Genomic DNA, 1049736 nt, shown 5'->3' with positions numbered 1-1049736 from the left:
ATTGTCGCTGCAAGATGTCGCTCAAAACTGTCTTTATTAAATACTACATCGATAACCCAAAGTTACATTTGCTGCAGGCGCTTAAACTCACTCAGCCAACAAAGTAACAATACTTTAAAAATTGCCTACCGATAGTAACCAGACACTATACAAATGAATGTTAAGATCAACATGTACTTCTGACGTTTCGTAAAACGTTTATCTCGTTAACAAAGTCAGCACCTGATGAGGGTGTAAGCTACTGCCTTGTGCAGCTTTACGTTTATCTTGATGACATTCTTAGACGAGGAAAGTGCCTATTCGGTCGTGATATTAACGCATGTAACAACATTTGAAAAGTATCTAAACACAGGAGTTCAAATTACGTAGTATGTATGTTATTTACTAGTGTTAAAATTATGGTTTGAAGCACAAATTCTCTTTTCATAGCTACCTCCCATTCAGATGTGGTTGTTTGCTTTATTTTCAACCGTTTTCGAGCATTTTATTGCTTCATATTCAGGCACATTGGCGCAGTTACTGTACTGAAATACAGCCACAAGCGTAGCTTGTTGCTACAGCAGAGCATCTTCGAATGCATTAAATACAATTCCTCTTGTTCTCCTTACAAGCTCGTAGGAGAACTGTAAATTATAATCATATTCGCCGTCTAATAATCCTGGACGAAAAAGGACAATTAAAAATTATGGTAAACTTACGAAGTAACAGAAGGTTTATTTGTGTAATGCGATATTTGATGAAGGTCAGAACCGATCGCCCTGCTTTGTTAGAGAGCACACGAAATATGTGTGAAAAATGTCTGGACAAGTTTTGGGCCCAAGTACCTCCCATCAAAACAGAGAGTAAATCTAATGTGCATGTAAGTTAAGAAAGCATCGTTTTCAAGGTATTATTGAAAGAACTGTGTGCGTAATATATTTCAGGAGCCATTCGTCTCAAATTAACAAGAAAAATGGAGAAAAAACAAAGACTTCTTAACAACAGGGCACCTGAAGATATTTCTTCTCACCTTATAATAGACCTCTTGTCTCATATCATTATGACTGGGCAGAAAATATCTCTCAGCAACACTAGAAACCCAGTGCAGCATATGGCTGAATACAAAATTGTATATTGTGTTGTGACTGTTTCTACATAGGTCAGACTAGCAGGCATTTGAGATTAGATTCAAGGATAACATGGCACTAAAAAAAGTGGAATACAAAATGTTAATAACATAAGTATCAGCACTATACAATGCCAAAGAAAATGACATGAGTCGATCCTAAATGACAAAAATGATAATATTTACAACAGTATCATCTCTGTTTTTAAGAGCAACCTACGTTCTTAAATATGTATGTGCACACACACAGATTGCCTCTCCTTCCCTATTTACCAATAATTCTTTAATTAGTGACACTGTTATCAAAAGGCGACCGGTAACAGTCAACTTCTAGTTTTAATTGATATCTGTTGGTCATGGTATAACTTAACCTAAAATGTTCGCATTTAAAGCTAGAATAACTAGCTATACATGGTATATAGAAGATAGGGGAGACTAAAATCACGAGCAGATGCCTGGAAGAATTAGGCGAAACACGTCTGGTTAAGGAACAAAATAAAATCCAGTTGCAAAAGACCCGCGATAGTCATTCTTATGTGCAAGATAAGCACCAATCCCACATAAACTGGAACAGAACTGCAGCCGCAGTGGTAACGCTGCTGGATTTTTATCTAAAAATCTATGTCATGTGTGCAACGTGAGTTTTCTGAGGTAACCGGCACAGCAGGAATACCAACCCGGGAGTTCTCCCCCTTGCCACTGTTGCAAGCGCGAAGCAACACCTGACACCTCCTTCTCTTGACCATGATGAGTGCAGCTCTGTGCGTGCTAGCGTTATGTCGTCACCAGACTAGAAAAATACCTACCCGTTGGTGCTCATGAGTGAGATGCCTGATAGATATCTGTTATATACCGACGTGAAAGGAGATGGGACAGGTACGTTCGAAATGTAACTGAGTGACCAAGTGTCCCAGACGAAAGAAATCTCCAAACAGTTTTAAAAGATTTGGATGCTGTATTTAGATACAAAACCGAAATGAAAAACTAGCTAATAGCAGAAATTAATAGAAAGAAGGCAGATATAGTAATGTGCTTCAAGGAATCTTGAAAAATACATTTTAAAATTGGAGGAAATAAAACAGAACATTCAAGAATATACGAAGATTCGTGTAGTAAGGTAACAAACGAAGCAAAAAATACATAAAATAATTCTTAGAGTAACAAAAGTAATATTAATTAATAAAAGAAGACTGCATCGCTGAACCTGCATAAGCACTGAGATGCTCACAAGCCTTGTTAAATGCTTCAGCTGTAGCTCAACTCTTTAGAGCTTTAAAATGTGAGCGATAGGCGAAACTGAAATAAAATCTTTTAAACCATTTGAAGTACGCTTAACGACCAAGCAGGGGATTCTCGAAGAATTAGTGATGATCGACCATCCAACGAAAGCGATTTCACTGCATAAGTCATATAATACGCCATAATCGACTGTCTCAAAATATCACAGAATCGACATTACGACGAAAGATGGGTCGAAGAAAGCCCTGATCAGCATGTTTAAAACAAGCTAGAAACATGCAGGAGTAATTACTTATGCAGAAATGAAGGAGTTTGCTTGTAATAGACCCAGATGGAGAGCTGAACAATGACTGAAAATGAAGCACGAATATGAGCTCAGTTACCAAACGACAACTCTTCAGTTAGCTAGTTTTAACCATAATCTCAGTAATTACGACAGAATTTCGTACTAAATAATGCCTGTTTTTAACTCACAGGCAGCAAAAACGCGAGTCTTAAAATAGATTTCATTGTGACATCATTCGGGCAGAAATTGCAAGTAAATAACAGTAACATGAAGTGTGAAAAAGTAGTCCATTTAACAATCAGGAACGATGTAATTAAAAACGCAAATATTAGTAATATAGTACTTAATAGATTTATCAGCTGTGTAGCTTGGTATATCTGTGGTTAAGTGCAAGACAAAAAAATCCAAATATTTGTGGTTACATACGAGTCTGTGCTAAGAATATTTTTGTCACGTATCTCTTGTTTTACCTCTAGCGATTTATTAGTGTAAAAAATGCCATTTTGCACGGGGGTTCAGAGTCTACGTTATAATGTAGGTCTGCCGTTAACTGGCCGGCTAAGTTCTTCTGTCGGAAAAAGATCTCAATGGGATCACGTCTAAAAACGTGCAGCATTGTTCAAGCAAACCTTCTGGTTGTTGACGGTTTTTTAATATCACCGAGCCCTGAGTTTCCCGTTCACATACAGCATCAAACCGAAAAGAATTACTACTCGCAGATGACAAACTGTATAAAAGTATACCCGGCACTATGTGAATCAGACAGGAACATGAGGAACCAAATGTGCTGTTATAGTACGTGTTCGTCATAGAAAATGGCAGTGAAGTATATTCAATGCAATTTAGCTTTCATAGTAAAATAAAAGTAAATACTCAGATACTGATGTAACAGGCTCGACACATGTACGAGGAAACTGAAAAGGAAGCAGTTTTGTTCGAGGCGGAATTCCCAAAAAATTATGTTTTGTGAGTAATAGTAAATAGAAAATCGTCTGCAGCCAAGAGTGCTTGGTATGTTTATTTTATTTCACCATGACCGCTTTCGACAGAATCTTTCTGTCATCATCGTATCTTCGGAAAGTTCTTATTAACATGCATACATGTCACCAATACAAGGTGAACACTTTCCATTCATAGGAAACCACACCCCATTGGCTTGTCAGAAACATAAAAAAGATCATATAAAATATCAATTGCACCAATTGTCTGCCCAGGAGTGGAAGGAGAAAATAGAAATGGAGTCGTGGCTCAAGAACATCACAGTTCAGAATGAATTTCTTTTATTTCTGCCAATCATCACAAAACTTCTCGCCTATGCTACATTCTGGCGGTTACACCAACAGATGTCGCCGATTGTTCACTTTAGCCTTTTGTTTTCATCTTTTTTGCTTCTTTCCCTAGTTATTCTATCACCTTTATGTTATTTTATTAGCTTCAGCTTATTCTTGTGTATTTTTATCCAAAATAACCAAAAGAAAGTCTCAGAAGACACCATTTCCTTTTAACAATTTTAAATGTAACTTTATTCTCGTTTTTAATTATTACTCTTTATCACTGTAATAACGTATAATGTACAATTTTATAATTGACAAATGCGTGTAGACTTACAGTCTCTTGAAACCAACGAACCGGCTTACAGTAGAGATACCTAGTAAGCTTACAGCACAAATATATGTTGTGGTCACTGTACTGGAGTTTGTTTCAACAGTAGCGACAGAGGCAATATGACTGCTAGAACAGTGGTCTAGTTTACACCACATTTTAAATAAGGGGGACGATGCTAAGCTAATTGTGACGATGTCACTTTGGCTTTATTATATTAGGACATGTTATAAAACAGGCATACCTCGTCATGTTTTAACCACATGTTTTCACATCTATGATAGTAATAGTTTTTCGCTATGTCATAATCTGATCACTAGTTGTATTTCATTTCCCATAGTTTGTGCAGATCCGAAGATGGTCATTGCTGACCTAAAGCGGTAGTCTAAGTACCAAAAGTTTTGTGATCATGAGCGAAAATAAAAGAAATTCATTCTACACTTCCTGGATCATTGTTTCAATGCCTGACCATGTTGAACTTGTGAAACACCAGATTTTCCTTTGAGTTTTTCCTGTGATATGCTCGTCCTATGACTGCAGTTTCTATTTGTTCACCTTCACTCCTGGTCATACAGTTGGTGCAATGGATATATTTTACGTTCGCTTTTATGTATTTGACAAGTCAGCTTGGTGTCTTTCCCTATGAGTGGAAAGTGTTCTCATTGTACTGGTGGCCTGTATGCATGTTAATAAGAATTTGCCGAAGATTCAGTGATGACGGTAGGATGCCGTCGAAACCGGTTACTGTTAATTAAAATTGAAATACCAAGGGATCTTAACTGCAGAAGGTTTTCCTATTCATCAATGACAGATCGTTCCCTGCGAACGTGTTCAATCTGTATTTCATGACTAAGTAAACAGAAATGTAAATATTAATAAATTTTCAAGATGATTACGGCAAGGTACAGTTAGCATTCAACTTCAAAGATTTAGCCTATTGTCGAGAGTTGTCGTTAGGGACATACGAGAATTTGAGTTAAGTTTATCAGGTCAGAGATTGGGTCACGTCTATGAAAATTATAGACATAGAAAGGGGAGCGAAAGGGGTAAATCACGATGCGAGGAGGTTGGATAAGAAGGAATTAGGACGGAAAGAATGGACGTTGTGGTAGGTGAATCAGTTATATGTTAGGAAAGAATTTGAAGAATGAGTAGATTGCGGATATTGGTTTTATTGAACTTCTCAGATCCGATTATTCAATGGACTTGTAGATGAAGACAGTAGTTTGCAATCAAGTAATACTTTGGATCCCGCTGCGAGGGTGCTCGAGGCACAACGACAGTCGTTGGGACACACTATCTGGGCGACGCTACCCGACGTAACAACAGAGGAGAGATCAAAATTATCGTATTCTGTAAAAATTCCAAATCAAACGAGGGTAGAAGTTATCTGATGCAATCCTAGCACATCTCATTACGGACTGTCTATCCCATTAGTTCCTTTTCAATGACGAAGACACGCACACGAAGAAATGCAGAACGCGGACTGCGTTATTGGTCAGAGCGGCCGGAGGCTCCGGACGCAGACGAACCTCAGGTGTAAAAAGTGTTTGTTGTAAATGCTAGTCAGAGCAGATACGTCACGGTGAAGACAGAGCGACGCACGTGTTTTCGGCACAGGCAGGCCCCCTCACGTGCGCAAACACGCATTTTCTGCCACACTCCACTTGACACCTCCTACTGTACGCGGTATCGTAAGTTGTGATTCACTTCAAAGAGTTTATGAGAGTTACACTTTCAGACAATTGAGTCAATTAGATATATTTTATTCGATGTTTTGTAAATTGAGTGTATATTAAATTGTGCTGAATGTGTTTATCAGAAACTGTTGTTTGTTTTTTTGTCTGAAGCCTACAGTGTTTGGAAAAACTGCGAATGTCATTCCGAAACTAATGCCCTCTATTACTTTGCTGTCAACTGTATGTCTGAACCAGAGTATGTTGGTGCAGTACTGAGTTTTGGATCCTTCCCCTAAAGCCCAGGTGGTTTCGTCGTCCTGTGACAGTTGGCAGCTGCAGGAGAATGTTTCAGAATGAAGTCTGACACCGAGATGCATACAAAACAGATCTGTGTCATTGAATACCTCACTGTCGAACAAATTGCTCGAGCCGAAATCCTTTGACGATTGCCAAAGGTACACTGAGACGATACACTAGACACAAGCAGTGTGGAGCGGTGGGCACTGAGTTTCGCTAGAGGTGGAAAGGCTGTGCACGACAAGTCAACACCCAGGCGATCCTGCTCAATTGCCATCCCTCACAATGAACAGCGTCTCCGTCAACTCATCCGTGAAGATCGGCGGATTATGGCCAAGGACTCGTGTGCAAAGCTGAATTCTGCTTGCTGAATGCCGCCTGTACGGGTGTGTGTGATATGGATCCGGCAGGACTAAAATTGTAATCGAATGGAAATTTGTCTCGATTTGCTGGCCCAATATCAGGTTGAACGCTATCATCAACGGAGATGACACGTGTAAATAATTTTATATGTAAATATGATTATTTATATTATTTTGGTTTTATAATTTTAGTTGAACTGAGCTGAGATGGATGTAAATATTTAAAAATCAGTAATATATTTAAACCATGATAAGGTGGCATCGGACATATACTTTGAGAATTTCGTCGCCGTAGAAGGAGGTTCGTGGGCCACGTTATTTCTGAGCTAAAATGAGATAAATACTGAAAATACAGTTTACATATAATGTTGAAATTTTAGGATCATGGATTAAAGAAGTAATGAAATCACAAATCATAACTATAATTACTGAAGTGCACAATGCTACTTACATTGGGAATACAATATTAATCACTAGTGATATGTTGATTATCCGCGCGTCGGTATCTCGTCCGTGCGCAGTGGAAATTTCCTTATATAATTACTAGTATGCGCGAGTATGCGCCCTGCAGCACGCAGTGACTTTTTATAAAATTAAAGAGTTTAAATTAGAGCGGCCAGTCTAACGCGCGAGGCTCTCCCGCGACTTCATTCCAGAACAGATAGAAAAAGTAATGAACAAAAGACTAAACATTCTTTCTGTCTCTCACCAGCGATCACATGCGACCGCGCACAAGATAACTTGCATTGGCTTTCATGCTTTATTAAACAGGGTTCTCTGATTAAAAAAATAGATTTATATGCTATGGCTAAAAATGTGCCTTTAAACACGTGATGGTTCCACAATGAGCTGGAATCAAAAAGACAACCCGAATGGCAACATTTGATATTATCCAACAAACAAGAAGTTCAAGACAGCCATTTTTTGCAGGTAAAGTGACGACGGTAGAAAGGGTGTGGCTCTTTTGGATGTCTTGGAGTCTAAAGCAGCTGTCAATTAGCAGCGCTACAAGAACACGCTAATAAAGCTGAAAACCCGAATTGCCAGATTCAGGCCAGAGAAAAAGACGAACTTCCGCTTTCAGCACTATAACGTCAGGCCCCACAACAGTTTTGCTACCGTGGAACTCATTGCCGAATTTAATTGCACTGTCCTACCCACTGCGTCCATTCTACAGTCCTGATTCAGAATCTCAATCTTCCATCTCTTTAGGTCTATGAACGACTACGCAGCCAGCATTTTCCAGACGCAGACACTGTCGGTGTAGCTGTAAGACAGTGGCTAGCCTCATCTGGTTCAGGTTTTTACGAGCGCAGCACACAGGCCCTTGTTCGTCTTTGGCAAAAGTGTACGAGTACAACGAATGGTGACGACTATGTTGAAAGACGACAGGATGTAGCTTAAATCTTACTATCTTCAACTGAGTTATTGTGCTTTCTGTACCGGTTAAGTTTCCATAAAAAAATGGGATGCTTTAGTTTCGGAATGGCCCTTATGTATATTACTTACATCTTACTGTTTAGCCGATCCTGTTCCTGCCGGAACAGATTTGTTAAGTTCATGTAAGCAGTGTCTTCCACTGAGGAAACGTCGGGAGGTGCGGTGCTGTTAAGCACTACGTGAGGTAAGTCAATGTAACTGTACATTTCCTCTTATTACGCTGAAGACACCACTGTCTCTCACATCCCGAAAGGACCCCGGTTCCACTTTCTGTACCGTAGGTAGACACTATCTCCAAAGAAGAAAAAGTGTCCTACAGCAGAACATCCCCCACATCAACAATCACCATAATGCGTGAAACACTGCCATTGTTACTTGGATTCTCCTGTACAAACTACTGTCTCGGCATTCCTTCATTATGTATCAGACTCATGTAGACACCTTCTAACCACATGGTCATATTCCCAACAATTCTTTCCTTCAAGTACGTTATTCATTTTTCACGATGCCCACGATGCCCACATATGTGTGTGTGTGTGTGTGTGTGTTTAGCTTTGCCTAACAGGTTAGATGATACAGAGATTAAGATCCTGGACCAATATGAGGGAGAGGATTCGAAAGTCCAACTGACCATTCAGATTTAGGTTTCTCGTGATTTTCTAAAATAACTCCAAGCTAGATCTGAGATAGTTGCTAAACAAGGTCATGACTGATTCCTTATTCCATCTGAACTGGTGCTGCATTCATAAATACTAGTTTGTTGACGGGATACAAAACTCTAACATCATCTTATTTGTTTCCTCTGATGCTCTCTGGATCCTTCTAATTCTCTCGATCTGGGTGATTACTAGTATGAGATTGTGTTTTTCAGTCATTTAACTCTTTAAGCGACATTGCTAAATACATATACAACTGGTCTTAAAAGCCGTTTATTATTTTATTTACTGCAAACAATTGATTTGATTGGTATTAATATATTCGCAACAGTTTCTCTGGCGCCTATTAATACCAGTTTTATATATCTAAGTCGGTAGGCTTGAGATGTTAGCGGAGAAGTGAATAATGACATGAATATTTACTTATGTCTTTGAGGCACTCGTTTTCAGAGCTGGTTTTGTGTACAGTTAAGTAGTTTTCACACTCGATTTACTCTTCTTATATAAAGGACGTTAAGTTCAATTTATTGTAGCATTTGTTGTAAAGAATAAAATGCGGGAGTTGTCATTAAGCAGTTTTCTTCCGCACTGTATTTTTAAACAGATTATCGAGAATTTAGTTCCTAGTTACCTCCAGTTTTACTGATTCTTCTAATAATATGAGCGTATGGCATTTGTCGCCGGGAGACCCCTCGCGGGGCGATTCGGCCGCCGCTCCACAAGTTCTTTAACGCTACTACGGCGACTTGCGGATGAATGATGAAAGACATACAACACCCAGTCATCTCAAGGCAGAGAAAATCCCCGAGCCCACTGGGAATCGAACCCGGCACCCCGTGCGCGGGAAGCGAGAACGCTACCGCAAGACCACGAGCCGCGGACATTCTTCTAATCAAGAATGAACATTTCAGTTAATTTTGCTTCACAAATTGACTCGTAAATGTTAGCCGCTGAGGTGATATAAATTATTTCTGCTTACAGTGCGTATGAAGGATGATTACCTTTGGTCCTCCATTTCCACTCAGGAATCCGTCGCTGCAGTTCGTCGGTTTTATTAATGTTCGCCCTCTATACAATGAATACAGCAGATGATACATATATGTTTTGGACTGCTAATGAAAAAATCGTTATTTGTTGTTATGTGCTGTGGTTCGGTACATACAGACAATACAGCATTCAAGAACTACTTGAACACGATATTACTGCTGTTGGCCACGCGTAGCTGTTACCAGAAAAATTGTGTGATTGGATTGAGGAGTTCCTAGATAACATAACGCAGCATGTGATTCTCAATGGAGAGAAGTCTTCCGAAGTAAGAGTAATTTCAGGTGTGCCGCAGGGGAGTGTCGTAGGACCGTTGCTATTCACAATATACATAAATGACCTTGTGGGTAACACCGGCAGTTCACTGAGGCTTTTTGCCGATGATGCTGTGGTATATCGAGAGGTTGTAACAATGGAAAATTGTATTGAAATGCAGGAGGATCTACAGCGAATTGACGCATGGTGCAGGGAATGGCAATTGAATCTCAATATAGACAAGTGTAATGTGCTGCGAATACATAGAAAGAAAGATCCCTTATCATTTAGCTACAATATAGCAGGTCAGCAACTGGAAGCAGTTAATGCCATAAATTATCTGGGAGTAGGCATTAGGAGTGATTTAAAATGGAATGATCATATAAAGGTGATCGTCGGTAAAGCAGATGCCAGACTGAGATTCATTGGAAGAATGCTAAGGAAATGCAATCCGAAAACAAAGGAAGTAGGATATAGTACGCGTGTTCGCCCACTGCTTGAATACTGCTCAGCAGTGTGGGATCCGTACCAGATAGGGTTAATAGAAGAGATAGAGAAGATCCAACGGAGAGCAGCGCGCTTCGTTACAGGATCATTTAGTAATCGCTAAAACGTTACGGAGATGATAGATAAACTCCAGTGGAAGACTTTGCAGGAGAGACGCTCAGTAGCTCGGTACGGGCTTTTGTTGAAGTTTCGAAAACATACCTTCACCGAGGAGTCAAGCAGAATATTGCTCTCTCCTACGTATATATCGCGAAGAGACCATGAGGATAAAATCAGAGGGATTAGAGCCCACACAGAGGCATACCGACAATCCTTCTTTCCATGAACAATACGAGACTGGAATAGAAGGGAGAACCGATAGAGGTACTCAAGGTACCCTCCGCCACACACCGTCAGGTGGCTTGCGGAGTATGGATGTAGATGTAGATGTAGAACGCGATGCCTTGACACGGAACAAGTGCAATGGTGTCTAAGGAAAATACATCGCACTGTGAATGATATCAGTGGAGAGTGTGCATATACTATCAAGTGTTTCAGCGTGTCCTCGTGAAATATCACAATAAAAACTCGCGATAAGCTGACCGAAGCTCCCTTACTCCCATACTGTGGTTGCTAATAATAACACATTTATTCAGGGTACAGATATAGGAAGAAATAACACTATGAAGCAACTGTATAGTCTACGTGGGTTAAAGGTAGGCCTGGCACTTAGCAAGTAACCACTTAGGGACTTACTGAGGGAGATATCATCGGGCTAGTAACTTCCCTGAAAATGCGTGATGGAGCCCTATCAGTGAGGTCTGCGAGAAGGTGTCTGCCGAGAGGATTCCTCAAGTTGGTGGAGGGCGGCCGGCGTTGGTCGGGAGGTACTCCGAACGAGGAGCTGCGAAGTGGTTGGCGCAGTTGCCCTGCGTGATTCCCGACAGTGACTGGCTTCTTGGAGGCCTTGAGCGGCCCTAACTATTGCGGAGGCGGATGTATACAGCATGGACTATTCTCAGGGACGTGACTTGCAGAAGGAAATAGTGCCGCGCTGGCTACGCCTTCTGTCGTGACGGAGAGAGTAGTGCCTGCAGAAGTGACGTCCTGAATTCCCGGCAGTAACAAGTCGCGTTGTTGTTGTTGTTTGCTTCCAAGCCTTGCAGCTGGTTTCCAGACGCCTGTGCCCATTGCGGACGACTCCTGCAGCCAGGCCACCCGCGGGGTACTGGTGTGTGCCCGGTTGCAGTTTAGTCAGACTGTAGGTACGGATATCGTATCCCTTCTTCCTTGGGGAGAAGACGGGGGAGCCATCTTACCAGTAGCCGAAAATCCTGCGCTTGTAAGCAGCAGACTATGTTACATGAGTCAACCCCAAAGGATTCTCAGAACTGCCATGCATAATGTTAAAATATGAATTATAGGAAATTAAACTATGTACCATCCTTTGTCGCAATAAGCAGACATACGAGGGGCGTTTGAAAAATCCGTGCAAAAATAAAAACTACTACGTGTTTCGTGTGAACTTTTTTTTATTTTTCGACATAGTCTCCTTTTAGACTTATACACTTCGTCCAACGCTTTTCTAATTTTTCGATCTCTTCCGAATAATAGGAATTGTCCAAGTCTGCAAAATAGCTATCAGTTGCTGCAATGACCTCCTCGTTTGAAAAAAATCTTTGTCCCGAGAGCCATTTCTTCAAATTGGGGAACAAATAGTAGTCCGAAGGAGCCACGTCTGGAGAAAATGGGGGATGTGAAACTAGTTGGAATTCCATTTCCAATAATTTTGCGACCACAACTGTTGAGGTGTGTGCTGGTGCACTGTTGTCATGGAAAAGGACTTTTTTGCGGTCGAATCGCCGGCGCTTTTCTTGCAGCTCGGTTTTCAAACGGTCCAATAACGATGAATAATATGCACCTGTACTAGTTTTATCCTTTTCCAGCTAGTCGATGAGGATTATCCCTTGCGAATTCCAAAAGATAGTCGCCATAACCTTTCCGGCCGAAGGAATGGTCTTCGCCTATTTTGGTGCAGATTCTCCCTTGGCAACCCATTGTTTAGATTTTTGTTTGGTCTCAGAAGAATAGTAATGTATCCATGTTTTATCCACAGTGAAGAAACGACGCTTAAAGTCCTGCGGATTCTTCCTAAACAGCTGCAAACCATCCTTGCAACACTTCACACGATTCCTTTTTTGGTCAAGCGTGAGCAATCGCGGAACCCATCTTGCTGATAGCTTTCCCATGTCCAAATGTTTATGCAAAATATTATGTACCAGTTTATTCGAGATGTCCACAGCACTAGCAATCTCATGCACCTTAACTCTTCTGTCATCCATCACCATGCCATGGATTTTATCAATGTTTTCTGGAGTCGTAACCTCCACAGGGCGTCCAGAACGTTCAACACCACTTGTGCCCATATGGCCACTCCTAAAATTTTGAAACCACTTACAGACTGTTCTAATCGAAGGTGCAGAGTCATCGTAATGTTTATCAAGCTTCTCTTTAGTCTCCTGAGGTGGTTTACCTTTCATAAAGTAATGTTTAAAGACCACAAGAAATTCTTTTTCGTCCATTTTTTGACAATCACTCGACTTCCTTGATTCACACGAATGCGAAACACAAAGAAATAGACCAATACGGTTGAAACTTGGTGTGCGTTCTTACCAAAGATGCTACTAACTAATCATGACCTCGATACGCGCCGGTGGTAACATCTCTCGAACTTTGCACAGACTTTTCAAACGTCACTCGTAAGCAACTTATTTACAGATTAATTCGAAATTTTAGGAGAATAAGAATTGTTACTGTTTGTAAGCTCAGATTCATTAATGAAACTCAGAAGCATACTTGAACATAGTCTTTTTCATCGGAAATCTAGCTCGTTTTTCAGAGCTGTATAAACGTATTCCAGTGCAAAAATATTCGTGTACTTTCCTCGTGTCGCTGTAAGTGTACAAAAGTCTTAATAATGAGTGAGCGCAGATCCAATTTACAAAATACTTTCACTTTTCAGCATTTAAATCCTTTCCTGGTGATGCTGGAATCTTTTTTATATTACTAAATCCAATTCATTTGTCCGTCATAATATGTACGAGGAGGCCACAAAAGCTATGAGAATTGCTTTCCTGCATATGAAGGGGCGCTGGTGATGCATTCTTCTGCTAGGTGTGCCTACCAAACGCTGTTTTTAATCAGGTGGTCACCCATCACCCATCAGAAGAATCAGTTACATTTGAGTGACTGTTTATGAATGCGCTGTTTCACTTAATTGGCTTCATGTCGAAAAACAAACAAACGTTGTTTTCACAATGGTACTTGTCTGTTGTTTCCCTTGGCACAGTTGTCGCTTTATCTACGAATCACACCTTTAACATCACCGTATCAACTATTAACAGGAACGTGATGTCAGCATGCCAGTCATTCATATCTGGGTCTACAAAATCGCTGAACACGTGAAAAAGCATTTACGAAAAGAAGCATCTGTCGCTTCCGTTTGGATGACCGCTGACCAACTGATTCAGAACAGTGTGTAGGAGAAACACCTACACCAGGGTCAGTGAAATAAGACGACATTGTACTGGGCGTGGCACAGTTGCTTCGAAGCGTCTGCCTCAACCAATCACGTAATGCGAATTTGCGTACGTCTCTATGGCGACGACTCCTTGTTTCTGCAGCCCTATACAGGATGTTCGGAAATTCCCGTTACAGCAGTGGAGAGTAAACAGATAATATTCTGAACTGGAACCCATGTCAGGAAACGTACCGTTTCCGTGCTACAACCATCTGAAAACACGTTGATAACGCAACCACTTTTATAAGTAATTGATTAAGAGTGACCCATTACATCACTTGCTTTACAATTCCACTCATTCATAGCGAAAGAAACTGCTCGCGTACTCGTTAACGTGTTCTCTTCAGAGTGACGCAGTACGGCCTCTTCCAATTCGGGTGAGCGGCGTCTCCTTGGAGCACGACAGTCACGCCTGCTGATGGTGAAGGTACCCTTTCTCGAAGCCGTTGCGTAGTTGTCGCGAAAAGGGTATTCGATGGAGTCGGACGCTGTGGAGAACGATCTTGATAAAGGCGACGAGCATCTCTTCCTTTCCCGTGAGCTTCGTTATTCAGAAGTATCATGTCGGTGTATTTTGCAAACGTGTACTCAGCCATGTTCCTCTAACACTCACAGACGAGTGAAGAAGGCTCGAAACAGGCCACAGAGGTAGGACAGGCTTCAAATGACGTCAGCCGGTCCGACGTAAGCATCCCCCTACCATGTCTACCCTGTTGCAAACCCACCTAGCAAACATGTTTTTAAACGGCTATAGCAAAGAAGTGATACATTTCCAGACACAGGTTCCTATTCGAAATATTATGCACTCACTCCCCTCTACAAGATCTAGAAGTTTGTGACGCGACTTTTACAACACCCTGTAAACGACTTGCTTTCGCCTGCAGCTGTCTGCTCTCTGCATATGAAAGCTGCCAGCAACGCTGCCACCTGTCAGGGACCTTCTTCCGCCGATTCTACCGCAGAATTAAAACCTGACACTGGTCCTCCATCTGTAGAAAAGGAACTCTAATTAGTTTTGGATACACTTTCATATGCACTGCCGTCATTCATTGTGTTATTATATTGACTGTTCCGTCAATTCTTGATAGGATGTTTTATATATTATGAATTAAACTCACACAACACTTGTGTAATAGTCCACAATATTTATTATTTGTTGCACGAACCGGTTTTCGGCTGTTATGTCATCATCAGGTACAAAGATAAGTATGCGGTGCAGTGAAATTTTGTTGAATCATAGATTTCAAACTAGTGTGTCTTCAGAGCATCTCCATTTCCAGAGATGAAAAATGTTAATGTTAGAAATAGGAATAAAACAAGACGAATTAATTCAATGTAAATGCGATTTAAGCTCATTTACCTAAGGTAAAATATGTGGCACATTAACTAATGAACTATAGACAAATTACAACATTTGCACATAAAAAAATATTGAACAATATACTTTCGCGACATATTCCAAAGATGTGGCTGAACAAATTAATCTTCTCTTAATAGGTTCTAAAGTACAAACATAAAAGATACAACAGTGATATTAAGCAGGCGATTGAAGCAGCTGGTTACGTACCTAGCCATACCGGGTGATCAAAAAGTCAGTATAAATTTGGAAACTTAATAAACCACGGAATAATGTAGATAGAGAGGTAAAAATTGACACACATGCTTGGAATGACATAGGGTTTTATTAGAACAAAAAAAGCAAAGTTCACAAAATGTCCGACTGGACAGCAAAACGTCAGTGACTGCGCATGACAATCATGTATAAAAGGAGCTGTAATGAGAGAGAGAATCAGATGCGCCAGCAGTCGCAGCATGTTGACGTTACCTGAAAAGGCGCTTTTAGTGAAGCTGAATTATCAGAATGGGGAATGTGCTAGTTCAGCGTTACGATCCTATCGCCAAAGGAAGGGGATTCGAACGGGTAAAGGTCCGTTGACAAATGCAGCTGTGGCGAGAAGTTCGAAGCCACGGGTTGTTTAGACGATAGACCCCGTAGTGGCCGACCGAGCACAAGGCGTAATGCTGCTGAGACAGTTCAGGAAGAAATGGAGTCTAGCGGGTTCGTCTATGCCCGGGGAAGTCAGCGTTCGTGCAGTCGCACGTCGCAGCGGCATTCCATACACTACTGTTTGGTTGGCACTTGGGCGTACCCTCCGATGCTATCCGTACAAAATCCATCGGCATCATGAACTGTTACCTGGCGATTTAGTGAAGTGGAGGGCATTTGCGGTATGGGCGTTTCCAATGATGGCGGAAGATGACGGTTGGTTGAGTAACGTGTTGTGGACCGACGAAGCTTATTTCACTCTCCGAGGGTCTGTCAACGCCCACAACTGCAGAATTTGGGCTATCGAAAATCCTAGAACTGTCGTGGAATCTCCATTGCACGACGAGAAAGTCACAGTATAGGTTGGATTTACCACATCTACCGTTATTAGGCCTTTTTTCTTCGAGGAAATGCGTGACAGAATCGCGTCATCCCCAGACTGGCTGACAAACACCTGCTGGAACGTACGATGTTTATGCAGGATGGCGCTCCACCCCATATTGCTAGACGCGTGAAAGATCTCTTGCGCGCGTCTTTTGGTGATGATCGTGTGCTCAGCCGCCACTTTCGTCATGCTTGGCCTCCCAGGTCCCCAGACCTCAGTCCGTGCGATTATTGGCTTTGGGGTTACCTGAAGTCGCAAGTGTATTGTGATCGACCGACATCGCTAGGGATGCCGAAAGACAACATCCGACGCCAATGCCTCACCACAACTCCGGACATGCTTTGCATTGCTGTTCACAACATTATTCCTCGACTACAGCTATTGTTGAGGAATGATGGTGGACATATTGAGCATTTTCTGTAAAGAACATCATCTTTGCTTTGTCTTACTTTGTTATGCTAATTATTGCTATTCTGATCAGATGAAGTGCCATCTGTCGGCCATTTTTTGAACTTTTTTTTTTTTTGTTCTAATAAAACCCCATGTCATTCCAAGCATGTGTGTCAATTTGTACCTCTCTGTCTACATTATTCCGTGATTTATTCAGTTTTCAAATTTATACTGGCTTTTTGATCACCCGGTATATCAGCTTGTAGTTACTCGGTGGCAACGATCAGTGCGAACAATTAGCTGTAAACGTGGGTGGGTACAGCATAAATTTATATCCAATAATGTGGTCCACACACACACGCACACACACACACACATTTTATTTTTCTTCCACAAACGTCAGGCGCCCCTCGCTGAATTAGGTATAACCAGCCTGTATCTTTCAGTCTGTATCTTAATTACATAGTTAAGCATCGTTTACCAGGAATGCACATACTGCACCTTCTAATTATACGACAAGAGTCACTGTGCAGTGCACCTTAACTAACCTACAACAGTCTCACTCCGATGAACTATACGTGTGTCACTTTTATTTGACAACTAACCAACAACTGTTATCAATTGCCCTTCTTCACTGCCCATGTTCTTATTCACAACAACATCTAACTGCACCGCTACATTAATACTGTTTTGACTGACATGGGTTCCACGCTCAAAATCTGGGAACAGACAGTTAAGAATGGCTCCAGGCGCAGTGTACATATAATTTTTCGAAAATAGCTACTATAGTTTCACTTTGTTAAATATGTAATTTCGATCATTTACAATGATAATTTTACATCTCAAATTAATTTAGTGATGCAGAAATACTGGTTTTAGTCTGAACTTCCTGTTACAATAAGAGTTTAGACTGAAATAAGCCTTCTTGATGACGAAACTGCAAAAATAGCTAAATAAACAATAACATACATAAAAGCGTTAACTACCTGGAAACTAATTAAGTGCTAATGTTCCTGTCAGTTTCTGGACGTCAGCTACCTGATTACTTTAGGGATTTCTGTAGGTTATTTTAGTAATTACATCTGTTTACATGTCAACAATGTGACTGACATAGGAAATAATTGTTGGTAGTTAAATGAACTGAGCTTCAGTAAAACTAGTAACTTGAAATGGTTCAAATTAATTAGGAAATTATTCTGACTAATGCTGGTATTTCAGTACTAAGGTTGGGTTGATGGACATGTCTTTATTAGCTTCCATTACTTCAAGATAGTCCGCCTCGATAGCTGAGTGGTCAGCGCAATGGGATGCCATGCAAAGAGGCCCAGGTTCGATTCCCGCCTGGGTCGGAGATTTTCTCCGCTCAGGGACTAGGTGTTGTGTTGCCTTCATTCCCCTCGACACGCCGAAGTGGCGTCAACTAAAAAAAACTTTCACCAGGCGACCGGCTACCCGAAGGGAGTCCCCATCCACATAATGTTTCACTTCATTCCCACTTCAAGATAGTTCATCTTTCTTCCTCTATGAATGTGATGTAGTAATTCATATTTCAACTTGTAACTATGGTCTTCTTTAAGCAAGTGGTCTGCAAAAGTAGAGTCTCCTTTCATAAATTTCCAACTTCTGCGATGTTCCTCCAAGCGGGTACATACAGTCCTCCCAGACTGACCCTCGTATATAGAATCTGCCACAATTACAAGTAATTATATAATTCCACTCTTTTACCAAGTTGGGGCACTGTCTTTGTCATTGGGAAAAACGTTTCCAATTGTGTTGTCCACATAAAATGTTGTTTTTACGTTCCTGGTTTTAAGCTTTCTGGCTACGTCCAGTGAGGCTTTTCTTAAGTATGGAACTGCGCTCCGTTTATTGCGTTCTTGAGATGGTGGGTTTTGTGCATTGTGGTTTTTGTGCATTATGGAGTCCACAAGATAGGAGATTACCCATTGTTTGATGCTATTTGTCTGACTGCATTAGTTGTATTATACTTGCCAAACAACACTTGTTAGGAATCAGTTTTTTATTACAAGTGTGATACAACTCCTGTTATTTGCTGTATCTAATGATCAATAGATCGACTGCGTCTACAAGATCAATAACTGACTGAAACCTACAAACGTGAACATTTTTGACTCATAACTTAAATTTATTTATTATATCTGTAACATTTCGTTTGCGTGCAACATAGAGATAACAGTTCAATCTTGATCATAATTCTTTTTATTTATTTGATATCAGACACCCTAATTACCAATCACAAAATTTCTAGGAATGAATACTAATTCTCTGTTGAAGTCGTGTGAACACATACTGACATTTGCAAACAGCATGTCATCAGCACGTCATCCCCTTAAAGGCCTATCACCAGGGTGTACAGCCAGTGCCTTTGTGCTCACCTAGCAGCAGTCGTGCAGTCCAGTACAGAAATTCTTTGGCCAGCACTACGGTTCAGCCTCAGTGAAATTCTTTGAGTCTGTTCATCGTTGACTACAGTTGTGTACACATGCGTTTGGGTGTGTCTCCGTCTTGCAATAAAATGTAGATCATTGGTATTTATGATCTCCATTGTTCTACCTGGAAAATCCTCATCTAGATCTACTCTACACCTTTAATTACATATAATTCACATCTACTCTCACTTCTTAGTTGTGGAATTCTTTCTCTGGAATAAATGCACAAAATATGTAGTTTTCCAAACTACAGAAAACGTTCATAGTTTAATAACAAAAAAATTGTGGTCAGACTCATTGTAAAAATCTGTTCGACATCTTGGAAATTTTAACCACACTGTATGAGTCGATTTACCAATCACCTGAGTACATAAAAAATAACTTTTATAATAACTGGTCAAACTGTTCTGTTTATGATCACGGACAAAGGCCTTGAGTAAAAATTACATTACCCAGAAAGAATGTACATAAAACTCAAATCAGTATTTTTTCCCAATGTAAGAAATTATGTAATAAATTGCTTATGGAAATTAAAAAGATGGAAAACAAACTTATTAAAAATTCAGTTAAGTTCTTGTTAAGCAATAAATGCTGTGCGCTGAAGGGTACCTTCACGATTAGGGATTTGATTAAAAAAAGAAATTGGAATGCGGTTAAGTAATAATAAAATATCTCTGTCACTTCACAATACACGTTTGCTGCATAATGTCATTTTTTCTGGAAAACTTTACACCAGATCTCTGCCATGGAAAGATACTAATATCCTTTCCTTCTTGTATATGAGTTACTAAATAATTTCTTTGCTAGAATGTATTGTACACTAGCTATAATGTGAATGAAGTTACGCAGTTTAAAACAGACTGACCTGGAATTTGGGTGGAAGGAGACTTTACTCTCCATCCTGATTTTCCTAAAAGACTTCAGGAAAATGCTATAAATGTTCCTGTTATAACTATGGTTACCTGTACTATTCATGTCGAACTACAACTATAGGTATGTAAATGCCTCTGTACTGATGAATTACAATTTTTGTTCTCGAACTGCCACTAGCCCTGTAAAAGCAATCCACAGTTGAAAAAACTCCTACCTCTCTTTAACAACAGACAGGTCTAGTTCCCAGATTTGTGATTTCACCCACTATCAACATTTATTTAAAGACAAAACGATACACATATTACATAGCTTTGTAGAAGTCTGATCCATTTCGCTGAGCCATCACCGCAGATATGTAGTGATCTGCATAGGTAGAATTGCATTGTTTTCTTTACATCGTACATCAGAATGATTATTCTTGTGCAAACGATAGAGGTTGTTAAACTGGCTCAGGAAAGGCAATGTGTTTCAAGTCAAAGGTGATATCTTAGGTGATAATGAAAGATTAACTCTAACAGCCTCATAAACAAATTACGAGAAGATTTCAACCACAGAAAATGTTTACAGACAAAATATAAATTAATGTCATGCATCAGAAAATTATTCCTGCTATTCTATATTTCAGTGGCAAAGCTGTAATTTTTAAGAGTCTTCTTCCAAATTCAGTTCAATAAAATAATTATGAATAATAATTACTGATAAAAAGAACTGGCACTGTGTGAGGCACACTTTTTTTTAAATTGGTCTCTTAATCAGAATAATTTGACTCATGAATGTTACTGTGGGCAATGCTATCTTTAAATAATAGTTTTTCAATGAGAAGTGGCAGTCGTTTCTGAGTTCTCGAATTAAGGAAATTTTTATATGCTATCGCCAAGTGTAGATAATTTTTCTTAATGTTTCTTGTTTGTAACGTGTTAGCCATGATTAATAATGCTACAGGAGTGATTTTTCACGAAATTATGTAGAATTCACAGTGTTTCCTTATACTGGCGACTTAACATCGAATAACTGAGTAAATCTACAATCAGAGAATTTGAAGATACTCAAACCTTAATTACGCCACCGAACACACTTTCTTTTGGCACTAATCTTCATTCCAAGGAGTAGAGCGGGCTATTTTAGATGCGGCCGATTGTGGGTGGAGTCTCAGTTCTTTCCAGTCAGTACTGCACGAGCTGGTAGTGAGACGTAGGGGTTTCCCAGTTGAAAATTAAACGGTGGGGCTTACCAGTTCCGGCAGTTCTATGCCAATCGAGGGAAACCTGTTTCTAAGAAAATGTCGCTCATAGTTCCAGACAAAACTTAAAATTTTGTGTGTATCTGTGTGTTTTACTGTGAAGGGAGGTATGTTTCAAACACAATAGGAGAAGCTTGTATTTATTATGGAGGCCTTTATCAGAGAGAAAGACAGAGAGAGAGAGTGAGAGAGTGAGAGAGAGAGAGGGAGGGAGGGAGAGAGAGAGAGAAAGGGGGGGGGGGGGAGAAAGAGAAATAGGAAGAGAGAGAGAGAGAGAGAGAGTTTGAAAATATCCAAATGACATTTAATCATATCAAGTATATGGAATTTCAAATGATAAGTGGAAAACATTTCATTCAGGTGTAACTACAGTCTTTAAAAGCATTGCATCTGAAAAGTTTAAAAATATAAAACTCTAGTCAGAAATAAATATAAACTTCTATTCAGAAAGGTCCTAATTACTGTTGGGGGCTATAAGTTAAATATACTGAATATATACTTAGATTATCTAATCATTGTGATACTGTGCATGGAGATAAAGCTGCTATTTATGAATTTGGTGTTGGATTTGTTTCAGTTCGTTTTATGTACAGAATACTAAGTTTACACAAGAAACGTGAAACAAAACTTACAAAGTTTCATCACAAATACTGGATCTTTTGAAGCACTTCTTAGAGGTAAAGATGCTGCTTTTTTAAATGGTGTGTTAAATAAATATTTTCACTGATATGCAGATGGAGATTACTGCAATTGTGGCGTTTGCCAGAAACATTTCAATCTGTGGGCACTAGTCAAAAACGCTGCGTAGAGAAAAATAAAGGGAATCCTTTCAACCTACATTGTACTATGAACAGAATGAATAGGAAAAATAAGGTACTTATATTAGCGAATTCTACAGTACAAACAATCTTCCATTTCGCCTGACATACATAGCTTCTTAAGTATCAAGGAAGAACTAGCCACTGTGTCTCTTAAAGGCAAAAAATCCATTTTTCGTGTGGATGGTGGCAGCAGTTGACCAAAGAGAGAGTGAGCCCCTTTTGTTAGTGCGAGTTGCCTACATCAGGTGCAGGTGTGCACTCAGGGGCAAACCTATTGTTCTCCTTTGATTGACAGGTCGTTAACCTATTGTTCTCCTTTGATTGACAGGTCCTTAACCTATTGTTCTGCTAAAAGGATCCTTCCTTTTGATTGACAGGCCCTTACCTATTGTTCCCCCTGCCCCCACTCTCTTCCTGCCTCAGGAAAACTCCTCCCTCACTGCTACAGGTACACTTTAAGGCTCTGTTATTGGAATAGCCCCTCTCACTCTTATCAATTTGATTGACTACTTAATTCAATTGATCAATTAATTAACCTCTCCCCTTGTGGTAAACCCCCTCTCCTCCCACCCTCCCTCCCCGAAATTGGCGAGAAAAAGACTCAGTTGATCGGTCATTTGGAGGGAATTCGATTGTAGTATATGGAATATCGTTTAAACAATTTAAACAATATGTGGAATATTGTTTATTTAAACAATTTAGGGGATTCAAGGCAGTGTATGGAATATATGGAAATTGGTCGAGAGGAAGGATCACATAACAGAAAATTTAAGGGTATATTGTTTATTTATAAAAAATTCAGTTTGTGGGGTTGGATTTCTCTAGCTCCTCATTCTCTGCTGTTTGGAAACATGTTAAACTATTGTAATTAGTTATGTCCTCCCACCATTTTCTGGTACACTTTTCAAATTTCACATGCTTTTGAACGCCATTTCTGGCGCATTCTTCTTTGTCACCCACCCCATTAAACTATTGTATTGCATTTTACATAAAAATTGTGCAAATTATCCTAGTAAGAAGTAATTACATGGGACAAGTTGGCATAGGATGTGCCATCAGAGTTCCCATGGCAGTATGAAGGATTTCTTTATAGATTTGGCCTTCAGAAATGAAATAATTTTGGGTCAGGATGTGGTTGGCTAGGAGGATTAGCAAAGAAGTGGTAGGTTTGGAATCGTTAGGATGTTTGGAAAGGCCTTGCAGCCATGGCAAGGGAGATGGTCTTGTACTAGGACACCACATCCACGGTGACTGGTAAGGAAATATTATGTTGCAACATGGTTCAGAGCTGAAGTTAAACAGTAGGTCTCTTGTAATGTGTCAGTAGGTCAGTACAAAGGCATGACAAATAGAAGGGGATATCACCTCCAGCTCAACAATGTCTAGTAAAGCACTGTGGTGTTCAAACCAACCTTCAAGTTGAGGACATTTTTACTTCAAATAAACTCAGCGAAAAATTTATCGTCTGTTAGTCACCAAGAAATCAAAGCCCATGCCCTCATTCACCGATTCTCTAACTGTTCTAAGAAGTTCTCTGGAAAATGAATGATAACAACAGCAAAAGATAGTGCCAAGGAGCAACAAGTAGTTAGAATGTAGTACAGTGTGTTAAATTTAAGTTTTCAAACCACTCCCTAGAGTGCATCTTGTGTCTAACTGTGACCCAGGTCAATTCAGCAGCTTTAATCTGTCACTAAGGTTGTCAACCAGCCTTGAAAGGTCATTTCAAGCTTAAGCATGCACACACTGTCACTTTATGGCAAGACAAGTTGTCAGTACAGGAAATTGCCTGCCTAACCTAATGTTTGGCATGGCACTCTGGGTGTATTAATTTAATGTTTGGCCCTTTGTGAGCACTTAACCTATTGCTCTGTTAAGTGGTTTTCCATGTCACCCCCATTTCGTTAAACTATTGTAATTAGTTATGTCCTCCCACCATTTTCTGGTACACTTTTCAAATTTCACATGCTTTTAAACGCCATTTCTGGTGCATTCTTCTTTGTCACCCACCCCTTTAAACTATTGTATTGCGTTTTACATAAAAATTGTGCAAATTATCCTAGTGTTCTGCACTTAACTTGTTGTTCTGCTCCATGTCACCAACTCATGCACACCTCCTCTTAACTATTGTACCACGAACACCATGTTTATATAAAAGAATTATGCAAATTAGCCGGCATCTCGTGGTCGTGCGGTAGCGTTCTCGCTTCCCACGCCCGGGTTCCCGGGTTCGATTCCCGGCGGGGTCAGGGATTTTCTCTGCCTCGTGATGGCTGAGTGTTGTGTGCTGTCCTTAGGTTAGTTAGGTTTAAGTAGTTCTAAGTTCTAGAGGACTGATGACCATAGATGTTAAGTCCCATAGTGCTCAGAGCCAATTATGCAAATTAATTAAATCGATATTCTTCACATGTATGGACTAGTTTTTTTTTAATTATCAGCATCCTATTGCTCGGTGAAATCGATGGAATATAGTTTAAACAAAAGATCGCTAATAAAAAACACATCCCGACATCCAACGCTGACTCCACCAACTCCGCATGTGCGCCCAGGAGTCGGGGTGCACTGGCGGCCCTGCAAAGTGACGACGCAGATATCAGCTGTTGAGCCACGCACAGGTGTCTGTTTGGGTCCCGCAATCATGAGGTGGTGGCATCCCTTTCATACCTGACACCTAAGAAACTCCTGTCGAAATACACTCCTGGAAATTGAAATAAGAACACCGTGAATTCATTGTCCCAGGAAGGGGAAACTTTATTGACACATTCCTGGGGACAGATACATCACATGATCACACTGACAGAACCACAGGCACATAGACACAGGCAACAGAGCATGCACAATGTCGGCACTAGTACAGTGTATATCCACCTTTCGCAGCAATGCAGGCTGCTATTCTCCCATGGAGACAATCGTAGAGATGCTGGATGTAGTCCTGTGGAACGGCTTGCCATGCCATTTCCACCTGGCGCCTCAGTTGGACCAGCGTTCGTGCCGGACGTGCAGACCGCGTGAGACGACGCTTCATCCAGTTCCAAACATGCTCAATGGGGGACAGATCTGGAGATCTTGCTGGCCAGGGTAGTTGACTTACACCTTCTAGAGCACGTTGGGTGGCACGGGATACATGCGGACGTGCATTGTCCTGTTGGAACAGCAAGTTCCCTTGCCGGTCTAGGAATGGTAGAACGATGGGTTCGATGACGGTTTGGATGTACCGTGCACTATTCAGTGTCCCCTCGACGATCACCAGTGGTGTACGGCCAGCGTAGGAGATCGCTCCCCACACCATGATGCCGGGTGTTGGCCCTGTGTGCCTCGGTCGTATGCAGTCCTGATTGTGGCGCTCACCTGCACGGCGCCAAACACGCATACGACCATCATTGGCACCAAGGCAGAAGCGACTCTCATCGCTGAAGACGACACGTCTCCATTCGTCCCTCCATTCACGCCTGTCGCGACACCACTGGAGGCGGGCTGCACGATGTTGGGGCGTGAGCGGAAGACGGTCTAACGGTGTGCGGGACCGTAGCCCAGCTTCATGGAGACGGTTGCGAATGGTCCTCGCCGATACCCCAGGAGCAACAGTGTCCCTAATTTGCTGGGAAGTGGCGGTGCGGTCCCCTACGGCACTGCGTAGGATCCTACGGTCTTGGCGTGCATCCGTGCGTCGCTGCGGTCCGGTCCCAGGTCGACGGGCACGTGCACCTTCCGCCGACCACTGGCGACAACATCGATGTACTGTGGGGACCTCACGCCCCACGTGTTGAGCAATTCGGCGGTACGTCCACCCGGCCTCCCGCATGCCCACTATACGCCCTCGCTCAAAGTCCGTCAACTGCACATACGGTTCACGTCCACGCTGTCGCGGCATGCTACCAGTGTTAAAGACTGCGATGGAGCTCCGTATGCCACGGCAAACTGGCTGACACTGACGGCGGCGGTGCACAAATGCTGCGCAGCTAGCGCCATTCGACGGCCAACACCGCGGTTCCTGGTGTGTCCGCTGTGCCGTGCGTGTGATCGTTGCTTGTACAGCCCTCTCGCAGTGTCCGGAGCAAGTATGGTGGGTCTGACACACCGGTGTCAATGTGTTCTTTTTTCCATTTCCAGGAGTGTACATGTTGACCTAGGCACCGTTGCTGGCACAATGACGCAGAGCTGCAGGTGCAGCGGTATTGAAATGTGTTCCAATGCTTCCCAGGGTAACTCAGGGTGCATTGTTACTAGTGATCCTAACAGGACACGCGACACGTCAGCTGCGCTCTTGCATTTACCTGCCCAGTGAGGCTGACGTATTGCCAGGAGATGTGTGTGTAGCATGGCTGTAATTTTCAGTGTCCTACAGCTACTGGTCTAGAGAGCTCCTAGATACCACTATGTCGGATGAGGGACAGCATTACGCCAGGGATGGATAGTCTGCTTCAACTTGTCTTTGAACACATGAATAAAGAATACGTCACCATATCTTTCCGTAGATAAACCCCACAAAAGTTGTCTACAGATCATCAAATACATACAAGACTCACAAGAACATTGGTAACCAGGAACTTATTAACCAGTGTAACTATAATTAAATATTACGATTGTTGCTGCAGTGTGGCACCAATCGATGTACAGGTAATGTCTCCTTTTGATGGGCGTGGTTCTGGAACGAATCTCAGCATCTATGGCACACATAATTTTCCACAATAAAATCTCTCTCATACCCTTGCAATTATTAATGCATTCAATCTATACATCCCTCACGATAAGACACAAACTCATTTTCTCTGCTCATGTCATAACATAAGCTACAGTAACATTACACTACAATATATACACATTTTACACCAACAGTGCAGTTATCTTATAGCTGTACTTAGCACCTGAAAAAATTATGATACGACTACACTCACTTAACACTATATGTCTCGATTCTCCTCAGTCTTGGGAAATTACCTGACAAAGTCTTCGAATCAGCGCTTCTGGAAGGTGCTGCATCCTGCCAAGATTCTCTCAAACAAGTGTTATGAAGGACAGGCGTCCCGCACTATGTGATAATGAAAGTCACACCCGCGTACATAATGCTTGGAAAGACATCACCGATGCTGGTTGCTGCACTATAATCAACATCACTATCGATAGAACAACATCGAAAATGCGAGGGTACACTTAGGGGTGCCAATGAGGGGACGTATTGTTAGAGCCGTATTTCCCATCCTGTTTGTACACTATAGCCACCCAGTTGAACACTTGCATTGCTATATTGTGCAGCTGTTTACGAAATGAATCTATCACCACTTACGTTTGGATATACTCCTCAGGGTGTTGAAATCACAATTCACCACGTCTAATCTATCCTTCCATTACGACTAGACATACGCAATTTTTTTTGTTTTTATGTGAATAGTAGTTTGATTACTTCCCATTAATGTATGTTGGAACATAAGCCATGGTACCTTTACCTTCAAGCAGCAGCTTAACATCTCTGATTTGCACCAGCTGGGTGTCGTTTTTCACTGCAAAAAATCCTCCTGCTATTACGTATTTGTCAATGAACAAAGGATGTAATTACAATTTAAAAAAAGCCCTAGAGTCTTTTCGGTTTATCGATTTCACCAATTCTACGAAACCTTTTGGTATTTTCGGGGCTTGTGTCAGTGCATTCCATGCATAGCTTTCTCCACCCAGATCACACAATTTTCTCCTGACTAAGAAATCATTGTGAGCCATTGAGTAACTAGAAACTTATCCCGTCTACGAAGACCTTCACATGAAAACTGCTCGACATTGTCAGGTGGTGGCTTTACTACCAATAGGTAGCAGCTGCCAGAGTTCTCTGTAGAGACCTTGTTTGAAAGTCGTACATGTACTCACAGATGGATGACGGTAGCGTGTTCAGCGCCCCCTACCGGAAGACGAGCTGTGGCCTTCTGCACATGCTCTAGGTAATATGTGCTGCCATCAACTGTCGGTGTGGAAGGAAGTCCAACGAGAATTGTTGTCAGATGGAACATCCTCTATACTGCCGTCTAACTGTTGTCAGAAACTCATATTCTCTCTATATCCAATGGCGGCAAGTTCCGAGTTGTACTTCAATGGAATCTTGAGTGCCTCAATATTAGGTTATCATGCACGAAAGTGTCTATTGCCTACTTTACCACACAGAACCAGAAAGATAAAACTGATACTAAAATCTTTGTCTTTCCTAATATCACGTGGTGCCCTGTACTAAGGCAATGCTCTGTTATTGCAGATTTATCTGGTCAGCCCAGACGTGTATGAAGGTTGGCGTTCATCACATCAGTATGGCATTGTATGATAAGTCTGGCCAATATACGCCACTCCACCCTAACAAGGAATCTCTTAGACACATGACTTCCTGAGACACAGAAAGTCTTCGTGGAGACCTACGACATTCCTTAGTTTCTCTGGCGGACGAAACACACATCTAACATTGTGTCTGCTGATGACGGAAAAGTAGTAGCTTTATTCATCCGCAGGTAATTTCTTTTACAGGCCACATGTCCTATGAATACACCAAATATGTATTTTATGCAATGGCTTCCATTGCTTTCTCCATCCTCATGCCTTGATCATTGCTGATTCTTACGTCTTTAGGGCAGTTTCCCACCCCAAGATCAAGAGAGGGCTCTGAACCTCTTATCGCTCCTCCGCCCTCTTTGATGAGCCGTTGGCACAATGAGTATGACTTCTTATCCCAGAAGTCTTTGGTCGCTACTACTGATGATTTTTATTCAAAGTTTATGCGATGGTGGGGTTAGAACCCTGGACCGAGGACGTTTTGGTTGGTAATCAAGGATGCTACCCTAGACCACGGGTGGTTAAGAAAAGGGAGGAAATGTTATATAACTATCAGTTTGGCGTTAGGAAAGTTAAAGGCACCTCATGGGCAATCTGACAATGCAGTTAACAATGGAACCAAGACTGAAGAAAAATCAAGACATGTTCCTAGGATCTGTCAACCTGGAAAAAGCGTTTGACAACATAAAATTGTGAAAGATGTTCGAAATTCTGAGAAAAATAGCGTTAAGTTATAGGGTAGGCGGGTAATATACAATATGTACAAGAACCAAGAAGGAACAGTCAGAGTGATAGATGGAGAATGAAGTGCTGGGATTAAAGAGAGTGTATAACAACGATGTAGTCTTTTGCCCCTTCTGTTCAATCGAAGAAGCAATTACAAAAATAAAAGGAAAGTTCAAGAGTGGAATTAAAATTCAAGGTGAAAGAACATCAATAATCTATCATTTCTATCCTCAGTAAAATTGAAGAAGAATTACAGGATCTGCTGAATAGAATGAATACTCTAATGAGTACAGAATATGGATTGAGAGTAAATCAAAGAAAGACGAAAGTAATGAGAAGTACCAGAAATGAGAACAGCGAGAAACTTAATGTCAGGATTGGTTACCATGAAGTAGATGAAGTTAAGGAATTCTGCTACCTAGACAGCAAAACAACCCTTGACAGCCAGAGCAAGGAGGAAATGAAAAGCCGTCTAGCACTGGCAAAAAGGACAGGAGAAATCTACTAGTATCAATCATAGACCTTAATTTGAGGAAGAAATTTCTGAGACTACGTTTGGAGCACAGCATTGTGTGGTAATGAAACATTGACTGTAGGAAATACCAGCAAAGATGAGAATCGAAGCATTTGAGATGTGGTGTTACAGAAGATTGTCGAAAATTAAGTAGACTGATAAGGTAGGCAAAGAAGGTGTTCTCTAGAGAATCGATGCGGATGAGAGTATACAGAAAACACTGACAAGAAGAAGGGACAAGATGGAAGGACACCTGTTAAGACATCATACACTAACTTCCATGGTGCTAGAAAGAGCTACAGAGATTAAAATCTGTGGAGGAAAACAGAGATTAGAGTACATGCAGCAAATAATTGAGGATGTAAGTTGCAAGTCTTACTCTGAGATGGAAAGCTTGGTACAGGAGAGGAATTCGTGGCAGGCCACATCAAACCAGTCACAAGATCGATGACTCAAAAAAAATATATTGGATATGGCTTGATCCTACAATTCAATAACGACGAAAGTAACATAATTGATACATACAGGCAGTACATACTTCTTACAGCTTTAGTTTGACAAGAATGAGACAGATAGTCAACTGTGGACTTATAGTAATAACCACACCAGTATCTGCCTGAAGAAATTTTGAGAAACCATGGAAAACATTAAACAGGATGACCGGATGAAGATTTCTCACTCCCAGCCACTACTCACAGAACACACACTATGTATACATTGTTTCATAATGCAACGCTACATAAACTACGAGATGACGCAGGGAACATAGCGAGGATTTTTGGTTTCCAATTTGTTAACCTAGAAAACTGAGTCAGTATCGCTCTATAACGAATAAGTTTTCAGCTCAGAAACAGCATAAGGTGTTAATATTATACACTGCATTACTTTCGGAGCAAGATATTTCAAGAAAAGAAAAAAAGAAGCAAAACACAGTGTGAAACTTTTATGTGAAACTGCAGGTGTTTCATTATCGTTGTTAATACTTACCTGTGTTACATATTTTACCTAACCACTAGTCAGTGTTATCTAAGCAATATATTCAATGTAAGTAAGTTTGTTTTAGTAATTTCTTTAATCTCCTTGTGCAATATATTGTACAGTTTTATTTCTTGGTAGAAACCACGTTTTGAGTTTTATGTTTATTCTTTTGTGGTAAATGTAAATTCAGTAAAGATTTTTTTCCATGGCCACAGACAGAGCGGTGCAATAATTATTACCAATGTTATTTTTGATGTGTGCAACTGATTGACAAATGTACTCACATGGTGTAGTTAAAATCCTCAGTGTTTATATGAGCTCCACTATTATTTTTGCTTATTACTCTTATTGCCCTTTTCTGTATTTTGGAAAATGTGTTCATATTTTGTGCACTTGTTCTACACAAAAGAGTTCTGTAGCTAATAATTGAGTGTACACATGAATAGTACATAACTAAAAGACAGTGGCTGTTACACATTGATGACAGGACTCTAAGCGTACAAGATACTGATGACATTTTGTTTGCAAGTGTCTTTGTGTGTTCACACCATTTTAACTGAGAATCAGTATTCATTCACAAAAAATATGTGATTGTGAGACAGTCTGTAGAGGTCCCATCTACATTTAACTTAATATTGTATTTTCGTCTTTTCAAACTGAAATTTATGGACTTTGTTTTATTTATTTTTAATATGACTGCATATTGACCAGTTGTATACTTCCTGGAGGTTTTCATTTGCTTCCTAAGCAAGGAGTTCCCATTTTTCCTCAGTGATTATAATATTGGTGTCATCAGCAAGGAGAATTTTTCCCTATGACTGACAATACAGGGAAGTCATTGTTGTAGATCGGGAACAGCACTGGCCATAAAATGCTACCCTCAAGTGTTAAGTACTTTGGTTCTGAAGACTGTTTTACTAAAAGTTTGAATTTATTCGAAGTCTGTGTTAATTCTACTCTTTGTACCCTACCTGCAAGCTATAAACAGAACAATCATTAGCTAGAGCTCTTATTTCTAATGCTTCAAGATTATTGAATAGAATGTTATAATCAACAACACCAAAAGCCTTAGAAAGATCTAAAAATATACCTGTGACATAGTCATCTTTGTCAAGAGCAACGAGTACCACTTTCGTGAATTCTGCTTCACTTCAGAAAGTAGACAGTGGTTCATTTGGAATCTGTATTTATTCAAATAATTCTTTAATCTGTCGTTCTGTCTTTCTGATTCTATTGTTCTTGAGGGTATCTGTCTTCTGTCGTTGCAACTACAAAAATTCGTGCTCTTTTTTCACCAGACACGTGTCACTTTATTGAGGTAAAGCATCATCAGTGGTCTGGAATTAAGTTATTTACATTTTGATATGCTTTAAGATCCAAAACAGTTTGTTAACAATATGTTGGTTTGTACTTATGGTCGTATAATTCTTGGTTTAGTGTCTGTTTCTTTGTCTGTAGTGTCTTAATTTCGTGTTTCAGCCAGGCATTTTTAGTGGACTGTCTGGCAACTTTTGCTATTTTCGAGCTGTTTTTGATCTTTACATTCATGTATTTTGGTATAAGATCATTACGTTTACAATGGTTATTGAATCTGATAGTTTAAACTGTTTTATACAGATTAAAATGAGTCTTCTTAAACTGGTAATAGAGCCCAACTGGAAATGTTTGACAAGGCATCATTGAATTCTATATTTGTGTTGCCATATTGTCTGTAGTTGCTTTACAATTCTTGAGGGTATTTTTCTTCTAACATTGCAACTGCAAAAATGCGTTTTTTTCACCAGATGCGTTTCTCTTTATTGACTATAAAGTGTTCCTAACTTTTTCATTTATCATCAGTTAAATTATTTGGATGGATTTGGTTAAAATGTAATATGTAGTTGCAAAGATTTATGTACACAAACAAAATTGGTCAGGTGTGAGTGGCACTTCATATATGACGATGGACTGCAGCAGATCTGAACAAGAACTGCATACAAATCGCCTTCCAAGAAACATTGTCAACAAGGTTTTTCACCATATAATTTGTTTTGGAGTACCATCTTCAGTCACCAGCTGGGTCATAGAAGTGCAAACAGCTGATTTCGGAAGATATCTGTTATTGACATTTCACTTATCATATCTCTTACTTAGCATGTGTCAATTTACATAGTACTAGTCAATAAAAGTGAAATAAAAATTATTTCAAAATAACTAGTAAATACCATATACCAGCATACCACAAAGATTGCTATGGTACATCAACAAAAGTTTTAAATTCTTACAAATCAATTCATTATGTCAGATCAGTTCTTTATGTGCCATATGGCTGTAGTCTGATACCATAAAACACCTCTGGATTGTGGGATACATAATATTGTTAAACCTTGAAGTATTAGTTAAATATTCAAAACTGTGATGAGATCCACAATCTAGAAGCGTTTTATGAAATAGGCTTTTATATATGTAATTGGGGTGAAACCTAATTCCACTTGACCTCCAAAAATTATCAGCTTTAAAAAATAAATTTATGAACGTCTAAGGTACTTTCTTGCTTCATAATAGAAAACCCCTTACCACAAATGCGATACACTTCAGTTCAGAACTTACTATATATTTTTAAACATATGCCACCGTCCAGATTCTTTACAAGAAGAATAACAGGTGGCTGCAATGATTGCTATGTTTTACTATTCCTTCTCTTTCGATATTTTTGTTGTGATATACAATATCAGTAATCAGTCTGGGTTGGATTGGGTTGGTTTGGGGGAAGAGACCAAACAGCAAGGCCATCGGTCTCATCGGATTAGGGAAGGACAGGGAAGGAAGTTGGCCATGCCCTTTCAAAGTAACCATCCTGACATTTGCCTGGGGCGATTTAGGGGAATCACAGAAATCCTAAATCAGAATGGCTAGAAGCGGGATTGAAACATCGTCCTCCCGAATGTGAGTCCAGTGAGTCATCAGTCTCAGCATCATTAATCCAAATAGCAAATAACTCTATTTTTATGAACAGTTACTTAAAAAGCAACATTGCTTATACTAAATAACAAATATCAGAATTTGATAGGTCTCTTTTAACTAATGTAGGTGACTGTTTTCACCACATTTCTTTTAAGAGTTTTGACAACCAATGTAATTAATAACTTAATATTTTACTAATTGACTTCATATCCAACAAAATATTCACAAATAAAAAACAGGTATGATGAAAGTATTTTTTATATACTGAGAAGAGGTCAATGCTAATGTCATACAATGTTAAATCTTGGCTTCACTTCGGGTATATGTAGGCATTCTTTTCTATACACAAAATTATATCTTTTTGCAAAAGCTGAGTATGGCACTTAATTACAAAACATAAAAACTCAATTCTGAAATAACTATTAATAATGAGCAGTCTGTTTTAATGTTAAAGAGCTGACAATATTCTGCAAAACAAAGGTACTATGGAATGGATGATAAATGTAGCATGTAACAGTTACTTACTACATTAGTATTATTTATATTTTATATAAACACTAGTGAACTAGTGAGAAAAGCAATTCAGTGATGTATTAAGCTATTAATATACGTGCCCCAAGACATTTGTTAGATTATAAAGAAATTCTTTAAGTAAAAAGTCATTCTTGTAGAATAACAACATGCATTACATCAATTATTGACACTGATGTTTCCAGCATCTCTCAGGTACTGATGGTACACTTCCCTTCTAGACATTATTTAAAATAAGTCTGCCACTTTATTATAAATAAGGTATTTATAAATATAATTATTCAAAGAGGATGAATTTTATTAATTTTCACTAACTCTATATCCATATCATAAGTGTGTTACATATGCTGCTTTAATCACAATTGTGACAACATAAAATCTCTCGCTGATGTATAAGACGTTTTTTAAGCAAATTAGAATACAACAGAAATGGTAAATATTAACAGGTAAAAAGCATGGTTCAAAAAGCTATAAAACTCACCTTTGTTTTAAATTTCAGAATTCGACACTCTTGACTCTATGTATCTGCAAATGAGCAGTAGTGCCGTTATGTATGTCTGTTGCAGAGGGTGTAAAAAAAAAGAAATGGACAGACTTTCAGGAACATTCCTCACAAATAGAAGAACAAGATGCGTTATATGAACATGGGTCAGGAAATGCTTTATTTCTATGAAACAGCACATTATTTACTCCTGTTCTTAATCACATTAGTCACAGGAAACACACACAACAGAACACAACAGCATGAAATGTAACATTTTCTTAAATGGAATGTTCAAAATACCCTCTTGGTTACATTTGAGAAGCGCATCCTGGACCACAGAGAATAACCCATGCATCTACATAACAAACAAATATCAGAACACTTAGTCAATACAAAGTAAACAAAAGACAAGCAAAAAACCTATACACAGTGGTCGTGTGTGTGTGTGTGTGTGTGTGTGTGTGTGTGTGTGTGTGTGTGTGTTTGTGTGTGTGCGTTTGCGTGTGTGCTGTGCTTGTTTGAATGTGTGTGTATTTTTTACATTAGAAGTGGACCTTCTGACAAAAAGCTCAAATGTATATGAGACTTTTTGTTGTGCCTGTCTGCATTCAATGTGTCCTCTAATTAACAAGGGGCAGATTGTTATGCACCAACACCAGGGAATATGAATATGAGGGTAACAACGACTTCACATAAAATTGGATGTTTGACTATCAGGTTGCCTACATGCAGGAGCAGGCCAGTGTCAAATGTATGACATTATCATACTTCACCTGTGCTCCACCTCTCTTCTGTGATAATCATTCTTATTCAGTGACTTCATAATCTCTGCATATATTACCAATGATAACAATAATGATAAAAATAGTACATTAATTATCCAGTACACTTATACAGTAGAAAAATATAATAGGCTTTGTTGTCTAGTTAATGCTGGTTTTATTGTTACACTTTTATTGCATTTTATTGTAGGCCTAGTTGACGACATGTTCCACTTGTGCTACAATAATCGAAATTTAATGACCTGACGGATTTTTAAAATGGTTTTTCTGGGAAGGTGCTCTCCAGCAATCACAGTGTTCGGCGATATTGTCTTCCAATTAACATAGGTTATTATTCCACTTTCATTAACTTCGATTTTAGATCTAGTTAATGTTGTGTTCTGTTTGTGGTACAGGAATCAAACTTCAATTACCGAAACTTTTTTAAGGTTTTTGAGGAAAGGTGTTCGTTTTATGTATATACTAAACATGTTTCCAGATTAATCACAGTTTTTTCGTTCCTCTCTTATCGTCAGGTGAAAGATACCTTCTTGGAGTGCAAGTTTCATAAGGTTAAATTTCTATTTGATTCTACATGCAATTCTTTATGAATCTTGGGATTTTATCTCATTGTCCTTCAGACACCAAGATGTCCGATTTTCGGCGTTTACAGGTACATTAGATCTAAACACTTCACTTTCACAGTGTGTATTTATAAAAAACGTTTGTTGTTTGTTGTATGTGTTTACTGTTCATAGTTTTTCCGCCGGCCGCGGTGGTCTCGCGGTTCTAGGCGCGCAGTCCGGAACCGTGGGACTGCTACGGTCGCAGGTTCGAATCCTGCCTCGGGCATGGATGTGTGTGATGTCCTTAGGTTAGTTAGGTTTAAGTAGTTCTAAGTTCTAGGGGACTGATAACCACAGCAGTTGAGTCCCATAGTGCTCAGAGCCATTTGAACCATTTGAACCATAGTTTTTCCAATTGTCACTGCGTGGTTTCAGTCGTCTTTTGTTTCCTTTGGTGTCTGTATGTATTGTGGTATTCGTTTGTGTAGATGCATTTGTTAATCTCTATGGTCCAGGATGCTTTATTCAAAGGATGGACATTGAGTGAAAAAAGCACAATTTTTCAATGGAAGTGTCAGTGGTGGGGAGAGTTGGTTATTATTTAATCTGGTTACATTCTACAAATTGTTTTGTTATTGTTTTCGTGGCTAACGTGATCAATGAGTTTACTTATATTAATATAGTCATTTAAATCTATCTTGTTCATTACTAGGGCTCTTTGCAATTGAAAATTGTCTTGTAATGTTAAAAGATTCCTGTTGTGATTGTTAATTCTAATAATTTCCCTATCCTGCACTTTGTTAGACAATTTTGGGCTAAGCTTTAACAGGTGTTCAGCAAAGATAAAATGGCTACTTTTATACCACCAGTGTTGTGCTCCAAACGATAGATAAACAAGAAATACCATGAGAGACCGCCACCATACAGCCATGCCAACTCGCCTGGCGCCTTTAAACTGTGTGCAGCAGCCTCCAGATTTCGCTCGCAAATGTAGATCTCTTCCTACTTCTGTTCCACTTCCGACAGAGCGGTGTACTTGTTCGCTGATAATCAGGACACTTGCCAAAGAGAGTGTTGTCAGCAGTGGGCCCCACTTCTACAGCCTTGTACTTGTTGACATGGTAATTCTTCCGCCCACATGTGCAGAATATGATGCGCCGCGGAAAATCGGACAGTTCCCACCTAGCAATAGACAGTTAAATTCAGTGCCTGCAGCCAACTTTGTGCAGCCTCTGAAGACTACATTCCGACTTGGCAGTCGCTGTTTATGAAGTAACAGCACAATCAAAATTGGCTGCATTGTTACTGTCAGTTATAGTGACAATATTATAAACTACCAAGAGACAGAAAAGTTATTTAGATTTCACTGTATTAGGTTTAGGACCTCAAGTGCCATGCACCAAATCGTACCAAGTACCATATGTAAGATACTCCTAGTAAATGTTATTTTTTGTTTCTTATTATGTTGCCACATATTTGTTATAGTGCACCCTGCCACAGCAAGTGTTTACTTAATAGTTGTGGTGTGCAATGAACAGTATGAAGGAACTGCAGCAGCGAAATATTTACCTGTTACCATGGATGTTTGGGCTAAATTAAGAGTGGAATTTAGTTACTACATTAACAAATCCAATTTCTTATGTGTTCCTCGTATAAAGGTTTTAAATTTCTGCCTTTCGATCCCAGGCACACTGATTTACTGTCTTGACATTCTAATTGATATAGACCAGCTCCTTCGTATCCATCCGATTTCTGTATTGGTGCCAGAAAACGTGACTGGAATGTGTTTATTGTTCTGCATGTTATGTGTAATCTTTGTTTCTTCAATATAGTTGTAATTGTGTGAATTTTTTTGCTTGTGTATGTTAATGTGTACCACTTATTTTTGTTATTATGTCATAAGTGTTTATGTTCTGTGTGTTTGTGTGTATTGTAGTGTATGTTTGGCAGTGGAGTTTTATCATGCTTGTGTTCTCCATATGTTTTAATTTTACTTTATCTGTATTTCGATTTTGTTATTAGACTCTGTTTTATGGATATCACATCCACTGATTTTGGCTACAAGCTGTATTATTTGTAATTATTTTTCATAGTTTTATCTGCAAAGTGGGATTTTCTTCAGTATTTGTGTCATGTGTTTGAGAGTTTAAAGTTTGTGATTTCGTGGGTGATTTGATATGGAAAACTTCTGAAAGAAATGTTTGTATTTTCTGATAAAAAGGGTTTCTTCATGTCATTTCTTATTCTTTGACGTTTCTTTTCAGTCCTTTTCTTATTTCTGTGATCCATATAACTGTCGATTTCTTTTACCAGAAAAACAGGAGTGTCTGTCTTCTTAGCTTCTTCTCTTTCATTCACTATAATTGTCCAAGGAACTTAATTTTATCCATTGCATTCAGTGTTTCTTCTCTGATTGTAATACTTCCATACAATAAACAGCAACTGTCTTCAGTCACAATCGTAATTTTATTTCAGTGCACTTTGTCCAAAGAAGAAGAATCTTTACTCACTTTGTCATTACTTTTGATATGTTCCATTTTCTTTATGTTTTTTGTTTTGCAATTTCGTTTTTCAACTATCTGCAGTTTTTATCACACCCATTCTGATTCTAATAATCTGTCTTCAAATACCTCAGTTCTATACAGCTATAGCTAATCATTAAGCTTTAATATGCATACAAACATTCTGATCTCACCACTGGGGGTATCTACATCTACATCCATACTCCGCAAGCCACCTGACGGTGTGTGGCGGAGGGTACCCTGAGTACCTCTATCGGTTCTCCCTTCTATTCCAGTCTCGTATTGTTCGTGGATAGAGGGATTGTCTGTATGCTTCTGTGTGGGCTCTAATCTCTCTGATTTTATCCTCATGGTCTCTTCGCGAGATATACGTAGAAGGGAGCAATATTCTGCTTGACTCTCCGGTGAAGGTATGTTCTCATGTTCTCGAAACTTTAACAAAAGCCCGTACCGAGCTACTGAGCGTCTCTCCTGCAGAGTCTTCCACTGGAGTTTATCTATCGTCTCCGTAACGCTTTCGCGATTACTAAATGATCCTGTAACGAAGCGTGCTGCTGTCCGTTGGATCTTCTCTGTCTATTCTATCAACCCTATCTGGTACGGATCCCACACCGCTGAGCAGTATTCAAGCAGTGGGCGAACAAGCGTACTGTAACTTACTTCCTTTGTTTTCGGATTGCATTTCCTTAGGATTCTTCCAATGAATCTCAGTCTGGCATCTGCTTTACCGACGATCAACTTTATATGATCATTCCATTTTAAATCACTCCTAATGCATACTCCCAGATAATTTATGGAATTAACTGCTACCAGTTGCTGACCTGCTATTTTGTAGCTAAATGATAAGGGATCTATCTTTTTATGTATTCGCAGCACATTACACTTGTCTGCATTGAGATTCAATTGCCATTCCCTGCACCATGCGTCAATTCGCTGCAGATCCTCCTGCATTTCAGTACAATTTTCCATTGTTACAACCTCTCGATACACCACAGCATCATCTGCATAAAGCCTCAGTGAACTTTCGATGTCATCCACCAGGTCATTTATGTATATTGTGAACAGCAACGGTCCCATGACACTCCCCTGTGGCACACCTGAAATCACTCTTACTTCGGAAAACTTCTCTCCATTGAGAATGACATGCTGCGTTCTGTTATCTATGAACTCCTCAATCCAATCACACAGTCTGATAGTCCATATGCTCTTACTTTGTTCATTAAACGACTGTGGGGAACTGTATCGAACGCCTTGCGGAAGTCAAGAAACACGGCATCTACCTGTGAACTCGTTTCTATGGCCCTCTGAGTCTCGTGTACGAATAGCGCGAGCTGGGTTTCACACGACCGTCTTTTTCGAAACCCATGCTGATTCCTACAGAGTAGATTTCTAGTCTCCAGGAAAGTCATTATACTCGAACATAATAAGTGTTCCAAAATTCTACAACTGATCGACGTTAGAGATATAGGTCTATAGTTCTGCACATCTGTTCGACGTCCCTTCTTGAAAACGGGGATGACCTGTGCCCTTTTCCAATCCTATGGAACGCTACGCTCTTCTAGAGACCTACGGTACACCGCTGCAAGAAGGGGGGCAAGTTCCTTCGCGTACTCTGTGTAAAATAGAACTGGTATCCCATCAGGTCCAGCGGCCTTTCCTCTTTTGAGCGATTTTAATTGTTTCTCTATTCCTCTGTCGTCTATTTCGATATCTACCATTTTGTCATCTGTGCGACAATCTAGAGAAGGAACTACAAGGCAGTCTTCCTCTGTGAAACAGCTTTGGAAAAAGACATTTAGTATTTAGTGTTAAATCTTGTTTTTCTAGATATGCATTTCCATTGCACGTTCTTTTGTCAGACTATAACCTCTTCCAATTTATTAACTCTTAGATCTATTGCAAATTTTTCTACACATGTAGTCTGCTGTGTGGTCTTCCAAGATATTTATATTTTCTAACTCACTGCATTTTACCTGATTTTTTTTTTCTATATATTTTGGAACATTTTTAAAGTGGTCATGAATTCTTTTCAACTGAAATTTTCAGAACATTTCTATTTGCCATTTTTTCTAGAAGATTTTTTTGAGTCACTGCTTCTGTCACATTTTCTGAAAGTATTGCAAAAGTGCGTGCAAAAGCCAGATTGGTTATCTTAATTCCACTTGACTTCTTTACAGAATTATTGTTTAAGTTTTGACATCTTTTACCTCTAAATTCCAGAACCTTGCAATTTTTTCTAAGCTGCACTTTAACATTAAAAGTTATAAGTTGTTCCTTTGCCTAACATCAGTTTTTATTTCAAATTAATGAAATAATTCTACAATAAATTTAATTTTAGATATTGTACTTCTTAGATTTTCATGAATAATGCTTGCTAATTATACTCTAACACCAGATTGTCTAATGGTTTTATCTTTGGTTTTTCTGTCTATAGAATCAAATACTCTTTTTCAGTCAGTAGTTGTACAATTATATGTTTGATGGATAACATTATGTGTCGAACTATCGACTTCACTTTAACAATTTTCTCCTTGTGAGAATCTCACTGACAGTATTATGCATTCCACTGGCAGAAATGACACTACTTTATAATTTTTTAAAATTTTGTCTGCCTTTTTATGTGGCAGTTGGATTACTGGTCTTTCCCACTCTTCTCCAATCACTTCCGTTTCCTAAACGTTTGTAAAGGGCAATTACACGTCACTTACAATCTTTTGTTGCGAGCATATAAATAATTCTGCTGTAACAATACCTTAACTGGTTGTGTTCTTGTTTTTTTCGTCTTTTGTTGGGTTCATGAATTTCCAATTCTATTGATAGAAAGTCATCCTCATGATTTTATGGTACTGCTGAAAATTCTAATTTAAATATTGAAACTGAACTGTTTATTAAACAGTCTGTCAAAAATTTTAGTCACTATTTTATCACTTACCTTGTTATTAAATTTTATTTTGCTATTTTCATCTTTCAAACAAATACTTGGTGCTTGATATGTTTAAAAGGTCGAAAAAATCATACTATAGGTGAAATTTTCTTGTTTTTCTACAAGCTGAGATATCCAAAGGTTCTTTTTGACTTTCGTGGTTACTTTGGATATATCTTTTCTTTGTTGTCTTAATTGCTCTATGTGTTCTTCTCAATTATCTCCATTTTTCTTCACACTTGTAGATCCACCATGTCTTCTTTTTATCCTTGGCCAATCCTAGAGTTTACTCTGCCACTTCAGCAAATTATAGCTGTAATTAATGCTAATCAACATTTTAGATTGTCTTACAAAACTTAGAGAGATAATAATCTGAATCAAATTCCGCGATTTTGATCATTTTAAAATTTATAATTTCCTTCGTGTTCCTTTTGGATATAAATACATAATCGAATTGAAATTCTCCTAAAACTGAAATGTGATGTGTTTAGGTTTAGACTTTTTTTGTTAATCTGTGGAAATGAGTGGGAATCAATTTTTTATGGAACATTTACACATACTGATCATTTTTCACCATTTCTGTTTCTTCTTATGCGTGCTGAATGTTTGCTTACAATATTCTTACATCTCTGTTCTTTCCAAACCGGTGTATTCAGATGTCCAAGAAGAATTTTAACATAGAAAGTGAAAAAGACAGAGAACGAGAGATAGAGAGAGACAAACAGCGAGAGATATTTACGCTGTGTATGATAAATCCCTTCACTCGAAAATTTCGCACCTTTGTACCTCTTCTGTTTTACCACAGATGATGTGTCACTGATGTCATTTGTACTAAGGTTGCAGTAAACATGAGGTGCCTAGTTGCTTCCAACCCTATGACTGGAATGCATAAGATCTGAAAAATGTTTACCAACCTGCTGTCTTCTATAGTTGTTGTCCCATGCGCAGAAAACGTCACTTAGGTTATCTTGAGGCTGTAATAAACAGTTAGCAAGAAACTGGTATTGTATAAATAATTAAATTTTGAATTGGTACATGAACCATGAACCATGGACCTTGCCATTGATAGGGAGGCTTGCATGCCTCAGTGACACAGTTAGCCATACTGTAGGTGCTACCACAACAGATTGATGTCTGTTGAGAGCCACACAAAAGTGTGATTCCTGAATGGGGCCAGCAGCCTTTTCAGTAGTTGCAGGGGCAGTAATCTGGATGGTGGCTGATCTGGCCATATAACGTCAACCAAAACGTCCTTATTGTGCTGGTACTACGAACTGCTGAAAGCAAGGGGAAATTACAGCCATAATTTTTCCCGAGGGCATGCTGTTTTGCTAATGGTTAAATGATGGTGGTGTCCTCTTGGGTAAAATTTTCTGGAGGTAAAATAGTCTTCCGTTCGGATCTCTGGTTGGGACTACAGGAGGACGTTGTTATGAGGAGAAACAAAACTGGCGTGCTACAGATCGTGGCGTGGAATGTCAGATCCCTTAATCGAGCAGGCAGGTTAGAAAATTTAAATAGGGAAATGGATAAGTTAAAGTTAGATATAGTGAGATTTAGTGAAGTTTAGTGAGAGGAGGAACAAGACTTCTGGTCAGGTGAATACGGGGCTATAAATACAAAAATCAAATATTTGTAATGCAGGAGTAGGTTTAATAATGAATAAAAAATAGGACCACGGATAAGCAACTACGAACAGCATAGTGAAAGCATTGTTGTAGCCTAGATAGACACGAGCCCACGTCTACCACAGTAGTACAAGTTTATATACCAACTAGTTCCACAGATGATGACGAGAGTGAAGAAATATACGATGCGATAAAAGAAATTATTCAGATAATTAAGGTGGACGAGAATTTAATAGTCAGGTGGAACGGAATTCGATAGTAGGAAAAGGAAAAGAAGGAAAAGTAGTAGATGGACATGGACTGGCTGTAAGTAATGAAAGAGGAAGCCGCCTGATAGAATTTTGCACTGAGCATAACTTAATAATAGCTAACACTTGGTTTAAGAATCATGAAAAAAGGTTACACACTTAGAAGAGGCCGGGAGACACTGGAGGGTTTCAGATAGATTATATAATGGTAAGATAGAGCTTTAGGAACCAGGTTTTAAACTGTAAGACATTTCCAGGGACAAATGTGGACTCTCGCCGCAATTTATTGGTTATGATCTTTAGATTAAAACTGAAGAAACTGCAAAAAGGTAGAAACTTAAGAAGATGAGACCTGGATAAACTGAAAGAAACAGAGGTTGTAGAGAGTTTCAGTGAGGGTATCATGGAACAGGTGACAAGAACAGGGGAAAGGAATACAGTAGAAGAAGAATGGGTAGCTTTGAGAAATGAAATAGTGAAGGCAGCAGAGGATCAAGTAGATAAACAGACGAGGGCTAGTAGAAATACTTGGGAATCAGAAGAGATATTGAATTTAATTGATGACAGGAGAGAATATAAAAATGCAGTAAATGAAGCAGGCGAAACGGAATACAAACGTCTCAAAAATGAGATCGACAGAAAGTGCAAAATGGCTAAGGAGAGATGGCTAGAGGACAAATGGAAGGACGTAGAGGCATATATCACTAGGGATAAGATAGATGCTGCCTACAGGAAAATTGAAGTGACCTTTGGAGAAAAGAGAACCACCTGTATGAATATCAAGAGCTCAGATAGAAAATCAGTCTAAGCAGAGAAGGGAAAGCAAAAAGGCGGAAGGAGTATATAGAGGGCTTATATAAGTGCGATGTACGTGAGTGCAATATAATGCAAATGGAAGAGGATGTAGATGAAGATGAAATGGGAGATATGATACTGCGTGAAGAATTTGACAGATCACTGAAAGAGCTAAGTCGAAACAAGGCCCTGACATCAGACACATTCCATTAGAATTACTGATAGCCTTGTGTGAGCCAGACATGGCAGAACTCTTCCATTTGGTAAGCAAAATGTATGAGACAGGTGAAATACCTTCAGACTTCAAGAAGAATGGAATAATTCCAATCCCAAAGAAAGTAGGTATTGACATATGTGAAAATTACCGAATTACCATTTTAATAAGTCACTGTTGCAAGATACTAACACGAATTCTTTACAGAGGAATGGAAAAACTGGTAGAAGCCGACCTCGGGAAGATCAGTTTTGATTCCGTAGAAATGTTGCAACACGCGAGGCAATTCTGAGCCTACGACTTATCTTAGAATATAGGTTATGAAAGCCAAATCTACGTTTCTCGCATTTGTAGACTTAGAGAAAGCTTTTGACAATGTTGTCCGGAATACCCTGTTTCAAAATCTGAAAGTGGCAGGGGTAAAATACAGGGAGCGAAAGGCTATTTACAATTTGTAGAGAAATCAGATGGCAGTTGTAAGAACCGATTGGCGCGAAAGGGAAGCAGTGATTGAGAAAGGAGTGAGACAGGGTTGTAACCTATCTCCGATGTTATTAAATCTGTAAAGGAAACAAAAGAAAAATTTGGAGTAGGAATTAAAATCCATGGAGAAGAAATAAAAACTTTGAGGTTTGTAATACTGTCAGAGACAGCAAAGGATAGTGTCTTGAAAGGAGGATATAAGGTTAACATCAACAAAAGCAAAACAATGATAAGGGAATGTAGTCTAATTAAACGTGAACTTTGGTTCACCGGGCACTAACTTAGGCAGATCCTCATAATCTGACAATGGAGACAGAACACTTACAACTTGCGTTCTACAAAAATGGATACTCTTCTCAAGATGTTCAAAAGGCATTGCACCCTGTTTCCCCCACCCGTAGAGGTTCCTGAAAAGATACAAGAAGAAACGAAGAAGGTTGCATATTGCCACATATCGGGCTGATATATGCCAAAATCAGCAGAATTCTCCCCAAAATAACATCAAGAGCGTGTTCCATCCACCCACCAAGCTGAAGGTTCTTCTAAGGAGTGTGAAGGATCAACTGGGTCTACAGAAACCGGACGTCATACCTTGTGAATGAGATATGGCATACATCGACTAGATGACCAGGGCCGTTGACATTAGATGCAATGAGCACCAAAGGGACACCAAAGTGAGACAGACACCTAGTCACTGATTGCCGAGCATTGTTTAGAACTCAGTCATTCTGTGAACTATAATGATGCCAACATTCTAACACAAACATCGAGGTACTGGTATAGCGTCATCAAAGATCACAGAGAATCTCATGAACCCGATACTCGATCTTCTGAAGACGCAATGAAGCGAACGTCAAGACCCCAAGGGACACACGTATGAAGATGCAGTTAGAGAAAACACCCAAACATATGTAACCATGGATGCACGTGAAATGGTACCTCGGACAACAGACCTAGTACCTAAGAATGTTTTATCGGGTCTCGAGCCGCATTTTGAACGCCAGCGGTTTGAAAATAACATTGCAACCGCTCCTGGCCGGTATAACCTCGAACGGAACGCCTGACACGGCACGCCACGATAACAGAACGTCCTACATCACAGGAGGGCTTAAATGACTACAATCGAAAGATAAAAGTGTAAAAGTCTAGTATGACTTGATATTCATTCAGAACTTCTTGCAGCATGATTGACAACGGATAATATCCACAAAGTACGCGCACAGTTTTCGGAATATCGTGCAAGAAAGACGCGAATAACCGGCAGAAACCCGATTGTTCAACATGACGACACCTCGCCGGGAAAGCCTGAAGAATGACTCCTGAACTATTTAGCAGAACCCGAAACCCAACCACCCTATGGCGCAAGTAGAGGCATCTGCAGCCTACACGGTCGCAGAACCGCCTGAGCCTTTGATTAAGACCCTCCACTCGGCTCTGTACCAGAGGTCTGCAATCGGTCCTGCCGACTATACTGCAAATGGTGTGCTCTGCTTTCATCTCGCAGGCAGCCTTTACTACTTCTGATAGTCGCTCGAAACCAGAGAGCATCTCTGCTGATCCAAAGTGGCATACGTCATTCTAACCAACATGAGCCACCACCTGCAGTTGGCTGCACCCTGTGCTCTTCGTGGCATCCGGAAGGACCCGTTTCACGTCTGGAATGACTCCGCCTAGTTTGCTCACGGAGAGCACACTGGCTTCCTTCCCCTCCTTGGCAAGCCAGAACTGTTGTTCTCAGAACAGAACTCGTCGTATAGTGTAACTGCGGGTACCGTGCTGCTCTGAGCTGTCTGCAGGCACTAAACTGTATCGCCTGATGACAAAATCGGAACTGCGAGAGTGTCCACGGCACATCACCTCTTCTGCCTGTTGGCGGAAGGACTTCCATGTCCGCCAGCACCAGGCGGGAACAAAGTAGTCCTTGGTTGACATCGTTGTCTTTGGTGGCGGGCATAACTACGGGCATACGAATACGATGCACTGACGGACGAGGTGCGGAAGCAGAAAGAGGTCGGATTTGCGAGAGCCATCGTCTTGGAAGTTAGAGGCGGCCGGCGAGTGGTCCACGTCTCGGCGGCATCTCGTGGCTCTTATTGTATACCTCTTCGACCTCGCACACAATACTGATAAAGACAAAATAGAATGTCATTTTCGTACATTGACTGATTAAAACCATTCTAACATAGTAAAAAATAAATTTCAAAATTTCTGTCAATGATTTCAATTCATTGTCAACAATCAAAGTTGCCTGTTAAACGATTACTTTCAGTTTTCAGTACCTTTCTTTGAGTATATCTCGAACTTGCCTTTGCTGGTACTCTGTAAAGATGCTCTATAACCAGCATTCCTGTATACAGTATACACTACTGGCCATTAAAACTGCTATACCAAGAACAAATACAGATGATAAACGGGTATTCATTGGACAAATATATTATACTAGAACTGACATGTGATTACATTTTCATGCAACTTTGGTGCATAGATCCTGAGAAATCAGTACCCAGAACAACTACTTGTAGTCGTAATAACGGCCTTGATACGCCTAGGCATTGAGTCAAACAGAGCTTGGATGGCGTATACAGGTACAGCTGCCCATGCAGCTTCAACACGATACCACAGTTCATCAAGACTAGTAACTGGCGTATTGTGACGAGCCAGTTGCTCGGCCACCATTGACCAGACGTTTTCAGTTGGTGAGAGAGCTGGAGAATGTGCTGGCCAGGGCAGCAGTCGAACATTTTCTGTATCCAGAAAGGCCCGTACAGGACCTGCAACATGCGCTCGTGCATTATCCTGCTGAAATGTAGGGTTTCGCAGGGATCGAATGAAGGGTAGACCCACGGGTCGTAACACATCTGAAATGTAACGTCCACTGTTCAAAGTGCCGTCAGTGTGAACAAGAGGTGACCGAGACGTGTAACCAATGGCACCCCATACCATCACGCCAGGTGATATGCCAGTATGGCGGTGACGAATACACGCTTCAAATGTGCGTTCACCGCGATGTCGCCAAACACGGATGCGACCATCATGATACTGTAAACAGAACCTGGATTCATCCGAAAAAATGACGTTTTGCCATTCGTGCAGCCAGGTTCGTCGTTGAGTACACCATCGCAGGGCTCCTGCCCGTGATGCAGTGTCAAGGGTAACCGCAGCCACGGTCTCCGAGCTGATAGTCCATACTGCTGCAAACGTCGTCGAACTGTTCGTGCAGATGGTTGTTGTCTTGCAAACGTCCCCATCTGTTGATTCAGGGATCGAGACGTGGCTGCACGATCCGTTACAGCCATGCGGATAAGGTGCCTGTCATCTCGACTGCTAGTGATACGAGGCCGTTGGGATCCAGCACGGCGTTCCGTATTACCCTCCTGAACCCACCGATTCCATATTTTGGTAACAGTCACTGGATCTCGACCAACGCGAGCAGCAATGTCGCGATACGATAAACCGCAATCGCGATAGGCTGCAATCCGACCTTTACCAAAGTCGGAAACGTGTTGGTACGGATTTCTCCTCCTTACACGAGGCATCACAACAACGTTTCACCAGACAACGCCGGTCAACTGCTGTTTGTGTATGAGAAATCGGTTGGAAACTTTCCTCGTGTCAGCACGTTGTAGGTGTCGCCACCGGCGCCAACCTTGTGCGAATGCTCTGAAAAACTAATCATTTGCATATCACAGCATCTTCTTCCTGTCTGTTAAATTTCGCGTCTGTAGCACGTCATCTTCGTGGTGTAGCAATTTTAATGGCCAGTAGTGTAGATTCTCTTATTGTCTGTTTGAGTAGTTGTGGCGGAAGTGCCGTCTCTTCTGACGCTTCCAGGCGCTTTCAGCTAATTAGCACACCTACGGTTAAGAGTCCATGCTCGCGGATAGCTTTTGAAACAATTGTGCGCGATTATTCGAGTTGCTGCTGACAGCGAAGATTTTATTGGCATATCATCCCGTGTGGTGTTCATATCCTGCGGTTAACTTTTTACAGGCTTCGCTTGCTAAACTCTGTTTGATTTACGAAGGTGAACTGATATCCATGCCGTGGTGTCACAAAACTTCTCTGTCTTCGTGAATTCATTCGACTTGGAGACGGTTACAGAAACCTCTGTGTGAAACATTATGCAGTTAACTCAGTCACTCTCCCCATCAATTTAGCTCAAGTTGCGTTTTTCTTGAAACTGTGCTTACATATTAGTCTTCGCAACTGGAAGTACTTTCAGTTCATGTACACGCGTTTTTCGGAAGCCAAGTAGCTTACTTGATGCTGGAAACGAATGGAAAATCTAATTGCATATACCGTTTCACATTTTCACTCTCCTAAGTCATTTATTTGATATTTACGTACATTTTGGCGTGTGCTTTGTCTCCTGCCATTTCGTGTTAACGTGTTGCAAGGTGTTACCTTTTACCTGTATAGTCGATGCACTTGACAAAACCCATGAAGTATTTCAGTTCCCGGATAGTTCCGCACTGTTTATAATAATGAATACCACGTTCTTTAGACGTAATTCCAGTAGTGAAGGAAGGCGTTAACGACAGAAATGCTGTGGCTGATTCTATAAAGGGTATATATTCATGTTTAACAAACTAAAATACAGATGGCGTTACCTCGATACATCCAATATCACTTAACAGGTCTTTCGAACTGCACATTATTCCAATGATTATGAGACGTACCGCAGTCAGGTGCTCTCTATTCACATGTGACTACTGCAGTTACTGAAGGGCCCCTCGATCATCATTGGACAGAGGGGCGACTATAAGTTGGTCACTAACCACTCAGTAATTTTGATAGGATCTTAAGAGTAATTTTCAGATTCATTACTGTCCAGTTATTCATACAATGCCTGCCATTCATTAAACTGAACGATTTATGTGTGAGCTATCATTTAACTTCGTTTTTCACTATCGAAGTCACGTAACGTTACAAAATTGTCGGTCGGGTCATGAATTGGTTTATAATTAGGAATACCAGCCTTACAAGCTATTTTCGCAACTAAATGTGTAACAGGTTTTTTCTGTTCTGAACTTGGTTGAGAATCTTCATGAACGCGTAGATCTATCTAGAAAACAGCAAATGATCAGTGATTTTTTGCTATGTTCATTTTTAGTTTCGTGGCTGGTGCGAACTGAATGTCCAACGTTTGATAGCTGAATGAGAACGAAACTTGTAGGTTATGTACACGTACCGAGAACACTGTGTCAGTTTATTGTTCTTTCATCGAAATCAGAGCAGTTCAGTAGCGCACTCATTACAGTTTAATAATAAGCTTTCTTGTATCACTTACCGGCCTTTCAAGACAGATCAGAGATTCTCTGCATGGTATCGTAAGTCAACTGCTTATCGTTTACTGAGTAGGGTAGAGTGTCGTGCTTGGAGGCCAATGTAGCCAGGAACATATTATGTTTCCCGGTCAGTGTTTCAGTCCAGTCACAGTTTTTAACGACAAATGAGGGAACGCTCCCTGAAGAATACATAAACGGTTTCCGGCATTTTCTACTGTTTTCGTTGCTGTGAGACATTAGGTTATGCAGCGTTTGTAAAAATTACGAATTCTATACAGTGCCATATAGTATATTATAGCTATTTGAGGATATTGTTAATTCTTCAGTTACAGAGTTCTATGGTGGCTAAAATAAAGTATATTTATAAATCTAGTTGCATAATGTGCCATCTTGCACTTGGAACACGTGGTATTTGCAAATGAACTGAGTATCTTTACTGTCTCAGCGATTTCTCTTGCCTCGAAAATGGAAATTTATGTTAGTTGCCAGTAGCTTTCACTTCAAAATGCTTTTAACTCGTAACAGGTTTTTGATAACATTTGTTCTTAATTTGATTTCACTTAATGTTTATTGGTGCATAGTATAGCAATAATGTAACTCATGGACCATAAATGCAGTAATGACAAGGTTTTCAGAACTGTAACACTTTTAAATGTGAACAGAATATTGGTTCCTAGGTACATCACCATGTTGTAGCTTAAAGCAGTGTTCCAAATTTGAAAAAACCTTACATTTCCGGAGTAATTTTTGTAATGTCAAAAAAAGAGTGCAGCACACATAAACTGAATGTTATCATTTCGAAATTGAATAAGAAAATATGTTAAACTTCTGTTACTGCTCTAGAGTCTAAAAAGTGTGCCAAAGTGCAACACTTTCCCCTGTATCAGATTCAATGTTTGGTTTAACTGGACATTTTCGACAAAAAATATTTCCTCATGTTTAGAATACAAAAAAGAAAAAATACCCCAGTAATGCAACTAGCTTCAATGTGAGTAATTTTCGTTTCTTTCTTATACCATTATGCTAGATTTCTTACATAGTCTGTAGATGCGACAATGCGTTATCACGTAAATGGACGCTTAAACTGAAAAAAATGTTCCATAGTCAAGCACAACGTTGTAAAATATCAAGAAAGAATTGTATGACTCTCATATAACATAATTTTCCTAACCATACTCAAGTCACTTGCTGGCGCTGAAGAAAAGCCATCCTACATTTCCACGTGTGCAGGCTTGACTACAAGCCTTCTCCACTGGTATGTCCGTTTTCAATTAGGTAATTCAGAGACTAAAAACAACAAAGCGAAGAAAACAACCCGTCACGTGCGACGCCGACTGGCACAGTACATCTATGACGCTACCGGAAGCAGGAGACGTGTGTTGCATGAGGACTGGGAAACGCGCCGTACATTTGACACATGTTCGTGAGTCCCTAAGTGCGGCCGTTAGCAGTGGCGGCTGTATCGCATGTTTGACATAGGAAGTGAATGCTTGTTCCAAATGCGGTAGTAGCTATCACCAATCGTTGTAGGCATAAGCACGGCGTTAGGATGATGGTACAGATCCTGTCCTTTCACTGAGGCTGGGCTGCCAAAGAATGAAACAGCTATAAATCTTCAAACGCCCAAATGTTTAAGGAAAACGGTCATCTGAATAAATTCCATATTAATCCATATTTACGGAAGATTCAGACAAAATTATTCAGAATGCAGTGTACTGTGTTTGATGAAGGCTACTATTACGTTGTATTGTTGATTCACTGTAAAGAAGGATCACATGCCAAAGCTCGAAGAAACGTGTAGTATATTAGATAAATTGAAGGCAGAAATGATTCTCTTTAGCATGTTTGTAGAACCAAAACCAAGCGTTGTAACATTACATGAATATGTTCTATATAGTCGGATCTACTTTTCGTCACGTGAGTGTATTGAAAATTTTTTTTATACCTGTCATTCATTTCTAAATTTTATTGATTATTTACAGAGTAAAGAATTTTATTATGTACATCATTTAATAGGTAATGAGTTTTAACGAGATAGCTATAAATATGTTTTGACATAGCAAATAACCTTGTTGCATTATGCATGATATGTTTTCTCTTTTTAAGAACAAAAAAACTTCCGTGTTGCTCGTGTGCGCGATCAAGTAGTCGTCTAGTGCGGATCTGCTGTAACTTTCATGAATGGGCATAGAATTGTTAATTTACAACCCGCAGTCGATTTAAAAATTATTCTAGGGAACCACGGCTTAAATTTGGTGCAAACAAATCGCGCGCGACTTCTCAAATATCGGCGCGGAGTTTAAGATGCGCGGCTGGATATCGGGCGTTATCGTCGCGTGTGTGATTCAGTAACATTAACCGCAATTTACGTACAAAAAAATGGTTCAAATGGCTCTGAGCACTATGGGACTTAACTTCTAAGGTCATCAGTCCCCTAGAACTTAGAACTAATTAAACCTAACTAACCTAAGGACATCACACACGCCCATGTCCGAGGCAGGAGGATTCGAACCTGCGACCGTAGCGGTCGCGCGGTTCCAGACTGTAGCGCCTAGAACCGCTCGGCCGCGCCGGCCGGCAATTTACGGACATTAGCTCGATAATAACTATCAAAAACTTATATGAATGGCATAGTAATCGTCTTGATACTTAAAGCAAGCGAGAAACGATTTACTGTCGGGATACGACAAATATTAATCATTGTATAGTCAGCTTGTTGATACGTTGCTTAAGTATTAATGACTTCTACACACACATCAGAAACTAATTACTCTGTGAGTGACTTCTGGAATGGATGAACTTTTTTATTTCAGCTAATTGGTATTAATAAACTTCTTTCGATAATGAAACTTTATCAATGGTGCCGCGCTCGTTCAGTTTTGTAGAACGATAGATAGTACTAGCTACGCTACTATTTACAGTTTTAAAAGAAAAGAGAGCACATACCTGTTTTTCTTTCGAGAAATGTTCGTACTTCAGTCGTCAGTCTTCTCAAACCAAAGGCACGAGTGATGCTCCCTCACAGCACTACGATATCGTGAACCACCACACACAGGTGTCCCCATCACACTACATTTCTGCATTGAAAACCCTGAGATACAGCTGTGGTACGAAGAAGGAAGAAAGAAGAGGAAAGATCAGCGAAAGAAACGGAGCAAAGAGAGAAGGGGAGGTCACAGCGTAACATACTCTTTTATTGACATTTTTTCTGTTTTCTGGCTTTCCTTAGCTGCTTTAAATTGGTGGAGGTATGTTCCATCTATGCAACAAATTGTAGGCAGTTTGTTTATTGCCATACGCGTTTTGCTTCTTTTATTTGGGAAGCATCTTCAGTGGCCTGTAATACTTGTTTCTTGTTATACATACAATAAACGTATTTTGTGGTAGATACAATAAGCTGTTATTTACATTTTGTCGTGTTTTGCTCTTGATTTCTAGGTTAGAATCAACATTTGTAGCACAAATTTCGTAATGTGAGCTTATCGTTCGATGTTACTTACAAAAAACAACAAAATGTAACATAGCTGCATACTGTATCTACCACATAATACGTTTATTGTATGTATAAGAAGAAATGTGTATTACAGGCCATTGAACATGCTTCCCAAATAAAAGAAGCGAAATACGTGTGGCAGTAAACAAACTGCTTGCAATTAGTTGCGTAGACGGAACATACCTCCAGAAATCACTTTTTATTGTTCGTTTTTTTTTTATGAAATGCATTAAAAATTCTGAGCCAGTACCAGACAAGCATCGTTACAGCAATAGCAACTTCAAATTTAATTTACGTCTATAGCCCACATTTTGTCGCTCAATTCTACTTTAAAGCAATCTGTATCTCTAACAACATAATACAGTAATAATTGTTCTGGGTTTCTCATCATTTTTAAAGATGTTTTATTTACTTATTTTCAGTCCCTATTTTACACAGCATTTAACATTTGCGACTTACTTGATCAAAATAAAAAAAATTAAATACTGGGTGCGGTTGCACTCCACAGCTTAATTCATGAAGAGGAACAACATTATTTTCTGACAAAATTGCAATACTTCACTGTCCTCGTATCTGTGACATTTCAAATGTATAACTTCTACTGTACACAATGGAGTCAATCAAATCAGCAGCATTCTTTATTTGAGCAATGCTGTTGGTCGCTACTTCATATGAGGTACAACACTGACATCAAAATTTCAGATAATTGTATACCACTAAGCGTATAGCAAGAGACAGAAAGAATCTGCATTATTGATACCGGCATTTTATCGCAAATAATACGTAACTCGTCGATTTAATTGTTTGTGCCTTGGTATAATACTTCATTCTTCGATTTAATTGTTTATGTAACAGCGTAATACCTCATTCTTCGCCTCAATTAATTTTCATGAATCAATTCTTCAAATTCGCTTTATTTCATTGCGCAGTGTCATAATAATTCACTCTTCGCTTTACTTGATTGTGCACCTTCACGTCACATTTCATGAGGATATGAAGAAAGTAAAAGGTTAGCCACTTTTTGATAAAAGAGCAAGCTGTACAATAAAATAACAAGAAGATAAATCCATACACATTTTAGACCTGCGTATTGTATTACGCTATTTGGTTATCGTACTAGCAAGAGATGCTTTATGTTTTCAAATACATCGGGACATAGTGTAATAAACGAGTAATATCAGGCGGTAAAATTATGTTGCTGCACGTTCATATATCCATGAGACAAGTGGCAGATAAATTCAGTAGTGTGAAAGTGTGCTGTCAGTCTATCTGTAGAATGTATACACATTTCGATCAATAACCACCAGCAGTTAAGATTTATATCTAATAGTTTGAGTCATCACCTCCAGATTGTATAGATCTCACAAAGTCATTACGTTTATTTTAAGTAGCCACATTTGAAAACTGTACAATTAGTGTCAAAGTGCGATTAGTATTTTACAGGGTGTTTCAAAAATGACCGGTATATTTGAAACGGCAATAAAAACTAAACGAGCAGCGATAGAAATACACCGTTTGTTGCAATATGCTTGGGACAACAGTACATTTTCAGGCAGACAAACTTTCGAAATTACAGTAGTTACAATTTTCAACAACAGATGGCGCTGCGGTCTGGGAAACTCTATAGTACGATATTTTCCACATATCCACCATGCGTAGCAATAATATGGCGTAGTCTCTGAATGAAATTACCTGAAACCTTTGACAACGTGTCTGGCGGAATGGCTTCACATGCAGATGAGATGTACTGCTTCAGCTGTTCAATTGTTTCTGGATTCTGGCGATACACCTGGTCTTTCAAGTGTCCCCACAGAAAGACGTCACAGGGGTTCATGTCTGGCGAATAGGGAGGCCAATCCACGCCGCCTCCTGTATGTTTCGGATAGCCCAAAGCAATCACACGATCATCGAAATATTCATTCAGGAATTTAAAGACGTCGGCCGTGCGATGTGGCCGGGCACCATCTTGCATAAACCACGAGGTGTTCGCAGTGTCGTCTAAGGCAGTTTGTACCGCCACAAATTCACGAAGAATGTCCAGATAGCGTGATGCAGTAATCGTTTCGGATCTGAAAAATGGGCCAATGATTCCTTTGGAAGACACGGCGGCCCAGACCAGTACTTTTTGAGGATGCAGGGACGATGGGACTGCAACATGGGGCTTTTCGGTTCCCCATATGCGCCAGTTCTGTTTATTGACGAAGCCGTCCAGGTAAAAATAAGCTTCGTCAGTAAACCAAATGCTGCCCACATGCATATCGCCGTCATCAATCCTGTGCACTATATCGTTAGCGAATGTCTCTCGTGCAGCAATGGTAGCGGCGCCGAGGGGTTGCCGCATTTGAATTTTGTATGGATAGAGGTGTAAACTCTGGCGCATGAGACGATACGTGGACGTTGGCGTCATTTGGACCGCAGCTGCAACACGACGAACGGAAACCCGAGGCCGCTGTTGGATCACCTGCTGCACTAGCTGCGCGTTGCCCTCTGTGGTTGCCATACGCGGTCGCCCTACCTTTCCAGCACGTTCATCCGTCACGTTCCCAGTCCGTTGAAATTTTTCAAACAGATCCTTTATTGTATCGCTTTTCGGTCCTTTGGTTACATTAAACCTCCGTTGAAAACTTCGTCTTGTTGGAACAACACTGTGTTCTAGGCAGTGGAATTCCAACACCAGAAAAATCCTCTGTTCTAAGGAATAAACCATGTTGTGTACAGCACACTTGCACGTTGTGAACAGCACACGCTTACAGCAGAAAGACGACGTACAGAATGGCGCACCCACAGACTGCGTTGTCTTCTATATCTTTCACATCACGTGCAGCGCCATCTGTTGTTGAAAATTGTAACTACTGTAATTTCGAAAGTTTGTCCGCCTGAAAATGTACTGTTGTCCCAAGCATATTGCAACAAACGGTGTATTTCTATCGCTGCTCGTTTACTTTTTATTGCCGTTTCAAATATACCGGTCATTTTTGAAACACCCTGTAGTTTCCCTAAGGATTAACTATGATTAAAAATATTGAGCCACAAGGTAAAAATGGAAGGTTTTCTTTCCTCAACAAATTTCACAATCTGATAAATCTCTAATTCGCTGCATATCATGGCTCCAATTTCGAAGTTTTTCGGGACAGTTTCACGATGGCGAGCCAACAAACAATTCCACAATTCCACCGTAGAATCTGTGTGTATATATATGCACGTTCCACATCTCCTTTACGAATGGGACGATATCAACGAGCATGGTGCACACACCAATTACTGTCAGGCAACGATCGCTGCGGGAGTAAGAACCACCTACGTGTCGTAGTTCGGGAGAAATGATTTTCAGTGAGTTGCGTGGAAAACTGGCGCATCGTGCATGACGTTTAAACTTATTACTTCTTTGCTACTAACACTATTCGCAATAAGTTTCTCAGACGATATTCACACATGCCGCTAAATACACCAAAAAAAAATTATGTAGTGGTACCACACATGTTTCAGTAGATATGATGTAAACACAGAGGTGATTGAAAAACTGCCATCAATGTGCTTGACGTTTAAATTTGCTGCTTTTTTAATATGAAATCTATTCGCAACACATTTTGACACTGAGATGCGTTAAAAGCTGCTGGATCATGCATGATTTCTAAATTTACTACTTCTTTGCTACTAAATCTATTCTCAACACATTTGGCAGAGAGTTTCTACATACGCCCCTGAATGTACCTACACAAATATATCATTATTACGGCAGATAGTTCATGATATATGATGTCAGAATCACTGAAATGCGTGAAAAAATGCAGGAAGTTTTCACACATTTATTCTTTACTACTAAGACACTCTTGCAATCGAGTCAGCTTAAGGAAATCCGTCCCTGAGACCTGACAGCGCTTTTGACAGTTTTGAACTGCAAAGCGCAAGCGGCTGTAGGCGAAAACGATGGTAGTCTATAGAGCTATGAAGAGGCGTTGCCACAGAAATGTTTAAAAAATCGCGTTGTAGACGCGCTAAGCAGTTGCACTCAGTGTAATAGAAATATTGTTTATAATCAAATTCTGAGATAAATAAACGTAACAATGAATTTGTATTTTGCGTAATATGTTTCTTAATCTGGATACTGTACTTACATAATGCTGCATTTTGCATATTTCTCTGTGCGACTGTTTCATAATTTCATTGGTGTGTTCACGAATACACAGAAATGAATTTTTTTTTCGATATTGCACTACAGACGCAGTTTATTTTTTGAAAAGACTACTAGCCGGGCAACGCCGAGTTTGTCAGCTAGTAATGTATTACAAGAGAGACTACACAATAAGATCAACTACAGAGCAAAACAAAAAATTGAATGAGTGTCACTTCTTTTGCTGTAACAATAAAAAGCGTCATCTGAGCTGTTATATTTTGGCAAACAAGCGAATGCCTTTCCTTTTTCCTTCTCAAAGCTTGAAGCCAAGTTCACTTTTGATACGATATCGAATGGCACTTATAGCATGCCTACGTATCGTATGGACAGAATTTCTGACACATGATCTGTCTGTACTAGCAATGTAATGACATTCGAATCCTACAAGGCGAAATCTACCTTACCCCTGACCATAGCCGGTCGAAGTGGCCGTGCGGTTCTAGGCGCTGCAGTCTGGAACCGCGAGACCGCTACGGTCGCAGGTTCGAATCCTGCCTCGGGCATGGATGTGTGTGATGTCCTTAGGTTAGTTAGGTTTAACTAGTTCTAAGTTCTAGGGGACTAATGACCACAGAAGTTGAGTCCCACAGTGCTCAGAGCCATTTGAACCATTTGAACCCTGACCATAGCGTGACCTTGGAGGGAATGTATATAGGCTACAATAGTTCTGTTTTGTGCATCTGAACATTCTCTCCATATGTACCCCTACTCTGTGACCCAAAACATGGGTATATATTACACATGTCAGAGTCGGAGATAGAAATTGGTGTTGTTATGACAGTACGCAAATGGCTATAATTATTATTCTGACACGGACATAACACAGTATATAATGACATTTGCATTAAAATCAGATATTAAAAAATACCTAAAAAGAAAATGAAAGAACATTACACCGAAGCAGCTTCCATATTCTTCCTGGGAAACATTTTTCAAAAAGGCGGCACAAAGTAAAGTTAGTTTTTTTCACCGGTTTGAAGGTACAATAGGAGTGGAGGTACACAGTTCGGAAATATCGTTTCACATTTTCTTAACGCCTGTTTATTATAACGGACACTTGGTAGGGAATGCTACAAAAGTTATCATGAAAACATAAGATTATGCCACAGGAACAGGTGTTCAGCTGTTGCAAGCCGTCTACCTGAAACAGGGAGTAAATTCACAGGCGAAAATGAGAACTCGGGGACGAAAAATCAGAAAGTTATTTACAACTCCGGAAAAAAGCAACAAATATTTACGTGGGAAAGTAAATCAGTACATCTGTTATAAACTTCTTAAACGTTCTCAAACACGTGTAATGGGAAAAAATAAAAAAGAAGACGACGATAATTTAGTAACCAAATGATTTCTGTTTGTTGTGACACAGGTTCAAATCAACTGACAATATAATCTTTGGTAGCAAATGCATGGCCTCTGAAACTAACAATGCAACTAAAGTTTTGTGTGTGTTTTGACAAACAAATCAGTCAAAACGAAAAGATGTATTTGCTAATATTTCACCTACTGTCAAGATCAAAATAGTAAGTACATTTTAATTAGATATATGTTTCCAAACCACCGCTACCAGACACTTATTTCTATCTGATTTAGTATGATACCTCAACGTAAAGATATTGGTGCACAAAAGATTTGTATTCAGTCGCACTTAGTAGGGAAACTGACCAACGGCCTTGCCGCAGAGGCAACACCGTTCCCATCAGATCACTGAAGTTAACCGTTGTCGGACTTGTCTGGCACTGAAATGGTGACCGTCCGATCAGCCGAGCACTGTTGGCAAACGGCGTGAACTCAGCACATTTGAGGCCAATTGAGGAGCTACTTGATCGCGAACTAGTGCCTGCGATCACGAAAACTGACAGCGACAGCGAGAGCGGTGTGCTGACCACATGTCCCTTCATATTGGCATTCAGCGACGCATGTAGGTTGAGGACGACACGGCGGTCGGTCTGTACCGTTGGGGTCTGCAAGGCCTGTTCTGACGGAGTTTAGTTTTTTAGTAGGATAATTGACCGCAGATAACATTCACCTCTCTCCATAACTGCAGTTAATTCCATTTCCAATGTCAGTATGTGATGGACACCTGTATATTATCGATTACTATATTTTTCCTGTGGAGAGGTATCATTACTGTCGACTCGTCGTCTTTACCCTGTGACTGGCAGCGAGTAACGTGTACCAACTGCTCAGGAAACCTGTAATCTCTGTTTTGAGTTACTGTTTGTGTGCTGTATTTCAGAGACGTAAATGGGGCTGGCAAATTCAAAACAACCTGAAAACCACATTTAGCCTTTCCGGTATATCACAACAAAGATCGTTAAACTGGAGTGCGGATGAACCAGATCTGTTTTTCCTTCCCCTCTGGCGTTAATCTATACAAGCAAGTTACGAAGATGACGATGTAATTGTTCAAAATACGTCTTGGCGACAAAGTAATTAAACCTGCCTGGAGTCTATGTTACTATGCTGTAATATGACTTGTAAGGGAGTAGAAATAGCAAGTTTGTGGGCTTAACAATACCACCAGAGTGTCCGTGTTAGACCTTCAACATTGTTGAAGCGAGCTGAGAATAGAGTATTCTTGTTTGTCCACGGAATTTATGTGCTTGTAAGAAGATGGAATGCACATGTTCAGCTTCCGTTTTACTTATTTATTTTGCTGCTGCTACATAAATCAAGGCTCTAAAGACCTAAATGGATTGTACAGGACGTGTTTTATCAATACTGCACAACAGAGTTAAAGATTATAGTCATAACTTACTTTTTTAATTATACAGTGTAAAGAAACAAATCCAATTACATAGGCTAACAGCCAGCTACGATGGAGAATAAAGAACGGAAAATGAAACAGAGTGAGGATGATCGGTGCTCATCCCATTGGTTTTCTGAATGTCGTGAATGAGAGGAAGTCTGCTCATGCTCCTGCAAGGACAGTACTACACACTTCGTTACATATATATGCTTTGATGATGGAGAGATACCATATTAATGGGTAATGATTTACAGAGTCTGATCAACTGTTGCAAGAATCCCGATAGCTTCTTTGCATACCACTTACAAGCGAAGAAAATTATCTCTGAGGGTGTGCTGAAAAATAATGCTACCGAAATTTTCATGTGAAAACTCTCTGACAGTTTTAAATAAAATAAACTTTATTACCATTGTACATCTCTATTTTTCATATCTACATATTTAATACTCAACATAGTCACCCTGGCGACGAACACTTTACTGCATCGAGACACCAGTTTGTTGATACCAGAGGGGGAAGTCGATCCATTAATATGCATGCCATGCAGTAATATCTCAACCGATATTGAGGACAGAATAAACAATTCGTAGGAACTACTTTTCAGCACGCCCTAGTGTATTTCCAGTTGTTATTGCATGACGCTTATAGCAAGGATATTTCCAAAGTGTATTCGGTGAGGATGAGTTCTAATTGTTCATGATTAAATCTCAGGCGATTTAACTATCCACAACCAGGGCTCCGACGGAATATTCAGTTGCATTTGTCCTTAATGTCTTACTTTACGGGACCAAATCGGCAGTTGTAAGGGTTATTTCAGGATAGCCTGAGGGAATGTTTTAGGTCCATTACTGTTTACAGTATACATAAATGTTAAAAACGAAAACACTTCCTAATGTTCTGCAAAATTATGTTTGTTTGGTCACGATCCTGTTTTCGGCGTCTTATGCCTTCTTTAGGTGACAACTGAAAATTATAAACACATATAAACATGATGTGCGACTTACACAGATATTGTTTATGCAGGAGATACACTTTTTACGCATGTACAAACACTTTTTACGCATGTACAAACATACTAATAGACCTTTTACACAAATCCGAAGTAAATCCTGTAGAATTACATGACGCAATCGATCTACATCTACATCTACATCCATACTCCGCAAGCCACCTGACGGTGTGTGGCGATGCTACTCAAATGTGTGTAAAACAGAATTACTTCCAGTTTCAAAACAAGTATTATAGTCAGTCAGATAGCCTACCTGTGGGTTCACCTCTCAGTCCTATATTATCTGAAATTTTCCATGGAGAATTTAGAACAAATTTGCTTACTGAAAGAAACCCTGAACTGCTAAATTAAGTATCGTTCACTTATACGGATGGTATGATGTGCTGCGTTTCTGGACCGGTACCACTAGGTAATTAAACACATTCCTACAACATTTAAACTCATGACATAAGAAAATTCAATTTACAATGGAGGTGGGAGGTTCCTCTATATATTTCTTGGACCTTAATGCAGATACTTGTATTAGCAAGGGAAGACACTTATTTTGCATTTACATAAAAAATACTACGAAAAAAGAAAATGTGTGAAATTAGGCAACTTCTGTACGCTGGACAAGAGCAAACAGTCTCTATTAACGAAGTCTGGCGCAAAATTCTATATATTGGCAACATTTCAGACAGCACTGCATTTTGTAATATCAATCGCATAGCACAATTTTTGTTCAATAGTAAAGATTAATTGCAACCTTTGCCATGGAGTGGTGTGCGTAAAATCACATACACGAAGTGTGAAGTACGTTTGGATAGTCAGGCACAGCTCTGGCAGCTACATAGGCTATTTGAACGTAAACGACGTTGGAGATTACATCTACATCCATATGATTACTCTTCAATTCACAATCAAGTGCCTGGCAGAGCGTTCATTGAACCACCTTCAAGCGTTCCGCTCTCGAACGCAAGAAAAACGTGCACTTAAGTCTTTCCGAGCAAGATCTGATGTATCTTGTTTTATTATGATGATCATTTTTCCCTGTGCATGTGGGCGCCAACAAAATACGAGTATTTTCGCGGTCGGAGAAGAAAGCTGGTGATTGAAATTTTATGAGAAGATCCTGCCTTGACGGAAAAGGTGTTTGTTTAAGTGACTGTCACGCGAATTGCGCGATAATAAAAAACAAGCTGCCCTCCTTTTTTTTCGGTATCCTCCGTCAATCCTATCTGATGTGGATCCCTTTTCACGAAGCAATACTCCAGACGAAGACGGGCAAGCGTAGTGTAGGAAGCCTCTTTAGCAGATCTACTGCATTTTATAAGTGTTCTTCCGACCAAATCGCAGTCTTTTATTCGCTTTCCCTACAATATTATCTATTTGATCGTTACAATTTAAATTATTTGTAATTATAATCCCTAAGTATTTAGTTGAATTCACAGCCTAGAGATATGTGTCATTTATCAACCTTTACTATTTATTTTTTAGCCTGAATCTCATATGATGTAGAATGCGAAGTTTTACATTCTGTTAAGAAAAGCAGAAAGATGATCCTACTGGAAATCAACAAAACCACGATAAAAAAAAGCCAGCTTAGCGTGAAGTAGCAGACTCAGTTTCCTTTTTCCCCTTAGTTAAATTAATCTTTCGTTACAAATACTAGACTCGATCTCCAAAGTTATATTATTTCTCATCAGTTGTTACATATATCTCCTCAATTTTTAGTTTAGTGACAAAAAACGTGAGTTTTCGTATGTAAAGACACTATCGTTGCGTTTACATGCGACACACCCGTCCGAAACGCCAAAACCGAATTTCGGAAACCGTTCTTCGTGGTCGTGTTTACATGTTAAGTTCCGAAGTGGATTTGCTATCACAGTTAAATTGGTGTCTGGAAAACAGCTGTTCCAGTTTCTGATTCAGTCATCTCTACTTTTCTTCAGATAGATATTAGTGGTTGATAGTTTCATGCTCAGCCTAATATACTGCTTCTACTTCACTGCGTAATAAGTCACTCTGTCCATATTAGCTCAATATTTTGAACTCGAGACGTAACCTGACGACCCAAGCAAGTTTTAAAATCCGTTGTGCGTTTACATGGGAGCGAAAAATCGATTGTAGGAATCGAAAACCGGCAGCTAGAAACGGATTTCCAGCACCAAATGTGGAGCAACCAGAAACGGTATTGTGAAATCAGTTTGTGAAATCCAGTTTTGGGAGTCTCGTGTAAATATAATGAATGTCATTTTTGTATATTCTCAACAAATAATAACTGTGTCGCACATCTTGTTTATCTGTGTTTGCGACATTCACATAAACATTATTTTGTAGAACATTAGGAACTGTTTTCCTTTTTAATATAATTGTCATGCTCTGGCAAGCACAGACATAAAATTCAGTTAATGGTATATATGAGGCTATTGGCAAACGGCGTTAGGATGGTTGCGAAGCCTGAACGATAAGAACATACAGGAAGATCTGCAGAGGATCAGTGTAGCATGGACTGGCACATTCCCGTGATGTAAATAAGTATAGCATTTTGCGCATAACTAGGCGAAGAATATCATTACTGTTCACTGTCGCTGTTGTCAAACCACAAACTATAGGTGTAACAATTTGGGACGATCTGAGGAGGAATGGCCGTATAAAACTAACTGTAGTAAAAGCATATGCCAAGCTAAGATTCGTTACAAGGAAAGAAAATGTAATTCATCCCCGAACTAAGTGGCTTACAAACATGTTCCAGACGCTACAGGAGAGGCTTTGTGCATCTCAGAGAGATTTACTGTTGAAATTTCGAGAGCGTGTAACCTCCCCCTCACTTATCGACCTTAATGACAGTGAAAAATTAAACCGTGTGTACCTAATGGAAATTTGGGAAAAGCAATCGTCACCGAGGTTAATTTGTCGGTAAAGAGGGAGGAAAGGGTTACATCTAAATGAAAGGAAAAATGCTAATGAAACTGGTGGAAATTAATTTTGAAATAGGGGTAAAGTTAATAAAGAAAGTAAATGTGCGGCCGTTACGTTAACAATCAACTAGCGGTAGCCGGCCGAAGTGGCCGTGCGGTTAAAGGCGCTGCAGTCTGGAACCGCAAGACCGCTACGGACGCAGGTTCGAATCCTGCCTCGGGCATGGACGTTTGTGATGTCCTTAGGTTAGTTAGGTTTAACTAGTTCTAAGTTCTAGGGGACTAATGACCTCAGCAGTTGAGTCCCATAGTGCTCAGAGCCATTTTTGAACTAGCGGTAATTAGATATTTGAGATTTGGGGGAAATTACGGTCGCCAGTCCTAAGGACAATTACTATAGTAACTGAAAAAGAAAGATTATTACACATATAATTAGCACTAGAAGCGTGGCAACTGAAGGTTGACAAGTGTAGTGTGAAAACTGAAAGTTTGTCAGAAGTAATAAATTTCACTACACTTAATTTAGCAAAAGAATTAATAAAACCGGAAAATCTAAAGTTAATTTAATGACTGAAGTTAATAGTGAGCTTTCTTTCTGAAGCACATCGAAATTCAGTAAAATACGGTTAGTCTTGGACTACCTCAACAATCATTTCAAAAGCTACTTGAATCTACGCAATTTAGAAATAAGAGATTTAACTTTGAACTTGAATTAAATGATTCTGAACAATTAACAATAGTATTATTATTGGCTCTCAGCACTATGGGACTTAACATCTATGGTCATCAGTCCCCTAGAACTTAGAACTACTTAAACCTAACTAACCTAAGGACATCACACACAACACCCAGCCATCACGAGGCAGAGAAAATCCCTGACCCCGCCGGGAATCGAACCCGGGAACCCGGGCGTGGGAAGCGAGAACGCTACCGCACGACCACGAGATGCGGGCTAACAATAGTAAAATTTAGTACGTACCAAGCTGAGCTGCAGTCACAGGTAAGCTAAAATATGGTAACAAAACTAGCACTCTTAATTTGTGCTTGTGTAATCTAAGTATTGTAGCCAGCTATGAATACTTTAACTGAACTTTGAAATTAAAGCAGTGAAATGGAATTATGCTGGCGTTTGAATTTCAACGACACTCGGGTTCATTTCGGAAAAGGAAGGGACCCTGCTTGGTAATGCAATTGGCACAATGAGCAACAAAGGTTCATGCTAAGTAGCTGTAATTTTGTGATGCAACAATTTTAAAAGTTTGAAAAGCTGAGGTCTGCCATACAGTTCTAAAACTTTACGTGCTTCCAGTCTTCCTTGTTGGTTGATTGAAGGTTTGAAGCCGTCGATCGAGGATGTGGCGACAGTCACTCATTGTCGGCCGTCGCTGTTGCAGAAGCTGGATGTCGGCGCGCCTTCTTCTCGACACGGTCACCAGACGAAACGGGCTCTTGATGTGCGCCAGCTAATGCTTCCCGTCCGCGTCACCATGTCAGAAACTATCATCGCAAGTCGAGCGCAATTACATGCTGCCAAACCCCGAAAGCGCGGCAACTCGCGGGAGCTTCACACCACGCACCTGCTCCACTCGCTACTTCAGCCAGACTCCCTCTGCCCGCGCTCCACGCGGCAGAGTTCCCACTACCAAAGATCCTACACACTTTGATTCTTCACACGACCTATCGATGTAATCGTTCGATAGCAGTTTTCCCTAGGCAAGACCCAGCGTAAAAATACAAATAATATTTACGAAACAAACCAATTATACATCGACATAAATGCATATATATATATATATATATATATATATATATATATATATATATATATATAGTAAAACAATTACAATATATAAAGGCACAGAAATGTCATATATTCAGGTAACAAAATAAGGAAAAAACTTACAGTACAATAGATGGAAATAGGAGGATATGCATTTCCGGCGTTACAAGCGTAGTTTCGAAGCAGAGTGCTTCTCAAATATGTCTCGTGAACTGACCACGACGAGAAATTGGAGAAATCAGAGCTTATTTGCAGGTTTTTCGACATTCGTTCTTCCCACGTACCACTCGCGAGTGGAAAAGGGAATGTCCCCAGCAACACACTGGAAGGTCACTTGAGGGGTATATGTGTAAATGTGCCTCATTTAGGTACTTCATGTTGGTCTTCCAATTAACGCCTGGCTTTTGTAGACAATATAGTCTTTAGGTGTGATGGCAGCATTTGAAAATGTTCAAGTCTACAGCCTACTTTAAATCATCGACTGCTTCATTATACGAGTATTTAACCTCAACGGCTCCCATTATCCACGTTAATTTATTCTTCTCCCGGCAACTGTTGATTCACACGGTGGCTTTCGAAGTAGTCAATAAGAACGGATTAGTTTTATTGCTAAGGACTAGGATGAGCACATCTCATAACAAACTTTTGCAAACTCTTGTAAACAAAATAATTTTCAGTGCGTGCTTCTATAAGTAACGAAAAGCTGCTAGTACACCTGTCGCATCTGCAGGAAAACTAGAAGTCTCATTGTGAAGCGAAATCGCTTTCTTTTGTCAGCAGCGCTTGGACACTGGAATGAGCTATCCGTGCTGCCGTTACCTCCAGTTTTGGAGCCGCTCTTGTAAGTCTGGACATTCTCTGGGAAATTGTCAGTAACACAGCTTTTTACTAACTGCCATGCTCCTGCGAATATTTTTGTTGAAAAGTAGTGAACGTCGGTTGGTGGAGCTATCCGAATTAGCGTATGTTCGTATTCTTCAGATAATACCTGTAGTTACGACTTCCTTTAGATATTTAAATATGACAGTTTTGGCTTTTGGCTTGTAAATATTGTGTGTTCACTTATTTCCCCGTAACACAACCTTTCGAGTCTCTGAATTATTCGGTGGTCAGTTGTAGTGAGTTTTTTGAGAGGTACAAGTCAGACAATTGTCATCGGATGGCGGTAGCCATTTCTGCAACTCTCATCAACTCTCATTGTTAGATTGAACTCATAACTCATAGGCAACTCCCCATACAGCGAAACTGATATCAAATGAATATGCAAATTAATTAAATTGATCATTTAAACACCCCTCACCCTGGTCCACACCCTCACCCACCTCCAACCCCACCCCCACCCCCGGATGATGCCGTGTGTTTTCCTCAGCCGGCACATGGGTTCCTGCCCCGCCCCTTACCCTCCCCACCCGCGCTCCACCACACTACCGAGCCTGTTGGCAGGAATTCCGAATTTTGGCGGGAATTCTGAATTTTGGTGGGATTTCGAAATTTGGTGGGATTTCGAAATTTGGTGGGAATTTCATTGTCCTAGAGCTGTGCTGAAGCCCCACCTCCCCCCCCCCCCCCCCCCGGGAATTTGTGAGAAATTAAAAATGGCGGCGCCCTTTCTGGGACTCAAACCCTGGTTCTTCTGGACAGACAGCCCAAATGCACCACACAAGGACGTAAAAACGGCCCAGATGCAGAAGAGGAAGGTTAGGTTAGTGCACTTTATTTATTTTGATTGGAAAACCGAAGTAAAGATCGGTCCTAATTACGTAATTAATCATGAAGACTTGTCCCAATTACACTACTATATGCATACTGCTACACAAGGTGTGCCTAAAATCGCAATACAGCTCAAAAATTCTTGATACCATAGAGCTGGCGGTATCGTGTTAGGGAAAAAATTCACAATACCACTCGAAAATAGTGGCAGTTGTATTGAAACTCTACCCTCCACCTACAGGTGCATGGGAAAAATGAAGTAGTGAAACGCACTATATTTTTGGCGGAAATTGCGTTCAACTTACGAGATGCTGGTGTTGGACAAAGAGGAGTTTAATAAGTGTATTACCTGTCAGCATACAGCTGAGGACTGTATCTACTGCTGTTTGACGTCAGAGTTCGTTACAGACGCCTCCCCTGCATTGCTCGACAAACGTCCTGCAGCCCAGATAATCTAAGCCAATACAAACTACCGCAACTGATGGAAAATGTTTCATTGTTAAATTTACACATATAATTTGCCATAAAGCAAAACGCCACTTGTGTCAAGGGATCGTAATGCAATATAAATACTGCGGAAAATCGTCATCCCTAAGGATTGCCACAGGAGAGAGGCGCGGCAGTTGAATGTGCATTCTCCTTGATGTACGACCAGAAACTAACGAAATTATAGGCACCCCTACCTCCACTCTTGCCTCCCCCTCCCTTCGTCCCGCCCTCCATCTACAATAGTGACACATGCATGCATTTTCAAGTAGCTGCTGTATGCAATGCATTTCTCAGCGTCATACCGCCTGCCCCCCCCCCCCCCCCCCCCCCCGTGGTCGTTGGCTCTGAGGTGATGATCCACGCATTGGCCTTTTACCAAGACAAAAGGATGTAACACCAACTAAACAATGTGAGATAAACGGTGGCCACCGCAAGTGCAACTTGCTTGTTTGTCTAAAATGCAGCCACCGCATCGTCCCCTCCCGACACCACCCCCACGCCACTCCCTGGTCAGAGCACAGCGGCGTTGGGTGACCACCCACAGTAGGCCCGCCCCAACGCCTCTGCCAGCTAACCATTCTCCGGTGGAGAACACTTTTATTTAACGACAATGCATCTCTTATAAGCGAGCATCTATTAGAAAGGAAAACATAATCACGATGATAATAAATGTCCTCTTTCCACAAAAACAGGCGCAGTCCATTTTCCTTTAGTTTTTTGACCAAAATAGGTATAGTTTTTGTGTTCGACTGCAGGATAGTATTCGCATCTCTATCTCTCCCTCCCAACTAATTCCCGTTATTTTGTGGCATTCAACGAAGTGAAAAAAAAAAAAATACACCACCGTCGTCGATTACAGTTAGGCTTCATATGCCCTGTACATGTCTACCCTGCGTAAGATAAAAAAGAACAACTTCCACTATTTTGCTACAAAAAACACCAATCACTGCAAAATATCCTCATTATTTCGAAACCGTCATCGTGGTAAAAAAAAAAAAAACGAGAATTTAAACTCCGAAGAAAAAACATCAAACACCGATTTGTTTCAGCTTGATGGACAAATTACATGGTTTCAGAGCGACCCTCACATCCAAATCAGTGTCTGTAAGCAAACCATCATGGCCATGTGCATTACAAACACTTCAGACAAGTGAAATATCATTAAATAATACAGCCTTTCACGCCATTTTCTCACATGTTGGAAAAAAACACAATCATTTTATGTTCGACAACAGCAAGCTATAATTCAAGAGGACGTTGCCGTTTTGTGTACTATGGTAAATCCCAATTTACCAGTATGATGCAATATCGCACTGACGTTTACAAAACAAATCGTGAGATTCTGTAATAGGTGTAAGTACATCTTGCAAACAAAATAGCGCAAATGGGCTAGGAGTAATGTAGAGTGCGTGACCGAAAATTACGTAACCGGGAGTGCCACCATTTTGTATCTTCAGAGTACAAAAGAAGACTTGATATCCTCAACTGATCGGAACCGTTTTACGATAACACTATGCTGGTTAAAACCTGTGATCAAGTGGACTGTCAAGGACAATTGGAAAGAGGGTGGTCTCTAAAGTTAACGAAGGAGGTGTGTGGCTCATTTAACTATTATCTAAGTAGTAAATTCTCCAATTTCGTCACTGCAAGACATGGTGTCAAGGAGAAGCTGTCTTTTCTCCTACACGGGAACGACAGTGTGACAGACAGGGGGACGCGAGAAAAAATCGGTAAGGAAGCACCGGAAATTATTTCGAGGAAATTAAAAATCCTTTAGTTATATCATATAAATTGAAATTAGCTGACGCTAAAATAGATGTTCTAATGGATGAGCTGCCAGGAACAGCTACGTGCGTACGACTGTTACCTTTGGATTTGGACAAAACGCAAAACTTGACGGAATTTTTAATAATATGGAAATGTGCGACTACTTAATATCAAACCACTACTTAAGCATGGAAGGAGATCGCCAGGGAAACAGCAATAAACAGCAATGTGGTTGTTGACAACGATGAGATGGCTGGAATAGACTGTGTAACCTGGCTAAGCTCCAGCTGTAGAATGGAGATAAATAATAAATTTATATGTCGGACAACAAGTCTTGGAGTGAACGAAGATGTTAGTAACCACATTATAGATTTTATAAAGTGACCTGGCATGCGACTACGAGAACTGTTTAGGTCTTGCTTTGCTAAGCAGCATGGCATTACCAGGCTGGGGGCTACAGTATACACCTACATAATGGATCGTTTATTCGATCCTGAGCAAGAGTGTTTACGTGTATTAGACACCAACAGACGGTATTTACTAAGTTCTCCTCTTTACTCTGTGCCAATTGCGTCCATGTGGCGCCAATTAACAGATAAGTTACAGAACAGCTGTTGTGTTGTGTTTAATAACGTTCTGCAGTTTGTGTACTGGGGTAATAAGAATACCCGAAACTTGACACATGTACAAGTAAGTCTTCCAGATACTCAGGACCAGGAAATACTCATCAGATATGTTCTGTCTGAGTACTGCTTTAACCGTCTATCTGTAACTACGTGGAGATCCTTAACACTGACTCCAATAAAGACGATATAAGTATTATACAGAAGTGTTGTGTTAAAGCAAAAGAAACGTATTTTTCTCAGTGTAGAACATCCGATATAGATATTGTAAAATTAGGACTGGTTGACACAGGCAACGCTATACCACAAGTCGTAAGAAAAAGAACCAATGTGTCGAACAGACTTAAACCATTCCCCATTAAAGAAATTGCACCTTTAAATACAGTTAATGTGTTAAAAGCACTGAAAAAGAAACTGGATATGCAGGACATCTAAGTAAAGAAAAGAAAACTGGAGCATATGGAGAAGACACCTGCAAAAAAGGAAGAATATAAGGTGCAAATGTAAAACTGTGGATGTGCAGGCCAGGTTTTCATATGACTTTAAACGCAATGGATGGAAAAATCTGGCTACGGCTGGGGAATAATAGCATCTCCTGTAAAGAGCAGTGGTAAGTGGCCATATGTTGGAGTACTGGCGGAAAACTGTGTATTGGACCACGTTTACTATGATAAAGGACACACGAAAAATCTGTTTATCAAACTACATCCCTCCTTGGATCTGCTTAAAAAGAATGGTTACAGTATATCGAAATATGGTAGTTCAAATGGTTCAAATGGCTCTGAGCACTATGGGACTTAACTTCTCAGACCATCAGTCCCCTAGAACTTAGAACTACTTGAACCTAACTGACCTAAGGACATCACACACATCCATTCCCGAGGCACGATTCGAACCTGCGACCGTAGCGGTCGCGTGGTTCCAGACTGTAGCGCCTAGAACCGCTCGGCTACTCCGGCCGGCGAAATGTGGTGGACTTGATGTCAAACACTTAGCAACATAATAACCGTCTGCAGAGCTTAAGCCCAAAGGCATAACAAGCTTTAAGCTTTAATGGCAATTCATTTACAAAAGTTATAAACTTAAAGCTCTATACCGAAATTCCACAAGACGTCGCAGCAGAAGAACTGGCAGCCTACACCCGGGAAGATGTGGAGTGTTAGAATAACAGTGTTACGCAAGAAATAAGAGGAAAAATTAAAATCTCCGAATGCTCTCGTCTAGAACTGCCGGAAGGAACAGAACTAACTGTTAAAGCCATAAAAGAGGTAGTTTACAGGAAAAAAATAGATACATACTGGATTTCGAGGACACGCCTTCTCTGTATTTGTCAGATTACTGACTGAAGAAAGAAATAGATGATTCAGATGTGGATTTAAGTTATAAGTTAAAAATTAAAGTGGACATTATGAAAACTACTCCCAACAAGAATAAGGAAAGAGTTGTTTTATGTATGCAAATGTTCATGCAAAAGTTAGTAAATATATTTCAACTAGAATATTTGCTTGTCTTATTCGCTGACCTGCCAAAAATCCTAATATACACTCCTGGAAATTGAAATAAGAACACCGTGAATTCATTGTCCCAGGAAGGGGAAACTTTATTGACACATTCCTGGGGTCATATACATCACATGATCACACTGACAGAACCACAGGCACATAGACACAGGCAACAGAGCATGCACAATGTCGGCACTAGTACAGTGTATATCCACCTTTCGCAGCAATGCAGGCTGCTATTCTCCCATGGAGACGATCGTAGAGATGCTGGATGTAGTCCTGTGGAACGGCTTGCCATGCCATTTCCACCTGGCGCCTCAGTTGGACCAGCGTTCGTGCTGGACGTGCAGACCGCGTGAGACGACGCTTCATCCAGTCCCAAACATGCTCAATGGGGGACAGATCCGGAGATCTTGCTGGCCAGGGTAGTTGACTTACACCTTCTAGAGCACGTTGGGTGGCACGGGATACAATTCGGACGTGCATTGTCCTGTTGGAACAGCAAGTTCCCTTGCCGGTCTAGGAATGGTAGAACGATGAGTTCGATGACGGTTTGGATGTACCGTGCACTATTCAGTGTCCCCTCGACGATCACCAGTGGTGTACGGCCAGTGTAGGAGATCGCTCCCCACACCATGATGCCGGGTGTTGGCCCTGTGTGCCTCGGTCGTATGCAGTCCTGATTGTGGCGCTCACCTGCACGGCGCCAAACACGCATACGACCATCATTGGCACCAAGGCAGAAGCGACTCTCATCGCTGAAGACGACACGTCTCCATTCGTCCCTCCATTCACGCCTGTCGCGACACCACTGGAGGGGGGCTGCACGATGTTGGGGCGTGAGCGGAAGACGGCCTAACGGTGTGCGGGACCGTAGCCCAGCTTCATGGAGACGGTTGCGAATGGTCCTCGCCGATACCCCAGGAGCAACAGTGTGCCTAATTTGCTGGGAAGTGGCGGTGCGGTCCCCTACGGCACTGCGCAGGATCCTACGGTCTTGGCGTGCATCCGTGCGTCGCTGCGGTCCGGTCCCAGGTCGACGGGCACGTGCACCTTCCGCCGACCACTGGCGACAACATCGATGTACTGTGGAGACCTCACGCCCCACGTGTTGAGCAATTCGGCGGTACGTCCACCCGGCCTCCCGCATGCCCACTATACGCCCTCGCTCAAAGTCCGTCAACTGCACATACGGTTCACGTCCACGCTGTCGCGGCATGCTACCAGTGTTAAAGACTGCGATGGAGCTCCGTATGCCACGGCAAACTGGCTGACACTGACGGCGGCGGTGCACAAATGCTGCGCAGCTAGCGCCATTCGACGGCCAACACCGCGGTTCCTGGTGTGTCCGCTGTGCCGTGCGTGTGATCATTGCTTGTACAGCCCTCTCGCAGTGTCCGGAGCAAGTATGGTGGGTCTGACACACCGGTGTCAATGTGTTCTTTTTTCCATTTCCAGGAGTGTATTTCCTATATACAATGATCCATGTTCCTGTATTTCGGATAGGGAAAGTGGGTAGTTGTATGACCTTGAAAAGTAGTTGAAATTAGGTACTTGAAAGCATAGGAACCCCCTTTTTTTACTTATGAGGAGGGTGTACTCGAGAGACATGGTATTAGTACGTAATGGCTGTATCATCCTACACAAGAGCAAAACTACCTAACATCTGACCAGGACTTGTTTGTGCAAGAGGAATGTTACCAGAGCCGTGGTAATGCTACTGTAAACAGCAGTAAGACTGTTACATCTCCTTTGGCTACTGATTGTGGTGCTTACTCATTCGTAAGAAGTTGCTTCTTCATGTGCATTTTCGTGCAACAGTGCATGGGTGGCAACTCAATGTATCAACTATCGAAAATATTCATGTCGTTTTTTCCTCGCTCTATTTCTTAGTGAGACATTGCAGCATCCGTGAAAATCACTACTACTACTACTAATTATAAGCACGACTGACGCGAAAAGTGTGAATGAGGGTATGTACGTTTCCGACTAAAAGAGATGTATAAAATCCATTAATTTGCTAAGAGACAGAACAGCAGTCTCCTCACTTCGTTCTAGTTGGTTTATAAGCAGATCGAGAGGCGGATATACACTGACGATGTCTTCCTAGAATAGTGCACAAGGAAGTAGTTTTATCATTTTAAAGTTTGTCACCGTAATGATTGGGATAGGAAACTTGTAGGTAGTTGTATGTCTGATGTTGGACAAATATATCGTGCGTTAGAGTATTAAGAGCATCACATTCCGCACGACTAATACTTCGGAAACGATCCGGCTTTAACAATATAGCGTTTTTAGGTTCAGAACCGTGTAACCATAGGAGTGTGTGTTTATGCGCCATGATTATTTCTCTCATGCCGGTACCTTCCTCGTACTGACCCCAGGCAGTGGAATAATACTACATAATTGATAACACAGCTGATTTACGTGAAATGTTGCAAACGCCATCTGTCTGAGACTCCATCATATATTAACCGTCTGTTATATCAGTGCAACATTCTCATGTCTATTATACACTGATAAGGGGTGCTACCCTCCTCGACACACACCCATCTGGAGAGATCTTGTGGATATGGATGGGTGGAGAAAAGTCTTTGTTGAACATCGGTTACGGATACAGCTCGCCCTGTTCCTTCACGAGACGTGGAATGTAGTAGACGTAGGACCCTCATACTTCTGGTCAGGTGCAGGTGAAATTGCCAACCGTGTTGCAGGAAGGATTGGTCAAGGACGATGTGGGAGGGATCTGTCACTCTCCTACTTCATCCTACGAGTGCGAGAATACTCTGTGACGCCCATCCAGACAGGGAAAGATAGCCGTTCGTAATTGTAAATTCTGCATTATGATCGATGTACTGGAAATATGTAGCTAATCTAATTGTATCGGAATAGGGCGCTGTCTGGTGTACTTTGGTGTGTATGACAGAATGGACGTACTGCACTGTTATCTATCTGCTTTCACAGTCTAGTATATGGTACTTGCAAAGTAGTGGAGAGGCGATTTAGCTTAAATATTGGTTTAGAAGCATCAGTGGACAGTGACTGGCATGTTGAAAATGCACTGAGAGGCGTTAAATTGAGATTTATGGAGTCGGAGTTGGATAAACTGTGTAATGCAGAACCCTACATCAATCAGTAGATGACCACAGGATTTGATCCATCTCACTCTCCCCCAGAGATTTTCTGTGCCTGCCTGATGCTATCCATAACATCACTGGGCAACAGTGCTGCACTTATGCTGAGATTGGGTGGACGGTCCATTTATTTACAGCTCTCTGCCGTACAAACTTGTTCGACCTACAGATGGTGCTATCCACTGCGTTGAAAAGACTGAACAGATGGTTGCCTTATATTCAAAGTGCATATAAAGACATTGAGAACTATCTCCATACGTATAGTATGGATGTAGACGATTTAGAACACTGTATCAACACGAGACCAAAAGAAGAAGCTAAAGGAAAACCCATCAGTTTGAGGGAAATACACGCTTAATTTTGTGCATACAAGAAACTTATTGGCTACATACTGTACTGGTGTGAAAAAAGAGCCACTGGATTTTGCTGATGTACTGCATCCTGTTATGGTTACTGAAGAGTATATAACATATATTATTATAAAGCTTTTATTTTTCTTACTTAATAACCTCGTTATAATGTAGCCACTTTAGCTCAGTCAGTAACGTGCTTATTGCTTTATAGTGGCTACATTTTTTATTAAATGTGTTTTTTCTATAAAAAAAATCCGTTGCACTCCAATACCTGACATAGTGGGCACAGTGGGTGAAGCATCAGAATTTTTTTGCAAGCGACTGGTTCTGTGCGGAAGAAGACTAGAAGAATAAGAAAAATGGGATACTCCTCCCTGATAATATACAAGTGATAATTGCACGTCCATCCAGTTGCCGTAAGACAAATGTTCTCATGTTGTTGTTGACACACCTGGATGGAGTCCAAACTGAGCGTGTATGTGTATGTTTAAAAACTCTGTTTCAGCTCAAGTGCCAGCTGCTGCAAAAGATACTAAGAGATGTCTATGGTGTAACATACATGAAACTCAGTCAAAGCAGTGAAATCCCTCCACCAGAAAAAGTAAAACCAAACACCGTTTCATATTCGATGACGTTGCTGTGGAATACCAGGATCAAATTCTACAGTATTTCTGTTTTGGCCGTCATATGAGTGTTGACGTATTTTATTTGACTCACACATATTCCATAATCCTGAAACAGATGGTAGAGCATAATGCAAAACCTCATTATACCATTCGGACAAGACAATCTGAATTTAAAGCACATTGAGCAGACGCATGCAGGAACTGATATGTCAATCAATGAAGCTGTAAAGATAAGTGGAGATTGCCAGAATCACAGTGCAGGTTTCTCGTTATTGATAAAACACGGAAACTGAATAACGGTAGGTATAGGCGTAACTTCCAATAAATATTAGACTAATCCATGTTCATGACAATGGACACATGGATACAGTATACTGTCGTATTAAAATTCTGGATCCACATAAACAGAAATTTAATTTGGATAATTTGGCACATATCTCAAAACACAAGACAGCATTTGAGAAGTCATACTTTTCAAACTGGTCTAGTGAGAACTTACACCTTAAAAGACAGCAGTGACACTGAAATTTCAGGATGCTTTTAGACAGAGGAAATGCATAAGATCTCAGAAAAACATGTGTTTCTCATAGATCATGTCATAAGATGTCGAGGGAATAGAGCACTAGTTAAATAGCTTGGTTTTCCTGCAACACAATACAGCTGGACTGACGCTGACAATTTGCTGTAAAATGTATTGCACAGAGCAGATCCAGCACAACAGCATAAGACGCACAACATGAGACACGTTGTAGGAGGCAGTGGTATTCCAGTTGAACTACACATTCTCGGTTATAACTACTGTGGACTCGGTACAAAGCTTCAAAAATGTTTGGCTCTTGGTGATAAGGAGAAGACGGGATGATTAAAAAAACTGTATCCTGGCAGCGATTTATGCAGTTAAAAGCGCCGTGAAGCATAAAGGGCCGATAAAAGTATCCCAGGTTCTGCCAATACTCAACACTTCCTCATTCCTGCCCTTGCAGGTCCACTGACTGGTGGTGCTGTGGCTTTTGCCAGAACTGTCAAGAACGCACAGAACTCAAAGGAGCAGCTAGAGGAGGCAAGGAGACATAACCACATGATGGAAGCAGCAGCCATCGGGAACCGACTATACCTGAAACAATACATGAAAGGTCTCTTCATCAATAAAAAAAAGCCCGTTAGCCATCCTACCGGATAGATTGCTTGTTGTTGTTGTGGTCTTCAGTCCTGAGACTGATTTGATGCAGCTCTTCATGCTACTCTATCCTGTGCAAGCTTCTTCATCTCCCAGTACGTACTGCAGCCTACATCCTTCTGAATCTGCTTAGTGTATTCATCTCTTGGTCTCCCTCTACGATTTTTACCCTCCACGCTGCCCTCCAATACTAAATTGGTGATCCCTTGATGCCTCAGAACATGTCCTACCAACAGATCCCTTCTTCTAGTCAAGTTGTGCCACAAGCTCCTCTTCTCCCCAATTCTATTCAATACCTCCCCATTTAATTACGTTATCTACCCATCTAATCTTCAGCACACTTCTGTAGCACCACATTTAGAAAGCTTCTATTCTCTTCTTGTCTAAACTATTTATAGTCCATTTTCACTTATACATGGCTACACTCCATACAAATACTTGCAGAAACGACTTCCTGAACCTAAATCTGTACTCGATGTTAACAAATTTCTCTTCTTCAGAAACTCTTTCCTTGCCATTGCCAGCCTACATTTTATATCCCGTCTGCTTCGACCATCATCAGTTATTTTGCTCCCCAAATAGCAAAACTCCTTCACTACTTTAAGTGTCTCATTTCCTAATCTAATTCCCTCAGCATCACCCGAGTTAACTCTACTACATTCCATTATCCTCGTTTTGCTTTTGTTGATGTTCATCTTATATCCTCCTTTCAAGACACTGTCCATTCCGTTCAACTGCTCTTCCAAGTCCCTTGCTGTCTCTGACAGAATTACAATGTCATCGCTAACCTTAAAGTTTCTATTTCTTCTCCATGGATTTTAATACCTACTCCGAATACAAATTCGCTCACATTTATTGGGAAAAACGCATCCCAGTATTCAGTGGTGTGTTTGTGGGGAGCACATTGCCGAAGACTACGTGGAAATCCAGAGAATGTGGAATTGTGAATATAGATGATGCTGGAGGACTTGGAACCCACTGGGTGGCGTATATTAAGAAAAATACAAATAACTTCTACTATTTCGACTCATTTAGAGACTTGCAACCACCAGAAGAGTTACAACGATACTTGCATTAAGCATCCACTCATCAGATGATGTTCAGATGCAGTGTCGTATATTTTGACTTTAAAAGAACGATCATCTGAATAACGCGCAAATTACTTTCCAACGACTGATTTAAGCAATGGAGAGTGGAGTATTGTGTTGATTGGGCTGTTGATACACAACAGCACTCCGAATATCACAGAGGCTAACAGTAAAGTTCATTTGGAAATTTACGGTAGAAAAGAAATTGTGTGCTGTGTATGAGACTCATGATTTAAACGAAATTTTAGAACTGTCTAGAAAAGAAATTGTGCTATGTGCAAACATCAAAACACTTAGATCTGAGATGAGACTGCGAATGCAATGATTGTATTTAATCAGGAAGATTCAGTAGGATGACTACTGGGTTTCACAAAAGGACAGGTTTTGAAGAAGGATCATAGTAAATTTTACAGATCTGGTCATTAGATATACTTCCTGTGTAACATTGTAACAAACTCCTATCTCAACCATAGATTGATTCATATAATTATGGATTCTTCCTATTAGTTGGAACTGGGTGTAAAATTACTGAGACTCCTACCAACGCTGTACACCTTCCAGCAACAGTCCAGACATTGCACTATCTGCAGCTACATATTGTGGACCAGTATAATCAACTTGTCGACATTTGTAGTGAGGAAATCTTTGAATGACTACATCCATAGCAGAACCACCAGTGATCTTGAACATGCAGAGACCTGCAGTGAGCTTCAACTGGTCTGGACTTGCAGTGGACTCTACCGCAACCTCTCACATTACCGTGAGACTGGAAGTGGCAGCGATGTTCAACCAGCTGAGACTTGAGGTGTGCCATCTGTCGTAAAGCAATTATGGGGATAAGATTTAAAACTAATGTGCACGACACTCAGCGTGACACATTACAACAGAACCGCAAGGTAACACGTGCAAACTACGAGTTTCTTAAATGAGTAAGTGTGAAACCATGCAATGACGTCGTTCGATATAACTAGCCCAGTGGAATATGACGAGTGTACCATACATCAAGAATACTTCTCACATAAACCTTATGCTTCAACCACATTTAACAAGAAATATGAGATTAGGATTGTCATCCAACACCAAGACGCTTTAACCCTCCCATGCAGGAGTTTAATATATCTTGATGGACCATTCACGAAAAGAGATGGTAAAGCTACTATGGGATCGAAGCTTTGGCATAATGCCTCAGCATTCCTGTTTCATGAGATACGGTATGAACTTAATGGGGCCGAGATTGACCGTACACGCCATGTAGGGATACCATCAACACTTAAAATGTATGTCTCTACTTCTCCCTCGGATCTGGTTCATAGATGAAGCAGTTGGTAGAACAGCTGAAGAGTACAGGGGATTTACTTCATTTATATCTCTAAACCTGCTTATGGGAGACTTTGAAGACAAGAAACGCTTTATTTTGAATGCTAAACAGGAACATATCCTGGTATGGAGTGCAACGGATAATTCTCATACATTCGGGGAACACAAGAGGAGAACGAGATCACCATCAATAAAATAATATGGAAAGTGCCACACATCACTGTATTGGATGAGCAGCGTTTGAAACTTTTAAAAGTTCTGATTTCAGATATATTCCTACCATTATATTTCTGATCATGGGAGCTTTCTGAATACCCAGTTTTACCGACTGCAAGTAGGCAAACGTGGGCTACTAAATCCTCTGCTCAACTCGAGACACCGCAATTCATCATACTCGTGTTCCAGATCAACAGAAGAGGGAATATACTATATCCCATTAAATTTGAAAATTGTGGGTTAACTAATGCCAGACTGTACTTGAACTCTGAATTCTACCAATACGATAATTTACGTTTGTAGTGGAATGAAAATGTAGGTAGTCTAGCATTTGACATGTATGCTCGGTTACATGCTTCTTACTATGAAGAGGAAGTCTGTCTACTCAAACCACGGAAATTAAGGAGCTGGCACCAATAATCGTAACAGACTGCTCACAACAGAACAAGATAATTAAGTCTGAACTCGAGGCCTATAGATGTGAGAATTCAATTTGAATCTTTGGCAAATTTCCATGAACACACTGCATCGTATGCTCTAGTTCTACACGACGGTGTGATAACTACTGCCCGCTCATTGGTGTTACTCGTTGAGCTGTACAAATGAGTATGTGTTGTGCCATGCCTGAAGCATTTCACATTGGGATCTCAACGTGTGAACATCATTGTGGACCTTCAGGGTGTCCATGATGAGAAGTATGGACAGTTCATATTTAAAGACGTTGTACTTGTAGCGTACACAGAACATGCTGGTATAATAGGGGTGTTCTCAGCCGCCTTGCATCACCAAGGTTTTTAAAGGATGTGAAGTGTTTTAAGATGTGGAGAAGTACAAGGTGGCTAACACATTTCCGCTACGAAATTCACTGGGATGTTCCTGGTATACCCAATAAAGATGTGGTGACATCACTTATATTATTTGACCACACAGATACCACTATCTACATCAAAGGCGCGGAGAAGGTTACATGGATGCGCCGAATCTTCAGGTTTGCTGCTGTTCGAGACCTGGAATTCTACAAATGCCCTGCTCTCTGTTGACTCAAGAAGAAGACTTTGTGTGAAAATAGTGTTGAGTCTCCTTATGAAAATGTAAAATTACCTTTAAGCTGGATGAGAAATAAATTAATCTTTATCTCATGATATGTGTGTACTTTTTTTCATTTTTTGTCAGTATGTAACTTTACCCAGATACCACATCTGTGGGTCTCCTCCAGCACAAGAGATATAATTTTAGACATGTTTGCTTGACATCAGTCCAAGCAATTTTGAGCAACATGGGATTTTTTTGCAATGGACTATTTATCAAAGGACAGTATTAAGATAGTAGCACTGGATGTATTGAAATATCTAAAAGCTGCATTGGACTGGGAAGAAGAAATACTAAAAACTAATAGGGCTGTGATGGCTAGTAGCAGGTGAAACTTCAAAAGTAGAATATTTACATATGTACCTGGTACACATTTTTATAAGACATACTGTCAGACAGTTTACGAAAGTGAAATATATTGCAGTTAACTTTTTTACAAAGTGCTTTTATAATTTTTATTGTTTGATCATTTTTACTATGTAAAAACACCAAAACTGTATACAAGGCACACATGGTGTGCAGGCAAAGCGTGTTCCACGTGACATATTTACATGTGTGATGTGCGTGAAAAAACTGTTTACTCTACAGCACACACGGTGTGCAATCTGCTTCTACTATTTACACTATGATCAGCATGTCAGACTATTCCACATACATTCATTCATCGTACACGCACGGTTTCACTCCCTATAGTTCTCTTCACCCATGTCACGGAGTGAACAGTGTGAGTATGGGAGGATTTCAGTCCCGTCCTCACAAACGACCCATTTACCATAATGAGGCGACAGCCAGATTTTACACTGCAGCACAGTGTGCACCTCATGCCCTCGTGACTGGATACTAGTTTGCTGCACGATATTCTGTGGTTATGGTGTAGCACCATCTACACAACCATATAGGCACCACAAGTAATCTTCAACTGTGAGGGCCCTTGACCTATCATGATGTACATTGTTAGTCCATCTCTGGGTGGCACCTCCCAACGTGCGATACACATACATTTTTGTTCACAGACCTACAAACTACACGATCAGCAATCCATTCACCTCCTCTTTCATTTGCCCAATAACCTTCTTGTTCCGTGGAACGGTACCGTAAGGATTATGGCCTTGTATGAGGACGTGTCGAATTCATCGCCATGGTACCTAATTGCTTCATGTGGATCGCAGTTCCTCATCCAGTAGGTAAAGCTATCTGTATCTGTATAAAGTAATTTCGGACTAGCGAAATGAGTTTTTGCAAACTCGTAATGGAAATGGTACATGTGAAGTTTGTATAGGTCTAATATGGACAGCCCCACATAGTTAGGTTTTGCGAACTCTACTGCAACCTTCATCATCTCCACAGCGAAAAAGTTATAATTGAATATGGTGACCCGTTTGGAATATGGTCTGGCGATGCATTTCCTTTAGCCATAATGCCTTTCCCATGCAGTTCTAATAGAAATATTGTGGTGAATTATTAATTTCTCCATAGTTTTGCCGAAAATTGAATTGTTCATTAATTTCCAGAAGTTATGAGAAACGTCTGCAAGCAAGCGTATGTCTGTGTCCATGGACAGCTTTGCATATTCGCCCAAAGTTGGGATATTAAATTCCTGCCAGACATTCACAACATACTCATACTGTGCATCCGTTACGGTTTCGCCCATGAAATTACTGGAGAATACATATATGTCGGGTAGTCTTGTTTCGTCGACTTTTGCCATACTGTCCAGATGGGCAAACGCCATTTCTAATCACAAGATGGAATTTTGCGCCATCGGGAAATGCAGCTCAGGTGACGTGCATGTAGCCTTGATACATAGTTTCAACAATTTTCTGGAATGGTGTCTGTATAAAACGTAGCAACTTGAGGAAGAGACACTGTTTGAGGCATTATTTGTTTGGAAAATGACATATATTTCTCGAGGTTCTCAGGTAGGACAATGACCTGATCATTCTTCTCACCGAATTCAGCAAAGTGCTCAACAATAAAGTTAGCATCATACCCACTCAGATTATGGAAGAAAACAGGCACATATCGCGGTAATTAATACTTCAGGCTACATGCATTGTGAGCCACACTGTGGAATTTTCGCGTTAGTTGACAACGAACCTTACACGGAGTTTCAACTTTGCAATCTAACGGCAACCCACGAATATGACAGTCAACAGCCTTCTTGTACAAACCATCATTCTCCTTTGACTTGGCCATGGGGACGATGTTGCTGTAAAGCTTATCGATCTCTCACGAAAGTTTCTCGAGCTCAGTTAGCTCAGTGATCAAGCATCATCTGGCTGATGAATGATTTGTGATGCTTGAAACTGGAATTAAGGTTACGTACCACCTGGTGCGCCACCACATACTGTTTGTGTTTCTCGGTGAAGGTTGTATGTGAGGTATTGGGATCACCTTCACACTGTGTGACAGGAGCGAGGAAGCACTCCAAGTCAGCATACACTACAAAGGGACTTCACTCATGGTGGTGGTGATTCTTAAACTTTAAGAATTTGTTTTCCTCTGCTGTCGTCTCAACATGTACCGGTTTATTGGCCGAGAAACCAACTTGATGTTATGCTAAATGCGCGCTTGAAGAAAAGACATTGAGGCACATGTAGCAAACATGCTGTTCATATCCATATTTACTCAACTGGAAGGAAAGGAGTGGGGACATGTCGTTGTCCCACACGTGGTGCTGGTTTTCATCCTCACTGAGAGTAGCAGCATTTTAACAAGCAACTTTCGCTGATCTAGAATATTGGATACATATAGGCGGCCAAACGACTTTGTGGATGATTTTACCATTGTCATCTGGCTTGTCTTTGGTGATTAAAATTCTTCTGGCTATAATGCCGCGTCATAGCTAAAAACTAACAACAATAATAAACTACAAACGACGTTACGGCCGAATTGCAAAGGCCTTCCCTGAGGAAGCCTACTTTCTTATATTGGCTTGTCTTTCTTCAAACCAAAAATGTTAATTGAAATACCCTCATTCTGCCTCTAGAATTTGGGTATGTCCTAAAGTTTAACGAGGAACTCAACACAAACTAGTAACATGTATTAATATCACGAACACAGTATTCCCCTGGACGCTCCAGATGAACCTTATAATTTCTTTCACAAACCATTATTGACCAAGCGAAACAGTCGTCGTCTGTTTTATTCTTGACATTAATACACTCATGTATGCCTGCTATATCTTTCAGTGCTCGATATAGCTGGACCCTCCATTTATTGGGTCATGGAGATGTTAATGGATGTCAACATGTAGAACACGACTGCGTGCTTTGCCGGATCCTCTACCAGCACTTAGCAGCACTCTGTCTTCGGGCCACAAGTGGCCCATCGGGAAAGACCGCCGTGTCATCCTCAGTTGAGGATGCGGATGGGAGGGGCATGTGGCCAGCACACCACTCTCCCGGTCTAATATTAGTAATTTTCGCCTCACAGACAGTAATATACGCTCAATAGTAAACGCCTGATGGCTTAAAGTTATCGAACAATTGTAAAGTAAAAGAAATGAACCATCGCATAGCAGCGACAGAGTCTATTATTCTTTATCTTTGCCGTTCTTGCGCGGTGCCTGTAAATCTCTATGTACATGTATCGATTAATGATATAACAAAGAATTCTGTTGTTTCAAGACAAATGAGGCAATTGGCGTCTCACCTTTTACTGTTTGTATTCCATGAAAGGCGGACGCGGACTTGCTGCGTTCCGCAACGGTATTTTATATTTCATGTGAAAATATTCAGTGAATATCCTAATTGTTATTTTTCCAATCAGCAAACATGTAGTTTCTTGTAATTGATTACGAACAGACAGCATCAAGAGGACATTTTGACTGTTATGTATAAAGTATTTAACCACAATGGTCGTCTATTGTAATTTAATATGAAAAGGTACGTAGCATTAAAAAAAGTGTGGTAAAGATAAGTGTGCTTATTTTAGTAAATTAACCTTGATGATTTCCATCTCCTCATTTACTCAATTGATAATTATTTTGTGTTAGTTCATCACCAGAAACTACGATCACGCTGATGGGCCGAACGCAGCATGAGGCAGAAGGAACATTATCGTTTTCCTGTTATTCCCGAATCAATTTTTTTTTAATTGTGTAGTGTTGCATTTCTTTTAAAGTCTATAAATCTTCTGGTCCCTTGGTGTTGTTCCGGATATGACTACATTGCGAATATAAAAATGCCCAGAAATGATAATGTTTCTCTTATTCAGGTATTTAATGCTCAACGTGTGTTATTATAATAGTGTAATAAATCCCTGATTCTGTTGCCAAGTGGCCCAGCAAAATATTCACTTTTTCGACATTTTTCAAAAAAAAATATATAATAATTCTTTTTCTTTTTGCCCCCCAAGAGCAACGCTACACCGGTCGTTATGATGGTATTCTTGACCGAAGCCGCTACTATTCGGTCGAGTACCTCCTCAATTGGCATCACGAGGCTGAGTGCAACCCGGAGAATGGCAACAGCGCATGGCGGCCTGGATGGTCCTCCATCCAAGTGCTGGCCTCGCCCGACAGCGCTTAAGTTCGGTGATCTGACGGAAACCGGTGTATCCACTGTGGCAAGGCCGTTGCCGGATGCTCTACCAGCCATCTCCAAATCCCGGTCAAAATAGCACTCACGGAGGGTCGTGGAACCACTCAGTGATCGAGGTGTTCCACAATATCACTGCAACGTGGTGTTTACGTGCAAACCGGTGAGAAGTGAAATAATAACAAGTACAGAGAACTTGCAAGATACAACAGATTTATTACTGATCAACTGTTTAACCCAAAGGGCACAGTATTAACGAAAAATTTTCTACAAGTGTCTCTTATTGACAAGTCAGAAAAATACATTACACAATACCTTTCTAATTGAATTAGGTGCAAACAAGAACTTTTTATAACTTCTATACTAACTGTAAGCACTTCAATAATAAAAGGTAAAATCAGTTTCATTTAACAAAGGGCACTTGAATGATAAAGGTGAAATAAGTTTCTTTTAAATAGGTCACCTGGGCAAGCGCAATAGAACAATGAACATAATTTCCAATTTCCGCTACCCATCAAGTATTTATCTTTAACATGTACATAAGTTCAGCTCCCGCTGCACGTAAGGAATAGTTCAGAACACTAGTCTCCTTCCTTTATGGTTTTGAAGGTAAATATACAAGCAGTATAACAAACGGAACAGACGCCTTGGCGTCCCAATGCAGAGGAAACTTAACTTAGTGCAAGATCTCCACTCACTGCAACCCGAAGAACTCAGCGGCCGCCGTATCGGTTGCCATTTTCCCCGCGGCCAAAAGAACCTCCCGTGCCCTCTGGTACTGGTCGGCCAAGGCGTCGTACTCCGGACATCGATTTAGACACGGACTAGGTGCCCGCTGTAGTGCTGCAACAGAAAAGCACAAACACACAGCCACAGCCAAAAGAAACACTGTTAACAGCCCCAGAATATAGTAAGATAAAATTCTACAAAGATAGATCACATTAAGACAAAGGCAAATTAAAAATGCTTAAAAGAATTAACTGTAGACCTCAAATTTCAAAATATCTAAAATTGCCCCAGCACAAACATACTAGTTTTAAAAGGGCAACGATAAGACAAAGCATAATATTATTACACCAGTACCTTGCAGTTCCATTACAATATTGACAGTCATAAGAAAAGGTAGAAGCTAGTGATAACACGGGTAGACCCTAGGGCAAAACTAGAAAGCTTGAATGTCTACTTCTTCAATAGACAGCTGCATGGTACATAGTTCAGCTCCACTAACGAAAATGAATGCCACATTGCTCAGCGTCCTGTGAAGAAGACCATGGCCCAGTCACGCCTCAAGAACTTGCAGTAACAGGCCCGCTTCCGCACTCCGAGCCACATACACCGGTCAAATCCAGCTAACTCCACGCAAACACAAGTTTCACTCTCTGAGCAGCGACACGTACCGGCCGTTCCGAAGCCAAAACCCAGTCTGTCCGCCAGCCCACCAGCACCACCACCGGCCAACGAGGCAAAGATAAGCGACGCCAGAGGGAAAGAATCGATCCGGGTGAATCCAACGGAGAAAGCGACTGGCGCCAGCGCCTCCCCACGTATCAATCACATCATCTTTCCCCGAAGATGGACAGTAATTTTCGCTTCTGCAGAGCCTTCTCTTTGGGAAGGGGGAGGGGGATGCGATAGCCCGCAGCGCAGTAATGCGCTGCATTTCACAGAGGGATTTCGCGGATCATTTACGAATTTGGCGAACTCTCTCTGCCCGACAAGGTAGCACGCCAACAGGAAACTTGTAACATACCTGTACTACTCTGCCGGATTCTCGATGCTTGTAAACGAAATACCCCATCAAACGCATCCTCGATCACTGCATATTCTAGTTCTGACATGATGCTTGTAATCTGATATCCTGTAATAGGATGGGGGAGGGGACCGCTACTAGCCATATAACTATCACTATTACTACTACTACTACCATTACTACTACTACTACAACTAACCGAAGGCGACGGTGGTGGTGGTGGCATGGTGACGTAGGGCGCCGGTGCGGAACTCCAGCGCCCTCGCTTGGCCAGAATGAACAGCCATTTTGCGGATATGCTGGCCACTCCGGCTGCGGGTTATGCGCCGCTGTTTCTCTGGCCGGCGGCGTGCGAGCCGGCCCGTGAAGGTTGCAGTAGGCCGCACCCGAACAGGCAGCCCGCCGCCAGGTACAGCCCGTTGACTACCTGCAGAATGAACAAGTACATTAGTTAAACATGTAGACGTGTCGGTAGTAGAGGGAGGAAGAAAAATACACTGACTAAAAAACACAGATGCCACACGGAGAGAAAACGTGTGAACGTAACAATTTACCTGAGCCAGCAGCGACGCTAATGTTGTCATTCTGGGGGCAGGAGGTGATCATCTCCATCGAATCATCAGGTACTGCATGGGCCCAGGTAGCGGCAGCTCTAACTCTGATTCACCACGTCTCTAATCTCGACATCTCAATGTCTGAGCTACCCTGCAGCCACTGGTCAACTCTGGACTCGCATTCGGGAGGACGACGGTTCAATCCCGTCTCCGGCCATCCTGATTTAGGTTTTCCGTGATTTCCCTAAAATCCTCTCAGGCAAATGCCAGGATGGTTCCTTTGAAAGGGCACGGCCGATTTTCTTCCCCATCCTTCCCTAACCCGAGCTTGCGCTCCGTCTCTAATGACCTCGTTGTCGACGGGACGTTAAACACTAATCTCCTCCTCCTCCACTGGTCAACTATACCGAGATCCGGCGCTGTAATAATATACCAGTTTATCAGAGAATGTATTTTAGCACTACAGAATTTTTTTTTTAAATTTCTGCTTGCAAGGCTCCTCCGGTGTCTCATTGTTAGCTGGTGGCTGTTCCAGCACCAGTTGTTTGCAGTAGGGTTTTAGAACATATACTGTATTCGTACATTATGAAGTACCTCGAGGAAAACGATTTACTGACACGTAGTCAGCACGGATTGACAAAATATCGTTGTTGTGAAACACAACTGGCTCTTTACACTCATGAAGTAATAAGTGCTATCGACAGGGGATCTCAAATTGATTCCATATTTTTAGATTTCCAGAAGGCTTTCGACACCGTTCCTCACAAGCGTCTTCTAATCAAACTCCGTGCCTACGGAGTATCGCCTCAGTTGTGCAACTGGATTCGCGATTTCCTGTCAGAAAGGTCAGAGTTCGTAATAATAGACGGAAAGTCATCGAGTAAAACAGAAGTAATATCCGGCCTCCCCCAAGGAAGTGTTATAGGCCCTCTATTGTTCCTGATCTATATTAACGACATAGGAGACAATCTCAGTAGCCGTCTTAGATTGTTTGCAGATGATGCTGTCATTTACTGTCTTGTAAAGTCATCAGATGACCAAAAGGAATTGCAAAATGATTTAGATAAGATATCTGTATGGTGCGAAAAGTGGCAATTGACCCTGAATAAAGAAAAGTGCGAAGTTATTCACATGAGTACTAAAAGAAATCAGCTAAATTTCGATTACGCGATAAGGTACACAAATCTGAGGGCTGTAAATTCAACTAAAAACTTAGGGATTAAAATTACGAATAACCTAAATTGGAACGATCACATAGATAATGTTGTGAGTAGAGCAAACCAAAGACTGCGATTCATTGGCAGAACACTTGAAAGGTGCAACAGGTCTACCAAAGAGACTGCTTACACCACGCTTGTCCGCCCTATTCTGGAGTACTGCTGTGCGGTGTGGGATCCGCATCAGGTGGGGCTGACGGATGACATCGAAAAAGTACAAAGAAGGGCAGCTCGTTTTGTATTATCGCGAAATAGGGGAGATAGTGTCACAGACATGATACGTGAATTGGAGTGGCAATCATTAAAACAAGGCGTTTCTCGTTGCGACGGGATCTTCTCATGAAATTTCAATCACCAGTTTTCTCCTCCGATTGCGAAAACATTCTGTTGGGACCCACCTACATAGGGAGAAATGATCATCACGATAAAATAAGAGAAATCAGGGCCCGCACGGAAAAATTTAAGTGCTCGTTTTCCCCGCGTGCCGTTCGAGAGTGGAACGGTAGAGAGACAGCATGAAGGTGGTTCATTGAACCCTCTGCCAGGCACTTTATTGTGAATAGCAGAGTAATCACGTAGATGTGGATGGTGAACAGTCTCCAGCTGCCTGTCGATAAAGTTAAGCGCCTGTAGAATGGTTTCTGTAACAAGACGAAACAATTTTTTTGATGTTAAATTAAACACACGCAGAGAGAGAGAGGGGGAGAGACACAGAAAGATTGCACAGCTATTTCAGAGACTTTTTTTTTTTACGCTTATGCGACTGTTGCCACTGAGAATTCTCTGCTGGTGAGGGGGAGGGGGGGGGGTGTTCACAGCATGTTTCTGATGCTGTTTGTGTTGTTGTTTTACAGCCTCCAGCATTGCCTCTAGCTCAGCGTGCATTCCTGTCATGTGCACTGTAATAAGGACAAGCATGAAATAAAATCTTGAGCGTCAAATCATCGCTACTGCTGCTGCTACTACTACAAGAAAAAATTACAGAATCTCTTTTTTTTTTGTACTTACAAAGCAGTCCTGACTGTGAGTTTTCCACAGGAGGCTGGACCTCAACAGGAATAGGCCAAAGAGTCTGCCATCATCGAGCCTCCTCCTTTTCCAGTCTCTCCTCACACTCCAGAGTAAAATCGTGGAGCTGTGCTGCAACGATCAAAATGCAACGGAGCTACTGAGGATAAATTCGCTACAGAATTTAATACCTGGAATTTTTCCGCTTTCCATACTATAACCAGATATGTACGTAAAAAATTATTTACTTACATGATACTTTGTGTTGTACAAATCTACGCTACTTGCCGCTAATGTTGGAGTTGTTGCTGCTTTGTTTCATTAAAGACACACACGCACACCACAGCGGACAGGAGCAGAGTGAGGATGGGGGCTTATAAAGCCTCACCACATTCCACAGGCAGCCAGTCAGAGAGCCTCATTTTGAATGGACACCCAGTCAGGTCGTCGCTCTCATCTGTTACTTTCCCCTCTTTAAGAAAGTTTGGCTTTTACTCCACGTGTTCGCTTGTGTGTGATTCTTTTCTGTGTATTTTGGATGTCTGTGTAGTGTGATGAATGTTCTGTATGTGTCTAGTACTTGCCTGAGGTTGGCGAGGTTATTGATTTTAGGGGGGGGGGGGGGGGGGGATCAGGATTAGGAATTGGAGATAGGGATTTTCCCTTCGACTTACTTGTTAGTCATCGAAGATCGTCTTTTGGCGTTTATACTTGTCGCAGGACATGTCATACCGACCTAGGGAGTAGAGGAGGTCATTTCCAGATCTGGAGGAGCTCTCATAGAAGGCTCTTGCCAGTTCTTGGAAACGCTCTTTCAGGAAGGGGATTTCAGCTGCGGCTTGCAGATCGTCAGTGGGGAATCCCAGAGGTATATGCACTGCCTCCTGAGGTTGCGGTTCTGCAGCTTCCTGAGCTTGTCCAGATGCTGCTTCGCCGGATATCCCCAGACAGGGTATGTATACTCCATTATTGGCCGTATGAGGGCCTGATATACATTCACTCCTACAGAGCAGGGAAGAGAGCTTGGTTGTGTTGAGGATTGAGTACAGACTGGACATTCTGGCACAGACCTTCCTGTGGACCTCGTCTATGTGGGGCTTCCACGTAAGGCGAGAGTCCAAGGTTACGCCAAGATACTTGGCGGTTCTGCGCTGGGGGAGTTGGGTTCCATTTAGGTGAAGGTGGAGGGGCGGGGGGGGGGGGGCGTTGAGGGGGTCTGCGCCTTCCGAGCCTCCGGGTGATCAGCATAGCCTGTGTCTTTTCGGAGTTGATGGTGATGCGCCAGCGACTGACCCAGGTTTCTGTGTGCCCTTTGTAGCCTACGGATGATCAGGTCCTTGTTCGCATTACGTGTGCAGAAGGGTGTGTCGTCTTCATATTGTGCAGTGTGCACCAGGGAGGCCGTCGGTGTGTCCGCAGTGTACAGACTGTACAATACGGGACCCAGAACTGATCCCTGCTGCACCACAGCACGAATACGCCTTTTGGTGGAGGTGGCTGTTTCTACTTTAACGGAGAAAGTTCTGCCCGTGAGGTAGCTTTTAATTTGCTTAAGTATGCTCCCGGGGAACCCTTGTGTGTATAACTTGTAGAGTAACCCTCTGTGCCATACTGAGTAGAAGGCTTTGGCTACGTCTAGTAGTACTACCCCGCAGTAGCCTCGGCGTCAGATAGGGCAGTTGATGGGAAGTCTTGAAGGAGGCACCAACGAGATTCAGACTTTGACCGAAAATTCCAGAAATCCCTTGTGTGACTGCAAGGTGGCGTCATCTGTGGCGTCACACTCGTTTGTCAGAGTGAGACAAATCTCTCTCACTGTCTCTGTCTCTCTCTCTCTCTCTATCCTGTCTCCCCATCCATCAGGTCTTTCTACTGGACTCGTGGTCCATTACAAGGCACCCCATTCAGCAGCGGGCAGCGCCGAAAACCACTCGCACAGTGTACGACAGTCCCGTTCCATTTCATAGAAGCACTCACGCAGCTGGACGCACCTTCTCCTGGATAGTGAGGTATGCTTCGATATTATTATTGCCACGAGGGTGTTTTCTTTTTTTTCCCCTCTCGATTAGGACGGTCTATTGTTGTTATTAGACTTAGTTTTCTTTCGTATTTTTCTCATCTGTTTGACTGCCACTCAAATTCCATTGTCATTTGAAACACGTGGCCTAATGGTGGTGATTGTAAATCTTGCAGCCACAGAATAGGGAGCTCTCCCCCTGCAAGATATTCGTTTAAATAAAGATACGAGTGTTCCTATTACACAAAGTACAAAAGAAATGGTTCAAATGGCTCTAAGCACTATGGAACTTGACATCTGAGGTCATCAGTCCCCTAGACTTAGAAGTACTTAAACCTAACTAACCTAAGGACATAACACACATCCATGCCCGAGGCAGGATTCGAACCTGCGACCGAAGCAGCAGCGCGGTTCCGGACCGAAGGGCCTAAAACCGCTCAGCCACAGAGGCCGGCCACGATGTACATTTTGGGCTTTGACTTAGGGAAAAAGTCAGGACTGTTGCCTGCTGGTGCGCGGCAGAGTGGGAGGCGGCTATACGCAGTGACGGAGGATGGCAGCGGCCAAGGTTATGATTCGCGAGTTCGAGCGGTAATCGGGCGTTTTTCGTTGCAGGATGTAACAGATAAGAATAGGCTTTTTTTTACCCGGTGAGACGATACTCAGAGGAAATATAGTCTATGACATACTGCTGAACAGGATTTTCATGATATTTACACGATATGAAAACATGTGTTTCCTCAGTCGTTATGAATACAGGGCAGGATATACATTTATTAAGGAGTGGTTGGTAGACAGATATTTTGCTATTTTTCACAAGACCGGCATGTGTTGGTTCGTAGAAACCGTTTCCTTCAGCATTCAGGAATGTCTCCTGAAGCCAGAACTCTTAATGGTCAATGAGATATTCTAGAGATGGTTTTTTTAATTTTTAATTTTTTTTTATTTTTTTTTTACGGAGAACTGTTTGGTTTTGATAGGTATTGCCTCTCTCTCTCTCTAGCGCTCTCTCTCTCTCTCTCTCTCTCTCTCTCTCTCTCTCTCTGCTGCAGGTGCTGAGAATACCTTATGCATTAATGGCAAAATGCTCTCGAAATAGCCATATACTTGGAGGCTGCTGTTGAAAGTATTGACATGGGGAGGTTAAAGAGCTGTATCTCAGGAATGACTTTGTCTATGAAACTGACCGACAGCGTCCATTATTTATGAACGGAGAGGACCGCTGGCCACTTACAATAGACACACAGGTGTTGAGGAAGTATGCTATTGTTATAGACCGGCGACACATGTTTGCTCCGTCCATCTATACAAGTGAAGCTGAGTGGATATTTGTGTTTGGATCCCACAGAACAGGTCGCGTCACTCTTGTAAAATCAAAACAAGACTCAGCATGCCGTCTCACATGGCATCTGCTTGGAGTGCCACACTATGGTTCCTTGTGAAACATAACTAGCTCTTTATACTCATGAAGTAATAAGTGCTATCGACAGGGGATGTCAAATTGATTCCATATTTTTAGATTGCCAGAAGGCTTTCGACACCGTTCCTCACAAGCGTCTTCTAACCAAACCGCGTGCCTACGGAATATCGCCTCAGTTGTGCGATTGGATTCGTGATTTCCTGTCAAAAAGGTCACAGTTCGTAGTAATAGACGGAAAGTCGTCGAGTAAAACAGAAGTAATATCCGGCGTTCCCCAAGGAAGTGTTATAGGCCCTCTATTGTTCCTGATCTATATTAACGACATAGACAATCTGAGTAGCCCTCTTAGATTATTTGCAGATGATGCTGTCATTTACCGTCTTGTAAAGTTATCAGATGACCAAAACAAATTGCAAAATGATTTATAATGATTTAGACATCCGTGTGGTGCGAAAAGTGGCACTTGACCCTGAATAAAGAAAAGTGTGAAGTTATTCATATGAGTACCAGAAGAAATTCGCTAAATTTCGATTACGCGATAAGTCACACAAATCTGAAGGCTGTAAATTCAACTAAATACTTAGGGATTACAATCAGAAATAACCTAAATTGGAACGATCACATAGATAATGTTGTGGGTAGAGCAAACCAAAGACTGCGATTCATTGGCAGAACACTTAGAAGGTGCAACAGATCTACTAAAGAGACTGCTTACATCAAACTTGTCCGTCCTATTCTGCAGTATTTCTTTGCGGTGTCGGATCCGTATCAGGTGGGACTGACGGATGACATCGAAAAAGTACAAAGAAGGGTAGCTCGTTTTGTATTATCGCGAAGTAGGGGAGATAGTGCCACAGACATGATACGTGAACTGGAATGGCAATCATTTAAACAAAGGCGTTTCTCGTTGCGACGGGATCTTCTCATGAAATTTCAATCACCAGTTTTCTCCTCCGACTGCAAAAACATTCTGTTGGCACCCACTTCATAGGGAAAAATGATCATCACGATAAAGTAAGAGAAATCATTGCTCGCACAGAAAAATTTAAGTGCTCGTTTTTCCCGCGTGCCGTTCGAGAGTGGAACGGTAGAGAGACACTAAAATGTAGACTTTCACGGCCGGAAATATCATGTCCATTATAATTATCCGGGCTGTTATGCCGTGGTCGGTTGATGAATTCTGTGTCGATTCTAAACGTTTCGTCTCCGACTGCGGGAGACATCTTCAAGGGGGTCCGTAGAACGATGGAAGGTCCAACACACCGACTGGCTCGCTACTGAGTCAGTAGCGAGCCAGTGGACCTTCCATCGAGCTACGGACCCCCTTGAAGATGTCTCCCGCAGTCGGAGACGAAACGTTGGGAATCGACACAGAATTCATCAGCCGACCACGGCATAACAGCCCGGATAATTATAATGGACATGGTAGAGAGACAGCTTGAAGGTGGTTCATAGAACCGTCTGCCAGGCACTTTATTGTGAATAGCAGAGTAATCACGAAGATGTGTCCTCTGGCGGTTGTCAGGTATCGCGATGGATGGCAGTGTGCGCGGCATCTCTGCTACAGGTGGCAGTCTGCGGCAGAGCATCGAACAAGGCCCACCGCCATCGCCACATGATGTGTCCCCACCCAGCAACTTAGTACCTTGCGCAGTGCCACACTGTGCGTTAAACACACTATGACCAGCATAGTGTGTAGTCGCTTTTAAAATCCGCTACACTACCATCCATTAATTTACAAAGCTTTTTCGTATTTATTTTTTTATATCCTGCAGCATATGCCTGTAATTTACAGACAAAGTGCTGTTACTCTTTGTGCAGTCTTTTTTAGAACAGTGGTATTATCAGTAGCAGGTATCTGTAGTCAATCTTTTTTAATATCACTCCATTCCTAGTTTCTCCCCAGGTTCTATGCATATACCAGTTTAGGGAGTGGTTTCAGTTATCGTTCTAGACTAAGTCTTTTTCCCGTCAATTCACAGGTGGAGTAGAGAGGTTTATTCCAATTTGTAGGTGAAGGAAGCATCCAGTGTGGAGTTAATATTTATTTAGAATCCCTCTCCTCCTAGTTTCGAGTGGTACTGTGATTTTTTCCAGCAGGGTAACACTAGTTGTTCGACATCGTCGTTTTTTAGCTATATTGCGATTTTAGACACTTGTTGTGTAGCACTATGCATATATATGTGTAATTAGGAGCGATATTTACTTCAGTTACCGACCAAAAATAAAGTGCACCTTCCTCTCTGGCAGCTAGACAGAGGCTGACCTTTTCCTGCCATTTCCAGGGGAAACGTGGTGGTGGGAGTGGGTGATGTCATAGGAGTAGGGCGATTGGGGGAGGAGGGGGGAGGTCAATGGCGCCCTCTGGTGAATGTAGTGTGAACTAGCTCAATCAGTCCCTCCACATCAAGGGAAACACATATGTCTCTGTGTTGGGTTACTGGAATAGCCCAATTGAGCTATAAATAAATACATAAATACATTAAATACCCTGAGTCCCTCTCTATCAAAGAATTATCGTTTCCCACCATTTCCACAAGTTAGGGCAGCCCAACTGACCTTTTCCCGCCATTTCCGGCGGTGACATCGTAGGAGGATAGGAGGGGAGGGAGAAATTAAATGGAGGGGATGGGTGATGTCATAGGAGGTGGGGAAGACCCAGCCACCATTTTGAATAATTTATTTGTTCCAGAAATGCCTTTGTTCCACTACTGAGGTCTGTCTGTCTTCGTAGTTTACCAGTGGTTGTTCCTTTCCATTTCCACTTCACAGTCCATTATCAACGATTGAGATGGGCAGCTTTAGAAGGAGAGAAGTGTCCCTGATGGATTTGTTTCTCACTGACGGAGCTCTCCCGACCGAACCATTCTGTTGTTACCGTTTCTATACAGACATCACAACACTCTCTGCTTCGTTTTATACCGGTGGATACACCTGGCGTGATATTTGATGCCCAACTCGACATTACGTCGAGGTGTCCTGTTACTTTTGATCAGAGAGTGTATTTCCCATGCTTTTTACAAGTAAACACTCCAACATGTCTATATAGGCAGAGACAAATCATATAATTAAGAAGAGGCGTAATCATATTACAGCCTAAGAACAAAAATACCACCTTCATTCAACGTAATTATGGCAGTGGTGCGTTGTGCGAATAAGATACGTAGCACAACTAATTTGAATTCTTACACTACTGGCCATTAAAATTGCTACACCACGAAGATGACGTACTACAACGCGAAATTTAAACGACAGGAAGAAGATGCTGTGATATGTAAATGTTTAGCTTTTCAGAGCATTCACACAAGGTTGGCGCTGGTGGCGACACCTAAAACGTGCTGACATGAGGAAAGTTTCCAACCCATTTCTCATACACAAACAGCAGTTGCCGGCGTTGTCTGGTGAAACGTTGTTGTGATGCCTCGTGTAAGGAGGAGAAATGCATACTATCACGTTTCCGACTTTGATAAAGGTCGGATTGTAGCCTATCGCGATTGCAGTTTATCGTATCGCGACATTGCTGCTCGCGTCGGTCGAGATCTAATGACTGTTACCAGAATATAGAATCGGTGGGTTCAGGAGGATAATACGGAACGCCTTGCTGATCCCAACGGCCTCGTATCACTAGCAGTCGAGATGACAGGCATCTTATCCACATGGCTGTGACGGATCGTGCAGCCACGTCTCGATCCTTGAGTCAGCAGATGGGGACGTTTGCAAGACAACAACCATCTGCACGAACAGTTCGACGACGTTTGCAGCAGTATGGACTACCAGCTCGGAGACCACGGCTGCGGTTACCCTCAACGCTGCATCACAGACAGGAGCGCCTGCGATGGTGTACTCAACGACGAATCTGGGTGCACGAATGGCAAAACGTCATTTTTTCGTATGTATCCAGGTTCTGTTGACAGCATCATGATGGTCGCATCCGTGTTGCGCGACATCGCGGTGAACGCACATTGGAAGCGTGTATTCGTCATCGCTATACTGGCGTATCACCCGGCGTGTTGGTATGGGGTGCCATTGGTTACACGTCTTGGCCACCTCTTGTTCACATTGACGGCACTTTGAACAGTGGACGTTACATTTCAGTTGTGTTACGACCCGTGGCTCTACCCTTCATTCCATCCCTGTGAAACCCTAAATTTCAGCAGGATAATGCACGACCGCATGTTGCAGGGCCTGTACGGGCCTTTCTGGATACAGAAAATTTACGACTGCTGCCCTGGCTAGCACATTCTCCAGATCTCTCACCAATTGAAAACGTCTGGTCAATGATGACCGAGCAAGTGACTCGTCACAATACGCCAGTCACTACTGTTGATGTACTGTGGTATCGTGTTGAAGCTGCATTGGCAGCTGTACCTGTACACGCCATCCAAGCTCTGTTTGACTCAATGCCCAGGCGTATCAAGGCCGTTATTACGGCCAGAGGTGGTTGTTCCGGGTACTGATTTCTCACGATCTATGCACCCAAACTGCGTGAAAATGTAATCACAAGTCAGTTCTAGTATAATATGTTTGTCCAATGAATACCCGTTTATCATCTGCATTTGTTCTTGGTGTAGCAATTTTAATGGCCAGTAGTCTAGATGGAGGAGGAGGCGAGGCAATGATTTATACAAATATACTCTTTCTGCTGAAGTGAAATTGCTGTGTAATCATTTTGTTATACGATGGTTTTCACAGGGTAAAGAAAAAGAATAGAAAAACGAGGGGTATTAGCGTAGGTCTCCTACGGAATGGAAAGTCATGTACGCTTATTAAGTCGCATTAAGTCCATTTTGACTCTGCAAGCAGCTACATTTTCTGGTTCTAGAACAGTGATTTCCCTAGAGGGAGACTGGCATTTCACCCTTTTAGGCCTCTCATACATGGCAATACCGTTCACACATAATGAATTGCTGAATTAATTCTCCTTCAGGTTTATCTTGTACGAGCAGGTTGAGGTATCTGTGAGAGGTGGCATGAGCCCCCTCTCATATTTCTATCTTACGATTCTATTCTCTAATTACATGCGGTGGAAAGTTGCCATTCCTCCACACGCGGACTTCCCACGCAGCGTCTCTCGTCACCCGGGTGGTCCGGTGACAGGCGGGCTCTTTTGAACTGGAGAGGGTTAAGCCGACGGGTGTGAGGATGTCGAGTGAAGGCTTTGCAGACGCCGACATTGTCAAAAGACACGCCCGGAGGGGTTTGAAGTAGCAGCTGGGCTAGAGGTTCCGTTACTTCGCAGAATCTTAGCGAAAACACTTTCTGGCGGGCTACCAGCGAGGCGTGGGAATGACTTGTGTACCCAGGCAGTTGTGGCGGGAAAATTCCCGCGCTTTCTGCAAAATAGTAACTGTGATTGGCTTGCTCAGGGCATAGCTCTGTGATGTAGCAAAATCAGCACAGAAATTGGCGCCAAGAATCTCCATTGGTGGAATGGTAGTGCTCCGGCAATGGAGTGGAATTTCCGCCGGTTTTCGAGTTGCTGATTGGAACGTTTAACCATGGTCACTGTCGTGGGGGCGGGAATGTTGTGTGTTCGGCCTGTACAGGTGCGCTAGGTAGTCGGCTCTCGCCTTTCGGTCGAGGACGTCGAAGCAACCAGCCATCGCTTCCTGTACGCCAGATCGTGTTCTGGCAGTTAAGAAGACAGTTTGGTAATGTATGTCCGCAGCACCGGCAGATAGGGATTTTCCTAGGTGATAATCAGAGCTCAGCAGAGCGCGCCTGTTCGTCTTTTTCTAACTTTGTTCTGTCTTGAGTAGCAGCAATTACTGTTGGGTTAGCTGTGTGTCTCTCTTGAGATTTGAGTGGCAAGGAATTGGCTCCACATACCACTTCGTCTTAAACCTCACGATCTAGTTTAGGGACAACTTCACCTTTACAGTGTTTGTATGAGTCTCCAATTTGAGCCAATTTGATGTATTATAAATTAGAATTCATGTGTTTTTGTTTATAATTTTGTGTTTAGTCTTAATAAATCATATTGTTATTTTGGACAGAACTTTCATTCTGTTAATCGGTAGAGCAACCCATCATTTCTCACTATGTTTATGAAACCTTCCTTTATTTAACTTATTTATCAAATTAAATTATTGCAGGTGCCAAACTCTTTTCTACTCCACTTGCAGGGTTGATTACAGTCAGTTCGCGTATATTTTTTTAATCCTTGTGCAACAGCAAAGGTCGGAGTTAGAATAGGGGGGGCTTAGAGCATCATTTACATATGTAGCTTCTAGAATTTAGTGTTAAATACACTGCTAGCCCCGGCACCTCGCATCTGCAACGACTATCCTGGTGACAGATGTCTACCTGGAAGCGGATATTGGCACTAACATCGATTTTATGGATAAAAGACGCACCGTTACTAATATCTGCAGGTGAATCTGCGGATAACTGTAATAATAATTACCTTCTAGCTAAAAGTTAGAGTTCAGTGTTACTATTTTCATCCATTTTTGCATTATAAGCGCTCAATAAGAAAGATTATTATTGTTTACGTCAGTATTATTACCCACTCTGTACAGACCTCCACGGTACTGGTTCGAATGTGCAATATCATGGAGATGCGCTGTTGGCAACTGCAAGAGCTAAAGATGACGTCATGGTTTAATGCACCACTACACATATATCCTGCAACCATCGTACCGGCAGCTTCCTTACGCCTGAATCATACCTGTCACTTACGTAAAACATTTGGCCTCGCGGAATCCTACCGTCAGAGTTCCAGCGTACCGAATGGGTTAAATAGGATTATCCGAAAGCCGACAAAAGACTTGCGGATGCCAATGGTATTTCTGTCATGCGCGCAGACCTCTACCAGGCCTGGGAAAGTTATCACGATGGAGAAGGAATCCTTATGCTGGATGTTGCATTCCGTCTACCGCTTTTTGGATCTGCAAACCAAGAACTTGAAGCCAATATTATAGAAGAAGAAGACGAAGCAAATGATGACAAGATGGGAGGTATGATACAGCGAGAAGAATTTAACAGAGCACTGAAAGATGTGAGTCGAAGCAAGGCTGTTGGACTAGACATCATTCCCATAGAGAATTATTGAGGTCCTTGAGAAACGATTGCACCTGGTGTGCAAGATACAAGTATATGAAACAGGTGAAATACCCTCTGGCTTCAAGAAGAATGTAACAATTCCAAATACAGAGAGAACAGGTGCTGACGATTGTGAGTAATACTGAATTATCAATTCAAAAAGTCTAGTTGCAGAATACTAACATCAAGTATTTACAGAACAATGAAAATACTGGTAGAACCATACCTCAGGGAAGATCAGTATGGGTTCTGAGAAAACGTAGGAACACGCGAGGCAATACTGAACCTGTGACTTATCTTAGGAGACAGGTTAGGAAACACATACCGACGTTTATAGCATTTGTAGATTTAGAGAAATTGACAAATCTGACTGAAATACAGTCTTTGATATTCTGAATGTGACAGAGATAAAATACATAAACCAGTCTGTACATTGGGCAAGAAATAAAAGTAACGAAGGAGAAATTTGGAAAGATAATTAAAGTTAAGGAAGAAGAAATAACAAAATTGAGGTAAGTGTACGACAATGTAAATGTGTCAGAGGCAGGAAAGAACTCGGAAGAGCAGTTGAATGGAATGGATACTTCCTTGAAAAGAGGTTATGAGACGAACATCAAAAAAAGCAAGACAAGGATAATGGAATGTAGTCGAATTAAATCAGGCGAGGTTGAGGGAATTATTTTAGGAAATGAGACATTTAAAGCGAGAGATAATTTTTGTTATTTGGGCAACAAAATAACTGCCGATGACCGAAGCACAGAAGATTTAAAATATAGACTGGCAATTGCAAGAAAAGCGCTCTTAAAAAAGAAACTTATTTTATTATCGATTATAAATGTAGGTGTTAGGAAGCCTTTCGTGGACGTATGTGACTGAAGTACAGCCTTGAACGCAAGTAAGATGTGGACTATAAGCAGTTTAGAGAAGAAAAACACTCAAGCTTTTGAAATGAGGTATTTTACAGAATAATTTCCAGAAATTACGGAACAATGTTTAAGATTAGATGGGTAGCTCGGATAATACATAAAGACGTACTTAATCGAATTGAGAAAGAAAGAAACTTTAGTTACAACTCGACTAAAAGAAGGGATCCTTGACATCTTGAGGCATGAAGGGATCGTCAGTTCTGTAATAGAGGGACATATGGGAGGTAACAATTTTGAAGGGTGATCAATGCGTGAATGCGTAAGCAGGTTCAAATGGATGTGCGCTGCAGTAGTTATTCAGAGATCATGAGGCTTGCACAGGATAGAGTAGCGTGGAGAGCAACGTCGAACCAGTCTCTTCACTGAAGGCCACAGCAACAAAGAACAATCCACGATCTTATGGTAGGAGAGTGTAAGAAGGGATCCGGAATCAAGTCGTACATTGCAGTATTTGCGGCCGCCATGGCGTTGTGTTTGTTCTGAAAGTGACATGTTACCTAATATTTTGATTATACGATGGCTTGAAGTAGGTAAAGACCAAAAAACTTTTACATATGGCCAGGGGCGCCGACTTATAAAAGATATTGGCGAGGGGGGGGGGGGGGCATACTGAGGGTCTTGCCCGGAAAATTTTCTAAATTTTAAATAATAGTGAGTTTTAAAGTTTTTTAAGCATTTTAGAGTCATATGGTCAACATTAGAACCCCGAAAACTGGACTCTCGATAAATCGACACTCCGGGAAACTCGACAAACCTGACACATTTTTTGGCTTTGAAAAAAGAAACGAAACATAAACACGCACGGTATTTTCGTAAAAAGCTGATTTAATTTGCAGTAATAATCATACTTATAGACTTTTGCAGAGCAGTGAATATATAGCTCTGAAAAGACTGAAATTATATTTAAATAAATCCTAAACTATTATTAAAAGAATAAAACATAAAATATTGCTGTCGCACAGTAATAGCACTTTGATTAATAAGTGAAATAGCTAATTTAAGCTTACTTTGAATAAGGCTCAGGGTTCATTAAATAAAAATATCTCAAAGTTAATGCTTGAATACAGTTAATAAAGTAAATATAGTATGCCTAATATTTTCAGTCAAAAAGTATGTAAATAGCAGGTTTTTATTGGGTCTTACACCCTAAAAATATTTAAGCATTTGAAAATAACTAATACTGTACTATAGTAATTTAATTTTTATTTATTCGTTTTGTGTTCCACGGATCCATGTTGAGTGTATCGTTCGGATTTAGAAGTCGCCACATGCCACGCAGGGTGATACCGTGAGGATGTTACAAATTGTGGAGAAGGGTAAATGTATCAATTTGAGGTAAGGCACGTTACTAGCGGAAATCGTTCTGCTGCCTCTACAGTGGATCTTTTGTACTGCAAGCTCTTTGTTTCCATATGGCAGTATGGACCAAAACAAGAAAACATGTCCGTTATACATGAGCTCTGAAACGCATGCTTTAGGAGCAGTTGTTGAGTAGAAGAGATGTGCTTCTTCACAGTAACAAGGATGAACAAGTTCTCATAGCTCTTGAGGTATGCATTTTAGAGCCCATGTTAATAGTTAATTTTTTCTTCTTTTGGTCCACACTGCCATATGGAAAGCAAAGAGCTTGCAGTAGAAGAAATCTACTGTCTGAGGTATCGGAACGATTTTCGCTTATAACTCTCGACTCGGTCATTTCCGGGTCAGGGTCCCTTACCTCAGATTGATACATTCACCCTTCTCTGTCACACTTGAAAGTTCGTAAATCATCACGGAATCACCCTCTCTCTACATCTACATACATACTCCGCAATCGACCATACGGTGCATGGCGGAGGGTACCTCGTACCAGAGCTAGCATCTTCTCTCCCTGTTCCACTCCAAAACAGAACGAGGGAAAAATGACTGCCTATATGCCTCTGTACGAGCCCACACCAGTCGCAAATCCTGTCCAAGTCATCTTGTATACTCCTACAGTCACTCAACGACGACACCTTCCCGTACACCACAGCACCGTCAGCAAACAGCCGCACATTGCTATCCACCCTATCCAAAAGATCAGTTATGTAGATAGATTTATGTAGATTCTGCGCCCCGGTTGTAACGTATTACAATCTTTACGACGTTTCTCATCGAGCCATATACGTTATCTCGCATTTCTAGCTGCTTCTCTCACACAAATAATCATAAAAATTCAGAAATTCAGGGTCGCCACCAGCCCAAGCCCTCCCTAACCATTTAGAAAAAAACGGAGCTAGAAAATTATTAGTTTAATTTCTTTAATAATTTAATTACAAGTATGCAAATTTCTTTAAGTAGCCAGATTAATAGCACTCCATGTCGTGCATGAAGCAACTTGATTAATTCAGGATTGGAAACCGGAGTAAGTGGGTTAAATCAACACCATGGAATTTATCTTTCACGTAGATTATTTATTGTATTGTTGCACATCCTATCTACACATAACTGGTGCCTGACTAGAAATATTTAAGTAAGAATTACGTGAGAATGTAACAGAGCACAATTTAATTAGAGCAAGAAGAAACACAGAAAACGGGGGTGGAAGACAACGATACTATCATCTCCTTTGCATTTATACCACAAAAATATCTCAGTGAGATTCGCATTACGATTCTACGAATGCACTACTCTGAACAGAGGTTTAACCAATGCACGAGGTTGTGCGATAATAATTTAACATACTAACTGCGTCTGCTGCTTGCAAACGGCCGAACTAGAGCACGTGGTGCATTCCGAATCAAACTGTTGTGCTGCTTTGTAGAAATCGCACAAAAGAACAGATATTCTTGCAGAAATTATAGCTCATTAAACAAGCAAACTGGTAAAATAAAGCCCATTGCGGTGCCGTGGTGGACCAGAAGGGTCATTGGCACAAAATCGACACACAAAGACAAAAGCAACTTCCTAACCAGCTTTTCATAATCAGATTTACCGTTTGAAATTCTACTTCATCGTTGTTCAAAATGAGCAAAGTAACTTCCAGACTTTTGACTCAAACACCCCAAAATCGCCCATTTAAAGCAATATACTTATGGCACATTCGGAAAAATAACTAGCTTCACACGCTTCAGTTAAGCTGAAGATCTTAAGTATTTCAACAGTTAAACATAAGAAAGTCCTAACTCAACCTGCTTCCTATCACCTGAAACCCCCCTTAAGAGCTACGATCCGTATTCACCAAGCGTTCACCGAAGAGTGACGCTTTTCCTTTCGAGGTTACCTAGCTCCCCGTGCAGCGGAAGCTCCGTCACCAACCTCACACACAAAAACAGCCTTCGACACAGCCTTCGACTAAGATGGGTAAACTTCTCTGGTCAGGTATTGGAAACCTAAGTTGGTCATCCTGTGCTCTCCTTCGAAGGAGAAACAACGTCGTCTGCTCACAGCAGACGATGACCATCTCAGCGTTTCCCACAAAACAAAACCGAAACCCCACATTAAAACACACATATAATATTCAATAGGCCTTATTTGAGTGCTCAGTCTTTCTGGAAGAGTTCATGACTTGAGCTAAAATCAGGTAGTAAAGCGAATAAGTTGTACCGAATTCGACAAGCCTCTTATGAAAAGACTTCACAGAGACGTTTCACGGTTTTTGACCTTCATGGCAAGCCATCCTGGGCTTGTATTTCAGCCAGATAACACCCGCTCGCACATGGCGAGAATTTATACCGCTTGTCTTCGTGCTTGCAAAACCCTACCTTGGCCAGCAAGGTCGCCAAATCTCTCCCCAGTCGAGAACGTTTGAAGCACTATGGGCAGCGCCCTACAACCAGCTAGAGATTTTGACGGTCTAACGCGCTAGTTGGACGGACTTGTGCACGACACCCCTCAGGAGGACATACAGCATCTCTGTCTGCATCAATGCCAAACCGAATAACTGCTTCCATGAGGGACAAGGGTGCACCAATGCATTATTGACTTGTCAGTTTGTGAAACTCTTTCCCCTGAATAAATCATCCAATTTTTCTGAAACTGTAATCATTTGTTCGTCTGTACATATAAATCTCACGTACCGATTTCCGCCCCAAGCAGATAATTCCTGCGCGGTGAATCTTTATTTTCTTTTTTTTTTTTTTTTGTCTTAGAGTTTATGTAGAAGCGCTCTTGGATTATGTTAATAGTAATCACAAGTTATAGTCTGAGTAATCACTTCATTACTGGTACTTCAAACTTACAAGTTTTACGTGATGCAAAAAAAAAAAAAAAAACCATCCTGTGTAGAGAAGAAAAACTTTTGTGGAAGATCCTTTCTAAATCTGTACACGCTACCAGCTATAGATTTGGCATGTAGTTCATACTTCGGTAATGTACTCCTTTGTGTACCATGCTGCTGTATTTTCTCTCTGTATGGATTAGGTTGGTGCGTGAGTTCGTAGCGTTTCTGTTTTGCCTGTTGGTATCCCAGCTGGTATGGGTTTATTTATCCAGTGTCATATTTTTTTGTAGTTCATTGTTAGCACTGAAAGACCTAAGTCGAAACAAGGCCCCAGGAGTAGACAACATTCCATTAGAACTACTGATGGTTTTTGGAGAGCCAGCACTGACAAAACTCTACCATCTGGAGAGCAAGATGTGTGAGACACGCGAAATACCCTCAGACTTCAAGAAGAATATAATAATTCCAATCCCAAAGAAAGCAGAGGTTGACAGATGTGAAAATTACCGAACTATCAGTTTAATAAGTCTCGGCTTCAAAATACTAACACGAATTCTTTACAAAAACTAGTTGTAGCCGACCTTGGGGAAGATCAGTTTGGATTCCGTAGAAATACGGGAACACGTGAGGCAATACTGACCCTATGACTTATCTTAGAAGCTAGATTAAGGACAGGCAAAACTACGTTTCTAGCATTTGTAGACTTAGAGATAGCTTTCGACAATGTTGACTGCTATACTCTATTTCAAATTCTGAAGGTGGCAGGGATAAAATACAGGGAGCGAAATACTATTTACAATTTTTACAGAAACCAGATAGCAGTTATAAGAGTCGAGGGGCATGTAAAGGAAGCAGTGGTTGGGAAGGGAGTGAGACAGGGTTGTAGCCCGTCCGCGATGTTATTCAATCTGTATACTGAGCAAGCAGTAAAGGAAACAAAAGAAAAATTTGAAGTGGGAATTAAAATCCATGGAGAAGAAATAAAAACTTTGAGGTTCGCCGATGACGTTGTTAATTCTGTCAGAGACAGCAAAGGACCTGGAAGAGCAGTTGAATGGAATGGACAGTGTCTTGAAAGGAGGATATAAGATGAACATCAACAAAAGCAAAACGAGGATAATGGAATCTAGTCGAGTTAACTCGGGTGATATTGCGGGAATTAGATTAGGAAATGAGATACTTAAAGTAGTAAAGGACTTTTGCTATTTGGGGAGGAAAATAACTAATGATGGTCGAAGTAGAGAGGATATAAAATGTAGACTGGCAATGGCAAGGAAAGGGTTTCTGAAGAAGAGAAATTTGTTAACATCGAGTATAGATTTAAGTGTCAGGAAGTCATTTCTGAAAGTATTAGTATGGAGTGTAGCCATGTATGGAAGTGAAAGGTGGACGATAAATAGTTTAGACAAGAAGAGAATAGAAGCTTTCGAAATGTGGTGCTACAGAAGAATGCTGAAGATTAGATGGGTAGATCACATAACTAATGAGGAGGTATTGAATAGAATTGGGGAGAAGAGAAATTTGTGGCACAACTTGACTAGAAGAAGGGATCGGTTGGTAGGACATGTTCTGAGGCATCAAGGCATCACCAATTTAGTATTGGATGGCAGCGTGGAGGGTAAAAATCGTAGAGGGACACCAAGAGATGAATACACTAAGCAGTTTCAGAAGGATTTAGGTTGCAGTAGGTACTGGGAGATGAAGAAGCTTGCACAGGATAGAGTAGCATGAAGAGCTGCATCAAACCAGTCTCTGGACTGAAGACCACAACAACAACAACAACAACAGTTCACTGTTGATATTTGAGTTTACATATTGTCATGTGGAGATGCTGAATGGATCTGTGGATCCTAGAAAATGGAGTACCAAGTGGATAAATCGGAACATTTCCGACATATTTTTCTCTTTGAATTCAGTGGACAGGTGACACCAGAGGAGGCAGCTAGAAGCATTTGCGCCGTGTATGGGGATAATGCCATCGGACAGAGCACGGCAATAAAATGGTTTTCTCGTTTAAAGGATGGTCGTTTTGACATTAGTGACTCTCCACATTCAGGAAGATCTTCGAGGTTTGACGAAGATCGTCGAAACGCGTTAATCCACAATGATCCACGTCAGTGTCATCGAGAAATGGTAAATGTGATAAAATGGGGTCATTCCACTAACGTGCAATGATGCACTTGCATGCACTGAGGAAGGTTCAAGAATCGTGTGTTTGGGTATCGCATTCTCTAAACCAAAATCACAAAAATCAGTGGGTAGCCATATGTGCATCTCTGCTTGCTCTCATTTTAATTGGCTCCTGAACAACATTGACAATTCCTATGTTGTATCTTTATTGGTGACGAGAAATGGTGTCTTTACACTAGCATAAGGAAAAGAAAAAAATGCTTGAGCCCAAAAAAAGCAGCAAATCCCCGTTCAAAGACCTACGCTAATCCACAAAAGGTAATGTTTTGCAGCTGGTGGGACAGCGACGGTGTGGTGTACTACGAATCGCTTCCCCGAGGTGTAAACATCACTGCTGACAGTTACTGTCACAGACGAGACGTCTTGCAGACGCAACACAAGAACAACAAGCAGGAAGACTGTGTGAAATGATGCTGCTCCACGATATCGCTCTCATGTATTCTGCTAGACCGACAAAAACACCATACAGGAATTGTCCGGGAAGTCTTTCAGCACACCACATCATTCAGCTGATGTTGCGCCCTCAAATTTACGCCTTTTACGCTCTCTGTCCAACAATCTTCAAGGAACTTGCTTTCCGGATGAAAATGAGTTCCGAAATTGATCCGACGAGTTCTTCGCCTCAAAACCACGTGATTTCTACAGTCGCGGAGCCGAAAAGTTACCACAGCATACCGTTGTAAATAGCGAAGGAGAATATATTATTGATGACTAAAGTCTCTGTTACGTGTATCTCTTGTGTTTATTAAACTCATGGAAAAACGCTACGAACTTATGCACCAACCCAATAAATCTTTTTCATTTCGGGTGTCACGTTCGTGATATGCATGGTTCACCGAGCGAGGTGGCGCAGTGGTTAGCACACTGGACTCGCATTCGGGAGGACGATGGTTCAGTCCCGCGTCCGGCCATCCTGATTTAGGTTTTCCGTTATTTCCCTAGATCGCTCCAGGCAAATGCCGAGACGGTTCCTTTGAAAGGGCACGGCCGATTTCCTTCCCCGTCCTTCCCCAATCCGATGAGACTGATGACCTCACTGTTTGGTCTTTTCCCCCAAACAACCCAACCCATATGCACGGTTCTTGTATAATTCGTCAGGGAGAGAATGCACTAGCATGGCAGCTGAGGATTCCTAACTGTTGGAATAAATAGCTGCGGGAGTGTCTGAGATGAACTCTTTTCATGTTTCTGAGCCTCTTTTGAACAGTAAAAATACACTTTCCTTGAAGTTGATAACCCCCACAATGTAATCACATACATTGTAACAGAACGGAAATAACGATAGCAAGCTACTTTGATTGCCTGTTTTTCACAAATAAAAGAAATCATACGAATAGCGAATGCTGCTGAGTTTAGTTTTGTTCATAGTTCTAGTGTGCGTACTGTCAAGATGAGTTTGTCCAAGGAATCGGGTAGAGTGTACCCTTGTTATTGGATCCTGGCATTTTATGGTGAGATACTCTAGTATTTTTCGTATTGTGGAAAGTTGTCTTCTTCACGTTAAGTGAGAGAGAGACCATTTGATTGAGACCGTCGTAGAACCTCTCTTAAGGTAGTGAGTAAACGTTTTTCATTCTGTTATTGGGGGGTGGAGGGAAGTTTCAGTCAGAATGGTTATGTTATCATTAAACAGACTGAAGTATTTTTTGTACAGATAATAAGGTCGTTGGCAAAAATAAGGGAAAGAAATGGGTCCAGTACGGAGCCCTGTGACACCCTGCAGGTCGTGGTGCCTCATTGAAAATTTATTATATTTTTAAACTGTGCACTCGAGTACATAATTAGGGAATAGTACAAGGAAAATCCTAAAAACAAAAAAATTGGAACCGAGAAAGTTTAAATAAATTTAAATTGCTTGGGATGTGCAAATGACTTAGCGTTACTAGCTGGTAACATTCAAGAAGCCAGAGATCAAATAACAAGCCCACAATACAATACAAAAAAATAGGACTCCTGATATCATTCGAAAAGACTGAGATAGTCGTAGCAAATCCACTAATAATCAACCACGTAACAGTAAATAAAAGGAAATTAAAAATAGTGAAACAATTTAAATACGTAGGAGAGAGTATTATATACAACGTGGACGAGAAAACTGCGTGAGAAGAAAGAAGCAACAAAATATTAAAAGCTCAAAAATTAACATGATATACATACAATAAAAACTTTTATGAATCAACACTAAATTAAAACATTACAAGGCAGTGGTTCAAACAGAGACGACATATGGAAGTGAAACTCGTTTCTATGTCACCCAGAACTACAAAATCGACAAAATCCTAAAAGTAGAGAGAAAAATTGCTTATTACTTACTTACTTATCCGTGGCTTGGGCCTTAGTGACCATATGCCTGCTCCCAATTGCGAGCCTCCTGCCACCATTCCCCCGCTCCTGGCCCCACGTCCTCGGTGTCCTTGTCAATATTGTCCTTCCATCTTGTCCGCTGTCGTCCCCGGTACCTCCTTCCAGCTACAGTTCCCAGAAACACATCATGGGGTATACTCCCTTCATTCATCCTTGCTACATGTCCAGCCCAGGTCAACCTTCTCATTCTTATTCTTTTTATAATGTCAGGCTGTGCCTAAAGCTCTTTTAATTCTTGGTTTTTTCGAATTCTCCATTCCCCTGTTTGTGAATCTATCGCAGGACCATACATTTTTCGGAGGATTTTTCGTTCGAAAACACGTAGTTTCTCTTCATCTGTTCTCCTAAAGGTGAGGCTTTTACAACCGTACATAACCACTGGCATAATCATACTTCGCTACAACCTGATCTTAAAACTTGTTGACAGGGATCTTCTCTTCAGCACATCCTGAAAGCTAAAGTATGCTCTGTTCCTCCGACAATTCTTGCATTTATTTCAATTTCACAGTGGTTCTGATCACTGCAGAGACTAGCAAGGTATTTGAAAGTATTTGACCTTTTGAATCGGAGAGACTGTCCACCGTGAGCGGGTCCCCATTTCCCGCTGACTTGCTCAGGACCATGTATTCTGCCTTATCTTCACTGACTTGCAGGCCTGCCCTACTGGCAATCTTGCACTACGAGCCTGCCATTCTTCTGAGCTCTTCTCTTCTACCACTGATTAGGATTATATCATCCGCGTATGCCAGTCGAGTCACTGAGATGTTATCTGGGGGTATTCCAATGGGGTCAGTTTTCACAAATTCCCTGTTTATTTTTTCTAGCACAATGTTGAATAATATAGGGGAAAGGGCGTCTCCCTGTCTGAAGCCGGTTCGAACTTCGAACTGTTCTGATAGACCGGTACTTGTATGCACTTGACAGAGTGTTTGTTCTAGACACATTGCCCCCACTCGGATTATTTTAGATGGAAACTGAAATTCCTTTAGTACTCTGATTATGCCCCCCCCCCCTCCCCTGTGTACGCTTAGGCTTTTTTTAAGTCAATAAAGAGCATGTGCATGTCTGTATTATATTCCCAGCATTTCTCCGTTGTTTGACGCAGGGAAAATAGGTGGTCCACTGTTGATCTGTTGCGTCTAAACCCACATTGGTAGTCTGCTACAGCTTCCTCAGCAAGTGGTAGTATCCTATTTAGGAGGCATAGAGGTAGTACTTTATAGCTGACATCTAGCAGAGATATTCCCCTATAATTGTCACATACCAGGGGGTCATTATTTTTCAGTGTCCGCCCCGGTAGCTCAGTTGATGCCGGCACGGTAGCTCAGCGTGTTCGGTCAGACGGTAATGTGCCCTCTGTAATAAAAAAACTGAGTTAATGGATCAACAACGAACTTAAATGGATGTCTTACAACGTCCGCCCCGAACAGATTAAACGAAGTAAAGCGAACAAAATGAAAATTGAAAAAAAAAAGTGGTCAGCATGACAGAATGTCAATCCAAAGGGCCCGGGTTCGATTCCCGGCTGGGTCGGAGATTTTCTCCGCTCAGGGACTATGTGTTGTGTTGTCCTAATCATCGTCGTTTCATCCCCATCGACGCGCAAGTCGCGTAAGTGGCGCCAAATCGAAAGACTTGCACGAGGCGAACGGTCTACCCGACGGGAGGCCCTCGTCACACGACATTTATTTATTCTTTTTCAGTAATGGACAGATGATGGCCATTTTCCTATCTTCTGGGAGACTTTGTTGCTCCCAGACCTTTCGTATGAGGCTTGTCATGGTTATTACAAGGTCAGGTCCTCCATTTTTGTGAGCTCTGCAACAATTTCGTCTTCCCCGGCCGCTTTGTTGTTTTTTAATTTTTTTAGTATTTGTATAATTTCATATTCAGTGGGAGTAGTCACTTCTGTGTTCACAGTTTGTGGTGACTCAAAAGGAAGAAGTTCTGTGGGGTCTTCGCAATTTAGGAGCTGGGAGAAAATGAAACAAATGAGCCCTCGGTCACACTTTTTATAGTCTTATTGACCAGTTTTCAACACTTCTAAGAGTACCTTCATCAGAATTTAGACATACAAAGTGGTTTATAACATAATTAATGGAAGAAATTTTTTTTACATATAAAAAGTGTATTGACTAACAATACTAGACAGAGACAGTACTCACATGTCAAGTATATCATAAATAACAAACCAGAAGGGCTTTAGTCACAAAAATTCAAAAAGAATGTGTCAAGGCGAGCCTCTAAGGGCTTCTCATACCTATATAGCCACAGGTTGCAACGGACTGAGGCTCCCGAGTTAACAAGTGCGGCAAGTGAACGTGACATCGCAGCGAGAGCGCCATCTAGTAGCCGCAGGTACAACTTGGCTACTTAATATTCAAATGGAGACAGGCGAAAACTATAGTAAATATTGTTCAGTACATAATATAAAGGCTAATATTTTGTTTAACAGCGAACTATATAGTAACATTTTGTCTACAACAGATCTTAGAGGTACAATTTGAAGCATAAAAACGTCATTATAGAACATACACAAAAGAAAGGGCTGAATAACACAGCTTGTAAAAAAACGATATAACATGAAGTACAGCCAATATATCTTTTAATAAATGAAAAATAATGCGATGGCTTAGATGGAAAACAACATTTCGGTGAACTGCATGAGGAGACCCGAAATTAAACGTCAAGTTATACCGTTGAAGAAATTTTTGTTACGCAGCTGCAGCTGCTCATTGAGAATGAGGCCATCATTTCGAGAAATATGTTTAACAATCTCTAATTCTTCAAGAATATCTAATTTACGCCCCTTCTTTTCGGTGTGCAAGATGTTGCTATCGGAAATAGCTTTAGGCCCGTGACCTGTAATCAGAAGATGGTCGGTAAAAGATGAATTTTGAGGGCTAGAGCCATTTTTTCTTAAAAGGTGTTCTTTATAACTGGTTGTAAAGGCATGTCCTGTTTGTCCTAAGTAGTAGGAAGAGCAGGTATCGCAGAAAATTTTATAGACGTCAGAACTTTCTAAAGGGGAACGAGTCGATTTTACATTATCAATGAAGTTTTTTTCAAGTTATTGTTGGCAGAAAAGGCAACGTTGCAGTTATATTTATTACGCAGAAGACGTTGGATCTGACAGGAGATGGACCCCAAGAAAGGAATAGAAAAATATTTTTTTTTTTCGTTAGATTCAATGATAGAGGTGCCGAGGGTAGTAACTCTTTTACCAGTTTTCTTTCTGTGCTAGGATTATACTCATTGTTAACTGCTATCGTTTTGAGTATCGTTGAACTTTTCTTTTGAAAGTGGAATGGAAGTAACCCGGTGAATGGCAGAGTGAAAAGAGGCGTTTTTGTGAGACTGTGGATGCATGGAAGACGCAGGAATGATTTGATCAGTATATGTTTCTTTACCTGTACAGGGACATTAGTATAAAGATTTTTGATGTCTAAAGAAAATAACTTGGTACCTGAACTGTATTCTGACAAGGGAACCTCCCCATCGCATCCCCCTCAGATTTAGTTATAAGTTGGCACAGTGGATAGGCCTTGATAAACTGAACACAGATCAAATGAGAAAACAGGAAGAAGTTGTGTGGAACTGTGAAAAAATAAGCAAAATATACACTGAGTAGTCCACGGGTCGCATAGGCAACATCATGGACAAAATGAGCTCAAGAGCGTCGTGGTCCCGTGGTAGCGTGAGCAGCTGCTGAACGAGAGGTCCTTGGTTCAAGTCTTCCCTCGGGTGGAAATTTTATTTATATTTGCATAGTTATTATCTGTCCGTTCGTTCATTGACGTCTTTGTTCACAGTAATAAGTTTAATGTCTGTGTTTTGCGACCGCATCGCAAAACCGTGCGATTAGTAGACGAAAGGACGTGCCTCTCCAATGGGAACCGAAAACATTTGATCGCAAGGTCATAGGTCAACCGATTCCTCCACAGGAAATCACATCTGATATATTCTATACGACGCTGGTGACGGCATGTGCGTCACATGACAGGAATATGTTGTCGACCCACCTAACTTGTACACTTGGCGAATGGGTAAAAAAATTCTTCTGCCTTGCCCGATTTAGGTTTTCTTGTGGATGTGATAATCACTCCCAAAAAAGTGATGAAAACACAATAGTTTGTCACATAAACTGAAAATAAAAAAAATTAAACTTTTCACTCGATGGAGGATTTGAATCAATGACCTCTCGTTCCGCAGCTGCTCACGTTACCACGAGACCACTGCGCTCCTGTGTTTTTAGAGTCCTTGATGTCGCCTATCTTCCCATGAACTACTCAGTTTGTATATTTTGCTTATTTTTTCACAGTTCCACACAACTTCTTCCTTTTTTCTCAATTGATCTGTGTTCAGTTTTTCAAGGCCTATCCACTGTGCCAACCTATAACTAAATCTGAGGGGGGTGCGATGGGGAGGTTCCCTTGTGAGCTCGGAGAAATATTCTGCCAATCTTTGCCCTATCTCTTTTCCGTTCACTTGCATTCTTCCCTTTTCATCTTTAATCAACTGTTCTTTCTTTACATACATTTTGGTGCATTTCTTCACGTTTTGATACATTTGTCTAGTCCTGTGATGAGTGAGATTCTCCTCCGCCTCGTTAAGTATGTCATTGTAATATTTCCTTTTTTCCTGTCTAAGAACTGTTGATGTCTCTGTCTAAGAACTATTGATGTTTCTTTCCTTATCCGAGTAAATTTCTCTTTTAGTTATATACTGTTCATGTTTTTTAACCACTCCTTTCTAGATCTCCTTCTGAACCATACAAGGTTAGGTTTTTTCCCGTTTTCCCAAAACTTAAGCGGCTGCTTCATTCAGGGTGGTTTTTTTTATTTTTGTCCAGTCTTCATTCATGTTATGGTGACCAGACTCCATTTGCTCCATCTTTGTTATCTTCCCAGCTAGTTCTGTCACAAACTGTTCCTTTCCTTCTGGCTCCTTTAACATATTTACACTATAGATTCGCAGCCCGTGGTCTTGCGGTAGCGCTCTCGCTTCCTTCGCACGGGGTCCCGGGTTCGATTGGCGGCGGGGTCAGGGATTTTTCTCTGCCTCGCGATGACTGGGTGTTGTGTGTTCTTCATCATCATTTCATCATCATTGAGTCGCAAGTCGCCGAAATGGCGTCAACTAAAAAAGGACTTGCAATACGGCGGCCGAACTTCCCCACATGGGGCCTCCCGGCCAACAATGCCATACGATCATTTCATTTCTTTGTGACTTTCTTAAATTTTACTGTCATTTTAGCTTTTACTAGGAAATGATCAGTGTCACAGTATTCTCCTCTGTATGACCTGGTGTCCTTGATGCAATTTGCAAAACATTTTTGGATTCATACATGATCTATCTAGTTCAGAGCTGATATCCATGACCCCTTATGAATATTTTTATGGGGGAGATATGCATAAGTTGTGATCCGTAACGAATGTAATCAAAATGGCTACCATTGTCATTAATTTTTTATGTAAACTGGCATTTCCAATGACTGGCCTGTAAGTTGTCCCTCTTCCTACTTTAGCATTGAAGTTCCCAAGCATTATTTTGATACTACGGTTTGGCAGTGAGTCATATTTGAGATTCAGTTGACTATAGAATTCTTCTTTGATGAGTTCATCTTTGTCTTCACAAGGAGCATATGCATTAAGAAAGGTCACATCTATGCTTTGCCCACCAATTGTTATGTATGAAATTCTGTTATTTATGGATTTGAATTCTTTTACAAAATTTAGCGCTGTACTACTATCATAACAGCCTGTTCCACATTCTCAGTGGTCACCACAATCTCCATGTAGAATACTTCCTGTACTTGTTCTTACAGACCCTGTTCCTGGCCATCTGATTTCCTGCAGTGCTACAATTTGTAGCGTGCATTTTTCTAGTTGGCTGACTAGAGTCTGCATGCTTCCCGGTCTGAAAAAACTTCTTACATTGCATGTTCCAAATCTTAAGTCTGGTTTTCGTTTCCGAGTTCAGTTCCAATTAAGACAGTCCTGTTTCCGAGGCACGTGTAGAGTATCGTGATCAGATCTTGTTTTCCATGAGAGGGGAGGTGGCCGTCTGCACAGCCCCCAGCATGGAGGACCAGAGACCTTGTATTTGGGGGTCTAGCTCTAAGAACATTGCCTTCTCTATGTCTCAGTGACTTGTCCTAGCCACGCTAGTTTTGGTCGTCCATTCCAGGTATATAATTTCCTCGGTACCCGCCATATCTGGTGAGTGTTCCCCAATCCGCCACCTAGGGAGGCGCCCGATGGGGCACTAGCAACCCCACAGGAGATTGCTAGAACATGCATAAATAAGAAATATCATAAAGATGGACAATGGTGGATTGTGGCAAATTATTATTATTATTATCGTATGCATCAATCACAGTAATACACATTCAGCAAAACAAAAAAATATATGTAAAAATGAACATTTGAAATTATATATAGTACACAAGTTTTAAAACGGCTCAGACTACACTCGGATGTTGATGGACTCGATCCAGTGGAGTGCCTCGTGGGATGCTTGATGGAGCTTCTCAATGCCACCAGGGAAGCGTCTGATTGGACAGTCATTCACAATGTGGCTCATTGTTTGGGTGTCGCCACAGTCACACACACTGTCACTTGAAAAGCCGCCCTTGTGCATGTTGTATTTGCACCTACCCTCTTCGCTCCGATATCTGTTTAACTGCACCCACACCTGCCTTGGTTGGTGGAAGCCTGGAACTGGAACTGTTCGATTGTCTACAAGTTCGTGGTTTCGGGTTCTTGTAGTTTGTTACTCACGTTTCCACTCTGAATCCTGGTCGAATCCTGTGGATATCATTTGGACTTCCATTTCATATGCTGGTCTTCTAGATTTGAAGCGTTTCTTGGGCAGTGATAGCAAATCGTCATGAAGAGGGATCGAGTTGTTTTCAGAAACTTGCTGACAGAGGTTGTAAAGAGCAGCCTTTCGACGGAGGTCTGGTGGACAGATGTTTGAAAGCACTGGTAGCCAGCAAGTAGGTGTAGACTGGACTGTACCACTAATTACTCTCATAACTGAGTTCAATTGCACGTCTACTTTCGCTACGTGGGTGCTTCGGAGCCAAACTGGTGCACAGTATTCTGCAGCAGAGTATACCAGTGCAAGGGATGCTCCTCGGAGAACTGATGTGTTTGCTCCCCCTGTACCGCCTGCCAGCTTTCTCACAAGGTTCACAGGTGTTTGTATCTTCTGGACCAGATTGCAAAGGTGTTTTTTGTATGTTGAAGTTCTGTCCAGAGTGACTCCCAGGTATTTTGGGCTTTCGTTGTATCTGACTGTGCCAAGAGAGCCGAACTGTGGACTGATCTTTGCTGATGAAAGGCGATTAGAGAGGTGGAACAGGCTTACCTCGGTTGTAGAAACATTTGGTCTTAGTCTCAAAATACTCATAAAGTTTAGTAAGGCTGTTCCCTTAGGTGTTCTTCACATTCAGAAAGGTCTTCACTCTGATATGAAATTGCCAGGTCATCTGCATATTGAAATTTTCGACAGGTCAAATTCGGCAGGTCAGCTGTGTAGAGGTTTAATAACACTGGAGCAAGAACAGAGCCCTGAGGTAATCTGTTATTGAGTACATGCCATCTGCTTTTCTCTTCTCCTTGATGTACTTTAAACCGCCTATTGCTTAACATGTTACTTAAGAGGTTGCCAAGAGTTTTGCAAGGTATAGCTCTGAAAAATTTCAATAATAGACCCTCGCGCCACACCGTGTCATTAGCTGCTGACAGGTCAATGAACACTACTCCAGTTTTAAGTTTCTTTTGGTATTGTGGCAAATGAAGTGGTATATACGGGAAAAGGCTGTCTGTGTTTGGTCACATTATGAGGAAACCAGAATCCAGATTATCAAAAATTATAGAGAAACTTTGGAACATGAAGCATGAAGTAGAATGGATAATAGGAAATCAGCAGGATATGAAAGACCTAGAATGAACCCTGGACGATTTGCAAAATAAAGCACAGAATTTAATGAAACTAAAAACCATAGAAATAAGATTTAAATGAAAAGCAGAGAAACGACAAAAAATAAAAAAGGGTTGTTTACAGCTGAGTAACGACAAAAAGGTTAGAACGACTGAAAAGATACTGAGCAATTCGGTAAAAGAAGACCTATTGTAGAAGACGAGCAGACTGAATTGGTCCAATGAGGCCGCAAAATCAGAAAAAGAAAAGCTGTAAACTAAATGGCTCGTGCCATAACAGAGCGGAGATTGCAATTATGATCTGTAGAACCCGCAGATAAGTAAAAAGTAAACTAGCGTGCGAGCGAATTTTGATTTTGGCATGTTCACGCAACCCGCCCGGCCTGGGCTCCCAGTACTTCGGAGGTGCGCCGCCAGATAACGCGCCACTAGCTCGGCCGGCCGCCGCCAGGTGGCAGGGCGCGCTGCGGCGGGCGCCAGCGCCGCACCTAGGGGCCGCTGGAAAACAGGTTTTTCCGGCTTTTGTCGACGGCGCGGCTGAGGGCGGAGCGACGGCAGTCCCGGAGCCTCCAGCGCTCCTCTCCGGTCTTCCAGCAGTGAGCGCTCGGCGACGCCGCCGTCATGCGGCCAGCCAACTCGTGTGCCCGTGCGACCCGTTCTGCTCGTGCGCGACGCGGCGCGTGTGCTGTGTGATTCTGTGCCGGATTAATACGCAGTGTGTGGTGGCATGAAGGTGACTGTGATCTTCGGGCCTGTGCGGGTGGTGGTGCCCTGCGGGGACGGCGACATGCTCGTCAGGGATCTCATCCGGCAGGCGACGCTGCGCTACAAGAAGGCCACCGGCAAGGTGAGTGCGCCGCGCCGCGCCGCGCCGCGCGGAGGCCAAGGCGAGCCGCTCTCCGGCTGCCCACGCCAGCTGCTTCTTACCTGCCGTCTGCAACAAATGCGCGGCGCCGTTTCTACCTGTAGGCAAGACTAGGTAGCGCCTAGGACAACTATTTTAGGCGCGGCAAAGGGCGGAAAAAATAAATTTTAAATCGAGCAGCGAAAAATTGAGCAAATGAGGAGAAAACTTGAAACAGCTAATTGTTTCCAAAAGCAGGCGGAATTCACTCTGACGAAACGACACACATTGCCTTTATCAATCTCAAAACTAAAGCAGCCACTACTGGGTTGTTGTGTTGTGGTCTTCAGTCCTGAGACTGGTTTGATGCAGCTCTCCATGCTACTCTATCCTGTGCAAGCTGCTTCATCTCCCAGTACCTACTGCAGCCTACATCCTTCTGAATCTGCTTAGTGTATTCATCTCTTGGTCTCCCTCTTCAATTTTTACCCTCCACGCTGCCCTACAACACTAAATTGGTGATCCCTCGATGTCTCAGAACTGGGTACGAAACGGAAACAAACATGACCTTAATTAATGTCTGTTGAGCGCTGGTTTGTGATCGTGTTTGCGTGTTGATGCCATACCACGTTTAGTCCCTCTTTTTGTTTACGCCTCTGCAGACCATTTGTCAAGCGACAGTTGTCCTCGGTGGTTCTGTTGATATTTTTAGTTCTACTGTGCCGCGCGGGATTAGCCGAGCGGTCCGAGGCGCTGCAGTCATAAACTGTGCGGCTGGTCCTGGGGGAGGTTCGAGTCCTCCCTCGGGCATGGGTGTGTGTGTTTGTCCTTAGGATAATTTAGGTTAAGTAGTGTGTAAGCTTAGAGACATGACCTTAGCAGTTTAGTTCCATAAGATTTCACACACATTTGAACATTTTGAGTTCTACTATTATTTCCTGTGGACAGTCGATTACGTATTTACAATCTAGCTCTTGTAATTACCTTTCAAAATAAATCAAATGAGTAAAAGGTTAAGTACAGTTTATCATAACCATACTTAAAAATCGGTTGGTGTGTGTGTGTGTGTGTGTGTGTGTGTGTGTGTGTGTGTGTGTGTGTTTGTTTGTAATTCTGTCTCTGGGTGGCTGATACCCTATGCACGAGAAAAGAACTACATTGCTTTTTCTCAAACAAATTAGTAGTAGTTTTCTTAAAATTTGATGTGTACGCAAACAACAACCAGGAAGAGAGAGTAGCGACTTGTTTACCGCCCTGACATACGTGTAGAAATTGTGTACCTTGTGCTTGCAAGCTGTTTTCTCAGTATAATTAACGACAGCTGCGCGTACTGAAATCTCATGGCTGCTTATTGCTCTTGGCTGACGGTGCGAAAGGATATTTTCAGCTTTAAAGCGTATAGGGACTAGGCATCGTGCGCTGTTAGAACAAAAACTCTTAGCAGAATCCGTAATCTAGAACGGATGTTATTAATAACACTGATCTTCTGTTTCGTGGTGAAGTTAAAAATGAGTTCATCCAAAAATCTGACAAAGTTTTTGATTGCTTAGTCAAATTTCAAAAAAGTAACGGGGTGCGATAATATCGTAGAAACGAATCCTGTGTATATTTTAATCATTCCGCTACAGTTTGCACTATAATTTTAGTCGAACTGTTGCCTGTGTTAAAATAACATCAGAATGTGTAATAATTATTTGCTGCGTGTGCCCAGAGTCTTTCGTCGAACAATTAAACAATTAGATGGAGGGGGGAGGGGGATAGCAAGGAGACCGATGCTAGTGGAAAAAGAGGAGGTGTCATTTCAATTCTCGCTTGGAGCGGCAAAACGTCTAGCAATGGCCGTGTAACTTCGCCTTGTTTACAGTTTCGTATCGGCACCCTTGCCGTACTGTTCGCCCAACGCCTGGAAGTCACACAATACCTAATGTAGGGGGTTTCAGTAAGTGCTGTCTTTAACAGTGCAGATCACGATTGCCATTGACAGCACTATACTCCAACATACTGTACAATATTTTGCGGATTGCTTAACTTGTTCTTCATTCGATTTGGAACCGAAGTAGGTTTTGTTTTATACAATGGTGGCTAAGAGCGATTGACATTAATGCCTCTGAAAACCCTTTAATCCGTGGGCTTACTTTGAGCTACTCCATTATTTTATCGTCTAGAGAGTGATAATGCCCTCTGGCTCCTGTTTTCATCTTCCTCGTTGTGGTGCCAAGTAACGTAGCCTGACGTCTAGGTTAGATTGAAAAATGAAAATCTGGATGACTCAAGGTGAAAACAACGAATGTGAATGCGAAACAATGGTTATAGTAACAAACTGAGCTGTAGCTTAACCAGATGTCTATGTTTGTGAGAAATGTTTAACTAACTATTCGTTATAATAACAAAAAAAAATCACATAAATTTGGAAAGCCTCTATTAATAAACAAGTACCCGGCGAATATTTTGGTGTACAGTATGTACATACATCGTCCGTAAAAGACAAAAAATGCAAGGGGGCATCATTATGTAACTTTTGCCTATTTTATCTCGAATTGTTGAACTCGTTTGAATAATTTAAACTGTAAGTCACTAATAAATCGCACAAAGCTGCTAAGAAAATAGCAAAAGCAAGTTTTCAGGGCGGAACTAAAGATATTATTGTTCAGTGAAAATATTCTTCGACGGAGTCGGGGAGAAGAATATCTGCAGTTATTGTTCTTAGAGTCCGTGAACAGCATGCGATGAAGGCTTGACGCACAACCTAGTAAAAAGTATACTTGAAAAGTTTACATAGACTTCACGAATATAGACGAAGTGGTGAGTGTTCAGCCATTCAGCCCTTAAGCGGTTACTAAGCAATACTAAAACTGAAGTGTGCCCACCTTGACGCGAAAAACCGATTGTGTTTTGCAACACCGTGTATAGGCTTCTGGTTATTGTTTTGCGCGTTACTTAGCTTAGTGTCGACACACATGCAACGCTCATGTTTATAATGTTGAAGTGTAGAGAGAAGGCTTAGTCTAAGGCGAAATAGTGTTTAGTGGTTACATTATCGGCATTTTATGTGTAGGTTAAAGTAAACTACCATTCCAAGATCCTCATTCCCGCCATTTTTTTACTACCTTTGTCGAGCTGGCGGTGACGGGTAAACCGCCATGTTTATTTAGCGTTGATTACTAGCTGCTAAGCCGGCCGCAGTGACCGTGCGGTTCTAGGCGCTTCAGTCTGGAACCGCGTGACCGCTACGGTCGCAGGTTCGAATCCTGCCTCGGGCATGGATGTGTGTGTTGTCCTTAGGTTAGTTAGGTTTAAGTAGCCCTAAGTTCTAGGGGACTGATCACCACAGATGTTAAGTCCCATAGTGCTCAGAGCCATTTGATTTTTTGACTAGCTGCTAATAATAGCCCTTCCTTACAAAGTTAGTGACCTGTTAGCGCCGTGAATGTTTTATTGGGGTTACCTGTACTAGGAAACCTCACAGTACGCTATCATTTAACAGAATAAGTGTTCCAGATGACACGTAATCATTATCGGTCCATAGTCGTCAGTTAAACATATTGATTGAGCAGCATGTTCTATGCTGTGAGTAGCCAGGTTATAGCGCTTTGTATTTAGTCCAAATGTTTGAGGTGTTTATTCAGAATCCTTGAAATGTTTCGTATATTCGGAGGTTTCGGTATTATGGGGGTACAGAACACTGGAAACTATTAATATCGATGCCTGAGCTGTAATTTGTTTCATTTTGGAATTTGAGAGATCGCATAATAAAGCTGTTGATTCCGTATTGTCAGTAATGCTAACAGGTATCGCAGAATAATCGTGAGATGAAAACCGTATACACGAACGTTTCCTCTACGAAGGGACGTTTGAGGGACTGTACGTCACAAGTAGCGAGAGAACTAGTGGAACCTTTTCAGAGATGTCTCTTATTGGAGTGGAATGCGGAGTATCTTCGGCGCTAGCAAGACAAAGAAGTGGGGAGAATTGTGTGATTAGCGACGGAACGCCACACAAAGCGCGCCTCTGGTTTGTAGTTTTGGTGGCGGCGCCGCGGTCCACTAGCACGCCGTTGTGGCCGCGCGGGACGCTGGCGCATGCGTCGTCGTCGCCGCCGCCGCTGCCTGCAGGCCATTCCGGCGCAGACGGCATGCGGCCCCGTGACTCACGAGCGACCTGTCTGTCCACTCCGCGGAAAACCAGGCGTTCCGCTGCACGCGGCCCATCCTTTCAAACGGCTCCATCGCGGGCCAGTCTGCCGAAGGCGTCACGTGGCGAATCGCTGGTTAATCACTGCCTTTGTGCCCCTACCGCGACAACAGTTAACGCTGTCTGTTACGGTTGAACCAAGCGCGACTACGTTGCATTCACAACGAAATATATAGGTTAGTGCAGAGGTTCCCAAACTTTTGTATGTCACGCCCCCCTTCAGCCGAAAACAAAACTTTCCTGCCCCGCCCTAAAAAAATATAGAGATTTTTATCAATTATCAAGAAACTATTGAAAAATTTGTGATGGTGACTTCATGTAACATGGTGGGCTGTTAATGTATCGAGTCGCAGTTATTACGTCATCAGTCTAGTCTTGTGATTATAAGCCACTCCGAAAGTAAAGAAAGTCCTTGGCAAACAAGGAAAAATATTTGCGACCTTTGCACATTAGTGGATGCGGCCTATTATTTTAAGTTGAGTGTAGCTTATTACTTTCACTCATTATCAAAAATAGTCACTCAGTCACGGTGTTAACGAACATCACTGATTTTTACGCCTATAGCGCTCCCCATTATCATTGCGCATAGGTTGCCATTTATGTCAACGACGACAGTTACCCAACGGCGACAAACGCCCAGTTCTCAGAACCAGACACAAAATAAAAAATTAGTTTTACGCAATGATCGTGCAGGCTACACAGAACTTTAAAAAATATGAATAAAACAACTTCTTTACCTTGATTACATTCCCTTGCTGCACACCATTTCTTCACCCGTATACGATTTTAGGACTACTCTTCGCTTGCGATATCTAGGATAAACTTTCGCTGTGTCTTCATCGAGGAGAAATACTATTATTAGTTGAAATAACATACCACACGTAACATCAGTATCCATAAGGATCACACGCAGTATTTATATTTAAATCAGATTCACTATGTTTATTTTATATTGTTTCTTCGAAATAGTTTTTTTATAATTTTACAGTATTACCTACATGTAAGGATAGTTAGGAGGAAAATAACAAGTTCTCTTATAATGTGACGTATTTATTATAAAAATATTATTTCCACACACAAATGGCAAAAAAATGGTTCAAATGGCTCTGAGCACTATGGGACTCAACTGCTGAGGTCATAAGTCCCCTAGAACTTAGAACTACTTAAACCTAACTAACCTAAGGACATCACACACATCCATGCCCGAGGCAGGATTCGAACCCGCGACCGTAGCGGTCGCGCGGTTCCGGACTGTAGCTCCTAGAACCGCTTGGCCACTCCGGCCGGCACACATGGCAAGAAACAAAGAAATAAATCAATGTGAAGGATGAGCTTGCATATTTTTTACAAGATTTTGAATTCTTGGCTGAATAGTAGAAACTGCGCAACGTAAATCATTGGCAATACTGAGTTTGCTTCTAAGCTTATTTTTTATCGCCACTACCGCTGAAAATGCTCTTTCGCACAAATAAGTGCTTGAAAATGGTAAATACAGTTTCAGTGCTTGTTCTGCTGTGCTGGGGTACACCGTGAGATATTTCACCAAAAATAAAGGCTTATCCATCTTCTCAAAGTCATACTTCGCTGCAGAATCATTTTTAACTTCTAAGACTTCCTCTTGTAGTCTGTCTGGCAACACATCCACGTCAACGTGAAATGTAACCGTCGCTAACCTATAATAAATTTTATCATCACAACTGTTAGGGAAGTATCGTTCGAATTCATCAGTCAGGTGCTGCAAATGGTTTGATATTTTACTCTTAGTATCAGTATCCTTAAAATCGTTTTGAAATCGGGCTTCTTCCAGGATTCCAAACAACCTGGGAAAGCAGGAATAATTGCAGGCTAAAATTTTACGTTTCCATAGTTACAACTTATCATTAAACGCTTTGATGGCATCCCGATGGAAAATTATGTTTGACTCTCCACCTTGTAATTTCAAATTCAATGTGTTTAAAGATTAGCCGGCCGAAGTGGCCGTGCGGTTACAGGCGCTGCAGTCTGGAACCGCAAGACCGCTACGGTCGCAGGTTCGAATCCTGCCTCGGGCATGGATGTTTGTGATGTCCTTAGGTTAGTTAGGTTTAACTAGTTCTAAGTTCTAGGGGACTAATGACCTCAGCAGTTGAGTCTCATAGTGCTCAGAGCCATTTGAACCATTTTTTGTTTAAAGATTCGAAAATATCTGACTGGTAATCCAATGAAACAAGAACACCGGGCTTTCTAAATTCCACATAAATTCAGTTTGTTTCTTATTTTCCAAAAAGTGCATCACTTCGTCTCGAAGTTCAAATAATCTTCCTAGCATATTTCCTTTTGAGAGCCAGCGTACTTCTGTATGAAGTACTCTGCTCAGAACGAACACTTGTACTAGTTTCGCATTCACGTTTTGCACATTTTTCTGGTGACAAAGGGCATAACCCTGGCGTCCAAATTACGAGCCCGCCAGTTCATTTGAAGCGTATACAGTCTATTAAAGTCACTGTAATCGCATCACATGGGGATCCGCGGGCTGACAGGGTAATAAAACGGCATTTTTGCAGTTACGCAGTATAAGTGATTATTACTCTGATGAACATAGCCTACTACGGCTAAAAGTTATGACATGATTACGTTCAGTTCAAGTGTACAAATGTACAGAATAGTTAATAGCTGACTTTTCTGTTTTCCAGTTGTCAGAAGTAAGTTGTTTACAAATCTGATATATTAGAATTAAGCGTATCGCCTTCGTAATTTTGAGTGTTTCTGTGTGTGACATTCTGAACGAGACATTCCAAACGTGATCTTCAAAAGCTGTATGTTCTAGGATAGGTTATTGCGATATGATTGCGGGAAGTGGGACGCCAAACGATTGCATTTAGCACCATAATCTATCATTAGTAGCATGGAGAGCTGCATCAAACCAGTCTCAGGACTGAAGACCACAACACACACACACAATCTATCATTAATACCTGCACATTCATTTTTATTAAAATATCGATATTAAAAAGAAATATTAGGTTTATACCACTAACTCCACCCGCGCTCCCCTTGCAACATCATCACGCCCCCCCCCCCTCCCAGGGGGGCGCGCCCCCCAGTTTGGGAACCTCTGGGTTAGTGTGAGACTAAACCCGTGTCACGCCGTAGGCGAGAAGTGAGGCAACCGTGCCCGGAGTGAAAACGCCATTTGCTCTAAAGATTTGAAGGGTGTGAGAGGCAACGACTTTCCTAGCTGTCTGTACTAGGTTTACATCAAAAGTGGGAAGTTACAGATACCTGTTCTAACAATACCACCATTTGCAAAGTAGGTTAGAAATCAGATTAATAATGTTGCTCACGCAGCATATGTTCGCTTTATCGGGCAACAACAAAGTTATTGACTGTGGATGGTATCGTCAGAAATGAAATAATGAAGTCACTGTAAAAAATTCATTAATTTTGGCACTTATCTTGAATGGATTCCCACGTAGATTTCGTCGAAGTTGTTATCGCTCATCAGGGTGATTCCACTTTGACTGCTGGAAGGTCGACCGAAGCGTCCGATCCCACCCGTCGGCTTTGACCCGTGACGTATGGCTGTTGTGGTGTGTGACGTCACGACGGCGCGTAATTTAGTTTGTGAGAGTGGCGTATTTGTAGGTGTCGTTTTGATGCGATCGGTGGTGCTCTGGTGGTGTGTTAGGTGATGTTTTTGGTTTAGTTTGCGAGTGTGGCGTCGTGTGTGAATTTTGGTAAATTTCTTTTTTTATGTCTTTGGTAGGTACGGATATGACTGACAGGGTCAACAGTTTTCGGTTGTCGGCTATGATGGGGGACAGTGCGTTGTCTCTTAATAAAATTTCTTCAACTATTCGGATTTTTGGATGAAGTCGTGAAGTGTTCAGTAAGTCGTGAAGAAATGAGGCGTACTTAAAGTTCCGGCTTCTCGGACCAGGGACGGCTGTATGTGGAGATGTCGTAAGGATAACAGGTCAAGGAAAGTGTTCGATCCCAATGTGTGGCTGTGAATGTTGGTATTGGTATCGGGAGATGTTTTTGAGCTATATAGGTCAAGGGAAGTGTTAGGTCCTAATTTATGGGATCCGGAGCTGCTGTTGAGCTATATAGGTCAAGGGAAGTGTCCGATTCCAGATGATATTGTGTTTAGTGGTATTTGGGGAGTTCTGTGATGTCGGTTTTTTCGTCGTTTTGCGTGGTTTTGTATGGGGCTGGGTGTCTAAATTTGTTTATATTTAGTTTATCCCCACCCAAAAACCTATTTCCCGGGTTGTCCCGTTAGTGTCATTAGGCTTTTTGCGGAAAGTGTGTGTGTTTCTTTTTCGATGTATTTTCGTCCTCATAAAGTGTACGTAACGACTTTATATGCGCCATATTGGAATCGTCGTTCCCGCCGTATTTGTGACGTCATGGGTCAAAGCAGACCGGGGAGGGGGGGGGGGGCGGGGGGTCGGACGCTTCCGCAATATTTGAAGACCTAATAATTGCGTTTTTCAGGAAATTCTTAATGATCAAACAATCCCAGATCAGAACAATGGTATGGTAGGAATAATTTTTGACTTGGTGTTCACGATCCACATTTTTATTAAACTTCTTGTAAATTCACATATACTACTTCTTAATTGTGACATCATCAAGAAAAGAGTTTTGTTTCAATCTTCACATATTTAATTTCCACTTTAACCAAACACAAGACTTGACTGTTCTTTTACAAAGCGAAATAACTTCTGCAAAGTGAAACAAAGACTGCTCTGTGCGCATTCGCGCCAAAACGGTTACAAGTAAGTCAAAGATTATGACAGTCTCACAGAAATGAATACACACAAGAACAATATCACTGTAATATATCGATACCAAATGTGAATATTGTCACAGAAATGTCTGTTACTTCGCAGCAAAGTAGTACGATATTACTGGTATCGAGAACTGGGGTTGGAGTGCCGTAATGGTCACGTAAATAAAGAACCTTGTAATGTTCAAGAATATAGGGGTCATCTCTTACAAGCATGGGCGAAAATACGGCAGATTATCGATTGAAGATATTCCTGGAAATCATGACAATGAGACGGATGGAAAAATGTAACTGTTTATTACAAAAGTATTCGCCGTAGTTGTTAATACATCTATCCCATTGTGAGAGAAGACGGTCTGTGCCTTTGTGGAAAAATGTTTGCGGTTGCCTGTGGAGCCACGATTGTACGCAGGCCCTCTTCGTCCGGAGCAAATCAGCGGCTACGAACGGCTTTCTTCAGGGCCTCGAAAATGTAGCAATCGCAACAGGAGAGGTCGAGACTGTATGGAGGATGTGTAAGGACTTACCAGCGAAACTTCGCAGCGGGCCAACATGTTGGCAAGATTGTTTAAAGCACGCTGCAGAAATTTCGCCGGGAACCCCTTGCACGTGCTCTGTACAGTCCCGATCCCTCCCGACGCGACTGCGATATTTTTGGGGCCCTGGAGAAAGATATTCGTGGCCGTCGATTTGCTTCGGACGAAGAGTGCACGCCTGGGTACAATTATGGTTCCGTAGGCAATCGCATACATTTTTCCGTGAAGGCATTTACCGTCTTGTTTCACAGTGGGATGAATGATTGAAGTTACAGAGATTACTTTTGAAATAAGAAATAGCTTGCTTACTTTTCCATCTATCTCCTTTTCTTTTGACGGACCCTTATAGTTGCATCAAACTTGCGAAACATCTACATCTACACGGATACTCTGCAAATCACATTTAAGTGCCTGGCAGAGGGATCATCGAACCACCTCCACAATTCTCTATTATTCCAATCTCGTATAGCGCGCGGAAAGAATGGACGCCTATATCTTTCCGTACGAGCTCTTGATTTCCCTTATTTTATCGTGATGATCGTTCCTCTCTATGTAGGTCGGTGTCAACTAAATATTTTCACATTCGGAGGAGAAAGTTGGTGATTGGGATTTTGTGAGAAGAATCCGTCGCAATGAAAGACGCCTTTCTTTTAATGATGTCCAGCCCAAATCCTGTATCATTTCTGTGACACATTTCTCTCCCATATTTCGCGATAATACAAAACGTGCTGCCTTCCTTTGAACTTTTTCGATGTACTCCGTCAGTCCTATCTGGTAAGGATCCCACACCGCGCAGCAGTTTCCACACGAGGACCTGTGAATGAGGGCATCTCGCTAGCTGATCGATTGCTCGGATTTTGTCATTTGCGATGAGGAGAACATCTAACAACTTTGTCAATCAATGCCAAGGCGAATAACTGCCTGCACAAGGGCCAGAGGTGGACCAATGCACTGTTGACTTTTTCAATCTGTGAAGCTCTTTGTCTTCAATAAATCAATCACTTTTCTAAAATTGTAGTAATTTTTTTTCAATTTTGGATGTACATGACATCTACCGATTTCCGTCTTGTTTTCTTAGTGTGTGTTTCGTGTTGTTTACCACAGCTGTAGCAGACAGTGACAGCGTCTGTTCCTTCAGACATACTTGCATGTCTGAAAGAAATTGAATTACGAAGATGCAGACACTGTATAAAGACAGACATTAGGTTCGTTTGAGCAGTTACCAGAAAGCGCCAGACAACAGGCTGTACTGCGCATGCGCAGCTACGATGACGTAGGCAGCCCGTGCTTGGTGCTTGCTCTGCTCATACGCTTTTCGTCGTATTTCTGGTGGGGCATCACGTGACCATGTGTAGCCGTGCCGCCCGTGCGGCATGTTGTTGAGAGGACATACTGAGTTGTAATTAGAGCAATTGTTCCATCATATCCCACACAGATAAAGGATGCAAATAAGGAAGCAGTTCTTGGCTTTTGAGTCATTTCAAAATTAGACTCCACTGCTCGAAGTACCATAAAATTTTGCTAAGGGGTGACTTTGACAGATTATTATTATTTTTTTTAATTCTTACTCTGCAATATTGTTATGTAGCATTTCCAACACATTTATATGTACACAGCACTGCAAAAAGCTACTAGAATGGAATACAAATTACTTGCAACAAAAAAAGAGAGAGTTTCTTGTGTAGCTTACACCGGAATAAAGGACAATAAATTTCATGACTATTTCAAAATATGAAAAAATTAACATGGTTGTCCGTGAGGCAAAGAAGCTGTGCAACTGACAGTTTATATTCTACTCTATGAATAAATATGAAGCTATGTGGGGAGTTAAAACGATAAAACATGGTATGCTGCCAGTCTAAAATTTAGCATAGAATGGCATTCTATAAATTTAAGACGTAAACACAAATTAAGAAATAACTTCAGGCCCAGAGGAAGTACTAGACAAGTGCCTTGTGATCGAAAAACACTTTCATAGAATGCAGATCTATAAAATTCTGCTACGGCTGTCATTATATTTGAAACAAAATATTTAGTTTAAAACTACTGACCAAATTTGCCTACTTTGCTTCAAGTCTATGTTTACGTATGTTCGTACGTATATAGCATTAAGAGATCTTACTGTGTCATATAAGGAACAGGACATCAGAGACCTACTCCAGCAACATCGGAATTTCATAAACCATACTAAAATGCTTCATTCCGCTCTATTTGCACATTTGTATGTCCAGATGGACTCTGAAGTACCTGATATTCAGCTTTTCATGTGGTTCTCGTGATACCAATTTTCTTGGAGGTCCAGTACTGTATTCTGATGTTTGGTTCTTTATTATGGTATAACGTCATTCGTCCCAGAAAATGAAAGTTTGCACTTTAAATTGAACGAGGTTGAAAGTAGCCAATAGCGCGGAATGAAACACTTCGTTTCAAATAAGCTAACTGCCTCAGCGGAAAAAAAATTAACTGAAGCAAATTTCTCTATAAAACAGCCAGAAATAGCTTCATTAAGACATTAATGGTTGATTGCTAAAAACGTGGAAATAATATAAAATCAGAAAATTGAAACTACTAACTTATTTTGGTCTTTCATGGTTATGAGAATGTATATTAATTCACTTGACGGCTCCCGGCCACAGAATCTGTTTTGTTTTCATTTGACGTGGGAGCTGTAAACGAAGACACGGCCACGGGGCACGTGGGGAAGGACCACCCCCTCCCCGCCCCCCCCCCCCCCCCGCTATAACTGAGCTTGCTCTGCGCATGCGCGAATCTGGCAGCTTGGGCGCGCCAGGAAAATTTTTCCGGGTAGCTTCTGGCTACTTGCTGCTACTGCTCATACACCAAAAAGCCTCGCTCCAAGTAGCCAGAAGCGGGAGGAAGCCACTGCTCATACGCGGATTCAGCTCTGCGCATGCGCACGAGCGCGCTGGCAACTGCTCATACGAACCTATTGTAACCATAAATGACGGAGACGATTTGGCGGTGAGGTGAGGGCAGTCCGTGCCGAGCCCCCCCCCCCCCCCCCCCGCACCGAACAGCACGGACGACACGCGGCGGCCGCCTTTGTCCGCGGGAGCCATTGTGCGCGGCCCGGCGGCCGGGAGCCTTTGTGCGGCTGGCTGTTGCCCCTGACACTGCCTGTGTCCCGTCCCTGCGCTGCACAGCTCACCAAGTCAAACCACCACCACTTACCCACTGCAGCCACTAAAACCAAAAAACTCTCACCTCACCTAATAGAAAAATTGCCAATTACAGCAGCAGGACAGCTATACACAGAGCCTCATTTATACACTGCGAATCAGAACTCCAGAGGTCGATAAGGGGTACCTCTTAAGTTATTTGGTAAAAGGGTACGCGGTCTCCGACGATTCATTACAAAGCTATAACTCAATTACACCACTGGCCATTAAAATTGCTACACCAAAAAGAAATGCATATGATAAACGGGTATTCATTGGACAAATATACACTCCTGGAAATGGAAAAAAGAACACATTGACACCGGTGTGTCAGACCCACCATACTTGCTCCGGACACTGCGAGAGGGTTGTACAAGCAATGATCACATGCACTGCACAGCGGACACACCAGGAACCGCGGTGTTGGCCGTCGAATGGCGCTAGCTGCGCAGCATTTGTCAGCCTGCATTGCTGCGAAAGGTGGATATACACTGTACTAGTGCCGACATTGTGCATGCTCTGTTGCCTGTGTCTATGTGCCTGTGGTTCTGTCAGTGTGATCATGTGATGTATCTGACCCCAGGAATGTGTCAATAAAGTTTCCCCTTCCTGGGACAATGAATTCACGGTGTTCTTATTTCAATTTCCAGGAGTGTATTATACTAGAACTGACATGTGATTACATTTTCACGCAATTTGGGTGCATAGATCCTGAGACATCAGTACCCAGAACAACCACCACTGACCGTAATAACGGCATTGATACGCCTGGGCATTGAGTCAAACAGAGCTTGGATGGCGTGTACAGGTACAGCTGACTATGCAGCTTCAACACGATACCACAGTTCATCAAGACTAGTGACTGGCGTATTGTGACGAGCCAGTTGCTCGGCCACCATTGACCAGACGCTTTCAATTGGTGAGAGATTTGGAGAATGTGCTGGCCAGGGCAGCAGTCTAACATTTTCTGTATCCAGAAAGGCCCGTACAGCACCTGCAACATACAGTCGTGCATTATCCTGCTGAAATGTAGGGTTTCGCAGGGATGGAATGAAGGGTAGAGCCACGGGTCGCAACACATCTGAAATGTAACGTTCACGCTTCAAAGTGCCGTCAATGCGAACAAGAGGTGACCGAGACGTGTAACCAATGGCACCCCATACCATCACGCCGGGTGATACGCCAGTATGGCGATTACGAATACACGCTTCCAATGTGCGTTCACCGCGATGTCGCCAAACACAGATGCGACCATCAAGATGCTGTAAACAGAACCTGGATTCATCCGAAAAAATGGCGTTTTGCCATTCGTGCACCCAGGTTCGTCGTTGAGGACACCATCGCAGGCGCCCCTGTCAGTGATGCAGCGTCGAGGGTAACCGCAGCCGTGGTCTCCGAGATGTAACTCCATGCTGCTGCAAACGTCGTCGAACCGTTCGTGCAGGTGGTTGTTGTCTTGCAAACGTCCCCATCTGTTGACTCAGGGATCGAGACGTGACTGCACGATCCGTTACAGCCATGCGGATAAGATGCTTGTCATCTCTACTGCTAGTGATACGAGGCCGTTGGGATCCAGCACGGCGTTCCGTATTACCCTCACGAACACACCGATTCCATATTCTGCTAACAGTCATTGGATCTCGTCCAACGCGAGCAGCAATGTCGCGATACGATAAACCGCAATCGCAATAGGCTACAATCCGACCTTTGTCAAAGTCGGAAACGTGATGGTACGCATTTCTCCTCCTTACACGAGGCATCACAACAACGTTTCACCAGACAACGCCGGTCAACTGCTGTTTGTGTATGAGAAATCGGTTGGAAACTTTCCTCATGTCAGCACGTTGTAGGTGTCGCCACCGGCGCCAAGCTTGTGTGAATACTCGGAAAAGCTAATCATTTGCATATCACAGCATCTTCTTCCTGTCGGTTAAATTTCGAATCTGTAGCACATGATCTTCGTAGTGAAGCAATTTTAATGGCCAGAATTGTATATTGTATGTATGTATTGAACTTGGGACCTAGAAACGACGGATTGGCTTCGTCTCCGCCGTAGCCCTCAGTGGTACACAACCGCACAACAGTTTACAGCAGTCCACCGCCGCGGTTCGGTTCCCAGTGGAGTAATTCTGTTGTACGCGTACGTGGAGACAGTCTTTTGGATAACTGCATGAAGGAATTTACTCAACCTGAGAAGCTCCTTATGCCCACGCCCTGAAAGCAATGCGACAACATGGTTTATAGGATAAACACTGACTTGTATAGCATGGAAACGCTACACCAACTTCTATAATTACTACTCCTACACTGAAAAAATATATCATAAAATAAGAACCGACGAAAAATATCAAGAAACGTACGGTAACAATACAAATTATAATTAAGCTGTAACGAGGCCAGTACATTAAAAAAATGAATTAAATTTCTTAAAAATGTAAGAACGCCATCGATGTGGAGAGCGCTTTAATGGAGTTAAGATTTAGCTGAGTAATCATCGGGTGGTAGTGATATCATTGCCTCTAAAACTTAACTCCGCCCGAACAGGCCACCAAGGCCCTACGGTACCGACCGGCCGCCGTGTCATCCTCAGCCCACAGGCGCCACTGGATGCGAATACGGAGTGGCATGTGGTCAGCGCACCACTCTCCCGGCAGTGTGTGTTTACGAGACCGGAGCCGATACTTCTCAGTCAAGTAGGTCCTCAGTTTGCCTCACAAGGGCTGAGTGCACCCCGCTTGCCAACAGCGCTCGGCAGACCAGATGGTCACCCATCCAAATGGTAGCCCAGGATCTGACGGGAACCTTTGTTACCACTGCGCCGAGGCCGTTGGCTTCTCGTTGCCTCTGCTCACCCAAAGTGTCGCCTACCGAACATGAGAACAACTCGCTCGGCGGGCACACTGACTATCGACAACTGCAAACTGTTGCTTCTCAGTGAATCCTTAATCTTGTCTTGTCAATAGTGTGTCGTGAAGAAAAACTGTTCCTATGCATGTGGAATCACTTCGCTTACAAAAATTCTTGTGCTGTGGGGAGTGAGTGAGTGTCACTTTATAGGTTTCCTCCTTACTCTGGTGGCCGAGCGGTTCTAGGCCCTTCAGTCTGGAACCGCGAGGCTGTTACGGTCGCAGGTTCGAATCCTGCCTCGGGCATGGATGTGTGTGATGTCCTTAGGTTAGTTAGGCTTATGTAGCGCTAAGTCTAAGTAACTGATGACCTCAGAGGTTAAGTCAGAGCCATATGAACCACCTCACTTTGTGGTAATAATATGAGTCATTTACACACACACACACACACACACACACACACACACACACACACACACACTTGTGTTCTGCATTACGAAAGTATTTCCAAGGATGATAAGTGTGAATTCAGGGGATCAGAGGAAGTGGTAGACTGAGATCCAGACAAGTAAATTGTCATGGAAGACCTGCAGAAAATGACCTGTAGGGGATGGCCTGCTCGAGCGGTAGATCCTGATAAATGATGGAGAATTAAAAGGCAGATGCATTTTTAACTTGTGCTGTATTCACTTCGTTGGCACACGACTACTGGCGCATTGATTTTCAAATTATTTTCTGTATGATAGAGAGAAAACTACGTTTCGTCCACGAATGGAAACGTAGTGATATGAAGAAAGGGAAGAAAATGAATACCTTAGAATACACTGAAATTTTTAGTCATTTAAAAAGTCCACCAGATTATTATTAATGAGCAAACATCTACAGAACAAAAAGTTTCTGAATAACTTCAGTCACATTCTGCTAACGACCAATGAAAAATCGTGTACACAACAAATACAATTTAAAATTTAGCCTTACCTCCCAATACATTTTAATATATTTATTTCTTCCAATATTTTAATGTCTTGCTATTAATTAACTTTCCTTGCATGCACACACATATATACCGGGTGATCAAAAAGTCAGTATAAATTTGAAAACTGAATAAATCACGGAATAATGTAGATAGAGAGGTACAAATTGACACACATGCTTGGAATGACATGGGGTTTTATTAGAACCAAAAAAATATAAATGTTCAAACAATGTCCGGCAGATGGCGCTTCATCTGATCAGAACAGCAATAATTAGCATGACAAAGTAAGACAAAGTAAAGATGATGTTCTTTACAGGAAATGCTCAATATGTCCACCATCATTCCTCAACAATAGATGTAGTCGAGGAATAATGTTGTGAACAGCACTGTAAAGCATGTCCGGAGTTATGGTGAGGCATTGGCGTCGGATGTTGTCTTTCAGCATCCCTAGAGATGTCGGTCGATCACGATACATTTGTGACTTCAGGTAACTCCAAAGCCAATAATCGCACGGAGTGAGGTCTGGGGACCTGGGAGGCCAAGCATGACGAAAGTGGTGGCTCGGCACACGATTATCAGCAAACGACGCGCGCAAGGGATCTTTCACGCCTCTAGCAATACTTTTTTTTTTGTTCTGATAAGACCCCGTGTCATTCCAAGCATGTGTGTCAATTTTTACCTCTCTATCTACATTATTCAGCGGTTTATTAAATTTTCAAATTTATACTGACTTTTTGATCACCCGGTACATAGTTATTTGAAAGTATTATTTCATGCTTTACTGTATTCTTCGGGAAATTTTCTGAATTTCGCCTTATAAAAATGTCAGGCTGTCAGAGTAGCAAGAAAGGATATGCGAACAGAACACGTAAATTTAAAGACGCTTCCATTTTGATGCATATGACACAATTTTCTACTTTCTAATAAGTTACGTCTATAGCATTGCGTTTCTCTTGGTGAAGGTAATGTAGTGTGTGCTCTCTTTGAAACAGAAAATCACTTGATAATGGCCTAAAAGGCAGAAACTAGTCGTGAACCAGAAAAGTAAACACGGCAGATGTGAAAGGAATTCTGTCTTTTATTCGATTTCTTGCTGTGGTACCCGCTATGAAGAAAATTGTCGAGATTCGTTGTGTAAGTAGGCTGTTCAGGTTTTTATGTTGGTAACGCCACGTAGCGCTCTGTATGAAAATCACTGACTGTGCTGTGTGTAGTCTGTGCCTGGTTGGCTTTGTTGGAATAGTCGCTATTGTAGTGTTGGGCAGTTGGATGTGAATAGCGCGTAGCGTTGCGCAGTTGGAGGTGAGCCGCCAGCAGTGGTGGGTGTGGGGAGAGAGATGGCAGAATTTTGAGAGCGGACGATCTGGACGTGTGTCCGCCAGAAAGAGTAAATTTGTAAGACTGGATGTCATGAACTGATATAGAATATGACTTTTGAACACTATTAAGGTAAATACATTGTTTGTTCTCGATCAAAATCTTTCATTTCATAACTATGCCTATCAGTAGTTAGTGCCTTCAGTAGTTAGAATCTTTTATTTAGCTGGCAGTATTGGCGCTCGTTGTATTGCAGTAGTTCGAGTAACGAAGATTTTTGTGAGGTAAGTGATTCATGAAAGGTATAGGTTATTGTTAGTCAGGGCGATTCTTTTGTAGGGATTATTGAAAGTCAGATTGCGTTGCGCAAAAATATTGTGTGTCAGTTTAAGCACAGCCATTTTTAATTTTTTTAAGGCGACGTTTCAGTTGAAGATGCCAAGACTCGTAATGAAATATAGAGCAACAGAAGAAGAAAACCAACCACAACATCGCTGAACAGGGGATCAGGGCTCTTTTGAATCACGTATAAACTGCATAATAAATGTTCTTTCTGAAGAAAAAAGGCGACGTGTGTGTAGAAAACAGGAAACGCCTCGGTCGAACACCCGAAAGCGCGGCATTATGAATCACGTAGGCGGTAGGTGGTGATGGCTAATTTGGAGTGCGGGCAAAGCTTTTTGTGCACGAGCGTCAGCTGTTGGCCTGGCTGTACCTGCGTACCTTGTAGATCCGTGGCGCAAGCCAGCCGGCCGGGAGGTGGGGCTCGGCGCGGCATTCCAGCGGCGAAAGGGCGCAGCGGCGGCCGCGGCTGGGACTCGTGTACTGGTAGGCAGAGCGTGGGCAGCCGACAGCTGTAGCTGGCTTGTTTACGGGCGGGACCCCGAGCCCGGGACCTGTCTTACATTCCCTAACTATGGAGGATTATGCGAGGGTACGAAACAAACCGCAGCACACAGGGAACTACCATTCGTAAACCTTCATTTTTTTTATTCGACAAAGGCCATCAAAAACTTCGTTAGGCGACACTAGTACACTACTGGCCATTAAAACTGCTACACCAAGAAGAAATGCAGATGATAAACGGGTATTCATTGCACAAATATATTATACTAGAACTGACATGTGATCACATTTTCACGCAATTTGGGTGCATAGATCCTGAGAAATCAGTACCCAGAACGACCACCTCTGACCGTAATAACGGCCTTGTTACGCCTGGGCATTGAGTCAAACAGAGCTTGGATGGGGTGTAGAGGTACAACTGCCCATGCAGCTTCAACACCATACCACATTTCATCAAGAGTAGTGACTGGCGTATTGTGACGAGCCAGTTGCTCGGCCACCATTGAATAGACGTTTTCAATTGGTGAGAGATTTGGAGAATGTGCTGGCCAGGGCAGCAGTCGAACATTTTCTGTATCCAGAAAGGCCCGTACAGGACCTGCAACATGAGGTCGTGCATTATCCTGCTGAAATGTAGGGTTTCGCAGGGATCGGATGAAGGGTAGGGACACGGGTCGCAACACATCTGAAATGTAACGTCCACTGTTCAAAGTGCCTCAATGCGAACAAGAGGTGACCGAGACGTGTAACCAATGGCACCCCATACCATCACACCGGGTCATACGCCAGTATGGCGATGACGAATACACGCTTCCAATGTGCGTTCACCGCGATGTCGCCAAACACGGATGCGACCATCATGATGCTGTAAACAGAACCCGGATTCATCCGAAAAAATGGCGTTTTGCCATTCGTGCAACCAGGTACATCGTTGAGTACACCATCACAGGCGCTCCTGTCTGTGATGCAGCGTCAAGGGTAACCGCGTCTCCGAGCTGTTACTCCATGCTGCTGCATACGTCGTCGAACTGTAAGTGCAGATGGTTGTCGTCTTGCAAACGTCCCCATCTGTTGACTCAGGGATCGAGACGTGGCACCACGATCCGTTACAGCCATGCGGATAAGATGCCTGTCATCTCGACTGCTAGTGATACGAGGCCGTTCGGATCCAGCACGGCGTTCCGTATTACCCTCCTGAACCCACCGATTCCATATTCTGGTAACAGTCATTGGATCTCGTCCAACGCGAGCAGCAATGTCGCGATACGATAAACCGCAATCGCGATAGGCTACAATACGACCTTTATCAAAGACGGAAACTTGATGGTACGCATTTCTCCTCCTTACACGAGGCATCACAACAACGTTTCACCAGGCAACGCCGGTCAACTGCCGTATGTGTATGAGAAATGGGTTGGAAACTTTCCTCATGTCAGGACGTTGTAGGTGTTGCCACCGGCGCCAACCTTGTGAATGCTCTGAAAAGCTAATAATTTGCATATCACAGCATCTTCTTCCTGTCGGTTAAATTTCACGTCTGTAGCACGTCATGTTCCTGGTGTAGCAATTTTAATGGCCAGTAGTGTATATTGTATGTACGTATTGAATTTGGACCCAGAAACGACGGATTGGCTTCGTCTCCGCCGTAGCCCTCAGTGGTACACAACCGCACAACAGTCTGCAGCAGTCCACTGCCGCGGTTCGGTTCCCAGTGGAGTAATTATGTTGTACGCGTACGTCGAGACAGTGTTTGCGCAGCAATCGCCGACATAGAGTAATTGAGGCGGAAAAAGGGGAACCAGCCCACGTTCGCCGAGGCAGATGGAAAACCGCCTTAAAAACCATCCACATCCACCGGCTGGCCGGCACACCGGACCTCGACACTGATACGGCGGGCGGATTCATGCCGGGGACCGGCACGCCTTTCCGCTCGCGAAGCAATGCGATGGACCGCACGGCTAGCCGGGCGGGCTACCCTAGTACATTACTCGAAGTCTCTTCTGTGGGCCAAAAATCATCGCACTCGAGCCTGCATCTTTCTTTCTCTCTTCTATCCTCTGGTTAGTTTCTGTCCGTCTTCGAAGTAATCGGTGACTGACCTATACACTGAGTGGACGAGAGTCGTGGCATAGAGATATGCACATATACAGTTGGCGGGAGTGCAGCGTACATAAGATATAAAAGGGCAGCGCATTGCCGGAGCTGTCGTTTGTACTCAGGTGTCCGGCGTCATTAAGGCAGCAGTACGGGAATTAACAAACTTTGAACTCGAAATGGTAGTTGAAGCTGGATGCCAAGTACATTTCATTTCGGAAATCTTAGGGAATTCAATATCCCGAGATCTACAGTATCAATACTTTGCCGAGAAAGCTGCGAAAAATCACTTCTGCTACCCTTCTTGTACGTGGGTGTGACCTGTACTTTTTTCCAATAACTGGGCACGGTGTTTTGTTCGAGGGATCTACCATAGATTATAGTTAGGAGCTAACTTAGCTGCGAATTGGTTATAGAATCCGATAGGGATTCCATCGGACCCTGGGGCTTTGTTCAGTTTTAACGGTTTCAGCTGTTTACATTCGTTACTAGGCAGTAACAATTACGTGTTCTAGTTTCCTAGAAAGTGATACTGAATTAATTGATTGATTGATTGATTGATTGACGGCCTGTCTATCGGGGTCAGATGGTATGTTCAAAGGAGAAGGAGAAGTAGGCAATTTCGTCTTTCCTCCATAAATTTGAACGACGTGTGTGCACTTCGGCTTTGTGTCACGAAGATGTAACTGAATTACTGAAACTTGTGGATGTGAGAGTAAGTGCGCATTGCGTGTTCCATCCATAGAAGGGAAAATGAGAACCCTGGTTTCTGTTATACGACTATCGTCCACCATTCACGTCACGATGAGCTTCATCATTACATAGTTTATATATGGAAAGGTGAGTATCGCCTCTGGCTGTAGAGCACGAGAAAGCATTCTGAGATGATACGCAAAAGGCAATGCTCTACTAATGCAAATACTTCATAAAATTAAGAAGGTTGGCTCAAAGGCCGAAAATATTAGAGACTGAAAACGTAGCCTTGTCTGAGTAGGTAACCTGAAACGCAAATTACAGACGCCGAAGAGTTTACGGAGGCGTCTCACGTAAACAAGGAAGCCAACGACCCAGCCGAATGTCTCGTAACGTATCGGTATATCGTGACTCATGCCGCCTCCGCTATCTCCTGTCTTTTCGGCAGTGCTTTGTTTTCAGATTAAAGCTCCTATGATTCAGCGATGTAGTGGGGAAGGGCTGATATGCGTGACGAGTATTAAGATACTGTTATTTATGGATTTTCCATGTACTAAAATATGTAAATCGATAAACCAGGTCCTTTACATATATCTCCACAAAAGTCGTGGAGTAGTCACGTCACAGGGAGGGAAACATGAGTGCAAAGTACTCTGGGTCACGGGAAGAGAGATAGTATTGCAGAAGCTCCACACCGTATAAAATTTCGAAATCTAAAATTAAGTAGATCGAACTAGTGAAATAACTATCGAACAGTCGTTGAATGGTTTCATACCAAACCTTGAAATAGTGACTAAAACACTGAACATTTTGCCTCGTCCGGACGCCGAAATAACTCAAGAGTAAAATATCCGAATTGCCATAAGAAACGTTAACAGGCTGAACGTGAGTGCCTGAGAAAAAGAAAAAGCTCTAAATGCCATTTGCAGACAGTGTCGCTGTGAATGACACAAAGGCTAAAAACGTCCACCGCTGTGAGGAGTTGTTCAGCTGCTCATACTAAAACACACATTAATGTGATCACAATGCTTTGGATACGATCAAGACAGAGTTTCGTGCCATCTTCTGCGAGATTTGTCCATCTCATAACCAATGGCAGTTTTACCCTCTGTTGTATGTGCTGTCGGTTTTTATTTCATACAAATATGAATAACCACGACATATCTGATATAAACGTTCCAAGAATTAATTTACGGCTGGATCTATGACAATGTTGTGTTTTCAGGAACCCACACAGTTTTGGTGGACGAAAGGTTACACAGGTTGTTTGTGAGGGTTAAAATTAGTTGCATATCTCTCTCTCTCTCTCTCTCTCTCTCTCTCTCTCTCTCTCTCTCTCTCTCTCTCTCTCTCTCCACATATATACATAGCCGCTCCACGGATTGGCATACTCTGGATCAGGTGGTCGAGCAGTTGCTGGGGTATAACCTCCCATTCTGGCACCAGTTCCTGTCGGAGCTCCTGAACTGTCCTAGGGGTTTGAAGACGTGCAGCGATACATCGACTGAGAGCATCCCAGACATGCTCGATTGGGTTTAGGTCTGGAGAACAGGCAGGCCACTCCATTCGCCTGATATCTTCTGTTTCAAGGTACTCCTCCACGATGGCAGCTCGGTGGGGCCGTGCGTTATCATCCATCAGGAGGAAGGTGGGACCCACTGCACCCCTGGAAAGGCGGACATACTGGTGCAAAATGAGGTCCTGACCTGTTACAGTTCCTCTGTCAAAGACATGCAGGGGTGTATGTGTACCAATCATAACTCCACCCCACACCATCAAACCACGACCTCCATACGGGTCCCTTTCAAGGACATTAAGGGGTTGGTGTCTGGTTCCTGGTTCACGCCAGATGAAAACCCGGCGAGAATCACTGTTCAGACTATACCTGGACTCGTCCGTGAACATAATCTGGGAACACTGTTCCAATGAGCATGTACTGTCTTCTTGAAAGTAGGCTTTACGAACTCTCCTGTGACCAGGGGCCAGTCGAATGCACCTTGCAGGTCTCCGAAGGCATATATCATGTCTGTTCAGTCGTCTGTAGACTGTGTATCTGGAGACAACTGTTCCAGTGGCTGCTGTAACGTCCCGAGCAAGGCTACTGCAGTACTCCGTGGCCGTCTGCGGGCACTGATGGTGAGATATCGCTCTTCTTGTGGTGTTGTACACTGTGGACGTCCCGTACCGTAGCGCCTGGACACGTTCCCTGTCTGCTGGAATCGTTGGCATAATCTTGAGATCACACTATGTGGCACACGGAGGGCCCGTGCTACGACCTGCTGTGTTTGACCAGCCTCCAGTCGCCCTACTATTCTACCCCTCATAACGTCATCAATGTGTTCTTTGAGCAATTTTCAACACGCAGTCACCATAGCACGTCTTAAAACGTCTGCACACTTACTCGCTGCACCATACTCTGACATGCACCAACACACTTCTGCGTATGTGGACTGCTGCCAGCGCCCCCGTGCAACGACCTCAGGTCAATGCACCGCATGGTCACACCCCGAGGTGATTTAAACCTGTAAACCGCCCACCAGAGGGTTGTATCACCATGTATCAGCATTATCCTTAATTTATGAGCATGAGTGTATATATATCTCATCTGTCAGGTCACCTCCGACTGTGTCGTGCGCAGTGTCAACACTCCGCAAGCTACTTTACGGTGTGTGTTGAGGGTGCTTCCGGTTCTTCTTTTGCTGCATTCCCTGCCCCACTCGTGAACGGTGTCTGGGAAGAACCATTGCAGATAAACCTTTGTATGAACTGCAGTTTCTCTGATTTTCTCGTCGCGGTCATTTCGTGAGACTAAGTTATGCTGTAGGAAGGAAAATGCTGCCCAACTCTTCCTAGAACGCATGCTCTCGGAATTGCAACAGTAAGTGTTCCATGATGCGCAGTTCCTATCTTGATGCGTCTGCCACTGGAATTTGTTGAGCATCTCCGTGAAGTTCTCACTCTAACTAAACGATCCCGTGACCAAAGTCTTCTCCATCTCTTCTGTTAATCTGATCTGGTAGGGGGTATCCACGATAATCATCGATGGAACAAGTGTTCCTATGCTGCTGCTTTTGTGGATCTATTACGTACGCTTGCGATTCTCCGATTGAATGTCGGCCTGGAATCTGCTTTTTCTACAATTCGTTTTAGGCGGTCATTCCACTTTAAGACGCTCTGGAATGTTACTCCTAGGTATTTTACGGTTGTTAGTATTTCCAGTGGTTTATCGGCGGTAGTGTAATCGAACAATAGTGAATCTCTTTGCCTATTTACATCCTCATAATGTACCTGTGCGTTGATTTTATTTCTATAACAACACCGTGTTTGTTGTGGCTGCAAGAAAGTCTTGCTCCTGTCACAAACCTGTTGGTACGGTTGTATTTTCTCCACTAAATGACTGTACGATATCGAATGTTTTCTAGAAGTCAATGAACACGCCGTCTGCCTGGACGCAGTTATTCACGGCGCTCCGGATCTGATGGAAGGTCTGAGTTTGGCAAGATCTACGTTTGTAGAATCGATGTTAATATTTTAGCAAACATTCAAAACCATCTCCGCTGCAATTGGCAGTTGCTCTTGGCGGCAATAATACGTATTATTATTGTAATAAATACAGCAGACAGGCATTTTTATGTATTTTGATTTATACTAAAACGTGTTTCAAGCTTTCACACATCTTCATTTAGCATTACACATAGCTCAGTCTTCAGTAAGTGCATCGTTAAAATACCTACAGCAGTCTGAATTGTTGCAGCCGTTATTTGTTAACTGTCAATTTTGCGCAACTAATATAATCGACAGCGACTGAGCTCTGAGACCACTAAAATTAGTATATTATTGTTAAATATCTCTTAATCTTGTGAGTTTGTCAGAATAATATAGCACAGATTGATAGTCTGCCGGCCGAAGTGGCCGTGCGGTTAAAGGCGCTGCAGTCTGGAACCGCGGGACCGCTAAGGTCGCAGGTTCGAATCCTGCCTCGGGCATGGATGTTTGTGATGTCCTTAGGTTAGTTAGGTTTAACTAGTTCTAAGTTCTAGGGGACTCATAACCTCAGCAGTTGAGTCCCATAGTGCTCAGAGCCATTTGAACCATTTTTTTGATAGTACTGTCTTCTAAAGCTTTTTTAAAACAGTGTTCGAGCTGATGACTACTTTTTCCTTAACAAGCACTGCTCGCAATCACCGCTTATCAGGGCATTAGGAGACTAGTGTTGACACCTGTCGACAATTAAGATAGTCAGTAATCTCCTCAGGCCTGCGAAATGAAATCCGGGCTGCCTCAGTGCAGCTCTCAGCTGGCGGTGTCTCGCAGGTTGGACGGAGAGCACGTGTCGCTCGCTTCGGTAATTGCGCCCGGTAAGAGCGGCGCTCCGTGTTGACACTTCGCACGGGCCGACAAAGCGGGTACTGTGCTGTGTGTCCCCGGCTATCTGGAGCAAACACGCGGGGGAGTGCCAGCGCCGTGCGTGCGATAGCCAGATTCTGGAGACGATGCCGGCTGCGAGCACGCCGCGCCCTTCTTCCGCACCAGCGATTACTTCCTGGTCACAGCAGGGAAGGAACACTGCTATCTGGAGGTCTTTTATCGGAAACCTCGTATATTAAAATTCTGTAAACTACTTTAATCCTTGTAAATAAAAGATTTCAGCTATCAGTCGTACTTTTCAAATTTTATTGGCAGATCTAGATCTCAGCTAGAAACTAGCCATTCTCAATGCACTATCATTTTTTATCAATGCATGTAAAATATAATCAAAAATGATAGTGCATTGAGAATGGCTAGTTTCTAGCTGAAATCTAGATCTGCCAATAAAATTTGAAAAGGACGACTGATAGCTGAAATATATTATTTACAAGTCAATATAACAGTCGCTACGTGCAACTACCACTGAATGGAGCGTAACCCTTTAGGAACAATATTTTCATTTCTCCACATAATTTCCATCCCTCTCAACTGCCTTGCACCATCTTGGAACCAGCGCCTGTATACCCGCACGGTAAAATTCTGGACCAACCTGTTGGAACCACTGTTTGGCAGCGTGCACAAGGGAGTCATCATCTTCAAACCTTGTTCCACGAAGAGAGTCTTTCAGTTTCCTAAAGAGATGATAGTCACATGGAGCCAGGTCAGGACTGTAAGGCGGGTGTTTCAGTGTTGTCCATCCGAGTTTTGTGATCGCTTACATGGATTTTTGATTGACATGTGGCCGTGCATTGTCGTGCAACAGCAAAACATCCTGCTTTTGCCGATGTAGTCGAACACGATTCAGTCGAGCTTGAAGTTTCTTCAGTGTCATCACATATGCATCGCCGGCCGAAGTGGCCGTGCGGTTAAAGGCGCTGCAGTCTGGAACCGCAAGACCGCTACGGTCGCAGGTTCGAATCCTGCCTCGGGCATGGATGTTTGTGATGTCCTTAGGTTAGTTAGGTTTAACTAGTTCTAAGTTCTAGGGGACTAATGACCTCAGCAGTTGAGTCCCATAGTGCTCAGAGCCATTTGAGCCATCACATATGCATCAGAATTTATGGTGGTTCCACTTGGCATGATGTCCACAAGCAAGAGTCTTTCGGAATCGAAAAACACCGTAGCCATAACTTTTCCAGCAGAAGGTGTGGTTTTGACTTTTTTTTCTGGGGTGAATTTGCATGATGCCACTCCATTGATTGCCTCTTCGTCTCTGGTGAAAAATGATGGAGCCATGTTTCATCACCTGTCACAATTCTTCCAAGAAATTCATCTCCACCATTCTCGTACTGTTCCAAAACTTCGCTGCATAAGTTTTTCTTGTTTCTTTGTGAGCCACTGCCAACGTCCTGCGAACCCACCTGGCACAAACCTTTTTTAACGTCAACACTTTCAGTATTCTGCAAACACTTCCTTCCCCTATCCCAAAGTAGCGTGACAATTCGTTCACTGTGATGCGTCTGTCAGCAGTCACCAATTCGTTAACACTCTGCACATTGTCTGGAGTGTGTGCAGTAAGAGGCCTGCCGCTGCGAGGACGATCCTACAGGGTGTTTCAAAAATGGCCGGTATATTTGAAACGGCAATAAAAACTAAACGAGCAGCGATAGAAATACACCGTTTGTTGCAATATGCTTGGGACAACAGTACATTTTCAGGCAGACAAACTTTCGAAATTACAGTAGTTACAATTTTCAACAACAGATGGCGCTGCGGTCTGGGAAACTCTATAGTTCGATATTTTCCACATATCCACCATGCGTAGCAATAATATGGCGTAGTCTCTGAATGAAATTACCCGAAACCTTTGACAACGTGTCTGGCGGAATGGCTTCACATGCAGATGTACTGCTTCAGCTGTTCAATTGTTTCTGGATTCTGGCGGTACACCTGGTCTTTCAAGTGTCCCCACAGAAAGAGTCACAGGGGTTCATGTCTGGCGAATAGGGAGGCCAATCCACGCCGCCTCCTGTATGTTTCGGATAGCCCAAAGCAATCACACGATCATCGAAATATTCATTCAGGAAATTAAACACGTCGGCCGTGCGATGTGGCCGGGCACCATCTTGCATAAACCACGAGGTGTTCGCAGTGTCATCTAAGGCAGTTTGTACCACCACAAATTCACGAAGAATGTCCAGATAGCATGATGCAGTAATCGTTTTGGATCTGAAAAATGGGCCAATGATTCCTTTGGAAGAAATGGCGGCCCAGACCAGTACTTTTTGAGGATGCAGGGACGATGGGACTGCAACATGGGGCTTTTCGGTTCCCCATATGCGCCAGTTCTGTTTATTGACGAAGCCGTCCAGGTAAAAATAAGCTTCGTCAGTAAACCAAATGCTGCCCACATGCATATCGCCGTCATCAATCCTGTGCACTATATCGTTAGCGAATGTCTCTCGTGCAGCAATGGTAGCGGCGCTGAGGGGTTGCCGCGTTTGAATTTTGTATGGATAGAGGTGTAAACTCTGGCGCATGAGACGATACGTGGACGTTGGCGTCATTTGGACCGCAGCTGCAACACGGCGAACGGAAACCCGAGGCCGCTGTTGGATCACCTGCTGCACTAGCTGCGCGTTGCCCTCTGTGGTTGCCGTACGCGGTCGCCCTACCTTTCCAGCACGTTCATCCGTCACGTTCCCAGTCCGTTGAAATTTTTCAAACAGATCCTTTATTGTATCGCTTTTCGGTCCTTTGGTTACATTAAACCTCCGTTGAAAACTTCGTCTTGTTGCAACAACACTGTGTTCTAGGCGGTGGAATTCCAACACCAGAAAAATCCTCTGTTCTAAGGAATAAACCATGTTGTCTACAGCACACTTGCACGTTGTGAACAGCACACGCTTACAGCAGAAAGACGACGTACAGAATGGCGCATCCACAGACTGCGTTGTCTTCTATATCTTTCACATCACTTGCAGCGCCATCTGTTGTTGAAAATTGTAACTACTGTAATTTCGAAAGTTTGTTCGCCTGAAAATGTACTGTTGTCCCAAGCATATTGCAACAAACGGTGTATTTCTATCGCTGCTCGTTTAGTTTTTATTGCCGTTTCAAATATACCGGTCATTTTTGAAACACCCTGTAAATACTGCCGTGCCCGCTTTCATCACGTAACCTGCTTGCCCACCGACTGACTGTACTGCGATCGACAGCAACATCTCCATACACCTTTTTCAACCTTTTGTGGATGTTTCCCACTGTCTCGTTTTCACAGCACAGGAGTTCTATGACAGAACGTTGCAGCAGCCATCTTGAAGACACGCTCTGACGGCGCCACTCACGGAAACGGTTGAACTAAGTTTGAAAACAAGCGGAAAGGCTGTGTGTACACACTGTTAGCCTTTCACACATGCAGAATGAAAACTGCATTTTTACAAAAATAGTGAGCATATCCTTTGGAGTGACCCTCGTACTTCAATCCGTTCGGTAGGCTGGAGCTCTGACGGCAAGTTTGACCCAAACCTGAGTTGTCTGCTGGAATCGGACCTTGCAGTTTACCTTTCACTGACTAAGAACGTAGTTGCCTATCAGGCCCACATAGTCTATTAACAACATAGCCTGTCATATTTTTCATGGGTCCTTCAGCTGAGTACCTGGCGTTCCGCGTCCGTGTATAAATTCTAGTCTTCTATAAGCCAGTCTCCTGTTTACCTCACTGTTTGTCGGTCACGCCTTCCCCCTCTCTCTGTCCACCTTCTCCACCCCCACCCCACACCGTTCTGTTCATCTCATCTCCCCCCTGTGTCTGTCCGTACCGATGACGGCGTTTGTGGAGACGACAAGCGACCTAGTGTTGCAAATATGTGATTCACCCGAAGAGCAGACTCATTTCCATCGATCAACGGTTTTACCTGTCACTTCACGTAATCATCCCATTTCACATCGCTTGGGATACTATCAGTTTCTCTCTTTGTTACAGGCATTACCTTACATTTAACCACATTCAGACAGAGCGGCCGTTCATTACACACAGTGGTAGCTTGCTCCAAATCTCTCTGCATTTCCTCCTGATAAATCTTTTGTGTGTATTGAACGCTTTAGAGGTTCTATTACGCTTCCTTGGGGTACTCCCAATGTTTTTTTACGTTTCTGTTGAACGTTAGCTGTAAGGTATAGCTACGCATATAGAAGATGTGTTGCCGACGAGTGGAGGGGCGTACTTATCAGTGTCTCTGGTAGTGCTTGCAAGCTTGGGATTATCTACACGCGAAGTCTTCCCTATTATGTCACAATTCGACGTGGCTTGTACGTAAGTATACCTTTCTGTCTGCAAGCTGCTGCTCTTAAAAGTGTAGGCAGTTTAAAATTTCGGTGGTCATCTCGCGTGATGGAAATCTTTTAATCATCGCTATATGAGTCCTGTATTAATAGCAGAGCCCAAATACTCTTTTGATACTTTGACCTCTATTTGCCTAGCTGCGTGCAGTGAAGTTTATAGTAGTAAAGAATAATAAGTAAGCGTTTTCAGGTAGCAACCTTAAACAGAATCGTTGCTCGTATTCTGACGTATGAACTCGTAGCACATGCCACTGAATGTCGGAAAAATAAGCAACTTGAAACAGAGCTGTCTAAAAGCTCTTGGTTGATTTGAACTGCACTGTGCTCTACTGACGATTGTCGCATGACCTTGTATTTCTCGTAGGTCATCCGGCAACTTGAATACAACCAAAGATGTCGCAAAATTTGGCATCTTGCGTATGTCTAAATCGTAAATAACGGCCCTCTTAAGGGTTTACTGAACGCTTCAGCTAGAAGATGCATTTCTCCACTGCTTTGACGACTCGTCTCTTCATAATGTGACTTCAGAAGTGATCACGTGGACCTCAACCGCCCTACGATCATAGCTTGCAGCATACGATAAAAACTGCTAGACCATTCGTCAAAATGTTGTGGAGAAGAGTGGTATTTCCAAGCTGTCTGAACACACGGAACTGTATCTTTAAATAACCTCACCAACGACGTACATGCAATTTAGTCAGTCATTAAAGATGCTATACGTGATTTTTTTCCTCTACATCATAAAATCATGTATCTCCTGTGATTTGATGGCTGAGAGGATAACTACTAGTATTATAGTGCGGGATTCCGGCTCCTGTTTTATCTAATGAATTTTGCTGGTTTAGAGTATATGAAACGTGCCAAGTTATGGCGTAGTTCACATTACACGTCAAACTGTCTCTCATTACTGGTTTGGAAACGCAATTACCCGCCAGAGGAAGGCAAGAAATACCATCTCCAGCAGGTTCGTGTCTAGTAAACCATTTTGGTTTGCAAACCACCCTCCAGGCTGTTGAATGTTATTGTTAAAATAGCGCATCTGTTATCCGTAAATGGTTCAAATGGCTCTGAGCACTATGGGACTTAACTGCTACGGTCATCAGTCCCCTAGAACTTAGAACTACTTAAACCTAACTAACCTAAGGACAGCACACAACACCCAGCCATCACGAGGCAGAGAAAATCCCTGACCCCGCCGGGAATCGAACCCGGGAACCCGGGCGTGGGAAGCGAGAACGCTACCGCACGACCACGAGATGCGGGCTGTTATCCGTAAGAAGCGTTATATGTTGTTCTCTGACATGAAAATTCACTGCATTTGTCTGCAGGCAAAAAAAGAAAACCAACAATCAGGAGTATTTTGGCACAAAGCGACCTTTAGCAAAGCTCTTCTGAAATAGGTCTCGTTCCAGGTGCTGCGTGACTCTACGGGCCCCCTTACAAGGAGGAAACGCGCAAGCACTGTGCTCACGCCACGTCACTGCAGCCAACTTCTCAGAAGCGGTGACTTGGCGCGTTGCAGAACTTCAGCTGTACTTTTTACACGGTCATGTTGGTGTTCCTCGTGTGGAAGTGTTCCTGTAAGAACTCTGCAGGTGTTGTCAGACAGATATTGCAGAGTATGAAACTCTACACACAACTCTCAGAATTTATGACGAATAATAGGTTAATAGGTTTAAACAGATACGCTGTCTGATCAAGTACGTTACTGGTCGTGCTGTAGTATTGGAGTGTTTTTTCGGTGGTTAGCGTGTGGTCCCCTTATTGCACTAAGCGAACCCCTCTAGGTAATGCGAAGCTGACCACTAGATGTCACAAGTAGCAGAACCACCAGTATAAAACGAGGCGGAGAGCGCTGAGTTGTCAGCACCAACTGCAGACTGGGTCGATGAGGAGATCTCAGTGACATGGAACATGGGACTAGTCACTGGGTGTCATCTGCGTAACAGATCCATCAAAGACATTTAAACCCTTCTACAGCTGCCCAAGTCGACAGTTACTGATGTGGTGGTGAAGTGGACACACGCAGGAACAATAACAGCTGAACCAAAAGCAGGCAGACCTCACGTAAGACGGGGACAGTGAGGCTGGTTCAACACATCGCTTGAAGCCAGCGGAAGAAAACATTCGTGGGTTCCAATGTGCTACCAGCAGTTCACCTGGCACAAAGGCTGTGCGCAGGAAATTAAAAAGGACGCGGTACAATGGGTAAGCAGCTTCTGATAGCAACTCGTTACTGTGGTCTGTGGTAAGCGACGCTCGAGGTTGTGTAAAAAGCGACTCCACTGGACAGTGGATCATTGGAACCGAGCGATTTGGAGTGATGTATCACACTGTTTCCTGTGGCAACCCGAGGAAAGGGCTTGAGTGTGGCGAATGCATGGAGAACGCCCGTTACTGGCCGTGCTGTAGTATTGGAGTGTTTTTTTGGTGGTTAACGTGTGGTCCCCTTATTGCGCTAAGCGAACGCTAAATGCGGAAGAATATGAACACATGCTGCCAGTCATAGTCATGTGAGCCATCGAAATCTTCGATGGGTCACCAGAAGATGACTAGCAAGTGTACAGTGGAAAATCGTGCTATGAATTAAACGACGATCAGCTGCAAGCCCGAAATAAGTTTGAACAAACTTTTTTTCCTTTTTTTCTGGGTATAGATCTATTACATGTGATATGTCCTAGCCGTCCCCAGATCCCTGAAGTGACTTGCACGGCCAGTAGGTAGGACCTACCTAGCCGGGCGTCCTACAGTTTAACGTGGAGTCACAGCCATGGTGCTTCTAGGTATTTTCACATTAACAAGCATTGGGAGAGGTCAAAGAAGTGAAAAGTGATAAAGAAAAATCCTAGGATTGACTGGAGATAGAACGTAAGCCCTGGCACTTAACCATCGAGATATACACTGAAGAGCCAAAGAAACTGGTACACCTGCCTAATACCATGTAGGGCCCCCGCGAGTACGCAGAAGTGCCTCAACACTACGTGGCATAGACTCGACTAATGTCGGAAGTAATGCTGGAGGGAACTGACACCATGAATCCTGCAGGGCTGTAAATTAATCCGCAAGAGTACGAGGGAGTGGAGATCTCTTGTGAACAGCACGTTGCAAGACACCCAATATATGCTCAATAATGTTCATGTCTGGGACGTTTGGTGGCCCGCATTGTCCTGATGGAATTTCCCAAGTCCGTCGAAATGCACAATGGACATGAATGGCTGCAGGTGATCAGACAGGATGCTTGCGTACGTGTTACCTGTCAGAGTCGTATCTAGACGTATCAGGGGTCCCATATACTCCAACTGCACACGGCCCACACCATTACAGAGCCTCTACCAGCTTGAACAGTCCCCTGCTGACATGCAACATCCATGGATTCATGAGGATTTCTCCATACCCGTCCACATCCGTCCACTAGATACAATTTGAAACGAGACTCGTCCGGCCAGGCTACATGTTTCCAGTCATCAACAGTCCAATGTCGATGTTTACTTGCCCAGGCGAGGCGTAAAGCTTTTTGTCGTGCAGTCATCAAGGGTACACGACTGGGCCTTCGGCTCCGAAAGCCCATATCCATGATGTTTCCTTGAATGGTTCGCTCTCTGCCACTTGTTGACGGCCCAGCATTGAAATCAGCAGCAATTTGCGGAAAGGTTGCACTTCTGTCACAGTGAACGATTCTCTTCAGTCGTCGTTGGCACATTTCTTGCAGGATCTTTCTCCGGCCGCAACGATGTCGGAGGTTTGATGTTTTATCGAATTCCTGATATTCAGCGTACACTCGGGAATTGGTCGTGCGGGGAAATCCACACTTTATCGAAACCTCGGAGATACTGTGTCCCATCGCTCGTGCGCCGACTATAACACGACGTTCAAACTCACCTAAATCTTGATAACCTGTCATTGTAGCAGCAGTAACCGATCTGACAACTGCGCCAGACACTTGTTGTCTTATATAGGCGTTGCCGACCGCAGCGCCGTATTCTGCCTGTTTAGTTACCTCTGTATTTGAATATGCGTGCCTATACCAGTTTCTTTGGCGCTTCAGTGTATATGAGGGTTCTTCAAAAGAAAAGGTATGAAACAACACTGTGTGTATAATTGCAGTCTTTATTCCAAAGTAATCACCAGAGGCCTGAGCACAACTATCTCACTGTTTCAAAGAGCCGAAGGCTTCCCAATTCCCAGAATTCCTGTGACTGGTAGGAGCCGGTCCTCCACTAAATCCTTCAGTTGGCCGTCCGAGTTGAAGCGATTCCTTTTTTGAGTTCTTTTCAACCAAATACATGTAAGTTACAGGGCGACATGTACTGGCTGTAGAGCGGATGCTAAAGCTGTTGCTCCCGCTTGAACTTTACCATTACACATTGTGCGTCTTTCGAGACATGCGGATGCGCGTTATCGCGGAGCTGAATCACTCCTCCGCGAGCTACCCAAGCCGTTTGTCCTTGGTGGATTAGCGTAGGCTACGGAGTGTCACAGTATACGTCACTATAATTGGATTTTCCGCGCTCAAGGAATTCGGTGAATATCGGATCGCCGGCGACGAAAAAAGCGGTGAGCATAATCATGCCTACTGAAGACTCAAAAATGGTTCAAATGGCTCTGAGCACTATGGGACTCAACTGCTGAGGTCATAAGTCCCCTAGAACTTAGAACTACTTAAACCTAACTAACCTAAGGACATCACACACATCCATGCCCGAGGCAGGATTCGAACCCGCGACCGTAGCGGTCGCGCGGTTCCGGACTGTAGCGCCTAGAACCGCTTGGCCACTCCGGCCGGCCTGAAGACTCAGCTCTGAATCTTTTAGGGGGATGTGACGATACTGCATTCGCGTCCGTAGATGTCTACATTATTCCAAAGCCGCAGATGCAAATTTCAACCGGTTTGGTCGTTACGACATTGCATACCTTTTAATGTGAACACTTCTTATATGTTGTTGTTGTTGTCGCCTTCAGTCCTGAGACTGGTTTCATGCAGCTTGCCATGCTACTCTATCCTGTGCAAGCTGCTTCATCTCCCAGCCTACATCCTTCTGAATCTGCTTAGTGTATTCATCTCTTGGTCTCCCTCTACGATTTTTACCCTCCACGCTGCCCTCCAATACTAAATTGGTGATCCCTTGATGCCTCAGAACAAGTCCTACCAACCGATCCCTTCTTCTAGTCAAGTTGTGCCACAAACTGCTCTTCTCTGCAATTCTATTGAATACCTCCTCATTAGTTATGTGATCTACCCATCTAATCTTCAGCATTCTTCTGTAGCACCACATTTCGAAAGTTTCTATTCTCTTCTAGTCTAAACTATTTATTGTCCATGTTTCACTTCCATACATGGCTACACTCCATACAAATACATTCAGAAACGACTTCCTGTCACTTAAATCTATACTCGATGTTAACAAACTTCTCTTCTTCAGAAACGCTTTTCTTGTAATTGCCAGTCAACATTTTATATCCTCTCTACTTCGACCATCATCAAATATTTTGCTCCCCAAATAGCAAAACTCCTTTACTACTTTAAGCATCTCATTTCCTAATCTAATTCCCTCAGCATCACCCGAGTTAACTCGCTACATTCCATTATCCTCGTTTTGCTTTTGTTGATGTTCATCTTATATCCTTTCAAGACACTGTCCATTCCATTCAACTGCTCTTCCATGTCCTTTGCTGTCTCTGACAGAATTACAATGTCATCGGTGAACCTCAAAGTTTTTATTTCTTCTCCATGTATTTTAATACCTACTCTGAATTTTTCTTTTGTTTCCCTTATTGCTTGCTCAATATACAGATTGAATAACATCGGGGAGAGACTACAACCCTGTCTCACTCCCTTCGCAACCACTGCTTCCCTTTCAAGTCCCTCGACTCTTATAACTGGCATCTGGTTTCTGTACAAATTGTAAATAGCCTTTCGCTTCCTGAATTTTAACCCTGCCACCTTCAGAATTTGAAAGAGAGTATTCCAGTCAACATTGTCAAAAGCTTTTTCTAAGTCTACAAATGCTAGGAACGTAGGTTTGCCTTTCCTTAATCTAGCTTCTAAGATAAGTCGTAGGGTCAGTATTGCCTCACGTGTTCCAACATTTTTACGGAATCCAAATTGATCTTCCCCGAGGTCGGCTTCTACCAGTTTTTATATTCGTCTGTAAAGAATTCGCTTTAGTATTTTGCATCCGTGACTTATTAAACTGATAGTTCGGTAATTTTCACATCTGTCAGCACGTGCTTTTTTTGGGATTGGAATTATTATATTCTTCTTAAAGTCTGAGGGAATTTCGCCTGTCTCATACATCTTGCTCAGTAGATGGTAGAGTTCTGTTAGGCCTGACTCTCTCAAGGCTGTCAGTAATTGTAATGGAATGTTGTCTACTCCCGGGGCCTTGTTTCGACTCAGGTCTTTCAGTGCTCTGTCAAACTCTTCACGCAGTATCATATCTCCCATTTCATCTTCATATACATCCTCTTCCATTTCCATAATATTGTCCTCACGTACGTCGCCCTTATGTATACTCCTTCCACCTTTCTACTTTCCCTTCTTTGCTTAGAGCTGGGTTTCCATGTGAGCTCTTGATATTCATACTAATGGTTCTCTTTTCTCCAAAGGTCTCTTTAATTTTTCTGTAGGCAGTATCTACATCCTTATTTCTATCCTCTAGCCATCCGTGCTTAGCCATTTTGCACTTCCTGTCGATCTCATTTTAGAGACGTTTGTATTCCTTTTTGCCTGCTTCATAGCCGTCTTTAATGGCGCCGATATTGATGGAATTTTAAACTGTACCTCCTTGCTTTTTTCTTTAAATTACTGGCGTGAAAACAAATCAACCCAATGAAACAGTATGAATTGTGTGACGACTTGGCAGTATTTGCCGCTCTCAAGGACAGTGCGCCAGGCAGTGGTCTCACGGGAGCACTATTAGCGACGCTGTAATTGAGCGCGAAACGTTTCCGCAGGCTGGCCTTGTAGGTGTCCCAGCGCCAAACGAGGCGAAGCGCAGCGCAGCGCGTGTTCTGTTTTCGCTCTCTGTCCGTGACGCGGCCGGCTGGCATGCGGCAGCGGCGTTTGGCGGGAGGTACGGAGAGGAGAGGCGAGCCGAGCTGCAGGTAGGTGGGAGACGGGGTTACGCAAGGCGCAGGAGCGCGCTCCCTGCCGGCAGATAAGCCTGGCGCCGCTGGAGCATTAAACGGCGCTCCACCCGTCCTGCCAGTATCTCCCACTGCTAACCAGCTGCATAGGAACGCACGGCACGGCTGTAGCTCTCTGTCGACGGATACGACGAGCGTCCCCGAAGCGAAATGTTGAAGACTAGGGTCCAGTGCTCAATTGACGATGACGTCATTGGAGATTGAGCTTAAGCTCGAAATGGTCGAGGATTTCCGACTTTCAGCGTCTCCTCTACTACACTACTGGCCATTAATATTGCTACTCAACGAAGATGACGTGCTACCGACGCGACATTTAACCAACAGGAACAAGATGCTATGATATGCAAATGATTAGCTTTTCAGAGCATTCACACGAGGTTGGTGCCTGTGGCGACACCTACAACGTGCTGACATGAGGAAAGTTTCCAACCGATTTCTCATACACAAACAGCAGTTGACCGGCGTTGCCTGGTGAAACGTTGTTGTGATGCCTCGTGTAAGGAGGAGAAATGCGTACCATCACGTTTCCGACTTTGATAAAGGTCGCATTGTAGGCTATCGCGATTGCGGTTTGTCGTATCGCGACATTACTCCTAGCGTTGGACGAGATCCAATGACTGTTAGCAGAATATGGAATCGGTGGGTTCGGGAGCGTAATACGGAACGCCGTGCTGGATCCCAACGGCCTCGTATCACTAGCAGTCGAGATGACAGGCATCTTATCCGTACGGCTGTGACGGATCGTGCAGCCACGTCTCGATCCTTGAGTCAGCAGATTGGGACGTTTGCAAGACAACAACCATCTCACGAACAGTTTGACGACGTTTGCAGCAGCATGGACTATCAGCTCGGAGACCAGGGCTGCGGTTACCCTCGACGCTGCATCACAGACAGGAGCACCTGCGATGGTGTACTCAACAACGAACCTGGGTGCACGAATGGCAAAACTTCATTTTTTCGGATGACTCCAGGTTCTGTTTACAGCATCATGATGGTCGCATCCGTGTTTGGCGACATCGCGGTGAACGCAGATTGGAACCGTGTGTTCGTCATCGCCATACTGGCGTATCACCCGGCGTGATGGTATGGGGTGCCATTGGTTGCACGTCTCGGTCAGCTCTTGTTCACATTGACGGCACTTTGAACAGTGGACGTTACATTTCAGATGTGTTACGGCCCGTGGCTCTACCCTTCATTCGATCCCTGCGAAACCCTACATTTCAGCAGGATAATGCTCGACCGTATGTTGCAGGTCCTGTACGGGCCTTTCTGGATACAGAAAATGTTCGACTGCTGCCCTGGCCAGCACATTCTCCAGATTTCTCACCAATTGAAAACGTTTGTTCAATCGTGGCCGAGCAACTGCCTCGTCACAATACGCCAGTCACTACTCTTGATGAACTGTGGTATCGTGTTGAAGCTGCATGGGCAGCTTGTTAAAAACCTTTCTTCTCAGGATAGGGTAGACGTATTAAGTTTGTATTTACGTCGTGTACTAAGGTCGATGGCGCATTGGAGCTGTAATAAATGTAACCTATGTCTATCAAAACATACGGCCGTTTATTTCCCATATTTTAACTCTCGCAGATTCACTGATTGAAACGTATAGGGTACATATCTTTGACCTAGAATCATGAAATCTGGTAACAAGCAAAATTTCACACAGTACAAGTAAAGGACGAAACCAGAAAATTTGTAATTGTATCACAAAAAAACATATTCCTTTTGTCGTTTGTTATTGGACTTCAAACTTTGAAACATTCTCGAAAGTCTTGGAATTCTCGGGACCGGATATCTTGCCAGTATCAGTGTCGATAACAGGCAAAAATCGTCGATATTCTCGATTCCCAGAACGGATGAACTGTCTGTATGCATATTTGAGTTTGTACGGAATTTTCAAAGCGTGAGTCCTACGCGCACCTGATCAATTTTTTGATAAATTTCTCTTATAAATTCTTATTGCCGTGAAGGACTAGTGATAAGACGGAACTATGGATTGTGTCGTCCCAATGTGTAAAGACTGGCTTGCGTAATTGTGCGTTTAATGGTTCTGTAAGTATATAAAACTTCAACTTACTTCCTGCGTTTGTTTCGTGTTTGTGGTCTGCTCCCTATCCCTTATTCTACAACATATTCCATCTGGAACTTTTGATGTAGTTTCTATCTGCCACGGTAAGGAAACAGAAGATCTTGAAGTATTTATCTGTAGGTAGGGGAAGAAGAAGCTGTTAGGACAGTCACCGTTTAATCTGGTAATCTCTTTGAAGTCTTTCTATCGAGACACGTCAATCTTCAAAAATGTTCGTTTATATATGGAATAAAATAACGTACGTCTCTCGCTATAAAATGACACAGTGACAAGACTCCAAAGGCTACAAATGCGGCGTTACATTTGATAAAGGCTACCAGCTGTTACTACTAACACAGCCGGTTTCCGGGGACCTAGCGCCATTGGGCCCGTAGTTCCGACACGAATCGCTACAAACCACCGCCCCGCTAACCAGAGGTCATGACAATAGCGCTACATTTCCGCATTCCACCTACCTCCAAAACAGAAAATGCTTATATGCGCTGCCGTAACAGATCGACGTGTTACTTTCTTCAGTAGTTCGGAGAATTCACACTCTGTGCTTGACAGTTCACATTTAGAACGATGTAGAAATTTATGTCTGCATGCCTGTATACGCACCCTGACCCCCATCATTATTTTGTTCACCTGAACTCTGTATTAACGTCACAATTACAATTTCCTGTTGGGAAATCCCGAGCTGTTACGATCTCTAGCAGCGTGTCTTTAAATTGGTGCGATGCCTGTTTCCACCCCTACCTGAGTAGGACCGCAAAATTTGGAACAAAATTCTATAACTGGTCACACTACAGTCCACTATGAGATTTCCTTTACAGATGAACTGCACTTTTCTAGTATCCTTTCAACAAATCTAAGTATTCCATCGGTTTTAAGTCTTCGTACCATGTCATATGCTCTACTTCTGAATATTCAGACAATGTGGCGTACCCCAGATGTTCGTAATTAGAGCCTTGCAATGGAATATTATCTGGTTGTTTCTCCGTCACAGGCATAAGTAATGCAACTGCTGGAAACTAGTAATTTGTCTGTCGTGATGAAAAATCTCTATTCCTTATTGAAAGGATCCGATAACGAGAGGACTTTGGTTCAGATACAGTCAGGATATAACATGCTAATAGTCAAGCCGCAGGGAGACACCAGATGACATGACCGTAATATGGGGAACGTCATTAAAGTTTTCTATGGTTTACGTATCATCCGCCGTATGGATAAGAGGTTTAAGATTGTGTAAAGTTAAGTTTCTAGTCTTTTTGGTTGCTGTGCTGCAAGACTGATGTGCCTTGCTTGACCCTACTTTGATCGATTGCCGGCCGGGGTGGCCAAGCGGTTCTAGGTGCTACAGTCTGGAACCGCGCGACCGCTACGGTCGCAGGTTCGAATCCTGCCTCGGGCATGGATGTGTGTGATGTCCTTAGGTTAGTTAGGTTTAAGTAGTTCTAAGTTCTAGGGGACTGATGATCACAGCAGTTGAGTCCCATAGTGCTCAGAGCCATTTTTTATCGATTTTTAATACCAGATAGAGGTGGTTTATCAGTTCAATTCAATCAGTTAATGCGGAAAATACAATGGGGAACATAGACATTTCATCCGAATGAGCAGGCGATCATTCCGTTGATGCCTAATAAGTTATTAGCTTCAGCAGTACCACATTACATAAGGAGACACGTTTACAATGATGTCACCTAACCAAATATTGCTCGAATGCAATTGTCTTATTTCTGTTCGGTTTACAAAATGTTGGGAAAACACAGATCAAGTACTAACTCTCACTTAGGCAATTTAGAAACAAAGATGAATATTTAAACATTACAGTCAACATCAGTAGTGATTAAGTTTGGAAGAATAAGTACGTACGCTGAGCAATTTAATCAAGGGTCTCAAAAAACTTCAACTAGCCACAAGGTTAAAGCTTGTGCAGACAGAATTAGGAAACTGGCAACCTGGCGAAAACATTACGTGACGAAGATTGGGACGTAGTGGCCAAAGCCCGGCGCGCACGTTCTGGAGCTCCGCCCAGAGCAGTACGACCGTGCTGAATAGGAAACCATTCCGATTTACTGCCTACGATCTCGCCCTGATGGTCCTACCATTTCGAAACACGAAGGACTAGTGTCTAATGCTGTGCTAACATGAAATCACGTCCACAGAAAGTACCAGATAGACACCGCGACAGAGTCTTGAGAAATCTGGGCAAAATGGGTGAGGCCGAGCGAAGTCAGTCAGTGCTTTTATTGCCTCGGTTTTGGACTTCTGAGACAAACACTCGTCCCGTCCACCGTATCTCGATGCAAACGTAGTTGCCGAGTAACAGGAGGTGGCACCCTTATTTCTTTCTGCAGAGACAGTGGGGCAGAATCTGCTTCTAATGTTGATAGACGCACTCGATAAGGGGGCTCACGGCACTTGCTTATTGCGTAAATCTGCCAGGAAATCGCTTCCCGCAACTGACGTTTTGGCGTGCCCAAGAAAGGAAGGGTATGAAATGAACCATCCGTCATGTCAGTTAATCTCTCGAAAGTGATATGATGACCGTACAGATACCTGTAAGACTGTGCTCAAAATCCTGTGGAGCATACAGTTATGGCTAGTCGAGATTTTAATCCTTTTCTCCGATTCAGCTTAGAACCGAAATTAGCTTATAAATTTGCATGAATTACTAACAATTCATCAAAATTTTAGTATAAGAGATGCGTTTTGCACTCATTCCTCAGTCACTTGTTGAAGTTGTTAATTCGCACTCACGTTTGGCTCTCTATTCATACATTTCTCAGCGAAATTAGGCTCCTCACGGGGGTAGCAGACACATTCTCTAGATGTAACGGCTGAACATCCTCAGCGGCCAGTCGTCGGAAGCGGTGAGTGGGAGCCTAATACGAGTGCCACGGGTTTCGTGGGAACGGGCCGAGAACCTGTGGTAAGCTGTGCTCCAGAGTGGAGAGCCCTGGCTAATTCTGATCCCATATGCAATCTCGGTGTGCTAATACTTGATTGTGACTGTCCGACCATAGCCAAGGGCTGGCGGTTTTATTACTACTTCAGCGCATTTATCCGTGGAGTAGCCAGAGCAGTGAGCGGAACTGGTAGTGGTTCCTCTAGATTAATTCTCGAAATGCGAAGCTCCTCAGAGACAAGATACTGTCTTTGAATAAAAGCTGTTTAGTTTCCATACGTGAGTTTCTTAAACCGTTCCTAATACTTCTGCAAAGTAAACACTACGGTATTTGGTATTTCTGTTCCACTGAAATTATTATAAACATACTGGGTGTCCTAGAAGTCTTTCCTTGATTACAAACGTATGAGAGGCGATATTCCAATCCCACCCATGTGTTGGTCCACAATTCTTGAGGGATGGAGGTTGTTCACTGAAGTTTGCTAAACCTGGTCCGCGACGTGACCCCCAAGGAAGAAATCCAGTGGTGTTATGTCCGGTGATCACGAAGGCCAGTTGATGCGGCCACCACACCCGATCCATCTTCCTGAAAATGTTGTATACAAATAGACACGAACATCTTAACACCCAACGAGGTGGCGCACCATCTTGTTGGAACATTAAGTCCGGAATGTCCTGAATCTGTAGCACAACAAATAACTGCAGCATAGGAAGATAGGCGTCTCTCACGTAACTGTCTGCGCACTATGTCCACGCCTATCTGTTCTGAGGAGATCACAGACTCTCCCTGTTTTCTTAAACTTCGCGTACCCCATCTTGATGCTCTTAACATCTGGTGGCTGTCTACGGTATGCCTTCTGGAACGTTGTATGGACTGTTTTTTGGTGATAGTGTCTCGTGATACCACAGGACACATTGATTTTGTCCTGGTTTGACTATATGTTGTTCGCAAATGATGTCCCATTCATCTGTTATGTCAGTGGACACTGTAGCAAAGTAACCGTAAGTATGTAAGTACACAAAAGCTTGAACATGTCACATGCAATTCAAGATGAAAAGTATTTGCCTATGCTTCATATTTAATGCCTTATGAATGTTTGTAATCAGGGAAAGACTTCCAGGGCCCATGGTATGGTAAAGATCGTAACAAGCCCAGAGTGGTGAACTGGTGGTTGATGGAGTTGTACGAGGCGACTTCTGCGGGAACTTCGTGGGGCGGCGGTGCAAAGCGGCGCCAGGGGCCGCCGATCGATACCCGGAGAACACCGCAGTCGGTCTCTCACCGCCTGCGGTCAGTCTTGCTTCAGTGATGCGACGTTAGTCTTTCCATTGAGGTCCAGCATCGTATTCCTCGTAATACGACACCGGTAAAATTTATTCTGTACCTTGGACCTTGATCCAAAAGCTCTAATGATAAGTCCAATCTGTCCTTCGGGCAACAAAATATCTGCTTACTGAATACTGGACGAGATGGCGACTGAAATCATATGTTCGTAATGTGTAGAACACAATACATCCATTCAAATGGGGAAACATCATCCGAAATTAAAGTAGCTACGTATGCGACGATAGTTACTATTAGAAAAGTGTGATACTTGAGCGAGAAAACATTAAAAATATATCCCACGGAACAAAATTGACTTCAGCGTCATACGGCTTTCGTAAAGTTGCTAAAAAGTAGTAGTGGGAATTTCTTTTACCAATCAAAAGGTGCTAGTGTTGAAATAGACATTTTATCCATAAGGGGTCGCTGCCTGTTCCGAGTTAAATGACAGAGTGGTTGACAGATTAGACTCGTGTGGTAGAGGAGCGCGGTTCAAATCCCCGTGCTGCCATCTTGATTTATCTTGATTTATATTGATTTACGCGGACTATCGTAATTTCCCATCAGCTGATGTTCTGTCCAAATGGTCCTGCTGTCTGGTGCCAGCTTGCGGCACAGTTAGTCAGAACTGGATCTGATTTTCCCGCCGTATTGACGACCGTTGCCGTGCTACACCGACCAGCTTATGTGTGGCTTTGCACGGCGCTCTTTGCTGGAGCTAAGGAAACTTCTCCGCAAACAACTGACCACACCATTTTGCGATTTTGTCGTCACGTAACTTTCCATAACGAATACCCACTGCTCCACTGTGAGTACCATCGTCCCATATGCACTGCCCCACTCACGCTGACACAGCCCGCACTACGCTCTGAACTGATGTGGCTCACGTTTTGGGCGTACACGTGATATGCGCGTCGTGGGGTGTGGTTATATGTATACATTCACGTCCCAATCGTCAGGGCCACTTTCATTTGCCCCACCCTGTATTATCGTAGTGGTCACTTCGCAGCAGAGATAGAGGAGGATGTACTCTTCCCAGGACGCACTCTCTCGGAATTCGACAGTAAAACCTTTCCATGATGCGCGATGCTTCTCTTGTAACGTCTCAGAGTGTATTTTGTTGAGCATATCCGTAACCTGCTCTCACCGGCTAAATGATCCCGTGACGAAATTCGCTGGTCTCTGATGGATCCTGTCTCTGCCTTCTAAAACCTAACTTCCTTAGAATCCTAGACCAAAGGCGCGGCAACTAGGTCCGCCTAACCCCTCCCTCTCCCTCGCTGCCAAGGAAAGGATAAAAAACCAGAGTAGTCAGGTGTTTTTCTTTCAAGAAAATAATTTAAAAGTAGGTGTGCCTCGCGTTTCCAATTTTGGACTTTTTATGGCTAGTAAAAGTCGCCATTCGTCTTCCAAAGTATTAAAAATACCCTACACCTTCAGGTTTAGGACCCTTCTACAAATTATCTTACGGGCGCCCTTGTCCCAGGCTGTTGAACAGTTTTCAAAAAATCGGGCAAACAGCTGTTTTATAAGCCACATCTTTCGTAGATGAATTTCATTTCCTTTCCACTTCAAGTTGCTGGTTTCCGCCAGGTATTTTAGGGCAGTTATTGTGTCCAGTGATTCGTCGCCGATAGGGTAATCGATGCCAAATTAGGTGCCAGACTACGTTGGGGAGGCGGCCTGACATCTGACCTCCTTCAGGAGCGATAGTCTCAGAATGGGTGGGAACCACTGCCTTAAATGGTGAGACGGCGGAGAAAAATCGGACACACCACTTGCGGAAGAATTGTATCATCTGTGTTTTGTGTTGGAATTTGCTAACTTTTTGTATGTATATTGCGTAACAGAGGCGTAAATGAGAGGCAGGCCAGTGTCTGCGTTAACGGACGTGGGGAATCTGCAAGAAGTCGACGCACGAACTAGTTGTAGTACGAGACGGCGGTCGTTAACCCGGCGCCTAGCATTCGATCGCCGCCTGGCGGGATATCTCTGTACGCGCTGCTCTATTTGAGGTGGCCAGTGCTGCGCACACCCAGTTCCGCGGCAGGAAACTGTTTCGCAGGTCGAACGCAGTGTTGTTGGTAGTCAAAAACTGATCGTACACCCCACGGTGCCAGTACACAGGTGTGACAAGTGCTGCCCTTGTACGATGCTCTCTTCGGGAGTCTGAGAGAAATAGACAGGTATCAGCGGCTAAGGCGGCAAACTAGAATCTGCTCATAATTTTATTTTCCCTTATCTTACATGAAACAGTTTTAGCGCTACAATGTATCGTGTTTCTTCGGGTCGTCTCTCTTATGTTATTATTATTATTGGCTAGTGGCGGCTAAGACCGGGTTCGATTCCTGGTGACTACCTCAGATTTTTCTGCTATGGAAAGTCTTGGAACAGGATGCATTCGGTCTCTGTAGATTAAATGAGAAGCTGCTTGGTAAAATACGCAGCGAAATTGACACGCAAGCCGACGAAGTGGCGGCGAATCGAAAACTTGAACCAGGTTGGAATCTAAACGACACTCACACACTTTTGCCTTGTTTCGGAAAGAAACGATGTTGGTGGTGATAGTGGCAAACTGCAGGCGAGGTGTTATTGAGATATAGTAGTGGATCATATAGAAACGAGCCTTTATTTCATTTTGAGGTTGAAGCTCTTTTGTTCGTGTTTTCTTTAACAATACGCATGTTTTTGGATGGGGTCTGCCTTTAGCAAAACACAGTTTTGTTTTATATCCCAAATATGTTTCACTGCATTTGCAGCATCATCAGTGGGCTTTTATTTTATGACTGTTTATGTTCTTTACTGTTTGTACACATGTAAATATTAGTTTTTTATAATGGTAATTACAAATTTTTGAGGAACACACAAAATTACGTATTCATATCTTTATTTATTGATACGATCATGCGCGTATCTCAGTGAAGTCATACTAGACTATTGTTGCCTCGAATAATGATCGCTTTGTTTCTATAGCTCTCGAGGCGCTAGCCTGAAAACAGCTGCGTTACCTATTCGTGCAACGGACCGAGGCGGTCTGCTTTCCTACCTGCTGTGTTGCAGACCACTTCATTTCGATATCAGAAGTAATAAAATAGTTAGTCGACAAGTCATTACGGCTATGGGCGCTCGTTACTTACTACCAGTAAACCCCCCCCCCCCACTCCCCCATCCCCCCCCCAACCCCCCCCCTTTAACCATGTATCAAACAGTTTCAAATATCTGATTAGGAATGACTTTCTATGTCATATATTCGATGACAAGCGTGTAAAACCTTTACTGTTGAAGAGACTGGAGTTTTTCAGTACCACAATGTTTACGTCGTCATACCCCGTCAACTGTATATCTTACAGTTATATATAATTTGGAGCTATATTTCGTAACATGCAAGAATACTGCCTGAAATAGTGTTGGTTGTAAAGAAATAATAAATTAAAACGTCATGGCAGTTGCTGAAGTTTTGCTGCAGGAACTGTGAAAATGTAGGTAAGCGATAACCTCTTTTTAGTAACATTATTTGGTGAACCACGTTCTACAAGATACTGAGAAGAACCTTAATACAAGCTCTAGGCAAGTGGCCCGCCAACATGGTGTAAGCCAAAGTACGATTATGTGAATCCTTCATGACAACCGATACTAACCCTATCACCTGCAACGAGTACTAGGATTATCAGCAGCAGATTTCTCTTTACGGGAAGGATTCTGTTGATGGTTCTTGCATCAGACCATCAGAATTATGGGATTTTTGTCATCAGTGCTATTTACCGACGAACCAACATGTACCAGAACTGGAATCATCAGTCTGCATAAGATCATCTATTGGCTACAGACAGTCCTCGGGGAATGATTGAGACGTGTCATCAGCATCAGTTCAGCATCAATGTGTGGGCAGGGTTCTTGGCGACCACATACTTGGACAGTTATTATGCCACAATGCCTCGACAGAGGAACGTACCTGAACTTCCTACAGAATACTCGGCCTGGACTGCTTGAGAGTGTGCCTTTGCCAATACGACAGATAATGTGGTTCCTCCGTGACGGAGCACTATTTCACATCCGCATTAGAGTTCTCCGAGACCTCAACATCTTCCCCGGACGATAGATAGGACGCGGAGGCCCTTTAGCGTGGCCTGCTAGATTGCCGGACTTTAAACCCCGTGGCGTTTTACGTCCTGGGCATCTGAAAAGCGTTGTGTTTGCTGAAACGTTTCTGCTGTGCAGACCCTTCAACAACGTATACATGATACCTGTGATGCCATTCGAACGTGCGAAGGAGTTGTAACATTATGTGATTGCCCTACCATTTTAAATCATTCACCAACCGAGCAGTGGCTCGGCAACAGCTACAGTTAGCAAATAACGTCCTGTGACGTGACGTGCTTATTGTGGAAGCGCCGTCAGAGATGCTGTGAACTATTGACTCTGAAAGCCGCTGCGCGAAAGGCTCACAAAAGAAGAACATTTTTACTCATTCTTTTGATTTACGAGGTATTCTCGATGAACAGTTACTCATTCTTCTGTCTCTCGTAAATTGTGTCGGACACGCATGTCTTTTGTTTAATAAATATTATTTTAGTGTAATGTGAAAGTGCCATACTGCATAGCAGTAGATTCCTGTGAGAAGCTATATTATGCGACGTGTATCTGGAAACGTTAAAAGATGTAAGTTCGTTATATATCGACTGCCATAAATTCAAAGTTAGATGGAACTTGTGTATGGACTAATTATTTAGTATAGAACCTATGTCTCACTACTTCATGACCATACGTACTTAATTTTCTTTTATGTTTCTGCAAATTTTGATGGTTCACAGTCACAAATTGTTTCGTCGAAATCGGACGGAAGTTGCATACGGCGAAATAGTTTGTCCGCATCTTATTCTACTGGTAAATACGTGATAAACTTCGGTCCCTTAGGAAATTCATGTTGAGCTATCCAAAAACAATTATATTTTCAATAGTTTTTTAGCCCTGACCAGTTAAGGTATTCAAAACCACTACAAAAAATAGTTATGTCTATTGGCCTAAAATACAGTATATATCATTATGTGCTTTTCTCTGCAAATATATTTCCACCGCCAGTTATAGCTGTATGTTAGCGCACAAAAGTAAAAATATTGTTATAGAGTGCGTCAATCCCTAACGCGACGTGTGAACGCGTCCATTGCAACCCGTGGAGCTCACTTTGAACACCTGTTGTAACGTGGATGCGATACAGCTCTTCACTGTGTTCCGGGACGGTTTGTTATCGTTGCACGCACACCGTTCATTTCGAACACATTCTCATAGGACCCTTTTTCCCCCATTTTCAGCCGGGATTCCGTCCCTGAAGTTTGTCGGTTTTATTAATGTTCACCCTGTATTAGGGGCAGTCAAGAAAAAAGGGACAGACGGAAAGAAGAGAGTAAACAGGTCACCGCCTATTTCAAAAGTAATCGCGATAAGTATTAATACATTTATCGCACTGTGAGAAAAGCAGTTGAATGCCTGCATGAAACAATGTTTCCGTTGAGCACGGAATCGTGATTGTACCCAGGGACGCAGCTCTTCGTCAAGAGCAAATCGATGGCTACGAATTTGTTTCTCCACGGCTCGAAAAATGCGTAAGAGCGACTGAAGAATCATCACTCGAGTGACTGGTGGAAGACAAAATGTTCAAATGTGTGTGAATTCCTATGGGACTTAATTGCTAAGGCCATCAGTCCCTAAGCTTACACACTACTTAAGCTAAATTATCCTAAGGACAAACACACACACCCATGCCCGATGGAGGACTCGAACCTCCGCCGGGACCGGCCGCACAGTCCATGACTGCAGCGCCATAGACCGCTCGGCTAATCCCGCGCGGCGTGGAAGACAAAAAAATATGCTAAGCGAATGAAGTCAGGACAGACGTCCAGTCGGCTGCCTTCGCCGGTTAAGCTAACGCAAGCGCCTGGCGCTCTCGTACGGTAGTCGGATGGCTCTTCAAAACTTGGAACCGACGGTTTTCGAAAAAGATTCACGAGCACACCGTTCTAGAGCAGCGTTCGTTACCTCTATGTAACACAGTCGTGCGGAAGATAAGCAAAAGCGGTGAGGTGTCTGTGTGGGACGCGGCACAGATGCGGCGCTTAAGAGGGCGTTGGCCTTGCGTTCCCGCAGGCGCAGAGCGGCAGGTGTGTGACTAGTCGCTCCGGCATTCCTGCGTAGCGCGTGAGTCAGGGGCGCGTGTGTTCGTGCCGGCCGCGCCCCCCAGCTCTCTGCTCTCTCTACGTCTCCTGTGCACAAACGTATTCGCGACCTTGAGCAGCGCCACCGCCCCCCCCCCCCCCCTCCAATTCCCCCTGGCTGTTTGAGTAAGTGAAGCACACAGCGAGCTATTGTTTAAAACTTGCAGAACTGAAAACAAATTTTTATCGACATTTTTAGTTATTTTATGGCCGGTTTCAATCTATTTGCTCACCAAATACATGTAGAAAAGACAAAAATAACGTGCAAATGCATCAATGGGAGCATCACAATAGCATACAGCTGTATCGAAAGTAGCATTTACATAAATTATATGAGCTACAATTTGCATGAAACTGCTGTGAGACAAAGCGGCCATTTGGGTGCACTTTTATAACTTTTTACTATTTCCAAAATCGCCTTACGCGTTCCGGCAATCTGATCGCCTTGCGCGTTCCGACAATCTGTCATTTTCAAAGGCTGTGTAATACGACACAAAAATGGTACTAAAAGACAAGAAAACATATTACATTTCACCATTGATTAGATACGTACTATAATGTGTAGAATATCGTTTTCTAGCTTACCAACGTTATGTCACTTGCATGGGGGCTTAATTAAAAAGATACGATAAATGCAATAACTTTAGTAGCTGTGTGTCCGGTTACGAAGTCTCGTAACCGGTTGGCCCTGAGTAGTATTAGCACGCAATCTGACTGCATAAAATAAAAATAAAGAATGACAAGAAATTTCCATTAACACAATTGATTAATTAAGTCCCCTGCAACTATAAAAGCTACGAAACAACAAAACACAAGTGTACACACAACGTACATGTATCTGGCTCGGTTCTTCCTCAATACGACAAGATATTTTAAACACCATTTACAATGAACTAATTGAAAAACCAGAAATACTATAATTCCACATAGAAACCAGAATTACAAGTCTAATACATGAACACGAGCCAGATGCTTTGTTGACTGAACCTGTGACCAAGAGGCATTGTCATTAAAGAAATCTGTAATACTTTTTTTTCCCTCAATATATATTGTCGAAACATACACTGTGATCATTGCAACATCTTCCATCTATACATTACACCAACCGAACAGCATCTACTCCCTCGCCCAACAGAACAACAATTGCCCTCGACATCCTCTGAACTGCTACGGCCAGTGGAGGCGGCGGAATAATAATCTTTGGCCAAACTCTGGCGCTGTGACTCAGTGTAGCCACCTTTCACACTGACATAAACCTGTTCTGCAGATACATTCTGCCTCGTCAACATTCTCAATCACGAGACAAGTGCAAGCTGCTATCGAGGAACAAATTGGAAACAAAAGTGGACTAGAATGAGATTTTCACTCTGCAGCGGAGTGTGCGCTGATATGAAACTTCCTGGCAGATTAAAACTGTGTGCCCGTCCGACACTCGAACTCGGGACCTTTGCCTTTCGCGGGCAAGTGCTCTACCAACTGAGCTACCGAAGCACGACTCACGCCCGGTACTCACAGCTTTACTTCTGCCAGTACCTCGTCTCCTACCTTCCAAACTTTACAGAAGCTTTCCTGCGAACCTTGCAGAACTAGCACTCCTGAAAGAAAGGATATTGCGGAGACATGGCTTAGCCACAGCCTGTGGGATGTTTCCAGAATGAGATTTTCACTCTGCAACGGAGTGTGCGCTGATATGAAACTTCCTGGCAGATTAAAACTGTGTACCGGGCGTGAGTCGTGCTTCGGTAGCTCAGTTGGTAGAGCACTTGCCCGCGAAAGGCAAAGGTCCCGAGTTCGAATCTCGGACGGGCACACAGTTTTAATCTGCCAGGAAGTTTCATATCAGCGCACACTCCGCTGCAGAGTGAAAATCTCATTCTGGAAACATCCCCCAGGTTTTGGCTAAGCCATGTCTCCGCAATATCCTTTCTTTCAGGAGTGCTAGTTCTGCAAGGTTTCGCAGGAGAGCTTCTGTAAAGTTTGGAAGGTAGGAGACGAGGTACTGGCAGAAGTAAAGCTGTGAGTACCGGGCGTGAGTCGTGCTTCGGTAGCTCAGTTGGTAGAGCACTTGCCCGCGAAAGGCAAAGGTCCCGAGTTCGAGTGTCGGACGGGCACACAGTTTTAATCTGCCAGGAAGTTTCAAAAGTGGACTAAACTGCTAGGCGGCGCTGGATGCGTAGTACACGCTGCATTTTTTTGTTCACAACTACTTTTTCAGCGTTACATTGTATAAAACAAAGTGAACAGTAAACAATTCATGGAAACCACTTTACAGTGTCTTACAAAAAGGCATTTTTTTTTTACAAAAGAATGCGTAACGGATCTTTTGAATGGTCGCAAATAATACATTGGGAGAAGCCGCCGAGTGGCGTTAGGGTGCATGAGGTCAACTGTCCGTTAAACAGTTTTTGACAAGTTACGGCGTATATATTACTGTCATCAGTAAAAGTTCATCAATACCATTTTATAAGAATCTGCAAAGCATAGAAATACCAGTTGCATATAGCACTCACTTATGAAGAACATTTCCGCCAATGGGAGCGCCATAGAAGAAATTCGAACAATTTGAGAAGGCGCAATCTTGGAACTCAAGTTGCCAACCATCTCAGACTGTCTTATCAAATTAAAAATCCTTACTTACTTGTGAACGCTGACTTTGCTCCGTTTTGTATACGTTCGGTGTTCCCTGTTAGTCGTATTTGGCACGAGTCCTACACGCTTGAGCAGTATTGTCAAATGGGATGTAGAAGTGGTTTGTCAGCAGTCTTCTTTTGTAGAATGACTGCATTTTCCCAGTATTATACAAATGAAGAGAAGTCTGCCACCTGCCTTACCTACGATTGAGTGTTTGTAATCATTTCATTCATTTCATAGGTATCTGTAAAAGTCGAATGATTCCAATTGTAACTTATTGAAGTTTAGTTATAGGCTCGTAAGGTGGATAGTCAGGTTTGCATCCCACCGCTGTTCACGACGTTTCCAGATCTGCCTTCCCTGGCCACCGGGTCTCATTCAAAGCGGGACTCACCAGTGAAGACAGTTCTTCACCTGTCAATGAGATTCCGGGTGGGAAATGTGTCTGGAGACGCTCCGGACAGCGGTGGTACACCAGCCCGACCGTCGCCCGCCACACGCCCAACAGTGATGGTCTCAAGTGGCGTGTCTTAGAGAGCCTGTATAGGGAGAGAGTGACCAACCGGACGATACGGCGGCCATTTTTCTGCCAAACTGCGGGTGGGACTTTTGAATGGCCAGTAGTGGAGTACACACTCGCCGAATCAAAAGCACAAGACAATATGGCGAAATCATTCGTTAAATGCCTTTCTTTACAGCTATAATATACTCATAGTAGCCTACTACGTACAGCACAGGAAAATTTGATACAGTGGCTGTAAAAATTATTAGTTACTTGCATTTATCTCCTTTGAAGTTCGTTTACTAGACATATTGCAATTAAAGTAACGTTAATAAAAAATAGTGCATAGCATTTGTTTTGTATCGGAAGTGCATAACGCTAAAGATTTAACGTACCTGTATTACGTCCGATGAATGAAAGTCGTAAGCAGTTGTTTACTTGTGACATGCAAAATGTGTGAGACGTATTAGTACTTCTTGTCACGTCTTCAAACTTTTTGCATGTCACAAGTTTACAACTACTTACGACATTCTTTCATATATATACTGAATACCTCTCGTAGATAACAAACGAAAAAGATTACAAAAATCAGGTACTGTTAAATATAGGCTACTGTAATAACGACCAAATTTAACAAGAAAACTACCGTATCCCTTCTACCCCACAGTAAGTAGGCCTATTAAAAACTGTCAAGAGTACCTACAATTATTTACTACGAATAACGTTTCAGCAACCACGACAACTGCGGAAAACGTGCTTACAACTTGCCTGCGTCAACAGTCAGCCAATACGTTTACGAACATCTGCAGAACGAATTACAGATGTCAAAAACAATACTGTACAATTACTAACGTGTTTACTTCAAACATGTGGGCCTACCGACTTCATCACAAAACGCTTCATTATTTCAACTCGTATTTAAGATCGCAAACGCTAATTACGTACTAAAAACGATATACAACTAAATCGAACATCCATGCACAACGGTCGGCCGGGGTGGCCGAGCGGTTCTAGATGCTACAGTCTGGAACCGCGCGACCGCTACGGTCGCAGATTCGATTCCTGCCTCGGGCATGGATGTGTGTGGTGTCCTTAGGTTAGTTAGGTTTAAGTAGTTCTAAGTTCTAGGCGACTGATGGCCTCAGAAGTTAAGTCCCATAGTGCTCGGAGCCATTTGAACCATGCACAACACATAACAAGTCTCTCAATAATTCAAATAGCTTTTAATCGTTTCCAAAAGTCCTCTGACCTTCAATTCAACTCAAAAGTATGGCCACGCCCGGGTTCCCGGGTTCGATTCCCGGCGGGGTCAGGGATTTTCTCTGCCTCGTGATGGCTGGGTGTTGTGTGATGTCCTTAGGTTAGTTAGGTTTAAGTAGTTCTAAGTTCTAGGGGACTGATGACCATAGATGTTAAGTCCCATAGTGCTCAGAGCCATTTGAACCATTTTTCAAAAGTATGGCGAACATAGGAAGCGCGAGAGACATTTGGCAGAAAAATGGCGCCAAAGCTAATCAAGCAATCACGGGCAACTTCACCTATGGCCACTCTCTCTGTATACAGGCTCTCTACCATGTCTTTTCATAGCACGACCGCTCTGGTTGTCATTCGCGACACCATTACGGCGTGGCGATACGTCGTCGATATTCTACGCGCCGTTTGGTGGCCCTTAATGGCAAGCCATCCTGGTCTTACATTTCAGCAATGAAATGCACGTCCGGGGGCGCGCGCGCGCGCACACACACACACACACACACACACACACACACACACACACACACACACACACAGTGAGTTTCTCCTCCTTGTCTCCGTGCTTGCCAAACCCTACCTTGTCCAGCAAGGTCGCCGGATCTCTCCCCAATTGAGAAAGTATGAAGCATTATGGCCAGGGCCCTCAAACCATCACGGTTTTTTTTTTACGATTTGAAGCGCCAATTGGACAGAATTTTCCGTGATATTCTTCAGGAGGACATCCAAGAACTTGCTCAATCAGCGCCAACTGCTTGCATAAGGGCCAGAGATGCAGCAACGCGTTATTGATTTGCCCAATTTGTGATGCTCTTTCTCTGGAACAAAACATCCAACTTTTCTGTTTGTTTTGTTTGTTATCATTTGTCCGTCCCATCGGATAATTCGTTTGTAGTGAGCCTTTCTTTTTGCCTTAGAATTTACTTGCGGATTCCCCTCTCATGACATCTAATGGTCAGTTGTGCATTGCACTGCCGAGAGGTCTTCTCATAGTGTAAGTCAGCGTACTATTCTCATACTTCAATATAGCTGCAGTGTCGTAAAAGTAGTTTCATAAAATTATTTTTTACGTATCTTGTATGAATGCAACAGAAACTACTTATACCCTTAAACTGTCACTGGAATGACATTCACAGTTTACTTTATTAAAACATTATTTATAATGTAAAAGACCCCAGTCGAATCCAGTCGGTTGATGCTGAGGGAATTAGATTAGGAAATGAGACACTTAAAGTAGTAAAGGAGTTTTGCTATTTCGGGCGCAAAATAACTGTTGATGGTAGAAGTAGAGAGGATATGAAATGTAGACTGGCAATGGCAAGGAAAGCGTTTCTGAAGAAGAGAAATTTGTTAACATAAAGTATAGGTTTTTAGTGTCAGTAAGTCGTTTCTGAAAGTATTTGTATGGAGTGTAGTCATGTGTGGAAGTGAAACGTGGACGATAAATAGTTTGGACGAGAAGAGAATAGAAGCTTTCGAAATGTGGTGCTACAGAAGAATGCTGAAGATTAGATGGGTAGATCACATAACTAATGAGGAGGTATTGAATAGAATTGGGGAGAAGAGGAGTTTGTGGCACAACTTGACAAGAAGAAGGGACCGGTTGCTAGGACATGTTCTGAGGCATCAAGGGATCACAAATTCAGCAGTGGAGGGCAGTGTGGAGGGTAAAAATCGTAGAGGGAGACCAAGAGATGAATACACTAAGCAGATTCAGAAGGATGTAGGCTGCAGCAGGTACTGGGAGATGAAGAAGCTTGCACAGGATAGAGTAGCATGGAGAGCTGCATCAAACCAGTCTCAGGACTGAAGACAACAACAATGTAAAAGGCGAGTGTAAAGTGAATAAACAAACTCAGCCCTATCACTGAAAGAGAAAACTTATTGTGCTTGTGTACTGTGCACAGTGTTTAGTATTGTTTACACATTATCTTTGTATGAGGAGTCCTAAACATTCAGCATATTAGAAATTATTGTAAATAATTCTATTTCTCTTTTCGATTTTTAAATTAATTCTATTGTACTAGTAAAGACATATTTCACTGTGGCCATACACTTTCATAACGTCTTTAACCTAACATCTTTACCACTGTAACATCTTTGAAAATACTGTTTATGTTAATCATGTGAAACTGGGCACGCTTTGTAAATGTTTGTCTTGTATGCTGCCGTCAAACAGAGAATGGTGTAGTGTAAAGTGTTATCCAGTGAACTGCACAGCACTCACAAAGTGCACGTCTGCAAATGTGTTGATTACAAAATTCGTCACAAAAACACAGGGCGATATCGTCACACAGAATCATACAGCACTTGCCTTCTCATCACATTTCACGTTTTAATAGCTTTTTCGTAAGTGTTTTGATAGAGGTCAAAAGAAGTAAATCTCTAGTTAAATTTACAAAATAGTAAACAGAAACGTCAACGACCTTGTCGCAGTGGTAACAACGGTTCCCGTCCGATCTCCGAAGTTAAACGCTGTCGGCCTTGTCTAGCATTCGGATGCGTGATCGCCAGGGTCTGCCCAGCGGTGTTAGCAAGCGGGCTGCACTCAGCCCTTGTGAGGCCAATTGAAGAACTGCATGACTCCGATCACGAAAACTGGCAACGACCGTGAGAGCGGTGTGCTGAGCACATGACCCACCACATCCGCACCCACAGACGCCTATCGGCTGCAGATGACACGGCGGCCGATCGCTACCGTTGGGACTCCCAAGACCTGTTTGGACGGAGTTTTAGTGAACACAAAGTTTCTGTATACCCCAGTGTAGTAAACCAATGGCCAATACAAAACGAGGTCTTGGGAACCATGGATGAAGAGTATCAGACGGATTCCATATTCCTTGACTTCCGGAAAGCGTTTGACTCGGTGCCCCACTGCAGACTCCCAACTAAGGTACGACCATACGGGATTGGTTCCCAAATATGTGAGTGGCTCGAAGACTTCTTAAGTAATAGAACCCAGTACGTTGTCCTCGATGGTGAGTGTTCATCGGAGGTGAGGGTATCATCTGGAGTGCCCCAGGGAAGTGTGCTATGTCCGCTGTTGTTTTCTATCTACATAAATGATCTTTTGGATAGGGTGGATAGCAACGTGCGGCTGTTTGCTGATGGTGCTGTGGTGTACAAGAAGGAGTAGTCGTTGAGTGACTGTAGGACGATACGACTTTGGCAGGATTTGTGATTGGTGTAAAGAATGGCAGCTAACTCTAAATATAGATAAATGTAAATTAATGCAGATGAATAGGAAAAAGAATCCCGTAATGTTTGAATACTCCATTAGTAGTGTAGCGCTTGACACAGTCACGTCGATTAAATATTTGGGCGTAACATTGCAGAGCGATATGAAGTGGGACAAGCATGTAATGGCAGTTGTGGAGAAGGCGGATAGTCGTCTTCGGTTCATTGGTAGAATGTTGTGAGAGGATGTGGTTCATCTGTAAAGGAGACCGCTTATAAAACATTAATACGACCTATTCTTAAGTATTGCTTGAGCGTTTGGGATCCCCATCTGGTCGGATTGAGGGAGGACATAGAAGCAATTCAGAGGCGAGCTGCTAGATTTGTTACTGGTAGGTTTGATCATCACGCGAGTGTTACGGAAATGCTTCAGGAACTCGGGTGGGAGTCTCTGGAGGAAAGGAGGCGTTCTTTTCGTGAATCGCTACTGAGGGAATTGAGAGAACCAGCATTTGAGGCTGACTGCAGTACAATGTTACTACCGCCAACTTATATTTCACGGAAAGATCACAAAGATAAGAGAGATTAGGGCTCGTACAGAGGCATATAGGTAGTCATTTTTCCCTCGTTCTGTTTTGGAGTGGAACAGGGAGAGAAAATGCTAGTTGTGGTACGAGGTGCCCTCCGCCACGCACCGTATGGTGGATTGCGGAGTATGTATGTAGATGTAGGTCGCAGCAACGAAACAACGATCTGAAGATGGGTTTGAAAGAAATCCGAAAGAGGTCACGGTTTGATTCAAATAAACCATTTTAAACAGCACTTTGTGGCTAGAAACGTTACGTAGGGATGTGCGGATACTTGTGATCAGATGGTGTATTTTCCGGAGTCCGGTGCCTGAAGCAGTGTCCCACCTGGGTAGCGAACAGCGCTTTGGCGGGCGGCCTGACGCCAAGTTGGAGCTTTGCCACGGCGGGCGACGCCACGCCCAGGCAAGCGCCGAGGTCGGCCCCGTCGCGGAATGGCGCCGCCTCCGTCGCGACGCGCGCGTCACGGCGCCGACGCTACCGCGACGGAGGGCCGTCACCGCCCCCGCAGATGTGGCCGGCCGGCCGGCGCTTTGTCGGTGGCAATGCGCTCCGCGTTTACGGGAAACATGCAGGTACACGGCGGCGTTGCCAAACTTGGCCCGCCAGTTCTGCCCCTGGTTCCCCTCCCTGTCTTTGCTGGCCCGTCGGCGGCGCCAACAGACCCGCGGAGTGGGGCGCCAGCCCACTCGTCCCTTCCCTGGCCCACGCTGTACCTGGATCCGAACAGCAAAGTGATTGACAGCTAGACAAGGGAAAGGGCGGCGTTGTCGCTCCGCTGCTAACCGCCCGCCGAATGTGGCCGCGTCAACAAAAACTGTGCAATTCACTGCTAACTTCCTTCATACGTTTCCCATCAACCAGCAGTACCGACCCTACGACTTATCTTAGAAAACAGATTAAGGAAAGCCAAACCTACGTTTCTAGCATTTACAGATCTAGAGAAAGCTTTTGACAATGTTAATTGGAATACTCTCTTTCAAATTCTGATGTGGCAGGGGTAAAAAACAGGGAGCGAAAGGCTATTTACAATTTGTACAAAAACCAGATAGCAGTTACTAGAGCCGAGGGGCATTAAAAGGAAGCAGTGGGTGGGAAGGGAGTGAGACAGGGTTGTAGCCAATCCCCGATGTTATTCAATCTGTATATTGAGCAAGCAGTAAAAGAAACAAAAGAAAAATTCGGAGTAGGAATTAAAATCCATGGAGAAGAAGTAAAAACTTTGAGGTTCGCCGATGACATTGTAATTCTGTCAGAGACAGCAAAGGACCTGGAAGAGCAGTTGAACGGAATGGACAGTGTCTTGAAATGAGGATATAAGATGTACATCAACAAAAGCAAAACGAGAATAATGGAATGTAGTCGAATTAAATCGGGTGATGCTGCTGGAATTAGATTAGGAAATGAGACGCTTGAAGTAGTAAATGAGTTTTGCTATTTGGGGAGCAAAATAACTGATGATGGTCGAAGTAGAGAGGATATGAAATGTAGACTGGCAATGGCAAGGAAAGCTTTTCTGAAGAAGAGAAATTTGTTAACATCGAGGATTGATTTAAGTGTCAGGAAGTCGTTTCTGAAAGTATTTGTATGGAGTGTAGCCATGTATGGAAGTGAAACATGGACGATAAATAGTTTGGACAAGAAGAGAATAGAAGCTTTCGAAATGTGCTACAGAAGAATTCTGAAGATTAGATGAGTAGATCACATAACTAATGAGGAGAGAAATTTGTGGCACAACTTGACTAGAAGAAGGGATCGGTTGGTAGGGCATATTCTGAGGCATCTAGGGATCACCAATTTAGTATTAGCGTGGAGGGTAAAAATCATAGAGGGAGACCAAGAGGTGTATACACTAAGCAGATTCAGAAGGATGTAGGTTGCAGCAGGTACTGGAAGATGAAGAAGCTTACACAGGATAGAGTAGCATGGAGCGCTGCATCAAACCAGTCTCTGGACTGAAGACAACAACAACAACAACAACAGCTGAGTTCGCCTCGCGGAATCTTAATGGTCTTATCCGTTTTGTTCTCACTTTCTCTATTAGCTGCTGTGAAAAGGGGCCTGCGCACTTCATTAGCACCAAGAATGCAGCTATACATTTTTCCATCTGACGATAATGGCGTAAACCAAGGTGTCCAGCCTTTAAAAGCTTTCCTCCTGGATTACCCTGGAAGAGGAAGAGTTTTTGTTTCGGCTCATACAATATACTTACCACTAACAATAACAGCAGAGAGGAAAAAGAAAAGAAACGCAGGCTGGACGGATGAAAGAAGAGCATCATGTACATGATGGAGTTTCAAATTTAAAATATTTAGTTTATGATAAACGAAATTTTATCGATTTTTTTTACCTGTCGTGTGATACATCCTCACTTCTTGTGCTGCAATGAAACTTGCTTTGGGCGGCATGCGACTCGCGGGCCGCGGATTGGACACCCCCTGCTAAACCATCATCAAAATGCGTAGTGAGAAAATAAACGAGCGACTGACGCAGTAAACTTACTTATATTTAGCACCTGTCGCAGTCCTCACGACGCCGCCCTTTATAGACAAAATACAATGACGAAAACTAATCACAATATGTTTGTTTGCATGGCCATCTTCTGTAAAAGCTTTTGAAATCAGTTGGGGGAGGGAGGGGGAGAGGGGAGGGAGAGGATGAGACGATTGAGGAACCAGGTGTCATACACACCGAGGCACTGAATGCCGTTGCTCTATTTTTACAGTAAGCAGGATTGATTTCGTTTGGCTAATCCAATGTCTGGAATCTCTAGAGTGAAAAAAAAAAATAAAAATAAAATGGGCGAGTGTTTCTCGAAAGTGAACTGAAAGCAAGTGATACGAAATATAAAATGTTCTATCGTGCTTTTATAACTAGGTTGACACTTGTCGACGAGTGACGCGAAAGTAATTTTAGTTAAAAGGCATCCTCAGGCACATAACATGGTAATCGTTATAATATACGATACACTTACGGATGTGTAATGCACTGAATTCCGCACTATATGAGTGAGGATGAAACTTTTTGGCTTTGGAATGTTTCAGTTAGTGGAAAGCAGTGAATATAGCTGTGGAAAGAAAAATTATAATAAAAATCGGAAACAAATAGTATTTACCTTTTGTCCTAAGATCCTTTGATGTGTTTCAAGCGGTCGTATATTAGGTTAATATACGACCGCTTGAAACACATCAAAAGGACTCCACTAAAATAGTGATCACTTAACAGAAAATCCGCTGGATGCGACAAATACTGCCATAGTAGGCATGTGTGGGGCTCCGTGATTAAATTACACAAAAACGAAGCTTAATCATCATCACTTTTGAGACTATACGGCTGTTAAATGGCACACCGCCACACACACGAAATGACTGATCAGCACAGGGAGGACTGCTCACTTTAAGCACTGTTCGGACTTCTAGCTGTCTACTGAATGCCGTTTGTGGGAGTTTCCAGTTTCCGCAACCCAAATATTCTTCTGCGTTACAGAAGTTTTTCAGGTTTTCCCCACTGCTTTTCGCCACAGCGATCACACCTGAGGTGATTTGCAAACAACGACAATCCTTAGAAGTGGCTCCAGCCACCTTGAGAAGTACCAGCGTCTGTCACACGCCGAAGGCTGCTGTTATTTGATGTTCGAGCTCCAAATCCTCACAATTGGTAAAACCTCTTTGATCAAAGAATGTCTCGTATCGGCAAAGTGACCCACTTGCAACGTCGGGAATACACTGCATATCACGAACACGTTAAAAAGTCTGTTTTGGACTGATTGACCAATCAGTCAACATCAGGATCACCGAGCATAAACGGCACTGCAGGTGGAGAAATCGGCCCTGTGAGGCCGACTACATTATAACACTCGCCGACACGAAATTCTTGCTGTAGAGAAGAGTTATCACACCCGCTTGTTCAGGGAAGCTACACAAACATGACGACAGCTTCAACAAGAGAGAAGAAAGCATAAGGTGACCGGGTTCTAGAATCTCGTGGTGCAGCGAACGTCCGTTGCCTGTAGGAAGAAGAGACTCTTAGTGGAAAAGCCCTCGAACGTTGGCACGCCAGGTACATAAGATCAGCTGCCGCAAGTTGGACTCCAATTCATCACCAGCAATAGAGGGTTAAGCTTTAACAATGCCAGCCACTCCTGCTGACGAAATGACAGAAAAATCATAAAACAAACGTCGGCCGAAGAACCTGCGACAGAAGCCAAGAGGTAATGTGCCACGAGAGCCTTAACAGTTTTGTAAGAGTCATTATCTCGCGTACCTGTTGGCATTAAAGGCCACAAGTGTACATTTGACTTCATTACTTATAAGTTGTTTTTTAAAGGAGAGTGAACTTTGTCTCCATAGTACTAATTGTGTTATTGTAAATTTAAGTAAGGAAATTACTTAAGTTCATTATTACAGTATTCGAACCTTTTTACAGACCTCTGAAAAATATTGTTTTCAGTAATTCTTTATTTGTAGAAATAAACTGATTATTATTTGTGGACTTTGAATGAGAATCAGTACCTTACCACTCCAAACCTAATTCCCTAGCACCTCAGACATGAGCCGGCGTATTGCAAATATCGCGGAAAGATGGGCGGCTCGAGGTGGGCGGAGAGAAGGGACGCCGCCTATCGACCTGTTATGGGGTTGCCATGGTGTCGGGCGCCGCCTCCCGTTACCACAGCTCTTCCGGTCCCCCATTCTTCAGGAAATTGTTTGAGCTGTCATACTAGCCTCTCCAGAACAACTGAAGATGTTTCGGACGCGTACGATCAACTCCAATTACTGACAAAGGAAAGGAAAGACTTGTATGAGGTGACTGCGTAAAGGATCACTCTGGGCTCTGGAGAAATGTAGGAACGCCCGACGCTATACTAACCCTACGATTTATCTTAGATGGCGAAACTGGGGAACGGAAATTCAGTACTTTGTAAAAATAGAGAAAACTCTCGATAATGTTAACTGGAATCCATTCTTTAAAATAATGTAGATAACAAGGATGAAATAAAGGGAGTGAGAGGCTACTTATAACCTATGCAGAAGCTAGACTGACGTTATAACAGACGAAGGACTTGCAAGGGAAGCAGTAGCTGGTAAGGAATTGAGACGGGATTGTAGCCTGTCCCCTATGTTATAAAAGGCGATCAAAGTGTTTCCCTTCGAAGGCTGTATGGTCCAGAATCTGTATGTCTCAGGCAAAATGGCGGTGAGCACTGAGGCACTCGTCCCACCAATCCACCAGGTTGAAGATAAGTTTGTTAAAACACCTTGTTCTACTGCGGGAAGGACTCCGCAACTGCCTGCTGCAAATCCTCGTCCGACAGAAATCGTCGACGTCTCGTGGCCTGTTTTAAGGGGCCGAAGAGAGACTGTCGCATGGGGAGAGTTTAGGACTATAGGGAGGGTGCTTAAGAGTGTGCCACGTCAGCTAGCGTAACTTCTTGCGTCACGACACGGGATGTGCGTTGTCATGAAGCAGCAGCACCCCTTTTCGGGCACCATTCCACAACGGTGAATTTCGACAGACATGCTACCCCATACATATTCTTAATTCTGCGATGGATGTCTAGCTGTGTTTGTCCTTCGGCAGCCAAAAAGAAGAGTTAAGTCCTGTTTGGACACATTTGGCAATAATGTCGACATAGTTCACGCTTCTGGGCTTAGAGCACGCACGTCGGAAAGACATGAATGCCACATTAATCACTTGTCTACGTATCGGTGCTTATATACCAGCATCGGTGTCGCGTTACATTGCAGCAGCGCCCTCCGGACGGAAACTTTTTGATCACCTCCTTATATTAAGTCCGTACATACATAAAGCTGTGAAGGAAATCAAGGAGACATTTGGAAAGGAAAATAAAATTCAGGGCGAAGACACAAAAGCTATAAAGTTTGTCGATGACATTGTAAGTCTATCACAGACGCGAAAGAATTTGGAAGATCAGTTGAATGGCGTGGGTAGTATCTTGAAAAGTGGTTACGAGCAACAACAGATGTAACCCTAGGACAACGGAGTACAGTCTAATTAAACCAGATGATGCTGAGGGAATTACATTTGGAAACGGGACACTAAATGTAATCGATTATTTTGCTGTTGGGGCCACGTCAGAAGTAGAGAGGATACAAAAGCGATTCTGACAAAGTAATTTTCTGGGTGTATTTGTCCGCATCGTAGCCTTTTACAGAACTGAAACGGGTACAACAGACGGCTGGAACAGGAATTTATTAAAGATTTTGAAATGTGTTGCAATAGAAGAATGCTGGAGATTAGATGAGTAGATCGAGTAATTTATTAAGAAGTACAGAACCGGTTTGGGGACAGAGTAGTTTGTGCACAACTTGGTTAAAACGGGGGATTAGTTGATAGGACGCATTCTGAAGCATCAAAGTATGGTGAATTTTGTAACGCAAGGAAACGTGGAGGTAAATGTTGTTGAGGGAAACCAAGGCTTGACAGTAGGCAGGTTCATATGAATGAATGTAGTCCATAATAGTTACACAGAGATGAAGACGCTTGCACAGGATGGGCTAGGTTGGGAACGCTGAATCAAAGTAGTATTCGAACCGAAGACGACCACTATCACCACCTCCTTCTTCTCCTGTACAACTACAACAGCAATAACAACAGCACTACTACTACTACTACTACTACTACTACTACTACTAATAATAATAATAATAATAATAATAATAAGTGCACATAGATTTGTTGTAATCATCACAAGCACTAATGTGATAACGCAGTGTGGTGTTGGATGCACGGTACGTACATCAAATGTTAAAAAAGTTAAAAAAAAAGAGTGTTGGCTTACTTACGGAGAAGTAGTCCATGGTTAAAGTGACTCCCCTACGATGTATTTCCTAAGAACTGAAGACAATTTCGTCACGAGTGGTAACATCCTGCTGGGCCCAGGGCTCGGCCCTGCTGAGGGCTGTGTGCGGCCCTTGACGATAGCCAGCAGCGCTGTCACGCTGCACAAAAAATAAACAGCCCTCTTAAGGGCGCCCTGGTCGTATAGTGTGGCTGGGCCCTCGCTCGCTGTAGCGGATCGCGTGGGAGGAGGACCTCAGGCCGCCCGCACAGCCAGACGCCGGCCCCCGGGGAAAATTCCTGCCCTCTGCCCTCGCGGGCCGACCGCACCTGCTTTGTAGTCCAGGGTTAGCGTGGCGTTCCGTTCCGTTCCGGTACAGCCACGGGCGAGAGGGCGAGCACGCCGAGCTGCTGACGTGCGTGCGAACGACCTACAAGAACGCAGGCGCAAAAGAGGCTCTGTGCGCGTCGTGAATTTACGTGTCACACGTGGTACGCGGATACCTGTTGTGTTCGTTGTAGCACCCGCGCTGAAGTCGTGAGCTGCGAATTTATGTAAAAATTCTTTTGACTAATTATTTACAGGGTAGGTTTTCACCTCTTTCTCGGAGTCTCTAATTTAGATTTCATCGAATTCGTCGTGCACAGGGCAAATGAGAGCCTACGACTAAGTACACAGAAAATTACTTTATTAACGAATAAAATGTCATGTTACCAGACTTTTCCTAGTTCTTCTTTCTAAGAATTACATTTTTTTCAGAACGGATTCTGATTTTTTCATTATGTTGTTTCTCACGAGCAAGAGTGTGTATTTTACAATTGGTTTGTTTCACTGGAAAACAAAAAGGTAGTATGATGATCCAAAGAACTGGTTCGTCTGGTAAGTGCGAGACCGTTGTAGAGATGCCTATCAGATTCCACTGGCAGGCGCTACAAGAGGGGCAATGTGCATCACGGCGAGGTTTACCGTTAAATTTAGAGATCGTACGTTCCTAGAAAAGTCGTCACCGTGTTACTTCCACGCACTTGACCCGCGTCAGCTCCTGGGGGAGCAGTTGCCCCTGTGAAGATATCCGCAGCACGGCACGACCACAGTGGGGAAACAGAGGAATTGGAGCTCGTATGGAAGTTTACCGACTTACCACTCATAATTCAGGAATAGAAAGAAGGGATGTGTAGTACTAGAAGTGCCCCCGGCCAGGCACTGTAAGTTGGCTTGCGTAGTGTTTGCAAGTGTACAAAGGACGCCGCGGTTTTCTTTTTAACTTCAAACTATATTTGCTGCTGGTGGTAACCACTTTAGTTTCATTTATCTTGCACCTGACGCATTCCGGGAACTGTTAGCACGGTTTAACCTAACTTCAGGGATGATAAATTTTCTTAACTTTGCAGTACAATTGTGATTCCAGAACGCTGCAGCAGTTCATACACCGTAAACATCCAGTTAAAGTCGTTATTTTGAAAATGGGAATTTTTTCACGAAGAATGTGGTGTGTAAGATATATCGAAGAACGAGCTGTCAGCAGCAAACTTAAAAAGAAAAACCGTAATCTATACACTCGCGGACTTAGTAGAACCATTTTATCAGGGATATATGGAAAATAAGTTAACTTTGCTAACTTTACGTTTGGCAAACTATAGCACTATGACTAGCGTCGACTAATGGTAAATAGCTACAGTAATGGTTAGCTTGATATACCAGTCTGATGCCTCACGTTGGATTGTGTAGTGTTGACACTTGTGAGTGTTCATCGGAGGTGAAGGTATCATCTGGAGTGCCCCAGCGAAGTGTGGTAGGTCCGCTGTTGTTTTCTATCTACATAAATGATCTTTTGGATAGGGTGGATAGCAATGTGCGGCTGTTTGCTGATGATGCTGTGGTGTACGGGAGGGTGTCGTCGTTTGAGTTGAGGATACAAGATGACTTGGACAAGGTTTGTGATTGGTGTAAGGAATGGCAGCTAACTCTAAATATAGATAAATGTAAATTAATGCAGATGAATAGGAAAAAGAATCCTGTAATGACTGAATACTCCATTAGTAGTGTAGCGCTTGACACAGTCACGTCGGATTAAATATTTGGGCGTAACATTGCAGAGCGATATGAAGTGGGACAAGCATGTAATGGCAGTTGTGGGGAAGACGGATAGTCGTCTTCGGTTCATTGGTAGAATTTTGGGAAGATATGGTTCGTCTGTGAAGGAGACCGCTTATAAAACACTAATACGACCTATTATTCTTGAGTACTGCTCGAGCGTTTGGGATCCCTATCAGGTCGGATTGAGGGAGGACATAGAAGCAATTCAGAGGCGGGCTGCTAGATTTGTTACTGGTAGGTTTGATCATCACACGAGTGTTACGGAAATACTTCAGGAACTCGGGTGGGAGTCTCTGGAGCAAAGGAGGCGTTCTTTTCGTGAATCGCTAACTTACATTTCGCGGAAAGACCACAAAGATAAGAAAAATTAGGGCTCGTACAGAGGCATATAGGCAGTAATTTTTCCCTCGTTTTGTTTGGGAGTGGAACAGGGAGAGAAGATGCTAGTTGTGGTGCGAGGTACCCTCCGCCACGCACCGTATGGTGGATTGCGGAGTATGTATGTAGACGTAGATCACTACCGTTTTTCTTTATTTTTTTTTCTTTATAGAGTGTATCCTAAGTCTGATTTAACAGTATTAGGGACACCTAATCCACTTCATGAATTGGACAAAGGAAAATGGACTCTTGATAGATTGATCATTCGACAAGAGTGCCTGCCGCTTCATTTAATATCCGAGAGGCAGCTTGTGGGCAGGTGCGGCCTTGCCGGCCTGTTTGCGATGATGGGTGCTGTCCCTGACTGCGTGGAATGCTGATGTGGTGGCCTTCACTCCTCAGACGTGTCCATGAGTCAACTGCAGAAGTCGTTGTCGCAGGTGTCTGGCGATTAAGTCTTTCACTTTTTGGGTGTTACAGATAAACCTTCCGGTTGGTCAGTGGCAGATTACCAATAATCATGGGAGAGCAACTGAGAGTAAACCAGCTAGATTTTCTGTTGGAATCCTTTGTGCTTTCAGCTAACTTCTGGCATTCATTTCTGTGACTACAACAAAGTCGAACTGCTCCGTCCTTTTGAGCCCACGTTGAGTTACGAGCGAATCTATCGTCGCTTCATAAACTTACTCGTGGCGAGACACGTCCACAGTAGCTATTATTTGCGCTAAAGAAAATTCCACCTCTGCCACGTTGTCCTTTATTAACCATATTTCGGTGGATTAATTCTCATTCGTCAGGTAAAAGCAATTTTTAGAGTGGTAATTTTTCTGAGATACAAGGGAAAACACTACGATCTACTAATTGCTCTATGCTGGAATAAACATCAATAATAACGTGCAGTAATTTTGGTAAATATTACATTCTATAACCACCTCAATCATGTGGTCACACTGTTCGCTGCTAATCGGGGTTCTTGTTGAGGAACAGGACGCTGATTATGGAGAATATGAGGTGTGACAAATGAACACTAGGTTTGGTGTGCACCTTCGTCTTGCGAATATATAAGAGGAATTTGTAAACAACATTTATATTATTCGCTCACGGTGATGGGAAAACGCCTGTTTTGTATCTTCCACGTATTCAAACTTAAAGTATATGCTTTGCTAGTCTGATCCACGTAGCCGGCCGTTGTGGCCGAGCGGTTCTAGGCGCTTCAGTCAGGAACCGCGCGACCGCTACGATCGCAGGTTCGAATCCTGCCTCGGTCATGGACGTGTGTGATGTCCTTAGGTTAGTTAGGTTTAAGTAGTTCTAAGTTCTAGGGGACTGATGACCACAGATGTTAAGTCCCATAGTGCTTAGAGCCATTTGAACCATTTTGACCCACGGGAGTAAGCGTAACTTCCTGAAAGACATTTTCACCCAGCTATTAAATATCGTTCTGGGACGGTTAAGTATGTAAAACAGAGGTATGTCGGAAATGTTTTTAACGTGACCGATGTCGAAGGCCGAGGCTCCTCAATCCTTTTGTCGCAAGAGGAGGCAGTATTTAAGTAAATACAATTTCAGAATAACGCTAGTACCGTGTCTGTGTGTCCATTTGTTTATGTCTCAACACTACCTTTGTCACAAATGATTACAAGATACAAAAAAATAAATAAATTTCTTGTGACTACAACGAAAGCGACCCTGATGTAGTAAACATACATGTACCGAAAATGAAAAGAAATAGTTTTACAACTGATAGACTGGCATAATATATTTCATTAACTGATGAAAACCGAGATTCCCCACGAAATGAAAAGTGAGGTTTTCAAGGGCAATCATTCCGCAAATTAGCCTTTTTTTTTTTTTTTTTTTTTTTTTTACGACTTGGAAATTCCAGAATCACCCACGGACGGGTGCATCCCGGTGTAAAGACTATTTGAAGGAAAGAGGCTACGTACTGACGAGCGCCGGGAATGTGACGAGCTAAAAAAGATCCATTCCACTTGCTAATACACAGAAAGCTGTATGAACCAGACAGCTTATACGACTTGGTTACAGCAAGTAATAAGGCTATTCGGGCTATTCTGGACTAATTTTGGAATTTGAGAACTGGAAAGACGCGGTGGACACCAATTTCATTATAAATGACATATCAGAACATTAATTTATACACGGTTTTGTTTTAACTTGCGACCACGAAATATCTCGAAAACAATGCACCACAAAAAAATTTGAAGGCGAGAAGTTTATGTTAGACATCTGTCTGCGCTCTGTGCTACAACTGGCCACCTCTTACCAAACACTCCTCCGTGGTCGGATGGGGGTCAGCTTTATATTTTCGCTCTCCCCCCCCCCCATTTTATTGCCTACACTGATTCTCCGCCAAAAAGTACATACAATCTACTCAAATTATTGCTTTAAATTCGTGGTAGATGGCGCTGTAATCGACAAACATCAAGTGTGCCTATTTTTATAATTAAGAACCGACGCATTTCATTCCGCATTTAATTTACGATGTAAATGTAAAGCTTTGCGTTCTAACGGTTGAGATTTATCTTCTAAACTTACTTTAGTGCTGCATATTTGATGGTACAGTACAGTATGGTTAGCTGTTTCAGTGCCTCTCACTATAAATGTAATTCACAACAAATAATCAAACTGACGACCTTTCATTTCGATACACTTATTAATTCGTGTATGGCTTTCATGTACACAACTGAAGAGCATGTCTGGTGGAATGTTTGCGCACGCATTTCAGATACGTTCTGTCATGTTATGTCGAATAGCTGAACGTCTGCATACACTACCAGCTCGAGAATTAGGGTGGTTGAATGGAAACACACATCTAAATCGGTTACCCCGATGTCGGGGTTTCAGGGCGGCCACCGAAATCAAACATTCCGATCGTTTGGGGACTCACCACAGTCACCCTGTAGAGAATAGAAAACAACGTTACCTACAGGTGGCTTATTTGCCAGAGGTTCCAATGTCTAGCTATGTTATTTGTAGTATACAATCAAATTTGCAACAATAAAATAAATTTCGAACATAAATATCAACAGACAGAACACAAAAGTCTACATTTACGTCATAAATGAAATGTAGAATCAAATGTGTCGATTCTTAATTGCAAAAACACACACAGTCGATAGTTGTGGATTACAATGCTGTCTGCCACGAATGGAAAACAATGGTTTGAGCAAATGATACGTATTTTTTGGCGTAGCTGACCCCGCCCACGCAGGAGGTGTGATTAGAAAGTAGCCAGACGTAGCACAGACCGTCTCTCCCCCCTATTAGTAACATTAACTTTTCTTTTCACCTAGAACATTTGTTTCGTACGATGCGTCGTTTTCGAGATATTTAGTTGTCTCAAATTAAAACAAACACCCTCTACGTTGTTAACGTCTTAACTCGATTATGTTAACTAAGTTTGTTCTAGTACTGTAATCTACAATTTGACTTAATAATTTTATCGCATTTATCGAGTGTTCCGTCGGGACATAGAAGAACGCAGACAAATTAAAAAAACTTATATGTACAACACTGATGTTCGAAAACAATGTTTTATAGTTCGTTACGTACTGGCTTTCGACTTTGTAGGTCATCCTCAGATGATAGTACACACCTCAGTGAGAGTGTATAGGTGTAAAGAGATTAGTTTTACACAGATATGTGACGTTTTACCTCTATATATTTTTAGAAAAACGCAAGCATAATGAAATAATTTTAGTGTTGCTGTTGCATGTTTTCGTGGACAAGAATAAATAAATAACGTTTACTTCTCAAGCTCAGAAAGGACTGAAAAGAGCGTAGTGCTTAAACACGTACTAACTAAGCGGCTCATGAAAGACCGCACTTTAAAGACTGTATGGACTTCTAGCGGACACCTGAATGCCGTTTCTGGCGAAAATTCAGTTTCCATATCACAAACACGCTTCTGTTACAAAAGGTCCTTAGGAAATTACACTAATCCTCCGAGCGGCGATTGATAAATGGCGGCATTTCATTTGTGGTGAGCTGAGGCGGAAGACAGCAACATCTCCTCGACGTATAAGGCCGCTATTTGACGTTCTAACTTTAGAACTTCAAACTTTGAACTACACTTTTTCTCAGAGCTCCCTTTCAGAATTATCGAAAGCCAAGACGGAGAAGTTATTTCAATTTGAAGGCGAAGCTATGTTACGCCTTGACTCTAGATAGGTCTGTTTCACCGCTCCAGGTGAGTGTCGTGCAGCGAGCGGCGGGGGAACTCGACTGAATGCTGCCGGTTTCGGCTGGGTTGCCGCTGAACGCGGAATGCCAGGCATGCGGCTCACGGGGCTTCTCTCGACACGTGACCTGCGGGGGCGGGGGCTGGGGGTGGGCGCGGGCGCGGGCGCACCTGGCACCTCGTCTGCTGATGTCGAACTTCTGGGGTGCCACAACCCCTGGAGGCAACGTGAGGCAGCCATGAATATACCAGTAAATTGTTTTTTGCTATTTCAAGCTATTTGGTAGATATGTTGAGTTTTGTCTGCATTAGGCGATTCCTGTCAGTAATCGAGAAATATTTTCGATCTTAAAAAAATAGAGAAACAAGAAAAGACCAGCTTCTGCCCTGATTGCGTTATTCCATGAACGCAAAAGTCAGAAAATGTGACAATCCCGTACCATTTTGACGATTTGAATACGTAATTGACGCAGCTGTTCTGTTCAGACCTCATTAAATTGCTATCTGGATTAGACACAATTTTCAGTGGCCCCCAGTTTCTTGATAATTTTAATAAACGATAAGGCTTCTATTTATACGAGGGCTGTCCTGATCGCGAAATGGAAACCACAGTGAAAATCAGAAATGTTTTATTTGTAACCCTTGGCTACACCTTCCAGCTACTTCTCTACGTAGTCGCCGTTCTGGCTTACATTTATCGTAGTGTTGTACCAACTTTCCAATGCCCTCATCATAGTAGGCAGCCGCCTGAGCTTTCCACCAATTCTCCACACTGGCCTACAGCTCGTTGTCTGTGTCAAAATGTTGTCTCCATAGCCAGCGTTTCATGTGAGCAGAGATGAAACTTCATCTTCATTGCCCCTGCAGAATGCGGCTGAGAATTGTCTTGAAGAAGAAACCGCACGACAGTTATGTAATGTTGGATGCATAGCTTCAGGCGAAATTCCTCACCAGGCCCTCGTACTTGGCGGGAGACACCATTTTCTAGATATCTTTACGCGCTCACCGTGAGCTCAGAAATGAGAAGAGCGACGTGGTGCTATCTAGGGTCATACTAGAGACACTGCCCAACACATCTGTGCGAAGCGTTATCGTAGTCGTTTCCATTTCGTGACCGATCGGAACTTACTTTCTGGACACCCCTCGTATATTGGCTACGACTGGTGGACGGGAATGTTGGCTTTCTACTCACTACAGAGTATGATCCTGACAGATAGCTACGGATCATGTTAGTGCGCTAGGACTCTCCTCACTCTTCTACGCAGCCATCCCCACTAACATAGAACAGAATATTACAGTGCACTATAGCCCGCGACTCATGCGCGCTTAACGTACCGCACTGACGAATGGAGAGACAACTAACATCAGTATTTCACAGCTGTTGGAGTTTCCAGTGATTTATAGCTAGCTATCTTCTCCGATACGAATATCATAGGCTTTTGTCTACGGTTATCCCGAATAGTAATTGCTTTGTAGTTAAAGGTAAAAGGCAGTGTCACATTACAAACTGCGTCTTTCCTTTATATGAGGTAGGTAATAACAATAATTGATATTGTTCTCAGTCACTGTTATTACCCATTTGGGACGGAATTTCTCCTTGAATGCGTTGCCCCTGCACAGAGAGTAGATACGTTGTTGACATCAGAAGGACGAAGATGACTACGCGCCCTTCGTCCTTCGTATACACGTGAATCCTGCTTCCCTCCTACTATCAGCCACCTTTACAGGTTGAATCGTTCCGTTCTGTCTCGTCTGCAGTAACACAGCTCTCTTACGCAGTTACCCGCAGCTGCCGCAAGGCGACATTACTGCTTTTCTAGGATGCTCCACCCATTGCAATCTTCGCTTTGTGGTCTGACTCATATTTGTGTGTCACATATGATATAACTAATCAATGACGTTATCGACGTTCGTCCTAAAATCAATTAAATTTGTACCAACGCTGGGATTCGAACTCAGGTCTCCTTATCACTAGACAAAGGCGCTAACCACTACACGATCCTGGCTCAGTGGCTTTGCACAGCTTCATGAACTGCATTAGCACGCCTCCCTCCTCAGTCCAAATCCCCATTCACGCCTCTGCCCGCCTGGTATCTCCCTACACTAGAACAGCACTGCAGACGCTTTCCAACTGTATTGGAATAGCACATCAGCATCGAATGATGCAGTGCCACTGACCAGGGTGGCGTGGTTGTTAGCGCATCTGCCTGGCGAGCAGGCCACCTGGGTTCGAATCCCGGTCTTGGTACAAATTTTCATTCGTATCTTCAGTCTGCATATACAAATCATAAATGTTTGAGACTTGAAAAGGCGTTTGAAACCATATAGTTTCATTTTATTAAATATATTTACTAGTATGCGATATAAAGTGTACTGTACTGATAAGTACAGTGTGTTGACGTGACTTAACAGTATGTGACAACAACTTGTAATTCGGAAAGAAATTTGTGACTTACGGAACGTATCAGTGATATGACAGTCCATAATATGTTAAAATGTAGTGGTAATCAGCTTCAGAGTTCTTAGCCAGCAGTGTAAATTACGAGGTCCGATTTCAATATATAATAAAAATAATAATGATAAATAATCAGGCCAGGACCAATTCTACCGTTGGAGCTCTGGCATACCGAATGGGTTAAAATGGTATACAGAATTGTTATATCCACGGATGTACATGACGCGAATACGATTGCGAATAGGGACTTACGAATGCCCTGCAGATCCTATCTCTTCTCCAAGTGCAGACGTCTATAGCTAATTATATAGTGACTAGTCTTTCTCGCTGTTGATGAATAGTTACATTTATTTGCATTGAGGATCAACTGACTGTCCTCGCATCAATCTCTGATCCTCTGCAGGTCGTCCTATATTTGGATACAAATTTTTGGCGTTTATCTGAAAACAGCATCCCAGGGTTTCTGACATCCGCCACATCACACATATATCCGTTGCTCCGTTGGTGTATGTCCAAAGTCAATTTTACGTCTCACTATTTTACCCCACTGAGAAAGACTTGTGGCTCAGTGACTAATTCTTTCCGACATGTATCACTTCTGGCAACTGTTAACGTAAAAAATGCGAAATCACACCGTTGTCCCGTGTCCACGTTACACTGTAGTTCCCCTTATAACAGGCTCTGTTTTTCTTTATTTCGCCTTCGGTGGCCAACTGCCATTTAGCCAGCTATAAGGTAAATAACTGACATATTGTACAAAACATAAATTAATTACACAATAGAGAGTATACAGATAGAAGTTTAACAAAGGGCTTTAGAAGCCTGCTTTTGATTGACATTCATGTAAGAAATTTTACAGTAGGGTATGGTAATTTACAGGAAAAGATGGGAGAACAATATAACGAAATGAATCATTGACAATGATGATAATACCGATAAAAGGTTTGGTAACTCAGTTCAAAGGTTGGAGGAAGGTACTGGCATACCAGTTCCAACACGACTATGCCCGGTAAGACTGTGGTATTCGAGTCAACCTTTGGGTTTACAGATTCATCTGTTTTTAAGAACGGCGTGATAATTGCTAAATAGTCAAGAGTCCAGTCACAAAACTGGGCAGCTCTTCTGTACGATGGCATTTGTTGCCTAGGGAACAGCACGGAACTATACTGTTGGCCATTACATTTGCAACACAGTATAGAACAAACATTAAACTATGATGAATTATGCTACATTCTGAATATCCAAATTACGTCTGCATTACGTATATAAGGAAATGTTACGCAGCGTGTTTGTCATTAAGAACTCGCATCTGAATGTAGGTTGTTTGTGACTCGATGATCTTATACCACATGTAAGTAGCAGACACGTGAATCAGCACGTCTGGAATTTCGAAACTGGCAGCATCGTGGCCTGTCGAGAAGGCGATTTATCATTACTCGATATTGCAGCTCGCGTTGCTTGGTTCCCACGACTCTAAATTTCGAATCGGTGGGTTCGGGGAAGGCCATAATATTATCCAGGCTATCATGGTCCCGTGTTACTAGCACCAGAGAGGTCATTGTTCCTTCGGCCGTGCAGGATCGTAGTGTCACGTCACGTACACTGAGTCAGTGAATGAGCTAGTGTGCAGCATGGACAGTACAACGACGTCTCCAGCACCACGGGGTGTCAGCACGGCGGCAATTGTTGCGGCTTTCCTTGATACGGCAGCAGGGACAGCTACACCGACAGTGAAGAGCCCAACGTAAACACTGGATACTGGAGCGACACCACGTCGTTTTTCCAGACTGCTAGTACAGCGTGCAGCATCAAGATGACTTATCTGTGTGTGTAGGCTCCGAGGAAAATTAATGTTTTCTGATGGCATTCGTGATTCTCAAGCAGGACCACCATGTGTCTTGATGGTACGAGGTACTGCTGGGTACACAACATGGTCAACTCTCGTTCACATAGCCATGCCACCTTTGACGTTCCAGGGATGTTATGTTTTAACGAGACAATTCAAGACGACATGTTCTGCACCCTGTCCAACCTGTATACAGTTAATGTCAGACTGTTGCCCAGTGCATCCTCAAGATCTGTCACCCATTTCTAAACACCCCATTGTTGCCGAGATGCGATTCGTGAACCCAGCACAGAGTTGAAGCAGCAGGGAATGACACACCTCTGTCTGTCATCCAAGCTCAGTCTCGTCACTTGCTGTCCTTCTTGGTACTGATGTTTTTATGACCCTCGGTTTATATGGAATGGCGGAAGTGTGGAATCTACTCCTCTGCTGCCGTTTCACACGTCGCTACAGTTTCCAGACACAAAATGCTGCCAGATTGGCGAGAATAGTAGCGGCAGTTAAAGCGGGCTCAGCCCCGCTGTGTGTGGGGAGGCCTCGTGCTGGAGAGTGTAAGGCGACACGCGGGGGCGTGCCGACACGCGAGCGACCCGCCGGCTCGGGTGACAGACGCGCACCCGCCGTGTGCCGCCGATTCGCCGCCAGCGCGACACACCGCTTATCTCTCGGGCCGCAGCGACCGCCAATCTGGCCGCGTCAGTGCGGGGCAGCTGCCGCTGTAACCCGGTGCTCCGTGCGGCCGTCCTAGACTGCCTCCTCTGCTGTCTGTCAGGTCATTACCCTCACTCTTACATGTACATCAGGTATGTACTTCGCTTATTACACTCTCGCATAGTCCTACAACTTTTCTTCACAGTCTCCACGACTGTACGGACGTTTTTATTGCTTTTATGTCTGTTAATCCTAAGGAAGGCGTATATGTGTCCAAAATCAATTAAATAAACGAACAAATAAACAAGTAAAAAGAAAGAAATGAAGTATCGTAGACACAGAGAGCGTGGTATGCCTTCTTATCGAAGGCTGTTACACGTTCCGGCTGATTGTTACTCTGTTTACAGACGGTTTTGTAGTCCATTTTCTCTTACGCTGATGAGCCGAAACATTGTGACCATTGCCCACTGCGAGATGGAATGCCGCTTATTGGTGTTGCGGTACGTAACGTCGCACAGTGGGCCAACTACCTTCGAAACCTGGAGATTATAGAAAATTGGATGTAAAGACCAACAAAACTGTATTCTTTTTAGATTTTGAGGGCCGTTGATTACTAGGACGATGTCGCAATTACAAAATTCAAAATGACGTCTGCACTGTGGCGGATCAAAAATTATAAATTCAGTGGATTCGAGTAAAACTTTGGGCATAAGGTATTTTGAGGTCGTTAATAACTAATCAAGTGTTTTATCCTATATGATACATTTTCCTATCGAAATCGTGGTGACTTTCGTCGCTTGCGTCATTATCGCCATCACACGGGTCTCTGTCGGTTTGTCCACTCGAAGATGCTTCAAAAAGCAGATCTTTTACCTCAAGTGGCATCTTCCTCAATTGACATTTTCTGGAAGCTCGGAATGAGTGCATCTGACGATAGAAGAAGGCCGATGCAATACGCCTTGCATCATTTTCTCATAGCATTATTTGCGCGTAAAATCTCCTTAGTAACACCAGATATTCTTATTCAGAGTTTCCTGTGTATCTTTAGATATCTGAAACGGAGTGCTTACGTCCTCAGACAATTTTGACTGTACAGTTCCGACCTGACACTCAGTACCTGCTAACCATACAGTTTGCATAAAGTCAAATATTTGCCTACTTGTGTAGGGTTCTGCATAGGCAGTACATGCGGAAAAAGAAAGCATTTTAAATATTGATCAAAGAGCTATCCCCAATACATTGTTTATTGTTGAATTTTCAATTCAATAATTCAGCAACTCTTTAATCGATTCTTAATTTATTTATTAATTATTGTGCATTATTGCAAAGTATTGTGTGTGACTGCGCAATAATTGTATACCGTGTGGCAGTTTTGCATGGTATCAAAATGACCGTCCACTAAAAAGTGCAAATACGCGCACGCAAATGCATTTGAACTCGTTAAGTACACTATTGGCCGGCCGAAGTGGCCGAGCGGTTCTAGGTGCTACAGTCTGGAACCGAGCGACCGCTACGGTCGCTGGTTCGAATCCTGCCTCGGGTATGGATGTGTGCGATGTCCTTAGGTTAGTTAGGTTTAAGTAGTTCCAAGTTCTAGGGGACTGATGACCCCAGAAGTTCAGTTCCATACTGCTTAGAGCCATTTGAACTACACTATTAAGGTATTAGGCAGGCATTCACAAGTGAGGAGCTACGGAGAGGAAATTTTGCAGCCAACACTTTCGGATAATATCGGTAGTAGTTTACTTTTAAGTCCATATATGACATTATACCGCTTAAAAATGTCATAAACATACCACCTAGAGTATCGTCCATCCTATTTTATCCTGACACCTGAATAGGTTCATTGTCATATATGAAACAGGTCTCGCAAACAATATATGAAAAATGTGTCGCGCGATTCACTGTGACGGTATGTGTCATATCGACGTATAGCAGGAATGCCACCACAGCATTATTGAAGTATGCACCAGTACCATCTACACAAGATTTCGCGGGTCTGATGTCGGAACGCCCACCTTTTTCTCTCTTTCTTCTGTCCAGGTTTTGAAGCCAGGTGGACAATTGTGCGCCGTAAGGAATCTATGCAAGCGGAGCGGAGGCGAGTAAACAATTATTCTAGTCACGATACGGGGCGCAAACAGGGAAATTCAGTGAAAGAAGCGACTTCGACAGAAAGCAGGAGAATTATCAAACGGAACATGGAAACGAGCATCAGGGAAACGGCGGAGCCCGTCGGCTGCCGGTGTGCTACCGTAGTGAGCGGGCGGTGGCGTGCAGCGTTTTTTAACATTGGGCTCAGCAGCAGACGTCCCTCACGTACTCCCATGTTGGACCCAACGACATCGGTAACTTCGACTGCAGTGAACACGATATGACCAAGACATAACCGCGAATCAATGCAAACGTGTAGTCTTTGTCAGATGGGGATCACGTTGAAACCTTCCCGTCTCCTCTATACCTCTTTCGTATTGTTACGCAACCTTCCCTTTTACCATAAACTATGAAACCTTTCCTTAGGATTTCTATCTCTTCCTTAATAATTACAAATGAAATCTTCCCTTTGAAATTTATTCTCGTTCTCAATAATAATAAGTGCAATCTTCGCATACAAACTTAAATGCTGCTTATTGAAAGTTATTTTCTGATTATTTCGACGAAACATAGAATGTGTGGTCGTCGTGGCCCTCAGTCGTTATCTGCAATAACCCAAAACTGTTCCTTACCTTTTCTACTGATACTGGATCGCCATCTGACTGCTACATCGCACTGCGACATGAATATACTTACTCTGTTTTACTATACTCTATTAGATGCTGGTGGGCTTTCATAATAAGTGGCTGTATTTATTACCAAAGCTGACGTTATTCTTTAATTTGACTGAAGTTACGTAATTCATAGTTAAACTTTTTCTTGACAACAATAAAATTTTGCAGTTTTACGTTGGTGGTTTTTGGGATGGATTGTAATTAGAAATGCAATATTGCTGGCAAAAGTAGAGTTATCTTCCGGTATTCGCTGCTCACTATATCACGTGATCCGTCTGAGGCTTAATGGAGTCACCGATTTAGTGTCAGAGGCCACGACCACGAATAGCAAGTCGGAAGCTCACAAACCTACTCTCTGCTTAGTACTCACAGTGCTGCATATTTCACGTGTTTGTTCTACCGTTAGGTCTTCCTGTTGTACAACGTCGTTTAGAGATACGCTTGGTTGTTAATGGTAATGAGTCATTTGAAATGGCCTCTCTTAACAAGAGAGAGGGAGACGGGGGTTAGAGAGAGAGAGAGAGAGAGAGAGAGAGAGAGAGAAATGGGGGGGGAGGGGAATATGACAAAGGCGCGTTCTCTGTCCCGTGGCTGATAAGTTTCCTCAGACCATTAGTCCTGCAGGGGCTTGATTGTGGTTCCCCGCTCGAGGAACTCGACGAGCAGAGGGCCCTTGCAGTGAAAGAGGTGGTCATCGTGACCTTACTGGAACTTGTGTGAACAGATCTAGATTTCTGTGGCAGGGAGAGGTGGGATGTTTGCACTGTTGGCTGTGCCGTTTGCCTTTGGTCTGTTGGAATACTGTCGGACGGAATCGTTCTGTTGCACGATAACATCCGCCCTCATAGTGTCAATCAGACGAAGGTTACGCTTCAGCGGTTTGGTTGGGAAACAATGCAACGTCCTCTGTACAGCTCGGATCTTTTACCGTGTGATTTTCACATCTTTAGCGACCTAAAGAAAGTGAAAGTGAGCTGCTTCTGTATTGGCAGCGCTGTGTAGCGCTTTGCATTGGATCTCTGACTGCGCTTTCTTTGTAAGAGACTCTGTGGCTGGTTGGACTCGTTGTTGGAAGTTAATCACCAGTAGTGTTGGACAGTTGGAAGTTAGTCGCCAGCAGTGATGGAAGTACTGTTGGAGGTGAACGGCCAGCAGTGCTGGATGTTGGATGTGAGGAGTTAGCATTGATGGAGGGTAGAGGTCTGAAGTGAAGTGTTAGCGTGGGCTAACGATCTGTACCTGTTAGACTTGGAGATTGAATATTATTCATGATTATATACCTTAGTACTAGATGTCAATGACGATTTATACTCGTGTCTGAACTGGATGTCACATTATTAAGGTAAAAAATGCATTATTTGGTTTGAAACAAAATCTTTCCTTTCCTAACCACATGCCTATTAGTAGTTAGTGGCTTTAGTAGTTAGAATCTTTTATTTAGCTGGCAGTATTGACGCTCGCTGTATTCCAGTAGTTCGCTTGGATTTTTTTTTTTTTTTTTTTAGCCGTCAGATTGCGTTGCGCTAGAATACTGTGGGCCAGTTCCGACATGATAAGAATAAGTAAAGAGAAACTAGGCTCAGTGATTTCAGATTTACTCAGCTGTTTCAGCATTAAATAACGTAGAAGTTTCAAAAGACTTTGGTGGACGACGGTTTCCGTCGGACGAGGAAGTGCAAGACTGGGTGCAGCTGTGGATCCGTCAGCGGCCAACCGCGAACTACAAAACAAGAACTGATCGTCTCGTCCCCCAGTGGCATAAATATCTTGATGCGTGTGGTGATTACTTTTGAATGGAACCATTCCACGGTCCCGTATGTAGGTGACTTGAAGATGGTAGCTTAGCCCAAGCTGGTCGGCTGTGAATATATAAACATTACAACAGCATTTTGGCTGCATAATGCTGTTGTTTAAGCTCCTATCCTTACTGGAGGATTCATTTTCTGGAGACTACTCTCTGGCCTTAATATTTCTACTTCTCAGCCGGCCTCTGGTGGCCGAGCGGTTCTAGGCCCTTCAGTCTGGAACCGCGTAACCGCTACGGTCACAGATTCGAATCCTGCCTCAGGCATGGATGTGTGTGATGTCCTTAGGTTAATTAGGTTTAAGTAGTTCTCAGTTCTAGGGGACTGATGACGTCAGATGTCCTATAGTGCTCAGAGCCATTTGAGCCATCTACTTCTCACACTGTTAACTCTGAAGCTGTTCATAGTCTTGCTAAAGAATTCTCTATTCTTTGTTGTATCCTACATACACTTACCCTCTACGCTCTACTTATTATTTTTTTAATTAGTCTCTTGAAACCACTTTATGCTGGTTAATAACCTTCACTTCCATATGCGACAGATTCGTTCGTTTATTTGATACTCTTGTTATTTTAAGTGTTCCGTTTGGGAGTACTGGACAGATTTTTTGTCTTTCTATGAGACTATGAGAGTTATAGAATTCCAATTCATTTCTCTTTTTGAAGAGAACGTCAGTTGTAACAAATGGCATCAAGTCGATACATTATAAACACAGAAAGAACCAAAGTGTTGAAGGGGAAGCAAATCTTCATGAAACCACGCGAGGCTTGTGTGGACCTGAGACTAAATGACGTGGGTAGTGAGTGACGACGTTGTGTGTGTGTGTGGGGGGGGGGGGGGGGGGGGGGGGACGGCGTTTTCGGCTGAGTCACAGGCAGCGCCATCAGCGCCAAGGAACGGGGGCGGCGTCCACAGGCTACCTGCCTAGCTGTAGGCAGGTGAGCCGGCGCTGGGTCATGTTCCGACTCTGCAACGGCTATAAACGCCGAGTCACAGTCGACGAAACGGGTGCACTGTCGCCATCAAATTGTGGTTTTTTCATTCTAGACGAAACTTCAACGCTTTCTTTAGTTCTGTCCCGAACAGTGAAAATGAGGTTGCGAGAGACTACTAGGGATACAAAGTAGGAACACACAAGGTTCTAAAAAAAAGTGTCGGAATACTTTGAGAGGTACTCACCGAAACAAGAAAAATGAGTCCAATAAGCACGGGTCCGGAAACGTGTACTTTCCGATGTAAACACGTGTTTATAGGAAGGGTTGCGTGAGGCTTGGTTGCGGATATTAGCACAGTCGTTCCATTGGTGCTCCGTCAAATGTGTCGATAGGGTATTATGATACCTTACTCACAGTATTCTACCTACCATTCGGTGGTCTGCAGTCAGTCCTGTTGTAGGCTACGTTCCCGTCCTTCGTATTTTGGCCAGGCGGCTCTAGGCGCTTCAGTCGGGAGCCGCGCTGCTGCTACGGTCGCAGGTTCGAATCCTGCCTCGGGCATGGATGTGTGTGATGTCCTTAGGTTAGTTAGGTTTAAGTACACTACTGGCCATTAAAATTGCTACACCACGAAGATGACGTCCTACAGACGTGAAATTTAACCGACAGGAAGAAGATGCTGTGATATGCAAATGATTAGCTTTTCAGAGCATTCACACAAGGTTGGCGCCGGTGGCGACACCTACAACGTGCTGACATGAGGAAAGTTTCCAACCGATTTCTCATATACAAACAGCAGTTGACTGGCGTTGCCTGGTGAAACGTTGTTGTGAGGCCACGTGTAAGGAGGAGAAATGCGTACCATCACGTTTCCGACTTTGATAAAGGTCGGATTGTAGCCTATCGCTATTGCGGTTTATCGTTCGCGACATTGCTGCTCGCGTTGGTAGAGATCGAATGACTGTTAGCAGAATAGGGAATCGGTGGGTTCAGGAGGGTGATACGGAACGTCGTGCTGAATCCCAACGGCCTCGTATCACTAGCAGTCGAGGTGACAGGCATCTTATCCGCAAGGCTGTAACGGATCGTGCAGCCACTTCTCGATCCCTCAGTCAACAGATGGGGACGTTTGCAAGACAACAACCATCTGCACGAACAGTCCGACGATGTTTGGAGCAGCATGGACTACCAACTCGGAGACCATGGCTGCGGTTCCCCTTAACGCTGCATCACAGACAGGAGCGCCTGCGATGGTGTACTCAACGACGAACCCGGGTGCACGAATGACAAAACGTAATTTTTTCGGATGTATCCAGGTTCTGTTTACAGCATCATGATGGTCACATCCGTGTTTGCCGACATCGCGGCGAACGCACATTGGAATCGTGTATTCGTCATCACCTTACTGGATTATCACCCGGCGTGATGGTATGGGGTGCCATTGGTCACACGTCTCGGTCACCTCTTGTTCGCATTGACGGCAGTTTGAATAGTGGACGTTACATTTCAGATGTGTTACGATCCGTGGCTCAACCCTTCATCGATCCCTGCGAAACCCTACATTTCAGCAGGGATAATGCACGACCGAATGTTGCAGGTCCTGTACGGGCCTTTCTGGATACAGAAAATGTTCGACTGCTGCCCTGGCCAGCACATTCTCCAGATCTCTCACCAATTGAAAGCGTCTGGTCAATGGTGGCCGGGCAACTGGCTCGTCACAATACGCCAGTCACTACTCTTGATGAACTGTGGTATCGTGTTGAAGCTGCATGGGCAGCTGTACCTGTGCACGCCATCCAAGCTCTGTTGGACTCAATGCCTAGGCGTATCAAGGCTGTTATTACGGCTAGAGGTAGTTGTTCTGGGTACTGATTTCTCAGGATCTGTGCACCCAAATTGCGTGAAAATGTAATTACATGTCAGTTCTAGTATCATATATTTGTCCAATGAATACCCGTTTATCATCTGCATTTCTTCTTGGTGTTCCGATTTTAATGGCCAGTGGTGTAGTTCCAAGTCTAGGGGACTGATGACCTCAGATGTTAAGTCCCATACTGCTTAGAGCCGTTTGAAACATTTGAACATTTGTGCTTGTGTGCCCTATTGTACAGTACTGTCAACCCCCTGCCTACATATAACGGTGTTTTACCTTTTACCGCCGGCCGTGGTGGTGTCGCGGTTCTAGGCGCTCAGTCCGGAAATGCGAGACTGCAACGGTCGCAGGTTCGAATCCTGCCTCGGGCATGGATGTGTGTGATGTCCTGAGGTTGGTTAGGTTTAAGTAGTTCTAAGTTCTAGGGGACTGATGACCACAGATGTTAAGTCCCATAGTGCTCAGAGCCAGCCATTTTACCTTTTACCAAACGCGGATTTACATATGTGTTTACTGTTATTGCTCTGTTTGTACGTACAAATGGTGTAGTACATTTACATTTTCACTCTTCCACTACTTGTTAGCAATGGAAGCCCACTACTCCACAAGTGAAATGGCGGATTGATGTTCTGCGGTGGTTTAGCAAATTGACGTAGTCTGCTAGCCCGTGCCCTGTACACTGAAAAATATCCACAGCGCAGATTGCCCTCTGATAAGCTGTTCGAGAGACTTTTCTAGTGTTTGAGGGACACAGGTACACTTGCACCTCGGAAGATTGACAGCGGAAGGCTCCCGCACAGTGTGCACGCCTGACATTAGGCTATAGCTCGCGCAGGATACGATGGGCGATGCACAGTGACCAGTTTTCGCTCAGAGCGCTGGGAGAGTTCATTCGTTTGTTCGGAAGGAGAGGCGCGCAGTGTTAACCACCTTTTGGCCGATCAGCGATGACGAAATCTAGGCGCACATCCTGCAATCTTTCTGAATCGATTTTACAGAAGCTATTAGGTAAAAAAAATTCATTTTTGTTTTAATTATAGCTTTAAATGTCAGGTTCATGATGGTGTGCGTTTGGTGCATATTACATAATACGTTGTTACGTATGAAGTTTAGCTATCATACTGAATTTTTATTTAGACTTGGGTAGAGGTATCAATCTGTCGCCAATCTCGAGAAAACTGATCTGACGTAGCACACTCAGCATGCCGGCGGTAAAGCCAGAGCGAAATATCCACAACGAGCCTCATATTTCAGATATTGAAATGAAATTTTGGCAAATGATAGCATGCAATGTGGAAAGTATTTTACCATATAGTTATGTAAAACTTCATTACCTACTGTGTTTTTCGAGTAACTACAGACTTTTATGGTGAAAAGAGTGATTTTTAAGGGCTGGCAAAACTAGAAATGCTATGGGTCTGGAATAACGTATGTGAAGACACTACAAGTCTTTTTGTACCAAGGATGTGCCTTTTAATAAGCTTTCGACTTTTCCGTAGTTCCTCACTTAAACTTAATAAACCAATGTTCCAGAATTCTCTTGCAGTTGTGTCTGCACAACATGGAGGTGAGACAGTGTAAACACAGTTGTGTTTTGGCAAAATAAGCAAATTTTGACATGGAAACCAGAGAAAATGGGTTCAAATGGGTCTGAGCACTATGGGACTTAACTTCTGAGTTCATCAGTCCCCTAGAACTTAGAACTACTTAAACCTAACTAACCTATGGACATAACAAACATCCATGCCCGAGGCAGGATTCGAACCTGCGACCGTAGCAACAGCGCGGTTCCGGACTGTAGCGCCTAGAACCGCTCGGCCACCCCGGCCTGCGGAAACCAGAGAGATTTGTAGGTTTTACTCAAAATTCACCACTCACGACGCTTCTCTGAAAGTTACAATTGCTTTTCGGCGGAATTCTTTTTAGATATTAACGAAAGCAGAGGTAGCCAATGGCCTTTCCAGAGTGGTAATTCGGGTTCCCGTAGATCACTGAAGTTCAGCACTGTCAGGCTGGGCTGGCACTGGATGGCAAGCGGGGTGCACTCAGCCGTTGGGAGGCAAACTGAGGAGCTGCTTTATTGAAAAGTAGCGGCTCCGGTCTCGTAAACTGACATACGGCCGGGAGAACGGTGAGCTGACCACATGCCCCTCCATATTGGCATCCGCTGACGCCTGTGGTTGAGGATGACACGGTGGCCGGTCGGTACCACTGGGTCCGCCAGGGTCTGTGGACAGAGTTTACGTTTATGAAAGCAGAGGTGACAGCAGATCTTTTTAATGATCACCATGCAGTTGTGGGCGTCGAGGGCCCCCACTTAATATTTACAATAAATGTGAGCCTGGGCTTCAGTTTAGAACGGCACTTCCCCTCGAGCCCTCAACATTTCCCATACAGCCCTCTGGGTGACCCCCCACTACTGCCGCCCTCCCCACGCTTCCCCAGCCGACTGCGCATCTAGATGCCACCGCATTTTGCGGGCACTATACGTTCGGTGGAAGAAACCGCTGGGACTATTGTGTGACAATTAGCAGCAGCAGAAGGCGTGTCTCTCACTCTTATCTGAGGTGAGGGGAGGGTACTTCATGAACAGTTGGTCTATCCATATTATCTACAGCGCGTTCAGGCCCTAAGGCCACAGGATATTCATGGCAGATGGCGATTCTCTCAGTGGCTGTTGTAGAAGTGTGCTGCAGGTCCACTGTTCACATACAAGATTTTATTTACCGATGGGCGGGGTTAATAAGAGATGGCGTTATGAATTTCCCTAACCAGATTGTATGGGCAGATGTAAATCCCCAAGCAATTTAGGAAAGAAGGCGTCAACACCGATTTTGAGTCAACGTATGGGCAGGCGTGTTTGGCTTTAACACGCGCACACCGGGAAGACTAGCCACACTAACCCAAAACGGGTACGCTCCGAGCCGTCCACGGTGGCCGAACGGTTCTAGTCGCTTCAGTCCGGAACCGCGCAACTGCTACGCTCGCAGATTCGAACCCTCCCTCGGGCATGTATGTGTGTGATGTGCTTAGGTTAGTTAGGTTTAAGTAGTTCTAAGTTCTAGGTGACTGATGACCTCAGATGTTAAGTCCCGTAGTGCTCAGAGCCATTTGAACCATTTTTGTTCGCTCCGACCCGTGCGCCGTCCTCTCCAAGTGTCAACCAAAAAGCTCTGCCCGACTGTCACCTCCTCCGTTCCTCCGCCGGAGAGCGCTCACCCGTGACACCCGAAGATGGTGCTCGAGTTCGGCTCGTACCGAGTATCGACCTGACCACACGGCTCAACTGTAAGTATGGAGAAGATCGGAGAGAACCAGTTTTGTAAAGTCTGTTGTGGCTACAAATGCTTGACCTGGCGACGACAAAAAAAAAAAAAAAAAAAAAAAAACTAGTGCTTTCAGCCACGTCAAGTGTTAATTATTTACGAGTTGTCAGTCGACTTCTGTTCGGCCATTGGTCATTGCTCACTGTCGTGTGGAGGCTGTTTGCATCCTGAGTATGAGTACTGAATGTGGGACGAACGTGCATTTCAGCTGCCATTGCTTCAATTAGCGCTGCCATCTACGAGACGAAACGCATCGATTTTTCTTTTGCTCGCCAGTGCCGCCAAACTCATACAGTTGTTGCTTTTAATGCAACCAGTGCGCCCAAATAACGGCAGCGCCAGTGGAATCAGTGTCCGCAGCCAGGACGGTGTTTGCTGTCAGGCAGTGTTGTGGGCGGGGCCTGCAATCCGCAGTCCTGCCGCGCCGTGCCGAGAAGCCCCCTAACACCTGCACGGGATCGATGCGGCCCGCAAGTCTTGCGTAACAGCGCCGCTCCGGCTGCCATGAGTCTGGTGCGGGCCGTCCTTCCCAGGGCTCGGGCGCCGTGGGAGCGCCGGGCCGGCGTCCCACGCCACGCCACGCCGGGCTACGCACACCTGCCGGCCTTGCCGCCGAGACGTTGCTCTTTGCCGCACCAGCTTCCGTACTAACGTCTTAACAGTGGAATCGTTAGTAACCTCCCCCTCACTTATCGGCCTTAATGACAATGAAAAATTAAACCGCGTGTACCTAATGGAAATTTGGGAAAAGCAATCGTCGCCGAAGTTAATCTGTCGGTAAATAGGGAGGAAAGGGTTACAAATAAATGAAAGGAAAAATGCAAATGAATTTGGTGGAAATTAATTTTGAAAAGGGGTAAAGTTAATAAAGAAAGTAAATGTGCGGTCGTTACGTAAACAATTAACTGGTGTTAATTAGATATTTGAGATTTGGGGAAATTACGGTCGCCAGTCCTAAGGACAACTACTATAATAACTGAAAATGAAAGATTAATGCACATATAATGAGCACTAAAAGCGTGGCAACTGAAGGTTGACACGTGTTGTGTGAAAACTGAATGTTTGTCAGAAGTAATAAATTTCGCCACACTCTGACTTAATTCAGCAAAAGAATTAATAAAACCGGAAAATTGAAAGTTGATTTAGTGACTGAAATTAATAGTGAGCTTTGTTTCTGAAGCACTACGAAATTCAGTAAAATAAGGTTAGTCTTGGGCTACCTCAACAATCATTTCAAAAACTACTTGAATCTACGCAATTTAGAAATAAGAGATTTAACTTTGAACTTGAATTAAATGATTCTGAACAATTAACAATAGTAAAATTTAGTACGTACCAAGCTGAGCTGCAGTCACAGGTAAGCTAAAATATGGTAACAAAACTCGCACTCTTAATTTGTGCTTGTGTAATCTAAATATTATAGCCAGTTATGAATACCTTAAATGAACTTTGAAATTAAAGCAGTCAAATGGAATGATATTACTTTAATGCTGGCGTTTGAATTTCAACGACACTCGGGTTCATTCCGGAAAAGGAAGGGACCCTGCTTGGTTATGCAATTGGGACAATGAGCAACAAAGGTTCATGCTAAGTTGCTGTAATTTTGTGAGGCAAATGGGACAGTTTGAAAAAGCAGAGGTCTGCCATACAGTTCTAAAACTTTACGTGCTTTCAGTCTTCCTTGTTGGTTGATTCAAGGTTTGAAGTCGTCGATCGAGGAGGTGGCGACAGTCGCTCATTGTCGGCCGTCGCTGTAGCAGAAGCTGGATGTTGGCGCGTCTTCTTCTCGACACGGTCACCAGGCGAAACGGGCTCTTGATGTGCACCAGCTAATGCTTCCCGTCCGCGACACCGTGTCAGAAACTATCATAGCAAGTCGAGCGCAATTACATGCTGCCCAACCCCGAAAGCGCGGCAACTCGCGGGAGCGTCACACAACACACCTGCTCCACCGCCCTACTCCAGCCAGACTCTGCTCTGCCCGCGCTCCACGCGGCAGAGTTAACACTACCAAAGATCCTAAACACTTCGGTTCTCCACACGACCTATCGATGTAATCGTTCGATAGTATAGTTTTCCCTAGGCAAGACCCAGCGTAAAAAATACAAATAGTATTTACAAAACAAAGCAATTACACATCGACACACACACACACATATATATATATATATAAAGACACAGAAATGCCATATCTTCAGGTAACAAAATAAGGAAAAAAATTTATAGTACAATAGATGGAAATGGGAGGATATGCATTTCCGGCGTTACAGATCCCTGTACCGTATGGCTGAACTTGGCAGCCGCTAACGAGGCCCAACGCACGTCTGGTCCGGAAGTGGCGTCCGCTTTTCAAAACATTTGTCTGTCCTCTTTGGCCTGTCAGCCGTTTCGCAGTACAGGGTGGTCGGAAATTCCGGTTACAGACTTCTAGGACTTGTAGAGGGCAGTGAGTACATCGTATTTTTAATGGGAAACCATGTCCGGAAACGTCAGCCAACGAGACTTGGTTCAAATGGCTCTGAGCACTATGGGACTCAACTGCTGTGGTCATCAGTCCCCTAGAACTTAGAACTACTTAAACCTAACTAACCTAAGGACATCACACACATCCATGCCCGAGGCAGGATTCGAACCTGCGACCGTAGCAGTCGCACGGTTCCGGACTGCGCGTCTAGAACCGCGAGACCACCGCGGCCGGCGCCAACGAGACTACAGTGCGTCAAAGTTATAGGCGCGGGCGTCTGTAAGCGTACGTATACACGGGGGGTGATTCCGTGATGATGTTACAGACTTTCTAGGATGATGAAGAACGGTAAATGTATTAATTTGAACTAAGGATCCTTGTACCGGAAACGAACGAGTCGAAATTCATAAACGAAAACCGTTATGATACCTCTGACAGTTCAATACATGTACTGGTTCTTGCGTTGCGAAGAGTGTAGCGTTGGTATCTTTCAGAGGTGGTAGTGTGGACAAAAACGAGAAAAAATGTCCAATAAACGTGGGCTCTAAATTGCACGCCTGAGGAGCTATGACCATTCGTTCATCTTCGCTAATTTGAAACACATCTTCTCTACTGAGCAAGTGTTCATAGTTGTTAAGGTACGCACTTTGTTTGTGTTGACTATGGTTTAAAACAGCATCTGACCGGCAATTCGAATACCTGATATTGCGAACCGGACTCTTTTTTGATCGTGGAGAGGAATTAGACACACAATTTGTGCGTTTTCTGTTCACAACTGGGGATTTCTGTGGCTGTTCACATGCCTAAAAGAATGAAACCAAAGATCAGCGCTCATATTAATACTGACTCGGGTCATGTTCGCTATCCACAGTCTTTTTTAGAAACTACTTCCAGTATTTAATCCTCTCTTCGGTATCAGCAGCGTGTAAGAACGAATGGAACGAAATAAGGTTCAGATATGTCTACAGAATGACAAGACATCTGTTGCAAAAGCCGCCTGAATTTTTTTCAAGGTGGCAGAAATTGATGGCGAAAGCTTTGCAACAGCTTTAGGAATTCGAACTATTGGCTTACGGTGACTCTTACAATTAGTGGCATCATCGGAGGACAGAGTTTTTGTCATGAATTAACACTACCTTTTGCAGGACTACTGAAGTTCGGGAACTACTCAAAGAGAATTTCATGAGTCATCTTAAATGAAGGGGTACGGATGTAAGCGTTTACTGTAAACAGACTTTTGTTTCACAAGTTAGGGTGTACTTCGCTTCAGTAACTCAGAGAATGACAAAAAAAAGGCCATTTCAAACAAAAACTGAAGTTGTGACAATAAACCAAGCCTCACCTGAGCCGGCCGCTGTGGCCGAGCGGTTCTAGGCGCTACAGTCTCGAGCTGCGCGACCGCTACGGTTGCAGGTTCGAAGCCTGCATCGGGCATGGATGTGTGTGATGTCCTTAGGTTAGTTACGTTTAAGTAGTTCTAAGTTTAGTGGAATTACGACCTCAGATGTTAAGTGCCATAGCGCTCAGATCCATTTGAAAATCAAATAAATTAATGTTAGACTGAAGTGCTGTACATGTTTTTGTTATGTTTTCTGACATGTTCAACACCTGTGAGCATCCTCTCATTTTTGGGTATATAGAATGAAAAATGACTTATCTGAATAAAACAATTTTTATAGCACGTAGTGCATAAATATAATCGCACTAAAATTTAAGAAATTTACACTTGCATATTACGTGTACCATCCAAGTACTTCTTTCAAGAAGCTGTCTTATTAACACGATGACCACTGATTGGTACGAGACGATCGCATCCGTATGTTGCCAGTAGTGACTGAGAAACACGGAAACATTCCTCCTCTCATAGTCCCTCTAGACACACAGGCTGGGTCATTCTTTCTGCGCTCCTCACATTCCCTTCAACCAAACCACATTCTTTCCGTAGAAGCACGAACAGAAAAAAAGACTATATCAACAATGCTGTTGTTATATGAAAACTTTTCGAGATGTGTCGGTCAGGGATTTTGTACTATCGACAGTTTTCGAGAGATTGATATTTATAACGGTGATCACTGACGAAATATGTGGGAGAAAAGGCGGTCAGTAAGGGAAACGGGAGGGTTAAAAAAAAAATTCTGTAACGCAGGAGATTCTGAAAAATGCGCAGAGTTGGTCACCCTAAGACCGACAATGAGATGAAGAAGCTGGCAGAGCAGAGGGAGTTACAGAGAGCATCGTGTACCGTAGTTTCTGTTCCACCTCGTGTGTATCGGCCTGCCGCTCTCTCCCCCTCGGACAGCCGACACACCTGCCGCGACCGCGGCCGCAGGAGCTGACCCACATCCCGCCTCACCGGCTCTGGCTCTCTCTCTGTCTCTCGGCCTCTGGCCGTGACTTCCTGCCGCTGAATGGAGCGCGGCCCCTTTACGCACCACGGCCAAGTGCTGCCGCGTCCCGATCAGCTGCCAGCCATTGTAAACGGACGCCAGAACTTCTGTCATACACCCAGCACACTAAACGGTGGTGTTGGCGTTCCTCCTCCTCCTTATCCTTCTTGTTATTCTTCTTCCTCATCCTTCTTCTTCCTCATCCTTCTTCTTCCCCATCCTTCTTCTTCCCCATCCTTCTTCTTCTTCTTCCCCATCCTTCTTCTTCTTCTTCCCCATCCTTCTTCTTCTTCTTCCTCATCCTTCTTCTTCATCTACATCTACATATACATACTCCGCAATCCACCATACGATGCTTGGCGGAGGGTACCTAACACCACAACTAGCATCTTTTCTCCCTGTTCCACTCCCAAACAGGAGGAGGGGAAAATGACTGCCTATATGCCTCTGTACGAGCCCCAATCTCTCTTATCTTTGTAGTCTTTCCGCGAAATGTAAGTTGGCGGCAGTAAAATTGTACTGCAGTCAGCCCCAAATGCTGGTTCTCTAAATTTCCTCAGTAGCGATTCACGAAAAGAACGCCTCCTTTCCTCTAGAGACCCACCCGAGTTCCTGAAGCATTTCCTTAACACTCGCGTGATGATAAAACCTACCAGTAACAAATCTAACAGCCCTCCTCTGAATTGCTTCTATGTCCCCCCTCAATCCGACCTGATAGGGATCCCAAACGCTCGACCAGTACTAGAGAATAGGTCGTATTAGTGTTTTATAAGCGGTCTCCTTTACAGATGAACCACATCTTCCCAAAATTCTACCAATGAACCGAAGACGACTATCCACCTTCCCCACAACTGCCATTACATGCTTGTCCCACTTCATATCGCTCTGCAATGTTACGCCCAAATATTTAATCGACGTGACTGTGTCAAGCGCTACTCTACCAATGGAGTATTCAGACATTACAGGATTCTTTTTCCTATTCATCTGCATTAATTTACATTTGTCTATAATTAGAGTTAGCTACCATTCTGTACACCAATCACAAATCCTGTCCAAGTCATCTTGTATCCTCCTACAGTCACTCAACGACGACACCTTCCCGTACACCACAGCATCATCAGCAAATAGCCGCACATTGCTATCAATCCCATCCAAAAGACCATTTATGTAGATAGAAAACAACAGCGGACCTACCACACTTCCCTGGGGCACTCCAGACGATACCCTCACCTCCGATGAACACTCACCATCGATGACAACGTACTGGGTTCTATTACTTAAGAATACTTCTTCTTCTCCTCCCCATCCTCATTCTTCTTCTTCTTCTTCTTCTTCTTCTTCCTCCTCCTCCTCATCCTTCTTCGTTTCTTCTCTTCCTTATTTCCTGTTCCTCCTGTCTGTTGTATTTGTCACTGTACCCTTTTTCACTCTATCCCCTCCCTTCCTTTTTCAGTGCCATCAGCTTTAGAAATGATATTTAACACTATGAGCTGCTGTGGAAAGTATTGTTTAATAAGCTACCGTTTTTTATCTGCATCTACACGCATACCCTGCATTTCAGAGTTAAGTGCTTGGCAGTTGGATCATCTAACGACCTTCAGACTATTTCTCTATCATTTCACTCTCTAGCGGTTCTAGGCGCTTCAGTCCAGAACCGCGCTGCAGCTACGGTCGCAGGTTCGAATCCTACCTCAGGCATGGATGTGTGTGACGTCCTTAGGTTAGTTAGGTTTAAGTAGTTCTAAGTCTAGGGGACTGATGACCTCAAATGTTAAGTCCCATAGTGCATAGGGCCACTCTCGAACTGCGCGCCGGAAAAACGGACACTTAAAATTTTCCGTGCGAGTTCTGATTTCTCTCATTTTACGAGTGATAATTTCTCCCTATGAAGGCAGGCGTTCACAATATATCATCTCATTCAGAGAAGGGAGTTGGTGATATAAATTTCCTGAAAAGATATCACCGCAATGAAAAAGGAATGAAAAAGGCCACTATCCAGCATCTACAACACAAACGTCATGAATACAGAGAATGAGAGTGAAAAATTATATTTCAAAATTTTAGCGAAAATACAAGCATGGGTTCACAGCAACAGTTATACTGAGATACAAAAACAAAAAGGGTACAGTGTAAAAAATGTCGAATGGAAACTTGGCCAGGAAGCGAGAATTAGCATCCACAAGATTCCATTACCAGTGTGAGATGTGTCAAACTTTTTGCATTACCTTTATAGGCAGTACACATATATGTTATGAATACGAAAATGTTGACTCGAACTACAGACGTAGTTTGGAGCAGTTCAGAGAACTGCATGCAGATTCGTGCTACATCCGACACAGGACCGAGATCTGTTTATTCCATGTCAGCTCAATATCAAGAATAAAGTGTTGAATGGCATTCTAGGTTGAGGGACCCCGAAGGGCATGTTTGCCGCCTAATTGGGAAGGTTTACGTACCCTTCGCGCAAAATGGCACCCTTCCTTCGGAACGCACGATATATTGCGGTGTCTGTATTCTTAAGAAGAACAAAGCAACTTTGCTTCTGATATGCGTACATGTCCGAAGGAACAGCACGGATTTTCGCTGTCGTCGTTACCTTATACAGCTGACGGTTGCATACATTTCATTCAGTGTATGAGAGTTGTGTGCTTAAGTGTATATGGTAAGTGTAGGTGATTGTAATGGATGTGTGTGGTGTGGTGTCATGTTTGTATTGACATGATGAGGATGGGGATGATGATGGGGATGATGATGGGGATGATGATGGGGATGATGATGGGGATGATGATGGGGATGATGATGGGGATGATGATGGGGATGATGATGGGGATGATGATGGGGATGGGGATGATGATGGGGATGGGGATGATGATGGGGATGGGGATGATGATGGGGATGGGGATGATGATGGGGATGGGGATGATGATGATGGGGATGATGATGATGATGATGATGATGGGGATGATGATGATGATGATGGGGATGATGATGATGATGATGGGGATGATGATGATGGAGAAAAGAGTGAAACCCAGTGCCGGCATACAGCCTACTCCTCTTGAATAGCACCAAGAGGGCCGCTGAACTTGAAGTCCCCTTCTGCAGACACATCACCTCGAACAGTAGTTCCACGTGCCTCCACTTCATGAGACACTGTCCAGGGGTTAGGAATTTAATCCAGGACATTTCCGCACAGATTGGGGATCGGGGATTTCACGTTGCCACCACTCATCCCCTTTGACGTAAAGACAAAGAGAAAGCAGCCAATAGCATGTAGCGTACATATGCGGTTACCCATCCAAGTACTATCCACGCCCGCTACTACTTAACTCCGGTCCTGTGAGGGGCCCATGTGTCAAGACTGTTGGTTATTCAATATTAAGAGAAGCGTAAGCAGATGAGACAAGCTAATTATTTTTTGCCAACTTCAATATCTAGTCAATACAGTTGCAACATACGCCAAAGATGAAGGCAGATGGTGAGGCAGCGGGAGACGGCTGCTTTGTGTGTCTCGCATTGACACACTTTGGCGCCTGCGTCCGTAGCTGCGCGCGCAACAGGTGTCCGCGGGAGAATCGTGGCACCACGTGGGTGAAAACTAGCAGAGTCATTACAGTCGGAAAACTAGCGCGTTTGGACAGGGAAAGGGGAAGAAAATCGACAGTGGCATTGCGACGGAAGCGCACCAGCGATCGCCTGAAATTATTAAACCCAAACCAGGATAGTTCAGCTTACAATGCACTCAAAAACTTACGCCCCAAGCGGTAGTAAAAGGTAATTTGTGGCGCACAAAACAATCCGTGATTTGACTTCTTTCCTGGCTGCAGGAAGAGCCGCGATACTAGAGAGGGAAGGGTGGTGGGTCAATTGCCCCCACATTAGCAGTATTCCAAAAATTCTAGCGACGTATCATCAAGAACGTAATCTAGTTACATGCAATAGGGCAGGCAATGAATTGACACAAACATTGATGCAATACTCATGTAAGTATACAGAAGTTGAATCTACAGGCGTCGAAATGCATCGTGCTTATTCAATAAATTCATCATTGTGAGAGAAGTCTGGCTTCTTTATTTTGCAAATAAAGGAGAAGTCCATTGGAAGAGAGAGTCAGTTTACAGGGAAAGAATGATGCACTTACAACACACACAGGAAATAACGACATTGTGGTTGTGATCTTCAGTCTGAAGACCGGTTTGGTGCGGCACTCCATGTTACTCTATCCTATGACAGCCTCTTCATCTCTGCATAACTGCTGCAGCCTACATACATTTCAGTCTGCTCACCGTAGTAAAGCACTGTTCTCCCTCCACAATTTTTATCTCGCGCAGTACCCCCACCACCACCACCACCAAACTGACGATTCCTCGATCCCTCGGGATGGGTCACACTACCTGATATCTTCTTTTTGTGAAGTTGTGAAATAAATTTTCTCTGTCCCAGTTCGATTCAGTACTCCCACATTAGTTATTCGATCTACCAGTGTAATCTTCAGCATTGCATTGCAGTACCACGTCTCAAAAGCTTCTATTCTCTTCATGTCTGAACAGTCTATCACGCACGCTTAATTTCCGTACTCCAGACACACATCTTCAAAAAGGCTGCATTACACTTGAATTTATATTAGATGTCAACAAATTCCTCTTTTTCAGAAATGCTGTTCTTGCTGCTGCCAGTCCGTATTTTATATCTTCTCTACTTTTGCCGTCATCAGTTACTTTGCAGCGCAAACAGCAAAACCCACCTATCACTTTTGGTATCTCATCTCCGAATCTATTTCGCCCAACATAGCTTGATTTAATTAGACTCTATTCCATTAAGGAGGATATAAGATAAACATCAACAAAAGCAAAACGAGGATAATGGAATGTAGTCAAATTAAATCGGGTGATGCTGAGGGGATTAGATTAGGAAATGAGACACTTAAAGTAGTAAAGGAGTTTTGCTATTTGGTGAGTAAAATAACTGATGATGGTCGAAGTAGAGAGGATATAAAATGTAGAATGGCAATGGCAAGGAAATCGTTTCTGAAGAAGAGAAATTTGTTAACATCGAGTATAGATTTAAGTGTCAGGAAGTCGTTTCTGAAAGTATTTGTATGGAGTGTAGCCATGTATGGAAGTGAAACATGGACGATAACCAGTTTGGACAAGAAGAGAATAGAAGCTTTCGAAATGTGGTGCTACAGAAGAATGCTGAAGATAAGGTGGGTAGATCACGTAACTAATGAGGAGGTATTGAATAGGATTGGGGAGAAGAGAAGTTTGTGGCACAACTTGACAAGAAGAAGGGATCGGTTGGTAGGACATGTTCTGAGGCATCAAGGGATCACCAATGTTGTATTGGAGGGTAGCGTGGAGGGTAAAATCGTAGAGGGAGACCAAGAGATGAATACACTAAGCAGATTCAGAAGGATGTAGGCTGCAGTAGGTACTGGGAGATGAAGAAGCTTGCAGAGAATAGAGAAGCATGGAGAGCTGCATCAAACCAGTCTCAGGACTGAAGACCACAACAACAACAACAACATATTCCATTATCCTCATTTTACGTTTGTGGTTTCTCATAACCTCTTATCAAGACACAATCCATGCCGTTCAATTTCTTCTTACAATGGCTTCGCACAGCTTCGCAAAGGATGGTGTGGTATGAGAAGACGACTCTATAAGATTGGAACAGGGTACTAACTGTACCTATATTCAAGAAAGGAAGTCGGAAGGATTGTTGAAACTACCGGGGAGTCACACTGATATCACATGGTACCAAGGCGTTGAAAAGATCTTGGAGAGTAGTATCCGAACAAGGGTCGAGAACAAATTCGGAGAGGAACAGCATGGCTTCAGACCTGAGGGGTCAACCGTTGACCTCATATTTGCAGTGGGGCAGCTCTAGACTCACCACCATGAATTTGGGAAAGACCTCATTATGGCCTTTCTCGACATTAAACAGCCATTTGATTGCGTTGGCAGAAGAAAGGTCTGGGAAGCAGTTGGAAAAAGGGACAACAAACAGAGTGAAGGAGATTTATTGTGGACGTCTGAGCTGCGTGAAAGTGGGAAACGAAAGGACGAATTGGTTGCAGCAAACAAGTGGTATGAGACAGGGCAGTGCATTGTCATCTCTCCTCTTCGTTGTGGTCTTGGATGAAATAATGACTGAGGTGGCAGAGAAAACTGGAGAAGACTAGGAAACAATTATGTTCGCAGATGACCAGATGATCTGGGGAAACAGAGAGGAGGAGATTCAGGAATAGCTGGATGCTTGGGAAGTAACATATGAGAGACTGGTCTGACCTGTCTTCCTATCACAGTTGCGTAAGGACACTTGTCAGTGTTTTAGGAGTTTTGTGTTGAACCTACGGCCTCCAAGGCAGGAAGATCCCATCTCACGCATGCTGAATTCAGAAGAGTGCAGCAGTACCGACAGTGGTGTAGTCAGACAATGATCTCAATGTCGGTTCCACTATACTCCCTGTAAAGGAAACATTATGGCTAATTTGTTAGCAAAAAAATGAAAATCTTAGATTTTCGTTATTAAGGTTTATTTTTACTCTAAAGTCTGAATTCATAAGTATAACATGTACAGGATGGTAAAATATTGATATTGGGTTTTCACAACTGTTAAGCCAAATTCCTAACTGTTCTAATGTTCTGATGGTTGATGACTATGCCTGGGGGTCGGAAAATTACAAACAAATTAAATACAATTGGGGCCAGAGATATTATTTAAGCTGAAAATGCACAATTAAAATAACCAATTAATGGATAGGTGTCACTAAAGAGCAGTCAGAAAAAGTACACAATTAAAACAATTCCATAACTTAGGGTATAAAGCACTCTTTTCAGTAAATCGGATTTCTCGCGTTTCTGCTTCAATTAAGCCTGGCGTCGTGAGTGTGTTTAACTGCAGGTCATGCTTGAATATACGAAAAAATAAGAGAGTTGGAGACGACCACAGTTCTGAGTGTCAGTTGAATATCACTTGCTGGCGTAGTGCGAGTGTTTACCTTTCGTCGGCGGCGGCAGAGGCGGCTGTCGGCGCGAGCTGTGAACACGAGAATCTATTCTAAATCTCTCTCGACTGTTAAACCGTAGTCTACTGTGAAGCCGAAACTCCTAGCTGTCCCCTAGCTTAGTTAAGTGGCATGGTACAGGCTATTTGGCTGGAATAGCGCGTACGTCGTTGCCCTCAAATCGCCTGTAAGCGTTAACCGTCAGTGCCCAGTGTGATTCTCCATACTAGGAGACTTTGCAATTGAACTCCTTACGAGTTAAGACGAGCCTGTAAACAAGTGTTCACATACTCACTCTAGCAATCGTCTCAGCGTGGCGCGAGTCGCCTTGCTCAAACACTCGACGATTTGCTCCAAGAGAAAGAGTGAATTGTGTCTACAATTTATCAAAGCCGGTGGCTACCTGTTTTCTTTCTGGCCCACCAGAGCGTTCGTACTTGTTATAACTCTACCCACTAGAGTTTATGTAGCCAATCACTGGTGTCGTTTCTTTTGTTCGGCGGAGTTTTTCTGCTACGGAAGACTGAGATCAACAGCTTTTCCTTTCATGCGAGTTTTAACACAGGTGGCTACAGTGATCACCAATGTTCTCAGTTGGGTTTCTCCGGACGTTTGTCTTCCATCTCCAGCCGTGTTCCAGCAGAAAGGCTTTCCGAAGGGTCGTCGTTAAAAGCAGGGACAAGGGCTGCTTTTGCCGGCGGTCTACGCTGTGGCTCCGACGTTTCGCTTTGTCTGCTAAATGTCCCGCTGTGAAGTTTTTTAGCCGAACGCGGGACGGGCGTTCCGTCGTAAAATTCTCCTTCTGTAAGAACTGCGTCTCGTAGCTCGGGTCTGGGAAATTACTTGCGTGCGAGAGTGTTAGAGGTTTATATTCACGTAATGGCGGCTTGTTTATTCAATCTGCATATCAATAAAATTCGTACAATTTCACATAAATACACACATCAAACAAAGTTTTGCATCACCCCGGTTCCCAGAACTCCTGACGCTAGACGTTGACTGTGGATACTGTATCACAGATAGAGTCCGTTTGTCTGTTCAGAGATGTCACTAAACTCACCCAAAGATGTAAACAACCATGCATGAGCAGCGCTTATTAGACGGAGGGTGTCCGACAGCCGATCAGTTCCAGTCATTTCACCAGGAAGGAAGTACACATCTCTTGTTGTGTGTAGTTCAACCATGCCTAGACAGTCGATACTGCGGTTCGATCGCGTCGGCATTGTTACTTTGTGCCAGGAAGGCTCTCAACAAGGGAAGTGTCCAGGCGTCTCGGGGTGAACCAAAACCATAGTTCTGCAAGGTTCGCAGGAGAGCTTCTGTAAAGTCTGGAAGGTAGGAGACGAGGTACTGGCAGAAGTAAAGCTGTGAGGACGGGTCGTGAGTCGTGCTTGGGTAGCTCAGATGGTAGGGCACTCGCCCGCGAAAGGCAAAGGTCCCGAGGTCGAGTCTCGGTCCGGCACACAGTTTCAATCTGCCAGGAAGGTTCATATCAGCGCACATTCCGCTGCAGAGAGAAAATCTCATTCTCCTCAAAGCGATATTGTTCGGACATGGAGATAGAGAGGCAGGAACTGTCGGTGACATGTCTCGCTCAGGCCGCCCAAAGGCTACTACTGCAGTGGATGACCGCTACCTACGAATTATGGCTCGGAGGAACCGTGACACCAACGCCACGACGTTGAATAATGCTTTCCGTGCAGCCACAGGACGTCGTGTAACGACTCAAACTGTGCGGAATAGGCTGTGTGATATGCCACTTCACTCCCGACGTCTATCTTTGCAACCACAATACCATGCAGTTCGGTAAAGATGGCGCAGCGGAAGAATGGACTGACAAGAAATGAGGTTCTCCGCACAACCGGTTGAAACGTCCCCTTAGCAAAATTTATGAATGATTATGCTGATAAACCTCTTACAGTATTTGATTTTCAAACAGCTGAGCAAAACTGAACGTACTCAGACATTTCTCTCTTTACTTATTCTGATCAGCACTAAACTGACACACAATATTTTTAGCGCAATGCAATCTGACTTTCAAAAATCCCTACAAAAGAATGGCCCTGACTAACAATAACCTATACCTTTCATGAATCACTTACCTCACAAAAAATCTTCGTTACTCGAACTACTGCAATGCAGCGAGCGCCACTACTGCCAGCTAAATAGAAGATTCTAACTACTGAAGGCACTAACTACTGATAGGCATAGTTAGCAAATGAAAGATTTTGATAGAGAACAAACAATGTATTTACCTTAATAGTGTTCAAAAGTCATCATATATATAGCAGTTCACGACATCCAGTCTTACAAATGTACTGTCTCTGATGGACACACGTCCAGATCATCCGCTCTCAAAACTCCATCTCTCTCCCCACATCCACCACTGCTAGCGGCTCACCTCCAACTGCGCAACGCTACGTGCTGTTAACATCCAACTGCCCACTACAATAGAGAATATTTCAGCAATGCCAACCAGCCACAGACTGCACACAGCACAGCCAGTGATTTTCATACAGAGCGCTACATGGCGTTACGAATATAAAAATCTAAACAGCGAAGCACTGGACGTCATGAACTGATACAGATTATGACTTTTGAACACTATTAAGATAAATACATTGTTTGTTCTCTACCAAAATCTTTCATTTGCTAACTATGCCTATCAGTAGTTAGTGCCTTCAGTAGTTAGAATCTTCTATTTAGCTGGCAGTAGTGGCACTCGCTGCATTGCAGTAGTTCGAGTAACGAAGATTTTTTGTGAGGTAAGTGATTCATGAAAGGTATAGGTTATTGTTAGTCAGGGGCATTCTTTTGTAGGGATTATTGAAAGTCAGATTGCGTTGCTCTAAAAAATATTGTGTGTCAGTTTAGTGTTGGTCAGAATAAGTAAAGAGAGAAATGTCTGAGTACGTTCAGTTTTGCTCAGCTGTTTGAAAACCAAATACTGTAAGAGGTTTATCAGCACAATCATTCATAAATTTTTCTATGGGTTCGTTTCACGGTGAAGAAAGGAACATAGAGAAAACGCCAACAAGGAGAAGGGATAGCACACGTCTGAAGACATCAGGGAATAACCTCTATTGTATTAGAGGGAACTGTAGAGAGTAAAACCCGTTGAGGAAGACAGGCACAGGAATACATCCAGCAGATAATTGAAGACGCTGATTGCAAGTGCTACTCTGAGATGAAGAGGTTGACGCAGGAGAGGTATTCGTGGCTTGCCGCATCAAACCAGCCAGAAGACCGACGACTCGGAAAAGAAATGCGGCGTTTTAGCTTCTGCGGCGTCGTTTTATTTCCTCTCCGTTGTGCGGCGTTCTCGTGAGACGGCCACCGGCAGCCCTGAGCCGCACTGGCACAAAAGAACAGGAAGGCGGCAGGCCGCCAGCGCCGCCCCCTTCCGCTGCCTAGCGTGGGGGCGTGTCCGCGCGGAGCGTCTGCCCGGCTACCAGACCCCTCTGCTCCACGCTCCCTGCTTTGTGGCGCCGCGCCGACTGCTGGGCGTGGCTGGGCGGTCTCGCGACTCCTGCCTTTCTGGCGGCAGCCGCAACAGCAGCTGCACCCCGACCGGTTCTCGCGCCGTCAGTGAGCCGCCGCATTCCTGTCTCCGTCCTGCCCTCGTCTAATTCACTTCCGCCGGCCGGAGTGGCCGTGCGGTTCTAGGCGCTGCAGTCTGGAGCCGAGCGACCGCTACGGCCGCAGGTTCGAATCCTGCCTCGGGCATGGATGTGTGTGATGTCCTAAGCTTAGTTAGGTTTAAGTAGTTCTAAGTTCTACATCTACATGATTACTCTGCAATTCACATTTAAGTGCTTGGCAGAGGGTTCATCGAACCACAATCGTACTATCTCTCTACCATTCCACTCCCGAACAGCGCGCGGGAAAAACGAACACCTAAACCTTTCTGTTCGAGCTCTGATTTCTCTTATTTTATTTTGATGATCATTCCTACCTATGTAGGTTGGGCTCAATAAAATATTTTCGCATTCGGAAGAGAAAGTTGGTGACTGAAATTTCGTAAATAGATCTCGCCGCGACGAAAAACGTCTTTGCTTTAATGACTTCCATCCCAACTCGCGTATCATATCTGCCACACTCTCTCCCCTATTACGTGATAATACAAAACGAGCTGCCCTTTTTTGCACCCGTTCGATGTCCTCCGTCAATCCCACCTGGTAAGGATCCCAGACCGCGCAGCAATATTGTAACAGAGGACGAACGAGTGTAGTGTAAGCTGTCTCTTTGGGGACTTGTTGCATCTTCTAAGTGTCCTGCCAATGAAACGCAACCTTTGGCTCACCTTCCCCACAATATAATCTATGTGGTCTTTCCAACTGAAGTTGTTCGTAATTTTAACACCCAGGTACTTAGTTGAATTGACAGCCTTGAGAATTGTACTATTTATCGAGTAATCGAATTCCAACGGATTTCTTTTGGAACTCATGTGCATCACCTCACACTTTTCGTTATTTAGCGACAGCTGCCACCTGCCACACCATACAGCAATCTTTTCTAAATCGCTTTGCAACTGATACTGGTCTTCGGATGACCTTACTAGACGGTAAATTACAGCATCATCTGCGTACAACCTAAGAGAACTGCTCAGATTGTCACCCAGGTCATTTATATAGATCAGGAACAGCAGAGGTCCCAGGGCGCTTCCCTGGGGAACACCTGATATCACTTCGTTTTACTCGATGATTTGCCGTCTACTACTACGAACTGCGACCTTCCTGACAGGAAATCACGAATCCAGTCGCACAACTGGCGACTGATGACCTCAGAAGTTAAGTCGCATAGTGCTCAGAGCCATTTGAACCATTTTGAATTCACTTCCTCTGGCAGCAGCTCGCGACACCACAAGCCGACGCAGTCTTGCGCCCCGTGTCTCACTAGCGACTTTCTGGTCAAATCGACTGCTCCTAGTGCGCGAGTTCTGAAATCCTGGGTGTACTGCACAGTGGAACACGTATTACGTTAGAATATAATGACTTGTCTGGAGACTAGAAATCTACTCTGCAGGAATCAGCATGGGTTTCGAAAAAGACGATCGTGTGAAACCCAGCTCGCACTATTCGTCCACGAGACTCAGAGGGCCATAGACACGGGTTCCCAGGTACATTCTGTGTTTCTTGACGTCCGCAAGGCGTTCGATAAAGTTACCCACAGTCGTTTAATGAACAAAGTAAGAGCATATGGACTATCAGACCAATTGTGTGATTGGGTTGAAGAGTTCCTAAATAACAGAATGCAGCATGTCATTCTCAGTGGAGAGAAGTCATCCGAAGTAACAGTGATTTCAGGTGTGCCGCAGGGGAGTGTCGTAGAACCATTGCTATTCATAATATACCGGGTGATCAAAAGGTCAGTATAAATTTGAAAACTGAATAAATCACGGAATAATGTAGATAGAGAGGTACAAATTGACACACATGCTTGGAATGACATGGGGTTTTATTAGAACCAAAAAATTACAGAAGTTCAAACAATGTCCGGCAGATGGCGCTTCATCTGATCAGAACAGCAATAATTAGCATAACAAAGTAAGACAAAGTAAAGATGATGATCTTTACAGGAAATGCTCAATATGTCCATCATCATTCCTCAACAATAGATGTAGTCGAGGAATAATGTGAACAGCACTTTAAAGAATGTCCGGAGTTATGGTGGGGCATTGGCGTCGGATGTTGTCTTTCAGCATTCCTAGAGATGTCGGTCGATCACGATATACTTGTGACTTCAGGTAACCCCAAAGCCAATAATCGCACGGAGTGAGGTCTGGGTACCTGGGAGGCCAAGCATGACGAAAGTGGCGGCTGAGCACACGATCATCACCAAACGACGCGCGCAGATCTTTCACGTGTCTAGCAATATGGGGTGGAGCGCCATCCTGCAGAAACATCGTACGTTCCAGCTGGTGTTTATCAGCCAGAGTGGGAATGATGTGATTCTGTAACCTCTCACCAGTCACGGTAGCAATTTTGCTGTCCAGCGCCATCTATCGGACATTTTGTAAACTTTTTTTCCCTAATAAAACCCCCCGTCATTCCAAGCATGTGTATTAATTTTTACCTCTCTATCTACATTATTCCGTGTTTTATTAAGTTTTCAAATTTATACTGACTTTTTGATCACTCGGTATATAAATGACCATGTGAATAACATCGGAAGTTCACTGAGGCTTTTTGCGGATGATGCTGTAGTATATCGAGAGGTTGTGACAATGGAAAATTGTACTGAAATGCAGGAGCATCTGCAGCGAATTGACGCATGGTGCAGGAAATGGCAATCGAATCTCAATGTAGACAAGTGTAATGTGCTGCGAATACATAGAAAAAAAGATCCCATATCATTTAGCTACAATATAGCAGGTCAGCAACTGGAAGCAGCTAATTCCGTAAATTATCTGGGAGTAGGCATTAGGAGTGATTTAAAATGGATTGAGCATATAAAATTAATAGTCGGTATAGCAGATGCCAGACTGAGATTCATTGAAAGAATCCTAAGGAAATGCAATCCGAAAACAAAGGAAGTAGGTTACACTACATTTGTTCGCCCACTGCTTGAATATTTGCTCACCGGTGTGGGATCCGTACCAGACAGGGTTGATAGAAGAGAGAGAGAAGATCCAACGGAGAGCAGCGCGCTTCGTTACAGGATCATTTAGTAATCGCGAAAGCGTTACGGAGATGATAGATAAACTCCAGTGGTAGACTCTGCAAGAGAGACGCTCAGTAGGTCGGTACGGGCTTTTGGTGAAGTTTCGAGAACATACCTTCACCGAGGAATCAAGCAGTATATCGCTCCCTCCTACGTATATCTCGCGAAGAGACCATGATGATAAATTCAGAGAGATTAGAACCCACACAGAGGCATACCGACAATCCTTCTTTCCACGAACAATACGAGACTGGAATAGAAGGGAGAACCGATAGAGGTAATCAAGGTAACCTCCGCCACACACCGTCAAGTGACTCGCGGAGTATAAATGTAGATGTAGACTGCACCTGGCGCTGACACACGCAAGTGTGGTGCCTTCACCTAACATCAGAAGTTTACTTATTCTTGACCCTGTTATTGCTAGTAATTAAAGCAATGGATTTTTTTGTCTTCTTAACCCGTATTTCGTTCTCTGCTTCGTATTCGTGACACGTTATAAAGATTGTATGAAGTAGTAGAATATTTCCAACTGGTTTTTCCCCACAAAAGAGACTTAGGTTTTACAATACCTGGACAAAGAAAAAGCCTGCACTGTGCACAAATAAAAATGTAAATACGTGTATTTTCCACTAAAGTTGTCGAAAGTGAAACAGGAAACTTTACTGAATAACAAAAATAGTTTCATTTGTTGTCTGGAACAAGACATAAAGGATAAAGGAAAAAGCATTATTTACTACAGTAGTAAAAAAAATTTCTTTTCAAAACTTTTTCAAAGAAATATAAAAAAAAAATTTTTTAGTACTTACAACTGCTCATACCAGTCCCGACAAGTGCGTCTCGGTACAGGAATAAAATGCGGCTTACAAGCTGCAGGAACGACTGCCGAAGCTGTCTCAAAGAGGAAGGTTTGCGGCGGCACTTTTCTTCGGCTGCAAAACTTCTGCTTCAAATGCAGTTGTGTGTTACAATAACTTGTCGTTTTCTCAGCATACAAGGGCGACGCATCCCTATATGCATCATTTAAAGCAACAACGCTTTTTTCCTCACTGTGACGTGCAGTCGCGTGCCTCCCTCAACTCGTTTGGCCACGTTTGCAGCTTGTGACACTACACGCCAACAGAACCAGCGATTCCACAGCTCACACTGCATTCCAAAATTTTTGTGTAGTAGAGCTGTCACCTAACATATGAATTCGCGAAACTTACGACTAACGAATACTTTGTAATGGGTCCATGTCCCGACAGTACTGAATACATAGGAGCAAAAAGTTAGTTGTTACTTTTGCAGTACTACTAAAAGAGTACATCAGCGGAGATATCATCCATACATATGGGATGCTTCCTTCAGGCAAACAGCCTAGCAGTCAACCGTACCTGCTTGGGAGCCGTCGCGCGAACCGTCCACTAAGCTTAAAACAAATCTTAAGATCGTGTACACGGATTTCCGGCCACAATAGCCGACTACAGCTAGCGCTATTTGTGACGTCATTAGGTGTCACATGTTTCGTCAGCTGGTGATAAAATTTCTGAGTAACTGCTCAATTATTGGAGGGGGATAGTCAGTTTTGAGAACCTTGTGAAGAACTTTCTCTAGACAAACAAAGTTCAGAAAACAGTAAATTTTTCTGTTTTCTTCGAATGTCAAAATTGTCGTTTTACGACTAGCTTGGCTACATAGAAGAAGACGTAACTGGAATCAGCATAGAAGTAAACTTTTTCAGCAGAAGACAAATTTGTCCTCACACTGAGGTAATTCACGGCATAGTCGTTACTTCGTTCCTCATAACATACCGTTAGTTACGATGAAGTACTCTCTGAAAAAGCTGTACAGATATTGTCCGGTAGCGATAAGATTTCAAAGTGGTGTGAAGTTGGCGGCTTGCTTCAAATGTTCAGAATTTAAAAAAAAAATTGGCAATTTACAAAACCTAAATACGTAGTATCTTGCAATATCGAGTCACAATTGGAATTGATCCTCATGTACAGAGGTTGGACAAAAATATGAAAACGCCGCGAGAAATGTATGTTTGAACGTAAAAGCAAGTACTAGCCAAGCCTGCAGGCTCCGCTGTTGTATCTGACCACGAACAGCACCTCTGCAATGTTCCGAATGTGTTGTGTTTCTGGTGTTCCTAGTTTTTTGTCCTCGCTAAGTACCTCGATGTAACAACTCGTGGAGATATGAAATCGAACTATCAAATAGGTTCAGCGGTAGGTAAAATGGGACCATTGGTGGGATACTGGGAAATTGTAATTAGTGTACAAAAGCAGCCCCTTACAAAACACTCGTGCGACGCGTTCTATAATCATTGTCAAATGTGTGAATACCAGGATACTGAATGTGTACAGGGAAGGGTAGCTTGTATGGTCGCAGATGTGTCTGACCACGGGAGAGCGTCACCTAGATGCTGAAAGTTGCACTGGCAGACGTTTGAAGACAGGCGACAACCGTGCCGCCAAAGCCTACTTACAGCTTCAGAAGCCAGTTAGGAATCTAGGAATACACTTTGGGTTTCTGCGTATCGCTCCCGCAGAGACGGCGAAGACGCGATTAGACTTAACTACAGCGCTGACGGGGGCACTGAAGCCGTCTCTGCGCGCGTTCCATACGCGAGCAGAATCGGGAAAAACACTAAAATATGGTACAATGGAAAATACACTATGCATTCACTTCACTGTGGTTTGTGGAACGCATATGTAGATATAGAAGTTGAAAGATGGACTAGATAATGAAAAAAACGAAAACATTCGCGAACACACAAATCTGGAGACGATAATATGTGCAGAAATGGGATGAGGTTTCACACCAGCAATGGATGGAAAACTACTATGAAAGATGATCAATGGATAACGTGTGATTGATCGGCGATAGTTGGAGGTTGGCTGTTTGTGGTAATGATGGTAAAACATAGCTGTAAAACAAAACTGAAAAACTAGTAAAAATGGTGGTATAGTTTTCATGAGCTACACACACAATAACCAGCTTGTTGTTGTTGTGGGCTTGTTGTAATTACTGCAGCAATTTGCCACTTATTTTCCCCAATCTGACATATGCTAGCATAAACTAACTGTCCACACGCGACAGAATTTGAGTACCAACGATTAGCTAGGCTGCGTGGCCCAACACCAACATTAGTTCTACCGAGGGGAGCAGCCACCTGGCAGCACTTCGTTGCTTCCGCGGCGCTGGGAATGAGGGAAACCAGTGAAATATTTTGCTACGGAGAAAAAAGGCTATTTTCTTACCACTTTTCTTCCACTCAGATGGTCTGATTGTTTTAATGATTTGCAATTTACGTCCTCGGGCAGCTTTCAATGCACTTCACCCGCTGTACAGTGTGCAGTGCCGAACTCTTGGTCGAAAATCTCGCTGCACAGTTGTAACTGAATTGCATCTCGAGCATTGTTTTGTATGGAGTACTATAGCCGTTACTTTTTTGAAGGTTAGAGATTTTCTGTCTCGGCTGTTGTCGCTGTATTTTTGCTGCAGTCTATACGACTGGTCAGTTTTGGCCTTACAGGTAATTCTCAAGTGCTATACGTGTCGTGCTGTCTGTTTTGATACCTGCAGCACTTAAGAATGGGCTGTTAGGATGGAATTTGTCAATCGTGCAAAATGTAGTAAATAAAAATATTTGGTAATAAGGCGGTAACAGCCGAGATGGAACCATGACTCTACTTTCAATTATTGCACATGTTGAAACGCAACAGGCGAAACACGTTTTGTTGCTGTATTATCCCCATCTTGACTATACAAACATTACGCAGCTGCACCACGAAGATCCTCACAGGGAAAAATATCGAAGCTGGAACTTACAGTTGGCACCAAGGTAAACTAATAGGTACGTTGCATATACTAAAAATGTTGGTATGCACTTTAATATGGAACATGTTCTCTTGTGAATTCAGATGAATATTTTTGAAACACCTTGTAGATTGGAGCTTTTGACTTTGGTTGGGCGTCCTCTTTCCTAATAGACAAGCGAGCAGACGTTCCGTGGTCTTGCCTGGCGTCGTTGCTTTGTTGACTACCAGAAGCGTGCTCCTGCTAGCCAGACAACCCGCACAGCTCATTTTCCGCGTGACGCGACTCGTTAATCAGCTAGCTAGGTGAATCATTTCACTTTCATTTCACGACTCCGTGGCTGATACCATGTTACCCGTGACTGGCTAGGTGGCGAGTAGCATCCTATTATTGGGTAAAAAAAAGACGTAGGATATAGATTTTGTCGGCGCTGATTCAGATCATTTCAGACGGATTACTTAAATCCATTAAAGTAGGTGCTCACTTTAACAAAAGAAGTTACCCCAACTAACGGGAGATTAATACATACGGCGAAGGTATTAGTTAGTCACCGGGCAAAATTAAGAGCGATTAAAAAGAGCTATAGAGGCAACAGTTGTTTCAATTTTATTTTCCCCACCTTAAAAAGCAAACGAACCGTTAAAGGAAATCGAGAGTTAAAACTGTAAGTTAATTAAATTTGTATAAGTAACTGGTTGCTGTATTTATTCAAGTAATTTAATCCACTGCAACGGCGATCAACCACCTTTACCTTGAATAAATTAAAGCAAGTAGTTGTAAAGTACCGTTCAGACTGGCGTGTTCTATATCATCTGCATTATGGAACTTTTGGTAGGTAATATCATGCAGAACCGGAAAAATACTTGGGTCCGAAATATAATGAAGAGCTACCAAAATGAACATACTCTCTGCTGACGACCATGTGTAGTTAATTATAACAGAATCAGATTAGGATTTATGAAAGTTAGTATACAAACTGTACTTAATAATGAGAACACAAAAGTTTGAAATAATTGTACATGAAAGTGAGGTACAGGCATTCACCATGAAACAGTTGACAAGTGCAAAAGCTTTGGTACGAGATAAACCTGTGCAACAGGGCAATGTTTTTAAATAACTTTGTTACAATTTTAGACAATTTCTTTGACATTGATTCCACCATTAAATAATTCTCTAGTATAAGTGGTCCAATTCAAATGACCGTACATGACAAAACCAGTATTGGGACAATGGCACAATTATATAGCACTATGGGAGTACCAACAGTCCCACAGAACGGTGTTGGACGCTGGCAAGAAAACAGCTAAACTGGACAGAAGGAATGATGATTCTTCACAAGAGCTAGTCATATCCGAAATGAAGGATTAATACGTAGATTAGATATACAAATATGTGCTGCAAGAAAAGGACTTCCAATTGATTGAACAGTATTGAAACAGTGGCAGTTATCGATATTAAAAATGTATAATTACGAACTTATGGGAATGCGTAGTAGAGAGATGCCATCCAAAGAATATATAGAAAGACCAATGCTGAGCTCCAGAATAATCCCAGATGTTGATTAAGATTACGACGACGATAAAGAAAAAGATGAGCGTGAAGAGGTTTTTTCTAAATGAATTCAACTGAAATGAGTTTATTGGCCTACAACTTACACCATACTGTGGCGTCACTACCAGACTTAAGGAATATTCTCCTACATGAAGAAAAATAATTACTAGATGACAGTGTCTAGTGCACTTAAGTGGAACTATATTTAACTTTATTGGTGCCAACATCTATGTAATGCAGCAATGCGTGCATGAAGCTTGTAACTAGTACCGAGAAGAAGCTACACAAAGTGAACGGTGTTATAATATTATAAAAGGACATATACGAGTGTGAAAAGCTCTCTTATCACGTTGCTCTCTTTTTTTCCTTTAGCTCTTGCTCTCTCTTGCTATTAAAAAATGGTTCAAATGGCTCTGAGCACTACGGGACTCAACTTCTGAGGTCATTAGTCCCCTTGAACTTAGAACTAGTTAAACCTAACTAACCTAAGGACATCACACACATCCATGCCAGAGGCACGATTCGAACCTGCGACCGTAGCGGTTTCGCGGTTCCAGACTGCAGCGCCTAGAACCGCATGGCCTCTTGCTACTAGGTCCTGGACGGAAATAGGTCACTAATAAAAGTGAAACTGATTTACGTGTGTTGACTTGATGTTCATTAAAGCGTGAAACAACAAATCTTCATTGAAGTGATGAAAGTAAATACGAGAGCTTTTCGTTTGGTTCGGGGTGATTTCAAAAGCCATTTGTGTGTGATTATTATTTGCATTTACGTTCATTAGATCCTGTAGTCACTTATTTTTCTCGAAGTCCGATAATTTTTCTGAGTGTAATTATTATGAAGATAAATTTCAGTTCTTTTCACGGCCAGTTAACTACCAAACGAATTGTTTTCATGCTAACAGTGGGCCGTAGACATTTTGCAGTTTCAAAAGTAAATGAAAGATAACAATATTACTATCGTTCTTGAATTTTCACTGTAATTGAGATTAAACAGAAGAATATCTGCTCCCATTTTCTTATAATGTTACCGCCAAAGATAAAGTTTTCATAATAATTTTACGTAACAGTTCATGCTCTTGAATATCAGATACAGACTGTAAAGAAGATTTCACGTAATTACAGGTTATATTGTTACAATACTCATAGAAAATATACAGGTCTTGATAAAAAATTAGTGTTAGATAATTGCCTCTTTGTACGCAAACACACGCTGTAGACCGAACATACACTCCTGGAAATTGAAATAAGAACACCGTGAATTAATTGTCCCAGGAAGGGGAAACTTTATTGACACATTCCTGGGGTCAGATACATCACATGATCACACTGACAGAACCACAGGCACATAGACACAGGCAACAGAGCATGCACAATGTCGGCACTAGTACAGTGTATATCCACCTTTCGCAGCAATGCAGGCTGCTATTCTCCCATGGAGACGATCGTAGAGATGCTGGATGTAGTCCTGTGGAACGGCTTGCCATGCCATTTCCACCTGGCGCCTCAGTTGGACCAGCGTTCGTGCTGGACGTGCAGACCGCGTGAGACGACGCTTCATCCAGTCCCAAACATGCTCAATGGGGGACAGATCCGGAGATCTTGCTGGCCAGGGTAGTTGACTTACACCTTCTAGAGCACGTTGGGTGGCACGGGATACATGCGGACGTGCATTGTCCTGTTGGAACAGCAAGTTCCCTTGCCGGTCTAGGAATGGTAGAACGATGGGTTCGATGACGGTTTGGATGTACCGTGCACTATTCAGTGTCCCCTCGACGATCACCAGTGGTGTACGGCCAGTGTAGGAGATCGCTCCCCACACCATGATGCCGGGTGTTGCCCCTGTGTGCCTTGGTCGTATGCAGTCCTGATTGTGGCGCTCACCTGCACGGCGCCAAACACGCATACGACCATCATTGGCACCAAGGCAGAAGCGACTCTCATCGCTGAAGACGACACGTCTCCATTCGTCCCTCCATTCACGCCTGTCGCGACACCACTGGAGGCGGGCTGCACGATGTTGGGGCGTGAGCGGAAGACGGCCTAACGGTGTGCGGGACCGTAGCCCAGCTTCATGGAGACGGTTGCGAATGGTCCTCGCCGATACCCCAGGAGCAACAGTGTCCCTAATTTGCTGGGAAGTGGCGGTGCGGTCCCCTACGGCACTGCGTAGGATCCTACGGTCTTGGCGTGCATCCGTGCGTCGCTGCGGTCCGGTCCCAGGTCGACGGGCACGTGCACCTTCCGCCGACCACTGGCGACAACATCGATGTACTGTGGAGACCTCACGCCCCACGTGTTGAGCAATTCGGCGGTACGTCCACCCGGCCTCCCGCATGCCCACTATACGCCCTCGCTCAAAGTCCGTCAACTGCACGTACGGTTCACGTCCACGCTGTCGCGGCATGCTACCAGTGTTAAAGACTGCGATGGAGCTCCGTATGCCACGGCAAACTGGCTGACACTGACGGCGGCGGTGCACAAATGCTGCTCAGCTAGCGCCATTCGACGGCCAACACCGCGGTTCCTGGTGTGTCCGCTGTGCCGTGCGTGTGATCATTGCTTGTACAGCCCTCTCGCAGTGTCCGGAGCAAGTATGGTGGGTCTGACACACCGGTGTCAATGTGTTCTTTTTTCCATTTCCAGGAGTGTACATTTACAGATACAGCTAAACCGCAAAATTTGTGTAAAATCAGTGTGCAGTCTGTTATCAGTGACGTGTTGATCATAAATGATACCCGAGGCATACCTGAGGCATGAATGAATGTGTATATCGTGTGGAACCAATTATCTTATATTGCTAACAAAGCCTCTGTTGATGGAGAAGAGGAGGAGGAGGAGAAAGGGGGGGAGATGCGTGGTGGTGGTGGTGGTGGTGGTGGTGGTGGTGGTGGTGCAAAAATCCCTATTTGTTGTACAAACATTGAGGTCTACAGTGGTGTGGTGGGTGGCATGTGCGTGTGCCCGCCTGACGAGTGGCAGAAGCGTGTCGTGAATCTGCTGACGGCGCAGTGAGTCAGGCATGTTTTCCTGGTACGGCGCTCCTCGGCATGCGCCAAGCAAGCGCAAGTGTGGCGGTGCGCTACACGACTCAACCTAGTCCAGCGCGGTGGGTGTGGCGTCGGCGTCGGTGTGGGAGGAGGAGGGGGCGGTGGCTGCGGGGGCGTGGCCAGCGTCGCGACGCCAGGCGGATGCTGCGGCGCCTCGCCAGCCTTGCTCCATTGGCTGCTTGCCTGTCTGCCGGCGCCTGCGCCATTGTAAGCGCTGGTTGTCCGCACCTCTCACGTTCTCGCTGTGTCCCAGCAAGTGTGCGCTGTCAGTGTAGAGAGTGTAAACTAGTGCCAGCCGCCTAATTGAGATAACATAATAAAATGCGACACCAGAATGCATGTAATTAAAATTAGTGCCAGTCCGCGGTTCCATCTATCGCCTGCGTGTGAACAAGTATTTTGTCTTCAATAAAATTGCCAAGAAGTTAAATTTTCCTTCCTTACTACCAACGTGAAGGAAGAACAAATGTCATGAGTATTTCAACAGAATGTCTTTCTAAACTGATAAAGTGCTTTTATGCCTGATAGCAAAGCCTTGGAGAGGCTGTGCAGCATTTTGCTTCGAACAGCTGTCCTAAGAATGCAAAAATTGCTTGTCTATAGTTATGGTTTCTTGGTAAATAAAATGCAGCAAAATCATTTACAATCTTTTTGATCATAAAGCGTGGTATATGTGGACTGGAGTTCGTTGTTGATGATTCCTGAGGAAATGACACCTAGCTGAGAGAATAGTTGTAATATGAATACTACCTCTAATACATCCACTATTTAACATAAGAACCTTCCAGGCCGCCATGCGCTGTTGCCATTTTTCGGGGTGCACTCAGCCTCGTGATGCCATTTGAGGAGCTACTCGACCGAATAGTAGCGGAGAGCGGTGTGCTGACCCCACGCCTCTCCTATCCGCATCCTCCCCCAAGGATGACACGGCGGTCGGATGGTACCGGCAGGCCACTCTTGGCCTGAAAACGAAGTGCTAAAAAATTTAACAAAAGGACCAACTCTGTATTATTCTGCGAGATAACATATATCGGAGGAAAACGTGCTATACCTGTGCACCCATGTGTATTTTTACTCACAAGCTGTTCATAAATAATTTATACAGAAGTAGCCTTTAATTGTGAAAAGGATAGATAACTTAGAGAAATGTTTGACATAGCACTGAATGCAACTTACCTTCAAGTTTTATTTCCACCTAGCACAGTAAATTCCCGACGGAGCCACTGGATGGCGAATGCGTTATTCCAACAGACAACATGGAGTCGTATAACTGTGCAGAGCGTGCGCTGTGTTGTTCATGGTTTTATGAATCCAAATCTGCTACTGCAGTTCAAGTGACAGTTAAAGACAAAATATCGCAAGCCAACACCTCAAAGACAGTGTTATCAATCGTTGTAATCGTTTCACCAAAACTGCCAGTGTGTCACACAGGACGCCGGGTCCGGGTGGGCCAGCGGTCTCTGGAGCAGCAGTTGAACAAAGTTCAGTAGTCTTGCATTCGTAGTCCGCGTAAATCAACGAGACGGCCCAGCCTGGAATTGAATATGCCTAGAGTTACAGTGTGAAAGGTATTATCGAAACACCTATCACTGAAATCATACAAACTGGAACCGTCGCAAGCATTAAGATAAGTTTTGTGTAGAAATGTGTAACAAAATGCAGATTCAAGATGATTTTCTCAATAAAATTGTGTTCAGTGACGAAACCACTTTGTATACCTGCGATAAACTGAATCGGAATTATGTTCGGTACGGCATGAGCAGAAACCGCGTCACGTAAATCGAACATGGGTCTCGCCTAAAGTAAATGTTTCTTGCGCTGTCAGTAACTACAATTACAATCGTTCCTTTTTTGTCGAGTCAATTGTGACTGGCGTATCGTGCCTGGACAAGTATGAACATCATCTAATATCTCAAATACAACAGGATAAAGGCCTAGAATTTATTTCCCAGCAAGATGGCGCGCCACCACATTATCATCGTGAAGTTGTCTCGTATCTCCATACGAATGTACCGACTTGAATTGGACCTAGTGGAACAATATCCTGGCCGAAATGATCCCCTGATCTAAACCCAACAGACGTCTGTGTATGGGGTTACATTAAAGACGGAGTGTCTGTTCCTCCGCTTCCGCGAAACGTGGACGAGCTGCAGTAATGGATAACACAACCAATCGCCGCCATACATCAAGACTTGCTTCGTAGGATTTGGCAGGAAATTAATTACAGATGAGACATTAGTCATGTTTCAAAAGGTAGCCACAATGAACATTTGTAAATAAGACTTGAAGATATACTGCAGTCAATGCTGTATCAGACGCTTCTGTAAGTTAATTGCCTTTTTCAAAAAAATGGTTCAAATGGCTCTGAGCACTATGGGACTCAACTGCTGAGGTCATTAGTCCCCTAGAACTTAGATCTAGTTAAACCTAACTAACCTAAGGACATCACAAACATCCATGCCCGAGGCAGGATTCGAACCTGCGACCGTAGCGGTCTTGCGGTTCCAGACTGCAGCGCCTTTAACCGCACGGCCACTTCGGCCGGCTGCCTTTTTCACAATTACGAGTTACATTTGTAGAACTAATTTATTAACACCCTGTATAATGCGTTGCGATCTTTGTAATACCTGAAGCAATAATTGTACCAACATAAAATAACCACTGGATTTATATTTACGTCATAGTCCCAGTAAAAATGTTGCTGTAAGTAAGTAATTTTACATTTCAACACAATACACGATGCTTCTATCTGATGAACACATCGGCTCTTGCGCGCCACAGGTTACATTACGAAAGTAGACCACCCGCTCAGTGTCGTGTGTCATCTCTCCAAGCGCTAAGCGTGTAGCACCATTACAATGCTGTCGATTCATCCGTCACGTCATCGCTCACTTCCGTGATGAATTTCACATGACAGTGTAGAGCGTGCATTCACAAATACTAAACGCTGATCTCACTGCGTACGTAACGAGATTGATTCCATCCTTTACGTAAAATCCAATGAAATATGCATTTTGAAGACTATTTGCCACATACGACGTTCGCCAGCCTGCAAGATTATCAGAATTATTAAGTCGCTTCGGCTGTAGGAATGACCCACATGTCGCAACATTATCGGTGTAATGTCGTTAGTATAGGAGCTGTTGTACTGACGGCTCAGCTAGTCTGCATTTTTCCGTCTATGGAGACTTATTTTTCTTTGTCAGTCTCTCATCTGTTTCCAACCTGTGTTTCGTCTCACCGTTCTTCTTACATTTCATTTACACACACTTACTAGAAGCTACTTCCTTCTATCATGTGTATTAGATATTCTAATGCTCGTGTACCACTACAGTAGTTCTCCTCCATTGCTCATTCCAGATTGCACTGTGGCTAAAACTCCGGATTCTTTTTGGCAAGAGCGGGATTATTCCTTAAATAGTCGGGCAGTTTCCTCTCCCTACTCTTTCCCATCTCAACTGATTCGCTGCTCCTAATGACGTCGATGAGAGAAACTCCGGCATTTCATTAGGCTCTTTCAGTAGCAAAGTCACTATTCTTGCATTCCATACGACACGTTACACTAACGTACCATTTCTCGCGGTAAGGGGACGTTAATACTCAATGTAAGCAACCACACAATCGAAAATAAACTTTCTGTGTCCTTAGTTTCTGAACATTTATTTACCTCTTTCTATCCTATGCGACTCTTTCTCCGTTACGCCCTATATCCTAAATAATCTGCTCTATACTTTTAAATCTGTTTCTTCCACATCCTGACACTCCACTTTTAATATTTCAATAGGATTTATAAATTTACTGCTGGAAGCTATTGGTGACACAAAAAAAAGGTTTCTATTGTTTATGACTATAAAAGGTAGAAACACATTGACGCTTCCTCTTTCCAGTGACATGCGCAAAGTTCTGACGCAGCTGCACTGTTTGTTCGTGGCAACATGTCCGCTACACCACAAGAGAAATAATTTTGTGTGTTGAAATTTGTGCGAAGTCAATCCATTGTTCAAGTGCAACGTGCATTCCGCCGTCGAATCTTGTAAGAAGCTGCCTCTGCACAACACCACATACGACTGGCATACAAAATTCTTGAAGTTGGTTGCATATGCAAAGGAAAGAGCACTGGTCGACCATACACGTCTGATAAAAATGTCGAGAGTATCCGACATGCGTTTACACGGAGCCCTCGGAAGTCCACAAGGCGGGCAGACCAGGAACTTTAGCTTCCTCAAACAACGATGTGGCGTGTTCTGAAATGACGCATTCAGATGAAGTATTACAAGCTGCAGTTACTGCAGCAACTGTGACTCGGCGACTGTAACAGGAGGTACGAATTTTCCGTTTTAGTTCTCCAGGATATGGCAGAGGACACTTTTTCCGAACGACCCACGTTTTCGGAGGAATCGACGTTTCTTCTGTCGGGTAAACTAAATCGCCACAATGTAATAATTTGGGGTTACAAAATCCTGGCGTCGTCGTCGAACATGAGAGACTCAGCAAAACTGAATCTGTTTTGTGCCGTTTCCACTCATAAAGTTTATGGACATTTCTTTCTTACGGAGGAAATTGTGACAGAAATGTCATACGTGAACATGCTTCAAAATTGTTTGTTTTCTCAACTTCACGAAGATTCCAATGATTTCATTTTTGGGCATAACGGTGCCCCGACTCACTTTCACCTCGAGATGCGGTGTTAACACAACCATGCCACAACGTTGCATTGGAAAAGTCGACAATAAGATCTTGTACATTGCTTTTGGCCTCCCAAGTCACTAAATCTCACACCTTGTGATAGTTTTATGAGGGGTACATAAAGTACAGGGTCTTTTTTCCACCTGTGACAGCTACTCCACAAGAGCTGAGAACTCGAGTTGGTGAAGCTGCTGACTCAATAAACAAGAACCTGCTAATTCGTGGATGGAATGAAATGGACTACCATTTCGGTGTTAGTCATAGAACTAATGGACGAATTTTTGTATTTACGGTAGCTGAAGACAGATTGCGTGATAGGCATTAAAAGAAATAATCAGAAAAGAAAATGTGACGCATGTTACTTCTGGTAAGTAAACATAGGTTTCGAAACGAAATTACCAATATCTCTGAAACGGGAAACTTAGAATCGCGATTTATTACCAGTGCTGATATTTAAAAACTAAGTGTTATGAAGAGCAATGGAGAGATGCTTATTGGCGGCTATTCTAATCGACACGAAAAAAATGGATCAGGGAATAAATGAAATGGAAGACGAAATTATAACTGTTGTTGTTGTGGTCTTCAGTCCTGAGACTGGTTTGATGCAGCTCTCCATGCTACTCTATCCTGTGCAAGCTTCTTCATCTCCCAGTACCTACTGCAACCTACATCCTTCTGAATCTGCTTAGTGTATGCATCTCTTGGTCTCCCCCTACGATTTTTACCCTCCACGCTGCCCTCCAATACTAAATTGGTGATCCCTTGATGCCTCAGAACATGTCCTACCAACCGATCCCTTCTTCTGGTCAAGTTGTGCCACAAACACCTCTTCTCCCCAATCCTGTTCAGTACCTCCTCATTAGTTATGTGATCTACCCATCTAATCTTCAGCATTCTTCTGTAGCACCACATTTCGAAAGCTTCTATTCTCTTCTTGTCCAAACTATTTATCGTCCATGTTTCACTTCCATACATGGCTACACTCCATACAAATACTTTCAGAAAAGACTTCCTGACACTTAAATCTATACTCGATGTTAACAAATTTCTCTCCTTCAGAAACGCTTTCCTTGCCATTGCCAGTCTACATTTTATATCCTCTCTACTTCGACCATCATCAGTTATTTTGCTCCCCAAATAGCAAAACTCCTTTACTACTTTAAGTGTCTCATTTCCTAATCTAATACCCTCAACATCACCCGACTTAATTCGACTACATTCCATTATCCTCGTTTTGCTTTTGTTGATGTTCATCTTATATCCTCCCTTCAAGACACCATCCATTCCATTCAACTGCTCTTCCAAGTCCTTTGCTGTCTCTGACAGAATTACAATGTCATCGGCGAACCTCAAAGTTTTTATTTCTTCTCCATGGATTTTAATACCTACTCCGAATTTTTCTTTTGTTTCCTTTACTGCTTGCTCAATATACAGATTGAATAACATCGGGGAGAGGCTACAACCCTGTCTTACTCCCTTCCCAACCACTGCTTCCCTTTCATGTCCCTCGACTCTTATAACTGCCATCTGGTTTCTGTACAAATTGTAAATAGCCTTTCGCTCCCTGTATTTTATCCCTGCCACCTTTAGAATTTGAAAGAGAGTATTCCAGTCAACATTGTCAAAAGCTTTCTCTAAGTCTACAAATGCTAGAAACGTAGGTTTGCCTTTCCTTAATCTTTCTTCTAAGATAAGTCGTAAGGTCAGTATTGCCTCACGTGTCCCAGTATTTCTACGGAATCCAAACTGATCTTCCCCGAGGTCGGCTTCTACTAGTTTTTCCATTCGTCTGTAAAGAATTCGTGTTAGTATTTTGCAGCTGTGGCTTATTAAACTGATTGTTCGGTAATTCTCACATCTGTCAACACCTGCTTTCTTTGGGATTGGAATTATTATATTCTTCTTGAAGTCTGAGGGTATTTCGCCTGTTTCATACATCTTGCTCACCAGATGGTAGAGTTTTGTCAGGACTGGCTCTCCCAAGGCCGTCAGTAGTTCTAATGGAATGTTGTCTACTCCGGGGGCCTTGTTTCGACTCAGGTCTTTCAGTGCTCTGTCAAACTCTTCACGCAGTATCGTATCTCCCATTTCATCTTCATCTACATCCTCTTCCATTTCCATAATATTGTCCTCAAGTACATCGCCCTTGTATAGACCCTCTATATACTCCTTCCACCTTTCTGCTTTCCCTTCTTTGCTTAGAACTGGGTTTCCATCTGAGCTCTTGATGTTCATACAAGTGGTTCTCTTATCTCCAAAGGTCTCTTTAATTTTCCTGTAGGCAGTATCTATCTTACCCCTAGTAAGATAAGCCTCTACATCCTTACATTTGTCCTCTAGCCATCCCTGCTTAGCCATTTTGCACTTCCTGTCGATCTCATTTTTGAGACGTTTGTATTCCTTTTTGCCTGCTTCATTTACTGCATTTTTATATTTTCTCCTTTCATCAATTAAATTCAATATTTCTTCTGTTACCCAAGGATTTCTACTAGCCCTCGTCTTTTTACCTACTTGATCCTCTGCTGCCTTCACTACTTCATCCCTCAAAGCTACCCATTCTTCTTCTACTGTATTTCTTTCCCCCATTCCTGTCAATTGTTCCCTTATGCTCTCCCTGAAACTCTGTACAACCTCTGGTTCTTTCAGTTTATCCAGGTCCCATCTCCTTAAATTCCCACCTTTTTGCAGTTTCTTCAGTTTTAATCTACAGGTCATAACCAATAGATTGTGATCAGAGTCCACATCTGCCCCTGGAAATGTCTTACAATTTAAAACCTGGTTCCTAAATCTCTGTCTTACCATTATATAATCAATCTGATACCTTTTAGTATCTCCAGGGTTCTTCCATGTATACAACCTTCTATCATGATTCTTAAACCAAGTGTTAGCTATGATTAAATTGTGCTCTGTGCAAAATTCTACCAGGCGGCTTCCTCTTTCATTTCTTAGCCCCAATCCATATTCACCTACTACGTTTCCTTCTCTCCCTTTTCCTACACTCGAATTCCAGTCACCCATAACTATTAAATTTTCGTCTCCCTTCACAATCTGAATAATTTCTTTTATTTCATCATACATTTCTTCAATTTCTTCGTCATCTGCAGAGCTAGTTGGCATATAAACTTGTACTACTGTAGTAGGTGTGGGCTTCGTATCTATCTTGGCCACAATAATGCGTTCACTAATAATGCGTTCACTAATAATGCGTTCACTAATAATGCGTAATTATAACTAATGAAAATGAAACGATGATGGGAGGGACATGGAATCAGGCGAACGGATGGTTATTGGCTCAAGAAAGTACTTTGCTGGATTCCTGTGGATGAAGGGAGGTGAGTATATTACTTTAGAAATCATGCATGAGTTACATGGCTACATTCAGTTAAGGGCTAATGCATGGAAACTCCAGAGAAGAACTTTATCGAAAAGTGAATGTCAAACACATAACACAGCGACCTGTTGCTGTTGATGCTGCTGACGATAATACTATATTACATATTCTTTGCTATACTATATCGTTATTTTCCGCAGATTATTTTAATCCAATTTACAAAGCCGATGGTAATTTCGTTGCCAGAATGAAAGTTTTCTGGTCTCTTAATTTCCCGTTCTGCATCAAACTGCAGGTGCCTTAAACTGGACCATACGTAACGTTGACCTGTCTGAAAACATTTTTATCTCGTATAATTTAATTACAATTTGCTACACCACAGTGGCACCGAACATGGAAACGATAGCAGTTGTTAAGTGGTCTGCTGCCAATCGAATACGTATGATAATATCCATGTAGCCACTGTCGTTTTCTTCATCTAAACAGGCGTCGGGCTTGGAGCTCTAGTGGTAAAGTGCTCGCCTTGAAACGGAAAGGTCGCGGGACTGAAATGCGGTAGGATGATGGAATTTTCAGTCTGCCTATGACCTAGACTTCACCTCTCACTGGTGTGAAGATTCCCCAGGAAGTACACATGGTTCGGATGCATGTTATAGAGTAGGCCCCCCTCTCACCGGTACGATTACTGGAGTACGTTAAAGACACGCAAGTTGCAGAAGTTGCGTCGAAATGGAAGACTTGTACCAGGCTGTATTGTAAGAAATTATTATTATCATATAAATACGCTCTACCAGGTCAACACTTCCAATGGAGAAGAAATTGATACTCTCATGATATAAAGTCAGCCTTTATGGACGTCACTCAAAATGAGCCCATCCGTGACTCCAATGACTTCATAATCAACAGGATGCGAAACGCTAAACAGTATGTCAAACACTACACTTCCTCAACGAAATCAGTTGATCGCACTACAATATAAAACACGTTTTGGTGAAAAATATAAATGTCGTGTGGCACTCTTGGCTGGGATATCCCGTGGTAGGGTTCAGCCAACTGTCGGAAAGATGGTTCTTCCTGCGAGCGCACAGGATGTGTCAGAGGTGTGTCACATGTGTATTTGTAGACTGTAGGTGTTCATAATGGATATGTGTATAGTTAGGCTTACCATATGTCTGGGTTGGTCCAGACAGTCCTGGCTTTTAGCGCTGTTCGGGGTAGTGTCCGGGATTGCAAAAATGTCCAGGATTGGGGAATTTGACCGACGAGGACTTTTTTTATTTAGACGTATATGATCGGCATCGCATTTTTAAACATTCGCACATCCCTCAACTGACCTGACGTGGATGAGGACATGTGACTACCGGTTCTGCCACAACTTTTCACTATTTTAGCCTTTACCAACACAACAGGAGCAATGTGTTTGTTATTTTGGGGTGTGAAGTAACTCATCAACATGTTTTTGATCATTTTATCTCTCTTTTTTCTGTCTTATCGTTTATCCATGTGCAAAACAAAGTGTTTTTATTGTTAACCTGCAACAAGGATACAAATATTTGATATTGTGTAATGACAGTAACAATGAAAATGTTTATTGCACACAATGTACTGGAGAACTTTCAGTTCACATGAAAGAAAGGGTGATGAAGAAGACCACATGAAAACCGCTGACCATAATGTTTCTATTAATACTACCGCTTCACCAAACATACGACTTTTTGAAAGACAAAGATGGGAATAACAGTGATCTGGAGTGTGCTGCTAAAGAGGATACATTCTCATACCATACTGCGAGACACTAATTCAGTTTCAAAACTGGTTAAAAATTTTATGCCCCAAAAATTTCATCTGCTACAGCAAACACCAAGGCAATTATTGTTAACGTTATTTCGCCATTTATATTCTTCATAATGTGTTGCGTTCTTTGGATAACGTTACGTAACAAAAACGATGGATACCTCAAACAGAAGTGAAGTAAAACTTCTTCCGATTGTTATAAGGTATTTCAGTGTGGAGGAGGGAATTGAACTTTTAGATTTGGATGAAGTGCCAGTTAAACTACTCAAATTTTGATTCCGTATCTTTTGCAGTGAGTGAAACAGTACAAATTTGACGAAAAGTTGGCTTGTTATACAGCTGTCTAGTGAAAAATACAACTGAATGGATAAACTATGAAGCCTTTTAAGTAATTTTAAAAATATATCCCGAGTTGGTAACATTAAAATATAGTAGTTAGTCTTGGGTTGGAAGAAAAATATAGTAAGTCTATTTATGGTGTAGTGTAATGTTTGTGTTTGATGATGATGATGATGATGATGAAAGGAGTTGAGGTGAACCCCAGTGCCAGCACATAGCCTACTCCTCTCAAATAGCGTCAACGGGGCTACAGAGTTACTGTCCCCATCCGACGGACGAATCACCGTCTTCAGTGTCACACACTTTCACATCATGAGCCATTGCGGAAAGGTTTGGAATTTAATCCAGAAAATTGGCACAAAAGACTGGTGATCAGGAACGTCACGCCACCACCTCTCCTCTGCTTTCCCGTCAAATGCTGACAGTGAAAACGTCGCCCTTTCTTAGGATTCGAACCGGCTTACCTCCGAGTCGAGTGCCACCGCAGAGACGTGCTTCAGCGACTTCGGGTACGGAGACGGATTTTTAGCGTTGTCGGATGAATGAAGAAATTGTTCTGGGTGTGCAGAACCGATACAATCGACCTGTGACAGGAGTACTGTTTGAAACCAACGCTTGATTTTTTTTTTTTTTAAGCTGTGTAATAATGGCACGGTAATTATTATGGGACCTTTTGAAAAGCGAAAATTCTCTGATAAAGCGGGACACACACACACACACACACACACACACACACACACACACAGAGAGAGAGAGAGAGAGAGAGAGAGAGAGAGAGAGAGAGAGAGAGAGAATAGATAGGTGTGTCGCCTGCAGACGGCTGTGCTCGCCGGCTGATGTCCACACGTGCGGGCCGTTTCCTGTGCGTGCTGCGACGTGTGTCGTTATTGAGCGAGCGCACACACATACAGTCCCCTGCTCCCTTGATCCAAGCAGGGGCGCTATCACAAAAAGGACGGACGCATCCATTGATGTGTATCCCTTCAACAGTTAGGCTGGGGATGACCTCCTCTCCCAGTAAGAAAAGATGGCTCGACGAATACTGGACTAATAGGGCTTAGTGCTTTGTACCGGACGGCTGTTCTGCAATACAGTAACGTCAGGTGTCACCTAGGAAGCGTAACAGGGTCTCTAGTGCTACCAATATACATTAACGATTTGTCGGATAGTATTAGCAGCCCTGTAAGGTTGTTCATTGACTATGATGTCGGGTACAGGAAAGTGTCGTCGTTGGTCTAAAGGCATCATAAGTAAATGCAAAAAAAATTAAACAAAATTTCCACTTGGTGTGAATGATGAGAGCTCCCTTTACACGTAAGTAAATTTAAGATAATGCCTATAATAAGGGGAAAGAACCCAATAACATCAGGTTACAAAATTGGTACTGAGTATATTACATCGTATTATAAATATTAAGGGATAATGCTAAGACTCGATATCGATGATGGTGACTTAAATCAGTATAGGGAAGCAAATCAAAGATCTGTATTGGTTGGAGAGTTCTGAGAGCGTGTCGTGCATCTGTAAAGGAAATTGCCATACGAGACACTAGAATATTGTCACGTCATAACCACAATAAAGTCCATGTCTCAAACCAAGGTCGAGAATGAAGCACAACACTTAGCAGTGAAAGCATGTTTATTACTGACACCAACGTACAGATAGAACTGCCTCTTGGATGGAGAGAGTGCTGCTGTTTATAGAAACATTGAGTATTCCAGAATATGTAACATAATGAATTTCGAGAACCTTCTAGAAATGATAAATACACTACTGGCCAATAATATTGCTACACCACGAAGATGACGTGCTACAGAAGCGAAATCTAACCGACAGGAAGAAGATGCTGTGATATGCGAAAGATTAGCTTTTCAGAGCATTCACACAAAGTTGGCGCCGGTGGCGACACCTACAACGTGCTGACACGAGGAAAGTTTCCGACCGATTTCTCATTCACAAACAGCAGTTGACCGGCGTTGTGTGGTGAAACGTTGTTGTGATGCCTCGTGTAAGGAGGAGAAATGCTTACCATCACATTTCCGACTTTGATAAAGGTCGGATTGTAGCCTATCGGCGATTGCAGTTTATCGTATCGCGACATTGCTGCTCGCGTTGGTCGAGATCCAATGACTGTTAGCAGAATATGGAATCGGTGGGTTTCAATACAGAACGCCGTGCTGGATCCCAACGGCCTCGTATCACTAGCAGTCGAGATGACAAGCATCTTATCCGCATGGCTGTAACGGATCGAGTAGCCACGTCTCGATCCCTGAGTCAACAGATGGGGACGTTTGCAAAGCAACAACCATACGCACCAACAGTTCGACGACGTTTGCAGCAGCATGGACTATCAGCTCGGAGACCATGGCTGCGGTTACCCTTGACGCTGCATCACACACAGGAGTGCCTGCGATGGTGTACTCAACGACGAACCTGAGTGCACTAATGGCAAAACGTCAGTTTTTCGGAAGAATCCAGGTTCTGTTTACAGCATCATGATGGTCGCATCCGTGTTTGGCGCAATCACTGTGAACGCACATTGAAAGCTTGTATTCGTCATCGCCATACTGGCGAATCACCCAGCGTGATGGTATGGGGTGCCATTGGTTACACGTCTCGGTCACCTCTTGTTCGCATTGACGGCACTTTGAACAGTGGACGTTACATTTCAGATGTGTTACGACCCGTGGCTCTACCCTTCATTCGATCCCTGCGAAACCCTACATTTCAGTAGGATAATGCACGACCGCATGTTGCAGGTCCTGTACGGGCGTTTCTGGATACAGAAAATGTTCGACTGCTGCCCTGGTCAGCACATTCTCCAGATCTCTCACCAATTGAAAACGTCTGGTCAATGGTGGCCGAGCAACTGGCTCGTCACAATACGGCAGTCACTACTCTTGATGAACTGTGGTATCGTGTCGAAGCTGCTTGGGCAGCTGTACCTGTATACGCATACGCCATCCAAGCTCTGTTTGACTCAATGCCCAGGCGTATCAAGGCCGTTATTACGGCCAGAGGTGCTTGTTCTGGGTACTGATTTCTCAGGATCTATGCACCCAAATTGCGTGAAAATGTAATCACATGTCAGTTCTAGTATAATATATTTGTCCAAAGAATACCCATTTATCATCTGCATTTTTTCTTGGTGTAGCAATTTTAATGGCCAGTAGTGTATTAAATAAGATATGTTCGCTGGTGATCGGGTTTGAACTGGCGACCTGTGGTATCCCTGTCGGTGGCGTTAAACTCTACTCCACATCGCTTGCAGCACAGCTCGCGGCACTGTTCTTCCAGTATTTGGAGTCATTATCAAACAGGCATGACATCATCGAACACAGTTTCAGACACACACACACACACACACACACACACACACACACACACACACACACACATTGCTATAGAACCGGTACCTTTCGCCACACTCTCTGCAGTGTCTTGCGGAGTTTGTTTGTTGAAGTAGGTGTACATTTTTCCTCATATATATTTACTCTTGCAACGACGGTCGTGTATAGCTCGTTTCAGACATTCAGTCCCCACCTTCAATCCTATCAATTACAATCCTAACCACGCGCCTCAGAATGCTTTCGATGCCTATTTGGAATTCGTGTAGTGTTACCAACCAACCAGTGCTCATCAGAAATGAGATAACGACATCGGAGCTAAGCGAGTGAGTGTTGTAAGAATAATATCAGAAACGTCGCCACCGGAGCAGACACGGAACACACGGAGGTCTACAAAGGCCAAAGGTCGATTCACTCTAGACGTGACCGAACGGAACGTCCAAACATTCCACACCGCATTTCAAATGTCGACATTCTCACAGACCAGATAACGTAACTGGACTTCAACGTAAAGGTATGTCGGGAAGAATGTTTTGACCCTGGCTTTGGTGGGGGATGGTTGCGTCGACTGGTAACATGGAAAGTTAATTCTCACTGCGGCCACTCTTATTTCAGTGTTGCGTTTTCTATGTTCTTAATATTTATCCAATTGTTTGCTGTGTTAATGTAACTCTTCGTAGATCTTCCTTGAGGATTTTTGATATTTTTCCGAGGATTTGGATATTTTTCCGATGTATTTTCTTTTTTTCAAAAACTGAAAGCGAAAAGGCGTTTTAGAATGTACGATACCCGAACAAAGGAAAGGCGTAGACCGTATGTAAATAAGCACATCAGTGTATGAAAGAATTTTCGGTAAATAACCTTTCGTAATAGTGAAAAGTCAGTTATGTCGAACGAGAAAAATAAGTTGTCTTCCACGTTATTTGTTTTTTAGAAAGATACACAATTGATGAGGGTAGCGCTTGCGTAATTTTTGTAATATCTCTTATAAGCTATTTAACAAAATACGAATTACAGGCTATATTTCGAAAAATCTCTGTTTTTCATTCTTTCAGGACGACCGACAATCAACAGCATTGTCGTAAATTCGTCCACAGGTATAACTCATTCGGTTTGTTTACCTTAGTTCTGCCGGAAAGCGAAGATAGCCATACAATTTTTCGTGAAATATATTCTCAGTCTGAGAATACGGTACCACAACTACTGTAGGAGTCACTGGAACCATATGACAATTTGTGCCGGCCCGTGACTCGCACCCGGCTCTCGCTTATCTCGAGCGGTCGCTGTAACAACTTGCGCTGTGCGAGCACGCCTCCAGGACCGACCCACATCTCTGCAGTCCCAGTGTCTGCCTCCCATAAGTGCTCGCACAATTATGTGATATCTGCACAGGGACACCCTTACTTACTTTTCTCGTCACATTGCATTGGCTTTGACAAGAAATATGTTAGTGCAGAGTCCGTATTTGACAGTGTCTGTACGGTTGGATACGACGTTCCTTCGGGAGATGCGTGCGTGTCCGAAGAAACGTTGTATCTAACTATAGAGACACTGTCAAATACACACAATATACTAATGCGTACAATACCTCTCTCGCAGCGGCAGTGATCGTACTTAGATTGTAATCTCGACGTCGCAAAGTACATTAACAAACAAAGGTTAGTTCAAAAATGGATTACAGCCGTAAATTGAAAAAGATTGTTTCCGTATCCGTTTTTTTTTATTTATAACAACTTGGCGTAGTGTTTTATAGCAATAAAAAGATACTGAAAGCTCGGTTCTTAATCTACAGTCCAATCGTTTCTTCTTACAATAAGAGCAATCCCAGAAGCAGCCAGAATTAGTAACGCCCACTCGTTCATCGCAACCCAGAAGAGGAATGACAAAGGATAAGGTATAAAACAAGCCCCGGATCATGAAATCGAACGAGCGCTACAATGTCTGTGTCGACATGGCCAGGAGTCACATACAGAGATATAAAAATTTGTTAGTAAAGAAAAAAATTCACAATAGTTGTTCCATAAAGTTAAGCGAAATTGAAATGTATAGTGCATTAGGTAAAAATAACGTACCTTCAAAATAGTGGCCTGTATATATGTACATGCTTTCTTGAGCAAATAAATGCCATTTTGAAACGACCAGTCGACACTTTTCCTACGTACGTCACTTCTCAGTAGAGCACAATACAAACTTCGTCAAGAACATGTTATGAATTTTTCTGGTTTCTTAATGCTTATACTAATATATATACTTTTCATATGAAGTTAGTGTCCATACGGCTACCATATTCCGAAATCCCAAAACGAGGAAACCGTCAACAGCATTGATCAACACGCTCTGAGGCCGGTTCTAGTACGGATCTCGATAAGAGGGTAGAATAAGATAAACGTAGCTGACTAGGCTGCATCCACGTGTTCAGATCCTCTAAGAATCCATCACAGACGACTCCAGTATTGAATTTAAAATCCTTCACTTTAAATGCATAACCACCATTTTCCATCTGAACCAACCCAAAGATACACTGTTGTCTAAATATACGTGTATGGCACAAAAAAACTGTCAGGTGAAAACTGGAGAAAAGGGAACTATAACAGTCAATGTATGGAGACATCACAGCTTAAAGTAAAAAGATAGGAACATTGACTGTAGCCGGCCGGAGTGGCCGAGCGGTTCTAGGCGCTACAGTCTGGAACCGCGCGACCGCTACGGTCGCAGATTCGAATCCTGCCTCGGGCATGGATGTGTGTGATGTCCTTAGGTTAGTTAGGTTTAGGTTTAAGTAGTTCTAAGTTCTAGGGGACTGATGACCTCAGAAGTTAAGTCCCATAGTGCTCAGCGCCATTTGAACCATTGACTGTAAACAATATAAATCGATTCTTTAGTTTTACTTGCATAACAGATTGTAGCAAATAACAAATGCTGTAGTTCAATAAGCTAAACAAAAGGTATGTAAACTGTTGACGATACGAGATAAAAAGATCTTGACTTCCAAAACTAAAAAAATGCGGACTTACGCAGAAATCATAATGCGGACGCTACAAAACACATCGAAAATGCGGAGATGTCCGCGTAAATGCGGACCTACGGTAACTCTTAGTGTCCCGCAACTTTACTTTCACAGTTCTGTAGTAGGCGAGGCAAGGTGAAAAGCGTTGGCGTCCCTCTTTGCGAGCACACCTCCGTTTGACAGGGACGTTGGCGCCCAGTGTGACTCTGCCTGAAGACGGCGGCCTAGGAGTCGGTGTGGGACAGGAAGCGGGCGTGCTCAAGTCGGGAAGCCGCTGCCGCGTCCGTTGTGCGGAACCCAGGGCGCCGGTTTGAAAAGGGCAGGTGAGCGCGGGGCGGCGCGGTCTGCCTCCAACGGTCGGCGGCAGCTGCGGCCGGCTCGGCACGCGCCACCTCACCCCTGCAGTCGCGCACAGAGGCTCCCAGCCCCCATCACATGGCACACGCCTCAGCTCAGCGACAAATTAGCACCGCACTCGCAGCACTTCGCGGCGCGTTGTCTCAGGGCGTGGTACGTCGCTATTCCACACTACACGCGGCCTACCGTATTTTTTTAAAAAAAATCGTCAGTCTTCTGACTGGTTTTTATGTCGCCCACCTCTCCTTTCTCAACCCCTTCATCTCACAATGGAAACTGCCCATCACCCCCCCCCCCCATATTTAGTGGTAAGATAGCCCTGTGGATAGCCTGTCAAAAACTGGACACAGATCAAGAATGAAAACAGGAAGCCGGTGTACTGAATAGTGAAAAAAAGCAAAATAGAAACAGTGAGCGGTCCAAAAATAAAAATTGCAATAAAGAGCCAACTGAAACAGCCCCGGCGTCGTGGATAAGTGATCATGGTGTTGCACTGCCAAGCGGGCGAACCATGTGCAAATCTCACTCGTGCCCTTTTCTTTCTTTTTTTTTTCCACATCATGAACTGTCCGTCCGGTCACTGAAATGTTAGCTCTCTTTCTGCAGTCTTGGCAGTTGTCATACTACAATTTGGTTATAGAATATGTGTCATACGGTTAGAATAAGTTACCATCGCAAATAATTGTGATGAATAGTGACAGCAGGCGAGATACCACATACAGTGAGTTCCAAAAGTATTCGTCTAGCTGCATATCTTTTAGAAAACAAAGTCTGAGTAACATGAAAAGAAATGTATACAAAATCTAAAGAGCCAGTCATGTAAGAAGTACCTCGGCAAGTCATTTTTGTTGACAAGCAAGGACAGAAATACATGCAAATCGACAGCGAGGTTAACAAAATAGCTCATAAAGTATTGTCCACCATCTGAAGGTGCCGAAATTCCACGCGCAGTGGTTAAAGTATAACGCTGACCCACGACACACACTAGAGTCAACCATGCGCGGCTCCACTCTGTCGCCTGTTGTGGTTCTGGACAGCGAGGCGCAGACACAGTGCAGTTAGCGCCATGGGTAGTGAGACGACGCTGATCGAAAGGAAACTTATTCTGTGCTTACATAATGAGTGCAAATATTATTAAGGGGTTGTTACAGTCGTCAGTAGACCTAGATCGACGGTTCAGTCGACAATAAATCGATTTTGCGCAACAAAATCATTAAGAAACCAACCACGTACCGGACGAATGCAGACGTGAGATTGATCATGAGGGAAATGAAGAAGAAACCTAAAAGCAGCGCTCCTAAGTTGGCTGGAGAGTTAGTCTAGGGGCAAGAAGGTAAGTGCCAACACAATCAGAAATACCTTCGAAACGTGTGGGTAACACGGCCGGGTAGCGCACAAGAAATTATGGGTCAGTGAACAAAATCGAAAGAAACGTCCTCATTTTGCGATGGAGCATAGATTCAAAAAGGAAGACTTCCGGAATAGGGTAGGCTAATATTTTCTGATGACAGTAAATGTAACGTATTCGGGTCGGATGGCAGGTGAATGGTGTGGCGTAAGAATAATGCGGTGATGTTGCCACGCAATCTTGTACCAACGGTTAAGCTCAGTGGTGGCTCACTGATGGTGTGGGGCTGTATGAGTGCTGCAGGTGTTGGAAAATTACATTTCATAGAAGGTACAATGAATCGCCATATGTATATAAACATTTTAAAGGACAATCTGAATTCTAGCGCCGAAGAATTAGGTCTGTAAGGAAATTTCATATTAACAAGATTACTACCCAAAGCATAAGGCTCCAAATACAAGGCTGTGGCTCCTGTACAATACCCCAAAACAGCTTAACACCGCTCCTCAGAGCCCACACATTAATCCTACTGAACACCGTTGGAAAGCACTGGAAGATAGCATCAGAAGAAGACACATTTTTAACTAGAGACACCTAAAGGAAGCACTTAAAGACGACTGGGACAAAATTACAGCCCCTCTGACGGCAAACTTGGTCAAGTCGATGCCCAGACGACTACAAGCAGCAATAGTTGCAAAGAGAACCCCACTAAATATTAATTTTTGTAATTGAAATCATATTTTTAGATTGTAAATTTAAAAAATTATGAGTGGACGAATACTTTTTGAAGTAGCACTTGAATAAATTCTCCATTTTGTCAAATTTGTTATCGCCATGGATGTATTTATTTCCTTGCCCATCAAAGAAACTGACTTGCCAAGGTTCGTTGCATATGACTGGATGTTCACATTTTATGTTCCCTTCCTTTCACGTGACATACACTTCGTTTTTAAAAAAAAATTACAACTAGACGAATACTTTTTGGACGCACTGTAGACGTCTCACAGAAATGAAAAGAACAAATAAACGAGTGTGAACTACGTTACAACAAAGGAATTCAGGAGTCAATACTTCCAAAGCGCAACGCAACTTCAAAAACTTTAAAACATACGCTTTGACAGAGCGCAGAGAAACTGTGTGATTGAGAAGCTGATGCGTAACAAACTATTATGTTTTCATCATTTCCTTGGGAGCGATCACATTCACAGTCGTACGACCACCTATATGGGGCAAGGAGACATATTCACTCAATAGTCGTACAAATGAGGTGCGCCGATAAGAGATTCCTACCATATGACACGTACTGTCATTAATGCCGTATATGACACACCAGACGTATTTTCCGGTGGAGGATTCCGTTGACTTGACGCCTTGTCATGAAATGTTAGCGGTTCCCATTGGAATGCCACTTCCTCGCGGCTGCTAATAGAGTTGTTGTGCATAAACGTCATTATAGGTCTCTGCCTTATACCTCACTGTTGCAAACTGACGTTACACCACGACACAGACACAGACACAAAATTGAGTAAAGCGAACAGTGCGGTAAAAAAAAAAAAAAAAAGCGAGGGAGGTTAGAATACAGTTCGCCCAAAGTTGGCAGCCCAAAGCCGTAGCCATTTCGCTTGTCGGCTGCTTTATATTGCACTTTTTGTTCTTGGACGTTCCCTCTTTTTATTTAGCTTTTTTTTCCACAGTCTAGTACACGCTCTTCCTGTTTTCATGCTTGATGTGTATACAGTTTCTGACGGACTGTCCATTGTGCCCTCTCATCACTAAATCTTCTCAGAGAAGCAATTGCAGCCTACGTCCCCAATTATTTGCTGGATATATTCCGATCTATGTTTTCCTCTACAGGTTTTTCCTTCTACAGCTCCCTCCAGTACTATGAAAGTTATTCCGTAATGTCTTAACACGTGTTCCACCATCCTGAGCCTTCTTCTTGTTATTGTTTTCTATACATTCCTTTTCTCGCCGATTCTCCGGAGAACCTTCTCATTCTTTGTCTTAATCAGTCCACCTGATTTTCAAAAGCAGTGTAGAAACGAAAATTAGAACATCCGAGATGGATTACAGACCTCATATTTTAAGTGGACTTGACCGTACACTGCGCAGAGTAGTACCTTGCAGGGAGAAGAGCAACTTGTTCTGATTTGTCGGAGATGCATCTGAAAAGAAAATCGCGTAGTAGAAGGGACACTGAGTGGCAAACACACTCCAGTTCCGTAAGCTCACGAGCGTTAAAGAAAACGCGATGTTTTCAGAATTCATTGTGGCCTTGAAATAATTAGAAGTTTAGTTTCGTGCACGTTTCGACGACACGCCGAATCTCACATCTGTTTTCGATGTGTTAAAAAGACCGTTTCAGTTGTGAGGGCCCCTCTGCAGGTGCAGATGCAGATATTACTCGTGTGCAAGGAAATTCCCGTTTTAACGTTAACACTGTCTGGGGCGTATACACTGCTTTCCTGAGGCAGAGTTTCAACGTCCCCACAACGAGGCTGCAAAACTGCTACAATATTTCGATCAACTTACGTGTATGAAAAACATTTTTCAGTTGTGAAACCAAATTGGTCACGATTACGTGGCACACTTAGTGGGATACTCTGTGAAATTGTCTGCGTCTGTCTGAACACAGACAGTTTGTACCAGATAAAAATTATATGTCTTCGGTGCACCAAAAATTATTAAATGATTCTGAAAATTTGTTTTTACCTACGTTGTTGAGAATCGTGAAATGGAAAACCAAATCTTGGGCAGTGCGGCTGCAGCGCCATTTAAATGCGGTGCGTTCGCAGATCTCCCCTCCCCATGCTCGGAGCGCGTGCCAGCTCTACGTCACTGGCGCCAGGGCACGGCCCCTACTTCGAATTCTTGGCCACTCCTGAGCTATACTGTGTTCAGCACATGAGCAGCAGTATTAACGTAACCAGAAAAACACAAATTTAGAAATCAGAGCTGCTCGTAGGGGATAGGTGTAACCCGATAACTTTTTATTTTCGTATTATTCTTGAAGAATGAGGGCAACGGCCTTGCCGCAGTGGATACACCGTTTCCCGTGAGATCACCGAAGTTAAGCGCTGTCGGGCGCGGCCGGCACTTGGATGGGTGACCATCCAGCCGCCATGCGCTGTTGCCATTTTTCGGGGCGCACTCAGCCTCGTGATGCCAATTGAGGAGCTACTCGACCGAATAGTAGGGGCTCCGGTCAAAGAAACCAATCATAACGATCGGGAGAGCGGTGTGCTGACCACACGCCCTTTGTATCCGCATCCTCACCTGAGGATGACATGGCGGTCGTATGGTACCGGTGGGCCACTTGTGGCCCGATGACGGAGTGACTTTTTTGTAAGAATGAAGTTGGCCAATATCGCAAGTAATTATTACTATTACCGATTTCGACAGATCTACACTGTCATCGTCCGAGGAGTGTGTGCTGGACGTCAGCACAACGTGTTGTATGTTTTAACTGTGTAGTATTTTGTGACACGCTTATGTTCCCTGCCACTTTTTATTGCAATTTTATACTACGTCACTATGTGACTCTCAGTGATATAAAAAGCATTTACGTCTAGTAATGTTACCAGATCCGATAATAACAGGGTAGATTTTTCGAAACTGGTAATATTAATAAAAAGAATTACAAGCGATCTTGGCAGACTTGATTCTTCAAGAATAATTTAACTTACAGATAGCTCCCAACAAGTGACGTAATGTCAAGGATGTACCATTTTCATTTTTAGTTTCGTTTTTGTCTCTAGCTTAAAGGGGGCAGCTCGATATCCGGCCTCATTATAGAGCTCCTTTCCTGTAAGCCAAACCACAGCAATTCGGACTGGGGCGGACAAGCTCCCAGTTTAAAATTTAGAGAGGGCTAGCAACTCCTGCATTTACCTGAAAGCCGGGCGCGGTGGTCTCGGGGTTCTAGGCGCGCAGTCCGGAACCGTGCGACTGCTACGGTCGCAGGTTCGAATCCTGTCTCGGGCATGGATGTGTGTGATGTCCTTAGGTTAGTTAGGTTTAAGTAGTTCTAAGTTCTAAGGGACTTATGACCACAGCAGTTGAGTCCCATAGTGCTCAGAGCCATTTACCTGAAAATAACAGAAAACCTCGCAGAAACGTTGGTCAGGATGGGGGCATTCCAGTAATTTTTAAGTTGCTTCTTGAACAATACAGTCTGAAGAAAACAATGTGTAGTGTACATATATACTTTACTGTGTGTACGCATATGCAGCCAGTGAATGTTGGGTATGTGCTACAATGTACCTGACGACGACTTATTGACAAGAATGACTCTCCGCACCATTTCTTCCAAATATTTTACTTTATATTCCCTGAGCTAACACGCGATGGGCTGCCTCAGATACCGCTCTTTTGTAGAATTCGGACTGGAACAGTGGACAGTGGTTTTCTGGTGGTTTTGCATTTTTACTGTGACATTCATGCGTCCAGTCGCCATGCCTGATGTTCTCGCTACAACTGTCACTAAAGGAAAGTCATCTTCTTAACGCTTTCTCGTTGCTACTATCTGCCTTTGTGGCTATGTACCATGCAATGTATTCATAATCAGCGCCGAACCAGGATGTGATTATATGACGGGAGTGGAGGACTGAATATTAATTCGGACGAGGTTAATTTGATTCTGATTATTAAATTAAAGTTACGACAGAAGAGCTGAAGCTGTCAAAGACGAGTGGCACGTGAGGTCCCCTCTTTGCCCCGGCTGCGGGAGGATCAGACACGGCAGAATCTCCAACGTACCGGCCCGGGAAGCCTGAAACTCTCACCGTAAATCACTAGCACAGACTTGGCGGTAGCTTAATGCAGAGCCTGACGCCCACTGCGACAATTAAAGAAAACCACAAATGGCAAATTGATTTGTCTTCATATGCTCTCCTATTCAACCAATTTGGCAAACTGGTGACAAGTCTTAAATGAACCTAACAGATGGCAACAAGATAGCCTGCCGTACTAAAACACTACTCAAAAACGACAGGTAGGTTCATTAAAAAAGCAAAAAATATGGACCGTAATTTTCGTCGAGTAGCGCCCTTAATCTTGGGCCGTGCAGAGCTGCGCAATTTACACACCACAGCGCCAGCGCATTACAGTCGCACACAGAGCCACAAGTTTGCTTAGAAGGGAACCTCCCCGTCGCACCCCCCTTAGATTTAGTTATAAGTTGGCACAGGGATAGGCCTTGAAAAACTAAACACAGATCAATCGAGAAAACAGGAACATGTTGTGTGGAACTATGAAAAAAATAAGCAAAATATACTGAGTAGTCCATGCGAAAGGTAGGCAACATCAAGGACAGTGTGAGCTTACGAGCGCCGTGGTCCCGTGGTTAGCGTGAGCAGCTGCGGAGCGAGAGGTCGTTGGTTCAAGTCTTGTCTCGAGTGAAAAGTTTACTTTTTTATTTTCAGACAATTATCAAAGTTTAGGCACTCACACATAATCAACTTCGCTCTCCAAAATTCCAGGACATGTTCAGATTTGCTTGGACATATGCAGGATTTGACGGTCTACACACGGAAACATTTGAAAACGTAAAAAACATATGATTTGACAGAGCACAGGGAAAACTGTGCGACTGTGAAACTGTTGCATTCATTTGTTGCAGTTTATGTGACAAACTCTTATGTTTTCATCACTTTTTTGGGAGTGATTATCACATCCACAAGAAAACCTAAATCGGGCAAGGTAGAAGAATCTTTTTTCCCATTCGCCAGGTGTGCAAGTTAGGTGGGTCGACAACATATTCCTGTCATGTGACGCACATGCCGTCACCAGTGTCGTATAGAATATATCAGACGTGTTTTCCTGTGGAGGAATCGGTTGACCTATGACCTTGCGATCAAATGTTTTCGGTTCCTATTGGAGAGGCATGTCCTTTCGTCTACTAATCGCGCGGTTTTGCGGTGCGGTCGCAAAACACAGACACTAAACTTATTACAGTGAACAGAGACGTCAATGGATGAACAGATAGATCGTAACTTTGCGAAAATAAAGAAAGTAAAATTTTCAGTCGAGGGAAGACTCGAACCAAGGACCTCTCGTTCCTCAGTTGCTCACTATAACCACGGGACCACGGTGCTCCTCAGCCGACATTGTCTTTAATGTTGCCTATCTTGCGCATGGACTACTCAGTTTGTATATTTTGCTTATTTTTTGATAGTTGCACACAACTTCTTCCTGTTTTCTCGATCGATCTGTGTTTAGTTTATCAAGGCCTATCCACTGTGTCAATTTATAACTAAATCTGAGGGGGGTGCGATGGGGAGGTTCCCTTGTTAGCATAACAGGGTGACCTCGCCGTCTTAATTACCTACCTCGTGCAGTAGGGAAGTTTGTTTGTGTGGGGCTCCAATCTGCTGTTGCGTGCCACTGAACAATCAGAACAACTCCCGTGGTGCGGGTTAAACACACTTCAGCGTAGCCGTACCTAGAATGATAATTACGGTCAAACCAGTAACTTAACTACAGTGGTGTACGACTACTAAACTAACCAAGGATTAGCATAATTACTTTCGATAAAGTAGAACAGAATAACGGCACAGAAGAGGGAAAAGCTGGAAAACACCATATCCTCTGAAGTCAAACAGGACGGATGCAACTCCATCACGATCAAACCCAGGCACGGCTCGTGGTTTCTATACTGGGGAAGGCTGTGGCATTTATTGATCGGAGCCAACATAGACCACTGGTTACGCTACAGATTAGAGTGACATAAACAACTACGAATTCATGGGGAGGGGGTGGGCAGATCACTCTCTACCCATAATTTTACGTACTGTATCATCTATAAACAGGTATTAAATATCATTAGAAGCTAACTTCGATTTAAAATCTTTGGTTAGTGTTTTTATACGTCATTATTACATTTTCTGACACTTTGCAGCAAATCATATGAAAATACGCGTTTCGGAGATATCTTTAATGCCAGAGAGGAAACCAACCTGCTCAGCGCTAGGCCTCATTGACCAACAGGCTGGAAGGTCTAAATGTCCACAAACGCAGCAATAATCTTTTTTAATGTTATTGATCATTTGCGAGCTGACAAAGCTGTGTACCAAAACGACAGTCAAACCGATACCCTTCTCCGTAGCTGGCGTCGCCTATCAAACGGAGTCACCTCCAGAAACTAACTCGATCGAAGCTTCAACTTAACACGGAAATACTCTTCGTGCGATCCAAAATAGAGTGAGAAATGTAATACTGTGATTCTTGAGTTTCTCCCGGCGTATTTGATAATCAAAATATCCACGGGTGTGCTGCCGGTCTATAGTGACCAACGGGTACAATATTTCGGCGATCATAGATGTCGCCATCATCAGGTGAACTGACGGACTGAGCTCCTGTGAACGTGCCGGCACGGAGATCCGTACGCTATGGCTGCTGAGAGGGAACTGGGTTCGGTCGCGGCGGCGGCCGATTTAAATACCCTCCGCCCGCGGCGCGCTCCCTCCTCCGTCCGCGCCCCGCGCCACGGTCGCGCGGTGGAACAGATTGCGACGGTGTCTGAGATGACGTCGGTGTGATGGCTCTGTCCGCCGTGGTCGTCACAACTATACGTTTGCTCGATTTACTCTTGATTAACCCAATCGCTGGTTCAGACGATGCGTACCGTCGAGGATCGATGCCGTGAACACCAGAGGCACACTCGACTGATGTATCCGAGCAAGTCGGCGGTCGCTGAACATTGTTTGTCGGAAAATCACGCCATGGAGTATGACCGCACGAGGATTCTGGTACAGACGTCGAGATACTGGGACAGCGTTGTTAGAGAGGCCATCGATATTCGCACCATTGGCGACCTCATAAACCGTGACTGTGGCTATAATCTTAGCAAGGCTTGGGAACCAGCGATTGAGTTAATCAAGAGTAAATCGAGCAAACGCATAGTTGTGACGACCACGGCGGACAGAGCCATCACACCGACGTCATCTCAGACGCCGTCGCAATCTGTTCCACCGCGCGACCGTGGCGCGGGGCGCGGACGGCGGAGGGAGCGCGCCGCGGGCAGCCATAGCGTACGGATCTCCGTGCCGGCACGTTCACAGGAGCTCAGTCCGTCAGTTCACCTGATGATGGCGACATGTATGATCGCTGAAATATTGTGCCCGTTGGACACTATAGACCGGCAGCACACCAGTGGATATTTTGATTAAATGTAATACTGTTGAGCATAGCACGTGACCACCACCTCAGCGGTGTAACTGAAGGTGAACTTCCTATATCAAGCTTTTATCTGTCTTCGATAACATGGATTACGAAAGAAACGTTGCCTTCACGCTTCTTGCCTGCTTTGGCACCAAACTTCGATTAAAACTATAACTTTTATCATTTGTTTCGTCATATATCCAGCGCCATACTTAAAGCTATTAGAATTGTATTTTCCGTATGCGAATGCAAGCTTCCTCGGCGAATTGTAGTGATGAACATCATCTCGGTAAATCAGCTGAGTCATTTACTTGTTTCAGAGCGACGTTATGTTGTACAATTTCTTCGTAGACTGTGAATATTGAATATAAATTTCTCTTCGATTGCTGGCTCGGGGTTATACAGCATGAGAAGCAAAAGAAATTACAGTATACATAGAGCATGGATGACGACTGTGATAAACTTCGTGTCTGTCCGTAATCTAGAACGGTTCAAAAAATGGTTCAAATGGCTCTGAGCACTATGGGACTTAACATCTGAGGTCAGAGCCACACTTTGTTTCGGCAGGTGGTTCGCCAACTCGTTACATGAGACATCAGTGAGTCCCTTGAGCCCTAATAGATGCTCACGTGTCTGTTGGCTTTCACACTGGTAAATTAACTTTTTACATCGAGCACATGGCGGTTAGTGTCGGAGCACCATGCTGCTTTTACAGGTTTTCCAGTGCACTCCTCGAATCCGTGATAATAAGGATGTTCCGAAATGGACTTCACTCCGACGGACGTGGCCTTTGGCACGTTACAGCCTCTGAGCAGATATCTGACGACGCGGTCCATCTTCGAAGGCGTCATACATTGTCCCCGCGAGCAGCTGTTACACGAAACGAGCAAAGTGTGTTTCCTGTAATCACATAACAAACACTTTATCGTATAAAACAACTTTCAAATCTGCTTCTACATTCATTGGGTCGACGATTATAAACAGTGTTTGTCACCGACACTTCCGTGAGACTACAGTTTCTTACTTCGCATCTACTGGCAAACATACCACTCCACGGATTTATCGAGAACTTAGTTGTGAATGTTTGTTTGGAAGCGAAGAGTGCTGTTAATCAAAACCATGACAGGAATACCAGAACGAATCGCACCATTAGGGCAACTGTCCCGTTCCGGCTTAATGAGTACGCTGTACAGAAATGCGCCTAGCAGCTACGCACTCTCGTTTAGCTGCACAAATCACAGAGCGGCCTCGCGGTCAGCGGCAGCAGTGGGCGACGTCGCGGACGGTGAATCAGGCCTGCCGTGACTCAGGCGATACGAGGAGAGAGAGCCGCTGATAGCGAGGCACGCCGGCTGTAAACTCGGCCAGCGCTCGTTACCTCGGCGTTCTGAACACTGCGCTGATAGCGCAGCGGGGAGACGGGTTGATGTGGCGGGGATCCCGCGGGTCAGGTACAGACAGTGCCGTGCGGGACAGTAATGCAGTAGCCGAGACTACGTCGTCTGCGCGGGGAACTACAATGGCACTGGCGGCACTTTTGCAAAAGCGAAAAGAGATTGCGGCAGGGTACGAATGCAAAATAAACAGTTCTCTCTACAGTGAAAGATTACGTATTGGGGCGTTCCCTCAGTATTTGGATTGCGATACTTCACTCACACTGATGTCCTTTAAAACTATCCCTACCAGGGACGATAACACCTAATGAAAGTTTACTTATTGTGAGCCTACAGAGTAAGAACAAGAACACGTGATCAAATTTGTAGATGGTTCATAGGTATACAGGATTCGTCCGCAGCTCGTGGTCTCGCGGTCGCGTTCTCGCTTCCCGAGCACGGGGTCCCGGGTTCGATTCCCGCTGGATCAGGGATTTTCACCTACCTCGAGATGACAATGTTGGTGTTGTCCTCATCATTTCATCATCATTCATGAAAGTGGCGAGACTGGATTGAGCAAAGGCGGGGAATTTGTACGGCCGGTGATAACCGCGCAGTTGAGCGTACCACAAACCAATAATAATAATAATAATAATAATCGTCATCATCATCTACAGGATGCGAAACTTGATACATGTGAGCTGCCACGTTTAGTAGCAACAACGGCTCCAATCTGGCTGGGTATCGACAAGAACTTAGCTTGGATTACAGATGTGAGTACTGCCATTCTGTTCGTTCTTCTTCCTTCCTTCTTTTGCTTGTGCCGTTTTTCCCGTGGATACGCAGGGTCGGCATGGTTAATCGGATGTGGCAATGTTAGTTGAAGGGATGGCCGGATGCCCTTCCTGTCGCCACCCCGCACCCCCGGGAAGGAAGTAGTGTACCCCAACTGTCTGTGACCACTGCAATCCATCGAATAGTGCGAAAGTGTTCAGATGTCTGCGAGCTGTGCGACTGAGGCGGGACGTGGGGACCAGCCCGGTATTCACCTAGGGGGCTGTGGAAAACCGCCTAAAAACCACATCCAGTCTGGTCGACACACCGGCCCTCATCGGTAATCCGCCGGGCGGATTCGATCCGGGGCCGGCGCGCCTACCCGAGTCCAGCGCGTTAGCGCGCTCGGCTAACCTGGCGGGTTACTGTAATTCTGATCGTTATACCCAGTCAATCCAAAAAGTTTAGGGAATGGATTAAAAAAAAAAAGTTAAGATGGGAGTTTTAATGCTGTACGTGTTCTACACGTCTCCCTGTACTTGAGTACAACGCACAAAACGTTCATAAAGCCGTATAAAACTGCTAGAAAATTCCTTGTTTCATATGTTGTTCAACTCGCGCCTCACATTGGCTTTGAACATCGGTTACAACGTCAAAGCGTTGATCCTTCAAGTGAATTTTTGCCTTTCTGCGTTTTGTAACAGGTTCGTGTTGATTCTCTTGACTCATGTTGTTTTTTTTTTTCTCCAGGAAAATATTTTACGCGTTTTGAATTTGAATTAAATCGCGACAGACGTCCACGAGTCGTTGGTCTTGATCTGGAGTCAAGAAGTGCGAGATGAAATTTGTACATACTTTTATCTTCTTCAGAACATTCTGGGAAATGTCTTGAACACTTGATTTAGAGATGCTGCTCCATTCGTTCTTAATACCGCCTGCTCGAAACTGACTGGCCGGAAGCGCCTCTGTTGTTTACAGTCGTTAGTTGGTTCAAATGGCTCTGAGCACTATGGGACTCAACTTCTGAGGTCATTAGTCCCCTAGAACTTAGAACTAATTAAACCTAACTAACGTAAGGACATCACACACATCCATGCCCGAGGCAGGAATCGAACCTGCGACCGTAGCGGTCTCGCGGTTCGAGACTGCAGCGCCTAGAACCGCACGGCCACTTCGGCCGGCCACAGTCGTTAGAGCTACAACAGCAGTTCTTGCGCTGACGTCGCTTACACACCAGGAATAAAACCAGTTTTGGAACTTTTTGGACGAACGGTGTAGTTATTTAGCATACAATACACAAGTATATGCGATGTTATCCACAGTTACGCTATTCCAACCCATCATACATAAGCGCTTAAAATCCATAAAACCCTCCTAAAATGAAAGTATTCGCCAGACTTTAAAATCGGCCATCCTTGTCCCTGTGTTTTACTTCATCATACGACCGTCACTTAGCCAAATTGTTCCTTTTCTATGGAAGTACCGCCGATCGTTTCTGCTTAACGTCACGCCAGCTGTCTTGCCGTACACGGCTTGTTCTGTAAACATAAAGTACGTGGCACCAACTGACTGTACTGGCGCACCAACCGTTCCACACTTTGTCAGAGATCACAAAAGACACACGAAACAAGAGCATTGTTAGTATTTATCTGTGAAACTGCTTGCGTATATCGTATTACCACTAAATCCAGTTTCGCTGTCTTACCTCTCTCCGTAGATGATCACAACAGTAGCACATGAAATTCGACATGCTTCGCCGTTTTCGAGATACTCGTTCACAAGTTCTGCGTAATAATAATCTGCCCTTTGTCAGAGTCGCTTATTTCAATGGAATTCCCCATTTGCAGCCCATATCTTCGCTTGGGTGTCTCCCGTCCGCGTTTGCTCCGCTTACATAGTTTTGTTACGTCGCGGGGGTCATAACATACTGGCATACCAGTGTAGTTTCAGCTCAGGGTTGGTAATAAATAAATGCACTTTAAATAAAAGCACTTAATTTCACAATATTTCTTTCCAATCAGATCATACTAGGGTACACTGAATAAAGGGCACGTAAAATACACTGTTCTCTGAATGTACGCCCTTACAAACAATACTCTCTTTCCACAGTTGCATGAGAACGCTGTAAAATTGTTGAATATGTTCTTTACATTAATTACTTACTACAGTCACAACGCGTTTTCATAAATTTATGTTTGATTCTTATAATAAAGCACAACTAACATGCTAACAATGCGGATATTTCTTCTCGCAGTCTCTGCATGTCAGCTAAAACATTGTGGCGAATGGAGCTGTAAAGCTCCATGTCATCTGAGGAGATCACGTTGTATCTCTTAAACTGTTCGTGAAACAGTTCATACAAGTATATGTGAATACACTGAAATAAATTTAGTATAAGATAAAATGTAAAATTGTAAATGCGTACCTGACGTCGTTAAAGCGAGGAAGACATGACTATCACTACCAGGATTTTTATGACACTACAGTACAAAATGCGAAGTGTTCTCCGATGTAGTTTACTGTCAATGCAGTTCGCCCAACATTCGTTCAGTGAGCAGATTCCATCTCCCTTTATTTCCTGTTGCTAAAGAACTTCTCCGGCCGTCTGCCTTTATTTTTTTGTCCATGTCTCTGCTCGCGATTTATTTTTTTGCTCAGAAGACTTCCGTAGCATTTGGCAGTTCACTGCGGCTCCTAGAAAGTAATGCGTAACAATAGTCCGTCTCGCCTCCCACAAAAACTCTGTCCATAATCTTCCCGGTGGTTTCAACAGATTTCGCAGAACCACGGGTTTCCGTCCACACACTGCAGTTTTATTTCTGGCTTGACATGGCGGGCATCTGAACCGGAGTAACAAATAAGTTTAAAACGATTCAAACATTGCTCAGAAATTGGTTATCACATTTGCTTTACGTCAGCATTCAACACACACGCCAATCATCTTTTACAAATCTTTGTCATAATTCAGCATCTAAAATGTTGTTAATATTAGCAGCCATTCTTTCTTTGATACCTCATGTATGTTTTTGTACGTCCATTGCTTCCTATGTAGGCACTGAATGTACTGTATTTTGTCTTCTGATATGATTAGTACGTCATCTTCAATTGCTAACTGTTCAATGTCAAACTGTGCTTTTTCTAGATATTTTTATCTATGATAACATGATTACAGTTTTTGTGTGCTCCTAAATGTTGGATATACACTAGGGAACAATGCCCATGCCCATGTCTGATGTCTGAATTTATCCACCGCTTTCTTGCCTGTGGGAGCAGGCTTCTTATAAACTTCCACTAGTTAGGATCAGTCTGCGTTGACGAAAATCAGTTCATACCAAAGAATTTCGCGAAGGTGTGATGATTGGTTTTATTAATTTAGACGAACCACAGCACATCTCATGCGAAAAGCCATATAAATGAAAAGAATTTGCAGCTCATGTTTACACTTGACTTGCACTGTTGGCCATTACATAGTAACCAAATCTGCGTACCTAGTAAACACCATATAAAGAGGCGAGTTCTGTCATCCAATGATAAGTGACATGGCAGACGTGGCTGACGTGTTGCATTACGTGAAGGAAAACTGTATAGACGACTGTCGAAAGACTTGGTTTGTTAATTTTCGACGTAGACAGGAAATGTGAAAAAAAAGGCTTAGAAACAGCGTTTTGCTCTAGAAGTCCTGTACAGTCCTGAGAGTAGCAGTCTTGCGGGTCATTAATGTATTTCGTTTTGACTGCTTGACCTTGCTTCTCCTTCGGATGTACCGTCAGCTGTTTTCAACTATGGAATAGTTGTTGTTGTGGTCTTCAGTCCTGAGACTGGTTTGATGCAGCTCTCCATGCTAATCTATCCTGTGCAAGCTTCTTCATCTCCCAGTACCTACTGCAACCTACATCCTTCTGAATCTGCTTAGTGCATTCATCTCTTGGTCTCCCTCTACGATTTTTACCCTCCACGCTGCCCTCCAATGCTAAATTTGTGATCCCTTGATGCCTCAAAACATGTCCTACCAACCGATCCCTTCTTCTAGTCAAGTTGTGCCACAAACTTCTCTTCTCCCCAATCCTATTCAATACCTCCTCATTAGTTACGTGATCTACCCACCTTATCTTCAGCATTCTTCTGTAGCACCACATTTCGAAAGCTTCTAGTCTCTTCTTGTCCAAACTGGTTATCGTCCATGTTTCACTTCCATACATGGCTACACTCCATACAAATACTTTCAGAAACGACTTCCTGACACTTAAATCTATACTCGACGTTAACAAATTTCTCTTCTTCAGAAACGATTTCCTTGCCATTGCCAGTCTACATTTTATATCGTCTCTACTTCGACCATCATCAGTTATTTTACCCCCTAAATAGCAAAACTCCTTTACTACTTTAAGTGTCTCATTTCCTAATCTAATCCCCTCAGCGTCACCCGATTTAATTTGACTACATTCCATTATCCTCGTTTTGCTTTTGTTGATGTTCATCTTATATCCTCCTTTCAAGACACTGTCCATTCCGTTCAACTGCTCTTCCAAGTCCTTTGCTGTCTCCGACAGAATTACAATGTCATCGGCGAACCTCAAAGTTTTTACTTCTTCTCCATGAATTTTAATACCTACTCCGAATTTTTCTTTTGTTTCCTTTACTGCTTGCTCAATATACAGATTGAATAACATCGGGGAGAGGCTACAACCCTGTCTCACTCCTTTCCCAACCACTGCTTCCCTTTCATACCCCTCGACTCTTATAACTGCCTTTCGCTCCCTGTATTTTACCCCTGCCACCTTCAGAATTTGAAAGAGAGTATTCCAGTTAACGTTGTCAAAAGCTTTCTCTAAGTCTACAAATGCTAGAAACGTAGGTTTGCCTTTTCTTAATCTTTCTTCTAAGATAAGTCGTAAGGTTAGTATTGCCTCACGTGTTCCAACATTTCTACGGAATCCAAACTGATCTTCCCCGAGGTCCGCTTCTACCAGTTTTTCCATTCGTCTGTAAAGAATTCGCGTTAGTATTTTGCAGCTGTGACTTATTAAACTGATAGTTCGCTAATTTTCACATCTGTCAACACCTGCTTTCATTGGGATTGGAATTATTATATTCTTCTTGAAGTCTGAGGGTATTTCGCCTGTCTCATACATCTTGCTCACCAGATGGTAGAGTTTTGTCATGACTGGCTCTCCCAAGGCCATCAGTAGATCTAATGGAATGCTGTCTACTCCCGGGGCCTTGTTTCGACTCAGGTCTTTGAGTGCTCTGTCAAACTCTTCACGCAGTATCTTATCTCCCATTTCATCTTCATCTACATCCTCTTCCATTTCCATAATATTGTCCTCAAGCACATCGCCCTTGTATAAACCCTCTATATACTCCTTCCACCTTTCTGCCTTCCCTTCTTTGCTTAGAACTGGGTTGCCATCTGAGTTCTTGATATAGATGGTGTACAAAAAACCGTATTACACATAAGAAAAACTGGTATCTCGTATAATTCAACTTCCATATTCTGACAGTTTTAGGGTATTATTCAGCCATTAATATGCAGATCTCATTAGCTGATTTGTGACCTGGCAGCTCAGTTTTAACATTATACGAAACAGCATTAGGGAACTTGAACACGATCCCAGGATATAACCTGCTAGACTGTAGCTGTGCAAACAGCTCGGTTTTATGGCACAAATAAGATGTATCTCATCGTTCCCGTCAATCGTGAAGCGTTGTAAAAGATTTCTTGGCACCGTGTGCGTGATGGAATTATTGAGCTAAGCCGTTGATAGCATCATAGCATAGCTGGTGTGGAAAACTGCTTGTCTCACGGTTGTGACAGGATAAATAGGCGGTTAATGGGACTGACAGATCTAAAGGCAGCTAGCGTACGCGCGCCACTTGATAACCAGATGGACTCGGGTGCTTAGTGGAGAAGCACTCTACGACGGGGCAATTAACGCTCTTTGCTTGCAGACCATTACTGTGCTCCGCTTCTTCTAACCCCCACCCCCTTTCGTCCCTCCCACTCACGGTGGCGTCTTGAGACCGTGCGACTGGACGCTTTTAGCTCAGTCGATATATCGATCGACCTGCGTCTCGCAAGACACGCCACTGCAGACTCGGCCTCGCCAAATGGTGTACACTCGCATGGATCGTTGAACTATTTTTGAATTACTGAAACCTTCCCGTCTCTTCTATATCTCTTTTGTTACGCAACCTTCCCTTCTACAATAACCTATGAAACCTTCCCTTAGGATTTCTATCTCTTGCTTAATAATAACAAATGAAATCTTCCCTTTGAAATTAATTCTCGTTCTCAATAATAATAAGTGCAATCTTCGCATACAAACTTAAATGCTGCTTATTAAAAATTATTTTCTGATTATTTCGACGAAACATAGAATGTGTGGTCGTCGTGGCCCTCAGTCGTTATCTGCAACAACCCAAAACTGTTCCTTACCTTTTCTACTGTTACTGAATCGCCATCTGACTGCTACATCGAACTGCGACATGAATATACTTACTCTGTTTTACTATACTCTATTAGCTGCTGGTGGGCTGTCATAATAAATGGCTGTATTTATTACCAAAGCTTACGTTATTCTTTAATAGCAAAGCTGACGTTATTCTTTAATTAATTTGACTGAAGTTACGTAATTCATAGTTAAACTTTTTCTTGACAACAATAAAATTTTGCAACGTTTTACGTTGATGGTTTTTGGGATGGATTATAATCAGTAATGCAATATTGCTGGCAAAAATTAATTGTTCTCAATGAAATGATTTTGCAAACGCTCAAATGGGACTTACTTTTTATAATAACCTTACAACTAGCATTGCGCAAACGTACCTTCAGTAGTCTTGAGTTTCTCAAAAAAAAAAAAAAAAAAAAAAAAAAAAAATTCAATAATATTAGTTTCTCTTGTGATAATAGTTAGCTGATGTCTGTGTACATCCGTTTATAATCTCTTGTAAATCATAGCTGGTGGCTGGCAGGCACACCGCTCCTCTCAACCTCTCGCTTCAGACCTGCTACCGACTCGCTTCACTTCTCGCTTACTACTGACTTCCCACGAACGCTGAAGTGCGGCCTCTCCCGCCAACAATGCTTTCTGGTGCAGACAATCCCTGCTACCATTACGAAATGTGTCAATGCGCGGTCTTTCCCTCTCTCTTCTTAAAATGTATCCATACGCGGTCTCTCCCGCCCTTTTCAAAATTACATCAATGTGCGGTCTCACTTGTCAACAATACTTTCGTGCAGACATTCCCTGCTACCACAATTATTTCCAACATGACAAATATTAATTATTCCTACTTAATCCTATTAATAAAATCTAAACATCTTTCATAAATTGTGGTTTGACAATAGAAATATACACGTCTTACATTACAATACCCCTTTCGTTTTTCCCACTTTATTTATCTCTAAATTTCCATTGCTGAATCGTAGTCACAATCCCGAACTCTCTTTTTCACATTTTCCCCGGAATTAAAGAACTGACCCACTCCACTTCATACCAGCTGAATTATTGTATTTAATCCTTTAATTTCTTTACTTTTACTACCCTTGGCACATTTAAAGGACAGTGGTTTGCCAACTCAGTGACAATGGTTATTTTAGAAATAGTGGCCTCTGAAGTTGCTTAATACAGTGCTAGATGTAGACACTTCTTAAGATGCCGACGCTGATTTAGGTTCTGTTATTAGTTTCCCGTAATGTAATTTTGCTTTTGTCTGTTTAATTAATCATGTGACCAGTATTTCCGCCATTAATCTCTTTGTCGGTTCTCAAAAACTTTCTTTACTGTTCTTCTATGTTTCAGTAAAGGTTTCTTATTTTGAAACTTCCTGGCAGATTAATCATTCATTAATAATCGCATAGTCATGTAATATAATTGTATGTACAACATTATTTAACTCTTTTCTTGAAGCTTCTCCCCCTCCTTCACATCACCGATGAAATTAAAACCCGCTAGAAGCGGATGTCGAATAGATAAAACGGGGTGTCCCATAATATCAGCTGTAGGTTACACGGGCTTGGCTACAAGGAACACAACGTTATGGCACAGCCTGTATAGCCTCCAGCTGATATTATGGGACACCCCGTTTCATCTATTTGACAAACCCCTCTAGCGGGTATTAATTTCATCAGTGACGTGAAGGAGGGGGAGAAGCTTCAAGAAAAGCGTTAAATAGTATTATACACACAATTATATTACCTGAGTATGCGCATAAACTGGCATGAAACCGGTCGTGGTTTTAATAAACTTTCTACAGCCAGAGCGTTGTTTCTTGCCTTCATATGAAATATTTGTGATTTGATGATGATCGAAAGCGGTTACAGTATTGGGAAACACTTGTGAGTGTCTAGAAAACTTAACGAAAAATTCCTTGTCTTTTCTGTGAGAATCATATTCTCCCCCCCTCCCCCCCCCCCCCAAACTATGCTGGCGTAACATTGCAGAGCGATATGAAGTGGGACAAGCATGTAATGGCAGTTGTGGGGAAGGCGGATAGTCGTCTTCGGTTCATTAGTAGAATTTTGGGAAAATGTGGTTCATCTGTAAAGGAGACCGCTTATAAAACACTAATACGACCTATTCTTGAGTACTGCTCGAGCGTTTGGGGTCCCTATCAGGTCGGATTGTGGGAGGACATAGAAGGAATTCAGAGGCGGGCTGCTAGATTTGTTACTGGTAGGTTTGATCATCACGCGAGTGTTACGGAAATGCTTCAGGAACTCTGGTGGGAGTCTCTGGAGGAAAGGAGGCGTTCTTTTCGTGAATCGCTACTGAGGAAATTTAGAGAACCAGCATTTGAGGCTGGCTGCAGTACAATATTACTGCCGCCAACTTATATTTCGCGGAAAGACCACAAAAATAAGATAAGAGAGATTAGGGCTCGTACAGAGGCATATAGGCAGTCATTTTTCCCTCGTTCTGTTTGGGAATGGAACAGGGAGAGAAGATGCTAGTCATGCTACGAGGTACCCTCCGCAACGCACCGTATGGTGGATTGCGGAGTATACAGGGTGTTACAAAAAGGTACGGCCAAACTTTCAGGAAACATTCCTCACACACAAAGAAAGAAAATATGTTATGTGGACATGTGTCCAGAAACGCTTACTTTCCATGTTAGAGCTCATTTTATTACTTCTCTTCAAATCACATTAATCATGGAATGGAAACACACAGCAACAGAACGTACCAGCGTGACTTCAAACACTTTGTTACAGGAAATGTTCAAAATGTCCTCCGTTAGCGGGGATACATGCATCCACCCTCCGTCACATGGAATCCCTGATGCGTTGATGCAGCCCTGGAGAATGGCGTATTGTATCACAGCCGTCCACAATACAGGCACGAAGAGTCTCTACATTTGGTACCGGGGTTGCGTAGACAAGAGCTTTCAAATGCCCCCACAAATGAAAGTCAAGAGGTTGAGGTCAGGAGAGCGTAGAGGCCATGGAATTGGTCCGCCTCTACCAATCCGTCGGTCACCGAATCTGTTGTTGAGAAGCGTACGAACACTTGGACTGAAATGTGCAGGAGCTCCATCGTGCACGAACCACATGTTGTGTCGTACTTGTAAAGGCACATTTTCTAGCAGCACAGGTAGAGTATCCCGTATGAAATCATGATAACGTGCTCCATTGAGCGTAGGTGGAAGCACATGGGGCCCAATCAAGACGTCACCAACGATGCCTGCCCAAACGTTCACAGAAAATCTGTGTTGATGACGTGGTTGCACAATTGCGTGCGGATTCTAGTCAGCCCACACACGTTGATTGTGAAAATTGACAATTTGATCACTTGGAATGAAGCCTCATCCGTAAAGAGAACATTTGCACTGAAATGAGGACTGACACATTGTTGGATGAACCACTCACAGAAATGTACCCGTGGAGGCCAATCAGCTGCTAGTGCCTGCACACGCTGTACATGGTACGGAAACAACTGGTTCTTCCGTAGCACTCTCCATATAGTGACGTGGTCGACGTTACCTTGTACAGCAGCAACTTCTCTGATGCTGACATTAGGGTTATCGTCAACTGCACGAAGAATTGCCTAGTCCATTGCAGGTGTCCTCGTCGTTCTAGGTCTTCCCCAGTCGCGAGTCATAGGCTGGAATGGTCCGTGCTCCCTAAGACGCCGATCAATTGCTTCGAACGTCTTCCTGTCGGGACACCTTCGTTCTGGAAATTTGTCTCGATACAAAGGTACCGCGCCACGGCTATTGTCCCGTGCTAATCCATACATCAAATGGGCATCTGCCAACTCCGCATTTGTAAACACTGCACTGACTGCAAAACCACGTTCGTGATGAACACTAACCTGTTGATGCTAAGTACTGATGTGCTTGATGCTAGTACTGTAGAGCAATGAGTCGCATGTCAACACAAGCACCGAAGTCAACATTACCTTCCTTCAATTGGGCCAACTGGCAGTGAATCGAGGAAATACAGTACATACCGACGAAACTAAAATGAGCTCTAACATGGAAATTAAGCGTTTCCGGACACATGTCCACATAACATCTTTTCTTTATTTATGTGTGAGGAATGTATCCTGAAAGTTTGGCCGTACCTTTTTGTAACACCCTGTATATGTAGATGTAGAACAATATACCTGGCAAGTTTTGGTATTCTTATTCTCTCTATCTATCTCTCTCTCTGCACGTTTGTGTATGTGTTACAGCATTGTCAGCTCTTTCAGAGAGTGACGCAGTACGGCGCGCCTTGGCGTGTTGTACTGCAGTGGAGGAGACGCGGTTGCGTAAGAAGCGCGGCCGCTGGATGTGCAGGTAGAGAAAGCGGCCAGAGAAGGCGTGCGTCCCGGTCACTGGGAGGGCAGGGCAGGTCCCCGCCTGCCTCAGCTCTCGCCGGCCGAGTACAGTGGGTTGCGTCTGGACGGCTTGCCGTCGCCGCGCCGTAAATCTCGGGCGCGTAGGCAGACGTAACGGTCCGCAGACCCGCACTGCCACACTCCAGCCCTCTGTCTGCGCTGCTGCGTCTGCCGACAACAGCGACCGTGCTCCGAATGAAGCACTGACAGCTCCTATAAGATACGCTACACATTTACGAATAGTAAGAGAGGCAGCCGTAAAGTTGTGACTATCACGTCGGACAAACGAAGCTGAGATCGTGGTCATCGACTTACAAGGAGACGGCACGAGCGTGGGGTCGGGGATTTGTCCGAAATTTTGTGTGGTGAAAGAGGACCCGTAACACCTCACTTGGTTAAAATATTAGGACGCACTACCCGGAAAATCCCGGGAAAAATCGATCCAAAGTTTCTTAGGTGCCTTATGAGTATAAAATGTTAGTCCATTGCCGAGCCGCCGTCTGGCCTAGATGTTTAGGTCATGGACTCTTTTTTTCCTGTTTCATTTTCTTTTGTTAGTCCACCAATTATTCAGGAAGTTTCCCAAACCTACATTATCTTTAACAAATTAGTTACATTATTGAATAAAAATTATTTTCTTTTTGTCCAACAACACAATTCATGGCGGTGGGTTTTCCATTTTTCATTGAAAAGTGTATAAGGAGAATCATTGGGTTTTTAATCAGAATAACAAATTCGATCGGAAAACATTCACTTTTTATACATATAATAATTATAAACAAGAACCGCAGTGGTAATTATCGTAAAAACAAACAAAGCAATAATTTTTGCGACATCTTGCGCAACATATAAAAGCGGATTTTTTACAATCACAGGGCGTTTGCAATAAATCTGTACAAAAATATGCCCCATTAACATTAATGAAAATGTTTTGAGTTTCTGATAATTTCGAGCCAAACCAGGCATATTGAATCATGTCTCGGAATATTGGTGACGATAACTGATGGTGAATTATAGAATGAATTTTTATACAGTCTTCCTGGGAATTAATTTCACGATTCTCCTGTAACATTGCGCTGCAATTTTGCAAGCAACAGAAGAAAAAAAAGTGCCAGAGGAGGAATCGAACCCGAGACCTCTGGCGTAAAGGTCCGACTGCTAACCGTGTAGGCCAGACGGCGGCTCGGTAACGGACTAACATTTTATACTCATAAGGCACCTAAGAAACATTGGATCGATTTTTCTCGGGATTTTCCTAGTAGTGCGTCCTAATATTTTAACCACGTGAGGTGTTACGGGTCCTCTTTCACCACACAAAATTTCGGACAAATCCCGGACCCCAGGGTCGTGCCGTCTCCTTGTTAGTTATCCTCTTGATATTGTGGTAGATTCTTTTGTGTGTTTGTCTATTTTTTGTTTGTCTGTTGTCGATGTATTATGCTCGCAGTAAAAGGTCGTAACAACGTGATAAAATTGTCTCTGATAGTGCTGTTAAAAGAATTACTGTTTGTTGCGCGTATGAAGAGTCTTGGGAGAGACGGCTGGATATTTTTAGCAACTATTCATACATGAGATTGCAGGTTCGAGCGCTGTTGTCCACGTCTCTTCCCGTACACGTCGCATTCAATCTGAAACAATTCTGCTATTTCAATACTTCCAAAAATACTAATAAAGGTCGTGACGCTCACCTTTGTTCTCACGAAATAATAACGGTTTATTGTGTCTCTTGTACAATTCTCCACATAACATCAAAAGAGGCGAACAGAAAACTGTAGTTACACTTAGTTACGAGTAAACCACAGAGAGTAATATTCCGAGTCAACGATATAATTATCATAGTGTCTCAGATAACGTCTTTGCCACTTGGCTTTCTCACAGTCGATTCAGTACATTACATATTTATTACACTACAATATCCATCTTTCGGTGCTACACGTAGACTGTTCCCAGTTTTGTACACCCCGGCTGTAGAAGTCTGCATATTGGCTGTTGGGAAAACGTACTACTCCCGAAAATCATTGCGTCATCATTCTGGAAATGCCTACCACGCAACGGTTTCTTCATCTTCATCCGATGAAAGAGGAAGTCGTCACAATGTGCTAAGTCACGAAAATACGGAACGGAGTGGGAGGAGGGGGGAGGATATTCACATATTCAAATGGCGGTAGTATCGCTTATCAATTTGTAAAAGATGAGTGCATTGGAGGAGCTGTCGTTTGTACTCAGGAGATTCACGTGAAAAGGTTTCCAAAGTGATTATGGCCGCACGACGAGAATTAACAGAATTTGAACACGCAGTGGTAGTTTGAGCTAGACGCGTGGGACGCTCCATTTCGGAAATCGACTGGGAATTCAGTATTTTGGGATCCACAGTATTAAGTACCACATTTCAGGCATTACCTCTCACCACGGACAACGCAGTGGTCGACGCCCTTCACTTCACTGTCGAGAGAAGCGGCGTTTGCAGAGTTGATCGTGCTAATATATAAGCAAAACTGCGTAAAACAACTGCAGAAATCAATTTGGGACGAACGAAAAATGTATCCGTAAGGACAGCGTGGAGAAATATGGCGTTTTGAGCTATGCCAGCAGACGACGGATGCGACTGCCTTTGCTAACAGCACGATATCGTCTGCAGCGCTTCTCCTGGGCTCGTGACCATATAAGTTGGAATCTAGACGACTGGAAAAACGACGTCTGATCAGACGAGTTCCAGTTTCAGTCAGTAAGACCTGATTCGAAGCATTCGAATGTGGCGCAGGCCCAAGAAGTCATGGACCCAAGTTATCAACAACGCACTCTCCAAGCTGGTGGTGGCTCCATAGTGGTGTCGGCTGTGTTAACATGGAATGGAAAGACTCCTCCGCTCCAACTCAACCGATCATTGACTTGAAATGGTTAAGTTCTGCTATCTGGAGACCATTTGCAGCCATTCATGGACTTCATGTTACCAAATAACGATGGAATGTTCATGGATTACAATGCGCTACGTCACTGAGCCACAATTGCTCGCGATTGGTTTGGAGAACACCCTGGCCATTTTGAGCAAATTATCTGGCCACCCAGATCGGATGACATGAATCCCATCGAACATTTATGGGACGTAATCGAGAGGTCAGATCGTGCACAAAATCCTGCACCGGCAACACTTTCGCAATTATGGATTGCTATAGAGACATCATGGTTCAATGAAACTTCCTGGCAGATTAAAACTGTGTGCCCGACCGAGACTCGAACTCGGGACCTTTCCCTTTCGCGGGCAAGTGCTCTACCATCTGAGCTACCGAAGCACGAAACACGCCCGGTCCTCACAGCTTTACTTCTGCCAGTATCTCGTCTCCTACCTTCCAAACTTTACAGAAGCTCTCCTGCGAAGGCAAAGGTCCCGAGTTCGAGTCTCGGTCGGGCACACAGTTTTAATCTACCAGGAAGTTTCATATCAGCGCACACTCCGCTGCGGAGTGAAAATCTCATTCTGGAAACATGGTTCAATATTTCTGCAGAGGACTTCCAACGACTTGTTGCATCCATGCCACGTCGAGTTGCTGCACAACACGGCGCGAAAGGAGATCCGACACGATATTAGAAGGTATCCCATGACTTTTACATCTCAGTGCATTTCACTAATAGAACCCAGGTGGCTATAGACGGTGAATATTTGAAGAAACGAAAACATCATCAGATGTGCTCCATGGAAGCGTAATAGGACGTGCGTAAACCGTTTATCAGATAGGATCAGTATCACTGTTAAAATTGTTTACTGACAAAGCTGTTGTCTTCAAAGAGGTTGCGTTATTGGACGATCGTAAGAACATGCAGAAAGATTTGGACAAAATTTCCACTTTGTCTAATGAGTGGTAGCTCTCTTTAAATGAAGACAGATGCAAGATAATGTCTATAACAAAGATAAGGGTCACGATGGTATCGGATTGCAAGATCAGTGTTGAACATCTTCAGTACAATACATCGTGTAAGTATTTAAGGATAACACTAAGGAGTGATATGAAATGGGACGATCACGTAAAATCATCATTAGGAAAGGCAAATGGAAGGCTTAGATTTGGTGGAAGTGTTTTGGGAAAAGGCAGTGTATCTGAAAGGAAAACGTTTACGACATGCTCTGCGATAAGCTCGAGAGAATTGTTCCACTGTGTGAAGTTATTATAAAATGATCAGAGAACTTAAGCGGGGATCTTCTTCTTCTTTAGTTCTCAATCCGGCGTTTGGTCGACAGCTGTCATCAGTGTCCATTTTTTTCCCTTCTTCTGTAGTTTATAAAGTTCCGAGTATGTTGTCAATTCGAGATTTTGTTTTCTGCGTCTTATTCTCTGAAGTCTTTGTGTTCTTCTTGCATTTTTTCCCATATAATTGTTCCCTTTATTAATTTTACACGAAGATCTCTCCTCTCCATGGAAAGTGACTCATACAGGCAAATTTAAAACCTGTATTCGAAGAAGCTAACCATTATGTGGCCACAACCGCATATCTCTCGTATGGATCATGAGAATAAGAATGATTAGGGCATGTGCAGAGGCATATAGACATTGTCCCATCGCTCAGTACGCAAAGAGAGAGAGACAGAAAATCGGCCGGCCGAAGTGGCCGTGCGGTTCTGGGCGCTGCAGTCCGGAACCGCGAGACCGCTACGGTCGCAGGTTCGAATCCTGCCTCGGGCATGGATGTGTGTGATGTCCTTAGGTTAGTTAGGTTTAACTAGTTCTAAGTTCTAGGGGACTAATGACCTAAGCAGTTGAGTCCCATAGTACTCAGAGCCATTTGAACAGAAAATCGGTAATATCAGTTGGAAGTACTCTCCGCCTTGCACTATACAGTGACCTACGGAGAACGTATGAACACTGACAAAAAAAAAGAAGAAGAAAAAAGAGGGTGAAGCTCTCGAAAGGAGAAGAGCAAACGGAATGAAACTTTATGAGTTGAGAGGATGTGTGATGTTGTTTCAGTGGTAACAAAATTGTCAAATATACAAAACAAGACATGGCAGTATGAGCCCATTTATCAACACTATGTTGCACCCTCTCTGGCCTGAATACATGCCGAGGTAAGCTGGCCCAAAGCTGTTGTAACTGGTCTTAGATATGTTGGATTACGTTACGACGATGTTGACGTGGAGCTGGACCAAAACATTTTCAATCGGGGAGACATCCGGGGATCTCGCTAGCCACACGAGTGCCTCAACATCGTGGAGACCATTCATAAAAACACGTGCAAAGTAGAAACCAGTATTGTTCTATAGAAGAATGACAGCACGATCTGTCACGTAACTGGTAACAGTTGAGAACGTACTGTTGCTCCATTAGAGTTCCCTGAATACTATCAGCCGTGAGCTGAAGTCCTACCGGATGACACCGCACACTATGACGCCGGGTGTAACACCGCAGTGTCCTCAAACACATTAGAAGAATGAGACCTCCCCCAGGTCGCCGCCATATTCGCGAGGCTCATACGAGGTACTGCAGAACCACGATCCATCATTGAACACAGTACGACGCCATTCATCAGCAGTCCTTGCTTCCCAGTCACGACGTTTGTGTTGTGTTGTTAACGGCAGCTAGTCTGCTAGTCGCCGACCAGTGGTACGGAATGCCACAGAATTTACTCGTACTTGTTCTCGGATAGAAGGCGCGGACGTGAAGTGGTTACTATGTGGTGCACAATACAGCCATTCTTCCTTGCAGTGGTCAATTTGAACCTGCCCTCACAGTCCCATTGTAACACGCCCGGGAGTAAGAATGGGTGGGGGTGGGGGGTACCTTATACTGATTTCTCGTTTCGTGGCCGTTGCTTTTCTTGACCGTGCGCCCTGTCCACGCCACGTACCTGGTAATCCCGCGGCGGTCGTACTGTTCTGCTCCACACTGCTGTTGGCTTGCCTGAAATTATCTATCAAAATATGCAAGCTGGTTTAGGGGAGCCACTCAACGTTAAAACACAACAATGTCCTATGTCTGGTATGAACATCTATATTCTGAGACAATATGGAAACCACAGGTTGCACTGTTTACACTCTAAATCGTAAATGTTTATCCCAATTAACAGTCTTGATGCTTATCTGTTCACAATATCATTCAGACGAGCGTACGCGTAACCGACACGACGCGGGTGATTGTTGATGATGCGGAAGCCGAATGACCGAACGAAATTTCTTACGCTCGTCCCATAATTCAGATATCTGGTAATAGTCCTCCTTGTCGCTAGTAATGATATAACACTGTTCGTAAAGTTAATTTTTAAGTTCTCAGTTCGCACTTGTACGATCGTGCGCGTAACCGTCGCGGCGCGGCTGATTGTTGATGCGGAACGCCATGATCGAACGCACGTTCTCACTCTCGCTACAAATCACTGGCACTTGATTGCACCCTTTTGTGGTAAATAGTATTACCGATTCACATTTGTTCATTCTTGGAGACCGAACACGGCGTTGATGATCGATGCTATGCGACACGCAACGAGAGAATACATAAATACGTTATTAACGCCACTGCTCATTTTCAATTTCTTGACGCCCTTTCCTCTGAACCATTTCCGTATGTCATCACTTTACTATAATAGCACTTGTAGCAACACTTCAACCTGAATACTAACAATGCTTCTACATGCAGAGCTACACACTACACAACATAAGTTTCGTGTCCCGTGCTCGACTCACTACAGACGCGGCTGCCCGCAAAGATACTCCACAACTAAGCCAGCGATATGACAATACGCTTACACCATGCAGTCCAACATCGGGCAAGGGCCACATCGGAATGCCCCACAAAGTTCGACATTGCACGATTCGACTGACCGGCCAAGTGGAGATCCACAGTTAGCCTTTGAAACTGTCAGGTGCTGATGCCGCGTACTTTTGTGAGACAGCGTTATCTCCGTGTCCTCCAGAGATCCTCAACATGTGACGCTGTTCACGCCCCTTACATAGCCTACAACTTCTGGTGTCAACACTTAACACAAGCAACACTAATGCATTCTTGTAGCCGTTGTACTTGTCGCAGAGACTGGCAGTTCTAATTATTTAAGTACCCAGCAATGGTGTGCAAGTGTTCGAAGTTCCGTTGACCTCCGATCGCGTCTTCTGGGTGCTTTACTTTCATTTCCTTTTGTTTTTGCTTTTTTTTTGTGAGGCAGTAGATTTAGTAATAGTTGGTATCTTGTGGAGATTTTAGATTGTGCTTGATCGAGTTGCAAACCCTGGGGAGCAGACGCGGCGCTTGGATCGACAGTGTGTGTGTGTGTGTGTGTGTGTGTGTGTGTGTGTGTGTGTCCAGCGAGCAGAGCGACATGACGCCGTGAAAGTAACGGCGCTGCCCCTCCCCTCCCGCACCCACGTCCACATTCCTCCCCCTCCCCCTCCTCTGCTCTCCAAGGCCGCAGTACCGCCTGGCATCTCCTCGAATCGCCACGCCACCGTGCAGAGACGGTCAATTCACGCAACAGGACGTTTTGCAAGCTAATATAAGAACATGGAGCCAAAAATTATCTCCAGGAATTGTCACGTTAATGTTGTGTAACACCGCCTCTAACCTAGATAATGAGCGAAGAATCATGCCCGCGAGTTTCTTCAGGTATGCCATACGCCAGCCGAAGCCATCCACTGACCATCAGATCTCATAATGTTACCAAACTGCAGGGGTGGTGACTGTGATATTTTACCCGCTGTTCTAAATAATAGCAGACATTTTCTATGTGATAGGATGCCCGAGTGTTCGTAAAATGAGGAACGTATGTGTGTTGCCCTGTGATCACGGCTCTCTCTTCAGACTTACTGTACATGTCCACAGCTCGCGTTTAGCATTGCTGCCTCTAGATCGCGGGATCCGGGTGTGATTTTCGTCCGGGTCGGATATTTTCTCCGCTCGGGGACTGTCCTAATCATTTCATACCATCTTAGCTTAAGCTAATGTGGGTGATACAGTGTAGCTACTGATTTTTGTTAGTATTGAAAAAAAACACGCTTTAACAGAATAATTAGTCTCTTGCAATCTAGAATGAAGCTTCTTAGAGACACTATACAGATGTAGATGTCTTTAACTGCTTTTACTGTCGTTCGGTCTTTAGGAAATCGAGATTCCGCTTATATTCATGCTTCCAGAATGACGTCAACATTGCGGCTGGTGCTGCTGCTGCTGCTACTACTCCTGTTGTTTTTGTCTATTGGAAGGTTAGTTTGATGCATCTACCCACATTTGTCTGTCTTGTTAAAGTATTTTCATAGGTAGACTGGCACACGATTACAGAGAAGGCTTTCGAACAGTTAAATATATAGTGGATGTCACGATATTTCTCTTTTTCAGGAAATCATTTCTTGTTATAAGAGTCTACATTTTAAATCCAGTTTACCTCTCCCATCGTCAGTTTTTTGCTGCCCAAATAGTAAAACTCATCTCATACTTTCATTGTATTGTCTAATTCCTCCAGCACAATTTGATATAATTCAATTACAAAACATTGCCCTTGTTTTATTTCCATTCATGTCATAACCTCTTTTCAAGATACTATTCATTTCGTTCAATTAATCTTCCATATTCCTGTATTAATATTAATCTTCCATATTCCTACATTTCCAGAAGGCTTTTGATACCGTTCCTCACAAGCGACTATTAATCAAATTGCGTGCATATGGAGTATCGTCTCAGTTGTGTGATTGGGTTCGTGATTTCCTCTCAGAGACGACACAGTTCGTAGTGATAGACGGTAAATCATCGAGTAGAACAGAAGTGATATCTGGCGTTCCGCAAGGTAGTGTCATAGGCCCTCCGCTGCTCCTGATTTACATAAATGATCTAGGTGATAATCTGAGCAGCCCCCTAGATTGTTTGCAGATCACGTAATTTACCGTCTAGTAAAATCATCAGACGATCAATTCCAATTACAAAATGATCTAGACAGAATTTCTGTATGGTGCGAAAAGTGGCAATTGGCACTAGACAAAGAAAAGTGCGAGGTCATCCACATGGGTACTAAAAGAAATCCGATAAATTTTGGGTATACTATAAATCGCACAAATCTAACGGCTGTCAATTCGATTAAATACTTAGGAATTACAATTAAGAGCAATTTAAATTGGGAAGGCCATATAGATAATATTGTGGGGAAGGCGAAACAAAGAGTGCGCTTTGTTGGCAGAACACTTAGTAGATGCGACAAACCCACTAAAGGGACAGCCTACATTACGCTTGTCCGTCCTCTGCTGGAATATTGCTGCGCGGTGTGGGATCCTTACCAGGTAGGATTGACGGAGGAAGTCGAAAAAGTGCAAAGAAGGGCAGCTCGTTTCGTGTTATCGCGCAATAGGGGTTAGTGTGTCACTGATATGATACGCGAGTTGGGGTGGCAGTCACTGAAACAAAGGCGGTTTTCTCTGCCGCGAGATCTATTTACGAAATTTCAATCATCAACTTTCTCTTCCGAATGCGTAAATATTTTGTTGACACCCACCTACGTAGGGAGAAATGATCATTGTAATGAAATAAGAGAAATCAGAGCTCGAACGGAAAGATTTAGGTGTTCCTTTTTCCCACGCGCCATTCGAGAGTGGAATGGCACAGAAGTAGTATGAAAAGGTTCGATGAACCCTCTGCCAGGCACTTAAGTGTGAATTGCACAGTAACCATGTGGACGTAGATGTCTTTTTTACCGTCTCCGTCAGAATTACAATCTCATCGTGAACCATTAGGACTTTGTTGCCGGCCGGTGGTGGCCGAGCGGTTCTGGCGCTACAGTCTGGAACCGCGCGACCGCTACGGTCGCAGGTTCGAATCCTGCCTCGGGCATGGATGTGTGTGTTGTCCTTAGGTTAGTTAGGTTTAAGTAGTTCTAAGTTCTAGGGGACTGATGACCACAGCAGTTGAGTCCCATAGTGCTCAGAGCCATTTGAACCTTTTTTTTTTTTTTTTTGGACTTTGTTCTCTTTAAACCTTAATTAATTTTCCAGATTTCTGCTTACGGAGAAATAGGTTACAACCCTTTCCCAGTTACCACATTCGTTTCACATCTTTCGCAGTTTATAACTGCAGCCTGATATCTGTGCAAGTTGTGGATACCGTTTCGTTCCCTGTATTTTTACCCCATCCCTTGTATGCCATCAACAAATCATTTAACACTCCTGCTATAGCGATATGAACAGTCTCGCTGGTTTTTTTTTCTTTTTTTGTTGTACGCAGAATAACGTGACTTCCGTAGACACAATTTAAATAAGAGTGATTCTTTTGTAAGCCCAGTTAGCTTGTATGAAAATACTTTTTCATAACAGACAATAACCGTGTAACACGGAATCACAATATACAGAAATACTCAGAAAATATCCCTGAACAGACTCCGAAATTTTGTCGATGGAATTCGGGTTCATCTTCTATGACTGAAAAAGCTAGTGCACATCACGAGACATAAACTATAAGCTATGCGATATAGACGCATATATAAATGATGATTTTGATGATGATAAAATACAATTCAAGTCCACTTGATGGAGCTTGAACCTTCCCAAACGTGTCGTAGAAACAGATAAATAGAGAAATAATTAAATAGTTATCGGTACATTTCATGCAGGCACACGTGAACACAGCACACACGATGTGCAGCACATCACGCTCAGTCGATCCCTAGCGTCGGACGTATTGCCTACGAGTCAGGCGCAGCGCTCCACTAGCAACAATGGGAGAACGCATTCGAAGATGAAGCTACCGCCAATACAAAGCAAGTTAAAGGGCAAAGCTCTTCATAGTCAAACACGCGCAGTGGCTGCAAGTGTGTATTAGTTTATGAAGAAAGAAGCTCTGCTAAGCTAGCCATTGTACCTAGTGGCTAAGCAACCGGGGCATCGTTTACTCCTGTTGGGGAATTTAGAGAGAGCTGGAAAGAGTCATCGCAAATGAGTCCTCGACGTTTTGACCACTTTGTGAGGGAAAGCCCAGAATACTGACTTTCGCAAGAGAAGATCACAGTGAATCAGCTGACACTGCCAGTGGAAATGAACTAGGCACGGCTAATGAAAATGAAGAAAGAAGTGGAGCATTTTCTAAATGTGTGTAGTGCGTGGAAACGGTGACAGTGAAAGATCCATAGCATTATGTCAAACGATGCAATTTCTCTAATAATCTGTGAGCGTCTTCTTAACAGCGAAGCTACGTTTATGACAAAATTGTATTTGTCACGTGGCTATACTAGTGAAACAAACCCGCTGACGTTTTCTTATGTATGCTCGTGCTGCCTCTAACCCCTTTGCTTGCCCGCTACCCTGCAATACCTCTTTTCTTCCGTTGTATTTCCAACGCTCCGCATACGAGTGACATCCTCTGTTTGCATGAAGCGTAACAGCAATCTTCTTTTATTCCAGACTTGTTATTGTTTTCCATTCGAAGCCTGGTTTGATACAGCTCTGCACGCTTGACTACCCTGTGCAAGTTTTTTCACAACTAATACAATATTACATGAAATTGAACCTGCTTGATATTTTTGTTTTCAGTGGTTATAAATGACTGAAGCAATGTCACTGACTTGCTGTAGCTTAACTATTGGACATATTCTCACAGGGCTTTCTACACACAGAGAAAAAGTCAGTTTTTTATTTTTTTACTTATTTTTCTCCAAGTATTCCACACGAGTATGTGCCCCCTGTCGGTTCTGCAGGTATCACGTCGATGATCAAGTTCCACCCACGTTCGGCGCAGCATGTCCCTGTCAATCTGTTCAAAAACACTGTTGATGCGGGCTCGCAGTTCTGGTAGGTTATTGGTAGAGGCGGCGTAAACACTGAATCCTTCACATAACCCCACACAAAAAGAACCGCATGGGGCTATGTGGGGAGATCTTGGGCGCCATGACATAAATTGCTTATCACCAACCCCACTGCGGCCGAGTCATCTTGCCAAACTGCTCACTCCTGCGCTCTCGTGGCAGAATTCTGAAGTACGGCTTCATCAGAACCTTTGAGTTATTCTATATGAATATTGAGTTTTGTGACAAATTGTCGGTTAATGTAGCTACAGTTAATTTATGAAATTGCTTCAGTCATTTATAATAACCTTGAAATCTCAACCGTATCACGGTATTTTCCCGAATTTTCTTTAGCGCCTCCATCTTCAGGTGTTCTCTTCCAACATGTGACAGTGTGTGTGCTCTCGTGTTGCAGGTGAGTGGAGTTGCACGCAGCTGTGGCTGTTATGCCAGCCAAGGTCAGGCCGGCCTGCGGTCGCCAGCTGTTGACGTATGCTGTGCCATGCCATGCCGTGTGTAAGCCGCCTGGTCTGTGTTAAGTCTGCTTGCTGCCAGCTGCTACCCTTCATTGTGCGCGGGTAATTATACTGCTAGCGCTGCAGCATAAAGGATTGTGGACTACCAAAACCAGGTACTTACATGTGTCTACGATCTACAAGGAGTGAAGCAATCTTCCGCCTTTGAAAAGTAAAATGCACCGCGGATTTGGTACGCTAGTCTCAGCTTTGCACTTGACAATAAAGTATACTGGTTAACGTAGTTTGCGTTTGTTAAAGTTTCAAAGGTGAATCGTAATGAAAAATGAGTGACATCCGCAAAGAAAAACCTCGTGGTTGCAGTAGCAGCTATTCTTGGCAAAACGAGCCAGTGAAAAAAAGAAAAACTTAGTAGGAAAAAAACTTCATTACTTTCTAAGCATTTTCATTGGCTTGTAATATATATTTTGTTTCTTATTATAGTTTCTACACTCCGTTTTTTGGCTACTTTAACGTTACAAATAAATTTTAGATGTATAAATTACTCTGTTTTTTAATAATCTTCCACACCTCTAGAGATATCCCGTGGTTCTTTTCACGTATACGACCAGTCTGAAACTGTATTTGCTTCTTACTCTTTTTATTTCTTTGTTCTGTTCACTTCAGGATAGCCTATCGTTAACATTTGCATGCCCATTTCACACACATACACCTTGTTTCCATAGTGGGTTCCTAAAAACTTGTATTTGTGTGTGTGTGTGGGGGGGGGGGGTGGAGATTGCTATATTTATGGCGTTGACACTTACCCTGGGCTGTATAGAATAACGAATACATATTCATAACGGTATATATTTCGGAAGGACTACATGAGATGGTAAACGGAACGAAAAATTGCTAAAAAATCTGCAGCCAAACGTGGATTTTTTTAATCTAAACATGCCAAAAATCCCTAATGCAGGAATAGATTTAAACTTACTTCATACCAAGTCTAAAATACAAATACAGTGAAGAACAGTGTAATTTGTCACACGGTACTGATTATTCGAAATTTTCATCTAGTCTCAACGACGGAATTTAGAGACAGAACATGTTGATGTGGTCTTCAGTCCAAAGACTGGTTTGATGCAGCTCTCCATGCATACAGTAGCGCTGTATGCTGTAGGGAAAAATTACAACTGTAGTATCCCCTTGCTTTCAGCCGTTCGCAGTACCAGCACAGCAAGGCCGTTTTGGTTGATGTTACAAGAGCAGACCAGTCAATCATCCAGAGTGTTGCCCCTGCAACTACTGAAAAGGCTGCTGCCCCTCTTCAGGAACCACACGTTTGTCTTGCCTCTCAATAGATACCCCTCCGTTGTGGTTGCACCTACGGTACGGTTATCTGTATCGTTGAGGCACGCAAACCTCCCCACCAACGGCAAGGTCGGTGGTTAATAGGGGGAGGGGACATACAACATACTAAAAACAAATTTCTTGACTAAGAAACGGTATAAGATACATCAAAATGTCAATACGGAATAATTTCTCAGAATTAGGATCCACCGTCCGTATAAAACAGACTTCATTTTTTTATTATTACGTTGTATTTAATCGTCACTACATAATTGTAAAATAATTTGTGGACCGTCGTACATAGGTCTCGTATGGAGTCTTCAGTTTTAGTCTCTCTTGAGTAATAGCCCTTCTCATTCTTATAGCTCAGATTCGACAGCCAGCTCATTTCCGCGATTCCTGTCAGTAAGAGACTGTGTTCACTTGCCACTGGGACTAAGGATTCTGTTGCGTGTTAAGCTCGTTCTAATAAAACTTGAATTTGTAACTATATGCGAAAATGTCAATGTTGGTAATAGTGATCTGCACTCCAGGATTCCTCGAAGCCAGAAAATCAATTTTAGCTGATTCGTTTCACATTTAATACACCCAGAACTACCCTTGTGGCAGTAGAGAGGAAAGATAGACTCAATACCACAGAAGGCGCAGTACGTCCAAAAATCTGATTTTCGTCCGCAATGACTTTCAACTGGAGCTCAGTATGAGAGGCAACTGTATTATAGTATCATGCTGTATCCTAAAGACACACATCACCTATAATCACCCATTAGTAGACTTGTAAAACTACCGCAGGCCATCATAAGGAAGCGTGGACTACGGTAGCTTTCCTAATAGCCTTGGCCATTCAAGGCATACCTATCAAATGGTTCAAATGGCTCTGAGCACTATGGGACTTACCTGTTGAGGTCATCAGTCCCCTAGAACTTAGAACTACTTAAACCTAACTAACCTAAGGACTATTCGTTCATCTGAACGTTGTGAAGAAATGTGCGTGCAGTGAAAATTCGGAGTCGGGCATATCGCAGAAGGACATTTCTCACAGCAGCACTTAAAGCTGCTGCATTTCAGTTGATGGATTACGCAGAGAGCGCCGATGGCCCAATAATCTAGCCAGCAGTGTGTGGAAGGGGTTCTGCGAGTTTTTAGCGATGTTTTGGCGAAGATGTTGACTTCGGCGCTCTGATTCATGTTATGGTGAACCTCAATCAAGATGTATGTTTCAACATCTTCGGTGACGAAGCGTGTCCACGTCCTCTTCATCTCGATAATGAGTACTGCTGTGGACACACTGGCTTTCAGCAAGACAATAGCCGTGTTCACAGGTCGGCACGTGCACCTTCCTGGTTCCATGAACACTAAAACACGGTGCTATCTTTTAACGAATTTAGTAATTAAGAATGGCTAATTCCTGTTTTTACTTTCAGTAATATCCTCCTGTATATCCATACAGCGAATGTCTCATTATACCTGTTTTCGACAAAGTAGCAGGAAACAAATAAATCAAACATGTTGTGTAAATGGATAATAATCACATACAAATTAAGCGAGGATAAGACCTTAGTCCACGCGGCCCATGAGGGTTTGCAGCACAGGTGCCCATAGAGGCTTAAGTTCGCCAGCAGTGCCGCTACAGTGGCAGAACTGTTGTACGGTCCTTACTATTGCTCAGCCACCAGTCGAGGACGAAAGCAAAGTGTTTGACGTAGGCGTTGTTCCGCAGTGAGCAGGTGGGTGTCCCGAAATAGCTGTTCGACGGGGCGCGGACCGGTTTGTCTTGCGCAGGTTGTCCGAAGCAGGGCCGGGCCCTGGACTCGAGCTCTTAAAACACAAAACGCTTCCCGCGCCAGCCTCCTTTCACTCGCTGCGTGCGTAACCGCCGTCTGTTACGACATTCCTTGCGACAAGTTGGCGGTGGTATTAAGACTGCGGTAGCTGTTAACGGGTGAATTTGTTCCCAACGGAACTGTACTAAATGGTTTTATACGGAAGAACCTAAAACTGTGTAAGCAGAATTGTGGTCTGCGGAAACGTCTCGTGGCATTCATTAAGATAATCACTCCTTTGTGGTGGATGTTTCAAATAAATTTGGTTGAAACTCCATTCCTGGAGCTCACTTAGGTAGGTACCTAGAGGAGTACACATCCAGTGGGCATTGTTGCCAGATTTTAGCGTATAAAAGTGAAAAAGAGTGACGACGAAGGTTCCAAGTGCTACTCTGCTATGAAAAGATAAACACAGCAGATGAATTCGTAGCAGGCTGCATCGAATCTGTCAGAAGACTGAGGACTCAAAAAAGTGTGAAGAAAACACGTGAGGTCAACTCACCAAGGTTAGATTTCCGGCTGAGAAAAACAATCAATCTATCGATACGTCTTCGACCCCTGATATAATGTTGTTGCGTGTGACGTCATAAACACAGACAGAAATATTTGATTTGCGATTATATTATTGTTTGAAATGTGGGTTGTGCAGACTGACTTAACTGTAGCATCGTTCGAGGTCTAGGTTAGGTTGAACTGTGTGCGTCTGATTGTGGGTTGGAGAAGTCAGCGAAAGTGAATACCAAATATTAAATGTGATCTATTGACCTATAGCGTTGACAGAAGATAGTTTAGGTTCAAAGATGCGTTTCGACAACATGCTGCTATCACGAAGTGCATTACAGTTACATGTACAGTAAATAAATCTGAAGTATGCTAATGTTGATTTTCTGGGTGTGGAAGTGAGGTTATGTATTAAAATTTAATTTTGTACAGAAAAATTGGTTTATTTCGGTGTATACCTTAACTGAGTTGTATGTTTAAATCATCTCAAGATCAAAATCAGCACTAAAATCTCTGCATCTGCTGTGGTCGAGCGGTTCTAGGCGCTTCAGTCCAGAACCGCGCTGCCGCTACGGACACAGATTCGAATCCTGCCTCGGGCATGGATGTGTGTGATGTCCTTAGGTTAGTTAGGCTTAAGTAGTTCTAAGTTCTAGGGGACTGATGACCTCAGATGTTAAGTCCCATCGTGCTTAGAGCCATTTGAATCTCTGCATCAGGCAGAAGAGCTGAACAAAAAGCTGAGTAGTTCGGTTTGAAGTCTGAAATCAAAGCCCTTCATAAAAAGAAAGATCCTGCTTAGCAGGAAACTTATGAATAACACTTAGAATTAGTTAATTACTTAAACAACTATATTTTGCTAACTAGTTTAGATGAGGTCACTCATCCTGTAGTTAACAAATGTATGTAGACCACTCCATATCAGTGCTATAAATTAAACAAATGAAAAAAAACCCTTAACAATCAGAACAAAGTAATAATACCATACAAACACGTAAATTTTACAACAAAGTTAGCAATCGGATTGAAAGCGTATTCACAGGCAGAGAAAACAACCTGGTAAAGAAAGCGTCGAAATACAATGTACAACTTAACTCGGATCCAGAATTGTGAAAGATGTTATTGCTGAAATAAAAAATGCTGCAGATATAGCAAAGTTAAGTAAAACCAAAAGTTACAGTTCAGAAGCCTATGAAAGCCATAACTATTGAACTAAACAAGCAAGTTGTAGGTTAAAACGCCCACCAAGACGATAGGAAAACACTGAAAGATACAAACAAAACGTAAATGAGAATGAATCTATAATTACTGAGAGGTGGTCAAAGGAAAAATTTTCTTATGTGATGAAAGAATCAGAATACACAAGAATATCATTAATTTTTTACTGAAAATGGCATTACACAAATACTTAAGGACCCTGCAAACGTATATCAGACGATTCAAATCACGGCTAAAAAACACAGAATTTCTGCTAACTGTGAGAAGGATACAGAACTGCTATGTATACTGAGGCACCAAAGCTAAAACCCAAACGAAAAATACACAAAGAAGGTTACCCAGTTAGACCCATTGCCAACTCAAGAAACAACCCATGTCATATATTACAGGAATGCTGCTAAACCTCCATGGCTTTCTGGAGATGGATATCTAAACTGAGCATTATGTATGAGAATTTCTAGCAAATTTTGCGATAGTTTTCCAACGGTTACATCTGCAGAATTATTAAATGAAGCCCCTAGTAGAATAACATGAGCGCTGTGTTTGCTGGGATGTCTATACATGGATGGTAACATGTTACCAGAAAACTGGACACAATAAACGGAAACTAATTTCGTTTATGGATACGGGACCCGCAAATACGTTAAACACAGTTGCCTTCTTGTGGGGGAAAATGCTATTTACCAGTGTAACAGAAGAGTCTGATTACGACTGCAATAGACATTTCGCTATGGTACCGCGGTGACAAATTCCGTTGTAGTATAGGACACCTAATAAAACCTCATCGCCGCGGCATATTTCGGCCGCCGAGAAATCGCGCCATTGTGGAGAATGTGTGATGCATACAGTCTTTGACTCACGACTATTCCGCTTTCCAGAGGTGGTCGTGCCGCCTGTCGCCGCACAATGAACAATGGGCAAGAAAGGCGAGACGCTGGCAGTAGCTATACAAGCCGCAGCTCGCGCAACTTCGTGATTCACTCGTCCCCCAAGCTCCCCGCGAACACTTCCGTTTCCTGGACAGGGGTGTCCCCTAATTATGAGCGGAAATACGCTCAGTTTTCAATTTCATCAAATCCATGCCGCGGATTGTCAGAGCTGTCCTTGTTAACAGGCTTACAAATTGGAGACTAACACCTTCATTCAGAACTGCGGCTTGTTCTGATATCTAAATTTACTTATAAAGCGTGAACTCGAGTTCCTCCAACAAAATTTCGGAGGCTGTTCAGCTAAATTTTCTGAGAATTTCTGTGTAAGGGACTCCTAGTCTTGAGTAGCTGACTGCACAATAATAGCATTTCTGTTTTATTTCTCATCACTTTGTAGTGAACTAGGAAATGGTCAAATGAGAGTGGAGGCCTGGATATCAATTCTTGCCGAGATCCGTTTTATATACTTTTTTTGTTAATTAAAGATTGAGAAACAAAAGTTTGAAACTCTTCAGTGGAGACTGCCACGTGACGTCCACTTGTTCGTCAGTATGCGGAAGCCTGAATCCAACTCATTGGGAGGGGTCGGCACAGCACAAACTCCAACGTACTGTCCCGGAAAACCTCAAACTGGTACCCTGAATCATTACACTGTCTTCCTGAGCTGATGACCGATACGACATTTGAGAATATGCACTATTATCAGTCTGTTTTAGCTCTGCACATACTCCCATTTACAAAAATCACACAGTGCTATATAAATATAAAACGAACTGTGCATCCATTTTTAATCAAGTTACATTTTAAAGACGGGCCCAAAATTTACAAATGCAACGAGCTATCGTAACACAGCAAATTCTTTCAATGAAAACTAGCCAACTGAGATAGTGATTTTATGAATCATTTATTAAACAACTCGGTTACAATCATAAAACTAATCCTTAAAATAACCGCAGCAGCCTTGACAACTAAGAAAGAAGGATACGAAGAAAACCCCACAAGAAGTTAATAAAACAGGCTAGAATATTAACATATTTTTAAATAGGACCTCTAGGTCCGTAAAAAAGAAAAACATTGACAGTAAATGATGGCAGTTTTTCAGAAAGCTACGGTCTTAATATTAATCCGCACATAGTATTTGACTTCCGTGGACAAGCGCCAGCATAATGCAGCCTAACAACATACGCACAGACATTTTAGTACAACACAACAGCCTAGCCGCCTTAGCAAACAACTTCACAGAGCGCTAAGTTTTGCAGCATGGCGTTCATCAGCTGCAAGTATCTGCCCACAAGCAGCAGCGACTACGTAGCGTGTTGTTAAGACTCTACAAAGCGACCGTGCCCATTTCAGTAATCGTAGCTAGTAGATAACGTACTTACTTAATCTAACTACAGTGGTGCGCCACTTGTAAAACTACGAGAAACTAGTACACTACTTTTCGTCAACGTATCGCTTCAGTCCCGTCACAAAACGGTACAGCTGTTCTGTTTGTGCATCAGTCAACAAAACGAAAGTCACTCAGTGACAACCAGAATGCCCGTTTTGCAAAACACTTTCAGAGCATCCAGCAACCTGGTTCAGAAGCACAACGATCATTCCAAACTACAATCTCCGCTAACTCAGAATTAACCAGAGACCAAAAGAAATATTCTCTGCAAGATGTACCTACATAACCAATGGAGAAACGGCAAGGAACAAGAAGGAAAAAGCACGCACCCCTTTTAGCCGGCAGGTGTTCCCAAAGCCGTAACGATCAGCATTGACGCTCAGCAACGTGGACTACACGTTCAACGACAGTCGATAGCCAGCTAGACTCCAACCAACCTTTTCGTCGCAGTTAATCCTTACTCGAAATACACAGTAAGGGAGGCGCACAATCAGGTTACACATACTGGCGATAGCGGCTGGAGGGGGTTAGCGACATACTGATCACAAGCCCCCACTACCATACATCGCTCCTCCTACTGTCTTGTTGACAGCAGTCGGTCAGTTGGAATAGGTATGTGGCCTAATCCACGAGTAGTGGTTACATCAGTCTCATTATATTTTTGCGGGTTATTTCGCAAACCCAATGATATTCAATTGTAATTAGGAACAGGCACAGGATGATATTCCAGATAAGAACAACATGGGTGTAATGACGGACACTAAGTACCATAACTGCACAGGAAGCAGAAATTCACCGCTTACGTATTTTAAAAGCATTCAGAATGAAAATAGTAGGATGCGAAGCACGGCGACGTGGTCCGCTTTAGAGCTCTTCTTATGTCTGGCAGGCGCGCGCCTGTTGGCCGTCCACCCTGCATGCACCTGCGAGAAGCGGCGGAGCATACACAGAAGGGTTTCGTAGCGATCTTGTGTCTCATGGTGCGTACGTTTTCCGAGCTCCCCATTTCCTTAGTGATCGCCCGCAAATGACACAGCACTTACAATACGTATATGTAGCGCAAAGTGCACAAGAAAAACCTACAATCCACAAAGAACATATTCAAAAATTCTAGTATTCATTTTCACTATACACTGTTACCACGATTAATGATTATGTTAATTTCTACAAGCTTTACACGTTTTCGTCTGGTGAATGTTCATACTGTAGCGTCCAAGTGGTAAAAGAATTCACTCTCTCACAAAACAGCGTATCGAGCTGCAAATCCAATTTATTTTCGTCACTAGAGGGCCACGGTGTCAGTTGGATCTTCACAAAAGCTACAATCCCGCTTGAAGATATAGTATTTTAATAAGTTTGAATCCAGTTGCAGCAGCATCATCCTTAACATTAATAAGTCTGTTCGTAATTCTCGTCACTACATTTCTCCCCCGCTGTCTTCATTCTAATATCTTCATCCATTTTCTTTGTATTGTTTATAATTCGTTTTTTTAGCAGATGGTATTAACGTGCTGGAGTACCTTTACGACTATCTCTTTCGAGTGGTTTCTGGCAGAATAGTTCCTTTTGTAATTGCGTAAATTTCAACTGTGCGACCAACTAAATTTAGCATTTACTAAGGCGTAGTTACGTTCTTGTTTTCAAAGCTCCCTTAAATAAAAGTTTCTAGCAAAACGACATTGACAGCCAGTCTAACATTAATGCATCCAGATCAATCACATTGTAGTCGTATTGGGCAAGTTGGAGGTGCCGTTGGTTTGTCCGTACGTAGAAGTTTTAGAACTGCTCCATCAACAATGTCATGGATTCCGTATTTTTATTGCAGTAATTTTAAACAACTTAGCACATTTTTCAGATATATGTGTCGATACTTCGTATTTAGCAATTTCAAAGGCACGTTCACGTCTTGTATTGCTGACTTATTTTCATGTGCTCCCTGTGTTTTCCATGTATTCTGAGGCCACACGGAACGTACGTAGTCAGTATCCATATCTGTGTACAACTAAGACCAATTCGTGTAATACATGATGGCGGGTGACAGTCACAATGAAGGTGACAACGATCCAGTGTTATGACATTTTGTAAATACAACAAAAATCTCTGATCGCGAGTACTTGTTTATTCAGTTACCGGTTTCAACCATTATGATCACTTTCAGATTGATCTAAAACGAGAAAAGGCCCATATTTATGAAACAATGTACGTAATAGTATGCCATCGACTATTATAAGCACTATCGTAACATAAATAGTCTGGAAGGTTAGAAAACACGCCTGTTTGCATGAAGTGAGCAGAGTAAGTAAATAAAATATATAGTCATAAATGACATCGTCGCATGGAGTAAAATCATGATAAAATGGTAAACATTTCGACGTATTGCTGTCAATTTACTTTATTCCACTGAATATTTTGCAGACACTTATTTACAGGTATGTTTTACAATTTAAACTAATATTTCTCTTTGAACCCGAGTTAAAAACTCTGACTCTTTGTTAAAGTGCATTTTAATGTATCCGATTTAGTTTTATCCAGAATGTCTCGGATTATATTACTTTGTATCAGGCGTTTGCATACTGCCTTTGGCCTACGAAGTCTAGCGGCCGCTACCCCTCAGCTGTTTGCACAATAGTTGTAAGAACAATTCTGCAAAGAACCACCTCATTGCCTACCTAATCAGTCCACCTAATTTTCAACATTCTTCTGCAGATCACACCTCAAAAACTTCGATTTTCTTCTGTTCCGCTTTTCCTGCAGTCCATGTTACGCTACCATACAATGCTGTGCCAGAACGTATATTTCTGCCTATCGGGAGATGAATATTGGGTGTTCTTACACTATGTACGCTCACAAACTCCCGATTTTCAACGCGCAAAGAATATTAATCCCGGTCCAGGGGAGATCACCCACCTTAGGGGTCTAAAATAAATCTACAGTGAATGCACAGCGCTTAATTAAAACGATGGTCTGACTAAAACGTTCTGCATTTTGCTGGTTAATGTTGGCTTATCATCATCTATTCCTGCACGCGGTATATAATAGCTTCGGTTCATTAAGAAATTCTGCACAGTCCAAAGAATAACTGGCTCACTTCTTTTCCTACTTACTTTGAATTGCAATAAAATACTGCACTGTAAACTATTGTTCAGTTCAGTAACCACATAGCAGTGCTATCATTTCTGCTTCCAGATGTCATGGATAAACTGGTTCCGCTTGTATCCTTCTTAAAACGTATTTAGTCTGCACGCAATGCGTCATAATTCTTCCTAGATAACTTTAAATAACTGATTTAAATTTAACGGAAAACAATAAGAAACTTGGCCTGGTGCATAAGAAAAGGGTTAGTTAATGAACACATTGCAACGACAGTCGGTAGATCGTTTGAAGTTAAATTCCATGTTCAGCAGCAGTGGTGGCCCGACGTTCTATGTCTGCTGGTGTACTGTCGCGCTGCCACCACCAATCACACAGCCGAGTACCAGGTATTTTACCTCCATCAGCAACTCCAGATACTGCGTCGATCGTTAGAATACACAACTTTCTGCATGATATTCTCACAAGTATTAGCACATCGTAGATCCGCACTAGTGGTTACGCCTGGCGTCTCAGCGCTGTAGCTCGATAAAATCTCCTATCTTTTTGATGTAGACGAGGGTTAAAATTACATACTCACATTCGTCATAGGCAGATGATTGCAATTTCATCTAGTTTTTGGTCACAAATTCTGATGTACGGAAAATTTTATCACTGATGTTCTTTCACTCCGAATTTTAATCCCAATCCCGAACTTTCGTTACATCGTACGCGTAAAGCTGAAATACTAAACACCTTTTTCCAAAGCTGTTTCACAGAGGAAGACCGCACTGCAGTTCCTTCTCTAAATCCTCGCATGAACGAAAAAATGGCTGACATCGAAATAAGTATCCAAGGAATAGAAAAGCAACTGAAATCACTCAACAGAGGAAAGTCCACTGGACCTGACGGGATACCAATTCGATTCTACACAGAGTACGCGAAAGAACTTGCCCCCCTTGTAACATCTGTGTACCGCAAGTCTCTAGAGGAACGGAAGGTTCCAAATGATTGGAAAAGAGCACAGGTAGTCCCAGTCTTCAAGAAGGGTCGTCGAGCAGATGCGCAAAACTATAGGCCTATATCTCTGACACCGATCTGTTGTAGAATTTTAGAACATGTTTTTCGCTCGCTTATCATGTCATTTCTGGAAACCCAGAATCTACTCTGTAGGAATCAACATGGATTCCGGAAACAGCGATCGTGTGAGACCCAACTCGCTTTATTTGTTCATGAGACCCAGAAAATATTAGATACAGGCTCCCAGGTAGATGCCATTTTCCTTGACTTCCGGAAGGCGTTCGATACAGTTCCGCACTGTCGCCTGATAAACAAAGTAAGAGCCTACGGAATATCAGACCAGCTATGTGGCTGGATTGAAGAGTTTTTAGGAAACAGAACACAGCATGTTGTTATCAATGGAGAGACGTCTACAGACGTTAAAGTAACCTCTGTCGTGCCACAGGGGAGCGTTATGGGACCATTGCTTTTCTCAATATATATAAATGACCTTGTAGATAGTGTCGGAAGTTCCAAGCGGCTTTTCGCGGATGATGCTGTAGTATACAGAGAAGTTGCAGCATTAGAAAATTGCAGCGAAATGCAGGAAGATCTGCAGAGGATAGGCACTTGGTGCAGGGAGTGGCAACTGACTCTTAACATAGACGAATGTAATGTATTGCGAATACATAGAAAGAAGGATCCTTTATTGTATGATTATATGACAGCAGAACAAACACTGGTAGCGGTTGCTTCTGTAAAATATCTGGGAGTATGCGTGCGGAACGATTTGAAGTGGAATGATCATGTAAAATTAATTGTTGGTGAGGCGGGTGCCAGGTTGAGATTCATTGGGAGAGTGCTTAGAAAATGTAGTCCATCAAAAAAGGAGGTGGCTTACAAAACACTCGTTCGACCTGTACTTGAGTATTGCTCATCAGTGTGGGATCCGTACCAGGTCGGGTTGACGGAGGAGATAGATAAGATCCAAAGAAGAGCGGTGAGTTTCGTCACAGGGTTATTTGGTACGCGTGACAGCGTTACGGAGATGTTTAGCAAACTCAAGTGGCAGACTCTGCAAGAGAGGCGATCTGCGTCGCGGTGTAGCTTGCTGTCCAGATTTCGAGAGGGTGCGTTTCTGGATGAGGTATGGAATATATTGCTTCCCCCTACTTATACCTCCCGAGGAGATCACGAATGTAAAATTAGAGAGATTAGAGCGCGCACGGAGGCTTTCCGGCAGTCGTTCTTCCCGCGAACCATACGCGACTGGAACAGGAAAGAGAGGTAATGACAGTGGCATTTAAAGTGCCCTTCGCCACACACCGTTGGGTGGCTTGCGGAGTATAAATGTAGATGCAAATGTAAAAATGTCAGAAGCGGGACTCGCAGTGGGTTGCTCCGCTGCGCCACGGCTGGTGGTTAGCGGCTTAGCGGCCTCCAGCCCGCCCGCGTGGGCACGACACGTCACGGTGACCGCCTCAGCCTCATAAGGCTGTGCTCTCAGGGACAGCCAACTTTAGCCGGGCCAGAACCACCGCGATACGATGGTTAACGTGGCTCGCTAGTGTCTCGGTGCCTGCTCCAGACTCTTCTCTCGTGTCCTGGACCGGAGTCCACGCAGTCCCGTAACACACATTGAGGAACTTGTCAAATGAATGATGTTGAGCACGCCTTAGACGTCACGGTAAACTGTGAGCTTCAGACTAGACCCTGATAAATGCGACATTTCTTCTCGGGTGCTGAGGTGACTTTACACGGGACAACGCAGCCACGAAGGTGGACGTGGGCCTGGGCGAGAATGGTTGGGCGCAGTTCCTGGCGTAGTTGGTGAGTGGTCGGAAACTACCACGCGGGACAGGCTCGCCAAAGCCGTCTATGGCGGCAGCAATCTCCAGCGGCAGTCGTCGGCTTCACACAACCATCTAACCAAAGGATTTTATTTCGGAAAATCGACACGCTTGAACTAGCTCTGCTAAAAGAAAAAAAGAAATATATCAATAGTTTTTTAACCCTTTCGTGAGCCGTGGGAAATATGCTTCCCACTACAATGAACTCGCTCCTAGTCCCGTAGGATTCACAGTTCCCACCTCTCAACGGTGCTACCACCTAGTGAACAGTATAGGGTACTACTTCCAATCGGAAGTTCCCGCCGTTTTTGCTGTACCTTCGCGCAGAGGCATTGTATAGCCCAGTGTTGCTCTGTACAGGAGCCTTTCAGTGCTGTTTGCGTGACATTTTATGATTTCTTCCTCAAAGCTGTAGTATAAGGTAAATACTTTTGATTTACCCAAATTTATGAAGGAAAACGTAAAATTGGAACGAGCAGAATTCCAGTTTGACACAAAAGGAGCCATTTCTGCAGTAAAATGGATGGATAACGTCCATTCACTTTCCTGTCCTCAATTCATGACCCATGAGAAACAGCCACAGTGAAAAGGAAAAACATGGATGATAATAGTACAGAAATTTCTTGTCCTGAAGTTGTGGCAGAATACAACAAAATAATGGGTGATGTCGATAAGTTTGATCAATTACGAGAAACGTATGCTATTGGCAGACGTTCTGTAAAATGATGGCACAGAATATTATATTTCCTGGTGGACGTTGCTGCTGTGAACAGTTTTATCCTGTGGGAAATAAGTAAAAGAGAAAGTGGACAGTATGATCAGCTCACATACAGGATCCATCTAGCCAGACAATTGATCGCTGGCTTCTCGTCTCAAAAGAGGCGTGGACAAAAACCTGTCTTTCTGTCAAAAAGGGGTAAAGTACCAGAAGATTTTCGTCATGTGGCTGTAGGGGAGGATCAACCCATTTTAGGAGAAACCTACTGGACGTGCCGTCATTGTAGTACCAAAGCTACGGAAAAGAGCACTCGCTGTGTTTGTACATATTGTCAATACCACTTTACATAGACCCATGTTTCACAAAATTTCATGGCAAGTAATTGTGAACAATCATTGTAACAAGAGAAGTACATTTATCAAATAAATATGACATATATTGAAAAAGTTGTTTTTGTCGTTTAACTCCAAGGAAGGGCAGTGGGAAGAATACTTCCCACCGTGTTGTGTGACCTCACTTTGAAGCAAATTTGATATTCTGTATGATAAATATACCTGTCTGTTAACTACTATCTGCTCTGCATTCATTAAAAAAACTGCTCAATAATTTTGCCCACTAAAGGGTTAAAGATGTCCACATTGTTGGGAAGTTCTTTCTTTCTTGTTTTCCCTAGATTTTATCCCATCTAGTACGGTGTCCGCTATTTTCAGAATAAGCAAATTTTATTTAACTTCGTGGCCGGGTGCGATGACAATGGCGATGTTACTGATGACAGTGCCACTAAATCAGAGTTACTAAACCCATTTTCCAAAAGTCCTTCACCAAAGAATACGAAGTAAATATTCCAGAACTCAAATCAAGAACAACCGCCAACATGAGTAACTTAGAAGTAGATATCCTCGGTATAGCGAAGCAGTTTACATCACTTAGTAACGGCAAGGTCTAGATTGTCAGTCAGGTTCTTTTAATACCATGCTGATACGATGACTCCATACTTAGCAATCATATACAACCACCCGTACCTAAAGACTGGAAAGTTGCACATATCACGCCGATACCCAAGAAAGGAAGTAGGAGTAATCCTCTGAATTACAGACGTATATCACTAACGTCGATTCGCAGTAGATTTTTGAACATATAAGGTTTTCAAACATTATGAATTACCTCGATGAAAACGATTTATTGACTAATAGCACGGATTCATAAAACATCGTTTAAGTGAAACACAACTAGCTCTTTATTCTCAGGAAGTAATGAGTGCTATCGACAGCGGACGTAAGACTGAGTTCACGTTTTTAGATAACCAGAATGATTTTGACAATGTTCCTTATAAGTGACCTCCAATTAAATTGTGTGTTTATGGTGTATCGCCCCAGTTGTGCGATTGGTTTAGGTAGTTCCTGTCAGAAAGGTCACAGTTCGTAGTAACTGACAGAAAGTCATTGAGTGCCGGCCGCTGTGGCCGAGCGGTTCTAGGAGCTTCAGTCTGGCTGGAACCGCGCGACCCCTATGGTCGCAGGTTCGAAACCTGCCTCGGGCATGGATGTGTGTGATGTCCTTAGGTTAGCTAGGTTTAAGTAGTTCTAAGTCTAGGGGACTGATGACCTCAGATGTTAAGTCCCATAGTGCTCAGAGCCATTTGAACCAAAGTCATTGAGTAAAAGAGAAGTGATTTCTGGAGTTCCCCAAGTTAGTGTTATAGGCGCTCTGCTGTTCCTGATCTATACAAGCGGCTTAGGAGACACCTGAGAAGCCCTCTTAGGTTGTTTGCAGATGATGCTGTCATTTACCATCTTGTAAAGTGATCATATCATTAAAACCAATTTCAAAATTATTTAGACATGATATCTGTATGGTGTGAAATGCGGAAATTAATTCTAAATAACGAAAAGTGTGAGATCATCCATGTTGTTGTTGTGGTCTTCAGTCCTGAGACTGGTTTGATGCAGCTGTCCATGCTACTCTATCCTGTGCAAGCTTCTTCATCTCCCAGTACCTACTGCAACCTACATCCTTCTGAATCTGCTTAGTGTATTGATCTCTTGGTCTCCCTCTACGATTTTTACCCTCCACGCTGCCCTACAATGCTAAATTTGTGATCCCTTGATGCCTCAAAACATGTCCTATCAACCGATCCCTTCTTCTAGTCAAGTTGTGCCACAAACTTCTCTTCTCCCCAATCCTATTCAATACCTCCTCATTAGTTACGTGATCTACCCACCTTATCTTCAGCATTCTTCTGTAGCACCACATTTCGAAAGCTTCTATTCTCTTCTTGTTCAAACTGGTTATCGTCCATGTTTCACTTCCATACATGGCTACACTCCATACAAATACTTTCAGAAACGACTTCCTGACACTTAAATCTATACTCGATGTTAACAAATTTCTCTTCTTCAGAAACGATTTCCTTGCCATTGCCAGTCTACATTTTATATCGTCTCTACTTCGACCATCATCAGTTATTTTACTCCCTAAATAGCAAAACTCCTTTACTACTTTAAGTGTCTCATTTCCTAATCTAATCCCCTCAGCGTCACCCGATTTAATTTGACTACATTCCATTATCCTCGTTTTGCTTTTGTTGATGTTCATCTTATATCCTCCTTTCAAGACACTGTCCATTCCGTTCAACTGCTCTTCCAAGTCCTTTGCTGTCTCTGACAGAATTACAATGTCATCGGCGAACCTCAAAGTCTTTACTTCTTCTCCATGAATTTTAATACCTGCTCCGAATTTTTCTTTTGTTTCCTTTACTGCTTGCTCAATATACAGATTGAATAACATCGGGGAGACGCTACAACCCTGTCTCACTCCTTTCCCAACCACTGCTAGAAACGTACGTTTGCCTTTTCTTAATCTTTCTTCTAAGATAAGTCGTAAGATTAGTATTGCCTCACGTGTTCCAACATTTCTACGGAATCCAAACTGATCTTCCCCGAGGTCCGCTTCTACCAGTTTTTCCATTCGTCTAAAGAATTCGCGTTAGTATTTTGCAGCTGTGACTTATTAAACTGATAGTTCGGTAAATATGAGTGTTAAAAGGAATCACTTAAACATCGGTTACACGATAAATCAATCAAATCTAAAGACTGTGAATTGAACTAACTCCCTAGGATTTAAAATTGCGAACAACCTATATTGGAAGGAACACACAGAAAATGCTGTGGGCTGCGTTATATTGGCAGAACTCTTAGAAAATGTAACAGGTCTACTAAAGAGACTGTTTACAATACGATTGTCCACCTTCGTCTTGAATACTGTTGTGCGGCTTGGAATCCGCATCAGACGGATTGGCGGGGGACATCGAAAAAGTTCAGAGAAGGGCAGCTAGTTCTGCATTATGGCAAAATGGGTGAGATAGTGCCGCGGATGTCATAGGCGAATTGAAGTGGCACACATTAAAACAAAGACGTTTTTCGTTGCAGCAGCTTCTTCTCATGAAATTTCGATTATCAACTATCTCCTCAGAATGTGAAAATATTTTGTTGCCGCCCACCTACATAGGATGAAACGATCATCGTAATAAAATTAGAGAAATCAGAGCTCGTACTGAAATACTAAAGCGTTCATTTTTCCCGCTCGCTGTTCGAGAGTGGAATGGTAAAGAAATAGTTTGAAGGTGGTTCGATGAACCCTCAGCCAGGCACTTAATTGTGAACTGCAGAGTGATCATGTAGATGCCCTTACTGACGCCACAGCCGTAAGGTAACCTGAATGAGGGAAATCGTGTAAGCCATCTATTTGTGAATTGTGTAACTTTCTTATTGTGTGCTATCGCTTTATAACTTTTTCCGTGCCATATTCTGTGAGTCTCAAGTTGAGAACCAGCCCAGCATTTGCTAAACGGGCGCGGGAAAGCGCCTAAAAGCCATTGGCTGGTGTATCAGTCTACTGTCATTAATCGGCCGCACGGATTCCATCCGGATCTGCCGCCTCCCTGCCTCGCAGACTAGAGCGCTAAGCGTTACACTATATGAGTAGATCTGATTGAGCTCTGCGACTGTAGTACGAAATTCTTAAAAGAATTATTTCGGCTTCTGTAGCGTTTTTATTCAAATATTTACTATCACGGCACATTTCGGCAGAATGGTGCATCATGATGTGCCCAACTATTATTTATACATAGTTTTCTTTTCACGTTCCTCAGGTGCGAAAGAATTTCTCGCTCGCTGTGCCCGTGATGTTTTGTTCCGAAATATTGTTGCCTCTGACCAGAAGCACAAACTTGTATTCGTGCACAACAATCTGTATGTTGTATTACTTCCATAGTCTCCAACATACGGAAATGCAATGGAAATATATCCGTACCTACCATAAAGAGTAAAAGAACGGGCGCTTTATCGTCACTTCACACTTTCCCATACAGTACTTCGCAGTGGAGTGTCTGGTGCATACCAGAGATTCATCAGCTTCTGTGGTAACATACTATAGGTACAGCTTTTTTTTTCTTTTTCTTTGTACGAGCATGTTTACATCATGACACTTCTTATACACTGTGATTCTCAGTATTTATTTGATTAAAATGATTAAAATTCATTACTGGGTCAAGCATTCCTTACTCGAATAATAGTAAAGGTCCTTAATCAGTCCTCATCCCACTAATTAATTTCTTAAATAATGTTATTAAATAAATACGATATTGCGGTACAGTGTCGAACGCTTCCCAGAAAACTAGGAACATGGTATTTGCCTAGTCATGCAGTTTATGCCTTTGTACACTCTAGTCTTCAGTCGATAGAAGACTGAACACGTCGGCCAAATGAAGAATCTTGCAACGTATTGTGAGCTCAAACGTAATGAGGTACCTCGAATACAATTATCACCTTCATGTCAACTGGCATGAACTCCGCGAACATTGGTCATGACCCACCTCGAACTTTCCTCACATGACACCATGAAAACGATGGATCAAGGCATCTCGTAGATGCAGTATTTTCTGGCGTTGGAAAAGCATTTGACTTAGTAACACACCAAATCTCATAACTAGAGTATGATCATACGTGTTAACAAACTGAATTTGTGACTGGATTGCGGTTTTCTTGGTAGGTGACATCCATTACGTTATTTTATATGGAGAAACGACAGCTATACCTTTGTATTAGTAACTGCAGGGTTGCCACGGGAAAGTGTGTTAGCACACTTGATGTTCATGTTGTATGCTGATGAGCTATTACACAACTTTGTTAAAACTTTTGACTTTTTGCAGATAACACACTTACCTACGCTGAAGAGCCAAAGAAACTGGTACACCTGTCTAATATCGTGTAGGGTCCCCATGAGCACGCGGAAGTGCCGCAACACGAAGTGGCATGGACTCGTCTAATGTCTGAAGTGGTGCTGGAGGGAACGGACACCATGAATCCTGCAGGGCTGTTCATACTCGTAAATCCGTAAGAGTACAGGGGGCGGGGCTGGAGATCTTTTCTGAACACCACTTTGCAAGGCGTCCCAAATACGCTCATTAATATTCATGTCTGGGGAGTCTGGTGGCCAGCGGATGTGTTTAAATTCAGAAGAGTGTTCTGGAGCCACAGTGTAGCAATTCTGGATGTGTGGTGTGTTGCATTGTCCTGCTGGAATTGGCCGAGTCCATCGGAATGCACAATGGAAATGAATCGATGCAGATGATCAGATAGGATGCTTACAGACATGTCGCCAGTCAGTCATATCTATCACTCCAACTTCACACACCCCGCAGAGGCTCCACCAGCTTGAACAGTCCCCTGCTGACATGCAGGGTCTATAGATTCATTAGGCTGTCTTCATATCGGTACACGTTTATCCGCTCGATACAATTTGAAACGAGACTCGTCCGACCAGGCAACATGTTTCCAGTCATCAACAGAGCAGTGTCGGTGTTGACGGGCCCAGGCGAGGCGTAAAGCTTCGTGTCGTGCGGTCATCAAAGGTACACGAGTGGGCCTTCGGCTCCGAAAGGCCATATCGATAATGTTTCGTTGAATGGTTCGTACGCTGACACCCGTTGATGCCCCAAGATTGATATCTGCGGAAGGGTTGCACTTCTGTCACGTTGAACGATTCTCTTCAGTCGTAGTTTTCTCGTTCTTGCAGGATCTTTTTCCGGCCGCAGCGATGTCGGAGATTTAGTATTTTACCGAATTCCTGATATTCACGGTACGCTCGTGAAATGGTCGTACGGAAAAATCCCCACTTCCTCGCCACCTCGGAGAAGCCGCGTCTCATCGCTCGTGCGCCGACTGTAACACCACGTTCAAACTCACTCAAATCTTGATAACCCACCATGTAGCATCACTAACTGCGCCAGACACTTGTTTTATATAGGCGTTGCCGACCGCAGCTCCGTATTCTGCGTGTTTATGTATCTCTGTGTCTGAAGACGCATACCAGTTACTTTGGCGCTTCAGTATATAATCAAGTACTGTCTGAAAAACGAAACAGAACTTTCAATCTGATCTTGATAAGATTTCGAAGTGTCGCAAAGACCTTGCTTATATTTCAGAAATGCAAAACTATGCAGTTTACAAAAATAAAAAAAACATAAGGTCCTATGACTACAGTATCATTAGTCATAGTTCGAATCAGCCAACTCATACAAATACCTTGATGTAACACTTTGTAGGAATATGAAGTGGGACGATCAGATTACTCAACCGTGGGTGAAGCACGTTAGGGGAGGGATTTGTAGGTAGAATACCAGGGAAATGCGACACCTGCAAAAAAGTTTGCTTACAACAGCTTAAGTATTTAGAACCCATACTAAATACGACTAACAGTGGATGTTGAAGGTGTTTAGTGAAGGCAGCACGAATGGTCAGAAGTTTGCTTGACAGTGTGTCACGGACCTGCTGAAGAAAGAGAGCTGGTAGACAGAGATTAAAAAAGTTTCAAGAATCAGTTTAAATGTCCTACGAATCTCTCCAGAAGTGATCGTGAGGGCTAGATTAGATTTGTCACAGCGCCGTACTGAAACGCTAGCAGAGTCATTCTTTCCGCTCTCAATATTTGCGTTGAAAAGGAAGAATAAGTTTTGCATCGGTGGAGATCTTTGCCAAGCGCATTACAGACCTTAGCAGGTTATGGATGTAGATTCAAATCTCTACTTTTGATACTTCAAATTACTTTCGTATATTTGGAAACACAATTCAGGCGAATAAAAGTTCTAACAGAAGCGTATTAGGAATCCTTCTACCCATGCTCCATCTGTGAAATGTATGGACGGAAACATTAATGTACGATATAATAAAAAGTACCCTGCGTGATAACTATACTAGATGGTGAAGTATGCTTAACCAGCGTCAGCAAAATATTTTCGGAATAATTTACTAGAGGATAAGAGAGCCTAAGAAGCACCTACCTATTTTAACATTTTTGGAAAGTCAGTTCAGTGATATGAAATAGAGTTTATTTAGGGTTAGGTAAACTAGCGTTTATTTACGCTTAGGTACACCAGCTAGAACCACCTGTTTTGTTGCGAGTTGTCTCAAGCGCGCCGGCCCTCTCGCGGAACTGCGTGGAAGCTACTACGCTGCCAGTAGTTACGTATGCTACCGCCAGGTGGCACAGCAGGTCTCTCTAATAACCAAGTTGACGTTAAGGACAGGTGATTACGTTCGTGTATCTTTGACCTGTTTGTGTTGACGTACCTCGTTCCACATCATTTACAAATTCACAGGCTTTGCTTGTGTAGCTCAGCGTTCAAGAATTCTTGTGCATACAAATTATAGTTCTCTGCACGTGTCGTTAAATAAGGCCAACGAGAGAGAGAGTGGGTGTTTCAGTAAATTGTCAGTGCATAAGGGGATAAAAAGTACAGATGCAATTCTGTTGACAACGAAGCGTTGTCTATGTTGAGTGCCGTCAGGCGCTGTGTGTTGAGCCTGGAGGGCTGCGAATGAAAGTAAGAGCGGCCAGACAGCACAAGCAAAGCCAGGCCAGACAACAGGAGGCGAGTTGTCAGTCAGTGGCCCGTGACGGCAGACAGGTGTGCACTGGGAAAGCACACAAAAACGACAGGAAAAAGGCGGTAGCCCACTTAGGGGCGTACAGCGCCGCCAATGGGCGGCCAACACTCGCTTTCATGGACCTTCAACTATTCCCTTCAGACGAGTTTCGTCCGGCCTCGAGACAGCTGTCTTATGCAAAAGTTGCCAGTGGCACCGAAGTTATAATATGCAGTCACTCGCGAATGAGACAGGAACTGAAACTGGGGGGTCGCAAAGCAAAGCAAAAGCTGAGATTACTTTTGAATACATATGGGCACAGCAGTGATCAATGTCTTTTAAATAATTACTATTAAAAACAGTCTTGATCACAATTTATTTAACAAGGTGACCGGTTTCAACCACTACTGTGGTCATCTTCAGACCTATAAGTTGTATACAAAGCTCTAATTAGAGGGCTACATACATTAAACAAAATACATAAAGTTATAAAGCTATAAAACGGTGAATTACCATTGAGTAGGAGCCTCTTTCTGTTGAAGAATCACTACTGGAGAAACAGTGCACGTCTTACTATATATAATGGAGGCTCCACCCACTTCTGACTGCATGATGTCACTATTAACCAATGAATTATAAGTCGAATTATAATTTAAAATTTCTTAGTTAAAAGAACAATTGTCAAGAAATTAGAAATAAATACACACTAAACTTAGCTTATTAAACAGCTGTTGTCAATTAAGAAGCCTTAAAAATATTTAAATATGTAGGAAAATGAACTTCGGTTTGGCAGTACATGGGTTGCCCTCTCAAGGCCTGTCAACGAACTATTTGGAACCACTGGTTGCTATGGTGAAGTTAGACGCCGTTGCAAAGATGAAGCAGCAGGCTTTTTTCACAGAAGTTATTGTAAAGTCGATAGTCGAACTAGTGGTTGCCATGGTGAGGACAAACGCCGGTGCAAAGATGTGACAGCAGGCTTCTTTCCAACGAAGTTGTTGCGAAGTAGAATGGCAAAAGACTGTGGCGTCAGACGATGTATTATTGAGCAGCAACTTGTCTTTATTGAAACGAAAAGAGTAAGCTACAATAATCTGTAGCTGACATGTATACTACATGCTGTCCAAATACGATACGAAGTAGTTGTCCGTATATATGACATATTATCTATGAAGTTGATATGTAGATTACATGTGCTTGTTTAAGGCATTGCTATTCCTCAAGTTATATGCCAGTCATATAAACAAATAAAAATGAGAGAATTTAAAATTATAAAATTATGAGCCAATGTCAAAAATAAAACGATGTGAATTAGCAATATGCAGTCTAAAAGCATAAAAGCAAAATTCTAAAACAGATAGTCAATCATAAAATAATGTTTGGTAAAAGACAATTACAATGAAAAGATAAAATATTTGCTAAAAAACTTTATAATTTAAAAAATGCAAAGGACAGAAGAGTAAACATTCTAAATCAGATCATCGAAAAGCTCAAAGAAATGTTTGTCTTTGAACTGAAGTTGGTCGTTTAAAACAGACAATGGATTACTTTTGTGAAGTGAAAAAATTTCAATTTCTTCTAAGGTATTTAGCAGTGGTCCTTTTGGCACAGTATGTAGTTTTTTCAAATTGCTAGAAATGCAACCCTCAGAATGATTGTATCCATCAAGATGTTGACCAAATATTGATTTGATACGTGCAGTACCGGTAGTATGTTCTTTGAACCGTGTTAAAAAGTTACGGCCAGTTTGGCCAATATACTGTTTTTCACAGTCATTACATATTATCTTATAAACGCCTGACTTTTGGTATCTATTTGAGTCTCCAATTGTGTGTTTCAGTTTCATCTGTAGGGGGTTAGTAGTTTTAAATGCTATTGTCACGCTTGTGTTCTTAAATAATTTATTTATTTTATCTGAGATAGGTCCCATGTATGTCATTTGTGTAAATCTCTTCTTGGAATTTATAACAGCATCATTTTTTTCCTTTAATTTTTGATATAACAGATCAACCTGAAGGGAATTATAATTGTTAGCAACTGCTATCTGTTTTAATGTATCAATTTCCTTTTGGATTGCATCATGTTGGAGAGGTAATTTCAGTATCCTATGTATCATAGTTTTAAAAAATGCCATTTTGTATCTTAATGGATGGCATGATGTAGCATTCATTATTACGTCGGTTGATGTGGGTTTTCTATAAATAGAAATATTATGTTTTCCATTCTGATTTGTAATTGTGAGGTCAAGGAAATTAATACTATTGTTACTTTCATGTTCTACTGTAAATACAAGTTTTGGATGTAAATTATTTAAGTTGTTAGCGAAAACGTCAATTTCTTCCTTAGAGCCGTTATATAATAGCAGTGTGTCGTCAACATATCTTTTGTAGTATATAATTTTATTTGTTATTTCTGGATTATTTTTGAAAAATTGGATTTCAATGTAGTTGACGAAGATATCTGCTATAGTGCTAGCCAGGGAATTCCCCATTGCAAGTCCATCTTCCTGTATGTATATTTTATTATTAAATGAAAAATAATTAAAATCTAGAGTAATTCTTAGCAGTTCGATAAATTCTACTATTTCTTTGGGGCTCATGATTTTGTGATGCATTAAGTTATCAATGATAGAGATAGTCTCTTGAATAGGTATATTCGTGTAAAGATTTGTGATGTCCAATGATGCGAACCTTGCGTTTTTTGGAATATCCACATCATAAATTAACTTAGTTAATTCGAAACTGTTTTTAATACTATAATTTTCTTCATAAACGTAGAAGGATTTTAAGATTTGATTGAGCTTTTTGTTCAGGTTATAAGAGGGACTGTTGGTATTGTTAACAATTGGACGAATTGGTAAATTTGGTTTGTGTAATTTCAAATCAGCTTTTTAATTTTTGTTTGAAATTTTGAAGTCGGGTCTTTATTAACCTCAGTTATTCCATTAGCATTAAAAAATTGTAAAGTTTTAAAAACATAATCATCTTCGCTACATATTTAAATATTTTTAAGGCTTCTTAATTGACAACAGCTGTTTAATAAGCTAAGTTTAGTGTGTATTTATTTCTAATTTCTTGACAATTGTTCTTTTAACTAAGAAATTTTAAATTATAATTCGACTTATAATTCATTGGTTAATAGTGACATCATGCAGTCAGAAGTGGGTGGAGCCTCCATTATATATAGTAAGACGTGCACTGGTTTCTCCAGTAGTGATTCTTCAACAGAAAGAGGCTCCTACTCAATGGTAATTCACCGTTTTATAGCTTTATAACTTTATGTATTTTGTTTAATGTATGTAGCCCTCTAATTAGAGCTTTGTATACAACTTATAGGTCTGAAGATGACCACAGTAGTGGTTGAAACCGGTCACCTTGTTAAATAAATTGTGATCAAGACTGTTTTTAATAGTAATTATTTAAAAGCTGAGATGTTCAAACAACAACGGCTGCATTCCAGTAATTTGAACATTGTTTACGTCGGGGCAAACTCAGGTCTCACAAAGCTGAAATGCTTAACTCCGTTTTCAAATATTCCTTTACAAAGGAAAACTCAAGAGATTAATTCTCATGCCATTGAAAAGATGAGCGAAATAAGAGTTTGTGAGGTTGGATTCCATGGGAAACATGTGCTCAACGACCGCAGTATTAGCACTGTTAACAAGAAAAGTGGCGGTCCCGGTCGTAAGAGGTAGAAATCACGTATTACAGCAAATGTATTCTAGTCAATATGTGACCACTTTCAGTGCAAATGATAATCTTGAAGACTCGTGTAATAAAAGCACATCTTGCAGCTTTAACATGACGTCAGTACGGAAGAAGATAGGAGTTGCATTTATTACATGTCTTCTAATCATAAATAATTTGCACTGAAGATGGTCACATAGTACTGAAATCGATTTGTTGTAATAAATGATTTCAAATCTCTTACGACCGAGGCTGCCATTTTTCTTGTTCACAATAAGTGTTTGTGCCACTGGTGTTGAGAAACAGCAGAAATCGTTACAAGTGAACAAAGCTCCAGGGTCCAGTGGAATCCCTATTAGATTCTATTCTCAGTCTGCAGCTGAGTTAGCTTCTGTTCTAATTATGATCTGTCGTATATCCCTCCGACAAAAAACCGTACCCAGTAGCTGAAAGAAAGCACAGGTCACACCCATTTACAAGAATGGTAGTAGAAGGGATCCACAAGACTACAGTCCAATATTTTCGAGATCGATTTGTTGTTGAAACTCAGACACATTGAGGTATCTTTGAAGAGATAAACAGTCTTGGCTGCAAAGGATTTATGATTGGTTGCTGTATCATCTCCCATGAATTGTAAAAAGTTCGAACAGAATGACCTCTTCCGTGCCAACCAGCATGGATTCCGAAAACATCGATAATGTGAAACCCAACTCGCACTTCCCCTCACACGACATACTGAAAACCTTGTATCAAAGCAGTCCGGTAGATGCAGTATTTCTCGATTTCCAAAAACCGTATCACTCAGTACCACATCTACACTTTGAAATGTAGCGTCGGGTATGGAGTACCAAGATACAATTATACCACATTTGAACAGAATTAGTTGGTGATAAAGATTTGGAATTTATAAATTTAACAGACGAAAGATATTGAAAATAAGACATGCATTAAAAAAATAAATCACTCGTAAGATGGACAGGCAGATAGTAGCAAAGGATAAAAGAGCTGATTACACGTTAGGCAGGCATAAACAATGGCATTTCTTAGTAACTTATGGATATCAGACGAAGCCCATTTCCACCTGAACGGATTCGTGAACAAACAGAATTTTCGTTATTGGGCACAGGACAATCCTTGTGAGTTTCACCAGCGACCACTACATAGCGCAAGGTCACAATATGGTGTGCTGTATCATGTCATGGTGTTATCGGCCCTTATTTTTTTGAACGTGAGGATGGTAGTGCAGTGACAGTAACATCCGCTCGATATGTTGAAAAGCTTCAAACATTCTTTACACCGAGACTGTACGAGCTTAATCTTAGCGTCGAAAACATGTGGTTTCAGCAGGACGGAGCCACGTCACACACTGCTCGACAATCGATGGCAGCAGTTCAATTGTTTGGAAGACGCATTACTTCACGTAACGGTGACATTGCATGGCCTGCGAGATCCCCTGATCTTAGTGTGTGCGATTTCTTCCTGTGGGGATATCTTAAAGGCAAGGTGTACCGTACACGTCCTGCAACAATCCATGAACTGAAGGAGAACATTGAAAACGAAATCACTGCCATTCCCCAAGATTTGCTACACCGCGCATTCTAGAGTTTTCATAACAGGCTGTTAGAGTGTGAACGCCGAATGGGAGCACATCTTCCGATGTCATCTTTAAAAAGTAAAGAGACACTTCTGGACATTTTGATTGTAAAGACATACTGAATAATGGCATACTGAATACATCCACTTTCGTTAATAGATTACTAGTTTTATGAATTTATTCATGTAAATGACGTTATTTCGAAATTTCCCGTTTCCCTGCGCCACCCTGTATAAATCATGTTCCCACTAGATAAAATTCATCATGACTTTTCACTCTATACATACTCAAGTACCAAGGCATATGCGGAATATCTGAACGTACAGAACTTCTCATTTCCCTTTATAGCATAAATTCGACTGACCAAATCGAGAAATAAGCAGTATTTAAATTAGGTAGATTTGTAAGAAAACATTGCAAATCCCTTTAGTGTTTCGTGAAAGTATTGTGGTCGGATGGATGCAGTGTAAAAGTAATCGGACTCGTTTGCCAGGAAAATATATTAACAACACTACACCAGACGATCATTCCTAAGGCAGACATTGAGCGACAAACAAGGGGAGAGGTCTTTTCTTCCTGTGAATTTCTAAATCACCACCACCACCATCATCATCATTGTCTTGAGGCCGTATTCCCGCTGCAGTGCGGGGTCGGCCTTGTTACTCTTGAATTGGCATGGTAGTTGCAGAAGGTGGCCGGATACCCTTCCTGCCTCCACCCCGAACCCCCAGGACGGATTTAGTGCACCCCAGCTGTCCGCGTCTAGTGTTAAGTCATGGAGTAGTGTAACGTGTTTCAAATGTCTGCGAGTCGTGAAACTGAGGCGGAACGTGGGAACCAACCCAGTAATCACCCAGCAGGATGTGGAAAACAGCTTAAAAACCACATGCAGGCTAGCCAGCGCGCCCACCCGAGTCCAGGAAGCAGCGCGTTAGCGCTCTCGGCTACACTGGCGGGTCTTCCCCTGAATTTATTAAGGTTGCGGGAATATCCACAAGCTGTACACGCTTGCGTCCGTTGTAATGCATCAATGCTGGTTTTCTTTCATACTTCTGTGCATCACTCGCTACAAAGCGTGGGTTGAAGTGACGAAACCCAAAATTTATCGACTGATATCGAGTTTACCTGCGGATCACGCCCGTCTCACATGCTTCTGACTCGCGATAGATACGCTTCAATAATTCGGTTGAGAAATGCTCGTGTCCGTCCTACAGATAAAATATGTGGAACTCAAACATTCTTTGCACAGCTGTAAAAGCGCTCTCTCTCTCTCTCTCTCTCTCTCTCTCTCTCTCTCTCTCTCTCTCTCACACACACACACACACACACACACACACACACACACACAGAGAGAGAGAGAGAGAGAGAGAGAGAGAGAGAGAGAGAGAGAGAGAGCACCTCTTTTACACGGTCCAGGCACATTAATATGATCACCGCCAATATTCGACGTCAACGTGTAATAACCACTCACAGACAGCAGATGGCAGCACTGGTAATGGAGTGTACATAAGGTGAATGGGGGGAGGGGGGGCGGCAAAATAGCGCGTCGTTGTCGTAATGGTGATATTGAGCTATTTATCTAACGGCTAGAAGGTCATGATCATTGGCCAAGGGTGGAAGCATTTCTGAAACTGCTAAATATGTAAACCTTTTACGTGCCATCGTGGCCCAATCCATAAAGGGAGCCGAGGCAATTGTATTGCACCAGTGGCCGTGACGGGTAAAAGACGGCTACGGAGATGCGTAAGGGCGAACAGACCTGCAACTATTGAGCAACTGACCACCCACCAGATGAATCAAGGGGCTATAAACAGTGTCTCCCCTAAAACGGTTGAGCGAACGTTGCCGAGCATGGACCCCCTCAGCAGCAGCAGACGCCTGGTTCATGCACCCATGCTGACTGTGTGTCGGTGACGAAGGCTGGAATTAGTACGCCAGTACCGCAGCTGAACATGCACTGAGTGCCGACAGGTGGCCTTTTCAGGTGAACCACGTATTATGCCACGTAGGTGGCTTGCAAAAGACTCGTTCGACCTATATTTGAGTACTGCTCATCATTGTGGGATCCGTACCAGGTCGGCTTGACGGAGGAGATAGAGAAGATCCAAGAAGAGCGGCGCGTTTCGTCACAGGGTTATTTGGTAAGCGTGATAGCATTACGGAGATGTTTAGCAAATTCAAGTGGCAGACTCTGCAAGAGAGGCGCTCTGCATCGCGGTGTAGCTTGCTGTCCAGGTTCCGAGAGGGTGCGTTTCTGGATGAGGTATGGAATATATTGCTTCCCCCTACTTATACCTCCCGAGGAGATCACGAGTGTAAAATTAGAGAGATTCGAGCGCGCACGGAGGCTTTCCGGCAGTCGTTCTTCCCGCGAACCGTACGCGACTGGAACAGGAAAGGGACGTAATGACAGTGGCACGTAAAGTGCCCTCCGCCACACACCGTTGGGTGGCTTGCGGAGTATAAATGTAGATGTAGATGCCCAACGGACAGATGGCCGTTGGCGTGTGCGGCTTGAAACGTCTGAAAGCAAACACCCTCCAACCAGGTGGGAGCGTTATGGTCTGGGGAATGTTCTTGTAGCATTCCCTGGGTGATTTAGTCATTCTGGAAGGCACAATGGCCGAACACAAGCACGCATCTATCCTTGGGAGCCATATCCACCCCTACATGCAGTTTACTTTTTCCTCGACACAATGGCATCTACCAGCAGGACAATGCACGCGGCACACAGCTCGCAGTGTATGTGTGTGGTTCGAAGTGAACCAGCATGAATTTACCGTTTAGCCATGGCCACCAAAGACGCCGAATTTAATCCCAATCGAGAACAGGAGGGACCACCTTGATCAGGCTGTACACGCCGTGGATCCTCAACTGAGAAACGTAACGCAGCTGACCACTGCACCAGAGTCGGCATGCCTTCACATGCCTGTCGGTACCTTCCACAACCTCACCGACTCTGCACGCTTCGAGGCGGTCTGCGTTCCAAAAGGTGTTTATTCAGACTTTTGACAGGTGGTCACATTAATGTGACTGGACAGTGCATCTCTGCGGTAAAACGAGTGCTTCTTGTTCATGCAAGATCCCACCTTCCGCTACTTTTTTTCTACGTGAGTAAATTGTTGAAGAGAGAGGTGACGTAGTGGTTAAACAATAAACCTTGTATCCACAATGAGCGAGGTTCAGATCCTAATCTAGTCGTTCCTTTGGAAGTTGTCCGTAACTTCCGCAAATGATTGAAATCATCATCATCATTTAAGACTGATTATGCCTTTCAGCGTTCAGTCTGGAGCATAGTCCCCCTCATAAAATTCCTCCATAATCCCCTATTCAGTGCTAACATTGGTGCCTCTTCTGATGTTAAGCTTATCCTTCTCCTTGGTCTGCCCCGACTCCTCCTACCCTCTACTGCTGAACCCATGAGTCTCTTGGGTAACCTTGCTTCTCCCATGCGTGTAACATGACCCCACCATCTAAGCCTGTTCGCCCTGACTGCTACATCTATAGAGTTCATTCCCAGTTTTTCTTTGATTTCCTCATTGTGGACACCTTCCTGCCATTGTTCCCATCTACTAGTACCTGCAATCATCCTAGCTACTTTCATATCCGTAACCTCAACCTTACTGTTAAGGTAACCTGAATCCACCCAGCTTTCGCTCCCATACAACAAAGATGGTCGAAAGATTGAACGGTGCACAGGTAACTTAGTCTTGGTGCTGACTTCCTTCTCACACAAGAGAGTAGATCGTAGCTGAGCGCTCACTGCATTAGCTTTGCTACACCTCGCTTCCAGTTCTTTCACTATGTTTCCATCCTGTGAGAATATGCATCCTAAGTACTTGAAACCGTCCACCTGTTCTAACTTTGTTCCTCCTATTTGGCACTCAATCCGTTTATATGTCTTGATTCAAATGCGGCCCAAAAATATTTCGTCACGCCTCGATTGGATTGCTGTAAATACTGGTAACTTATTTTAAATGTTCAGCAATGAAAATTTCTTCTCAGCTGCCCAATGTGATGTCGCTGGTGGGGCAGGGTATTCCGCTGGCCACGAGATGAGCGTGTACGTGTATGTGGGTAACCTCCTGCGATACGCACACTGAAAGTAAAGTGGAAACCGGAGGGGCAGGGAATGACTGGCGAGGCCGGTGAGTTGCCACTCTCGGCGACGACGGTTCTCTACGAAGAAGGCGTCAACGCCGGCCAGCCTGCCGGCCTTGGGCCACATTCACGGCGCCACTCGGCCAGCACTGTCGTCGGTTCAGCCCCCATCTTCAGCGTCTTCCCTCCTCCATTCAGTGCCCAACACTTACGCCGGTGTATAAAATGCATGTTTGACCGTTAGCTGTTCTTTTTTTATTTAAAACCCAAACATCCAGCGGTTTCAGTCACAAACCTTGTATAGCGGATCTGGATGATACGGCCCAAACTGTTGAAACCCTAATCCGTGAAGATGGTCTGCGACTGAAACCGGTTGATATTTGGGTTTCAAATAAAAAAGCAGCTTATGGTCAAACATACGTTTTATACATTACCTGATGGCTGTTAATAGTCACCTTCCAAATATGTTAAAATACTGTGCACCAATATGTGACCCTGTAGCTCTGCGGATGAGTCTTTCATACTACAGAGTGGCGCATATGAAACCGGTCCCTGCGCTGAAAGGAATATGAATGAAGAAAATCAACGAACATCATCGCTTTCTTACATTTTTATTGCACAGTTTCATTATTAACTATGTAATTAACAGTTTACGTAACAGATTTACTTTTACTAGTTTAATAAGCATATTTTAGAAAGAAATTTAAAGTCTGTGTTCAAAATGTTCTCCGCCAACATCCAAGCAAAGTTGTGCACGTCGAAGCAGGTTAAGGAAAACACTTTTCAGTACTCTTTGAGGAATATTCTGAATTTCTTCACATATGTTGCTTTTTTAATGTGTCGAGTGTTCTGAGATTGTTGCGGTAGACTCTATCATTTAGAAATCCCCAGAGGTAAAAGTCACATGGTGACAAGTCGGGAGAGCGGGGTGGCCAAAAGCCCTTAGAAAGGGTCCTCTCTTCTGTAACATCAGTATGTATACGAGCTAAGGACAAATCCCACGTATGAGAAGTTACCCCATCTTGCTGGAAATATGCACAACATTTTTCGTTTGGAGTTAACAGAGCCGAAAATTCATTGTAGAGTTACAAGTAAACATGTGTGAAGACAGTTTCGTCGAAGAACAACGGCCCGATAATTCTGTTACCAGATACAGCACACCGTACACCAATTTTTAAATCGTGTATCGACTTTTGCAGTATGCCATGGGGATTCTCTGTAGCCCAGTGTCTTGTGTTCTCTGAATAAACGTAACCCGACAGATGAAACCAAGCTTCATCCGCCGAAAAAAGGAGCAACGGATCAAGACGTCCCCAGCGACATTTTCCAGCAACCAATTACAGTGTGTGCCGTCACGTTTGCCACAACTTCAGGTGTACGTACAGTCGGTGCCTTATTTCTCATTGAATTAACAACACTGCCTGTCGAACGTTACTTTCTCACTAGATCCTGAATCGTTGACTTTGCAGGAATATTACTTTCAGGAAATTTTTCGTGAAAAGTGCCACGAACAACTTTAATGGATTCAGACCGCACATATACTTCAACAATGAACACACGTTCTTCAATGGAGTAAGGCATGAAAATGAAGTGCACGGTTTACAACGATTACTTCCATACGAACTACTCACCCGCTACTGCTGTTAGGTGGCAAAGAAACTGACAAGCTAGTAATGCTACTCACGCGCCTTCGCATTTCGGTTTGGGCCGGTTTTATGTGCGCCACTCTCTACAATTGGAGGGCAGCGTGGAGGGTAAAAATCGTAGAGGGAGACCAAGAGATGAATACACTAAGCAGATTCAGAAGGATGTAGGTTACAGTAGGTACTGGGAGATGAAGAAGCTTGCACAGGATAGAGTAGCATGGAGAGCTGCATCAAACCAGTCTCAGGACTGAAGACCACAACAACAACACCATCCTATTACCACCACTGTACACATTATTTTGCCTATCCCCTGTATATCCGCTATGGCCCGCGAAGGGGTTAAATAGTTGTGGCCGTATGTTTATTTTGAATCACCCTGTGTTCCCAGAACAAATCCCTGTGGGAGGCAGGGCACTGGCGCGTAAAACAAAGTTGGATGCGGTGGGATTTTGATAACTTCCGCATAGAGTCTGTTAAACGTGACCATATGTAGCATAGAAGTCATTCCACGCTTATCTAGTTATGCTTATAAAGGTACTGGGACGCTCTTGTATTTTACGATCTTACAAAATGTGCATCGAGCCACAATTTTTGAAACACAAACGCGGTGAAAATTTGTATTATTCTCATAGATTAATTCTTGCAGAGGAGTTCAGTATCAAAATGAAGACTGTCGGAACTGGTAGCCGACTGCGATTATTGAATCGTTAATGTTTCAGTACAGTAGCTGCGATACTAACTGTTTTTTCTCCATAATCTTTTTCGAGTCGTGCTGTTACATCGAGGGAGTAAAACGTTACATTTGAGAGAGAGAGAGAGAGAGAGAGAGAGAGAGAGAGAGAGAGAGAGAGAGCTGAGGAAAAGAAATTTGTTAACATTGAGTATAGATTTACGTGTCAGGAAGTCGTTTCTGAAGTATTTGTATGGAGTGTAACCATGTATGAAAGTGAAACGTGGACGATAAATAGTTTGGACAAGAAGAGAATAGAAGCTTTGGAAATGTGGTGCTACGGAAGAATGCTGAAGACTAGATGGGTAGATCACATAACTGATGAGGAGGTATTGAATAGAATTGGGGAGAAGAGGAGTTTGTGGAACAACTTGACTAGAAGAAGGGACCGGTTGGTAGGACATGTTCTGAAGCCTCAAAGGATCACCAATTTACTATTGGAGGGCAGCGTGGAGGGTAATTATCGTAGAGGGAGACCAAGAGATGAATACACTAAGCAGGTTCAGAAGGATGAAGGCTGCAGTACGTACTGGGAGATGAAGCAGCTTGCACAGGACAGAATAGCATGGAGAGCTGCATCAAACCAGTCTCAGGACTGAAGACCACAACAACAACAACAACAACTCTCTACAAAACATAGTCCTCAATCAGTCCTGTATTTTTTCATGTAACTTATCGGTTCTTTCGCCTCGCGCAGTAAGAATTACGACCCGCCGCCGAAGAGACCATTAGAGACGGAGCCCTAGTTCAGAACGGAGAAGGAAATCGTCAGTCGCCTACTCACACCATCCCAATGTTTGTCTTATGCGAATTAGGGAAATGTAAATCTGATAGGCTGCATGGGATCTTGGACTGCAGTTATAGGAGGCTAGGGGAGGAGGGAGCTGGTACGATACATTATGATACGATGATTATACATTGTCTAGTCCCATTAACGTGACCATCTGACAAAAGCCTGAAGCCACCTTTAGCAGCGTGCACCGTTGCGAGACGTGCAGGAAGAGACGTAATGGCGTTCCGAAAGGTACCGACAGGGACGTGAAATCACGCCGACTTCAGTGCTGTGACAAGCTGCGCTAGGTTTTGGGTCCAGGGCGCGAAAAGCCCGCTCGAAGTGGCCCCACAGATTCTCAACTGGGTTTAAATCTGGAGAGTTTGGTGGCCAGGGGAGCACAGTTAACTCATCCCGTTGCTCTTCGAAACACGCACGTGCACTGCGAGGTTTGTGACACGTCGCATTTTTATGCAAGCGGGTGACATCGTGCTCAGCGAAAAGAAACTGCATGTAGAGATGGACATGGTCCCCAAGAATAGATGAATACTTGTGTTGTTCTATTGTGGCTTTCAGAATGACGATATCACCCAGGAAATCCACGAAAACATAACACTCCATCTTCAAGCCTGTATACGCGAACTGCCCATCTGTCCGATGGAACATACATCGTGATTCGTCTGACAAGGCCACCTGTAGCCACTCAGTCGTTTTCCAGCTGCGATGGTGGTGTGCAAATTCCAGTCTTTATTGCCGACGAACGAACGGCAGTCAGCGTGCGTGCATAAATTAAGAGCCTGCTGCGGAGACGCTTACGCGTCAACGTTTGCTTAAAGTTCGTCGAGGAGAGACTGTTGGTAGCCCGCTGCTTCATCTGGACGGTCGCTTGGTCAACAGTTGCATGTCTCTTCGGCCTTACGAATCTCCTCTGCAGTTTTTCTCTCCTGTCATTTATGGCCCGTGATGCAACACAGTTGCCTCAGCGCCGGTTTTGGGCAGCGCCGTTTTGCCATGCACGGTACACTTTAACCACGGCAGCACGCGAATCGTTTAGAAACTTAGCCTTTTCAGAAATGCTTCCACCTTTGGCTCGAAAGCCAATTATCGTGCCCCTTAGGATCTCACATAAATCGCTCCATTTCCGCATTACGACAATATCAGCATGTTTTATATACGCTTTATATACGAGAATCACTCCAAAAGAAATGCACACTATTTTTTTTAAATCCATCTTTTATTCTACATGTTTGAGAGTTTTACAGTGTGTAGATACATCCTTTAGCAACAATGTTTTCATTTTTCCACATAATTTCCATCCCTCTCAACTGCCTTACGCCTTCTTGGAACCAGCGCCTGTATACCCGCACGGTAAAATTCTGGACCAACCTGTTGGAGCCACTGTTTGGCAGCGTGCACAAGGGAGTTATCGTCTTCAAACCTTGTTCCACGAAGAGAGTCTTTCAGTTTCCCAAAGAGATGATAGTCACATGGAGCCAGGTCAGGACTGTGTTTCATTGTTGTCCATCCGAGTTTTGTGATCGCTTCCATGGTTTTTTGATTGACATGTGGCCGTGCATTGTTGTGCAACGGCCGGCCGGTGTGGCCGTGCGGTTAAAGGCGCTTCAGTCTGGAACCGCGTGACCGCTACGGTCGCAGGTTCGAATCTTGCCTCGGGCATGGATGTGTGTGATGTCCTTAGGTTAGTTAGGTTTAATTAGTTCTAAGTTCTAGGCGACTGATGACCTCAGAAGTTAAGTCGCATAGTGCTCAGAGCCATTTGAACCATTTTGTTGTGCAACAGCAAAAAACCTGCTTTTGCTGATGTTGTCGAATATAGTCGCGCTTGAAGTTTCTTCAGTGTCGTCACATATGCATCAGAAATTATGGTGGTTCCACTTGGCATGATGTCCACAAGCAAGAGTCCTTCCGAGTCGAAAAACACCGTAGTCATAACTTTTCCAACAGAAGCTGTGGTTTTGAATTTTTTTTTCTTTGGTGAATTTGCATGATGCCACTCCATTGATTGCCTCTTCGTCTCTGGTGAAAAATGATGGAACCATGTTTCATCACTTGTCACAATTCTTCCAAGAAATTCATCTCCACCATTCTCGTACTGTTCCAAAAGTTCGCTGCATACCGTTTTTCTTGTTTGTGAGCCACGGTCAACATCCTGGGAACCCACCTGGCACAAACCTTTTTTAACGCCAACACTTCCAGTATTCTGCAAACACTTCCTTCCCCTATCCCAACGTAGCGTGACAATTCGTTCGCTGTGATGCGTCTGTCAGCAGTCACCAATTCGTTAACTCTCTGCACATTGTCTGGAGTGTGTGCAGCACGAGGCCTGCCGCTGAGAGGACAATCGTCAATATTGCCGTGCCCGCTTTCATCACGTAACCCGTTTGCCCACCGACTAACTGTACTGCGATCGACAGCAGCATCTCCATACACCTTTTTCAACCTATTGTGAATGTTTCCCACCGTCTGGTTTTCACAGCACAGGAATTCTATGACAGCACGTTGCTTCTGACGAACGTCAAGTGTAGCAGCCATCTTGAAGGCATGCTGTGACTGCGCCACTCACGGGAACAGGTTGAACTAAGTTTGAAAACAAGCGGGAAGGATGTATCTACACACTGTAAAACTTTCACACATGCAGAATGAAAATTGTATTTTTACGAAAATTGTGTGCATTTCTTTTGGAGTGACCTTCGTACGAGTACCATCCACTGCTAGTGCTGGCCCATGTCGTCTGTGTATTGTTATTGCACGCTGACGCCGAACATGGGCGCTGGTCAGTTTTTGACTGGACCGTGTGCAACACGATTATTCTGTGAGGTGATATGAGATAGTGATGTGAAGGTGATGCGTGGCGTCAGTGAGCTTGACTCTCACTGAAACCTCCTGGCGGATTAAAACTGTGTGCCAGAATGTAACTCGAGCCTGGGACCCAGGTTCGAGCTCCATTCTATCACACAGTTTTAATATGTAAGGAAGTTTCACATCACCATACACTCTGCTGCTGAGTGAAAAATTAATTCTTGACACTCATTGTTTATGGACTAGCAGATATTTCAGGACACGATTGAAAGGATGGCATGGTCTTTACGGACTACAGAAATACTGCTAATCAGCGCTAACACCAACTGTTAGCATCACATGAAACCGTTTGCTTCATAAAATTTAAAACAAGTAAACAGACGCTTATCGTGAAATAAAAATGGTTCAAATGGCTCTGAGCACTATGGGACTTAAGTTCTGAGGTCATCAGTCCCCTAGAACTTAGAACTACTTAAACCTAACTAACCTAAGGCATCACACACATCCATGCCCGAGACAGGATTCGAACCTGCGACCGTAGAGGTCGCGCGGTTCCAGACTGGAGCGCCTAGAATCGCTCGGCCACCCCGACCGGCTATCATGGAATAAATAAAGATATTTTTCCATAATAGCGTATTGGGATGGAAAAAAATATCCTCAATGGCTTAAACGATTTTTAGCAAATCCCATTTTTTTAACGATAGCTTTCATTTAAGTCCACCACAATATGACTGACGAGCACCATCGTGAAACGTAACAGCATTCAGTTGTTACGTTCCTCAATACAGATCTGCAGTACATAGCCTTGACTGCTAACTGCGTCTCCATCTTATTGTACTAACATTGGCATCCTTCATTCACTTGAGGAGCGCCGGAACAAAAACCGATAAATCCGCATTTGCTGTTAATACGGAAAGTAACAAATAGAGATCTCTAAATGGCTCCACAAGCTATAAAAAGAAGAAACACACCATAAATCACTTGATGTCGCGTTGTGCTGAAAATTATTTTGTGGCAGCATGTATTACTCCCGTATCTCCCCGCTACAGCTCAAACACGTGAATACAGCAAAAGTGGATATATAGGGTTTTGATTCGGCGCTCCTCACTTGTAAAACGATGTACCGACATGTGCTCTCTAATTTCCGTCTGAGCGGTCTAGCGCAACGCACTGTTAATCGGGAGGAATGCGGTTCACATTCCCAGCCGAGCGTGGACGCTTAAAGTTCTCAGTTGTTTGCTGAAATCTCCTACGGTGAATGCCAGAACGACTCCTTCGTAAAGAACAATACTGATTTCTTGGTACCTAGGCTTGGGCGATCAGAGGTGGTTTCGTTTCTGACGACCTCGCTCTCGACAGCATGTTAAAACCTAACCGGTTTCTTCCGATCACCTAGGCGACACAAATCAAATATTAAAGCACCGGAGTACGACCTGATACATTTGTCATATAGAATGTGTGCATGTGTGCGTGCCGCTCGCTAAATCTGCAGGACAAAATATTAGTCAAAAGAGAACACAGGTAGCTCTGAATCGTTGAACTGATTACAGGCGGTAAGGGGATCCTCAACTCATGACATAGATCATGACAGTGATGTTTGTGCCAGTAAGATGCATCGACATGGAGGCTTTACATATTGGTAGAAACGGGTTATTGTGTTTGGACATGCCGACAGCCACAACGTGAACCGAGTAGTTTAGTTTGTTTGTGTGTCAATGGGCGCTCTCTAACGTATTTACATGGAAAAGGCATGTAATACGAAGAGACGAACAACTGTTGTAAAAAGATCGTAAGCGACAGCAACCGGAGACGGAGCTCAAATCTTGACACTGACAATCGGTTTCGAACCCGACAGGAATTGCTGCTATCAGTGAATGTAGGTCTACTTCAATCAGTTTACGTACGAACTGCCTCGCATTCACTAGGACATCAGATTTAGGTTTTCCGTGATTTCTCTAAATCGCCCCAGGCAAATGCCGGGATGGTTCCTTTGAAAGGGCACGGCCGATTTCCTCCCCATCCTTGAGACCATCCGATCTTGTGCTCCGTCCGTAGTAACCTCAATCTCGACGGGACCTTAATAACGACATTGCCTCTGTTTCAAATGATTTGGTCCAATGAGACGTTTGATCTGCAATGTGGGAAAAGGGTGCATCTTTTCTTTTTTTTTTTTTTTCTTGTGCAATTACTTGCGCCTGTTAGTTCAGGTTACGGTGAACATGACCACGATGTTTATTTCAACATTCTTGATGAACCAGTGTTGGCCTCTCTTCTGTACAAGAATATGCTGTGGGCACTCCGATCCTCCAACATGAGAACAGCGGTGGCCACAGGGCTACAAGCATACTTTTCTTCTTTGATGAACTGTCAGGCATCACATCGGTCCTCGAATGGCTCGATAATCACCCGACCTTAACCCCATAGAAAACCTGTGGGACTACTTGAAATCGCAGGTACACGTAACACATCATGTTCATGATTTGATAGCTTTACGGGATCTGATCATCAACGAATGGCTTCAGCTGGATATGGCTCAACTAAGGAAACTTCTGGACTCTTCGTGGCCAAACTGCGGCCGTTATGTAGGCTAAGTGTGATGTTACTGGTACTGCCCTAACTGATGAAAACATATATTTATGCGTCCCTTGCACTCTGTTTTGTGCACATCGGCAAATACGGTCAGCACATTGGACGCACAGAACAGCAACTACTTAGAAGCAATGAACTTCTAGCCCCTCCCCACCGCTACGCTAACAGTACTCTATTCGACAAGTTAAGTGCGGCAGTTTCATGGTTAATTGCTGTTATTTAAGTAAACCGAGTTTTTGTGTAGCTTGCAGTCTGCATGCAGAGACGACTGAATATCAGTAAACCTATCTAGATACTTTTCACAGTGTCCAGAAATAAAACGAAACCGTGTAATGTGACTGGTAGCAGTAAAAGGCTAACGGCACGCATACACTGGCCACAATCAATGTATTGTTTTTCGTGAGCTACTTCACTCTGGCAGAAGGGAACTACCACGTCTGTCACCGAGAACAAAAATATCGTGTTTGGCCTCATTTTCTCACAATAGTTTGTTTCCCACCTGAGGCGAATCCGCTGCATCTAAGCGGAACCGTCCAGAAAGCGTGGCCGCTCGCTGCTGGCGTCCTCAAGGCTTCGGGCACAGCTCAGTAACTGCGACCGACACGACGACGAGACAATGCCGACTCCAGCCTCGCTCGTCGAGACAGCGGCTGCCCTCCTCATATTCTATGAACGAGCGTAGACCGCCCAGCCATCTCTCACGTAGATAGCAGCTCGACAGCCCCTGGATTCCTGCTTGTAGAGTATTTCTTATTCTAATTGGTTGTTTCGGGTAATTTCTCTGTTTACTGCCCAGGCACAGTAAGCCATCCGATGTAGGGCATTTTCTCTGAGTTCCAATCCTTCCAAGAAGATAGAAAATCGTAGCTCGTTGCATCTGTGTCACTCTGGACATTATTACGAGTTTCTTGCCTTTGGGCTGCTGTAACTTAAGCACGGAGCCAGTCGATATACTTTCACTTCTCTGTAAATCTTTTTTCAGCTGTGTCATCAGTACTGCGTTCAGCGTCCCGCCTTTACTGTTCCTAAATACGCTCCCCACCAGAGCACATTCCTGGTGGATGTCGTTACCTCCAGACGAACGAACTCTTGACCGAGGAACTGATGACCTCGCTGTGTAGTCCTTCTCTATGTTATCTTTCCACCTTGTACGAGGTCGGCTCAATTGCCTTGTTGCCTGGAGAGTTCCTTCAAATGCTTTTTTGGTGATTCATTCATTTACTTGATTAAAATTTATTTACCAGGCGAACAATTAGACGAATAAGGCAACGTTATTTCAGTACTCATCGCGAAACATTTGTGTAGTAATCTTCTGCGTACATGGTACGTAAATGAAAAACAAAAATAATAATAGAGTTTCGAACACGGGGCGCACGAGAGTGAAGCTGCGACTCTGGCCACTGTACTACTACTTTGGTTGAACTATTCGCTCGCTAAAAGGCACAAATAAAGTACCTCGAAAACTCTGAGCGTCGTTCTCTCAGAAGCGGTCTAGTATCTAAGGATAAGCCGAGACACGTGTTCGTTTAGTTTGACCTGTCTTCCACGGATCGTAGTTCCAGGGAAATCGGATTATAGCACTTGCCGTGTTCTTCTCGTGAGCACCGAACCCCGCGTGACTTGATTTTGTAGATGACGATCGCGGTGTCCCTGCCACGCCTGTCTCTGTGCTTCAGTGTGTGTGGCTCCAGGTGAGCGACGGGGCCGATGCCAGCAGAGCGCGTGCGTATGCGTGCGCGCCTTGCCGTGTTGCGTGCCGGTGCGTGTGAGAGCCCGCAGCGCGCCGGGTCCCCACGGCTGCGCCACGTGAGCCGCAAGGCGGCGCGCACAGATATGTGGCCCTCTGGCTTCGCCCGCTCCGGCTGCGGTTTGTCGCCAGTCGCGGAATCCCCTACAAAATCTCTCTGTGGCTACCAAGTCATCGGACAGCCTCGCTTGTCGCGCTACATGTGATCGTATGACTGGCGTTCAGCGGAGTTATCCTGAGCAGCCCTCCTAAAATAGGGAGACTGAAATTAATACCGTTAAGAGAATAGCGATGAATAACGGTTACAGAATAGATATGGTTAAAAAACTGTTACGGAAAAGTAATAAGCGCAAAAAGAATAAACCTGATGGAGAGAAAGTGAAAATTATCACGATGCCATACTACGGAAAAGTCTCACAAAAGATAGCAAATACACTCCTGGAAATTGAAATAAGAACACCGTGAATTCATTGTCCCAGGAAGGGGAAACTTTATTGACACATTCCTGGGGACAGATACATCACATGATCACACTGACAGAACCACAGGCGCACAGACACAGGCAACAGAGCATGCACAATGTCGGCACTAGTACAGTGTATATCCACCTTTCGCAGCAATGCAGGCTGCTATTCTCCCATGGAGACGATCGTAGAGATGCTGGATGTAGTCCTGTGGAACGGCTTGCCATGCCATTTCCACCTGGCGCCTCAGTTGGACCAGCGTTCGTGCTGGACGTGCAGACCGCGTGAGACGACGCTTCATCCAGTCCCAAACATGCTCAATGGGGGACAGATCCGGAGATCTTGCTGGCCAGGGTAGTTGACTTACACCTTCTAGAGCACGTTGGGTGGCACGGGATACATGCGGACGTACATTGTCCTGTTGGAACAGCAAGTTCCCTTGCCGGTCTAGGAATGGTAGAACGATGAGTTCGATGACGGTTTGGATGTACCGTGCACTATTCAGTGTCCCCTCGACGATCACCAGTGGTGTACGGCCAGTGTAGGAGATCGCTCCCCACACCATGATGCCGGGTGTTGGCCCTGTGTGCCTCGGTCGTATGCAGTCCTGATTGTGGCGCTCACCTGCACGGCGCAAAACACGCATACGACCATCATTGGCACCAAGGCAGAAGCGACTCTCATCGCTGAAGACGACACGTCTCCATTCGTCCCTCCATTCACGCCTGTCGCGACACCACTGGAGGCGGGCTGCACGATGTTGGGGCGTGAGCGGAAGACGGCCTAACGGTGTGCGGGACCGTAGCCCAGCTTCATGGAGACGGTTGCGAATGGTCCTCGCCGATACCCCAGGAGCAACAGTGTCCCTAATTTGCTGGGAAGTGGCGGTGCGGTCCCCTACGGCACTGCGTAGGATCCTACGGTCTTGGCGTGCATCCGTGCATCGCTGCGGTCCGGTCCCAGGTCGACGGGCACGTGCACCTTCCGCCGACCACTGGCGACAACATCGATGTACTGTGGAGACCTCACGCCCCACGTGTTGAGCAATTCGGCGGTACGTCCACCCGGCCTCCCGCATGCCCACTATACGCCCTCGCTCAAAGTCCGTCAACTGCACATACGGTTCACGTCCACGCTGTCGCGGCATGCTACCAGTGTTAAAGACTGCGATGGAGCTCCGTATGCCACGGCAAACTGGCTGACACTGACGCGGCGGTGCACAAATGCTGCGCAGCTAGCGCCATTCGACGGCCAACACCGCGGTTCCTGGTGTGTCCGCTGTGCCGTGCGTGTGATCATTGCTTGTACAGCCCTCTCGCAGTGTCCGGAGCAAGTATGGTGGGTCTGACACACCGGTGTCAATGTGTTCGTTTTTCCATTTCCAGGAGTGTATTTTTAAGCCATACGATGTCAAAATAGCTTTTCAGACTAATAACCTAGTGAGGAATAGCCTTAAGCACGATATTGGCGAGAAGAGAAATAAGTTTGAAAGATCGGGAGTTTATAAGATTCAGCGCAGAACTTGTGATGCAAAATATATAGGGCAGACAGGAAGATCATTCGCGATCCGGTATAAAGAACATAAAGATGCGTTCAGGTTAGGGAATTATGACAAATCAGCTGTTGCGAACCATATATATGAAACAGGCCATCCCCTTAATATCATAGAAGACAACGTAGAAATATTGCATGTAGAAAAGAAAGGGAGGAAACTTGATTTACTAGAGGAATTCGAGATAGCTATCCATGAAAAGAAACAAAGCAATATCCTAAATGTACAAGATAACTTTAAAGAAATGAGATTTTTTAGCGGGTTTTTAGAATTATTTTAGGGCAGGCATGCGACTTTAAACTTGTAGCATATCAATGACGGAGTTGCGAGAGGCTAAAGATGGCAGACCAATGCAATAAGGAAATGAGGCGCCCAATAGCATAGCGTTACCGTCAAGCACACGGCTGTAACCACGCCACAACACCTAGGCACGTCAGTCCACAACAGCTCCCGAGCCGGCGCAGTCGACAGCATATTTGGTAGCTATGGGACGGCCATTGACTTGTGTCAAGAACTTCAATGTAAGACGAGGACCCACAGTCCAATATACTTTTAATTCTGTTTTACTCTATGGACTTCCCAACTATTGGTGATGGTATTTTGTCTTTTTAGTCCGTTTAATTTCATGAAATAGATTTTACAACCTGATGATGAGAGCATTGTCTCTTGAAACGCGTTGTTAAAATATGTATAAGAATCGCGGTTGAATACTAACAGTGATAACCTCATAAAATATTTTGAGAGTAGTGTAGTTGACTTATCTCCGTAGCCGAGGTCGCTATCGCACTAGTGATGGGTAGTTCGCGAACGACGGGTGCAAAGGAACGGTTCACCAAGATGAACGAAAGGACCGACGAACGAATTCCAAGGAACCATCGGTTCATAGTTCACTTCGGTCGCGGCGGTCTACTTATGGTTCCCAGGAACGAGGAACGATCGGTTCATTGTTCACTTCGGTCGCGGCGGTCACTTCGGCAGTTCTCGCTCCAGCCTCGGTCGTGTGCTCGTCTCAGTCTCGGTCTCCCTCGGCCGCACTCGTCGTTCTTTGCATGACCACCTGTCTCAGTTCCACTGCCGACTGCTCCTAGTTAGTACAGTATCCAGTTGTTCGTTTCGTTCACTGCGTTCGCCAATTTTACATGTGTTCCAAACTGTTCTTGCACTTGGGTCTGGTTATTCAGCGTCCACGACCGGAAATTTTATAGTTATGTAAATTACATAAAATTACGTTGTATGTAATAGGTACGTCTTTTTAGGTAACGAAAGGGCATATCAGATCATTTCATTATATCGACGAAGAGCAGAAGACATACTTATAACAAGGCAAGTTTTTTATTTTATTCATATATTTTTTGGTTTCATCGACTTGATTTAGCAGCTAACTTTCAATAATTTGCTTAATTTTTAGTGTAAGAAAATTCATATAAAACGATTCTCGTGTATCTTATATATACAAAACATTACATTTAGGAAGGCTCTAATTATTTTTAAGTTTGGTTGTTTCCAATTTGCATGACCTGCTAGGTTGGTTTCTATGGGAAAAAAAGTGGGTTGTGGTTAATTTTGGCTCAGTAGGAAAAGCGGTGCCTCTCCATTTGAAAAGACATATTGCCATAAAATCATATTTACTTATTATCTCAAAAACATTTGTTCAGAAGGAGTTTTCAAACCAAAAACTTTATTACTGCAGACTTTATTATTATTATTATTATTATTATTATTATTATTATTATTGCATTGACGTTAATAATGCAACATAAAAACCTAATTTTTACTAAGTGGCGCAAGTATGAGAAAACCACATTTTGTTTTATGCTTCCATTAAAGTCTCTACTTCGCCTACGAACTGAGAGACAACGTGAAGTATAAATAGGGTGTAAACGATTATTGTTTACAACGTAGCATAGCTATGTAGTGGAAGTCGAAACGAAGAATTTTATACAAGACACTTGTGGTCTATTAAGTTGGGAAACCGCCACCAACAGGTTTACAAGATTACATGAGCTATAGCCCATGCGCGTCACCTGAGATTTTCATGTCCTCTTCTCCAGCTCTCTACACATCGTCATCGACAGTTTCGCAATTGTTGCTTGCATTAGCTTGTTATTTCTTCACTGCCTAATTATTACGTGATTGCCTGTCTGTTGTATCTGCTTGTAACTGGCAACACATCGTCCGTAATTGGACTGGACTGTACTCGGGACCGGTTTTCCGTGCGCCACCCTATATTATTTCCCTGCGATCAGCCACACAAGGCTACGGTTGGCTAAACGACAGGCTCTGCAGAATCACAGAAATTACTTCTAAAACTGTTAAGAATTCTGTAATGAATAAAAACTCTATTCTCCAGGGGGGAGGCAAGTGCCCCCTCTTGGTGCCCTCCATCCTTCAGTCACCTACACGACTAGTTTTCAGTTTTTCATAAGAACCATATACCAAGCACAAATGAACGGTGAACGAGTAAAAATGAACGGTTCCCAAAAAAGAACGATCAGCAGTGAACTAGTTCCCAAGGATGGACGAGTTTGCCCATCTCTATATCGCACGCCTCTACTGTGGCGCTCGACTCCGTTCAAATCCTGATTGTGGAAAATTTTCATTGCCAGTATTTGGCCGGTTAGGGTAGAGTAGGTGATGACGTGTAAGGTTCCTGATCACTTATCCACTGCGCCTCGTGAAGTGACGCTATTGACTGTGATCTGCCCCCTTCGTGTTGTTACTCAGGAGTTCGCTACGTGTCGGCACTGGGTTTCACCCTCTCCCTTCACTTCATCCACAACAGTACACTGCAGAAGCACTCATCAGTCACAGCTCGCCCGAACTGGGCAACTTCTAACTGCCGGTCGAAAACGAAGCACTCGAATTTGGCAACTCTTCCCAAGGCGTCTCCTGAACGCCACGCACATCTCGGAAACGTTTTTATAAAAAGTTGTTGGCTTTAGGGACGCGCCCATACAGCCATCTCCGTTATGTAATGTCAAATATGACCACACGAACGCAAGGACAATACAATACCCAGTCTCCGAGCGGAGAAAATCTCCGAACGGGAATCGAGCCCGCGCTCTTCTAGTTAGCAGTCGTCTGCGCTGACCTCAGCAGCTAGCTAGGCGGACACTCGACAACTTCTGACTGCTCGTGGCATACCAACTGCGCAAATTCGGCAGACTCCTCCAGATCTGAACAGAGAATATTGTAAATACTGGACCAGTGATCAACGTAAAAAAAGATAAATTATACATGAACACGAAATTTTATTACAGGTTTACGTACAAAAATATTTCCTGAAAACAACTGCATTTCTTTTATCTTATGTTCTGCTCACGGCTGCCTTGTATGAAACGCACTTTAGAAATTCTGATTTACCGGGTTCACAATTTTTGAGTAAATTTAATTTTTTATGGGCAGCAACTTGAGCAATGTACACAACCCTTGCTTGCGTGAATGACGTATAGCTAATTTTGGGGTTGGTTGGGTTGGTTGGGGAAAGAGACCAAACTGCGAGGTCATCGGTCTCATTGGATTAGGGACTCATGAGGAAGGAAGTCAGCCGTGCCCTTTCAAAGGAACCATCCCGGCATTTGCCTGGAGCGATTTAGGGAAATCACGGAAAACCTAAATCAGGAAGGCCGGACGCGAGATTGAACCGTCGTCCTCCCGAATGCGAGTCCAGTGTGTAGTTTAGAAAATAATATAATTTTAGGGAGGTGCTATGTCTTAAAAAAAGGCATTCTGTACTAATTATGGTCGTTTGTCGCTAGTCATTGCTAAGGTTTTCTTAAAATAAAAATTACAATTGTACTTATCAAGCTTGAGCCAATTGAAACAGACAGCTAGTAATCTTGACTTTGATACTCCCCTAGATGGACTACTCGAAGTCAATTACCACCGTTTTCGATGAAAAGATAGTTGGCTCCTCCTAGATTCGTCTTGAACACGCTGTATAATTTTCAAATACGTTTCTTTCTTCTTATCTTTTATAAGGCTGTACACTAATGGCCTGTGAGAATCTCCAGATTGTGAATAACCGGAGAGAAAGTCTTTGCATACTGGAAAGTGTCATCCATCAATATAGTTTCCTGCTGTTATAGGTATTGTAGATTGGAGATGGTTGAGAAAAAAAAAGAGCGTGGCGGTTTTACTTATCATTATTAAGGACAACGGCTTCCCCCTTTGTTGTTGTCACCTCCTTCTGCGATAAGGCAAACTGAATTAGGATCGTGGAATTTGGCAGTTCACGAGCGTGAGTAATATTGTTACCAATATGCCTTTTACATCCAGTCTCGCTAATGTGTTCGCGGTGGTCGGTTTGTTATCTACTTCTTTGCGTATAAGCTTTGATGGTCTTAAATCCAAAGCTTTCCCTTTTATTTTAACAGAATTCAGTAACATTCTCCTGTTTAAAAAACTTTATTTTTGTCAGGGTACGCAACGTCTACGTGTTTTGAGAATGTAGGTTGTACCTGGACCACGTTTTCATTCTCCATTTAACGACTGTTCTGGAACCGGTGTACGATCAAGAGTGCCTTTCAAACGCCAAAACAAGTTTCCTCCGTCTACTGCAAATAATTTAACAGAACACCGCGAATGTTTACCACAGCATCGCCATCCACGTTATTCAGTTCCTAGTACCCTTCTGTAAGGTATGAATTTGCAGTCATCTCATGTTGCTTGTATATTACCAGAATCACCAAAAATAAGATGCAAAACCTGCTTTTATGTCACATTTTCTCTTCGATGACTAACCTGAACTATGGAATGCAACACTATGCAATGCTACAAAGACGTTAGCGAGTTAACTGTCGTTCGCAGGGCTGACGAATTCGGTGAGGGCTAGATACACCGCCCCCTCTGGTTCATACCTAGGATCGAACCGGGCCGTCCTGGTACCGGCGTACAGAGTTGCCGAGTTTGGGTCTGTCCACCAGTCATCCGCACAACACGGACACAGATTTGACACTTCATAACAGGTCGGAGAGAGGCAACGGCAAACCACCTCCCCTAGGTCCTACCTTAGACGGCTATGCAGGATTCCTGCATCTGCTCCTTACAACCATTTCCTGAATATGGGTCTACTTCGACTTTCGAATGTGGTTAAAATAAACTCGCCAGACAAAATATCAGTAACCCCTTTAAAAGGACACATCGTCCGCTTTGTAGCGCCGTAGAGAATCATAAACCGGTATCAGGCAGGCACGTCATCCTCCACCGCTGACGAAAGTCTTCGCAGTTAAGCGGCGTGTATGTGGTATGGAACTAGCGTAGTAAAGTGAGTCTTCGTGGAGGCGTGACGGAATGGCAGAAATGAGATACCGTGTTTGAACGTGACCACGGCCACATTGTAAATGAAGTTGTTCGATTCTTTTATGTAAAGTCAATCTGTTCATGTAAATTGATTGTCACGATACCTCTACATAAACTGGTTCTGTATCATAGTTACGAAAATGAGAACATAACTAATTACACAACTATCAAATATTTAAAGAGAGACTCCACGGAAACGACCAGAAGTAGCAGGCTTTGATCGTTCCCGTGATGCGTGTGTGTCACTGTTTACAGAAAAAAATCAAATATTACTTTCACAGTTTGAAAAAGAGGGGGAGCGTCAGAGACGACATAGAACCTATAAAATCTCGTGTTAACAGGTTGCTCAGCGCAGCATACATATTGCAGATGTACAAACTATCTATACTACTTGCATAAGAATGTGCTGTTTAGTACTAGACATGTTCTCTGTCACCGACTCATGCCTGCTTCAAGGAGAGCAAATTATCGAAGCGTAGTTACTCGCTCTGTAGAACAAGAAAAAAGGCTAAGCGGATTAGGAGAAGAATATAGCACGATTTTCGTTATACTTGTTTTAAATGAAAACATTGTCAGTCAAATTTTACCGTGACTGCTATTGACATATAATCTGAAGACTTCCCGACTAGTTAATTCTAAATACGATTCTCGGGCGAGACGTCGGATGCCGTAGTGAACGTGCCACAATATTCTGTCTGCACAAATGACTGACATCTTCAGGTGCGACAACATCGCCGCATCTGAAGCTGTCGGTCAGTTGCGTCGAAGAAATATTGTGAAAATCTCGCAACGGCACAGGCGTCTCGCTCGAGAACCATACTTACAACAAGTTTACTGTTACCAGTCACTATTTATTTTAATGGCGTGTTTCGGAGGCTTAAATCTCCGTCACTAGGTGCATTTATGTGGATTAGTAATGCATGTACTGTATGTGTTGTTGTGACTCGGGGTAACCCGTTGCTCTGTTTCGGGTGGTCAACAGGCTACTTTGCCCGTCGTGTTGCGTCACATACACGATCACGACGATTTGTGTGAACATTTCGCCGCTACCCCTCGTCACACGGCTTCAAATGTGAGTGTAACTTTCATGTTGACGAGAGCACTCTCCGTAGCTTTCGCCAAGGCGTGCAATATATTTGTTAAAAAATTGGAGACACATTCTAAAATTCAATCAATTTTGCTAATATCACTATGTGCACTCTCGACATATTATTTCTCTTCACTCTGTAAGAAACAGCGTGGTTTCGCCTGTGAGTCAAGATTACCACAATGTCAGCACATGATAGACTTTTGCCTAGTCCTTTTCAAATATAAATCTTTTTCACTAGTTATTTGGTAGTGTGTTTCTGAGCCTGTATTATAAGGACAGATATACAGATATTTAGTGTCCGTTTCTGACTGCGGAGCAACACCCATCAAAGATGCCATCATTCAAGGGGAAAGCATTCACTTCGGTTCCGAAAATGACCGCTTTCCATGCAGTCCTGTTCTAAGAGAAGCCGGAGACGTCTACACTCGAGGTAACCGTAATGGAACGACGCTCTCACGACCAAGGAGAATCACGAGATAAATCAAGTCTAATTGTGACTAATTCGAGCACTGATGGTACTGTTTCTTGTATTTCTAGACACTTGGCACTAAAATCTCAGTAAGCGGCAACTTTGGTCCCGGTTACTGGGAATGACGCAAAAATAAACCGCTCCCACGCACTTTCGAATTGTCTGTGTTTCCATAGTGCGAAAAACTACTTGGTTATTCACGAATGATCACTTACTCCCGACTTAAAGAACACTGAGAACACATCACCTCAGCTCCAGAGGGGTTACGACTCCAGGCAGCTGGAGTGATGTCTGGCGTTAGGAACATGCTTATACTGTATAAGAAATAGTAGTAGATAATAATAGTGATGCTCGCTGAGGTGACCGAGCGGTTCTAGGCGCTACAGTCTGGAACCGCGTGACCGCTACGGTCGCAGGTTCGAATCCTGCCTCGGGCTTGGATGTGTGTGATGTCCTTAGGTTAGTTAGGTTTAAGTAGTTCTAAATTCTAGGGGACTGATGACCTCTGAAGTTGAGTCCCATAGTGCTCAGAGCTATTTGAACCAATAATAGTGACGCTGTAACTGTTGGTTGGTAATATTTACTGACAAAATGCAACCTAAGCTAGATGGCATACTTACGGCTATCCTGTGTGGCCGTTTTTTAGTACGACTTAAAAAGAGAGAGAGATTATTAGTGGATCACCGATGCATCGCTTCTCGATTGTGTCCAGGAGACGTACGGATTGATTACGCTAAGGGGTTTTCGTAATTGACCTTTTGACCCGGATTGCCTTCACGCAATCAGAATCTTCGATGAAAATACCTGAGGGACCTATTTGAATATAAAAATGTAAATGAAAGCAAATTAGTGGAATTTCGTAAGAGAAAGATTAACAGATCGGAAGTTGAACACATTAGTGGTCTCCCAAATACAATCGAGATACCACGATAAAGGGCGAATCTGTAACAAAGCTCATATACAATTTGAACATCATTTTTGGTTAGTGAAAGAAAAGAATAAGAAGAAAATTACTACATCGTAAAATATTAATGTATTTTGAACAAACTGACTTCAAACTTCTAGACATTGACAAATACACAATAAATGCGTGACTTACATCTGATATTTCTTTTGTACATGGCGCAGTCCAGCAATCGCTGCTTTGTCAGTCCAATCCTTCTTAAAAATTAAATTTCCTTGCGTGTGCGTTACCGAAATGTTTGTTCGTCGTTTCACGTAGTTTATACACAAAATAAAAATACAACTTGTAGCATGTCGGCGACCAAAACTACCAGGGATAATGAAGTCTCTAGAATATTTCTTAACAAAAGATAGATCGTTCTTTCTTCTGTTTCGCAGCTTCTTGCTATCAATCTCTGCGGCGGTGATTTTAAATATCTATGCCCAGCGGGTCATAGTGTTTATTTCGAGTATTTAAACGCTGGACGCGCGTCTTGGTATAGGCGTACATTAAAAAAAAATATTTCGTCTCTTTACTCTCGCGCTGTGATGCTTAGCATTTTTACGAACTACAGCTCGTTGGTTGTCCCTTTCTTTTATGACAAATACCTCGTCTGCAAAGTATCTGAAATCCAATCATATTACAGATGCCAGCTGACTCCCGATTTCACGGGCTCCAAAAACATTCTACGGAAGTTTTTTATATCTAGGCCTTTCTGCCAATTAGCTTCTGCAATCGAATACAGGCACTTCAATTGTTCACTTCCTGCTACCTATACTACCACTTTTCGAGATGCTACTTTCTGCCAAGACGTTCTAAGTTTCTTCCCAAGAGATGCTGGAAAACTTTTTGCCGTCGTGGAAAGTGAGAAGCCTTTAAGCTTCCGACCACAACTCATGTAGAAGGATTACGGGAAGACTGAGTCATCATCCCCAGGCTGGACAAAAACCTCAGGTTACCCGGAACTGTGTGAGGCGTCCACAACAGCGAACAGGAGCAGCACTCAAGCGCGGTGAGGAAGCTATATATGTGATATTGGGTTGGTGCAGAAATTCGTAGGGATTTTCCATGAAATTGATAAACACAAAGAGGTACGTGTAACAGAGACATTAGTCATCGAAAGTATATTCTCTTTCGCTCTTTACAACAGTCTGCCAACCTGGGGTAACTTTTCGATTCCACAACTGTAGAAATCACGTAGTTTTGAGGCAAAGTACTCATTAAGCCGTGTTGGGAGCGCATTTTCATCCGGAAAGGGAGCTCCTTGAAAGCTGTTCGATGGAGAGCGGAAAAGGTGAAAATCTGAGGGCGCAAGATCAGGTGAATGAGGTGGGTGTGGAATGAGTTCCCTACCCAGCTCCTGTATTGCACATTTGTCAGTCTAGCAGAAGCGGGCCGGCGTTATCGTGGAGTGCCTTCAGTCGAGGCAGGCTTACTGGTCGTCGTTCTCGGGATGCGTCTGCAAGATGTCTAAGTTGTTGAAAAATGTCAGCAGTCATGGATGCTGGCGCACTTTTGATATCAGATTGATATGCTACTTAATTCAATTCATCAATTAAACCGCCCATCCTCCTCATCAGCCCTTTAATCTATTCTTCTTCTAAGTGGTTTATGACCCCTTGGAGGTTAATTTATGACTGTTTGGGGATAAAACATCCATCTGAGAAGCTCCCTCACCCTCCCCTTCGTTTCCCCCTCCAAACCTGTGTGCAAAAAGGGACACTTATTTGTCACCCCCTCCTGAGTTCGGTTCTGAGCCACATTTTCCCCTCCTGTGAAGTCTCCCAGACCTCCACTCCCCACGTTCCACCCTAGCTTCCACGTCTGGAAATAGGAGGGAAAAAAGTTTGCGCTGGAGAGGAAGAATCCCATGAGAAGGAATTCAAAACAAAGTCAAAATAGACTGTTCACTTCAATTTAATCAGTTTCTCGGAAAAAAAAAAGGGTAGAACTCACATCTGCATCCCCTGCCACCACTTCCAATGATGTAATAACTGTAAGGATCAAGGAATGGAATGAAGTTCCGTATATTAGCCATTGTTTTGGGTCACCCACATGCATGTATGTGATCTGGGTGGGGCTCTCTAAACCACAGAGGTCGAAAACTGCCCATTGTCATAATTACAGATCATGATACTAAATACCACCAGCCACAGACCAGAAGTTTGAAGAAGAAAGGAAGATTCAGTTTAATGTCCCGTTGACATTGGTGGCATTAGAGATGAAGCACAACTTCGGATTGTGTCAGGGATAGGAAAGGAAATCCTCCGTGCCCTTTCAAAGGAAGCATCCCAGCATTTGCCTGGAGTGATGTAGAGAACTCATGGAAAACCCAAATCTGGATGGCTGGATGCTGGTTTGAAGCATCGTCCTCCTGAATGCGAGTCCATTGCGCTAGCCACAGCGCCACCTCGCTCAATAAGGAAGTCTGTCTCTTTTGACATTCAATACCTGAGTAACCAGTCGTGATTACACCTTGGGGAAGCAATTCGTACTTCACTACACCGTCGCTGGACCACCAGATGCATAACATTATTTTTTGTGGATGCGAGGAGATCGTTGTACGGGGAGCTGCTGCTTTCTTCGGGCTCAACCATTCCTTTTTTCCCTTACGTTTTAGCATAAATCCAGCATTTCTGGTCACCATTAACGATGCAGGATAGGAATGGTAGGTGTTGTTCACGAGCCAGTTGGTGACGAACAAGCATAGCTGCACATACGGGCACGCACTGAGTTTTGTGATTTTGGCTTAGAGCATGCGGTACCCATACATCCGATTTCGAACGTTCCGCATTGCTTGCAAACGTCGTACTATCATTCGATCCCAGTTCCACACACTTACCAGTCCTCGGGTACAGCAACGAAGATCATTGTGGATTAATGCGTGTAAACGATCTCCATCAAACCCCGAAGGTCTTTCTGAACGTGGAGAGTCGCTAATGTCAAAACGATCCTCCTCGAGACGAGAAAACCGTTTTCTTGCCGTGCTCCCTCCACTGGCATTATTCCCACACAGGGCGCAAGTACACTACTGGCCATTAAAATTGCTACAACACGAAGATGCCGCGCTACAGACTCGAAATTTAACAGACAGGAAGAAGATGCTGTGATATGCAAATGATTAGCTTTTCAGAGCATTCACACAAGGTTGGCGCCGGTGGCGACACCTACTACGTGCTGACATGAGGAAAGTTTCCAACCCATTTCTCATACACAAACAGCAGTTGACCGGCGTTGCCTGGTGAAACGTAGTTGTGATGCCTCGTGTAAGGAGGAGAAATCCGTACCATCACGTTTCCGACTTTGATAAAGGTCGGATTGTAGCCTATCGCGACTGCGGTTTATCATATCGCGACATTGCTGCTCGCGTTGGTCGAGATCCAATGACTGTTAGCAGAATGTGGAATCGGTGGGTTCAGGAGGGTAATACGGAATGCCGTGCTGGATCCCATTGGCCTCGTCGAGATGACAGGCATCTTATCCGCATGGCTGTAACGGATTGTGGAGCCACGTCTCGATCCCGGAGTCAACAGATGGGGACGTTTACAAGACGACAACCATCGGCACGAACAGTTAAACGACGTATGCAGCAGCATGGACTATCAGCTGGGAGACCGTGGCTGTGGTTCCCCTTGACGCTGCAGCACAGACGGAAGCGCCTGCGATGGTGTACTCAGCGACGAAGCTGGGTGCACGAATGGCAAAACGTCATTTTTCCGGATGAATCCAGGTTCTATTTACAGCATCATCATGGTCGCAACCGTGTTTGGCGACATCGCGGTGAACGCACATTGGAAGCGTGTATCCGTGATCGCCATATTGGCGTATCACCCGGCGTGATGGTACGGGGTGCCATTGGTTACACGTCTCGGTCACCTCTTGTTCGCATTGACGGCACTTTGAACAGTTGACGTTACATTTCAGATGTGTTACGGCCCGTGGCTCTACCCTTCATTCGATCCCTGCGAAACCCTACATTTCAGCAGGATAATGCACGACCGCATGTTGCAGGTCCTGTACGGGCCTTTCTGGATACAGAAAATGTTCGACTGCTGTCCTGGCCAGCACATTCTCCAGATCTCTCACCAACTGAAAACGTGTGGTCAATGGTGGTCGAGCAACTGGCTCGTCACAATACGCCAGTCACTACTCTTGATGAACTGTGGTGTCGTGTTGAAGCTGCATGGGCAGCTGTATCTGTACACGCCATCCAAGCTCTGTTTGACTCAATGCCCAGGCGTCTCAAAGCCGTTATTACGGCCAGAGGTGGTTGTTCTGGGTACTTATTTCTCAGGATCTGTGCACCGAAATTGCGTGAAAAAGTAATCACATATCAGTTTTTGTATATTTGTCCAATGAATACCCGTTTATCATCTGCCTTTCTTCTTGGTGTGGCTATTTTAATGGCCAGTAATGTATTTCTGGCTGCCTCCGCTGATGTCACTCCTCTTTTGAACTCAAACAGAAGAATATGTTTGAAATGTTCCTAATTCTCCATCTGGCGCTCCATATTCTAGCATCCACAGCTCCACTCATTATCTCCAATTGACGAAGTGACATTGTAAATTCACGTAACGGCAGTGAACTAGGTAAAAATGACAGTCGATAAAGCATCCCATACTGATACGCAACAAAAAAACGCTACGAAGTTACGGACCAACCTGATGAAATTTAAAAGGAACGTGGATGCATGGAGGCAAGACTCGACAGCTGTCGTCAGACAGTTGCGCAGCTTTGTCTCGGACATCTGGATTGTCGCTCAGTATATTTCGGTCTGCTGGCCGTGGAGAAGGCGTAATGGCACGAATTCCGTAAGCGCGGCAGGTACGACCGCTAAGGTGGAAAGAGCAGAGCGGCGGAAATGGAGCGCGTCTGTGGCTGCAACGGCGAGGCGCATCGCGCAGCACGGTTGCGTCACAGCGCCGCCTGCGACACGCCCGGCTGCTGCCACTCCGCCCCCAGCCTAACGCCTCTCGCCTCCGGGGACAGATGCGGGCCGCGTTGTGAAACCGCCCACTACAGCTCTGCAGAAGCGAGCTCTGCCTGCACGGAGCCGTTCTGATGCGCAGGGTATCTCAAACCTTTTAGGTCAAAATTGAAACATGAAGGTCGGTCCACAACCGGTTGTAGTGAGACAGGGAACCGATGGTCGGAAATGAATTTTTGTTGTGTTATGGGCATACGCAGCGTACACCACATAACGTCAGCGTAGTTCATAATAACTGTCCTGAGTGACGATCGCAAGTCTCGTGTGCGACAACGGCACACGAAGTTCTGCTGCAGTCTCTCAAAAATCCCTGGTATCTGTTGCACACGGCAACACGCAGCGTACACTCCTGACCACCAGACATAGTACACCCAGATTAAAACTGTGTGCCGGACCGAGACTCGAACTCGGGACCTTTGCCTTTAGCGGGCAAGTGCACTACCTCACAGTTTTAATCTACCAGGAAGTTTCATATCAGCGCACAGTCCGCTGCAGAGTGAAAATCTCATTCTGGAAACATCCCCCAGGCTGTGGCTGAGCCATGTCTCCGCAATATCCTTTCTTTCAGGAGTGCCAGTTCTGCAAGGTTCGCAGGAGAGCTTCTGTAAAGTCTGGAAGGTAGGAGACGAGATACTGGCGGAAGTGAAGCTGTGAGGACGGGGCGTGAGTCGTGCTTGGGTAGCTCAATTGGTAGACCACTTGCCCGCGCAAGGCAAAGGTCCCGAGTTCGAGTCTCGGTCCGGCACACAGTTTTAATCTGCCAGGAAGTTTCAAATCAGCGCACACTCCACTGCAGGGTGAAAATCTCATTCCCAGTCCTTTTGTCGAGGGACAGTGTTGTGAACAGGACTCAGCAACATACCAGTAAGTATGGGGAGAAAATGCCGTCGGACGTTGTCTTTTAGCGTCCCTAATGAGGTCGGACGAGCGCGGTAGGATTGCAGCTTCGTGTATCCTACAACCAGTAATCGCACGAATTGAGGTCTGGGGACCTGGAAGGCTCAGCAGGCGAGCCGCGCCAAACGATGTACGCGAGAGATCTTTCACACGTGCAGCAATGTGGGGTGGAGCGCCATCCTGCACAAAAATCGTACCATCCGGCAGTTGTTTATCGGCCAGGCTAGGGATGATCTGACTTCCTCTCTAAATACACGATTCTCCTGCGGTGTAAATGACATGTTGCTGTCCAGCGCCATCGGCGGGGCAGTCTCTGCACTCGTTTTTGGTTTCAATAAAACCTCATGTCTTTTCAGGCATGTGCGTCGATTTGAGCGCTCTCGCAATATTATTCCGTGCATTTTCTAGTGTTAACGAGCTTCTGGGTCAGTTTTTAAATGTATTTACAATAATGATTAATACACTACTGGCCATTAAAATTGCTACACCACGAAGATGACGAGCTACAGACGAGAAATTTAACCGACAGGAAGAAGATGCTGAGACATGAAAATGAATAGCTTTTCAGACCATTCACACAAGGTTGGCGCCGGTGGTGACACCTACAACGTGCTGACATGAGGAAAGTTTCCAACAGATTTCTCACATTCAAACAGCAGTTGACCTGCGTTGCCTGGTGAAACGTTGTTGTCATGCCTCGTGTAATGAGGAGAAATGCGTACCATCACGTTTACGACTTTGATAAAGGTCGGATTGTAGCCTCCCGCGATTGCGGATTATCGTATCGCGACATTGCTGCTCGCGTTCGTCGAGATCCAATGACTGTTACCAGAATATGCAATCTGTGGGTTCAGGAGGGTAATACGGAACGCCGTGCTGGATCCCAATGGCCTCGTATCACTAGCAATCGAGATGACAGGCATCTTATCCGCATGGCTGTAACGGATCGTGCAGCCACGTCTCGACCCATGTGTCAACAGATGGGGACGTTTGCAAGACGACAACCATCTGCACGAACAGTCGACGACGTTTGCAGCAGCATGGACTATCAGCTCGGAGACCACGGCTGCGGTTACCCTCGACACTGCATCACAGACAGGAGCGCCTGCGATGGTGTACTCAACGACGAACCTGGGTTGCCGAATGGCAAAACGTCATTTTTTCGGATGAATCCAGGTTCTGTTTACAGCATTATGATGGTCGCATCCGTGTTTGGCGACATCGCGGTGAACGCACATTGGAAGCGTGTATTCGTCATCGCCATACTGGCGTATCACCCGGCGTGATGGTATGGAGTGCCTTTGGTTACACGTCTCGGCCACCTCTTGTTCGCATTGACGGCACTTTGAACAGTCTACGTTACATTTCAGATGTGTTACGACACGTGGCTCTACCCTTCATTCGATCCCTGTGAAACCCTACATTTCAGCAGGATAATGCACGGCCGCATGTTGCAGGTCCTGTACGGGCCTTTCTGGATACAGAAAATGTTCGACTGCTGCCCTGGCCAGCACATTATCCAGATCTCTCTGGTCAGTGGTGGCCGAGCAACTGGCTCGTCACAATACGCCAGTCACTACTCTTGATGAACTGTGGTATAGCGTTGAAGCTGCATGGGCAGCTGTAGCTGTACACGCCCTCCAAGCTCTGTTTGACTGAATGCCCAGGCGTATCAAGGCCGTTATTACGGTCAGAGGTGGTTGTTCTGGGTACTGATTTCTCAGGATCTATGCACCCAAATTGCGTGAAAATGCAATCACATGTCAGTTCTAGTATAATATATTTGTCCAATGAATAACGGTTTACCTTCTGCATTTCTTCTTGGTGTAGCAATTTTAATGGCCAGTAGTGTATAATAGCGGCCAATATAGGAGGGTGTGTACGACGAAATAAATCTGTGGATTGTAAATGTCAGATTAATAATTAATTGTTAATGACATATTAACAATTTAAACGCGCTGCAGAGCGCCACAAGTGCAAGACAAACCAGGTGATGGCTGTGTGTGATGACAGAGGAGTTGGGCCCTGGCGAGTGCGGCGGCAGCGGCAGCAGCAGCAGCAGCGACGCCTGGGCGCCGCCCTCTGCTCCCGGTGAACGGCCGCCGGGCGCCGTATCTGCCAGGCCGCTCACCTCACCTCGCGTCGGACCCGTTCCGCAGGCGCCGACTGCGGCCGCTGCCAAACGCCTCGCCGTTTTGCGCTTGGCTTCCAGTTTTAAACTGCAACCGGCCCACGAGCCGTACTCCCGTTCTCATTACGGCGAGCAGACGGCGGGCCGTTGCTGTGAACCCAAGAATCCTCGTCGACAGAAACTCAGCACTTCGTTCTCAATGGGCAGACGTTGTCAGAAGGATGTACGAAAACTGCGGCCACTGAAATGTGCGCCCAGTTTTCCTGGAAGCAACTTGCATCCCGAGAGTAGGAATGGCGGTTATCACTGAACCGATCGGTCTTCGGTTATATCGGTTTTTCTTTCAACTCCAATTTAACCGGTTTCTGAAATTACCGATTTTCGGTTTTTATTGTTATTATTTCCTGTAATAAGATTGAAATTCTAAGACTCGCTCAGAATTTTGCGTTGAAAGTTTCAAAATACGTTGAATCAAACTATGACGTAAAATTGTCAATGAAAGAAAACTTTTTCGATCCACCGTTTGCTGCTTTTTCGAAAAGTGCAAAAACTCACCAGTATTTTCCTATTCATTCTAATTTCTTGGAACTCTGCTTAAAAAGCGGGTTCTAAAAGAGGATCAAACCGCTATTTTGGCATTACGAATGGTTCTAAAGGGTGAAAACTGAGGTTAAAGGACACTCTTTTTCGTGTTACATTGCCCGTTTCCAAGATCTGCAAGCAAATAAAGGCATGTTACATAGACCCAGGCAGCAGATCAGTAACTTTCTCTTTTTATAATAAACTGTGAATGAATTATTAAGTTTTAAGTTTGCTTCTTATATTACGTCGCAAGTAGGTTGTGCCTCTTCCCATTTCTTAACTTTTGAAGCATATGGAGCATTGTACGTCAGTCCTACCTCACTTCGGAACATGCTTCCAGACGAGGGACAGTACCATTCTGTAACACGAGTACAACCGATGTCCGACAACAAGAAACCATATGCGTCAAGCCTAGCACATCGCATGTACACCCGTACCATTTATTAGACCACGCCACATAGTAATAGGTACATTATTGTTGTCTCAGCAATGCTGTACCTGTTCTTATACCATGTGTTTGTTGCTCGTTTCAGTGTTGTTATTAAAATACCACAGATCGCATTTCCTATTTCCTATAGTAACCCAATATTTGAAAGCAATGGAAATTCGACGAATAAATAATATTCGTTTTTTTAAAAAAATATATATATACAAAAACCAAAATTGCAGAGCTGCTAGTATGGAAAATTGATATACTAGTTTTAAGTAAAAAAATAAAAAAACACCTGTTACAACCGAAACCAAACATATAACGAAAATTACCGCTTATTCGCAAGTAAAATGCCGCTGTCGCTTTTAATGGTAGGTTTTTCTCATACCTATCCCAGAGTCCTCGTCCACCGAAAAGGTTCCTTATGGGTCCCGATCTACCTGTCATCCGAAAGTCCTCGTCCACGCTAGAGGATGATGAGTGAGCAGTCACCCAAACTTAGGTCGGCGTAAAGCAAAAATGTTCAAATGTGTGCGAAATCTTATGGGACTTAACTACCAAGGTCATCAGTCCCTAAGCTTACATACTACTTAACCTAAATTATCCCAAGGACAAACACACACACCCATGCCCGAGGGAGGACTCGAACCTTCGCCGGGACCAGCCGCACAGTCCACGACTTCGGCGTAAAGCTTTGTTTCGTGCAGTCATCAAAGGTACATGAGTGGGCCTTCGACACCGAAAGGGCCTATTTCGATGATTTTTCGTTGAATGATTCGTACGCTGACACATGTTGATGGGCCAGCATTGAAATCTGCAGCAACGTACGAAAGGTTCGCACTTCTGTCACATTGAACGAGTCTCTACAGTCGTCGTTGGTCCCGTTCTTGAAGGAACTTTTTCCTGCCGCAGAGTTGTCGGAGATTTGCTGCTTTACCGGATTCCTGATATTCACGGTACACTCGTGTAATGGCCGTACAGGAAAATCCCCACTTCATCGCTACCTCGGAGATGATTGTCCGCCATCGCTCGTGTACTGACTATAACACCAAGTTTAAACTCAATTAAAACTTGATAACCTTCCATTTCCGGCCGGGGTGGCCGAGCTGTTCTAGGCGCTACAGTCTGGAACCGCGCGACCGCTACGGTCGCAGGTTCGAATCCTGCCTCGGGCATGGATGTGTGTGATGCGCTTATGTTCGTTATGTTTAAGTAGTTCTACGTTCTAGGGGACTAATGACAGCCAGAAGTTAAGTCCCATAGTGCTCAGAGCCATTTGGACCATTTTTTAACCTGCCATTGTAGCAGCAGTAACCGATGTAACAACTGCGCCAGACACTTGTTGTCTTATACAGGCGTTGCCGACCGCAGCTTCGTATTCTGCCCGTTGACCCATCACTGTATTTGAATACGCTTGCCTACACTAGTTTCTTTCGCCCGTCAGTGTATCTTCTTTGTTTACGGTCAGGAAATGTCTGAAATATGCCATTTAAAGTCCTTAAACAGTTTAAACAGGATTCTAATTTTTCAAATTTTTCGGAGGGGGAAGGGGGGGGGGGGGTGAGAGGATTGCCCTCAATATTTACCATGTGATTCCTGACAGCCTCTTCTCAAGGCTGGGCGGCGCGGCTGCAGGCGCTGTGCAAACGTCACCGGGCGCTTATCTCGGCCCGCGAGATAGCCGCTCTGCGATGCAACACTGCAAAGTGTCGAGGCATTTGCGGCCTAGAGAGGCCCCCTCCTGTACTCTGTGACACATTCCTACGCGTTTTCAATTATTAATTTATTGGGCGGATCGTCCTCTATAGTAAAACTGCTACATTTTTTCGTGCGCGAAGTGTCTTCCACATACGACAAGTTGATTCTTGTTACCACGTTACGCGGGTGTATGCTTAGACAGAATACAAACGTAAGTGCTACTAGTGGGAAGCTATGAAAGTAGAAAGTACGTCAAGAATTTTGGGCTCACTCAGCCAGTCCGATAAGAAGTAGAAAATAGTGTTGACAGGGGGTTATTCGAAAATAATTGCACTAAGCCTACTCCTAACTACTAATATTTGTCCGACTCGGTAGCTGCGGGGTCAGCGAGGCAGATTGATAACCGAAGGGGCCCTGGTTCGATTCCCGGCTGGGCTGGTAATTTTCTCCGCTCGGGGACAGTAAGTTATGTTTACCCTTTCGTTCGTATCGCTGTAAGAATAGTCTCTAATACACTGTCGTTTCGTGAGTCCGTTATTGAGATGGATGAATGGGCACGACGCGGTTGTCAGTAAATTGAAATAAAAAACTAACGCAGTTTTATATTTTAAGAAAACGTTGCTCTACTGTTCGTAAATATTTGAAAAAGTTACGATTCGGCGCCAAGAGCTCCTGATATAAATTTATTATACGACCAGTTTCGATCCGCGGACGATCATCGGGTATCATATAATATTTACAACAGCATTATCGATTATATTTAAATAATAATTAATGTTGTTGTTCGACAACAGTAACGAATTTTTAATATTATATTATTTGAGGCCAATCGTTTAATATCGCCTAGTAAGCTGTTGTAAAAATTTTATGACACCTGATGATAATGTGTGGACCGAAACTGACTGTAAAGCAAAGAAATTTTTTTCAATACCTGTTGCTGGTGAATCCATCACATTATCTATTCTGTTACGCGTTTCGCACCTTTCGTTACACACACACACACACACACACACACACACACACACACACACACACACACACACACACACACACACACACTCATGTTTTCAAGTAGTGACGGAAAGCATGTCGTAAAATAGTAGCCTTTAACTGGATCTGAGCTTTGATATTGGTTTGCGTTTCCTAGGATATCCTTCTTTAGGCTATTACCATGCTTCATTCAACAACACAACAGTTTAGAAGTTCTGTCCGAAACCTAGCGGAGCCGTCATATATTTCCCCTCGCGTACCAGACGCAAGTGTAATGACAAAGGGGAGGTAAGTCTGGTAGTTTTTGTATACCCCACCACTAGTTGTGCGAAAGTTTACGGATTACAAATTTAAATATCAACCCCTTTATTACTCATTTTGTCCTTTGATGGCCCAACTGTGCTCCAGACGAGATTCATAGGTACATTGAACATTGCGATTTCCTTTATGCTAGTCTTTCATAATCCCAGGAGGGACCAGTCCCAACTGGTTCAAACAGTAGCAATAAGTGTCCTCTTAGGAGATCGTGGCCTTATCAATTTGTTAGAGGCGTTACATGAAACGTGACGCCTTCTACGTTTTCGTTTCACTTACTCAACAACTTGGCGCAACAGATCAAGAATTGATTCCACCCTTCAGTTCTCTCAAAAATAGGTACATCGATAACTAAGCGATAAATGTATGTTAGGTTGGGTACAGTCACACAGCATGAACTTTTTAAAATATGAAAAGTATATACTATTATAAGGGCGAGAAGATGTTATAGTTGATTGGCGACTCCATGTTGTCTTGTGCACAACGACCAGATAACAGGTATACTTGAAAAAAAGAGACAGCATTGGTCGTATATTTTTACTATTGCAGAATCGATTTTCTGTCACTGAGTGACCATCTTCAGTGCTATATTGTATAACTTAAATTGGGATGCACTGTTGACACTATGCATTACGGCGATCACATAGACTGACTATGTTATAGTTATGTACAACTGTACAACAAATAGATACTAATAGATAAAACAAACCTGTTCAGTTTGCTAAGTCTTTATATAAATCTGCCTGTGAATGAACGTGGACACTAGTGAAAACTATTAACAATACAGCACTGATTTGACTGAGTAGGCAGAATCGCTAGACGTTGTACCATTTGCGGTGTCGTGTCGACCCTCAGTGCTTTGGCGGACTTGTATTTGCAGCAGTTGAACTTTTCTTTCAGCGCATAGAAACCACAATGTTCAGATAGCACACAGTAGAACGACTACTGTGAGGTGTTTCGTGACACTGTCTGCTTTATGTCTAATAATTAAATGCTGGATGGGCTCAACGTGGCTGTTCCCTCTTGCGACTGACCGATGATGTATTTCTTTCATCGAGATTGCAATGTAAAGGATTACTAAGCATCACCAGGCAGAGGTCTCAAATACAAGTATCGTCACAGGCTTAATTACAGCCACCGATCCAAACATCAAGCGAGTACGAGTTGTGTCCGGATCATAATGTATACAAATAATCACCAAACCAGATAAAAACCACAGCAGTAGTACTCAGCTCGTATGGTGCCGCTTGACAGTTACGTAACTTGTATACAGTTCGTGCTCGCTTCATGTTTGTACTAGTTATCGTATTTAGGCCTGTGAGGAGACTTTTGCATGGTGATGAACAGGAATACTCGAAACTGCAATCGTAATAATTAAAAACTGGCCAGGTGTGACTAGGACTGTCGCACTGAGGGGGTTCCGCACAAGCTTAACTGTGCATGTTGTGTGTCCAACCATTCCGCGAATAGAGAAGCTCTACAATTTTCGCCTGTTCTTGACATTGTTACTGACAAGATATCGGTCCCAGGAATTCCAAGAGTTTGGAGAATGCTGTAATTTCAATAACATAAATGTGATAATGTCATGCAGGAGACAGGCGGCCATTGTTATAATAACCAGTAGTTCTGCATTCAGGCTAACTAGGTCGCAATGGTAAAAGTCAACATCAGGCAAGGAATGCCTGTATTGTTCATATGACGCGTTTCGGAATTTATCCCTCATCAGCTACGCAGGAGCGATTACTGTAGATAGATATGGCTATCGCTCCTAGATATCTGATGACGGACAAATTCCGAAACGCGTCATATGAGCAATAAAGGCATTATTTGCCTTGTGTTTGACTTTCAACATTGCGACCAACTCGGAGTTTGACCTCGGATAACAAATGACAAATGAAATATTTTTTCTTGTGACATAATTACAAATAAACGATTTTCGGATTTTTTTCCTTTACTTGAACTGTGAAACGTTGCTTCTTGCCACATTTCATGATTCTAGTTCAACGGGGAGTACCGTACAGGTTTTGATGAGTGATTTTGTGATTATCAAAATATGTGACGTAAATGGCCATACCTTTTGATTGTATTGATTTAGAAATATCGATTTTTTACACCGCCAAGGGCCGATAGACTTCAATATGTGACATAAATTTCAACCAGACGCATCTAATCGTTCCTGAGGAAAAGATTTGGGAGGACGACTGTTCAAACGTGAGTCTGACCATCGTGATTTAGGTTTTCCGTGTTTTCCATAAATCGCTTCAGCCAACGCCGGGATGGTTCCGTGATTTCCTTCCCCATCTTTCCCTAATCCGAGCTTGTGCTCCGTCTCTAATGACCTCGTAGTCGACGGGACGTTAAACACTGATCTCGTCCTCCTCCTAAGAAAAACGGTTTCTAACAGTCGGACAGGCAGGTGGGGAAGAAAAGTCAAAGGCTTCCGTTTTTAACGACTGAGGTACGGAACTCTAATAAGTAAATTATTTCACAGCCGTAAGCGGAAAAAACTATGCTTAATATTTTATGTCTCGAACAGCCGGCCGTGGTGGCCGTGCGGTTCTAGGCGCTGCAGTCCGGAACCGCGAGACTGCTACGGTCGCACGTTCGAATCCTGCCTCGGGCATGGATGTCTGTGATGTCCTTAGGTTAGTTAGGTTTAAGTAGTTCTAAGTTCTAGGGGACTGATGACCTAAGATGTTAAGTCCCATAGTGCTCAGAGCCATTTGAACCATATGTCTGGAACACACCTCGCGGCATTACCTATTATTATTAGTAACGAGCGCACAGCTTCTTTTTTAGCGCAAAAATTGAGATTTTTTCCAGGCTTTCATATATGTACTGCAATTAAAAGTTGTTTGCATATACGGAACTGTCGTCAGGCGTATGATGTGTGATCCGCAGACACATAAAACGCTTGATTTTTCTTTTTTGAAAACTGTGTGTATACCTAAACTGTCCACTGGGTGTGTAGTTTATGTAATGCAAAGTAAGACCTGGGAGGGCCCATCGCCCCGGCCGCTGGTACCTGAAGAGGCTGGAACGAGGAAAAAACCCTGTTCATACCTGTGACTGAACCTGGGATCTCCAGGGATCAAGCTGACCACAATATGTAATACACTGAAACGCTAAAGGAACTGGTATAGGCATGCGTATTCAGATACAGAGGTGTTTAAACAGGCAGAATACGGCACTGCGGTCGGCAACGCCTATGTAAGAGAACAAGTGTCTGGTGCAGTTCTTACATCGGTTACTGCGGCTACAATGGCAGGTTATCAAGATTTAAGTGAGTCAGAACGTGCTGTTGCAGTCGGCGCACGAGCGATGAGACAAATAATCTCCGAGGTATCGATGAAGTGGGGACTTTTCCCGTACGATCATTTCATGAGTGTACCGTGAATATCAGGAATCCGGTAAAACATCAGATCTCCCACATCGCTGCGATCGGAAAAAGATCCTGCAAGAAAGGGACAGACGATGACTGGAGAGTATCGTTCAACATGACAAAAGTGCAACCCTTCAGCAAACTGCTACAGATTTCAATCAACAAGTGTCAGCATGCGAACCATTCAACGAAACATCATCGATAAGGGCTTTCGGAGCCGAAGGCCCACTTGTGTACCCTTGATGACTGCACGAGACGCCTCACCCGGGCCCGTCTGTTACCTACAACGGACAGTTGATGACTGGAAACATGTTGCCTGGTCGGACGAGTCTCGTTTCAAATGTTATCGAGTGGATGGACGTGTACGGGTATGGAGACAACCTCATGAATCCATGGACCCTGCATGTCAGCAGGGGACTGTTCAGCGTGTTGGAGGCTTTGTATTGATGTGGGGCGTGTGCAATTGGAGTGATATGGGACCCCTGATACGTCTAGATACGACTCTGGCAGGTGACATGTACATGGGCATCCTATCTGATTACCTGCATCCATTCATGTTCATTGTACATTCCAGCAGTACTATGCGACACCCCACACGTCCAGAATTGCTACAGAGTGGCTCCAGGAATACACTTTTGAGTTTAAACACATCCGCTGGCCACCAGACTCCCCAGACATGAACATTAGAGAGCATATCTGGGATGCCTTGCAACGTGCTGTTCAGAAGAGATCTGTAACCCCTCGTACTCTTACGGATTTACGGTTAGCCCCACAGGATTCATGGTGTCAATTCCTTCCAGTACTACGTCAGAGATTAGTCGAGTCCATGCCACGGCGTGTTGTGGCACATCTGCGTACTGGCGGGGACCCTACACGATATTAGGCAGGTGGACCAGTTTGTTTGGCTCTTCAGTGTACATGGTGTTCATATTGGCTCTCCTGAAAATGGTACAAATCGACGAATCGTGGCTAAAGAAATTGTTTGCTGTTAAATATAGCTGCGATGGAAAATGAATGTCGATAAAAAATCAATAATTCAGTGATATTTAGTCGCAGGAGACAATGAAACACGTTTTTATTGGAAAAATATCTTCTGACTGCGCGTGTAATATGTCGGAAACGTGATTTGAGCGCTAAACCGGTCACCGGCTGTGGGTTATCGAAAGCATCAAGTCTATAAATTCACAGTACACGAAACTGAAACTGTAAAAGCTTCTCATGTCAGGTGGCTGATCGCTTATGGCCGTATCCAAATAACGCACAGTTATATTCATAGGGAGTGGCAGCACTGATGATACACACGTGTATGACACGTTACGAGCACATTCATAGGTGTAGACCGGTGCCTCATGGCCATGCGAGACACACTGCCTGTATCAGTTGTGTATCGAAGTTTTCCCGAAAACCTTGTCAAAATGGTTCAAATGGCTCTGAGCACTATGGGACTCAACTGCTGAGGTCATTAGTCCCCTAGAACTTAGAACTAGTTAAACCTAACTAACCTAAGGATATCACAAACATCCATGCCCGAGGCAGGATTCGAACCTGCGACCTTAGCGGTCTTGCGGTTCCAGACTGCAGTGCCTTTAACTGCACGGTCACTTCGGCCGGCGAAAACCTTGTCCTCCAGGTATATGGACTGACAGACGTGGGGCAGCCTATAAACGGATGTGTGTGTGTGTGTGTGTGTGTGTGTGTGTGTGTGTGAGAGAGAGAGAGAGAGAGAGAGAGAGAGAGAGAGAGAGGGAGAGAGGGGGGGAGGGAGAGAGAGAGAGGGGGGGGAGGAGGGGGCGGGGGTTAGTGGAAAGAAGCCACACTCGTCTGGACTTGTCACGACGCGTCACGACATGTGGTGGTGTTTTTCCTGAGCCGTGCCACGCCACGCCACGCCACGCCACACGGCGGCGCCTGAACGCGACAAAGTGGAACGCGCAGCGGAAGCTGTGCGCTTTCTCCCGGCCACCGGGCCGCTTCCTGGGAACTGCGGTGGCTGGCTGGGCCCTCTGCCCCACCGCGGCTGCCCTCACATCTCGCCAAGCGTTCTCGCCGTCGGTTTCTGTAGCCGCATACTGTTCTGACGGGACAGGCGACAGGGTTCGCAAATCACCCGTAACACACTTATACCGTGCTCTTTTTTGTGTGTCAGCGTCGTCTAGTTTTTATTTAACGTAGGCTGTCTCATTGGACAGCCACTATTTTTCACGATATTCGTATAGACATCCATTTTTCAAGAAGTGTCGTCGAGCGGATGCGCAATACTATAGGCCTATACCCTGACATCGGTCTGTTGTAGAATTTTAGAACATGTTTTTTGCTCGCGTATTATGTCATTTCTGGAAACCCAGAATCTACTCTGTGGGAATCAGCATGGATTCCGGAAACAGCGATCGTGTGAGACCCAACTCGCTTTATTTGTTCATGAGACCCAGAAAATATTAGATACAGGCTCCCAGGTAGATGCCATTTTCCTTGACTTTCGGAAGGCGTTCGATACAGTTCCGCACTGTCGCCTGATAAACAAAGTAAGAGCCTACGGAATATCAGACCAGCCGTGTGGCTGGATTGAAGAGTTTTTAGCAAACAGAACACAGCATGTTGTTCTCAATGGAGAGACGTCTACAGACGTTAAAGTAACCTCTGGCGTGCCAAGGGGAGTGTTAAGGGACCATTCCCTTTCACAATATATATAAATGACCTAGTAGATAGTGTCGGAAGTTCCATGCGGCTTTTCGCGGATGATGCTGTAGTACGAGCGGTCTAAGGCGCTGCAGTCATGGACTGTGCGGCTGGTCCCGGCGGAGGTTCGAGTCCTCCCTCGGGCATGAGTGTGTGTGTGTTTGTCCTGAGGATAATTTACGTTAAGTAGTGTGTAAGCTTAGGGACTGATGACCTTAGCAGTTAAGTCCCATAGGATTTCGCACACATTTGAACATTTGATGCTGTAGTATACAGAGAAGTTGCAGCATTGGAAAATTGCAGCGAAATGCAGGAAGATCTGCAGCGGATAGGCACTTCGTGCAGGGAGTGGCCACTGACCCTTAACATAGACAAATGTAATGTATTGCGAATACATAGAAAGAATTATCCTTTATTGTATGATTATATGATAGCGGAACAAACACTGGTAGCAGTTACTTCTGTAAAATATCTGGGAGTATGCGTGCGGAACGATTTGAAGTAGAATGATAATATAAAATTAATTGTTAGTAAGGCGGGTGCCAGGTTGAGATTAATTGGGAGAGTCCTTAGAATATGTAGTCCATCAACAAAGGAGGTAGCTTACAAAACACTCGTTAGACCTATACTTGATTATTGCTCATCAGTGTGGGATCCGTACCAGGTGCGGTTGACGGAGGAGATAGAGAAGATCCAAAGAAGAGCGGCGCGTTTCGTCACAGGGTTATTTGGTAAGCGTGATAGCGTTACGGAGATGTTTAGCAAACTCAAGTGGCAGACTCTGCAAGAGAGGCGCTCTGCATCGCGGTGTAGCTTCCTGTCCAGGTTTCGAGAGGGTGCGTTTCTGGATGAGGTATGGAATACGAGGTGCATCCAAGTTCTAAGGCCTCCGATTTTTTTTTCTCCGGACTAGAAAGAAATAGAAACATGCGCATTGTTTTAAAATGAGGCCGCGTTCATTGTCAATACGTCCCAGAGATGGCAACACCGTATGGCAGATGGAATTATACCGCCAGCGGCGAGCATGAGAACTGTTTTAAATACTTAAAATGGCGACGTTTTCCTTACTTGAACAGCGTGCAGTCATTCGTTTTCTGAATTTGCGTGGTGTGAAACCAATTGAAATTCATCGACAGTTGAAGGAGACATGTGGTGATGGAGTTTCGGATGTGTCGAAAGTGCGTTCGTGGGTGCGACAGTTCAATGAAGGCAGAACATCGTGTGACAACAAACCGAAACAACCTCGGGCTCGCACAAGCCGGTCTGACGACACGATCGAGAAAGTGGAGAGAATTGTTTTGGGGAATCGCCGAATGACTGTTGAACAGATCGCCTCCAGAGTTGGCATTTCTGTGGGTTCTGTGCACACAATCCTGCATGACGACCTGAAAATGCGAAAAGTGTCATCTAGGTGGGTGCCGCGAATGCTGACGGACGACCACACGGCTGCCCATGTGGCATGTTGCCGAGCAATGTTGACGCGCAACGACAGCACGAATGGGACTTTCTTTTCGTCGGTTGTGACACTGGATGAGACGTGGATGCCATTTTTCAATCCAGAAACAAAGCGCCAGTCAGCTCAATGGAAGCACACAGATTCACCGCCACCAAAAAAATCTCGGGTAACCGCCAGTGCTGAAAAAATGATGGTGTCCATGTTCTGGGACAGCGAGGGCGTAATCTTTACCCATTGCGTTCCAAAGGGCACTACGGTAACAGGAGCATCCTACGAAAGTGTTCTGAAGAACAAATTCCTTCCTGCACTGTGACAAAAACGTCCGGGAAGGGCTGCGCGTGTGCTGTTTCACAGAGACAACGCACCCGCACATCGAGCTAACGTTACGCAAAAGTTTCTTCGTGGTAACAACTTTGAAGTGATTCCTCATGCTCCCTACTCACCTGACCTGGCTCCTAGTGACTTTTGGCTTCTTCCAACAATGAAAGACACTCTCCGTGGCCGCACATTCACCAGCCGTGCTGCTATTGCCTCAGCGATTTTCCAGTGGTGAAAACAGACTCCTAAAGAAGCCTTCGCCGCTGCCATGGAATCATGGCGTCAGCGTTGTGAAAAATGTGTACGTCTGCAGGGCGATTACGTCGAGAAGTAACGCCAGTTTCATCGATTTCGGGTGAGTAGTTAATTAGAAAAAAAGTCGGAGGCCTTAGAACTTCAATGCACCTCGTATATTGCTTCCCCCTACTTATACCTCCCGAGGAGATCACGAATGTAAAATTAGAGAGATTCGAGCGCGCACAGATGCTTTCCGGCAGTCGTTCTTCCCGCGAACCATACGCGACTGGAACTTGCGTGGTAGTTTGGGAATGTTAAATGTAACGACTTAAGGAATCGCTACCAACATCTTCAAACATTTATTAGTTTTTCCCCGTTTACAGGTACTCTCAAAAGTGGTGTTTATTTTTTAATCATAAGTAGATATTTTAAGAAATGCGGCATTTTTATTGTAGAGAGGGGGAGGGGAGTATAGATTCATGTTGCAATGAAACGAATTTTTATCAGTCGTTTCATCTATCATTTAGCCAGGATTCATCTTGTGTGCTTCATAATGGGTTAGAGCAAGTTCATTCTTTGGAAGCTGTGTTACTTGTGCAGGTTCTCTCACAATGACCAATCCGCCATAAGAATGTCTTAATTATCGCTCGTCCTGCCGTACTTGCATAAGAAATCTATTCAGTTTGTGTGTGTATTTTATGGTAACTACATACAAATAAATCACAAATATTCCTATCTACTTTGCCAATTGCGAAAATATGTCACCAACAAAAAATTCTGAGACCACTTGTTTCAGTACAGTTTTGGACAGAGAAGAAACGCAATTATAATCAGTTCGTTCCATGTTTATAACTATTTTTATTGACTTATATTTACACTGCACAATCGAGCGCCAGGTCGTGGTTCCCAGTTGTGTCTGCAGCAATTTATGGTCCATTTTCTTCTTCGATCGGTGTCACTTGGAAATCTGAAAATACGAAAACCATGTATGTAAAGGTTAGTGCAATTCGCAACTGAACAAACAAGAGCGGCTCGTTTCGTCACAGGTCCGTTTAGTAAGTGCTGTAGTGTCACAGAGATGCTCACCCGACTCCAGTCACAGAAGAAGCGGTGTTCATGACGGTGTGGCCTACTTTTAAAATACCGCGAGGGTACTTCACTAGAAGAGGCAACCAACATATTGTTCTCTCCTACATATATGTTTCGAAAAGACCACAGAGGTGAAATGAGATGCGGAGGCTTACTACTAATCGCTCTATCCGGGGACTATTCGCGATTGCAAAAGAAAAAGGGGAAGTGACAGTGTTACCCTCTCTGATACACCGTAAGATGGCTCGTAGAGTGTAAATGTAGATGGTACGTCACTGCACACCGAAGCCTTATGAGATAATGCGAATCGATGCGCATTTAAATGTTCAGTTAGATATATATGTAGGATTGTGCTTTCGTGTAAAATGCTTTCCGTTTCTTCTATTCTTATCTCGAAAATCGGCAATGGTACAGGCCAAACAATGTTAACATGTATGATATGTGTAAATAAAAAGCGGCCAAAGCATGACATTGTATCAGTTAGTGCTGTTATGGTTGCAGATGCACTATCGGATATTAGAAATGTTGCCATTGTTATGGGAAGGTAACTGACGACGACCGAAGCAAAGAGAGTATAAAATGCAGGCTATAAACAGCAAGAAAAACACTTCTGAAAAAAAAGTTGACTAATATAAACTCAAGTGTTCGAAAGTATTTTCTAGAATTATTTGTCGCGGTGGTAGCGTTAAAATGTGGACGAGAAACAGCTCAGACAAAAAGAGAGTAGAAGTCTTTTAAATGTTGTGCTAAAGAAGAAGAGTGCTGAAGATTTGTGGATTGTTCGGATGACGAGAGAATAGGGCGGAAAAATTTGCTGACTACTAACTCGATTGACAGAGTGCACGATTTTCTAGAAGGGTCTACCAACACTTTTTCTCCTCCTATTGACATCTTGCGGAAAGCGGCAACAACATTTGTAGACGATGGTCTGTGCTTTCGCAGCCGAGCTTTCTGTCTCGAGTTAGCGACGCGTCAGGTGTCTTTTTATCTTGGCGGCGAGAGAGATCTACAGGCTGCAAGCTAGCGAAGATGATGCGTTGTGTAACGGCCACAATGGCCCGCAGTATGTGCTGGCGCCGTCGGATAATGCCATTGTCAAGAGCAGAAGCGCCTCGCGTGCACGCGTTGCGTGAAGTGCTTCTAGTCGAGTTACCCAACCAGGCGCAATACCGTGCGTCTTCACTACAGCCGAATAAATGAAAACTGTATTCGCTTATGGACATCGTCTGTGTCTAAAGATATTACCCTTTAGTTCCTTCAGACGCTTGTCGACTTGTCACCTGACCAACTACCATTAGATTTACGACATTGCAGTGCGTTTGTTATTCTGATTACGATGCAAAGTTTCTGTGGACATGCATGAATGTCCGTGACTATTGCACGTGAATATACATAATGGATGTACGAGTACAGGTCATAGACGTATAGGTGACGACATGTGGAGGTTTGGGTCTGGGCGTGAGTCGTGCACGGAGAGCCAGATGGTAAGGCGACCGCTTGCGATAAGCGGGAAATCCGGTTTCGAGGCCCGGTCCGGCATAAATTTTCATTGTCGTCATTCCATTCTACAGCTGATGGTTGTCCTTATTCGCAATTGCGAATACATTTAATGTATACCATTAGATTTTTCCTACAGCAACTCATTTTCGGATCCGAATGGGCTAGAGAATCAAGTAACAACAAAAACTTCTCCCGATTCGAAAACAATGATCACAGCCATAAAGCGGAAAGAATTCCTTCACCACCACCACCACCACCACCACCACCACCACCACCACCACCACCACCACAACCACCTGTAGTGGTAAACTACTACTAGTACTACTACTACTACCACCACCACCACTACCATCACACACATCAAAACAAGTTTTGCATCAACCCGGTTCCCAGAACTCCTGAAGATGGACGTTGACTGTGGATATTATATCACAGACACAGTCCCTTTGACTGTTCAGAGATGTCACTAAGACCGCCCATAGATGTAAACAGCCATGCATGAGCAGCGCCTATTAGATGTAGGGGGTCCGACAGCCAATCAGTTCCAGTCATTCCACCAGGAAGGAGGTACACGGCCCGTGTTGTGTGTAGTTCAGCCTTGCCTTGACAGTCAATACCGCGATTCGATCGTGTCCGCATTGTTAATCTGTGGCAGGAAGGGCTCTCAAGAAGGGAAATGTCTAGCCGTCTCGGAGTGAACCAAAGAGATGTTGTTCGGACATGGAGGAGATACAGAAAGAGAGAAACTGTCGATGACATACCTCGCTCAGGCCGCCCAAGGGCTACTACTGCAGTGGATGACCGCTACCTACGGATTACGGCTCGGAGGAACACTGACAGCAAAGCCACTATGTTGAATAATGCTTTTCGTGCAGCCGCAGGACGTCGTGTCACGACTCAAACTGTGCTCAATAGGCTGCATGTTGCGCAACTTCACACCGACATCCATGGCGAGGTCCATCTTTGCAACTACGACACCATGCAGTGCAGTACAGATGGGCCCAACAATACGCCGAATGGACCGCTCAGGATTGCCGTCACGTTCTCTTCACCGATGAGTGTCGCATATGCCTTCAACCAGACAATCGTCGGAGACGTATTTGGAGGCCCCCGCCTTAGACACACTGTCCAACGAGTGCAGCAAGGTGGATGTTCCCTGCTGTTTTGGGGTGGCATTATGTGGGGCCAACGTACGGCAATCATATCGGCAGCATATTGGCGAGACATTGGACTTCATGGACCAAAATTCGTGCTCCCGTGCACATCTTGTGAATGACTTCCTTCTTGTTCTCCAGACATGAAACATATCGAACAAGCCTGGGATTATCGAACATTTATGGGACATAATCGAGAGGTCAGATCGTGCACAAAATCCTGCACCGCCAACACCTTCGCAGGGCAATTATAAACGGCTGTAGAGGCAGCATGGCTTCCAACGACTTTTTCGAGTCCATGCCACGTCGAGTTTCTGCGCAGGAGGTGGTCCGACACGATATTAGGAGGCATTCCACGACTTTTGTCATCTCAATGTATCTGGCATTCGAAATTCGCCTTGCATACGCATTGCTGGGTACACCCAGGTCTGTGCTAACTTTGAGCAGGCTTTCAGTTTTGGAGGCAGAAGACAGGACTGGTCTTACTATGTTTCTTTAACATAGTCCCGATTTCGCTAGACATCGTGTGAGATGGTTAAGGCACTCGACTCCTATTTGTGTGGACGACGGTTCAAATCCCTATCCGGTCATCCAGATTTAGTTTTTTCGTGATTGCTCTAAATCGTTTACGGTGAATGTCGGAATGGTTTATTTTAGGGGCACTGTAGACTTCCTTCGTTGCTTCTACTTACTTAGTTGTCGAGGAGTTGTTAAATGCTAATCGTCCTTCCGAAATGCGTGTCCTATCGTTACTGTGTACATGTTTCTGACGGAAGTTTGTTATTACTCGAGACATGCAAGCATGTTTATCTTCCGAGTATTACATTTGATCCGAGACGCCCTGTTGCATACAAGTGACAGGAAATGGCTCGTGCCTCTCACTGCTTTCCCGTTGAAAGGGGGTGCAGCCACTACCATAGGCGTTGTAGATTAAGAAGGCGGCTGTAACGGCAGATTACGGCATCAGTGAAAGCATTTCCGAACAGATGCCGACAGTGCGCAGGGGAAAGTTAACGAAAGTCTGCCTGAAACTCACATCTCCTCGCTTCTGCGAGCCGAAGGACGTGCCTAACACGAGATTCTCCTCACTTGTTTGTCATTAGGTATTTAGCGAACCGTGTAGCCACCCTCACTACACAGCATATCATTAAACAAAAACTGTTCAGTGGGTTGTCTGAGATTCTATCCAGTACAGTGACCGGTTCTTTTCAGAAAAGAATCAAGCGAGCTTCTAGTGGATCAGAGTGGTCCCAATGGTCCCATTTAGAAATTTTTGCGAAAGTGATGAAACTGAAGTTAAAATCTTCTGGGTTATTAGGCCGCGTCATGTTTCTTCTAAAATGTTCGACGTTTCGACCCCTCTGCTGGTATCTTCCTCAGGATCGTTTGATGTCCACTACTGCTAGAACACTGTCAGAGACGAGTGTGCCTTCCACTTATAAATGGGGAGTTTTCTGACGTTCGTGCTGGAGAAGTGATAGTATTGGTTGAAGTTTATATGGATACCATTGGTGGGCCATAGTCATAGGCTAATATTCCCGCCCTGATGCAGAAGAATGGGCGTTTGTAGCTCACCTCCTGTGGATACCATTGGCAGTCCATCGTCATTGGATACAAAGGCACTATTCCACACTTATGCACGAGAAGGGTTATTGGTTGAAATGCCTGCTACCGCTATTGGTTGGTCGTCATCAGTGGCTAGATTCGAAACGGACAGAGCAAGAGAGGGGGAATGTTTACGCAAAGTATTATTGTCCGCCGAGGTGACTTGCTTCGCGTTGTTTATGCCGCTCACACACCGCGGCCGCGTATTTACTTCCTTGATGGCGGGGAGAAACGATGCCGGAAGCCTATAGCCGTCCTCTCTATTGAAATTGGATGCATTCTTAGAAATTTGAACCGCTTCTCGGATCTTTCTTCTATAGATGTCTGTTTCTTTAGCCAGTACAGGTACGTTATTAAAATCGATGTCAGAGCCGCAGTTCTCGTGATGTTCCGCTACTGCCGATTTTGCACTTTGTTTTAGACGCATTTGCCGTTCGTTTTCCTTAATGCGTTCTTTAACAGTTCTTCCCGTTTCGCCTAAATACACTTTGCCGCAGGCGCATTACACTTCATAGACGCCTGCACTGTGGAGGTAATCAGGTGCATCCGTTTTCCGTCGGAAAAAGTCTTTTATTTTGTTTTTACTAAAGAAATGTCTGAATACCATTCTTCTTTAAAATTCTGCTTATGTGGTCACTGACCCCGGAAACGAACGGTAACCTGACGGAGTCAGAAGACGGTTCCTCGTCATTCTTATTAGCGGTATAAATACTCCGCCTAAAAGCCCCCGCCGGCCGGAGTGGCCGAGCGGTTGTAGGCGCTACAGTCTGGAACCGCGCGACCGCTACGGTCGCAGGTTCGAATCCTGCCTCGGACATAGATGTGTGTGATGTCCTTAGGTTAGTTAGGTTTAAGTAGTCCTAAGTTCTAGGAGACTGATGACCTCAGAAGTTAAGTCCCATAGTGCTCAGAGCCCTGCCGATTGAATAACTAATGGCTCTGAGCACTATGGGACTCAACATCTTAGGTCATAAGTCCCCTAGAACTTAGAACTACTTAAACCTAACTAACCTAAGGACATCACACACACCCATGCCCGAGGCAGGATTCGAACCTGCGACCGTAGCAGTCCCGCGGTTCCGGACTGCAGCGCCAGAACCGCTACACCACCGCGGCCGGCGATTGAATAACTATCACACCCGTTTGCCTTCAGTGTCCTCATGGCTTCCCGCCATCAAGGAAGTAAACACGCGGCCGCGGTGTGTGAGCGGCATAAACAACGCGATGCAAGTCACCTCGACGGACAATAATACTTTGCGTAAACATTCCCCCTCTCTTGCTCTGTCCGTTTCGAATCTAGCCACTGATGACGACCAAGCAATAGCGGTAGCAGGCATTTCAACCAATAACCCTTCTCCAGCATAAGTGTGGAATAGTGCCTTTCTATCCAATGACAATGGGCCGCCAATGGTATCCACAGGAGATGAGCTACCAACGCCCCTTCTTCTGCATCAGAGCGGGAATATTAGCCTATGACTATGACCCACCAATGGGAGCCACATGAATTTTAACCAATACTATCACTTCTCCAGCACGAACGCCAGAAAACTCCCCCTTTGTAAGTGGACGCGACACTCGTCTCTGACAGTGTTCTAGCAGTAGTGGACATCAAAAGATCCTGAGGAAGATCCCACCAGAGTGGTCGAAACGTCGAACATTTTAGAAGAAACATGACGCGGCCTAATAACCCAGAAGGTTTTGACTTCAGTGACAACGGCCACGAAAGCCTGCAGACTTACATAAAATGATGGAACTCTCACTTTTGTCTTGAAACCTTGGAAAACCTCCGAAAAAGAGTGATAAGAAACGGGGGACTGAAGCTAATATTGATTTATATTTTAACTAAAGTTCAGTCTTGATCACAACACTTATGTCTCAATAACATAGGTGACCGGTTTCGGTTATATTTATATAACCATCTTCAGACCTGTGAATTAATTTTAGAAAATACTAGAGACCAATCTTAAAATAAATTGAAAAGTGTCTAATGACGACAAAATTTTTAACAAGATAAAATAAAACTTATTATACCCATGGCTTCCTTGGAGGATGGTAGGCGGAGCTCTCCTCAGCTGCTACGAAGTCAACTGATGGTTATGAGTGCTGAGCTTAAATATGCAGAGGCTCCGCCTACTTCCTCTCACACTTCCAAATCAGGAGTGTATACGATCCAATGTAGAGACTGTGAGAAAATATATATCGGCCAAACAGGGCGAAATTTTGCAGTAAGATACAAAGAACATACGTCGGGTACCTCACGAACAAATTCTGTATTCGGCCATCACATAACATTTAATAATCATGCTGAGGGGACAGTAGAGCAGAATCTACAAGTTCTTCATTATGTAAATAAAGGCTTACTTATGAATATCTTAGAAGAAATCGAGATATATGCTCATTTGAAAACCAGATCATCAATGCTGTTCAATGAACAATTAGATTTTCACGAAAATTTGACGAATTTGACGAATTTTTACAATGAAGATGCACCTACTCTTTTGTTATAAATATATGATTAGTTATACCCATGGCAAAAGCTATGTATGAAAAATATGCTATACAACATATAAAATTTTTATTAAATTGAAATTGATTATTATAAAAACTATTAGATCGATGAGTTCTCAATATTTAGCGGTCTCATCAGTTATTCAGACATACATAATGTGGAACGTACTCTTGGCTGCTACCCTACTGTTATAAAGAATGTCACTATGAAAACTACAGTTAAAGTAAGACGATTCTGCAACATCCATCAAAGATGCAATTGTGATGTAGGCGACTCGGTATAATCGATATATACCACCACTTCAAGGACTTTTACATCTTTGATTTAACTGACACTGTAATAGTATTAAGGTTGCCCATAGAGGGCACAGCTAATACACATCGTAGTGTACCGTTTTTATCTAAAATATAAATAAGTTTTACATATACTATCTGTTAATCAGACATTTTAAATAAATCAATGTTATGTTATTAGTGTATTTGGTATTTTTATACTTTGACGATAGCGTCATATTATGAACGCTGATTGGCAGTTGTGAAGTAGTGTGAGAGGAAGTAGGCGGAGCCTCTGCATATTTAAGCTCAGCACTCATAACCATCAGTTGACTTCGTAGCAGCTGAGGAGAGCTCCGCCTACCATCCTCCAAGGAAGCCATGGGTATAATAAGTTTTATTTTATCTTGTTAAAAATTTTGTCGTCATTAGACACTTTTCAATTTATTTTAAGATTGGTCTCTAGTATTTTCTAAAATTAATTCACAGGTCTGAAGATGGTTGTATAAATATAACCGAAACCGGTCACCTATGTTATTGAGACATAAGTGTTGTGATCAAGACTGAACTTTAGTTAAAATATAATAATCTATTTATCACTGTATTCCAAAAATGTTTACGAAAATAATATTGATTTACTCCTGGAACAGAACGTCCCATTCAACAGTGTGTGTGTGTGTGTGTGTGTGTGTGTGTGTGTGTGTGTGTGTCCTCTAAAAGATATAGAAGGATGGCGCAGACATCTAAGAGTACACGAGAACGAAAGAAACAGAGAGAGAACGGCGTGGTTGGTATCTGAAGCAGTGCACGGCAGGGTATGGGGGGGGGGGGGGGGCGCCGCAGCACAGTAACTGAGAAGCAGTGGGCTTTACTCCGTGGGAACGGCTTGCCACGTTCCACATCTGAGCGAGCCGCCGCCTCCACAAACGCATTCTCGCCTCGGCTACGACGGCGCGCAGCAAGCCGCCGTGTCCTCGCTGTGGTCCCTCCCACGCGGCGCGGCCCATCCTCTGCTCAGTCTCCTCTTCTCCACGTATTTCGCGGCACCCGTGCGGAACGGAACCTCTCAGAGGCGTAAACCAGCTGGCGACCGATAATTTTTTGAGTCGTCAGTCTTCTGACTGGTTTGATACGGCCCGTCGCGAATTCCTCTCCTCTGGGAACAATGGCAGGAGGGTGTCCACAATGAGGAAATCAAAGAAAAGCTGGGAATGAACCCTATAGATGTAGTAGTCAGGGCGAACAGGCTTAGATGGTGGGGTCATGTTACACGCATGGGAGAAGCAAGGTTCTCCAAGAGACTCATGGATTCAGCAGTAGAGGGTAGGAGGAGTCGGGATAGACCACGGAGAAGCTACCTGGATTCGGTTAAGAATGATTTTGAAGTTATAGGCTTAACATCAGATGAGGCACCAATGCTAGCACTGAATAGGGGATCATGGAGGAATTTTATAAGGGGGACTACGCTCCAGACTGAACGCTGAAAGGCATAATCGGTCTTAAGTGGTGGTGATGATGATGTTGCCGATCTTTTCATCTCAGAGTGGCACTTGCAACCTATGCTGCTAGTTATTTGCTGGGTGTATTCCAGTCCCTGCCTCCATCTGCTGTTTCTACCCTCCGCAGCTTCCTTTCCTACCATGGAAGTTATTCTCTGATGTCTTAATACCTGTCCTATCATCCTGTTCCTCCTTGTCATTGTTTAGCATATACCCGTTTTACATTCCTCGTAGATTCTGTGGACAACCTCTTCATTCCTTACTTTATCGGTCCACCTAATTTTCAACATTCTTCTGTGGCATCTCAGACGCTTCGATTCTCATTAGTTCCAGTCTTCTCACAGTTCATGATTCACTACGATATAATGCTGTGCTCCAGATGTACATTCTCTGAGATTTCTTTCTCAAATTAAGGGCTATGTTTGATACCAGCAGACTTCTCTTGGGCAGGAAATACCCTCTTTGTTTATACTTGTCTGATTTCGAAGTCGTCTTGCTCCTTCCATCACGGTTCTAGGCGCTCAGTCCGGAGCCGTGCGACTGCTACGGTCGCAGGTTCGACTCCTGCCTCGGGCATGGATGTGTGTGATGTCCTTAGGTTAGTTAGGTTTAAGTAGTTCTAAGTTCTAGGGGACTGATGACCATAGATGTTAAGTCCCATAGTGCTCAGAGCCATTTGAACCTTCCATCACGCGTTACATTGCTGCCTGGGTAACAGAATTCCTTAACTTCGTCTACTTCCTAATCCCCAATTCTGATGCTAAGTTTCTAGCTGTTCGCATTTCTGCTACTCCTCACTGTTTTCGTCTCTCTTCGACTTACTCTCAATCCATATTCTGTACTCATTAGACTGTTCATTCCGTTCAGCAGATCCTGTAATTCTTCTTCACTTTCACTGAGGGTAGCAATTTAATCAGAGACCTGAACTGTTCATAAATCCAAGTTGCTGAGAAGAATAATAGACTCGCACATACAGGCAAATGGTTCAAGTGGCTCTGAGCGCTATGGGACTTAACTTCTGAGGTCATCAGTCCCCTAGAACTTAGAACTACTTAAACCTAACTAACCTAAGGACATCACAGACATCCATGCCCGAGGCAGCGCGGTCGCGCGGTTTCAGACTGTAGCGCCTACAACCGCTCGGCCACCCCGGCCGGCGCACTTACAGGCCCTTGCTGCCTTGGTAATAGTGTGGATGATATTCTTCGGTAAGTCTGATGTACCTCGCCAGTCGCACATGTTCTACCCACCAACTGGAATAGTTGTTTGGTTGCCACCTCGCTCAGTGATTTTGGGAACTGCGATGGAATGTTACCTATCCCTTCTTCCTTACATGATGTCAAGTCTTGCAGAGCCGTAATGGGCTAATACTGGATCCCCTATGCCTTCCATATCGGCTTCAGTTTCTTCTTCTATCACGTCGTCAGGCAAGTCCTGCCCGCATAGGGAGGATGGACACGCCAAACATCTCCCATGTCGCAGGAGCCACACGAGCTTCTGTAAAGTTTGGAAGGTGGGAGACGAGGTACTGGCGGAATTAAAGCTGTGAGGACGGGGCGTGAGTCGTGCTTGGGTAGCTCAGTCGGTAGAGCACTTGCCCGCGAAAGGCAAAGGTCCCGAGTTCGAGTCTCGGTCCGGCACACAGTTTTAATCTGCCAGTAAGTTTCAGTAATAGGAAAGTTTGGGTGACAGATTCGATAAGACATTTGATATCGATACCAATTGCTAACATTATATCGATGCCTCGGTGACATAGGAACAAAAGTAAAGGAACGTACTGAATGCTTTTTACGTATTTTCCTTCAGACAAAACAATTTATTAAGAATCCAAGGCGAAGTATGGAAATTATTTTTCAGCGTGCTTGAAAATGATCACTGTCGGAATTCCAAACACAATCCTTATTATCAACTGCCATAAGCGAAATGACTACATTCAATACTCTGTTTCTGTCAATAAATATGAGTATGGACTCAATTCTCTAACCACTTTACAAAGGTAATGAGTATACAGCGCGAACAGAGGTATAAAAGCAATGATTCTAATCGCGCTTCGCATGCTAATGGGCCGGTGAGACAGAGTAATAAGTGGTACGAAGGGAAGCATTATATGCTATGCACTTCACGATGGTTTTCAGAGTATATAGGCTGGTATGTCTCGCTGCAGTCGAATATTTTTGGTACAGAATTCGCGTCTTGTCTAATTTTTGGTACTGCACATGTTCCCTCATCCTGGAAACATGTTCCCTGTTTACTACATAGATGCTTAATACTATTTCCCATTAAACTATTAGCGAGATACCTATCATGAAATGATTGAATACTGGGTATCGGGCCAAAAATATTGATTCACGGTCGTATTAATAATGTCGGAACCTCCCGAAGTCGTAATTCCGTAAAGTCATTTGCTTCTCTCTCTCTCTCTCTCTCTCTTTCTTTCTTTCTTTCTTTCTTTCTTTCTTTCGTTCGTTCCTACAGTACTAGTAAGTGGTCTCTATTGCACATAAGTGTATCAGATGCATTTGAACGAAAGAAAAACAATGTCAAATTGTGGTTCTTGAATATGATCATCATTGGAAGAAGAACTATGTTATACAGCCAAAAAGAAGAAAATAAAGCCAATGGCGCAAGAATTGCTGACGATTCTACCATGTGCAAGCCGTAACTGTTTACAGCGTACTACCGTGGTGGAGGGCAAATTGAGACAAATCCTTTGATACGAGACACTTGTGGTCTATCGAACCGGGAAACAGCCTCAAGCTGGCCTGGTAAAGCCACTTAACTTACAACGCATGGGCGCCATGCGAGACTTTTAATATCCTCTCGCCCCGTTACGCCACTGGTTTTCGTTAAGATTGGCATATCAGCCTTACCTCTGGGGATAAGTAGAGGAAAACACTTGGAACAAATTATGCAAGAACTAATTACGTTTCCAACTGTAAATACAATACTGATGTCAGTTTTAGGCTGTTAAAATTTAGAAAAGTGTGAGGTAGAATTAACACAAGCTTTGACATTAGCGTTTGGAAGTGCACGACTCAACTGTTGGCGAGAAGATATTAAAAATCTCGCGCTGCGTACATACGCTGTAGCTTAGGCGGCTCTTCTGGGACAGTTTGAGGTTGTTTCCCGGTTTGATAGCCCACAGGTTCATATCAAATTATTCGTCTCGACTTCCCAATACCGCTGTTGATACGTTGGAAACATTTATCATTTACACCCTGTTTATTCCGAACCTGTATACGATACGTAGTCAACAAGGCCTCTACTGAACAAGATAATCTAAGAGTACACATTTCCGCACTGTTTCAGTGATTTCACTCAACAAAACACATTGAGAGTTTGCATTTTATTTGTATCAAGGTAAGGACCATTCCTGATGGAGGAAGAATCTCTTTGCTCATCCGGTTAGTTTCCTCAGGTGAGAAGGAGCATCGAGGCAGGTTGTTGCATGTTTGAGCATTCGGAATAATATAGAAATTGGAAGACACGTATCGCTTTCAGTACTTCGAAGTATTTTTTCCAAGTATATTTATTTATTTTACCAAAAGTTTCGTGTGGAGGCTTTTCAGTACTTTTTTCCTAATCCATACATTCTAAATAACGTCTTTTCCCTTGCAATTAAACTTACATTTATCTTGTAAGAGACTGTAATGAAATAATCACCTATTTGTTTTGTTTAAGAGCTTCGTCCTGATCGTAATTATAAAGCTGAAGTCCCTTGCTTAGCTGTTCTCTAGGAGACTGTCGTGTATCTAGTGGAGCAGAGACTTCCTGCCGGTGTGTGTTGGCTCAGGTAGCCCGGAGGCTGCCGGGAAACGGACGAAGCACGCAATCAGGGCGCATAGGCTAGAAGGAGCACGCGATGTTGCAGTCTCTGCTGTCACTGCTGTTTGTAACGCATCGCCTTGAAATTACCTTCTGGTGCAAATAAGCCGGGGGCAAGTTGTAAGAAGCACATCGGATTAGTAAGATTACAAGCCTGAAGGAGGCTTAGCTTCACGAAGTGCGTTAGCCCGTGATGCTTCAAATTCCTTGTTTTCGCCCATCGCTGTCGGGCCTCTTGTCAGCCCCCGACGACATTTAGCTCCATTTTTGGTCTAAAATAACTCTGTGGAACGCTGATGGAATGAACGAAAAGAGGAAAAAATTGTTTCAAATGGCTCTGAGCACTACGGGTCGTAACTTCTGAGGTCATCAGTCCGCTAGAACTTAGAACTACTTAAACCTAACCAACCTAAGGACATCCCACACATCCATGCCCGAGGCAGGATTCGAACCTGCGACCGTAGCGGTCGTGCGGTTCCAGACTGTAGTGCCTAGAACCGCTCGGCCACTCCGGCCGGCAAAAAAAAAAGGTTCCCTATGCTTTTTAATATTCTGAAAAATCATTCATCTTGCTACACAGGATGTATATTAATAAAACCGACAAACTGCAGGGGCGGATTGATGACTGGAAATGGAGGAAGAAACGTCCTATGAACATGCTTCCAGAAATGGACAATGTGCATGCAACATCACCATATCGTCCCGGAACACAGTAGAGAACCGCATCGCATCCATGTCACAACAGATGTCCACAGTGGCCTCTATGGGATTTCAGGTGATAGGGATAGTAGCGGTTGTCATGCAGGATACACATAACCGTACTTCGGCCTACACCATGTTGGCGGGTCACTTGCCTGGTGCTCCTACAAGGGTTCCTTTCAATATCCTGTAGATCCCCGTCCTCCAAATCTGGTGCACGCGTGGTCCGCCGCCTCCCTGCACGTTAGTATGTCTGAAAGGATCCATGATCATGCGAACGCCCGAAGAGGGCTTGAAATGTTGTGTGATGTTGTCGGTGTCTGTAGCGGTACTTGTTTTGGCATAGCCGTGCTGCCTTTCGACCGTTTCCATCTGCTTGGCCGTCCACAAACACCATCTCGGCTTGTTCCCGACATGATTACCGGGCCATTCTGCTGCTTACAGTACGCTGCGTCGATCACACAGCCTGCAACACACAAGGAATACACGGCACGTGGTCAGAGGAACTATAATTCGTCAGCGCCATCTGCCGTGGCAACGATGCATTTCCGGCGAGTTCAGAGGACTTTTCTTTCTTCCGTTTCCAGTCAGGAGTCCGTCCCTTCAGTTTGTCGGTTCTATTAATGTTCACCCTGTGTTTATACACATGCATTTATATATAAAAGTTTGAATAGTCGGGAGAATGAGAGCAAGATGCTACAAATGACGGTATATTTACATTGATTTTACACTAGAGATAGACTTTACTCCTTTTCCTGTATAACAGAAAAATCAGAGAAGTAAGTAAATGAGCTACGCCGATTGGTTGCTTATAAAGGACCGAAATTCTGTCGATGTAGAATCTTATTAATTCATATTACTGTTTACCTGACAAATATTCGAGCTACATGAAACATGTTACTAGTGCCACCTTTGCACATTGGTAAGAAAATAGTATTACCTAAATCTCTCACAGCTTTTCCAATGCTTCTGCAGGGATAGTTCATACATGCGCCCTTACGATATGAATCAACTATTTGCAAAATATAGAATATTTATCTTGTCACTCTGGGAATTACGTAGTCTCTTTAAGGGAAATACCATTCTGCATCGCGTATTTCTAAGGAATGCTGATGCTAATGCTGTTACGTTAGATTTCCATCAGAAGTATTAAACGGTAAGGCGGAGACATACAGTTCCTGCTCTGGGTCGTGTAGCACCAACCAGAGTTACATCTCATAATTATCCATGTACCTCATCGAGTGAACGCAAATGACGCGGTTCGTGTTGATTCGTTCCTCTGAAAAGAAATACTATAAACTATTTGTCCTTCTGCCCTTCGATTTGAATCATAAGTATACAGACCTAATATCCACAATGTACCCTGCAAGCTAGTGTGCAGTGCATCGCGGCGGATACACCGTACCAATGTTAGCAATTTTCTGTCTCATTTAGTTCTAGAACTGACGAGTCAAAGTGACTGCCTGTGTACTTCTGTACGCGTGCGAATCTCATTTACCTTATTCTCACGATCCCTACGCGGGGTATATTATGACAGCAAATTGGTCACACGAATTCCTCGAATATCATCTCTCTAAATTTATCTATCAGGATTTGGAGAAACCAATGTCACCTTTCTTCTAAAAAAATTCGCGTCGAAGTTACCCAGACCTTTCTGTTACACTTTAATATGGACTACATCGACCTGTACCTGAATTTGTTCAATGTCTGGTCATCCATACTCGAAAAGAACTCCAAACGCCTGACCAGTTCTCTAAAATTTGTCGCGCTAGCATCTTCTGTGACAACTAAATTACAGATATGTTTAGTATTGTTTGTAGATACTTACATGATGTAAAGTGCTCAAGATGTTTATCACAAATCTTGTAATCGGACACTGTAGAGTTCTTTCTCTCTATTACAGCATTATCTCGTATACATCCACATGTAATTAGGGCTGTCATTTATTACACCACGTGGGAGTTTTGTACAATTTTTTTTTACGGTGATCCATCGACGATACTTTCCTGCAGACAACATCCTCTCTGACACAACACTGTATACTCACTCGCCAGTGTCGTGGACGATTTCACTGTATCGTGCGCGTAAGTCGAAGGAATACAGCCGCACACCACTTCCGATAAATCCTGCTAATAGAATATTGTCGCTATACTCATGTACGTTTAAGGAACTTTCTGTAACCACACAATTCTTTGCTTTCTTCGTAGATTATAAAGGTTTATTTTCTGTGAAGAGTTACATGTTTTCATTACCGTGCATTCCTTGGGCTTAGGTATCCTATTGGCGAAAAAGTACGCAGTGATGCGGTTATATGACTGAATTGTGAAATTCGGAATTTTTTCTGTCACTCTGCAAGGGTTGTTTTTGTACTTAGTTAACTGTAAGTTTTATGAGTCATAAACGAGGCTTCCCGCTTTGATGTAGAACTAGTTTTACAATTATATTACACTTTCTCAGCAAAGATATTTGACACCATGACTGACCATGTCAGTCAGTCAGTCTCTTAAGCTTGCGTTTTTATACATAAAGTGGTTTATACTTAATTAAGTCTCTATCTATCTATCTATCTATCTATCTATCTATCTGTATCTCCCGCACTCAGGTGGTCAAAGATTTATGTGGTAGAATAGCTCACGTCTTTCTGTTTAGCGTAAGACATTTTTTTTTTCGAATTGACGGATTGTTGACAATAAATTTTGTAAGGGCTTATTACATGATTCTGTGCAACAATCATTATCCCCTGAATGACGTATTACACGAAAGTATATTGCCATGAGTCATTAACAAATGCAAATGTAGCTCAACTCTGTCATTTTTATCTTCAAAATCGAGTATCATGCGCAATGCAAAACGTGCACAGCTTAGACGTGAAAGATGATCTGTGACATGAGGATTTCCAATTCACGTTCTTATAAATAAAAACAGCTAAGAATTTGCGCTATTGTTTCATGCGCAGATTTCCCCGCATGCATTATTGTTAATGGTGTGGTCAGTCTTTGTGGAGCAGTAGCTTGCATGTACATTGTTTTATCTAAATTCATCGACAATCCATTTGCAGAGAATCAGTTATTAATTTTTAAGACCAATATTATTTATATTTTCGAGTTTTAAAGTAACTTCATAAGACATGTTAAAAATTTTCATCGTCAGAATACCGAACTGTTTATTCGTAATGTTGTTTTGAAGCCATATTTGCAATTAAATTATGGGAATATACGTCCGTGTATTATGCAAACAAGTATTATTCTTCTTTATGTCCAAACATTTTTTAGCAGCTTTGTGTCATTATCAGCGGATATTTTTATCATGGTCTAAATCTCTAGATTTTTATATATTGCAAGATAATCCTTTCATTAGTCTATATCAGGTCATAGTTGTTCCAGATGAGAACAAGTGCCATAAAAATAACCATGGAAAACTATAGACTAATGGAAAGATAGGCTTACAGTACTTACCAATATAGAGAAAAGTACTCACAATGTCACAAAGCTGTTGGGGGCAAAGAAATGGGACACTTTGCATAATAGGCAGATTGAAATTTCATTAAGAAACTATTTCTGCTTTGTGGCTGTACGATGAAAGGTCATTTTATACAAAAAGAACGAGGGATGATCCACCATAACAAGAAAGCTTGCCGATTGTTGAAAAATTTGTTTTTGTTAAAGCGTACGTTCAGGATAAGCATTTATGTCCGATGTATTTCGAAAATCAAATGGATTGACAATCAAAAATACAATAATCAGACCGTTTCAGCTTTCGGTATAGTAGATCTGATAAACGACTAAGGTTTGTTTTTCACGGCTACCTGCTGTTACGGAGCCGTGTGAAGGCAGAGCAGTATTTTGAACCTGCGACCGTGAATTTAAAGCTTTCGTCAGCAATGCCTCACAGAATGCTGCCCCAGCAGCGAACGCAGTGCGCTTGCGCAGAGCGGCGAGAGTTGCCTGCACCCCCACCACCGCGCTGCCCCACCCCCACCACGGGCTCTCGCCAGCTGAGCGGCCGCATACCTGACTCCAGTCGCTCGTGGACACCCGGCGTGTGGACAGCCGTTGTTGGTGACAGTGAAGTGCTGCGTACGTTTTTGCAGTTCGTGTGTGTATAAACGGTGACCGCGGAGTGCTATACGACTGGTGAAATACGCTGTGCAGGTCTCATTCAGTTTACCTGTTCACGTCTAAAAGTGTTACAGCCCACAGATCTACTGAGGTGAATATGGCCTCGTGTGTGGAGTTTAAATTTAATGAAATTGTCAGTAGCAGGCACAGCTTAGAGTGTGCCTATCACATCACCTCTGGAGAGGGAGACCGCAGGTACTGCCTAGTATTCCCGCCGCACAAGTTATTCCGTCCGCTCTCTCGCGTGACGAGGTACAACTCTAGCATTTATGACCAGCCTACCTTGCAACTGCATTTCCTGCCGTCTGCTAGGTGCCAAACTTGCCGGAAAATATGCGATACGGGCAGATATGACCTGACCACGTCGTCAGCATTAGTCTTTCCCGTCGTTCACAATGATGTGTTAGCTGATCCGTGGAATCCTGTTACAGTGGCAATGCAGTTCTGAAAAAATATTCTTAGCCTATTGTTAGACGACGTCCTTAGGTTGTATTTGCTGTCAATCCCAAACGTTAAGTTTCCGGAATGACTACGATGTTCCGCGCTGTTTGTCGTCAGCTGCATTGAAATATTCTTATTATTTTTGATTCTTCACTAAAACTAGTTCGCTCTTGTATTTGAGAGCGGCATATTGCGTCATAGCTGTCTACAAAACATTGTCATGTTGTTGTTTATGAAGTCTAGCGAACCCACTTCATTTTAACGTTGTGAGACCAGGGAGAATTTTTGACTGAAAAGCAATGCCCGTTTGACGGGTTATACTATGCACCTGAAAACGGTTACGCAGACGAAACTGTGCACTAGAAAATCCAAAATAAAAGGACGTTGTAACCCAACTAACGACACTCATTGCGGCAGTTTGTTGTCATTACAAAATTTGATTTGGCTGTGGATCCCACTGCAACTAAAATATTAGTCTGGTTTAAAGAAATTTTATTAGTTTTCAGAATAAGTTGCGTAGCACACATCCTCCGATCTCCTTGCATTTTTATTAACTAATCTGAAGTGCACCAAAATAGTCGTCGGGGATGTGTGTTACTTAAAACGGAAAGTATTTTTTCAGAATAAATTTGCACTCTGCTGTAGAGTGAAAATTCATTCGGGGAACAGTCCCCCTGGCTGCGGCTAAGCAATATCCTATTTTCCGCAAGTGCTAGTCCTGCTACGTTCACGGGAGAAATTATATGAATTTTGGAAGGCAGCAGATGAGGTATTGGCGGAAGTAAAGCTGTGACGGGTCGTATGAATCGCACTTGGGTAGCTCTGTCGGTAGAACACTCGCTCGCGGAAGGCAAAAGACCCAGGTTCCAATCCAGATCCTGCACATAGTTTTAACCTGCCAAGAAATTTCGAAACGTTCATTGCTCATCGAGAAAATATACACGGCGGGTTACGCCGCAGCTCAGTCTGCTACCGCAGAATTCATTTCGCTTTCAAATTCACTGCCTTCGCCGGTTCACAACAGAATTGCCACTTTCCATCCAGCCCAGACCCCCTGCTAAGTACCAGATACGTCCTTTACGAAAACCCACTTTAATTTTTTCAGTTCATATATACATGCAGTCATTTCGTCGTTGTGGGCCATCAATGTCTTTTGCTTTATAATTAAAAATGAATATACAATATTTTTCTTTCCGTTTTGATCGAGCGTATTTTGGAGTGACAATTAAGTTTTCAAGAATTCATTGAGACTTTCCCTCCTTCTCATAGCGGCAAAAGTATCAATCAGTCCTTGAAAATGGAGTGGTAGCTCAGAAACATCAAGGACTGAAAAGGGAAAATAAAAGATTATGAATGAAGAAATTGCGCTTTGTCACACTTCTGTCTGCATTAATTTTGTGTCCTTCTCAAGAAGAAAAGGAAGAGAAAGATTTAACGTCTCGTCGACGACAGGGTCATTGGAGACGGAGCACAAGGGCGGGGACAGAACTCGGTCGTGCCCTATCAAAGGAACCATCCCAGCACCCTTCTTCTTTACGCAGTTAATAACGCAAACATTCGCAACAACTTGCGCGCATTGTGGCCATCAGTTAAGTCGCTATTTGAGCAATACAGACGATGGGCGTCAGTGTTGTAACTCGACGGGTCCTGATTTTGCAGGTTGTACAACCGAATTTTCCCCAGTGTCATCGCTGTAAGCAACGTAAACTTTCTGCAGGTACAATAGTTGTGTGGAATCCTGTGTAAATCGGTTCATTTGTTTGTAAACCAAGTCAGCCATTTCCAAAAAATCTAAAAACAATTATAATAATCTTAATAAATGGTAATTTTGCATGTTACAGAATATTTAAAAGTTAGTCACCTTTATCAACAATGTTTAGTTTATGGTTATATTCTGTCATAATCCCGGCGTTAATAGGACGGTGAAACTCACTTCAAAATGAGCTTCAAGAAAGTTAATCCGCCTGCGTTGCCGAACTAAGTAAATTGTAAATGGTTCAAATGGCTGTGAGCACTATGCGACTTAACGTCTGAGGTCATCAGTCGCCTAGAACTTAGAACTAATTAAACCTAACTAACCTAAGGACATCACACACATCAAAGCCCGAGGCAGGATTCGAACCTGCGACCGCTACGGTCACGCGGTTCCAGACTGAAGCGCCTAGAACCGCACGGCCACACCGGCCGGCAGTAAATCGTAATGAGGTTTGATCACTTACGTAATTATCTAAGGTAAATGGCAGAGAGATATTTTGTGGGTACTTCTATACTTACTCATAACAAAGTGGTTCCAACATTTCGCAAAACTCCACAAACTCGCTTCACAGTCGTATTGTAGGAAACGGGAAATGTGATACAGCTTCAGTACGTTGTAGGAAATAAATGGAACTGTCCCCACCACGAAATTTTGCAACAATAGATGATGATGATGATGATGATGATGATGATGATGATCGTAGTATCGTTAATAAGGCAATTTTTGGTAGAGGGACAGCGATCATAGGTGCCTACTAGTGCTTCAGATGCAGGACTTTCGTCGTAAGTTTCTTCGTTGTGCAGTGTGGAATGTGTATCAGGCCCTCTTCGCTCTATCCTTCTTATAAAATACTTCTCTACTCATCTTTTTTCTACAATTTTCAAATTAATTTCGTGCGCAAAATTACAAACATATCTCAGAAATAATCACAATTCATTTCTGGTCGTCTCTGCCTGAAATAAATCGGACTTTCAGCCTCGCCAACAGTGTGGGCAGCTCTGCTGGGTCATATACCGGAACTGGGTTATCTGGCGACTTATCTCTTAGTAGCGGCCCGGCTATTAACACCGTTCTCAACATTCCACTCCACTGCGCCACCCAGGGCGTTCACAGGTACCCAGCAGTAGTTCAGCGTTTGTGGTTCTCTATCCTCTGCCTAGAGTTTGATCGTCCGGGTGTGGTTACCTGTTACTGCGAGCCTAGGTTTGTAATTTCACTATTTTGTTTTCTCCATGACTTCTGTTAAGGTGCCAGTACGGTCACAGAGCGACTGTATACATGGTGTCAATCAGCTTACCAATTTTACACATGACAAAAACTTGTTAGGATTATTAAACAGATCTACCGACAAAATTGTACGTTCGAATTCATGGACAGCTGCTCGCATTGCTCTCCTTTTGCTGGTTTTGGCTTCACGCAGATTTCGTCATCGAGGCTTTTTCTTTACTTAATTCTTTCAAGCTTTCGTTTCGTAACATGGTTACTGAACCTCTTCAGGTTTTTCCCTTGTCTCACAAACTTGATTTAGGTTGCTATCTAATGACTCGCCTGCTTGTCCCGCTTGAGTCTGAGGTTAGGTTCGTAAACGAACTTACATCGTGTAGCGACTGAACTTCAAAGCTGATGTCTGCCGTTCTAAAGATTGCCATCCTCATTACCTTTCTTTCCCACTAACACGACTGTTAACAATAAGAGTGCACTTACGTTTTCCTACGTTACTTTTAAGTGATTAAGCGCTTGTAATACTGCGAAGTGTAAGGCGTTTCAGACGGGCAGGTAGAGCAAAACAAGCTGTCCTATTGAACTGCTCTTCTTGTGCAATATGTTACACTGATCGCACTGATATTTAGCATGCTTATCAAGTTTCATTTGTGGTAAACAATCATAAAACTGCGTACACTGAAACTGCAAACTCATACGGCGAAGAGGTAACAACTGAGAGAATTTCGTGCACAGAATGCACAGCTCAAAGAATTGTCCAGACGACAAAAAACCCTAATAGATCTACAACAGACTGCAGTTTTTTGGTACAGTTTCAACAAACCGGACATCCTTTTTTATCTCTGTAGGCAGTATCACATTCGTGGATGACACTGTTTCTCTGGTAGACGTAGAATCTCAATGGTTACAACATTTGCACGATCGGAGAGCAGGATGCACCGAATTGTGAAATACAATCAGCAGATGGATGTCGATAAATTTCACTTGGCCCATATTTCGTCCTCATCGTAAGATCAAGTTCGAGGATTTGTAACTTAAATAATCACGCAAATAGAAAAATAGCGATTTCTCTGAATTATCTTTGCTTACGTTTGAGAGCTTTCGTTGCGATTGAAACAATTAAGCCATCGGTGATTTTTCTGTGGACTGCTGAAAGAGAGCGGTATCAGGTTTTTTGGCATAGATAGCGTTTGACCAACACGTTTTGGAAATTCTCCTGCAGTTTTTACTGAAGTAGTATGCACTTCCTGCACGTTACTTTATCCTGTTTCAAAACGTTATTGTTCAGCGAGTGAATAGCTGACCGAAATTGAAATCTAGTATAGCTTTCCAAAGTAAAGCCTCTAATCTCAACTAGTGAGAAAAATAGAAAAAAGAAATGTCGTAACTTGTCATATGTTTCAAGCAGCCATCAGCTTGAATGTAGTTGGGACCACAGTGCCTTGCTAGGCATGGTACTACTGGAAGAGGTTTGCTGTGCTCGTGGGCTGATGTGTCCAGCCAGTTATTGTGAGACTTCGAACCACGATGCAGCTTGCCATTTTTCGCGTTAACAAATAATTGTCAGCGATAAGTGGTGGCTAACAGCCTGGGACCGACTGAGGATTTAACTGCGGACGTCCAGTACCGCTTACCACCGGAGTTACCGAGAAGTAAGCGGTTATAATACCAAGTATCATACCTAGTGAGGCGACGCAGCGGTTATGCGCCTCGTAGGACCAGGGACCAGCTCTCCATTTGCGTTAATTTTTTTTCTTTGTTTCCACTAAATCGGTTTACAAGAATGCACTAATGATAGCTTCGTCGATACCACGCCCGAATTCTTGCCTATATTCGGCCCAAAAAAAAGCTATTTCTTAGCTCCCAATGCCTTCTTTATCGACGACAAATTAAATGATACTCTACCTTAGTTTTCTTTTGCCTTTGTCCTTTACCTACATAGGGTCAGCATGGTTATTGTCGGATTTGACATTGTTAATGTTAGAGAGTGGCCAGGGCCAGTCGCCACCCTGTTACCCCTGGAGAGAATTTGTGTACCGAAGCTGTCTGGGTGGAGTGTTATCCGTTTGAAAGTGTGCGAATGTTTTATAAATATTTGAAAATCGTGTAACTTTGGCGGGACGTGGGTACCAACCCAGCATTCACGAAGTTGGACGAGGGAAAGCGCCTAAAAACAACAGCCAGGCCGGCCGGCACACCAGCCCTCGGCATCAGTCCGCTAGACGCGGGGCCGGCGCGACTGCCCGAATCCCGGAAGCAGCGTGCTGACACGCGCGGCTGTGCGGGCTGGTACCTACAAACCTGACCGCAGTGTTCTTGCAGGGATGTTCCCAGGTTTCCTACCATTGTTGCTAAACAGTTCGGTGAAGCTGGCGCGCGTCAGACACGTGACGCTGTACGGCTGGTGGCAGAGCGACAGTTTTGCACGCTGCAGGTAACGGCGAAGTGCCACTGAGCTTACCGCGTCGTCGCGATTGTGCTGCGGCGACGGCTTGCCAGCCTGCCGTCGCCTTATCTGTTTCGCATGTCGTTATCTGTTCGCTACCCAGTTGCGCAGTCGAGTTGAAAGCCTGGCAAGAACAACTGCTCAGCAAGCTGGTGCGCCGATAGCGAGGAAACTGCTTGGCGTGTGGGGCTCCGCCAAGTATTGGAAGAACGAAAAAGGATGGAGGGGGAGTGGTGTAAGTTTTTATTCATGCGACGTTTTAACCCTAAGTGTTTCACACCCAGTGTAATATGCCCCCCCCCCCCCACACACACACACACAAAATGGCTCTGAGCACTATGGGACTCAACTGCTGTGGTCATAAGTCCCCTAGAACTTAGAACTACTTAAACCTAACTAACCTAAGGACAGCACACAACACCCAGCCATCACGAGGCAGAGAAAATCCCTGACCCCGCCGGGAATCGAACCCGGGAACCCGGGTGTGTGAAGCGAGAACGCTACCGCACGACCACGAGACACACACACACACACACACACACACACACACACACACCTCATTCTCCCATAAATAAATTAACACTTTGCCGTCCGGCGACACCACAGTGACGTCGTGCGCGGCATGGCGGTCAACGGCCGGTGACAGCACTATAGTATCTTTTTCATTCTGTTGGTGTTTTCTTTAGGTAACAAGAAGTTACACACGTCAACAAGTTTTTGTTTTTATAAGTACTTGCGCACCTTCATCATGGCACACGAAAGAGACGATACGATTATTTACGATGAATGCTCGGACGTCGTGTCTGACGTTCTTGACGACTTGGCCGATTGGGCAGAAGACATTGGATATCAAAAAAATGAAAGTAAAGCAGAATCGTCGGAAGATAGTGAAATACGTCCAAGAAGAATTCGGCGAACGCTACGGTTGCAACTGATTTGGATGAATCAGACGAAGAAGACAATTATTTAAATGATTTACTGAGGACCAGTAATAAATTTGAAGGATCTCCGGGTCCACACATTTTTCACAAAGATACATAGAGCGTCGTGGATAACGTAGATTTATATACTGGGAACGGTCTTTTTGAATATATTAGCAACGAAACCAAGTATTACATTCAAAATTGCAGTAGAAGGAAACTGGATAAAAAAAAATGCCAAATTTGTCGACGTTACGGGACCTGAACTTAGGAAATGGTTTGGGCTTGCTATCCTCGTGGGAATTGTAAACAAAAAAAAAAAGCAAGGCTCGACACCGATATTTCGCAAAACGATGTCCCGCAACCAATTCAGACAAATATTATCATTTATACATTTTTCCGACAACAACAAGAAACCGGACAGTGCCGACCGGCTTTTCAATGTGCAATATGTAATTATTCTTCCAAAAAGTTTAAAGAAACGTTTCATCTAAGTCAAAACATCTCAATTGACGAAGGAATGATACCGTGGCGCGGACACTTAAATTTTAAAGTTCACAATCGGTCGAAAATTACGAAATACGGCATACTCATTCGGATGCTGTGTGATTCGAATTCGGGATACTTTTCCTCATTCAAGATATATTCCGACGCTGGAAAACCTTTAGCAAAAACAGTGATGGAATTATTGACACCTTTTTATGGAAAGTGGCATCACCTCTACATGACGATTATTATAACAGTATAGAACTTGCAGAGAAGTTACTTGAAAAGAAAATTCGAGTTTGTGGAACAATACGGCAAAATAGAGAATTTCCGGAAAAATTAAAGCGCGCAAAAGTCAATGTGTTTGAAACTTGTCATCAACGCAGAGGTGTCAAGCGGCCGGTGACAAGCAAAGTAATCAGAGTTAGCGCTGCCGGCGCCAAGCGAATAAATTTGTACGAGACGTGCGGACGGCAAAGTGTTAATAGTTCACTTGCCTTAGACTACGATTTTCGGGATGCTTGCCTTGTCAGACGAACGCAGGAAATGAGAGCCCCTATGTTTCACTAACTTGGCTGAAATTTAGGTGGAAAGAAGAGGTTTGTGCAGTATTCCATACTGCGTTGGACTCAGTGGTACGAGATGAAAGCCAAAAAATAGGGATATTACGCTTCAGTAATGAATTATTAGGTTCGTGCATTCGTTCATGGCGTTTATGATCTGTGTGTTGATATTCATGTTGCTATGCGTTAATTTATCGATTGTCATTTGGAGATAGTGAATGAGTCTGTGTATGCTAGAAAATGGAATGCCAAATGGAGAAATTGGAGCTAGAGATGGGTCGTTCGCGAACTAACGGATCAAAAGGAACGGTTCACAAAGATGAACGGAAGGAGCGAGGAACGAATTCTAAGGAACGGTCTTTCATAGTTCACTTCGGTCGCGGCTTTCTACTTACTAGTTCCTGGGAACGGGAAACGGTCGGTCTCGTTCCAGCGTCGGTCCCGTTCCCGTCTGTCTGTCTGTCTCAGTCTCCCTGGACCGGACTCGTCCTTCCTCGCGTGGCCATTCGTCACAGTTCCACTGCCGACTGCCCATAGTTGGTTCAGTATAGAGTTGTTCGTTTCGTTCTCTGCGCACGCCCATTCTAGATCTGTTTCAAAGCTTTTTTGAACTCTGGACTTTGGTTATTTTCGCATTGCATTCAGCGTCCATGACCGGTAATTAAAGTGTATTTTATAATTACGTAAATTACATTAAAATTACGTGGTATGCAACACACACATCTTTTCGGCAAACAAAAGGGCATTTCAGCTTACTTCACTATGTCGATAAACAGCAGAAGACATAAAATGGCAATTTTTTTATTACACATGCAAAGGAAGTCGGCACGGCACCCACGAGTAACCATTTTCCATCTTTTTTGATCCAAGGTAAAAAGCATATCCATTGTTATGGAAGACTGACAACCGAATGAAACCCGCGCTCCATAATCGAGTGTCTGGTGTCACTTTTTGTAAAGAGAATACGATAACTTCTGCAATATTATTTCAGTGGTACACAGTGGCGTACGAAAAATTGGCCCCGAGTGCTAGACTGCTCATTGTCGCCCACAAATCGCCATATGTTTCAAAGTTATTTTTTGCATTAGCTTATTTATTTCTTTACTGTCTAATTATTCCATGTTTATCTATTCTGCTCGTAGCGGTCAACAAATCGTTCGTAATTGGCGAGCAGGCTGTAGTACTCAGGGCCGGTTTTCCATGCGCCACCTTATATTATTTCACTGCGATTAGCCACATATAGCTACAGCTGGCTAAACGAGAGGTTTTGTAGAATCGTGAAAATTACTTCTATAACTGTACGAGAATTCTTTAATGAATAAAAACTCTCTACTCCAGAGAGGAAGCAAATGCCCCCTCTTCGCATCTCCCATCACCTATGCTACTAATTTTGTTTTTCACAAGAACCATATACCATGCACAAATGAACGTTGAACGAGTAAAACTGAACGGTTACCAAAAAAGAGCGATCACCAGTGAACTAGTTCCCAAGGATGAACGAGTTTGCCCATCTCTAATCGGAACGTTTCCAACATGTTCTTCAGTTTGAGTTCAGTAGAGGGGTGACAGCAACAGAGGCAGCCAGAAACATTTGAGCAGTGTCTGGGGATAATCCCATTGGACAGAGTATAGCAAGAAAGAGGTTTTCTCTTTCTAAGAAGGTTAGTTTTGATGTGAGGAAATGCGATCACTCCACCATCGTAAGACATTGGCAAGTGATGGGAAAGGTTCAAAAATTGGGTGTATGGGTACCCCATGCTCCTAAGCCAAAATCACAAAAATCAGCGGGTGGTCATATGTGAATCTATACTTGCTAACCATCAATCGGCTCGTGAACAACATCGACCGCCGCGCGGAGTGGCCGAGCGGTTTGTGGCGCCATGTCACGGACTGCGCGGCCCCTCCCACCGGAGGTTCGAGTCTTCCCTCGGGCGTGCGTGCGTGCGCGCGCGCGCGTGTGTGTGTGTGTGTGTGTGTGTGTGTGTGTGTGTGTGTGTGTGTGTGTGTGTGTGTGTGTGTGTGTGTGTGTTGTTCTTAGCGTAAGTTAGTTTAATTTAGTTTCAGTAGGGGTAAAATACAGGGAGCGAAAGGCTATTTACAATTTGTACGGAAACCAGATGGCAGTTATGAGTCGAGGGGAATGAAAGATAAGCAGTGGTTGGGAAGGGAGTGAGACGAGGTTGTAGCCTATCCCCGATGCTATTCAATCTGTATATTGAGCAAGCAGTAAAGGAAACAAAAGAAAAATTCGGAGTAAGTATTAAAATCCATGGAGAAGAAATAAAAACCTTGAGGTTCGCCGATGACATTGTAATTCTGTCAGAGACAGCAAAGGACTTGCAAGAGCAGTTGAACGGAATGGATGGTGTCTTGAAGGGAGGATGTAAGATGAACATCAACAAAAGCAAAACGAGGATAATGGAATGTAGCCGAATTAAATCTGGTGATGCTGAGGGAATTGGATTAGGAAATGGGGTACTTATAGTAGTAAAGGAATTTTGCTATTTGGGGAGCAAAATAACTGATGGTCGAAGTAGAGAGGATATAAAATGTAGACTGCCAATGGCAAGGAAAGCGTTTCTGAAGAAGAGAAATTTAACATCGAGTATGGATTTAAGTGTCAGGAAATCTTTTCTGAAAGTATTTGTATGGAAGTGAAACATGGACCATAAATAGTTTGGACAAGAAGAGAATAGAAGCTTTCGAAATGTGATGCTACCGAAGAATGCTGAAGATTAGATGGGTAGATCACATAACTAATGAGGAGGTATTGAATAGAATTGGGGAGAAGAGGAGTTTGTGGCACAACTTGACAAAAAGAAAGGCCCGGTTAGTAGGACATGTTCTGAGGCATCAAGGGATCACAAATTTCGCATTGGAGGGCAGCGTGGGGGAGGGGGGGGGGTAAAAATCGTAGAGGGAGGCCAAGAGATGAATACACTAAGCAGATTCAGAAGGATTTGGGTTGCAGTAAGTACTGGGAGATGAAGAAACTTGTACAGGATAGGGTAGCATGGAGAGCTGCATCAAACCAGTCTCAGGACTGAAGACCACAACAGTGTGTAAGACAAGGGACCGATGACCTCAGCAGTTTAGTCCCTTAGAAATTCACACACACACACACACACACACACACACATATATATATATATATATATATATATATATATATATATATATATATATATATATATATATATATATATAATCTCTGCAGTTCCGATCCCGCATCGTCACTGGTGATGAGAATTGGTGTCTTTATGTTAATATACAGAAAAGGAGGGAATGAGCACCAATGAAGCAGCAAATCCCTGTGCAGACATGCATACATGCTGTTATGCATCTGGTGGAACAACGACGGCGTAGCGTACTACGAACTGCTTCTGCGAGGTGTAATCACCACTGCTGCAATTTGTCAACAACCGAGGCGTCTTGCAGAAGCCATCCAAGAACGACAAGGAAGGCTGCATGTCGTGACGTTACTCCACGATAACGCCCTCATTCTGCTAGACTGAAGAGAAAAAAAAAAACACTATACAAGAACTGGGTTGGGAAGTCATTCTGCACTCACTTTATTCACCTCTTCCGCTCTATCAAACAACCTTTAAAGAAGTTCGTTTTCGGATGAAAATGCGCTCCGAACATGGCTCTAAGAGTTCTTCGCCTCGAAACCAAGTGATTTCTGCAGTCGCGCAATCGAAAAATTACCCCAGTACTGGCAGACTGTTCTAAATGGTAGACGAGAATATATTACTGATGGCTAAAGTCTCTGTTATGTGTATCTGTTTTGTTTATTCAACTTATTGAAAAGCGCTACGAACTTATGCACCGACCAAATACTAGTTCACTTGCTCGTTTGACATGCATTTCGCTGCGTGGGCACGCGTGGCGGATAGACGTATGCGTAAGTCGATGTACAAAGGACGTAAATAGTAATGAAATGTATTCTTGAATTTAAGCAGCCTTTGTTACCGGGAACAGATCAAAGCCTCCGTTTATTAGAATGTAATACTGAGTCTACATTGAAGCTCGTAGTGTTGTCACTGAAAATGCGACTTGGTCATTGTGCTGTGGAAGATAAACCCTTTGCTTGTATCGCTGCTAAACAGAAAAATGATTAGTTTGTAGTGCTCCAATGGTTTCTCCGACAACGTAATTCCTTCTGCAAAAAAAGAAAAGAAAAAAACTATTCCGCGAGATTGTCGTCGGGACTTCACAGAAAAAGCAAGAACGCGTTGGTGTCTGATACCCGTGAAACAAAAACATCGTTTAGCGTGTTAATATACCCTGCGACACTAACGCCAAATGCTCATCAACGCTTCATTTACTATCGCTCGCAGCAAAAGTGTCAGTGCTCTGACCAAAAATAGGTTTGTTCGTAGAACAGTCTCTATTTGGAAATACTATCGCGAGATAAAAGGTACCTAGGTGAAAAGGACAGGGTCTGCTAGTGGAAACGTGATAAACTAAAGAAACATTACTTTCCAGTAAATAATGAACGTCTGCTTCCGCTCTGTGTTGTAGTACAAAGTCTCTTAATTGCTTCGCGTTCTACTTGTCAGATCTAAAATTATATGTTATGCAAATCATGCACTACTATCTTGTGACTAAATCCAGCTATTCTCCATTTAGTTTTTGTTGATTTTATTGGCGAAAAAGTTATCATGCAGCTCGACAGTTAAGATCCCGGCTGGTTGTTCTGACTAACAACGCTCTTACATTTTAGAGAACAATGTTTTACCACGTTTAAAGTGTCCGTCTGGGTTGTAATTCTGAATTAAAATCAGAGGGGCTAATGCACATTGTCGTGGCACGCAGTTTCACAATTTCAGAGTCAGCGGCACTGCTCACTTGGGCCGCTACCTGCTTTCCAGATAGAATATCCTTGTTCGTCATTGACTTAACTTCGCTATGGTGTCCAGTATTGCTGTTAGCGGAGTTCACCTGTCGCAAGTCATGCTAAGCATTGTGGTAGAGACAAACGTTATTTATTAACCCTCCTTTGGCAGGAAGTTTAACTTGCCTTTAGGTTGAGACTTAACCAGATTCGTCTCATCTGAAGAATTTTTCAAGTGGAGAGATTCCAATCTGTAACTGTGACCAGTGCTTTAGTGTTTTCTCAAATTAGTCATAGGTATCCCCCCCGGAAACGCTGTAATAAGAGAGGCAACACGCCCATTTCCCAGTTCACCTAGGTTCAATGGTCGCTGGTTCTCAGTGAACGCGTGGGAACTCATGTTTCAGAATTTTCACTTGCTGTACAACAAAACTACTGATCGATGAGGCTATTTTGGAGGAGCTGGATTCAAATACCCCTACGGCCAGTACCCTTTAGGTTCTTAATTATTTTTCTACATCACTTAAGGTGAATCCTGGGAGGATTTCTTTCAAAATTACTCTGGATATTACCTCCGCCATCCAATCTGAGCTTAAGCCCTCTCAAATTATCATCGTCGACGGAATGTGGAGCCCCACTCTTGTTGACTTTCGTTCTGTTACAACATAGTGGTGAAAACAACGATGGCTAAACATTTGAAGAAACAGTGTTTCTGTTGTCATTGACCCCCGGTCCCACACTGACTTTTTTCAAAGGACTTTGTTCGCCACGTAACACACATGAATAACTGTCACAGGAGGGTGTTCGTAGCTTATTAAATATACTACGTCAGTATCGCACAGTTGTGTCCTCAGTCTCTTTCTTTAGGAAGCACATCTCTTTCGTGAAACAATTCCCGTTGTCTCGACATCAAATTTTGTTAAGTTTATTGCATGCGCTATGTATATTTCCCTCTTTAATACCGTATATAATTGATATATTCATTCATTTTCTAATCATTCGTTGTACAATTACATCCCCTCCTTCAAAGCCATGGTCGGAGGAAGAATATTTGACAAAATCTTCAGTCGTATTAATATTTCTACAAGTCATCGTTCCTATCTCTTCGCGTAAATTATGTTGTTTTCTGCACAATTTTATCTAAAGCCTAAATGAGATGCAGCGGCAAGTATATCAGCAAATGTCACAAGACACATTAAACTCCTAAGCTTTCATCCACAGACCACACAGTATTACGTGGGCTTCATGATTCGACTTGATAAAATGAGTAATACCGGTTTTCTGCATCTTTAGTTTGTCTTCCATTGGATTTATGAAGCAATAATTGCTGAACTTGTGGCGCAGTGGCTAGTACACTGGACTTGCATGTGGGAGGATGACGATTCAAACCCACGTGCAGCCATCCTGATTTAGGTTTTCCGTGATTTCCCTAAATCGCTTTAGGCAAACCCCGGGATGGTTCCTTTGAAAAGGCACGGCCGATTTCCTTTCGCATCACCTCAGCTGATCACCTCAGTATGCGACAGAAGTACATCAGGGCTCGACAGAACTGCCCGTATATGGTTAGTAGGCACACATCGACCAAATACATTTTTCAAGTGTTTTGATAGTTTCCATTATTTTGTTTTATCACGTTAAATATACGTAAATGAATTTTTGTCAGGCATCCACGTTAGACTTTGCCTTAGTGTTGTCAGAACAGTGTGCACTCTCCTCAGATATTGTCACATCACATGTGCATCTCGTATGTTTAGATCTGTCCTTTTTAGTTTGTCGCGTAATAGGATAAATATCCACAGTTAAGAGATAGCACATCTGTTGCACAGCATAACAGGAAATAATGTTCAGCTTATCAAAATCCTGGAATCATGTCTTTCATGCTGCAATGCCCAAGTTATTGTAATTTGAGAGAAGGGAGATGAAACCCCAAAACCAGTACGTTAATTTGTCCTTTCCTGAAGTCATCATCTACCTTATTATTATGAACATCTCTTTTCCCATCCCAGCTTCAGACGGAACCACTGCTCTGCTGCGAAAATAACAAATGAATGAAAATAGCGCATCCTTTCCTCTATCCGGCCTCGAGGATCTACTCTGAAGGAAGGAAAGTACTCGAATTGTCGTACGACAGCTAAAAGGATGTGTGACAGCAACTGATAATACTGTGCAGTGAAACATTCAAGAGGAGAAATATCGTGAGTGTGACTTTACGTTTCCTCCTAAGGTGGTCGCCAACTGTTTGTTACTTTCTTTATGCCCCAGTGCTACTAAAACACAATCGGATGCGTTTAAAACTGGCTTAGGTTCTCTGTAGACGGCTGTGTGTTGTGCCCCTGTCGTTTTGAACTGACGCATTGGTTGACACTTCTGGACGCCTGGGGTTCACAGCTTCGGCGACACTGAGGTTTTCAGTTTTGTCTCCGAAACACTGCAAGCAGATGATCCCTCTTGTTATTTTTTTATTTTCTACATCGTAGTAAATGCTACGTATCCACTGAACCCGACATACACGGATCATCTTAATACTAGTTTCTACATGTAGGAAGAGTGATCTGTATGTGTACTTAATCGTACGATCTTGAGGTACGTCTATGCTCCCTGATATTATCACGCTGTTACGAACTTGTACAGCTTGTCGTGAAAAGTATTTGTAGTCAGTACCGTGCTTAAGTGAGCTCACATCAAAAATAATTTTGAGTGTAACAGACCATTTGCGCCTTCCTAATTTTCCTCGATCTTCTCGTAGTTCCTGCTTCAGTGATGTGTTCATATTTCATTTTCCCCTATGCTTCCACTTACTTAGAGGCCATTTTCTACTATAAACAGTTATCATTTTCTTCTAAATTTACAAGGCAGCCCTTTCCATCGGAGCGGAGGAATTTAATTAGGAAGTTATATTCTTATTGAAAAGTTAGCTGCTTTCAGTAATTCGCAAGGCTTCCGTAATTTTTCTTGGTTGTTCGGTTCATTTGTCCAACAGATAATTATTTTTCTTATTCCATTTATTTTTTCATCGGTTTAGCAAAGCACACTTCTCTGGCGTAAATTTCGTTCTTTCCCATTTATTAACAAGAGATAACGCTACTGATGTAAGATTTAATTTACTCTTCTTTTCTTCCTTCCATTTTCTTCGCACTTCCCTTCAATATTTCGTACTTCTCAGGTAGTCGCAAGCTGCTAATGTTTAATATGTGTGCAATAGTTTCCTTAAAGAACGAATAAATTACTGCACTCCAGGTCATTAGTTTGTTATTCTTTAAATATGCAAATACCCTATTTGCCTTCAGGATTCCCATGCATTACAACATAGGTCATAACAGCGCGGAAGATCGTGGTGTAATCTGCTGGCATGTGACGTTCGTAAGGGGGGGGGGGGGGAGCGGATTATCGCATAGCTGGTGCCGTGCAAGTTTACTTGGCTGATTCACACTCACGGCCCCGGTTAAGCCCCGCGGGTCGTAGATGTCTTATTCAAACATAGGAATGACAACAAAAACAGCCTACTACTACTACTACTACTACTACTACTACTATTATTATCATCATTATTATTATTATATACGTTGCTCGTGTATTTTGCCAGCTCAGTGCGCCTATCGCTTAGCTCGCTTAACACGGCTTCAAATGCAGGTACGTCTTTGATGTAGTGTGCGAGCAAGATCCTGTTCAAGAGTTAAACAATTTCCGTACTCTCAGCCGCTTTCACTAAGAGCTAAAATACATTTGTTAAGAAATTGGAAACATTCGACCGTTGAATTTATTTTGTCCCTATCCCTATATGAACGCGCAAAGAATTAATGATATGCTCTGGTTATTCTAAATATTCTTCGACCTCTTCTCTGGGATATAAATATAATTTGCCCTTGGGACAACTTTACAACAGTGCCAGCATTTGATTAAGGACTGCCTACTCCTCTTCACACACAAATCGTTTTGACTAGTTACTTGGAAGTATGTTTCCATCTCTGCTGTACGTGCCTACGTATTTAGTGTCCATTTCTAAATTTGGAGCAAGACCTGTCAATGGTATCTTCATTCAAGAAGAAGTCGTTCACCTGTGTTTTCTACGTGGCCGCTTTCCGAGGTAGTCTGGCATTGTCCTATTCTCACAGAATGCAGAGAAGTCTGCACTCAAGATAACCGGAACATAACGACATTCTCACGGTCAGGGAGAATCCTGAGAGAAACAGACTCTAATTTTGAGTGATGAGAGCAGTGATAGCGTAGTTTCTCGCATTTAACTGCAAGCAAGAAAATTCCGAGGCAGTCTTAATGTATGTCACTGGTGATGTGTCCATTCCTCTTTCCATTTAACTCGGGTTATTTCCCATCCACGGAGACCTGCTCGAGATGAGGTACTGGAGCAGTACAATGTTCACGCCTATGACAAACCCCAATTGCAGAAACTTCCCGTGTAAGGTTGGGAATTTTAGCTGACTTGCAGAACTGTCCCGCTCGTTGGAGGATGTTGTCTGTAGTTGACACTTTTCATTGAGTTCAGTCTGGAGCGCAAATATTGTTGTATGTTGAAGACACGACGAGTTTCGGCCTGATGATCACCATGATCTCCCTCAAAATGAAGCTCTTTACTTGAACATTATGAGACAAAAATACAAATTGAAGCAACATAATGCTACGACTTCAAACATATAACGTATCTCGTTACAGTACGTCGCATAGGTTACAGTTGATTACAGTAGCAAAATTTATGTTATTAGTCGTTGTGTATGAAATTCTGAAAACTTTGTCGAAACCATTCAGATTTCGGGTTATCGTTGTTTCCGAACTGAATAGTTGCTATGAAAGGACTCTCTCATTGTAAGCAAGTAAGTCATGGATTGCTTCGACGCGCTCATGCGAAGTTTCAGGTTTTCCCGGCTTACTTAACAATCGATGAAATGTCCAGTGCATTGCTTCAGTCTGACGTATGTTGTTTGCCGCGTACAGGCGGCACCACGACATCAGGGACGGGTATTCTGTGACGTCGGTCGCCCCAGTGTGCCTATCTTTTAGAGCTTGGTAAATACGTTGTAGCTGATTACAACACCGGTACAGGTCATTCTTTCAGCTAAGGTAAAAATCTTTGCCTTCACAGCTCGTTTATTTATTCGTTTGTCTAATATGGTCAGATTACAGCCTGAAGGCCCTGTCTTGTGTTCTATAGTTTAGATAAAGACATTTTAAATGAGAATATGTACCGGGTGATCAAAAAGTTAGTATAAATGTGAAAACTTAATAAACCGCGGAATAATGTAGATACAGAAGTAAAAATTGATGCACATGCTTGGAATGACATTTGGTTTTATTAGAACAAAAAAATATTGCTAGACGCGTGAAAGATCTCTTGCGTGCGTCGTTTGGTGGTGATCGTGTGCTCTGCCGCCACTTTCGTCATGCTTGACCTCCCAGGTCCCCAGACCTCAGTCCGTGCGATTATTGGCTTTGTGGTTACCTGAAGTCGCAAGTGTATCGTGATCGACCGACATCTCTAGGGATGCTGAAAGACAACATCCGACGCCAATGCCTCACCATAACTCCGGACATGCTTTACAGTGCTGTTCACAACATTATTCCTCGACTACAGCTATTGTTGAAGAATGATGGTGGACATATTGAGCATTTCCTGTAAAGAACATCATCTTTGCTTTGTCTTACTTTGTTATGATAATTATTGCTATTGTGATCAGATGAAGCGCCATCTGTCGGACATTTTTTGAACGTTTGTATTTTTTTGGTTCTAATAAAACCCATGTTCCGAGCATGTGTGTCAATTTGTACCTCTCTATCTACATTATTCCGTGATTTATTCAGTTTTCAAATTTATACTGACTTTTTGATCACCTGGTATAAGCGGTTTATATAATAATTAGCATTTTTCTTTTAATAAAAATAAGAACTTTAAGAAGGAAGAAAAATGAATAAAATAGTGAGTTAAGCCGTGTCGAAGACTATTGAGTCTGCATTATGGTGAATATAAACACGCTGAGAAGTAAAGGGGAGTAAATGTGTAGCTTCTGTGTTGTCATCTGACAGGCTATCCAAAGTAAGAGACCTTACAACACAGAACACTATATTAACACTAGAATAGGGGAGGGGGGGATAAAAAGTCATTTAGAATGCGAATTCAATGTCTCGTGAGTATTCTTAACGCAGCGATGCTATACTTGAAATCTACATCTACATCCATACTCCGCAAGCCACCTGACGGTATGTGGCAGAGGGTACCTTGAGTACCTCTATCGGTTCTCCCTTCTATTCCAGTCTCGTATTGTTCGTGGAAAGGATTGTCGGTATGCCTCTGTGTGGGCTCTAATCTCTCTGATTTTATCCTCATGGTTTCTTCGCGAGATATACGTAGGAGGGAGCAATATACTTCTTGACTCCTCGGTGAAGGTATGTTCTCGAAACTTCAACAAAAGCCCGTACCGAGCTACTGAGCGTATCTCCTGCAGTGTCTTCCACTGGAGTTTATCTATCATCTCCGTAACGCTTTCGCGATTACTAAATGATCCTGTAACGAAGCGCGCTGCTTTCCATTGGATCTTCTCTATGTCTTCTATCAAGCCTATCTGGTACGGATCCCACACTGGTGAGCAATACTCAAGCAGTGGGTGAACAAGTGTACTGTAACGTACTTCCTTTGTTTTCGGATTGCATTTCCTTAGGATTCTTCAAATGAATCTGTCTGGCATTTGCTTTACTGACGATGATCAACTTTATATGATTATTCCATTTTAAATCACTCCTAATGCGTACTCCTAGATAATTTATGGTATTAACTGCTTCCAGTTGCTGACCTGCTATTTTGTAGCTAAATGATAACGGATCTTTCTTTCTATGTATTCGCAGCACATTACACTTGTCTACATTGAGATTCAATTGCCATTCCCTGCACCATGCGTCAATTCGCTGCAGATCCTCCTGCATTTCAGTACAGTTTTCCATTGTCACAACCTCTCGATATATTACAGCATCATCCGCAAAAAGTCTCAATGAACTTCCGATGTTATCCACAAGGTCGTTTATATATATTATGAATAGCAATGGTCCTACGACACTCCCCTGCGGCACATCTGAAATCACTCTTACTTCGGAAGACTTCTCTCCCTTGAGAATGACATGCTGCGTTCTGTTATCTAGGAACTCTTCAATCCAATCACACAATTGGTCTGATAGTCCATACGCTCTTACTTTGTTCATTAAACGACTGTGGGGGAACTGTGTCAAACACCTTCCGGACGTCAAGAAACACGGCATCTACCTGGAAACCCGTGTCTATGGCCCTCTGAGTCTCGTGGACGAATAGTGCGAGCTGGGTTTCACACGATCGTCTTTTTCGAAACCCATGCTGATTCCTACAGAGAAGATTTATAGTCTCAGGAAAGTCATTATACTCGAACATAATACGTGTTCCAAAATTCTACAACTGATCGATGTTAGAGATATAGGTCTATAGTTCTGCACATCTGTTCGACGTCCTTTCTTGAAAACGGGGATGACATGTGCTCTTTTCCTAACCTTTGGAACGCTACGCTCCTCTAGATACCTACGGTACACCGCTGCAAGAAGGGGGGCAAGTTCCTTGGCGTACTCTGTGTAAAATCGAACTGGTATCCCATCAGGTCCAGCGGTCTTGCCTCTTCTCGCTTACGCAGGAAATAAAGCGTATTGTAACTGCGTCTTCAGACAGTTCGAAATCAGATCCAGTTCTCTGCAGAAAGGATAGTAATATGATCACGGATAACAAGGGTATCAATGGAAATATGGTCGGCAGGTCATTTAGTTTTTCTGGATACCGTTCCTCCCCTCAATTAGAGCTCAAAGAAGACATTGCAGTGTTGCTGCCACCATCAGCATAATTATTATCTTCGTATCTTTTATGTTGAAGGCATGGCCTATTTCATTATAGTATCTAGTCGCAGTCTCCGAAAACAGAGTATTTCGGTTTCACCTGAGAGACTCGTTATTAAACTCCATAAGCTGTAACAACTAGGACCACGAGTGCTCTCTCGCTGACACTATTAAATTCTAATGTCTGTAGTACATCAGAAGTCTTCTACTCAGAATCTGGTTGGAAAGCAGTATTACCACTACAATAAGCTAACTACGTGCCGCTGCATGCTTGAAACGCCTTTGCTTGGTTCCCCAGTTCTTGTTCTGTCCTCGCTGTTGGCGGGACATACAGCAATAAGGGTATGAGAGTTCTGGCTGCGTGTAGTCCACCTCTCGAGCCGGGGCTGTTTACGTAACGCCGTGAAGGTTCCTGTTCCGCTGAGTCTGCATCGAGTGGACGCCGGGCTGTGTCTGTCTGCTGGCTGCGACGCGCCATTCACAACGCGCGCACGCCTTTGTTTCCGCTTCCTGGCACGCATTGTCCGCCACTGGCCACCTAGCGGAGACACCTCTCTGCAGATCTGCACGAAACCTCTTTGTCAGCAACTCGACCTAGTTTCGCGCTAAGGGAGGAAACTGTTCTGAGGTTTCATCGCAGGTGGCTTCGGATAGACTTCCTTCTAGTCAGAATCTATTGTGTGTTCGAGCTTTCATATACGGTACATTGTCCGCCCGTGGTAGCTGAGTGGCCAGCGCGACGGAATGTCATACCAAACGGCCTGCGTCAGAGATTTTCTCCGCTCAGGGACTGGGTGTTGTGTTGTCCTCATCATCTCATCCCCATCGACACGCAAGTCGCCGAAATGCACCAGGTTAACGGTCTACCCGACGGGAGGCCCTAGCCACACGGCATTTACCATTAGGTACATTGAGTCCAAAAAGCATCCACTATCTGCATCCTTTTTTCAAAGAAAATCTATGGCACGTGAAAAGAAGCGAATACAAAATATGAAAAGTGTGGAAAGTACCTCGGTAAATCATTTTTAGGATTCCGTGCCTCAATCTGTAGAAACGGAACCCCTATAGGATTGCTTTATCTGTCCGCCCGTTAAGAACCCTGTTTCTGAGGAACGGGTAGTGTGCCAAGTACAAATTTGTCACTTATCAAGGTTTGTGGACCCTTGGCGGTTAAAAAATTTTAAGCTTCTAAGTCACTTCATTCTAAAGATACGACCATTCATGCCAAATATTTTGATACTCGAAAGCTCACTCATCAGAACCTATACGGCGCTTCCCGTTGGTATAGGCTCACTAAATTCGGCAAGGCGCAAGGTATCACAGTAAAAGTAAAGTAAAAAAACGTGAAACTTCTTAAATTGTAATTATATCACATGAAAAATATCTTTCGCCATTTGAACATACATTGTATTCACATCTGTCGAAAGCGTAACAGATGAATAGCAATGCATGCAGGTTGTAATATTTTAGTGACCACATAACAATGTTTTTTAAATCTAATCTCTCTCTCTCTCTCTCTCTCTCTCTCTCTCTCTGGGCTAGTTTGAGGAACGAACGATTGTAGAGTTTATGATACTGTCTTAGAAACCCCAGGACCAATAGCTTGCCAGTTCACCTTGTCACCTTGCTATCGATATGAAAATATTTTGTTGCTTGTTTTTCAGTAAACAATATGTACTAAGGTTCTTTCCATAGAATTGGCTCTTCATATTTTGTATTCTTTTTTTTCACGTGCCACAAATTTACAGTTTTAAAAAACTGTGGAGCTAGACGAATACTTTTTGGACATACTGTACGTCTGTTTGGGTGGTGGGGCAGGACCCAAGTTCGGTTTTCGATGGTTTTTTTTTCTTTTTCGGGGGATCGCATTCCACAGGACGACGGTTCCAATCCGTCATCCAGATTTCGGTTTTCCTTTGGAAAAGGCAAGGAGGATTCTTCGCACATTCCTTTTGTAATCATAGTTTGTTTTCCGACTCTAATGGCTTGCTGTGGACGGGGTGTTTAAACACAAATTTTCCTCCCTTCCATTTTATTTCTTTTTAAATAGGGGGGGGGGGGAGGTGGAGGCGCAGAACCACCAGCAGTGTAATTTCCTGTCACAACTACTTTTAATACACCACAAATGCCTAAGATTTTGATAATTATAAAATACGTAAAAAGTTTTAACAAAATAACCTACGTTAGCGCTCAGTATAGTGCTTTGGCATAAATTGAAAGAAACTGAGTTGAGAAAAATATATTATTTTAAAAGTATTTGTCTGAAAATCTGAAAAGTTCATGTGTCACTCCGTTTGCTTAAAGAACTGTTTATAATGGCAACAAATTCTCGCAACTTTGTACTCTTCCATTTTATATTATGTAAATTAGGACGTTGCCAGTCAGCATTATCAGAATTTCTTACGGATCTGACTGGGAACTCAGGCCTGCAGACTATGGCTTTGCGAGCGCCCAAAAGGGGAACACTGCTTTTTCCAGTCACGTCCACTTCCATTAGAGTCATTTTGTCTCTCTTATTTTTGCTTCACTGGGCGGTTTTCCTGTGTTTAACATAGCTTGTAACTTCTAGAATTCATTTCCATTTGTGAGACGGTTTTAATAATACCTTATTTTCCGAATGTTATCCAAGGAACTTGGAATTGAATCCGCACTAATGGCTAAGGGGGAGTAGCTGGGGGGGGGGGGGGAGAGGGAGGAGAGACAGGGAAATGGTAGGTGACGACCTCGTATGCCCCTTGCAGGGTACGCCCAGGCGTTTCAGTATCTAGAACGCAACAATTTGACAGGTCATTACCAGTCTCGTCTTCGTGGTGTGGGCATTCACATATTGCGGATTCAAAAGCTTGCACACGGAACGTCCCTTGTCCATGTATGAGAGCATTGTATTTGCTGTGTCAGGTTCGAAACACGTATGATAGATGTGAAAGTCGCTGTACTGAAATGTCCATCTAGACGGCCAAAACAGGAGGGTAAAATAATTTCATGATGACGAGCTTGTGATTGTCTCTATTTATCTGCTATCGCTACTCATTACTGTGGTTACAAGTAAGTGTGGTGGCCACGAGGACTGTGACTGCAGAAAAACATAGCGTTATTTTTCGAGACGAGACGTTAGATAACGCAACACTGACTACATCTCGTTTACATCATCATGCCGCCGCATTAGACTATGCAGCTGTCAACCAGTCACGTAATTTCTTTTTCCTTCCCGTATTCACTCGTGCACTGCATTATACAATGGTTCTCGACATACGCAGTTTGTCGAGGAAGTGCCTCACCTACTTCTTACAACTGCGTCATGATGTCCTTAGTGACTGTGGTGACTGTCCTCGAACCTGACGAGTCTACAGAGGTGACAAAATTCCTTCGGCCATGAGGCATGTGACCACTGTGGGGACAGGCTGGTGTAACACTTCTGTCTTCCCTAGAATGTCTACTTCGCCGTATTTCATCGTGTGGAATTGGTAACTAATTTCCACCGATGCTTTGACCTCTTGTCACTGAGGAATGACTCGTGCCCCGAGAAGGTTTTTTGTAGTGCATTTTCGAAAGTTTTCTTGGTTCATCCTGCACTCTCCCAAAGAGCAGATCGTCTGAATCCCAATTTTGTCTAGTTCATCAGGCTGTTTGATTCATGGGTTCATTAATATTGGTCGTAAGTCTGTGATCTGTATCGGATAAAACTGAAAGAGGAAAAAAGAAGATCCAGAGAAGAGAAGCGTGCGTGGACACACACACACACACACACACACACACACACACACACACACACACACACACACACACACACTGCTTCCTCCTCCTCCGTATATCTCGCGAGAAGACCATAAAGGTAAAATGAGACATTAGAACTCACACGGTGGCTTACCAACAGTCGTTCCCGCGGATCATTTGTGACTGCAGCAGGAAAGGGAAACGTGAAACAGGTACACAAAGTAGATTCCGCCACACACCATAAGGCGACCCGCCGGAGTATACGTATAGATGCAGATGGCACTTTGCAGTCTCTCTTGCTTCGAGAATTCTCATTCGTTCCAGGACTTGAAATTATACTTTTAGTGATTATATATTTATTCAGTGGCAGAACATTACATACAAGTTGTTAAACCAAAAAATTTATAGTCTGATTCCAAGCAAACGACCATTATAAATCGCCTAGAGCTGCCCGTTTCACAGGCTGCGTATCTTTCACGTTATAAAGCGGATTTTCATGGTCTGGGCTCTTTGACAGACGGAAATTCGAATGGGAAGACTTCGTCTTGTAATGAGAAACGGTCTGTGGAAGCACAATTTTCAATCAATGGCATCCACGCCGAATAATACTTTATATATAGTCCCCTCAGTGCCCCCCATTCAACAAAAAGCATTTGGTTTCTCCAATACAGGGCGCAACGCTGACGATTTTACTCCCAAATGTTTGATCCTAACAACTAATGATGTGTAAATTACATTAAAGCTGCCCGCGCAAAATGTGGAACTTCAAATGAAGGATTGGATTGGCTCAGAGTTCCGGGGCGCTCGGTGTTTATCGCCGACGAGGACGAATGAGGTCAGTGGACAAGCGAAAAGATTGAGGCATCTTGTAACTGGCCAATTGTCATTCAAATGTCTGATAGAAACCACGTAATGGCCTTGTTACCCTTGTCCACTACTATGAAGTGAATTGTAACATCGTACATTTTGATGTCCGTGATCAAAATATATTGTGATCATTATCATTAAACTTTGCAATAAATAATACTGATTCTGTCCCTCCATTACGTCGCGATGTCTGGTCTTAGTGTTGGACTGCGTGAGGACCAGCACAACAGGACCTGCCGCAGAAATTTCTTGCGTTAGGCAGAGTGGTGATTGAACTGGACGTTGAATGCTCAATTAAATCGTTTTATGTTTCCTGGTATTTCTATCAATAAATGTTATATCTACATGATTACTCTGCAGTTCATAATTAATTGCCTGGCAGATGGTTCGTCAAACCACTCTGGGCTATTTCTTTACCATTCCATTCTCCAACAGTGAGCAGGAGAAACGAACACTTAAATCTCTCCGTGAGGCTCTGATTTCTCTTATTTTATGATGATGATCACAGTAATATTTTCACAGATGAGCAAGTTGTGGATCGAAGTTAACTGAGAACATCCTAACGCACCGAAAAAACCTTTTTTCTTAATAACTGTCAACCCTAATTCACGTATCATATCAGAGACAGACTCACCTATTTCGCGATAACACAAAACGAGCTGCCCTTCTATGAACATGTCGATATCCTCCGTCAATCCCATTTGATGCGCATCCCACACTGCACAGAAATATTCCAGAAGAGGAAGGATAAGCGTTGTGTAGGTAGTCCCTTTAGTATACCTGTTAAAATCTTCTACATGTTCCGCCAATAAATCGCAGCCTTTGGTTTGCTTTCCACCCATCATCATCGAAGTGATCGTTCCAGTTTAAGTTAGTTGTAATTGTAGTCCATAAGAATTCAGTTCAATTTTATAGCCCTTAGATTTGTGTGATGTATCCTGTAACCTGATCGCTTTTGGTACTCCTGTGGGTGACTTCACACTTTTCATTATTTAGTCAACTTCCACTTTCCGCACCCTAGAGTTATCTTGTCTAAGTCATTTTGCAAGGGCTGCTCATATTGTCTCCTAAAGCTTGTATGTAGATCAGGAACACCAGAGGAGCTGTAAGACATTCTTGAGGAACCCCATATGTTGCGTCTGTTTTACTCGACGATTTTCCGTCAATTACTACGAACTCCGATCTTTGACAGAAACTCACGAATGCAGTCGCACAACTGCGGCGATTCTCCATAAGCACACAATTTCAACTGAAGTCTCTTGTGAGTCAGACGCCTTCCAGAAATATAAAAATATGGAATCAATTTAACATCCCATGTCTACAGCACACATTACTTCCTGAGAATCGCTAGATGTGTTTCGCAAGAACAATATATTCCGAATCTGTGTTGTCTGTTTGTTAGTAAATAGTTCTCTTCGAGGTCATTCATAATGTTCGAGCATAGTATATGTTCCAAAATCCTATTGCAAATCGTCGTTAGCAACATGGGTCTGTAATTCAGCGAATTATTCTCATTTCCTTTCTTCTGCAAATTTCCAGCCTTCAAGTAAGGATGTTTCGGCAAGCGAACGGTTGTACATGATTGCTAAGTATGGAGCTGTTGTATCAATATTAACGTATGCTGCGGATAGCGCATGCGTCTCCTCTTTCTTGTTTCTCTTACAAATGGCTAAGCTGTAACTTTGACAATAAAGTTAGCTTCCAAAAGCAGAATGTAGAAAATGATTTCTACTCTGATGCGACTGAAGCCGTTAACTTTCTTTAGCAAGAAACGTAAAGCTATGCTGTAAAAGTGTATGACGCTTGTTGAGTTTCTAATATTATACGACGTTGGTATCTCGTGCATAATTACAGCAGTAGAATGTACGCGAGTCTGCTGTAGGCGTTAGTGTGGAGTTTGGGTAGTTACCCACGGTATGACTGTCGTTATCTTAATAACGGCCATTAACGTGATTGCACGCAACCATTTTATTGGCTGGGCAGCTGGAAGCTGCACTCTAAAGTATCTATTAGCGAGCGCACATTACGGAGCACGTTGATCCCAATCTGCCAGCAGAACCGCTGGCTCGCTAACGTTGCAAACTCTCTTCCATCCCTACAGGCGTTCCTCTGTCTGGCAACTCAAAACTGCTGCTACGTCATTCCTTTATGATCGATCTGCGCGAATGCCGCCAGATCCACGTAAATCCGCGACAAGTTACTTTGAGGAAAAAAGCCCTCATGAATCCCTATGGCTAAAACTTAAAGGGAGAATTAATAGTGTGTTAAAATTTTAACCTATTTGAATTACATTCGATCTGTAGTAGTAATCATTGCTTTAAGTCACTATAAATATCCTTTCAGGATGGAGTGTCACTTCGTTGGCTGGAATGCAGTGTGTCCCTGGAGATAGAATTTCACGTACATCTTGCGTCTGTCGTACCAGAAGCTGCGTTATGTCCGTCATTCCTGTTTCATTTGATTTAATAGTTGCCACTCAGAGATTTACCGAAAGTTACTACATGAAGGCTATTCTAGATCATTTAATCGTTTCGAACCTTGGCTCCATGTTCTGATTTCTCGTTGTTTCACGCTAGTTAAGTGCACTATAAAATTAGTGAATCTCCACATTTTCCTTAAATACACACACTCTAAGACAAAAAAGAACGACTCACCACAACGGAATTATCCGGATGGGACCGGCAGATGTGATGTAAACGTATAAACAAAGGATTACAGTAAATGAAAAGCACCAGTTTGCTTTTGTTCTACAATATTACTTTTATTGTTAACCGGTTTTCGACTTACAAGGCCATCTTCAGACATTTACTGAGTATTATCACCAAAGAAGTTTCAATGTTTGCAAACAACATTGGAGGAGAAGTAACACGTCTAGACTGAAATAGAAACATACAGTAAGCAACATCTTTAACAGTGTGGTGGTAATGCAATGAAAAGTAAAAATTGAACAGTACATAAATAACAATGGAGTAGACAGGGAAACCTTTAACACAAAATAGGAATAGCATGCCTACATAAGTTTCTATTAATAAACAAAACTAATAAAATAAAATTAGTACTAGACGAGGCTACATCAGGAGGTCTGAAACATGGAAAGTGATAACCAAACCAATTAAAAGAATATTTTACTTTGTTCATTTATTTAATACAAACTGATACACAGCCATTGTTTTGATTATAATGTTAGTGTCAAAATGCAGTACCCCCACACTTTCAAAGATTGCATTTATTGTAGGCTCCCTCAAACGCCTCCATTTTCCTGCATTTATTTATTTTTGTTTATCTTATTGATATTGCTTAACTTCCTTATGTATTCTGTAGTTAAACTGATACTTGTCTCTTCTTTTAATTGGTCTGGTTATCACTCTCCATGTTTCAGACCTCCTGATGTAGCCTTGTCGAGTACTAATTTTATTTTTTTTTTTTGTTTATTAATAGAAATTGTTATGTAGGCATGCTACTCCTATTTTGTGTTAAGTTGTCCTGTCTACTCCATTGTTATTTATGTACTGTTCAATTTTTACTTTTTCATTGCATTACCACTACACTGTCAAAGATGTTACTTACTGTATGTTTCTACTTCAGTCTAGACGTGTTACTTCTCTTCCAATGTTCTTTGCAAACATTTTCTTTGGTGATAATACTCAGTAAATGTCTGAAGATGGCCTAGTAAGACGAAAACCGGTTAACAATAAAAGTAATATTGTAAAAAAAAAAAGCAAACTTGTGCTTTTCATTTATTATAATGTTATTCTACCAAGAACCGACGGAAGATTCTGTTAAAGGATTACAGTTTCAGAAAGATGGGATGACTCATTCAAGAGAAAGAGCTTCACAAATTGAGCAAGTCAGTAATGCATTGGTCCACCTCTGGCCCTTGTAAGCAGATGCTCGGCTTGGCATTGATTGATAGAGCACCTGGATATTCTATTGAGGGATATCGTGCCAAATTCTGTCCAATTGGCTCGTTAGATCGTCAAAATCCCGAGGTGGTGGGATATGCCTGCCCATAATGCTCCAAACGTTCCCAGTTGGGGAGAGATCCGGCGATCTTGATGGCCACGGCAGGGTTTGGCAACCACGAAGGCGAACAGCAGGAAATCTCGTCGTGTGCGGTCGCGCATTACCTTGGGGAAAGGTAATCCCAGGGTAGCTTGCCATGAAGGGCGAAGAATATCGTCGACGTACCACTGTGCTGTAAGGATGCCGCGGGTGACAACCAAAGATGTCCTGCTATGAGAAGAAATGGCACATCAAAACATCACTCCTTGCTGTCGAGCCGTATTTTGGGTGGCAGTCAGGTTGGTAAACCACCACCGTCGGGCGCAGCCCCGAATGCTCCAGCGGTCAGAAAAATGGTACCGAATCCTCCCAAGCCCTCAAGGGTCTGAAAAACTTTGGGACCGAATCCTTCCGTTTGAAGCAGGTAGCAGTATCTCTGCCATGAAATCAACAAAACAGTCGCCAACCATATGAGAAGCCAGCATGGGCAAACCAAATATGTGCGACAGAAACCTTCCAATTTCATTTTTTGCGTAGTAGTCATGTGCAAGCCCCAATGTTTGTATTTTTCGCCACCAGCTCTGTGTTAAATGCAATTTGCATGCTTGAATGCGAATATCAGGCCAGACCTCACTTCCAGCTTTCATTATGCTCTCTTCAAAATCAGAAAACATTGTTGATGGCGAAAAGTTCAAACCTATATCACTAAGTTTATCAATAACGCTTTGAAGTACGTACTGATACGACGAAGTTTTCTTGTCGTTCAATAAAGAGAAGACCAATGGAATGGAATGGCCATTAACTAACCGCCGGCCGGAGTGGCCGAGCGGTTCTAGGCGCTACAGTCTGGAACCGCGCAGCTGCTACGGTCGCAGGTTCGAACACTGCCTCGGGCATGGATGTGTGTGATGTCCTTAGGTTAGTTAGGTTTAAGTAGTTCTAAGTTCTAGGGGACTGGTGACCTCAGAAGTAAAGTCCTCTTGTGCTCAGAGCCATTTGAACCATTAACTAACACAAGTATTGTAAACAGTTGACAAAAAAACTATGCAAAGCACTTGAACGCACCATCAACATATATAGATTCACACAGCGTTACTGTTTTAAGGTTTGCAGAGTCACAAAATATGGTCACCTTTTTCTCGGTGTTATTTTCTAATAAACACTTTGTCCCGTCTGTGGTTTCCACATTCAGCGTGTTGATAACGTCATGAACATCTGCAGCATTGGTGGGCTGTTTCAGCAGAATTTTGCGCCTAGCTTTGTAAACAGATTTACGAAAATTGTTGACATATCTCGTAGTTATATCTTGCATATCTTCTCCTTTTAACGTCTGGTAAATTATTTTTGACGGTCTCTCACAGATGTCTTCTATGGCTTTTCTCTTTAGGTCAGAAATGATTTCTTTCCTCTGAATTTTGTTATGAGGCATTTCTTCATGATGCTCTTCTTGACACTCCACGACATCCATCTCCTCAATAGAAATAGTTTTAAACAAAACTTATGCAGCCATTAATGTTGCACGTCCATCGCGCTAGAACACCTTTCAGCAGCTTTTGAAAACCGGAGGAGTTACCTTTTAAAACCAACATTTTCCTTCCCTTCCTACTTACTGAAACTGTAAGCTCGTCTGAGGACATGTTCACTCTACAACGGTCTGCCGCGAACTGCGAAGTGGCCGCAGGCAGCTGTGCTCATTAGCGCACACAATGCTCTGTCGCATTGTGCCAGTTGGGCAGGATTGGGTCCTGTTACCTGCTTACCTACCTGGTTTCAGGAGGATTCGGGGCTGGGCCCCCACCGTCCTGGGCGTCTCCAGACACGCCTCCGCTGATCATCAGGGCTCTGTTCGAAGAGGGACTCTTCACTGAAGACAACTGTACTCCAGTCAATGAGATTCCAGGTCTAAGAGGCGTGTGTGTGTGTGTGTGTGTGTGTGTGTGTGTGTGTGTGTGTGTGTGTGTGTGTGTGTGGACGCGCCGGACGGCGGTGGGATATCAGACTGGCTGTCGCCCGTCAGTGATGATCTGGGGTGTCATTTCATTTCCTAGCAGGACCCCTCTGGTTGCCAACCGCGGCAGCACAGTGATACATCGACGATATTCTGCGCCCCGTTTTCTTATCTTCATGGCAATCCATTCTGGGCTTATTTCAGGAAGATATTGCCCGACTATACACGACGAGAGTTTCTACTGTTTGTCTTCGTGCATGCAGATCCCAACATTGGCCAGCACGGTGCCGAATCTCTCGGCAACTGAGAACGTCTCCAGCACTATGGGCGGGGCCTTCCAACCATGGCGGGGTTTTGTTGATCCAACAATTCTCTCAATGAATGCCAAGCCGAATAATCACTTCCGTAAGGGCCTGATGTGGATGAACGCGTTATTGAGTTGCTCAGTTTTTGTAACTGTATCTCTTCAATCAGTCATCGATTTTTCCTGAAATTTTTATTATTTGTTTGTCTATACATGTCAATCACATCTACGGATTTCCGTACTGTTGGGATAATGCCTTTAGTTCTTTTAGAGCATATATAAAAATACTTTTCAACCATTATTACATTAAGTGTACCACGTTAACATGATTCATCACTGTGATGAATTAGCGTACATATGATAAACTACGTTGCAATCATCTGACAGTGTGCAATATATGACGACTACATGCAACGACTTTGACTTCCCAACATTGCGGAAAAGTTACACAGAATAATTCACAAAACCGCAGAAAACTAACTTGTCAACATACCAACAATGACAGGCGTTGTAGTCAAAAACGATAAAGATCGGCCTCTACGTTTTCAAATTCAACTGGTTCAAATGGCTCTGAGCACTATGGGATTTAACATCTGAGGTCATCAGTCCCCTAGAACTCAGAACTACTTAAACCTAACTAACCTAAGGACATCACACATATCCATGCCCGAGGCAGGATTCGAACCTGCGACCGTAGCGGTCGTGCGGTTCCAGACTGTAGCGCCTAGAACCGCTCGGCCACCCCGGCCGGCAAACGTTAGATGGTTCGAATAACAGATTTGTGAATATGGAACTTCTTGTTAAGACACATGCAGTGCGAATGCGGTTAGAGTTTCTGTAATCATCGCAGACCTCTACCTATCTGCAAAAGCTTATCCTTCACATTCCCTAGAGTTAATGAACTCCGATTCCGACCTCGCATTCTCTTAGTACGAAAGGCAAAACGTAAACGAAGTTTCCAAAGTTCCGAAATCGAAGTTTCCATTTACCCTACACCACCCTTCACATTTTTGTTTTCTGTATTCCAACGTCTGTTACCGGACTTACTTGTCTATATACTGCGCCCGTAAGGTACCCAAGCTTCGAATATGATGCAGAACTATTATAAAATTATTCTGTCGATAATGTTTACAGAATTTACAGACTCTTCACACTTGTAATTAAAGAAAAGTAATACTACTAAGCACAGTGTCATTGAATAAACTGTACTTCCTCAACCATCTGCGTATGAGATTGGTTCCGAAACAATTTACGAAGCGATAAGAGTGACTGTGTTGTCATTTGTAGACTAGGTTCCCTAGATTGGCAGACGCTTAACTGATTCTTGGATTATGTTTCGTTCGTGATAGACATATTGTCCTGTCATTTGTACACTAGATACCCTAGATTAGCAGACGCTCTACTGATTCTTAGATTATTTTTCGTTCAGACCGAATGTTTAAAGACATCAGCTATCCCAGTTAAGGTTTTCCTTTGGCTTTCCTAAACAGTTTCAGGCGAATGCTGGGACGGCTCTTGCAAGGAGGCAGTTCCAAGCTTGTGTTCAGTATCTAATGATTCGTCTTAGACGTCGATACTCTTTGTTTCGTTTGTGAATGAGAGAGCGTTTGTAACTAGTTGCAAATCCTCTCTTCCACCCGTTACAACGGACTAAAGTGTAACTGTGACTTGCGAAATCGCAGTAAGATTAGTGTGATGATAAAACGCGGAATGCAGTGAGCAACATCTTATCACTCCCGAATTCCATTATCTTGCTTAAATACCAGACGCAGTGATCTACCTTAGGAAGCTCTGTGTGTACCTGAGAGATGTTGAGAGTTCAACGCTCTGAGTCATGTTCATCTCTCCCTATTGGTAAAGGGTTCTTTTGTTGTAGTAGCATTTTATGGCGATACAAAGAAGAGGTTCTTAGCTTGTTTCCCGCCAATCTAAGGTAAAAGATCCTAAATGGAGAAGATTGAGATTCAACAGCCAGTCTGACGATGCGAATTTATAAATTCTACGGTTTTTGCTTAAAGCAAATGCCAAACCAAAGTCCTGCTACATCTTTTGCCAACCAGCCATTGTGATCCAACTTTTAGTCGACGGAACGTGACACAGTGTTCATTTTTCTTTCTTCCAGAGCATGTTTTCATTTGAGAACAACAGCTGTCTTAAATATGGCATAACTTTTAGCGTACAAACAAAGAATTTCTTCTGTGTACTTTTAATAAACTTCGTCACCCTAAATCTTTTACTTTTTTATGAACAGTTGTGATGACTGATGATCTGTAATACAAGTGGTAAGCAGGGCCTTGAGGTTCTACTGTAAATCCACACTACCGTTAGCTGAAGACGTAGGTAGAACTGTCGTGCTTTCGTCTGAGTAGACATGCGCGGGAGCGCTATCAATAAAACTGTTGGCAATGAATATTGATCTTTTAACTTGCGGCCTGCTTCTTTTGTTAACTGTTTGATGATGATCATCCAGAAACCTTCATCATCATCTGCACTCCGCAAGACAGCTTACGGTGTGTGGCGAAGGCTACTTCGTGCACAACTGCCACTTCCCCATTTTCATCTTCCATTCGCAGATGGTCAGCAAGTCTCCGTGTGAGTTGGAAATCTCTAACGCTACCTTCGCAGTATTTTTACAAAATCTACGTAGGAGGAAGCAGTACATTGGTCGAGTCTCCTAGGAAGGTCCGCTCTGGGAACTTTAACTGTTAACTACTCCATGGTGCATAATGCTTCTCTTGCAGCGTCTGCCAGCATAGTTGGCTGAGCAAATCGGTGACGCATTCGCGCTTAGTATATGAACCTGTCTCGAAACGCATCGGTCTTCTTTCGATATTCTCCATTTCCTCTACCAGTCCTACCTGGTATGGATCCCAGACTGACGAGCAATATGCATGTATTGGTCGAACGACAGTTTTATAAGCTGTATCTCCTTTATGGACGGATTACATTTCCTGAGGTTTCTTCCAGTGAATCTGTCTGGAATCTGACTTAACTGCGATTAGTTTTGTCTGGTCATTCCGCTTTTAATGTCTACTCACTGGGTTGCCTCCAGTGATTGTTCTGCAATCGCGTAATTATACAATAACGGGTCTTACTGCCTATTTGTGAACAGTACGTAATATTTCTTCATGTTGAGAGTCAATTGCCAGTCCCCGCACCAAGCATCGATCTGCAGTTCCCGCTACCATTTAATAAGATTTCTTTACACACCTTTTTCTTGCAGATGCTTTTTTCCTAAGGCGTTATCTGGAGGGCTTTGTGTACGAAACACCCGTCACATCACCGGAGGACCTAGTGGGCAGAATTGTTGCGGCGGCTGGATGTCTTAGAGGCATACCACATATCTTTGAAAGAGTGCGGCGTTCAATGAACCTTCGACGCCAGGTGCCTCTCGATGTATCTGGACAAAACTTTGACCATCTCCCTTAGCGGGTGTCTATTTGTAGCATGTGACTAAGTAATTGCAACGTCATTTAGCAGTTCCGAATGGCGTTGCGACCCCCGGTTCCTATGTCATCAGGCCGAAATACTAAATGTCTTTTTCCAAAACTGTTTCACAGAGGAAGACTGCACTGTAGTTCCTTCTCTAGATTGTCGCACAGATGAAAAAATGGTAGATATCGAACGACAGAGGGATAGAGAAACAGTTAAAATCGCTCAAAAGAGGAAAGGCCGCTGGACCTGATGGGATACCAGTTCGATTTTACACAGAGTACGCGAAGGAACTTGTCTCCCTTCTTGCAGCGGTGTACCGTAGGTATCTAGAAGAGCGTAGCGTTCCAAAGGATTGGAAAAGGGCACATGTCATCCCCGTTTCCAAGAAGGGACGTCGAACATATGTACAGAACTATAGACCTATATCTCTAACGTCGATCAGCTGTAGAATTTTGGAACATGTTTTATGTTCGAGTATAATGACTTTTCTAGACACTATAAATCTACTTTGTAGGAATCAGCATGGGTTTCGAAAAAGACGATCGTGTGAAACCCAGCTCGCACTATTCGTCCACGAGACTCAGAGGGCCATAGACACGCGTTCCCAGGTAGATGCCGTGTTTCTTGACTTCCGCAAGGCGTTAGATACAGTTCCCCACAGTCGTTTAATGAACAAAGTAAGAGCATATGGACCATCAGACCAATTGTGTGATTGGATTGAAGAGTTCCTAGATAACAGAACGCAGCATGTCATTCTCAATGGAGAGAAGTCTTCCGAAGTAAGAGTGATTTCAGGTGTGTCGCAGGGGAGTGTCATAGGACCGTTGCTATTCACAATATACATAAATGACCTTGTGGATGACATCGGAAGTTCACTGAGGCTTTTTGCGGATGATGGTGTGGTATATCGAGAGGTTGTAACAATGGAAAACTGTACTGAAATGCAGGAGGATCTGCAACGAATTGACGCATGGTTCAGGGAATGGCAATTGAATATCAATGTAGATAAGTGTAATGTGCTGCGAATACATAGAAAGAAAGATCCGTTATCATTTAGCTACAATATAGCAGGTCAGCAACTGGAAGCAGTTAATTTCATAAATTATCTGGGAGTACCCATTAGGAGTGATTTAAAATGGAATGATCATATGAAGTTGATCGTCGGTAAAGCAGATGCCAGACTGAGATTCATTTGAAGAATCCTAAGGAAATACAATCTGAAAACAAAGGAAGTAGGTTACAGTATGCTTGTTCGCCCACTGTTTGAATACTGCCTAGCAGTGTGGGATCCGTACCAGATAGGGTTGCGCTCAGCAGCTCGGTACGGGCATTTGTTGAAGTTTCGAGAAAATACCTTCACCGAGCAGTCAAGCAGTATATTGCTCCCTCCTACTTATATCTCGCGAAGAGACCATGAGGATAAAATCAGAGAGATTAGAGCCCACACAAAGGCATACTGACAATCCTTCTTTCCACGAACAATACGAGACTGGAATAGAAGGTAGAACCGATAGAGGTACTCAAGGTACCCTCCGCCACACACCGTCAGGTGGCCTGCGGAGTATGGATGTAGATGTAGATCCTTGTTGTATGCTCAGCGCTCCATGTCAGTTTGCAAACGTTTCTTGAATCACCGTGTATATCGAAGTGGAGCTCACCGGGGCGAAACTTCGTTACGGAGATGATGTGCGACTCTAGTGGCTGACACAGGTGGCTCAGTGCGGCAGTGATCCCTGGCTGTGGGTGCGCCTGCGGCGTGGAGCAGCAGTGGCTCAAGGCGGGCAGCGCAGCGCTTTCACGCCTGGGGTAAACACGGCGGGCCTGTCAGGCTGGCAGCTCCTCTCGCAGCTCTCAGGGCCGCGAGTCAGTGCGATCTGCTAGCACAGCAGGCGTCACGCAGCCTCCAGCACGACACACACTGCCGTGCCAAATCGCGCAAATTAGCCTTAACAGCTCTTGCTGATCGCGGCCATAAAGTTGGTAGGTACAGGGAGAACCTGCATGTTTTGTGCCGGCCGAACATCAAATACTCTTTGAACATAGCTGCTAAGGTTCAGTGACCGTGTCATAATTATATCAGAACAAATAAGCACTCGGTCACGAATATTAAGTCAAAATTGACCAGGTTTCGACGCTACTATGAGCGTCGTCTTCAGAATTAGACTAACTGTTCTAAAACATATTAGGTACACAATACATTAATAAAATTAAAGTTTGTACTGACTGGAAAAGATGCAGTACTTACAAGTCACATATTAAAAAAGATCTGAGCCGGAAAGGCGACGTCATGAATAGTTGAGAGATGGCGAGCCGCTAAGGGCTGCTCGTACTGTGAACAAGGGTTGCAACAAAACTCAGGTGCCCACTTCAGAAAGTGTGGGCAAGTAAACATGGTGTTGCTGCGAGCGCCATCTAGTAGCCGCAGAAACAACTAGGCTACTGTACATTCAAAATTAGACACATGAAATTGTGATGCAGCTGATTCAGGCATAACGTAAGCACTAATAATAATAGGATGAAGTTACATATTTATCTGCTTTAAATAGAGATATATTTTGTAACGTAAAAAACGTTAGTTATGACATACAAGAAAACAGCAAACATGTGACAGGAAAACAACGGCACCATTCCCCTAAATTCATCCTTTGCCGATTAATTACTGGACACGTGCCTAAAGCCGTAGGCGATAACAATATTCTGCATACCGAAAAGAAGGGGCGTAGGTTAGATGTCTTGGAGGAATTGAATATTTTCAAACATCTCTCTCGTCATGATGGCCACTATCTCAACGAACAGCTGCAGCTGCGAAATAAAAACTTTTTCGACTGTATAAAGCCATTGCTTGATCTTTGATTCAGATTTCCTCATGCAGTTTACCGAAATGTTGTTCATCCTATTATTATTAGTGCTTACGTTATGCCTGAATCAGCTGCATCACAATTTCATGTGTCTAATTTTGAATGTACAGTAGCCTAGTTGTTTCTGCGGCTACTAGATGGCGCTCGTAGCAACACCGTGTTTACTTGCCCACACTTCCTAAAGTGGGCACCTCAGTTTGTTGCAACCCTTGTTCACAGTACGAGCAGCCCATAGCGGCTCGCCATCTCACAACTATTCATGACGTCGCCTTTCCGGCTCAGATTTTTTTTAATATGTGACTTGTAAGTACTGCATCTTTTCCAGTCAGTACAAACTTTAATTTTATTAATGTATTATGTACCTAATATGTTTTAGAACAGTTAGTCTAATTCTGAAGACGACGCTCATAGTAGCGTCGAAACCTGGTCAATTTTGACTTAATATTCGTGACCGAGGGCTTATTTGTTCTAATATAATCAAATAGTCTGTTTAAAAAGGTAATTGGGGATGTGCGTAGGTTTCAAGCAAGCTTACAACATAATCTGTATTAACTTCACTAGGGGGAAAAAAGCCTAGACTCAAGTTAGTATGCTGAAGAATACGCACTGAGGTGTCAAGTCATGCGATACCTCCCAGTATCATGTCGGATCTCGTTTCGCCCGGCGTAGTGCAGCAACGGGACATGGCATTGACTCCACAAGTCGTTGGAAATCCCCTGCAGAATAATAGCGAAAGTGTTGCCAGTGCTGGATTTTGTTCACGAAGTGACCTCTCAGTTACGTCCTACGAATCTTCGATGGGATTCATGACGATCGACCTGCGTCGCCAAACTATTCGCTCGAATTATCCAGAATGTTCTTCAAACCAGTCGCGAACAATTGTGGCTTGGTGACATGGTGCATTGTCATCCATAAAACTGAAGTCCATGAATGGCTGCAAACGTTCTCCAAGTAGCCGAAAATAGCCATTTCCAGTCAGTGGTCGGTTCAATTGGACCAGAGAGCCAAATCCATTCTATGTAAACACCCCACAACATTATGGAGCCACCACTGGCTTGCGCAGTGCTTTTGTGACAAACTTCAGTCCATGGCTGCCATGGGCTCTCCGCCACACTCGAACCCTGTCATTAGCTCTTACAACTTAAATAGGAACTGATCTGATCAGGCCACGGTTTTCCAGTCGTCTAGGGTCCAATTGATACGGTCGCCAGGAGAGGCGCTGCAGGCGATGTCGTGCTGTCACCAAACGCATTCGCATCGGTCGTCTGCCGCCATAGTCCATTAATATCAAATTTCGCCACGCTGTGATAACGAATACGTTCATGGTATGTCCCACATTCATTTCTGCAGTTATTTGACGCGGTGTTGCTTGTTTGTTAGCATCGACAACTCTACGCAAACGCCGCTGCTCTCGGTCGTTAAGTGAAGGCCATCGGCGACTGCTTTGTCCGTGATGAGAGGTAATGCCTGAAATATGGTATTCTGGGCATTCTATTGACACTGTGTGTATCAAAATATTGAACTGCCTAACGATTTCCGAAATGGTATGTCCCATGTGTCTAGCGCCAACTACCATACCGCTTTCAAGGTCTGTTAATTCCCGTCAGGCGGCCATAATTACTTTTTCAGATGCATCACTTAAGTACAAATGACAGCTTCGCCAATGTACTACCCATTTATATCTTCTGTATATGTGCATAACCCTATACCGTAGTGTCATTTTGAAGAAAATAGTTTCGGTTATTAGGCCACGTCATTGTAAAACACAAAAGCAACTAAATTGCCGACATTTCGACCGAATTCCTCCCGCCCTCTATAGTGCCTTTGGCTGTTGGATACTGTTTTTTCCCGTTATTATTTCTTCGTCCTCACCTCGTATGTGCGGGGGATGTACTGTCATCGGATACAGCTCTTCAGCCACGTGAGAGTAAAAGTCTTATAGCATAGTATAAAATTGGACATAGCGGTTGACAAAAATATAGATTTTGCACAATAAAAATACAGGTCATCAGTTGCATAAGTTAAAATGCTGATGTGTTGATTAATTAAATGTAGACACAGATGAATGGAAGATGAGTGTCGAACACAAATGTATAAAAACAAATGGACAATTGCATAAGTTAAAAGGCCGATGTGTTGATTGCAGATACACAGGTGAGTGAAGTTATGAGCAGGCGTAGTCTGCCAGGGATAAAGGTATCACGGGAACGTAGCATTCAAGGATAGTGCGTGGGAGGATGTCGATGTGGATGGATGTGGTGTACCAGGGATTTGGGAAGAGACATGGGGTTCCGAACCCAGACTTAGGAGGTGGGCGGAGAGGAGTCGAGGGGAACGGAAGGGAACTCTGACAAGGGGCGGGTGTTAGGAATCTCGAAAATCTATCAGTATGGGTACGGCATATATAGAGCGGATTTCATGATCGGATAAGGGAAGGCGTCAGGAGAGGACTGGGGAGTGTGGAGGTGTAATGTTGGGGGGGGGGGGGGGGAGATGTGGTGGCAAGGCGCCGCAGACCGCGCGGCTACCCCGTACGGCTAGTAATACATCTTAATGGAACAAAAAACCTTAGGTTTGTGTAAGATATTGTACTGCTTACCTCTAGCGCAGATAATTTACATCGAATAGTAAATTGTGAAACTTCACAAGAAACTCATTGAAAGGTCTAATGAATGGTAGCTATTTTTAAATGTCGATAAATATAAGTTGGTGCCTATAATAGAGACAGAACACGGCAGTATCTGACTACAAGATTAGTGGTGAACATGTTGAGCACGACATATCGTTTAAGTATTTAGCTTAATACTACTAAGCGAAGTGAAATGGGGAGGTCACATAAGAAAACTAGTGGAAAACTTGGCTTTGTTGAAAGATATCTGGGAAAAAGCAGTGCATCTTCAAATGAGATCTTATATGAGACGCTAGTATGACCCATTCTAGAATATCGTTCGAGTGTTTGGGTGTCCTAATCTGGTTGCCATCGAAAGAGATCAGAGACTCACTGCAGGATCTAAGAGGTTGGTAAAGACTAAACGAAACACTAGCATAAATCATCGATGAACGTAATCTTCAGAAGAGAGAGGCATAGGTCTCGCGAAACGCTGTCGGATAAATGTGGAGAACGTGGATTCGAAGGAGTCTGTGAGACTGCTGTTACGCTGCCGCCGTCTAATATAGGCGTGTAGTCATTTTTCCCTCTACCACAACGCGGATGAACTAAGGCAGAAAATCGATGACAGTGGTGCGGAAGCACCACAAACAGTTTTCAAAACTCTGGTTCCGATGTGTCAAAACTGGAAAGCTTTGTCAGCATTTGAGATCTAATGGAAGGTGGTTATATGACGCCAGCAAACAGGCGTGTTAAATATGCATGCCTGTAGCTGAATACCGGTAAGTGTGGATGAGAAATTCCTCGTTTCAACACTTCCTCTGTGCTTGTATTACAAAATTTCTACCGAGTCACGTGATTACCACACTGGTATCCAGAACAAGTGCGTATCAGAAGTCGTTTCCTGAGCTCCCAAAATTTCAGCCGGATGGTCGTACAAGACGGCCGTGGTCGATTTCTTCCACAAGCATTCCTCTGTAATCTCGATGTCGACGGGACTGCAAACTCGAGCCTTCCAGCCTTCCCAGAAAGGGGGAAACTCGCAGGTACAGCTGCTAGTGGGAAAACCCACTACAGAAAGGCTGCAGGTAGTGCCGTTACGCCATTAGACGGGTCAGTTCCCTTGTGCGCAGCCTGGGTATTTCTCAGCAAGGAGCTGTCTCTGACAGCCCTGCGTTGCCAGCGAGCGGGCGCATACCTAACCACTGTCAACCGCCACCATACTGACCTTCACTCTGATCATTGAACAAAAGAACAGAATTATGCAGGGCAACAGAATCATGTTTTAACAGTCCGATCACGGTTGACCGCAAAATCGCCGTAGAGTTTATCCACCTACTCATCCTCCTAAAAACGAAGCTGCCAACAATGACCTCACTACCGAAACAGAAATTAAAGGCGACATATAATCGCGAATTGATATTTATCTTCTCTACCCAGTGTAGTTACAGTGAAAGCCTAAGAGAGTTACTGTGTAATTCACAAGTACCATATCATGTGATTGTTATAAGGTCGTTCAGCCTATCAACTTCGTGCGTCATGCGATGATAATCAATTGGTGGCCGCCTACTTTCCCACGAATTCCCCGACTGAACGGCTGCAACGTAGATATCTATACCTATAAACCGTAAGCCACCATTCGGTGCCAACACCGTCCCTCCCCTCCGTCCCACTGGCAGAAGACGCGAGACGCCGACTTCCGGTAAGCTTACGTGTAGCAGTTATAAGAGTCGAGGGACATGAAAGGGAAGCAGCGGTTGGGAAGGGAGTAAGACAGGGTTGTAGCCTCTCCCCAATGTTATTCAATCTGTATATTGAGCAAGCAGTAAAGGAAACAAATGAAAAATTCGGAGTAGGTATTAAAATCCATGGAGAAGAAATAAAAACTTTGAGGTTCGCCGATGACATTGTAATTCTGTCAGAGACAGCAAAGGACTTGGAAGGGCAGCTGAACGGAATGGACAGTGTCTTGAAAGGAGGATATAAGATGAACATCAATAAAAGCAAAACGAGGATAATGGAATGTAGTCGAATTAACTCGGGTGATGCTGAGGGAATTAGATTAGGAAATGAGACACTTCAAGTTGTAAAGGAGTTTTGCTATTTGGGGAGCAAAACAACCGATGATGCTCGAAGTAGAGAGGATATAAAATGTAGACTGGGAATGGCAAGGAAAGTGTTTCTGAAGAAGAGAAATTTGTTAACATCGAGTATAGATTTAAGTGTCAGGAAGTCATTTCTGAAAGTATTTGTATGGAGTGTAGCCACGTATGGAAGTGAAACATGGACGATAAATAGTTTGGACAAGAAGAGAATAGAAGCTTTCGAAATGTGGTGCTACAGAAGAATGCTGAAGATTAGATGGGTAGATCACGTAACTAATGAGGAGGTATTGAATAGGATTGGGGAGAAGAGGAGTTTGTGGCACAACTTGACTAGAAGAAGGGACCGGTTGGTAGGACATGTTCTGAGGCATCAAGGGATCACAAATTTAGCATTGGAGGGCAGCATGGAGGGTAAAAATCGTAGAGGGAGACCAAGAGATGAATACACTAAGCAGATTCGGAAGGATGTAGGTTGCAGTAGGTACTGGGAGATGAAGAAGCTTGCACAGGATAGAGTAGCATGGAGAGCTGCATCAAACCAGTCTCAGGACTGAAGACCACAGCAACAACAAACGTGTAGCTACGCAATTGGAACGTTGCGCAATGGTAGACTATAGAGCTGCGTCCCTTATGTTTTTGAAAAATACAAATTTGTACACTCATGTTCAGAAACAAAAACACCTTCAACGGCTAGAAATGGGACGTTCATGTTCACGGGACGTGTACATTAATATGTTCTGTAGAAATGATTAGGATTTGAACCACGTCGGCCCGCAGGTTCAAGGATTCAAGAACAACATCGATATCACGGCGCAACACCACCTACCGTTGTTATAAACCGAAGGTAATGTATTAATGTGACTTGGGCAGACGATCAGGATGCCTCGCAGATGCATGCGCGAACCGTAGCGTCAAACCAGTGAGTTTGAAAGAGGGCGCATCGTTGACGTGAGAGAATGCGACGCATCCACCCGGAAAAATGCTGCTGGTGAAGGACGAAGTGTTTCGGCAATGTAACGGGTGTGTGCAGAATGATTCACGGACGGCCGTAGAACACGATGAGATTGGTCTCGGGTCGCACCACACAGACCACCTAGCGAGAACATCGACACCTCATCCCAATGACATTGCAGAACAGATCTGCGTCCTCCCCGGCTATGGCGCAACAGTGGAACACATCGTACACTATCAAAGGTGACAGTCCTCCGCCATTTGGTTACATGTGGGGTCATCCACTTTGACAAACATGCAGAATCATACTAGACGGCAATGGTGTATGGAACGACGTCGCTGCGGACAGGAGTGGCAGAAGATTCTGTTTTCGGACGAATCCAGGTTCTGATGATTTGAAAGTGATGGCCGCATTTTGGTTCGCCACAGACAAGAGGGGAGCGGCATCACAGTGACTGCATTCGCACAAGACATACAGCGCCAACTCAAGGCTTTATGACGTGGGGTACTATTGAGTACAAGCATAACCTTTCTACACAACACCCCAGGCGCCATTTTTCAGCAAGACAATGTATGACTACATGTTGCTGCACAAACGCGTGCCTCCTTGGTGTCACAGGATGTCAGCCTTTTACCCTGGCCCGACAGATGACGGCTGCAGCGCTGTGACCCAATGCCAACCACCACAGATGAACTTCGGAACCAGGCGAATGCAGAAACGATGGCTCTATCACAGGACGCTATTCGTGCAAGATACGTGTCGATGCCATGAAGCAAGTTACCAGGAACCAAAGGCGGACCCTGTGCCTACTAGGCAACAGGACACATTCTGAACCCAGGTGACGGAAATGCTAGTCATTTCTACAGAACATACTACAGTACATTTCCTGTGCGTATGAACCCTAGCTCTAGTCGTTCAAGATGTTGTGTTTTTTCTGAACATGAGTATATTAGTTTCCATGGACAAATTTGTTTCAGTACATCAATGGAGCCTTATTTAAAATTGACGTCTTCCTTTACTTTATCCGCGTTTATGTTCATCACATGAAGATGAATGCGTAATGTCAGGGGGACATAAACGCGCTGGATCATATTTGTGCAAGAAAACCAAATATGGTATGCGCTTTTTCAGAAGCAGGTATAACGAACCCGTGTAAACGCTTTGAGAACACATCTTCTTGTAGAGCATTTCAAACTAACACGATTGCTTGGGAGGTAAAGGTGTTATCAACTTACAGTTTAATTTACTAGACACAGTCCTATTGAAGGTTATATGGCTGTGCCTTTCTCCTAACTTTGAATGACGTTCCCAGCTTTTTATAGTGAAGAATCATGGTACAACTTAACATTTTAGACTTTAACAAGTAATTGCTAGAGGTGAAGGATTTGATACGGAGAAAATCCTAAGAGGATTGATTCCTTCTTTGACACCGAGCGAGCTACGTTGTAGTAAACGATTGATCTAGCAGGAAATTACTTCCGATGATCGATACAGTTAATTCCTTCGCCACAATCAGAAACGATTACATTCAATTTAATATCTATGGTGCACCAGCGCTAACATATAGAAAGCGTTTCAACGAAAGAAGCAAATGCAAGCTGAGATTTGTTACGAGGGAACTTCAAGGAATAAATTACACGTTATTATAGCTGGCCAAGCAATCTTTATTGAATACTGCTCTACGGTCTTAAGTGACATAGACACATGAGACAATTTTTCAACATAGTCACAATTTCTCTGGAAACCACTGTCGGAACGTTCTACCAACCGTTCAGTTCCTCGACGGCAGAGAACTGTTCCTTGTTTAGAAAGCCATTCGAGAATCGCTATGTGAACGTTTCCATCCTCGGAAAATTTTCGATTGCTATGAATCTATTGTTTGATTGCCCGGACATTGTGGTCTGTTGTCGATGGATTGCTTCCTTCCCCATCACCAAAGCTCACGCCTCTAATGGCTAGGTCAAATTGTTGGCAACATTTCGCCGCCACTGGGCGTGACATTTCATTTAGTCCATATACTGCCCCAATTTTAGGGTTAATCCGTGAGCGATTTAGACGTTTTGCCCACACGTTTCCAGTTGCGTCATTTCTTTCGTACACTGTGATGCAAAGTTACAGTTTTGTTGCGCAATGATCTTAGTGTGGGACGACATGTGTAACATACTGTTTGAAGTCCCCTAGTACAAGAAAACAGCGGGAAAGCTTTCGTTATCGGCGAAGACACAGATTACGAAAGACTCAAGAAATACATCCCTATCATGTGAGTGTAGGAGTACCCAGATAGTGATCTGACAAATGAGTGAATGAATACGTGATGAAATCTTGAACCTCTTTCAATTTATAGCAAGGCGCCACACAAATATATGAGAATATTCCATGCCGCTATCTTCGATAGCAAGTAGGTTCTACCGAATGTAAAAGTGTCCTTATCTGCAGGGATACACGAATATTTACAAGAAAGTGAAACTAAGAAATCTAGGTCGCATAAATTTTATACTTCTGACAAGTTTCTAAACCGGCACCAGTTCATTGTTGCCACCAACGATATCACTTTTACCTTTAAAACAAAGTAGGCATCTCCTTATTAAACGATTTATAAACTTCGGATTTCCTGCTGGAGCCGAAATGCCAGATTGTAAGATTTGGAAGAATGACGCGGTACCAACACACAGAACTTTCTCACATCACCGACAACGGTCACGAAAGGCTACGTTTTTCCGAGTCTTTCTGCTGTTTATTGTTCGTTCTGTAGGCGTACCTTTCCGAAGCGTGTATCCTGACTCTACAAGTTTACTTCAATAGCAAAATAGGTTTTTTCGTGTTCTCTCTCTCTCTGTGTGTGTGTGGGGGGGGGGGGGGGGGAAGTCCCCTGACTAATGACGGGGAAGTCTTTCGTTCGATTCCCGGTGACATTCAAAGGTTTCTGGGTTAGGAATGTGTAGAACAGGGTCCGCTCATCCTAACGAGGAGAAATGACAAAGTGTTGGAGTATTTGGATCCACACTGACTCTAAAGCAGTGGCAAATAGAAAGGTAACCAGACGGTATTAGCGTCGCATTTTTTTTAACTAGTTTTACCACCTGCAAATCTTAAGCCTATGTTCACAGTAATGAAGACTGGTTGATAAATGCGATAACTGATCTAACCTTTAACTGAATCTGTACACCGGTTTAACTTCTTCCAACCTCCCGCTTTGGCATTAATCAAATGGAATTTATAGTGATGGTCTGTAATTTACGACACTCTCTAAATGACGGTGAGTTGTTACTTGTACGGAAGACTAGTAATTTTATAAACGATCTGGTGTTGCCTTGTAGCATGCGAGTGCGAATGATGCAAACTGTAGTCTCTCAATAGCTCTATATTTCATTAGCAGATGCATATGCGGGGCATGTATCTTCTGAGACCAAACAAATACAAAAGGAATCAGCAAGTGTCGTGTACCCCTTCAGTCCGAAAAGTTTAGAAAATTGGTTAATAAAAATACACGAAAGTTAAAATAGTAGTTCTAGTCTTTCAGGCGTTCCGCATACTCTCTCCCCACTAGGTTACAACGCACAGAACGTTCGTACAATCATGTGAAACTGCCAGAAAAGTCGTCTTTTGGGATATTGTTCAACTCTCGCGTCACGTTAGACTGAATGTCGGGTAAGTCGTTAAAGCGTTGATTTTTCATTTGAACTTTTGCATTTTGACGTAGATCCTTCTCGATGTCACCCAGTCTCGCCATCCATGATGATTTTTTTGCAGAAAATAATCGTTCGCGTTCTGCGTTTCAATCAAACCGCAGTCTGCGTCCTCGCGTCGTTTCTGTTCGTGTGTCAAGGTGTGCGGTCTTTTCACAGACTCTTCTTCAAAACATTCTGATGAATGATTTAGAGACGTTCAGTTCGTTGGTCCATTGCGATTTGTGACAAATCGACGTCGACATACTGCCTACTCACAACTGACTGGTCTAATGCCGATCTGTTGTTTAAGGTTGTTGATTCAAGATGCTATCGTAGTTGCTGCGCTGGCGTCGCTTGTACGGAACTTTTCGAACTGGGGTGTACTCCACCGTTTAGGCGGCAAGCTTGAAATCGTACCTTGCTCAATGTAAACTGAAATATTGGGAAACATTTAGTTTCATGGACGACCATATATTAGCTAGTGACAAACACACACCTGTCCGAATAGGAGAGTGGTCGGGGACAGACTTCAGTATCGGGTTGGTTCGTGACTTATCGGTCACTCCCCGCACATCGTTGTGTTATCGTTATTTTTCCGCGAAATCGTGACGTCGTTAGTCTGCAAGAAAGAACACCACAACTCTATCGTGGCACAGCTGGCGTTAAAAGGCGCTATCAGCTACGATGCGGACGTTTGCAACGCACAGCTGCGACTGTTCTGCCAGGGCCAGAACGACCAGACCTGCTATGAGTAAACATTATTTTGTCCCTAAGCTTCTACTGGACCCGGTGACTAATGTTCCTAGTTAATGAGGTGGCTTACTGCATCCAGTCACTCCGTATAGTTCGAAATTCGCTTTATTTACCTTGTTCAGTTTCGGACGTAGCCAAATCCATTTTCGGAAGTGGGACATCTGTTTATGCAATGCAGACAGAAATCCAGACGTTGAATCCTCTCCTCCTTTGCAATATCTTAATGCTGTTATCACCAGCCTGAAGACTGGTTTGGTGCAGCTTTCTGCACTACTCTCTCCTGTGCAAGCCGCATCGCCTCTTCATTACTATTGAAATCTATATCAATTTGAACTCCCTTCGTTTAGTCAAGTTATGCCATAAATTTTCCTTTGTCCCTTTATCTATTAAGTAGGCCTACAACTTCATTAGTTGTACCCATCTGATTTTCAGTATACTTCTGTTGTACCGCATTTCAAAAGCTTCTATTCTTATTGTCGTCCACGTTTCACTTCGTACAATGCTGCACTCCAGACAAATACCTTCAGAAAAATTTTCCTGGCTCTTAAATACAAATTTATGTTTTTCAGAGACGTTTCCCCGCTAATTCCAGTCTCTCTTTCTCTCTGCTTCAGCCATCGACATTTGTTTTAACGCCCACGTGCAAAACTCTATTTTCAGTGCCTCATGTCCTAATCTATTTCCTGAAGCGTTTCGTGATTTAATTCGACTACATTCCGAAACCCTTGTTTTACTTGTTTTTATTTGTTCATCTTGTGATCTCTCTTTCATGACACTATCCATTTCTTTTAATTGCTCTTCTTAGAACTTCATTGTCTCTGACAGTATTATGTCATTAGCGGACTGCAAAGTTCTTATTTCTTCTCAGTACACTTTAACTAGTTTTCCAAATTTCTTCTTCGTTTCCTTCACAGTTAGGTCGCTGTCTCACATCCTTCACACCTACTGCTTTCCTTTCAAGTTCTTCAGCTGTTACCATCCAGTCTTGTTTCTGTACTTTTGTACAATACCTTTTGCTATTCCTGAATTTGAAAAGTGTGTCCTTCGTCAACATGCGGAAAGCCAGAATTAGGGTTCCTATTTGCTTCTATAACGTGACACGAAAAGGATAGCTGTATGTGAAAACTTTCGGAACCTATCAAGAAAAATAAGTTGAATGTCATAATCTGAACAGTGCTTCGATTGTTGTAAACAGTCTCATCAGGTATACACCTTGGCAAAATGTAGTGGCAGCTCTTCCAAACGTGACGGACACGTATAATCCAATGTGCTTCGAAAGAATACAACGCCCTTAGAGCTCGGTGGACTGGACATTGGTTCATGTCTCGCTTCGCTCTCCCGAATTTGCATTTACCGTTTTCCCATTGTTACTGGAGGGTGCTGACATCTCCCGTAAGCTCACGACCCGTGGTTTAAACACTCCTGGACCAACTGAGCTACCGCTCCGTTTCTAACGATTTCGCTGCTTATGAGACATTTGAATAAACAACGAAATTACATTTGCGTCACATTACTAGAATGTCGGCATACTTTACTTCGATCTAAATGAATGCCGGTTTTGTTCAGGTCTGTGATAAAACCGGGGATAATTCACCTTCGACGTATGAGGTTTCACGTTAACAACGAGCACCAACGACGGACTAAGCCGTTCCTGTCCGATATATCGCTGGGAAAAGCCAGCCAGCTTCCAAATTAAAAGCAAATAGCCGTTGTAGAGATAAGCTTTATCGACTGTTCTCGTCTGTCGGTCTCGATATCATTTGCCAGTCTCGGTAAGATGCTGTCACTAAAAATAGCTCACCACTGAAGAGTACTATGCCTTCGTTAAAAAAACAGTGAAGAAGCTTTTAACTTATTTCCAAGAAGCACCAAAACTAAGTGTGAACAAGAAGCCGTAAACAGAAAATCTTGCGGATAACGACAGTGGCAACACGCTGGGCACACGATCGGGAAGACTACTGTTTGAATACCGATCCCGACATCCAAATTTAAGTTTACCACGGTTTCCCTTATTCCCTTATGCGAATCCTGGTACATTGCTTTTGTGAGACCGGCCGATTTCCTTAGCCCCCCCCCCCCCCCCCCCCGAGTTTGTGCTCAGTCTCTAATAACCACATCGTCGACTGGACAAACGACGGTCTTAGTATATTTTGAACCTCGAGCGTCTCCCACCCTACGCAATTTCCAGATAACTTACGGGAATGCAGATGGATAATGTTCTTGACAACCGCCGATATTTTGGCAGTTTTATTTATTTATCGTATGATGATACAGAGCTTGGATCAAATACATAATTTTAAGAGTATGCAGTGTAAGAAATGACAAGCAAAATAAAGGTACAGAATCAAATGTCCAAAGTATTATTCTAAATTATGTACACATTAGACAAGTTATTATATTTCTAAGTCCAATCTGTTTATCCAGTTGAGCCCTTCAGGTGATGCATGGTGGATGCCATTTATTGATCCCCCGAAGGCTCGTTTCGTGCATTTACCAACAATGTGATTTATTGTTGGCAGGGCAGCTCCACAGTCACAATCTGGAGATGTTGCCCAGCCCCGTTTGTGTTTTAGAGATCCGCAGTTCCCTTGTCCTGTTCGGATGCGGTTGATGGTTCTCCACTGGCGTCTGGGGAGTGTGAAACATGGAACTCGCATCGAAGGCTTTTCAACCAGATGACCGTTGAACACTGACGATTCTTCCCACTGACTTCTCCATACTTCGTTGATGTTAATGTCGGAGGCTTGAAGATGATGTGCAGTTTGCCAAGGTGCTTTTCTTGACTTCAGACGCTGATGTTCTGCTATTAATATATCGCTGTGTATGGGTAGTTGGGGGTTCTGAATGTTTCTCCAGATCTCCAGGAGAGCATCTGATCTTCGTAGAGCTAGAGGCTGGATGTTACTTAAAACTGGTAGCCATGCAGTTTGAGTGCTACATGTGCAGCCTGTGATAAGTCGCATGGTCTGGCTGAGTTGCACATCTTGCTACAGTGAACACTGTTCATCCAAGTTGGGAAACAGTATTCAGCGACAGAGTATGATAGTGCCAAAGCAGTTGATCTTAGGGTTTGAGCACGGCAACCCCAGGAGGTACCAGCAAGCAATTTTGGCAGGTGAACACCCCATTTCTAAGCCTACATCTTTCTTGCCTTACGCAGGTAGTATTACCAACATGGTTGATCGTATTTTGGGGAAATATGGTATGAACTGCGTTTCTCGACCATCATCTGAGATTAGCACAGCCTTGGGTCTACAAAGGATGATTTTGGTTTTTGCAAGGCGGGTGACTACCTTATCTCCTGCAGTTGTAGTATGACCTACATCGCTCCCACCATTAGGACCGTGGAGGACCGGTCTACAGCGCGTCAGGCAGGCTTGCAACAGCCGAGCAAGTATGTGACTCCAAGGCACACTGTGACGGTACTGGCCACCGACGGAATGTAGAAACACACATTATGGCGTGCACTTACATCTACTGGGATTGTGATATTAAGGAAGTTGTTGAGATTGCACTAGAATGTGACCTTCTAAATAGAAAAGGAGGTTTTTGCTTAACTTATGCTTGGAATTACGCATTCTCTCTAGTCAAACAGAGAATTACTTGCTCTCCCTAGTTTACTGTGTGTGTGTGTGGGGGGGGGGGGGGGGGGGAAACACTCAGAAATCTCACATACAAGTAATCTTCGCACCTCTTTCCTCATAAAATAAGCGTTTTCTTATTTAACTTAAAGTGAGCAGTTTGAACGCTTTTGCGTAGTGGTCTTCAAATTTAGCCATTCGGGTACTCATCTCAAACCCGTTGAGATTGTTTCTAATCTTAGGTAATATTAGCTGCATTTGTACCGCTTCTCCCTGAAAATGTATTATTATATACATGCCTTTCACGAAACGATATTAGACATATAGTTCCATCATTAGGTTACAGACCGATATTGACATAAATGTACACAGTTACACACTTCTTTGGATGATATTAGTTTCTACGTACGTGTGGTATGACGTGAGATTCTGGAATTCTTCCATTCAAACTTCAAAGAGAAATGAATTTCAACGTGACACCTGCTTTTCCCATGCGTACACTGGTGGGACTTTGTCTTCTCTCCTGGATGCCTCCACTTCACACTGCCGTAACCGGACCGCGCTTGTAGGCTTTCTCTCTTCATTAGGCGCTGGGCTCCCGTCCGTAATTTCCAACGACGAGAAGTTTCACCACAGCCCAGCTGCTCTCTAACTACTTCCTGACATCTCGATCACGATTTTATAGGCTGAATCAAAATCTATCTCCTTACGTGATGCCACGTGCTGCACAGGTGAGCCACTTCCTGTTCGTACCCCTTCCCTTACACTCTTCCAATATTTTCCTTACAAATGAAATTGTAGCTTTCACAACTTTTTTCCTGTTTTTCCAGTGCTATTATGCAAAAAAGTTGACATTTTCAATTGTTATATTATGTAATATTTCGGAAACGGACTGAAATACATTTTCTAGCTTGATTCTTCCTAGAAAAATGATGATGATGATGATGACGAAATGATCATGACGAAATGATGACGAAGAAATGACAACACAAACACCCAGTCCCCGGGCAGAGGAAATCCCCAACCCGGCTGGGAATCGAACCCGTCACCCCGTCCTACAAAAATGATGCTAATCTTTGGTAAATTTAGAACAAAAAAGGGTATTTCCCTTCTAACAGCTAAAGACAGTGTCAAAGGTCTGTAATATTAAATGCAAATGCTTCCTCAAATACATAAGTAACTTTGAAATTTCAGGATGTAAATCATTAATTTCGAGAGATCGTGGGTAATTATATTTGTTATTACTACTGTTGAAGGCTTTTAACTGTTCCGCCTTGGCAGTCAGGATGTTCCTATCCCCGATATTATCTTCAAGTCACTTGCTATTCAAATCTGACATTACATTAGCAAAATCGAAGCCACTGTAGATACATTGCCTCTTGGTTGGAAGGGTTTTTTTCTGTCATTTAATATGATTAACACTGTTAACGTTCTGCGTAAATGAAAAATACTTTGCTGCATCGTGGTTCGGATTCTGGATGAAACTGTATTTCCTTTGGTCTACAATGACATACCCACCTCTACTGGCGTCATGACTAAGAAAGCATTGTAGTGATCAGTTCTAGGAGCTGTCGACCACTTTTAGTTTCTATGGCCGACATACGTACGCAGATGCAGGAAGAAGTGGACTACTGTAAGCTAGGCTTTGTAGGTAGCTACGTGAAGGCAGTAGGTCAGAGGAAGAGGCTATCAGACGAGAGCCATTAGCTATCTAGGGACTGCTCTCAAGCATTTCCCCTGTGACCTTCACGGTCAGTAATGGATACTCCTCAGATAACGATGAGTAACTCAAATACTTGTCCGGAATTGCAGATCTGCGTTAGTGTAAAATGTTGATAGTAGTGAGGAAAAAAATTAAAATATGTAGGAGAACATCATTTCAAGTACTTGGAACGCAAACTATTTATTTTTGCTTCTTTCTCGCATTGTTTCGATCGATGGGCGAATCAGAACTCCTGTAGGTAGCGAAGGAAAGCAGGAGCTGTTATCTAATAATAAATTTAGTTGATAGCTCGTATCAGTCGTAGTTACTGCATTGGTGAAACTCAGCGCTGTCGTTAGTATTTCTGCTCGTTTATGGCGATACTGTGGGCGTAATCAGGAAAATAAGTGACAGGAATTAGCGGATGGTATACTGACAATTCAAACAACAGGGGTCACGTAAAGGCTTCACCGACCAAAGAATCCAAAGCAGACGACGGTTAATCGTTTACAAAGGCAAAAACTACCAATGGATAAAGACCTGATACTAGTAGAATGCACTGACGTTTTGAAATGAGGGTTGGCACAGCTTTGTGGGCGGTATTGCTGGTCATTTAGTTTGTTGACGACCCTTTCTACTTCTCATGATTTTAGAATATTTTCCATATAATCTCCGTTCGCCATTTTTTCCACTTAAACTCTTTAGTTGATACAGACATAAATAGTTCATATTTATTCTGTGATTCCTATCCGACTAAGAGACCGTGTTCCCTAATATGGATTAGTCCCCAGTTTCAGATCTTTCTCATGTGTGTCAATATGTTTTAAAACATGAAGGTGCTATACACTTCGAAGTAAGACGTGAGTTGAAATCATTTCTTTCCCATCCTTCATCTTTTAATTTATGTGAAGGACACACAATCCACATTGAACATCCCGCATTTTAAAGTTTTAGTAATACAAGAGGACATGAAGCGTGAAGTTTATCGAAAAATTTAGCGCCATTCACATCATCTGACAAAGATTAATCGCTGGTTTTCTGTTCGTACTCAGCATGTACCTTTACGGTCTCGCTCTTCCAGAGGCAAATAAAATAATTCTTGATTTTTAAGCTCTATCCGTTCTGCGAATTCCGTGGCAACGTTATCGTTACTATATTCACGTTATTGTATCTTACTTTCAGATTACATTTTGTGTTTGCCGTGTCTGACTACGCCAACTGCATCACAAGCACGCTCAGACAATCTCTGTAATCGGCAAATTAGGAAGAAATTGTAATGGTGAAAAAATGTACATTCAGGCAAGAAATGTTGGCACATGTTAATTTTGACACACACACTGATATAATGGACCTGTTATGAGCCTTGTTAGATCGGTTGTTGTGCTTCTGGGTAAAGTCTTACGACAAACATTTTTTTATTTTCGACGAGCGAATGCGAGGGGGAAAATATGAACACCGCTACAACTCCACAACATATGAGAGCAATTAACGAATTACGCTGAAATTGTTTCGTAATAAGCTAAACAACTAGCAGTAAACTGGTGCAGGCAGATCGTCAGAATGCGAAAGGTCCATTGAAATACAGCAATACGCCTTCCAATGTATCCCTCACAGCTCGAGCAGATCCTCTAAAACAATGGTGTGTGACGAAGCGGACATGTGCAAACGTTTCGTTCCTCAGTATACATCATACATTTAAGATTTCGTCCTGATTTTCTGACGGAAGTGTGCGCATGTACTTGGTGTCCCAGAATTGTTGCGACAAACTTCGAAGGATTGTAGAGAATGTCTTGAGGAGCAAATCAAGAATGGGAACCTGTGTCAGGAAACGTCATTAATGAGAGCGTCGCAGTTATAGGCGCCAGTTCCTGCCAATAGGCCATCGCGTCGACAGCAAATGTGACTTTGCACGCTGACGGATTATAGGCGGAACGTCTGGCAATGTTGTTTGTTGTTCAGTGATTCCCACGATCGCTAGTCGAGGAGACTGAGCTACCTGCTGCGTAGACAGGCCTTGTCACCTATGAATACGATGCTCTGTTGCCTTGGTGGATGACAGTTTCAGGCACGGGTTTACAGCTCCAGTTTTTATCCCATATACCGAAAAACTTTTCAATTTGCCTGAAAGCTTAAACCTCCATTCATAGGACACAAGGTTTTTGAACGCAGCAGCTAGCTCCGTCTTCTCCACTGACGATCGTGACAACCAATGGCGACCACTGAATAACAAACAAAACTGCGAGAAGTTCCGCCTACGGGCCGTCGGTGTACAGAGTCACATTTGCTGCCGAATGTGTGGCCTAATGGCAGGCGCCATCAAATGTAACTTCGACGGTCTGTAGCGTCGTTGGATGACTTTTCCGGATGCGGGGTCCCATCCTAGATTTCTTCCTCAAGATATCCTCTACAACCCCTCCACGTTTGTCGCAACATTTCTAGGACACCCTGTATCTGTAAGCAGATATGTCTGCGGTTGAAACAGAATGATAGTGACAGAGCGCAAAATGTAGTTTGAAGATAAGAGACAATGAACATAAACGAGAAACAGTAGCGATAACATAGTGTCCACATTCTACACTATTGGCCATTAAAATTGCTACACGACGAAGATGACGTGCTACAGGCGCGAAATTTAACTGACAGGAAGAAAATGCTGTGATATGCAAATGATTAGCTTTTCAGAGCAGTCACACAAGGTTGGCGCCGGTGGCGACACCTACAACGTGCTGACACGAGGAAAGTTTCCAACCGATTTCTCATACACAAACAGCAGTTGACCGGCGTTGCCTGGTGAAACGTTGTTGTGATGCCTCGTGTAAGGAGGAGAAATCCGTACCATCACGTTTCCGACTTTGATAAAGGTCGGATTGTAGCCTATCGCGACTGCGGTTTATCATATCGCTACATTGCTGCTCGCGTTGGTCGAGATCCAATGACTGTTAGCAGAATATGGAATCGGTGGGTTCAGGAGGGTAATACGGAACGCCGTGCTGGATCCCAACGGCCTCGTATCACTAGCAGTCGAGTTGACAGACATCTTATCCGCATGGCTGTAACGGATCGTGCAGCCACGTCTCGATCCCTCAGTCGACAGATGGGGACGTTTGCAAGACGACAACCATCTGCACGAACAGTTCGACGTCGTTTGCAGCAGCATGGACTATCAGCTCGGAGACCGTGGCTGCGGTTACCCTTGACGCTGCATCAGAGACAGGAGCGCCTGCGATGGTGTACTCAACGACGAACGTGGGTGCACGAATGGCAAAACGTCATTTTTTCGGATGAATCCAGGTTCTGTTTACAGCATCATGATGGTCACATCCGTGTTTGGCGACATCGCGGTGAACGCACATTGGAAGCGTGTATTCGTGATCGCCATACTGGCGTATCACCCGGCGTGATGGTATGGGGTGCCATTGGTTACACGTCTCGGTTACCTCTTGTTCAAAAAAATGGTTCAAATGGCTCTGAGCACTATGGGACTCAACTGCTGAGGTCATTAGTCCCCTAGAACTTAGAACTAGTTAAACCTAACCAACCTAAGGACATCACAAACATCCATGCCCGAGGCAGGAATCGAACCTGCGACCGTAGCGGTCTTGCGGTTCCAGACTGCAGCGCCTTTAACCGCACGGCCACTTCGGCCGGCCTCTTGTTCACACTGACGGCACTTTGAACAGTGGACGTTACATTTCAGATGTGTTACGACCCGTGGTTCTACCCTTCATACGATCCCTGCGAAACCCTACATTTCATCAGGATAATGCACGACCACATGTTGCAGGTCCTGTACGGGCCTTTCTGGATACAGAAAATGTTCGACTGCTGCCCTGGCCAGCACATTCTCCAGATCTTTCACCAATTGAAAACGTCTGGTCAATGATGGCCGAGCAACTGGCTCGTCACAATACGCCAGTCACTATACTCTTGATGAACTGTGGTATCGTGTTGAAGCTGCATGGGCAGCTGTACCTGTACACGCCATCCAAGGTCTGTTTGACTCAATGCCCAGGCGTATCAAGGCCGTTATCACGGCCAGAGGTGGTTGTTCTGTGTACTGATTTCTATGCATCCAAGTTCTGTGAAAATGTAATCACATGTCAGTTCTTGTATAATATGTTTGTCCAATGAATATCCGTTTATCATCTGCATTTCTTCTCGGTGTAAAATTTTAATGGCCAGTAGTGTAGATAGAGGAAGTAAACAAGCGCCCACTGATGGTGCCTCACCTGTGGTGAAATTTGTTTACGAAGAGATGTATACCTGTGTTTTGGTATAAGGTTAACGCTGTTAATTAAAGAAAGAGAAATGTGCTTACTCAGTTGTTCCTCATAGCAGCGATATTAAAAACAGCGTGTTTTTAACGTGTTTATTAGATACGCAAGATAACACCCGCAACGTGGTTCGAATCCCTCGTGATAGTGCGAACGAACAGTGTTTCTGCGAATTATGGGAAAGCAGGGAGTGGGGTGGATGCCGAGGCAGTGTGTGGTGAACATGTGAGGAGTGCGTGCCGACCATGATGCTGGACAGCCGCGGGGCGGACAGCGATGCCGATGGCGGCGGAGGCAGCAGCGGGGGCGGCAGCGGGGGCGGCCCGCGCTGCTCGGACGTGGCGGACAAGCTGCAGCAGCTGTTCGGCTGGCGGCAGACGTACAAGGTGCACAAGCGCCACCGCGGCCTCTCCCACCGGCAGCAGCTCACCGCCACCATCAGCGCGCCGGCAAACTCCACGGTGAGTGACAAATCTCCCCGTGACTGCAGATCACCATTCACTCCATATTCACCATATCCTAATGTTATCCCTACAGGCAAACACCATATTTGTCAGTCTAGTTAGCTGTGAAAGTATCTTTGAGGGGTACTACAGTAGGTGTTCCCCAAGGGTTTGTACGTGGGGTGGAATCCAAAATTTTCAGGACTGGTGCTGCCATCTGGAAAGTAGTAGTGGATCTTTGCAGCGCTAGGTGGCGAATCCTGCATATCTGATGAGTCAGTGTACGGAGTGGCATTCAGCTGGGAGGACGTGTTGCGTGTCCACAGCGTTTTCCGTAATACTCTGTGTTTGGTGTGTGGCGATTTTACGATGGATCAGCGAACAGAACAGCGCGTGTGTATCGAATTCTGTGCGAATCTCGGGAAAAGTGCTACGGATACCCTTGCAATGATTCAACAAGTGTTCGGGGACAGAGCATTAGCCGTACGCTTGTGTTTGAGTGGCATGCTCGGTTCAGGACCGGACGTACAGACGTCGAAGATGATGCTCACTGGAAGGCCCGTTATCCGCACAACTCCAGACATTGTTGCCAAACTTCAACAGTTGGTTCGTACGGATCGACGTCGAACCATTCAAGACCTTGCGGATGAACTGGGTATTGGTTATGAGACATGTCAACGAATGTTGACTGATGAATTTGGCATGCATTTTGTCGCCGCAAAACTTGAGCCAAGGATTTTGACTGCCGATCAGTAGGCACAGTGTGTTGAAGTGTACACGGACCTTCGTCAGATCGCATCTGATGATCCAACCTTCTTGTCAAGGGTTATCACCGGCGACGAGAGCTGGATTTACGGTTATGACCCAGAGACAAAGCAACAACCGTCCCAGTGGAAGAGCCCGGGCTATGCAAGACCCGAAAACCAAACAGTGAATTCCGCGTACTAATGTGACGTTTTGCGACGGCTCCGTGAAAACGAACGGCGACGACGGCCCGAACTTTGGCGTCAAGGGAAATGGCTGCTTCATCACGACAACGCGCCCTGTCACACATCCTTGCTCACCAGGAACTTTTTGGCAAAAAAACATGGCGGTTGTACCCCACCCACCATACTGGACAGATTTGGCACCTTGATACTTCGCGCTATTCCTAAAACTGAAACTCAGGTTTAAACGCTGTCGGTTCGACACTCTAGAGAGGATTCAAGAAGCATCGCTGGTGGTGATAAACACCCTCAAAGAACAGGACTTCCAGAAAACGTTTGACCACTGGCAGAAGCGCTGGGACCGGTGTGTACGTGCGGATAGGAACTACTTCGAAGGTGATGGTGACCATTAGTCCAATGGTAAGGTTTTCAACAGATGGCAGCACCTTCCCGCAACTTTTGGATAGCACCTCGTATACAGGATGAGTCTTCTACGAAGTTAACATCAAAAGTTTATAGAGACATTTGAGATACTAAAACAGTCTTCTTTGTAAATAATTGAACGCAAATGGAGGAGACTTCAGCTGTAAAAGAGTCCTTTTTGTCTCTACTTACGCTCTGACAAAGAAAGGGGCTTGGCAAGCACAAAGATAAGCAGTAGAAACTCTTAAAGTGTGAGGGCGGGCATTATCTTACTGAAATAAGACCAGGATGGCTTGCCATAAAGGGCAACCAAATGGGACGTAGAACATCATCGACGTACCGCTGTGTTGTTACGGTGGCGCGGGAGACTACCAAGGGATTCATGCGACGAACTGAAATGACACCACAAACCATCGCTCCTGGTTGTTGGGCAGTGTGGCTGCCGACAGTCAGATTGATACCTCACCGCTGTCCGTTGCGTTTCTAGGCACGTCTTGTGCCTGGAATTTCACTGACTGGAGAAGAATTGTCTGCAGTGACGACTCGCGCTTCGAATACAGCACCGATGACCCGCGACGACGTGTGTCGAGGCTTTCCGTGTAGCGGTGGGATACCAGCATGACTGTCACCGGCCGTATTGATGGTCTGGGGTGCCATCCTGGGCTTACATCTCAGCAATACAATGCCCGCTTGCACACGACGAGAATTTCTACTGCTTGCTTGTACTTGCCAAACTCTATCGTGGCCAGCAAGGTCGCCGAATCCCTCCTCAATTGAGAACGTTTGGGGCAGCGTGGGCACGGCAATCCAGTTATCTCTGGATTTTGGCGCTCTAACGCGCCAATTGAACAGAATTAGGATTTTCCTCACGACGACATCCAACAACGTCTATCATTCAGTGCGGAGCCGAATAACTCCTTGCACAAGAGCTGGAAGTAGACTAACGCACCGTTTATTTCTCCAATTTGTGAAGCTGTTTCACTTGAATAAATCATCCAATTTTTCTGGAATGGTAATAATTTATTTTGGCCGGCATGTACATCGTATCTACGGATTTCCGTCCCATTCAGATAATTCCTTCGAGGTCCGTCTTTTTTTTCCTTCTTTCTTAGAGTGTATTTTCCCAACTGTTGGCGACTGGGTTCGCTGAATGTTTTGGGCGGCCCGAAAAAAACTTTTCCTAGATGGGAGACATTTTCTTCTTGACAGCAGCGCTGTGTTCTGGAAATCTCTTTGCTGAATTCACTAGCAAGTGAACTCTCCTTAGTTGGGATCGTTTTCAGTTTGCGATGAACTGTACCTATTAAGAGTATAGTGCCTCGAAGAACGTTCCAGATGTTTGTTGTATTCTCTTAAAAGATTATTATTTTCTCTCTTTTGTCTTCCGTTAGTCGATTATTAGTATGTTCTTAATGGATAACGTTCATCTCTGTGACTAAATAAGTGTTTAACTACTAAAAGCTCACTTTTATTTTCGAAGGGCCCTCACTGACGATTTTGTGTAGCCCTTTCTTCACGTTCGATAGTGCAGTGTTCGTGTTTTGATTACGATGCAAAGTTCCTTTGGACATGCATACATCGTAATCAGAATAACACAGGCACTGTTGTATTTCTCTGCCGATACCGGGCAAGCGACTTTAAAGTACAACGTCTGACCTGTACGGGAATATACGTAATGGATGTACGAGTGAAGATCGTACACGCATACTTCACGACATATGGAGGTTTGGGTCTGGCCGTGAGTCGTGCACGGATAGCCAAAAGGTAAGGCGACTGCTCGCGATAAGCGGGAAATCCGGGTTCGAGTCCCGGTCAGGTACAAATTTTTACTGTCGTCATTCCATTCTAAAGCTGATGGTTGTTGTTATTCGCAACTACGAATACATTTAATGTATATCTTCTCACATGTGCCGCAATAAAACAGCATTTGCAGGCCCTGAACACTGCAGGATCTCCTATTATGGACACTGTTTGCACCTTCAACAGTGCTTTTTTAAACAAGTATGTACTGCGTGTGTTTACTGTTGGGTCCAGTGCTCCATTCTTGGAATTTCTTTCAGTGCTATTTCTCTGACGCTAATCGTACAGGAGTTTATTTAGGCTTGTCTCGTAGGAAAATCGAGGCTGGCAGCTCTTATGTAAGCAGAATGAGATTTTCACTCTGCAGCGGAGTGTGCGCTGATATGAAACTTCCTGGCAGATTAAAACTGTGTGCCCGACCGAGACTCGAACTCGGGAAGTTTCATATCAGCGCACACTCCGCTGCAGAGTGAAAATCTCATTCTGGAAACATCCTCCAGGCTGTGGCTAAGCCATGTCTCCGCAGTATCCTTTCTTTCAGGAGTGCTAGTACTGCATGGTTCGCAGGAGAGCTTCTGTAAAGTTTGGAACGTAGGAGACGAGATACTGGCAGAAGTAAAGCTGTGAGGACGGGGCGTGAGTCGTGCTTCGGTAGCTCAGTTGGTAGAGCACTTGCCCGCGAAAGGCAAAGGTCCCGAGTTCGAGTCTCGGTCGGGCACACAGTTTTAATCTGCCAGGAAGTTTCTTATGTAAGCATTTTATAAAGTAAAGAAGTGTAGGAGGTTGACTCGGGTGCACTGATACGCTTCTTTTCATGGCCACCGCGTTGTTACGCTAATCCGCAGGATCACGCAGACGTCAGCACGGACGATTCCTCCCCGTGAACTTTGTCCCCTTATTTTTATGGGACGAAGTACTTCAACTGGTATTTGATAGCTGATGAACCAGGATAAATCGATTAATTAACTATTGTTAATGTCCACAATGGAACTTTCCTCAATAATGGCAGGCAAGTGCTAAGTGTGCAGCCGAAATCTGCCGGTTTTCCCATTCGTATCACCGTGTAGAAGTAGCTGAACAGTGCATTTAATACGAGGGTGCGTGAAATGAAAACCTTAAATATTATTTATTGTGCAGAAGTGGTACAAAGCTGTATCACTTTCCAACCTAATCTCCCCCACGCTCAATGCAAGTTCTCCAGCGCTTACAAAGTGCATAAGTTCCTTTAGGAAAAAAATTCTTTTGGTAGTCCGCGCAACCACTCATGCACCGCGTGGCGCACCTCTTCTTTCCTCCCATTGCCTCTTTGAGTGGCCCAAACATACGGAAATCACTTGGGGGGCAAGGTCTGGTGAGTATGGTGGATGAGGAAGACACTCAAAATGCAGGTCTGTGATTGTTGCAACTGTTGTACGGGCAGTGTGTGGCCTTGCATTGTCATGTTGCAAACAGTAATCCACGTCGCTTTGATTTGATTGCAGGCCTCAGATGATTTTTTAGGAGCTCTGTGTATGACGCACTGGTGACAGTGATCCCTCTAGGCATGTAATGCTCCAAAATGACGCCTTTTTCGTCCCAAAGGAGTGTCAGCATAACCTTCCTTGCTGATGGTTCTGTTCGGGACTTCTTTGGTTTTGGTGATGACGAACGGCGCCATTCCTTGCTCGCTCTCTTCGTTTCCGATTGGTGGAAGAGAACCCAGGTTTCGCCCCCAGTAATGATTCTTGCAAGGAAGCCATCACCTTCTCGCTCAAAGCGCCGAAGTAGTTCTTCAGAAGGATCAATACGCCGCTCTCTCACTTCAGGAGTCAGCTGCCGCGGCACCCATCTTGCAGACATTTTGTAAAACTGGAGCACATAACGCACGATGTGGTGTGCTGACCCATGACTAATCTGTAAACATGCTGCAATGTCATTCAGTGTCACTCGGCGGTTTTACTTCACTATGGCTTCAACTGCTTCAATGTTCTGTGGAGTCACAACTCGTTGTGCCTCACCTGGACGAGGAGCATCTTCCACTGAAGTCACACCATTTGCGAACTTCCTACTCCATTCGTAGACTTGCTCCTGTGACAAACAAACATCACCGTACTGAACCTTCATTCGTCGATGAATTTCAATATGTTTCACACCTTCACTACGCAAAAACCGAATAATCGAACTCTGTTCTTCCCTGGTGCAAGTCGCAAGTGGGGCGGCCATCTTTCTACTGATACTGCGACGGCATGTGTGCATCTGCACTATGCCACCACCTACACGCCATTCTGCACGCTGTTTGTAGCACGCTTACCAACTTGCAGGATAACGGCGCGAAATTTCGATTTGTTATAACAAATTTAAGGTTTTCATTTGACTCACCGTCGTAAAAAGCTTTGTTTCAGCGGACAGCTGAAGAAGGTAACAGTTCGTATAGTAACAGAACGGTAACACACCCATACAGTTTCTAGAAACAAAGTATGTTAGAATCAATCAACATTGTCTTAGAATAAATATATGGAGTTCATCAAAGAATTCTTTAGGTCTGTGAGTTCGCCTGAAGGCAACCAAAGACACATTTCATCTGCTGTAACTGTTTCTCTCGTTATACCTTACGAAAAGCATTGTAACCGACCCCAAATATGTGATGCAATTCTTTGTACACATGTCCCATTCAGGTTAGACGTCATTGTTGGTGTTGTGTGATTGTGTCTCTTATAACCATGTAGCAATAGGATATTATGCTAGAGGATGCCATTAGAAATCCTCTATAGTTTCACAACTACTGTACTTTCCTGTTCAGCAAAAACCAAAATTGTGTAACTAAAGCAATATATTGCATGTTAAATACCTTAAGACGGGAAGGTGTCACGTAGTATATGGGGCTGTTCATTTATTTTATTTTATTTTTAGGGCAGGGCGGCTACAAATGGTGGGTTCTCTGCACCAAATCCGCATAAATTGCAGCAGTCCTTATGTACGCGTAGTACACGTATCCATATCATAGGATTAACATGCCAAAATTGAAGATTAGGAATAATAAAAGACGAAGTAAAAGTAGGTAGACAAAATTAATAACTAAAACTTCCCACATTTTTGTACAGCTGGGATAAACGGAGGGGGTGGGGGGAGGGGGCGGACGACGAATTCCTGTTTTTCCTCTTTCGTTCCAGGAAACGGAGTGTCGGTTTTCACTGACCAAATCCGTAAATGATTCAGTTTTGAAGTAGAAACCAAAAGATAACAAGTGAAAACTAAATGTTTTGCTGCACTGTGGGACTGCGTAAGTAAATCGAACGGCACGCTTCGATTCAGAAAGTGGGATACCAGCTAACAGTAGTTTGTGAACGTAAGAGACCGCTTGCAAAACACTTGTACAGACAATACTGGATTGCTGCTCACGTTTGTGTGATTCGAATCATGTCTGATGAGAAACAGGCATCAAGCGTATACAAAGAAGGGCAGCACGAACAGTCACAGGTTTGGTTGTCTGACGATGCTGTGTGAAAGAAATGCTGATAAGTTTTGAGTTGACCAACGTTCAAAAACGCCTTTACATCTCGAGAACTTTCTTCCAAGAGCAGATTCTCCGGCCTTAACCCTTGTACATAACACTCAGGTAGAGGCAGTCATTTTGTCCGCATTCCATTAGAGAACGAACCAAGAAGACACTTCACCATATACAGTGAGAAGTACTCTCTGCCGTGAACTTAACTTAGACTTCAGGAGGTCTTTGACGCTGTAGCTTTGTCTGATGACTGCGATGCTACATCGTTTCATACCTATGTCAAATGTTATACATTTCTTCAAGGATGAGGAATTTCATTGCATTTATAATAAATTCACTAATTTAATTTGTTTTATTTAAGCTGAAGGTGGTCTAATAAAGACCGAAATAGATTGCTGAATAATACATAAAGTGCAGCTTTTGTACATATCATGAAATTCCCCAACGACCGCCTTCACTATGTTATAGTTTCTAAAGTGGTTTTTTTAATCACAAAGTATTTTCATTTCCTTACTGATCTCTGTAACAAAGTAAAAGATTTTCATAGATATTTTCGATTAAACTCAAAACTCTGCTGAATTCTTTTCAGATGTTGTTGTTGTTGTGGTCTTCAGTCCTGAGACTGGTTTGATGCAGCTCTCCATGCTACTCTATCCTGTGCAAGCTTCTTCATCTCCCAGTACCTACTGCAACCTACATCCTTCTGAATCTGCTTAGTGTATTCATCTCTTGGTCTCCCTCTACGATTTTTACCCTCCACGGTGCCCTCCAATGCTAAATTTGTGATCCCTTGATGCCTCAAAACATGTCCTACCAACCGATCCTTTCTTCTAGTCAAGTTGTGCCACAAACTTCTCTTCTCCCCAATCCTATTCAATACCTCCTCATTAGTTACGTGATCTACCCACCTTATCTTCAGCATTCTTCTGTAGCACCACATTTCGAAAGCTTCTATTCTCTTCTTGTCCAAACTAGTTATCGTCCATGTTTCACTTCCATACATGGCTACACTCCATACAAATACTTTCAGAAACGACTTCCTGACACTTAAATCTGTACTCGATGTTAACAAATTTCTCTTCTTGAGAAACGCTTTCCTTGCCATTGCCAGTCTACATTTTATATCCTCCCTACTTCGACCATCATCAGTTATCTTGCTCCCCAAATAGCAAAACTCCTTTACTACTTTAAGTGTCTCATTCCCTAATCTAATTCCCTCAGCATCACCCGACTTAATTTGACTACATTCCATTATCCTCGTTTTGCTTTTGTTGATGCTCATCTTATATCCTCCTTTCAAGACACTGTCCATTCCGTTCAACTGCTCTTCCAAGTCCTTTGCTGTCTCTGACAGAATTACCACGTCATCGGCGAACCTCAGAGTTTTTACTTCTTCTCCATGAATTTTAATACCTACTCCGAATTTTTCTTTTGTTTCCTTTACTGCTTGCTCAATATACAGATTGAATAATATCGGGGAGAGGCTACAACCCTGTCTCACTCCTTTCCCAACCACTGCTTCCCTTTCATGCTCCTCGACTCTTATATCTGCCATCTGGTTTCTGTACAAATTGTAAATAGCCTTTCGCTCCTTGTATTTTACCCCTGCCACCTTCAGAATTTGAAAGAGAGTATTCCAGTTAATGTTGTCAAAAGCTTTCTCTAAGTCTACAAATGCTAGAAACGTAGGTTTGCCTTTTCTTAATCTTTCTTCTAAGATAAGTCGTAAGGTCAGTATTGCCTCACGTGTTCCAACATTTCTACGGAATCCAAACTGATCTTCCCCGAGGTCGGCTTCTACCAGTTTTTCCATTCGTCTGTAAAGAATTCGCGTTAGTATTTTGCAAGTGTGACTTATTAAACTGATAGTTTGGTAATTTTCACATCTGTCAACACCTGCTTTCTTTGGGATTGAAATTATTATATTCTTCTTGAAGTCTGTGGGTATTTCGCCTGTCTCATACATCGTGCTCACCAGATGGTAGAGTTTTGTCATGACTGGCTCTCCCGAGGCCATCAGTAGTTCTAATGGAATGTTGTCTATTCCCGGGGCCTTGTTTCGACTCAGGTCTTTCAGTGCTCTGTCAAACTCTTCACTCAGTATCTTATCTCCCATTTCGTCTTCATCTACATCCTCTTCCATTTCCATAATATTGTCCTCAAGTACATCGCCCTTGTATAAACCCTCTATATACTCCTTCCACCTTTCTGCTTTCCCTTCTTTGCTTAGAACTGGGTTTCCATCTGAGCTCTTGATATTCATACAAGTGGTTCTCTTCTCTCCAAAGGTCTCTTTAATTTTCCTGTAGGCAGTATATATCTTACCCCTAGTGAGACAAGCCTCTACATCATTACATTTGTCCTCTAGCCATCCCTGCTGAGCCATTTTGCACTTCCTGTCGATATCATTTTTGAGACGTTTGTATTCCTTTTTGCCTGCTTCATTTGCTGCATTTTTATATTTTCTCCTTTCATCAATTAAATTCAATGTTTCTTCTGTTACCGAAGGATTTCTATTAGCCCTCGTCTTTTTACGTACTTGATCGTCTGCTGCCTTCACTACTTCATCCCTCAGAGCTACCCATTCTTCTTCTACTGTATTTCTTTCCCCCATTCCTGTCAATTGTTCCCTTATGCTCTCCCTGAAACTTCCTACTACCCCTGGTTCTTTCAGTTTATCCAGGTCCCAACTCCTTAAATTGCCACCTTTTTGCTTCATTTGCTGCATTTTTATATTTTCTCCTTTCATCAATTAAATTCAATATTTCTTCTGTTACCGAAGGATTTCTATTAGCCCTCGTCTTTTTATGTACTTGATCGTCTGCTGCCTTCACTACTTCATCCCTCAGAGCTACCCATTCTTCTTCTACTGTATTTCTTTCCCCCATTCCTGTCAATTGTTCCCTTATGCTCTCCCTGAAACTTCCTACAACCCCTGGTTCTTTCAGTTTATCCAGGTCCCAACTCCTTAAATTGCCACCTTTTTGCAGTTTCTTCAGTTTCAATCTGCAGTTCATAACCAATAGATTGTGGTAAGAATCCACATCTGCCCCTGGAAATGTCTTACAATTTAAAACCTGGTTCCTAAATCTCTGTCTTACCATTATATAATCTATCTGATACCTTTTAGTATCTCCAGGATTCTTCCAGGTATACAACCTTCTTTTAGAAATATAGAAACGACAATTGGAATCGTGTTAACTTTTGTACATGGGCTTTACAGATATACCATGTATCTTGTTTAGTGAGAAACTATATTTACCTATCGTGACCAGGTAATCAGACGAATCATGCAATACTGGTCTGTTGACAGTCCCCATTGGATTCGTCAGGGGGAACGTCAGCGTCCATGGAGTGTAAATGTGAGATGTGGGATAGTGAAACATCAGCTCGAAGGCCCATAGAAGGAACACTGGACGCGCACAAGTACCGCAGCCTGTTAACAGACTATCTTCCAGCGATGCTAAATAACGTTCCTCTATAGACTAGGAGGAACTTGTGGTATCATCACGATAGCCGTTCAGCCCATAGCGCACAAAGTACTACAACAAGTCTTCACGAATTGTTTCCAAATCGTTCGATTGGAGGCAGAGGACCCGTATCTTGGCCGCACCGTTCCCCGGATATCACTCCGGCAGACTTTTTTCTGAGGTGAAAGCTAAAAGACGCTGTCTACAAGGACATACCAACGACACCCGACGATATGCAAAGAAATATTACTGCGGCCTTCTCGGACATCTCTGCTTGTGCAGCGGTCCTCCATAGCAGACTGGAAGCGTGTATTGCTGCTGTCGGTGATCATTTTGGACACAAACTGTGATGGTCAGTTGTCTCGTTGCTGTTCAGAATCTTCAAGACTAGTGTATTCACTTGTGTTGTTCTTTCGTCTTTGCTACCACAGATATTATACAAGTGGCTGTGTGGGAACTTTTCAAAATACGATACCTCGCAAACGACTCGCACTAGATTCCTACAACAAACACCACTGGTCCATTGTGTGAAAACCGCACATCAGTAGCACTCGCCATTTCCGCTATACTTGCGGTGGAAGTTTTAGGTGATTCACCCTGTACATATAGTTCATCCATCCTGGGAACCTAGAATTTCAACCATTTTTATCTGATAGTGGGAAGATATCGATGCCGAGAATTCCAAGACCGAACCGAAATCTCTGCAATAGTTTCTCAGACTAACCCTCATGTACAAAACGATACGAGGATGGAACTTAAGTTTCTATATGTAGATACAGAATATTTAATAAAATGCTTTTTATTTAGACTACTAGCCATTAAAATTGGTACACCAAGAAGAAATGCAGATGATAAACGGGTATTCATTGGGCAAATATATTATACTAGAACTGACATGTGATTACATTTTCACGCAATTTGGGTGCATAGATCCTGAGAAATCAGTACCCAAAACAACCACCTATGGCGGTAATAACGGCCTTGATACGCCTAGGCATTGAGTCAAAGAGAGCTTGGATGGCGTGTGCAGGTACAGCTGCCCAGGCAGCTTCAACACGATACCACAGTTCATCAAGAGTAGTGACTCGCGTATTGTGACGAGCTAGTTGCTCGGCCACCATTGACCACACGTTTTCAATTGGTGAGACATCTGGAGAATGTGCTGGCCAGGACAGCAGTCGAACATTTTCTGTATCCAGAAAGGCCCGTACAGGACGTGCAACATGCGGTCGTGCATTATCCTGTTGAAATGTAGGGTTTAGCACGGATCGAATGAAGGGTAGAGCCACGGGTCGTAACACATCTGAAATGTAACGTCCACTGATCAAAGTGCCGTCAATGCGAACAAGAGGTGACCGAGACGTGTAACCAATGGCACCCCATAGCATCACGCCGGGTGATAATGCCAGTTTGGCGATGACGAAAACAGGTTTCCCATGTGCGTTAACCGCGATGTCGCCAAACACGGAGGCGACCATCATCTACATCTACATCTACATGATTACTCTGCAATTCACATTTAAGTGCTTGGCAGAGGGTTCATCGAACCACAATCATACTATCCCTCTACCATTCCACTCCCGAAAAGCGCGCAGGAAAAACGAACACTTAAACCTTTCTGTTCGAGCTCTGCTTTCTCTTATTTTATTTTGATGATCATTCCTCCCTATGTAGGTTGGGCTCAACAAAATATTTTCGCATTCGGAAGAGAAAGTTGGTGACTGAAATTTCGTAAATCGATCTCGCCGCGACGAAAAACGTCTTTGCTTTAATGACTTCCATCCCAACTCGCGTATCATATCTGCCACACTCTCTCCCCTATTACGTGATAATACAAAACGAGCTACCCTTATTTGCACCCTTTCGATGTCCTCCGTCAATCCCACCTGGTAAGGATCCCACACCGCGCAGCAATATTCTAACAGAGGACGAACGAGTGTAGTGTAAGCTGTCTCTTTAGTGGACTTGTTGCATCTTCTAAGTGTCCTGCCAATGAAACGCAACCTTTGGCTCGCCTTCCCCACAATATTATTTAAGTGGACTTTCAAACTGAAGTTGTTCGTAATTTTAACACCCAGGTACTTAGTTGAATTGACAGCCTTGAGAATTGTACTATTTATCGAGTAATCGAATTCCAACGGATTTCTTTTGGAACTCATGTGGATCACCTCACACTTTTCGTTATTTAGCGTCAACTGCCACCTGCCACACCATACAGCAATCTTTTCTAAATCGCTTTGCAACTGATACTGGTCTTCGGATGACCTTACTAGACGGTAAATTACAGTATCATCTGCGAACAACCTAAGAGAACTGCTCAGATTGTCACCCAGGTCATTTATATAGATCAGGAACAGCAGAGGTCCCAGGACGCTTCGCTGGGGAACACCTGATATCACTTCAGTTTTACTCGATGATTTGCCGTCTATTACTACGAACTGCGACCATCCTGACAGGAAATCACGAATGCAGTCGCACAACTGAGTCGAAACCTCGTAGGCCCGCAGCTTGATTATAAGTCGCTTGTGAGGAACGGTGTCAAAAGCTTTCCGGAAATCTAGAAATACGGAATCAACTTGAGATCCCCTGTCGATAGCGGCCATTACTTGGTGCGAATAAAGAGCTAGCTGCGTTGCACAAGAACGATGTATTCTGAAACCATGCTGATTACGTATCAATAGATGGTTCCCTTCGAGGTGATTCATAATGTTTGAATACAGTATATGCTCCAAAACCCTACTGCAAACCGACGTCAATGATATAGGTCTGTAGTTAGATGGATTACTCCTACTACCCTTCTTAAACACTGCTGCGACCTGAGCAATTTTCCAATTCATGATTAGATATGTTGTAAGGCAGATCACCACTTGTATAAAAGATGTTTTTAACGTCCGTACAATTCCAAGTAGTATTTGGAAACACGCCAAGAGGCGAACGGTTAGTGGTCTGTTGCCGGCGAGCAGCGAACCGAACCTCGTTCGCTATGCATACAGCACGTGTGTGTGTGTGTGTGTGTGTGTGTGTGTGTGTGTGTGTGTGTGTGTGTGTGTGTGTGTGTGTTGGCCCGCGGCGACACGGCGCGCCTTGTATCCGTTAGGTAACGGCGCACAATGCCACGCTACGCCACGACGCCGGAGGAATTGCGGGGGCGGACCTCGAACCAGCGACCCGCGACTTGACGGTGAACGGCTCGACTATTACTGACACGGTTCTTCTGCTTGTCGGCTGTAACACTCGTTGGGTGCAGATCGCATAGTTCCATTTGAAAATCTGAAAGTACTGACCAACGAGTGGTGAAGGCGGTGTGACTGTGGCATTGTGTTGTTCAAGGTGTAGTAAGCTAGGTGATAAAAGATAATGTAATTGCTGATAACTGACAGGGTACACAAAATTAGAATATACAACATCTGACGGGAGGTTTTGGGAATAAGCATCGTGAGGAAAAGAATAGTGCAAAATAGGAAGAGTTTGAGGGCGAAGTGGGATCTGTCAAAAGAGCAAATAAAGACTGAAACATCTTTATGATAAAGCAACCTAAATACATGTACCATCTTTTAGAGGCATATGTAACCTAGTTTAAGAAAGTAGGTATATACAGCGCATGTAAGCAATATTCCGAAATTCGATTGATGAGCTTATGAATAAAGTACATGTATCTTCCACTATCTGTGTGTCAAACTAGGATTGCAACAGAGGTGGGTATATCTCAACGGAAGTCTGTGTCTGGACCTGTACTATTATTTTGTCAGAAGCGGAAGTGATGTATAAGAAATCATTATTTCCGGAAAACAACACCGTGTAAAATTAACAGCGTGTATTTGTGTAACATAACAGAATTAAGTTAATCGTAAATGGCTTATGTAATTAAGCATTACAAGATACCATATCTCTCTCTCTCTCTCTCTCTCTCTCTGCCCCCCCCCCCCACCTCACCCATCTAGTCTTTATGTGACGTTATTTAAGCGATTTCCGCGTCACTCATGATGAAACGACGATGATACAACCCCAGTCCCCGGGCAGAGAAAATCTCCAACCCGCGTGGGAATCGAAGCCGTGCCCCCTTCGGTTCGCATTCAACCACACTGACCCCGCAGCTGTCAAGGCGGACGTCTGAATGGGCGCGAAATGTGTATCGAAAACAAAGTGAAATTTTTTATCTCCCAAACCGGTCGGTATAACAAATTACTATAAGGTTAAAAACAGCAGTTGCACTGCTTCATTTTTATTAATGACTATCGACGTCGGTCGTGAACATGATTAGCTTCATGACTGATAAAGGTATTGACAAGCGTGTTTCATCCTATGACTGTTACACATAGACAGCTGTATTAAGAATGAAACGATTAGTAGAAAAATGGGGTGACGTTCCATGGTACGCAGACCAGTCGTCTTTCTCTAAGGGTAGCCCAGAAACAGGTGGTACACAGCGCCTTTTAATCTGTTTGCTAAAGTGTATGTTCGTATAAATCGGTCACCGATAATTCCTGTCCATACAGTGATACTGGAGCGATCCTGACGCCTGAGCTCCGTGATTGCTCGAGGCTTTGCATATGACCAGACATGCGTATTGTGGTAATTTACAATGTCATCTCTTGTGAATCGTACCTCGTTTGTTAACAAACTGCAGGCTGTGAACTACAGATCTTCAACATCCCATATCTCAACTGATATTGGTTTCCGGACATAGCATTATTGTAACTTTTCTTCTACTTTTAAGAAGTACGGGGTGTTCAAAAAGTCTCTCCGCAGTGCCGTATGATTGTTAGCCGTACGTGCCGTATGATTGTTCGCCTGCCTGGGTTTCTTCTCTTCAAGTGGACTCTCCCAACATTCCACTGTTTCATTTGTCTCAGCCAGCGTCAGTAGTATCGTTGGTGTGTATCGTTACGTGTTGACGTGAACGTTTAAGTTTAGTTCCTTTGTTCGCTTCTTTCGTTTTTGTCGCTGTTAAAATGCTAACCATTGAAGAACGTGTGTTTTAGAGGAACAAGTGTTCAAAGCTGGCGGTAAATACACGGTTTCAGTTCTTCAAAGATTTAATTAAGTTTTCCCGGAGACAAAACTCGCACATCGCGATACTGTGCGAGTTTTGACTAACAACGTTCGAAGTACAGGTTAAGTGACAGATGCACCGAGAAGTGGTCGTCCTGCCGTTTTGTCTGAGGACAAGTTACTCGATATTTCCGATAAAATGTCCATGAGTACGAACAATTCTGTAAGAAAACTCGCCCAGGAAATCGATGTTAGTGTCGAAATGGCCCACACAGCTGTAAGGAAAATATCAGAACTTTTTCCATACAAAGTGACAGTCGTGCAAGAACTGAAAAAATGGTTCAAAAATTTCGTTCAACACAATGGAGGGATATTCTTAATCATTTTTCACTGATGAGGCATGGTTTCATTTATCCTGGTACACGAACTCGCAAAATTCTCGTATGTGGAGTACTGCACGTCGGAATGTAGGTCCCTTATTTTTCAACGAAACAATAAACGCACAACGATAGTACAGTGATATTCTCTACCCATTCATGGGAGAACTTGTGTTAAGTGAAATACTGAACGTTATTTTCAACAAGATGGTGCAACCACACATACAGCTCGCGTTTGAACGTCACTGCTTGTTGATGTTTTTGGTGATCGCATAATTTCACAGGGACTTTAGCCTGCACGGTCGCCTGACCTACCACCACCTGACTTTTTCTTCTGGGGTGCAGCGAAAGCAGCTGTCTATAAAAACCGTCGAAAATCCATCGATGATTTTGAAAACTGCAGTATCCACATTCACTGCTTCTGTTACAGAAGAAATGTTACAGCTTGTATTTGGAAACATGATTAGATGAATTGAATTTTGAATTCAACAACAGGGGGGACACTTTTAACATTTAATGTGAATATTTGTAAGTAAAAATGGATATTCAATAAATTAATAACTTGTATTTCACTGAGTTTCATTTCGGTGTATTCACTGCGGCATACGGCACGCGCGGCTAACAATCATACGGCACTGCGCAGAGACTTTTTGAACAACCCGTAGTACCTCCGATTGTAAGACTGGCTCTTTTCTTTTAAGCACCCTGTGTTACATTCCTGTTTCCTTTCATTACACTGTGATGAGACAAACCCCTTCTGAGCAACTCCCGAGCACCGAATTTGGGAACGTGGCCACAGTAAGAGTGTCGTCGTCGCCGTGGCTGGTGCGGGGCGGTTGGTTTCCGCAGCTCCACGCGGCTCGCTGTTTAACGGTGCCGGTCCGGCATTCCAGCGCAGCGCGGCGGCCGCTTTCAGCCTCGAGACTCGGACACACAGCCAGACGCAGCCCGTACTGCGGTCGCTGGCCGGTCACCGTGAACGTTTCCGCACCAGCCACGCCTGTGCGAAAACTGCCCAGCGGAAACGTTCTTGACCTTCGCGTGCTCGTTTCTTACAAGCTCGTCCTTCAGCTGCTGAACTCACTGTAACACGCCTCACGACTTCCATCTCGTAGGTCTCTTGGTAGATGGACTGCTCAGTTGAGTTGGGGGTTGGGTTGTTTGGGGAAGGACACCAGACAGCGAGGTCATCGGTCTCATCGGATTGGGGAAGGAAGTCAGCCGTGCCCTTTCAAAGCAACCATCCCGGCATTTGCCTGGAGCGATTTAGGGAAATTACGGAAAACCTAAATCAGGATGGCCGGACGCGGGATTGAACCGTCGTCCTCCCGAATGAGAGTCTAGTGTCTAACCACTGCACCACCTCGCTCGGTTGCTCATTTGATTCTTAGTTCCGGCATTATACCACCTCCCAAGGAATCGTGATTCGTGAAGCACTGTATAGCCTGGGATACGAGTCTTCGGTACTGACAGTTCAGTAGCGTTGTATCGTTGTCAAGCGACCACAGGAAACCAGCCAAAGAAGGAAGGCGCTTGTAAAGATAGTAGGCAGCAGGGGCCACGCAGCAGAACTAATGCGCGGGCGTGTTTAAAGTAATAGGAATGTAAATATAGAGGATAAAACTAAAACTACTGTCACAGCTCTTAAGTATTTTTTTAAATTTCTTATTTTATTTCGTCAGTCTATGTAAATGAAATAATTACGGAATTCAATACTGCTTCACATTCCTGAGTTATCTCAGTGAAAATTACCGGAATCGCCAGAAATAACCCGCCAGAGAGTAATTGTAGACTTAGAGAAAGCTTTTGACAATTGTTGTTGTTGTCTTCAGTCCTGAGACTGGTTTGATGCAGCTCTCCATGCTACTCTATCCTGTGCAAGCTTCTTCATCTCCCAGTACCTACTGCAACCTACATCCTTCTGAATCTGCTTAGTGTATTCATCTCTTGGTCTCCCTCTACAATTTTTACCCTCCACGGTGCCCTCCAATGCTAAATTTGTGATCCCTTGATGCCTCAAAACATGTCCTACCAACCGATCCTTTTTTCTAGTCAAGTTGTGCCACAAACTTCTCTTCTCCCCAATCCTATTCAATACCTCCTCATTAGTTACGTGATCTACCCACCTTATCTTCAGCATTCTTCTGTAGCACCACATTTCAAAAGCTTCTATTCTCTTCTTGTCCAAACTGGTTATCGTCCATGTTTCACTTCCATACATGGCTACACTCCATACAAATACTTTCAGAAACGACTTCCTGACACTTAAATCTATACTCGATGTTAACAAATTTCTCTTCTTCAGAAACGCTTTCCTTCCCATTGCCAGTCTACATTTTATATCCTCTCTACTTCGACCATCATCAGTTATTTTGCTCCCTAAATAGCAAAACTCCTTTACTACTTTAAGTGTCTCATTTCCTAATCTAATTCCCTCAGCATCACCCGACTTAATTTGACTACATTCCATTATCCTCGTTTTGCTTTTGTTGATGTTCATCTTATATCCTCCTTTCAAGACACTGTCCATTCCGTTCAACTGCTCTTCCAAGTCCTTTGCTGTCTCTGACAGAATTACCATGTCATCGGCGAACCTCAAAGTTTTTACTTCTTCTCCATGAATTTTAATACCTACTCCGAATTTTTCTTTTGTTTCCTATACTGCTTGCTCAATATACAATGTTGAGTGGAATACTCTCTCTCAAATTCTGAAGCTGGCAGGGGTAAAATACAAGAAGCGAAAGGCTATTTACAATTTGTGCAGAAAGCAGATGGCAGTTATAAGAGTCGAGGGACATGAAAGGGAAGCAGTGGTTGGGAAGGGAGTAAGACAGGGTTGTAGCCTCTCCCCGATGTTATTCAATCTGTATATTGAGCAAGCAGTAAAGGAAACAAAAGAAAAATTCGGAATAGGTATTAAAATCCATGGAGAAGAAATAAAAACCTTGAGGTTCGCCGATGACATTGTAATTCTGTCAGAGACAGCAAAGAACTTGGAAGAGCAGTTGAACGGAATGGATGGTGTCTTCAAGGGAGGATGTAAGATGAACATCAACAAAAGCAAAACGAGGATAATGGAATGTAGTCGAATTAAGTCGGGTGATGCTAAGGGAATTAGATTAGGGAATGAGACACGTAAAGTAGTAAAAGAGTTTTGCTATTTGGGGAGCAAAATAACTGATGATGGTCGAAGTAGAGAGGATATAAAATGTAGACTGGCAATGGCAAGGAAAGCGTGTCTGAAGAAGAGATAGATTTAAATGTCAGGAAGTCGTTTCTGAAAGTATTTGTATGGAGTGTAGCCGTGTATGGAAGTGAAACATGGACAATAAATAGTTTGGACAAGAAGAGAATAGAAGCTTTCGAAATGTGGTGCTACCGAAGAATACTGAAGATTAGATGGGTAGATCACATAACTAATGAGGAGGTATTGAATAGAATTGGGGAGAAGAGGAGATTTTGGTACAACTTGACTAGAAGAAGGGATCTGTTGGTAGGACATGTTCTGAGGCATCGAGGTATCACCAATTTAGTACTGGAGGGCAGCGTGGAGGGTAAAAATCGTAAAGGGAGACCAAGAGATGAAGACACTAAGCAGATTCAGAAGGATGTAGGTTGCAGTAGGTACTGGGAGATGAAGAAGCTTGCACAGGATAGGGTAGCATGGAGAGCTGCATCAAACCAGTCTCAGGACTGAAGACCACAACAAGAAGAAGAGAGTAATCCGGCGGGTCTGTCAAGTGTTGTGCCAGGGGTGTCTGGGCATAGATGAAGTCTCTTTTTGACAGAAGCGAAACACAGGACTATGTGGTGGCGAAAGATTTTGTGTATATGGGGTACAGTTTAGTGCTGAACTTTGAGTCCCTGCGTAGAGATGCTTAAAAACAGGTACTGGACGCAACATGCAGTTAATCATTACTGCGATATAAACACTTTTGAACTACATCGTTTACTCATTCATTTGACGTTCACAACTAGAGATGGGTAGTTCGCGAACGAACGGGTACAAAGGACCGGTTCACCAAGATGAAAGACAGGACCGAGGAACGAATTCCAAGGAACGATCGGTTCATAGTTCACTAGTTCACTTCGGTCGCGGCTGTCCCTTGGGCACTTCTCGTTCCAGCGTCGGTCGCGTGCTCGTCTCAGTCTCGCTCTCCCTCGGCCGCACTCGTCGTTCTTTGCATGACCTCCTGTCTCAGTTCCACTGCCGACTGCTCCTAGTTAGTTCAGTATCCAGTTGTTCGTTTCGTTCAGTGCGTTCACCAATTTTACATGTGTTCCAAACTGTTCTTGCACTTGGGTCTGGCTATTCAGCGTCCACGACTGGTAATCAAAAAGTATAGTTACGTAAATTACATAAAAATTACGTTGTATGTAATAGGTACGTCTTTTCAGGTAACAAAAGGGCATATCAGCTGACTTCATTAAATCGATGAACAGCAGAAGACATAAAAAGGCAAGTTTTTCTGTTATTCATATGTTTTTTGGTTTCATCGACTTGATTTAGCAACTAACTTTCAATAATTTGCTTAATTTTTAGTGTATGAAAATTCATATAAAACGGTTTTCGTGTATCTTTCATATACAAAACATTACATTTAGGAAGACCTCTTCGCCTACGAACTCAGAGACAACGTGCAGTATATATAGGGTGTAAACGATTATTGTGGAAGTCGAAAAGAAGAATTTTATACAAGACACTTATGGTCTATTAAGTTGGGAAACAGCCACCAACAGGTTTACAAGACTACATGTGCTATATAGCCCATGCGCGTCGCGTGAGATTTTCAGTTCTCTTCTCCAGCTCTCTACACGTCGTCATCGATTGTTTCGCCATTGTTGCTTGCATTAGCTTGTTATTTCTTCAGTGCCTAATTATTACATGTTTGTTTGTTGTATCTGCTCGTAACGGGCAACACATGGTCCGTAATTGGCAAGCAGTCTGTACTTGGGGCCGTTTTTCCGTGCGCCACCCTATATTATTTGCTTGCGATCAGCCACACAAGGCTACGGTTGGCTAAACGACAGGCTCTGCAGAATCACAGAAATTACTTCTAAAACTGTTAAGAATTCTGTAATGAATAAAAACTCTATTCTCCAGGGGGGAGGCAAGTGCCCCCTCTTGGTGCCCTCCATTCTTCAGTCACCTACACTACTGGTTTTCAGTTTTTCATAAGAACCATATACCAAGCAGAAATGAACGGTGAACGAGTAAAAATGAACGGTTCGCAAAAAAGAACGATCAGCAGTGAACTAGTTCCCAAGGATGAACGAGTTTGCCCATCTCTATTCACAACTGGACAAAGTCCGGCTCCAGTCATCTTCATGGATTAGATCTTGAGTGATCCGTATGTTTTATGTCAACAACCCGCCATCCATTAAATCATCTTGTTGGTGTTTCTGACATTATTTCTATCAAAGGCTCGCAGTCCCCCTGCGAAAAGTATTTCGAAAATAAAATTACATACCTTGTAGTACAATATATAAAACAGGAACCACCACTTCTGGTTCACAGTAAAGCACAGTATTGTCGGCTTTGGTGATAATCAGTGGTTTTGAGAATGGTTGCACAGTAAGATGGTTCAAATGGCTCTGAGCACTATGGGACTTAACTGCTAAGGTCATCAGTCCCCTAGAACTTAGAACTACTTAAACCTAACTAACCTAAGGACATCACACACATCCATGCCCGAGGCAGGATTCGAACCTGCGACCGTAGCGGCACGCGGTTCCAGACTGTAGCGCCTAGAACCCACGGCGCACAGTAAGAGACATCAGACTAAGCAAGAATGATCTCATTGCTCCATGACATTTAAGTTGCTGCAGTACTTGTGTAATCTCACCGCGCCCATGACATAATCTGTAGCAAGTGCTGCAGCAAATTAGCCACGGCCAGATAAAACGTCAGTTCTAACCACCACTTCACAATTCTACTGCAAGAGGATGATGAAGCTAAGGCTGTAATCTTGCACGTTCGTGTTTTGCATTTACTTAAGTGACACCAGAAACAGTCTATGATTGTGAGTCACGTCTTCCAGTCATAGCTGCTGACTAAACGACGGTTTGTAAATGTTTCCCTTTACCAATTAGAATTTCTTGGACGATCATTTCACTAGCACAGTAAATATTCTTTTGGTTAATGCATCACAAATTGCGCAGTTCATTTTTGATGTCTTCACTATTTAGACGTCATAGTATTTTAAAGAGCACACTACTTAATGATGGGAGGCTGCAGTGTGTTTGGATGAACTTCTCCCACGCATATTGTGCTACGTTTCAGAATGTCACTTGTGACCACACTGCTGCATTCGGTTTGTCCCACCCACTCCAACTAAATCCTTGCACCTGGTTTTAACAGCGGGAGCGAATTATGTGGACAAGTTTGTAAATGCGGCATAACCTTCATAAAAACTACGAAACACTAACCTAAATAAACGGATTACCATCAAAATGGAAGACCAATTCGAGTAAAGTAAGTCATAACAAATTTCAAGACGAAAAATTTTGCTTCAGCAACCGTTTGTCTTTGCTGCTTTACGGGAAAATCATACCGATGGAGACTATCATAAAATCAGTCGAACAGAATAAGGGATGGCAACAGAATACGGACGACAGTAATAACAAGCCGGCAGATGTAACAGGTAGACAGTAATAACAAGGCGGCAGATGTAACAGGTAGAGATCAAGTGGCAGTCGACAGACAGAAGCTATGCGGTCCTGTGTCAGTTCTAGGATGACAGTTCCAGGTCCGCCATTCGGATTTCTACAAGAAAGAAAGGCAGCAATCTTTTTCCGAGTGATATAAAGTGTGATTTTTCAGTCTCGAGAATCATTATTACAGATGTGTGCGACATCAGAAGCATACCTAGGTATGAGACATGTTATAACTTGCAATTCATCGCACCGCAATGCCCTCTTGTGAAGACTACCTGCATCTCCAGGGGCAGTTGAGAGATACGAAGGCGGCGCGCCTCATCTTCGGTTTCTTGAACAAATCCTATTTCACCAGCGCTCTGGATTGTCCTAGTACCCCACGCGTAAGAAGTGCCTTTTGTGAGGGTGAGTCTGCGTGCACCTTCTTAGTGATCTCCTCTGGTGCTCCTTGTTTTCAGCTGTCGTTCCTAAAGCATGGTATTTAGTTCCTTGCTACGGGTGGAGGTTGCTTAAATAGGTTCGCGAATAAGAGGCTCTCTGGTCTCACAGGTGCTCCTCATTGTCGCTAATAATAGCGAGGGCGTTGAATTACAGGCGCGCGGCTCGGCATCCGGTGTTGTCCCTTCCCCCAAGAAAACACACACACACACACACACACACACACACACACACATTCTCTCTCTCTCTCTCTCTCTCTCTCTCTCTCTCTCACTCTCACTCACTCACTCTGTGGTGGACCTTCGTTCGTGGGTTTGTTGCCCTGCAACCCGTGTGATTCGTTTCCGCCAGTGTGGGAGACTGTGGACGCTAGCTCTGTAATTTTGTGTTGACGCAGTTTCTGGGAGCGGAAGTCGCCCACTGAAACGTTTCTCTTATTTACTCTGCTTGAAACAAAAGTACGTGCCCATTATTTGGAGGACTATTTTTATCTCTAGGGAGCAGAATTAAGTAATCGTCTCAATACCGAGTACTATGTCGAGGTTAGAGTGACTTAGACACGAAGATGGTTTGTTGCTGTATTTCTGTTCTACGGAGTATTTCTTCGAACATCTTAAGATCCTTTGAGAAGCCTATTTCTTGTATTGATCTGTAGCTCATCGACACATTTTACTGTATAGACATTTATGCTGTGGGATTTAAGGCGAATAGTCAAAACTTTAAGTTCAAGGTTTAAGGTGGGGTTATGTTTGCAATAATTACCTCTACCCTCAAACACCACATACTTGGCTGAAGTTATCCTTCACTATCTGTGCTCGTGAATGCCGTATAATTTCTCCCCGATTATCATTCACCACTCGTCCATGATCTGTTGTAAATTTATGTAGTATAGTGAAATATTAAGTTCTTAGCGGCTCATCTGCCGAAGCTGGCAACTCTGGCCGATTAAAGCGGATCGAATTTCAAACGATGAAGTAGTCAGGGTCTGTCGTCGATATCTTTTACATAAAAATGGGCTTTCGAAAGAATAGTCTACATAAAAACAGTATGCAATATTATTTTTATGCAACGACCCTTTAACTAATCTCTTCAAGCACGCGTTAGAATTAGTTTTTCTGTCTGGCGCACGGTCATGACACAGTTCATATCAGCGAACACTTCCCTGCAGCGTTGAAGTTGCATTACAGAATCTAGCCCAAGGTAATAAAACGAAAATAATGAGAGAGAACTCGTAGCTATCAATATTCCCGTAAAATAGTGGCATCATTTACAAAACACTGCTTACGTGTGCCTTGCTTATTATGAGTAAATGTGCTAGTTGCTTGTTTCGCATTCAAAAATATCACGTCACAAAGAAGCAGATAAACCAATGTATCTGAATGAAAAAAGGAAAATAAAAGTAAAATGGATTGTAGAAAGGACCTCTTGTGTACAGGCATTCGGAGGTAGCAAATGTCCTCATGATGGAGGTACGAAATGTCTAAAATAAGTCTTGCAAGCTCTAGGCGTGTCACAACAGTCCAGATACACTGTGCACCCAAATTTACTGATGGCAGAATAGTAGAATCAACTATTTTATTGCACTGTTCGCTTTGGTAACTGATGTAACGCACATTTTAGCCATCAGTTACTTCATAAAACTTCTAATTATAATGAGCTACGCGGCAATTAAATGTGCAACTGTTACTGTTGCTGTTCCACGTATGCATTGAAGTCTCCATCAAAAAAAGTACTAGTTCGTACCTTTGGGGAGACGGATGGTCTAGATTTTCGGTCTCCTTTCCTGTTGTTCCCAAGCCTTATAGAGGATGCACTCTCGAAATTACCGATGCAATACTGAGAGCGCCTATACTGTATTTTTTCATACTGTCGGAAACATTTTTGTGCCGTGTGTTATTTTGTCGCCCATGACCTTTCTTCTATCCACACAATGCCAACAACGCTGTTAATAGGTTCTCACCAACGATGCAATGCTTCATGGATTTCCAGAAATTAAAAAAAAAAATCGTGCTGCACTTTAAGCAACTCGCAAGTATCTGCACTTTTGGGTTTATGAATTTTGTATCGAGTCTAGTGTTGCCAATTAAGCTGTTTAAGTTAGTGACGATGTCTAATATTCTTTTAGTTTCAGGTGAGAGCTCCTAGAAAGTTTTAATAAGCAGTGGGAAGGTTGCAAGGAATTGTAGTTAAGTGTTGAGTAGTTTGCCGACTGTTACCTGTGACGATGCTGGTTTTGTAGATGAAAAATCACACCACCCAATATTCACTGCAGCAGAACTGACGTCAGTGAGGACTTCTCTGTAATGGCCAATGGGCGGTGGCCAAACAGTCGGCTGCCGTACTGCTGTAGATACCGGAAATTGCCTCAGTAACCAGCTGTATTCAAACGAGGCTTTCTGACTGTTGCGTATTGCGGTAGAGGTCACGAGGAAGATGGTCCCACTCTTCATTTAACGCTGACTAGGAACTCGTGGTACAGGGCGGAATGTGCTTTCCACTTCGTTTTTAGGTCAAATCTACTTTCTGCTACTTTTCTGTTCTTACTATAGTCATCTGATTTGCTCAAAGCAGTTTTCACCAGCCAGTATCTCCATTTTGCATTGTTGCTCAATATATTCATGATAATGGGCATTATAAATACTAATTTTTATGAACTACTGTACCCTTTTTCTTAGGCTCAAATTTGTTCTCATGTTTATTCTTCTCGTTTGGTGAGATTCCTCTTCTCTGTTCTGCCTGCAATCTCGCCATTTCATACTTTGTCGCCTACGAATTTTTTTCTGGTCCTCTGTAGCTCCGTTTTCTAAACGCTTCCTCTTACCCGTCTCTCATCTGTGGCTTCAATTGTCTGCTGCGCCACCGACCAACAAGGAGTTCACACGACATATTATGCTTAAGGAAAAAAGCTTATTTACAATATTTCTTTGGTTGCGTCATGACTATGTGTTTCTCTGTTAACGAACTCATTTGCTATTTAATCTGTAACTTTCTCTTTTAAAGATTATTATTCTTGTTCCGCCTGCCTCCTAGCCTGTTTTCCTCGGACATAGTTGTACGGTGCAGCGGTCTAGACGGTCTTTGTACCAGCCTAAGTGAGCGTGCTCACTTAGGCCGGTACAAAGAAACTGATGCCGTCATTGCATCGCAGGCGCAATAAATTTAATGCCACCGAGTGGAATTACTTGCCGGTTTATTGTAGCTGAATTTGCTTCTCACCACCACTTCTCTCTTAATAATTTGTAGTCCTCCTCCTTTAAATACGAGGGTTGGAACTTTAATGGTGGCAACTATTTATTTACAGTTCGAACAAAATAGATACGTGTTTCAAAGCTTTACTGACCTTCAAAATAGCCACCAGCATTGCGTATAACCCATTGCCAGCGATGTAGAAGTCCTAGAATACTCTTAGCAGTGCCAACTGTGTTGACAGTTCGAGCGGCGCGGTCTATTGCCCGACGAATTTGTAGCAGTTCTGAAACGAATGCTGTGAAGTGTTTCCTTCAGTTTAGAAATAAAGTTGAATTTACGAGGGCGTAATTCAGGGGAGTGCAGTAGGTGGTGTAGCACTTAGCAGCCCCTCAGTCAAACAAATCAGTAACAGCTTGCACTGTACGTGCTTGAGCATTGTCCTGCAAAATTATGGTCAGGTCCTGCAGAAATTGTCATCACTTCTGCCTCTAAGCTGGTCGTAGGTTGTGTTCCAAAAATGAACAGCATAGAGACAGAAGTAATGACACTTTCAACAGGACCTGACCATCATTTAGCAGGACAATTGACTGATGGGGCTGCTAAATGCTATACCACCTACTGCACTCCCCTATCTTATGCCCTCGTAAGTTCAACTTCATTTCTAAACTGAAGGAAACACTTCACGGCATTCGCTTCAGAACTGCCACAAATTCGTCGGGCAATAGACCGCGCCGCTCGAACTGTCACAACTGGCACCGCTAAGATTATTCTACGTCTTCCACATCGATGGGCCGGCCGGTGTGGCCGTGCGGTTCTAGGCTCTTCAGTCTGGAGCCGCGTGACCGCTTCGGTCGCAAGTTCGAATCCTGCCTCCGGCATGGATGTGTGTGACGTCCCTAGGTTAGTTAGATTTAAGTAGTTCTAAGTTCTAGGGGACTGATGACCTCAGATGTTAAGTCCCATAGTGCTCAGAGCCATTTGAACTACATCGCTGGCAACGGGCTGTACACAATGCTGGTGACTACTTTGAAGGTCTGTAAAACTTTGAAATACAAATCTATTTTGTACGTGCTGTAAATAAATAGTTGCCACTATTAATGTTTCAACCCTCCTATAAGCTAGTTGCACATTTTACTAAACCATTCGAAAAAACAGGCATTCCATTCTACGCGGTGGGGATCAAGTTCCGCAGTACAATGTACGTTAGTCAGTCTGCAGGAGGGTGGTGGTGGTGGTGGTGGTGGTGGTGGTGGTGGTGGTGGTGGTGGTGGTGGTGGTGCATTTTGAAATGTAAGCATTCTACATACGATGTTTGTTTCTAATAATTAACGTAGATTTCCTGTTAGTTGTAAAGTCAGTTGACATTAACCATAAACTGCCCACCATTAAACACTTTTTTAAATCAACTGCAGTATTTTCATCCCCTGCATCGCACACGCCATCGGTCCTACAGATAAAATGAATGGGATCTTTTTGTTGAAAATGTAATGGACTTTAATTTGGTAATGGGAGGCCGCGGTTTTAGAGCTTTCCCTTTAAACATCTCCCACCTGTCGCGTTTACACTCCACCGGACAGGATTTTTAGTATGTTCCTTCGTCGCACTTCCACCTTTCAATGCACAAACATTTACGATTACACGAATTATTTTTCCTTCGTTGACTGCACTACACGTCAGTATTCCGTCGCAAACACTGGTCCAACTGACCTGAATTTCTGAAAAACGTCGACGTGATCGGAGGTTTATGCTAAAACCAGCCCCACTCTCTGCACTCATCGGGTGATACCGATCTGACTCCGCGTGCTTCGCTGCGTGTCACATCTCCATTCGATCGCCTGATGAGGAAACACAGCCTGGGTGTCACAGTGGCTGATTCCTGCGCCATCTCTGTGTACAAAACATGTCCGTGCAACACGCGGCTGCGTGCGTATTTGTCTGCTAGCGTCGCGTACGGAGCCGCGTGACGCGGGAGCGGCGCGACTTTCGCCGTGTCGTTTCGCTTTCTGCGAGCCGCTTCAGCCTGCCTGCCTGCCTGCCTGCCTGCCGGTTGGTTCCCGGAAGCCGCCGCCCGCTTCACGGCCGCTGCCACGTATCCCTCGCGCTGCGTCCGGGACTTGCGCTCGCTCTGCCCTGGACCATCACTAACTGTACACTCTCAAAAGCCTGCTGTAAGATTTCCGGTTGCTCTGCGTGTATTTTCTGCGAATCGGCACTTCTGGTCTCCGGTACAAGACCATATTTGGATTTGGTCCCTCTCCCCCCTCCCCTTTTTAAACCAACCAACCATATTTGGATATTACTAGTAAACTAAGCATGCGGTGAGATGACTCAGAGTGGAGCTACTTTCTAGTATTGGCAGATTTGGCTATAATACAAGATGTCCCAAAAAAGAATGACCAGATTGTAAGACGTAGTGGTCTCCTGACCTTCATTGCTTACATATTCCGCCCTCACAATCATATTCCGTACATCAAGACGCTTCATTCGAACCCGAACTCGATAAGATAAAGTCAATATTGTATGGATTCGTGTAAACAATATGCAAATAACAAGTCGCGCCGGGGTTGAAATACTCGAGGCTGGCGTACACACATACATTCCAGACACGACAGTCACAGGAGCTTTTAGTTAGAGAGAGGCAGACCACACACCAGGAGGCCGGTCCCTTCAGAGGACAAGTCAACCTCGTCCGCCCGTGGAGCGGACAGTGTGCCTGAGTCAAAGGGGGAACGACCCTGTGTTTGGCTTAAAAGCAAATTCCGCTACATTGTGTGGGAGCAGCCAGCCTATGCATTCTTCACACATAGCACGCAGTTTCCGAGATTTTCACACGGAGACAGCAAACGCCAAACGCCGATACTACAGACTTCCGGATTGGTCGCCTTAAACGAAACGTCATGCTCCCGTTTTAGAAGAGCAATGCTGATTGGCAGACGATATTTCTGACGCCTTGAGCTGAAGGAGTAATGGAGAGACCGAAAGATATACCCCTTCACATCTGGCGTGGAGAGGCGCCATTCCGTTGTCGCTCTTGGAGCGAGGAACAAGTCTCTCCTCAGTACTTCACTGGGAGAGCACCTCTGTCGAGAGCGAATCGAAGTGCGACGCTATATTGAGTCCTTGCGATTAAGCGTTGTTAACTGTGATGGCCGACACACCTATTGTGCTGTGTGAACGGACAGAGCTATAGTTAAACGCCTGCAAGCGAATTTTTTAGAAGCATCGCGGTGGACTGGTTATCTGACCAGTGTACCACGACAATAGTTAGACTAGACTAGGGGCGAATAGGAATCCTTGACTTCATCAAGGTGTAGGGAGAGTTTGATTGGCGAAGGTCAATCCAGATAGAACGAGAGTTATCTTATTTGTCAACAGCGAACGGCGCAGACAGCAGTCATCGCAGCTTACGGTATGTGCGCTACAGCTATTGCGAGCCCCATATTTCCTCCACACCAGTACACTTCACTGCATTTCACACACGACAGCCTCGACCGTACCTAGCAACATTCTAAAGGATAATTATTCAAGTTGAGCAGGCGCGCCTCTCAGCCATTCTGCCATGTTAATAACAATCTTAAACTTTGTATAGAAACTTCATTTGCGAATCCTATCCTTGAGAGGTAACTTCACATTCCGAAAAGAACCAGGATATAACGTGCTCAATTCATAACTAAAAGTGCCATTGTGATTCCTCAGAATTTTTGCAAAATAATTAATAATTTTCGATGGTTTCATGTTTTTCTTACACTAACTAGCACTACTCCAGTACCCAAGTATCCCACTAGTTACGTAAGAAACGTGAATTTTTGTGTCATTTCCTTACAGCGGACGACTCCAGAAGATATTTATTGCTGAAAGTTTTTCAGGCATTTCTCTTTAGAACGTTAGGAGCGTCTGTCTGACTTCTGTAGTAGTGTGGGGGTGGAAATTGCATCTTGCAGGAGCCACAGGGTAAAAGGTACATCTCAGATTAATCCGTTGCGCAGAATAACAGAAAAGATCAACCCCACACACACAAGATTTGAAATAGAATTATTTATTAGGAAGAAGGGCTTAACACCAACAAATTGCATACTAAATTACTCAGACAAGACAGAAGTTTATAAAAATCCATCATAAATGTTCAATATGTCCTCCATTGGCTGCACGAATGACATCTAGCCGATAGCCGAATTCATCTCAAACCGAACGTAAGGTGTCTTCTGTCACTGAAGCTACAGCAGCCGATATTCTTGTTTTTAGGGAGGAACGTAAACACATTGTTTAACATATCCCCACAGGAAGAAATCACGTCGTGTTAAGTCAGGGGACCTAGGAGGCAAAGAGTGTAAAGCCTGGTCTCGCGGTCCTGTACGCCCTATTCGACGTTGATGCACGTTGGCACTGAGTAAACTGCGCACATTGTTGTGCCAGTGCAATGGTGCTCCATCTTGCTCCTTCAGATGAAATTGTCAGAGTCAAGATGTGGGAATAACCAGCCGTAGCATTGTAAATTGTGATTGTCCTGTTCCGGTTTCTTTCTAAAAAAAGTAGGAGCCATAAACTTCGCTTTGCGAAACAGCACGAAAAAAAAAACAATCACTTTTGGTGAATCACATTCGTGTTCAATTATTTCATGAGGATTTTCGAGCCCCCATACACGTACATTATGACGGTGAACCTTACCGCTAATATGGAAAGTTGCCTCATTGCTGAATATCAACCGTAACATAAGTGTCATCTTCCATGTCCTCGCTCCAGGTCAGCGCTCGTAGCGACATCTAGAGGATTTTTTCTGGAACTCTACACCATGCCGATTAATCTAGCGCTGTTTGTTACCTAGTGACATTTGTCTCAATATTATTAAAAGTTAAAATCGAGTCATTCTTTTTGGGACACCCTGTATAGTCTTAAATTGGTAGTTGACGTAGATAAGTATAAGCCACCAAGCTATCCAGCCACCAGCGTACAGCGAGAAAATCTAAAATTTTCGAAAAATAGTCACGATATACAGATTGTACACATGAGTACGTGTAAGTTTTATGTTCCCTCGCCATAAGCTGATCGCTGGATAGCTTGTTAACTTGTGCTCATGAGCGTCAGCTTTTTTATTTTGCACAACGGAAAAAATTCGCTACTCCAAGGAGTTGTTAGACATAAACGAAAGTTGGTAGGCGTTTTTCTACATCACAAAGGCGATATCTTTTCAAATTTCATGCTATCCGCGTAAGAGTGGCGCTAGCAGCGCCAGTATCTAGATGCGAATCATGTTTGCTTCAAATACGCGCAGTAACTGACGTGAGCGTTAGTTACCTTTGAGATTGAACCTGGTGAGTTGATACTGATAAAGAATACCTTTAAGGAGACAAAGACGCCATTATAAACACCTTACTGAGCTTGAATGACGTCGTGTAATAGGGCTACGAGAAGCTGGATGTTCCTTTAGCAGAACAACTTGACAGGAGCCTTTGGCAGAACAACTTGACAGAAATGAGTAACTGTACACGAGTGCTGGCAAAGGTGGTCACGGGAAGGTGAGGTCGCAAGAAAACTGAGCTCCGGACGGCCACATGGCACTACCGAGAGGGAAGACCATCGTGTTCGACGGATCTGGCGAATCGAACTGCATCCGCAGCAGCAGTCTTGTGTAGCAGTTGGCACCGCAGTGACATACGGAACTGTTGCAAATCGTTTACTTCAAGGAAAGCTGCGAGCCAGACACTCTGACCCCAAACCACCGCCAGCGAGAACCCACTGGAGGGCAATGTGGCGGTCTGATGTGTTTTCTTCTGAAAGCTGGTTCTACCTCTGTGCCAGTGATGGCTGTGTTTTAGTTAGGAGGAGGTCATTTGGGGGACCGCAAATAACCTGTCTGCGTATTAGACACATTGGACCTACACATGGAGTTACGGTCTGGGGTACCATTTCATATGACAACAGGAACACGCTATTGGTTATCTCACGCACACTGACTGAACATTTTTGCATCAATCTGGTGAACGAGCCGTTGTGCTGCCATTCATGAACAGCATTCCACGAGGTGTTTTTCAACATGATAACGTTCGCTCACATACCGCTATTGTGGCCCACCAGGCTCTACAGAGCGTCGACGTGTTGACTTGGCCTGGTTGATCAACGGAACTGTCTCCGATCGAGAACACCTGGGACATCATCGGAAGCAACTCATGTGTCATCCACAAATAGCATTAACCGTCCCTGAACTGACCGACAAAGCGCAACAGACACGGAACTCCATCCCACAAACTGACGTCGGTCACCTGTACAAGACAATGCATGCACGTTTGCGTGCTTGAATTGAACATTCTGACCGTCACACCGGTTATTAATGGATCAGCATTGCACTATTGCAATGGCTTATCTCGCTCTTTCATAAAGCTGCGACCTTGCAGTGTTACTCACTTAAATATGTTACCTAGACAAATGTATTCCAGAAATATCTTTACTCTACGTTATTTATTTCTTATTGTTGCAGTTGTTTGCACCCTTGTATTTCTGGTTATAAGTCTGCAGTATCGATTCATTCGGCCCACAATGAATTCCTCTCTCGTGACAACCTCATCACAGAGCAGTACGTACACCCAGTGTCCTCTGTTATTTCTTAGACAAGTTCAAACTCTGTTTTCCTCAGTCGCCTTGCAGTGTTTAGATCCCTCTAATACCACCACAGTCACTCACTGATGTATTTACAAATATTCCATCACCCTTTCCGTTTTTCTAGTCAGTATGTTCCATACATTCCTTTCGTCGCCGATTCTGCAGAGAACCGCCTCATTTACCAGTACACTTGATTTTCGACATTCTTCCACCCCACTACCTGTCAATGCTTAGATTCGTTTCACCACATTACATTATTCAGTTGCATACGACGACTGTGCTCGTCAGCTACGTCTTTAAAATGGCGTAATTGCCGAAAATTGTCACTAGTGGAGAATTAATTACAATTAATTTATATTGGAAGGTGGCAAATGTCATTTCACAAAGCAAGTACGACTGTGATACTTATCCGAAAAATTGAGATCTTTCACGTACAAAACCAATTTTTTTCGTGACTCTACAATAATCTGTTCGTCTGATGTCTCAAGATTCTCAGCTACGAACCATAAATTGCTTAAAATGGCGAGGTAATAATACCGAGCTTTTATAACAGATTCAAAACGAAAACCGCGAACACCGTGGCTTATTAAAGTTGCACGAAATACAGTGCCGCGTAATGTCTATATTATCTGAGTTGGTGGCCTTCTGGACAACATTCGTGGGCATATGTAATTCATAACAATGTGTATTAACATGTCTGTCACCATTTAAAACTTGCATATACTACACGAAGGTGCCGTGATTTCCATCCTGGAGCGGTGGACATCAGATGGGCGCTACCTTCATTTGTTTCCTTTTTTTATTGGGCAGGGAGACTATGTACTCCAGAAGCGTGACCCACCACCTTCATTTTGATTTGATTCCACACACACTACAGCAGTTGGCGCTAAATACAGCTTGAGGGAGCTGCCAGTAGTCCGGCTCGGGAGCAGGTAGGCATTGTTGGATTTCCTTACCGCCCCAACACTCGAAGATCAAAATGTAACACTGACTTCAGTTGAGGGGTGAACGTCTGTTCAGAAATCACGTTAGAGCTCTGGGAAAGATGAAATGTTGGCCTAGCAAGCCATGCATATCCTTCGATAAGAACTGGAAATTACCGCGAGTGTGTGAGTGCGTTCTGTGTTTCAAGTACCGGACATTGAAACCCGTATGTTCCGGCTTCGCTGTCCCGCGACGAAACACACCTCTCTTCGTTGGATCTCATCTGTTGTATTAATCCAACCTGGTAAGGGTCCCAGACTTATGGGAAATAGTCAACATGTTATTTCAAATTGCAGATACAATTCGGCGATGGCCTATTAAAAAATAATCCTTATCACCTGAGGATGGGTCTTCTAATTGTGCGAAACCGGTCGTGACTTTTAATAGGAAGCATACTACAGCCAATGCGGATTGTTTCTTTCAAAATTTTCCATAGTCGACTGAACAAGTGTTTCGTAAGCCACTTCTTTCGTCGATGAAATGCACTTCCTTGAGATTTTTCCCATGGATCCCAGCCTGGGGCATCTGTTTTTCCTACTATTTGTTTTACGTTGTCATTCTACTTCAGGTCGCTCCGGCTAGTTACTCCTAGATATTTGACAGTAGTTACCGTTTCTAATGTTTTGTCACCATTGGTGTAATGGCACAGTAGTGAATTTGCGCTGATAACCTGTCGCTGAGCGCCCCCCCCCCCCCATCTCACCCACTCCACCCCCCCCCCCCCCCCACACACACACACACACACACATTAGCGAATTTCTTCGCCTATTTCTGCGCTGTATATTAGATTCATTTAAGTTGCTTCTATAGCGCTGCAAACTCTGCTTTTCAGCTGTGAATATTTTTCTTTGGACAAAGTTTTTTTTTTCTCTTGCCGCTTTTGTTCCATTTGGCAGCGTTTAATTTATTTGCGATAGATTTCGAAGTAACTACGACGCTATCTTCGTGCAGTTTAGCACTGTTGTCAATCCGATACACCGCCGGCAGTATATCCTGTAGATGTATCCTGTAGATGTATACCAGCATAAGACTATCGAGAATTAGAGCAGTAAAACAGGCAGCATCCGTAGCGTTGTTGAGATGGTTACCGCCCCAGCAGCCTGTAGCTGGGCGTGGCCGCCATCGCATCAGTTATTCTTGCGTCGCAGCACACACACTGAGGGGTTGTGAGATAACCAGAAGGCGACGTGCGCGCTCCCGGTGCAGAGCTTTCTCCTGGGAGCTGACGGAAAGCCGTCCCGGCAGCGGCTGACCGCGGAGAACCCGCCTGCTGCCGACTTCTCGTACACCGCACGGCTATCGCGACGTCCGACGGTTTGGAGAGCTTACCGAGTTGACACTTCTATAACACACTGTGGTGCAATTTTTCATTTTGTCTTTGTTCGATCGTCAAGGAGAAGAATATACAAAAGAGTAAAAATGGCATAGGATGCATTTGGTAAATAAAGTTTTCATAACTAAGCTTCCTATGTCTCTTAAGTTTTCAATCAGTATGATTCTTCAGAATGAGATTTTCACTCAGCAGCGGAGTGTGCTCTGATATGAAACTTCCTGGCAGATTAAAACTGTGTGCCCGACCGAGACTCGAACTCGGGACCTTTGCCTTTCGCGGGCAAGTGCTCTACCATCTGAGCTACCGAAGCACGACTCACGCCCGGTCCTCAGAGCTTTACTTCTGCCAGTATCTTTTCTCCTACCTTCCAAACTTTACAGAAGCTCTCCTGCGAACCATGCAGAACTAGCACTCCTGAAAGAAAGGATACTGCGGAGACATGGCTTAGCCACAGCCTGGGGGATGTTTCCAGAATGAGATTTTCACTCTGCAGCGGAGTGTGCGCTGATATGAAACTGGCAGAAGTAAAGCTGTGAGGACCGGGCGTGAGTCGTGCTTCGGTAGTTCAGATGGTAGAGCACTTGCCCGCGAAAGGCAAAGGTCCCGAGTTCGAGTCTCGGTCGGGCACACAGTTTTAATCTGCCAGGAAGTTTCAGTATGATTTTTACTTTTAACTGATGACGGTAAGATACGAACTTCGTAAAATGACAATCTGCGCTTTCACTGATTAGCTAAGTTCTGTGCTCCACGAAGTTCCGCTAAAAATGGGAATCTCAGCCTAACCGTGACCGAAGCATCAGATTTCGTTTCCTACTGGCAACGATAATTCCTGCTTAGTCACAACTGATATAATCAAAGCTATAATTAGTTATAAGGCAGGTCGCGAGACTGCAACGCTTCTGAAGCAGGAGGGGTACTCAAAACTCAATTAAACTTGTGTAGTGATAATTAAAGTTTATACAAATGAAACACACCGATTGAATTTATTTACACTGAAATATGCAGCAAAGGCTGCCTATGTCAATGAATTTCAATGCAAGAATATATTCGACAGATATTACTTGACTTGTTGGTGGCTTGCAGAAATCACAGGCGCAAGTAATGCGCTCTCTCTCGCTCTCTCTCTCTCTCTCTCTCTCTCGCTCTCTCTCTCTCTCTCTCTCTCTCTCCCCCCTCCCTCCCCCTCTCCCTCCCCCTCTCCCTCCCCCTCTCCCTCCCCCTCTCCCTCCCCCTCTCCCTCCCCCTCTCCCTCCCCCTCTCCCTCCCCCTCTCCCTCCCCCTCTCCCTCCCCCTCTCCCTCCCCCTCTCCCTCCCCCTCTCCCTCCCCCTCTCCCTCCCCCTCTCCCTCCCCCTCTCCCTCCCCCTCTCCCTCTCCCTCCCCCTCTCCCTCCCCCTCCCCCTCCCCCTCCCCCTCTCCCTCACCCTCTCCCTCCCCCCTCTCCCCCTCCCGCCCTCTCCCCCTCCCGCCCTCTCCCCCTCCCGCCCTCTCCCCCTCCCGCCCTCTCCCCCTCCCGCCCTCTCCACCTCCCGCCCTCTCCACCTCCCGCCCTCTCCACCTCCCGCCCTCTCCACCTCCCGCCCTCTCCACCTCCCGCCCTCTCCACCTCCCGCCCTCTCCACCTCCCGCCCTCTCCACCTCCCGCCCTCTCCACCTCCCGCCCTCTCCACCTCCCGCCCTCTCCCCCTCCCGCCCTCTCCCCCTCCCGCCCTCTCCCCCTCCCGCCCTCTCCCCCTCCCGCCCTCTCCACCTCCCGCCCTCTCCACCTCCCGCCCTCTCCCCCTCCCGCCCTCTCCCCCTCCCGCCCTCTCCCCCTCCCGCCCTCTCCCCCTCCCGCCCTCTCCCCCTCCCGCCCTCTCCCCCTCCCGCCCTCTCCCCCTCCCGCCCTCTCCCCCTCCCGCCCTCTCCCCCTCCCGCCCTCTCCCCCTCCCGCCCTCTCCCCCTCCCGCCCTCTCCCCCTCCCGCCCTCTCCCCCTCCCGCCCTCTCCCCGTCCCGCCCTCTCCCCGTCCCGCCCTCTCCCCCTCCCGCCCTCGCCCCCTCCCGCCCTCTCCCCCTCCCGCCCTCGCCCCCTCCCGCCCTCTCCCCCTCCCGCCCTCGCCCCCTCCCGCCCTCGCCCCCTCCCGCCCTCGCCCCCTCCCGCCCTCGCCCCCTCCCGCCCTCGCCCCCTCCCGCCCTCGCCCCCTCCCGCCCTCGCCCCCTCCCGCCCTCGACCCCTCCCGCCCTCGACCCCCCTCGCCCCCCCTCGCCCTCTGCCCCCTCGCTTCATTCGAACTAGTATATACTACCAGCTCTTGGAATATTTACTATTTCTCCTGAAATTCCCTGTATTTCCAGACAAATAGATAGTAGGTGGCCTAAGAAACTTCGTCTGATTCAGAGAGATCAGAAAAAAGTTGAAAAGGCTATATAATATGTTATCTGATTCTACCATCGCTTCTTGATTGAACAACTTTGTAAGTATAAATGAAAAGCACAAATTGAAAAGACCTTCTACGTAGCAGTAGAAAGCATTTAGGGACCATAGCGATGCGCATGGCCGACGGTTGTACTTCATGTGAAATATGGAGATGACCTGTATCCACCACTGGATGTCAAATGGATGATACAAACATTCAGAGCAACTGCATTTGCCGAGGAAACGACCTTGTAGCAGGGGCATTGCCACAAACCTACGCTCCATCTTGAGCAAATATTTATTTAACGATTACTTTTGCATATGTCGTAAGTTGATGTTATTGATTAACTTTTTCCCCGGTTTGGCCTGGCATGGTAATGTTCAGGAAGAATCTACACTACTGGCCATTAAAATTGCTACACCACGAAGATGGCATGCTATAGACGCGAAATTTAACCGACAGGAAGAGGATGCTATGATATGCAAATGATTAGCTTTTCAGAGCATTCACACAAGGTTGGCGTCGGTGGTGACACCTACAACGTGAGGACATGAGGAAAGTTTCCAACCGATTTCTCATACACAAACAGCAGTTGACCGCCGTTGCCTGGTGAAAAATTATGATGCCTCGTGTAAGTAGAAGAAATGCGTACCATCACGTTTCCGACTTTGATAAAGGTCGGATTGTAGCCTATCGCGATTGCGGTTTATCGTATCGCGACATTGCTGCTCGCGTTGGTCGAGATCCAATGACTGTTAGCAGAATATGGAATAGGTGGGTTCAGGAGGGTAATACGGAACGCCGTGCTGGATCCCAACGGCCTCGTATCACTAGCAGTTGAGATGACAGGCATCTTATCCGCATGGCTGTAACGGATCGTGCAGCCACGTCTCGACCCATGTGTCAACAGATGGGGACGTTTGCAAGACGACAACCATCTGCACGAACAGTTCGACGACGTTTGCATCAGCGTGCACTATCATCTCGGAGACCACGGCTGCGGTTACCCTTGACGCTGCATCACAGACAGGAGCGTCTGCGATGGTGTTCTCAACGACGAACCTGGGTCCACGAATGGCATATGTCATTTTTTTCGGGTGAATCCAGGTTCTGTTTACAGCATCATGATGGTCGCATCCGTGTTTGGCGACATCGCGGTGAACGCACATTGGAAGCGTGTATTCGTCAACGCCATACTGGCGTATCACCCGGCGTGATGGTGCCACTGGTTACACGACTCGGTCACCTCATGTTCGCATTGACGGCACTTGGAACAGTGGACGTTACATTTGAGATGTGTTACGACCCGTGGCTCTACCCTTCATTAGAACCCTGCGAAACCCTACGTTTCAGCAGTATAATGCACGACCGCATGTTGCAGGTCCTGTACTGGCCTTTCTGGATACAGAAAATGTTCGACTGCTGCCCTGGCCAGCACATTCTCCAGATCTCTCACCAACTGAAAGTGTATAGTCAATGGTGGCCGAGCAACTGGGTCGTCACAATACGTCAGTCACTGCTCTTGATGAACTGTGGTATCGTTTTGAAGCTGCATGGACAGCTGTACCATCCCAGCTCTGTTTGATTCAATGCCCAGGCGTATCAAGGCCGTTATTACTGCCAGAGGTGGTTGTTCTGGGTACTGATTTCTCAGGATCTATGCACCCAAATTGCGTGAAAATGTAATCACATGTCAGTTCTAGTATAATATATTTGTCCAATGAATACCCGTTTATCATCTGCATTTCTTCTCGGTGTAGCAGTTTTAATGGCCAGTAGTGTACTAAGTCCAAAACGCAGCCAGAGCGCAGAGAAACGGGCGGAAGCGCATTTAATTGCAGTTAATGTCCGGTCCCCACAGCAACTGCTCATCCCGAACAGGAACTGCGGTCATGAGGCACACATTGTGCTACCGGCGACAACCGGAGGGTTGAGCTCCAGCGGAAATTGGCTGCATCCAGGTTTTCATCAAGGGTGAACAGTCTCGTCTCAGATGGTAGCCGAGTAGCAAACATCTGGGACTACTTTCATAAATGGCAAGAGTTTCGGCGGCGGCGGTGGTGATGGCCTCCTTCGTCGTCGTCGTCGTCGTGTCGTCGTCGTCGTCGTCGGTTCAAAGACTGGTTTTGTGCAGCTCTTCACTTCCCTCTATCCTGCGCAAGCCTCATCATCTCCGAATATCCAGCTGAACCTGCCTATTGTATTCATCCCTCGGTTTCGCTGTACAATTTTTATCCCCCACACTATCCTCCATTACCAAACTGACGAGTCCATCATGCCTCATGATGATGTCCTTTCAACCGATCCCTTTCTCTAGTCAGGAAGTGCCATAACTTCATTTTCTCCTCAATTATATTCAGTACCTCATCATTAGTTACTAGTTCTACCCATTTAAGCCTCAGCATTCTTCCGTAGTACTACATTTCAAAAGCTTCTACTCTCTTCTTATCTGAACTTCTTGTCCATGTCTCACTTGCGTGCAACGCCAGAGTCCGGATAATACCTTCAGATAAAGGCTTCAACTAACACTCAAATTTATATTACATATTAACTAATTCCTGCTTTCCAGAAACGTTTTTCGTGTTCTTGCTGGTCTGCATTTTATGTCGTCTCTACTTCGACCTTCATCACTTAATTTACTCCCAAATAGCAGAACTGGTCTATTACTTTTAGTGTCCCATTTGCAACCTAATTCCCTCAACATCACCTGATTTAAATCAACTTCATTCCATTATCCTTTTTTTGCTTTTAGTGACGTTCATCTTCCTTTTCAAGACACTATTCATTCCGTTCAACTGGTCTTCAAAGTCCTTTACTGACTGACATAATTAAGTCATCGGCAAACCTCAATTTTTTTTTTTAAATTTCTTCTCCCTGAACTATAATTCCGTTTCCAAATTTCTCCTTGATTTCCTTTACTGCCAGGTCAACGTACATATTGAATAATATTAGGTATAGCCAACAACTTTGTCCCACTCTCATCTCAACCAGTGCTTTCTTTTCATGTCTTTCGACTTTTATAGCTGCAGTGTGGTTTTTGAACAAATTATAAATTGCCTTTCGCTCCTCGTATTTTATTTCTGCTACCTTCAGAATTTCAAAAATTGTACTCATGTAAATATTGTCAAAAGCCTTTTCTAAATCTGCAAATGCTAGAAACGTAGGTTTCCCTTTCCGTAACATATCTTCTGAAGTAAGGCGTAGAGGCAATATAACAACCTAAATTTCTAAAAGACCAATTCAATTTTATGGATAATCTTTCCTCAAATTAGTAAAAATCAAATTAAAGTTGTGTTGCTTCCCGCCCCTCTGAAAAGCGAAGAATATGAAATAGCTAAAGATGGGTGACAAGAAGACAATGTCTTACGTATAAGGAACGACTCTGTATTCGCGCAATTTATAGTGAGGTAGGACTCGGTACAACACTTGCAAATAGTTTGGCGTTAGTAAATAATGAGAACAGTATTTTGTATCGCTAAAAACTGGTCTATTGGCTATCTGCTGTTAATTGAGAATCGCTCATTAGCCGAAATCTTGATCGTACATAACTAAATACATTTAATCACAGTCCACCTATAAAATGTCGTGTCCCAAACACTGCAGGACTGTGGACGCAAGGAAACAGAAACAGTCTGGGGCTGGAGCACGCGTCGTAACAGAATCTGACATTGGGGACAAATAATGTCCAAATAAACCGATTCCCTAAAAAAAATTGTTGAAATTTATTTTATGCCTCGGTTCTGACGCAGGTTAGTCTTTTCATAAATTGTTTTTACAATAACTGTTTGGACCATCATGAAAATAACTTACTGAGAACGTCATCCCAACGTTTTTCGCTCTCAAATCCAGGCAGTTCACACTGAAATTAATAAAATAAATGTATTCACGTCAGTGACAAGTACGCTATTACTGTTGATAGAGCATTTATTTGTTACGCAAGATCATAAAATATTCAAAAAAGATGCCAAGTTTCAATTGTTCGCAGCAATTAATGAGTAAGCCCTCTACATGGAAAACTACGATCAAATACTGCTTAAGCAGTCGCGTAATGTTACTATCTATTAGGTTAAAGTTGCTCACAGAAACTATTTTCGCGTATTTTGTGATTAAGATGTATAGCGGCATGGCTTCAGGAAAATGTTTGGTATGTCGTACCACATCCAAAGACAACTGTGACAATGCTGGTACTAGCTGGTTTTCTTTTACCAACATTTTTTCTTTCAGTCTGTCTGTCTTCCCCCAACAGTTCTTGCCCTGTCCGGCTTCATAATGCCACGGAAGTTGTTCCCTGGTGCATTAACACACGTCCTACCAACCTAATTCTCTTCTGGTTAGTCTTTCAAATATTCCTTTCATCGCCTACTTTACCCATAACCTCCTTATATCTTATTTCATCAGTTTATTCGTTTTGAAGCACCTTTCTGTAACACGTCATGTCAGGCGCTTGAATTGTCTTCTTTCCCAATTTTCCCACAGACCATGCTTCATTTCCATGCAGTGGATTTAATAATTGATCTGATGGAATTACGTTTTCCTGGAGACATATGAGTCTCAACTTTATCTTCGCTAAGGATAGAAGCTGAAGCAGTGAATTAAAATTTGTCATGGCCGGGACGTGAACCCAGGTCTCGTGATCCTAGTCAGAGAGACAAGCAGCATTTCCCCATTAAGTACAAAGCTGGAGTGCTATTCTAGTCTCTGAGAGCCTCGGCAATATTGACGATTCAAGAAGGGGGAAAATGGGTTGAAGGTGTGAACTGAAGTTTGTGTTGTGTACTAGTGGTGGGGAGGGGAGGGGGGCTGGCGGGCAAAAGGCGGGGGGGGGGGGGGGGGGGGAGAGGGAGGAGGGTGGGCGGCATTGAACAAGGGGAGTCCGTGCAACTATTGTGGCCACAATGCTACGATGGTGAAATGGTGAGTGCAAATTTTAATTCATTGCTTCAGCTTTTATCCTTTTCTACGGAGGTAATAAGCTTCGAAAGCATTAACTGCCATGAGTAAGTTTTTTGAACAGGTATTCTAGAACAGATCGCTGTTCGAGTAGTGTACTAAATTCCATAACTATATCTTAATTATAAAAAATAGAAACAAAAACTTCGTGATACTGACGAAATAAAAGCTATTGATTTACAAACAACATTCGTGTAAAATTGGCACGTGGAAAACCGAATTTTGATCGGGCAAGTAAGGATAATTCAGGACGCTTGTTTATTTATTTATTTATTCACGTCCAGTTAATTGACTGCAATGGGTACCTACATATAAAGTTTTTTTTGTTCTGAATATTGTACTAACTCCAGCATACTATTTTTCCTTATTATGTATCTTCTACTGCCGATTTAACATTTAGAAGACTCCCTGTAAGCTACTCTCAACGGAGTTATTTTACGGCATCTGTGTCCTCTCTGTCGGCTGATCTTATTTCTGTGACACGAAATGAGTCGTATGTTTTCGTTACTTTAAGCTGTTTTAACAAATTTTACAGTTATCTTTACCACCTGCTGCTGTTACAACAACAATCAATGTAACTATTACAAGTATTAAAGGCTCTATTACAGCCATTATTCCTTCGATTTTTAATGTCCGAAAGAACAGATATCACGTGGAATCCACCGCTGCGATACATTGTATGTAAATTGGACGCTGAGGGGGAGAACGGAAAAGGAAGGGACTATGATGTCAGCTGCATCGGGAGTTTACGCGGAATCGGCGGCGGCGAGTGAAAATGTGTGCCGGACTGGGACTCGAACATGGGACCTCCTGCGTACTAGGCAGTTGCGTTAACAGCTGCGTCACGCGGACACAGTGTTTATCGCAACTGCAGGGACTATCTCGGCACGCCTCTTGGCCAACCCGCACTCCCGCCTAGCACCACCCGCCCACAGTCGCCATCCGTGTCCTCCGGGCTCGCTACTTCAAGATTACCGCAGGAGGTCCGAAGCACTTACGTATCCGCGCTGACGTTGGCGGATTCATTGCCCATCGAGGCGAATCAGTTATACGAAAGTGTGGTGTCTGTTCTTTCAGACATCTCTGAAAGAACAGAAACAACGCGAAATCTGCAGCAGTGGTACGTAATATGTAAATTAAAGGTGGAGGAAGGAGGTGAGAGTGTGGCCCAGCGGAGATATTCGGCGCAATTGCGATAAGCACTTTGTCCGCGTGGCGCAGTGGTTAAAACAGCTGGCTAGCAAGCAGGAGGTCCCGGGTTCGAATCCCAGTCCAGCGCACATTTTCACTTGTCCCCACTGATTCTGCATTAAGTCCCGATGCAACTGACATCAATAATCCCTTCCCTACCCTACCCTACCCTTCCCTTCCCTCCATCATCAATTTACTTAATAAGCATCGGTTTTTCTACAGTAATTCTACTAATACTACTACTACTACTACTACTACTACTTACGCCACAAATACGGATACTTCGACTACGATTTCTGATGATAATGTTAGGGTTGCGGGGCTGACCGTCATGGCACGTAGTACATAGATTTCTGGAAACATCCCCCCCCCCCCCCCCCCCCGGCTGTGGCTAGGCCATGTCTCCGCAATATCGTTTCTTCCAGGAGTGCTAGTTCTGTAAGGTTCGCAGGAGAGCTTCTGTGAAGTTTGGAAGGTAGGGGACTAGGTACTGGCAGTTTTGAAGCTGTCACGATGGGTCGAGAGTCGTGCTTGGGTAGCTCAGGTGGCAGAGCACTTGCCCGCGAAAGGGAAAGGTCCAGAGTTCGAGTCTGGGTCCGGCTTAGTTTTAATCTGCCAGGAAGTTTTACGTAGTACATAGTCTATTTTTGTTCCCTGTAGTCTGAGAGAGACAAACACGCTTCACAATTAGTGGCATGTAACTAACTGTTCCTGTACGTTCTGTAACAGATCGACCATGCTATGGATCCAGCAATATCTTGCTGTCTGTAGACAGCATGACGACGGATCAGAGCACATCATTTATCTTTAATTTCTCGTTCTTCTCTGGTACGCTTGTGCACAATTCCGTTACTGTACTAAGCTGTGGTAGAACTGTCGGGCTTGGTTCTCATCCCAGAAGTTCGTCTAGTGGTATTCCTCGACCTTGATGTTGTGTCTGAGTACAGCTAGCCTTGCGCGCTCTCTCTCTCTCTCTCTCTCTCTCTCTCTCTCTCTCTCTCACGCACGCACACGCACGCACGCACACGCACGCACACACAGTATCAGCCAGAAGATTAAGAAAGTCTTCACTTACTTTAATTAAGTTACAATCCGTTTTGCCTGTTAAAACCTGTCTCGCATCCCTTGATATATCAACAAGGATAAATTGTCTTTTGTGCCGATTTCGCCACAGTCACAGCTTACCTTTGTCCTGTTACTTATTCGGGGTATATGGGATATGACCCTTATCCGGAAAGATAGTGGACCAGTCCCAAATTTAGCTCAATATGTTCTAGCTCAAGTAGATCGCCCTTGTATAGACACTCTATATACTCCTTCCGCCTTTCTGCTTTCCCTTCTTTGCTTAGAACTGGGTTTCCATCTGATCTCTTGATATTCACACAAGTGGTTCTCTTTGCTCCAAAGGTCTCTTTAATTTTCCTGTAGGCAGTATCTATCTTGCCCCTAGTGAGATAAGCCTCTACATCCTTACATTTGTCCTCTAGCCATCCTTTTGCACTTCCTGTCGATCTCATTTTTGAGACGCTTGTATTCCTTTTTGCCTGCTTCATTACTGCATTTTTATGTTTTCTCCTTTCATCAATTAAATTCAATATTTCTGCTGTTACCCAAGGATTTCTACTAGCCCTCGATTTTTTACCTACTTGATCCTGTGCTGTTTTCAGTATTTCATTCCTCAATGCTCTCCCTGAAACTCTGTACAACCTCTGGTTTAGTCAGCTTATCCAGATCCCATCTCCCTAAAATTCCCACCTTTTTGCAGTTTCTTCAGTTTTAATCTACAGTTCATAACCAATAGATTGTGGTCAGAGATCACATCTGCCCCTGGAAATGTCTTACAATTTAAAACCTGGTTCCTAAATCTGTCTTACCATTATATAATCTATCTGATACTAGAAGGTATCTCCAGGATTCTTCCATGTATACAACCTTCTTTTATGCTTCTTGAACCAAGTGTTAGCTATGATAAAGTTACGCTGTGTGCAAAATTCTACCAGGCGGCTTCCTCTTTCATTTTTAGCCCCAATCCATATTCACCTACCATGTTTCCTTCTCTCCCTTTTCCACTATCGAATTCTTTCCAGCAGGAAGAAACTGAAACGTTCTGCTTCCAGTGATTGAGGAATTTGATCTCTGTCGCCAGGACAGCGAATCTGATTCTAAAATAGGTGTTTCGCCTGTCCCAAGCTGGTTCGTTTGTCATCATTATCGGGTGATATTCACGCGGAAACTGAGAGCGGTGCGTGCAGACGCGAGGGCAGCCTGCATCGGTCGGTGACCCACGGGCACGGCGCTACCTCTGTCCGGACACCGCCAGCCTCCGCCGCGTTTCACCACACGCCGCTGCTGATTCGGCAACACTGTCACCAGCAGCAGTCCTGCACTGGTCATTATTCATGCTCGCGAAAACCAAGAATGTCTCTTACAGAACGAGACGTAATTACCGCACCTGACAGAACCAGACGTACGTGAAGAATGTACTGTCTTATACTGGATTAGACCACGTCAGATTGTACGCGATACGTTCTGCGTTGTAGTTTGCTGGCTCGGCACTGTAGTATACGCCTATTCGTTTGTTAGAAGCCGACGTGGTGACACACTGATGTATTTTAGTGTGACGCAGCGAGGAGCATACATGAAATTCGTTGTTGACATTGGATCAATGTACTTAAAGTAGATTGCAGACTACAGGATAGGATACTGGGAATATGTAATTAGTCTATAAAGGAGATTGCCTACAAATGACTCGTGCGATCCGATCTGGAATGTTGGTTAAGTGTGTAGCATCCGTACTAAATAAGACAAACTGGCGATATTGAATGTATACAGAGCAGGGCAGCACGAATGGTCACAGGTCTGTTTACTCCGTGGGAAAGTATCTCGCACATGCTGATGAAACTGAACAGACGCTTGCAGATAGGCCTAAACTATCCCGAGAAAGCCTGCTTCAACCGGCTTTAAATGATGACTTTAGGAATAGACAACAATCCCTTTACTTATCTCACACATAATCGTGAGGAGAAAATTTGATTAATACAGCACACACAGAGGTATTAAACAATCACTCTTCCTGCGCTCAATATGTGAATGGAACGGGGAGAGACCCTCGTAACTGGTACAATGGGATGTACCCCTTGCCATGCACTTCATACTAGCCTGTAGAGAGAGTTGTAAGTAGGCTGGTTAGGTTTTTATGTTGGTAATGCCATGTAGCGCTCTGTAAGAAAATCGCTGACTGCGCTGTGTGCAGTCTGTGGCTGGTTGGACTCATTGTTGGAATAATCGCTTGTGTAGTGTTGGGCAGTTGGATGTGAACAGCGCGTAGCGTTGCGCAGTTGGAGGGGAGCCGCCAGCAGCAGTGGTGGATGTGGGGAGACAGATGCCAGAGTTTTGAGAGGTTACTGTGAGCGGACGATCTGGACATGTGTCCGTCAGAAAAAGGATATTTGTAAGACTGGATATCATGAACTAATATATATATATATATATATATATATATATATATATATATATATATATATATATATATATATATATATAATGACTTTTGAACACTATTAAGGTAAATACATTATTTGTTCTGTCAAAATCTTTCATTTGCTAACTATATGCCTATCAGTAGTAAGTGCCTTTAGTAGTTAGAATCTTTTATTTAGCGGGCTCGCTGTCTTGCAGTAGTTCGACTAATGAAAATTTTTGTGAGGTAAGTGATTCATGAAGGGTACAGGTTATTGTTAGTCAGGGCCATTCTTTTGAAGGGATTATTGAAAGTCGGATTGCGTTGCGCTAAAATATTGTGTGTCAGTTTAGAAATGATCAGAATAAGTAAAGAGAAAACTGAGTACGTTGAGTTGTGCTCAGCTGTTTGAAAATCAAATAACGTAAGAGTTTTTCCAGCACGGTCATTCATTTCATACAAAGGCGAAGTTTCAGAGTATAGATGGAGATGAGTCGATTCGGAGTTGTTCCGGTTCTAACAGCATCGTCGACAAGACGTTATTTTACTTCCCGTTACCGTCACTGGAAACACTTACGCCCACACCGGCCGGGATATTACCTGCTTGACAACTGGCCGTTGGCTGGATGTGACGTCACTGGGCGCCCCGTAGCGGGCAGAGGAAGTGGCCCTGGACGGCGCTTCCGCTGACCACCGGAAGCCGTCCCATGTTGGGCTCCACTTCCCAACAAGGATCCGCAGGGCACGTCGCCCGCCTACATCGCATCTCCTCTCAGTCTCGTTCTGAAATATCTATTTCAAAGTCTGCTTGCATCTGTTCTCACTAGCTATGTAAGATCCTTACACGTACAAACCGATTTCCTTTCCTATTCCGGCGTACAGAGCAAGGGGACGGGTGACTGCCTGTGTGCCTCTAAGCGCCCTACTCTCACTTTGTACTCCTGATCCCTACGCGGATTATAAGACTGTGGCAGCATAATGATTCCACGTTATTCCAATACAGCTTCTCTAAATTTATCTGACTGCGCCGCCTTTCTTCCAAAGATTGCTATTTAAGTTCCCCGAGGATCTCCTAATCCTTTCCCATGGGCTTTGCCGACTTAAGGGTAGACTCCACCCAAAAATTTAACTTTTCTTCTATTTTACCAGTTTCAACTGAAGCTGTCCATCACATAAAGATGTAGCAATCACTAAACTTTGAAGTTCAGAAATTCATTGGTTTTGAATTTTTAATATGATTCTAATGGTCTTTCTGAAAACAAGCTTTTGATACTCAGACCTCAGTTTCCACAATCCAGATGTTTTAGGTTCATTCAGAAGACATTGGTTAAAAGTTCTACTCATTAATTTTATGGTAATTATTATTAACTTCGTTTTCAGTTATTTACTATCAAAAACAGTCTTGATCACAATTTATTTATTACGATGACCGGTTTCGACCACTAATGTGGTCATCTTCAGATCAATGAGTAAGAACGTCCTTCTGGTGGTAAATTACTACTGAACAGTAGTGATTTACCACCAGAAGGACGTTCTTACTCATTGGTGATTTACCACCAGAAGGACGTTCTTACTCATTGATCTGAAGATGACTACTGTCCAGTAGTGATTTACCACCAGGAGGAGGTTCTTACTCATTGGTCTGATGATGACCACAGTAGTGGTCAAAACCGGTCACCGTAATAAATAAATTGTGATCAAGACTGTTTTTGATAGTAAATATTTGTAACACATTGATCACTGTTCACTCCCACAATGTATTCAAAAGTAATTAGTTTTCAGTGTTTTCTCAAGTTTCAAACATAAATTTTCTTTGTCACAACATAAATGTGATGATGAAATAGGCAAACTAAGTTTTCGATAATATTAATGCAAATAAATATCAAGACCACTTCCCGCAAAAATTACGTTGAGACTGGTTAATATTTAGGAAAAAAGTTGGCATTGAACTTAGAAAAACAAACTTACGGGAAGATGGATTTTAAAACGGTATTAAAAATGAAAGGTAGAACAAGTCGCCTATCTATTAAAATTCATTAGCACGATATGTTTTCCATTCCTGCTTGTGTAAGGTTTCTTGTTGCAATTTAAAGACCAGGGTAGACTTTTTATTGAGTTTCTCCTTCTCTAGGCAGCATCTTGTGAACTACTTAATCCGTCGCTGATACCTAGACAAGCAAACCTTCTGGGAGGATGATAAAGAAGTGCTGGCTCTCCTGCTGTCTTCTGATATTCCAGACTGAACTGAGAAACAGCTTCTCAAAGACCCAAACAAATTTTTTTTTCCCTCTCTTTTGGGCCAGATTGCATCTTGTGCCTTGCCAGTAGTGCCTAAGATGCAAGTCTCTGGTAGCCAGCACAGTCCTGAGCACTTCAGCAGTCCATACTTCAAATATTTCTTAGTCATATTTGTAATTCGAATACAGCCAAATCGTTTCGGGAGCTAAGTAAATAAACAGTCCAAGGATGTGAAACAGCCATTAATACTTTTTGGGAAAAAAAATGACGTTTTAGGTTGTAGTTTCCCCGTAAAGATCCTAGCAGCGCGTCTCTGAAACCATTTCATCTCCGTTTTCGTGCATACTTTGCAACCACTGGAACAGTAGTCAACAACTGATCGCACTTAGCGGCTTGTATGCTATTTCCATTACAGACGCAATGGATTTTTCCCAGAATCCCTCAAACAAATTAATCTCCTATTCACCTTCGCTAATACTAATTTTACGTCACTGTCCAATTTCGGGTCACTTCATAGTATTACCGCTAAATAAGCTGATGTGCAAAAATTAAAGATTTCACATGATCTCACTACCGAGTAACACAGCTCGATGAAACTTGAACGGACATAGAAAGAATTGCTACAGCTCAGTACAGAAGTTAACCGAAAGAAAGATGCAATGAGACGGACAGAAATGACACATTTATTCAAAGACAAAAATTTTAAGAAGGCATCGGGATTTTTGATGGTCCCTTGGACATTACAAAAGCTAGGAGTGGTCCTTAATAGGCTGTGCTATCACTACGGATGGCAATGCATGCTCTGCAATGTGCTCCCATGCTGTATACAAGGTTGGTAAGAAATTTTTGTAATAGGGCGTTACATTCCTCCACAACTGCTGGATGGTCGATGGCGCGTGCAGACGTACTGCAACATGTCTCTCCATCGCACGCCACATCTGCTCATTGGGATTTAAGTCTAGGACCGGTCAGGCGATTCCATCTTCCGTCGAATATCCCGTCGTTCCGGGAGCTACTCGGTCTGCCCTATTCGACGCGGTCGCACACTGTCATCCATTAAAAACGAAGTCAGGGCCGAATGCTCCCCTGAAAAGACGTACGTGATGGAGCAGTTCAGTTGACCTGTGGGTGTAGTGAGTTCAAAGATACGGAGGTCAGTACGCACAGGCAACATTATGCATTCCCACGCTATAAAACCTGGACCGCCAAAGCAGTCATGTTCTACACTATTCCTGGTTGCATTACATGTTCCCACTACTCGCCATATGAGTGGATGTGCAGAATCACTGCTCAGAATGAATCTGCTCTCATCCTGAAAGAGCACGCGACCGCACTCTTCTTTGGTCCACTCCTTATGCTTTGGACATTACCGCAAACGGTGCAGCCCATGTGCGGATGTCGACCAAACGCACCGTATTGGTCATCGGAGAGGGAGAGAGAGAGAGAGAGAGAGAGAGAGAGAGAGAGAGAGAGAGAGAGGGGGGGGGGGAGCACTCCCATTCAGCCGCTGTGAGACTACATGCGTTGCAGTCCCGTTAATGTGGCTGTAACTGCACTCACTGTTTGATGTGGATCCTTTCTCGACTGTTGCAAATTGTAGCAGTCACCCGCTGCTGTAGTTGACCGTGGTCGACCACCTCCTGCCCCCCCCCCCCCCTTCGGACAGCAGTGTCTGTGATTCGGAACCCTCCCAGTGGTTGCGAAACAATGCTGTAATAAATACCAGGGCTGTACTTGGTTATCCTTCCAGTTTCCCGACGATTGTTCCCTGTGTGAAACCGTCCACATGTTGTCTCCGGGCCATGTTGCAACGAAGACCACCACCACCACCACCACCACACTGCACCGCAACTGCTCGCCGATTGACACACACTGTCTTGCTGGTTCTTCAACTGTCCAGTGTTGCGGGACCAGCTCCATTTGGTGGTACAGTCACGCTGACGTCACGCCATGTGACACCCATCTTTCTGTGCACGACTGGGAGACCTCTGGCAGCGTACCGCCGCAACTTTCACGAAGTAGTAATATGTTACGTTACTTTATCTTGTCCTTACGTTTTGCTGAGCGCTGTACTTTTGCTTCGACTCTGCGTTATGAGAATCGTGGAATAAGTCTAAATCAGTCACACACACATACGCACGTTCACAGAGTACCTTATATACATCTTAATGTAGAGATACAGGAAGAAAACTTTCAGGCCATTATAAGAAATTAAAATAACTTGGAAGAGATACAGTGCTCACTATATCGCTTCAGCATCATGTTCAAGAAATTACGATTCGGGCAATATACCGTTTGAAAAACGTACGCCTGCAGCTTATGGACTATATGCCCAATATAACATTCAGACAAGCTTGACGACGTCATAATTTAGGCAGTACAACAGCGATCTGTGCGCTCACTACTATCAGTGAAGTACTGAGCACTGTGATCATACAGTATAAATAGGTGTGCAGACTTTGGCTATGTATGCGAGACAATAAGAGTGTGCTGTTCCTTTCCTCTTGAGAACGAAGCTTACTCTTATGACCATGTTTATTTGCAAGTAAATTTGTTATTGAATAGGTTCCGCCTGGAGCAAACTATTTTTTTTTCTTTTCTACCCAGATATCTTTCAATGAAGTTACAGCATTATCAGTAACGTTTTCATTTTCTTTTTATTAAACAACGGGAAAAACCGCTTTTACAGTCTGTACATACAGAAATTCAGTTTTTAAGTATTCAGAAATTTGAAAATAGAAAAGAAGTTGCAAACCTTGTTACCAGATGCTGTGATTTCTGTGGCTTTCTGTACTTGGTATTATAGCTGTCTTTTCTGGTACAGTTCATACCGTGTCAGATTTCTTTTGGGAAAGCGCTCTGGGTCAACCAGGGAGTTAGCGCCTACCGTAATGGCTGGAGAGTTACTCAGGCCACAGGACCATCAGCGGAGGAAGACCATCGAGCAAGAAGCTGAAAAATATGCTGCGTAAACATAGATTGTAATTTCTAGAACTATTCATGATTTTCGTGAATCTTAGTTTCCATGTTACTTTATACTCGGACAGTTAGCTGTGAAAATTGGAAATTGATATACATAAGAATATAAACGCTTCTACACCACTGGCAATTAAAATTGCTACACCAAGAAATGCAGATGATAAACGAGTATTCATTCGACAAATATATTATACTAGAACTGACACGTGATTACATTTTCACGCAATTTGGGTGCATAGATCCTGAGAAATCAATACCCAGAACAACCACCTCTGGCCGTAATAACGGCGTTGATACGCCTGGCATTGAGTCAAACAGACCTTGGATGGCGTGTACAGGTACAGCTGCCCATGCAGCTTCAACACGATACCACAGTTCATCAAGAGTAGTGACTGGCGTGTTGTGACGAGCCAGTTACTCGGCCACCATTGACCACACGTTTTAAATTGGTGAGAGATCTGGAGAATATGCTGGCCAGGGCAGCAGTCGAACATTTTCTGTATCCAGAAAGACCCGTACAGGACATGCAACGTGCGGCCGTGCATTAACCTGCAGAAATGTAGGGTTTCGCAGGGATCGCATGAAGGGTAGAGCCACGGGTCGTAACACATCTGAAATGTAACGTTCGCTATTCAAAGCGCCGTCAATGCGAACAAGAGGTGACAGACGTGTAACCAATGGCACCCTATACCATCACTCCGTGTGATACGCCAGTATGGCGATGACGAATACACGCTTCCAATGTGCGTTAACCGCGATGTCGCCAAACACGCATGCGACCATCGTGATGCTGTAAACAGAACCTGTATTCACCCGAAAAAATGACGTTTTGCCATTCGTGTACCCAGGTTCGTCGTCGAGTACACCATCGCAGGCGCTCCCGTCTGTGATGCAGCGTCAAGGGTAACCGCAGCCACGGTCTCCGAGCTGATAGTCCATGGTGCTGCAAACGTCGTCTAACTGTTCGTGCAGAAGGTTGTTGTCTTGCAAACGTCCCCATCTGTTGACTCAGGGATCGAGACGTGGCTGCACGATCCGTTACAGCCATGCGGATAAGAGCCTGTCATCTCGACTGCTAGTGATATGAGGCCGTTGGGATCCAGCACGGCGTTCCGTATTACCCTCCTGAACCCACCGATTCCATATTGTGCTAACAGTCATTGGATCTCGACCGACGCGAGCAGCATTGTCGCGATACGATAAACCGCAATCGCGATAGGCTGCAGTCCGACCTTTATCAAAGTCGGAAACGTGATGGTACGCATTTCTCCTCCTTACACAAGGCATCACAACAACGTTTCACCAGGTAACGCAGGTCAACTGCTGTTTGAATGTGAGAAATCTGTTGGAAACTTTCCTCATGTCAGTACGTTGTAGGTGTCGCCACCGGCGCTAACCTTGTGTTACTGCTCTGAAAAGCTAATCATTTGCGTATCACAGCATCATCTTCCTGTCGGTCAAATTTCGCGTCTGTAGCACGTCATCTTCGTGGTTAGCAATTTTAATGGCCAGTAGTATATTTTTTCGAGGGGTGGGGAGGGGGTAGGGTGGGAATCATGGCCCTCACGAAATCTTCCTTTGTTCCGTGCCTTGATACAATAATCAGTAGCAAATAAAACGATGATACAATGGCTGGTTGAATGAAGTGTGAGGGAGAGTATAGGGCGACGTGCCCCTCCCCCTGTGGCAGGTGTACACTTAGCCGTCCCTGCCATTGGCGGGGCAGCGCCTGTTGGCAGCGAGGCAGGTCGTCCTTGCGATGCGGCCTGGGGGCGTCTGGCGCGCAGGAAGTGAATCAGGCGGCGGCGGCAGCGGCCGTAGACCGTGACCCCGCGACGTTGCGAGAACCGCCAAGGACACACGCTGCTCCTGAGGACACGGCGCCGCTGACCTTCATCCGCACAGACTCGGGTACTACCTCTGCTAATCATACACTACATAAAAGGATGCATCCTCCAACAGGAATCTTGGTTTCAATTCCGTTGAAATTTATGAAGCAAGATTTTATTAAAATGGTAAAACCATCCTCCTTTATTCCGACAAGAGACATGGTTTACCCAGTTTGAATGAAATCTGAATAGCGATGCGACGTTTGTACTTTTTCAAAAACTCATATGAACCGCCAGTACTAAATGGGGAGCTAGCTCCTGATCCTTAGATTTTCTAGTTGGGCACTTACCTACACAGCCACCTAGCAACGGATTTCTCCACTGCACTGTGCGGGAAGTGAAAAGAAGCTTTTGAAATGTGATGCTAGAGAACAATGCTCAAGATGAGATGGGTAGATTCGGTAGCTAACGAATAGGCACGAAATAAAATTGGAGAGGGGATACTTATGACAGAACTTAACAAAAAGAAGGAACTGTCAAATTGACAAAGGGAGGGAGTGTCGGGTAAAAATTGCATAGAGAGACAGGCTTGACTACAGTCACGTGGTTCAAATGGATGTAGACTGTAAAAAACAACAGAAAACACAACTTACCAGGAAGAATTGCTAGACGAGATAGAGAAGATGCAGAGAGCGGAGTCATGGGTTCATTGAGTAAACGCTTCGGAATCAAATAGATTCGCATCAAACCTAGTGGCAGATGTTACGAGAAAGGCGTTGAGCCTCAATGGTGCAGGGGTCCACCCGTCGATATTTGGTTCGGGAGTCAGAGTGCGCAAGACAAACTTTGCACGCACTTTCCTCCTCTTTAAAACATTTTGCAGAATGTCTTCAACGCTTGATATAGATACGTTGATCCATTTTGATTAGAGAGACATCATTGATACACTACGGCCGCACATCCACCACTAAACACCGCCTGCTTACGATTGACCGGTCGAATGCACATCTGTTGTTTACAGTTGATAGTTAAAGCTGCTACCGTACTTCTTGCACCAGCGTCATTTACACGCCAGGAATAAAATAACTCTTGGAATTTTCGGTCGGACAGTTTGGATGTAGAATTCAGTGACGGACGTCACTTACTCATGCGCGAGAGGAAATGATCTGAGACTCCAGTGTAACCGTAGAAATGGAATTGCTAACACAAATAAAGAAAACCTTCAAGCAATTTGGGTTACGTCGTCTTTCCGGCTGACGTAACGAGGAGTCTTTGGATTCGCATTCGGGAGACACACCATTTGAACTCGAGTCCCGATAGCCCGGAGGACCTTTCCGCTGTTTCCCTAAATCACGTCCGGAGAATGAAGCAGTCTCTCTTCGATTCAGTCCACTGTCGAGTCCCTCCCAGTCTTTCTACAGCTGAGACCCGTCATTAACGACAAAGTTCTAACGATATGTTAAACATAAGTCCTCCTTTTTTTGTCCAATTAAGATAGCGACCCATCTTTAATGTCAGATTTTTACGATTTATTTTTTACTTTAAATTCCTGTACGACGACTTTCGTATTATATCTCCTTTATGATACTCTGTTCTTCGTTGACATTCTATGTTGATTTTCGTGATCCATTTTGTCAGTTAAGTGACTAATGTCTAGCTCATACACAATTCCTCACATATGAAATTATGGAATACATATAAATCAGTAACGCATGTGGACAGCCTTTTACATGAGAAACAAAGCGCTGCATGAAGTGTGCCGACCTTTTAAATGTTCAGTGGGTAATGAAAAACTAACTCCAAACAGTAAGCTGTAGTTTCATAGACGCTGCCAGAGTCTCAAGTAAAACTTTTTTAATGAAGACTGCTAAAGTGAAACTGAAGTGAATCACAATAATCTGCCAATCTTAAAAATTTACTACCGCTGATGCGCTTGAAGTTGTTGGAGTCCGATAAAGTAGTACATATTTTAAATGTTTCAGTTTTATGCTTCTTTTACCGAACACCATTAAGTAAGAATTTCTGTGGCTGTATCGCTTAAAATATCTTACGAGACACCAGTGTCGCATACATTCATTAACATAATGTAAATTTTTTTCGCCATATCAACGATAACATTGTTTACGCAACCTTAGTATGTAAGCAACGGCTTCTTGTATACCGAAACTGAATTGGGAAAAAGCACTTCACATTTCCCACACAGTAAATTGGTATAAACCTGTACGTGCGTCGTCAGAAGTTGTTTCGTCCCAAGTTTTGCACAGCGAGGTGCACCAAACCAGCTGTGAACGACACGCTGTGGCAAAGTAAAGGTCACGAATCTGATGCGCGGATTTTACCCAGGTCCGACTCACTTCCCTGCCTCGCAAACTGGTGGTTTCCTCTCAGCTGCGTTTTATCGTCTCCAGTTGTGATGCAGTAATGCTATAATAACGTTCCACTACGTTTTTAATTTCGCCGTACGCACAACTTAATTTTCCACTTTATGTTGCACTACATTTAATTCACCTGCTCAGCTTTTTAATTGCTCAGACTGGCTGTTCCGGAAATCCTAGAATACTTGCTTCGTTTTTTTATCATCTGTATGCATATATTCCGACGTTTCTGCATCTACGTTTTCTGTCCTCTACAGTTGTCTCCAGGACGATGGATGTTATTCCCTGATGCCTTCTTTCATATCTTATGATCCCGTTCCTCCTAACAAGTATTTCACACATGGACCTTTCCTCACTGATTCCGAGGGGGGTGGGAAAGACTTCATTTATCTTACCAGTCCATTTAATTTTAGACATGCTTCTACTCAACATGTTTTGTGACAAAGCTTGTTAATGACAAGACCTCAACAAAGTCTTTGGTATCTCGTACCAAAGCTAATGGGGATAGCTTTCTTTGTCAGTCTTCAGACTGGTTTGATGCAGCACGCCATGACTTGTTCGGTGTCTTCCATAGAGTCCTTTCTTTGGCTGTTCTGCAGAAGACTTCTTAATTCCTCATTTTATCTGTTCACCTAATTTACAACATTCGTCTCTAACACCACATTTCCAACGCTTTGATTCTCTTGCATGGTCTTCCCACGGCCCATTACTCACTTCCCTACGATGTGTTCCAGATGCACATTTTCAGATATTTCTTTCTCAAATTAACGCTGATGTTTGACACAAGCGGACTTAGTTAATCCAGGAATGCCATGTTTGCTTAAGTAAGTCTGCTGCTAATATCCTGCTTGATTCACCCATGATGCAGTAGTTTGTTTCCAGACTAGGAGAATGCCTTCCCTTCCTCTATTACCTCTATTACGTGGTGCCCAGTTCTGATAATTTTATTCCTAATCTCATTTCTGCTACTCCTTGTTACTTTATCTTTCGTTGGTTTATTCTCAGTCCATCTAAGAGTGGTTGGGACCATGAGAGAGAGAGAGAGAGAGAGAGAGAGAGAGAGAGAGAGAGAGAGAACGAGAACTGTCGTGAGCTGTGTACGTGGGAAAAGGCGCGGTTTAATTTCAGAGCAGCCGGAGTCTTGACTTCACGTTCCCAGCGAACGCACTGGAGCGAATCGACAGGCACACGGGGATCGTGTAGCAGCAAGCACCTGTCTCTCTTCTACAGTCCGCACCTCCAAATGTCACTACAGTCAGACAGTCAACATGTTTATCAGTGGCAGCCTTCATAACGTGTAGTCTGGTGGCAGCCATCATAACATGTAGTCCCCTGCGTCATATTATTTATTTGTTTATTTTTCCCCAAGGAGTAGTACAGAAGTGTCCTCACCACTATCGAGAAATTAGGAATTTGGCATTTTCTTGCAAGGCATTGTGTGAGCGTGTGGTGCGGTGTATATTAATGGAGAAAGGACTATGAACACAAAGAAAAAATGATCGCTCTCATATGAAGCACTATTCGCGTAATTCAAATATTACAAGCACTCATCATTTGGACATTGTAGCTCTTACTTATTTCCGTGTTCGTGAAGAATAAATTACAAAATACCTGCATGATGAAGCACAAATCCCTTAATTTTCTTTCAACCATGTGTAATATTTTGCGTTTTTTATTCCACCCGAGTTTTTTGTGGAGTTATAACTACAAATGATAACTGTAAATTCGGCCTAAACATGGATGATGATGTGACGTTAATTTTCGCTCAAATTTGGAACGGAAGGAAAAAATAGAAAAGTTCGGTTTGCGGATGACAAGCTCTAAACAATAACTACTAGGGTTATGTAAGATAATTGTAACAGTATAATTACATTTTCGCAAGTGATCCCTCCAGCCATGGGTAAGTAAAACAGAGATCGCAGATTTCCAGCTCCACGATAAAGAGGTATCGAAAGTTACACCTGCTATTTGACAGCGTCGAGGTGTCTCGAAACTACTTGCCCGAAGCATTTAGGTGTCACCGTCAGTCATTTAAGGGGTCCAGGAACTGAACAGCTGACAGATTCAGCCCGTTATTGGGAACATTTGATTTATAGCCTCTAGGACGTTGGGGTTTTATGTTAACATGGCATAATATAAAACAAAACAGTATTATATATATCATCTATGTTAGTTTAATTATTACCAAACATTGTCTATGAGATGAATTTTGAATGCATGTTTAGTTCTCTGTACCGTTATTGAAGCATCAAGCTGTAATACCACTTCCGTATACTGTGGGAGGCTTCTATCAACATGCAGTGTAATATTTTTATGCCCCGCATCTTGTTGTTCAGAGTATAACTGAAGGTATAATTTATTTTACCTAATGTAATTTGTTCGTGAAATAATCTGTTAGACTGTTCTTGTGAAGGACTGAAGGTTACCTCTGGAACACAATACATCGCTGCCCATCCTGCCGTTCTTGCATATATACAGTGTTTACTAACCAGACCGGTACTCGAACAAGCTATTCTTCCAGTGCGTCAAGTAGCTACTATTGTTATGTGTTCAAGAAAGTTACATATTCGGTTCTTTCTCCGCCGGCAGTACTGCGCTTATAACTATTCCTTTTCTGTCTAATGCGAATATAGTGCTTTCATGTCCTTTTTCTTTATTCATTACTTTTCACTAGTCCATCAGAAATTCTAAATTCGTAACAATTTGGAAGCAGCATAATATTTTCATATCTTTCATTCGCAGTGGTTGAAAGACGACTATTGACTGGTAGTTTCGTAGACGTTTTTTATGCAGAAGGAACAAATATTGCTATGACAGAACCGTAGACACGTTGTAACTTCCTGGTACAGCAGGTACGGCAAAACGTTCTTACACAGATCAGAAAGGAATTGTGTGGACCTAGCAGGATCGTTGTCCGCTGTCTAGCAGCCGTCAGCAAGAGAACGCGCAGAGCTAACCGAAAACAGGAGGAGCGGCGGCGAGGCGCTAACACTGGTTTCGCTTCTCACGTTCGCGCCCGGACGCTGGCAAGGCCGCAGTCGTGATTTAATGTGAGAGTCGTTTAGCGCATTCCGACGACGAGTTCTACTCTGCAACCTGAGAAAATCTGCTCTGGAAGATCCAGCTGCGCAGGAAGTCATAAAATGCAGGAGGTACCAATGACTAAGTATCTTCATTTTTCTTACTACATCTTACTGGTCGCTTCTAGTGCAGAGCAACAATACTTAGAAGGGCTTAATAGAGAAATCTTGGAACTAAGTTCGAGAAATCTATTAAAATATTATAATAAGCTGTGATAAACATATCAGAAATAAACTGCACTACAGTGAATAGCCAAAGAAACTGGTACACTTGCGTAATATCGTGTAGGGCCATCCCGAGCACGCAAAAGTGGCGCAGCACGTCGTGGTATGAACTCGACTAATGTCTGAAGTAGTGCTGGAGGGAAATGACACCTTGAATCCTGCAGGGCTGTCCATAAATCCGAAAGAGTTCGAGGGGGCGGAGATCTCTTCTGAGCAGCAAATTGCAAGGCATCCCAGATATACTCAGAAATATTCTGGGGGGGGGGGGGGGATTTGGTGGCCAGTGAAAGTGTTTAAACTCAGAAAAGTGTTCCTGCAGCCACTCTGTAGCAATTTTGGACGTGTAGGGTGTTGCATAGCCCTGCTGTAATTGCCCAAGTCCGTCGAAATGCGTAATGAACATGAATGAATGCAGGTGTTCAGACAGGATGTTTATGTATGTCGCCTGTCAGAGCCGTATCTAGACATATCAAGGGTCCCACATCACTCCAACTGCACACGCCTCACACCATTACAGAGCCTCCACCAGCTTGGACAGTCCCCTGCTGACATGCACGGTCCATGGATTCATGAGGTTGTGTCCATACCCGTACACGCTCATCCACTCGATACAATTTGAAACGAGACTCGTCCGACCAGGCAACATGTTTCCAGTAATCAATAGTCCAATGTCGGTGTTGACGGGCCCAGGCGAGGCGTAAAGCTTTGTGTCGTGCAGTCATCAAGGGTACATGATAGGGCCTTCGGCTCCGAAAGCCCATATCGATAATGTTTCGTTGAATGGTTCACACGCTGACACTTCTTGATGGCCCAGCACTGAAATCTGTAGCAATTTGCGAAAGGGCTGCACTTCTGTCACGTTATTCGTTATTCGTTAGTCGTCATTGGTCTCATTCTTGCAGATCTTTTTCCGGCCGCAGGGATGTCGGAGATTTGATGTTTTACCGGATTCCTGATATTCACGGTAGACTCGTGAAATGGCCGCAAGGGAAAATCCCCACTTCATAACTGCCTCGGAACGAAGCCTCTCCATCGTTTCTAGGTCCCCGGTTTACAATACAATACAATACAATACAATACAAAACGATGCAACAACTGCGCCAGACACTTGTATTACATAGGCGTAGCCGAGCGCAGCGCCTTATTCTGCCTGTTTACATCTCTCTGTATTTGAATACGCCTGTCTATACCAGTATCTTTGGCGCTTCAATGCAGTTAATAATGAGGCTGTCTGTATTTTAAGCAGCTAAAGAGAATGAAAGGACAATAAAAAAACTTAGCAGAAGAGCAGACATCGTCTGCAATGGTACAGATATTTGTTCTGACACACATTGCAGTTCTGGCTGACCTAATATGAAAAACGCATGTTTTTGGGGGTGTCCCAATACTTTTTATCACATGGTGCACCATCTCCAAAAGGACCATGTCTAGTAAAGGACTGTTGTGTTCAAACGAATCTCCAGAATGATCACAGTTTTTTTCTTATGGAGTAAATGTGGGAGAAGTATTAGCGATAACTGTTCCACTGATATGATTGTCATCACTAACGGAGCACAAGCTCGGATTGGACAAGGATGGGGAAACTCATCGGCGGTGGCTTTGTGTAAGGATCTACCCCCAGCGTTACCCTAAGTTATTTAGGGAAACCATAGACCCTAGACCCTAGATCAGGGGATCAGGATGGGAGGAGTTCGAACCCTGCTACTCCCACTGCGACGCTTCTCTGTTTATTTTCCGTATACGGTAGCTCTTTGGAAGCTGCCTGCGACTGTCAGAGGGAGCCGTTAAGAAGTTCAATTAAAATTGGCACTAAACTTAGTTCTAACATGCATCGCGCTGTTGACCGACGAATTTCGTTGAAGATAAACAGTTGAGACGAGTCAGTGAGGCGTTGTAAACGTAATCGCAATTAGTGATTCGTTTGTGTCGGCGAATGACGCACAGAATCCGCGTCACAAACGAGGTTGGAAGGAGGCGACCTCCCCCTCGTCGGATTGGCGTCCGTGTTAGAGCCGGCCCGGTAAACAGGGCGGTAATTGCTTCCGGCTCCAGCCTGTAGGGACGTCGTTACCGAATAACGTGCTGGCTACAGCAGCAAATGGAAAACATGACCCCTTGTAGGCTGTGTTCTTCACTTACTTAAACAGCGAGCATTAATACATGGTCTACAGCGGACCATGTTTTCATTTGTAAAATATTAAGAGGCTATGGACCCAAACATAAACAAAATTTTATTAAAAGTAAGGTTCATCGATCAACATTTGAAAATCATTAACGAATAACCATATGCTAAAGAAAACAAGTGGCAGTAGAGGTACTAAATAAGTGGGATACTTAAAACACTGTCTTCCATAAAACCTGGAAAAAATCACAGTAATTCAATCATATGTTGACAGTGATTGACTTTCGTCCAAGTATAAGACCCATTGTGATGCTTGCGTCCATAAGGAGAGTATTTTCTTTGTATTACGAACATTATGCTGTGCATGTTTGGGATTTCTGAACCGTTATGATAATAGACGAATGAAAAACCTTGTGAACCTCAGTTGTGGAGACAGAGTGGAGCTAAGCTTCACCAGGTGCTCAGTCTGTCCTTATTTATCTTGTAGTCCAACGGATTATTTGTTATGGCTTGCGGAACATCTCAGCAATGCGCAAAGACTTCCTGTGACAAGAAGCAAATTTGTAGAGCCCTATTAATATTTTGCTCTGCTTGATTTCATTACATTTGCGTGGCCCACTGCCAGGCTGAGACCGGTGAGTTGCTTGACGCTAGTCGGAAGGTAGTAATTCAGTCAATAGAATAAAAATCCGCTTCCGTTAACCGTGCAGTAAAATAATAAATTACTGTCAATGAATCTGATTTTTTTATTCTATAAAGATGTTCCTCAGTTGGGGATGTTCCCTGATCAAATATTTTGTATTCAGAGTTTGCTGATTAAACTCCTCTGTGCGATTCGACACAACCATGAGGATTACTACACGGATAAGCAATTGAATTGTTGACATAAACATAGCAGCGCACAGCAGCTCCTGTCGCCATGACGACAGTGGCAACAGTTAGTGACACGGACTGCGAAATTCTACCTACCTTGTCTGCCAGACACAGAACTGGGGAGCCACCCTAATCAATGACAGTTCAGCTCTTACCCGTACTCCCATATACTGATGAAAGCACGCATATCCCGCTTAGTCGCTTCTCAGATGTGCTCAACGGGATTGACCTCCGCCTAGGGAAAGAAGAGCAGCTTGCATTGATGGAGATTTACGCACCTTTGTGCCGTCGCCGGCCGGGGTGGCCGAGCGGTTCTACGCGCTACAGTCTGGAACCGCGTGACCGCTACGGTCGCAGGTTCGAATCCTGTCTCGGGCACGGATGTGTGTGATGTCCTTAGGTTAGTTAGGTTTAAGTAGTTCTATGTTCTAGGGGACTGATGACCACAGAAGTTGAGTCCCATAGTGCTCAGAGCCATTTGAACCATTTTTTTGTCCCGTCTCTGCTCAGTTTTCGCGTTCGTTTTATTTTTCTATTTTTATTCGTTTAACTTGAAAATATTACGACCATCAGGGTCTCTTACACGTAATGAGATATTCTGCGTGCGGGGTATTTGCAGCAGGTACTCCCGATTTCACAAGACTCTTCTTCATGAATGAAGAAAGGAACTTAGGGTAGATTTTACACGTCGACATTAACGATAGGAGTTCATCTTGGCGCCATTTGTAATCTGCCAGTTCACATTGTTTCTGGTAGAGGTCTCCATGGTCGTGCTGAGTCTTTAGCTCGTTCATTGCCCAGTGTCCGGCGGTGGGTCGACGGCACCATTAGTACTGAGCTCGTTAGACACGATTCATCACTGTGGTGCCCGGTTGGCAACTGGAGCCTTCCGTATGAGCCCTGTAGACAGCCTTGTGTGTTGATAGCTCGCGTCCCATCACTGAGAGTCGGGCACCGGCAACTCTTGGCGAACCATGCTGTCACAATTTGTCAGATGCCTACCCATCCATGTTGTTCAATGCTGTTTCAGTAACAACAGATAAGCTGTTTGTGAATCGCCCAAAAATGGGTAGACCAACTTGAACACGATTAGAAGCTCTGTGCATGGACCATCAACTACCGCTCTTGTCTGTGTTCAAAAACTCCCTCTCGGCAACCCTAGTGGTATATACCCAGTCCTATGATTCAGAGTAACCTCTTTTGTGGCGCTAAGAGAAACTCTGATCCCACCAATGTCGGTCGCCTGTTCCGTTCGGTTCTCCATGACTACCCAGATTCGACATCCAGCTAAACAGATGGATCGAAATTCAATGAAAAGGTCGGTTTTGCTTTTGCACAGTCAAAGGGGCACGACAAGTATTCTCTGCAGAGTGCATTAAGAGGTGCACGCCGTGTCGCGGACTCTGCAATACATTAAAACTCTCGCCACATTCTCAGGCGCTGCAGTCATGGACTGTGCGACTGGTCCCGGCGGAGGTTCGAGTCCTCCCTCGGGCATCGATGTGTGTGTTTGTTCTTAAGATAATTTAGGTTAAGTAGTGTGTAAGCTTAGGGACTGATGACCTTAGCAGTTAAGTCCCATAAGATTTCACACACATTTCAACACGTTTTTGAGTTTGTAGGGACTTCTTCAGCTGCTCACAAATAATCTCATCGCGCTACCGTGAAATCCTTTTAGTCGTTAACATCCAAGCTGCGGAACGAGAGTAACATTCATCTGGGCACCGAGCCCCGTGGGAGGCAAATTTGAACTCTGAATGCTGGCCGTTGTGGCCCAGTGGTTCTAGGCGCTTCAGTCTGGAACCGCGCGACCGCTACGGTCGCAGGTTCAAATCCTGCCTCGGGCATGGATGTGTGTGATGTCCTTAGGTTAGTTAGGTTTAAGTAGTTCTAGGGGACTGATGACCTCAGATGTTAAGTCCCATAGTGCTCAGTGCCATTTTTTTTTTTTAACTCTGAATACCGGACACCAACATAAGATTGCAAATGCGACATCAAATTTTGAAACTCTTACATGTGGAATGGTTGGCTACCGCGACTCTGAACAAGCTTGGTAGCAATCAGGGGGACCACCACGGCGTGGCATACTTTCCTCCAGGCGTGTAGAAAAGATGTCTCCACTTTCGACGTTAATGATGCTTGTGGAGCGAGTATCCGTCGCAGCGGCGTGTGGTCCGAGTGGTCATCAGGCTACTTTTTACCTCCAAACTGTCGTGCTCTTCTGAACTCCTACGTACGTTTTTTTATATGTAGCTAGTTAACTCTCTTAGTCTGTATTTTCTCGTTCCATTTTAGGTGCTTGCCCCATTTTAGCTGTACTGTGGTTATCCTTCTTGGTGTATCCTTCAGTGACCAGCCCCTGCTCTTAGCTGCCTCGATTTTCTCTCACATTTAACCACCTGGCTAAAGTTACGATGACATTGTCACAGACTCTACAGCTGACAATTCTCCTTTTTCTCGTTTCCTATCTTCTTACGTCATTTTCCTGTGAATCGATGGACAGACAACCAAATTGTTTAATCCATTTAGACCCACAATCATCAGGACCATCGTCAGTGTGTGTCAAGGAGAGATGGCGATAAAACAGCAACGTAAGACGTCACGCATTCTCCGTTTTAACAGGTGCAGTTCAGTTATAATTGCGCTGTGTAATTTAACAGTAAGTTGTCCCAACGATGAATGGCCTTTAAGAAGAGGACGGGTCACGTGTTCTACAATTGACGTCCAAGGTAGCCTGGACTCACGGTCCGTGATTTTCTGTTTGCGAGGTTCATTGAAGGGCACTGTGCATCCGTTGCAAAAGCTTTAGGTGAAGTAGACGCCCCATGGTAACAGCAGTGAATGTAGTGTCTCTAGACACGCTCGCAAAAGTGTAAGCCCATTTTGACTATCTTCTAGATGTTCTTGGGTGGAGTGCAGGCTGAGTATCTGTAAGAGATAAATGAAAACATCCATCTATATATATACTCCGCTATCCAGCAAGCGGCGTGTGGCGGAGGACACAATTCGCGCCAAAGTCATATTCCATCCCCCCCTCCCCCTTCCCTCTGTTCCACTCCCGGATCGCACGAGGTAAAAACGGCTGCCTGAACGTCTCAGTACGAGCTCTCATTTCCCTTATCTTTGAGTTAAACATATCTGAGAAAATTGACTTCTGAAAATGAAAACTTTGTACTTCAGCGCGTAAGTTAAAATTGTGAACAAGTAACTATCTTCATTCGCTTAAAACATACAGTCTTGAGAAAAAGGATGAAAGCTTTTGAAGCACACGGTACTTTACATTACATTCATTACAACATATGTGCTATAAGGTTTCTTAAATCTAATGTAGGGTCGAGCCAATGGGTCCAATGGCAAGACAGTTGAGTCGTATCTCGGAAGATGACGATTCAAATTCTCGTCCGGCCATCCAGATGCAGGTTTGACATTCCCTAAATTGCCTAATGCGGATGCCACAATGCTTCCCTTGAAAGGGCGCGGCCTACTTCCTTCCCTATTCAGAACTAACGCTCCATGTCTGAATTCGTTCGATGTCTATTGACATGCCTACCTGATACGAACTACAAACACGAAGGTTTCGTTGCACCAGCATCATTCATGCAGTCCGATCAACAGATGCTCTGCGCTTTCCCAGAAACCTTGCATTTAATTCCCCTTCCGGGGCAATTCATCGTCAATATTTCACATTGCTTATTAATATTGACCCTAAATTCTAGTACAATGCGACGTGTTCAAAGTACTGTTCTCTCTCTCCCTCTTCCTCTCCCCCCCCCCCTCCACCCTCCTCTCGACAACGACGACGACTACATCGACGACGCGCTGTATTGGAGGTGGCGGTAGCGTCGAGGACAGGGTCGCCGTGTCTGTACTGTGTACAGTGCCTGGCGCCCAGAGCGAGTGTCTTCCGCGTTCCTCGCACCTGCGACTGCCACTTCCTTCTGCCTCCCTCCCCCCCCTCCCTCCCTCTCACTGCCACCTCCACGCTTCATCGCATCTGCCCCCCCCCCCCGCCGCCCAAGCCGTCATGACCATTCGCCAAGCAGGAGACGCGGCTACGGACACACACCTGGAATCGGGCCAACTCATTGCGGCTGCAGTCTGCCAATATATGCAAAGAACACGGTAATTACCTTCTAGCCAGATTCGACCGACAACTAGTTCAGCCGTGCCGGAAGAGAGAACGCATCGGTACACTTGCACAGCTCGCATCGGTGATGCGACAGTCGCAGGACTCGATAAAATCTGGAACTGTCGTATTATGTAGATATCCCGCTATATGTACCACCTAAAGACATAAAGTGGGCGGAGGTACAGGGATGCAGTGAGATGAAATACTAGCAAAGTATCATTTAGAAATGCTAAACTCTGCAGTAATGAATATGTTGTGACAAATGAAAATCTGTGCCACAGTGGGACTTAGAACAGTATTTCGTGATTATATCAAGCAAATACCGTAACCTTCATGCTGTCTGACCACGCCTCCGACGCTACTCTAAATTTCGTTGACACTGATGTTACCATTGTGATTTCTAACCATTACATCCAGAGGTTTTCCGTTGGGGTATGAGGGTATAACACAGCTGGGAATTTATTTGGTGGACTGTGCGGCTGGTCCCGGCGGAGGTTCGAGTCCTCCCTCGGGCATGGCTGTGTGTGTTTGTCCTTAGGATAATTTAGGTTAAGTAGTGTGTAAGCTTAGGGACTGATGACCTTAGCAGTTAAATCCCATTAGATTTCACACACATTTGAACGTTTGGTGGAGGACCGTGACTTGTCCTCTCACAGGGCTCATAGGATATACCTACTCAATAAAATTCACTGAAATGAAATTTAAGAAGACACAATGTAAGAAAATTTCACTAAAAACCGTTTAGAAATTCTGAACTTCTAATTTAATCAGTGAGTTACAACAACTCGCTTCCAGTTTACCGTGAACAGCTACCCTAACTAACCAAGCCATCGAATCACACATCCAGAGCCACATATAACTTTCAGTATGTAAGGTAAACAGCGGCCTTCCACCAAATCGCCTCTCTCCCCCTCTCCATTACCATAAACCTATGGGACTACCCCTGACAATAATTTTCTGAAATAACAAGAGGAAACATCAGTGACAATGAAAAGTTTGCAAGGCTTGTAGGCGTGCTCAAATAATCTAATTGCTGAAGCAAAAAATCAGGAAATCCGGGTTGCATTGAAGGCCCGCCGTAAATTTTCATTAGTCACCTATTCATTCTGGTCTTTGTTTAGGCAGCGACCACGCCATCAGTGTTAGATCGTGGCGAAACGATGAGGTGAGTATTCGATGACAAGTCTTCTTCCGTATAAGTAGGAATCATTGAGTGCGAGTAGAGCCCGAGAAGGTAAATAATTCAAAGGTTGTTTTTCTTATTTATGGAAAAGAGGTATGGACAAACTTTGCTAGTGGCGCAGTGCAGACGCCATAAGTAGAATCTGCACAAATTACTTTGACTCTGCTACAATTTCAATATTAGCACGAGGGACATTAGCGTCCAAGAACAATCCACATACGATGTCGAAGGACAATCCTCTTGTTCTAGTCAAGTGCTAGAGATCTGAAACATTAAGTGCAGTTAGAAACGTTTGCACAATGCGTACCGTTGATGCGGTGAATTATTTGCGGATAATTATGCTTTCGGGATTGAGGTCTGAAAAATTTCGAAAATAATCATCCTTAGTGGTTCCTTATTGTAATCGAAATATGTCAGTTATTTTAGAAGTGATGCCCGTAAACCGGATCTTTATTTCTGTTCACTCTGTGTAATTCTGTCTGTCGTGTCCCCGCCCGATTAATAGCTCTGTTGACTGGAAATTGCCTCCGCGTGCATTTCATTCAGGCGTGATTCCTTGTCTTCCACCGTGACGCGGTGCTCTGGCATTCAGCATTCTCTCCGCGTTTCGTCATTCCTTCCTTTCATCACTTGGGAGACTGGCTGCCACGGACAGAAATATCGGCTGCTACCCTGCAGTGAAAGGTACAGTAACAGTAATATTGCACTTCTTTGTAAGCATTCAGGTAAGCCAAATAAAACACCTAGCTTAAATAAGAAAAATGGTTCAAATGGCTCTGAGCACTATGGGACTCAACTGCTGTGGTCATAAGTCCACTAGAACTTAGAACTACTTAAACCTAACTAACCTAAGGACATCACACACATCCATGCCCGAGGCAGGATTCGAACCTGCGACCGTAACGGTCGTGCGGTTCCAGACAGTAGCGCCGCTTAAATAAGTTTTAATGCTAATGAAGTATCAGAACCACTTCTTGAACATAGTTCACCTGCTTGACATTGAAGAAAATGCAGTCTGTAATTTTGCAGATGTTGAAAAGGAGTGTTTTTGAATCCCGAAGTTGTCTGTGTGAAAAAATGGCAGTTTCCTGTTTTTCTAGTAGTCAACAGCCAATAGACAACGTCCCGACTCGAGGATCCACGTTTATAACGCGCACATGGGATAGAACTTTTTGATAAGTGCGGTACAGTTATTCATATTTTTGTATTTCTAGACAGTCAATTACTTACTTTCAGTAAGTGTAGAGTGCTAATGAAGATTTCTATTTTTTACAGCCTGTATTCCTAAATTTTTAGATTTGTTGATAGGCACTTGCAGCGAACATTTTTACAAGTGTTCCAGCTCTGTGCAAGGATAGCTATACTTAGACAGTGCTGTTTGTACTGTTATCGAGTCCCAAGGGCTCGAATCTACCCCAGTTCGTCATAGATGTTGCTCATTAATATTAACAACTTACGTGTGAGTTTTTCATGTATTAGAAAATATAAATTAAATTACTTACGCTAATATATCAAAATATGTTGTTTGTAGGTAATAACAAGAGAAATTATTTGAAAGTTAATAAAGTTTGTAAGATAACTGTCAGAGAATATTGGTTCTGACATTTAAACTGATCAGATTTTGGACTGTTCTATGGGCGTTCGGAAGCAAAGGACTTGTTTACGTAATAGATCTGCATAACGTACTCAAAGTACAGAAGAAGAATCTCTACAAGTGTTTGTTATAGTCAACTCAAAACTTAATTTTATATGCAGGTCACCTGCCTTCGAAAACTCGAGAAGATTTTTCCATTCTTGATGATCCTGCCGGAATTAGAATATAAAAAAAAGTGCGGAGCGGGGGTGAGAGGCTGAGAAGACGATGATGTTGATATTTGGTTCTGCAGACCGATGTATTGATGAGCTGGCCACTATATTATTAAGCATTGGAATACACATCATGCAAATTAGAACATAAATGGAAAAGTTAGGATATGTCAAACTGCATTATTTTACGTAGGCATGCTGTTCTGAATTATTTTATATATCAAGTAGCGACCTGCGTGCTCCTGCTTCGCACAGCCGGGCGACTTACCTGGCGTAGCCGAGTCGTGTGAAGTTAGCACCCCTTCTTTCAAGAAATATACATTTTTTTCACAGTTCTTGATAGATGTAGCATAGTTCTAGAGCTCTTTGTACAAAATTTCAATAGTTCTGCAGAATTTAGCGAAGAAAACAATATTCGAAAAAATTTTTGTATCGAAAACATTTTTTGTCAATTTTCGAAAAAAGCATACTTGTACAACAGTTCTGAGGACAGTTCTGAACAGAATCCCAAGAGCTCTATCGAAAATCCCAACAACATTTTTCTATGGCGATAATAGTTTATGAGATAAATTGATTGAATGTGGGACACACTTTCTCTACGGAAAATATAAATATATTCGTACAACAGTTCTTATGACAGTTCTTGACACCACGTGAAGAGTTCTATCGAAAATCCTAGTAGAATTTTTTTGTGCAGGTAATAGTTTAAGAGGTAATTGCAACTTAATTAAGAATTCTATAAGAGCTCCTACTGTGAAGCTGGCACCCTTTTTTTCAGAAATATATATTTTTTCAGAGTTCTTGATAGATAAGTCATAGTTCTAGAGTTATTTGTACAAAATTTGAATAGTTCTACTGAATTTAGCGAAGAAAACAACAATACTCGAAAAAATTTTCGTATCGAATACATGCTTTGTCAATTTTCGCAAAAGTAAATTCGTACAACAGTTCTGAACGGAACACCAAGAGCTCTATCGAAAATCCTAATAATATCTTTTTGTGGCGATGATAGTTTATACGGTAACTGCTTTGATGTTAGACCCACTGTCTCCACAGAAAAAAGTAAATTCGTTCAACAGTTTTGATGAACAGTTCTGGTTAACACCTCAAGACTTCTATCGATAATCATAATAACATTTTTTTGTTTATAATAGTTTTAAGGTAATTAATTGTGGGTCTCACTTACTCTACAAAAAAATTATGTCTATTCGTATGTTCTGATGACAGCTCTGGATAGCATTGTAAGAGTTCTATCGAAAATACTAGTAACATATTCTGTGCAGGTAATTGTTTACATAGTAACTGCATTTAATAACGAATGCTTATGAGCATTTCCCGTGAAGTTTGAACCCCTTTTACGAGAAATATAAATTTTTTTCATAGTTCTTGATATATATGCAATAGTTCTAGATTTCCCTGCTCAAAACACGAATAGTTCTGCAGAATTTCGGGAAGAAAACAATAACTCGGCAAAATTTTGGTATGGTAAAAAATTATTTGTTAGTTTGGAAAAAATAAATTTGTGTAACAGTTCTGTTGGCAGCTCTGGATAGCACCCGAAGAGTTGTATTGGACATGATAAGAACATTTTTGTGGCGATAATAGTTTATACAATAATTGTTTTAATCTGATACTCACTTTCTCTACGATACCAAAATTCGTAGAATAGTTCTGATGACAGTTCTGAATATCACCCACAGAGTTCCACCAAATACTATTATAACATTATTTGTGACGATGACATTACATGAGATAATTAATGTGGGACTCACTTTTGTCATGTAAAAGTAATAAATTCGTACAAAAGGTCTGATGGCATTTCTTAATAGGACCCTAAGAGTTCTACCGAAAACTGTAATAACATTTTTTATGGGGATAACAGTTAATGAGATAATAGGATTTTCGAGAGACCCACTTGGTCTACATTATAATAAATTGGCACAACCCTTTTGCTGACAGTTCTGGATAGCACCGAAAGAGTTCTTTTAAAAACCCTCATAACATTTTTATGGTGCCAGTAGATTATGAAATAGATTGTGTGTTCACTCTGCAGTGAGTGTGCGCCGATGTCAAACTTACTGGCAGATAAAAAGAGTGTGCCGGACCGGGTCTCTAACCCCAGGCTATGACGAAGGAATATCGACACAATATCCTTTCGTCCAGGAGTGCTACTTCTACAATTTTCGTAGGACAACTTCTGCGAAATTGGGAACGCAGGAGATGAGGTACTGCTGCAAGTACAGCTATGAGGAGGATCGTAAATTCTCACTTTTATTTTGGAAAACTGAAATTCGAAAACCCGGATGTATATTCTACTAAATACAAAAAGTCTAAATGTTCAGCACTATACAAATGCCAGTGCACCTTCTTAAGATTGACTGTAGTAACTGTAGGTGGAAGCGTGGGATGTGCACGCTTAGATGATTCAAGGAGAGAAGGCTCGTCAGTGCAAAACAAACAGATGGCTGAGAGAGCAGATACATTCACACGCGCCACTAACCAAAAGGATGTCACACCTGTCGAGAATCGCACCAGAGGTACAATGAGCTGTGGTGGAGTGCTGTTGGCGTGGTTACTATGCAACTTACTTGATGGGCATCAATACACCGTTATATTAATGTACAATACTTGAGAAACAATGTCATTCACACACTCTGAGTTCTTTATCACTCAGTACTGGACTAAATTACCGGCCTAGTGATAAGCAGCCTATGTACCTCACCGACTACACATCTTCGTGTTATAAAGAAAAAAGAGAAAAATACCAAGGGACACAAAATATGAATCCGGATAAACCGGAAATCCGGATTACTGAGGACCAAATAAACGAGGTTCTTGTTTACAAATTTCGAACTTCTTATTAACTTTAATACTGTATCCCCTCAACATAACACCTCTATCAGTCATGTATTGGATTAGGATTTAAACATACTACTTAGTTTGTTTGTACAATATATTCATTTAAATATACTTACATTTCTATACACTTACATTTCTATACATTGTAAAGACTTTTGACTCTCGTTGTAGTGTAACGCATCAAACTTCTACACTTCCTTTCTAACTAGAACAAATGTTTGCAACAATATTAATGACAGCAATTTCAAATTTATTCGTTACACACAGCACATGTTTTTATGTATCCTAGCGTCTGGTGATGTTGCCACATAACTTTCATCCATGAGGGTTCTGGGCATATTTTTAGCTGTTAGTGGGTCCTGGATGTCATGAGAGCTCAAAACAATTACTGTTTCACGTAATAAAATTCATCTGGTTCTTCCTGATTCTAAAAATATACACTTCATGTACAGTACCTCGTAATTCTCGTGCTTAAATGTCATTTTGTTTAATTTGGCGTGCCGCGCCGGATTAGCCGAGCGGTCTAGGGCGCTGCAGTCATGGACTGTGCGGCTGGTCCTGACGGAGGTTCGAGTCCTCCCTCGGGCATGGGTGTGTGTGTTTGTCCTTAGGATAATTTAGGTTAAGTAGTGCGTAAGCTTAGGGACTGATGATCTTAGCAGTTAAGTCCCATAAGATTTCACACACATTTGAACATTTAATTTGGGCGCCGCAGTTTCCGTATAACCTCGTTTATGTTATACCTTTGAAGAACCTGTCGTATGTGCAGGAAAAATGTTTACACGGCATAAAACAAAATCAGAATGCGTTTCAACAGTTGCAATGGTGGAGTAAAAATGTTTCAAAATGGCTCTGAGCACTATGGCACTTAACTTCTGAAGTCATCAGTCCACTAGAACTTAGAACTACTTAAACCTAACTAACCTAAGGACATCACACTCATCCATGCCCGAGGCAGGAATAGAACCTGCGACCGGAGCGGTCGCGCGGTTCCAGATTGTAGCGCCTAGAACCGCTCGGCCACTCCAGCCAGCCTGATGGAGTAAAGATTAAAAACAATGAGCAGAACAGGCATCAAAACTAGGAACAACATGAAAATTGTGCTGGTATGGGCGAACAGGCAACATGTTACATAATTACATAAACTGAAAAAGCTGCTAAAAAGCATGAAAAAGGAGGCCAGAATAACAAAGAAAAGAAGCAAAACTAAAGAAAATGAAAAGGACATGAAAGTTATCAACAGGATTATGGAGCAGGAATGGTTTGGAATGTCGTCATTGAGAAGAAAATGACATATAAATCTTTAGTTTCAATTTTCTGCAATCAACGTTTTTGCATACAGAGATACTGTTACCGGTATCTCATCTACTATTAAAGCTACATAAACAAAGCTATGGATGAATAATAATATAGTGCTTGCCTACACACTGAACCACATTATTCAAGAATGGATTAAATATTTTAAGCTGTAGTATGTCATATTATGTTCTTAAATTATTAGGAGAAAAAATTTTCTCTTAAAATACATTGTTTTTAAAATAATCAAAACATGAAACTGAAAAATATTACTGGTTTGCTGTTTAAACAAGGTAATAATTCAAAGAATAAAATTTGTTTTTTATCTTTTATTTAGAATAGTGTGTAAGTGCATTGAACCTAAAATAACAATTACGTATAATTCTGTATGTAAGAAAAACATCAATATTCACTGCACAATGTATTCCACAGATTTACAATGTATTTCACCTAGAGCTCACAATATACCAATTCTTTGATAAAAGTTTCATTCCTAAATCTATTGACAGTCTTGCATTATTAAATTTCAAAGTACCAGGAAAAACTACAAGCCGTGATGTACAGGTCCCCTTAAAAGCTCTTCTTCAGGATACACTAAAACCCAGAAGGAAATACATATGTAGGGAATTCAGTAATAAATAAGCATAGAATTTATGAGGTGTGAAACAACTATGAAAAATAAGTACAAAAAATATATACGTGAAGTTTATGGCATAAAATGCTCTTATTCTAGTAACTAAAACAGAAGGGCTGTGGTTCCAGAAACAAAGATACGAAGAACAAACATAAGAGCTGTATTTGTAATATTTAGATATCAACTTTTAGCAGTTGCTTACCTTATAAAACAAAGTTCCTATGTAGGAACTACTTGTATCGTCTCGTCGGTCTTGTAGCTGCCATTTGAAAATTTTCCTGTCTTGACATACATGAACAGGTGTGGAGAAATTATCGTTTCTTTTGAAACTCTCTGTAAATCTTTATACAGGTCATCGTACTGCTTTCAGTAGGTTCCATCTAAGACATATGCCGTGTAGTGTTTGATGGAGCTATTATAATGAATGGCACCAACGAGAGTGTACTCTTGATTCTCGACTACGATTTCTTTCGTGATCGTTTACAACACACATTTCTTCCTTTGATTCGGAGGAAACTGATCTTCAGTTAGTGGACAAGTTGTTATACTAGTATCCATCATCAAGTAGCATCCGAATTTCTTTTCTTCGACTGCTTCTCCTTTACATTTCTTGCATTTTATGATAGTCTTTAGACCTCCATTTCTTGCATCTACAGCCTCTTGCATGAAATTATAACCAAGTCTGAAAAGCACATACGTATCAACGGAAATATAATGTAGTTTCACATAGCGTGAATTTAGGCACGTCAGACATGATATCTTTTTGTTGCAAATCGGGTTATCTTTTAATATTGTCTCGTATAATTCCCCAACATTCGACTCTGCATTCAGAGACAATATTTTTCGAGAGATTACTCCTTTTTTTAGGAACGGTATCACATATAAAATATCAAATCTCTGCTTAAAATGCTGGGAGTTTATAATTTTTTTGTCCAAAACATCCAAAGCCAGATCCAAAAATGGATGGCTCACCATTTGAATGGCACTTTTGAAATCATCACTGAGTGATATTGCTTGCATATATAAGGTTATCAAAGAATCGAAACCGCACGTTCCCTTAAAGTTGTAGGTAGCAGATTTGAATTTGCTCGAGGACCTATTTGGGAAAAGTGGCAAATTAATGTCTATGAATTTCTTAGTCGAATTCCAGTTTTGGCAATCATCTAAGTAGTTTTTCTTGCTCTTAGTTTGCATGCTCGATGTGACAATGATTTCATTTTGAAGCTTTTTCAGCATTGCACTCTCCTCCATTTTATTGTTACAGGTATCTCGATTTTCTTCTGTTTTCAAACCACAGGATGAAATTTCATGACATCCCTGGTGAAGCATGATTCTCGATAGTCTTTTGTAGAATGACATATCTCTTTAGAGTCCAAATTCGGCGGTAAATTATTATCTGAAGAGCGCTGAAAACACACACTCTCACTTTTGACTGAGGGACAGTTGTTCTCCGCATTCATAACAAGTGCGCTCGAAGTAGGAGAAAATCTGTGTTCAAAACGATTAAAAATTTTGTTTAACTCTGTCTTATTGGCATCATCGAGTTGGGTCTCACTTCTTAAGGTATTGTTCAGTGTGCGCTCAGAATTATCAAGGATATGGTAGCTTTTGGGGTTTGTTATCTTCAGCTTCTTATTTTTTCCTCTCCAGTTTTCTTCTTCATGGTAAGGCAACGATGCTTCAGTTGGTTTGTGCTTCACAGCTTGCTTTGAATCTTGTTTTTCCATCATAAGTGGCGCTAACAGTTTTGTTTCCTCACGCAGCCACTTCAAATGTTGAAAAATGAATTTGTCTACCCGTAAAGGCAGCTTGTCAAAGCCCATTGTCTTTAATTTTGAAAACTGTCCTTCAGTCGCTGCTGACGAACGAGTAAGTAAAGGAATATTTAAAGGAGGATACATCACAGCTGTCCACAGTGGTATATAGTACATCAACTCTTTCAGCATCTCTGCAGCATTAGGAATGTTGTACGGATTCACATCAAATAGATTGTCATCCTTAGTCGGATTCGCGATGACTTCAGCTTCAGTGTAGATACGTTTTGTCCTATCAATCCACGCGTTTGCAGTAGATTCCTTAGAGTTCAAAATTGATTCCAAAAGACAGTCATCATTGTTTTCAACATCATCAGTTTTCTTGTCATCATCTTTCTTTTCGTCAATATATGAATGACGTGGACCACCTCTGATAATGTTATCAAGGTGGCGCTGATGTTCCATTGATGCATATTCTTGACCGCACTCATCAATTCCAAGATGTTCACTCAACGCAACAACCAAAAGTGAGCGCAAAGCATTTTTAATATCACGAAAATCTGTCATCATGTAAATATGGGCCAAAACTCTAAGATAAAGTTGTTTGACTTGTGATTTAACTCTCGAGAAGCATTTCCACCTCGAAATCATGACCATAAAATGGTTTAAATCTATTCTCAAACAACACGATGGTAGAATTACTCTTTCATGCAAAACAATATGACTATAACACCTATTCAGATAATCTGTTAAGTCCGAGCAATTGGCTATTGCTCTAAAAATGGCAACCAACAAAGCCTTACCAAAATCAGTTACCATGATTTTTGGTCTGGGAGCTCCAGATCTGACGATTTCCATAAAGAAAAATGACAAGAATGATGCGTCATGCCTAGAGGATATCATCTGATAAGTTGGGCAACTGATTGATGATCGATTGACGATATTTGGATCTTTACTAGTGACGTTTACTTCGCGGATGCACATATACTGATACAGGTATATGTACTTTGACTTAATTTCCACACAGTCAGCCCTGTTTGACAGATCACCAAATCGTGAAATAACTCGAAATGCAACGCCACCTGTAGCATCTACCGAATCGTATACACTGCTATTGATTTGATGACAATATTTGTGCAACTGACTTTGATCTTTCAGCGAATATATACAAAAGAATGGGTCCAATCCGATTGCATGAATTACGTCCCCATGGGTTGTATGTTTTGCAATTTGCAGGTTTTCAACAGGCTTACTGGTTGTTATCCCAAAACGTTTGTCCCTTTCCTCTTCTTTAGCCTTTCTCAAGACATCAGCATTTGGTAAATTTGGAGGAATCATGTCTCCGAAAGACATATTTTTCGCTTCATAATTTCGCCAAAGAGCTGCAGGCATCCTGTTATCAACCAATTTAGCAGCTACCTGTTGTCTTCTCGTGCCACGAAGTTGTCTTCTTTTAAGGTGAATACTATCGTCTGAAAAGTTTGAAAGTGCAGTTTATAATAATATCGTTGTCCTTTTTTGGCTTCTTCAGAGCAATCCCTTCGAAAGTGGCTCCGCATTCTGTGCATCTTCCTTTGATCTTCAAGAAGTACCTTGAACTTGAACTTTCACATAGTTTCGCGTATTTGAAAGAAAGGCACATGGAATTTTGTGATGTTCATAAATTTTATCAGCCATCAAATCGGTCCATTTCCCTATTTCCAGTCTTGAAGGCTTTCCAAGCTTCCTCTTTGTTGGTTTTATGGTAGACCATTTTTCTGCTGACAGTAGTAAGTCGAATTGCTTTGTCAAGTCCTTGTTGCACGAAGAACCAAAAACATTCCACGACTCATCTTTGCTGTCGTCGTCTTTTTCTTCAACGAAACATTCCAGCCTGAAAGTGTTTCTAACAAAAGCAAGCAGATCGTGGCGATCTTCTTTAATTGTTGTGTAAACATGTTTTGAAGACATTTTCGAGTCGATGTCGGCCATGGCATCGGACAGTTTTTGGAAGACCGGATGAGACGGAGTGAATTGAATGCCTCTATCATTGATTACTTTAAATTCCTCCATGCTGAGAAGACGTTTCAATTCTGGTAGATTGTACATTTTTATGGGTGTTACGGTTCATAAATATCACTTACACAACAGCACCCACTGCACAACAGGCACCGACTGCACAAGAGCTCTGACTGAACGAGCATAACGATTATTCGCATGAGAGTGAGCAGTATTGTTACGTTTAATCATTAGGGGCAGATCAAGGAGCGAAATGCAGCGCTGGCGGGCGGCTTCACACGACGCGGCGCGCGCCACCCAAAAAGTGCAGCTGTTGTTGTCATTAGCTTTGATGTTACCGTGAGAAGCTTTGATGCTACCTCTATTGTAACTACTACACTGACGTCATTTGCCGATTGTTTAAAAGACGCATTTCACGTGTTCATTGTTTCCAGATGTAGTGCCACGACTTTCGCATTGTTGTTGTGCTTTGTTTATTATTTTTTGGTCTTGAGAGCTCTCAGGGACGTATCATAGTTTTCATTATCCTTCCATCGGGCGCAGCTGTTCAGATTGACACATGTCGAAATTTTCTGTAAATTAATTTTCAACGATTTGCAGTATTGGCGCTGCTTCGTTAACAGCTTCCCTTCACCGTATGCTTTTCATTGTTGTGTGTTGTGAAATAGGAAAGTGCACAGTGGATAAAAACGAGCAATCGGCTCATATCTCATCAAGAGAGCATTAACGTCGATACTGAATCATACAACAATGAAAGGCATACAGAGAAAGGAAGCTATAACGAGAAGGCGCCAGTGCTGCCAATTGTTGACGCGCGGCAGCGAGCGCAGCGGCTAAGTCCCCTTAAAGGTCACCCGCCTAGCGAGAAACCAATACTGGCACGGCCACCAACTTATAAGTGAACATTGTTTTTAATTTAAAAAAAAAAATATCTCACGGGATAGATAAGGATGGTTCTCGGGTAGGACAAACTTTATTGTCTGTAATATAACATACAGTCACCATTGATTTTTATTTTACAATTTCCATTACCAACTTTAGCCCATATAAACAGATACTCATCGGCATTTAGTTTCTTCTTCCTTCTAGTGCTCAACACAAATGGCATACTGGGAACAAGTGTACCATATGGAACTTTTGCTAAGAGTCCTGTTGTCTCTGCTATACTCCATGTCTTCCATGTAAGAATATTTGCATCAGGCCACCATAAACACAATGATTGCCCCATACTACAGCAAGTGTGAGCCATGTACTACTTCCAAACACGGCTTGTACATCACATGTAAAGTTCAAACGGAGTCCACGAAATACGTTTGGACCTCCAATTAATTGTTGTTTATTGAACTGTCCAGAAAGATCAATGTCTATCGCCTTCAAAGCACGATATACAGGAACGCTGCGCCGCCAGCGACGACGGTAACCACATCGCCGAGGCATTGCTGTGGCACGTTAATACAGGTAAACGTCGCAAGCCAACGCCCAGCGAGACACCCAGGGCTATGCGTCCGCACTCCCCGACGTTCGCAGAGCGAATGACGCTCCGTGCTGCGGCGCAGTAGTTTGATGAAGAAAAACAAGCGTGAGATTTCTCTAGAGTTTGCTATCAGTAAAAGAAGGGCTGCCCACATTTCCTTTTTTGGCTTCCACAAGACTGAACTCTAGTTTCCTCCGTACCTAAAAAAGGGGAAGTGAGTGATCCAGGCATCACGTTTGCATGAAGATAATTCGATAGATGCTGACATTGTAGATAAACGGAAGCCATCCACCGTAAATTTTACAATAGCGTTAAGTGTGGTATTTTCACAGCGGATAAGCCGAATGCTTTGTACAATGCTGCAAGAAATGTGCGCCGCTGGTTAATGGTTATATTTTTGTAATGATCAGTACAGTTGGAATCTATGCACAAGTGATTTATTGTGGCAACAGTAAGAATTGTATCAGAAGGAAAGCGTTCCGGAATCAGCTATGTTATACAATGTGGTTTTCTTCGCTAAATTCTGCAGAACTATTGAAATTTTGTACAGAGAACTCTAGAACTATGGCATATCTATCAAGAAATCTGAAAAAATATACATTTCTGAAAAAAAGGGTGCCAACTTCACAGTAAGTGAAAAGATTTTCTCCTTAAATTGCAATTCTCTCGTAAACTATTAGCTGCACAAAAAAATGTTACTTGGTTTTTCGATGGAACTCTTGGAGTTCTGTTCAGAACTGTGCTCAGAACTGTTGTACTTATTTACAATTTGCGAAAATTGACAAAAAATATATTTGATACGAAAATTTTTTCGAGTATTGTTGTTTTCCTCGCTAAATTCTGCAGAACTATTGAAATTTTGCACAAAGAACTCTAGAACTATGGCACATCTAACAAGAACTGTGAAAAAATGTATATTTCTCGAAAAAGGGGTGCTAACTTCACACGACTGCGTAGCCGTAATAAATTACACTGACCGGCCGGAACATTACGACCACCTACCTTATAGCCAGTGTGTCCATCTTTGGCATGGATAACAGTGGCAACGCGTCGTGGTATGGAGGCAATGAGGCTTTGGTAGTCCTCTGGAGGCAGTTAGCACCACATCCCACACGTATGTCACCTACATCCCATAAATTCCGCAGAGGGAGGCGATGACCTCTGACGCCACATTGTCACATAGCAGATGCGTTCGATCGGGTTCAGATCTGCCGAGCACATCCATTGGAACTCACTGCTGTGTTCCTCGAATCACTGGCGTTGCGGTTGTTGTTGTTTTGGTCTTCAGTCCTGAGACTGGTTTGATGCAGCTCTCCATGCTACTCTATCATGTGCAAGCTTCTTCATCTCCCAGTACCTACTGCAACCTACATCCTTCTGAATCTGCTTAGTGTATTCATCTCTTGGTCTCCCTCTACGATTTTTACCCTCCACGCTGCCCTCCAATACTAAATTTGTGATCCCTTGATGCCTCAGAACGTGTCCTACCAACCGATCCCTTCTTCTAGTCAAGTTGTGCCACAAACTTCTCTTCTCCCCAATCCTATTCAGTACCTCCTCATTAGTTACGTGATCTACCCACCTTTTCTTCAGCATTCTTCTGTAGCACCACATTTCGAAAGCTTCTATTCTCTTCTTGTCCAAACTAGTTATCGTCCATGTTTCACTTCCATACATGGCTACACTCCATACAAATACTTTCAGAAACGACTTCCTGACACTTAAATCAATACTCGATGTTAACAAATTTCTCTTCTTCAGAAACGATTTCCTTCCCATTGCCAGTCTACATTTTATATCCTCTCTACTTCGACCATCATCAGTTATTTTACTCCCTAAATAGCAAAACTCCTTTACTACTTTAAGTGTCTCATTTCCTAATCTAATTCCCTCAGCATCACCAGATTTAATTTGACTACATTCCATTATCTTCGTTTTGCTTTTGTTGTTCATCTTATATCCTCCTTTCAAGACACTGTCCATTCCGTTCAATTGCTCTTCCAAGTCCATTGCTGTCTCTGATAGAATTACAATGTCATCGGCAAACCTCAAAGTTTTTACTTCTTCTCCATGAATTTTAATACCTACTCCGAATTTTTCTTTTGTTTCCTTTACTGCTTGCTCAATATACAGATTGAATAACATCGGGGAGAGGCTACAACCCTGTCTCACTCCTTTCCCAACCACTGCTTCCCTTTCATGCCCCTCGACTCTTATAACTGCCATCTGGTTTTTGTACAAATTGTAGATAGCCTTCCGCTCCCTGTATTTTACCCCTGCCACCTTCAGAATTTGAAAGAGAGTATTCCAGTTAACATTGTCAAAAGCTTTCTCTAAGTCTACAAATACTAGAAACGTAGGTTTGCCTTTTCTTAATCTAGCTTCTAAGATAAGTCGTAAGGTTAGTATTGCCTCACGTGTTCCAACATTTCTACGGAATCCAAACTGATCTTCCCCGAGGTCCGCTTCTACCAGTTTTTCCATTCGTCTGTAAAGAATTCGCGTTAGTATTTTGCAGCTGTGACTTATTAAACTGATAGTTCGGTAATTTTCACATCTGTCAACACCTGCTTTCTTTGGGATTGGAATTATTATATTCTTCTTGAAGTCTGTGGGTATTTCGGCTGTCTCATACATCGTGCTCACCAGATGGTAGAGTTTTGTCATGACTGGCTCTCCCGAGGCCATCAGTAGTTCTAATGGAATGTTGTCTATTCCCGGGGCCTTGTTTCGACTCAGGTCTTTAAGTGCTCTGTCAAACTCTTCACGCAGTATCTTATCTCCCATTTCGTCTTCAGCTACATCCTCTTAAATTTCCATAATATTGTCCTCAAGTACATCGCCCTTGTATAAACCCTCTATATACTCCTTCCACCTTTCTGCCTTTCCTTCTTTGCTTAGAACTGGGTTGCCATCTGAGCTCTTGATATTCACACAAGTGGTTCTCTTGCGTTGTGGTATGGTGCATTATCTTGTTGAAAAATGTTGTGGTATGGTGCATTATCTTGTTGAAAAATGCCACTGCCGTCGGCCATTGAAGGGATATACGTGGTCTGCTACCAGTGTCCGATACTTCATGGGCGTCATGGTGCTTTGCACGAGCTCCACTGGACCCGTGGACGCCCACGTGAATGTTCCCTAGAGCCTAATGGAGCCGCCACCAGCTTGTTTCCGTCCCGTAATATAGGTGTCAAGAAGCTGTTCCCACTGGAAGACGATGGATTCGCGCCGTCGCATCGGCATGATGTAGTTATCGGGGTTCATCAGACCATGCAACGCTCTGCCACTGCGCCAACGCCCAGTGTCGATAGTCACGTTCTCATTTCAGTTGTAGTTGCCGATGTCGTGGTGTTAACATTGCAACATGCACGGGTTGTCAGCTGCGGAGGCCTATCGTTAGAAGGGTTCGGTGCATGTACGCACACACTCGCACTGCGCCCAGCATTAAAGTCTGATGTTAGTTCCGCCGCAGTTCGCCACCTGCCCTGTTTTGTCTGCCCAGCCTGCGGCGTCCGACATCTGTAATGAGGGGTGGCCGCCCAACCCCACGACGTCTGGACGTGGTTTGACCTTGGTTTCGCCATGTGTTGAAGACACCACAGCATTCCTCGAACATCCGATTAGTCGTGCAGTTACCGAAATTCTCGGGCCGAGCCTCCGGATCATCACAGTCAGCTCTCCGTCAAGAGTCGGTTAGATCGCACACCTTCCCCATTCTACACACGGATTGAGCTCTCACTGGTTTTGCGTACACCGAGCGTTTGTCTGACTGGCAGTCATTCCTCGCCAGGTGACGCTGCTATCGCCTGAACGAGTTTATATAGATAGCAGGTCGGTGGTCTTTAAATTAGTCATATGAATAGATCTCGAACTTTAAGCTACACTACTGGCCATTAAAATTGCTACACCAACAAGAAACGCAGATGATAAACGGGTATTCATTGGACAAATATATTATACTGGAACTGACATGTGATTACATTTTTACGTAATTTGGGTGCATAGATCCTGAGAAATCAGTACCCAGAACAACCACCTCTGGCCGTAAAAACGGCCTTGATGCGCCAAACAGAGCTTGGATGGCGTGTACAGGTACAGCTGCCCATGCAGCTTCAACACGATACCACAGTTCATCAAGAGTAGTGACTGACGTATTGTGACGACCCAGTTGCTCGGCCACCATTGACCAGACGTTTTCAATTGGTGAGAGATCTGGAGAATGTACTGGCCAGGGCAGCAGTCGAACATTTTCTGTGTCCAGAAAGGCCCGTACAGGACCTGCAACATGCGGTCGTGCATTATCCAGCTGAAATGTAGGGTTTCGTAGGGATCGAATGAAGGGTAGAGCCACGGGTCGTAACACGTCTGAAATGTAACATACACTGTTCAAAATGCCGTCAATACGAACAAGAGGTGACCGAGAAGTGTAATCAATGGCACCCCATACCAACACGCTTGGTGATACGCCAGTATGGCGATGACGAATACACGCTTTCCAATGTGCGTTAACCGCGAAGTCGCCAAACACGGATGCGACCATCATGATGCCGCAAACAGAACCTGGATTCATCCGAAAAAATGACGTTTTGCAATTCGTGCACCCAGGTTCGTCGTTGAGTACACCATCGCAGACGCTCCTGTCTGTGATGCAGCGTCAAGGGTAACCGCAGCCATGGTCTCCGAGCTGATACTCCATGTTGCTGCAAACGTCGTCGAACTGTTCGTGCAGATGGTTTTTGTCTTGCAAACGTACCCATCTGTTGACTCAGGGATCGAGACGTGGCTGCACGATCCATTACAGCCATTCGGATAAGATGCCAGTCATCTCGATTGCTAGTGATACGAGGCCGTTGGGATCCAGCACGGCGTTCCGTAATACCCACCTGAACCCACCGATTCTATATTCTGCTAACAGTCATTGGATCTCGACTAACGCGAGCAGCAATATCGCGAGAGGATAAACCGCAATCGCGATAGGCTACAATCCGACCTTTATCAATGTCGGAAACGTGATGGTACGCATTTCTCCTCCTTACACGAGGCATCACAACAACGTTTGACCAGGCAACGCCGGTCAACTGCTGTTTGTGTATGAGAAATCGGTAGGAAACTTTCCTCGTGTCAGCATTGTAGGTGTCGCCACCGGCGCCAACCTTGTGTGAATGGTCTGAAAAGCTAATCATTTGCATATCACAGCATCTTCTTCCTGTCGGTTAAATTTCGCGTCTGTAGAACATCATCTTCGTGGTGTAGCAATTTTAATGGCCAGTAATGTGGATAGCAGGTCGGTGGTCTTAATGCTCTGGATGATCAATGTATACACACTAATGTGCCTAGTGGATCGGTCTTTTGGTGGAAAACCTTATAACAATCTCTACAGTAGTCCGTGAGATTTGCCTTCATATGCAGGCAGAAAAATCGTGTTGCGGGACTTTGTCATATGAATAGATTATCGAACTTTGAGCTAAGTCACAAATTATTTAGCTACAAAAAATACAGATTCGCTGAGCTCAGAGTTACCTGTAACAGATGCTGTACACAGCAGTCTTGTAGATGTGTGTGTGGTGCTCTGGTACTACCATCACACCACCACTACTTGTTTTATTGTGCCAACGACACGTCCGCAGCCTGCCCGTATCCTTGCAGAGGATTCATTAGTTCCCACGACATGCTTACCACACGGCCTACAGTAGAGCCATGTCCGCCGTCTACGGCAGTTGTTGCTAAACATAGGCTACGTGGAATGCGTTTCGTGTCCGCCTGCGCAACCAAGCTTGACGCAAGGCCTCCCATCGACGCTATAACCAGCTCGCGGTCACGTACATGAAGCGCGCGCACACACACACATTTAGAGGAAATAACGAATCATTTCCCTTTTATTTAAAACCAGACCTGTTTGTTCGCGGGCTTAAACCCAATGTTCACGTTAACGAAACGCTACGACTGGACATCTGGTGAAGAATGGAGACGGCACACGGCCCTGACCCACTTGAAAAGTTCATCCACTACGGGAGTTATTTTGAAAGTGAGTACAGAACGTAAACTGAACTGGTCGGTCTGCGATTTAGCCTTGCTTCCCTTGAGCGAGAGTTCAGTTTCTGAGAAACTCTCGTTCTGATTGGCACACACATGTGTCAGTTTGCTGAATTTTTAAAACTGAACACAGTTCTTCAAACAAATGATAAATTGTTTTTTGTTAATAGTGCTGTCATGTGTTCTACATTTGTATATCCATCCATACTCAGCAAGCCATCGTACGGTGCGTGGCGGAGGATACTCTATACCACTTGTAGTCATTTCCTTACTCGCCCCACTCGCAGATAGAGCGAGGGAGAAACGACTGTCTATAAGCCTCCGTATGTGCCCTAATTTCTCGTATCTTCGTGGTCCTCACGCGCAGTGTATGTTGGCGGCAGTAGAATCGTTAGTCAGCTTCAGATGCCGGATATCCAAATTTTCTCAATAGTGTTTCTCGAAATGAACGTCGCCTTCCTTCCAGGGACTCCCATTTGAGTTTCCGAAGCATCACCGTAAGGCTTATGTGTTGTTCGAACCTACAGGTTGCGGATCTAGCAGCCTGCCTCTGAATTGCTTCCTTCTTAAGCGCGCATAATATCTCATCCCTTTATGATATTGTGTTGTTGAAGCAGAACTGTTATGAAATCTTGAATGTTTCTCCATGGAGGATACCGCATACGCTTTTATCGGAGCAGCTTCTACACGCGCTATACACGCCTGCGAATGTTCCGCACCTCCGCGGAACCGTAAGCCGGCACGTCATTAACGCGGAAATGTAAAGCATCTAAGGAAATACGGGTTACTCATTTTCCCTTGTGTGTGTGTGTGTGTGTGTGTGTGTGTGTGTGTGTGTGTGTGTGTGTGTGTGTGTGGAACCCAGGGTTATTGTGCGGTTCGGGCCCCCAGTGTAACTTAAAGGCAACCGTGCTCTGCCAATAATCTGCCTATTGGATAGATAAACTGTAAACTTGCTCCCCTATAACAGTTACAGAGAAGAGAGGGAGCGTATAAATCGACGTGGGTTATTTTCATCGGTTTGGGTAGAGAAATTTAGCGAAATACAGTAGAAAGGCTCACCAGGGCGCTCGGCCTATCTGTTCAGAGTACTATTCGAACAGCGAGATCTTCACACAGTCGACCTGACGAAAGAGAAAGTAATTCAGGGGCTTTTGCTCTGGATGATAAGACAGGCAAGCAGGCAGACAGAGATATTTATACGTACGTACTCACACTTTCATTCATCATGTTCAATACCTCCCATAATGAAAGAAAAACTGTAGGTTGTAGAACGAGTCATAGTGTTCATGTCCAGAAAGAAGTTTGTTTCACAAAACAGTTCTGTTAACAATCAAGTACCATTAAACGTTATACATCATTCGTGCTTATACAGGTTAAAACGAAAAAAGTGCATAGAATATTTTTTAATTTCAGATAGTCGGAAATGGAAATTAGCTGGAATATTTTGTAGGATATTTGGACTGATACTGCATTGTGTATTAGGAACAAACCGAATGGCAGAGCACTGTTTTTAAACAACTAGCCTTATATACGGGAGGTTCCGAGATTCATCTGGCCATCCTGATTTACATGTTCCGTGGTTTCCTAAATTTCTAAATGCCGCGTTGGTTCCTACTGTAAGGCCACAGCCGACTTCGTGTCCCAGCCTGTATGTATGTACATGACAGTACATATGAATTATTGTTGTTCTTAAATTTTAATACTACATGTCCAATATTCATGTAAAAGTGTTCCTTCGACGAATAAAACTATACTATTAATACTGCTAATACATTTACAGAAGAACGTAGTTTGTCCGTACATTTCATCTCTGGAAAATGGCGAAAGTCACTTGGTGGCCAATCGGGGTTCCAAGGACGTTGGTTTGTCAGCAGCCCACTCAGTTTTAATCTTAGAAGTAGCATCTGAAATAGTTTGAGCAGCATGCGGTTGAGCATTGCCGCGCTGTAGAGCGACACAGGCCGGCAATGTGCCGATGGAATGGCTCTGCATAATCCTGGCAGGGTCTCACAGTGGACCTGAGTAATTTAGGCAGTGTCTCGCACTGCATCTGCACTGATTCTTGTGGTTGCTGTGGCGTCCTCAAACAAGGAACTGCATGACAGCGTGACGAATCAAGAGATAGTCAACGGTCTCCACGAAGAAGAGATATGGAGGCTGGTACTGCTTTACGGAGAATCCCTCAATTGCTATGTATTTAAAAATACGTGTTACATATATAGTATCTGAGCGTAAAACGTTTCTCACGTTCATATGTTTTACATTTTGTTCTGTCGGAGGATGGGAAAAAACTCGTAGTTGTTCTTTATATAATATTAAGAATAGGAATAGGTCTACAATGAACATTACTTGCTATACTGATATCATAAATTTTCAATTCTTGAATCTTCGTTATTGTGATCAACTATTCTGTAAGCTACTTCATTTCTGGATAACAATTGCGATGTACATCTGTCTTCTATCTGAACCTGTTTACTGTAGTAAAGCCTAGTCTCCCTCCACAATTTACACACAGCTCTCTCTCTCTCTCTCTCTCTCTCTCTCTCTCTCTCTCTCTCTCTCTCTCTCTCCCCTCCACGTTACTAGCATTAGCGGGGTCTGTAAATAAGTTAGTAAAGTTCGTGAAGAAGGTATCGCAATGCCAACATTAGAGGTGTACGTGAACATGAATTAGTTCCGAACAAAAATAAAAATAATGAAGCAGAATTATCGCAATGTTTATCGGAAGGATAGACGATCTGAAAAGTAATTATTTTAAAAATAAGAGTTTTTTTAAATCACTTTCATATGAATTAACATAAAGGCTCCAGCGTTTTCACGAGGGCAATCATTTTAATATGAGGACCTTTTACTCAACGTTTCTGCGGTAACGACATTTGAAACCTTTGTTTCATGCAGCAATTGACTTGACTTGGACGGTAAACGTCTCAGCATTTCCTTGACATTACAACAACTCGGGCTTGTTAATGGTTAAACTGAGTTTCTGGGGAACTGTCAACTTCTGTCTAGACTGAAACTACAACGGAAAAGGCTGTCCACGTAGAGAGTTACTTTTGACGCACGTATTCTTGTCTACATTTATCTCTTGTAAAATGCCTCTAAAGGCGAAACTGGTTAGTCGTGGTGTCCCAATATATTTTTATAAAGAAAAAGTTTCATATGCACAACAGATCCCCATTTCTCTCGGCGCACAAAATCAATAAAATTTTAAAAATTTCTGCAATTCATCGGGCTAAGATTATGTGATTCGAATAATTATGTGGTGCGCACGACCTGCATTTCTAGATTAGGTTAACGTAAAACAAAATGAGTTGACCATGAAACTGAGTGCGGAATGAGTAAAAGTTTGGTTATGTACGGAACCTGCAAATTGAGACATAGCGCCGAGAAAAGACGACGATGAAATCACCTGCTTTAGTTTATTTTTTATTTATTTATTTTTTTATGGATGAGCTGGAAATTTTTTCTATAGTGATAATGCATGTTATGTGTTAGTGAACTCTACTAATGCATGTAACCTTGTCTGACGGTCGCACAAAAAAAAATAATAATAATAATCGCCCGTGGGAAGGACACAAGCAGAACGGCGCTCTACACGTGAGAACTCTCGCACAGATGCCAGACAATTCTGCACTTTGCGGTTCACGTCCAACCTTCCGCCACTCCTTTTTGTTCCCAGACGTTGGCCTTTGATGCCCAGTCTCGAAATTTCAGCTTTTCCCGGCTTGCCGGATAATCTGTATTATTTTGGAGGGGCAGCTGGTATGATGATATCCTCAAAGACAAAACTGAATAGTAGTTTAAAGTGAGTACGAAAGAAGTCTACAAAACACCACTGAAATAAATGCATTTTATTGGCACGTTATAACTGGTAAATTCGCTTCGTTCATTAAAAACGCCTCCAGCTATCTACTGGCGGCGCGATTTGATAAAGTTCCTCTGCCTTCCGACCCCTTTTGTGTTCACATACCCGCCTCTCCCGCTAAGATAACAGGACAATTACAACAAGAATTGTATCAAAGTACGCGAAAACGCGCTTCGGAAATTCTTTTTGAGCTTTCCGCGCTGACAGAGCAACACTGTCGGTCACTAAGGGTCACCACTCATTCCCGACTCTCAAAACGTTACCTCCGCCCCCACAGAGCCCGCGATTTGTCTCCAGGTTTGCAAGTCGGGTTAATGTTCGTCTGAAAAGTGCTGCTACCTACCGGTGCTTTCCAACAGACGTTGGAAAACGCCTGCCACGACGGGAACAACTGTCGCCCTCAAGCCAGTATAGTAAGGATCAACAACAACCCATTTAGGAGGGTAGGAGAAGACAAGCCGATCTAAAACACGCTGGACAAAATTTACCGCTCCCCGACGTCCGGCACATTCGCGACCAGCATTGTCCCACATCTCCATTCCCTCCCGCCGTCCCACAGACTCAACACTGACGGCTAGCACCATCTATAGCGAAACTTCGGCTTCATACTTCTACACCTGGTACATCATACTCCGCAAGCCACCTAACAACGTGTTGCGGAGAGTACATTTGGTACAACTTCAAAATCGTTGAGCTCTCCTGACTGATCCATTCTGCTGTTATTGTTACGCAGCAATTTTTAGATTAGATTAGTACTTGGTCCATAGATCATGAATACGACACTTCTTAATGATGTGGAACGTGTCAGGGTAATAAAAGGTGTCTATACAAGATATTAAATTAGACAAAATATTACATGACACTCAATATATATATATATATATATATATATATATTTTTTTTTTTTTTTTTTTTTTTTTGTGGAGGTTGGGAAATTACCCACTTACTATATCCAAAAATTCATCTAATGAGTAGGAGTTTCCATTAAGAAATTCTTTTAATTTCCTTTTAAATGCTATATGGCTATCTGTCAGACTTTTGATGCTATTAGGTAAGTGACCAAAGACTCTTGTGGCAGCATAATTTACCCGCTTCTGAGCCAAAGTTAGATTTAACCTTGAGTAGTGAAGATCATCCTTTCTCCTAGTGTTGTAGCCATGTACACTGCTATTACTTTTGAATTCGTTCGGATTGTTAATAACAAATTTCATAAGTGAATATATATATTGTGAGGCTACAGTGAAGATTTCAAGCTCTTTAAATAAGTAATTACTATTAAAAACAGTCTTGATCACAATTTATTTAACAAGGTGACCGGTTTCAACCACTACTGTGGTCATCTTCAGACCATTGAGTAGGAACCTCTTTCCTTGAAGAATCACTAGTAGTGATTCTTCAAGGAAAGAGGTTCCTACTCAATGGTCTGAAGATGACCACAGTAGTGGTTGAAACCGGTCACCTTGTTAAATAAATTGTGATCAAGACTGTTTTTAATAGTAATTATTTATAAGACATTGATCACTGTTGTGCCCATAATGTATTCAAAAGTAATTTCTTTAAATAAGTGTCTGCAGGATGATCTTGGATGAGCTCCAGCAATTATTCTGATTAAACGCTTTTGTGCAATGATCACTCTTTTACTCAATGATGAGTTACCCCAGAATATGATGCCATACGAAAGCAGAGAATGAAAATAGGCGTGGTAAGCTAATTTACTCAGTTGTATATCGCCAAAATTTGCAATGACACTAATAGCATAAGTAGCTGAACTCAAACGTTTCAGCAGATCCGCAGTGTGTTTTTTTTCCAGTTCAACCCCTCATCAATGCATACACCTAGAAATTTTGAATATTCTGCCTTAGCTACCGATTTCTGATCGAAGTCTATATTTATTAATAGGGTCATTCCATATACTGTGTGGAACTGTATATACTGTGTTTTGTCAAAGTTTAATGAGAGCCCATTTTTTTGAACCACTTAATGATTTTCTGAAAAACGTCGTTTACAATTTCACCAGTTAGTTCTTGTCTGTCGGGTGTGATAGCTATACTTGTATCATCGGCAAAAAGTACCAGCTTTGCATCTTCGTGAATATAGAATGGCAAGTCATTAATATACAGGGTGTTACAAAAAGGTACGGCCAAACATTCAGGAAACATTCCTCACACGCAAAGAAAGAAAATATGTTATGTGGACATATGTCCGGAAACGCTTACTTTCCATGTTAGAGCTCATTTTATTACTTCTGTTCAAATCACATTAATCATGGAATGGAAAAAAAAACAGCAACAGAACGTACCAGCGGGACGTCAAACACTTTGTTACAGGAAATGTTCAAAATGTCCTCCGTTAGCGAGGATACATGCATCCACCCTCCGTCGCATGGAATCCCTGATGCGCTGATGCAGCCCTGGAGAATGGCGTATTGTATCACAGCCGTCCACAATACGAGCACGAAGAGTTTCTGCATTTGGTACCGGGGTTGCGTAGACAAGAGCTTTCAAATGCCCCCATAAATGAAAGTAAAGAGGGTTGAGGTCAGGAGAGCGTGGAGGCCATGGAATTGGTCCGCCTCTACCAATCCGTCGGTCACCGAATCTGTTGTTGAGAAGCGTACGAACACTTCGACTGAAATGTGCAGGAGCTCCATCGTGCACGAACCACATGTTGTGTCGTACTTGTAAAGGCACATGTTCTAGCAGCACAGGTAGAGTATCCCGTATGAAATCATGATAACGTGCTCCATTGAGCGGAGGTGGAAGAACAAACTAAAATGAGCTCTAACATGGAAATTAAGTGTTTCCGGACACATGTCCACATGTCCACATGACATATTTTCTTTCGTTGTGTGTGAGGAATGTTTCCTGAAAGTTTGGCCGTACCTTTTTGTAACACCCTGTATATTAAGACCAGCAGAGGACCCAAGACCGAACCTTGCTGCACCCCATTCTTGATTGTTCCTCAGTTTGATATATCACCAGTTTTTTGCATATTATGTGAACTGTTTATTTCAACTTTCTGCACTCTTCCAGTTAGGTATGATTTAAACCAGTTCTCTGCTAACATATCGCGGGAAACGTATGTCCCAATGGTGGTGGAAGAGTTGTCGGGGATCGGCTAATGCTTGGTCCAGTGTGCTCGGTTTGCCCAGCGATGCCGCACTGGCCGCGACCTCGCTCTATAGACGTGGGTGCCTGACCCGGGCGTGCGCCCTCGTGTTGCAGGGCAACGACGCGTGGGTGGTGGTGCACAACCTGCGGTCTCAAGCGGGCGGCGGCATCCTGGACCCCGACGACCGGCTGCTCGACGTGGCCGACGACCGCGAGCAGATCGTCGCCAACTTCGAGGAGAGCGGAGGCGGGCCCGGGGGCGGCGGCGGCGGTCCGCCCATGCTGCTGCCCCACGGCGGCGGCGACGGAGCCAGCGCCGGCGGCAGCTCAGTCGGCACCAGCAGCCCCGACATCTTCCAGGTACCGTGTCGGTTGTTCTGTGTCCTTCACTTGACCTCAGGAGTCACATCTTCAGAGCACGAACCGATTGGTGGTTCACAAATCTACAGGGTGTTACAAAAAGGTACGGCCAAACTTTCAGGAAACATTCCTCACACACAAATTAAGAAAAGATGTTATGTGGACATGCGTCCGGAAACGCTTAATTTCCATGTTAGAGCTCATTTTAGTATGTACTGTACTTCCTCGATTCACCGCCAGTTGGCCCAATTGAAGGAAGATAATGTTGACTTCGGTGCTTGTGTTGACATGCGACTCATTGCTCTACAGTACTAGCATCAAGCACATCAGTACTTAGCATCAACAGGTTAGTGTTCATCACGAACGTGGTTTTGCAGTCAGTGCAATATTTACAAATGCGGAGTTGGCAGATGCCCATGTGATGATGTATGGATTAGCACGGGGCAATAGCCGTGGCGCGGTACGTTTGTATCGAGACAGATTTCCAGAACGAAGGTGTCCCGACAGGAAGACGTTCGAAGCAATTGATCGGCGTCTTAGGGAGCACGGAACATTCCAGCCTATGACTCGCGACTGGGAAAGACCTAGAACGACGAGGACACCTGCAATGGACGAGACAATTCTTCGTGCAGTTGACAATTCTTCGTGCAGTTGACGATAACCCTAATGTCTGCGTCAGAGAAGTTGCTGCTGCACAAGGTAACGTTGACCACGTCACTGTATGGAGAGCGCTACGGGAGAACCAGTTGTTTCCGTACCGTGTACAGCGTGTGCAGGCACTATCAGCAGCTGATTGGCCTCCACGGGTACACTTCTGCGAATGGTTCATCCAACAATGTGTCAATCGTCATTTCAGTGCAAATGTTCTCATTATGGATGAGACTTCATTCCAACGTGATCAAATTGTAAATTTTCACAATCAAAATGTGTGGGCTGACGAGAATCCGCACGCAATTGTGCAATCACGTCATCAACACAGATTTTCTGTGAACGTTTGGGCAGGCATTGTTGTCTTGATTGGACCCCATGTTCTTCCACATACGCTCAATGGAGCACGTTATCATGATTTCATACGGGATACTCTACCTGTGCTGCTAGAACATGTGCCTTTACAAGTACGACACAACATGTGGTTCATGCACGATGGAACTCCTGCAAATTTCAGTCGAAGTGTTTGTACGCTTCTCAAAAACAAATTCGGTGACCGATGGATTGGTAGAGGCGGACCAATTCCATGGCCTCCACGCTCTCCTGACCTCAACCCTCTTGACTTTCATTTATGGGGGCATTTGAAAGCTCTTGTCTACGCAACCCCGGTACCAAATGTAGAGACTCTTCGTGCTCGTATTGTGGACGGCTGTGACACAATAATCCATTCTCCAGGGCTGCATCAACGCATCAGGGATTCCATGTGACGGAGGGTGGATGCATGTATCCTCGCTAACGGAGGACATTTTGAACATTCCTGTAACAAAGTGTTTGAAGTCACGCTGGTACGTTCTGTTGCTGTGTGTTTCCATTCCTTGATTAATATGATTTGAAGAGAAGTATTAAAATGAGCTCTAACATGGAAAGTAATCGTTTCCGACACATGTCCACATAACATATTTTCTTTCTTTGTGTGTGAGGAATGTTTCCTGAAAGTTTGGCCGTACCGTTTTGTAACACCCTGTATACTGCCTACTCTCCTTTTCTCATACGAGTGTCACTCCAAAAGAAATACACACTATTTTTGTAAAAATACAGTTTTCATTCTGCATGTGTGGAAGTTTTACAGTGTGTAAGGTACATCCTTCCCGCTTGTTTTCAAACTTAGTTCAACCTGTTCCCGTGAGTGGCGCCGTCACAGCATATCTTCAAGATGGCTGCTACACTTGGCATTCGTCAGAAGCAACGTGCTGTCACAGAATTCCTGTGCTGTGAAAACGAGAGAGTGGGAAACATCCACAAGAGGCTGAAAAAGGTATATGGAGATGATGCTGTAGATCGCAGTACAGTTAGTCGGTGGGTAAACAGGTTACGAGATGAAAGCGGGCACGGCAAGATTGGGGATTGTCCTCGCAGCGTCAGGCCTCGTACTGCATACACTCCAGACAGTGTGCAGAGAGCTAACGAATTAGTGACTGCTGACAGACGCATCACAGTGAATGAATTGTCACGCTACGTTGGGATAGGGGAAGGAAGTGTTTGCAGAATACTGAAAGTGTTGGCGCTAATAAAGGTTTGTGCCAGGTGGGTTCGCAGGATGTTGACAGTAGCTCACAAAGAAACAAGAAAAATTGTATGCAGCGAACTTGTGGAACAGTACGAGAATGGTGGAGATGAATTTCTTGGAAGAATTGTGGCAGGTGATGAAACATGGCTCCATCATTTTTCACCAGGGACGAAGAGGTTCAAAGAACATGGCTCTGAGCACTATGGGACTTAACATCTGAGGTCATCAGTCCCCTAGAACTTAGAACTACTTAAACCTAACTAACCTAAGGACATCACACACATCCATGCCCGAGGCAGGATTCGAACCTGCGACCGTAGCGGTCGCGCGGTTCCGGACTGAAGCGCTTAGAGCCGCTCGACCACATCGGCCGGCTAGACGAAGAGGCAATCAATGGAGTGGCATCATGCAAATTCACCCTAGAAAAAAATAATTCAAAACCACAACTTCTGCTGGAAAAGTTACGGCTACGGTGTTCTACGATTCCGAAGGACTCTTGCTTGTGGATATCATGCCAAGTGGAACCACCATAAATTCTGATGCATATATGACGACACTGAAGAAACCTCGAGCTCGACTGAGTCGTGTTCGACCACATCGGCAAAAGCAGGATGTTTTGCTGTTGTACGACAATGCACGGCCACATGTCAGCCAAAAAAACCATGGAAGCGATCACAAAACTCGGATGGACAATACTGAAACACCCGCCTTACAGTCTGACCTGGCTCCACGTGACTATCATCTCTTTGGGAAACTGAAAGACTCTCTTCGTGGAACAAGGTTTGAAGATGATGACTCCCCTGTGCACGCTGCCAAACAGTGGCTCCAACTGGTTGGCCCAGAATTTTACCGTGCGGGTATACAGGCGCTGGTTCCAAGATGGCGCAAGGCATTTGAGAGGGATCGAAATTATGTGGAGAAATGAAAATATTGTTGCTAAAGGATGTATCTACACAGTGTAAAACTTTCATACATGTAGAATACAAGATGGATTTAAAAAAATAGTGTGTGTTTCTTTTAGAGTGACCCTCGTATATCATCGCCACCTATATCACTAACTCCATGCACGGTGTACAGTTCCAGTTGCAGATTGTCTATGTAACTGATTCCATGGGAACAAAAATCTCATTTTCAATATTTCATATAATTATTGATGTTATTTAAATCGGTGTGATGATCTACTCTCCAAGAGGTACAAAAAAAAAAAAAGACGCGCTATGAAGGAATCGATAGGTGTTGTTTACATGTTCAGACAAACAAGTGATTACAATTTCAGAAAATTGGATGTTTTATTCAAGAGACACGCTCCACAAATTGGACAAGTCAGTAACACGCTAGTCTACCTCTGGCCCTTACAGAAGCCGTTTTTGGGCTTGGCAATGATTGATAGAGGTGGTTGTGTGTCGTCCTGAGGTTTCTCGTGCCACATTCTGCCCAGTTGGCGTGTTGGATTGTCGAAATCCCGAGATAGTTGGAGGGCTCTGCTCATAATGCCCCAGACTTTAATTTCGGAGAGATCCGGCGACTTTGCTGGCAATGTAGGGTCTACCAAGCACGAGCAAGCAGTAGAAACTCTTGCAGTGCGAGAGGAGATACTATCTTGCTGAAATGTAAGCCCTGGATGGCTTGCCATGAAAGGCGACAAAACAGGGTGTTGAATATTGTCGATGTACCACTGTGCTCTAAGGTGCCGCAGTTGACAAGCAAAAGGTTCTGCAATGAAAGGAAACAGCGCCCCCACACCCGTACGCCCGGTTGTCGAGCTGTGCGGCTGGCGACTATCAGGTTGGTATCCCACTGCTGCCGGGTCGTCTCAGACACAACTTCTGCCTGGAATCTCACTGAACTGTCAACAGTAATGCCTCCCGCTTCGAATACAGCACCGATGACTAGCGATTACTTGTCTGGAGACGTTCCGGACAGTGGTGGGATTCCAGCCTGACTATCGCCCGACATACGGCCCACCAACCAAGACTGATTGTCTGCTGTGCCAATTCATTTCATAGCAGGGCCGTTCCGTTGCCATCCGCGGCATCCTTGCGGCACTGTGATACGTCGACGATATTCTACGCCCCGTTTTGTTGCCCTTCATGGCAAGCCATCCTGGGCTTACATTTCTGCAAGGCAATACCAGCCTGCACGCAGAGACAATTAGCTGCTTGTCTCCGAACTTGCTAAACCCTACCTTGGCCAGCATGATCGCAGGGTATCTCCCCAACCGATAATGTTTGGAGCTTCATGGACAGGGCCTTACAACGGGATTTTGACGACCTAACGCTCCAATTGGACCGAATTTGGCACGATATCCCTCAGTAGGACGTGTAACAAGTGTCTCAATCGATTCCAAGCCGAATAACTGGTTGCATAAGAGCCAGAAGCGGATCAATCCGTTATTGTGTTGCGTTGTTCTCATGGATAAGTCGATTAATCTTCTTTTTTTAATTGTAATCATTTGCTTGTTTGTATATGCATAGCACATCTACAGATTTCCGTCTCATTCGGATAATTCTTTGGTGGCGCATCGTTTTTTTTTCCTTTTTCTGTTTCTTCTTCCTCCTCCTCCTCCTCCTCCTCCTCCTCCTCCTCCTCCTCCATCTTCTTGGGTCGTATAATCTTGTGTTACATATATAGTTGGAAACTATCTATATGTCTTGAGATAGCGTAGCTAACTGTTCGCAGATAACTCAAATTACATTCATCCACTATTTGAGAGAGAGAGCACATAGCGTCTTCCCGCAAACATTGAACATAATTTCAAACTTCTACGAAAATTTTCCTCGGTGGCAACTCCACACAAAATGATGAAACGAAGGAAGTTCATCGATAACAATATTTTCGCTGTTCAGGCAACACGTTTTAATCTACTATTTCTTTATTAGTAACTCTATTCGCAACACATTTTGCAGACAGTATCCACATGTATCCCTGTATGTTCCTGCAAGATTATATCATTGTTTATGTTATTTGGGATGCTGCAGTTTCGGCTATTGGGCCATTTTCAAACGCTTAAAGTGAAGCAAGTTTGGTTAACACACAGCTTTGTGCGAATTGCACAGCGTAAAAATTTTAAAAAAATCTTGTGTAGTCATTTTTGAGAACATTCTGTGCCTTAATGTAAGAGCCTACCATACACAGTCATCCACTAGTAGAATTCCTTTAACAGATGACTTAGTAGGCTCTTGCAGTAAGACACAGAATGTTCGAAGTTGAACAGTTGTGAATAGCTCAAAATGTTACTTCAGTAATTATTTCACAGTCTCTCAAATAATTGGTAGATAGCGAACGCGCCGTTCTAAAATAGTCACCATTAACCAAAACTGACTGTCCAACTGAGAGAGGTAATCTGTCTTATCACATGACTCCTGTTAAAGCATCAAAAACTAAAGGATGATTATTTTGGTTTTCGTGTTACGTTCAGTACCTCACCTAGAATTGATAAGTGTATTGTATGTACAGCTGTATTTTCTGAAGTTACACGTATTCGGAAAATTGTTTGCCCATAGCTAGCGGAGAAGTACCGCTAAAGTACACACTACAGTTTTTGTCTCGCTTCTCACGATTGATTTAAACAGTACTAAATTTTTTTTCTTGTCACTCTCAGCGATGTAGAGGAAGACTCTGTTTAATAGGGTGAGATGCATAGTTAATAAATTCATTGTTTATGATAACACATCCAAGGAAATTTTTCTTTGCTTTTAGCTATATTCTAAACGTATTCGTGTGTATTGTGTAACATTTTGTGGTCTCTGCATTTCAGTAGTTAGTTTCTCTGATTTTTCTGGTCTTTAAATCTTGTGTCTCCAGATGCTTTTCATAGTACGGCACAATTAATTGTTCCTTTTCAGCTCTATCCTTGTATTTTCTTTTGCATTTTTCTTGCGGTGCAGCCCTTTGTTGTAGGATGTGCTCGTCAGTCCTTTCGCAGAGCTGCTGAAGTTCTCAGTGCTAACACATGGCTACATGGTCGACGCCGAGAGCTGCGTGATCTTTTCATTAGGACCCGCCAACTTCGTCACTTGTTTAACGTTCTCCTCCTGCAGTATCGCCCTGCCCCAAACTCTGGCGAGCCACAAATATTAGTCGCGTGTTAACAGTGTTTATCAGAAATTCATTTCCGAAGATTGAAACAGGCTACTGGTGCTTAGCTTTACACTGCGTCTCCTATTATTTTTAAATTCGAAAACCCTATTACTTTCCTAATTGTGCCCTTTAATACTTACCTGGTGCATTGCATGTGTTGGACGAAGCCCGTTGCAGCCGCGGTTTCTAATAAGCAACTGTCACCAGCAGAATCTCTTGGGGAACACTATTACAAACGCTGTCATAGAAACATTCATTTCTATCCGAGTTTCCACGCGGACTTGTTGAGTACGCCTGTCTCCACTACTAGTACATACGCCTGACGATTTTCCGTTCACTGTAACAAAAAAGAGAGAAAGGATCGATGCGAAATTGTGCCGAATTTTTGTAAAGGGAATTGCGTCCTCTAAACTATGACAAGATGCGAGGGAACGCCGATTTTTCAGTGACAGACAAGTAACTATTTATACTGGTGCCCAAAATTGAAACACAAAACCGCTATTTCCCCGTCTTGTGTCTAATTCACGGTGTAATCATGTTGTTGTTGTTGTTGTTGTTGTTGTGGTCTTCAGTCCTGAGACTGGTTTGATGCAGCTCTCCATGCTACTCTATACCGTGCATGCTTCATCTCCCAGTACCTACCGCAACCTACATCCTTCTGAATCTGCTTAGTGTATTCATCTCTTGGTCTCCCTCTACGATTTTACCCTCCACGCTACCCTCCAATACAACATTGGTGATCCCTTGATGCCTCAGAACATTTCCTACCAACCGATCCCTTCTTCTAGTCAGTTGTGCCACAAACTTCTCTTCTCCCCAATCCTATTCAATACCTCCTCATTAGTTATGTGATCTACCCATCTAATCTTCAGCATTCTTCTTGATCAATGGACCACCCTGTATAAGTCTTGTAGCCATACTCGTCCATCTGCTCTTAAAAGCGAGGCGTGCCTCGACGCTGACGTGTCATTTACCGGTGTCGCAGGGAGACGGGCGGTACGCGGCCATCGAGGTGACGGCGGAGTCGGCCCCGGCGCCGCCTCCGTCGCTGCAGGTGCGCCGCGGCAGCGAGCCGGCGCTCAACCAGCTGGTGGCATCGGCCGCACCGATAGGGGGCGCGGGGGCGGCGCAGGGCGACCCGCTGGGGGGCGGCGGGGGCGGCGGCGTGGGAGTGCTGCTGCTCGCGGCCGACGGCGGCTCCAAGCGCTGGTCGGCCACGCCCGCCGTCCCGACGCAGCCCGACGGCGAGGCCCGCGGCGACGCAGCCGACAAGGACGCCGCCTGCCGCGCGCCGGCCAACGGCAGGCTGCGCGCCCCGCCCGCCAGGAAGGTGAGCCAGCGCCCAAATGACGGCATCGATGTCGTACCGTCGTACAGTGTACCGCGCCAGATTTGCACCTGGTGGTCACAACTCGATCTAATTTGTTTTAGAGTGTAAATCGGTTAATCATTAACACATTATCGTGTCTACCAAGTTTCGCTGCCATACGATAATTACAGCCCACACTGGACCTCCCTGAGTAACTGCACTTCAATTACAACCACCCGCTACTAGCTGATATGTCGCACTGCTCAGCTTGTTTATGTATCGCATTTATGAATTCCGTGTTCCTGTCGTTTGACTTCATCTCCATTCCTGTAGACAAGAAAGAAATGGAGTGCCTTTTCATACTGAAGCGATGTCATATGGTTTCACCACTTACTTTACGTGGAGACAACGAAGTTTTTAGGGCTCACACTGGACAGAAAACTTTGTTGGTCTCCGCATGTCTATTTGGCTGCCCGTTGTACACGTTCCCTTAATGTCCCCTGTATTCTTAGTGGTTCATCTTGGGGAGCGGATCGCACTGTCCTGCTTCGCTTATATCGGTCCATAGTCCGATCAAAGCTGGATTATGGGAGCCTCGTCTACTCGGCCATCCCTCTTACGCCGTCTCAACTCATCCATCATCGGGGGTTACGTCTTGCGACCGGAGCATTCTATACTAGTCCCGTCGAGAGTCTTTATGCTGAAGCTGCCGAATTACCATTGACCTACTGGCGCGACGTACTGCTTTGTCGGTATGCCTGCCGGCTGTTGTCAGTGCCCGAACACCCCTCTTATCAGTCCTCCTCCGACGATTTTCTCGACCGTCAGTATGGGTTGTATGTGTCTGCCCTGCTGCCCCCTGGAGTCCGCTTTCGTCGCCTGCTTCGACAATTGGATTTTGCACTCCCTACCACCTTCAGAGAGGGTGAGAGCCCGACACCACCTTGGCTCCAGGCTCCGGTTCACATTCATCTTGCCCTCAGCTAGCTCCCGATGGAGGGTACTCCGGATGCAGTGTATTACTCACGGTTTGTCGAACTTCGTGCGCGACTCGCCAGTAACACCTTTATTTACACTGATGGCTGTCGGCTGTGCCTTTGTCGTCGGGGATGTCACCTTTAAATACCGGCTCCTCGACCAGTGCTCCATCTTTACGGCCCAGCTTTCTGCTCTCATTCAGGCCGTTCAGTATGTCCGCCGCCACCGCCATTCTCCGTATGTATTCTTCTCTGATTCACTCAGTGCTCTTCAGAGCCTCGGAGCTCCATATCCGGTCCATCCCTTGGTGCAACGGATCCAGCAATCCCTCCATTCTTTTGCTGATGATGGCTCTCCTGTTAGCTTTATGTGGGTTCCAGGCCACGTAGGAGTGCCTGGGAATGAGGCTGCTGATGCTGCGGCCAAGGCTGCAGTCCTCCTGTCTCGGTCAGCCTCCCTTTGTGTCTCATCGTCTGACATTAGTGGGGTAGTTTGTAAGAGGTTTGTGTCATTATGGTGGGATACTTGGTCGTCACTTCAAGAAAATAAGCTCCGGGCCATAAAACCGTTCCCAACAGCTTGGACAACCTCCTCCCGACCATCTCGGCGAGAGGTGGTCATTTTCGCCAGGTTGCGGATTGGGCATTCCCGGTTTAGCCACCGCTACCTGCTGTCCGGTGACCCCGCCCCGCAGTGCCCTTGTGGTCACGCATTAACAATACGCCATCTTTCATTGTCGTGTCCCCGTTTTAATCAATCTCGTGTTGTCCTGTCTCTGCCATCTACCTTACAGGAAATTTTAGCTGATGACGCTCGAGCAGCTGCTCGTGTTCTTCGTTTTATTACTTTGACGGTCTTGTCCAAAGACATCTAACTCTTTTAATTACTTTTTCTGCGCCTTTGTAAGAACTTTCTGGTGTCCCCCCCCCCCTCCCCTTGAGTTTTACCAGATTATATGTGCATTTACATTCGTGTCTGGGCGCTAATGACCTAAGTAGTTGAGCGCCCTAAAACCCCACAAAAAACCACTTACTTTACATGACCCAGCAGCGCAGAGCTGTAACGCTACAAAGAGGAAGCTAGGGTGATAATGGAAAATAAGCATTTACAGAGACGGATTTGTCCTGGCCGTACGATACTCACTCTGTCCTATGCGCACACCACCGGTAGCACCCCGGCCCCTGCGACAGCTTGCTCCATCACTGTTAACGGGCCGTACGGAAATACGAGTATTTCGACATTGTACCAATGTTTACGGCAAAACTGTTGTGGGGAGACGTTGCTGTAAAATATGGCCGTATAAATGCATTTGGACTAAATATGAATGGTTGGACAAAAATATGGAAACACCGCGAGAAATTCATGCTCGAACATAAATGCAGATACTAGCCAAGCGCCGGCCGGATGGGCGAGCGGTTCTTGGCGCTACAGTCTGGAACCGCGCGACCGGTACGGTCGCAGGTTCGAATCCTGCCTCGGGCATGGATGTGTGTGATGTCCTTAGGTTGGTTAGTTTTAAGGAAGTTCTAAGTTCCGGGGGACTGACGACCTCAGATGTTAAGTTCCGTAGTGCTCAGAGCCATTTGAGTCATTTCCTTCTTTTTTTTTGTCGAAAATGGTATTTAACAAAAAATACTATTAAGTTATTATTATTAAGTTGTTAAGAAATGTCTGTGAAAAATGTTCCTTTTGTGTGAAGAAAGCGGCAACACTACGTGGGTGTGTGCAGGAGTCTGTGTCAGCTCGGCGCGCGCTGCAGCTGCCGGGCGACTGGCGGGACGCGGAGGCGTCGGCGAATCGTTTCGCGCGCGACGGCGGCTCGCGGCTGTCGATGCAGTTCGGCAGCGACGCGCGCTGGGCGGACGCGGCGGACCGCGTGGCGTCGCGGTCGCTGCCGCGGGACGCGCGCTGCCGGCGCGAGCCTCTGGGGCAGGCCACCGCCGCACCCGCCTCCGCCTCACCGCCCCCGCCGGCGCTCTTCCTGCAGCGGCCGCGAAGGCCGCAGCGCCGTGGCTCCACCTCCGACGAGGACGACGATCTCGCCCCCGAACAGTGAGTTCACACCAATCTGGTCATCTCTCGTCATTTCGCATGTCTACACAGGTTTCCTGCTTCATCTTTTTAGGGTTCCGTACCTCAGTCGGTAAAAACGGAACCCTAGGGTCGTTTCATACTCGTCCGGTACGGCAAGAAAAGAAGAATGAACTGATTGTTGGTGTTAGGCTGGTATTATACCATCAAATTTCTTTGTCAAAGATTTGATCAAAGATTTGATCAAATATTCCATCAAATACAGGGTGTTACAAAAAGGTACGGCCAAACTTTCATGAAACATTCCTCACACACAAATAAAGAAAAGATGTTATGTGGACATGTGTCCGGAAACGCTTAATTTCCATGTTAGAGCTCATTTTAGTTTCGTCAGTATGTACTGTAATTCCTCAATTCACCGCCAGTTGGCCCAATTGAAGGAAGATAATGTTGACTTCGGTGCTTGTGTTGACATGCGACTCATTGCTCTACAGTACTAGCATCAAGCACATCAGTACGTAGCATCGACAGGTTAGTGTTCATCACGAACGTGGTTTTGCAGTCAGTGCAATGTTTACAAATGCGGAGTTGGCAGATGCCCATTTGATGATGTATGGATTAGCACGGGGCAATAGCCGTGGCGCGGTACGTTTGTATCGAGACAGATTTCCAGCAGGAAGGTGTCCCGACAGGAAGACGTTCAAAGCAATTGATCGGCGTCTTAGGGAGCACGGAACATTCCAGCCTATGACTCGCTACTGGGGAAGACCTAGAACGATGAGGACACCTGCAATGGACGAGACAATTCTTCGTGCAGTTGACGATAACCCTAATGTCAGCGTCAGAGAAGTTGCTGCTGCACAAGGTAACGTTGACCACGTCACTGTATGGAGAGTGCTACGGGAGAACCAGTTGTTTCCGTACTATGTACAACGTGTGCGGGCACTATCAGCAGCTGATTGGCCTCCACGGGTACACTTCTACGAATGGTTCACCCAACAATGTGTCAATCCTCATTTCAGTGCAATGTTCTCTTTATGGATGAGGCTCCATTACAACATGATCAAATTGTAAATTTTCACCATCAACATGTGTGGGCTGACGAGAATCCGCACGCAATTGTGCAATCACGTCACCAACACAGATTTTCTGTGAACGTTTGGGCAGGCATTGTTGGTGATGTCTTGATTGGGCCCCATGTTCTTCCACCTACGCTCAATGGAGCACGTTATCATGATTTCATACAGGATACTCTACCTGTGCTGCTAGAACATGTGCCTTTACAAGTACGACACAAAATGTGGTTCGTGCACGATGGAGCTCCTGCACATTTCAGTCGAAGTGTTCGTACGCTTCTCAACAACAGATTCGGTGACCGATGGATTGGTAGAGGCGGACCAATTCCATGGCCTCCACGCTCTCCTGACCTCAACGCACTTGACTTTCATTTATGGGGGCATTTGAAAGCTCTTGTCTACGCAACCCCGGTACCAAATGTAGAGACTCTTCGTGCTCGTATTGTGGACGGTTGTGATACAATACGCCATTCTCCAGGGCTGCATCAGCGATTCCATGCGACGGAGGGTTGATGCATGTATCCTCGCTAACGGAGGACATTTTGAACATTTCCTGTAACAAAGTGTTTGAAGTCACGCTGGTACGTTCGGTTGCTGTTTGTTTCCATTCCATGATTAATGTGATCTGAAGGGAAGTAATAAAATGAGCTCTAACATGGAAAGTAATCGTTTCCGACACATGTCCACATAACATTTTCTTTCTTTGTGTGTGAGGAATGTTTCCTGAAAGTTTGGCCGTACCTTTTTGTAACACCCTGTATATTTGACAAAGATCTTTGACGTAGCGCTAGAAGGGGTATTACACTGTCATCATATTTTTCGTCAAAGTTAAAGATGGCTGACAAGAACGACTTGTTATTAACCGCAGCAGTTGCATGTACCACAATAGCGCTGTGTGCACATGCGGAAGAGAAGTGGGGGGGGGGGGGGGGGGGGGGAGGAGGAAACATACCTGGGTGAAGCCGCGGGTTTTACGACGACACGATTAAAGCATTCAACAAAACTTTTTACGTACATCAATTACTTACGAATGGATGAGCATACATTTCTGTATGTGCTCAATGAAGTGTATCCTAATATCACAATATTCACTTAAGAACTGCTACATCTGCAGAAGACAGGCTCACTGTAACACTCAGATTCCTTGCTACAGGAGAGGGTTGGGTTAGGCCAGCTCAGGTCTCCAATCTTCTTAATCTATTTTTGTATTCAGCGTGCCTCACGTTGTAAAGCGCCTCATCAGCTTCATACATCTCTATTAATTTTGTAGTTGTCGACACACTCCAATTGTATTTACCGGCAATGTTTATAAAAACACTACAGACGACAGAATGCTGCAGCGATGCTAGCGCTCCATGTGGTAACGTGTCGCATTGCAGTGAACAGAAGACAAGCGACTTCTTTGATCAAATCTACAGCGAGGCCCTAGATTTGATAAAATATTTGACGACATTTGACAAAGTTCCCTATTACACCATCAAATATCTCTGACAAAGAAATTTGATAATGTAATACCGGCCTTAATAACGATCATCCTCCTTTACCTCCTCTGCATTACTGCAGATGACGTGTCACTGTGCGCATTTGTTCTGTGCATGCAGTACACGTGAGGCGCCTAGTTGTTTCCACTGCACTGTGTGGAATACGAAGGTTCTGTTATAGTTCACTAACCTGCTGTCTTCACGTTGATGTCCCCAGCGCAGAAAACAGCAAGCAGGACGTATGTTCTGTATCTTGAGGCAGAAACTTGACTTTAGCGAGGTTCTGTTCTGAAATAATATATCACGTCTTTGGGAAGCCACTCGCGTATTTTAATATAGCCACATGAGAAGACTACATGATTTTAATACAACACCTTCTGATACAGCAAAGTACATGATCAAACACAACGTTTACGAGAATGTATCTTTACACTATTTGTGGCACGTGTCTGTGCCTCATGACTACCGGAGTGAATCTTTTAATACTGAATACTGGCAAACACATCCTGCTACAGACAACATGACTGTACTAGAGTTGTGGCGATTCTTGAATGAGTCGTTCATCTGAACGACTCTAAATAAAGAATCGTAAGAATCAAATCGTGATACGGACGAATCGTCGTTCAAAAGAATCGTAAGAGCGATTGCGTGTTTCCGAGTCGTGACGATTCGAAGTTCCAACGATTCATCGGTTCTTAGTACGCTATGCTTCGAAGTCAACTTCCGAATCATGCCGAGTCGTGCCGAATGATTACGACCGCCAGATGGCAGTCAAGTGGAGGATGCGTGTGAACAAAGGAAGCTCGGAACGAAAAAACGAAGTTCGTGGGCCGTAATATTACTGTGAAAACCAAGCTCAAGCTGACACTTGGCGGTGGCTGATGGGAACGACCGTAAAGGCATTACCCATTTACGTCAGCTTACTTTGCGCGAGTAATACACGAACTAGTGATGACAGGAACGATATACAGCGAGTACACAGCTCCCAATACACACGATTAAAATCAAGAAATCCAAGTATGATGAATAAATGCGTACCTCTTATATGTTGCAGATGCAATGCAAAACACACCTTCTTTACACACGAGCAATAGCACTTGGATTATGTATTATATTTCGCGTATCTCGAAAACGGCCCTAACGATTTGAATGAAATTTTGTATTTAGACTTGTTTTTGCATTTTGAGTTCACCTACATAGTTCCATTCTTTCGTAAAAAGTCAATTTTACAGTACATATATCCTACATAGTTCCATTCGTAAAAACCCAATTTTATATTATAAAAACGCTATTTCACATGTTTTTATAACGCCATCTCGTAAAACTTTGTTAGTGCGTATTGAATGTAGTTAAGGTTTTGGTTTTTATCTTTATCTGTATATATGTGTCTTTCCTTACAGCACGCGATTTTTCACAAAAGAATTTATTAAATAAAAACGCGAATTTCGTGTTTCTTGGGAACGGCTTTAACAGTTTGGATAGAATTTTATATTTAGATAAAGATTTTGATTTTTAAGTTTATCTGTATTGGTGTGTTTCCTGAAAAAACTCAATTTTACACAATAAGTATTTTATATCACAATTTCGTAAATCTTTGTTACTATTGGATGTTACAGTAGAGGTGTATCAAAATTTTGTGAGATGGCGGTATAACATTATCCGAATACGAAGACGTTGGACTTACTGTACATCCGATAGTAACAATCATCCTAGATATGTTTTAGGTCGGACATGGTTTCCTCTGATCGCTGGTATCTCGGAAATGAAAATTTATATTTATTTAACTGTTTGCTTTCAACTTTATTTGAATAGGATGATATGAGCCAAACCACGTCTGCCTCACTGCTAGATTTTGTTACTATAAAACAGACTTCAGTAGTTAGATACGTACAAGCCACACAACAGACGCAATCAAATGAAACGTGACCTTTCATCAATTAAGGTATTAAACGTATAAATCGAGAATCACACTTGTAACGTCGTATGCATGTTTACTCATAAATAAACTATTTCTGGCATATCTTATCTTGACACAGTTCGATTGTAACCCCATTGACAATTTGACATGTCCTGCCATCTGTGAGTAAGATGTAGAACTTTTTGCATTCCGTAAGAATCGTGCCATCGCAGACTAGAATGAATCGTGAAAGAATCGTAGGAATCGATTCGCAATGTGAGATTGAATCGTAGGAATCGAATCGGGAAAAAGAATCGTGTTGCCCAACTCTAGACTGTACATCTCGACTGCCTAATCCAGAGTGACGAACAGCCCGAAACACTTCGCGCGCCATACCAGTAAAGGCGTAGTGACCCGAACGCTTCCGAAGTGCTTAGTCTGCAATTTCGTCAGTTTTTTGTTTTTGATTTAAATTGTTTTTAATAATTCTAAAATGAGTCGGTTTTTACAGTTTCTAATTCACAATTCAATAAGAACCGATATTTTGATCAGACAGAATGGGCATATTTTAAGCGAGACGGAACAGTTCAAGTTCCTAGGCGTTCGGATAGATAGTAAGCTGTCGTGGAAAGCCCATGTTCAGGATCTTGTTCAGAAACTAAATGATGCTTTATTTACCATTAGAACAGTATCTGAAATAAGTGACAGTTCAACACGAAAAGTAGTCTAGTTCGCATATTTTCATATGCTTATGTCGTATGGTATTATTTTTTAGAGTAATTCTTCTGATTCAAAAAAGGTATTTTTGGCTCAAAAACGGGCTGTTCGAGCTATATGTGGTGTAAGTTCGAGAACCTCTTGTCGACCACTATTCAATAGTCTGGGAATTCTCACATTGCCCTCACAGTATATATTTTCTTTAATGTCATTTGTTGTTAGCAATATTAGCTTATTCCCAAGAGTTAGCAGTTTTCACTCAGTTAATACTAGGCAGAAATCAAATCTGCATGTGGAATGCACTTCCTTGACTCTTGTGCAGAAAGGAGTGCAGTATTCTGCTGCATCCATTTTCAATAAGCTACCACAAGAACTCAAAAATCTTAGCGGTAGCCCAGACAGTTTTAAGTCTAAACTGAAGAGTTTCCTCATGGCTCACTCCTTCTATTCTGTCGAGGAGCTCCTGGAAGAGCTGAAAAATTAAGCAAATTCCAGTGTTACAGTGTTGATTTTCTTTATTTAAACTTATGACTTGTCGCCTGAATATGTTTCTTGTATTTCATTTTATCTGTTTCTACTATCGTGTTATAGTTTCATGTATTGTCTCGTTCCATGACCATGGAGACTTCTCCTTAATTTGGTCCCACGGAACAACAAATAAATAAAAATATGTAAAAATAAACTGATTGATAGTCAGCTGTTAAGAGATATTTATATTAGAAAGTGAATTCATTCCAATGAGTAGTTCAACTAACAATAATAATAATAATAATAATAATAATAAAGGCGACGAAAAGAACAAACCACTAATAGGGCTAACCCCCCTTGTAGTGTGATTAGTTGGTTCAGGACAGAACTAAAGAAGCCTCGGACAAGCGCCGTCATGGTCGGGGACGACGCTTGAACCCTATGCCCGCCCACAATGGTAACGACACTGCTAGCCAACTGGAAAATGATTTAAATCCAAATAGAGGTGTTTTGCAGGATATGCTTCCTGCAACCACCCTAGAAGGAAAAAAAAGACAGAGGATGAGGTGGTCAGATGAAGTTAATCGACACCTCATGTTCTGTTATTACCAAGCAACAAACCTAGGAACCAACACAACTGGATACAGATCACAAGTATACACAACATTTGTTACCAGATAGCAGAATTAAAATTTTTAACAGAACAACGACAAGCTGATCAGATCCGTGTAATAATCAAAAATAACAGGATACCCCAGTCAGAATTAGAAAACATCAAACAACAAGTTCAACAAATACTGGAATAAAATAATGTGCAATCAGAAGAAGAAGAAAATACAGTAATGGACTCAAACATCCCAGAGCAAACAAACAAAGAACAACACGCACCAATTAAACAATCAGAGGAAAACGAAATCTTAAGACAGCCACCAGAACAAGCACAAATAGAACACGAAGTGACACACATGTTAGATACAGAAGAAAAATTTCAGCTGACATACATAGAACACAAAGACACAAATACAGACATTAGACCATTCTTGCATAGACCGCCAAATAACCCACAAGTCGAAACAACAATAAAAACTGTCAACACAATCATACACAACAAAATAAATGAAAACACAACAATGGAAGAGTTACAACTATTGGTTTATATAGGAGCACTCACTACACTAAATATACACACTAGGCAGAGATCAGAACCAACCAACACACTGAAGAAACCCACAAAACCAGCATGGCAACACAGGCTACAGATCAGAATAGAAAAACTGAGAAAAGACATCGGACAGCTAACACAATTTATAAGAAATGAAATGTCAGAAAAAAAAACGAAAAAGGTTAGGTAAAATCTCAGAACAAGAAGCGATAGAGCAATTAGATGAAAAGAAGCAGAAATTACAAGCATTGGCCAAACGACTTAGAAGATACAAAAAAGTGAAAATATAAGGAAACAAAACCAAACATTCAACACAAACCAAAAGAAACTTTACCAGACAATAGATAACACACACATTAAAATAGACAATCCACCAAACATAACAAATGGAACACTTCTGGAGCAACATATGGTCAAACCCGGTACAACATAACAGGCATGCATGGTGGATACAAGCAGAAACAGACACATACAAGATGATACCACAAATGCCTGAAGTGATAATTTTGCAACATGAAGTCACCCAAGCAATTAATTCTACTCACAATTGGAAAGCCCCTGGAAAAGATAAAATAGCAAATTTCTGGCTAAAGAAATTCACCTCAACACATTCACGTCTAACTAAATTATTTAACAGTTACATTGCAGACCCATACACATTCCCTGATACACTTACACATGGAATAACTTATCTGAAATCTAAAGATCAAGCAGACGCAGCAAACCCAGCTAAATATCGCCCCATAACATGCCTACCAACAATATACAAAATATTAACTTCAGTCATTACACAGAAATTAATGACACATACGACACAGAACAAAATTATAAATGAAGAACAAAAAGGCTGTTGCAAAGGAGCACGAGGATGTAAAGAGCAACTGATAATAGATGCAGAGGTGACATATCAAGCTAAAACTAAACAAAGGTTGCTACACTACGCATGCATTGATTACCAAAAAGCTTTTGATAGTGTACCCCACTCATGGTTACTACAAATATTGGAAATATACAAAGTAGATCCTAAATTGATACAGTTCCTAAACATAGTAATGAAAAATTGTAAAACCACACTTAATATCCAAACAAATAGAAATAATATCACATCACAGCCAATACAGATTAAGCATGGAATATACCAAGAAGACTCATTAAGTCCTTTCTGGTTCTGCATTGCTCTGAACCCACTATCCAACATGCTAAATAATACAAATTATGGATGCAATTATACTGGAACACACCCACACAAAATCACGCATTTGCTATACATAGATGATCTAAAACTACTGGCAGCAACAAATCAACAACTCAACCAATTACTAAAGATAACAGAAGTATTCAGCAATGATATAAATATGGCTTTTGGAACAGACAAATGTAAGAAAAATAGCATAGTCAAGGGAAAACACACTAAACAAGATTATTACATATTGGATAACCACAGCGACTGCATAGAAGCGATGGAAAAAACAGATGCCTATAAATATCTAGGATACAGACAAAAAATAGGAATAGATAATACAAATATTAAAGAAGAACTAAAAGAAAAATATAGACAAAGACTAACAAAAATACTGAAAACAGAATTGACAGCAAGAAACAAGACAAAAGCTATAAATACTTATGCTATACCAATATTGACCTACTCATTTGGCGTAGTGAAATGGAGTAACACAGACCTAGAAGCACTCAATACACTTACACGATCACAATGCCACAAATACAGAATACATCACATACATTCAGCAACTGAAAGATTCACATTAAGCAGAAAGGAGGGAGGGAATTTATCGACATAAAAAACCTACATTATGGACAGGTAGACAATTTAAGAAAATTCCTTCTAGAACAAGCAGAAACTAGCAAAATACACAAAGCAATCACTCATATAAATACATCGGCTACACCAATGCAATTTCATAACCACTTCTACAACCCTTTAGATCACATAACATCAACAGATACGAAGAAAGTAAATTGGAAAAAGAAAACACTACATGGCAAGCACCCGTATCATCTAACACAGCCACATATTGATAAAGACGCATCCAACACATGGCTAAGAAAAGGCAATATATACAAACACCAGATATTACAACAAGCATATTATTAAAGATCCCAATACCACAACAGATAAATGCAGACTTTGCAAAAAACAAATAGAAACAGTAGATCACATCACAAGCGGATGTACAATACTAGCAAATACAGAATACCACAGAAGACATGACAATGTAGCAAAAATAATACATCAACAGCTTGCCTTACAACATAAACTTATAAAACAACACGTTCCCACATACAAGTATACACCACAAAATGTACTGGAGAACGATGAATACAAATTATACTGGGACAGAACCATTATAACCGATAAAACAACACCACATAACAAACCTGACATCATACTCACCAATAAAAAGAAGAAATTAACACAACTAATGGAAATATCCATACCCAATACTACAAAAATATAAAAGAAAACATGAGAAAAAATTGAAAAATACATCCAACTAGCTGAGGAAGTCCAAGGACATGTGGCATCAGGATAAAGTTGACATTATACCAATTATACTATCAACTACAGGAGTCATACCACACAATATCCACCAGTACATCAATGCAATACAGCTACATCCAAACTTACATATACAACTGCAGAAATCCGTAATTATTGATACATGTTCAATTACCCGAAAGTTCCTAAATGCAATATAGCACATACTGTACAGTTAAAAGGAAGTGACGCTTGATCAAGGTCCACTTCACTTTCCATTTTTAACCAGACTTAACGTCTGAGAAAGTAAAGAAATAATACTAATACTTCAACGTTTTGGCACCCTTGCTCCGAACACAGCAGCCAATCACAGAGCAGTAGCATTATGCAGGCGGTCTTTCTCACGGGAATGGTACCGAATCTAACATCTGTCATAGGTACGTCACACCACATTTCGTCATCTATATACTTCTTGCATCTCCACTGCTCTGGGAACAGCTTCTTGGAGCCTAATATGATGGCTGACTAAGCCAGAAATATTACACCGGCTGCCGTGAAGTAAGTTGTATGAGACATTTCGCATTTGCTACGCGCCGGCTAAGGCTGCGGTCACAGTGGTACCGATAGTGGTGGGTTTCGCCAACGACCGACGTCGGCCGAAGACTGCAGATATTCTCAAATTATTTCGCAACTATGAGCGCGGTCTCAATGCATCCTATCTCATCGCCCGCACTTAAAGATTTCGGACTACCATCGCCAAAATTCAAATCAGTTTTCTTGTTTCTGCCATAACGGCCGGCACGACGAAAAATTTGGACTATGAGAAACTGGTGAGTTTAGTCGGAGGAGTAGTTTGTGGCGTCCTGACGATGAAAATCATCATCAGAATATAGGCTAGGCTCTATGGACTGAAATTGCAGGTTTATTGGAAACAACAAGTAGATAAAAGTTTTACCGCATATTTAAGGTGAAGGTTATAGCCTAGGACCTGGAAAAATAATCTTTTCAAGTGACAAGGATGGCTTATCTCGTGCTTAAAGTTACAGCTTTAAGCTGTGGTGGGTGGATATTAGCTGTCTACAAATTATTATTGTTTCTTTCTTGTCTCAGACGTTATGTCAGGTTAAAAATGGAAGGTGACGCGGACCTTGATCAAGCGTGACTTCCTTTTAACTGTATGGTATATGTTACATTGCATTTAGGAACTTTTGGGTAATTGAACAAGTGTCAATAATTACAGATTTCTGTAGTTGTATATATAAGTTTGGATGTAGCTGTATTGCATTGATGTACTGGTGGATATTGTGTGGTATGACTCCTGTAGTTGATAGTATAATTGGTATAATGTCAACTTAATCCTGATGCCACATGTCCTTGACTTCCTCAGCCAGTTGGATGTATTTTTCAATTTTTTCTCCTGTTTTCTTTTGTATATTTGTTGTATTGGGTATGGATATTTCGATTAGTTGTGTTAATTTCTTCTTTTTATTGGTGAGTATGACGTCAGGTTTGTTATGTGGTGTTGTTTTATCTGTTATAATGGTTCTGTTCCAGTATAATTTGTATTCATCATTCTCCAGTACATGTTGTGGTGCATACTTGTATGTGGGAACATGTTGTATTATAAGTTTATGTTGTAAGGCAAGCTGTTGATGTATTATTTTTGCTACATTGTCATGTCTTCTAGGGTATTCTGTATTTGCTAGTATTGTACATCCACTTGTGATGTGATCTACTGTTTCTATTTGTTGTTTGCAAAGTCTGCATTTATCTGTTGTGGTATTGGGATCTTTAATAATACGCTTGCTGTAATACCTGGTGTTTATTGTTTGATCCTGTATTGCAATCATGAATCCTTCTGTCTCACTGTATATATTGCCTTTTCTTAGCCATGTGTTGGATGCGTCTTGATCGATGTGTGGCTGTGTTAGATGATACGGGTGCTTGCCATGTAGTGTTTTCTTTTTCCAATTTACTTTCTTCGTATCTGTTGATGTTATGTGATCTAAAGGGTTGTAGAAGTGATTATGAATTTGCAGTGGTGTAGCCGATGTATTTATATGAGTGATTGCTTTGTGTATTTTGCTAGTTTCTGCTCATTCTATAAAGAATTTTCTTAAATTGTCTACCTGTCTATAATGTAGGTTTTTTATGTCTATAAATCCCCTTCCTTCTTCCTTTCTGCTTAATGTGAATCTTTCAGTTGCTGAATGTATGTGATGTATTCTATATTTGTGGCATTGTGATCGTGTAAGTGTATTGAGTGCTTCTAGGTCTGTGTTACTCCATTTCACTACTGCAAATGAGTAGGTCAATATTGGTATAGCATAAGTATTTATAGCTTTTGTCTTGTTTCTTGCTGTCAATTCTGTTTTCAGTATTTTTGTTAGTCTTTGTCTATATTTTTCTTTTAGTTCTTCTTTAATATTTGTATTATCTATTCCTATTTTTTGTCTGTATCCTAGATATTTATAGGCATCTGTTTTTTCCATCGCTTCTATGCAGTCGCTGTGGTTATCCAATATGTAATCTTCTTGTTTAGTGTGTTTTCCCTTGACTATGCTATTTTTCTTACATTTGTCTGTTCCAAAAGCCATATTTATATCATTGCTGAATACTTCTGTTATCTTTAGTAATTGGTTGAGTTGTTGATTTGTTGCTGCCAGTAGTTTTAGATCATCTATGTATAGCAGATATGTGATTTTGTGTGGGTATGTTCCAGTAATATTGTATCCATAATTTGTATTATTTAGCATGTTGGATAGTGGGTTCAGAGCAATGCAGAACCAGAAAGGACTTAATGAGTCTGCTTGGTATATTCCAAGCTGAATCTGTATTGGCTGTGATGTGATATTATTTGAATTTGTTTGGATATTAAGTGTGGTTTTACAATTTTTCATTAATATGTTTAGGAACTGTATCAATTTAGGATCTACTTTGTATATTTCCAATATTTGTAGTAACCATGAGTGGGGTACACTATCAAAAGCTTTTTGGTAATCAATGCATGCGTAGTGTAGCAACCTTTGTTTAGTTTTAGCTTGATATGTCACCTCTGCATCTATTATCAGTTGCTCTTTACATCCTCGTGCTCCTTTGCAACAGCCTTTTTGTTCTTCATTTATAATTTTGTTCTGTGTCGTATGTGTCATTAATTTCTGTGTAATGACTGAAGTTAATATTTTGTATATTGTTGGTAGGCATGTTATGGGGCGATATTTAGCTGGGTTTGCTGCGTCTGCTTGATCTTTAGATTTCAGATAAGTTATTCCATGTGTAAGTGTATCAGGGAATGTGTATGGGTCTGCAATGTAACTGTTAAATAATTTAGTTAGACGTGAATGTGTTGAGGTGAATTTCTTTAGCCAGAAATTTGCTATTTTATCTTTTCCAGGGGCTTTCCAATTGTGAGTAGAATTAATTGCTTGGGTGACTTCATGTTGCAAAATTATCACTTCAGGCATTTGTGGTATCATCTTGTATGTGTCTGTTTCTGCTTGTATCCACCATGCATGCCTGTTATGTTGTACCGGGTTTGACCATATGTTGCTCCAGAAGTGTTCCATTTGTTATGTTTGGTGGATTGTCTATTTTAATGTGTGTGTTATCTATTGTCTGGTAAAGTTTCTTTTGGTTTGTGTTGAATGTTTGGTTTTGTTTCCTTATATTTTCACTTTTTTGTATCTTCTAAGTCGTTTGGCCAATGCTTGTAATTTCTGCTTCTTTTCATCTAATTGCTCTATCGCTTCTTGTTCTGAGATTTTACCTAACCTTTTTCGTTTTTTTTTCTGACATTTCATTTCTTATAAATTGTGTTAGCTGTCCGATGTCTTTTCTCAGTTTTTCTATTCTGATCTGTAGCCTGTGTTGCCATGCTGGTTTTGTGGGTTTCTTCAGTGTGTTGGTTGGTTCTGATCTCTGCCTAGTGTGTATATTTAGTGTAGTGACTGCTCCTATATAAACCAGTAGTTGTATCTCTTCCATAGTTGTGTTTTCTTTCATTTTGTTGTGTATGATTGTGTTGATAGTTTTTATTGTTGTTTCGACTTGTGGATTATTTGGTGGTCTATGCAAGAATGGTCTAATGTCTGTATTTGTGTCTTTGTATTCTATATATGTTAGCTGAAATTTTTCTTCTGTATCTAACATGTGTGTCACTTCGTGTTCTATTTGTGCTTGTTCTGGTGGCTGTCTTAAGATTTCGTTTTCCTCTGATTGTTTAATTGGTGCGTGTTGTTCTTTGTTTGTTTGCTCTGGGATGTTTGAGTCCATTACTGTATTTTCTTCTTCTTCTGATTGCACATTATTTTATTCCAGTATTTGTTGAACTTGTTGTTTGATGTTTTCTAATTCTGACTGGGGTATCCTGTTATTTTTGATTATTACACGGATCTGACCAGCTAGTCGTTGTTCTGTTAAAAATTTTAATTCTGGGTATCTGGTAATAAATGTTGTGTACACTTGTGATCTGTATCCAGTTGTGTTGGTTCCTAGGTTTGTTGCTTGGTAATAACAGAACATGAGGTGTCGATTAACTTCATCTGACCACCTCATCCTCTGTCTTTGTTTTCCTTCTAGGGTGGTTGCAGGAAGCATATCCTGCAAAACACCTCTATTTGGATTTAAATCATTTTCCAGTTGGCTAGCAGTGTCGTTACCATTGTGGGCGGGCATAGGGTTCAAGCGTCATCCCCGACCATGACGGCACTTGTCCGAGGCTTCTTTAGTTCTATCCTGAACCAACTAATCACACTACAAGGGGTGCTAGCCCTATTAGTGGTTTGTTCTTTTCGACGCCTTTTACGACTGGCAGAACATACTGGAGGCCTATTCTTTTCCCGGGCCTCCACGGGGTTTATTATTATTATTATTATTATTATTATTATTGAAACTTCCTAGCAGATTAAAACTGTGTACCAGACAGAGACTCAAACTCGGGACCTTTGCGTTTCATGGGCAAGTGCTGTACCATCTGAGTTACCCAAGCACGACCCAAGCCCCGTCCTCACTGCTTCACTTCTGCCAGTACCTCGTCTCCTAATTTCCAAACTTTACAGAAGCTCTCCTGCGGACCTTATTATTATTATTATTGCTTGCTGCCGTTTTTATACCACTAGGAATGTGATTCTGTTATATGAAGTGGTTAGCAAATGTGATGTGTGTGTGTGTGTGTTTTTCCATTTTCCAGTGCTGTCGGTGTTCAGAGTATCTTATTCTAAACTTTATTTATCTTTCACACGTACGCTGAATGACAGTCATTGAAGGTTAATTGACTTGTGTTTGCATAACTTCAGATAAATTCAGCAAAACATATTTCCAGTACGTATAGAAATGTGATTCGAATTCTATTACAAATGCGATATTTGCATTAAAGATACAGTTCTGCTTCAGGCTAAAACTAGAAGTGACACGTTGACATTTGATGCCTGGCTATTACATTTTTCCAATAATTAGGCTTACACCACATTCTGAAAAGTACAGTTTCAAGATTTTTGTGTGGTATATTGGATGCTATTTACGATGCCCTAAATAATAATTTCAAAGCTAATATTTTCACTCTTGCACCCCAAATACTACAAAATTTTTAAATTTATTCTGCAGCAAATATTGGAGCTATGTTTCGTGCAGGTGCACTAAAGGTTGCTGTAATATAGTTGAGTTTCTTTATTAAAAGGTACAAGCAATCTGAAATACTATTGGCACAGAGAAATCTTGTTACTTCTGTTATTCACCCAACCTACAGCCTGGACTCGCACCTTCCGATTTGCATCTGTATGGCCCGGTGAAGAATGCAACCTGCTGAAAGCAGTACGTGGATGATGCGTAGGTTATTGATGTGCAAGATGTTAGCTCCGATGCTGACCAGTAGCGTGATACCACGCGGCTATACATACCATCCCAGTAAGATGGCGTAAAGACTGTCAAATGTTGAAAAACAGGATTTTGTAACCAAAAGAGTGGAGAATAATATGGTGTATTGGAATCCTACACCCCTCGTAGATTCACACGCTTCACCAGTATAGAAACAAAGATCCACGACTGAATAATGGGCTCCATGAAACCTACTGATTCCGGACGCAGGGTTGTCAGGTTCTTAAGAATTCCCAACTTTATTTAGAGACAAAACACACAGCTACATCTTCTAAACTGAACCAAGGCGGATTTTTTTTCGAAACAGCATCTCTAAAGCTACAATTAACACACACAGGTCTAGAACTGACTTGTATATTTTACGATTAATTGTTTATTGTTTACTGTTCTTACGAACTTACTTTCTTTTGCGTTTTCGAGACCGACTGATAAACTTATGTTCTGTACGCTGCAGTGCTTATGTGTTTCTTTACGTTTTCACCTCCGTGAAAGAGCCTGAACACAGAGTTATAATATTCATCTTCGTTAAGCTGTTATTAAATCTTACAGCATTGATTGTTAAAGCAGAACTTCAACGTACAACACAACAAAATACATGGGCCCCAGCTGCTTATCGTCCGCCAAATGGTTCACGAGAAACTATGCGGAACTACGCACGGCCTCCATTTGGATGAAATTAACCGATGCAGCGAGCGGAAAACACATCGCGTGTACGTAGCTTTTGAGCCACCGTCCGTATCAACAGCATTTATGCGTTTCAGATTTTTTTTTACACGATGGTTGTAAGAGAGAAAAGTGTGTTTACTGTAAGTGGTCCTATTTCCAGAGGCTGTTGCTGGAAGCGGAGAACGTCACATGATCGATTTCAGGCGAACACCTCTGTAGCGTATAAATACACGTGTCAACAGTGTGCTGAGGCCTGCCTACCACAGTGCAGCCAACTAAACGTCCTAACGTGTGCTACATACTTCCGCGAAAATACAAGCTGCACTGGGAGGTAAAACTCAATGAAATGTTGTTCGAAATCAAAATCTGAAATCGTATTATCTTTTGGGATATTTGATAAAGATCCCAACTGCAACAATTACCCACTTTTATTACAAGGAAAGGAAAAGGTACGAAATACGTGAATTAATAAGCAGTGGCGCAGCAAACAACAATGGGTACCTCACGCAGTACCGGTACTGTTACAGTGTGTAAACTTTTAGATGGCAGACCTCTCCCTAGTCCTGAATCGGCAGAACTCGGTAAACGTCGGGAGGCTTCGGTAGGCACGCAGTTTTGACTGCTGACAACATTACGTAGCTTACTGTGTTGTACAAGGTAGCCATTGTCGTCTGCTTCGTTATTGTTTTGCGCTGTACTGTTCTGCGTGTTTTTATTGTGCAGTTGTGCTAAAGATTATCAAAATGAGTGAAGAGGCAGTTGCTGGCCCATCTCGGGAGTCGCCAACAACCCCTACCGGTAGGCCTACGGTTAGAAGGAAACCAGTATTATGTAGCGATGCTCGCAAAATTATATTGCTTGTGATTGAATGCTGCGAAAGGGAAAGGGAGTAGAAAAAATTGCATCACCCCATTTACAAATCTTCAGTGAGAGCTGCTACATACACAGGACAAAGCATGCGTAGCATTGGAAGATTCAAACAGTTTTCCAAGAATCGTCCTGGCGTATCACCACAAACGCCTGGCAAGAAAAGGTGAGTTTCCATTTCAGATATTTTGTTCGCGATCACTTTGAAGGAATCACCAAAATTTCATTGCAATCGGTATATATAGAGATTGACAGTTACGTTATACTATATGACCTGTTTAAGTATATTTAAATTTTATAATTAATAGTTTAACATTGCGGGGAATCAAATAAAATGAAAAAAAATTGCGAGATGTGGGAATCGAATGCGGGGCCGCTGCGATACAAGCCCTTACCTATTTTTTTTTTAAATCTCATTTTGTTCGCTTCATCTGCTCGGTTCGGACGTCGTAAGACGTCCATTGAGCTTCGTAGTTGATCGATTAACTCAGTTTTTTTTTTTTTTTTATTACAGAGGGCACCTAACCCTCTGACCGAACACGCTGAGCTACCGTACCGGCTCCTAATCAATTGCGCTACGCATATAACGGTGACCTAACTGTTGAAACATTGTTCATTACTGTTTTCGGTCGTTCGGAGAACAACTCGCCAAAGTTTCATTGCAATCGGATGAATGGTTTGTGAGCGCATAGTAGACAAACATATATATATATATATATATATATATATATATATATATATATATATATGACGATTTCAGTTTCGTTTACGAACAACATTTAAAGCGAGTTTTACTTCCAAGCCTTTAGTCTGCTTTCGTGTAAGCATAACGCGCAATTTGTAGTGCCAGCACTGCAACTGGTAGGTGTGCCTTGCCCCCCCCCCCCCCCCCCAAACGACGCCTCTTCCCTCGTTCCCTCGCCAGCCAATCTTGCTTCCTCCTCTCCCCGCACTCCCCTCACAACTCTGCCGTCTTACAGTTAACACACACCCTGTACCTAGCTAAAGTTGGGGTCAACAAAAGAAAAAAGTGACAACCAGTTGGTGCCTTCCAACTAATGCCGTTTTAGATTACTCATACTTGTTGTTAGTATGCATTTTACAGTTCGTGAAACATACTTTCATATGGATCCGTACTCAGAGAGTAAAACTAATAAAGTGCCAGTGCTACAAAGAAGGGACAGTTGAAACTCAAAACAATTTTTAGGTAATTTGTGTGTAATAATATCTGTTGACTCCACAGAAAGCACACGGAAATTTATAGATGGTTAGTAATGTGGAACGCCACTTCTGAAGATTATTTGTACACAAATTTGAGATGTGATGCCCTGAATGTCAAGTATTACATAAAGTGTCTCCGATCATATTACTATAAAAAAAATAGTCAGTCTCGAAGTAGGAAAACGGAGGAACGGAGGAAGAAGCAGCCCACAAATTATGAAAAGTGTAGGTGTATAAGAAGACAGTGGACAAATATTCATGCTGTGGCAAATTTGTAGCACAACAGTTCAGGAGCCCGACATCTGAACCAAAGAAAAGATAGGGTACATGTAGCTCCTAAACAAAGTTTTAGAAATTGAAATGGATACTGATAATGCAAAAAATACAAAATTAATATGCAGCCTCCATTCTAGTGGATTCTGGGGTCTGCGGCTTCCCGTAATTATCGTGTCTGAGGATGTCAATCTAAATATAATCTTTAATGATCAACACTATGTAAAAAGATAAAATAAAGTGTAAATGATATGGTGAAAGCTCATTAACCTTCCCTTGACAGACCCTCCGTTAAGTACGTATTTTGAATTTCACGAATAATCACTGAGATGATTTGTTTTGAAATATGAAATAATTAGTTCAAATTAGTAAGAGTCATTGATTACCAGCTAACTATGCCTGCAGCCTGATTTAGGTTTTCCACGATTTCCCAAAATCGCTTCAGGCAGATGCCGGAATGGTTACTTTGTTGAAAGAGCACGGCCGATTTCCTTTCCCAATCCGAGCCCGTGCTAGGTCGCTGATGACCTCGTTGTGGACGGGACGTTAAACACTGATATCCTCTTCCTCCAATTAACGAAATGTTATTGTCAGCCTTATTGCTGCAGTTTAGCAAACAAAGTCTGAAATCTCACGATGACGTGAAATTTGCAGACAAAACGTCGCTGTCACTTTGTACATCTCGCAGCTCTGTTATTTAGACGCTTTTATTAACCATAGGCCAGTCGCCTTCGCGCTTCGTTTTTCTGTCGCCATTATATCACAATACACGCAGCACAAACTCCTAGCAAACTTAAGCGTGTCGAAAATCTGTTCTTAATAATTAGGACAAGAATTATATCTTTCGTTAAAATAGGCGAAATTTTCAGGTTGTTCCGTACTTCAGGTAAAATGCCTCGTGCAACAGTAAGTGGCAACATGTGGGCAGCCTATAATGCGAAGATCCCATTGGTGCATTGTGGCTGGAGCAGTCCAATCTGCTAGTTGTCAAGTACCAGGTATTTTCTTTCATCCCCAGGAGAAAGAAAAATTTGTTTCGAGAATCCACACTTGCAGACATTTATTTAAGGAACTTGGGATGTTCACAGCGCCTTCGCAATATATATACACTCCTGGAAATTGAAATAAGAACACCGTGAATTTATTGTCCCAGGAAGGGGAAACTTTATTGACACATTCCTGGGGTCAGATACATCACATGATCACACTGACAGAACCACAGGCACATAGACACAGGCAACAGAGCATGCACAATGTCGGCACTAGTACAGTGTATATCCAACTTTCGCAACAATGCAGGCTGCTATTCCCCCATGGAGACGATCGTAGAGATGCTGGATGTAGTCCTGTGGAACGGCTTGCCATGCCATTTCCACCTGGCGCCTCAGTTGGACCAGCGTTCGTGCTGGACGTGCAGACCGCGTGAGACGACGCTTCATCCAGTCCCAAACATGCTCAATGGGGGACAGATCCGGAGATCTTGCTGTCCAGGGTAGTTGACTTACACCTTCTAGAGCACGTTGGGTGGCACAGGATACATGCGGACGTGCATTGTCCTGTTGGAACAGCAAGTTCCCTTGCCGGTCTAGGAATGGTAGAACGATGGGTTCGATGACGGTTTGGGTGTACCGTGCACTATTCAGTGTCCCCTCGACGATCACCAGTGGTGTACGGCCAGTGTAGGAGATCGCTCCCCACACCATGATGCCGGGTGTTGGCCCTGTGTGCCTCGGTCGTATGCAGTCCTGATTGTGGCGCTCACCTGCACGGCGCCAAACACGCATACGACCATCATTGGCACCAAGGCAGAAGCGACTCTCATCGCTGAAGACGACACGTCTCCATTCGTCCCTCCATTCACGCCTGTCGCGACACCACTGGAGGCGGGCTGCACGATGTTGGGGCGTGAGCGGAAGACGGCCTAACGGTGTGCGGGACCGTAGCCCAGCTTCATGGAGACGGTTGCGAATGGTCCTCGCCGATACCCCAGGAGCAACAGTGTCCCTAATTTGCTGGGAAGTGGCGGTGCGGTCCCCTACGGCACTGCGTAGGATCCTACGGTCTTGGCGTGCATCCGTGCGTCGCTGCGGTCCGGTCCCAGGTCGACGGGCACGTGCACCTTCCGCCGACCACTGGCGACAACATCGATGTACTGTGGAGACCTCACGCCCCACGTGTTGAGCAATTCGGCGGTACGTCCACCCGGCCTCCCGCATGCCCACTATACGCCCTCGCTCAAAGTCCGTCAACTGCACATACGGTTCACGTCCACGCTGTCGCGGCATGCTACCAGTGTTAAAGACTGCGATGGAGCTCCGTATGCCACGGCAAACTGGCTGACACTGACGGCGGCGGTGCACAAATGCTGCGCAGCTAGCGCCATTCGACGGCCAACACCGCGGTTCCTGGTGTGTCCGCTGTGCCGTGCGTGTGATGATTGCTTGTACAGCCCTCTCGCAGTGTCCGGAGCAAGTATGGTGGGTCTGACACACCGGTGTCAATGTGTTCTTTTTTCCATTTCCAGGAGTGTATATTCACTTGTGAAATTTGTCATTAATAACGCATCCCAATTCAAAAATAACAGTGAAGTGCATAACTGCAACACTAGAAGAATGGATGGTCTTCACTATCCTGGATTAAATCCCACTTTGGCACAGAAAGGGGTGAATTACCCTGCCACAAAAATATTTGGTCCTTTGCCAAATAGTATTAAAAGTCTGACAAATAGCCAACCAACATTTAAAAGCAAATTAAATGAATTTCTGTACGACAACTCCCTCTACTCAATAGATGAATTCTCATATATGAAATAGTAACTGAAAAAACTAATAATAATTATTTGGTGTATAGAAAACTTATTTTAAAGTGACACATTCTACATCATTACAAAATGTGATATTCATGATCTATGGAACAAGGATTAATGTGTGTATGTATGTATACTTGTTTACACAGCTGGCGAAAAGAGACACTAGAAATTGCAGCATGCAAAGTTAAAACAGATCCGTCAGAATTTCTGGTTCATATCCACGGGATAAAAATTTTCACTCTCCATTTTTTGATAAATATGCTTGTCATTAGCATTGCACAGCATCTGTCTGATGCAAAACCTAACACCAATGCAAAGTACTGGTAGAATGAGTATCCATTGTAAAATAGTTGGAGATTCTGCTCTAAGAGGAGGATGATGTGATGGCAGATGAGCCAGTTTCTGCACCTTTATTTCCTTTTAGGAGATTGTAATATTTAACTGTGCAGAGTAACGTAATCAGTATTTGAAATATGCTCTTGTTGCTCTAGGCGTAAACATCTATTGGCCAAGTTAATCAAAGTGGCTGATGGGAGCGACTGTAAATGGGAAATGCTTGTACGGTCGCTCCCATGAGCTACAGTGCCAAGTGTCAACTTTGTGCGTGTTAGTAAATTTACATGTCTATTCGGTTGAGATGATGGCAAGAGACACATTGGTGCTAGCAGTTTGCAATAACATTGTGTTTGCTGTAGGTGGCAAGAAATAATGAAATGAAATGGAATAAATAAACAATTATTTAGTAGTTACAATTAGCTTAAAACCCAATTATCTATATTAGAGAAATCTATTTATGTCTGTTTATGTAACTAACAGCTGATTCGTGGAAACTGAACACTGTTTGGCACTTGAACTTTCTTGTCTGTAGGTTAATAATGTGTGCGGTGTGTTTCAGAGTGGAGTATGTGGTGCTGCACAATGAAGGTGGCTGTCCTCTTGGGATCCATGTGGTGCCAGATTATGACTCTCGTGGCCGTGACCGTGGCCTGCTAGTACAAGGTGTCGAGCCAGGAGGTAGAGTTGCACGGGACGGTCGACTGGCTCCATTCGACCGCATCGTCGAAATCAACGGACGAAATCTCCTCGACCTACCCTTCCATCGGTATCTACACAATGTACTCTATAAGACTCTGCATATCGAGATTACTTTGTGTTGTTATTAGTCCCTCCTTTGCCTGTTTCATTAGGAAATACAGTGACAAAAAAAACAGCTGATTCTTTGTGGGCATCCTAGTATCTTGGATTATTGTAGTTGTAGTTCCTATGGTAAATGTATAGGGTGACAGTTATTGAACTACATGGGAAAAAAACAAATTAATTACAAAGTATGGTGTACACACACTTTATTCAACATGTAAACGTCATTACAGATATTTGGATTTAGGTAATGACATGTACAATATGCCTGCCATCGTTGGCGATAATGTGGTGCAGACGAATAGCAGAATTCTGCACGACCCATTGAAGTGTCGGAACATCAATGCTGTCAATGACGTCCTGAATGGCTGTTTTGCGCTCAGCAATGGTTTTGGAATTACTGCTGCACACCTTATCTATAATATAGCGCCACAAAAAGGAATCCAATGTGTTCCGGTCCGGATAATATGGTGGCCAATCAAGGCCCATGTCAGTGGCCTCTGGGTACCACAGGGTTAGAATGTAGCCCCAGAGTGCTCCCCCAGGTCATCAAACACTCTCCTGCCTTAATGGGGTCAGGCTCCGTTTTGCATGAACCACATCTTTTCAAAATTGGGGTCACTTTGGATAAAGGTGGATGACATCAACCTCCAGAACCTTCACGTACCGTTCGGTAACCACTGTGCCATCAAGAATATCACACTGATTATTCCATGACTGGACACTGCACACCACAGTCTCACTCATTGAGGGCGATGAGACTTCTCGAACGCGAAATATGGGTTCTCAGTCCTCCAAATGCGCCAATTTTGCTTATTGGCAAACCCATCCAAATAAAAGTGGGCTTCGTCACTAAGACAAACAACAATGTACGCACTAATTCCCATCATGCCCCACAGCCAATTGTGCAGTTTGAATGTCCTGACAGAAACCTTTCAGAAGGTGTGACAATTTTATTTCATTCACTCTGTATGACAGGGACAATTGAATCTTTTACAGTCTTCTACACTTTGTGGGAAGCAGTTATTTAATTCAGAATTTCTTAACAGCTGTGTATTAAGGTTACTGCCTGATAAACAACAGCATTGTTAGCAAATAACCTGAGAACTCTATAGAGGAGATTAAATGAGATTGTCTTGTCATGGTTCCTTGATGTTGTCTTTCTGATCCGCTTCTTGTAAGAAAATGATGGCAAATTTGACTAGATTTGAAGTGATTTTAAAATGTAGGAGATGAATATCACTTTGATAATCCCTATTTCCATGTAGGAAGATAACTGGTATTTCAGAATAAAATTCAGTTGTCAGTTGCAACAATCAGTGTTGCTGAGAAAATAACATCTGTAAGTACCACCATAGATTATTGGTAGTTTTGAAGCTGTGATGGCAGTCCAACATTCTCAGTTTGTAAGAACATTGTGTCCATCTGCTTAGCTGAGTGGTAATGTGTTTGCCTACCATGCAGCGGGCCTGTGCTCAATTCCCTGCCAAGTTGTAGATTTTCTCCGCTCGTGGACTGGGTGTTGTGTTGTCCTCATCATCGTTTCAGCACCACCGATCTGCAAGTTGCCCAATGTGGCATCACCTGAAAGAAGACTTGCAACCTGGCAGCTGAACTTCCCTAGATGGGGCCTCCAACCCAACAATGCCACAGGATCATTTCTTTTTTTGTAAGAACATTGCCTGTGAAGGTAGGGTTTCAGGCTCCAGTCCAGTATACATAACATAACGAAGATATTGGCATAGGCGTATTCACATTGTCTGTCATGAAGAAGCGGAGCTTAACACAGGAGCCTAGACTTAACTTGCAGCCCTGTATTGAAGGAAATTCTTCTGATCTGTTGGTTAATGCAGAAAAGCTGTAAAAGTCAATACAAGTTTCTAGTGTCAGAAAAACTGTCATCTCAGTTTCTAGCCAAAACAACTACAGTATGATGAATCTGCCTAAAATTTTCTATTTTTGTGATTTTTGTTAGTAAATTTCACTGTTCACTCTTTGAGTACCTTTAATTTCTCATCCAACTATTGAGTCTCGCCTATATGTACAACAGCATCTGTGGTAACCAGAGTGCCAGTGTGATGCACTGGATACCACATCTCCCTAGTATGCAGGAGACTCAGGTTTGAATGCTGGTGCTGGTACAGATTTTCATTCACTGCTTCAGACTACGTCATTATCTCATTATATCCATTTTCAGTTATGTTGATAAATAATGTTCTCTGATACAACCATTCTGATCCATTGCTATTTACATTTTGTATACAGGGTGCAAGAGATCTTCAAGGACTCTCTTCAGTCACCGGAATTGAGACTGCGAGTTGTAAAACACCACAGGTCAGCAGAGGCACCAAAGAAGCCCCCAGCACCTGTCTTCCCGAGGTCTCTTACTGACGCTCTCACAGAGAGGGACAGCGTTGCCATGGTTGAAGGCGAGGAAAGAAGTGAGTGTTCTCGTACAAACTGTTTCACTAAATCTAAGCAACTGAAATTGTATAAGTAAACTGATAACATCAATAAAGGAAGAGTTATTTAAGTAGATTAATTATTATAATTCTTACTTTTTTATGCTTTCAGCGAGCTTAGGTACCAAAGTAGCAACAGTTTCTCCTACAAAAAAGGTATCCTCCCCTGCAGTGCGTCCACCTGCAGGTTCTAGTCTAATAGCTGCCAATACGAGAAAGATTGGCCGAAAAATGGAGCTTGAACTCACAAAAGGTCCACATGGTCTTGGGTTCAGTATTACAACACGTGATAATCCAGCTGGTGGAAATTGCCCCATATACATAAAAAACATACTTCCTAAGGTAAGATGTTACTGATAATAGAACTTTTTCCAATCTAGATTATCACCGGTGGTAGTAGTGGTAGTGGTAGTAGTAGTAGTAGTAGTAGTAGTACTTGTTGATGATGATGATCATGTTCATACACTACATTGTTCTGTATCTTAGGCATTGCTCAGAGTCCTCGATATGGGCTCGTTTATCTGTGTCGCTATTCTTTTTCTTTCAATATTCTATCTAAATGTGAAAAAAAATCAATGCAAAAGTTTTGCTTCTCATAATAATTGTCCTTTTCTCTATTTTGCATTCTTCTCGTACACGTCCCAAAAATTCACTATTTTCCATATGTTTTTCAACACTTTGTTTTACATGCCTCTGCCTCTTCGCTAATGATTTGGTACATATCCCATATCCTTTTAACTGTCATCCTTAATATGTGTTTATTATTACTTTATTTTTTTAGCTTGTGTGTCCTTTGTGATAAGGAGATTTTAATGACCCATATCTCTCTCTCTCTCTCTCTCTCTCTCTCTCTCTCTCTCTCTCTCTGTGTGTGTGTGTGTGTGTGTGTGTGTGTGTGTGAGAGAGAGAGAGAGAGAGAGAGAGAGAGAGAGAGTAATGCTCAAGTGAAGCAAAAAAGTTCATGTTTATGAATGTCCTATTCCGAATGGTTTCAGAGATAGAACACATTTAAAGTACATTTAATTTTGGGCTAATGGTACACACCTGTGTTTCTTATCCACCTAGTTTCTTTGACATTTTATTCTGGCCCAACCTTCCTCTTTGTTTTCAATCCCTTTGCTTGGGATGTCTTTCTGCCATGAACTAGCCCATTAAACTTGCAGCTGTCCATGGTGTGTTGCAGGTGAAGTGAAGTGCAAAGGTTTGAGAGTGTATCAGAGAGAAATATGCCACACATTTACAGTTCGAAGATCATGCAGAGATGGTGTGTGTTTACAGCTTCTGCAGTGGTTGTGCCCCCCTCTGCTGTTGAAGACTACCATCAGTGCTTTCAGACCCATCAAACCCCTGATCCTAGTGTGTTTACAGGAGTTTTCAGCACACTGTGTGAAACAGGTTTTCTTCCAAGTTCCAATTTTTCTGCTGAACATTTTATCCATTTCATATCAAACATGTTGACATCTTTACATTGATGACAATGTTACACGACTTGAATTTTGGCCCCAGTCGAATGAAAGTCATGTGCTGCCATTAATACTGTTCACTGCTGAAGCCACATTTACAGGAATGGAAACAACAACACATATAATAATCATTGATAGGTGTTTTCGATCAATGCTGGGAGCAGCACGATCGTAACATTTCGATAGGGCCAGTCATTTTAGAAGAGTAAATGATGGGACACAATTACTTGGATTTTCTGGAAAATTTGTTTGTTGAACACACTGAGGATGTGCCTTTTGTTGTATGGTCTGCAGTGTATTACAGCATGACAGAGCCCCTGTCACATTGTACCATGGTGAGGGAACATCTCAACTGCATTTACCATAATCTCTAGATTGTCCTGGTAGTGCTGGTTAACCGGCCACCAAGATTGCCAGACCTTATATAATTAGAGTTTTGTTTCTGGGGTCGTATGAAGTCTCAAGTTGGACAAAAAAAGATTACATAAGGTGAACTGCTTGATTGCTTCATGGATGCTGCTGCTGCTCTCAGTAGGGAGTGCGTAAAGGCACTCAGACAAGCAATACAACATATTATCCAAGAGTGCACAAATGCACTGAAGTTGATGGTGGCATGTATAAACATTTGTCGTTAACTTTAAAACTACTGCAGTGTGAAGTGAATATGTTAAAAGTATGTTTTTTTCAGTTGATGCTTTGTAAATAACAATGTACATTAAATGTGTTCTATCTCGGAACCCATTTGGGATAGGGCATATGTCTGTCTGAAGTTTATTGCTTCAAATGAATATTCCTGTCATATCCCTGAATATTGACCCTTACTCTTGGGACACAGTGTGTTTGTTTGTTTTATAACAATACTGCTGGGAAACACATTTAATTCTGTGGAAAAAATTGTTGTTACTTAGTCATAAATAGCAAAGTTGTAATGGACAGAAACTTGAGAAAACATCAAATGTCTTGAATAGAACTTAAGATTAATGTTCCAAAGGAAATAAATAGAGGTGGGCAGGGATAAGTTTTTGTGTTGGGAAGGAAACAGAGTTACAGTGATGTGTTGCTAACTGTAAAAAGTAAGTATCCAACATGAAAGGGGGCCAGTGAATGAGAGATTTCATGAATTCCTCATGCTTAGACTGAGCAACAGCATTGATTTTTGCTACAAATTTCCATTGTAGAGTTACTAATAATGTCTGTATATGATGACTGAATTGTTATGGGAATCATTATATTATTATGACAATCTGTAAATCTTAAAGCCGTAATCAAATAAATACCTTTTAATATTTTTCTTTTTGTCATAACATAATTTTTGTTCTTATGCAAAACTTGTTTGACGTCGTAGGGCTGGAACAATTTCTCCAGTGGAATCTCTGATGCTTGCATGTTTAGTTTAGCTAATAGATTTATTTGCACATTTATAGATAAGATATTCATTGTGCACCAGTAAGTAGTAGTAATATTTCACAGCACCTATAGTCTGATTTAAAGAAGTTGTCACTTGACAGGCAACGGGCTGCAGGGCTCCCGCCACCAATAAACCAATGGCAGCCGGCGCTGTCGGCTGCCACTGCGTTGCCACTTCGCTCTGCTGAGCTGACTAAGGCACTGTCCTCGGCGAGCCGTTGTAGACGTGCGGGTGAGAGATTTGAGTGACTTGTAGCTTCGCGTGTTTACGATGTCTGATGAAAGCAGTCGCAAGAGAGGGAGGCTGAGGCTGCACACTCCTCGGAAACCTCCAAAAAGTGGCAGACATGGCGTCGTTATACGCAGTCAGGCGCGTGAATACGTGCGTTCCTTAAGGGAGTATTTTGAGGGAGAGAGGAATGCAGGAGGGCCTCTCGTTCCTTTGGATAAGGTGGTGGAGCGAACTGCAGCTGCTCTGCAAGTTAGCGAACGATCAGTAATAAGAATCTGCAAGGAGAAATTCACGAAAGAAGGCTCAAGTGAATCATCTAAATTGGATACACCTGGGAAAAGGAGGTGACTAGAGAAGAGGGTCACAAAACTTGACTCTTTTCAGGAAGATGGCATTCGTCGTCAAATATACGCTTTTTATTCGAGGAAGGAGTAGCCAACACTCAAAAAACTACATGCTACCGTCACAGCGGCTGACCTGTTTCAGGTCTTCTGTTACGAGTCGTGAAAACGTTAGGATTCCGCTATAAATCCATCTCTGGCAGAAAGTTACTAATGGAACGCCAAGACATTGCAGCCTGGCGATGCCGCTTTCTTAGAGAATTAGTGGGGACAAATTTTGATGCTATCGTTTGGCTTGATGAAACGTGGGTGAATGCAGGACACAGTTGAAAAAAAGGCTGGGCAGACGTTACCATCAGCGGAAGTATGGCAGCTCCGATCGGCAGAGGAAAAAGGATAATTGTAGCACATGCCGGAAATTCAAAAGGTTTCATTCCAAATTGTCTGCTGCTATTCAGTTCAAATAAGACCTCCGACTACCACGAAGAGATGAACCGCAATACTTCTGTGAAATGGTTTGAAGACTGTGTGCTCCAGAACTTAACAAAAAACTATCATTGTTATGGATAACGCTCCTTATCATTCAGTAATACAAGACAAAGCACCCACAAAGGCAAAGAGGAAAAACGACATTGTTAACTGGTTACAGAAACATAAGGTGCAGTCCGACAGTAATTTTACAAGGACAGAATTATTAGAACTTGTATCGCAACACAAGCCAAAGAACCCGATTTACATTGTGGATGAACTAGCAAAAAAATACGGGCAAAAAGTGCTCAGATTGCCTCCTTACCATTGCCATTTCAACGCAATAGAGCTGATTTGGGCTCAGGTTAAACGTCATATTGCTGCAGAAAATAAGAAATTCACATTAACCGAAGTGGAACGCCTTTTGAAAGAGGCAGTTGAAATTGTGACATCGGAAGACTGGCAGAAGGTAGTACATCACGTGAAAGGAGTGATACAGGACGCATGGAACAATGAAGGTATCTTACAACAAAGTGTGGAAGACTTGATTATATCTGTCAACACGAGCAGCGACACGGATAGTTCCACCGACTCTGACTAAATTAAGTTTTCGCATTGTCTGATTAGTGTGTAGTGTACGTACTGCCATTAAATATTTATTTCGATTAATTCTTATTTTTGTTGTGAGACTAAGAAATACTGTTTGGCCAGCTCTCGTCATCTCCTTACGATAAGTTAGACTGAATTTTAATTATATTTCATTTTGTATATACACCAAGATGTTATTCAATGTGTGTAATAGTTTTCGAGATTTGCAATCTAAAGAAGAAAACTTTTCCGGACGCGAAAACTTCTCTCACTTCAATAGTTAATGTAACAACGGCCCTAATTAAAATTAAGAAAAGATATTTGATTTGCTTATAGATACCACTGAGGCCGATACTGTACATAAATTTCAAAATATTTACATAATTTTATAAGAGATAGAGATTTTAAACGTCACACTTGTTTCGAGTTCAGTATTGGTAGGGTTGCTTAAAAATGCTGTTTTCAGAAATTTATATACAGGAAACGTGATGCACTACGAAAACTTTTAAGGATTCTTTGCCGAGTGCATTATTTTGGTAATGAATGGAAAAAAATATTTTGCTGTGACACCAATAGTTTTTCAGTAATGACATGATAAGTTAGAAGCTGTTTGCGAAATCGAGAATTGAAATGGTTTCAAACAAATTAACGTAACTCTTGTCCTAATTAAAATTAAGAATAGATATTTGACAGATTGAGAGACATTGTAGAGATATACATCATATGTGGGTTTGAAATTCTTTACTTACTTTTTGTAGAAGATACAGGCTTTAAAACGATTTCCTGTCGCCGGGGGTAGCGATGCGCTGAGGCGGCTGCCTCCAGCCGGTGCTTGAAGTGACAACGCCGCAATTTCGCAGCGCAAACGTCAAGTGACAACTACTTTAAATCAGACTATAGTTGAAGAGATTTCTTGAACTCTTTCCATATAATTTAAAAATAAGTGGTCAGTCATAAAAAGTTTTAGGTTTCGCAACAGGAAAGTCTGACTGTGTCATAGTTATGAATGGAAACACACACAAGCAGTAAAAGCAGATTGTTAAAACACTGACACAGACAAAATTTGTTGAAGTGAAAGAATCTCAAAAGCATAGCATTAAATGCAATGAAGCATGGTGTTTTTATGTGCCACGTGGGCAGCAGTCTCCATTCTTATTTTTCTGAGAACTTAAGTGATTAATCTAGTTATATGTGGTATTCTCATATTTATAACTCTGTGTGAACTTACATTTGTGCATAGTTCCAGAGTAGAAGGGTTTGGTAAAAATGTGGGGGGGGGGGGGGGGGGTCTGCTGAATAGAGAGAGATGCTTCAATGTATAGGCGACAATTCAGCTAGCAAGTTTGTTGATTTACTTTAAAAGTGGAAAGATGTGAAGTAGGAATGACCTGAGGCATAATTACAGAGAGAGAGAAATTGAAGAACTGTGTTTAAGGGACATACATAACGCTGTTGTTTGTTTTAATAATGCAGAAATACTTCATTGACTTCAAGGATAAACTGTGCTATTATACACTACAACAGTTACTGCTGAACTTAACAATTTATTCAGTGGCATAGAATAGGTGCAAATTTTTTAAACTGCACCAGTCGTCTTTTCTGATTACCTCTTTGCTTGTAACTAACATTAGAAAAATGAGTCCCACACAGTAGAGAACTGATGTGTGTTGAAACCTTGCATAGTACATGGCATCAAATCCACAGAACAGTTATGGCGTGAGCACTTTATTTGATTTTGATGGTGTGTATGGCAGGGTGCTGCTGTGGAGGATGGTCGCTTGCGCCCAGGTGACCGCCTACTGGAAGTGAATGGTGTTGAAATGACAGGGAAGACGCAGGCAGAGGCAGTGGCTGTACTGCGTGATGCTGCTCCTGGCAGTAAGGTCCGCATTGTCGTCTCACGCCAAGAGGATGCGGCTCCCAGCCCTGCTCTCCCACGTCAGATTGTACGTACTATATTCGCTGGGAGAATTTCATAACAGGAATAAATAATGCTCACTGCTAAAAAATATCTTTTATTCATTAATTTCCGGCACTCAGAACTAAATTCTTACTATAATGACTGTAAAAAAGAGCTTTTGTCACATTGCGAAGGAATGATAATGACATAATACTCTAATGAAATTACATCTGTTAGTAATCCTCTAGGAACAGCTGCTATAAGCTTAAGTCATTAAATAGCATTGTTTTCCCATTTGAAGTACTATTACTTTCTCTGTTGAGATCTTTACTATATTATCTACAGTGACTTTGAAAAACTATGTTGTGAGCATGTACGTGATTTCAATTGTGCACAGATTGCTACAAATCTGGAGTTTTCAGAAAGTAGTTTCATTTCTACGTTGCATATCAGACATTCTAACAGATACATGATGATATAGGAGTTATTCAAAACAATTTTAGATATGTTTGATACTCCACTAGTCGTAGTATTTCATATATAAAAATAAGTGAAATATTTACCAGACTAATTCATCAAATTGTGGTGCATTAGTTCTTGAAGATTTTTATGGGATATGTTTCATTAAAGAAATGATTGCTTCTACAAATGGTCGCATTGCCACTACTCTTACTTCTATTTGTACAATTGGAAAGTAAGTAAGAAGTCTTTCTTACACTTAGGTCTACAGCACCATTAAATTTCTTGAAAGAAGCCTTTTGCTGCTTGAGGCTGTTTTTTATCTGAAAAAAAAACCACTTCATTTCTAATAATTTTGTCCTGAATAAAACATAATTCCATTTGGAAGATGAGTTCTCTCGCGAAAACTAATATTGTTCTCCACACTAGGCATTAGTCTAATATTAGTTACTGTATTTAAAAGTGATGTAGTGGACAGTCTGGAAAACACCACACACACACACACACACACACACACACACACAATTTCTCTCTGCACTGCACTGTAAAAATCAGGCATTGATTCTGCATGTTATATATGCTAAGCACATACACTGCTTAACAATATATACAAGTAGTTGTTGGGAAAGATGTAGCCAGTGAGGAAAGTAAGACTGTCAACCTATAGAGCTTTGTTTACTTAATTGTAGCCAAGAGACATTGGTTTTGCTTTATTTGTGTCATTGTTCTTTAATTACACAAACTTGGTATATTCTTAGTGTGGTATTACATCATAGTTACCTGTGCATGAAAAAATAACTTTTGCTTTTCATACTGTCTTTTTCTCTTGCCAGTACTATATAACTCTTTCTAATGTAGCTTCTGCAGTTCACTATAGCCAGTCTGCTTGATACCAGTTGTGTTGTAAATTATTGGAAGAATGCTTGCTAGGCATAGGTATATTGCTTATTATTTTATTATGGCATGTTGTCTATTTGCTTTTGGTCTGACAGAAGAGCAATATTCCACGGGAGGACAGGAATGATGAAAGAAAGAAATAAACTACACTGATAAACATGTCTATATGTACTTCAAATATCCTCTTGGCCATCATGAGAGAGGCTGCAGTCATTTTTATCATTCACTCACAATCTTAGACAATAGGTGAAACACAAAAAGTGGAGTTTCGACTATTTCTTCAGTTTATTCTCAAGTAGATAATTAATGAAAAATTTTAGTCAGTGGTACTACAGGGAATTCTTGTCCAAACCAGTTTCCATGGGTCCAGTACTTTAATTTTGTTCCATCTCATAGAGTGCACCCTTAAAAATCACAATAGTGCAGAGTTTGTCACACACTTGCATTAAATATGTTGTTGTGAAGTAATTCCTTTAGACCAACTGTGTAATTATTTCTTTAAAACTGTCATATACTAATTTTTTGTAGGTCTTGATTTGTTGCAGTGATGGATATGATACTCCTGGGTACATTGGCAAAGTTCCTTTGTAATGCAAATGTGCACTCAGTGTGTCTGATTTGGGGGGGGGGGGGGGGGGAGATGTGGACATGGCCCTGTCTCCAGCTATTGAGGGTAAAGGGTGCAATAGTCTGTAAGCTGTTACTCATCCTCAGTACCTACAGGCAGATGGTGGAAGTGGTGAAGACTGCTAGCTTGCTCACAGGATACATACAAGCAGAGTTCATAATTTGCAGCATCATACCCAGAGTCGTCCGGGGTCCTTCGCTTTAAAGCCAATTGGAAGGTCTCAGAGGTTCTGTTGATCTGTGACAATAATGGGTGCAGATTTGTGGACCTGCCTTATCGGGTGGAGAGTTGTGGGACTCTTCTTCATAGGTCAGGGTGCACTAAGCAAAGGAAGCACTAGTGGGGTAGCAGTGTACTCACGGAGTACACATGTGGTGTTTTTAGTTATGTGGTAGTTTGAGGTCGCCTGATTGCTTGCCTGTTGAAATGTAGATAGCCTAATCAGATCACTTTAGAAAGTAAAGGCACTTCAGCTACTGAAATTTTAACAGTAAATTGCCAAAGCATTTGTAACAAAGTTCCAGAGTTTACTGTTCTCCAGAAGAGTTGTCACTTTCAGATTATTCTTGGAACTAAGAGCTCACTGAATCCCAAAGTAGGAAGCCCAGAAGTATTTAGTGATGCATGCAATGACTTTAATCTAGTGAAGATTGGGACGTCTATGGATTCACAGCATTTGTAACAGTCAGTCAGTCTTGTGAAGTACTTAGACAATCTACGCAACTGAAATATTTAGACATTTTAGCTGCAAACAGGCCTGACCTCATTGACAGCCTCATTATAGGCAGGGATTTATCACGAGAGAATCATAGCAATGATGGTGACTAAAGTAAATAAGGCCATCAAGAAGGCTAGGGAAGAGAATTCATTAGAAAAAGCAGATAAGCAGTTGTTAGCGTCACACTTGAACAATGAATGGACATCATTTAGTTCCAATATGACAGACATAGATGAAACATAAGCAAAGCTTAAAATTATTGTAAATTGTGCTCTTGAGATTTATATGCCAAGTAAGTGGATTAAAGATGGATAAGACACTCTGTGGCTTAATAATCAAATTCACGAATGGTGAGGAAACAGAGATTGTTGCACTCTCAGTTAAAATGCGTAAATGTAGACAGGCAAAAGTTAGTAGAAATTCATGCATCTGTAAGCATGCAGCTACTTCCACTGTCATACCTTAGTGAAAGATCTTGCCAATTAACTGAGAAAATTCTGGTCATACATAAATCGTTAACAGACTGAAGGCTTCTATCTGGTCTTTCGTCAACCAATCTGGGGTGGCAATAAAAGACAGCAAAAGGAAAGCTGAAGGTTTAAATTTGACAGTTAAGAAACCATTCCCCTAGAAGGATCATACAAACAAACCATTATTCGACTGTCATACAGGGCATAGTAATATGCATCCCTGCCATAGAGAAGCAACTGGGAGAGTCCAAAGCAAATAAGTCACCAGGTCCAGATGGAATGCCATTTCGGTTTTCCAGAGAGTCCTCTGTGGCATTCACCCTTTACGTAAGCATACTTGGCAAGTATTTATTGTGAATCTCTCACCCAGTGAAAAGTCCCAAACAGCTGGAAAAAAGCCCAGGTGGCTTCTGTATATAAGAAGGGTAAATGAACTGACCTGCAAAATTACAGACCAATATCTTAACCTTGGTTTGCTGCAGAATTCTTGAACATATACTGAGTTGGAATACAATAAATTTCCTTGAGATAAAAAAGCTTCTGTCCATAAATAAACACAGATTTAGAAAGCATTATTCATGTGAAACTCAGCTTGCCCTTTTCTTACATGATATCCCACAAACCTTGGATGGATGGCAACAGGCAGATTCTGTATTCCTAGATATCCGGAAGGTATTTGACACAGTGCCACGCTGTTGATTGTTGTTGAAGGTCCATTTGGTTCCCAAGTACGTGAAGGGCTGAAAGACTTTCTAAGCAATAAAACCCAGTATGTTGCCCTCAAATATGAGTATTCATTAGAGACAAGGATATCATCCGGATAATGATCCGACAGACACGGACATCTTGTTGTGTACAGGAAGGTGGTGGTGTTGAGTGACTGTGAGAGGATATGAGATGACTTAGACAGAATTTCTTGTTGGTTTGATGAATGGCAGCTTGCTTTAAGGTAGAAAAATGTAAGTTACTGCAGATGAGGACGGAAAACAATCATAACATTTGAATATAGCATTATTAGTGTGGTGCTTGACACAGTCACATCAATTAAATATTTGGGCATCACACTGCAAAGCAGTATAAGATGGAATGAGCACATCAGTTTAGTATAAGGAAGACAGTTTCGTTGGGAAAATTTTGGGAAAGTGTGGCTCATCCATAAAGGAGATGGCATATAGAATGCTTGTGCAACACATTCTTGAGTACTGTTAGAGGATAGTGAAGGAGGATACTGAAGCAATTCAGAGGTTGGTTGCTAGATTTGTTAATGGTAGATTCAGTCAGCCTGCAAGTATTACAGAGATGCCTTGTGAACTCAAATGGATATCCTTGGAAGGAAGACAGTGGTGCCCTTTTCATGAAACACTATTGCAGAAATTTAGAGAACCAGCGTTTGAGGCCAACTGCAGAATGATTTGTCCTGCCACCAACATACTTTTTGCATATGAACCATAAAGATAGGAATGGGAAAGGAAATAAGTGGTAATGATATGTGATACTGTCTGCCATGCTCTGTAGTGTTGTGTGCAGAGTAAGTAAGTAGATGGAGATATAGATGTAGTCATCATTAATAGTCCTAACACTGCGTGTTTGCAAAATTCCAAATGCTGGGTACAAAAAGTTTGTTTAGGACCCATATTTTCGTAATTTCGTATTTAATACATTTCTGTAATAAATAAAAGGAAAAATTATGACATTTGACACACATGCAGGATAATTTCTGCTACAAAAGCTATATATGTCTGTTTTGTTCCTCCCATTTTTCGTTTGTCATACTTGAGTTTTTTGGATAAAATACCTGTAATTGCTTCACTTGATATTTGACCATAAAGGGTGGAATTTAACACAGTAGATACATGTGTATGAAAGAGATGTTTTATGTACATCTGTGTTCTAATAGTGATGTGATAGTGTTCACCCACTTACAATAAAAAATATATTAAACCACAAGCTTATTTTGAAATTTTTGCGAACAGCTATTAATATGGTAGCATTCAGTGGTGGTATATTAATGGTAATAGAAAATAAATTTGTTTTACAGTTTATTTTACCTAATGTGGATCACATTCTTCCCAATCGATAACATTGTTGGAAGTTACCTTCCCCCATAACCATTCAAAATGTGTTGTTTTGTGGATGGCTAAGAGAGCAACACTTATATTCTACAGCTGGGGATATATGCATTACATATGTCAATAGCATTAATTGAAATTTTGCTTTTAAATGAATTTTTGTTGAATGTAAAAGCCTCAAATGTCCAATGTAACACTTAACACAATATCTTTATTGTTATTCTTGCCCGTTGGTAAAATTGATGATGTTAGTACCTGAATTCTGCTTTTTAACAAAACATTTTTCATGCTGGGGAAAGTTATTTGTGTAATTAAAATGTGGAATAATATTTCCTATTTGGCCCTAAGATGATTTATGCTATATCTTGTGACCACTGGAATTTTTTTTCCCTTCCTTTAACAGTAGACGCTGGGTTATGCTAGTGCTATTATATATTATCAGTATATTTAATAAGGAAATGTTAAGTAATGAAATATTTAAGAAAAATGTGTTGTAGGTTTCACATTTAAATACTGGTGGGTAAAAACAGAGACTTGCAAAATTTTATGTGATTGACTTTGTTTATATCTTTACCTCAGAACTGTACACACAGCCTGTCCCTGTTTGAAATCCTTTCACAAGAAAAACAATGTACATGAAAACTGTTTTTGTTCATACGAGTAGTGGAAACCACACATCATCTGGGAAACGGTACATGCTTGGTGATGCTGGTTGGTGGCTTTACAGTATGGTACTGTGTTGGTCCTGGCAGGTGGAGGAGCGATCAGCAGCAGCAGTGCAAGGGCGGACGCAGACAGGCTCAGGGCGGGACAACGGGGAGTGCGACCTGGTGGTGGCAACAGCAACCCCAGCAGCCACCCAGCAGGTGTGTTGTGTGGGTGGCAAAAACTCAGTGTTGAAGTTTGCTTGAACATTTTACCTTCAGGGGCATGGAAAATGCTTCAAACGGCAAAAGTTCTTTTTCTTACTCTAGAACTGGCTGTTAACATTCAGTAAATTGATTTTGTGTCACAGTAGTGTTCCTATCAAGCAGTACTGAACTTGATATCTTAGTAATGTTTCTTCCTTTCCTTCTTCTACAGGGTGCCCACAATTAAAGTTCTAGTTTCAAAATGCTGTGGTAAGAGAACCACTGCTCAGAAATAATGTTTTATTTTTACCAATAGAGGGCGCTGTAAGCGTCAGATTGTGTACCACCAGCACATGCATGGCGCATGGCTGTTCCTCAGTTTGCATCAGAGATGCCCAGCATAACTACCTCTGTGAAGGATCAAGCACTGCTGGTAAACCTCTTTTACAAGAACTGTAACTGTGCGCCTGTAACCCTGCAGAAGTTCCAGACACTCAAGAGTACGAAAAAAGGCATTGGTCCAATGTCTGCTAAGGGTTTGGTGAAAATGATTACAAAAGCCAAAAAGATAGGTTCTTTTGAAGTGGAATATGTGTGTGTGTGTTTGGGGGGGGGGGGGGAGGGAGCAGTTGATCTGACACCTGTTGAAGATACAGCCTCAACATTCCAGAGGAGGTCGAGCAATGGTGTGCAAACATGCAGTGCATGGGGAATTTCCTGAATGTTGGACATGCCAGCAAGCATGGTGTATAAAATCCTACAAAATATCTTGCATTACTACCCATACGCAATCAGCCATGTTCAGGATTTACTTCCTACAGACTTGCGAGCAAAACAAACGTCCACTCTGAAATTTCTGCTTACATGGAAGTGGACAGTGAATGGCCATGGAACTTCCTATGGACGGTAAAATGTCCAATATGCAGGCTTGCAGAATATGGGCAATGGAAAATCAACACACACATCAACCACTACCACTTCTTTGTGCAAAGGTGATTATGTGGTGCGGGGTGATGGCATCGTTTATTTTAGGGCCGTATTTTTTCAAGGAAGTGAGTCCTATGGGTCTTGTTACATGTACCATCACAGCCTTTTGTACACTGATGTTATTCCAATCCCTCAGCAGTGTGGATGTGTGGGTAGGATCATTTTTATGCAAGACGGTGCCTCTCCGCACATTGCACAGCCAGTGAAGTGGCTGCTGCAGAGGCATTTCAGAAACTACCAGCCGTAGTTTCCCTACAGACTAGCTACCCAAAATACCTGATCTTAACTGGTGTGGCTTCTGGCTGTGGGTTTATCTGAAACATGTTGTGTTCAGTGCTCCAGTTACAAACATAGCTGAATTGAAGGCACACATTGTGCAACACATTCTGAATGTGACCCCCAAGACACTCAAATGCATTCTGGAACATGCTGTTTCTTATTTTCAATTTGGGGCAGAAACAGTGGACTGCACATTGAACATGTCTTGTGCCAGTTGTATGACAATCAGAACTGATGTCATTTTGCTTTTTATGTGGTTTTTGGTCCCAGGACAACTAAAAACAGATTTTTCCCATCCAGTGTGGTGTGATACAGGTTGTGTAATGTGCAACTCAAACTATAGCCATCGTATTGCAATTCACCTGTCATTGTCCGCAGCTCGTGGTCGTGCGGTAGCGTTCTCGCTTCCCGCGCCCGGGTTCCCGGGTTCGATTCCCGGCGGGGTCAAGGATTTTCTCTGCCTCGTGATGACTGGGTGTTGTGTGATGTCCTTAGGTTAGTTAGGTTTAAGTAGTTCTAAGTTCTAGGGGACTGTTGACCATAGATGTTAAGTTCCATAGTGCTCAGAGCCATTTGAACCATTTCACCTGTCATTTGTAGCCATCTCCATTTCTGTACAGCGCCATTGTTGGTAATAATTGTTTTCCCATGGCATTTCCCCCTACGTTAATAATATGCTATGCACATTTGATGTCATTCCGAGCAGTTATTGTCTTTCCACATCATTTTGAAACTGGAACTTTAATTATGGACACCTTATATTCTATTAGTTTCCAATTTCCATTTGGAAATCTGATTTTAAAATATGTATTTTATTGACTCATATATACTGTAATTTCTTATTGTGGTTGACTGATGTGTGTTTTGTGTCCAGCAGAGTTAATTATTTCAATTTTCTGAAGTAGAGTCTTCAAAAAGTAAGTTACACATGTTGCCCTGCACTAAGACCATTGTGCTACAAGTGGTGCATTGTCAGAGGAGAATGTGTGTTCTACAGTGCATCACAGCGTGGGAATGAAATTTCACAGCAGTTGGAAACATACTACGAAGCAGAAGTACATGGGACAGTAACGTTCTTATTGGAAAAACGTCTAAATTGCACACTTTCACTGTGAAATGCTGGCAATATATGGATCAGATGCCATGTCGTGGTCAGCTGAAGTGAAAGGGCGCCTACTATTTGACAAAGGCTGCACAGACGTGGGTGGTGCTGCTCCTCTGTCGTACAGTCCAGATCTTGCACCTTGTGGTTTTCTTCTTCTTAGCAAGCTGAAAGGACTTTGGAGAAAGAGATTTTCCAACAATGACGACATTAACATAGTATTTCTCAAATGTTCAGACAGTTGTTTAGAGACTTGATGACTGTGTTGGAAAAATAGTGTCGCCCAACTATGTCACTTTGAAGTGTAGTGCAGCATTCATTACAAATTACTTGGCCTGCCGTAATAATATGTAACCTACTTTTTGAAGTTCCCTACATGTTCTGCCAATTTACCAAGTCATCTTCTTAGGGCGCTGCAAGTGGTGCTTTTGTATGTGATCACAATCTGGATTGCAACCAGTCTGGTCATTAAAACATTCTACAAAAAATGAAATCAGTTTGGTTGAAAATTCAAAAGCACGCCATCATAATAAACCTTTCTGTTAGGTAGCAATACACTGTAGGCAGTAGGTTTAGTGTGATTATTTTGCACATCATCTTAGTTGGATGAATGGATGTATGAATGCACTGAGCAAGATTGTGCATAGAAATAAATTTCTAGTAAATAATGGGAAGAACCTTAAATAGTTTATTACATCTGATGAACAATTTCCTCTAGTTCGGGAAAGATACACTATTTGGAGATTAGTTACTACTCTACAGGAAGCATGTGGCTGTTTAATCTTCATGTATTTCAACCTGTTGTCTGTAAATAGATATAAAATATCAATTAAAAATCGGAGGAATGGGATGAAAAAAATGTTGTGCAAATAGTAGTGTATAATGTTTGTTACCTGAGTCTGTTATTGCTTACATTGTAAGATTTTCTGTTTCTGTTCAGTAGTGCATGCATAGTGAATCTTTGGTGAGGGTTTTAGTTCATATTGAGTGTTGACAATGTGTAAACTATGTTGTTTTTTATTTAATGTCCTAGTGTGTCCAGTTATGATATTATTAAAAGAAATTAAATTAAATAACAGTTCACATAAGAAATTGGTGTTAGTGGAGAAGTGCTTATCGGAAAAAAACAACCTTGGTATGTAGTTGGCCCACTTTCAACATGGCTGTGGTTTTTTTAATGGAATGGATTCATAATGACGAACTCAGCATTTTGCCATGCAATACTTAAGTTAACCATGCATGCTGGGGCTGAAAAACATACCAGGTCATTAGCTTACTTCTCACTACCATTGATTCATCTTGCTTCATCTTGGCATCATTTTGTTTCAAGCCAATGAAGTTGAGTAGTAGTTCGCTAATTTTTTCCTTCAGGAACAGGTTGTTATAGGTGCTGTGGGAATTTTGACATCAGTGGTGTCACATTAGCTGTGTGGTTCTTTGTGACAGTCCAAATGTTCAACAGTCCTGATAACTCTGAATTCATAATTGTCCAGCATTATGCTGCACCAGTAATGTCTCACCTAAAATTTCTTGCATGACCACATTGGACAGTGTTTCCCATGGTATACTACCACTGCAGTAAACAAAATACTCTCAGATAAGTTAGCAAGATCTTCCAGTTTGCATAAACTAAAACTGCTAAACTGTGTAAACAAATATCTAATACACCATGTAGCATGTTTCAAAGTAACTATTAGTTTGGTAATAAATGACTCTCAAAACGCTTAACTTACATAAAATGATTTATTCTGAAATACAGATCTTGCCAACATTTTTACAGTAACCTGTAATAAAATTAGATAAATCTCAAAAAATGTGATAAGTAGTAGCTCGTGAACAATTATTTGTCAATTTTAGTTAAAATGGTATTGTGTAGATACTTACATTTTTTTCATATTTGCTACAGTGTTCAAGATGTAATTTTTTTCCCCACTTTTTGCAGCCACCAGAGAAAGCGAATGATGATGGCCTCATTTTCCCGTGGAAGCATAAAGAGATACTGACTTTTGATATTCCTGTTCATGATACAGAGAAGGCTGGCCTTGGTATGACATAGCCCTTTTATTTACAATGATAGTACTGTGCTTTTGTGTGTTCAAAACATAGAATTTTATGAGTGTTTACAAATGAATCTCCAATAAACAAAGTGACATACAAGTACAGACCGCTTTTGATGTGAAAATAAGATGTAGGTTGCAGAGAGTGGGTGCGGAGGAGAATACCATGATAGATAGTAATCATAGAATGCAGGCTTCCACCACTGCTATTTGTGTTATTGCTGGTATATATTTTATGGCCATTAGGCCATGGTCCAAGGCATACTTCAGTGCCTACCTAACATTTAGTATTCCAATGTCCAATGCTAGAGACATCATCAGAGGCTTTAAAAACTGACAGCAGTTACAGTGTCAAACAAGCTGACCAAGCTGATCTGTTTAACGTGTTTGAGATTGTGACTGCTTTGAGACATTTTCTGATGATGTGTATATCATTGGAAGACAAAATGTTAGGCACAGAATTACACCGTCTACCACAGTATCAACAAAAATGACAGGTCGTGCATTTGCAGTCTAATTGTACGAGATACTACTCAATTAAGAGGATACTAATGCATTACTCTCGTATTTCAAACCACAATATAATTAAATGGCAGAAGTACTGCATATTATTCATGCACTCAAAGACATTCAGTGCAGAGGTTGATGGGAGTAGCTGAATTGATAGAAATCAAGTGAAATAAATTACTTCCTGATTGTTGCCACTAGTAACTAGCAAACAGCATGGTGTCTGCAATAAAGAAATGAGAAGTAATGTTCAGAGTTAACCATCCTGAAATGTAAAGATTCATAGGGCTCCTACTCATCTTACCTGTTGATGTGTTTGATGCAGTAAACATTATGATATCTGCTAGCTAAAGGTGGTAGCTGGTGGAACACATTCAGCACCAGTCAACATATTTAGATTTATATCAGTTGACTTACTCCCATCAGCAACCTCACTGAGCATCTTCATGGAGTGCACAAATAATACAAGCTCCTGACATCATATGGCTGGTCCCATTTGAGTGTCTTCAGCTTCTCTTCACATTTTAAGATGTGAGTACATGTCTAATTCTAATTAATTAATTAATTAACTCCTATAAGACTGATGTCTTACATGTAGAATGCTACACATAAGATTATGTGATTGGCAGCTGTTACCTGCTGTAAGTTGTTGTTAGAAGTTTGAATTGTGGTTGACAACTAGAGTCTTGCAATGCTGATATTTATTTGTGACTAGAAAATTGTATTAATGTTCTTGTGTGTGGAAAAATGGCAGAATGCTATCACATTGGGTATGAAAGATTTGTGCAATATGTATTTTATTTATTTGTAACTACTATTTTATATCCACATCTTTTAAAAACAAGACAATTTATCATATTATGATCCACAGCATTCAGTGTTATATACTGCCGTGCTACATGTAGTATGCCAGTTACAAAGGGGGTTCATTACTATTATTTCTTTTGTGTAGGGATTTCAGCCTCAATCAAAATTTTGGGAATACATGAAAACGATGAATACCATGACGACATTGTGGATGCCAGCAGTTAGCTCTTCCTCCCATTAATGCTTGTGATGATGTGACTCATCAGGATTCAGAGGATGAAAACAATGCACATGTAGATAATTTACCAGGAAGTCAATTGAGAACTGAAACAGAAGTAGAACAGGTTATTGAAAGTGAACATTCTGAAAGACTGGCAGCAATAGGAGGAAAGGCAGGGGGAGGGGAAGGCAGACAGGATGAAAATGGTGATACAAAGAGGGAGATGTATAATTGACATAAATGTGACCTTACAGAGTGCACAAATGAACAATCTCGACAACCGAACGAGGTGGCGCAGTGGTTAGACACTGGACTCGCATTCGGGAGGACGACGGTTCAATCCCGCGTCCGGCCATCCTGATTTAGGTTTTCCGTGATTTCCCTAAATCACTCCAGGCAAATACCGGGATGGTTCCTCTGAAAGGGCACGGCCGACTTCCTTCCCCATCCTTCCCCATCCTTCCCTAATCCGATGAGACCGATGACCACGCTGTCTGGTCTCCTTCTAACAACCAACCAACCAACCAACCAATCTCGACAATATTATGTTACCAACAATTGAAGCCTTTTGCAAATATTTTGGTCATTTTTTGATGATGATATTATTGACATCATTGTTACATTCACAAACCAATGTGCTGCAAACATAATTGAAATGAGTACATTTATTGTAATACTTCTACTTAGCAGTTACATTAAAGTACTGATATGCAAGGGTGCCCATATAACAGTTTGCAGGGGGGCTAGACATGGGGTATGGAATATTTTAATATTTTGGAAAACAAATAGTAACTTTTAAGGAGCCACAAAAAAAGTTCGTTCATATTCCATTTAAAACCTGTGTAACAGAGCCTTTTAAATCAAACAATGGAAACTCCAGGTAGGAATATCAACAATGTAGGAAAAGACCAGTTGCTGCTCACCATAAAGAAGACATGTCAGGTTTCAGACAGGCACTCACATATAGCTTTTGGCCACAGCCTTTGTCAGTAAAACACACACACACACACACACACACACACACACACACACACACACACACACACGACTCCCAACTTGAGCATCGAGATGCTGGAATTGGCGATCATATGTGCATGAGGTGTGCTTACTTTGTGTGTGTGTGTGTGTGTGTGTGTGTGTGTGTGTGTGTGTGTGTGTGTGTGTGTGTGTGTGTTTTAACTGACAAACACTGTGGTCGAAAGCTGTGTGTGAGTGTCTTTTAATTGTGACTGTCTGCAACTTGACATGTCTTCTTTATGGAACGTAGCTATCTGTATTTTCTTACTTGAAATAAAAACACCTGTTACATTCTTTCCTTTCCCTGAGAGCTGGGAAAGGGGGGGGGGGGGAGGTGTTTGGCATGGCCTCCTATTGCCCCTGGCTATAGGCACCCCTGCCAAGTCAGAATGTCTACTGGGAAACAAGATCAAGTTACCATAATTATCTCATTGCTGCAGCTATTTCCTGCAATATATCCAAATTCATAATGTTCAGCTTACACTTACGTGACAATGAAAATCTAAATAAATCAGACAGGTGCGCTAAGGTTAGGAAATTATTTGACATGCTCACCACACAGTTCCAGAAGAATGCACCCTATGAAGAAAAAAGTTTGGTGTTGGTGAAACAGGGGTGCCTTACTTTGGTAAATATGGGTGCAAGCAATTCAATAGAGGAAAACTAATTCAGTACAGCTACAAAATTTGGACTATATACATTGTGTGGATGGATCCTTACCTAGGTTCGAATACTACTCTACTGCAGAACTACAAACACTTAGGGTTTAGAGCAAGTGTCATTCTTCAGCAGGTTGACATGTTACTGAGTTTGGGGAAACACTCCTATTACCTGCTTATTTTCAAGGAACAGGGACACTTAGAGAAAACCAGATCTCAAGATGCTCCTTGCCAAACAGTAAAAAAATGAAGAAATCTGCTCTGGGAACCGTTGATTTCGAAAGTGACAAATGTGGCAATATTATAGTTGCAATACAGAATGATAATGGTGTGGTCACAACAGCTTCCAAATCTACACCTCTAAAGCCACTACACACAGTAAAATGATTTTTGCTTAGTGAGAAGAAAAGCATAGTTATTGAACAATCTCAAATGATTCATGTTTACAATGAAAACATGGATGGTGTTGATGGGCTGATGAAAACCTGAGTCTCTACAGGACATCCATCAGAAGGCAAAAATGGTACTTAATTTTTACAGTGCATTGCATTGATGCAGGTAAACAAACTGCTTAGCTATCACTTAGACTGGAAGGAAATGAGAAACTGGATCAATTTCAGTACTGTATTGTAATTTCTCTTGGAAACAAATGCACACGTTGAAAGTCTGAAGGGAGGCCTTCTGAGACAGAGTATCAAGACTCCAGATATGGCAGATAGATCATTGGGTTGCTGGCTAACAAGCTGCAGACTGTGGCATAAAAAACCATGACAAGTTGTGTAAAATATTGGTTTGCATGTAAAGTGTTTGACAACTTATTAAACAAAGTGTTTGTTTAAATATGTTTTTGATCTATTGTTAACTCCAATTAGCTTTGAAATGTCATTAATTTGATTGTACATAAGTCTTACCATGACTACAGGAGTGGGCTTGTGTGTGTCTTGGGGAGGGGGTTACAGTATTACATGAAAAAGAGCTAGTGCTCAAAAGCTAGTGTTATAAATTTCATAATATGTGTCACAAATAACATAAAATGTGGTAAACTTACTACTGATATGACTGACTGAAGTCATACATATATGAAGTCATACATATATGATACCCTATTAATCGATTTTTAAGTATGGAACTGGTTTTGAATTGTTAAATGATACCTGTATAAAAATTCAGTCTTATTTGGGCTAATTAGTTAATTAATGAAGCATAAAGAAAAACATAGTTAATTAATTTAAACATTGAGCTCTCTATATCCTGCTATGAAGGAAATCTTTCATCAATGTAGGATGAATCAAGTTATATGAGAGTCAGAAGTTCAATAGTGACAACTATCTATTTGCAGCTTATACAAAACAGATATATGTTTCAAAATTTTATGGTCTTTCAGAGTAGTCACCAGCATTGTGCATAACCCACTGCCAGTGATATGGAAGTTACAGGATACCTTTAGCAGTGGCAGTTGTGTTATAATTTCAAGTGGAGTGGTCTATTGCTCGACAAACCTGTAACAGTTGAGAAGTGAATGCAATGAAGTGCTCCCTTCAATTTAGAAATGGAGTTGAAGTCACAAGGGCTGAATTCTATGGACTGTGATGAGTGGGGCAGCATTTTCCAGTCCCCTCAATCGAACAAATCAGTCAAAACTTGCGATATGTGCCTGAGCATTTTCCTGTAAAATGATGGGCAGGTCCTGCAGAATGTGTCACCACTTCTTTCGCTATGCTGTTCAGTTTTGGAAAACAGCTTGCAACCAGCTTAAAGAAAGAAGCGGTGAAATTTTCTGCTGAACCCTCCCATCATTTTGCAGGAAAATGCTCAGGCACATATCACAAGTTGACTGACTTGTTCTATCAGTGGGGCTGGAAAGTGCTGTACCATCCACTACACTCCCTGGACTGCAGCCCTTGTGACCTCAACTTTATTCCTAAATTAAAGGAAGCACTTTGTGGGATTCACTTCAAAACTGTTACAGAGATTTGTCAGGCCATAGACTGCTCCCCTCAAACAATAAACACAACTGCCACTGGTAAGGTTATCCTGCAACTTCCACATCACTGGCAATGGGTTATACACAGTGCCAGTGACTGCTCTGAAAGACAGTAAAACCTTGAAACATACATCTATTTTGTACAAGTTGTAAATAAATAGTTGCTGCTTTTAAAATTCCAACCCTCGTACGGCTGCCTAGAGTTATTGAGCATGCAGCTGCCTCAGTAGCGGATGCTGATATTGATAAGAATGGGCGCGGCAGGAAGAGGCGCACTCCAAATCCAATATGGCGGCTGGAAACGAGGCAATTCCAGCGGACCGCACTTAGTTAGAACTATAGCGCGGTCCTCCGAGCTCTAGTGGCAGCCAGGCGAACCTCGTTCAAGGTCACCCGCCTTATAGGCAGTGTTGATAGCTTTTCAACAACTCCTAATGAAACTGGACAACAAGAGTTACTTCAAGGACCTATTACCTTTGTAGGTTGCAAGATTGAATTTTCTTGTACTACTACAGAGGTAGTTAGTGGAAATTCCTGGTTAACAGTTGCAATACTTCGAGGAGGAGAGTCTGCACTTCCAGGATTGGAGTCGTATAATGAACAGTCACTGTATGCAACTTCTGTGAAGTATACTTAAAAATTAAGAAGTGCAAATCTGCTGAGTCTGATAGTCAATTGAATTACTTCTAGATTACTTTATATATGTGTACTGGCAGGAAAGTGCTACTGCCCTTCATCTTAGAATACTCAGCTGCTGTTCAATTTCATGCTACGAGCATAAACATTTACATAACTTTGCTGTTTATGCAGTGTTAATACAGAATCCCATTTAATATGAACATTATACTTCAGTGGAATTTACATCCCTGAGTGAAAATATTGTGATAAATTATGAATATAATGGCTAATATGGTAGCTTTTACTTTGTTTTTGAAATCAGTGCAGTTTGTTTCCAAACTTCCGATTTTCGTCAACTTGGTATGGACTGCGACCAGAATATAAAACTCAGTTCTCAAATACACAACATCTTTACAGAACTCATTTTTATTTTTAGTACTGTGAATTTCGCAGAATGTTAATTCTAAATTCAGCCTTGTTATTAGCCACAAACACTGTTGTGTATTGCTATGTAAGCTGTTTGGAATTGCATAATATAAATCTTTGTAAGATAATGGTTCAGCTATTTGCCATAAACAAGTTGTAAATATGTTCTGCTGTTTTCACTGTTGTTAGGGTTGGGCTGTTTGGGGGAAGGAAACCAGACAGCGAGGTCATCGGTCTCATCAGGTTAGGGAAGGACGGGGAAGGAAGTTGGTTGTGCCCTTTCAAAGGAACCATCCTGGCATTTGCCTGGAGCGATTTTGGGAAATCACGGAAAACCTAAATCAGGATGGCCGGACGTGGGATTGAACCGCCGTCCTCCCGAATGCGACTCCAGTGTCTAACGACTGTGCCAACTCGTTCGGTCTTTCATAGTTGTGTCTGGTATGAGTATGTTGTTAGAATGTGAGAGAGAAAGAAATGAGAAAAGGGGAATGTGTGATAGGGAACAAAGACAACAGGATAGCATATAAAATGGCAAGGCAAGGTTGAATGTGAGCACATAGTAGAATTATGTCAGGAATAATGCGCCAAAACAACAGAGCCCACCTGTGTGATGCAGATAAGGTTAAATTGAGGAGAGTAATTCAAGTGAATTGAGTACTGGATCAGTTGCAAGATTGAGAATAAGAGTGAAAATTTAAAACTATGGATTTGTAAAATATCTGAGGTTGTGTACTTTGTGCAACCCTTAACTCATCTACAATTGGGTGGCCTCGACTCTCTCTCTCTGTCTGTTGTTTTCACCCTGATTATCATCATAGTAAGCTTATAAATTGAGTTGAAACTATGTTTGCCAAATCTGGTGTTTGTCACTTCATGAAGTGCTTTGATATTAACAGGTGTGAGTGTGAAGGGCAAGACAACAGCAAGTCATGGAAACGCTCATGGACAGTCCGGATCCACAGACCTAGGCATCTTTGTAAAGAGTGTGCTACATGGCGGAGCAGCTTCTCGTGATGGTAGATTGCGCACCAATGATCAGTTGCTCAACGTTAATGGAATATCTTTGCTCAATCAGTCAAATTCTGATGCCATGGAGACCCTTAGGTGAGTGCACATATACTGCATCCTAAAAAAAAAAGTATTGGTTGTTGTTGTTGTTGTTGGTGGTGGTGGTGGTCACTTCTATTGCCAAATTGACAATTCCTTGATGCCTCAGGCTGTGATATATCAACCAACCCCTTCTTTTAGTAAATTTGTGGCAAAAATTTCCTTTTCTCGCAGTTTGATTCAGTATCTCATTTGAAATTCTATCTACCTATTTAATCTTAAGCATTTGTAGCACTATATTTCAATATCATCAATTCTCTTCATGCCTGAATTTCTTTTTAGCCATGTTTCACTTTCAAGATTTCAGGTACCTCCAGGAATGGCTTCATAACAAAACCATTAGTGTGGCCACTAAGAACAAAGCTTGTTGACTCAGACTCAAGTAAATGACAAACTTAGAAACAGACAGTAAGCAGTAGAACACAGTCAGCGGAGGAGTGCTGACTGTGTTGTCTTTATATAGAGAGGGCTCTCCGGTAGGTGGTGGAGTGGATGTCACACTGTGCACACTAGTTTTGTGACCCACCACAAGTGACCTATGGTGGCTGGCCTGTGCAGCTACCATTGTCGGCCTATTTGAAGTGTACCACACCAGCGGCCTGATGCCATAGCGCGTATCCTGGAGTTGCATACAGGGTTATAGCACTAACACCTAAATTCATATTAGCTGTTGACAAATTCCTCTTTATTTCACAAGTGCTTAGTCTCATTTCATAATTTTAATTCCCTCTTACTTAATTTTCTGACTTAATTCAAATTTACTCCATTACCCTTGTTTTACTTTTATTGATGTTCATCTTATTAATCTCTGTTCAAGACACCATCCATTCCATGAAACAGCTCTTGCAAGACCTTCAGTCTCTGACATAGCTACAGAGTCATCAGCAAACTTTTTTTTTCTTCTCCCCAAATTTTAGTTACCTTTCCAAATTTTAGTTACCTTTCCAAATTTTAGTTACCTTTCCAAACTTTAGTTACCTTTCCAAATTTTAGTTACCTTTCCAAATTTTAGTTACCTTTCCAAATTTCTGCTTGGTTACCTTCAGATCTTTGTCATATGGAGACTGATGACTTCAGGGATGGGCTACAATCCTGGGTCACACCCTTCTCAACTAGGGCTTCACTTTCATGTCCTTTGACTCTTATTGCTGCAGCCTGATTTCTGTACAAGTTGTAAATAACCTTTCACTCTCTGTGTTTTATCTTTACTACCTTAAAAATTTTGAAGAGTGAACTCCATTCAACACTGTCAAAAGGTTTCTCTAAATCTACAAGCACTATCAGTGTAGTTTCCTTTCTCTGCAACCTGTTCTAGGATAAGTCTTAGTGTCAGTATTGCCTCTTGTGTACCTAAATTCCTCTGGAACTCAAACTGATCTTCCCTGAAGTCTGCTTCTACTAGTTTTTTCATTCCTTTATAAATAATAGCATGTGTCTTGTTTGAAATTTGGATTAATACAATAGGTGGAAGAGTTTCATCATGGCTGACTCTCAGAAAGATGTCAGTAATTCTGAGGAGATGTCCTCTAACCCAGGGACATTGATCACTTCAGTCTTTCAGTGCTCTGTCAACTTGTTTTCACAGGATCTTATGTCATCTTCACCTGCTCCCTCCTCTTTTTCTATAATATTGTCCTCAGTTTTGCTTGTTGTATATAGACCTGCTATATATATATATATCCTTCCACCTTTGAGCTTTCAATCCATAGTGTAGTACAGGCCATAGTTTAGTACAAGTTTGCCATCTGAGATCTTTTTACTTGTGTAGCTGCTTCTGTTTTCTCCATAGGTCTCTTTTAATTTTCCTGTAGGTTGCATCTAGCTTTCCCTTATTTATGTATGCTTCTAAAGGCTTGCCTTTGACAAGATATAAAATCTAATGTGTCTACCCTTTTTTGCCGACTTCATTTGCTGCATTTTTACATTTTATCTTCTTCCAGTTAAATTCAATATCTCCTGTGTTGCTCAGGATTTCTACTAGGCTTCGTTGTTTAATACATGGGATCCTCTGCTCCCCTTCTCTATTTCATCTCTCAAAACTGCCTATTCAGTCCAACATTAGGCAATGATCCTGAAACTCTCAACAATCTGTGGAACAATATCCACATGCTGCATTAGCCTTTTGCCTAGAATGTTTCCAGGATATGGAGCTACATTAATTGGCTGACTCGTTAGTTGCTGTTTTTCTTTCAGCTTTTATGTTAATAGCAAGTGACAAAAATGAACATTTTTCTTTTTTTTCCAATACAATCTGTCAAAATAAGCTCATAAAAATCTCTAAAACAATCTCAAACAATGGAAAATCCAGGATGGAATGTGACAGTATTATAAGAAGGAAAGCTGCTACTCACCATATAGTGGAGATGCTGAGTTGCACATAGGCACCACGAAAAGACTCACAAATAAAGCTTTCGGCCATTAAGGCCTTCATCAAAAATACACATACATACATGTGCACACACATGCAAATACAACTCTACACATGACTGCAATCTCAGGCAATCAAAACCATACTGTGAGCAGCAGCACCAGTGCATGATGGGAGTGGTGACTGGGTGGGGGTAAGGAGGAGGCTGGGGCAGGGAGGAGGAGGGATACTATGGTGGGTGCCATGGACAGTGAAGTCCTGCAGATTAGATGGAGGGCAGGGGAGAGATGGGGTGGGGTGGGGGGGGGGGGGGGAGTGTAGTATCGGAAAAGGAGAGAAACAAAAAGACTGGGTGTGTTGGTGGAATGATGGCTATGTAGTGCTGTAATGGGAACAGGGAAGGGGCTGGATGCGTGAGGACAGTGACTAACGAAGATTGAGGCCCATAACCCTCCTTGCCTCAACCTTTGTTACTGTCCTTCCCTGTTCCCATTCCAGCACTACACAGCCATCATTTCACCACAACACCCAGTCTTTTTATTTCGCTCCTTTTCTGCTATCCCCCCCTCCCCCCTCCTCACCTCCCCCCTCCCCCCCTCCCCTCCTCTTCCCTGCCCTCCATCTAACCTGCAGCACTTCACTATCCAACACCCCCAATGTACTATCCCTCCCCCTCCCCGCCCAGCCTGCTCCTATCCCCACCTAGTCGCCACTCCCATCATGCACTGTTGCTGCTGCTTGCAGTGTGGTTTCAGTTGTCTGCAGTTGTGTGTTGAGTTATGTTGATGCACACACACTAGGGTGTGTGTGTGTGGGGGGGGGGGGCAAAAGCTTTAATTGTGGGAGTCTTTTTGTTGTGCCCATCTGCGACTCAGTATCTCCGCTATATGGTGTCTAGAACAGTCTCATTTTAGAAGATGTGTGTTCATAAAAATTTGGGTAAACATATATTCACTTGTTACTAAACCTACCTATCTTTTAAGGTCACAAATTGCACTGCATTTGCAGTCAGTTGAGTATGAAATTTGGTTGCTGTGATTTCTGTGTTCTTTCTTTATTTCCCCAAAGGAATTCTTTTTGCTTCAAGAGGACTTTATTTTTAGTAGTGTCTGTGGTAGATAGTCTTCCTTAAGTAAAGGTTGACAGCTGCTTGCTAGTAATTTTCCTGTGTAGATATTTTTTTTTTTTTTTTACCTGATTGCCGTACCCAATACCTTGTACGGTATTGGGTAAAGTGCTCAGATAACAAGGAACATAAAGAACAGTCTGTGCAGGAAATTACTTCCTTCATGGTAAATATGGTAAATATTAGACAGCCAACAATTCTAGATTTCTCCAAAATCTGTCTGTGTATTAATTTGCATGGTAACTCCTTGATGGTAAAGTGTTGCTTAAAATGTTAGTTAAAAGAGAGGCCTTGCTATTTAAGTCATTGTGGCTAAAATTATTAATAAGAATAAACATGTGTATTGTTGGCTGTATTATTTAATGTTATCCTTATTATTAGCACCCGGAGGACTAAAAAACTGCAGTTAGACAACAGGTCAGTAACTGAATATGTAATTAACTAATTTTCATGTTTGCCTGCACATTTCAAATAATGTTTTTAGTTACTGGGCAGTAAAATGTTTTGCTGAGTTGCAAATCTTTCTTTTACTGTAGTCTGTGGAACAATACCCAGATGCTGTACTATTCTTTTGCCTAAAAGCATGTGCATTGTGCATCTTAGTTTTTCTCTATGACTATTTGGTTACACACCGTTTTTAACTGTCAGAAGCATGTGAATATAATACTCTGTTTTTTTAAAAATCTAGGGCAGAAAATCATCACTGCAACTTCCAGCTCATTATTAATTTGAAGAACCTGAGAACTTTATTGTAAATATTCTTACAATAAAAAACTGCTTAAGTTGCTCTCTTTGTGGCCACTGATAATTTTCTCCACTCCCATGTTCAATAGTCTTTGTCCTGATTCATGTTCTCGACAAAATTCAAAAGCTGGGACATGGGATAAGCAAAGCTCATAAATTTTGTACAGGAACTCTGCTATCGTTTAAAAAATTTGACAATTTGTTTTACATCCTGGGCAGCGTCAACTGTTCTGATGTGCTAAGTGTTTGTGGTAGTTTGATTCTTTCTTTCTTTTTTTGTTTGTTATGCTGTTATACTTTGATAAAAATTTGTTGATAGTGTAATTGACAAAAAAGTATCTCATCATACTTCATATTGGAGCAGAAACTGGTTTCCATCCTCACAACGATAGTATTGTCACCTCAGTTTGTATTGGAAAATGAGTGTGCAACTATTAGGATGCTCATGCAACCAATGTGGAATGTACTTGTACATCTTTGTGACTAGATTATAATGATGGAAGGGACTTTCTTCCAAGAGCTTTTGAAAATATTTTTATCGTGCTATCTGGCCATCAGGATCTTGGAGTCTAAATAATCATGGCAAAAAGTTCTTTTTCTGACTAAAGTATTTTGTTTTTTTGTGTTTAAACTACACTTACATTTTGACAAAGTCTCATATTAGGTCAGTGTAATTTGTCCAGTAGTTTCCAGTTAATAGATTTCATCACTGAAATGTGGTTCTAGCTGACACGCAAAATACTTACTGGGGCTGCCAAAACGGTTGCTGAGAAACAGCCATGTTCAAACCTGAAAGCAGGAATTGTCTGTCAGACAGCATTGCAGTAGATACCTGTATCACTCATTAATTTCAATTGTTGTGTCTCAAGAAATGGACACATGAGGTATTCATTCTTATCCACAGTGAATGATGTAAATTAAGACATACTCTACATGAGAGTTCTTCAAATATGTTGTGTTAGAATGAGAGGAAACACTGTGTATTAAGTGACTCATTAGTTTATGGTATTTGTCCAAAAGCATGCTGGTTGACACTTCAAACTATAATGCAGGTGGCATATTCCATGTCAAGGAACAATGAGAATTTATCAGTAGACATAGATTTATTTATTAAAGACAGCCTTACTTTTTCATTCCTTACAGGCGTGCGATGGTACATATGGAAGGCCCTACCCCTGGTATAATAACTTTGACAGTAGCACGATGTGTAACATCACATGGGCCCAACAGTAGTCAACCATCCCATTCTGGCCGTGATTCAGCCAGCAGTTTGTTGACCAGTTCCTCAGGTACGTATATGTGCATTACACTTTTATCTTTAAGTGGTTAAAGGGGGCAAAAAGAGTTATTCCTTACAAATGTGGCACATTACACATGATTTTGTTGTGTCAACTAATACCCAACAACTGGCAAGAAAAATGTCTCTCAACTACTCATCAAACTGTTTTTATGTGGTTTTACGCAAGGCATAATCATAACATCAAATAAAGTTATGCAACTATTTGTATGTTCATATGCAAGTACAAGTCTGCAATCCTAGTATGTAATAAAATCCCCTTGCCACAGTACCATGGTACAACCTGGAGTAACTGAAATGAAACATTAAAACAAATTGATAAAGTGGACATCGGCTGCGTCATTTTGCTTTGCTTTGCTTCGCTTCATCTATGGCAGACTACAGTACTGTGGGGTAGGGATTTCAATATGCAGCAGAACTGCAGACGTGCTGTAACTTACTGACATGTTAAGATTCTTCAGTCTCAATAATATCATCCATTGATCTTTCCTTCCTCCAACAGTTGCTTGGTTATTCAAACAGTTGATTGCGAAGTAACAACCCAATTGATTTTTACTTCATCAGTCTGTCATATTTATTTTTATTCAACACTTCTTAATATCATTTTGCTGATTATATGATAGTTTTCACAATACAGATAGATAAGTTAACAATGTAAAAAGGAAAAGATAGATTGTTACTTACCGTAAAGGTGACACATTAAAAACAAAGATGATGTGACTTACCGAACGAAAGCGCTGGCAGGTCGATAGACACACAAACACAAACACACACACAAAATTCAAACTTTCGCAACGAACTGTTCCCTCATCAGGAAAGAGGGAAGTAGAGGGAAAGACGAAAGGATGTGGGTTTTAGGGGAGAGGGTAAGGAGTCATTCCAATCCCGGGAGCGGAAAGACTTACCTTAGGGGGAAAAAAGGACGGGTATACACTCGCGCGCACACACACACATATCCATCCACACATATATGTGTCTGTATATGTGTGGATGGATATGTGTGTGTGTGTGTGTGTGTGTGTGTGTGTGTGTGTGTGTGTGTGTGTGCGTGCGCGAGTGTATACCCGTCCTTTTTTCCCCCTAAGGTAAGTCTTTCCGCTCCCGGGATTGGAATGACTCCTTACCCTCTCCCTTAAAACCCACATCCTTTCGTCTTTCCCTCTCCTTCCCTTTCCTGATGAGGCAACAGTTCATTGCGAAAGCTTGAATTTTGTGTGTGTGTTTGTGTGTTTGTTTGTGTGTCTATCGACCTGCCAGCGCTTTCGTTTGGTAAGTCACATCATCTTTGTTTTATATATATATATATATATATATATATATATATAACAGAGGGAAACATTCCACGTGGAAAAAATATATCTAAAAAGAAAGATGATGAGACTTACCAAACAAAAGCGCTGGCAGGTCGATAGACACACAAACAAACACAAATATACACACAAAATTCAAGCTTTCGCAACAAACTGTTGCCTCATCAGGAAAGAGGGAAGGAGAGGGAAAGACGAAAGGATGTGGGTTTTAAGGGAGAGGGTAAGGAGTCATTCCAATCCCGGGAGCGGAAAGACTTACCTTAGGGGGAAAAAAGGACAGGTATACACTCGCACACACACACATATCCATCCACACATACAGACACAAGCAGACATATTTAAAGACAAAGAGTTTGGGCAGAGATGTCAGTCGAGGTGGAAGAGTAGAGGCAAAGAAGTTGTTGAGAGACAGGTGAGGTATGAGTGGCGGCAACTTGAAATTAGCGGAGATTGAGGCCTGGCGGATAACGAGAAGAGAGGATATACTGAAGGGCAAGTTCCCATCTCCGGAGTTCGGATAGGTTGGTGTTGGTGGGAAGTATCCAGATAACCCGGACGGTGTAACACTGTGCCAAGATGTGCTGGCTGTGCACCAAGGCATGTTTAGCCACAGGGTGATCCTCATTACCAACAAACACTGTCTGCCTGTGTCCATTCATGCGAATGGACAGTTTGTTGCTGGTCATTCCCACATAGAATGCATCACAGTGTAGGCAGGTCAGTTGGTAAATCACGTGGGTGCTTTCACACGTGGCTCTGCCTTTGATCGTGTACACCTTCCGGGTTACAGGACTGGAGTAGGTGGTGGTGGGAGGGTGCATGGGACAGGTTTTGCACCGGGGGCGGTTACAAGGATAGGAGCCAGAGGGTAGGGAAGGTGGTTTGGGGATTTCATAGGGATGAACTAACGTAACCTGTTAGTTCATCCCTATGAAATCCCCAAACCACCTTCCCTACCCTCTGGCTCCTATCCTTGTAACCGCCCCCGGTGCAAAACCTGTCCCATGCACCCTCCCACCACCACCTACTCCAGTCCTGTAACCCGGAAGGTGTACACGATCAAAGGCAGAGCCACGTGTGAAAGCACCCACGTGATTTACCAACTGACCTGCCTACACTGTGATGCATTCTATGTGGGAATGACCAGCAACAAACTGTCCATTCGCATGAATGGACACAGGCAGACAGTGTTTGTTGGTAATGAGGATCACCCTGTGGCTAAACATGCCTTGGTGCACAGCCAGCACATCTTGGCACAGTGTTACACCGTCCGGGTTATCTGGATACTTCCCACCAACACCAACCTATCCGAACTCCGGAGATGGGAACTTGCCCTTCAGTATATCCTCTCTTCTCGTTATCCGCCAGGCCTCAATCTCCGCTAATTTCAAGTTGCCGCCACTCATACCTCACCTGTCTCTCAACAACTTCTTTGCCTCTACTCTTCCACCTCGACTGACATCTCTGCCCAAACTCTTTGTCTTTAAATATGTCTGCTTGTGTCTGTATGTGTGGATGGATATGTGTGTGTGTGCGAGTGTATACCTGTCCTTTTTTCCCCCTAAGGTAAGTCTTTCCGCTCCCGGGATTGGAATGACTCCTTACCCTCTCCCTTAAAACCCACATCCTTTCGTCTTTCCCTCTCCTTCCCTCTTTCCTGATGAGGCAACAGTTTGTTGCGAAAGCTTGAATTTTGTGTGTATATTTGTGTTTGTTTGTGTGTCTATCGACCTGCCAGCGCTTTTGTTTGGTAAGTCTCATCATCTTTCTTTTTATATATATATATATATATATATATATATATATATATATATATATATATATATATAAACAAAGATGATGTGACTTACCAAATGAATGTGCTGGCAGGTCGACAGACACACAAACATACACACAAAATTCAAGCTTTCGCAACAAACTGTTGCCTCATCAGGAAAGAGGGAAGGAGAGGGAAAGACGAAGGGATGTGGGTTTTAAGGGAGAGGGTAAGAAGTCATTCCAATCCCGGGAGCGGAAAGACTTACCTTAGGGGGAAAAAAGGACGGGTATACACTCGCGCGCACACACACACACACATCCATCCACACAAGTTTCTCTCTATATACAAACTGATGCTGATGAAAAATACACACATTTCATACACAGCACTAACCAAACACTATTGGATACTTTGTACCGGATGCAATTCAGCAGCACATATAATAATCATGAAGATTGGCTTACCTTAGATGAGCTGCACATAACACAGACAGAAGCCAAATTTTCGAAGGTGATAATTAATCATTGTGACTGGGTCACCACAGTCACAAATATAACTAATCAACCCAGCATTGTGATTAATGTATTGTTTACTGTGCAAAACTGATGTTAAAAAGATATTTGGTTCAAGTCTCGTCAAATGAAGTGAAAATTTATTTTTATTTTTATTTATTTATTTTTTTTAATTAATCTAATGCAGAGTTTGATTATTATTTTTATTCAGTTAGTTGGCTTAGGAGTAATTTTTTTATTTCTCTATTTTGTCATGTAATTTTCATCATCGTATTGCAGTTTTATTTGCTGTTATTTTTCCTTCCCATCATTCTTTTTTCATTTGGAATCTGCCTGTCTCTCCTCTAACCTGCAACAAAATCAAATGGTTGGCAACACAGCAGCTCATGTAGCTGGTGCAAGGATAGTTTCAGGTAATCAATATTAGTGAGAAATTAGTTTGCTTTTACCACTGAAACCAAATTTTTTGTCTTGGGTTTGCTCATAGAGGTTAGCCTTAATCATCACGAACAAAGCAATTGTCATTCTGGTTCTGCCCCAGATTGTTGACTGCAATTTTCTTGAATGCATTGCACATCATGAGGTTGTGGTTAGCTTAGGACTTGAGTTTAAATTCAGAGTTACAAAATGCATCATATGCCACAGTTCAGTCATAGGTCACTTAAAGTCAGCTGTCAACAGAGCATCTCGCATTTCTGCCATACCTTGTGGTGGACACTTCCAGCATTACTTCATGTTACACATTGAGAGCATACCCACAGTATTTGTGCATCAAATATAATAGAGTGGTAGTCAGCAGCCGCTGAGGTGACAGTGTAGCGGCAAGTGACAGATGTCAACTATTAAGTAATTTTAATCAGACTATGGTACAGATACCTGTATTACAGAAACTACAAACTATTATATTCCAAGCTTATTACATTTTATATAGTAACATAAAAGGCAGAAAAAATGAGCCGCAAACAATAGGGCATGAAGTAAATTTGCTTAACCATCAGTTGTATAGTTGGGAAATGACAAAATAATATGTATTATTTCATGGGAGGGAAGTTTAAATGTGCAAAAGGATCCCCAAAATATGCAAGAATTTTTGAATACCTAGGATCTTCTAATTTGAAAAATTAAAAACTAATGTTATTTTACTGAAAGTACACATTTTTGGAAAGAGAAAAATTGGTGCTACAAAACTATGTCAAAGAATTTCAGAAGAATTAGATTTTTAAAGAAATGGCTCAAATGGCTCTAAGCGCTATGGGACTTAACATCGGAGGTCATCAGTCCCCTAGACTTAGAACTACTTAAACCTAACTAACCGAAGGACATCACACACATCCATACCCAAGGCAGGATTTGAACCCACAATCTTAGCAGCAGCGCGGTTCCGGACTGAAGCACCTAGAACCAGTCGGCCACAGCGGCCAGTTAATTAGATTTTAAGATTGTAGCATTCTGAAATATAAAAATTTTAACACAAATATCTTTTGAAATGCCAAGTTTTCAGAAAAAAGTAAAATGTTTGGTTGAAAGAGAGAAATGAGGACTATCAAATAAGCTAGGTCAATCGTAAAACAAACAGTTTTTAGCAGTATTAAATTTTGATGTGCACATGGTTTGCAGGTATAGTAATTCATGTATATTCTCTAAAATAATGTTTCCATGTGAACTAAATATACAATTGAAATTAGTAATAAGTAAATTTTGCTGTGAATAATAAGCTTCAGTAAAATATTGCAGGGATAAGAAATTTAACTATTTTATGTAACTATTGAATATAAACTATTAACAAAAATAGATCACAAATAAGAAAAACATTTACTTCATGAATGGTTTAAGAACGAGTAGGACAGTCCCACTTTGCTCTGTTACAATATATCAACAGGTAAACAAACAAAATATTAATAATATAACTTTATTATTTATAGGTGATTGTTGAAATTTTAAGTACCCTTGATAATTTTGTTTTTACCTACAACGCAGAACTGTTGTCTTCATGCATACAGGAAACTATTTGTCTGATCACTGAACTTACTGTAGGCCTACCCACTTTTGATTATTTTATTTTCATTTGGTGTAAGTACCACACAGCTAATGTCACATTAAATTAGGTAGACATATGATGATTACAGTAAATTGTTGATAGTACATACAGAGCACACACAAGCTAAGCTAATGACAGATGGCAAAAACATATTGTATATAATCCATACTACTATATAAAGACAAGTTGTAGTTTAACATTGCTACCAAAAACCTCAGAAAACCCTTTACTGATTTACTTCAAATTTTTACACTACACTCCAATAAACTTTCGGACAGATAAAGGTTACACTTTTTTAAAAATATATGTGTTATATAAATTGAAGTACTACTATATAAAGACAAGATATTTAAGGCTTATCAACTTACGATTAGAATAGTACTAAAGAATCATCCAAAACTTAGCAATCCTACTCGTTACTAACATTATGAGAAATACTGTCACTGAAGTTATTATTCTCACAGCTCCAGCAGCTGGAGAGGTCTCTCCTGTACCCTTATATTAAAGAACCCAACCAATTTACGCATTCATTTTAAGTGGCTTCATTCCCCAATCAAGGTTTTGTTTGTAATAACAAACAAGGATGAAGGTCAGAGAGAGAAGGGAAAAGTAGATGGACAGAGAGGAGGATGGTGAAGATGAACAGAGAGGGGATGGAATGGAGGTGTAGAGAGAAAGGAGGAGATAGAGAAAAACTGGGGTTTAAAGGAGGAGATAGACAGCAATAAGGAGGTGGGGTGGAGGGGAGGGATGGACAAAGAAAGGGGGGGGGAGAAGGGGATATACAAAGAGATGGACAGAGAGGAGGAGAAGATCAGGACATATATACAATTCCGATAAATATTTAGCAATTGCAAAGCATTGCTTAGTTCGTTTGTCAACAATAAACACAACTCTTTTAGATTATTGAAGGAGTGGCGTGTGGGTGGGGGGTGGAGGGGTTGGATAGTAAAGTGCAGTGCAAATATACTAATTAGTTCTTGAATGATGTTACCTCATGTTAATATGCCAGCATTATTGAAAATATAAATGACATAGGTATGGCATTATTGTCTGACACAGTTCATGGTATGCAGTGGCATAGTGAATGTTACTGGTGCCCGGGGCATGAGAGTTTATTGCCTCCACCCCCTCCCCACCACTGCTCAGGGTATGATACTACACTCTTATTGGTGCTCCCTCCCCTTGCCCCCCTCCCCTTCCGAACACATAGTAATATAATATGTAGAATTTACTCTAATAATAATATATTTTGTGAAAATCTTGTTTGTCGTGGAGACCATTTGGTGCCCCTCTGCAAGAATTGGTGCCCGGGGCATGATAGATCCCCTTTTCTCCCCCTCCCCCCTCACTATGCCACTTATGTTATGGGAAAGTAGTTTCTGTTGGGACTCGTGCTCATTTAAATATGTAAGTTATTATCTCGTAAAAGTCATGAGGCCATAGTTAAAAGTACGAATGTAAACAGTCAGACAAACGTGAACACTTACTTTTCGACAGAAAGATTGCAATTAACTGCCACTATTATCAAACCAGTCAAAGTTCATTCCCCAAACAAAATGCGTTATCCAGCTTGTTCTTGGCTGTAGAATCTTACCTCAGATGGCCGTAGGAAAGTAATAAACTTGTTACATTATGTTAACTGAAATGTTTGTGACTATCATAACCAAAATAGCATATTCCTTAGCCAAATTTCAGTCCTACATCTTCACATTAACTATCCATGAGAGGAACGGAACCAGTGACTTCCAGAACAGTCTATCTGTACAGCATGCAAGCCACTCACATACAGATGTTTTAGGTCTGGTGTACTTACCATTTTTTCAGGGATGTAAGCACATAGCTTTCATTGAAATTTTTTTTCTGAATGTATGTATTGGCACAACTAAGAATACCAAAAAGTATTTATGACCTGTTGACCTGTGTTTGGTAGCTGTGGAATCTTTTAAATAATGGTTTTTGCTAAAGGTACAGAGACATTTGGTGGAAAGAATGATGTTGAGGGCTATAATCCAGATATCTCAGCTGTCAGTGAGAACTCTGAAAACAACACTGTCATCTTTCTGCCATACGCCAGTAAAGATGAATCCCATGATTCTGTGAACAGAAGCAATAAATCTTCAGCCATTGGTGCAAATGGAAGGCGACTTGGTAAGTACATGATGAGAATATTATTATAATTGTGCCAATACAACAATAAATAGATCTTTGCTTTCCAGTTCAGATGAGAATGAGCTTTTTACTTGATGATTAAATACAATATATTCACACTATTCCAAACATGATAGTAATGAAAATGACAAGTAAACAGTGCATGCTAGTCAGATATTGATCCCTGTAGATTTTTACCAACATATTGAGTTCATAGTTTAGTACTTTTGGCCTTTCGCCGAGAAATGGCATAAAATAATTTACAGAAGCATAACACTCATAAAACCTCTTTCCATTTTTCCCCTCCCTCTGTTCTGCCAAAGCATAACTATCTCATCTCCTCTTCCAATATTTCTTTATTATTATTTTGATGTACTTTATTTTGAATAATTTAGTTTTCCCTTCTGTCGCACTCGTATTGCCATTTTTGATTTTACCTACAACTATATTTATTACACTGCTGATCATTAAAATATGAAACACTGGGAAGGAGACACACACACACACACACACACACACACACACACACACACACACACACACACTGTGAATTTTGGGGTATATATGATGCAAAATGTAGTATAAAGAGCCATCACCATCAGCAGCAATAATCGTTCTAACCATGCCGGGCATAGTGGAACTGAGCTTGAATGGCTGATGCTGCAAACAATGACTAGATGAACCTAATTTCTGACTGTAGGTATGTGAATGGCTTTACAATCCAGCATGACCAAGTGAGCAATATGTTTGTCCTGCACAGCAAAAGTCATGTGGTGCCACTGTGATACAGTGTAAAGTGGTATATAGCCCTTCCTAAAACTATCAATTCCAGATTGTCAAAATTGTAGGATCCTGACTAATGTGAGCAGCACTATTGCAGTACATCAAGCACAATCTTGAGAGGTCATGATCCTGCCACTGTCTAATTGTGAGTTGTGTTGACACCACATGTTGACAGATATCTCTTCTTTTTACGTGAAGCATAATGTGATCTCATGAATAACCAGTATTCAAATGTGATTTTTTAATGAAAAACATGTTGCATAATCTTTCCATATATAGGCTGTTCAGAAATTCCCATTGCAAACTTCCAGGACTTGTAGAGGGGAGTGGGTACATAATATCTTGGATAGGAACCCATGTCTGGGAATGTACAGTCCCGATTCTGTGATGGCTTCAGTTCAGATGTGTAACATGTCCATGAAGGCTTAAGGAGCTGAATTAGGAGTGATGCAATACAATTATTAGGTAAAAGTTCAAAAGTAAACATAATGAAACATCCATTTATACAATGGAAGCACATTTGTTTGTATTAACACTTAAATATTAAATGTTTACATGATTCCAAAATAAAAAAGAACCCAATGCACTGTATGTACAGAACAGTATTGATGCATTACAACAGTAAGTGACAATCTAACATAGTACGTGTCATAGTGTCTACCCTATTGCATATGAGGACAAGCAACTCTGAGACTTTCCTCTTTCCCTCAGCAGACAAGGACATATTACACATCTGAATTGAAACCATCATATAATGGAAACGGTACGTTTCTGGATATGGGTCATTATTCAAAATATTATGTACTCACTTCCCTTAAAAGTCCTAGAAGTTTGTAGTGAGAGTTTCCTAACACCCTGTACATAGAATGCTGATAATGTTACTCCTGCCAGCTTTGTGTGGTGGTGCTGAAATGCTAATCATTTGTGTACCCAAGCATGTAGTACACTTCATGCCAATTTGATGTTTATTGCATCATCATCTTTGTGGTGTTGCAATTTTAATATCAATTGTGTATTAATAGCTCTATCAAATTTAGCTCTTTACTACTACTTTTGAATAATTCAATGTTCCTTACTTTTCTTGTATTCCAGAATTGATATGGCTTTCCCTTCTCTGAGAAAAAGCATCATTTTCCTTATTTCCTGTCATTTTTGTTCTCATTATGAAGAATTTTTCAAAATATATGCTAATAGAATATGACTTCTTTTTTAAAAGTAGTCTGTCTGTTGTTTTACCAATCATATTATGGGAAGGATAGATCGCTACTCACCATAAAAATGATGCATTGAGTTGCAATCCTGAGCAGGGGAGGGGGGAGGAAAGCAGGTTATGGGGGCAGGGGGGGGGGGGGGGGGGAGAAATCAGCACTGCCTGATGGAGCATACAGGAAGTAGAGGTGGCAAGACAGGGTTGACTGGCACAGGGTCAGGAGACTGTAGCAGAAGAAGAAGAGGAGGAGGGGGGGGATGAAGAGCAGAAAGGAGAGGAGCAGAGAGGGGGAAAATACCGGTGGATGCACTGGCAGAGAGTAAGCCACAATGAGGGTAGGGGAGAGGAATCGTGAGGTGGTGACAGAACAGAGGGGCAGAAACAGTTGGTTGTAGTGTGTGGGGACAGCAGATTACCTTAGGTTGAGAGCGAGATGATTCTGGGAGTGGCGAAAACATTGTAAGGATAACTCCCATCTATGCATTTCAGAAAAGCTGTTGGTGGAGAGAAGCAGCCAGATGGCCAATGGGTTGTGAAGCAACCATTGAGAGCAAGCATGCCATGTACAGCTGCAAGTAGTGCCACATGGTGGAAGTAGCCATTTTTATACCAGCTCTGCTACAGTCATTGTTCAACTTTTTATGCTAGTATGACTGCCAACCAGCTCTACATGAGAATGAATGGCCATTGCCAAACTGTGGCCAAGAGCAAAGTAGACTATGCTGTGTCACGACATGCAGCTGTACGTAACATACTTGATTTCAATGGCTGCTTCACAATCCTAGTTATCTAGATCCTCCCCTCCACCACCAGCAGATAGGAGCTGTCCTTAAAACACATTCTCCGCTCCCCAAATTCTCCTGGCATCAACCTGTGGTAACCTACTATCCCCACACCATCAACTCAACAGTTTCTGGCCCCACTGTTCTGTCACTTCCTAGTAATGTGCATCCTCTCACCCACATTGTGTGCTGCTCTGCTGACGCATTCACCAGTCTTCTCCCCTTCTCTGCTCTTTTCCTTTCCACTCTGTCCCCCCCCCCCCCCTCCAAATCCCCCTTCTCCTTCCCCATAACTTCCTGGTGCTGCACCTGTTAGCCCTGTCCTGCTACCTCTTGTCCCTGCATGCAGCACCAATTCATCATCCCCCATGTGTACCCTACTATTGCACCACCTCCCCCCCCCCTCCCCCACACACACACCTGTCATTCCCACTCCAGATTGCTGCTCCTGTTCAACAGTTCAACACTATTCTGTTACAATCTGGCTGTCTGTCTGGAACTCATCATGCAATCTTCATGGTGTGCAGCAACTATCCTTTTCATAATATTGTCAAGTTCACATTTATGAATATATAAAATAGTGTTATGATATGTATCTAATATGTTAAGCATTTCCATTGCATAACGTGTGAATACAAAAATGAATTAAGTAGTTGCTTTCTGTTTATCAGCTGAATTGTGTAACAATGAAACTAATCAACAGTAACAGAGCTAATCATGTTCCATTTTAAAAGGTGCCATTGATGGTCTGAGCACACGCCATCCTGTGATTGATAGATTGACTGGCCAAGTAACTAATCCTCATGCACTTAGAAATGAAAGTTATTACAGGGTAAGTAAGTTAAAAGAGAAACTGAAGTTTTTTCCTTTTTTCCACACTTCATGCCATGAAGCTGAACTATTGTTATCACTTGGCAGGCAACTAATGAGACCTGGAACACAACTATGTTGCTCAGTGGCACCACAGCTGACAAACTGGTGAGTCCAACTGTCAACCCTCCTGCTGGAGAAATGGTCATGATAGAAGAAGAATATGTTCCTCAGCATAGGATGGATGCAGAAAACCACAGGTATCTTTTCTATAACTATACTGCATTAGTTCTATTTGTTCTAAAAGTGGCCTTCAGATATATTTAGAAATTCAATAAGAAAATAAAGTTGACATGTAAAGGTAGGGATAAAATTATGGAATATAAATCATCGTTCAAAGAAACATTTATGGTTCCTTCCACCTCTAACGATGCTCTGTATATGTAAAGAAATTCCAAGTCACACTGCAGTTCATAGCTGACACATTAAGTTGTCTGGATAAATCCATATGAATGTTAGAGAAATTCAAGGGCATACCACCACCATTACATAGTAAAGCATTATGGTGCTAAAGCTAGCCTCAGGTTGGTGACAGCTTTACCCTAAGGGGATAGACATCATCACACCAATTAAAAACCACTTGCTCACAGTAGACAGACCCACAAACAAGACATTCAAAACAATGCAGACACAGAACTGGCTGTTTCCTTATCCTCACAGCATACACATAAAACTTCTTACATTAAATACGTCTGAACACCACTGTTCTTAGTTTGTACCTTCAACATTCTGTCATAACTTAGGGACTGTATCGTTTATTACTGTCACTTCATTGTTGTTCAGTTTGTTTAAAGCATTATTGACTTAGCTGATAGTCTTCACATGAACTTGTTATCCACTTAATGTTCTTCATTTATAAGGTCTGAGCAATTTGTGGTATCTCTATCATATTTTTTTTTTAGATTTTTCCAGTGACTGATTAATTCTGAACTGTTCATAATATTCAGCATCATTTGGATGATACTAACCAGATGTATACTCAACAACAGTTCCAAAACACACAATTCTTCATTATGTTCTTTTTGCCAATCTGTTGTCATTTTATTTCTAGACATTGTTTTTTATTCTTACTTATTTCACCATAAGTTCATTATCTGAATCATGTGGTTTAATTTTTGAGTACACTTTGTACTGGTTCTCATGGGTCTTGTTTTACCTCAGTGTGTCTCATCTGGTGATGTTTTAAATGTTACATGTCATGGTTATTTACTTTGTGATTTCTCTGTTCCAGTAAAAAATTAGTTTTGATAAATCTATTTCCTGTATCATAAATGGTTTTCATTACTGGAATTACACCCCCTCCCCTTTTCTTCCTTGTGATTTATCTGCCTTTGTTACAATTATTCCCTCACAGCTTAAAGTTCTCTGGCTTACCATACGTCTCAGCTCGAAATTCTTCAGCTTTGTCTTCATGTTTCAGTCTTTCTATATGTGTCTTAGTCCATTATTATTTATAGTTTTTTTAACTTAGTATTGCACTGGTCAAACTGCTAAGTGATCATTGTCAATGCCAAAATCTAGGTCATAATGAAGAGATTTGACATGGTTTCTGTATCCCATTTCACTGCCATGTAATCTGATTCGTACCTTACCTCAGAGTACCTTTGGGGTTTACCTTCTGCTGTTGGGAATTTAATTTAAAATATTCATTTACATCATGTCATAGTTCACACAAAATTAAAGTACCTGTATATAACATTTTAAGGTACTATGAATTCTGAATGCTATACGGAGGAAGACACTATAAAGAGGAAGAGTTCTTGCCGATAGTCCTAAAACTAGAGTCAAATTTTACTGAAGATATGTTACAAAAAAACACAGTGAATGGTTCAAGCTAATAAAGAATTAGCTGCAGTAAATTACTGAAATGTTTAAATTGTAAAATACAATTTTAGTCAAATTTTCACAAAAATCTATGAATTGGCAGACTTGTACATCACATACCTTGGATTTTTTTAAAGTATTCAGACAAGCATGTTTACTTCCTATTTCTCCTGTATAGTATCAGAACTATTTCATGCTACAAATGAGAAAGTTAAGCTATTATTCTGTCCTCAAGTTAATGAGCCATCTTAACCTTCTGAATTTTTCAAATGAGAGCACAGGGTTGTCTTCCATCTCACTTCCATTTTCCATGCTTCTCTCAGCATTCCTGTGGTTGCCACATTATCACATATAGTCTCAAAGTCCTCAAAAGTGACAGAAGTATTGCCTACTAACTCATGTAATTCCTGTAATTCACTTCCAACTCGTTCCACTGGAGCAACCAACTCAATCGCCTGAAATCCTGCTTTCTTGAAATAGTTTTTATAGTTCCAGTACTCATTTCCCTCCACGAATTTATGCTGGCAATAAAACTGTAAAATTGATGTCTGTCTGTACACTACTAGATGAATTTTCACGGAATTTTCATAGGTAACTTGAGCATAGCTTGAGGCAACATCTACACTTTATTTGTATCAAAATTGGATCACAGAAAAAAATATTTTAAAATTTCAAATTTTATTAGGCTATTCAACTTAGTTCAGATGCTTACCTTAGTGGCAGTGTAATACACCAAAGAACCAATAGATGACACTGCTAGGTTTTTACCTTAAAAATCTGAATACAGAAAGTAGTGACAACATATGTTTGGATTGCCAACAACTAAGTACTGCCATTGTCAGCTGAATGTCATGTGTTGTAAGGTGGCCAAGAAGTACATGAGAGTAAGTGGGAGAATTGATCTAATTACCAGTTATCTTAATATATAGTGGTATCTGAAACATGCAGGCTTCTTTTATATTGAATTAAGAGCCTAACAGAATTAGGAGCCAGAGCCTAACAAAATTAAGGGCCTAACAAAATGTATCAACTTTTTTGCGGTGAACAATGCTGCAGGTCATTATTCACAATGCTGAGAATGCTTGTGATGTGGGTGTCTGACTGGGGTACAGCCAAGTGGGAGTGCCCCAGGGATCAGTGTTGGGGCCACTCCTGTTCCTTATTTATATAAATAATATGCCCTCTAGTATTACGGGTAACTCTAAAATATTTCTGTTCACTGATGACTCTACCTTGGTAGTAAAGGATGTTGCGTACAACATTGGCTCAGTTTCAAATAGTGCAGTTCATGGCTTGTAGAAAATAAACTAATGCTAAATCACAGTAAAGCACAGTTTTTACAGTTTCTAACACACATTTCAACAAAACCTGACATTTTAATTTCACAGAATGGGCATGTAATTAGTGGAACTGAACAGTTCAAATTTGTAGGTGTTTAGATAGGTAGTAAACTGTCATGGAAAGCCCACATTCAGGATCTTGTTCAAAGATTTAATGCTGCCATTTTTACTATTCGAACAGTATCTGAAGTGAGTGATAATTCAACATGAAAGTTCAAAAATGGGCAGTTCGGGCAGTAAGTGGTGTAAGTTCACGAACCTCTTGTCGATCCCTGCTCACAAGTCTGGGTATTTTGACATTGTGCCATTTCTTGTTACCAATATTAGCTTATTCCCAAGAATAAGCAGCTTCCACTCAGTTAATACTCGGCAGACATCAAGCCTGCATTTGGATTGGACTTCCTTAAATCTTGTGCAGAAATGTCTGCAGTATACTGCTGCATCCATTTTCAATAAGCTACCACTCGAATTCAAAAATCTTAGCAGTAATCCACACACTTTCAAATCAAAACTGAAGAGTTTACTCATGAGTCACTTATATTCTGTCAAGAAGTTCCTTGAAAAATTAAGCTGATTCTTGTTGTATTGTTGATTGTGTTTGCTTAAACTTATGGCTGTGAAATAAAGACTGTGTGTGGTGGTGGAATGATGGCTGTGTAGTGCTGGAATGGGAACAGGGAAGGACAGTGACTAACGAAGATTGAGGCCAGGAGGGTTACGGGAATGTAGGATGTATTGCAGGGCAAGTTCCCACCTGTACAATTCAGAAAAGCTGGTGTTGGTGGGAAGGATTCATATGGCACAGGCTGTGAAACAATCATTGAAATGAAGGATATCATGTTTGGGATGATGATCAGCAACAGGGTGGTCCACTTGTTCCTTGGCCGCAGTTTGTCGGTGGCCATTCATGCAGACAGACAGTTTGTTGGGTCATGCCAATATAGAATCCGGCACAGTGGTTGCAGCTTAGCTTGTAGATCACATGATTGGTTTCACAGGTAGCCCTGCCTTTGATGGGATAGGTGATGTTAGTGACCGTACTGGAGTAGGTGGTGGTGGGAGGATGTATGGGACATGTCTTGCATCTATGTCTATTACAGGGGTATGACCATGAGGTAAGGGATTGGGTGCAGGGGTTGTGTAAGGATATAAGAGTATATTGTGTAGGTTTGGCGGATGCTAGAATACCACTGTGAGAGGGATGGGAAGGATAGTGGGCAGGACATACCTCATTTCAGGGCACAACAAGAGGTAATGGAAACCCTGACAGAGAATGTAATTCAGTTTCTTCCGTCCTGGGGTGGTACCGAGTTAAGAGGGGCATTCTCCTCTGTGGCTGGACGGTGGGACTTTGGGAGGTGGTTGGAGACTGGTGGAGACATGGTTGTTGCATCTGCAGTGATGAGCAGTCCTCTCTTTTTATTTCTCTCCTTTTCCACTACCTATCTCCCCACCTCTCCCCTACCCTCTGTCTAACCTGCAGCACTTCACTGTCTGCCACTCCCACTGTACTATCCCAAGGGTCTCAATGTAGCCTTCACTGGCCATAAGTATCCTCACAACCTTGTACAAAAACAAATCTCCCATGCCTTATCTTTGCAGTCTCCCATCATCTCCCAAAGTCCCACCATCCGGCTGCAGAGGAGCTTTCTCCTCGTAACTCAGTACCACCCAGGACTGGAGCAACTGAATTCGTTCTCCACCAGGGTTTCAATTACCACTCTTCATGCCCTGAAATGAGAAATATCCTGCCCACTATCCTTCCAACCGCTCCCACAGTGGTAATCCACCGTCCACTGAACTTACACAACATACTCATCCATCCTTACACAACTCCTGCTCCCAACCCCTTATCTAATGGCTCATACCCCTGTAATAGACCTAGATGCAAGACCTGTTCCATACATACTCCCATCACCATCTACTCCAGTCTGGTCACTAAAATCACATATCACATCAAAAGCAGGGCAACCTATGAAACCAGTCATGTGATCTACAAACTAAGCTGCATTCTATGTAGGGATGACAACCAACAAGCTGTCTGTCTGCTTGAATGGCCACCGACAAACTGTGGTTAAGGAATAAGTGGACCACCCTGTTGCTGAACACACTGCCAAACATGATATCCTTTATTTCAATGATTGCTTCACAGCCTATGCCATATGGATCCTTGCCACCAACACCAGCTTTTCTGAATTGCGCAGGTGGGAACTTTCTCTGCAATACATCCTATGTTCCCATAACCCTCCTGGCCTCAAACTTCAGTAGTCACTATCCGTCCCTGTTCCCATTCCAGCATCACACAGCCATCATTCCACCAGCACACTCAGTCTTTTTATTTCTCTCCTTTTCCACTACCTATTTCCCCACCTCTCCCCTGCCCTCTGTCTAACCTGCAGCACTTCACTGTCTGCCATTCCCACTGTACTATCCCATCCCTCCCTCTCCCTGCCCTAGCTTCCTCCTTACCCCCACCCAGTCACAACTCCCATCATGCATTGTGCTGCTGCTCGCAGTGTGGTTTCAGTTGCCTGAGACTGCAGTCGTGTGTGTGTGTGTGTGTGTGTGTGTGTGTGTGTGTGTGTCCATTGTTGGGGAAGGCGTTAATGGCTGACAGCATTAATTGTTAAGAGTCTTTTTGTTGTGCCTATCTGTGACTCAGCATCTCCCCTATATGGTGAGTAGCAACTCTCCTCCTCATAATTATGAAATGAAAAGGATAGATTGTTACGCACCATGTAGAGGAGGCAGTTGTTGAGTGGCAGAGAGGACACAGTGTAAAGGACTGCTACATCTCTCTCTCTCTCTCTCTCTCTCTCTCACACACACACACACACACACACACACACACACACACACACTTGCTGGTGTGGGTATTGGGGTTACAGAGGTGAGAGGTGGTGTGTTTAGGGCTCGAGTGGCAGCAGGGAAGGGAATACGCAAATGGAGGACAGGAACTAGCAAAGAATGAGGCCAGGGGGTTATGGAAGTGGATTTGTTGCAGGGAGAATTCCAAATTGCACAGTTCAAAAAAGCTGGTGTTATAGGAAGAATCCAGATGGCGAAGGTTGTGGAGTCAAGCGCATCTTGTTCTTGTGGACAGACAACATTTTTGTTATCACGTCCAATCGATGCCCACACAGAATATGGCACAGTGGCCGCAGATAAATTGGCACAGCACATGGCTGCTTTCACGGGTAGCCCAGCATTTGATAGTGTGGGAGGTGTGCCTGTGATAGGACTGGAGTAGATGTTAGTGGGAGGCTGTAAGGGGCAGGTCTTGCATCTGGGTTTATTCCAGAGATATGAGCCATTAGGCAAGGGATTGGGAGCAGGGGTGGAATAGGGTTGGAGGAGGATATTTTGTGGGTTGGGTTGATGGTGTAATATGATTGTGGAGGAGTGTGGGGAAATATTTCTCATTTCAGGGCACAATGAGAGACGGTCAAAACACCAGCAGAGAAAGAGATTCCAAGATTTGTTTCTGGACAAAGTGGGGGAGAGTAATTTCAGTTGGTGAAGACCTTGGTATGTTTGGAGTGGGAATATTTGTCACCACAAATGCCATGACCACAGGTGGCTAAGCTGTATGAAAGGGACTTTTTGGTGTAGAATAGGTGGCAGCTGTCAAAGTGAAGGGTTTTGTCGGTGGCATAGATTTGATGTGGATGGAGGTAACGATGTAGCAAATGTTGAGGTGGAAGATGATGTACATATTCGTTCTACCAGTGGTGCTATTCCTGCTCACCATGTTGGGGAACCTTTGGTTGCAGTATTCAAAAATTAGAGGAGGAAATATCAGGGACAATAAAAGCTAGGCAGAACTTGAGGGATACTTGGATAGCCTGATGGTTGCAGGTGATGACTTGCAATAAGCAAGAAATCCAATTTTAAGTCCCTGTCTGGCAAAAATTTTCATTTGTCATAACATCAACATTACATTGCAGGTTCAGCATTTATAAATGGTTTGCCCTGATATAATTCCATATCATGACATCTTTATTGATATCATCCTCGTCAATCTATTCATTTTAATTAAGTATTCATTCTACACAATAAAAGTGATGTCATTTACTTTATTTTGTCTGTCCATTCATTTCTGGTCTATAGAACTTGAGGGTAGCTGTAATGATCTTTCTCTTTGCCTTCTACATTTTCTGCCTTTGCTCTTTATATTCGTCTACTTTTGGTGTCAGTTCATCAGCCCCCTGAATAAGAGAGTCTCCTAATGAGAAATAAGATTTTGCAGAATTTCTTATTTTCTTTCTGCCTTGGGAAGAGGTAGGTGCTGATAAAAGGTGTTGAATTGAACTGCTGATAAAAGGTGTTGAATTGAACAAAAGTACATGCCAAATGGCTGAATAGGAGAGCAGCTTCAATAACACTCCAGTGCCCCTTGTGCCAGCAGCTGTTCTTAAGACCTAGCTTTTTAAACTCATTTACTGTTAGTTTGTATGTTTTGTTATTCTAGAAGTAATATTTTCTTATTTACAAATTCATTGTGAGATATACTTCAAAATAGGTTAGAAAAGACATCAAATGGCAGCCATAAGTCAGAAGAGACTAAAGACATCGAACGGAGGCCTGACAGCAAAGGAAAACAATCTGCTGAACATGGCAGTGAAGTTCCAGGGGTTGATGCCACATACTCGAGCCAGTAAGTAATATACTTTTAAAATACTTATTCTTAGATGGTTAAGGCATAGTAAGGGGCTGTCTTTCTCAAAGATGACCACAATGGTATTAGATTCATACAGTGCCAGTTCTCATAGTACCATGTAAAGCACCAATTCTGTAGCACTGGATAAGATTCTAGGGAGAATTAAATCAAACAAAAGGTACTATGTTCAAAACAGAGATGAAAATAAAATTGTGTGTAGAAAATTAGTGAGGCACTGCTTCAATTACATAAAAATTTTGTAGGGTGTAAGAAAGGTAACAAAACATAGTGTATCAAAAAGACAAAGGTTCAGTTTGTTGGCTCTCTCATGACCTGTTAGTGAGTAAATCTCTCTCTGATACAGTAAACAGATTGATACCATGACTGGCCCTATGAATAAAACTACTTAAATTCCAGTTGTTGTAGAAAACATGTCAGCCTCCTAAGTGGTGGTTCAAGTGACTAGAACTGGAGAAAACTCTAATGATGATCACCTGCCTCTTCTTTTTATATTAATTACAGTTAGCATGAGGTGCAGTAAAATTTCAGTATTTTTTTAAATCTCTGTTATAATAGTCATGCTTCCAATATGCTAATATGCATCTGATACCAACTTCACCAAATTCATTACCTTTAGATATCCCCAAAAATAAACAATGCAATGGTCTGGAATGAATCTTTCACTCTAAAGTGTAGTATGCAAATCCAGGATGTTTCAACATTATAATGTTTCTCTTTTGAACAACTTTGTCTGCTGTGCTTTAGCTCTAGTTACAAAGGAGTAGAAAGAAGTTAAAGGAATGTTCTGACAGTATTCATGGTAATTGAAGAAGATAATTTTAAACTCATTTGCTGTGTATATTCCCTGTGGATAATTTTAAACTGTTTGTGAATAGACTTTAGCTGTTCTTGAACAAAATATCTGAATTTAAATCTGATATAGCAATCTGTGGCAACTTCCACACCACTTTCCTCACTAAAAGTGGAAAAAGGAATGTATCTTTCAGTCTTACAAGAGTCTATAACCTGTGTAACAAAATAAATAGTAGCATTAGAATAACACCATATTCAGTAACAACAGTGGAACATGTAAATTAGTTTAGACAGAGCACAAGAAATACTACATTTGGATTAAGAGACTGGGATGTAAACCCCTCCACTGCATCAAACATTTCTAGCTGGATCATATTCTTCTCTGACTGTTATGTTCATTGGCGTGGAAGAAAAGCAATTTTCAATTTGTTGGAACTCTGGAGCATAGGGTCATGATGGTGAAAGGTGCATATTATGTGAAAACAACCTTATAGTTCAATAAAGAAAAAATGTCCTGTAACATTTTACTCATTTCTGTTATTCTTTGATGCCGTATCTAAAATAACCAGAAGATGGTGAACATTCTGGTATGGAAGACTATCAGACATGTCTCCTAATACAAAGTAACTAGATAGATAAAGAAAATCTACTCACCAAGTGGCAGCATGAGAACACACACATAAAAAAAAGATTCTACTTACGCAAGCTTTTGGACCAGTGGCTCCTATTTCCAGCAGAAGGACTAAAGGGGAAGGAAGAGGGGTGAAGGAAAAGGACTGGAGAGGTTGAGGATAAGGGGCAGAGTTTGGAAACGTCAGCGAGAACCCTGGGTCACAGGAGACAGTGGGATGAGACTAATGTAGTGGACTGCACCCAAAGAGATTTGAAAACCTGAGAGCTTAAAGGTGGAAGATAGAATAATATGCAAGACAGAGATTGTTGCTAAAACATTGTGCATGAGTTAATGAAAGTGAAAAGCTAAGTACATTGTATGTAACAAAGGTGGAAGGGGAACGATGAAAAATGGACAGGTCAGCAAACGAAAGATGTAGAAAACTAAAATGGAGTGAAGAAAGGAGTAGTTACTGTGAAGTAATGCTGAGGTGGAAGAAATTAATCTAAATTAAGGTCAGGTGGGTGGCAAGAACCAAGTACATGTTGCAGCACTAGTTCCACCTGCGGAGTTCTGAGAAAGAAGAGGAAGAATCCAGATAGCGCATGTGCTGAATCATGCCTGTGGTCACTTGTCTTGTTGTAGAGCATGCTCTGCAACAGGATATTGTGTGTTGTTAGTATACACCCTCTACCAATGCCCATTCATCCTAACTGATAACCTGGTGGTTGTCATGCATATGTAAAAGGCCGAACATTGTTTATGTAACAGCTGGTATATGATGTGTCATTTCACTGGCCACTCTCCTTTTGATAGCATATGTTTTGTCACTTACAGGGCTGATATAGGTGGTGATAGGAGGTTGCATAGGGTAAGTCTTGCAGTGGAGATAGTCACAGGGGTAGGAGCCACAGTGTAGGTAGATGTATGCAGAAGGAGCATGGGGTCTGACAACGATGTTGCGGAGATTGGGAGGGCAACAAAAAGATGTTCTAGGTGCGGTGGGCAAAATCTGACAGAATGGTTCTCATTTTGGGATGTGATTTTAGGAAGTCATGGCCTTATAGCTGATTAATATATTCCAGACCAGGATAATACTGAGTCACAAGTAGCGTTCTCCGAAGTTGCTTTTTGGAAGGATCAGCAGTACCAAGATTGGATGTGATGGCTCAGGAAATCTGCTTTTGAACTAGGCTGGTGTGGTAATTACATCCAGTGAAGGCTGAGGTGGGAATGGTTGTGTATTGCTGTAAAGAGTCTGCATCTGAACAGATATGTTTGCCTTTAATGCCAAGGCTGTATGGAAGGCAACGTTTGGCCTGGAAAGGGTGATGGCTGTCAAAATGTAACCACTGTTGTTTGTTAGTAGGTTTAATGTGGACAGCAATGTGTAGCTGGGCTTTGGTGAGGATAAGATCTATTTCAAGGAAAGTGGCATGGGATTCAGTATAGGACCATGTGAAACTGAGAGAAGATATTTAGAGATTCCAGAAATTTTAACAGGTCAACCTCACCATGAGTCCACTTGGAAAAAATATCAATGGATCTAAACCAGACCAGGGACTGAAGACTTACGGATCCTAGGAAAGCCCTCTCCAATTGACCGATGAAAAGGCTGGCATAGGAAGGAACCATCCTGGTTCCTATGGCCATAACCCTGATTTGTTTGTATGTCTGCCCCTCAAAGGTAAAGTAGTTGTTTGTCAGTATAAAGTTGATTAAGGTGAGCAGGAAAGACATCATTGGTTTGGAAACAGGTGGGCACTGAATGAGGAAATGTTCAGTAGCAGACAGACCATGTATGTGGGGCATCAATGGTAACTAGCAAGTTGTCTGGTGGGAGTGGGGCAGGTGCGGATTTCAGATGATCTAGGCAATGGTTGGTGTCTTTAATATAGGAGGGAAGTCTTTGTACTTGGGTTGAAGGTGCCGATCAACTAAGGCAGATATACATTCAGTGGGTGCTTTGAAGCCAGCAACTGTAAGACAGCCAGGATGATTGGGTTTGTTGATCTTAGGAAGAAGGTTTGGGTGGGGTAAGAAGTTCTATAGATTGAGGTGTTAGTCCTCATGAGGGACCTGCGGTCTTCAGGTGGGAGTGTAGGTCAGTTTGAATCACATGGTGAGATCTTGATGGACATGCTGTATGTAGAGGTATCAGACAGGTGGCATAGACCTTCAGTAACTCCTGCTGGTCAAGTGCCAGTGTTAGATCCTTAATCTGCTGGGAGGACAATGATAGTCATCAGCTTTTAGGGAATGCAGAGCACGATGTTTTAGAAGTAATCTGTTCTGCATGTTACCCGGTCTTTTACCTTTTAGCTCTCAGGTTTTCAAATCTCATCTGGTCCAGTCCCCAACAATCAGCGCACACTCCGCTGCAGAATGAAAATCTCATTCTGGAATCAGTCTTTCCTTCTCATCCTATTCCATAAGTCTCCCAAGATCTGGGCTTCTGGGTGAGTTTTCTGAACCCCTCCCCTTTTCCTAAATCTCTCCAGTCCTTTTTGTTCACCCCTCTTCCTTCCCCTTCAGCCCTTCTGGTGGAAGGAGGAGCCACTGGCTCAAAAAACTTGCATAAGTAAATGCTTTTTACATTTGTGTTCTTGTTCCACTTCTTGGTGAGCGGGTCTTTTTTATCCATTCAGTTACATTATATTGTCAAAGACTGATTATTTTCATCGATATAAACATATCGCCTAAGTAGTTGATGATTATTATATTTTTATACTGGGATATTGACTGACTTCAATCACGTTTTCACTCAAAAAACTTCTATATTTGTCTCTATCCATATTTTCCCCTTTACTGTAAAGGATGATAAATCAAGGTTGTCTAAACATCTCAGATGTTAACATGTTTTGTTAGTGTAGAAGAATTTTGTCTGTTGTTATTTGGTATTGAGTTAATGTCTTTAGTTCACCAGTAATATAAATGTAAACAATACATTGTTCACAGCTACCTATTTGGGTATTTGATCTGTTTGTACCTGAAAAACATCATTTAACTAGGAATTTTATCCTTCTGGGTAGTGCATGATATTTTGCTTTCTCTACCTCGAATTGATGACTGCAACAAATAGTGTGACTGGGGTACCAGTCTAGTAATTCTTGTGTAGATTTTTTTCTTGTTCCAGTTAGATAAATGTGGGTTTGGAAATTAGGTTATTGGGAGGCATCATCATAATTATAATGTTCTCATGGTCAGCTAATTGCTGATTCTTTAAACTACAACACAATGAAAAGGTGTATTGGATTTTTATTTCACTCCTCATTTTTATTTCAGATTATCATTAGAGGAAGCTGCAGCTGGATTTTCAAGAGATGCTTTTGGTCGACAGAGCATGTCTGAAAAGAGGCATGCAACATTAGATGCCAAGCACACGGACACCTATCAACGCAATAAGAAATTGAGGTAAATGAATTATAACATATTCCATCATCAGAAGACGCAATCAGTAAAAATGAATCTGAAGAAAACTAACTTATTTTATTTTTAAGTACCCAGCTAAAGTTAACAAACAGACTAGTTTTAAAACTTGCATTTTCAGGTACAATTATGACATACATATTATCAATGTTGAATCTGAAAAATAAATCTTTCCAATATAATATCTGCAAAAAAACACCATTGAGAATCTCAAAACTCATATGCATTTTCATTTAGACTTATGAAGACTAATGAAGAAAAACACAATAAATTTTGAGTGTAATTCACTTATTTCTACGATATACAGTAAATGGAGATGGATTTCATCTTCCCACTATAAATTACCATAAAAATAATGATTTATTTTCTCAATTAGGGAAGAGAGAGAGCGACAACGACAGATGCAACAGCAGCAGCAGAACATGAATGACCTAAAAAAGACTGACAGAGATTTAAAACATGGTGCAGAAGGTACTGATACCTATTATTTTTTCATTTAGTAAATGATTTTTCTTTAGTTTCTTTCTATTACTGGGTGACATTTTGGATGCCTGTGTAATGTCCTTCTAATTAACATTACTGATATCTTCTTTACCTTCTTCTGTTTTTGTTTTGAATTAATACCTCTTTATATTTATAAAAATTATATGTGCTATTGAACTTAATCTTTGTGGTGGTCTTTCATTCATTCATTAATGTTATTATTTTCTAGCCAAACAGAATCGAGAAGTAAACGGTCCCAACTTGCTGCGGGCAAACTCAATTGAGTCTGTAATTAGCTTAACTCGTTCTCAGGCTGACTCTGAAAGTACGTAGCTCAGCACATTACTATAATTTCTTATTTTCCCTTTAATGTCAGAGTTTATGCAACAGTTCACTGAGTATGTGTGCATGCATGTGCTTGTGCAGAGAGAGAGAGAGAGAGAGAGAGAGAGAGAGAGAGAGAGAGAGAGAGAGAGAGAGAGAGATTGCGATTGCGATTGCATGTTTTTAAAACTGAACACCAGAATACCAAATGTGTTGGTCCAGTAAAAAAGTATTGTCTTTGCATGATCTGTATAGCCTATTTGAGCCATACATGTTGCATTGTCACAGCATGATAGGTAATTCGTGTGAAGCTGTTGCATGAACTAACTTGTTAATTCTATTACAACATCAGTAAACATGGTCCAGTAAATCCAGGATGTACAAATGAAAATACTGTGCTCACTGGGAAAGTTGAGAAATTTAGCAGAAAGCAACATCAGGATTTATTGAAGTTTATGGCTATATAATTTTCCATTTTAAATGGTAAAAGGACAGGAAAGTAAAAAGGAAGATGACCAAAAAAACCGGAAACAAAAGGTGCAAGATGCTAAATTTCCTCTTCAAATGACACATTTTATGCCTCCCCTTTTCAACTTTTCATTCAGTTCTCCCTTTCTTATTAAGTTTCAGATTTGATATTATTTGTTGTGTCTTTATGAACTACATTTCCATCTGTTCCTACTGTGCACAGGTTTTTCATATACATAGAAATGTGATGACAAAATAATCAGATAGTTTAAGTTAAATAAAAATTGATAATTCCTTATTTAGCAAATTGTAGATTACATTATGGCTGGCACAAATATAATGAAACCTGGATGTTTTGTTTCAAAACTCCTGATCCTGCTTTCATGTTGATGTTTTCTTTAGGAGAGGTGCCTCAACGAAAAAACAGGACATTGGGTGGCAACTGAAAAGTTGAAGCTATTTTATCATTACACTTGAAAAGACAATACTGACAAATTTTGAATAAATATATTTGTATTGAGAACTAAGTTGCACTTTATACTATCATCGATTAATCAGCTAACTGCCAGAAAATGCTGTTGGCTTGTAACAGAAAAAATCCTGTGGAATGTTGTGAATGAATAAAAAGCAGCATTAATCAGGAAAGATGCAACACTAAGATACTGAGTTATTTCTGTGTTTGAAAACTAACTTTCCTCTCTTTTTTTTTTGAAAGTCGTTTGCCATTAATAAGCATCTTCAAGGACGAGTCCAACAGTGCACTGAAAGTTCATCCCAATTTTGTGTTCAGACTTATGAAGCATGTTTCATAACAAGTCAATGGCCAATTAAAAAAAAAAAAATCTAAATTCTGTCTTCTAAAATTTAATTTCCATGACTAACATTGGCACATTTCTTTTACTCGGAACGATCTACGTAACTATATTTTTCCCACGTGGAATGTTTCCCTCTATTATAACTATCTTTTTATTTGCATTTGACAATTTACCCAATGTAAGACAGTTTTACATACATATACAAACAATCATATTGTTATAATTTGTAAATATAGACATTATTGTGACTGACTAACATGGAGATCAGTCAGAATTGTGTGAGTGTGAAAAAATGAATGTTGAAATCGTTGCTTGTATCTAAGTTTTATTAACTGTGAGTAAGAGAAGTATAAAACTACCTGGACAGAAGCTATAGCGTTGTACTGTTGCAGAGAAGGAAGTCTGCTTCTAACAACAGAAGTGTTAATGTACTAGATGGAAAAGTCTTGTGAAAGACAATTGTAAAAGTTATGTAAAGTTAGATTGTTTCAAGGTTATGATTTTGATCATCTTAGTTCACTTCCTCCTCCTCTCCTTATCAGCAATATTCTACTTATTACAAGTTATATTTATTTACTTCCCTTTTGATCCACTACACATCATATTACTTCAGTACAGATATAATATTTCTGTGCTTCTGAACCCTCAATTTGAATGGGAATCCTGACTTTTTGCAAGTATGTATTTATCGTTAACTCAAATAACTGTCATTATGTTAAGTTTAAGTCTGAAACCTGTTGTTTCTTTATAAAATTTAACTTTACAGGATCGGACATACAAGGTAGAAAAGAGTTTGGTCCATCTTTAGGTATGAAAAAGTCGTCAAGTCTAGAATCCCTACAAACTATGGTGCAAGAGGTGAGTAAACACTATTTTCAAGAAATTGTTCAAAGGGTGAGGTTTTCTTGTTAATATGAGAGGCAATATTATCAAACAAATCTGTTTTTCATTTTTAGAGTTTTGTATATGATGAAATGTATTAATAACTCGGGCTTGATCTAGATCTTCCAATGTACTCTTTAATTTCAAGAAATATGGGATTAGATGACTACTTATTCTGTAACTGAAAATGTGCACGAGCTTTAAAGATAACACACATGTAACGACCAGCACTTGTGACATGGGTTCCGGTGAAATGGGGTAATGATAGCTGAATTCTTCATCATTAACTTCTGTTTTTCATTAAACTGTACTGAATAAGGTAACTGTGGTGAAATGGAATGCATTTTAAAAACAAAGAAATTATTTGTGTGATGAAAGACCATTAATAATCACTAATGAAATCATGGAGACTAATGAAATCTACTGAACACCACTCAGAAGTGCCAAGAATTGTTCTCCTTAAAACAGATAAATGAATTATTTCAAAATGTGAGCACAATGGATGTGAAAATGCTGACTCCACCACTGAAAATATAATTAAGTGTGCCCCCCCCCCCCTTGTGCACAGCGCACGTGCACGTGCACCCTCCCACCTGCCCCCCCCCCCTCCTGCCCCCTCCCCCCCCCCCCCACACACAAACACACTCAGTAATTAATACAGCTTTGGCACATCCATCATACAGTGCATTTCTCACACAAGTGATATATGCATTGTCCAAAATTTATAGAATATAGTAGTTTCATGATGTTGATTGTGAAGAGGTGTTGAAAAATGGTTAAGAGAGAAAATGCAAAATGTTTCTACGATGCTAAAAAATAAATGCTACAACTTAGGCTCGCAGAATTGATTGATACTGGGAGTGATTATTTGAGATGTTGTAAAATACTTTTAGTTAATACAGAAGCTTTGTGTTTCCCAAATATTGTCTGTGATCTGTATATATATTTGCTGTGTAAACTAATAATCTCCAATTCAGAACAGGAGAAAGTTTGGAGAGCAGAATATTTCAAAAGTTTGAGTAATGTGATGATGGAGGGAAGCATTACAGGAAGAGTGATTAGGATTCATGGAGTTCTTTGAAATAAATGAAGAAACTAATAATGTTGTACATAGAGAAAACGGAGATGAGACAGAGAGAGAGAGAGAGAGAGATTACAATGTACAGTGGAGCAGCATTTGTAGCAAATTAACATTTTTGGTTCTAATACTCTAAAATAACTTGTTATTGATTATTTTATTCCATAAATGTGCTGTATTCTAGGTTGTAATACTAAATAGTAAAAAGCCTTCTTGACTGACTCTTTGTGAAGTCGAACTTATTATCTCGTTTACAATAAATATTATTCACTACTAAACAGTTACTTTATATGCAAGTATAGGATCAACAAAGAACAGAAAACACAACTGTAAATCATGAAAGTAACTATTTTGGCAACGACAAAAGTGCTTTGTATGGTCCATGATAGTTTCACTCACTCTTCATGACAAACTGTATTGTGGTGTCACCATATCAGCCCCCCCCCCTTTTTTTTTTTTTTTTTTTTTTTTTTTTTTTTTTTTTTTTTTTTTTTTTTTAAACTGGGTGCCCCCCCGGTATGTGAGAGAATTTGCGATTAATCTGCCTGCTGACTCTTGAGAAAATATAGCTGGTGTAGGTGAAGATTGTTCCTGGTCAGAGGCAGACACTGCAATATCTTCCACTCGTGCCAAAGGCACTGCCCACTCTTTGGAGTGCAATGTTGTGATATGAGAAGGGAATGTATCCCCATCAGTATATGCTCTATCAGTAGTTGCTCTATTGACAGTTTACGTGCCCTTACGTGGAAACCTTTCTGCACTCCCAGCCATATGACTTTAACAGAGACTAATTTTGCTTTTGCTCAGACTCCTGGTGTGCTAAGTTACACAGCATGTCAAAAACTCGACAGTGCTGTTCTGGTATGTAGGGTGGCTGCTTCCCTGTTGATATGTTATACCAAATACCATCTAGCACATCCCAGGCTGGCAAATACCTGAAAACGGAATGCTCCTGCTTCTTTTAATGCCCTCTCTTCCCAGTAAATAGCGTTTCAAGTAGCACAGTTTCAAGACAGGCAGTCTGCAATCAGGTTGTCTTTCCCTGCTGTGTGCCACTCATCAGTTGAGAACTGTGCAATGTACTTGACCTGGCTACAGTGACACGGTGAGTTGAGATCAATATGATGCTGAAAAATGGCCACCAGTAAAAACTGCAAAATGCCTGTCTTTGATGGCTAGGTGGAAATGTTTAATTGCTAAGTAAATAGCAAACGACCATCAACTGCAACCCAATTTGCTGTTGTCGAGTCAGGTTCTTTGATAAAAAAGCAAGTGGCTGCCAGTTGCTCTCAACCTTCTGTTGCAGAGTTGCTCCCTCTGCTGTTTAGCTTGCATCTACCGTAGGTGCCAAAGGGTCTTCAATCTTGGGTGTCACAGCAACGTCATCTGTACTAGATGTTTCTTGAGGCCATGGAAAGCTTCATTGGTCTCAGGAGTCCATGGTACCTTAAGATTTTCTGCAGTATTTTGCAGAGAATAATGCTGTGAATGGCTTTGCAAGGTGAGGTAGGTGCTGTTGATAATAGTTCAGCATGTCTAAGAATCAGTGAAGTCCCTTGTAAGTTGGGTGAAGAGGCATCTGTCACACTTCTTTGACAGTCCTGCCAGAAGACAAAGTATCCCATGAATTTAAACCTGCATTTTCCCAATAAACACTCTGCTACATTAATAATTATGCCACATTCTTGTAGTCAACCTACTATGCAGTTAGTCAACCTACTATGCAGTTAGTCAAACTTTGTGCTGCAGGTAGCTTCACTGGATGCAGATGCCGTTGGTGGAATGTGATGTGTTGACCTCATGTCATGCAAATGTTATGGTGAGCAATGTTTGAGCATTTCCTAATGCCCTAAATAGGTTCGGTGAGTGCTGGAAAGTCTAAGAGTAGATTATGAAACAGTGTTTCCTCAGATAGTGCCAAGAGTTTGACCACAGCACATGAACTGTAAAGACTCCTGGGGTGATTCTTGCATTATGCACACAGGTGGCCTCACATTGTTGTAGGTGTGGAAGCGAATCCACATACTCTGGTGAGGATGACATGATAGACATGCCAGATACCTTCGTGCAGAAAGCCATAAGCACATTGCACTGATCTGGTGCAGAAGGCCCAGTAGGGAACATCCATTCTGTGGATCCTGGTACTAATTGGAGGTTGACCAGAACTTGATGATAATGCAAAAAGTCCACACCATGTATATGGTAAAGCATGCCTGTAATTACAAAAGTCAAAGTAGGGCAGAAGTTTGAATCAAGTTGTAGTGCTAAAGGCGTTTCATTGACGGTAGCCATCCTGGAATCAGTGGCCACAGCAAGTATATGTTGCATTATTGCCATCAGTGGGTTGCTGGCATCTCTTGGACAGGAACTGATTTCCAAACCCATATTGATAAGAAACTTGTCAACAGATAACTGGTCGTTTATGAACAACTGGTGTGACTGACTGACTGCTGCCAATGTGGCATTTGCATATCATTTTTCAAGGGCAAAAAACACAGCTAATGCTTCGCACTCATATACCAAGTAATTGAGCTCAGGCCGCTCCAGATGATGAGAAGCAAATGCTAATGGATGCCTGATATCTTGATCTACCTGTAAAAGAACTGCTGCCACACCTGTATTGCAAGCATCAGTCTGAACCACAAATCTTTTCGTAAAGTCAGGTACTGCTAAAACCGGTAGGTTGGCAATCACAGTTTTAATTCTTTCAAAGGCTACCTACTGACATTCAGTCCAAATGAATTTTGCATTATTTCTGCATAATAGATTGAATGGAGCTGCAAGTTGTGCAAAGTTTGGGACAAATCTGCAGAAATAATTAGCCATTCCTACAAATCGGACAACCTCCCTCTTATTTCATGGCTGCGGGAAATTCCTCAATGCTTTAGAGCATTACTAATCAATGCTAATTCTGTCCCTGGACACAAAGTGACCCAAAAATGATACTTGGCGCGTAGCCAAGATTGTCTTTGAGGGTTTCAGAACCAGCCCCACATCCCTGAGCCAGGATAGTACCGTCCAGATGTGCTCTAAATGCTCTTCAAAGGAGGCCAAAATAAATCTGTGGCGAAGGCGGTGAGATGCTTAGATTCCTCCATCAAGGGTATTTGGTAATAAACCTGATTAAGATCTAACACTGTAAACCAAGATGCTCCAGAAAACCATGTGAAACAGTTGTGGAGATCAGGCAGTGGCACCAATTCCAAGATCACCTTTTTATTGAGAAGCCTGTAATGAACCACAGGTTGAAAATCCTGTCCCTGATCTTTGGGTACTAAGAAAATGGGCGGGGGTGGGGGTGGGGGGGGGGGCGAATCGTAGGGGGAGGTAGACAGTCTTATGACTCCGTCTTTTAACAAGCCCTCAATTTTGTACCGCAATATTTTAATCTTAGGTGGTGACAAGCAATATGAAGACTGGTGAACCAGCACATCATCTATGACACAAATATGGTATTTAATGATGTCTGTGACTCCCAACCTGTCACGAAGTACATCAGGAAATTCTCCTAAAAGTTCACTTAACTGTTTCCCTTGTTGAATAGAGAGGTGGTCTACCCCAAGCAGGCACATGCTACTACTAGTGTCATGTCCTATCCCCACATGAGCACATGAACAAGGCTATCTGATTGTTGGGGAAAATATGAAATAAAATGTCTAGGTACCAAAATCTAACACCATACCGGCCTTACGGATGAAATCATGCCCTAGAACGAAGTCAGGCACCAGTCCCATAACTAATAAAAACTTGACAGGCCGTGAAAATTCACACATGGAAATAATTCCCTGCACAGAGGTAACTCTTGGCCATTGGCCACCAGACATCTGTCAATCGAGGGATGTACTGGAGATAATCTACATAAATATCCATATTCAATAAACCACTTGTAATTAAGGAGTGACACAGAGCTGTCTGAATCCAGTAACCCACACAGTGGTTCATGCCCTAAAGCTGCGGATTCGGCGCCGCCAACACTTGGCGTCATTTCTCAGCGCGAGGCATCCTTGGAACCGGGCGTTCTCGTACTATATGGTCACATGCGCCGCATCTAAAACAAGCCCCTTGATTTCATTGAACCACATGCTCTACCTATCGTGCTGCATTTTGGACCAGAGTTAGATAAGTATTGATGTCCCCAATATAAATTCATAACAGAGTTAACAAGATTCTCTAACTCACAAAGAGTGACCGAATGAGGAAAGAGTGCGATCCAAGACCTATCATCAGGCCAAATACCTTCCAAGACATTAACAACTAAATGCATCTCAGGAACATCCATACATAGTGTCGATACTGCCTCACAAACCCACTCGACATATTCAAACATTGATTTGTGCGAGTCCTGCACACTTCAATAATATCTACACTCTAGCTCTATGTGCATACAGTCTGATAACTTGCCCTCCATGATCAATTTCTTCAGTTGCCCAATCATCTTACCCTGCTGTACGGTTTCGAATAGCAGATTACTTAAGCTACCACATGCTAACGGGTTGAGTGTCATAAGTACTATGTGATTGGGGAGCCTTAATGCATCAGCAGGCGACTCAAACTTAAGTAGCAGCCACAATACCTGTTGTATATTTCCTAAGGTTTCAATTGACAATTCCTGAATACTATTTAAGAGACACATCATCAGGTTAGGGAGGCAGGCAAAATGTTCCCCAGACTGATCACTTCGACCTCAAGCAACAGATCCACATTTGGCTATTGGACTGTCAGAAAATCATTCTATATTATTTGTATCAACACCACTTTCAAATGCTAAAGCTGCAGTTTAGATTTGCAAATCAAACAAAAGAGTATTTAACTGCATGACACTTGCTAACTGCTCAGGGCTCGGTTCTAGAAATTTAAGATCCTTTACTGTATTGCTCAGGTGGCCTAATTGTCCGTGAATGTGCTTCACCTGCCTTATGGCTGGTTGAATATTTTGGAGAAAGGAGAGATTTTCTTTTAAACAACTCAATCCTACTGTGATCATTTTGGCTCACCTCGCTGACCGTGGTGACAGAAACAGAGTGTGGCTCTGACAATGCCACTCGTAGCCTGGCTGCTAGTTCCCCCACCATTCTGATAACATTTTGTTGCCTAATACTTAGTTCGCACTTGAGCTGATCCTGTCTTAAGGATGAAATATGGAGACACTGATGTGGATCCATGATGCAGCTGCGGACAAAAGACAATAATTAGACAATGTCCCAAAAGAATAAAGTACAAATTTTAAACTGAAGCCGGTTGTGTGAAATGAAATTCATGACAGCCCCCTGCTAATGGATTGACGACCACACTCTGCTACCAATGAGACATAGTAATTACTGGTATTAAGGAAAATGTGGAGGGGAGGACCCACCAATGTAACTTTCTTTTCAAGCAACCTGTTGATTTAACAATATATAATCATAAATTGGTTTTCTTTAGAAATTAACAAATTTGTGAAACGAATAAGCTTTTACAAGAGGAATCAAAAGAAAACAAAATGGTTCAAATGGCTCTGAGCACTATGGGACTTAATACCTGAGGTCATCAGTCCCCTAGACTTAGAACTACTTAAACCTAACTAATCTGAGGACATCACAAGTCCATGCCCGAGGCAGGATTTGAATCTGCAACTGTTGCAGCAGCGCGGTTCCAGATTGAAGCACCTAGTACCGCTCGGTCACAGCGGCCGGCTCAAAAGAACAACAACATGGCAATAATTACAAGTACCGGGACCTGCAGCCCGCCTGTTATCGGGTGAAACAGCAGTGTTTCGTACTACACTGGACATAGATTTTCCTATTAAATGCCCTTCTGCAACACATGAAAACATATAACTAATATTGATGACAAGACAGTTTCAATTACTCAAACAGATGACATAATTAAAAAAAAAAAAAAAAAAATTGGAATCTGTATGTCGAAAGGTTCGGGGTTAAGATGCACACCTATGCTTAAAGGTTAAACAAAGTAGGAAACAACTATGATGATTATAAGACTTGCTTCCAAGCGAAGAACCTTTTCATTTCAATCAGCAACCAAGGTGCGACTGGATTCCAACCCGTCCCTTTTGACAATCTTATTCTGACTAAAGCCCTGGTGACAGTTGGCTGTTAATATGTCAAAAGTTAAATTACGTCTCAGTTATGAAGGCTGCTCTGAAGGAACATTTTAAAACATTACATATGAGCACTTATACAAGAGAATTCACTCAGCGGAACCACAAGATCTCATTAAAAATACACCACCTGGTCTGTCAAAGTCAGGAGTGCACAGCTTAGTACAACAGGTAGTTCAGATGATCTCAAATACAATTACAATCAAGAAATTGAACCAGTTCACATCTAAATCTAACCACAAGACCCCTGTTTGTTTAATGGCAACCAGTGCCATGGAACAATTGTTCAGACTGCAGGAGCTGATTCATTAAAACATTAAAGATCAGGTATAAACTAGAAAGGAAGGGCAATATAATATCAGAACAAATTTTCAAACGACAACTAGTGTCTAGTACAGTACTACTGTATATAGTTGCAACCAAACAGCTGACTGAGTAAAACCCTCAGGGCCGGGTACAAACCAGAAAATAATTAGGAGGTCGGGTAGACAATAACACCAATTACCACGAGGATTACGGAATTTTACTCCCCTTTATCAGCAAGCAGCTCCATGGGTCCACGGTGCATTGCAAGGGTTACTGAGTGGTACCGATGACAGCCAGGTAGAAGGGGACAGCCAGGCCACAAGCGGTCGTATGACACAAGTGTTGCCAACCAACCGACGGAATGTCGGTCTGCTGCTTGTAGTCAACGCTGACCCCGATGAAATATTATGGTATCTGCACTATGGGCAGGCCCTCCTTGTGTAGCTCATGGTTTTGGCCACTCAGACCTCGTGACCACCTCTTGTCGCGATGTTACCGCCAATCCCCAAACTTGGTGCCACCTTCCTTGGGCCAGTGAACCCATATATGTATACCGGCAAGCAAAGGGCTTCTGATGACACAACCCACAGATACCAACTCTTCCTCATAGATATTGGCAACAGAACCACAAGAGGGATAGTTGATACTACCCGTGAGCTAGTGGCACCAGAACAGTCTACTAACTTAATGGTGCCACATTTCATACAGTATTCGATAATTTTATTATGCAAGCATATGACTGCAAAGAACAGAAGATAAAAAACTGTAAATAATGACAGTATCTGCACTGACAATTGCAAAGATGCTTTGTATAGTTCGAATTGGTTCACTCACTTGTTGCGACAAAGTGTATTGTTATGTAGACACAACTGTTTTTATTGTTTTACACTGTTAAACATGTTTTAAAGCCAAAACGTCTAATAATAAGTTTCAGCATTAAATCTGCTTCAGCTGAAAGCTGAAAAGCTGAAGTGGATGTGATGTTCTGATCCTGAATGTGGACCTTGAGAAATATCATTGTAAAAACAATAAACTGATTATAGCTAGATGTGGTTCAATGTAAAATAATCAGATTTCTGAGGAATATATGCTCCAGAATTAAGGAAACAGATGGTGGATCTAAATATGATAAGCGTCTGATGTAGTTTTTCCATAGAAAGTTACAAAGAGTGGGTGTTATGAAATAGGTTATATCACTCTTTCACTTTAAAATCTTCACATCCTTTTATTTTCTATTCAGTGGTAGTAATATTAAGCCAGAATAAGGCTGTTACATTGAAGAGAATCCACTAGCCAGCAGGTAGTATCAAAGCTTTAAGTGAAACATAATAATAAGGCCTGAGGGAACTGCATAGTGAAACAGTTAAGCAATGTTCTGAAGAACTTCCGCAGCATCAGACAAGGCATGACAAGGAGATACAAAGCCTTTATCATCGGTGACTAAAATATAACATTTCTGCAAAAGAAAAGTTAGGGCTCAAAGCTCCACAGAAGCCTCCAGGGAAAACAGTGAGGAAGTCCATTACTAATGTAACTGACCCATCTCACAAGTATTGTACATTTTCAGATCCAGATGCAGGAAGACTGTGATCCAGCTTACACCTATCGTAATGCACAGGGGGTTGTGCGTGTGGTAAGGGGCCGTGGGTGTAATGAAAGCTTCCGCGCAGCAGTGGATCGCAGTTATGAGGCACCTCTGGCTGATGTTCGGGCTCGAGCATTGGATATGGAAACTCGTAAGTATTCCAGATGTAATATTAGTTTACATAAAAGCTTTCGTAAATGTCAAAGATTAAGGGTATCTCCAGCACTTCCTTAAAAGTAATTTATTCATTTGAATATCAAAATCATATTTTATTATTTCATTGTAGTGATCAATAAAACCTAACAAAGGAATTTGCATTATGTCTTCAGTGGTGTCAAACCAGCTCCCTTTCAGGATGTATTAAATTTTACAAATCAAGGGGAACGTCATGAGCTTTATCTCCAGTGAAAGTCAGGTGATTAAAGAATATTAATGTCAACTAAGGAGGGAATTTTTGTTATGAAGAGTCCATGATTCTGATTACTAAGCTGATGCTGCTTCCTATTGCACCAGCATGACATTCTTAGGCAATAATTTGTTTGGATCATTTTTGGCAGAAATTAGTTACTTACAGATCTTGTTCATTAAAAAAGAAACACTGTCATTTTACCATACTCTGATTGACTAAGCTTTTTTAGTTGTGATGATTTTCGGGTTTATTACTGCAACACTTGAAGTTTTTCTCATAAACACAGATCAGCATGTAATTACTAATTTCTAATTCATATTGTTATTTCCATTATTTATTCTGTTATAAATAAGTATTTTAACTTCATTTGTCTGCCCAAGAACAATTGTGATACATTTTGATAAAGATTTTTTTTCTGTTTGTCTTAAATCATGGGCAAACTTTGCTCCAATAAGAGACCTCACCAACATTTCTGTTGGTGCATTGAGGAATAAATCGATGGAAAGTTCTCATTTCCATGACAAATGTATAAGACATAAACTGTTATTATAACTTGATAAATCTGAACAGCATTTGGCACTGGCAATATCATACTTTCTTCATCTTCTGTGACTCATCTCATACTTACCATAATTCATTTAGCATATGCTTTTAATCTGAACTGTTTTAAAATGGACTTGTTAAGTAGCTTGGCCTCTTCAGATCACACATGCTGAAAAGTCAGAGAATATAAACCCACAAAAGCTGCAAACTTGGACACAGAACGGTATATAAACTGACTGAAAATGAAGGCTATTTATTTAATTGGAAGGTTCTCCAAATGTTAAGATTAAGTACCTGATCAGCTTTTCCATCCATTACATTATTGTATAACTTTTTTCAAGATTATTCCTGATTAATAGTAATTCCAGTTTAATAGTTAAACAAAAACTTTCATTATGTACTATATATTAATCTCATTAATATTCACAATAATGATTCGATGCATTTTGTGAGAATATTTTCTATGCTTGTTTCCATGTCTATTTTTTAAAAATATTTCCAGGTATGGTATGTGTTTGTCCAAAGTACTTTGTCCTATGTACAGTCCTTGATTTTATAGTGGGTTTGCTGTGGAAGGACATGACATGTGTCATTATTTAGAGTCCTTTTAATATCTTTGCTCTAATACCAAGTTAACTGTGACATGGATGTAAACTGTGGGTTTCTTTTTATGCATTATAACATTTGCATGCAAATCCAAGTTTAATGGTTAATTTTGGCTTGTTCATAGATTATTAACAATTCTCTGATCAGCTTCTAGTTTAGTGAAATGTAAAAATGCCTTAGCTTCAAGAATTTGTCAGTCAACCAAAGCATGTGTTGTCATTCCTTCTCCACCTCTCCCACCTCCTCCTCCTCTCCTGCCCCTTGTACATATTTGAGTGTTGCTGCTTAGTGATTACTCTACTTACATTGTAAATTTTCAACAAATGGCAAAGATAACTTATATCAGAAATACTACAAACACTGAGCTCACACCATAGCAAGAGAAAAGCTCCTAATAAACTTACATCAGAAAAAGTACTTTATTGTTGAGTAATTACTGAAATATTATGGTATATGTGCTTAGGCACAGAATCCAGCAATTGAAGTTTGCCATCAGCAATTAATTGTCACTTTATTAGAGAGAGGGTGGAGACCTGGTATGTAGACTGCTACTCACCATATAGAGGAGGCATTGAATTCCATGTGGACATGATGAAAAGACTGCTATAAATATTCAACTTTCAGACAAATCCTTCATAAGAAGTAGAAAACTCACAAACGTTAACACAAGCACAACCTGCATACGCATGGCTCCTCTCTCTCTCTCTCTCTCTCTCTCTCTCTCTCTCTCTCTGTGTGTGTGTGTGTGTGTGTGTGTGTGTGTGTGTGTGTGTGTACTTCTGATGAAGGACTTCGTCCAAAAGCTGTATATTCTTAGCATGCTTTTCATTGCGCCTGTCTGAGATTTAGTGACTCCTCCTACTGATGAGTAGCAATCTCTTTTGAAATTGAATTTTTGTAGCTGGAGTCCAATCTACCAAATGTTGTTCATCATGTCTTTCATGGGATGCGCAGTGACAGGGGAAAGGGTCTGTTTCCTGTTAGAAACAATTTTGTTTTCAAGTGGAATTTTGTGTGTCCACTTGATAGTGGTCTAGAATTGGTTTAGTGTGATGTTCATTTTATTGATGATGTGTATGAGGCAGTAAAAAGAAGAATAACTAAAACTTACAGCAGTGACTCGGCAGGGCTGCTGCATGGCGGTAGCTATTGGTGCATGCCAGGGAGGCATGCGAGTCACTGCCGGAGAACTAGTTATTCTTCCTGTTTTACTATCCCTGCTTATACATGATGATAAAATGAAAACCTTATAAGTGTAATTTGGGACTGCTCTATCACTCGGGCATGTTAAATTTCACTTTAAAACTAATTATGTTCGTAATGAGAAACAGTTTCTTTCTGTTCACATGATTTTTTCCATATTTGTTATTTAGGTGATATCATTTGTATTGTTTGTCATTGTTTGACAACTTTATATGTATTTAAATAACAAATCTTATTTTGCTAGCTACAGTGTCATTCCAGTCTACATAAAAGTGGATGTGTTAGGGCAGGCATTCTATAACAGTATTACTGAATAAATCTGTGATAAGTTGTTTTTCAATACTAGTATCATCACTAACTTATGGCATTCATCTCCTTAACTGATCCTGCATAAATGTGGAACATGACTCTTCAAAAAAAATCCTGAAAGAATATGCTCTATATATAATGAAGCCATCATCAGTTGTTCATTCAGTGGAAACTTACCTGAGAGCACAGAGGCTAATCAGACCCTTCAGTTTTTAAAAACATTTAGCTATGTGAAATTCCATGTAGTTTGTGAGGTCAGTGGCATTTGCTTCTGATTACAATATATTGTTCTAAGAGGGGACTTCAGAAAGCAAGTTACGCATTATTATGTCAAGCCAAGTATCTTTCATTGACTGTTGCGTTACACTTCAAAGTTATGCAGATCCATGATACTATTTTTCAACGTTGTCACCAAGTCTCTGTAAACAATGGTCAGAAATTTCTACCAATCGACCAACTCATCAATGATAAAAATTCGCTCCTAAGTTGTGAAGCCATTCAAGAACTGCTGTGTGAACATCCATATTGTTGGAAAATCTTTCCTCCAGATGTTCTTTCAGCCTGCTAAAAAGACAGAACTTGCATGGTGCGAGATCTGGACTGTATGGCAGATTAGCAATACCCATATCTGTGCAGCCATGGTCAGATTGTTGGCACCAATTCACTAAGGCTGAATGCAACATTGTGTTTGGTCCATATACCACTAGAATATCACTGTGAATCTGTGTTATGATGGACCTCCCTTGCAATTGTTACATAATTTTATGATTATAGCTCACATCAACTTGGCATGAAAACATTTACCATATATTAGGCAATGTATATTAAAAGTGAAGGATGGGAACATTAAACCACAGTAAATAGTTCACTTAGCTTTTTAAGATGGCATCAGTGTTTAGAGCTGTTAAAATGTTGCATAATATTGTATAATTATAAGGTCTGGAGTTTGAAATGACGTAGCATGGAGATAATAATTCTTCTGTCTCAAAATGCGGTTCATTCATCATTCTGCATAACATTTCACACGTATTTTCACAATATCACAAGTAAATATAAAACCATGAAACTTACAGCTTGTTACATACTCTTTGAGAGATTCTCTTGGTGTTAATGAGTCTTAACTGAACTAAATGAGACCGTCTCAATTGGCACTAAACAAACATAATAAAAGAAGTATAATTGTTTCTTAATCTTTTCAGAACACCCCAAAAACTTCAGTTTTCTTGATTATATATCAGATATAGTGTATACAATGTCTCTTGAAGATACAAATTTATGTGAAAGTTTTTAGTAATAATAACGATAACAAAGTTACAGAATTTGTAAATATTAATATTGGAAACTTCTTATTATGTTGCAATATCGATTATATATCGATAGTAACAAATATAAAATCATAGATAAAAAATATGCTTTATCTGCATTTAAAAATACATGGTAAAAATAGCAAAAATAATGTTACTTGTTTTTAGAGCATTTTCTGTGAATTGTTTGCCAGCTAATTTTTATGGTGTAAGATCAAAGTATGAGAATATATAGATACACAAATGGAGAATTAAGTTTGCGGACAAATCACATCCGATGACAAGAAAAATGAGTAAACATCCACAAAAATGAATTACATAATTTACAAATAATGATGTATCATATTTGGATGGTGTAGCAGCTTTCTGTAAATGAGCAATAGATCCAGTAGGATTGGATTCATTATAGTGTGCAATTTAAATGTTTTTCCTGCGAGATTCATGATGTCCCGTGTATTTCAGCTTAGGAGCAGGCTTCCAGTTGCCAAGCTATTTCAAACGCGCGCTGTGATGCACTTGTTATCTGTACCACAACAGAATGGTCAACAGGAAACCTTGAACACGTACTCGTTTCTGACTAAGTCACTATTGCCCCCCACTTATCTTAGCATGTGACAACAAGTATAACTTGCATTTTTGAAGTCCCTGTATGGCATTGTATTTTGGTAAAGCATTTCTTGGTTATAGCTTTGTTGACAGTCTCTCTCACTTCTTCCAGGTTCTATTTCAGTACCCCCAGGATTATGAAAATAACTTTTAGTAAAGCTAATATGAACACTAATTTTTGTTTAACATAGCTGTGCATAGTGCTTTGGCTTGCCCTGATAGCATGCTTTGTCTCCTAACTTGTGCTGGTGTGTGTCTCACTAACCCTGTGGTGTATCTCCCTTGCTCTCCCCAAACTGCAATACAGTAGAGAAGCATTACGCAGTGGAAGCTCGATTGTTCCAATGCCTAGTTGCTGAGGAGGACGTGTCAGCTGGGCAGGGTCTGGGGGACTCTGAGTGCGGCGTTTCTCGTGGAGGCCCTCGGCAGTCTTCCATGAATGCAGTTCTTGATGGAAAAATGAAAATTGGTAACTCTGCAAGTGGTGCTGGACTGAAGAAGAAACCAGGCTTACTCAAGGGCATTGGCTCCATGTTCAGGTAGGTCCAATACCCAAACATTTTGTAAAGTACTTAACATGTTAAATAGTTGCATGCTAATACAAAGTCTGGTAGGAGTGTACTTTTTCTACACTAAAAAATGATGAGTTTTGTCACCTATTCAAAACTGTGTACATCCTGGTGGAATTTCATTGAAGGATAAGACAATGAATTGTAGAAAATTGTCAACAATCCTTTCATTATTGCTATAAATATACTATTACCATATTTTCCTCATTTCTCTTTTAAATGAATAAAGAGAACTGTCTACATGTTTAAAATTTATGAAAATTGTAGTTTTTAAAATGTTTCTCTACATCTATATAAATAAAAATGTAAATGTTCTTTGTTTAAAATCGTGTATCTTCAGGTGGTGTTCACAGATTTCTCCAAAATTTTGGCACAACATTGCATTCTACACGATTTGAACTTGGAATAACACTAAACAAGTTCAAGGTCGGAGAGGGAGGCTGGGGGGGATAGGAGATGGACAAGGGGTGGGAGGAAATGGGCATAGAAAGTGGAAAGGAGAAGCTAGATAGAGAGAGGGGCTGCGGGAGATGGAGATTGGGGGGGGGGGGGGGGGGGTCTCCAGCAAGAAAAAGTTTTCTAAATTTTTAAATTATTTGTAAAGTTTATTGCAAGTCTCCAAGTGCTCTCATTCTCAAATACTGGATGACTAAATTATTGGTTTTCACACTTCATGGGCTACACTACTTTTTCACCCCCACCTCTTTGATTGATGGATGGTTCTTTACCTCACAGCAATTCCTTCTAAACAGATAATGATGTGTGTATCAAGTTTGGTTTAAATCTGTCCAGTGGTTTAGGAGGAGATGTGGAAAATATAATCTGCATAGATGTCACACCAAGCCCAGGCATTTTTATGTTATTTACCTCACTGGGCAGATATATCAGTGCAGCATTTAATGTCAGGAGAAATTGCACATTAAGAAGGTTGCTTCAAGCTCTAGCCCTTCTGCAACACTGCCATGATGACAAAACAATTTCACTGCTTACCACCATGTTGACACTACTATGACCACAACGATTTTCACATCTGTGAGTTGTTTTCTGTTCACCAGCAATTGATTCATTCCCCATGAGAATTAGATAAGGACTGGATTGCTGTGGCCACCATACTGCAACATTATGTTACAACATATCTAATTTGAAACTTATTAAAAAATAATCTTTAACAAATTAATCAGATGTACTTGCAGAAGAGGACCACAGTGAAAGAGAAAGGGAAGCCCGGCAAGCTCTCTCAACAACCTAGCACAGAACATAAATCTACACAATATAACCTTCATGCATTATATTTTTGTATGAGGAACACACAAATTTGTTTCCCAAACAAGAGTCATATACATTTAGGCTGAATGGGCATTTGCAGAACAGCTCATTGGGAGCAAGTGCTGTCATTTTAATAATGGGGTTAGAACTGAGAGAGCATAACGTGCTTGATAAATTCTTTTCATGGTTGTGACTTAAACTGATGATCAGTAATCATACCCAGAAATTTAGTTTTTGATATATGTTCTGTTTTTTTCCTCCCATGTCTGTAACAGTTAAATCTGGTATTTGAATAACAAAGTTAATGCAATTTGTCCTTTTTTGTATTAAGTGAGACTTCAGTGAAATTTGTGAATCTGTAAATTTCAGAACATGCTATGTTAACTTTTGTCTCACATTTTTTCTGTGATTATGAAATTAGTCATTTGAATACTATATTTTTTGTCCTAGCTCATAATATCTGGGAAATTATGAAGCTATATTAAAAGGGTTGGTCATAAGATACTTCCTTTTTGAGGTTTTTGGCATTAGACAAATATTTGCTCACCAATTTGTAGAAATTTTAAACATTCAGAAATTTCTACTTTCTGGCTAAGAAGGATCTGAACAACGACTAGCTAGATCTCTTATTCCTAGTGCATCCAATTTCTGGAATACGATGGCATGATCAGATCCGAAAAGATAAGTAGTTTGGTCTTATCCACCCAGTGGCTTTAATACACACTTTTTAAAGCCTACAGCTTCTTTCTCTGTGCTGGTACCTTCTCTGAACCCATACTTGCATTTAGTGACAGTGTTAAACTTGTTGAAGCCTTCCAACCTTTATTTCGTAACAGTTCCAAATATTTTTGAAAAAGTTGGGAGCAGTGAAATTAGTCTCGCATTTACTTCCATTCAGTACACAAATGAGGACTTCATCTACTCCTGTAGACATTTTATTTTTTAGATACTGAGGCTCTTAATATTTTTACGTAATTTAATGCTTGTTGTCTTACAGAATTATCTAGTGGGCTGATGCAGCTAAAGCAGAAATGTATTCATTCAGAAAAAGTGAGCAGTAGAATACTGCTGTAAGTAAAATTTCCCAGGTGCGAGTAGGACTTGCCCTCTGAGGATTCTGTACAAACTTATTTATGTATGTAGGCAGTTCATCCATCCTGGGAATTAAGAATCTCAGTGATTTTTGTCTGTTATTGATAATGGAATTCCAAGACTTTTGAGAATGTTTTAATTTTAATTTTGGAGTAGAATAACAAATGACAAAAGAAACAAGTTTTGTGTTATTTAATTACAGTTTAACAGTTTTTGGAATTTTTCTCTTAGCTGTACTGTGAAACCTTGCTTCTTGCCAAATTTCACGATTACAGGTCAATGTAAAGTACACAGCAGGTTTTGATGAGTGAGCTGGTGAGTATCAAAATATGTGACATAAACTGCACCCTTCTATTAACTTAGAAGAGTACATATATTACACCAACAGGGAACCATAGATATAAATTTCACCATATAGCGGAGATGCTGAGTTGCCTGAAACTGCCGTCCTTTGTGAGTGAGTGTGTGTGTGTGTGTGTGTGTGTGTGTGTGTTGACTAAGGCGAATGGCCAAAAGCTTTAATTGTGAGAATCTTTTTGTTGTGCCTATCTGCGACTCGGCACCTCCGTTGTATGGTGAGTAGCAACTTTCCTTCTCATAATGTTGTTACATTCCATCCTGGATTTTCCATTGTTTGACATAAACATCAACTTGATATGTCTACCTGAGAAAATGGGTTGCTAACAAACAGAGAGACAGACAACAAAGTGATCCCATAAAATACATACTTTGTTGGCGATACCACCCACAAATCATTTGATTATTTAGATTCAGGGATTAAAGTTGTTTTAAATTGCATTTTAAGTAACAGGTCATTGTGAAGCAGTTTTCGTCATTATGGCAGCCATCAAAGCCTCATTCAGTATCCCAAACATAACCAGTCTGTTGACAAGTACAGCAATGACATTATTCAAAGCAACAGTGGCGCGTCATACCATGTGGAATAGAGATCATATGGGGAAAAACTCAAGATTGCAGATATGAAAAAAATAGAAAAAAATTCAGACAATGTTCATTAAATGGATACTAAGAGTGGAAAAAACAGTGCCATCTTGTCTTGAATATGAATTCACAAAAAAATACTTGTTTTGTAAAGGACATCATATTACAACACTGGCTGCTTTCCACAGTGCCATAACAGGAACTGATTACAAGATGGTCCAGAAGGAGGAGGAGGAGGAGGAGGAGATAGGCCCAGATTTCTCATACATACCAGTCATGCCGGATGACAGCTGGACTGAGAATGTAGGAACAAACGACATATAAATCAAGATTTGCATTACACAGGTTTCATCATAAAATGCATACCAACAACAAATACCACAAATCAACTGAAGACAGTAAATGTGTGCTGCATGGACAACAATGTTAAAAAAAAAAGTATCAATTACAATGTGTGCAAAGGAAACGGAAACTATAACAGACTGTAGGAAAGACTAAAACTTGTATAAGCTTATATATTAATACTCAGTCTGAGCACTGTCTCCTCAATAATACAAAACTAAATATTTTTGGCACATAGGTAATTGTTGTTTTTATAAAATCTTAGTAATATTGCAGATATTAGGCTATCAACACACATTAAGCAGCAGCTATTGATTGTAAATGAGGGAGCAACAGCTTTTTCAAAGTAGCTGCTTTCATGTTAATGCTACTATATAATTTCCCAGTGACCTATTTGCAGTTAGTGATGCCTACACAAACTAATAAGAAGACATCTCATTCACATCATGCAGATAATCGAATGACTAAATCAACCATTCTGTCATTATTCATTCATTCACTCATTCATTCAATTACATCTACATCTATACTCTGCAAACCACTGTGAGATGCATGGCAGAAGCTATCCCATTGTACCAGTTATTAGTCTCTTCCTGTTCCTTTCACATACAGAGCACGGAAAGAATGATAGTTTGAATGCCTCTGTGCGTGCAGTAATTATTCTCATCTTATGCCCACGATCCCTATGTGAGTGATACATGGGGCATTGTAGAATATTCCTAGAGTAATCATTTAAAGATGGTTGTTGAAACTTAGTTAATAGACTTCCTTGCAATATTTGAAGTTATCTTAGAGTCTTCCAGTTCAGTTCCTTCAGTATCTCTGTGACACTCTCCCTTGGGTTAAGCAAATGTGTGACCATTTATGCTGCCCTTCTCTGTATACAGTCAGTATCCATTGTTAGTCCCACACACTTGAACAATATTCTAGAACTAGTTGCACAAGTGTTTTGTAAGCAATCTCCTTTGTAGACTTATTGCACTTCCCCAGCATTCTGCCAGTAAACGAAAGTCTACCACCTGCCTTACCCAAGACTGAGCCTAAGTGATCATTCCATTTCATATCCCTACAAAGTGCTGCAACCAGGTATTGGTATGAATTAGCCAATTCCAACTGTGACTCACTGATATTATAATCATATGATTCTATGTTTTTTTTGTTTTGTGGAGTGCACAATTTTTCATTTCTGAACATTTAGAGCAAGTTGCCAATCTCTGCACCACTTTGAAATCTTATCAATATCTGATTGAATATTTATGCAGCTTCTTTCAGACAGTACTTCATTATAGATAATTTCATCATCTGTAAAAAGACTGATTTTACTATTAATATTGTCTGCAGGGTCATTAATATACAGCATGAACAGAAAGGGTCCCAACTCACTTCCCTGGGGCACACCGGAAGTTATTTCTACATCTGACAATTGATTCATTCATTCCCGTTGCATTCATTAGGCATGCATAGAGTGTAGTTGTCTATCAGGCAGTCCTGTTGCAATTCTGACTATGAGTTTTACCTTCATATCTTAATGAATCAGTCATTGGTGTTTTGCAGATTTGGGAAGCATCGGAAAACACTTGATGCACCTATACAACTGGGACGTGAAGATAACATGTCAAGAGTACCTGAGGTGGCTGGCGGAGAGAGGGAGGCAGCACGTAGAGCAGCCCAGGAGGAACAGCGACGTATCCAGGAGCAATACCAGCGACTGGTGCAGCGCCAGCGACAACTTGAGGTTGCCCAAAAGCAACAGCAGCAATCACAGCAACAAAATTCTCAACAACAGTTTCAGCACCAAAACAACCACCAACAGCAGCAGCAGGTTTGTCTACTACTAATCAAATATGTATGCACAGAAACACCTACTTATTTTAATTAAAGTTATGTATAAAATATTAAATAATTATTTTTATTTATTACATCTCTTACAGAATACAATCGTCTGTATTATATTTACCTTTAATCTATAACTAAAATAATGGAGAATTGAACTAGTAAGTCCATGTTGTTTGGATACTGGTTTCCCGTGTATACTGGTGTGCAAACTGTAAGGATATAGTAACTTTTCCATGATGTATCTCTGTCAAGTAACTTAACACTATGAAACTTGAACCATACATTATAGTACAGAAGGTAACTGAAATAAATGCACAATAAGATGAACAGAAAGAACATTTCTATTCAAAGATGATAATTACGCTGAAGTTGCCACGATCTCTCTCTGTCCACCACATTCTCTCTCTGTACACGGCACTCTCCAATCTCTATTGGTCCCTCTCACACTCTCTCTGTCTCATCGTGTCCTTCTCCCCCTCTCATAGTCCATCTTCACTATCCCCACTCTTGACAATATCTTCCTCCCTTCTCTCTCTCTCTCTCTCTCTCTCCCCCTCCCTCCCTCCCTCAGTCTGCAGGCACCTCCCCTGCCTCCCCCTCTTTCTCTGACCATAGGCGCCTCCGCTTTCTCTGACCGTAGGCACCTCCCCCGCCCCCCCTCTCTCTCTGCCCCCATCGCCGCCTCCCCCTCTCTCTCTGCCCCCATCGCCGCCTCCCCCTCTCTCTCTGCCCCCATCGCCGCCTCCCCCTCTCTCTCTGCCCCCATCGCCGCCTCCCCCTCTCTCTCTGCCCCCATCGCCGCCTCCCCCTCTCTCTCTGCCCCCATCGCCGCCTCCCCCTCTCTCTCTGCCCCCATCGCCGCCTCCCCCTCTCTCTCTGCCCCCATCGCCGCCTCCCCCCTCTCTCTCTGCCCCCATCGCCGCCTCCCCCCTCTCTCTCTGCCCCCATCGCCGCCTCCCCCATCTCTCTCTGCCCCCATCGCCGCCTCCCCCCCTCTCTCTCTGCCCCCATCGCCGCCTCCCCCCTCTCTCTCTGCCCCCATCGCCGCCTCCCCCCTCTCTCTCTCTGCCCCCATCGCCGCCTCCCCCCCTCTCTCTCTCTGCCCCCATCGCCGCCTCCCCCCTCTCTCTCTGCCCCCATCGCCGCCTCCCCCCCTCTCTCTCTCTGCCCCCATCGCCGCCTCCCCCGCTCTCTCTCTCTGCCCCCATCGCCGCCTCCCCCGCTCTCTCTCTCTGCCCCCATCGCCGCCTCCCCCGCTCTCTCTCTCTGCCCCCATCGCCGCCTCCCCCGCTCTCTCTCTCTGCCCCCATCGCCGCCTCCCCCGCTCTCTCTCTCTGCCCCCATCGCCGCCTCCCCCGCTCTCTCTCTCTGCCCCCATCGCCGCCTCCCCCGCTCTCTCTCTCTGCCCCCATCGCCGCCTCCCCCGCTCTCTCTCTCTGCCCCCATCGCCGCCTCCCCCGCTCTCTCTCTCTGCCCCCATCGCCGCCTCCCCCGCTCTCTCTCTCTGCCCCCATCGCCGCCTCCCCCGCTCTCTCTCTCTGCCCCCATCGCCGCCTCCCCCGCTCTCTCTCTCTGCCCCCATCGCCGCCTCCCCCGCTCTCTCTCTCTGCCCCCATCGCCGCCTCCCCCGCTCTCTCTCTCTCTGCCCCCATCGCCGCCTCCCCCGCTCTCTCTCTCTGCCCCCATCGCCGCCTCCCCCGCTCTCTCTCTCTCTGCCCCCATCGCCGCCTCCCCCGCTCTCTCTCTCTCTGCCCCCATCGCCGCCTCCCCCGCTCTCTCTCTCTCTGCCCCCATCGCCGCCTCCCCCGCTCTCTCTCTCTCTGCCCCCATCGCCGCCTCCCCCGCTCTCTCTCTCTGCCCCCATCGCCGCCTCCCCCGCTCTCTCTCTCTGCCCCCATCGCCGCCTCCCCCGCTCTCTCTCTCTGCCCCCATCGCCGCCTCCCCCGCTCTCTCTCTCTGCCCCCATCGCCGCCTCCCCCGCTCTCTCTCTCTGCCCCCATCGCCGCCTCCCCCGCTCTCTCTCTCTGCCCCCATCGCCGCCTCCCCCGCTCTCTCTCTCTGCCCCCATCGCCGCCTCCCCCGCTCTCTCTCTCTGCCCCCATCGCCGCCTCCCCCGCTCTCTCTCTCTGCCCCCATCGCCGCCTCCCCCGCTCTCTCTCTCTGCCCCCATCGCCGCCTCCCCCGCTCTCTCTCTCTGCCCCCATCGCCGCCTCCCCCGCTCTCTCTCTGCCCCCATCGCCGCCTCCCCCGCTCTCTCTCTGCCCCCATCGCCGCCTCCCCCGCTCTCTCTCTGCCCCCATCGCCGCCTCCCCCGCTGTCTCTCTGCCCCCATCGCCGCCTCCCCCGCTCTCTCTCTGCCCCCATCGCCGCCTCCCCCGCTGTCTCTCTGCCCCCATCGCCGCCTCCCCCGCTGTCTCTCTGCCCCCATCGCCGCCTCCCCCGCTCTCTCTCTGCCCCCATCGCCGCCTCCCCCGCTCTCTCTCTGCCCCCATCGCCGCCTCCCCCGCTCTCTCTCTGCCCCCATCGCCGCCTCCCCCGCTCTCTCTCTGCCCCCATCGCCGCCTCCCCCGCTCTCTCTCTGCCCCCATCGCCGCCTCCCCCGCTCTCTCTCTGCCCCCATCGCCGCCTCCCCCGCTCTCTCTCTGCCCCCATCGCCGCCTCCCCCGCTCTCTCTCTGCCCCCATCGCCGCCTCCCCCGCTCTCTCTCTGCCCCCATCGCCGCCTCCCCTGCTCTCTCTCTGCCCCCATCGCCGCCTCCCCCGCTCTCTCTCTGCCCCCATCGCCGCCTCCCCCGCTCTCTCTCTGCCCCCATCGCCGCCTCCCCCGCTCTCTCTCTGCCCCCATCGCCGCCTCCCCCGCTCTCTCTCTGCCCCCATCGCCGCCTCCCCCGCTCTCTCTCTGCCCCCATCGCCGCCTCCCCCGCTCTCTCTCTCTGCCCCCATCGCCGCCTCCCCCGCTCTCTCTCTGCCCCCATCGCCGCCTCCCCCGCTCTCTCTCTGCCCCCATCGCTGCCTCCCCCGCTCTCTCTCTGCCCCCATCGCCGCCTCCCCCGCTCTCTCTCTGCCCCCATCGCCGCCTCCCCAGCTCTCTCTCTGCCCCCATCGCCGCCTCCCCAGCTCTCTCCGTCCCTTCTGCCACCTCGACAGCCTCGCCCCCCCCCCCCCCCCTCTCGGGCTCTGTCGCCACCTCGCCAGCCTCGCCCCCTCTCAGCAGAATTTTAGGTGCTAAGATACATTGCAAGTATTATATTTTTAATTCAATTTGCCAAATTCATATCTTCCCAGGCAGCTGGAGAAATGTACGCCCCACTGTAATTGTAGCAGTGCACTTGAGGTTAGGTCATCCCGTCTGCTCCCTGTGCACAGTGCATACATAAATTAAGTACTAATAAGGTCCTCCATTGTACACATTTTACCTCTACCAATACATCCAATAGTACTTTGCGTTTCAAAGGTTTGCTATAGTTCAGATGGTGCCTAAGATTTTTAATAGATGTACTAGAAAACTTACTCCCTTTTCTCAGCATTTTTCATACAGATTTTTCAAAATGAAAGTAGTATCACTTCCTGAATCTAAAAAGACTTGCACTTTTAGGCTTTTTTATGTTGAATATTGATGATCTTTGTTCTTCTTGTATACCTCTGTCTCTGACACAAATTTTGGTTATTTTTCTTTCAGTTTTTAGAACTAGTTTTTGTGCAGACAGTGCCTTAAACCCATTTTTAATATAGTCCTGTTTAATTTAGTATCCTTCTTTGTGATTTATTTTCATGAATTTTCAACTGAGTTGTATGGTCCACCTTTTCCTCAATTCTAATTAAGTTTCTGGATAGTGTTTGCAGATTGCATTCTGCTTGCATGTTTTCTTCTTTAGATGATTCTGCATCCACTCATATTTCCTCCCCAACAGAGATGATTGTTTTAGATTGCTCCCATAATCCTGCTTTCTATTTGGAATTTCTTTCCTGGTTGTTTGCTCCTGCTTCTTGGATATACGAGGGTTGTACCAAAAGTAAGGCTCCCAATGAGCTACAGCCTTGAGGGGTAGGTGCTAGGCTAAATCCGACAACAGTGCCATACACAGTGGTTCCCTCACTGTCGAGTCCGCCCATCCACGATTCGCTACATCGCTCAGTGTTGTCTTGGCAGCCATCAGAGATAGAAGTGTTGATCACCGCCCCCACCAAGTGTGAGGTTCGTGCATTAATCCATTTTCTCCATGGAAGGAAGTTACCACCCATGGAGATTAATCGGCAGCTGACTGAGGTTTATGGTGAAGAGTGCATGTCTGTTGAGCACATCAGCAAATGGTGCAGGGCTTATGCTCATGGTTGCACGGAAGTTCACGATGAAGAACGGAGTGGAAGACCACCGGTTTCGGATCAACAGTGAGCTGTTCAATGATCGGAGAGTCACTGTCCGTGAACTTGTTGAATGCATTCCTGAAGCTTTTCATGACACAATTGAGAGAACTTCAACGGAAACGTTGGGTTATCGCAAGGTGTGTGCTCACTGCATCCCCCAGATGCTGACTGACGGACATAAGGAGAAACGCTTTAACTGCTTGCAAGTGTCTTCAATAATGTGAGGGGAGAGGCAACAAGGAGAAGTTGTTAGACTCTATTGCCACTGGATATGAAACTAGGTGTTCCATTACACACCCAAAACAAAACAACAATCTCGTCAGTGGTGTCACTCCAGTTCACCGCCAGCAAAGAAATTCAAACAAACACAGTCAGCATGAAAGATTATGGCGACTGTGTTTTGGGATCGGAAGGGGGTACTCCTCATCGACTTCGTGCAACCTGGGATGACAATAAACTCATACAGATATTGTGAAACATTGACCAAACTCCAGCGAGCAATCCAGAATCGCCAGAGAGGATGGCTGAAGGAGGGAGTAGTGCTTCTTCACGACAACACTCGACCCCACATGACTTGTCAAACACAGGAGCTTTTGAAGAAATTTGGGTGGACCGTCATGCCCCATCCCCGTGCAGCCCCGACTTAGCCCCGTGATTATCACCTCTTCCCCAAGCTAAAGAAACACTTTAGGTGTCAAACACTTAAAGAGAGACGATAAAGTCTGAGCAGAGGTCACATGATTCCTCAATGGGTTGGCGTGAGACATCTTCGACTTAGGAATACAAAAGTTAGAGCACTGTCTTCAAAAGTGTGTCAAAAAACATGGAGACTATGTTAAAAATAGACAAAAGTGTTAGCTTTTCAACGATGTATAAATTAATAACAATAAACAATGTTTCCTATTTGTAAAAAACGTGGGAACCTTTCTTTTGGTACTACACTCGTAACTATAAGGCCTTTAACTTACCTTATTTTCTCCTGCCATTTCTGCTGTCCTTTTATTAATTCTATAAGGTCTTCCTTCTGTTCCTCCTCATCTTTCCTTAGGATATCAGTAAAAGCATTATGTTGACTCTGCATTCTCACTTTCCTGATACCTTTAGCCTCCATTTGTCACTCTTCACGTGACCCTAAACAAGGTGTGCTGCTGTACATAATACTCACACCCATTTTAATTTCACCGCTGTCTAAAAATCCCAAGTCTTTAGATATGTCCTCTTGATACACTTTGCTTTCCTCCTGTCCCTTGTTTACCCCACCAAATAGTTCATGTGGTTCTCCTATATTGTTACTTCATGTGATAATAGCTGAACAATTGCCTCCTTAGCTCAAATATATGTGTAAAATACAGTTTTAACACAGTTCACTACACATGCCAAGAAACAAAAAAACATGACAATTCCAAACAAATACCCTATGGCAGTAATGCTAAGCAAGCTACTGCAGCTGATCAAGCGACACATACTTTTCATCATCTTGCACTGCTATAGTTGTGTTGTGTGGCACGCTGTACAGCATTGAGGAATTTTTGTTGTTTCTTGCTTTATTACTGTTTTGTGAATACATTCCATTTATTCAATTCACTGTTCAAAAATTCTGCTGTTCTTGCTGTGTGAGCCACTATTCTGCCCCTCTGCTTGATGGTGGGGATTGTCACACCTATTGTCAGCACACACACCACTGATTCTTTTGTGATCTCTGTTTTAATTTCAGTAACATTTTCTCAGTTTGTTCTCCCCACATACTTCTTCACTGAAGATTGTACAGTTGTGAACTCCGTGTCCAAGGTATCGGTGCTGTTGGAGGAGTAAATAGCAGATAGTTGTGTACTGAGCCACTTTATATGTCGATCGTTTAGAAAGATAGGTAACTCCTCAAAAACCACAGTTAAGTCAAAAAATATTTGTTATAATTACACTGGTTCTTTATCACAGAATAAATACTGGCACTTTTTTCTACTGCACTAAGCATACAGATTCCCATTTCAACTTCTAACAATAGTAGCATTGTACGACTGCTAGTCACAACAATGATGTATGAACTACTTGTGCTCCTCAGCTCAAAAATTAAAGATCACGTGATGGATATTGTTATTATGCTGATTCTTCATTACATGAAATATCCCTTTTCCATGGGCATCAAACAATTTCAAAAGAGTGACAGCCTTAAAAAATGTTGAAGTTTGCCATTAAACTATATAAACTAACTTCAAACTGATGTTTCCTGAGTGAAGGTATTTAAACTCATGTTTTCCTTTTCATTACATACATTTATGTTATTGAGTAAATTAGTTCATGTATTTCGATTCGATTGCTTTAGTAATGTATGCTTCCTTGGGTCACAAGTGAAGCTACGGAGATCTTGTAGCAAAATCAGCAAACTAGGGGAGTTAGCATAGTGCCCTCTACTCGCTACACTGTAACTTTAACATATTTGTAATTTATGGGAAGCACACATCTTGGCAGAAGTTAATTTCAGCTATTAATCCCACTCACAAATCACCAATTGTGAAGGATACCCTGGCTAAACACAAGAAGACAGCATGCTCCCACCTTCATAAAACTCAGGTTGTTCCCCTCCCCCCATGCCCCCTCCGGTGGTTCACACAGCATTTTTGTGTTCCCTTGGATCAAAAAGAGCCAGAAAGATCATAGTTTTCAGATAATTGAGGCAATCCAAATGTTTTAGACCGGGCACCTTAAACAGCCTTGTAGTTGATGACTTTCTGGGTACACCTCAGAGTACAAGACTGGGAACAACAGGGGCAGCAGATTATTGATGTAAGAGTGTCACATTTTGACATGTACTAATACACTGATTATATATCTTCAATAAATTCCTTGTTTTTGAAGTTGGTCTTGATGCTTGAATAATTAAAGATATTGCCATCAGATAAAAAATTAAATTTCATAAATAATATTTGTAATTGACAAGACATTTATCATTCTGAGAAAAATGAGATACTGAATCACCTTCTATGACCTATCACCATGTCATCTAAGGATGTATTAGGGGGTCAACCTGACAAACAAAAACAAAATTGAGAATCATGTAATGTCACAGAATACCACTCGGTGTCCCAGTTGACTCTGGCTGTATGGAGTGCAAGTCTTTGTTGTCTGTCGAGTGGTGTCAACAGTAAACAGTGCATGGCCACTTGAGATCTCAGGCCAGCTTTTAGTGATTTGTCCCTGATGGTTTGTGGTGTGACACTCACTCTGCAAATTTGATCTGGATTTCAGCTATTGTCATCTATCTCTCAGCCTGTCAAATAAACATACAATCATTTCATGGTATAGTCTTTCTGGAAAAACTTCTACCTACTCTTCTTGCCACACTATTCTCGTGAGTCCCTCTTATTACCACTATTTTTGCAGTCATTGCACTACACCCAACGATCTATGCCATCTGTTTGTATGACTCTCCCCACACACCAGTGATTCAATCTTCCTCAAAGTCTGAAAAAAAGTAATAAGCTTAAGTTCACATCCTCCAGGCATTTCATATTGCAGTCTTCATTTGATAAGTTCCAATAATGTTAGACACTGCACTGAAAATAAGCCCACATAAGGATGAAATTTCAGTCATCAGCCTGGTAGCATTAGGTAAAGGTGACCGCGATGTAATGTTCACCATTTCTGTCAGTGTAGTTGAGGCATCGAGTGGATGGCAGGCACATAATAAACAAGGTTGAAAACATGTCTGTGCTTCTGGACAATGTCCTCCTATAGAGCTAAGTAATACAGAAATGAGTAATTACCTTTACTCCACCCATTACTTTATTCTACCCAGGAATTAGCATTCAGAATTATAAATAGAGCTGCCCATTAAAGAACAATTTTTATGATGGTCTTTCTTTTGGTTATTGTAAGATGTGAACTATTATATTTAAAAAGTGTTAATTTTAAGGTGAATGTTAAATGAGAACACATTTTGAAATGTTCTCCAAAAGTGCTATCATCTTCCAGGACACTACCAACATATTCCAAAACTAGGGAGGGTTCCGCTACACCAGTTTGGCTGGAATATATTTTACCATACACATCAGCCATTACGTCATTCAAATTTAAAATTTTGTAACCACCTAAAAAATAATGTAGGAAGGAACATATATTTTAAGCACTACAGTAACAGTGCCATGGCACTGTCAGGCAAGAATTCTGAAGAAGTTTAAAGGCATTGTTTATTTATTTATTTCATGTTCCATAGGTCCTGGAAGCGAGTGAATCGCAAAGATATGGAACGTGTCAAATTGTACATAGTTCAAGCGTAACTTGTATAAATACATACAATAAAGACACAATGTAAATAAAATCAATAGACAACAGCACAATCAATAAACAGAAAATTTTATTTCACAAGGAATGTGTCTGATTGTACACACCTGAAATATATCTTACATAAATGCAACAAAAAGATACAATGTAAATAAGATACCAACTAAACAACAGCACATTCAATTAACAGAAAGTTAAGTCTCAGAGCCTGCATTTGTATTTTACTAGCCTACATAGGGTAATTTGGTTTCCTTAATTCATTAGACTGGTCCTTTTATAAGTGCATCACTCCATTTTCCGACCAAGAGATGAATACACTAAGCAGATTCAGAAGGATGTAGGTTGCAGTAGGTACTGGGAGATGAAGAAGCTTGCACAGGATAGAGTAGCATGGAGAGCTGCATCAAACCAGTCTCAGGACTGAAGACCACAACAACAACAACTCCATTTTCCAAACCTTTTTAAAAATATGTCTTACTATTTTTAGTAAACAGTAAAATGATAATGACCATACTATATATTAAATAGCAGCAGCAGCAGCAGCAACCCCCATCTTTGCACCACAACTCAGAAACAGGAGTTGATGGACATCAAAGAGAAGGTTCAAGCTCATCTTCGTCAGGACCATCCACCCAGTCACAGTCGCGTACAGAACGCATTCATCAACTTCGAGCTCAACATCAGCGCAAACATGCTGAGCGACGTGGACAGTATCCTCTTGATGATCGGGAAGAGCGATACGAAGAAGCAATACGCCAGGTGAGATTACTTTAATTGATGTGGTGAAAAACTGCATTGCAAAATTTTTACAATAGTTAATTGATACCCTAAAGTACTTTACTGTAATGTTGTGTTACGAAATATTACATAAGTGTGTGTTCTGTCAGCTGTTGGTGGAACATGATAAGACTAGATATTTTCAGAGAGATATGATCTTGTACATAACATAACTGATATTTGTGAGACCCAAGTTTCTCGTGGCGTACACAATTTTCAAACAACTTACTAGAATTCAGCCAGGTAACATTCACAGCGACTGCCAATATTGTCATATTTGACTCCTGTAATGTGTGTAGGGATTATATAAAAGATTTTATTAAGGTGTGCGAAAATTGTCAGGTTGACAGCATATCGGAGGTGATATGGAAATACAAGCTTTGGGATTCATACCCTTTCCTGGGTGTTAAAAATAAAAATAACTGCCAGTAACACCAATAAAAGGACAAGAGAGACTGCAAACAGATTAAACAAAGAGTGGAATTGAAACAAATACAAAATAACAATGAAACCCCTGTTTTACGTTTTCATGGGGTCCAGTCTTAAAAATTGCAAAACTGAGGAAAATGCAGAATTGAGGAAAATGGTAAAACCACTAAAATACAATCAAAAACATATGTAATTGTCATATATGATTGAAAATTGTAATCCTTGCCAATATGTTGTATAAAATCTGTATAGTGAAGGACATTAAATAATACAATGTTTACATAATGGTTTGTGATAATTAATTTAATCGGTCCTTAAAAAATCACAGATGTATAACAGCAAGTAAAAACTCGTCAGAAAATTGACACTGGTATCAGGGTACAAGGTAATCAAGCTGTTTATCAACATGCTATGACCACAAATTACAATAAAAACGTATTTTTGTGACATTTTTCCTTTGTGTTCACCCAGAAAAAAAGCAAAAATCATTAAACATGATGAATTAAATCAAAAACTGTGAAGTACAGTGAAAGGTATTGGAATCTAACATGTGAGGATGTGTGTTTTCCTTCTGTAGCCAATATCAATTTAATTGGGTCGAATAGACTTCAAGCCATATACACACTAAGCTTGAAACATGTTTCCATTGACTTGATATGGACACCCTTTGGAAACATCTTATAAAACATGGAAACATCCATCCGTAGCAATGTCTGTACAGATCAAATGAAACAATGTTTCAGGCCAGCTATCACATGGCACTACTGAATGGCATAAGCATATGGTCATATGTTGCATTGTGTTGTCTGTTGTATAGAGGTGTTAGGTGTTTTGTTTTCTCTTGCTGTATTAAGGCTTTCTGGGGGAAGGGGTGGTGGTGAAATGCAGTGGACAAGGCAGCAGATGGTTGAGACATTGCTGTTGTGCCAGGCTGACCGCTGCTTGTGGAATATATGAAGCAAGCAGTATAAGAACAGCTTTTGAATGAATCTCCCATTGACACAAAACTAAGATTAACGTTATGTCTGGTTGCAATTGCTTTCCTGATGATTATTATTATTATTATTATTATTATTTTTAAGAAAAGGTGATACTATATTGGCAGAAATTCCAAATCGTTTGTTGATATCCAAGTGAAATTATGGAAACTGAAGCTGTCTTCCATATTAAATTCATGTAGGTAGCAAGTTTTTCCCACCAATTGTTCTGTGGCATGTTTTCACTCACCAAAGACAATGACTGTATGCAAACCTACAAATCAATTTCATACAACATCTAATCCAATTTTATCAACCAGCTTTAACATTCATATTCTTCCTTGTCACAAATACAGGAACAGGAAAGGGAGGTAATGACAGTGGCATGTAAAGTGCCCTCCGCCACACACCGTTGGGTGGCTTGCGGAGTATAAATGTAGTAGGTAGATATTTCACATGTTGTGAAATCACAAACATATTCCCTTAAAGAGTTCTTGCTCCATCTGAGATTCTTCTGTCACTAACACATCCATAAACATCAACTTGAGACTGTTGTGATCAACAAACCAATAGCCTCAATCCTGGTTGCCTTCACAGTGCCGCCATGTCATGATTACATCAGTTTGTGCAAAAAGTAGTGTGAAACGTACTCAACCCATCGTTGCGCAGTTGCATGTTATGTTGGCAATACTTATTGTGGATTACATCCACCTTTTCCTCTGTCACATCTCCCCTCTCCACAGTGGCCTAAAATATTTCCTTAACTCTGGCATCACCCACTGTGTGAATCGTCTGGCTTTTGCGCCACTTATAACTCATTCAGTCACCTCAAATGTCAATAGGAAGAAAACAGAATGAAGTCAAGCGAGACGTTGAGTAAGAAAGTAGAATTGAGTAAACTTTACTAGGAAGAAACGTAAAAACAGGGAATTTTTAGCACTGATCTTATGGGGTTTTCAGAGGAGTTAAGAATTTGTGGTGTAGAATCATGAAAAACGTAAAATCGGAGAACATAGAATTGAAGTTCCACTGTTGTATTTTTACAAAAGGAAGATGTCAAAGAGTCAGAGAACAGCAATTTTGATCAAAGAAAGACTGAATTAGTGAAGATGCTGGGCAAGCTAATGATATCAAACAACGGAAGGAAGAGTGGGAATGTGACATTAAAGACATTCAGTGAAGATAATGGAGAACAGTAAGTGTGTCAGTCAGTTTGAATTCAGTAACTACTATATATTGTAAGAGGGACTAAGTATAAATACATAGACTCAAAATGCACCAGAGATCTTAGTATAAAAAAATTGAAAGTGTTACATGTTCCTTGAAACAAAAAGAAAAAATAGGAATTGTCAAGTTGTTGCAGAATTATTAGAGTAAATTAAGGCAGGGCCAGATCATGTATATGTAACAGATCAGTTTGTAAATACTGTTGTTAAAAGTGATAACCAACTTGAAAGGACAGTAAAATAAATACCTAGATTCCTTTTTACTGCATATTTTGAAAGATGATATAATACATATATTATCATAAATTGTATTTTTGCCTCGCTAATTTTTGTTAAGTATGGGATGCTGACCTCCCAGTTTGGACTTTTCAACCTGCATTCTAATTCTCTTGCTCTGTTTGGTGTAGGGGTGAATATAATTAAATCATTGCAATTCTTTCCAGTGTGAAAACTAAATTGTACAGTTTTTATCACTGTATCCAGTACTCACATTACTAGCTGGAGGTATGTAAAGGGAAGATGCGATACATCGTAAGTGCTTCAGAAGCAACCCCTCTAACCCTTCCTTATTGCAGTACTCACTTTTCTTCCTTGCTTGTGTCCTATTCTGCATTATCCTTCAACCGCTGTACTGGTTGTCCCTCCTAAGAGTCATCAGGTGCATTTTCTCTGGTGTTTAAACAGATACTTCAAATTTCATTTTGCAGTGTGTAACTGGAGTCTGCACAGCTTTGACAGAAAGGGATGATTTGCCTCCCATTACAAACAAATAGCTTTTTAAAGCAGAATTTTACAGGACAGTTTGATACAGTGGTTCCAAATTAGTATAGTCTGATATTCATTTTAATTATATGTATTAACAGGAACATTAAAACTTGATTGATAAGTGGAACTCCACCTGTGACTTGCATGACACCCTATTACTGCCATGGAGACTGATGACCTCAGATGTTAAGTCCCATAATGCTTAGAGCCATATTACTGCCATGAAGTGGTGCTGCTTGGTCAGTAGTTATTCATAGTTTTAACATTCTTATTAATATATATTGATAAAATGGCTAAAACATCAAAGTAATTTGGTATTGCTCTATCAAATGGGCACATATAATTCTGTTTGTTGAATGTCACATAAGGCTTGATGGGCAATATTTGCATGGGTTGACTCCAGCTACATATTGCAAAAAAGGAATGCAAATACCTGCCAAAACACCAGAGGAAACATGCCTGACAATTCTTAGAAGGTATATAGTGTATTTTCATTCCTTTACTGATTCCACACTTGCTTAGTTATTGTGTTAGTTCTCATCCTCCATAAACTGTTCAATTTGCTGCTGTTTTCATTGGTTGCATTTGTTTACATCAAGACTTTGTCAGTGATATAATGTTTGTCGGGCTTCTCTTATTTCTATAATAAAATGGTATGTATTTGCTGCTTATTTTAATTTTCTGGCCGATTAGCTGTATTATTTGTATAAATAATAATTTGCTAATGTTAATCACCTGTTGTATGACTTACTATTCTGCACCTAACTGCTATCACCTCTTTGTTCTATTTTTAACAATTTTGTAATGTGATTTGCAGAAATATTTTAACTATGCTAACTTTAAGCCAAAAATGCTCTTTTCATTTTTTCCAATTCATTGTTGACACATTTTTGGCAAATCAACAAATATTAAAATGTTGAAATAAACTTGAATGTTGAAAAATGTTGAATTTCATTATGTTCGTGTTGCTTAAGAAATATCTCAATAGAATAAAAAGAACTACAGTGTCCCATTTAAAAAGAAAATGTTTCACACATTAGTAAGATAGTAACTGAACACACAAAATTAAAATAAGTTATTTCTCCTTGTTTTGTGTGAGTTGATTTTACTGTAATTATTATTGCAATAAGATTTTCCTCTGAAGCAGCACCTTGACCGGCCAGAGGCGTCACATGGCCGATCAGCAAGCTATGACCTGTATGGTGAGATGACACGACCTGGTAGCAGAGTAGGCATCACAGATCCGGCAAAGTTTTCTCACTATGTGAATTATGAGGAAATTCAACAACATCTCAAGTAAGAATTTAGGAATTTTCATTTTACCAAATATTTTTCAGTAGTATTTCATGTTTGTCAGCCTTGTTGTTGAATTAAAAATAAACTTCTAATCCTAAAAACTGTGTTGATGGAAGCATATGGTGGTTGGTAAATGCATTCACTACTGGCTTGTACTTTCTTTGCTGTACGGCCATGCAGAACAATGAAAACTGTAAAATACATTCACTGAGTAAAATGATAACTAAATTTAATTTTCTGCAGAGAACAGAGTAAGTGAATGAAATGCTGAGAATTTTATGTTAAGGTGTCTTGGATATAGATACAGGCTAGTGGTTGGCATGGAAAAATAACTGTAAGTGTTTCCAAGAAAAGGGGAGAGGAAACTGATATTGGCTTACCATGATGCACAAGGTGAAAGTGATGTAATTTAATGTGTTTTATGTAAGAGATCTTCAGTGTTTTGAATGTAAGGTAACTTCCTGAGGGATTACCAGAAAGAGTTCATCTAGACAATGACAGAATTCCTGTAAAAGAGTCGTCTTTAAAATATGTCATCTTTACCAAGTGATTATTCACAATGTGTGCTGTAATTATATTTATTTTTTATGAATGATGTGTGAGCAATCAGAAATATAAAATTTAAGAGGCCTATGCAGGCCAACTGAGCTCATTAGCTGTAAAAACACTTCTCCATTAAAATGTTATTTTCTTCTGATGCAATAAGAATAGCTGATTTATTTCTTGTAAAAGTGTATTTTAAGTACAGCATTATAGCTGTGTATGAAGTCAATTGGTGTTGCAGAAATTCAGAGTGTCAATAGCGATTCAAAGCAGCATATCAAATCACAGTTAACTGCTAAATGATCTGTGTCTGCTGGTCTTCCCCATTGTTAGAGAAATAGTTAGGTAGAATATCAGTCCATGGAAATGAACTGTTCATTTCATCAAAACATTTTCAGTAACAGATATACACCTGCAATGAATATTAATAATTCAGGAGACTCCGCCATTAATTAGGCAATACACACAATCAAAAAGTAGTACATTTGTGAAACGAGGGAGGAAAATATGATTTCAGAATTTGTTGCTCTTCTTTCAGTTTTGAAAATTCAGTCTACAGAGTGTTATTAACTGATTTTAAAAATAACATGTTTTGGAGCTTCACATTTTTAGCACATAGCCAGGTACTTGAAAATTCCATACTGTCACAAATATTTTTGTACATACCTGTTTATGGAATGCACATTTTCCTGAAAATGAAGACGACTTCGGAATAGACTGCAGCATGCACTTATTGCTTTATAAAATTTATGTTTTTTGGTGAAGGGAGGTGCGAACTGTTGTTTCTCTCCTTGCTACATAGTCTGGAATGCTCGGGTTATCTGCACGGAGCATGCACCATTATTTTATTGGTTTTATGCTAGCAGAATGAATGTGAAACAGTTTATGTCTGGTCTTGTTATCTGCGTAATACTTCAGCACATTCATGCTTAAGAAGCAATGAAATTTGCTGCCATTAAATGCATAATGTACAGCTCTGAAGTTAACACCATTTTATAAGCTGCAAAAACCAAGAAGTTGAGAAATGTAGTTCTTCATGTAATATAGGGCATTATGGTGTCCATCAGAATGAAGTTAACAATGAAAAGAGGTTAGTTTTATTTTAAAAATTGCAGTAACACATCAGACATTATAACTGGTTTCATGTGCCATTTTGAATACAGTACTTTGTGTCACTCGTTTGTAAAAGTGCTCTGTTTTTCCAGTTTCTTTTAAAATTGAATTGACAATGTTTGTTTTTTGTAACTAACATTCAAATCAATTAACCATTTCTTCCTTCTTTTCTTGGGTGTTGCAAGCAAACGCAAAGAACAGCTCTCTGAGGTTCAGATAATGCAAATGAGACTCCAGGTGCAGCATCAGAGATTTAAGGTGGAAGAAGAAAGGTATGGTGCGATAATAATTGAGAAAAAATGCATCTGGCAGTTCTAACACTTACATCAATGAAATTATTTTCTTTATTATTGTGTTCCTTAAACATTCCCCATTTGGACAGTGCTGCATTTACTAGCAAAGTGCTGTTTCTGAAAGATCTTAAAGCATCTTCCCAGCCTACAGTAATATCATAGCAGTATGCGAATGCTAAATCACAGTGATCACCTGATATTATTAGATCTATTTAGCCTGAGATTATAATCATATCAATCGGCAAAAAAATTGTTGCTGGCTGTTTGTCATTACAGATGATGACAGTTTTCATTAATTAAATATGGAACTATTATCACAAACAGGAATTGTCTGAAATTTCATTAAACTGTTACTTTTACATTATTTGTAATACTTATTTGGATTGGTGATGCTGGTATTAGTAAGCCATCTTTTAGAAAGTAAATGTTAATCAAGTATTCCATTTTATGGCATCTCCATCCAACAAGCAGTCAGCAGCTGTAATTATTTATTTACCAGTATGTAGTGCTGGTGTAAAAGTAAGAAATAAGAAACCCTTATCCTTCATTGCACATACTTTAGAAAAAGACAAGCACTCCATGGATCAGTGTTTTGCTTCCTGAAGCATGCAGTGCATGTTTATCCTCTGTGCATGCTTTACATTTCTTTTGTTAGTCATGTTTGTTTTCTCTCTCTCTCTCTCTCTCTCTCTCTCTCTCTCTCACACACACACACACACACACACACACACACACACACACACAAAGTAAATAAAAGTAAAACATTCATAGCATGCACAGAGTGCTTGGGATGCCTTATCTCCTGCACTGTAGAGACTAGTTGACCATAGCATTGTAGTATTCAGCCTTGTGCATGTTTTTTTCCTTAAGCTCCTGGTGAACAGCATTTGTCTGTATACTAAGCTTCTCACTGATATGTAAGGGATCAGTATCAGTACTAGTGGCACATAAATCTTCCTTGTCATAATGTTAGAAAAAGAGAACTATCAAGTATTCCTTGATAGAGGATAAAGGGAGCAGGAGTAACAAGAGAAGGAAATAAATTGTCGATGGTGCCAGTGAAAGACAGATCGTCCAGCTGTTACTTGTAAATTCTTACTTTACGGTAATATATAGCTGTTCTTTTCACTGTTCACAAAGAAAACTTTGTATTCTCAATGTCACTTGTATATTCTTTCATCTGAATATTTATGATAATATTTATTTTTCTTAAGAGCAAGTACAAATTAGCCACATAATTTTGTATTTGTTTTATTTATTTTTTTGTACTAGGGAGGGAGACAATACGTTCTTCCTAAAGTAAGACAATTGTACCTGTAGTTGTAATATAATTGATTAACTCATGAGGTACAGATACCATAAAATGCCATGGGTTCCAGGCTGGATCCCAGCCACTGCTTAAAAGGACTTAGGAGCAAACAGAGGTTCAGAGTGCTGTCTTGCCCTTTTGGTATGGGAAACTGCCTCCAAAAGGCAGAAAAATCGGTGAAGATCAATAGCATGAGGATGTAGAAGACAATGGAAACCACTGCATTAAAAAACACACAATGTGTATCCACAGGACATGTGGCTTGTAAATGAAAAAGTGTCACAATGATATTTACATTGGCAAAAGATTCTGGATTAGTCCCCGTTTGGATCTCTGGCAGGAGATTGCTAAAATGATGGAATAACCAACAAAGTGATAATATTCTATGAGTCTGAGTGAGTGTGGAATGTCAGAAGTTTGAATGTAGCAGGAAAGCTAGAAAATCTGAAAAGAGAGATGCTAAAGCTCAATGTAGGTATAGTGGGGGTCAGTGAAGTGAAATGGAAAGAAGATATGGATTTCTGGTCAGATGAGTATAGGATAATATCAACAGCAGCAGAAAATATATAATGGGAGTGGGATTCATAATGAATAGGAAAGTAGTACAGGGAATGAGCTAATGTGAACAGGTCAGTGATAGGATTGTTCTCATTAGATTTGACATTCTCATTGGATATGACAGTAAACCAATGGAGATAATGATAGTTCAGATATACATGCCAATGTCACAAGCATATGATGAAAAAAAAGGTATATGAGGATACTGAAGAAGTAATTCTGTGTGTGAAGGGACATGATGATCTAATAATTGTGGGGATTTCGAACACAATTGCAGGGGAAAAACAGAAGAAAGAATTACAGAAGAAGATGGTCTTGGCAGTAGGAGTGAGGGAGGAGAAATACTAATTGAGTTTCCAATAAATTTAAGATGGTAATAGCAAATACTATGTTCAAGAATTACAAGAAGATATGAGGTATTCTTGGTAAAAGACCCAGAGACACAGAAAGATTCCAGCCTGATTATATCATGGTCAGACAGAGATTCCAAAGTGAGATATTGGATTGTAAGGCATACCCAGGAGCAGATATAGACCCAGGTCATAATTTAGTACTATTGAAGAGTACACTGAAGATTAAGAAAATTGCACAAAAGAATCAGTCTGGAAGGGAGAGGCATACTGAAGTACTTGGGAGTGATGAGACGCATTTGAAATTTGCTAAGGATGTGGATATCACAGTAAGGAATATCACAGTAGGCAGTTCAGTTGAAGAGGGGTGGACATGTCAAGAAATGGCCATCACTGATGTTGGACAGTTAGACATAGGTACAAGGAGGGGAACTGTGAAGAAACCTGGGGTAACAGAAGTAATATACTGCAATTGTTCAACAAAAGGAGGGAGTAGAAAAATGTCCACAGAAAGACAGGAATAAAGCAATGTAAATCACTTAGCAATGAAATAAATATGATTCACAGGGCAAACAGTGTGAAATTTCTCCAGAAAAATGTGAAGAAATCAAAATTTAACTATTAAATGTAGAGGAAAGAGTGGATAGTGGAAAGAGTACATTGAAGGCCTCTGTTTGGGGGGGGGGGGGGGGTAATTTATCTGATGATGATACGATAGAAGAAGAAACTGTAATCAACAAGGAAGAGACAGGGATTCCATTATTGGAGTCAGAACTTAAAAGAACTCTGAAAGACTTGAGATCTAATAAATCAGAAGGGATAGATAACATTCCATCAGAATTTCTAAAATCATTGGGAGAAATGGCAACCACACAACTATTCAAGTCGGTGTGTAGAACCTATGAGACTGGCAATTTACCATCAGACTTTCAGAAAAATATCATCCACATAATTTCGAAGACAGCATGGGCAGATAGACGCAAAAAATATCACACAATCAGCTTAACATCCCTTGCATCCAAGCTAGTGACATGAATGACCTACAGAAAAATGGAAAAGAAAATTGAGAATCTGTTAGATGATGATCAGTTCGACTTTAGGAAAGGTAAATACATCAGAGAGGCAGGTCTGACTTTGCACTTGATAATGCAAGTAGAAGTTTTGAGAGAAATAGGAGTAGGCTACCGGGAAAGATTGTGATATACAATATGTACAATGCTGATTAAAAAGGGTGTAGACCAGGATGCAGTACTTCACCTCTGCTGTTTCATCAGTACACTGAAGAACCAGTGATAGGAATAAAAGACTGATTCAAGAATGGGATTAAAATTCAGGGTGAAAGGATATCAGTGATAAGGTTTGCTGATGACATTGCTGTCCTTGGCAAAAGGGAAGAATAATTACAGCATCGTTGACTAGAATGAGCTGTCTGATGAGAACAGAATATGGATTTGAAATGAACTGGAAAAAGAAAAATAAATGAGAAACAGCAGAAATGAGAATAGGGAGAATCTTGACCAAAAAAATGGCTCTGAGCACTATGGGACTTAACATCTATGGTCATCAGTCCCCTAGAACTTAGAACTACTTAAACCTAACTAACCTAAGGACATCACACAACACCCAGTCATCACGAGGCAGAGAAAATCCCTGACCCCGCCGGGAATCGAACCCGGGAACCCGGGCGTGGGAAGCGAGAATGCTACCACACGACCACGAGCTGCGGACGAATCTTAACCCAATGGGAAAATAACCCATGATTAACAAAGCAAGGACGGCATAAAAAGCAAACTGACACAGGCAAAGAGGGTATTCCTGGCCAAGGGCAGACATTAATTTGAGGAAGAAATGTCTGAGAATGTGCTTTTGGGGCATAACATTGTATGGCAGTGAATCATGGATGTTGGGAAAATCCATACTGAAGAGAATCGAAGCATTTGAGATTGGTGGTACAGAAAAATGTTGAAAGTGGGTGGACTGATCAGGAATGAGGTGGTTCTCCATAGAATTATTGGTGAAGAAAGGAGAATATGGAATATACTGACCTGAAGAAGATAGCATGGTATGAAATGTTATGGCATCTGAGAATAACCTCCATGGTAGTAGAGGGAACTATAGAGGGTAAAAACTATTGGGGAAGATAGACACTGGAATATATCCAGCAGATAGTTGAGGATGTGGGGTGCAAGTGCTACTCTGGAGAGGAATTCATGACAGGCCACATCAAATCAGTCAGAAGACTGATGACTTGAGAAAAGAAGGTAACATGCACATTTTATCAGTGTGTCTTAGATAATTTTGGGACCAGTGATCAGCTCTTCACCTGTCATGTTTGATGCTTCACAAAAGCTTAAGTTCATAGGCTTCCATGGCTGGTGTCATTTTGGTTAAAATAAGAGGATCATGGCAAGTTGATCAAACCACCAGTAATTTAGTTGTTTCAGTAGTTTACAATGATGTGGCCCAGTACCAAAAATTATGTTATCCAAAATCACTGCTTTAGAATTCCATACAGAGGGTATATTGTCCCTTAAACATTGCATGGCACATGTACAAAATGACAGCCACATTGTACTGCTGCTAAAACAGCAGTGGAAATCACATTCTAGGCAATGCTCATACATAAGTGGTGCAAATACTGTCAAAAACAAAGCAATAGAGGAAATGAAATAGTGGGCATATTACTGAAACAACGTAAATGTTAGGAGTCCATCTGTTTATAATATCAAAATATTTGCTCTGATTTGTGACAGTCATGAAAAGGAAGCTTTTAGTGAGTTAACTGACTGAAAGTGAAAATCATAAGCTTCCTTTAGTTTTAAAAAGTTTAGTGTTTTTGTTTCTTAATTTCTAATACTTCTCATCTCTAGGTTGACTATTGTACTGCTGTTTCGTATGGTATAATGTGCAAGCCTGTAACATAAACAAGTGTCTGATATTCTACATTTTAAACATGGCGTATGATTTTTATTTCTGCAAATAATTTTTAGTGTCACAAAACCAACTATCTAAATATGCAGCAATGATGATGACCTGTAGTTAACTGTGTAACTTCTTCCTTACATTAAGATTATTAATGCCTTAAAGATTCTTATATCTTATCAATTACGTGTTCAGCACTGTGTAGTCAATTAAATAGTGAAACTTCAGACAGCAGAAACCGAAACAAAATTAACTTCCATTTTGTAATTTACTGGCATATTAGAAGCCAGACTAGGGCTCTGACCTGGTACCTTTGTTTTTCATGGACAAGTGTTCTACCAATTGAACCATCCAAGCATGAGCCACAATCTTCCAGACAGTGGCAAAGCCATATATCTGCAATATCCTTTCTTCCAAGAGTGCTACAGCTGTAAGGTATGCACAAGAATTTCTTAGAAATTTGGGAGCTAAGAGATCAAGTTCTGGTGGAATTAAAGGTGCTGTTTGACTTAAAGTGACTGAACAAGAGCACATGCCTGGATCATAAGCCAGTTCTGAATTTCATGCAAAAGAAAATCGTAAGAGAAGCATAGCTCAGTCAGTAGCGCATTTGCCCACAAAAGGGAAATGTCCCAAGTTCAAGTCCCGTTCCAGCACAAAGTTTTAATCTGCCAAGAAGTTTTAGATAAGTGAAAACTCTAGTGCTGAGTGAATATTCATTCTGCAAACTGCTTTGTTGTTACAAATAGGTACTGTCTGATGATAAGAACAAATCACATTAATATTCTGTAGTGATCCTCTAAAAGTTGTTTGTGTATGGTGTTCATTTTCTGGCTTGGAGAAAATGGAGGAGAGTTACGGAAAGTTTGTTTCCTGCAAGAGGAGACAAGGCTACAAGCCACACCTATCCTTGATTCCTTTAGATGTAGGTATACAATGAAGTAATATAAACCCAATACATTATGAATGAAACACACCCAACACTGGTGTAATAATCTACAATATTTAGTATTTGTTACACAAACCAGTTTCCAGCCGTAATGCCTTCAATAATGTACAAAATATTTTACCGAGAACCAATGGAACAGTCAGTCAATGCAAACTCAATACAGTTTGGGCACAAATAGTCATACAATAATCCTAGCTTTTCACTGTTCATGACTTCTAATGTATGAGGGTGGTATGAAAAGTTCTCAGAGTGGTATAGAAAAAAGGTACTTACATCACTGAAAAAAATTTTTTTTTCAATGTAGTCTCCTTGTATATTAATGCTCTTGGTCCAATGATACTCCAGTGCCTTGATCTCATCTCCAAAATGAGTTTCCTCCGGGCCTGCAAAATAGTTGTCAACTCCAGCTGTCAATTCTTCATTTAAAGTGAATCTTCATCCATCTCAAGAAAAATTTTCAGTTTTGGTAAGAGATGAAAGACTGACGGAGCCATATCAGGTGAATAAGGCCGATGTAGCAACAATTCATACCTTAATTGTGCCATGGTGACGGCACATGCGTGGGGGTGCACATTGTCTTGATGGAAGATGACTTCTTCCTTGCTAAACCTCGCCTTTTTTCACGTATTTTTTGTTGCAATTTGTCCAGCAGCTTAGCATAGTATTCTCCAAAATTGTTTGCCCAGTGAGGAGATAATGTACAAACAGAATCCCCTTCGCATCCCAGAACACTGATGCCATGACCTTTCCCGCCAAAGGAATTGTCTTTGCTTTCTTTGGTGGCAGAGAAGCAGCATGTTTCCACAGCTCTGACTGTTGTTTTGTCTCTGGGGTATAGTAGTGCAACCAAGTTTCATCTGTGGTCACAAATTGGTGCAAAAAATCTTGTCCGTTTCTTCTAAAATGGGCTAAACATTGTTCTGATATGTCCATGCGTTTTGGATCCATTGTCAAGACTCGTGGCACCGACCATGCAGATAATTTTTTCATTTCTAATTCTTCAGTTAAAATGTGAAATGCCCTTTCTGATTATATCTGGCAAGCATGAGCAATTTCAATCACTTTCAGTCGGCGATCCTCCATGACCATTTTGTGCACTTTTGCAATGATTTCTGGAGTAGTGACACATCTTGGCCGACCACTGTGTGAATCATCATCTAAGTTCTTTCGAAAATTTAAAGTCATTTGTCCACTTGGCAACAGTTGAATATGAAGGAGCAGAGCCCCCAGTGTATTCTGGAAATTGGCATGAATGTTCTTTGCTTTCATGCCTTTCTTTATGAAGAACTTAATCACTGCTCGAATATATATATATATATCTCCTCCTCCCCCCCCCCCCCCCCCATCTTTGCAAATCACTGCATGGGAACAACTGCAAAGCCATGTCACCACCACAGCTCTCTTCCAAGAACACTGACGTGGCACGTGTTTACAGGCAACAGTCCAATGAATATCACGTGAACAACTCGTTGCGCTAGTTCCAAGAACTTTTCAAACAACACTTGTACCTCCATGTAGTTGCTTTTTAAATGGTCACTTTTCGTTTCTGAGTTTTTAATGTATCACTGTATGGTTTCTTCATTCACTGCCATTTCCAGACTCACTGTCATTGTTTCTCCCAAGCTGTACTGCATTATTGCCAAGGTTAAATTTGTAAAGAATATGTGTATTTTTAAGACATTCTTTCTTCCTGTGTACTGCCACATAACACACAATCACACGTGTAAGTATACATCCCACTTGAAGTGACTGAATAAGAGCATATGGCTAGTTCATATGCCAGTCCTGAACATCTTACAAAAGAAAATCATAAAAGAACCATTCTTCTAGTATTCCCCATAATCAGAAGTTTGCACTTTCTGTTAAGTTGGACAGCTGTTCAGTTTTATTTATGGCAGAATAATCACAATCTTGATACTTTGCATTTAGTTCTGGCACGCAATATAGCATTGGGCTGTCAGTAATTACTGATACCACATTAGTGTCGGTGTCATTGATATCAAACGCTCCCTTCTGTCTTAAAAGTATGGATTTATCCACCATTGGTTATCTCTCTTAAACATAATAACCACAATATATGCTGCAGCATTCTGCAGCTTCTTGTTTTGCCATGTTATCCTGTGTGTTCATATGTTATATGTTAGGTCCTGTACTAATTTATTAGGCCATTGTTTCCCTAATATTGATGTGCATTTATCCAAGTTACTGTGCACATACAGAAGACACATACACATGTTCCAGTATGTTATATGCACTGTTAAGTTTTGTTACTTTTTATGGTTTGAACAAAAAAATTGACTTTGTTTTTTAATATTATCCATTACAGATGTGAGGTAACAATTAATAAGATTAAACTGTAATTTTTGCCCTACACACAACACGTTTTGAGAGACAATGCTCTCACCATCAGGCTCTAAAACTTACCTCATGAGGATAAAACACTAGAGTTTTATCATTTAACCCTGTCAGTTAGGTTTTACAACATGATAATGGGAGCACTCTCTCTTGAAACATGACTTTCTGTTCTTACAATCTGTCACTGGATCATTAACCATTCTTCCCTGAATGTTCTGCAAATAAAGAAAATTGGTACATGCCAAATGTGTGGCTTGCCTACACAACGAATTAAAATGGAATATAGGAGGGATTGAAAGGGAATTTTCAATGTTTTTAATTTATAACTTTCCATGTCAATGTATAGTAACCTCTTTTTTACAACAATGTAGGAAGCAAAGTCTAATTATTTACATTTACTACAGTCGTAGGCAACAACATTACCATTCTCAGCGGCGAGACAGCCGGGAACTGCATCAGCGACCTGCATCAAATTTCTATGAGTATGAAAGTGTACAAGCTGTGATGCGTGCAAATCAACAGTTGCGTGGAGCAAGTGCTCCTCTTGTGGATGCAAATTCCAATTCTCTCCCACGAGGACGTCGGGAAGGAGAGACACAAGATGGCAGAGTTATGGTAAATGGTATGTATTAATTACTTTGTTTTCTTTCCTAGTAAAAAATTGGTAGTTGATTGTATCAATTTTGTTTCATGGAAGCTTTCTTTGTATATCCACGTCCTTTGACACCAGCTAAATTAATTTGCACTGTGTCAAGTTTTTGTGAAATTGTCTATTTGCAGCCACACACACTGCCCTGTATGTTTTCAGTTTGATTAGTAGAAAATATACTTCCATAAATTTTTGTATATGTTAAGAATACTGATCAAAACATTTGCATAACAGCAGTGTTTGGGCACTTCTTGGGGGTGAAAGGAGTTTTGCATTGTCAAACATTTAGGTTTGTTTATTTTCATAACTGTACAGTTGTAATTCATCATCATTTATACAGTTTTTTCCAGAAACTGAGTGGATCTTCTTAAGAAATTTTATAAATGGAGCACTACAAATGTTTACATATATGGGAAATGATTAAAATGTCTGCAGTAAGAAAGCATTTAATGTTTGTATTATTATTACAGTAAAATTAATTTACACATAATGGTTCCATTGAGATTTTGCTGGCATATTGAGAGTGACATGTTTCACATTGTAAACAGCTTGTTGCATGTATGAGCTGTCTATGACATAATTTCGGTACAGGACTTAGCATATTGCAGATTAAACCATTACTGTTTCTTTCTGTATATAGTAGTACTCTTCTGATCATATTTTCTTCAGCATTCCAGACAACCGTCCCCCTGCTCTTTTACCCCATTGTAGTTAAACAGTAATTGGTGTTATGGGTCCATTAGCTCCCACATATTTTCCTTCAGGATAAATATCGTCAGTAGTTTATTGGTAAATGAAATGATACTCCTATTCTGACATACCCTCCCAGCTATTGTAAAATATAATATTTGGAATTTTATATTTTAAATTTCATTTTTTTATATGAAGATATCAATTCTATAATTTATAATTAATTAGCACATTATATCCAATAGGAGAAGTGTGTAGCATTTTAAATGGAATTTCTTGCAATTAGTTTAAATACTGATATTAGCAATTAAATATTTGAACAACATTCACAAATATAACATGCATTTTCATCATAGGTAAATTTAAAAGTTAATAATGGAAGATCAAATATTTACATGAATATGTGTGCTTAAGATATTCTGTACAAACAAAGAAAAAATCTGAAATAATAATTTTTGTTAAATATTATCTTTTCCTGCTTAAATATTGTAAACTTACTTATTGGAACAATGGATCACAGAATATTAATTCATAGATAATACTTCCAATATTTACATATTGGATGAGTAGCCATCTTGTTTTACATTATATTCTAGAAGGTTCCTTGATACAGAATTTCTAATGTTAGCAAAAAAACCAAAAAACACAAAAAGCAGGTACACACAATAAAAATATGATGTATTGAGTATTCATATCTGGTACTGTGGACATCCATATATGCAACTGTGCTTTTTGCAGACGGGAGTATCACACGTTCCCATATTGGATACTGCAAAAGAGGTTTTTCTAACCTGTCAGTTAATCTTGTTATCCACAGATGAATATTATATCAGGGAACAAAACACCCCCCCCCCCTCAAAAAAAAAAAAAAAAATCCCCTCTCTCTCTCTCTCTCTCTCTCTCTCTCTCTCTCTCTCTCTCTTCTTTCACAACATATGAAAGCTCCTCCTGCAGACTGATTTGTGACCACTTTACACAACCAAACCCAGCAATATTGGCTGTGTAGCTACTTCCCAAATCTAGTTAACCAGTATCTGCATGAAAGAAAAGACTTCTGCAACATGTTGGTGGAGGAGCTATCCTTCATTAGAGTGCAAAAGTGAGGTTCAGACAGACAAAAGGTGAAACTTTATAGATCAGTGTAGAAGCAATGTTCATCTTATCGAACTAATGTTCTAATTGTAATTTTTTTGGAGCATCTGCCCAGTAACATAACTAGTACTTTTCAAATTACTGTTGCTATCTTTATGCATGTCTCAAATATAAATCTACTCTCCTTTATTACCGGTGAGTCATTTATTCCTGTTTATTGATGTTGTTTAACGAGTTTTTCTTTACTCCCTTTCTGAGAAAGCTTTCTTGCCATTGATGTGGCACTATAACAGTTATCAACCATCAGATTTTTGTCTGTTCTAAAGACTGGGATACTTGTTTCAAAATATTTTGTAAAGTAGACTGAAAACACACTAAAAGTTCATCCATAATCTTTTCCTCTTAGCTTAACCCCCCTGGTTGGTGTGCCTTCTTATCCCACATGAGTGGGTGCGCATTTACACCGCAGTTTCATCTGCACATTGTTATAGTTTTTAGGCAAACCAAAGGGTAAAAACTGAAATAAAACAGCGTGTCAGAAAAAAATCAGTCAGCTATATTAAAATAGATTACATAAATAGACATCTTCCGTCAGAAAAAATTTCCATCCGCTGGTCATTAGCATCACAAGAGAAACAAGTAATGTTCTGATGAGAATGCATCTTGCAGATATTGCTTCCACAATTGTTGCATGATGTCTTCGCCCTGACATTTTTGTGTCGCCCAGATATGTTACATATTCCAGGTTTAGGTTTGTCATGAACTTTTCTGAATTTTTCGAGAAACATTTGTACATCTTTCGGAAGGTTCGTTAATTTTGCTCTTTGCCCTAGATGAGCTTTCATAGGACTATATGATAGGTTTTTTAGAAAAAGCCATCATCTGTCTTTATTGTTTGGGTTATTGTGACTAAAGATCACATTCAAATTTATTCCTGCGATATCAAGATGTTGATAGAATTATGCCAGCGGCCATCTCCTGATTATTCTGACTGTTGTATATGATGCACCGTCTGATCCACAATATCCACTCCTCCCTTGGTTCTGTTATAGTCCAAATTTACTGCTGATTTCCCACTTTCAATGTCAATTTTATTTGTATCATGCATTGTAGAAGAGGAGGATCACACCTTTTGGTTTTTTTCAGTGACAGTTGAAGATAAACAGAAATTGTACTGAAAGCAATTGAGTGTCGATTTGCTTTCCCTTGTGTCACTAGCTTGAAACTCAGGTGGAATTTTCTCCTTGTAATTTTTTTTCCCCAAAAGTGCCAATGGTGGTCAACTTTTTATCCAGTAGATTCTGAGCTAGACTATAACTGGAGTAATAGTTATCAGTCTTAATATTCCTGTTCATGCTAAACTGTTTGCCACAATATGCTTCGAAATTGAGGGTATAAAATGTTTTTGCATCACTAAGGGCGTGTATTTTGATACCATACTTTGCTGGCATATTTGGAATGTACTTTACAAACCCACAGCAATCTCTAAAAGCCTGCAGCATTCCATCAATTGTCAAAAATTCACTGACATTATAGTGAGCAATACAGTTATTTACAAATTCTTGGTGAAACTTATGAAGAGGTACCAGTTTATCTGTAGACCTTTGTTCAATTCTTGTTTCTATGTTGTCAAACCTAATTGCTATAAGAAGAAAAAATGGAAACGTCTATAACTGAAAAACAATCGTAAGATACTCATAGTAGTACTATCAGATGCCCATAGTTCACAGCAGTTGGCATGATGTCCTTTCTTTATGCCAATAAAAAAAAATGCAACAAAAAAAGCATGAATTTCTTCTGCTGAAGTACCTTTGCAATCGCAAGCTCTAGAGTAGTTGGTATCACTACGCTTTTTCCCAGTCCTGTTGGTATGAGCTACAAAGTCTTCCAACATCTTTTTAGTTATAAAAAGATAAAATGCACCTAAAGGTGTAAGTGTGTTTCTGGCAGTCCCTTTTGGGCCCAGTAAAGTTCTGATAATGTTTTTAGTAGTTTTTTTCCTTGCAGTTAGGGGCTGACTAATCCAAAGAGTTTCATAGTCTTTTCAAATATAAAATGTATGGTTACCTTCCATAACATCATGTGCAGCTGTTTCTGACTGTCATCTTCTTCCTGTGACTGTTCAGATTCACTACTGTAGTTGTCAGCTTCAATAATTTTCTCTTCCATATCAAAATCATCTTCAGATTTGTCACACATCAACTCATCTTTAGAAATGTCTGCTAGAATTTGTAGGATCTCTTCAGGATCCCTTACAATATCACTTTCACTGTAAATAAATATAACGTATCCATAAAACAACAAATTAACACTCTAAACAAGAATAAATGATGAAAATATGTGTAACAAATCATAAGCATATAATGTTGAACAAATACTTCCAAGACTAGGCGCTTGGCAGTAATCACACAGCAGATGCGGAACTTAAGTTAACAACGCTGTTGCAACAGAACAATGGCCAGGTCTGGTTTCAAATGAGGTTACACACACTCTATATATGATGAAGATTGCATACTAGATTCCATGGGAACCAACATCTAGCACCATCCAATGAACACTTAGAATACTAAAATTTGCGGTGTGTATGCTGCAGCGTGCCCACTGAAGGGTTAAAAGAAAGTAGGGATCATCCAACACAGGACATAACTACATAACAGTTCCTCAGCATTGTACAAAGCTCATTTGTCTTTCTCTGGTGTAAAATAAACTTTCCGTGACTGCCTTTTATTCACTATGGCACATCTAAATTTGAGGTTTCTTATTTGCCAAAGTTAGGGACAACTGGTGATTTCATACGACATAGAGCACACTTTCCCATCAAAACAAAGCTTTATATAAACGCTCCATGGCTTGTGTTTACACTACCATATAGTTATGTGTTTTTAAGTAGCATACCAGAATTGACAACAATATTCTGAGTGAATACAGTGTATCGAAAGTACTGCTTTGCATAGAATATATTCTTTTGTCACTAAGATACTGAAAATTTGACGGTCGGGTTTACAAGCTACACATGGTAACGATGCAAAATAAAACACACGAATTTCACCACGTTCTTCACAAATACAAGTGTAAATCAAGATGCAAGAACGTGAAAGAACTGATTGCATTTGTTGACAACACATCTTAAGAATGTGGCCTAAGGCAATTTCTGAATGAAATACTGGCTGTTGGTAAAAGTTTGTTACATCTATACAACCAGTAAAAATTATTGTCCTGTTAAGATATGCATACGAAAATGATAGTAATGATAGGATCCACTACAGCATTACAAAGTGAGTGCTTGGGATGGTCATAATTGATGTTTCTTGTTTTCTATTGTTGGTGCTACTATCATACAGAAACACACACACCATTTATTCCTAGTGTACAAATATCAAAATTAATTATTCATTATTACTTTAGAAGTAGCTTGAATCCCAAGGGAAATTGTATAAATGTGTTTAAAACTAATTTTGCTATAGACTAAACCCTTGTGTAATGACGGGAGAAAGTCCATGACATGAAAACATAATTTGTTCATAATTAAACCATTGAACAAACTCTACATTTGAAGGCAAAAGTGCAATTCAAGTGTGTCTTGTAAAAGGAACTGTAGTAGTATGGATTACTGTATGTGAAACTGTGTCTGTGGTATTTCTCTGTTAACCATAACAGAGTAGTTGGTGGTGGTGGTGGTGGTATTGTCATCATCATTCTTTATCCGCCTATTTCTCTTGACATCTGCAGCACTGTTAGAATAGTGAGAATGATATGACAGTGATGCTATCCTCTGCTGTCTGTCACAAATTATTTTAACCAACATATATCATTGGAAAATTAGTGTCCTTTGTACAATTCCAGTCCTTTTGACCAGGCCAAAAATTCTTGTGTAAAATGTTGGTGATGTGAAAACTTAGGAGTATCATCCTTTGTACACAGTAGCCTGTGCTAACAATGACGATTCTGATGTGAAACAAATTATTAACTCAAGATAAACAGCAATTTTAATGTGATAACTGTATAACTAAATGTTTTCTTGCTGGAAATATGTGATGATAAAAAAGTTCTCTACCATTTTCAGGACCAGCAGTTGGCAGCAACTATCACCGCATGTATCAGCCAGCACCAGCTAAGAGCATCAATGTCCACAGAGTTGCAACAGGAGCAATACACTGGGGAACACAGCACAGTCATGATGGCATGAGAAATTCTGGGTCAGGAGCTCCTGCAGCACGAGTGCAAGGGCCTTTTGTTACACAGGTTACCATTGGCCAGCAACAGCAACCGCCAGGATATGAAGTCTGATTGAAGAATTGTTGTGATGCATTTCTGACAAATAAGTGCTGTTTAGGCAAGGACTGTGTGTGTCAAACTTACTGAAGATAATGATCTGACTAATCTTACATTTGTAATGTAAGTGGTAGTTTTAGCAGTTTAAAACATTGCCATGTTTTGAAAGTAATTGTTATGGTGTGAGAGACAACTGTTATAGTTGTCAGTAAATTGTTTGCTGTAATATTGGTGTCATTTTCTTGAGGTATGTTTGATTGGCTTATGCAAATCAAAACTCTGCATTTAATGGAGGCCATTTTTTGAGCCACATTTTCCAGTGGATATGATGGCATCTACCATAAGATTGTCTTGTATGTCATGGCATAGATATTGTATGGAAACTGGAAACGTGGCTGACCTAATAGTACAAAACTTCATGTAATAGGATTGAATTTTTATATTTTTACATGCGTATAAGTAAGTATTAATGGGTGAATACCTGCATCTCATTATAGAACAAATTGTGGTAGTATGTAGCACATCATACATAAATTTTCTCATTGGTTTCCAAACTATTTTCACTTTCCATAATAGCTATTGAATTCTGTTTCTGGTTATTGTGAGCCTACAGGTACTCCTTCTTTTATGATAGCTTATGCTTCAAAAAGGTTACCAGGCAGAGCTGTGGTTTGGGACGCATTTAATGCCCTCTTCAAGTTTTGTAACTGATTATACTTGACACAGGTGACCAAATCACTTATAGGTTTCATAGTGGTGATTGCAATCAAGGAGAGACAAAGTTCTTAAAAATTAAGAAAGTGCTTACTGTGCAGGATGATGCAAAGAATCACATACTTCCAAATAATTTAAGTCCATTGATAGACCAGAAGTATCTTATTCACATTGGATAGATAGTATTGAAGGGAGAGTGCTCACAGATAATTTGTGCTGCATTTAGAGGTAAATCTACATTGTGTATTAGATGAAAAAATTCTAATTCTGAACTGTGATAATGTTAAATTTATAAATCACTGTAAATATGTGTAAAATTTGTGACTTATAATTTTAAAATAACCTTATGTACCAACACTTTGTATTTGTTAAGTCTGAATGATGCTATAGTTTGTGGAAAGATAATACAGAGATCAGTGTGCATACTCTTCTGAAAATATTTTTACTATTGACATTTTCTTCTTTCTCATTCACATTGAAGTTTTGCTACTTCAATAAGCACATGCTCAGCATTTTTAGTGGGAAATGTAAATTATGTAAGCTCTTGAACTGTCTGTCTATATTAGTACAGTCTTGATGGGACTTACCAGAAAGTTGTATATACTATATTACATATGTTATGTAATGTACATAATGTTTTTGCATTGTACATTTAATGTTGCTATGTTTATGTACATATTTTTAAACATGTATGATACTGAAGACTTTTTAAGCAAGAGGCGAATCTCTTGCACTGAATAAATCAGATTGATTATAATGTGGACTTTAATTCATTTACCTATCACATATATAGGTCCACCATCACATTAAGCCTCCAAATATTCCTAATTTAATGATTAATGTTTTGAACAAATAAATGGTGTCATGTGGTTCCCAGTACCCAGTTTGGTTACAAAAAAATTTATTGCCACAACATTGTCGTACCATGATCCTAGATGAATATCCAGATAACAATGGAAAGGGGGGGGGGGGGGTGGGGGACAATAGTAGTAGTTGATAATTTTCTGATGTTCTAGTAAGACAAGAGGAAGGAACCTCGGATACTCCGTTTATTACAAGCCAGTGCAGATAGGCCTATATTTGCCACCAGCCATTCGAAAACCCAGATATAACCTGATTCTTAGTTTCCATGGCAGAAACTATTGCAGATAACATGCTTCTACATCTACATCCATACTCCGCAAACCACCTGACGGTGTGTGGCGGAGGGTACCCTGAGTACCTCTATCGGTTCTCCCTTCTATTCCAGTCTCGTATTGTTCGTGGAAAGAAGGATTGTCGGTATGCTTCTGTGTGGGCTCTAATATCTCTGGTTTTATCCTCATGGTCTCTTCGCGAGATATATGTAGGAGGGAGCAATATACTGCTTGACTCTTCGGTGAAGGTATGTTCTCGAAACTTTAACAAAAGCCCATACCGAGCTAGTGAGTCTCTCTCCCGCAGAGTCTTCCACTGGAGTTTATCTATCATCTCCGTAACGCTTTCGCAATTACTAAATGATCCTGTAACGAAGTGTGCTGCTCTCCGTTGGATCTTCTCTATCTCTTCTATCAACCCTATCTGGTAGGGATCCCACACTGCTGAGCAGTATTCAAGCAGTGGGCGAACAAGCGTACTGTAACCTACTTCCTTTGTTTTCGGATTGCATTTCCTTAGGATTCTTCCAATGAATCTCAGTCTGGCATCTGCTTTACCGACGATCAACTTTATATGATCATTTCATTTTAAATCACTCCTAATGCGTACTCCCAGATAATTTATGGTATTAACTGCTTCCAGTTGCTGACCTGCTATTTTGTAGCTAAATGATAAGGGATCTATCTTTCTATGTATTCGCAGCACATTACACTTGTCTACATTGAGATTCAATTGCCATTCCCTGCACCATGCGTCAATTCGCTGCAGATCCTCCTGCATTTCAGTACAATTTTCCATTGTTACAACCTCTCGATACACCACAGCATCATCTGCAAAAAGCTTCAGTGAACTTCCGATGTCATCCACAAGGTCATTTATGTATATTGTGAATAGCAACAGTTCTATGACACTACCCTGCAGCACACCTGAAATCACTCTTACTTCGGAAGACTTCTCTCCATTGAGAATGACATGCTGCGTTCTGTTATCTAGGAACTCTTCAATCCAATCACACAATTGGTCTGATAGTCCATATGCTCTTACTTTGTTCATTAAACGACTGTGGGGAACTGTATCGAACGCCTTGCGGAAGTCAAGAAACACGGCATCTACCTGGGAACCCGTGTCTATGGCCCTCCGAGTCTCGTGGACGAATAGCGCGAGCTGGGTTTCGCACGACCGTGTTTTTCGAAACGTATGCCGATTCCTAGAGAGTAGATTTCTAGTCTCCAGAAAAGCCATTATACTCGAACATAATATGTGTTCCAAAATTCTACAACTGATCGACGTTAGAGATATAGGTCTATAGTTCTGCACATCTGTTCAACGTCCCTTCTTGAAAACGGGGATGACCTGTGCCTTTTTCCAATCCTTTGGAACGCTACGCTCTTCTAGAGACCTACGGTACACCGCTGCAAGAAGGGGGGCAAGTTCCTTCGCGTACTCTGTGTAAAATCGAACTGGTATCCCATCAGGTCCAGTGGCCTTTCCTCTTTTGAGCGATTTTAATTGTTTCTCTATCCCTCTGTCGTCTATTTCGATATCTACCATTTTGTCATCTGTGCGACACTAGAGAAGGAACTACAGTGTAGTGTTCCTCTGTGAAACAGCTTTGGAAAAAGACATTTAGTATTTCGGCCTTTAGTCTGTCATCCTCTGTTTCAGTACCATTTTGGTCACAGAGTGTCTGGACATTTTGTTTTGATCCACCTACCGCTTTGACATAAGACCAAAATTTCTTAGGATGTTCTGCCAAGTCATTACATAGAACTTTACTTTCGAATTCATTGAACGCCTCTCGCATAGCCCTCCTCACACTACATTTCGCTTCGCGTAATTTTTGTTTGTCTGCAAGGCTTAGGCTATGTTTGTTTGCTGTGAAGTTCCCTTTGCTTCCGCAGCAGTTTTCTCACTCGGTTGTTGTACCACGGTGGCTCTTTTCCATCTCTTACAGTCTTGCTTGGCACATACTCATCTAACGCATATTGTAAGATGGTTTTGAACTTTGTCCACTGATCCTCAACACTATCTATACTTGAGACAAAACTTTTGTGTTGAGCCGTCAGGTACTCTGTAATCTGCTTTTCGTCACTTTTGCTAAACAGAACAATCTTCCTACCTTTTTTAATATTTGTATTTACGGCTGAAATCATCGATGCAGTAACCGCTTAATAATCGCTGATTCCCTGTTCTGTGTTAACTGTTTCAAATAGTTCGGGTCTGTTTGTCACCAGAAGGTCTAATATGTTATCGCCACGAGTCGGTTCTCTGTTTAACTGCTCAAGGTAGTTTTCAGATAAAGCGCTTAAAAAAGTTTCACTGGATTCTTTGTCCCTGCCACCCGTTATGAACGTTTGAGCCTCCCAGTCTATATCCGGCAAATTAAAATCTCCACCCAGAACTATAACATGGTGAGGAAATCTACTCAAAATATTTTCCAAATTATCCTTCAGGTGCTCAGCCACAACAGCTGCTGAGCCAGGAGGCCTATAAAGACATCCAATTACCATGTCTGAGCCTGCTTTAACCGTGACCTTCACCCAAATCATTTTACATTTCGGATCTCCGTCAATTTCCTTCGATACTATTGCACTTCTTATCGCTATAAACACGCCTCCCCTTCACTGTCCAGCCTGTCTCTGCGGTATACATTCCAATCTGAGTTTAGGATTTCATTACTGTTTACGTCTGGTTTCAGCCAACTTTCTGTCCCTAGTACTATATGGGCGTTGTGACCGTTTATTAATGAGAGCAGTTCTGGGACCTTTCTATAGACACTCCTGCAGTTTACTATTAGCACATTAATATTGTTATTCCCTGTTGCATTTTGCCTACTCCTACCTTGCCGCGTCTCAGGAGGCGTCTTGTCGGGCCTAGGGAGGGAATTCTCTAACCTAAAAAACCCCCATGTGCACTCCACACGTACTCCGCTACCCTTGTAGCCGCTTCCGGCGTGTAGTGCACGCCTGACCAATTCAGGGGGACCCTACATTTCTCCACCCGATAGCGGAGGTCGAGAAATTTGCACCCCAGATCTCCGCAGAATCGTCTGAGCCTCTGGTTGAAGCCTTCCACTCGGCTCCAAACCAGAGGACCGCGATCGGTTCTGGGAACGATACTACAAATAGTTAGCTCTGATTCCACCCCGCGAGCGAGGCTTTCCGCCTTCACGAATTGCGCCAACCGCCTGTACGAACTGAGGATGACCTCTGAACCCAGACGGCAGGAGTCATTGGTGCCGACATGGGCAACAATTTGCAGTCGGGTGCACCCAGTGCTCTCTATCACCACCGGTAGGGCCTCCTCCACATCTCGGATGAGACCACCCGGCAAGCAGACAGAGTGAACACTGGCCTTCTTCCCCGACCTTTCCGCTATTTCCCTAAGGGGCTCCATCACCCGCCTAACATTGGAGCTCCCAATAACTAATAAACCCCTCCCCCTGTGTGCCTGCTCGGACCTTGCTGAAGGAGCAGCCACATGACCACTCACAGGCAGAGTGGGCGATGCCACACGGCCAGCCTCCACATTTACCCTCCACCTCGTGCGCCGCGAACGCCGCTGAACCCGCCACTCCCCTTGGGGAGAGGGTGGCCCAACTGCGCCCGGTACCCGCGAAGATGTCTCGACAGCAGGGACAGTGGGTGAAGCATGTAACACCTGGGGTGTACCTTGCGACGTACCAGACTCCCCACTGCCACTACACTCCGAGGCAGCAGCCTGAAGACGGCTGACCGCGGCCATCAACACGTTCAGCTGTTCGCGAACAGTGGCCAGCTCTTCCTGCGTCCGTACACAGCAGTCACACATCATATCCATCCTAAGGAATCTATTTACTGAAGAGAGTTAATCAACTTTTAACTAGACTGCTAATTCACTAAAGGCGGCTGATTATTGACTAAACTGTGATTGCTAGCCACTTCTTGTAGAAAGCAATGAAAATAGCACTACCTGTCTCTGGACTGTATTGAAAACAAACACTAGCACTACTGGCACTATGGTTGACTAAAGGGACTCTCTCTGTATTCAAAACAAACACGAAATCTATGGAACACTATTAATAGCACTCGACAATTAAAGCTTCCTAAAAGCAAAAACACATGGAAGAAGAAGTGACAAGTAAGAAAAATACAGTTAATACTGAAATTAAGGTAGCTCGCTGCAGAGCAGACGTGAAGCAGACCGGTTAGGACGACACCATTTAGATTGCCATCAATCAGGATGAATTGAGAGAACTAGAACTACTGTGTTGTTATAATTAGTGTGCAGCTAGTCACAGAGTCCAGTGCATGCTGTAATTATTGTATGGTAGGAAAACTTGGTAGATATGCTAATGTGTTCGTGAAGAACCCATTCACGGTGGAAGAAAATTAGTTCCAATTTTGGCCACAAGGTGCAAATTTGGCGCTATACAACATTTTGTCGATGTCTCTGGGCTCATATTGAACAAATTGTATAAGTGTTGGTTAACAATAAAGTCCACATTATGCCTTTCTCACTAGTTTGACCTTTCCAGACCATGTCCCATTCCTAATGCATCATTACATTTGGAAACTTTTCTATCTTTCTTGCAGTCACAGTGGTAACTTTGCACCTGATGGTCAAAATTAGAACTCCCCCCCCCCCCCCCCCCCCGGCGTAAATCCATTCTGCATTAACATATGTACTAAGTTTCACTGCCATATTATAATTACAGCCCACACTGGACCTCTGTGTGTGGACCTCTGTGAGTAGCTGAAGTTTAATTATTACGCCAGAAAATGTGCATTATATTCACATTGCATTATAAGCTACATCAATACGGTTACTCTGAAGTTCACAATTAAATGCCTGGCAGAGGGTTCATCAAACCACCTTCAAGCTGTTTCTTACTGTTCCATTCTCAAATAGCGTGTGGGAAAAAGCAAACACTTAAATCTTTTTTGTGCGAGCTCTGATTGCACTTATTTTACACTCGTGTTCAGAAGGAAAAAACAAAACATCTTGAATTACTAGAGATAGAACATTCATATTCACAGGACATGTACATTAGTATGTTCTGCTGAAATGATTAGCATTTCAGTCATCTCCGTTCAGCTTGTGTCCTGTTGCTTAGTAGGCACAATGTCTGCCAAGGGCCCTGATAACTTGTTCCGCGTGTGATGGCATTGATGCATATAAGGTGCAAATGGCATCCTGTGATATAGCCATTCATGCTGCATTCACCTGCTTCCAAAGTTTCATCTGTGGTGGTTGGCATTGGGTTACAGGGCTGCACCTGTCGTTTCACCATATCTCACATATTTTCGAGTGTAGACAAGTCTGGTATTCCGGCGGGCCAGGGCAAAAAGCTGACATCCTGTGAAACCAAGAAGGTGCGTGTTCATGCAGTAGCATGTGGTCGAGCATTGACTTGCTGAAAAATGTGTCTGGGGTGTTGTACACAAAGGGTATGGCTAAAGGTCGCAAGACATCATTCACATAGGTCACACGGTCACAGTGCCCTGGAAACGCACCAACTATGATTTGTGGTTGTAATCAATAGTGTCCCCACACCATAAGGCCATGAGATGGCACTGTATGTCTTGTGCGAATGCAGTCATTGTGATGCCGCTCCCAACCAAAATGCGGCCATCATTTTCAAGCAAATAGAACCTGTATTCATCCGCAAACACTATCTTATGCCATTCCTGTCCCCAGTGACATCATTCCACACACCACTGCTGTCTAGCATGTATCTGCACATTAGTCAAAGGTCAGTGAAGAAGTGAATGATGGGCTGCCACCCTTGATAATGTACGATGTGTTTAACTGTTCCACTGTCCTACAATACTATCATTCTGCGCGCGCGCGCGCGCGCGCACACACACACACACACACACACACACACACACGTTGCACTGCCGAAACACTTCATCCCATACAAGCAGCAATTTCCCAGATAGATGCATCACATTCTTTCATGCCAGTAATGCACCTTCTTTCAAACTCACTGATTTCATGGCATGGTTCGTGCATACATCTGCAAGGCATCCTGCACATCTTGGCTCAAGTCACACTGATCCCTTACCTTTGGTTTATGGTGACAACAATATATCAATGACCTTTCATCAGTAACATTACCAGATGCCAAGTTTTATTTTGTTTGCCGATGATACAAACATTGCAATAAATAGCAAATCAAGTGTAGTCTTAGAAAGATCAGCCAATAAAATATTTGTGGACATTAATCACTGGTTCCTAGCCAATTCTTTGTCACTAAACTTTGAAAAAACACACTACATGCAGTTCAGAACTTGTAAGGGGTGTCCCAAGAGTATATGTCTGACATACGATGACAAGAAGATAGAAGAAGTGGACAGTGTTAAATTCTTGGGATTACAGCTTGATAATAAATTCAACTGGGAGGAGCACACCACAGAACTGCTGAAGCGTCTTAACAAATCTCGGTTTGCAATGCGAATTTTGTCAGACATAGGGGATATAAAAATGAAAAAGCTGGCATACTATGCTTACTTTCATTCCATAATGTCATATGGGATTATTTTTTGGGGTAATTCATCAAGCCAAGCTAAAAGTTTTCCGGGCACAAAAACGTGCAGTAAGAGTTATATGTGGTGTGAACTCAAGAACATCCTGCAGAAGCCTGTTTAGGGAACTAGGGATACTAACTACTGCTTCCCAATATATTTATTTCTTAATGAAATTTGTCATTAAAAATATATCACTTTTTCAAACCAACAGCTCAATTCATGGAATCAATACTAGAAGTAAGAATAATCTTCACAAGGATTTAAAGTCACTTAGTCTTCTACAAAAAGGTGTGCATTATTCAGGAACACACATTTTCAATAACTTGGCAGCAGCCATAAAAAGCTTAACAACCAATGAAATTCAGTTTAAGAAAAGCCTAAAGGATTTATTCGTGGCCAACTCCTTCTACTCCATTGATGAATTTCTTAGTAAAACCAACTGATCTGTATATAAGTACAACATAACTTCTGCACAATTTCAGTGCAGTAATGTGTTCATTGAAAATTTGTGTGTGCGTGTGTGTGTGTGTGTGTGTGTGTGTAAGTATAATCTAACTTCTGCACCATTTCAGTGCAGTAATGTGTTCATTGTAAATAAGTATTACAGTAGTTGTATTACATGTTTATTACCTTATAAATAAATAAAAAACTTTTTTTATTTTAAATTCAGTGCATTAGTATTTGTAAAATGACTCTTAGTGTTCATTAAAAAATGACGATCATTCCACTTGGGACCTGTGGAATGGTACATTAGCTTATTTGTTTTAGTTGTAAATATTTGTCATGTATTGTTGTTTTTCTGACATGTTCCACATCCTGGAGGACCTCCTCACTACGGATCAATTGGAATGAAAGTAAATCTAAACTAATCTAATCTAATCAAGAGCCACAAGCACATTTTACCAGTTTGTGTTGTTGCACCGCAGTATCAATGCTGATCTTGAACCAGCAGGTCGACATGATTCAAAAGCTAAACATTTCTGCAGAACATACTAGTCTACATGTCTTGCAAATATGAACATTCTATCTCTAATCTTTCAAGGTGTTCTGTTTTTTCTGAACACGAGTGTATTAAGATGATCATTCATCCCTATGCAGGTGGGCGCCAACAGGATATTTTCACTCTCTGATGATAAAGTTGGTGATTGAAATTTCATGAGAAGATCCTGCTGCAACAAAAAACACTTTTGTTTTAATGATTGCCACCCTAATCCATGTTTCATTCCATGGCGATCACCCCAAATTTCGTGATAGTACAAAACAAGCTACCCTTCTTTGAACTTTTTCGATGTCCTCTGTCAATTGAATCTGATGTGAATCCCACACTGCACAGCAGTACTCCTGACGAAGATGGACAAGTGTGGTGTAAGCAGTCTCTGTAGTAGATGTGTTGCACTTTCTAAGTGTTCTGCCAATAAATCAAAGTCTTTGGTTTGCTTTACCTACAATGTTATCAATGTGATCATTCCAACTTAGATATTAAAATTATGAATACTTAAGTATTTGGTTCAATTTATAGCTGTTAGATTTGTGTGATTTATCATGTTACCAAAATTTAGCAGATCCCTTTTGGTACTCCTGTGGATTAATCCCTGTTCCATCATGATGTTCCCTATTTGCTCATGATTATTTGTTGCTACGAGGTCAAGTATGTTTTCACAACCATTTACATTTCAAGTGGCCAACTGAACTAATTGTCCAAAATAATTTTCTGAGAACACATTCAGAATGATTCTGGATGGTTTTTGCCTACCTCTAACTTTAAAAATGTATTTTTGCCAACATATCAAGGGTAGATTGAAGGTCCTCACCAACCATAATTACACTCCTGGAAATGGAAAAAAGAACACATTGACACCGGTGTGTCAGACCCACCATACTTGCTCCGGACACTGCGAGAGGGCTGTACAAGCAATTATCACACGCACGGCACAGCGGACACACCAGGAACCGCGGTGTTGGCCGTCGAATGGCGCTAGCTGCGCAGCATTTGTGCACCGCCGCCGTCAGTGTCAGCCAGTTTGCTGTGGCATACGGAGCTCCATCGCAGTCTTTAACACTGGTAGCATGCCGCGACAGCGTGGACGTGAACCGTATGTGCAGTTGACGGACTTTGAGCGAGGGCGTATAGTGGGCATGCGGGAGGCTGGGTGGACGTACCGCCGAATTGCTCAACACGTGGGGCGTGAGGTCTCCACAGTACATCGATGTTGTCGCCAGTGGTCGGCGGAAGGTGCATGTGCCCGTCGACCTGGGACCGGACCGCAGCGACGCACGGATGCACGCCAAGACCGTAGGATCCTACGCAGTGCCGTAGGGGACCGCACCGCCACTTCCCAGCAAATTAGGGACACTGTTGCTCCTGGGGTATTGGCGAGGACCATTCGCAACCGTCTCCATGAAGCTGGGCTACGGTCCCGCACACCGTTAGGCCGTCTTCCGCTCACGCCCCAACATCGTGCAGCCCGCCTCCAGTGGTGTCGCGACAGGCGTGAATGGAGGGACGAATGGAGACGTGTCGTCTTCAGCGATGAGAGTCGCTTCTGCCTTGGTGCCAATGATGGTCGTACGCGTGTTTGGCGCCGTGCAGGTGAGCGCCACAATCAGGACTGCATACGACCGAGGCACACAGGGCCAACAACCGGCATCATGGTGTGGGGAGCGATCTCCTACACTGGCCGTACACCACTGGTGATCGTCGAGGGGACACTGAATAGTGCACGGTACATCCAAACCGTCATCGAACCCATCGTTCTACCATTCCTAGACCGGCAAGGGAACTTGCTGTTCCAACAGGACAATGCACGTCCGCATGTATCCCGTGCCACCCAACGTGCTCTAGAAGGTGTAAGTCAACTACCCTGGCCAGCAAGATCTCTGGATCTGTCCCCCATTGAGCATATTTGGGACTGGATGAAGCGTCGTCTCACGCGGTCTGCACGTCCAGCACGAACGCTGGTCCAACTGAGGCGCCAGGTGGAAATGGCATGGCATGCCGTTCCACAGGACTACATCCAGCATCTCTACGATCGTCTCCATGGGAGAATAGCAGCCTGCATTGCTGCGAAAGGTGGATATACACTGTACTAGTGCCGACATTGTGCATGCTCTGTTGCCTGTGTCTATGTGCCTGTGGTTCTGTCAGTGTGATCATGTGATGTATCTGACCCCAGGAATGTGTCAATAAAGTTTCCCCTTCCTGGGACAATGAATTCACGGTGTTCTTATTTCAATTTCCAGGAGTGTATATGAGTGGGGGTACCTATTTCAAATGAGACACAAGTTTACTTTGAACGGTATCATATGAGTCTGGGGGGAGGGGGGGGGGGGGGGGCAGGGAGTCTATAAAAGGAGCCAATTATTAATTTAATCCAGTTAAGTATAACCTCTATCCATACTCACGGGAACTATCTACTTCAATTCCAACCACAAGGTAAACTACTTCTTACAGCAATAAATACTCCACCACCAACTGTATTTCATTTAGACTTTCCGAACATGGTTTGGTTCTTCGTAAAAATTTTGGCTGACATGTTCCTGCAGCTTCCAGAGACCCTCAAAAACTGCCCAGTCTCCTCCACACCGTCCCCGCTACCTGTGTAGCCACTTTCTGTTGTATTGGACCCCTGACCTGTTAAGTAGAGCCCAGAAACAAACCACATGATGGCTCAAGTTGAGAAATCTGCAGTCTACATGGTCACAGATCCATCTCAGCCTCTGCTTCAGACCTTCCATTTGGTTCTGTACCAAAGGACCACAGTCAGTTCTGTTGACCATGCTACAGATGGTGAGCTCCATCATCATCTCGCAAGCAAGACTGGCAGTCTTTACTACTTCAGCTAGCTGCCTGGAACCAGAGAGAATCTCTTCCAATCCAAAGTGACACATATTATTAGTTCTGACATAAGCCACCACTTGCAGCTGGCTGCTCCCTGTGCTCTTCATGGCATTTGGAAGCACTCTTTCCACATCTGGAATAACTCCTGCTGACATTCACACACGATTCCTACCCTTCCTTGGCAGCCATAGACCTAAGGGGACCCATTATGCACATAATGTTGAAGTTCCCAGCTACCACTAAACCATTCCTCTGTGAATGGGCAGACCCTGCAGGCTGAGAGGCTTCCTCTGGAACAGTGCAAGTAACTTCTTCTAGCTCAGGGCCTTCGTCAGCTGCAGATATACCCGAAATCTATTCGACAGATGAGCTGGGATGGCACTCCAATCAGCCCCCTGGAAAGTCTTTTGCTGCCTGCCTCTCCTTAGAGCAAACTCCCACTCGACCATGGGTGAGAGGTCAACTTGAAGTGCAAGCAGTACCTGGGGCGGTCACAGTAGTGGACCAATCAGGGGATACATGGGATATGGTGGACATCCCTGGATCCGTAAGTCCACCCCACCACGATGCCCACTGGCACCATCCTCAAGCTGTGAGACCAAAGTCAACACCACCTGGAGCTGTGGGTGGAGGGTCACCAACTAAGCTTGTATCCAAACACAGGATGAAAATGATGAGAGATTTGTACAAATTTATTAATTTCTTCCAGCATGCAGAAAGTTTTTCTTCAAAATTGACCAAAGTACATTACAAATACAATCCAATAAAAATTATCTTCCATCCTGTAATGAAGAGTTGCTTACCAGCATTTTACGCCAATGATGGTATTGGGTAAGTGACCAATAAATACAAGTCCTAAAGCCTATTCCATGAACTGAATGTCAAATTCTTGGCCTCCACACTATTGTAAAGGAAGTTTTGCAGCTATAGCCAGTGGGAGAAAGAAGTCATGGTCTTCAATCAATTTACAATTCTCCTTAGTTTGCTAGCAACAACATTTCAGTTTCAGCAAACAATGACGAGAAGTGTTCACCTCCAACATGCAACAGTTTTTTTGTCAGGCTTTCAACATCTATGGGCCCACACATTGTTTTTCTCATGGCTTTATACTATATGGTAAAGGTAAAGTTGTCATCAATCTGACTGGAGGTTTAAACTCCACACTGATTTACAACGCAATGTCCATTGAGGACGGTATACACTTTCCATCCTCTACCCTTTGAACCTACTTATTGCACTGCAATCTATTGAACATTTTCTCCACTTCCTCAAATGTGATCCTACTTCCATCATCATTCCTATCCCATTGTACATTGAAATGTGAAACATTACTGATCGTATTTTCACCTACATTAAGCAAATCTACACAATACTCCCTCCATCTGCCCAAGGCATCAACAGGATTCACCAGCAGTTTTCCTGACCTGTCCAAAATACTTGTCATTTCCTTCTTACCTTCCTTTCGAAGCCTGCTAATTACACTCCAGAATGGTTTTCCAGCAGCTTGACCCAAAGTCTCCAACCTGTTTCCAAAGTCTTCCCAAGATTTCTTCTTGGATGCTGCAGTTATCTGTTTGGCTTTGTTTCTTTCTTCAATATAACTTTCTCTGTCTACCTGAGTTCTAGTATGTAGCCATTTTTGATACACCTTCTTTTTCCTTTTACACTCTGCCTTGACTGTGTCATTCCACCAAGCTGTTTGCTTCATCCTACCTTTACACACTACTGTTCCAAGACATTCTTTAGCCACTTCTAGTACTGTGTCCCTGTACCTTGCCCAATGACTGTAATTGACTACATTCAACTAACTGGTACCTTTCTGAGATCGCTGTTATGTACTTGTGCCTGATTTCCTTATCCTGAAGTTTCTCCACTCTTATCCTACTACATATGGGCCTGACCTCCTGCACTTTCGGCCTCACAATACCAATTTCACTGCAGATTAAATAGTGATCAGTGTCATCAAAGAATCCCCTGAATACATGTGTGTCCCTAACAGCCTTCCTGAATTCCTGATCTGTTATTATATAGTCAGTGACAGATTTGGTTCCCCTGCCTTCCCAAGTATACCAGTGAATGTTCTTATGTTTAAAAAAGGAGTTTGTGATTACTAACCCCATACTGGCACAGAAATCCAAGAGTTGTTTCCCGTTCCTGTTGGCCTTCATATCCTCTCCAAATTTACCCATAACCTTTTCATACCCTTCTGTTCGATTTCCAATCCTGGCATTAACCCATTAAGTCCCAAATTAATTTTTTTTAAAATTGAATTTTTTATTCCTTAATTATAATTTACATAGTGTATGAACCACAATATGTACAAAAATAGCCAAAGAATATTTATACATGCTGATATAATGGCCTTACTCAAAATAGGACACTGGGATCTAACAATATCATATAGCATACTAAACTGTATTCAAGTCTTAACTATTTATTTCTTGTGAAAACACTTGACACAGTGTTACACGGCATTTAACACAAATGTTTTTGGTTTCCCATTGCATTTAACTCTTACACATCTTTTTTGCATGCTTCTTTTGTCAATCATATGACCAATTCCGTCAAACCCGATGTCTGGTATCAATCTCAACTGACTTGATGGGTATTCCATTGAACGTCCAATATTCGGTCTTCCAGTGTCCAATTTCAGGTATGTAACTGTAACAGCACGTCTGAAATCCAGTAATGGCTCTGAGCACTATGGGACTTAACATCTATGGCCATCAGTCCCCTAGAACTTAGAACTACTTAAACCTAACTAACCTAAGGACAGCACACAACACCCAGCCATCACGAGGCAGAGAAAATCCCTGACCCCGCCGGGAATCGAACCCGGGAACCCGGGCGTGGGAAGCGAGAATGCTACCGCACGACCACGAGATGCGGGCTGAAATCCAGTAAATCCAATGCATTTTTCCTATGTACTAGTCTGTAGAAGAGCCAGGCATTTACGAGGGCCATTTCCTGCATACGTGTAAATAGGACCCACTAACATTTTTTCCCCCTAATTACTGTTGCATATTTTCCAACTAACCAGTCATGGTGGTTAACACCTCCCATGTACGCGTTATACAACTTCAAAACGGCAGGTTGTTGCACTTGTGTCTTCTTACTTGCTTGTCTACTGTACCACGTAGCTGCTCCCAAAGGTTCAACTTTGTCAAAATTTGTACCAATTGCAACACATCTGTTGTTGTGCCATCGAACAAATAAGACTTCACCATTCCTGTCGAACTGGTAGTCATAGTTTCCTCGAACTGTCTTTTTCAGTTTGTTGCTGCTCAGTAGTGGACAGTCACCAACTCGATTCTCTCTGATAGTACCAGTTGCTCGAAAACCCAAATTTTCAGATGAATCAGAAGATCTCTACTAGGGAAGAAATTGTCAAAGTACACACAATGATTCTCGGGTTTTTCAGTGCAGTCCAGCATGTTTAGGACTACTCTTGATCCCAATAGTAGGTCATCCCTTGCCGTATCTTCTGGATCCTTTCCACAGTATAAATCAAGTTTGAAACAGTAGCCACTTGCTCCACAAAGAGAGCACAACTTATAGCCAAATCTAATAGGCTTGCCTCGGATAAACTGTTTCAGCCCACTTCACTTCATCCATAGTATTTGACTATCATTTCGTCAATTGACAAATTTTCCTCAAATATTCCAAATTTTTGAAAAGATTCATTCATCATTTTCAAGAGAGATCTAATTTTTGAATCCGTGATCGTGTTTGTTTTCAATGGCTAAGTCATTATCTTGAAAATGAAGCAATGTTTTCAACTTCTGATATTTATTCCTTGACATAGCTGTCTTTATAATTGGTATGCAAACATCTTCATCTTCAGACTAGTATAGCTTCTCAGCCGGGAGCTTATGGTAGCCAGCAAAAAGAAGAAATCCGAGCCGGCCGCGGTTGTCTAGCGGTTCTGGCGCTGCAGTCCGGAACCGCGGGACTGCTACGGTCGCAGGTTCGAATCCTGCCTCGGGCATGGGTGTGTGTGATGTCCTTAGGTTAGTTAGGTTTAAGTAGTTCTAAGTTCTAGGGGACTTATGACCTAAGATGTTGAGTCCCATAGTGCTCAGAGCCATTTTTTTGAAGAAATCCGACAAAGACCTTCACTTCTTCAACTGTGAGGATAAAATCCTGCATATTCTTCATATTTACTGCATATCTCATAGTTTCTTTCACTATGAACTTGTATATGTTTTCGTTCATCAGTTCTTCAAACATCTCCTTCGGAGTCAAGGAAGAAAGTTGTTCCTTCAATTCCTCTCTCTTTGTGCCAATGTCATGCTCACTAGTTTGAGACAGCTTTGTATAAACTGGAGGTGTATTTTTCCAATTGCCTTTCTCATCAGTAAGACATCTCTTCTTCGATTTACTTCTGGAAACTTGGGATATACTTGGCAGTGAAGGACAGGTATACACTCGCACACACACACATATCCATCCGCACATATACAAACACAGGCAGACATATGTAAAGGCCATATGTCTGCCTGTGTCATTACTTACCTCAGCAACAAAATCTGGTAAAATTACCACATTCTAAAAAGAAAATACATCAGCAGTAGCAGAGTTTCATTTTCGAACGTGCAGCAATACAAATAACTGAAATGATAACACCAAGTCCCAGTGTCCTATTTCGAGTACACAAAATTTTATAACAGTGGAAAACAATGAATATAACTCCAATTGAGCTAACAATGCAAGTGGTTTAAAAGACACATTGTTGACTATAAATAATCAGAAAAAGATATTTGCCACATATTTCAAATATCACTAAATTGTCAATAAAGTAAATACCTGTAATAACGAAAAGTGTGCCTTAGTATTCAATAATCAATTAATGGTAGGATTTATTGCTTTTAATTTCCTGTGAGCATACATTTGTTATAAAAAGCATCAACAAATGATGTAGAACAGTAATAGTTGCAAATTAATAATTTATTGTGTATTTATAAATAAATATGTGCTCTGTCCTCAAAATAGGACACCGGTACTTAATGAGTTAAAATCACCCATGAGCAGAACACTGTCCTTGTCCTTTACTCTAACAACTACATTACTGAGTGCATCATAAAAACTATCCATCTTATCTTGATCTGTCCCTTCACAATGTGAATATACTGACACAATCCTAATTTTCTTGCTAGACACTGTCAAATCTATCCACATCAGTCATTCGTTTACATACCTTACTGCAACTACGCTGGGTTCCATTTCTTTCCCGATGTAAAGCCCTACACCCCATTGTGCTATTCCTGCTTTGACTCCTGACACGTAGACCTTGTATTCTCCCACTTCCTCTTCTTTCTCACCCCTTATCCGAATGTCACTAACAGCTAAAACGTCCAATCCCGTCTTACTTGCAGCCTCTGCCAGCTTTACCTTCTTCCCAGAGTAGCCCTCATTGATATTAATAGCTCCCCATCTTGTTACCATTCGTTTGCCGAGTCGTATCTTAGGAGTCCCTGCTTTGTCAATTAGAGGTGGGACTCCGTCACCTCCAAAGGTCCGAGGCATTTTGCTCTGATTGTTGCCAGCATCATATTTAAAGTACCAGGGAAGCAGGTTGCTAGCCTTACTTGCCCCGGGTCCCAATGCGTTTTACACCTAACGGTTGAGGGACTAACCGTGGATTTGGTAGTCTTTGCCATCTGAGCACAAAGGTGACCACGACTCAGAATATGTCCGAGATGCCCAACCTTAATCCAAAGTAGCTGGTATCCCGACTGTCAGGACCACTTACTTGGCCACTCATACGTTGCCCGTGGTTCATGAACTAGGACATGACAACAGGAACCCACACCATGATGATGATGTGGTGATGATGATGATCTATATCAGGTAAAGTTTCATTCAAGTACGAACATTATATTTTCAAGTTCATTTTTTGCACAAACGTTAATGGATGCTTGATAATAGTGCCCTAGGTGTCAATGAGTTCCAGTATTTAGTTAATAACCTACTTGCTCCGCAGATCAAATTCACAATAAAATTTATGATTTGGAATGTGTCAACAGAACAAACATTAAACACTTATACAAATTTAAACAAATAAATAATATTTTTATGGCTGCAAGCTGGCATTTACAGCAACTGATATGGTCACAAGCTCAGGAGAGGCACTGTGGGTGATGTGCTGCTAGGAAAAGCACTCGCATTGGTCGTCTCCTGCCACGGATACGGTCATCGTATGTCCCACATTGATTTCTGTGGTTATTTCAAAGCATTGCTTGTCCATCAGCAATAACAACACTACGTGGTCACCACTGCTCTTGGTGGTTACATGCAGGCCATCAGCCACTGCACTGTCCGTGGTTAGGATTTGTGTTGTCTTGGTCTTCAGTCCAAAGGCTGGTTTGATGCAGCTCTCCATGCTACTCTATGCTGCTTAAGTCTACTCATCTCTGAGAAACTGCTGCAACCTACATCCCTATGAATCTGGTTACTGTTTTTATCTCTAGGTCTCCCTCTATGGTTTTTGTCCCCCCCCCCCCCCCCCTCCCCTCCAAGCTTCCCTCTAGTACTAAATTGGTGACCCCTTGATGCCGTCTTCTCATTAGTGACATGATCCACTCATTTAATCTTCAGCATTCTTCTGTAGCACTACATTTCAAAAGCTTCTATTCTCTTCTTGTCTAAACTGTTTATTGTCCATGTTTCACTTTCATACGTGGCTACACTCCATGCAAATACTTTCAGAAAAGCCTTCCTGACACTCAAATCTATATTTGATGCCAACAAATTTCTCTTCTTCAGAAATGCTTTTCTTGCCATTGCCAGTCTATATTTTATATCCTCTTTCTTGACCATCATCAGTTATTTTGTTGCCCAAACAGCACAATTCATCTACTACTTTAAGTGTCTCATTTCCTAATCTAATTCCCTCAGCATCAACTGATTTCACTACTTTCCATAATCCTTGTTTTGCTTTCGTTGATGTTCATTTTATATTCTCCTTTCAAAACACTGTCCATTCCATTCAACTGCTCCTCCAAGTCCTTTGCTGTCTCTGACAGCATTACAATATTGTAGGCAAACTCCCCAAGTTTTTCTTTCTTCTCCCTGTACATTAATTCCTACTCCAAATTTTTCTTTACTGCTTGTTCAATTTACAGATTGAATAACATCGGAGACATGCTACAACCCTGCCTCACTTCCTTTTCAATCTATGCCTCCCTTTTGTGCCCCTTGACTCTTATAACTGCAGTCTGATTTCCGTACAAGTTATAAATAGCCTTTCACTCCCTGTATTTTACCCCTGCCACCTTAAGAATTTGAAAGGGAGTAATCCAGTCAAAAGCTTTCTCTAGGTCTACAAAGGCTGTAAACATAGGTTTGCCTTTCCTTGACCTATCTTCTATGAGCAGCCGTAGGGTCAGTAGTGCCTTGCATTCTCTGGAAACGGAATTCATCTTCTCCAAGGTCTGCTTCTGCCAGTTTTTCCATTCTTCTACAAAGAATTCATGTTAGTATTTTGGAGTTATAACTTATTAAACTGATAGTTCGGTAATTTTCACACCTGTCAGCAACTGCTTTCTTTGGAATTGGAATTAGTATACTCTTCTTGAAGTCTCATGGTATTTCACCTGTCTCATACATCTTCCTCACCAGATGGAAGAGTTTTGTTATGACTGGCTCTACAAAGATTATCAGTAGTTCTAATGGAATGTTGTCTACTCCCAAGCCCTTTTTTCAACTTATCTCTTTCAGTGCTCTGTCAAATTCTTCATACATTACCATATCTCCCAACTCCTCTTCAATTTCCATAATATTGCCCTTAAGTACATCTCCCTCGAGTAGACCCTCTATATACTACTTCCACCTTTCTGCTTTCCCTTCTTTGCTTAGGACTGGTTTTCCATCTGAGCTCTTGATATTCATACACGTGGTTCTCTTTTCACCAAAGGTCTCTATAATTTATCTGTAGGTGGCATCTATCTTAACCCTAGTGATATATGCTGTAAGGATTTATCCTTTCAGTTGATCTCTAACCATTCTTGGTTGGCCATTTCACACTTCCTGTTGATCTCATCTTTTAGATGTTTTTATTCCCTCTCACCTGCTTCAATTATTGCATTTTTATATTTTCTCCTTTCATCCGTTGAATTCAATATATATCATGTTACTCAAGGATTTCTACTAGCTCTTGTCTTTTTGCCTACTTGATCCTTTGCTGCCTTCACTATTTCATCTCTCAAAGCTACCCATTCTTCTTCTGTATTTCTTTCCCCTGTTCTTGTAAATCATTCCTAATACTCTCTTTCAAACACTCTAAAGCCACTGGTTCTTTTAGATTATCCAGATCCCACCCCCTTAAATTCTGACTTTTTTGCAGTTTCTTTGGTTTTAATCAACGGTTCATAACCAATAAATTGTGGTCACGAGTCTACATCTGCCCCTGGAAATGTCTTACAATTTAAAATCTGGCTCCAAAATCTCTGTCTTACCATTACACAATCAATCTGAAACCTTCCGGTGTCTCCAGGTCTCTTCCACATATACAGCCTTCTTTCATAATTCTTAAACCAATTGTTTGCTATGATTAAATTATGTTCTATGCAAAATTCTACCAGGCGGCTTCTTCTTTCATTCCTTTCCCCCAGTCGATATTCACCTACTATTTTTCCTTCTCTTTCCTTTACTAGTATCAAATTCCAGTCCCCCATGAATACTAACTTTTCGTCTCCCTTAACTATCTGAATAATTTGTTTCATCTGATCACACATTTCTTCAGTCTCTTCATCATCTACAGAGCTATCTGGCACATAAACTTGTACTACTATGGTGGTTGTGGGCTTCGTTGTCTATCTAGGCTGCAATAATGGATTCACTATGTGTTCATAGTGATTTATCCACTTTTTTTATTCATTATTAACAAACTCCAGCATTACCCATATTTGGTTTTGTATTTATGGCCCTGTATCCACCTGACCAGAAGTCCTGTTCCTCCTGCCACTGAACTTCACTAACTCCTACTACATCTAACTTAAGCCTATTGATTTCCCTTTTAAATTTTCTAACCTACTTGCTTGATTAAGGCTGACATTGCATACTCTGATCGTAGGATGCAACTTTTGTTTCACCTGATAATGACATCCTCCTGAGCAGTTCCTACCCGGAGATCCAAATGGGAGACAATTTTACCTCCAGAATATTTTACCCAAGAGGACAGCATCATTTAGCAATTCAATAGAGTTGAGAGTTGCATGCCCTTGGGAAAAATTACAGCTGTAGTTTCCCCTTTTCTTTCAGCTGTTTGCAGTACCAGCACAGTAAGGCCATTTTGGCTGATGTTACAAGGCCAGATCGATCAAACATCCAGACTGTTGTCCCTGCAACTACTGCAAAGGCTGCTGCACCTCTTCTCAATGGATACCTCTCCATTATGGTTGCATGTGCTGTACGGCTATCTGTATCGCTGAGGCACACAAGCCTCCCCACCAATGGCAACGTTCATGGTTCATGGAGGGGGGTGAAAGATAATGTCTGAAATTTGGTATTCTTGGCACACTCTTGTCACTGTGGATGTCAGAATACTGAATTCCTTACAGATTTCCAAAATCTAATATCCCATGTGTCTAGCTCCAACTACATTTCCACGTTCAAAGTCTTAATTCCCGTCGTGCAGCCATAATCACATTGGAACCTTTGCACAAGAATCAGTTGAATACAAATGACTGCTCCGCCAATGTACTAACCTTTTACACCTTGTTCATGCAATATTACTGCTGTCTGTATATGCGAACATCGCTTTCCTTTAACTTTTGTCACCTCAGTGTACTTGTCAATATCTCTGTTAATATTCTCAGCTGTTTAAAGAGATACCTGCATGATGAAAAGGTGTGAACTTCACACACAATTCAAATTATTTTCTTCTGTGAAATTAGCAGGTGCTTTGTGGAGGGGACTGGGCACTTGTTTAGGCTACAGGGTCTCAGGAGAAACTACAGAAAAGGTTTCAGTCTCAAAGGACGCAGGGCAAACACAAGAAGACAGACCTAGCAAATGTGGGCTTAGCCTTTCTGAAACACAACAATCTTTGCTTTGAAATAAAAACAAACAACTAAAAGCGTCCTCGTTCCAAAGTGCACATCTTTGTACATCTATGAAACTAATATTGATGCTGGGCAGTGTTCAATACCATGTTACTACATCCATGTTACCCACCTTGGCAAGCTGTCCACAAGGTGGTGGAGATATTGCCAGTCAAGCCTTTCCAACTCTTCAATGGCTGCCTTCCTGAAGTCATGCAGTGTGTAAGAAGTGTTCCTACCATTATAAATAGCAAGTATCAATTGGTCCTAAGCATGCTCAACGTTCGTGTCAGTAGATAGCCCAAGCCATTTCCCCGATCCGTGTGTTCTAGGTGTTGTGTTCTCGTGGATTATTGTACTGAAAGATGAACCGTTCACCAAAATATGAATTGTAGGGCTTGGCAATAGGTTGGAGGATCCTTCTCCCAATATTAAACATTGTTCAGGTACCCCTAAATAGTGATCAGGGCATTCAAATTCCATACATGATACCACCCCAAAACATGTCTGACCTGCCTCCTTGCTGCACCTGTGGGACTGCATGTCTGAGACATGCCACCGATATTTTGCTGCCTCCATATCTTCTAGGATGATGATCATTGGTTCCAAGTGTTGTCTTGCTCAACTTCATTACAAATATTAGGGGTTGTTTTTAATGGATGGAGGGACCAAATTGGTCATGTGGAAATGATTATGTACCATCTGTTGACAGAGCTGCCCCAGTTTCCTCCAAAATTGTTAGCACATAAATTAGCAGGTTTTCTTTTGGGCACCTGTGATCCACAATTTGGAAGTAGTCACCATCAGCTGGTGCTGTTAACTGCAAATGACAACTACAAGACAGACAATGTTTTGAGTCTCACAGTAGGAACTGAATGTTCATGTGACAACATAGTCAATTTGGCGCACTGTTACAAATAAACATTGATTTAATTTGCTTTTAATTTTATAACTGTAAAGCTAATATAGTAACTGAATAATAAGTCCACATTCAACATATACCAGAATCACAGTTATCGTCTTCTATTACAGAATTACATGCAAACGCAAATTCCAAAACAGATAGTTTTTATTTACATTCAATAACTTTTACAGATGATTGTACCAAACACACTTTAAGTAAGGCAACTGGCATGAAAAGGATATTCTCAACTGCTGCTTTGTATATAATTGGCTGGAAATCATTCCATATGATGACAGGTCAAATATTTTGCAGAATAACTTATGTTGACTAGAGTCTGTAATGCCCTCACAGTACCACATTCTTCTAACCATTATGGCACAACAGAGAACTGCTATTCTCAGTAATACTACATTAAGAACATACAAAAAGGAAAAATATCTCAAAAGAGGTTAAAACCAGTAATTGGTCTAATACTCATGAAGTTATTGCCTTTGTCAGTGCACTGACACGAGATGAACAGCATTTACATCTACTATTGCTTTAAATTTCCCCTCTTCTGAAAGTGTGCCCCCCCCCCCCCTTGTTAAAGAGAACATACACAATATTCAAAGAAGACACCAATCAAGACTGATGAGGCTTTTCAGGCATTCCTCGTAACTTCCTCATATGTCTGCAATCTTCAATTAAAAATCTGAAATGGAAAGAAAAAAACCACATTAGTTCACTTTTAAAACACTGAAATACAGCCAACATGCATTGTGTGTGTGGGCGCGCGCGCGCACACACACACACACACACACACACACACACACACACACACACACACACACACACACACACACACACACACACACACACATGCATGCGTGCTCAGTATCTGCTGTACTTAATCTTTTTACCTAAATGCTTTGTAACTAGTTTGATTTTACCTGTGTCATCAGATTTGTTTGCTTCAAAAGTAGAGCATGTAAATGGATATGTATAAGCGTGTGAGAGAAATTTCCAAATCCTATCAGTTACCATATGAATGGTTATCAAAGTGTAATTATATGAATCATCATGATATTTAATTTAGCTACCTTCTTTTAAGATTATTCACAGGAATATGACTAGGGAACTGTCTAGTTAGATAGCCATTACTGTCTTGGAAAATATTACCCCACCTCAGAAATAAAAATCTCAGATCTTAGCTGCTGCCATTATTATAAGCATTTGAGTACAGATAGTAAAATTTCCAAGTACAAAAGTTGAGATAAAAAATTGTTTTTGTACTTTATGATATTTACTATTTGAATACGTCTATACAGTTACATTCAATGCCAACAATTTGAAATTAAAATGCATGAGAGGGAATTGCACTGATTTGATTCCCTGAAGCAAAACAAATGCTGTGGCAGTGCAAGGAACAATAATCAGTGAATAAGAAGTGCTGGTATTTATAAATAACATCATTGTCTGCCGGTACAAATGATACCCATTTAACAATGGAATGACTAAAGGCAACCAGTCTCTTAGCAGTCCTCAGGGTACGTGTTAGAAAGACAGAAAACAAAACTGCCTGAAGGCTTAGCTACAAGTTCAATGCCCCAGGGGCAGACATTGTACAAAAGATTGGCAATTATTCAATCTTCTGTTAACAGCCCATCCACCTCTGCAAACCATTGCAAAATGGATAGCATTAGGTTCTCACATTGCACTACATATTAATGTTTTTCCTATTCAATCTGCATATGGATCACAGTAATAATGACTGTTAGATGACTGTGTGTACTGTAATTAAACTAATCTTGTCTCTCTGTTCTTAGGCAAACAATATGTACAAGATTTAGTATATTTCTACATTCCTCACTTAATTCTATTTCTTGAAACATTGGGAGATAGCTGGTGACTACCTTGAAGATACTTCTTCCATTCATGCATGAACTACACCTTTACTCCTTTCATTACACATATTTCAGCCCGGACATTTGAGTACCATATTAAAATTGAATGTACAAACATGCAACAATGAATTTGTTCTATGGAAAGGAAAGTTTGTAACTCACCACATAGTGAAGGCACTGAATTGCAGACAGGGACAATGAAACAGACGCTTTAAATATTAAAGCTTTCATAATAAGTTCTCCTTTTGCACATTCGCACAACCACAATTCACTTTCACATGGCCACTGGCTAAGGGCACTGAAGGCCAACTGCAAATGCGTCTGACAGAGCAGCGGTCTGGTGAGGGTAATGAGGAGGTGTGAGATGGGGAGGAGGAGTGATAGTATGGTAGGGTTGGGGGAAGGTGCTAGAGCTGCCTATCAAAGGGTGCAGGGCATTGGTGATGCAGGACAGGGCTGTTAGGTGCAGTGTCAGGAGGCCACACTGGAAGGAGAAGGGGAGGGGGAGGGAAGACAAGCACAGCTTGTTATTAGTCATGCCCATGGAGAAACAAGGCACAGTGGATGCATAAATTTTATCTTTCAATATTAGAGAAGGAAAGTTGCTACTCACCATATAGTGGAGATGCTGAGTCGCGATAGGCAAAACAAAGAGATTCACACAATTATAGTTTTCAGCCATTAGGCCTTTGTCAGCAATAGACACGCACACGCGCGCGCGCACACACACACACACACACGCGCGCACACACTCATGCAGATGCAACTTGCACACATGTGTGCAGTCTCAGACAACTGAAACCACACTGTGAACAGCAGCACCAGTGCATGATGGATGTTGCAACTGGGTGAGGGTAAGGAGGAGCTGGGGTGGGGAGAGGGAGATATAGTGTGGTGGAGGTGATGGACAGTGAAGTTTAGACAGAGGGCAGGAGAGAAGGTGGGGGCGGAAGGGTGGGGGTTAAGTAGCGGAAAGGAGAGAAATTAAAAGATTGGGTGTGGCGGTGAAATAACGGCTGTGTAGTGCTGCAATGGGAACAGGGAGGGGGCTGGATGTGTGAGGACAGTGACGAATGAAGGTTGAGGCCAGGAGGGTTATGGGAATGTAGGATGTATTGCAGGGAAAGTTTCCACCTGCGCAATTCAGAAAAGCTGGTGTTGGTGGGAAGGATCCATATGGCACAGGCTGTAAAGCAGTCATTGAGATGAGGGATATCATGTTTGGCAGCGTGTTCAGCAACAGGGTGGTCCACTTGTTTTTTGGCCACAGTTTGTTGGTGACCATTCATGCGGACAGACAGCTTGTTGGTTATCATGCAGCACAGTGGTTGCAGCTTAGCTTGTAAATCACATGACTGGTTTCACAGGTAGCCCTGCCTTTGATGGGATAGGTGATGTTAGTGACCTGTCCCATACATCCTCCTACCACCACCTACTCCAGTCTGGTCACTAACATCACCTCTCCCATCAAAGGCAGGGCTACCTGTGAAACCAGTCATGTGATTTACAAGTTAAGCTGCAACCACTGTGCTGTATTCTATTCAGGCCTGACAACCAAGAAGCTGTCTGTCCGCATGAATGGCCACCGACAGACTGTGGCCAAAAAACAAGTGGATCTCCCTGTTGCTGAACACGCTGCCAAACATGATGTCCCTCATCTCAACGAATGCTTCACAGCCTGTGCCATATGGAGCCTTCCAACAACACCAGCTTTTCTGAATTGCACAGGTGGGAACTTTCCCTGCAATACATCCTACGTTCCCGTAATCCTCCTGGCCTCAACCTTAATCAGTCACTGTCCTCACCCATCCAACCCCTTCCCTGTTCCCATTCCAGCACTACACAGCCGTCATTTCACCGCCACACCCAGTCTTCCAGTCTTTTAATTTCTCTCCTTTCCGCTACTTAACCCCCCCTTCTCTCCTGCCCTCCATCTAAACTGCAGCACTTCACTGTCCATCACCCCCCCCCCCATACTATATCTCCCCCTCACCCCCTAGCCTCCTCCTTACCCCCACCCAGTCGCCACTCCAATCATGCGCTGGTGCTGCTGCACGCAGTGTGGTTTCAGTTGTCTGAGACTGCATACCTGTGTGCAAGTGTTGTGTGTGTGTCTATTGCTGACAAAGGCCTCAATAGCCGAAAGCCATAATTGTGTGAATCTATTCGTTGTGCCTACCGCGACTCAGCATCTCCGCTATATGGTGAGTAGCAACTTTCCTTCTCTAATATTGTTACATTCCATCCTGGATTTTCCATTGTTTAAATTTTATCTTTCTGTTGACAGACGGGACACATTGATAATCTGTGCAAGTATCTGTTACATGTTATCTGCAGGCTGCCTTACAATGACAGCGCAACATAAATATTTAATCGGGTAGTGGCGTGATTTGGTTCATGGGGTCACGAAGAGTCGCAACCGACTAAACGAATAGAGAGAGAGAGAGAGAGAGAGAGAGAGAGAGAGAGAGAGAGAGAGTCTTTACATTCATTGTTGTCTTGCCAGTACTTTCAAGGTGAGGGTGACTTGTGTCACTTACAGTTTAGAAGTGTTTGTTGTGCAAGCGCATTTTTGGATTCAATCTGATGAGCCGCTTATGGCACATGTGTTGCCCTGGGAGTTAGCTTTGACACTGATCTTCACAACCTACTATTTTTATGGATATGTCTGAAGGTGGGGCGGAGTTCCTGAAATCTGACAGTATAAGGATTTCAGTCAATACATAACGGTACAACTGTTGTGGATGTTTTAATCATGAACACTACAGTGGTTACAGCTTAGTTGGTAGATTACACAGCTACTTTCGCACATGGCCTTGCCTTAGATGGGGTAGGAGATGCCTGTGACATGACTGAAGTACATGGTACTGGGAGGATGTATGGGTACGATCTTGTATCTAGGTCTATTGCAGGGATATAAGCTACGAGACAAGATGTCACTGCAGCTTTCACGATGAGTGGTCCTCTCCAACTAAGCCAGTGGCCTCACGAAGGCCTTCACAGATTAAAATTATCCCCCCAATCTTGTCCAGAACAGATCTCCCATCAGACCCATTGTCCAGTCACAGAAAAGCACTCCTCTCATGACTTAGTACCACCCACAACATGAGCAACTGAATCACATTCTCCATCAGTGTTTTCACTACCTGTGATCATGCCCCGAAATGAGGTACAGCCTCCCCCCACCCTTCACCCCCCTCCCACAGTGGTATTCACAGCCAACCGAACCTACACAATATCTTTATCTGTTCCTATGCCACCTCTCCTCCAAACCCCTTGCCTCATGCCTCGTAATCCTGCAGTAGACCTAGACGCTAGACCTGTCGTATATATTCCCCCGCTACCACCTACTCCAATCTTGTCACAGGTAACTCTTACTGCTCAAACGCGGGGCCACATGTGAAAGCATCTATGTGACCTACCAACTTAGCTGCAACCACTGGGCCACTTTTTTCGTGAGCATGACAACTAGCAATCTGTCTGCCCGCATAAATGATCACTGCTAAACTGTGGCGAAAAGACAGTTGAACTACCCAGTTACTGAACATGCTACCCAACATGATGTGCTTAACTAGTTCACAGTCCGTGCCATCTAGATTCCTCTTATCAATACCATCTTTGCTGGATTGTAGGATGTGTGTGATGTCCTTAGGTTAGTTAGGTTTAAATAGCTCTAAGTTCTGGGGGACTGATGACCTCAGATCTTAAGTCCAATAGTGCTCAGAGCCATTTGCTGGATTGTACAGGCAGGAACTGTCCCTACAACACATTCTCTGTTCTCATAACCCACTCACTTATACTCTCCCTTCTCCCATTCCAGTTCTACTCATCTTCCACCCCACCAACATACCTACAAGTCCTAGGTATGTTGGTGGGATAGAAGATGTGTAGTATTGGGATGGTAGCAGGAAAGGGGATAGATGGTGGGAGACAGAGACTAGTGAAAGTTTAGACTATGGGGGTTTCAAGAACTGTCAACAGTTCAGTAGCACAGCGGTCCCGGCTGATTCACAAGCAGGGGGCCTGAGTTCTATTCCCAGCTGTGTTTGAGATTTTGTCTGCTTGGGGATTGAGAGTTGTGTTGTCCTCATTATTTTATCATTATCGACACACAAGTCGCCAAAGTGGCATCAAATAAAAAGACTTACCCTAGGTGGCCAAACAGTCTCAGAAGGGTTCTCCCAGCCAATACATCCCCCCCCCCCCTTCTACTCTATGGCACAGCCGCCTGATGCTGCTCCTAACAGCCCTATCCTGCCCCCACCAAGCCCTGCAGCCTCTTATAGGCGGCGCTAGCATCTTGCCCCACCCCTTCTGTCCCTCTCACTCACTGCCTCCTTATCGCCACCAACCATCTCCACAGAGGCAATCCCAGTAGGGCTCCAGCACCCTGAGACACTGGTCATGCACGTGTGTGTGTGTGTGGGGGGGGGGGGGGGGGGGGGAGACACGAACGGCATTTTCTACTGCAGAAGGACTACTCTGACAGCTTTAATACTTCAGAATTCTCTTTCATTGTGACTGTCTGTAACTCAATGCTGGTTCTATGTTGAGAGCAGCATACTATCCTTTCCATACATCACTGAATTCAACCTTCTCTCCACCCCTTTTTTGTCTTATGTGTGTCCTGATGACAAGAACACATGCTAGGTGTTTTGATTCCTAAAAACAAGTTCATCTGGACAGTTTAATATCTGTAAGTTTCCATAGGTGGAATACAAGCATTGGAAACTGTAAAGGTAATAATTTGCTGAGGCAAGCTGCAGTACAGTTACACTGCAGCTGGTCACGGTGTGTGTGTGTGTGTGTGTGTGTGTGTGTGTGTGTGTGTGTTTTTTTTTTTCTATATCAGGTATCTCTGAAAGAGGATATTGTCCAGAAGTATAGCACATTTTCAGTCTCGTTTAGATGCCTACTGACCACTCAACACCTTAATTCATTCCAATGTTTGTATTCCACCCATGACTTTCTATAGTATTTATAACTGTTCCTAGGTTCTTTATATTGCAATAACTCTCTCACCACAGATTATGCCAGATCTGGCTATTGTGCATTTCCCAAGAACCAGACTATTAGACCAATGAGCACTTCCAACAAGCAGAAACAGATATGGCATATCCTGGGTACATCCTATTTTTCCTACGAGGAACTAAGTCCAAAACACGCCATTCTCAGCTTGCTGAATTGAACACTTAAGGTGCTGGAATGTCACTGTCTCTCATAATACATGACATCTGTTCAGAAAATAACTGAATTTTACTTTTTCTACACTTCTTTGTTAAAATTACAGATTATTGGCCCTTGCCCCTTCAAAGTACTCCTCTTCCCATTTTATGAAGCAGTTTTGGATAGCTTAATTTGAAATGGCCTTTAAGATCTGTGATGAATATGCCTCCATGTCATCAGTACTCACAAAATGTTGTCCTTTGAGCACTGATTTTAATTTCAGAGATAAGGTGCCAAGTCTGGCAAGAGCAAGGAGGCTGCGTGAGAACAGGCATGATTTGTGGCACAAAACTACTCAATCAACAGATCTGACTATGTGGGCACATTGCTGTGGTGCAAGAACCAGGAGTTGTGTTGCTACAGCTCTGGCCTCCTTTAGCAGATTTTTTTTTCCGTTCACATAACCATTGCAAAACAGTCAATCGGCAATTTTCATGCACGACATCTTTGATTTTTCTGGATCATCAGTTGAAGTATGAGTCATCACTTGAAGTGGAAGGCCTTCCTGGACAAGTATCATCTACATTTGGTTGCTGACCACTCTGAAATTATGAAAACCATTTTTAGTAGGGTGAGCTAAACTGTGACTTTCTGATACCAGGCACTAGCAGCATATCTGCTAACTGGTATTTCTGGCCAGGTGAACTGTGTCAGTGCAACCAAGTTATATGTTCTCTCCTGTAAAGTGTGCAAACTGAGTATTTCAACAGTGTGTTGTTGGAATCATTACTCGATTTGAAAGCGAAGTGAAATACATTGTGAGTGAATAATGAAAATTCCATTCTCCCTTTGTTAAAGCTGTCCCCTATCCTTAAATTTTCAGCGATGCAGTTGCTGATAAAGACTTGTTTATGTGCTTTAAGGTTGATGATATGCAAGTGAAGAGATGAGGAAATACAGCCCTTGCAGTTGAAAGTCGACACTGTGAATAGTTTAAATGCAATGCTTGAAGATAAATGCAAATTTCAAAATGATGGAGAACACCAATCAGTCGTCCTTTTCTTTTAGGCTTTATTAAAGCAAATCTAGATTTCGGCTAGTAACTAGTGATTACCAGTGCAGCATTTCAGAGTTTTAATACATGCCATAGTACATTAGTCCCCTGTTGTTTGGGCTCCTGTCACAGTTCATTCCAGACTAATGTGACAGGAGCCCAAACAACAGAGGATTGATGTACTAGGGCATGTATTAAAACCCTGGAATACTGCAATGGTAATGGTTAGTTACTAGCCAAAATCTAGATTTGCTTTAATAAAGCCTGAAAGGAAAGGATGAGTTGATATGTCGTTCTCCATAATTTTGAAAGTTGGATCACAGTCGTTGACTGCCTTCCACATTCCTAATGGAAGGTAACTTGATATGTGCAAATGTTTGCCTGTGTATTGTTGTGCTGAAAAAAATCGATCTTGTGTATACACTACAGTTAAACATTTGATAAAATTTACATAGTGGAACACTCCCCCTCTCCCCCATATTTCATAGTTAATGTAAGATAAATGTGTATAATAAGCATCAATATGCTAACTGGGGCCTTCTCCATTATCTAATATATGTTCTCCAAATTTACCTTCCAGCTTTGGTTTTCCATCATGAAAAGAGCATTAAGTGTGCTTAAATATGGTCTGAACACAAACATTAGGCTACATTATTATTCAGTCTGTTACCACATCCTTTATTTGGCATTCAAATATGTTGGCTACACCAGCTCTCAACCGAATTATCATCATTCAACCTAACCTAGACCTCAGGCTACGCTACATAAGGAAGATTACAGGGGTGGTCGAGGGTGGTGGTCCAATATCACACGGTACCCAAACATACCAGTGCTGCTGCCATATAAAACAGCAAGTATAAACTATTTCTCAGACCATATCAGTTTCTTGGTTCATTTATTCGACCATAGGTAGACTACACATTATAGCATGAGCTGCATGTTTGTTAGAATGAAGTACGATGAGTTTTCAACAGATGGCACACTGCATTGAATGTTAAATGCTACTTTTAGTTGCTGCTTGCTACTTGGGAATTCTAGTTGTGACAAAATGGCAATGATGCTTGACAGCATGGCACAAGATTCTTACAAAGAAGTACGAACTTAGAACAACAGATGGCACACAGGACTGGTCTTTAAATGTTGCTTTTAGTACCTACTTGCGTCTTCTAGTTACGACTTCTACTTGTGATTGAAGTCACACCCAGGTAGTTATTGTAAAAACTGTGACTTCTCAGTTACTGCAATTTGTAACATGTAAGTGGTTTCTTGCTCATTCTTAATATATAACAATGCATATGACCCAAAGCATCAGCCTCATAAGTTTGTTTTAAAAGCGTTTCTTTAAAAGTTTTCCCTAGTTTCATGCAAAACTTTACATGGCATTGTTGCTCCAGAAAATCACACATTTCAATAATCACCACTAAGACTTAACAATATTGCACTCAAATAACAATATCATGAAAATTAAATGAGATAGCAAAACTGGAAAAAAGTGGTAACAAATGACAATTTCCAAGGCATACCACTAAAGATCTTGTATAAAGAGCACAATACCCTCTATCAAGCCTCTGCAGAGTTTGAACTAGAGAGAGAGAGAGAGAGAGAGAGAGAGAGAGAGAGAGAGTGGGAAGGTTAAGGTCTCAGTCAATTTATGAGGCATGTCCAGATGTTTTGAAAGTATACTGATCATGCAATTCAGGCATCCAAGTTAGAGATTCAATGCAGCACACAATTTTAATCAAATGGCTCTGAGCACTATGGGACTCAACTGCTGAGGTTATAAGTCCCCTAGAACTTAGAACTACTTAAACCTAACTAACCTAAGGACAACACACACACATCCATGCCCGAGGCAGGATTCGAACCTGCGACCGTAGCGGTCGCGCGGTTCCAGACTGTAGCGCCAGAACCGAATTTTAATCAGTCATGACTAATACATCAGAAGTAAAATATTTCAGTACAAGAAACTTTTTACAGCAGCAGTTTATTACACTCCAGGCCGGATCAATTCTTGAATTACACGTCCCTCTTGCTCCAAGAACAGCTCACAAGTTAAAGTTGCAGGCCTCAGCTAAAACCATTTTCAGTTCAGTGTATTTGGCCATAACTAGGCACTGAAATGACTGAAAAGTTACCCAGGCATGTCATCAACAACTAAGGACACTCTTGCACTTTTAACATGAAAATGACATTGTATGTACTGGAAATGAAGCCCCTGCTTCCACAGTATTCACTATTTAAGTGTCAATTTAATTTAATTACACCTGTTCCAGTTGCTGTGCCAGTGCATTAATTATGTGAAGAAATCAGTAAGTCCTACATTTTGAGGGTATATGCTGATACTTTTAAAAACAAGTATTTTGGCTCAACAGAAGTGTTATGCACACATAACAGCAAGCAGAGGATAACATTTGAGCAGTACCAACAGGTTGAAGTGTGTTACTAATTCTTACGAATGAAACAATGATACCTGTTTCTGTATATTATAGTCTGTTGACATATTTTTTAATGTTGAAATCTAATATGTCAGAAGTGTGAATAATGGGATACTCCTAGAATTCTCCCACATAACTTGGGGTGGAAATTTCCACTCACTAGTTTTATACTGGCTTAACTATCATCATAATAAAAAGCACTTCAGATTCCACGTTCAACCTCTGATAACAGATGTCTTCTTATGTGAATTGGTTGGAGGTCATGTGTCTTTTCCTTTAAATAATAGCCGATTAGGGTATCACGAAGCACATACTACTGCCAGAGTGTTTCCAGATTTTTGGTCAACTGAGAGTTTATTTATGACAATATAATGCAGATGGATGGATAAAAAATCTGCTCACCAAGCAGTGGTAGGAGAAGACACACACAAAAAGGTTTAACTTTTGCAAGCTTTCGGCACCAGTGGCTCCTCATCCTGGCACAAGGAGCCACTGGCTCCAAAAGTTTGCATAAGCTAAACCTCTTCGTATGTGTTGTTCTGTTAGTGACAATACCAGAAGCTGGAGACATTTCTTTATCTTAGAATACAAAGAAATTAACTGAGCACAGAGGAAAAATAAATGCCAAAATAAAAATTTGTGAAGCTATTTATGTCACAGTTCTCCTGACTTAAATACAGGGTTCCCACACGAAACCGGCACACCTCACGCCTGAGATTCAAGTAACAATGAAGTAATTAAAAAATAGTAACATTAAAGCATGTAATTACCTGTTTATAAGACATGCTGGAAGTCATAGCTATGGGCATTTCGAGACAGTGTTGCCACTACACAAGCAATTCGACTAGAGATGGTTAACCAGTATGTGAACTGTACTGCTTTTATGTGGGATACCCTGTAGCTCACTGCAGTTTTCTTACTAAACTCTGTCCATAGAGAGCAGAAAAAAAATGTTTACTTGATTTAATGACAATCCAGTAATAGTCTTAATAGCTACAGTTGTGAAATTTAATTAGATTCCACTATAATACAGTTATGTCAATGGCCTTGCTGCAGTGGTAACACTGATTCCCATCAGATCACTGAAGTTAAGTGCTGTCAGGCCGGGCTGGCACCTGGATGGGTGACCATCCAGTCTGCCGAGTGCTGTTGGCAAGTGGGGTGCACTCAGCCCTTATGAGGCAAACTGAGGAGCTACTTGATTGAGAAGTAGCAGCTCTGATCTCGTAAACTGATGTATGGCTGGGAGAGAGGTGTGCCGACCACATGTCCCTCCATATCTGCATCCAGTGACGCCTGTGAGCTGATGACGTCACGGCGGCCACTCGGTACCGCTGGGCCTTCATGGCTCGTTCGGGCGGAGTTAGTTTAGTTTTTATAAAACAGTTATATCAATGACAATAATAATAATCAGCAGTTTATGGTATTTTGAGCACTGTATACAGCCAGAAACCAGAATAATTCGATGTATCAGGTTGGTGCATAAGTTCGTAGCATTTTTGTTTTGCATGCTGGTAGGCCGATCGCTATGGATTGATTTATCAATTGTCATTTTTTATTTTCAGTTTACTGTTGCCATTTTAGGTTACATATTGTCATTTGGATATAGTGAACGGAGCTGTGTACGCTATAAAATGGAGTGCCAAGTGGAGAAATTGGAATATTTCTGACATATTATTCTTTTCACTAGAGGGGTGATAGCAGCGGAGGCAGCCAAATCATTTGCGCTCTGTATGGCGATAATGCCACTGGACAGAGCACGGCAAGAAAATAGTTTTCTCATTTTAGCACTTAGGCGCTGATGCCCGTAAAAATACGGGTGTGCGGGGCCTGCCCGAAAGTCCGGAGTAATTTTACGGGCGCGTGTTCTCGTTCTTCCCCTTCCTTCCTTTGTGTGTTCTTACAGCTCCCGCTTGTCTGGGAGGTGCAGCATGGACTGTAGTTCGAGTACTGGTCACTAGATGGTGCCGGCATGCTGTGGAAGGGTGTGCTTCCCTTTTTATTTGTCGGGTTTTGTGAGCGGCAATTTTTTCCCGCGCGGTCTCAGTAGCGTCGACATGGCGAAGCGTGGCTTGACGGATGAAGAAATTGCTCACGAGTTATATCGCGATTTAGAAGAAAGTGACGTTGATTTGTCAGAGGAAGATATTGTAGATGACTCTGATGATGATGTGGACCATGTTCAAGAAGTAGTTTCTGGCAGTTCATGTAAAGAATTCTGACAACAAAACATGTGTAATTTTTGTTCAGACTTTCACTGAAAAAACTCTCAGAACGTAATTATGATTTTATTTGCAAATACTATTCTTCTGATAGATTCAGAAGAGGAGAGAAGGTGTCCAAGCACTTCAGCAGCAAGTAATCCCATCGATATTGTGCCTGAAGAACGAGCGAGACTGACGGCGAGGGGGAAGCCGAGACCTGCGCACTGCACTGATTCTGAGGAAGGTTGGACGACTACTGATCGTGCACCAGATATCGATCTATTCTCAGGACAATCTGGAATATGCAATGTTGTCAGTTTAGACCAGAACAGTGCACCTCTAGAATATTTTTCATATTTCCTGACAGACAGTATGATGAAACATATAAAGGAACAAACTAATCTGTATGCTCAACAATGCATCAGGAAATTACGAAGCACAAATTCCCTTTCACCCACCTGCTCATTATCAAAGTGGAAAGGAGTTACACTTATGGAAATAAGGAAGTTTCTGGCAATTGTAGCCCATGTGTGTGTAAGTGTGTGGCCACGTATATGAGAGCACTGTTCCAAGAACCCTGTTGTGTCGTGTAATTTCTGTCGAAAAATCTTGAGCGGTGACAGATTTCTTTTTATTTTGAGAAACTTCCATTCTTAGTGATAATTCCTTAGCTAAGAGGAAAGGAGAAACTGGCTATGACCCACTGCACAATGTGAGACCCCTCCTAGATAATGTGTGTGCTAATTTCTAGCGTGCATATACATCATCTGAAAAAATTACAATAGATGAAGGCATGTGTAAATTTCGAGGTCATGTGTATTTCAAACAATACATGTCACAAAAACCAAATAAATACGGTATGAAACCGTACATGTTATCCGAATCTGATACAGGTTACATCTGGAATTTCTCTGTTTACGCGGGTGAAAGGCCTGACACAGTGACTCTGGTAAAGACATTGCATGCAAATCTGTCAGGAAAAGGCTACACTTTGTTTACGGACAGATTCTACACAAGTCCAATACTTGCTTCAGAACTGGAAGCTGCAAAAACTGCTCTTGTGAGAACAACAAGAAAATCTCGGCAGGGATTGCCTTTGCTATAAAAGATCCGAACCTTCAGCGAGGTGAACTTATTTTCAGGTGTAAAGGAAATATGTTAGCACTGTGTTGGAAGGACAAAAGAAATGTGCATATGATAAGTACAGGGCACACTGCTGAGATGGTCACTTTCACTGATCAGAGAGGAAGGGAGAAGTCAAATCCAGCCTGTGTAGTGGATTACAATAAAAACAAGTTTGGTGTTGACATATCAGATCAGCGATTGTCATACGGAGCATTTGAACATCGAACTGTGAAGTGGTGGAGAAAGTTGGCATTCCATGTTATACTAATGGTGATTGTAAATTCCTGCATATTATACAATAAGGTTATTGGAAAATGCCTCACATCTCACTTCATGACAGTTATCTGTGCAGACCTTGCACAAAGCAAAGATCTTGAACCCCGACCTGGTCCATCTGGACTTTCAAGACTATCAACTGGAAATCATTTCCTGGAAAAGATTGAGACAGAAGTAGGTAAGAAACAGAAACAAAAACAGTGTGTCGTGTGTTCTCTGAGAGGAAAAAAACTGACTGGAAAAGTGTGGCGAAAAGACAAAAGCCACCAGTATAGTGAATGTAAAGTAGCATTGTGCAAAATGCCGTGCTTCAAAATTTACCCCACAAAGAGCAAAATTGCATCCCAAAATAGTTACAGGAGGTTACTGTAGATAAGACATACTGTATCCATCATAATTACAATTTTTGTGTAAAATAAAAAAAATTTCCTTCTAGAAAATACAGTGAATATACCTTTAACCAATTTTTCCTTTTTTCAAAAACAATGTTATAATAAAAACGCTTGTCAAAAGTATGTATTAATTCAAGAGGAAGGTATTATTTATGGTTTTAAACAAGGAAGTCTAGGTTTTTCAATAAGAGTAATTTTATTGCTGTAACTGAAACTTTTCACGAGTTGTAGTAGCTTAAAATATGTTAAAATCAGCCAGTCTTTATGGTAGACACCCGCGCGCAATGGCTCAGGACCCAAAGTGTTAAGGAGGATTGTTTTGACATTAGTGACTCTCTACTTTCACGAAGCCCTTTGAAGTTTGATGAAGATCGTTTAAATGCAGTAATCCACAATGAATGACGTCAGTATACACAAGAACTGGCAAATGTGATGAACTATGATGTTTCCACCAAAGTGTGAAATTTGCATGCAATAGGGAAGGTTCATGAATCAAACGTATGGGGACTGCATGTTCTAAGCCAAAATCACAAAAATCTGTAGGGGCCGTATGTGCATCTCTACTTGCTCGGCATCATTTGGCTAGTGAATAACATCCACTATTCTGATACTGTATCATTACTGGTGACTATAAATTGTGTGTTTATGTTAACATGAGGAAAAAAGGAATGGCTGAGCCCAATCAAAGCAGCAACTCCCTGTACAAAGACCTGTGAGCATTCACAAAACAATGTTATGCATCTGGTGGAGCAGTGACAGTGTGGTGTACTAGGAATTACTTCCCTGAGGAGTAACAATTACTGCTGACATTTATTGTCAACAACTGAAATGTCTTGCACAAACAACTCAAGAACAACAACCAGGAATACTTCGTGAAATGACGCTGCTCCCTAATAATGCCTGCCGCATTTTATTAGACTGACAAAAAAACGCTGTACAGGAGACGGGTTGGGAATTCATTCCACACCAGTCTTATTCACCTGACCTCGCACCCTCAGATTTGCACCTTTTCTGATCTCTGTAGAACAGCCTTCAAGGAACTTTCTTTCCAGATGAAAATGCACTTCGAACATGACTCAATGAGTCCATCACCTCAAAACCATGTGATTTCTACAGTCACAGAATCGAAAAGTTACACCAGTATTGGCAGTCTATTGTAAACAGAGAAGGAGAATATATTATTGATGACTAAATTCTGTTATGTGTATCCATTACATTTATTGAACATATGGAAAAACACTATGAACTTATGCACCAACCCAATACCCTTAAAAAGAAAAAAAAAATCATATGCTGACATTGCATTTTCATATCCGCAACTACAGCTTTAATTAAACCAAATTAAATTACTGTTGAGAGTTTTGCACCTACTGCCCACGACAAGATAGCAATATCTTTTACGTGCATTATGGCAGTCTGATGCATAAGTCTTCAATAAGACGTTATCTATCAAAAATATTTAATTTTTTCTTGTATCCATGACACTATCATATTATCTCTGCAGCTGTGCCCAAGGGTAAAAGAACATACAATAATTTATTCATATTGACATCGTTTATGTCTGAAACCATACTCGCTACAATACACAGCGAAGTTAGAACAACCATCACTGAACTGAAAAATGGAAATTCACCTGGAGAACACAACATATACAATGAGCTCTTAAAAGATGCCCAAGATCTCCTAACACCAATCATCACAGAAGTGTGATCATACAAACCGAAGACATTCCTGATCAGTGGAGAAAAAGTACGATTGTACTTGTAAACTGTTCACAAAAGTACTAATAAGGCGAATAACAAAAACACTGGATGAGAATCAACCCTCAGAACAAGCAGGATTCCGAAAAGGATTAAGCACAGTGGGCCATATCCAAACCATTAATCAGATAACAGAAAAATCTGAAGATCGCCACCTTGCTTTTCTTGATTACAGCAAAGCGTCCAATACCATCGAACACCCAAACATACTTTAAGCACTAAGAAATCAAGGAGTAGAAGCAAAATACATCCAATTACTAAGAAACATTTAAAACCACAGCTTCGCTAGAGTTAAAACCGAAAAGACGGGTGCTGGCTAGTGTAGCCGAGCGGTTCTAGGCACTTCAGTCTGGAACCGCGCGACCGCTACTGTCGCAGGTTCGAATCCTGCCTTGGGCATGGATGTGTGTGATGTCCTTAGGTTAAAGTAGTTCTAAATCTAGGGCACTGATGACCTCAGATGTTAAGTCCCATAGTACTCAGAGCCATCTGAAAAGACGGGCCAACCTTTCCATGTGGAGAGAGAAATTAGACAAGTGGATCCAATCTCCCCAAAACTATTTACCTGGATACTGGAGGACATATTCAGGAAACTAAAATGGAATAAGAAAGACAGAATATGCCTCAACAGTGAGAGACTAACAAATTTGAGATTTGCTGACGACATAGTCCTCTTCGCCAAAACTGCAAGGGAACTGCAATCAATGCTCCAGGAGCTTAACATACAAAGCAAGACAGCAGGACTCACACTGAACAAATTTAAAATGTAAGTAATAACAAATGGAATAGAAACCCCAATATATCTTGAAGGAATGAAACTAATGTATGCATCACAATACATATACCTAGGCCAAATAATTTCCTTTAACAACAAATGGAAAAAGAAATAAAATGAAGAGTTTCCTTAGTTCAGAAAGCTTTCTGGGCTTTAAAGTTCATATTGCTGGATAGAACCCTGAATAGGAGGCTCAAAATGGAGGCACTTGAAAGCTGCATTTTTCCACTGTTATTTTATGGATGTCAGACATGGGCTCTCAAAGCCAAATAGAGAAACACTCTACAGGTATACCAAAGGGAAATGCAAAGGAAGATCCTTGGCATTTCTCTGAAGAACAAAATATCGAACACCTCGATACACAAGGTGTTAGCAACAATAGACATAACACAACAGGCTATGACGACCAAATGGAAATGGGGCGGCCACGTGGCGAGGCTGCAAGATGACAGACGGACAGCACGGGCTGCCACATGGGAGCCCGACATCAACAAGAGACTCCCAGGAAGACCAAAATGCAAATGGTTAGACTTATTCAGAAAATAAGCAGGAAGACAGTGGACCAGCATTGCCAGACACAGAAAGGAACAGAAAGAATTAGAACTACAACTAAGTGATCAAGTGTAATTCAATGAGTAGTGTGCATTAAGTGTGGCTTACTAAGGGTATAAAAATATCTTGTATCCGGAAAAGGGAAATGTATCTGACAGCAAGAAAGAGTAGTGACCCAGAAACTATCAAACATTATAAAAACTACTGTGTTATATTAAGAAAAGTTATTAAAAAATCCAGAAGTATGTGTATCATGTCTGAAATCAGCAACTCTGATAATAAAATTAAAACAATTTGGAATATTATTAAAAGAGAAACAGGTCAACCAAGAGTACAGGAAGACCGTATTACCATCAAATTGAATGAAAACTTTATGAACAAAAAGTCAGAAGCTGAAAATATTTTTAAAAATCATTTTCTAAATTTTGTGGATATAGTAGGAGCCAGGTGTTCATTAGAAGATGCTAGGCTGTTAATGGAAGAGGCCATACCTATGCAATTTGATACAATTGAAATCTCACCCACTTCTCCCTCTGAAATTAGGAAAATAATAAACTTGCTTAAAAGCAAAACCTCACATGGAATTGATGGCATTTCCAGCAAAATACTAAAAGCTTGTTCCCAACAGATAAGTAAGATTCTCAGCCACCTGTGTAATAGCTCTCTGGAACAGGGCATTTTCCCTGATAGACTGAAATATGCTATTGTTATACCTTTGCATAAAAAGGGGGATATATCCGATGTCAACAATTATCGTCCAATCTCCCTTCTAACAGCTTTATCCAAAATTCTTGAGAAAGTAATGTATTCAAGAGTAGCTTCACATATCTGTGAAAATGAAGTACTAACAAAATGTCAGTTTGGTTTCCAGAAAGGTTTTTCAACATAAAATGCCATATATGCCTTCACCAATCAAATTTTGAATGATCTGAATAACCAAACACCACCAATTGGGATTTTTTGTGATCTCTCAAAGGCTTTTGATTGCGTAAATCATGAAATTCTGCTAGACAAGCTCAAATATTGTGGCATGAGTGGGACAGTGCACAAATGGTTCAATTCGTACCTAACTGGACGAGTGCAGAAAGTTGAAATAAGCAGTTCTCATAATATGCAAAGATCAGCACATTCCTCAAACTGGGGAACTATCAAGAATGGGGTTCCACAAGGGTCAGTCTTGGGTCCTTTGTTGTTCTTAATATATATTAACGACTTGCCATTCTATATTCATGAAGAGGCAAAGTTAGTTCTCTTTGCTGATGATACAAGTATAGTAATCACACCTGACAAACAAGAATTAACTGATGAAATTGTCAATACTGTCTTTCAGAAAATTACTAAGTGGTTCCTTGTAAACGGACTCTCACTGAATTTTGATAAGACACAGTAAATACAGTTCCGTACAGTGAATGGTATGACGCCATTAATAAATATAGACCTTAATCAGAAGCATATAGCTAAGGTAGAATATTCCAAATTTTTAGGTGTGTCCATTGACGAGAGATTAAATTGGAAGAAACACATCGATGATCTGCTGATGAGTTCAGCTACTTATGCAATAAGGGTCATTGCAAATTTTGGTGATAAACATCTTAGTAAATTAGCTTACTACACCTATTTTCACTCGTTGCTTTCATATGGTATCATATTTTGGGGTAATTCATCACTGAGGAATAAAGTATTTATTGCACAAAAGCGTGTAATCAGAATAATAGCTGGAGTCCACCCAAGATCATCCTGCAGACATTTATTTAAGGATCTTGGGATATTCACAGTAGCTTCTCAGTATATATACTCTCTTATGGAATTTGTTATTAACAACCAAACCCAATTCAAAAGTAATAGCAGTGTGCATAACTACAATACTAGGAGAAAGGATGATCTTCACTATTCAAGATTAAATCTAACTTTGGCACAGAAAGGGGTGAATTATACTGCCACTAAAGTCTTTGGTCACTTACCAAATAGTATCAAATGTCTGGCAGATAACCACAAGTATTTAAGATGAAATTAAAAGAATTTCTGAATGACAACTCCTTCTACTCCATAGAGGAATTTTTAGACATAAATTAAGAAAAAAAAATTATAAAAAAAATTAAAAAGAAAACACAAAAAAATAAAGTTGTTGTATTAACTTAAGTATGTTGTTAAATTAACTTAATTATGTCATGTATTGGAAAATTTGACTCGTTCCACATCATTACGAAATATCGTATTCATGATCCATGGAACTAGTATTAATCTAATCTAATCTAATCTAATCTGTGGTACCCTCTTATGCGGAGTAGTTCACCGTGTGAGTCTTTAAACACAGCTACCCCTATTTGTTGGAGGCCTTTGCTCCCAATGGAACAACACAGGCTATTTTCATTCATTTGTTCCTTCATTCATTGTGTGTGAGTGTAGCACTGTGTGTGAGTGTAGCACTGTTACACAAGAAGGTCTAGACAGTTACACCATGTCCCACCACTCGTTGGTAGGTGAGTAAATATTATACAGATACGATGACCTATGTTGAATAGCATTAATGTTAAATATTGTTGTTGTAACTGAAAATTTTGAGCTGTATACTCAATGTTCTGTTTGTATTTCTGTTTCATGTCAAGGAAAGGTGCCATAATTTGCAGTTGGCAGCATCTTTGAAGATGATGCCAATGACAGTGAACTGGCCGCTGTTGTCCTCTGTGCAAAGGCCGTCAGACAAGAGAAGATCCTGTTGTCCTGTTTTATCACTTTTAACTTAAATAAAATTAATGAATGAATATAACTGTTGAAATATTTTGTAATAATGGAAAGCTATGTTGGAAATTGGAAAGTGCCATGTTTAAGAGAAGATCTTGTTCAAACTTGGAGCTAAGTACATCTGTGTTAGTCTATGACTTTTGATGTGAAAATATACTTCGATAACTGTGAAAGTTGAAGTGTTTCTCAATTAAGAATATTGATACGTTGGAATATGATAAAGATGTGTACAAATTTCTTTAGGCAGTCATCATCATGTGATGATTGATTTGTGGCTCGAATTTCATTGATGAATTTTGAAACATCATTGGATACTAAAGTGAGGCACCTATCGATATATTGCGAGGTTCCAACACAGATATTAGGCAACTGGTGCAATTTAAGAATAGCCAAGTAGTTTTATGAGTTTTTGATACACACAAAACTGAGTCATCTCCTCTCTCAACTTCAGAACTTTAAGTTCGTTAAGGTCAAAATTTATTATTTGCCATACATGATCAAAAGTGTTCATTATTGTAGCACACACTGGTGTTGTAGCCTACTTAAAATGGGTGTGGTGCTGCACTCTCCATACTACTCCATCTTGTATAAGTCTTCCATTGCACTCTCCATCTATTTGAACCAGTTTTCTGTATTCAAGCTTACTCCTCCCTCCCCAACAATGAATTTCCCCTCTTTCATGATGTGCCTCAAGAACCTATGTATTGCAGTAAATATCTCACCTTTGGCCGTGCCAGGTCAGACTACTGTCACAATTTCTGTGTATAGTCGAGCTGTGTCATACGGCTATATTTTCTCCACATTTCATTTAAGTACCTCTTGATTAGTTATTAGATCTACCCACATAATCTTCAGGACTCTTCTACAGCAGTACTACATCAAGCTAAATTGATCATTTACTCCAGGTCCCCCATTTTCTAACACGACTTCAATGGAATTTCACATTATAAGGGCTTTTAGACCCTTTGCAAAGTAGGAGCTCCCTCATCTCACACTGATTTACTGTTTCTGGTAAGCTGCTGGATTCCCATTCGGCATGACCTGTAATTTTGTAATTTGTCTTCTCTGACTTTTGTGACCCACATCTTTTACTGAACATTAATGAACCAAAAATGTCTAAACTTTTCAACTTAACTGCAAGTTATTATAAAAATTCTGCTGTGTATAAACAGTGTGCATTAATTATTCAGTAATTTTAGCATCATGATTTTATTCATTACAATGATGCTTGCAAAGGTCCAGGGCTGAAATATTTCATGAACATAATTAGTTATTCTTCCATAACCTGTTAGGATATTTTTATTCACAGACTAATTTCGAAAATTGAGATCTCGTTCGCAAATGTCTTATAAAACATTTTATCATGCAGCTAAAAATTATACACCGAAGTGATACAATGCACGAATCTGATATGACTATTTCTATGTACTGAAACGTTCTGAAGTTCCATTCCTTCATGGACTATGCAAGTGGTACACTCCAACTGTCCGAGTCTTTTGAATTTCAGTATCAATTTAGTTCCAACACAGAAACAAATACAGCACATGTATGAAGAATTATGTCTTGTTATATTAATACATAATCTGCAAAATAGAATCAACATCTGTAAATTCCTACACCTTAAAAATTTAGAAATAGTAGCAGATCATGAAAAACATCTCTGTAACAAAGAACTACTACTTTTTGAGTCACATATTGTTCTCTACAAGTAGAATTACTGCCAGAGAAAAGAAAAATTTAATTATTAATGTGTTAAGGAGAAGGTAATATACAAAAGGTACCAACTTTTTTCAATTTCACCAATACTGTGTAATTAATTATTAGAATTATTTCTCCCAGTCTGTTTGCTGTAATAATGACAAATGAAGCTGAAAACTAGAAAGAAGAAATGGCAAAATAAAAGCTGATAGTCTTAAAGCAAAGATTTCAATTACAGCTACATGTTAAGTTTTGTACTAAAAAGACCACATTTCACCATCAAAAAGAGCAATAACTTTTCAAAATTTGTTTTATTTTATATCACAAAAATATTAATTTCATCTGAGATGTAAACATGTATGAAAATTGCTGCAAATATGCTAAAAGAAAAATTACTGAGAGTAGATTCAGTTTTCATTACCGTATTAGGAAAAAACCAAGCAAGCAGTTTTACTACGGGACATATTCAAACAACTAAAAGTAATGTTCCAGTCTTTGGAGTGATAAAGGTTTTGAGGCTGTCAATTCCCAACACATTTCCTATGATGGCACAGTTTTCAGAAAATTTACATAAAATGTGAATCAGCTTGTATTTTTACACATTTAAATGGACATATCTGCAAAACAATTGAAGAAAAATGTTTATCCTCCAGTAATTGCAAAAAGGTGGTGTTTATTAACTGATAACAGCTGAATGAATATGTATCAGGCATTTATAACAAACATTATTTTAGACATTGATAATTCATTGCACTTATATTTCCGGGAGAGAAAATAGTAACTTCTCATGAAACCACAAGTTTCACAAGAGACTAGAATGTCTGAAGAGTGATATATGTGATTTATGTAGACAGTGAATCAGGGTTACACAACACACTCTGCAAGGAAAGATACAAAATCCTTAGCTCCAATAAAGATACAGATCCGTAATTATAAATGCTAATACACTATATGACCAAAAGCATCCGGACACCCCCAAAAACATACGGTTTTCATATTAGGTGCATTGTGCTGCCACCTACTGCCAGGTACTCCATATCAGCAACCTCAGTAGTCATTAGACATTGTGAGAGAACAGAATGGGGTGCTCCGCGGAACTCACCGACTTCGAATGTGGTCAGTTGATTGCGTCAAACTTGTGTCATACCTCTGTATGCGAGATTTCCACACACCTAAACATCTCCTAGGTCTGATGTGATAGTGAAGTGGAAATGTGACGGGACACGTACAGCACAAAATTGTACAGGCTGACCTCGTTTGTTGACTGAAAGAGACCACCGACAGTTGAAGAGGGTCGTAATGTGTAATAGGCAGACATCTATCCAGACCATCATGCAGGAATTCCAAACAGCATCAGGATCCATTGCAAGTACTATGACAGTTAGGCAGAGGTGAGAAAACTCTTATTTCACAGTCAAGCGGCTGCTCATAAGCCACACATCACGCCAGTAAATGCCAAACGATGCCTCACCTGAAGTAAGGATCGTAAACATTGGATAACTGAACAGTGGGAAAACATTGTGTGGAGTGACGAATCATGGTACACAATGTGGCGATCTGATGGCAGGTTGTGGGTATGGCGAATGCCCAGTGAATGTTATCTGCCAGCGTGTGTAGTGCCAACAGTAAAATTTGGAGGATGTGGTGTCATGGTGTGGTCGTACTGGCTTGTACCCTTGTTGTTTTGCATGGCACTATCACAGCACAAGTCTACACGGATGTTTTAAGCACCTTGTTGCTTCCCATTGTTGAAGAGCATTCTGGGAATAGCGATTGCATCTTTCAACATGATCGAGCACCTGTTCATAATGCACGGCCTATGGCGGAGTGGTTACACGACAGTAACATCCCTGTAATGGACTGGCCTGCACAGAGTTCTGACATGAATCCTACAGAACGCCTTTCAGATGTTTTGGAATGCTAATTTCGTCCCAGGCCTCACCGATCAACATCGATACCCCTCCACAGTGCAGCACTCCATGAAGAATGGCCTGCCATTCCCCAAGAAACCTTCCAGCACCTGATTGAACGCATGCCAGCAGAAGTGGAAGCTGTCATCAAGGGTGGGCCAACACCACACTGAATTCCAGCATTACCAATGGAGGGTGCCACGAACCTGTGTGTCATTTTCAGCCAGGTGTCGGATACTTCTGTTCACATAGTGTACTTCCCTCAGGAACCTTAATGTGGTAGTGATAAATAATTACCTTTTGAATAGTTAGAAATTAGTGCAGTTGCTAGCAATAAAAGATTATGTTCATTTTCAGATCATATGAACATTAAGTGATCATACAATGAAGGTTCTCATGACTGTTATATCAGTTGCTGGTGAATCTTCAGAGCTGTGTGGTCATGACATGTGAAACATTTTTTGGGTCTGTGTTTCATTTAGGGCAGCACTGAATTAGGGAAATATGATGAAAATATATTGATCACTATGATAATGGTGTTTCACAGGGCAATGAAGAAAGTACTGTTATGAAACTTCCTGAAACATTAAAATTGTTCGCTCAACTCAGATTTAAACATATACCTTTGCCTTTCTTCCTGATGAAACAATTTGAGTACAAATCAACCTGTCAGAATTTCCTTCTGACTTCCCAATCTCAATGGAAAGTCTCCTTCAATCTTCGCAGTGTACTGGGCTTGAAGTTATTTTCAGATTTAGTTTTGAGTTTGTCATCATACAATTTTCACCATATGTTGTTCATTTTCAACTCAAAGCACTAACCATCAAGTGGCGATAATGAACTTAAATTTTTAAAATTTTCTGTAGTCTTCAGCTAGGAGTAACTGTCCAAATTGTGTGACATTTTGACAATCTGACATGTTGACATCTTCAAACAGTCCTGTTAACTGCCTCAAGATGGTAACAAGTCAGCTTGTCAAAATTTACACCATTTGCACAATGCCACCCATCTGAACATATGACAACATGTAGTCATCACACAGAGGAAGCTTAAAATTACACAGCTTTAATGGATGACACATTGTCTGAAAGATTCTGCAACTGCTCAAAATTTTTTAAAATATGTATTATTACAGTTTCAGTTGCAAATATTCTACCTGATTACTAGTTTCAATCATAAGCAATGATCACCTTCAGATCTAAAAATAAAACAAAACTTTAATTAGTAACTATTTTATCCAATGGCATAAAAATATTTAAAATTGTACTGAACTCTGTATTTACAGACTGAAATTTTTTGAAAAACAAAGTAGTACCAGATTGATCACAAATACACATGAACCTCATTTATCTGGTCCTCATTAATCTGGATTTCTAGTTTATCCGAATTTTTTTAATACACAAAAATGTGTGGTATACAGATCATACAGTATGATATATTTACAGTTGTAATGTTCCCACCATAGATAGCAAAGAGATTGCCGTTCCCATGCTTCAAGCTACCTTTATTATGGTCAGTGTGAATTTGTTCCTTACAGTGTTAAGAAGGTGATCCAGTGGTTTTCTTCTGTTCCCGTTTTTTTGAGTGTGAATGAGTGAATGGCTTCAAAGCAAAAGAAAAGGATTGTTTCAATGGACAAAATGTAGGAAGCACTAAACAGAACAGATAAACAAGAACTGCTGGAAAATGTACCTGTGGAATATGGCAATCCTAACTTCACAGCCAGCCAAGGTTGGTTGGAAAGATTGAAGGATCATCATTGCATACGCCAGCTTTCAAAGACGGGTGAAAGTTTTGGGAGAGTAAAGTGACTGCAGAAAACTTCCAAAAAGACTCTGAAGTTATTTTTTCTGAAAACAACCACACTCCAGATTTGCAATGCACATGGATCTGTACTTTTTTTATCGGATGCTACCCAAAAATATGCTGGCTGGCTTCCGAATTAGACGACTCGATAAGGGGGCAGGGGTGTGTGTGTGTGTGTGTGTGTGTGTGTGTGTGTGTGTGTGTGTTCCCTCTCCTGCTGGTAGGAAAATCACAACATTCATGAGCACTGAAACATGTTAATCTGTCCACTTTGCCAGTTGTCATCAAATACAGAAGACTGCTACTGGGTAAATTAAATGAAAAAGAGAGAGAAGTTGGCATGATTTCTGTATTGAAACTGGTAAATATCAAAGGTGTGATTTTTATGATTGAACCTTCTTGGGACTAAGTTACGGAAGTATTGACTCTGAAGTGCTGGAAAGCAGTATGGCCTGCTATTTGTAATTTCACCACTGAAGTTTGTGAATTTTTATCCCTGAATTCTTTGAAATGTTTGAAAATATTCCTGGTTGCTCAGATGTAGATGAGAGTGACATAGATTGTTGCAGAATGACAGCAATTCCGGTTACAGCGTTATGATAGATGACAAAATTTGTATTTCTGTCTATTGTACTACAGAGAATGACAGAGGTGGTGAAATTTTTGCATTTAGTAGAATATTTCTGGATTATCTGGATATTCAGTAATCCAGTTTACATCCAGTCCCACCTAGCCCAGATAAATGAGACTCTTGTGTAGTGAAAAGTGACAATGCATCAAAAAGAAGAATATAGTCGAAGTTGTACAACAAAGGTAACAGCACAAAAGTATACTTGTGAGAACATTCCACGGTTCCTAGCATTACACTAAACCCATTACGCGAGACGCAGATCCACATTTCATGAATGACGATAGCATAAGGTGGAATGTGGGATAAAAAACTGTCAATACAATAAATTTGACATTGAGAAGCAAATTAGATAAAGCACTTGATATTAATACACGGCACATATTGTTAAAACCTACAATTAAATTAAAAGTTTGAAATAAAACAGAATTTTTACACCTTCCACCAGAGGGCATCTCAACTATGTGAGGCTCAGGCACATTAAGCTCAATCCATCTGTGGCTATCCTGCCACTCAGCCACACTACACTTCCAGCAAGTGCTGCAAGCTGGTAATATGCAATTCTACCAAGTTGGGTTGTAGCAAAGCTGGTGAACTACTGCAGTCTGAGCCACTCAAGTATGTCATTAAAATTCTTGAAGTCACAATGAAAATTAAGTATCTTAACTGGTTCTTTCAGGTCATGTCCATGTATTTCAAGTTCTTCCATAATGTTTAAAAAACATCCCCTAGGTGCCACGTGTAAAATTTCAAGATATATCATGGTTGGTCTTACTAAGTGTTTCGTGTCATTTACATCAATGGTTGTCAAAGTTTTTTAGTTGATAGGGAAGGGGGGAGGGGCATGAGGGGGGGGGGGGGGGAGGAGGAGTTGTCACTCAAAGCAAAATTCAGTTTTCACCAACCCACGGTTACTGATAGAAGGTTACAAGTTACACATTTTGACTCTTCGTATTGTAAGTTATCATACTAAATATTTTTAAGTGAAAAAGAAAATAATATATTGGAACTATGTGCATCTTTCTGAAGGCTTATGTATGAACTATTTTCCATACCTAAGCAGGTATTGTGGCCAGTGCCATTGCAACAGGATACTATGTTTTTCCAATTTCAGGGCACATTTTCTGGTCATCTTCATGCCCTACTATCTGAAAGAATGCCAAGGAGCTGCAGCAGACCATTTACAACCAGCCTTTTGTATTGGGCCAAATAGATCACACACTTTTATGTAAGATAACTTAATTCCAAATTGTCACAAAGGGATAGAAAGGCAGAAGATAGCTTTGTATATAACTGGTAATTGGATAGATAAAAAAATCTACTCACCAAGCAGTGGCAGGGGAACATTATGCAAGCTTTCAGAGTCAGTGGCTCCTTCTTCTGGCATGAGGATTGAAGGGGGAGGAAGAGTAGTGAAGTGAAAGAAACTAGAGGGGTTTAGGAAAAGGGTTGGAGTTCGGAAAAGTCACCTAGGGCACGGGGTCAGGGAAGATTTACCAGACGGGATGAGAACGAGACTCTTTCTGCTTTATCATGCATGTTTTTCAAAAGTAATTAACTCTTACCAGGGTGAGCACCTTGGCCACTTTTTCTGACAATTGGTGTGGCCACTTTCCCTGATCGAATGCCATGTCAGTATTAGTGATCCATAGAAAAAACAATCAGACTGAAGTAAATAACAAGCAGCTACATTTGAAGGATTTCGTTTACATACTGATATGGTGAAAAATTATTACTCTCCACACAAGTGAGGTAACAATAATAATATAAATGATTTACCTTACACCAAACAACTCAAAAACAAAAACGTTTTTATTGAAAGATAATGGAACAAGCTTCCTCTGAAAATCTCATTGACAACAATGGTGATGTATATTAGAACAGGTCTGACTGCTTCTCAGCAGGCAGCAGCACTGTTCAAGGCAATAAATATGCGATGGCCACTTTTCCCATTCTGGGCATTTTACCACACCTTCTCCTACTGCTGTTACTGTTAACCTCCATAAGCCAATATGTTACATTAATTAATATCAGTAACTGCAATATGAAACATTATCACAAATGTTTTGAATGACATTTTTCTTTCACTCATTGCACTGTATTACAACAGCCTTAATTTGATTTCATATTACTTGCTAAAAGCACATGTACCACCTTTGAAAGTGACTTTCTGTAAAGACCATTCACAAGTCCATTATTTCCGTTTGACATTTATACCACAGGAGCCGATCGGTGCTAACTGAGTGTGCTCATGCGTTGTCAGCATTGGAAGACAAAGACAAAAATATTTCACCTTTTACTTCTATTAACCCTGCAATGGATGCACTACATATCACTCAGCCCCTGAAGTAAGTGGCAAATTTTACTTAGCTCAAGGTCGAATTCACAGATGTCAATTAAAATTAAACAATCTTAAATATTAAATATTATTGACTCTGTAGGTATTTTCGTTTGTTACTGAGCAAGAAAAACAAACTCTTATCTTTAGCCGATATTTTCAGATCGGGTGTTAGTTGCTTCGTGTATATTATTATAAAATATCGCTGACAACAGCAGACCGCACATATACTTGATTCAAGCTGCATGTAGGCGATCGGACATAGTTTGATGGCCACTAATTTAGATGATCTCCAAATACTGTCTTATTATTACACAGTGCTGGTTAAAAAAAAAAAAAAAAAAAAAACCTGGGTCTTAAAAGTTCTAGCAGTCTGACCCAGATACTGTTTAGGACAGACATTGCGCTTAATCTCATACACAACCAATGCACCAAATTAGCATACTGATTTATTCCTACCACATTTTACGTAAATTGAATGTCTGTCACTTGCATAAAAGTCTATTCTTATCCTCGATTTCCAGAACTGTTGCACTCTTATCTGCTACCTTTCTTTATATGTTATCGGCATGTACATCAATTTTTGCACTTGATGTTCATCTTTTAATGTAACACAACCTGTTCTCTGCGTGTCCTTTATTTCAATTTATTGAAACATTTTAGTAACTACTTCAGCCTTGTAATCATTACTTGCAATGACTTGCTTAAGAATGGCTATTTCATTTTTCCTTTCTTGCTCACTTATTGGTAGCATCACCAAAGTGTTAATTAAGAAATGATTTTTAAAAACTTGATAAATTTTTCATAAAATGAGTTTTTCTGTTTTCATCCAGATAGATATGTTTGAGCATTTGCATTTTTACATGCCTGCTAGGTCTCACTGACATTAATAGAGAGTTGTAATGAACTACATTAAAATTTAATTTTGTAACAGTATAGTAAGGTATGATTTTTCCAATTTTTTTTCAAATGTCAAAAAATGCTTATAATTACTGCTGGTATCAGTTGCCTTCTTTAATTCCATGTATTTTCTTCCACAACTAATATTTTTATGTGCTGTTGTGTCTAATATATGCCGGCATTGTAAAATGCATAGTTTTGCATATATTATTATATATAGTTTTCTAATTTATCAAACAATGGAAAATCCAGGATGGAATATAACAATATTTTGAAAAGGAAAGTTGCTACTCACCATATAAAGTTTTTGGCCATTAATGGATGAAAGCCTTATTTATTTGTGGCAGTCTTTTTGTTGTGCCTATCTGTGACTCAGCATTTCTGCTATATGGTGAGTAGCAACTTTCCTTTTCATAATATGTTTTTAAATTACAGTTATTGACTTTATTTAGAGCACAAACAATAATAATAAAAATACAGTGTCATAATACAATAATAGCAGTGATAACTGTTTTAATGTAATTGTTATCTTATACAATTATTCTAATACTACCTGAAGTATGAAATGAATAACACAAAAAGTATTTCACGTTACAATCACGTTGTTATAGTCAAGTTTTCCCTCTTATATCTTTACATTATTCATCTACAACATCTTTGTAAAACTTTGCATCCTCTGGAATTTGAAAATAGTTTAGTAAACCAGAAACGTCTTTCTTCTTTCTTTGTTTAGCATATTTCGTTTTGATAAAAGGGTGGATGTTAGTACTGTTGGATGGCATGATTTCTCTCATTTCATGATGTCAATTTGTACTGGATATCCACAGTGTGTATCACTGGCTGTTCATTTTGAATGTTAGCTTGGATTTTAGTACTTTTATGTGCACTATCTTTTTGATTTTTAACATCTCAGTTTGTGTTTAGAACTTTGAGAGTACCATGCTCTTCTAAAATATTGCAATATTCTTTAGCAGACTCGGTGCTTTCTTTTTTTCTCTAAGATTACTCAATTCCACCAAACACTCTTTCTGGAGGCATGTAGCTATGGCCATGAACAGGGAAGAAGTGACAAATATTATTTAATATTGTGCTCTTTTTCCAAGAACACTGCAAGCATAGCCATATTTTGGCTGCTGCAAGACCTGAGAATAGATGTATAGTAGTGGGGCCATCATCCGATTGTTTTTTATCTAAGTCAGAATGTAAGTCCAGCAAAGCCAAAGCAACGTGAGTGCATCCTCTTTGTCTCGAAACAGGTGCAGAAAACAATACTTTGCCTTCTCAGCTCCATAGTATGGATAATATAACAACAAAAATAATCAATTATTGATAATATAATATAAACGGATAGATAAAAATTGTACTCAGCAAGTGCCAGCAGGGGAAAACACACACACACACACACACACACACACACACACACACACACAAGGATTTAACTTTCAGAGCCAGTGGATCCTTCTTCTGGCAGAAGAGTTGAAGGGGAAGGAAGAGGGGTGAAGGAAATGACTGGATACGTTTTGGGAAATGGGTACAGTTCAGAAAAATCCCCAGGTCATGGGAGACTTACCGGACGGGATGAAAAGGTAAGACAGACTGTTGGGGGCTGCACCGGATGAGATTTGACTCAAATTTTGTCCGTTGCAGTCCCCAGCAATCGGTCTTTCTCCCTCTCCACAGCTTGTTGAATAGATTTTTTATCTATCCATTTATAGTGTGGATCATGATGCACAGATTGTATAACAATACTTGTCTAGCACAGAAAACCTCACTGATGGTTTTGTTGCATGTCAAAGCAAATCTTAATGACAGTATGATTATCTTCCTTCTTTATATCACAAAACCACTTTGCACAATTTTTTTGTAACCTGTGTCTAGTTCATCATTCTTCTTCTTCTTCTTCTTCTTCTTATTCAGTTTCTTCATTTCAACCTTACAAGTGGAGTAGGTACCAGTGTGAGGGGTCCTGAGTAATAGATTGAAATGTCTGTATGCTTGTCTTTTGATAAGGAGCATTGTTTCAGTCCAATATATTTTTTCTTTTTTTCACAGAATCTCCTGAACATTTTATTGACAGAGATCTGAAGGCAAATAACCTCTCTTAGATTTCCCCCTTCGGTGGTGGCCCTCTCTGCATTTATACATTCTTTGTATCATTCTTAATGACAATAGTTACCTCCTTATGATCCTTTCCTGTTCTATCGCCTCCTATCCTTTCCTTTAGCAACCTTCCTCCTTCATGGAACCTGCTTGCTAGATAGGATAACCTGCCCTTTGACATGCCAGATACACCTTGGAAAGTGGCAGCACAAAGAGGCACTACTTCACCATTCCTTTTTCTAATGGTATACTTGTCACTGTGTTCTTCCTTTTTGCATTATGGGTGTCCTCTACTGTGCACTGAAGTGAAGAAATATTAAGAAATTTTAACAGAAACTCACCTTGATCCATTTTATTTAATAATGTCTTGCAATGATGAAAGCAGAAAATACCTTCATAGCACAGTCAGCAGCTTTACACTCTCATTTCTGTAGCTTTTGAAGGCAAAACCTCAAGTTCATGATTGCATTTAATGATTTTTAAACTTTTTGCTTTTTTGGGGGGATTTTCTCCCATCAGAACTTGTATGCGATTTTCAGAATCACCAGAATCATCGTCCATTCTGCTTCTGTGGAATAATTCTTTGTAGACATACACATGAGCATAAAGTGAATACCTGTCTAAAAGCAAGTTACAGGTGTTCCAATGACAATTAAATCTGGCTGCAACACTATTCCTGCCAGTAAATATTGTTACAACAATGAGTAACACCGCTTACAGCAATCAGCATACTCCATTATTGTTGACTGCTTGCTGCGGAAAGAAAGCCGAGACATGAGAGAGTAATTATATTGCATTTGTCGACTTTTGCTATAATTGTAAGAATGCGTATATCGGGTTTTGCTAAAACTTTGTGATTTGGAGTATACATGGCAGTAGTCAAATTTTGCTAAAACTTTGTTCAGAGGTTGAAGTGAAAGGACAACATTATGCTATTACCACACCTAACTCAATTTTCAAATTTTTTGCATGTATCAGGTTTTGAAAAAATGCTCCTTAATTAAGGAATGAGAACCTGCCATTTGATCTATAGTGAGATGCCATGATGTAGAATCTATAATGAGATCTGTGCAAATGGGTTTCCTATAAATGCTGAATCTATGTCAGCCATCTTCTTTAGCAACAGTTGCATCAGGGAAATTGATTACCCCCTTTACACTCATGTACAACAGTAAATTTTAGCTTAAGGTAAATGGCACTAAGCTTCACAGTAATCTCATTGATTTCATTTACATTCCCTTCACATAATAATATGAGACCATGAACATGCAAGTAATAATATATAATTTAGTTAGCTAAACCCAAGTAAGATAATTGGAAGCCAATGCTAATTACTAAAACTTCAAGAACAATTACAAATTGTTTGAAAAAATAAAAATAATGCTAATAAAACTATACTATGTTCAAATAAGAAATTAGAAAAGCATAAAGCATTAGTTATAAAGATCAATAAAGGGAACACTGTGGTCATTATGAATGAAAATGAATACATATCTAAAACTGGAAATGAAATTAGAGAAATAAATAAGAGTCCTACAACAAAATGCCATAATGATTTGAAATGTAAAATTCAGAATTCTAACTTCCTATTTAACAATAATAAAAAGGAATGATTTTTGTTATGAACCCATTAACACCAGTCACCAGAGGACAGGTTAAACTGCACAAACAATTCATGAGGCTAAACTCCAACAATGAGTGGAGTCCTGATGCACCTATTAACAGATGTCTGTTCAGAAAGTTAAAAGCTTCAAATACATTTACTCAAGAGTTTAGTATTAATAATATCTATGACTTTGCTGATAGTGTCAAACATACTGCAATACCTGCATACATGTTGTTTGCATCACTTGACATAGTAAATTTGTACACATGTGTGCCAATCAGTGAAACACTCTACTTCACTAAACACAATCTACTACTACATAAAAAAGTATCTGTAAGACAAACAATGGAGTTGTTTACGTCCTATAACCCTTGCTGGTATCGTGGCTGAAATATTCATTAACAACGTAGAGCAAAAATTTTTTATGAAAACCCACAGTTAGCTAACAAAATTATATACTACTACTGATATGTTTATGATTCCATTTCATTATTAAATGGGAATGTAAAGGAAATCAATCAGATTCCCGTGGAGCTTAGTGCTTTTCACCGAGCAAAACTTTATTGTTGAACATGAATGTAAAGGGGGTAATCAATTTCCCTGGTGAAATGTCACTAAAAAGGACAGGAGACATAGATTTAGCATTTACAAGAAGCCCACTTACACAGATCTCATTATGGATTCTATATCATGGCACCTAAGAACTCTGAATATAAGGGCATCACTGAAAGACCCAGATAAAATACCTACTTTCTAGTCTGACCTAAAGAATTTTGATGCATATTTGGGCATTCCAGTCAGCAGCAACTCACCAGCTTTGCTGCAGCCCCACTTGGCAGAACAAGTCCTTAGCAACTTGCAGTACTTGCTGGCAGTGTGGCATGGCCACAGACAGACTGGAAATCTAAAGTGCATGAACGCAACACACCTCAGACACGCTCTTGGGAGAAAACTATCCAAATATCTTATTTCAATATTTTAATTCAATTATAAATTTTAACAAGACATGCCATGTATTAACATTAAGTGCATTAGCTAACATGCTTCTCAATGTCATATTGTATCTTACACAGTTCTTTGTCATATTTTAATAATGCACAATAGCAGTATTTTTTGTCTCCCTGCCACTATCCTCCCTCTTATCATTTAGGACGCGTAGTACAATATAATGCTAGATGCCGCTGTGGTTGCCCCGGTTGCTGCCCGCAGTAGGGCTGAGCCCTCGCCTGTGGTTGATTGGGAGGTCGTTCCAAGGCGTGGCAGGCAGCGAAAGACATCCCCGGAGGCTGATCAGAAAGCCTCCCCGGTGCGTCTGACAAACAGGTTTCAGGTACTGTCTCTGGCTGAGCCAGATGCAGCTGCCTGCCTTGTTTCAGAGGATGATTCTCAGCCTTCAAGGTCCGGGCAATCTCAGAGGGTGGGCTTATTGGTAGTTGGGAGCTCCAATGTTAGGCGCATAATGGGGGCCCTTAGGGATATGGCGGCTAAGGAGGGGAAGAAATCCAGCGTGCACTCCGTGTGCATTCCGGGTGGAGTCATTCCTGATGTGGAAAGGGTCCTTCCGGATGTCATGAAGAGCAGAGGGTGCAGCCAGCTGCAGGTGGTGGCACATATCGGCACTAATGACGTGTGTCGCTTTGCATCTGAGGAAATTCTCTCTGGATTCCAGCGGCTATCTGATTTGGTGAAGGCTGCCGATCTTGCTTACGAGATGGAGTCAGAGCTCACCATCAGCAACATCGTTCACAGAACCGACTGCAGACCTTTGGTGCAGAGTCGGGTGGAGGGTCTGAATCAGAGGCTCAGACAGTTTTGCGACCATGTTGGCTGCAGATTCCTTGACTTGCGCCATAGGGTGGTGGGGTTTCGGGTTCCGCTGAATAGGTCAGTAGTTCACTACACTCAGCGGCGGCTACACGGGTGGCGGAGGCTGTGTGGCGTGGACTGGGCAGTTTTTTAGGTTAGAAGGCCTCGGGAAAGTATGGTGTGGGCTGCAATCTCAAAGGGTGCATGGCGAATACAGGACTTGCTTGGATCAACAGTTGGAATTGTAGTTGTAAATTGTTGTAGTTGTGCTGGGAAAGTCCCTGAGCTTCAAGCGCTAATAGAAAGCACAGAAGATGAAATTGTTATAGGCACAGAAAGCTGGCTAAAGCCTGAAATAAGTTCTGCAGAAATTTTTACGAAGTCTCAGACGGTGTTCAGGAAAGATAGATTAGGCAGAATTGGTGGTGGAGTGTTTGTGTCCGTCAGTAGTGGTTTATCTTGTAGTGAAGTAGAAGTAGATACTCCGTGCGAATTGGTATGGGTGGAGGTTATACTTAAAAGCCGAACTAAGTTAATAATTGGCTCCCTCTACTGACCCCCAGACTCCGATGATATAGCTGTTGAACAGTTCTGAGAAAATTTGAGTCTCGTAACAAATAAATACCCCACTCATACAGTTATAGTTCGTGGGGACTTCAACCTTCCCTCGATATGTTGGCAAAAATACTTGTTCAAAACCGGTGGTAGGCAGAAAACATCTTCCGAGATTGTCCTAAATGCTTTCTCCGAAAATTATTTCGAGCAGTTAGTCCACGAATCCATGCGAATTGTAAATGGTTGCGAAAACACACTTGAACTCTTAGCCACAAACAATCCAGAGCTAGTAGAGAGCATCATGACTGATACAGGGATTAATGATCACAAGGTCGTTGTAGCTATGCTCAATACCGTTTCCTCCAAATCCACCAGAAACAAACGCAAAATAATTTTATTTAAAAAAGCGGATAAAGTGTCACTAGAAGCCTTCCTAAGAGACAATCTCCATTCCTTCCAAACTGACTATGCAAATGTAGACAAGATGTGGCTCAAATTCAAAGATATAGTAGCAACAGCAATTGAGAGAGTCATACCTCATAAATTGGTAAGAGATGGAAATGATCCCCCATGGTACACAAAACAGGTCCGAACGCTGTTGCAGAGGCAACGAAAAAAGCATGTGAAGTTCAGAAGAAAGCGAAATCCCGAAGATTGGCTAAAATTTACAGACGCGCGAAATTTGGCACGGACTTCAATGCGAGATGCCTTTAATAGGTTCCACAATGAAACTTTGTCTCGAAATTTGGTAGAAAATCCTAAGAAATTCTGGTCGTATGTAAAGTACACAAGCGGCAAGATGCAGTCACTACCTTCGCTGCGCAGTGCCGATGGTACTGTTACCGACGACTGTGCCGCTAAAGCGGAGTTATTGAACGCAGTTTTCCGAAATTCCTTCACCAGGGAAGACGAATGGAATATTCCAGAATTTGAAACATGAACAGCTGCTAGCATGAGTTTCTTAGAAGTAGATACCTTAGGGGTTGCGAAGCAACTCAAATCGCTTGATACGGTCCAGTCTTCAGGTCCAGATTGTATACCGATTAGGTTCCTTTCAGATTACGCTGATACAATAGCTCCCTACTTAGCAATCATATACAACCGTTCGCTCACCCATAGATATGTACCTACAGATTGGAAAATTGTGCAGGTCGCACCTGCGTTTAAGAAGGATAGAAGGAGTAATCCATCGAACTACAGACCTATATAATTGATGTCGGTTTGCAGTAGGGTTTTGGAGCATATACTGTATTCAAACATTATGAATCACCTCGAAGGAAACGATCTATTGATACGAAATCAGCATGGTTTCAGGAAACATCGTTCATGAGCAACGCAGCTAGCTCTTTATTCGCACGAAGTAATGGCCGCTATCGACAGAGGATCTCAAGTTGATTCCGTATTTCTAGATTTCCGGAAAGCTTTTGACACCGTTCCTCACAAGCGACTTCTAATCAAGCTGTGGGCCTATGGGGTATCGTCTCAGTTGTGCGACTGGATTCGTGATTTCCTGTCAGGAAGGTCACAGTTCGTAGTAATAGATGGCAGATCATCGAGTAAAACTGAAGTGATATCAGGTGTTCCCCAGGGAAGCGTCCTGGGACCTCTGCTATTCCTGATCTACACTCCTGGAAATGGAAAAAAGAACACATTGACACCGGTGTGTCAGACCCACCATACTTGCTCCGGACACTGCGAGAGGGCTGTACAAGCAATGATCACACGCACGGCACAGCGGACACACCAGGAACCGCGGTGTTGGCCGTCGAATGGCGCTAGCTGCGCAGCATTTGTGCACTGCCGCCGTCAGTGTCAGCCAGTTTGCCGTGGCATACAGAGCTCCATCGCAGTCTTTAACACTGGTAGCATGCCGCGACAGCGTGGACGTGAACCGTATGTGCAGTTGACGGACTTTGAGCGAGGGCGTATAGTGGGCATGCGGGAGGCTGGGTGGACGTACCGCCAAATTGCTCAACACGTGGGGCGTGAGGTCTCCACAGTACATCGATGTTATCGCCAGTGGTCGGCAGAAGGTGCACGTGCCCGTCGACCTGGGACCGGACCGCAGCGACGCACGGATGCACGCCAAGACCGTAGGATCCTACGCAGTGCCGTAGGGGACCGCACCGCCACTTCCCAGCAAATTAGGGACACTGTTGCTCCTGGGGTATTGGCGAGGACCATTCGCAACCGTCTCCATGAAGCGGGGCTACGGTCCCGCACACCGTTAGGCCGTCTTCCGCTCACGCCCCAACATCGTGCAGCCCGCCTCCAGTGGTGTCGCGACAGGCGTGAATGGAGGGACGAATGGAGACGTGTCGTCTTCAGCGATGAGAGTCGCTTCTGCCTTGGTGCCAATGATGGTCGTATGCGTGTTTGGCGCCGTGCAGGTGAGCGCCACAATCAGGACTGCATACGACCGAGGCACACAGGGCCAACACCCGGCATCATGGTGTGGGGAGCGATCTCCTACACTGGCCGTGCACCACTGGTGATCGTCGAGGGGACACTGAATAGTGCACAGTACATCCAAACCGTCATCGAACCCATCGTTCTACCATTCCTAGACCGGCAAGGGAACTTGCTGTTCCAACAGGACAATGCACGTCCGCATGTATCCCGTGCCACCCAACGTGCTCTAGAAGGTGTAAGTCAACTACCCTGGCCAGCAAGATCTCCGGATCTGTCCCCCATTGAGCATGTTTGGGACTGGATGAAGCGTCGTCTCATGCGGTCTGCACGTCCAGCACGAACGCTGGTCCAACTGAGGCGCCAGGTGGAAATGGCATGGCATGCCGTTCCACAGGACTACATCCAGCATCTCTACGATCGTCTCCATGGGAGAATAGCAGCCTGCATTGCTGCAAAAGGTGGATATACACTGTACTAGTGCTGACATTGTGCATGCTCTGTTGCCTGTGTCTATGTGCCTGTGGTTCTGTCAGTGTGATCATGTGATGTATCTGACCCCAGGAATGTGTCAATAAAGTTTCCCCTTCCTGGGACAATGAATTCACGGTGTTCTTATTTCAATTTCCAGGAGTGTATATAAATGACCTGGGTGACAATCTGAGCTGTTCTCTTAGGTTGTTCGCAGATGATGCTGTAATTTACCATCCAGTAACGTCATCCGAAGACCAGTATCAGTTGCAAAGCGATTTAGAAAAGATTGCTGTATGGTGTGGCAGGTGGCAGTTGACGCTAAATAACGAAAAGTGTGAGGTGATCCACATGAGTTCCAAAAGAAATCCGTTGGAATTCGATTACTCGATAAATAGTACAATTCTCAAGGCTGTCAATTCAACTAAGTACCTGGGTGTTAAAATTACGAACAACTTCAGTTGGAAAGACCACACAGATAATATTGTGGGGAAGGCGAGCCAAAGGTTGCGTTTCATTGGCAGGACACTTAGAAGATGCAACAAGTCCACTAAAGAGAGCTTACACTACACTCGTTTGTCCTCTGTTAGAATATTGCTGCGCGGTGTGGGATCCTCACCAGGTGGGAATGACGGAGGACATCGAAAGGGTGCAAAAAAGGGCAGCTCGTTTTATATTATCACGTAATAGGGGAGAGAGTGTGGCAGATATGATACGCGAGTTGGCATGGAAGTCACTAAAGCAAAGACATTTTACGTCGTGGCGAGATATATTCACGAAATTTTAGTCACCAACTTTCTCTTCCGAATGCGAAAATATTTTGTTGAGCCCAACCTACATAGGTAGGAATGATCATCAGAATAAAATAAGAGAAATCAGAGCTCGAACAAAAAGGTTTAGGTGTTCGTTTTTCCCGCGCGCTGTTCGGGAGTGGAATGGTAGAGAGATAGTATGATTGTGGTCCGATGAACCCTCTGCCAAGCATTTAAATGTGAATTGCAGAGTAATCGTGTAGATGTAGATGTATTGTACAACTCTGTCTTTCTTTTCTTTTTTCCCTTAAGAAGTGTGACTTTTCACTAATCATGATTAATCAGGAACTATTTTATGTTGTAAATAATCTCAATCTGCGTAATTTCAGTAATCACGTACAGCTTTTAATGTTTTTAATTTTGAATATATTTTCTGTCTGTGTTATCTGAAGAAAAAGTTATTTACGTTTTATTTTTAGAACTGAAGATGATCATTGTTTATGAAAGAAACTAGTAATTAACTGTGAACATTTGCAACTGACACTGTAGTCATAAATATAAAAAAAAAAGCTTGTGCTCAAAATATACAAGACCAGACCTTAATACAGTTACTGTTGCATACCTCAGTATATACTAGATAAGAAAAAGATCACGGAGCTCAACCACGCAAACTTACTGCAGATTGTTATATACATCAGAAAATTATCGAAGTAAGGGAAACATCTATATTTGATACATTCCATCTCTGCAATGCCAACGGCCTTGCCACAGTGGTCCCCAATTCCCATCAGATCACTGAAGTTAAGCACTGTCGGGTTCAGCTAACTCAGACGAGTGACCATTCAGGTCTGCTGAACACTGTTAGCAGCTGGGCAGCAATCAGCACTTGTGAAGCCAAATGAGGAGCTGCTCGAGTGAGAAGTGGCAGCTGCAGTCACGAGAAGTGACAATGGCTGGGAGAGTGGTGTGCTGACCACATGCACCTTCATATCTGTATCCGATGATGCCTATCGGCTGAATGTGACACGGTGGTCAGGCAGCACCATTGGGCTTTCTGAGGCCTGTTCGGATGGAGTATATACATCTCTCCTGTCTGTCATATTGACAGATTGTTCTACTCATTTTAATTGCCCTCTTTCAGATCTCGTAAAATGCTTACAATAATCAGGAACAGGCTTAATGTTCACAGTATATGAAATTTTGGGCACAAACAGATGTTTAATGTTATACTTCACAGTGTAAAAACAAAATATTGTTTTAATAACCCACTTAAGTTTCGTTATTAGTAAGGAACAATAAATAAACAGGTTTTTCCTACTGCTCTACCTCCCTCCCCCTAGCACTGGAAAAGTTGTAGAATTACTGAGAACTAATAAAATAGACGCCACACTATAAAGCATACCAGTTTTTCTGCACCTGTATTTCATGTGTGCAGTTAAGTTGATATTTTGCAAGAGTTTTTCAGTTAAATATTATGCACAGTTTCAAAACTGTATCAATGCATGAACCATTATGAGACTCAAATTCCACATATTTTACCTGTAGAACAATATTGGAAGTGGCACTGTGGCGAGATGCCAGAGTGCATGGGCATCTAACGTCCATAACAAAGGTGGGAAGTCTGCAATCTCAAGTAGTAATGAGAGACCAGCCAACACTACAAACAGAGCACAGCGCCAAACATAGGGCTGCATCTTTCGACACCACGTACACCATAACAACCATCCCAGTCCATTCACGATACCTGAAACAAATTCCAACAGCCTGATATAAATGGCCAAGTATGTACAGTAATTCAGAATGAAAATCAAAAAGAACATCTATAGTTTGTAAATATGCTTCCTGACAAATTATTCCAATGGGTAGAATTCACATTCTGTACTACAAATGAGAAGACCATCATAGAGACAACAAACTTGCATGTCTGAAATTCAAACCTCTGTTGGTCACAAATAAACCTTTGTCTATGCAGAAGAAAACAAAGTTTTTAGAGATAGTAATAGTTGAAAAAATGTAGGAAGAAAATGAAAGGAGAAAGAAGGGTTGACAGGTGGGTGGGGGTGGGGTGGGGTGGGGTGGGGTGGGCTGGGGCGGGAGGGAAGGGGGTAGGGAGTGGAGAGGGAGGCATGGCAGCTGCAGAAAAAAAGAAACATACTTAACAAAAAAAGAGAAGTGATGGAAAACATAAGACTAGGATTTTTCAAAAAAGTTGCTGAGAAAACCACAAAGCAATATATTGATAGAAGTTGCTATTAAAACAATATTTTTTACATTTGAATTTAGAAAATTACTCGAAAAGATCAAAGAGGTTAAGAAGACTACTTAACAAAGGAAGTAAAAGAGCTGAACACACATTTGAAAGTTATGTTCTGCAATTTCTACAGTAAGGTAATGAGTAAGTCGAATTTAATGGAAACATTGAAAAGGTAAACATGGCAGTAAGGAATAACCACAATATCAACAAGTATTTGAATGTTTATGGGATGCACACAAGCAGGTCTCCATCAACTCCAGATAATGACATCCAGTGGAGATCCTGAAGTATTGGTGAGAGTTGAAAATAAATGTCCCCATGCCACATAAGGGACAATTAATTTTAGTGGCCAATTGCAACAAAGTGCAAGAGTTTGAGGCACTCACAAAAAACAATGGAGCTCACATAATATATTGCTTTGCAAAACTTAAGGACGAGCTAGATAAAGTGACATAAAATTAAATGCTCAGTGGAAATTAATGAAAAAGAGGGAGCATGTTACCTGATGTCTCTCTGTCACACACATAAAGCTGGACGTCGCAGTGTGTGATGTAAGTAGACTATAGCGCCAAATGGGGCTGGCCCCACAACACAAGGCAGTTGAAGGTACAGGAAAACACAGTGTGTGTGTCAATCAGCAATCAGTTATGGAGGGCTGTGGTGGTGATCTTCATAACATGGCCCAGAAGCAATATTTTGATGACTCTACATGGGGAAGAACCATCAGGTAACTGAAAGAAGAATGAACTGTGATGAGTGTAGCCCATGAATTTGGTATTGCTCACAGCATTTTTTTGCATGCTTTGGGTGTGCCGGGCCATACGCACTGCTGCCTGAAGGAGAAAATGTGGTTGACCAAGGTCAACTGCAGCAGCAGATGGGTACTACATTTTGTAACATGCTAGAAAGGACCCAATCAAACAGTGAGTGCAATTGGAATCAGATTTAACATGACTGCAAGGTGTCCAATCTCACAGTCCACAGTGGCGCAACTGCATGGAGGTGGTCTCTTTGTCCAATGACCAGTACATTGTGTTCTGTTGATGCCTGAACATCAGAGGCACAGTTTGTGATGGTGCAAAGGCCACAGGGAATGTACCAGCAAGGAACAGAGTCAGACGCTCTCCTCAGTTGAGAGCAGATTTGGTCTGAGTAGCAACTCTCAACGTTTCCTCATAGGGCAAGAGATGGGAACATGTGATGCACCCAGTACGGTGTAACAGAGTATCAGAAAGTGTCGCATTACTGCTCTTATTGCCTTAGTGAATACAGGTGAGACGGCAACATAATTAAAATTAATGCTTGTCAAGACAACTGAGTTAGATTAATACACTTTAGTTGTATCCTATTACAATTATTATTATTATTGCATGAATAACTGTTTTATTTTGTTTTATGATAAGACCAAAATCAAAGAAGATATGGGGATAAAATCGTATGAAGAATTGAAGAGGATGACAATGGAGAAAGGGACGTGGCTAAATCGACAAGGCATAGCCTTTAGTTTATGATGATGACAATAATAATAATAAGACCAAGGGCGATGTGATATGCTGACAGTAGAGTCTTTGCTGCTGAGAGCCGAAGATGCTGCACTGTTCACTGTCACAAACTGAAGTGATTGCCGACAACAACAAGAAGGTCCTGCTAGCAATTGTGAAACTCTGGTTTTCAATTTGTGTTGATTGGTGCTATTATAATTAAAAATCAAAATGTATGTGTAATGAAATTATAATGATGTAAGAGTCAGTCTGCTGCTGCCTTCTAATAAGTCATACATATTGTTTTACACAATTCAAAGGGAATAAGAGTGTTCCAAGCTGAAAGTTGATTTCACGTCATATTTAGTTTAGAAGTGAAAAAGTCAATTTATTTTCTAATGTTCATATACACATATTTCTATTCAACTAGCAGAAGAATTTTACAGCCTTTCATATAATTTGATGTCAGTAACACAGTCTGAAATAAATGAATGTGGGTAGAAATTTCACCAATATACAGCACCTTTGACTGATTACCATCATACCTCTAATTTTTGACAGAACAAATGAAGGATTTTTTTCTCCAATCAGGTCTCTTTCTGAAACAAGGATATGAATTTATCAAATAATAATTCACTACTAAAATTCAGTAACCTGATGTGGCTTACGCTCTGGTTACTGAGCAGGTCAAAGAAAGTAACTGAAAGTCACTTCTTTGATCCAGAAGTGTAATGCCGACACATGGTGAGACATACACAGGACACCAGAGAGACTGGAGAGATTGGAGAATCCACTAAAAGGACTCGACAAAGTTGACTGGTAGCAGATGCAGAAGAGTACCCTGCAACTGCCAATGTCTTTGGGAAGATACAAGGACAAGCGATGCCAAATGCCGCTGCTCCATGGGCCAACCACCTGGTAACACATGCTGCTGAGAACTGGAAAGCAATGGGTAATGAGACATTGCGACCTGGTTGTGGCAGCTGGGTGCATCTGCTGTCTGGGTGTGGCAATGTTGCACCAAATTCCAGCCAACTATCTATAATTAATTTTTCCCGTGAGTTTCATTCATTTTGATAATGAAAGAGTTGTACAGTGTTGTGTAAAAGCTACAAGGTGAAACATTGTGTGTGTTTTGCAAGATACTGTGTAAATCTTATATTTTATTAAAGTGAATTCAAACTATAATTATCTATTGTGTCCAAGCAAAGTTTTGATGAAGAGAACAGATCTTGGCGAGTCCAAATAGTGATGTGAAGAATGAGACAATTAAGAGTTCATAGTTAATTAACCTACATAAACAGTTGAAGTACACAGGATGAGAATACAAAATCAGAACAGAATCGACAGAGTAACAGTCTTAAGTATAAAGGTTGCAAATACACATTCACAATTAGAAATGCGTATTCGCAAATCAAGGGAGGAAAATGCTCAAATGAAAAATGGTATATTCATGTTAAGTAGACAGATAGGGAATTTAAAAATACAAATCAAGATGACATTGACAAAAATATATAATAAGAAAAGAGATTTTTGACCAAACTGGTTTTAGCTCATAAAGAGTTTTTGGGAGTCCATCAAGGAAGTATCATCATACATAGAAGGGTGATCGGTGAAACAAAATGTGGAATGTTTAGCAATAATTAATTGTGTTGAAGAGGCACACAAAAAATTAGTAAATTTAAAATCCAAGGTACAGGAAAACTGCAACGCACTCAGCATTTTGCAGACCACTATAAGCAAAATGTGTTCATACTGTCAGGAAGGTAATGGGTTACAAAAAGCTACACTGTAAGAATGTTGAGAAAAGGTAGAGGACTGTTTACAAGAGGTGTGCAAGCAAACAAGAAAAGGCGGAGGACTTTTTACAAGAGGTATGCAAGCAAACAGTTCTTAGTGTTTCCCCCATACTAATGAAAATAAACTACATCCACTGAGTGAGTGGTGGGACGAGTTTAGCTTCGCAAACAGTCATATGGCAAGTCATTTCCCGAGACTTAACCTAAAAGGGGAGCTACATCCAATTATATTTTTGGGAACCTTTGAGGGAGCTCTCTCTTCCACATGGGAAGATAAAAGGACAATCCAGCTTGTGAGAGGGCATTTAGAGGCTGAAGCCACCAAGTGGGCCGTCCTTCATAAACAGGACTTTACAAACTTGGCAGATTCCTCACAGCAATTTAAAATAAATAATGGTTGAAGGTGCACAATGGTAGTCAACTCTAGAATTACTAAATCTATGTCCTTATAAAAAAAGATAAGAAGGATTTAGAAAATATTTTGAGTGGCACTTGAATCAAAGTAAGTTTGTAGACTCTAGTGACAGTAACCTTATTAAAGTACTTATTAGCCACCTAGGGAATTAGGTGTATTGAATAAAACCAGGGTTGGTTGGTTTAAAAGAGGGGGGGTGGGGGGGGGGAGGAGGACCAAACTACGAGGTCATCGGTTCCTTGTTCCTAATAAAACAATGCCACAAGTGTGAGAATAAAACAGACGAGCTCATAAAGAGTTTTTGGGAGTCCATCAAGGAAGTATCATCATACATAGAAGGGTGATTGGTGAAACAAAATGTGGAATTTTTAGCAATAATTAATTTATTGGAGAGGCATACAGGGTAGGGAGCTGGGAAAGTTAAAAGTCTGCCAAAGAGCGGCTAAATGTGGGCAGTCTTGCAAGAGGTGGACGACTGTCGTTTGGAAGCCACAGTGACACAGAGGTGGGTCCTCGCGACGGAGTAGCTAACCACGCGTTAGCCATGTATGGCCAATGAGGAGCCAGCAGAGGACAACTGATTTAACTGATTCCCTGTGAGAGGACCACATGGAAGACTTCCACACATTTGTAGTCTCCTTACTAACACGCAGCTTGTTGTGCATACTGTTATGCCATTCCTTTCCCCAAAGCCTGAAAACCCTGTGGCGTAAGACAGGACACAGGCCAGCTTCGGAGATGCCCCTCTCCAGAAGCGGTTTCCGCATTGCCTGTTTGGCCAGCCTGTTGGCAAGTTCGTTGCCTGGGATTCCGATGTGTCCTGCGGCCCACACAAACACTACTGAATGACTGGACCGTTCCAGGGCATAGATGGATTCCTGGATGGACCCTACCAGAGGATGGTGAGAGTAGCACTGGTCAATAGCTTGTAGGCTGCTCAATGAGTCAGTACACAGGAGAAATGACGCGCCAGGGCAGGAGCGGATGCGCTCAAGAGCACAAGATATGGCAGTCAGCTCTACAGTGAAAACACTGCAGCCATCTGGCAAGGAGTGCTATTCAATATGTCCTCCATGAACATACGCAAAGCCTACGAGCCCATCAGCCATCAAGCTGTCGATGTAAACCACGTCAGAGCCCCGGAACAAGTCAAGAATTGAGATGAAGTGACAGTGGGGAGTGGCAGGGTTAATGGAGTCCTTAGGGCCATGCAAAAGGTTCAGATGAAGTTGCGGCTGAGGCGTACGTGAACGGACCACAAGTAGAGGTGGTAAAGGGAAGGACCCCAGTTCAAAGGGAACGGACTGCACGCCAACCGCAATCGTTAGTCCCGACCTGGACCACCAATACGGGAGATGGACCACCGCAGGTTGGAAAAGGAGACGATAATTCGGATGCTCAGGAGAACTACAAATGTGTGCAGCATAACTGGTGACTATTTGTGCACGTCTGATCTATAATGGAGCGACCCCAGCCTCCACCAGTATGCTGGTCAGCGGACTCGTCCTAAAAGCTCCGTCGCTAGTCTAACCCCACAGTGGTGCACAGGGTCGAGTAAATGCAACGCTGAGGGCGCTGCCGAAACATAAACCACACTCCCATAGTCAATTTGTAATTGGACAAGGGCTCTGTAGAGCTGCAGCAGTGTAGAGTGATCTGCACCCCAATTGGTGTTGCTCAGGCAACGGAGGGCATTGAGGTGCTGCCAACATTCACGCTTAAGCTGACGAAGATGAGGAAGCCACGCCAATTGAGCATCAAAAACCAGTCCTAAGAATCGATATGTCTCCCTACAGTGAGTGGATACTCATTAAGGTAAAGTACTGGGTCCAGATGAACAGTACGACACCGACAGAAAGCATGACACATAACTTTGCGGCTGAAAACTGGAAGCCGTGGGCTAGAGCCCATGATTGCACCTTGTGGATGGCTCCCTGCAGATGCCGCTCAGCAACACCAGTACTGGTGGAACAGTATGAAATGCAAAAGTCATCTGCATACAGACAGGGCGAAACGGACAGCCCGACAGCTGCTGCTAGACCGTTAATGGCCACTAAAAATAGAGAGACACAGTACAGAGCCCTGTGGGACTCCATTCTCCTGGATATGGATGGAACTATGGGAGGCACCATCTTGGACATGGAAAGTATGGAGCAACAGGAAGTTTTAGATAAAAATCAGGAGCGGGCCTCAGAGACTCCACTCATACAATGTGGCAAGGATATGTTGCCAGGTGGTGTCATATGCTTTGTTGTTGTTGTGGTCTTCAGTCCTGAGACTGGTTTGATGCATCTCTCATGCTACTCTATCCTGTGCAAGCTTCTTCATCTCCCAATACCTACTGCAACCTACATCCTTCTGAATCTGCTTAGTGTATTCATCTCTTGGTCTCCCTCTACGATTTTTACCCTCCACACTGCCCTCCAATGCTAAATTTGTGATCCCTTGATGCCTCAAAACATGTCCTACCAACCGATCCCTTCTTCTAGTCAAGTTGTGCCACAAACTTCTCTTCTCCCCAATTCTATTCAATACTTCCTCATTAGTTATTTGATCTACCCATCTAATCTTCAGCATTCTTCTGTAGCACCACATTTTGAAAGCTTCTATTCTCTTCTTGTCCAAACTTGTTATCGTCCATGTTTCACTTCCATACATGGCTACACTCCATACAAATACTTTCAGAAACGACTTCCTGACACTTAAATCTATACTCGATGTTAACAAATTTCTCTTCTTCAGAAACGATTTCCTTGCCACTGCCAGTCTACATTTTATATCCTCTCTACTTCGACCATCATCAGTTATTTTACTCCCTAAATAGCAAAACTCCTTTACTACTTTAAGTGTCTCATTTCCTAATCTAATTCCCTCAGCATCACCCGATTTAATTTGACTACATTCCATTATCCTCGTTTTGCTTTTGTTGATGTTCATCTTATATCCTCCTTTCAAGACACTGTCCATTCCGTTCAACTGCTCTTCCAAGTACTTTGCTGTCTCTGACAGAATTACAATGTCGTCGGTGAACCTCAAAGTTTTTACTTCTTCTCCATGAATTTTAATACCTACTCCGAATTTTTCTTTTGTTTCCTTTACTGCTTGCTCAATATACAGATTGAATAACATCGGGGAGAGACTACAACCCTGTCTTACTCCTTTCCCAACCACTGCTTCCCTTTCATGCCCCTCGACTCTTATAACTGCCATCTGGTTTCTGTACAAATTGTAAATAGCCTTTCGCTCCCTGTATTTTACCCCTGCCACCTTCAGAATTTGAAAGAGAGTATTCCAGTTAACATTGTCAAAAGCTTAAGTTAGTCAAAAAAGATGGCAACCAGGTGCTGGCATCTGGAAAAGGCTGCTCAGATGGCAGACTCAAGGGACACAAGATTATTGGTGGTAGAGCGATCCTGGCGGAGCTGCCCTGATATGGAGCCAATAGGCCATGTGACTCCAGGACTCAATCCAACTGCTGACACATCATATGTTCCAGCGGCTTACAAAGAACGTTGGTGAGGCTGATGGGTCGATAGCTATCCACATCAAGCGGGTTTACTGGGTTTGAGCACCAGAATGGTGATGCTCTCCTGCCATTGCGATGGAAAGTTACCATCACACCAGATCCGATTGAAGATGACGAAGAGACGTCGCTTGTAGTCAGATGAGAGATGTTTAATCATCTGGCTGCGGATCTGATCAGGCCCAGGAGCTGTGTCAGGGCAATGTGCAAGGGCACTGAGGAGCTCCTACTCTGTAAATGGCGCATTATAGAGGACTTTCCCTTCCAGCCACTGTTTGATAGTGCAAAAGACTGGGGGTAATTCTCCAACGCAGAGGCTTGAGGAAAGTGCTCAGCAAAGTGCTCGGCAATCGCATTTACGTCAGTAGATAACATGTCATTTATGGTAACACCGGGAACACCTGTTGGGGTCTGGTACCCAAAAAGACATTTGATCTTTGGCCAGACTTGGAAAGGTGACGTATGGCACCCAATTGTAGAGACGTATCTCTCCCAACACTCCTGCTTCCATCATTTGATAAGTTGGCGAATGCTGCACGGAGCCGTTTAAAGGCTATGAGGTACTCCAGGGAAGGGCGCCACTTATCGCTCTGTAGAGCTGGCTGACGTTCCTTAAATGCTTCAGCGACTTACTGCGACCAGCAAGGGACTGCCTTACGCTGGGGGGGGGGGGGGGGGGGGGGCACCCTAAAGAGTGAGGAATCGTGTTTTCTGCTGCATAAACAATTGTTGTAGTCACCTGCTAAACCATGACATCGATGTTACCGTGTGGGGGAGATTCAATGTTGACAGCAGAGGTGAAGTCACATCTGCCATCCCTCTTCTTCATACTTATCCACCCACCTGCTACCCACAATAAAAAATATATATATTTTTATTATTATTTATATTGTTTCTTTGCTCTCACTGTGACTTCATGCCAAGATTAATGAGTTTTTGCCTTTTGCTATCATCGGCCACCTCAGATTTCATCTTGTTTCCCCTTTTGCATCCATTTCATATTTCTCAGGATTTTTCCCACTTATTGAGTGTATTTTTGTGAACTTTTTCCTACGTAATTCTACATTATTTTCGTAATTTTTCGCATTTTTTCCACCACCATGAATTCTTGCTCCTTTCATCTGCATCAATACAGAAAAGTTTCCTTATCTCTAGCCAGATCCCAGTCCCACATACTGTTTCTGTGTTGTTGCTTGGCTCATTGAATCCCCCCCCCCCCCCCCCCCCCAAATGGTCTTACCATCAAATTACCCGCTTCCGAATGCCACCCCTCCTTCCATAATAACCTTCAGCTGCTCAGATTTTGCCAATCCTTAGCCCTCACCAACATAGTCCTACAAAACCATATCAACCAAGTCCAAACCTCCTTGCAGTACCTTCACTCTATCTGCAAAATTCTCCTGCTGTGCAATCCCAAATTCCTGGAACCCATAACACACATTGAAACTCTTGCCATCCAGGAACTAGAGCAACATGCACAACACCACTTCAACAAGCTCTCCACCCTGCTCACTTCCTATTCCTGCCTTGGATTACCACTGTCCACCACCACTACAACAATATCCAAACCTCCTCCACATCCCCTCATAACTGACAAACCCAGTCTCGCAGACCTACTACATTAACCCCACCATCCAAAACTCCCTCCCACCACCACACACAATACAGAACCGAAACAGACCTGAAACACTGTCATGAACCTTTTCCTCCAGAAGCCTTAGCCCCACAGAAATATCAGTTCTTTCCGAAGGCCTCACCTTTTGCCCACTCCCAAATTCTATCATGTAGGACTTGTTAAAGTCCTTCTCTCCTTCTCCTGGTCCCTACTGTGGAAATACTTTCAGTCACCAACCCTAGCAATCAGACTTAACCAAAGACCAATGTTGAACCCTGCCTAACTCAGTTCACTCCTTCATCCACCCATGATCCACCACCACTGCCCCCAAACCACCCCCTACTACTTTCCAGAATGTATTAACCTCGAACCTTGCCTCACCGTCATTCCCCAAGTCCCTCAACATGCAAACTAGCCTTACATACGCAAAAAGAATCGAAGTCCACCATCTAAAAACTGATCCCAATCTTACAATCCTATCTGCAGACAAAGATTCCAGCACTGTTGTTTTTAACCGCAAGTATTTCCTGGCAGAGGGACTCCACCAGCTGTCAGATACATTCATCTACAAACCTTGCCACAGTGACCCCATTCCAGATATCCAGCAGGATCTCTAGTCACTCCTCAAATCCTTAGGCCTATCCCAGAACCTCTGCCTGGAGTCCATCTATCTGCTCACCTCTACCAGTCCCTACAATCCTACCTTCTACATGCTTCCTGAAGTCCATAAACCCAACCACCCAGGATGCCCCATTGTGGCCAGTTAGTGTGCCCCCACTGAGAGAATTTCTGCTCTCGTAGACCAATGCCTTCAACCTATTACCCAGAACCTGCCCTCCTATATAAAACACACCAACCATTTCCTCCACCTGGGTTTTGACTACATCTCATTGTGCCCTGAAATGAGAAATGTCCTTCCCACTATCCTTCCCTCCCCTCCCACAGCGGTATTCCACCGTCCACCGAACCTACACAATATACTCATCCATCGCTACACAATCCCTGCTCCCAACCACTTGCCTCCTGGCTCATACCCCTGTAATAGACCTAGACACACGACCTGTCCCACACATCCTCCCACCACCACCTACTCCAGTCTGAGAACAAACATCACCTATCCCTTCAAAGGCAGGGCTCCCTTTAGACTGCAGTCATGTGTGTGTGAGTTGTGCTTGCATGATAGTTTGTCTGTCGTCTATTTTTGACGAAGGCCTAAAGGGCTGAAAGCTTTATTTGAACAGTCTTTTTGTTTTGCCTATCTGTGACTCAGCATCTCCGCTATATGGTGAGTAGCTACTTTCCCTTTCATAAAATCCATCCTGTATTTTTCATTGTTTGAGATAAACTAGACATATACTCATGAACAGTTTCAACTTGAGGCTGTAATTTTTACATATACAATTAAATTTCACCCAACGGCCATAAGTAAAATACAGGAGGACTACAAGCGGTAGTAATGCTGCAGTAACCTTCCTCCCCACAGAGCGTGACCCAGTCATAGATACACTGAAGAGCCAAAGAAACTGGTACATCTGCCTAATATCGTCTGGGGCCCTTGCGAACACACAGAAGTGCCACAGCATGATGTGGCATGGACTCAACTAATGTGTGAAGTAGTGCTGGAGGGAACTGATAACATGTATCCTGCAGAGCTGTCCATAAATTTGTAAGAGTATGAGGAGGTGGAGATCTCTTCTGAATATCACGTTGTAAGGCATTCCAGACACGCTCAATAATCTTCATATCTGGGGAGCCTGGCAGCCAGCGGAGGTGTTTAAACTCAGAAGAGTGTTCCTGGAGCCACTCCAAGCAACTCTGGAAGTGTGGGGTGTCACATTGTCCTACTGGAATTGCCCATTCCGTCAGAATTCACAATGGACTTGAATGAACGCAGATGATCAGACAGGATACTTATGTACATGTCATCTGTCAGAGTCACATCTAGATGTATTAGGAGTCCCATATGACTTCAACTGTACATGCTCCACACCATTACTTAGCCTCTATCAGCTTGAACAGTCCCCTGCTGATATGCAGGGTCCATGGGTTCATGAGGTTGTCTTCATATCAGCATACGTCCATCCGCTCGATACAATTTGAAACAAGACTTGTCCGACCAGGTAACATGCTTCGTCATCAGAAGTCCAGTTGGTTGGTTGGTTTAAAAGAGGGGGGGGGGGGGGGGGGGGCAAACTGCTAGGTCATCGGGCCTTCGTTCTGATTAAAATAATTCCACAAGGGTGGAAGTAAAACAGACAAGACACAGAAATCAAAGCTGGAAGAAAGGAAAAAACCACAGAAACGACAGAAGGGCAACAAACACTAAATAGGACAAAAAAAAAAAAATAAAAAAAATAAACCAGAGACACGCAAGGAACAGGGTAGAAGAGACTAAAATAACAAAAGAGATTACCATGGTTGGCTGACCACGAAAATACAGAGTGTCTGTCAACACCTGCTTTCTTTGGGATTGGAATTCTTCTTTAAGTCTGAGGGTATCTCACCTGCCTCATACATCTTGCTCACCAGATGGTAGAGTTTTGTCGGGGCTCGCTCTCTCAAGGCTGTCAGTAGTTCTAATGGAATGTTGTCTACTCCCGGGGCCTTGTTTTGACTTAGGTCTTTCTGCGCTCTGTCAAACTCTTCACGCAGAACCATATCTCCTATTTCATCTTCTTCCATTTCCATAATATTGTCCTCAAGTACATCGCCCTTGTATAGTCCCTGTATATACTCCTTCCACCTTCCTGCTTTCCCTTCTTTGCTTAGAACTGGGTTTCCATCTGAGGTCTTGATACAAGGGGTTATGAGCATTAACATCTCTCAAAAGTAGGAAACGATTGGGGAGTTGATCAATCAGTGCAGCCAATGTGTCCAGGGGTACTGCATCATCTGGAGGAAGATATATGTTGCAGACAGTTATTTCCTACATCATCCTTATCCTGACAGCCACAGCTTCAATAGGGGTTTGAAGGGGCACAGGTTCACTGCATACTGAGTTCAGGACATAGACACAAACTCCATCTGACACACTTTTATAGTCACTACAGTTCTTGTAATATCCCCTATAGCTGCAGAGAGTAGGGGGTCCACATTTCCAGGCACCACTTTTCCTGAAGGCCAATGCAGAAAGCAGGTGTAAAGTTTAAGAGTTGCCATAGCTCAGCCAGGTGGTGGAAAAAAAATGCCACAATTCCACTAGAGGATGGCGTTATCGTGAGGCTGGGAAGGAACATAGCGCGCAAGGAGGCAGTTTACAACTCAGGGTCACCTGCTGCCACTGATTGAGTATTTGTAGCCATTTCTATAGTGGATGAGGCATCAGTGAGATTCAGGTCCGTAGGGGATGCTGAGATCTCCACCGCATCCTCAGATGCAGAACTGATAGGGAGTGGTGGTGGTGGTGGTGGTGGTGGTGGTGGTGGTGGTGGTGGTGGTGGTGGGGTCACAAGAGGGTCCTGTTTCTTAGCAGACTACTACTTAGTTTGCTGATCTCTCGCTTCTCTTTAGGGGCTTGCTAGGAAGATTCTTCGAAGCAGCTTCATGCACGGAGGAAGACCGTAAAGCTGGCGAGTGTCTGCCATGGCATTAGTGGAGGCCTTGGGAGAGAGCACCCAAGGGACCCCTTCCACAAGAGAGGACCCAGAGGAGGCTGTTGCTTCTCTGGCAGGGGGAAGGGGACTGATCCTGCATTTGGGGGGCCTTGCTCCCGAAGTAGGTGCTTTGTGAGCAACTGAGGAAGATTTGCCCCCTACCACCAAGTGGGTGGATGTATTCTGGCAATCCGGAGGGCCCACTGTTCGTGGCACAGAGTGAGGAACCGCTGGCACTTGGGACGGTGATGGTGATGTAGCTGCAGCATATGTCAACGTCAACCGAATGGGGTGTAATCTTTCAAATATGCATTTAGCCTCTGTGTAAGTCAACCAGTCCAGGGTCTTGTATTCCACGATTTTCAGCTTCTTTTGGAGTACTGGGCAGTCTGGTGAGCAGGAGGAGTGGTGCTCTCCACAGTTAATGCAAGTGGGAGGTGGCGCACATGGAGTATTTGGGTGCAGTGGACATCTGCAGTCTCGACATGTGGCGCTGGAAGTGCAGCTGGAAGACATGTGCCCGAACTTCCAGCACTTAAAGCACTGCATATGTGGAGGGACATGTGGTTTAACGTCACAGCAGTAAACCATCACCTTAACCTTTTCAGGCTATGGATCACCCCCAAAGGCCAAGATGAAGGCACTGGTAGAAACCCTGTTGTCTTTGTGTCCCCTGTAAATGCGTCGGATGAAATGTACACTCCGCCATTCTAAATTGGTGTGGAGCTCATCATCAGACTGCAAGAGGAGACTGCAATGGAAAACAATCCCCTGGACCATGTTGAGGCTTTTATGAGGCATGACAGAAACAGGAATGTCACCCAGCTTGTCACAGGTGAGTAACGCTCGGGATTGGGCTGGGGATGCTGTCTGAATCAAGACTGCACTGTTTCACATTTTGGACAGTGCTGTCACTTCTCCAGACTTATTCTCAAGGTGTTCAACGAAAAACTGAGGCTTCGTAGGTAGAATGGAGTCTCCATCAGTTCTGATACAGACCAAAAACTGAGGTGAATATGGCTCTCTCCATTCTGAAGCCCTACTTTCCTCCCATGGTGTAGCGAGGGAGGGAAACGATTTAGGGTCATACCTGTCGGCATTGTATTCGATCTTGCCCTTCTTGGAGACTGCTGGTGCCGTACGGCTACCACCAAATTTGTACATGACGGCCCCACCACAATGGACTGGCTACCGTGCTGGATATTGTGTGCAGAGAAATCAAATATTGTCATGGGGATGAAAGAGGACTGGAGACAAAGGAAGAAGATGACATACCCTGGAACGTGTCCTCACACAAATAGTTGAATCGCAGGCAGAGATGCAACGCCATGACAAGAGATTCAAGAGATCAAATCTAAGGGTACTACTATTGTTCATAAAACTCGTTGTTATATTGAAAATAAGTCGAGAATAGACAATGTCGAAACAAAGCTATTATATCAGTAGGAAACATATCAGCTATGTAAGAAAGAGCTTCGTCAACAGGGACCATGGTGAACAGGGATACTACATCGAAACTGACAAGAATGTCACTTGGACAAACTGTGATCTCCCTCAGTTTTTCGATAAAATGCATAGAATTTTTAATATGAGTGTCAGTTTTACCTATATACGGTTGCAACAAAGAAGCAAGATATGTAGCCAGCTCTTGAGTAGGAGCCCCAATGGTACTTACTATCGGTCTCAATGGGACATTGGGCTTACCCTCCTAGATTGTGAGATCACAGTTAGTCCAAGTGACATTCTTGTCAGTTTCGATGTAGTATCCCTGTTCACCATGGTCCCTGTTGACGAAGCTCTTTCTTACATAGCTGATATGTTTCCTACTGATATAATAGCTTTGTTTTGACACAGTCTTCCTCGACTTATTTTCGATATAACAACGAGTTTTATGAACAAATTGATGGGGTGGCCATGGGAAGCCCTCCAAGCCCTGCTATTGCTAATCTATTTATGGAATTTTTCGAACAACAGGTGCTGCAGTCGGCCAAAAAAAGCCCTTTGAAATGGTATAGATACGTGGATGACACCTTTGTGATATGGAATCATGCTGAAGAGGAACTGAGTGATTTTTTGGTGCACATAAACAGTTTCAATCCAAGGATACAATTCACCATGGAGAAAGCGAGTAATGGACAACTAAATTTTTTGGATGTATTGGTTATTAAACGGGCAGATGGGACTTTAGGGCACAAGGTATATAGGAAAGACAGACACACACACACACACACACACACACACACACACACACACACACACACACACACCGATTGTTACCTACATAAGAATTCGAATCATCATCCTAGGCAGAAGAGAGGAGTCATAAAAACATTAGTGGACAGAGCTAATAACATCTGTGAGACAATTTACTTGCAAGATGAATTAAGCCATTTGAGAACAGCTTTCAAGAGAAATGGGTACACTGACAAGGAAATAGATCGAGCACTCCACCCTAGAAGAAAAGTGTCCGAAAATACACGACAACAACAACCGTCGGCTGGAAAAGTTTTTCTTCCCTTTATTCACAACATCACGGACCGTATTGGTAAAGTTTTGGCCAAGTTTCAAGTGGAGACAATCTTTCGACCTACCAAGAAAATTAGTGAAAGTTTAAGATCGGTGAAAGACGCACGACACCCCTTAGCTACCCCAGGTGTGTATAAAATTCCATGTAGCTGTGGCATGGTTTATATTGGAACAACTAAAAGGAGTGTTAATACCCACCTAACAGAACACAAAAGGAACTGTAGATTGGGACAGATTGAGAAATCAGCTGTAGCGGAACACGTTTTCAAAGACGGTGATCACGAAATAAAATTTAGTGAGATAAACGTGATAGCTAGGGCCTCACATTATTACACTCGCATATGTAAACTATGGAGATCTACAAGCACGGAAATAATTTTAATAGAAAAGAAGGCCAGATATGGCGTTCGACTTTGTACCAACAAAGTGACAATCAATTATCTGTAATTGAGAGAGATGGCACTAGCCAGAGATAGTTTTAAAGTCGAAAGCACGTGACGAGTGGTGGCGCCATCCAAGCGCTCTATATAAGTGGGACCACCAGCACCTAGCAGCCAGTCGCTGACTCACCTCAGAAGATGTTGCCTGCAGCTGGCAACCAAACGTCAGGAAGGAGAAGAAGTTTTATATATGGACCACGGCAATTCAGTCCGGAAGTTTTAATTAATGAAGATGCCGGCCGTGAAAGCTTACATGCTATGAACTCATGCACCACGTAACGCGTCCTTCCCCATATGGCCCACACTTCCGTAGAATTTTGAAACTGGCAGGTCAAACCATAGAATGGGACCTGAACTCATGGGGCCAAAAAGTGCGAGACTCTGTTTAGTCGCCTCTTACAACAGGCAGGAACACCTCGGGCCTATTCTAACCCTTGGACCCGCAGGGGGATCAACAGTCTAGTGTCGGCGTTGATGGGCCCAGGCAAGGCGTAAACTTTGTGTTGTGCAGTTATCAAGAGTACACGAGGGGCCTTCTGCTCCAAAAACCCATACTGATGATGTTTCGTTGAATGGTTCGCAAGCTGACACTTACTGATGGCCCAGCATTCAAATGTGCAGCAATTTACGGAAGAAGTACATTAACGAACACTGAATGATTCTCGTCAGTTGTCGCTGGTCCTGTTCTTGCAGGATCTTTTATCGGACACAGCAATGTCAGAGATTTGATGTTTTACGGGATTCCTGATATTGACGGCACACTCATGAAATAGTCATACAGGAAAATTCCCACTTCACTGCTACCTCAGAGACGCTGTGTCCCATTGCTCATGCGCTCACTGTAACACCACGTTCTAAGACTGCAGTGCCATATTCTTCCTGTTTACATATCTCTGTATTTGAATACACATGCCTATACCAGTTTCTTTGGTGCTTCAGTGTAATAGCCAGATGAAGAGCACATAGGCATGGCCAGGAAATGAGACTTGTGCCCGTGGGAAGTGTGTTGGGCTCCATGCTGTTCATGTCATATACTGATGACCTGGTAAACCACATTAATAGTAAACTCAGACACTTTGCAGGTAAAGCAGTTATCTGTAATGAAGTAGTCTGAAAAGCAGCAGACATTCAGTCAGATCTTGGTATGGTTTCAAAGCGGTGCACAGAGTGGAACTCTCTTTAAATTTTCAGAAATGTAAAATTCTGTACTTCAAACAAGAAACAAATGTAGTGTCTTATGATACTAGGGATAGAATCATCTTCGAAACATGAGTAGGATCCTGGGAAAATGCAATCATCTACAAAGGACAATGCTCACAAAACACTCTTATGACCCACTCGAGAATACTGCTGAAGTGCGTAGGACCCATACTAGATAGCTACTATCTAGGGACATTGAATAAGAACAAAAAAGGGCAGCACATATAGTCATAGATTTGTTTGGCCCATGGGTGATCATCAGAGATATGTTTACAAGCTTGAACTAGCAGGTGCTTGAAGATATACCCCAACTATCCTGCAAAAGCCTAGTTGAGAAGTTTCAAGAACCAGCATGAAGTGAGGAATCTAGGAACATACTACAACCCCCTATCTATCACTCCTGCAGTGACCACAAAGACAAAGACAGACTAATCACAGTGCACGCACAGGCATTTAAGCAATAATTCATCCTATTATCCATTCATTTTCTTTTATACAGTCACAGCTACTTTGAAAGCAGTGCTCTTAAGTAATTAGCCTATATAAATAGGCGAAATATCTTGGGTTACAAGAGGCATGAGAATATCAGGTAAAACTAAGAGAACACTTGACGTAACATTTAGGAAAACTGATAGTGATGAAACACATTTAAAACTGCACGGCAAAATTCTAACCACAGTCACCAGAACATAAAAATGTGCGTATTTCCAAGAAAAAATAAGATTATCCAGCAACTAGGTAAGAGTTAATTGTACAGTAAATACGAGAGAGGAAAAATGAATCAGGAATGTGACAAAATTTATTTAAGGGGTATAATGAACTGTGCGAAGATAGCTGCCTCCCCCAACTACAGAAACATTAAAAAAATTTCTTATGTCAGTAGCATATAATTTAAATTTGTACTTTTCCCCTTAGTAGATAACCAATAGTTTTTAAGAAACACCATATAAAACAAGTTTGATAAAATTCAACCACATCCTTTGTCTCCATTAGTAGGTTTCAACGTTATCAAAATTTTTAAAAACAAAATTTCTATTGGTTACAAAGAAAATAGTAGAAAAATAATTAAATGTTGTTCAGCTGAGCTTTGCAATATATCCTATTTCTTACGCAGTTAATCATTTCATAAAGGTATCTTCTCAGATAACTTATTTATGCTATTGTCAAGTCTATTCACAAAAGAAGGGATGAAATAATAAGAATAATACACTCATTCATTAGTTCCAACATTTTCAAAAAAATTTGAAGTCACGAATAATAGATTTTATAAACACTTACGACATAAATATATTTTCAGTGGCAAGCAAATTTGGACATAAAAAAATGACTGTCGACGGAACAGTCTTTATTTACCTTGACAGATAGAACACTAGAAGTTGACAATCAGGAATTATCACCATTGGAAATATTTTGTGATTTAGTCATGGCAATAGTGTGCAGCATGATATCATCACAAAAAAGTTAATCTAATAAACAGAGTAATAGACAACACAACATGTTCATAGTTCTCAACTTCACTGTATGACACAAAGCAGCAGGTATCAATTCAAAGACAATTATACACCAATAGGCATTCAGAATTTGAAGAAATGAGATATTGTGTACCACACTGTTCTCTTTTAGGTCCTTTGTTGTTTTTGATAAATATAAATGGGCTTAAACTTCCATTATGGTCAGAAAATCAAATTTCACTCTTTTTGCGGATGATTCAAGTATAGGAAAAAGTAGTACCAATCCTGTTGTACAAAAGACAGCCAATGATATTAAAATATAAACAAATCCTTCGAGGCATATGGATTATCACTGTACACTAAAATTACACTGAAGTCACTGCCATTTAAGATGGTCCACTGGACATCGTCCTCAACAGGGGGTGTGACCACCACAGACAGTAATGCCTGCTCTGTAAAGCCCTTCCATGTTGGACACAAGGTTGGTAAGGTGGTAAGGAGGTCTTAGTGCAGGGCATTCCATACCTCCACTAGCATTGTTGACAACTGCTGGATGGTCATTGGTGCATGTGGAAGTGCTGCAATATGGATCCCCAATCAATTCCACACATGCTCGATGGGATTTAAGTCTGGGGAATGGACATGCCTACTCCATTTGCCAAATATTCTCTCGTTCCAAGAGTTCGTCCAATTGTGCTATTCAATGCAGTTGCACATTGCCATTCGCAAAACTTAAGTAATGGCCAATGCAACTCTGAAAAGATGGACACATGGAAGGAATACAGCGTCACAATAATGAGTTGAGTGTACCGTGTTCAGAGATTTGGATGGCAATATGTCCATGTAATATTATGTCTTCCCGCACCATAATACCTAGAGCATCAAAAAATCATGTTCGATAATGTTCCTGAGTGTATTGGGTGTTCCCACCTCTCACCACACGAGGGTACAAGCAGCTTAGTCAAACATGATTGTTTTGGTGATCCAACTGTTATGATTTGGGGAGGCATAATGTTGCATGCACACCCTGATCTCCAAATCTTTGAAAAAGTACACTTACAGGTCAACATTATTGTGACTCTACTTTTTCCCCATATGCATCTTTTTAGGGTTGCATCAACCCTGACTTTACCTTTATTGATGACAATGCATGGCTGCATCAAACAGCACTACTGGAGGAGCTCTTAGAATGGGAGGATATTTGACAAATGGACTGGTGTGACCTTTAGATATCATGTTTGTTAGAGTTTAATCAATTATGTTTCCTAACTAGATTCTCTGTAGCACCGGTGCGGAAGGACACTATGGTGGGTGGTGGATCGTGGATGGGTTGAGGTCAGGAGGCTGACGGTGCACAACCCAAGGACATGGATAACAGCAACGCAAAGGGTAGATGCCTGCCTGATGCCTGGAAGCATTATTGATACAATAATACAACATCAAATAATTGTTGTCTATAAAATGCAATGTACAATGAAACAATGTTCAGGAAGTCAGTGCTGGCATGCCTGCAGTGGCGTCCACTGAGATGTACGTCTCTGCACGTGACTCACACCAAGCTGACAACATAAGGCCAATGAACTTGCCATACTAGTGTGTGGCCACACCCAAACTGAGTGAGGGTGTGCATAGCTTTCAGAAGAAGATGACCTGGACTCCCATGAACCCATCAAAGGTTGCACACAGGAAAAGAAGCCACCAGCTCTACTCGGAGCATGTGAATTCATGCAGAGAGGTGCTGTGGCCTCCTGACAGGAGAGAGACCAGCAGCATCAAAGTCTACCTACAGGAACAGAAGCAGGCAATGGCAGATTACACATTCCTGCAATGAGAGATGATCTGCTCCCAGGCACTGCTAGTTAGGCCACAGCTGCCCTTCAGTCTCGACAGTGGTGCGACACTGCACTTATGTCCCTCCAGCTAGTGCTTGCTGTTCCATACAAGAATGAAAGCAACTAGACAAGAGCATAAACAGTTTTAATTTTATGAATTTGTCATGCTTTTGAATGAAGAAGTCTAATTTTCTTTCTTTAAGTTTGCTGTGACAATGTTAAAACTTTATTTGGCCTTAAAAGGTAGTTGCCTCTACACTTTTTCCTCTTAAAATTGTTTTCGATATTTTGTTGCAAGGTGGAAAGGTGGCTTGAAAAAGGTTCAATACAGCATTCTTCTCGATAACTTAGCTACTCTGCTTTGGACTCAATAACTACCTCTTTTACTAATGACAATTATGGTAGTAATGAGGGCATTACCAATGAAACTGCTCCAAAAGAAAGTAGGCAAGTTGATGCTGTTTGATTATGTCACTTTAAATTTCAGTTACTTTAAGAACTTTTGGGTTGCTCTTGAAATTATTTTTTGAATCAAATAAACATTATTTAAAATAATTGTCATTTTTGTTGCAAATAATCATCTTAAAGAATGTTACATTAAGAATGTACTAGAGAAACAAATCTGGGTATCTACGATAAAGGAGGACATTAAAATGAGTTCTACTGATCAAAATGATTAAGAAACGCTGCTGCAGAGCAGTGGTTGCTATTTTTCCAATGTAATCAAAGAGACAAACAATAACTTGATGGAAGAGCTTTGCCAAAGAATAACTTTTGTCTTGGAACACCCAAACAGTTGATTGCTGCTTCGTTTCCACATTGTCTAAATATAGTGAAGTCTCACATCCCGTTAGGATGCTACATTTTCTCAGTCAAATTTTTTGCTCATTTGCTTACACAGGAGCCTATTTTTGAACCTTGGGCAAACTCAGCAAAATACACCAGTATGAGATTTTTTTTACAGCAAAATGCATTATAGTTCATTGCTGATGGAAGTAGCTCCATGATGAAATTCTGCAAATCAACTGTAATGTCTTTTCTGAATTACCAAACACTGAACAAACGGCCTTCATGGAAAAAAAATCATCCAGTGAGAATGTTCACATTTCATAGCTCTGTAGCACTGCCTGGTGGGTGATGGTATAAACTTCAAAGGTGACTATTGTAGATCACCCTGCAGAGAACCCATAGACACTCGGAATTTTGAGAAGTGTTTTGAAATACATATTTTCATTAGCGTCTCCATCATTATTTTCACTATAATGATACAAAACAGAAATATAATATTAGGAACAAAAACAAACTCAACAAAGTGTTTAAGGGGTTAACAATAGTACAGGAATGAGTCAGATACACAGGTTCACATGTATTCAACAACCTAACATAACATATTAAATGTCTTGCAATAACTGAATTAATTACAGAACTCTACGTTGGGGAACTGTTCATCTCACTGACGACTATTTTTGTAAAGCTCTTAAAATTAATGCATTAAACTACAAATTATTTATTTTCACTGTAATACTACACCATTTAATTAAGACGTTTCATAATACTATTCTTAAATAAAATGCGCATCCTCGACTTCTTTCCATACCTCAGAGACCATTCACCACAGAATGTATAGAAGATGATCCATACAGACAGTCATTCTCTATGCCTACCATCCATAAATGAAATAGAAAATACAAGAAATAGTACCGGTATATTATTTACAACCTACAGCATACCATACAGTGATATAGTGGCTCACTGACCAAAAATTTAAATTATGTACTGCCAACAGAAAAGGATGAGGGGGAAAGGGAGAAGGGTGGAGGTGGGATTGGAAGAGGGAAGGAGTCAAATGTATACACTCCTGATTACATAATTTGTAATGAAGAGAAAAACTCATAGTAGGTCAACAGAAAACTACAAGGAAATGTAACACAATGTGATGAGAGTAATTGCAATAAATTAATGAGAAGTACAAATATTAGTACCAAAAAGTGTGAATCCTATACACATTTTGAAAGACGACTTAAATTTTACTAGAGAAAACAATGTATAATGCTGTATAAAGGAGAATCAGTATACTTACCTACAACAATGTTTGCTTTCATGTTGTAGCCATAATCGAAGTGTACCATTGTCAAGTATGTAACATGATGAATGAAAAATAGAAGACTCACTGCTGTCAGTAACATTGTTAACACATTAATTTTCCCAGACATCATCCTGAAATACGAGAAAGTCAGTCAGCAAAGTGCTACAGCATTATTAAAATTATACATGACGGAAACATCTTTCTGGCATCTTACTCTAATAAGTGCTACTGATCTATCTTGTAATGTGCAAAAACCTTCAAAAAAACAAGTTATTCACGTATGAAAACTAATTACCAAACATTGTGAAATTTGCAACACCAAGAAAGATAGATCTAACTGAAGTGAAGTTCATATAACACATTAGATACATGAAATTCACAAATGATCAGCATTACAGGACTGCACATTATCTTCAACAATTTGATATGGTGTCTCCGCGAAATGTCATTACAGCCTCTCAAAGCCATAGCAAAAAGAATCAAGGAGAACCTGGACATCTTCCTAGGGCATCTCCCTCCACACAGATTGCATGTCACAAAGCATCAACATAGATTGCCGTAGGACCATAATGAACACATATCTGGTCAATCATATCCCAGGCATGTTCAATGAGCAAAATGTTAGGTTGACATGCAGGGCTTGAAAGCAGTGGTAAATGCTTCCAGCCAAAATATGAAACTGCCTGAAGGATGGGCATTACTGCAGGTTCTAAAGCATGAAGTTCCTACCCATCCCAAAGTGTATTTTACCACCTGCGCCATCTAAGAAATATAGTGGTCCTGTAACTCAACAAAACTTTTCTAATTTTATTTTGGCCTACTGTGAACAATTATTGTTGCATGCTTATCTATTGTAAACACAATGCTGTACCTGAGAGGTAAAGTGGCATTATGTCCTATAACCAAAATTTCAACTAAAGACCATATTTTTAATACATCTACATCTATACTCTGCAACTGACCTTACAGTGGGTGTTAGAACACACTCTGTGTAACACTGTTGCTTCCCCTTTTTCCTGTTCCAGTTGTGTGTGGTTTCACAGCAAGACGAATTGTCTTTACACTTCTGTGTGGGCTTGAATCTCTCCAATTCTACCTTCATGGTCTCTCAGTGATACATACAGAAGAGTCCAGAAAAATGTAGACAGTCTTCGATAGTTAATATCTTTGGAACAAAATGACATATTATTGCAATTTTGCACGGTAGCATAATCCACTGTTTTATGAACAGATCTTGGTGTGCATTTTCCAGCCTGTAGATGATAGTGTAGCAATGAATGATGTAAGATTGTTGTCTGAGCAACACACTGAAGTGGTACTAGAAGTATGAAAAGGTAATGAAGGTACAACGGCAATGGCATAATGTATACAGAACTCAGCCACCAATGCATATAATTTATCGTATTCAAGATAAATTTGAAGCTGACAGAAATGTTCAGGATGTGTATAAGGAAAAGTCTAACATCAACAAGTCTAGCTGCCAGTGTTGCTACATTTTATTAAGTCACCTCAAAAATCTGTGGAGCTGGAACCTAACCTAACCTAACCTAAAGTAAGCTGATCGAGTGTAACAATAAATTCTGAATGCTGCTAAGTGGAAAGTGTACATTCCAAGATCGCTGCACGCTATGAACGAGGATGACCCGGATCGAAAGAGAGAGTACTGCAAGAGGTTTGAAAACACTCTTCACAAGGGTGAATGGTTTGCAGAGATGGTTATCTGGTCTGACAAGGTGCAATTCAAACTGAATGGTACTGTAAACTGCCACAACTGCATGCACTGGGCTCCTGAAAATCTTCACTTTCACAAGGGCAAACATGTTAATCTACCAGGTGTTAATATGTGGTGTGATCTGTCATCATGAGGTTTGACTGGCACATTCTTCTTTGAAGATATTTTAACTGGTGATGTGTATCTTCATATGCTACAAACACCAATTTTATCTGCCACTTGAGAGGTGTTTCGAAATGAAAGATTTTATGTACAATAAGATGATGCTCTGCCTCACTAACACAGAGATGACAGAGCTTACTTGGATGAAAGTCTACCTGGATGATGGATAGGGCAAAGAGAAGCTGTTGATTACTCACCATGGTCTCCAGGCCTGAAACCTCTTGACTTCTTCCTATGGGGGACCTTGAAAAATGAAGTTTCTCAACAGAAGCCAGCTACACTGAACAAGCTACTGGAAACCACTGAGGCATCCTGTGCGGCTACCACATTGGCACCACTGACAGCTGTAGTTTGGTCAGCAGTTAAGCAGCATTGATGTTTGGCTGCTAATGGCAGTCATTTTGAACACACAAAATAACCTCCCTTCCCCCTCTTGTGCAAGAATTTTACTGGTATGTCATTTTGTTCCATTAACATTGACTATCAAAGAGTGTCTATATATTTCTGGACCCTTCTGTATGTAAGCAGAGATAATGGTTGACTCTTCTGGAATGTACAACCTCTGAATTTGAAGTTTAACACACCATGATTCAAGACACCTATCTAGTAGTGTCTGCCAATGGAGATGACTGATTATCTCCGTCACACTTTTGTGCTTACTAAATGAGCCTGTAATGAAACGTGTGGCTTTTTGGAACTTCTCTACATCCTCTATCAAACCTACCCGGTACAGATCCCAGACCGATGAACAATACTGAAGTGTAGGTCAAACAAGTGTTCTGTAAGCTACTTCCTTTGTTGATGGACTACCGTAGTATCATACTTAGGAGTGTGCATTTTGTGCTGTAGGTTTATCTCTGCTTGGAGCATACGAATCCAAAGCTTCTATATTTCAATCATGTTTTAAGGCTCCATGCTACTATCAACTTGACTTATTGGTTATCACGAAGTAATAAACCACATTATCAGTAACGTCAAAGTCTCGTTGTTGTTTGCTGTATGCTGCACTGACTAAAAGAGAAGGTACGTTTTGTGTAGCTATCTTGAGTTAATAAGCACACAGTGTGTTCATCAAGTTATACTTCCTAGTTTCTCAATCCTGATCTATGAAACATTTAAGTGGTTTTATGGAGAGATTTAATGCCTATCATTCACTTTGAAGGAACAGTCAAATTTATAATGTGTTGCACATTAGTATCTTATCTGTTGTTAGCTAACTTTCACAATGATTAATCATTTTTTCATTTGGCAACAATAGAATCTGCACTTACGATACAAGCCCATTTCAGGGATTAGCTTTAACATCACTTGCATTAGAAATCAGATTTATTAGAATGTAGTTACACCGGATGGGGAACACGGTATACTCCTACATATATTCTGTTTGTTTAAATCATTTGCATGCTGTAACTGGTAACCAAGACCGGATGCTTTGAAAAATGTGCCGCTATTTTATGTATATTAATACAACCGTGATTTCTGTTTCATGGAAATGACTGAATATTGCACTAGTCATAGGCATTAAAAGTCAAAGTACCAGCACACTGAACTAACAAGAATCTCATCAGCGGAGCAGTTTCGTGGAAGCTAAAGTTATACTTTTTCATAAAAGAGTGTTCGTGCTAAGTTTAACACAATCACAATTCTATACTGTGCTTTATAGTATTGTAGACATGCTGTAGATAGAATTTGTTTAAGTAATTTGAATTTCTATCGTAGCATAGTGCTTAGAGAATGTTTTTGTCACAAACCGAACTGTGACATACTTAATGTTGCGTAACTACGATGAACTACATTTTCAGTGTGGTGTTTGACTGTTAAACTGAAGTATGGATTTTGGGAATTTAAATAAAATCTTGGAATGATTAAGACTCGATCACAGATGGCTAATATGGATTCTAGTGTTCAAAAAATAGTCGAGTCAGATGTCATGTTGGCAAGTCAGCAGCACAATCCATGCTGTTAAAAAACACAGACACAAAACATTGGTGTTTGCTAGAAAGCACAATGAGATACCAAGCAAAAAATATCCGATTCAAGGGACCTCACTCAGATTCGGAAGATTACTAAGAAACAGGTTTTTACTGCAACTGAAATTAAAGTACTTTCTGCTAAGCAAGATGTGCTATAGAAACAACTATCAGATGAGACAGCTGCTTTGTAGCTCACATCTGCTGGCATTCCCACAACAGTGCAAAAACTTTCTATGAAAGTGGATGAGGTCAGTCACATACAGACTGTGCTATCAGAAACAGTTCAGAAGTTTGCATCTAAAGCAGATAATCTCTCTGCCCAGCAAGAGATGATGGCATGCAACAAATTTGAAATACAGCGAAAAATCTTAGCAGACGAGTTCACTACTTAGGCTTCAGCTCCAGATGAACAAATTTTCCAGTTAGTTGACATAAAAATACAAGAAGCCACTGGTAAGATTTCTACGGAAACCTCAAAGGTAAAAAATCAGCCAGACAATAGTGAATTGCAAAACACAAACGAAAAGCTAAGCCAAGATCTTTCACCATGGCAGAATGCCTTCAGCAACCAATAAGAGGAAATGAAGAGAGAGTTATTGGAAGTATGAGATATAACAAAGGACAATATGTCTAAGGCAGGTTTGGAGGAAAATTTTTCTTCCGAGCCAATGTAGAGAGAATTACTGCAAGTGCAATCTAGGTGCCATGTGCAGCATCATATAATTGGTCCTGTGATACAGGTGTGCTGCCACATTTCACAAGTATGACGAGGGAAGAAAATCTTAGAAGGCAGCAATAATTTCAAGTTTTCATGCCGGATAAAAGATGTGTGCATCCTGTTGCTTTTATAAGAACATTTCATGAACTGATGCCACATTCGTGGTTGTATTTGCAAGGAACTGTTTTCATGACAGGCTTTATTACGGGTTATGTAGCCTTGTGGACTACAGACATTGCTGAGTATTGCCAAACTTATGATGAATTTGAATGGGCATTCTTGGCCAAGTAATGATTGTTGGCTGTACAGGATAGGTTGTCTAATGAGATATTCAATCCCAAGCCCTTCCAGATGCGCCAAGGGAGCCTGCGAAAATTTTTAGAAAAGTACCCAAGTAAGACCAGATATTGGGATAGTTCAATACCACAACATGTGGTAGTGAGGATATTAAAGTCGAAACTATTCATTCATATTTGGGAGAAGTTAGTCAGTGTAGCCAATTTAAAACAGAAGAATTTACGCCAGTGTTAGACTTGATTCATTTAATAAACAAAGTCATCTTCCCAGAATAGCAATTACGGTAACAACAATCACCATGATCACAAAGGAGTGCATACAAAACTGTGCAAATAATCATGGCCAACAGAAGATGAATGGTGAGAACCATAATGGTAATAACAACAATAATATGATGGTTGTACCAAAAGTAAGGTTCCCAATGAGCTACAGCCTCGAGAGTAGGTGCTAGGCTAAATCCAACAACAGTGCCACGTGCAGTGGTTCCCCCCACTCTCGAGCCCATCCATCCGGGATTCACTATTTTGTTTAGTGTTGGCTTGGCAGCAGTCAGAGATGGAAGTGTTGATCGCCGCTCCCACCAAGGGCAAGGTTTGAGCAGTAATCTGGTTTCTCCATGCAAAAGTTACTGCCTGTGGAGACTCATCGGCAACTGACTGAGGTTTATGGTGAAGAAAGCATATCTGTTCAGCATGTCTGCAAATGGTGCAGGGCTTTTGCTGAGGGTGGCACGGAAATTCACGATGAAGAATGGAGTGGAAGACCACCAGTTTCGGGTGCAATTGTCCAGAAGATCAACAGTCAGCTGCTCAAAGATCAGAGGGTCACTGTCCGTGAACTTGTTGAACACATTCCTGCATCTTCCCATGGAACAATTGAAAGAACTTTAACAGAAACATTGGGTTATTGCAAGGTGTGTGCTCACTGGGTCCCCCGGATGCTGACTTATGGGCACAAGGTGCAACACCTTGATTGTGCTCACAAGTTTCAACAACAATCTGAGAGGGGAGGCAAGAAGAAGTATTTGTTGGACTCTACCATCACAGGAGATGAAACAAGGGTGTTTCATTACACCCCTGAAATAAAACAACAATCTTGTCAGTGGCATCACTCCGGTTCAACGCAGCCAAAGAAATACAAACAAATGCAGTCAGCAGGGCAGGTTATGGTGACTGTGTTTTGGGATCGGAAGGGGGTGGTACTCATTGATTTCATGCAACCAGGGACAACAATAAACACAGACAGATATTGTGAAACATTGACCAAACTCCTGCGAGCAATCCAGAATCACTGGAGAGGACGACTGAAGGAGGGACTAGTGCTTCTTCACGACAACGCTCAAGCCCATGTCACTCGTCAAACACGGGACCTTTTGAAGAAATCTGGGTGGACTGTTATGCCCCATCCCCTTTACAGCCCAGACGTAGCTCCCAGCAATTATCACCTCTCCCCCAAGCTAAAGGAACACTTAGGTGACAAACACTTCAAGAGCGATGATGAAGTTTGAGCAGAGGTTACTCACTTCAACAGGTTGGCGACTTCAACAGTGTGTCAAACAAAATGGAGACTATGTTGACAAATAGACAAAAGTGTAAGCTTTTCAACATTGTATAAATTAATAACAATAAACAATGTTTTCTATTTGTAAGAAGTTTGGGAAACTTAGTTTTAGTACACCGCTCTTAGAAATAATTATGGGAATAATTTATTCCAACAGGCGGAACAGTTCCTAGTGGCACTACCAACCAGCCACTTATAACATGAGTACTAACTGGCACAGAGTTCTAATTCAGATGGAAACAAGAACTGATGGTAACTGATGTCTGTTTCTGTGCTGGAAAATTAAATTTGGCCACTTGTTGGTATAAACAGCCGGCTGAAGATTGGGTGTGAGGATTCAGTTAATTTATAAATTTATTTATTGCTCATCTTTAACTCCAAGATGTTTGCAACCCCCCCGTCCCTCCCCCACTCATTGATAATCCGTCTTATGTCTGTAGAAGAGCTCAACTTACTACCAAACCCAGGACTCATCAACTCCGATGTATAGAGAAGGCTTTTCTTGTGCCTTTAATTACAAAATGTGATCAGAGGTTACTCATCTAGTTATAACTTGTCATGAACAAACTGCAAACTCCCCCCCCCCCACCACCACCCCCCTCCGCCCAAAAAAAAAAAAAGAAAGAGTATCAATACATCAGTATATCAGGATACACATTATTGTTATACTCTCCTGGTTGTTGGTCTTCCTTGACCCCATAATTCATGTAGAAGATTCTTTTACACCTCCAGTTACTTGCCAAGTACAGCTTTAACATTCTGGTTATGGCATGGAGCCCACACAGAATACCTCAGACGAGTAATAGAACATACGAACTAGATTTGCTCCTTAATAATTCCTCTAACATAATAATTAAAATTTTAAGTTCTGGATAATTTTTCTGAACAAACAAATGAACAAATCATCTAGCTACTAATAAAGCTTTCTAATAAAGATTTAACCCTCAATCAATGAAAAGATTTATTTCCAAAAACTTTGGTTGGTTGGTTGGCTGGCTGGTCAGTTTAACATTAAAGGGACGATACTGTGGGGTCCTCCTACCAGGAACAGGCAATTCAACAAAACTACACAGCAAAGAAGGGCCTAATGCATGAAACCCAAAGAAAGAAAACCCCAAGATCTACCAAAGGTCAAAAATGACTAGAGAAAGGATCAAGGAAGAAGAAAATGGGGAGAAAGGAAGAAAGGCACGTGAAAGTGCAGCTGGAGGCCTCAAAATGCAGAAAAAGTGATGGAGGACATAACCCCACCACTTACAAGAGGCACCAGAGTGTGACGTGTAGAAAACCTCCATGATGTTGTATCCCAGCGAAAAGTCTACACCTGCGACAGCCATACTATATCAAAGATTTCTCATGACTATCAAAGCAAAAAGCACAAGAAAACAAACTGCAACAAAGGCTCTTCTCAGAGCCAACAAAATTTGGATGAAGTATCCATATTTTACAGATAAATGTAGAAGGACTATCAATAACACAAATGTGAGTACCTGAGCAAACTGGCCACTGATCATAATACCAATAATATCAAATCTCTCCAAGAACACAATCTAAATGAAGATAATATAACAAAGAGTGTAATGAAAGGATACCTGCCATCACCAGTACATGGCTCTATCACTTATATAAGAAATGGCCTAGCTTATATTGACGGAGCGAGTTGCCAAGAGATCTGTGACATCAAAGCAAACACTCTGGAGCTGAGTGGCTTAACTGTTGTTTCAGTCTACAAACCACCAAACACCTAGTGGCCCACTCCAGTCTTACCCTCAGTATCTCAGTATATGCATATATCTAAGAATATACTTACGAGATCTCAGCAGCCATCACACTACCTGTGATTATAAAATAGTGATGATAATGGAGAGCAACTAGTAAAATGGCAAAATGAGAAAAACTCTATCTTAGTTATGATGCCAAAGAAATGAACACCTTTCACTCTGCTAGATGATACATTGATACCAATCCTGACCTGTGCCTTCCCTCCACTGATGAAAACAGACTTCCTTTCAGTTGATCTAGAAAATTCCTTAAAAGATAGCTTCCCAAGAAGTCAGCACTGCCCTACAATAATCAGTACAGGATTTGAAATACTTATCATAAATTCTATTAACAAGCCAAGATCGAATTTCGGAAAGATAAGTGGAATCATTATAATCAGGAGGTCAACAGCAACTTATGTTGGATACCCCCAAAAGTATAAAACTACAAGAAATTTGAGAGTCTTGACTGGTGCAGCCAAATGTAATATACCATGACAGCTCAGGAAACATTACATCCCTTGCTGGGATGGTGCAACAGAAAACATGATGCAGAATACCAACACACAGTTGTTTCAGACAATGTTTGAGAAGACAGAATGCGGGCTAATAGAGGACTGACACTGAGGTCTTGGCGAAATGTCTGGCAAAATGGTCGGCAATAGAGCCAGGGCTGGTGAGAATAACACCATTCAGGGAAATTCCTGGGACACCTGTAGGAGGATGGTGTCAAGAAATGTGCCTGATCTTTGCCCATAACTATGAAGTGGGAATGTGGAGGCCTATGGCAGGGACATATCATTCCCAACAAATCTGTTTCTGGTGTTCAAGAAGATAACAGGCTCAGGTATGAAACCATTTAAAGTCCAGGAGATGGTTGTTGGAAAAATGGATGTTGGAAAACGCAAATTTACAATGTTAATGGACGTGAGCTGGCAACTGATTTTGGTAAACACAGACCTTGGATAGGGCAAGTACTGCCAGGGGATAAAAATCAAATTACTAGGCAAGAAGATGCAAAAACAATACTCGCAGAAAACTGAACAACTCACTGAACCGTGTCTAAAAATACAGATTACCAACAATGTGTCAGAATATCAACATTTAACTAGAGACCAAGGGCAGATCTGAGTAAGGTTTTACTGCAATATATTTAAATGTTTGAAAAGAAACTAGGTGTGTTAAAAGATTGCACATGTCACTTAAATGTCATATCACTGAATCTTTTTGTTACTCCTCATATTCCATTCCCGCAAGCCGACCATGTTTGATGACATTAGAAAAATGTCAAACTGGGGACATTATAGAACCATATTCCTGTCCATATTGCAATTCTTTATTAACTGTAGCCAAAGCAAGGGCAACACATCAAGATATATAACGAAATATTTCCATTAATACACTGAATGTGTAAGGACAATACATTGTGTAAATATGTACATAGCTATTCACAGGTGCGGGTGTATGAAGCTCATATTTAATGAAAATTTCATACCTAGTGTTTAAGGGTAATTGATGTGTATATTCTTACATAAGTTTTCCCCTTTTTCCAAGTGGTTAACATACAAGTCAATTAATTAATTATATGCACAGCAAGGATGAAACCTTATGAGAAGAACAAATCATACAGAATCATTCAGATAGACTCCCATATTTATCAGAAAATATTTTGTAGTGTCATTACCCAGTTTTTAGTGAAATTCATAAGTCGTGGTAGTGAAGTACTGCAATAGCAGCTGTTAGCCACAGTGCAGTGACATGTGGGTCCAAATAACACGTACACAGGATTGCAAGATGGGCTAGCCACACTCAGCGAAAACTGCACCGCGCAGCTGTAATAGCCGTAGCCAGTGGGTCAGCTTCACCCTACCAGAGCAAGACTCTTGCTGTGGACTACATGACTTGGTGCCAGGTTTCGGCATAACGAATGCACACCAGAGACATATAAGTCTGATTCTGAGGCAGAGGCACTTCAGGGTCTGACAGCATACAGTGACATCAGGGCTGTGCCAGACAATGAGGTGACTGGGCATCACCAGCTGCTGCTGGTTTCGAGACTGGGTTGGGCCCAGCTGTCACCAGCACACTGAGTTTCTTGCGGGACTTAGTGCCACAGTCCCACTGACCTGCTATCAAGCCAGCCACTATCCGAGTCCTGCCAGAGGGCAGTGGGTCACGCCTCGAGCACAGCAGTCTCCATATGCTGCTGCACTGTACGCATGCAGGGCCGAGTTGCAAGTACGGCTATTCCCCACATAAACATCGTCACAGCAGAGCAGACAGCGACACTGACTTACAGCCAAGGCCTACTGAGGCTGCCAGCCGTCCTCTGACCTGATGTCTCAATTGCAGTGCACCGAAGTGAGCATCTCCTCACTTGATGGAAGCAGCTGTCCACAAGCCAGCACCAGCCAGCGTCAATGGAGTGAGGTGTGTTTGCCTTGCTAAGCTAATGATGCAATGTGTAATTAGAGTTGAATGAAAGCATTTCTTTTGGTCAGCAGTATATCTACTGGGCATCTTGACCCATTGCCACCAAAGAGCTGACGCTGCCACAGTGGACAGCACGACATCCAAACCACAGCCTTCAATATCGTTGTTGTGGAGCAGGTGAAACCTATTCTGTTCTTTTTTGGTGACAAGCATGGAATTGAGAGTTAGGGGCCATAATAACTGTAGAGTCACTTTTGTGATATCAGAAGAGCCGATGGATCTCTCAGTTTAGGGGTAATCCTAGGGATGAATGGCTATAACCAGTGTACACAGTGCTATTTACTTGGGGATTCTGCTCCTTGTGCCAAGTCTACACCAGTGATTTCTTTTACATGTAATCATTTTGGCCACAGGATGAGACAGTGTAGGGAATCCAGGTGGCTCATGATTAGACAGAAAAAGTGAGTGTGGTAATACCAGTAGCTACAGAGTGCCCTGTCCATGTTCTTACTGAGGTGTTAGTAGTTGGATTGTGAAAATGAGTAATGGTGATGCAGTGGCAAAATCACACACACAAAGTGTCACCAATGAAGTAGCTATACAGTCAGTGGCTAATTATGCCATCCAGTCAGGGGGAGAGAATATGTTTGTGAATAACAACCTAGCAGAGATTGATGAGGAGACAGCACTATTGAAGTTACATAATCCAGGAGCAATTGGGAACCTTGTTTCTCCCTTTTTCAGTGGGTTGTCATTGGCTTACATAGCAAGTGTGTCAAATAATTGTTACAGATAACAAGGTTGCACCTGTTGGGAGATGGAAAGTCATTTGCACAGTGCACAGAGGCACTGCACAAGGCAGAAAATTTTGAACAACTCGGGCAAGGATTAGCACAGAGATATAGAAAGCAGAACAGTGTACGGTTTTTCCATGAACAATTGAGAGTAATTTCAAAAAGGCATAATGAAGCTGTAGATGATTTTGTTGATAGGATTAGAAAACTTAATGTGCATGCATATGTCTTAACACATAGTGAGGTGGTGAAGAAGGTGTTGCTAGAAAAACCAATCAACGGGCACTTCGTGCTTTCCTGAAGGGTTTAGCAACACAAATGTCTAGGAGGCTGCACACTGGTGCACCTAAGGATCTGTATGCAGCAGTTAGGCTGGCACTGTAATATGACAAAATTGGTGTTTCGACAGACAAATGTGATTGCATCCATGATATGTTTTAATTGTGGGAGCACAGTACATGTGCAGAAGCAATGTTGCCAACCATGAAGTAGTAAGGATGGTATGAAATACTGGTGGGTTAACGGGAATTATGACTGAGATAGTATGGATCAGCAGTGATGTATAGGAGTAATAGTAGGGGTGGTCTGGGTGATAATAAGCACACATTATAATTGAGAGAGAATGCCAGATCCGACATACGGCATGGCCAGTAAAAGTAAATGCTGCGAAAACAAATGCAGAGGTGTAATGTGCCATGTGGGTACAATAAGTAAACCTTCAGTACAGGTTTTTGTTGGACAAAGGAGCACATGTGTCAGTGGCCTTGAAAGAGTTAGTGGGTGAGAGGCAAAGGAATGCACCATGTTGTAAGTTGTGTAGTATAGTCATATATTGACCACTGGGGTTGGTAGTAATGAGTTTTTCATTGGAGATGACCAAGTTTAAGCAGTGTGTGGGACTAGTGTCTTATATAAGCAAGGGACACAGCATGATCCTAGGGTTAGAGTTTATAATGTCCCCAAATTTGGACATTATAGACGGAGTTATTTTTTACTAAAATGTTTGAAGTGAACAGTAATTATTTTTCCACTGGAGACATAGCCTGAACAATACAGCTATCATACCCGACAACTGCAATTGTACACAATAATGTATTTTCTTGTTCTATAAAATAAGTAGTTGTAATAGCTGCTACATCTTCTGTCTGCCTTACTTTTGTTTTCACTGTTCTTGGAGAAAGAGTCATTTATGTTGAGGAGGTGTGTGTAAGTGTGTGTGTGGGGGGGGGGGGGGGCGGGGGGGGGGGGTCACTGTTGGTATATGTACGAAATGTTAACCTTTTTATTATTGAAAGTAACCTTCCAATTTCTCATATCAATGTTTTGAACATTTAAACAATTTCTAGCAATTTATAGCTGCTGCACCGCCAGAAAACAGAATACCACTGGTGTGCAACAATCAGCTGCCTTTACGTGGCAATTTCAAATATCACAAAACATTTTATGTCTTTTTCCACAGTAGCAGCCACACAACAGTTTAAAGCATTTCATTTAATAACAGCCTGCATAGCAAAGAGTTTATTTTATTACGGAGTCAGTATTTACAATATCCAAGTCAGATACAGCAGCTTTGGCCTTGACTAAGAACAAAAGAATCTTAAAATATACAATTGTTAAGGTGCCTTGTATGATAAAAGTGAACCCACCAACAAAAAGAAAATGCAAATCCAGTACTTTATTCTCTTTACATATTCTTATTTCTTTGGCTTGTCTAAGGAAGTCTGACCTCTATTATATGCAAGTTTATGTAATTTATAGGCAGGCTTGGTGTCGGAATATCAATTAATGGACCAGTAATCAAGAATATAATGAAATAACTTCATGCATCAACATCATGCCATAACTGACCATCAACAACATGTTTTGGAACTTAGTGGGAAGTAATTCCAGCTAGAGGAAGCTGTCATCAATGTTGATCTGTCACAAGGAGTGTGTGTTGCACAAGGCAATCCAGTTAAACCATGAACAATGACATTTAGCAAGCCATCGATGTAAACCACTTCAGAGCCTCGGAACACATCAAGAATCGAGAGGAAGTGACAGTGGAGAGCCACAGGGTTAATGGAGCCCTTAGGGCCACATGAAAGGTCCAGGTGAAGCTTTGGCCTAGGGCGACACCATGGAGGTGTATGTGAATTGACCTCGAGGAGAGGTGGTAAAGGCAAGGACTCCAGTTCACACAGAAACGATTGCATGCGAACTGCAATCGTTAGCCCTGACCTGGGCCTCCTATGCGGGAGGTGAACCGCCGTGGTTGGGAAAAAGAAGACGGTAATTAGGATGTTCAGGAGAGCTATGAATGAGTGCAATGTAACTGGTGAGCAGTTGTGCATGTCTGATCTTCAATGGAGGGACTCCAGCCTCCACCAGTACGCTGGTCACTGGACTCGTTCTAAAAGCTCCTGTCGCTAGTCAAATTCAGCAGTGGTGCACTGGGTCGAGCAAACGCAACTCTGAGGGTGCTGCTGAACCATAAATCTTAATTCTTCTTCTTCTTCATCTTCAGTAGTGCTACAGCCCTTGGTGAGCATTGGCTTCTTCAACAATCTCCCCCACACTTCTCGGTTATTTACTGCTCTTTTCCACCCCCGGACTCCCATACTGGTGATATCCATTATTACCTCGTCAGTCCGTCTTGTTCTAGGTCTCCCTTTTCACCTAGCTGAATGGATCACACCTTTCATCATTTTCTTTGGAATTCTATCCTCTGCCATTCTCTCCAAGTGTCCTGGCCATCGTATTCGCTGTGAATTCACAAATTTTACTATGTCCCTGCCTTGTATTAACTCTAGTAACTCAGCACTGTAGCTTATTCTCCAGCATTCTTCCTCCCTTATTGGCCCATAGATTTTGCGTAGTATTTTCCGCTCAATGGTTCTCAGTGTATTTTTATTGTGTTCTGTCACAGTCACTACCTCTGACTCGTATGTGATAACTGGATGCACTACAGAATTATATATTAGCAATTTTGTTTTTCTTGTAACAGAGCTATTTTTGAAAAGTTGCATATTTGCAAAGTAACCTCTGTTTCCTGCTTGTATTCTTTTCCTTATAGCCATTCCAATACTGTTATTTGTTATTATGGCTCCCAAATAGTTAAAAGAGGACACTCCTTTGAAGCATTTCCCATTGATGTTTAGGTTTTTAGGGGTTCTTCTGGCCTCAGATTGTGACATTACCATATATTGTGTTTTGTTTTCATTTACTATGAGACCAATTTTTAAGGCTTCTGTTTCCATTGCCCAGTATGTTTCTAGGTCCTAAAATATGTTCAATCTGATTGACTACTCCACTGACTGTAGACTTCCAAGTACCCAGATGGATCCTTTTGTGTGGAAAACAGGTACTTTTAATAAACATATTATTCCTTGCTGCGAATTTGCATAGTAAGTCTCCATTCTCGTTGTTTTCTTCATGTAGTGAATATTTTCCAGAAACTCCATACAGGTGTTCATTCCTCCCTATTTTTGCATTAAAATCTATTACTAGCATCAGGTCATATTTAGGTACTGCGCAGCATACTTTTTCCAAGTATTCGTAGAACTGATCTTTAATTATATCCTCTTTTTTCCTCTGCTGGTCATGTGCATTAACTATTGATATATTCATAAATTTCCCTCTTAGTCCGAGTCTGCACGTCCTTTCATTTATGGGTTAAAATTCTAGAAGGCTTTTCCTAACTTCCCTAGTTATTATAAACCCTGTTCTTTCTGCTCGTCCATTATATACCAGCGAGTACTCAGGTTTATCCCTTGCCATCTTATTTCCTGTAGCCCTATGACATCATATTTGAATTTTAAAATTTCACTGGCTATTTCTTTCATTTTTTTCAGGCTCAAGCATTGTCCTCACATTCCATGATGCTACTGTCAGATCCTTTATCCATTTCCTTTGCCGGGGTCGTGATACATGCTTTTCGTCCAGTTTCGGAGGCTTCCATTGAATTTCCGCAATATTCTTTTTTTTTTTTACAGTATGGGGTTATTAGCCCTATGCCCAACCCCCAACCTGGAGGAAAACGATTTGTATAAGGTTTACTCCTCTAGGGAAGCTGGCTTCACTACGCCTCTAGAGGCCTCCCTGCCCTATGTTGTGCGACACACTCCGTCTGGCTCTTCTGTCGGTACAGCGCTGACAGAAATGCATGACACACGTCTTCACAGCTGAAAACCTTGTGGATGGCTCCAGGTAGGCAAACCTCAGCAGCACCAGTACTGGCGGAGTAGTAAGAAATGCAGAAGTCATCTGCATACAGAGAGGGTGAGACGGACTGCTCTACAGATGCTGCTAGACCATTAATGGCAACAAAAAATAGAGAGATACTCAATACAGAGCCCTGTGGGACCCCATTCTCCTGGATATGGGGGGGAACTATGGGAGGCACCAACTTGGACACGGAAACTACAGAGCGACAAAAAATTTTGGAGAAAATTTGGAAGCAGGCCTCGGAGACCCCACTCCTATAATGTGGCAAGGATATGGTGTTACCAAGTGGTGCCATATGCTTTTTGTAAATCAAAAACGACGGCAACCAGGTGTTGGTGTCTGTAAAAGGCTGTTCAGATGGCAGACTCGAGGGACACAAGATTATCAGTGGTAGAGTGACACCGGTGAAAGCTGCCCTGACATGGAGCCAGTAGGCCACATGACTCCAGGATCCAACCCAACCTAACCGTCGACACAACATACATTCCAGCAGCTTGCAAAGAATGTTTGTGAGGCTGATGAGCCAATATCCATCCAAATCAAGTCGGGTTTTACTGGGTTAAGCACCAGAATGACGGTGGTATCCCGCCATTGCGATGGAAAGTCGCCATCGCACCAGATCCGATTGAAGATGACCAGGAGATGTCGCTCATAGTCAGATGAGAGATGTTTAATCATCTGACCGTGGATCTGATCTAGCCCAGGAGCTGTGGCGGGGCAATGTGCAAGGGCACTGAGGAGCTCCCGAGCTCCCACTATGTAAATAGGGCATTATGGGATTCACTCTGGCATGTAGTGAATGAGAGGACTTTCCCTTCCAGCCACCGTTTGAGAGTGCGAAAGGCTGGGGGGTAATTCTCCGATGCAGAGGCTCAAGCAAAGTGCTCGGCAATCGTGTTTAAGTCGGTAGATAACAGGCCATTTACAGTAACACCGGGAACACCTGTTGGGGTCTGGTACCCAAAAAGACATTTGATCTTCGCCCAGACTTGGGAAGGTGTCATATGGCACCCAATGGTAGAGACGTATCTCTCCTAACACTCCTGCTTCCGCCATTTGATAAGTTGGCAAACACGGGCACGGAGCTATTTAAAGGCTATGAGAGGCTCTAGGGAAGGGTGCTGCTTATGCCACTGGAGAGCTCACCGTCACTCCGTAATTGCTTCAGCGATTTCCGGCAACCACCAAGGGACTGTCTTATGCCGGGGGCACCCCAAAGAGCGAGGGATCGCGGTTTCTATGGCAGAAACAACTGTTCTAGTCACCTGCTCAACCATCATATTGATGTTACCATGTGGGGAAGATTCAACGGTGACAGCAGAGGTGAAAGTTCCTCAGTCCGGCTTGTTTAAAGCCCATCTGGGCTGGCATCCGTGGTCCTGATGCCGGGGCAGTGACAGGAAGATAGAGAAGTGGTCACTACCACACAGCTCAACATGTGCTCTCCAGTGGATAGATGGGAGAAGTCCTGGGCTGCAAATTGATAAATCAATGGCCGAGTAACTACCATGAGCCACACTGAAATGTGTGGTAGCACCAGTATTTAAGAGGCAGAGGTTGAACTGAGACAGTAAAATTTCGACATCTTTGCCTCGGCCAGTAATCACAGTGCCACCCCACAAGGGGTTATGGGCGTTAAAATCTCCCAAAAGTAGGAAAGGTTTAGGGAGTTGATCAATCAGTGCAGCTAATACATTCAGCGGTACTGCACCATCTGGAGGAAGATATATGTTGCAGACAGTTATTTCCTGCGTCGTCCTTATTCTGACAGCCACAGCTTCAAGAGGTGTGTGAAGGGGCACAGTGTCACTACAGACTGAGTTTAGGACATAAATGCAAACTCCATCTGACACTATATTATAGTCGCTACAGTTCTTGTAATATCCCCTAAAGCCACGGAGGGCAAGGGTCCCCATTGCCGGGAACCAGGTTTCCTGGACGGCAATGCAAATAACAGGTATACAGCTTAACAGTTGCCGTAGCTCAGCCAGGCAGTGGAAAAAACCGCAGCAATTTCACTGGAGGATGACATCATCGTGAGACTGGGAAGGCATGGAACATTCAACAAGGCAGTTTATGCCTCAGAGGCAGCTGCTGCCACTGACTTATTGCCTGAGCAGTCCATATCCATTGTGTCCGAGGATCTGGCGAGATCTAGGTCCTCAGTGGATGCCAGAATCTCCACCCCATCTTCAGATGCAGAGCTTGTAGGTAGCAGTGGTGTGGGTGCCACCACAATTTCTTTGGTCTTAGGGGTTTTCTTTTTTGGATTTCTCTCAGTGCTCCTTGGGTTTACCTGGCTGGGGGTTCTTCATTGGCTCAGTCTCCGGGACTGAGGATGAGTGTGAAGCCCTACGACCAGCTGCTTTTGAGCTCTTCAGCCACTGGCACGTGTCATCTTTCCCACTAGCAGAAACCTGGGAAGGGAGTGACCCAAGAGACCCCTTCCTACCACAAGAAGCCCAAGAAGACTTACGCTTCTCCAGCTTAGAAGTGGGGACAGACGTCCCCAACAGCTGGGGGGTGGGGGGAGGGGTGGTTGTTGCTCTCGAAGTAGGTGGTGTGGAAGCAACAGGGAGGGAAATGAAGCTTCCCCCCCCCCCCCCCACCATCAAGGGGGCAGGTGTAGACTTCCAGCTCAGAGAGGGACGGGTTGGCAGAGCTGATGGTGCCAGAACTGTTGCAGCGGCGGTGTAAGAAAATGTCATACGTACAGGACACAGGCATTCAAATTTTCTATTAGCCTCAGTGTAGGTCAGTCAGTCCAGGGTCTTGTACTCTACGATTTTCCTTTCTTTCTGGAGAATCCTGCAGTGTGGCGAGAAAGGTGAATGGTCCTCTCTGCAGTTGACACAGATGGGAGGGGGGCACATGGAGTATTGGGATGTGATGGGTGTCCGCAATCTCGACATGTGACATAGGAAGTACAGCGGGAAGACATGTGGCCGAACTTCCAGCACTTCAAACACCGCATCGGGGAGGGATATAGGGCTTTACATCACAGCAGTAGACCATCACCTTGACCTTCTCAGACAATGTATCACCCTCGAAGGCCAAGATGAAGGCACCAATGGCAACCGGATTATCCCTCGGACCCCAGTGGACGAGTCGGACAAAATGTACACCTCACTGCCCTTGGCACACAGCTCATCGTCAGACTGCAAAAGAAGATCCCTGTGAAATATGATACCCTGGACCATATTTCAGCTCTCATGGGGCGTGATGGTTACAGAAACATCCCCCAGCTTGTCACAAGCAAGTAACGATCAAGACTGACCCAGATCTCATTTTGGACAATCCCTCCACCTCCCCAAACTTGTCCTCTAAATGCTCGACAAAAAACTGAGGCTTCATCATCATGAAAGATTCCCCATCAGCTCTCTAACATACAAGGTACCAGGGCGAATAAGTCCCGCTTACATCCTTAGCCTGACGTTCCTGCCATGGTGTGGCCAGGGAAGGGAATGATTTGGGGGTCAAACTTCTGTGTATTGAACTGAGCTCATGAACGCTTAGAGACTGCTGTGTTTCACCACCAGCAAGAGATGATGGACTACTCTTCATCGTGTGCCATCCTCCCTGATGTCACCCACTCTGACCAGGGGCCCTCTCCACAGGCGCCACCTATGTGCAGAAAAGGCCACCTGGCAGGATGGCCATTGCCGGGAGTCCCAATACCCCAGGAGAATGGGCATCTACCCCTTGGCATACATGGGGAGTTAACGGCACAGGCATCAGCAGAGCGATCCCTGTGTGGTGAGGGGGCTACAACCAACAGGGTACATGGCAGCCCCACCACAACGGACTGGCCATCATGCTGGGTATCAGGTGCAAAGAAGTCCACGGTCATCGTCAAAGCAGAAAGCGATACTGCATAGTGCATGGTGGAAAACACACCAACGAAGGTGTCCTCGCCCAAGAGATGGAGAATGAGTGGGACTTAAATGGGACGACGAGAAAGTGGGCTAAAGATCTCAATGCACGATAGACATGATGCACCATGTAAGGCGCCCTTCCCCATTTGGCTCACTCTTTGGGAAAATTTTGAAGAATGGAGGTCAAACCCTACAGGGGACCATCACAAAGGCCGAAACGTGAGAGACTCCTTTTAGTTGCCTCTTATGACAGGCAGGAATACCTCAGGCCTATCCTAACCCCCAGACCCGCAGGGGGACCTCTCGTGGGCAAGTGCTCTGCTGACTGCAGTACCAAGCACGACTCACGAGCACATCCTCACAGCTTTACTTTTCTGTTAGCATTTAAAATAGATTCAACATAGTTCATGTTTACACTGCACACGAAAGCTGATTCCCACAAAGTAAACGATCAATTCAAAACAGAAAGTGCCATTTGTGAAAATGATTAAACTCAAGTAGTAATGTCTACCAACCTGGTCACTTGACTAGAATACAAATGAGGTGCTGAGATCCATAAATGTGTAAAGCACACAGCCATTGATCCCACATTTAAGTGAATACCAGAGAAACCAGTTATACAGCTTCTCATGAATTTTCATGTATACATGTGGTCCTACAGCACAGCTAAACCTGACTCACAAGATCAGTAGGTTTGAGAAGCATGAATAAATGCTACATTCTTACAATCGACGGTGATGTGCTTTAGGCCCTCGTGATTCTCAGTGCTTCAAATGGATTACTGTATGATAAAATTCATGACTTAATATATTAACTCGTCCAGAAACCCACAAAATTGGTTTACTGACAGTACAACTTTAACATATACTGATATCTTATCTAATTTTACTATAGTATGTAGTGAGCGAATTAGCACATCTGAGGAGTGTGCTGTCATCTATCAGGGTTTATGCTGAGCGGACTGGGACAAAAGTCTGACGCAGTGTGCTACCATCTGGTGGCATTTAAGTAAACTTCTAGTTGAGTGGCAAGGGCTAGCTGTGCACATCGTGAACTGTACACATTGTCTATCAAATCCGTATGTATTTGGCCTGCAAGGCAATTATGTCACGCAAGTTGTCCACAACTGGAGCTGTGCTCGCAACCTTTACGCCAAGTTTCATGGAATCTGGAGGAGCAGTAATGCGGTAGATTTAAGTGCTGCATCTTTCAGATTGCAGCATCTATGTTATGTTTATCAACATTCAAAGAAAAATAACTAATAAATCCCAAAGGTGTCGAAAGTTAGGGTGTTCACATGCTCTTGTGCTCCTACACATCAGCCACCACTGATTGTACCTAAGAAGTCTATGGAAGTTTTGAGGAAATATTGATTATTCTGCGACTAGCGCCATTTAAGCAGTTAGACTACAATGAATGCCTACTCTAAGCCAAACATCATAGGCACGATTGATAATCTTGACAGTACTGGTACTTCTCGACAATAGACTTGAGGAGCAGGTACCTTCAGTGGGAAGTGGCTCAAGAGCATAGAGTGAAGACTATGTTTTCAGCACTTTGGGGACATTGTCAGTACAGACGAATGCCATTTGGTTTAAAAAATGCACCAGAACATTCCAGCATTCATTGGACAAAGTGTTTAAAGGATTGGAACCTTGTCAATATCTGGTGTATCTGGATGAAACAATCATCTTTTCAAGAGGTAAGAAGGGACACAGACAATGACTAAGCTATGTATTCAAGAGGTACATTGTTGTCAGAAGAGGTGTAAGTTCTTTAGCATACTCTGTGTAGACTGCAATTGATATCCAGTCACATCCAGTGGCCTTTCCACTGTTGAGTGTTTTCAGTTGCTTTTCTATCTTTAATCATTTACTTCAATATCTGTTATTCTGTCATTAGTGTGACAATTCAGAGGAGGAACTAGAGCATGATTTTCATCCATGAAATAATTTGGGAAAAATATTTAGTATTTCTGCCTTATCTGTGTCATCCTCTGTGTCAGTGCCATTATGGTCACAGGGTGTCTCGACAGATGGCTTTGATCCATTTACATACTTTTCATTAGACCAAAATTTATTAGGATTTTCTGTCAAGTCAGTAGAGAGAATTTTACTTCCAAATTTGTTGAACACTTCATGCCTAGCACTCTTTATGCTAATTTTGGCTTCGTCTGGTTTTTGTTTGTCTGTGAGGCTTTGGCTATGTGTAAATTTGTTGTGAAGTTCTCTTTGATTTCACAGCAGCTGCCCAACACAATTGTCGAACTACAGAGGGTCTTTTCCATCCTTCCCAATTTTGTTTGTTGCATACCTGTCTCAAGCATATAGTATGATGTTCATGAACTTTGTCCTTTGACTCTCAACATTGTCAGTGATGGAGATATCATTTTCGTGTTTACTTTTAAGGTAATATGAAATCTGTCCCTTGTAATTCTTGCTAAACAGAAAGATATTCCTACCTTTCTTTGTATTCCTAATCACTGTGTATTCACTGATGTTGAAAGGCCTTATGATTCCCAGTTCTATGCTAACTGAGATAGAATATTCAGGTCAGTTTATCACCTGCAGGTCTAAGCTGTTATCTTCCTGAGTCAGTTCTCTCATAGACTGCTCTAGCTTATTTTTGGATATGGCTCACATCAGCACTAATGATGTGTTGATGTGTGCCACTTTAGAGCCTCTATGGTTACAAGTGGCTAGCTGAATCGGTAAAATCTACAAGTCTTGTTTGCGAGATGAAAGAGTTCATTTTCTGTAACATTGCTGACAGGGCCTATTGTGACCTCTGGTACAAAGCCAAGTGGGTCTAAATCAGTGGTGCAACTATGTAGGCTGCAGATACCTCAACTTGCGCCATGGCGTGGTGGGGCATCAGGTCCCGCTTAATAGGTCATGAGTCCACTATACACAGAAGATAGCTACACGGGTAGTGCGTCACTGTCGGAGTGGACTTCGTGATACTTTTTACATCACAGGGTCTCGAAAGGTGCAAGTCAAACACAGGACAAGGTTTGTCTTAGGAACTAAAAATAGTATCCAGAATGAGATTTTCACTCTGCAGCGGAGTGTGCACTGATATGAAACTTCCTGGCAGATTAAAACTGTGTGCCCGACCGAGACTCGAACTCGGGACCTTTGCCTTTTGCGGGCAAGTGCTCTACCATCTGAGCCACCGAAGCACGACTCACGCCCGGTACTCACAGCTTTACTTCTGCCAGTACCTCGTCTCCTACCTTCCAAACTTTACAGAAGCTCTCCTGCGAACCTTGCAGAACTAGCACTCCTGAAAGAAAGGATATTGCTGAGACATGGCTTAGCCACAGCCTGGGGGATGTTTCCAGAATGAGATTTTCACTCTGCAGCGGAGTGTGTGCTGATATGAAACTTCCTGGCAGATTAAAACTGTGTGCCCGACCAAGACTCGAACTCGTGACCTTTGCCTTTCGCGGGCAAATGCTCTACCATCTGAGCTACCGAAGCACGACTCACACCCAGTACTCACAGCTTTACTTCTGCCAGGAGAGCTTCTGTAAAGTTTGGAAGGTAGGAGACGAGGTACTGGCAGAAGTAAAGCTGTGAGTACCGGGCGTGAGTCGTGCTTCGGTAGCTCAGATGGTAGAGCACTTGCCCGCGAAAGGCAAAGGTCCCGAGTTCGAGTCTTGGTCGGGCACACAGTTTTAAAAATAGTATAGTGGTAAACTATTATAGCTGTGTGGAAATGAACCACAGCTCCAGACACTAACAGAAATCACTGAAGCACAAACTGTTACAGGTACAGAAATCTGGCTAAAGCTGTACATAAGTTCAGTGAAAATTTTTACATACGACCTAACAGTGTTCAGAAAGAATAGATTAAATACAATTGGAGGTGGCTTGTTCATTGCTGTCAGAAATAGTTTATCTTGTAGCGAAATCTAAGAAGATAGATCCTGTGAGTTACTACAGGTACAAGTTATACTTAACCGGAATAAATTAATAACTGGTTCCTTTTACGCAGCTCCCAACTCAGATGATACAGTTGCTGAACAATTCAAAGGCGACTTGAGTCTCATTTCAAATACGCAATCCATTCACACATTTATACTTGGTGGTGACTTCAATCTACCCTCAATGTGTTAGTGAAAATACACATTGAAAGTCAGTGGTGGGCAGAAAACATCATTCACAACTGTACCAATTTTCTTAATTAAAACTATTTTGAACAATTTGTTCAGGAGCCCATTTGAAGTGTAAATGGTTGTGAAAACACGTTCAACCTCTTAGCAACAAAAAATCCTGAATAAATAGGCAACATTATGGAAGATACAGGGATTAGTGACCACAAGATCTTTGTAGCAAGACTTAATTCTGTAACATCCAAATTCACGAAAAACAAATGCAGCATATATCTATTTCAAAAAGCAGATAAAAATTTGCTTGAAGCCTTCCTAAGAGACGGCCTCCATTCCTTCTGAAATAACTATGAAAGTATAGCCTAGATGTGGCTAAAATTTAAAGAAATAACATCGAGAGCAATGGAAAGATTTAAACCAAATTAATAAGAGATAAAACTGAGCCACTATGGTACACAAAACAGGGCAGTAATTCTTACAGAAGCAATGCATGTCAAATTTAAAAGAATGTAAAATCCCCAAGATTGCTGAAGTTTTACATAAGCTCAAAATTTAGCACAAACTTTAATACAAGAAGCTTTTAACAGGTTCCACAATGAAACTTTGACTTGAAATCTGACAGAAAATCCAAAGAGATTCTTACTGTATGCAAAAATACATCAGTGGCAAGACAAAATCAACACCTACACTGCATGATAGAAATTGAAATGTTACTGATGACAGTGCTACTGAAGTGGAATTACTAAATATGGTTTCTGGCATTAGTTCACCAATGACAACAAAGTAAATATTCCAGAATTCAAATCAAGAACTCTGTCAACACGTGTAACTTAGAAATAGACTCCTTCAGTGTAGCAAAGCAACTTGAATCGCTTAATGAAGACAAATCCTATTGTATAACAATTAGCCACAAACATAATATGCTGTTGTAGCAGGAGGAGGGGTGATACTCCCATGTGGTGCATTCCAGGTAGCAGATAGGGGGATCCTCACTGGCTTACATTGGTGTTGAGTGAAATAAAATAACTCTCGTTGACCAAACTCATCCTCTGCAGTTAACAACTTTAGTTATAAATCGGAGCTTGCTCCAGCTGAGGTTAATTACCTTTGAAAGTTAAGTATGGAAAGATCTTTTAAGGAAAAAAATGCCACCACCCTGCCCAAAAAGGCAGTTAAGGATACATCGGATTCAGTGGGTAACCAACTAGAAGACAGCAACAAATCAGTGTGTTTGCAATCACCCTACTGCACACTAACACATAAAAGACAAATCAAAGGAGCAAATAAATTATTTAGTAACACACAACATAAACTCACTACTTATGACGGGAAAACTCAAGAATTTCACAGATGAATTAAATAAACAAAAACTTTTAATAGCAGGTTCAAAGAAACATGATAGAAGACCTGTAAAAATCTCAAGGATATAGATTGTATAAAGGGAAACCAGGACAGATGGTTATGAAGTAGTGTCCCAATTAGGAGCAAGCTTTATAGTGAATATAAATGTAATAAATTCAACAACTAATTTTCAAGCTATATCACCAAGAATTGCAACAGTGACTTTTAAAATTATGAATAAAACTTACACAATTACAAATGTTCATGCTCCCACACGTGGGGGGGGGGGGGGCAACCAAAGGAAGAGGTAGATCACTTTTGGGACCTTCTCCAATGAACTGGGAAGAGAATACATAAAGGGAATATAAAAATGTTATTGGGAGACTTCAATACCCAGCTGTGAAAAGAAAAGAAATAAAAGATATAATTGGAAAATGGAGTCCACAAAACTTTACAAACAAGAATGGTCAAAGACTTTTAGAAGTCTGAAGAGAACACAACCTTATATTTAAATCAACATACTTCAAGAGGAAGCCAAATAAACTTGAACCATTGAAACACCCAGACTGGATGGCAGAGGAGTGTTTGTTAGATGTCTGTGTAGACAAAAATTTTCCTAAGGTAATCTACAATGTTAAAGTACTGAGAGGAGAATGCTAGTTAAAATTAAACTCAAATTCAGTCCATTAATGAAAAATAATGGAAAACTAATAAAACAAAAAGGAAGTATGATCCATATCAGCTAATCAAAAATGACAAATGCCAACAAATAACACAAACCATTAATTTAACAGATGATGTAGAAGAACTGGGAAGTCTGAAGAAACAAGCAGAGAATCTAGCTCCTTTGAACCCACAAAGAAAACATGCAAGGTGGACACCAGAATATGACAAATTCCAGGAATAAAGACACCAAACACAGTTCTGTTTTCTGTGTTTGAAACTTTTCCAAACACAGAAAACAGAGGAATGTCATCAACTTAAAAAATGAAACGAAAAAATTCACACAAAACATTAGAAGAATTAAGAGAGGATTTCAAAGACACAGAATAAATTCTATGGGAGATAATTATCCAAAAAATTCCAGAAACTACTACTACAAAATCTTTGGGAAACAACTCCAACAGTATGAGCCCTCTATGCTAATACTGGAAGATGAATATGGAAGAATGGCACACAGTAAAAAAGAAAATGCTGAAATTATGCCAAAAGCATTTATAAACTTTTTAACTGTGAAGAACCTACAGAACTCTTACAAATCAACATAACACCCCAATAAAAACCAAAGCTAGCAAATCAGAACTTTCAAAGAAGCAAAAAGGAGCCCTTCATGACAAAGTTATAAAGCATGTAGAGAAGAGCGTGTTTTTGTTGAATTGTGGAAATACTGAAGTGACTAATCAAGGCCTCCTTACACAAAGCTCTAACAAAAAACTGGATAATAGAACAGTTCCCCAAACATTGGGCCACAGTCATCATCCTCCCACTACGAAAGAAAGGGGGATAGGAGCAATCTGGAAAATTACATAGGAATCTCTGCCCTAGACTGTACAGACAAGATTTTATCCAAGATCCTACATGGAAGAATCAAGGAACAGCTAGAACAACAGTTAAGGGAATAATAGGGAGTTTTCAGACTACTGAGAAGCTGTGCAGAGAACACAGTTTTAAACTGATTATGGCATTCTACAGGAAACAGGACAAACCTCTGGCAATAACATTAGTTGATTTTAAGAAGGCGTATGATTGTCTCCACAGCCCTTCAAGATTAAAAATTTAAAGGTATCTGGACTCCATTCAAAACTAATTGGACTTAATCTAACCAACACCAAACTCACAGTTAAGTTTAGAGGAGAAATTTCTGGCCCATTCCCCATAAAAACAGGCTTAAGACAAGATGACTATCACCATTACTGTTCACCTGAGCACTGGAATACATAATGAGAGAACGGTACACATACAACGCAAAGAACACAAGAAAATCAGTCTTCTGTTTCTCATGGCTTCATATGTATTTTACGTGTTTCAATAAATTTGGTCATTACTACGCAACTTCCAACCTTTCATAGTTTTTTGTGCATCTAATATTTTTCTAATGATTTGGCTTTCTAGTACTTCTAATTTATCTAAATTATAGTTTGATACTAGACATTCAGTTGCATGTAGACATTCTGACTTCACTACTGTACTGTAATGCCTTATTTTTGCATTTTCAGACAGTCCTTTGCTGTTCAAAAGTGGCTCTAAGCACTATGGGACTCAACATCTGATGTCATCAGTCCCCTAGACTTAGATCTACTTAAACCTAACTAACCTAAGGACATCACACACATCCATGCCCGAGACAGGATTCGAACCTGCGACTGTAGCAGCAGCTCGGTTACGGACTGAAGCGCCTAGAACCACTCGACCATAGTGGCCGGCTCCTTTGCTGTTGTAATAGTTTTTAGTTAGTTCCCATTTTATGTATTCCTTCCTCTATCGCAACAAACCATTTTCTTGGATTATCTCCACAAGATATTTAAATCTTTTAACCATTTTATTCTTATTGTTTATTCACTTTTTGCAGCTCTGAAATTATACGTTATGAAACAATGAAGAAGGAATTGTGACATTTTTGCAATCACTGCAACTTCGTATTACGCATTTTGCCTATTTTTAACAGTATCACACCATAAATAAAGCAAAAATATCACCTGGAACAAAAGCAGCAGGCAGCCAGAGAATGCAACTGAGACCAAGAAGAGCCACAATACAGGATGAGAAATTTTTATGATATCAGGGAGGAACAAGGAGAAATCCCTCCCATATGTAAGTTACATGGCTCAGCCTAAAAATGATCAGTGTCATTATCTTTATAAGAAATCCCTCTTCTCTGCAAAGAAAGAAATAACACTGTTAGGCTCAATAGGTCCAAGTATTGACAGAGAAAAGTATAACAAATCAATATGTGCAGCATTAGGAATAAAATATTAGAATTAGAACATTAGTGTAGAAGTAAGAAAGTAGATGCAGCTTGTGTTTTGGAGCACTGGTTAACTGAATCTGAAATAGATATTTTTGGTTCCTCAAGGATATGCTGTGGCCAATATTATGTGTAGAAAAGAGGAAAAAAAATGGTGGAGTTGTAATTTTTCTCAAAGACAGTCTGAAATTCACAAAAGTTGATGTAAGTCAATTTTGTTCTGAAGTAGCTTGTGAGTTAAGCTGCATAAAGCTGACAGATGAGACTGCGATAGACAGATCTCTAAATGGAGAGGTAGAAGTATTCATTTAAAAAATAGCAAGGAAAAAAGAAAATATCACTATCTGCAGTGACTTCAATATAGAAGTGTCAAACTGTGGCAAGTAAGTGTCAAGAACTTTTTTCAATATCGTAAGGTAATCAAATTTATTCTGTACAAATAAAAATACTACTTGCCAAGAAGCCTGCTCAGATAATATTATTGTTAACTTCCCTAGTGAGATTTTTTACTGCTGGTCATGCAAATGGATGTTTCTCTGACCCTGGACCATTATTCCTCAGACTCTACAGCAAACTGTCAGGTCACATCAGTAATATAACCCACGATGAAAATGAGGTGTCTTGGGTGAGAAGTCAGATAGACAAATTTGTGAACTGTTTGCTGATAGGCTGTTATATAAAATGGGACTTTTTGTATGAAACAGAGATTGAACAAAATAATGTTGAGACTATGTTTGACAGATTCACTAGCAAATATATTGAAGTGTGGTACCCCTAAGAAAAACTAAGTTTAAATGTAAGCCCAAAACAAAGTAGCAAATTGGTATACTAAAGAACTGAAAACATTAGGGAACAAATGTTATTGCAAAATGCATATAAAAACAACTGTGGGAAGGACAGCAAAGAAGCTGATACAGATTATAAGAAGTATCAGAAGTATAAAAAATTTTCTAAAACTAAGTTGCTTAATGAGAAAATATTATTGTATGAAAGCTTTATAGAAACTCCACCAAACAAGTGCAAAGCAGCATGGCAGATTATCACACAAGAACACTCCCCCAACCAAACACAGGAAGTATCACTTGAATGAGACCAACTGAATGAGTTCTTTGTGACCTCAGTGAAAGAAACTGCAAACAGAATAAACTTGGCCAACACATCTGCAAGCGAACAACTTGGTAAGCGGCTGCCAGTGAAACAGTTTTTTCAGTGGAAAATTATCACATCCACAGATGTAATAAAAGCAGTAAAAAAACCTCCAACTCTGAAACTATGGATAATTACTGGCTATCCAACTACATTATCAAGAAAACTATTCATTTTATCTGTGAACCTTTAGCCTTCAGTTTTAACAAATGTGTTCAGCTTTGAATTTTCCCTGCATCATTTAAAATTTCTAAAGATATACCAATTTTTAAAAAGGAGACAAATCTCCCCCGAAATTATTTCCTAGTCTCAATAGCTCCTGTAACTTCTAAAATATTTGAAACTCTTATACATAATCAATTAAGTGATAATTCTGAAGAACATAATCTCCTTTCGAACAAACAGTTTGGTTACAGACAAGGAAAAAATACCACCTCAGTGGTTCTTGACATTATAAACCAGATAAATCACTGCTTTTGAAACTAGGGTTTTATGTGACCTAAGTACAGCCTTTGATTGTATCCCTTATGAAATATTAAGAAACTTGAATTTTATGAAGTACAAACAACAGCAATAAAAATACTTTCTTCATACTTAAGACACAAAAAACAATATGTTTCTGTGAGAAACGGGCATTGTTTAATGAAAATGGTAGAGACAGGGTTACCACTGGGATCAGTGCTTGGACCATTCTTTTCCATAATTGCTATCAATGACTCGTCACAACATGTTCCTTAATTTGTGGTCTGCTATGTGGATGACCCAACAATTATTGCTGTATTGATCTCAATAAACGATTAACAGACAGGGTACTTATGATGCTGACACCAAAATTTCGAGAGTGCTCAGCAAAGAGGAGAAGAGGAATCTAAATTTGTCCTCAGTGCCAGTTATCCTAGCAGACTATATGCACAAGTTTCAAGTCAATTTCTATGTTTTCTGAAATATAATACCAGATTCTCACTGACAGTAAAAATTAATCATGGGGAGTCGGTAAGAAATGAAACATAGGCGCATGTGTTTGAGCATATTACAGTAATCACAAAAGCAGATCACAGAGAGACAGACATTGGTATAACAGGTAAACTGGTGGGCCTACATTAATGTGGATACTTAGCTCTTCCCACACACATATATACCTATGATTCTTCCTTTCTTCTCTCACAACTGGTCTATAGCAGTGTCAAGTTAAGTGAAGGGCACTAAACTGACACCTTTAAGCTGTTTGTAATTAAGTGATGAATCTGGGCATATTTCCTGAAAGACAAATATGCCGTAGTGACAGCCATCGACAATGCTGGAGATAGTCAAACTACCTCTGATTGACTACTATATCACTACTTCATCTTTTCAAAAGTTTTTGAGAGAATGTACACACAAATAACTGAGCATAACCACCAACCAGCTGTCCCTCAGAATGAATGGCCTCCACCAAACTGTGGCCAAGAATGGAGTTAACCACCCAATGGTCAATACACTGCTGAGCACAACATGCTTAAGTTCAATGGCTGTTTCACAACCCTTGTCATTTGGATCCTCCCCTCCAGCACCACCTTTACTGAATTATGCAGATGAGAGGATAACACATACTCCTGGCCTCAGTCTCCACTAACCCACTGTTCCTACTACTGCTACCCAACAGTTTCCCCTTCCTCTGTCCTGTTACCACCACCCAATCCATACCTCCACATCATCTTCATTTTGCGCCACACGAACTCACCTGCTCCGGTGTCCATACACTGCATGAATAGCCCATGCACTACCACCTCTTATTCCCACATTTCTATCCAGCCAACCAGCTGCTCCCTGTAAACCATTATCTACCCACCCCTAACCTCTCATTCTGTTTCCCACCTCCACCTCCTCCTCCCTCTACCCACCTATGTAGCACTAGCCCTCCCCCTAGTCCTTTGGGGTACTGGATTCGATTCCAGGCTGGGTCGGAAATTCTCTCTTCACACGGACTGGGTGTTGTTGTGTCATCATCATCATCATCATCATCATCATCATCATAATCACCACCACCAACACACAAATCACTATAGTGATGCTGAATAAAAAGACTTGCACTGGGTGGCCGAGCAAACCCAGATGGGTTCTCCCAGTCAATAATGCCATACAATTATTTCATTTTCATATGCTTTATGCCACAAAATTACATTTGTTTTGGAGATCTAGCAAATTTTTATTATGCCAATCTCCACCTAGTGGCATAGTGTTCGGCAAGGTAAAAAGTTCAAAAGCTGAATTACAGTCACGGAAATACAATAGTAGACATGGCACACAGTGCTGTGAGGCTTACTTTACATAGTCCGGCACAATCACTCAAAACATTCACGTGTGTGAACTCTATCGCACATCTGTTGTACTCAAAATCAACACTTCAGAATATCATTTCTTTAAAGAAAGGAAAACAATGTGACCCCTTCAAAGTCAAAGTGCTTGTAGCACTGAGCAACATGGATGAGGATGTCAATTTTATGATTGTGTTGGTCACTAAAATTGCCATACTATATCTAATTAAAATGATCAAGGTGCTCACTAAACCCTAAAATAGTATCTATAATCCCATCTATTGATTACTAAAAAAAAAAAAAAAAATACCAATTCCCATACCTCTATCCAAGATATTATGGAAGTAATTGGAATGAATAAAGAATGTATCTAACATTCATCTCATTACATCAGCCATTTTTGGCGTTTCAATTTTTCTGTGTCTTTGAGAGGATTACGTTTATGAGAAGGTACTAATACTAAGAAAATCTTGCTATACCAACAGTTTTCTGAGGAGCAGAAAGGGATGGAAAGTCACGGCAGCTATAGGCAGTGAGACTGCATAATTCAAAACCAAATTACACAAATTAATAGTTACAACATAGCAATTAGTGTCATCCAGTGCTTTTTTTCACTTAAATTACCTCACAAGCATACCATAGCAGGAAAACAGCACCATTGAAAATGCGCAAAAGTAATCCATTTGTTCAGTAAGCACTGTATCTCTTGCATGAAACACTGCTGACCACAACCATGCATTCAAGCAGACCTGTAAGTAATTCTCCATTAACACTGGGGAAGAATTTCAGACATTCATACGCAAAGATGAAATCAAATGTAGCATACCGCCCCATACACATGCCAGAACCAATACATTGGGCTATCTCTCCTTACTTCCTTGTGAAACCTCCTCAGCATCAAAAGATGAGAGACAAAATTCATCACAGAAAAAATGAAGGAGGCTGGTTCTTGCACGCCAAGAAAACGTATAAAGGGCCACTGAAAAAGAAACCAATATTAGTGCTCACGATAACCATTCAATGAAATCTGTTTTTACTCCACAATCCGGACTGCCTCACTTTTCCATGAAACTGTGGAACATCCCAATTACGTCTTAAGAAGTTTTCAACTGTATGCCACATACAGCTGTACTGGCACTCTTCCCTACAAGTCCATTTTAGCGCTCTTTGGTAGAACGGCTGAACTGACGTGGAGAAGTCCAGGCCATCTATAAATGAAAGACGGTGATGTGCGTAAAAATGTTTTACAATTTCACTTCCCTGTAGAAATAATTATTTCACATAGGTACCTTTCGTGCAGTTTTGTCCGACACATCTGTCAACACAGTTTTTATAGAACAGGGTTCTATCGCCAACAGACGCCGCAACAACATTAAACAATCCTGTCGTTACTAGCCATGCTACTATAAGTGACATTTTCACCAATTTTTCGTTCTACGCCTTCAACATTATTTACTACGATATGAAAAAATATCATAATGTAATCACACACATGTTATCAAACACAGAACTTCGTATGACAGCCGGCATGTACTTCCACCCACTTGCATCGTCAATGTAAACACCACTGACCACACACATAAATAGCGTGGCACCACTGCGAGTATGAATCGACAAGGGCGAATACGAGGAATAGCAGGTATCTATGGGAGAAACACGCACAAACGTTACTACAGCATCGTCCCGATAATGCGAACCCAACAGTGCACTGATAAAGGCAAAACGCGGATAATCCTGTTGAAGTGAAATGTTCATGTTGACATTTAGGTGAAACCTCTCTGCTAAGTAGCTGCATGCGAAATTCATGAAATGTCTGTTGCTGTACCGAATACATATTCTAAGAACTACGCCGCGCATTTGCTTTATTAATTCCATTAAGGTATATTGTGCTCTTTTCTTTGAATTCCTGCAATAGGTTATGGGCCCAATCTGTGGTTGTTTCAAGGAAAGAAATTGGCTTCAATAGTTTTGCAACTAGTGACTCCAGAAACAAGTTTGCCTGTTCTGTTTGATTCGTGCGGTTCATGCTAAAAATTGTCCGGCACGTTCTAGTATGTAATTTTTGCAGTTGTAAACCTGAAACGTTTTACGTGACCAAAATGGATTTCTATAGTATTAAGAAATTATAAAAAGTGGACCATATGGAAGTTTGCAGTAAGAAACTCATAACGTGTATTAGAGTGCGTTACGAGGTGTGTTTTCGCGAAGTGCAGAGACCTGTAGTTTTGTCAACTGTTGGAATTGTGTGAACAATACATTTCGTGTGTGTCGGCGCAAAGTGCAATGTATAAAATAGACCTCTTTGGCATTGTCTAACACTCTTTGTGTGTGCTAATTATTCTGTTGTGTTCGCTGTAAATTTTTTTTGTTCTTGAATGTGCAAATATAGTTATTAGTAAAATGTCCTTTTTTTCTCCTTAATACTTATTCAGCTGCGCAAATTCCAATAGGTTATGGGCCCAACACACAAAATACAAGTTCAAGGACGGGTGTTGGAATTGTGTGAACAATATATTTCGTGTGTGTCGGCGCAAAGTGCACTGTGTGAAATAGACCTCTTTTGCTGAGTGTCTGATCTGGGGCTTACGTTTTCTTTGCACTGAGACGCAATATGTCCCATCTTATGACATTTATAGCACCTCACCGGTCTTTTTGTTTTTTGAGTAGAGAGCAGACGCACCTTCCTTCTCCAATGTACAACAGCTTGGAGCACTCTTTACGTCCTGCAGGATTTTCACCTTAACACTGTCGCCTGTGATTTGTATACCCGACACCCGAGCTTTCAAGTCCCATAATCATAGGTGCATACCTTTCGGGCAGTCCTGCCAACAGCAATGTTCCTATCCATTCGTCAACGATCTCGAATCTGATGTTTCTCAGTCGGTTCGACGTGGTTATTATTTTGTTAACGTATTCGTCTACACTCTCACATTTGTCCAGACGAGTGGTAATTAACAATCCTACTTTTCTCATAAGACCACCATCCTCGAATGCACTTTGTAAATTATCCCAGACGTCTTTCGCTGTAGCAGTTTTTTCAACGTGAACATAATTCACCGAATCAATCAGTAATATCAATTTTGATTTTGCTTTCCTATCTTTATTCGAATAATTCTGATCTGTGGATTTCATTGTCCCATCTACCGCGTCCCATAGGTCGTCTAAAGGTAAATACGCTTCTACTGCGAACTTAGGTTGCATAGTTTTCGCGACCTATAAGTCTTTCAATCTTAGCCTTGGCAGTAAAACGAAATTTAATAATTCATCATATGGATGTTAAAACGGCATATTTAAATGGGAAATTGGAGGAGGAGATATATGTCATTCCACCAAGGGAAGCCATAAAAACCAGATCAGAAAGTAAAAAGATTTGGCGTTTGAGAAAAAGTATTTATGGACTTAAACAAAGTGGACGTTGCTGGAACCGATGTCTACATGAAACTCTAATAAATATGAATATGAAGCAATCCAAGGCAGATCCCAGCATTTATAATAAAGGGAGAAAAGAAGAAATAATAATAATGGCGGTATGGATGGACGATTTCTTTCTCCTGACTGAAAGTGAAGGCCAAATGAGAATTTTCAAGAAACAGCTGCAAACCAAGTTTAAGGCGCATGATTTGGGAGAAGTCAAACGTTATTTAGGTATGCAGATTACTAAGGATGAAGAAAGACAAGAATTGAACATAAGTCAATCATCATACACGGAAAAAATATTAAAGAAATTTGGCATGAGTGATTGCACACCCATAAGTACTCCAATGGAAGTAGGAGTGAAGTTAAGTGTAAATGAGACTGATGTGGAATGTGACAAGAATGTTCCTTATTTAGAAGCAGTAGGGAGTTTGTTATATTTGTCTCAAATGTGACGACCCGACATTGTTTTTGCCACCAATGCAGTGAGCAGATGTTGCAGAGACCCAAAGGAAAAGCAGTGGAAAGCTGTAAAGAGGATATTCCGATACCTAAGAGGAACCTCAAACTATGAGTGAAAATACCATAGAGATGGTAACGCAAAACTAGAGGGATATAGCGATGCGGACTGGGGGAGTGAATTGGGAGACAGATACTCCACCTCTGGCTGCCGTTTTAAATTAATGGGGGGCCTCACATCATGGTCCTGTCAAAAGCAAAAAACTGTTGCACTGAGCATCGTAGAGGCCGAGTATATGACACTATCTTACACCACACAGGAAGCATTATGACTACGAACATTAATAAGTGAAATAGAACACAATTTAATTGAGGAACCTACAACCATCTTCTGTGACAATAAGGGAGCCATAAACCTAGCTGAAAATGATGTTACTAGTGCTAGGGCAAAGCATATTGATATACGGCACCATTTCATTTGGGACCACATAGAGCGACAGAACATTGCCGTGGACTATATGTGCACAGAAGAACAGAAGACATGTTAGCTGACCTTCTGACCAAACCCTTGGAAAGGGAGAAGTTTGAGAAGATTGTGGGACTATTTGGTTTATCTTGTGGAAGCAACACACAAAATATAAGTTCAAGGAGGGGTGTTGGAATTGTGTGAACAATATATTTCGTGTGTGTCGGCGCAAAGTGCACTGTATAAAATAGACCTTTTTGGCATTGTCTAACACTCTTTGTGTGCGCTAATTATTCTGTTGTGTTCGCTGTAAATTTTTTTGTTCTTGAATGTGCAAATATAGTTATTAGTAAAATGTCCTTCTTTTCTCCTTAATACTTATTCAGCTACGCAAATTCCAATATCAACGAATGATACAACAGCACAAACAGATGCATTTAAAGCAGCATTAAATACACTGGACAAAGCAGATCGTCCGGCGAGTCAGAACTGTTGAAGCAAAAATCATGTAGATGTTGGTTGCATGTGAGACGGCGAGAGATATCTGGGACAACCTGTAAGAAGTGTTTGAATAAAAGACAAAACAATCTACGTGTTCCGTTCAGTTATAATTTCTCACTTCTCATATGATTTCAGGTGATGAACTTAAAGAGGAGTGGCCCTATATATATGCACTTCTGGTAAATTAACTCTGTTTCCGAGTTTACTATAACAATTATAATTAACTTCAAAACATTTTAGGAAACTAGTAATTTTTTTCACCGGTTTTTGTGTTGTCTTAATATAAATCTCGTTTTGTCAATTTGTTTCAATTCTTATAAGGAATTAGCAACTTTTTAGCTAAAGAGATTAAAAGATGATCACTGGGCTTAATTTAAAGTTATTTGTTTAAAGCCTTATAATACATTGCACCAGCCAAAAGGCAGTCCTACTGTGAGTGCTGTTCTCAAACACGGGATGAGTTGACTGACTTCATAAGCAGCTGGAAATCGCCCTGACTACTGTCAAACGATCGGCAACTGCCGCAAATAGTTGTGTTGGAAGAGCTCCTGGGAGTCGTGTACAAGTGATAGGAGTACCAGAGGTACCTCAAGTACTGTCCTCACCAGTGGATCTTGCTTCCTCTGCAGAAAATACGAGATCTGTCATTACGCGTCAACCTGCAAGTGGTGTGTCAGTGGTAGATCTAGGCGTCCTGTACAGGGCGGATGGGGGCCAGGGAGGATTCAGGGTGTTGAACTGATCCCCCTAGCCAACAAGTTAGAGGTGCTATCTTTCACCGAAACTGAAATTGAGCCACTTGGATTCACTTCACCTGTTTTGGAGAAACTTGTTTTGTCTGATGTCAAGAGGAGGCAAATGCAAAAGGGTAGGGGTATGTTGACCATTGGTATTTCGAATGTATGGTGAATGATGGTACCCCTTAGGCAAATGGCAGCAAGGGACAGGAAAGGACACCAGGTATACCCATTGTGTATACCTGGAGTCTCATTCAACATATTGAAGGGGCTATTTCAGCAGCCTCTGGGGGAAGAGAGTGCACCCAGCTGCAGATTGTGGTGCACGTGGGAACAAATTATGCCTGTCATCTGGGCTTTGAGGTCATACTTTGGTCATTCCAGCGACTGGCAGAGAAGGTTCAGAAGACGAGCCTTCTGCATGGAGTTTCGACGAAGCTCACAATTTGCAGAATTTTCCCCAGGTTCTGAGTCGAGTGGGAAACCTGGACCATAGAGTTCAAAGATTCTGTGACAAGCTAGGTTGCAAATTTGTGGACTTGCGCCATTGTATTGAGAACTGTAGGGTTCCCTTAAATGGGTCAGGAGTGGACTACTCTTCAGATGCTACTACTAATGTAGTTGACTGTGTGTGGGGTGCTCATGCCACGCGGGATTAGCCGAGTGGTCTAAGGCGCTGCAGTTATGGACTGTGCTGCTGGTCCTGGTGGAGGTTCGAGTCCTCCCTCAGGCATGGGTGTATGTGTTTGTCCTTAGGATAATTTAGGTTAAGTAGTGTGTAAGCTTAGGGACTGATGACAATAGCAGTTAAGATTTCACACACATTTCAACATTTTTTTTGGGATGCTCACAAGGATTTTTTAAATAAGGTGGCTCTCCATCCAATCCAGATAGCGATAGTTGCAGGAAAAGCAGATGTATCAGTGTAATATTGAAAGAAATGCCTCCCACAGTTGAGAGTATTAAAATCCTACTGGTTACCTACCGAAGCTTTCGCAACAAAGTCAAAGAGTTTGAAGCACTCATAGAAAGTGAAGGTACTTGTGAGATTGTTGAGGCAAGACTCGGTATAGGGGTGGGCATAAAATGATAACTGGATTCTTCTACCACAAACCAGGCTCATCTTCTGATGTAACCGAAAAATTTAGAGAAAACCTCAGTTCACTTGTGCATAAATTCCTCAACCATACTGTATTCATTGATGGAGACTTCAGTCATCCAACAATTAATTGAGAAAATTACAGTTTTGTTATGCTGAGTGTGATAAGACATCCTCTGAAATGTTACTAAATGCCTTATCTGAAAACTAGCTAGAACAGATAGTTAGAAACCCCATCCATGATGGAAGTATATTGGATCTAATGGCAACACATAAACCTGACCTCTTTGAGGATGTCCTCATCGCAACTTGTAACTTGTATCAGTGACCTTGATGTGGTTGTGGCAACAATGATTACCAAAGTAAAAAGGACAACTAAAACAAGCATAAAGGTACATATGTTCAGAAAAATAGATAAAAAAAATCAACACTGTCATATCTCAATGACGAACTTCCAGCACAGGGCAGAAGCATGCAGAGGAACTGTGCCTCAAGTTTAGAAGAATAGTTGACCATGCACTGGGTAGATATGTACCCAGTAGAACAGTTCGTACTGGGAGGGAACCTCCATGGTATACAGTCAGTGTAAAGAGACTTAGAAAGAAACAGAGAGTACTGCATAACAGGTGTAAAATAATACATAGAGCTATAGATAGAGACATGCTGAATGAAACATATTCCACTATCAAGAGGGCAATGTGTGATGTCTTCAATGGCTACCACAGCAGCATAATGTCTAATGATATTTCACAAAACCCAAAGAAATTCTGCTCATATGAAAGGCTGTTAGTGGCATCAAAGTTAGTGTCCAGTCCCTAGCGAATGAGACAGGAACTGAAATTGAGGGCAGCAAAGCAAGAGCTAAAATGTTTAACTTCGTTTTCAAATGTCTCTTTACAAAGGAAAACCAAAGAGAACCACACTAATTTAATCCCCATACCACTGAAAAAATGAATGAAATATGTATTAATGTCAGTGGCATGAGAAACAGCTAAAACCGTTAAAATCGAACAGTGCTCCTGGCCTTGAAGGAATTCCTGTCAGATTCTATACAGAATTTGCAGCTGAGTTAGCCCCTCTTCTAACTATAATCTACCGTAGATCGCTCAAACAAAAACCGTGGTTCAAATGGCTCTGAGCACTATGGGACTTATCAGCTATGGTCATCAGTCCCCTACAAAAACCGTGCCTAGTTCTTGGAAAAAACCACGGATCACACCTGCCTACAAGATAGGTCGTAGAACTGACCCACAGAACTACCATCCAATACATTTGACATCGATTTGTTGTACTGTCTTTGAACACATTCTGAGCCCAAACATAATGAGGTATTTCTAACAGAATGATCTTCTCAATTCCGACCAGGATGGATACCGAAAACATCGATCATGTGAAACCCATCTCGCACCTTTTTCACATGACATATTGAAAGCTTTGGATCACGGCAATCAGGTAGATGCAGTATTTCTTGATTTCCAAAAAGAATTTGACTCAGTATCACAGTTACACTTATCGTCAAAGGTATTGTCAAATGAGGAATCGAGTAAAATTTGTGACTGGATTAAGGACTTTTGGGTAGGGAGGATGCAGCATGTAGTCTTGGATGGAGAGTCATTGTCAGATATAGAAGTAAATTAACATTTGCCCCAGGGAAGTGTGTTGGGATACTTGCTGTTCATTTGGTATATTAATGACATTGAAGACAATACTAACAGTAACCTCAGACATTTTGCACAGCATGCAGTTATCTGTGATGACGTACTGTCTGAAAGAAACTGTGCAAATATTCAGTCAGATCTTGATAAGATTTCATTGTGGTGCAAAGATTGGCAACTTGCTTTAAATGTTCAGAAATGTAAAACTGGGCACTCCATAAAACGAAAAAATGTAGTATCCTATGACTGTAATATCAAGAACTCATACAAATAACTGGGTTTAACACTTTGTAGCTATATGGACATATAGCTGTACAACATAGGAAGCAGATTTCGGTTTATTGATAGAAGACTGGAGAAGTGCATATAGTCTACAAAGGAGATTGCTTATAAATCACTCATTCAACCAGTTCTAGAATATTGCTCAAGTGTGTGGGACCCATACTAAATAGGACTGACATGGGGTATTGAACATATACAGAGAAGTGCAATGTGGAAGGTCAAAAGTTTGTTTGATCTTTGGGAGAGAGATACTGGAAAAACTTAACTGGCAGGAGATAGATGTAAACTACCCTAAGAACACTTAATTACAAAGTTCCAAGAATCAGATTTAATTGATGACTGTGGGATACCTATGTATCGCTCACATAGGGATTGTGGGGATAAGAGTAGAATAATTACTGTGTGAACAGAAATGTTCAAACAATCATTCTTCCCATGCTCCATACGTGAATGGAACAGGAAGAGACCTTAATAACTGGTACAATGGGAAATACCCCCTGCCATCCTCCATACGATTATTTGCAGAGTATAGATGTAGAAGCAGATGTAGATGTAGATGATACATCTCGCTCGCTCATAAAACTCAGTTCTTTGCATGCAGCAACTCAGCATGAAAGAGGATGAAACATCATTGGTAGTGTAGCTACTTGACACACTGCCTGACTGTTTTGAAAGTCTGCAACATTCATAGTGGTCAAGATCTCGTTATTAACAGACACAACATAATTTAGTAGACATTTAGCATCTGATGAGAGTTGTAGTGTTTACTGGAGGAAGAAAAGAGACGAGTTTAGTAGCACCGTTTGCTACCAAAGTAAGTATTAAAGAAATGAAAAATGCAAACCAAGGCACTAGAGGTAATGTATTTTCATCAATTAAATATGAAAAGGAGACAAACAAAAGGCATCTCCAGTGTTGTGGTGGACAGTTCCGGTGGATTTGGCGTATTATGGAAAATGTGTCCGAATGTAAACAAAAACAATAAAGTGTTCATAAACAAAATCAAAGTGAGTTAGCTATTCAGACTTTCATTAGTGAAGTAATGAGTGCAGAATCGTACGAAAACTCACAGATCACTGATTGTGGAATGACGAATCACTTGGCTAAGAAACTGAGTGGCACACATCGTTTACCAAGTTTGTAAACCATTGCAGATATATATGCCAACAACTCGACTATGAATGCACTAAAAAAATTGACTATTTGTTTTGAAGTTTTTGTCGATGAAAAGTGGAAATTATGCAATATTGGCAATGTTATGTATACTCCAGAAGAGCAAAGAGATCTCGTTCTTGTATGATCAGCTATGGACAAGGGATTAGATTCTTATGCTTCGAAAGATAAGTGGGATCCGGCAGTGATGGCTGAGCTGTTCTAGGCGCTACAGTCTGGAACCGCGCGACCGCTATGGTCGCAGGTTCGAATCCTGCCTCAGGCATGGGTGTGTGTGATGTCCTTAGGTTAGTTAGGTTTAAGCAAATCTAAGTTCTAGGGACTGATGACTTCAGAAGTTAAATCCCATAGTGCTCAGAGCCATTTTAACCATTTGACAAGTGGGAACTACGAAACAACAACGTCGTAAAAGCGTATGGCATGTGTACTGGCAATTTTTTGAAGGTATTGATTCAAGTAACAAGACCAATTCATTCTCGAATCCTGACTTAATTCTTGTATCTAAGGAATCCCTGCTGATTTGGCATCTGAACGTTAGAGGAAATGCTGAACACTGTGAAAACTTTTTGTGCACAACCAGAAAAAGCATTTCAGAGTGATGTCGGACTGAAATTGAAAAAATTAATGAAATAAAATGGCATACATTTCACCTGCCCAAATCGCTGCATTCCAGAGCAGAACGCATGTGCTGAGCGTACCAGTAGAACGGGAAATAGCTCAAACCTTGTTGTTAGCTTAGGGTTTACCTAAGCTTTCATGGGAAGAAGCGGTAAACACGGCTGTTTATGTGCTAAACAAAGCTACTTTTTTATTTCTTTATTTTGACAGCCATCTCTAGTGTTTTGGAGTTTAAAGCCAGAGTCACACACGTAACTTATGTGACGTCACAGATTGTGGCTTTCTACAGCAGCACTACAGTCTAACATAAAGCCGTGTTCACCACACATCTAATGTGGCGCCACAGATTGTGGCTTGCAGTAGTGGCATCGTGAGCTACCGTTCACACAGGGCCTCAAAAATTCTACATAGTTGCACAGCTTTCAGTATGGTGTCAACTGAAATCATATGGGCGGGTATGAATGTTGCAGTGCAGGTATGGCCTTAGAGCTGTGACAAGAGTTAAATACAAGCAAGACAAAAGCCAAGTGATGGATCCAAAATAGATTTCGCAAGGGAAAAATCAAGGGAAACAAACACATTTATAAAAGTAAGTATCACTCAGAAAAGAAAATGCTGTCTGCAATGACAAACTAACCAACTGGCATGTAAATAACATCTGCAGACATGCCACTCTTCCAAGATTTTAGAATCTTCATTTATCCGTTGATATAGGCATTTCAAATAACTAATTTTTATTTTAACGGCTGCCACATCATACTCTGGCGCTATTTCCTGCATATAATCCACAATTTATGCAATGCTTGGTCTCACAAATTGCGAAGTTTATATAGCTCGCTTTTTTGGTTACATATATTAAGTTTATTTATTCATTGCTTTGTAGGATATGTCATTGGTTTACACACACACACACACACACATACATACACACACACACACACACACACACACACACACACACACACACACACACACACACACACACTTACTCACTCACACACTGCTGCAGAAAGAAAATCAAACATCGGTTATCACTTAACACTTTTGGGCTGAGATGCCGTGGTCCCCAGACGTTTCGCCTTCGACTGCGGAAGGCATCCTCCGAGGACAATAATTTAAAAATTACACCGCATTTGAGATTATTTAGTTTCCTTTAGAATACTCGCATCATTTGCAATCATGACTGATTTGCTCTGTCATTGATTGTAACTAGTAGATCATTAAAATAGATCAGGAAAATCGGTGGCCAAAATATTGAGCCATGGGGGACTCTGTATTTTACATTTCCCCAGACTAATTTTACTGGTACACCTGCCTCCATTAAGATAACTCTTTGTTTCCTGTTGTATAGTTAAGATACTAGCCACATCACATGCTTATCTTTGATACCATAGTGTGGAAGCTTTTGTACCAATGTATTATGATCTACATAGTCAAAATCTTGAACAAGGTCACAAAAGATCCCCATTGGATACTTTCTGAGATTTAATTTATCTAGAGTTTCATCTGTTAGGGTAAATATAGCTCTCTCTGTGGAGAATCCCTTACGAAACACAAACTGTGTAAATGTCAATAAGCCATTTTGTGTCATATGGTCATAAATCCTATCATAAACTACTCTCTGGAACACCTTTGAGAATACTGGGAGCAAAGAAATGAGCCGATAATTGGATAGTACATTCCTTGCCCCACTTTCTTTGGATGGGCATCACTATTCCCTGTTTCAGTCTGTCTGTAAATGTCCCAGTTTTCATTGACTGGTTACATAAATAGCATAATATGTGAGTGATTATGTCTGCACATGATTTTAGAATCGTATGTGACATACTATCACACCCAGAAGATCCAGAGCTTTTAAGAAATGTTATTTTTTTTTTAAATTTCCGTAGGAGTTGTGCTTTTGAAATGAAGTGCTGTATTTGGTATGATTGGCACATAATTTATTAGCGCATTGCTTCTATAGGAGACTGTTTACTATGGTTCCCTGTTACTTCAGCTACAGTGAGAAAAAAAATTATTAAAATCAGAGGCTGCAACTTCTTGATTATTCTTGTCTGAACCGCTACCAGAGAACTGTGGAGCAGCTGCTTGTTCCTATTTGTCTCACTTTTTTATGCTGTTCCAAATGGCTTATACTTTATAGGTTGACTTGTTGATTTTTCTGCATAATGCATTTGTTTGGCCTTCCTGATTATACACATTCGAATTTTACAGGATTTTTTATAATTAGGTTCACTCCTAGCTTTCTACTAGACCTTTGTTCTGTATACAGGTCTCTCTTTTTAGCACATGATGTTTTGATACCAGATCTGGGGTCTCTAACAGACCATCATGCAGAGGTCTCTTTAAGACTCTCAGGATATTTACTATTACCAATCAATATATATACACATTGATGATATTTGTAGCCAGGAACAAGGAATTATTCCAGAAAAACTGTGACATTTACAAGCATAGCACAAGCCAGGGGAAAAAATTTGACCAAGACTCTGCAACTCAACAATCTTCAGAGAACAAAATTATTACGAAGTGAATGAATTCCTAGATTAGTAGGGCATCCTTATGAGTAAAAATAGAGGAAATAAAATCTTTACTTACGACATGAAGACAAAAATGTGTACTTCTAACATAAATTATAGTGATAGAATATAAATTTATTTATATTATAGGTTGAAATATGTACTAGCATTTATTATACACCATTAAGTATTCACTTGAACTTACTTAGGTGATGAAGATAAAAGTTTTGTATTTTAATTTAAATCATAATAACAAAATGAAAATTTCATTATTTATTTGTGGCACTGGGATAAAAGTGTGTACATCCATTAATTCTGCTATTTGAAGTACTATCTCGAACTTATACCAGTAAAATTAACCTTGCAATATTGCCTATAATCAATTGTTCATAAAAAATAAGAATGTGTATGATAATATAACATGATTACACAATTTTGTATTATTTCACTTCACTTGTCCAATATTACTAGTCTATCCTTTGTACAATATGCAATCAACAGGACAAATAAAAAATCAGATATCTAAGGACCTTGGGAGATACGAACCAGTGCATTACAGGATGGTTTATTTAAGATTTTCTTGCAGAAAGATTTCATATATCTATCCAGCAAAGTTGAGTTTTTTTTTTGCTGCACTTTCAGCCAAATCAGTGAATGTAGAACATAGGAAACTTATATGAAAAGGAATACCTATATTATACAAAGTGTCAAATAAGCCACTACAACTGTAGCTTAAGGGAAGACCATTTAGATGTGACAATAAATCGACAAAAGTAATAAAATGGTTCTCAATGCAGGAAAACTAGTTTCTCAATTGTTGCTAAATCTGAGCCACAAACAGCAAGAACCTTCAACATGTTTGCTGTTGAATCAAAAGTAATTACATTAACAAAAATACACATGATTCCATAAAAATAATTTTAAGTGTCAAGGGAAGTGCCTTTGATAACAATAACAGGTAACAACAGAAATATATGCTTCTCATGCTTGAAATGTGTTTATGTTCTCGTGCTTTGCGGAATAAATTGCTAATGTAGATTTACTTGATGATGTTGCTTCATGAATGAGTTGTAGCTTATGTCACTGAATCATCGTGATTCTGTTGTTTTTACATACATTTCACAATAATTCATGTCTGTGGGTAACTTACTAACGCTTGGAAACCAAAAACATAACAACTATTCCGTTAATTAAGTAGAAAGTAATTAATAACAAACATGATCGTTAAGACACATGAAACTGACAGCTTGCTGACCACTTGGAGTGCTTGTGTCGCTCCAGATGTCAAACGGTAACAAGTTTTGCACCAGACAGTGTTGTGACTGTATTCATTACACTGTGGTGGTACTGTGAGCTACTGCCCACATACAATTTCATGAAATTGCACAGCATTCAATATGGTGGCAACTCTTTGCTGTTTTTGCGAAAAGTGTTAAGTGGTTGAATGCTACAAAAACTCACTAGTATTCTCCTAGTAATTCTAATTTTTTGAAACTCTGTCCAAAAACCATGTTGTAACCGTGGATCATATCACTATTTCAGCATTAGGAATGGTCAGCACTGAAAGGTGAAAACTGATGTTGAAGAACTATTTTTCACGTTAATTTGTCTGTTTCAAAAGCTACAAGCAGATAAAGGCAAATTATGTACACACAGGCAACTGATCACCTACTTTCTATTTTATTGTAATCTACGAATAAACTGTTATGTTTTAAAGTTTTTCCTTGTATGACATCGCAAGTTTGTGTTGGCTCCTCCCATTGCTGATGTTTTAAAGCATATGGGGCATTGTACTTCATTGATACAACACTTCGTAAAATACTTCCAGATGTGGGATAGTGCCATTATGTACTACAACTAATGCTAGACGACAACAGCGAGAAACTTCCATATCGACTAGATGGGCAAGTCACGCTTATTGCATGTACATGTGTATCATGCAATAGGCCACACCACTTGGTAACAGGTACAGTATTGTCTCTGCAGTGCTGTACCAATTCTTATGCCACGTATTTGTTGCTCGTTTCTGTTGGCATTTCTCTTAAAACATCACTGATCGCTTTTCCCATTTTCTTTAATAACGCAATATTTCAAAACAATGGAAATTATACAAATAAAAATTATTCCTTTTTTAAAAAGATTTGTTTAAAATCTAAAATCTATACCACTGCTGCTGCAGATTTGGTATTTAGATTTTTTTACCCAGTTGTTAGTAAAAAATAAAAGCATCTGTTACAACCACAGCTAAACAAATAACGAAAAATACTGATTATTCAGAACTAAAATACCAGTATCGGTTTTAGATAGTCAGTTTTTCCCATCCCTGCAGCGAAACCCAAATGTGGGATTTGGTACAGGGATAAATCAATGGCCACAACACACATTTTTATAGAAGAAATAACCCTTGAAGATGAAAATGCCGTCTGCTATGACAAACTAAACAACGATTGGCATGTAAATATCATCAGCAGACACTCCACTCTACCAACATTTTAGACTCTTATTGTATTTGATGAGGTGGACATTTCGAATAACTAATTTTTAATTTATCAGCTGCCACATCACACTCGTGGGCTATTTCTCACATATAATCCACAAATACATAAGGCTTGTTACTCGTGCATATTAAGTTTATTCATTAACTCATCCATCTGCATTTACATCTACATGGCAGATTACAATCTGACCACGATTTCGATGGGATGTTAAACCCTAAATCACAATTTCAGCTCAAATATAATTATTTTACAATAGACCTACACACATAAGGAAAATAATTTATTAAAAATAGGACAAACAAAAATTTCAGTATTAATTTAATTTACTATACATAGATGACTAATTTCAATTTATGTTGCAATGGCTGTGAAATTAGAAAAATTTTCAAGTTTACTTTCCATTGACAATGATATGTAGTACATTTTACAAGCTACTACTTTTGTGGAGCAAATTTTTTCTGTTTCTTTTGGATTGTTCTCAAAATGATTCCTAACACTATACAAAACTACTGATTTAAATACTCTCTCTGTTTGGTAGCGCTTTTATATTTTTTAAGTTGCTGGGTAATATTTTGTGTAATAAGCACCCTGTTTTAATAGGATCTTTATCGGCCAGTTGAGTTGGGTACTGTTGCTGTGGTAGTCATCTCTTGATCTTGTACTGTTATTGTGTAAGTCTCTGTTAAGCATTGGCGTAAAATTTAATTTGAGGTATGTGATACACTGCTGGGAAAAAATTAGAACACCTGTAAGACGACATCGATTTTGATCCACTGCTGGCATATGTCAACCAGAGGTAGCAGATGTACTGACAAGGTTTCAGCATCATCCACCAACAGATAGCGTATTGGAATAGCTACCAGAGCGCCATCTGTGTCTACCCTTTAGTAGCGAATGCTCATAGTGAGAAGGCTCATTGTTGTGCAAACGTGTGGTGGTAAGCAGGCAGCTGTGCCATAGAGGAGCACTTGTGCTTCCTGCAGCTAACTGAACGAGTTTGAAAGGGGTCAAATTGTGGCCTTGCAAGTGGCGGGATGATCCTTCAGGAGAGCTGCCATTCAAGTTGGATATGCTGTGTCAGTTGTGCAACAATGCTGGTATCAAAGGTCATGTGAACATTCCCACACACGTTGACAAGGTTCTTGGGACGTCCACACAGCAAAGACGCTCACCAGAATCATCATATTGTAAGGACAGCAGTGGCAGATCATACAGCCAATAAAGCACAGATAAGAGGACTTGTGAGCCCAGATGTGTACACGAACTGTTGCAAAACGGTTATTAGCAGTGGGACTATGGGCACACACATCTCTAGCCCGTCTTCCGTTCACGCCATATCAACGACGTCCTCGAGTCGACTGGTGTCGTCAGAGGATCACTTGGAAGATGGAATGGACGCTGTGGTCTTCAGTGATGAAAGCAGATTCTGCCTGCACGCAAGTGATTATAGTTTGCATGTGCAATGTGGACCTGATGAGTGCTGTCTCATAGAGTGCATTCGTCCAAGATGCACTGATGCTGCCCTAGACCTTATGGTCTGTGGTGTGAAGAGCTGCCACTCTCTTTCACGTTTGGTGCACAATATTGATACACCCATTCTTTTGCCATTCTTGGGACAGGATAATACTCACCCACACACTGCTGGTGAAACTCAATGCACTCTCTATGATGCGCATCAACTTTCCTGGCCAGCAAGATCTCCAGACTTGTCTCCAATCGAGCACATGTGGGATATGATAGGAAGGGAAGTAACCCATGCAACTCGTCAACCAATAACTCCTACAGAACTATGTGAATAGGTCGAGCAGGCGCGCAATACACATACCAGGACAGTAATCGCAAAGGTACGATCAACTGGAGGCCAATGTTAGAGACTGCACTGTCAGCTGTGGAGGCTACACCATGTACTACTATGGGTGTTGTAGCACAGGTCGATACCTGCTACCTTAGAACCGCTTGTGCTGTTCATCTGTAAAAGTAATCATTTCGTGTACTCCACATTCACTGTTCCAACGATAAATCTTGAGTAAATTGGAAACTTGTAAGAGAGTGTACTAATTTTTTCCTAGCAGTGTAGATTCAAATACATACATAGAGGATACAATCATAATTTTATATTCTTTGAATTTTATATTTCAGGATTCTCTTGGTGATAGGCTTCCAATAAATCTGAGTGCTTCAATTTTTGTCAGTTTTAGCAATCTGTTCATATGCACATTGCTGCCCTTCCCTATATTATTATACAGTATGATAAATGTGGATGAATTAGTCCACATTATATCTTCAACAGTACCTTTACATCAACTGTGTGAGACATTTTCTTTATTTAAATACATTGCTGCTTATTTTTGAGCTGATCTTTTCTATTTAATTTTCTAAGTCATAAGTATGTCTGTTGTCAATCTCAGGAACTCCCAACTGTCAACTTCTGTTAGCAATTTGCCCCTAAGCCTTATGTTTAGTTTCTGTTCATTGGTTGTTTTCTTAGCAAGTATTTCCGTGTAGGTTGTTTTCTTTTCATTTACAAATAGATTTTTTTCACTTAAATATTCATTTTCCCTTTCTGTGACCATGATAGTTCTTGCTTCGAAATCATCTGTGGCACCTGAATACAAGGTTACATCCTCTTTGACTGATGCTACAATATCTTTTACATACAATATAAACATTAGTGGACCAAGTATTGAGCTACACCATGCTTTACCACTTGAATGTGAGAGTAAAAGGTTTCTATCTCATTGTTTACATTGTTTCTTAATTCTACACTTCGTCCTCTGCTTTCTAGAATCGATTTTATTGGACTGACTGCATTCCCACTGATGCCATATGTATGTAGATTAGTAGAGTAGTATACAAACTTTCCTTTGCTCTTCCAAAGCTCCCTCCCATAAATCCATACAGTGCTTCATCCACGATATTTTGTTTTCTATGAAGTTTATAACTCTTATTTATAAGTTTATAAGACAGATAGAATGTGTAGAATGGCAGCACAAGCAGTCAACTGGTCAATTTACATGGGCGTGATAATTGTCCAGCTCAAACACACTCCAATATTGAATCATTTCGAATTTCTACAGACAGTACTCACACCACAGCACTCTGTCTTGAGGGGACAAGTGGACCATCCGACCGCCGTGTCATCCTCAGTTGAGGATGCGGATAGGAGGGGCGTGTGGTCAGCACACCGCTCTCCCGGTCGTTATGATGGTTTTCTTTGACCGGAGCCGCTACTATTCGGTCGAGTAGCTCCTTATTTGGCATCACGAGGCTGAGTGCACCCCGAAAAATGGCAACAGCGCATGGCAGCTGGATGGTCACCCATCCAAGTGCCGGCCACGCCCAACAGTGCTTAACTTCGGTGATCTCACGGGAACCGGTGTATCCACTGCGGCAAGGCCGTTGCCACACTCACACCATACATGATCATGAAAGCTGCCCAATACCTACTGAGTATTAGTTCGCTGCTCAGCCGCCCATAGCGCGACATGGTAAGGTTAGGTGCATTCCTGATCCCCAGCCTCTCCAGTTCAGGTGGCTCCCGCCATAAGCTGGAAATGTCAATCATTCTGGCAACAGTCTACCTTGGCTAAATGGTCACACATGTCAGCCAGAATCGTCCTAGGAAACCTGCAACATATTTATCACCACATTTATAATTAAATATTACGATTGCAGTCTCGATATGGTGATATTCGACAATGAAAAAAAAGTGTTAAAATACCCCTCCTGATGACTGTGGCCCTGGAACTACCAATATCTGTACCATTCTTATGACTGGACATAATTTTCCACATAAAAAATCTTTCATTCCCTTAAGGCTATAGATACGCTGAAATCACCATTTTCCACATCAAATCTATACCTTCTTTACAACAGGACAAATGCATTTTCTTTGCACGTGTTGGAACAACGACCACACTAACTTTACGCCCCAACACATACTTTATCAGTCTGCTGATCTCAGCGAATCTATCACACATCAACTACTAAATATAATATTTCGCCAATAACTGAATGCTGTTGGTTCCAAACAATACTGAGCGAAAATGCGCATACCGCATTTGACTTTTTTGTGAGTGGTCTGTGAGTGGTACCAATGTGTCTCAGGAAGAGAGATGTAATTGTCTTATAAGCGACGAGCTATTAAAAATCAGATCGGAAGGACTATGTTGTTGTCATCCTGCATAAATGGTGATCTTCGTTTTACCGGCGCACACAGATATCACTAACAATATCCATGTTAAAAACTACACAAGCTTTATAAATCTAGATGCATTACTGCTTCCAAATGACGTGGTCTTTCATACAAATACCGCGACATTAAATATAAACAATGATCACTGGGATGCGTATTAACAGACCAAAAGCGTGGGTGCACGTAGTGATAAAATCAGGCTTCTCGCCAAATTTAGAAAATGATTCGGCTAAGGAAGTTTGTATTAAGCTAAGATCTGCAACTCCCTCATGCCGCCTTTAAATATTTCTCACGCTAACAAATAGTATTTGTAATGCGTTCTATCTGGATACTATGTCAGAGGTTTTGTGATACATCCACTGGGGAGGATGACGGTTGACTGAGAATGATCATGTATAGTAGAAAGTCTGCTATGTGAGGAATCACTTAAAAAAGATGCAACTCTAGACTGAAATCGTTAGAAATGTACAAAATCCTATGACCAATACGTTGGCTTTTCAGATCTATGGTATTTCTGCTAGATATGCTGTCTACAATTTGGAAAAAAGTCTGTACATTAGACCACATACTTGCGTTGGATCCTATGGAGATATCTTTTAATGATTACAGCCACTAGTGAATCATATTCATGGCAATCTCATATCACAAAATGATTCACCTCGTTCGATCCTATCTGCTAAGGACTCCATACAATAAATCTGCAATGTGGTTTTAGACAGTCCTTCTTGTTGTAATGTTTCTCTGTCTCTGCCCCTCCCTCCCTGCAGCTTTGTCCATGTGGTCATTCCAATTTAAGCTGGAACTGAGCAGCAGCCAGACTGCACTATATCTACCACCTTCCACAGCCCACAGAGAAACATGGTGAGCTGAATTATTGCAACAGGACCGTGTTCTGACCACTCAGGGAAAATGGGAACATGTTGTACATGTTGTCATAGCTCCACCAACTGCGTAAGGTCAGCGCAAAACGAAGCATTATTCTGCAACACCAGGTAGTAGAAAAGGCAGTACGAGCAGTTACGGGAACTGGATAAGCATGAGGATTTTGCTGCTGCATTGCAGTGCATCTCCAAACTACCTACTAGTACTACAGTGCGAAGGAGATCTCCATCCCTCAGGGTGCATCCATGTCCAACACACAGTCACACAAACATTCTCTCTATCATCGTTATTTTGTACCATCCAACAGAGAAAAGCTACGAACTACAAAACTCTGCTAATGTCATTTGATAAGGAACTTGATAAGATATTACCACATCTCTCTCTTCCAGTATATCGGGAAACAAATACCATCCATGCGTTGGTATTGAGTGTACGTGGTGATCCTTTTACATATACAGGTATTGGTCCACTGAAACAGGAGGCTAGTGATAGAAGCCAGTTGCACAGACCACTGTAAAGTTTCATCGCCTGTACTGTAGGTGGACCATATCCCATTCACTATCAGTTGCAAGAGACAGTCCCTTTGTTGTTGTCTGATACATTGTTTTTTCTTCTGTAACACATCCAAGCAGTGTATAACTACAGCTATGTACACCACCACACATTTTCTTTTTTCCACCATGACTTTGAGGTCTGTGTCAGGTCCTAAACTATCATTAACACTTTTCATCCACTGGCTGTCACAGAAAACTGGACATCACGCATTGTAAATTATGCTGGTGCTGCTCTCAGAAAATACAGGATGACGGAAATAAAAGACAGAGGCAAGGTTTCTTATGGACAGAAATGTGGGAGACATCACAGCATATGGAAATGGAAGAGTTTTGCGTCATTGTGGGGTGTTTCCAAACAGCAGTCTGACGGTGGTTAATGACCTCTACATTTAAACTCATCTTCCACAGTGACGGGGTAGCAGATGTATCTCTCTCCATCTCAAACAAGTGATGTCAGTCAATCATTATATAACTATCAACAGCGTACCAGTAGACAGATGGGATGGAAAAGACACTATCAATGTACTGTAATAAGTATCACAGTTGATAATGCAATCATTTATACATAGTAATTTTACCATTTTTAACCATAATTTCAATGCCAACCAATAACACGAAGACATGCTTCACAGTTTCTTTATCATTACTAAACAACTCCCCAATCTATTCACATAAATAGGACTTCCCTTTCTTGTTCAAGTGCATTCCATGTTTTGTGAAGCACATTCTTTCCAAATCAGCTGTATGAAGAAAGAAAACATTGTCCATGGATCTGCAGATTTTTGGTAGATCCTGTTGGCTTTCTGGATCGCTTTATTTACACAGTACCATTCTGGTAGATCATGCCTGTGAGTTAACCCTATATAACAAGAACATTTTGATTTTTTATTCTGTTTAGGACTGTCTTTAGCGTTCGAGTAGCTTCTCTTAGCTCATTTTTATAGATATCATTTGCACCGCCGAATATTACTATGTATTGATTTTGCCATGTGTGATTACTATAATTACAGTCTTTTAAAATTTCTTTCATACAGGCACCTGGTTTCATGAAACATGTAGCTCTGAGTCCATTCTGATATCGTATTTTTTCTGCTAACCCTCTTCCTTTACTATCTGAATATAAGACAAAATCTCTTGTTTTATTCCCCACAATGTTTTGCGTTAACTGATTTCTATGCGTTTCATGTCCAAATGGTCGTTTGAGATGATTGTTTTCATCGTGAATACACTTCTCATATCGTTTCACCTGCGCGAAGTTTTTGTTTACATCACATCTAGATAGACTTAATCGCCCTTTTGCACAATCCTGACAGGGAACATCGGGTATTCCATCGTTCACTATATCACGATTTGCTATCCCGAGAATTTCACTGTCTTTATTTAAGCAATTTACTTTGTTTTTGTACGTTAAAACACTCTCGTTTCGTGAACTTTTTCGGTTTAAATAGTTTGTGTTACCTGAACTGCAGTGGATATATACTTTCGAGTCTGTTTCTTCACCAGTTTCTGATAAACGTTGTACCATGTGATTGAACGTTTCAGCATATGCTGTAATTCCTGCAAGGTCCTGTTGCAGCACGTCTATCACGTTGACTTCCAAACCGTTACCACATTTTTGCACTGCTGTCTGGCGACCGGCGCTGTATTTTTCACAATCACAAGATACGTTTTCTAGTTCCAGTCGAGCGAAACATGATGCATGATACCATCTGTGTGTTGCTGAATCGATTGTGATCGAGCAGCGATGTTGTAAGCTGTATCGCAGAAGTTAAGCTAGTACTGCTGAGCTGTGCGAGGGCACAATGAAAGCAGACAATGTTTAGCTTTGGCAAAGAGAGCAGTCAAAGTTCAGCTGTATTAGTTAGAATGACAATGTTAAGCAGTGTTTGAATAAGGATGCAGATAATGTTATTCTGTCTCTAACCAGAAGTCTGTAAATATATGTGTATACTATTTAGCTTATTTTAAATTGGTCTAAACTACTAAATATTTTGACATGTCCTATACCTTTGTAAAAAGGGCTCTATGGATGAATAAAGTTACTACTACTACTACTACGACTATTAGAGTGAGGAAGCTGACAATATTAACCTGTGTTAGAGTGAGGAAGCAATGGCAATATTGTATTTAAAATTTAAAGTCTCCATTTATCAATGAATTTTTTGTGGTGGAGGAAGTCTAATGGAATATCAAGTATATATTATAATGATGTTACTTTTTTTTCACTATTGCTGCGCCATCAGACTAACTTAGTTATTGTACTGAGGTTGCTAGGTTTGAGAGATAGAATGTGTATTGTTTGGATGTCAAGAAGTTCATTAAATTTAAAATTAGCCTTGAGCACTTTTTCACAGTATATACAAAAACTTAGTGTTGTCATTTATGCACATATTTCATTACCTTACCTACCTTTCTCTTGCAATTCTTTTTAATGAATCACACAACCAAGTGTTCGAAGAACAGTTAGATTTGAAATTAACAAAGAAATAATTGCACCTCTAGAGTTTTTCTATGTAGATACAGTGATTTGCAGCTTTAACACAGCGGCGCAGTGCTGCAATGCATTATCCAGATTTGCGCAGAACACAAGTGACGACAAAATATTATGATTTTTTAATTTGTTCAATCAGGGCCATCTTATGTTATTCAGAGACAGTTTTTGTGGAACATTAGAAGCAGGAAATACATCGACTGGCATAAGGAGGTAGCTGCTTATAACTCTTTAACAGAGAAATTACATAACAGAGAAATTATGGGAGATTGACCCAATGACAAACAGGGAAACGGCACACAACAAAAAAATAAAAAAATCGATGCGAACTGTTTACGTCAATGAGCTAGCAAAGTAACGAAACCTTTTCAATCTTGAGGGGGAGGGGGAGGGAGGGGGGAGCTATGTCATAATTTAATGTGAGTTGTGAGAGTGTAGCAAACAAAAGCAGGCCCAGTTTGTTCTCAAGAAGAGTGAAATCAGAATGCTGCGTTAAGCTGATGATGGAAGAACCTGGAACAGTGCTGTCAAAGACATTACAGTGAAGACAATTACAGAGAAGAGCCAAAGAAACTGGTACACCTGCCTAATATGGTGCAACGCCCCCGTGAACACTTAGAAGTGCTGCAACATTACGTGGCATGGATTCGACCAATGCCTGAAATAGTGCTGGAGGGAACTGACACCATGAATCCCGCAGGGCTGTCCATAAATACGTAAGAGTACGAGGGGTTGGAGATCTCTTCTGAACAGCACATTCCAAGGCAGCCCCGATATGCTCAATAATTTTCATGTCTGGGGAGCCTGGTAGCCAGCGGAGGCGTTTAAACTCAGAAGAGTGTTCCGGGAGTCACTCCGAGCAACTCTGGACGTGTGGGGTGTCACATTGTCCTACTGGAATTGCCCATGTACGTCAGAATGCACAATGGACTTGAATTAACGCAGATGATGGAGAGATCTCTTCTGAATATCACGTTGTAAGGCATTCCAGACACGCTCAATAATCTTCATATCTGGGGAGCCTGGTAGCCAGCGGAGGTGTTTAAAATCAGAAGAGTATTCCTGGAGCCACTCTGAGCAAATCTGGACGTGTGGGGTGTCGCATTGTCCTACTAGAATTGCCCAAGTCCGTCGGAATGCGCAATGGACTTGAGTGGATGAAGGTGATCAAACAGGATGCTTACATACGTGTCATCTGTCAGAGTCACATCTAGACATATTGTATGAGGAGTCCCATATCATTCCAACTGCACAAGCCCTACACCACTACAGAGCCTCCACCAGTTTGAACAGTCCCCTTCTCTTATGCAGGGTCCATGGATTCATGAGGTTGTCTCCATACCAGTAGACATCCATTCGCTCGATGCAATCTGAAACGAGACTCGTCTGACCAGGTGACATGTTTGCAGTCATCAACAGTCCAATGTCGGAGTTGATTGGACTATGTGAGACGCAAAGCTTTGTCGTGCAGTCATCAAGAGCTTACGAGTGGGCCTTTGGCTCCGAAAACCCATATCGGTGATGTTTTGTTGAATGGTTCGCAAGCTGACTCTTATTGACAGCCCAGCATTCAAATCAGCAGCAATTTCCGGAAGAGTTGCATTAATGTAACGTTGAACGATTCTCTTAAGCCATTGTTGCAAGATCTTTTTCTGACAGCAGTGATGTCAAAGATTTGATGTTTTACCGGACTCCTGATATTCAGTGTACACTCATGAAGTGGTCACTCGGGAAAATTCCCACTTCATCTCTACCTCGAAGATGCTGTGTCTCATCGCTCGTGGGCCGACTATAATACCACGTTCCAACTCACTTAAACCTCGATAACTTGCCATTGTAGCAGCAGTAACTGATCTAACAACTGTGCCAAATACTTATTTGTCTTATATAGGCGTTGTCGACTGCAGCGCCGTATTCTGCCTGTTTACATCTCCCTGTAATTGAATACACATGCCTATACCAGTTTCTTTGGCGCTTCAGTGTATTACATTTCGTTTACTTCCAAATTTAATATGTGGTTCATAACAAGAGTGATTAAGTGGTGAACTGTATAATTCATTGCATTAGTACTAATAGTAAAAATTTCCACATATACAGAATTAAATTTTATATTCTGGTGCAAAAGTGCTGGAAGACTTCAGGCAGAGAAATGGAAATCTCGACTTAGAAACAAACTGAACTTAAGCTCATTGGTCACTTATACAACTTCTAAGAATTTACTGCGTCTCAGACACAACTAAATCAGTAAAAATATTATCTGTAACGTAGCAGAATTGATGTGCAGTACTTGCTTTCATGAAAGCATCCTTCAGGACAGCATAAATAACTTCACATGTGGTACATAAGATTTCACTCAATATTTGTTTCGAAATTGCAATAGCAAATTTTTGATCTTCGTATCTCCTATTGCCAGAAATCTTCACGTCGTCAGCTGCTCCTGTTGCAAAATTTCTCTCCTCATACAAGTATATGTACTAGGAGTTACCAGCGTCAAAAGATAGTTAAACCTTTCTAAACCCGTCCTCAACTAATTACACCAGTCGTAGAGTTCGTACTAGGACTTGTGAAGTAAACTTATGTGCGAAAACGCCTGCGCGTAAGCAGCAACCATGTAAATCATTTTGATCTGCCGTTCTGTTTCTCGCATTTTTAATTTTGCATTTTTTCAGGAGTCGCCCGGCACTGAAATTTCTTTTCTACTCCGACAGATAGCGGCGAGCAGGAGACAGGAACTCGCGTTGTGTGAACATACACATTTGCTGCGATCTATTGCATGCACAGACATTTGCGTCTGTGCAGGCAGAGCATTGCGTGTGGACAGTCCTTTACACATTGCGCTTAAGTCTCGTTGCACGCTGGCCAAGTCACGCGTGACGTCATTCTAACGTGTAAACGATGTACCGAAGACGATAGAGGCCGTGTATCGATTTTTGTGATCGTTCGAGACGCTAAACTGCAATACTCATTTTTGCGGACGAATTAAAGGAAAACTCATTATATCTTCAGTTGGTATATTCACTGCAATTTTGGAAACCATGGATGTCTTTATTTTCTTTGGAAGTTTGAACTTGTCAAATATGGAAAAAAAGACTGAAAATGTGGTGTCACAGCCAGACACCACACGTCCTAGGTGGTAGCTTAAATCGGCCGCGGTCCTGTAGTACATGTCGGACCCGCGTGTCGCCACTGTGTGATCGCAAACCTAGCGCCACCACAAGGCAGGTCTCGAGAGACTGACTCGAACTCATCCCAGTTGTACGGACGACAGAGCTAGCGACTAGACGTACGAAGCCTTTCTCTCTCATTAGCCGAGAGACAGAATAGCCTTCAGCTAAGTTAATGGCTACGAACTAGCAAGGCGCCATTAGCCTTACAGTGATTGTAATTAAAGTCTCCTTAGTGCGATGTACCACAATGAGTTATTAAAGATAAGTATTATACCAGCTACGTACTTTTCTTCATAGCATTAATTACGTATCCTGTTCCAGTACTTCACGCCCGTCTGCGTTAGTCTAGCGTGCATTAAGCCACCTCTATCTACAAGGTGTTGGCCCAGCTGCCGACACATCAGAAAGTATGATATCTAGATGCTGAAACTGGCTAATAGAGAAGCAATGTCACTAAGGTTCAGACAGTAAAATACTAAATAACTGTATTTAACATCTCTTTTCTTCCCAGATCTATGTGTTAATATAAATGCCAATTTTACCATTTACAAATTTTATTGTGGGCTAATTCTTTTCCAAAAGTTAACAGGGTCACACTTCCAAAGAAAATGAAGGCACTAACAGTTTCCAAATATACATTGTATATACAAATGAAGATATAACGAGCTACTGTCTGACTTTTCGATTCTCGTGATGTCTAGGTTAAATACAATATGACTGTTGATTTAGCTTTGGTTACTGCAAAGCCCATAGAGTTAACCCTTTATGAAATTTTAACTCCTTGGTTGGTATTTTTAGCTCCATAACGTGTCATAGCTTTAGTAATATATTAGGATTTCAGTCATAAAAATAACTGTCCCTCTATCTTCTAGACAAAAGCTCATATTTAAACACAGCCATTAATAAATAAATGGTGATAATTATGCCTCATGCTGCAATCTAATGACATCTGTTGGTGCTATTTCCACAACGAGTCTTGCCACTACTATTTTCTCGTGTGATCACAGTTACTGCAAGTAAATATGATTGATTTCATTTATTATGCATTCAGTTCTCAATTCTCTTCCTTGTTTCATGTGAATGTTATTATCGTGTTTTAAAGTTGACTAAAACCTGGTAATAATAGAAGCAGAAGAAATGAATTAAAATTGGTGTTGCAGCCAGGACTTGAACGCTGGTCTTCTTCCTTGGTAGGCAGAAACGCCAACCATTACACCAACATAGCACTTAGATATAGCAAATCACTACACACTACACACAGATTTTAACTCATTTCTTCTGCTTCTATCATTATCATAGATAAAGAAGAGACTTAAATGTCCCAAGGAAACATATAATTATAAGATCACCTATGGTACAGGACTTTTCCCATTACATCCAATGCTGGGGTGCTATTCCAATGCCAGAGAGCTGTAACAATAGTGACAATTTAAAGGAAAATAAGCAAAAGATATAAATTGAAATTTGTGTTGGTGAGGGTACTCAACTTGGGTAGTTCGTGCAGCCATCTTAACAATAGTGTGGTGATGGTGTAATGGTTAGCATTTCTGCCTACTGAGGAAGAAGACTGGGGTTTGAGTCCTGGCTGCAGCACAAATTTTAATTCATTTCTTCTGCTTCTATCATTATTGTAGATAAAGAAGAGACTTAAATATTCCAGGTAAAAGTATAATTATAAAACCTGGCAACTTCTTCACATGTTTACAGTATTCTTATATATGAACAGGGATCCAAATCTTCATATGAATTCACTTGATAAATGATGATGGTCTGTAACAAATTTATAAAACATTTTATTGGGTACACAGTTGAATAATATATTTGATGGACAATACTTTCGCCTTGGAATATTAGCTTTACATAAGAAAATCACAATGAATCTTAATGTATGATGTCCACAAATACAGTATGAGAAACTTTATTGTAAATTAGTTCAAATACCATAGTAATTTCTACAGTGGTGGAGTTTATTATCATTACCACTTGTGTTTCCAGAAATTGTCAGATTTCAAATATAACTATAGCTTATTCTTCTTGCATTTTTTTAGTTTCCCTTAATCACTTGCTCTCACACCGCTTGTGTCAAATTCTACGTGATTGTTGAAGCTGCATTCAGTGCTGTATTAAACCCTGCAGCATCTTGGGGAATCTTGAACTCTTTCAAACTTATCTTTTCCCAATTCTAGTTTCCCAACTACATGCTCTAAGAGTTTTGGAATACATACGAAACTGGTTTGAACTGAACAGGCTAACCTTAAATGTTTCAAAAACGAACTGTATACATTACAGGAAAACAAAGTTTCATCATGATGTGAACCTCAAAATTCAAAATAAATAAAATTGAAAGGGTAGCTGCCACAAATTTCTTAGGTGTGCAAATTGTTGAAAATTTAGACTGGAAAGCCCACATTCTCTATTTCACTAACAAGTAAACCTCTGCTTGTTTAGCATACTGCACGTAGTACTGTGTGTAGTAGAGAGTGTGGCAGAACTGTCTACTTTGCTTACATCCATTCTGCTATCACCTATGGCCTAACCATCTGGGGTGATAATAAGGTAAACATGAAAACTATCTTCACCTTACAATAACGAGTTGTTAGAATAATTTCAAGCAGTACAAGGCTTCCAAACAGTCATTTCAACATCTAAATATTCTACCCCTACCATTCCTCTACATAAAAAGGTGTTGTTAATATCAAAATGCACATTGATAATTATAAAACCAATCAGATCTTCATTCCTACAATACAAGAATGTGCAATGACATCCACATAAAAAGGGTCTACAAGACTTTAACACAAAAACAAACCAATATTCAGGGTACTAATTTGTACATCAAACTTCCAATTCAGCTAAAACAAATAAAAACATTGTCTACATTCAAGGAAGCAATATTTAAATTCTTAATAACCAACTGCTACTATAGTCTAAATGAATACCTGCAGTAACCTTGTAGCAAGTAACTACATTCGTTTACTATATGCTAATAGTACTATAAATCAAATGCTTGCCACAGCGTCAATGTTAATTTTTCTGAACAAAAGTGTTAAATCAATTATTTACTTGTAATGTATACTTTTATATTATTACAGTAATAAAAGTTGTATTGCCCAGAAATATTGTGATGGGTACAATGAACCATTGTATTATGTAGGACACTGTACTTCCTTATCTTATTTTTGTTATACTATGTTCTTTGAGGAAGTACATTTTCACTGGATGAATAAACTACTACTACTACTATTACTTTTATTTGTATATCTACAATAAATCTAAGACACAGGCCTTTACCAGAAACATCCCTTTACTTCATTTAAAAATATACTAGTTGTAACATTTGCAAGCCCACTGTATTACATACATATCACTCACTGGAAAACTGACGACTTACGCTTCAAAAACAGTAAATTTCGTATCAATTGCTTTCAGTTCATTTTCAGTAAACAATCATCCAATTCATTCTCTTTCTATTTTTCATTCACGTTTTTTTTATGATGACAATCCTCATTTTCCAGAGAGTCTAAACATCATTATATTCAAATTAAGTTTGCCCTGCATACATTAACAACAGTTCAACACTTTCAGTGTTTCAGCGTGCATCATAATGGGTATCTCAATCACCTCATCTGCTCTCTCTTCCTGATCAGATACGGTCCAGTCACATTAATGTGACCACTGCCTACATTAGACATCAATGTGCAATAATCATAGGACAAGGCAGTAGTAGCAGTGGAGGGTATGTAAAGCATACCGGGGGGGGGGGGGATGAGCTTTTGGGCTTAGGGTGGAAGCATTTCTGAAATGGATAAGTTTGTGAACTGTTTGCATGTGGCCTTGATTAAAATATACTGTGGATTGTAAAATGGTGCTATCCAAAACTGGCACAGAGGCAAAACTTGTGCATCATGGGCCATAGATGACAGGGGTGAATGACGGGTGCAGAGATATGTACAGGCAAAGAGACATGCAACTGTTGAGCAAGTGACCACCCAGATGAATCAACGGGCTACCAACAGTGTCTCTTAAATGAGGGTTCAGTGAATGATGTTGCATATGGGACTCCATAGCACACACCTGCTTCATGCTCCCATGCTGACTGCTGTTCATCAGTGACGAAGGCTGGAATTTGCACTTCAGTGCCATAGATGGACGTCCACTGAGTGGTAGCAGGTCGTCTTTTGAGAGGAAACAAGTTTTACGCTCGATTGGACAGATGACCATTGCCATGCACAGCGTGAAATGTCTGAAAGTAAATACCCTGCAACAATTGTCAGAAGGGTCCAGACCAGAGGAGCAGCATTATAATCTGGGGAATGTTTTCATGGCATTCCCTGAGCAATGCCGCCATTCTGGAAGACATAATAGATCGACTCAAGTAGGCATTTATCCTCAGGGACCATGTCCAATCCTACTGAAGTTTGTTTTTCCTAGGAACAATGGCATCTAACAGCAGGACAATGCAATGTATCAAACGGATCACAGTGTACGTGTGTGGTTCGAAAAGCAGCAGGATGAGTTTATTGTACTTCTCTGGCCACCAAACTCTGGATTAAAACCTGGTTGAGAACCTGTGTGACAGCCTCAATCATGCTGTTCTTGCCATGGGTCCTCAACTGAGAAACCTAGTGCAGCTGGCCATGGACTGGAGCTGGGACGGCTTCATATGATATCGGTACCCTCCAGAACCTCACTCAGTCTTTTTCTGGACGTCTCACAGCTGTCTGCGCTGCAAAAAGTGGCTATTCATCTTTTGACACGTTCAGATGGTTCAAATGGCTCTGAGCACCATGGGACTTAACATCTGAGGTCATCAGTCCCCTAGACTTAGAACTACTTAAACCTAACTAACCTAAGGACATCACACACATCCATGACCGAGGCAGGATTCAAACCTGCGACCATAGCAGTCGCGCAGTTCCAGACTGAAGCGCCTAGAACCGCTTGGCCACACTGGCCGGCTTTTGACAGGTGATCACATTAATGTGACTGGACACTGTACTCTGTTCACTATATCTGCATCACACTTATGTTCAATACCCAGTACATAGACATAGCTATTTAACCTTTTGGGGGATGTTATCGTTATCTATGTCTTCAAACCAGAAATATGTATTTCAAATTAAAGTATTATTTCATAGGTTAACTTTCTTTTTTTCAAAAATCACCGAAATGTATTTGGAGCTGGAAAATCCGCACTTAGATAATACAGAGCTTGTTGCATTCAACTGTATCTACACTCCTGGAAATGGAAAAAAGAACACATTGACACCGGTGTGTCAGACCCACCATACTTGCTCCGGACACTGCGAGAGGGCTGTACAAGCAATGATCACACGCACGGCACAGCGGACACACCAGGAACCGCGGTGTTGGCCGTCGAATGGCGCTAGCTGCGCAGCATTTGTGCACCGCCGCCGTCAGTGTCAGCCAGTTTGCCGTGGCATACGGAGCTCCATCGCAGTCTTTAACACTGGTAGCACGCCGCGACAGCGTGGACGTGAACCGTATGTGGAGTTGACGGACTTTGAGCGAGGGCGTATAGTGGGCATGCGGGAGGCCGGGTGGACGTACCGCCGAATTGCTCAACACGTGGGGCGTGAGGTCTCCACAGTACATCGATGTTGTCGCCAGTGGTCGGTGGAAGGTGCACGTGCCCGTCGACCTGGGACCGGACCGCAGCGACGCACGGATGCACGCCAAGACCGTAGGATCCTACGCAGTGCCTTAGGGGACCGCACCGCCACTTCCCAGCAAATTAGGGACACTGTTGCTCCTGGGGTATCGGCGAGGACCATTCGCAACCGTCTCCATGAAGCTGGGCTACGGTCCCGCACACCGTTAGGCCGTCTTCCGCTCACGCCCCAACATCGTGCAGCCCGCCTCCAGTGGTGTCGCGACAGGCGTGAATGGAGGGACGAATGGAGACGTGTCGTCTTCAGCGATGAGAGTCGCTTCTGCCTTGGTGCCAATGATGGTCGTATGCGTGTTTGGCGCCGTGCAGGTGAGCGCCACAATCAGGACTGCATACGACCGAGGCACACAGGGCCAACACCCGGCATCATGGTGTGGGAAGCGATCTCCTACACTGGCCGTACACCACTGGTGATCGTCGAGGGGACACTGAATAGTGCACGGTACATCCAAACCGTCGTCGAACCCATCGTTCTACCATTCCTAGACCGGCAAGGGAACTTGCTGTTCCAACAGGACAATGCACGTCCGCATGTATCCCGTGCCACCCAACGTGCTCTAGAAGGTGTAAGTCGACTACCCTGGCCAGCAAGATCTCCGGATCTGTCCCCCATTGAGCATGTTTGGGACTGGATGAAGCGTCGTCTCACGCGGTCTGCGCGTCCAGCACGAACGCTGGTCCAACTGAGGCGCCAGGTGGAAATGGCATGGCAAGCCGTTCCACAGGACTACATCCAGCATCTCTACGATCGTCTCCATGGGAGAATAGCAGCCTGCATTGCTGCGATAGTTGGATATACACTGTACTAGTGCCAACATTGTGCATGCTCTGTTGCCTGTGTCTATGTGCCTGTGGTTCTGTCAGTGTGATCATGTGATGTATCTGACCCCAGGAATGTGTCAATAAAGTTTCCCCTTCCTGGGACAATGAATTCACGGTGTTCTTATTTCAATTTCCAGGAGTGTATGTGATATCCATGCTTGTATTGCACTATGCACCTAAAAGCTACTGTACACGACCAAAAAATTTGCCAACTTTACTAGCTTTGCCAAATATTTGTATGTGTGTGCTACTTTGTTTGACAAGTTTGTTAAACATAAATTCATATTTCTGAGAGAAATTTTGATTGGTGGTCGATTTTAAAATATGGCAGACGTTGTTTGCGTTGATATTTTGTCACGTATTTTTAGCGAAAAAGAGTTGTTTTCACTGGATCATGATTTTCCACAATTGTGGAAACTGTGATTAAGTATAAAAAGAAGAGCATTGACAATGACTAATATTATTGTGCAGAAAGACGTTAGGAAGAAAATCAGTGTTCTACGCGAAACAGACAAGCAGAAGTGCAATAAAATAAAAAAAATTTAAGCTCTCTGGGCCTTCCAACAAGAGGTATGTGTTCCTAGATTCTGATGTTTTAATGAACTGTCAATAGAGGACCCAGTAGAAGAGAATGAAATGTTTGACTGTCTATCTGGAACAAGTTAATGTAATCATCAGGTTCTCAGTGTAACATTTTCTTTAGTATATTTCTCTTATCTTCAAACTTCCCTTGGTCAGCACCTTGTTTTCTTTTCTTCTTTAAATACAGTGCTAAAGTCATTGCCAGAAATGCTTTGTCTGCACTGAAAGCAAATTCCAGCTTATGCTATGACATGTACTGCATCTGCTTCAAAAGCATGGTTAAACAGACAAACTTTGTTGGTACATGTGCAGGCTTTATTGAAAAACTCATGGATACAAAAGAGCGAATTTGACAAATAAGTTTGATAGTTTACAGGGGCCTTAAAGTGTTTACTGATACCTCTGCAGTAACACCCCATACAAAGGGAAATACACACTGGTGCACACAGTCATCTCAGTACTAAACTGGAGAGACTACTTATAGGCATCTTTGCCTAGAAAACCGCGATGGTCTTTGTGCTAGCATACGGTGTGATATTTCACCACAGAGGAATGTGCTGGCATACACCTACACCAGCATACTGGTCAGCATTAGGAAACATTGTATAGCAGGAGTAGTAGGGCTACAGGGGTGCCACCCGTAAGTACCGTTATCCAAGATGGCAGCTGTGATGTCAGCTGATGATGCAAGTACTGTTATCCAAGATGGCGGCTTTTGGCGGGAAGTTTGTATTTTGATGGGCTACCTCCACTAACCTAACCCCTTCCTCTTCCCCAGAAAATGGCGGGAAGTTCAAATTCCATCAGAACAATGAAACACAGCTATCTCCACTAACCTAAGAAAATGGTAGGAAAGAAAGGACACTTGGGCTACCTCCACTAACCTAAGTCATCCGACTGCCACCTCTTCCTAGGAACTGGAGGGGAAAGGACTCAGCCTGTGCTGGACATAAGTCTTTATTTCGCATGCAGTCTTTATTTAAACAGTTAGAGGCAGTACCACCATCAAGTGTGTTCACCATGAGGTCCTGAGCCCAACTGACCTAGTACACAGTACTTCCACCAGAGGGCACTGTCATCCCTCCCGTGACATAATCCTAGATGGTGGTCTGTGGGGGAAAATGGCGGGAAAATGACTCAGCCTGTGCTGTGCTCCTGGAGAGAGGAAGGAGTGTACTTTATTTATTTTCGAGCAATTTATTTAAGAACGGATTTCACATTATTTATTACACTGATACAAAACAGACGCTCTGACATGCTTGGGGTCACGCCACACAGCCTCCAGACCTGAAAACTATTCGTAAATTATCGAAATAACGCATGTTAAACGCTCTGCAGACTCGCAAACAACTCCTAAATTACATAAAAAATGCACTACACAGCTCACAGACATGCAAACTACTCGTAAATAATGCAGTAACAAGATGTGCAGATACGAAATCAATTCGTAAATTGAAACTTCCTGGCAGATTAAAACTGTGTGCCCGACCGAGACTCGAACTCAGGACCTTTGCCTTTCGCGGGCAAGTGCTCTACCAACTGAGCTACCGAAGCACGACTCACGCCCGGTCTCACAGCTTTATTTCTGCCAGTATCTCGTCTCCTACCTTCCAAACCTTACAGAAGCTCTCCTGCGAACCTTGCAGAACTAGCACTCCTGAAAGAATGGAGTGCTAGTTCTGCAAGGTTCGCAGGAGAGCTTCTGTAAGGTTTGGAAGGTAGGAGACGAGATACTGGCAGAAGTAAAGCTGTGAGACCGGGCGTGAGTCGTGCTTCGGTAGCTCAGTTGGTAGAACACTTGCCCGCGAAAGGCAAAGGTCCCGAGTTCGAGTCTCGGTGGGGCACACAGTTTTAATCTGCCAGGAAGTTTCATATCGGCGCACACTCCGCTGCAGAGTGAAAATCTCATTCTGGAACTCGTAAATTGTCAAAATAATGCAGTACACAGCATACATAGCTGCAAACTACTCGTAAATCACCGAACTAATGCGGTACATTGATGTGCAGACCTGCATACTTCTCGTAAATCACTGAAATAATGCATATATAACGCACTGCCAACACGCTCACAACGCTTGAACAGCTGGAAATTGCACGTAAAAAGGCTTCCGAACTACCGTCAACATATCAGAGACTCCAAGGGTGCGCGCGCGTCAACGCCGCGAGCCACCACCTGACACAAGCCCGTGTGAGTCATCACTCTCACACCGCTGCCGCCTACAGCAAGCAGGTGAAAGTCGCGTCTATTTTCGGGTACACAGAGTTCATCGAGTATTATACTGATGTCACAGAACACCAAGGCCCGCTCAAACCGGTCCCATACGCGAAACGCCTCTAGGCAGCACGTGTGTTTACCGTTGCTGACGCTATACCTGTGGATACTGACGTCACAGATCGCGCTATAGACATTTGTTCGAGAATAGCACAGGCTGCTTCTCTCCATAATGGGACATACAAGCTACATCTAACTATGCACGTCTACCCAGCATGGCTGACACATCGCCGCGAAATGCCCACATGGCGACTCACCATCTAAAAGATTCTCAATGTTATACTGACGTCACATCGCTATGTAAAATAGGAGCCGAGTCGACCTCTCGGAAATTGTATAGTGTCCCATAAATAGTTAAAGTTCGCTTCTGTAGGAGCTTTCATGATGTCTCTGTTTGTCTGCATGGAAATTCTTGCCCCAACAGAACCTGTTTACAAAAATAGCGTAGAATTTCATCTTTTATGCTCACACCATTCCCAAATACTCAATTCTCCGTGTTATCATCTCAAGGCTTTCTAAATCATTTGCTTCAGCATTCACGATGCTAAGCTAAATGTAAGAAACACTAGTCTTAATACCAGCAACCTAGAATTTCCCGTATGGGATTTACCTTCGAAAATCACTAAGTTCGCACACTTTGAACGAGATGCAATAAAAATACCTCCATTCCTTGATCAAAAATTATTTAATTGCATTCTCCACAGCTGAGCTCGTTGTACACATAATGACTCCAGATGCAGAGGCTGAATTCAATATCACCCAGCATGTATTCCAAATAGCATCTTCACTCATAGTATGAGTTCTTTTGCTGTAAATCCATAAATTATCAGGGACTCAGGTCTCCTTGAGGTACTGGAAGCATCTGGATAGTTCAGCTTTCAATCACTAGGACTGCTAGTGAGCCTAACCCCACCACTCCAAAATGCTCAACACCAATTGATTCAAATGGCTCTGAGCACTATGGGACTCAACTTCTAAGGTCATTAGTCCCCTAGAACTCAGAACTAGTTAAACCTAACTAACCTAAGAACATCACACACATCCATGCCCGAGGCAGGATTCGAACCTGCGACCGTAGTGGTCTCGCGGTTCCAGACCGCAGCGCCTAGAACCGCACGGCCACTTCGGCCAGCCTCATTGGTTCACGCTGAGATCACATGATGCTGCATCATCACATCTTATAAGGAATCGCTTTCCAACACTCTTCCTCACTCCTCTTTAGCTCGTATCAGCATTTGTTCGTGTGTGTCTCTGTATTCTTACACCATGAAGAGGAGTGGAAACGGTCTTGCTCATGGTTCCGAGGTCAAATGCGTCCGCTCATCTGAGACCCAGGGTAAGTTATGATTTTTTTCTTTTTGTTTGTGATCAATCTTCAGCACGTGGAACTGAAAGTTGTTTCAGTTCTTGTGCATCCGTGTCGCCGAAATTTTATTTCTCTCTCTCTCTCTCTCTCTCTCTCTCTCTCCCCTAGACTATGTTCGCTCATTTCGTTTCAGAATTTGGGCTAGAGCTGTTGAAAAAAATAAATCTGAAGTTTGAGGAGGAGATGAGAGCGCAACAGTACTCTTCGTCACTTCAAAACTGTGAGTCTGAATTTCTTTGTCTTGTAATATTGTGATTCTGTTTGTGCATCCTATTTTAGAGTATACGTACAGACATCTGATGGAGATTGTATTATCTAGCGCAGTTATGCTTTAGAGCATGTTTGTTTAATGAAATTCCTTTGCTGAATTCATGCACTTCTCGTTACAGAGTCTGTTGATGAGAATACGTCTGTAGATCCTCGTCCATCCTCCCTAGTGCCTGAGTGGGCACATGAAATGGCTGAGGAGCCAAACTGGATGCAAGACATCCTCCTGGACGCCGATATTTGGGAGGAGATGTAGTCCTGGCGGCAGGGTGAATTAGGTAGTTACCATTATTATTATTATTATTAACATTATTATTGCTATTATGTGAACAAATGTTCTCTTCCTCATATAATGTGGATGTTGGTACTTATTGCTTCCATCGTATCTTCACAGAACCACCTTCGCAGCACAAGGTGCGCGCTCCTGCAGCCTCCCCAGATGTATGCGGGGCTGCGAAAGTGTTGGGTCCCCACCGGCACGCGTCGCCGGCTCGCACCCCTTTGTCTGCTGCTCAGCAGACGTTGCAGGGGGCTGCAGGCGCCTCTACAAGTGGTTGCAGCCTAAGTGACGCCGAGGCGAGTCCATAGAAACGAGCTAGCGTTATCTGTTATGCTCTGGGGTGCTCGCACTGGGAGGAGGACAGAGCCGCTGCTCCCACCACCGTCGCCGCCACTGCCTCCGCCCCCAACCCTGCCGCGGCCGCGGCCTCCACGGAATCGCTCTGGCGTCCATGGGCTACCATCCCTCAGGCTAGTGGGCTACGATTGCAGCAACCAGACTGCTCACAGCAGTCCAATTCCGCAGCGTCTCCTCCCCCACCGTCACGTCCTCGCCGATCACGTGAGGTACAGCATATACCCCTGTCCACCTCGCCAACTCCATCGACTAGTTGTAGTTATAGTTTTAGTAATAGAGAAGATCCTATGGCTAGTCGCAGTTTCCTCTCCTGTACTTTTAGTGAAGGGCATCATGTCAGTGATACCATAGTGCAGTTAGAGCTCTTGGTGATTGCAAAAACTTTTGAGGAGTGAATCACGTCATCAGGATTGAGAAACCGGCAGGAGGATACCGCAAGCCTGTTGAATTTCGAAGGGCATGCCTTGCTGTCGTGGAAACGGTGCTCCTCAAGGTAGTCAATGATCCACAGTATCCTGCCATTAAATGCAGTGTGGTCCTTTGCATCGAATTATCGCACCCACCCCAAAGTTTAGGTAGCTGTTGAAGAGACGAGTCTTCATTATCCTTGAGGGGGGGGGGGGATGGCGTGATAACGCGGAGCACATCAGTCGCCAAGTGGTTTCGTAAATGCACCTTGAGTGCTATATTGGGCCAGTTTTCTAAGATGGAAGTGAGCGACTCAGCTAAAGCACTCAGCAGAATTCTACACCTAGAAATCCATACATATGTCTACGATCCGGTAAATGGAGGGTCTAGCTATATCAAGCTCGCTAAAGATATAGCTAATAAGCAGGCATATATTAATATCGAAAATAGATATGATCTGGCTTGTTTTGCATGGTCAACCCTGGCTTGCGAAAGAAAGTACAATTACAGAGATCATCCTGAGCGTCCGAGTACATATGATGTAGGTGATAATATTCACGGGTGTTATAACTTTGATGGTATAGAGTTCCCTGTCGAGATCCAGGACATACCTAAATTTGAAACACAGAATACCGATATATAGGTTCATGTTTATGGCCTGGAGAAGAAAAGCAAGTCAGATGAGCAGGACAAGCATATCGTCTTTGGCCCCCACCATTTCTCAAAATTTGCCAGTGAGCGTGAACTGCATGTGAACGTGCTGCTCTTCTCTGAAGGTGATAATTATCACTATTTCTGGATCAAAGACATATCCCGACTCCTTTACAGGCAATTGAATAACTGTAAGTGTAAAAAGCATATTTGCTTAAGGTACCCGAATTATTTCTCCTCAGTAAAGTTATTAGCTGTGCATCTAGTAGACTGCACTTCCAAGGTTCCGGTACATGTTATTATGCCTACTGAGGTCAACAAATTCATAAAGCTCAAGAACGCACACCACGAGGAGCGATGCCTGTTTGCAGTGTACGCCGACTTTGAAGGCCTCCTCGTTCCCGTGACCGTCGTGAAGGTGATGCTATAGCCTCACATAACATCTTTACAGGTAAACATGTACCACATGTGGCAGTGTACCAAATTTTACAGTCATATGATTGCAATGTTAACTGCTACAAATCTTATGTCAGGAACAGCCCTGTGGTTTGGCTGCTCACTGAGCTCGAAAAATTTTCATGGGAGGTTGATAAGCTTTACAGCGGCAACATACTCATGACCAAATCGAAGGAGAATGAAGATTTGTGTAATAACACGGTTGCTTGTCATATTTGTGGGCTGCCATTAGATAGAAAAGCGGAAACTCGTTGTAGAGACCACTGTCATCTTACAGGGAAGTTCCGTGGCTCAACTCACAATGTGTGCAATTTGAAGTATCAGCAACCTAGATACGTACCCGTTTTCTTCCACAATTTAAGTGGGTATGATGCTCACTTTCTAGCTGAGCACTTGGCTGATTTCGGTTTGGAGAAACATCAGGTCAGTGTCCTACCTGATAGCATCAAGAAATACATTTCATTCTTCAAACGAATGACACCAATAATTACTTTCCGCTTCCTCGATATGCTAAGTTTTATGCAGGAAACTCCAGAAACTAGTTGAAACTCTTCCTTGGGGGGGATATGCAATTCACTCGAGCTGCATTTCCCCAAGAGGAAAAGTTTCGACTTGTGACTGGGAAGAGGGTTTCCCCATATGAGTATGTGTATAGTATGGCGAAACTCAACGAAACCAGGCTACCCAACATAACTGCATTCTCCAGCAACCTTACAAGCGATGCCATAACAGATACAGATTATGAGCATGCCATGAATGTCTGGCAGGAATTTAATATTTCCACTTTAGGAGAGTACGCACAACTTTAGATGGACACAAACGTGCACTTGGAGAAATTCCGGAGTCTATGCATGACCACATATTCTCTGGATCCCACCTTTTATTACACAGCACTTGGGTTGTCTTGGGATGCAATGCTCAAGAAAACGAAGTGCAGAATTGAATTATTGACCGATGCTGACATGCTTCTTTTCTTTGAGGGAGGGATCCCTGGGGGACTTTGCCAATGTGTCCATAGGCACATGAAGGCAAATAACCTGCTGATGGGTGACAGGTCCAACGCATCTCTTGATTCGAATTACATAATGTACCTGGACGTAAATAACTTATATGGGCACGACATGAAGCAATCACTGCTGGTTGGTGAGTTTCGATGGGTGCCTGAGACGAATGCACGCAATTAGGTGGAAAAATCATGGGGGGTATCGCAGCTGATTCTGATGTGGTGAGGCAGAACTCACATACCCTATTAGTTTGTAAGATGCACACGTCGATATGCTGCTGTGTCTAGAGCAACTAGTTCTGTGAGGAGGCTCCATGCCAAAACTGATGACAACGCTGGGGGATAAGCGGAGATACATAATTCATTATCTCAATCTCCAGTAGTGTCGCAGCTTGGGTATGGAGCTGGTTAGAAACACCTGGGCTCTCTCCTTCAAGCAGTCCCCTTGGTTGAAGGAATATATTGATTTGAATACGAAACAGAAAGCTTCCACGATGTGTGACTTTGAGAAAGATTTTTAAATGGATAATCAATTTTCGGTAAAACAATGGAGAATTTGAGGAAACGACATGAAATTTTGATTAGAACCGAATGGAATAGGCGTTATGGCGTAAGAAAATGCATTGCCAGACCAAATTTTAAGCGGGTTATCATATTCAATAAAAACTTTGTTGCTGTGGAGATGGTGAAGACTGCAGTAGAGTTTACGAAACCTATTTATGTGGGGATGTGCATACTAGACCTATCAAAACTCCACATGTACCGCTTTCATTATGAGTTTGCGAAAACTCATTCCGCAGATCCCAAATTACTTTATATGGATACAGATAGCTTCATCTGTTGGGTGAAGAACTGAGATCCATATGAAGTAATTAGGTGCCACAGTAATGAATTCGACACGTCCTCATACACGGCTAATAATCTTTATGGTATTATTCCACAGAACAAGAAGGTTATCGGTCTTATGAAGGACGAGATGAATGGATTGCTGATTGTGGAGTTTGCAGGTCTATGCTCAAAAATGTATGTGTATCGCACACTGGAAAGTGCCACCCAGATGCAGGCTAAGAGTGTGCATCAAGAGCCCTCACTATCTGCGGTGCCTGTGCAGTGGTGTTCACAGTGCTGCACCACAGTCACCACATTTGGTACGGCATACCAGTATACGATCTAGAGGACATGAGGTGTACACTGTGCTGCAATCTAAAATCGGTCTGTCGCCTCATGACGATAAAAGGGTCATTTGTGATGACTGGATTGAAACTCTCCCATACTCACTTATAGTGAGAGAAGGGGTGAGGGAATCTGAATGGCCGGCCGGTGTGGCCGAGCGGTTCTAGGCGCTACAGTCTGGAACCGCACTACCGCTTCGGTAGCAGGTTCGAATCCTGCCTTGGGCATGGATGTGTGTGATGTCCTTAGGTTAGTTAGGTTTAAGTAGTTCTAAGTCCTAGGGGACTGATGACCTCAGATGTTAAGTCCCATAGTGCTCAGAGCCATTTGAACCATTTGAATCTGAGTGTTAGTGATAGAGAGAGAGAAAGAGACAGAGAGTGTCTGCAGACTAGTAGTATGACCCTTTTATCATAGTGTAAGTAATTTTGTGTGTGTGTGTGTTTTGAGTAAATACTTTGTGTACTATATTAATGTGTATACACAAGCATAGAGATAGAATGTGTGGAAAAGAAAGGATAAAAAAAGAAAGAAAAAACAAAATTTATGTTTATATATGTACACCATGTGTGTGAATGAAAGAAAAAAAGCATAAACAAAAATAATATTTAAAAAAAAAGCAACAAATGGAAAAAATTTATACATTGATTTATTTGTTCATGTATAACGTATGTGTAGCCTGTAAATATATACGCACTATGTGCATGTTGTAAATAGAATAGCTTTTAAGTTTTTCACCTGCCGCTAGCCATCCAAGTCACAATAGTTTTTAAGTGTATGTAGCTCACAGTCCATCAGAACTGTTATTGTAAAAGCCTTTGCTATTGTGCACTGTTGAAATTAGAGTGTGCCCAGTCCATCAGAATTACTGGAAAAGCTATGCTACTGGGGCTATGGAATTTAGTTGTAGTAGTAAAGAAAGTATCACTGCATTAGTTTTTAGCATTGATTTATATAAAATTCCTACTGGTGTTACTGATGTAGCATGTAAGTTAAAAGTATTTCTGCATTGGAATATCAGAATCAATTTGTACCTCAAGAATGTTATATTGTACCTCAAAAACAACATTGTACCTCAAGAATTATATCGTACCTCAAGAACTATATTGCATTTGTGTGAACTGAATAAACCAAGAAAACAAATTATTCACCATACATCTTTGTTGTCGTTGTTACTTACAAAAAACCCTATCCCCTATTGCATTATGCATATATGAAAGAAGAAGGTTGTATACATGGAAGAACCCTGGAGATACTAGAAGGTTTCATATAGATTATATAATGGTAAGACAGAGATTAAGAACCAGGTTTTAAATTGTAAGACATTTCCAGGGGCAGATGTGGACTCTGACCACAATCTATTGGTTATGAACTGTAGATTAAAACTGAAGAAACTACAAAAAGGTGGGAATTTAAGGAGATGGGACCTGGATAAACTGAAAGAACCAGAAGTTGTACAGAGTTTCAGGGAGAGCATAAGGGAACAATTGACACGAATGGGGGCAAGAAATACATTAGAAGAAGAATGGGTAGCTTTGAGGGATGAGATAGTGAAGGCAGCAGAGGATCAAGTAGGAAAAAAGACGAGGGCTAGTAGAAATCATTGGGTAACAGAAGATATACTGAATTTAATTGATGAAAGGAGAAAATACAAAAATGCAGTAAATGAAGCAGGTAAAAAGGAATAAAAACGTCTCAAATGAGATCGACAGGAAGTGCAAAATGGCTAAGCAGGGATGGCTAGAGGACAAATGCAAGGATGTGGAGGCTTATCTCACTAGGGGTAAGATAGATACTGCCTACAGGAAAATTAAAGAGATCTTTGGAGAAAAGAGAACAACTTGTATGAATATCAAGAGCTCAGATGGAAACCCAGTACTAAGCAAAGAAGGGAAAGCAGAAAGGCGGAAGGAGTATATAGAGGGACTATACAGGGGCGATGTTCTTGAGGACAATATTATGGAAATGGAAGAGGATGTAGATGAAGATGAAATGGGAGATATGATACTGCATGAAGAGTTTAACAGAGCACTGAAAGACCTAAGTCGAAACAAGGCCCCAGGAGTAGACAACATTCCATTGGAACAACTGACAGCCTCGGTAGAGCCAATCATGACAAAACTCTACCATCTGGTGAGCAAGATGTATGAGACAGGCGAAATTCCCTCAGATTTCAAGAAGAATATAATAATTCCAATCCCAAAGAAAGCAGGTGTTGACAGATGTGAAAATTACCGAACTATCAGTTTATAAGTCACAGCTGCAAAATACTAACGTGAACACGTGAGGCAATACTGACACTACGACTTATCTTAGAAGAAAGATTAAGGAAAGGCAAACCTACGTTTCTAGCATTTGTAGACTTAGAGAAAGCTTTTGACAGTGTTGACTGGAATACTCTCTTTCAAATTCTGAAGGTAGCAGGGGTAAAATACAGAGAGCGAAAGGCTATTTACAATTTGTACAGAAACCAGATGGCAGTTATAACAGTTGAGGGACATGAAAGGGAAGCTGTGGTTGGGAAGGGAGTGAGACAGGGTTGTAGCCTCTCCCTAATGCTATTCAATCTGTATGTTGAGCAAGCAGTAAGGGAAACAAAAGAAAAATCCGGAGTAGGCATTAAAATCCATGGAGAAGAAATGAAAACTTTGAGGTTGGCCGATGACATTGTAATTCTGTCAGAGACAGCAAAGGACTTGTTAGAGCAATTGAACGGAATGGACAGTGTCTTGAAAGGAGGGTGTAAGATGAACATCAACAAAAGCAAAACCAGGATAATGGAATGTAGTCGAATTAAGTTGGGTGATGCTGAGGGAATTAGATTAGGAAATGAGACACTTGAAGTAGTAAAGGAGTTTTGGAGTTTTACTATTTGGGGAGCAAAATAACAGATGATGGTCGAAGTAGAGAGGATATAAAATGTAGACTGGCAATGGCAAGGAAAGTGTTTCTGAAGAAGAGAAATTTGTTAACATCGAGTTTTGATTTAAGTGTCAGGAAGTCGTTTCTGAAAGTATTTGTATGGAGTGTAGCCATGTATGGAAGTGAAACAAGGATGGTAAATAGTTTAGACAAGAAGAGAATAGAAGCTTTCGAAATGTGGTGCTACAGAAGAATGCTGATGATTAGATGGGTAGATTCTATTTGCTCATATGTACTTGTTGTTGCATGTATTACAGGAGGGAAGCTGCAGCCCTAATCTATTTCTCTCTTCAGAAGCTTTGCACATTGTTTTCTTATTTGTCTTTCCATGTTCTGTTGTAATTTGTTAGCTACCCCGCCCCCTCCACCCCCTGACGCTGAGCCTCAGCCGCAGACGCATTCGGGAGGACGACGGTTCAATCCCGTATCCGGCCATTCTGATTTAGGTTTTCCGTGATTTCCCTAAATCGCTTCAGGCAAATGCCGGGATGGTTCCTTTGAAAGGGCACGGCCGATTTCCTTCCCCATCCTTCCCTCACCCGAGCTTGCGCTCCGTCTCTAATGACCTCGTTGTCGACGGGACGTTAAACACTAATTTCCTCCTCCTCCTCAGCCGCAGACTGCTTCTGCTCTGGAACTAAATCAGATTTTTCCGTTTCAAAATCACCAAATCGCCACATTTCTGTCTACTGTATAGCAGTTGCTTGCGTACAAGCTGCGTCGCCTACCATCCGACCAACCAACCGATCCAGCAAGTGCCACCAAACAACATTCCATCGTTTTGGCACTTTGATGAAAAAGAAGAGGAATGGCTCGAATATCTCACCCAGTTCCAGGCCCACTGTCAAGTCCATCGATTTCAAGGTACTGTGAAATCTCATTATATCCTGTCCGTCGCGGGAACCCCTGTGTTTCGCTTAATTCAAAAACTCTTCCCTACGTCGTCCCCCGACGCATTCTCCTATGACGAAGTGGTAGGTGCATTAAGTCAGTATTACGAACAGCAGATTCCAATTCTTTTGCCTTAAGAAAAAGTCAGAACAGACGTACCGTCAGCGTTATACCGACTTACAGGGTCTCACTAGGAAGTGTAAATCCGAGTGTAGTTGTGTAACTTTTATAGTGACATGATGATCCGTTGTCGCGTCTGTAGTTTGCTGCTAGCGGATTAGGATGGGAGCTAGACGCTAAATCCGGTAATGAGGTGGCTCGTCCAACTCGAAGTCCTGGTGCTGGAAAACAAACTGGAACTTCTTTGCAGATAAGGGTACTGGGTGTAATAAAGGACGTACACTTCTGATAAAATAACTGAGACGAAACACGAGGTAGGATAAGACCACTGTCAAACCCTAAGAGGTACCAACACATTGAATGTAAGTTGTGCAATCCTGCATGTACCCTGCGCAGCTAAGTGCCACGAGAAACTAAGTCCCGAACCGAGGGCAGAGTAAAGGTTGGGACACACACGTCCGTGCCGTGTCAGGGCCGAGCGTCGGACGAGTGACGGCCGTGCTCCGGTCCGTTCCTGCAGGGGCCACACATGACCGGGGCACGTCCGTGCCTTTGTTGTTCCTTGTAGTGACTCGGACGCGGTGATCTGTGTTTCTGTTTGTGAAAGCTGTAAAACATGTTCACTAATTTTCGTAATAGTGAATTAGGACTTATAGCACGTGCTTTAGACGAAGAGGAAAAAGAACGAAGGCAAACAAGAAGAAGAAAATTATGGATCCAGAGTGCCTGGAAAACAAGACCAGTGCAGGGAGAGCTTCGAACATTATTTTCTCATCTCATAGATGATGAGACTAAGTTTTATGAATATTTTAGGATGACGCAGTACACCTTCTGTGAACTTTTTAAGAAACTAGAACCAAGACAGAAAAAACGACAATTTCTGGAGAGTATCAGTTTCATCCAAAGAACGACTGGCTGTTTTTTTAAGGTAGGTTAAAGAAAAAGTACACAGAACACAAATAAGAAGTTTTAAGGACAGCATTTTTATTTTATTACTTTAGTAATTGAAAGATAAATACATAAGTTAGTAAACAATACAGTTAAATTTCTACTACCCTAAGAAAAACAAATGAGGACTATTCAGTGAATTAGTTTCTGAAGCTGATGAGGATGCAGGGGAACTTGGAGGATGATGGCTTTGGTTATTTATATACGAATTGTGGGAATCCCTTTGCAGATACAAAAGCTGCTGTGTAGGTTCTGTTGACTCGTTTTCCCAGGTGTTTCACGACCCTGGGTTTTAATGATCCATTCTTCATCTGCAATGTCTTCTTGTGTAGGCACTTTTTTTCAACAATAGACTGCTCCTCTTGGGAATCTGTATTTGATTCTTGTTTATGCTCATTATTGTCTTGCGTGTAAGGAACATTGGAAACTGTTTCTCGTTCTACCATGTAAGGTAGCAGGAACTTTAAGAGATCTTCATACTTATATTTATATTGATGACCAGCAGCTTGTCCTGAAACAGTTTTCCTTTTCTGCGGGATCTTCCTTAGTTGGTCACTAACAGATGCCCACTTTTTTTGCATTCCTCTATTCCACCTGTAGCAAAAATATTTTAAATCGCGTATTTATATTACAAGGTTTAAAATGTTGCAAATATTTTATAGATTATACAGTATTTCTCATCTTATACAGTTCAATTTTTCTTTTCAGGTTCCTTGCTACAGGAGATTTCTTTAAAACTATTTCCTTCAGCTACAGGTTGGGAAAATCCACAGTTGGAGCTATCGTCCATGACACCTCTAGGGCAGTTATCGATTTATTGTTAGAAGAGTTGATGCCTGTGCCGAATGAAGAAAAATGCAATGCTATAGCTGAGGAGTTTTGGACAAAATGGCCGTTTCCAAACTGCATTGAATCTTTAGATGGAAAGCACGTAACAATACAGGCTCCAAACAACTCAGGAAGTCTCTATTGGAATTACAAAAAAACATATTCCATTGTCCTTCTTGCTCTGGTTGACCCATGTTATAATTTTATAGCAATAGACGTGGGAGCGTACGGAAAAAACTCTGATGGAGGCATTCTAGTAAATTCAAACCTTGGAAAGTCATTGGAAAACAATACGCTTAGCGTCCCAAAGAGTAAAACATTGCCTGGAACTGATGTTGAACTTCCAATGGTAATTGTAGGCGATGAAGGTTTTCCTCTCAAAACATACTTGACGCGATGATATCCTGGCAGGAACTTAACAAATGACAAGGCTATTTTTAATTATCGTTTGAGTCGGGCAAGAAGAATATCCGAAAATGCATTCGGTATATTGCAACAGAAATTTCGAATATTTAGAAGAATCCTTCAGGGAGATCCAAATAACCTTACAATGATTGTGATGGCTGCGTGTGTACTTTACAACTTTATTCGAAAAATGAAAGGTTATAGGGTGCCCGAACAGAGGATGGATCAAAAGGAAACTGCTGAGGGATCTGGAAGATCATCAGATCTTCGAACCCTACCTCGAATTCGTGGGAGATCAACAGATGCTGCATTTTCTGTACGAGAACAACTCAAAAAATTCCTGAATTCTCCAGAAGGGGCTGTGGAATGGCAAGTACATGTCGCCTTGGCTATATAACGATGACATAAACCAAACATCTGTTTGTAAAATAAAAAGTAAATAAATATCTTTCGGGTATTAAAACTTGTATAGTTTTTATCTTACCTTTGGCTTGTAGATCTGTTGCAATTGTCTTCCACACTCTGTTTTTGTACTCGATATTCCTGTAGTTCCACATCCATGTTTTGTACACAGAACAGTCTGGCGCAGTTGCACAGCTCACAAGACAATTCTACCGTCAGGCCGTGTCCGTCACGTGAAAAATTAAACACGGCGAATCCCGCCCGGCCCGGCCACGGCCCGTTGAAGTTCCCCGTGCACGGCCCGGTCAAGTGGGGCCCGCTACATTTGTTCTAATGATGTATTTCGTTGTCCGGGTGACGGCCGACACTCGGACGTGTCTCGGCATGGACAAGGTCCGGACATGTGTGTCCAGCGTCTGAGGCAACTGTCAAAGGAATCCCCCTGCAACACCAGCGGCCCTGCTTATATAGGCTAGTCTGATGCAATCACGCGCGTTTCCCGTGTCCTGTCGTCCTTCCAGAACATTCTGTCGTAGCTGGTCACGAAGCTCCAGCGTCCCTTGCTACAAAAACGCAGCCATTCCTGCTTCCCAGCGCCCTGGCTGGCGTTAGGTTGCTTTCCTACAGATGCAATCTTATGCATTTATACTCACATCCGCGACCCATTCGCGGTCGCAGGTTCGAATCCTGCCTCGGGCATGGATGTGTGTGATGTCCTTAGGTTAGTTAGGTTTAAGTAGTTCTAAGTTCTAGGGGACTGATGACCACAGCAGTTGAGTCCCATAGTGCTCAGAGCCATTTTGAACCATTCGCGACACCGTGATGCGTTCACATGCGATGTCCCTGATAGCAGAATTAGAGAACAGATTCTCTGGTACTCAGATCCTTCGCTTCATCAAGTGTTGCAAATATTTGAACAATTCGATTCCGGCACTATAGACGCAGATAAATTTGATCAGGTCCCGATCTGTTGAGTGGAATCGCCCCTTGACCGCAACCGCCCCACTCAGCCGCCACAACGAACGTGCGCAGACAGCCTAGTAAACAAGCAGCCAGGCCTGTAAATCTTGTGAAGTCTTGCCCTCGCTATTTTGCCCGCCATAAACAGAAAGATTGCCCGTCGCGCAACGCAACATGTCACTAATGCGGAGAGAAAGGCCATGTCCAGGCAGTTTGTTTGCAACGACAAAAGAACGCCAATTCTGCCCCCTCTCGCAACAACAGGTCTCATGTACATTCTGTGAAGGCAGTGTTTACAAAAGCGACTACATGTTCTAGAGCCGCGAGGAGTGGCCGCTCGGTTTGAGACGCCGTGTCACGGATTGCGCGGCCCCTCCCGCCAGCGGTTCGAGTCCTCCCTCGGGCAAGGGTGTGTGTGTTGTTCTTAGCATAAATTAGTTTAAATAGTGTGTAAGTCTAGGGACCGATGACGTCAGCAGTTTGGTCCCTCAGGAAGTCACACACACTTGAATATGTTCTAGCAGTAATTCAAATAAGGTTGTGCCCTCATCTTGTCCCTGTACAGTGCGACGCCATTCCAACAAACTATTTGTAACACTACAAATTGTTGGTCGTCGTGTTGACTTTCAATTGGACACAGTTGCTTCTGTAACTTTACTTAATCATGCTATGTATGAACGGTTAGGCTCACCATGCCTGTCACGCACATCACTGCATACAACGGTCTGGAAATCCCAGTACTTGGACAGTTTGCCTGCCACTTAAAAATCTCACACTAGGACAGTGAAATTTACTGTGTTGCAATCAAGAGACAGTGAAAATATTTTTGGCTTAGAGTCGTTTGACTTGTTTGGCCTTAGCATCCAAGACAATGTACTTTCAGAGAGTGCTTTTAATCCAAAAGACAGTGTAGCTGGTTTGCTTACGGAATTTCCTGAACTTTTTTCTGATGGACTTGAAAAAGCTAACAATTTTGTAGCGTATAGTACCCTGAAAGACAATGCACAGCATAAGGTTTTCCGGGCTCGACACATGCCATTGCTTTATGAGAGAAAGTAACCGGTGAATTAAAAGAATTACAAGACAATGGTGTGATCGCTCCAATACAAGTTAGTCAGTGGGCAAGTTCACTGGTTTTGATGCCCAAGCCTTCTGGTCGCATTCATATTTGTGTTGACTTCAGAACTACAGTCAGTCCACAGACATTAATTGACATTTATTCATTACCTCGCCCTGAGGAACTTATGGCCAGGCTTGGCGCAAGCCGTTACTTTTCTAAGACAGATTTGCGTGATGCTTGTTTGCAAATACCATTAGATGTAGAATAACAGAAAGTATTTGTTGTTAATACACACTTTTCACATTTTTCAAAGTTGCTTGGAACAGCTGACTGCTCAAGTGCCGTTCTGTTCGAACTACCTTGATGATATTGTCGTCTCAGGTTGTACGCCAGATGAACACATTGCCTAGTTGCGTACTCTTTTTCGAGTGTCGTCAGATGCATGACTCAAGTGACTTTTTTCAGACAGAATTACAGTACATAGGTCATATGATAAACAGTCAGGGTGTGCACCCCCTCCAATCTCATTTGCTTGCAATCCGTGACCTCTCTATTCCTCGCAACGTATCTGAACTGCAATCAGTGCTAGGCAAGTTGACATATTACATTCGTTTCATTCCGAACGCTTCACAGATCGCGGCTCCACTGCATCGTTTGTGTCGGAAAAACGTGCCTTTCGTATGGAATGTCACGACGCGTTTCAGAAACTCAAAAATGCCTTGCTCTGTGATAGAGATTTAGTACATTTTGACTCTGGCAAACCAGTGATTTTGCAAGTAGACGCTAGTAGTAGAGTAGTGGGGGCATCACCATAGTTTTGATATCAAATTGATATGTAAATAAATTAAATTAATCAATTAATCACCCCTGCCCCCGGCCATCTCCGTCCCCGACCGCACCCACCCCCACCCCCACCCCCACCCCCACCCCCACCCCCAGATGACATCACGTGTTTTTCTCAGCCTGCATGTGGGTCCCAACCTCCGCCCCACCCCCTGTTCAACAACCTACCCTATTGGCGGGAATTTCGAATTTTGGTGGGAATTTCTTTGTACCAGGATTATGCTGATATCCTACTGCCCCCCCCCCCCCCCCCACACACACACACCCAAGAATTGGTGGGAAATTAAAATTGGCAGTGCCCTTTCCAGGACTCGAACCCTGGTCTTCCTGGGTGGAAAGCCCAAGTGCGCCTCCGTAACACAATTAAACCACCAGAGGCGCTTGGAATTGACGGAAAATTAAAAAATGGCAATGCCGTTTCGGGGAGTACAAGCCTGATTCTACTGGATGGAAAGCCCAAATGCACTCCCTTTAACACAGTTATACCATCAGAGGCGCTTGAAATTGCTAGTAGCTAATAGGAACGCAGCATCCGATCACGATGGGGATATAAGGTTGGCCCAGCAGCTCTGCAACCTCAGCTGGAGTCAGTCACCCAGAATGAAGCGCCAGTCGAGATCGTCCAGTGCCATCCAGCCACAGCAGCAACAGAACACGAAGAAGCCAGAGAAGAGTAAGTACCCCCTGCTTAATGTCTGTGTCTACTGCCATGTGAGGGTCTTTGTGCCTCTATCATCGCTTGTAACGGTCTTCTTTCAGTGGATGCAACGTCCTCCAGCCTGTCGGGGTCTACAACAGGGTCGTGTCCCAGTCCGTCGGGACCTGCAGCAGCGGCAGCAGCCTGGGATCCTGTCGCACACTTGGTCAGCTTGATGGAGCAGGACAATCAGCTGTTATTGTTGGTTGAAGACTCCCAACCAGCCCCTGACTCGCTGAAGTGCACCGGAGGTCCTAATCAGCATGACGCAGGTATATACTGGCCTCCATCATACGCGCCATCCCAGAATATTCCAGTGATACTGCATGGAGAGAGTGAGTATGTAGCGGATGAGAAGATACTAATTAAGCCCTGTGCACCACTATTCTTCTCTTCAGTGTATAATTTAACCGCTATTGGTTCGAAACGTTTACATATTGGTATAGAAGCAACCACAGAAAGAGAGTGTTGTATTGTGATAGAGATCGGGAGTGCAGCTAAAAGCATTAAAATGCGGTTTATGGAGGTAGAATGGGATGAACTCTGTCATGAAAAAGCGTACATCGAGCAGCAGTTGACGGACGAGTATCACCCGAGCTGTCCTCCTCCAGACATTTACTGTGCTGAACTAACTCTATCCATTATAACAGTGTACAATGACTCTGCACTCCGTATGAAATCAGATGACACATCCGTTTATCTACAGCACTCCATTGGTTCAAAATGGTTCAAATGGCTCTGAGCACTATGGGACTCAACTTCTGAGGTCATTAGTCCCCTAGAACTTACAACTAGTTAAACCTAACTAACCTAAGGACATCACACACATCCATGCCAGAGGCAGGATTAAAACCTGCGACCGTAGCGCTCTCGCGGTTCCAGACTGCAGCGCCTAGAACCGCACGGCCACTTCGGCCGGCCACTCCACCGTTAAATCTTTTTCGATCTACAGAGCATCCATTGTGTTGGAAAGACTGAACAGATGGCTGCCTTGTATTAAAGCTTTGTATAGAGACATTGCAGAGTATCTAAGTATGAACAGAGTGCACGTAGACGACTTCGAACACATGGTCCTGGTGAAAACTAATGTACTGTCAATACGTTTGAGAGAAATACATGCTGAATTCTGTGCTTACAAGAAGGCTTTATTCTCTATATTCTGTACTGGCTTTAAGATAAAGAAAGAACCAGTTGATGCAGAGCATCCTGTGTATGATTAATGAATAAAAAATGTAAATAACCATGTATGTGTTTCTTATTTCTTACCTCTTATTATGTTGCAAGTACTAAAAGCTATCGCCCCAGTATTTTCACATGAAACACGCAACAGCAGAAAATTATGTCATTTAACTAAATTCTCCGTAGAAGTCCATTGCACACCATTACCTGAAATTGTCGGTATCACGGAAAGGGCATAGTGTTCATTATTTTCTATAAAAACCCACTGCGCGCCAGTACCTGACGTAGTAGGTATCTCGGCAGAATGGATGAGGCATCAAGACTGTCGTGAGCGATTGGAGCTGTGATGGTGTGCAAGAAGAGCGGAAGAAGAAAAATGGCGTACTTCTTCCCGACAACATGTGTGCAATAGTTGTAGGTCCGTCCAGTTGCGACAAGACAAATGTTCTCATGTCGCTACTAACACATCCAGACGGAGACCGCTTTGAGCATGTATGTGTATTTTCAAAAGCACTGTTTCAGCCCAAATACCAGGAGATTCTGCAGGGTGTAGATGGTGTGACCTACAAGACATTCAGTGAGAGCAGTGAGATCCCTCCACTGGAGAAATTAAATCCAAAGGCCGGGAACACACTTGGCGTTTTTGTCCGATCGGAATTTTTACCGTCACCGCTCTAACAGTGATGTAGCGTTTACACACTGAGCGGTAAAAATACCGACGCCACATCAGTCGATCACTGACCACCGTGCATCAAATGTCTATTTAATTGTCGTTTTATCATATTATAAAGTGTTGTGTACAACATGAATAGAGAACAACTTCTTGCATTATTGTTATATCGTCGATTGAAGAGGAAGCGAAAAAGTACACTTATTTGGTTCATCCGATTAATGAAAGGAGAGAGGAAGTTGGAGCCTTGTATACTTTGTTTCCTGATTTAAGAAACGATGAAGTAAAGTTTTTCAATTATTTTAGGATGTCACTCTCATTCGAAGAACTGCACAACCTGCTGAAAAATCATATACAACGGAAAACTACTAGACTGAGGAATTGTATTCAATCTGTGGAAATGCTGGCAATAACTTTAAGGTAAGTAAAATTAAGAGTTGGGAGTTATTTCACTGCACAATTTTTAGATTACAAAACCATATATTTCTGTACAGAATAAGCTGCATTTTATTACATGTTTGGCAATATTTGGACACTGTAGACCGGCAGTACACCCGTGGATATTTTGATTATCATCCCTGATCATTTGAGAATAATTTTCGTAATGCCGAGCAGCAGAATTTTTCTGCTGAGGTACGTTTGGAATTGGCTGGAAAGTTGTGATTGGAGAGCAATTCATTTGTTGTAATGGAACTGGAGTACTTGTAAACTACGACGAATGTATGTTAGTCGTAAATGCTTGTTGAGGCATCTGGGGAACATTGAAAGATTGTGTAAACTTAGTATTTGAAGGCTGATTACAGTGCTGGATCTGGGAAGTAGATTGGTTGTATACATTATGGGTTTCAGGTATGGAGGTGTATGTATTTTTAATTTTCGAAATGATTTGAAGAAAGTCCATTTGGCATTGAAGCCACTGAGTGTCATCAAACTTGTCTACATGAGGCAACAAACTTTCGAAGAATGACAGTTTGTCGTTTTTTCTCAGGTTCTCTTTTCTGTAATGTCTATAAAATTTTTAAGTCGACTTCATCCATTTTTTATGTTGCCTCGTAAGTGGTTTTGCTTTTGAAGCAAATATTTCGGCTATTCCTTCAACTGTAGTCACTGACGGAGGTACTGGTGGAGCACTTAGCTCTTTGTTATCGTAGTCTTTGTCTCCTTTTTATAGCTTCCTTCTGTTTCTCTTTCCTCGTATATTTTTCGCAGAAACTGTAGCTCATTGTTGAATATGTACTTTTTTTCTTGGAGGCATGTGAACCACATGCTTTTGATTCTTTGTACTTTTTTTTGTGATTTGATAAAAGCATCACGTAAGTGTTTCCACCTTTTCATGACTTCTCTACCTGAAAATAAAATATTTGTAAGGCGAAATAAGGAAGTATATCGAAAAAGTACAACTTGTTAACTATAATATATGTGTTGGATTCACACTAAAATAATGTTTTTACTTTTAGGCATTTGGCCAGTGGATGCACATTTACCGACCTCCATTATTCGTACAGAATCGGAATACCTACAGCAAAATTGACTGTTGAAGAGGTCTGTCAAGCTCTGTCGCTAGTTTTGAAAAAAAGTGAGTGCATACCACCACCCACTAAAGAAATCTGGGAGGAATCAGCAAAGGGATTTGAATTAATAGCAAATTTCCCTCATTATATAGTTGCCATAGATGGAAAGCACATCCGTCTCGTGTGTCCAGCGGGAAGTGGCTCTATGTTCTTCAATTATAAAGATTATTATTCAGTTGTGTTAATGGCTATCGCAGACAGGTCGTACCGATTTAAAGACTGTGACTCTTCTATTTTCAAAGACACTAAGCTGTGGAAATAAACTGAAAGTCGTTCACATAATCTACCGAAAGAGATGTGCCTACCAGGAACAGAAAGCCCGGAAGTACCTTGTTTCTTTGTTGCTGATGCTGCATTTGGCTTACATAAACATTTGTTGAGACCTGACGCTGGTACTCACTTGACTGTTGAAGAGAGGATATTTAACTGCAGACTGTGTAGAGCAAGAAGGCACATAGAATACGCTTTCGGAATACTCAGTAACAAATGGCGAATTTTTCATCGTCCCTTGAATGTACAACCTGAGTTTGCTACTGATATTGTCAAGGTCTGTATTGTGCTTCACAATTATGTTAGAGATAGAGATTGGTACGTAGCTGAGGATGCTACGTCAATTACAGAACTTGAAAACCTCCGAATAGCGTGCTGTTCAAGAGGTTTGAAAGCCAACAACGTGAGAAACATTCTGTGCAAGTACATCCTGTCAAGTGTTGGAAGCATTCCCTGGCACATGCCGAAGATCTGAGGACCAGATACGTGAAACCAGGAAACATAAGCATAACCACATACATTGTTGATAGATCTGACACCGTTTGGCATAAAAAATAACTCAAATCTCACTGATTAGTACAATTCGACATATAACAGGTACTATGTACATTGAAACCATAAAAATGTAAAATAAATGCAATGATATTGAAAAATAATTTAAAAACTATCAATTATTAGTTGAAATGCTATTTAACTGACATTAATAGTCTTACATCTATTTAATATAATTACTTTTGCTTTGGCGACATTTAGAAACTGAGAATTTCTTTATCAAGCCTTGTTTTAAACGATGATGATAACGTAATTTATTCATCACTACAATGACCGTCCCCTTATCTGCTGGTGTTATTGTTAAGATCTTTGATGTTTTGTAATTATTCTTTAGTGTCTTGTTTTCCCTTTTGTGTAATGTAGGGTGTTTTTTATTTGATTTTATATTTTGATTCTTTGCGTTTATTAGTAAGTTTAAAATTGCAAATAAAAAAATAAATAAATTTAAGACTGTTTAGGAAAATTCAATAGCATTATAAAATAAACAGATAAAATTATTTGTACTTACCAAAGTCATTCTTTTCACTGTCTTCCAGCTTATCAAAATCATGCCTAAGTTGAAGACAAACTTCATGCCACGCACTCCTAGTGGCGTTCCCATCTTTAAGAATGTCCAAGATTTTGTCCCAGAGCACAGGCCTTTCTTGTACAAAATGAATTAATAACCACTTCGGTCATGATTAAATCACACCACTACGCCACTCTCAAGGCGTACACAACAGCGCTCGGCGGCATACTCGACAATGAGTGTGTAACCGCGCATTTAGGCCATCAATCCGTCGATTGAAGTGGCAGTGGGCGGCTGCATTGCTGCCGTCGGCGTTAAATAATCCGATCGTCCTGTTTTCCACACAATGTGTACGTCGCAATACTATCCTACGCACCACTACTGGTACGGCCGCGACGGTAAAAATTCCGATCGGACGAAAACGCCAAGTGTGTTCCCGGCCAGACAGTGTTAACATTTGACGATGTTGCTGTGGAAAACCAAAATCAAATTAGATGTTATTTCTGTTTCGGTCGCCATATGGCTGGTGATGTACCGGGTGATCAAAAAGTCAGTGTAAATTCGAAAACTTAATAAACCACGGAATAATGTAGATAGAGAGGTAAAAATTGACGCACATGCTTGGAATGACATGGGGTTTTATTAGAACATAAAGAAAACGAAGTTCACAAAATGTCCGACAAATGGCGCTGGACAGCAAAACGTCAGTGACTGCGCATGACAATCGTGTATAAAAGGAGCTGTAATGACAGAGAGAATCAGATGCGCCAGCAGTCGCAGCATGTGGACGTTACCCGAAAATGCGCTTTTAGCGAAGCTGTATTACCAGAATGGGGAATGTGCTAGTTTAGCGTTACGATCCTATCGCCATAGGAAGGGGATTCGAACGGGTTAAGGTCCGTTGACAAATGCAGCTCTGGCGAGAATGATTTCGAAGTTCGAAGCCACGGGTTGTTTAGACGATAGACCCCGTAGTGGCCGACCGAGCACAAGGCGTAATGCTACTGAGACAGTTCAGGAAGAAATGGAGACTGTAGCGGGTTCGTCTATGCACGGGGAAGTCAGTGCTCGTGCAGTCGCATGTCGCACCGGCATTCCATACACTACTGTTTGGTTGGCACTTAGGCGTACCCTCCGATGCTATCCGTACAAAATCCATCGGCATCATGAACTGTTACCTGGCGATTTAGCGCAGCGGAGGGCATTTGCGGTGTGGGCGTTTCAAAAGATGGCGGAAGATGACGATTGGTTGAGTAACGTGTTGTGGACCGACGAAGCTCATTTCACGCTCCGAGGGTCTGTCAACGCCCACAACTGCAGAATTTGGGCTACCGAAAATCCTAGAACTGTCGTGGAAACTCCATTGCACGACGATTTTTGGCTCTGAACACTATGGGACTCAACTGCTGTGGTCATTAGTCCCCTAGAACTTAGAACTACTTAAACCTAACTAACCTAAGGACATCACACACATCCATGCCCGAGGCAGGATTCGAACCTGCGACCGTAGCAGTTGCACGGTTCCGGACTGCGCGCCTAGAACCGCGAGACCACCGCGGCCAGCTCATTGCACGACGAGAAAGTCACGGTGCGGGTTGGATTTACCACATCTACCGTTATCGGGCCTTTTTTTTCTTCGAGGAAAACTCGTGGTTCTTTTTTGTAACTGCTACCGTGACAGGTTAGAGGTACGCCGATATGTTACAGAATCTCATCATCCACAGCCTGGCTGATAAACACCTGCTGGAAGGTGTAGTGGACTGACAAGGCAGCCAGTCCACAGTGACGGGTAGCCGAGAGGGCACACGTACACACACGCCGACTGGCGCGAAGTCTGGAACAGGATACGTGATGAATGTGATAAAGAAAAGAACGTAGCTACTAGAACACTTAACTTTTATATCGTCCTTTGGTATACATTATTCTTGATGATACAAGTGAAACTCTTTAGATTCATGAAGTAACTAATGGCGCCTTGCTAGGTCGTAGCCATGGACTTAGCTGAAGGCTATTCTAACTGTCTCTCGGCAAATGAGAGAAAGGCTTCGTCAGTGAAGTCGCTAGCAACGTCGTCGTACAACTGGGGCGAGTGCCAGTACGTCTCTCGAGACCTGCCGTGTGGTGGCGCTCGGTCTGCGATCCTGACAGTGGCGACACGCGGGTCCGACATGTACTAATGGACCGCGGCCGATTTAAGCTACCACCTAGCAAGTGTGGTGTCTGGCGGTGACACCACAGAAGGTACGGTGTTTATGCAGGATGGCGCTCCACCCTATATTGCTAGATGCGTGAAAGATCTCTTGCGCGCGTCGTTTGGTGATGATCGTGTACTCAGCCGCCACTTTCGTCATGCTTGGCCTCCCGGGTCCTCAGTCCTCAGTCCGCGTGATTATTGGCATTGCGGTTACCTGAAGTCGCAAGTGTATCGTGATCGACCGACATCTCTAGGGATGCTGAAAGACAACATCCGACGCCAATGCCTCACCATAACTCCGGACATGCTTTACAGTGCTGTTCACAACATTATTCCTCGACTACAGCTATTGTTGAGGAATGATGATGGATATATTGAGCATTTCCTGTAAAGAACATCATCTTTGCTTTGTCTTACTTTGTTATGCAAATTATTGCTATTCTGATCAGATGACGCGCCATCTGTCGGACATTTTGTGAACTTTTGTATTTTTTTGGTTCTAATAAAATCCCATGTCATTCCAAGCATGTGTGTCAATTTGTACCTCTCTATCTACATTATTCCGTGATTTATTAAGTTTTCAAATTTATACTGACTTTTTGATCACCTGGTATTTAATCTGAGTCAGATATATCCCAGAATCCCAAAACAGTTGGTGAGGGACAATGCAAACCTAATTATAGCATTTAACAGGACAATCTGAATTTAAAACACATTTACCAGGCTCATGCAGGAACCGACATGTCGTTCAATGATTTTGTAAAGATATGTGCAGATTGCAGGACTCAATCACAGTGTGGGTTCTCGTTAATGATAAACAGGAAAACTGAATGATGGCAGGTATAGACGGAACTTCCAGAAGTTCCTAAATATATATACCAATGCAAAGAGGTGAGTACATCAGTATACATATCACCATGGATAAATTCGCACGCATGCAGGGAGCTCAGTTTGAGAGGATGGGTGTGCATAGACAAAACATTTGCTTGTACATGGACGCGAAAATTCAAACTCTCGAACATAAAGTTGGAGGCGTACGCAAGGAGCTAAGGACGTATTGTCAAACCCTTCTGAGACTGAACAATACACTGAATGACCGGATTAATTCAATCGAGAAGAAAGTAAACGGTTCAACTGGAGGGGGGAATAGCTGTCATTTAGAATGGGACATTGTACGAATGGGTTAGCGCAACTGTAAAGAAAATAGGCAACTTAACTGAAGGGAAAGCAGCTGTTACCGAGAAGGGGTGCAGCATAAGAAGAAGAAGAGCGGATATATAAAACCTCGCGCTGCACCTAAGTCCGATTATAGTTCAGTTCTTTTATCTTGGCGGTTCGCGCATGCGCGCCCAGACGCGGGAGATTGCTGCATTGCCAGTTGTACGCGCCAAGGTGCTCCCCGCATTCCGCGATGTTGTCATCATTGCACTGCTCGCCTGTGCAGACACATGGTGTTTCGACTGTTTTGACACACTTTATCATTCGATTTCACAAAAACTATTTGGCCCAAAAATTTGATTTTTACACACCTTCTTGACTGATACCTTCCCCTCCATAAATGACTTAATTTTGTTTCGATGTTCAACGCAGTTATTGTGCAGCATTAGATGTAGTAAACCATTGCACGAAATTTTGAAGAGTTTGCAGAGGTAAAAGTCCATAGCGTATACTTTTCGTATGGTCGATTTTAGTTGCCACTAGAAATTTCAAAAAATTACATTCAAACGAATAAAATTCATGAAGTAAGACACTCGATATTGTTTTCAAATAAAGAAAATATTAAGCCCCGATCAAGGTTTGAACTTTTTTTTGTTTTTAGTTTCATTTTGTTCGTTTTAGTTCGTTTCATATGTTCAGGGCGGACGTCGTATGACACCCGTTTCAGTTCATCGTTTATCCATTAACTCAGTTTTTTTATTACAGAGGGCTGCTAACCCTCTGACCGAACAATTTCAGAACCTTTCGCTTAGCAGCCATTCACTTTAACCATTACGCTAACGCAGCTTGTCATTCAATGTAACTCCCGGAGGAGTTTAAAATATCATGCAAAATACTGACAAACACTGGTGGTATGATTATGAATCACTCACGTTTCGTCGAAGTACAACAGGAAATAAACAATTACTGCTGTTCTTTATTGCGAAAAAGCGGTTAGTGAGAATGATACAAACACCTTTCCTTGCTATCGCTTGAATTAGGAGGCTTATTGCATGTTTGGATTAATTAATTAATAGAATATGAAGCAATTGGTATAAAGAATGCTTTTTCCAAACTTTGTATAAAAGAAAATCTGCTACCAAGACATTGCTTTTGTTCAATTACTTCATTTATGACTGAACGTTTCTAAAACTGAAGACACTCGTCCATGCTCTGCACTGCAGTCGAGCTCTGGCAACGTCGTTCACTGTTCATTGGCTGACTGTGTTTTGTGACGTCAGATGCGCAGAACGAACCTAAACTCGGCCGCCGTCATAAATGACGCGCACTTTAGTATGCATCGAGATGTCGACTAAGCATAAAGTCATCGAGGCATGGAAGGCCGTTCGCGAGTGGTTACGGTTGCTGAGGTTAGGGCATTTGAAGCGAGAGCAGACACTGCAAGAAACTTTTATACCAGTTACTGATCTCTCGATGAACTCTCAGCGAAATTTCGCAACGACGACGTTGGCGCTGTTGCCGATTTTTTAACCGTCACAGCGACACTAGGGCAGACAAAACGTTCGGTGTCAGTGGTGAGCAACCATATATGTTGGGCAAAATGGTTCAAATGGCTCTGAGCACTATGGGACTTAACTTCTGAGGTCATCAGTCCCCTAGAACTTAGAACTACTTAAACCTAACTAACCTAAGGACATCACACACATCCATGCCCGAGGCAGGATTCGAACCTGCGACAGTAGCGGTCGCGACGTTCCAGACTGTGGCGCCTAGAACCGCTCGGCCACCCCTGCCGGCATATGTTGGGCACACAGCCTATAACTTTAATCGTGAAACGTCTGAACAGAACGTTGAAAACCCAAGTGTGGATGCAATTAAATCCTTGTGGTTCATAAAGATGGATCGATATCCTCTCGCAAATAATTGCACAGCATAATCGAACCAAACATCGCACAATAAAAATGATACCAATCGATGTTCGCGATAATAGACTTCTTGATACAGTATACAATCGTATTAATGTGTTAGGTCCGAGCAAACAGCAAATTAATGTAGGTGGTTTAGCAAGTATTTCAAAACACAAGACAGCATTTGAGAAATCACACATGCCAAACTTGTCAACCGAGATATTCAGTTTCCAAAGTGCAGAGCACGAATCCTAGAACCTACCTCTTAAAGGACAGTAGTGTTACTGAAACTGCAGCACGCTTTTACACACAAGAGTTACAGAAGAGCTCGGAACCAGTGCCGGATTAGCCACGTAGCAGGAGTTAGCAAATGCTACGGGCCCCACGCATTGGAGGGCCCCACGCCTGGGTGCGAAAACTCTTGTCAAGTTAGAGGATGTTTTTTCTTTGTCAGTCATTTCAAGTATAGCATTTATTTGTTGCAGATAGACTAGGGAAAAGGTGAATTATCGCATCATTTGGTTAAGTTCGCAACATTCTGCCAACTGATTAATTATGTATCTGGCGTCACAGTGAAGAACAGGGTAATCGGTGTGTCAGAGCTGACCTCGATGACTAACAATAGTGACATTTAGTTCTTGCAACACACCCATTGCATGCAATCAACGCCAACAGCTCAACGATTAGAAATGTAAAAGCGCGGAAGTGTCGACGTTGGCAACAGCGATTCAAAAAGGGCAGTCGACACAGGTCCGGAGAGGTACAGACATCTAACAATCTGTGCTTGGACGCCAATCGTCAAGTTATTTTACTAAGTAGAAGATTAGTAAGTGGATGACATCTATTTTACACAGTGATTCCAAAGTTGCTGGCTGAAAAGAGGGAGCCACTGAAGCATAAGGTAAGATCCTTGTTTGTTAATATACACCCCGAAGTGTAAACAATAAAAAGTTAGTTGGTTCTCGGTATGTAACTGTGTAGGAATCAACTATTTGTGTTTGATATTGCCATAAAACACTGTAGTTTTTATTTGTATGATTTCGAATACAGTAGAGATTTATTTAGCGCTCAGAAATTGTTCACCCTTATTACTGGTATATACTTGAGAGTTTTTAATAGCACAATGGAACGTCACCGCTTTGAACTCATATTTTAAAAAGGAAAACCGAACAGTGGTGATATAACAACCTTACAATCGATTTTGCGTCAAATTTTGAGTAGTAATTTTGATAGTGCGCAGCTTTGACCATTTATGATGTACATTTTAAGCATTGGCACATAGCACATTGCAGTACCCCACCCCACTGTAGCCTCTTAATGATAAAGCGTGAAGCACTAACACGGCTAATTGGTTAAACAATTATTTTAACAGCAGGTTAATAATTTTCAATTTACAAACCCGTAGCGTGGAAGAAGTAGCTCTTGAATCTGTACTGCACATTAATAATGTCAGCTTTACAGTTCGAAGGAAGTGTTCCCTTAACGGTACCTCTAACTATTTTTCAAAGGTTGGTGATCTGGAGTGACGTCCACCCAGCTACTCAAGACATTGGCAACGAAAATCATTCAATATTGGACATAGCTTTGCTGCATATAAGGCGGTACTCTTTGAATGATACGCTCAGTAGTTTCCACTGCATTGTGAATTCACACATGTAATGAAGTTGTAACTTGAAGATGTCTGTGCGTAGGAGATATTTAAAAAAAACTGAATATGTGGGTGTTTTTATTACTGCTCTCGAAGAGAAAAAAATATTTTTTCAATTTTTGTGTGTATTGCTGTACGTACACCACGCAAAAACTAATGCACGGAATTGGATGTGATTTTGAGTTGTGTTTTTGCAGGTCTAACTTAAAATGTGATACAGCTTTCATTTTGACACGTCGGGCAGAATCAAAGTTATCGCAGTTTTGCTATAAAAGCATGTGCTGTAACACACCATAGGACATTGTCGCTTGCTGCAAACAATCAAACGTGCCGGCAGAACGGCAAAGCTTTGTGATCCACCGCCCGCGCCGGCGTCTTTTATGCGCGAAGTCACGGGTAAAAACTAGTCGCAGTATATAAATATACACAGCAAAGATGTCTCTGGCACCATTTACAGACTAATAAAGCAATGTCCGTTGAAAGAAACTACGCACACATCTGTCACCATTTAGCAAATTTTTAGCGTTGTTTTCAATCATTCCAATTTCTCCGACAACAGAAACAAGTCTCTCCCCTCAGTGGACAGCCTAGGATGCGGTCAACGCGAAGACAAATGCGGAGAAAGCCAGACTTGTGACAACTCTAAACCAGTAGGGAATCTTTTCCACCTGGTTTTATCGTCGTTCCTGACATGGCAGACTCTTCAGTTGCATGTTCTTCATTCATTGACAAGGTTTTGTGACCCCCAAGACTATAGCGGAATGAAAACTAATCTATCGTAACATTGTAGGATTTTAGCAAACACGTGTTCTCGCGACATCCGTCAGTATTCCTTGTCTGTAAAATGACCAGTCTGCTAAAATATGATACCCATAAAACAAACTTTGCTCGTGTCGTGCTCCTAGTATGCCCGTCGCTTCCGTTAAAAGTAGCGACAGAGGCGACAGTAAGTGTCGATCTGCAGATACCGCTGGCATGTTGTGTAGCTTTATATAGTATTACTGACGCACAGACTGCACGAGTGTGTCGTCTTTTATCCCTTTTAGATAGGAAGACGACCATATGTGACTTCTAAACTGAAAATACGCTTACACATATTCTTTCTGTGATGTCACTGCCAGACACCACACTTGCTAGGTGGTAGCTTAAATCGGCCGCGGTCCATTAGTACATGTCGGACCCGCGTGTCGCCACTGTGTGATCGCAGACCGAGCGCCACCACACGGCAGGTCTCGAGAGACGTACGAGAATTCGCCCCAGTTGTACGACGACGTTGCTAGCGACTATACGGACGAAGCCTTTGCTCTCATTTGCCGAGAGACAGAATAGCCTTCAGCTAAGTTAATGGCTACGACTTAGCAAGGCGCCAATTGTCACAGTGCATGTATCTTACGAGTCTCATTTGTATAGTCAAGAGAGATGTATCACAAGGATTGATTAAAAGTTAAGTATATTCCAAAGATACGTATTTTCTTTATCACATTCATTAAGTCTCCTGTTTCAGACCTCACTCCATCCGTCGTGAGTTAGCGCGTGCATCTTGGCCGCCTCTTTCAATTAGTGTGCGTAGTGTTGGCAAGTCTGCCGACACTACAATTTTGGCGACGAGCGTAAAAACGGTCTTCGTTCTTCTTGCTTTGCTTACATTACTTGTGTCATGGCTTCGCCAGATGTACTGTCCGAATTTTATCGCTTGCAGAATCAGCAGACGCAGGCGTTATTGGATGCCCTTGGACAGCTCGTCCAGGGTCAACGTGCGCTGCAACACGATGCGGCCGCCGCCGCTTCATCGCTACCGCAGCCACAACACGCCGTTGCACCATCCTTCCGTAATTTTGATTCCACGCAAGAAACGTGGCCAGAATGGTCACGCCAGTTTGGATTCCATCTAGCCGCCTACAGAATTCAAGGTAATGAGCGGCAGCCGTTTTTGCTTTCTTGTGTCGGTGTGTCCACCTACCGTGTGATAGTGAAATTGTTTCCCCGACGCGACATAGCAACTCTGTCCTACGACGAAATTTTGTCCGCTTTAGATGCCTATTTCAAAGGAACAGTTAATGTAGTTGCAAAAAGGTATATATTCTTTCGTACAAAACGTACGGGCGGTCAGACTAATAGGGAGTGGGTTGCAACATTGCAGGGACTTACTAGGGATTGTGATTTTGCATGTGAATGTGGACTTCCGTATTCAGATACTATGGTGTGTGATGCAATTGCACAGAACGTTTCTGATGTTCGCATACGGGAACAGATTTTGAAACTAGTAAATCCCTCCCTTCAACAAGTGATAGACATATTAGATAGGCAAGACACACTTGACTTTGCTCAGGAATCATTTGAAACTTCGCCAGCAGTGTGTCGCATTGACCGGCCCGCCGGGCGCGCAGCACGGGACGCTAAACGGCCCTTGCGCACGTCAGCGCAGCTGCAGCCTAGCTCGCAAACACGAGTCCAGCTGCGTAAGCATGCCAATGCAGTTCTAAAATCATGCCCGCGGTGTGCAACTAGACATTCGCGTGACAATTGCCCGTCACGCCAAGCTATTTGCTTTTACTGTCATAAGAAAGGACATGTTCAAAGTGTTTGCCAGAAAAAGCTAAGATCAGACAATCGAAACCATTCCAGGCCCTTTGCTTCGCGCCATAATCGAACCAGGGATAATCAGGCTCGTGGACCTTCGCCCATGGACATTCATGTCGTTAATTCCACCCCGTCCAGTGCCACTTTATCTAACAGTGACTGTGTTCGTCCCACAAAAAGTGTGCGTCGACGTCGCCGGAACTCCCGTAAAGTCGCAAGTGCTTCTGTACCTGTATCAGTTCAAATTGCACGTGAAAGTCGCTCTTGTCGTCAGCAGGACAATAAACTTTTTGTAGACTTAGACTATGGAGGCAAAGTGATACCATTCCAGCTCGATACCGGAGCTGCAGTTTCATTGCTCAATCAAGACACGTACAAACAGCTGGGCAAGCCTCCGTTGCGTGCCGCAAATGTTCAGCTCAATAGTTATTTAGGACAGCAGATACCTGTGTTAGGACAGTGCAGCCTTCTTGCCACGTACAAGGGACGAACAAAACTTGTGTCATTTTACGTTCTTCGTTCTTCTACGGCAATGAACTTGTTTGGTTTCGATTTATTTCAGTTGTTTAACTTGTCTATAGTCAATCAGGTCCTATCTATGAATCAGACTGTGCCTTCCGCCAGTGTTTCTCGTCTTTGTGAAGAATTTGCAGACATTTTTGCACCGGGCCTTGGTTGCGCTAAGAACTATGAAGCACATTTGGAACTCAAAGTGGACGCGCAACCGAAATTTTTCAGAGCGCGCAATGTTCCCCACGCATTGCGTGATGAGGTCGCAAGAACATTACACGATTTAGAATCTCAAGGTGTAATTGAACGTGTGCAGGCTTCTCTCTGGGCCTCACCCTTAGTAATTTTGCCAAAACCTTCCGGAAAATTGAGACTTTGCGTGGACTTCAAGGCAACTGTGAATCCACAACTTGTGACTGCAACTTTTCCTTTGCCCCGCCCGGAAGATCTTTTCGATAAACTGTGCCCGGGTAAATACTTTTCGAAATTGGACCTAGCAGATGCGTACTTGCAAATACCAGTGGACGAAGACTCCCAGCGCGTCTTGGTGGTTAACACGCATCTTGGATTGTACCGATTCAAAAGACTGCCATTCGGGTGTGCATCCGCCCCGGCATTGTTTCGGCAATATTTACAAACTGTTTGTGCGTCGGTCCCTACTGCTGCGAACTATCTGGACGATATTGTGATCTCCGGAAAGACAGAAGCCGAACATTTAGCCAACCTACGAACGTTATTTCAGGTCTTGTGACAAAATGGTCTTCGCTTGCGTAAGGACAAATGTGTGTTTTTTGCTCGTGACTTACCGTATCTGGGCCATGTCATAAATGCACAAGGCATACATCCGAGTCCGGAGCACCTCCGTGCCATACAGGAGTTGCCTTCGCCACAGAACTTGAAACAGCTACAGAGTGTGTTGGGAAAAATTAATTACTACCATACATATGTTCCCCATGCCTCTTCCATTTCAGCTCCGCTTCATCGCTTACGCCGTAAAGGTGTTCCGTTCGTCTGGACGACGGAATGCGAACGCGCCTTTCGCCAGTTGAAATCGGCGTTGCTTTCAAATACTTGCCTTACGCCGTTCGATCCCCAGAAACCCCTTTTGTTGATGGTAGATGCATCGGATTTCGGGATCGGTGCTGTGCTTGCGCACAAAGATGGATCGCATGATCGTCCTATTGCCTTTGCTTCAAAATTGCTCTCGTCTGCGCAACGCAATTATTCCCAGATAGAGAAAGCTTTAGCTCTCGTGTTTGGTGTTACTAAGTTCCATGATTTCTTGTATGGTCGTCACTTTACCATCATCACAGACCACAAACCTTTGACATCGCTTTTTCATCCGAACAAGCCTGTACCTCCACGTACAGCGCAGAAATTCATTCGCTGGTCTCTTTTCCTCTCGCAGTACCGCTACGATATCTTGTATCGGTCCACTGGTAAGCACGGAAACGCTGATGCGTTGTCCCGTTTGCCTGTTGCTGAGGATAAAGCATTCGATTCTTCCGAACTTGCTTGCATGTTCATTGATTCGGAAACCGATGACGTGGTCGAATCATTTCCGATTGATTTTCGTCGTGTCGCTACAGCCACAGCTGCTGACCCTGTCCTTGCTACTGTTTTGCGTTTTGTTGCTACGCAATGGCCCTTGTCAAAGTCACGGATCGAGGATCCGTTGGTTCGCCGATTTTTTGCTCACAAGGAGAGACTTTTTGTACGACGTGGTGTTTTGTTGTTGCGTTCGGATAATGATCAATCCAGAGTCGTGGTCCCACGTTCGTTACAGTCCTCTGTCTTACGGCTTCTTCACCAAGGATATTGGGGTCTAGTGCGAACGAAACAACTTGCTCGTCAGCACTGTACTTGGTTCGGAATCGATGCTGCGATTACGAATATGTGCTCTTCTTGCGTGGCGTGTGCCGAACAACGATCCGCCCCGCCGCGGAAATTCTTTGCATGGCCGACAGCCACTTCCCCTTGGCAACGCTTGCACATCGATTTTGCTGGTCCATTCTGGAATGCTCGATGGTTGGTTGTGGTGGATTCCTTCAGTAATTTTCCTTTTGTTGTCCGGATGTCTTCCACGACGTCATCTGCCACCATCCAAGCGTTGTCCGCTATTTTTTGCATTGAAGGTCTTCCCCAGACTATTGTTTCCGACAATGGCCCACAATTCCTGTCCGCAGAATTTCAGTCATTCTGCAAGGCCAATGGTATTCAACATCTGACATCCACGCCATTTTCGCCTCAGTCAAACGGTGCCGCTGAACGGTTGGTCCGGACTTTCAAGTCACAGATGTTGAAGTTGAAAGAGTCGCATTCTAGGGAGGACGCATTGTTGCTCTTTTTGTCTTCGTATCGCTCTCAGCCCCGCGATGGTCGCTCGCCGGCTGAGTTGCTCCATGGTCGTCCTCATCGACCCTTGATGTCTTTGCTGCATCCGCCGCATCAGGTTCCAGTGCAGCGGCAGACTACTGCTTTTGCTCCTGGCGACGTTGTATTCTATCACAACTATCGCGGTTCACGGCGTTGGCTCGCAGGGCGCATTCTTCGCTGCCTCGGCCGCGCGATGTATTTGGTTTTGGGGGCCTCTGGTGAGGTGCGTCGGCATCTCAATCAGCTGCGCCTCTGTCGTCGCCTGGGTTCTGCCGCTCCCCGTCTGCTTTCAGCGACGGTGCCGTCCGGTCAGCGCCCTGGGGACCCATCTACTGGCTCGCCTCATCCCCAGGTGTTACCGACGCTGCCTTCCATTTTGCCTCATGGCGACGCGCCGCCGCCGCCGCCTGTTCTCCCGCCGGCGCCGCCCGCAGTGGACGCTTCGCTGCAACCGCCTGGCGCCTCCCTGGGTCACGCGCCGCCGCTCGCTTCCCGTGACCGGCTGTCCTCCGCCATGGAACTCTTGCCCGCTCCGGACCAGATGTCGTCTTCGCCCGTCGGGTGCCCCGGCCACATGGAGGTCGACCCTTCGGCCCCTCCTGTCTCTCTACGGGCGCATACACCGCATGTTGACGTGCACCCTGGACTAGGTTTTCAGGCGTTTCCTAGCTCCCCTCGGACCGAATGGCCGGGTGCGGGTGGCACAGCCTCGCCTGTTGTTCGGCTCCCCACCTCATCGCATACGTCAACATGGGGTCCTCCCCACGGCGGGCGGAAGCCTTATAACACGACCGTTCGCCGATTTGCGGGGGAGGAATGTGGTGTCACTGCCAGACACCACACTTGCTAGGTGGTAGCTTAAATCGGCCGCGGTCCATTAGTACATGTCGGACCCGCGTGTCGCCACTGTGTGATCGCAGACCGAGCGCCACCACACGGCAGGTCTCGAGAGACGTACGAGAACTCGCCCCAGTTGTACGACGACGTTGCTAGCGACTATACGGACGAAGCCTTTGCTCTCATTTGCCGAGAGACAGAATAGCCTTCAGCTAAGTTAATGGCTACGACTTAGCAAGGCGCCAATTGTCACAGTGCATGTATCTTACGAGTCTCATTTGTATAGTCAAGAGAGATGTATCACAAGGATTGATTAAAAGTTAAGTATATTCCAAAGATACGTATTTTCTTTATCACATTCATTACGTCTCCTGTTTCAGACCTCACTCCATCCTTCGTGAGTTAGCGCGTGCATCTTGGCCGCCTCTTTCAATTAGTGTGCGTAGTGTTGGCAAGTCTGCCGACACTACACTTTCTATCGAAAATTCACATAGCATAGTAGCTAGGGTGTCACTGAAAAACTCTTCACACACATTAAATAAGACTGTTTCGTAACGATACCTGGTTGTTTTGTTGTAGTAAGATGGGTTACTTTCCGCACCACAACGGAAGGAACTCTTATTGAATACGTACACCAACATAACAGATTACGTTTTTAAAAATTGGGCCCACTTGTATTGCGGCTATAATGTCCCATTCCTCATATGTTAACGTCGCGTATCGTCACGTTATTGTAGCATACGATATTAAATTTATGTAGCTTGATTATGTTGACCTTTGAAAATATTTGCACACGCGTACATCGCTTTCTACCCTATTTACTGCTAATTTAGAGATCGTTTTAGTTATAATAATAAAAAAAATCATCTTAACGGCCCTTAAAGAGTCTCTTCTTTTTAGTCTTCCAGAAAGTGACAGAACGTTTCGTATACTCCTTCGCTATCATCTCGAGCTATTACCGATGAATTTAAATCTTCAGAGCAGTCCTCACTATTTCTCACTCCCTCCCTTTAGCATCCATAGCCCTTACGACCATTGGAGATTGTAAACAAGCATCGAAAGTCAGTCCATTATTTGCATCTTCATTTGGAAAGTTGTCTATAGTATCTGCAACGAAACTGAAACATATAAATACACTACTGGCCATTAAAATTGCTACACCACGAAGATGACGTGCTACAGACGCGAAATTTAAACGACATGAAGAAGATGCTGTGAAATGTAAATGATTAGCTTTTTAGAGCATTCACACAAGGTTGGCGCGCCGGTGGCGACACCTACAACGTGCTGACATGACAAAAGTTTCCAACCGATTTCTCATACATAAAAAAGCAGTTGACCGGCGTTGCCTGGTGAAACGTTGTTGTGATGCCTCGTGTAAGGAGGAGAAATGCGTACCATCACGTTTCCGACTTTGATAAAGGTCGGATTGTAGCCTATCGCGATTGCGGTTTATCGTATCGCGACACTGCTGCTCGCGCTGGCCGAGATCCAATGACTGTTAGCGGAATATGGAATCGGTGGATTCAGGAGGGTAATACGGAACGCCGTGCTGGATCCCAACGGCCTCGTATCACTAGCAGTCGAGATGACAGGCATCTTATCCGCATGGCTGTAATGGATTGTACAGCCACGTCTCGATCCCTGAGTCAACAGATGGGGACGTTTGTAAGACAACAACCATCTGAACGGAGTTCGACGACGTTTGCAGCAGCATGGAGTATCAGCTCGGAGACCATGGCTGCGGTTACCCTTGACGTTGCATCACAGACAAGAGCGCCATGCGATGGTGTACTCAACTACGAACCTGGGTGCACGAATGGCAAAACGTCATTTTTTTTTCGGATGAATCCAGGTTCTGTTTACAGCATCATGATGGTCGCATCCTTGTGTGGCGACATCGCGGTGAACGCACATTGGAAGCGTGTATTCGTCATCGCATACTGGCGTATCACCCCTCGTGATGGTATGGGGTGTCATTTGTTACACGTCTCGGTCACCTCTTGTTCGCATTGACGGCAATTTGAACAGTGGACGTTATATTTCAGATGTGTTACGACCTGTGGCTCTACCCTTCATTCGATCCCTGCGAAACCCTACATTTCAGCAGGATAATGCACAACCGCATGTTGCAGATCCTGTACGGGCCTTTCTGGATACAGAAAATGTTCCACTGCTCTCCTGGCCAGCACATTCTCCAGATCTCTCACCAATTGAAAACGTCTGGTCAATGGTGGCCGAACAACTGGCTCGTCACAATGCGTCAGTCACTACTCTTGATGAACTGTGATATCGTGTTGAAGCTGCATGGGCAGCTGTACCTGTACACGCCATTCAGGCTCTGTTAAGACTCAATGCCCAGGCGTATCAAGGCCGTTATTACGGCCCGAGGTGGATGTTCTGGGTACTGATTTCTCAGGATCACTGCAACCAAATTGCGTGAAAATGTAATCACATGTCAGTTCTAGTATAATATATTTGTCCAATGAATACCCGTTTATCATCTGCATTTCTTCTTGGTGTAGCAATTTTAATGGCCAGTAGTGTAAGAGCGCAAAGAAAAGCCCATATACTTTCATTTGCACGTGAAATAGTTGGAAAATAATGATTTTAGTCACTCATGTCTTTACTAGCTCTCGCTGTTTTGCATTCAACCGTTTCAGTTTGCCCGTCTTTTCATTCAAATCCAGGAACTGCCGCACTGTAATTCGTGGGAAGCCGGTAAGTCGAGGTTACGTACGTACTTCGCGCTTAGGCTTCTGCAGTGTGACATAGCGAGTGACGAACAACCAGTGTGCACGAGTGCAGCAGGTCTTTAACTGCGTGCTTTCACTATATGGCCTACATTCTCAAGCTAGGTCGTTTGTGGAAGCCGACATTTTACCTGCGTGCTTCCCTTATCAAATATAAAACATGAAGCCAAGTGGATGATGTTTTGTTGAGAGCACTAATTACGAATAATTTAAATATGTGCCTGAATTTGTATTGATGGGTAGATAATAGCTAAGAGTTCACTGTCGACTCGTTTTCTTCTTCCTCCTGCATAACTTTTTATGGGTAGAGATTGAATAGATCTCGATAGGCGGGAAGCTGTAGTAGTCTAATCTTTTGCACGGCGACTGTCGGTTTCTCTCCACTCTCTTATAGTGCTAGCGAGCAGACTCTCGCTTCTACTTCCATAGCACGTATCATTCGCAAAAGTTCTATGGGTGAAAAACTGTCATATACATACATATAGCTTAGCATTTGCGCAGTCAACTGGCACAAGCTTCAATAGAAAATGGACGTATATCATTTTATGATACTTACGCGTTGCGCAATCCGATTAAATAGGAGTGTTCCATTTTATTTTGTAATCTATTTTCCCTTCTACACAGATTGAGCTAACCACCATGAGAAGGAGACAGAGAGATACCGGACCCCACTACGCTTCCTGAAAGTGCAATGCGTAATGCAAGAGATGAAAAGGAGAGAAAGACACATGCTGTCATATCTAAAACACGTAAACTGTCTCAGCTTTTTAATGTTCAGAATGATTTTTCCGAATATACAGAAAATGAAGTACAAAATACAAAAGCTGTAGTTGATTGTAACGATGTCAGTTATACTACAAAAGATTCATCAGAATATGCAACTTTTTGCCGATGTAGTTACGTTTTCCACAAGTGATACAGCAATTGAACAGGCAGCTAGTCTTCCCAGTTCAGCCATATCGTCTCCAAGCCAAACTTAATTCAAAAGCATAGGAAGTTGCATCGGCCCAGAGAAATCGTTTTCAAGATAAAGAGAAGTCGAAAAAATGTTACAGGCTTCTGATGTTACTGCATCTTGTACAAGGGGAACACAACGTGAAAGTAAAATGTACTCTAACGACATTGGTGAGTCACCAAACAACTTTGACATAGATTATTGGATTATGAAAGGAAGTAGCGAAGTTCAGCATATGAACAGTAGCTTTTGTCTTCGATGAAAATATATGAGAAGGGAAAAAAGCCAAGAATCTGTAGAAAGTCGTTTCTCACATATAAACATAAACTAACGAGTAAAACTTACATGAGAGGTTGGTTGTGCTATTCAGAAATCAAAGGGCGACTGTTCTGTTTTGTTTGCAAAGTGGCGATTCCGACGGCTCGTCACGGTTTGCGAAAGGCGGATTAGATGACTGGAAGAATGTAAATATTTTGGTGAAGATACATGAAGATAGCAGTTCGCATAGAAAAGCGATGATTTCGCTGTTGCTTCTAAAAAACAAGGATGCTTCTTGTCGATTCTCAACTAGTAAGCCAAACTGAGAGCGAACAGAAATATTGGCGAACACTCTTGGAACGAATTGATGCTGTTATAAGTTTCTTAGCTGAGCCAGGGCTTGCATTTCGAAGTAGTGGTGAAATTATTGGATCACCTCACCGTGGAAATTATTTAGGGTTATTAGAATTACTAGCGAAATTTGATGTGTTTCTGGCCCAACATATACGTATTCTTTCAAATAAAGGAAAGGGACATACGTGATATTAGTCAAAAACAATGTTCGAGGAATTTGTCCATCTAACTGCATCAGCCATACTGGATCATATTATTTGCTAAATTAAGAGATTCAAATACTATTCAGTCTCATTGGATTCTACTCCTGATATATCTCACGTAGATCAACTGACTCTGATAGTGCGCTATGTCCTACCATCCGGACCAGTGGAAAGATTTGTGAAGTTTTTGGATATGGAAGGTCATACTGCTGAACAACTCTCCCAAAGCTTACTATCTTTTTTAACAGAAAATGGCATTAATATCAAAGATTGTCGTGAGCAAAGCTATGAGCCAGAAACAATGAGTGACATGTACACTGGCTTAGAAGCAGGCTTACAGACTGGTTTTGAAAGTTGGAAACGGGAATAATGTGTACCGCATGGTGCATGGAACAGAATCCTACAACGCTTTCAAGCGACTGGCGTTTCGCTGCAGTCATCTGATCAGTATCTGAGTACCGGATGTGCATTTTATAATTCCGTACATGAATATATCCAAGCAATGAAGTTCACAATTTCAGAAATTGAGGCAAAAGCCAAATCCCTGACTAACTGTGAAGAATATCAGCAACAAACTTCAAGACGGCACAAGCGAAATACAAAGTACGACCAGTTTAGTGGGTCAACTACACTCGATGAAGTTGTAGAAAATCAAACACCTGGAGAACATTTTGAATTTCAGGTCTTTATTGTGATAAATGACAATGTATTGGTTCAAATGGCTCTGAGCACTATGGGACTTAACATCTGTGGTCATCAGTCCCCTAGAACTTAGAACTACGTAAACCTAACTAATCTAAGGACATCACACACATCCATGCCCGAGGCAGGATTCGAACCTGCGACCGTAGCGGTCACGTGGTTCCAGACTGAAGCGCCTACAACCGCAAGGCCACACCGGCCGGCGACAGTGTACTGGCTGCAGTAGCTAAACACACGGAAAAGTACCATCACCTGACTAATTTTTTTGGAATATTACAGGACCTTAAATATCTTACAGCAGAAATCTTGAGAAAAACTCCCAATAACGTGAATGCTAGAAGAATGTTAGAAGAGTCGCTAAGCAGCGAACTGGTACAGTTTGCTGAGCTGCTGAAAATGGATATCGCTGCTGCCATTGACAGAAAAAAAAACTAAGGTTTGGAACTACAAATTTACAAACTTTTAATGGAAAATTCTTTAGGATTGTGTTTTACAAATGTAAAAAACGACTTATGCATTTACTTATCTTTAATGATCAACAACCGCAGTGGAGAACGTTCTTTTTCAACATTGAAGTGCATTGCAAATGAATTAAGAAATACGATGGGACAGGAACGCCTAAATGACCTCAGTATAATGAACATTGAATACGATTTGCTCAGAGACATTGAGCTAACTTGTATTATTTCTAAATTTGCTGAAATGAAATCGAGAAGTTTATGTGTAACAATATTTTATTTTATATTCTAAACCATACAACCTTAAAAAGCCAAGGGCTCCTTCTCAGAATTTGCTATGGGCCCCACATTTGCTAAATCCGGCACTGCTGTGGGTCTCATACAAGAGGATGCTAAACTGGATAGTAGTGTTGCTGACCGTCGATGCTCGAACCCGGGGCTCCAGGTGGCCGAGCTGAAGCCGGGACCCACCGCCCCGATTTCGTCAGGAGGCCGAGCAAGTTCAAGGCGTCAAGGGGCAGTGCAGAGTGATACAGCGGTTTTCGGAAGTATTAATTTATTCAGCTAGTTTACAAAAGCGGACTGTTCCGCAAGTCCGGCAGTCCCCTCACTCCTGGACTGCTGACACCTCTGCTGCGGTCGTCAAGGCTGCCCGACGATGGAAGTCAGCTGCGCTCGCCCGGTCGCTGCCCGCCGATGTGACTCGTGTTGCGTCTTGTAGCTGCCCGCGATTCTGGAGACTGCTACAGTCACTGGTCCTTGCTGCCCTCCGCCCCGTTTGGCCTGCTCTGTCCGGCCATGGGACGAAGGTGGGTGTACTGCTCACCAGTGGCCCTCGGGCCACTGCTGCTCCCAGAACAGGACCAGACTTGAACCCGCGCCCTCCTGGACGCCGTGCCGCAACTTGTTGCTAGTGGTGCTTGCCGGATGCAACACCCGCTGCCGTCCCTACCGCTGTTTCAGCGCTGCTGCGATTCAACGCAGCGTACGCCTCGCCTGGGCCCTGGTACGCCAGGTGGGAAGCGAATGTGGCCCGTCCTGGACCCTCTGCAGACCGCTGTCACTGCCATCCTTCAGGCAGACCATGCAATCTCCAAGTGCCCAGCTGCTGTTCCGTCCCGCTCCTGTGTTGTGTCCCCCGGAGATGGAATACAGCCGGAACAAGTACATAGAAACAAAGTGCAGGTTTACACAGAATATTTACAACATCGCTGCCAGACTGGCCTCTATAAGCATAGACCAGCACAGATCCGACTCGACTCTCGACTGACCTGGCACCACCCAAGCTAAAAGTGCCTGAATATTTATACTGCTTTTCCCCTTGCTTCTGACGTAGTGTCAGAGTGAGACAGAAACTATGGCAGAGATAAATTCCCATACGTCAGCCACTTACACATCGCCACTCCTGGCTCTGGCCTATTGTCTCGCCTCATACATTGCAATAACTTAAAGCAACGCTGCAGTTCCCTGCCTCGCTGTTGCTCCATTCCAAACAAATTGTACGTGCAATACGCCACTGCAGCTGCGTACCATGCTTGCCCTGTCTTGCCTACTGGCTGCCGACTATTATCACACACTGGCAGCGGTCCCAGACTTCTTTGTCCAACCCCGACATTATTGAATTTTAACAAAATCCCCCTTTCCTACAACTAATACTAGCGCTGTACACCTCCCTCCTTTCAACAAGATTCGACCCGAATCGAAATATAACAGCCGCGGCCTGTGGCTGCGTAAGCATATCCTGTTCCCAAAATTTATATGCTACAGACTAAAACTAATGAGACATTAACGCTATCCCTATACACTGTTTAGTCTGGTTACCCATGCTGTAAGCAACTGATGTGTTGTCACCTCCTCTATTGGTGCACGTTTCCACTCTCCCCACAAAGCTATACTCAAGAAAAATAGAAAAACGGCATACCCTGTAGATGAAATGCCCGCTGTTATTATTCTGTCGGTGCGATGCTGTTGTAACGTTCGAACGTGTTCCAATACTTTATTAACTGTGATAGATCCTTTCTCTGCATTAATAAAGGAATGCAACTTTTCCAAAAACTCTGGATTTAACGTGGAGTTTAAATATGTGAGATTGTGCATTGGTAATATCTCCAGAACCCCTTCCCACTACAAGTTACTACAACATCGTACGACATCCTCAAAAATTTCCGATAGTTTACTCTGCCCCTACTGAATTATCTGAAAAAAAAAAAGAATCCCCCAAACAATGACAGAAGTAAAACAACAAACAAGAAAAATGCAACTATTATCTGACCCATCAAAACACAAAGAAGAAGAAAAACGCAAATTATCCCTTGATACAAAAACGAAATGTAAAAATGCCATACAATATTACACATATAATAATTTGCTCCCTCCGTGACCGTAACGCATACGGAACGTTGTGTCCGCTGTTGTCCCTCTGTAACGACCTTCTTCTTCCGTTTGCTTTGCCTAGCCTCTGCAATTGGGTCACTTCCTTGTAATTGAGGTAATCCGTCCACTATTTCTTTAAAAGGCTTTACTCAACTTACGTGGATAACGGGTGTTTTTGTTGGCAGCTGCACTTTAGCACTTACAGCGAAGTCATCTCCACGACCTGGTATAGTCGTGGTACTTCGTCGAGAATTTTTTCGTCTTTCCCTTAGGTGTATATGGATTCGTGATCAATACCCATTGACCTACCCTGTACTGTGGTAAAGGTCCCAACCGCTTATTCTGTTCTTCCTGCCTTTCCAACGCTTTCGTATTGGCCTTCTCTACCCTCTTCCCATATTGTCCGTGCAAATTTCCTCACTGCGTCCCCTTTAGCTCCTGATTTCGGACATAGAACGTCAAACGGTGTTGGCATCTTTCTTCCATAGACCACCTTGAACGGTCGCGCGGTTCCAGACTGAAGCGCCTAAACCGCTCGGCCACAACGGCTGGCTTTTGGTGTTATAACTCGATACCATGTACAGAAGATAAACGTCCCAGTTATCATGGTTTCCATTCGCATAATAACGTTTTGAAATTGTCTTAAGGTACCCGCTCCGTTCTCCCATTCGCCTGCGGATGAAATTGACTGGTCCGTTATTTTTTAATTCTCAATAACCGACACAACTGTGTCATTAATTCGGACATGAAGTTCGTTACCTGATCCGTAAATATGGTATCAGGCACCACAAACTTCAGTAACCAGTTATTGACTAAAGCTTGTGCTACCGTGCTTGCCTGTTGGTCTGGTATTGCGACCATGGCTAGAAACCGCGAAAAGTGATCAATTATAGTTAAAACTTAACGATTCCCTGGCGGTGTTTTGTTGTATGGCCCACAGATATCTAGCCCGATAAACTCGGAAGGTTTCGAAGCCTCTGGTAAAAGTTGCAATGGAATTCTTGCGCGCGTCACATCCGCTCGCTGCGCACAAGGTACACAATTTGCTATGTATTGTTCCACATACCTTCTCCGAGTGCGCCACCAAACTCGTTCTGCTACTCGTCCTTCCGTTGCTCGTCGACCCCCATGCCCTGAACGCACATGATCATGAGCCTGCTTTAAGACTTCCTCTCTCAAACTCTTTGGTACCACTACCCGTGGTCCACACCTGCTAACTCTCCACAACCAATTTCCCTCCACAATGAAATTTGGTTGAGTTCTATAACCCTGACACTCCTCATCTTCTGCTTGTGCCCTTTGCTATTCCGCGACACTCGTACTCATTACTTCTAATGCGTCTAACTTGCGACTTAACGAATCTGCATTCCCGTGTTTCTTCCCTGGCTTATGAATTACTTCAAAGTCAAACTCACTTAATTTTAGAGGCCACCATGTTAATCGACAAGAAGGATCCTTGAGTCCCAGTAACCATCTCAACGCTGCATGATCTGTCACGACCTTAAATTTCCTACAACAAAGGTAACGAGGAAAATACGTTACTCCATATATTACAGCCAACATCTCCTTTTCCGTTGTGGAATAATTCCGCTCTGCCCTATTTAACTGTCTGGAAGCACACGCCACCATTTGCCCCAGAACACATTCTACTGCGCCATTTGAAGCGTCACATGATAGGATGAAGTCTTGACCAGAAACTAATCTCATTTTTTATTCATTGAAAGCTTGCTGACATTCCTCTATCCATTGAAATTTAACCCCTTTCTGTAAAAGCTTTGTTAATGGCTAGGCTATTTTAGCAAAATCCTTTATAAATTTACGATAATATGAACATAACCCAATATACGACTGTAATTGCTTCGTTGTATGTGACGTTGGAAAATTTTGAACTGTCTCTGTTAACTGAGGGTCGGTTTGAACCCCTTGTTCACTGATTACATGACCTAAATATTTGACCTGCGTCTGCGCAAAATTACATTTTTCTAAACTTAAAGTTAACCGTGCCGACCGCAATCTTCTAAAGACTTCTCTTAAGCGCGATACATGTTCTGGTATATCCTTCGAAAATACTATAATGTCATCTTGGTAAACCATACATGTCATTGGTTTCAATCCCCTTAAAATCCCATATAATAATCGCTGAAATGTTGCCGGGGAATTCTTCAACCCGAACGGCATACGAATATACTGATTGTGCCCCACAGGAACGGTAAAAGCTGTCTTTGCTCTATCCTCTGGCGCTACCTTCAACTGATGGTGTCTACTTCGTAAATCCATCGTCGTAAAATACTTACATTGTCCCAGATTATTCAATGTGTCCGTGATATTCGGAATTGGATATGCGTCTGAAATGGTTTTCTCATTCCGAAACCTATGATCACAACAAAACCTATACTTCCTAGTACCATCCACCGACTTCTTAGGTACGAGAACTACATTGTTTGAATACGGACTATCACTGTGCTCTGTGATTCCATCCCGTAGTTGATGTTGTATAAACTCCTCTAGAAGCGGTTGCATATGATGTGCTATCCTATATGGTTTCCTAAACACTGGTGTATTATCCTCCGTTGGTATGTGATATTTCGTAATTGGTGTTGCCGGTAACCTACCCGCCGTTCCGAATAAATTGCTAAATGTCAATAACAATTCCTCCAACGCGAACCTGCCGTCTCCCTGCAGATACTGTAATTTTCCCCTCAATTGCGCTGCATCGACGTTTTTCTTGTGGCTCGCCTCTAAATCCTCCCTATCGACGTCATCTCCATGAAAAATTCCCTTTCGACAAGCTAAAATCCGCTCTGCCGAAGTTATCTGTACTTACGGGAACCCTATAATCTCCTTCCACATAAATTGCATGAGCTAAACTCCTCTGCACAAAGCCGTGCGCATTATCCAACTCCTCATTACTCGAGAGTGGTTCCACCATGTACAAAGTCTCCTTTGGTAAGTCCGTATTTATTGAAACCCAGACTACCTTCCCTGTACCTGCCAGTATGTTATTCTGCTGATCGACCTTTAATGAATCCGTTCACAGCTCAGTTGGCGCCACCTTCGCGTTAAGTGTGCCTTGCGACGTTCGTCCATTTGCAACCGTTTCCCCCATGCTAAACATTGTTCCACTGTTGCCAAAGATGTATCTTTGCACGATGCTTGTCAAGGAAGTCAAGTCTGAGAATCACTGAATACCACTCACCCACACATGGTAACACCTCTACCTGCTCACTAAACTTAGTTCCTGCAATTACAAATTGAAGTACCGTCGTACCCAATGACTCCACTTTATTATCCCCCACCCAATGTAACCTAGTAATATTGTGGCTCAAGCCTTCTCCTGCTAACGAGGTCTACACTAATAACAGACACATTTGCCCACAGTCAACCAGAAACCTCTTGTTCCCTTCCGTTCACCAAGCCTAATAAGCAGCATTCCGTCTGTGCACCGACAAGCGCATTACCTAATTTCACTGGGATCGCCCTCCGACGGTTGAAACAGTCCCGTTCTTGTTTAACGGTTGCTGTTGCCGAGGTTCCCCCCTACTTTTACTCCTGCAGTTCACTGCCTGGTGACCCATTTTCCCACATGAGTAACACTGCAACTGACGCTGCCTCCTAATATGCCCTACCTGGCCACAATCAAAACAATTTCCGCTGCCAGAATTTTATGCTCCACCCTTTGCTTCGTTGAATAATCTACCTCCTTAGAGCCGCCGCAAGATCACTGGGATTTTCCATTCTCGCCCGACGTGATATCTCCGGCGGCTCTCCCCGCAAAAACACATCTAATGCCCTGTTCTCGGCCTCCTGTAACAGCACTCTTATTTGTCTCTCCATTCGGTGACAGTTTGAACGTTTGAGCATTCATCTTTCGAATACTGTCCGAGAAAACCTCCACAGTCTCATTTCTTCTCATAACTAATGCACTTAATTTTTCCCGAAAAACCCTGGTACTATTCTGTTTTTGGTACCTCTGGTGTAACCCAGCCTCAAGCTCTGCATACGTCCCCACATTGTTCAACGTAACTTCGCCACTCTCAACATTACAACAACCGACCACCCATTGGGATAGTGTCGTTAAGGAATACCGACACATCCTCCGTTGTTTTACCCAAAAAGGGGTTAATCAATGCGGCAATTGTCGGGTCAAACGGTTTAGGACACTCCCCGACCTGCAATTTTCTTTCATTCGATATCCCTTCCCCTACTTGCAGTGCCTCAAAATCTCTCCACTAATTTTTCGTATTTTTCTTTGTCTCCTACCCTTGCCTCCGACAATACCCGAATTTGCTCAGTTAGAGCGGCTACAGCTTCTGCTGTAGTCACTGCCACAGCCTCTGCTGCTTGCCGCGTTTCTTCTATTCTTGCTTATAGCTCTACTGTTAGTATTAATTTCAATCTGCTACTCCTAAAACTTAGTTCTTGCAGCGAATCGTCGCCCATCTACATTCTGAACAATTGCATACCAAATGTCCAAATCTGGTACAAATAAAACAACTCTTTGGTACCCACTTTGTACACGGTAATCCGTGACATGACAGGTTACAAAAATTACATCGCTTAGGCGCTATGTCGTCATGTCCCCCATTTCCCCTGAATTCAGATAAATTTACGGGCTCCTCTGGCCTTACAAAAGACACCTTCAGAAAGTCCACCCTAATTGACACTTAACCCCTTAAAACAAAGAAGAATGACACACAAACAATAAATCAAACGTCACTCACCCATCCCCATCGTGCTCGCGCGCAGGTGACATCCTGCTCCTCCCTATAGTGGTATGGGCGAACACTTCCCGAACGACAAGACGTAACAAGAAAAGTGTATGACCATCCATCAAAAACACAATCAAACACCTCAACTACCCATCTACACAGGCACACCTCAACGCTACTTGCTCGACATAAGACGTGGGAGTGGAAATCTGGTACCAGCATTGTAACCTGCACCACTTCTGACACCACTGTTGCGGTGGTCGAATCTGGGACTCCAGATGGCCGAGCTGAAGCCAGGACCCACTGCATCATATTTCGTCAGGAGGCAGAGCAAGTTCAATAGCGTCTTGGGGCATTGCAGAGTGATACAGTGGTATTCGGAAGTATTCCTTTATTCAGCTAGTTTACAGAAGCATAATGTCGTGCGCCGCCCGCGCGCTGTTCCGCAAGCCCGGCCGTCTCAGCACTCCTGGACAGCCGACACCGCTACTGGGGTCATCAAGGCTGCCCGACAATGGAAGAATGGAAGTCAGCCGCGCTCGCCCGGTTGCCGCCCGCCAACGTGTCGTGTCTTGTGACGCGTAGATGCCTGTGATTCTGGAGACGGCTACAGTCCCTGGTCCTTGCTGCCCTCCGTCCCGTTTGGCCTGCTCTGTCCGGCCATGGGATGAAGGCGGATGTACTGCTCACCAGTGGCCCTCGGGCCGCTGCTGCTCCCAGAACAGGACCAGACTTGAACCTGCGCCCTCCTGGATGCCATGTCGCCACTTGCTGCTAGTGGTGCTTGCCAGATGGCAACACCCACCGCCATTCCTACCGCTGTTTCAGCGCTGCTGTGTCTCCCGCACCATACGCCTCGCCTGGACCCTGGTACGCCAGATGACAAGCAAATGTGGCCCATCTTGTACCCACTGCAGACCGCTGTCACAGCCCTCCTTCAGGCAGACTGTGCAGTCTCCAAGTACCCAGCTGCCGTTCCGTCCTGCCCATGTTATGCCCCCGGAGGTGGAATACTGCCCGAACAAGTACATAGAAATAAAGTACAGGTTTACACAGAATATTTACAACATCGCTGCCAGACTGGCCCCTATAAGCGTAGACCAACACAGGTCCGACTCGACTCTCGACTGACATGACACCACCCAAACTAAAAGCGACTGACTATTTATACAGCTTTTCCCCTCGCTTGTGACGTAGTGTCAGAGAGAGACAGAAAATTCCCATATGTCAGCCACTTACACATCGCCACTCCCGGCTCTGGCCTACTGCCTCGCCTCATACATTGCAATAACTTAAAGCAACGCTGCAGTTCCGTACCATGTTTTCCCTGTCTGTCCTACTGGCTGCTGACTATTACCACACACTACCAGCGGCCCCAGACTTCATCGCCCAACTGCGCCTTTACTGAATTTTAACAAAATTCCCCTTTCCTACAAATAAGACTAATACTAGCGCAGCAGTAGTAACAATAACTGTGCTGAGCAATCCTCTCCACTGCGCACCCAGTGGAGTAATTATCGCAGGGCAAGAGGGCATCGAGTGGGGTATGTCACAAAGCTGGGACTACCTCCTGGGCGCATTGGGCAACATACTGATTGCAATCTACAGAATTCACATAGAAAGAAATGCAATGATAACCTGTATCATCCCATATATCACGGTGATACACATGATGATGACAACAGATGGAGTTCACATATAGGAAATCATAGCCAACAACACAAAATAACAACAATAATAATAACATGCTGGAGGTTTCCATACAGAGATGCACTAATGGAGATGATTGCTGAGATAACACTCCACTGTAAATATCATTGAGAAGGAGTCAGAGTTGTGACCTGATAGTACGGTGTCCGACTACATTGCACTTTCTAATGTTGGCGGAGGGTGGGATGGGGGTGATTAGATTTATAAACTTGCTTTGTTATAATGATGATGTGGGTATCCAAGAGGAATTAAGTACACATCATTCCAAATGCTGTGTTCAAAATAAAGATATTGCTCAGGCCACAATATGTGCAGTAATGGGATAATTACCAACTACAGTCAAATTATACACAGGTGCTACGGTGAGCATTTTATTGTCTAATTTATTCAATAAAATCCATGAGGTCAGTGAAGCACCCAAATATCCAGTACAGAATTGTGGAATTACTGGAGCTACTGGTGTGAAGTCACGTAATGTCGAGATGCACACTAAGATGTGAAAATAGGAAATGGAGTAATAAAATGCCTGTTCCTAATTACAAGGGGATTAGTTGTCGAATGCATTTCAGGCACCAATTTGCTACAAGAGGGCTGCAATAATTGCATACTCTGCACGCAAAATTTTTTGAACATTGATAGCTAGCACATTGTCGTGGATTGAAATCTAAAACACAATTGGAACATGGTAAATTCTGCCAGACTCTAGGGGTAAGACTACTTAAGACACAGACACAATACACCAGAGGCGCAGCCTCACGCTGCAGTGAGGTTTAAAATATTGAGAATGTGGTGAAAGGTAAGATGCCTGAATCCACTAGATCTGGTACACTACAACAAACAGAATTGTGAGATTTATTATTGAAGTATGTACATGCGTTTTGAAGCAAGCCTGGTGTTATCAAAACATACCAGTATAATACGGAAGTATGCCCCATCGAGATCTATTGTCATAATATGTACCCTGTCCCTTGTAAAAAGAAAGTAAAGAAAGTAGAGGTTGCTAATCAGGTAAGGCAAACACTAAATACCTTAAATTGAATGCAATGAAGCAGGTCCCATTATTAAAAGAACAGTAAAATGTTACATACCAACAGTCTACCACTGTACTATCAGATAATGCTTCAAATTTCACTTGTCACACGAGGAAAACATTTTTACACAGGAATGGCATTAAACAAATACCAATATCATGCTTACATCCAGAAGGAAATTTGAGCAAACACATTTTCTGAGAATTCAACAGATGGTTAACTACCAATATGTACCACGTCATATCAAAGAAACCCCCAAAGTGATGTAGCTGAATGGCTTTTCCAATATTGTTAACAGTAATGTCACAGCCATTCAAAGGGTCTCTATAATAAATTATTTTGCTCTGCATAGATAAAACCATGCAATACCACTACCATATTTCCACAACCATTGTCGCTGTTATTTTCGATGTTCATCTTGCAAAATAAGAGAGGCATGTCCGTCTTCATCTGCTTTCCAGAGGTCATATTGGTGGCGTGTTGATTTGTGTGCCATTATGGGCAGATTTGCACAATGTAGAAAAAAAGTCGAATATTGCAGTATAATTTATTTAACGAAGTCTTGATTCATGTTGACTAGTGTTAAGCAAATTATTTTTTGCATACAAGCACACTTCACTGTCACTAAACTTATCTACTTGCCAACAAAGATTCTGAGCCTGAAGGCTTTTAACACCGGTAACCAAATTAACTTGAATTGACCATCACCAGTAAATGTGATTCAACACTGATATTAATACTTTTTCATTATTTTTTCCATATTCTATTACTGCAGTGGTCTTTATCATGTGCCCAAACTTCTGAACAGTTAGACTTAGGAAAAATGCAGCATTTGCGTTTTAGTTCAAATTTCAAAATGTTTCCTTTCTGTTTGGGTTATAATCTCCTCAAAATGGAGGCTATACATAAAAATACATTGCTTCATGGGTTTGGCAGGAATCTCTTGCACAGTTTAGCACACGAAACACAGCTAGGGCCCATGTGTGTTTCATTGTGTAGTGTGTTGAGGTTATGCTGGAAGGCAATTTAACTGCAATAATGCCTGACGATTCAACAGAGAGCGCACTGAAATTTATAGCTGATTACAGCCAAAAGAGAAGACATAAGCAATGCGCCACAGATAAAGATTATTTGAACTAAAACATTGAGATGTGATGTCCTGAGCATCAAATATTAGATAAAAGTCTCCACTCATATTACTGTAAAGAATTAGGTATCGTAAGTCTTTAAGTATGAAAACAATGGAGGAGAAGAAGCCTACAAACTTTATGAAAACGAATATTCATGTTTGGTGATTAATAGCACAACTAAGGAACCTGACATCTGAACAGAAGAGATGGAGTATGTGTAGATCCTCAACAATTTATACATTTAATTGCAGTAGTTCTGTACCAATTTCAAATAATCCCTTTAAATCACTGGGTAGATAAAATGTACGGTCCAGTCTTCAGTTTTCTACTAAATTCAAAGTAATTGCAAAGTCTTTAGTTACTTTAATGTTTTACAGTATCCCACCCTTGCTCACCTACTACAGCACCCACATACATAATGACGTCTGCATTCAACATTTCTCTTCCACGCTGTCCACTTGAAAGTAGCGAAACAATCTTCAAACTTGAGAAACCAAGTCATAATTAAAGTATTCTTCACTAAATCATTTCTCTCTTCCTTGAACGTTTGATTCTTCTTCCCAAGTATCTTCAACTTTGTTAATCTCAAAATCGAGCTTCTTCACTGTAGATTTGCATCTCACATTCTTCGCAACATGATGAATTCTGGGTGTCAAATCTGTATTAAATTCTTGATATCGTTTTCTTCTCAAAATATTATCAAATAATTATTCTTCTATTTATACTTGTTGAGCATAATTTTTGACAATATAACCATGAATGTTTATTACAGATTCCACTACAGACATTTCTTTTGCGTGGCTACTAATCTCGCACTATACAAAATGTTTCGATACTGATGTTATCCATTATCATCTTGCATCCTCATCGGCAACTTGTCATGCAAGATTACAAGCACCCCTCCCCTGCCCCCTCCCCCTCCCCTAGGCAGTCTGTGTGGTGTTGGTGGGTCTGCTGCTGAAGAATTCCAACTGCTGTACACTGCCCAAAGAGTGCCTCAAACAAATAACAAAATACAATACAAATATTTGAACTAATGCAGAATATCCTATTTATTGAAACATATGCCAATGAAGACTGTCTACATTTGCACTCTGGCAACTTGTTCTACTTTTGTGGCGACCCAGAAGGAAAACTCAATGGAGTTGGGTTCTTAATTAACAAGAATATCACTTGTAATGACACAATGCAGAGAGATACAATACTTTAAATTCTGTGCCAAAGATTAAATTGAGAGAAATGTAGAATATAATCTCTGTAATGTTCATATTTGATTCTCTTTCGTTTCATACTCCAAGAAAGAGTTAAGACACACTCTCGCTTGTTACCTTGTAGGGGATGGACATAATTTTTGGCGTATGCTGAAAGGCAGCCATCTTGTTAGTATTTATGATTTGTGCAAAGAGCATAGCAAGTCTTGTTGCCTTGTGAATAAAAAATAGTGAAAAGTATGCAAGTTTTACGAGAATTATATAAAGTGACGTAGCATCGTATTCCTTTGTTTCCACCATCTTCGTGAAGGAAGCTGATGCCGACTTAGGAAGGTACACATGGTCAATGAAGAGAACATTTATGGCAACCAATGAATTAATATTGTGGCAGAACAACTAATTCCATGTCTTAGGTGAGAACTCTGAATAAATCGACAACAAGTTAAATTCCAAAATATTGTTAATCGGAAATGTACATTATATTTCAGGCAAAATTCAATCAGCACTGAATTTGTCTGAATTCAAAGCCAGTCATTACAGTCCTTAAAAGCCTTTCAAAAATTCTAAAGTTAAAGTACCATATCCCTATTTTTTCCTTTCATAAAATCAATACATAAATTTATTTATTTATTTCGCCGCACTGGTGACCGTGACAGGACAGTGCTGGTGGAACAAAGAGTAAGTACTCGATTGTTGTACTACAATTGTACTTGTACTAATTACCATTTCTCTGTTACATGACGCACACGGAAAATGGTGAATAAGGTGAAACAATATTAATTGTATAAATGGATGGCACAATAACCAGAAGGAACAAGGACAAGGATTTATAAAACTAACGTAATCGTGAGTGACGCAGCTCAGCTAGAATTAAGGTAGGAAAGTGCAAACGCGTACAGCTGCTGCACCTTGGCTTAACTCCACTTAAAGCAGAATCTTTTCGTTTCCATATTAAAATCCTGGTAGTGTTTGTGGCAATGCACAAAACACAATTACACTTTGATAATTACATTTTTATGTTCAACAATCGCAGAATTAGAAGACGTAGTGCGCCTTCTGTGAATTTCTGATGTGCACCAAATAACTATTGCGAAGATTTAGATTAACAGTAAAGTCCAAATAAAAACAATATCTTCAAAACGGAATCAGAGAATTTTAATTCGACAAATGTTCATGGACACGTCACCGATTCTGACAATAGTGACGTAAATGAAGATGCAATTAGTTTTTCAGCACAAAATAATGAAGAATTAAATACAATTCAATTGTACTCCACAATAATTAAAAATAATGAACCACTTGCAAATGAAACCTTGTACACAATCGATGAAGCATCGATTACCAGATCAGATGAAAATATTTCGCATGAAATCAGTGAACCTAGCCCGGTTGCGATTCAATCAGACCGGGTAGAGAGACAATGGTTACAAATAATGGCATAAATACAAACACACAAGCTTCGATAGTCACGCTTGAGGCATTATATAGTCTGATGTCAAACGTGATTACGCAATTATCTGATTTAAAGATCAGTCACAACACGATGAACACAAAACTGTCAAATCTAGAAATGAGTCACCACACGACAACACAAAATTGTCAAGCATGGAAACTGGGTTCCAACAGCAGTTTTCAAGTGTAAAAATGCAATTTGAAAATATGCACAAACATTTCGATCAATGCTTAAACTCTCTAATGAAATCAATCAAAAGTTCGAAGACAAAGTCATCAAAACAGTCAATAGTGTATATATATTCTGACAGACACAAAAGCAAGGGTGAGATTCAGAGGAGCACTGTCAGAAGAATTTGAGATCAAGACTGGTGTTAAACAGGGAGATGGATTATCACCATTGTTGTTCAATATAGCACTGGACGAAGTGATCAGGCAGTGGAGACCAATAAACGAGGAAATGGGAATACCAAAGACCCATGTGGGGGACAAAAAGGACAACAGGGCTCAAGTGGACTGCCTAGCCTTTGCAAATGACATAGCAATAGTAAGTGAGATGGAAGAAGACGTAAAGACACAACTCGACAACTTAAGTACGGTAGCCGAAAAGGTGGGACTGAGGATTGCCTATAACAATACAAAGACATTAAACACCATTGCAGACTGGGAAACACTGGAAGGCACTGTGCAAATGGTGGACAAATTTAAATACCTGGGAGAATTTATAACAGGAAGGAACAGGAGCAAGGAGGGAACAGCAGAGAGGATAAAGAAGATGAGGTCAGCCTTCTGCATGATGAGAGAGATATACAATAAAAATAATATATCCACAGAGGCATAGCCACTCAAGGCAACGGTGAGGAATGCAGTATCATATGCTGCTGAGACCATGACACTAGGAAGAAATGGGGCAGAACAACTAGAGAAAGAAGAGAGAAAAATACTGAGAAAAATACTAGGTCCCAAAAGAGGTGGATGCGAAGACCTAGGGAAGAATTGTACCGGAACATGAGAACAATATCCGGGGAAATCAGACTCAAAATGTCAAGGTTTGCTGTTCATGTAGTTAGGATGAGTATGGACAGAATGACGAAGAGTGTGGGAAACAACAGGGAGGATAAGGGGAAAGACAGGAACCAAGTGGATTGTTGAACTTCGGAAGGACTGGTTGGAATTGTGGATCAAGGTCGAAGGAAAGGAAAATTGGAGGAACAAATATACACCGACAAAAATGCCGGAGACCAATGACAGAGAAGAATACAGGAGAAGATTAGAATGTCACCAGTGGAGCCGCCAGGAGAAACGGAAACTGAAGATCTCGGAAGAAGAGCAGGAGAGAAGAAGAGAAAGAATGAGGAGGTTCTGGGAGAAGAAGAGGAAAATGCAGTCCACGAAGGGGCTACCCGTGGTCCTACAGAGGCCGTTACAAGAAGAAGAAGAATGTATTGGCAAATGATTTAGAAAAGAAATTTTCAGATCTTACAAACAGGAACAGGAACTGTCAGCAATTGTAGAAACACACAATCAAACATAGACAGTACCCGCATGCTGGAGATTTGCTACAATGGCGCGCAATCAGCCAACTTCGCCCACTAACGGACAACTAAATAATCAGGCGCGCATATCGCCTGACCACATTCAACACTGGGGCCAGCAAACGAAGCTCGCCACCCCAGAATAAACATGGAACACAATACACGGACTTTTCACCTCTGAGGAGGAAGGAAATATTTGTAAACAATGTTGTATTTTTTTGTAGATTTTATTGAATAAACTTTTCTATATGATGATGTTTTCTCAGTCTAAATTGAAAGTTTGTATATTAGGATTTAAGGTTTGTAAATATTAGCATAAGTACGCCAAAAAACTGACACACACTCAGTAATACGAAAGAATTCACAGTGCCATGAAAATGCGACATTAAAATTGAAGTTTGTAAATAAAGGACCCCCAAACCTATCAATTGCAAGGTCGACTACTGTATCCTGTCAACCAAATAAAAATTTCTAGTGACAGTATACAATAGGGGGGCAGTTGTAATGACATTACGACGCAGAGAGATACAATACTTTAAATTCTGTCCCAAAGATTAAATTGAGAGGAAGGTAAAATGTAATCTCTGTAATGTCCATATTTGATTCTCTTTTCATTAATACTCCAAGAAAGAATTAAGACACACTCTCACTTGTTACCTTGTAGGGGAGGGACGTAATTTTTGGTGTGTGCTGAAAGGCATACCTTGTTAGTATTTATGATTTGTGCAACGAGCATATCGAGTCTTATTGTCTTGTGAATAAAAAATAGTGAAAAGTATCCACGTTTTACGAGAATTATTTAAAGTGAAGCATTGTATTCCTTTGTTTCCACCATCTTCGTGAAGGAAGCTGATGCCGACTTAGGAAGGTACACACGGTCAACGAAGAGAAGAACATTTATGAATTCATATTGTGGCAGAGAACTCCGAATAATTAGACAACAACTTAAATTCCAAAATATTGTTAATCGGAAATGTACATTATATTTCAGGCAAAATTCAATCAGCACTGAATTTGTCCGCATTCAAAGCCAGTCATTACAGTCCTTAAAAGCCTTTCAAAAATTCTAAAGTTAAAGTTCCATATCCCTTTTTTTTCTTTTCATAAAATCAATAAGTAAATTTTTCTATTTATTTCACCACACGCTGATTGAGTATCTGTCTTAGAAGGAACTTCCAGCAGGATAGCTCGAATGGTCCTTAAGGTGTTGAATAGGTATAAAATACAGATTGTTCAGTTGTACGCTCCCACCTCAAGCCATACTGATGAAGAAACTTAATCTTTTTATGAAAGCCTCGGTAGCACCGATAAAAAAGATAGCAATTGTCACTTCCAGTTGGTTATTGGCGATTTTAATGCACAAGTTGGCACCAAGGAGCAAGGTGACACAGGGGTGAGCAATTATGGGATTGATGACCAAAACGATACAGGTGAGAGATTAGTCCAGTTCACTGAGTACTCCAATATATCCATCATGAAGCACCCTGACCGAAAATGGACTTGGAGGAGACCAAATTTCAGTGTTAAAAATGAGATAGACTTTATTCTGTCAAACATTCTGCAGACTGTAAAAGACGCATCGGTGCTAAATCAGTTCAACAGTAGCAGTGATCACCATATGGTGAGAGCAAGGGTCGAACTCAATGTAAGAGATGAAAAGAATAAACTTACGAAAGGGAAGAGAAGTGTAATCAACTTCAAAAACCTGGAAGAACATTTGTCGAAATTCCAAGAAGTCCTCCAAAGCAAGTTCCACATAACTAAAGATGGAGATTTGGTGGAAATGATTGTTTCAAGTGCACTAGAAGTTTGTGGCCTATGCCAAAAGAATAAACAACGAAAGAAATTCAGTGCCAAAACTGAATACCTTTTACAACAGAGGAGAGAAATGAAAATCCAAACCTACCGATCATGACATGGTAGTGTATTCCAAACAATGTAAGGCAATTCGAAAAGAAACGAAAACTGACATACAGAAATTCAGTGAAGACACCTTACGAGCAAGTTTAGAGAACAAGACAAGTTTAAAGTCAGCCAAACACAAACTCACAATCGGTAAAAAGCAATTATCGCACTTGATGGAAATGACAGTTGAATCACTGAAAAGGAGGGGAGTTTTGACGTTAATCACAGACTTTTATAGTAATTTGCATAACAAACTATGCGAAAATCTGCGTGTATCTAAATTAAACAATGTACCTAGTGTTCCAGATATACTCCCATCTGAAGTCAAGTGTGCTCTAGATAGCATGCAGAAGGGAACATGCCGGGTGTTGACATCCTGAAACTGGCAGGAGAGGTAACAAATCACTTGGCAAAAGTATTTACTTCTTGCCTGCACTATGCTTCAATCCCACTATCATGGAACAAGGCAAAGATTATATTGGTACACAAGAAAGGAAGTATTCACAATATCAAAAACTATTGTCTCCTATCAGCTAGCTCTCAATTTTGTACAAAATTTTCACAAAGATCCTGTTAAATCTAATTACTTCCATCCTAGACTCAATTCAACCTATAGAACAAGCAGGACTCTGAAGCAATTTTAGCACTATTGACCACATTCTGACCATTAGTGAAGTGATAAGCAGAGCAAATGAATACCAACTGCCTCTCTGCATTGTCTTTGTTGATTCTGAAAAGGCTTAAAGGCTTATGACTCTGTTAGTCATATAGTTGTCCTCCAAGCTTTGGGTGAGCAAGGAGTGGGAGCAGCATACATTGAAGTGCTCATCAATATCTACGAAACTTCTTCAGATTATGTTAATATCGGCGAATCAACTCAAGAATTCCACATCATGAGGTGTGTCAAGCAAGGCGACCCCATCTCCCCAAAACTGTTCTCGGTTGTACTGGAAATGGCTATGTCAAAGCTGAGCTGGGAAGGTAAGGGAATTAGAACTAATGGAAGAAGGCTTACCAACTTGGGATTTGCTGATGATATTGTCTTACTGGCCAATGACTTCGCAGAGCCCCAAAACTTAAGTTACAGATCTTGTATCGGAATGTCAGTAGGTCGGCTTGAACGTGAACCTTTCCAAAACAAAAGTAATATCCAACAAATGGGTCCCAGCTGGAGATGTGAAAGCCAAGGACAGTTCATTAGAAGAAGTCTGTGAATATATCTTATCTTGGCCAGATTATAAATATGAAGGGAGATGTAAAGCCAGAAACCTATCTGCGCATCAAGCTTGGCTGGTAAGCATTTAGGAGGAATTCAACAGTATTCAGATAAAAAATGCCAATAAATCGGAAGAAAACAGTATTTGATTAATGCATTCTTCCTGTACTGACGTATGGTTGCAAGAGATGGACACTAAATTCATTTACAAAACGGAAACTTAGGATAGCACAGAGAGCCATGGAAAGATCAATGCTGGGCTATACAAGAAAGGATAGGAAAAGGGCAGATGATATCCGGTCTGTGATGAAAGTTAAGGACATCTTAGAGACAATAGGCTCCTTGATATGGCAGCGAGCTGGCCACATCGCGAGAAGAAAAGACAGCGGATGGACGAAGCTATTACTGGAGTGGAGTCCGAGAGAGCATTGGAGGCCTAGAGTGGAGTCCGAGAGAGCATTGGAGGCCTAGAGTAAGACCACCGGACAGATGGGACAAAGGTATCAAGAAGATTGCTGGTAGCACCTGGCAGAGAACTGCCAAAGACCGTTCCACTTGGAGAGGACTGCTGAAAGCCTACCTGAATCCACGACTTGAAGAGGCCACATCATTTAATGATTGAATTGGATGATGATGACGATGATGATATCAATGAAAATAACTGATTTTTGAAATGTATTGTTAATCACTCATGGAGCAGTGGCAGGAGAACACACATATGAAAGTATTTATATCTGCAAACTTTCGAAGCAAGTGGCTCCTTCTTCTGATAGAAGGGGTGAAGGGTGTGGAAAAGGGATGAAGGGAAAGGACTGGTGAGGTTTAGGAAATGGGAAGACTTTGGAAAAGTCACCCAGAACCTCGGGTCAGGGGAGACTTATTGGATGGGATGAGAAGGAAAGACTGGTTGTTGGGGTCTGCACTGGACAAGATTTGAAAACCTGAAAACTTAAAGGTGGAAGATAAGGTAATAAGCAAGAGAAAGGTTGACAAACATTGTGCACGAGTTAATGCGAGCAGAAAGCTAAATATGTTGTATGTGACAGATGTGGGAGAGGGGACAGTAAAGTCAGTACCCACCTGATTCCAGTCTTATGACACCCTTCCTGCTCACCTTAACCAACTTTTACTTACCAACTACATTACCTTTGAGGGGCAAACACCGAGCAGATCAGGGGCATGGTCATGGGAACCACGAAGGGTCCTCACTATTCCGACCTTTTCGTGGGTCGCTTAGAGGGAAGTACTTCCTAGGATCCATAAACCTTCAGCTCCTGGTTTGGTTTGGATGCACTAATGACATTTTTGCCATATGGACTCATGATGAAGCTCTCCTATTCAAATTTTCGGAATCTCCAAATACATTCTCTCAATTAAATTTTCTCGTGGTCCTACTCCAAGTTCCATGCCACTTTCCTTCATTTTGAACTCATCCTCACTGAAGGTCAGCTACACACTTCTGACCTACTAAAAAACAACAGTACTTACATTTTGACAGTTGCCATCCAAACATTGTCTCACAAAGAGCCTTGGCATTCAAGGTAAACATATTTGTTCAGATGCACACTCTTTACATAGTGCACCACTATTTCTACTGAGCCTTCAATAAACATAGTAACCCCACCAGCCTGTTTCAAAAGCAGCTGTCCCAGGCCATCACATCTGATCCTGGTACTGCTAACCTGTCCAAAAACCAATGTCGGAGTACTCTTATGACCCAGTATTATCCTCCTCTTGAATGTATTAATCAGCTACTTCAAGATTATGACTTTCTAAAATCATGCTCTGAAATGAGGTCCATTCTGTTCGACATTTTTTCCCACCACACCTAGAATAGTTTTTTGTCACCGTCTCAATATATCTGCAATATACTAGTCAGACTCTATGCTTCTTCTGGATCCATTTCCTGATCCTAGGGGTCCTATCTCTGTGGCCATCCCTGCTGTAAGACTTGCCCTATGCAGCCTACTACCACTGCCTATTCCAGCCCTGTAACTGGCAAAACATGAACTATCAGATGGAGAGTCACATGTGAGACAACACGTCATATATGTGCTGTTATGTAAACACTCTTCGGCATTTTATATCGGCGTGACTACCAGCGAGTTATCAATTAGGATGAATGAGCATAGCCAGCAGATGTAAATACACAATATAAAGCATGCTCTACAACATGAAGTCATGTCCTCGGTGCCTGTTTCACCACATCTGCCATATGGATTCTTCCCACAGACACTAGTTTGTCAGAACTCCATAGGTGGGAACAGGGGTTACAACATGCCCTTGGTTCTCGCCACCAAACTAGCCTCAATTTCTGTTAATTTTCTTTGGTCTCAGCTTTTCTTCATAGTAAGTATTCCTTTATTCACTGCTGTTTAGTTTTCTATATCTTTCGTTTTCCAACCAGTCTATTTTTCCGCAACCCCTCCCCTCTCTAGTACATACAATGTACTTAGCTTTCTGCTCTTATTAATGTGTGAATAATGTTTTGCCAATAATCTCCGTCTTGCATATTACCCTACCTTCAATCTTCAGGGTCTCAAGTTTTCAAATCTTGTCTGGTGCAGTCCCCTACAATCAGTTTTTTTTTCTCATACTGTCTGGTACGTCTCTCCTGAGCTGGGATTCTGGTTGATTTTTCTGAATTCTCACTATTTCCTAATCCTCACCAGTCCTTTTCCTTCCCCTTCAACGCTTCTGTCAGAAAAGGAGCCACTGGCTCCAAAAGCTTGTAAATTTTAATACCTTTATATGTGTATTATCCTGCTGCTTATTTATGGAAAAGACACACTTGTGTAGTATTTAAACCTCATAACCATTACAAAGTAACATTAATTACAGACATACTTGCTGATTTGTAGATGACAAGAGTACAGATCACTTCATATCTGTAATGCTTATGGGAAAAAAATCCTGGATTTTTGGGCACTATTATCTGAGGGCAATTACAGTTGCCACTTGATGCTATCAGTGATGACTCTGGTTTGAACCATTGTCAGTGGTGGCATAACTGTTGAACATCTGCTTCCTTCTCATCAGAGTACAGTCAGTTGATAGAATGGTGTCCTAGAAAGGACTACTTCCTTCTGCACTTCTTTTAAAAAAGAAAAGTCAAAGAATTAGGAAAATAAAAAACATCCTACATATGCTTCTCGACTAGCTAGATCTATATTATACACTGTTTGACAAAATAAGTGATGACAACAGTAAATTTTTCAGGATGTTTTACAAGTTGCTTGGCTACGTAAAAGAAGATATAATGGGAATCAACACAGAATTAAACAAGTATTACTCAACAGAAGAAAAACTGGTCCTCACACTAAGGTAAGTCGAGTTGTAGTTGTTACCTCATTCTTATATCTTGCACAGCTATCTATAATTTAGGCAAAAACAAATAGCTAAGACTTCGAACACCTTTATTTACATATCAAGAAAAAGTTAAAATGTACATTACTTTTGAAATCATAATTTTCCATAAAAAATTACTGGAAATCTGCTGCCTCACTGGGTACGTGAATCACTAGTATGTTATTCAGTAGATAGTGATGGCGGCGCTGGTGATGAAAACAGGTAGTTTTGTTGGTGATTTGGGTTACTTGACAGACTTTGTGCATGTAGAAATTCAGAAGAAGGGATTTGCTGATGAGGTGTATGTGGATAAATATTGGAAAATGGATGCCTGATGTCGTCTTTTTCTTCTTCCCTAGAATGTGCTTCTGCAACAATTTTCTTGTTTAATACTGCAGTGACTTCATCGTCTTCACTTTTACCTCTTTTCCTTGCGCTATTTTTTGGAGTTTCAATTTCAGTTGGATTCTCACGAGTGACTGGATCAACTTCTACACCTGTCTTATGGGTCATAGTTGTTATTGTCTTCTTCCATACTGCTTGTAGATTTCTTGTGAAGTATTTCTAAGAACTGCTGTTGATCAAAGTACACATATCACTTTCTGTTAATAGCTTCAGAACTGCTTTTCATATTTTTCCTCTTCCGAAGTTCCCGGCTGTAGCAAGAATGAATTGATTTTGTTTAAGAAATGCATAAATATGTATTAGGTGCTAAGTGCAGAGTTACATTACATTGTAATTTACTTTACAAAACAGTAATAGACAGTATAGTAGCTCTGATGATGAAAAGCTGCCTTTGAAACATGTCAGTTTCAGTGCTTTTGATTTACATAATGTGTTTCTAATATGAACACAAAGTCAGTTGCTCATGTTTTACTCTACAATTTTCAAAGAAAGTGTATCTTTATTTTTTTTTAAAAAAGAAAAAAAAACTTCAAGATAACGAGTTACAAACCCCCACCCCAGGGCTCTTTTATAGGAATGACAGAGCCCACGCCTTCTGTGTTTGTTGCTGATGAAGGATTTGGATTCTCATCTCAACGTGCTCAGTCCTTACTCAGGACAATGCCTTAATGTTAATAAATGTGTATTTAATTACAGACTTTGAAGAGCCTGCCAATATATAGAATATTCATTTGGAGTCCTTGCAAATAAGTGGAGGATTCTCCATTGGTCTCTTAATGTAAATTTGACATTGTGTGAAGATATTGTTAAAGTACACGGTGTTCTTCACAGTTTTGTCCAGGACAGGGATGGTTTTCAAATGGAAGACATACTGACAGTTGATGATTTGTTTGACTTGGACTATGGAGAAGAAGTGTGATACAAGCAAGCTACTAAACTGAGAGGTAAGTCTGCTGATGATTCTGTGAGTGAGCAAGGCGCTCTTCCACAGCAAATGAACTGCATTTAAAAAGTATGTCCAAGCAAATACATTGTTTACCTAAAGCTTCAAATTAGGTTTGTTAACTTGATACTTAATTACGATTTTTCACACTATTATTGTGGAATGTGTTAATCTTTGTAATATGGCTTACGGAATAAAAAGACTTGCCTTTTATACTTACAGTAGACAACTGTATCAGTAATTTTTAAGGATTATTGATAAATAAAATTACAGTCCATCAAAAATCTCCTTCATCTTGAAATTATGTAGTACATCTGACAAAACAGAAGATCCAGCTTGTCATATCAAAAGAGCCAACATTTTAGCCACTCAGATCCAAGTTCGTGTAACAGCACATGCCAATATTCAGCTGGACAGTGACAAAATAAAAAAAATAAATAAAAAAATGCTGTAATTGTTATTTTTTGGTTGCCACATACAGCAAAGAGATGGATACCTCCGAATTCACTATGTACCTGTTGTTTCGCTAAGCGTAGTACGTATAATCCGGAAAGTTGTTAGTGCAGTAATTATTTCTGGACTTACACATTCATAAACAATAATTTCCAATTAGTTTAGATCAGTGGTTCACAACTGAGGGTAATTACCCCCATTATGCGTGAACTGAAATTTTCTGAGGAGTGAAAATGAAAGTGTTTAAGTTTGTTTAGGTCTTGACCAATAAATACGTATTTTTTTCAAATGCTAACATTAATTCGTGACACAATGTGGCAGAGGCAGCAGCTTGTGAAACGAATGTATGAATATATGTTCCTCATACATACATACATATTTTGTACCATGCATCTATGACAGTATACTTAACACATAGTCATCACATATGCTTGAATATCTCAGGAATATGCCTTCACCGAGTTGTAGCTAATTCCCACGACAGATCAGAAATTGCTTCATTATTTACTCCACAGTAATGAACGAATTAACTGACAGCACAACACAACAGTAATGTAATGGCTGGTACATTGCTGTAGGGCTTACACATTATTATTAGTTACAGCAGTCAGACACAAAGCATTGGCAGCCTGTAGTCTTCCAATTTCTGCAAGTTCAGAAGTAATGAGTCTAGCAATCAAGTGATTTACATACAGTATGTTGCCTATAGAGCACATATTGTAACCTGAGTGATTTTAAATCAGGGTGTTGGGTGCGGGTGAAGCAAGTACCTCTAGGAAGTAGTAGTGTGGAGGAAGGATGTTTTGTATGAAATGTCTATCCTCAATGTGGACAAATTTTGTTTTGTGAGAGGGGCTTATAAGTATCACTCACTGTGCACTGACAACTGCTTCTTCATTTTCTCTCTCTCTCTCTGACTTGTTAGTTTGTAGTTTTAACTCGTCATTTCAGAAGTAAGAGCTTACAAAGAAAATTCTTTTCCATTCTGAAGTGTACTCAAGCACTAATGTTGATGGAGAGGGGAGGGGGTACCAGATAATATCTGATTTTACTCATGGTAATTGTCTCAGAAATGTTATAAATCACTGGTTTCGCACAGTCTTATTATTATCTGCACTGTAATTTTGTCTTCAATAATCAACTGGATGCAATGAAAATATTAACAAAACCAAGTTCTGACATGACACGCTGGACAATTTCCTTGTTAGCTATGGCTCACTAATAAAGCAACATAATGGAAGAACATGTACAAATATTGAATAATGATTGATTATTTACAAATATTACTAAATTCTGTACTGAGCTAGTAAAGTTATAAAACTCACCTAGAACATTCTTCTCACTCATGGGTCTTTCCTCGAACTCTGAAATGAAGTTCTTTAAAATACTGCACCAAGCACCCAGTTTCTCACTTTTGTTGGAATATGCTTACGTCGTTACATCACAAAGTACTGATTTTTGTGTATCTCAACAATTAAATCTTCTGTATTTATTTTCCTTTCAAAGAGTTTATTCAGCTCCCTGAGTTCTCGAGGCAGTATTTACATATTCATAAGTTAACAATATTGTAACACAGTGCAAGTACAGCGTACACAGTACCGTTGTACACGAGCTACTGGAGGACAGCTGCCAGAGTGACGCACCATGCGTGTGCACTGGCCCAGTGGAAGAAAAGTGATGACGTAAGTGTCTTACGGGTCATGGGCCCTATTTACCACAATACCCCGTGAGGGGTCTGGGCAACTTCGAGTCACCAGGGCAGTCACCAGGCCCCTACATTGGTGTCTCAGTTTTGCCACAGGTGTTTGCTAATTAAGTGCCATTTGACACAATGCCCCTTGAGTCGCAGGAGACACTAGTGGTGACGCTACCTGCCCTTGGCTAATAGCGCCCATAATCAGCAAAAATTCTGTGCCTTCACACATGCCACCCCATATAAATGAGTAAGTAAATGGACAATGAACATACATTTGTGCAAGATATGTGTCTATGGTTGATTGGTTGGTTTGGGGAAGGAGACCAGACAGCGAGGTCATCGGTCTCATCGGATTAGGGAAGGATGGGGAAGGAAGTCGGCCGTGCCCTTTGAAAGGAACCATCCCGGCATTTGCCTGGAGCGATTTAGGGAAATCACGGAAAACCTAAATCAGGATGGCCGGACACGGGATTGAACCGTCGTCCTCCCGAATGCGAGTCCAGTGTCTAACCACTGCGCCACCTCGCTCGGTATGTGTCTATGACAATGATGAAAAAGAACTTCACAATGTACCATGAGTTTTGTGATAGATCTTATCTGCTGTTTCTTTTCTTTTTTGATATTTTGGGATAAAATATGAGAATATGTCTGCATGGTAGACCTTTAATTTAGTAACAAAATACTGCTGGTGAACTACATAAGATTAATGAAAATAAAATAATGCTATCACAAAATAAGGTTGTAGAACAAAAGTTACCTACACAACTTACGAATACATGTAAATTTCCTAAAGTTTGATTTCTTTCAGAAAAGCCTTCTGTGCAGCTGCCAAGAATGAGGATTGGCAGTAGATGATGATACCAACAAAGTCTGGTAGTATGCGACTTCTATATTGTTTCAAATGTTACACACAGGCAATAGTATTTTCAAAAATTATTTATTTTTTGTACCGTATGTTACTGTGAATTTCTGTGGTTACTGAGACAGCTTTTTCAAAATATCATGCCACTGTAAATGTTCACAGAGGATGAGGGATGTAATACAAAGATACCAACAGCAAGATTTACTCTCCACTCGGGGACTTGGTGTGATCATCATTGTCATTTTTTGGTACACCAGGAAACATTATTAAAAATTTGGAAACTTGCACATTTGTGAGGGGATATAACCTTCACACATCAGTATTGAGTGTAATCAAGTACACTCAATGTAGTGACACATTATCACTTCATTAGGGTGTAAAAAGAAAAGGAAACAGATTATAAATTAAATTAGTGTCACCTGAGTAATAAATATTTCATTTTATGACTCATTATTTGTTTAGCAGAGATGATATGCAATGCTACAGTCACAATCACTACATTATACAGACAACTGAAATGTTATCACTTATATGAGGAATTATAAACACTGTCAATGTTATACTAATCACAAGCCTTACAATTGGGAGCAGTGCACAATAAAACCAGATTTCATATTATAAGTTATCAATAAGTGATACTGCTAACATCAAAAGTTGCTGGAACAAAGACCAGTCCAGGTTGAAGTCCAAAGGCCTCTGTAGGAGGTGGTTGCACAAACTGGGCAGTTGTTCCAAGAGTTGGTCCTCCATTTGCTGTGGTCCCATCAGCTGCCATCAATGGGCCTAACTGTACAGCATCAGTTAATGTCAACATGCCTGCATGTCCTCCATCAAGCTGTACTAGCACAGGTGGTGTACTAGATGTTGATTGCTGCTGTGGTACAACAGTTTCAACAGAGAGTGGAACAGGTAATGGTGGTGGCTCATCTGGATCATCAATGTCAGCAACTGGTGTCAGTTCTGAAGGAGCTTCAGTAGATGCTGAAGCTTCAATAGGGGGATTTGAAGACTCAACCTCTGGATGACATTTCCTGAAAAGTATCACAATTGTGGGAACACAACAAATTGCTCTAAATATTGTGTTAAATGCTACACATGCAGCTGCCTTTGTTACATAACGAAAACTAAATTGACCACGTATCCCTCTCTCAAAATTTTAAGTTGTTTCTGTAAATCAAAGATATATTACCAACCATTGTACTGCCATAATTGAGATTAACTTTCATGGAAATAGGCTATCTTCCCTGTAAACGGGAGGGGGGAGAGGAAATTCTGCAGCTCTAACAAATAGTTGTTTTGCCTTAAGCTTATCTTCATAACTTTTCCTTTTCTCAGTACGTCTCATCCACTATCTTGTATTACTCAGCTCTGTTATGGCTTTCTACAGCCTCAAATCTTAATGTTTCATTGTTGATTATAATTTTGTCACACACTGAACTTTCTCTCATGGGGACCAAACTACAGACTTCCCGATCTAGTTATAAAAGAGCTTCTACACCTTTTGCTTTCTCATCACAAACTACTTTCCACAGACTTCTTGGTTCTGAATACTTTAGCTCTGATACAGATGTGCAGAGATACTTTTATTAATTGATCTTCATACAACAGTACTGGATTGTGTTCATAATTATACGCAAGGAAATAGGATGCACAAATTTCTTTACATTACTTTGCTGCTCTTTTCTGAAGTTAACATACTTGTAGTTATTGCCAGATTGAAGGAGACAGTGAAAGAACCAACTGAAGCAAAGCTGATAATCTATCTCAAACCCTTCTGTCCCAAATTTGAATTGCATGAACAAGCTTAAATGACACTTATCCTTTCCTTCTGTTGGTTTTTCATCAAACACTTCCTGAAGCTTGTATGCTGATTGCAAATAAAATTGTTGGTGGTAGAAGGATTTAGATACTTACTTCCGATGCAACTTAAGGTCCCAACTACTGGCATAGCACTTGGGACAAAGATCACAACTGTATCGTTTCTCTCCCAAATGCCGCCGAATGTGATCATCCAATTTTGATTTTCTTATGAATCCTTTGCCACATGTTTGGCACAGGTGAGGGCGTTCTCCTGAAAAGGAGTAAGTATTCATACAGAATTATGAAAAACTGTTTTTACTAAATACTGATTTTATGTATCACCCTGATTTCAAACTGATCTCCAAACAAGTACAGCAATGATGCGTGATTTACAAAGAAACTTACAGAATGAGGCATCACCTCACTTATGAAAAACTTACATAAACAAAAGTAACCGAGGAATGAACATTATCTACAGACTGGAACACAGAAGCTCAGTTTACTTATTTCCCCCCCCCCCCTCCCTCCCCCAAATACATATGCACATGCACACATTGTTCCAGTACTTGAACCTGACAGGGGATGGGGCTGCATTATGTGAGGTAAGTGGCACACAGAAGCGGATATGGGTGAAAGGAAGGAGGACATAAGCAAAATTTACGATTGATGCACCTTTGATGAGGAGATCAACAGAGTAGGAACATGATCCCTGATGAATAAGAATGGGGAAGGAATTCACCGATTTCTTTTTGACAAATTTAAGAAAATCACATAAAACACATATGGAAGGTTAGACAGTGATTTGAAACTCTCTCTTCCTCCTGGATGGAATTCCAATTGCGCCACCTCACTAGGTGGGAGGGATGGTGGACGAAGGAAGCTAATAATGGTAAGGGCAAAGAGAGGAAGCACCAGGGTGGGTAGGTACTAGGGCACATTAGAGATTTTGCTCAAATGCTGGCAGAGGCATAGTTTGTTCAAAATGTCCTGAATGAGGTCTTCCTAGACATGGATCACCTGAAGTTGGTAAAAGTTAGTCAACTTTTTGTCAAAAGTGTTTTACATCTGCCTGCTGTCAACAATGGCAATCTAAAAATACAATACCTGTATAAATAAATAATTGTCATGCAATGCCATGCAGTATGCACATGCTTAGTGGCAGTGCTGTGTAAGGAAAGTGCAAGTTGTTCTTTCCACACCTCTACTGTAACTATGGTTTTCAATGTGTTGGGCTGTAGTAGATGGAGCCTGATTCCTCAGCTGCTCACACCCCTATCCCCTCCCCCCATAAATTCGTTCAGGATGTCATGAACAAACTATAACATTACATTTCACATGGTAAAATAGGAGGGATGGGGATGTGAGTACAAAATAAAACAGCTTTTGCAAAAAAAAAAAAAAAAAAAAAAAAAAAAAAAAAAAAAAAAAAAAATGAAAATCATAGATCTATGAGAAGACAGACAGTAGGAAGGGGGATAATTAAATAGGGGTGAGGAGTAAGAAACTGAAGGGTAGTGACTGGAGAGAAGAGGAAAGAACAAAGGCAGGGATGAATGAGAAACAGGGACTATGACAGACTAAGAGGGATTGCAGGATAGAAGTAGTCATGTAGTTCACAGGGGTGTGTGTGTGTGTGTGTGTGTGTGTGTGTGTGTGTGGTGTGTTTAGGGGGGGGGGGTTGAAGGCAGGGATTGGGCGTTCTTTAGTATTCAAACCCACTTTATTCTTCTGCATCTGTATTTTTTCTGCCATGTAAGTGACAGTTATATATCATACACAAGTCACTTCTCGAAACCAACACAATAAATTTTTAGGGTGGTTTGAAGTAGACCCTATTAATAAATCAATTAAAAAAATAACATTTAAATGCCCATTACCATGTCAGGTCTATCAGCCCTTCTCTTTTTAAGTACACATCAATATGTATAAGACTGCTCATGCCTGGTGATGTGGTAGGAAGGCTGTCAATATTGCAGACTGATGTACCTGAACTTCCATAGCATGCAAATATAATGCCACCCAGTGGACTTACTCGCAGTCGCTGTTATTCGACTTTGTCTCTCCATGTGTACTATACTGCCACTTAGAACATCTAAGTCTTCAATTTTATTATTCACAGTAAATATCTTCACTTTCTTAAGAAGCCTACACTTTCTCATCTCTTAACTCAACCACCAAGTTTCATTTAAGTCTATTTTCAACTTGGTATTTCTTATCCAGGTTTTACTGCCATGCAGAAATGAGCATATGATAAATGTTCTATAAAATAATACATCAGAAATCATGATGCAGTAACAAATTTGGTTGAAATTTCTCCAGACGTTGCTGAGTTACCTGGACCTACTAGACATTTGTTGTACGGTGCTTCACTGATGAGTGTGTGATTTCTACCATTGCCAGGCTTAATGGAATTTTGCTTAACTTTATATTTAAAATATGCATGCAAAGCAAATTAGTAGTGCTTGGACTTGTATCAGTTTCAGTGAGGAACTATTGCATAATAATTACTATCTGAAACTATGGCTTACGTTAGTTTCCATCACGATTGTGGACGATTATACAATTTTGATCTGTCAGTACAGTGGCTTACTTGTGTTCAATATATGTTGTTGTCCCAAAAATCAGGATTAGAATATTGAAGTCTTCAATTTTATTATTCACAGTTTACATCTTCACTTTCTTACGCAGCCTACTCTTTTTCATCCCTTAACTAAAATAAATAAATGTAAATGTCATGTGACTTGGGCCTCCTGTCAGGTAGACTGTTCACCGGGTGCAAGTCTTTCGATTTGACGCCACTTTGGGGACTTGCGTGTTGATGGGGACGAAATGATGATGATTAGGGCAACACAACACCCAGTCCCTGAGCAGAGAAAATCTCCAATCCAGCCAGGAATCAAACCTGGGCCCTTAGGATTGACATTCTGTGGCGCTGACCACTCAGCTACCCAGGGTGGACGTTCCCTTAACTCAATCATCAAGTTTCATTTAAGTCTGTTTTCAACTTGGTTTATGTTATCCAGGTTTTATTGTTATGCAGAAATGAGGATATGATAAATGATCTATAAAATAATACACAATAGCTTTAGGTCACTTCTTTACTGAAGCACTACTAATTTTGGTCAAAGAACAGGTGATCCTCAGACATTAAAATGACGTTACTTACAGGCCATTTGTTCAAATGTGAGGATTTGTCTTGAATCGCCAAATTCCGTTTCAAAAATATAAAATTTAGGGAAGCAAACAAAGTTACATGTGTGGGAATATGTTGGCAAGATGAAGTGTCAGAACAGTCTGGCCTCACTTTTGTAATATCTCAGTTCAAAAATTAACACACACAGCTTAATTCCTATGAGGTGACTACATCGTAACTTAACATTGTTACTGCTGCAAGTAAATTATATCAACTACTCCCTGTAGTAATTACTACTTTTCAAAGTAGTAATTTAGGCAGGATATAGTACTATTTCCATGAACACCAAAGTATATTATAATGTAAATAACAATTTAAAACACGGTATAAATGTATGAATTATGTGATGTAACTTTATTTCTTGGTAGAAGGTTATTTGTAAAATTGGTGACTGAAGTAGAGAGAGACATATTTTTGTAACCAACAGTGTTTCGTATTCCCTGCCAAATCGCAGTGTCTATATGGAGTTGGAGGTACTGCTGCTGTTAAGTAAGACACAAGTCCCATGCACCTCCACCAGTTACCACTTGAAGCTTTCAGGTGAGGCCATTTGTATAGTCTTGTTTTAGTTTTTTTCATTCCATATCCAGTCTGGTCTGATCATGTCTACCTAACAGCGACCTTTCTGCACTTTTAAAATTCTGTTTCTAGCAAGCCATTCACTAAATGTACTTAGTTGTTACTGACTACTGGGAAGCCATTCACTATATGAACTTAATTGTTACTGACCACTGGGAACTGTCAATTGTTCCACTGGTCACTGTTGCTGAATGAAACTGAACTTTGGCTGCCTACCACTGAGCAGGGTAGTAAAAATATGTCACAAAAACAAAGGATAATTTTGGTTCCAGAACATATATTTTTTAACTCTGTTTATGGTTTATGTACACGAATCAGGTGCTTCACTAATGCTACATAATGCACCATAGCTAACATGTGCTTCTATACCTTCAACATTGTTTATCAATTGTTATTTAGATTTAATGTTCTGGACTCAGCATGGAGTCTGAATTTTAGAGGTTACTGTTATAATTACATTTTATGATGAGGTGAGAGGCAATTGATGAGATGACTGTTACATCAAGAAGCATCAGTTTCCAAACAGCAGAACAAAAACAAGTACATTTTTGCCCTAAGTGTGTTAGCAGCTGGCAAAATGGGGAAATACCAGATTCTGACAATGCCACATAGAGAAGTTTAGCAACATACCTTCAATCCATACCAACAATGAGGAAAGCACTATGGGCACAGGTGATTTAACTATTTGGAGGGACTGCAGATGGAGAGCCTACATGTGTGTCACCTTCAGAATGTGTAGGCACTAAGTACCTCTTGAGTATCACACACTGTATATAATTTGTGCAGTGGTTTTTCCTTCATCAAAATGCTATTGATACTACATTCCCCACACATGTAACAGCCCATCTGGACTATGAGAATCCATATCTGGGACTATGAGAATCCATATACTATACATAAGTACACCCAGCACATTGATTAATGATGCTTCCTGTTAAGTATCTGAGGTCAATTAGGGTTCTACACCTAGTCCGAATATCAACTGAGAGAACACGTCAGAGATGCTGCAGCAAGCACATGAGATGGCGCTACTCTCTGAGAAGTGTTTACCAATACACTGCAGCCTAGCTACTATGACCCGTGTCTCACTAGTCACTGAAGCCTTAGTTACGCGCCACCAAATAGTAGAGTTTTGATCTTGCCTGATTTACGTTTGTGATTGGATTCTTCTCCCTGGATGGTTTTGTATGCTTTAGATGACTTTTTTTAGTTGACCTCATAATCTCTGCTGTCATCCATCTCCAGAATGGTCCTTTTCGGTGCACTGATCTCTAGGTCACCATCAGTGCAAGTTATCATAAACCGAGTTTCTATGTCTGCAGCAGATCATAAACTGTATTTCTACCTTAGCAAAATAGGGCAGAAAACTTTCTCATCATACAACTGTTCTCATGTGCATGGAGTCAGAATTTCTCAAGTTGTGGCACAAAAAAGAAAAAAAGAGTTGGGAGGTCTATTTCTGTAGTTTTGTTATTTAATGCAAGGCAAATCAAATAACTGACCCTGGGCATCAGTGCGCACTTTTACTGTCTTATAGCAGCAGACTGTATGGAGTGTGCAAAACTTATGTCCACTCTTGGATCTTAGTAGTTTGATTTTTTCTGATGTTTGTAGTTTGCTGACAGATTATTACAGCCACAAACCTCACATTGTTGTGGCTTGGCTGAGGTTCAACCAATGTTTTAAACAACATAAAGCAATCCTATGCAGCATAGATTGCTGACATACAAGGCTTGGTATGCAATTGTGACTTTTCCTGCAAACAGTGTGGCGTGTCTAATGCAGACTCCATAATCTATATGTTATTATCTGTTTTGTTGCGCATCAAGACATTAGGGGCACAGCTTTAGAAGTATCTGATCCCATCTTGAGTGATATGTTAAAATTTGCCAAGGCTTACAAAGTAAATGCATCAGCACAAGCTCAGTTTCACGATTCCTCAAGTGGCCACATTACTAGTAGTCTTAGTCACTGTTGTGCTCCATGATTGATGGACGGCTTTCAATCAAAGCTGTCATCCGATTTACCTAGTACCTCTCATCATTGGTAAATGCACACAAACAGAAGTGCTTTGTTCGCCATCGGCATGGCCCCAAACGAGCAGAGATTCATTCAACATCCTCCAGCCCTCCGTCCCTGTTGTTGTCAATGGACCCCAGAATGTTTCTACTGGCAAATCATGTCTAGAATGCAGCCCACAGGATCACTGATGTCACTGTCCTTTCTGTGACATCATCTGTTTTGCATGCCACGAACGTCGGCACCTTGTGAATGAGTGCCTCGGCCAGCATGTGTCAAACAACTTCAGCTGTCAGTCCACTGCAAGCTATCTTGCTGATGCCCATAGCAGCAGCATGCGAGATGAAGCATCTTGTGTTGCAAATGGATATTCATGGGATGACAATGGATTTCCAATTGGACACAGGCGCAGCCACGTCTCCGATTAATGACACATACTGCTGCAATGGCTGCCTGCAGTTGTGATCTCCTCAATGCAAAGTGGTAATGTACAATGGCCACTTGATCCCTTTTCACAGTCAGATCATTGTCCAAGCTAAGTATAAAAATGTTGTTCAGCAGCTAAGCTTCCTTGTAGTCAACTCTTGGATCACAACTAACATTTTTGGTTGAGATGCTTTTGCGTTTTTTTCTTTTCAAATTCAGGAACAGGTAATCTGATTTCACCTGCGGTCCCAATCACAGAACTTGACATGCTGTATGCACAATTTAAGTATGTGGTTGATGCTACATTAGGTTGTACAACATGGTTCCAGGCTCAGATTTTCCTAAAACAATTGACAGTGGGTAAGTTTTGTAGTGCTTGTCTGGTGCCTTTCACTACGCATGCACAACTTAAAGCGGACGTAGATAGGTTGCAAAGTGTGGGTATTCTACCACCAGTATTGTCTAGCTGAACCACTTATGTACTGGGGCATGCAGCACTCCAACGTGGATGCGCTTTCCTGGTTGCCATGTGGCCCAGATGCTGAATTTGACAGACATGAGATGCTGTGTTTTGCTTCAGATGCAAAGCAGCAACACACCCTTGATGGGTTTCCGATTACAGTGCACGAAGTAGCAGCAGAAACGGCCCGTGATCCACTCCCCTATAAGGTATTGTTTGCTGTATGTTGGCATCGGCTGCAGCATTTGCTTAAGGACACCAACCTGGAATGGTGAACATATTTTTCCTTATACCATAAGCTTAATGTCACCGAGGAGGTGATTTTGTTGGCTACAGATGATGCTGAATGCAGTGTAGCAGTTACTCCCATGCTCTAGCCCTGCATACTGCTTCTTGTCCACACTGCACGTTGAGGAATGTGCAGAATGAAGCCTGCAGTGTACTGGCCTGAGGTTGATGGCGCCATTGAACACGCTGTCTGGAACTGTCATGCCTGTGCTCACAACCAGTCCACCCCAGTGCAATGATTTGGCCCTTGGCCGCACCCTGACAAAGGGTACATGTTGATTTTGCTGGTCCATGCCAGGGAATGAAGTGGTTGCTTGTTGTTGATGCCCTCTGTAACTTTCCACATGTCACACAGATCGCTACAACTACTACCATTGCTACTATCCACACCCTGTCCATTATATTTGCGATACAGGAGTCCCTCCCACCCTGGTTTCTGACAATGGCCCTCAGTTCAAGGTATCAGTGTTTCAAGATTTTTGTCGACACAGAGACAATGAGCTTGGGAGCTGAGTGTACAGTCAGGACCTTCAAGATACAGATGCACAAACTGCTAATGACAACCAACCCTGGGTAAGCACTCACTGGCTTCTTTACCTCAACCCCCATCATTGGACGTAGCATGGTCTAAATTTTACACAAGCTCTGATCCTGCACCCTGTTCGATGTGCAGTGCCTGATTGTGTGGGACCACCACCCACACACACAGCAGTATTACCACATGGGTGCCCCCATCTGAGCTCGTGCATTCAGCTGGCACTGTGGCGGGATTCAAGACATCGTCAATCGTCATCAGCAATAGTAGGAGGCAGACATTTGAGGTTGAGGCCAGCCAGGAGCAGCTCGTCTGGCACTGTAATAAGTTCTGTCTGCGATGTCCCCCCTCCCTCCCCACCCCAGTTGCCACTACCACCATAAGGGTACAGGGTGTCCCATCTGCGACCACCCCATGTAATAGCCAGCCCAAAGGCTTGCCTCTCACTGCTACAGCCTCTGCCCTCATGTTGGGCGTCGCCAGGAAGTCGACAATGATCTGTGCTGGAAGTTGCCCTGCCATCAGCGGCCCCTTCCCTCACCCATCAGAGGAGATTGGGCACTGTCGACTTGTGGTGCCCAAGGAGACTGACCCATTGGCCCTGCCTCCACCACTTAACAGCACCCACTCCCTTGCACGCTCACCCAAGCTGTGCCCCAGACACTGTCGATCACCCAAGTCTCTCACAGACACCGCTGTCTCCCATGCCAGATGATGACAGGCACCCTCTGAAAGTGGCTTTGGCGGGAATTCCTACATTCCTCTCCATTGGCAAAGTCAGCAGTGGCTGGGCCATTTTCAGTACTATGTGCCGATTAAAGAGGGGAGGGATTTAATACCTGAGGACGATTCAGATTCTCCGCCTAGGCTGGGTATTAAGTGGAGAGCACATCACAGATACTATACTCAGGCTCCAAAAGATAGCTGTGGCAAGCAAATAAGGTGGTGCCACCCTCTGACAAACATTTATCAATATACTGCAACCCGGCAATTGCAAGCAGTCTCTCACTAGTCACTGAAGCCGTAAGTTACCCACCACTGAATAGTAGACTTTCGACCTTGTCTGATTTATATTTGTGACAAGAGCTTCTCCCTGGACAGTTGTATATGCTTTATATGACATGCCTACTTTCTGGACTTACATCATCAGTTACTAGTTCACCCATGATCTCCGCTGACATTCATCTCCGGAAGTGTCTGTTCTGGTCTGCCCATCTCTGTGTTACCATCAGTGCAAGTTATTATAAATAGCTTTCTGGCCACTGCTAACTGAGACACCTTCATTAGCAGATAGTGCTGAGTGAAGCATTTTGTGTTGTTCTGTATGAAAAAGCAGACATGACACACCTACCTCATCATTCATTTTTGAATAACTCCAAAAACAATAATCCATCACAAAACACAAAACAAAACTCAGCACCACAAAGATAACATGTGACAATGATGCCACTGTACACCACATTTTATGCTAGTGGGAGGCTAGTAACAATTTCAGAGAAGAGAATCTCTGAGGACCTTAATGTTGATAGGGCATTAACCTCTAATTGAATTAAACTGAATTTTATTTAATCCTATAGGATTACGTTGTGTGCAGTAAACGTGTAATATAGGACATGTTAAAAATATTCATCACCACTTACCTCCTTATACGCAGCTATTTTAATCACACTCTCCAACATCATTCAGTGTAACCAAAGATATGGACAAATTTAATTTAGTAGATCTATAAAACTGTTAAAGCTTTCATGGCCTTTTTGACAATCTGCTGGTTTCTGTCTCAGGTTCTTCGGCCAAAGTATGTTTGATAATTTTTCTGATGTTTCACCAGCATGAGTGAAAGAAATTGTCTAAGTTTCACCCCCATTGCTGGTAGTGGACTGGAGTTGAGCTCGTGGTTGCAGGTTATATGTACCAACATCCAAGGGCTTTTCAGTGGTCACTTCTTGTACGGTTCTCCTCTCCCTACCTGCAATGGTTGTTCGCTGCAGAAGGACCCATTCACCTTGAGGCTTTCTTCTTTCTTGCTGAAGTTATTCTCATGTTTGTGTGTTTCTATAGCTTCTCTCAACAAGTGGGTGTGATAGTTCTTCTCTATAGGTAAAACCGTCTTGGCGAATTTTACTATGTAATCGGCCTCACACAGTGCATTCTCCACCATGGCCGATTTATCCACCTAGCCCAACTTGCAATGCTGCTTATTTTCTTTGATCCTGGTGTTGATTGATCATCCAGTCATTCCTACATAAAACTTTACCCTTCAACACTGTAAAATTCGTTTTCCTTGATTCAGTTTTTGAGCTTCTTTGGAAAATTAGTGTCATGCATACTTTCATGCAGATACTTAGGCAGCCTTCTTAGTAGCTTAATAGCCTAGTACTGAGGTCCTTTTTCATGCATTTTCTGTCAGTGAGGTATGCTTTGTACATTGTTCTTTCTCCGTGTGTTGTGGGTATGCACATTTGCATTTGTAATCTACTCTCAACCATCTTTTTTGTCACGAGTGTTATTGTATTGTCATGTATATTATTGTTTTATATACAGGGTGTCCCAGAAATGTTTCGACAAACTTCTACAGAAGGTGGGGCACATCATAAGGATTGAGAACTGCATAGCAGCCCACGGCTGCAAATGTTAGGGGTAAATGGTAGCAGAAGTCACAGATCAGAAAGAAAACAAGAGAGTGATTCACTTGAAAAATTTGTTGGACATAATGATTACACATGGTGTACAATATGAATACAGCTCTAATTTTAAGAAAGATACTTGAAATTTGCACCATCAGACGATTCTTGCAATGAGATCCATTTCCGACTCCACAGGATCGTGACACATGAATGATTTAATGGCTCCCCACAGAAGGAAATCAAGGCTTGATAAATTCAGTGAGTGTTGGGGCCAGGGAACTGGACCACTGTGCCCAATACATTGATGAGGGAAAGACCTGTTCAAATGCCTATGAACAGCCAGTCCAAAATGAGCAAGTGCACCATCATATTGGAACCATGAGCTGCACCTGACATTTGTTGGAACATCTTCAAGCAAGCTGGGAAGACCTTGTTCCGAAATGTCTGATAATTCATGGCGGTCAAGTGGGATGGTAAAAGGCACAACCTGACAAAGCAGACACTGACGAAACACACCCACACGTTAACTATGAAGTGATGTGCCGTGTGGTGCGGAACACAATGGGGTTAGTTTGGTGGATGGTTAAAAGGACCAAACTACTAGGTCATCAGTCCCTTTTTCCTCGAACAGTCAGGTCTATATGACTGTAGATCAGAGAGCCTAATGAGCAAAACCCAAGACGAGAAAACCCCAAGGTCTACCAATGTCAGTGAAGCTGAGGTAAGGGACACCAAGAAGAAAGGGAGGCAGAGGAAGAAAGGCGAGCAAGGTGTCCCATCTAGGGAGCAGCAGAAGCCCCTGACAGCAGAGTGCAATGAATGGATGTACATCCCTCAGACCTTGCCACTTACCAGAGGTACTCTACTCCGAGACTGCCTTGGAAAGATTAGCAACACAGACAGGCAAGAGAAGTGCAGAGAGAAAAATGAAGAAGAAATCTACCAGATCATGCGAGAGGGGGGAAGAAGAGTAGTTAGGGTGACAACCTGGCTAGACCACCATGCCCCAACAGCTGCCGCCAGGTCTGGGCAGAGGCGAATAAGCATCCCTCCCTTACAGAGAGAGGGGTACAAGCCAGCTTCAGGAATAAAATGTAAAACTAAGTCAACCACTGGGGCATTGTCTTCTAACACCATGGGTAGCGAGTCAGGGAGATTATGAGTCCACCGCAGGGAGGCTAGGTTAAGATAGTCCATCAAAATGTGGACCGCTGTCAAATGGGAGTCACAACAACAATGGGGTGGGTTCTCAATATGGAGGAATGACCATGAGTCAGCCAAGAATGGCCGATGTGAAGCTGGCAAAGGATGGTAGAGTACTTGCTAGAGGACTGCATGGAGGACCTCCATAAATTAGTAGTCTCTTTTATCATCCATAGTTTGTTTGGTGAAGTCAGAATGAGCCTTTCCATATTCCAGGCACCTGAAACTTGATGGCATAATACTGATTGGAGGTCTGTTTCTGGGATATCGATCTCTCAAGTCGGTTTACAGACACCCAGTTTGGCCAAGCTATCAGCAAGTTCATTGTCTGGGATAACTGTAGTTTTACCCTTTCTGAAATCAAGCTGTGGTGGTACAAGAACATTATGTTTGTCCAGATAATCAATCATTTCCAAGATTCTTGACAAACACAATATCAGTGAAACTAATCTGCAGTTGTTGGGGTCATCCTTATCCCCTTTCTTGTACACTGATACAACCCTACTTATCTTCAGTTTTTCTGGAAAAGTTCCATCTCTGAAAGTGCTGTTTGCTAGTCTAACAATGGTGTGATTGTATTACATGATTTGACATTTCATCATCACCAGCAAATTTCTTGGAGTTCCGTTTTTGTGTATGCAATGTTCAGAAGCAGAGAGGAGTCTGTGCATATGAATTTAGAAATGGGCGATACAAAGCTGGAAGAAGTAAAATACCCTAGATTTTCCACATTTCATATTCTGTGTTTGGCTTCAAGGACACGGTACTCTACGATATTTTTGATAATTAAGTAATATTCTCTTTCCTATTTTAAGTTCTCCATCACACTTACATAATTATCACCGAGTACGTTTCCTGTTTCTCTACCATCTATAACCACTATACTGTCGATTTTCACTGATCTGATACCTGATTTTTTTTTTTTTTTGTTTGAACCACATTTTTCGTTTAAGTATTAATTATATCTCAAGCTGCCTTTATCTTGTTTTTGTGAGTTCATTATGGTGGTGCTAATTGTTCTTGCTTTTGCTTCTCATCATTATTCTGTACTTCTTTTGCAGTATTTCATAGTTTACAGCTTCACCCAATCTATCTCACTTCCTGCAACTTCCTATGCTGTCTCTCTACTTTGGGGAATGCTACATTAAACAGATATTTAATTCATACATATTATAAAAACATATGTATTTATATCTAAAAACATAGATGCTGTAACTTACCAAACGAAAGCGTTGGTATGTTGATAGGAGACAATAAAAAACACACAAACACACACACAAATTTCAAGCTTTCGCAGCCCACGGTTGCTTCATCAGGAAAGAGGGAAGGAGAGGGAAAGACGAAAGGATGAGTGTATACCTGTCGCTTTTTCCCCCTAAGGTAAGTCTTTCTGCTCCTGGGATTGGAATGACTCCTTACCCTCTCCCTTAAAACCCACATCCTTTCGTCTTTCCCTCTCCTTCCCTCTTTCCTGATGAAGCAACCGTGGGTTGCGAAAGCTTGAAATTTGTGTGTGTGTTTTTTATTGTCTCCTATCAACATACCAACACTTTCGTTTGGTAAGTTACAGCATCTTTGTTTTTAGATATATTTTTCCCACTTGGAATGTTTCCCTCTATTATATTCATATGTATTTATGTATTGATATGTGTACTGTTGCATGCATACCTAATATGTTCCAAAACAGAATATAAAAAAATGATTTTCTGATGTTCATATCTTGGGTTCTATTGGTAATAAAAAGGTAGGGTCAAGTGTTTTGGATAGTGCTTGGGCTAGGGATCATTTTTATACCCAAGAAAAGGATTGTCTTATTGTCACTATCCTACAGCACAGGGCCAAAGTATGAATATTACACACTTCCTCCTGCACAGGCAAATGGAGTAAATTGGTTGTTTCTTTTTGCCTTTTAAGTGGTCTTTGGTGGGATTGATGGGACTTATGGAGGCACATTAGTTCACAGGCAGTGCCTTCGAAAATCCAAAAAGAAGGGTTTTTTACTATAGTTTTGCCATCACCTGCAGACCAAAACCCAGCCAAGGATTCCAAGATGGCTACGCACACCAAATGGCTGAAAATTTTACGATGTATGATTCCAATCTCAAACAACATTAAAAATTTTTGAAAATATTCTTTACATCATTATCTGTTTCTGAGACACAGAAGTTTAAAGTTACCCTATTTGTACTTGCAAAATACACATGTAAAATGTGATATGTTAGGAAAACAAAGTTTATAAAGTGACGTAGTATGGAGAAATATGCTGTAAAGTGTCTTCGTTATCACCTAGGACCCCCATGTAGTGCTGAAGCACATTCATAATTTTTTTGCAGCAAAATCCAGTATGAGGTGTACAATTAGTTTTGCATAATGTCAATTTCACGTAAGTAAACTATCTAAATTTTACTGACCAATAAATTTCTTTTCATATGACTTGCATGCCTTGCTGCAGCAGGGAAAAGAAGGGAAGCAGCTGCAAAATGCTCCTATTGGAGCAGAAAAAACTTGAATATGTTCTTGTTTATTTACAAGACTGACTGGAAAGTGGGGGTACCGGCTACCTCATTCTACTTTCCTCAGTACATTTTAAAATTTTCCCCAAAAGTTTGGCATGCAAACATATTTGCAGTTTTTATGCTGAGAGAGAAGAGGACAGTTGCAGTTGCAGTGGCAGTGAGACAGAAGAGAAATCAATAGTGGAAGATAGTAGACAGTGGTGTTATTATATAAAGAGTAAATGAGAGAATGGCAGTGTGAGAGAAAGAGAGGGATACAATGGCAGTGGAACATAGCTGACAGTGACAAAACAGTACTATGAAAAGTGTGAAGGCAACAACACCACGGGGGCGGGGAGGGGGTGGTGCTTGGGTGGGGGGTGGGGGGTTTGGAGAGGAAGGAATAAAGAGAAAGAGAAAATGGAAGTGGGTGACAGCCAGTAATAACGAGAGACAGAGTATTTGATAATAAGGCAGTGAGAGACAGTGGTAGTGAGAAGAGACAACAGCAACAGGAAAGAATGAATGAGATAACAGCAGTAAGAGAGAGCAAGATGGAGACAGTGATAGTGAGAGGAGGCTGTGAGAGGAGGCTGTGGTAGGGAGCTGTGGCAGTGACATGGCAGACAATGACAGAGAGATATGAAGAGATAATGACAAGGAGCTGCGCTGAATAAGTCAGTGAGAAAGAGCAACTAGGAGTGGATGGGTATGACTGATTTACAGTGATGGACTAGTGGGTGTCAGTGAGTAACAGTTAGGAGAGCTTGTGGGAGTTTGACATGAGTTGCATGTTACAGCACAAGTGTGTTCACATGCCAAACTTTTTGGGAAATTTTTTAAAGGTGCTGAGGAAGGTACAGTGAGGCAGCTTGTACACCACTTTTTAGTCAAGAATCTTTTAAATGAACACGAACATAATCACGTTTTTTTGTGCTCTCCTAGGAGTATTTTTTGCTGGTGTATGTGTTCCACATCTCCTCCTAAACTACTGGACCAATTTCAAGCAAACTTGGTACACATATCTCTTACTGTCTGGAAAGAACTGCTGTGGGGGGTAAGGACCACCTACCTATCTAAGGGGTGTGTGTGGGAGTGAAAAAGAAGTTTAGCCCACAATGTGCAAATACCCAAACTTCATTCATCCAGTATTTCAGAATGAGAGTGCTTAGTGACTTGCGACAAACTTTACACGTAAGTTCAAACCATTACAAAACTTTTCCTCACTGACAAGCCCCACGAAATGATGAAATGAATAAAGTTTATCCTTTACTAGGTTTATGCTGTTCAGGCTGTAACATTGCCACATCAGGGACAACAAATCAGGGACAACATTTTAATTTATTAGTTCTTTACTACTAACTGTACTTGCGACACATTTAGTAGACAGTATTTGCAGATAGCACTGAATGTATCAGCAAAATTATATCATTGTATGACATAGTTCAGGATACATGACGTCATAAACACTGAGATGCGAGCAAAACTGCCACACATGCATGAAATTTATATTTATTACTTTTTTCTACTAACTCTATTCACAACACATTTCACTGATGGTATCCACATGTGACATTGAATGACCTACAGAATTACTGTATATTGTTGCATGACATGTAGTTCAGGAGATATGACATCATGAAAATTGAGCTGTGTGACAATGAAACAGTCATGTGAAATTTGCTAGAGCTCCAGGTGAACTGTATGTACATATATGTGTGAAATATGTTAAATATATGTGGAAAATATTTGACATACGCATACATGGTGAAAGTAACTCATAAAAAGCTTCTCTTAAGCCCCTGTATCAATTTCAGCCCAACTTGGTGCACATACTACTTACTATCTGGAAAGAAATACAGTGGAGGTAAGAACCAGCAATGTCCTATTAGGGTAGGGCTGATAATGTGGAAAGAGATGAAAGAGGAGATAGACAGGCAGAAGGAAGGCAGAGGAGGAGATGGGGAAAGAAAGAGAAGGAGATGGACAGAGAGAGGGAGGAGAAAGCAGTGGAAAGAGAGAGGGGGGGAGAAGAGATAGAATGAGAGAGGGAAGAGAAGGAGACTGACAGAGAAAGGAAAGAGGAGGAGATGTACAGAGAGAGAGAGAGAGAGAGAGAGAGAGAGAGAGAGAGAGAGAGAGAGAGAGAGGGGGGGGGGAGGGAGGGAGGGAGGGAGGGAGGGAGGGAGGGGGGATGAACAGGGAAAGGGAAGAGGAGGAGATGGAGAGGGAAAGGAAAGAGGAGGAGATGGACAGAGAATGGCGGAGCAGGAAGTGGATTAGAGAGGGGGAGAGGAGAAGATAGACAGAGAGTGGGGGAAGGAGGAGATGGACTAATAGAAGACTGGAATAAATACACACCTGGGCAACACCGGGTACTCAACTGATTGTTATGCATCATACTTTTCATTTACATTCTGGAACTGTAGGGTAAGGTTTCCCTATTTAATATTGTCTTACAGATATTAGCATTTTTTCATTGACGATAATGATTTCTCTGGTTGTTCGTTTTGATACTGATGCTACGTCATTACTTCTGCAAAAGCAGATCGGCTGTCCATGATGATCATGGCATATCTTTTTGAACTAGAAGTGACTCATAGTTGTATCCACTCTTAGTAGTAGTCTTCTTTCCTTCCTTCATACTTCTTTTAGCGACCACACTGAGTGCTTCATGGAGTGTAAGTAAAACACAATAACTATGGAGTCTTAACAACCAATGTTTTCTATAAACATTAAAGCACAGCAACAGCTGGTTCTAATACCATGGATGATCACACTCAGTTTAACTACCACTAGAACAAATTTAGAATGAATGGTGCATTTCACAATATGTAAAAGAACCCTGTCATATTTGACAGAGTTAAGAGGACAATGTTACAAAATGTCTGTAAATCAGGCTCAGGACAGACAGAAAACCAAACACAGTTCTAATAAAATATAATTTGTATGCAGTGGTTATTATTCACTCTCAGAATCTTAAGGTTGTATTGTGCGCATAATTCGTATATGATGTGTTAACAAGAATGCATATCTTAAAAAGAAAATTATCCTGTGTGTCTGGCCAACCATCCCTCAAAATTTGGTGGCGGGATCCTGAAACATCCTGTACACAATACGCTGGGTTTACATCCATAGAGCCCTTTCTTTTTTCTTTTTTTACCAAGTGAAGAAAGTGAGATCGTGTGAGAGTGAGAATAGATAACTGAAAGCCCTGGTTCAATAGTGATAAAAAGGCAAAAAAGAAACAAATATCCTAAAATTATTTGCATCACATAAATAGTAATATTTTAATGTTTGCACTACACAAATGGATGAATCAAGTACTGTGTATCACTGCTTTACATTTCCCCTCTACTTTACTATTGTAGTAAGATTTTGCAAGTACGAGGGCTATTCAGAAAGTAGGGAACGTTTACGTCTGACGCTACTAGGCAGATGTCGATCACATGTCTTTTGATATGTGCATGCTCAGCAGCTCACTCGGCATCCATCCGTGACAGCGGGAAAGTCTCTGCGTGTATGGTTTTTTCAATATTTGAATTTGAAATGTGTGCTGTAATCGAAAATCCTGCCAGTTGTGAGGTGCGTTCTGTGATACAGTTTTCGTTGGCAAAAAACCTAAAACCTATAGAAATTTATTGTGAACTGTGCAAAGTGTACGGAAACAATGTAATGAGTGAATGTTCCATTCGGAAATGGTGCATTCAGTTTAAAAATGGCCGAACCAACGTTCATTATGAAGAGAACAGTAGATGCTTGAGAATTGTGACGGATGATCTTGTCACTAAAGTTGATGAAATGATTCGTCAAAACTGTCGCTTCACAATAATGGAGCTTTCACTTTCTTTTCCACAAGTTTCACGGACTTTGTTGTTTGAAATTGTCACTCAAAAGCTAGGCTACCACAAATTTTGCGCACGATGGGTGCCCAAAATGCTTACAGAGCACCACAAAGAACAGTGAATGGGGGCAACGTTGACATTTCTGGAGGCCTACCACAAACATGGTGATTCACTACTGGATCGAATTGTAACCAGTGACAAGACATGAGTGAAACATGTCAATTGCGAGACAAAATTACCACAGATTGGGGGCACACAAGGTCCCCCCAAAAACCAAGAAAATGTTTGCAAACCTTGTCAGCAAGGAAGTTGATGGTGACAGTGTTTTGGGATAGGCAAGGTGTGCTTCTTATTGATTTTCTCGATCGTGGAGCAACCATGAATTCTGCCCGGCACTGTCAAACTTTGCACAGCATTAGAAGAGCAGTTCAAAACAAAACACCGAGGAAAGCTGATGTCCAAAATTTTGATTTTGCACGACAATGCCCGACTTCACATGGCAAACCACACTAAAGAACTCCTTAATTCATCCAAATGGGAAATTTTCCTTCATCCACCCTACAGCCCCGATCTTGCACCAAGTGACTTCCACTTGTTTCCCAAGAAGAAGAACTGGCTTGCAATGCAGCACTTTGATGACGACATGTAACTCCAGGCGGGTGTGACTCAATGGCTGAAGTCTCAGGTGGCAGAGTTTTACAACGAAGATCTTACAAAGCTTGTCCACCGCTGTGATAAGTGCCTCAATGTGTTTGGTGACTATGTGGAAAAGTAGTATATCAGTCGCTCTTTCAGAGGTATATAATAAAATGTATTTCTTGTACTTAGTTTTTTTTTTTAATGCCAAAACATTCCCTACTTTCTGAATAGCCCTCATAACATGTATGGCCTATAACAAAACAAATACATTTACATATGCTGGCACATGGCAGTAAAACTTTGTGACAAGTTATACCAAATTTTAAAATACAGTCTACACATACATACTGCATTTGACTGTTACTCTGAAATCAATAGTACATGTGACAATAATGCTAAGTTTGGGAAACATAGATATCTGCACAAGAGGAGTTACAGATACAATACTTTGAGATATGCAGGTACACTAATATGGCAACTTCTCAAGAATGTACATTCCATCATTCAAAGTGCTCTAGTAGTAATTCCAACAACATTATGTCTTCCTACTGGCTTTATACATGAAAAGAATGGTCACTAATGCCTTGTTTTACACTGTTAACTGATGGCTTTGAAATGCAGAGGTGAGAGTGCACTGCTTTTTCCACCTCTGGTAGCACCAACTGCTCAGATGCTCTTTGGCATCAAGTCAAACTGAACTTGGATAACAGGTACAGGTACATCTATGCCAGAGATAATCAATCATCATGGCTGGTGAGTAATGGCACGCTAGTCTCACAGCAACCCATGGCCACATGTTTTCAAAGGGTGAGAAGTGGAGAAAGTGTTGGCCAGGGCAAAGGTCTAACATTAGTATTTTTTAAGACTAGTGCAGGACTCAGTGATGTCACCTATGATTTAAAAATGGAAAATCCAGGATGGAATGTAACAGTATTATGAAAATCATAGTTGCTACTTACCACAAAGTGGAGATGCTGAACATCTCTGCAATATGGTGAGTAGCAACTACCCTTTTAATGATATTGTCACCTGCGATTTAGATTCTCTGGGGAGAGATATTTATAAAGAAGATCATGTAGTGGTCGTTGGGGTCCTGGAAACAGTTTGAACTATAACCTCAACCAAGCACTTGAGGCTGATAGCAGGAATGTCAGTGAGAATGCGCTGAACACAAACACGACGAATGTGTCACTCAGACACTGATTTGATGAGCCCTGGATGAAGCATTTGGTTAAACATGGAAGTGAAGAACTCCAGGAGTTGCTCAACAAATTGAGGCTACGATGCATGTGTGTTAGTGATGTGTTGCCTCTCACACGGTTGTACCCCACATAGCATGATATATATCTGAATGTTTCTAGTAGGAGGCTATTTGCACATCTCATTTTGGGAACCAGTCAGTGTAACCAGAAAACTACATCCAATACTAGCGATTTCCAACATTTTCTCCAGATATTTTTGGGACAAACTGTTCTGAAAGACAGAGCTGCCAAATAACACAGCTGCAAAGAACAGTGAAGACACAAAAATCAGCAGATTGGACTGTACAATGATTGACAATCATAATAGATTTGGACTTTTCCATCAAACCATAAGAAGCTTCTTCAATACGAAAGATTACCTTCTCATATCAATACAGGACACTGAAAATCTAAAGACATTCCTACAGATGTGCTTCGCACAACAGAATATCACCTGGAAGCCACGGAAATTGAGCAGGAGCATCTAGATGGAAGATTACTATCACAATACCGAAGGTGTAATGTGAGGAAGGCTTAGCGGCTATATACACAAAAAGTAGAACGAAGTACCACACCACAGACCTCAGTGAATACTGCATTAAGCAGCTAATTGAGAGTTATACTTAGTAATAGACTTTGAAACATAGAAATATCTGGGAAATGATTGTATGTGGAGATTTCAATGTGAATTTCATCAGATTTCAATATGGATTTCATCAGAGATTTCAATATAGATTACATCAGAGATTTCAATATGGATTTCATCATGGTTTGTTTTGATTGAGGGCACCTAGTGTTACTGATGTCCGGGTTTGTTTTGAACCCCAAAGTAACATTTGCAACAAGAATAGAGGGACGCAGTCCAACAGACATTTCTAAAATCCATCTGTCTTTAAGGAAATAAATGTGAGCCCAATAACAGCTTGTTCATTTGATCTGACAGTCAAATGGCATCAATAAAGCTTCACTATCATTCAGTCTTAACTACAAAAGGAAAAGGAAAGGTTCACAGATCTGTAAATCTGTCACACTATTTGGAGAGAATTTACAGGATGAAAAATGGGAACTAATTTACAAAGGCTACCAGCAGATGATAAATTTAATTCTGTCCTAAAAATATTAGCACAATTATGACTGCAGTTTTTTTATTTTTTATTTTTTTAAAGTGATGACTAACATCTGGAGGTATTAAAAGAGAGCTTTATTTAATGCAAAGGACTAGCTCTAATCAAGATTTAAAAATGCTTTATCAGGTTACCTTCCATTAGTAGGAAGGTCGCAGTTCGTAGTAATAGACGGCAAATCATCGAGTAAAACTGAAGTGATATCAGGTGTTCCCCAGGGAAGCGTCCTGGGACCTCTGCTATTCCTGATCTATATAAATGACCTGGGTGACAATCTGAGCAGTTCTCTTAGGTTGTTCGCAGATGATACTGTAATTTACCGTCTAGTAAGGTTGTCCGAAGACTAGTATCAGTTGCAAAGCGATTTAGAAAAGATTGCTGTACGGTGTGGCAGGTGGCAGTTGACGCTAAATAACGAGAAGTGTGAGGTGATCCACATGAGTTCCAAAAGAAATCCGTTGGAATTCGATTACTCGGCGACTTGCACGTCAATGATGATGAAATGATGATGATGAACACACAACACCCAGTCATCACGAGGTAGAGAAAATCTCTGACCCCGCCGGGAATCGAACCCGGGACCCCGTGCGCAGGAAGCGAGAACGCTACCGCAAGACCACGAGCTGCGGACACTAAAGAGACAGCTTACACTATACTTGTTCGTCCTTTGTTAGAATATTGATGCGCGGTGTGGGATCCTCACCAGGTGGGATTGACGGAGGACATCGAAAGGGTGCAAAAAAGGGCAGCTCGTTTTGTATTATCACGTAGCAGGGGAGAGAGTGTGGCAGATATGATACGCGAATTGGGATGGAAGTCATTACAGCAAAGACGTTTTTCGTTGCGGCGAGATCTATTTACGAAATTTCAGTCACCAACTTTCTCTTCCGAATGCGAAAATATTTTGTTGAGCCCAACCTACATAGGTAGGAATGATCATCAAAATAAAATAAGAGAAATCAGAGCTCGAACAGAAAGGTTTAGGTGTTCGTTTTTCCCGCGCGCTGTTCGGGAGTGGAATGGTAGAGAGATAGTATGATTGTGGTTCGACAAACCTTCTGCCAAGCACTTAAATGTGAATTGCAGAGTAGTCACGTAGATGTAGATGTAGATGTAGGAATGAGAGTGCACTCAGTAATATGATATAAAAATGATAGAGCACAACAATCAGTCGTCTTTTTTGCCGGTTTTATTCAGCAAATCTAAATTTCAGATAGTGCCTATTTCATAGTATCCATGCATGTCAGTCGCCTGTTGTTCGGGCATCTATCACGGTTGTTTCGAGACTTGTGACTTCAAGAGTCTTGACAGAACGGCGATAGATGCCCAAACAACAGGCAACTGACATCCATTGTACTATGAAATAGTGCACTGATAATGTCTAGCACTGGACGAAATCTACATTTGCCGAATAAAACCTGCAAAAATGGATGCTGACTGCTATGCTCTATCATTTGTAAATTTATTTCGAAAAAAGACATATACTGACTGCATTATTAATTGTAACTCAGCCCACCCTAAACAGCATAAAGCAGCATTTTTTAGGTTTTCTTTTAATCGAGTATGTAGTGTCCCGCTTTCTGATGAAGACCCGTAAAACCGAACTGGAAATTATTTACTTCATAGCTAAAATCAATGATTATCCTTTGCCTTATATTCAAAAAAATTATGAGAAAATTGCCAATAAATATAGAGATATGGGGGTGAACGAACCGAGTGTAGCGAATAACAAAAATAAGACAATGAAATATATTTCCTTACCATGCTATAGGACAGTTAGCCTGAAAATTGTGGCCGTTTTTAGGAAACTCAAGATACAGAAATCTTTTTCTATTAAGAATAATTTGGGACATATTTTAAATCAAGGGGTAGATAAAGTCAATCATTTACACCATTCGGGGGTTTATAAAATATTTTGCCCCAGCTGTAAAGCGTGTTATATGGATCAAATGGGATGGAAAATTGAAACAAAGTTTGCCGAACATGTCGCTGTCGATAGAAGAGACGCGGCTGAAAGATCAAATTTTGCTGCTCATAATATTAATAGTTGACATGAGCTTCCTGTGATTGGAACACATGCGAGGTTGTTACATAAAGCCAAAAAGGAAGCTTTTCTTGATCTACCTGAGGATATGGCCATCACAGTTCGCCTGATGTTTGCCTTCTCAACGAGCAGGGGAAAGTGAGGGGTGTTCATTTCTGGGAGCTGTTCTCTGAACATTTGCTTGACCAGGGGGTGGGGTGGGGAGGAGGGGGGGGGGGGGCTCTGCGGGTTTGAAATATGAATAATGTCTATAACATCCTCCTACCATTTAACTTTGACATTTACTCCGTACATCCTGTGTTCCTTTTCGCTGTTTCTTCATAGATAGTGGCGTTTCTCCGCTTATGGAGCGTATGTAATCGGCATGATTTTACCCATTCTACCAGCAATGAAAAATAATAGCTTTTCATCCATTTAGCTAGGTAAAAAAGGCACACCATACTTGATAGTTCTATTCCCTTGCAGTGCCATCTATCGTTATGGAAATGATATGTGCTCATCAATAACTATGCTTTTTCCCTATACATGGCCTCAGTGGTTCGATCTAGTTCCCTGAAGTAGTAGATTAACAGATTATGTTGTTACTGTTTTTCCATTTTCTAATGACTGACATGTTGTTAACAGTATCACCTTACTCGATATTCGGCAGCCTTTATATTTTTCGGACAAATTTACGTAGCTAACTGTTGAATCAACGAATTCTTTAGGCCATTACAATGTACGTTTGCTTATTGAGCAGATGATCTGTGAACACAAGATTGTTCATATTTGTTCACATTAGAACGATATAACACAGTACATTGCGTTGTTGTCTTCTTCATGCTTATTTATGTCACCTTACATCGAGTGACGTCTATTCTACAATTTTAATTTTTGGTTTTATAAATGGTTTTGTATCTCTTTATATATATGTATTAAAATTTTAAAAAAATTATGTATTTTGTGAAATCTGATGCAACTGCCAATTTTCACACCTAAACTGAGCCTTTATTATTCAAAATGAGTGGTTGTTACATGGTAAATGGTTTTCGGTGTTTATAGAGTTGGTTTTACATATTTTGAACGTGTTGCTCTTGTTGTTTTGTGACTGACTTTTGAGCACCTATTTTATCACTGGTGGTTGGCAGTGACGTGGCAATCCTTGTATCGGTTGCCACCATACTCATGAGAAATATAAGGGCATATGGTACATTTGTTCATGAGGCTATAGTTTGCACAATAGATCTAAAGTCGTTATCCACATATATGGTTCTTTATATGTGCAGCACTTTGTTAATCGCATTATTTAAGTAATACGATTGTTTATGTTGTACTTTAATTTTTACCTGAACTCTGTCAACTTTGGATTTGTGCATTCAGTAGCATAGCGTCATCTATTGGAAGTAACATAAATGTGCTTTCTGATGCGCTTGTAGCTCGTATGTAGAATGGCAGATGGCCATTGATACCACTATCCTGTTTCGTCATTATGACAAATAAGTTACTTGTGTGAATGGAATGATATTTCTAGCAAGTTTATCTCTTCTTACAATTTTGAAGATAGTAGTTTTGACGTATATATTTAATTTGTTACTATCATCTGACAGTGCTCAGACATTTTCACTTGTTGTAATTATTTAAACTGGTATTATCAATTACCATCACTGTATAATTTTTTTGTAATGTGATATATTCCTTATTGCTTGTATTTTACATTACTTTTGTATTTTACACAGAGGGCACTTATTGCACTGTGGTGCCATCTCATGTTGTCTTGTTGTAGTGTTAACCTATGATGTGTCACTTTATGATAGAAGTCTGCCAAGGAAAGTACTTCTACTTATGGCATGTATCTGTCAGAAAAATGGTATGTTATGACTCTGTATTTTAATTTCAGACATCTGTATATGTTGTAATTGATGTAACTATGTTTTATTGTCAATTTTTTCATTTGTTAAAGCAGTTGTTGTTTATGCCCTGTCTCTTGTATTTGTTTTAGCACCGATGATGACTGATATCAGTTGAAATCGATTTGCAGCAAGATAAATAATGTTTCCATGACTGGTTGCTACATTCTTTATAATTTTATATTCCACGGTCACTGCACAGAAAGGGAACCTTATGGAGCCCAACATTCAACACTAAAGTGTGTTATCAAAAAGACAAAAACCAATGCAAAATTCAAAGAACAATGTAAGGATCTTCTGGAGCATTACTACACATGAAACAAATAGTCTCAACAACACAAATTATACTGAACTCCCAGGCAGCAGCATCACGATGATGATATGAAACTCAAATATTCAATGAATTCTTCCTGACTGCAGCTGAAAGCAAGGAGACAAAAAATTGTCCATCAGCAGCATACCCAATAAAGTTACATAGGAAATACATACTCCACTACAGACATCACTTTTGCCAACTAATGTGTTATAGAAATTACAGAGGTCATTAGATGACTAAAAAGTAGTAATTCTTCTGGTATGATGATATCTCAGCCAAAGTACTAAAATCTTGTGCTGTCTTGGTAGTGCCAACCTTGAGTTATCTTTGTAATCCATCAATGAGTCAAGGTGTATTTCCTGTACGACTGAAGTACACAGAAGTAACAACATGCTCAAGTGGAGACAAGCAACTGACTTCTAATTATGGACTGATCCCCCACCTCCCATGTTACCAAAATATAATAAACGATATTTCTGAGAATAAGCTTTCAACAACAATTTCCATAAGGCTTCTTTACTGAGAGGGCAATATGTGAACTCAATTTCAGTACAACTAAGCAATAAAAATTGTACACGCTGTCTGTGTTTTTGGCCTCTTTTTCCGCAATAATGGTTATACAAGTTATGTAGGTTAAATAACGTCTTTTGTGGCTCTAATAAAGTTTAATTATGACCATTTATTATTGTCACAAAAGATGATATTTAAACTACATATGTCGAATAAAAATGGCCCTGCTGGCACTATCTGCAGCCTTGCCAAGGCTTTTGAATAGGTAGTTATTTAATTTTGTTAAGGATAGAATCATATCTTACCAACAGAAAACAGTGTCTTATGAGCAATTGATATGACTGGAACAATATTAAATTCAAAGTGATTAAATATTAAATATGGTGTGTTGCGAGTTTCAGTGCTTGGCCCACCGCTCTTCTTGGTTTACATACATGATTTACCAAGGACACTGGAATACTCTCCAAAAACTGCAATGCTTGCTGATGACAAAAGTATGCTGATAAAGGGTCCAAACATAAATACAACAGACAGGCAGACAGGGTAATAATGGAACAGGCAGCCAATAGCTTAACTTTTAATCTTAGAAAATCTCATATTATGCAATTCCAAACAAATAACAATGAGACATTTCTTCATAAGACAGTCCACTCTAAGTACAAAACTTACGCAAAAGCGCTGGACAATTAATATGTTCTTCTGAAATTCCCTCTCTCTATTCTTAAATGTTATTAAAGCCTGCCCATTCATCAGTTTACTCTTGTTCCCTATGACAGTAACAAAGCGGATTCCTCTGACTGGTAAGGTTGGAGTGTTTTAATTCTTCTTTAACAGATCATATAGTATGGCAAGAGAGCATCCTCACTGCCATTGCCGCCTAAGATATTTACCTTTATTCTGTGTACCTCAGTCTCTAAAAAAAGTGTTAACCCTTCACAATGTATGACATTGTTTTCGTGTACCAGATCTTGCCCTTGTCCCTCTGGGCTTCAAATTTTACTGTCTTGATCAGTATAGACCTGTTTCCAGTGTTTGTTCACAACCAGGCCCAATTAGTTCTTTTAGTTTTCAGTTTATTGATGTGCTGGCATGCATTCTCCACGATTATTCTTTTCTAACGACTGGTTTGGTGACCACCTCATATTATTCACAAATTCAGGACAGTTCTATGCACCATATCCTCCCTGTGTGAATAGATCTCCTGAATTTCTTGTGTCTTCATAGTTCCTGAGATTACCATAAACATTGCGCTTTGGGTGGTCATCACAATTATGATGCATATACTCCCCAAGATAATCTTTCTTCCCATGTGCATTGTGGTTATGGAAATTCCCACAGCTGCGTTATCTCTGTTCATGTTTGTGCCCTTCATTCCTCCAGCTCTTCTCTGTCATGGCTTCTATATTATCTAGTAGTAAACATAATTCCTGTATATCACACTGTGTGTGTGTGTGTGTGTGTGTGTGTGTGGGGGGGGGGGGGGTGTCAAGAGGGACAATTTTGTTTATTTCACAACCAATAATTCTTCAGAAACATATCCTCCAATTATTCATAGCTCTTGAATTTTTGATTGCTTGCTATGCCGCAAGTGTGTGTTCCTCCTTGCATAACACCAACACAAAAATCATTTTCTTACATTTGTCCCAATTTACAGCAAATGCATCTTTAAACAACTGTTTTAGAAGGGCAGCTGGGTGTATATTGTCAACTGGCTAGAATGACTGAAATTTATGCACATTTAAATAATTATCTCTCAAGATGTGATACTTATTTCTTCAAACATTTTAGCAATTTCTTCACGCAGTTTCCTTTTGTCTCTTTCAAAATTGGTAGTTAACACTTTTTTCAGAGCATGAGCACAGGTCCAACCAGGTTGTTGCTGTAACTCACCTTTTGCTTCTGCAATTTATCTGTCTTGTTTTTTATCCTGCATGAACAAAATTGTCATCATTTCTTCCTACCAAACTTCATTTCTAGGAATACCCTTGTAGTCCTTGTACCTTGTCCTTAAATCTTTTTGTGCCTGCTGCTAAATTCTTCTTTAAGTTCTTTGTTAATATTCTTACGAACATCCATGAGTGAAACCTTGATATTTTTCTCATTTGACCTGAATCTCTTCCTTCATGGTGATTCATTCTGTCTCTATGTCTATCTCTATTGTTCACAGAGATATTGTTAATTGAAAAGTCCTAATCACTTTTCTTCCCCTGGTCAATATTCTCTTACTTTGTGCGCAAGGCACAACTATGCAAAAATATTGATACCCTTACCATTCACAGATTTTGCAGTCAGTCATATCTGAGCAATTTCATCTCTTTAAATAAGGCTTTTGGAGCTCAAAGACATATCCAGTCCTCCTCCCATTCTGTCTGTGTTGCTATAATCAGAAAGATGGCCTGCTGAGTTTCACTTTAACCACAACAATCTGATTGATGATAGTCCACCTGCAATCTGCTTCCTGACTTCAGCACCAAGATGCAGCCAACATGTTACAAACAACAGGATCTTAGGATCAGTGCATGTATCACCACGTTGTAATACCCCCTTCTCCTTCCTGATATACTGAACATATTCAGAAGATGTCACAGCAAGGATCAATGCATGTATCGTCACATTGTGACACCCCACCCCCTTCTACTTTTCCTTCCTAATACGCTGACCATATTCAGAAGGTACCACAGCAAAATTATTTGTAGTATTTACCACTTGAATTGCGAGGAATCATTAGTTGATTGACAACAGAAGCACTGAGATATAACTAAACTTGTGATTTTTATCAATACTTTCTCACACAGCTGCTTATCACATGTCACTAAACAACTGCTTAAGAGCAAATCAACTTTCCTATGAATATTTCGAAGGAGCAAGATAATAACAGGTGAAGTTCACACATGAGAGCTCAAATAAAAGTGAATCTGGCATGCAGTGCCAGTTGCCATCAGTACACTCCTACATTGTTGACACAGCAAATTACTTCCGACACTATTGACACACACAAATATGCCCTCCTATGGTGTAATACGATTACAAAGGTTACGTTCCATACCTTACTTATACTGTGCCATGCAGGGAAGGGATGGAACATGTTCTTTTATTTTTCATATTTTATACAATACAATCACATGAGCATTTCACAACGGTATAATCAGTTTGACCAGCTATCATCTTCATGACTGGTCTCTGGCCAGAGATCCAAACAAGGTACTATTTTAACTCTGGATTATTTTACCCAGGAGGACAACATTAATCATCAAACAATATAAAACAGATGCATGTCATTAGCAAATGTAAAAGTGGTAGGAAACAAACTTCCTATTGTTACTTTTCCTTGAAAGTGAATTCAAGAGCTAAGCCGGGCATCAGAAACACTTTAAAAAAAAAATCATGTTAGAAACATCCCAACACATCACTCTGCAGTTAACATTCATGGCTAGTTGTTATAATGTAGTAGAACTCATGGACATAAATGCAGTACACCTACATTAATGCCTTTATCAATATCTACTTGCTCTCAGGATTGTGACTAGTGACACTGTATTAAAAATGGATATCAATAAAACTCTTGTTTACTGTAGATACCGTGTAACACACATTATTATGTTCAATGTATGGCTGAAGAAATTACCTGTATGTATTCTGATGTGGAACTTCAGTTTTTCTTTCTGTCGGAATTTGCGACTGCAGAAGGTACATGAAAATCTCTTGAGTTCTGTATGTGTGTCCAAGTGAGCACTTAAACTGCTGTGGGTTGAGAATTTTTTGCCACACACCTATACAGATAATACAAACAGGTGTTATAAAAATTTCTGCACTTAACTAATTCAATGAATTTATTTGAAGAATAAATAAAGAGACTCTAAATGTAGCAACAAATAGCGATGGGCATTTGAGTTTCACTGTATATAGCTTTCTAGCAGCTGTGTAGCGTACACACTAGGGGTGAATCTTATTTTTCAAACTTGCTTCCTGTGCACAACAAAATAAGTTGTGTATAATATGGGCTCAATAGGAAAAGGGAAAGGCATGCCCTTAAGCTGCTACATGAGGGAAAAAAAGGCATAAAATCCTTTTTTTTTCTATCTTAAAAATGTTGTTCAATAGTAGGCGACTTGCCAATAACTTATTCACTCTCAACGTAATATTGATATTTCTGTATCAATCTTAATACTACAGTCTACAAAGCTACTACGTACGATGTTTGCAAGGAAAATGTGACAAACATCATCATCTTTTTCTTCCAAAAATTGTTATTGTTGATGATGTCTCCTTTTATGCTCTGAAAACATATGGCGATACACAGATACAACCTGAACTATATGCTGCTTCTGTTTTCATTTTTGTAAATTATTTATTGTACACCACCATCAGATCGATGCCTATCTCAGCCAGATTAACAACAATTTTCACATTACAGTAACAGCTAGCATTGGCAAAATCTTCATTTTCATGCCACTAAGAAGGTTCTGTCTTAATAAGTTTATCCCTCAAAACCAAACTGTTGAAAAATATCCTCACTTTATTAGAAACATGCAGTTTAATCTCATTACTGATATTGTGTGGGATCTGACTGACTGCTACTTGAACCCCTATAATAATTTTGTCTGCTAGTTCTGGCCCACTGTTCAATGCATTGATTATTGATGCAGAAAGCTAATTAGGAACACAGATGGCCTAAACCACAGAAACGGAGACACATATTATAAATGAATTTTAAGTTTTTCCAGTGCTACATGATATCATCACTACTGATGACCCAATATTTATAAAGTTCTGAAAGAATACTAACATACAAATTGAGTGGTTGGTTTAGAGAGTAAAGGGACTGAACTACAGGGTCACCAATCCCTTTTTCCTCAAGCAAGCAGGTCTCAGGTTAAAACCATGCCCAAAAGGAGACAGGAAAAGTAAAAAGACGTAAAACTAATTGGGAACCACACCGAAAGACAAAACAAAAGAAGCAAAACAAAAGAGGAAATTGTGCACTAACAAGAAAAAAAGCGGTGGAAGGCATTAAAATAATGTAGCAGATGGCCTGGACTAGGGTGATTGCAAGAAGAAACACGGATGAGCCAGCCACTCTACAACATGCTAAAATCTCCAGCCGAAAAACACAAGGCTAGAGAAACACAAATACGGAAAAGGCAACATCAATGCAGATAAACAGCAAAGAAAGAATGAGAAAGAGTTAAAAAATAGGGAGGGCGAAGGCCTGAGAGAGAAAGCCAGACGCCCACTCTTAGATTGAGTGATAAAAACCTCCCTCTCGAAGAAAACAAAAAACTAGATCAGCCATTGAGGCACTGTCTCCTAACATGATGCTCAAATCATTATACCCACTGAAAGCAGGCTAAAGCCGGAGATAAGCTCAGCCAAAATTTTTGAGAAGAACCTACCAGTGCTCCGAAAGGATAGGCTAAATATGGTTGGTGGTGGCGTGATTGTTGCTGTTAGAAGTAGTTTATCTTGTCGCGAGGTTTGAAGTAGATAGTTCCTGCGAGTTAGTATGGGCAGAGGTCACTGTTGGCAACCTGAATAAAATAATAATTGGATCCTTTTACCGACCTTCCAATTCAGATGATACAGTTGCTGAAAGGTTCAAAGGAAACTTGAGTTTGATTTCAAACACGTACCTAACTCATATAATTATAGTTGGTGGCGACTTTAATTTACCCTTGATATATTGGTGAAAATACATGTTTAATTCCAGAGGCACGCGTAAAACATCATCCAAAATTGTGCTAAACGCATTCTCTGAAAATTATTTCGAACAGTTACGTTCACGAGCCCACATGAATAGTTAATGGTTGTGAAAACACACATGACCTCTTAGCAACAACTAATCCTGAGTTAATAACGAGCATCAAAACAGATACAGGTATTAGTGAACACAGGGTCGTCATAGTCAGATTGAATACTGTAACCCCCAAATCCTCCAAAAATAAACGAAAAATACACCTATTCAAAAAAATCAGATATAAATTCACTTGACGCCTTCCTGAGAGACAACTTCCACACCTTCCAAATTAATAAGTGTAGACCAGATGTGGCTTGAATTCAAAGTAATAGTATTGACAGCAATTGAGAGATTTATACCAAATAATTTAACAAACGACGGAGCTGATCCTCCTTGATACACAAAACAGGTCAGAACACTAATGCAGTAACAACGAAACAAACATGCCAAATTTAAACATATGCAAAATCCTCAAGATTGGTAATCTGTTACAGAGGCTCAAAATTTTGTGCAGACATCAATGTGAGATGCTTATAACAGTTTCCATGATGAAACTTTGTCTTGAAACCTGGAAGAAAATCCAAAGAGATTCTGGTAGTATGTGAAGTTTGTTAGCAGCAAGAAACAACAAAGCCTTCTCTGCACGATAGCAATGGAGATACTATCGAAGACAATGCTGCCAAATCAGAATTACTTAACATAGTCTTCTGAAATGCCTTCACAAAAGAAGACAAAGAAAATATTCCTGAATTCGAATCAAGAACAGCTGCCTACGTGAGTAACGTAGAAGTAAATATTCTCGGATTAGTGAAGCAACTAAAATCACTTAATATACGCAAGTCTTCTGGTCCAGACTGTATACCGATTAGGTTCCTTTAAGAGTATGCTGATGTATTAGCTCCATACTTATCAATCATATACAACCGTTTGCTCGACTAAATATCCATATCCAAAGACTGGGAAGTTGCACAGGTCACACTAATATTCAAGAAAGGTACTAAGGGTAATCCACTTAATTACAGGCCCATATCATTAAACGTCGATATGCAGCAGGATTTTGGAACATATATTGTGTTCAAACTTTATGAATTACCTCAAACAAAACCGTCTATTGACACATAGTCAAAATAGCTTTAGAAAACATCTTCTCGTGAAACACAACTAGCTCTTTATTCGCATGAAGTGTTGAGTGCTATTGACAAGGGATTTCAGATCAATTCCCTGTTTCTGGAATTCCCAAAGGCTTTTGACACCATACCACACAAGCGGCTTGTAGTGAAATTGCATGCTTCTGGAATATCGTCTCAGTTATGTGACTAGATTTGTAATTTCCCGTCAGAGAGGTCACAGTTCGTAGTAATTGATGGAAAGTCATCGAGAAAAACAGAAAAAATTTTTGGTGTTCCCCAAGGTAGTGTTATAGACCCTTTGATATTCCTTATCTATATTAATGATTTGGGAGACAATCCGAGCAGCCGTCTCAGGTTGTTTGCAGATGACAATGTCTTTTATCAACTAATAAAGTCTTCACAATATCAAAACAAATTGCAAAACGATTTAGAAAAGATATCTGAATGGTCTTCCCCCATGAACCATGGACCTTGCTGTTGGTGGGGAGGCTTGCGTGCCTCAGCGATACAGATGGCCATACCGTAGGTGCAACCACAACGGAGGGGTATCTGTTGAGAGGCCAGACAAACATGTGGTTCCTGAAGAGGGGCAGCAGCCTTTTCAGTAGTTTCAGGGGCAACAGTCTGGATGATTGACTGATCTGGCCTTGTAACATTAACCAAAACGGCCTTGCTGTGCTGGTACTGCGAACGGCTGAAAGCAAGGGGAAACTACAGCCGTAATTTTTTCCGAGGACATGCAGCTTTACTGTATGATTAAATGATGATGGCGTCCTCTTGGGTAAAATATTCCGGAGGTAAAATAGTCCCCCATTCGGAACTCCGGGCGGGGACTACTCAAGAGGACGTCGTTATCAGGAGAAAGAAAACTGGCATTCTACGGATCGGAGCGTGGAATGTCAGATCCCTTAATCGGGCAGGTAGGTTAGAAAATTTAAAAAGGGAAATGGATAGGTTAAAGTTAGATATAGTGGGAATTAGTGAAGTTCGGTGGCAGGAGGAACAAGACTTTTGGTCAGGTGATTACAGGGTTATAAATACAAAATCAAATAGGGGTAATGCAGGAGTAGGTTTAATAATGAATAAAAAAATAGGAGTGCGGGTTAGCTACTACAAACAGCATAGCAAACGCATTATTGTGGCCAAGATAGACACAAAGCCCATGCCTACTACAGTAGTACAAGTCTATATGCCAACTAGCTCTGCAGATGATGAAGAAATTGATGAAATGTATGACGAGATAAAAGAAATTATTCAGGTAGTGAAGGGAGACGAAAATTTAATAGTCATGGGTGACTGGAATTCGTCAGTAGGAAAAGGGAGAGAAGGAAACATAGTAGGTGAATATGGATTGGGGGGAAGAAATGAAAGAGGAAGCCGCCTTGTAGAATTTTGCACAGAGCATAACTTAATCATTGCTAACACTTGGTTCAAGAATCATAAAAGAAGGTTGTATACCTGGAAGAATCCTGGAGATACTAATAGGTATCAGACAGATTATATAATGGTAAGACAGAGTTTAGGAACCAGGTTTTAAATTGTAAGACATTTCCAGGGGCAGATGTGGATTCTGACCACAATCTATTGGTTATGAACTGCAGATTGAAACTGAAGAAACTGCAAAAAGGTGGGAATTTAAGGAGATGGGACCTGGATAAACTGAAAGAACCAGAGGTTGTAGAGAGTTTCAGGGAGAGCATAAGGGAACAATTGACAGGAATGGGGGAAAGAAATACAGTAGAAGAAGAATGGGTAGCTCTGAGGGATGAAGTAGTGAAGGCAGCAGAGGATCAAGTAGGTAAAAAGACGAGGGCTAATAGAAATCCTTGGGTAACAGAAGAAATATTGAATTTAATTGATGAAAGGAGAAAATATAAAAATGCAGTAAATGAAGCAGGCAAAAGGGAATACAAACGTCTCAAAAATGAGATCGACAGAAAGTGCAAAATGGCTAAGCAGGGATGGCTAGAGGACAAATGTAAGGATGTAGAGGCTTGTCTCACTAGGGGTAAGATAGATACGGCCTACAGGAAAATTAAAGAGACCTTTGCAGAGAAGAGAACCACTTGTATGAATATCAAGAGCTCAGATGGCAACCCAGTTCTAAGCAAAGAAGGGAAGGCAGAAAGGTGGAAGGAGTATATAGAGGGTTTATACAAGGGCGATGTACTTGAGGACAGTATTATGGAAATGGAAGAGGATGTAGATGAAGATGAAATGGGAGATAAGATACTGCGTGAAGAGTTTGACAGAGCACTGAAAGACCTGAGTCGAAACAAGGCCCCGGGAGTAGACAACATTCCATTAGAACTACTGATGGCCTTGGGAGAGCCAGTCATGACAAAACTCTACCATCTGGTGAGCAAGATGTATGAGACAGGCGAAATACCCACAGACTTCAAGAAGAATATAATAATTCCAATACCAAAGAAAGCAGGTGTTGACAGATGTGAAAATTACCGAACTATCAGTTTAATAAGTCACAGCTGCAAAATACTAACGCGAATTCTTTACAGACGAATGGAAAAACTGGTAGAAGCGGACCTCGGGGAAGATCAGTTTGGATTCCGTAGAAATGTTGGAACACGTGAGGCAATACTAACCTTACGACTTATCTTGGAAGAAAGATTAAGAAAAGGCAAACCTACGTTTCTAGCATTTGTAGACTTAGAGAAAGCTTTTGACAACGTTAACTGGAATACTCTCTTTCAAATTCTGAAGGTGGCAGGGGTAAAATACAGGGAGCGAAAGGCTATTTACAATTTGTACAGAAACCAGATGGCAGTTATAAGAGTCGAGGGGCATGAAAGAGTAGCAGTGGTTGGGAAAGGAGTGAGACAGGGTTGTAGCCTCTCCCCGATGTTACTCAATCTGTATATTGAGCAAGCAGTAAAGGAAACAAAAGAAAAATTCGGAGTAGGTATTAAAATTCATGGAGAAGAAGTAAAAACTTTGAGGTTCGCCTATGACATTGTAATTCTGTCAGAGACAGCAAAGGACTTGGAAGAGCAGTTGAACGGAATGGACAGTGTCTTGAAAGGAGGATATAAGATGAACATCAACAAAAACAAAACGAGGATAATGGAATGTAGTCAAATTAAATCGGGTGATGCTAAGGGGATTAGATTAGGAAATGAGACACTTAAAGTAGTAAAGGAGTTTTGCTATTTAGGGAGTAAAATAACTGATGATGGTCGAAATAGAGAGGATATAAAATGTAGACTGGCAATGGCAAGAAAAGCGTTTCTGAAGAAGAGAAATTTGTTAACATCGAGTATAGATTTAAGTGTCAGGAAGTCGTTTCTGAAAGTATTTGTATGGAGTGTAGCCATGTATGGAAGTGAAACATGGACGATAACAAGTTTGGACAAGAAGAGAATAGAAGCTTTCGAAATGTGGTGCTACAGAAGAATGCTGAAGATAAGATGGGTAGATCACGTAACTAATGAGGAGGTATTGAATAGGATTGGGGAGAAGAGAAGTTTGTGGCACAACTTGACTAGAAGAAGGGATCGGTTGGTAGGACATGTTTTGAGGCATCAAGGGATCACAAATTTAGCATTGGAGGGCAGCGTGGAGGGTAAAAATCGTAGAGGGAGACCAAGAGATCAATACACTAAGCAGATTCAGAAGGATGTAGGTTGCAGTAGGTACTGGGAGATGAAGAAGCTTGCACAGGATAGAGTAGCATGGAGAGCTGCATCAAACCAGTCTAAGGACTGAAGACCACAACAACAACAACATCTGAATGGTGCAAAATTTGAAGTTGACCCTAATAATGAAAAGTGTGAGGTCATCCACATGAGTGCTGAAAGGAATTCGTTAAACTTCAGTTAATAATAAATCAGTCAAATCTAAAGGCCATAAATTTAACTACATACCTAGGAATTACAATTACGAACAACTTAAATTAGAAGAAACTCATAGTAAATGTTGTGGGGAAGGCTAACCAAAGACTGCATTTTATTGGCAGGACACTTAGAAAATCCTACACTACACTTGTCTGTCCTCTTTTAGAACACTGCCGTGCGGTGTGGGATCCTTACTAGACAGGACTGAAAGTATATCGAAAAGTTCAGAGAAGGCCAGCATGTTTAGTAATATCGCGAAATATGGGAAAGGGTGTCACTGAAATGATACAGGATTCTGGTTGGACATCATTAAAAGAATGGCATTTTTCGTTATGACGGACAGGATTTGGGCTGGACATCATTAAAAGAAAGGTGTTTTTCACTGTGACAGAATCTTTTCATGAAATTACAATCACCAACTTTCTCCTCAGAATGCGAAAATATTTTGTTGACACCGACCTACATAGGTAGAAATGATCACCACGATAAAATAAGGGAAGTCAGAGCTCGTACGGAAAGATATAGGTGTTCGTTCTTTCTGCGCGCTATAAAAGGTTGGTATAATAGAGAATTGAGAAGGTGGTTCGATGAACTCTCTGCCAGACACTTAAACGTGATTTGCAGAGTGTCCATGTAGATGTAGATGATCATCATAGGCAGTGTGGTGAGAAGATTAAAAGTCAGTCTCAGCGCAGCTAAAACTGAGCAGTCCAACAAGATGTGGACCACAGTCAAGTGGGAACCACAGCAACACTGAGATGGGTCCTCGAGATGAAGGAGGTGACCATGAGTCAGCCGATATGGCTGATGTACAGCCAACAAAGGACAACGGAGTACCTGTGAGTGGCGGTTATGGGTGACCTCCACACATTCGTTGTCTCCTTGGTAACACATGATTTATTGGTGTACTGAGGGTACATCGCTCAGAATCCCAGATTCCAAAAACTTTACAGTGTACAGCTGATTAGAGATCAGTTTCTGGTGTGCCAATCTCTACGGATGGGTTAATGGTAGCCTGTTTGGCCAGTCTGTCAACAAGCTCATTGCCTGGGATCCCGACATGTCCTAGGGTCCAAATGAAGGCCACAGAACAACCACTTTTTTTTGAGGGCATTAAAGAGACTCCTTAATAGTTGTTACCACAGGATGGCAAGGGAAGAACTGGTCGAGATCTTGTAGGCTGTTTAAGGAGTTAATACAGATGACGAAGTGCTCACCTGCGCAGGAGCGGATACGCTCAAGAGTGTGAGAGACGCCTACCAACTCTGCAGTGAAAACACTGCAGCCACCCAGCAAGGAGTGCCGTTCAGTATGTCCAGCGAAGCCAACATGACCATTGACCATCGAGCCATCCGTGTAGGTTATTTCTGAGCCCTGGAACTTGCCAAGAATAGAGAAAAATGGCCTGCGGAGAACCTCATGTGTAACTAAGCCCTTTGGGCACTGTGATATGTCCGAACAAAGCTGTGGCCAAGGCATGGACCATGGAAGTGTACGTGAGTGGATCACAGGAAAAGTGGTAGAGGTAAAGTCTCAATTTCAGTGAGAAGGGCCCGAACACAGACTGCAATTGGAATCCCCGATCTGGGCTGCCATTGTGGGAGATGGTTTCTGTGTTAGGGAAAAGGAGACTGTAATTTGAATGTTGAAACAAACTATGAATGTGGTCAGTATAATGTGCAAGCAGTTGTTGTCACCTGAGCCGCAATGGAAGTACTCCCAATTTCCAAGAGGAGGCTGTCTGCTGGGTTTGTTCAGAAAGCTCCCGTCGCAAGTCAAACTCCACAGTGGTGTATAGGGTCCAGTGACTGCAGTGCTGAGGGTGATGCTGAGCCATACGCAGGGCTCCCATATCCGGCAAGACGGGACTGCATGAGGACTTTGTACTGCTGCAGCAGTGTAGGCCAATCTGCAAACCCAGTCGGTGTGCCTCAGGCTTTGAAGAAAGTTTAGATGCTGCCAACTCTTTTCCTTAGGCTGATGAAGATGTGGAAGCCAAGTTAAGCAGATGTCGAAAACCAGTCCTAAAATGCGATAAGTCTCCACTACATGAAACAGTCAGTCATCAAGGTAAAGTTCTGGATGTAGGTGGACAATACACTGGATGTAGGTGGACAATACAACGACAGAAGTGCATGACGCAAGTCTTGGTGGCAGAAAACTGCATCTTTTGTATGGCTCCCTGCAGTCAACATTCAGCCACACCAACAGCAGAGGAACAAAAGGAGATACAAAAGTCATCAGCATATGAAAAGGGTCATCAGCATATGAAAAGGGTGATACGGAGGACCTGACTGCCACTGCAAGACCATTAATGGCCACTAAGAAGAGTGGGATACTCGGTACAGAGCCCTGCAGGACTCTGTTCTTTGGGACATGGGGGGAGCTGTGTGAATCACTGACTCTAACTCTGTAACTGTGGAGCAACATACAAATAATTGCATTGGTTTCAGTATGGGCACAGAATCAAGCTTCAACATCCCTACTTTCATAGACAACTTTTGCCTGCTGTATTCTGCAACAAGTTAACCAACTGAAATATTCCTATAATTAGCAGCATGCGTTGTGTAGTGGATTTTTATTTTATTTTATTTAGATTAATTTCCAATATAAATACATAGTATACTGAATTGCTGAAATTTTTACTTGCTTGAGCCCAGTTCACACGGGTGGGTGGGTGGACACTGTTTCTTTTCAATTATTAATTTCTGGCATTCTTCCAGCATATTTTTGCAGTTGCCTCCACTGTTAATACATAGCTCCTAATTTTGATGCACAGTTACTATGATACTATGGCAAAATTCATGATTTTTTCCGATAAATTGTCACTTCCAAAACAGCAAGTGTGACACTCCTCTAAAAAGGGGGAGCGGAGGGGGGTAGGAAGGGAGAGAGGGAGAGAGGGGGGGAGGGAGAGAGGGGGAGAGAACAAAAAGGAAGAAGGTGAAATCCTGAATATTTCTTTGACAGATAGTACATTAACTCCATTTATCTCACGTGAATCATGCTTAAGCAAATATGTTACAAACTAAAGAGGAAGTCATTGTACTTGCTGCAACATATACCTTCCCATCAAAGTGAACTACTGGACCAAGTTGAGCTGTGTAGCTAAAGGGTTTGGTTCAGATCGCTCTGAGCTCCTCTATCTGTCTTGAGGTCACTAACCCCACATGAAACTTTACCAGTAAGAACTGTGAAATGAGAATGCTTTCAGTTCACGAAACAGAACTAAAATAGACATTCATTATGTTATGAATTTATCATGTAGAAGTAATATTTTGCAAAGTTGGCATTTTTTTCCAGGATTTTCCTTATCCTACTAAACCCAAATTTCACACAGCTCATTATAAAGTGAAATGGAACAACACTGGGGGATGGCCCAAGGAAAATGATCGAAAGTTCAAAAAGTTCTGCCCTAGTATAAATTTTTCTTCTATTTTAAATTTACTGCAATACAAATAACAAAAAAAGCGGCATATTTTTACAAAAGAAAATGGTGATAAAAATTCAGTGTTTTTAATAATAACAGAAATATATTAATGATTTTATGCAGTAAGTTGTTTACCTGGCATAAGAATTTCCTTTCAAACCGATGAAAACATATTTTGTGCCTAGTTAGATGTATTCTCTTCGTAAATGTTTTCGAGCATTCATCGCATGTGAAAAGGCTCTCGTGCCTCTCATGACGATTTACTTTATGTTTCTGCAAGGATGTTCTGAGCTTAAAATTTAAACCACACTCATCACAGAAAAAGCTATTTGCACCCCTGAAACACAAAGCTTCAATCAAATATATACACATGTATACACATGTTCTGGCTATTCATTACCAGGAATCTTGTGAAATTGCTTTAGAATATGTTCATACCTCAATTATAGAAACAAACAGTTAAAAATACTTTACACGAAAAATGTACAAAAAGTTTCAAAGTTTGCTGATTTGAATAGCATGAAGGATTCTGCTCTACATCTCCTCACACTGACCAGAGTCACTCAGTTTTGTGGCATCATAGAAGGTAGCAGTAAATGAATGACAGTAGAAGAGATTATACTCCATGGCCACTGGCAGTGTTACTAGGATACTTATAAGGAAAAACAACAGCCAATAGCCTTGTTTCGATCTAGCAGTCACATGAAGATTTTAAGTATGCGAGGTATATCAACGACGAAACTACAACGACGACAACAATAAAAACGTCCAACTGCTGAGCAACAACTTTGAACTTGATTTCATGGCTACAGATAGTTCGGTACAATTATACCATGAGTGCTTACCTTTATTCTTTCCATTTTTTGTATGTCTTTAATGATTTACCAGTATTTTATTAATACAAGAAGATACAGTTGGATATATAGAATGCAGATGGTAACTACTGGATCAAGAATCCCTTTGAATGCTTTCTTGGCAAATGACTTTCTATTTGCACATTCTCCTCTATTTATTTATCTCTTCAGATCCAAGAAAAAGAGCACTATGGTTTTGAAAGCATCAACATTTATTTATCTTATGGTACCCATCATTCCAAACCTCTTTCACAGTTTATAATTCACAAAAGATCTCATTATTATTTTTATTATGAATATGACAATGAATAACTAAGGACAGCAATATAAAACAACAGCCAATCCTTTATAAAGTTAAATTTTTGTATGGTGGATAAAGAATTCTGAACAGGACTGAAATATAGTTTCTCTAAAATTACACACACTATCTGTAAATGTAACCAGGGTTATTTACAGGCTTTTTGTTTCTACCAATGGTGTCTTTCATTAATGCAATTTCTTTCAGATACACCTTTAGAAAGAGAAAAATAAGTGAAGCAGGTTAAAAATTACTTTCTTGACAAGATCATTATAAACGGTACAATAGTTCACCTGAAGAAGACTGTGTGAGAGAATGTCTTGGCTTCATTGATGAAATCATGTTGGAATTCACCTGAAGTAATTGAGGAACCTTACAGAAAACCTAAGTCTCAATGGTTGGACGGGGATTTGAACCTCACTTCTAAATATCAGTCCTCTGTCTTAACAGCTGAACAACTTCACTCATTTGACAAATTTTGTCATTTAAGCAAACATGCATCATAGTAGGGAAGATATTTAAGAGGAAGAAGACCAGGTGTAACATTACGAGTCAAGACAGCTATAACAGAACTTGAATAGTGTAAAGTTATCGTTAAAAACGCACGCCGCGCGATTTGTTACGATTTGGTCGGTCATAATAGTAGTAACATGCTTTTGAATACAATTAAAAAAAATAACGGCGATACCTGTTTAGCGTTATTGGAAAAAATATGTAATAAATTAATGAGTAAGGTAGCCGATCCTATAAGAAGAGGTAAAATTGGGCATATTAAGGTGTTTTGCTTTATATCGACTAAGCCGATGATACGGCGTCTTTTTTTTCCGTTTACTCTTAGAAGAAAAAAAAGAAAACAAGTAACGATGTGCTAATTGTGCGTTGTGGAAAATATAGGGGCGAATTTTAAATAGCTACAGTGTATAATCAGACTAAAAAATGGACATTCAGTTACGTAAAATAGCGGACAGTGAAGTGTGGTCATTAAATTGAGTACACCTACAGGGCGGTAAATTCCGGAATAAGTATATTCGCATCTCACGAGGGACGCGGTATTGAGACCGGTTTTTTTTTAATTATATCACGGAGAACGGGCTTCAATTTACAAAAAACGAGAAAAGCTGTATCATTATCATTGACTGTTGGTGTCAAGTAACCAAAACTGTTCATCAAAGGGTTTCGGTGAATGAGTGGTGAATGTGAAATGAAACTGTGAACAAAGTTATATTAAATAAAGCAGAAGAGACAAGACAGTTTGGTAGTACCTGTTATTATTCCATAAACTGTAACATTTCTTCTCGTTGTACGAAGCCTTTATAGACGATCGTTATGACAATTTGCTTTGAAGAGATCTCGTTACGAGTTAAGTTTTGGGGACCTGGTCAACAGGGGATAGTTCGTAGATCTTAAGTGCTGCAGCTATTCTGGAATCAGGTGCTACCGTGACCGTTGTGTGTTGTCAGTGGCTTAAGGTCATCATATCTCATGCTCTAAGATCGACGCGCCTTTCCTCTTGGTATAACGGTGTTTCACGGTAACCACGACAACGCCGACGGCGAAGGAAGTTACGGTAGAAGTGGCGCCACAACGTGCGGCTCGATCGAGGAGGATTGCTGCATCGAGTCGAGTGTCATCCGGATTCACGAACCCTAGAGTTGGAAAATATTGTAGCAGCCAGTGAGTCTGTCCAATGAAAGAGGTATTCTTCAATAATCGCTAAAAGTGAGCGATACTACCAGGTATGATTAAAATAACTGTATAATTATAAAAAAAAAAAAGGAAGTTGAGACTTGTGATTTCGGTAGATAAATATATATAAATACAAAGTGAAAATAAGTGTATGTCTTATAATCATGTCAAAACGAACGAAAAGAATACATGATAATGTGCAGTTGAGTAGAGTAATGAGTAGAGAGAGAGAGGAAAGTGAAGAGGATAGGGATGATGCATCCCATGAGCTCAATGTGGGACAGGAGACATGTACAGATAATAATACAGTTATTGATTTAGAGCCGTTAGGAGATTCAAATACAATGATAAGTAAGGTAAGCAGCGTGGGAGAACATACAGATCTTGAGGTTTCGGAAGTAGATCAGCAAGTTGAACCTCAAAATGGAAATATTAATCAAAAAATATTTGATATGCTGGTATCAATAAATACTCAAATGGGTGTAATGAATGGAAGATTTGGTTCACTAGAAAGAGATAATAAGCAATTAAAAGAGGACAATCAGAAGTTAAATGAAAAATTTGAGGCCAAATTTGGCTCATTAGAAGTTAAAATGGATTCTTTGGAAAGCAAATTGAACACCTTTGATTATAAACTAGAAAATACTAAGAAAGAATTAAAGACGGACTGGGAGACTCAATTAAATGCGAAATTTGGAGAACTAGATGTAGAGTTTTCTAACACCTTAGAAAGGCAATATAATAATTTAATGGGAAAACTTCATGACGTAGAAAAGAAATATGAGGTAGTTTCGAAGAGTTATGATGGCCTGTCCAATAGGATGGTTAAGTGTGAAAGCAGCTGTTTCAATGCTAGCGCACAGATAGAAGAGCTTTCGAAACAAATAGTCGAATTTGAGTCTGATGTTCGTAAGGGGATTGACAAGTATTTAGTAGATCAAACTAAAAGACTTGACGAAGATCTATCTGAATGGATAGAAATAAAAGGAAATGAAATTGTAGACAAGGTTAAGACTACTATTGGATCCCAGCCAAATGAAAATATCAATGAGTACCTAAGTAGAAATGATGAATTAATTAAGCTCTTCACTAGCGAATTTCAGAAAATAAAAGACAAAATAGTTGATGAGTTACCTAAATGGCAAAAGGAAACCAATCATAAATTGGCGGAGTTAGAACGAAAGTCATCACAAAATTTGTTGACAGAGGACGAACGTTCGGAGAATAGGTTGAAAAACAACCGAACATGTGATAATACGAAGTACAATTGTGGTGAAAATTTGCATTGGGAAGTTGATGATTCGGTTGGTAAAGATGATGATTCTTTTGGTCAGCGAGGATATTTGTCTTCTTTAAAGGTGGAGAACAGCATTTTTAAAAGTAGACAATTCCCAACATTCTCCACTGAAAAGAACAACCTGCATCCGAAAATCTTTATCAATAATTTCAAAAGAATATTTCCGCGTAGCTGGTCAGAACACGACCGACTTCAATTTATAGTATCCAAAATTACCGGAGAAGCCGCATTATGGGCCGCCGAAGTAAGTGAAAGTTGCCATACTTGCGCTGAGTTTGAACAACTTTTTTTGGCTAAATACTGGTCGTCGAGTAAACAAGAGAAATTAAGAAAAGAGGTTTACCAACCTGAGTATTTTAACAGTAAAAGGAGTACTTTAAGGCAATATTTTGAAAAGTACATAAATAAGACACGTTATTGGAGTGATCCAATTTCTCACAAGGAAGTGATCAGAATTTTGAAGGGAAGGTTGCCCATAAATATACGTGAAAAGTTAATAAATGTTCCTTACCACGATGTAGAACAATTCTTGTCGGTGATTGACTCTATAGATATGATTATGGAAGACGCAAGACAAATGAGTAGTAATCAAATGTCGACTCACACTCATAGTAATACGAGTAATTATAATAATAATAATTTAACTTATGATAATAATAATACCGAAAACCAGGTCAAACCCGCATCACAGGAGCGTGGACAATCTTCATCCTATGGTTGCAATAAAAACAATGATTATAATAAATATAGAAGAGATACTTACTGTGCTAGAGGTAACCCTCGATATGGTGACGCGAATGTGCATAGTAGTGATATTAATAAGAGTAACAGGTACCCAAGTGATGAACCCAATAGCATTCGACCTTGGGAAGATAATTCGAAGCATAATGTTCATCGGCAGGATGGAACAAATGCCTCGAGTCCTCATCCAGCACAAGGAGTTATACCAATGGGCGAAGGAGCCTCCAGTGTGCGACGGGGTGAATACCATAACTCGGATCATACTGTACGGATTGTGGAAGTTCATGAACCCCCACCGATGACTCAACGAGATAGATTAAACTAATACCAGTCACCAAATGCCTTCCTAGGATGACTGGAAAGGAGAAGGAAGGCAGGCATCAATTTGAAGTGAGAGTATTAAGGTACAACAATGATCAGGATATAAGGAATGAGTTAATTGAAGAAAAACCTGAAGTTTCTAATAAATGCGGACAAATTTTACAGGCAATAATTCCAACAAGTATAAATAATGTTGATGTTGAAATATTAATTGATACTGGAGCAACTATTAGTGTCATGACGTTGGACTGTTTAAAACAGATAAGCCGAGGGGTAAAAATGCCCACTTTTCCTATCACAGGATGTACCGTGTCTGGCGCGTTCAGCGCAAAAATGCAAAAAGTTGTGAAACAGGTACGTGTTGACGTTACAATACAGGGGGCTCAAATAGAAAGTACATTCCTGGTTGTTCCTAAAATGACAGTACCATGTATCTGGGGTTTGGATTTTTTATGTGAGACCGGTGCAATCATTAATTTAGAGAAAGGTGAATGTATATTTAATTCCAATGGTAACGTTTTGACAACCACCCTGAGAAAGGGCCGAGTAATTCCAAATCAGTTGTGTATGAATCTAATGGCAAAATATGTCAGTATTGATGATGAAAATGTGTATGATATATGCCTTATTGAATGTTCTGAAGAAATGATTGATAAAATGTCATTGCAGGAAAAGGTGTTAGAATCAGAATATTTATCTGTTATCCAAAGGGATGAACTGTACTACTTGTTGGAAGCATATCAGTCAATTTTTAGTAAACGTCCGGGTATAATAAAAGACTTTGAATACCATATAAAGACGTATGCACATAAACCCTTTTGTCGTACTTCCTATTCTATCCCATGGGCAAAGAAAGAAGTAGTCAGAAAGGAAATCAATAAAATGTTAGAATGGGGTATTATTGAGCCCTCAGATTCTGAATATTGTAACCCTCTTGTGGCGGTAATTAAACCCAATGGTGACATCAGATTGGTGTTGGATGCCAGAGAGATCAATAAGATCATTATACCTGTACAAACGCGACCGGAGAACCTAGAAGAGTTAGTACAAAAGTTTTATGGTGCCCGCTTCTTAACTTCTTTGGATATGCGTAGTTCATATTGGCAAACTAGAATATCGAAAGAATCTAGAAAATATACTGCATTCGTTTTTCTGGGCCGAAGTTACCAGTTTACTGTCATGCCATTTGGGTTGAAAATAAGCGGTGGTGTTTTCATATCGGCCTTAGATACCGTACTGGGCAGAGACCTTTTGAATGAAGTTACTTTATATGTGGATGATTTGCTAATTGCTTCTGAAACTTGGGAGGAACATTTGGACTTATTAAGAAGAGTTTTTGCGAAATTTTTGGAATACGGAGTTACTGTAAATTTGAGAAAATCCAAGTTTGCTCATAACCAATTGAAATTTCTTGGACATATAATCACTCCTGAAGGGATAAAACCAAATCCTAAAAAGATGGATGCGATTAACAGATGTGCTTATCCAAAGAATAGAACGGAATTAAAGTCATTTATCGGCTTAGTTTCATTTTTTCGACGATTTTTACCCAATCAGTTAGGAAGCCAAGACTGCTTGTTACGGCTGTTAAGAAAAAATGTCATGTGGGAGTGGAATTCCGAATGCACGCAAGCTTTTGATAACATCCGCAATGCTTTGACTAATGCTCCACTGCTACATCATCCGAGACTTGATCAAGATTTTTATATTGCTGCGGATGCTTCTGAAACAGGATTGGGTGCCACTCTTTTCCAGATGGACAATCCAGAAGATATCAGTACCATCAAAATAATTGGGTTTGCCAGCAGAACACTCTCTAGCTGTGAACGTGCATATTGTACTACTGAATTGGAAGTACTGGCCGTGGTCTGGTCCCTTAGGAAGTTTCGCTATTTTGTATATGGAAAGAAGATCATTGTATTCTGCGACCACAAAGCTTTATCTTTTATTTTAACAGGAAGGATGTTCCATTCACGTTTAACCCGGTGGGCCTTGCTACTGCAAGAATATGATATTACGCTCAAATACATCAGAGGGAAAGACAACATCATAGCTGATGCTCTTTCAAGACTACCGAAAAGAAAGAATAACAACGAGTGTGAAGAACGGACTATTGACTTTAAAGTCATGAATTTATCAAGGCAATATTGTGAGAGGCAGATTTCACAGCTATCTCGAAGTCTTCCACAACTGCAAGAAGATGATAAGTTGTGGAAAGCCATTAGGCATGCTGTTGAAAGCAAAACGCTAAGTCACTCTCAAGAACAGTATCAATTAAAATCCGGAATATTGTATCGGAGGAAGGATGAAGAAGATGTTTGGAAACTTTGTGTTCCAAATAAATATTTAGAATCACTAGTATGGTACACTCACTTGAATTGGGGTCATTTTGGTTCCGCTAAATGTACAGCCAAAATAGCACAATACTGCAATCATCCAAATTTGGGACGTATAGCTACAAATATTATTAAGAAGTGCAAAATATGTCAGAAGGCGAAACCCATAAACTATTGTCGGAAGATAGAATTACATCCTATCATCCCACAACAACCTTTAATGTTGGTGTCATGTGATGTCTGTGGGCCATGTCCCGTGACACGTGGACGGTTCAAATATGTATTGGCTTTCTATGATCTCTTTTCAAAATATGTGAAATTATATCCTTTGAAAAATCTCCACGTTCGACCCATGTTACGCAAATTTATCAACAACTATATAACTGAGCTTGGCAAACCTATAATGATCTTGACAGACAACGCTGCTTATTATACAAGCAAAGTATGGAGAGACACTATGAAAGAACAAGGAATCCAGCACATTTACATCTCAAGATTTTACCCTTGTGGAAATCCGGTTGAAAGAATCTTCCGAGAGTTGAACCGATTTTTACGGACGTACATACCCAAACAACATTATAAATGGATCAATTGGATTTATGAATTTGAGAAAGTGTATAATGACTTGCCACACTTATCGACAGGTTATTCACCTAACCAAATAGTATTTGGTGAAAGTATTGTGCCAGAATGGATGAAGAAATTACCTGCGATAGAACAAAAGATTACCAAGAAAGAAGATATGGTGAAGAAGGTCTACAAAAACCTGAAGCATCAAGCACAATTGAGAAAAACCCGTTTTGATAAAAATGTGAAGAAAGTAGTCACATATGATGTAGGGGAAGAAATTTTATTGAGAAATCACCCAAAAGCATCAACCAGGAAAAGACTGAATAAGAAATGGCAATATTTATATACAGGTCCATATAAAATAATGAAAATACCTCATGAAGGGAGCTACCTCCTGGCAGATTGTGATACTGATGTAATTAAAGGCTTGTTCCCTCACATAGACCTGAAGAAGTATTATCAATAAAGAGCAAAATATAGATTCAAGAAACACTGAATGATACCAAGACTACACTCAGTGGACTAAATAAAAGCACCAATGGATAAATACGTACTTATACTAACTTACAAAGAAAATTGAAGAATGTACCGACGATTTCCATGAGATACCTTCTTGGTATCAACAACAATGACAACGCTGAAATACGATTTATCCTCTCACCGAACAGCGAGGATGGATGATTTAAAAGTGGAATTAAGAGGAAAAGAAAAGGACCAAATCCTTTCTGGTTAAACAAGTGGCCTGATAAGGGTTTTGGCCTGGGATACCAATCGTCGAACCCGGCTGTGATCCCTGCCTTGCACAGTCGGTTGAAGAACTGAGGGCTTCATCCAAGAAAAAAAAAAGTGTGGTGTGAATATGAAGTGATTAGTGCGAAGTGTTTCTAAGACAACCTATAAACAAATGTGGAATTTAGTTAAGGGCATTTTGTCTAGGCCCATTAACTCAACTTAAATATTGTAGAATGTATGTACTGACTTGTTGAGTGAATCTGAGAGTGAGTGTATTCGCCGAAACAAATACCCTCTCCTGTCACAGTACACAAAAAAAGCCTGTTCTGTCTGGAACCCTCTTCAAGACATCACAGTCTGGGGGGCCGTGTAACATTACGAGTCAAGACAGCTATAACAGAACTTGAATAGTGTAAAGTTATCGTTAAAAACGCACGCCGCGCGATTTGTTACGATTTGGTCGGTCATAATAGTAGTAACATGCTTTTGAATACAATTAAAAAAAATAACGGCGATACCTGTTTAGCGTTATTGGAAAAAATATGTAATAAATTAATGAGTAAGGTAGCCGATCCTATAAGAAGAGGTAAAATTGGGCATATTAAGGTGTTTTGCTTTATATCGACTAAGCCGATGATACGGCGTCTTTTTTTTCCGTTTACTCTTAGAAGAAAAAAAAGAAAACAAGTAACGATGTGCTAATTGTGCGTTGTGGAAAATATAGGGGCGAATTTTAAATAGCTACAGTGTATAATCAGACTAAAAAATGGACATTCAGTTACGTAAAATAGCGGACAGTGAAGTGTGGTCATTAAATTGAGTACACCTACAGGGCGGTAAATTCCGGAATAAGTATATTCGCATCTCACGAGGGACGCGGTATTGAGACCGGTTTTTTTTTAATTATATCACGGAGAACGGGCTTCAATTTACAAAAAACGAGAAAAGCTGTATCATTATCATTGACTGTTGGTGTCAAGTAACCAAAACTGTTCATCAAAGGGTTTCGGTGAATGAGTGGTGAATGTGAAATGAAACTGTGAACAAAGTTATATTAAATAAAGCAGAAGAGACAAGACAGTTTGGTAGTACCTGTTATTATTCCATAAACTGTAACATTTCTTCTCGTTGTACGAAGCCTTTATAGACGATCGTTATGACAATTTGCTTTGAAGAGATCTCGTTACGAGTTAAGTTTTGGGGACCTGGTCAACAGGGGATAGTTCGTAGATCTTAAGTGCTGCAGCTATTCTGGAATCAGGTGCTACCGTGACCGTTGTGTGTTGTCAGTGGCTTAAGGTCATCATATCTCATGCTCTAAGATCGACGCGCCTTTCCTCTTGGTATAACGGTGTCTCACGGTAACCACGACAACGCCGACGGCGAAGGAAGTTACGGTAGAAGTGGCGCCACAACGTGCGGCTCGATCGAGGAGGATTGCTGCATCGAGTCGAGTGTCATCCGGATTCACGAACCCTAGAGTTGGAAAATATTGTAGCAGCCAGTGAGTCTGTCCAATGAAAGAGGTATTCTTCAATAATCGCTAAAAGTGAGCGATACTACCAGGTATGATTAAAATAACTGTATAATTATAAAAAAAAAAGGAAGTTGAGACTTGTGATTTCGGTAGATAAATATATATATAAATACAAAGTGAAAATAAGTGTATGTCTTATAATCATGTCAAAACGAACGAAAAGAATACATGATAATGTGCAGTTGAGTAGAGTAATGAGTAGAGAGAGAGAGGAAAGTGAAGAGGATAGGGATAATGCATCCCATGAGCTCAATGTGGGACAGGAGACATGTACAGATAATAATATAGTTATTGATTTAGAGCCGTTAGGAGATTCAAATACAATGATAAGTAAGGCAAGCAGCGTGGGAGAACATACAGATCTTGAGGTTTCGGAAGTAGATCAGCAAGTTGAACCTCAAAATGGAAATATTAATCAAAAAATATTTGATATGCTGGTATCAATAAATACTCAAATGGGTGTAATGAATGGAAGATTTGGTTCACTAGAAAGAGATAATAAGCAATTAAAAGAGGACAATCAGAAGTTAAATGAAAAATTTGAGGCCAAATTTGGCTCATTAGAAGTTAAAATGGATTCTTTGGAAAGCAAACTGAACACCTTTGATTATAAACTAGAAAATACTAAGAAAGAATTAAAGACGGACTGGGAGACTCAATTAAATGCGAAATTTGGAGAACTAGATGTAGAGTTTTCTAACACCTTAGAAAGGCAATATAATAATTTAATGGGAAAACTTCATGACGTAGAAAAGAAATATGAGGTAGTTTCGAAGAGTTATGATGGCCTGTCCAATAGGATGGTTAAGTGTGAAAGCAGCTGTTTCAATGCTAGCGCACAGATAGAAGAGCTTTCGAAACAAATAGTCGAATTTGAGTCTGATGCTCGTAAGGGGATTGACAAGTATTTAGTAGATCAAACTAAAAGACTTGACGAAGATCTATCTGAATGGATAGAAATAAAAGGAAATGAAATTGTAGACAAGGTTAAGACTACTATTGGATCCCAGCCAAATGAAAATATCAATGAGTACCTAAGTAGAAATGATGAATTAATTAAGCTCTTCACTAGCGAATTTCAGAAAATAAAAGACAAAATAGTTGATGAGTTACCTAAATGGCAAAAGGAAACCAATCATAAATTGGCGGAGTTAGAACGAAAGTCATCACAAAATTTGTTGACAGAGGACGAACGTTCGGAGAATAGGTTGAAAAACAACCGAACATGTGATAATACGAAGTACAATTGTGGTGAAAATTTGCATTGGGAAGTTGATGATTCGGTTGGTAAAGATGATGATTATTTTGGTCAGCGAGGATATTTGTCTTCTTTAAAGGTGGAGAACAGCATTTTTAAAAGTAGACAATTCCCAACATTCTCCACTGAAAAGAACAACCTGCATCCGAAAATCTTTATCAATAATTTCAAAAGAATATTTCCGCGTAGCTGGTCAGAACACGACCGACTTCAATTTATAGTATCCAAAATTACCGGAGAAGCCGCATTATGGGCCGCCGAAGTAAGTGAAAGTTGCCATACTTGCGCTGAGTTTGAACAACTTTTTTTGGCTAAATACTGGTCGTCGAGTAAACAAGAGAAATTAAGAAAAGAGGTTTACCAACCTGAGTATTTTAACAGTAAAAGGAGTACTTTAAGGCAATATTTTGAAAAGTACATAAATAAGACACGTTATTGGAGTGATCCAATTTCTCACAAGGAAGTGATCAGAATTTTGAAGGGAAGGTTGCCCATAAATATACGTGAAAAGTTAATAAATGTTCCTTACCACGATGTAGAACAATTCTTGTCGGTGATTGACTCTATAGATATGATTATGGAAGACGCAAGACAAATGAGTAGTAATCAAATGTCGACTCACACTCATAGTAATACGAGTAATTATAATAATAATAATTTAACTTATGATAATAATAATACCGAAAACCAGGTCAAACCCGCATCACAGGAGCGTGGACAATCTTCATCCTATGGTTGCAATAAAAACAATGATTATAATAAATATAGAAGAGATACTTACTGTGCTAGAGGTAAACCTCGATATGGTGACGCGAATGTGCATAGTAGTGATATTAATAAGAGTAACAGGTACCCAAGTGATGAACCCAATAGCATTCGACCTTGGGAAGATAATTCGAAGCATAATGTTCATCGGCAGGATGGAACAAATGCCTCGAGTCCTCATCCAGCACAAGGAGTTATACCAATGGGCGAAGGAGCCTCCAATGTGCGACGGGGTGAATACCATAACTCGGATCATACTGTACGGATTGTGGAAGTTCATGAACCCCCACCGATGACTCAACGAGATAGATTAAACTAATACCAGTCACCAAATGCCTTCCTAGGATGACTGGAAAGGAGAAGGAAGGCAGGCATCAATTTGAAGTGAGAGTATTAAGGTACAATAATAATCAGGATATAAGGAATGAGTTAATTGAGGAAAAACCTGAAGTTTCTAATAAATGTGGACAAATTTTACAGGCAATAATTCCAACAAGTATAAATAATGTTGATGTTGAAATATTAATTGATACTGGAGCAACTATTAGTGTCATGACGATGGACTGTTTAAAACAGATAAGCCGAGGGGTAAAAATGCCCACTTTTCCTATCACAGGATGTACCGTGTCTGGCGCGTTCAGCGCAAAAATGCAAAAAGTTGTGAAACAGGTACGTGTTGACGTTACAATACAGGGGGCTCAAATAGAAAGTACATTCCTGGTTGTTCCTAAAATGACAGTACCATGTATCTGGGGTTTGGATTTTTTATGTGAGACCGGTGCAATCATTAATTTAGAGAAAGGTGAATGTATATTTAATTCCAATGGTAACGTTTTGACAACCACCCTGAGAAAGGGCCGAGTAATTCCAAATCAATTGTGTATGAATCTAGTGGTAAAATATGTCAGTATTGATGATGAAAATGTGTATGATATATGCCTTATTGAATGTTCTGAAGAAATGATGGATAAAATATCATTGCAGGAAAAGGTGTTAGAATCAGAATATTTATCTGTTATCCAAAGGGATGAACTGTACTACTTGTTGGAAGCATATCAGTCAATTTTTAGTAAACGTCCGGGTATAATAAAAGACTTTGAATACCATATAAAGACGTATGCACATAAACCCTTTTGTCGTACTTCCTATTCTATCCCATGGACAAAGAAAGAAGTAGTCAGAAAGGAAATCAATAAAATGTTAGAATGGGGTATTATTGAGCCCTCAGATTCTGAATATTGTAACCCTCTTGTGGCGGTAATTAAACCCAATGGTGACATCAGATTGGTGTTGGATGCCAGAGAGATCAATAAGATCATTATACCTGTGCAAACGCGACCAGAGAACCTAGAAGAGTTAGTACAAAAGTTTTATGGTGCCCGCTTCTTAACTTCTTTGGATATGCGTAGTTCATATTGGCAAACTAGAATATCTAAAGAATCTAGAAAATATACTGCATTCGTTTTTCTGGGCCGAAGTTACCAGTTTACTGTCATGCCATTTGGGTTGAAAATAAGCGGTGGTGTTTTCATATCGGCCTTAGATACCGTACTGGGCAGAGACCTTTTGAATGAAGTTACTTTATATGTGGATGATTTGCTAATTGCTTCTGAAACTTGGGAGGAACATTTGGACTTATTAAGAAGAGTTTTTGCGAAATTTTTGGAATACGGAGTTACTGTAAATTTGAGAAAATCCAAGTTTGCTCATAACCAATTGAAATTTCTTGGACATATAATCACTCCTGAAGGGATAAAACCAAATCCTAAAAAGATGGATGCGATTAACAGATGTGCTTATCCAAAGAATAGAACGGAATTAAAGTCATTTATCGGCTTAGTTTCATTTTTTCGACGATTCTTACCCAATCAGTTAGGAAGCCAAGACTGTCTGTTACGGCTGTTAAGAAAAAATGTCATGTGGGAGTGGAATTCCGAATGCACGCAAGCTTTTGATAACATCCGCAATGCTTTGACTAATGCTCCACTGTTACATCATCCGAGACTTGATCAAGATTTTTATATTGCTGCGGATGCTTCTGAAACAGGATTGGGTGCCACTCTTTTCCAGATGGACAATCCAGAAGATATCAGTACCATCAAAATAATTGGGTTTGCCAGCAGAACACTCTCTAGCTGTGAACGTGCATATTGTACTACTGAATTGGAAGTACTGGCCGTGGTCTGGTCCCTTAGGAAGTTTCGCTATTTTGTATATGGAAAGAAGATCATTGTATTCTGCGACCACAAAGCTTTATCTTTTATTTTAACAGGAAGGATGTTCCATTCACGTTTAACCCGGTGGGCCTTGCTACTGCAAGAATATGATATTACGCTCAAATACATCAGAGGGAAAGACAACATCATAGCTGATGCTCTTTCAAGACCACCGAAAAGAAAGAATAACAACGAGTGTGAAGAACGGACTATTGACTTTAAAGTCATGAATTTATCAAGGCAATATTGTGAGAGGCAGATTTCACAGCTATCTCGAAGTCTTCCACAACTGCAAGAAGATGATAAGTTGTGGAAAGCCATTAGGCATGCTGTTGAAAGCAAAACGCTAAGTCACTCTCAAGAACAGTATCAATTAAAATCCGGAATATTGTATCGGAGGAAGGATGAAGAAGATGTTTGGAAACTTTGTGTTCCAAATAAATATTTAGAATCACTAGTATGGTACACTCACTTGAATTGGGGTCATTTTGGTTCCGCTAAATGTACAGCCAAAATAGCACAATACTGCTATCATCCAAATTTGGGACGTATAGCTACAAATATTATTAAGAAGTGCAAAATATGTCAGAAGGCGAAACCCATAAACTATTGTCGGAAGATAGAATTACATCCTATCATCCCACAACAACCTTTAATGTTGGTGTCATGTGATGTCTGTGGGCCATGTCCCGTGACACGTGGACGGTTCAAATATGTATTGGCTTTCTATGATCTCTTTTCAAAATATGTGAAATTATATCCTTTGAAAAATCTCCACGTTCGACCCATGTTACGCAAATTTATCAACAACTATATAACTGAGCTTGGCAAACCTATAATGATCTTGACAGACAACGCTGCTTATTATACAAGCAAAGTATGGAGAGACACTATGAAAGAACAAGGAATCCAGCACATTTACATCTCAAGATTTTACCCTTGTGGAAATCCGGTTGAAAGAATCTTCCGAGAGTTGAACCGATTTTTACGGACGTACATACCCAAACAACATTATAAATGGATCAATTGGATTTATGAATTTGAGAAAGTGTATAATGACTTGCCACACTTATCGACAGGTTATTCACCTAACCAAATAGTATTTGGTGAAAGTATTGTGCCAGAATGGATGAAGAAATTACCTGCGATAGAACAAAAGATTACCAAGAAAGAAGATATGGTGAAGAAGGTCTACGAAAACCTGAAGCATCAAGCACAATTGAGAAAAACCCGTTTTGATAAAAATGTGAAGAAAGTAGTCACATATGATGTAGGGGAAGAAATTTTATTGAGAAATCACCCAAAAGCATCAACCAGGAAAAGACTGAATAAGAAATGGCAATATTTATATACAGGTCCATATAAAATAATGAAAATACCTCATGAAGGGAGCTACCTCCTGGCAGATTGTGATACTGATGTAATTAAAGGCTTGTTCCCTCACATAGACCTGAAGAAGTATTATCAATAAAGAGCAAAATATAGATTCAAGAAACACTGAATGATACCAAGACTACACTCAGTGGACTAAATAAAAGCACCAATGGATAAATACGTACTTATACCAACTTACAAAGAAAATTAAAGAATGTACCGACGATTTCCATGAGATACCTTTTTGGTATCAACAACAATGACAACGCTGAAATACGATTTATCCTCTCACCGAACAGCGAGGATGGATGATTTAAAAGTGGAATTAAGAGGGAAAAAAGGACCAAATCCTCTCTGGTTAAACAAGTGGCCTGATAAGGGTTTTGGCCTGGGATGCCAATCGTCGAACCCGGCTGTGATCCCTGCCTTGCACAGTCGGTTGAAGAACTGAGGGCTTCATCCAAGAAAAAAAAAGTGTGGTGTGAATATGAAGTGATTAGTGCGAAGTGTTTCTAAGACAACCTATAAACAAATGTGGAATTTAGTTAAGGGCATTTTGTCTAGGCCCATTAACTCAACTTAAATATTGTAGAATGTATGTACTGACTTGTTGAGTGAATCTGAGAGTGAGTGTATTCGCCGAAACAAATACCCTCTCCTGTCACAAAAAAAAAAAAAAAAAAAAAAAAAAAAAAAAAAAAAAAAAAGCCTGTTCTGTCTGGAACCCTCTTCAAGACATCACAGTCTGGGGGGCCGTGTAACATTACGAGTCAAGACAGCTATAACAGAACTTGAATAGTGTAAAGTTATCGTTAAAAACGCACGCCGCGCGATTTGTTACGATTTGGTCGGTCATAATAGTAGTAACATGCTTTCGAATACAATTAAAAAAAAATAACGGCGATACCTGTTTAGCGTTATTGGAAATAATATGTAATAAATTAATGAGTAAGGTAGCCGATCCTATAAGAAGAGGTAAAATTGGGCATATTAAGGTGTTTTGCTTTATATCGACTAAGCCGATGATACGGCGTCTTTTTTTTCCGTTTACTCTTAGAAGAAGAAAAAAAACAAGTAACGATGTGCTAATTGTGCGTTGTGGAAAATATAGGGGCGAATTTTAAATAGCTACAGTGTATAATCAGACTAAAAAATGGACATTCAGTTACGTAAAATAGCGGACAGTGAAGTGTGGTCATTAAATTGAGTACACCTACAGGGCGGTAAATTCCGGAATAAGTATATTCGCATCTCACGAGGGACGCGATATTGAGACCGTTTTTTTTTTATTATATCACGGAGAACGGGCTTCAATTTACAAAAAACGAGAAAAGCTGTATCATTATCATTGACTGTTGGTGTCAAGTAACCAAAACTGTTCATCAAAGGGTTTCGGTGAATGAGTGGTGAATGTGAAATGAAACTGTGAACAAAGTTATGTTAAATAAAGCAGAAGAGACAAGACAGTTTGGTAGTACCTGTTATTATTCCATAAACTGTAACATTTCTTCTCGTTGTACGAAGCCTTTATAGACGATCGTTATGACAATTTGCTTTGAAGGGATCTCGTTACGAGTTAAGTTTTGGGGACCTGGTCAACAGGGGATAGTTCGTAGATCTTAAGTGCTGCAGCTATTCTGGAATCAGGTGCTACCGTGACCGTTGTGTGTTGTCAGTGGCTTAAGGTCATCATATCTCATGCTCTAAGATCGACGCGCCTTTCCTCTTGGTATAACGGTGTCTCACGGTAACCACGACAACGCAGACGGCGAAGGAAGACACGGTAGAAGTGGCGCCCAACGTGGGGCTCGAACCCACGACCCTGAGATTAAGAGTCTCATGCTCTACCGACTGAGCGTTGTCTGTCAAGATCATTATAGGTTTGCCAAGCTCAGTTATATAGTTGTTGATAAATTTGCGTAACATGGGTCGAACGTGGAGATTTTTCAAAGGATATAATTTCACATATTTTGAAAAGAGATCATAGAAAGCCAATACATATTTGAACCGTCCACGTGTCACGGGACATGGCCCACAGACATCACATGACACCAACATTAAAGGTTGTTGTGGGATGATAGGATGTAATTCTATCTTCCGACAATAGTTTATGGGTTTCGCCTTCTGACATATTTTGCACTTCTTAATAATATTTGTAGCTATACGTCCCAAATTTGGATGATAGCAGTATTGTGCTATTTTGGCTATACATTTAGCGGCACCAAAATGACCCCAATTCAAGTGAGTGTACCATACTATTGATTCTAAATATTTATTTGGAACACAAACTTTCCAAACATCTTCTTCATCCTTCCTCCGATACAATATTCCGGATTTTAATTGATACTGTTCTTGAGAGTGACTAAGCGTTTTGCTTTCAACAGCATGCCTAATGGCTTTCCACAACTTATCATCTTCTTGCAGTTGTGGAAGACTTCGAGATAGCTGTGAAATCTGCCTCTCACAATATTGTCTTGATAAATTCATGACTTTAAAGTCAATAGTCCGTTCTTCACACTCGTCGTCATTCTTTCTTTTCGGTAGTCTTGAAAGAGCATCGGCTATGATGTTGTCTTTCCCTCTGATGTATTTGAGCGTAATATCATATTCTTGCAGTAGCAAGGCCCACCGGGTTAAACGTGAATGGAACATCCTTCCTGTTAAAATAAAAGATAAAGCTTTGTGGTCGCAGAATATAATGATCTTCTTTCCATATACAAAATAGCGAAACTTTCTAAGTGACCAGACCACGGCCAGTACTTCCAATTCAGTAGTACAATATGCACGTTCACAGCTAGAGAGTGTTCTGCTGGCAAACCCAATTATTTTGATGGTATTGATATCTTCTGGATTGTCCATCTGGAAAAGAGTGGCACCCAATCCTGTTTCAGAAGCATCCGCAGCAATATAAAAATCTTGATCAAGTCTCGGATGATGTAACAGTGGAGCATTAGTCAAAGCATTGCGGATGTTATCAAAAGCTTGCGTGCATTCGGAATTCCACTCCCACATGACATTTTTTCTTAACAGCCGTAACAAACAGTCTTGGCTTCCTAACTGATTGGGTAAAAATCGTCGAAAAAATGAAACTAAGCCGATAAATGACTTTAATTCCGTTCTATTCTTTGGATAAGCACATCTGTTAATCGCATCCATCTTTTTAGGATTTGGTTTTATCCCTTCAGGAGTGATTATATGTCCAAGAAATTTCAATTGGTTATGAGCAAACTTGGATTTTCTCAAATTTACAGTAACTCCGTATTCCAAAAATTTCGCAAAAACTCTTCTTAATAAGTCCAAATGTTCCTCCCAAGTTTCAGAAGCAATTAGCAAATCATCCACATATAAAGTAACTTCATTCAAAAGGTCTCTGCCCAGTACGGTATCTAAGGCCGATATGAAAACACCACCGCTTATTTTCAACCCAAATGGCATGACAGTAAACTGGTAACTTCGGCCCAGAAAAACGAATGCAGTATATTTTCTAGATTCTTTCGATATTCTAGTTTGCCAATATGAACTACGCATATCCAAAGAAGTTAAGAAGCGGGCACCATAAAACTTTTGTACTAACTCTTCTAGGTTCTCCGGTCGCGTTTGTACAGGTATAATGATCTTATTGATCTCTCTGGCATCCAACACCAATCTGATGTCACCATTGGGTTTAATTACCGCCACAAGAGGGTTACAATATTCAGAATCTGAGGGCTCAATAATACCCCATTCTAACATTTTATTGATTTCCTTTCTGACTACTTCTTTCTTTGCCCATGGGATAGAATAGGAAGTACGACAAAAGGGTTTATGTGCATACGTCTTTATATGGTATTCAAAGTCTTTTATTATACCCGGACGTTTACTAAAAATTGACTGATATGCTTCCAACAAGTAGTACAGTTCATCCCTTTGGATAACAGATAAATATTCTGATTCTAACACCTTTTCCTGCAATGATATTTTATCCATCATTTCTTCAGAACATTCAATAAGGCATATATCATACACATTTTCATCATCAATACTGACATATTTTGCCATTAGATTCATACACAACTGATTTGGAATTACTCGGCCCTTTCTCAGGGTGGTTGTCAAAACGTTACCATTGGAATTAAATATACATTCACCTTTCTCTAAATTAATGATTGCACCGGTCTCACATAAAAAATCCAAACCCCAGATACATGGTACTGTCATTTTAGGAACAACCAGGAATGTACTTTCTATTTGAGCCCCCTGTATTGTAACGTCAACACGTACCTGTTTCACAACTTTTTGCATTTTTGCGCTGAACGCGCCAGACACGGTACATCCTGTGATAGGAAAAGTGGGCATTTTTACCCCTCGGCTTATCTGTTTTAAACAGTCCAACGTCATGACACTAATAGTTGCTCCAGTATCAATTAATATATCAACATCAACATTATTTATACTTGTTGGAATTATTGCCTGTAAAATTTGTCCGCATTTATTAGAAACTTCAGGTTTTTCTTCAATTAACTCATTCCTTATATCCTGATCATTATTGTACCTTAATACTCTCACTTCAAATTGATGCCTGCCTTCCTTCTCCTTTCCAGTCATCCTAGGAAGGCATTTGGTGACTGGTATTAGTTTAATCTATCTCGTTGAGTCATCGGTGGGGGTTCATGAACTTCCACAATCCGTACAGTATGATCCGAGTTATGGTATTCACCCCGTCGCACATTGGAGGCTCCTTCGCCCATTGGTATAACTCCTTGTGCTGGATGAGGACTCGAGGCATTTGTTCCATCCTGCCGATGAACATTATGCTTCGAATTATCTTCCCAAGGTCGAATGCTATTGGGTTCATCACTTGGGTACCTGTTACTCTTATTAATATCACTACTATGCACATTCGCGTCACCATATCGAGGTTTACCTCTAGCACAGTAAGTATCTCTTCTATATTTATTATAATCATTGTTTTTATTGCAACCATAGGATGAAGATTGTCCACGCTCCTGTGATGCGGGTTTGACCTGGTTTTCGGTATTATTATTATCATAAGTTAAATTATTATTATTATAATTACTCGTATTACTATGAGTGTGAGTCGACATTTGATTACTACTCATTTGTCTTGCGTCTTCCATAATCATATCTATAGAGTCAATCACCGACAAGAATTGTTCTACATCGTGGTCAGGAACATTTATTAACTTTTCACGTATATTTATGGGCAACCTTCCCTTCAAAATTCTGATCACTTCCTTGTGAGAAATTGGATCACTCCAATAACGTGTCTTATTTATGTACTTTTCAAAATATTGCCTTAAAGTACTCCTTTTACTGTTAAAATACTCAGGTTGGTAAACCTCTTTTCTTAATTTCTCTTGTTTACTCGACGACCAGTATTTAGCCAAAAAAAGTTGTTCAAACTCAGCGCAAGTATGGCAACTTTCACTTACTTCGGCGGCCCATAATGCGGCTTCTCCGGTAATTTTGGATACTATAAATTGAAGTCGGTCGTGTTCTGACCAGCTACGCGGAAATATTCTTTTGAAATTATTGATAAAGATTTTCGGATGCAGGTTGTTCTTTTCAGTGGAGAATGTTGGGAATTGTCTACTTTTAAAAATGCTGTTCTCCACCTTTAAAGAAGACAAATATCCTCGCTGACCAAAATAATCATCATCTTTACCAACCGAATCATCAACTTCCCAATGCAAATTTTCACCACAATTGTACTTCGTATTATCACATGTTCGGTTGTTTTTCAACCTATTCTCCGAACGTTCGTCCTCTGTCAACAAATTTTGTGATGACTTTCGTTCTAACTCCGCCAATTTATGATTGGTTTCCTTTTGCCATTTAGGTAACTCATCAACTATTTTGTCTTTTATTTTCTGAAATTCGCTAGTGAAGAGCTTAATTAATTCATCATTTCTACTTAGGTACTCATTGATATTTTCATTTGGCTGGGATCCAATAGTAGTCTTAACCTTGTCTACAATTTCATTTCCTTTTATTTCTATCCATTCAGATAGATCTTCGTCAAGTCTTTTAGTTTGATCTACTAAATACTTGTCAATCCCCTTACGAGCATCAGACTCAAATTCGACTATTTGTTTCGAAAGCTCTTCTATCTGTGCGCTAGCATTGAAACAGCTGCTTTCACACTTAACCATCCTATTGGACAGGCCATCATAACTCTTCGAAACTACCTCATATTTCTTTTCTACGTCATGAAGTTTTCCCATTAAATTATTATATTGCCTTTCTAAGGTGTTAGAAAACTCTACATCTAGTTCTCCAAATTTCGCATTTAATTGAGTCTCCCAGTCCGTCTTTAATTCTTTCTTAGTATTTTCTAGTTTATAATCAAAGGTGTTCAGTTTGCTTTCCAAAGAATCCATTTTAACTTCTAATGAGCCAAATTTGGCCTCAAATTTTTCATTTAACTTCTGATTGTCCTCTTTTAATTGCTTATTATCTCTTTCTAGTGAACCAAATCTTCCATTCATTACACCCATTTGAGTATTTATTGATACCAGCATATCAAATATTTTTTGATTAATATTTCCATTTTGAGGTTCAACTTGCTGATCTACTTCCGAAACCTCAAGATCTGTATGTTCTCCCACGCTGCTTACCTTACTTATCATTGTATTTGAATCTCCTAACGGCTCTAAATCAATAACTGTATTATTATCTGTACATGTCTCCTGTCCCACATTGAGCTCATGGGATGCATCATCCCTATCCTCTTCACTTTCCTCTCTCTCTCTACTCATTACTCTACTCAACTGCACATTATCATGTATTCTTTTCGTTCGTTTTGAGCCAATAGCCTTGTTTCGATCTAGCAGTCACATGAAGATTTTAAGTATGCGAGGTATATCAACGACGAAACTACAACGACGACAACAATAAAAACGTCCAACTGCTGAGCAACAACTTTGAACTTGATTTCATGGCTACAGATAGTTCGGTACAATTATACCATGAGTGCTTACCTTTATTCTTTCCATTTTTTGTATGTCTTTAATGATTTACCAGTATTTTATTAATACAAGAAGATACAGTTGGATATATAGAATGCAGATGGTAACTACTGGATCAAGAATCCCTTTGAATGCTTTCTTGGCAAATGACTTTCTATTTGCACATTCTCCTCTATTTATTTATCTCTTCAGATCCAAGAAAAAGAGCACTATGGTTTTGAAAGCATCAACATTTATTTATCTTATGGTACCCATCATTCCAAACCTCTTTCACAGTTTATAATTCACAAAAGATCTCATTATTATTTTTATTATGAATATGACAATGAATAACTAAGGACAGCAATATAAAACAACAGCCAATCCTTTATAAAGTTAAATTTTTGTATGGTGGATAAAGAATTCTGAACAGGACTGAAATATAGTTTCTCTAAAATTACACACACTATCTGTAAATGTAACCAGGGTTATTTACAGGCTTTTTGTTTCTACCAATGGTGTCTTTCATTAATGCAATTTCTTTCAGATACACCTTTAGAAAGAGAAAAATAAGTGAAGCAGGTTAAAAATTACTTTCTTGACAAGATCATTATAAACGGTACAATAGTTCACTTGAAGAAGACTGTGTGAGAGAATGTCTTGGCTTCATTGATGAAATCATGTTGGAATTCACCTGAAGTAATTGAGGAACCTTACAGAAAACCTAAGTCTCAATGGTTGGACGGGGATTTGAACCTCACTTCTAAATATCAGTCCTCTGTCTTAACAGCTGAACAACTTCACTCATTTGACAAATTTTGTCATTTAAGCAAACATGCATCATAGTAGGGAAGATATTTAAGAGGAAGAAGACCAGGGACAGATTGCTACTCACCATACAGCAGAGATGTGTTTAATAGACTTTTTGTTGTGCCTGTCTGCGACTCAACATCTCCACTATATCATGAATAGCACCCTATCCTTTTCATAATATTGACTGTTATGTTCTTTTTCCACAGAATTTAATTTATGGATAAATGCAAGCCTCATCTGAGAGGTTTATGAAAGAAGTCACTCATGCCTCTTATTATAAATCCAGGTTCTCTGATTTAAGAAGACGCAAGTATACATAATCAGCAGAAATCTAACAAGAGCTAAACTTAAATTTTTATAGAAATGATTTCCAATGAACCATTCAACAAATTTATATGCATGCTGCAGGATCTAAGCTCTGCCTGTAAAAAATAAGAACTCTAGGAACATTTTTTTACATGCTTTATAGTGGCAATCACTTATTATGGCAGCCAGAAACCACAAGAAGATTTCTTAGAGTTACTATATCACCGCAGCACCAGTCAGAGAAAGTGAACTGTCAGTGACTTTGTTGTCTTCATTCTGTGTTCTTAATGCTAATTATTCATTTCAGTTATGGAGTTCAGAACTGAGTGATTATTTTGCATTCATAGCATTCATTGTGAGTGGTAGGAAGCAGTCACGTCATGTGCTGTACAAGCAAGCAAGAGGAACAGTGTTACGTATGTATCAGCACTCGAGAAGACAGTCTTTCATTGGATCTTAGCTGTCATACAGCATGTGTCTTGCCATTGCCAAATGTCAGAGGTAGATGGCAGAAGCTGGTGAGTTTGGCTTAAAGACTGTACAGAGAATTACGAATGAGATAATGCAAGCAATAAAACTGCAAAAAAGCGGGTGATCTAGATGGTTTAATGAAAAATATTTTGTGGTGGATTGTATTCAACATGTATGCTAAAGGTGAATATCCACCAGCAGAAACATTACTCTTGCTTATGAATAAAGCCAAAAATTTTGAAAGGAGCAAATGGACCACACTGAGGATAATTAAAGATATGGGTTTTGGGTACCAGAAAAGAGCGACAGGAAGAAACTGCTAACGAAGCATAGTGGTACTGCAGGTCTGGGGACTGTGTTTTTGAGAACAATGCACGAGATCGAACAAGATAACATATCTCAAATTCATTACATAGATGAAACATACATCAATTAAAAGCACAGAAAGGGAATGTGCTACACAATGAGTAATGGGTATGGTGAACTTAAAGTTGGTAAAAGTAATTGACTTACAGTGCTTCTCGTTGGGTCAGCAGAACATGGCTTTATTCTACAGAGTAAGTTGATTTTAATGTGTTAAAGGCTAAGAATTTTGAAGATTACCATTCTGAAATGACATACAGTATTCTTAAAAATGATTTAAACAACAATTGTTGCCAATTTCCCTGCACACTTCTAACACAATACCCCATAGTTCATAACAGAACAGAGCAGAATTGCTGGTACTTATCAGTAATCATAAGCCTGCAGACAGAACTTATGAGACAGATGAAATTGCAAAGCAGCATGGACACAATGTTGTTGGACCACTGTCATTATAGCATAACAGAACTGGTCTTAGCTCCGGCAAAATCATATATTGTGGACAAGAACAATATACTCACAACCGTACATGTTGAGAAGGTTCACACACACATGGCAGTAGACAATAAGTGACAGACAACATCTCAACATCTGCAGGGATAGCTTGCATAAGGCACATGGGAAAACTACAGGAGGAAGAGTACCATGAAAAAACTGTCAGGGATGCGACTATGAAATCCTTTATTAATAAATCTTTGCGAGTGAGATTTCTTACAATGAACTATGGAAATATTAATTACTGGTACTTATGATTTTGTTACCATAACTATATCTACAGCTGCATTATAAAAATAAGGATAAGGGATCATCTTGGGCTCATAAAATGTATTTTACTATATAAGACACATTAGGTCCCATGTAAATATATAAATATTGTAAGCAGTTCATACAAAAAAGCAGCAGATATTGTCAGCAGTTCGTACAAAAAAATCAGCTTTTAATATCACACTAAATCTTCTGTTTCTGATATCCTTAACTTACATATTTTTACAGTTTGAGAATGTCTTAAGTATATCTGATTAATGTAGCTGCCAAACACAAGAAATACAAAGAGTCATTTGATCAACAAAACAGATCATTCTAAGTGTAGTCTTCTGTGGCCGTTATCACTGTCAATAAAATTCTTCTGGGTGTGAGTGCATTTTCAGTGTGTAAAATTCTCCAACACTTCGGCCACTGTTGCAAATGGGCTTCCTCAGGGTGTTGTGCTTTTGCTGAATGAGATACGAAAAGATGTCTGTTTTCACCAATAACGTGGAATAAAGCAGACACCAATAAATGATGTATAACACCCCTCCTCCTCATCCTCAATACCCTACCATATTACAAAAACAGCATATTCCTCTAGAAAGCAAAAAGTAAGTTTTCTCATTATGCACTCAGCACAATACCCTCAGGAATGCCATTTGCAACAGTGGCCAAATCGTTGGAGAATTTTATGTATTAACAATATGGTCACATACCCAAAAGAATTTTACTGAAAAAACAGATCATTATTGTTCAAAGTACAAAATTTAAACACTGACAGTATTCAAAGAAAAAAGCTACACCAACAACATCATGATTAATATAAAAAATGACTCTAGAAATGCTTGTTGGATGCTGAAAAAATCTTGTAGCTGTTTTTGGAGACTTTTTTCTTTCCACATTCACAATATATTTTCGGCCCAGCCCATCGTCTGGTGACCTGTCAGTAGTTAAAATTTGGGATTCCAAACTCTTCCCCTAATACAAATGCAAGTATACACAAGTTCAAGATTCAAAAATGTAAAAGCTGTCAAAACAGGCACAAAAGGTACAAATCATATACAATTAAATAAGCTCAAGAGGCAGTTGTATATGCTGTACATCAAGAAATGTGTGTGGTACATAAGGTGCAACAACCTTTCACTTGTACAGACAGAAACCAAATGTACCAGCACCAGAGTGGTAGGTAGTACACGCCATGGCCGATAGTGGGCACCTTGGGCTAGCACGCCACATGGCAGAACCCTCAGTATCAAAACAAAATTTATTAAAAGTTGCATAGCAAGATTACTATCAATGACTAAGGTAAGGCTCAAAAACACAAACCATGTAAGATATGACAGGAACTACATGTGTGAAAATTACAGGATATTAAAAAATAAACTCAAAAATGTGGCAAATTTCACAGAACATTTGATGTTATAAATAGTTGCCGCAAAGAGCACATGATTTTCACTTCCAGTGGCAACTGAAGAAATTATCAATAAGGCGAAAATACCAATCTCTTGTTCCACAGATCTGCTCATTAAGTTATCAGTATACAAGCACCATCTGTGCACGAAAATTTAAAGATCTTCCAAAACATCCAAATAAACACTTTTATTCTCACACTGAAGAATCTGTACATTGTTTTTGATATCACGAAGCAGATGATTACACTCAAGTATGTGGATTCTTAATGCACGACCACAGCTAGAATAACCATGTTCCCTACATTGAGTTCTGAACTCCCTCCCAGACTGTCCGATGTAAAACTTGCAACAAGCTCCACACTTAATCTTATAGTCACCCCCCCCCCCCCCCCCCCCACAAATGCATCCTTATCATACTGGCAGTTCTGCTACAAGGTGCTGTGCCAGCCAAAGGTGCCCTCTATTGGCCATGGTGCGTGTTACCTACAGCTCTGGTGCTGGTAAATTTGGTTTCTGTTTGTGCAAGTGGTAGGTTATTGCACCTGATATACCATACGCTTTTCTTGTTGTGCGGCATTTACAACTGCCTCTTGAGCTGAAGTAGCTGCATATGGTATGTAGATTTATGTGTGTTTTGATATCTTCGATTTATTATTATTTTTGTGTGTTTTTGAACCTTGCATTTGTGTATACATGTATTTGTATTACGGGAAGAGTTTGTAATCTCAAATTTTAATTACTGACAAGTCACCAGATGATGGACTGGGCCCATAACATGTTGTGAACATGGAAATAAAAACTCTCCAAAACCAGCTACTAGATTTTTTTCAACAACTAACAACCCTTTTAAGTAATTTTTATCATATATGTCATGATGGTTGCCTACCTTTACCAGGACTTTCAGTCTGAAATAAACATCACTATTACTGACAATACTGTCGTGTGTGTGACTATCTATGCATTTGCATTACTGAGAATGCAGATCACTATGGAAGCTTGTGTATGCCAGTGTTCCTACTGCACTGAAAAACAGAAGTAAATCTCTCGGCATCACATACACATTCTCTCTCTCTCTCTCTCTCTCTCTCTCTCCCCCCCCCCCCCTCTCCTCTTCTCTCTTCCCCCCCCCCCCCCCCCTTACTGTGCAGAATCCACTACCCACCCACTTTCTTTACTACTCCACAATCATACTAACACTTATCCTCCTCAATTCTACTCAATTACAAACCTGTGTGCCTTGCTTTTATGTTGGTTGAGTTCACGTGGATAATCATACTTGTTTGGGCAGAGCTCACAGCGATATGGGCCACCAGAACAGCGTGCCAGATGGTACAATGTTCGAGCCAAACTTCTGAATTCTTCTCGGCAAAGGCCACAAAGAAATTTGCGAAGCTGTCTCAGGTGTTCAGCACTTGCTACTGCCTCTCGTCCTAGCTGCACTCATAAAAGAAAAAGAAAATGTAGAAATTAGTGACAGTGATCAGAGGAACAACAGCTTTCCCTTTACTTCAAAACACATTCTTGAAATTGGAAGAAATATAATTTTTCTGGGAGATCACAATATCTCTGCTAAAAATGAAGCATAATGTGACAAAGGAAAACATTCAGAACTAAATCACATGAAGGACAAAAAATAAAACAGGTGATACGAGACAGATGTTCTAATGTTCATTAGAGTCAATGGTAAAGACAATTTTAAATAAACGCAGAATAAACGATTCGAGTTAAATATCTGGTGTGTAAATTAGCAGTGGTCAAGCAGGGTCCTTGATCGGTCTGTGGGTATACAAGCCAGTATAGAACTTAAATCCAGTCTGTACGATCACACACTCATTCTCCGTATTACACACACTTAAGATAAATGGAGCAGTATACATATAAGCCAAGGATCATACAGGCAAAAACAGACAGTTCGTGCACAACAACAACGAACAGCAACTGAACACAAGTTACAGAAAAGCAAGGCATTGACAAGAAACTATTATAATGCAACAAAAAAGCAAATATAGAAAAATAGTCTCTTTTTGCTTTCAAGAAGCAACCAGCACTCTTGCAGGTATAGTTTACATTTTCATACAGGTAATGGACTTTTCAGCCATCAATCCAGTGTAAATTAGAGTAAGATAGTAACAGGAATAAAGTGGAGATCAGTGGAAACACCAAGGAAAGTTTACAGTAACTTATCACTACAAGTGAGGTAGGTACTAGAATGTATACCTACTGAATGCAATCACAGGAGTATTCAATGCAGCCACACAGACAGGAGAGTAAAAGTCACAAGAAAACTATTAGGATAATTAACTCTGATGTTGTGAATGATATTTCCTAACTTGGACAACAATGTTTGTACTAATGTGTTATTTGTCTGCCTTCTTGTAATGTAGCACGGTTATTCATCATTACATGAAACCACTAAATGTAGCAATCTATATAGTTGAATGTGAATCTGCTTTCCAATTTAACAGACAGAGCTGTCAAATTTAACAGAGACAGCTTTCAAATTTAACAGCCCTTACTCAAGTATCACCTCTAATAATTCAAGTATTAGAGCAGCAGAAGCAGCATTCACTGCTGACATTTTGATCTTGCTTATTGTTCTCCATTCCTCTTCCTGCAAATGCTTTCATACCCACACATAAATAGCTTCACTTTCTGATAAACTGATTACAGAAGGAAAGTTACTTCAGTTCAGCTCGGATATGTAGTAACAGTTCTTGACTCAAGTGATTAAAAATTGTAATAATACAAGCCTATACAGACAATTAATTTTATTATTTTTTTAGTGTCTGTGAAGTACAAGTTCTCATAGCTTTCTTCAACTACAAACTGTGACCCATATGTCGATGATAGGCTGCGATTTAAAGAATTAGCGAGCAGTATGCTACATCCCGTGTCCGCATTTATCAACGCAACAATTAGCTCTAAATATATTTGTGTGTGCGTATGTGGGAAAAGGGGGGGGGGGGGAGGGAGGAGGGAGGGAGTGAGAGATGTAACATGAAATAAAAGTGCCAGACCCATTGTTCAACGATCCAAACATATCAAGAAAGAATGCCATATAAGGAATTGGAAGTGAACTGACCAATTGTTGTGGCAAAGAGAGAAGTATATGGAACAAATCCAACTATTCAGTTTACAATTACATAAAAATGTTACATAAAGATACCTTATACACAATGACATACATCATCCATGTGGTGCCCATTCTCTCGTATTCAATTTTCAGCTATCTGCGAGAATTTACTCACAACTTGGGCTAACAGGCATTCAACAATCAAATCCATCTCTCCAACTCACACCTCCCAAACTCCGTTAAACTCTGGAGTTTATTAGTGCTGGTACGCTCTTTCAAATATCCCACACGAAAAAGTTAGAAGTAGACATGTCTTGTGATCCTGGAGGCCATGGCACGTCACTAAAATGAGGGATCAGATGCAGAGGGAAAATTAACACTCCTCATGTTTATCTGCTGTCTCTGCAATTCTGGTGGAAGGAATATGTTCAGCAGGTGTACCTAATGTCTGGAGTTCCCTGTCACTGTTTTGCCATCCTTCTCAACAAAAGAGAGACTGATTACACCAACAGCTGCTAGGGCAAACCATATGGTCACACATGGGGAGTGAAGAGATCTTTCATGAACTACATAACTGCTCATAAACACTTGCATTTGGGTCAGCTGCACAGATGACTTGCATACACAAATTGAAGTCTTCTTCTTGTTGGAAGTCCCAATCATTCATCTACTGGACTATCAGCATTTTTTACAGATGGAAATTTATATCCAAAAATAATATTTTTCTCACAGGCTCAAGGCACATCTGTAGACAGTGTGAATATTGATATGCAGATCATCTCAGGCTCCTGATGACTCACAATACCAATGTGAGGTGTTCCCACTTTTTTTTTATCAGAACTTAGCAGTTTCTTTTTAAGAATGTGTTCTGCTGTTCTGAAAGCTGTAACCCATCATATGACTGCACTGCAATTTCAGCTGTGCAATTAAAACAGCAGTGAAATATGTGCCTTGTTGCAACAACAGACTTGGCATTTAGACCAAAAGTTTCATAAGCAAAAACAGTACGCCACAGTATCATTACTACTGAAATAGTGAACAGTTCTACAGTGAATGATGTATGCATCGTGTCCCTCCCACCACTGCCAGCAGTGTACTAGCCAATCTAAAAAAGCCTGTTTCCTATAGATCACCTTGTCAACAGTCCAATGATTGTCTGGGGGAATATAATGGAGGCTTTCACAGCCAATATTTGCATTATTGGTAAAGTTTGTTTTATAGGCATTATGCTGTGGTCCAAGGCATGTTTATGTTGAAATTTATTTCTAAAATTCAACTGTAATAGGTATAGATGAACCACCTTAAAGCGACACGTGAATATTTGTGCCACACGGGGACTGGCACCTGGATTTCCTGCTTACCGTGAGTAGTTGCCTTACCAAACAGGTTATCTAAGCATGCTCCAGACTGACCCAAACGTCCACATGTTACACACCTATCTATTTCTTCTCACAGATTATTAATTCATATAATAATTGGGAAATCTGGGTTTGATAAATATTGAATAAATTTCAATATTTGAAATGGTAATTCATCATCAAATATAAAAATGCATATTTCTGTGGCTATAGTTTTGTCTCCTACTCCCTACTCCTGGAAACAACATCAGAGGTTATAAATACTCATACTTAAACAAGCTGAGCAGGCCAAACTGTTTATAGAGTTCTGCATAAGAATGAAACAGTTGTACTTGCTAAAGAAGGAAACTACACAATTTTCATGTTCTATAATATCAATGGAAAACATTGTTCCCAATACTGAAGCCAGAATCTGTGTTTTAGCTGGACTAGCAGCAAAGAAAATACGCATGGAATCAACTAAGATATTGCTCAGAAGCAAACTACCTCACAGGCACTTAAAAAAAAGATGAAAAGACCGTTCCCCGAGATGTAAATTCTGATAAAGACATTCTAATTCCTGTAGAAGGTAAGGGAAATGCTGTAGAGTTAATGGGGAAAGAAGAATGCCACAATAAATTTCAGAACATGTTAGAACACTGAAGATACAGAAATCTTAAGGGAGATCCTGCAACCTCTGTTCTTAATGTAACAAACAAGGCAATGAAGGTCTCTTTGATTTCTCCCTATGAAAGAAGTATCTCACCAAATCGAAAACATTGTCACCAATACTGTATGGTTTACCAAAAACTGACAATCCTGACATTCCATTAAAGCCTATCGTTAGCACTACTGATTGCACAACCCATGGGACTGTCCACTATTTAGGCACTCTAGCCATTTGTAGGAAATACTCAACTTACATTAAATGTAAATTGAGTGTGGAGGGGGAGGAAAGGAAACGAAAGGAAAGGAAAGGGAGAGGAAGGAAATCATGATATCAGCTGCATCCAGACATTACGTGTAATCAGTGATGCTGAGCAAAAATTTACATAATATGATTGGCAGCTGCAGATTTCATGTGATGTCTGTTCTTTCAGATACGTCTGAATGAACAGACACCACCCCTTCATATAAAATATTAAAAATTTTGGTCAGTTTATCAAAAAATTAAAATTCAGGTTGAGTCCAAGACATAGTATGGCCAGTTTTGTTGTTGTATGACAGTTTGCTATGGATCCTGTTAATGAGGTGATGTCACATTTGGAAGGAATTTTCATAACAGACACAGCACATTCCTTCAAACATTCTCTCACAACATCTTATTTTCAATGGGACAGCAAATTCTGCGAGCAAACAGATGTTGTGTCTTTGGCGAACCCATTCAGTGCAGTAGTAGCAAATTTCTACATGGAAAAACTTGAAGACAGAGCCCTTCAGGTGGCCATGAAGAAACCCTCTTGCTTGTTTCAGTATGGTTATGACACTTTCAGTACATGGCTTCAAGGAGAAAAAGAACTCAGAATTTCTAAATTTTCTGAATAATATAAAGTTCCCTTTGGAAAAGGAGAAAGAAGGTCAAATTTCATTTCTGGATGGATATGTACTTCCACAACCTAAAGGAACTTTAGGACACAAAGTTTACAGATAGCCCACTCACATGGATAAATACCTTCACAAAAATTCCAATCACCATTCCACGCATGAAAAAGGAATGATCAAAACACTGGTGCACTTGGCAAAAAGAATCTTTGAACCGCTGCATTTGGTAGAAGAGCTTGATGATCATTTAACAGCTTCTTTCGGAAACAACAGGTCCCCTGATGAAGAGAAGAACAGGGCACTACTTTCTGTTTGGAGCTTCTAGTGACAAAAAAATCAACGAAAGGGAAAGTTTTCTTCCCATTTGCAAAACCAGTCACATTTCACGTTAGCTGAGTACTAAGAAGACGTGGTATTGGCACAGTGTTTAAACCAACAAGAAAGGTGCACAAATATTTGAACACTGCAAAGAAACTGCTAGCAACAACAGAAGTATACAAAATCCCTTGCACAATCGGTCAAACATACATACGAACTACAAAAAACATTAACATTTAAGGAAGACGACAGCAACTGTCATCTGGGAAACACAGATAAATCAGCAGTAGCAGACCAAGCAGTAGGACCAGGGAACCACCAAATAATTTTCTCAAGACCCAATCATCATTAACCTAGGAAGTACAGAGAGGCCGCAGAAATTCAAAGACACAAAAACAACTTTTACAGAAAAGAAGTAGCATTGAAATTAGACAATTTCTGGACCTCAGAGCTAATTACAGCTAACAGCGTCAACTCTTCCCCACTAAAAGTTCTATAATATTTAGGCATGACTGCTATCTTAGGCAGCAATCTGATGATGTCGGGGCATGACCTGACTGACTCTCTCTCTCTCTCTCTCTCTCTCCTGTCTGTGTGTGTGTGTGTGTGTGTGTGTGTGTGTGTGTGTGTGTGTGTGTGTGTGGGGACACAGAAATATACCTTGGACCACAAAACAATACCTGAGTATGTATGGAAAATTTTAACCAATTTAGGAGAAACAGTTAATCCTCTGCCTTACGATTTAAGTTCCGTTAGCGTGAGCCATAAGCGGCTGCAAGGTACAGATGCGCCTTATGATTCCCCGCACTTACACACGCTAAGTGCTGTGGTGTACTATGCCTGGTGGCGTCCGAGTGTCGTGCAAACACCCTCGGGATTTTTAAGTACGTGTGTGAGATACCAGTAACGTGACATTATCATGCCTCTATTGTATTCGACGTCACATTTCGGTTTCCACGACGCATTGCGGAGAGGTGTGTCTGTGGCAATCATTTCTGCTGTTGAATGTTTTGTGGAAAGCATGTAAATGTCTCGTTTATCTTTCCATTTTAGTGCCAATATTCCATTACATCTCCTCACTGTATATTCTCCCTTCTTTAATTTTGCCTTCAGGAAGTCTGTGGGCATATTTTTTCTATCTGAGCGCACTGTTCCAATCACATTAGTTTTATTGGTGAGGAGAGTTTTGAAAAGTTTCAGTGAAGAAAACCAGTTATCAAATATAGAGTATGCCCTTTGTATAATACCGACTGTGATACTTCTAGAACTATACTTTCAGAGGCACTACCACTAGCATCACATTTGTCACTACCCGTGTATATCTTAAAATCATAGCAGTATGCTGAACTTGACTCACACAATTTATAAATTTTAATACCAAACCTCGCTCTTTTTGATGGGTTAAATTGTTTGCCTACAATTTAAATTTCATTAATGATTCATCAATGGCAATATTCTCTTGCATTGTGTACACTTCTTTAATTTTTGATTGAACATATCTACGACTGGCCTTAGTTTGTACAGCTTATCTGTGTTGTTGTCTAAACTATTATTCGCTAGATGCAGAAATCTACTTATGTGCAGAAATCTCCTGAATGGCATCGTCTTCCTAAATATTGGCGTTTCTATAACAACCCTCCTAGACCAATACATCTGAATCGATTGTTTCCTTATTTCAACCATGATTATACATAGCGCAATGTATATTTTTATTTCATTACAGCTGATAGGAGACCACTTTTGGTCTATTTTTCATCTCTTCTGCTCATTGTTGAGTACTTCTTGTGCATATCTATTAGTCTCAGTTATGATGTTTTCCCAAAATGTACTATTAAATATTACATAGAAAACATCTAATTCTCTTATGCTTGTACTCACGGGCTGTAAAGCTGCTTACTTTATTCGGGAATAGCCGTATACGTCCACACTGTTGGTTCATTGTCTTCCTTTTGCCACATCCATGACTCTGATTGTTGCTGGTAGGTTTGCTCTTCTTCGTCAGTGTTGTTGTTGTTGTTGTGGTCTTCAGTCCTGAGACTGGTTTGATGCAGCTCTCCATGCTACTCTATCCTGTGCAAGCTTCTTCATCTCCCAGTACCTACTGCAACCTACGTCCTTCTGAATCTGCTTAGTGTATGCATCTCTTGGTCTCCCCCTACGATTTTTATCCTCCACGCTGCCCTCCAATACTAAATTGGTGATCCCTTGATGCCTCAGAGCATGTCCTACCAACCGATCCCTTCTTCGGGTCAAGGTGTGCCACAAACTCCTCTTCTCCCCAATCCTATTCAGTACCTCCTCATTAGTTATGCGATCTACCCATCTAATCTTCAGCATTCTTCTGTAGCACCACATTTCGAAAGCTTCTATTCTCTTCTTGTCCAAACTATTTATCGTCCATGTTTCACTTCCATACATGGCTACACTCCATACAAATACTTTCAGAAAAGACTTCCTGACACTTAAATCTATACTCGATGTTAACAAATTTCTCTTCTTCAGAAACGCTTTCCTTGCCATTGCCAGTCTACATTTTATATCCTCTCTACTTCGACCATCATCAGTTATTTTGCACCCCAAATAGCAAAACTCCTTTACTACTTTAAGTGTCTCATTTCCTAAACTAATACCCTCAACATCACCCGACTTAATTCGACTACATTCCATTATCCTCGTTTTGTTTTTGTTGATGTTCATCTTATATCCTCCCTTCAAGACACCATCCATTCCGTTCAACTGCTCTTCCAAGTCCTTTGCTGTCCCTGACAGAATTACAATGTCATCGGCGAACCTCAAAGTTTTTATTTCTTCTCCATGGATTTTAATACCTACTCCGAATTTTTCTTTTGTTTCCTTTACTGCTTGCTCAATATACAGATTGAATAATATCGGGGAGAGGCTACAACTCTGTCTTACTCCCTTCCCAACCACTGCTTGCCTTTCATGTCCCTCGACTCTTATAACTGGCATCTGGTTTCTGTACAAATTGTAAATAGCCTTTCGCTCCCTGTATTTTACCCCTTTGGTTTGCCTTTCCTTAATCTTTCTTCTAAGATAAGTCGTAAGGTCAGTATTGCCTCACGTGTTCCAACATTTCTACGGAATCCAAACTGATCTTCCCCGAGTTCGGCTTCTACTAGTTTTTCCATTCGTCTGTATAGAATTCGTGTTAGTATTTTGCAGCTGTGGCTTATTAAACTGATTGTTCGGTAATTCTCACATCTGTCAACACCTGCTTTCTTTGGGATTGGAATTATTATATTCTTCTTGAAGTCTGAGGGTATTTCGCCTGTTTCATACATCTTGCTCACCAGATGGTAGAGTTTTGTCAGGACTGGCTCTCCCAAGGCCGTCAGTATCATCTTCAATCACCAGACGCTTAAACCATTTTCGTACAGGAGGTCACTACCACTGTCACTGCCGCTGCCAAAATATCCTGCAAAATCATTGTTGGCTATGCCACCAGATGTCTCCTTTTCTTCACAAACATGTTTTTTACACATCGGGAACATTGTGAAAGTATTTTTGTAATGTCGACAGATCCGAAAGTGGGAAAAAACACTTCGTGTATGCTGCATGTACTCGATCAGCTCTGCAACGTTTCAGAGACGTTCTGTTTACATTTGGCGCAGCTGACCGATGATGTCTCTCACACGACATGTGCTTGTTCGGTGCAGTAAACGCAGCACGTCTCTGATATGTCTAGGTGATGTTTGGCCAGGTCAGCACGCTACGTCTCTCACACAACAATGTAAGTTAAGGTGTTAAAAACGAAAATACAAACATCAAACAAGAGGAGTAAATATATGGAAAATCATGTAAAACATTCACAGCACAAAGATGTTCATGAGTGGTGTAATTAATTTAACAAATAATACTGTATAGTTAATTAAAACATGAAGCTGCAGCAAGAAAACAAAAAAGACTATATCACTACTGTGCTTTACAAGTTTCTGTATCACAATTATGTTTTTAGGTCATAATGAGGAACAGCTTTCATTGTTTTCTTAATTTAACCCCCATCTTAACTAAATGCCCCCAATGATTATTTACTTGCAGCAAGATTATTTTCTCCCTAGTTAGAATTAGAAATTTACTATATACCTATCATGAAAGTTTATAATACATGGATTCTTGCTATTTATGTATTACAAAATAGTAACTGAAAAATGTGGAAACTGGCAGGAGATGATGTACAGACTTTTACACAATTTTGTGATAGACAATACTGCCATTTGTGATAAATCATAAGCACTTATAACCACAAATATATACAGGGACAACAAAACACGAGGAATAACCAGTACTCCTAAAGCAAGTTAGTAGCACTGCAACATGGTACTAGCAGAGAAACTGCACAGTGTAGACTGGCACACAAAATGAGAAAAGTCTGGGGAGGCAGACATGGCCAACAGTCATCAACCAATCCACGAGTGTCCGTTGCTACTGACTGCATTGAGGACTGCTTGAGAGTAGGCCATGTATTAGCAGAGCCCAATAGAGTACCACTTTCAATACATTTCATACAATGGCTTGGTGTTTCAGTTCTCACAGGCCCACTTGCTACATCTTCTGTGCTGGCCCATGCCATGCTGTTTGCTACCACCACGCAACAGCACAACTCTGTTGCTGCTGGTGTACTGATCGTACGTCATGTCTATATTAACATATTAATGTCATTAAACAAAATATTGAACTAGACTTTTTCTGACAGCTCTTTCAAATGGGCACAGAACAACCACTTTATAAAAAACATTCTGTTTGTGATGAGAGAGAAGTTCAACGTCCTCCGCTGGCAATGGCGCTGGATGGAAGCTGGTTTAAGTCTTATTTGTTTGGGCCGATTCAATCTACAAATTGTCTTAATTCTTGCTCAGCTTCGGACACCAGTAAGATTGACAACATCAGTTCCACAGCTCTACAACATGGATCGGTAATTATATACTTTACTGCTGGCTGATGTGGAACTAATGTTATTGATGTAGAAAGTCATCAGAAATCATACACTAGAACTGTAGTATCATGGACAACAATTTTTTTCTTTCAGCTAATAAAGTGAACTGAATCAGTTTGTCCTAGCCTCAGGGTCTTTCGAAAAATCTGAATATGCTTTGCTTGTTACCTCAACTGCAGTAAAAAATAATCTTGAACATTAATTTCACAAATTCATTTCAGAACTTTTATTACGATTTTTCTAATCAAAGACGACACTAGAGAATTGAAATCTTAAAGAAATTAATATGTGTTACAAATAATAATGAAAAGAAAATAACACAGTAAAAATGAATCAAAACCAAACTGGGTACAGAACTTAAGCCAGTGGCGCTAGTTAACATTATAAATTTCTTGATCACTGTTTTTCATGTGTGTGTTCAATGAAGCTGAGTTTTATAGATCATTAGAAAACTAACCTTGCGTTGACTTGTAATTTAGATCAACGAGCAATGAATCGCTTGCAGTTTACTTAGATATTCTTGGGCTTGTACCTTGTTATTAATCATTAGCTTCATTTCAAGGAAACACTAAGAAATAACATGATTCTGTGAAATAACTGTTGTGATACAGATTATGAAGGTGTGGAAATGTATTACATGTATTTTAAATCTATTTCATAAAACACTTTTCTTATACGTGAATTTTCATATTTTCACAATAAGTTGGTGGATTACGTGATTTCCATTGACACTTGTTTGTTGAATCACAATTCTTTCAACAGAGAAAAAAAGGTAGAACCCAGTGTTAAAATGTAGGGTCATTTGTTATAAATCTGTAAACATGTAAAATGTTAGCAATTAATACTGTAATAATGTCCAGTTTCTACAGACTAGTCAGTAAGAACAAGCCTGATTGTGGCTGTGTTAAATTAAGAAACACTATTGGTATTGAGTATTATTGAAGAAGGTGTCCAGGAGAAATAACTAAATAACTTCTTAGGAAAAACAGAAGAATCTACTCCCATTCACCATTTCATTAAAATGACCCATTTCATCTGTTTAAGGATGCTTGTCATTCTTGACTACAATTTCATGATTTAATACATAAATACAATTCTTTAGCTCACACATAAACAGTAAGTGGGCTAATTGAAAATATAAAGGCTCTTAGTCGAAAGTATTTGAAGGTGATAACGTGAAAGTGATCCCTTCGAATTCGATCTCAAAAGATGATAATAATAAGAACTCAAATGTAAATGAACAAATATCAATTCTCAAACTATTCCTCTCTAATGGCTCTGTCAACAGGAACTATTATATATTATTTAACAAATCTAACAGCTGGATGTTGCCTTAAACAATAATTGATTAGTTACATTCATAAGCAATGAATCATGTTCATGACGCCTTACTATGATGGGGCACATGTAAATTGATTTACAAAAGTACCATAATACATGTGCAACTAACATATGCAGCACTTGAGATATAAATGAATTTCTGGCAGCAGTCTTTGTCAGATAAGAGTTGTGGTCCAAGAGTATTAAAATTAGGGCAGAGAAAATTAAGAGGAGCAATTCAAAATTGTTCTCTCTTTCTGACTGTATTTACAGCTGAAGCAACTCAATAAAGCGGTACAACTGGAAAAATGAGGGCTAACTTTTATTACTGTACATAAAATTTCTATTTGAGGAGAGATAATTACTGAACATTTTACTTCATACTGTTAGCCCTTGAGTGGGATACTGTCTTTCATAACATGAGTGGGCATGTGGTGTACTTAGTACACATGTAAAGAATAGCTGTCTTTATGTTACCACAGTTTAATCTCAGTTGAATTAACCAATGATAAAATAAACTTACATAATATGAGCTCGATCACTGTTTAATTAAACAATAATGAAATAAATTTTCATTACATTACTCAGTTGTCATGGACAGGAGACAGTCCACAGTAACGATTCACACGATTCACTGGAAGCATTAAATAGCACAGTTGCATCAGATCCCATTCAACTGCTTATTCAATTACTGATTATCTCAGAAGAAACTGCCTCATTGTGGGATTGTGGCACTAGCTCATAATATGGGCCGTTTTTTCTCACCTAGCTCCCTGTTTATTTTATATTACCACTGGCTACTTGGACGTATGACAATACAATTTATCACTACATTAGCTGAAGTAATAGTGAAGGAATGGGTATGGGCTTACAATTGTGAAACAACAATGGAATGGTGCAAAACAATTTTATTTGTGACTGGCACACTTTATACCCAGACACACCTGTTCAAGGCTTAACGATACCATTTAGCACATAAATCTGTGTGCATTGGCTGTTCATTACATAATACTTATTTCAGTCTGGTTCAATATTTACCACTAGAGCTTGCACAAAAAACGGTGTTCCAGTGCCGAAGCACATTTTCGTGCTGAATGCTGTGAGAGTCCACCAATTATTCTAAAGGGACAGTGACCTCAAATTGCTTGTCACCTGCCAACTTGTGCACTTTGAGCGTTCTGTTTGTTTTCTCTACATTGCATAGCATGGTACCACAGGTGCAAGGTCATTTCTTCATAAAAAGGCGCAAGTGACTGTATGGAATGTAATTACATTTATGCTGGAAGACACAAACAAAGCAGCAAAAAACTATTTAAAAACCTGCTTGAGAGGATTTCAAGAAATATTAACCATTCCAGTCATTTCATAATGAGAATGGAGGGAGGGAGGGGGGGGGGATATATAGTTACACGTACTTGACTTCACTAGGCTGGACTACTTCTAAAATACGCAGAAGAAGGAGAAGAAAATTTAAGCAGGAGACTGACAAAATAACTGTCAACTGAACCCTGGGCTTTATTTTATATTTTCAATATACAGTATAACCTCGTCAGCGTGAACTCGCATAAGACGAACTCGCGGTTAACGCGAAAAAAATGTTGGTCCCACCAGGAATACATTAGTTCTTATGGTATGTTTTATCAGTTAAAACAAATTTTGGTTAAGGCGAATTACGAACTCTGTTTCAGTTCCTAACGTAATTAAATTTCACTGTAACACAAATTTCCAACCATAGAGTATTCTAAAGCACAATTTTTTTTTCCGAAATTAATGTAGGAAATGTAGCTACAAAGCTAATTATATCAGCGTACACTGTACATTGTAAGACATTCAATAATGTGTGCAGCAGCATTTAGGAATGTACTCAGTGCCAGATTTGACAGGTGTTCTGTTAGTCGTAGCCGTATTGAGTTGGAATACTGAATAAAAACTACAGTTACAACCGGTAACGTAGCATGTGAATATGGCAAAGAGGAAACAGACAACTCTAAATGTACAGATAAAGTTTAAGATTCTAGATGAAGTGGACTGTGGTACCAAGAAAACAGCAATTGCAGAGCAGTTTGGAATACCTAAATCTGCTTTATCTACGATTATTAAGAATCGAGAAAAAATTATTAATGCTGCGGCATCAGGTTCTGGAAACAAATCCAAACGACTTCGTACCGCCAAGTATGAAGACATCGAGACGTTACTGCTAGAATGGTTCAATCATATGCATGCATCTAACATACCTTTAACTGGCCCTGTGATTCAGTCAAAAGCAAATGATATTGCTAAAGATATGGGCATCGAAGACTTCCGTTGTTCTGCTGGTTGGTTGTATCGGTTCCAAAAGAGACATTAAATTTCATCTGTATAAATTTGTGGTGAAGCAAATAAAGTTGATAAAGAAAGTGCAAACAGTTGGTTGCATGAATTCATCCGAGTGAGGGAAAAGTATGCCTTGTGTGATGTGTTTAACATGGATGAAAGTGGATTTTTCTACAATCTTTTTCCAAATCACACCCTGGGGATAAAAGGTGATAATTGTCATGGTGGAGCACGAAGCAAACAATGTGTGACTGTTGTACTGTGCTGTAATGCTGACGGCAGTGAGATGTTTCGTCCCTAGGTTATCAGTAAATCCGAGAAACCACGTTGTTTTAAAAACATAGATATGGACACTTTACCTTGCATCTACTCTCACCACAAGAAAGCTTGGATTGATGGCACATCATTTCGCAAGTGGCTTCTTCATTTCAACAGTTGAATAGTTGCTCAAAATAGACATGTTGTTCTTACATTGGACAGATGTACTGCCCATAACGTTCATGATCTGAACCTATCCAACATAAAGGTTCAGTTTATTCCACCAAATGCCACAAGCCGCCTTCAGCCTTTCGACTAAGGCATAATCTCTCTCATAAAGAGAGCTTACCATAAGCGACTTGTAAGAGCTGCAATTCGTGCTGCTGAAAACAATAGTGCAACCCCAAATTGGAATCTGCTTGACGCAATAAAAGCCATCGCAGCAGCCTGGAACTCAGTATCGCCACATCATATAGGGAATTGCTTTACCAGAGCTTGGAGACATAGCAACACTGAAGACGTCCACAAGTTAGAAGATGCCACTTCACCTGATGAATGGACAGTTCTGCAAGACGTTGCGAACCATGGGGTTAGTTTCAAAGAATTCATTAGTGTAGATGACAATGTTGCCATATGTGCTTCTGTGGAATTGGATGTGCCAAAAGCTGTGAACGAGGTGCAAGAAGGGCCATCAGAAGAAAGTGAAGAGGAAGAGAATACAGATACCATTCCACCTACCCATCAGGAGATGTTTACAGCCTTGGACTATTTAGAATGGTTCGCTTCAACATCTGACGTCACTGCTGGATTTACAGACGCTATCATTACAATTGGTTGAGAAATTACAAAATATTATTGTTCCCATGAATGTAAGCGAACCATGACCGAATTTTTTCCAAGAAAGTAACGTACATAATTTGTGAATACTTGTAATTTTACAATCACTTTATAGTGTTATAAGTCTACAATAATGTGATTGATAGTGTAATGTATTACATATTAGTGTACTGCTGTACATGTATACTTATTAAAATCTGTGTTTTTCATTTAACATGATTTTTTTTAACACGAACTCCAGATTTTTCGGTCCCTTCGGATTCGTGTTAATGAAGTTTTACTGTAGTAGTAGGCAATGTTGTCTCTTGCACTATATTCTTATCCCTTCTTTGTTTTATGAGATTTCTTTTTGGCAATGCATGATTGAACTTGTTTTGTTTTGGTTGATCCTTTTTCAGTACTCTAGTGAGAAGCTATTTACTTTGAACATCTACATGTGTCAAATTATTGGTCTGATAAACATAACCAGTTACTACAATCACCTGCAGATTTGCTAGGTGTAGCTTGTAAGTAATGCAAGATATGCATAGTATGCTTCATAGATATGCACAGGCTTCAGTTATCAAACAGCACCACCCTTGATGTTCAATGGTCATTCACGCTGGAACCTCCATGACTACTGATGTCACCTCCCCTACAGCGCCGTCTGCACAAGTACATTTTGTCTGCACTTTAGTTGTGACTTTTCTTTTCACTTTCCTAACGTACATGAAAAATATAACTATCAGAACACCTGTCACATACTTCAATCAAGCCAAACATCTCAGAAGGAATATAAATATCTCTTTACCTCTCTCTCTTTTCATTGTTTATACTCACAGAAATGTTAAGCCATCTGATAACTTACTTTGAGACTGGCGTCCTTGCATGCGTGGGTCACAAAATCAGATACAGACTTGTAAGCAGACTGACACACAACACAGCAGAAGAATGGTAAATCATCTGGAAAATCATCCTTAAGAGATATTGTATCTCCAGCGGTAGAAGCAGATTCAGTTGATGCCAAAGGCAGTTTATGAATCTGAAAAGTAGATGTAAAATAATGTTGAATATAGTGTATCATATGAAATGGAAAATTGCTGTAGATTAATTTGCAACAAATTTAGGTACAGGCCTAATCTGAAATAAAAAATAATTCAATTACTAAAACAATATCACCCAGAGTAAATGCCACAATTTTTCATCTAGTAACCATTTCAGAAGATAGACATGTAGTCTGTAGAACTAAATCCAGAACAGAATATGTTGCTTCAAACTTGGAGATAACATCAGCGATTCTTGTCAATTTTAAATAGCTGGCAATGAAGTCAATTTATGAAAAAGGTTGAGAGACACAATGTAAGGTAGTCTAGGTCCCTATCTGTATTACTGGAATTTCAAAAGTCACTAAAAGAATTAGGTATGAAAGGGCATGCAGCTTCTCTTGGGGTAAAATATGTTACATACAAAACAAACTTAGTAAAAAGTTAACTGAAACACCTGTTTATAAAGTCTTGAAACGGACCTTGATTATGACATCAAGATACCTTAAAAAATGTAAAAATGTTTCTACAGCACTTGTGCTCATCAACAATGATTGTATATTTGTGAAATTTGAAATTTTACATTATCTATCAAACAATACATAAGAAGAAAATGTAATTGCATGTGACACCAACCTCAGTATTAAATGAGATAGTGATATGATGACACTGATCTACAACAGTAGCCATTCCAAGTGGGACAGTGCTAAGAAACATCTGCTTCACAGTGAATGACAGTTATTTCTGTGTAAGTTACAGATAAAAATCAAGTACACTGAGCTCATACATAATGATTACGGGAATATTAGACACAGCAAACATCTCACGCCTGGGAGGGAGGAAAAGAGGGAGGGACAGGTGGGATGGGGGGAGGACGGGATGAGTTAGGTGGAGGGAAAGGGGGGGAGGGGGAGAGGGGGGAGAGGGGGGGGGGAGAGGGGGGGAGAGGGGGAGAGGGGGGGAGAGAGGGGGAGAGAGAGAGAGAGAGAGAGAGAGAGAGAGAGAGAGAGAGAGAGAGAGAGAGAGAGCGGGGGGGGGGGGAGTGTCTTCTTTCCTCCCTTTATGCAAAACAGTTTAGGTTAAAAGCACTGATATCAAGACTCAAAATGGGCTGCCTTCCAGAAAAAGCACTCAGTGGTTCTTGAAATTAGTCTATGCATGGGAGCTTAAACAGCATAAGTAAGTGGGTAAAACTAAAATGAATAATGACAGTCATTATATCCCTGCCTTTTACCTGCTGCTACTACAGCTACTGGTACAACATCCATGACGTGGGGTTCCACAATCAATGTTTTGTATCCTGCAGTGGTAGACACACATGCAATAATTGCTGATTCCCAGGCTCTACATAAATAATACTTTGCTGATACAACAGGCGTAAGAGCAAGGTTCAACATAATGCACACTCATGCTCATAAATTAAGGATAATTGCAGAATGTGGTGCCACACAACGTGGCACTGCACAAAACTGGCACTAATAGCGTAGGCACATAGGGAACACACTTGACACAGATCTGCAAGTCCACGGTATTGGTGATAAGTTGAGAAAACCGTCCCAAAACACATGCGCTATAAAACGCCACTGTTTCCTGCGCATGTACCCCAACATCAATGATATTATCACCATGAACATGTACACAGGCCGCACAATGGGTTGGCATACTCTGGATCAAGTGGTCGAGCAGCTGCTGGGATATAGTCTCCCATTCTTGCACCAGTGCCTGTCAGAGCTCCTGAAGTGTCGTAGGGGTTTGAAGACGTACAGCGATACATCGACCAAGAGCATTCCAGATGTGCTCGATGGAGTTTAGGTCTGGAGAACAGACAGGCCACTTCATTCGCCTGATATCTTCTGTTTCAAGGTACTCCTCCATGACGGCAGCTCGATGGGGTCGTGCGTTACCATCCATCAGGAGGAAGGTGGGACCCACTGCAACCCTGAAAAGGTGGACACACTGGTGCAAAATGACATCCTGATACACCTGATCTGTTACAGTTTCTCTGTCAAACACATGCAGGGGTGTATGTGCACCAATCATAATCCCACCCCGCACCATCAAACCATGACCTCCATACAGGTCCCTTTCAAGGACATTAAGGGGTTGGTACCTGGTTCCTGGTTCACGCCAGATGAAAACCCAGCGAGAATCACTGTTCAGACTATACCTGGACTCATCCATGAACATACCCTGGGACCACTGTTCCAATGACCATGTACTATGTTCTTGACACCAAGCTTTACGGGCTCTCCTGTGACCAGGGGTCAGTGGAATGCACCTTGCAGGTCTCTGGGCAAATAAACATTTCTGTTCAGTCGTCTGTACATTGTGTGTCTGGAGACAACTGTTCCAGTGGCTGCGGTAAGGTCCCGAGTAAGGCTACCTGCAGTACTCCGTGGCCGTCTGCGGGCTTCTGATGGTGAGATATCGGTCTTCTTGTGGTGTTGTACACTGTGGACATCCCGTACTGTAGCGCCTGGACATGTTTTCTGTCTGCTGGAATCATTGCCATAATCTTGAGATCACATTTTGTAGCACAAGGAGGGTCCGTGCTATGACCTGCTGTGTTTGACCAGCCTCCAGTCGCCCTGGTATTCTACCCCTCATAACATCATCAATATATGTTCTTTGAGCCATTTTAAACACACCGTCACCATTAGCACGTCTGAAAATGTCTGCACACTTACTCGCTGCACCGTACTCTGACATGCACCAACACACCTCTGCGTATGTGGACTGCTGCCAGTGCCACCGTGCGACGACCGCAGGTCAAATGCACTGCATGGTCATACCCCAAGGTGATTTAAACCCGCAAACCGCCCACCAGAAAGTTGTTTCACCATGTATCAGCATTATCCTTAATTTATGAGCATGAGTGTAGACTCTGATGCTGCAGCACCACAGGCACCTCGATGGCAACATCACAGTCAAAAACATAAGTATGCGTGCTGATAAGCCAAACTCCAGCAGGCACCACTAGAGGCAGTAGCCTCATCAGCAGCAGCATGTGCATCAAGGATGACACAACTGCAATTGTGGGCACTATGCTGCATCCGCAAGTCACATGCTCACTGACCACTGCGCGAGTATCCTTCCACTAGATGAATATTTACAATGTCTGGCTGCACCCAGTGGCCCATCTCTCTGAGATCACTGGCTCTATTTACCTGAGCATAGCCTCTGCACCTACAACACACCATGATACCGCTCCAGCTGCCACCATGGAAGATACTGAACAAGAGCAACAGCAGGTTGCCAGCCACCACCCTCAGAGCCATCAACTTCTTCGACATTGGCCTTCTCAGGACTCATGACTGGTATTCTTCTGTGGAATGTAGTGTGTGAACCACTATTCTTCTGTGGAACTTAGATTTTGAACCAGTGCCTGGAAGTAACATCTCAAAAGATTCTGATTCTGTCACATTTATATCAGATCATGTGGATCCTTTAGTTGTGTCTATTAGAATCTCTTACGGTGTTGTGTCAACAAAGTATTATTCATGCACAACTTGGGAACCCGCAATTAATGCACGTGTGTCTACCACTGCAAGACACAAAAACAGTGATTCTGGAACCCCATGTTCTATAAACTTTGCTGCAACCACTGTATAGCATTCTACATGGGCATGATGACTAACAAACTACTGTATCTGTCTGAATGTATGGTTACTGCCAAACCGCGGCCATTAGTCAGATGGACCACCGAACTGCTGAACATGTCATCAAACACAATGTGATTTAATTTAACAACTGCTTAAAAATATGTGCCATCTGTATTCTTCCCATCAACACCAGCTTTTCTGAATGGTGCAAGTGGGAACACTCTATACAATACACCCTTCCTTTCCATAACATCCCTGGCCTCAATCTTCACTAGTCCCTGTCCTGCACCTGCTGCTATCCCATCACCAGTATTACACATGCCTTCTATCCCACCAATGCAACTACACAGTCTTTCCCTCTTCTCTACTCCCCACCCCCACCCCACCAACCGCCTATCGAAGCTGCACCTAGCAGCTCTATCCTGTCCTTACCGTGTCCCTGCACACCACCAAGTGGCACTAACATCTTTTTCCACCCTACCCTGCTATCTCCCATCCCCCAAGCCTCTTCCTTTACCCCACACCAGCTAGACTGCTGCTCATGTCACATGCAGTCGCAGTTGGGCCTTAGTGGTTATGGTCAAATGTCGTGTGTGTGTGTGTGTGTGTGTGTGTGTGTGTGTGTGTGTGTTGGGGGGGGGGGGGGGTCAACTTCTAAAGGAGGACAGCAATATTAATACCATTCTTTTTCATTGTGCCTGTCTCCAACTCAATGCCTTCTCTATGTGGAGTAGCAATCTATCTGTTACATATTTTGCAGTATGTCTTGTAATGAGTTATAGCATCAATATAAGAGCTGGTTCTGACTAGCACATGCAGTTTTTTTTGGTCTTACAAGACACCTTTATTCCACGAATAATCACTGGCTTCTCTGTAGACTTTGGTCTTGCATTTTTCATTCATGCCAAGAGCACTGTATATCTCACTCTAGTTCATATCTATGAGGAAGTTCCCAAAATAATCCAGTTTTGGTTTACTGACTACCCTCTTGAACTCAGATTTAGTAGATTTTATATCCTGTTCATTGTTAACAAAATAAACTACATGTCATGGTCTTAGAGGTTGTTGACTATTTGCTTTCTAATATAATTTTGTTCATTAGAGCTTCCTGTAGAGATACTATCAATGGTATTTTGTAAGCAATTACCTACGCTAGTTAGAAAGTTCACGGCAGGAATTAAGCTGAATAACGCAGATTGTAATAAAGTCTTACTGAAGTGTTTTAAAGAGAATCTACATTAAAATAACTATAAGTCACTATTTCTTTGTATTTCACTGTTAAATAGGCCAACAGAGCTTCACAGCAATTGATGAATGGGTTAAAATAACCTGAAGGTACTCAGTGCATACTTATAAAGAATTTACTATGAAATTCTACTTGTGTCACACGTGCTTTCTGTAAGTAAAATTTATAAATATGTCTGTTTTTAAATTTATGATATTTCCTAATAAGTGTGGCATCACCTCCTCTCTCCATTTCTGCTCTAAACACTAATGTAAATTCTGTAACACTTAAACACATCTATACAGAGTAATTTACTTAAAACACCTGTACCAATGGTCTCATGATGTTCAGAGAGGTAGATTATGAAAACTGGTTTTCGTGATCCTAATTCATTAATGAAGTTAAGTAGTTCATTAATTGTACTTCTCAGTCTTCAAATATTTTAAAGTGATAATAAAGATAGTAGGCATTTCACATTGTCTGAGACAAAACTGAATGGAAATAAAATTTTTAACCAACATTTCTTTATGCTGATGCAATATGCCATAATTAAGTCATTTAATTTCTTTATCAAACTGAAGATCTGTTCCAATCCTAGTCCCCCTTAAAATTTTATTTCTTTCCCTTCCTATTCCAAAAAGGTGCAGCTCTGACAACTGTAACCACAACATGAGATGAGTTAATAATTTCAGGCACTAAGCATGTACCTGTTTTTTTTTTTTTTTTTTACTTGGGCTGCTAGTATCTTACAGTAGTGTTTATAATTCCTTTACTGTGCAGGTTTAGAATGCATTGATGCTATTTGTGTTGTCTCTTTGTCTCAAAAGATACACTTATGCCTTTAAGTTTTTAACACACTTTGTAGGTTGGATTCTGTAATATTTTTGGAAACATGCTTTCCAAAATTGTTATTTCAGTTATGGACAAACTGTATTTTGAGTTAGCATCTTCTCCAAGACACACTGGCCTCCATTATTAGTTTCTTGAAAGAATGACATGAATACCTGAATAGCTTCATTATTCATTATTGTTGTAGTTTTTCACTGTGGCCCATCTTGGCCAGACTAGGCATTACGAGGGCTGATCAACAAAAACTGAGACTGATTTTTTTTCCGTGATTGGTTATTACTCCATTTCAATGTTTACATCATATTCTTCAACATACTCCCCTCCTACTTGAATGTAATTTTTATGGTGTTGTCGTAACCCGATGGGGTTGCACCATACTTATGTGAAAGGCAAATAGGAAGTGATGGGAGATTTTTCAGGTCTACGGACTCTCTGACAAATGAGTGGCTTCGTGCAAAGGAATAAGTTGGTGACAGAGTCTAGCTAAGATTAATTGGAGACAGTACAGAAAGACTTGTGTAGCAGGTTAGGAAGGTAGAAATGAAGAAACGAGCTTCTGAGTTGGTACCTTGGTCTGATTTTATTACTTCTTCCTGAGTTTACATGAACATGCTGAAGAACATGGACACTGGGTCATAATTTCTAAGAGTGAAGAACATAGATTAGACTTACTGGATACTCAAATTACTAGAACAAATAGCCTGCCTGGCCTATCACTTTGACTTGAACCATAGAAAGTGGCCAGTTTCCTATTGATCAAATCGAACCCTCACCCCGGTTCCATTACATGTCACACTGTAAGTGACAGTCAGTCATAGATACAAGTAAGCCATGACAGACCAACTACCCACAGTCCAGAGGTACATACAGACAAGAATGCAAGTGCTTCTTAGTGTATAAGCTTAACTGAAGAGATTCTTTCACTCACATAACTTTCTGCTGCCAGCCGACAGACACCTGAGGCTCATCTGCTGGTAGGAACTATCAAACTGTTGAATTCTGCCCTGCTCTTCAACTGGTGGCCTCTTTATACTGTACTGAGGATGTTAGCTTACAGATTCATGTGACTGTGTCACATTTTTTTACCTATAATTTGCAATCAGCCAACTTGATATCAGCAGTTTCCTAATGCACCCAACCTCATATTGGTCTGGTGAAAGCGTCAAGCACCGGACGTCTTCACCTAGGTTTGCAGGCTCTACTTGTTAAAATTCTTACGAAGATGACTTTCTCTCTGTTGACAATCTCTTCACGATTCAGTCATTACAGCATGTCTGCCAGTCCTCAGACACAAAGTGCACGCCATTCTTTGTCAGGTCCTTGAGAATTACCTCACTTTTCTTGAGCACTGCTTCAGAAATCTCAAACCTAATACCCCAAAGCTTTGCCTTTAGTGATCAAATAAATATCACAGAATGCAAAGATCGCTGCCATAAGGTACAAAGGTGATACTGAAATGAGCCAGAAACTGCGTAACTTGATACGTGATAGGGTGTTGCTCACTGTCATGGTGCAGTCACTACTCCGTCCAAGAATATTCTGGTTGTTTCCTTGCAATTTGCTTCCTCAGTTTAGCCAATACTGATATGTAGTATGTTGCTGTAACAGTAGTGTGATGAGTGGAAACTGCATGCTGGTAAATCATTTCATGACATTAAAAAAATGTTATCACTACCACTTTCCCTGCAGATTGAATAACTAGGCTTTTTTGGTGTTTCCACACTGTGCTGGCTCATTTTCCTTCAGGATCATAATGATGCAGCCATGACTCATCACCGTGATAATCAATGCCAGAAACACATCCTCTCCATCATCAAGGAGCTGAGCACCTTATGCCTTGTCTCCATATGCACAGCGTTTTGTTCAGGGGTCAACAGATGTGGCACCCAATGGGCAAAATCACGGGTACATGGAGATGATAATTCATAATCGCAAAAGCACTGCTATATGAAATTCTCAGCACTTCACTGAGGTTAGATAAAATTATCTGCTGATCCCAACATACAATGACAGCAGTTGTGCTGATGCTGACTTCAGTCATAGCAGAAGTCAAAACACTAGGCCCATCTTGCTTAACACAGACAAGTCAGCCTTCTTTGAAGCCCTTGAACCACCGGAACACTGTTGCATGAGGTAGTGCATCTTCACCATATGCATACTGCAGCTTTTCCTATGTTACAATGGCTGTATGATTTAAATGAACACAGAATCTTATTGTGCCGTACTGCTCCTCTCGCATCACCTCCTTTGTTCATTATGTGAAATGCAAGAGTGTCTACAAAATAGACCATTACTACCAACCTACTGATACGGGAGTTCTGCCGCCTACAACATTACACATAAAAACCCACTCTTTTCAAACTGAGCCAGTCTGGGATCAATTGTCAAAGATCTCAGGCTGAACTCAAGGCCGCGCTACCCTTATTGCCTTGCTAGGAGGCAACAGAGTTATGACACTCCGAAATAAAGGAACACACATTGTCAGGCTAAGGGGTCTGTGGGTCCTGTCTGCCAGGAGTGTTCTATATGATGCTGGACGAGTAGTGTCTGCATCACCAAGTCTGTTGTTTTGAGTTGAGGGAAGAGCCTGTGGGAGTTGTATGGTGGCACTCTGGCAGTTGGATGTGTGGTATTGTTCCTTGGCCATGGTAGTGCACCTTGCAGTAGAGTATAGCATACAGATGGTAGCCATAGCAGATAGCTGCCAGATACGGCAATCAGAAACACCACATGGAGTTGTCAACTGTTCCGTATGTTAGTCACCTAGTGTGGATGTTTCTCAAGATATGTTTGCTGATGGAGAATAAAGCAACACTGCAGTCCCTGGTGAGCACTATGTTTGCAAGCAAATAGTTTTTCATTGGCATTAGGACAAGAGAGGGTCATTTGTGCTCTGAACGTTCGGGTGTGTGTCTGGACTTTGAAGTTCCTGAATTTGACTGGCCCTAAGGCTTTCGTTGGTTTAAGAATTTATTGTTTTAAGAATAGAGGTTAAACTGTTTAAAATTCATTATGTGTTTGTTGACACAATTCCTTTTAAATGTTCTCATTGTGTTGGCCCACTTATTTTAGTGCCATTAAACTTTCTGTAGTTAATTTTGAACTTAAATAGTTATGATGCTTGAGGCAAATTATGAAAGACTGCAGCTAGCTTGTAATGCCTTGTGGTTTTCTAAAAACTGATTAGCCTGATTCGAAATTTAGTTTATATATGTTACAAGCATTAACATTCTACCTCAAGGTAAAATGTATTTTCTTTTAAAAATTTGGTTTCACTTTACTGGGCATAAACTTTTTAATGAATATTAAGTTTTGTTACTGGTTTTTAAACTTTTCTAATATAATTTGATTTTCACTGTGAGACTGACTAAATGAGTGTCAAGCAGGTTTCCTTTTAATTATGTTGAATGATTATTGCCACTCTATGTTTCGCAATTTTATAGTATATGTGTATTTTACATTTTGCCTGTACCTGACAAGTGTTAATGTGTTTTTTGAAAGCAGTGGTCAGCATGACCGTAGGGGCTGTTTGTTTGGAGACTAGGCCGTTTGTCCCATGCTAAAGTCACTGTTATTTGAAAATTTTTGTAAACTATTCAGACAGTTATTTATTGGTAATTTATTGCTGAATAAATGTATATAATTTGGGTGTGTTTCTCTGGGTTTGTGTCCACGTTCTTGCATGATATAACTGAGCATGCTTGCTTTTCTTTGTCCAATAGTACAGGAAACTATCATGGAAGCTATTGGAAGGAAATCAGTCTCAGTCCTTGTAGATCAGCCCTTGTCTTACTTTTTCCAACCGTGGTATAGTTGACTTGACTCTAACAAAAATGTTGTTAGTTAGGATGATGGTTGAAGTTGTGCCTCTGGTGAGGATACAATGGGAACATGATTTAAGTATGCTTCAGATGTTTACATTATTTCATGGAGATAATTTACAAAGAATTCTACATTAAAATCTCCTGTTGCTATCAAGTCACTATTTTTTAAGCATCTGAAGTGTATTGACTCGTTTGCTATTTTTTGGACATATTACATTATATATATGATCTAATATTAACGTGAATGTCGAAAAAATGTCTCTAAGACTGTAAAGTTATTAGGGGCAATTAAAGTTATTATTATTATTATTATTATTATTATTATTATTTCACCAAAGCAACATGATCTTGTTTCACTGATAATGACACCACAATACTTGTAGCAGTCAGAATGAACAGCCACACACAAAACTACATGTACTAGCAACATATACTAGCCTGCAGTTGAAAATTCTGTGCAATGCAACAGGAGTGATCTGAATATCATTTTCACCACTTAGAGCCATTTGTCTGACATGTTAACACAAATGTTGCAAATGCATACACCGAAAGCATGGCTACCAACTATCACAGATTTTAATTGTTACAGATTTAAGGAGTTATGGGAAATTACTAAAAAATTGGGGAAATACACATTTTACAATTTGATGTTATAAAAAAGTTGGAAAATGTACTGTTCACTTTTCGCTAATCATATGCCATTAAAATGTTTTATAAAATGTAATGATTTCCTTACTGAGTATATAGTACAACTGTCTACAAACGGTTTTGTCACCATGGTGTACTAAGAGAGATTATGCTGAGTGACAAAAAAAATTTTTCATTCTCTGCGTGTCAGCTTAAAGGGCAGGAATAAACCTGGAATTGAAATTTCAAAAAAATAAATCTCACAAAGGCGATGATGTTAGTGCCACTGGAGTACACACTAGATGCTTCATTCATCATACCAAGTTCCAAAAATCTGTTGTTATAAAATGAGAATCCAGATTCTGTATTATACAAGATAGGCAAATCCAGGAAGAAGAGGAGGCAGTGGATGAGGCAGGATTGTGAAAATATCTGTATAAAACACTAAAGACAGGCCTCTCATTTATGAATGTAACTTGATATTGTTTCATGTGTCTATTGATTTTGCAGTATTTGAAAATCACAGAATGTTTCTCAAACACCCTTGATGTTTACTAAACTAAAAAGTATTTTCCACTTAACTTCATTTTTTTCATTACAGTTGTTTTTATTTCTAGAAAATCTTTAAGTAATGTAAGAAAATTTCTGAAATCTACAGCCTCTTTTCAAGGGTGGCAGCTATTTAAGAGTAACAATATCCTGGAGTTTTCATTGTCTGAGGAACACATTTTGGGTATTCTCATTCACTCTGGTTTGATTCATATTTGTTTATTATCCCTTTTCCTACTCTATACTCTAATACAGCATCTTCCCTTCCATCTGTGTGCTTTTATCAGTTTATGCTTATCTTCTCAATATCCTCCTCCCTTCTCTTTCCCTCCCTTTACATTTTCCTCCATTTTAGTATCATTAGTCTCTTGTGACTTTTTTTATGTTACAGAATTTCATTTTTAACAATTGAGTGCTTGCTGTTTTCTTCTTTAGACAGAGACACGTGGGTTGTGAAAATTGTTTCTCGAAACCAGCACAGCAAAACTAATTTCATAAATGACTGTCTACACAGTATTCTACTTTTGTCGCTTTTGTGCATTACCCATGTCTCACTTCCGTATGCCAATATGGGGACAAAGTAGGTTCGGTATATAATTCCCTTGGATTTCTGTGGCACCTCCTTGCTCCAAATAAGCCCCCTAATGCATTTGTAGAACTGCCCTGCTTTTCTGCACCTTTCATTTATTTCCATTGCGTTTCCCCCCTTACTTTCAATCACGCTTCCCAGGTACTTGAAGTTCTCTACCACTTGTAGTTTTTCTCCTCCACAAGTTATATCCACATTTGGCCTATTCTTCTTCCTTGTTGTGACAATTATTTCACTTTTCTTTGCAGAGAAATGCATTCCATATTGTGCTGTCGTTGCCTCCCATGCATCTAACTGCTCTTGCACCTCCTTCTCGCAATTTCCCCATAACATCAGGTCATCGGCAAAAAGCACTGCTTTCATTTTATGATCTCCAATTGCCTCTGATACTTGCTGTAGGATTTCATCCATAACAATAATAAACAATAAAGGTGAAAGTGCACTTCCCTGTCGCAGCCCATTTTCCAGCTTGAACCATGCAGTACGTTCCCTCCCCACTTTCACACAACTCTCACTTCCCTCATACATTTTTCTGACTTTCCGTGTTATCTCTTCATCTATCCCTTTTGCGTTCAGCACATCCCAGAGCTTGTCCCTACAGATACTGTCATACGCCTTCTCAATATCTAAAAAGGCCATGATTAAGTCCTTCCCATACTCATAGTGCCTTTCCTGCAGTTGCCTTACCGCAAATATGAGGTCCGTTGTTGATCTTCCCAGTCTGAAACCGTACTGCTCCTCTTGCAGTCTACTTTCAATACTGCTTCTTATTCTCTTCTCCAGGATCTTTTCATAGATTTTTCCACAGTGGCATAGCAGGGTGATTCCTCTGTAGTTCTCACATCTCCTTTTATCCCCTTTCTTGAAGATCGGGACTATAATTCCTTTCTTCCAATCCTCAGGAATTCTGTTCTCCTTCCACACCACCCTCAGCACTCTGTATAGCCACTGGGTTCCTACTTCTCCTGCTGCTCGTATCATATCCACTGTTACTTCGTCCCAACCTGGTGCCTTGCCCCCTTTCATCCTCTTTATGGCTTCTTCCACTTCATTCCAAGTTAGATCATCAATTACCCCACTATTATAATCGTCTGCTGCCTTAGGCTCTCCATCGCTGTTAGTTACCCGCTTGGCGGCATTCAACAGATCTTCAAAGTACTCCTTCCAAATCTTTTTGAGCTCATGCATTTCCTCCACAACTCTTCCATTATTATCCATGATCCTCAGGCACTCGCTTCTGTCGTTCCTCTTATTTCTTACTATGGTGTAAAGTACTTTTTTGTTCCCTTCACTGTCCTCTTCTAACATTCTTGTCCATTTTTCCATCCACTTCTTCTTCTCCGCCCTTACTATGGTCTGTGCCGCTTTCTTGCTTTCCTTATATTTTACCCTAGCTTCCTCTGTTCGGGTCTGGAACCATTCTCTGAAGGCTTTGTTCTTTTGAAGTACTGCCTCTTTACATATGTTGTTCCACCATGGGGTTTCCCTACTTCTCCTCTTTGTGCTAGTTCTTCCGCACACAGTCTCAGCTGCCTCAACTAGAGCCCTCTTAAAATCTCCCCATTCTTCTTCCACTGTTCTCTGATCTTCCTTTGGCAGCTTCTTCCTGATCAGTGTCTGGTACTGGGTCCTCCGTTCATCCTCTTTCAGCATCCATGTCTTCAACATTTTCTCCTGTATATCTGTTGCCCTCCTATCTTTTTTCTCTCTCAGGGTGGCTACCAACAGCCGATGGTCACTGTCTGAGGCCTCAGATGGAATGACCTTAACATCTGTGAGGCTGCTCATCATCTGCCTATCCACTAGTACATAGTCTACTACTGAAGTTTGGGACCAGTCCCCACTGTACCAAGTTATTTTGTGACTACTTCTCTTCTTGTACCAGGAATTTGTGATCGCCAGCCCATTCCTCTTGCAGAATTCCAGCAACAATTTTCCTTCTCTATTTCGGTTCCCCCAGCCCTCTGGTCCCATTATCTCCTCGAATCCTTTCCTGTCTGTGCCAACATGTGCATTGAGGTCCCCTATTATAATCTGATTTCCTCCATTTAGCTGCTTTTGTATGTCATCTTTAAATTCCTCCTCCTCCTTTTTTGTACACCCCACCTGTGGGGCATATGCTTGGATGATTTCAATGCTTTTTCCTTTCACCCGTACTCTGGCTTTTATCATTCGATCATTGATACCTTCCACCTCCTCCTGCAGACCCTCTCTGACCACTATTGCCACTCCATTTCTTCCCCTCTCATTTCGTATCCAGTACAGTTTACATCCTTTACTTAGTGGTTTTTCACCAACTCCTCTCCACCTAGTCTCAGCAAGTCCCAAGATGTCCAATTTCCTCCTTTCCATCATTTCTACAATTTCTTCTAACTTCCCAGTTAGAGTCCTTATGTTTAAGGTGCCCAGTCGTAAACCATCTCGTAATCCTTTTCCATTGCTTGGTCGGTTTCCTTTAAATCCGTTCCGTGATCCGAGGCATGTTCCCTTTTTAAAAGCAGTTGATTTATCCACTACTGGCTTGCTAGGCCTATCGCAGCTTCACTAGAGCCCCGTTAGCCATCACGTTTCAGGGTTCCCATAGGGCCTTCTCAGCTACCGTAGCGGTCCTGGGGCACACGAAGTCCCCGCTGTACATCGCCCCTATAGGCAGTCCCCTGGGTGAAGGGAGTGAAGGAATGTGTGATGAGAAGAGGAGAGAACTGGACGAAGGTGGAAGAGGGGGAATGGTGGAAAGACAGAACACGATGGAGAGGCTTGTGTTCCCGACAGACCCAGCCAGTGGCTGGAAACTGTCCAAGATGATGATGATGACTATCTACACAGTGACATCAGCGTGCATTCAGTTTTGACATTTTATGTAAACTGAAACACAATTTTTGTCTTTAAAATGAATGTGGTGGCAGTTATGTTGGTAATGCTGGAGTTCAGACTTGTCTGCTTGACATCAGTACAAAAGAAAAAGAGTAAATATAATTTGTGACTGTATCAAGAGAAGATGTTAGCACAGATAGTCAACAACAAATTTCTTTTAGATTATTCCTGAAGCTACTTCAAAACTTTAGAATGATGTCAGAAAGATTCATGGATCATAACAGAGTTCAAGATGCTACAAGGTGAAGTCTCACATACATATTGAATCAGGAACCTGTGTAGTAAGAATTGCTGAGATTAATAATTTCCAAAGAGTTACATACATGTGTTTTAAAATAACTCTCCACTATTAAAGCTACTTCTGCTCATAATTGCACTAGTACAGATGCTGAAGAATATTTTATAAGAGTACTGCTGCCACATTGTCTTGTATCATAATTAGCGAATAATCTGGTTGAGTCCATTCACATATGACTATTGAGTTGGATTCACCATTGCCACTAATATGTGTTTTAAGTTGTTCTTTTCAGAAATTAAATCCTCATTTGTTGCATTTTCGAAACTTGTAGTTTGAGAAACAAAATCAGATTTAGAAATAATCGGGGAATATGCAGGGTTATTCTAAAGGATGGACCCATTTTCAAAACTTCATATTTATTCAAGTACAAATCCAAAATGAACGAGCTTTATACCAATGAAGAGAGGAAGTTTCAAGGTTTTTTTATAATGTTTGATATCAATTTAATAATTTGTAAGTAATCTGAATGATCTGCGGAACCGTATCACTACTACCATGCAATCAGTAACAGCAGATACACTTTCAAGTGTGTGGGATGAATTTGGCTACTGCGTCGATGTTTGCCATGCAACCAATGGTGGCCACATTGAATATTTATAACATTTACCACATTTCTAATTATTAAATAATTATTAAAAACTAATTAATTATGAATTATTACAAATTATTAAATTTGTTAAACTGATGTCAAACATAAGGGAAAAAGCTTTGAAACTTTCTTTTTTCATTGGTATAAAGCTTGTTCATTTTGAATTTGTACTTGAATACATACGAATTTTTGAAAATGGGTCCATCATTTAGAATAACCCTGTGTTATTATAATATAAAGCAAAGAGATATGTTACTGTGTGAAGCATTATCATCAAATTTGAAACTAGAGATCATGTAGCATTTTTTGGCATGTAGATATTTTCATTCCTTGTCTCTATAGTACTGATGTCAAATTCTAGAATCCAGAGCTGCCAAGTTTATTTGTGATTCCACCTATCTGGGAAGTTTCTTATCTCCTACATTTGCTTTGTACACATTAAATTTTCTATTTCTGATGTTGTCTCTACACTGTATTCTTTGGTTAACTTCGCATTTGCGCAATTATATTTTTAGTAAAGTCATTCTCTTCAGTATGGCTTCATACTGAAATAAAAAAAATCTATACAAGTTTCCAAACGCAGCAAGGGATATTCATTAATCTTAGGTGTATCATTATTTTTTACAAGTATGGTATTTTGGTCAGCAACTCAGATATCGTCATTCGCTGGCTGTTCACATCATGAACAATTGACTCGAGTGCAGTACTGTGTCACATTTTGTTCTTGTAATGGTATCATTAATACCCTACAAGCATAGTGTAACGCCCCAAGAATCAACAATTTTCTCAGTTCCCCATCCCACCTAACCCAAAAACACATGATTTACTATCAAATGTACAGTTCGGCTTTAGATGTAGTTTAACAACTGAAAATGCTATATTCTCTTTTCTCTCTGAGGTACTGGATGGATTAAACAAAAGGTTTCAAACGCTATGCATATTTTTTGATTTAACTAAGGCATTTGATTGTGTTGATCACAAAATATTGCTCCGGAAGTTGGACCATTACGGAATACAGGGAGTAGCTCATAATTGGTTCCCCTATGACTTTAGCAATAGAGAGCAAAAGGTCATTATTCACAATGCTGAGAATGCCTGTGATGTGGGTGTCTGAGTGGGGTACAGCCAAGTGGGGGTGCCCCAGGGATCAGTGTTGGGGCCACTCCTGTTCCTTATTTATATAAATGATATGTCCTCTAGTATTACGAGTAACTCTACAATATTTCTGTTTGCTGATGATGCTAACTTGGTAGTAAAGTATGTTGTGTGCAACATTGGCTCGGTTTCAAATAGTGCAGTTCACGACCTAAGTTCAGGGCTTGTAGAAAATAAACTACGGCTAAATCACAGCGAGACTCGGTTTTTACAGTTTCTAACACACAATTCAACAAAACTTGATGTTTTAATTTCGAAGGAGGGCATATGATTAGTGAAACTGAATAGTTCAAATTTCTAGATGTTCAGATAGATAGTAAACTGTCATGGAAAGCTCACGTTCAGGATCTTGTTCGAAGACTTAATGCTGCCTTTTTACTATTCGAAAGGTATCTACATTCATACTCCGTATGCCACCTGACGGTGTGTGGCGGAGGATACCTTGAGTACCTCTATCAGTTCTCCTTTCTATTCCAGTCTTGTATTGTTCATGAAAAGAAAGATTGTCGGTATGCCTCTGTGTGGGCTCTAATATCTCTGATTTTATCCTCATGGTCTCTTCGTGAGATATACGTAGGAGGGGGCAATAGACTGCTTGACTTCTCGGTGAAGGTATGTTCTCGAAACTTCAACAAAAGCCTGTACCAAGCTACTGAACGCCTCTCCTGCAGAGTCTTCCACTGGAGTTTATCTATCATCTCCGTAACACTTTCGCGATTACTAAATGATCCTGTAACGAAGCGCGCTGCTTTCTGTTGGATCTTCTCTATCTCTTCTATCAACCCTATCTGGTACGGATCCCACACTGGTGAGCAATATTCAAGCAGTGGGTGAACAAGTGTACTGTAACCTACTTCCTTTGTTTTCGGATTGCATTTCCTTAGGATTCTTCCAACGAATTTCAGTCTGGCATCTGCTTTCCCGACGATCAACTTTATATGATCATTCCATTTTAAATCACTCCTAATGCCTACTCCAAGATAATTTATGGAATTAACTGCTTCCAGTTGCTGACCTGCTATATTGTAGCTAAATGATAAGGGATCTTTCTTTCTATGTATTCGCAGCACATTACACTTGTCTACATTGAGATTCAACTGCCGTTCCCTGCACCATGTGTCAATTCGCTGCAGATCCTCCTGCATTTCAGTTCAATTTCCCATTGTTACAACCTCTCAATATACCACAGCATCATCCACAAAAAGCCTCAGTAAACTTCCGATGTTATCCACAAGGTCATTTATGTATATTGTGAATAGCAACGGTCCTACGACACTCTCCTGCGGCACACCTGAAATCACAGTTACTTCGGAAGACTTCTCTCCATTGAGAATGACATGCTGCGTTCTGTTATCTAGGAACTCTTCAATCCAATCACACAATTGGTCTGATAGTCCATATGCTCTTACTTTGTTCATTAAACGACTGTGGGGAACTGTATTGAACGCCTTGCGGAAGCCAAGAAACACGGCATGTACCTGGAAACCTGTGTCTATGGCCCTCTGAGTCTCGTGGGCGAATAGCGCGAGCTGGGTTTCACATGATCGTCTTTTTGGAAACCCATGCTGATTCCTACAGAGTAGATTTCTAGTCTCCAGAAAAGTCATTACACTCTAACATAATACGTGTTCCAAAATTCTACAACTGTTCGACGTTAGAGATATAGGTCTATAGTTCTGCACATCTGTTCGACGTCCCTTCTTAAAAACGGGGATCACCTGTGCCCTTTTCCAATCCTTTGGAACGCTACGCTCTTCTAGAGACCTTACGGTACACCGCCGCAAGAAGGGGGACAAATTCCTTCGCATACTCTGTGTAAAATCGAACTGGTATCCCATCAGGTCCAGCGGCCTTTCCTCTGTTGAGCGATTTCAATTGTTTTTCTATCACTCTGTCATCTATTTCGATATCTACCATTTTGTCATCTGTGCGACAATCTAGAGAAGGAACTACAGTGCAGTCTTCCTCTGTGAAACAGCTTTGGAAAATGACATTTAGTATTTCGGCCTTTAATCTGTCATCCTGTTTCAGTAACATCTGAAGTGAGTGATCATTCGACAAGAAGATTAGTCTACTTTGCTTATTTTCATTCACTTATGTCGTATGGTATTATATTTTGGGGTAACTCTTCCCATTACAAAAGGATATTTTTGCCTCAGAGACGGGCGCTTCAGACAATAAGTGGTGTAAAGTTCGCACACCTCATGTCGACCCCTGTTCACAAGCCTGGGTATTTTGACATTGGCCTCTCAATGTATATATTCCTTACTGTCATTTCTTGTTAACAATATTAGCTTATTCCCAAGAATAAGCAACTTTCACTCATTTAATACTAGGCAGAAATCAAACCTGCATTTGGATCGGACTTCCTTAACTCTTGTGCAGAAAGGTGTACAGTATACTACTGCATCCATTTTCAATAAGCTACCACCCAAATTCAAAAATCTTAGCAGTAATCCACGCACTTTCAAATCGAAACAGAAGAGTTTCCTCGTGGGTCACTCTTTTTATTCTGTCAAGGAGTTCCTTGAAAAATTAAGCTGATTCTTGTTGTATTGTTGACTGTGTTTACTTGAACTTATGGATTGACTTTTTCGGGTTCATCAATATTTTATTTTTATCTGTTATTACTTTTATGTTGTAATTTCATGTATGGACATGTTCCATGACCTTGGAGATTTGCTGCTCAATATGGTCCTACGGATCTTCATGTGTAAATAAAAACATAAAATAAAACACACAACTGATAGTCATGCTGTGAAAGTTGGAACGACTTAAAACTGAATAGTTTTAATGATTTTCACCACTGTGAGACACGCATATGCAGTTGCTAACAGCACAGTTTTGAAACATTGTTTTGCAATGTAATGTCTCCTTGTAAACTAGGCTTAGCTATAAATGCAACTATGTTTCTTTCATTTGCAAGTCAGTTAATTCTACAACATGATTCCTCTTTCCACAGTTGATACATGAACACTTCACTTCTGTTATTTGTAGGCAAATACTAAGACAAATTTAGCAATTATTTGTTTTGTGCTGCTAGCGAATCTGATGAATCACATGACTTGTGTTTTCACTACTAAATGCTTTCCTTTAGTCAACGTATTACAGATACACGATCAAAACTATGCAGCTTATGAGTTCTTTTCTTAGTTGGGTCTTTGTGATTGAGTACCAAACTGAGATTAAGCCTGATAAATTTAGAGAGCTGCAGGCATTCTCCAGGCATTCAAATTGTAAGTCACATGGAATAATAACAGTTATTTAACCCCTTAACATTAAATCCTGAGTTGTCTCATTTTAATTATTTTGACAGAAAGTTTAAATCCCGAGTACGCTCGAGCAACTTAAGAACAGATATTTTTTTTAGGGGGAGGAGGCAGAAAAACCATTTAGATTCATTTAAGCACTGATAAAGAGTTCAACCACTAGAGAGCATCTAGTGGTAGCATCAATTCGTAGCACAGCTCTCAAGTTCTGCTTGAGGTGGTTGCCACTAGACTTCACCTTTACTGAGTGTAGCTTTGGATACTTTGCAACAAAACAAATACTTTCAGCTTCTCTCCTGTATTGTTGTTTAGGCAGTGTAGAAAAAAAAGGGTGGCTAAAGTGATCCAGAGTTTGACGCTGGATTTAGTGACTCAGAAAGTGAAGAGCAATGTGATGTTACTTCATTGGAGACAAAGTGACGACAGTTTGTCAACTGAGTGACAAATGCCTGTCAGTGGTACGAGATAAATACATCACATCCATTGGGCTCCAGCTTGCTTCTCCAAGATTGATGTTCATAGGAAACCACTGTGAAATGCATGGTTCGACTTCGCAACTACACAGAAATTAAAAAATGACTTCAAGTTTCAGGATATTTTAGTCAAAGTCCAGTGCACAAGCATACTCGGGATTTTATTATTGGTGATCGTCAAAATTTTGTAACTCTTTATTTTTAACTTTAAAAGGTATCTTCATTTGTCTATATATAATGTCATTAATTAGAGTATGTTTTCTTTAGTAAAAAACTATTATTTTCTGGCATTTAATTTGAAAAAAAAATCATTATGTTACGGGTTTAATTAACATTTAGCAATGAATAAGCAAAATAAAACCTAATAACATGGCAACCACATATCAACAAACAGAGTAAAAAGATTATCACAGAGCTGCCAATGCCAAGGAAAGGAACACACTGAAAATAAATTGAGAGATTTGAAAAAAACTCCACCACCAAGAGTAAAAAATCATTACTTATTCATAATGAATACTATCTCATTCTGGAAACACCCCCCAGGCTGTGGCTAAGCCATGTCTCCACAATATCCTTTCTTCCATGAGTGTTAGTCCTGCAAGTTTCACATGAGAACTTCTGTGAAGGCAGGAGATGAGGTACTGGCAGAAGTAAAGCTGTGAGCCGGGTTGTGAGTCATGCTTGGTAGGACATTTGCCAATGAAAGGCAAAAGTCCTGAGTCAGAGTCCCAGTCCAGCACACAGTTCTAATCTGCCACTAAGTTTCATTATTTACTGTTTGATTACTTATAATAAGTACACCTAAATCCACTAATTTTAGTAACATTATTAGAACATTATACTACACTAAGATTCCATAAATCTTCATATCTTCTGATCAGACGACCATCAGGAATTTTGCCAATTTAAAATTAAACTTGGATAACTTACTATGAACTCAAACAAGTATCAATAAAGTAACAAAACCTCATGCAAAATATGTTAATTTCTTCTTCTCTGCTGTCAGTATACACTCATAAATCTTTTCAAACACAAATTACACATTTATTATACTACTAATGCCTGTAAGATTCTTAATGACTTACCCTTTCAATATGTAAATTTAACACACGTTGTGAAGAAAATCCCATGTCACAATATTCACAAAACCTCGTTTCTGCCTTGCCCTTTGCCTTGCCACACTTCGATAAATGTGCTGCCAATCGACTTTCCTTCAGAAATTTCCTGGATTCAGAATACTTTAGTGACTTTATGTATAGTGGACAAAATAAGTCAAAATGAGAAGGCATAGTTATTCAATTTAAAACTTCACACAATGGCACAATAGTGTCAATATGAAGGCATTTATATATAGTACTGAATGTGAAGGGAATGAATGTTATGAGTTATCAAAATCCAAAATAAAATTTTATGGTAGTCACAACTGCTATTCTTGCTTACCCAAGAGGATGTGTAACGTGAAATGACAAGTCTAATCAAATCTAATGAAAATTAGTTTTACTTTTACTGAACTCCACTATGAGTATGAAGTATAACTTCCACATCTACATCCATACTCTGCAAATAACTGTGAGGGGTAATTCCTCAGGCTTTCCCAGCAATTTGCTGACATTCTTGAATTGTCGGTACTGCCCAATATTGTCTTCTTTCCTGTATGATATTTTGGTGACGTGACTAGTCACTGTCATCAAGTGCTACCTGAGACTACTGACTGGATGCGCATGTTCACAATTTGTACCCTCCATCTTCCTTCATTTGTGATTCACTCTCAAGTCCCCAAGTGTTTTGTTTTCAGTCCAAACTGACTGGTTGCATTCTGTTTGTGGCCTGTCCTGTTTGGGTAATCCTGACATGATCTGATGCCAGTCCACTCTGACGGGTAGAAAGCTTGAGGTTTCTGGGGTGACAAGGTCTAAATTTGTTGTAGTTTGAAGTGCGGAGAAAAGCATGTACCATTTAGTACGGCAACATCACATTCCACTCACATATGGAGTGTGAAGAGGAGGAGGATTGTTTAAAGCCACTGTGGGTGCTGTTATTAGTCTAATCTAGTCTTTGCAGTCGCTATGAGAGAAATAGGAAGGGAATTGTATATTCCTAGATTCCTCACTTAATATTGATCCTGAAAGGTTTTTTTATACCCCAGCAAGTAAATGACTATGATGTCTAAGTTTCTGCAGATGTTGCTTCAGTTGCCCGAGACTGCAGTCGTGTGTGTGTGTGTGTGTGTGTGTGTGTGTGTGTGTGGAGGGGAATCTATTTTTGATGAAGGCCTTACCTGTCCGAAAGCTTTATTTGTGACAGTCTTTTTGTTGTGCCTATCTGTGACTCAGAATTTCCGCTATATGGTGAGTAGCAACTTCCCTTTTCATAATATTGTTACACTACATCGTGGATTTTCCACTGTTTGATTTCTGCAGTTCAGATATTTCAAAACCTCTATGCTGCTCTTTAATGGGTTAATAATAAAACTTGTGAGTGTGTGCCGCCATTCTTTATATTTGGTCAACATCCCATGACAGTCCTCTCTGCTATATTTGAGTAATATTCTAGGGTGGGTCACACAAGTCTTTTGAAAGCAACCTCCTTTTGTCAAGTGATTGCATTTTCTTCAGTATCCTACCAATTAACTGATGTCTGTCACCTGCTTTATCTATGAGTGAGCCTATGATCTTTTCAGTCCACATCCACACCAAACTGTTACACCACTATTTGTATGAGTTGACAGTTTTCAATTGTGACTCACTGATATCGCAATCACAATATACTACATTTTAGTGCCTTGTGAAATGCACAATTTACATTTCTGAACATCTAAAGCAAGCTGCCAATCTGTGCACCACCTGAAATTTCATAAAATCTAAATGAATATTTGTGCAGCTTTTGTCAGACAGTACATCATTGTACATAATTGCATCATCTGCAAAACGTCTGAGATTACATAAACAGCCAGGGTCCCAACACACAACCCTGGGAAGTATCTGAATTTAATACTACATCTGTCGATGAGTCCCCACCAAAGATAACGTACTGTCTCTTTTCTACCAAGAAATCCTCAATCCAGTCACAAATATCTCTACTCCAAATAATCATATTATCATTCATGTGTTGGGGTGGCACTGCATCAAATTCTTTTCAGAAACCAAGAAATACTGTACTGCATTTACTTGTTTGCTTTGATACATGGCTTTTGGGATGTCATGTGATAAAGGTGCAAATTGAGGTTCACCTGACCAGTGTTTTCAGGATCAGTGATAGTTGGAATGCAGAAGGTCATTTTATTTGATAGCTAATAATATCTGAGCTTGGGATATGTTCTAAGGTCCCACAACAGATGGATATCAAACACGCGGGACGGTAATTTTGTGGATTATTTTTGCTGCCATTCTTGTAGAATGGTGTGACCTGTGTTTTCTTCCAACTGATGGGCTAGGGATTTTCTTTTTGTTTGAGAGATCTATGGGTCATTTTTCAGATTTTCAACATTTCTGTATTTTCTTTGCTTTTAACTTTCAGTGTCATCTATAAGTGTTAGGATAAAACTTTAGAATCACTGACAGCTTTTGGGAGGTTTTATGAGAGATCTTTCAATAAAATGTTGCTACAATGGTTATCAAAGGCTTCACACACTGCCCTTTTGAAACCCAAACAAATTTCATTTACATGTTATTGTATCCATGCTGGATCGTTGAACTGAACGGCTGTTAAGGATTGTGATGAAGAATGTAACCAGCTGTAAATACTTATAGAATGCTTTAATTTAACTCCGTAACCTCTTTTGGGCTACCCTTCCCATCCTCAGATGGCTAATATTTCCAATTACATTAATGTTTTCATCAGCAGCATGTCATTCACTCCTGCACAACACAAGACTATTTTAGTGTTTAGTGCCACTTTACATGTTGTTTGGATAGCAAAACCATACTAATGTGCCAGCATCTGATAAGATGAAACAGTTGTATTCACTTACATATGTTTCTATGAGTGACACTCTGTCTTGCTTTGGCCCTTATACTTTCTTGTACAATGTTCCAACTGTTGCAGTGCAAACAGCACACATATTCTACAAAAATCACTGTGCCAAATTAATATATTTGGTAACATTAGCCATTTGAAGATGAGAATGTCAGTGTGAAACTGGTTATAGTGTTAAAATAAACCTTCCTATAAGTATTTATGTCTGATTTCCTTCTTCATCACCAGTGATTTCATTTAGCTTTTCTCCATATACAGCACTATGTTTTATTGTGCAGTAGCTGCTGCTTCTATTCCTGTACACCACATAATGCATCTTACATCTTGAACTGTTTGACTAGATGATATATCTATCCAGTGTTTGGTCAAGCATCTGAAGTTCAGCCACAGTTCCTCTACATGCTTCAACCCAGAGCCAGATGTTTCAAGTTCCACATTGGGATACGATACTACTACCTATATTTTGTTTGCTGAATTTGTAAATTTCTCTACTTGTTTTTGTTGCCCTTTGTAATTTGGTAATCACTGCTGAAACAACTGCAAGATGAATGGTACCTGTTTCAATATGGACATCCTCAATGAGGATTGGATCTATTTGTTGCCATTAGAGCCAATATGTTCTCTCATGAGGGGGCTTCCGAATTATCTGTTCTAAGTACTTTTCAGAGAAGGTATTTAGTATTTTTCTGGAAGATGTCTTGTGACATTCACCACTTACAAAACTGTAACTTCACTCTGAAGGTCTTAGCTTCCTGCTGAGGGTACTTGACTCTGATCTCAAAGCAAAGCAAATAAATGTGTATCCAACAGACGTATTTCCATCTCATTGTGCACATTGGGAGGTAAAATTAAAGAAAGAATCAAATAAATAATACTTCAGAGGCAATCAATGTGCATCACAGCTTACTCTGTTTCTATACCATGGACCACGGAATTATATTTATATTTATGGTATTTTCCCCTGGACGTATACAAAGAAGGGCAACACAAATGAGTAAAAGTTTGTGTACCCCACAGGATAGAGTCATGGAAATGCTAATAAACCAGAACTGGTAGATTCTTGAAGATAGATGCCAACTACCCCATGAAAATCTACTTACGAAGTTTCAAGGACCAGTATTAAGTGGTTAATCTAGGAATACATTCCAGCCTCTCACAAATCATTTCCTTAGGAACAGTGAAGAAAAGAGTAAACAAACTGCAACAAAAATAGTCACTTAAGCAGTCATTCTTCTTGTGCTCCATATGTGAATACAATGGGAAGAAACCCTAATATGTGGTCAAATGGGAAGTACCTTCTCCCATGCAATTCACAGTGGTTTGCAGAACCTGGATGTGGATGTAGTACTGAGTCAGCCATGATGGAGCTAACAAAAACGCTTACATTGTGCACTAAATAAAGATTGTGTACTGCTATATCTAGAGCTATACAAGGATTTGATAATATTAAACATAAAATTTTACAAATAATTCAGAATCATTAGGAATAAGAGTAGCAGCAAATGAATGGTTCCAACCACAAAACACGGTACAAACAGTAGAGTTGGCATAGGTCTCAAATAAAGTGAAAATTTTAATAACACTTCGATCAGAACCAAAACACTTTACTAAAAGTTTCTCAAGGTAGCAACTTAGGATCATTACTGTTATTGATATAAATCAGTCACTTCCAGATAAAGATGGGCTCATGGGAAAAAAAATCTCTTTGACAATGACAGCAACATTGTTATTACATATAAAACTACAGAACTCCTGACAGAGAAAGCCTCTTGGCCTGACAGATTTGGACAATCACAGAGGTGGTGTTACTGCTAGTTGTGATCTCCAGTGGATATGGCTGCCAAGGAGGGGAAGAAAAAGTGTACACTCTGTATACATACTGGAGACATCCCAGACGTGGAACAGGGGGCAGCCAACTGCAAGTGGTGGCTCATGCTGGCACTGATGATGTGCATCACTTTGAATCTGAAGAGATTCTCTCTGGTTTCTGGCAGCTATATGAAGTGGTAAAGACTGCCACTCTTGCTTTACAGATGAAGGTAGAGCTTTCCACCTGTAGTATCATGGACAGGACCAACTGCGGACCTTTGGTACAGAGCCAAGTGGAGGGTCTGCATCAGAGGCTCAAGCAGTTCTGCAAATGTGTTGGCTGCAGATTCCTTCATTTGGACCATCAGGTGGTGGGGTTTTGGGTTACATTTAATGCATCAGGCTTCCATTAAACACAGGAGTTGACTACACATGGAGTGGGCACTGGGTATTGTGGACAGAGTTGTTTTTTTAGGTTAGAGTGCCTTGAAAAAGTACAACAGCAATTCGGTCTCAAAGGATGCATGGTAATCACAGGTTGAGGACAGACCTAGGAACAATCAGTATTATAGCTGTAAACTGCCATAGCTGTGTTCCATAGCTGTGTTGGGAAAGAACCAGAGCTTCAAGTACTAATAAAAAGCACTGAAGCCCAAATAGTTACAGGTTCCGAAAGCTGGCTAAAGCGAAGTTTAAGTTCAGTCAATTAAATACAGTTGTTGGTTGTGTGTTTGTTGCTGTTAGATGTAGTTTACCTTGTAGTGTAATTGACAGTTCCTGTGTGTTAGTGTTGGTAGAGGTTAAACTTGACATCTGGAATAAATTAATAAATAGTCCCTTTTACAGAGCCCTAACACCCAGATGATAGAGTTGCTGAAAGGTTCAAAGAAAGCTTGAGTCTCATTTCAAATAGGTATCCCACTCATACAACTTTAGTTGGTAGTGACGTCAACCTATCTTTGATATATTGGCAAAAATACATGTTTGAGGTCGGTGGTAAGCAAAAAACATTGTCAGAAATTATACTAAATGTTTCCTGTGAAAATATTTTTGAGCAATTTGTTCAGGAGTCCACTTAAAGTGTAAGTGGCTGCAAAAGTATATGTGGCATCTTAGCAACAAATAATCCTTTGCAAGCAGGTCGCATCTTGATGAACACAAGGCTTACTGACCACAAGGTGGTTGTAGTCAGATTGAATACTACAACATCAAAATTCACCAAAAACAAACATAAAACATACCTATTTCAAAAAGCAATTAAAAAATTGGTTATCTTTCTAAGAGAGAGTCTCCACTCCTCCCAAACTAACTACAAAGAGTGTCTCTACTCCTTACAAACTAACTATGTAAGTGTGGACCAGATGTGGCTTAAATTCAAAGAAATTGTATTGATACCAACTGAGAGATTTTTACCAAATAAATTAACAAGAGATGGAACTGATAACGGTACACAAAACAGGTCAGAACACTACTGCACAATCAATGGAAAAAGTATACCAAAATTAAGAAGCATAATATCTAAAACTTGTGATGCTTTAAAGAAGTTCGAAATTTAGTGTGGACTTCAATTCAAGATGCTTTTAATAGTATCCACAATGAAACTCTGCCTTAAAAACTGGCAGAAAATACAAAAAGATTCTGGTCATATGTAAAGTACACAGGTGGCAAGACACGATCAATACCTTTGCGCTTGATAGCATTGGTAATGTTACCAGTGACAGTGCCACTAAAGCAGAGTTTACTTTCACCAATGAAGGGGAAGTAAATATTCCAGAATTCAAATCAAGAACAACTGCAATGTGAGTTGAATGATTAACTTATAAGTAGATATTATGAAAAAGAAAGTTGCTACTCACCATATAGCGGAGATGCTGAGTCGCAGATAGGCACAACAAAAAGACTGTCACAAATAATGCTTTTGGCCAGTAAGGCCATCGTCGAAAATAGACGGCAGACACACACACACACACACACACACACACACACACACACACACACACGCACACATCCATGCACGCACGCAACTCACACACAAGACTGCAGTCTCAGGCAACTGTAGCCACACTGTCAGCAGCAGCACCAGTGCATGATGGGAGTGGCGGCTGGGTGGGGTAAGGAGGAGGCTGGGGCAGGGAGGGATAATAGGGTAGGGGTGGCGGAGAGTGAAGTGCTGCAGGATAAACAGAGAGCAAGGGAGAGGTGGGAGGGGGGGGGGGTAGCGGAAAAGGAGAGAAGTAAAAAGACTGGGTGCAATGGTGGATAGAGGGCTGTGTAGTGCTGGAATGGGAACAGGAAAGGGGCTGTATGGGTGAGGACAATGATTAATGAAGGCTGGGGCCAGGAGGGTTATGGGAATGTAGGACGTATTGCAGGGAAAGTTCCCACCTATGCAATTCAGAAAAGCTGATGTTGGTGGGAAGGATCCATATGGCTCAGGCTGTGAAGCAGTCACTGAAATGAAAGATGTCATGATGTCATGTTTGGCAGTGTGCTCAGCAACAGGGTGGTCCACTTGTATCTTAGCCACACTTGCTGCTTATAGTGTGGGTACAGTTGCCTGAGACTGCAGACGTGTGTGTGTGTGTGTGTGTGTGTGTGTGTGTGTGTGTGTGTGAGTCTATTTTTGACAAAGGCCTTACTGGCAGAAAGCTTTATTTGTGACAGTCTTTTTGTTGTGCCTATCTGTGACATTGCATCTCCACTTCATGGTGAGTAGCAACTTTCCTTTTTATAATATTTTTACACTCCAACCAGGTGTTTCCATTATAAGTAGATGTCCTTGCCGTAGTGAAGTAACTTAAATCACCTAACAAAGGCAAGTCTTCTGGGCCAGATTGTTTACCAATTAGGTTCCTTTCAGAGAATGCCGATATAGGAGTTCCACACGAAGCAATCATAAAAAGCTGCTCATTCGATGAAAGCTCTTCACCTGGAAGGTTGCACAGGTCACGCAAACACTCAAGAAAGGAAGTAGGAGTAACCTGCTGAATTACAGATCCATATCACTGACATCAATTTGCTCTAGGACTTGGAACATATACTCTGAAAATTATGTATTATCTAGAAGAAAATGATCTATTGGCACGTAGCAAGAAATGATTCAGGAAATATCATTCTTGTAAAACAGACACAAAGTAATGAATCCTGTTGACAGGCGATCTTAAACTGATTCCATATTTCTAGATTTCCAGAAGGGTATTGATGCTGCTCCTCACAAGCAACTTCTAATCAAATAATTACCTGCCTATGGAGTATCATTTCAACTGTGCAACTGGAATTGTGATTTCTTGTCAGAAAGGTCACAGTACTTAGTAACTGATGGAAAGTCATTGAGTATGACAGAAGTTGTATCTGTCATTTCCAAAGGAAGTGTTATAGGCCCCTGTTGTTTCTAAGAAATCCATATGATTTAGGAGACAATATGAGCAGCCCAGATGTCATTTAACACCAAGGCATCAGGAGATCAAAACCAACTGCGGAATGTGATTCTTCAGTTTCTCCCAGCATATTTGTTACTCGAACAGTCTATGAGTGTACTGTCAGACCATGGGGTCCAACAAGCACAATATTTCGGTGATCAGACCTGTCGCCATGTCAGGTGCTCTGAGACTGCTATCTTACCTGCTGACAAAGTTAATGCTACTGTTGTTCTCTCCCACAAGATCAACGCTGACTCCACCAAGAAAGTAGAGAACAAGATCAAGGCACTTCTGAAGGAATCTGAGTTACCAGAGGGGTCCTCAGGAAATTGGCACCACAAAGACCAGTACCACCAAGATTTTGTGGCCTCCCAAAGTCCTCAAAGATGGTATGTAGTTATGTTCCATTGTTGACAAAATACCTGATAGACATACTAAGTGGGTGAATGCCCACATCAAACCCAAAATTATATGGATTTTGTGAAACATCTCAACAATTTCAGGTCGAAGAACTCAGATATCATGGTGAATTTTGATGTTGTTTCACTAGTGTGTCTCTACGTGAGTCACTAGAACTCACTGGTATGAAATTTGAGATACGACCACCAGCCTTTTCATGCATGTCCTCACCTCCGCATATTTTCTATTTAATGGAGATACTAAGAGCAAAGGGTAGGAGCCACAATGGGCAACCCACTCTCAGCAGTGGTTGCGAATTTGCATATGGATGACTTTGAGGAAGAGGCTCTGATGGCATCCAAATGGAAACTGATCTGCCTTTTCCATTATGTGGGTGACATGTTCATCATCTGGCCTCACGGAAGGGACAAACTTCTTGATTTCTTGGTATATATGAACTCCATACATCCCAACATCAAATTCACTATGGAGATCAAAGTAGAGGGAGACCACCAATCCTGGACATATGGTGGTCAAGAGAACAGCTGATTGCACCCTGGGCCATAGTGTCTATTACAAGAAAATGCACACTAAGCTGAGTACTAAAAACATTAGTACACAAGGCGCCACATCATCCCAGATGCAAAGTGTCTGCCACAGTTAATGGAACGTCTCAGAACTGTGTTCCAATAAAAAGGAGGCACATTAAGAGCGTTCTTTGCCCCAGCACTACAGGACAACCTGTGGGGACGGATGAAATCACAGATGAGTGCATACTGAATAAGCTCCATGTAAAAACTGTCTCCTGCCAGTCCAATAAAAAAAAAAAATCATTACTGGGGAGTGTAAAATATGACCTTGGTTTACGGAAGGCCAGGCTGTATCAGATTCCATGCCAATGTTGCAAGACATATACTGGACAAGCAGTGCACACCATTGATGATCAATACCAAGAACAGCAGCAGCACACTACTAATTTACCCCCCTCAAATCAGCGGTCACTGAGCACTGTTTGCCAGAGAATCATGCGATGGAACACGTACGTATCAGGATTTTAAAGCAGACATACAAATACTGGTACACTGTCATGACAGAAGCCATCAAAATTAGTACTGGAGATAATCTTATCAATTGGGACTGTGCCTATAATCTCAGCAAGGCTTGGAAACCAGTACTGATTCTAATGAAAAAGACACTCAGCAAACACGATATGGTTCACTACCAGAGAGGCTTATACACATGTCTATGCTGCAACTGCCAATGTGCGCCCTCAGATGTGAACCACTGAGGCAATGGATTGCCGTAGGAGGGGATATAAGTCAGCTGCCTACCATCAGGAGTTCAGTTCCTCAACAAACCTGGCAACGGTGACATGGCTGCCTGCTGAAATATTGTGCCTGCTGGACACTATGGACCAGCAGTACACTTGTGAAGCATTTGCAATATGATTTAGACAAGATATTTGTACGGTGCAAAAAGTGGCAGTTGGCTCCAAATAGTGAAAAGTTTAAGATCATACAGATGAGTACAAAAAGAATTTAATTATATTTGACTAATACGATAAATCACACAAATTTAAAGGCTGAAAGTTCATCTAAATACCCAGGGATTGCAACTATGAACAACTTAAACTGGAACGTTCACAAAGGTAATGTTGTAGGGAAGGTGAGCCAAAGATTGTTTTGTTGGCAGAACACTTAGATGATGCAACAGGTCTACTAAAGAGACTGCCTACACTATGCTTGTCCCTCCTCTTCAGCAATAACACTGCACGGTATGGGATCCTTAACAGATAAGGCTGCTGGAGAACACTGAAAAAGTTCAAAGAAGGGTTCATACAGTGAAGCAGGGTATTAGGGCAGTGACAAATAAATATATGATATGAAAACATCACCATCCGAAAACAAATATTATCCACAAACTCAAACAAAAAATTCTCAACATATGGCACAATGCTAAAAGTATGTAAACCACAGGACTTGTACATTTCCCTTAACCTATATAGCTCAAACAAAGCTCTTGATATAAAAAAACCAACATAGGCAAATCCAAAACACAGTATCGCAAATTTCTCTTCACCTATAAAGCTCAAACGAAGCCATCAATACCTAGATCCCAAACAGAAGTTGAAAGTCCTGGTATTGTAAATTTCACACAACGTACATTGCTCAAATGAAGCCAATGATATCACACCCCTCCTCCTCATACACAATTTGAAAATCCAAAATCCCTAAATTCCTCTGCCCAACTAAAATACAAGCAAAAAAAAACTATACACCAAAACAAACAAGTCATAAACAACACTTTAAAAACCAAATAAAACGAAAAAATTACAAGCAAGTTAGCTATCTCCCCCTCCCCCCCCCCCCCGCCCCCAACACAAACACACACACACAAGACTCTTCAATCTCCACTACCATCCCACATTCCCCTTATACTTCACATACTCATTATACACTTCCCTACAAAAAATAAAATCAATCCAACACACTTTGTGCATTCACTCCTGCCTTATTGGCACAAAAATGTAAAAATGAACAATAACAAAAATAATATGTAAGAGAAAATCGCTCAAACCATGTCCTCATCAAATAGTTTTGCAAATATTGTCATGGTGACACCGCCACACATACACAACCCTGGTTTGAGAAGTTGGGACTCTAGTAAACTTCCTCATAACACACAACTTTTTACGCAGTCAGCAATCACGTAAAACTCCTGAAAAAACCTTATAGTCGTTGTCATATCATCACCCAGAGCAAGCCGGAGCGAATAACTAATAAATTTTTCAATTATATCCATAGCTAGCAAAAACAAGAAAAATTGTATTGCATTTCAGTAAAAACATGACAATTATAACGAAGACAAACAAGAACGCATAAATGCCAGAAACAAACACATTCTTCCAACAACAACTTCACAGAGTGATTACACAAAGTCAAATGATCACATACCACATGTAACACAAAAACTTCACATATGAACATCCACCACAAGAGTGCACCAACAATTACAAGTCATCTACAAACATGACCTGACTCAAAACACTGCACCACAATAACGTCATACAACACAACAAACTTATGTCATGGGTCACGCAGATGGGTGGAATCTGGCATTTCTCCTGACCCCACCTTTTATATATTATAATCATTAGAAAGAAAAGCATTTTTTACTGCAGCAAGATCTTTTCATGAAATTTCAATCACCATCTTCGTCTTCTGAATGTGAAAATATTTTACTGGTGGCCACCTACATAGGGAGAAATGATCATCGCAATAAAAGTGAGAGAAATCGAAGCTGGCACATAAAGATTTAAGTGTTCATTTTTCCCATGCTCTTCAAGAGTGGAGCAGAGAACTAGTCTGAAGGTGATTCAATAAACCCTCTACTCGGCACTTAAGTAAGAATTACTGTGTAGTCATGTAGATGTAGACACTTTGAGGGATGTTTACTTCTAGTCAGCCATTAACTAATGTTGAACATAAATAAAACAAAGTGCACGAATTCCAGTTTGAAGATGGGGAATTAATAATGCCACGTGTAGATGTTAATTCCATTGACTGTAACAAACACAACAATTTTAGCCATGACCATTCACTGTCAGTTGAATTGGATTGAGCACACAAAGATACTAACAAAAGACTGTCATGAGCATGTTATGCCTTTAGAGCTTTGTCATCAGTGGCTAATAGAAGATGCCCAGGCTCATCCTTTAGCTATGGCTTCTTTTTTGGGAATAACATGCACAAAATACAACGGCAATATTCTACCTATACAAGCCGGCAATAAGAATGACAGAAAACAATAACTGGGCTTACTGTAAAGCTCTGTTTAAAGAGCTGGGATTTTAACTGCCTTGTCTGAGTACATCTGCCAATCCATTACACATATAAAGGAAAAAAATATGTATGTTAGTATTACACTATCAGCACTATTCAGGATCATCAAAAAAGAACCTGATTTTAACTAACACATATTGAGGAAAATTTCACAAAAAACTTAAAACTATATAGACTACCAGCACATCAAACTGCAAACCCACCACCCTACAACAAATTACCCACAACAGTGAAAGGGGTAACTAGCACTAACATGTTTTATCTCGAAAATAATATAAACTATAAAATATTATTCAAAAGTAACAGGGGTTGATAAAATGAAAATATGTCGGTTATTCTATAATATACTTTCAGAATGTAATGCATATTACTGGAAAATTGTAAACAAAGATCTGTGATGAAAAATGGTAACTGCCCCTTGTCTTTCGGAGCTCAACACTGCTGTCATTAAACAGATGCTTACTCAATTTTTCACACAGATAAATAGGAATGAAATGAGAATGTCAGGGAGAGGCTGGTGTATACTCATCAGCCTTTCAGCCAAATGGACGTATTGTATGTGCAAACAAAGTTGATACGCGGCACGGAGGCTGACTGGAGCGACTGCAAAGGCATTTCCCATTTACAACCGCTCCCATCAGCCAGCGCACCGAGTGTCAACTTTGTTTGCACGCTTAATATGTAGGCCTATAAGTTTCCAATGAGTGTAATGTGTGCATGACTTACGAGATTAAAAAAAGTACCATTAGTTTTGAAATCTGTTAGATCTGTAACTAACATCATGCCTGCATGTTTTTTAACATTTAATTATATTTTATTGTTGTCTTTTATCTATTAGTTCATCCTGGAATTATTTTACAATGACACAGGATTTGTGTCGAAATGCAATGAAAATAAATAGCTCCAAAATATACACACAAAGAGGATAGGATAGGCAGTCAGCTGTGAATTTGTCAAAGGAACCATCCTGGCATTTGCCTGAAATGATATAGAAATACCAAATTTAGGATGTTCAGATGGAGCAGACTCGATCCTCCAGAGCATGAAGTCAATATTTTTAACAATTACACAGGCTGCTTGCTGGTTGGTCCATAATGTGCGTGTTTTCTTGATCACACACAATTTGCAATTAATAAGTATACTATAATTGTAAAATTATTTATAGATGAATAAAGAACTAACTACCATAACTAGCTAACTAAGATATCATTTGAAAATAAACACTGAATAAATGGTCACAACACTAAAGAGGATATGACACAAGCAAAATTGTAGGATGAAATTCATTATGTGGGCAAACCAGTACCAGAAGCATAAATTATTCAAATAAGCTGTGTTAGCTGATTATTTTCCCACAGACATACATTGCTTATAGCGAATCGTTACAAACATAAACTTTGAAACCGTCTTCAAAAATATATTTCCTCTTATTTCAGCAATGGGCATGGTATTTGTTCAAATATATTTTTCTAAGGGGACGTTTGCATCTTCAATTTTTATATGAAGGTTCGGGTTCGGGCTACTATACCTGTTGCATACTGGACACATGAAAAATCTGCTTCTAGAATCATTGTTGCCGGTATCTTGCATATGAGAGCTTTTCCCTATAACGTCATTTTCTGTTTTGCAGCAGCGCTCATCTTTTTGCTTTCGGCGTAATGTTTTACAGGCTTTGACATTCTCTTTTGGACTGTCGATATTCTCTGTCACTACACCCTCATTCCCATTCCCATCCCCGTCCTGAAAGTTAGAGGGTGTTTCATGATTTGTTGACTCTGCTTCGTTCACATTATGAAGAGATGTTAGGTTCTGAATGTCTTTTGTTGAGTAATCAATTTCACAAAATGATAAGACGACAGACTCGTTGGTTCTAGTGGTATCAGTCTTCCCTTCTTCATTGCTGCTGCACGTTTCAATCCTAACACCATTTAAATGTTGAGGCGATGTTACTGCAGGTTGACTGTATGTTCCAACAAGGGCCTGCTCCTGAATCACCAACTGCAAATACAAATTAGCACTCAGATACAGAAATAATCGTGTGCTTTCTCGTGTGATGAACCTTTCTCACCTGCAATTCGTTTATAAGCTCGTTGACAATAGGCTTAAAAAGATTACTAGCAGGTTCCAAAACGCCGACTTTCAGTTTGTAATTAAAAATGAGTGCTTCAAATACACCAAGCTGTGCAACCTGAAAAGGCACATAATGTTGCCGTGGTAATCATATAATTAAAATATTACATTTAATTAAGTTTTTAGTGATAATGATTTACCTTGTGTAGAAATAGTTCTAGGTTAATAAATGTTTTGCTAATAAGACTATCGGCAGCCATACTACGGATACATTGACAGTTGAGTGTACTGACGCGTCGAGTCACTAGCGGTATTTACAAACGACTTCGGACTAGTATTTCACAGTTCCTTGACGAAAGAAGCTTGTGTTAGAAAAAAAGGACAAAACTTATTTAGGCGATAAAAGGAAATGGAAAGAAGGTGCAGAAATTACCCGAACAGTCATACTTTTGCGCGTACATTTAACGACTGTTGATGAATAGGAGCTGCACTTCAGAATGAAAGCAAAATTGCATGAACCCGTAACTGAAACCATATGGTATTCATTGAGAAGTTGTATACTGTTTTTGCAGGTAACAAGCAATTAGTACATTTGATCTAATCCGATCCGTACTAATTAATTTAATGCGAATAGATTGTACTAGCTTTGCGAGTCGTGGAGAATAAATTAGCGAAACTTTAGTATGATTACAATGTTGATGCGTTTTTACTGCGGTCATTCTAACTACTTACGAATGTCAGTATGTGTTTGCTAAATATATACTCTAGATGTAAACATTATATGACATTACTGGATTTTTTCATGTTAGGTAAGAGGTACTTCAATTGCATCCAGTTCTCTTTCTCCACTTTGCAATTTATAATTGAGCCTTGTTAGAATAAGGTTGTCTCTCTGAAAGGCTCTATCAGTAGGAAGCAAGCCTACAATCACTGCATGTTTGTCATTGTATAAACGAGCAGTAGTAATAATGTTTGAAGTAGATAATCGCCTATCTTACATATCACTAGGCCTATTATAGATATCTTCAAAGACCTCACAATTCTTTCTGAGTTAACAGTGCCCTTGCCTTTTTTTAATGCTATTTGAGTCTACTTCTAAATACTGTTTTAAGATGAGCAATAATTTATGCAATTACTATACAATACTCAAAACGAGTTCTGTGTAGAATATAATTGTTTGGCTAGGGTTAGAGTGAGGAACTGTAAGCTACTGACAGACATTAAATGAGAAAATGGGTATTCCTGCAAATTCAAAGGAAAATTAAACAAGTATCATTCTAGTCATTTTTACTATATTCAAAGACTGAAGATTACTGCTTGGCATTTTGTTTTGTTACTTATTTATACATTATTTGGACTGTATTTGTGACAATAGTTGCCATAATGTTGAATTTCTTAGTAAATTTACACCACACATTATCTTTGTAGCACATTTCTGTGCAATTAATAGTATTTGCCTATGTGTGTGGACTACATCCAGAAAGGTGTTTCATGTGGCATTAATGAGGAAAAGTATGCAAAGTAGGTTAATTTCTGATGCTATCTTCAACAAAATCATCAATCTGAAATAGAGCAAATGTTGTAGGATATTTCAGGAAGAATGTTAAATACTGGTATCTTAGGAGATGGTAGTGTAGACAACTTGCAGTAAAAAATGCCATATAGTATGTGCCAATTTTTATTGAGTACAGACATACAGCTGTGTTCAACGCATTTGCATATTGTGTGTTATTACACTGGTTGGTATTGTTGCTATGGGCATATTTATCAAATGTCAGGGTATTCATGTTGTGAAGTTGTGCTCTTAATTTACATTGAAGCTTTCATTGTAATTTATTGGCCAAGTCAACTGTACTGTAGCATATAAACATGCCACACGTATTTACACATGCTGAGTATGGTGATATGGTATTCGCGTATGGGTATTGTAATGGAAATGCTGCTGCTGCTTGTCTAGAATACAGCATATGATTTTTTAACTACAGACTACCATATTAAACAGTGTTTACTTGGGTGTTCAATACATTGCTTGACACTGGGACACTGCCCAGAAGTCATATTGAATCTGAACTTATAAACGAACAGACTATGGATGAAGTAGAAGACATTATTCAGTTGGTACAATGTAGTCCTTCAACAAGCGCACATAGAATTTCTGCACATATCGGTGTTCCACATACAAGAGTATGGTGGACATTACATATGCACAAGTTCCATCCATACAATTTACAGCTCATTCAATACTTTCGAGCAGGAGATGAAGGTAGATGACTGGGATTTTGTCATCAAATACTTGAAAATTGGCAGGTAGTCCCATTTCTACTCTTCACTGATGAAGGCACTTTCACTTGTGACGGCATCAGTAACACTCGTAATTCACATCAGTGGTCTGAAGAAAATCAATGTGCCATTGTGGAGACATAATTTCAAGAACATGTCTCTGTAAATGTGTGGTGGTGTTTGACAGACAATGTTGTTGATTGGGCCTGTTGGGTTACCACATTGTCTTACAGAGCTCGTTATCTACACTTTCTTGAAAATGAGCTTCCAGCATTATTGGAAGAGATTTCTTTGGCTAGAAGAATATGTATGTTCATCCAGCATGACAGGGCTCCTGCACATCATCTAAACCTAATATTCCCCGGAAAATGGGTCGCTAGATATGGGCATGTTGCTTGGCCACTGAGGTCCCTGGACCTTACCTTTTTGGATTTTTGACTGTGGGGATGGCAAAGTTTACAAAGAGCCGATTTGATCATCCAGATTATGAGTAGCACAGCCCTCACAAAAGAACACAAAGATGACCTCAGAAGTGCTACACATGGTGTTATCAAGAGAAGCCAAAAGTGTGTTGAAGTTGGCGGTGGAATTTTTGAAAATCAACTGTGTACATCATTTGCCTTTGTTTTGAGTTTGTTTGGGTTACATACTCAGTAAAAATTGGACACATGTTACATGGCAATTTTTTTTATTGCAATTCGTCTATACTACCACCTCCTAAAATAATTGCTGTTCTTCATGAATCACCCTGTATAAGTGATTCATTGACTGAGGCTCAGAAAGTTCTGGTTGAAATTTATGAATTACTTAAGAATAAAGGAGATGACTCACCAAAAGGCAGAAGTGCTGCGCCGTCGATACACACACAAACAAAAGGTTCGGAGCTCGGCTAGCATACAAAATGCACTTCCTTTTTCTACCTGTAGGAAGAGGATGCACAGAAAGACACACACAAGCATTCACTCACATGCACACACCTGTCTCCGTACATTGTGCTCAGTTGACTGCCAGCTCTTTATTGGCCCATAGTGAATGTACTGGGGTGAGATGGGGGTGGCCTTTGGTGGGATGGGATGAGGGATGGAGAGAGGTGTGAGCAGGTAGGGGGTTGGGAGAAGTGTCTAGGGGCTCAGGGGAGAATGGGGTGCTATCTGTGGACTAGCTTGGGAAGCCTGTGCGGGGACTGGAGTAATTGGTGCTGGGTGGGTGGATTGGTCAGGGCTTGCATCTGGATATTCCACAGGGGTATGATCCCTGTGGCAGGGGATCGGGGGTGGGAGTGGTATAGGGATGGACTAGGATGTTGTGGAGGTTGGTTGGGTGGGCAGCAGAACACCACTTTGGGAGGGGTTGGAAGTATTTTGGGTAGGATGTCCCTAAATTTAGATAATCAAAGCCCTGATGAAGGACGCAGTTCAGTCTTTCTAGTCTGGGGTAGTATTGGGCGACAAGAAGGGGGGTGGGGGGGAGGGGGAAGAGGTGCTCCTTTGTGGTTGGTTCTTGGGATGGATGTGAGGATCAGGTGTATGTGAGGATATGGCATGGGAAATATGTATGTGAATTAGGACTGTCTGCAAAGGCCTTTGTGAGGCCTTCAGCATACTGGGCAAGGAGGTCTCATCACCATCACTGCAGATGCATTTATCACAGGTGGCCAGGCTGTATGGGAGAAATTTTTTGGTGTGGAAGGCGTGGCAGCTGTCACAGTGCATGTCCTGTTGGTGATTGGCGGGTTTGATGTGGACCGAGATGTGGATAGAGCCATCTGAGAGGAAGAGATTGACATCTAGGAAAGTAGCATGATGGATGGAGGAGGACAAGGCAAAGTGGATGGGAGAGGAGGTGGTGAAGTTGTGGAGGAATGAGGTTAAGGTGTCCTGGCTTTGGATACAGATTATAAAGACGTCATCAATAAACTTGAAACAGGCTAGGGGTTTGCTGTTTTAGGAAGCTAGGAATGTATCCTTGCAGGTGCCCTTGGCTGTGCCGCAAATTTGTTTGTATACCTTCCCTTCAAAGGGGAAGTAATTGTGGGTTAGGATGTACGTGGTTAGGTGTACGACAAATGAGGTGTGTGTGTGTGTGTGTGTGTGTGTGTGTGTGTGTGTGTGTGTGTGTGTGTGTGTGTGTGTGTAATTGCATTCTGAAAGATAGCCAAGCTTCGTACCTTTTGTTTGTGTGGCTATTGATGACAAAAGGAAGTGCATTCTGAAAGCTAGCCAAGCTTTGTACCTTTTGTTTGTGTGGCTATTGATGACACAGTCCTTCTGCCTTTCGATGGGTCATCTCCTTTATTCTTAATTAATTTGTGATTTTCAACCAGAACTTTCCATTATACTGCTTAGGGGCTGGCTTCCATCCGAACTTCACGTTGTTCATCCTTCATTACTGTCTCCTTCATTTAGCTCCCCTCTATTGTCTATTTCTTTCTCTCTCACTTGTACACTCACTCTGTAATGGCAATGGCACACCCTATAGTATTGGCTGCGTCAATTATGACAGCTGCGCGTGTACCTCCACCAACCATGTGACCCCTAGTAACAGCATAACACAGTTTTAGCAACTCAAAATCCTTCCCTCCCTCACAGATCACTCCCAGTTTGCCTGTTCTTGTTTTCTTTCCATGAGATTGGATGTGTCGGTCAGCCAGGTCATGCACCATTGATCTAATCACGTGACAGTCAGAAGGAGCAATGTCTGGAGAATATGACAGGTGGGGTAGGACTTTTAACGTTTCCAAGTGCGTTGTGACCTCTTTTGCAACGTGGAGTCAAGCATTGTTGTGCTGCAAAATCACTTGATGGTGCCTCTCGCTGTATTTCGGCCATTTGTCTTTTAATGCTCTGCTCACACACATTAATTGCATTTGATAACGAGCACCTGTGATTGTTTCACTTGGTTTTAACACCTCATAGTACATGACGCTGAGCTGATCCCACCAAGTGCAGAGAATGATCTTGGAGCCATGAATATTCAGTTTGGCTGTCAACGTGGAAGCATGTCCGGGATGTCCCCATGATTTTTGCATTTAGGGTTATCGTAATGAACCCATTTTTCGGCCCCCGTCACAATGTGATGCAGAAATCCCTTCCGTTTTTGCCTTTGAAGCAACTGTTCACAAACACACAAACGCCATTCAACGTCTCTTGGTTTCAGCTCACATGGGATCCAAGTTCCTTCTTTCTGAATCATGCCCATAGCCTTGAGACACTTTGAAATGGCTTGCTGTGTCACTCCCACTAATCGTGCCAATTCTTCTTGAGTTCAATGCGAGTCTTCACTCAGCAATATCTCCAATTCTGCATTTTCAAAAACATTCTCTCTTCCACCACTATGCCAGTCTAACATGTTAAAATCACCGTTCTTGAAGCTGAGAAACCACTCATGACACATTCTTTCACTAACAGCATCCTTACCATACGTACTTGAGAGCATTTGATGAGACTCAGCTGCTGTGTTCTTCTTATTGAAACAAAACAGTAACACCTCCCACAAATGATGAGAATTAGGCTTGTAAACTGTCATTTTCAATCAAGAACAACTTTATGATGCAGGCACAAATTGACTAATGTTTGAATGTGGTTATGTTGACTGAGGTCCATGATAATTGCCTGTTGTCTGCGATCTGTTTCTTTCGACCACTACGTACCACTGTCTACACCTGTTGGTAAACGGCGGGAGCAAAGTTGTACACCTTTTACATTTAGGCAGACCATTGGGAGTGTTAACTGAAATCTCTACTCTAAGGAGGAGATTACCAGAGAAATTACAGTGGGAACTTATACATTGCCCTCATTGATTATTGAAAACTTTTGGGATTCATTGAAAGGGTGGATCAGGAAACTTGCCATAAGCCGGGCTCGGAGGTAATGATATAGGAAATAATCGTAGGGAACAATACGAGTTAGGTTAACAATCACCAAAATTCAGAGGTAGAAATCAAAATGAAAGCTGGAATGAGAACAGAAATAGGGATAGAAATCAAAATGAAAATTGGAGAGAAAACAGAGCAACGTGAAATGATGAAAATAGGAACCAAAAGGGTCCAGGAGGGAATGACTACCAGAATGAGGAAAGGTCAGTGCAGGAAGATAGAAACAGGAGAGGGGAGATGAATAACAGAGGGGAGCAAAACAGAATTCCTTAAACTATGAAATGTTCTAACTGGAATCTGATTAGGGGCAAGACACAATGACAGAAACAGGACCAGGCCACAGGAAAATAACTATAGGAAAAATAATGGGGGGTTTCAAAATAAGTATTAAGTAAGGCAGTAAGGAAGGAAGAGGGTAAAATTTAAAACTGCACTCAATGATGATTTAGTGGCTATTTTGCATGGGACACAGTGCTGAATGGATGCGACGGAGGTTGAGGAGGAGATAAGGAATAAAGTAAATAATACTAAGAGGATTTATGAAATGGAGAAGCCAGAATTATATTAGTTATTAATTAGAAACAGAGACACATTTTCAGAACAACCAGAGAAGGTGACAGATTGTGAATACTTACTCAGGGTGAAAACCACATGAACCCATTAAGATCAGGCCATATCCAGTAGCATTAGCAGACCGAGAGGCAGTTAGAATAGAGCTACAGCATATGTTGGAATGGGGAATTGTTAATCAATACAGAAGTGAATATTACAACTCAACAGTAATTGTCAAGAAGAAGGACAAGTATTTGTGTTTGGTTGCAGATATTAGGAGGCTAAATGAAATAAGTGCAAGGGAAACAGACCATCCCAAAAATATGTATGAATGAATCCTAGGTTTCAACAATGTAAAATTATGAACAACTATGGATCTGACCAGTGGATTTTGCCAGGTCCCATTTACAATGAAAAGCAGAAAATGTACCGCCTTTCTGTTCAAAAGTAGTGTGTACCAGTAAAAGTAGTATATTTTGGACTTTGCATGGCTGTTGCTGTATTTGTAAGGGGTCTGTGTTACATGTTGGGAATTGAGCTGATGAGAAGACTGACCACATATGTGGACGACATACTGATTGCCATGCCAACTTGGAGGGAGCACTACTGTTTGTTGAAGAATGTGTTTGCAGCTTTAAGAAATCATGGTATGCCTGTAACGTTAAAAAAAATTGAGTTTGTCAAGGCAGAAATAATTTCTTAGGCCTGTGCTGTCGTCAGAAGGTCTTGTACTTCATGAAGACAAGATAAAAACAATAACAGTGTGTGCTTAGCCAAGGAATTGTAAGCAGTTAAAGTCGTTCCTTGGAATGGCAAGTTTTTACTGGAAATTCATTGGTGATTTAAGTCTAAATTCACCAGACTTCTCATGCTTGCTTAAGAAAAATGCACCATGGGTGTGGACAGCTGACTGTGATAGGGATTTCAATAAAATGAAGGATAGTCTGAGTGATAGTAGTTTACTCCATTACCTGGACACGTGGCTCCCATTTTACCTTGCCACAGGCAGCTCAGACTATGGAATAGGTGCTGCTCTGTTTCAGAGGAAGTTCATGAATGGAAAGGTGGAGCATCAGGGCGTATCATTTGCCAGTAAGGTGTTGACAAAATGCGAGTGGACCCATGACACATCAGAAAAGGAATTACTGCAGTGGTATGGGCATTCTTGAAATTTCAGACATATTTGGAAGGACATGAGACCATTGTGGTGGCAGATCACAAGGCTCTTGGTTACTTACAGGACTGTAACCTAATGAATAAAAAGCTCACTTGGTGGATGATGTTCTTGCAGAGATTTCAATACCAGATAGAGTTTGTCAAGGGCATTGATAGTGTGGTTGCTGATGTGCCCTCACACTTGGCAGTTGGAAGTGATGGAAATAATGAAGAAGGGTAAGAGAGGAGTGAGTTTAGAATGTACATGAGTGGTGGTGGGGATGTAGAAGGGGAAAAACACATTAGAAGTATATGTAAGGACATGAGATGGACACAAAAAGCTGATCCTAATTTAAGTTAGTAAAGACCAGTTTGGGAACTGCAGAGAATGAGAAGTTGGACAAGTTTTATAAGATTTAAAAAGGGATGTTGTTCTGTAGGAACAGCTAAAATAAAGAGGAGTGTGCAGAACATGTACAGTCCCTCATAAATTATGTGCAACTGAACCATGGACACTATGGGGCACAGAAATGTGTAAAAGTGTTACAGGACTATGTATTTTTTAACAACATAGACTGCAGAGGGTGGAAGCAACTAGGTGCTTGTGACAGGTGCCAAAGAGTAAAACACAGAACCATTGCAAGTCAAGCAGAAATGCAGAACATCTTCCCAAAAATGTGAGGGAACTTCTTGTGATTGATGTATTCAGTCCATTGCCAATGGGTATGGGCGGACAAAAATACATTCTGCTTGCTGTAGAGGTGTTTTCCAAACGTGTAAAGTTGTATGGAATGAAAAAGGCCACTAGTTGAACTTTAACTATATGATAAAGAAATTGGAGTCTTACCAAGTATTACCTTAAGAGCCTAGGTACGCCAAAGGCATTGCTTTCTGGCAATGGATCCCAATTAATCAAGAGGGCATGGGAAAATTTCATGAAACAAACAGTTGTAAAGAACATCAGGACCTCAGTTTATCACCCAGCAGGAAATCTGGCTGAACAATAGATGCGCAAGCCTTACCATCTGGGCAGAACATGTAACCACATTTGAGGATGTGATGAACAGTCTGAAAAGTAGTGCTAAGGGATTCACACCACATGAAGTGATGTGGACAATAAGTTATATGAATTGATTAAAATATTTTTTGTGGTATATAGTTTTCTGTCTTTATGTTTGTGGCTTACTTTATTCAGTGAGGTTAGAATGAAATTGTGTATTGTGTTGTGTAATGGGATATTTATCAATTTTTACTTTTGTTCATTACTCCCCTGCAGGTCCGGAGGTTAGAATAGGCCCAAGGTATTCCTGACTGTAGTAAAGAGATGCCTAAAAGGAGTCTCCCATTTTTCAGCCCTATAAGTTCAGGTCCCATTTTATGGTTTGACCTGCCACTTTCTAAATTCTACAGAAGTTTGGGCCATATGGGGAAGGATGCCTTACGTGGTGCACCAGTTATCCATAGTGCCATTAGATTCGATGTCCTGAACCTATTCTCGTCATGGCTTTGCATTTCCACCTGCAATCAACTATTTGGGGGAGGACACTTCGTCTTCTTCTGTTGTTTCTTGTCCTCTTTCACTGCCATGACAATATTGGATTTCTCTGTGCCCAATATCCAGCACGGTAGCCAGCCGTTGTGGTGGGGCCGTCATGTACCCCCTGACAACACAGGGATCGCACTGCTGATGCCTGAGCTGTAAACTCCACATATATGCCAAGGAGTAGATGCTCATCTTCTTGGGGCATCAGGACTCCCAGCAACGGTCATCATGCCAAGTGGCCACTGCTGTGGCTGGGTAGCACCCGTAGGGAGAGCCCCTGATCGGAGTGGGTGGCATCAGGGCTGATGACCCGCAATGAAGTGAACTAAGTCACCTCTTGCTGGTGTCTGAATGGCGCCAGCAGTCTCTAAGAAGGGAAATATCAAATACAATGCTGACAGGTAGACCCTAAATTGTTTCCCTCCCTCGCTATGCCATGGGAGGAACATAGAGTTATAGAAAGAAGAGAACCGTATTTGCCTTGGTATTTAGTCTCTAGTAGAATGGATGGGGACTCCTTTCTATCTATGAAGTCTCAATTTTTTGTTGAACATTTCGAGGATAAGTTTGGGGAAATGACAGCACTGTCCAAGATGAGAAACGGTGCAGTCTAGATTCAGACAGCATCCCCAGCCCAGTCCCGGGCCTTACTCACCTGTGATGAGCTGGGTAATATTCCTGTTTCCATCACTCCCCATAAAAGCCTCAACGGTACAGGGATTTATTTTCCATCGTGACCTCCTCTTGCAGTCTGATGACGAGCTACACATCAATTTAGAATGGCCGTGTGTTCATTTCATCCGGCGTGTTTACAGGGGACCCAAGGACAATAGGGTTGCTACTGGTGTCTTAATCTTGGCCTTTGAGGGTGATTCATTGCATGAAAAGGTCAAGGTGATGTTTTTCCACTGTGATGTTAAACCATACGTCCCTCCCCCTATGAGGTGCTTTAAGTGCTGGAAATTTGGGCGCATGTCTTCCTACTGCAATTCCAGCACCACATGTTGAGACTGCAGACGTCCACTGCATCCAAATACTCCATGTGTGCCTCCTCTCACTTGTATCAGCTGTGGAGAGCACCACTCCCCCTGCTTGCCAGACTGCACAGTACTCCAAAAGCAGCGGAAAATCGTGGAGTACAAGACCCTGGACCGATTGACTTACCAAGAGGCTAAACATAAATTTGAACGATTAAACCCCGTGGTTGACATCCACATATGCTGCAGCTACTTCAACATCGCCATCACAAGTGACGGTAATTCCACACTCTGTGCTGTGAACAGTAGGCCCCCTTGTTGGTAGGAGGGGGGGGGGGGATATTCTTCTGTTGCTTCCAGAGCACCTACTTCAGGACCAATCCCCCTCAAATGTAGGGGACATCGATCCCCTCCCCCCCAGCCATCTCTAAGAAGAGCTTTGCAGCTTCCTGTGGCTCCTCTTGTGCAGAAGGTGTCCCTTAGGACTCTCTCTTCCAAGGTCTCCACTTAAGCCACAGCAGACATTTGCCAGTGGCTAAAGGAGCCAGAAGTTGCTGGATGAAGAGCTTCACGGTCTCCGTCCATGCCTGAAGTCCTCCCAGCAAGCCCCTAAAGAGAAGCGAGAGGGCAAGCAAACCAAGAAGAAGACTGGTAAGAAACAGGACCCTCTGGTGGCCCAAACACCACCACTCCTTACCAGTTCTGCCTCTGAGGATGAGGTGGAGATTTTAGAATCCCCTGAGGACCTGGATCTCACAGATGCCTCAACCGCAATAGGAATGGATACAAATACAGTGGCAGCAAGTGACCCTGAGGCGTAAACTGCCTCCTTGCACGCTTTGTGCCTTCCCAGCCTCACAATAACATCATCCTCCAGTGGAATTGTGCGGTTTTTTTTCCACCACCTGGCCGAGCTACAGCAACTGGTAAGCTTTACACCTGCTTTCTGCATTGCCGTTCAGAAAACCTTTCCTGGAAATGCGGGCCCTGCCCTCTGCGGCTATAGAAGGTATTACGAGAACCGTAGAGAATATAATAGTATGTCAGGGGAAGTTTGTGTCTATGTCCTCAACTCAGTATGCAGTGAACTTGTGCCCCATCAAACTCCTCTCGAATCTGTGGCTGTCAGGATAAGTACGACACAGGAAATAACTGTCTGCAATGTATATCTTCCTCCAGATGGTGCAGTACCCCCGAACATATTGGCTGCACCGATTTATCAAACCCCTAAACCTTTATTACTTTTGGGAGATTTTAATGCCCATATCCTCTTGTGGTGTGGCACCGTGCTTACTGGCCGAGGTAGAGATGTCGAAAATTTACTGTCTAAACTCAGCCTCTGCCTCGTAAATACTGGGGACCCCACACATTTCAGTGTGGCTCGTGGTATTTACTTGGCCATTGATTTATCAGTTTTCAGCCCAGGACTTCTCCCATCTGTCCACTGGAGAACCCACAATGACTTGTGTGGTAGTGGCCACTTCCCCATCTCCCTGTCACTCCCCTGGTGTCATGCCCACAGACACCTACCCAGATGGACTCTAAACAAGGCAGACTGGCAAGCTTTCACCTCTGCCATCACCGTTGAATCTCCCCCACCTGGTGACATTGATGTGGTGGTTAACCGAGTCACCAGGATGATGATTTCTACAGTGGAAAACGCTGTCCCTTGTTTCTCAGTGTGCCCCGGTGAAAGACAGTACCTTGGTGGTCGCCAGAAATTGCTGAGGCCATTAAAGAACATAGGCGGGCTCTACAGTGACGTAAGTGGCACCCTTTCCTGGAGCACCTAATAGCTTTTAAAAGGCTCCGTACCAACGTTCACCAGCTTATAAAAAGATGGAAACAGGAGTATGGGGATAGGTACCTCTCGACCATTGGGTGTCATATGACACCTTCCCAAGTCTTGATGAAGATCAGACATGTTTTTGGGTACCTGACCCTGATAGGTGTCCCTGGCATTAACATCAATGGCGTGTTATCTACCAGCACAAATGCAATTGCCGAGCACTTTGCTGAGTACTGTGCTGAGCACTTTGCTCGAGCCTCTGCATCGGAGAATTAGCCCCCAGCCTTTCATACCCTCAAACGGCAGATGAAAGGGAAACTCCTGCCGTTCACTTTATGCCACAGTGTACCATATAGCGCTCTAATTACTGACTGGTAGCTCCTCAGCACCCTTGCTTACTGCCCCGACACGGCTCCTGGGCCAGAACGGATCCACAGTCAAATGATTAAACATCTCTCATCGGACTACCAGCGACATATCCTCGTCATTTTCAACCGCCTCTGGAGCGATGGCTCATTCCCGTTGCAGTGGTCAGATAGCATCATCGTTCCTGTGCTGAAACCCGGTAGAAACTCGCTTGATGTGGATAGCTACCAGCCCTTCAGCCTCACCAAAGTTCTTTGCAAGCTGCTAGAACATATGGTGAGTCGGCAGTTGTGTTGCCTCCTGCAGTCACGTGCCCTACTTGCTCCGTGCCAGGGCGGTTTCTACCAGGGTCGCTCTATCACTAATAATCTAGTGTCCCTTGAGTCTGCCAGCCTTTTACAGACGCCAACACCTGGTTGGCGTCTTTTTTGATTTACGAAAAGCTTACGACACGACCTAGTGACATCATATCCTTGCCACATTATATGAGAGGGGTCTCCATGACTCGCTCTCTATTTTTATACAAAATTTCCTGCCGCTCCGTACTTTCTGTGCCCAAGTTGTTGCCTCCCATAGTTCCTCCCATATCCAGGAGAATGGGGTCCTGCAGGGCTCTGTATTGAATGTATCTCTATTTTTAGTGGCCATTAACAGTCTAGCAGCAGCTGTAGGGTCCTCGGTCTCTCCATCTCTGTATGCAGATGACTTTTGCATTTCCTACTGTTCCTCCAGTACTGGTATTGCTGAGCAGTGCCTACAGGGCGCCATCCACAAGGCGCAGTCATGAGCTCGAGCCCATGGCTTCCAGTTTTCAGCCGCGAAGTCATGTGTCATGCACTTCTGTTGGCATCATACCATTCATCTGGAACCAGAACTTTACCTTGCTGATGACCCACTCACTGTAGTGGAGACATATTGATTCTTAGGACTGGTTTTCAATGCTTGATTTACTTGGCTTCCTCACTTTCATCAGCTTAAGTGGAAGTGCTGGTAGCACCTCAATGCCTTCTGCTGCCTGAGCAACACTTATAGGGGTGCAGATCGCTCTACACTGCTGCAACTGGAGAGAGCCCTTGTTCAATCCTGCCTTGACTATGGGAGTCTGGTTTATGGTTCAGCGGCGCCCTCAGTGTTGTAATTGCATGACCCAATGAACCACTAGCGACAGGGACTTTCAGGATGAGTCCGGTAACCAGCGTACTGTTGGAGGCTTTAGTCCCTCCATTGCAGGTCAGGCGTGCACAACTGCTCGCCAGTTACATTGCACACATTCGTATTTCTCCTGAGCATCCAAATTACCATCTTCTTTTCCTAACCACCGCAGTTCATCTCCTGCATCAGCGGCCCAGGTCAGGTCTTAAGATTTCTGTTTGTGTGTGATCCCTTCTGTCTGAACTGGAGTCATTCCCTTTACCAACTCTACTCGAGGTCCATTCACATACACCTCGATGGTGTAAACCTAGGCCGAAGCTTCATCTAGAACTTTCGCATGGCTCTGAGGACTCAGTTAACCCCACGGCTTTCCACTGTCAGTTCCTCTTGATTCTTGACCTGTCCAGGGCTCTGAAGTGGCTTATACTGATGGCTGATGGTCACGTTGGCTTTGCATATGATCACAGAGGACACATTGAACAGCACTCCTTGCCAGATGGCTGCAGTGTTTTCGCTGCAGAGTTGGCGGCCATATCTTGTGCTCTTGAGCCCATCTGTTCATGCCCTGGCGAGTCGTTTCTTTTCTATAGTAACTCGTTGAGTAGCCTACAAGCTATTAACCAGTGCTACACTCGCCAACCTTTGGTAGCGACCATCCAGGAGTCCATCTATGCCCTGGAACGGTCCAGCTGTTCAGTAGTGTTTGTCTGGACCCCAGGACACGTCGGAATCCCAGGTAATGAACTTGCTGACTGGCTGGCCATACAGGCTACACAGAAACCGCTTCTGAACATCGGCATCCCTGTAACTGACCTGTGTTCATTATTATGCTGCAAGGTTTTTCACCTTTGGGAGCTGAAATGGCATAACCTCAGTACACAAGACAAACTGCATGCCATTAAGGAGACTACAAACGTGTGGAAGACCTCCATGTGGGCCTCTCGCAGGGTTCTGTGGTTCTCTGCGGCTCCGCATTGGCCACGCTTGGGTGACCCATGGCTCTCTCTTGCGCTTGAAGACCCACCTCATTGTCAGTGCCCGGTTGACAGTGGCCCATATTCTGTTCGCTGTCCTACTTTGGCTGCCCTATGCCATAATCTTCAGTTACCGGACTTGTTACTGTTAATTTTAGCAGATAACGTCTCATCGGCTGCTGAAGTTTTACATTTTCTATGTGAGGGTGGGTTTTATGTTCTATTAAGTTTTAGCGCATGTCATTTGTTCCTCTGTGTCCTACACCCTAGTGCTTTTAGGCTGGAATTATTAATGTGTTATAGAGTGGCTGGCTTCTCCTTTCTATTCTCGTGATCGGCCAGCCGTTGTAATCTGCTCTCTTGTTTTAATCCCTTCTACCTGTTTCTTGCGTTTCTGTGGTTTTCTTGTCCTATTTTGTCCAGTGTAGTGTTTGTTGCCCTTCTGTTGTTTTTCCTTTCTCCTTGTTTTATGCTGTAAGTCTCATTTGTTTTATTCTCACTCTTGTGGAATTGTTTTAATCGGACCAAGGGACCGATGACCTAGCAGTTTGGTACCTTCCGTGCCCCCCCCCCCCCCCCCCCTCTTTAAACCAACCAATCAACCAACTTTTATTCATTTGCATAAATTTAGGCCAAATAGCAATGAACAGCAGTTGACTTAATGTTTGCAAAAGGAGTAGCCAAGACTGTAGCTGACACCTACCATGAAACCAATCATGTGTCTAGATATTCTGAGTGTCGTCCTTGTGAAATTTTCATTTCACTTTGGTTGGAGAAACTTTGTCTCCATGTTGTACAGTAACAATGATTTGAGCTTTTCTGCCCTTGAATAGAACAATTTGTTGCTATCGAAATGAAAAATCTGTATCTAAAGTGCATTTCTTGCACACATAATAATCTGTTTGTCTGTGTTAGCTTTCACCCTGAAATTTAGTTTGATTGCATCAAGTAAGGATGGCAAAGGGGGTGGGTTTTTAATCCAACCAGTCCTTGGTACTTGGACGCTTTTGCTCATAAGAAACTGATTGGATGATTTTTGTATCTTGCTAGTGTAATGTCAACTGGCTAACAGGAGAGTTCAGAAACTGTGCCGATGGTAGAAGCTGCATCACAGTTATGATGAGGCATGTATGAAGACACTGAAAGTTGTTGTGTAGTGTTTGTGTAAATTGTTTACAGTGAAAGAAATAAGTAAAAGTGTGACATTAAATTGATGGTGAAATTTCCCACAGACATAAAATTTGTTCATTTATTGTTTGACACAGAGTGTAATGTTAATTATTCTATTTAGGATAATTATGTTTATATTAAGTCACAAAGTGCTGCTGCATAAGTTCGTTTATAGATTCATTTAGGTAAGTTCTTTTGGTTTTTGTGTGATAGTTTTTGGGGTAAATTATTTCTAATAATCCGGTACAGTGTTTGGTGCTACTTGCGACACCATTTACTATGTATGTGGTGTAGCAAGTGTGGGTATTGTAACATGACAGCCTACTCCAAGGGGAAGAGACACTTTATTCAGTCACAAACACACAATCACAGATGCACAGGAAGAGCCTAAGATCGGGTCATTATCGTGTTGACAGCTAAATTAGATCGACAGGAGCACATGCAGGCCTGTTTCGTGCTGTGCTCCACAGATGGTGTTGTCTTTAAACTTCTACTGGCTGCTAAGATGATCGCGTGACTGAGAAAACCCATCCATTGGGCAGTGCATTGACTTCTCGTTTTATGTGTCTGCTTTTCGTCTTCATTGCAGAATTAAAGCTTACCCCAAAATTACTAAATATTGAACCATATGTGTCACTGAAGAGCCAGTAGGCCCATTTGAAGTGGAAAAGATGGACGATTGTGCGTGTGAAGACACACCTTCGATATCCACTTTAGTTTATGAGTTAAATGCTATAATAATGGCGTGTGACGAGGGTCTCCCGTCGGGTAGACCGGCAACACATTATATGATTGCAACAAATGAGGAGTCTAAAGATATGTCTCGTAGAACTGTATTGGATTGTGATAGTAAATTTACTGAAATTATTCATGTATTTAAATGAGAAACCAAAAAATGGATTCCACACAATTAAAAACAGCTTTTCTTACTAAATAAATAGAGAAACATTAAAAGTAGTGGCAGTACTGTAATCTTTAGATATACAGGAAATTATTTAATGTATAATTTAAATTGTTTTTTAATATTTACACTTATAAATCCAAAATGGAGAGAAACCATAGAAATTATCATTTATGAATAAACTATGGCAGATAAAAGAAAACTGATACCAGCATAATATTTCTCAGGAAATTTCCATATAATTTGATGTATCATATGTGTATAAAAGGTTAAAATTAAGAATTTCAGCAATTTTTGTGTTCACTCGTTTAACTGAATTCGGTGGTGCTTGACTGAGGTCTCCTAGGTGAACATTAGCATTTTGGTGGGGAGTCAATGTTCAGGTGCCATTGGAGCCAGCCAAGCTGTGTTGGTCTCAGTTTCAAGAAATTTTATTTAGAAGGTTTCAGTGTATAGCCGTTGTGGAATTTATAATTTGAGGTACTGTGTAACTTTAATGGTTTTCTAAAGATAAATCGTGCAGTTAATCATGGTTTATTCAGCCAAATTGAGCGTCTTAAGAAACTAGGTCATTCTCTGAAATTAATGTAATGTGAACTGTGACTTTTGATGTTTCTATGTTCTTGTTGGAAATAATCGTGAATTTGTGAAACTTTAAAAAATGCATGAATGCATACATGGCTTTTGCATAGCAAATCCTGCCTGCACTTACATTAAATACTTTTGTGTTGGGTACATTGCGACGAATGTGAGTTGGCACCCTGTACACAAAACATAGCCAAACTTTTAGTCCAATCAAATTTACGGGGCCCATCGAAGGGTTTGTGCTGTGGGTAAATGTTTTCATGCAGTAGCCCATGGGGGCTCACTGTTGACATAGAGCTTGTGAACAATTTAGAACTTTGATTTTCAGTAAGTTGATGTCAGAGATTGTATTTTTTTTTTTTTTTTCATCATCCACACCACATGCACATTCCCATACAACTTGTATGGTCACAACCTCCTTTGGAGAAAAGTTAGCCACTACAATAGTTTGTGAAAATTCACATTTAGCACTGAATTTACACAAGTCTGGTACTTTGGGGGTTGAGTAAAATAACATAGTGAAGGTCGACGACTGATATCAAGTTCCTGGTCATCTATGAGGCATAGCCCAATTCCTGGCGGTGGTGAAGGCAGACATTGGCAGCTCCCTCAGTCACTGGTGGCTGGTGCAATAATATTTATATTAAAAATGAAGAAATTCCTCCAGCTGTATTTGAGTTACTACCCACCTTCCACACGGAGCACGTCCATATCTCACCACTGACTTCTAGTATCAGCCGCACGCAGTTGACGTCAACAAGTGTATGGGCCTGAAGATGACGTTGTTACAATGTTGAAACTAGTTGCCATAATAAAATCGACACCTTAAATACAGCTGGAGTAATTTCTTCATTTTTATATAAATATTATTGCACCAGCCACTTCTTTTTTAATATAAATTTATACCAGCTGTTGTTCCACTGTCCTCCATTTCAACTATGGATGTATGAAGGTGCAATAATATGTCATATGTAGCAAAGGTTTTGATAGAGGCTCTGATTGAAGAACTGCAGATGCAATCAGATACTGACCCAGAGTTCGATGGAAGACTGACTTGGAGCAGCGGTGCACTGCCTTAAATGCCCAGGCTGCATTGGGATTTCAGAGGAGCTATTTGTGATCATGTGGTGTGAAGAAGCAAACAGGTCTGTGGGGCCAGTGCTCTCAAGTGGCACTTGCACTGCTGGCTGCTGGCCCAGTCAGTGTGCCTTATGAGAGGATGGCAACCATCTCCAAGACTCAGGAAGCATATGCCTGCACATGGAACTGGTGACCTAGGAGACTGTGGGTGACATCCGTCAGTGTGGGAGCCAGGAGCTGAGACAGGTGATGTCCCTGGAAGCTGGGGCCACAATACTGGTGAGGAGATGCAGGTGGTCATTGACCCTGGCACCAGGAAGAAGGAAGTTCAATTCAGCAACAAAAGAACATGAAAATACCTCAGTAAGTGGGCACTGGAATTTTCTGGAGATACACCAGGTTGATTTGGTTGGAGGCAAGTGGATCTGGTGTGCAATGTCACTTCTCCCATGGCCAGACCAAAGAGCAGGGTGACCACACTTGTATCCTGTGTCGAGGAATGAAGACATCCAAGCTGTCAAGTGCCCATGTCCCTAAGCTAGGATCCTGACCCCACCATGAAGTTTGTTTGGATGGACCTGGAGCAGGTGGCAAGACCGGCTGCACCTAAGCAACGAGCAGTCTGGAGCTAGTCTGTAAGGAGACCAAACATAGAAGTAGATATTGTGTTGGTACAGAAATTTCAGAATTTTAGTTTTGAAAGATTCCATAAACATCTTTTACTCTCAGCAATAAATATGAATGAGCAAACGTTTTATATTGTAGCTTTGAATCAGTATGAATTATTGTTAAATCGGGTTTTGATTTTGTTAACCAATGATTTTTTATGTAACAAGTACTGTATTAAGTTTGTATTTCATAATTTCTGTTTGAAGTATTCACTGGGCTTCGTGCATTGTTGTGGACGCAATGAGAAATGCTCTAATGTCACTGTAGGTGTAACAGACACACTCCAATACTGCATGTCATTCCACGGAATACTTCAGGCAGAAGTCTTCCTTGGGAAAATGTTAATGAGGTTATACAAAAACAAATGCAGTTGGGTAGGAGAGACAGTGAGTAGTTTGAGATCCTTTAAAAGTGGGAAGGTCTATTTATTTAAATACTATAATAAATCGGTTTGTTATATTCAGGTCATTGCTACACATTGAAGTAGGCTTGAGTGACATAAGTACATCTAAACTTTGAAGGATAAAGTGGATGTGAGCTCTGCAGGACCAGAAGACACATAATTTTATGCTGCTTAACCCTCACATGTGGCAACTGTGGAGTTATGTATGAATTTGAATTGAATTGAAACTCAAAATAAAAGACGAAAATAGCTATGAATAATTTTTCAACAGGAATTTAGTACTTATTGCATCAGTAAGTTACTATGTTTCCACTGGCACATTCCCTTGCCCATGGGGATCATCTTATAAGAAGAATTCTGTATCAAGAAAAGAAGTCCAGGCCAAAAATTATCAACTGGCACTGGAATTATGAAAATTGTTCCCGGCATATTTGAAGATAAACCAAGAAGTGCACTTCACGATTGTGGTGTTAAGTGACAGTTATCCACAAAAAGCAACATAAATGACAAGATGAAATACAAAACTAATTGAGAGAAATGCCCAGTGGGCATAATTTGAAGTGATGGTGCCGACGAATGATGTTCAGGGATGAGCAATATTACAATACTAAACTTGTTGGTAAAATTGCTCAAGCATCAGTAGTGTAATAAATTCTATCTGGAAAGAAGAACCAAACAGTTTATTGCTAATTTATGATTAATTCACAGGAAAAAAAATTGAAAAATACGAGCTGTGGGTCATGTTGCATTGTCCTGCTGGTCGAAGCCATTGTGCTGAGGAAAAACAAACTGCTTGTTGGCATGGACATGGACCCCAATGGTAGATGCATAATTGCATTGATCCATTCTGGTTTCCAGAATGACAATATCACTCAGAGAATACCACGAAAACCTTCCCCAGACTATAACACACCCTCCTCCAGCCTGGAGCTTTCTCATGATTGTTGCAGGGTATTTGCTTTCAGATGCATCACACCAAAGGAGAATAAAACAATGTTAATATGAAAAGGCCACCTGTTGTCACTCAGTGGACTTACAGTTGTGATACTGGCATGCAAATTTCAGCCTTTGTCACTGATAAACAGCAGTCAGCATGGGTACATGAACCAGGTGTTTGCTGCAGAGGTCCATACGTACCAAAATTCGTTGAATGGTCATTAAGGAAAGACGTTTGATAGTCCTTGATTCATCTGGGTGGTCAGTTGCTCGACAGGGGCACATCTATTCACCCATGCATTTCTCCACAGCTGCTGTCCGTCCCTGTCATTTCAGCGCCGCTTTTGGATAGTGGCATTTCATCAGGCTTGGCATACTTTAACTATGGCGGCAGCCGAGTTTAAAAAACTTTGCCATTTTGGAAATGTTGCCACCCTTGGCCCAAAAGCCAATGATAAAGCCCTTTGGATGTCAGATAAATCACTCCATTTCTGTGTTATGACAACGACTGCACTGTTTGCTGCGTCCGCACAACACGCTTTGTATACCCTCCACTACTAGTGCTGCCACCTACGGTCTGTGAGTGGTTATTGCACATTGATGTCAAACATAGGCAGTCATCACATTAATGAATGATCCTTTTTTTTTAGTGTTACTTAATTATTATTTCTTTCTTGTCTCAGACGTTAAGTCTGGTTAAAAATGGAAGGTGACGCGGACCTTGATCAAGCGTGACTTCCTTTTAACTGTACGGTATATGTTACATTGCATTTAGGAACTTTTGGGTAATTGAACAAGTGTCAATAATTACAGATTTCTGTAGTTGTATATATAAGTTTGGATGTAGCTGTATTGCATTGATGTACTGGTGGATATTGTGTGGTATGACTCCTGTAGTTGATAGTATAATTGGTATAATGTCAACTTTATCCTGATGCCACATGTCCTTGACTTCCTCAGCCAGTTGGATGTATTTTTCAATTTTTTCTCCTGTTTTCTTTTGTATATTTGTTGTATTGGGTATGGATATTTCGATTAGTTGTGTTAATTTCTTCTTTTTATTGGTGAGTATGATGTCAGGTTTTTTATGTGGTGTTGTTTTATCTGTTATAATGGTTCTGTTCCAGTATAATTTGTATTCATTGTTCTCCAGTACATTTTGTGGTGCATACTTGTATGTGGGAACATGTTGTTTTATAAGTTTATGTTGTAAGGCAAGCTGTTGCTGTTGCTGTTTTTGCTACATTGTCATGTCTTCTGGGGTATTCTGTATTTGCTAGTATTGTACATCCACTTGTGATGTGATCTACTGTTTCTATTTGTTGTTTGCAAAGTCTGCATTTATCTGTTGTGGTATTGGGATCTTTAATAATATGCTTGCTGTAATATCTGGTGTTTATTGTTTGATCCTGTATTGCAATCATGAATCCTTCCGTCTCACTGTATATATTGCCTTTTCTTAGCCATGTGTTGGATGCGTCTTGATCGATGTGTGGCTGTGTTAGATGATACGGGTGCTTGCCATGTAGTGTTTTCTTTTTCCAATTTACTTTCTTCATATCTGTTGATGTTATGTGATCTATTATTATTATTATTATTATTATTATTATTATATCCCTGTTATTCTGCTGAGAGATAACATCTTACTTAAATCAAAGGATGGACAATCTAGATACTACAGTATAATTAAGAAAAAACATTGTGTCAGATGTTGATGATTATTTAAGTTTAGTTGAAGAAACATTAGATAGCAATATTAAGTATGTTACTATTAATTCAGTGCCATATAGTACAGTGACTGAAGGACATGTGTTAGAAATACAAGTACTGGAAACACCAGATAATTTAGAACAAGTTAGAATTAAGACTGAGGAGACTGTTGCATCAATTAGAAATAATATCCGACTGTTTCATGATTTCACAGGTGCCACAAGTTCTGAAATCAGAGAATTTCAAATGTGACAGGGGAATTCTAAAAAACACTGGAAAACCTCATTTTTGGCTCAGCAGATGAAATGGTTTGTTTACAAAGAAGCCACACCTCATTGCTGGCAGGATGTAGCTGAGTAGCTGCTGGGTAAAGTGCACCCCCTCCCTACTCCATCCTTCCTACCACTTCTCTGCTCCCCACCACCCTTCTTAGTTTGCTATCAACACCCCCACTGCTGCTTGCTGAGCAGCAGGGAGGTGTGGGAAGTAGTTTTTTGGATCTCGGAGAATGTGTGCAAGTTAGCCATTGCACAGATTGATCACTACAGGCTCAGTTCATCAACATGCTGTTGGTAATTCATGACAGTGTAGGAGTACCTCGAAAATCCCTTGCTGCTGGCTAAAATATCATTTTTTGACTGTTTAGTAGCAGGTCACGCTTTTCTTGAGGGAACTCCAATGTGTGTCCCTCATGGCACTTTTCCTGTACAAACTTTTTTTTCTATTCTTGCTATTGCAATGTCCATAATACACTGATGGAAAAAAATTACACCACCAAGAAGGATTCATGCGGCATGAACAGAAGTTAGTAAGCATGTTTCTTCATATGAAAGATATCGGTTTATATTTCGCACTTGTCACACAAGAGTGGCACTAGTAGCACTACTATGAGGATGCAAATCAGGTTTGCTTTAAATACACACTGTAACTATCATGAGTGTTCTTTACCTTTGAGATTGAATGTGGTGAGTTGATGTTAGTCAAGGATGCCTTTAAGATGACAAAGATGCCATTATCAGCATTTCACTGAGTTTGAATTAGGTTGTGTAGTAGGGCTACGAGGAGATGGATGTTTCCTTTGCAATACTGCAGAAAGACTTAGTAGGGCTGTAGCCATTGTACATAATTGCTGGCAGCAGTGGTCACGAGAATGTACAGTTGCAAGAAGACAGGACCCTGGATGGCCACGTGACACTGCCGAGAGGGAAGATCATAGTGTTCATCATTTGGCTCTGGCACATCATGCTGCATTTGCAGCAGCAATTTGAGCAGCAGTTGGCATCACAGTAACACCTCAAACTGTTACAAATCGGTTACTTCAAGGACAGCTCTGAGCCAGACGTCCTGTAGTATGTATTCCACTGATCCCAAACCATTGCTATCTGCGATTTCAGTGATGCCAAACAAGAGCCCATTGGAAGCCAGGATGGAAGCCTGTTGTGTTTTCTGATGAAAGCTGATTCTGCCTCAGTGCCAATGATGGCTGTGTGTTGGTTAGGAGGCGGCCAGCTGAGGGCCTGCAACCAATGTGTCTGCATACTAGACACAGTGGACCTACACTTAGAGTTATGGAGTGGGATGCGATTTTGTATGACAGCAGGAGCACTCTCGTGGTCATCCCATATACACTGACTGCAAATTTGTATGTCAGTGTGGTGATTTGACCTGTTGTGCTGCCATTAATGAACACCATTCCAGGTGGTGTTTTCCAATGGGATTACACGCTCCCACATACTGGTATTGTAACTCAACATGCTCTACAGAGTGTCAGTATGTTGCCTTGGCTCTCTCCATCACCAGATCTGTCTCCAACTGAGCACATACAGGACATAATCGGACGACAGCTCTAGTATCATCCACAGACAGCATTAATCATCACTGTATTGACCGTCCAAATGCAACAAGCATGGAACTTTTGATCTTACCCTCCTTCCCATCACCAGTAAATTTTCATTCTCCTAAATAATTGATTTATTTCACAAGCTTCGAGAAGAGTAAGATGTACAAATAACTTTTTTACTTATCTTCATTTTCTCGTTGATTGCTTCAGTTTGTCACGCCTAGGAGTAAATTCTTGAGGCTGAAATTTTTTAACTTTGTAGGTTCCAGATGACTTGATAACAGTTAAATAAGTCTGCTGCATTATTTCTATTTCTATGACTATTTTATCCCATTCTTCTATGTCTCACTGTCTTTACAATCTCCACTTTAAAATGGAGATTTACATTGTTTTTGCCAAACATAAAAACACGTCCGATTCCATCAGAGGCATGCCCAGTACTAGTTCATCCTGTGTTATTAACAATATTCCAAAGAGTTTACAAAACAAAAATAGTTTACAAACTTTCTTGAAGAAGAAAAAGAAGAATCTTCACCAAGTTATATCATTATTTTGTAAATGAGTCCAGAAATAAATTTAATAATTAGCATCAGATTGTGTAATTAATAATAGGAATTTTACATGTGCCAGATGTTTCGTAATTTCAGATATTTCTAAAAGAAGAACAATTTTAGTTGTACATACAGAGTTAGTGCATATCAATTGTAATAAATTAATCTCTTTTTATAAATTTTGGCCTGAAATATAATGCATTGTATATCAAATCATATAAAATTCTTTCAGTGAAACAGCTGAGATAATCTTAACCTACGCAATATTCGAAAATATTTTGGTATCAGTTATTTCTATTAACTCTTTGATGCACAGATTTTATGTTTAATTAATTTTTTAATAAAACATGCATTTTCTATGTCTGGTGGGGTTGCTAATAAAGGAAAACATGAATTAAAATTTTTTATTGTATTGATTTTGGTTTTAGATGGTGGTATATATAATATACCACCATGCCACTTAGGGCCGTACCTAAAGTTTTTGAGATATCTTGGTTTGTGCTTGTAACTCACCTTTAAATTCTACTCTAAGCAGTAATAATTAGTATAATTAATGTAAAATAATTTTATTTCTGGCAATTGGTCATTTACAATACAAAATCAAATTACAAACCTTACAAATAAAATATGTTTCTTATTCCTTTTTGTGAAAATCTTGAAAGCACCTTTTTGTTTTGCTAAGGCACAAAGGCACTTTGCATTCAGCGCACATCCAGAAAGTGCGCACTTGCTTCTTTTTTGTACTGCATTTCGCACAACGTCTGGCGGTAGTACGCTCTGGCTGGTGGGATGAATTGTCGAGACGCTGGCGTGAGGAAACATATGGCTTGTTTTTCTTTACGTGGACTTGACTCTCATGAAGTCTAGATGGCCTCAATGGTGTTTTCTGGGTTACTAAGCTTTGCAGGATACTCATCCTGAAGACTTTGGCAGTCATTTTTTCTCTATCGCCTAGTTCCTTCCAAATTATATAGCTGTTGACGATACTGACATCAAGCAGGTGAAAGAATATTCGGTGCCACCACTTTTTACTTCTCCGGCTTATTTCATATGATTTTTTCAGTTGGTCGAACTTGTCGACATTGTTCATGTGTGCATTGTAATCCATCACTGCTTGAGGACAAGGTAGCTCTATGCGTGAACCATCTCTTTCACGGCGAGTCACTGTAGTAACTTCAGGACTGTGAAAATTTGAAAGGAGATGAACAGCTCTCTTATCTTTCCACTTCAAGTAGAGGATGCCACAGTTGCTGACCCTCCAGTCAAATTCACCTCTGCTTAATTCTTTGTCTGTTTTTAATTTGGGTAAATGTTTCCTTGTTGGTTGAACTGTCCCACAGGCATATATGTTTCTCTGCTGTAAACCAGCCAACAAGTTATAGCTATTGAAATAGTTGTCGAAATAAAGATAATGGCCTTTATTTACGAGTTCAGAGGACAAACTCAGCACTACATGCTCCCCAAGGCCTGTTTGCACTGTGTCACCTACTTTTCCGGTGTAAATATCAAATTTCAAGTTGTAAGAGGTCTTGTCACACAGCATCCACACTTTGTAACCACGCTTTATGGGTTTATCTCTCATGTATTGTTTCATACTGTTGCGGCCTTTGAATTTGATCATTGACTCATCAATTGCTAGGTGTTTGCTGGGTTGGTAACACTTGGAAAAAGATTCAGATAGTATCTTGATCACTGGTCGCAGCTTGTACAGTTTGTCATAACCTGGGTGTCCTTTTTCTGGATGCAATGTGTTATCATTCAGATGAATGTTCCTCAGTAACCATCCAAACCGATTTACTGCCATCAGAGATGCAATATAACGATCATGAAGTTCTGGGGCACTAGACCAGTAGTCTCTGTATGCTGGCATACGCTTTATACCCATCAAAATGTTGATTCCCAGGAAAGTTCGTATTTCATTGTCAGTTGTTGGAGTGAAAGACTTGCCAGATTGCGTCGCATATAAATTTGTTTGGAAAACGATTAGCTCAACTAGCTCTTTTGGAAATATTTTTTCGAATATATCGATAGGTTCTGGATCATCAATGTCCCTAATAAAAGCACTTGGTCCTGATTCACTGTCGAACTGCATTCCTGAGGTAGCATTGAATTGTTGTCCCCAAGTTGGCGCTGTGTCAGCAGCGCGTTTTGGCGGAGTGGACTCACTTTCTTCCTCGCTCTCTGAAACTTCGCCTTCAGACGACACAATAGCCTCCGCAACAATGCTTGCTTCATAATCAGATTCGTCATCTGTGGTGTCAACAGTGGAATCCTCGTCTGATGGAATTTCACACAATAATCGTTCGATTTCTTCATCTCGTAAGCCTCTTCTTGACATTTTCATTTTCAAACAACAGCCTGAATCCAAGTAAAGAATACGTAAGCAAAACAAAATGGAGAAAGAGCTAAAATAAGTCACAACACAATTAAAAACTAAACTTTGTAGCGGAGGATTTCGAATTTTATACTAGGAAACGAAATGCAATAGAATACTGCTACATGCACGGTGGTACAAATAATATACCACCAAAATAAATTGTATATAAATAACGGAAGATTGTGCATATGAATGTATACATGGGTTCATACCGTAGCTGTGACGTCCAAGATATGGAAAAAACACAGGCGCAACAAGAAATTCGTTATAAACCACTATTCACACGCAAAAACCATGCACAACTCAGCACGCAGCTTTCACAGTTGTAATCTATGCAATTCTTGGCGGGAACTGATTCCTTATAGGCAGTGAGTGCCATCTGTCTGATAAGTAGAGAACTAGGTGAGCATATTAGAGTGGTGGTCGTGCAGTTAAACCACTGTGCAAAGAGCCAAGAAAATTTTCAAAAGGTGGTATACTATGTATACCACCGTGCTCCAAAGAGTTAAAGAAACATACTGTTAGAGAAGGGTGTCCCATTACAAACTCCATCCCATAAACTGACATGCAGAACCTGTACAACAGAATGCATGCATGTTTGCATGCTTGCGCTCAACATTCTGGTGGTTACTCTGGTTATTAATGTACCAGCATTTCACATTTGTAATGGCCTGTCTCACACCTTTGTTAGCCTGTGATCTACCAATGTTAATCACTTAAATATATTTGCCAGACAAATGTATTCTAAAAATTTCATTACTGTACATTGATTATTTTTTGGTGTTGTGATTTTTGTCAGTGTAGTTAAGCCTGATGTATTATCTGCTGTGAAATCAGTATGTGATATAAAACTTGACAATGAAGTTAATCTTATTCCTGCCAAAGAAATTATCTTAAATTATGAAATGTGGTCTGAGCTAAGGAAGGTAAAAGTGCCTGCCAAATATATTTTAACTCTTAGGACTGAGTGCAGGGACTTTGTGATCAAAATGTGCTCAAACCTCCTTTTAAAGTAATCTTTAAGTATAGTATTTGTAGATGCATAAGCTTTTGTGATCCAGTTGTGATAAACAGCAGCCCAAGAGCTAATAAGAGTAGAATCTCAAATACCTTGCAGAAATTCTCTTCGCAGTATTCAGTGAGTGTTAAGGATTGTGATAAAGTTCAGGAAGAATAGTTGCAACTTCGTGGAAAGCAAGAATCTTTGAATCTCTGCGCAAGCTACGAGAGAAGTGAGGTGAGAGTTGATCACTTTTGGAGAGACTCATTGGATGGTGCTATGACCTATCAGCATTTTTATAGGTTTCTTTAAAAGGTTCTCATTCTGAATCTTGGTCAAGCCTCCATAGAGCAAGATTTTCCATTCATAAACAGTGGGTGATCATCAACCAGGAAACCAATTCATTTGTATCCATACATAAGTATATGACAGCATGAAGTTGACTAGCCATGTCTTCAAGATAGACATTTCCAAGACAATGATTGCAGATTGTCACAATGCTTGAAACTGGTGGTATGATGAGGCTTTAAAGCTACAAGGGGATAACTAGGCAGAAGAGGCCCATTGTACAGCTAGTTAATAAAATGAAGGCTAAAAAGTCACATATACTGGCTGAGGGGGCCACTGAACTGATTGGGATTGATGAACAGATCACTTCTCTCACAAAGGATGTTTGACTGGTTTTTGTTGACTGATTTTAAATTGTTTGTTTGAATTTTATTGTTTGACAAAACACAGAGTATTATTTGGCAGAGAAGATTTCACTGTATGTACCCCAGTGCTGTCATTCTTGTTTTTGAAACTTTAATGTTACATTATATGGAATATTACTTTTTGTGTTTCTTGTCTGATCTGGCACATTATTTCGTTTCGGAAATTCATTTATCCTGTATGTGAAAGGGAGCAAAAACTGGCTGTTAATTCAAAGTTTGAGTTAACTCGTTAGTGAACACAGAAATGCTTTAACTGAAAATGGCTTTTAGTTATTCAACTTATCTGTTTACTTACCCTTCAGATAAAAAATCCTATGAAGGTGTCAATAACTTGCTGTTCATTCAAAATTAGAGTTAAAGACACATTCATAAATACAGAAGTCTTTACATTTTTTGGTCAACTTACTTGTTTATTTACCAATCAGATCTCAAAATTTATCAGGAACTAATACTAAAAACTGCTCTGTCTAGAAATCAGGTAATTTCATTTTGGGAAACGTGTGGAACCATGAATTTACAAACTGTGGAAAAATCCTCTGATAGTGAAGTGACTCCACATATTGTAGATTAATAGGTGATCCTATTAATACTGATACGTTTGGGTGCTACTGACAAATTGTTATCATGTGTTACATCTGAGAACTTACTGTCACCGATTACTACTGAGAATATGTTATCTTCAATTACTATTGAGAATTTATCAGCTACTGTTTGCACAGAGCTTTTACCACTGTTTCCTACTAGTAGCTATTTACTATCTTCAGTACCATTTCTCAGTTTCCGTGTTACCAGTAACTGACTGACTGCTATCATTAGCAATTACTAAGCTCTTTTATTCTGAAAAATTTAAAACTGAAAATTAATTGCTTATTAGTGTTACTGGTATTGTATCATGTGAATGTGTACTGAATAGGTAGAGGTTGGTTCCTCATTATATAACTTTAAGGATGCGGGATTTTCTATACATGATATGCGTATAAATATTTACATCAGCTTTAATTATGTCAGATATGAACTGAGTTTACAGTTAATTTTTTTTTTTTTTTTTTTTTTTTTTTTTTTTTTACACAAAAGGAGTGTGTTCCAAACATAATTACATGAAGTGTAGAAGAACACAACAAACCAAATTGGTCCACTATGTTGTGGCTGGGAAATTGGCAGGCACTTGTACTCACGTAGATTTGTGTAGCTGACACACAATTAGTGACAAGACATAATTTCAAATTTGGACAATCTTTAAGGAAGCTTTACCAAATGACCAATGTAACCAGTTTCAAAATTTTTGATAAAAGGAGTCTTTTCTGAAACTCACAACAATGTATTGGGGACCTAGGAGGAAGCAACACTGTGAATGTATGGTAAGTAGGGGATAAAGGAGTAGCACTACCCTACCATTCTGAGTATTAATAGACAAACATTAAGTTTTGCTTACTGATACTGGAGAAAATATGGAAGTAATTAACTGATACAATAGCACGCTGTTTGCAGGACTAACTTTTTTTTTTAATGTGTCCAAGCTGGCTGGCGGCATTAGAAATGATCTAATGTAATGTTAATGTTAAGATTCAAAAGTAGTCTCAACATAAAATCTATGATAGTCAATGAATCAATTTTATTTTATGGACCTCCAGCTTGCTACAGTTGAAATAGGTCAGCTACTGTTCCTTTATGAAACAAATGGTTGGAACATTATCAAAAGTTGCAGTAAGAAGAGTCCTTTATTTATTTCTGGTTGACTAGTTATGAGCATTATTTCCATTTTCAAACCATCCCTCTTTGTAAGTAATTAAAATGCCATCAGGATATACATTCATTCTGTACTGTTCAGCATAGTTTGTTTATTACATGTTGAACTAACTGCATTGCCATTCTGGATTGTGTGCTGTGACTATTTCTAAGCATGCATATTTTGACTGTATTTTAAGTCCTTACAAAGACAGATGGTTTGCAAGTGAACATAATATCTGAAACTAGTCACCACCAATAAACAAATACTTCTTAAGGTGTCTTTTGGCAGAATTCTAACAATTTATTTCAGTTGTATTTTAAATTATTGTAAAAGGGTTTTGCATTCATGCTAGTGTTTGTAAGTTGGTGTGTTAAAGATTTTGAGAGATAGCAGTTTCTACATCTAAATCTACATTTATACTCCGCACACCCAACGGTGTGTGGCAGAGGGCACTTTACATGCCACTGTAATTACCTATCTTTCCTGTTCCAGTTGCGTATGGTTCGCGGGAAGAACGACTGCCAGAAAGCCTCTGTGCGCGCTCAAATCTCTCTAATTTTACATTCGTGATCTCCTCGGGAGGTATAAGTAGGGGGATGCAATATATTCGATACCTCATCCAGAAACGCACCCTCTCGAAACCTGGACAGCAAGCTACACCGTGATGCAGACCGCCTCTCTTGCAGAGTCTGCCACTTGAGTTTGCAAAACATCTCTGTAACACTATCACACTTACCAAATAACCCTGTGATGAAACACGCCGCTCTTCTTTGGATCTTCTCTATCTCCTCTGTCAACTCGACCTGGTACGGGTCCCACACTGATGAGCAATACTCAAGTATAGATCAAATGAGTGGTTTTTAAGCCACCTCCTTTGTTTATGGACTACATTTTCTAAGGACTCTCCCAATGAATCTCAACATGGCACCCGCCTTACCAACAATTAATTTTATATGATCATTCCACTTCAACTCGTTCCGTACACATACTCCCAGATATTTTACAGAAGTAACTGCTACCAGTGTTTGTTCCGCTATCATATAATCATACAATAAAGGATCATTCTTTCTATGTATTTGCAATACATTACATTTGTCTATGTTAAGGGTCAGTTGCCACTCCCTGCACGAAGTGCCTATCCGCTGCAGATCTTCCTGCATTTCACTGCAATTTTCTAATGCTGCAACTTCTCTGTATACTACAGCATCATCCGCAAAAAGCCGCAAGGAACTTCCGACACTATCTACTAGGTCATTTATATATATTGTGAAAAGCAATGGTCCCATAACACTCCCCTGTGGCACGCCAGAGCCTACTTTAACATCTGTAGGCATCTCTCCATTGAGAACAACATGCTGTGTTCTGTTTCCTAAAAACTCTTCAATCCAGCCACACAGCTGGTCTGATATTCTGTAGGCTCTTACTTTGTTTATCAGTGCGGAACTGTATCAAACACATTCCGGAAGTCAAGGAAAATGGCATCTACTGGGATCCTGTATCTAATATTTTCTGGGTCTCATGAACAAATAAAGCGAGTGGGGTCTCACACGATCGCTGTTTCCAGAATCCATGTTGATTCCTACAGAGTAGATTCTGGGTTTCCAGAAATGACATGATATCCGAGCAAAAAACATGTAAAATTCTACAACAGATCGATGTCAGAGATATAGGCCTATAGTTTTGCGCCTATGCTCGACAACCCTTCTTGAAGACTGAGACTACCTGTGCTCTTTTTCAATCATTTGGGGGGGGGGGGCTATTTCCGAGGTCAGTGTACCTTTTATACCTGTCTAAGGGAACTACAGCTATCTCTTATGGCAGGCTTCATATGGTTTGGTAGACGTGCACTCTATTAGTGGAGGCTATCAGAGCAGGTTACGGTGTTGTTGCCTTTATAGCTGAAAAGAGCACAGAACCTCTCTGCTATGAAAGCCATGTTCCTTGGGCAACAATGTCCATCCCCAAACAGTATTCAGACCTGAATACTCTACCTAACCCAAAATGGATTACGTAAAGAAAAGATCTTATAGATTAGATGAAATTAAGGCAAAGTCTATAGGGGAAGTTTTAACAGATAACTGCGCCTGAGAGGGTTTTCAAATGATTCTTCAAAATGGTAATTCCAATTTAGTAAGTTTATTATCCACAAACCATTACCTCATAGATGCTGCTTTATGGTAGTGTATATTGCCAGGCTGATATCATTGCCATCATGTCCAATCTGTTCTTGTTCTATACACAGTATACAAAACTTGAATGATTTAACTTGTTTTATAACTGTAATTTAAAATATATTCTGGCCTCTTGATTTACCAAGATGCCTGCTTCTTTCAACACTATAGGAGGACCATAATGTCTGTTATGCTATTCTAGCATGGACAGTTTTGCCAAGAATCCTAATGGCTTTAGGACTTGTAAGCAGCTGAGGAACAGCTGCTCTGCTTGGAGCAATGGTGGTGGGCACTTTGTCTTGTCTAGCTGATATAGTTCTCAAGGAATCTTGCATGATGAGGTGCCACTTTTGGATGCTTAGGCACAGTTCATTAGCTTCAACATAGGTGCATGGAATATGACTTGTCCTACAAACCTCTGTCGCTAGTCTGTCAGCTTGCATGGTGTACTGAATCCAGCATTACATGTAGGAGCTGAATTACAGATGGTTTATACACATTTAGCCAAAATGCAACAGACAAAAGCTGTGTGCACCATAGATCCTCCCATCTAGGTACTTAAGAATACCGAAGGTTTCTAGTACTTTTATTTTAAAGTTTTGCAAGTGTGATACCTTTTTGTCAAATATGAATCCCAGGAACAAGACTGATTCACAAAGAAGGAAAGTGGTGCCGTTAAAATGTAGTTCACATTCATTAAAATGGACACACTCCATTTTAGCTGTTGAAAATATAAAATCTGTCCTTTCTCACCAGTCCTACAGACTCTTAACTGTTCCCTGTAATTGAAAAGTAATAGAACAGTGAAGATGATGATACTTAATATGCTTTCAAGGACACTTTTTTTGTGTATATTTCAATAATTTTGGCATCCTTCCATGCAATTCACAACCGGGTAGACTGACTTAGTTCATTATATGATCAAAAGTATCTGGACATCCATATGTAATACCAAATTGACTACTAGGTGTCATGAAGTTGGACCCACCAGTATAAAAGAAGGCAGGGAGTATTGTGTTGTCAGTAGAGAAGCAATAACAGCAGAAAGGCTCGTTCATGAAAGCTCAGTTTACTTTGAACATGAAATAGTCATGGGATGTCACCTGAATAAAAAGTCTATCAGAGATATTTCAACCCTTCCAAAACTGCCCATGTCAGTGGTTGGTGATGTGATTGCAAACTGCAAATGTGAAAGATTGATGACAGCTAACCCAAGGACAGGCAGATCTCATGTACTGATGGGCAAGTACTGTCAATCATTACAAAGGGTGATAGTAAAAATTCACAAATCAGCAGAAAGAATCACTCATGAGTTTCAAGTGCTTCATGTAGTCCAGCTAGCACAATGACTGTGCCTATGGGGTTAGGATACAATGGATGAGCATCTTCTTATAAGCCACACATTTCTGTATCAGTGCAAAGCAGTGCTTGAGGTGGTGTAAAGTGGATGACGGGAAATAAGTAAATTGGAGTGATGAATCACACTATATGCTGTGGAAATTCAATGGAAGGGTTTGAGTTTGGTGAATGCCTGGAGAGTGTTACCTGCTATCATGTGTACTGCCAACAGTGAAGTATATTAGCGGTGGGGTTATGGTGTGGGAGCATTTCTTTTGATTAAGGTATAGTTCTGTTATTGCATTTAAGAAAATGCTAAATGCAAAAGTATATGAGCACATTTTTCCCAGCAGACACATATACACTCCTGGAAATTGAAATAAGAACACCGTGAATTCATTGTCCCAGGAAGGGGAAACTTTATTGACACATTCCTGGGGTTAGATACATCACATGATCACACTGACAGAACCACAGGCACATAGACACAGGCAACAGAGCATGCACAATGTCGGCACTAGTACAGTGTATGTCCACCTTTCGCAGCAATGCAGGCTGCTATTCTCCCATGGAGACGATCGTAGAGATGCTGGATGTAGTCCTGTGGAACGGCTTGCCATGCCATTTCCACCTGGCGCCTCAGTTGGACCAGCGTTCGTGCTGGACGTGCAGACCGCGTGAGACGATGCTTCATCCAGTCCCAAACATGCTCAATGGGGGACAGATCCGGAGATCTTGCTGGCCAGGGTAGTTGACTTACACCTTCTAGAGCACGTTGGGTGGCACGGGATACATGCGGACGTGCATTGTCCTGTTGGAGCAGCAAGTTCCCTTGCCGGTCTAGGAATGGTAGAACGATGGGTTCGATGACGGTTTGGATGTACCGTGCACTATTCAGTGTCCCCTCGACGATCACCAGTGGTGTACGGCCAGTGTAGGAGATCGCTCCCCACACCATGATGCCGGGTGTTGGCCCTGTGTGCCTCGGTCGTATGCAGTCCTGATTGTGGCGCTCACCTGCACGGCGCCAAACACGCATACGACCATCATTGGCACCAAGGGAGAAGCGACTCTCATCGCTGAAGACGACACGTCTCCATTCGTCCCTCCATTCACGCCTGTCGCGACACCACTGGAGGCGGGCTGCACGATGTTGGGGCGTGAGCGGAAGACGGCCTAACGGTGTGCGGGACCGTAGCCCAGCTTCATGGAGACGGTTGCGAATGGTCCTCGCCGATACCCCAGGAGCAACAGTGTCCCTAATTTGCTGGGAAGTGGCGGTGCGGTTCCCTACGGCACTGCGTAGGATCCTACGGTCTTGGCGTGCATCCGTGCATCGCTGCGGTCCGGTCCCAGGTCGACGGGCACGTGCACCTTCCGCCGACCACTGGCGACAACATCGATGTACTGTGGAGACCTCACGCCCCACATGTTGAGCAATTCGGCGGTACGTCCACCCGGCCTCCCGCATGCCCACTATACGCCCTCGCTCAAAGTCCGTCAACTGCACATACGGTTCACGTCCACGCTGTCGCGGCATGCTACCAATGTTAAAGACTGCGATGGAGCTCCGTATGCCACGGCAAACTGGCTGACACTGACGGCGGCGGTGCACAAATGCTGCGCAGCTAGCGCCATTCGACGGCCAACACCGTGGTTCCTGGTGTGTCCGCTGTGCCGTGCGTGTGATCATTGCTTGTACAGCCCTCTCGCAGTGTCCGGAGCAAGTATGGTGGGTCTGACACACCGGTGTCAATGTGTTCTTTTTTCCATTTCCAGGAGTGTAGATGGCGGGTAACTAAACTTAAAAAATTTGGAAGAAGAGGGCTACAGGTTCTCTGGCGTGAGTTGAAACCATAGGGCACATGAAAAACAGGGTTAGTGATGAAATAATATAATTTTCAAATTAAGAGTGGAACAATAACATAGGAGTACATGAAACTGCTTTGCAGATAGTTGTGGCTGTGTGACCAATGAATAAAGTACAAGAAAGAGGCATACATTCCAATTTGTATTAAAAATCTGCATGTTAATATAACGGGAAGGATTTTTGAACATCACAAAATTTTAAAAGCAGTGATACACTCATTCAGCTGTTAACCAAGTTATTCAGTGTGCTGCCTTCAGCACACGAATCACATTAAGTTAAATATTTAAATGTGGTCATTCCATTTCCACATATCTATGACAGTACCCCACAAGTGTTTGTGATCTACTTAAAAGTCACAAAGCCGTTCATACTAGAATAGCGTAATAGATATTACATCCTCCCACAGTGTTGAAAGAAGCAGGCATTTTGATTCGTCAAGAGGCCCAGAATATATTTTAAATTGCATTTGCATAACAAATTAAATAATTCAAGTTTTCTATGCCAGCATACATTCTGAAGCATTTTAAAGAAACATTTTGAAGACACTGTCATTAACACTGATGGCCCCGAGCTAGAGGATTTAGTTGACTGTTCTGTTGCCTTCTCATAGAACATCCATAGGACTAGCCTACCAAGAGAAGTCCGTATCTCTGATGCTGAGGTTTATGCTCATTGCTCACATGATGAGCTTTGTCCATACAAATGCTGTCTTTACCACTCATAGACTGTCAAGAGAGTGTATGCAGCAAAGAAACTTGAACAATACATCTGGGATATAATTTTCTCTCTGCAAAAAGCAGGGGCAAATAAGTGAAGTTCTGCTGGACACTAGGACATGTCGGAATCTGTAGCAATGAGGGCACAGGGTTGAGTAAACATACATAAGTGCACATACTGATATAAATAGTGAAGGTCAGAAACTATCTTTTATTGTTGCAAAAACAGGCTTATGCTATGTACACTGTTTTACAGAAAGACTTTACAACTTGAAATATAAATGCATGCATTGATGTAGTGTGTGAAAATCGGAAATTATCATTTTTGTGTTGCAAAAACAAACTTATGCTATATACACTGTTTTACAAAGCAATATTGCAACTTGAAATCTATTACTGAATAACAGCTTTTCTCTGTTAATAAATGTTTAGTTTATTCTTTAAAGTGTTTAAAGTTAGCTGTTGTCAGGTCAGATGGATGTCTGTTATAAAAGATGGTTCCTGTTGTATGTAGACTGTGGTCTGCAGCCTTTTTTGTTTTTCTTACTTGCAGTTCTGTGAAAATTTTCCCTTCCTCATATATTGTACCTATGTATATTACTGTTTGTTACATTATGTTCTGGAATTTGTTACATAAAAGTTATTGCCTGCAGGATGTACATGGAGTAGATAGTTGTTGTTGTTGTTGTTGTGGTCTTCAGTCCTGAGACTGGTTTGATGCAGCTCTCCATGCTACTCTATCCTGTGCAAGCTTCTTCATCTCCCAGTACCTACTGCAACCTACATCCTTCTGAATCTGCTTAGTGTATTGATCTCTTGGTCTCCCTCTACGATTTTTACCCTCCACGCTGCCCTCCAATGCTAAATTTGTGATCCCTTGATGCCTCAAAACATGTCCTACCAACCGATCCCTTCTTCTAGTCAAGTTGTGCCACAAACTTCTCTTCTCCCCAATCCTTTTCAGTACCTCCTCATTAGTTACGTGATCTACCCACCTTATCTTCAGCATTCTTCTGTAGCACCACATTTCGAAAGCTTCTATTCTCTTCTTGTCCAAACTAGTTATCGTCCATGTTTCACTTCCATACATGGCTACACTCCATACAAATACTTTCAGAAACGACTTCCTGACACTTAAATCTATACTTGATGTTAACAAATTTCTCATCTTCAGAAACGATTTCCTTGCCATTGCCAGTCTACATTTTATATCCTCTCTACTTCGACCATCATCAGTTATTTTACTCCCTAAATAGCAAAACTCCTTTACTACTTTAAGTGTCTCATTTCCTAATCTAATTCCCTCAGCATCACCAGATTTAATTTGACTACATTCCATTATCCTCGTTTTGCTTTTGTTGATGTTCATCTTATGTCCTCCTTTCAAGACACTGTCCATTCCGTTCAACTGCTCTTCCAAGTCCATTGAGGTCTCTGATAGAATTACAATGTCATCGGCAAACCTCAAAGTTTTTACTTCTTCTCCATGAATTTTAATACCTACTCCGAATTTTTCTTTTGTTTCCTTTACTGCTTGCTCAATATACAGATTGAATAACATCGGGGAGAGGCTACAACCCTGTCTCACTCCTTTCCCAACCACTGCTTCCCTTTCATGCCCCTCGACTCTTATAACTGCCATCTGCTTTCTGTACAAATTGTAAATAGCCTTTCGCTCCCTGTATTTTACCCCTGCCGCCTTCAGAATTTGAAAGAGAGTATTCCAGTTAACGTTGTCAAAAGCTTTCTCTAAGTCTACAAATGCTAGAAACGTAGGTTTGCCTTTTCTTAATCTTTCTTCTAAGATAAGTCGTAAGGTTAGTATTGCCTCACGTGTTCCAACATTTCTACGGAATCCAAACTGATCTTCCCTGAGGTCCGCTTCTACCAGTTTTTCCATTCGTCTGTAAAGAATTCGCGTTAGTATTTTGCAACTGTGACTTATTAAACTGATAGTTCGGTAATTTTCACATCTGTCAACACCTGCTTTCTTTGGGATTGGAATTATTATATTCTTCTTGAAGTCTGAGGGTATTTCGCCTGTCTCATACATCTTGCTCACCAGATGGTAGAGTTTTGTCATGACTGGCTCTCCCAAGGCCATCAGTAGTTCTAATGGAATGTTGTCTACTCCCGGGGCCTTGTTTCGACTCAGGTCTTTCAGTGCTCTGTCAAAATCTTCATGCAGTATCTTATCTCCCATTTCATCTTCATCTACATTCTCTTCCATTTCCATAATATTGTCCTCAAGTACATCGCCCTTGTATAAACCCTCTATATACTCTATATATGTAGGTTGCAGTAGGTACTGGGAGATGAAGAAGCTTGCACAGGATAGAGTAGCATGGAGAGCTGCATCAAACCAGTCTCAGGACTGAAGACCACAACAACAACAACATACTCCTTCCACCTTTCTGCCTTCCCTTCTTTGCTTAGAACTGGGTTGCCATCTGAGCTCTTGATATTCATACAAGTGGTTCTCTTTTCTCCAAAGGTCTCTTTAATTTTCCTGTAGGCAGTATCTATCTTGCCCCTAGTGAGACAGGCCTCTACATCCTTACATTTGTCCTCTAGCCATCCCTGCTTAGCCATTTTGCACTTCCTGTCGATCTCATTTTTGAGACGTTTGTATTCCTTTTTTCCTGCTTCATTTACTGCATTTTTATATTTTCTCCTTTCATCAATTAAATTCAATATTTCTTCTGTTACCCAAGGATTTCTATTAGCCTTCGTCTTTTTACCTACTTGATCGTCTGCTGCCTTCACTACTTCATCCCTCAGAGCTACCCATTCTTCTTCTACTGTATTTCTTTCCCCCATTCCTGTCAATTGTTCCCTTATGCTCTCCCTGAAACACTCTACAACTTCTGGTTCTTTCAGTTTATCGAGGTCCCATCTCCTTAAATTCTCACATTTTTGCAGTTTCTTCAGTTTCAATCTGCAGTTCATAACCAATAGATTGTGGTCAGAATCCACATCTGCCCCTGGAAATGTCTTACAATTTAAAACCTGGTTCCTAAATCTCTGTCTTACCATTATATAATCTATCTGATACCTTTTAGTATCTCCAGGATTCTTCCAGGTATACAACCTTCTTTTATGATTCTTGAACCAAGTGTTAGCTATGATTAAGTTATGCTCTGTGCAAAATTCTACAAGGCGGCTTCCTCTTTCATTTCTTCCCCCCAATCCATATTCACCTACTATGTTTCCTTCTCTCCCTTTTCCTACTGACGAATTCCAGTCACCCATGACTATTAAATTTTCGTCTCCCTTCACTACCTGAATAATTTCTTTTATCTCATCATACATTTCATCAATTTCTTCATCATCTGCAGAGCTAGTTGGCATATAAACTTGTACTACTGTAGTAGGCATGGGCTTTGTGTCTATCTTGGCCACAATAATGCGTTCACTATGCTGTTTGTAGTAGCCAACCCGCACTCCTATTTTTTTATTCATTATTAAACCTACTCCTGCATTACCCCTATTTGATTTTGTATTTGTAACCCTGTAATCACCTGACCAAAAGTCTTGTTCCTCCTGCCATCGAACTTCACTAATTCCCACTATATCTAACTTTAGCCTATCCATTTCCCTTTTTAGATTTTCTAATCTACCTGCCCGATTAAGGGATCTGACATTCCACGCTCCGTAGTTAGTATTTTATATTTTCTTAAGATTTCTGTACACGGCTCTTTCCTGTTTACCTTGGGTACCGCTCTTTCTGCCGTCTGTGTAGTCAGCTGGTGCTCTATCCCATATCACAATACCATACTGAAGATGTTGATGTATCACTCTGAAGTATATTTGTTTCAAGCTGTCATGGTCTAGGAAGGCTGAGGCCCTTATTAGCAGATAAACGTTTGTACTGATTTTCTTACAAACATGGTCTGTATGTTCTTTCCATGACAGGTGTTCATCAGCAGTTTTGCCAAAAGTTTGTGTAGCTAAGGGCCAATGGAGGTCTAGATACAGTCCTATTTATGTTATCATTATGGCTAAGCATAAATTGCATTGTCACTGTCTTCTCTTTATTTATGAGTAGATTAATTGCAGTAAGATAACTTGACAGAAA

The 1049736-nt window shown here is 41.8% G+C and overlaps 4 protein-coding genes, 1 non-coding gene and 2 pseudogenes across 8 annotated transcripts; 2 read left to right on the top strand and 5 right to left on the bottom strand.

The window, feature by feature from the left end:
- Window positions 1-85805: 85805 nt before the first annotated feature.
- On the bottom strand, window positions 85806-85923 carry LOC126253834 (5S ribosomal RNA; annotated as a pseudogene).
- Window positions 85924-119056: 33133 nt separating this feature from the next.
- Window positions 119057-432184, top strand: LOC126251905 (partitioning defective 3 homolog B-like). 3 transcript variants are annotated; one of them, XM_049952631.1, is made up of 2 exons: window positions 119057-119347; window positions 431987-432184. In XM_049952631.1, exons 1-2 carry the CDS (start codon window positions 119228-119230, stop codon window positions 432131-432133), a joined length of 267 nt encoding a protein of 88 aa, XP_049808588.1. In that variant the 5' UTR covers window positions 119057-119227; the 3' UTR covers window positions 432134-432184. The 3 variants fall into 3 exon arrangements, 1 of the variants encoding a protein (XP_049808588.1); XR_007545801.1 differs by lacking the exon at window positions 119057-119347 and adding an exon at window positions 374514-374683; XR_007545802.1 differs by lacking the exon at window positions 119057-119347 and adding an exon at window positions 374710-374787.
- Window positions 432185-432186: 2 nt separating this feature from the next.
- On the top strand, window positions 432187-670006 carry LOC126252504 (partitioning defective 3 homolog; the record flags this gene model as incomplete). The annotated part of the gene is made up of 28 exons (XM_049953400.1): window positions 432187-432345; window positions 524970-525215; window positions 532496-532840; window positions 535527-535849; window positions 557729-557935; window positions 560236-560411; window positions 560545-560774; window positions 566686-566877; window positions 572825-572938; window positions 577234-577336; window positions 584486-584693; window positions 590078-590223; window positions 597819-598001; window positions 601511-601608; window positions 601695-601846; window positions 609333-609467; window positions 614182-614310; window positions 614702-614796; window positions 615038-615133; window positions 617182-617273; window positions 626346-626514; window positions 631651-631882; window positions 637109-637376; window positions 646561-646791; window positions 651351-651502; window positions 653344-653430; window positions 662299-662516; window positions 668389-670006. Coding segments are annotated over 28 exons (5010 nt in total), but the record flags the coding sequence as incomplete, so codon positions are not given.
- Window positions 670007-691892: 21886 nt separating this feature from the next.
- LOC126253039 (post-GPI attachment to proteins factor 3) lies at window positions 691893-788349 on the bottom strand. Its single transcript, XM_049954108.1, has 7 exons — window positions 787963-788349; window positions 787733-787881; window positions 787500-787652; window positions 787298-787422; window positions 755298-755434; window positions 732628-732832; window positions 691893-692436 (listed from the first exon to the last, which is right to left on the bottom strand). The coding sequence occupies exons 1-7, from the start codon at window positions 788087-788089 to the stop codon at window positions 692367-692369; spliced, it is 966 nt and encodes a 321-aa protein (XP_049810065.1). The 5' UTR covers window positions 788090-788349; the 3' UTR covers window positions 691893-692366.
- Window positions 788350-805381: 17032 nt separating this feature from the next.
- On the bottom strand, window positions 805382-805498 carry LOC126254149 (5S ribosomal RNA; annotated as a pseudogene).
- An 81795-nt stretch (window positions 805499-887293) lies between these two features.
- On the bottom strand, window positions 887294-1009503 carry LOC126251900 (oocyte zinc finger protein XlCOF6-like). 2 transcript variants are annotated; one of them, XM_049952622.1, is made up of 10 exons: window positions 1009438-1009503; window positions 1009236-1009355; window positions 1008696-1009165; window positions 994809-994947; window positions 973626-973799; window positions 958055-958260; window positions 929918-930119; window positions 919263-919407; window positions 890325-890481; window positions 887298-889441 (listed from the first exon to the last, which is right to left on the bottom strand). In XM_049952622.1, the coding sequence occupies exons 1-10, from the start codon at window positions 1009495-1009497 to the stop codon at window positions 889036-889038; spliced, it is 2079 nt and encodes a 692-aa protein (XP_049808579.1). In that variant the 5' UTR covers window positions 1009498-1009503; the 3' UTR covers window positions 887298-889035. The 2 variants fall into 2 exon arrangements, with proteins under 2 accessions (XP_049808580.1, XP_049808579.1); XM_049952623.1 differs by lacking the exon at window positions 973626-973799 and having other exon boundaries at window positions 887294-889441.
- On the bottom strand, window positions 947558-947634 carry Trnak-cuu (transfer RNA lysine (anticodon CUU)). Its single transcript has one exon. It is a non-coding gene; the product is annotated as a tRNA-Lys (tRNA).
- Window positions 1009504-1049736: the final 40233 nt, after the last annotated feature.

The sequence above is a fragment of the Schistocerca nitens genome, chromosome 4 (assembly GCF_023898315.1).
Source record: "Schistocerca nitens isolate TAMUIC-IGC-003100 chromosome 4, iqSchNite1.1, whole genome shotgun sequence".
In the NCBI taxonomy this organism is placed as follows: Eukaryota; Metazoa; Arthropoda; class Insecta; order Orthoptera; family Acrididae; genus Schistocerca; species Schistocerca nitens.
Note: the sequence above shows the minus strand (reverse complement) of the source record. Positions and strands in the feature narration are given on the sequence as shown.

Bases quoted from the DNA above. Each gene is read 5' to 3' on its own strand.
- LOC126253039 (XM_049954108.1), bottom strand. From the start codon at position 788,089: ATGTCACTTATAGTAGCATGGCTAGTAACGACAGGATTGTTTAATGTT. The intron at 787,882-787,962 runs GTACCTATGTGA...TTTCATTTATAG, and splicing joins CGGACAAAACTGCACGAAAG to ATGGCCTGGACTTCTCCACG. The intron at 692,437-732,627 runs GTAAAATATGTG...TTTCCATTTCAG, and splicing joins CTTCCAATATTGTTCTACAG to ATTTTTAATTGAAGATTGCA.
- LOC126251900 (XM_049952622.1), bottom strand. From the start codon at position 1,009,497: ATGGCTGCCGATAGTCTTATTAGCAAAACATTTATTAACCTAGAACTA. The intron at 973,800-994,808 runs GTAAGTCATTAA...TCTACTTTTCAG, and splicing joins TAAATTTACATATTGAAAGG to ATTCATAAACTGCCTTTGGC. The intron at 890,482-919,262 runs GTAATTTCTTCA...ACTCCTTTTCAG, and splicing joins CCACATCAGAATACATACAG to GAGAACGCCCTCACCTGTGC.
- LOC126251905 (XM_049952631.1), top strand. From the start codon at position 119,228: ATGAAGGTGACTGTGATCTTCGGGCCTGTGCGGGTGGTGGTGCCCTGC. The intron at 119,348-431,986 runs GTGAGTGCGCCG...CGTGTTTATTAG, and splicing joins ACAAGAAGGCCACCGGCAAG to ATACGCAAGATAACACCCGC.